Source organism: Pseudopipra pipra, chromosome 3 (assembly GCF_036250125.1).
Source record: "Pseudopipra pipra isolate bDixPip1 chromosome 3, bDixPip1.hap1, whole genome shotgun sequence".
Classification (NCBI taxonomy): domain Eukaryota; kingdom Metazoa; phylum Chordata; class Aves; order Passeriformes; family Pipridae; genus Pseudopipra; species Pseudopipra pipra.
This window is the reverse complement of record NC_087551.1, coordinates 63,143,286-64,296,718: the sequence shown is the minus strand read 5'-3', so window position 1 is coordinate 64,296,718 and position 1,153,433 is coordinate 63,143,286. Positions and strand designations below refer to the sequence as shown.

The window sequence follows — 1,153,433 nt, the reverse complement described above, 5'->3', positions numbered from 1 at the left end:
ACACATAGCAGGGCATCTGAAGGGTAGCACTAGGAACAGTGAGCAGCTATTGCTTAGGTTCAGAGGAACTGGACTGTATATCTCCTCATGGTTAAATTCATCCACAACAGAATTGCACTAGGTGTATGACGTTATTTTCAATATTGTTTCTGTTTTCAAGGTAAAATCATCTGGCCTTCTGCCATATGGAAACATATTTTTACATAAATGTAAAAATATCACTGTTGAAGAACAATTTCCCATATCCTATCTGTGTCTATATATACAATTATACCTATACCTCCTTTTCAAAGCTAAATTCATTCTCTCCACTTCCTCTTGATCTGCATCTATAGTAGGTCATTGTTTCTTCATGATGACACTTAAATTGCTCACCTCTCCTTCTTCAGGCAAATTAAATGTACCACAGTGCTTTGAAGATATTCTGTCTGCCTTGAGACAGGGTTCTTCACATAACCTGTGCTTCCAATGCCATGTTTTGCATTGTTAATCTAAAGGTAACGACTTGCTGTTATGGTGTTTTAATGCAAAGGTACAGCTACTGGATACTTACATGAAGGAGAATGTACATTATAAAAACAGCTGACAAATACCACTTGAGTCAAAATGGGTGGGATTCATTTGACCAACCCTCAGCTACTTGTGACTTAGCTCTATACACCCTCATCAATAAGGAGGAGGAGTCACTTCCAAGGCACTGCTTGTCATATCCTAAAGCAGAAATCTTAGCTAGGGGAAACTGTATGACTGGCAAGGGAAGTACACTGGGAACCTGAAACAGCACATGTGCTGTATGGAGGCAGTACAGGGGAGGAGTGAATTTTTCCTTTACAAATTATTAAACAAGAGGAAGACCTTTTTACACCTTTTATTTGTAATGAAAAGGTAGGTCTCTAAAGGACAATACTTGCTTGATAAAACGTATTAATTCAGGGCCTGCATTATCAAAGACGCACCTTTGCACACACATCTCCACCTCTCCTTCACAGAAGGTGTGTCAGCTCATGCTAGAAGTACTGAAATGTGCTCTAGCTACTCTTTTCAGCGATGAGACAAAAGGAATGTACTGTGATATGGTATGAAACCTTTCCAAGTTGTTCTTTATTATGGTGAATATTCAAGTCCTCAGAAGTGTGAGTAACGGAAGTTCAGGCTTCCAAAACAACTGATCAGCATGTTGATGGATCAATAAAAGACACTGCCGTGGATCTTAGCAAAATGTGCCTTGTTACATTCAGTGCACACTGAGCATTAAACTAGCTTATGAGATGGGTGCACACCACAGTTTGATGTTTTTCTTCTTTCCGTAAAAAATAAAAAAAATCCAAAAATCAGTCCTCTGTCGGATGTAAGAATTCCTTGCCTATGAATCTGGAGAATAGTTCTTGTGTGGTCAACTGAATCTCTTCCTTGAAACACCCAGCCTCTATTCAAAGATCAATGGAGACTCAAAGACTTCCCTCAGAGGCTTCACTCTAAGGTCTCACCATCTTTTTGCTAAGAGGATATCACAGCCCAGAGATCCACAGCCATTTTGAGTGGTGCAGTTGGAACTTGCCACATGTTTAAATTCCAAATTATTCTTTATTTTTCATAGAGTGCAGAAATCTTCAGAATGAGCAGTGCTTACTCATTTGGCATTTACCGAGCCACACTGACTCCAGAGCCCCACCGGCTCTTCCACAGCGTCAGAGCACAGGAGGGCTTTCCCTCCAAACCACACAGCCCTAGGCTGACTCGCTCTGACCTGGGTAACTGGCGAACCACCCGTTCGCCTCCTGAAAAGCGACTTTTCACAACTACTTCGAGGGCCCAAGTCTTTTAAGCAAACTTTTCAGGAACCCGTGTTCCCTATCCCGGAACACAAAACACAAAACTTTCCCGGAGCTGCTAACTAACCAAATAGGTACCGTTTCCTTATTCGCTCTTTTCTTATCTCACCTCTATGCTCCGTGCTTGTTCTCCGTGGGTTCTGTGGAGCTGGGCTTCTCAGACTGGGGTGGGAATTATCTCAGATAAAAGCCAGCTCGCTGAGGAATATTCCTGCTTGGTGAAAATTTCCAGTCTGAAGAAGTCCCAGTCCAGGTCCCCAACGTACGGGCCACCACTGTTGCTGCTGTATTTTGGTGCTGAAAAAATCTCCAGGAGCAGTTAATTAGGGGTGAGATAAGAAAGGGTTTTTTTGCCAAGGCAGTAGATGGTATACGATGCGCGCTGGCTGTGCCTGAGAGGTTACATTTTATAATACCATCCATCCAATCCCAGATGTGCCCACCCTGTGGCCTTTCCTCTGGTCAGTCCCGGGTCCACCTCCTTGAAATGGGTCTGGGGTGTATTTTGGGACCCCTCATTCATCCCATCTTCACCATCATCAGAGCACAAAGGGTACATAGTTACCTAATTCCTGACCTATTCTGTGGTTTAGGCCCAGATATGCTGTTCTGTCAACCATCTAGGCCTTACCTTGACAAAAGACTAAACATTTCTGTTAGATTTGGGGCTATGAGTGATATAGGGAGGATAGAATGGGGTAAGAGGGTTAAGGAATGTATAAACAAGGGTGCTAGAGGAAAGGAACAAGGGACAAAAAGGGGGGGGGGAGGTTGCTGCTTTTAAAATCTACTTCCATTACTTATAAAACTTACAAGTCTTACAAATGTTAGAAAAATAAAAAAAACATTAGGGGCTTAAGGCATCAGAATAAAGAAAGTTATCAGGTTGTGAGGTAGAATGGATATTGGAGGTGAGTCAGAGGGACACTGTCTACTGCTCTGACTGGGGAATGGGACGCTAAGTGAGGGAGCAGGGGCAGAGGGAAAGGGGCTGCAAGCGTGGCAGTGCTTTGCTGCCCAGCGGACACGACACTCTCCTGCTCCTTGAAAAACTCATATGCTTTATCCAATGGATGTTTCACAGGCAAAATAATGAGCAACAGGCAGTGAGCAAGGAGTCTGCTTGTGTGTGAAGATAGTGGCAATTCTCAGAAATTTCTCCACTAGAATTTGTACTGTGTCACATACTGAAGTATACTTTTGTCCCCCACCTCTGTTCCACTATGTATGTACTTACAGTGACTTCATTAGCACCGTTTCACCTCATCATCACTCTGGAAGCTCATGCTTCATTGCTAATTCTGTGCGGTTCTCACCGAGTCCCTATTCCATATGCAGTATTTCATTTCACAGGCACGATCTAGATGCTTTTGTCTAGAGATACGTGGCATTTAAAAAGATCATTTGTTTGAGTGGGCCCAGACTGACAAGTTGAATGTCTTCATCATTATTATCTGCTATTCTGGCAATCTATGTGTCATCCACACATTTTACCAACAGTGATATTTTGTATTATTAGAGAGCATTAATAAAACATTATTGAATTAATCCCTGCAAAAGGATCATCCTTTTAGAATATTCCTCATTCCAATATAACTCTCCATTGACAGCTGCTTTTGGGCATCTGCCAATTAGTACATTCTTAATCCATTTAATGTATTCTCTACTGGTTTATAAGAGACTAATTTTATAATAAAACTCACATGTGGTACTAAATCAAACACCTCATGAAAGGCAGAATTTACCAATTACTTTTGTCAAACAAGTTAGAAATTTTGGAAAAAAATCCCATAGATACAGTCATCTTGGAGACTGAGTTACAGAATCTCAATCAAAACATTTTTGAAAGCGAAAAGTACTTAAATATTTCTTTAGGGCTAATTTCACTGAGGTAATTTAGAACTGTGAGCCTGATCTACAACACAGGTGCAGTCTACTTTCAGGTAAGTTCATGAAAAGTGAATTGACTCCTCTCTTGTTGGCAGTTTCCTCTCTGAATGCCTTACTCATCAAATGGTTTATCATAGGTTGTGAGAAGTACATTGTGCTATTGAACAAAAGGAGTGGGGGAGTTTGGGTGGCAGTGCAAGCCCTCTGTTCCAGACATACTTTTTAAAAAAGCACTGGGTCTCCCTTACCTTCTGAAAGAAAAGTGGCAGATCAGGACAAGACAATTAACTTTCCTAATGGAAAGAGGTGCAATACAGGATAAAGTACATACATTCTTCCCTCTTCTCCTTCCTCCTAACTCTGTTTCTGATTGATTAGTTTAGGTGTCTCCCAACTCAGCCTTTGTGCAATCCATTTTTAGATACTTGAAAGGATATCTGCACAGACTGTTGTCTATTGCTGTGCATGTGCTCTGCGCCAATCTAAGCCTGCTAAATGTAGGTTTCCACTGGTAAAGCTCTCATTTAGTGTGGGACTTTGCTAGAGTCAATACACTTTTCCTCTTTAGAGGGAACAACATTATAAAGCATTTAGCAGATCTTTCCCCTCCCAGCCTGACTGCCAGAAGTGAGAATAATGAACTCTAGAGTCTTCAGCCAAAGGACAGGCTTTCGGTGAACCCATGCTTTTGTGCCTCTAAGCATTAGCATTTAGTAATACAAGGAAAATCTACCTTGAAAGTTTAATATGAAATAATTCAACCTAATATCACATTAAACACGGTTTTTATTTAGCTTATCTTGCTTCAACTTGTGCCTACAAACTGAGAACAGTAGCTACACCAATCTCATAAATATTAATAAGCCAGAAACAACTTTTCGGATATCCCACACTGTTAGTGATATTATGCAAAATAACTGCATACATGGAAAATCATGTAGAGTTTTGGGAACTATAACATAATGTCTTTCCAGATCTATTCAGACATCTATATCACAATTTTAAAATGCCATAATTCCCCTGTATATGGCATCAGTCAGTTTTATGATCTTTAGGGTAATTTACTTGTGCAGGTGTTCAAAGATTTAGTGTTACTGTCATCAACCATTCCTTCAGGCAATCATTGTTACTAGAGAAGATGAGAGGAAATGGGTTTAAATATCATGATCTTGACAAATTGGAGAAATGGTCAGAAAAAACTAGGTTGCGGTTCAATAAGAATGAGAACAAACACTGTACTTAGATGAAAATGAGAACAGCACACAAGACAGGAAAAAGGCAACTAGATAGAAGTTCCCAAGGAAAGGATCAAAAGTTGTATTACAAATATAACCATATGGGGTAAAGTCAAGGGTCCACCTAGACTAATGTCTTTTTCTGTCAGTGAACAACATTTCATGCTTAGGAAAAGACTACAAGAAACAGGAAGGATGGAGTGGCACCTCTCCTGATGCACTCAGTTCTTCTGGTGCTCTAGATTATAAGTTTACTGAAGCAGAGTCACATCTTCAACATCATATTTTCGAATACCTTAGTGCATATTCCATGTTTTATTAAAAAATTTCTGAACCTATTATTATTTGTGCTATCCAAATCATCCTGTGACAAACAGTTCCACAATTTGTGTACCTCATAAAACTTTGCTTCCTTTTGTTAGTGTGAAGCCTGCTGCCTATAATTTCATTTAATGCCTCTTATCTAATATTTTATGACAAATAAGGTATCATTGTTCTCTCTTTATGTTTTTAATTACATGTTAATCTTTAATTTAAAAATAATTTTATAAATGTTGATTATGTCTTTCTAAATTTTAAGAAGGGTCCTACTCTATGCAATTTGTCCTCATAGGCAATCATGTGCTTCTGATAATCCTTGAAAATTCTTGTCACATTTCTGAATGCCTCTTCTAATTCTACTTTACCATTTTATGATATCTGCTATGTGATTTCTGATATGTGGTGTCCAGAACTGCACACAGCATTTGAAACATAAACACACAAGTATTTTATTCAATGACTTTATGCAGCTTTCTTCCCTTTCCCTTTCTTAATAGTTCCAAATATTCTAATTGTTTTTGTAACTGTTATTGAGTACTGGGCTAACATTTCAAAGAATTGTTCACAATTTCTCATTTCTGAGTCAGAAAATCTTACTGAAAGCCTTCTGCTGTACATATAGAATTACAATTACTTATCTGCATTTATTGACTGATTTCTCCTGAAATCTTTTCATGCTTTATCATGAGACCCTGCTTCAGCTATTTTCAGCCAGTTTAGCTGTGACTAACCTGAATGTGAATGCTAGTACTGCACCCCATCTCTGATTTAGAAGTGGGTCTGTATACCTATATCAGTTGTTTGCCTATGTGCAGACTCAGAATGTATGTATGTGTCAGATACGTGATTTGTGATTACCCAGCTGACATTTATGCACATAAATTGGGCATCAACAAATATCTATGTTTGCCCATCACCGAAATTCTGGTCCCCAGTGAATTAAATCCTAGTTAAAAACATAATTTCATGCTAAACAATCACTATGTGCAATCTGTAAGTCTCAAAATTGAGACTTAATCTCAATTTTAGAGATTAAGATAGAGATTAGAGATAGAGACTTATAGATTGCACATAGTCATAATCTCTCATGTTGGTGCTGTTGATGTTGAATTCTCTTCAAAAATTTAGTAGATTGTTGTGGAATGGAGTCTGTAAACTGATTAATGACAACACCAACATTATGGCCTGGTGGGACCTTGTATGGTTTTCAGACAAGGCTGAACTGGAAAAAAAAAAAAAATAGAAAAAAGCTTACAGGAGGTGCTGCTGTGTGTTCTTTGTGGACAGCTGTGATTTCTCTTTGTTCAATTTCATAATTATGAAGAATTATTATAGAACCTTCATCCAAAATTTTAAAGGTAAACAGAAAACTGGGAAAATAATTTTTAAAATGAAGTGTGCCCAATTAGGCGTGAGTTAGCTGAATGCCTGATTGTGCACCCGATTGGCACATTAAATTTGTCATGTTTCTTATTCAGTTAGGGTAATCGTGCATGCAAATGAACAGGTAGTCATATAATCTGTAATTTCCATAAATAATTGACATATTTGCATGTGTAATTATTTTCTTTTAACTGAAACTCAAATTTTAACTATATTAGGGTTCATCAAGAGCATGAGATTAGGTCCTTTCAACAGGAAATGAACTTCAATGATTCACTGACAAACTGAGTTAACTTCACAAAAGTGGGGAATTATCTCACCACTCTAGATTATCCTGAATTGTTCTCTTGGTGACTTAGGAAAGAGGGTTATCAAACTGGATCAGCAGCGATAGGTGACAATTTCCTAGCTATATATAAACAACAAGGTTCTAGATACAGAAAGATTATTCTTAGTAACCACTACATCACTAAAGGGTTTTTTAGAAGGAATAAAAATGGGAATAGTTGATCAGCCCATCAAAGCTTTCTATACTATATGCCATAGATACTGTATAGGTATCTTTATATGAACACAAGAAACTTAATCTCGTTGTTGTGAAGTAACTGGAATAATAGAGATGGGATAACTCATGACTAAAAGATGAATATGAATAATATGCTTAGGAAGGACAAATAAGGAAGAAGGGAGAAAGTGTTATCTTGCATATACAAGGTAACACACTTCGTGGTTGAAAGTATAAAGTGTATGCCAAAAGTCTTTGGTTAATAGCTAAAGAGAATAGGGAAGAAAGATTGCAGGTATACAGGCAGATTTTCAGAATTTGATCTGAAAAACAAAGATGAAGGTATATACGGGTATGAAAAGTCATCAAAACAGAAATAGGATGAAATACCAGATTTTTGAGACAGAATGTGGGATTTATGGTGGACCATAAGACCATATGCTGAATGTAAGTTAGAAGGGCTGTGCAGCTGTGAACATCATGCCTGGGATGAATTTTCAGAAATGCAGACCACAGGATTTCTGTTTCTCTCAGACCTGTCTCGCCAAGCTGAATGGCTCTGGTCATTACACTTCGAGAAAGACATGAAGTGACCAGACAATCTGGTCCAGGAACCAAGATCAGGAGAATTTCTAGAAAAGGTGGCCTTTGGTAAACACTGAAAAAACTGGACCTGGATAAGACACAGAATGGAAAATAGTTGGGACAATGCAATAGAATTTAGGTGTAGAAAGGAGAAGATAAACTGTTTTCCAAGCTTTTGGTAGATAAAGAAACAGTGATAGGCTTTTTTTCCAGCAAGAAATGATTGAGTTAAATATTGGGAAATTTCCTACTTATAAGAGAAAGTGACAGTGGTAGTCATGTATATAGCTTTGCACTGTATGAGCAGGCATCTGCAGAGCTTGTAAAATCTTAATTGCTGGAGATATTAAAAACAGTTTAGCCATATGTCTTTCAGGAACGACATAGGGATAATTGATCCTGCCAGAGCAGGACTAACTAATATTCCCAGGGTTGCTCCCAACAGTTCTTTATGTAACTCTCTTATTTTATGGCTGTATTTAAAATTATATATTCTTGTAATTGCTTAGTCTTTTTTAAAAAATAGAATTGAAAAATTTTAATAACCCAGCAGTGTACAGTTTCACAGATATTTATAGTTCCTGTTTTTCCTCTGGCCTCTTTATTTAATGTCTGTTTCCAGAAAAACAGTGACTTAGTGGCTTCATGTGTTTGACCCTTTGGAGGGTCCGTGAAGAGGGGCTGGAGGCAATTTCAGTGTCCAAGAGATAAACAATCATAAAGGCTTTATTCTTCAGAAAGGTGGCTAATCCAAGCAGTCAGGGCTGTCAGGGTTGGGTGATTTGTAAGATCTCTCAAGAACAAAATGACACTGACTTTTGGTCTGTTTTTCATCATTTCTTATCCTGACTTCATCCTCTGAATATTTCTGGGAGGTAGCTGTGGAAATGGTGCTAAACCCCCAGACTCATATGCTGCACTTCTAATGGGCACTCCTTCTGACTCTTTGATGCAGACACCTGAAAGCTGAGAACAGGTACTGAGGAGGGAACACAAGTCAACACTCATGCAGAGTCTTCCATCTTTTCTGAAATTTATATTCATAAAAGCCATGTGCAGTCTAAGGCAAAAAGCTGGAAGAACATCAAAAGCCACAATTTTAATAAAATACGTATGAGTTATATTTTAATGATTAATTGGTTTAATTATTTTTAATAGGTTAGATTGTTTTAATGAAGATTTAATAAAGACAGTAATGAAGATTCAGGCTCAAATTTTATCAACCTGAAAACATGTAGAAATGCACTTTAGCTGTCATAACTTTACAGTGACAATCCGTGGGAAGTCCACCTTAATCTTTCCCTAACTTTCCCACACCAGAAAACTGGGCAAGGTGGGATTTGCTCTCATGCTGCTTTTGCAACTGGCTAGTGTAGATGGGGATGGCACAGCAGGGAAAATCTAAACCACAATTATAGTACAAAAAGCAAGCCACTGAAAAGACCCTGAATTGAAGCTAGAAGCCAAGCTCGATGTATGTGAAAAAAAGAGACAAATCCTCCAGAACCTGTAGGTTTACTTGACTATGCCACTATTTCAGGAAAGAGGAACATCTCAGATCAACATACGCTACAAGGGCCTTGCATGAAACACCCAAGAAAAGTCGGGAAGCCAATGTTATTTTTAAGAGTAACAGTTTATATCTCCTGTGCTTGCGGTCTTGTAGGTATAATTCTGAATTCATTACCTTCAACCCTGATAAATAAGCCTCTGCTTATAGCAAAGCTTGGCTGGGATTGGGGAGTGCAAAGAATCTGGGAGAAAGCAGCAGAGGGGACTGCCTCCAACAGAGGCAGACAGTGAGCATGGGTTAAGGTGTAATGGTATCCATCTCCATCTACCTGCTGGCAACTTGCTCATGGGGCTGGCATCCCTGAAGCAGGCTGTCAGACATAGCAGGGAGTGGTGATGAGGCTTATGTTAGCAGCCTCTGAGTCTGCAGGAGGAAGTTTCTCTAGAAGTGATGAAGAGGAGCTCTGTCTGCAAGAGTTAGACAACAGTAAATATGTGTCAGCCCGGTATCTCACCTGGGCTCCCAGAGCCACAGTCTGCTGACCACCATGCTGCATGGTCCATGCTGTGAGGAGCAACCTTTGAGAAGGAAATGAGTCAGTAGCAATTAGTGGTGCTCTGCAGAGGTTTGCCTTACTGAACACTGTTGTACAGTCGGATCAAATAGGTGTTAGCGTGAGTCCTGATCTTCCAGTGATGGCTTGTGCAGCAAAACCTGGCATAAGCCAGGTTCCTCCTGTACTGGAAACTCAGCTGCAACCACAGCTTCCTTTGTGAGAGGGGAAGGGAGGATGACACATTTGCCAGTTATATTGATAATGAAAAAATCATTGATCTTTGCAGATTCAAAGTCATAGCTATATTATTCTACCTGGTTTTTAAAACTCTGAGGATCTCTGCATTATTAAATAATCAGGCATATATTCACACAAGCCCTCTCCTCAAAATATGAAACAAAACATACTGATGCTGAAAACTCAGTTGGATAATTTCCATGAGAGAGCGATAGTTTGATTTGGTATGTGAATACTGCTGTAAGACCTGTTTATAATTATCAGGATTTTTCCTTCTAAGTGCCCCTCTTCCCAGGGCTAAGGTAATGACATTTAAATGATGGTGCAGAAGGATGAATATTCACAACGCAATGGTTTCATAGTAGTTACACCTCAGTTCTACTTGCAGCAATCCTGATTGTTTAAGGAAGATCTATGGAAAAATTTTTTTCTATGTCTTTAGAAATCACATACAGATGCTGCTTTCTTTCTAATATTTTAATGAGGAATTATTACTATTAACTAAATTTTTGCTTTTGTGTCAATTTCTCATATGGCCAAATCCTGGATCATATTTCTTGTCATTCAAAGTACAAGTGGCATAGCATGAGACCCCTAAAATTTCTTAATAGTAGGTAGCAAAAAGAAGAAGGCTGGGAAGCTGTGGGAAAGTGGCACCTTGAAGTTGTCTCTGAATGAGCCTTTACATTGTTTTCTACAGAAAGAGTGTCAACTAACATCTGTCCAGAATACATAGAAAATAATATACTGGACTTAAAATTTAAAGCTTTTTTAAAGAGGATTCTTCCAAGATTAAAGTGAAGCAAAGCAGAACTCGTACTTATGGAAGTATTACACTTAGGGGTAGCTGATAAGCATTTTTTTACACTACATTTGTATTACTTGTGTAGATGTAGATGTTATGGTAAGATCTTGAAGCAAGACTGTTTCTCTTCTTCATTAATTTTGCTGAAGTCATGTTTCTATAAAAATGTTTTATTGATAGGATGGTTTTCTAAGGTCCTTTCTTCCCAGTGTAATCAAAAGTTACGGTATATGGAAAAAATCATTATCCTTTGTATTATGGCTAAGGAACATAGGTCCTCTCTCTAAATTGTAAGAATATTTTGGTAGGGACATACAATGATCATTAAGTTCTTTTTGGTAAGAATTTCCCTGCTATTCTGCAGTAGTGCATTAGCAATGACAGTGCCAGGTAATGCTGCAGGAGGTGTCAATAAGGTTTATATAAAGATAGTGAAGCCCTGGTACAGGGCATCCAGGAAAATTTTTGCTTAAAAAACAACAGGTAAAAATCTGTTGGTAATAATTTAGGCACAGTTTATCTTACCTAGTCATGATTAATTCCAGTTTAATTTTCTGCTATTTATTGAATTTTACCACATATCTCAAGCTGTATTGTATTTTCTTTTTGTTTGTTTGGTTTGTTCATTCTTTCTTTTGGTTTGGGGGGCTTTTTTTTTTAAGTTCCACCCCTCAGCTGTTAATGAAAAATGTTAAAGTAAGTTCCTACTTTCAGAGGAAGGTTGGAATACTTGACATTAAGATAGCCTGAGGACACAACACAAGAAGGGTTTAATGGTAAAACTCCATTCTCTATGAATAGTGGAACTGAGAAGCCTACTTTCCTGTGGACTGTTGTACAGCATTTCTTGCTTCTCCACCATCACAATTCCAACTCTCTGCAACTGCTCTGTTCCCTAAGAGGATGCCTTCCATTTTCCTACAAACCCCTTTCAGTTGCTCAGAATAGGAACTTCTTTTTTTCCACACAGCAAAAGACACTGATCTTCCCCAAGAGCCCCATTTGCTAAACCTGTTTCTTTACAGTGGTTTTTGGGCAAGCACCAGTTGATCCAAAGCTGTGGAGATGATGACTGCTGGCTGCTGCTGCTGCGGGGCAAGAAAGTGAATGCTGACCTGCTCCTGCCTTTCCACCACCGCGTGCAGCACTGGCACTCCATCTGACTGGTGGTTTTCATTGCTCTTGTAGGAACTCTGTGAGACCTCGGTAGCTCTTTAAACATTTGATTAATATTAGTTAGTGCCCAGCAGTAAATCTTGGAAACTGATGGACAGATAGTGTGATCACTGAAGTCTCAATTAAAGTAGATAAAATGAATCTTACAATTTTGAAGTTATTAAGGATTTGGAAACATGGCTCATGGAATTGTCAGGTCTGAACAAAATGCACCTTGTAATAAATGACTCTACAATCTAGTATCTTGCAAGCGCTGTCACTGGCAGCTTTAAATAAGTGTCTTTCTTTGCCAGGAATGTAATTCCACTCTTTCATTTTAACCTCAGTGATGTGGAATTGTTCCGGTAAACTAATATATCTTTCTCTGGAATCAAGAAAACTACAACTGGTTCCAAGTAACACAAAATAAGTTATTTTAGAGCTGATAAAAGTTGTCCTGAAGGTCTGATTCAGAATTTAATCACCACAGAGCTGGATGTACTCATATCAGAAGGTGTTTTGAAAATATGCTTGTGTTTACAGCACCTGCTCACAGGAAAGGACAAAAGAAACTGATACTGGTTCTTGAGATTCATTTGTTTTGTCAGTGGATATGGATTTTCTTAAAAAATAATTTAGGTTATTTTCCTTTTGGACATAGTGATTATAAACTTAAATATCATATTTGGAATCTAATAACCTGACAGTAGTTTAATAAGTGTAGAAACTTTTGAAATATTTAGGGCATATAATATTGATTTTGATAAATAAAGAGACAAAATATTGTATTATTCCAAAGCACGTACATGAAATATTCATTTCCAACATGATCTTAATGAAATATTATGAAATGATTATTTAAAGACTCAGAAATAATACTCAGAAAATTACTCTAAGATAATATTGCTGAAGGACACATATTCAGATATCTTTTGTGTTTCCTTGACATGATTTAATATGACAGGAGAGAAACTCCAAAGACTCTACAGCAGCACAAGTTTGTGACTTTGCTGTGTTCATCTAACCTAATCCAGTTAGAAAGACAGGTCTGAAAATCGTAGTTCTAAGACTTAAAATTAGAGGATTTTTATACATCTGCTGGTGATCTGATGTCCTTTTCTGGGCATGAAACAGACCTCACATCAAAGGCCAGCCTGCAAATCATATTTGAAGACTGAATGCAGTGAAAATAGCATTTCTTCAATGCTATGCTTTTTCTGTAGTTAAACCAGCAGTAAGTGATAGTGGCTCTGACTTCTGTACACTTATCCCTAATCTTATGTTGACTTTATATTCTCAGTAGTACTTGGAAAAAAGGTTACATTCTTATTCACAGTGAAGCTGGGACTTACTGTCACCACATTCTCTGTCATCTCGTTTGGAGTGGAGAAATAGAGTGAGTCCTGATGTAGACCACATGTTGTGGTGGAATAGTACTGTTGTACAGGTACCTCAGCAGGTCTTCTAGGAAGTTTGGTAATGTGGAAAGACAGGGTCAGTTGGGTTTTTTTTGCATTGTTTCCTTTCAGTTCTACAGCAGCTGAAAATGTATTTCTCCCCTGGAGCCAGGAGGGCAGAGGCACAGGCTACCCAGGGACACTGTGCTGGCTCTGGTCTGGGGCATTTCCAGCCCAGATGGGACACAGCCCTCAGCAGCCCCATCTGACTTCAGTGCTGAGTACACTCTAGCAGGGCCAGACCAGAGACATCCCAAGCTCCCATCCAGACCAACCTGGCATCACTTTCCTAAGCCATTGAATGGCAGTGTAAGGATAAAGGATACTAAGAAAAAAAAACCCAAACCAACAACACATTTTTACAGAAAAACTTCAATTACTGTATTTACCAGAATCACTTTTGTACCAGCACTATCAATAGTGGAAAATATGTCCTGGGCAGAGATAGAGCAAGGGGTGTGCCTGGTCTAGACAGTATAGACTTGTTCAGCAGACAGTGGAGAAAACTACAATTCATCTCTTTCAGATGTTTACTTTATAAATTATACCTGTTCTCTTTGACAATGCAGGCAAGTTTTCTGTTCATGGAAAAGGTATTCTGTGATGACTTGCAGCAAAGATAGCCATTTGGTCAGGTGAATCTCATCTTTCAGCCTCCTACTCTGGGAGGCTTGTGGGTGTCTTTGCAAATTCAAATTCACCTGCACAGATCACAAGTTGTCTTTAAAGCCTAAACGTTTTTGCAAGTCATGGAGGTGTTCTTTGAAATACGTTTGCATGCCCTGCCAGCAATGATTTTCTCCACTGCAGGAAAAGTCTGAGCAGATTAAGGAATTTTCTCTCACAAAGGGCTTGCAATAAAATTTCTGGCATTTCATCTATCCCTTTTGTAAGGAAAAGGGTCAAATAAAACTCATATATTTGAAAGAGAATAAGGTTTTTAGGGCCAGCTAGCACATATTGATATTTGTGTGTTCATTACTTCACATTTGAACTGACACAGGGAGAAGAGAAATGACAGGCATGGCTAACCTGATCTCAATACAGAATTTTTAAAGGCAAGACTGCTCTCTTCTCCTATCTTATTTTCCTCTGCAGCTATAAAATTATGAACACTTTCTAATAACTTTTGATGTGGGCCTTCTGATTTTTCTTCACCGCATGAAAATACTGTGTAGGAACAAATGTATGAATGTTTTGAAGAACTGGGTTTATTATGGAAGAGGATTCTTGCATCCATGTGTTTATTTTTTTTCATCACGATAGCATAAGTTTGTTTCATCAGGTCAAAACACTGGCTTATATATCCTATAGCCTATCTCTTGTCCCAGCTAATATCTGTTTAAAAAACAAGGAAAAAATCCTTTAATGCACCTGAGCTATTGGGCAACTCCAGATCCGAGTTGGATTTAGACAAGATTTCTGACTGACCTCTTTACAAGATATGATTCTACATCTATGATTTTATTATCTGTTATTTCAGATGCATCATTGTAATACAATTCACCCTTTCCTTAAAATTAGTCCATAATATTTGATGCAATGTAAGATGCTTAAAAAGTAATCTACAAATTAATGTGAATCTGTGAGAGTTTCAATTAAGCACTAATAAGCAGAAATCATTATGTTTTTGCATACAGAGAAAGACAGAAATAGAAAATACTAGCATTTTCTTTCAAAAACATCCCATCATTTTTATCTGGTTCTCAGTTACTTGGTCAGGGTCTTTTGTTTACAGCTAAGATCATAGCAGTTTGCTGAATAAAAATAACATCTCTGCTGAAGGGGGTATGAATGCATTATTTTTATGCTGCTGACCTTTTGCCAAGAACATACATGCTTACTCAAAGACAAAGAAGAACTGGGTGTAGCATCGGGGGTTCTTTTGTAAAGTTTCCAATTTGCTGATGATTTACATTTTTATTTAATATTGGTCGATGTAAAAAAATTTGTTGTGCAGATGGAAGGCATCACTTCAATGGTCTTGTTTCTATAGAACCTGCAGCTACTATACTGCATATGAATAGCTGATTAATCAGTAGAGCTGGATGGAAAGCTGTGTTTAGTTCTGTTTCCAGATCTCCTGTAGACGTGCATGACCTTGGGTAAATCACCCTTGCTAAATCCTTGAACAAACATCTGTCATTTTATGTGTTTCACAACTCCTGTGCAATAAGTAGGAAGCCACATAGACCAGCTTTGTATGACCTTGTTTCTGATTTACTATAGTAGGAACTTAATGCAACACAGAGGAAGACCAGAGCTGGTATTTAGACTGGGGGACTCACAGGAAGTTCTGGGTAGCAGGAAGCTCTGCAGCTAGTCTGGTCCTGCCTCCTGCACAGAGCTGAACTATTGTTGAAGTTATGCTTGGGAATTTTACTTGGGAACTACCTGAGTCAGTGAACTGAGGATGGAGCTGCCACAGTATCTCTGGGTAACTGTTCTGATGCTTACCACTCTGATGGTGGTTTTTTTTCCTTGCTGGAAATTGTGATGATTGCATCTCTGAGAAGGCCCTGGTTTTGCCTTTTCTATAACTACATTTTAGGTTGTGGAAGATTGCAGTTCATCTTTACTCTTAACCTTCTCTTCTCCGGGCTGAAAAGAACTGCCCCTCCTCTGGCCTGCCTGCAGGTCACACCTCTTGCACTGGGCTGGCCAATCGGGAGACAGGGCAGCACATACGTCCACAAAAGTGCCAAGAAGGGTGGAATAACTATCTTCCCCAACCTCCTTACTGTACTCCTTTTAATGCAGCACAGCACGCTCTTAGCCTACTTCATTGCAAGAATGCATTGCTGGCTCATATTTAACTCATTTCCTACTATAATACCCAGGGTTTTTCTGTGGAAGCATTACCCAGCCAGCCAGTCACTAGCCTGTACCCTTGCAGGTTCTCTTCTGCCCTGAGGCACTAAAATTTATCTTTGTTGAAGTCTGAATCTTTGATCACAATTTTGAGATAGTTTTTGGTCCAGGAAGTGAGTCACCCACCTTGTAGTCTAGTCATCCAGTCCATCTCCCCAAATTTTAGGGATATTATTTTTAATTAGTTTTTTGTATTCCTAGTTACATTGCTATAACTTAAGATTTTGCTCATTGAGTGAATGACAGCAAAAACACAGAGGGGAAGCAAATTTTCCCTTTTCATTTAGCAATAAAAGGGATTGATTTTAATGTTTGAATATACTATCAAGCAGAAGCTGTTCTGGAGAATGTCTATAGCACAAATATTGCCATTTTATTACAGGGGGAGAGTGAGGAATAAATAGTGCCCACCTCAGCTGGTACCAGAAATCACTACTAAGGATACTTGAGAATGTAACAGAGGAGTGTTCTGCATCTGCACAGAAGGTCTTGTTCTGGGTACTCTAGCTGTGAATATTCTGGCATGTCCTAAAGGCAACAGAATACTTATTCCACAAGTTACAAGTGGATGCCAAAGATTAATTGGCCCAGTTATCTCATTCACTATACACTTGCTGCCCTTCCTCCCTGTAGGTCACTTATCATTTTTTTGCAGCTTACTGCTTGGGCATTAAACTTCCAGAGGGATGATGCTAACAGTAGTCAGCACATTCAATTTCCCTGAAGCAGGAGTGTTGAAAACATATACATGCAATTCATTAGATTTTGTTCTCATTAAAATTGTATTAAGCATATTTATTTGACTTCTACTGCTATTTATCCTGTTTTCTCTGAAGTAATGTATTTACCTGAGTCAAACATTAATGTTATCAATCAAATCAATTAATGTTATTGATCAAATTTTCAGGTCTATTTCTACTATATATTTAATTCAGTAAAAGTTCTGACTTCAAGAATAAGTCAAAAAAATTTAAGAGCAATGACCTGTACACCCTAAATGAAAATTAAATATTTGATTTAAATGAGAAGTTTCAACACTACATGTACAATTTTTGACCATATTTATATTCCTCCATAATGGAGAAAGATTTTGTTTAGAGAGCACAATGAAGTACTTTTTCCTTTATGAAGGCAAGAACTTAAAAGAATCATGTTACCAGAGGGAAGCAAAACATGTAAAAGCACAGCTGCCTGAAGGAAGAGGCAAAAGGAGACAACCATTAAGTAATTGGATTAACCTCTATTTGGCCTTTTTCATCTGAGTGAGATTTATTTTGATAACATACAGTTTGTTTTCTTCCTGGTTTGCACACAATGTAAAAGCCACTCTCAAAGACCGAAAAAGAAATTGAAGCATGGAATTTCAGTAAAAGTCCCTATCTGGGTAATAAAATAATACATCTTTCAGTAACTTGAATTCTGGAACAAGATTGTCCCAGTAGCCATAACCTGAATAATACATGAACAGAGATATTGTTTTATACACAACTTCTAAAATTGCAGCTGCAAGGAAAACCTGGGGATGAAATGAGAAAGAAAAGCTTCTCTCATTTTACTTGAAAATAGATTTGCTGAAGCAAAAGAGACTATTTTAAATTAGAATAAAGCATAAAAATCTAAGACTTTGCAAATTGGAAGTCCGAAGTGACTTTGATTCAAATAAAATATATTTTACATTAATTTATAAAAAAAAATTTGTCTGAGATCTAGAAATATTGATTGTGCTTAAATAAACTTTATTTAGCCTATTTTAAAACAAAGTTATTTTAAGGCAGAAAAATATAAGAGTTTTGTTAGAAAATATCAAAACAGTTAATTTAGACAATTTTCAAAGTTAAAAACCAGATTTTTTTTCTAATATCTTAGCCTACTCTACAGATATGTAATTGAAAAATTCTCTAATAAGTATATACATTTTGTAGCAGCTGTAGGAAGTGCTTACTTTTCTTAGAGCCTCCATCTTAATTTATCTCACTTCTGTAATTTTTTGCTTGAGAACTTCAGCAGGGAAACAGGGTATTTTTCATTTCTGTTGATGAGGTGTTATTGGTGTTTCCTTTGTCTGCTATGAACACAGATCTGGCGTGAAAGTGGTCCAGCCTGTGACTTTCAGCTGTATCCATGCAACACACCCAACCCAGCCATAGCAACTGCATCTATTATTGAGATGAGGATGGATCTGGGGCCAAGAGGTGACTGGCTGATTGTGGTGGGGACAAAAAGTGTTTTTTTTCTCCTGGAGTTAAAAAAAAAAATGGTAACCCCCGAGGGGGTGGTGTCTCTCTTGGTGTTGACCCAATCAGCGCTCCTGCGAAATTTAAACATATCACACTAGACCGGAAAAGGAGGATGAGGTTGTTGAAGAGGAAATGGCCATGTTCTGAAGCCATGAGGAGAAGGGGCAGGAGCCCCACTGGGGGGCCATGGCCCCCAGCCCCCGGTTGGTGGTTGCAGAAACTTGGAAACAGTGTTAAACTGGACCGAGGTCTGTAACTGAGAAGCTGGAAGTCTTTCTCCACTGTGAGTAGGCAGCAGGAGCAGCAGCGGAGCAGCAGTGAATGAAGAATTGTGGCAGAAAGCCAAGAGACAAGAGGGAAGCAGCAAAAATGGCATACAGCAATGCAGAGGGATATCCTGCAAAGAGAGAGAGAGTCGGCAATAGAGCAGAGAAACCTCAACAAAGACAGTTTTGGGGGTAAGAACTGAACCAAAAACCCCCAAAACCCCTAGAGAGGAGGTGTGATGGACTCCCACTTGAGGGGAGTCTTGGAATGCAGCAGTACCGGAGAGAGGAGCTGAGAAGCTCAAGATGACCTGGAAGCTGGACCGGGACGGCCAGACAGAATGTGGGGGAAGTGGCCCGACCCCCTGCTGCTGCTGCCAAGCTGGTGGCCTGAGACAGAGCACAGGAGCTCTGGTAGAACTCTTGAGGCAAAGGCCTTCAACTGAAAGCTGCCCGGGACGTTCTGACTGAGAGGTAAACCCCCTGAGGAAAGGGACTGTCACGAAGACCCCTGCACTTTGTGATATGACGTGGTGAAGCGAGCCTGTCCCTGCAACTGCAGTCCACAGAAGAGAAACCTTCGCTTGGAGTCAAAGGGCTGAGAGGGGCGAGAGGAGACCCCCCTGTGTGTACTGGAAAGAGATCCAACTACAACTGCTGCATTGAGAAGGAGAGACTGCTGCCCTGAAGGTGGAAAGGATCTTTCCTTCTTCCCTCCTGGACATTTATTGGAGGGAGAAGAGATTTGATCCAATGTAAATGCTGATTTATCATAGGATAGATAGTTAAGATTATGTATATGATGTATTATAATATTTATTTGTGTAGTGATTTTAATATAACTCCCTTCCCCCTATATTGAGTCTTGTGTTGTGTCTGGAAAACCCATCTCACACAGGTGAGATGTGGGAGGGGGACTTGGACTTGGGAATTGGATTTTGGGGGTCTCGAACCACCACACTGGTGTTTGATTTGAAAGGGATCAAAGTCCTGGCTATGGGAAATGGCAGGAACAGATGGCAAAGAGAATATTGACACTTTTGACTCAAAAGAGGCAAGTAGGAATGAAGTGAGTTCACTGTTGATATTAGAAAATTAGAGAGCTACTATAGAGGATGTGATCTAGTTTCTCTCCTTGTCCTTCACACTCATTTTGTTAAGTCATGCATTTAGTAGCTATTACTTTCAGCTCAGGATTTACAATGATTGCTACTAAGGGCTATACTTTGCAACCATCTGGAGGTTGAAAATATACCAGAATTCAAGTCTGTGATCGTTAAGAACATATCTTTCTGGAGTGCAGACACTGATGTTTCTGTATTTGTACTGTCTACATAGTGGGAACTAAACAGGATTTTGTTTAATTTGTTGGCCTGGGACCAGCTTTGCTAAAGCATCTTCTCTTTCCTTGGGCTGATCTGTTACTGGTGTGGTCGGAAGGAGACGTGTTCCACTCCCTGCCTCTGAACCAGTTTCCCACAGAGAACACTGCAGTCAGCAGCCTGCCTGGCAGGCTCCTGATTTCCAGATATGAGTGGGGTGATGGACAGGTTAAATGGAACACATCCTCTCTTTCTGATGCACTATCACATGTTTCTCCAAACTCCTGGAAGATAGTTACAGTCTCAGAAGCTTTGAAATAGTATCAAGACAAAGAGTTTGCCCAAATACTTTGTCCAAGCATTGAGAATGTCAGAATTTATATGAAACAGAAAGTATCATGGGAATTACTGTCCCAATATCATGATCATGACTCCAACATAAAATCCTTTCCATAAACATATCAAACTCCATCTTACAACTAACTAGGTTCCCTCCCCTTCCCCCCCATATAACGTCTGGAAGGACTGGCTCAGAATCCTTATTGTAATGTTGTTTAAGGTTACTGACAGTGCCTTCTTTCAATTTTGGTTATGTATTGACAGTTTGCTAAGCAGTTGTCCTCAAAATTTCTTGAAGATTTTCTTCAGAAATTTGTGTTTAACACTGTAAAAAAATTTGTACATGACTGCTTCTTTATATCTTTTACAGTCCCATTCTCTTCACTGAGAAAACACTAATTTCATCACATAAAATGCTTTGAACCAAACTGGTGTACTTTGCTTAGCTTCCTCCTTGGAGGAAGGATAGGATTTCCATGAGAAGTTGTATTTTTAGATCAAAAAGATTATAAAATATATAGAAGTTCATGCCTCCTTTGTGCTCTCACAGGTTGAGGTATAATGCTGAGCAAAGTCACTGAAATCTGATAATATTTTTCCACTCTGAAGCTTTTTTGGTGATTTATCCCCAGAAAATCTCACGCTCTGATTTTACACTGAAGATCCAATGCTGGACTAACTGCAGAGTCTTCAAAGAACACAGAATGCAAACAACTAGAGAAAAAAACACTGCTACAAACCAAGTTTAAGATTTATAACTCCTTTCCCTCAATTTCAAGGTAGAAGTTCAGCTCGGAAGAAACAAGACAGTAACAATGTAATTAAGATGCCAGAAATGTTACAAATAGCTCCATTCCAGATAATACAGTTTCCCATTGCCAAATCACTGATAAACCTGAAAGAAATTGTATGAACTTGTGTGAGCTCTTCCTTTTAAGGTAGAGCAAGACCTGAGCTTAAATTGTAAAAGGCATTTCTTTATCCTTGTGATTAGTTAAGAAGCAAAATCAGATGTAACTCCAAATGTAAGAGACATATAGGCCTCTATTAAACAACCTTTCCTCTACTGTCCTTATGCTCTGCACAGAAGTGCTTTGATGTAGGGACAGCAGTAGAAAGTTCTGTCTCTCCAGTGGTTTCTTACCCTTGGCCTGATACATCAGACTGTGAAAACATGGATTTTTAGATAAATAAGAGCAAGCAGGATTTTCTCAAGTTTTGGGATTTTACCAGACTCTTTGCCCCAAAGGATCTTAATAATATGCTCTCCATACAATTTTCACCCAACAGAACCAAGAACTGGAGGTTCTTATTAAAAGCATTGTGTAACACCTGTTGCACAAATGCCAATTCTGTCATTTCACTCTCCATCCTCTTTCATGTTTTAATCTGGAACAGGAATCACTGATGCACCAAGACAGTGAACCGATCATTTTGCAGGAATGAAACATCATTCTCTTTTTCACTCTTGCCTATTCTGTATCTTTGTTTTTCTTCCTGAATCCTGCTACTGACATATACCTATGCTTCTCTCAAGCAAAGGATTACACCATTCCTACCTAAATACTAAGTAGCTAGAAGATATGGAGTAATCTGTTATCCTGAACCTTGACACTAGAAGCAGTGGGTCGTTTCACCTGTTTCTGCCATGGCTGTGAATAACTTTACAAGAACTGGGGGTTAAAAGTTGATAGTTTGATGCCAGGAACAGCACTGAATTTTTTGCTGAATGATTTATAGGGAATGTATGAGTTTTCATGAGGCAAGTGGAAAGAGTATTTTTTCTGGTAATGTCATAGGTATAACACATTTTGGGAGAGAATAAAACAGAGCAAGATCCTTACTGAAACCCTGAGAGGGTCTCACTGGACTAAATTTGCTTGGCTTTTTCCCCTTCCCTCATCAGAAAAGCAAAAAGACTGTTCACCTGTTTCTCCACTGTTTGAATGGATGTTTTTGCAATGTTTTAGACAGGACACTACTTGTTGAATTATTTATTTTTCAACAGAGGACATAAAGACAGTGACCTCAGTTTTCTCTTGTGAAAGGCTCTTCACAAATAACTACTTTCAAAGTCAGTGCAGTACATAGGTGGGATGCCATAGATATGTTTAATTATTTAAGTTAACTTTCATCCTCTTTTCTCATCAAGCTTAGCAATTTTAATGTGCATTTTTATGGGACACTGTGACAAACGTAGTGTCTCATTTTGCTCTGAATAAGGTGCTGTTTTCCCTCATTTTGAAAATATTTTCTCTAGTTTCAGGAAGTGGAAAAAGATAGGTTCATATATTGGAGAACTCCCATTGGGCTTAGATTTCACTATAGCTAATAACTGAATAATAGATGTTAGGAAAGATGTGAAAATCCACTAAGGGAAAATTGACATGAAAAATGTGACCAGGGTGAAAAAACCTGCTTCTGCAGTAATCTATTTCAATGATCAGATTGCTCTGCTCCCAGGACCTGAAATGTAAATCACATAAACAAATTTGGATGACTTTTCATTAAACAATAGATATGTTTAAATACATCAGGCAATGGATTCTGGGACATCAGACATGGATTCTGTTATTTACTGTCATAATTTTAAATCTGAAGCAAAGATATACTTCAATTAGGTCAGTTAATATTTCAGATAAACAGCAGATGTTGATGTTAGGAGAAACAATGTTGTCAAAATAAGAAGCTGGAAGTGTAATATTTGCTTTATAACTTGCTTCTTCATCTATGCTGCATCAGTATTTTTGTTTTGATACATTTTATGTTTGCATAGATACATCATATGATTAACCAGTCCCTCAAACATCAATCCTCATTCTCATGTTTTTTAATTTCTGAATTATTAGCTGTCGTGCCATCATCTGTGAACAACCTTCTACTCTGTAGTCCTCAGTTTCATCCCTTCCTGTTATTCCAGTCTCAAAGACCATTTAGTTCTTTTCTATTATCCCTGAGTTGATAATCTTATTCTTTATTAGGTCTTATAAAAGTTTCACTGTTACAGTCCTACTTATTTTGTCCTCAACAATGTTCTTTGGCAATTAAATTAATTTTGCTGAAGAACTTCCTTCTGAAACATCATTTCTCTAAATGTACACCCCAGCCTGGCACACTGATTTCCAATGGGTTACAAAAGGGATCCTTTTCACACATGAAAAGCAATTATAGTTTCATTTTATGTTCCATCAAAGTACTTTGTACTAGAGCAGGAAAATTTGTAGGAAAAAAATTCAAGCCCCCTTAACACTGAAGAGATCAGATATAAAATCAAGTTAGTCTCTTTCCTGTTTGAATAAATTTTCTACTGATTTTAATACACCACATGGTGAAACAATTGAATGATCCTAGGAAGAACATTAGCATTCAGTCACTCATAATTAGGACTTAAAATTGAAATTCACAGAGTGATTTATTCTAATGTTTAACAAGCAGAAATATCAGTTAAGAAACCAGTCTGGTACAGTTGCAAGCAGCATAATATTTGAGAAATTTTAGAAGGCATCATGCTGCACAAACATTTCTTTATTATATATAAAATATTATATATTATACAGGACCTTTCTAAAAAGCAGCCATTATATGGCACAGCTGGGAGTAATTTCACTACATGAAACTTTAAGCAAAATATCCTTTTGAGTGCACAGATTTTGTCCTTTAGCTCTGCATTTTGAGATTTGTCAAAATGAGTTTGGTGGATGCAGATAACTTCATAATGCAAATGGATTTCTTTTGGCTTGCAAAAAAAAAATTCTTTGTTTCCAGAAATTATGGTTAGAGGGGACTTATTTCCCTTCCAAGTGAAACAACTGGAAAATTAATGAAAGAAGAAATTGTCAATATTTACCTGAATTTGACTGGTAAGGACAAACCCGTCAAGATACGAAAAAGGAGAACGATTCTCTTTTAATATGTTAGAAGATTCTATCTAGAGAAATTATTTGTTATTTTAATGTTAGTTACAATAATTGTCCTTCAAATGAGCTATTTTTTTCCTATATTTCATGGCAGGTATTGAATTTGAGGTTTGTTTTTTTTTTTTTAATCCAGGGAGGCTATCTTGCTATTTCCGGAGGATGTAAAAAAAGGGAAAGGAGAAAGAGGGAGAGGAAAAATCTAGAAATAAGAGGAATCAAAGAGAACTATTACTGTACCACGTGCTGGTATTTTCAAGCTGAGAAAAATCATTGGGGATAAATCTGTTTCGTGAACATGTTCAAATATTTTCATTGCAAATGGAAAAAAATTAGTAATTTAAACACCAAATGTCTGATCATCGGCCTTTCTGATTTTCACCAACTACCTACCACAAAGCAAATCATCAAATTAATTCTTCTGATTCCAATTTTTTCATACATTAGAAGACAACAAGCTTCTGTTTTAGTGATAGAAAATTGTACCTTAATAGACATAATACCACTTCTGTTAGCATTGATATTTCACAGATAGAAAAGAAATACTTGTTCAGGCAAATACCATGCCTCTGAAACTGATTACACAGTGCCAGAAGATTTCAGCATCTGTAGATGTTGGCCCTGATTTCACCTTTATATGGGGTTGTAAAAGTAATTAGTAATTGTAATTAGTAAAGTCAGTGGAGTCTTTCTAAAATGACTAAAAATGTTAATAGTTGGAAAACATTCATCCTTAAATTATGAGATATAGAAACCTTGTTTCTCCAGTTATTTCAGTGAGGCTATGCCATTTCAATGCTTGAAAAACTCCATTGGACAAGCCTGCAGGAGTCACATCTAAAATTTTTCTTTATCGAAATAAGTACTTTTTTGTTATTTCAGAATAATTGTCTTAAATTTAACTTGAAAGTTCATTGTGTATTTTCAGTTTAACCATTTTGTTGCAGACTCTATGAACATTCTTCTTGAACTGGACTTGAATTCAACCTTGGAGTATTTTCAAATCAAATTTTTTTGAAGAAAAAGTGAAATAAATGGTATTCTCCAAAGAAGCAGTTCTTGCAAGAACTCATTATTAAAGTAAATTAGGAAAGACCATCACAGTTGTTGCTTAGTAAGCCCAGAACAAGCCAGCCATTAGTGTTCTAACCAAGAAAGAACTGCTGTTTGTCAGTGAAGCACATATAACAGATTTTGGACCATCAGTGTCTCTACAGATACATTATACCTTTCTCCATCACTGGCTTGGTCTGTTTCAGTCTTAGACTGGCAGACTTTTCAAAATCTAATAGTTCATTAAAGAAAAGTCTCTATAAGGTTGCATGCTCTATTCAAGAGGACATACTATATGGAGCATAAAGACTGTCATGTGTCCAAACAAGATGAGAGCTTGTTATTCAGCTCTTTCAGCATGATTCATGAAGTTTCTGAAAATTAAGATGACTTCAACTAAGAATTGTTTTGATCTGCTTTTTCAAGACAGAACAGCAGCTATAGCAATACAGTTAATGGCTACGTGTCTCTACAAACTGCCAGTTTGCCACTCTTTGTTAAATAAGGTGCAGGAGAATTATGAGAGGAAAGAAGGGAAATCAAATATTGTCAAAAAGCACCCATCAACAGGAATTGTCTCAAGAAAATACCCAAGGCAAAAGGCCTCTTTGGCAAATAGCAGTGTTGGCTTTGTTGTCATAAATTAGAGAGTTGTAATTTATTTGTCATTAATTTACTAAGTAAAAAGAAAGTGAAGGTGATATGAATTAATGCAATTGGAAAGTGGGATTACCAAATGACTAAAATAAATGGAAACATCTCACAGAATAAGACATTTCCACTTCAATAATGTACAGAAAAGTAGAGGTCACCCTCCTCAAAGAATTAAAAATTTAAACTCTTCTGATGAGAAACTTGCTATGTCATAGCTCAAGCCAAGTTGTATCTGAGCTTCACCCAGTATTACATTACCTTTTTTGACAAAATATTATCATCCAAAGAGAGCTATACAAAGAAGATAGGCAATGTGAAAGTAATGAAGTAATACAAATATATTATGTCAGCAAAACTTTCCAGTTTGGTACAGTATCATTAGTGAACCCCAAGGCAGCAATTTTTATAGATAGAGCTTAGCTACTAGGAGGCCTTACATGAAACAGCTGTGTGAGCACTTTTTTGAGACCAGTTGCTTAAGGAAATGAGCTGATCAGACCTTATGTCTGTTCATGTCTGTTTTCTTTATGCAGTTGTGAATGGTTAGGCAAATTTCAACTGAGTTTGTTAGAGGAGTTTGTTCTTAAATTGACTTTTTTGCCAGAAAATGTCACATAAAGTGGTGCCTAGGTAGAGGAGAGGTGGCTTCATTGGTGATTCTCTTGGTGGAAAAGCACGTGGAAATTGTAACAGCAGTAAGACATCCAAGTGGTGGTGCACATCAGAACATCTTCAACAGGCAATGTCTTGACCTCCTCTTACCTCGCTGAAAAAATGAAGAGTGTGCCATGCAGTTAGGTGAAAGGGGGAAGCCCATGGCATTGTGGGAGTAGACCATAGGGGTTTGGAAGACATCTGAGATAGGGGAAGTTACAAGAGTGTGGAAAGGAACTACTACCATGGAGGGAAACGAGGGATTCATTAGTTCAGCTGCTGCAGAACAACACTAATTTTTGTCTCATTTATTTATTTGTTCATTCTGACATTAATAATTCTGCTCTGTTATAAACTCAAATATCTTAAGCTTCCGATTCCTTAGTTTCTCTTATATGCAATGCTCCTAACATTCTTTCCATGTCTTGTAGGTGTGCTCACACTAATTTTGTTGTTAATCTTCTGATAAACATGAGTCTAGGTGAGTCTAATTAAAATAATAAGATAGTGTGCAAGGTCAATTTGGCAAGGATGTACCATGAAAATTTTATATAGAGAGAACTAATTCAGCTAATATGTTGCTGGACTAGTGAAAAGAAAGTCTGGTAACAAAACCATTATGGAAGGAATCTTGGCAATGATGGAAAATGATAAGCTTTTCATGCTTGGAACTAAAAATGTGCAGTCTGATAGATTTAAGAATGAAGGAGAGTGTGATCAATACTAGAATGAGTGAATAAATTGCATGGGGTATATCAGATATCAAATGTCAATTGAAACTTAGAAAGTTCCAAAGAGCGTGCAAATAATCATATTGATGAATAATCAGTATTATTTTTTTAAATGACTGGCTTAGGTTTTCCTTGGATTTTTTTACTGTGATTCTTCATTCATCCACTTGTGTCTTGTAAATCAAAACAAGTTATACAGGAATCATGTTTCAACCAGTTGTTTGCAGAGTTTGTGTTGATTATTCTTTCGGGACAAGACAGAAACCTAATATAGGTAGCTAAGTTAGTTGAGTAGTCTGCCTAGATTACCTCTCTAGTCCATGGGGAGTGATAAACACTTTCAGAAGTTGCTTCAGAGCAATCAGAATAATCTTTTATCTTCACTGGCTGCATAATATGTTTATGCATGAATGGAACAGATATACTTCAGTCAGGATATATTTGATGGGAGGCAATCGCTGCAGTGTGATAACTTCCTTGCCAGTGCACTAGAACATATTAAGAGGAAAAGTGATACAGCTGTCATACCGCTTCTTAATATATCTGATTTCTCATCAAGAGAAGGTGAACCTGTTGTATTCTCTAAAAAGGAACCAAAATGTTCCTGTGCCAGAGCCATATCAGGAGAAATGATCACTCACGATCCAATTTCTTCATCAGATTCTGTCAGGGAGACTAACATTATTTTTGTACCACATTCTATGGGAGGGTCAACAAACCACTTGATATGAATAAGCACAGCTGAGCATTGACAGACTGTTAAACATTTGGGTTCTTTGTACTAGGATTTCCCAAAAGAAGGGTCAAATGCAGACAGACTTAGCACTGCTCCACAGCACTAAATCTGAAGACACATCCCTCTCTCTAGGAACATCAAGATGAATCAGAAGGCAAAGTCATTTTACCTTGGAGTCCACTAAAGAGGTGCTTTACCCATACAAATGAACATCTTTTTCCTGGTAGCATGGCAATGTTATCTGTCTTACAGAGGATACTGGATATTGGTTTTAGTTTCTTTCTGACATGTTTTAGTACTAGGAAGAATCTTAGCATTGCGTTGGTATTTGTGTAGTCATTGGATGTGCCACTTTTGTTGCAAGAACCTAATGAAGACAAATGAACTGTGCCAAAGATGTCCACATTTGTTCTATTTCATGATTACTTCTGATATAATGGAGGACAGACAACAAAAGTTCAGCAAAGGTCAGCACACAGAATGAGCAATAGGGAACACATCTATAGTTGTCCAGATGTCCCCTCTAGCTGGAAATATTTTGCAGATAAATAACCCCAGGAGAAATGAAGATACACAATGATGACTCAGAAATTGCCCTGGCCAAGCTCAAAGACGCAATCAACTTTAAAGTTAGGGAAGGGAGAACCTGCCTACAAAGCCAGCAGGCACAGAAGAACCTTTTCTTAATCATATACACTCTCTTAGTAGCATAAATTAATCACCTAATATTAACAGATCACTCCCAGTCCAGATATGTGGCTTTTGATTTAAATCAGCCTCTAATCTCACAGTACACTTTCAGTGCCAAATAGAGAGGTCTGACATAGTGCCTGCCCCATAAACCATGGTAGATATTGAACTGTAAAACTCAAGTGTTCAACAGTGGAGCAGGTATAATTACTTGTAGGTTTCCTGCTAGAAGCTGGGAAATTTGCTATGCCTAAAAGATTTGTTAATGATAGCAGTAAATGTGAAAGTCTTTTATAACTTTTTTTCCCTGGTTTGAGTAGAGAGAAAGACAAAAATGTGATGAATCCTATCCACCTCTTTAAAAGAAAAATGCTTCCCCTCAAGGGAAAGAAACAGAATGGGGGAAAAAAAGACAAAAGAGAAAGTAAAGCATTTCCTGTACCTTTAAAAACACCGAAGGATTGTGGTACTCTAGTGCTGAGCACTAAAGCACAGGGGAAAGCGGAATTTTCCCCCCCCCTTCCGTTTGAGATATCATATTCATCAACAAAAGATAAAAAACGAAGCCACGGAATGAAAGAATATTTCCACTGTTACTGGAAAAATGATGGGACAGGATATATATTTGTGAGGGTGATGAAGAGAAAAGTCTCTGAGTTTTCATTTCATTTAGACTTTGTCTCAAAAATACTATTATTCCTATTTTCATAGAGGAAAATAAAGAATATGCTGATTCATTTCCCCCAACTGGAGAACATGGTGACCTCTGAATTCTCTTGATGTATTAATTGTAAGCCATTACTGTTGCTATTCTGTTTACACAAGTTTTCCAATCAGCAACATCTCCATGTATGGTATAGCTGTATTCTTGGAGGCACATTTCATAGTTTTGTTATGATCAATATGTTTTTTTGCAAACTATGTTAGTAACTCAATAATATTTATCAATTTATTGTTATTTCTTCTAGGAAATTAAATCTTACATGTACATTCAGGTTATGAAGGAACTGGTGGTGGTGGTGGGTGGAAGACAGGGATGCCTGCATATATCACTGAAGTAGTGCAGAACAGGCATTGGTTGATGTGGCAAAGTTCTCCCATTGACTCACTGTAGCAGAGTAGTTGAGGGAAGGTTGTCATCCAGATGTGGGAAGCAGGACACAGTGATGTGTGGATGATTATCATTAGATTTATTGCTAATACATATCTAAATATTGCCAATGCAGTATCTAAATAACAACTTTATCATTGATTACAATGGATTACAGTATCTAAAGGATTATAATATAAGTAGATTTGGCTAGAAACACACAGGTTTACAATCTTTGGCCTTGCAGAATTCACAATTAAAAAGCTGTAGTGCTTTTTGCTTACCTGTCCAAAAGGTGAGTGTTCCCTCTCTTTGGACTGGACGTACTTTGCAGGCATACCTGCCAGGGCAGGAATCCACTCAGAAGCTGCCTGCAACCTCAGTAGCCCAGTTTTCCCCTTTGCCTCAGTCTCCAGCAGCATTTTATACCCTTTTGGAGGCTGAGGTGCACCAAAGCCAATCACAAACATCTCAGCTACCCCATCTCTGGAACGCGTTAATTATGTGAGCATTCAGACAGTTCCTCTTGCAAACCCTACCTGGTGTTCTTATCTTAGAACAGACCACGCTCTCTCTAAGAGATGATGCAAAGGGAGAGGGTTTGTATATGTGTGTGTGTGTATAGGACACATGTGGAGACCTGAATATCTGTCATTGTTACATTCTGCAGGGCAAGGCATTTCTTATTTCATTAACTGAAAGAATAGAGATGGACGAAAAGCACAAGGAGGTTGAAACTGTAAAAAGTGCTGATGAACGAACCAAGAATGGCCAGCAGTGTTACTGGCTTATGTAATGTGGGCTTCTTTTCTTCAAGAAGTGAACTGAGAAAATAATTGCTTTCAGAGCTGGCTGCACTGTCATCTGGAAATAATTCTGATGCAGTAGCAGCTGGGTCTGGGTTGAAATCAGCTTTTAGTGCTGTGGCTTGGTATCCCGTTGCTATTCCCATAACCTCTACAGCTGTTTTACTATAAACCTTAGTCAGGTAACATGTTCTCTGAGCACCATGATGTGGAAAATGAATAGTTAAGTTTTCAACAGATGCCTGATGATGGGTTATTTTTGTCAGGAGATGAATTGTTTTTATTGGGTTCTGCTGTTTTGCCGTGCTCTTAGGCCTCATATCTCATCAATTCATCCTATACTGTTTATTTTCACAGACATAAATTTGGTAAATTGAAATACTGGTGTCAGCTGTAATCTGTCATTTCACACGTGACTACTTTTTGTGACTGATTTTACCTAATCTGCTAGATAGATATAAGTATCTATTTAGAGCTCCTGGGGTTCTCCATTTTGGTAGAGGGTTGTTCCTCTCCACTGTAGTATAATTAATTGGGTGTTGGCAATGTGCATGTTGGCAGTATTCAGGAAGTCCTTCAGGTTTCCAGGCCTGACATATGCAACAAGGCTGCTGCATTTCATCTTAATGGCCATATTAAAATTAACCCGCTTGGCTACAGCCAAATTTTTGCAAAGAAGCAGCTTTATCTATGGCAAGAACTCCCATAAGGGAACTAGATGTTTAATTCTGAATTCTTTCAGCACACAACCTATTCTTAGTGTTTATTGATAAACAATGGTTACAAAGTAGGTGCTTTTTAAGAAGCATTGTACATGTTCATTATACTGGAGTTAACAGTCTGCAGTATATTAACCATGCATGCTAAAACCCTAATGTATAGTGCCCCAGAGGTTTACTGAAAAGCCACTACCAAAGAGAATTTCTTTTTTTTTCCAGAACTGCACATCTTCAGAAGTCAGACACCTGTTCTCAAACAAACACCTAAACAAGGGCACCCTCACAGGAAATCTGTTTTAGACAGCTTGTGTAAGTACTAGTGGAAAGTAACGCGTGGATTCCTTGACAAATTTTGGTAGATAAAAAACAATATATCAGCAAAAGATGTATGTGTTTAGTAGCACTTCCTCTATAAAGCAGTACAAATATCAGCTTTTCAACATTACTTCACTGACGAGTGACAATGTAGAATTGGGGCTCTTCAGGTTGAAAAAACCCGAAATGACTTGGGATACAAAAGAATACCACGAAATCAGGAGTATCATAAAGGACAAAAGTAGGAAATTATTATACACTCCCTTCTAGTACACAAATAGAAGTCAAGCAAATGAACCTAGCAAGTGGCAGGTGAAAACAAACTAAAAGCTATGGTTCCTCACACAGCATGCTATTAAGTAGTGGAGCCCATTCACTCAAAAATATTTTGGATACTAGTATTTTACAGAATTTAAAAACTGGTTAAACTCATGAAAGAAGAATTTGTTTAAGGTTACTAATTAGAAAGACTACCCTATTTCAGGAAACTTATTTCTGCATATTTTTGAATTTCCAAGGAGAATATCTTTATACATTTGCCTGAGAACACAGCTGCGTTGGGCAGGGCACGTCTCCGGGATGAAGGACCACCACCTCCCTAAGATCTTGCTTTATGGTGAACTTGCCACTGGCTGCCGCATGAGAGGAGCCCCGAAGAAAAGATACAAGGACTCCCTGAAACAACATCTCAGCCTTGGCCATATTGATCACCATAACTGGTCTACTCTGGCCTCCAATCGGGAGGCCTGGAGACGCACCATCTATAACGCTGCTGATGCCTTTGAGAACGCACGCAGGATCACTCTTGAGGAAAAAAGGCAACGCAGAAAGAACCGTGTATTGCAGAATACACCATCTAAGGAGTCTTTCTGCTGTGCCTTTTGCAATCGGATATGTCTGTCTCGTATTGGCCTCATAAGCCACCAGCGTGCTTGTAACAAATGTGGATAGAGCCTTCCCAAATCTTCATTCGCGAAGCCCAGCTATGACTATTTACTAGAAATTTTCTGCCAGTGACAGACATTGATGTAAACAGAGCAAAAATATGTCTACTTTTCTGTTCAAGTGTAAAAATTGTCTGTACTGGTTCAGCGGTGTGCTGTTTTATTGCCCGAGAGGAAACTGTGCTTGCTTTACCATATCTTTAATGTATACTGAGTTACTCGTTTTATTTAGGTTGTTAGGTGGTCATGGAGTAGATAGAAGAATTGAAATCCTTCTGACTTCTCATTCCAGATTGTTCCTCACAATCCAGGTAAGTAGGACCCTTCAGGTGTACCTAATGCAATGCAGTGCACTGCAGACTTACCCAAGCAATTTCTAAATATACTTCCAGGATCCTAATTAACTCACCTAGCTTTGTCATATACTTCAATATAGTTATAACCTAACAACTATGCAAAATGAACTCTGTCAAACACCTCCTTTGCTTTCAGTAATTTCATGACATTAGGTCTTTCCCCTTTTTCATGCTTCGTCTTTCCTGTAGGTTGGTCCTAGTTTCATGTCTTGAGAACACTTCAATTGCCAGAGAAACTAGCAGGTTTCACCTTTTACCTCTCTTACTGGGCCATTCTTACAGCAATTGCAATATTTGATTCTAATAATATGCAAATATTGATAATTGTAACACATAAATGCTCTAATCTGGGAGTAATTTACTGTTTATATTTTTTGCATGTATGTAGCTTTCAGTATTATCACAAAGCTGAACAGAAATTCCGCAATAGATGTTAATTAACTCCTGAGAACAACTTCTGTAAAATAATACTCCTTATTTACATATTAGTACAAAAAAAGGCATAACAGGATTATGGATGGAAAATAAATTATTCAGAGTTCGAAAAAAGAGATGGCACCAAAATATGATGTATTTCATGCAGAGAATTCACTAGAGACATATGAAGAGGAATTCGATGTGATCATAGTGGTGGACAAAGCAGATGAAGTTTTCCCCAGTGTATTTAAAACTAAGAGGCTGAAGAAGTTAGATTGTAGGGAGTTAGAATGGGAAAAAATGCTCTAGTCAAAGTTTGATTTGCTGTGGAATGAAGAAGAATCCATACATTTTAACAATATGGAAATAACGACACATTATATCATAGAACCCATGTTGGAAGGAGAAGGTGTGGTAGTTGAAATGATACTGCTTGGCTAGATAGGTCTTTTTATTCCCCCATCACAGAAAAAGGAAAAGAATGACTTTCAATTTAATTCTTTAAATTGCCTCCTCTTTCTCTGTTGTCCCTGGAGAAATTATGTATTTGGACATGTCCTTTGAGTCACTGACTAGCTCTTTATTAAAACACACACAAGGAGAAGAAACAAGAGAAAGCCAAATTTTAGAGGCAGGATGATGAGAAATTTAAGCCCTGAACTTCACCCAATGTCAGAAAAACTTGTGTGTGATGCCACCCCTTTCAGTGGTGCTGCAATTCAAGTGAATTGCAACACAGTTCACCAACAACCCTTCCCATGCGTGCTCCTCTGGATACACTCCATACGTAACTTATGTATGGAGAGCACAAAAATGAATAACCATATTGGTTTCTACAGGTTAAAATTTTACATAATAAGGTCTTTCATTTATCATGTGCTAAATGAAGCACAAGAGCATTCAGAAATTATATGTTGCATGCCTTCTTTTTAATAATAATAGCTGTTTCATTGGAAGTGTTCCTTATCTACAGGAAAAAAAATGCCAAATAAAAATGTCTTTTGATTTATTAAATGTCTTATTAACTTGATTTTAGTTATAATTTTTCATTTAAGTGAACTTTTCATTAATTCCTTCAACAAATTCAAGCACTAAAAATAGTTAGTAATAGTAATCCTTCAACACTATTACATTATACCTTTGTTATACCTTAATCACTTGAAAAAGGTACCTGCAAGGAAAACATTAAAACCACAAATGCATCTATGATTAATAAGTGAAATTACATTGTTTTGACTTCGTATTTTCATTATGATTTTTCTCTAAGACAAAAATTACCAACACATTGAGTCTTAGTAGAAATCCAAGTTTACCTACAAAGTGTGAAGAAAAAGTCTATTGAAAAGTATGAGGAAAAAGCTATAAATTAGGGGAAAGATACAGTTTTCCATTTTATTTTCCTATTTTCTATTTATCAATGCATTTCCAATCTCTTTTTTTTTTTAACAGCTTTTTCTTCTGAAATGCTTTAAATACTGTTATTCATATATAATATTTGTGATATCAAAATATTTTATAATGGAAAGGTCATTTCATCTGATAAAAAAGCATATTTGAATAACTTGTAAATAAGGAATTCAATAACATATTTAGTCACAGGAAAAACTTATGGATATGGTCTCCAAGAATTCATGCTGGCACATTGCAATATTTTGGGGTGGGATAGTTATTCAATTCCCTAGACCAATGTAGAGTTCACATACAAATATTATGTGACCTGGCAACTAAATCAGTGTCAACAGTAGAGAGAAACTGAGGGATATAATGGCTTATTCAGCACAATAATAAAAAATTCAGGGGGGGTTTTGGTGTTATGATACGTTAAGCATGCTCTGAGTATGTGTGCTGGTTTTGGCTGGGGTAGAGTCAGTTTTCTTCACGGTGGCTAGTATGAGGCTGTGTATCAAATTTTTGCTGAACACAGGGTTGATAATACAAGGATGTTTTTCGTATTGCTGAGAAGGGCTTACACAGAGCCAAGGCCTTTCCTGCTTTTAGTACTGCCATGATGGCAAGGGAAGTTAGAGGTGCCTGGGAGGAAACACAACTGGGTCAGGTGACCCTAAATGACTAAAGGGATATTTCAAACCCTATGACATCATGCTCAGTATATAAAGTGGGGAGAAGAAGGAGGAAGTGGGACACATTTAAAGTGATGGTGTTTGTCTTCCCAAGTAACTGTTAACATGTGATGGGGCCCTGCTCTCCTGGGGATGGCTGAACACCTGCCTGCCCATGGGAAGCAATGAATTAACTGCTTGTTTTGCTTTGCTTGTGTGCACGACTTTTGCTTTCCCTATTAAACTGCCTTTATCTCAAACTGTGAGTTTTCTAGCTTTTGCCTTTCCAGTTCTCTCTCTGATCCTACTGTTGAGGGAGTGAGTGAGCAACTACATGGTGCTTGGTTGCTGGCTGGAGTTAAACCACAGCAGTATGTGTGATTACTTGGGTCCTTCAGTGCCCTCTGTCTCCTGAAGCTTGATTTGGCCATGGTGAGCATAAAGCATCTCAACAGGTTTTGACAGTTTTACACTGTAGGAAATGAAACTAGTAGGTATGTGAAGGTATCAGATAAAAAAGAAAGGTAACTAGTAAGTATTTAATCTATGGCCCTAAATTTTTCTTAAATAATTTTTCATGTATCTAGGTCCTTCTTTATGGTTCAACAACTAGAATAATTATCTCCATAGCATGTTGTATAGGCAAATATATTATTTCTTTGTTCTTTACACATTCAGTATCACTTGAACTACTTCTGCTTCATCAGGATGTTGAAGAACAGTCAGACAGTTGTCTCCCTTTATAACAAAAAGAGGTTATAGGGATTCTGAGCTCCGGATTCCAGGCTTCCCTTTCTATTATAACTTGTCCCTCTTGCTCTTTATCCATCTCTGCCTACCTCAGTCTGACATATCTGTGAAAGCAGGTGTTTTTTCAAGGTAAAGAGAATAACTTGGGATCTGTTCAAGAGAGGGCATGGTGCAGGTTTAAAAATCGATTTAGACAAAAAACATTAAACATATAGTGTTGGCACTCTAGGTGTTATGTTATGCTAAGGTAGGGTAAAATATGTTTGCTTTCATTAAAATGTAGGAAATATGACAGAACCATGTACTCAGAGCTCTAAATTTGTCATGTTTGATACAGAGTTGAATCAGAAGAAACATCTTGCATTCTGGACAACTTATGGGTAAGTATAGTCCAGCATGGGCTTGCTGTCCGCAGTGCTGTCACTGAGGAGCTCTCCACTAAGGGAGAAGAGGTTCAGGGACAAATATTCTGTATCTATGTGGTGGAAGGAACACTGCCTTTAGTATTGCACTGATCAGCAGCCGTGCTTTAAGGACATGATCTTCCAGTGATTTGACGATTGGAAATGTTCCAATTAACTTTAGTGGTGCAGGCTTTTGAGTTGAGAGGAAAGCCTTTGACAAAATTTTATTCCCGAACTGAAATATTATTGGCTGCTGTGATTTCATCAGTGTCTCTGCAGAGGAATGAATCACTGATTAGGAAATGAGGGGTTTACACCTCTGTACATTTGAAGCAATTGTTATAAGTCAAAGAGAAAAAAACCCTGCTACACAAGTAGTATGGGTAAAAAACCAAATTTCTCTAGGTTTTTATAATGTCCTAACAAGTCAAACAATATTTATGTTCTGCGTAGGGTTGTGGGAATGGAAGCAGTCAGGGGATACTGATGTTATTCAGAGTTTGAACTGATTTATGTTCATGATGTTTGAATCCCACCTGGCTGCTGCATACATTTTTTGTTTTAGACTGTTTTTTATGTTACTTCCTTTTGATCCTGAAGAGAAAACAGGAGGGAAATGGAAAGCAGCCTATTGTTTATAGGATCAGGGATTTACCAGCCAGCTTTGGTACTTAGGGATGACTTTTCCGTGTTTGGGTCTGCAGTAACTCTGTTATGAAAGTACATAATTTCAACATCAGTGAGCCCTTGTGTTATAACTCCCCCACCTCATTTCCGGTAAAAAGACAAATTCTACAAATCCAAGTTATGCTTATTCCATTTTTATTCACTAGATACAGTTAAGTAAATAGTGATTTTAAATATAACCTCTGCAAAATGTCACCACTTGGTGAGAAAAAAAGTACAATTAGAGAGTCTAGTGGAATCTTAGTCCTGTGGCGTATAGGTGACATGGAATTAAAAGGGGAGGGGGAGTGAGAAGAGCAAAATGACACTAATGTACCAAATTTGGTATTAATACTTTTGCTTTTGGCAACTAACACTTGACAGAAATACAGAAAATGCTTCATTGCACTTTTTCCATATATCAAGATTATTGTCATATACTGAAATAAAGTCCATTTCTAGCTTTAGTACTTGGCACACAGCATCATAGCATCATAGATGAATCTCATATTGCTTCAGTCTTATGAAAGCTACAGAGATCTACTCTTATCTAATTAAGAATACAGCAAATGAAGAAAGACTTGTTCCTCTCAGGGGTGATTCATCCTACCTCTCAGATTTTTATTTCAGACTAGATGAACTCTCATCAGGAGTTACCAGTCTCTCTTCATTGACTACAGACTTAACATTGACTGAGCAACTGCCTTAGACTGGACACCTGAAAAACTAGAGATAAAGTGAGACAAATCACATTCAGTGTCTTTTGAGCAATACAGTTCTGTATTCACTCTGAACTTTAGCTGTTCTATATAGTCACATGTCTTCCCTGTGACCTATTGGGAAATCAGAAATATAGCCTCAGAATCTCTTTACGGTTTGTTTTATAGATTTATTCTATAAAGTCCAACATAACAGAAATATATAACACAGATGCATTTTTTTTCCTTCATCTACAAATTAGGGCAGCTGCAGATGCCAAAGTTAGTCGAGTTGCAGGAATCTTAAATAACAGAATTTAATTTCTTTATGTTAGTGCTACTCAACATTCCTGAAAGAGCATTTGTGCCAGTGGGATTCACAAAGGTTTTACTACTAAAGTGAGGTCTGTCTTACCAGAAAGAATTTTAATGTAACCCACAGTTTTCAATATTTGAAAAATATTTGATATTTGAAAATATGCCATAGTATTGATTGTCAGAATGCAATTGCTACAACGAAACACCTCATATGCTCTTTTAGAAGCTGGTTGACTTTGAAGGTGCATATACTTTCTTGTCACTTCAGAATTCATTGCTACAGCAAGAAAAATGCTAAGGATATATATTAACTCAACCATAGTGTTTAGGGCTAGAACAGGCACTGTGAGGTGATCATCCTTCCCTCTAGGCAGGATCAGCTATAATAGTGTCACTCCTGACATGTGTTTATCAAACCTTTCCTTTAAAAGTTCAGAAAATTCTGTATTGCCTACAAATTTTCCACTTTTTAACTATCTATACAACCAGAAAGTGGTATCTAAGGTTTAACCAAAACCCTGGAGTGTTTTTATTTTTTCTCTGATAGCTGGAGTGTAGGAAGAGAATCTAATCCCATCTTTATTTCTGCAGTGACAGGAGTACGTGCATTTTCTTTTTGTCCTCACACATTAGAATTTAATCTGCAACCAGAATCACATTTGTTGAAGCAATACATAGCATAGATCAGATGAGTTGGAACCTACTGTGCAAGAAAGAAAAATTTCTTATATATGAATATTCTTTTCACATAGAGAATTCCTAGTATTGTATTATCTTTTTTGCAGCAGAAAGGCAGAATTATTAGACCCAGGGCTGTGGTTTGCAAGAAAATGTAGTGTGTAAAAAGACTGAGATGGTTTCTATTCTGTCATGAGTGACTGGAAGAAGCAGGCAGTGCAACAAATGATTCATAGAATCTTGTAGAAGGCTGAGCCAGGAGCTGGTGCGAAATATGCTCTGCACATCTCTTCATAGAGCTTAGATAGAAGATACTTAATTACCTCATAGGATAGTAGTGATTACTTTTTTCTTTAACAAATAATCCAACAGAAGCATTATCTAATATTTGCTCCAATGGAAAAGAAATGAAACATCTGAAGATGCTTTTAGACACATTAAAAAAAAAGAAACAAGTCAAATTAATTAATTAATGAGTGGGTTTTCTGTCAGGCTCAGCGGTGAGATCTGGGTCCTTTTGTTTTCCTGCCTTGTACCTGTGAGGGTATAATAGAAATTACTGCCCATTGAAATTGGGTAAGGGGATAAAACTCATTACATTTTCTGTGTAATCACATATTTGTAAGTTTTAAAAATAGATGAGTTTAGCAGTGACTTGTTTTTGTCAATTTTCAGATTAAGACAAGTATTAACACAATAATATACATTGGACTCCTGATAGTTAAAGACAAGATGAATTTTTAGCTAAGTTATCATTATCATAGTATATAATTATTGATGTATATTATTATTATATGTTATTGAGATGTATGCCAAGCCCTATGCAAATATATAGCAAATGATGGCTACTGATAACAACAATTAACAAAGGATCCAGCCTAGAGGAGTTCAGGAGCACCCTGCCTGGGTGCCTTGTTTGGTATGAACTGTGCTCTGACAAGTTCATGAAGCAAATCATTCCCAGTCTTCACATACACTGTATCTGGTGGGTGAGGTGATTGCTTGCCTGTGAGATAACAGCAGTTCAGTCCCCAGGAAGAGTTAAGCTTTCCAACACATCACAGAAGCAAGACTCCATTTCTAGTAATTATCCGGTGCATGAGAATCAGTTTTCCAAAGAGCACTGGGATCACACTGTACAGAGGTAATTTTTATTTCCCAGAGGAACTAGCAGTCAAAGTTTAGGGTGTGTTTGTCCATCAGCAGAGGATGGTACAGACGACTTATTGCATTTGGGTGCTTGCCAGAAAATAGAGAAGGAAGGGAGAATGTTAATTTTTTTTTTAGAGGATCAGCAGCTTCAGCTGCACAGCTTGCAGATTTATACTTGTTAGGGCAATTGATTTGATCTGGGACTGATATCCATCCAAGCCATTATAAGAAAAATAATTAAACATAAGCAAAGTCTGCTTGTGGTTTGTAAGGGAAATGAATTCAATTCCCTGTTCCTGAAACTGAACTTGAGCACTGTATATCCAAAGAAAGTTCCTCAAAAATACTTGCAAAATCGAATGCTACTGTCCCAGAGAAGAACAGAAAATGTTTGAGTGCATTAAAATCTAACTTTTTAGCAGTGACAACGTGGTTTGTTGAGTTCCATTACCTCCAAATCACTCAGGGCCTCAAGTCTCTTGAACCTTTACTTTCGCTTGCTTTCACTCTCCTCTTGATTCTCATTTCTTCCTGGGGTGAACAACTCCCTGAAGGTCTGGTCCCTCCTCTCAGAGAGAGGGAGAGGGAAGGAATGGAAGACAGTCTTCTTCAGCAAGGAAAAATTCCACTAGTTCAGTTGTACTCATGTTTGTGTCCTTACTCTCACTATCATGGGCGATTTATCCACTCAATAGATTTTCTCCAGGCATTTTTTTCATTAGTCTAACATTGGCTTCATAAAGTTTGGATATTTTGGAAGGCTTTCTATTAAAGGAAAGTCTGTTTTCAAACTTCGAAGTAATTTAAGTCAGTTAATTTTAATGTGCAAACCTTAAATTTTAATGTACAAATATGTGCACATTTAATATAACCTAAGATGTTGCACGAGCTGAACCTCTCAGTGCTCCAAAATTAAATGCTTTATAGCTTTTCCATTATTCATCTCCTGTAGAACGCCAGTGATTGTGTTTGTGTGAATCTGTGCCTCTTGAAGGTTTTTGTGGTAGGAAAAATCTGATCTTTGGGATCAAATACAATAATAATTGGCATAGATTCATCAACGAGCGACAGTGAAGCAATTTGTTCAGATCTCTGCCTCATGTGAACCTTCACAGTTGGCAAAATAAATTTACGTATAACAGTAAATTGACATGGCTTCATCAATGTTGATGGGAGAATAGTAATAGAAACCATTTCTAAAATGACTGTAGCTGTGTTTGTGGAAAGATGAGACAGGGTAGTATTGGAGACTGAGACCTCTTATAATTACAGACAGTATGGGAAAAAGAGAGCACTTAATCTACAAACCTTTTTTTAGTTTGTCCAAAATAGATATTAAAGATTTGTGCTTTATTCCAGCTTGAGTTATTGGACTTGATACAAAAGGTCACAGATTAAAATACAAGGGTTTAAATCCCATGAGTTTACAGATGCATGCTGAAGGAGAGTGCTTAGGTCTCTGCATGTGATGTCCACAGAAGTAAAGGTGCCTTGCTGCATTCACACACACACAAACATTTCTTCTCCTTGGTCTCTGCATGCTGCTTTTGCAATGACTGTGAAAATTCTGTCCTCAGGTTGCTGGCATGGTGTAGCTCCACTAAATGTACTTTTCAAGTGATTGGTATTTGAGCCATCAACACGTAAGAAATCATACACAGTTGTGAGACACTGAAATGGTTAACGGCTTAAACATTGTTAAAAATCACTGAAGGACTTTTGTCCACTGTAGCAAATTGTGCAAAGCAGAGACTGCTCACCAAAACCCACTCCTCCCTGATATGCCTACTAATTTGAACTGTGACAGGAACTTGACCTAAGATAAAGGTGGTACTATTGTCTAGTTGTCCCAGGAGAAGAATGTATCCACAGGTGTGAGAGACTGGAATGCTGATGGCTCAGGCAATCAAGGTGCAAGCTGACAATGTAACTGCCCCAGTGCAGAGGGCATGCACACCCACCACCTCAGGCTGCAGGCTGGGTCAGATAAAAGGAAAATCCTGCAAGGTGGGGTAGTGTTTCTTTGTCCTTACACAAATGACTCCACTGTGATAGCATCCCTCCGGGGAAGCATCCAGACAATTCACACACAGTCTGAAGATATTCATCTCCACTGATGGGCCATAATGTATGCAGATGTAAGGTCTTAGAAAGCGTCAGATTCATGAAATGTCCCATGATCCTTTATTACATCATCCATTGTAAACCTTTCTGCCCCAGGGGAGGGACCAGGGGTGTTCCCACCTATCCTAAGCCTAATAAAAGCCATACTTGGGCTTCTTCCTTGACAGTATGGACTGCCCTCCCCCACATGGTCTCCTTCCATCACCACATGGACTTCTTCCTTCACTACCATGGACTTTTTAGCCCACCACCTTGGGCTTCCCTCAAAGGATTCAGACCACAACCATCACTTTGACAAATCTGGGACTTTCATCACAGAGAAGACCAGAAGAAGAAGATCAGTGGGATGCCATCAGAATCCACAGAGCGGTGATATTTTTTCTACTTAATTTTTCTATCCATCACTTTCTTTCTTTCCACCTTTCTCTCTTTTTCCTATTTCTTTCTATACCTCTCTACCTCACATTTACTGTTAAATAAAAATCTGTACCATTGACTTTGGCATATGGTCTTGTTTGCATCTTAATTCAGGCAGAGGCATCTCTCTAATTTTGAAAGAACTTGGTCATAACAACAGTGCTGACAGCTCAGAAGATACAGTCTATGTCATGTGTTTCTGGATTTAATTATTGCTTGCTATTTTTTACAAACAATATTTAATGTGTATGAAATCATTGGAAAAGGTCTTCCTTACTATTATTCTTTGACCAAATAGCCTTGTTCAGTAATTTTCTTCCTCTTAAAAGTTTTGGTTAAGACATTTATATGACAAAAACAAAAGAACAGTCTGATTTAAAAATGAAAACCAGAATTTTCTTATACAGATAGTTCCATCATAACCCTAAAGTACTCAGCTCTATACTACAACTAAGTTCTTAGCATCTTAGCTAATGATATCGTTTTCACAGCATATTAATATTAGAGAAAAAATGCTAGAGAATGACTTAAACACTCTAACATATACTTATCTATAAATAAAAACAGAGAATTGTACATTTTAGTAAGTGAAAGACTGACAATGATTGCATTTGATAAAAGACTCCTTCACATTAGAGGTCTCAATGTGAAGGGTAAAAGCTATCAAACAGGATTATACCTAAACTTGTTAACTGCTCTATGGCTGTGATTTTTTTTCAGAGAATTTATGGTCTCAACTAAATTGCAGAAACATTGTAGTCTACCAGTCACTACTGTTCATGACATAGCTGCTCACAAATAGATGTATTTGTAAAACATCCATATGAAAATGTGAATTGGTCTCCCATGCCTGGATTAAGTTTTCAGTATTTCTGCCTTTGATTACATGGATTTGTCATTTTCACTAATTGTAACCTGCCAAAACTATAGGACATCAACAGCACTGCTAGCAGCTTAAATCATTAAGTATCAGGCAAATTAGAGGCATGATGTTGTCTTTATTTTCTGGAAGCTGAAGCACACAGATGTTTCATTTTCATGACATTCAGCATTTAATAACCTCACTGTCATTGGTACTAATTTTCTAAATGCCTTTTCTGCTTTTTTTTTTTTTTTTTTGAAAATGAATACACAAGAAATGCTTGGTACTTCAGTTTTCTCTTCTACTTTTTGTGGAAGCTTCTAAAATGATTAGCTAAAAGATCAATTGGTTAAAGAAAAAATAGATTCAGAGTTGGATCCAAATGGCCCTATAGTCTATAGGATTCTATTACCTTCTATTACTTGTGCCCAGACATGATAAATTAGTTGGCAAGGCATTAATGGGAAAAAAACTCTTGACAATAGACTTAAAAGGAGGAAGATTTGCATGATTTAAACAGTAAAGGTCTTAAAATCTTATAAAAGAGAGTATTCCACTTTTTTTCCACATTTTTTGGTAAATTTAAAAGAACAGGTAATATTATTTGGCACAACACTCCAGCTTCCTTGTTCTAGTTTACTAATTTCATCTATCAGAGAACACATCATTCCAACTGAAATGTAAGTATGCTGCTATACCTATGTATACCCACACATATGTATGTATATGACAGCAGAACACTGTATTGACTTTCACACTCAGAAATCATCAAGCAGCAGTGATTTATTAACATTTTCTCAAGCCAGACTTACATCCATTCACACCAAGTTGGAGACAAGAGAGAATCAGTTTTTTTGAGAAAGGCTGGCCATATCACTTTGGCAGGAAGATACAATATTGAGAGAAGTGCATGGAAGGTTCTCACTAAGTTGTCTTCATGTTGCCTTTTCTTTACTGCAACACTACTGCTAAGCCCTAATTTAACAGCATGGTAGTCAAGGCTACTCCTTTGCATTGTTTCTTTTCTGAAGGAAAGAAATAAAGTGCAGAAGGTAGGTCGCACAATAAATGTGCATTTATATCTTTGTCATTCAGCTGGAAAGTGTGCTGGAGTATTAATGTCAACAATTTTATTTTCCCATTTCTTTGACAGGTTCAAAACCAAGAAGACTTTCCTTTTGTAATGCCCCTTTGCAGAATAAAAAAAAAAGCAGGTGAAGAAAGTGTTTCTTTACCATACAAAGTTACCCTTTGCCATAATTACAATTTTTCAGTTTGGTGATTCAGTTTCAAAAAATATTTGCTTTTTCTGCTAGCTGGAGCTTAGCATGGGGTACATAGGAGAACAAATGAATTTCTGAGCAAAATTTAGCCCAAAAAATGAGAAAACTGTAGAATTAAAAAAGCAAATATGACACTTAACAGGAAGAAGCTGCTCATTACCTCTGCTACTATCTAAATTCAGTGACTTGCTGGTTCAGCCACTAGCCAATATTATCTAATACGATTTCCTATTGATGACTGAGAAAAAACCCAAAAGTTTAGGGCATGAGCATGCTTATTACCATTAGATATTGTGAGAGAAAATTAATAGACTATTTCAGGTAAAGAAAATCTGAGAAGAAATTTGCCTGTTGGCAGAGTATCCTTTAGAATCATAGAATGGTTTGGGTTGGAAGAGACCTTAAAGATAATCTAGTTCACACCCTCCTGCCATAGGCAGAGGCATCTTCCACTAGACCAGGTTGCTCAGAGCCCCATCCAACCTGGTCTTGAACACCTCCAGGGATGGGGAGTCCACAACCTCTCTGGGCAACCTGTTCCAGAGCCTCACAACCCTCACAGTGAAAATTTTCTCTCTAATATCTAAACTAAACCTAACCTCCTTCAGCTTAAAGCCATTCCCCCTTGTCCTGTCACTACATGCTCCTGTGAAAAGTCCCTCTTTACCTCTCTGGCAGGCCCCCTTTAGGTACTGAAAGACTGTAATTAGGTATCCTCGAAGCCTTCTCTTCTCCAGGCTGAACAGCCCCATGTCTCTCATCCTGTCTTCATAGGAGATGTGTTCCAGCCCTGTGATCAACTTACTGGCTCCCCTCTGGACCTGCTCCAACATGTCAACATCTTTCTTGTGTTGGGGGCCCCAAAGCTGGATGCAGTATTCCAGCTGGGGTCTCACCAGAGCAGAGTAGAGGGAGGGAATCACCTCCCTCGACCTGCTAGTCATGCTACTTTTGGTGCAGCCCAGGATACAATTGTCTTTCTGGACTACAAGCACGCATTGCCAACTCACGTTGAGTTTTCTGTCCACCAACAACCCCAAGTCCTTCTCCCTAGGGCTGATCTCAGTCCATTCCCTCCCCAGCCTATACTTGTTCTTGGGATTGCCCCAACCCAGGTGCAGAACCTTGCACTTGGCCTCGTCAAACTTCATGAGGATCACCTGTGCCCACCCCTCAAACCTGCCAAGGTCCCTCTGGGTGTCACTCCTTCCCTCCAGCATGTTGACTGTACCACACAGCTTGGTGTCATCAGTGAACTTACTGAGGGTGCACTCAAGCCCACTGTCCATGTGACCAACAAAGATGGTAAACAGTGCCAGTTCCAATACCAATCCCTGAGGAACACCACTAGTCCCTGCTTTCCACTTGGACATTGAGCTGCTGACTGCAATTCTTTGACTGTGACCCTCCAACCAATTCCTTATCTGCCCAGTGGACCATCTGTCAAATCCACGTCTCTCCAGTTTAGAGACAAGGACGTCATGTGGGACAGTGACTTTGCACAAGTCCAGGTAGGTGATGCCTGTTGTTCTTCTCTCATTCACCACTGCTGTAACCCTATTGTAGAAGGCTAATGAATTTGTTAGGCTTGATTTGACTTTAGTGATGCCATGTTGGCTGTTAACAATCACCTCATTATTTTCAATGTGCCTTAGCATAGTTTCCAGGGAGAGCTGCTCCATGATCTTGCCAGACACTGAGGTGAGACTGACTGACCTGTAGTTCCCTGGTTCTTCCTTATTTCCCTTTTTAAAAATGGGTATGTTTCCTGTTTTCCAGTCAGTGGGAACTCCACCAGATTGCCATGACTTCTCAAATATGATAGATAGTGGCTTAGCTACTTCCTTGGCCAGTTCTTTCAGGACCCATGGATGCATCTCGTCAGGTCCCATGGACTTGTGCACCTTCAGGTTCCTTAAAGGGTTTTGAACTCGGTCTTCTCCTACAGTGGGTGGAGAAAAAAAATGGGACCACTTAGGTTTTTCTTAACATAGAACAAGAATCAAGTCAAAGGGAACACAGGGGTCACTGTGGTCATTTGAGCAAGAACATATTTTTCCCTTTGAGAATAAACAACTCATTGAAAGAAAAAGGGTCAAAGTTTTAAACATATTTTGTCTAATGAGTATTGGTAAAACAGATACATAATAAAATTAATATCTGGAAAGTGCATTTTTTTGCAATACCTTTCCAAAGGAAACATTACTGAATAAGTTGAATTGCTGGGCTTTTGGACCAGGTAATAAAATAAAATGTGTTCTAAAAATTTTACTAATTTCTATCATAATAAATATAATAATAAAAAAGACTAGAAACTGAAGAAAACTGCTGATTTACAACATTAACTAACCCAGTCCTTGAGATGTGAGGTCTTCAGAACAGATTGTTGGGTAGAGTATGTATCACAAACAATGTGCATACACAGAAATCCATAAACCAAGAGAAAACCTGAAAAATCTCATGTTATTTCATGGTTAAATTGAATGGCTAAGAATTCTGCATTTAGAGGTACACTCTGTTTTGCCCACAGGTGAATAACATGACTCCCTAAGTACCTGGCTAATTGGAAATTTCTGGACAACTTCACTCAGTATGAATAGTTAGTATGCAAGCTAGAGATCTAGTGACCTTTTCAGGTGTATAAATAATACATGCTTCATATTTTCAGTTACCTTTGGGTTTTTTCCTTCTGAAGAACTAAAAGGTGGCAGAAATATCACCTTCTTAAAAATGAATTTTTAGCAAATTTTTCTTCTTTTATGTATGGTTCCTGCCGAGGAACCCTCATAAGGCATTTGATATTTTCTCTTATTTTGTCAAATAACAGCCCCTCAGACCTTCACTTTCACCAGTACTACTCATGTAATTCTTTTACTCTTGTTCTTGGCTTCCACAGTCTTCAATCTCTGGAAAGAAGTGCTGCCAATGGTATATACCTCAGGGCAGTCAGATGATGACTGTCTTGAGTTCAAAGCAGCTTAAACAACCAGTGTTCTCCCTAAGGCGGTAAGTCACCCATTTCTTACCTTACTGAGTGGTGGAAGAAAAGTATTAAGATAGGAAAGGGAAAAGTCTTTCAGCTGCTCTCCGGAGTGCCTACATCCTAGCAGATAAAGATATTCCTCTGCAACTGTGCTTACTGCACTTCTATTATGTTGTCTTAAAGCCACATCATACAGTTTTGTCATAGAGAGTTTGGCATCTAAACTAGACTACTAAGTAGTAAATGGATGTGTACAAAAAAAAGTAGCAGTGTGGTTCTAGAGCTGGGGGTCAGTGGGATAAATCTTTGCGGCAACGTGCAAGTTATGTATGTTCTGTCTTGTGTTCTAGGTGGAGACCCTAAATGTGCAACAAATAGCAGTTTGTTAACATTTAGTAGGAGTGTATAGGATCTGTGGAACAACTGGTTGTGGTGGGTTAGCCTTGGTTAACAACTGAACTCCCACCCAGCTGCTTGCTCACTTATTCCCTAAGAGAGAGGTAATAGGAAGAATAGGAATGACAAACCTTTTGGGTCAAGCTAAAGACTAGCAGATTGGTTACTGATTATTGTGGTGGACAAAGAAGACTCAGGGAAAATTAAGTCATAAAAAAGTAATTGCTGATTTGGATAGTGGGAAACGGAAAGACAAACATGAAATCAACACCTCTCCTTCCCCTTTCTCAAGATCAGTGTCACTCCTTCACACCAGTCTTCAGCAGTAGTGGTTGCTACATGGCAGTTCCTCTCCACTGCTCTGTCCTTGTCACACTTTTAGCCTGTGCCAGCAGGGGTACTCCACAGGCTACAGGTGAATCTCTGCCCTGGTGTGGAGCAACTCCTCTTCCTCCTCATCTTCTGACCTTGGTGCTTCATCTGCTCCTTCCTCTTTTTGTTCTGTCCTCCTCTCTTTGTGGCGTTTCCAAATCTTCCTTACAAATGGTTTCCTTGAGGCACCACCATCATGGCTACTGGGCTCCAATATGCCCCGAGGTGGGTGCATTGGAGCTGACTGGAACCAGTCAAGTCTAACCCAGGGCAGCCCCAGCTGCTCCTCATAGAGGCTGCCCTGCAGCCCCCACCAGCACCTGAGCATCTGCACTCTGTACATTGGCACAGTTAATCAGTAGAGAAGCTTTTTACACAGACTTTCTGACCACCCCTCAGTCAGTAGCTGGTGCAATAGGAATGAGCCACTGAGGAAAGGTCCCATTTGCAGAAAGGTTTTAAAATGGACAAAATTGGACTCCAGCTATGCCATGGGTAGAAGTGTGAAACGCTGAACAGGGTCTGAGGGCTGCGGATGGGGTCTGAGGGCTGCACCAGTGAAAGCAGACAGCTCTGGGGTAGATGGCAGTGCAAAACTGATCTCACTGGTCTTGCTGGAAATTTACTCATTTCTGTTGCCTCAGTTATTGAAAGGTGGTTAGAAAGTCTGTGTAAGAGGCTTCTTTAGTGATTAACTGTGCCAGTGTATGGCACTGTGCCCAGTTCTTGTTGATTTAAGCAGGATTTTAGCATCTCAGGAAAAGGTGCACAGCCAAAATGCTGAGTGACACACCTCTCACTTGGGATGGCTCACCAGACTCCACAGGGCAAAGGACTCTTGAGTCCCAGTGCAGAGCTGTGCAATTGCAGTTGTATGGTCTTCAGGCTGGAGTCTGGTTCCCACACTATATCATCTGTCTTAGCAATTGCTGATATAGGCAAACCATATCTCCTGTGGGGTGTGAGAGGAGGGAATCTCACCATTTTTTGCTATCTCAGCTTCTTGGTGGTCATTTTCTGAGTTGTCTGAACTACAAACTAGTCACTGGAGATCAAAGCTCTGTCTGTATTGGTTGTACAGTTGTATTTTAAATAATCACTTTGACGAACATATGTGATTTGGTACAGATAAAGTCCTACCTTGAATGACTGCAGCAATGATTTAGCTTTTCCTATGTCAGAGTGTAATCAACAAAGTGTGTATTAGCTAAAAGCTCATTAGGAATAAATACAATGCTGAATGAATTATTTTCCCAGCCTAATTGCATCGTTATAATCAGATTTTTATAAATTTACATATGTAAACCCTTGTCCTCCACTTTGGGATTCACAGAACAACATATTACAGCCACTGAAACAAGGTTTATATTTTTTATTTTCCAAAATGTATAACAATCAGCATATGATTTTGCAATATTTCAGGCTAATTTGAGTAAAACCATGCAAATCAAGTATTTTTTTTTAATTTTACAGGTGAATTTAAAGAGAAAAATGCTTCCCACTTTGAGAGTAGACCTGTTTCTCCATTTTTTTGAGGCAGTGACTAAGATTGTGAAACAACAGTAAATGACTGATTTTATATCCCTTATTCAATTACACTAATTGTTTATATTTCCAAAGCTTTCAGATAGCTAATTGAAACATTATGGAAATGAGATCTGGAACAAATTCTTGTCATCTCCCCTCTCAGATAGGAAGAAAGGATTAAGGCTAACTATAATGAGAAAAAATTATTTTGCCAAAAGAAACTGAAAAAAAATAAAGGCTTATGGTATATTAAAATGTTGTGCTGATTATTTGCATTAGATAAAATCTTCAATTAATTGATTTTTCAGGAAGTTATAATGTCAATTTTGAGATAGCTTTGACAGTAAAAACCTAAGGCAATAACATCCATAATAATACATACAAAATCACAAACTGGGAAGGGAAAAGTAACTGGAAATATAAAAAAGAGACATTGAAAGAAAATTAAAGATTATCATGTGCTCTGTTGGCAGCACTATATCCAGAGAAGATTTCACAGAGGACTTTGAGGGCATTCACCATGAACACTTATCTGCACTGTGGTCCTACATGGGAGGAGCTACTCCTAGCTGTTCCTACCTCTTTCTGCGCACCACTGCCTAAACTGCTTGTTGCAATAACAGTTTTTGCAGCACAGGACCTGTGCAATATCAGAGCGCACTAAGACCAAAAACCTGGTTCATGTAAGGCCATGACCAGTAGTCATGGAGTACTAACCTGACCCAGCAGTGTAACAGCAAAGCTTTCTGAATTGCACTAATCTGTCAAAGAATCAGTTGCCCAAAACTCACGTGAGTCAATTATTTGATGAAGGTAAGAATGGATGGGCAGGGAAAGGGAATGAGGGAAAGAGCTAATGTTATCTTCAACTACACTAAAAATAAAAAATAGTATATAGTTTTTGGTGTGTTCAGACTCCACAAGTAGTCAGGTTGTACAAAGAGAAACATGCTGCTTCACCAAAAAACTATATAACTAAGATCACTGCTTCGTATTTCCCAGATTAAATGCAAAAATATAGTAAAGAAATACAAACAAATAGCAGCTTGCAAAAATGCATGATTATTTACAATGCCAGACACAGACAGGCGAGATGCCAATTTTCAGTCATGTGCCTTTACACGGATCGAATGCTATCTTGTCTCTTAAGGCAATAAGTTCATTATTTCTACATAAAGGCACAAAAGAAGGTTGAGAACTGGCATATCTTTCAGTTCTGTAACTTATCTACAGTACTGTGCTGAGGAAGCCCTTTCATTTAATCTAGTAAAATGAGCTACCTGGATTATTTCATGTGTTCCTGTTTCTGTTTTCTGATTGTTTGTCTGTTTTGGTTTTGGTTTTGCTTTTTTGTTGTCCTTTTTTTTGTTCACTGATCTGAGATATCATCAAATTCGCATGCTTACTTATTGGAAATTTGGGTTGCCTTAGTTTCATGAATGGCATCTCACATCCTAGCTTTTCATCTGACTTATGCTAATAGCCAACAGTTGGCTGGTATATTCTCCATTTACAAGGTTTGCACTGCAAGTCAGTCTGATTTAGCCGCAGAAGAAAACTAGAAGCACTATAACTATTTCATTAGTTTCTGGGGACTTTCATGTTGGTAAAACATGAAAGTTGCCATGTGGTTTCACTTTCTCTTCTCACTTTGGGCTTTAAAAGGAGATGAGTTTGTATTTCACCAACAGGCAGGGCAAACAGTCCATGCCTTTACAGCTTTAAGTTAAATAGAAATATTCATCATTAACATGACTTGGGGAGTCAACTTACTGGTAGTATGTTGAGCTGTTCCAAGTAAATGTGAGCTTTAGGCTACACTGGTCAATGAGACATAAAAATAGAACCAGTCACTGAGCACATTTTCACGACTTAGTGAGGTTTTTTTCCTGTCAGCAGTTTGATTGAACTTTAAGAAGAAATGATTTAGGATTGCAGGAAGCCTTGCAATCTTGCTGATATAAGAGCTACATTCAACATTTCTCTGCTTAGATAAGATTAAATGGAAAACAGACTCACTTCAATGCTGAGCATGTAGGTAAAGAAAAACAAGAAGAGCAAAAGAGGCAGGAAAACACACACACATGCTCACACACACAGTCATGTCAATGCTTTGTTAGCATTGCAGCCTTTCCATGAGAAACGGGGCACTTTTACATTTCTTTTTGTTAAACACAGTTCACTACTGCTTGTTCTGCTTCTGCCCTATGGGAATTTTATACAGGTACATGTGTGCAAGTGGATCACATTCTTGCAATGATAAGTACCATTGTAGCTACTGTGGACCTCAGCAGAAAAGATAAAGTGCAAAATATCAGTGATCACAGGACTCAGTCTCTCTACTGCCCCGGTTTCCTTGTCTTTCTCTTGGAAGTCTTTGAGTGAGTCTTTTCTTCCTTGTTTGAAGGGGGATTAGTGGGAAATTGCAGCCCAAATCCATTAGGTCCATTTAGGAAGACACATTGAAAGTAGCGAACAGGAGCTAGGAAAACAAGGAAGAGATGATTAATGTTTATGGCTTCCAAACTGGGGCCATGAGTCAGTTCCATGTAGTTTCAGAAAACATCTGTATAATTTTATTCCCATTAAATGAGTTATAACAGCAGAAATCTCTAACGTGATCACAAGCCAGGTTTCACGCATCAACAAGATTTTAGCTAAAAGGCTCAATGGGACATCTTTGTAGCACAAGATGAGAAATTACTGGCAATTTCACACTGAAATCTATTATTCCTCTCAGTGTTGTAGCCCTACTTCTCCCAGAATATTTGCATTTTGGGATAGCTGAATGTAAGGTGTTTGCTTCTTTGTTTTTCACTTTGTGAAAGGAACGGGAACTTTTTCTCCTCAAAAAAAAAAGACAGAATTCCTTTAAATTATTTTTTTTTTGCCAGGATGGAAATCAGTTTGGAAAGAGAACAGCCAAGAGTTCTGGAAAGCAAAGAAACAAACAAAACCCCCTGGATTCAAAGTTTGTGTGAAGTTGTTTAGTATTTATCTAGTGGAAATGCTGAGTACATTCTGTAAATATTCAATAAATTATACAAATATTCCATGGAGCTTATTTTGCTCTTGATCTCTAAGTGACATGTATGTCACACAGAGAGCTGGTTTAAAGAAATATGAGGAACATCGCAAGAGCACTGTCCTGGCATTTTCAATTCTTTAGCAGAAAGTAGGAAAGCAGCCTATAATAAAATTCACTAATCCTGAAGAGTATAAAGGTGTTTGTGTTTATGTGTTACAATTATTAAAGTCTTCTTTCTATAAGGCTCAGATAGCTATTTTCAATGCAAGTCACCAAATAAAATATTTGTTAAAAAGAAAACTTTTTTAGCAATACAGTTTGGTTATTAAGGGGAAAATTACAGAGAATGTGTGAAGAAACAATTTTTACTATAGATGTTTTCTAGTTTAAATCAAATTTCTTCACTTAGTGGCTGTACTAACAGAATTAAAAAATTCAAAAACCCACAAAAATTCAGGTAATCATAGCATTACAAACTACTATTTGATAAGCAATTACAAATAAAAGAAAAACATTAACTATTGCACTCATTTATTTCTGATTGCTTCTCAGGAAAGTATATGCTGTGTTTTGGTTCAGCAATCAAAACAAATTCATAAAAGAACAAAGAAATTTGCTGCAATGGCAGAGTAGCCAAAGATTTTTTCACTTACTAAAGGGCAAGGAATTGAAGTGGGTACTTCCCCTCTTACTCTGCTTCTTTTTCTGTCAGACAATTTGTGCCCTTTTACTTAACATTTCAGTAAAATTACATTATGACAAACTGACCAGACAAAGCACTGGCAGATTCAGAATGGAAATGTTGTGGGATCCTCTATAAGTATCACAAATTTATGCCTTCATACATCAAAAAAAAAAGGATATAAGTCTTTGAATAGCAAAGATGCATGCTGAGAGCCTATGCAGGAGAACAAATACTATTTTCTTATATTCTCAACATAGTCCATGTTTAGGTAGTGGCTATTCAAACCAACATTTTTGGGTCAAAAATTAAACTTATTTTTTCTTTTTTTTTAATAAATTCTTTTAAACTCCTTTCTTATTGAGCTTGCTCTACAGTCATGTGACTGCCATTCTCAGAAAATATAATGTTTAATGGGAAGAAAGAGGGGGAAAAGAAGAGGAGAAAGGTTTTATACACACATTAGAAGTAAAAAAGAAATATCGCTACCACTTTAAATTACTTCTATACATCTAAAAAGATCTTCTTAAAATGACATATTTCTAGCTTTGTATAGACAATGCATAGATGGGGGAAAAAGCATGCTTCTTTTTTAATTTTATTTTGTGTTTTGAATAACGAAAGACAATGAAGAATGTTCAGAAATAGCTCTCAAATGTACTTTCAAAGTGTCTGATACAATGCAATCAATTGATTATCTTTGCAAAGACCATCCAAGTTTTCATATCCATGGGGTCTGTCAGATAAGTTATGTAATGAAAAACTTCTAAAGATGTTTGAGTAGCAGAGTTAAATACTAGAAAAATATTGTTATTATAACCATGAGAATTCAGATTGCATGTTCTCCATAAAAGCTCTTTTTCAGGCATTGTGGGACTTCTCCAACAAGGTCTTGAAAGGTAAAAATAGATTCATTTTGCAATAGTAAATACCTTTTCTCAAAAATAATGCTCAACAGTGAGCTAAAAACACCCAGAAGGTTGTTCTATTTCTTACGTGTGTTTGAGGTCGCAACTCACCCAGGAAATTTGCTAAATACACAAAAGAAATCAGCCTTTATCAGTGTTTCAATCAGTAAAATAGTATCAGTACAAAGTCGATAATATATGTCTCTAATAATACTTTCTTAGTATTAAACGTTGTAGATGTATCAAATCAATAGTGATAGAAGGTCACTCGCATTATACTTAATGTTATTAGAGGGGAAAAATATCACCACAGTAAATGTATATATATAAGATTAAAAGAACAGAACTGGTTAAAACCAGCTATGATCTGTTACTTATCAGAATCAGTGCTCTTTTTGAAACATAACAACAAAGCTTGATGAATGAGATCTTTATTCTAAGAAAACCAGTTCTTCAATGGAAGGTAAAATTTATTATTTCTGTCTTTTAACTTGAATGTGATAGATGACATCTAACAGCCATTTAAGGCATAAAAAAATCTATATTTTTCTAACTGGCTCTTGCATTGTCTAGTAAGAAGGCTTAATGGATAAATAAGATGTAAGTTTATAGAATAATGTTATATTCTGTGTTATGGTCACTGCACACAAACAATGTAATTCTCATGCATGAATGTGTGAATAGCCGCAAAGTGACATTCCCCCAAAATTCATTAAAAGAATTCTTTTTGTTAGACAGTAAAACCATGCAAGATGTAACAGTGCGACACACATAAGTGGTAATACAGACACTTCCAAGAAAGCAAAGCAATGATCAGAGCACATATGCTTTGCAACTTTGCTAGCATTGAGTTTTCAAAGGAGTCCAGTACTAGCATTATGTGTTTTATTACTGAAACGTAGGAGCAAATGGATGAATCATTCAAGACATTATATACAAGAAGGACCAAAACTTACTGGATTTTCCCACAGTGCGGTGGTAATTACATGAGACTGCAGTGGTATTTGGTGGGCAGCAAAATCAAATTGGATTTTATTGATATTGCCTAATAAACACTGACAGTGTCGTGGTAGGATACACTGTGTGCTGGTCACAAGGGCACATGGCAAGTTGACACGACATAGATCCTCCGTCAACTCATTTCTACATCCGTAACATTCAACTAATGTAGTTTCAGCATATTGCAAGAAAATAATTGCTTCTAAATAACTGTCAGTCGCTAAAAGACTGGTTTGAACTTTACATACGAACACATTTATGTACACCAAAAGAAAATAAAACCAAAGAAGAAGGTAAAAACAATGAGGGATCTTATTATGTTAATAAGAATGGATATCAAGTAACTGGAAGTTAATACCATATATTTATTCAGCTGTGAAGGCATGGGATGGAGAAAGGAGGGGAGGAGAAGAAAAGGGAGAGGAGGGAAACAGTGAATGACAAGGCAGTTAAGCAGCTAATGAAAATTAAGCTGGTGTTTGAATGATACAAGTGATTTCTTAATTTCTGTTATCATTCTAACTGAAATCTTTATTAAATAAAGGCAAGTGTGTTTGGTTTTGGTTTTTTTTTGGGTGTGTGTTGCATTATGTGCACACACTTATATTCATCAATGAGAATTTTTTCTGCTAGGAACAGCAGCACTTCTTTTATGACAATAAAACCCCAGTAAAGAGACAGTGTTGAACTGTCTGATAAACTTGAACTACTTGACAAACCCTGATAGACCCAGATTCACCCTACTTAACATCAGACACTGGAGACACTACCTTCTGGGTTTAGCTCTAGCCACATGACATAATCCTAGGAGGTAATTCAGATTTTGAAGTGATGAGTAACCCATTGGAGAAGTTCCTCTCTGATTTACCATGGAGCAAATATGCTCTTATTTAAGTGCTAGTGATCAGAAAGATCAGATCTATGCCTGTGTGCTACTTACAATGAAAGATAGAGTTAAATTAAAATATCTTCTTCACCCTGAATTTGCACAATTCTGGGAATAAAGGTAAAAAGAAATAAACTATAGGACCTTAATAGACTGTCTTTTTAAAATATTTCACAACATTTAGTGTCACTAATTAAAAATTAAATCACATAATTATGATTTTTCTACTGGACTTGACTATACTGATGATAGCCTGGAAATATGAACTGACTCCAACATCAGGATGTCTGTTTTTCAGCTAAAATTTTTAAAAACAAAACCCCTGTTGTTAAAAAGTAAGACAGCAATTACTTTCCTAAAAATGAAGAGGGATTTGAAGTAATAGCCATTTATCTGAAACAAAGATAAAGAATCTCTGACTCCGAAAACTGCTGAACAATTACATTTTGTTTACAACTTGACTTTCACAAGGTATGTCATGGAAATATGTAATATGTACTTTTTTCTTTTTTTTTTTGCAGTGTGATTTAAGAAGATATACCAGTCAAACTAAAGGGCAAAATGAACTTAACAGTGCTCATTAAGATAATATACATTGGTATTTTATTTGTGGCTAAATCATTCAGAGAAATATATATATATATGCATTTGTAATTGTAAATGAATCTAGACCATAATAAATTCAAGGTAAGACAATGGAATTACCAAATGTAGCTAAAGGTAAAAAAGATTAGTTTAGAGCTAGGGATAGATATCCTCCTGCACAAGAAACAACAGGAACCCAAAGTGCTTCTTGATTCTTGCTGCGAAGTTCTTTGTTTCAAAACATAAAACTTAACACTTTGATTTAAATAGAATCTCTGTAATTCATAATTTAAATTAAAGTGTCACTATGCTGAGAGGTTATAAACTTATTATTAACATAAAACCTGATTTTTGTTATAATTTTTGGTGTGTATTTACAGATTTTGAGTTTCAAAACTTATTGCAATCTATTAGAAGTTTTCCGGTGACATTTAATCTGCTTCAAGACAGGCCATAAAGCTTTAATTTTACCTAGCTGTCACAATCTGTCTGAAATTTCCCCCTTTGATGGCTTTTCTGTGTAGGAATAATTCAAGTTAACTTTAAAAATGGATTAATTAGGCCATATAAAAGTGTTGTGTGGGTGCTGATTCAAAATTAAATCAGCCTCAGTAAAAAATTCATCAATTCAATTTCACAATAGGTTAAACTAAATTAATTCAAGGTTACCTTAGTTCTTAATAAGTGACCACTTCAGCATTTAGCACTGTTTTTTCCATGCTCTTTTAACATATACAACTTCTAGTTGGATAGTGTTCCTCCATGTCTTCATTTAGACAAGCCTGATGAGATTTAGTCTCCAAGTATTTCTATAAAGTCAGTTTCAGAATAGCAGAATGACTAACACCAACTTGTTGGAGAGCCTGCATATACAGGCTTGGTCCTCACAATTCTAATGAATGTGAAGTGCTGAGACATTCCTGTATATCCCCAGAACAGGCTGTTCTACATGAACTCACTTGCAAAAAGCCTTAGTGTGCAGCTCATCCTGCTCTCATTTAAGTACTTTTACTGGGGTGTGATGAGCACCCTGGAAAATCTTACTCAATGAGAATATGCTGCACAGACGCGGGTCTTGTAAATGAATAAGAACAGACCTTACACAAAAAGATCTGAAACTTTTCAGAGTGTTGGTTCCTTCTAATTATTTTCTAGCCAGTGGCAGACTTTCTTATGTCCAGAAAACACATTAATATTAGTGATTTATTGCTAAATTCTGGTGAGGAAAAAAAAAAGAAAGATGAATCTCTCATATAAATTACGTCAAGGATGCTATTACTGTTTTCATTATTACTTCCAGAGACACAGCTGTTACAGTTAATGGTCCCTTCCTTAATCTCTATCTCTGTTCTGCGAAAGGACATCACATCTTTTCTCCTCAATATTTTCGTTCTGCTTCTTTGGTCTACTTGCATTCAAATGGTCAGCTTCAGGAGTATTAGTCTATGCAGCTGAATTTCTGAGAGAAACTGCTGATAGAATACAGAACTATCATACATCTGAGACACAGACACTTTCTGGGTGGCAAGGAGAGTAGAGAGTATAGTATCTGCAGTTCATCACCTGTCTGCAGATCAGAGCTACCTGTACTGCAGAGATTAAGATCTTGCCTTCTCTTTTGAACATTGTGCATTATTTTTCAAGTAATTCCAAACTTCTATTTTATATAACAGTACCAATGTTTGTGCTTAATGAAACTGACAAAATTTCTGCTACTTCAGAATAACGAAAAGGATCATATTTTATTCTAAAGTCTTCCAGTGCTCAATAACCAAGGAAAAAATTCGATGGTCTCATTCTCTTTCAAAATAATTATCCATGGGAAAAATCTTACACATTGCATTGCTGACAAGTGTATGTTCCCTTAGCATTGAGGAAATATCCTTGATGATCTCTCAAATGGCTGTCATATCAAATCTCACATCAAATAAAACTTTCTGCTTTTGCAGCTTTGGAAATCATCTTTGCTTTAGAAAATTTATTACAAGACAGAAAGTGCAAAGCAATAAACCAACCTCACAGTAACAAATCAATTATCACATGCTTATACAGATGTGATGAGTTTGCCCACTGCAGTTGCTGAGGTTTTCATGTGGTGATTACTATGTGCCATTGAATATATTTTGATAGTATGATGAAATTCTTGTCCTTTATGCTAGAAAATATTTGAGAATCTGTGTTGTATTTGAGGATCTTTATCACTGCAGAAGCAGAAGAAAAATCTAGCTGGATATTTTTCTTTTCACAAAAGTGCTTGCATAATATGTTCATTTAAACAATATTCCAACTCTACTTAGTGATAATTTTAGTTTTTGGAGAGGTACAACTTCTTTGACCAGACAGTAAGTGTAACAGTTCTTATGTCAAATAAACTTTCAAATCTCTAATAATATGAGGGTAGATACCTCATAGAGGTAGATGCATTAAGTAAGTCTATTTATGACACATCTATTTACATGGAAGTTAGCATGACTGGTTTGATTTCACTTGACCTTGAGAATAATCCGCACTTTTCTCTAATGAAAAAAACCCCAAACATACGTATTAGCATAAATTTCATTATTTCTCATTGTCATGCTCTTGCAACACAGCCTTACTTTATTTCTGTCACATTTGCACATTTGTGGGCTTAGATAGCAGCACAGTAAAAACACTGACCTGTTCAGCTAACTGTATTATAAATGCAACATATGATGGGTTCCAGAGTTTTCAGCCAAGAGGACATTTGGAAGGTAATTGCAATAAATATAATCAACTGTTGATCCATTTAGATTTTCATACTCTGATATTAGCTTTGAAACAAAGTAGGACTTATATAAGTGTACAGCTGTTCATATAAAGGGTATGGCAGATAATCCTCACTAGAGAATTGAATTTGTACACTACTTAAATTTCACCCCAAGAGGCAGAAACCTGCTTCCGTGTGCTTGCAAATACATTTGTTATAAGATGGAAATAAAAATGGAGTTGCAACAATTCCCATTTCTTTGCTTTGGGTAAGTTCCCATCCTGGTACACTGCCAATTTTGACATTTAGAAGAGGAAAAAATTCTAAGTAATTGCAGATCTACAGGGGAGAGAAATTTAGTGTCTACTGCATATAGCACCATTGTTTATGAAAGACACAATACTGCTTAAAATTCTGTTTAAAAGTGGAGCATTCTAAAATTGAAGCTATATACAGCTTTTTTAATTGCTTATTCTTTCTTATCTGATTGCTGTTTAATATGAGGGAAAGGTTGAAGGGGTCGGAGCAAAATCTAAGAACATGTGAATCTCTATTCAGCTTTTGAAGGCTGAAAGAAGATTTACTATTTAAAGTTTTAGATTAGCTCAGAATGTGTAAATCCTTTTCTACTTTCATTTATCAGAAAAAAAGTATTAGTATTCAATGAACTGGGGAAAAAGCACTGGCTTCGTCCGCAAACAGAACAGGGAAAAGCTATCAAGTTCCAATTCAGGTATATATGACCCAGGATTTGGTCTCAACTTTTAAATTATCAACTTGAGCAAATACTAAAGACCAACATTCATAAAGAGAAGTAATTTTGATGTTCTTCTGGAAACCTCTCATCCACTGTCTGAAAGGTAACTTAATCTTTTCAGTGGACAAAGAATACTTTGAAAATACTTACAAACTAAGTTCAGTTTGCAAAAAGAATTTTGAAGAACTGATTGCACAGAGCTGCTTATGATCTGGGAAACATTCAATCAAGAATAATTGCACAATGATAACATATGATTAAATTAAACAAGCACAACAATTACTATAAATGAAAGCCACAGAAACAGTTTTTCAATGATGCAAACTTTGTAGGAGTGTGGTGTGCAGGAGAAAATCCACTGACAGACAATTTTTAGTACATTCCTGTTTTACACTGAATTTGGACTTTTGATCCATAAGATAATTCTTTTCTCTCCTGGCAAAATCTTTGGTTTAACTTACTGGTTATATATTATGATTAGCATTACTTGATCTATAAAAATTCTATATTAATAAAAAGCAATAAATTTTTGCTAGCATAGATTCTACCTTCTCTGTCTCTCAGTTAACAACATAATCAAGAGAAATTAAAGTCTGTATCTGATTCCATATCTCTGGATTCCTGATTAAAGGAAAAAAGATGAAAAAAGCCAAGCCATTCTTTTATGTAAATGTAGTTGCCTTTACAAAGCAAAGCCATGTGTGCACACATGGTGAGCCATGTGTGCAATTATTTTCATATGATACACATGGTCACAAATTTATACTTGATCTTAGTATTTCATTTGTATTTTCTCTTACTTGATGTCAGATTGTTCTGTACTCCTTTTATACTTAGCTATCTTTTTATTATTCTATGAATTAAATTTTATACATATGGATAAATGGATATTTCTAAATACATAGATGCGTATAACTACATATACATTACACATCTTATATCATGTATATTAAATCATTCTACTTATAGTAAAAAGCTGAAAAAGTCATGTAATAGTCTGGATGATCAGAAATGAACTTCTTTCCTCAGTGGTTTAAGCTACAAAGTTTCATTAGGAGGAACCACATTTATATTTAGTTCACATTTTCTGTGTAAGCCAGTTAGACCTCAGGCGAGACTAAAGACTTCGATCCTTGTTTGTCATGAAATAATGCAGTTCCACTGAAGTCATAGGGATTAATTTATACTAGTCAAGAACCTGGAACATATTTATATTTTTGCTGTGAACTAGTAAAAACACGATAACACAATGGATGGAGGTTTTCTTCTAAGATGCCCTACCTTTATTCAACATTTTTGCCGGAGGGCGGTTGGGACAGAGTGTGATGGAAGACAATATTTATTAATATGAAAGAAAATAAATTGAATATGTTTCTCCCTGTGTGGCTTTGTTACAGAAAAGGTTTTCTATGAGGAGAATATGCTTGTTTTAAACGCTGCATGCCAAATTAATTAAAGACCACTTGATTAATAAAGTAATCGGCTGAATATATGTTTAAAAGTTTAGGAAGGTGGTAAAGCAATACCATTTTAACAATTAATTCCTCACAGGAACAATATTTATGGATTTGATTTGCCTGGCTTGTCTCACATCTTGTCCCTTAGACTGGAATTCAAAAAGATTGCAAGTGTGATCTCCCTTACAGAAAAAACCAAACAAAACAAAACACCAAAACAACAAACCAAACAAAACTGAATAAGAAACCACAGCCTTCCTGAAAGGAAGTTCCTTTACAATAAAGGAAAATCATGTACCTGATGTCAGGTTTTGATGTCGTGGGGCTTCTTTTACTGGTGGGGCACCTAAAGGACAAAAGGTAGATAGAACATTAATCCCCAGTTTCAGGTCAAAATACTGAAATAAATTTCAGTAATAAACATGTTGATTTCTTGGAATCAAATCTCAGATAAGAATTTCTTTAAACTAGATTTTTTTTAAGCATGACTCTCCTCATAAATTATTTAAACATAGACATTTTATGTCCAGTGAAACCATAAAAGCAAATTGATCTAGGTCCTAGTTTAATGCACTTGCACCAGTACAACTAACTGTTATCCTTTGAGGGTCAGGACTTCAATATACAAAGTTTATATGTAAGTCACTGTATTTAACCAATGTAGAGAAGATTTTTATGTCTTCCATCGCTTCCTTGATAAAATAGTGTAATTTATTACTATTAATTATCTTTAGAGGCATAGCAGAAACAATTTCTCCATTTGTATATTACCGTGGGGAAAAAATCCAAGGTACTGCTGTGTCCAACAGGGTAGCCAGCATATAGGTGATCACGAAGTCTGTCTTATACATAAAAAGTGCTTCTTGTTATCAGTGCAGTTATTATGCAGTATGAAGCTGGTGACCTAAGGGATCACGCAAGCTATGGAGACGAACTTTGTACTACCTCTGTAGGGAGCATAACAGCAGACACAGTGGGGGCTGCCAATCCTGCGGCTGCAGTGCTGGAGAACCCTGCAGAGAGGCTAATGCTGTGCCAGCCAGGGAGGGTCATGGGCAGGGCACCGCTGCAGCCAGATTGGATGTGCTGATGTAATCCTTGATACTCATATGCAAAGGAGCCACCACACATTGAATTACTGGAAATTTATGTACTATATCATCATTTTGGCCTACTTGCAGACATGTAAAAAGACTAACAAACCTCCTTTTTCCAACCCCATCAAAAAACCCAAAACCAAATGCTTGCATTTTTACTGCTGTTTACAAAGATACTCATCCCTTTATTACCTTTGTTTTTTTCATTTTTCAGCTGTTTCTTCTCAGTTGGTTTTTCTAGCAAGGAAAAAGTAGCACAGTTCAAGTTTGGTAAGATGACTGTTGAACAGATTATTACCTAGAATTGTCTGGTAATATTCTTTGAAAATTAACACAGATATATTAGGGGTTGTTTCAAACAACAATACATGCAAATTTGCAATCTCATGTTATTTTTATTGTTATTTTCTACATATATATGCACACACAGAGTAAATCCTACCTTCTTTCTCCTTAGTTGTCTTTGGTTTTGGTTTTTTTGTGGCTAGAAAGATTTGCAAGGAAATAAAATTACGCGACAGGCAGCAGAAATACAGGGCTCTTACAATAAGTACATTGCACAAAGATTCTCTCCCTTGTAATTTCCCTGGAAGAATTATTGTGGTAAATGTGTCTCATGGCACGTATACAATGTCTCTAATACTATAACAGTGGTTGCTACCCTTAGCGGCAGCAGCCGTTCTGGGATTTATGAAGAGTTTTTGGAAATTTTTTGAATATTGCTGGTTACAGAGTAGTTTAGAAAACTCTGATATTGAATTCTGTAATTCCTTAACTACTGCCAGATTTCCCTAATTATTTGTTGCCAAAATGGACCAGGGAAGGATCCCTCTGCCTATTGCTTGTTTCTTACTCTCTTTCCCAGAGTGATCTCAATCTGAAAAAATTAAACAAACAAAACACCCCAGAATATGGAGCTAGATGGACCTTTAAAACTGCCAAGTGTGACCATTCAGAAGTCCTGCACCAACAGATTGTAATTTATTTTATTCAAGGTTTTTTTCCCCCCTAGTTGTCCATTCACTTAGAGCATGTGCTTTTTTCTTTTCAGCATCCTTTTCCCCAGCCTGCAAACACATTTGGTCTGTGATTCCATTCAACAGGGCAGACTGAAATTAAGTAAAGTGTATCGCTTCAGGCATCTGAGTCCATTTCAGTATTCCCTTTTGACTACAGCAGGAAACTAGCAGGCTGCCTTCAAATTGTTCATTTGCACTGTGTATCATCCAACCAGTTGTGATAATGTTTTTTTCAATGTCTTCTGGTGCATGTGTTATCTGATTAACACTAGCTTGCTCTGCGAGGATCACCTGTGTGTAGCTCACCAAGAGATGCTGCAGAAGATGAACAGTGAAAATCATGATTGACCAATCATGACAGTCTGTGATAGAGAACTGCGTAGCAGCAATGCTGTCAGATCACCCATGCTGCTTTACATTAGCATTGCTTGTTGCTGATGAGCAGTATGCACTAACTGGTATGTTCATTAATTCTTTCCACAAGGCATAGTAGAGAAATGTAATATTTACCTGCTGTTGGGATTTCAGCTGTTGGCTCTTCGGGAAAATGATCAATGATGAAGAGGAAGGGTATGGGGAAGGGAAGGAAAAGAATAACAGGTTGAGTACTATGTTTTTTCAGGGCAAGCAACAATTTATGTAGATCTTCTCTTTCATCTGCAAGATGAAAGATATCTGCAACATCCTTTTCTGCAGGATATTAATTTACAAAGAAATACGCCTTAACAATGGGTGTGTACGTAGTTTCACACTGAAAGCTAAAAGTCTTACTCTTTGAAGTACTACAATCCAACATGCAATGGTTCCTGCAAATGCAAACACTGTGCCAATGAAAGCCTTCCAGCAAACAAATATTTAAATACTTATTTTTAAATATGCCTTCAAGGCTATAGATGACTATGCTATTTTCCAAAAAATGTATTAATTTTAAATTTTTCCTCTCATCATCCACACGCTCCAGTGAAAAAAATAACACTGACCTTGAATAGCTACCATTTCCCCCATGTGTGTTCCTCCCACATTGGTAGTTTACCTTGCCTTTTAAGAATAAAACCTCTTGGGAGTTGCAAAGATTTTGACTACATCTTTGCACAGCACCTAGCACAAGAGAAGCATATATTCTTGTGCTATTATAATACCCATAACAATGGAATGGAAATTGGTCAGTTCAATGGAATAGAAATTCTCTGGTGTAAACCATCATTAGTCTTTTTAAATCAAAGGAATGAATTAAATCATGATTTTGAATCCAAGAATTTTTTACCCATTGCTACTTCATTAGTCCCAGTTTTATCTTAAAATACAATTTGAAGGAAGAAGAATAACCTCACTATCCAAGCAAAGCCTCTATTCCCTGAACCTGGAGCTGGACAAAAAGAGAATAACCTCTCAAAACATTTCAGGATATCTTTTGATTGAATTATCTCTGTATTTTCCTCCTGCTGAGGTGAACATGAGGCTCTACAGCTCACACCAAGGTAAAAATGTCTCAATCAATGCTTTTTCAACAGGAAGACTGAGCAATTAAGCATGATTTTCACTAACACATCCCAGGAAACTTTCATTCAAGTCTTGGTTTGTAAAGAAACCCATAAATGTCAATGCTCAATGCTTAGGCACCATGGGCATTCAGCAAAGGCCAGTTTTGCTGCTGTTAAATGCTGACATGCTTAAATCCTTTTAATATTTACATTTTTGCTTTTGATCATGCTCATAGCTGCTGAAAGTTGATACAGTACTGCATTGTCACCCATGGAATAATTAACAATTTTTCTTATTTTCAGAAGAAAAAACAAGATTTTTCTGAGGTACTAAAGCTGGGAAAGAGTTTCATGCTCTCACTCCTTAATTGAGGGATTATCTTTCTGAGGGATCTGAATGGGCCCAGTTATCTGCATGTATCCTAATTTAGGATTAATACTTAGACAGTGAGGTATTGGAACACTGTTGACCTCAAGGGTAGTCAGCTTGACCCCCTGGTCTATGAAATGCAAGAGCCATTTTCTCTTCTCAATGCATCAACAAACTTCCACTTACTCTGAGGACCTTGAGAAACATACCACCCTTATCATAGGACTTTCATTACAGAGCTAAACGGGAATATAGTTTGGCCAATTCTTAGTTTTTCTCTTAAAATATCAGCCTACATGTTCTTCTTCTTGATTTCAACCTGCGGTTTGGTATTCTTGCGTGTGCAAGACCAAACATGGTTTGGTCTTGATGTGCCAGGCACAGTACAAAAAAAGAAAACATAGGTCCTGTGCTAAAGAGGCTATAACTAATCCACCTGTGAAGGTCCATACCTCAATATTTTCACAATTCAAAGCACGCAGTGTAAGCACTGTCCTTCCGATTCTTGTCTGACCATGATTTGCAGTATGTAATGTGTAATGACTTGCCACAGTAAGAATAGATCCCACTCTTTATCTGTTCAGAAGTCTTAGTGACCTTAAGAACAACATTATCCAATGACTTCAGTGGAAGTATTTGTAATGTGAGAAATTCCACTTGAATTCTCCTTAAAATTCATCTAAATTGGAAATATTCTTTTCTCTTCTTTAATTTAATTTAGGGTTTTTATTAAAGTAGGAAAAAAAAATCTTGTATTGAAACAAGTCCAACAACGTGCTTAGTGAATTAATGGTATAAGTAATTTCAAAATAGTAAAAGAAGTAAGGAAAAGGTTGCCTAATTCAGTTATGCTACATGCCATTTTCAATAAAAAATATATTTGCATAAAGATAAATCATGCATCTAAACTCATCTAAAATCACCAGAACATCAATTTTGCTACCAGTGTAATTTAATTTATTTTATAAGAACTAAAAATTGCAAAAGTAGTTTGAATGTTGCAGCTTCCCAATGTTACATTATAAATGTACTTAGTATTGTTGTGTTCAGCTGCTAGTAAGCAGGCAGAGTACAAGAGTATCTGCAGTATAAGCAAGAAAATAACGTTACCTAACATGACAAAATTACAAAAATGCAAATCGAGACAACATGCATCTGAAAAGAAGGTTTATATTTTGTAAGAAATAAGATATGACACATACTTGCAGTGGTTTTTGGTTTGACTGGGAAGTAAAAAGAGGAAAGAAAAATGGTCAGAGTAGTCAGGTTCAGCATAATATTGTCATAGCAGAGAACAGCTTTTTTTGTTCTATATGATTCCTGCATATCAAAACACAATTTTTAATAATATCACAGTAGTTAATAACAATCTAATAATGAATAATAGTAGTAGGGACGTTTTCATCTAGAGATGATAATTGTTTTGCTAGAGTTAAGGACGAATAATAATAAAAATAAGAATTTTAATTCTTCACTTATTTCCTTCCATGGAGAAGCATGGAGCAGACATTTCTTAAACCCATGATGATTGCTACACAGAGAAACTGAACAATGCTCCTTCCTAACCCACCAGCAATTTTGCTCATCTTGTAAAAGTGAGGCTGTGCATGAGCTATGATATGCAGAGACATTTACCATAGATGATAGATAGTGCTAGATCATGCTGAATAAACTATCATATAATACCTGCTATGAATAAAAATTAAACTATTGCTTGTCCTGACAAGTTAACTCATACAGGAAGACCGTGAAGTCCAAATAAAAGGCAGATACCCACAAATAATTACCAAAATGAAGCCATGTAAAGTGAGTAATTCCAGAAAATGGTTCAAATTCCTTGCTGGCATATTCCTTTGACATCAGTGGAATTACAAAAGCAGAAATTTGACCTTTGATATATACATATGTCTATATCTTAAAATGACAACCCACATTGTAAATGAGCACTGTATTATCTTAGTTACGGTATGGCATGTCAAGGCCTTTCTATACAGCAAAATAGATCACAGGGCCATGACTTTGACATTTGTCATATAAAATTTTATTTCGCTATTTCTTTAAATAACATTTTCAAAAGTAATGAATACATAAAATGCAGGAGTCCTTACCTGGTTTTGTTCGTGGAACATCTTTTTGATGTCTGACTGCTTCATGCTCTAGATGAAAGAAACAGCATAATAAAATCACCATTAAGTTTCTAAGTTACATTTTGTATGGATGTTTTGGTGTTTTTTTTTCTTATTGGTTGGAGTTTTTGTGTTGTTTCTGATTTTTTTGGCTTTAACTAAGAGAGACTACATGTATATTTTTCAGGATTAAGCATTCATTTTCTCTTGTTTCATGCTGTTGTTTTGAAAAAAAACCAAACACATGGGTGGTTATTTATAAATTTTCTACTGAGGGATCTGTCACAAAATAACAAAGTTCATTAGTACTATACATAGCACTCCACATATAACTACAGTTAATGCCACTAAGAGTTATGCATGTATCTTAAGGAAGAAGTCAGTTAACAGGGTCTCCTCTCAGTTTTTGAAATGTAATTTTTATCTACTTTCCATTTTTATTATTTGAAAGAAGAGCATAGAGCAAACTCAGCAACTATTTACTCAGCCTTTATGTTGTTGATCCAGATACGCTTGAGTTGAATTCCCAAATTCTTGAACATGTACTGTTCCATATGAATAAATTGTATTTAGCTTTGAAAATTGCATTTCATCTCCCCCTCCCCTCCCTTCTACTTCATAATTATTACTGGAAAAAATTATAATTTATGTTACTTTGAGAAAACTCCATCCCACAGATCTCACACCATAGTAGAAGCTATGCAGTGCAAGCAGGGACCGTAATGCAACTCAAGGCTGAGGAATCAATGGGCAGCTCTGTTGGCCTTGTTTCCAGGTGATGTTCTGCACAGCTAAACGACTGTGCATCAGTTTCCCTTTGAGCAATAAGGACCCAAAAGTGGACTGTAAAGTGGAAAGTGAAGAGTATTGGAAGTGTGAATGGCCCCTGAAAAAGGTCAATATGCCTCAGCCTTTCTGCTACTTAGATGAATAATTGAATTCCTAGTAACTGTGATTTCAGGTGAAGATACTGTCGAGAAATACCAAGAGGAACACATGATAGGGAATATCAAATGGGAAACAGTTTTATGGTGTCAATGAAAACATATGTCAGTGAAGAGTGATATATTTACCATATCTGGGCTTTTTTTGATAATGAAATTATTTAGGGAATCAATTTTTTTTTTGAAGTTTACTTTGGATTCTAAAGGTATGAAAGATATAATAAAACAACAAGTAGGCTGTGTGGTAAGTTAAGGTATAGACTCTTTCTTGAGTTCTTTTTGACTGAGAAGAATTCAGGATGCAATTATATTAAAATAGTTTATATTTTTTCTTTTTTTTTAATTCAGTAGGAGCATTTCTTCAATCCAAATAATTGTTAATAGTGATTTTTTAAAAACTTGTAAATCCTGTATTAATTTTTATTGTTGGGAGTTGTGATATGGGAAGCATAGAACGAGTTGACTCCTGTGCTGAAGGAATATGTTATGTAAAATTGACTTTTAAATAGCAATGACAAGACTATTATAAATCAAAGAAGTGGAAGGCATGGTGATAAAGGAATTATAATTAGCAAAACTAGAAATTGCCAAGGGAGAGTTTTCTTATGTAAAAGTGAAAAAAAAGACACACATATCCAGCTGTTTTACAGGAATTTTTCTGATCGAGGTAGGAATCACATACTCGCTGGCTTTGCCTGGACTACAGAAGACAAAAGAAGTTAAATTGTAGTATTTAGATACAAAGAGTAGATAAAATACTCTTTTCTTTCCCCTTTCTTTTTAACATTCAAATATTTTATGGCACTGAGTTCTCACTTGTTCTTAGCTTCCCCTACTTGTGTAAAGATGCACAGCATTCAAACTGGTAAAGTGCAGGTAGGCTAACATGTTTAGATCTTTGCAGTTCCCACTAGTTATCAGCTCCTGCTGATAATGCATTATTCTGTCATTTAGCACTGTAATGTATTTTTACATTCCAGAATTACTTCTCCATGTGTAATGGTGTAAATCAGAAGTAGCTTCAGATCAGTCAACATATGACCAAAATTTTAGTTAAGATTCATTAGATTTTCAAGATCAAGAGCACATTTAGTCAGGAGAGTACTAGCCATCTCCAGAGGTTAATTCATGTAATTATGAAATGTTTATTAAATAAAGATGGAATAACTTTCCTACTATTTGAAGTTGCCTGTTTCAAGCTCAACAAGTATTGATCTGAAAACTTACAATTATTTCTGTACTAACTTAAGTTGGTCAAACTGAAATGTTGCAATTTCAGTTTGGTTCCAACAAATAGGAAAAAGGCATGATAATCACATGAACAAATCTTCCAAAAAGTAGCCAAGTCATGATATTTCTGTCAGTTTTGTTTCCAAACACTTGAACCTTTTAATTTTGGTCACAAGCTAAAAGCGAAAATTAACTAACCATAAAAGCAAAATTGGGAATTCAGATGTGAAAATTCTGTAAATTCAAAAATGTAATTTCTTCCTTCTCGAGATTTGTTTACCTATCAGTAATTCCTAACTCATTAACTATTTAGGTTAGAAATATATTGAAGTGTTTGTCAGTAATTTCTCCAGTTAGTAGTAGAAGAAACCCCAAAAATTCCCAAATCTTTGTTCGCGAAGCCTAGCCATGATTAGAAGAAACAAAATTTATGTGGGTTTGAGCAAGCTACAGCAGTTTATAATCAGATACAAACTATCAAACCAGTACTTTTACTGGATAATCGGAGAGCTCTAAAACATCATTTCATAGTAAAATGATAGACTATCATAAGAGGTCTTATAGAAAGAAATATAAAACCACAAATTATATGAATGTACATCATTAGAGACAGAACCATAATACTCTGTACAACATCTATTCTGCTACTGCAAAAAAGAAAAGACATATACAAAACAAGAATAGAAATCATAATCATATCAAATGAAAATCCATTTTTGACATCATTGTCCAAGATTTGGCAATCTTTCATTTTATGTTTGGATCACAGCTACCCCCAGTAGAAATAAAGAGGTTATGAAAAATCCTTCTGAATGGCTTTGTGTTGACTGCTAATGATGATGAGAATGCTCTAATTCCTTAGCTGACTCTTCACAGTTGCTATAACAGTCAATATTACTTGATTTTTTTTTCTACCATCATTACATTACAAAACTTACAAGGTTTAAATCATAGAAAAGCTCCAAAGATTTAGAGCTTAGTTGCAAATCTGTTTTCCCCATGAGATAGCCAGTTTAAGACTGATCCAAGTTCCTAATCCAACTGAAGGTTCATCCTCATGTTTGAGATAATTTCAGAAATCTAATTTACAGCTACACCCCATTTCATTAGCCCAGCTCTGACAAAGAGGTTGGAACAAGCAGCTCGGGGGCCGAAAGGCCTTGACCTGTCTTCATCATTGGAAAGACTATCCCTAGAATGGTATCTGCAATTGCCACTCTGCTGGTTTTGCTCTAAGAAAGTGTTATCAGTTACATATTTCAAAATACTGTAAAAAATTATTGCAATGCAAACATACTACACTAGATGAGTGCTGAATAGTGTTTAACACTCCCTACCCCCCTCCATAAATCAGTACTTATTCTTACCTGATTTCACAGTGGGAGTTGTCTTTTGTTGTTTCATTTTCTCCTCTGTATTGTGAAAGTAGCATTAAAATCACAGTGTGTTAGCATAGGTGAATATAATTGGAAAAATATTTCTATAGGTAATAGTATGCATATGGTTCACAACGACAAAATAAATTCATATCTTTAGCATCACTATCCCATTGTAGCACTATAAAACAGCATGCATGCATATGAGTTCTGACTGCATGGTGAGATCATACTCCATGGAAAAATTAAATTATTTGCCCTAATGTCTCAGCTGCCAGAAAACAGCCACATACCTTTTAGTTCTTTCAGGCAGGCACTCTGGTGGAAACTATTCTATTAATGCATCTATTATAGCTTTGAGAACATCACTTTCCTAAGTGTATCAGTTCAACAATTTGGTATTATACAATACTGAGAACTTCTGCTTAGATGCTACCTAATCACAAACATGAATGGAGCTATCCACGTGTGTCTACACTCTGAAGATGAAGGTATGGAGACTCCTAAGGACATACTAACTCACAGAGGGACATGTGAGACAGTCTGAATGTCAGTTCATACCACCTGCTACCAGACAAGCTTACTTAGACCTAGCTGGATATCTGTCTCAAAACCTCAGAGCAGCCCTGAACTTCTGCTAATGTCATGAGAAAAGCTGCCCAAGTTCGCTTGCCCTTCAGTTGCCTGTGGCTTTACTGAGCACGATTCTCAGATGATGTAGACCCATGTCAACACCAGCCACCAGACTTGAGCTGCCTCTTCTCCAAGTAAGATGGTGAATAAAACTTCAAGTGGAGGTATGGGTAGGACTACACTTTCTAATTATGTGGGGTTTGTCTTACCTGCCCAATGCCCACATCAGGTGGAAATTTGGGTGTTTATTTTCCTATTTCTACTGTACTCAGTTTGTTTGATTTAAACTTCACCCTAACAGATCCTTTTTATAACTCTACTCCATTTTATCCCTTTTTCCATAACTGAATTCAAGCCCCTCTCCCAGCTACCACCTTTCAACATTATCATACATCACTAAATTATTCTTAAATATGCTTAAGGCATATTCAGACCGTATTTCCCCTTCCTCTGCTGAAAGCAGTTTGCAACCATATGCCTCTGACCCCTTCCATTTCCCTAAGACTTCTGCAAGGCATCAGATTGAAGCTGACAATGGCTGGGTGGAGGTCAGGTTGGGCAGGTATATTTTCCCCCAAAGCCATTTGACTAATCTGAGTACTATTTGTCTAGAAATCCTAATGTGTAATCTGTCTGCATGCACAAAGCTGCTTGACCCCCAACTGAGACCAACGTTTCCAGCCTGGCAGTCAAACTCGTTCTTAAATGAGGTCATGGAGGGAGGTACTGGAAAAGAGACAGGTGGCTAGAGTCACCTGTGGATGGTCAGAGCCTTGGTTAACCCATCACTGTACCTATGTACCCTCAAATAGTCAACCTCAAGAACTGTTCTTTTGTAGGAGCTATTTCTCTGGAATCCAAAAGTCCAAGTTCGGCTACTATATCGTAATCTACACTCTGATTAAATATGTGGGTAATTAAAAGAGCAGACTGTTGAGTGGTCTCAACATACATGATGTTTCCTTTGAATTTAGTGTGTAACTTCCAGAGAATTTTTCTTTCTGAGGGCAGAGAGAAGGTTTATCTTCTCCTCTGTGCTGATTTCCTTTTAAATTTTTTCTGCTGTTAGGAAAGCTTTACCATATAACACTACATTTCACTAGTTTAGATCAGGATGTTAAGCTTTTGATGGACCAATACAGAAATAAACCCAGCATGCTGACTTTAAACATAGGACCCGTTAAATGCATTGGATTAATTACCCCAACCGTTTTGAACACCAAATAAGGTATTTTTCTAATTCTATTGAGAATTTACAGCAATGTTTTCTCTGTAACTCTAAGTCTGTGAGGAAATAAGTAAGGAAATAAGTCTTTGGCTGGATGGCATATCTGATCCATTTAAAAGTAGGGGAGGTATTTCTTCTCAAAATCAATTTATTGTTGAAAACAAGAGTGTCTTGAACAGGCCTGTGAATTTATATTCATCTGGGAATAAATACAGCAATTTTTTGGTATTCATTCACCTACCTATTCTGCAATCTAACCATACAGCAAGTACTGATCTATTGATTCCATTGGAGAACACCTTGACACATTCCCTGGCAGATTTCCAGGTGATGACTTGTGCTTTTTCTCTGAGTTTCTAGCTGTTGATTGTAGCCAAAAGGAAAACTGAAGGATTAGATCACCCAGACTTAGGCAGAACAGTTTCTATAAGGGAATACACTTCAAGGCATTAGGAAGCTTCACAAAATCACTCTGTTCACCAGATTCAATGTGAAAAAAAGCAGTGAAAAAAATACGATGAGGATAATGCATAATATTTTGCTAAGAACATGTCATAATTCTAATTTCTCATGCATGTTTTGTTTGCCATATCATGAGTCTTGCTAAAAAAAAAGTAAACTATTTTGATGACCTCATAAAGCAACAAAAAGTCCAAAATAAATTTTGTAAATATATAAACAAAAAATCTGATTTTGTTAGGATTTTCAGTAAGCCAAAAGTTTAAAGTTCTGAAATCTTTCATTGGAGTGAATTTATTTCTTTGCAGAGCTCCAGTTTTGGAAGCACTACAAGCATTAATATTATTTTTTCCCTGATGTATCTAATGTAAATTGAAAAACATAAATCTGTAAACATTTCTCTGTGTGTTGAAGGGAGTTTCAGCAGAATTACATCAGAAATGAATTTTCTTGCTTTACTTGCTTTCACTAACACACAAAAAAACACTCTTTAATTTAAATATTTCAATATATTTTCTGAAGTTTTCTAGTACCTCAGCCATGTGATACTTCTAAGTCTGACGACAGGAGGCACAGGAATAATAGTTTTGAAGCTGCTGTGAATCAAGGTGAGAAAGGAGGCCGCTGCTTTGTACAGAATAAAGCTTTTATAATTCAAGTTGCTAACTCAAGAGCACTCATTGGCACACAGCGGGCAGAAACACTATTACCACCGGTGCTTGCAGATTAATGCTTCCAGTCATCAACTGAAACTCAAAGCAGCCACTGTTCTCCAAGCAACCATTAATCACCTGAGAATAGGTCTTTTATGTTAAAGGAAATTTAGCAAGTTTTCTTCCTTCAAGCATTTAAATTCCTAGGATTTGAGTCTGGAATATACTGAATAAGCTCCTAATCAGTCCAACATACTGGTTTGTGACATGATGCTCTCGTGTTTGAGAATGCCTCACCAAATAAATTTATTTTTCTGCTGCTATATGGATGAGATTGGGCTGATTGGGTAGTAGGACTGATTTCATTTAGCTGGAAAGGTGAATGGTCATGCCACCTGTCCAGGCAACACATTTTTTGGCCACCACTGTGGCCACCAATGTGGTTTCCTCACTAGGACATTCCTGCCTTGGCTGAGTCCACCTACATCTGCCTGCTGGCTGAAGCATTCTAGTAGCTTTTAATACACAAAAAGTGAACAACAAGTTAAATTTAAAGCTTGGCCTATGTGTCTTTGAAGGATGAACTGAGAAATATTTTCCCCCTATTGACTCAAAACCAATACATGTTTACTAAATCAGCTACTCAAGGATTGCAGGAAACCTCAAGATGTCTACGGAAATACTTAACTTACAAGGTAGAATATTTTATTATAAAAATGAATGAAAAAAATGCTAAATGCACAGGAGAAATTACTTTCTTTCAAAATAAAATTCAGGAAAAGAAAGTAACTAAAAAAAGCCTGCCTGCTTATCACTGAACACATAAGGGTTTAAATGGTGTATCCAATCACTTGTTCGTGAGCGCTTCATTTCAATGTGAAGTTCAAACAGCAGCACTGCTAACAAAGGTCAACAATATGTTGATACTTGCTTTCCAGTCCCTGAAAAAAGTCTGTGTCTAGCTCAAGGAAGTCTCCAAGTTTTTCAGACCATGCATATCCTTATTAAGTGGAGCTGGGAGTAACTGGAGATTAAATTACCAGACCTACCTGGCTTACTCTGAGAGATAGCTTTTTCATGTTTAACATGTTCATGCTCTGCAAATAATAAATCCTAAATTAGAGGGCTTTTTAATTTTTAGAAGATTTTAAAAATAAAAGATTCTCATTATAATTTTAAAAGATGACTGCATCACACATTCACATGAGACTTGAAAAGAATTTTTTGATAGGTATATTTCTCAAGAAAGAGTATTTAATTATTTTTCCCTAAAAAATTAAAATAATGAGATTTTTTTAAACTTTTTAATGGTGTTTAAGAAATCACAAAATTTTTTTCTGTGTTTTTTTAGAAATACAGAATTTCTGAAAATTTTGAAATGCTTCTACTATTAAATTTAATTGCTATAGCTGATCTTCTATACAGAAAATTTTTCCTTGATGTATAATACAGAAATCATGAAAGTACTTTATTACAACAGAAGTGGGGTTTTCTCATATAGCATGACAAATAAATGTTCAGTATCCTGCATAAATTAAAAAGTAGTTTTCCATGTTTTTCTGTGCCCTGGATTTGATTGGGATAGAGTTAATTTTCTTCACAGTAGCTAATACAGGGATCCCATAGACATATTGTGAAGCAGTAAGAATAATGGATATTATACTGTATTATAATATAATCTGTGTGCAATTTTGTGCTATTTAAAAACAGTGTGACATCCAAACCCCAACATTATGAGACAGAAAAAAAGAAAGCTATGGAATTTCAGAGGAATGTTAAAAATATATGCAATTCTAATTTATAGCACAGATGTTTAAACTGTGCAGCAGGTGAGGTTGCAGCAGAACAAGAAATAAATCTCTCTAAAGCTTGGGCCAGAGGCCTAGCCAGAGAATTGCACAGCCCCTTCCTCATCTGTGGCCCCCTTGATTTTTTTCCAGTACGAAGCTGCCTTAGATGCAGAAGGCAAAGCTAGGTCTTATCTTGACCTGAATTGGAAAATGGTTTCCATGCAAACTGGGACCTGTGAAACACACCTGGTCCCGCATTACAGAGCAAGTAATTGAAAAACAGTTCTATAAGTCAAAATGATTTGTGACTTTGTGTTGATGAATCCCATCTTAAGCTGCTAAAACTTTGACAACATAAAGAAATACTTTCCTCCAAAAATCTGAAATAACAATGTTCTTTATCACCTTGATACTCACTGTGTTCATGAGGTTTCTCTGAGGTAGCTAGAAGTAAACAAAAAAGGCACATTTTAATATTTTTGTAATTGTAATGCAGGATTTAATGCATTTATTAATGACATTTTAGACACATAAAAGTTCGGTGAAATCTACATTAAAATGTACAACAGCTAGCATTGTCTTGCACTGTCCGCCCCAGACACCTAACTGGAAACACAGGCACCCTAAGTTAAGGAACACAGTTAAGGAACACAGGCTCCTAAATTCCTCATTTAAACGAAGTTTGATACAAGTACCCCTGGAAGGCTCTGCACCTCTTCAGTGGGCTGAGTCACCCTCACTAAATGGTGTCCATACATCAAACCTAGGGAAACTACCTTGTTAAGTGAGGTGCTCAGTTCAGTGCCAGAGACAGGGTAAGTTCAGACCATAAGGTCCAATACTAGACAAGGCCAGACAAACAATTTTAGCTCAAGTGAGGTAACTGCACCTAGAGCAGTCTAAACATGAGTCCCTGACAATTACACCTGCTTTAGTGAGGTCAGTGAATTTCAGGTGGTTTAGTGATACTCCAAGAGGAAAAAAGACATATTTGAAAATGTTAATTAACTTAATTAGGGCACTTGTAAACAAAAGGATTTCAGTGCTGCAACTCCTAAACTTTGTGCCATTTCATTTTCCACATTTTTCCAGGAAAAAGACTAGATGAGATAAAACTGAAAACCAAGTTAATACTTTCCATGGATGCTGAGAGGGGAGCTCAGGGAGCTGTACCCAATGTCATTATTTGTTCTAAAGAAGAAAGCTAAATGTCAAGACCTAGCCCCCCAGCTGAATTTTTCTTCTTGACTGTTGCAAGGCAGCTGTTGTTTTTAAGAGAAAAAAGGCTCTACCACCTGCATGCCCAGTATGTGTGAAAGAGCGTAATCCCACAGACAGATGCAGCAGTGCAGGGGATGAGCTGCCTTTGCAGCCCCAGCAACACAAGCAATAAATCTGCTGCTGTGAGCCCCCAGGCTTTGATTCACCGAGCTCCTGAACTCCCTAGCTCCCACTCAGGACAAAAAGTAACTGCTGTGCAAGTGCGTTTGTGTTTTGTTTGTTTTCTCTATAGTATAAAATTGCTCCCATTTTATATCCAGTCTCTATTTAATCCAAGTTGTTGTGCATTTAAGGAGACAGCAACTGAAGACAGTGTGCAGAGCAAAGTTAAAAAAAAAGCAAAAAACACAACAAAGCATTTTTGGGGGTAATAGAGACCAAAGATACAAATTAAGCATATATGCCTGCTCCTAATAGGAGAATCAGAAATAGGAAACAACAGAAAAACAAGTGTCCTATGACAAAGCCACATTTGTTATCTTTTGTAGGTAAACATCATAAGCTGAGGCAAATTCTATTGCAATTGAGTTTCCATAAAATTAATAGAGAAAATTAATTTTTTATTGTGTCAAAGGACATATGCTCACCTAACTATGAATTTCAATTTGCAAAAAGAAATTTACTGCAAATATTTAAATAAAATCTGAACTTCAGGGTATGATATAATGGCTTACATAACTATTACAGAATATTGTGTCACATGACACTTTCAGTGATCACCAAATATGATCAGAGCTAGGTGGCATTTGAACAGTATTGTTTTAAAGACTCTTTATTGACACTGCTTAATGAATTTTACAACCAAGCTTTTGTAATAGCATCCTTATCTCAGATCTGCCTAAAATCAAAACAAAACCATTGATCCTTAAGTTTCCAGTGAAGCCAGTGCAGTTATTTCCCTTTTTATGCTGGTGAATATGAGTCACAGAGAATGTTTAAAAGAATAAAAGCTCAGCTAAGGTCTGGTCCCTCAAGTTTGTGAAGGTATCTCTGTTGTCCTTGTCCATATTTTCTGTGGGGTCATTAATAAGCCAAACTCATATAGTGCCAGTATCAAGACAGAGATTGAACACTGAGATTGCTTCTGTCTGAGCTTTGCCTAAAAGTCCAACCTTCTTATTTCTGGCATAACACTCAGAGATATTTCTAGCAGATATTTTGATGAAGTAATGAAGGTCTTCTAAAGTTAAAAGTTTCTGGAGGATGTGCTTGCACTGAAAGTGCAAGCCAGCATTTGATGGTTTGGCCACTGGTGGAGGGAATGTGTTGGACTAAATGACCTCTTGGTCTCACTTCAGTTGTTCTGATGTCATTAACTAACAGGAGTATCTGTTGGGTAAATAAGTCTTTACTGTTCACAATGTTAGAAAATTCAGTCCTAAGTAAGTACTTTATCTTCATTTATTTAACACTTAAACTATATTAGAAGAGGAACAGGGTCAGATTTGGATCTAAAGAGAACAGTTGGATTATTGATTAGATACTTGAAGCTACATAAGATCTGAACTGGATCAGTGAAATAATCTGGTTCTATCCTCAGCAATATGTTTTTGAAATTTCTTTTCTGCTATTCTAAATTAAACTTGGAAATTGTGCTTCGTAGATATCTTGCTGTTTTTCACATTCATCTAAAATTTTCTTTGACTCTTGCCTGCTATTCTGAAGGCCACAGGGGCATTAACTACATATGACATATTTTTGTAAATTAGCTTCTGATATTGGTTCAGAAAAGAAATCCTGTGCTTTATTGAACCATAAATTGGTAAGGCTAAAAGCAAAATGTGCTTTTTGATTATAACATGTCTATTTTCCATCTGGATAACAGTGATTTGCCATTCAGACAGCAAATACATTTGTGAGTGTACACACTCTGTAAAAAAAGAATATGTCACAAAGGAAATGAAAGCAATGCCAGAACTATTTGTTTTAGTGAAGAATGACAGAATAACAATGCATGTATCTGAGAAACATTATTTCTAATTGCATAGTTACATGTGTATTATAAATAATACTTTATAATAAATAAATAAATAATACTTTATAATAAATAAATACTTTCCATTAGACAAAGCAAGAGCTTGGTTTATTTCTCGTTAAAGAGAAAACAAAGATTCTTTAACAGGTTTTGGACTGGGCATTAGATGAACACACAGCACATCCATAAACTTAATCTTTAACAACACTACAGGCCAAAAGAAAGATCAAAATCAACAGGAATCTTTTAACAGAATTCCAATTATTTGAGAAGTACACCTTGCAATTTATACATCATGATGAAGGGTAAATCTTTGATTTTCCTATTTGAGTTCATTCTCCCTGAAAATGAACTCCAGATAAACTAAAAATTTGGCCTCTATACAAATAAATGGACATGCCTTCTTAAAAATTTAAGTTTCAAGAGCTTAAGAGGCCACATCATTCTGCCTAATCATCAATGCATTTTTAATTTAAGGTTAAACAAAACAGTTTTATTCTAGTCACTGCAAGGTTTTTAAGACTGTGAAGGAACTGCATTTAAAAGAATTCAAATAGAATAAAATATATTACTTACATTAGGCCAGTTCAAAATGACTCAGATGATAATAAGTTCAGAAAAAAAGAAGGGATATTAGGATTTATCAATCAGTTAAGGAGCAGTTTCCTGCCTTTGTGAAGTTATTGTCTGTACTCTTTGTCATTCAAAGGAGAAGTCAGATGATCCCACAATTTTCTAGATCAGGAGACCTGATCTCTCATATCTGCCTGTGTCCTACTCAAGTCCTGCTGGTTAGCTGAGCAGCTGGTAGACCGATTGTGTAGAAAAAACTGTCTAATGAGCATATGTCTAAAAAAATGACTCATAAAGCAGATTAGCTGCAGCAAGATTCCTAAAAAGAGAATGGGTTGTTTTCAGCCTGACCTCTGCTCTACGTTAAAAAATTGCCTTGATTGTGTATGGCTAACAGTTACCCTATGGCTGAGTGAAAGAAAAGAAAGCAGGAAGTGTGTGGTGGTGGTGGCATAAATAGAGGAAGTTGTATACAATTAAATTACAGTGCATGCTGTGTAAGCCTTGCCCTTACAGGATCTCTTAATTCCCTATACCATTAGTTTTAAATTTCTGGTTTACTTTAGACCTTGAATTTTCCAGAATATTTTTCTACACATTAAGAAAGTATTATCCCACATTAGCATGACCGGTATGAAATACTAAGTGATTAAGACTGTCTGGAAGATTTGAAGAGAAGCAGAGAGCTTGAGCTTCCAGCTGTAGTCTAATGCTTATTCATGGTCAGGGAGTGCTCATTTGAGTCTGTGCAGCTCCACAGACTTTCTTGGATCAATGTTTCAGCAGTGGCTGAAGGATGATAATAGGGTAAATGATTAAGACAAACCTTCCTAAAATTCCATGCTTTGCTCTTATCATTAATAGTTAATCACTGGTATTAGAGCCTGTAGGGTATTCACTTCAACAGACTGATCTTCATATTGCCTCTTTCCTCTAAAAAAAGTTGTCAGGCTGCTCTCACAGTTCTTTCTCACAGTTATTTCCAGTACTAGAGCAGCCTGGCCCAAGATATCTATCTACTTTTCATACAGTTAGCATGTTTGTGTCCTTGCTGTTTGGTTTGCTTTATGCCTTGGGGCCGTATAGGGAAAAATGAGCTGACACTTGGTTTTGGGGGATTTTGCTGTCGTTGTCTAGAGCAACTTGTTTTTTAAGACTTATTTTTAACTGGCAGTTCAAGGGTACTTTATATAGTAGGGAAAACCAAAAAGTAGTCCAGACAGAGGAGGGGAGAAACTCGAGCATGATGGAAATATAGTAGAAGTAGCAAAGAAGTACAGACATTTCCAACATTTTTAAATGCTTTTTAATGAGAGGAATTACTTCAATTTCAATCTGAGATGCATGCCTTCAGGGATCATCAGTAATGATCCCAATCTTTCTCTGTTTCCCAGCTTGTCACTTAAACAACAGAAATGCACTGGGAAATGTAAGTCTTGTTGAAACAGCAATCTTGCATGGTAGCACTGAAAGCTTATATATTTAAAGTACTATAAGTCTTAAAATCCCAGCAAGACAAATCTTCTATCGACGGAGCTGGAAAGAATAAAATTTCAGTCAAATGTGGATGAGGTACATCTGCTGCATTAATGCATTTCATCTTTAGGCACGTGTGGTGAAAGACCTGAAGAGCTTCCTCTCAATATCATCCTCAGCTTCTGATGCTTTCATGTGCTCTTCCCTGAAATTGTGGGATGGGAACATACAGATGAGGGAGAGTATGTTTAATAAGCTTTCACTTTTAGAAACATCAGTTTTCCATTTATATATAACTGAGACAAAACATAGCCGAGCTTAGGCCATGCTTTATTGCAACAGAAATTATTGACTCACAAAGAGTAACTGAGTGAAATCAGTGGTGTGTCCAGATTCCATGCAAATACATTGAATATGAACTTCTTTGTTGAGCTCCTTCTTATCTATTACTGGATTTGTAAAAGCATAATAATATCTGGAAATATATTTACATACATTATTAAATAAATGTGAAATAATTGTCAATTACATAAGAATAAGATGACCATGAAAATCTAGAAAAAAAAGAATTTCACAGGAAAGATTAGTTGATAAGAATGGTGAACAATAAAAAGCAATTATCTTTTGTGAAGATGGACTTTTCCTAGTGTGCTACCGAAATTAACATAGTGATTAAAGCAGAGGGCTGACTGACTTCTACAGGTATAACATCCTGAACCATCTTTATTCCTCATGAAATGCTGCTGTTCACTGTTTTTTCTTTAACTACAACTTTGTAAGGGGCACATTCTGAAAATGATCTCTGCATAGATAAAAAAAAGAAATATAGATTAGCACTAGAAGAACCATGCATTCTGGAATTGCATCTGAGTAGAATACCCCTGAGTGTTCATTTGCAGACATCTTTGTGCAGAACAATAAAGTAATACTTGATCACATGGGGAAATTTTTAGCCAATTAGCCATGTGTTATATGGCTATCCAGGTGTTCAAGCCTATTATGCTGATTGACAGGTGTGAGTGTTGCTGATATGATGCCAATATACATGTGTTATACCTAACATAACAACACAGGCCAACAATTACGCAGAGCACTCTTTCTTCAGAAATCACAGTTGTTCCATAATCATTAAATAAGTAGTTTAACTGGCTCCAGTTTTTGGTAGTAGGGGCTGAATAAATTACTGTTGTACTTTAAGGCATGTAAGAATGATTAACACAACTTGTAATCATAACTACAATTGAAATACTATGCCAGATCTATCAATATGAATTGTTTCACAAGTTTGTTGTTACATAAGACATAAAACAGTGTGATCTCAATTTTACCTAGAATGGATAACAAAGTTGTAGTCAACATTAAGGCTTAGGTTAAATCCTATTGAGAATAAAATTGTGGTCATCTTTTAAAAAAATGGATGCAAGTTAGCATCATTAGTTTTACATGCCTTAACTATGAGTACACTGAAAACAAGGTGCTAGATAGCTAAACATGGAGCTTGAAACTTAATGTTAAAATTTCTAGGTTAAATATTTGCATTAATCCCTCCAGGTAAGTCAATGAAAGAGGACATTCAATCAGCTATTAAGATCTACAAATTGTTTGCTCCTTCTCACTTTTCTTTCAATGTCAAATTCTTAAAAGAGAGGAAAAGTTAAAATAATTAACAACAAGCTATCCTGATGTTCACTGACGTTCGTTTTCTTTTCTTGTAACTAAACGTAAACTGTATTCCCTGTTATAGTCAAATGAGAAATGTAAGTATCTCTGGGGGTCAAGTAATTGCATTCTGACAGATATACAAAACAGATGAAACACTCTCTGCAGATGCTAATTTCTATCCATTAATTCTAAACTGAGACTGGGGTGAATGGCTTCAATGTAGATGACTAACTTTTGACATCTATGTTTGTATGAGTTAGTTAGTTATTCTGAGCATCTAAAAAATTCTTAAAATTTATTAATTTGGTGAAAAGCCTTGAGTTTACAACACTCATGCCTCTGCCTGCTTTCTACTTATATTGAGCAGGCAATTTGGAGAGTGTTTTTTGACCAAGTCTTATTATCCTAACTGAAATATCTGCAACATGGAAAGTACATGAGTCTAGTTCCTCAAGGTCTGTTCATCACTTAACAGATGTTATACAGATCATTAAGTCTTGCATAACCCTGTAAAATGGACATAAATTATTTAAACCCTCAAGATAGTTGAGACAAGGTAAACAGAGGTCAAGCGAATTTCAGCTAACTGATGCAGACTTTTCAGATCCTTTCCATATTTCATGTAAATTCTCTGGTCATCAATATTCCTTGAAAATGCTGGGGGTTTATTAATTCAGCATGAGAAGTCAAAGTTCACTGGTGCATGGATAGTCATCTATTAAATTAAAAATATTTTTAGACAAACTACATTGTCTGTAGTTTAAAATTCCAATGAAGTGTTCTTCAGTAAAACCATGTTATTTAGTTCTTGATCTGATGCAGACAGGCAATGTTAACTACCATCTGGAAGATCCTTTGGGCTCCATCTTGTGGCTAATTCAATGATTGTTACCTCATAAGAGAGATGTCTACCCTCAGCTAGTCAAAATAGCACTACTAATTTCAACAACATAATAGCATGTGGGTGTTTTTGTTATTTTCTCATATGTAATACAGAATTTTTGACACTATTTTAAGAAGATGGTTTTAAAAATATTTATATTGTTGTGGGGTTTTTTTGTTTATTTGGTTGGTTTGGTTCATTTTAGTTTTGGTTTTGATTTGTTTTTGGGTTTTTTTACCCCTCTGATTAGGACTACAAATTCTTTTAGGGGGCTGTGTAATACACTTAGAGGTTATGGAGTCAGGTAATCCACTTTCTTGTCCTTTGATGCATGTTAGAAAACTGCATAATGAAACTGTGATTCATGCTGCACCAGTGGCCTCTGCAGCTGAGCCAAAATCCCATGCTACCATTTGCTTTATGAATAAGATTGTTGACTTCCAATTTTTCTGGTCAACTCCAAAGCTAAATAGTTCTGAAATGCACTACAGCCCTTTTTTACTTCAGTTTGGAAAGCGTCTTGATTTTTGTATATATCGAAAAGGGATGCTGCTGTGCTTGGCCAGTTTATACCACACTCTCTATGCAGGGCAGCAGTTTCTAAGCCATGGATATGGTACCATTACCAGGAGTACTTGAAAGAAGTTGTACTTTATTGGATTGACAAAAATATATACTTTGGAGTTTGAATGTACATGTCTTGCCCATTTTCTCCTTTTGTTTGATATCAGCTGCACTCAGACTATATGCATGTTTTTTTACACCAGCTTGTATTTATTGCAAAAAGGTCTCTAAATGTGATCCTGTACAGTCTACTGTCAATTTATTTTGATGAAACTTGTCATGTGAATGTGTGTTGGTTTTTTTGTTTGTTTGTTTCTGAAAACTATTAAACCAATTTCCTGGCAACTCAGGTTCATGATTCACTTTAAACAGTGGGAGTGTTAAACGTACTCATGCGAAAAAACAACTCATAGGGATTATGCAGTCGTTAAATCCTGTTTGGGTTCACTAGAACCACAGACATAAAGAATCTTCAAGACAAGAATTCCTGACACTGACCTGGAGAAAGAAATTACTAAGCTTGTGAAGGTTGCTTGCTTGACATTCCCAACTCAGTCCATGTCCTTTTTAGTCAGAAATAAATAGGGTATGCGACCTATGAACTGAAATGAGAAATTCCATTTCATGCAGAACTAGGAAAACTTGAAATTTTCTCTAATCTGGCTCCATTCCAAATAAAGGATTTTTGGAACTCTCTGTAATTATGAAATATTTTTGAAATATAAAAATACTGGTTTTGTTTATATAAATAAAAATAATTATTAATATTTCTTCCTTTAAGAAAGGCAATTAAACCTGAAAAAATCCTGAAATACTACAGAGTGTTACAGCTCTGTTTATTGTTTTCTGGAGCTGCTCTGAAGATCATGACATTTAATGTTATTTCACCAATACCTGAGTCTATTTTAATTCACTTGAGTCCTTACTCACAGTGCTTTGAATTATGAGCAAGAATTAAAAATTTTTGTGTACTGGCAGCCAGATTTGCTCTTGGGAAATGTAGGAAGTGCCTTCTTCATGCAAAGGGTTATTACCTCTTGCCCTTTCAGATCTGACAACACACATTTCTCTCACAGCTCCTCTATCCCACACGTGTTGAAAGAAGGCATAACATGATGCTGGAAGCTAAAGCTGACTATTTTCTAGGACTTTGGCCACAAAGTCTGAGAGAGTTAACCTTTCAAATAGAAATAGTGAATGCCTAAATTTCATGCATAGATTGTGCCTTCAGGTTCCTCTTAATACCACTCATATTTGGAGAAATCAGTAAAATACATAAGGTTTTTCAATCTGAATTTTGTTCTTTTCTGTCTCTTTCGAACTCCTTCATGTTTGATTTATGTTATGCACAGAATGTACCATCAACTGAAAGAATCATTCCATCTTCTTCTCTTCTCTTTTTATGATGGCTTGTAACTCTGTATTGCTCATTATTCTTGTTTTTCTAGATGAGGGATGTGTATTTGAATAAGACAGAATAATTGGAGAAAGCTTCATGTAGAGTAGAGTGTCTATGTGCTGCATGATTCACATGAGAAATGGTAAAGTGCTATTTGAACTGTGCATGCTACTACCACAATATATTTTGGATAATGACCCAGACAATTTAGAGCACTGCCTAGCTACTTCTATTATTTTTGCAGTTGTGCAAGAAATACTGTATCCTTAAGCAAAACCAGCAAACACTACCCTTTTTTATTGCCAGTCAGAGGAATACACATCAAGCCTGGAGCAATTTCTTGTGATAACAGAACAAGCAGAAATAAACAAAACCTGATCATATTAGGAGTTAGCTAGTAGCATGCAATATTTTCCATGTTGGGCCTGCAGAGAGGAGGAAGCTAGATGAGAAAGCTAAAGCATGACATGATTGGTTTTTGGCAGAAGCCTTATTAATTCTCTCCAGTTATTCAGTTTAGGGAATATCTAAGAGAATATCAGAGGAACATATGAAGAGAGGAACATTGCTGAACCAGTTTTCCTTAGTAACTGGAAAATTTCACTGGACTAGCTTTTTTTTTCCCACTAGAATCACTACCTTCCTTGCTGACAATGTTGGTTATGATCTCAGAAAACCAGAGGAAGGTGGTTTAGTCCAAAAATAAATAGAATGATGATATCATAAAAATGACTAAATCTGACTTTCATTTCACACCTCTATATTTCTGTGAAGTAGGTTGGTGGTATCCACCAGAATGACATACAACCTGTCCTGAGCCAGGGGCTTGAAAGTATCCTATATGTTGGTAGAATCCTTTCAACTAAGAAATCAAAGGAATTGTTTTTTAAGCAGAAAATATATAAACCTGAAAGTGAAATGGAAAAATTGATCTAACTTCAAAGAATGTTCATTAAAAATGCATTTTTCAATCAGTTTTGCTGGGAAAGAATATGGCTAAGGAGAAAAAAAAATCCTAACTGGTAAAAAATGAGCCAAGAGCAAGCAGTAGGTATTTAAAACAAATTCCCTTGATGTTTTTCTGTAAATGAATGGGCCCATAATCTGTGGTGAGGGTGACAGAAGTAGCACCCTTAACAATTACCTCACTCTTTTTTTCCATTAAGGATGTAACAGTCCATGTTTTTGAACACAGCATGCATTTTGATGTCTGAAAACCAATGGTGGTAAGCGTAGCTGCCAATTTTCTGATTCTCCCTGCTTCATGTGCTATCTTTCATGCCTCAGTTATTGCAAATTAATCTTTGGACAAAATGTCCAGCTTGATACCTATTAAGCATGGTCATTTTTGATAACCAAAATGAATTTTATTATTCTGTTAAAGACATGAGGTGAAATTTTGGCTTCAGTGGATGAATGGGACTTTTGCCACTAACATCAACACAGCCAATATTTCACTCATGAGCTGATAAACATTTGAGAATATAATTTTTTTTTCCAGTTTAGTTAACAGCTGTGTATAGGGATAACAGAAGAAATAATAAATTAGCAGGATTAAAGATGTCTTCATGTATAGACAGTAAAAGCTGGCTCCATTCTTCACTTATGTGAATCACAGAATTTCCAAATGTTTTTGAAATGGCAAAAGACATCCATCCCCCACCGTCCCCCCAAAAAAACTCACATCAGTAGATATCAGTAATAAAGAACAATTTTTTTTCTTACTAAATGAAATCTAAATCTCAAATAATCCTATGATATCTATGGAAATGTTCTGGAAATGTTCTCACTGCCCAGTTTAGTGAGCAAGATATGATTTATAAACCACATAATCAAGAAAGTTGAATAGTCTAAAGAAAAATATCACCTTAGTGCTAATATTTAATTATTTTTGCTGTTTGAATAAAATCAGAAAATTAACAAAAAAGAAGTTTAAACTTGGCAAATCTTAAAGAAAACATTATAAATAGATATTTAGGGTCTGATAAATACATTGTATTTATCTTTAAGCATAAAAAAGTAATGTTTTAGGCTCTGATGTAGGGCAAATTTTTCCACTAATCTGTTAAAATATCAAAGAACAGCTTCAGCAAAGGTTACATGCAAGCTCCATACATATCTGAAAAGAGGAAATTAAATGGGCCGAGAAAAGCAACTTCTGCGAAGAACAGCCAGGTCAGCATGCATGGTGAACTGCAAGTTTTGTTCTCTTTGACAAATCCTAATGTGATAACAAAGGCCTCTCATTTTCCTCCCAGTCAGAATGATGAAGTGTTTGATACTGGGCTGTGTTGGCCTGTTTTAACAAGGAGTTGCAATACTGGAAATGACAACTGTGTTATCACAGTAGGAGTGGATAAAGTCGACTGATGGTAGCACATGAGGTGGTGTATGTCATTGCAATTGTATCACTGAACGAAGGAAACATTTCTCACAGCAGTCACAGTCTGAAAGTCAGTCAAGGGAAAACATCGATTTACCTTTCTTCTCCCCCTCCTTTTTCACTGCAACTGAAATAGAAACAAAAATACTGCATTTTCACAATTGAAGCTAATAATGGTTAGTATCAGTAAAACTAATTCAAATGCCTACATATGAACCTTTCGTGTACATAAATCATATATACATTATGCAACACAGGAATAAATTTCTTTTCCAGATGAGGAAACTGAAGTGTTTCCTCACAGACACCCAGCTCTGCTATTGATGAGAGCAAATTTCAGCTTTCTGTATTCTCATATGTAACTTCAATCATGGTCATCCCCCCTCTCAGATATCAGTACTGGAGATAGTCACAGAGTAAATATTTCAAAATCAACAATGAAGGAAGTGAATAGACTGAAATGGGAAGGAATGAAGGGCCAAGGGAAATATAGAGGAAGGTTATGAAGCATCATCAGTTCAATAGAAATATGTGCTTTTTTACTATTAAAACTTGTAGTCATAAAAAAATGCATAAAATAAGTAGTAAATATACACCTGAAAGTTATGTTTACATTTCTAAGACTCTGCCTAACATGGGGAATTACAAGACCTGATCATTCAGCAATTCCACCTCCAGATTCCATAAGTATGAGTTTTGTGGGAAGGAAGATGGGAAAGAGACTGTGAAAAACCTGGTGCTTTAAACTCAGTTTAAACAACTTGGAATTGGTTCCCCAGTAGAAACTGTGCTGTGTGATCAGTGTTCAAATTCTGGGGACAGAATTAAAGTCCCCTAAAACTCAGCCTGATATTCCAGTAAAACATTGCGTGTATCTGCAGTGGACACTGTGAAAATATAACATTTTACTAAAAGGGCTGAGGTGTCAAAAATGGGAGAGTTAGCTGCATTTACAGATTACACAAGCTCATACCTAAGTCCATTTGAAACCTTCAGCCTATATTTATAGGACTGAACCTTCTAAAAATAGTTACAGATGTCACTTTGTTTTGAAATGTCTGTTAGAAGTGGTCATATTAAGTCTCTGCCTTAGTCTAATATTTGCAGGCAAAAGAAGACAGAGGAATTAAAATTCAGAGCTCTTACTTCCCAGAAAAGGGTGTTCAGCATCATACTGCCAGTATGAATGGATCTGATGGCGGTGCTGGGATTGGAAACAAAACAAGCAGAAGCATAACTGTGCTCTTCATTGGAGAATGTGCCCTGGTGCAGGACAGAAATGAAGTGGCATGAGGTCAGAGGAGGGAGTAGGCACTCCCTAGTAGTTTCAATGTATGCATTTAAGGTTTGGGTACTGATCTCTGGCTCTTCAGTGTTCTTGAAATGAAAAAGTGTTTTATTTCAAACTGTTAGTACATTTGGATAAAAGAGATTAAAAAAATATTAAACCTGGACTTACTGAAGTGCCATCTATCGATGGCCTGCAGCAAAAAATATTATGATTTTGAAGATTTTTTGTGTTTTCTGCCACTTACTCCCCTTTGACAATTAAATTTAAACATCTCAAGAATGTGCCCAGCAGTATAAAAAAGGTTTCATGACTAGAATTAGTGAAAAACTGGCACAGGTTTTCCAGGATCTGGTCCTCTGCAATCACTTCACTTTTCTAGGGAATGTGTGTATCAATGTGTGTAGCTGTGAAGTGCGCCTTTCAGAAACTGTTGTTACAGCAGATTTAGTAGCTTTTACCTCCAGAAGCTGCTTTTGAAAGGCATACTTACAAAGCCAGTTGAAGTGTGTTGGAGGGACTCCCAAATCAACAGAAACCCCGAATACCAAGACTCTGGGAAGGGCATATAGATTAAGGTGCAGTGCACCTCTGGGCTCCTCCTGACTTCTGTCCTGCCAGCTTATGGGATGTGGCTCACCATGCTTCTGCTCCCGAGGCAAGCACAGGCAGAGTCAAGTCCATTCATGCCTATTACTGCATTTATGGCTGGCTAGTTTCTATTATTGGGCTATTATATCGTGTTGTGAAATCCTTTGGAATTTTCACTTTGGCCACAGTTTTTCTTATGGAATGTACTGCAAATACTCTACAAATCTTAAGAGACAGAAGAGAACTCATTCTGACCACTGTTGCCAATAGCATTGCTCCTGTTACTCAAACAGAAAATGACAAGGAATAAATGAAAAAGAGCATGGAAACCATCCTTTACATTGTTCTTTCAGAAGTTGAGCAATGTGTTTGAATCTGAAATGCAGCAAAAAGATGGATAGATTACTCAAAGAATTTGGTTTACAACTGTTAAAAAGCCAGAATACCTGCTGAGCAATATATTGTAGCTGGGCAAGGAAGGACATGAAATAAACCAGAATGATGAACTAGAAAATCTGATGCTCTGATATGAGAGATGGCCTTGGCTGTGTACTATTTTACCTTGATTATTTGGAGAAAGAACAAATTCTTAAGTCAGCTTGTTTTGCACTGTACTGATGAGAGTTGTCACCTAGTTCTTGAATTAGGAATTTGTACGCACAAAGCTATTCAAAGAGAATTACATTAGCAGCCTTAAATCATACTCTGTCTTTCCTAGACTTATCCAAATCTGATCTTCCAGTTAATACAGAGATGATAGAAAGCAAAATACTTTTTTTATCAAGAATACACATACCATTTTCAGGGATCATAAATCCAAATTGACAACTATTCTAGAAACCAGAAGTGAACATTATTGTATTTTAGATTTTGGGAATGGGTGAAAAAATCATTACAAACCATGGTAGACCTTGTTCAAATTTTTTACGTAGTGTGGGATAATAAAGGTAAATTTCCAGTGATGGAAAGGTCACAAAACTATGGCACTGTGAGTAAGTATTTTCAGGGAGGAAAAAAAATAAATTTAGGTTTAGTATGGTTCTATTATTTTTGATTTGTATCAGAAACTTAAATATAGATCACCATCAGTCCTTTAATCCCATATAGTGACAGTTTTGAAGGACTTTTTTCACAGCTGTTGAGCAAACACAAACATTTCTGAAATCTTGAAGACATCTTGAAAGCAATTAAAATCTTGAAAACACTGTTTCCTGCTCAACAATAGTCTATTCCATGTTGCTTTATGATCCAGCAGTGGCTAGGAACAGATATTTAGTCTAAATACCATCATAGAAGTGATTTCTTCTATAAATTCTTCCTTTATTTTCTTATAAGAACCAACTGGTTCCATCTTGACACATGAAGTTTAAATATCTTTCCAATTTTACAATAATTAATTGTGAAAATTTGGGCTATGAAAACTGCATTTTCATAAAGATATCCAGTTCCTTTGTGTCATTTCTAAAGCGCCCTTGATTTAGATTTGTGATCTTCAATCTTATCATGACCATACTAATTAATCTCAAAGGGAATCTTGAATCTTTCCTATTTCTCTTTGGCTTTTGCTGCTTTTTCCTAGCCCACACCAGTGCCACATTATCATGTCAGGATTTTGTACACAACATTCTAGGCAAGATGCATTTTTGATTTATGCATAGCTTTACAATGTTGTATGCATTTACCCTAATGCACTTATATATAGAAGAAAGTTCTTCACTTGTCTGCAGTACTACTTAGGTCCTTTCCTGAATTGACACAGTTAGTTTAGAGATAAATTATTCTTTAATATTTTCCCTCCACTATATATTACATTGTATTTATTGACACTAAATTGTCTTTACCATCATGCTGTCTGTTTTCCCCTTGTAAATTCAATGTATCAGAGTCCCTTCTAATCTTGAATTTTTTAACTAATTTTGTCGACTGAAAATTTCATTATATTACTATTTCTATATTTTCCTGTTAATTAAGGAATATAACATGAGTCCAGGCATGGAATCATAAGCAATTATTCTGTAAACAAGCTGCAAGATGAAAATGAACCATGATGAATGTGCTTTTTAATCACATATTTATTTCCATCAATACTGTAGGTCTTGGGCAGCAGCTATTTAATTTCTGCAGTAATTCCTATACTGGAATTTTCCATAGGCCTATTTAAACCATTCCATAAATGCTGTGCTTATTTCTTTATTAATATATTGAAACCAGTTATTACTAAGACAAAGTTTCCTTTTCTAGATACCGTGCAGACAGGATCTCTGTGATTTTCCAGATAGTTGGTTTTGTTCTGAATTTAATTATGATTTCACCAAATTTCTGACTAATTTTTAAATTTCTGGAGTAATTTAAGTGTATTAACCCTGACACAGTAACTCTCTGAAGGTAATGGAAATTTTGCCTAAGTTCTTTCATTTATTTTGGTTATAAACATGTAAGTTATGGTAAAACAACATCAAATGCAGACTCATCCCATGTGTCAGATACTCTGTAATAACTGTTCATATTCATGCTGTTATGCTAAAGTGAAAACCACCTAATGTAGGCAGCTACAGCAAAGAATCTGGCATTCACTGAGTTGATACTGTCTTTGCCCATCTCACCATAAATTGTCCATCTGTTCATAGCTTGAGAAGAATGTACTGTTTTAAAATATTTAAGAAACATATAAAGTGATATTTCTCTCTCAGGTCTTCTCAACAGGTATTTCATCTCTCAGTCTTTTGGAGTTCAGAATTTCTCTTATTCATGTCAAAAGAAACCTTAGTCATGTTAAGAAACCACAGCTGAAAGAACCAGTACAGTGAGCAACAGAGAGGAGAATTTAGCCGTTAAATCAACAGGAGCATCTGTTATTTAGCATGATTCTCATTCAGTAGCAGAAAAAACTTTTCCTGCCCTTTTCCTCCTCTGGTCCAGGTTTTAATAAACAGGTTTGGAGAAATAACCTCTTATTCAATTATATTCATGCATTTTATCATTAATGGGCAAGAATGATCTTACGGTTTAACTCCTCTGCATAACCTGACTATCCCTTCTGCCTCCATTTGTAAGACATAGCTGCCAAACCTACTTAGAAAAAAATATTTCATTAGATAACCCCCAAAAAGTTTACAGTGTTTTTCTCTTTATTACCAGCAATGTCTTAATGAGAATACACAAGCATATTGTCTAGAAGGAAAATGGGCAAACTCTTCTTTGTATTATCGGTATTCACATTATATGGATTATTAGACCCCTCTCTGGTTCCAACCAGGACAGGGTTAATTTTTCAGTAGCCAGAAGGGTGCCTGGCTAGGACCCATAGGTTATTCTATACCACCTCACATCATTTTACAGGGATGGGGGAAGAGGTGGCTTCCTGGTCAGATAGGTGGTGGAGGGAGAGATCAGTTATTGTTGGGAGTTTCCCTGGTGAGAACTTGCATGTGAGTTGTTCAGAGTTTTTTTCTCCTATACTCTATCATTAATATTGTTGCTGTTACTCTTCATTGTCTTATTCCACTGCTGTTTCCAGTAAATTGTTCTTAGTTCAACCCATGATCTTTACTTTTCGTGCCCCAATTCTACACTCCAGCCCACTGCAAGGGGGCGGGGATGGAGAGGGAGGAGTGAGTGGCATGGGATTTGGAGTGTTCCAGTGGGAACTCTAAGGTGGGGGATATCATTCCTAAACCATGGCAGTGCTCTGTAAATTCACTTGGTAGAGGTGGTAACATTCCTGAGCAAGTTCTCCTTGACTGTGTGTGGAGCCTGGTTCAGCCTCTTGACAGCTGAGGAATGGGAAACACTGACTACAAGCAGAAACCTTCTCTCAACGCTGACTGAGTCCTTGAAACTTGAGACCTAAAATGTATGAGGATTAATTCAATCACACTCCCAAAGACAGGCACAAATCTCTTTTTGAAGATACCACAAAGGGCCAAGGAGTGGGGCAGAGCTGCCCAGGGATTTGATCTCTCTGCCACAACAGAATGTGCAGATCTTTCTCTGCCAGTCTCACTTTTCAGAGAAAGTGCTCAAAGTATGAAGTATTTTTGGAGAAAGACAGATTTTCGCTGGATCTGTGCAGAAGACAGTGCAATTCGGGCCATATATCCAGAGGCACCTTGACACACTTGAGAGGTGGGCCTGCGTAACCTGTTTTATGAAATTAAATTTTTAACTCCTTCCTTTTATAAAATGGTATTCATTCACATTATATATGTTATTTCTGATCTTTTTCTCTTACTTTCTAATGTCTATTGTAGATTTTTTTCCAGAGAAATGCTGACTCCCAATGGCAGTTTTATACCACCTGCTACAACTCAGTATTGGTTACATATATGTCATTATCTTAGTGTCTGACTTTTAAAGCTCCTGTATTTTCTTGAAATATTTCTTACTGACAATGTTCAGCAATGATGTTCTGTAATGGTTGGACCATTTGAACAGGTTGATACTGCAATTTTTATACACTAAATACATCTACCTTACATTTTGGTCCTCTATTATTCAGGATTTTCTATTGCAATTCTATATCGAGCTTGTGTGAATTCAAATTTCACATTTCAAAAATGTATTTATCATAACAAAGGGGTTACACTGTAGCCACTTATATTAATTCAATTTACACTGGATTTGACAGATTTCTGTAAAGTAGTAAATGCTAATCAAAACACTGCTATTTCTCAAGGTGTTTTCGGTTGGCTAGTTTAATGTGAGATGTCCTCTAAAGAAGCTCCCTATGTACTCTCAGTTGACTAAAAAATGTACCAGTGCTCATAAAAGTGACCTCATGTTTGCCCTTTGTTACAGGGCAATGGTCACAAAATTTCTGGAATACTTTTCCCCATAGAGGATTTTCTCAAACTGTCTGCCTGATGTATGTGACGTGTCACTTATCATTGTTAAGAAAGAAAGGTTTAGTAATGTGCAGCATCCCACATGAATGCTTGAAGCCACTTTACGAGTTGGGGTTACACTCTTCTGACAAAATGTCAATGTCTTGTCATGCATATTCAGTGTCACTGAGTTAGCTGTATTTGCTTTTGGAAATGTTGCACTTGTATGAAACTTGTCACATAAAACAGAAAAGACAGAAATAACTTTTAAAAATCTGCACTACTGAGCTGAAGTGCCTTCAAAGTAAGATTGTATAAAATTTGCTGTGTCATGAACTTTGCTGACTAGAAAATTAGTGAATCCTATTGTAGACATGAAGGTGGCGTCACTATACATGTGTGTGCAACCTGAGATCTTCCTGCTCAAGCTCAACTTTCTCACTCAACTTTTCTGTTGCAATCTTGCTTCAGGAGCCTTGAAGGATCTGCAGTCCTGCTCCGAATAGCCGCTGTGCTCAAGTTGACCTGATCATGTGTCTGACAGCATTTAATCCAAATATTTTAAGTTCTTATAGAGCCAGCTAGAGTCAAAGAGAAATACTCTCACAGCTGTGAGATATCAGTTGTTCTCAGTGAACTGTGCAAGTGCATCCACAGGTAACGTACAAGGTCGTATACAAGCCACTAGAAATAATTGAAGTAGACAGTACTCATGTCACTTGGGAAGGTGGTAAAGGCTGTGCAAAATCAAAATCAGCACTGCTAGTCTCCATTAGATTATGGTATTTCTCATCCAAATATCCTGCTGTTACTACAAAAAACAATCCTGATTCAGACTGAATCTGAACCATTGTTCTTTGTCAGAATAATCACATGTGTTTCTAACTTAATCTTGTACTGCAGTGGAGTTAAACTCAGCATACGCCACGCTAAACATGATTCTTGTGTTTTGAGAAGCAAGAAACTATAAGTTTGTAAGATAACACAGCAACACAGAATCTTTTACGTTTCTTACAGTGTTTTAATCTGTAGGTTAAAAAAATTAGGCCATGAAGAAAAAAATCTGTGTGATATGAAAATTCACTTGGGAACATAGCTTATACTTTCTACTGCTATAGTATAAGAAAAATTTTGCATATGTTTTATCAGCTACTATGGGAAGAAGTAATTAATTTTACTATAAGAAAAAAATCACCTCTGGGTACTGACTTTCCTTTTCAAGTATCTGAGCATAAACCACTTCATGTGCAGTCAATGAAATGTTACAATGTTTAAATAAATATGTCCTTTCTTGAAATAATTCCATTTTGGAACTTGAAAGGAGCTGTTATTCACCCGTTGTTTCAGTGACTGAGTTAATAAAGTCCTTATTCTTTGTATAGTTGGGTGGATGTTTGACACTTCACTGAAGCTAGTTTATTAGCATTGCAGCTAAAACACTTTTACAGACATACATTACTTCTTTACAAAATTTGATCTTTTGAAATAAGTAGTATTTTAGTTTCAATATCACTTAAATTTAAATAATTTGGTCTTCCAATCAGAAATATTCATGGAGAGCTGAAAACAAAAATTAGAGAAGAAACTCAATGGTAAGCTCAATAGTCAAATACTTAAAGGTCTGATCAATGTTTAACTCTTCATTAACCTAACTACATTTCCTAGATATGTTGCAAGAACCTAGCAGTAAGACCATAGGCCTTGCTTGCCTCAAGATTAAAATAAAAAGCCAAGTTGTATTAAACCAGTAATCAACACACAAAAAGCCACCCACACTTAGGATCACAGAATGATAAGCTTGGAAAAGATTTCTAAGATCATCAAGTCTGACTGTCAGCCTAGCACCACCACCATGTTCATCACTAAACCCGGTCTTCAAATGCCATATCCATACATTCTTTGAATACCTTCAGGAACAGTGACTCTACCACTTCACTAGGTGGCCTGTTCTGATGCTTGACAACCCATTCTGTGATAGGGTTATCGCTCCTTGTTCACCAAAGTAAACTAAATGAAAGGGTACAATAATGTGTCCCCATTTTTCTAATGTCTTTGACCTTGAACTGACAATTCAGGCTCATCTACTTTGAGTACTACAAGGAGTGTCAGAATATTTAAGCTCTACTACATTTTCATAGAATCATAGAACCATAATATCATAGCATAACAAAATCATAGAATGGTTTGGGTTGAAAAGGACCTTAAAGATCCCCTGGTTCCAATCCTGCTGCTCTGGGCAGGCACACCTTCAACTAGACCAGGTTGCTCAGATCCACGTCCAACCTGGCCTTGAACACATTCAGGGATGTGTCATCCACAGCTTCTCTGGACAACCTGTTCCGATGCCTCACCACCCTCACAGTTAAGAATTTCTTCCTAATATCTAGTCTCAACCTAGTCTCTCTCAGTTTGAAGCTCTTCCCCTGTGTCATGTCACTACATGCCCTGGTATATAGTCTCTCTCCATCTGTCTTGTAAGTTCCCTTCAGGTACTGGAATGCTGCAATTAGGTCACTCCAAAGTCTTCTCTTTTCCAGGCTAAACAATTCAAATTCACTTAGCCTTTCCAGGCTAAACAATTCCAATTCACTTAGGCGTTACCCATAGGAGGGATGCTCCATCCCTCTCATTATCTTGGTGCTTATTATCTGGACTTGCTCCAACAGGTCCATGTCTTTTCTGTGCTGGGGACCCCAGAGCTGGATGCAGAACTTCAGGTGGGGTCTCATGAAAGTGGAGTAGATAGAGAGAATCATCCCCCTTGATCTGCTGTCCATGCTCCTTTTAATGGAGCCCGGGATATGACTGGCTTTCTGATCTGTGAGTGCACATTGCAGGCTTATGTTCAGCCTCTAATTCACCAGCCCCCCCAAGTCCTCCTCAACAACGCTGCTCTCGATAACACTTTTTTTTTGCAGCATGTAAGCCTTTATTTTTTCTTCAGAATGATACAGCTGTGTAAAGCAATACTGCTATTCTGTTACACATTGTGTGAAATAGCTGCACTTAAAAACTTGCAGATGTTATCTTTCATAACTTTGTCAGAGAAAATATTCCTTCATTATTTCTAGCAATTCTTAGGGAAAATCTAAAAATAGGAAGTAGTATTATTCAATTATCTGAAATAGTTTTCAAAACTGACTGGAAGATTTTAAAATAAACTACTATATTCCTATGACTCAAATGACTGTTAGTAGCTAATAAGTTATTACAGATTTTTATCCATGTTAAATTATTTACGCGTTTAACCTGAGAGACTGTTTTATAACGAACAAGTGACATTTAATCAACATATAGTTTGACACAAATAGTGTCAAACTAAGTTTTGTTTGAATTTAGTTCATATGAATAAACCTGAACATATTTGGTTAATTATAATTATTGTGTTATCATTGCCTAAAAAAGCCTAGTATTTTAGAGGTACTATAAACTGGAGTTGATCTTTATTTGATGGCTGATACTGATATTTCAATGTAAGAAGAGAGAGCAAAGTACAATCAAATACTGTATTATCGAAGAGAAGTAAAATGAAACCTGAAATGACAAATTTTAATGGAAAGAATGAGAAAAAATCAAGAAAAAAGAAAATAAGTCCTTTTAACTTTGGAGTCTATAAAATACCACTGCTACAGCTTGCTTGTATAGCCCCATATGTATCTATCACTTGTCAGCCAGGTAAAAAGAATGTCCAGCAGCAAAGGATGCCATTCAAGGATATTTAGGGATTGCTTAATGAGGAAACTAGGATTTCATTTGCAAATACTTGCACAACAGATTTATTTTCTCAACTGAATCTTATGCTCAGTTCAACTTGGGACTGTTACCTTTTTCCTTAGTATTACTTGAAGCCTTAATATCTTTTCCTTTTGAAGAGTCTGAAAAAGAAATCGAACACAGAAATGGAAGGACAAAGTTAGTACTATAAGTATACACTGTGCTCACTGGTACTATAACAGATGTTCATAGCACCAGATCAACCACATATGCAAAAGAGATATATTAATAATTAAAATTTCTGTTTACCTCAATAAAAGGCTCAATGTAAGATTTGGAAGCAAAACAAAAACCATTCCTCAAAATTTGCTGGCAAAATTTCTGTAGGTCAAACCATGTACTCATTCCTGTGCAGTCTATTATTTCAGCCTGACATGTGAATTTAGTAACAGCTCTGTTACTAATTTACTCAGAATAGATTAGCATTCCCACTTCAACACTGGCTGTGCAGGCCAGACAGCAGTTAAACAACACTACAATAAAAGGGTCATGAATTTATTATTTCTGAATCGTGTCAGAAACTGCTCTTTTCAATATATCAGATCTATTAAATGAGAAGAAGCTAGGTTTAGTTGCTTTTCACCAACACTCTATACCAGCAGACAACTGGTTATTTGCCAACCACATAATGATAAGACATTACCCTTTTCTTTTAAGGCTGCTGGAGGCTTCACATCTTTTCTTTTACTGGTCTCTAGAAAAAAACATTTAACATTTATCACAAGCCAGGTTAGAAAAAAAATATGACACTTGAAAAGAAAGCAAGTCAAACAATTTGATATGTAGAGAGCAAAAAAGATGTGATAATTAAATGGATTTAACAGCATGGAAATAAAAAAACAGGACAAAACCCCAAGGTCATCCATTCATCTTTTTAGTCTTGTATATGCAAAATAATAAGCCTTCAATATGTCATTAGTTTCTTCACATTTTGAGGAAACTGTTGAGCCCTCTCTCAAGTAGGCAATGAAGAATAATAACTTACACAGAAGTAAGAAATTCTATAGAGCAGTTGACATCAATGGATTTTTCCTTTGCTGAACCCAGATAAAAAATTAATCCACATTGATACAATTGAAATATTAGGAATACCAGTCTTGAAAGTCAAAGGCTGTTGATAAAGGTAAGTAGGAGTTTTCTTTATTCAGAAGTGACAAAAGGACCAGCTACTCACTGAGGACTCCATTATTCTTTTAATATCAAAGAGGCCATATGGGTATTGCCTGGGAACAGGATTTTACTTCCTGCATATATATAGCCTTTTAAAATCACAGGCACACTGGGTATAAAAGAAGAGCAGTGCTCATCTTTCAAAAGTACATTCATATATTTTATGCCACAATGAATAGTCCAAGAACTTAATTGTATCTTCTTTTTTTTTTTTCTGCAATATATGAAGAAGTATTAAAGGACATGAGAAAAAAAATTGATATTCTAGTTTTCTCTTTCTAGTAACTGAAAAGGCAGAACCTAAGGACAAAAAAAAAAATATTCACAAGTTAGCTAAGAACAAATAAAGGAAAACTATGATCTTCCTGTGGTGAGACACATGGACTGAGAGCAGTGACAAAGAGGAGAATTCTGAGCCCCAAGGGGTGACCTGGCTTCATTTCTCAGACTTTTCAGAAGGAATAAGACATTCCTCGCAGAAATATATATCTGTATATCTATTCAGATATACTTTGCTGTATATCTATTCAGCAGTCATAGACAGGACTGCATCAAATATCTCCATCTTCCAAAAAAATGAGACTTTGTAATAATTTGAACCTCAGATGTGCTGTTACAGCTCAAGACCCTGGCACAGTTCTGAAAGCCTTTGCTATTTCCTTTAAATTTTTAATCTGTTTCAGCACTCTCCAGAAAGAGTTTTTAATACGTCACATTGCAACAAATAAGGTTTTCTCCAAATGGATACTATCAAGCAATCCGTGATCTCTTTGTGCACAGCAGCAGGCCAGCCTCCTGCAACTGTAAAGGTTAGAGACATATGTGCCTATGTTGCCAACAAATTAAAGAAAAATCTTAACATATCAGGCACTCTCAAACACCGGGATCTGTCAGTAGCCTCAGCCAGTTTCATTCTCAGTCATCCACGTTCCTGAGCTGTAGCCATGTGGACCAGATTTAGTCTAGCTCTCTGCAGAAATGTTCTTACTATGGGATTTAGACAACCCATTTTTGACAGACTAACATCCAAAGGTGGTATAAAAATAAATTTTAGTATTTCCTCTCAGATCCAAATTCAAATATGTGCATTTAGAAGAAGTCTAGGTAGTTTCTAGGGACCCTACTGGGATCTATACAGCACAAATATAGTTAAAAACAATATAATTATTAAAATAATCTAAACATGAATCAGGAAGGGTTTGGTTTTATACACATATATTTCTAGTCAAGACCTGTTTCTAGCATAGAATAGCTGTTCTGATATTCAGATTTCTGATAATCTTAGCTTCTTCACTTACCTTTTTCCCTTGAACTCTCTGGATTCTTGGGATTTTTTCCTTTCAGAGAATCTGTAGGGAGATAATTATGTTTTTGAGACTTAGAAGATAGGACAGTCCTTCTACATTTAAAAGAAAACCCCAAAAATATTTAAAAATCAAGACTAAAATTGTGAACATAAATGGATACAACCTTGACGTCTCTTTACATCCTCTCTAGCAACCACCTCATATTTTTTAAGGTGCAATAATGTTAGTAGTAAATGCAAGAGTAGAAGTTGCTAAGTTGCTATAGATTGTTGTCTGTAGAGACCTCATAGAAGGAAGAAACTGGAAAGGAGAAAGGGAAAATGCAAGTAATGACACAGGATTAGAAATTCTTAGGGCTTTATCCAAAACATCATGAAGAGAGAAAGGTTTATTCTGCTTTCTCTTTTTGCCTGAAGAATATTTTTTTTGCCTCAATCCTTCAGGAAACATACACTTAGGGCCATCAAACACAGCAAAAGCATGTTATTTTGTATAAACAACTAATGTTTAAATAATTTTTTCAAGCAATAGTCTCTTGACCTCTTAAGTGTATATATCAAGGAAATTAAGAGAAAATAGTTTTTGCCAAAGTAAGGAAGTAGTTTTATAGGCTTATGAATGTATGTGGTTTCAGTGAGAGAATATCAGAGCTTGCAGGGTGCTGAGTAGTCTTAATTGCATTCTATCTGACAGGATATAGCACCTAAGCATCTGGAAAAAAACCATGCCATTTATTCCAAATGAAAGTAAACCAAATCTTCAGTAAAACAGATAGAGCTAAAAGAAGATCCTTTACAAAATAATTATAACTCTGAACATTCTCCTGGCTGCCATGGTACCAGGAAGTGATCCCACTTATCCATCTGGCCTTAAGTGTGAGTTGTAACAGAAAAAGTTCATTTCCAGGATGGCTGAAGTTGCTGGAGAAACCACACTGTGAAGGGATAGGCTCTTCACTTAGAAGCCTGCTCTTCACAGCACCAGTGGACTCTTCTTCGTGGGACTGAGAGAAAACCTGCAGTGTGAAAACTGAAATCCTTTGAAGTAGCCTCTATGTTGATTATATAAGAAGCCTTGAGGCAACAGCTACCCAATTGACCATTTTACTTTGGGCAAATTTGTGATCTCAACGATCAGCAGCCACCGTTGCAGCCACAGCCCAAAAACATTGCCTTTGGCCTTATGGATTTGGTGGCATACGGCCATGAGGGGTTTTTTTCATCATCCATGTAGCAGATCTCCCTGAGATTTCCTACAATGTGTAGCTCCTAAAACAGATTCAGCACTTTTGACTCCTACAACTTTTGGATGCAGCTGGACACTTTCCATGGCACACCAACTTCCCCACCCTCTCAGCCAAGACTGCTGAGATCACCAGTTATGCTTTCCTTCCAGGGAGCAGATTTGCATTTTCAGAGGTTCATACAGGGGTTCACTGAAGACTTTCCAAACTTCTCCTCTCAGCTGACCACTTTCCTGCTAGTCCCAGAAGGGGAAAAACATAACATGCTCTCTTAAAGCCAGCATTTGCCTTGCTACTTTGCTCACGCGTTCTACTCCAGGGGTAAAGCTGGGTCAGGCTAGGAAGATGGTATAGAAAGATGAAAGAGCAGCAGTGTGTGATATCTTCAAGATAAGGACCTGGTTCTCATGCAAATGACAACAAATGGAAATAGGAAGACACTGCCTTTCTGTAGGTGAGTCTCACAATATAACTTCTGCATTTAAAGAAAAAAAATATGCATAAGTTAAGATAAAAAATGTAGTAGGCAAGATGTTATTCCATATTACTTTTGCTTTAAAGGAAACATAAACATTACATAGTGAGTGCAAATCAGCACAATTTTTTTCTTTAATAACAATGTGCTGTTATGTATATGGCAAGAAAGAAATACACATTACTCACTTATTTCCCCTACCAATCTGTGCATAAAAATAAACATGCATATTCATGCATAGCTGATATAAGAAAAGATGCAAAGATATATCAAAAACATTGCACAAGCAAAGAAGAAAAAAAAGAGGAGCATTTGTTTGGAAAACAAATCCTGTACCATAGGGTAATAGTGAATTTACATTATCTGTACAGCACAACTGCTCTCAGTTTAATATCTCAGCATAATGCTCTTAGAAAAACTCAGTGAGGAGCTGTATATACTATATCATGAGCTTTTAGTGCCACTATTAGAGACTCCGAATAAATAAGTTATCTACCCAAAAACCACCTGGCAAATTATACCTTAGAATTTCATTGGCCTCAAATTTTTTGAATATGCTTATGCCAACAGAAAATCAGCTTTTATATTTTTTAGTACAAATGGGCTTCTTTACCGCAGGAAAAAGATGAAAAGCTAGTTATAAATTCAGATAGAGTCTTGAGATGTCCTTTATTACAAGGCAATGGAAAATATATTATTCCAGTGTTCTCCTTAATTACTGCCAATAAAATTAGTCTCCAAGACTGAAGACACTTTATTCACCTCATAAAATAGATAAAGCAATGTTTTGAGGTTGTGATCTATAGAGTATCCCAGCAATAACTCTAGATTCAGGGATTTATTTTTCCTCTTTCTGCTTTAAATAAAACCACTATACTTCAGGTTATGAAAAATAGTCTGCTTTATGATAAGGGTTTTGGTCTGGACATCATCCTTGTTCATTCAACCTTAGCCCATCCGTCAAAGAGAATGAGGTATGATAATGCCTCCCTTAGTGCATAAGGTGCCAGGCAAACATTAATCACCCCAAATATTCAACACTTCATGTAGAAGTGTTCCTTTATTTGGTTTACATGAATAGTAACAAACTACCAAGATACCTGATTAGGAAGTATATGCAGTCTTAAAAATCCTTACTTTCTTGTGTCCTTCGAAATATTTGTATTTGTCAAAAACATCCACTTAAGAAAGAGCTATATAAGATACCAAGTAGCAGAGCGAAAAGAAGTCCCCAGTGATCTGGTTAATAAACTACAGAGGCCCACTGATGAGGCTTGAAGAGGTGATAGAGATGTGAAAGAGTTCGTGCAAATAAACATGCAAATAAGGCTTTGATTAATTTATGAACTGCAGTTTGATCAAATATGGTGTCTGAAATGGGGGATTTACAGTGCTAAATATATGTTTATGTAGCAGAGTAATGCAAAATGCAATAAGAAAACACACAGAAAGGCACCAAGGTTTCTAGGGATTTCTCACAGACAGCTTTATAAGTTCTCCCTATGGAGTCTTTGATGTCAATATGTTTTGAACTGAGCTATACAGCTCACTAATCAGCACCTTCATTTTCAGACACAGGTACAAAACTGTGAAGATTTGATGCCTATTATGGGAAACAGCAATGGCTACACGAGCAAGTGCTCTCAGGATCTGAGGGACAGGCTCAGGTGGGCTGGTCATCAGTGCTACTTCAGGGTATCAGGAGCTTGTGGTGCATTTATGGCTGTATTCAGCATTGAGTAGCAGGTCGAGATCTTGTTCTCAGCAGCAGTAATGCATTTGGCATAGATGACTGTGTGGAGCTCTGGTTGGTAACACTTAGATTAACATGTTGGAATTTTTACAGAGAGTTTTGTCTCGTTTTCCCAAAATGTAAGAAATTTGATATAACTTGGCCTGCCCTTTGGTATTTAAAAGAAATTCCTGCCTGCCCATTTCTGAAGGCTGGTTGGAGAATGTCTAACCTCCTTTGTCATGTTAGAAGGACCTGTAAATAACTTATAATTGACGTTGCTGATACATTAAATATGAGCCCAGGAGATAAAAAGCAGTGTTGTGGGAGCACTCAGCAAAGGACACACTGAGGAAGCTTGTTCAGGGCTGGCAAACCCCTTTTTCATTGAATCTAAAGAAATTCTTGCCAGGGAGAAAAAAATTTTGGGTCTTCTCTCTCTTTCTTTTTCTCTGCTCCCCCTCTCCCCTTAATCCTTTGAAAAGAGCATCAGGCTGAGCATATGTGTTCCATGCAGGGGAAGATGCAGCAGAGCTGCCACTCAAGTCTCTCTTCTAATTTTCCAGCACAATGCTATCATTACAGGCAGCCATAGATTACAGGCAGTCCATGGAGAGGGCCACAGGACCCCAGAGAGGTTGAGTATACAGTTCTGGTCCAGATAACTAAGCTCATGTACGTGGGGTGTCTGTACATTAGGAGTAGAATAGACATAGAAGAACAATATATGCACCACAGGATTTGAAGATTGCTATAATTTAATTTAAGTTTGTGAATAAAGGAGTGAATGAATATAGATTCTAGGATTTTGAAAATACATCTAACAATAAGATTATTCCTCCTTTGCTTTACATATTTTTTTCATCTTTCAATACTGCTTGAACTAACTCTTCATTCAGTTCTTTGTTTGAAATAGCATAGAATGACTGTAACTTAAATAGTTATAGACTATAACTCAGATAAAATAATTATAAACTATATATAGACTATAGTCTGTTGGAGATATCCAAAAGATGAATACATTCCTCCTCACAAAGATAAGCAGATGTGGACTTTTGTAGACAGTTTGAGAATATGTATTTAAGTCTTATGTTATATTATGTTGTATTTCATATTTTATTGTATTATCCTTTCATGATCAGATTATGTGACCAATACATCTGTTCTAGAATAAGCAGCAGTCACAAGTATTGAGGCCATGTTGCTGAGAACACAGCTGCATTGGGCAGGGCACGTCTCAAGGATGAAGGACCACCGCCTCCCTAAGATCTTGCTTTATGGTGAACTTGCCACCGGCTGCCTCAAGAGAGGAGTCCCAAAGAGAAGACACAAGGATTTCCTGAAACAACATCTCAACCTTGGCCATATTGATCAACATAACTGGTCTACTCTGGCCTCAAATTGGGAGGCCTGGAGACACACCATCTATAACGCTGCTGATGCCTTTGAGAACGCACGCAGGATCACCCTTGAGGAGAAAAGACAACGCAGAAAGAATCGTGTCTTGTAGAATATACCACCTAAGGAGTCTTTCTGCTGTGCCTTTTGCAATCAGACATGTCTATCTCGTATTGACCTTTTTAGCCACCAGCGTGCCTGTAACAAACGTGGGTAGAGCCCTTCCCAAATCTTCGTTCGCTAAGCCTATCCATGATGATGATGATTATCTCTTATTTCTCATGTATGTAAGCCCCATTTTCTTATTGGTCAATATTTGGTGCATTGCAACAGTTATCTATGCATGGTTATGTTTTCCCTTTATGGTTATAATTTACATGCTCCACCTTAACTCCACCTTTTGTTCTAGCACCTTCTCTACCCTTCCATATATAAGGCAGAGGCCATTTTGTATTGGGACCTTCTTTTTACTTGCTTTTAACTGGTTCAGTTGTGTTCATTTACATTTTGCCCATAATAAAACCGTCTTGCCAGTCTCACTTGCGAAATTGTGAACCTGCTTATTCATAGCACACACTGCAATGGTCTGTATATATAGTATATATATATAAAAATATATATACTATATACACTATATATTATACTATATATATATACTGTATATATAATATGTATAATATAGACCATATATAGTCTATATATAGACTATATCTATATATCTATAGACTTACAATACTTATAGACCATAACTTAGAATAAATACTAAACTTTCTATATAATGTAGGTCTTTTTACTCTGAAGTACCTGAATAACATGTCAAATAAGTTATCCATAACTCACTTCATTCAAATAAAGCTATTTGTAATAAGGAGGAAAGAAATAAGATGAATAAAAAGCACCCAGCAAAACAAGTGATGAAAGGAAATCTAGCTGTCCAAATAACAAAAACCAATACATGGGAAATGTTTGACAAAAATAAGTAGCACAAAAAGATTTGGACCATCTCTCATGTTGAAGATGGTTGACCAGATGAAGCTCTGGGTTTTTAGCTATAGCTTTCACAGAGCCCAGAAAGCGCATTTCCTACTCATATATTCATGAACTTTACTTTATTCCTACTATATCCAGAGATTTATGCAAGGATTCAGTTGAGACTTTGTTAACTGGTTCCTATTAAAGAACTGGCATTGTTCAGACAAGGAAGGTTTTCTGAAGGTTCTTAACTATTACCCAGAGTAATAGTTTTGTGATATTTATTTAATTACTTTTGAGACTTTCAAATGTTAATTGGCTCACCATATTCCGTCTTTTTCCCCTTCCCGCTTTTTTCATGACATAAATACTGTAGAACATTTTAACCAATTAAATTTTGATTGGTTGTGATTTATAGTGAGAAAGATTGATTATGATTATTTTAAAATTAACACCTTAATTCCTTTTCTTGAGGTTTTCAGCAAGTTTTATATTCTATTCTGTAGTCTTACCTTTTTCTTTTAAAAATGTAGGATTCTTTTCTTCCTTTTCTTTAGCATGTGCTGTAAAAATAATAACTAGAGTGATAAAAGGTTAACATCTCATACATCTGGGGTAATGATTGATTGAATAATTGATGGTTTCTAACTGACACAAGATACCAATTAAATGTGTAGAACAAAACTGATTTTCATAAGTTTTAGCATGCTCACAAAGTGAAACCACAATTTTTATTAAGTTTGATGAAAGACAAAATCACCTAAAACTTATTTCATTTGGCAGCTTGTAATAAATGTTATCAAGTTTCCTAAATTCTAAGTTTGGACTTGTCAGTTTTTATACAGATGTTACCAGGACTCTCTTTGCACTTCTAATCTAGGTAATGCCAATTAAGTTTCACAGTAAATTTAGTGAAATAATATTATGCACATGAATTCCTAACTAAACTATACTCTAAAAACAAAATGTGCAGTGCATTTCACGATCTTAGAGCTATATACAAATTTGTTCTGCCAGGTTACCTTTATCTTTTGTAGCTGCTGGAGATTTCAATTCTTTCTCTTTTCCAGGATCTGTAAAAGAAGCAGCCACACTGATAAAGCGACAGTTAGAAGCCATAACTGAGTGCAACTATAAGATTTAACTATAAGAGAAAATGAAGCATCCAGATCATATGAGAGACTAAAACTGTATATTGGAAGATATGGTAAAAAATTGAGTTCCTGAGAGATTTGTACCAAATTCACCTTTTTCCATCCAGAAAGTTCAGTCCACAAAATGTGTTGGAACTGACATCAAGAAATAAACGTTTCATTATTTTTCTCCTTCTACATTTTGTTTCAAAATAGGCAATACTCAATACTTCCAGACAATATGATTTTTAAAGTAGAAGACTTGGGAAAGAAATTTGTTAAACAAGGTCAAAAGTGTAATTTTATTTTAAAAAAACTGTCTCTTCTATTCCTTACTACATCCCAGACATCTGCTTCAGAAAATACTGCTGTCCTGCTTTGACCTTCATGTTTTGTACTCATCAGTGCAATTCAGTCACTTGTTTTCAAAGTGAGAAAATAAACTATTTACTGCAGATATCTGTGAATCATATAGAGTGGAACTCAGTATCTCTAAAATTCTTAATAAAATATCAATGCCCTTTTTAAAATATTAAGTTAATGATGGAAATCTGTGCAAACAGAAAGAAAACTCAGTGGGAAGACTGAAAAACTTGTTCTTCTGTGCTCATGGGTCATGCAAAATTCCCAAGAAATTCCATGTTCAGTGCAATAGTGTCTACAAAAAGAAAAAGGATAGTGAAAGACAGACCTCCAGCCAAAATAAGCCACTTTATGCATGATATAAAATCTTTACTTTTAGAAGCCTGCCTGTAAGAACTTAAAGTTGCTGTGCACCTCCATTATTAGTAACATAGTCACTCAAACTGTTGTGGAAGATTTTACTTTAATGAGGCATTTTGATAAAGAGAACATTAAACAATTCTGTACTGAAAGCTTAAGTCATTGTTGACAAAGCTTGAAGTCCCACGTGATCCCAAACAAGGAAACATTTGGAAAGGTGCTTCAGAGGTAGTTGTCATCTTCAGGAGAAAAAAAAATGGTTTTTTAGACATTGTGGCACGTGACATATGTGCTGCTGAAGAATTTGAAGAAATGAAACAGCATTGACCTGTAAATGGGAATTCAAACTGTAAGTAAATCCTAGTAAATTCTGTAAGATTGAACTCATCAAGGTCTATTAGAAAGTCTGCTGTAACTTGACAAAATGACAACATGTAGCACAAATCCCATGTCAAAAGCCTTGTGCTGATTTGCAATGTAAGCTCATATTGAAATCAGAATACGTGACTGACACCTATAGTGAGCATAGGAAGTGTGGAGAGAATATTTTTTTGTGTAAAATAATAAATATAAAATTTATAAATATTTTTGTGTACTGGTATTTCATAAGTCTCTTCTTTTTGTCCTGGAAAAATGTGCAGTATTGGGATGAAACTTCTTGGGCATAAACAGATAGGAATTTCTTAACATATGCATTATTACTATTATCAGCTATGTTTTATCAGTTTTAGTCTGTCTAATCAATCATAATCTGCAATTCTGACTAGCACCAGGAGTTATTATTTTTTTTATTATTTATAGATCTGAAATCACTTTTTCAGTTATAGGGAGAAGCAATACATAAAATACGGCTTACTTCCATGTTTCATCTTTGGTTTATCTGAGGAAAGAGAAGAGAAGGGAAACAAAAGCGAAGAGAGAAAAGAAAAAGGAAATGTTAGAATACATGTTCACAAGGGAAATTATTTTTAATATAATCAGCTAATGAAAATGTATTTAAGTGCATGCTGACCCTAAGTGCTTAAATATGTGTTGAGAGTGATTTCTACTCCACTGCTGCTTGACAGTGTATGTGAATAAAGTTCATGTTTCCCATCTCCTGCCTTGTATACACACAACAAGAGTGTGAAAACCTCCAGTGTCATATGATGTGCTTTAACCAATGGCAATAGTCTCCTTTCTCAGTACTACTGAATATCACAAGAAAAGAATTTTTGCCTTTTCATCATGACTTTTAAATATTAATTCTCAGTAACAGGCAGTAACTCCCTGGCAACCGTCTGACATTTGCTCATGTCATTTTTCAAACACATAGGACTAAGAGTTAAAGTTAAGTGCCTTCTTACTCACCTTTTAACAGTTAAAAATGTTACATACAACTTTGCTTTACAACTAATAGAAGATCAATGAACTGAAATGTTGCTACAACCTTTCAGCCCACTTCCAGAGGTAGGGATTTGCAATAGATTGGTAGATCACTAAAACCTTCATGTTTGAAACAGTGAAGCTGTGTTCTGATTGCTAAGCAAATCCAGCTGCCAACACTCCAGATTTTTCTGCAAGTCTTTTTATAGTGTTTTTCTCAGATTACAAATCCCAATTTTGTCTAGGTCTAAATCCCTCTACTTTTTGAAATGTATCCTGATGCACAATAATCCTCTGTGAGGAGCATGATTAGTGCATGCTGATGTTCAAAAAATGTCCTGGATGTTTATTTGACTTGTTTGTCTTTGAGTGATCAATGTATTGGCAGTAGCTTCATACATATAGGGTGCAGAAGTAAGAATCAGAGGCAATTGCTGCCTGAAAGTGTTTATGTTCACTTCTGTGCGTCAGAGGAACTGAGCAGCTGCTGGTACACGAAAGTAGCTGCAGAAATAATTGTGACAGACATTACACATTGCTCTTATTCCTTTGACTTGGAGAGACTAGATGCTGCTGGCATGGGGAGATAGTTCTGCTGCTGCTGACTGCTGTCATGGGAAACAGTTTACCCCCCTTTTGAATTCCTTGGGGAATTTTCCCCCCTTTTGAATTCTAAACCACAACCTGTGGTTTAGAAATCTCTGCTCTGTGCCAACCATGTGAAACTAAAGTTTGTACTGTTCAGTCTGTGCTCTTTATGGCACAGTCAAAGTATTTGGCAGACAAAGTCCCATCTAATGGTGGTACATTGTAGAAAGGACAAATCTTGCAGCAATCACACACCTCATTGTTGCATCAGATAGCCAAACAGAGGGGAGGCAATGTAGATGGCTGGTAAGTAAGTACTTGTGTGGAAAACAGTGTGGAGATACTCAGACTAACAGTGACTGAAATGTAGGCCAAGGCCCACCTAATTATAACATTTTCCATGACAACTATCAAGCTGCTGACAGCTGCTACAGGGTATCTCTGCTGGCTTGAGTAATGCTGAAGAAAACAAGCTGAGAAACTGGAGAAAAGAAAGGGATAATAGCTCATCTGACCAAAGCTACATCAGTAAGTATGTCTCAGACCTTATTCTGAAGGTTACTGGCAAGTTCATCATCAGGGTTTTAACTGCCAATTTGAACATAAGTAAATACAAAAATCACCTTGGTAGCTTGTTAGTAATAAAATACAATAGACAAAGATGTGTATCACATTAAGGAAGTCAGGGTTGATAAGGTTTGGGTATTTACATCAATCTTTTACCATGCTCCTTACCATACTAAACTAAAAAAGTAGGATTGCTTTTAACAAGCATACAAGAAGAAAGTGTGCAGGATATAAGGCTGAAAGTAATAATAATAATAAAAAATCTAAGTGTATATGATGGGAAAAGACACATATTTATCTCGATGGTTTAAGGCTTCAATCCTTCTCTTTTTATGTTCACCATCATCACTCAATGGATCGAGTTTTGTTTTAGCTTGGGTATAGGTGGTCCCTTGGTGTTCCTGCTCTGGTTGTTTTGGGATACTGTATGTAGACTTTGTGTCCCTCTGAACTATGCGCCATCAACACATGAGGTTCTTGTAGGCTTTCTTCCTCTAGTGTTCCCACTCAGACATTCCCACTCAAGCCTCATCCATACCAATCCTAAGCTTTTCGTGAAAAACTTCTAGAAGGTCAGGTCTCACAAGCTTTTGAGTTTCTGTAAAGTGGACCTTTGTGACTTTTCATGGGGCTAATGTTTCATCTGGGACAGGAAGGGCAACTCAGCTGACTTTAGGGGGCCTCTGCACCTTTACCTCATCGTGACTTACGCTTTAAGACTAAATAGCAAAGGCTGATTCCTGCCCAGGCTGCAGAGGCAGGAAGCCCCTTGCCGGATTGGCGGGACACAAAGTTGCAACACAGAACCTTTAAGCTGAAGCGGGCACCTGAAGCCTTTTATTGGGGTTGCAGTTTTGTGGAAGTGGGACAAAGCCAGTTTCATAGTGGAAATTTCCTGTTGTTCTGATAAACACAGCAAAGCCCTGAAAAATACTCTCAAAGCAATGGATTTAAAGGTTACTGTCATCCAGCTCTCTGAATCTGAGGTTATTGTTTCTGTGCTATTGTCTTTTAAGAAAGATAATGCCAACATGCTTTTCTTTTTACCTTGCTCTGTTGCCTTTGTTGCTTTTACTTCCTTCTTTTCAGGTCCTGATGCAAATAAAAGATATGGTTTAAGTAAGATTTTAGTCAGAAATGTTGCTACATCAGAAAAAGCTCTTCTTAAATACAATTACGAGATTTTCCCCCTCCAGTATATGAATACATAATAGCTATCTTTTACCTGCCTGAAAAAGGGTAATTTTTTTTCCTTTCAGAATATAAATAGTAACATTTTCTTCTAGACCTTGTCTAGTGGAATGTGTCCCTGCCCAGTCCGGGGGGATTGGAACTAGATGATCTTTAAGGTCCCTTCCAACCCAAACCATTCTATGATTCTATGATTCTATGATGTCAGGTGAAAGAGATGCTAAACTGCAGCACATATCATGTAATGGAGAAGGGAGAAAAACAAGCAGGTTTTTACTTGGTGAGGGTTCCCCAAGCAAGCATGGTTTTCTGTTTGCTCCAACAGAAACCTCCACTCTGCATCCCTAACACAGCAAAATATTTCCCTGTATTTGCAATTTTAAGCATGTTGTTAGTCTCAGTGAGGATAGCAGGCCACAGATTGGCTGTACATTACGACACCTAACTTGATCCTTATGAATACTGAGACTTCTGCGTACAAGAGAGACACGCGAACCAGACCACTTGTGCAGCAGAGCTGCTAGACCTTTACTGATGCTAGGGGAAGCAGTTGTAACAGGTCAGGATGCCTGGACATATCCAATTGCTTGTTCACAAGCTTCACCTTGCACAGTTCTTAATTCAATTACACAGCTTGAGAGACAAGGGACAGAGATAATTTGTTCATGGCTCCACACTAAGGATTAAATTATCTAAAAAGAGGTGGTGCAATAAGGAACCCCTTCAGATTTTGCTCTCTTAGGAAATATGGGTATATTTTATAGTTTCTGGCAATTTACATTGCAGTTTTGGCAATGTATAAGATTATATATTTAGGACAAACCACATATTTTCTAATTGAATTATTCAGGATTATGTTTTGCATACCTATGAATATACGTGTTTAGCTATAAATGGCACTGCCAACACTTCACTTTTGTGGAACCAAATTTTTGTAGCCATAATTTATGACTATTATGCTAAGGGAAAAGCCTTGCTTTAATTTAAAAATGTATCCTCTTAGAGTGTTTGAGACAAAAAAACATGTGGCATTAAGAAAATAAGCTTCACTGTCATTGCCTTATTTAAAAGTAGTGCAAAGAATAGACAATCAGCATAAGTGGCAGGATGTAAAGTGGACAGAGAAAATTAATTTACATCTGATAAGTATAGAAATGTCTTTGCAACTTCAGCACACAACAACCTCTCAGCTTGTTATGTCAACCTGTCAAGCAAAAAAATATTTTTAGCAAAATGGTTTCTTGCAACAAGTCACAGTTGAAAATTAAGAATTTGCCTTCTAGAGATAAGGTAAATTCTCAGGATCATGTTTTGTTACCATTATTTATGCTGGGAAGTCAGGGAATTCAAAGGACCTGTGAAGAGCTCACTACTTTTGAAGGGATGGCCTGGTGGTGCCTCTGGGGCCAGGCTTGCAGTCCAGGCAGCAGGGAAGCATTCTGAAGTGGCTGGGCATGATGGCTCAAGAAGATCAGCTCAGGTAGTAAATTATGGCCTGTCTGCAATGTCTTCTGGTGGGCTGGAGGCCAAAAGAATGATCTGTTCCCAGATTCCCTGAATCCTGAGACTCAGTGCAATGTCAAGTATGGACAGATGAACTGCTTCACATTGAGTGGGATGGACCAACTCACAGACATCAATCACTCCCTTGCCACTTGCTCTTGTTTATCCCAGGATGCTGTGAGATGTGCCTGTGTTTGTGAGCAAGCTTCATGTAAACAGTGAAATATTGCACTTCTGCACTTCAGTTACCCTGAAAATCAAGTCTAGGTTGAAAAGATGTCTGACTCAATCCTCAAAAAAAAAAAAGAGTATTCCATTTCTATCCAAGTACCTAATTTTGTATTGGTGTTCATGACACATAGAAAGCTGAAGAGGAGCAAAGTCCCTTAATATGTGTTGTATATCTCTCCTATTAACATCCATGTTACTTAGGCCCAGATCAGCATTGCTACTTGTATTAACAATGAACTAGGTGAGTCTGAGCACTGAGCCCTGCCACTGAGCAAACTGATATCACAGTGCTTCTAAAAATCCTACTGAAGTGGTCAACATCTTGAAGAATAAGCTTATTTTAATATGGAGAGAAATATATAAAAAGTGCCACCAGAAACATGTCCCATTTGTATTCCAAAAGACATTTTAGTATCTAAAGCTGTGAAAGCACCTATGATAAGAGTAAAATGAGTTATTGAGAACTTTGTTTCTCCAAAATATGTTTGTGCTTTTTAGCTAAAAGGAAAGCAGTTTTGGTTTGTAAAGTTTCTAAAACCAGAATAATAATGGAGTAAAAGCACTTTCTGACTATTGAACTGCAGGCTAGAAGAGCTATACGGCTCTCTAAGAAGATCAGGTATTTAGAGTCATCAAAGTTGTGTGGTGGGAGTAGACCATGAGTATGGTTATGATGAAGGAACCAGCCATCCTTGAGAAATGTTGAGTCTACTAAAACTAGTACTATTGTACTATAGTATTCTGAGCATCAGTGCACTCACTTCTGTGAGTGTTAGTAAAGAGGAACTTGCTGAGACAGAACAGAGCTTGAGTAACTTTTGGGAACTGCCAAGTAGCATCATCTGGACATGGCAGAGCAATATCTGGAAGGACAAAGAGGACATTCCATTATTCTCTTTGCTTTTAAACAGGGAAGGTGTGAGCTGCTTTGGTAATGCTGAGAGGTCTTTTATCATCAAGGTAATAGTTGTCACTTTGACAGTATACATAAATAGAAAGCCTGCACATATATTCGGTGTTTAAAATAAGACTCCAACTCTGTTTCTATCAGAACAGTGACAAGTTTTCTAAATAGCTTAAGATGTCATCCCTTCCACTGGGCAATTTCAAAGTTCATGCCACTTCTGAATTGCAGCCTGAAAGATGATCTCTTTGTAAAAAATGGTCCTGTTGCAGGTGTTCCCTATTTGAAAAGTTGATCCTTTAGCCATATGACTTAAGTAAAATGAATGTTTTATAAGGTATCATATTCTCCTCAGCAGAATATCAGGCATTAAAAAAAAAAAAAGAAATTCAACCAAACCAAAAACCACAAAAAAACCCTGCCTGAAACAATACAAAATAAAATAAATGCATATGAAGGTAAAACTAGAAATTTGCCAGAGATCCGTTTTCAGTAAGATATGTTTTCAAAAAATAGATTAAGTAAATGGCGTGAAACGCCTGTTTATATTTTTGCTATTTCTCAGCAAAATTCTTGACAACTTGGCATAATGTGGATCAAATGGGTAATTCATTTGGTAATTGTTTCTCTGATTCCATCATAAGCTCTTAGAAATCAAATGAGAGACAACTCAGCAGATACTGTTTTATGCTGAAAGTGTCCAGGAGAGCAATTCATCAGTCAAATATTTCTACACTCTCAATAATTGTAGGCTACAATCAAATTCACCAGAATATTTTTATCCCGAAAGAGTCAAGTTGCATAACTAGCATCCACAGCAGAAATATGCATACCAAAATGTCACTGATTTTAAAGATACTTTGAGATATTTGCTCGGTGTGAAGGAAGGCTGAAAGAAATCACTCTGACTGGAAATAACAAACACTTCACTCACTGAACCCTGAGGTCAGAAGCTCCTTATCATGATGTCACTAATTCAAGAGGTCATTAACTTAAGAAATGTATATTATGGTTTAGGAACTTTTCCTGTTATATGGAGAAATGAAAAAAATTCATGCTGTAGTGGCTTTTGAGAAAATGAAAGAAAACTCCATATGAGTTTGATAGTTCTTCAAAAATACAAGCTAATTGGAATGACCTTCTTCTATGTCAGGAGATTATTTTTTTTTAATTATCAAAGAAGAGAATTTCATTAAAAGCCTTGCTTGTTTTCAGAACAGGACTGTGTGCCCTCCAAAAATGTACTTAAAAATTTAAAATTTGTCACCGTCTACTGAATATTGAAAATCACTTTGTGCCCAGAGAGCTGCTACATCTAAAAGGATTAATAGCAGAAAAATAAGAAAAAAGCAAATAAATATCAAGGAAGAACAAATAAATATGGATTAAAAAGCAATGATCTTGATTAGATTTAGTGAAAGTTATAGCAAATAAGCAATACTAGAATTTGTCTGCATCACAAGAAATATAGAAGAAAATAACAGCATTCCTTTGTGATTATTACTAAGTGGCAAAAGAAACAGCTGTAACATTTTTTATAAATACAATTTTTCCCCTGGAGTATAAGCTATGTTTGAGTTTCAAAATTAGCAACATAAAGTTAAATTTAGATTACTTGTTAACAAATAATTTTTAAGAAATCAACAATTACCCCAGAGCTAAAATCAGTTATTTCTTTTTAATGAAGATTAAAACAAAGTTGTTATTTACTAAGACACTGGAGAATAATTTCAGGTTCAACATTAGGTTCATCCTATGGTAAAATTAAGATAGCTGAGACCAACACTTTCAGCTGTGAGACTGTTCTTTTGGCAACAGAAATAGAAGAATTATTCTTGTTTTATATAAGCGAAACCCAAAATTTCTATTTATCCTTAATTAACTGTGAAGTTCCTAAAAGTTTTTTTTCAGATGCCCCTCAATTCAGGAGCTCATAAGGAAGAGTTCACTTCCATCCTTCAAAATGCTGGTGGCATGATGAAGACCTATTCCATATGCAAATATTTGCTTCTTATCTAAATAAATATGAAAAAAATGAGGCTACTTACAGCAATACTGCATAGAGTTAAATGCTCTGTAGTTTGAAAACCCCTGCTAACTCTATTTGTAAACTATACAAGTGACCTAAATAAAGTAGCATTTAATAAAAGGGCAAATACCATCATTGGGATAACAATTTCAAAAGGTATGTGACAACATATTCCAAAAGTGGCCAAAGAAAACTTCAAGTTCACTGAAAGGGACTTAATTTTGGAAGAAATAATTGCTTCACTTCTTTTCAGACTGTGGTGGTCACAGGCTTGACAGAAATGGGTTCACAGATATTGAAATGTTGATGACTCCTGCATACTGCAGCATTACAGAAGAAATCAAAAAATTTATTCAGAGGCTTCAAGCAATTAAAAAGCTATCCACCTTTTTTCAACTTTTATTCAGTCACACATAGTGGCAAGACTACTTTTATATTCAGCTTTGGTTTTCTAGAATTTGCTAAAAATGCAAAAGCTTAATACCACATTTTTTTCCCTTTAGTTTCTGTGTTTTGCCTGGTGGGAGTATAAAGAGAACAAATGCTTAAATTACTCTGGTTCCTGTTTTGCTCAATACAATTAGCTGCAGAGCAATGACAACATTATGAATTCAGCCATAAAGCAGGAAACTTAAAAAAACATCCAATAAAGGGAATAATGTATTGACTTTGATTTCCTTACATTAATCTCCACAGTTGTGATTTTGCAACCTCATGCTCCAGAAGAGCACTCTCTTGCAATGCAACCTGACTACTTGTGTCAGTATTTACTGCTTAACATGAAAGAGGTTTCAGAGGTGAACTCTAAAGTAAAAGATGATGCTTGAATGATAGCAGGGTATCAAACCAGGACATTTCCCCACTTGTGGTGAACAGCTCAGAGATCACAGCCTACAAGGCTAAGCAGTTGATACATGCAGTTCCATTTGTTTGAAAGAGATAGTTTATAAAGTTCGGTGGTCATTGATATGAATAAACATGGATCGAGAGTGAAGGGTGCTTGTAACTTGGCATTTCATTTTCCATTTGTGTTTAGGTTACAACTTAAATCTTTTATGTTATTGAAGGCAATTTGGAGCTAGTATTTTGCACTGTACATATGCAAAAAGTCAGACACTGATGACAACAACTCAATATTTGCTCAACTTGAACTTATGTCCTTAATGTTTCTCACCAGTCCCAGTTCCCTGTGCATTGTGGAAAGGAGCAACTTTTGAAGCAAGCACTGATGCTCTCACACCTCCCCCCTTCTGTCATCAACAGTTCATGTGTAAAAGGAAGGCAAAATCTGGTTCACTGAACCTCCCTGTAAAACTCCATTCCTTAAAGAAAACAACACTTCTGTCGCTGGGTTTGTGTTGCAGTAGGACTGACAGAAACAGAAATATTACTCTTTGTGTCATGTCTCTATAGAAGACTGGTTATTTCTCCTTTCTGCCTTTCACAAAAGCCTGATGGTTTGAGTTAGGATTAGAAATTGAATTTGATATAGTTGGAGATTGACAGTTAGTCTATGAATAACTCTAGGAAAAGGCACCTGCTTTGAGGTGCTGCAAGGAAGAAGCCATTATAATTTAAAAGGTTGTTTGTTTTAAATGTCACACCTGTTAACAACTTCTTTTCACAAGAAGCTTTTTTCATTAACAGTAAAGTTAACAACAATCTTCTTCCATTTCTACTTTAAAAACAAACACAGTTACCCACCTTTTAACTTCGGATTTTGCACAGATGCTATAAAACAAAAGAAAATTCTCAGACACTAATTTTGTAAATGAATAAAGAAATTAAGACTGATCCTAACATCTCTTCTCTTGGTCAGTATGGTACCTGTGCTATCTATGCAGAAGCAGGAGTTCATTTTTTTATGTAGAAAGAAACTGACACACATACACTGCTTATTTGGATAGTCTTATGGCAGATGACTAATTAACCAGCAGATTAAGAGCAGTGGAAAACAAGGTCAATATATAAGTTATGTATGGAGCTTCAACAGCTCCACTATTTTTAATAATGTGAGCGAGAAAAGGAACAATATGGGTTTCAGAATGAGCACATATTAAACAGAGGTGCAGGGTTTAAGATAGAAATCTTTTGACACCTCTAGTAATTTAGCAGAAGATAAGGATTTTTTCTCCTTTATTTTATTTTATTGAAAACTAGTAGGGATACAGAGGAGGATCCAGTTATGCAAATCTTCCTCGAAAATATGTTTTTTTCAGATAATTTATTATTCTTCATAATTACATTAACTAAATCCAAATTAATTGAACTACCACATTTCTCTTTCTTCATTATTCATACCTTCATTCTGATGCACTGTGGTAAGTTTTTATGCTTTAGAAAAGAACAGATTCATTTTTCTATAAATTGGCTGTCTATTGTAGGTATTTCTTGCTCAGAATTTCTGTCTGAGAAAATGGAGTCATCTGACGAATGAGTCATCAAGCTTAGCTGTAAAAGGAGTTGAAAATCTTTAAGATCTCCCAGATTTGGATAAACTTGAGAAGTGGATTCCAGTCAGAAATAAGACCATCTAGCTGCTCTAAAATAAACCAACAAAATGCATGGGTGTTTGGAATAAAAACATATTAAACAATCTACTTTTTTCCTCCCTTTTACGCTCTGAATCTTATATTTTATTTTTGTTTCTTCATCCATTTACTGTAACTTTTAAGCAAGCCCCCTTCCTTGAAAAGACAAACCCTTTAAAAGCTGAAATTAAGAATTACCAACCTCTTGTGCTCCTCAACAGCATTTGATCAGATCTCAGTTCCAGAAGACCAAATGGCTGCATGTCTGTTCCACAGCAATTCAGTTGCTTAAGTTACTTTTATTAAACCAGTGAATCTTTATCTATGGTATTACTTTTTTTATCCTTCTACCTAATCCTGTCTCAACTGAAAATCAAACCAGATAAATGAGACTCTAAAACTTACAATATTCCACAGGTCTTACCATGTACTTTTACTTCTCTCTTTGCTGTTTTGGCTGTAAAAACAAACAAAAAATTGAATATTGACTTTTGACATTATTTAATTTAAAGCATTAGGATAGTTAAAAGGTAAGATAAAAAGGAGAGAATATTCACCAGATTCCATCGTTTTTTCTTTCTTGTGTGGTTCTGAAAAAGAAAAAAAAAAAAATAAAGATTATATTTCTCTTCCCGTAATGCTTTGTTTAATTGCCTTGGACAGTCATTTTTCATATTACTAGTGGTGGTTGGATGTAAGACGTTCCCTTATCTGACTCTCAACTCAGACAAACCCTTCTCTGCTTTCCTGCATGTCAAAATAAAACCTTTATAGTTGTAATCAGTCTCTTCAGTGGTTTTCCCACTGCATAAACAGGCTGAGATTAGCTCCTGATAATGGACAGCAAAGCATTTAACTTGTATAATAAGGTGCTAAAAGGAAACTATAGAAACAGTGTAGGTTAAAACATCTGCAGTTTTGCTTCAGGGTGGTTTAAATGGAGGTCTGCAACTGTAGATGCTTCAGGACACCTGTGGTCCTTGTCTTTCTTCACTGGAGAGAATAGAGAATAAGCAGAGTATCTAGTTCAGCCACTGTGCCCTAGTTTCATCCACGGGAAAGGGGACAGGATCCTGGCCTCCTTTACAGGAGTGCACAGTGTGGAAGAAATGAGTGCTCACTGGAGCTCACCATCAAAACAGGAGCTGGAAACCTGAAGCTGAAAAGCTTCATCCACCTAAACTCTGTACCCTCTATCAAGCTATGCCTGGGATTTACAACTTCTTAATATAGTTTCTGTAACAGCTCTTTTCATCCTGCCAGGATATGCTTCAAAACCTCCTCACAGAAGGAGCAGGCAGCCTGCCATGGGGAGAGACTGAATGTTTCTCTCAGACACCAAGCATCATCTACCAGTCAGTGCTGATGCTCACAGTAGCAGAAAAAATAGTTTTTTCTGTCTGCAGATGCTTTTAAACAGCATATGGAAAGGCTCTGCTGAGCAGGTTTGGATCTACATAGGAACATTTCCTAAATTCAAGAGTATCTGAACTGACTGATCACAAGATATATCATAGAATCATTAAATCATAGAATATCCTGAGTTGGAAGGGATATTCTTGAGTTCCAACTCAGAAGATTCTATGATTCTATGATTCACAAGGATTATTGAGTCCATCTCCTCTCTCTCCACAGAATAACCCCAAGGATCACACCATGTGCCTGAGAACATTATTCAAGTGCTCCTTGAGCTCTGGCAGGCTTGATGCTGTGATCACTTCCCTGGGGAGCCTGTTCCAGTGGCCAAACACCTTTGGGTGAAGAATCTTTTCCTAATATCCAGCCTAAACCTCCCTGACACAACTTCAGGCCATTCCCTCAGGTCCTGTCACTGGTCACCACAGAGAAGAGATCACTGTCTGACCCTCCTCTTCTTCTCACAAGGAAATCGTAGACTGCAATGACGTCTCCCCTCAGCCTCCTATTCTCCAGGCTGAACAGACCAAGTGACCTCAGCTGCTCCTGGTATGGCTTCCCCTCCAGAGCTTTCCCCATCCTCATAGCTATTCTTTGGATGCTCTCTCTCTTATGCTATGGCACTTAAAACAGCACACAGGACCCGAGGTGAATACTCTTAAATACATGCTCATTGCTTATCAGTATCTGATGCCTATATTTTCTCCATGTTTATTATAGGTTATATCTGTATTAATGCTGTGGTATACAGTCGAGCAACATTAATGTTTCAACAGTTTCCACTCTAGAATCAAGACATAAAGTTCTATGTTCAAAGGGATTCTGAACATTGCACCCTCACAAGCCTATTAATAAATCTGAGCTATCATTCATTTGAATAAGCAAAAAGGAACAGGAACCCGTCAATAAAAATTAAATATGTTTATAAACAACATTAATATGAATAATATTCCTCCTATTAAATATTAATTAATAATCAATAGTGACCACACAGTATTAATACTGACTGCACAGTGGGCAACTAAAAGAGGTAAACTTCATGCAGAGTTGCGAAAGTAATTTATATTAGAAAGGGCATACTTATCTAAAATATAGGCCCCTCAATTGTTAAGTTTGAAACAAATATGTCATTACTGCATACTCTCACCCCCAATAAGCTTATATCAAGCAACCCATGAAGTTCTCTCTGAAATAAAACCTCATTTTTTTCTAGGGTTTTAAATCCATCTGAAGAGCCATATTACACACATTTTAAAGACAAATATAGTTTCTAAAATAAAGTTTTACTCTGAGTTCTTAAAAATCCTGATTAATTTATCTTTTTTTTCTCAAATATATTTATGTAATTTCATCACAATTTCAAAAACAATATCTTTCAGACAAAATGTACACTTTAAAACATCAAGACTAGCTGACTGAAATAATAGAACTAGCTTTAATATAGTTACATAGAGTTATATAAAGCCCATTTATTATAAAACTTATATTTATGAAAATTATTATAGATTCTTGATAGACACATTGTAAACAAGAAGGGGGATTTAGCGGAAATGGTCATGGAGCAGGTTCATGTCATCAAAGCAATGAGTCATAAATATGATTTTCCCAGCAATATGAAAAAGTGATAGAGGTAGAGAGCAAGTTTACATTAAATGGTTTATTGCCTGAATAAGTATTATATTTCCTTGATGGCACTCTACCTTGGGTGGCAACCCTATATAGGTCAAGGACGAGAAATATTGTAAAATCTGAGAAGACAGAAGTTTGGGACTCAGGAGTTTGGCTGACTCGATCCTAATTATAACAACAGCTGCAGGTTTGGTTTTGTGTAGCCCAAGTACTCTTCAAACTACCCACTTTCATGCAGATATTCTAGGATTTATTCTGTGAAATGAGAATTTTTATTGGTTTTGTGCAGTTTTCTGTTTTGCTATTACTCAGAATAGCTTCCTGGAAACTGAAGGAAATGTAATTCTGCCTTCAGTTGTTCTGAGGCAATTATTTTTTCCTCTCATTCTAAGATCTGTCAGCTCTCATGAGATCAGGGAACAGTATGATGCTAACAACACTCAGCAAGTGTTTTGGCAAAGTATAAAATAATCCATTTATTTAGCTTTATTTTTCAAAACTTCAAACATTAAGGAAATCCTATAGAGCTTCCTTTATAATAGTTTGACTTCCAGAAGCATATGAAATGAGATCCTTTCCTATGAGAAATTTTATAAAAATTAATAACATGGAATTTGACATCAAGCATTTCTGGGAAATCTGACATGTCAGGAAATTTCAGGTGATTCCTGCCTTGAAATTTGAATGGAACGGACTTAAACCTTTCATTACATGAGCCATAAATTTCAAGAAACTAGAGACCTAGATCTTTCCTGTTTGTTACAAGTTATTATTGCTTGATCTCAATGTCTTTCTCTTTGCTTTTTTTTACTTCCAAGTAGTTAGTATGACGTAGGAAAGGATATTGCCAACTGTAGAAACATTAGACATTTGCCTTGGCATTTGTCATTCTTTTTATATTTAACCATTTTTGCATATATATGAGACTGTACAGCATGTTTTTATTTCGGGAAGCTTTTTTGGTGATATGTTATTTTTCTACCATGCATGGAATTCAGATTTGGTTTAGTTTGACATTTCACTGTCTTTATATGCTCTGGTGCTTTGAACAAATGACTTTTCCTTTTTTTTATGAAAACTGGTAATGTATTAGATGCCCATAAAACCATATAAATGTGTTTTTTTTCATTACTAGTAACATACTCCTAGGCAATCCAGAGTAGCTGGAAGATAGAAGAGAACCTGAACCTGTCTCTGCACTCTTCCCCAAAGCTCAAATGGTGCTGAAAAGCATCTAAGCTGGTAAATTCATTGTGGTGCACTTTAATCTTTACTACTACGATAGACAGTCACAAACTGGGACTCTCTGCCATCCCTTAGAAGAGAATAAATTGATATCCCACATAATTTATATAGCTATGTGTGCACATGTATGCATGTGTGTGTGCATGTGTCATCTCCTAATTCAGATAGAGCATTCATGTTCAAGAAGTGTTCAGGAAAATAAAAATTGTATGAGGAATGACAGAGATTGGGAAAAGTTTAAATAAATGGCATACCAAGTGGCTTTGCTATTGTGTGTCATACACCACATGTCAATTAACCAATACTGTTTTGTTTGCACTCAGTAGCTGCATAGAAATGGTGTTTAACTGCTGTACTGTTGTTTAACTTTTACCACAAATATTTCAGTCACTCTTGTCATATTCTATGCAGTGTCTTGAATACTTAAATCCTTAGACAGCAGAAAGTTAGCCTAGTCTTATAGTTTTGTAATCTTGGTTTTACAGGATATATGCTTGTCATTTCCCTTCTCAGACCTTCATATCACATTGTTTAATTAAAACCAAATGAGACAGAGTGGTAAAGCTCTCCAAGATATCTTTTCATTAAGAGTATTGTGAACATAAGCAACCAGATACAGGGAAGATACCTTTAGTTTCTTCTGGTGAATGGAAATTTTGCAATATGAGTTCAGTCACGTGAGATAATCCCCATGAGAAAGTCTTGCATCAAACTAGGTTTTTCCATTTCTCCTGCTACCAAGAAGAATGTGTTCTGCTATAATTCTCTCCTATTCTTACTTTCTAGATCAATGTAGAAAACCTCACCACCATTGTACACTTTGATTCATAAAGATAACGAACTGTACAAATACATTTCTTTCTGGAATAAGAACAGAGATAGGAAATCCCTTACTTGGTGAGATCATGCCACACATATAATTGTTCCTCTATAAATCGTCTTTTGAGGGGGGTAACAAACAGTTTTTCTGATGGATTTTTGTGAAGGAAAGCATTTGACAATTCTCTGTATCAGCATCTTTATATGAGAATTCTGCTACCATGTTGGGAAATACCTGAGAAAAATTTTATGCAAAGAAAAGAAAGAAAAGAGGCCTGGAGGAAATTAAGTACTTTCATTTTCATCTATTTGGTCTACAGCTTTTCTTCACAGGCAGAAAACAGTGACATCAAAAGTGAACATCATAAATTCTAGATGTAGTATGACCATATATGGTATAGGAAAGTAAACCACACCACTGCTGCCCTGTAAATCAAGTGATGTTTTCATAACAGTCTCAATGAACAAGGTGAGGCCCATTTATTCCCATTCTAGCAAAGTAAAGGTGGCACCACTTTCAAAACATTATTATCTGGGAAGATAATCATATCCATAGTGTATGCAATAGTCTAATCAACAAAACTTAAGCATGCCCTTGAATTCTTTGTTGATTCAAGATGGAGTTAAAGATATGTTAATTTCTTGCTTAAAATTGACCCCTTTTTGACAAAAGTGCACTTAAATCATGAAAAAGTTCAGGGCTATGAAAATTTACCAGCTTCAGAACAAAGTACCTTAAAATGCATTTTCTGTAAAGAGCAGACACTTAAATAATCCTTTTAACTCGGATTTGTACTTAAATAGCACTTAATTTGACCCTCTTTTATTTGCATTATTGTTACTTTCGTGTATGGAAAAAAAAGTCGTTTTTGTAGTTTACTTGCTCCCCCTGCCTTGCTCTTAAAGTAATGTTGCTTTGTGTTAGGAATGCAGCAGTACTTTGATGCATATCAAACATCTGGTAATAAAAAAAGAAACAAGGCTGCATTTTTAGTACAAGTGTCTTCACAGACACTGTGATCTGAAGGGAAATATTTGAAATTATTTTAAATCTTTATCATCCTTAAACAGAGAATACTGTAAGGAAAGTATAAATACCAAGCTATGAGACTGGGCTTTTCAACATCTTAGTAAAAGTCACAAAAATAACCTGGATTTCAGGACATTTACTCAAAAATAATTTAAAAAATTGGTGAATAAAAACAGGATTTCAGATGAGAAAGCTTAGTGTTAAATAAGCTATTCATGCTCTATTTAAATAAATCCTATAATTAAAGAATTCAAGGTTGTAAAGTAAAATCTTCTAACATCAGAAAATTCTTCTGCTTTCAGGGCATCTGTTGTGACATGTCAATAATTCATTTTTCCTTTCCTATTCAGAGTTAGATGAATTCAGAGTTCAGCTTACATAATCATGTGAACCATTTAAGTCATCTTGTTCTGTAATATTTTCTCAGACTTGAGCTGAGATGAAAATGTCAATGGGTTGGAATGATTTGTGGAATACATCTCCATCCACATAATACATTCCTGCAGATATTAAGAAGTGGCTGAGTGATGGACTACTGCAATAGCAGCAAGGTTTTAGCGGCTGAGGGTACAGTGCATTCCTGGCAGATCAGGAGCAGAGTCAGCTGTAAGGCTTCACTAAAGCCCAGTGGAAGCACCGTAGGACAAACAGGTGAGAACCAAGACCCAGGTTCTCCTATCCTTTGGCAGGTTGCTGGTGACTGAAATCAGATAATTTCCAACTGCTGTGCAAAAAACAGGCAAGACTGGAACTATCCATTTAAAACCAGAAAGAAAATCAGTAAGTCAGAGAAGATGTGATGTTTAACTTCCCAAACAGTTAAGGTGGGAAAGAGGAAGAATTATGCTAATATGGACTGAAAAAAAAAAAAAAAGCCTTGGTGATGCAAAAGACCTACAGAATGATCCTGGACCTAAATCCAAGGACCCCAAGCAGCAGGATTAATGCAGGTAGGGTTTCATTATTTTGTTTACTGCTGCATAAGCACCTACTAAGTGTATTTATTTTATAAAGAAATAAACTGCAAAGCCTGTCCTTATGCCATCAATAAGTTACCTCTAATATTTGGCCCTCAAGAGTTAGATTGTAAACCTGGAATATAAACCCTGAGAGTGGCTGTTCTTATGTTATGAAAAGTCTGAGAGGGTTAACTTCAGGGACCAGAAAACTGAACAGACTGCTGCAGCTTCCAGAATAATTTTCTTTGTAACACCTGCATGACAGAAATATGTGCAGAGATGTTCTAACCAGACACAGTGGCTGCTTATAAAGAGAAATTTCAGGGCACATAGAGGCACCACGTGACATAAAAGCCCAAGGAGATTGTGGGATGGCAAACCTACTAGGGCCATGTCCATATACTGTGAGAGAGACAGAGAAATAAACTATTCCTCTCCTTTTCCTCTTTCCAAAAGTACTTACAGGGGGTGTGTAACATAAAATTATACTGGTTTTTGAAGTCTCTCCTCTTTTACTGACTACACAAGAAGATATGTGTAGTCACATAAGGTGAGAATAGGTAGGTTGATGGATGATGCAGAGGGTGTGGTGCTGTGAGTAAAATAAATCCCAAGATGTGTGACTTGAGAGAGTTACCTGAGTCTGAGAAACCTGAAAAGCAATCCATTATAATTTTGCCTGTTCCACTGTGTTGATAAATTATTCAATAGACATGGTGAATTTTATTAATTTTTTTGTAACATTTTCATGGTTTTAGCATTCTTCCTATGTACTTCTGTCCTATAAGTGATCATTAAAAGACAACCAATTAAAAGACAATCCAGCTCCTTAATAAACCTCTTCAACATTTCAAAGCACATCTACTGTCCCGTAAACTTTTGTTATTTCTTCCTTTTTATGTAGAATAGCACTGGTTATGCACTATGGAAATAGCTTTCCTGCTGCCATTTTAGTTGCATTGTTTACCTTGAACCAAGAAATAAAATAATTTCTCTGCTAAGTAAATACTGCCCGTTACCACTAGAACCAGTGGTTCTTCCTGCATTAGGTAGAGTGATCTGAACCTCTTCAACACATCCTCTGACGAGGTTTTTCATCATAGCCTGCATTCTAATATTCTGTACTTACACCATGAAGGCATTTCCTATATAATTTTCTATATAATGTTCTCTTTCTGCTTCTTACCAACAGTGGAATGATCAAAGGCATGATAAATTAATAATAATTCTAGCACAACTGGTAGTCAGTTTGAGAGATTGGATGCAGCTGACATCTGAGCACTCAAAATTAGCTATTGCATGTCACGTTTATTTTATGCTTTCTAGATCCAAACTAAATTTCATTGATTTTCAAGGGAGAAATTGTGCTCAAAAAGAGATTTTGTTATGAACCCAAAGGGAGAAAAGAATAAGATTTTTTTTTTTTTTTGCATGTGTGAGGAGAGGAAGATGGGGAAAATTAGGCATTAAAAACCAGCAATTAGGCAGTTAAGTAACAGTACAAAATCTGTTAAACATACTGTAAAATTAAATTAAAAATTTCAAGACCATTCCAGGGAAATTCTAAACTGCAATTAGGATTTAATTTTTGCAATGTTGAAAGGAGTTAGAACTGATTTTTAAATCAGGCAAATCATCAGGGGAAAGCTATCACTGGTGCTTATAGAAGGTGCATGAGTCTTGCCTATGAGGTTATCCCATAAGATGGAGTCACAGATGAGCTGTTCCCAACCCTCACCCCAGTTAAGGGAGTGCGTGGGGCTCAGTGGCACCAAGGCTCCTTGCTGCCTACTGGGGAACATACTCACCCTCCTGCTAATTTAGCTGCAAATGCTCTCTGCATGGTTTGAGCCTGTGCTCCTTGCCCTGTCCTGCACCACCATGTGCTTGCTTTCCTTATGATGACAAAACAGACCCAGAAAACTTACCAAGATGAGGTGTGGTGACTCTGTGCCCCACTGCTGACAGCTGGACCACTGACCCAGTAGAATTAGCTATAGCTGTGAGGCATGATAAGTGTTGCGGTGTGGGAATTTTTTCCAGGTGAGCCTCCACAGGGATGAGAGGGAGAGGGTTTTCCCTCCCCTCCCTCGTCCTGACAAAGGATGGCAGGATGAGGCAGTTGCTCACCACCTACACCCCTGGCTCTGAGAAACCCTTCAGAGAACCTGCTGGGCCCAGCACACACAGAGTGCCTGAGGAAAACCCATGAAAGAAACGTGCACCTGTCCTCAGTGAAAAAGGGTAGACAGATATCTTGTAAGGGTAGGTCACGCTCAGACCTGTCCTGCCTGGCAAAGTTCAGGAGACAAGGCACTGTGGAGAAAGAAGAGAAAATGGCAGCAGGGTTTGGGATGGGGACAGCATGTGACAGAGTAACTGAGGAAGACTGGTGCAATGAAATATCTTCAACTCTGATTTCTCCCTTCAGAACATTTTCATGCATCTATGAAACAATTCTGCTTTACAGCCAAATACTGGCCTCTCCGGCCCAGTTTCTGATGGTTACCAAAGAGGTAATTTTTTCCAGTTAGAGAAAACTGGAAATATTTGAACGTATCCACTTTCAAAGTCATGTAATGGAAATTCATTAAGGCTGATTTCCTAGAGCGGTTGTCAGCTTCCAGATATGGAAGTTCTCATAGACTTCCAAACTCTATATTCACTTCTGTTGCTTTCTCTGTATAAATATATGGAGATAAAAATAGTGCACATTGAATTAGGCAGGGATTTCTTCACCAGTGGCATTATGATCAGGAACATATGTGATGTAGGTGCACCGTAAGATGACCAGCTGTGCTGTCAGTCTGTTCAGTCTGTTAAGAGGAGTAAACCTTCAGCTTTAGGCATTCTTGGGTACAGATTGTGATGTAATAAGATATGAGGAAGAAAATGAAATATGAAATTGGATAATATATTTAATTTACTGCGCTAATAGGCAACAGTCTACTTACAATGTTTCCAAACAAGCATATTTAATATTTTGCTATGGTGAGTTATTCTGGTGGTAAATTAGTTTTCAGGGAACTAGAGGGGAAGCAAAAACGTAGAAGTCAGAGCCTACTGCTCTTTATCGCTTTTAAGGTAAACTAAATAGTTAGAAATATGTCAGAACAAAGTTATTTTAATTTTCCATAAGAAGCCAGTTTTCCCCCTTTCTTTGTCTTAAGCAGATTACTGTCATCACCATTCATGCCAACAAGCAGACTCATTGGAATATTTTTCAAAAATGAACACAAATTTTGGAAGCAAGCAGGTGGAATGAATTAATTATAAGCATATGGATCTAACATAATGGTTTCTGTAGTGTACTGTTCAAACATCTAAGGGTCTAGCTATACAACACACTGGGGGAACAAAGCTACTTTAAGAAATTATCAGTTACGTGGATATAAACGTGTGTGGAGCCAGACTTAGGTCCAGACTAAATGCCCTGTCACACACACATTTCTGGGATAGTTTTTAGCTGTAAGGCATGGCAATGGTGTGGTTTACACTGTTTTCCCAGTTGTGTTAGCACAAGTGAACATGGTGGCAAACAAACACAGAAGGCAGGGATGGGGAGCATTGGCAGGGAAATGGTGCTTCTTAGGCCAGCTTCACACAGTGTATCCTACAGCTGAGCAATAGCCCACATCAACTGTGAGTCCAGACTACGTCCTTTGTTGGTAGAGGAAACTGAAGGTGCTCCTGGTTTGCACTGGTCCCTGACCAACTCCCAATCATCCCTACTGGTGTAAGTCATTATTCTCTCTTTCATTAGAACAGATCTCTGAGATAGACTACAGACATGCTCTGAATTATACAAAGAGAGCCAGAAAACAATCTTAAAGAAAGGAAAAAAAAAAGGAAATAAAAAGATCCCAAATCCATACAGTGGGATTAGCTGGAGGCAAGAAGCAGCAGAAGTGTGGGCTGGCCACTCCTGCAATACCAGCACCAGAAACAGCTCAATAGCACAGAGCCTGGTGCAGTATTGGCTGCCCTGCTTTGGGCTAGGATAATATTATAGTTTTATACTGACCACACTTTCACATGGGGATTTCCTGAGCATTTTTTTGATAATCAGTATAAAATGTAGTCAAACTACAAATATAATAAATATTCAGATTGTTATTAATTATATTAGGTTTTATTTAATTAAGCAGAAATGAGATGTGGCTTTTTTGAAGATGGCTGTGAAGCAGATGAGATCAGAAATGAAAAAAAAAGTAGTAGATTTTTACAATCCAATCTAAATTCAGGTAGGAATTTATGACATTATTTTGTTGAAAAAAGTTTGCTTATCTTTTCGGCGCATATTTATTATTATCTAAAAGCTGCATTTTGAAAACCTACTGCGAGAGCAGCACTTTGAAAAATCAGATCTTCTTAAAGGGCTGGAATATAGCTTCACAAGAAAAGTAATTTCTGTAAATATTGCTTTTAAAATCAGTCTTTACATTCAGATTATTTTTTTTTAAAATCAAGACCTGCAGAATGGCCCAATAGTTGGGGCCCAGTAGTTGACCCCCCTTTGGAGGCCCAAATTAATAGATCCTTTAAGACCTGCTTGCAAATAGGCAGTTGTTTCACTAACAGACAATTACCTGTAAAATAAGTCTATTGAAACTTTTATTTAATATTCCTGCAACCTCATAGTTGCCATGGGAAGACGAGAAGTAAATATAATGTTATAAATCAGTGCTAAATATTTTTGTTCTTAGCAAAAATTGAATGTACAAATTATCACAATAATTTAGAGGAAACAGATAAAAAAAACCCCAAACCCAAAGCCAAACAGTAGCTTTTGTGCAATCCAGCAGATGGTGCTATGATGCAATAAACTGGTTCGAGAGTATAAGAAATACATTGTATGTGAACATTTTTCTCCTTTACCTGGTGCTGCTGCTTTTTTGATAGCTGGATTGGCTGCAGGAGCTTTTGCTGGCTCTTAAAAAAAAACAAACCAAAAAAACACAAACAAAGAAACAAACAAACAACAAATTAAACCAATTATTACAAAGTATTATATCTTAAAAAAACCACAGAAATCTGAGGAAAGGCTTCCAATGAGGTACAACCTGTAGCAATTTTTTCACTGAAGAATTAAACAAAGAGATTACCCAAAGGGAGAGGAGCTGTCTTCAATAAACTCAAAGGCAACAATAAAATAACCTTACAAGCTGAAGGGCTAGTAAACTCTGGCTGTTAGGCACTGAATCACTTATTTTAGCTTTTTCTGCCTAGTAATTCAGTATCTATTGGCAAAGCAGAGGAAAGGAGGTATGTAGGGGTGGCCTTGCCCCTCAGGGAGCAAGGCCTTGCCCCTCAGGGAACATGTATGTGCTGGACATCTCTGCATTTGATCTTGCAGCTATGAGAGCAGAAGGTCTCGAACCAGCCTACATCAGATATTGAGGATTCACTCTTGTGAATTCAGCAGTGGTGCTTCAGGGGATCTCACAGCCATTCAGTGCCATCCTTTCCCCTAATCTGAATCTCTCCCTGGTTAGAAAAGGTGAACTTGGGCTACTTCTGCAAAGTACATCCACAGACTTGGCTCTCCATCCTGAGGAATGGAGGAGCATTAGGAGAAGATCTCCGTGTTTGATCCTGCACTTGAAAGAGCAACAACGGTATTCCCCTAGCACAGAAACAGGCCCTCACAGGTCATTAAACTGTAATTCTGTTCCTGGTCTTTTAAGTGCGCTTGCAGTATATTTTAGTGCACTTGCACTATACTCTCTTTGCAGGTAGAACATGTCCTTGCAGAATGAAGATCCAAGTGATGAAGGATATGTTCATCCCCAAGTGGATTTGGGGAATCTCAGCCCTAGATAGAAGAATCTAAGTAGTTTACTAGATTTATTTACTCTTCACTAGTGTTTAGTTAATTGCTTTTACTCTCAGCAACTAACAAAACAAACTGTACTTAAACCACAATAATTTAACGAATATCAATAAGGAAAACTCCACCAACTGTCATAAAGGATTTTGTGTATCAACTAGAAGGTCCTATAAATTAAAATTCACATTTCTATATTTTGAGAGGAAATAACTAATGATTTTAATCACAAGTTGAACTACAGATTGTCAAAAAAATGTTAGTTAATCCTTCACATCTGCCACTGTGTTATTGCAAAGAAAAAAAAACATGGCTAAATCAGGAATGTAATTTTGAGTTCTTCCCTCCAGTCTTTTGAAAAGTTCATAAAAGATGCATAGACTGTCTTGCGAAACAGAATGAAAACAAAATATACTTTGCATGTGTGGTATTGTTTTGTTTACATCCATTTAAAACCCCACAGCAGATAATTATATCCTAACTTAGTTATTATCACAACATTGTAATTACTTGGGGTGCTCACACCTCCTTCAGGGAAATATGTAGAAGACCTTGAAGAAGAATTTACTTAGTATTACTTTCCTAAGTGCCAGTTCTGGCAGAAATAAGAGATCTAACTCTCATGTTCTACAAGTGTCAAGTTGGATTTAATACAAAATTACCGGACTCTTGCAAGTCCCTTCTGAGCTCTGAGCTAGAGCATGGTGGACAGTGTGACTTTTTTTTACTTTTTGTTCTTAACATCCGTGAAAAGAAACTAAGTTAGGATCCTTTTTGTTCTACAAAGATTTTTCTTTTCACTAAAATATTTAATTTCTGAGCAACTGAAATAATTATAGTTGAGAAAAAATAAAATTAAGGGTATGTTTCATCAGAAATTTCTTTATTTAATTTTTAAATAAATTTTCAGTAGCATTGAAACAAAACTAACCAATGTTTTAAACTTTCTTTTGCAAGCATACACTTTTCAGTTTGTAATTCACAAATTATTTAAGTGCTAATGACTCTACATATTTATGAACTAGTTTCAGATACAAATTTCATGATGGAGCTGGGACGTTTTGCTGTGACAGCTGCTGTGGAATTCTGCCATGAAAAGCATCATAAAATGGTTTGGCTTGGAAGGCACATCTAGTGTTCCTTAAAGTCCATCTAGTTCCAACTCCCTTGCCACTGTCAGGGACACCTTCCACTAGACCAAATTGCTCCAAGCCCCATCCAACCTGGCCTTGAACATTTCTAGGGATGGGGCATCTACAACCCCTCTGGGCAACCTGTTCCAGTGCCTCACAGCAAGATACAATAGAGATACACAGAGATACACAGTAGAGAGTTTGTTCCTAATATCTAATCAAAACCTTCCCTCTTTCAGTTTAAAGTCAATACCCCTTGTCCCATCACTGCATACCTTTGTGAAAAGTCCCTCTCCAGCTCTCCTGTAGGTCCTCTTTGGGGGCCCAAATTAATAGATCCTTTAAGACCCGCTTGCAAACAGGAAGTTATTTCACTAACAGGACATTACTTGTAAAATAAGTCTATTGAAATTTTTATTCAATATTCCTGCAAAATTTGAGTAAGAAGCAAATGTATAAGCTTTCCTTGATTGCCAAAAGAAATCTTTTAATAAATTGCTACAAAACCAAGGATGTCAGGAGATTAATCTGCCATTCATGTCACGAAAGATCATACATGGAAAGTCAGTGCATTCTTTAATCACGAATTTGAATGAGATTTTGAAGCCCCATAGTTTTTCTATATTTTTCCTATATACTATACTTTCAGAACAGAGAGCTGAGCAGATGTAGTCTTACCAGAGAAACTGTCTTACTATCCTTACTGTGTTGAGGTATTGATGCTTGCAAATTTGTAGAAAAGGAAGACGTAAGTGTTCCTCTGTTAATGATACCACATTCTCAGAACATTTTGTGGTTATTTTTTTAGAAGAGCTCAACTCCCATCTCTCTTCAGAAGTCTCTGTGTTGGAATCAGAAGTAACTAGATAGGCAGGGCCCTTGTACTTTTGTGAAGATAAATTTGGTGGTCCACAGCATGTTGAACTCTCAGCCTTCTCAGCTCATTTATGAAAATTGCTACCACTGAGAGCACATTTTGCTGACACTTCAATTTGACATTTCCTTTCCTAGGAAACTTTTGTTTTTTAAGACAGTGATAAGGAAGAGGGGAAGGCAAAACTGTCAGTCACAAAAAAGAGTGTGGAATTAAAAGTAAGACAAGAATGTATTTAGAAAGTAAGAGACACATGAAATCTAAACATATCATTTTTCAATTATAAATGGTGCAGCTGCTTTCTTTGCATTTTCAACAATTCAATAACTATTATTTTTGGATTATTGAAATGCACTCTTTGAAACTGCATGGCATATAAAAGAGATAGTAGTTTCTTACTTTTGAGTTCTTTGGACACAGCAGCTTCTTTTTTATCTGTAAGATAAAAAAAAACACAAACCAAAAACACACATGCATGAAACATAGAAAGGATATAAATAGATAGAAACTACAGTGTGTATTTAGAGGTGAAACAGCTTATTTGCTGCAAAGTGCATCTGATGATACAGTGCCTCAATTCAGTTCTGTTTCTTTCATGGTACAGTTACACTAATTTAACCCTAAGTGTAAATACAACAAAATCTGTGTGAGCATGAGCAGTTTTGTTTAATTTCTGTATTGTAATCCCTGAAATTTGACATGTGGTTGAGTTATCGTGGTTTGTATGTACTGGCTGAGCTATAGTTACTCACCATGTGCACATTGTTAAGATGCATAAATGCAAGGGAAGATGAGCTAGGAGCCTAAGTTTAGAGATGTAATGAAAGGCACTCTCTTCTTAAAGATCTTACAATCGTACAACTGAGACCTAGTTTAGAAGACATCCTGTCTAATAATCTATAGTGTGTGGAATAAAGGCAGAATAATGCTTATGTCTACAGCATATATGAAGGACAAATGAACTGTGCTCTTAAATACTAACACAGGAAATACTTCAGGGTAGAAACTGCCAAATTAAGTTGCCTGCAAACCCGAGACTATCCCATTACTGCTAAAAATATGAAGTTGTTTCAGTTTCTGTTGCTTCCTAAATTGCTGTGAAGAAGTTGATATGAGATAAGGTAATGCAAATGACTACCAAGTAGTCTAATAAAAAAATCTTGAAAAATTTGGAGGAAAATACATTTCTACTTGGGTGAGATGCTGCTCTGAACTGAATGTTTCTAGGTTAATCCTCTGCTTCCCCTAACTCTCTGTGAAAGTATGTTTTGCAGGCATAACTTCAAAGTATGATAATTACCACATTTAGATGAAATTAACCATGAGGCAGCTTTTAGCCATGTTATCTGGCTGAGGAGCCTATTGAAGCCTTCAAGAAGCGCCTATTAGTTGCCAGATATGGAAATTTTGAAAGGTATATATTGCAGTGATATGAATCATTTATCAAAATAATCTTCTATTGCTGGAGGTTATAAAAAATAAATAAATTGACAGCATCATTTACAATAACAGACTGGATCTAAATAAACCCCTCAGGTTCTTTATTCCCTTTTTTCATATAAGTTATCATTTATTAGGACAATGTACTTCCATATATTTTAAAACCATAATTTATGTTCAAAGAATCAACATGTTTTCCCATCATCTGAAATACATAACCTATAGTAAATTCTGAGTAAAAAGCTGGACAATTTTTTCCAGTAAGAAAATATTATAATTTGGGGGGTTTGGTGTATTTTTGCTTTGTTTTTAAAGTGAAGAAAAATTAACAAAACCTGATTCCATTCGCACATATTAATATGAAAATGTAAATATTTTTACTCTTATGACATTCTTTTCAAACCAAGGTGCCTAATATTTGATTTCTATAGCTATATTTAACGATCTAGGCTGCAATGATTAACAGAAAAATGTGCACAGGAGGTTTTGTAGGATCTTGAATCATAGAGGTTCCTTTGAAGGTATATAGCATTTACATCTACACACTTCATACTTGAGTGAAATAAATGACCCGGCTGCAAAGAAATGAACAACTGGTAGATCTTACAGAAGGAGGGAAAACTGCTCAGAACTTCTGAAGTTCCTAAATGTAGTTACCTGCTATAATGCAGCAATATCACACAACTAAACAACTCAAAGGAAAACAATACCAAAAATGAAGTGAGCAATGAGTTAATTTGTGCAATTTAGGACAATGAGCATTTTGTCTCATTCACTTTTGCTTTGCACAGGTCTAGGGTTTAACTTTTAAACTATGGGAGTGTGGTTGGAGAACGTAACTTATATTACATCAGGTTTTCATATTTATTACGTCTTTTTCTTAAAAACAACAGTAAGCTCTCTGGCCTCTTGGTGGGTCTGATTTTTCATGTTAGTTAAGAAGAGGTATTTCCAAAACAAATTAACTTATATTCAAACACTAGTATTGGACAACCTGTGAACATTATCCTAAACACATCAACCTAGAAATACCAATCAACCTAGAAAGTATAATCTTCAGACCTCTAGGTTTTTTTCTCTTTAAAACTTTACATCTGAAGCCTGGTACAAGAAAGGCAAATGTGTGACATGAGAATGATTATTATACTTCTCAGAAGCTATGTAATTTCATTAGGACCTGTATAACATGTGAACATCAGTCTGAGTACTCTAGCAGCCTTGACCAGTAGTATAATCAAAAGCACTGTGGTTATCCTTCATATTGCTGACAGAACTATTTGATATCAAACAACAGGGCATGTATTTTATTTTCAAGAAAAGCCACATTTCTACAACAATGTAAAGCAATAAAAAGCCCAAAACTTTAGTAGACTTATAATAGAAGACAAGACTTCAAAATCTGATGCTTTCGATAATTTGGTGCCCAATTTGAAGCAGTCATTTTTTCAGAAGTTTTAGAGGACATGTTTGATATTTAGGTCTTCTTAAAGGTCTTGCGTAAACCACACAAATACTGTGCAGTCCAAAGTTTTGGATACCTCTTAGAACCCTAGCCATTACTTTTTTTGAAAGAACATGCAACAGACTTTAAAAGGCTAAGCACCATAGCTGACAAAATAATTTGTCAGCTGTGGAGTACCGTGAAGCACCCTTTTCATTTTACAGTTATTCTATCGAGGTGTTTGAAGGCAGTTGTATTCTAGTCTATATTATCAAAAAGCAATCATGTTTGTACAAGCTCTCGTCTTCTCAGGTGAATGAACAGGTTTTTCTTTTATTGACTCTTGCAAAAGACTAAAGTACAGCAATACTTAAAAACTATTTTATTAAAAACCACCAAATATTTAAACAAATATGATCTGACTTTGTTCTTATCTGTACAGGCTAAAAGGATCAATTTTGAATTCAAACTAAGAATGAGCACAGATGTATCTCAGCAGAACAGCAAAGGAGTATTTTATTTTTTGCCTCTTTTTAGCACATAGCTCGATCTTTTCCTCAGGCCTTGTTCAAAATTCTTTTGAAGTAAACTAGCAGTACACAGTAACTGCAAATGATATCTAAACTACACATGGGACAAGAAAAAAAATCTCTCCAAGCTTATATAGTGCCTTTCATGACAGTGAGTCCCTAGGAGGTTGGTAATAAGCTATTAGAAAAGAATGCCCCAGTACTCTGGTACAGAGTGTGGTTGTTTGAGTTTAAACAAACTTCCAAAATGGAATATTTCAAGCACTGCTCTGAAGTGAATTCCAGATCTGGGGTTCATGAAACTTTTACACCTTTTTTAGCAGTAGATTTATAATACAGTGTACACTATACATTTCATTACAGGAGATCTTTGGCAGCTCCATACAACCTATATTTTTGATATCTAAAAGAAAGTTATGGGAAATAAGTGGGTCTCAAATTGCACTCATTTGAAAAGCTTCTCTGTGCCTTTCCTCCTAAAAATCTCTCAAACACATATAAGAGTATTAAAAATCTTAAATTAAAAGTATTATCCAGATAAGTGAATATTTCAGAGACAGTATAGTGATAGCTCAGATAATGATACACTATTTAAAATAGCTGGCTAAAACCCCTCTTACTATTGGAAGCATTATCATTTATGTTGTATATAAACCAAACTTTCTATTTGGAAGCTTCCCAAAGAACATGACAGTAATATCAAATTTATAAACAGAAATTCATTTCAACATCAGTGGGAAATCACAGTGTCCCAACTGAACAGTAGCTAATATCCTAATCAAGCATAGTGTAACCCAATAGATTCCTCCACAGATGATCTGGACTAAGTACCAACACCTTGGAGAATTACTAGATGCCTCTGAAAGACATGATTTACTGAATCAAAAACTAAAGAGAAATTTAAGATATTAAGCAGTTACTAAAGGAGAAATTCTCACCCTAAGCCTCAGCTAAAATTTTTTTAGTTTCTCTGTCTTTAATTGATGATCACATACTAGGATGGACTTAATCAAACACCACTGACTGGCTAATGGTCTATATGTACCCACAGAAAATAAGTTGTGCAATGAAGATGCCTCACACAACATGACCATAGCTCTCAAAGAAGAATGTTCCTAATAAGATTCACACAAATCTTGCATCATTGCTTGGCTCTTACTGTTTATTTTGCCTCAGGTATTCAATTCATCTTGTGATTAAAAGTGGGAGAACAAAAAGAGAAGAGGGAAGAAAAATGAACAGAAAGTTCAAGAATAAGAGAGAATTGAATTGAAAACAAAAATAGTATTTTCCAATGTCTTGGAACCAAAATTGTGTTGATTTTCCAGAAAAAAAGAAAAAGGCTCCTGGCTGTCATTATTGACCAAAGCACAATTGAGTGCCAGCTTTGGGAGCTTGGTTCTGGCTTTCCAAGTGCAATACAATAGCAGAGCTTTTATGACACCACACCTTACAAGTATGACAGTTAATGTTCTCCTTACTGCCCTGGGCAAGAGTTCAAAAAAGTGGAAATAAAAACCATAGCAGGTGGTACCTGATGTCTGAGAACTTCCATCATGTGAATGGAAAACATAATTAAAGTAGCCTAGAGACCAGTCTCACTACAGTCTGTTCCCAAGCTAGAAGATGTACCAGAATTTAAAAATAATTTATAAAGTAACAAGATTTGCTGTTAATGTGATTTACAGTGCTAAAAGAGGAAGACACCCCAGATAGCTGAGCATTTTGAAAAATAAGATGCTGTTGAGCACATAGTAATTAAAAAAGCATTCTCAAACTTCCTATTAAAATATGTTGTGGTCTAACATTTCTGGGTTTTATTTACTTGGAGTTCTTAAAACTGCTTTTCACAATACAGCATTGATTTCAACTAATATTACAATTCTGAGAAGTGTTCAATTCTGAACTGTCTTTAAGAATTTCTTACCCAGTTGCTTTTTAATTTGCATTATTTTTGATAATTTTACACTAATTACATGGCATTACTGAAATTATTTTCACCTTACCACATCTAAAAGTTTTTGGGAGTATTTTCTTTATTTTGATTTCAATAATTTCTGAAACAGATGCTCACATATAGGTGTGTTTTCTCAGAGTATCTACCCATTTTGTTGTAATGTCTCCATTATACAATAAAGATTTAAAAAATTCCATATTACATAGAATTAAAGTAGTATTGTTTCTTCTTTTCAGTGGAATTAAAATCTAGGAAGGCTCTATCAAAACTGCTTATACTAATGTAAGATTATATTTTTAACATACTTCCCCAAAACCCTAAAATTTGATGTTGGCATAAAAGAGCTGTTCAGAAATATCAACATTTCTCCCACATGCAAAGTTCTGTGTTTGGACCAACACTTGATTTTGTTCCCTATCTTAATCACTGAACATGGTATTGCCATATGCTCTGTGACAACTAATGACAAGAACTCCTCTTGTCTTTCCAAAATATAATTTCTTGGTAAGCCTGTGAAGGGCACTTCACTGTACCAATGAGACTGAAGATATGCACAAGGGAAAGCAAAGTACTGCTGCTTCAGAGCTGTTCCTGACCCACTTGGCTATAGCAGTAAACTCTCTGACCAAAGTTTAAATAATTTCCTTTGAGAATAACTTGGGAATAACAGTGAAATTTATTGGCAGGGGCCAGCAAGACTTGAATCCTAGACTTCAGGTTATGCATTTAAATCTCTAGTCTGCAGAGATTTCCCCATATGAAATGAGGAGAAACTGCAGATAATGTTATTATAGCTGGGTAAAATGGGAGGATGTGGAGCTTCTGGAAGTTAAAATCAAATTTCCCCAAGCAACATGAGACTGGACTATAAGAAAGAATTCTTAAATGTACTGATAACCTATGTGGCATATAAAGTAGTTTGAATAATGTAGGACTATGAAAAAGAGTTAATTAACTATCATTCCTCTGTTGTTGGTTACCATAGAAAACCGGTGATAGTACTCTAAAATTTTGACAGATCATTTTCCATTGAAGCAGGAAAAATTAAACCCTTCCATCCATTCTCTGTGAAGGGTTCCTTCTCACCTCATCACCACCTCTATTTCCTCCCCATTCACACTAACAGGCTTTTTGAAACTTCTATGTGTCCAAGTACCTTCTGATTAACCCTTGTGTGTGTTGCTTCTCCTGTGTGCTATCTCCTTGCATCATCCTGTCTATCACCATTTACAATTCAGCTCTATATTCTGCCAGTGAGTGCCTGCAAACCCTGAACAGCAGAGCATCAGAGGCAGGTAGCAGCTTAAAGCTCATTGAGATTTCCAGTAAGTGGTGTGGCAATGCACATGGGTGAAATACTAAATGTTACGTCAAGCAGACTTCCCAAGATCCTTAAAAAGTTCACTTGATACAGTAAAAGATAAAGCAAGTAGAGGAGGGATGTGAGCCAACAAGTGATTCAGTTACAGTAAAAAACAGTCTGCACTTTGGGAATGGCCACTTTCAACTGTACCAGTGATTGGTGATTTCTCCTTTGTACTTGCTGGAATGCATTCAGCCTTCCCCTCCACAACCACAGAACAGGTGGAAACATGTTCATGTCCACATTAAATGCTTGCTCAAGTCTGAACAGTATCCTAGCTTGTATCAGAACTCCTGCGGCCAGGGCTAGGGTAGTAATCATCCCCTGTACTCAGCACTAGTGAGGCTGCAAATCAAATCCTCTATTCAGTTTTGGACCTCTCACTGCAAGAAAGTTATTGAGATGCTGGAGCGTGTCCATAGAAGGGCAATAGGGTTAGTGAAGGGTCTGGAGCACAGGTCACATAAAGGGCAACTAAGGGTGCTGAGGTTGCTTAGCTTGGAGAAAAGGAGGCTTGGGAGTGGGGGAAGGGGGGGAGACCTTATTACTCTCTACTACAACCTGAAAGGTTGCAGCAAGATGGATGTCGATCTCTTCTCCCAGAAAACAAGCAATTGGACAAGAAGAAATGGCCTCAAGCTGTGCCAGGGGAGGTTTAGATTTGATATTAGGAAAAAATTCTTCACAAAAAGGGTGATCAAGCACTGGAAGAGGCTTCCCAACAAAATGGTTGAGTCATCATCCCTGGAGGCATTGAAAGAAGTGTACATGTGGCACTTAGAGACATTGTTTAGTGGTGGAGTTGGCAGTGCTGGGTTTAAGGTTGGACTCAATGATCTTAAAGGTCTCTTTTGCAACCTAAAAGAATCTATGTTTCTGTGTTCCATTTCCTTCTGTATTCATCAGACATGGTTTAAAAAAGCAAAACTTCTGGAGCATGAGATCACACTCATCCACACACAGGAAGCTCTAAGTGCAGTTAATTACAGAAACTGCAGTCATTTAGGGAAAAGGTAATGGTTTTTTATGTAGCAAATGTGAGTAATAACATGATTTAGGAATCAGATACTTTCCTGGAATAAACTGTCCTTTGAATTACTGCAAATATTATAAAACCGGGAAATTTTCTTCAGCATTTTTTATCTTTTCTTGAAACAGCATGGGGGATAGACTCTCTAATTTTTTTTTAATAAAGCTCAGCACCAATACTTTTTGAAGGATTCAGAGGAGAAGTTTGGGGGTTTTTTGCAGTCGGAATAGGCTTTTTTAAGTGTCTGTCTGCTATGCATCCTTGTGATACTTTCTGTACTTCTCAACGTATTTCCATTTCTTTCTTTCTCTTGGATAGATAGATGTACAGATGGCATCTATAGACATTATCAATAGGATGAAGATATTTTTCATATTTCTGAACACAGATGCAGTCAACATTCTCACTCTGATGAAAAGGAGATCTTAAATAATGAAATGTCTGTTCGTTCATCTTTATAGATGACACACTACTCTAATTACACTCTCATAAGTGAAGCAGAATCTATGAGAAAGGAACCTCATGCAGAAAACATGGCAATCAAGCTAAAAATCAATGCTTTTATAGCCACAGTTATGTAGGGCTCTTCTGTTAAAGAAGATTTGCCTGTTCTATTTTCCTAATCATTCAATTATACTTCATCCGACTTAGTCTCTCAGAGTTACATATAGCAAGCCACAAAACTGGCTCTACTTCTTGGAAAACATGTCAGGAGAGCAAACATGGACATTGGGAACATTTATTGAAAGGTTAAACAATTGTAACTGAGACTGAAGTGTAAAGGTTGCCCTGTTATAAGTCAGGAATACCTCTGATCTATGAATCTTTCTAGGGGAAAGGTACACAAGAGACTGAAGTATACTTTAAAATCAGTGACATGAATGTCTTTATCCAATAGGTGCTCATCAAAATCTGCTAAAGGCTTTTAAAGCTTCATTTCAAGGTCAAGGGAAAAATTTCTTTTTCTTTTTAAGAGTAAAGCAAAAGAAAGGAAAGAAAATCAGTCTGATTCCAGACTCTGAGTATTCCTATTGACTGACTTTACCTGAGAGCCAAACCTTCAACTTGTCGATGGAGCAACAGCAGAAAATAGATAGCACTGCATAGCTATGCCATTTCAACCTGTCTGATGCATCTGTGCATGGATGTTTAACACAGAATAATTATCCTAAATATCAGGCCTGCTGACTCAGATGCACATCTTATTCTGAGGACACAAAATTTTTCCTTCACTAAAAAGATTAACTTTGTGTTGTTTGAGGCATAGGGATATTCTAATCCTGTTATTTCCGGATGTGACTGGAAAAATAAACATTACATTAATCCCCAGACCAACATAAACAGAGTTGGGGTAATAAATTAGATTCTTTAATTAAAACTATGCCACCCAGCAGCTTGCGCAGCACAGGTAGTTCATTCTACATATTTGAAAGACCAAAGGCAAACTGCTTATTTGGTTACCTGTGTGGACTTTAGATCGAATATGTATCACCTTCTAGCTTGATTATTTCTAGCATCACATCTCCTCGAAAAGTTCTTTGTGAGATTGACAAGACAGTGTCAGAAGAAATTGCCTGTCCAACACTAAAATGACTCCTATGCTTTGCTCAAGGAAGATTTTCTTACCAACTCATCAAAAAGTAAATTAGTAGTATAAGCCCAAACCTCCTCCCTTTTATCTGTATTTATTAAAGGGTTAAAATTTCTAATTCTTTGCCAGCTAGATCTTAACAACATAATTCACCAATTGCCTTTCTCACATCTCTCCCTACTTTGTGTAGTCAAACACAAAACACCAGATCTGGACTGAGCAATACTCAGCATAGCCTTGAAAGTGCTCAACTCCCAGTAGTCAGCAAACGGGCCACTGAAAAGTGCATTGAGCTTATTCATCCGCTACTAACATTTCAAGAACAGGGCAGGCACTGCAGGCAGTGAATATTCACCTTCTTCTACACTAGAGCTTTCTTGGCACAATACATGGAGGTGGATGTGAGAAGACGACTGGGGGTAAAAATTACACGGAAATTACAGGGGGAAATAAGGTTGCTATTCCCTAGATGAAATATGGTCAGCATACTCGACCTCCCCCACACAACACAATCTAAGAGTGACTAAATGGAGGGTGAACTGCAGTGAAGACTCTGCAACCAGGCCCTGTCAAAACCCTTGCAGAGGAAGGAACTTGGTGGTACTTTCTAGATGATATGCTGCACAGCAGCTTGAAACCAAGGGAAATAAAGAAAGATGTCCTGCTGTTGAATCAGCAACTGTGGCAAAATCACTTTCTTTGGACTGATGCATGTCCCCATCCCAAGGTTATTTCAGATACTATACTGAGATATCTGTCCCCAAGGTACGACCACCCCTCACTGACTAAAGTCACTCAAGCTCCACCTAAAAGTAAATAAATAGTATAAAAGTAAGTTAAGAACGGGAGAAGTTAGGGAAGACTCCATTGTAACTTCTGAGATCAACCAATGGACTGAACTTGTCTTCTCCCCCATAGGGGTGCCTATTTGGTAAGAACTGTACTCTATGCACGCTGAATGATTATCTTTTCAGTATATTGCTTTGAATACATTTTTGTTATAGATTATAAATCCAAGGGGGGAATTTTTTCTTCCCATGCTCCACTGTAAGAAAGATGGCGTTCAAATGGGAAGGGGGAAGGGGAGGCCATTAGCTTTACAAAAGATCTAGCCGGCAGAGCCACATTCCTAACTGATGGCCTGTCAAAGACTGGAGTGAAGGGGGAGAAGTTTTGATTTGGTAGCTGGCCCTCCTCACAAAGGAGAAAACAGTTTTTGGATCTCTCTCTGGAATGGAGACGGGGTCTGTGTGTGGGCATTCTGGAGAAAAAGCCTTGAGGCCAGTTTTTCTGGCTCCCAACTTGGTCAGTCCTGACCACTGGCCTTGGCTTGCTTGCAAGCTGCCCTTGTCTCCAGCCCGAACCTGCTGTGTTTTCATCGGAGAGTTTTGTGCTCACTGGGAGAAAGGGAGGAGCATTGAACACCGTCATCCGAGAACAACAGTGAGTTCCGTGGCGGTGGACTGCTTTTCTTTTCCTTTTCTTCTGTTGGGGGAAGGGTCCCCATTTTTTTTCGGCTTTTCCCGTGATCTGAGACAGCCTCCCCCCAGACCCCCGCATGGTGACTGCCAGAGCTCGACAGCGCCCCGTGCAGCCACCACAGAGCACTGCAGGCTCTGCACCTCCAGTGATCCAACAGCGCCTCTGCCAACTGTGATTAGAACCACGCTGAAGGATGGAGAAGTACTCAGACTGTTTCTTGTGTTTGAAGGGGACTTTTTGGGTACAGGACTATTGTCTAGTTGTTTTTTTTGTGTTCTGTTACTGTCCTTGCCAACATACATATATCTTTTAATAAAGGGTTGTTATTTCTTCTTTTTTTCATACTTCCTCGATTAGAGCCCCTTAATTTTGGATTTATAATTGCTGAAAGAGAGGAGTTTGGTCTATCTCATAACTCATCCTCTTTAGCAAACATTCCAGTCTTGTCAAACTGAGACAATTTTGCAGTCAGATACTATCACTGGCAATCCTTGAACCTTAACCTTAACCTTATTAATAAAGATTAAAGATTCTGTAAACTGTTAATGTGAGTCCTTCACAGGTGCTAGTAGTTGCTGGAAGTGGGTAAAGGTGTGGAGACTCAGGAGGGGGTCTCTCTTTTGTGACCCTGTACAAGTCGGTGAAACCTACCTCTGATCCGATGAACTGCTCAATGTGGAGTTCCCATAATGGGACACTGACAGACTGGTCAGGCACAAGGGTCTCAGCCTTCCTGGGGCACTGACAAACTAATCCAACATTAGGGGTTTAAGAAAATCTCCTCTTTTCATGTGACAATGGACAAAGATGGGAAGGGACATGCAGTTTCCTCTAAAGCTGATACATAGTGAACGAAAGAGGAAATCAGCCTTTCACTTAAGAGTCACCACATCAATTGCAATGAAGACAGTCTTAGACTGAGTCAGGTAAAGGAGAGACAAGGGAAAGACAGGAAAAGCTTATTTCTAACTCTTTCTCTCTTTGCATTTCATCTAATTTCTAGCTCTTGAACACTGAATCCTAATGATGTCCTGGAATGACACAACTGTTTGGTTTTGTTTTGGTATAAATAGTGTTACTATTCCTGGCTGAAGAACTCTTTAAACTCTAAAGAACTCTTTCAACACCATAGTGACCTTGCAGCCTCTGTACGTTTTTACAAAAGCAGTTTGGGGGCTCAGTTCTCACAGAAGATCAATGGGAATTATGTGCCTGGCCTTCTGTGATGTGTTTGTAAATCCCACCTGGTGCCATGCTACACTGACACACTTTGAAATCATATTGTTGATCACGATGATAATGGAGCACAGAATTCAAAGTCCACTGAGCGCTTTGAAGTTTCAGTGTATGACATATTCAAACTGCCTTTTGTCTTCTTTCAGGAAGAGACTCTCTTAATAGCCAGTCATATGGAGTCCATAGGAATTGCCTTTCTGCTGTGTTTGCATCTCTGCTGGATTTTTTGCCTTGTTGCTCACTGTAACCCTATTTTTATTCTTCTGTTTTTATCTGTTTGGGGAGATGCAATTTGATTTTTACTAAATAGTCCTATCTGTCTTGATGATTTCTGGAAATTCAACTAGAAAAGCAGACTTTTCGATTTTCCATGGAAGACTAAATACCTAGAGGATGACTACCAGTCATGTGTTCAGCTTACAAAGGCTTACAAAAGTAATGCAGAAAAGAATTTCTGTTTTTCCAATTGTCTCCAGTTGCATTCCTGCACTGGCTCTTCACTGCATTCTCTTTTAGCTTATCGTGTATCTCTTGAGGATACACCTCCATAATGCTCAAGGCTAGAACACACCATCAGGTTATCTAGTCTGACACTTTGTTGTCAGAGACTCCTATATTTCAGCTAGGCAACTTTTCAGGCTGATCTGTATCTTCCATTAGGTAAACAATCATCTTCTGCAGACACAAGGGAAAGCAATATCCACTCTGTGCTGTGGTAGTTTATCACTCTTAGTGTTAAGAACATGTACCTCATTTTCAGTCTGGATTCAGTCAGCTTCAGCTCCCAATCATTCATTCTTGTTTAACTCTCCCTTACTATATTAAAGGGAGCTATTGTAACCAGAATCCTTCTTTTTTTTTTTTCTACAATGGTGCTTAGTATCCACAATAACAAAGTCACCTCTTTCTGAAGAGATGAATAGAGTGGTTTATTCTTCTATGTGAAAAAATCCTTAATTTGTAAATAATTTGAGCGACTTTTTTCAGTTTTTTCTCCAATTTGGACATGCAAGTTCAGTCTCTTCAGTGCACTGTACACAGGTGATGTGTGGCCATGGTCAGTGTTTCCTGTTACAAGATTAGTAATTTCATGGCTGTATGAAAAAATATCAACCTCAATTTGCCATTACCTTGTCAGTTTCAAAGCTACTTTCCAGATATGAATGTAAGTGGCAATATAACTCATGAGGCAGTAGGGAATTGGGCCCTGAGGTTAGAAAGACTATATTTGGGTGTCACGAGAGAGCATAACTCAGAGTAATGGGATAAAATTAAGCAAGGGAAAATTTAGTCAGACTGGAATGAAGTACTTCTTAACTGTGAGATCTATTAGGTTGTAGAATAATCTTCTGTGGGAATTGATGGAGGTCTAGTTACTTCAGACATTTAGAACTAAACTTGTGAAAGCACTTAAAGATATTCTGTCAGGAATTATCCTGCATTGCCAGAAGGAAGGATCAGATGACCTAGTAGGTCATTTTCATCTCCAGTTTCTGTGATTTTTGTTGTACAAAGCCCCACAAACTGGCAATTTTTATCAAAGTCAAGAGATGCCACTAAACCCTGTGTCAGAGAAAAAAGTGAATTACATCATTTGCTGGTAACTGTTCAGGAATCCTAATCCAGTATTTCTGTGGGCCAGTAAAAACAACCAGTTCTGAGGGCTGCATGCATGGTTTGTGTCTGAAAGAAGAAGCATCTACTAATGCAAAGTATCAGGGGAAACAGCAAGTGAGTTATGAATAGGATCTCAGAGAAGAGGAGTAGGAAAGAAAAAATCAGAATGGGCCTGACATGCCTAATAATGTCATGAGCAAGTTATTAGTCAGGAATGGATCAGCCTGTAATAGAGTAGATGAAACCTTAAGCTGCAGTCATCCAGATGGGAAAATTGGATGGTTTGTATAGGCTTTGATGTATGGGCATTGATTCATATCATTCATATTATCAATTGAAGTCATAATTAAGACGAAACCAAAACCGGGGTCTTTGCTAAGGGTTGAACAACAAGCCAAGTCATGATCTCTACAGAAATATACTAGTGGACAATGAGTCTAGCAGAGAAAGCTGTCAAAAGAATATCAGTAAATAACACATTAGAGAAGGATCACACAGTTCTAAGCTCCATAAGTTGTTTTTCCTTGTTTTTTGTGTGTGTGTGCTTTAAAGTGGTTTGTTCCTAAATTTGCTCTCAACTCATAACACACAGCACTCCCTCAATTACTGCCTTTATTCATTCATCTGCATGAGGAATCACTAGACAACTCATTGCTTAATATTTCTGTTGCTTAATTTTTGTGTTTGTCTCTTCTCCTTATCTCTCTAAACCTATCTGCAAATAAAAAACAACAGGTTCCTGTACTGGGTTTGGGTGGGATTTAGGAGTTAGTTTTCCTCATAGCAGACTGTATGGTGCTGTGGTTTGGATTTGTCGTTCAAACGTTGTTAAGACATCAATGTTTGGCTATTGTGCTGAACAATGTTTGCACAGCACCAGAGCCTTCTCTTTTTCCCACTCTGCCTGCCCCTACTGGAGGCTGGGAAAAGGTCAGGAGGGGACACAGCTGAAATAAATTCACCAAAGATGTATTCCCTACCCTATAATGTCAAGCTCAGCAATAGGAACTGAGGGTAGAGGAAGAACAGGGGAAGGGTGGCCTCTGCTCCAACTGGCTGAGCATTGGTCTGCTTGGCAAGGTGGTGATTGCCATTGCATCACTTGTTTTTTTCCTCTTCCTTTCATTTATTAAGCTGTCTTTGTCTCTACCCATGAATCTTTTTCGCTCTTCCTATTCTCTTCCCATCCTGCTGGTGGGTGGGGAGTGAACAAGCAGCTGTGTGGGTGTTTAGCTGCTGGCCAGGATCAACCCAATATAGTGCCTTTTTCTCGTTAAAAAAAAAAAAAAAAGGCAAAGAAACAGTCAGACAGAGTTCTACCTCTCAAACCTCTGTACCTTCTACATGCTGTAGCTGTCATTCTGAAAACAGGTCTGGCCAATCCAAAATACACGATAACACTTATATGTGCACCCAGTTCCTCATCAACACAGTTTTTACCTTTTCCTCATATTTTGTCTAATAAGCTACAAGAAAATTTGTGAATAAACATTTTTTTTTTTTCTATACATGACCAACCACTTTCAAAATAGCTTAGGCTCTTTTGTTCTGTTTTCACAGTTCCATTTTGTCCCTGTAAGTAACCTAAATTGAGACAGCCTCCACATTTAACTGGCTATTGCAGATGTTATATCAGGGCTTCTTCCGAAAACACCCATCACTGATATCTGCTGACATCTATCACATTAGGGAACATGAGGCACATAGTAGTGCCCAAGCTGGGCTGCTTACAGCTGTTAGCCACTCAACTGGAAATACACTCTTGGCAGAGGGCAGGACAGAGTGAGGAATTTCAAACCCTGCTCTTGAGAGACAAAAGAGACGTTTTCCTACGAATATGTGCAACCCCTTTGCTCAGCTGAAAAATCTGAGATCAACATTTGAATCCCAGATTAAACATTCAATCCATTGCAGATGGATGATCCCAAAGCAGTTCAGGTACTGTGATGTGCACCTACTTCCCTAGATCAGTGGATTAGCCAACTATGCTTTTTTTCTGAGTTTTAACTTATGTCATAAGTTAATTTTTACTTTGCTGGCAGTAATACTGAAAGCATTTGCATTCCAAAATATTTCTTCTGAGAAGAACGTCACATTCAGATGACATTTTAACATATTTATAGCCATGAAAGCAGCAGGATAAGAAGTGCAGGGAGATAAGTAATAGGTTCATCATTTCATTGGAAAACTCTTTAAATAGCCTCATTTGAGAACAAACAACAAAAAACCCCCAGGCATATAGGTTGAAAGAAAAAGATAATTTGCCACCAGGTGTCAGTAGTTGTTTTTTTATTATAATGAAAGGTTTAATATCAACATTGAAAAGGTAGCAGTTAAGCCAAGGAAGTCACAAAATTAAATGGATTTTTTTAATTGTTTTTCAGACCAGGAATTTAAAAATGATCAAGGGAATTTGTCTTCCTGCCTGTATAAAGAACACTGTCTGTGTATAAATTTATCTTTTCCCTCCATTTTCTATTAAATCATTGGGGTTTTTTTTCAAATTACACTGTCCTTTAAAGAAAAGAAAGTAGAGTTGATGCAAATGCATCTGTGGTCAACTCATGCAAAATGTCACTAGGACCTGATAGGTCTTGTTTATTTTTGTTTGCTCACCTCCACTCTGCTCTACCTATGTAGTACTAACATCCTTCCTCCAAAGTATGGTTAAAGATAGACCTTCCCCCCAGCTACTTGATCTCATTGTGTGACAGGGTAGCAAGAATAGCCTGGTTAACCCGGTTCTGCGGCAGTCATAAGGTTCTGTTTTCAGCTTTTATGTTTAAGATTTACTTTTAGATTGTTTTCTTCATGGCTGGAGAGGGAGTTCACTTGATTTTTACAGTGACATAATTAAAATGTACCTCAGCATTTGTAACTTTAAACCCCCAGAGACTTTTCCTATTCAGGAGGCAAAGATTTACTCTGTATCTAAAGAGAAACATCACCACTCCCCTCCTCAGCTAACACTGACTGGTGTGAAACATATGACACGATGTCATGCGTCACAGATACATCTATACCATATTCATATCTTTATCAATGATCTGTATGAAGGGATCAAGTGCCCCCTCAGTCAATTTGCAGACAATACCAGGTTGGCCAGGATTGGTGATCTGCTTGAGAATAGGAAGGCTCTGCAGAGGGATCTGGACAGGCTGGATCAGTGGGCCAAGGCTGATGGTGTGAGGTTTAACAAGCCAAAGTGCTGGGTCCTGGGCTTGGGTCACAATAACCCCATGCAGCACTACAGGCCTGGGGAAGAATGTCTGGAAAGCTTCCTGGTGGAAAGGACCCGGCATTGTGGGTTGATAGTGGCTGAACATGAGCCAGGAGTGTGCCCAAGTGGTCAAGAAGACCAATGACACCCTGGTCTGTATCAGAAATAGTGTGGCCAACAGGACTAGAGAAGTGATTGCCCTTCTGTACTTGGTGCTGGTGAGGTGACACCTTGAAACCTCTGTTCAGCTTTGGGTCCCTCAGTGCAAGAAAATCATTGAGGTGCTGGAGTGTGTCCAGAGAAGGCCAATGGAGCTGGTGAAGGGGATGGAACAAAAGTTTTATAAGAAGCAACGGAGGGAGCTGGAGTTGTTTAGCCTGAAGAAAAGCAGGCTCAAGGGGGACCTTATCACCCTCTACAAATAGAAAGGAGTTGATCTCTTTTTCCAGATAACAAGCAACAAGGTGAGAGGAAACAGTCTCAAGTTGCACTAGGCTGAGGGAGATAAAAATTTCTTCACTGAAAGGGTGGTCAAACATTGGAGCAGGCTGCCCAGGGAAGTGGTTGAGTCACCAAACCTGAGTATTTAAAAGGTATTTAAAAGATATTTAGATCATAAAATCATAGAATCAGCTGGGTTGGAAGGGACCTCTGAGGTCATCAAGTCCAACCCTTGATCCAACACCGCTGTGGTTACTAGACCATGGCACTAAATGTCACATCCAGTCTCATCTTAAAAACCTTCAGGGACAGAGAATCCACCACTTCCCTGGGCAGCCCCTTCCAATGCCTGATTATCCTTTCTGTAAAGAATTTCTTCCTAATATCTAACCTAAACCTCCTCTAGAACAGCTTAAGACCATGCTCTCTTCTCTTACTGATAGTTGCCTGGGAGAAGAGACCAACTCTCACCTGGATACAACCTCCTTTTAGGGAGTTGTAGAGAGTGATGAGGTCTCCCCTGAGCCTCCTTTTCTCCAGGCTGAACAACCCCAGCTCCCTCAGCCTCTCTTCATAGGACTTGTGTTCAAGTCCCTTCACCAGCCTCATTGCTCTCCTCTGGACCTGCTCCAACACCTTGATATCCTTTCCGAACTGAGGGGCCCAGAACTGGACCCAGTACTCCAGGTATGGCTTCACCAGAGCTGAGTAGAGGGGAAGAATCACTTCCCTGGTCCTGCTGGCCACACTGTTCCTGATACAGTCCAGGATGCCATTGGCCTTCTTGGCCACCTGGGCACACTGCTGGCTCATGTTCAGCTTCCTGTCAATCCAAACTCCCAGGTCCCTTTCTGCCTGGCTGCTCTCCAGCCACTCTGTGCCCAGCCTGTAGCGCTTCAGGGGACTGCTGTGGCCAAAGTGGAGGACCCGGAACTTGGCCTTGTTGAACCTCATCCCATTGGAATCAGACCATCCCTCCAGCCTGTCCAGGTCCCTCTGCAGAGCCCTCCTGCCTTCCAGCTGATCGGCACTCACCCCCAACTTGGTGCCATCTGCAAATTTGCTGATGGTGGACTCAATCCCCTCACCTCAATCATCAGTAAAGATATTAAACAGAACTGGGCCCAACACTGATCCCTGGGGGACACCACTAGTGACCAGACACCAACTGGATGCAGCACCATTCACCAGCACTCTCTGGGCCCGGCCCTCCAGCCAGTTCCTGACCCAGCACAGAGTGCCCCTGTCCAAGCCGTGGGCTGCCAGCTTTTTCAGGAGTATGCTGTGGGAGACAGTGTCAAAGGCTTTGCTGAAGTCCAGATAGACCACATCCACAGCCTTCCCCTCATCCACCAGGGGGGTCACCTGATCATAAAAGGAGATCAGGTTGGTCAGACAGGACCTGCCCTTCCTAAAGCTGTGCTGGCTGGGTCTGATCCCTTGTCCATCCTGTAGGTGCTGTGTGATTGCACTTAGGATGATCTGCTCCATAACCTTGCCAGGCACTGAGGTCAGGCTGACGGGCCTGTAGTTTCCCAGGTCCTCCTTGGAGCCCTTTTTGTGGATCGGTGTGACGTTTGCCAACTTCCAATCATCTGGGACCTCCCCAGTGAGCCAGGACTGTTGATAGATGATGGAGAGCGGCTTGGCAAGCTCTTCCACCAGCTCCTTCATCACCCTAGGATGGATCCCATCTGTCCCATAGACTTGTGAGGATCCAAGTGGCTCAGCAGGTTGCTAACTGTTTCCTCCTGGATTACAGGGGGTTTATTCAGATTCTTATCTCTTTCTACAAGCTCCAGAAGCCAGCCGTCCTCAGGACAACCTGTCTTGCTGTTGAAAACTGAGATAAAGAAGGTGTTAAATATCGGCCTTTTCCTCATCTTTGATAACTATATTCCCGCCCATGTCCAATAAATGTGGTGCTTAGGGATATCATTTAGTGGGACTTGGCAGAATTGTGCTAAGAGTTGGACTAAATTATTTGGAAGGTCTTTTCCAACCTAAAATAGTCTATGATTCTGTGATAGAGGCATCCTCAACACCAGATGTACAACCACTGCAACCTAGTTCCTTGATTTAGAGAGGAGATGCAATGTTGCTTTGTAAGGGCTTGTATGTTCTGTTGGAGGCATGCACGTATCAGCACAACAAAATACAAATCAAATTCATGCTGCCTGATCTGAGTGGATCTGTACACCAGAACTGCTCAGGAAGGTACCTGCGTTTGACTCCCTTAAAAGGTTTTTCACTGACGTCAGAACCTAGGGATTCTTGAGCACTGTTCCAGCTGATAAGGCCTTATGCTTTGTAGCAAAAACATTTTCTTCCTAAATATCAGTTGCATTTGCTGATGTCTGTGGTTTATCATTAGGGAAATAGCGAAGGTGTATAAAAATTCGGGTTCTTTAATCAGATAGCTTTGGTTTAACTTTCAGAAGATATGTATGAACAGAAGAAAAATATGTGAATAACTGGCCTGGATTATATGTCTGTACCTGATTTTCCCTGCGGGGAAAGTGGAGAGAAAGACACTGACTGTCTTTCTAAAGTGTTGCTAAGATATACTATCAAAAAAATGCAGGAATAAAGGAAGGAAAGATCATCAATGACAGCTGAGCAGACCATTAGTTAGGAAATGGTATGATGATCCAGGCTGACATTTTTGTTGCTTTGTAAACTCATTTATTACCCATGTTATTTGTTCTGAGAATCAAAACAAAATGGGAAAGGAGTTTGCAGCAATCAGATTTAAAGGCTGGTGTGAACATCATTTCTAGGAAAGCTGAAACAGAAGGAGCAGAGAAGTTCCAGATTGTTGAGTTTCTGGGAAAGAGACCATCAGAAACATTTTGCAAGCAAACTATGAGTGGCTGAATACATCAGTCTCTGGATATTCATTTTCATGTAGTATTGGACACCAAAGCTTTAACAGAGAAGGCCCCCTTTCTCAGTCAAATTACAGGCTGGACCCCTCCAAGCTGATGTGTCCCAAGCACTGGGATGAACTCTGGGAGAGCCTGGCAAAGGCTTGTCTCTACCAAGGTGTAACAAGCCCCTTCACAGGGATTTGGAGATGCAGCTCCTTCTGTATCCAGAGTAGCACTGGAAAGATTTTTGTAAAATGTTTTGAAGTCTGACTGTACCAGACCCTTGTGTCTGATGATTATGTTTGTTCAAGTTAGACCTCTGAGTTTGTAACAATGGAATTATCTATTTTTCAGAACAATTAACACAATGCTATTGTACAAGCTGGAGGTTGGAGGATTAATGTGGTTTTATCTACAATGCACTTTTAAAAGCTAATTAAGAATCATTCAGTTCGCTCTGTACTAAAGACTGAGAACATTTCACACTAGATGACTCTTGATCCTCTGAAGGAGGAGAAAGAGAGGGGGAGAGAGAAAGAGAAATGGATGAAGAGAGAATTGTAGAAAGAATGAGCTGGCATGCAAATAAACAAATACATCATAGAGATGCAGTTAGCAGAAAGCAATAAAAAGAGTAATTCTGGTAACACTAGAGATAAAATTGTCTCTTGGACCAAAGGGCTAATCTAAACTATTAATCTGCAAATATAATCAGTACTTGAAATTACAAGTTTTCCTTGTTAAAGGAAGAGATATGGAAAGGAATAAAGAGAAGTGCTTCTCTAAGATCATTGTTTTAGAGATGTTTTTGTCACCTAGTGTTTACAGAGCATCTCCTCCTCCTCCTCCTCTCTCTCTCTTGTGCCTGACATTCTGTATATGGGGAAAGCCTGGTTAACGGGCCTCCTGTCAGAGATGGGTCTTCTGGGAGAAAGTATGCAAGCATGTGGAGCAGAAGTGGCTCTTGAGTGCCAGAAGGACTCCGGAGCAGAAGGAGCTGCCTGCTGGTACAGGGAACGATGTGGGTGTTGGTGAGAAGGCAGCTTGCCCCGCAAACACCTGGGCTTCAGGGATTGTAGGTGTCAGGGGAAGCAAAATGAGGCACAGAATCAGAGATATACAGAGGCAATGCAGAATTGGAGAACCAGGGCGAGGATTTTATTTTCCATGCAGTGGTCTCTGCCTAGCCTTTTAAAGGTAAGAAAATTGAAAGCTGTTTCCTGCTTTTGGATGCTTATCTATGCTACTGCTGATTCAAGCACTTGGAGGTTCATTTTCTGTCTCTGTCCAAAGCATGTAAATACTATCAGACATTGAAGTGCCTCATTTCAAAACAGGGCTATGCACTACTATTCTGTTGATCAAATATGGCAATTATTTCAGGTTTAAAACCTTTTAGGGATAACAATAGGTGCTGCCAACCAAAGCTAGAAAGTACACATGCATTCAGAGCAAGCTGAATTAGGAACAACAGTAACATGTGTACGTAGAATATATTATGGATTACCATCCTCTTGCACAAAGGCTAGTAAACTCTTCAAAATGCAGCAACCTACAGAGCTAATAAAAGGGATAGAAATGTGCAGATGTCTCAGTTTGTCTAATTTGTGTCTTTCTAGCGTTGGTAGGATGACTCACTGGATTTAGCAACTGCTTGTGAAGATGAACATATTAATAACTTTATGCTGTAGCTCTGCCATAAAATGTAATCTTTTACAATTCTGTATTCTCAAGTGAAATACAAGCTTAGAATCAGAACAAAATTAGAAAAGATATGTGAATTGTCAGCTTATTTTCTTTTAAGACCTGTGTTTATACATTTAAACATGCAACTTAACTTGGAAAAGAGTATTCCCTTTCTACCCCATCCCTTCTCTGGTGTGTACAACTCCCTACTATGAAAGACATATTTAAATATGGGGCTACCAGGATAGTTGTCCAAGGTAATTTGTGTAGGTTTATATTGTACCAAACACAAATTATCATTTTTCTTCCCATCCATAAAAACTTGAATAAGAAAGCTTATGCAGACCTTGTATGATTCAATGGCAAAGAAACCAGCTGCTTATTGACATTTGCATATGTAATCCACAATATTAGTAAACAATTAGATATAGATCCTTTTGGCTTTTGATAACATTCAACAGATTTGAATAATTAGAAAACAGATCAGAAGGTTTCCCTTGAGGATGTGGTAAATACAGCCGAATCTTTCAGTCCTATTTTAAACTTTTCTCCATGTTTTTAGGCATTACTCTAATCTACAGAAAGGTTAATCTGAGTACTTGATGGTTTGTAGAGGGTTATATGGAAAAGTGAGTGACAAAACAGCAAGTAGAATCAGTGTTTCTAGGTATTCAGATGATGACCAAACCACTAAACTGATCATTTTGTTTCTCTTTGATTTTAATGAGACAGTTTCACAGATTGTGTAACTTACTGCTGCATTTGTGCATTGAACATACTTGGAAATTTACTGAAATAATGGGAAAAAAAATTACAAAATTTTTAATGTAGACTAGACCCAAATGTTGATTTCTAATCTTATGGAAAAATCTATCTTTTTATGCATGACAGTCAACTATGTTTAGGACATTCACTAACACTAACTTTTAAAAAATTCTTTTCTGGGCATGAATAAAACCTCAGAAAGATAACTATATATTTTCTACCACATTTAGTGGTTTGATATGTTAATGTTTCTATTTACTACTTAAGCTTAAAATGAGCTATATTTGTAAAATAATTCATGTAAAAAGCTATGCTGGCCATTCAATCTGTTCATACCATGCACCCTTTGAAGCTACTTAGGCCTTTGATTGATTTAATGTATAAGGAAAAGCAGTGTTTCTAATGTTTCTGTAAAAATCCTAAACTCATAGAACTGGAAATTACATGTTTTATATATTTATATATATAATATGCATAAAATATGTATATATGTCATATGCTAAGCCACAATATAATATAATAAATATAAACATATATATCTATATAAATATACTGTGATATATCTGTATCTATGTATCCATATCTCCCACCTGGATTCTTAAATGATAATGAATTACATGCACCCTTATCTCAAAAGCTTAAAACTTGAAAGTTCTTATGCTAAATAGTCAGATATTAACTGCAGAAAAAGTCCAAGTTCAATTTCTTACCTGCTTTTTTAATTTCAGGGACAGCTGTCTTCTCATGAGTTTTCTCTTTTTTTCCTGTTTTTTCTAAGATTTAATTAAAGAAAGTAATTTGTTATGCTAGAACTCTGAATCATACACTCAAATATGTAGTCAGCCAAGTCCTGGTGGGCACATGCTGAAAAAAGTGTGACTTATTTGGGAGTTTAGTTCAGATTATTCCCTTATAGCATTTGCAGCCAACTAGCCACAGATCAATCAGGTGAAAATGAAAATTAATCAGTATGCATCAACTATGGATGATTTGGACCCTTAATAATTCATCAAAGGCTAGATGAAAATCATCAGTGCATGACTGTGGCACTTTTTAGCTTAAACTCCAGCAGCAATGAGATCATTAAAAAATAATTAATGACTTAAATATTTTTACATGCAACAAGACCTTAGTGGATTTCAGATGCTTCCTGGGAATGAATGATCAAAATATTATTTAGATGGATATCATGGCTCTGCAGTTTGGTCACTGCAAGTTTCGATTCTGATTCTATAAAATAAATAAATAAATCTAACCCACTTTTGGAAAGTGATGTACCATGAATCGAATTATATCTTCCGTGAGTTTTGTGTATTGCAGTATCACTATGTCCTACTATATACAGACTCTATTAAATTGTTTAAAAAGCCCATAAATGGCCGCAAAACAAGACATTTTATTTGTCAGAAAATAAGTTTGGAAAATATTAGATGCTGAACACATCAGACATTAGATACTGAAGAAGTGGTAACATGCAAACAGTGGCTAAGTAACTAAGAGAAGGACAGTACAGAGCCAGAAGCATAGGATTAACACATCAGAAAAACAAAGAGAAATGAACCAGGAGTGTGAGTAAAAGCTGAATACGGCCAGTGAGAAACATCTCCAACTCATACCTTTCATCTTTGTTTCAGTCCTACTCCTTTTTTCATCAGTCTTCTTCTTTTCCTCTTTTCTCTCTAAAAAAGGAAATAGAAGTTCAGCTTACTATTTTTACATAGATACACACACACAGACATGTATGTTTGTATGTATGTATACATTTGGGATGGGATTCCTTCACTAACTGCAATACGTTCTAGATTTGATAAGCTGGTCACTTACTACCAGCAGCTCAGAAAGACAGCTTAATACTCTGAGAGTGAATGTGGTGCTAAGGATAGAACTGGAACAAGTATGTACACCAGATTATTACTAATTAGTAACTACTAATTCAGGAAGTTATGCCCATTAACATGGTGAAACTAAGAGTTTATTGTGGTGACTCAATAGCCATGCACCTGTTCTGCTTCTTTTGTAAAGTCTAACTGAGTGGAAGCAAAACTTGAAAGTGGTACTTGGGAAAAAGTGTAGAATGCCATGAAAAGCCTGCATATACAATATATCTTTATAACACCTTTTATGAATTGAATCTTTGAAACTGTCATTACAGGACTTCAGCTATTCACAGAGAGTTGTTGTTAAAGTATCATTACAAAAGAACATGACTTATTCTTTTAAAAGCATCTGCCTCTACTTTGTCAATTAATTGAACAACAGTAGCAATAAGGGGAATATTTTTCCTTTTTTTACAACAAGCTACAACGATTTAATTACTAATTTCATTAATGTTTTTAATTAGAAAATTGAGAGTTCAGTAGAGGATATGAGGAAGCTGTAATTCTTACTTTTCCTTTGGGAAATGAATTCCTTTTTTGATGGGGAAGAATACAAGAATACAAGAGTAGCTAATCTAAGTGCTCTTTTTATTGCTCATCCATGAAAAGCCAAATTTGTTACCGTCAGGTTGCGCTGCATGGCTTTGGGTGTTGATGTAGTTATACATAGAGAAACTAAAATTTTGTGATGTTTTATTGTGTGTGGATAAGAAACCAAGTTTTACTATCTTACGAAAGAGAGAACCATAAGCCTTGAAGCAAGAGTCTTTTCTTTAATTGAAAAATATTTAAGGTATGGAAGTCTTTTCAGATCCAAGAAGAAAATATAATCCTATCCTTTGCATAAATTAACATGAAGACAAGGGAAATATAATAAAAAACAACAACTTACTTTTCACTTCTCTAGGTACCACAATAGACTTTTCTTCTGCATGGAAAAATATACACAAATAAGGGAAAAAAATAATCTGTACAGCATTTTCCTAAACCAAAATAAATATATACAAATTTGATTTTTGAAAAATTTAAAAATTGCTGGCTTTATAGAGTACATGAATTCCACAGTCTGTCCATGGTGGTTTCATAAATTTTTTATTTTGCCTATCTTGGAGGCAATGTATTTACCAATATTCAGGGTCTCCCCAAACCACACTTGTTCTGATTTTCTGACAATAGGATTTAATGTTAAGCATAATCTTGATGCATTACAGCCCTTTCTACTTTAAACAGATTTGTTCAAGACATTTCCCTAGTTGTTGTCTTCAGAAAATGAAACAGAAAATCCTTACATGCATTCTACAGAATATTTCTCTTGGTGTTTTATGTGCTTAGTTCTTCAGGAGTGTGCTTTGTGACACTCAGGTTTCTTAGACATGTATAGAGCATCAGAGCTGTGTTCACCCTCCACAAACTTGCTTGGAGCTTCATTTTCTTGTATATTTGAATATTTTTGTTATTGGCTATCTCTAGGGTTCCAAGGAGTCTCTCTCTCTCTCTCTGTCTCTCTCTCTTTCTGACACACCGTTTGAGAAACTTGTGCTAGGAACTGTGGATGGCTCCTCAAAATGGAAGTCTCTCAGCTTCAGATTTCACCTAAGCTGTTCCACAGCTCCACTTACCTGTGCAACCTGACTTTCATTGTTTCATTTCCACATGTAATGTAGAGCTCTTCTAATTTCTAAAATGTGGTTTATTTATTTGCTTACTCTGCCTGAATTAACCCAAACTGTTAAACATACCAATTGTGTCAGTTACTGTTAGAAAAGAGTTTCCTTCTGCCTTTCTTCCATTAGCCTTTACCCTAGGAACTGTAGGCTGAAGTGCTACCGGTACTTCCGTAATTTCCATTTTTTTTTAGTTAGATCGATTTTTTTGCTTTCTTACACTTCTGATGCTAGGTGATGCACAAGAACAATTTGTAAGCCCAGGTCTTTACAACAAACAAGATTCTTTTTAACCCAAGATGATTTCTGCTTTTGAATTTGTATAGTTTTGCATGCTTCTGGGGCCCAGAAAAGCCACATGAAATCTGCCTCGAGTTTCATAGCAAAGTTCAGAGCCATATGTGTCTTGAGAGCCATGAGCTGAGGCATGGAGCTTTGAGAAATGGAGCTTTGTATGGAAGCTGTACAGGAAGTAGCGAGAATTTTTAGTGCAAATAACCTAAAGCAAAGACGACTACGTCCCTTCATTGCTAAGTCATTCTAACAATTAATCCCACTGACAAAATTTTCTTTCATCAAGCTCTCAAGCTGCATTATTCAGAATGTCCAGGCAGCCTAGAGACATCTGTATTCATTATGAAATTTCTGGAGGATGATTACATAGAAGTATTAAAGGAATGTGGCCCCTATTTCCAATTTGCACTGCCTAATTGCAAGATGTATAATCTCGGTCAAGTTTGAGAAAAACAGTCACAGGGCTTCCATTCACATCTCAGCTGCATCTAGCTCCATTGCTGTCCCTCACAGATACTACTGAAAGAAGTTTATGTAAATGAGAGTGATGGACTTGGTAAATGGGTATTATGGAGAGCTATTGCTGATTTAACAAAGTGATCCCATTTCTTGAATAAATTTATTTCCTCTCAATTTGAGTAGCTCACATTTAAAATGTTGTTTATTAAGTGTATATTTAGCACCAGCAAAACTTGTAATTTCTGAAGCAGTAAATGTAGTGGGCTTTCTCTAGATATGTACACAGATAAATTAAGAGGCAGAGCAAATAATTAAATAGGAACTTAACAAGTCTTCTGCACTGTAAAACATGATCCCCACCTGTTAATTGAAAGGACTTATTTTTTTAGCTAAGAGCACTAACAGAGCTACAAATGACCATGGATCAACTGCATAAAGAAGGATCATAATATCCACAAACTGTGGGTTACACAAGGCAAGACAAGGTGCTTTCAATGATTCAACATTGACCACAATATAGAATTCAAGTGCAATTGACTACTGAAAAATCTATTGTTATTGCTCCTGTTTCTTGATAATGTAACTAATGATATTTTTTTTCACCATGTCCTAGTTAGAGCAGCCAGGACCAGTTCATCACTGTGTGGGTGTAACCCAAACTATGTATTCTACACTCCATGTCATTTCCCAGGAGTTGTTAACAATAGACCATTTGCACCAGCTGCTTAGAGCACACCTGACCCCTCAGGCTATAAGATGGGTGTTAAGAAGCCTGTGAGATAGGAGGATATTTCTATCCTCACACCAATGATTCAGGTTTGATAACTCCCCTCTGGGGAGTCATTAGCACCTCCACACCCAGCCTGAGGGGTCATGTCTGCTAATGACCCATCAAGGATCCCAAAAATATCTCACAATTCACAATCACCCATTGTGGAACTCCCTGCCCTGGGGGAGGTACTGGACATTCCCACTCGAACCTGAGTGTATATAATCTTGGGGTCTTGGAACTTCTGGGCCCCACTCGTTGGATCCAGAGGAGGACCAGAACCTTGACCAGACTGTGACCAGCACTCTCATCAACAGGTTTTCCTTTCCTTTTACTTTGGACTCAGGGGGATCAGTATGGGGCTCAGCACAGGGGCCAAAGAACACCATTCTGTTCCTGCCCCAGGATGCTGGGTTATACACCTGGTTTTTGTGGTTTAAAACCAATTGTTTGTCTGTATAATTGTATTTATTGTATTATTTTTATTAAATTGTAACTTTGACTTATAATCTCTTTTGAGTTGGGCTCATTTCTCCTGCCGGTTTACGTTTAAACTAGCACACACCAGGAGCACTAGTCCTGAACCACATTTTACAGATAGGGTTTAAGACATATGGGTACAAAAAGACCTCATCTTCAAAAGCCTGCAATACCTTTACAAGAACGAAATAGGGATATATGCAGCTGTTAGAGTACATGACAGAATCAGTCAGCCAGGCAAGCAATGGACTTTTCACTTAGTCAAGGCTTTTTTTTCTGTAGGCTCTGGCAGAAGTTGAGCTTTACGTAGAATAAGAAGTACAGTGATCACAAGAAATGTGAATTAAAGCAGTGATGTACTACTGAATGGGAAATTCAGGTAAATTTTTTCCTGGGTGAAAAATAAAAAGAAGCAGGATAGAATAGTTTTCCTGAGAAGTGACTGAATTGAACAGCCATTAGAGCAAAGAAGTATCTAAGATGGAATTATTTATTTTTGAATAAGGGGTGAAGGAGTGGGAGAGGAGATAACAGAAGCATGTTAACAATGCAGTACTTGAAAACAGGCCTTGTGAGACTGGTCTGCTACTGTGCCAGCAATGAGTGGAATCTAAATTTAGAGATGCTCATGAGTTACTGGGCATAGTGTCATGGGAATGCTGCACAGGAACTGGAAGAAGAAGGTGCTCTGAAAGTTTCTTCTCTGAATTGCTCCTGATGGTTCATGTGTTTATGGAAAGACTGACTCAAAGGAATTGTCATCTCATCTCATCTCCTCTCAGAAACCAAGGTAAGGAGGGCAGCAAAATACAGCCACGGATTCCTTCTTGTGGAGAGGCTTGCATACAGCAAACACTGACTAGTGGGACTGAATGCCAGAAGTCTGGGGATGTTTTGGTTCACCAAAGCTTTCTTAAGTTCAGATACTTATGTAGGGCTTATCTGCATTTATCTAAAACCCTGTTGCCAGGAAATCTCAAGAGAAAAGCTCTTGTGAGAGACTTTAGATATTGCCTGATTTTGTGAAATACTACAACAGCTTTTCTTGCCTACTGATTCTCATCCTGGCAGAACTGAAGAGCAGCAAAGATATGTGTATACTCACATACAAACCAGAACAAAACAAACATTTACTTAGCTTTTCCTGAGAAACCATAATTCAGACTGAACACACTTAATTCTGTTTTTCTCCAAACAGCTCTGTACATCTGAAGATGTCACTGGGATAATTTTAAAAGACCATTCCTTATTAATTTTGAGGGAATTACAGTTGTTCTTTGTTTTACTGGTGACTGCAATACTTTTCCTGCTGAACTCAATGAAAGTTTTGCTGTTGATTTGAGTGGAATTTGGATACCCTTTTAAATATTAAAATAATTAGTTGTGTTTCAGTTTTCGATGATATTTCTTTCCCCTTTGTGTTTTGCTTTGAGTGGAGACTGACAATGACTGGTTAGTTGCACTTTCGATTCTAAACAATTTAACACATTCACAAAATAAGGCCCCTTTAGGGTTACAAAGCTTCTGGAGGAATGGAAAAACAATGCAAGGAAATATTTCTGCTTAGTTTAGGGTGTCATGGAAACTCATAGTTTTAAGATTAAGTCTAAATTTCAATTAAAAATTTACCCCAGCTGTCTCTTTGAAAAAAATCCCTTTCTGTGTCCTTGTTGGTCCAGTTAATTTCTCTATGAGAAATAGTTCTCTCTAGATTCAGCCAAACTACAGAAAGGTCAAGAAAGATCAAAGAAACCTAAATAATATTAAAGTTCTTAGAATTGCTTCTTTTAACACACAAACACATACACATGCACACACGCATACACACTCATATGTTCTCTCTAACTTACAGGTGAATGCTTAGGCCAAAATGAAGTGCATTTTTTTGCAAAGCTCTGTTTAAGTGGCACCTTTTTTTTTTTTTTTCAGCAGAGGAATGAAATACAATTTGTTCTCATATCGAACAAGTGAGATTATTGAGGCACATGGATAATTGGAGATATAGCAGAAATCCTAGGCAATTTCTCCAGCTTGACTTTGCTTTTTGAAACTGCTTTACTGTTTTCAAATCCCAATCTGAAACACTATTTGGCAGCTGTGAAGATTGCTTATGGAGATATTTTTGAGGTCTGCAGAATCTATGTAATAGCAGTACCATGCTTGAAATTCCTAATGTTTTCATGTGACCTACATAAATGTTTCTCATTTCTTCCTGTAGTGATTATAGGCTCCTTTTTAATGGCTCTGTTGAATTAAGCATCAGAACTGTTTGCTAATAGCATGAAGCCATATGTTGCCCTCACTAAAAAACACAGTGGGGAGCAAAGGGATAAAAATACCAGTGCAATGAAGCCAGAGCATGCATGCCAAGAGAAAAAAGAGAGGGCAGGCCAATTTACAAGACAAGACTAGCAATAGGAAATCCACTGGACAGTGGTCAATGGCAAACATGATGCAAATATGATTTGACAGAGAATTAAATTCCCAGGGGAACACTGACTTGTGGTACAACCTTCACTAGAGAGAGCCAAACCAACACAGCTAAGGCAGCAGAGTTAGCCTTCTCCATCCTTATGACTAACATTCCTACTAGGCAACATGAATCAACAGCAGCACCAATTGTGTTACCAGTGCTGGGAAGGATATTGTTGCCACTTTTTATGGGGCATGCTTTTGAGCAAGAATGTCTGAGTTTTATTAATGGGATGATGAGGTTATGCAGGACCTCTTCTGCGAGAGTTTCCCTTTTCTTTCCAAAGAAAAATGGAATTTCTGCTTTTGAAAGCCCAGAGAATCTCAACCAAGTAAGTATTTTCCATTTGCAGGTACAACATATGCAAAATATTATTGCTTTTCTGTAACATTTAAAAAGCACTTGAAAAAGTTAAAATAATCTTCAGAGCTAATTGTTTTTATTTTATTGGGTAGATTTTGGTGAATATTCAAAATGTATAATCTAATATTGTAAATTTTATTATTATTATTATTATTATTAATATTAATGATGAGAAAACAAAATAATATGTCTAATCAAAATAGACATGTCTTCATAAATATCTTTCTACATTTGAGTAAGTTTTTTTCTAATGTCTGTTTAACTTTTTGTATTTTATGCTAGAATAAAAGTAGTACAGAAGAACCTCATGTCATTAAGGAAAATGTCAAGGGCTTTTTAAAACCATGACAATTTAGGTTTTTTCTTCATCTCAGCTAAATCATTAGAATGTACTGCTTATATGTCTAATCTAAATCATTAAATAAGTCACTTTGAAACCTTGTTCATATTATTTCAAAGGTTTTACTGTCTTCAGTACAGACTCATGGAGATTTAAGGCCCATGTTTCTCAAAAAACCTTGTTATGCTACATATAATGTGTTAAAGCTAACCAAACTGTTCCATCTAATAACCTAGATTAAAACCTAGCCTGTTGTATTGTGCTATTTCTCGTAGCACTATTTTTCTCTCTTTTTTTTTTTTTTATTTTTATTCTCTCTTGGATTAAAATTTATCAGAAAATGGATTTTTATCCTCAACTCATGTCAGTACTATTAAGAATACTTCAAATTGGAATAATTTTTTCAAAATTGTGCTTTTTGGAAAGGTTTTGGTTGTATCTTGAATCCCTGTCTTTCACTGGAAGGATTTTTTTTTAAGGTAATTGATTTTATAGTACAAAAGAAAAAAACGAGTTTTTTTATAGAACAATCTTTGTACAGAAGAGAAGGCAGACATCGACAGACTGTACAGAAGCAGATTGATTTGTACAAGATTTATACACTTCTATACATCAAGGAAGCTTTGTCAAAATTTGTATTGACTTTAGTAATTTAAATATTCTTGGCTATATCCTGTAATATTATATTCATGAACAGAGGTATAGACTAGAAATTCTTAAGATAGTCTGATAGTGTGCATTCTATACAGCACTAAACATAGATGTATTTGCCAATTCAGCCTCCACGAGAGTTTTGGAGGAAGTTAAACATATTTCACAGCAATTCACTTTATTGCCTTCTGCAAAATTTGTCATTAGAGGATTCAAACAGTGACCTAGAAAAAAAATCTTTTCCTCATAGGTTCCCTGAAGATGCTACAGAAACTTTAATTTTTTTCTTTTTTCTTTTTTTATTCATTTAATATCACAAATACCAGCAAGATGGCAAGGAACAGCTGGTATACTTCAGTCAAAGAAGGGGGATGTGTCAGAGCCTGTCAAAATGCATTAACAAATCAGAATGGTTATGTTGATGACTCTTCCATGATCAATGCTATCCTACTCCAAGATACAAACACAGAGTTCTAGGACAATACAACCTGGAAAATCATACTCAGATACAATGCCATTCCGAGGTTTTTCATGATACAGGGCTCTTCAAAGTGGTACAAAGCAAAGTCTATTTGAGACCATATGTAATATTCATTAAGATTCCTTCCACCAGGAGAAACATTTTGATAAAGGCTTCTCACAAAAGTGCTGTGATCTTGTGAGAAGACAAAGACATGCTATTCTGGGGCAATTAACATGAAGCCTTATGGATAACTACCTAAGCCTCTGAGCTTAGTTTTGACATTTCTTGTCTAACTACAGCATCTTCCTGAGAGATTACCCTGCCATGTCAGAGAGCTTAACATGAGAGGACTATCAGAAAGGAGAGACCTTCTTAAATGAATGGGGAATGGAGGAAGCTAAAAGATATGTGAGCTGAGTGAAAAAGTCAAGACCTGAGAAAGAGAATCACAGAGGATCAGTATACACTGCAAAGCAGTTTTAGGATGCCAGTGAATAGCAAAACACAAGAAATCTAGAGTTAAAAGAGGTGGAGAAGAGTACAGTCAAGGAAGAAGAAACATATTAAAGTCAAAGTTCAGGGAGCCATGGAGAACTGATCTGTTCAAATTACAGGTGACACCAGTGTCCTCCCTAGATGGCAGCATCAGAGTGTCAGCTAAACTGAGAGCGCTGTTCCCAAGTCCTTGTGAAAGCTCCAGAAGAAGATAAGATAAAGAATTTAGAAGTTATTTCACTTCACAGTTTACCAAACAAGGTTTCCAAGCTTGAAACCTAGGTAGAAGGTAGGTATCAATGCCTTTCTCTTCACAAATTTCCTTTTCCTGTTTCTCTTGTTTACTGTTACAGGATCTTTTGTTTCATTTTGTTATTCTCTTCTGTTGGTGACCTGGAACTTCAAACTCTTCATTGAACTTTGACGGTAAGATCTTTGAAAAGAGCCAAAGAACCATGAAATAGGAGAGCAATGATCTGTTCTTTTTCTTTCTGACTGGATGAATACAAAGTATTTTGCGTTTTGACCAGGAGATAGCTGAAAATTTCAACTCACATACACACTTTAATGCCATTTATTGAATACTACTAGAATATAGTATACAAACTGGTATTGTCTTACATAATTACCCCTTTTCCCAAAAATTTACTGTGGAGGTGAAGGAAGAGCAAATGGCAATGGCAAGGAGAGAAAGTTTGAGTTTTAATACATAATAACAATATGCTCTTTTTCTAAGACCTCAAGAATTCAGCAGAACATAGTCTCTACAGGGCATAGGATAGTATCCAGGAAAAGCTTTCTATTTGAAGGTATCAAAAAATCTAAAAATTCTGGAGATATCTGGCACATATGCTACCACTATTTTTACCTTATCAGAAAACAAGAGTGGTCCAAGATTACGTAAGAAAGCAGTGGCAAAACAGAGTAAAAGTGAAAATGTTGCTCTAGAAAAAGAGTAAGATCCTTCACCAGTGGCATGATTATGTATATAGTGTCTGACTATCACTGAGTTGGAAAGCCCAGGGTGTAAATAGATTGGTTTCATAAATTTCCTGTGGGTTAACCATTCCGTTACTTCCTACCATTTTATCATTTTTTTTGGAGCTGGTTTCTTCTGTCAGAGGCTGGGCCAGTCTTTCATGTTATAAAAAGTGCATTTCTCAATTAATAAATGCTTCAACTTATTCCCTTTTCTGTGAACTTAATATACTATCTTCAATTATATTTTTGATAAGAAGGATCTATGGTTCAATCTGCCCCTTCTCCTGATCAGGGCTATTTAGTGATGTACCAGTCATAAAGGTGTGTAAGCACTAAGAAGTCACATGCAGATGTCTCTTTAGCTATTTCAGAGATTTATATTTCTCTACCTAGTCCTCTTTTTCCCTTATGATCTTGTGCCAAATATTCCCATAAATTACTTATTTTTTTTTCCTCAGGGCTGAAATAAAGCTTCAGGGTTTAGGGTTTCTAAAGGCAGTGTGACATATTTTCTCATATACGGAAAACACAGAATAGCACAATATAACAGCTTTTCACAGTAGCATTTTACAAGTAATTCTGCCTTCTTCATTTCCTTTAAAACTCTTGCATGAGCAGTATTGTATCGCAGTGACCAGCCTTCAGCTTTAAAGGAAATTCAGTTTTATGGTTCTGAGCAGATCATCTGCCCCCCCAATTTGTTTGCCAAACGGGTATCTAATTTACATTCCCAATTACCTCAATTGCACACATAAACGAGCTAATGAAACACACAAATGTATAACTGGTCATAAATAGTAATTTCTAAGTGCAATTGCAGTAATTGCATGCTCCTCATGATTTTCAAAAGCAAGAACCTAATGTTAATTTAATGCTAGTTCATCTTGTATAACAGTTATATTTAAAGCAGAAGTTTATCACTCAGCAAATGTGGCAGTCTTGTTCTATTATGTCTTTTTTCCATTACGGTTAATTGGTGGATAACAGTGTTTAACATTGCAGGGACTTCTTTCTACTGATAAGCACGGATCAGGCATTTTCCTAAAATAAACAGGACTGCAAATCTATTTATAAACTACATTGTGTCACAATAACTGCAGTTTTACACTCCTTTAAACAACATAGTTAAAAAGAAATATTCATTTGAGGTAACGAGATTTTGGGGAAAGAGATAATAAGCCACATAACTATTTTTGTCCAAATGTTCTGGTCACAATAATCACATCCCAGAAATATCTAATTAACATATCTGTTTTAGTCACAGGTCCTGCCAAAATCTAAGTCTCATTTTCTGTTTCCAAATGCAGTTAAATCTTGTAGCTCTCGTTACTTATTCTGCTGCCATCCCATCTGTTTTTCTCTTAGACTACAATTGATTTCTGGATAATGTAGAACTAAGACCTCTATGAGAGAGATTAACAAGTGCTGTGGTGTGACTGAATTACTCTGAAGTATCATATGAAAACTTCTATATAATTACATGAAAAGAATCATGTGTTATTAAATTTGTATTACTAAAGTGTATGATATAAAGACCAAGAATGTATATTGCAGTAGTAGTTCTAAGTCATTGGATGTAGTCCATTTTAAAATTAAAATGCATATTTCAACCACTTTTCTGTTATGGTTAGACTATAAACAATATAATTCAATGGCAGGGATTATGTTTTAATCTTTTGAAGGTAAGATCTGACTTTGTATTTGTCTTTTACTGGTTTTAACAATAGAAATAGGGTTGATAAATGCAGAGCCAGAAATATTATGTTCATTATTGCAGATAATGCACAGAAACACTACTGAATAACAATAGCTGAAAGAGTAATCCAAAGTATATTAAGAGGATAATGTTGATTATGTTTATAGTTAGATAACAATTCATGGCTGAACACCATTCAAAGCATTTTACATATTAGGCCTCAATTCTGTAATCTGTTTCACTCAGGAAATCCCCGAAGCCATCTGTGGATGGCTACTACCATAAGGAACACTTAGGTATTGTGCATATTTCAGTGTGCCATTCCTGTCCCAACCCTAATTATTAGATCAGCTTTGTAATATAGGTTATACTTACAAAAAATAAAAATAATAATTAAAAAAATCCATTAGGACAGATAGTCAAGTTAATGAGAAGAAGAAAAAGTAGAAAAACTTGCCGTCAACAGCTGCTGGTTTCTTTCTTGGACTGTGTTCTAGAAGAAGACGAGGTGGTACAAATTCCTTATGTCCTGCACACAAGTATATGGGTTAAGAAGCATAGAAAATGTATTCACTAACAGGCTGAGCAGTTTCACTGGGAGACTGAACTCCCTTCAAAATTGTTCATGTTTAAAATATTACACTGTGCATAAAAGCTATTATCTTTCTGACACCTTAGGAAGGAAATGTATTTCTCAACAAACAAAGTAATTTATTTTTAAGAGACATATTTGAAATCAATGAAGTCTAGGTGACTCAAGCATATGCTGAAATACTTACAGTTTTATTTTTCTTCATTAGACTCAAAACTGAACTATAATACTTTGATAATAGGGTTACATATTCATGATGCCTCTTCTACAGTAAAGGCTTATTTTCTTCTGTCAAACAAATGATCTTCAGCAGTTCCCTATAGTCCACTTATTATGAACTCCTTGAAACACTGGTAAAAATGATGATGTTTCTCATCCTTAAGGGCTATTCTTAATTAGGCAATACCAACCACGTCATGCATTGTAAACACTGAGGTCCTGGTTCCAGCTGCTGGTTGAAACACCTCTACTCTCTCAGACTGTTCAACTGGGACTTTCTGTACTGTCTCAGCCTACGTGCAGATATCATGCTTTATAACAAAATATTTTTCACTTTATTTCTCCAAAGATTCTCAAGCCGATTTAGCCTATTCTTATTACTTACACTTATTTTCTAGTCTCTAACATGTTTTCAGTCTCATTTCCTTTTAATTCCTTTCTCTGACATTTATTCTCAGTAGCTATCATGTCATTGTCATTTGGAAAGTACATTTTTTTTGAGACATGAGAAATAAAATTACGTAGTTAAATATAATATTGATTCAGTCTTATGTACCAGCACACATTCACTGCACCAGAGTCCACATGCAATCAGGCTGTTAAATCTCAGCTCCAACTCCACATCAGAAGCTCAAAGTCATGCCTCATGCTTGATTTCTCAGAAGAGAAATTAAGATCTTAATGAGCCTTGGAAACTGCAGCATCTTACTTACCCCTCTCATTTTACAAAGGTATGTGTACTCATGGGGAATGCATGAGAAAAACATCATCTTGGAGACAGCAGTGGGATTTGAGCATCATGGTCTTAATGTTATTGCATCTCATCAGCATATGTACAATTGCAGGCATGTGGTTTAGTTCATCCAGTAATTTGTATAAAATATCACGTACAGAGCTGCTCAGACTTGACTCATGCCTGAGCTACTGAGAAAATGTTAACACATTGGTAAAATCAATGCTTGAAGGTGCTTTGCAACAAATAGTAAAAATCAGGTTTTACACATAATTCCTGTCTTGGCAATAATGAGAAGTGGACATTTACCAATCTCATAATAGAATAACTATAGCCTTAAAATGAACGTTAGGCAAATTCTAGGAATCCAGGTATTTAGCTATGATTTTGCAAACACTTTATGTCTTAAAAAAAAATCTTGAAGTTGTAAACTCAACTAATGAACCACCGAACACTTTTGTTACCAACCAGAATAGAAAAATTATATTCATAACATTTGTCAAAATACAGAAATTTCATCAACTGAATTTCTAGTTCAGAATGAAAACAAAAAAAACAACATAAAAATTAATAAAGAGTGGATAATCATATTCTTTCTGCTAGGTTTGATCAGACTAAAGATTGCTTTTTTCCCCCCTAAACTAGATCACCTACCCCCAGGTAGGAAAACTGATCATTTTTATAAGTTGGACTAATTGTTTTGTGTGAAAGATGATAAAGAGCAGTGGCTCAGAATGTTGAGTGGATGAGTAATGAAGAAGGATAATCAATGATTTGGACTGCTGTGTAGTATCTACAGTGATTTAACACCTCTAGGTCAAACTGTAGGCTGGCTCCATTATCTTCTTGTTCTTTATTGTAGCAGCAGTTTTCTAATGATTGCACCAGTGTGAATATACTGCCAGTATGGTACCACTTATTGCTAATGACTTGTCAAGTTTTATTTTATAGTTTTACAAGTTCTAAGAAAATAATTTATTTCATGCAAATTGACCACATGATCCAATATGAGAGTGTTTTAAGCATGAAAAGCTTAAGCTTCACACATCAAAAACTTTCCCTTAGGCCAAAATGTTTGTTCTGAGCAGGTTCCTATCCACTCTGATAAAAGGCTTCTTTAATGTCTCCATGTCTTATTAAATGTCTCTATATTCACTTTGATGGGATTGCAAAGGACAGTAGCTGAATAAATATTTTATTCATTCTTTTGATGAAATATGTTAAAGGGGATAACCTAAGTCAAATTTCTTTTCTTTCCCTTTTTCTCTCCTCTTTAAGTTATAAAGCACAAGTGGTTTTCTGTAGTAGAGATGGCTCACAAATAGAACTGAAGAATTGGCTTCAGCAGATCAGACCATTAGGATTAATGGTGTCTGCTATCTTGACTCCAGCAGTGGCCAGTTGGACACATATCCATGATGTAAATGAGAGGAAGGCAGGATGTTTTTAATGCTCCCAGTGGACAACCAGATTAGTCCATGAATCATGAGAAGTCATTATCCAGATTACTGTTATTATTATTGGACATACATTTATCTGACTGCTTTAAAAATGCAGCAGAGCACTGCATAGTTATTTACTTCTCATTTCAAATGTAGACTTTACTTTTCTACTATGAGATAAGATGAAAAGGTTCATTTAACTTGCTTTTTTTAATTTTTTTTTAAACTTTTATTAGGGTTTGATTGCTCAAAAAGACGTAATTGCAAACACAAAAATGGGCACACGTTTCTATGCCTAATCTGTCCATACAGTTCCACAACATTTCCATGCATAATCTTTCCATGCATTTTTGCTGCAGATATCTCTTTCATATATGATATTGCAAACAGTTTTCTAACAACAAATTACATCAGATGACAACTGAAATAGTGAAATGTTTTGGTTTTAATCTCATGGGAATGTTCTCATCAGAAGAAAAAGTGTCACATTAACACACGAGTAGCTTCTTCCACTGCCTGAAATGCAAGAAATATGCTGCAAGAATGAGTAGAAGGTTTAAAACACTAGATGGTAACATGACTACTTAACTGAAAATAAGCTACAGACCTCAAGCTCTGCGAAACTTCTGTCATTGGTGTTTACTAAATCACTTGAGATGTCCTGAATAAATTAATTCTGACTTGGTTTATTAAAATTTTAGATTTTTTATTGCATGGTAAGGAATACAAGACAAAATTTAATTACCTTAATTTTCTCAATCTAGGAAGTGTCTTTCTACATGTATCAAAAATGTCATGTCCAGACATTGTGGATAAATTGAATTTTTATGACAACAGCAAATTATATGAGTTTTCTTTCTTCCCTGATCTTTTGAGTTCTATTTGTCAGCAGCAACCTTAATAAATTAAGTGTCAAACTATATCTTTCTAATTCAAAAGATTGAGATAAAATAAAATATTTCTAAAATTATTATTATCAAACAACTAAACACATTGTAGACAGATGAATATTCCAATTGGATATAGAGAGAAATAATACCACCCCAGAATGTAACATGTGGAAATACCACTCCTATGACTGTTCACTTCCTCATACCTATATAGGAGTTATTTGAACAGCAGGAATCCTACAGTCCAACAGCACCAACACTTTGTTACCGTGTTTCTCCGCGGGAGCAAAATGTCTTCAGATAAATCTCATTCTGCTCAGATGTGATGTCATTCTCTAATGATAGTAAAAATAATTGAAATAAAATAAATGTGCTCTTTGCAGAGTCGTTTGTTACAAAAAGTAAATTCAAATCAAATGTTTCATGAATCTTGGAACAAGATATGGATCAACAGAATGAGGTAAGACTGCCAAATATGCTTTTAGAGGACTGAAAACTTCATGAAGGCCAAATATTTTTTCCAGGCTTCCAGTTTTGACATGTAAGATGCTAGAAGTTAAATGTGAGTCTCTCTCTTGCTATCAGTCGTTACTCTCCAGACATTAGACTGTCATTGTGCTGAGGAAGGGTTTCTCTGCTTAGTACATGTGCATGAAAAACTATGAGCAAACCATTTTTCATTAAGAAAGAACAGCTGTGGATCAAGAGGTGAGATTGTGCAACTGCACTGAACAATGCAAATACTCATTTTCAGGAAAGAATGAGTTGAAATACTGACACCCGTACAGGCATTCTTTCCTAAGGAACATATTGTGACATAATGGTTTTATGCACACTAGTAATTAAATGGTGCCTGAGAACATTACTGGGCTCTGGAATTCAGACATACATATCCTGCAACATTTTTTTGAATAGTCCCTGACAACTTTGACTTGTGCTAAGCAGCAATGTCTCAAACAATTAATTGGCTCAATTTAGGAGTTAACAAGGGCCAGGGACCACTCCCAATAGACAGCCAGGAGACAGCCAACCCATTTCAACCTTGAGGAAGTGTACTGGATGCAGATCACTCTATGACAGAAGAAATCGCATTCAGGGAACAGTTGAATTGAGTTTGATTTACTAATCTAGATGTAGCCCACAAGTCTTAAAAGTGATAACGAAATTATATCAAATGGAAAAAATAGTTTAAACAGTGTGTTAACGACCTATTTGGAACTGAATTTTTGGCAGTGGCAGATGGAATTAATGGATAATAAAATGAGGCTTTTAAGAAAGTATATCTTGGAAGCCAAGATACATTTCAGTTTTTCAGTTGCACTCAGGATCTGGGTCTTATTAAATGGATAATTGCTCAACATAAAGTGAAACTCTGATTTTGGATAAGGTTGATGTTACCTAAGAAAAGACTCTGTTACAGTGGTGCAGTGATTACCAGTACCAATGAAATCCTTTAAATTGTCATATTATGGTGCATACTGACTATCAACCAGTTACCTTTATGATGCAAAAGAAAAGAAGAAAAGGGAAAATTACATGGATAATGCCAAATCTATCTATCCATCTATGTTCCACTGTATCTATGCATTTAAGCCCATTAAAAATATCACAGACAATTTTGGAACTCTTCGTAGATCCTAACTTATGAGTAAAGCATATTATTGAGATATATTCCCTGAACACGCAGACAACAAAACAAGACATTTATAAATAACCTTACAGCATTGGGAGGCCATTGATCTATTAAGTTGAAAGCAAGGACCAGTAGGTTAAAAGTGAAGGTGTAGGAAGGATGGATGCAGACTGATAATGTAAATATAAATGCTGTTTTCAATGGAGTAGGTGGAGGGATTAAATTTTGTTTGCACCAAACAAAAAGTAACAGCAACCTGATGGTCTTCTATTCTTAATACAAAGAGATTTGAGTTCATCCTTTGTTTTTGATGACACATTCTTTTATATATTTACATGCAGTTATACCTATATAATATATAGTATGTATATGTGCATGCATGGGCATATGTGTACATATGCATACACATACATATGCAAATACATGTAGGTATTTATTTTGAATGAATTATAGAAAGGTTAGGGTTGGAGGGGACCTTAAAACCATCTATTTCCAAATTCCTGCCGTGGTTTAGTGATGTTTGTGAGCAGAAAATACTTGATTTGGTAATTGAACAGGTGTGAGATTCATTGTTGCAGATTCCTGGAGGTTATGTGAACATCAGTTAGTTGCTGCGTTTTCACTCAGCCACCAAATCCAATTAAAGTCACAGTTGGGAACTTGTTTGATATATCTTTTTCTTTTCCTGTGGGTTTATATCTCACACAATGCAAGTGTGAGCAAGTGTACAGATGAGGCAGGCAAGAGAGGCATGGGTAAAGTTATAGGTGTTTTGGTTTTTTTCTCTTTTAACCTACAGCCAGTACTATGGGTCTAGAAATGTATGCAATATATTTTAGCTGCATGGCAGATCTGCACAGTTAAATCCAGTTAAAATTATATATCTGTTGAGAACTATTTTACTGAGATTTTTACAACAAAATCCCTCTTTACTTCAATCCATACCTTGTGAAAGCTGTTCTAGTTTTTGTGTTCAAAAGACTGAAGTCTTTTAGGAGTTAAAAGTTAAGTATTAGCAATTTTGCCATTAAGTAAGAACTCACACAGCCTTTTCTGACATTAAAATAAAATTGAATTGAAAAAACTGAAAATTCAATTGCCTTCACTTCTTGCCATTATTTATCATGGGCATTTAGCAGATAAAAATAATCCTACATTTATGTTTAGAAATATCGAAAGAGGGATCCCAAAGAACTAAGTAGTAGGACAGTGAAAATGATGGGTTATTGTGTGGAAATGATGGGCTATTATAGTTATTGCTGCATACTTGAGTGTGAAAGGACTGTAAAAGCAGATTATAAAATGGAAAGCCATATTCAGCCTTTCTCTCCCCAAATAACCTTTAATAAATTGGTTTCATATACAGTGACCTTTAGCATAATTAACATGAATATCAGGAGTTAGTATAGATGCATTTTTTTCACAATATGAAGTATCCAAGGGAAAATAATTAAAACAGAGAAAAGAAAACACTGTAACTAAATACTTGCAGCAGAATGGAGGGGACTGATAAGCTGTTATGATGAAAAGTAATAAACACTGACTATGCCATGGGATCACTGCTCAGTAATTTATAAGTTATTTGTATTTGGCTTATCTGTACACAGCATCATTTCAACTGTCCTTATTCCAACTACATCTAAGAAACATTAAGTGCTAAAGTCAGAAAAGCTGAAAGTAACTACTGCAAGAATGCTAAAACTTTGTGTTGTCTTCGAGAAAGAGTGCATATGCCAGGTTTTGCAAAACAAAGACAGCCTAGGATAGATAATATCACTATAATAATTTCTCATAACTATAGATATTTGTAGATAGTGAATATGTTTAATATAGAAATCACTGGAAGTCAAACTGAACCCAAATATCTCTGACCACAACTCACAAAGTTTTTCATATCTTTATGTTTTTGCCAGAATGAGAGAAACAAGAAGTTAATGACAATCACCTAAGACAGTGAATCCATAACCATTTTTCAGTAGTTATGATTTCAATAATAATTTCAATTTAAAGTTAGAGGGAAAAGAATGGAGAGGTTTTATTAGATCAATTATCAGGAGTTGGGCCCAAAGGTACAGAGGTGTTGGCTCCTAACTCCTGTTCCTCACTCCCACTGAAATCAATGAGAACTAAGTATTAGGTTTCTATCTCATACCTCTGAAGGTTAGGCTCTGTGCAATTAAGAAGCTCAGTGAACATTCTCTTTCTTCTATAAGTGCCATGGCTGTAATTATGAGAAATACTGGAACAAAAAACTGCAATACTTGAGATAATGATTACTTTAAACCAATCTTGCTTTAGTGACTTCTGATTCTTCATTCCCTTTCATTTTCACAGGAAAGACCCTCTATTTTTTAAATATATATTTTATATATACAGGCATTATTTTTAGAACAGAGTCCTGGGATTCACTGTCATTGGTTCTAACCCTTGTGTTCAAGGCCTCCTCTATGATTTTTGAGAAAATTACTGAACTTACCATGCCTCTCCATTGCACCTATAAATGGATGTAACAGAAATTTTAAAAAAAAATTAATGTTACATGCATACAGCAACTAAGAATTCCCAATCTTAAATTCTATGAAAGCGAAATCTGTAAAGACCGAGCTTTTGTTCTGATGTTAAAATCATTTAGTTTCTTTGTTTGATTCATTTGGACAGGGAATACCTTCCATATTTATTCAAGAAAATATTTCCCTCTATAGTTCTTCTCCTCCCTTTTTCTCACACCCAAAATGCTATAGCAATTGCTATTCATATTTTTAAGTATCACCAATGTTTTCTTGATTAACAGCTGCTCCTGATAATATCCTTTGAAATCTTACAGAAAACTCATAATTTCAAGTCTTCATTTGAGCAAAATCCTTGTTTGCACATTTTCAGCATGCTTCTTGAATATATGTAGGCTCTTTCACTACTAGACATCTAAAAGTTAACTTTCAGACAGTTAAATCACCCAAGGGATCCATTTATAGTCAACAGAGAGAAATTGCTACCTTCAAAGGGCAATTCATCTTTTTTATCTTAAGGCATCTTTTTTAGGATGAAATTGTCTTCTGGAGGCCTCCATTTCATACTATTGGCTATAAAGACAGTTAAAGGTTAAAGTTTGGCAATTAACTTTTGGGTATCTAAGCGAGGTCCAATGAATTGCAAACATCTTATTTAGCAGTTCTACTTAAAGACGACACTATGTGCCACCAAAATATTACAGGACTCTAAATTTCACACTCTAAATGCTGTCTGGTAACACAGTGCTCCCCAACCCCCTAGCAATTATATGAATGGATCTCACATAGACAAAGGATTTTGTTGTTAAGCTTAACAGAAAGAACAAACAAACAAACAAAAAAACCCCCAAAATTATAAAAGTGTTGTTTAGATTTAACGTGTGTGGGCATTGAACACTTTTTGAACTCTATATGTTCTTTTCTTTGTCAGATAATACTGAGTGTATTGAAGGACAAAGTGAAACAATAGGAAGGAAAGTGAAGTACCAGAGGGAAGAATAGCATTTCCTGATGAAATAAAAATAAATTACTCTTGACTCACTCTAGGTATATGTCATACATTACATGTGTTTCTGTCCACAGAAAGAAAGTGGACATCAAAAGAAAGATTCACCTGAAGAGAGAATGGTGAAAAGAATGGATCTGCCACAGCTTACTGTCACAGTGGCTGCAGATAAGATGCAGAAGGAGAAGGACATCAACAAGGGAGGGAGAGCACGTGTTGCTTAGGCCATGTCTGAACACTCTTCTGTCTACTGCATTGCATGTTCTCAGAGCAGAAGAGGTGAGGAATTATTGCTAAGATGGAAATGCCTTATGATGGAATGTATCTTAACAAAACATCTGTAGATTCTTTGTATGGTCTTCTTATCTACGCGATATGATGACCTGGTACCATCCATCAGTGTTAAAACTCAGTGTCATCATTTTCCAGCAGAGAATCTATATTTGGATCAGAAGAGTAACTTCTCTCAGTCCCACAGTGGAGCTATAGGTTCTTCCTTGTTAATGAAAATTTGAGGTGAAAACTGGATGCATTTTTCCTCCTTCACGATGTTTCAGTGTATTCAGCATCAGGAGGTGTTTAAAGACACATTGTATGCATCTCAGCTATTTTCCTTTTAATTAAAGTTGAGAGAGACCACTTGTTATGGTGGTTAACTTCCCTAAGAATTTTCAGAAGTATATTTTAAAGGTAATGGATTCATTAGGTCATTTATAATTTTTGAAATAAATATATTTTAGAGTTATATAACCTGGGCTTATACAACTAACCGAAGGAGAAGATTGTGCATTATCATGTCTCATCAAAGACAAGTGTTTGCTTCTAACCCATGAAAGATTCCTATTTTACTGAAATGGTTGGCATTTAAGATGTAGTTGGCTGACTGGTTTGGCCTAAGTAACTCTATGATTTCCCATTCATTGTGTAAGAAGATTAAGCAATTGGTTAGGGTCTTCAGGGACTATTAGGTTGATAAGTATTTAAAATATAGATTCTGTAGTGCTCAATGTTACAATGTTAAAATATTTCTACAGGTCAATTTTGGTCTCCAAAATTAGAAAATAACAGAACTTAGAGGTACTTGCAATCAGACCTATGTAGAAAATCCTAAGGTCTTTTTGAATAGACTATCCATTTTGCTGAGTATCTGTTCCAACCTGTGCAACAAGAAAGTTGAACCTTTTAGTGAATCTCCCTTTTAGCTAGTTTAGGAGCACTATTTGACAGGAAAGGATTAAAAGAGACAAATTTTAAATGACCAACACAAATTATCTTTCTGTATGTTGGAAATGGCTGAAGTATTTTGTCCAAAATAAGCATCTTCCTGGAAGAATAATCTGTCATAGTAAATTTTGAACTCAGTCAGCTGAGGTTCAGCAGAGTTATATGTAGCTAATTTCAGTGGTTGTCTTTTCTACCGACATTGCTTATAATGCAATCTCAGATCTATCAACAGTTATATTCCATCCCCTTAAATAACTAATCCTATGGGTGTTCCAAATAGAAATACTGTCAACAAAATCTGAAACATACATAATCATTGTCTGGGTTCTTTTGCATATATAGGTTTTTAAAAGCTAAAAATTCTAGGCTTGAGAAGGAGGGTCTTTCTTTTGCAAATTGTGTTTTTCCTCATACTTGAAGCCATCCAAGATCTAAGGAAGCAACATATGTTCTTATAGGCTGACATTTGAAACTTATGTTTTTCTAGGTTTCTGAGATGTTACCTTGCCAACTATGCCTTACAAATATGTATAAAACTACTTTTGGCTTAAATAATTTTCTGCGAGTATTTTCTATATTAAATTAACTTCTGACAATGATATTGAATACTGAAGAATGGTTGTGTAGCTCTAGAATCACAGAATAACAGAATGGATAAGATTGGAAGGGTCCACAGTGGGTCATCTGATCCACCTTCCCTGCTCAAGGAGGTTCACCCTACAGCATAGGATGAACACAGCACAGGATTTCATCCACATGGTTCTTGAATGTCTCCAGTGAGGGAAACTCCACAGCCTCTCTGGGCAATCTCTTCCAATGCTCGGTCACTCGCACAGTAAAGAAGTTCTTCCCCTTATTCCTATGCATCAGTTTCTGCTCATTGCAATTGTCCTATTGCTTGGCACCGCCACGAAGAGCCTGGATCCATCTTCTTGACTCCATCCCTTCAGATGCTTATATACATTAATGAGGTCCCCTCTCAGCCATCTCTTCCTGAGGCTGAACAGGCCCAGCTCCCTCAGCTTTTCCTTGTAAGAAAGATACTTCAGTCCCTTAATCATCTTCATTACCCTCGGCCGGACCTGCTCCTAGAGTTCCATGTCTCTCTTGTACTGAAGAGCCCAGAACTGGACACAGCACTCCAGATGCCTCATCAGGGCTGAGTAGAGGGTTAGTATCACCTCTCTTGACTTACTGGCAATGCTCTTCCTAATGCACCCCACGATCCCATTGGCCTTCATGGCCACAAGGACACACTGCTGTCTCATGGACAGCTTGTTGTCCACAAGGACCTCCAGGTCCTTCTCCACAGGTCAGTCCCCAGCATGTACTGGTGCATGGGGTTATTATTCCATAGATGCAGGACTCTGCATTTTCCCTTGCTGAATTTCAGAAATTCTTCTCTGCCCATCTCTCCAGCCTTTTGAGGTCCTTCTGAAGGGCTGCACAGCACTCTGGGGTATCAGACACTCCTACCAGCCTTGTGTCATCAGCAAACTTCCTGAGGAGGCCTCTGCCCCTTCATCCAAGTAACTGATGAACAAGTTAAACAATATTGGACCCAGTATTGACTCTGGGGGGACAGCACTAGTGACAGGCGTCCAACTAGACCTGGTGCCACTGATTATGACCCTCTGGGATCTGCCATTCAGCCAGTTCTCAATCCACCTCACTGCCCACGCATCCAGTTCACAGTTTCTGAGTTTGCCTATGAGGATGTTGTGAGAGATAGTGTCAAAAGCCTTGCTAAAGTCGAGGTAGACAATAATCAGTGCTCTTCCCTCATCCCCCCAGGTAGTTGTTTCATTGTAGAAGGCAATCGAGTTGGTCAAGTATGATTTACCTTTAGTGAATATATGCTGACTACTCCCAATTACCTTCTTGTCATTCATGTGGATAGAGATGGCCTGCAAATGAGGAGCGCTATCACCTTTCCAGGGACTGAGGTTAGGCTGAATGGCCTGTAGTTCCCTTGGTCCTCCTTCTTGCCCTTTTCAAAGACTGGGGTGACATTTACTTTCTTCCAGTCCTCAGACACCCTCCTGATCACCACAGCCTTTCCAAGATGATCGCAGGGAGCCTCATGGATCAACACTCATGGATCCATCCTGTCAGGGCTCATGGATTTGTGGATGTCAAGTTTGCCTAGGTGGTGTTCTTTAACCCAATCCTCCTTGATCAATCTTCCTTACAGAGACCTTTACCCAGGTCTCCTGGTCATAGACTATTGGGTGTAGCACTAGTCTGATGAATTGGGGGCTGGTCTTGTCAGTGAAGTCCGATGCAAAGGAGGCGTTCAGTAACTCTGCTTTCTCTGCTACCAGAGTCCCCTCTCCATTTAGTAATGGGCCCACATTTTTTTTAGTTTTCCTTTTGTTATTAATGTATTTGAAGAAGCAATTCTTGTTGTCCTTGACATCATTGGCCAGATTTAATTCCAGGAAGGCCTTGTCTCATTTCTACTTACTCTGGTAACTTCTATATATTCATTCCAAGTAGCTTCACCCTGTTTCTATCTCCTGCTTATTCTTGAGAAATGACAGGATGTCCTTGTTCATCCATGCAAATCTCTGGCCCCCTTTGCCTAATTTCTTCTCATCAAGATGCATCATTCTTGAGCATGGAGGAAGTGATCCTTGAATATCAACCATCTCTCTTGGACCCCTGTGATAACTACTGTGAGTTAAAGATCAAGAAGTGCCAATAGCCATGACAACCCCTCTTCACTGAAGGACCTGTTCCCCTGGGGTTCTTTCCAGAAGAACCCTAAAAAGTCTAAAGTTAGTTTACCTGAAATCCATGGTTACCGTCTTACTCGTTGCCCTGCTTTGTCCTTGCCTGATGCTGAACTCCATAATCTCATGGTTACTACAGCCAAGACAGCCCCCTACCTTCACATCTCCAACAAGACCCTCTCTGTTTGTTAGTGTGAGGTTGAGCAGCACCACCATGCCTTGTGAGATCCTCCACTGATGACAGAAGGCTGTCATCATTGCTTCCCAGGAACTTCCTGGGCTGTTTGTGCTTTGCTGTGTTATTTCTCCAGGAGATGTCTGGGGAGTTAAATTCCCCCGCAAGAAGCAATGCCTGTTACTTTGAGGCTGCTTTGGGCTGCCTGTAGAATGCTTCCATTTTTTAATCTACTTGACACATCATCACTATTTGTTGTAATAACTATAACTGGAAATCAGTTATGACAATGAGTCACTAAATGTAATACGTATTTTACAAGGTCACTTCTTAAATTTATTATGACCTCTTAAATATGAAACTCAGTTTGTTTACTATTAGCAGTTTAGGGGTTTTTTTGGCATTTAACTTTTGCTCTTACTTTCTAAATAGCTTACTTTTCAAAACTATAGTTGTCTTTTGGTGATCTTCCATTGAAATATTTCTTGATTTTTAAACTTGTTTACTGAACTATATGAAATTGTTATAATATTAAATAGTAGTAATAAAATATAAAGCAAGTGTGAGAAAAACTGTTACTCTAGTCTCTCTGCCTTCACAGATTAAATTGGTTTATTTCCATTAAAATCAAAGATTTAGACTCACACTAGCGAAGGTTTAGACTTTCTCTGGTATCCCATAATTTTGCCTCCTCAGAGTGCCTTACAGTGAACTATCAAAGAAAGAGATCCATTCCTCTCTACAGAAGCAAAATACCACACATTCCCTTTGTAGCTGCTTCTGAGATAGTCAGTCATTTGAAATTTTTTTGGCAAAGTTACAATAAAGTGCCACAAGAGTGTTGACAGATGCAGCTTTGTGTGCCAGCATCTGGCTCTGGTTCACAGTAGGATGACATAAGCAGGTAATAATGGATAGCTATTTTGCTTCTGTGGGATGGTGTCAGGATTATATGCTGATAACATTCCAATTGAGAGATCAATGTCATTCCAGAGTTTGACCAAAGAGACAGATTTTGGGGTGAGAGTGGGGTCAAAGAGAAGAACCTTGTTCAAATGAAGATCAGTGGATATCTTCTCATTGTTTCTCATAGCTGAACAGAAATTTAAAGAAGCAATATTTAGACTCCAAATGGCAGATAAAGTTATTGCAAGAATTGAACATTAACAAAATAGTTATACATTTTTCAACAATTAAAACTTAATTTTCAGTTTCTCATACATGTATTTAAAATCACTCTTCATTAATTCTTTCCTTTCAGACTGATTGAACAGTATTCAAAACTCTCCCAGATTACTACAGGAGTAAACTCCTCTGTCATTCAATCATCTCCATTTATGTCATCAGCAGAAAAAAATGTGTCAATAAGAGTTTCATCATATGAGCTGCTTTTTGATAAACTGTTGGACAATTAACTGACAACTCTGAAGATGAATCCAGATGAATCTCTTTAAATTTTGGGGTACAGTACTGCCCTCAGAAGGCAGTAAAAAAGTAAATATTTAGAAAATAAAACTGGAAAAGTATCACAGCTCCCTTACTCTTTCTTTAGTATTTCACTAAAACAAATATCTGGCTTGTTTGTTTTCTACCAAGGGGGAGAGGGCTATTGAGTAGTTAGCAGCAGAAAGCATGTCACCATAGAAAACAAATCCTATTCTTTGGCATTTTTTCTCAAATGTTAAAGCCTATAACTCAGCCCATAATTTTCCCGCTGAATTTCTCCAAACAAGAAACTGATAACATACTACTTTCTTATTTATTACAATTGATTTTTCTGTCTTTTCTATTTGCACTGCATCAAATATATACCCAGAGAAAGTACACTGGTATCAAAGTTGTTTCCATGTAAATGTGATGTAATGAGGTGAAAAGTTACACCTTGTCATTGAGACATCCACAACACATTCTAGTCTTTAATCGAATAGGAGTGACACTTAAAAATAGTTCAAAAGCCTAAAGTGTTTTACTATCTGAACAGCACAGGGCAAGTATTTAACTCCAGTGCTACAGCCCACCCACAGCAAACACAGGCATTTTTACTTTCAAAATTAGGTACTTATTGCTCTAGGGTTTTTTTCAGTATACTTCATGATCTTTCAATATTAATATACCAGTATCTCAATTTATTTTATATTATATGGCAAGTATCATACTGACAGTCTTGAAATTCTCTTACCACATTTTGTAATAACAATAATACCTCTCTTTTGACAGAATACTTCTTGGCAACGGAGAAGAGGTACGCCTTGGAAGAAGATTGTAGACGTGAAGGATATTCAGTCTACCACTCCTTTCTGGGACAAAGTAATGTCTAAGATTCCCTATGGTCACTCATCACAATTTCCCTGAATTTCTTGACTCTCCATGTTTGTCAGGTTTTCTTCCTTTCTGTTTTTTCATAAGCATATGTGCAAAAGGTAAGGCTTCAATGATTTTTTAATGAGAAGGTGGGATGACTCTTTTACCCTATATGATACACTCTTGTGATGTACACATGCCAGAAATCCTGATGATTTTCTCCAAGGTAAATATTTTTTCAACAGTATAAGATTAGCAATATCGTCTACATCAGTTTCCCTGACATGGAAATACACAATAAACATATCAGGATAAATTGATGAAAGGAAAAGATATGGCCACATTCCTTTGTAGTCTAGCTGTTATCAGAAAGAGGTATGTAGTGGTATAAGCTCCATAGAGTTATTGGGTACTTCCGTGCAAAGATTTTAGAAGGTCTAAACTGTGAATAATATCACATCTGTTCTCCCACTGTCTTTGTTGCCAACTAGGCAACTTGAAGATCATCCAGCAGTGAGTCCAGAGTACTGTGAAATGCAAGTGGTTTAACTGAAAGTAGAACACCATAAAACTATGCACACAAAATAACTTCTAAGTGATTAAAATGAAAACAAAATCAGACCATGAGTAGAGAGTGTGCCTGCGGAAAGAAAAGGTGCCATGTTATGAAGAAATACCCAAGAGATACTTATCACTCTTAATTCAGCAGTATGCAGCATGCACAGCCCCATGCTAAGGTGGCATGCAAAAAGAGAAACACACAAGAATCCACTTTATGTAGCTGCAAACCAAAAAAAAGGCATTTCATCAGAACAGCTCCTTGATCTGCCAGAGTAGTTCAGGATGTGCTAACATAAAGCAAGCTGGCAAACATTGCAGGGAAAGCAGGGAGTGAGTGGGAAAACAGGTGTATGGCTCAGGAGGAATAAAATAGAGTAGACCCAGTTAACTTAGAGAATCATGTGCTCCATGCTAAAAGAGTGACCAATTAGTGTCCCTGAAATCCGTCCATGTGGGTGAGAATTTCAAACTCTCTAAGGCCAAAAATAGTTACAAAATTAAATTTTAAATTTTCTACTAAAGTAGAACCTTTTCTCCTACCAATAAAAAATAAAACTATGAATAAAAACATTAGAAATTCTACTCAGAACAAAATACAGGAATATCAAACAAATTATCAATTACACAAAACTGTATAAGTCAGTTGCCTTCTGTATCAGAAAGGCCATCTTGGACATCAGGAGTGCCAGTAGAAGAATAGAGATACCAAAATTCTTAATAAACAAACTTTCCACCTTTGGTTTTTAAGTTTTATAAGTAAAACTTGGGAAATTAACCCTTGAAGAAGTGTATATTAATTCTTCATTTACAGGCAGCCAGGAGTACAAAGCAATTTGGACAGAGAGATTTGTTAATTCTGCGACAGTACTCCCCATACTTGGTTGAGAAACAGTAGTCCAGCGACAAATAAGATCAAAAAATTTATGCTTTTGAGGAAAGGTTGTTCAGCAGTCCCCCTGAGAAACTATCACTTATCACAAGCATGTTAGACAGAAAGTAAAAGAAATTCTCAAGCTCCATTTCTCAACAGATAAATTCAGAAAGCAATTTTTTATAATGTATACAGTAAACCTCAAGTGGGCTACCTATAAATGTCTCAGTAGACTCCAACTGGTCACTGTTGCAGTCATAATATTCATGAGACAGACTTCTGGTTTAGAAAAAAAATTATTTTATGGCTAAAACTCCGCTGTTATCTATTGCAAAGGGCTGAGAACCTCAGATACTTCTCTTTTGTAAAAAGTAAAATAGTAGTCTTAGAAATTAGTTAATATTGATACAATTATTGTGATTTTTAGGAGGATCTGCATGCAATTGGTCAGTATCAGAGACGAATACTAGCTAGAGAAACAAGAAAACCAGCTAACGCTGCATGAAGCAGCTTGGCAAGAATTTTTCCTTACTTGGCTTCCTATGAATTCCCTGCGTATATTTCATTCATTTTTTATAGTTAAGACTTCAGTATCATGACAAAACTTTGCGTAAGTGAAGAACATTTCACCTTCATTTGTTAAAATTAACAGAAGAGCATTAACTGACCTCCAACAGGTTTTCCATGTAACAATGTATTAAGTTATATGTTTTGAAAAGTGCATTTAATTAATGAAATGTAAGAATCTGAGTTTTACTTTTAATTTTAATTATTTGAGGATTATAAAATACCATCTTAAGTGATCTACTTTTCTACAAATTCCTTCTTAAAATTAATATAAAACTAAAATAATCTAACGTAGGAAGTAATTAATATACATTTTATAATAACAATATTGCAAAAATACTATCAAAGAATAAATACTGAATTGCTATCATTGAGATTATACATTCATGTATTTTGCTTAAGGAGTCTAATAAGTGGGTGACTGGTCTTATAAACTCAAGAAGACAGAAATGCATGTTTGACATAAACAATCCTACAGAAAGCCAATATGTGTGAAGGAATTTTCAATGACGAAAATTGTGGGTTTTTTCTCCTTCACAAATGGCGGTATTGAGATTTATATAAATAATTCCTGGTTTAAAAGTATTGCAGTGTCAAAATGACTGTAATTAAATTCCTCAGCTGATTTGCACTCAGATCTCTTTGTTTGGACAAAGTTGTTTATCATAAAATATATAGACTGATAAAAGGATAAAATATACCAGATTTTCAAGCTAGTTGGATATTAGGTTCATTAAAGGGTGTTTTCCCCACATTCAATAAAATGAATTATAGTAATACTTCAGTTCACAAAAAGACAGGGTGAAATGAGCAGGTTGCCTGAGAAAGACAGCAACAAACACTACCTGAGCAATGTTTGGTGGCACTTGCCTCAGTGATTTTTATAAATCGAGACTGAATGTACCTGACCTTTACCTTGCTTCTCAAAACACTGTGTGGATGCTTCAGCATTGCTTTTCACAGCTAGTGGGTCAACTAAAGCTTGTTGGCAATTAATAAACATTTGAAGGCAATGTTTTTTGGGTTTTTTTACCTCCCACAAAATGTGTCTGGCTTCACCACAACAGCCACCCACAGTATTCAACTTCAGGTGTCAAGAACTGATTTAACAGGTCAGATAGCAGTTGCTTTACAGGTGAAGCCGCAGGTGAACTTTAGGAGATGTTTAGGAGATGTTAAGGAGCTGTCCTTTTCCATTTCACCTGCAAATCTACAAAGTAGATTATTTAAGATGCTTTATGACTTTTTTTCACTTTTTGGGGCCTAGAGCTGTCACCCTAGTTGTTCATTCACCTGTAAGGCCATCTGACCACCCAATGGCCATTGAATGTCTTTCAGCTGTTTAATCTGTGGTTTTTTAGCACAGCTTAGTCATCCCACATCGGTATGACACAAGACAAACATTGGAAAGCAAGAGTTTTTTATCTTCTTAAATTCAAGTCACTACAGAATTCCCTCTCTACCTTACTGCTCCCCTTCACGGTTTTCCTGGTTTCCTTGTAGTTGGAACGGACAAAACTGAAAAGAACCTAAACCTTCTCTTCCCACAGCATGTCTACTCTGCCTTCAGAGAGTGTCAAACAGGACAGGGAGCCATCTGGAAAAAAGGGGCTTTGACATGTGTCACGGCTGCTTGTAAATGTCAGAAGAACCGTAAGAAAGATCTTGAAGATCTCCATGCAAGTATTTGTCATGTGAATTGTTGATGGTACAGCTGTGTAAAGGCAGAAACTAGGTCATTCACACTGGTACAGGCAGTTACTTTGTAAATTAAAGAATACTTGAAGGTCTCTAGAAGGTTTTGTTAATCTTTCTCCCCCTATGAGCCTAAAACTGTTCCTCCATTTATAACCAGCTGTCTTTAAAAGTCATAGAGGGGGTACAATATTTTTTTCCTTTGTAATGGAACCCCCTACCTTTCCATGTCACTCTTTGAGAACAGGTTTCACAAACCCTTTCCCTACAGAACTCCAAGATTTTCATTTTCCCTCCACAAAAATCTGTGTCCTTCTCCTCTTTGTGAGAGTCTTTGTGTCTCAGCTACATCCTTAGGACTTCCCAGCTCTTTCTGAACCTGGGCATGTCAAGAAAGGATGTAAGCCACAAGACAGAGATAAGAAAACACATCCAATTCAGAAGTATACTAGTGGAGAGCTTGTTGAGCAAATAACTGACTAAACAAAGTTTGTAAGGCTTAGTATATCCTTAAATATTCTCTCCTTGACTCTTCTCATGAATATCATTGCTTTTCATTCCCAGGATTATGTCCTCTCTATAGTAAGTCCTCTTACGCTAGATTTCAGCAGGAAGAATACGTATTAACTAAGGTCAGGGTAGAGTGACTTAATAATGTGAGATGATGCTCAGTCATCATCAGTAGCTCCATCTTCTTTTTTGGTGAGGAATTGTCTGTGTTAGAATAGATTAGCATGGAGATGTGGGAAGAGAGAATATAAAGCACAGAAGTAATAGATCAGCTAAGGTATTTTATGTACTAAGAACAAAAATTACTATTTCATTTTTGAAACATTTTGGGCTTAAGCCTTGTTATTTGTGGGGGGAAATCCCCAACAAATAATAAGCTATTAACAATAAGCTTCTTCCTTTTGCATCTCATCCAAAAAAAGCATGGAAAATTTTAGCAATTTCTACAGCCTTCCTTTGACTCTATTTTTAACATAATCTTGATTTTAATTCATGCATTGTAGGCAGAAAATTAAAAGCTTTAAGAAAACAGCCATTAGCTCTTATGCTTTATTAAAACTATTTGCACACTCTATTGCTCTTAAGAGACCTCCCAATGACACAAAATGCACTTTTAATACATAAAGGAGCAAAAACTCTCAGGGAAACAGAAGAATATTAGAACAGAGTCCAATGATATAGGAAAGTACCTGGATAAAAATCCCCTTGCGCAAACATGTCAATCACATAGCGACAGAACGCATATTGATCTAACAGAGCAAAAAGGAAGAAAAGAGTAATGAAGAAAGTAAATTTAACATGTCATTTGTATTTAACAGTGAAGATAAAGCTTGGTAGTGCAAAGACATTTCAGTAGTCTTTTTATAAGTAGTCTTACACATATGTTTGTGTTTTTTTCCTGACCTTCAATTAATTCATATGTTCCGAGAGCAACAATTGTTGTCCAGGTCTAATTCAAAACCCCTACCAAGAACTGAAGAACTTCCAGTACGCCAGAGCTAACAGCTCTTCTTCTGCGCTAGCAGTGCACAACTTTGGTTTTGGCATATATCCTAACCCCATGCACAATTAGTGTGCAAATTGCTGTCTGGACAAAGGGCTCAAAGACTTTTCTTTATGCTTAAAGATTAATTTCAGAGACAGGTGATAGAAAACTTTAAAAAAGTTTTGTATTGTGGTATTTTGTTAATATAGTTTTAAAAATATAATAAATGTGTATGCTTAGTGAATGGGAACATAAAGAGAACTCCGTGTACTTACACTCCAATAGCAATGAGACTTTTCACAGAATTTTACTGTTTCACTACAGAATTATCTTCTAAACACTAATCTTTACAAACATATATATGTATATATTAAATCTGTCTATATATAATATATAGTAAAACTAAACCATTCAGAAATTAGGCTTTGGAATCTAAATGAAACTCATTTAGATTCTAAAAATGTTGACAGTCTACTGATTTCTCCTATACATAGGCAAGTTGGTGACTTTAATAAAAATTTCTAACATTAAGAATGTTGAAGAAAAGTTATCAGTTGTAACTGAGTACCCAGTGGACTATAAGGGCCAGTAGCTTTGAAAATTAATGTTGATGACTAAATGCCAGCTGTGGTTAGCTAAGTTAGTTGCCAACTGTCCGTGAGTGAAGCATATCCATCCATCCATCTGTTCTACACTCTTCTAGTAGAGTTCCTATGCTATAGAAGTTACAACTCTTCCTGTCTCCACTGCCTGTTGTATCTCTGTCCTACTCACGTACAAAGTCACTTGCTTTTGCTTTGCCAATTTCAAAATAAAATTATGCAGACTTTGAAATAATTTAAGTTTTAAAAATGGCATTGGAGTTATATCTAAATGTAAAATACCATTCCCAAGTATGTGACACTCATTATAATATTTGCTTTCATAAATAGTTCACTGAAGCATCAGTATAATTTGATGCTGAGGCATTTATGTAGTTGCTGCTGTGCTGACTGTCATAGAAGTCCTTGGATGTGTGTGTTAGTGAGATGACAAGGGTAGTACTAGTCAATAATGTAGAGCCTTGGGCAAAATTTTCAGAATGTACACAGAGCTGTTTGCTGTAAACATTGTTTTTGTTCTAATGACTATTCATAATTTTTATTTTCATATTTAGGAATTCAAATTTATCATTTTTTGCTTGGCTTCAACTTTGGATTACATCCTTAAGGCTGTAATGTCTGAACTAGGTCTATATGATAATTAAAAAAAATAAAGTAGCAGCATATGTGTGAGAAAACAAGTATATACAGATCTGTGTTCTTAAACCCACCTAAAGGCACTGAAGTCAGCAGTTGTGCAGTTGCAACTCAGACCTCAATTGAGTATTAGTAAATAAAATGTAGCAATGCCAACTCTTCAGCCCACAAAGCTGATGACAGGGCACAGTTCTTTTTCAAAAAGCTGTTTTCCTTACCTCTCTTTTGCCAAAACAAGCTGCCTTTATCCATGCTGCCTGTTGAGAAGATCCCCTGGACCATTTTGGGGCAAAATGTCTGTACAAAAGTCTGCTGGATGGCATGGTACAAAACTATGGCGGGGGACAATAAGCTATATGGACAATCACAGGAGAGTGTAAGCCTGTGTTGCTTCCATATAAGTTATGATATAAACGTAGCCTGAGGGCCTAGAATCACACAATTTCATCGATATTAAAATATTCCATTCTTTCAACATAGTAATATAGTCCAGGAATAAAACAGACTGTGTTATTCGTTATGCGTGTGAGGGGTTTCATTGTTTATTTTTAGTTTGTTTTTCTTTTGGGGGGCTTTTTAGTTTCTTTTTTGTTTGTTTGTTTATTTTATTTTGTTTTCATAAATGTAATTTGAATAAACTTAAAAAAAAAAAGCCTTAATCTTGATTGTACCTGAGAACAAAGATTTTATATTCATTTTCTCCACATAGGATTTCTTTAGCAACTCAACCCCTAAAAACTGGGATTTATAAAACAAATTGAAGACATAATGTAAAACTCTGAATAACAAAAATACAATTTCTACTGTATATGAACTAGCAAGGTGCTATATAACATCCCATTTAAGTTCATGAGAATGCTATCAATCAGCAAAAATTAAAATCTAAGAAATTTTAAATTAATATGATTTTTCATATGTCTCTTCATGGCTAAAAATCCCTTTTAATTTAAACACCCTTATTAAAAAGGAGACTTTCACACTATAATTTTCACCTTATAACTTTGTAATGGTGGCCTGAATATTCATCTAAGTGCTAATAAATCATGTCAAAGTTTGGGACTAGATTCTTAATGATAAAAGTACTCAAAGATATTTCTGTTCTTGAACTTCACGTGATTTACTCAGGGAGATAAACTATCTTTTTTTAATTTCAGTTTGAATAAGAAATGATGCAACAGCAGGGAAATCATAACAACTTTCTCTGATCAGTACTATATTTTTTATTTTGTTTCAGATAAGCCAGCAGAACTACTCCCTTGACCAAATAAAAGTAAAGATTGCAGGATCATGAAATCTTGGTAAAACTGCATTGAATTTAAAATTATGTTCACCTTGGATCACAGTGGGACTGAAACATAGAAATAAATTTTCTGAGAGTATTCAGCTGGGCAGCAGTGGTTTATGGTGGAAAAGGGAAGGACTACAGTAGAAAAGGCAGCTTTCACTGCATGTGTGTAGCCCTATCTCCAGTGATAAGGGCAGTTGAAGAGGCTCCTTCCTTCCACCACTCCACCTGCTCATTCTCACTTTCACCTAATAGAATTCTGTGCAGAGTCACTGGGGTCAGACTTACAAAGGGATCTGTTAATGTCTGATGCCAAGATGGATCATTTTGCTAATATTTATCAGCTAAAAATGGTGAAGGTGTGTGGTGCAAAGCCCACAAAAACCAAACCAACAAACAAAAAACCACCACTACTCTTGATCTCTGTAATCTTCGATCCCTACTTAAAATATTTTGCTGGGAGTAAAGTGCCTAATGTGTACACCATTTCTTTTGGAGAGCTTTATCCTGAACAGTATGGACTGGATCCCATGTGCACTGAAACTCTGCCACAGCAAACAAAAATTGAAAGAGATTTGCACCTCCCACGGGAACTGAAGAATTTGCTGAATTTTCTCTTTGATCACAGCAATCAGGGTGATAAATGCTGCTGTGATTTCATGCCTCAGAGGTCTGAATATTTCAAACAAAAGACAAAATTATCTAGAATACTGTGAAAAAATGCTAGTTCAGTACCCTGTGCATGTCAGAAAGTGGGTTATGTCTCTCAGTTTTCCAGAAACATATAATTTAGGCAACTCCCAAGGTGTCCAGAGCTGATGGTTATGAAATTCTGAGATAATCTGCCCAGGCAGATTCAGATATCCAGTAAGGGGTGGCTTCACTGATGCTCAGGCACAGCTTTATCTGTGGTGATCAGCTGAAACGATCAGATAGATGTGTCATGCAACACTGAGCTGCCCCTATCAACGTAAAAAAAATCCCGTGGCTGCAGTGTGGCAGTTTATACAGAAAACCAGGTCCTGCTGCCTGCATTTATACAAAATTGCACCTAATGCCATGAAAGGGCCACAGGGAAATCAGAGAATCAATCAGTGCAACCTGGGAGTAGAAGAACCCAGACTTGCTCTGAAAAAGGGGAGCATATAGTTAACACCTTTGTTAACTATGTAGTGTTGATGCATGTTGATTCCTTGCTTTATCACTTATTTTATTCCTTTTACTAAAGTAATAGCATTTCTTTCTTTTTTAGGAGAAGTTTAAAATCTTTCACATTAAATTACATCAGGCAGGTATGACACTATGTTATACGTTACCTGACAACCTGACAGTGCCTCATGCAATATGAGGTTAGCTAAATTATTATATTCCCTTTTCTCTGTTGCTACTTCCTTTATCATTACAAAGGACATGTGCAGATGTAGAAACAAAACAAAATTCCTAACAGGTCATTGAACAGTTTGTATTTTCCAAAATAACTCTGCTAGCAATCCATTATATAAAATGCTACTGAGCAAATCCATGAAGTCTTAGACCTATCTGAAGAGAAATTGGTCCTTGGTAAAGAAGGATTTAAATTAAAATGAATCTTTAGCCATGACAAACTGTTAGAATCTTTTTGTTATGTCTAAACTTATTTTATTTTCAGTAGTCTCCTCCTAGCAGCGTGGGATTCATTTGGAATTTATTTGTACTGCACTTTTGTTTTTCATGGGCAGACTTTGGTCCTTGACAGCTTTAACTCTGTTCTCTCTCCTTCTTCCCTACTACCTTTTTAAGATCTTCATCTGTTTCCTCCTCATTTTGTTTACCTTTCTTGTCCGATTTAGTTACAGTCTGAAGAGCTTTCTCTTCCTTAACTTTCGTTTTGGCCTTTATTAGCCCAGTTTCTGTTGGTTTAATCTCTGCCTGCTTGACCTTCTCAGCCGCCTTTGTTTCTCCTTTTCCATCCTTCACTTCCTTTTTAAGTTTTGCTTCCACTTTAGTGCTCTTTACTTTCTTCTCCTCTGCAGGTAATAAAGAAAAAACTTTCAGTGTCATTCTTTCCCCCCAAAATAATACTCAGTGTCATTTATTTTATACTGTGCTATTACTAACCAGCATTTCTTCATTATTAACACCTTGATCAGATCTGATGAAAACTATAATCCCCTCGAACTGGACAAACTTAAACAGAAATATGAGATGCAAACAGGTTTTAACTTCAGTCCTTCACAAAGTACTTGACTGATACTAAATGAAGTAGGCTATGGCAAATAATATCAAGTGTTTCTAATGACCGCATGATAGTTATTATGGTATAAACTAGGGAGACAAATGTTGGTCATTAAGCAAACAAATACAGAAGGTACTTCCAGGCAAAATCTGAGTAAATTTGAAATTCAGAGATCAGAGTTAAACTCTGTTGTAAACTGGAAAAGTAGTTAGTGTGTGGCTATTTTTAAGGATTACTTTCATGCACTGATTTCTTTGCATGCACTGACGTCTTTGTCCAAGAAGTTCATATTTCTATTTTCTTCATAGCTCTAAATGTCTTCATCTTTGAGGCAAAACTTGTGTGTGACCAAACCTATGTTTTCTGTAAGGCTCTAGACTTCTATTTCTATTAAGCCACTGGGCTGACTAGACTGATTTTATCAATATGTTAACAGAATAGATCTAAGTATTATAGATCAGAATGTAGATATTTGGGTAAGAGCATTTCTCCTTCCAAACAAAGCCACAGCACAACCAGGTATTGCTGGCCAGTAAAGAATTAATTTCCTTAACTAGTTATAGTGAAAATATATGTCAGATCACTTACAGATAGGCCTAGTTGTTTTTCGGGGAAATGGTGATCCATATTTTTAATTCTCATCTTTGAAATTTTAACAGATTTTAAAGGGGATCAAGTATAGAATTAATCCCTGGATGTTCTAGAGACATTTTAAATCTAATTATATATTAATTTCATTTTAGTTTCATGTAGCTGGTTTTTCATGCATATTGAAAATCTCTGGTTGAATAAAATAAAGTTTATGCATTTTAATGTAAATTCGGTTTAAAAATATAGATAAATAAATACCTTTAGGAGGAGGAGGTTTCTTTTCAGCTTTTTCATGTCTTTCAGGTTTGTCTTTTTGAGTTACTAGAAACAAGAACAATTGTATGTTAGGGAAAAAAACTCACAAAGAATGAGAAAATATTGCAAAATCACAACAATATCCCTGGAAATTTCACATTTCCTTATAATTCCTGCTTTTCAGTTTTCAACATTCTTGCTTTTTTTTCTCAGGTCCACATAGTGGGGTAAAAAGCTTCAAAACATCTCTTGAGAGTCTCTAACCAGAAGACAAATGAGTCACACAGATCTCAAGCTTCACTGGGAACGTTTATACTGCATATTTCAGAAGATACAAATTTGCTCATCCCAAGTTCCGAGAATACATGGACTTGATCTTCTTGTACTCCAGCCAAAAAGAAGCCATGTGGCTACATTTGTCTTACAGAAAGGTGGTTTTCTTAGCTTGGGCTCATTGTTGCACAAACACAGCCACAAGTCTGGCACTCACTTCAGAGCCCAGCTTGAGTGAGTTCATGTCTGCACAGGATACACTGTGTAAACACACACTGCTATGTCGCAGAAAGGATGACAAAATTTTATGCAGAGACTTCTATCTTTCCCCTCTTGGTCACCATCCAGACAGATTGCCTTGAGAGTTAATTATACTTGTTTCAACCGACAACTACATAATAACAACATCCTCTCTAATTGAACTCCATCCTGGAATTGCTGCCTGTATGAGTTACGACTGATGTTTAGACTTGGTTTGGGGTTTTTTTTAAGATAGCTGTTTCTTAGATGATGTGTTTAAATAACATTCATATCACTGAGGCTTTCTGGAGCCTTTAATGGAGGTTGAAGAATTACCTTTGGTCTTTTTGTTAAGAATAGAGAAAATCTACTGAATGTGGGGAAAGCAGCCAATTTTCAGGATACCCATTCCCTGAGGTTGGCCTGACTTGAATATCCTCATTTCCTAGGGACTGCAAGTTGTTGAAATAGCCCCTCAGCACTGCTGGTGGCTGATCTAGTTTAGAGCAGACCCCTGAGTAAAGGAAGGTGAGCCTGGCAATAGATAACTCAGTAGCACATTGCTAGAAGAAATGCACCTTTGAGTACACTGAGAACGACTTCCCTGGTGCCCTGAGTCCACCTGTAGGGACTCACACAGCAGGGAAACTACCCAAGTGAGGGCAGCATGACTGTATGTCAGATTGCAGCAGTAAATCTCCTCAGCTACAAAGTGTCCAAAGTCTTAATAAAATTTTTCAGCCAGTAACTGGAGTTATGGCTGTTATTAAACACATTAAAGCTCTAAGTGATTATTTGGTTAGCTGGCAGAAGATAAGTGGATAAACAGGCTGGCTGCTCATTATCAGCTATCTCAGTGATTCTTGGAAATTATTTGCTTTTCAGATCTACACAGTCGCTTTGGGCATTTATTTTCTCTGGATTACTTCAGTGTGATTTTGTTTTATGGAAAAAAACCCAACTCTACACTTTCAAGCTATACACTGAAAGTAGAAAAAATGAACAAATATCCCTTTAAAAGAGAAACTGGACAATGGCTACCTTTCAAATTTTTTAAGTCTTCATTCTGCTTTCTCTCTTTCTTCACTCCTACCTTCTGTTCTACCTTTCTCCATAGAGTACGGTCAAGTACTGTCTGAACAGATTAAAATTAAACCTAATTAATTTATGTATCTCATCATCATGAAAGTAATCTGAATGTCATAACAGACCAATACTAAGACACATTGCGTAGTGTTTTTTCAAGAGTTAACTCAGTAAAGTAAAAAGAGGCAAAGACTGAAACTAAACTTCATTAAAGTGTCTGCCTCAGACAAATATTTAACCTCAGAGAAAAACATTCAAATGTCAAGCAACAATAAATGTTAATCTTTAAAAAATGGCATAATAGGGCAAGGTGATTGGATTTTTAAATCCCCTGTCCATATCATAGTGAAGATGGAATTATCAGTCAAAAAAATAATGAAATTCACCTCTTGCACACACACAATATTGCTTTAGAATATATATGATAATTAGTTGATATGTAAATCTTAACCAAAGCCACTTCTGCCTTGGAGGACAGTGCAAATCATGTACTGAAATTAAAATGTTACTGAAAAATATAAAGACAAGAAAATGAAAATCTAGTTTTGGATATGATGGAAGAACCAGACTGAGAGACAGTGAACACTCTTGCATTAGGTCTGCATCAGGTTGAAAACTGACACACAAGAGAAAACCTACTTTGCAGGCAAATTACTGAATCCCATTGCTGAGGAAAAGGCATCAAGGAATGCAAAAAAAAATAGTAATAGGCTTAGTTCCCTAGCTGTATAACAATGATTTGTAATTAACTCTGTCCATCAAAACAAGAGAGCTAAGCAAGAGATATACACTGAGCAAGACTTCACTCAGAGGCTGATCAAGACCTGCTCAAGCAGAAGCGAGAACACCCAAAAAATGTACAACATGAACTAAAAGAGATCTATATTTTAAATACTCATCTTCACACTCTCCTACACTATGTAAGCATTGAAAATCTAAAATTGTACAATATCTGAAGACAATCTGCTTTACCTTTAGAAGGTGTTTTCTTTTCAGGTTTTTCTGGCTTTTCAGGTTTGTCTCTGTGAATAGCTAGAAATAAAAACCAACATTCTTAATGGCCATTTAGGAAGAGAAAAGTTGCATTTTAAGAGAGAAAGAGGAGAAAAAAAGATGAAGAAACACAACTAGGCACCAGGGTTATCCATGCAAAGAATGCAAAAGATTGATTTAGCTGCTGCTGTCTGCTGTTGATGCCAACATATAAGATTCAAACTTTCAAAAATTCTTCTACCATTCCTGAGGTCTTTGCCATTGGCTGGGGGAGGAGTGGCCTTTCTAGCTCGACTGTAATCCCATGAAAGAAATCAGTCAAGAAGAGTCATACTTATGGATGTTGTTTAGGGGTTCTTTTTTCTTTAATATATATTCGTATAATGTACTTTATTGGTTAATTTTAGTTTATTGCTATGTTTGAGCTTTCTTGTTTATAACTTTGGTTAATATCTGAAGGATTTGCTGAACTCCACAGAACAACTAACAGTTTTTCCAGCTATGAATGATTAACATTATAATTAATTACAGATCTAATTGCAATGACATTATAACTGATGCTCTTTGGGGCTTTCTGTTTGCTTTTAATTTCCACTTTACAAATTCAAATTATCTACACTGTAGTGACTAGATTTCCGGATCAGGTTTCAAAATACACCTGAGTTGCACAGTAGTCACAGAGTGGTGGGTAGTCTGGAATATTCTCCTATGTGGGCTCTGATTTGCTAATTTTTTGCGATTAATGTTTACACAGTAACTTGTCCACAGGTATGCAGAACTGATATTTGCATGTGCTCATATTCCCTACAGGGACCATGTGTGTGAAAACACTCATCTCCCTGTTTGACTCTGATATATAAGATTATATTAAGAACACAAAAATGTATGCATGAGCATTGTGTTGGTGTTTAAAAAGAAAGTAAGAACTGGGGAAGATAAAACAGTGCTAGATATTTTTTATTGCAAGTAAATACTGAAAGAATTAATCCTGCCCTATTCAATGCCTTTGAAATGTCCCTACACATTATTGCATTTAAAATGCTTTTTTTTTTTCTCATGGCCTGCCTCATTACCTTTGTTTACAGTCTATTAGGTGTTTTTTTTCTTGGATGACCATAGTCTCTTAGCAACCATACTTATTGCGAGTGCTGGAAACACTCAGTGATTACCATGAGATTATACTAATCCAGAGTACAAAATATATTATCTCCATCCTTCAGAAAAAAACCTCAAAAACATGCAGGAGGAATACAAAATGCTACTCAGTCTGTAAGTCCACAAACCTTTATATAATCTCGTTATTTTTATTCATATTATTCTATAACTTTTTTTTCCAATCAAGGGAATATATAAATGGAAATTGAGTAGAGAATTAGTTCTGGGGTATCTCCAAATGTGAAATAAAATCTGACATTAAATAATTACCTGCATGCCTTTCCTTTTTTTCAAGTTTTTCTTGTCTTTCCAGTTTGTCTTTTTGTGTCACTAGGAAAGAAAGTGTTATATATATTAAAAAAAAAAAGTGGAAAAACTTAGGAATCAAAAATAATTCCTAAGCCTTAGGAGACAAAATGGCACACTGTGTTACTCCTGAGCTATCCCATGCATATTTGCATAGCATACATCACACTTCATGGGTGTTAAGAGCCAACTCTGGCTAACAAGTTACTGCCATGGTAACATGCCTCAGCTGTTTACTACAGTAGCATCATCTCTTGCAATTGTCTGTCAGTTCCTGAAGAGAGATTTTCAGAAAACTGTTGAGGACTAAGGCAGAGCTCACAGTAAATGCTGCTGCCTGCAATAGAAAGAGGACTTCACCCTGTCCACTCCATACTCTGTCAGACATAGGTTTTAAAATTCCTGGAATGGATCCTGGAGCATAAGAGCATCACATGCACAAATGAGGCATCTATCACTTGCCAGATGACTTGAAATGGATAACCAGTAATGGATACGGATAGCTAGTAATGAACACTAGCTGAGATCAGTCCCTGGCAATGATGATCTCAGAACCATAATTAGATGCCCAGTATGTACAAAAAAAAGTGAAGACTGACATTATGACAGTGGAAACTGCATTATGCTGTCCACTCAGAGCACTCATTTTTGCTAAGATTTTGCACTATAATTTTCCAGAAAATTAAAAATAAGCATGTAGATTTTAGAACACTTCAGAAAAGTCAGCTGTGAAACTGCAAGCTAGCTTTAACTCCTGTGAAGATTTCATTCAAGCTTAGGAAAACTCCCTTTGACAAACATGAGGAAATAACAAACTTTTGTTATGGTACCATGAATTCCATATCTAAATGGAAGCAAAAGAAGAATGGTAGGGAATATTCCAGCTTTCACATTTTTTCAGCAATATAGTGATGAAATACATGAAAATGGGTTCCTGACACAGCTGACCAAGTCACTCCTAAGTGACTGAGACCCTTCTAATTACTCCCTGTGTCATTAAATAACTTTCCTAAACTTCATCACAGAATTTGATTATAAATTAGAATAGAATGCTATTTACATTCTCCATTATCTATATCTTGAAAAGAGAATGTGTTTAGAGCAGAAAATAAGTAGTTGAAATACAGGGATGCAGTCTCTGGAGTCTCTCTGTCACACTACAGTGAAATGGGACTTGGAAAGACACATATCCATAGTCATTGTTTTGAAATTTAATGTACAGTCTGAAAGCAATGTTTCTTAGTGCTGTGAATACAGAGAGTCTCTACACACAGTAGAGTTTCAGAAGCAATTATGACAATATTTCACTAAACAAAACTAGTATGTTAACTTTAAGATAAAATGCCATTAGGTAAACAGAATATTAATAGGAATTATGGCAAGTTAAGTCAGCAGGACTGGAAGAGATACTAAGCAAGTTGGCAGATGACACAAAACTTGGAGTAGCTGTTGGCTCCCTTGAAGGCAGGGAGGCCCTGCAGGGAGACCTTGACAAATTCGAAGACTGGACAATCACCAACCATAGGAAACAAGGGAAAGTGCTGGATTCTGCATCTGGGATGGGGCAACTCTGGATGTACATACAAACTGGGGAATGAGATGCTAGAAAGCAGTGCCACGGAAAGGGACTTGGGGGTCCTGGTTGATGGCAAGTTGAATATAGTCAGCAGTGCCCTGACAGCCAGGAGGGTCAAGTGTGTCCTGGGGGGCATCAGGCAAAGCATCACCAGCAGGTCAAGGGAGGGGATTGTCCCTCTCTGCTCTGCACTGGTGCAGCCTCACCTTGAATATTGTGTGTAGTTTTGGGCACTGCAATATAAGAAAGGTATTAAGCTATTAGAGAGCATCTACAGGAGGGCAGTGAGGATGGTGAAGGGACTTGAGAGGAAGCCACGTGAGAAGTAGCTGAGATCTCTTGGTCTGTTCAGCCTGGAGAAGAGGAGACTGAGGGGAGACCTCAATGCAGTCTACAACTTCCTTGTCAGGGGAAGAGGAGGGTCAGGCACTGATCTCTGTGGTGACCAGTGACAGGACCCAAGGGAATGGCCTGAAGTTGTGTCAGGGGAGGTCTGGGTTGGATATTAGAAAAGGTTCTTCACCCAGAGGGTTGGGTACTGGAACAAAGAAGTGGTCACAGCACCAAGTCTGACAGTTCAAGAAGCATTTGGATGATACTCTCAGGCACATTGTGTGACTTTTGGGAATGGGTGCAGGGCTAAGGGTTGGACTCAATAATCTTTGTGCATCCATTCCTAGTCAGCATATTCTGTGATTCTGTGTATAATAGTCATTATTCTTTTTCACTGATTGTCTGAGATTGGATGGGATAATTTTTTCCCGTTCCAAGAAACTTAAAAAAAAATTAAATATTGTTCTCTTGTGAAATCAAATTGAAGAGTTTCTTGTTTTCCACATAATAACCGAACTCCTAAAGACACATTCTTGTTTTAATATTGGACATTATTGGTTTTGCAATGTTGTTTCTCAAAATTTCAGAAAAAATTCCTCATGTTACCACCATTCCATTTTCTAGTAATAAATATTTATTCCATCAGAAACCTAAATTTATATACCTGCCCTTAACCTCTAAATTTAATCTTGGTTCACTCAATGCATTTTGAGTTACCTACATAAAATGGGAAAGCTTTAATCAGAGATCATTAGAAAGGACTAGTCAAGTACAGATTTCAGAAAATGTACATTCACTCAAGTTGTGAGACTTGTGCTCTTGGCCTGAATAAGTCTACTGTTGCTGGATATTCAGTCTTCCCTTTTTTTGAGTGATTTATTATGACCACCGGCCTATCTGCTTTTCCAGAATGTGTTTCTTCCTCCAGCCCAAGACTACATTAGCCACATTTGTTGCAAAGGACATGTTCTCAGAAGGTTTAAATTGTTTCGACAATTAGGTATCCTCCAACAAAGTTTCATTTTGCTACAATATCCCTCACAAAAGGCAATGGTGAGATTGTGGCTCTTGGAACCCAGAGCTAACTCATGAGTCATGGGTGAAGAGTAAGCTGTATCCTGATTCTGACTCCTGCAACAGGCAGACCTTAATCAGTTGTTGGCGTGCACCACCAACAGAAAATTAATAAATCTCTCTAAAACCTGTCCCCAATGTCTCTGAAAGGAATCCGAAGGATTTTTTTTTCTAAGGAGGGTCTCCAAAGTAGAATATCTCCGGGGACTGTGTCCAGTATATTGTAATTTACTCATTACATTTTTCTAGGAGTATTCTCAATGACAAATATCATGCTTGGATTTATTCAAGAATTCAAAATATTCTGTGATTCTCTGGTAAGAATAAAAAAGACACCTATTTATGCTCTGGACATCTTTGACATAAGCTAATAATGCAGTAAAAAATTATCCATTAATCTCCAGATAAAATTTCAGACTTTTTGTACAGTGATGAATTCAAAGTGCTTTTAAAGTCCTTGTTCTCCTTCCAGCTGGCTTTCACAACACCTCCTCCGTCCTTAAACATAATTGGGATCTACAAGAACAGTCTAAGAGTCAATAGATTAGACTATTTTGAACCACTGGTAAAAAGATAAAGAATATAAAATGCTGAATACATACCCTTTAGAGGTTCCTTCCTCTCAGTTTTTTCTTGTTTTTCAGGTTTATCTCTGTGAATTGCTACAAACAAACAAACAATAAATAAATACATCCCAGCTCACAATAAATTTGTAATCTAGAGGTATTACGTGCCTTTATTATCTCACAAAAGTTATCAAGGAAAAGCATTTGTAAATTCAAATAATGGATTTTAGCTCTGAGTCATGGGTACTTGATGATATATAGACCTTCTTAATGTCAATTTTTAATTCCAGGTCCAAGAGAAATATTTTTCTTTGAATAAGCTTTCAGATGTTAGACTATATTTTTCTGAAAGAAGTGATTATTCAGCAACCTTAATCCAATCTGTCTGATCTGTTTTGGTCCCATTACACAAGCATCCTGGCTCTAAGATTTCTGACCGAAGAAATTATTTTCAGTCCTTGACAGCATTGCTTTCTATTCTTAACCAAAAAACCTGCCAGCATATTGCTTTCTATGCTATTTTTTCTTTATTTTTAGCTGCTACTTCCGTCACAGGGTAGATTAACAAGAAAACATCTCTTTTAATCAGTGTAACTTCAAGAAGAGCAGCTGTTTAAACACAATCGACTGCATGTCCTGCTAGAAGCGGGCAAACATGAGTCCTTATGGACTCTCTTGCCTATGTAGCTTTTTGGCGTGGGTCTATCCCACATCCTAATGATTTAGGTAGACATTTCATTCTTTGTCATTCCTTGTCAACTTCTACTACTAAAAGACTAGAATTTTGCAATTTCACGGAAAAATTATTTTCTTCTCAATACTCAAATTTCTGTTAACAAGTAAACCCCAGAAAGCAAAACTTTGATTAAAAGACAACAGTGAGCTTTATACACAAACATATTAATGCTTTTTCATCCATTAGTTTTACCAGCTTTGTAGCGAACGTCATTTCACAGAAGTACAAGCATTATTTGTTAAGTATTTCTGCACTAAAAAATAGGTCATTGTCCGTAAGAAAAGTAATTCAGAACATTCAGTAAATTCATTATGTCTCATATGTGTTTTCATTATCCAAATACATTTCCAGTCATAACAGGTAAATTATTGTTGATAACAAATAGCAGTACAGTCGAAAGAGATTGAAGGGAGATTTTTCAAAGCCTTTAGAAATGTGGACAGAAAATTTACACTAAAAAAAAGCAGACTGTGAAAAATGCAGAAGTACCAGCAATGTATTATTGAATGAATTACAGGCTGTAACTCATTCAAGTGCTTTAGGACATCTAGTAGCATACCAAGGAAAAATCATTCTCCTCTCTATATATACCATGTAGAACTTACTGAATATTTTTTGCAGAAATTGTAGCATGCTTTTACATCTTACATTTGTATTAGCAGATACTGTCTCTGTGCAAAACACTTCAAACCAGTGCATTGTCAGTTTTGGCTGGGGCAACAGAACAGTTTTGCTAACAACAGTTCTGTGATGATCCATGTAAGTGAAATATGAGCTTTTGCACATTCAGACAAAAGCCCTTGTAGTGTCTATGCCAAAAAACACAGATGAACTATTCAGAACAGACTTGTAATCAGAAAGCTTGTTTTTAGCCACAAGATATCTTATTTGTGTAAGAGAGACTGTTGTGGGCATGATTTGAGGAGAAAAAAACCCAAAGCAAAACAAAAAACATAACACCAGAAAATGAGCCTTGAATGACACTAACTGAATTGAGTGTCAGCAGATCTGAAAGTGGACAGAAAAATTTAAGATTCCTTCACATCCTCAAAGCAGTATAAAGCACTAAGATGTATTAAGTTATTAATATTGGTGTGGACTAGAACTAAAACCGTGGAGAAGGCATCAGTTGTCCCCTTCCTGAGAAATAAAAACCTTGATGTATCTGGGCAGGGAGCCTGGAATGTTGATAAGCAGAGACCAGGCTGGCATAAGCATAAGCTATTTTTCTCCTCCCAGTTATAGGCCGAAGGTGATCTCTAATTAGTTCAAGAGCCCTATCCTGTGTGTTGATATACCCATAGCCTCAGAGGTTGCTAATCTCAGACTATAATGTTTACCATTACCTCTTACGGACACTGTCAGAGCTATGGTTTCCCTAATTTGGGAAGGGCAGGTGCTGCCAAAAATTAAAGTGTTCATGTTTCAGGGCTGTGATGACTGGCCATTTTTGACTCTTCAATCATAAGTCCACGAAAATGCACTGAAGATTTTGATCTGACAAATTTAAATATGATATTTCTTAGCATATTAACTCTCCCCTGAAATGTTTGCGTGTTCAGCTTCATATATGGTCCTAAAAACTCTGTCATAGAAAATACATTACTGTATATAGATCTTTTCCAGATTTTGTCACTTGGATATCTATTTCTTTGTAAAGGGCTTAATACATGCCCTTTTTCAAGCCTGCAGCACTTGGTACAAGCATTAGGTTTTAGAATAAGCCAGGCTGGCCATACTGTGAAACAAATTAGGCTTGAACAGATTTTCTTTTCCATATATATAAAAAGAAAAAAAAAAGGAAAACAAGAAAGCATAAAAAAATATTTTTAAGGCTGCTCAGTCACACACTTTTCAGCTGAAAAATGCTAAAGCTAAACCTGTTCATTCGACTTTAATTCAACAATTTTATTTGTTTTATGACACACTTTTTAATTTAAAGATCACCTCTTCTCTTTTGTTAATAGGATGCCGGATTCATCCAGAAAAAAAATTAAGAAGAATAAGTAAAACATGTAATAATAATAATAATAATAATAATGGCATAAGCTAAAAATTTTCCACAACTTAAAAGAAATTTTCTCATACTTCTTTGCAAATACCAAAAGTCATAAACTCAGAAGGAACTGTTATTAGCACTGGAAAAAAATATAACACCCCAACCTAATTTTCACTAACCTAGATTTTGGAAATTGCTGAAACATTTTTATATGTCTTTGAATGAAAATTCAGCCAGAGGCAAAAAGATGAGCATGAGAAATTTCATCCTCAGTGACTGGAGTATGATAAATTTATAAATAATCTAAAATAGGAGTTCATTATGGAAAATTTTAAGGTAATTTAACAATGTATTCCAAAGTTAATATTGCTATCTACGTCACATAAAATTAAAAAAAAAAAGAAACATAGTATATATGTGAGAGGATTTTCCAAATTTCAATATAGATTTTATTTGCATCAAGTTGAAGACATAGTAAAGGGGATGTGATTTAGTTTTTTTCCCATAAAGTTCTCCACAAAGGCATTCCATACCCCAAAACAGAAAGTGCAAAAATAAGAGATGTAGTAAGTAGGCACTAGTTCCATACCGAAGGGAAGTAAAAATAGTTTCCATCTGAGTAAGCCTTAAGTCTGCTGCTTAGTATAAAGCTAGGTGATGAGTGCAGTAAGCATGAAGCAGAGATTGCTCGCTCCAGCTAACTGACTAAGTGTTTGTCTACAGAGCAGCACTCTCAGGAAAGTTAAGATAAATGAACTAATACAATGAAGTTACAGTGCATTAGTCAGAGAGCATTAAATCTCTGTGTAGATGCTTTCATTCGGAAGTAAAGTAACTGTAGATGGCTATAACTTAATTCTTCTTGAAGAATTCTGAAAAAAATAAAGGGCTTTTTCTGGAGAGGGGTATAGACTCCCAAGTCCAAATCAGTAACTTAAGGAAACCACAGCTACATCACTATCAGTACCATGTTCCCTAGTTTAAAGTTAATGCAGGCATGTTTGTAGCTGTACCTTGAGAAATCAGACTAGACAGTCCTGTGTCAAAAATACACCATTTAATTTGCTAACTTGGTCAAATTATGTAGGTTTCTAGCATGCTATGGATTTATATGGTCCAGGTCTATTTATCTATTTAGCTGTCTCAAATACTTTGTCCTCCAGCTACAGCAAATTACATTATTGGGACAAACTATATTTGTATTTATAATCTCATACTTTATCCATATGTTAAAATACAGAGAGCTTTATTCTGGCATGTTTAATATTTCCATTATCAGTACATCCTTATTAACAAGCCATTATGCTATGTATAGTAAATGAAATAGTCTTGAAGGGCCTGGACTCTATTTGTCAAATCAGCCTGAATTCAGAGATACTTCCTGTAAAAACCCCAGTGTGGCTAGTGTTAACCCAGAGGCACACGCATATCTGTCCTAAAATCACTGTTTTAACATATGTCTGTCAGAGGTAACCATCATATATTGTTTTCTTCCTTACCTTACTCCAACAGCAATGTATTAGTGAAGTGATTTTGGGGAAAACCACATGGTAAATCAACCTTTTCCCATTTCTTCTCAATGCCTGTTATAATTAGAGCTATTTCCCAGAAATGCAGGACAATTAGTTTTCCATAAAAATCAGAAATTATCATTGGACCTTCCATTAGACAGAACTTACATATACTTTTATCTTGATATTTTTTATTACTGTTCTTACTTGCTGACAACATAAGGCACAGTTACAGCTTATTCATTGCTAGCAACAATAATAATTACGACACCTATTTCTTAAACAGCCTTCAGCAGCAGCTCAGAGTCCTGCAAAATCTACAAACTATCACAAAATGATGGGCTAACAGACAGCTGCCCCAGGCTGAGACAGCACCATCTGTCAGCCTCTCCCCTCAGGACAACTGCTCCAGCCCTGGCCGCTGCAGTGGCCCCACACTGAACTTGCCCCGTTTTATGGATGTCTTTCCTGAATTGGGAGGCCCAGAACTGGAGGCAGTATCTAGATGTGGTCTCAGGAGAGTTTAGTGCAGGGGGATAATTAATCCCATCCCTCCGCTGGGTGGCCAAACTCCTGCTCATACGGTCCGGGGTGCCACTGACCCTTCTGAAAGTACTAATACATCAAATACCAAATTGGAAAGACCCTGTTTTGTAGCGATTTTGTGCTTATGTGTACACATAATCATTGAATAATTTGATATCAGGGTTCTTAAGCGTGACCAAGTGCTTTGTGGAATTATTTCTCACCGTATTTCTTCTTTCCAGGATTAAATTTACTACAGTAATTGAAATGGACATTATTGCTGGTATTTTTTCAAAATATTTAATTAAAAGCAAATTTTAGGGCACAAGCTTGCCTGGTTCTCAATACTGTTAGAATCTCATAATTTCAGCCACTTCCATCTGGGATTTTTATTCATTACAACTATTCTTCCTATTTCGGTTCAATCTTTCCAAAATGAGTCTTATGGATGGAACACCCTTGTAAATTATGGGACTTGGAATGAAAGGGTTTGACTATTAAAAAAAGATATATAATTAAATTACTTTTAAAACTCTATTGTCCCCACATGTTTGGGTGGAGAATTGAAATTCTTTCTGTTGTTTGCTGTTACTAAAAACATTCATTTTACCTCTGGATTCTTCCTATTAATAACAACAAAAGATCATGTTTGTACATATTTCCTGAAGGTATTTTAGAAAGCAACAGTAAAATTCCCCTAAAGATTCATGCCTTTATCCCGCTCTGGACTGAAGCCAGACAGAATGTTTTCTAGTAGTTGACCCTTCTATGTACAAGTTGCATTTTTGGGACTAAACATGAAAACGAAACACAGAAAAAACCCATTTGTCTTGTCCTTCAGTAACTGATTGTATAATTAAAGACTGCATTATCAGGCACATACATAAAGGGACTTAACTAATGACACCTGAACATTTTTTTTTTTTTTTTTTTGGCATTTACAACTTCTTAGTAATCATGTCTGCAAGGTTAATGCAAACCAGTGTAATTCCATATATATGAAATGGTACTGGCTGTTCTGGTCAAGACTGCAACATCATTTGTTTTTTTAGGTTACTGTGCTTGAAAAGACCATAACTACTATAAGAACATGCTAAGAATATATATAGAAATGAATGTAATTGTGTGTGAGTGTATTTGTATAACTACTAAGTTTAATAAGATTCCTCCTTGTTTCCTCCTGCCATTACCAAGCACAGCACTGGTGCATCAGAGGCATGCTCATCAAGTTTTTTGTGGCCTAACCTTTACAGGAGAGCTTTCTTGGGCAAAAAATCTGCACACATCCCAGGGAAACTTCTTTGTTTACATGACCTCTGAAAAACAGTCCAAACCAGTTCCTCTGTGGATTTTTGGAAAGTGCCAGTTATAAGAGATTAAACAGTCTGAAAAAGAGTAGGTTCTTAAAATGGAGGCCTTTCTTATCTCTGATACACACCTGGCTCACTTTTTACTATGACTTTTTAACTTGGATGGCACCCACTGGCCTATAAACTTACTTTCTTCCTTGCCTAACACACTTCATGCCTTTTGCATCAGAGGAATTTTCATCAACACTCTACTTTTTGCACTTTTGCTAGAAAAAAAGATTACTGGAAAAGTTTGGCCTGAGAGAATCTTATTAAGAATTTGCATTTACAATATAGCCACACAAACATAAAATTACATTATTTTTGTTACTGCTAAGATATACAGAAATTTTTGATGTTTTACAGTCAGTGTCAACTGATCTTTGGATGCTTTTACAATACATTAAACTACGTTTTTGTAACGTAGTTAAAAAAGACACTGTATATTACATACTTATATGTAGGCAAACAGACAAAAAACCAAAGTTACCCTTTGTTGGTGTTCGTTTTTCGTGTCTCTCCGTTTTCTCTTCTTGAATTTCTGAAAACAATGCATATTTATTAATTTCAAAATAATTTTCACACGCAAAAATATCAGATGCATTCTCATAATAAAACATTAAAAAGTGCTAATGCTTCAATTATTATAGCAGAACCATGGCTTTATCATCTGCATATTCAGAATTACATACAGTATTGTTCAATTTTATATATATATGCACAGACAATATATATGGATAAAAATCACAGCATTAAGCATCTTTAATAATTAGTCTGTTTTTAATTGAGCCATATAGCTACTTTAAAAGGCAAGAAGAGGTTTTACTGATCTATAAACAGAAACATGTTGGTCATGAATCAGAAAAAATATGCCCATACTAAATATTTTCTGTACGTATCTTCAGTTGTTTACCAAGGTTAGTATTGTATGTTTTCCAAATTACCTTTGGAAGGGAAAAAATGTTCTTTTTGTTATGTTTTATAAAATTTTTAAAGCTCACATACTGAGCTGGTATCTCCAACACACAATAAAAGGTAGATTCAATGCTCTCTACAAATTACAGAGACACAAGTTTCCAGATTAGGGATCATCATCTGGGAGAACGACATTTTAATCATACTGTATACCAAAGCCCTGAGAACTACCTTGTTAGAAGAGGAAGCAGCTACAGCATTAATCTGCATTTTTTTTGCCATCTCTTTTGAACAAAAATTTTCAGCTGTACTATTGATATTAAATTATGCTATATGCCTCCGTAAGTATTTTTCTACTGTCCTTATTGTTCCAAAACCAGGATAATATTGAAAATAAAAAATATTGAATTTTAGAAAGAGCAAACAATTAAATCAAGCTTTCATAGCCCTTTTGGCATGTAGTTGTAAAAAATTAAAGGGTATTTTTAATAGGTGTAAAATAAATTCATTAAGACTATACTGAGGGCCTTTTTTATGGTATTGTGCATATATTTCCTGCAGTAGGAAACTGGTATAAAATATTGGATCATATTTGTTCTTGACAAAAGCAAATGCAGATCTCACTAGACTGTGGGAGATGCCTCCTTGTTTTTCAGTGTTACTTTTTGTCTGCAGGGTCTAAATAAGAAGAACACTGACCCCAAAGTTAATCCAACAGAAAAAAGTTATGCATATTGCATCTCAGATCTAAGGAGCTACTTTAATGCCTATTGAAGACAACTGAAATCTTCCACTTACAACCTTAGTTATTTTCTCAGGTTGTAACAGGATGTACATTGCCAAACAAACCCAGTAGAAAATGGAAATTTCCCTCCCAAATCTTTGCATAGGTCCTTGAAAATAAATACAGAATATTTTTATTAGATAGTATTTGGCATCTGAAATAATGATTGTGTCTGGTTTGCAAAAACATAACTATTCTATGGCATCAGCCTATGTTTTCTTCACATAGAGGACGTTATTTCACCGAGATAAAGAGTAAGAACAGGAAAAATACATACCACTGTTAGTCACTAGTGCATGGCAGCATAACTAAGCTAATTATATGATGTCATTGAGCTAAAGGGACTTTTTATTAATTTTTCATCTTGCTCTTTTCAGCCTGGGTGTGTAGTTCATTTATTGTTCTATAAACCTCAAAGGCTGTGATTAGGAAGAAATATACTTTACTGATTTACTGTATATCAGCTGAACCTGGATCGTTTTTCTTTCTTCATCTATGTGAGAATATTTTATTTCTATTGGTATTTCTTCTGCTTAAATGGATGCATGAACTAGTTTAGGTAACATAAGTGATAGGAATGGTGCAAGACAAGAACAGCTGGAGGATTGCTCCCTAATTCTGGGCACATCTGAGAAATTCTCCATGCCATTGCTCCAGATTGCCTCCAAACATTGACTCAGAGGACTTAATGAAGGCTGAGTCACTTCCTCTACATTGCTACATACAGTTGAGACATATCTCATCCAATTCAAGAGGTCACCCTACATACAGAAATGAATATAACCCACTAAGTGATAAATCATATTCTTCCAGCAGAGGCATTCACACAGACACATATTCCTTGCTTGTCTTAAAATGCCTCAGCTCCGCTGTGTTTTCGTCATCTGTATGGGTCTCACTACAGAAGATAGGTGTATTCTTCTCAAAAAAATTAGTATAAACATTTTTTAATTAAAAAATTAATGAAAAACGGCTGCAAAATTACTGTGGGTTTAGGAAATTTATTGCTAGTTTGACTGCAAAATATGTATGGAGCAACGACTGTACAACTGGTTGTCTAAATCAGGCTGACATTGTATCAGCAGCAAAGCTTGCTTTACACAAATATTTCAGTATGGTGCACAAAAAGATACTTTCTAGACAACTGCACTGAGAATCTCATCGAACTCCCTGCTACATTAGGATACCACACACACAAAAAACCATACACAAATTTCTTAAAGTAAAATATGTCTTCATAATACACTAGTGTGTGCATATATGCTTTTATATATTGCAAAGCATCTCATAATTAAGATGTCTTTACAAACACTCCATTATAGTCTGAACCATTATAAAATATTGCAGCCTGGAACACACCAATTCTGCTACATTGCAACAGAAATTTTCCCAGCACAAATAAATCTCATCTCAATATAAGCTATATGCTTAATTCACAAAATAGAAAATAGTGACTATTTGCTAACTTCAAAATATTTAAAATAAGGAAATGCATTAGATTATTGGATATTTTTTGTTGTTGTTGTTCTGAGAGTTCTGATACTCTCTGCTTCATCTTTCATGACAAATAGCCTTAATTTTCTAGTAATCATATCATATCTTATTGCTGAGTTGAGAAAGTGGCTGTAATATTGTAGAAGACTTACATGGCCAGTTTAAAGCATGTAATTTATCTCTATCAATGACACATTGTTTATAAATCCTAAATATTACGAGTTTTTGTTTAGAAAAATGACAGAATCAAGCAGCAACAAGGATAATCTTTGTCACCACAGCAACCATCCAGATTCTTTATGAGATGACAGCATGGTTTATTAAATTATTGTAAAAAAGTATGTATTTTAAAAGCCATATTTCATTGTTTTCTTAAGTTATTAAGCAGACATGATAAATTATCTTTCTCCTTGTGTTTCTTCGGTTTTGAATGGATAAGTACTTTATTTTCTTAAATATGGATACTGCTTGATGCTGACTTCTCTAGACTCCAGGTCTTGTGCAGGTACACAGAACAGGCAGGGTGAATATTTTAAATAACTTCAAGAAGGGAAGCTAGTAGTCTTCTCACTGGCAATTTCAAGATGCTCAAAGGAGACACAGTTGACTATACTGTTAGCAGGCTGATATATCTATGTATTATTGACCCAAGGCAGACCCTCATAATCAGCTGAGGATCAGTATTGCAGGCAGCTTTACTGAAAATCCCTGCTGACCACATAGTCTGGGCACTAGCTTCCCCCACCCCTCACCCAGCTAATTTTCATTAACAGCATTTGACAGTGTCTAATGACAGCACAGTACTGGCCATGCACTCCAGCTCCAGGAAGATCAGGATGGGAGAAAATAATTACAGTCCCTTGAATCCATGTGAGATAGTGCGTCAGCACTTGCAGGTTTACATCAGTGTGAATGAAGAGCACAGCCCTTCATGGTAGGGAATAAGGAGATTCTCCTGTTCCTGGTTCCCTTCATTGTCTGTGTTTGTGTTTCTGATTTTGATTGTTCATTATCTCTTTTTTACCATGGTAAAATAGATGGTATTATTCTTAGCTATTTTAGTTGTATTGTATTATGATAGCCTTTAGGAGTCTCAGGCCACATTAATTACTTTAGGTACCACATGGGGTTATAACACAATAAAAATATCCTATCTCTGTAACACAGAGGTTCCAACTTTGAGGGCTACATTTCTTCTATTAGTGGGAAAGCACAGCCCTGCATCTTGCTTCGTTAGAGGATAAAGTGGTGACTAGCATTGTTAAAACAGGCTATTGTTCTGCTATTGTTAAAACAGGCCTAAACCTTATCCTCTGCTGAGTTTTCATCTTATAAATGAAATATACCTTTAAAAAATCCCAATAAACCATATTAAAAATGTCAGTGATATGAGAGACAAAGTGAGAAAAAAAAAGGATTATTGTTCTCATTTGAAATACAAGAATGCTTTACTGAATGTAACCCACAAACTCAGCAAAGGAACTGGGAATTTAACCCTGAGCCCTGACATTCCACATTGTCCCTTCATACTTAAAGCCATCCTGTTTCTGTTTAAATACTACAGTGAGCATAGAACATAGTTTTAATATATCTACTATTTTAAAGGTATAATTAAGCACATGGAATTTTATGTGAAATGAAAAAGCATTTTTTCTATGGAAATTTTACCAGGTGGTTGTCTTTTTCATAATCTGTTACAGGTAAGACAGCACTATACCCCTTTAGTGCTTTGACATTCTTTCTCTTATAAATATCTAAGTGTGAAAAGGAAAATGAGTTCAATTCAGAGTCCTGGTGTGCCAGAGGCTAATGATTTGCTTTTGAGCAGTTAAAACTCTTACAGCCATTGCTAGCAATTTAATGGGGCTATATCCTTGTTAGGTTATCAAGACTAATTGGTAGCAGGTAGCTGAAGAGTTGGTGGAAATAGATACTGAGGGCAAGGCAAGAGTGAGTGGTGTTAAGAGCTTTAGAAGATGAGAGAGATGTCATTTCTAATGTGTTTTTAGATGCTGTCTGTATGAAGAATTTTAGGCAACTCTCTTGCTGTTGGTATCCTCAGGAGAAATTTGCAATTGTGCAGCTGATGTCTATTTTTAATCCAGATAGTACCAGCTGGTGAGGGTGACAGTTATTCTTGTGGGGCTAGAAGGAGAAGAAAGGAAGCTAGAGCAACTTCTAGCTAACTACTAATAGATCACGTAGCTGTACTCTAGAGGGATGAAAAGAAAATCCACAACAAAACCAAAACAAATTTTGCAACAGCCAAAAATCACAGGAAAAAAAAAAGAAAGAAAGAAAAAAGGAGCAGGAAATATTTAACTGGGGAATTAAATTAGTGTATTGTGCCTATATCCAGGACCTAAAGACAGCGTAACAGACCTTTAATACTAGCATTCAGTATTGGAAGGTCCGAGTGACACATATGACTTACTCAGGTGACTTCTCTACCAGCTTGCTAGTAGCACAGTTTTCTTAGATCTTTCCCTATTCTGGGGATTCATAGAAACTTCAGGCTGAGGTACATAATAATGCTTCCTGAAGTTATGTGTTGTAAGACCTTTCTTGAAAATGCAACAGGGACAAATTGCTCTTATTGATGAAAATGCTGAACAGTTGGTGTGCTTATTCACTGCATGAGATACCAGGCCACAGTGCCTCTTAAGTATCATTCCAGAATTGTTTATCCTTCTCTTTGGAAATAAAAAATAGAATTTAGAGTGAGAATAAAGGGTTTTTTTTCTTTTTTTTCTTTCTTTTATATTTTGCAGAATTATACAGTGTCTCTTTCATTTGCTGTATGACACTACTGTTGACAGGGCTCACACAGCAACACTTCTCATTCTTCTTGGTCCGAACCCTCTGCTCTAGTGAATATTTACCCAAACCAACATGTTCTTCTAAATTGTGAACATTGCTGTGAAGTGACATTGATGGGTCCTTAAGCTATTCAGTAAAGTTCAGGTTGTTCACCTTAGTTGCCTTTATTTCCTACACTTCGTACTTTGTTTGATATCACTAAACCACTATCAGAGTTACAGAGAACACGGTGATGTTTTATCTTATTTTTGCTTTTACAAGACTACAGCAAGGGAGATGCATTGTTAGGAAGGTATTTGCAGACAGAGTGCTTGTTATTTTCATAACAGTAAAACATCCCAGCCTGACTATATATTTTATTATGAGTCACTCTTTCTTGATCTCCAGTTTTCTAAACTGAACTTTTTGCAGTCCTCTTTTTCTCATTATGTCAAAGATAATTAAACATGTACATATTTTTCTATATTGCTGTGTTTGAAACAGCCTTCCTTCTGCTATGGAATAAAATAGCTTAAGCAATTAATGGTGACTGGAAGTGTATCGCTATATTACTATGTACTTATTGAAAACATTTTGTCACCAAATCACAGATTGGTGTTATTGACCTTTCTATTTGTTATTATATATTTGGGCATTTTCATGTATCTACCAGGGCTTCTTAAAAATGTAATATCACAAATTATTTCAGTACAAAATTGTCTTTTAAGAAAATAGGGAAAAAATATTTTTCCCAAAGAGCTGAGATAAAACAGAAAAGAAAGTAAATGGAATGGCTGTGGCTAATTCCAGCTAGAAATCCTCAGTTTACAAAGGCAAATAGAACTTGACATGGTGCACAACCATTTTTCATTTCTTTCTAAACCCTAAATATTTTTTTTATTTTTCTTTAGTTTTAATTTCCCTCTGGTAAGGTTTCAGTTGAAGTAGAAAAGTAATATCTTATCAGAAAGGTTTTTATGGGAAGAGGGGTACTTGCAATTATCTTTGACTAATTGTCTGGTAAGCAGCATCCTTCAGGAAGACCATACACAGACTTTTATATGGTGGAATTTCAGTGACTGTGCTTTTGAAAGAATTAAAAGGGGAAGGTATTAAAAGACCTTTAATCCGAAACATTTTTCACATAAAATTAATTTTTATTCCTAGTATGAAAATATGTTAAGACTATATTTTTCATTCCCAGACTGCAGTCCGGTACCTAGATTCTGAAATGTAAAATAAATGCTAATTGCACTTTGATTAAAAGCAAAAACCAAACCAAAACACAGCAAAACCCTTAACCCAAATGCATCAGAGATAGAGCCATGTAATCAAAAACAGGTTTTATTTTCCTTCTGTGGAACACAAATTTTTCTTGGCAAGCTTCTCTTTATGGATTCTAGCCTACCAAGTTGTTATTGGACCAATTTTAAATTACATTTAAATAATTTCAGTTTTTAAATTTCATAATCAATTTTATCAGTCTGCCTTTAATAGAGTGTACTTTTATAAAGAAAAATTCCAGGCAAGACTTGTAGACCTCTTAGTAGGGAAAAATTTTATACAAACAGCAATACATAAAATCTTTAATTTTGACTAGTATCAAAGAAATATTTTCCCATATGAATCTATTTAATAGTTTGGGGTTTTTTGTAGGTTTTGTTGTTTGTTTGATTGGTTAGATGGTTTTTTGGTTTGTGGGGTTTTATTTGTTTGTTTGTTTTGTTTTTGTTTGGGTTTTTTCTTGTTGTTGTTGTTGTTGGGGGTTTTTTGTGAAAGGAGGAAAAAATAGAAAAAAAGAAATCACAGGACTAACCACAGTGACTCTACTCAGCTTTTAAAAACATCAGCAGTGCAGATTCTACCTTACCAAATTAGTGTGAAAATATACATTCCTATAAATTCAATCACTTCTAGATCCAACTGATTTTATTTTAGGGGTTTAGCGTGCAGAAGAGAGAAGTTTCTGTGGTCATGAACATGGGATGAACTTGCTATATTGTCTCCTTGGAATAGCAGTAGCTGTGAGTAGATCTGAGTTCACTCAGAAAAATATGCAGGACCTCCAGTTTTGATGCTGTGGGTTTAACTGAGTTTTGGAAAAATTTTTCATTTTCCAGGCCAGGAATTTACTCTCTCAAGCACAGCATGCTCCAGCCAGTGGGGTATCTTCCTAATGCCCCCTCTTCTCAGAGTGAGAACCTCCCTAAGGTTCCATAGACAGGGCACAAATGAAGATTTTCATGAAAGTAGCATGGATAGCTTCACTTCAGGTTTTCTCTGATTTAAGAGGACAACTTAAAGAGCTGCAAGCCTCTCTTCTGCTACACTTCTGTCAGGGGTTTCTATTAGCTTTGTGGCTCAAAGTTCTCCCTCTATCTTTTAAAATATAGTTGGTAAGTTTGTATTAAAATTTTTCAACTCAAGTTGAAACCCAATCACAATTCTGCAATAAGCAAAAGAACTATAATTGAACATCACTATTCCCTGGTAGTACATAGTATTGTTTCATCTGGATAATATGGAAAATATTTTCTTTCCATTATAAAATGTTATTTTGTGGTGGATATGTTATTGCTGCATTGATCAGCCTAAGTAAAACAAGATGAGATTGTTAAAAGAACATTAATAATAGACATGAATGCCGCAAAAAATGAAAAATGCAGAACATACATATCTGGAACAGCAGTTTAACATCTGAGAATTGAACCAATCAATGATTTCCATCTTTTAAGACAGGGTCTACTTTACACAAAGATATGTAAAATGCTTTGTAGCAAAATGTAGCCTAGGGAGACAGTGAAAGCCTTTTAGAGAGATCTGTAACAGCAACTCATACACAGAAAAGTGAACATTATCATGTGGCAACATAAAAGAAACTCATTTCAGAACACATTACCAGTACAAATAGGTATATACTTTAGGGATGATGAAACTGCACAATTATTTTTTAAGATACATATATCTTAACACAGTTTTCAGGTTGCTTCTATGGTATTCTGAATTTATTTTCTCTAGTCTATTTCCAAACTGTCTGTAGCCTTGGGTTCACAGGAAGTGGTAGGTGAATTACAGAGATGCAAAAACTGTCCCCTCACTGGGGAAAATGCTTGGAGTATGGAGAACTTTTTTGGCCTATATTTTTAACAGTTCTTATATGCTTCCTGATGCTTTTGCACTGGTCACTCTTGGGCAGCAATAAGGACTTCTGTCCCATCCGCTGAGTAAACTGAACTTTTGATCTATCTTACATTCTTAGGTATGTAAATAGATAAAAGAAATCTAACACACATTTTAAATTGCAGGACTAATACTTAAGTATTTGTCAGCATGTTTTTCCCTACCCTGCCTGGATACCGAAAACAGTTCTTTTTAGACTTATACAGGCTATTATATCAAAACTGCTTTCAAATCCAAATTAGCAAATTCCCTACCAGTCTTCTCTAAGCAGGTTGTTCCTGCCCCTCCGCCTTCCCTACAACAAACAAAGTTGTAGGTGTTTGCTTGATCATTCTTAAAAGGAAATCTAGGAAATTGTCTGGCCTGAGAACCCTTCCTTTTGGGAGCACTTTGTTTGTCATTGTTAACGCAGATCAATACCCAGGTCTGAACAAGCAGATACATTGTGCTGAATAAATTCTGACTGTTCTAACCTTGGGATGCAGAAGGGGTTAGTAGGGGTGGGTGTCTGAACTCAGGTCTGGGGGAATTGCACCTTGGCCAGAGTTGCTGAGGGTAACTCACAGTAACTGACTATACCTTTAGAAGTTGCCACATTTTAAGAGCCTGACATGTATGTCTTCAGCATATTAATAACCAGCTTATTATTCAGGCAAGGATATTCTCATTTGAACTGAAGACAGAAGGATAAGGTGCTTTTCCAAAAATAATATTTTTATTTTCCAAAATTTCTTACAACCTTTAACAGAAATTTCTATTAAAGCATTTTTCTATCGCATACATAGTCTAACAGAAAATTAGAGATCCATCTCTACCTCAAGGAAATCAAGTTTCTTTTGATTGTCAATAAGAATAATATTATGCTAATTAAAAAACTTTTTGGTAATACAGAGATGGATAACACTCCCATGATGGTGCTTTATTTCTTAGTCTGCTTTTTAAATGAATTGTGTTTATTGAAGTGAAAATTATTTACAGTTTAATAATAACATTTTTAACCATGGTTGTCAATGCTGAAGTGTCTGCACTTGCTTATTATTTACAGATCTTTTTTTCCAATTTTGTGCACTAGATTTCTCAGCTCTTTTTGAAACTCGCAACTGATGCCAGCAGTGTCAAAAAAAAAATTCTCTCTTTTTTTATAACAATAATTTCTAGTAAAAGGGACCAAAATATGACAAAACATGCAGCTGTCAGATAATGAAAAACACAAAAAAATGAAGAACATGATCAGTCATAACTGTTGTAGTTTAAGCCAAAAACATATTAAGCCTGCAAGAAAGAATTAACATTCTCTATGTCTTTTGTGAAAATACCCTACAAATTTAGTATATTGAAAATATGCATTGTTAAAGACTACAGAATAATCTTTCACTATGTCCGTTGAAGAACATTGCTTTTCTAGACAAATGTTCATTCTTTTCCAATTATTAAAGATAAACATTAGTGATAAGACTTGGACTGCAATAAAAAAGGTACTTGAGAGATATTTTCATCCTTTCTAAAGGATTCTGAAGCTGATATTAGTCCCATTGCCTGAAGAAGCCCATTGTCATTACTCGTACTTCTATTATCTTTGCTTTCAATTTACATCTCTAGGAAAGTGAGCTTTGCTTTCTTTCAGATCATAATTATCATTAGGCTTTTCTTCTTTCACGATTAGTCAATGTCCTTGCCACTCCCCTTGAGTTTTTTTCCAATATTTAATTGCATTGTAATACCAGCAATCTTCTTATTTTTTCCAGTTACTCTATTCCATTATAAAGTAAATTTTATGCAAACCTTTTAGCATTCACAATGGCTGCTAGTCAACAAAGCAAAAGTGTGAAGGCTTGTCCACACACTAAAAATAAGTATGGCAATTTTTAAACAAATTCTCATCCTGTTCATGAAAACTGCAATAACTGTGGATTAAATCCAATACAAATAGTTAAAAAGCAGGCATAGCATTCCATAACGCACATTTCCAGAGTGAAATTTGAGAGAGGTTTTCTATAAAAATGTGAAAAATATTAATCTGTTCATCTTCTAGAGACAGCAGTAGTGTATTGCACAATCTCACTGTGTCTTTTTTTCTTTTTTAGGATGTTCAAATGCCATAAGCATAAGAATCACCTAAAGAAAGACCATTCACAAAGCTATAGATAAAATTCCTGCTCAGAAGGGAAGGGACTTTGATGCAGAAATGGTCCTTTACATATACCAGAGAACACACCATAACTAAAATATTTGTTTCTGATTTCATGGATCTAGCTAACATTTTGATACCCAAGAAGTTTCCTGGTTTATTTGTGTAGTGGTCCTCCTTTGGGTCCAGTCCTAACAGCAGCCTTGTTGGAAAAATGACCGATGCAATGCTTTGTTTTAGAAAGCTTTTCTTCTGGAAGTCTTATTTCTGGACCATACAGACAACAGCACACATTAGTTAAGAAAAAATACTCAAAGAGATCTGCACCTTGTGCTGGGGGAACAGATGTTTGTGAGAGTGTTACCTGCAGGAGATCACCTGAGCCCTTGGCTCACCTCCCAGGGCTTTGCCTTCTGCGCTCATGAGCTTTAGCTCTGGGAATAAATTTCACTGCCTAAGCAGAAAAACTGTTGACTAGACTGTATCACAGAGCTCTCAGAAAACTTTTGTTTAGGCTAAAGTGCTGGTAATTCAGCTTTTGATGTTTATACAATTTTAAGAGAAGTCTGCAGAGAGGCAGGAACAGCTCTGAGGGGCTCAGAGCTGCCTGTCACTGAACAGACATGCAGTACTCTGCACTGGCATTTCCAGGGGATTGGTGGCTGCAGGCTACATATATTATATTTCTGTAGCCCAGTAAAAGAGGTGACAAAACTAAGTATAAACAAGGCCAGATCCCAGCTGCCAGAATGAAATGGAGACCTCTGGTTACCTGGAGATGGTAAGCTATTTGAGGATGTTGCTATATGAAAGCTTATGGCTATACTCAGAAAGGAGTACTATCTTCAGCAGTCCCAGTCAAGGAACAGCTTTTAGCAGGGAGACAAAGATGGGAAGCCTTTTCCTCTAAAAGAGAAAGGAATGATCTTGAGGACACATTCAGGAAATGGAAAAGCCCACTCAGAATTTTTTTACTTCTCATGCAGATTAAGCATGTTTGAATTTGGGTCTTTTCACATCTGTGTGGCTGAGTCAACCTGTAAGATGCCAGACCCTTAGGAATCACCAGCTCCTTGCCCATTTCCTTCACACCAAAGATAGAAGTCCCTCTCAGGATTTATCTCCAGAGCCAGGTTATGAGCTTTGAATAGTAAGGAAAACGTTCCAAACCAGCAGTTAGATACTTAGCTCCTTGGATGGAAGACTTTTAGGTCCAAACAATTGTCTCATTTCATCACTTCCAATTAAGCAGCTTCCACCTTATTTGGATGGTCTCTCTGAATTGTGTTTACAGACTTGTATCCCAATGCAAAGGGTTAGGCCTGAGTGTGTCACTGATTTCCAGAGAAGCAGGGATTGCAGTGCTGAACATAGTGTTGTCCGTAATGTTTTTATAGGTAATACCTTCCCAGACATGAAGAATCTTCATGGTACTTCCAGCCTGGCCAGCTACACTGGCCCATGGTGAAAAAACATGGATGTACCTAGCATCCCTGCAAACAGTAGTCCACAGCTTCAAACTCTGTGCACCCCTTTCTAAAATTAAAAATGCATTTCTCTCCCTGGGAGAAGAGACAGAGTGGTGCTGAACATTTTACAATTCTTACTGATGGAGTAAACAGATGGAATGTTTTCCTGCACTGTCTATAAGTTTTCCTAAAAATGAAGGATCATCCATAGAAAGATGATTCATCCTGGTCTTCAGGCCTATTAATTCCTTGGATGCTCTATTGAGAATGACAAAATATGTCACTAAATAGAAGCTTGATCCAGTTCCAATTAACTTCAGAGAAAACTGGTTTGTGATCTCAGCAGCAACTGGGGTGATAGATTCTTCAACACAGGCATTTACCTCTTGAGAAACTGATGAATATCAAATTCAGATCACATGGGGCTGGTTCCATATCCCACTATTCTCAGCCTTTGCTCCATATGGAGAAAAAACACACCCTAGTTTTGAAAAGCTTTACATCGTATCATCGATAACTCAAGCCTTCTAATACATTTTCATTTTGATTTAATAGAAGTTGAACTTTAGTTTTATGTTTCATCATAACAATTTAAATATCTATAAAGATTTATATTATAAATCCTATTTACTTCACTTGTCTGCTTTAAGAATTCAATTATAACTAAGTACTTTTTCTGAAGACTCAGAATCAGGCCTTATTTTAGAGTCCTGTGTTGGCACAAGATAAAATGCTTTTATGGTTCCTCATTATTTCTCACTATATATTCTTTCCATAGTATTCTATAGTATTATTTTTGATTTTTATTTCTATCCAGACATACATGTAAATCATTGATATTAACAAGAGTCTCACATGAAGGGCAAGGATACAGATCTATCTCTAATTCTATTTTTTATGATAATTTTTAAAAATTTCTGGGTAATAATGGAATACTCAAGAAGCCTCATAGAGCAGCAAACAGCACAGCAAGTATTATTACTTGAGTTTCTTTTATATCACAGGTATACTAGTTTATTCTTAAAATAGGTGCAAAGTATTTTCCCTCTATAGTAAAGCAACTGACCAACCTTTTTTCATGGAAGGTTCCACTTCACCTAAACCAAGAGAAGAAAACAAATGTCAGAGAAAAGATATTTAAAAAACCCCAACATTTTTTTCTCATGTTTTCTCATTTTAATTTCAAAAAATAATTTCTCTTCTTTATATGCTAAATGGTAAGTGTCTGTTCTGAGATTTTGAATTTTTCATAAAGATTCTCTTACCATAGAGTTTTGGGTGTATAAATTCAAGGTGCTCTAGTAACTAAGGAAAGATCCAAATCTGCTTTTGTGCTTCTGAATATTAATTTGTAACTACGATTTACAATTTGCTTTGTTTTATGCACGTTTCCGTGTTTTAAGGAAAGGCCCAGTAGTTTGGGTTTAGTTCCAAATGACACAATGTATATGCAGTTTTGGAAGATTGTAAATCTAGCAATGCTTCCAGTGAAATCCAAGGCAAAAAAATAAACCATTTCAGTGGAACTATGAACACTTGATTGCTGCAGCATGTTATTCCACCTCCATGTAGGACATGAGAATTTAAAGGCTTGAGCCTGAATGACTGTGGTTAGTGTGCAGCCTCAGCTGCACTGACTGCAGCACAGAGCTCACATGCACTTAGTTTTTATATATAGTGCTAATATATTTATTACATAAGATGCCTTACTGCCTTTTCATACTGCTGGTTGATATTGATGAAATTCCACCTGGGCTAAAAGCTGCTAGGACTAAGGTCTCCAAACACCTAGTGAGCATTCAGATCTTGCATTTTTCTGTGTCGGGTACTTTATGACCTTTCATACTGCCATTAACACTTACACACTCAAGTATTTGAAAGCTTGCGGGTTCTTTGGGAGCTATTAAACTACAAGAATGAACTCTGATCAAATTTTACCAAGCCCTCCATATTTCATCTTTTCTGTTTCTCAACCATATGAGAGGCTGGCTTTCTACTAGTTGTAAATCTTATCTCAGAATAGGATGCCCAGTTCACAGACTCACACGCAGCACCCTCTTAGTGTTCATATATGATGCTAATGTAAAAAGCTCATGAACATATTTAAAAGGTAGGAATTGGATGACATGTAAAGTTTATGAACAAGCAGATAGAATTCAATTTCAGTACATGTTGCTTTTTAATTATATTCTGGTATAGCCAAATTAATGCTCTTTACTTTAAGATGTAGTAATGGCAATATTTAATTCTGACAGCTTTTCTGTAATGGTACATTAAACATGAGATGAAAGCTAACAAAGAGACCAACTTAATGATCGGAATAGCCAGTTGCTTTATGAGCAACAATGTTACTTTTCATTTTGTTTGATCTTGTCTGTGAGGTTAAAAGCTGAGTAAACCAGCATAATGCGTGTAAAACAGCAGTTAGAGCAGTTACAGAAGTCTTTAATTACAAATACCTTCATCACTGTCATCATCATCATCACTCCATACGATATCAGACAGTAAAGAAAAAAAGCCATAAATCCAATCAGCAGATTCTTCCAGTGTCTCATGAATGATTCTCAGTGGTTCCGTGCTGAGCTTGTTAACAGATCTTCCTGAGTGCAGAGTATAAAACAAAAGCAGTTTCAAAAAAAACCAACAAATAACTCATTCAGTGATAAAAGTTAATCTTCATTTTATACAGGACTAATTAGACCACCTCTTTTAACAGAAATAAGGATTGTGAATGTTAATTTTTATTATTAGAGGATTTGAGGACAGCTCTCCTTCCTATGCAAGACTGGCATAAACTGTATCCTATTGCACTTGCTATTTGCAGAGTGATTAGGGACTCAGTGTACAATTTGGTCTGATGCTGTGCTCCAGGTTCTGGCTCTCCTTCTGAGGCTTGGTTGGACAAAGTATAAAAGTAGATTTGCTTCTACCTAACATTCATTGTTTTAGGTAAGCTCTTGCTTTCAGCTGCTTTTTTTTTTCTTTGAGTCAGGTCCTCTACGTCTTGATACCTGTTTAGGATTCAGTGCCATCAATTTCCTGCTCTTCATATCACATGTCCCCCTGAACCTGTTCCCTTACACAAGTTCTGACTAAGGAAATTGCTGAGTGCTGATTTATTTACTTTGTTTATTTTCATTGTCTTCATGCATTGAGATGTAGAGATTTAATTTTTTCAACTGATTTGCCACAGATACTCTTCTAAAGCATTAACCAGGAGAATGAATAACTAATTTAGGCTATTAAAAAGTAAATCTATGACCCAAAACTCACTTCATTCTAATCTAGAGATGCTGAGGAGAAGTTGACTAATAGAATAGACATGGCCAGAAGTGTCTTAGCATAACAGAGATTTTGATTCACAAGCAGGGATGGTTGAAATTTGGACAGCTGCCTTGATTTCCACTGTGGATACCCACCCCCCTTTTTTCCACTGGTTGCTTACAGAGGGCTCAGTTGTTTTTACAGCCACAGGCTTTTACAGTCGCAGGGAATACAGCTGAAAACTAAACAAGAACCGGTATCAATTTATTTGAATATACTCATCTATCAAGTAGCAGTTCAAGAACTGCTTCACAGGTAGCAGAGCTGTCTCCCCTGGGCAGGCAAGGGAGATGCTCAGAGAAAAGCAAGATCAAGAGTAGAGGAAATTATTCCAACCACCCCAAGGCAAGCCATCTTTGCTCATGAATCAGTCTTCAACATCATATCCTGGTCTTTAATTCATGACATCTTCATACCCCAGTAAGAAAAGGTATTAGAAATTACAAGTCTCTGGAGACAAAATTTTCCGATCATACCCACACTAACAGGCCCAAGTTGCAAATCCTGTTTAACACATGAAGTTTAGAAAAATCAGTTTGGAGCTGTATAGTTGACACTTTATTGGTGTTTGCAAAATGAAATTTTGTATTCAAACAGATACTGTGATTTCACTTGAGGTCTGATGCAAGTGGACAGGCCTGGAAAATTATCTCCTGCACAGATCTTCTGTTTAACTTGTTGTATTTCCAACATTTTTGAATTGTAATGCTAACAGTAATGATGTGTCCTAAAATTCTGAAGAACATGATAGCAGTTAATGCTAAAGTGAAAATTACAACTGATTAAATCCATGCTTTTAGCTCTACCCACAACTTTGACAACAGGTTCTACTAGGTCCCTAGTAGAACAAAACACACTAGAAAAAAAAGAAATTAAACAGTTCTAGTGGTAACAAGTACAGAGAAAGATTCCATTTACCTCAAACACATGCAAAGAAAGTCAACCATTCCCAGAAGATTTGCATATTCTTGCTTCAGGAGTGAAGATGAAAGAATGCAGATTTTCATAACAAAGTTTGAGTTTGATATTTTCATGTAATTTAATTTCATTTTTTTTTATTTACAAATGTCCAACAATGGAATAGTATGATGAGATTTTTTAAGATAGTTTTGCATTCAATATATTCAGACTGGATCAGCTGTCCTCTGTCCATCTTTTCATTTCTTAGTAAACCTTGGAACACTAATTATTTTAAAAGTAAGGTCACAATTTTCTTTTTTTTTTTGCTAGCATATGTTATATAGTGTGTAATATATAATTTGTAACTAATCTATAGCTATAAACTATAATTCTGATGACATATCATCTATAAACTATTGTGCTGGGAGTAGAAGGGGCAGGATCTTGAATTTAAACTGTAAAGAGCTTTTATGAATACAGAGTATTTCTCAGACAGATGCAGGCTGTGACGTTCCACCTTTCGTTGAACTTTTAAGTAGCGACTGAGCCAATTGTTTCCCTTAGATAATGTAGTAAAAAAATTACTAAATGCCTGTTGAAGGAGCAAGGAGGGGAAAGGAAGTAAACGGATACTCATGAGGTTAAGCTTAGGCATGAAACCTACAATTAATATTGAAGAATTTTGTTGACAGTATGTAATTTCCTTTCATCGCAGCTTTAAGTTTAGATTATCCTACCTAGGCAAATGTACCTGAATTGTTATTGAATCCCTGGTGTTTTCTAGACTCCCTTAAAAGCCAGTACAGATAAACATATTGTGAACTTCTGAAGGCAAGTCTCTTGCTTTCCACTGAAATCTTTTTTAGTATTATATGAATTAATTTCTAAAGATGTCAATTTCTTTCCATTGACTAGAAAGGAAAGGAAGCCTGAAAATAAGAATGGACATGATATCTTATTTTCATACGACTGAGGTATGGATCCTATTAGTGATGTCATGGATCCTATTAGTGATGTTATTTCATATTTAAATCCTATTTGTCATTGTTCACTTAGGTTAAGCACTTAGATCTGTAATGTCACACTCATAATTAATTCCAGGTCAGTACAACTATTCACATTGATAAATCACTTACATTCTGTAACACTGGTGCCAACAAAAAGGCTTGGCTAGAACATTTTGTTTTCTCATGTTTTTTTATTACTTGGTACAACATAAGAGACGTTTTGTGGATCAGTTAAAGTTTATCTGTACTTCTGCTAGCATGATCACTGTGATGAGAATAATTAACAGTTTTCCTTTTCGTTTTCAGTGAGAAGTCAAAATTCTAAGTCCATAACTTTCTGGAAAATACTGAAACTTTTAAGAGTTAAAGCTGACTGAGAAAGAATCCCAATCAAATTGAAGGACTTTGTATGCTACTTTTCAACAAAACCTTATTGTAGGAAAACTCAGTTGTAGAAAGTTGGAGAAAGCTTTTTATCTACTATAGATATCTGCATAGCAATTTGGAAGCTTGTTTGGATTTTCTTTACTAAAAATATGCAAATTTCTTTAAAATAATTCTCTAAGAAATAATTCTCTAAGAAATAATTTCGGACATGTTGTAGGTATTTAATACTTCTAAAAACTCTCTATGTAATTTGAAGCTGGCGCATCAAATTCTTTGTAGCTCTCTAGCATTATTGGTACAGAAACAGTAATTTGATTAAAAATGTGAAAACAAGAATTCCGAACAATTAATTTCTTCATTTTTGAAGTCTCCTTGGCTTACAACTTTAACTCCAATTGATTTGAAAATTGAATTCATAACTTTAATGATAATTAATATCTCACACTTAACACAGCTCCTTGAAACCAACCAATGACAGATTTCTAGTCCTGCAATTGGCATTAAGTGTGTTCGTGGGATAGAAGATAATTTTGATAAAGTGACAAAGTAACTTCAGTAAAACTGTGGTATGTTTGAACAGAAAAATGCTTTGTTTCATAATGGGTCCTTTAACAGTGACTATTGGAAACAAGAGTTGAGTAATCACATGGTATGATTTGCTGTAGTGCCTCAAGCAAATTTGGTTATGTTTCATGGTCTGTGTCATCTATTCCTATGAAGTGCACTACAATAAGTGACTAATTGATTTATCTGTGCAAATTACTTTAGTAATTATTCCAGTCTTAATAACTTTATCACAAATATAGTCCCCTATAAATCTTTTTTGTTTGTCAAATTGTTAAATACAAATTCAGAGTTCAATCTATGCTAAAGTGTTTTTTTTTTAATGAATTACAGCAAATTAGTTAATAATTGTTAGATTTTCATCAATTACATATTTTGACTTCAGTGAATTGAATGCAATTAAATTACAAATGATGGTAATTATCTGGTGTAAAGATTGATCTATGAGATATAAACTACTTCATTGATACTGACAAGGTACAGATGATGAAGACAGAATTTGTGTCATGTTTGATAAAATACAAAAGCCTAACACTAGTTTGTGATAAAACATATCCTATTTTTAGTAAAAAATAAAATAATTAAATATGGAGACCTATATTTTAATTTGAAAATTTATATCTCTTAAGTTTAGTAGTAATAGTACTTTATTTCTACACTGTGAATTAAGATACTAAACTCAATACAAACTTAAAACCTTCCATTATTAATATTCCAGTTTATCAACATAGCTGTCCTTAGGTCTTATCTTTCTGTTTCAGAGACTAACATTTTTGTAGCACCAAGCTTAAGCACCAGAAAAAAACTTGGACACGTGTCATTGAAATATAAGTATAAAAATAATGATTTAATTTTTATACTTATAAGTGTATTGAATTATTGCATATAAAAATAATACCAAAAATGCAGACTAAGCATTTCCCAGTAATTTCCATTTTTTAAGTACTTATATTGAAGACTACAGCCTGTAGTTTAAATCTTCCCTGTCTCTTTCTAATATCAGCCTTAGATAATTGTATTGAGGTCAAGTCCATAGAGAAAACCTCACCTGAAAGTGGACAAAGAAGTAGGCATAACTAGAACCTACTCACCAAAATTAGAAAGAAATTCACAAACTGTCATAAAGTATCAGGTAATTTCAGGTACTTTTGATATAGCTGTACACGTGGACAGGAGTGTATGTTTAGGATGGGCTTTACATGTAATTTATATGGCTTGATTTGGTCTCAGCTGGAAGGTTTTGATTTGGTTGGTAAGACCCTCATTAGGTGGCTTTTTCTGAAACAGACAGACATTTTATCTAAAATAGTTTGAAGCTTTATTTTTTCCTCATTCTATGGGTTCAGTTCTCTGACTAAGAACACAGATCTTAGCTTCAGGTTAAAAAGCTGTTAAGTAATTGTACAATGGCATTTTTAAAGGACATTTAAAGTGTAAAATTAGTATCTCAGCTTGACACCATTTTCTGGGAATCGCCTGACTGGAGTCAACTCTTAGCAGTCAGGTCTACTTCAAGCACAATGTGAAAATCAGGAATAGGCTGTTGCAATGAACTTTGCAGCCCCAGCCATCCAGAGTTGGGGTTAGCTGAGAAGCAAGGCTGCCACATCCTGGCACTCTGCTTGTGCCCATGCTTTGTTATCATTGCACACACGTATTCAGAACACTGCAGGCAGAAGGTCTTTACCAGGTGGTAAACAGGGATCATCGCAATGTTGTGAATAGGTGTCTATAGCTGATGGCAACAGGATGAACCCCAGAAAGGCCAATAAAAAAAAAAGGAAGAAACACCATTAGCAATAATGAACATTCTCAGCTGTCTCTTGGTTAAAGGAAACACTTAAGGAGTGAAGTGAGGAGTTTTTTTAATCTCTGTGGGGCTGCTGTTATGAAGCAGAAATTGGAGTTCATTCAAAAAACCCAATATGATCTAGGTGTAAGATAATACAGTATGAATCAGAGCAATGTGAAAATATGATTGAATAAGATACAGGTATTTTCACAAGTTACAAACAAATTCTATTACTGAAAAGAATAAATCACATACAGTTAATTCTAGTTGAGTTACTTCAATTTCTTCAACAGCAAATAACCAAAGAGTTGCATCACTGCAATTGTTACTGAAGTGAATTACTGGTTTGGTTTGCTTGTTTAAAATTAAAAATTTCACAGATACCATTATGCACCTGAAATTTGGTTTGTGTTTTTTATCCCATGAAGCATATTTAAGCATGAATTCTCCACTTAAAACCTTCCCTATTCATGGAGACAGTTTCTAAAATTTCATATTTTCAACTTCATGACCTCATGAAGTTTGATCTATCACAATTTATCATCTTTTATATGCTAGACCTTTTGGGATGAATGCAGCACCTGCAGTACTGCAATACTTCATAGACTGTCATTCTTTCCAGTGTAAACTCATTTTCTAGGGGTTTATAACTCAGCTATGAGATCCACTGCAGAGTGAAACATGGCAAACCAGATGTCATCTGGGCAGCCCTTCTTTAAACTGGAATTTGGCTTAAATTCCTTTAGTTGTTTTTATCATTATGAAAGAGAAAAAAATATTTTGTAGGTTTTGGGTACATTAGTTGAAGTCTTGTATAATTCAATTAAGAATTTCATTAAGAACTTTGAAATAGATAAGCTGTTTAATCATGCTTTGGATTGACACTTGTAAATACAGTAAAAATTGTATTTCAGAAGACTATAGCACTGTTTTGATAAATTCCAGGCTAAGAGTTGGACTTGATGATCCTTGTGGATCCCTTCCAAATCACCCTACTCTGTGATTCTGTGATTTGCCTAGGGTTTTGCATGTTTGAAAAAGAGACAAAATTATCTGTTCCACTAAATTTTCTAGTGCTTTAAACTAAGACAGAAGTTCATTTTTTTCCTAAATAAGTGCAGAGGTATTATCAGTTTTAACATTGGTGAATATTTTGTAAATATAAGAGCATATATAAGTACACTGTTTTTTGCATATCTTAAAATTTCCAGTGAACATGAGCCCAACAGGATGACTACAGTGAGATAATATTGCAGGAGAAAAATGTGTGTATATATTCCTAATAATGATTATCTCACAAAAAAAATAGAAAAAAAAAAGAAGAAAAGAAAAGAAACCCAGTAGAATAGCCATATTTTGCTGAATTCCATGTCTCCTAATGAAAAAATGCTCTGGACCTAACAGGTTTTGCATCTTACAGTTTTACTGTGAAGGAGGCTAGGGAAAATAATGTCCATGTCAGTAATAAAATACAAGTGGTTTAGAGTCATGTTCTTTACTTTTGTGCATCTTTTTGCTCCAAAATATAGATTTTCATGTGACAAATGGTTCTATAATTTTCATTTGTTTTCCTCTGCTGGAGAATAATAATAGACATATTCTATGCATACTACCCAGGGCCAGCCAAAACTTTCTGTGATTACAAGACAGTAATAGAAATGACCATGAGTTCAGGAAGAGAAATGGTGCCTTCAGGCTGTGTTATTCAGAAGCTAGTATGGGAGAACCCACAATAATTTGGCCAGATGTTCTGTCATTATCTTAAAAATAAAAAAAAAATTAAAGAAAAAAATTAAAGACAGCATCTAAGTGGATAGGAGCTTCATGCCTCCATCTCCTGTTAGCTCCCCATTTCTATCATTGACAGGTATTACCTCCACAGAGATCTGCTTTGCTTCAGGTGTCTAAAAAGCCTCTTGATGGCTGAGCAAAACAAATTATCCACAACAAAGAGCCTATTCTTTTTTCATTTATGAAAGCAGTCGTGATAAAATGCTAAGCTCATCCTGCTAGGAGTGTGTGAGTGTGTGTTTTCTATATTTTCACTTAGATTGTTTTGTGGGTACTTTTGGGTTTCATAGATTTGTTGAGGTTTCATTAGGTTTGATTTAATCTGGCCTTTAGGTGACTGGCTAAATCACTATCAATTTTCTCTGAATATTGAACACTCTGAATCTGAAATTAAGATGGTGTTAATTGGTTGTAATTGGTCACAGAGATGGCAGGGAATTTTGAACACTCTATTAGCCCATTACCAAATGTGAATTCCTGGGTAATTAATCTTTAAGACTAAAATAATCTTAAAGTATTTAGTTACATTTACCAATTAAAATATATAATCCAGTTATACATACAAGAAATATATGAAATATATTCATGAATTATGAAGCCAATTAAGAAGGTGTATTTTCTAACACAAAGGATGGTAGTAATAAACTCTTGCAATGCATGCATCAAAACAAATTTTTTTCTGCATATCTGAAGATATTCAAAATGTATGAGACCATTCAATGTAGTATGATACTTATTGCATATTCATGCACACTATGTACTGCATAAGATTTTTGGTTTCTTATCTCAGGCTTTTGTATTGCATGTCACCTTCATACCACACTACAAATATTTCAGTCATGTTTGTAGTTGTACAATACAGCATGATAGGAATGCAAGTTTTCATTTCTTTCCTCAAAGGAATGAGCATAATACACTAAAGCACAACACTGCAAAAATTTAGTTTCCTTCTTCTGGGCAGATAGAACTGGGGTGAAACTTTCAACACTGATCTAATTTTTGTCTCATGCTTTCCTCAAAATCCAATGCCAAAGCTAAAGATGATTTGCAGGTTCGATCTTTGTTCTAACCTCTGAACAAACTAATGCATAACCACCAAGGAGGCACAGCTTTACACATGCAACCTGTAACAGAGTTCTCCTCTTATGATATATTTTATATCATAACCAGCACCTCCTGAATAATACTGAGTACTATAGTATTCACAGTCATCATGTTCTGGACATGTAAAATTACACAAAAATATATTGTAAATCTTTTTATGAGTGAAGCTTGAACTCATGTAATCTAACTTCAGTTACCTGAACCTTCAGTGTTATCCACACTCGGCCTCCGTCAGTTCTAAAAGCTACTTTTCAAATACTGAGTAAAAAGGCATCCCACAAAAGTAATTTACCGCATTTACTTTAGGATGAAACTAAGCACCATTTTTTCATATAGTTACTCGCGGGACAAATTTCATCCTATATAAATTGTCAAATTTCCCCAACTTGATAGTTTACTTCTAAAAGAACGTGAAACCATAGTAATCAAAAGCAAAATCTATGGGTTGGCACTCTAATCACAGAAGGCAGTGTGAAGTTCATACTGATAAATTAAAAAAATACATAAGAGATAAAATGCATATGCTAATACTATATGTCTTTTTGGAACTATTTGTCTTTCAGATAATGAGATAATGAGATAAAAATTGTTAATTATTGAAGGAAAACAATGCTCCAGTTTAAAGTACTTTCTACTCTGCTGATGTGTTGTGCTTCTACTGACCTCTATGACTATGTGTTGTCTAGGTGACTCATAATTTAGGGCATTGCACTTCCTTTATTGCCCAGAGGCTAGCGGCTCTGTAGTGTAATCAGGGGGACCAAATCCATGTATATTCCTCAGCCACACAGTTCCCAGGCAGGTTTACTATGCCAATCTGCTCATTTTCTGCTGCAGTCAGTCCTATGCAGTGGAATCGCTGCTAACAGCTCTGCTATGGAAACAGTCATTTCTGGCACAGAAACATAGTGGAAGTCCCTGGTGGGAGGCCATGGATGAGAGTCTTCTGTTATTGTAGCTCTCCTTCAAAAATCTGCAGACTAGGCCATCCCTCCCTCTCCTTTTCTCTAGACTGAGTTCAACTCTCTCAGCTTGCCTCATTCATATGCTATGCATACTTTCTAAACTTGAACTTCATGGAACTTCAGGTAGAGAAATGGGAAAGAAATTGAATGCACTGACTTATGAAAGGCAAGTGTTCTTTGAGGAAAAACACACGGAATTTTCTGTGTTTTATGGATTAAAAAAGTATGCAGTTGAATATAATTTCTTTGGCATCTTTCATTTGCATTTGAAAACTAGGAAATTAATTTTAATCATGCTTGCAAAACTATATTTACAGTCCTGAAAATAACTATTCATGCTTTTTATGCAGGTCTGATTCTTCAAAGAACAGTGTCAAACTCAAGAGAAAATATCACTGGGTTTTAGATTTAAGGAGTCACTTATATATGCTCCAAATATGCTCCAAATATGCTCCAAATTCTACTTTCTATGTGAAAAGAAGGCAAAGGGCCTTCACTGGAGGCAAAGGGTCAAGCTGTCCAAAAGTGAAAATCATTCTAGTATTAATAATGACAGTCAGGTGATTCTATGTGAAATCTTCAGCTATTTTAATGGAATTTTTATAAATCAGTGGGTTTAACTTGAAGTAGGAACTCCAGAAGTAAAACCCAAGGGTTATGGTAAGAGCTACATAGCTATTGTCAGATTTATGTAAATACAGAAAACAGTCTAATACATCCTGGTCTAAAGAAGTACAGCAGTTTCTTCTCTTAACTCTTGACCATCAAGACCTGATTTAAATGCTGGCTTAATTAATCACTTAATTAATATCATTGGAAAAGAAAAGAACTCATAAACTCAAAGTACTAAAGTATCATCTCTTAGAGACTTCCACAAAATAAAAACTCACCCTTCAGGTTAAATATTATTTTATTTCTACATCCTGGTCTGAAAATGTCAGTTTCCATCAACATTGGTGACATTTAAACTCATTTAGTCAATATAATATGAGCAGAATTACATTTTAGATGCTTCCTTCAGTCTCCAGTACAAATTCTTATTACTTAGCATTACCCTGACTTGCATTACCCTGACTTATATGTGTGACTTGACAGCCAGTTCAGGAATTGCTCAGTATAAGAGTGTAGTCTCAGTTATGTCCTCCTTCTTGATTGTTCATATAAAATATATTAAGAACTTGACTAATTGATTGATTGATTGATTAATGCTTAATACGGAAAACTGAAGCAGAATATGATAGTTTCTCTTTCTTGGTTTCTATATACATTGTAGTATCCAGTGTGTGATGTCCAAATTAAAATCTGATGTCTATATTGGAAAGATCTCTAAAAAATAACTTTATGTTTTGCTGGAACTCAAGTGATGTCCTTCTGAAAACAAAGACAGAGGAGAAAAAAAAGAAAGTTTTGTGGTACATTTTCTCCAAATTTCAAACTCTGTGACATCCATTGATCCAGGAGTAGTTGGTTTCTTTCAAGATCTATCTGTGTCTCAAAAGCTTTTTAAGTAAATCTTGAAGTCAATATTGATAAATAGCAGGACAAAAAAAAAATCTATGAATTTATCAGTAAACTAATAAAGTCCAGGAAATTTACTCCAAAACATCAACTCAATTTGTTTTGAATTAAAAGGTTGAAGTCTGAATTTCAATTCCTAGTTAATTATTGTGACAGATGTGATAACTTTAGAATTGGAGCTCTACTTTAAGAAAGAAAAGGACTGTAATCATTTGTTTTCTGCATCACATACATGTTTCCCAGTTATTACAGGCTGTTTGTTTCACCTAAGTTTTACTGCCTTAATGTCTTGTTGATCATTATACACCCTTTGCAAACATAGGTAGTTAATTTATTTTTCATTATATATAATTGCCAGACAAAAGGCATAAAAATTCTATTCCATTCTATTCCCTGTTCCTTTTTCCAGTTCCTCAATTAGAATCACAATCCTTGTACCACCCACTTTATTTTCATCTTTGCCCTCATTAATCTATACGTACCTTTAAACTCGATCTTGTTCAGTCAGCTTGCCAAGTCTTAAACTAGGCTAGAGTATTGAAGACAAGGATGTGACCTAGCTAATATTAGGAATCTGGTCCTCTGTGTTTATGGTTTTTGAAGATCAGTTTTAGGGTTAGCATGTTTAGAAATTATCTGCATTTTTCTAGTCATTGAACTGTGTAAGCAGATATCAGAATAGTTAAGACAACTATTAAAGGCTTTATATTTCAGAAAATGTGAATTAATTAACTTTATTTTTATTGAAAAAATTATATATAAATTGCAAAATGGAAATCTGACTTTACATGCTCATATACATATTACATTACTGTCAATATGCATGGTTTTGAGGATGAAGATGGGCTGCAAAATAAAGAGACTTAAATTATAATAATACATTTTGACATTTCTTATATCTTCTCTCTTGGTAAACTCAGCAGAGACACTATGCTGTCCCCAAAATGAGACACATGCATAACTATGTAATATACATTCCTTAATAAATTTTAAAATTTTAATATACAAGGTGTCAAACAGAATATGTTGAGTTTTACCTGCCAAGTCTTTGTAATCCACCAAGTCAAACATTACAATAGCTACTGCTGACCAGGTAATAATCAGAGCGACAACGAGAAGCCATGCTGCTGGTGAGCTGAATGTTGTCACGAGGTCTTCTGTAACTGATTTCTTGCCCACTTTCATGGATGATGAAGGAACGGATCCATTCTTACCATCTATTATTGTTGTAGTTGTAGACATATGTCCTATGCAAACAGTCAAAGCAGAGAAAAGTCAAGACAACTTGGAGCCTAAAAATCAAGAATATGAATATTGTTTTGAAATTGCTTTATAATAAGAATGTTTAAAATAAATATAAATATTGCATTCATAAAAAAAGGTTTTGCTCTTTCTGGAAAAAGGTTTTCCTCAACTGGGTCTGCTTTTAGTAAAGGTAATTTGGGAGCAATATGATGAAACAGCCTTTTGGATTTTCATATGACATTTTTTAATCTATCACAAACAGCTACAGACCTAGAAGAGTGATTGATGAAAGTATAAAGTAACATTACCCTATAAAGGACAGTCTTGTTAGGGGCTGCAGGTCAGATTCTCAGGTGATGTGATTAAGTGTACTTCCATTGACTGTGATGGAGCTAATGTGTCTCCCACTTGAGGATTGGCTGGAATTCTGCTGTCAAGGACACGTATCAGTGGCAGTAGAAATATATCTAATCCATTTCACCTCACAGAAACACAAATGATTTACATGTGTAGTATCCTTACAAGTTGTGAAGAAGCTTGTATATGATTTTTTAATATCTTTGTTTGTGGAATTTTTCACTAAATGATATAATCTCCTAAGAAACAAGAATTACAGTGCCAAAGCAGACTTAATTCCAGAAAGTATAGGTTTGGTGCTAGAAACCTGGTATGAAGGTGAGTACTACTTAGCTAAGTGAGCAGTTGACACACATTAACTGTTTAACGGACATTACCAAAAGTGAATTAATCTACTTCTTCCCGGGGTATTAAAAATGTTAATTCTGGACACAAACCAAAATTATGGTAACTGAAGCCTGACCACATTTGAAAGTTCTCAAATTAATCTTCCTCATATAGGATAGTGATAAACTAAACGGTTTTGGTTGGCATTTGTTTTTCATTATATGCAATAACTATAGTAAAAATAGTCATAACACTACAGTCGAAACTAGTAGAAGGCCACAGTATCTCCACTTAGTTTAGTTTACAACCTCTACTTTTAAAATATTCAATTACATGTTACACATATTCTTGGTCTGGTTGATGAAACCAACTTACATAAATTAATTCCAATTATTTCAGGGACCTTTGCTCACACGGACACCTAAAATTTCACTTTTGACATAGAAAATGGCAAATATGCATTTAGAAACTATTTCTGGAGCTAAGGTACAGGCTTTTGAAGACTTTCAGACATTCACCATCACAACATGTATGTAGCTGTTTCTGAGAATCACAACACTGATATTCTTAAAGAAATACATGAATAAAGGATAAGATGTTTAATATTACCCATAGGTACATACACTTTTCCCTAAAAAAACCAAAAAAGTCTTTCAATCCTTGTGCTAATGAATACTGGTTTTGTTCCTTTTTCTGTAGAAAGTGAAAACAATATTTCAGAGTGATATTGAAATGACCTTTATATGTCTCACATAAAACTATAGAACTGGGAAGGAAAATTTTGGTGTCAGAAGTTCCCTAACTCTTAATCTGTCATATCTGTAGAGTTTTCAAATTCTTACCCCAATCTAGTCTAGATTTCTATTCTTTTTATTATTATTATGTAGTGCATTGTGTTAGTGTGTATTTCCCTTAGCTCTACCTTTTAAGCTTGCCTCTGCATGAGCATGCTGGTACTGATCCATGCCTTGCTTTAAGCCCCAAAAAGCTGCTCTGCTACACGGCAGTGTTGTGTAAGCAGAACAAGATTGGCATATTACATACTTTTTGTAACTTATTTGAAATTTAGTCTTATTTATAGAATGTGTATTCTGTTTATAAATAATGTCTATCTCCTAGGATAGAATGTATGCAATTTTTTTTAAATATTGTAAAACCATCACTGCTTCCATTTCTCCAAAACATTAATTTTAGATCAAACATTTCACAGTGGGAGGAAAAATCTGCCAAGTGACAACTAGCAATAAAGATCAGCTTCCTAAGTCAAATTCAAAATCAATAGCATTTTGTTATCCTACTGCATACAAAATGCAAGCAATTTGTACAAGCAACAGGTCATAAATGACACATTATGCATTTTTTCCCCTTGGGAATATCAGTCAGAGTTTATGAAGTGTAAAAGAGAATAGAAATGTACTGTTTCATGTCGACAAATCTGATTAGTACCACAGCCTATCTTCAAGGACATCCTAATGACAGATATTAGCGCAATTATAATATAAGCAATTAAAACTCTGAGCGTGTACACAGATACAGACTCACAACCACCAGTCAAAGGATCATTCCTCTAGGTCTGATTCTATGTAAAAATAGTTCCTTCCTATTAAGTATACCTAACTTTTCAAATTCAAACTGCTATGTGTCTTCTTTGGTGAAGAAAATAGTTACTGACAAATTATCAATCAGAGTAAAGCTGCAGAGGCAAAGCTCAAGTATGCTAGAAGGTTAGCTGTGGCATGCTTTTGGCTGCTGAGGTAGTCAAGTCAGATTTCCCCTTGAAAACTCAGGATGTTATACAATAAAATTACCACTGTTAACATTCATTGAAGTGTGAATGAACAGCTATTGATTCAAATTTGACTGGAAGTCAAGCTAAGAAAACTGCTGTTATACTGCTAGAGGTTTCCAACACAGGTGTTTGCAGTATGATTCAGGTGCCTAAGAAAAATGTCCAGTGCTGTTATAGATGCTTTATGATATCACAGGCATCCTTACAGGACTGGCAAGCAACATCTACAGGGTAAAGATCTACTCCTGAACTGCCTAAAAAAAACCCAAAACAAAAACCAGACAGGATGTCCTAAAGCACTGAAAATAGAAATCAAATTTTTATGTCCCTAGATACCAATATAAACAAAATTGGCTGGAGGACTTTATCTGATGACTCCTGAGAAAGATATTTTTTGCTACTACATAATCTCATGTAGGATGGATTGTATATTGATACCATCATCATTTCATGACTCCGAAAAGAAGAGGCAATAACACCAAGATGACTGCCCTCTCCCTTACAAGCATTTTGTTACTGTAGTACCTTGGTGCTAGCCTCATGCTTTTTTCTGCCTGTTTCTTGCTTTGCAGTGCCTAAGTGCTCTGTTCATTTTTATCCATCTTCTACCACTGCTAACCTCCTCCCAAAACCTGCAGTATTGGTATTTGCACAGATAGACAAGTAGAGAAAAGGGGACATAGATATGGGCAATATTTCCATCAGTTCAGCCAGCAGTGATTCTCCTTTTCCTCAGAAAAGTACCGAAGTTAGGCACAGCTCCTGCTCAAGATGTCATTGGGTCACCACGTGCACAGTGGGGGAATGAGAAAAACAGGCATTTTTGTTGCTTTGAAATCACCTGATGGAGCCTACTGAGTTTGACTTTTACAATTAACAGAGGTCATTCAGCTGCAGGTTAAAATCAGATTCCTGAATTTCTCCAGGCATCTTTGCTGCCCATATAATAAACATTTTCTCTCCCAAGACAAATTTCAATGTCCATATTACAGCCAACCAGAATACAAGCCAGTTTATTTTAGATGAACACAGCAGTGGACCGGGTGATTCATGAGCAGATCAGTTGTCCCTGCTTTGGGGGAGCAACATCCATCATAGGAGTGGAAGATGCAGCTGAAGGCTGTTACAATTTCAGCCATCCAATTTTAATCCACCACCACATGTCTGCCAGAGCCTCCTGGCACTTTGGGTTGTGATTGCTATTGATTTTCAATGAGGATGGGAACTTTTAGAAGTTATATATACATTTCTATAAAAAGATTACTCCAGGGATATATACCTCTGACTGCACATCACAATTTCTCATGCACACAGAACTACCCCATCAGGTCACAAATGTCACCTTTACATCAACAGATTGATTTGCTAAATTCCAAACAGCTAAAAGTCAGAGATTCTTACTATTCCTCTGGTTTCAGAGTTGTCACTTAAAATACAATCTGAAGACCTATAAGGTCTCGTAAGTATAAATAAACCTTGACAATTGGTGACAACTTTGAGTAAAACATTGTGTGACTTTCAGAGTCCAGAGTGAGCTTGTAGTTCTGGCAGCTTCGATAAAATAGCCTTTGTATTTGTGAGTTGAACTCTCGTTGAGGCATAATAAGCATAGGAGTCCACAGTTAAGGATGAGTGCTTGATTTTGCAGTTCAGCACCTTTTTGCATTTCAGGTTTACCTATGCCTTCCACTACTCCAGTAGAAAAACAAAACAGAACAAAACCTCCAAAACAAACAAACCTGCTCCATTCAGACTCATTCAGTTGTAAAAAAGTAATTTTCTCTATTTTTGTTATTTCACAACTCTTTTGTGTATAACAGTCTTAGTTCGCCAATAGTACAAAAAAAATTAAGTAAAATATTTAATGTGCAATGGCTTTTTAAGGCTAGGCAGTTTAAAAGAAGGCTAGTCACAGCACTGAAAAACGAGGTTGTTCCCTTTTAAATAATACTATTGTTGCTAGGGCAATGCAGTTAGGATGTGAGAAACCTCAGTGCAGTCAGCTCTTAATGAGAGAGCGGGTAGATTTTGACTTGTCTGTTCCACTCCCCAGATGACCTCTCCAATAAATAGACTATAGAGTATTCTGGATTCAGGTCATTGCTAGCTCCTTTTTGACCTATTCCACTTCACTTGGAATATTTAAATACTAATTAAATAAGCAGAAAAGAGTAAAACTAACTGTATAAATTGACACTCTATGTTATGCACTAGATCAGGCCTTGGGCTTGAACCTGGTGACTTTATCAATCCGCCACTGTTGTGATAATGCAGGCATCACAATAATCACTCTTTTCCCATGCGGGGAAAATGATTTCTACCAAAAGAAAAGATTACACCTTATGCCTGTTGTTCAGGTGATACTTATGCCTGACCGTGGCATCATCCTGTTTCAACCTCTCTAGTATGGTTTCTTCTCCCTTGACTTACAGAAAGGAAAAGACAGAATATCTGCTGTGGTTAATAGTTAGTAGTTTACAATAAAATATCAGTAATAATATTTTTCTTAAAGCAGTCTTATGACTTTTTTCATGCTTTTTGTCTTCTTTATATGTTTATATGAAAACAAAATTCTGAGCAGAGAGAAGAGGTCAGGATCCACTGTAAGCAATTGAATAGAGAGGCTCTACCATCTTATCTGACCAGCACCAGAGGCCAAAGATGCAGATACTGGATGATGAGCAACAGAATGCAGAACATTTCAGAGGAGGAAGACCATGAGGAGTCCAGCTGGTCAGAACCTCCAAATACTGCTAAAGTATGTAACTACAGTGGATTTAAAACCATTTCCTGTAGATGATCTGTAGCCATGGTGAACTTGAATAGATCAGAAACTTAGCTAGATCCACTAACACGGATCATGATTTCTATTGGACATGCATGGAATACTCTAACACTGACAGAGAAGCAGATGGGAACAGGGAAAGACAACTTAAATAGGCAAATGCAGCTTCTCTTTGAAAGCTCCTCTCTGTCATGATTACCTGTAAGAGACTCTGTGAGAAGGGCAGGAATCTACAGTTCATCTCAGAAATGGGTGATGGGCACCTATTGCAGGTCTTCTGAGTATGGAGAAGCTTCTACAAGCTTTTGAGCAGAAATGTGACAATTTTAAGAAAAGCTAATTTATCTCAAGCATAAATCTCTTGAGATGACTGACATCCAGAAATTTCTTCTCTTTTCAATCATATTATATCCCCGTACATATGAATAAATGCAACTCAAATAACTAAAGGCGATAGTATATAAAAGGAGTTTCACAACTGATACTACAATCTACACACTTTTAAATTTCCTGCACAATGTGTTGAAGGGTTACTCTACTGTTTAGGCAATAAAAGTGCAAAGAGAAAAACCTCTCAACACATATGGTGCATATTGGCAAATGTCAGACTTTAAGGTAGTTTTTCTGCTTAGAAAGCTGGGACTCAGACTGTATGTAAGGGAACATTTGCAGATTTATTGGTGACTGATAGTTATAAAAATGTAATATTCTTTATGAAATGTGGAAAATAGGGCTAAAGATTATGCAGCAGCCAATTCTACATGACAAAAGAAATAGAATAGAGATTATGGAATATGGAGAGGACGGTGCATGAAAATCAGCTGAATGATTGGATTCAGAAAAGGCACTTATAATTACATATAGTGCTGTGTACTTTTTTAATTTCCTTTTCTGTTATTATAACTGTAATGGTTTTATTTTTGATCAATAGAGAGCATCTGATAATTTAAGGAAGTAAATTGCATTAATCTTTCTATTCATTCTCCAAGAAATTATGTACACCAATTTCATCGATTTGAATAAGAAGTTTGTAGAATAAAAGGTACATTGTATCAAGCCATTTCATTATCTAGTTCAAAGAAACTACGTAGTTCATAAAGTATCAGTAAATAATACTAATAGCAGTACTACTGCTACTAAATACTATGAGGTGAAAACTAGAAGTTATTAATGCTGTATTCTGACATGTGATATATATTTTGGAATTGTAATAATTAGGGTTTCTTAGGATACTGTGGTGGGTTGACACTGGCTGAATGCTAGGTGTTCACCAAAGCCACTATATTACTTCCCTCATAGGGGAGAGAAAATATAATGAAAGGCTCGTGGGTCAAGATAAGGACAGGGAGAAATCAGTCGCCCACTCCCATCACGGGCAAAACAGACTCAACTTATGGAAATAAGTTTAATCAATGAGAATAGGTAATGAGAAATAAAATGTAAACCTTAAAAGTGCCTTCTCCCCACTCTGCCCTTAACTTCACTCCCAGTTTTCTCTACTTCCTCCCTGCAGTGGCACAGTGTGACAGGGAATGGGGGTTGTGGTCAGTCAGTTCATTACATATCTCTGCTGTTCCTTTATCCTCAGAGGGATGACTCCTCAAACTCTTCCCCTGCTCCAGCACAGAATCTCTTCCACAAGAGAGAGTCCTCCATGAACTTTTCCAACTTGAGGCCTTTCCATGGGCTGCAGTTCTTCATGAACTGCTCCAGCATGGATCCCTTCTACTAGATGCAGTCCTCCGGGCACAGGCTGCTCCAGCATGAGTTCCCTGTGGTGTCACAAGTTCTGTCAGGAGCCTGCTCCAGCATGGACTTCCCATGGAATCACAGCCTCCTATGGGCACCCACCTGCTCTGGTGTGGGGTCCTCTAGGGGCTGCAGATGGACATCTACTCCCCTGTAGGGCTGCAGGGAGACAGAGAGCTTCACCAGGGGCTGCATCAGGAGCTTCAGGTGCTACCATCATCGTGATGGAATCAGCCTTGGCCAGTGGTGGGTCCATCTTGGAGCTGTCTGGCATTGGCTTTGTTGGACATTGGGAAAGCTTCTGGCAGCTTTTCATGGAAGCCACTACTCTAGTCTCCTCTGCTACCAAAATGTTTCCATGCAAACCCAATACAGATAGAGTACACTATCATGTGCTATGTGGAAAGAAAGTAACAAATCTCTGAAGAAAATAGTTTAACTAATATTAATTAGAAAACCTCCATAGCTGCATGATCAGAAAATTACTTTCCAGTGATGTACAGACAGATTGTGATAGGGAGTGGGCAACTGCACGAAAGTAAAAAGGACTTTTGAATATGAAGATACAGTCTGTGACTCAGGAATTTTCTTTATTTCATATCCCTGAATGCTGAGCAAGTATTCTGGATGAGCAGGGGTTAAGTATTTAACGTCTGAACTCAAAACTTTTTCCTCAACCAGTGGCTGCTGGTGAAGACAGGACAGTACACAAATTGGACCAATCCTCTGACTTGTTGGTTTGTCCTATATTGTTGACATTTTTTTAATCAAATAATACCTAACAAGTATCAAAGAAAAAATCCATCTTAAACAGCATTTTATTTCTCCAGTGCTCTTTATTTTCAATGTTACTTGTATCGAAACTGGATCTTTTCACTTTAAGAACCTGCTGCTTATAGCCTACTTGCAGTCATAATGCTTCCCTTGTGATATCACAATCACTTCCATGTCAATATATTGTGAGGATTACGATGATTATAAATGGGAGGGAGCAGACAAAGAAAATAAAATTTTAAGAAACCAATCTGCTATTTTTGTGTAAGTGTCCTTTATAATAAAAAGGAGAAATATGAAATGTATGGGAGAATTTTTTTTCCACATGGAGCAATTTTACAAAACCTGTTCTGAAGTGCTAGTGACTCTAAACAAAAGAACTATGGAAAACTCAGAAACTAAGTTCCAACATTTTTTAAATAAGTTTCTTACTATATTTTGCTTTTTCTTATGTAATGCATCATATACCTGTTATAAATCACTTTTTAAAATAATAAATCAGTTGAAGCACAGCAGTTCTTGATCATACTCCAAGAATACCAAGTCAAAATAATTTCAAATCCTCAATTTGCATCAATTTAAAATTATTTGTATGCATGTATCTGATTTTTTTTTTCCTGAAGATAGCTTCAAAGATTGATTTGAAAATACTTTTATCTATATAAAAGATTAGTTGTACCTCATGTAATAAGTTGGCATATGTGGTTAACTTCTTGCCATGCAGATTCAAATGATGGATTTGAACCTTTGCTATACAAAAGGAGTTAGAATCCCCTGAGGGCAACCTGGACTTCTCCCCTTTCCTGATCAAGGAGAGAAATTCAAGTAGTAGAAATCAAGGATGTTTTGTCTAGAAAAGCTCAGAAAGGGGAATGGGCTAGTAGGGAAGACAGTCTTCTACAGTTGGAAAATTCAATTTTCTCTAGCAACCAGTGTAACCAAGAAGAAAAGGTCTTCAGAAGATTTGAAAAGGAATAAATATATATAACCATGAAAAGGTCTCTTTGCTTCTATCAGATTTCCCCTGAGAAAAGAAAATGCCTGATTTTTCATGAATGCAATATTGGGTCCTGTTAAAAAAATACTAATACCTGCTATTACCTGTTCTGGAATAGGCCAAGGTATGAACTGTAATATTAGATAAATTACATATGAAGAAGAGGAATTCTACCTCTTTGTACAGATGTCTTGAAACAATCTGAGAACTTCAAGGAGGGGAAGGGGAAACCAGTTTCAGCCAGACCCAAGTTACATTGTGCTTTAAAATACAATCAGCAGTAAAATAAGTTAATTCCCTCTCAGCTGACTTACATTTAACCTTTGACTTCAGAGGTCTCAGTTGGGTCAACAGATGTCTGCAGGATCTCGGAGACCATATCCCATTGAAAATCCATACAAGATGATCCCTAAATCGCTTGGAAAGCTGAACTTCAGAGATTTGAAGCTGAATTTCTCTCCTTTCTATTATGTTTGAATTTCATAGTATAGTAGAGTATTCGTCTATACTTCAAGTTAAGTAGAAGAAAACTTGTCTCATACCTTAGCAAGGAAGTGTAAAAATGTCTTTACTTCATTCCAAAATTCCTTATAAAGAACATTATGCTGATATGACCTTTAACATTCTGATCTATGGAAATGTTTCTAGTGCACATATGTATCTCAATGAGCTTTTATATGATTCTGATTTGAAGTACTTCAGACACGGAAAAGATTAGTAGTCAGGTAGTAGTTAAAAGATCTTCTTTGTTAGTCTTATATGACTGAGTGTAACCTCTCTGCAATAATTCATACCTGAAATTACTTTATACAAAATAATAAGGGAAATCCTAAGGACCAAATTTAAAAGATGACAGGTTTTTTTGGGAAATTTTACAGATCATTTTACTTACAACTATATCATTTTCTGCAGTAGTTTCTTGAGAACTTAGCAGACCACAAGGGTGAACAATAATCAAAATAGAATAAACTATTTTATAAAATCAAAGCTGCACTAAGTACAGTTGATAAGAACAAGAGAAATGTCATTTTCTTCAGTATAAACTAGATACCAAGTATGGCAAAGGGACACTGAGCTGCTTCCTTTCCAAAAGGCAGTAGACTTTGCCTTTTCATGATCTGAAAGTTAGACATTTAAAATCTCCTCTTTGAAATAACTCTTCAGTTTGATATGTTTTTTAAATTGTCTTTTGGAAATGTTGAGATTTGTTAAAAATCAAATGTTTCATTACCAACTTCTCAGTATGCAGATGAGATAAGAATGTAACTGAATTCTGAACACTCAATACTAAACTACTAGCACCCTGAAAAATCCATTGTTTATTTGGATCCATACCTGAATTTTTTATTGATCTGTAGTAATACCTTCCCTTCTTTGAAAATAAAATGGTGCTTTAAAACAGTAAAAAGTTTTACCTTCTCGTTCATCTTAGAAATTTGACATTTCAGAAGGAGATGCCAAATGATATTTAGACACACTCCTGAGTTGATATAAGCTGAGAGGTACATCTTATCTTTTAAAATGTCAAAATGAAGGTTGGAGGAAAACGATTGCCATTTATCTCTAAATAGCAGGAAACCTTCTGAAGCAAAGCACTGTATGCATTCCCCTTGTTATTAGTTTTTGGAAACTCAACTCTACACATCCTTGAAACATTCAGAAGGGATTAGAGAAAAACATTGACTTATTTTTTTATTATGGAAGAAAAAAATATGTTCCCATCTGGGAAATAATGAGAGTCATAATAGGCAGTGAAAGTTACTAGAATAAATAGCAGGTTACAAACACCTATCTCCTCTCTGGACCACTGTATCAGTATAAAGAGACTCTGTAAAGACAATTCCAGATCTGTGCTTCCCAGGGTGGAACTACTGTTTCCCTCAAATACGTGTATCAAGGAATGATTAATAAGATAATTTTATTGATTTCATTTATTCCAAACTAATCTGACTGAGAAGGTAGGACCAACTTTATATGTCTTAATGGACTGATATCTACGGACTCTGAGAACAAAAGTAATTCTGACAATAATTCAAAATACTCTCTGCAAGTTGTGGTGCCAGCAGTGTCTCATATTGCAAGTCTGTCAAGTTTTCCATATGGAGCTACTCAGTCACAGTAGACCTCAAATATGGAGCTCACTACATGCACAGTTTAAATGTAAATATCATGAGTCATATTAAGAAACTTGGTCTGTGTCTTATCTGAGACAGAAGAAAAAAACATTTTTAGCAAGCAGAAAAAATTGCAAAACTGAGTTATGCAGTGTATATATATATATATACACATATATGTTTGCTACAAAACTGTATTACAGGTCATGCTGCCTGTGAGAGAGAAAACTGAAAGAGAGCTACGGAAGAAAACTGTTATATGGCTTATAAAATAGTATAACCAATTTCACAAGAGACAGTTGTTAGCTACGGTAAACAGATGAACCAAGGTCTATCTTGTCAGGGATAATAAATATGAGAGTATGACATTTGCATACTTACAGAATAGCTAAAGGCAAGTCCGCTGCATAGGCATGTAAAATACTAGGGAAACAAGGTTTTCTGAAACATGTTGTTAAAGTTATGGTCCTATCAAAATATAAGCCCAAAATCCTTTCTGATGTACTCTTTATATTCAGTGTGTGTTCGCAGAAGAAAAGAATTCTAGGACGCAGTGCAGTCATTATAGAAGTGGTTCCTCTGAAGCTTTTGGATTTTTTTTCTTTTCTCCTTTTTTTGGTCTGACAGGATCCTTTGGAAATTATCCTTTCAATTTTAGGGCACAAAAGGGCTCTTGAACTACATCAAGGAATAGAATTCAGGGTTTAGGTAAAAGTTAATGATGTGTTTCATCATTTTCTTCTTGTAATAATGATTCCAAAAATTGCAATTTGAAGATGAAGTATGATGTTGATAGACTAAATTAATAATGTCATTCATCTCTGATCTTTATTTGGAAATAAGAATGTTGTCTACGGGCAGCTGAGACACACAGACTATGCTGTCACAGTGAGAACAGTTGATCTTTGTTGAGGGTTCATATTCACAACACACCTGTCAATCTAACATGTATTCTGGAATCCTCAAGAGCTGAGAAATCCTTACACTGTTTTACAAAGGCTTCCTTAACAGAAGGTTATGCCAGATGATTGCATCTTAGAGGATATTATTTCAAGTTAATATTAAGTAATCTGGAGAAAATTGGATGTTTTTGAGACTATTGAGACCCATTTTAAAGCCAAAATCTTAATCCAAGTAAGAAAAAGTCAATGTGCCCTCACTTACACTCATTTCTGAAGCAGCTATGGTGATTTAGCCATATCATAATCCATTTTATTCAGGATTATACTCTGGCCAAGTTTTGGAATGTGTGAAAAACTTGTCAATTTAAGTTTGAGGAGAAAAGATCACTACATGGTATTCATGTACATGTAGAGAGTCCTAGGTGTCTTGTTTTCTTTTCTCTTTTTCTCCTTACGCAGATATTTTTATGTCACCTCATCTACACACAGAAAAGAAGGAAAACTAAGAAGATTTAGGATTCTTTGAATGTTACCTGAGGAAAAAACAAAATTACTTCAGTAATCATATCCATTCTCTGCATCCTTCCTCCCGACAGCCCAAATCAATCAACACTTGTCTGCAGAACAAGGTCATGACCATGTTTTAGAAATTGTTAGTAATAGCTGACTAAGTAAATTAACAACAAATGGGACTACTGGTGAATCTGTCTTGTACCCATACCTAAGTCTGGAGAACTATATTGCCAACTATATAACAAACAAACTCAGAAGAGCAGCTTAGAAACATAATGAATAGCCTAAAGATTGGTTTAGGGATTCCTGCTTCTGTGACCTGGATATCAGGTCACAAAACCTCCTCATCTATTATAAGGGGCTAGAGATTTACCTGCAATTCTAATCTTCCTATTACACCTCTTCAGATCTCTGCAGAGTAGATGAGATATAATAATAAGGAGCTCAACTGATCACACAGGTATGATATTCAGGTCTCTATTTTATCCTAGTAATAAATGCTGAGGAGTGGTTACCTGGCTACACAATTTAGCTCCAGAAATTGACTCATTCTCTAGAAATATTTCTCACTAGAAAGGGAGATATTCATGTAGCATGTAAAATAAAACTTGAAATTATGGGCAAGTCTGGATTAAAATGTATGCACAAGTAAGTACAGTTCCGTACCTCTCCACTAGTGCTTGCCCGAACAAATTATGAAATCCAAATTTAGCCTTTGGGTGTCTGCTACGACCTTGTCTTGCAAAAATGAATGGGTGAAAAGGAACAGAATCACAGAATATGCTGATCTGGAAGGGATCCACAAGGATCCTCAAGTGTAACCCCTAGCCTTGTACAGGACCATGCCCAAGAGTCACACCATGTGCCCATGAGTATCATCTAAATGCCCCTGGAACACTTTGTGTGCATTTAAAAAGGCTATTTGCTTTATTTACAAACTGTGAGTGAAGTTCCAATTTCTACATCAACTCTAACTTGAAACATCACCTAAGTTGTATGATTGCCTTGGGGAATATGCATGGAAGATACCAAGAAGCACAAGGTTATTAAAGTAATTATTTTTTTGCTTATATTATAGTGGTGTTGTTGTATGGGCAGGATATTTTCTTTGCCTAGTCTTTTCTGGTATATGATAATGGCTTTATACAACTTTTGTGATTTATGGAGAAAGAATTGGCAGAATTATTAACTGATTAATATAGCTCAAGGTTCTCCTGTTTCCTACAAAAGATGCTAACTTATTTTACCATCTGACAGAGTAGATCCAAATTCCAAATGAATGTTTTTTTTCAAATATATATGCCATAACATTCTGTATTAATGGATTTCTCATAAACCAATGAAACAATTTTAAAGTAAATTTTTTCACTAAGCACAAAATTTCCAGTGGCGATACAGAAAAAAATCCTAATATTGTGAATATGTATCTATTTTTTTCAGTATAAATTTGCTCAATTATAACATTTAAAAATAGTTTTTTCTGTATCTCCTTGAAAATGTAAATATATATCCATATAAAATATATGATACCTGGGGAGGATGTTTTTAGTGTAGGATTTAAGCCTCTGGAAAGGAGAAAGAATTTTGATCCATTGTTAAGTGACTCAGAGAAGTGATGTCTTAATTTTGAATAAAAGTTTTACTTGCAGGCTAGCAGTCCTTTAAACATATTCAATAACAGAGAAAATAGAAATATTCTCTAAATTAAAAGATTCCAAAAGTAGAAGAATATTTATTTTTTAAACCTATCTATATAGACTATGTCTAAAATATTTCTTTATCCTACTCTCATTAAGCTTCTACACACAGGAAGGAAGGAAGAAGGAAGAATCCATTAATTATAAACTTATGTGTTTGCAATATACATGAAATAAAAATATTGTCTAATGAGAGAGATATTTGTGAAATTGTCTTAATAGAAGATTCCAAATTCTAGAAAACAAATTCAAACTACACATTCCTGGTCAGAGCACAGAATTATAGAATCACTTATGCTGGAAAAGACCTTTAAGGTCATCAAGTCTAATTGTTAACTCAGCACTGCCAAGGCCACCACCAGACCATGTCCCTAAGTGCCACATCTACATGTCTTTTAAAGACCTCCAGGGATGGTGGCTCTACCATTTCCCTGGGTACCCTATTCCAGTGCTTGACAGCCCTTTCTATGAAGAAATTTTTTCCTAATGTCCAACCTAAACCTCCTGTGGCACAGCTGGAGGCCATTTCCTCTTATCCATTGCTTATTACCTGGGAGAAGAGATTGACACCCACCTCACTACAACCTCCTTTCAGGTTGCTGCAGAGAGCAATAAGGACCCCCTTAAGCCCCCTTTTCTCCCATTTTCCCTCAGCTGCTCCTCATAAGACTTCTTGTGCTCTAGACTCTTCACCAGCATAGAATGTTGCAAATTTATCATTCATTTTAATTCCCTCTCATTGCATTTTTCTGATTAGCATAAAAATGGGACAAAAATGTTGAAATGTCTCTGAGTTGCTCTTTCTGGGCAACCTTCTGCCCTAGGTATGGATGAGGAATCCATTTGCTTACATTTTTGGAATGTGATTATTTCTGAAGTTCATAGCCTCTCAGTTCCCATGCCTGCATTATAATACTAGACATAGGGTTCTACCTTATTTGGGTCATGAAAGACTAATTAAAATGTAAGCAGACTTCAGCAGAGTAGTCATCAAACCTTAGTGGTACATCTTAGAACAGAAAAAAAAAATCTTTCCTCTTTTTTTAATTACATGATCAGTCCCAAAAGCTTTCATAATGTTAGTCTTGCCTCAGTACAGTTAAAAAGATTTTATTCCAAGTTAAAACAAACCCATCACCTTGAAATGGCCCCTCCAAGTTGTTATCGGTAACTGGAACAGAAAGTGATGTACATTGGGGAAAAATTTTGACCTGGTTTCCCTATTTCCTTCTACGCATTCTAAATCAACTAATCTTTAGCATGTGTTGTAAACATGCACGAAGTCATCACAAAAACATTCAGCTATCTTTCACAAGCTGTAACACCTCCCCACATTCTCTGTAGAGCAGATCCGTATAGTAGGAGCTCCAGTATTCCTAGCCCATAGTAACAGCAGCTGCTGCAAAGTTTCCACTGAGCTTGAGTGTCTTGCATGAACATCAGACAACTTGCAGGACCTCTATAATGTTCCTGGTATCTTGCCCCAACCTTAGTTATTTTGTGCTTCACTCTCTGACTGAAAAAGAGAAGAACAAAGTTGCATACCTCTGCCTGAAGTTCAACCATGAAAAGAATATTTAGGCATATTTGTCCTGATTTTATCCCACTCTTTCCCATACAACAGAAAAACCTATTGTGAAAGGTTTTTGTGAAAAAGTGAAAGAACACTTTTTTCAGCCTGGCATTGTTTTCCGAACTACCTGTCCTGATTCATAAATCTTCTAATGATTCTCAAACATGCCCATATAAATACAATGTTTTCCTATTTACTAAACCTTCACGTAGTCTCAGGTAATATTCAAAATGTGCAGTTCCAGTCTGCATACTTTTATAGATCTTCAAATCTGGATTTATCTGCCCCTGGTCTTCTAATATTTATCTTCCCCTCAGTTCACACTCTGACAAAAGGCCATATTATTTTCATTCTGAAGAAAGGAAGGAATGGAGCAGTCATGGGAAGAGAGGATATCATACTGGAAGACTGGTAGGAGACAGAGCTGAACCCAGGTCTCCCGTTCTAACTTCTAGTTCACTGCTCCTCTACATCGTGTAATGTTTATGTTAAACATGTCACAGGCTTCCCATGAATGTAGTTGTTTGGCTTCTTAGACATCTTTTTAAGCCATTTATACACATTTGGCATATCTGTACATATGTATAAAGTTTCTCGAACATTTCCTTCTTGGATGTTAAGAATACCAAAGCTATTGCTACTTTCTTGTTTCAGGAAACTTTCAAGCAATTGTCTGATATTTCATTAGTATTGTATTCAGTATTAATAAAGCAGTCTCAACTCATAACTTTGCCAGTATAATAAAAAGACAGAGAGATGTCCTCTGCAGATGTAGAAATTGATGGTCCTTTCTAAATTTTTAATAAAGCTTTTGAGAGTTACTTAGTTATTCTGCCTATATGTTTGCAAGATTTTGCTGCGTGTTATATGAATGGTCAAAGGCCCATTCATCATCTAACCTTTCTTTATTAATTTCCTCTTCTATTATATCAATAGAGTGCAGCTTCAGCTGTAATTAGGTAAGTGCTAATACATAAAAAATGCATACTTTCATGTTTATAGAAAACGAACATTTACTTTATGATAAATATTTCAGCATTACAGCTTACATTTACTATGTTCTTATGGTCATGTAACTGATAATCTTTCACCTCCCCAAACCTACAAGACGTAGCATGCTATAAAACTATTTCAATAGAAGACCAGATGTACACAAAATGTATCTAATATAATTGAATGAGTAGCAATAATATTCAAATAATGAAATAGAAAAAGGGCAAGATACATTGTACTATGCTTTCTATTTTTCCTGGGGTTTTTTTTTGTTGTTTAAGGTAGTACTTTATTTAAACCTTAGGCTGAGTGTCACATAGGAAGTGTGAAATAAACTGTATAGGATGATGTTCTTAAAGAACTCTACCTACATACTGTGCAGCACACAGTCCACTCCTCAGGGCCCGCCCGGGCAGGGTGCTTCTGACAGGTAAGTGGAGAAAAGCTAAAGTGTCTTTAGGGTTCTTCCATCATTCAGAACTGTGACAAAAGGGTTGTCTGAGATAAGACTTAAATAAGACATCAGTCTCACATACAGCTGAGCCTGATCAACAGTGCAAATCAACAGCTCATTTCTACTCATCTTGCTGACGAGGGCGAGAGCAGTATTAGCTTTTAAGGGACATTCACAACATACCTGTTTTGAGAGATGGCAGGAAAATTTTCCTTGTCTTCCCTATATTTCCAGAAATGCTCAGACCTGGTGGATTACAACTTGACAGTGTCCCTTGGGTATTCATTCCTCAGAGGTTGCTATTCCCTAGCAAACCACTACAGAAATGGACATAGAGGACCATTAGATATCGGGGCTTGCTAAAGTCACCATTCCCATGACCAAGTACTGAAAATGTTGATAACAAGCATGAAAGTATGAGAAAGTGTAAGATCTACTTGTCATGGAAAAATGTTGTCAAGATTTTATCATGCACAGTGTGTTTCTGTCCCAGCTGATACTGCAGTTCACATCACCTTTAATCAGGAGCTACTTTGCAGAAAGAAGTAGAGATTACAAAGGGTTAGAGTGCTGAAGAATTTGCAGATTTGTATAATGGAAATTTTGGCAGGTAACTTCTATACAGAATAAATTCTGATGATACCTTCAGAAGCATACAGGCCATGAAAATGGTATTTATACAAGAGATCTGCAGAAAATTAATAGTCCATGTGTTGGGAAGTTCACATTTTTCATATCTATGTCCAAAAAAGTGTTCATGAAATTCTAGTTATGAAATCAATGAAGAATAAAATAATTTATGATTCTCTTATCTTCCCATTTCATTGTCCTGGCATCTAAGCAAGTTGAAAACCCCAAACAAAAGTTAAGTTTCTGCAACCAAAAGTAAATCAGCAAGGTACTGAATGATAATAAGGACTAAAAATATGTGTTCTTTCAAATAGAATATGTACTCTCTCAGCTGATGCGGCACTACTGCAGTTCTAGTTTTATTCAAAATTATTGAAAAAATGCTTTTCAATTACTGCAAGAATAAAAGAAATACTGTGAGAACAAAAGAAAGAGGCAAATTGAAAGTAAACATAGATATCAAGTCCTGACCGTGGTTGAAAACATGTGAATCTTTTCCAAAACCAAATTCAGAGATTTAGCAAATTTCATGCAGGCAACTTTTATTGAAGACCTAAGTAAGTGCTTCTACTTTGGAAGACTTAGAATTATGTAATTAGACAGAGTGAAATTATTGTCAAAAATACCTTAAAGACAATAAGGATTTTGTTAGCAGTAATAGCAACAATAGTTATTTCAAAGGTTTTGACTGGACATATTCAATAAGGCTACAAATGCTGAAGAGTTAGCAATAACAAACACAAAAAGACTGAGATAGAGAAAAACTTTCAATGATATCTTGAAGAATGGAAGTGTGAAGAATGTCTCCCGTAAAAACATGAACACATTATCTAAGTTTTCATTTATGCTAACTTAAACCAGTGTATCTATGGGAAGGTGGTTTTCACTTGTATATACCTTAGAGACAACTGAAAAAAGGTTTTTCTAGTGAGGAAACTATTGAGACAACTATTATATTAAAATGTACTTTCACAAATACACTGAAGTTTCTGAACTCTTAAAGAGAAGGTAGATAGCTTTGGTATTGCTTACATTCAAAGATGAGAACTGAGAGGAGAAAGAGGAACACTGTGAACAACCAGGACTTCACAGGCTTTTGTAAACACTCCATTTTTTTAGCAGACTTCACATATTTTGTTTGTTTTGATACCTATTCTTGTGTAAAAAAAAGAAACATGTTAGTGTTTTTTTGGATGGTTGGTTGTTTTGTTTTTTTCAGGTTGCAGATTGATTTCCACATTACATAGTGAACTACAAGCTCTTCACCAGATATCTGAGAAAATGAGTAGTGCAGGGCAAAAGAAAGATCCAGAGAATTTTTTTTAATTCTCTGGATAATAATTTTTTTAATTTTAAGCTTACTAATATAAGCTTTTTTCCACCATTACTTTCTCATCCCATATTAATCATATATTAATCCTAATATTAATCATGCCTATTTACTGTGTCCTGTGTGCTCAAAAGACCAGAAATTCAGACTACCGCATAATTTTTTACGGACATTGTATGGGACAAGAGGAAAGGTGTCTCTTCCTGCTTATTTACACAAACATAGAAAATCAGGGAGATGTGGAATTGCCCGAAAATGAGATTTTTGGGCTAGAAAACAGACACATAATAAGAAGCTTTTTTTGTTCCTAGCTAAATGGTTTCACCTGGAAAACAGCTGTTCCCTCCATTGGGACAAGACTGACACTGGAATTGTTCCAGTGCAACCAAGGTGCATCTATTTTCAAGAGAAGATGTAATTCATATCTGCCTACCTTGGCACTTGCAGGGAAAGAAGGAACATCTGGAAATTAAAACTGTGTTCACATTTGAGAAATTCCACTAATATATTAACAGCTTGAGGAATGAACAGAGGGGAAAGTGGCAGAGTCTGCAGATGCAATGAATCAATGGTTGCACCTTCATGATATTTACAAATAAATATGATGTTGCATTCACATCTCAGAGTGGCTCAGTACCGTAGAGAGAAGAATGGACAGGTTTAGTTGAAATTTTACATAAATTTTGCAATATTTAGGACAAATTTATGCTATGCTGAAAAATTATTTCAGAACATGAATATTTTTGATCTTTGAGAATAAACTCAAAAGCATTGTAAGTACAAGAACCAAGAAATACTGTTGCTGCCTCTTCTGCTTGAGTAACACTGATTTGAGACAGCAGAACTAAGAATTTAATAGACGGGATGATAAGTGGGAGGACCAAAGGTGGGGAAAGTGATGAACAAAGCTGGGTTGGAATAGTGTGTGCCTATGGGTAGCATGGGCTCAGCTACCCTCTTCCTTGTTCCTGGGGACATGGGACCACAGCCATCCAGCACTGGGAGGAGAGGCATCCCACTGCAACTGCCTCTGGCAGGGAGTAGTAAAGAATCTCATAGGTCCTGAAGCCCACCAGATGTGGCCATCTCCAGCAGAGTGAGGAGTGCAATAATTATTTTTCTTCCTCTTTGGTTTACTCATGTGAAAAATCCAGACAGTAAAAAGAAGGCATAAAGCATGGTTTATATATCAAAATAGCACAGATTAGCACTAAAAATATTCCCAAGAATTTAATCACAGAATCACAGAATCATTTAGGTTGGAAAAGACCTCTGAGATCATAAAGTCCAACTTCTGACTGATCACTACCTTACCAACTAGACGATGGCATTAAGTGCCATGTCCAGTTGCTTCTTGAACGCCTCCAGGGACGATGACTCCATCACCTCCTTGGGCAGTCCATTCTAATGTTTAACAATCCTTTCCATGAAGAAATTCCTCCTGATGTCCAACCTGCACCTCCCCTGGTGCAACTTGAGGCTGTGTCCTCTTGTTCTGTAACTAGTTGCCTGGGAGAGGAGATTGCTTGCTACCTTGCTACAACCTCCTTTCAAGTAGTTCTGGAGAGTGATAAGGTCCCCCTTAAACCTCCTTTCTCCAGGCTAAGCAACCCCAGCTCCCTCAGCTGCTTCTCATAGGACTTAGTCATTAGACCCTTCACCAGCTTTGTTGCCCTTCTCTGGACATGCTCCAGCACCTCAGTGTCTTTCATGGTGTGAGGGGCCCAGAATTGGACACAGCACTTGAGGTGTGGCCTCACCAGGGCCAAGTACAGAAGGACAATTGCTTCCCTAGTCCTGCTGGCCACCCTGTTTTTGATACAAGCCAGGATGCCATTGGCCTTCTTGGCCACCTGGGCACACTGATTGCTCATGTTTCGTTGCTGTTGACCAGCACCCTCAGGTCCTTTTCTTCTGGACCACTTTCCATGCACTCTTCCCCCAGCCTGAAGCATGGGATTATTGTGGCTGAAGTGTAGAACACAGTCCTTGACCTTTTTTAACCTCATTTCATTAACCTTGGCCCATCTATTTAGTCTCTCCAGATTCCTCTGCAGAGCCTTCCTTCCTCCAGCAGATCAAAACTCCCACCCAACTTGATGTCGTCCACGAACTTAGTGAGGGTACTTTTGAACAGTTGTATAGTTTAATATTCACTTCGCTAGAAAATGAAAACTTAAAATTATTATCAAAAACACTTTGATCTCCAAGATATTAAGGAAATATCTTTAAAATTTTAAATTACTTTAGGATTCTAGGACAGAGACTGTTTCTGGCCACACAAAGTAAAGTGATTAGTCCAACACAGTCCTGACCTCTAGGCACTACCGTGGGAAAAAAAAATCAGATCCAGTGCCACTTTATTGTTCTGGCAGCCTCCACAAGAATGGCATCGTCTCTAATTTTCTATGCTTAGCATGACACGCTGAAGACTGGATAGAAATATTGTTGTAAAACTAAGTCATTCGTACCTCTTCTGTGAAACTGCCTTTAACACTTCACAGTGTGAAATGCACTAGCCTATCCTAAATGATGAATGAAACGATGGCTAATATACTCTTAAAAGGAAATTCCCACTAATTGGTTTTTAAGACAAAAACTAACCGTCATCATTGTTTTGCCTGTATAGTTGAAATTATCTTAATTCGTTGACTGGTAAAATTCCACTTTCCCCTTCCCAATGCACTAATATCTGCATATGCGCACATTTTAATTCACATTTAATTTTAATCTTAAGTCTGTGCTGAAGCCTTATCAATATTTGTAGCTAACCTAACAAAGCTTTCCTGAAATTGCATTCTCATATATTTGGAGTGGTTTTCCCCATAATTTCCAAAGTTCCCCTCTTTCCAGAGTAATGGTGACCTAGCAAAGTTTCTCTTGTGACCTTTCTTATATGAGCTCTGTATAAATCACTAAAAGAAAACAACAGCAAATCACTGGACACTTCTGGTTCAATAGAAACCTTGCAGGCAAAATATAATGAAGCTGTATTACAAAACGCACGGGTCTCTCCCTTGTGATAAATGAAAGGAATAGGCATGGAGGTGTGTCTCTGGGGAGAGGGTCCCACAGCACTTATTTCTGGAAAAGGAAGAGAGAGAGTAGGTTGAGAAAAGAGAGTTTGGGCTAGTAACAGCCCTGGAAATTCATCACTTCATCTGGTTAACTAACAGCAGAGTAGAGCATTACATTCTCTAGACCATTTCAGGTGGCTTTTAGGTAATCAATATAAAATGCTAGAACAAGACAAGCATTTTAGGATAGATGTATCTCACATGGATTACTTCTGCTTGACCATCTGACAAAAGGGCTACTCTTTCTGAGAAAAAAACCCACAGGTATTTAGTTCTAAGTTGACATGCCTCTTACTAAAGTGAAAACTTCATCAAAAGATTTTTGAGCCCTTGCATTTTTGAAGCAGTAAAAAATTTTGTGTTTTCAAAACTCACTCCATTACTAAAATAACATCTTCATTGACTTTACAAGTTATGAGACAAATTAAGAGCAGAGTATGTAGTGGTTCTGCTCCAAGTCAACGGATGCAGTCATCCATCTAGTGATGCAGCTGCTCCAGGCAGAGTTCACATTCAACCTCTATCACAGGTCTTTTGCTATAATATACACGTAACATGGAATATATAATATACACTCCTGGTAAAACAAACAAACAAACAAACAAAAAAACCACAAACCCCAAACCAAACCAACCAAACAAAAAAAAAATCCCCAAAACCCCCCAAAACACACACACACACAAAGAAAACAGCAACAACAACAACAACAAACAAACAAAAACCCAAACCGAAACAAAACAAAACAAAATCCCAGAACCCGCCCTCCCTCCACCAAACCAGCCCAAAACAACAAACCAAATCAATAGTAAATATTTTAAAAAATGAGTCTAACTTTGGATATCTCCTTGTAAAATTGTCACATTTTTTAATCCTAACATGAATGATGATTGAACAAAATTTCTGGGAAGAAGAGGGTTTGAATGTTTTCCTTAAAAAAAAAAGCGGCTGAAATTATACTAAATTTATACTGCAATTACAGTTTAATTATTTGGATTCTAAAACTGTGAAAGGTATATAGCCTGAACTGTATCATATACTTGTGATATCACCTTTTTGGGATGTTAAGTTATATCTTGTGTCAGATATGCTCATACATTAATATAGCTAACTTCAGTAAGCGTCACATGGATAGACCTGAAGTCAAAATTAAGGTCCTATATGCTATAGGAGGAAAAGCTCAATGCAAAATAAGGACCTTAACATTTGAATAGATGTATTAAATTATGCCTCTAAAAACAGTAAAATAGTTACCAGAAAACTATATTTATGGTAATTGTGTCAATTGTGAATAGCCTCTCAGCAAAGATTGAAACAAGATTTAGCCTTCCTGACATGCATAGAGAACCACGACTTAAATCTACATAATGGAATATAGGAAAAAAATTGGTTCATTTACATACCAAAGGAGGCTACAAAGGCTTAGATTCATTGTGCCTTTGACAATTTGACTCCAGGCGAAGGTACTGAGATACTTTTGAAGTTGTCAGAACATAAGCACGTACAGGGAGTAGCAGGTCTTTACTCATTACATATTTGTAAAGGATTTTTTAAAACTAACTTTGAAGATAGAAAGAGGGGACTTCTCCAGTGAGAAAGTTTTCCTGTGCTTGGCATTTAATATTTTCCTTTCTTATGGTAAATGCCTTCGCATGGCACCAAGAACTTTTAGGCCAGATACAAGTTCATACTGTGCTGTCAGACTTATTCTAAAAAAAGGACAAATCAGCCACAGCACTCAAGTGAGGCTTATTCAAGACTTAAAGTGACTGCTTTTTCATTCTGATTTCTAAGGGCAAAACCCATCACTGGCCATGATTTTGAGCAACTGAACTAATCTGACTGAAAGTATAACTTAGGTGAGCTTTAGCTTATGGAGTATTTGGGATAGAAGAAACAATAATTAAAAAAAATCAATACCTTCAATACCTACATTTAAAGAAGTGACCAGAGTTTCCTTTCCTGAATATTACCTGCAATATTATCTAACATATTTTGAAAGGGGGAGGAGAGGAGAAAGAGAAGAAGGTGGGGCAGGACAAGGTCTGTCAACAGTGTCATCTGGTATCTCTACCTATTAGTGTCACTAACTCTACCATTAGTAGCTTTGGTAGCCATGTACTTGCTGCGTAATTCCAATAGGCTTTTTTACATAAAGCAACTGTGCTGTTGGCACACATTAGGAAAAGGACCTAGAAGCTAAATCTTGCTGGTCCTTTTTGACCACATACAGCTTAAACACACTCCCACTCAGGGATCTAAAGTCTGAATGGTCTGTTCCAATGCACTAAAGCAAGATTTATATGAAGGCATAGGGCTAACACTAAAATATTAAATAGTCACATTTTTCCAGTAAAAATGTTTAAAGCTGGCAAGAGAACATGACAGTGGGATGATATGGATAAGAAATATAGCTGGTTGTCCATAGCTTAAGTCTTTATATGGGGTGACTTTATAGTTCAGATCTGCTTATCTACTTCATGTACTGTGCTACCTGTCTGATCTGTCAATGTAAAGCACTAAGGATATTAAGCCTGCCCATCTCTGTAAATTCTCTTTGATCACACCTTTGATTTGGTTTTAGTTTAATGTGAAAGCATTTTATGAAAAACGCTGTGTTCCCATTTTACACGTACCTGAATACATTTCAATATTAATCCTAAACAATTTTCTTTTTTAAGACCCACTAAAATGATTTTGCAGGGGGGGAAGGAAGGGAATACAATTGTTGATGGTTTTTGAATCATAAACTACTTTTCTTTACAAGTCTTTAAAAAAATCCCTTTTAAAAATTAAATGTGAAATTAAGAAAACCTGTGCTAAGGACCACGCTTTCACAGTACTACAATTTTACACTACTATCTATAGAAATCACTTTTATTTAAAAAAAAAGCCATGATCAAGCCATTATAGTTGTGAAAACTTTTAAAGAAATCGCTGAACTGTTGGAAATCACTGGCTAAGCAGATGCAGTTAAATTAAGGTAGCCTTTTTTTGAGAGTATGATCTGTTTGCAAATACAAAGGATGTGTTCTTAATTCAATTTTTTTACTATTTGAACTCAATTATTTTATAACAAGAAATAATTAAGCCTTTTAAAAAAAAAGCTAGAAATACATTTTCTTTTTCTAACTTTTGAATAAATATTACATGAAAGAAAATGAGCTCTATCAGTTACATATTCTTGTAGGATGCAATGACCAGAAATTAAATTAGAAATAGTATTATATATACTTTACAGTACACAAATAAGCAATTTTTAAATGCTGGATTTGTATAATTTTAATTGAATTCCAATTTCCATCCTAATGAAGCTTGACAGAAACCACAAGTAAAAGTTAAGTCATTATCTAGCAAAAGAGAAATGCACCATTTACCATTCTCCATTCTTAAAAACCCAACAAAAACAACATGAAAAGACTAAGAATCTGGATAAATGGCTCCTAAATTGTAGATTTTTTTAATAGATGGCTTTTCAGGTTATCTATCTCTCTAAGAGTAAAAGGCACAAATTTAGTGAGAAAGGCTGTGTTCAGTTACCATATTACTAAGCAGCCAACAGGAGTCTGTCTCTTTTCCATTCTTTTGGGAAAAAGAACAATATGTAAAATTGCTATTTTGAAATCCAGATTCCTTGTTTGTTGCTTTAAATCACAACTAAAATTAGGATTAAAATAGGATAACTCTTGTTTCTCTGTCCTCAGGATGCCCTAAACTGAAGCCAGACCCATATTATGAAATATGATTTCAACTAAAAGGTTAAAAAAAAAAAAGTTTCTGCTTTCCACAGCAGAGCAGTAAAAGCAGCATGAATCTACTTTTTATTCAGTATTTACACTGTAGACAATGGGTAAAATTGTGCAAAATATTTATAGACTAGTTTTTTTCAAATTTTCAGTACTTGAAGCTGTAGATTGGGACTTCTGAGGATGTAAGTAGTTGCACAGATTTCATTTTTAAATCAGTGGTGACTGATCTCCCCAATAACTTGAAAATACTACCAGGATTTTAAACATGTTTCTTATTATATAAATAACCTTAAAATATGTTCCAAATACTTATGAGCACCAGGTTCTTTAAAAAAAAAAAGAATAAATGTTCAGATCTAAGGTCCAGCTCTTTGACCACAAGTAAAGGGGAGTTAACTGTACGCAGACACTTTCAGCCCATCACAGACTAACAACACCTTAGCCATCTGGTTTATTGGTTTTAAGTCTTCCTGCTGTCCATAGATAGCTAACTTTCTAAGGGGCTACCTAAAGAGCTTCCCTGTACCAACTGAACATGCATAGATACTGTATCAGCTGTGGGTAGCATTGTCCACAAATTCTTAAACCTAAAACTTAAGATAGTAAATTTGACCTCACGCTTGCTTCAACAGGCCATGAGAAAGTACCAAGGCTGGAGCCAAACTAACAAGCTCAGTCGTCCAGGCCTGCAGTCACAGGGGAATACAAATTTTAAGGAATTTCAGTGAGAATCTGGAGCTTTTGTTCCCCGCAAAGACTTTTTTACAGGCAGGGTTTTATGACTTTTTGTCTCTCTGGGTAATTATGCTGTTAATTTTATCTGGTAGTTCTGAACAGGAACAGACTGACTCCTTCAAAAAATCATTGCTAAAATTGTTGTATTCTCCTTACCCTGATGTAAAAGGTATACTATCTGCTTCCTTAACACTGAAAGCCAGAAAAAGAAGACACCTTTTCATTTTGAAAATTCACTAGATGCTAAATGAATTCTACAGAAACCTTCTAATTCCAAATTTGAACAGCAGTCTAACTGAAAGGTAGGAAACCTCGTATGCCTAAAGGGTTATTTCTCATATATTATTAGTTTTGTGTCTATCAATCTTCAGGCATGCAGATCTTGTTGCCTTTTGAAATGGTTTACATCTTAAAACTTTTCGTAGCTATCAACAAGCCTGAGTAAAGGACTGAAATCCTGAAAAGCTAATTTTGATTTTGTCACTGACAAGTTGTGTGTGGCCTCAGGGCTAGCCTGTCTGCTTGCAGCCTGCTCCCAGATAGAGGAAATATGTAGTTGCACAGCTCTCAGCAGCAAAATAAAGACCAAACTGTAATTCATTGTCTTATTTCTATTTGACTCCTGCTTCTCTCTTGCTCCGCTGGAGAAGTAACCTGTGGCAGACAAACAGCTGGCATAGAAACCTTGTCTTTCTCCTTTTCTCACCTCCCTGGATTAGGTCAGTGCATAGTCTCCAGGGCACTGCAGCAAGCAGAGCTGAGTCTCTGTTCATTCTTCCCTGCATAAAGTGTCAGGGGACAGCCATCAACCTTGCACTGTGACCTGCAGGAGACTAGAAAGGACCAACTATAAGGCTGCCGCTGGAGCTACTGTGCACATACAGATTAAGCTGTATTTTGGTTGAAGCCATTTCTCAGAGGTGCCAGGCTCAAGGTCAAGTGATATGGGAAGAATTCAGAGATGTTACTTGCCTTTGAAGGGAGAAAATTTGTGCTGCCAAAACTCAACTGGAGCGGAATGTGGGCAGAAATGTGGGGGACAATAAAAAGAGTTTTTTCATATATATTAATGGTAATAAGCAGTGTAAAAATATTGGCCCATTGCAGGATGAGGAAAGTCACCTCACAAACCTGTGTCAGGGGAGGTTTAGGCTGGATATTAGAAAAAGGTTCTTCATCAGGTCGTTGGCTGCTGGAACAGGATCCCCCAGGGAAGTAGTCGCAGCACCAAGCCTGACAGAGTTCAAGAAGCATTTGAACAATACTCTCAGGCACATGGTGTGACTCTTGGGGATGGTCCTATAAGGGCTGGACTCGATGATCCTTATGGGTCCCTTCCAACTGAACATATTCTGTGATTCTGTGAACTACATCTGCCATCGAGTCCAGTCCAATCCCTGTGTTCCATAAACACAGCAAAGTAACATAGCTTGCTAGACAATCACTTAGGTGGATCACAGTAAAGATCCTGGCCATTACAAGAATACGCAATAACAGCTTAACAATAACAATATCAATAATTAATATTAATTAATATTAATATTTTAATAATACTAATAATACTAGTATTAGACCTTGAGAGAGTTGAAAAGACAGAGTACTTAGTATCTGTACTGAGATTTTTTTTTTATACAGTTTTAAGGACTTCCACTTTTTAATAGTACATTTCTGTGACTGCAATGACATGTAATACGAGAATGCTGAAGATAATCCCTTGGAATCTTCTCCTAAATACTTGACAGCAGGAGACGTAAGTCCTGCCAACTTTCTAAGGACACTTATAAGTTGCTGTCTTCAGAGATCTCATTTTGTCTTTCACAGTGTACATTTCACCAGTATTTCCACAATTAATTTGTAACTGTGGAAAAGAATAGGTAGCACATGTGACTTGTGATGCAAGTAAACAGGGCAGGGTCATTGCTTAGTGGCAACGTTTTTAAGTAACTTAGTCTCATTGTCACTATCATGATGTTGACCTGAAAGAGTTCCCCATCATCCTTAGTAATCTATCTTTGAATAGATCACAGTCTTGACATGGGCTGTCAGAAAAAGGTATCCTGAGATATGCACCCACACACTCTACCAGGGCTAGACCATCTCTCTAAACCAGCAGCTACACTGGCCATGGCAGAGTTGAAGCCTGCATCACTGTTGTGCCCTGATCTTTTATGTGTCATCATGGTACCTCAAAAGGCAAGGAGCCCAACAGTCTGGCTGATATGAGACTGACACTGTAAGATAGAGTTAGGAACACCTATCCCAAGGAGTAACTGTTTTAATCCTAATCAAGTCATAAACACCTCAGAAAATCAGGGGATGGGATGTAATATGGGTAAAAAAAAGAAGAAATTCTGTGAAGCAACAGGTATTTTAATACATTTTTTTATTTAACCAAACTATATGTTGCTGAAGTTTGTATTTAAACTTTCAGACTGTGAGTGCCAGTACTGGCCCTGGAGGAAAATAAACTGCAGTGAAACATTAGCCTGAGGCAGAATTCTTACTTTTCTTCCATGAGTAAAATTTCCATCTCATGGATACAGAGTTTTAAAATCAGTCTATCAACATAAGTTTGTTCTAAATGTGTGAAAACAAAACTAGGCTAAACTAAACTAAACTAAACTAATTATATGGCTTATTTACCTGTCATACGGAAGGTCAGCTTACTGTGGAGCTGGTTCCCTTTATTACCTAAAGTCTATGCTTTGCACAAGAAAAACACAGAAGAAAGACAGACACCATGATAGCTAAGGAATACCTATAAAAACATTATAAAAGCACAATAAAAACATTTTCAGACTCTTTGTTTTCTTTTATTATAGGGTCTTTTATTTCATTTTAGGATCTTTCATTGTCTTTCTTCAATAAACCAAATGACTGAAAAGTCACTTCCAGACTGATTGAAAAGTCTCCTATTTTTAATATTAATTTTGGACTAAAAATCTTACTAATTTGGTTATTCTGTAGATTTCCCTGAACACAGCTACAAAATAACCAATGTTTAAAACAAATTTGGTTAAGAATATTCAAATAAACTAGAGTTTGTCTTAGCTGTCAGGTTGAGACACCTGTTTTGTCAGTATTTGCAGCCAGAAGTAAATAAGAGAACAGTCCAACTGCTGATTAAAACATTACATTGGCTCCTTGCTATGGCTAACCAGACATCAAGCAACAATTGTACAATTTGACATACTCTTAATATCAACCTTTTAGAAGGAAGGGGGTCACTCATTAGTAGCACTTAATGCAGAATCCTCTTACAAGTATGAACAATAAAAAACGGAAGATGAAAACTACAACTTTCATGCACTGAAAGCCAGCATAATCAGGAGAAGTAGAATAAAAATAACCTTCAGAAGACTTTTTAAAAGCACCTTTTGTAATGTCATTATTAAATTCAGATAAACACTGTAAAAAAAAGGTTGGAATGAAATGTAACAAAAATATTCAATATTAAAGAGGGTTGCATTTTAAATATATCCTCTGACTGACTGCAGTTGATAAAATATTGTTATGTATCTAAAATATTATTAAAATATGAATGGTCAGGAAATATTAAAGTATATGAAACATTCATATTTTAGAATATGTATTTATTGGTTAATACTATTGCCTTTCATTCTTGCAGGCCAAGCTTTGGTGTACTTATTTCAGCACAATTTTCTCTGACCTCTTTAAAAGTTTATCTGAATAAGGATTTCAGAGGTTTTTTTATATTTTACCCTTCAGTGACTACATATACAGTTCACAAATACTCTGTGCTCCCTAAGGAAAAATCAGGGCCAACAAATTAAACTATTCTGACTCAGGCAAATCTCTCATTATAAGGGACTACCTGAGTAAAGACTTGAGAGTAGAATGCCCTGAAAATTTAGACATTCCCCTCTTGTATCACTCTAATGGAGCTGCCTAAATGGTGATGTGACTAAGGCTATTTTTAGAGATGTACAGAGAACTATCTTCAGTAACTGGTAAAAACTCAAGCTACAGGATTGAAAAAGTAAAAAAAAGAAAGAAAAAACAGGAAAGAAAAGTAAAAGGCAATCCAGCACACAAAATGAAATGGTTCTAGAGTAAAAGAATTATTTGATAAGAGTAACAAACCTTTTTGACATGCTAGCTCAATTATACTGTTAAAGTACATATAATTTCTGGTTAATTATATTTGAAAAGAGTTACTGTACCTTCTGCTGTAATCTCGGCCATGATGATGGTAAGAGATACTCTGTTAAAATGGTCAAGATCTACTGTGGCAGCTTAGACTGTACTTCTGGGTTGCTGGCTCTTGCAGGAGCTGCAGAATGAGAAGGAGGGAGGTCCTCTGCTTTGTCTAATTGTGTTCTTTCTTCTTTTGTGCCCCTCTGAAATGTCTTTTTCCTCTGCAGAATCCTGCCCTCTCACAGCAACCCAAGGTCTTCCAGAGGCACCACTCAAAGCTCAGTCTAAAGTATCAGCTTCTAACAAAAATAGCCACGCCTCACAGTGAACCTTCAGCACATTTTTCTAATATCCTCAGAACCACGCACGCTACAAATAAAAAGTAAAAAGACACGGCTCTAAACAGGACAGGAACTCATGGAAAGGCAACAAAAATCAAAAGAACTGGGAAAGAACAGCTCAGTGCTTCTGCAGCCTCTCCAGCATAATTGCAGTTCTTTGGGGGGTATGTCAGGAAACATGAAATATAGAGTTCAAAGTAACCTTATCCATCCCAGTTCAACTTTATTCTTAGCACACTCAGTGCTTAGTACATTCTTCCTGACCTTATTTGGCTTGGGGAGGTCCTATGAAGCTTACCGCTGACTAAGGGGGAGGGTAAATTTGGGTGATTTTCTTCACTTTGATAGTCGTAGTTCAGAACCAATTAAGACACCAATTCAAACCTATGAAAATGGTAACTTCAGTCTGGATTTTTTTCATCTTCTTCTAATTTGTTGCAATTATCACACATACCTGTGAAGTTCATCTAAATATTACAGAACATGGTTGAAACTCAAATAGTAACAGTTTATATGGTCTAAATACATAAAGGTAATATGCAAAAATATTAAGCAGATAGATTTTTTTTTTCTGTGTCTGATTGATGGAAATATTTAAATAGCTCAAAAATTCTGTGATTTTAAAAAAGATTTTATATAACTGAAAACAAGTAAATTTTTAAAACTATTTAGAGGAAGAAAAACATTAACAATTTAAATAGGAATAATGATTTTAAAACCTGAGCAATCTTTTCATTGCACTGCTTGCAATTTCACAACTGTGGAATTATGTATGTGGTCAATAGGTTGAAAATGAAATTAGCAAAAAAGTGCCCTCGAGCCAGCATATCGCTACATAAATGTCATCGTCATATGAAATCAGAAACCATCCTAAACGGTTCTTACTAGGGAACCTATAGTCAGCTCCTCTCTGCTACATGAGTTGGCATTTACGCTTCTCATCTTCCCCTCAGGAGATATAAGCACCTGGCTCTGTTGCAAAGTATGGGGAAAGGAATCTGTTTGTCCAGTGCACAAGATCCAGAAGCAAAGGTTCATAGAGCAGTACAGTCACGAGCAGGATTTTTCTCTTCCCAGTTCTCTTAATGTACTTCAAACCTGTCACTTTACTGAAAATGTAAGCTTACGATCAGTGCTCTATCCCCTTTCTCCTTTAGCCCTACTGGCCAAATCTTTTGCACTGACAAGTTCTGATTACTTGATGCTAAGTACTCATCCCTCTAACCCTTGGTTTGCTCCTTTAGCCTGTCCTTCAGTAGATTCTCCTCACTAAAGCTGATAGAGGGATTTTAGACACAACCATATTCCTTCAAAAATACTCTTTCATGAATACCAAAATTACATTCATATTGACAAAACAGCTGCCCACAATAGCTCAGTGGTTAGTAAAGTATGATAGCAGATATGATACTCAGGGAAAGCCCTTGTTCTTCTTAACTATTTCTCTTCTGGAGCAGTTCCATTTTCCCTGAACAGTTAAATATTTTGGGTCATCTGTGTTTTGACAGCTTTGCTACTTGCTTGAAATGTGAGAGAGACCATCAGCTGATTATTCAAAGCACAGACAATACTGCAAAGTCAAGATTGTTTCACGTGTATTACTATTCAAAATGAAGTGAAATAGTAAAGTCTAAGTTTGGATATATGAGGAGAGAGTAATGGTGAAAAATTATCTGAATTTTTTCTTGTTTTATGAAGCAAGATCCTGAGATTGTGAACTATACCCAGACATATCTGTTTGTATAACCTACTGCATATGCATAAATGTCTGTACCTCATTGCTTTCCATTTCATCTTCTGCCACCTTCTCTCTTGCCTCCATGCCTTACTTCCTTGCTAATATTTATGCTTACTCTCAGTCATGGGCTGTTATTCTGAAACCAAAATACAAGAGCAGAGGAAGTGAGAGAATCCAGATGGAAATCAATTTACCAGTGGCCAGAAAGAGAAGTGGTTGATACCTTCTCCATTCCTTGTATATACAAAGCATTCATTCTGAGAAGTGCGCTAAAGATGTCATATGCACCAATATCTTACAAGTATAATTCTAGGCAACTATATTGGAAGTTACATAGTTGCTCCCTTTAAAGTCAAAGTATTTGTGTGTCATATTTCCTTCACAGCCTTTGCAAAATACAAAGAACTACAGTGAAACCAAGTTCTGTGTATGTGTCTATGTATGTACATTTGTTTTGAAAAACAAGCATTGCCATCTGAAAACTATACAGAATGTCAGATTTATTCTTAAGGAGTCTAAGCAAGGGAAATTCTGAAAATTTTGTTTAGGGTTAGTTAGAAGTTTTGTCAAAATCTTACATTCAGCTCCTGACTCAATTTAGGAGTTTCTTTTACACTAGTCTGTGAAATTCACAGTATGCAGAATGCCAGCACAAAATCTATTCAACTCTTCATCCAACAAAGTACACATTAATTTCCTGGCCCAGTGTACATATTGAAAATTGCATTTTAGTAGGAACTTTTTCTGTCCAACCTATCAGAAATATTCTTTTGTAAGGTGTCCTTTCTCTCTCCTTGTCCCTCAAACAATAACAAAACTGAAAAATTGAAATTAATTTGATTCTTTAAAGTGATATCCAAACCTGGACACATGCAATCTCTCCTTATTTTCTTCCCACCATGTCTTGGGCACAATGCAAAAATGCTCTTGGTTCAAGTTGGCAACAGGTACTCCCTTCCCACTAAGTGAGGTTACCTGGTAAATTAATTGTCCTAGGATCAGTACTTGCTTTGGCTGTTGATGGAGGGAATTGTAGCAGCAGCTAAACCCTCACACCAGATTCCTGAGATACCCAAATTTGTGTTTAAGAAAATAAAATAAAGGTTCTCTTTGCCCTATAGTTGCCTGGATAGGAAAAAAAGTAACAATCTTAGGAAGAGGGGAGGAATAAGTACTATATATTGTACTAATGTGTGCGTGTAACCATGTGCCCTGATCTCAGATAATGTATATTTCACTAAGAATCATAACTGATGATTCCATTTGAACATTTTTTTAGGATATTTAGGAAGTTTACTATTTGACAGAATCTAATACAAACTCCTGCTTTTAGGTGTAAAGTTGGGTTATTCATATAATTAAGGTAGAAATATACAAATACTTTATGAGTTGATTTTTGGGTTGTCTTGGAGATATTATTAAAAAGGGAATTGGGAGAAATGACAGATTACATCAAATTATGAGGTAATGAGAAGACAGACTTTCATACTGACACAAGGAAACATTGAAGGAATTGAGTATAACAATCAACAAGTGAATGAAGAACAATATTTGAGCTTGTCTGCTAACACTTTACTGAAGAATTCTCAGTGTTCAGTCCTAGAAAATCAAACTATGCACAACAAAAGTGTTTTGTATGTCAATGCATGCTCAACAGCACAGCAGGGTCAGAGAAAGAAAACAACTTTAACTCAATACATCTAAAGAGGTACCTCTATCAGATGGGAATACATTGTTATCAGAAACAGACAGTAATCAATGGATAAGAACTAAATACAGAATGAAAGTATAATACCAGGGAGAGGGTGAATGGTACTGAATCTAGTGAATAGTAAAAACATATGCAGAAGCAAATATAGGACTAGAGTGGTGTCTGTCAACTGAGCTTTCATGTGCATATGAAGGTGTTTTCCTCCGAAATAGACTTTTACTTTTTTTCCTTTATTTTTGTTTAGGAATAGTGTTACTTATAGATGAGATTTTCATTCAGCCCTACTAATAATACCCTGTGTTTTTCAATATGAAAAGGAGCACACATTCATATTCTGATGCCTTTGAAGTTCTGATCAGTCAAAAATGTAAAGCAATTGTTTTCTATTTGTGATTGATATTTCATGATTAACAGTTGCAAGTTTTTGGAATCAGCGTGACCAAAGTATAGACTTATTTTGGATATGCTAAAGCACACCCAAAAAACAGAACTAAACAAGACAAGGTTAAATCTTTTTATACGTATGTTTAAGCATTCTCATAAACCAGTCTCCACTACTTTTTCATTTAGAGAATTGCATACATAGTACCTTTAAACAACTTTATATTTAATATGTAGGAGAGAGTTGGTTGAAGTCTGTAGAAGATCTGTCCTATATATAATGTGAAAAACTGTCAGATGGGTCAGAAGCTCTATATCTGTAGGCAGACTGGTCTGGAAGCAAATCAGCCTCTGCCAGGGGACCGCTCACAAGCACACTAGGGTCACATCACCTTGGCACTCTGACCTCCTTAAAAGACATTTGGTAGGTTACTTTTCCCAAAAAGAAATTACTCCAAAGCTATATGATAGAAACGTAGAGGGAAAATATCTATGACACTGACTATTCTGCTTTACTATAGAAAATACTCCCAATTAGTCATTGTACTGCAAAACTGCTGAAATAGCCTCAGTCTGGGTGTATGACTGAATAATGAACACTTTCTAACAACTAAGAAGGCCTGAAGTTATAAAACCACTTCCAGGAAACAAGGACTTCCTGGCTGAGTAGACAGTTTGTGGAAGGAAATTGGGGTAAAGCAGCCCCCTTGTTTACAGAGGGTTTTTTTCCGTATTCTCTGCTTTAACTGTACTAAGTATTACTATGAGTTAGGTTCAGGGAGGGCATCTATTGCAGCATGTCAAGGTCGACTGTATTTGGATGAGCTTTAGCAGTTCCATGTTACATGCTTTTCCTTTGATTACTCTATTCTCACTATTCTCAATGAGCATCATTTTATTAGCACCTATCTGGATTTACTTTCACACCTAGAAAATTTCTGTGGAGCTGTCTCACAGATAAGACAACATCCATGACAGTGAAAAAGGAATATCTGAAACTGACCCTTTTTAAGAAACAATGACAAAAAGTACACTTTAATTATTCTTTACTTCAGAGCAATCTGTATCCAAGCTTTACTGTGTACGGAACATAGAAAGTTGTCAACCAATTGGTAGAGACGGGGAGTGTCTCTGACACAACCTGAATTACCCCTGTTAGAAATACTGGCTGAGAATTGTTCAAATATACTAATGTACTTGGAGTACTGGCTGGTCAAAAATGTTCTTGCAAAGCAAGGAGAATTTAGTTCCAATGACTTTCCCAGACAAGAGGAAATTTCTAAAAATTTACTAATTTTTTTTCAAAAGTTTATTTGAAACCAGGTTTCTATGCTAAAAGAACAAGATTCAGAAATATCACACAAAAATATGTAGCGAAAGAGCAAAATTGTTCCTGAACTTCAAATTTCCAAACTGGCTCCAAGTTTCCACTGATACATTTTAAATTCGTCTTAATCTTATAAAAAGTGTCAATAGAAATCAGCATATAGTGGGTTTTTTTCCAGATATGACCATATTTGAGCACATTTCCAAAACAGCTGAAGAGAAAGACAATTTTGAAAAAAAAAAGTCTGATGTGAAAAGACAAATATCTGTTCTCATATCACAGAATTGGGGAAAAAATATGAAGTAAAACTAAGTCTCTAGTAACTTCAGTAATGTGAACTGCTTTTGGGATGCTTGAAACTATCTGCTCAGCCTGACCTTCACAACCAAGGAGACATCTCACCTTCTTTTCCATTTAATAAATTATTCTTCTGCTTGATTTGTTACATTATGTACATTAGGCACTCATGCTAGACTGGACTTTCCCTAGTCACATTAACAAAGGATTTGCCTGTAAATAAACCCGGTCAAAATCTTAGGAGTCTCATCTGGATTTGGGCACTCTCATAGCCCTTCTGAGAGCTGACACTCAGTATCTAGGCACAGTAAATTAAAAGCCATTTCCAAGTTTAGCACTCTTTGTCCTGGACATCCTTTTGTGTGTGTGATACAGCTGCAGTTCTAAGAGTATTTTGCTGACAGTGTGTGTCTGCTGTGGTTTTTTGTTTGGGTTTATTTTAGCAGCAGGTTTTTCTGTTATTCCCAGGTCCTTGTTTGCCCTGGGACATTAGGACCTGCTTGAGTTATGTATTTCCACAGATGTGATAGATATCAGCTCCTGGCAGTGGATAAATCATTTTTTGACTCCTGAAATACAAAAGCCTGAAGCTTGAATTAACTCTTTATGTGCCCCATTCAGTCACCTGCCCAGCCATACACAAACCTATGACACAAAATGCTCAAGAACAAAATGCATCTGTTGTCATAAGTAAAGAGAGAGACAGATACAGAACGAAAGAGAAAAAATATAAAGCAGGCAAAGTATTTCATCAATTATCAGTTATAAGAAAGAAAATACATGAAAGAAACCAGATTTATATATAGGAAATTTTTTCTACAACGGCTATAATTTTTCTTTGTGTTTTGTCATTCTTTCTCCCTCATTCTAGTCACAGTCTTGGACAGATAAAAGTTAGTATTACAGATGAAGAACTCACTTTATTATTATCACTATTTAAAAAGAAAATCTAATCTGGGAGCGTTTTCATTAGGCAATTTAGCTTCTTTACAGAGTAGAAGTGGAAGACATGAATTAGTAAATTCAACCTTGTCAGTGCTGACAGCTGCAACTGCGCTGAAAAAAGTATGTCTGAAAAATAAAGGATCTTTTAAAAGGAAAATAAGTTTGAGCATTAATGTCTTTAAAACTCATCATAGCAGATATATACAAATTTTCCTAGAATAGTACATCACCGTTTGTCACTGCCAATCACTTTAGATTCCTGTCCAAGCTCCAACATATGTACAAAGTCAATTTCCTGATGCAAACCATAAAGAATTTTTTCTGCATTTACTGAAAAGAATTGCTACGTATTTCTTACTCCTCCCATCTTGCTGGAAGAGCAAAACACAAACAGACCACGTGTAGAAGACTAAAATGATCCTTAAGGGTCAGTTAAACTATTTCTTTTTCCAAATTCAGAGTTTAAATGAAAATAAAAGTATTACCCCAGACACACAAAGTAGAAGATCCTCAGCTGTGTCCTCAGAGCTCAGAAGGCAATGCAAGGACATTGGGGACTTTTGGAAGCTCCTGGATGCATTCCCAGGGCCTGAGAAAAGCATGCAGCACTGGTAAAACTGGCACAAACTGCAGCTGCCAAGGAGATGTTAGCAGTTGTTCCCTGTGGGGTGAAGGGGCCCTGCAGTCAGATTTGGCAGGACAGCACGTTGAGCTGTTGTGCAACCATAAAACAATCCAGACTGGGACATGAATATTTTCTGCATCAGGAGGATCCAGCCTCCAATATAAAGGTTTGTGCTTGAGATCATTGTGTGTGTCTTGGATTCTCACTGTTTATGCTAATAAATCCCTCCTGTGGCAGTAGTATTGTAGCTTGATATGTATAAAACACAGTCTTCACTTGCACACCAGCAATGGACCATCACTGGGAATAAGTAATTATAACTGTACATGTATTTTTTAAATTCATAGACATTCTCTGAAGTGAGCATTTGGCTATAAAATATCATTTTATATCTCTTGCACCCTTAAGATTTTCCTCTCTGGTTACTTCTGATTCTTCCTCTTTCCTGAGCTACCTGGCAAGTTCACAGTTTTGCTAAAATTCATACCTGGTGAAAGGTTTGTGAAGCAAATGTAGCCTGGGTATTTGGATTCTGCTTCACCTAACAATGCTCTCTTATGATGAACAAGGAAAAAACATGTTTCTTGTTACTCAGGTAACAGACAATTGAGAAAGGTGTTTTGATTTTGTTGTGTTGTGGGTTTTGTTTTTGTTTTGGGTTTTTTTTTCATAAGATAGGGAAGGTAGCTAAGGTTTTACTTAATCTTTGTGAAAAGCAGATATAACAATACTCCTATTTCCACATTTCAGAGTAACAACAAAAAATGTTATCTGTTCTACTTATGAGAACCAGAGCATGGCAGTTGGGTGAAGCAAACATTTGGTTCAGCTGCAGAAATAACAAAAGCCACATAGAATAGAAGATACAGAAATGCAGGACTAAAAGTACAATCAGCCAGAATGTGCACTTTTCATATGTCACCAAATTTGAGCTAATGTTCACAATCACATTTATGATCCATATACCACAAAGAGGTGCCTGACAGAAATGCTGGTGCTGCACAGCCCTGGGAGAGGTTATGCAGAGGCAGAATGCTACGAGCAGCGAGTGGTTCATGCCACAAATAGGATTATGGTCCCTGTTCCCCTCCTTTGCTACCTGACTTGACAAACTTGCTCTGCAAATGATACCATTCCATTACTTTACAGCATTTGTCAAATGAGTCCTTCTCACCCCATTCTCCCCACTAGCAAATTTATTTTCTTTGTTAAAAAAAACAACTCTTCAATTGTCATAGTAATGCCCTGACAGTGACTGGCAAACATTACTGGCAGACTAAATCCTATTGGTCTTTTTAAACCATTCAGAGTAACGTGATCAGTTCTTCCACTCCATACTAACACAAGTGAACTGGAATATAAATTTACTCCTGCTCTTTTTCTCCTAAAAGGCTGATATCAACATGTATTAGCAAGAGAATAAAAGTTCTTTTCCCTTGTCTGACCATGCAAGGTCTATCAACCCTTTTATTAGAGTCAAAAGACTGGAGAAGCAGGCACTTAAAGCTAGTGGTCCTGCAGTAAATTCATGTCTTGAATTGTCCAAGTATTTGAGAGGTTAATTTAAACACACCTGTCAATCTTAAGTACAAGGCAGTTGGAGTATATTAATATTCTCCTGAATTATTTAAAAGATATGACTAACGCTTCATGTACCATAAGACTGTTATCTGCAAAAATAACATCTGTGTCAGTCATTGCTGGGCGGTTAGGATTTCATCACTAGCGTTTATCAATATTTCTAAGTCCTGTGTGTGAAGGATTCTGCCATGTTACCAGCTCTCCTTCACCTTCAGGAGTAAAACCCAACCTCCAGACTCCTTCATACTGTTCATTTTAATCAGAGATGAATCAGAAAAAAATATGGAGTCTTCTTCCTGAGCAGAATCTCATAAAAAGATAGAAAATATTTTAGAAATATTTCTGATAAACTAAAGACTGCAGAGTAGATGTGTTAGACAGTCCAGCGTGATATGTATTCTTTCAAAAAAATAGAAATTGATCCTACAAATTTTTTTGCCTGAGTCCTGAGAAAGAGCAATACTATCTAATGCAATAACTCAGGGAATGGAACTGAATACAATCTACTAACTAAAAAAAATTCTCACTGTTTATGCTAATAAATCCCTCCTGTGGCAGTAGTATTGTAGCTTGATATGTATAAAACACAGTCTTCACTTGCACACCAGTAATGGACCATCACTGGCAAGAAAAGTAAATAGGCATAAAAAAGCAAATTTTTGTTTCTTTATTTATGGCAGAGCGTACCTGTCTCCTATGGTATGTGACTGATGCAAGATGCAGAACATTTGACCATGCAAGTTAATTCTGATAATTATCTGACTATTTGAAGGAGTTCATGAAGGAATTTCTGCATTCTGCCGTTTCTAAATGGAACAGCACCAGCACAGCAAATCGTGAACCTCTTTAAAAGCATAACCATCTCAGTGGTTCATCACACAGAAATCCTGAAATACAGGAACATTTCATGGAAAGTTACTTTCCTGCTACAGCATGGATTGAAGAAGTTTTTTATCACCTGTTGATCATGCATTACAGTAGAGGTCTGAAGAACTTCTTCCTCACCCAACTTGATCAATTAAAGCCCAATTTTCAGAGTGTCAAAGATCTCAGTTATAGCAAGTGAGAACTGCAGGAAATTTCAAAACCAGAATGTGGGGTACCCACTTTATTGTTTGTATACTTGCATTACATATGCAATCAATAACTTTAAACATAAGTACTAATTAAAAGCATGTAGATTCTATGATCATGCTGAAAGACAATAATTTACTAATTTATTCAAAGTTTTGTAGTGACTTCAACAATTGTCTTTCATCAAATGCACAATATAGCTGAGATTTTGAGTCAGATTATGGAAGGAATGTGTGAATGAATGAATGAATAAATGAATGAACAAATACTAGCCACTCATTTTAAAGGTCTAGTCCTTTATTATTTGCTATTATCAATTTAAAAGGACATGTAATATCTGCTACATTTCTTTACAAACTTTTATTTATTTCTAAAATAATCCAAAAAAATCTAGTACACTCCACAGAACTGAAGCTTTTTTCCATCTCAGATTTCAGTTTAATTTTGTAAACTTTGTAAGTAGTTTGTTTTGTACTTCCTTGGAGCATTACAGATATACTGTAAAAAATACAGTAGTTCAGTGTGTTAGCCAGTGTCTCACACAGTGGTAGCAGCTTACCTCATCATAGTCACAGATAGGAAGAAAATAAGCTTTAGTGTGGAAAACACATTACACACACACACACACATTTCTAGAGAGTTTCTAGGGATTCAATTTTCATAGTAATATTATACTAAAAATTTTCATTTAGGTCTTGGCTAGATCCCAATGCGTTGCATGTAGCCAATGCATAAGCCTTGTTTTACTGTGAAGATAGGAACTTTTACATTGCTCCAAATCTGCCTAAAGATCTAGTCAGAGCTTTTAATCGGGCCTGCTGTTAAAATCTGGCCTCAGAGGAGGCCACAAATTTTTACTGCCACTTTCTGGGCATGTTCCAGGAGAGGCTGTGATGACTGACTAGCTGATTATGTAAATCCCAAGTCAAAACACTGGAAAATTTTGAGACTCAGAGTTACATCAGGGGTCCAGATGTAAAGGTGTATATAGCCCCAGCTTGAACAGTAGCAGTGTTGAGGTCCCTGTGTCTAGCTGTGCTTGAAAGCACAGGGTCTACTGCTACAGCAGATCTGAGGAAGGCACAGAGAACTGACTATCTCACTTTTTAGACTTCACCAGAGGAGACATTAGAAATAAGTACATCTTTGGGACAGTAAATAGATATAGGTATGTAAAATAATTTATGAACTAAAAGTTCTGATCTAAATTCATTCCCATGCCCTCGTCTTGAGAACTATTTTATACCATGTTTTCAAATTAGGCAGCAATTTATGTCCACAATTCTAAAGAAGAGGTCAAATGCCTTGTTTGAATGTGTCTCAGTTGCCATACTTTTTACATTTTCATTAGCATTATTTCTGCTGTGCCAGAGACATCTAAAATGAAACATCAAGATGTGAAATCTAAATTATTGTTTTACAAACCTATGCAAGACTCTGGAATCCAGTGTAAGAAGCTTACACCTATGGTTGCCTAATGTGTCTGTTGCTCAACATCAAAATAACATAGGGAATATTCATCTGTCACTATTAAAAAGAAATAAAACAGAACTATTAAAATGTACATTCACTATGAAAATGTTAAATACTTTGACACATTTTTGTAAAAAATCCCACACTTAATAGCTATTTTTCAAGTGATTAACATTGATTAATTCACCACTAAAAAGATTATTTGCATAATTTTTAGGATATGTAATTAACACAGTGATTTGTATGAACACTTTAGTCTTGAAAGAGTTTTTAAAGGTTCTCCTTTCAAATCAAGTTGCTATTTTTACAGTCACAACCAGTAGGGCAAAATTAAATATATATGCCTTGCTCTTTTTACTGTTCATACTTATCTTACACAGATAATAAGAGGGTATTTTGAGGCTGTTCAGAAGGAACCACTGGTGAGTGAAATACTGTGCCCAAGCCTTCTGACAGCCACACAGTGTAGTGTCATTAAGGTGGAGGAATTCCAGTGGCAATTGCAATTTTACTTGTTACAGCAGATGATGGCTACTCATACCTTATGACTTCTGAGAATGCCCAGCATTTTTTACCTGTAAAAGTTAGAATGAAAGAACCTAACTTGGCTGTATGAAAAAGTGTTTAGAAAGTGTGAATGCCAAAATTCAAAACCACAAGGACATGGTACACCAGTATATGCTGTGGGAACAAGTTAAGCCAGCAAGTCAGCAGCACCTGCATTCAGTCAATTAGGATCAAAAAGGACTGCTTTGCCCTTGACTGGTGTTTTTGATAAAGAGAGTGCTGTGTTCTCAAAGCGAACACCGCTCAATGGTCTGCATGGTCTGCATGTTTCTCCCGTGGCTGAAAACAGTCAAACATGATATGAGTGTGAATGTGTGGAATCAAAACACCAGTTTAGCAAGATCCTGGGAATTCTGTTTAACTGAACACAACAACAGGTGCTGTTTACAAAGGAACCCTAATAAAAGGGGAATGCCTGAAAAATCAGTGCACGAGTTCCAAAATCGAACTCAGTGCATGTGCAGCCTCATTTCTTTCAGCACCCATATTTGCCATATATGCAGGATAAGGTTGGCACAAGTAGTGTTTGTTCTGACTTGGAAAGAGACAAAGAAAATGCAGAATTTGAAACTTTCTGTGTTATCCACACATCCCTTTTAAAATAATCTAGGGTTAGAGCCCTTGTGATCCCAATGGGCCGAAGAAAGCTTTTAACAGGAAAAAAACCCTACCTTCTTTGGCTGTTGTGAAGTTAATATGCTAATTTTGCAAATAGAGAACATTCTCAAGAATCTCCTAACAAACAGGGGAGCAAATCTACCACATTCACTCATCACAGTATAAAAAAATACTGTCTGACCATACGTACCAATATCAAAATATCAAAAGAACAAGAGAACAAAGGATACTAGATGTGAACAGACTGGTGTTTATCCTCTGCTGCTAGAAAAATCATTCTGCAGCCAAATGCCAGTTCATTGGTCAGACTATATTGATATACCATAGCTGTTTCATAGATCCATATCTACTTTAAATTCCCTTGCAGGCAAATTTTAAAACCTTCACCATGTTTTAGAGGATCAGAAATTCTACTATCACTGCACTTGATGACTTGTCAGCAGAGGGATTTGCCTTTTTCTTGCAAAACCAGGCACACACATACTTGATTGCAAAGATTTCCTTTAGAAGTTATTTATAAAATGACAGCCTCTTTTCTCTCTCATTTCCCTCTGGAAAATCATGCATTCACAAATTTGATCTTTTGTCTTCCAGATTTTCAAACATCTCCTGAATCTTTACAATGTCAGATTGATTGTGTTGTAGAGTTTGAGATGAAGTTAGTCTTATCTTGATAGGCGTATTTCACTATTCCATCTTAAAGTCTTTATTAAAAATCCCTTAAATTCATCATTTATTTCATTAGGTTTGGCAGTCATCTGACACAGAAGGAATACTGAAAGAAAATATTCCCCTGGTATTTCTCACACATCTACTGTCTTTTAACAGTACACTCAAACTCTTCTTTGATAGTTTGCGTACACTGCAAAGACATATAGACCAGAAAAAACTGTCAAGTCATTCCAGCTACTTCCATGTACCTACTTCATCTGGTGCTATCAGGTTTTGCCCTTACTGGTTTGGGAGGACCAGTACTGATGACAATCAATACTTTTGAAGACTATCAAACTGCTACCATTTTGAGCTCTCTTGCTCCAGTGGAAGTCCTCTACCACCCCAACAATTCTATTCCTTGTCTGTATGAAACTGAGGTGAATACATGGGATGATAAATAGCAATAGCTTGCCTTGTCTTGAAAGGACCATCAGAAATAAGCTGTATAATTACCATGTTTTAGTTGATTAGCACAACACAAAATATCTCTAATTATATCAGTAGTTAGACTAAACTGACTTTTTCTTGGTGGCAGAAGAAACAGATTAATCTAATGCAGTTCATTCAGTCTCTATCAGCAAAATTCCTGCTACAGACATTTGTAAAGGTCCAAAAACTAAACGATTCCAGTTTTGGAGGTAGAAATTGGAATCTTTACTGAACACGCTAAATGCTATTTAAGGGTCTCGGGGGCAGAGCATGCTAATGAGGAGGCTGGGTTATGCCAACTAGGGGACTATCCAATTGATTAGCATTTCCAGTAACAAGGGTCATATATGGGGGAAAAGTGGTTAACATTTCCTGTACCCAGGATTACATATGGGGGGAGGATGGTTGATGTTTCCCAAAAAAGGATTACAAGGGAGGGGAGAAAGCAAAGGGGCTTCTGCATGTACTGATAGCATCATCACAAAGTCTTTCCATATCCTGCTGCAGGAGATAGGACAATCCACATGGTTGAATCTCAGTGGGTCTTGTCTGGTCCTTAGATGATGGAATTTCCCTCAGCCCCTGTTGTCCACGGCTTTCTGCTTAAGCCCATCAAGCTCCTTCCTGTTCATAGCTGAGTTTTGGCCCTTACAGACATTCACCAGACAAAGCATCACTAGCTACAGGCCTTTTCTTCTCCTGTGAGTCTCCAGGTACTGTTTCTAACCACATGGAGCCTCCAGCTGTCACTTGAGGCAGGGGTTTTTTTTGTAAAGAGTACACTACATCATGGAACATAGAAGCAATTATTGACAAACAGCTTCTCTCTGGATGACCGCAGCACCAGCTAGGGAGCTGGCAGCTCCACTGCATGGTTATAATGTTCTCACATAGAGACAACAGTTTATTTAGTGACTGCAGAATCTCCAGTGACTTGTTGGAGATGTAAAGTTCAATATAAGCTGAAACCAAAGGTCACAAAATACCTGTTACCTTGATTTCAAGGCTTGTCTTTTTTTTTGAAAGAAAATTATGGAGCTAGTAATCCCATCCATCCATTGAGACCTTCACTGTCTTGCACAACACCTACCTATTTCCAGCTGACTTGACAGCTTGCCTAATTTATAAGACAGTTACATCAGTGTTTCTACTCTTTCCATTCTAGGGATTCAGCACACTCATCTTAGTTCTCCCTGTCAAATCTCCTTAAGGATCAAAACTCAGATGCAAGATATGGACATCTCTATATTTCAAATTTGAGTCTAAAATGGAGACTAAAAACTAAATAAAATACAAAGTCAACAATCAAATCAAAATTTACTTAAGAAGGAAAGATTTGTCATCCTGAACTAAGTATCAGAGCACTGATGGTCAGTGGTGTGTACTAGCAAAAAATTCCACAGAAAACGCTTGTTATAACATCACTAGTTGGCTCTGCAAAGCTATGCTGGTTTTCCATTGGAAAGACTTAAACACAGTTCAGTAACAAACTATATAACAGTGTATATGAGGACAAAACGGACCTATGAACCTACTCCTGCTCTCACTTTAAGGAGTTGAAATGTACCAGGTTTTAACCCTACTGTGAATGAGCAGTGCTATTAAGGTACCCGTGTCACACTTCATTGCAGTCTAACACTGGTTTGGAAAGAGAGAAAAAAGCTTTTATGAGAATTGTGTTACACAGAAATATTCCCTTCAAAAATAGTCCTGTGATTTTGTCCTTCATTTAATCCTTCTCTCAGGACTCCGGATTCCTACATGTAGTTTACCACTGACTCAAATTATCCTTGCAACTCAGAGTATATTGAGGGTGCCTCTGATATTGAAAAAGTTACTTATTTAAGTTGTATTCATTATTTTGGTAGTTGGTCTATTACTGAAATCACTGAAAGTTTCAACCTGACATGCATGTCTTCACACCAAGATATAATGAGTTCATGAATCAATTTCCTTCTATATTTCTTCAAAAAGTAAAATATATATGAGCTCTCTTTCTCTCTTTCTCTCTCTGTCTCTGCTTTAAATATGGATGGACCACTTGGCTGAAAACTGTCTTGGGGTATCTGAGATCTGAATATAAATAATTCTGTTAATTTTCACCGACTAAAAACTAAATCATAGAATTCTCCTCCTGCCTACAATCCACATTAGTCTTTGGTGGTTAGAAGCTGACTGGACTTATAGTATGTACATCATTATAATTTTTTTTTTATTGTAACTATTACTGCAACTAAAAAGGAATTTAAAAATTACATGGAATGAAAAGGAAAGTTTGAAAGCAAAGGATTAAGTTTTTAGCAGTTTCTTGTCAGGTCACTCTTGAACAGCTCAAACTTAGACACCCCAAAGGGATTTAGAGTTTTATTACCCATGTATTGCTCCAAACCTAAATCCAGAAGGACCGTGCTTAGTGTTTCAGTAAAAAGTAGGTTTCAATTCTCTACAACAGGGCCTTCATTTCTAAACCTGACCTCTCGGGGAATATGAGAGGTGTACAGTGGGAACAGAGAGTGGAAGCCTCCAGAAAGGAGCAAATAAATACAATTTCTTAAAAATTACTAAAGTCAGTTTGTCATAAAATTCAGTCTTAGAATGCAGTGGGAAATATCAACAGGAAATGTAATAACAGGGAGCAATAGGAATTAATTTTGGAGGTAAGTTGCTATATGCTCCATTTACACTGCCATTGGAGAAAGCCATTTAAAGTTTTCTACTACAGACAACCCATGCCCAGAGGTTTAGTGAATATTGTCCAGGAAAGATGGGTAAGCACTTGATAGGGTCAGTGAAAGGTGATGGGTTTACAGTGCCTGAAATACAGTAAGAGTGTCCAAATGTTACTTCTGAAGTTGGCCCCTTTGCATCCTGAATTAGAATGTAATTTTTATTCCATTGGTCATTTCTTATGACTTTCTTTTCCTAGTAGCACAAGATAACAGCTTGAGTACTAAGAAAATTATTTCTCATGTGTTTGTGACAACCAGATGTTCAGTTCTAGTCTGGTAGAAGGAAGAAAAGCAATGGCAGACATGAAAAAAGAGATCTTAGAGCTTCAAGCACCCTGATTCTTCTTGTTCTGCATAAACACACCTATTCCATGTAGAGATTTTTATCATGTACCACTTAGGCAGAAAAGAATAAGAAATACGTTATGTTATATTCACTAAAATACATTAGAAGTTTTTACGAGCCAGGCAACTTTGAAAGTGTGATTGCCTTTTGAGTATGCAAGCACAGGAGGTATAAAACAGAGAATTTTTGCTATCTGTTCCCCCAAATATTAAATAACCATGTCAGAACTGCATTTTTTTTGCTATTTTTTTTGCACAGATAATGGTTGATCTATAATTTCTATTAATTATTATAATTTCAAGTCTGTAAGGACCTTGATCTTACAACCCAAAGGAACAGTCTGAAGAAAAGGTAAAATATGAAAAAGAGGATGAATATTTTGCTATGAATGAGCCAAACGTCCATGTTGGATCAAAGTTGTACACATTTTGCGTTTGCTGCTCAGGACTAGAGTACTGAAGATGTACTGGTATCTTAAGTGACTGTATTTATCCACTCACACGGGATAACAGATTGTATCACTTACTATTTCTTCTCCCTGCCAATTCGTTTCACGGTGCACTGGTACAAAGAGTTTGTTTGTGGAGATGGAGCTTTGCCAAAGTGACAATTACTGGCTATCATATCTGCTCACTGTCCTACATGCAGGCTAGAGAAAAAGAGGGAGGGATTTCCAACTCCCTGTTGCAAATATGCAGTTCAGCCTTTGACCAAGTCCTTTATATAAGATCAGCCTTTATTAGACATGCTAGAAGATCTACAGTGAATAGGAAATCTAGGAAAAAAACCCAGGCATTAGTCACTTCATTTCTCATTTTTGAGCCAAGGTAGGACAGAGTGTAATCTGGAGTGGTAATTCTCAAGAAGGAAGGTCAGTACTACAACAATGTAGTAGTTGCAATGAAACAATGGGAAGCAGCTTGATACTGAGGGGTCCTTGTCAACCCCCTAACAGAAGGAAGTTACTTAATTTTTAAAAAAATGGTGTTCCCTGACCTTCCATTTGGAATCAGGATTAGGATCCAGGGAGTGCTACAGAAGCCAGGGAAGGGAACATTTCTCTCCTCAGCAGTCGTATTATGCATTGTAGAAGAACATCACTAGTATATATGTTCTGAAAGTCTTTCCAAGTATGGAATTAATGATTGAATGCCAAATTCTGAATGTGACTGAAAATCTTTATAGAGATGCCTGGCAACTCTATTTCCAGTTGCATACTAATTTGGAGTCTTGTAATAGCTAATAATAACCCCCTGAATACCTTTGACACTCCTGGAAGACAGCCAACAGTGGTGCCTGTCCAACTCCAGTGGCCTCCACCATGGGTAGTGGGATGGCTCAGATTGATCACATGCTTCATCTACCTCTGTCCTCAACATACCTTGAGTGCTGTGAAGTTTATAAAGAGCCTGCCTGCTTCTGTTTTCCTTAGTTTCTGAGTCACAGGAGTTGTCCTCAGCCTGGACCTGGAGTTTTCATAGCCCTTATACATGGCTAACCTCAGTCTTTATATTGAAATCGTGGAACCGAAGTGGGGGGAAGCTCATGTCAAATAGCTAAGATTCACTTTTCTTCTCTCTTGTTTTTATTTTTTTATCTATGTGAAAATTATTTATTTATTATATGAATGAAATCATATTCACAGTGTGGAATATGCCATTTTTGTCAACATTTGTTATGTTTGATTAGCAGTATAATGTTATTTTCTATATATTCATGTATCAAACATTGTCATGATCAATTAACATTATAGAAACCCAAACAAAATACAAGAAAAATAGATATAAATCTTGAAAAGATATGGAAATGTCTAAATAATAATACATGAAAGAAAATGAAAAGTTACTTTTAGAAAACTTCCTTAAATTCAAATATCAAAAAAGGAAAAAATAATAATCAATGACATGCAACAGGGAGTTTGATTATCATATGATGATAATTCCCTCAGGCCTTCCCAGCAGTTTTCAATCCAAGTTATAAATAGCATAACAGTAAATGCTAATGGTTGAGTTTCACGTTAATTTTCCATATTATCACTGTGCAAATTTTAAGGGATACATTCTGGACAATGTCCCTCATGCCCATCTTGAAAAATGAGCAGAATTTCAGACAGAGATCTGAAAAATAGCTTTTAGAGAGGAAAACATTCTTATTTTTTTAAGAAATCTTGAAATAGAAGGAGTTATTATTATGGAAAATCTCATATCTCCTTTCGTATAGAGAGTGTAAAAATGTATTTCCACCTCTGAATTGTGTTTATGAGAATACCAGAACTCTAATAAATATAATAATCATATTTCCATTAGTGTTTATATTTTGTACCAAGATAACAAAAGAACATTGTGTGGCAGATGGAAAGCATATAGATTAAAAATATGTTAAACAGTAACTCAACCAAGCTCTCTATAAGCTTTGTGGATTCCTGAATCAAGAAAAAATCATGAGATTTTAATCAATTCACAAAAACTGATAGGAGTAAATAAAGGTTCTTAATAGCTGGAAGAAATAGAACATTTGCCATCAGATAAACAAGTTTCAGAGAGGGTTTTGTATACACTGTATTTTAGTACTTTTCACCAGTGTATACTTCTACTCTCAATTTCATTGTTCTCAATTAAACAACAAGGTGAGGCGAACATAAATACATGCCGGGAAGGCATCATAACAGACTGAAACTCCTTAGAGGCACAGCCTACCATGTGTGATCAAACTTGGCATACTCTAATTAATATACAGTCTCAGTGGCTTTCAGAGACAATGTTTGACAGGGTCCAGTGGTCCTGTTAATTTTTCACCATGCATCTCATGCATGGAGATGTGAAAGGTAGCCCCACTTACTTGCTTGAAGTTTCTTATTTATTCAAAGATGCCAGAAGAGACCGCTTCTTCCTGTTCTAAAATTATAATTCAGCACCAGAACAAAAGTCCACCCAGAAAAAAATGTTCCTACATAGCTATATGCAACTTATGAAGACACACAGGAATTGGATTTCGGTGATCCTTGTGGGTCCCTTCCAAATCAGGACATTTTGTGATTTTATGATTTTCATGTTCCCTGCTATCATATAACACTGAACATTGATGATTAACAAAAAATAAAGTGTAGAAAATATGCAAACCTTGGCCAAATCTATATACCTCTTATAGGTTGCTCTCTGTTGGTGGTTCTCAAAGTTCTATGTCATGACATAGCATTACTGACCTCCATTTCCAGACATGAGAAACAAAACCACAGAGAGAAATATGTGTTTACCAAGACCATCAACTTTTCACAACTGAATGAGGAATGTATCTTCATTCAGCTATCTTCAGTCTCAAGCCTTCCCACTGTTTCTAGTTATTTCTTTGATCACCTCTATACTCTTTAATAAACTTATTATAGAAGTACTTTGCCATCTATGGTTCAGATTATCCAATAAGCATGAGGTGCATTTGATATTTTGTTGTAGTGTTAAGCTTTCCATAGGATCAAATTCACTTACAAATAATTTCCATTTCTGTTTTTCCTCAAGACACATGCTTACTTTCTGTGGTAAGTTTTAAAGAAGAACAATTCAAAAATGTTCAGAAAATAAATTTAAATTATTACAGGGGAAACATAATTTCCTGTTGCAAAGACATCCACTTACCTTTAGATATGGGTTTTCTATTCTTATGTCAGATGTTAATTTGGCTCACACACCCTTGCATACAGCCCTATTGCAACTTTAACCGAGTGACTAAGAGAGCTGTCATTTCATTAGTGCATCCTTTCACTGATCATTGTGACATATTAGTCATAGATAAAATGGGTACCAGGGGCTTGCTTCAAAAATCGTGTATTGTCATTTCAACTATAATAACACTTTTGTTGCCTTTCAGCCTGCAAGAATGTCATTGTTCTAAATAATATGGTCTAGCAACACTTCCATCTCTGTCTAAAAGGTGTTTTATTACAGAGCAACAAAGATTCCTTTTGTCTTTTTTAAAAATGAAATAAAAAAGGAAGAATGGGAGAAAGAGAGAAAGAGAAAGAAAGAAAGAGGAAGAGAGGAAGGAAGAAAGGAAGGAAGGAAGGAAGGAAGATAAAGACAGGACAAAGTAATGTAAATGGGTTTTTTATTTTTTTAAGGTCTGTTGATATGAGGGAAAGACTTGTTATTAATAATTGGCCAAATACCTCCTCCATCACTTGTGGTAAAATTGATCTAACTACTTAAAAAGGCATTATGCTACAGTCTTCATTTTCCTGCATTTGCTGACTCATTTATGCAAATCACTCAGGGTAAGAGGAACTGAGTATTATTTTGTGATGGATTCCAGTAAGAAATGGACTCTACAGTGCAAGTAATGCTATTAATAGTCAGAATTAAGGTATTTGTATTACCAAACAGCCATTTTTGAGCTATGAGTGAAAAATACCAGAAGTTCTCACACAAAGACAAATTATAAAAAACTTAATCCTTTAGTGAATGACATACATCTCAGATTTTTAAAATTCATGTTTGTAAAATCCATTCTATCTTCCCAGACACCTTCAGTGTCATACTATACCAACATAACTCAGCATACAATGACAGAAACCATTCACGTATTCACATACATTCATGATTTTGTCATTTTGGAGCATACTGACCCAGAGTTTGGGGCTCAGCAGCCCCACAGGTGACCTTCGTGTCCTTCTCAAGGACCATGTCAAAGCTGGTGACTCATTTTCCCAGGGTGGATCTGTGAGTCTTCCACTGCCTTCATCTACAGAAATCAGATTCAGCATGACAATGAATGGGTCACTGGTATTAGTCCTTAAAAGATGTATTCAAGGAAGAAATTTTAATAGCTGAAAGTAATAGCCTTTTTCTTCCTGTACAATCAGCTACACAGTTCAGAGACCAGTGGAAAAAATAACTGAGTTTTTATCCAAAATTTGATATGATCTAATCTAAGGAGTATGTCATTATGTCATCTTCCTTCAACAGAGAAGCAGGCCTTTTAATTTTGAACCTGCATGAGGGCCTAATTGAACAGGCCAATCATTCCCCTCAATTTCAACTCAAATTTGTGAAATAAACAGATTTGTAAATAGTTGCCCATTCCACCAAGAAAAGACAGCTTTCAGAATAGCTTTTAAAGAAGTGTTTGATATCTATTATTACAGTTTAATTGCTGCACACATTCACAATGCCATACAATTGTGAAAGGGTATGCTGTTACTTTTTGCTGGCAAGTGTATTGTGATGTAAAATGTGTGGAAGTATGAAAGAGCTATAGTGAAATTCAATTGCTGTAGTATTACATATAAGTTTTGAGAAAAACATTACAGAAACACGCAACTGTGTTACTGAAAGATGATCGAAGTACTGGCTGCTTTTCATAAATGTTGTAAGAAGAGATTTTCTATTAAAGTTTTTTGTGTTTGTTTTTTTTTTTTAAGTGTAATATGTACTGCTTCTTTAAAGATCACACAAACAACCAAAGAAAAGGAAAAAGAATGAAATGCATTAGGAGAAATCACATCCAGTCTCCTGTAAATCCTCCTGCCTCCAAAACAAATGCAGGGTAGCCCTGCATTTTATATAGGTTTCATCAGTAGATTCAGATCCAGAGCTGTGATTAAAACATGAAAATCTTGGGCTGAAAGATGCATTTCAGTTGCAAATATGTAGCAATTATCATGAAATTAAGTTCATTCCATATTTTAGCTAATCACCATGGAAACCTATATTCATTGGCTCCTAATTGGAAGTGTTCCCGACCTGGAAAACACTGTAGGCTTAAGACTGCATAATTTCTTATTTAAGCAATTGTACTATTCTTCTGTGTTTGTGACAGTACACCATGGCAATTTTGGCAATAACCTTAGAGAAAAAATGTTTTGGTTTTTTTTTTTTTCTGAGAAGCCTGCTTTTGCACATATTTTTCACACTTTGGTAGTATTTCTGCCCTAGAAGGTTGCTTCATCAAGCTGCTTCTACTGTTTGTGACATTAATATCTTAGTACGTAGTCATAAGTTTTACAGAAGGCTGCTGTTCTAGTAAGTTCAAATTAAAAAGTTACAGTAATAATAGTGTAACTATTATTACTGTATTACTATTATTCAAACCACGGTTTGAAAGAAAACCATGGTGCAGTGAAGGCATTAGGAAAACTCATGCAAAAAAATATTCTCCAGGGATCATTCAGCTTGCCATAACACAGTACACAATTGAAGGGAAAAAGTACAGGCTGGAAAAAACACCCTATGTTAGTAACTTCTAACTAAGAGTCATGCTTCTAGACTGAACTCAAGAGTACTGCTGCATTACAGAGGTACTGATGTCTGAACCAGCTGTTTATAAATCAGTTCTGTTCATCTACAACCACACTATTAGATTACAATGTACATGCTTCCCAAACTACTATCAAAAGCACTCTATAAATGCATTTCTTTCCTCCATTAATCTGTACAAACTGATAGCCTAGTTTGTTGACATAACACTAATCGCTGCAGCCTTATTTTTCACAGTGGGATGCTGCTTCTTTCTAAAGCCTGTTTTCTGATAGAAAATTAATTAAATGATGAGTCAAAGGAATATATTCCTCAAAATTACAAAACTGAAATGAAATGTGATTGTGTATGAAAGCCATGATCTTCAGGTGAAGCAGAATATGTTTATCTGTGTTTCAAACACATCTTAAAGTAAATAAACTAAGAAATATACAATTCTTTTTCATTTTCGTGGGGCTAAGCTTTGATCTTGCATATTGACAGAAAATTGCTACAAAGACATTGGTTTGGTTTTGATCTGTGTCAAATCAGCTTCCTGGGTTTAACCTCCCCTGACAGCAGGAACCATGGAGAAGTAACACAACTGTTTCAGCATTTACTGAAAGCTCTTTTGGATCAGCTACAACTAAGGTGTGGAAGGATATGAAAACATACCTTTACTCTTTCTATTCTTCAGGTCTTGGTTTGGACTTAATCTTTAGTTCTCATCACATATATCTTACTCAATGCCTTCTGTATTTCACTCTTGTAAGCTGCTGAATAGGTACTCCTATACAAATTACAAACTGCTTTTCAAAGGGGCTCGGTATCATCAGGTTATTTGCAGTATATATTTATATATTTGCAGTATATATTTAATTCTCTTTTTATTACAATGGAAATTGCCATGTCCAGTCTTTGGTGGTTTTGCCTACAGGTGTTGCTGCTGCCTCAGGTTAGCTATGGCCAAATCCTGGGTATCAAGGTCCCTGCAAAGCAGTACAGCCTCTTCAGTGCTGAAAGCTACTGCCAAAAACTGCTGCCATCCCTTCTTCCTTCCACTAACGACTGCAGCATCCTGCTGTCACTCTTGACCTTCTTTTTCCCCTATCCCTTCCTCTTTCCCAAGGATAATCACCAAGTAATCCTGTGTGCATTTCCTCCAGTGATTCTGTGAGCATAAGACGATAAAAGAATGGGCCACCCATTTTCCTAATAGGATCAGGGCAGAATTGTTGTACGAAAAGATGATGTTCTTCATGTTTCTGAGAAGTGGTCATTGCAGTACTTATTGCACCACACTGTGCATGCTTATTTGCTAGATCTGAATTTTCGTCAGGCTTTTTCTGCCTCAATAGCTAAAAACCTAAATGTTTCTAATTTGTTCTTCCGGAGAACAACTTCCTGTTGGTTGTTAAAATCTTATACAAGTGTTTTACGTATCTGTTACATTGATTTTAAAACCTTTCAAACCTTTGGAAACATTCCTGTTATACACCATGGCCCAGCATCCTAATTTATCTGGAATTGAGAAAAACTTTAAATTTTGTTCTAACTATCCTTTGAGTTTTAAGTCTTGATATGCCTGAGAGCTGAAGTTTGAGAGTATAAGTCTTCTCTTGCTACATTTCCTGAGAACCTTACAAACAACCAGTCTTCAGATAACTAAATATATTCATTAATTTTAATAATGCTTCTTATCTCTGAGTAGAATTCCTTTTTTCATGAAAATGTTTGGCAAACTTTGAAGTTTTCTGTTATTCTAACACTTAAGAGCATTCAGAGTGTTCATAGCTTTTGCCAAGGTATTCTCTTCAAGTCTTATTATCCTCAAATGAGCCACTTTACTCCTATAAATATTTACGTGATGAGTGAATGCACCTTTACTGCCAGTTGCACTAAAAAATGAGCATTTTTGAGTTAATGCCTTGAATTCTTGTTCTCTAAAACCCATTCCCATAAAGAAAGATTGATTGTATTAAATTAGAGCATACATATTTTGATTCTGATCTCTTAAGGAGTACATGTCTGTGTCTTCCTTTCTATATGCTTACTATGTTGCTCTGTTGGCATGGCAAAGGGATGGCAATATGAGAGTTGGGAAATAAGAGGGTTTTTTCCCACTTCATCTCTGCAGAAAACAAATGCAAAAAATTAAAATTAGATTTCATGAAATCAAAAAATAAAATAAATTCACTTCAGGTAAAAATAATAATAAATATTTACTCTAAATTATGTTCATTGTTAACATCAGAATAATAGATTTTGCTTTGTTCATTCATATAGAAAACAAGTAAATAAAGGACTGGTTTGTAAAAAGTGGTTCTGATTGTCAGCAGAAAAAGAAATAAAGAAAGAGCAGAAAAACAATGCTTGAAAGACTCTCCCAGGATGTATGAGGTAAAGATTTACTTTAAATACCAGTCTTCAGTGATTAAAACAGTAAAGACCAAACTGGGATAACCTAGTTCAGGGATAATATAGGAAGTTTTCAGTTTTCATGCCATACATAACATGTCATTTTGGACCAAGTACTTTAATATTCATTTAACTGTGGACAAAATCACCACATCTTGTCTTTCGTATTTCAAAAGCCATCACAAATATCCAGGTTACATCATTCCTCATCTTGGAAGTTTCTTTCCTGTGGAACCAGCTGCGCAAGAACTTGTCTTGGAGACCCTGCTGTCCTGCTGGGAGCAGCTGCTGGAGGTTATCTTCAGATGGGAAAGTTTCTCATTAGAATTTAACTTTTTGAGATCCAATACACCATTAAAAAAACGTCACCACCTGATGGACCAGACTGCAACCATCACTTCAACAAGACTGGGACCCTCACTACCGAGAAGACCAGAAGAAGAGGACCAATGGGACACTGTCAGAATCCACGGAGTGGTGATATTTTTCTAGTCAATCTGTCTCTCTGTCACTCTCTTTCTATTTCTCCCCTCTCTCTTTTTCCTATTTCTTTCTATCTCTCTCTACCTCACATTTACTCTGAAATAAAAATCCATACTATTGACTTTGGCATATGATCTTGTTTGTACCTTAATTCGGGCAGAGGCACCTCTCTAATAATTTTAATAATTGGATATTAACACCCTGGCAATGAGGTGAGGTGGTATAGAATAACCTCCAGGTCTTAGCCATGCCCCCTTCTGGCTACTCCAAAAATTAACCCTGTCCTGACTGGAACCAGGACCATGAGCATAAGTGAGTTTATCTTAGGAACATTAGTTCCAATAATGAAATGTTCCTAAAATGACCATTTTACTTTCTGAAAAGCATTTCTGGAGATAAAAAGTTGATGTGTGAACAAGATACATGTGCATCTAGCTAAGCTAAACCCTTTCTCCTATGGTGAACAAAGAAATGCAGATAGGAAAACTGAAATCACTGTATTTTTTTTAAGAGAGGAATTAATTTTAAATCTTACAAGGAAGAATGAGGGAAGAGATACATTAGCAGAATTCTGAAAGCAGAAAGGGGATTGCAAATTAAAAACCCTAAAATACCCATTTTATAAGGTTAATCTATATCCATCATGTTATTAAAGTCATTTAATAGCATTTTTTTTCTAAAAAAAGACTGTTTAGGAGCTTGAACAGTACAATGACAGATGCTAATAGAAAACCTAGAAAAATATAATAGTGCTGCATTAATTCAGATGGAATAGGTTGGCTAGGCTTTATAAAGTTGTTCTCATAACACCGTTGCTTTATAATACCATGAATCCCTAAGTGAAGTTCAGAATTTGTGTCATGATAATAAATGCTATCCAAAAGGTTTTTAACTTTTATTAAATATACAGAAATAGCAAGAGAAAATAGTTAAACTTTATGACATATAAGAAACTAAACAAGGCTAATTGTAAACAGCATTTTTTTTCTATTACTCTCTTCTTTTGCTCTAAAGATTTTAGAAATAGACTTTTTATATCACAGCTTCTGGATGACAATAGCAGTCCATTTGGGATAGAGAAAAAAAGGAAGAGTAGTTTAAAATGAGGCTGTTGTTGCAGCCTGTGTCCTTCAGAACAAAACAAGACAAACAAAAACAAAGAGAAGATAAAAAAGAGTAGTTAAAAAAAAAAAAGGAAAATGCAGCTTCTGTTTCTGAGCTTCACTTTTGTATTATGGACTAGAGTTTAACAACTTTTTAACTATGATGAAGGACATGCTCTCTTTTTGACTAACCTGAAGAGACAACAGTTCTCCTTTGGATGTGCATATTCCAGGGCAAGACTCAAGGCCTGCACTTGGGCTTCCATTCCCTAACTGGCTTTTGGCAATGTGTCTGAGAATGTGTAAGTTTCTGTTACAGTTTTATACTTTTTTTTCCTATTGAATTCTCCCATACCAACAGTCTGGCCCAAGGGCTACAGCGTGGGCAATTTCCTGCTTGATCTCTTCAAAGGCTTGCTGCTGTTTGAGGCCCCCTTTTTATCCACCAAGTTAAGTGTAGTAATTTTTGGTCCCACACTCCTTGGACTCACCATGTCTGTCAGACATGAGTTTAGCACAGTTCTCTGCGTATAATTTTGTTTGTGTTTCTGTTTGTTTGTTTGTGGTTGGGTTTTTTGTTTATTTTGAGGGAAAGAACAGCTTGGCACAGTCGGTATAATACTGGTTTAACAATCTCTGCATGAGATTAGTTCAGAAAGTCACAGAATTTGCATAGTAAACCAATTGCAATAATTACACCCACAAACCAAAACCATCAATTGAAGAACCTGTGTTTAAAGATAATGCTTTTAATAATAATGAGGTTAAATAATTCTGACAAAAGGGAATCCTTTTGTCATGCGACACGACTTGGAAGAGAATGTCAATCCACATTATGTTCCATGACTGTAACATTATTCTTCATAGACTCAAACATGTGCAAGTGAGCTATATTAGAAGTTACTGATCTTTTTACCCTTGAGTCTATTGCAAATGTCTATCATTAAGGCAGCTACAGCTAGATAGTCAGTTAGTGTCAATCAAAGCCTGTGAGGCATTTTACAAATTAGTCCCTACCGATATGTAATGATATATGGATTAAAAACAGGAGATGGATCCATTTGTCATTGTAGCAGCTAAGTTTCCAATTAGCTTATTTAGCTACTTTTATTGTATATGCCATGTGCATGTCACGCATATATTATTACTCAATGCAATTTAATTAAATAACACAAATGCTGGAATGAGCTGACATTAAATCAGAAATCTTTGGGGTTTTTAAATCTACTGTGTGCATGCAGGTAGGAGGAGAATAACATTTCTTACTTTATTCTTTGATTTTGCCTTAATTCTTTACATCACATTTCTTCACACACACACAGAGACTTTAGTTATAATCAAAGCCTTTCTGGAAATACTTTGGGGCTAAATTTGGTGATTAAAAAAAAAAGTAATAGGGAATTCTTAGACAGAAAGAATCCAGAGCAGAAATATCCATCTCAGTGATGCAGATTAGCTTAAATCTCATGATAGTTACTGAGTTGCTCCCATATTTTACCAGTGATACTTTTTAAACAGTTCCTTGGAGTTACTTCGCACACCTGTGGTAAACCTAGCCAAAAGTATATTCCTTTTAGGTTGGCATACCTAAAATGCATGGTCAATTTATTCCTTAGGGTATTTGGCAGGGAATGAGGGAGCAGAAGAGAAGGTAGAATGACATTCTCACAACTGTACCACAGCATTTCTCTATTACCTGGATAGGCACCACCCAAAGCATAAAAGATCAACTAATTCAGCAGCTGGCTGATAAGCTGTAAGAATGGAAGATTGGTGCTGTGTTAGGAACTACTTTGCTCTAGTTAGATTAGGAAAGTACTATTTAAATTATTCTTTATTGCTCTAGATTTTAATTGAAATTTCTTAATTTATCCCAATTTATAAAATGTACCTCTTTCATGTATAATATTCTCTATGAGAACAGTAATCCTACCAAGTTTATTCCAGTTATTTCCATGTTACATGCTGATTTTTGCATATCAGATCTTAAGTATTTTAGACATTGATTTGTCATTTGTTTGGCCTCAGTACTCAGAGAATATGATAGTTACATTAAATAATACCACAAAGAATAAGGTGCTTTTCAAAGAACCAGAATAAAGAAAACTTAAAAAAAAAAAAGGAGGAAATTTTGCATTTCACGTAATAACATAAAGTATAAAATCTGCTAGAGTATGGAAGAATAATCACAAGTAAATCGCAAGTAAAAAAAAAGAATTGTTAGAACATCTATTTTTTAGAAGATTTCTGTTCCAAAGCTTCTTGCCAGTTATTGTGTTTTGAATTTTCAAAAACAGACAAGAGATTTACACATTAAAGTCCCACTGGAAGCATCTTTGGAAGTCCTCCTTAGGAGAATAGCCTGGAATGAATTTTGTGCAAGGAGTAATTAGGAGCTACTGTGTACCTGCAAGCTGAGCAGATGCAGAATAACACCATCTGTGTAGAAACTCTTATTCTGCATAGAATTTAGTACCATAATGTCACCTTTCTTCACTCATTAATCTGATTGTCCTCATTCTCCACTTTACTTTCCCCTGTGTATTTGTCATCTACAGAAAAAAAACCTTAGAGTTAACAGATTGATTATGTTTTTTTAACCCTTAGAAAAACTCTATTTAATGAGAGTTTAGCTATTTGCTAACTCTTTACAAACTAACATTACTTGTTGCATTGCGATATCCTGCTACCGCTTCTTGACATAAGGCCGAATATTATATGAATATGGTGGAGCACAGGTGCTACAGGGAACAGACTGACCAGAAAAGGTATAAATAAAGGCAGGTAAGAAAGAGTCACAGGGAATTATAAAGCCATGAGAGGCTGCAGAGAAATAAGAAGAACAAAAAGAGACAAAACAATTAACGAGTCAAACTCTTTCGGGGAAGGTGTTTTAAAATGTTTTACAGGCATCTTCTACCTTCATGCTACAGAACTCGGGACTCCTGATTGTTATTAAAATAATGGCAAAATTCCTGAAAGTGTTTACAGGAGATCCTTGTTTTGCAGATATAAATTAAGAATAAATACCATTAAAATCATGAATCTGAGAAGAGAGTTGATTGTTCTATCAGAGGGTAGATATGAGAAAGGAGTAAGGGTGATTTACAGTGAAGGACAGAACTGACATAAAACAAATGCATGTACTTTGGTGAGGAATTAATTCAGGCTGGAAATTAGAAGCTATTTAATCATCTTGAGGGCTGAGTTCCAAAAAGCCTCGCAGGCAACCCAGAAAAGTAATCCATTTTATGCCAGAACATGAGAAATCTATGACGGCAGGTACATGATAGTTTCACATCATGGAAAGTGATTTAAAAGTGAAAGAAACAAAACAAACAAAACCCCTCCTGTCAGCTGTATGGTTTGCCTGCTATTTATCATTATATACTTAAACATTAAGCAGCAGTTATCTTCTCACTATATATTTGGACACAGCAAAGGAGAATCTGAATCAAATACAGCTAATATGGTAGAAATAATAACAGATTAACATTAACGTCTAAATGGAGCTATTTAGGTAAAAGATTAAATTGTGATAATGTCTTCCATAGAAAATTTCAGTAAATATGTCAGAGCCAGGTAAGTTCAGAATCAGTGAGACAAGGTTATGGCCATGCTTACTAGATAGAAATGACCTAAATGTGTAATTTCTGTGAGGGGGGAAGCTAGGGAAAAAATGGGAAATAGCTTTTTGGAAAAATGAGAACTTGGAGTACACCCAAGCCAAATATTTCTTTTTTATTATTATTATTTTTTTCCCTAAGCAAAATGGTAAAGCTTAACTCCTCACTTTGCATCACATTATCCTAGATGTAGCTCAAGCTTCAGATTCACATAAAAACATTGGTGCAGTAAAATTTATTAGAGCCAAGTAAGAAGAACCACATAATGAGAAGCATCTCTTTGAAAATTAATGTTTTAGTGTGCCTTTACTATTTATTGTATGAATCCAATGTCTTAGGTTCACATAGAAGCAAGAGACTATTATCATGTAACTTTGTTCTGTTTGATTCATATTAATTCTTAATTAAATTAATATATGCTGTATCACAGACACTTGCTAAAGCAATTGATTGGTAAAGCAGGGCTATGATAGCTATAAACATTCCAGTCATCTTGATGTAATTCAGAGATCTTTGATGATGACTGACTTGAGTAAAATCTGGATTTTGCTCACCCTTGGTGAAAATAACTTACTAGAAATTGGGCTAAATTATTATGCAACTTATTTAGTGCATATCTAGCTAAAACTCTGAAGAGACGATTAAAAGGAATCGTAAGGGTTAGTGTTTCTGTTTCCAGACTCAAATATCTAGGCAAAGTTTCCATTCATCCAAAGCAAATGTAAGCAAATGAATAAGAACACCACCTCCTTGCCTCAGAACATGATATCATAGATGGTCTGGGACAGTTTCTTCTCTGAAGTCATGAATCTGCAACTTCACAGTGGACACTTGACTCAAATTCATCAATAGCTTTGAAATTTTCAGCACCGCTGTCTCTGAGATAGATGTACTTGATTAAGACCGCCAATAATGTACATTGGACTTTAACTGGAGACTTTCCAAAACAATGACATGGAGAGTAACCTCTTTTTTAATTTTTATTCCTCTCTCCCCAAGGCATATCTGAACTGTCTGAAAATCAGTGAAAATACAGTTTAATTACTCTAAGAATATGAGAGAAAACAAGTGTTTTTCTCCACACGTAGAGGTTTCCCTCAAAAGGTATTAGCTTGGTAATGTAATATTAAATTAGGAATTGTCATTACATGTTCTTTGACTAGTACTATTTAAAATTATTGTCTTGAACATCCACTCAGATTTCTACTATATATGATGCTTAGGAATCAAAATCAGCCTGTGATTGGACACTTTTCATTTTCATTGAAGTGGACATTAATCATATGGATTCCTGAGCCATACTGGTCATTTATAAGCTTTTCTAATGTCTTGTATGCAGTCTTGATAACAATCTTAACCAGACTCCAACTTCAGACTTTTGCAAGACTGAATCTAGAAACACAGCAGAAGACTAACTCTGCTAAATTATACTGTCAAGTAATATCCTTGTAATTAGAATAAAAAACCAGTTTCCTTACAGATAGGTATCATGACTTCAGTCATGTTGAAGATACAGAATTTTCTTTTCACATCAACAGTATTAACACAGACAAATGTATATTCTTGAAGTTTGAGATTTTGCTGAATGGCTCAACTGGCTTTATAATACAGGAAAAAAATCCATGGAACTACTTAAAAAATTGAGGAATTGTCTCTCAACACAGGAAGAGATTGGTTGCTATGGCTGCTGTTTGTGAAAGCAGCTGGCTGCTTCAGCATCTGATTACTGTAATGTATTAAGTGGCAATCTCCAAGCACCAGAATTCAAAAAAAAAAAAAAAACACCACAACAAAACAACAAAAAACCTGCAATCAAAAAAACCATGCATATACAACATTAAGCAAAGCATTACCTGTTTCAACATTCCTTGTCTCTATATTCCTCTTTCTGTAATGTTTCAGCTACCAGGCTCAGCCAGACATACTTTATAGGACATACTTTGATGGACAAATTGTCTCGGTACTTTAAATTCTATGCTCCTACTTCGATGTCATGACATTTACTTTCACTTGTGAGCAGAGGTAGGATGATTCATTCATATCTATTCCTCTCAGCACTTACTTTCTTTTTTTACCACAAAACTGGAAAGTAAAAAGGAAAATGAGGGATTATCTGGATTCAGGGTTACTTTATTCTTAATTTTGAAACAAAATATTCATGAATAGCATCATTGCTGCCCTAAAACACTTATGGTTAATTTTTCTTCAAGTAATTGTATGGATCAAAGAAGCAATTGCAAACAATAAAATGAAGTAAGCATATCAAAATGAACTTTCATTCATAATTCACTCAAACGAAGATGATTGTCCTTTTTTTTTTCCCTGTTCCAGAACTACAAAACCAGAAGGTGTTTTGTTTCTTTGGTGTACAAGTCATTACTTATGCCTGCATGATGTCAACTCACTCTACTGTAACAAGAATTTTCATCTTCAACTATAAAGACTTTCAGAAGGAATCAGTTGTTTTTAAGGCTAAAGCTACAGTTGAAGAAGATCCAACTCATTACCTATATTTACATTCTACTCTGTCTGAAAATGTATTTTTATAACTTGAAGCCATTGTTCTGTTTCTTTTGAAGTCAAAAAGTTTTTCCAATTGACTTCAGTATGAAAAAAGCATCCCTGTAGTTTTTAAGGGATAACTGAAAGTCACAGGATCATAGAATCACAGAACAACCCAGGCTGGAAGGGACCTCAAAGACCATCAGTCTAACCTTCCATGGGAAGGGGAGAGGAAGCCTAGATGAGAACTATTCCTTTCTCCTGTTAGCCTACTTAGATATGAGTAATTGTCTATATTTTATATTTCATTTTATTTTAATACTGAAAGTGGCACAACATCTAGAAGAGGCCTGCAGTCCTGCAGAGGATGTATGGTTATGGACATAAGAGTAACGTTCTCTCAGAGAACTAACTTTTTTGCACATGTTCTGAGACTTATTTCTTATATTTGAAGTTCAATCCAGTAGCCAGTAAATATATGTAGGAGCTCTTTTGTAAGATGGCGGGTGAAATCCTGCTTCTCCTAATCATCAGGTGGAATCCTTTGGAAGTAAAGGACCTGACTACTGATTCTGCTTTGAAATGGAAAACTTGGAGGACGGAACATTTCACCACTTAAAAAAACAAGGCATACTGATATCTGTTATCTTAGAATTTGGATGGCTTCCTTGTTGCAAAGGTTGTGCTAAATATAGAAATGGTTCTGAACTGAGGAAGAAAACCTAAAAAATCTGCAGAAACCCCTGATCTAGAAAAAGCTTTTTGCTTGCAAAACTTCTCACATATTAGAAATGAAACAGATGCTTAATTAAGGCCAAATTCCCCTAATTTGCAGGAATCCTTGTTAGACCAAAATCTCATGATTTAGGAGAATAATAGTTGCTAGATTTGGCTGATTTGTACTGTGAGTCAGAAAGAACAAAAAAAGAAACATTGTTCCTTTTTTCCTGCAGTCAGTCACACTATCTTTTCCTCCCAGCTTAAAAGCATTAGCTGAAGAAACAGCGAGAAAAAAGGAAAGCAAGTGTTCATCTAAAACAAATTTAATAATTTTTTTTTTGACATAAAAACAGATTAATATTTTTGGCAACTTACATTTTTCCCTCTGCAGCTGGAATTCAGCAGCTCATAGCTGTCTGCCAAAGCAGATGCATAGTCCAGGCCATTGCCTCACAACTGCTTTTGTGAGAGTTGTTAAAAGAAGCACTTTCTAGCTAAATACTGTGAAAATCTTAAAACTAGAGAGTTTGGTTATAAAGGACAGAATTCACTTGTCCCAGTTGGAGCAGAGGAAACAGCTGGTTGCAGAATTTAGGTATGGACATATTTTTTTCTCATTTCTAACAAATGCCATTATTATATTCTCCCTAACTACCCATAACATAAAGATCAGTCTGGTAGTTCTGATTCTGAGGATGCTGTATTGATGAAATCAAGCATTTTTCATGATATCCTATTAATATGAATGCAATCATCATGTTGTCTTGAATATGGGAAAAATTAAATCACCAGAAAGTTTTCTTGTTCACAGTTCAAAGTCTTTTTCAGATAGTGTACTGACTTTATAGCTTTCTTTTCAAATACACTTACAGTGTAGAGATGATATTTTCCACTCCCCTTTTCAATTTTCAGTTTGCTTCCCTCTCTTTCTCCACACACACAAATGCACGTATATATGTACCTATTCAAGAAAATAGTGAGAAATGTCCTTCTGTTTTTGAACTGGGTGGAAATGGGGGCTTTGTGTTGAGGATTTGGAGACTGCTATTTACTCAGCTGTCTCCTGTGAAAGCACTTACACTAATATTCCTGGTAAACACAAACCATTAAACTCATCAGTTTCAGTAATGTTCTATCCAAATCCAGTAGTTTTATGGAGCTGATAAAGATCTCCTACAAATCAGGGCAATTTGGTGGAACTGTAATCTGCTACATACAATTAAAACATTTCTACCTTTGGTTCTTCATCTCTGGAGGTCTTTTCTCTAAGTACAAGCAGTTTAGAGCAGGTTGTTCAGGGCAAGATTTCAAAACCTGTCTAGGAAACCCACTTCAGTCTTTGATTGCACTCACTTTGGTTTTGCTCTTTCTAATACATACTAAGAATTTCTCTATTTGTAACTTGTGACTGTTGTCCTTTCGTTGCTGACTTCCAAGAACAGTCTTGCTTTTTTTTTTTCTACACACCCTCATTAGGTGGCTGAAGACAGCAATAAGGTCACTGCTCAGTTGAGAGAACTGGGTTGTCTCAACCTCCTCTTATATGTCAGGTGCTGCAGTCTTTAATCATAACAATGGTCCTCAGCTGAATTTGCTCCAGTTAGTCAGTCTTATTTTGCAGCAATGGTGTGCTGGAAAGCCGAGCGTAAAAGACAGCCCCTGAGAGTGGATGTCACAAGTTTACTGCTTCTTGCTCTTCCACAAATTGTATGCCAGCCATCCTTCTGTCTGTTCCAGCTTATGGAGTGAATTTTTAACTAGAAATATTTTAGGTCCAGAAGTAGTCCTCCATCTGCATAGCTCAGTTCCCAAGCTGATACTTCTTCCCAGCACCAAAACAGCTAAGGACAGTGACACAGATAGGTCCAACCAACCCAATATTGGTCTGTGAGCATCTGCAAAACAATGAAGTTGGTTAAAGCTTCCTAATTAGAGTAGTTTCTCGTGGAGTAGCCCTTTTTTTAATTTGCCATCAATTCCCAGGCTTCTGAGGAAATGGCTACAGAAGCTGTATGAGCTGATCAGTCACACCAAATTTCACTCATTCCCCATTAGGTCAGTTCAGATGCATTTATACCATAGATGGTGAATCTCTGATTTCTGCACTGTCCAAAAAGTAATTTTCTGTAGATATGTGGATTCACATATCTGTGTATCCACCCATGCATCTATCCTATAGTTTATAGAATGCAATTAAATCTAGATGTAAAAAACTCATCACCACAACCACCGACAAAAAAACACCAACCTAAACCACAGAATTACTTAGGGAAGAGGAAAGGTGTTTTGATGGCTAAATAATAATCATCAAGTTTATCAGAGAAGAAGTCAGAAAGTTTTGAGCATGATATTAGGTAAACCTTAACTATGTATAACAGCTTGTTGGCCAATGTTATGGCTGCATTCATCAAGCTCCTTTCTCAAGCAGTATTGCAATAAACATATTGTAGTAAACATTGTCTTAAGACAAAAAAATGAACTCAACTATAATGAACTACAGTGGGCATCATTTAATGTCTTTATATTCCTGCCACGAAGACAGATGTGTTCCTTTTGTACTGCCTGACACATCTATCCCCGAAGCAATAGCCACATGATGTCACTGTTGTTCATACACGAGTCATCAACTCGAATCACAAAATTTTCTGTTGACTGAAGCTAAAAGGTGTGACTGGAAAATAAAGTTGTTTGTATTATACATTAACAAAAATCTGTGTCACACAGTCTGCAAAAATAACTTATTAACATGGGAAATATTAATTGCAAACCTTAATTTCATAAAATCCAGAATATACTAAAGTGTATTCTGTTTCTTTGCATTTGAAAAACAGTTAACAATTATCCCATGGTGGTTGAAAAGAAGCAAGGGCATTGTCTACTATATTTACAGGAACTTTGTCTATAGTAGTTACTATCTTCTTATCTTGGTTATTGAACATTTGATGGGCTGTGGTGGGTCAAAACAGTTTCAAGAAAGACTTAGAACTTTATAATTTTTTAATTGCTTATCTTTCATGAGAGATGTTTATTTTTTTTTCTTTCTGCTTTTACATTTGACGTTTACTGTCTTCAGAAGTATGAAGCTGTAAAAGTGATGTGAGATGCTCTGGCATTAGAGAAGCAAGCTGTTAGAGAAGCATTGTTACAACAAACCTGTGTACTGAACTGCAGTGTAAAGCCATTCTGTGAATTTGCTAATGATTTTTTTGTTGACTCCTAAAATATAATATACCTATTATGCTGGTAGACTTTCTCCGAATGATTCATTCATTCGTGTGATTATATCAGTGTACATTACCATAACAGCTTCTTTTAAAAGACTACGTAGCATATATGATGAATTCAGTGTTATGAGATTTCAGAGAAGGTACATTTCTATTTTGCTGAATTTTTCTCATTAAAGAAGAAGGTGTCATATTCGCTAATGCTATATAGTCATGAAATTAAAAACCTTATCACGACCAAAATCATCAAGAGAATAGAACAGAAATAGCAATCAAAAATGTCAGCTGAATTTGAAGAACCACATAATTAAAATCTTACTCCCCAAACTGAATCAGAGACCCATTCATATGCTGAGATTCTTTCAGGAAGGTGTTTTTTATGCTGGTTATTTATCAGCATGCATTTAGATGCAAAATCATGTTTTGTTCTACTAATAAAATAAAATATATCATTATAAGTTGATTAGTTTTTGCAACATCTTTTATCAAACTACCATTCATATTAACTTCTACATTTGAGCATTAAAACCCTTCTCTACATATTCTAATAAAAGACTGTTTCAATAGGACATTAACATAGTAAAAAAACCCCAGATATGTGCTCAACAGTTCTTGCATTTATTTCTTCAACCTTAAGCAGGTGAGTAAATAAAATTTCTCATATTATGTAATTATTTCATATGTTTGGATTCCCATATGGGATTTCAGAGACCATCGAGAAAACTTACACGCTAAATGTAAGTTTAGGTAAGTTTATATTAGGTAAAAGAGGAGCAAAATAATGAGTCTTAAAAGACAGAGACTGTATAAAAAACGGATGAAAAAATGGGCCAATACATTATCCCAATTTCTATTGACAGCTTATAGCCCTGAAACTGAAAAAAATAAATTTCTCTCATAATTAGCCATTAGCTTAAATTCTACAGCAGATCTAACTACACATAATGTGACCTCCATGGTTATAGAAACAAAACATACTAAAATTACAAAATATAATTAACTTTACTAATTAAGCTATAAAATAACAACAGTAGCAACAGCAGATGATTGTTCAATGGTGGAAGTGGGTGTACTAAAATGTGTTGTACTAAAAATTGCCCTATACATATATAACCTTTTAAAACATACCAGCTGTCAATTGTTGCACAAGATAAACATATGAGAGACGTTTTCAGGAATGAGTCATGTGACAAAAAAATTTCAACTTGATGTTGCTTAGGTGTTTATCAACTAGTGAGTTCCTTCTTTCTTTTGCTACTTTTTCCTAGGAAAGTGTTTCTGCCTAAGCAAGCTAATGAGCTAACATACCTCCTGCTACCTTGCTTTTACTCTCTGCAATGAAAATCCTTACTGGAATAATTTATCACAGTGTAAGGAGCATATTTTATGAGTTGAATCCCTTAAATATATTGGCAACACATCACTGTTCCCCAGGAAGTTAAAAAAAAATCTTCTTTACCAGAAATACATGTTTTAGAGCCAGCTACTATGCCACCTAAAAAATCAGCAACCCAGGGGACTACTTTTGATCGCTAATGTTACTGCCCAATGTATCACTCCAGCAGATGATGATGGAGTAGGCAGAAGGCTCTTATATTAATTTATTTCAAGTGAGTTTTAATTTATTCTCCACCTATTCTTTCACTGAGAACTTCTCTCTCTTACCTTAGTAACTCATGTCATCACAGTGTCTAGCAGGCCAGTGAAGAGTAGAGAGGATAATATTTTTGTGTGAATCATATACTGGTAATAGTCTGAGCTATTTTACTGTCTACAGTGGCATAGCTCTTTCATCTTACAGGTAGTTTTACTACTACTGGTTAAAGGTTTAAAGGAATGTATGGCCAGTACATCTTAGGAGCAGCTTTCAGAAAATACACTGGGGAAATTTTAGATCAGTGAGGTTCAAATATCATTTAGAAGCACCAAACCAAAAAAAGCTTTCACCACAGCTCTGTGAACACAAATGTAGCTTTTTTTAACGTATCTCTATAACCTGTGACTTATAAGGATCAATTTGATAGCATTCTTTATAGAAATTTTTCACATTTCATCATTTCAGTTGTTCTAGATTATAAGAGAAAAATCACACAGTTGGTGTCAGATCACCCATAACTCTTTCAGAAAAATCCACATAATTTAAACATATGAATCATACATTTTGCCTTCTTTCGAAATTCATCATCTGTTCACAGAGATGTAAAGATTGCTGCTGATAAAGGCAAATCAGGATGTGAAGTCATCCAGAAGTCTATCAGGATGTAACAGTAATAATTACAATAATAATACCATAATAATTATAATAATAATTAAACCTGTGTATAACATTAATATGAAGTAAACCAGTTCTTCCCAACTGTTGTTACTCCTTGTACAAGAGTTTCTCTTCCAAACCATGGATATCAAGGTTCAGAGCCACAAAAGGCACCATCTCTCTGATCACTGATCGCCACTCTATACACAACTTGTATATGTAGCTTCTCTTTGAGTTTTTTTAATCTCCACCTTACTAAGACACTGGAGACAGATAAACATGCCATTAGTCATCATCAAGACATTTTTGCAATTCATTTTTTCTTGGGAAACGCGTGTGTAAGCATGCACATTTTTTTTGTGTGTAAACAGGGTCACAGAATAATTCAGATTGGAAGAGGTCTTTGGAAGTCAGCTTCCCCAGCCTCCTTGCTTAAGACAGACATATATTCACTAATTAGGCTAGAAATAGCAAATTATTTATTTATATTAGCATCAGGACAGCTATAAAAAAGAAATACATTCATGATAAAGTAATCTAGTACCTTGCAGTTATATACAATAACAACACAATTTTTCAGTTACCTTTGTAATATATACACATTCTTCTTTACATGCACATATATGTGCATCACATATAAAGATAGAAACAGAGGTTGGAAAGACATATGAAAGGGTATGTAAATGTACATATACATATATGGAAGAAATTGCATTTGTAAAAAGGAATATGCTTATATGAAATGTTCTAAAATAATAGTCTTTTCCTCCTGAAATAAGGGCAAATCCACAGAGCCTACCAAGAGAGATAAAAGAGGTCAGAAGACCACTTGTCTTTTACTTAGACCAACCTTTTCAAACAGAAGTGTCATATAATTGAGCCTGGATATAAGATGTGACATTTCGAGAGCACATCAGTTGCCCTTCAGTGCATTCTGTATGAGCTTAACAAGTCAATGCTAACCTGGGTGACAACTAATTAAGACACTACTAATGAGGCTGTAAAAATCAGGGTCCTTAGAGATTTCTGATTAGGGACACCTATTGCTCTTTGGTCATTATATGGGGAGAAATGTCTCTGGGTGAAAGCTTGAATATTTAAAGTAGATTTTCCAGAGCAGAGCCTTCTGTGGTAAATAGAAAACAAATGTAGTTAATCATGCAGACATCAGCAAAACATGCAACATTATGCCTTTGTGTTCATGCAGAAAGAAAATGTGTCTGCTGTAGATGTTTAGATTTACAATAGCTTAATAGAACGAATATTTGGCATATTCAAATACTGAACTACAAACAAATGTGCTGCCACTCTGAAAGCTTTCATATGGTTGCAATTTTCAAATTAGTAAACTGAAAGTTATCTAAAAGGCAACATATTGTTATACTCTAATGGGCCATTATGGCATAATTTATTTAGTTATCTGTTCCAGCTTAAAATCGATTTCTCCAGATTTTGGACTCAGGATCCCCACAGGGCTTTTACAATTTGGCTACTGTAAAGCCTTTTCCTTTCTCAAGAAGCAGACATTTTCTTCTGGGCTATATTAGAGGGGCCTGTATACTACAGGACTTGGCAATACATCTGAGTAAATGTGACCCATATAGGCATTTTCTTCCTGTACTTTCCACCCCTGTTACAAGAACAGTGTAATGCAAAGACTCCTTTTTCATAGTTTATCCTCGCATACAGTAAAGAAACAAGACTAATCTGAGCTTATTCAGAGAGAAAATATCTGACCTCAGCACATAGGGAGAAGCTGAGTGAGGCCAGATTGCAGTCAATTGACCTGAAAATAAAACATCCAAGTTCCTGTATTAGTTCCATTGATGCTCTACTGACCGAAATGCATTTATATTAGTGATAATTTCCCTGTGCTTTCTTTCCTGACATTTTATTTTCCTAGTTTTAAAGCAGAGAACATGAAAAATGTTGCCTTCTTTATCTCATGTATATAATCCTAACTCAGTAATGTCATTTTCTCAGATTCAGCATCTTTCCCTGACCCAAACTTTAACTGCCCACAATGTAGATGTCTATATGTGAAACAGTCACTTTAAATAAACTGGTTTTATTGTCAAAGGAAACTAGTCTGTGTACTCAACACAGAATCTACTTGAGGAAGAAATGACTCTATAGCTTCTCTTCATTGTAATTACCAGGTCTCTGTTGACTACAGAGATGCTGCATGACGATTTTTCAAAGATCTTTTTTTTTTCAGATGACTCCTAGATTTATTTCCATTTGTTTTAGTAATTAGCCATTGCTCAGTGTAGTTACATCTGGAAAAACATGATCTTGTTCCTTTGACTTTCATCTGAAGGGCTGTTTCTTTTAAGCATCAGATCTTTTACTCTTACATATCAAAGTGACTTTAAGAATTCATTTTGATCTTAATTTACAAAATGAGAGTATACACAAGTGAGAAAGGAAAATTCTCATCCATGAAACTCAGAGATAACCACATTTGGAATATTAGACTCAATTTGAGTTTTACACAGAATCTACAGCAATCTGTTGAAAGATTTGCATCGATGTGCACACTTACTGGATTAGGTTCCAGATATTTAGATACTTTTATGATTTTGGTGAGAAAACAAAGAATTCTGAACTCAATTTGATATTTATACTGGTCACATTTTCAGTGCTGCTGAATGATTTGTGTGTCCTTGTTTTCTACATGCTTACTGCATGCGATCTGGGAGTTTTTCTTGGTGACTTTTCTTTCAAAGCTGTTAAAAATCTTTAAAATACTCTTCTCAGAACTGCCTCCTTTTTTTTTTTTTTTTTTTTTTTTTTTGCAATACATTCCTAAATATAGAGATGTCTAGAACTGGTCATTTCAACTGTTGCCAGAAGAGGTGTAATTATGTCCATGTTAATGCACGTTCTTTGCCTATGTCAAGCAAACACTTATTTCCCTTCATAGATGTAATATTAGAATTGCATATCTGCTTTGCTGACTATTGATGTGCTTCCTCCTTTAAAATATAATGAAAATCGGGGTATTACTTCTATGGATTATATTGTTTTAGGCTGTTCCCCAGATAAAACTATATATGTCCTCAGTGGTATCTGTAAAATGCAGTGCACTGTGTCCTACGTCATGAATATGCTATTTATTCCACTTTTTTTTGAGATTTTACTTTAGAAAGGAAAACAGAATGATTTACCACTGATTCAGTAGGAGTGATTTTACTGACTTTAACTGTTGGCAATATAGATAATCTCTTCAATTCTTATATGATTTTTCTCTTATAAAATCATCATATTATTTTATATCTTTCTTTGTTTAAAGAATAATTATATCATATATATTAATAATAATAAACAACACTAGCACCCGCTGTGATTATATTCAACCTATTTTCAAATTATTTAGGTAGGGTTTGTTGTCCCTAATATAAATTGTATTTGAAATCCAGCACAGCTCTAAGGATAGAGTTGGAGATTTAGACCTCTCTGCTCCCAAGTTTCTATATTTAATAATACTAGGATAAAATACAACAACAGTACTTGGAGCAGGAACCAGAAGCTGGAAGTGTCTTCTCTCCCTGATAAAGACTCTTTTCAGTGGTTTGTTACAAGTGCTTTTCCCATTTCTCCCATATCTTTGGAGAATGCCCTGTTTTTATAGTGAACATGAGAAACATCTTACTATTATAGTATAACTGGTGATTAGGACAGTTTCCTTGACAACAGAGTAGTGTGTAGCTGCTTCTCCAGATTAGTCACATAAGATCTTGTAGCTACAAGCAAAAGTACAAACTATGTGATTAATAGAGGTCAAAAAGTTTATTTAGCCACACTATATACAAGAGATGTTCAATCACATTTTCCTCATTTGCTCACACTATATAAAGACAAAGATGACCTATTATACCTTTCTAAAATAAAATAATAATAATCTAATTGCAAGAAAACATTTTTTGATTTTTTATTTCCATTTTCATATATATGCCAACTGAAGACTGTTGGGAAGTGGCTATTAGCAAGATTTCACATAACCCCCTCTTTGTAGTATTTCCTGTTGATTTTTTTATTCACATGAAAGTTCTAAGAAACTATTGCATATAACTATATTATGTTATCTGTACAGAAACTGCCTCTTTCAGACATTTTACTGAGGCTCTTTTTGAAACTCTACTGAACCACACAAAATCAAACCTCTTGATTAGTAGACCCTTTTGTCTCTTGGTTACCAACACTGACAAAATACAGACCCGCAAGATCTTCAGATAATAAGAGTGAAGCAAGACTTTTCAGTGTGCTATCTCACTTACACTTGTAACTACCTAAAACTCTCACATATATATGCAGGCATGACTTACTTACTTTTCTGGGGTGCATCTCTGCTTCTGTCTGCTGCACAGTGTGTGGAGCCCTGAGGGCTGTAATGTTGGTATTGCTTGGAGTGCATCATCTGGAGAGCGCACTCATTTCTTTTGAAGGGAAATTGGAGCATGTGTGGAAGTGTTGGGAGGAGAAGAAAAGTTTGGAGAAGAGCTGATGCATAGCCTTCTCTTGTCCCATGAGGATAATGTGATGCATCTATGTTTGGGCTTTGCTTTCTATAAATCAGGACTCCAACCCTGAGTCATCATGTAGCACTCACGAATCTTACCTCATCATTCATTGCTTTCTGCAAATGGAAACCTTTAAGCTTTTAAATATATATTTCAAGATTGACCAGAGAATTAAAATCTTCCAGAAAATCCCAGATACATCCTTTGTTACGTTGGTGTTCTGTACTGTGTCATGCTGGGTTTGCTACTATTTTCCTTTCCTACATTAAATCTTTTTATCTCAGGCAATCATAAATAATTTATCACACAAAATGCAATTTTATTCACTATGGCAACAACCAGAATGCAAATATGTAGTGGGTTGGCTTTTGGATTTTTTAGGCCTTCCTTAGCAACAGAGGTCAGAAATCTAGGGAAGTATTCCATATTATCCTTTAGCGTAACACAACAGATAAATAAGGTGCAGATAAGAGACCTTGCTCTCTTCTCTCTTCCAGTGGCTGAAGAAAACAGGTCTCTCCGCAGACGGTCTTTGCTTGTATAGGCCAAGGCCTGCCTGCTTAGACCTGCCATTATCTCCGGTCCCTTCGGAAGGCATGGGGAGTTAGTTGGTGCTTCACACGGTTCTGCTGTCTCGTTCAGGGAAGTATTTAATTTGGATTTTTTTAATTTGTTTGCTCGCTAGCTCTCTATTAGCGGTGTATATTTGGAGGGTATTTGTTTTTATTTTTTTTTAGCCCTGTTTCCCCCTCCCTTTTCCCTTTTTTTTTTCCCCTCGGGAGTTCCCTATTGAGTGTATAATATATTTAAATTGTACATATAATTGTAAGTATATGTAAGTATATATTTTTGATATAATCCCATTTTCGTTCAGACTTTCTTTGGTTTTTCTGTGGTTTGGTTTTTTTTTTCCCTCGCTTGAGGGGGGAGGAGACAGCTTGGACTTGGCCAAACTGACACACACACAAAATATTTCCCAGTTTGGTGCACAGAGCATGTATCACATCTTGTGACCGTATAACAGCAGCACACATAAACAAGAAGATAAAATCCCTTGGCAACCTATCAGTCATCACTTACCACCTCTCTCTCAAGGCAGTGTAATATAAAATTGCTTAATAATCACCTGCTGCCTTTTTTTTCCTAATTAATAAGTCATACTTAAAAGTTTTCAATTAAGATATAATGTAGTCCTCCACAATTTTCTCCTCATGACTCAAGGAAACGTCTGAGAATCTTGTGAAAAGACGTTTTGGCCTATTTGAACAGCAGTATGTTTCACTAATATATCTCTCAGCACTCAACTGAGGGAAGTTTACAGAAGTAATCAAAAGAAGATTTCAGGACCTGTTTGTTCTGTGACTTTGACCCAATCTCTTGGAAGCATAAAAATCCCTGTTCAGGACTTCAGTTTTTGGAAACTGGGTATAGTTTGGGGTAATTTTCTGAGATATTAGAAATCTTCACGTTGCTTGTATTAGAACATGAATAGAAGGAACACTCTTAAAGATAAATATAATGTTTATAGACATTTATATGCAGGTCAAATGGAAAAATTATTCTCTTTTATTGAGAGATAATGATTACTTCTTATGACTAAATTTTATAGTTTTGCATTATTTACCAAGCTTGAGCAGACATTAAAACAGTCATTACTGAGGGGAGGATTCTCCTTTCATTCTGTCTCCGTTCTTTCACACAAAAGAACATATTGCAAATGTAAACACACTTTGAGCTGAATAGATACAGTATTTTTAACACTCTTTCTGGCATCTTACTGGCAGATGACTAGCTGTGATATAAAAAAATGTTTTTGTGACAATTTTCTTCTAATACATGTGCTGTCAAAATGCACATGCACAACATATTTATGCTCTGTTGACCACCCAGATTTAAAAATATGCCAGCTGGATATAGGAAAATGGATGCAGTCAGTCTCAAATGTCTGTGCATCTCAGTTCTGCCAATTGAAGAAAACCATGTAGCTTTCTAATACTTGACACCTTGACCCTTCCATGTTTCTGTTCTCTCACCTGTGTCTATTTACTCCATTTGTATGAACAAGAAGGAAAAAAAGAGACATATATAGGTTATTAAGACAGGCAGGATTAGGATTTTCAATACAGACAAAAGCTGAGGGACTCTCTTTTAAGCCTAGACATCCCATGAATAGCTCCCAAAGACAGTGTGTGTCTCTGAGACCCAGTTTTATACTCATTTCTCTCTGCAGGCTTAAAACCTGTATGTGGAACAGGCTAACAGCAAACGTTAGCCTATATAACCAAAAAGGCACTTTCCCCCTCTGCAGGTTGCTCATCTGAGCTAATAAAAAAGCCCTTGAACCAAGGAAAACCAGATGCCAACTGCTATCACTGCAGCTGCGGGTGGGTTAGCTCAGAAACTGAATTTGTGCCCAATGCCAGTGCAGAGATGCTCTTTGCTTCCTGGCACAGGAAGGTGTAACTCTCAAACAGAAGTTTAAGCTGACTGCAATGTTGTTAAAAAATGTGTAGGCCTGCATGAAAGAAATAATCAAATCAGAAAGGGGGTGGGAGGCTGAGATCCATTTACATCTGTAAAATGTAAAAAGAAGGTCCTACTCCTTTGCAAAAGCCACAGCCCTCAGGGGAGCAGATTATTGCTGTGCAATTGATGTATCCATAAGCCGATTGCATGGTGTGTGGGGTGGATGTGCAGAGATAGGAGGGAGAGAAGGGAAGCCTATGGTCTTTCTGACTGATTATGCCTCTGGTTAGGTCCTTAAAACAGTCCCACTATGCTGGCTGAGATGGCAACTGCCATATTTATGCTGTAAAAAGATCACCTTGAGTGAATCATCCAAAATAAATGCAACAAGAACAGATAAAGCAGACAAATTTGGAGATAAATAAATTTAACTCATACAGGCCAGTGTTAAAAAAAAAATAGAAAGGTAACACTGATCATATTCCCTTATTTGTGATGATTTGCATTATCCCAGTCAGCTCTATTCACTCCTAGAGTCTTGTTTGATGAAATGAAAATCACTTTAGTAATATAGTTTGCAGAGGGTATGGAGAACAAGATTCTTTATTCTTATGTTATAACTTTATTACTCTGCATATTTGCAGGAGAAGTTGCTTACAGAAAGAAGAAAAATGAAGGTTTATAGCTTGGGTATTTGCTTCTGATATTTGGGTTTTTTCACTTACATTTCATTTCCCATCCCATTTTTAGATAATTAAAAAGAAAGCTACAAATAGAAATCTAATTGAAGATTCACTTGCAATAGGGAACTTTGGCAATGTCAAAACCTGCATGACTGAAGTATCTTCATTTCTTGACTGTATTTTCAATATTTTTTTGATCAAATTGATATAATGGGAAAATAGCAGAAGTGGGAAGAATATCTAGTATCTCTAATCTCTAACTATCTATCTGGTTACCCTGTAGCCATATGTTGAAAGTATAGCTGCTGTGATTTTTTCCCCCAGTGCTGTTCAAGGAATAATTGGACTTCTTTGAGTAATGTTTTGAGAATCAAGAAAAACAAATAAATGGGAAAGAAAGCCCCAGGATTAGCAAAAAGATCAATTTGAGATTCATCCTGGAATTATCTGCAAATGAACTATATACTTCTTAAAAAAGTTTAGGGTATGGAAGGTATTTCAGCAAGTGAAGAAAGAGCCCTAGTGAAGCAAAGAAATCTCAGTGAAAGAAACAAAACCTACAGGCAATGAGACCGAAAAGAAAGTGAGTCAATATGTGCAAAGAGAACAGTGTCAGAGAGTAAAACATCCAAAGAAAAAGTGAGAAAGAAAGAAAGAAGAAGAAGTACAGGAATAAAATGTGATCGGAGACTATAGTTTTACTATGGATGATTTGTTTATGTGAATGAAATCTTCCCAACAAGCAGTGAAAGATTACTCCAGGCTGGTTAAACCTTCTTAGGCAAAATAATCCTGAGAAACAGACTGAAGGGGAGATTTATTTTGGAATTTTACTGAATATAATGGTAGAAATAATACTGAACTCTTACCCTCAGAAATTAATGGTCTTTTCTTAACATTATTTACCATTTATTTACCATCTTATTCACTATCATCTACTGCACTGTTTCTCAAGGGTCAGTAAAAAAGAGAAAGTTTTTGCATTACTTCCAGGGAGCTGTAGGAATATATTGGTAAAATTAATATTTGCTGAGAAGTCTTCAAGTCAAAATTAGCCTATGTTTTTTTTGTGGTGCTTCTAGCACAGGTGCATGAGGTAGTAATACTCAGTTGCTGGCTGGAGGGATGGATGTGAAACGCATAGGAGGTACATATGTATTTTTAGGTGAGGGCATGAGGAATTGAAATATACTGCAAGAAACAAGACACATATTTTCCTAAACACAAAAATAGAGATAGGTGCTCTGCACCCACAAAGCAAATGAAATAGGTCTCTCAAGCAGGAAGGCTCTCCCCAGTGAGGAAGGTAAAGAAACACCCTGGACCACCAGTATAAGGCATGAGGAGAAGGGAGCAACAACAAATCTCAAATAAAAAAAATACAAACTGTAGGAACAAGAACTATAAAGCTCCAGATCTAGTGGCTGCAGGAATTGACAAACTTTTCTCACTCAAATCTAACCTCGAGGCAGAACTTGAAAAATTTGTAAAAGCATTAATTGCAAGAAAACTGAGAGAGTTTTCTGGCATCTGCCAGAGCTAAAGAAAAAAAATGAAATTAAATAAATTTAAAATACTTGGTGAATTTAAGAGCAACAGAAAAATTCTGCAATAAATCTTATTAGAATACACAAAATAGGAGCTTAAAGAAAGAGTTCTTTAATAGTCTAGCCTATTCAATGTTCATTTTTTAAAGGCCAAAAATGTATTAAACATTTTATGGTACAGTTAAATGCCCAATCTTTGCCCTGAAGAATTCAATTCATATTTAAAGCACAGCTTAGAAAAAAAGTATTTCATAAAAAGAATTGGAATTGGTAGTATTAGTCTACACTGTTCAGGTGGTTGTTTGTTAAGCTTACACGTGTCTCAGTGGATTGTGAAACCCCTGTTTCATGATTTAAAGGAGAAGCTAATGAAATGAGTGAGAGACAGCAAAATAGACTCTACACTTCCAAAAATAATCAGAGACTACTACTTCTAAATAATCAGATTGATGGGAACTTCAGGAGCCTGTTACTAAATAGAAAAAATAATCATAATTAAAAATCAAAGCTTAAACTAGTTTCACAGTTTAGTGATAGCAGGGAAGAAGTTTACTTCACAGTTTTTATGATGAGATCATAGGTTTGTTGCAGCTTCTTCCACCAAAATATTCTAATTCCTGTCTCAAGGAGTTGTTTGACCTAAACTATCTTTATTTCACTGTTACAGAAAAAGAAAATAAATCTGAAAAAAACCAACACACAATCAAATGAAAACCAAACCAAAACTGTTTGGGGGCTACTTTAACAACTAAACTAATATACATTTAGTGGTCTAAAGGGTTATAATTTTTTAACAAGTATCTTCTTTCAGCACAATAACATCTTACTGCTATCACCTCTACATGTTAAATCTATCTCAAATCTCTGTGTCAGCTATACAGTTGAAGAAAATCACCATTCATGAACGATTAATGGAAAGAATCTTCTTCAAGTAAAAATAAACCAGTTTGCTTTTATCTGAATGCCAAGACACAAAATTTGACACTGCTATTTGAAAAACTTTTTAATCCAGTCAGCAAAGTTTGATCCATTAAAGCCCTTTCTCTACTCTTTGTGAATCACGAATTAATCACAGAGCTGGAAGCTGTTCCTGTCCTGTTTGTACCAGCTTTCCAGGCACAGGAGGGGAGCATCATCACAAAGACCTCTTTGCCAATATCTTCCCTATAAATAGGGCTGAAAAATTCTGCCTAAGAACTGGAAGAACCTGCAAATTCAGATGGCAACCCCGAGCATGACTTTCCCTAAGCACAGAAGGGCCCTGTGTTCACTGTGCAGAAGTGAAGGCATGACTCCTGCCTCTGCATCTCTGATCATGGACCTTTGGCAGCCAACCCTACAACAACAGGGCTGGGACAAGGACTGACTACCAGGGGCCCCACTCCCACCTGGGAGCTTGCTGTCCACCTGTCCTGCATACTTCCCCACCCTCCCAGCCTGTGCGGCTTTTGGAAAGCTGAACCTCTTCACAGCTTTGATTTAGAGCCTGATTCCATGCAGAATTGTACAGCATCTCTGGAAAGGTGGTCCGTCATGGAGACTGCCTTAGCGAGAGGGGAAAGCTGGAACTTCTTCGACTGGGCTTACTACTAGTAGAAACATAATGGGAAATCGTATCCTAAAGGATATGAATGAATGTGAATAATGACCGAAGAAGATGTCTGATTCTGGAGAAATTCGTGCTGCCTATCTTTGGCAGCACTCTGCTCTTGCCATTGGGAATATACTTTCTGCCTCTTGACACACATCACATTGGGAACATCTAAGTTCCACTCTACATTTTACCAGGCAGTAAGGTACCAGAGTCCTTTTGCAAATGTTGTTGTCTAAGGATGATAAGCAAATAACAAAACGGGATGATGGAGGGACAAGGGGAACAGAACAGGCAGGTTTCGAAAAAAGACTTGATTGGGTGATCTGCATGACTGAAATACTGAAATCACTGCTTGTACTCTATTTAAAAAAATGGAGCGGGGAGAAAGAGTGCAAAACCCACTTCATGTCAAAAAAGGCACTATCTCTTTCCAAGTGCTGACAGTGTAGAAGTGATCAATATTGAAGGTTTATGGGTGAATCTTTAACTGGCAAAGAACAAAGTACCAGCTGGGATTGGCTGTAAGTTACCATATTGTAGCAGGAAGCCGGGGGCTCAGGTGAGTACCTCTCTATAATGCAGGAACATTAAGTGGGTGTGTAATCAGAGGGACATTAGCCCTAGTAACATATGCTAACGAAATTCTGAATCCAGTGTTAAATTTTTTCTAGAATTTCAAAAAGTTATAGGTGAAAATTTCTAACATATTACTAGGTAAAAATCATGGTTATTATATTCATACAAATTCCCAGATTTGCCGTTTGCACGGAAAACAAAGCTCAGTCAGCACTGATTCTGTATTGCTTTAAATGGATTGATTTCAGTGAATTGATAGCAACTAAGAACCAAATTAAATGGAAGGGGGAAAATTGTATCACAACATAATGAGCATACATTGAAGTAGGAACTGTAGAAAATAGATAAAGGAAACAAAAGTAAAAGAATACACAATCATTTTATAATGGACCTCACCATCCAAGGAAATCAAGATTAAATCAATTACAAAATTGAAAAGGCAATAAGACCTGCCATGGCTGCTAAGGTCAATAGGAAGAGAGACTATTTGGGCTTTTTAAAAGGATATGAAAACCAAATAAAAGAGAAGAACAATATTGGCTTTGCACTAGCAGATGAGAAATGCAGAATAAAGAATGCAGGCAAGCCAGGTGTGCTCAGTGCATAGCTACATTCTGTGTTTAGGAGGGGAGAAAGTAGAAATTTTATCATAAGGTAATAATGAAGTAATTTCTATTCCAGTGGTCACTCCAGAGAATTAAAAGGCAGTTACTAACAGCACACATTTTCAAATAAAAAAGTCCAGGTAATTTTCATTGAGAAGGTTTAGCAAAATCTGACAAAGAAATTCTCTGGACCATCAATTTTGATTCCCAATAAGAATTGGAGCACCAGAAAAGCCCCAGAGAAAAGGAGGAAAGCTAATGTGTGAGGTAAATGAGATGACCTGAACAATTATATACCTGCCAATCTAACATTGATCTGAAGTAAAATGATGAAACTGCTGATATGACTCAATTAATAAAGAAATAAAGGAGGATAACTGATGCTGATCAACATGACTTGATCATTAGTTTATGGCCCAACACGAGTTATGGAAAACAGATCTTATCAAGCTAACTTGATGCTTTTATTAATGAGATTATAAGTTTGGATGATGCTGGTAATCATGTTGCTTTGTGAGCTCATTTTGATGACCATTCAGTTAGGAAAACTAGAATGACAAAAGTCAACGTATAGCATATTAAGTTAGTCAAAAAGGTAGCTAACTGATACATCTTAAATTTTAACTTAACATGGAAAACAACCTCTGTCAATTGCACCTTTTACTATCTCCCTTTTCAATTATTTCTACATAAAAGAAAAAAAAAAGAAATTGCTATGAATATAATTTGAAGATGAACAAATAGTTTCAGTGGTATGTTGTGAAGTGGAATGGCTTAGTCTGTGTAACACAGGTAACTTGGCAAGCTGAACATAAAGAAACATTTGCCTGAGCAGAGCCAAATGCAAAGTCCCATCGCCAGGAAAAGACAAGGCAGTTCAGAGGGAATCCATGGAGAAGTCTATCTCAGGAAACAGAACCAGAGAAGGAGCTCTAGAGGTCATGGGAGTTGCACAAGATGGTCAGGATATCTCATCAGGATGATGAAAGTAAAACTGCTATGAGGCTCTTTGCATTTGAAAATGTCACAGTCCTTCATAATATGCTGTATTCACTTCCACAGCCCACATTTCTAAAAAACATTGAACAACTGGGGAGGATTTCAAAAAATTCTGTGAAATGATTGAAGGACTGAAAAATCTACCTCGCCGTAGAAGACACAGGGAGACCGAGGTCTTTAGCTTATCAGAAGGAAGATTATATATTGAAATAGCAACAGTCAAGATAAGCTTGTAGAGAGGAGAAAACTTAACCTTTTTGATTTCTGAAAGGAATTTTTCAGTGTTGCAGTCAGAAGCTGAGCAAGCAGCAGTTCTTTAAAAATAAGCTTTAGATTAGAATTAAAATGCCATTTTAAAATATAATTTCTTCTACTAAACTCCTAGGATTTATTTCGGAATTCTTTGTACATTCCTTGTTTTTAGAAAATTCTAAAAAACGTCTAGTACATCATTTCCTGAATTTAGTTCAATCAGAAACCAACCAAAGGAAGACATGTCCTCTTGCAGGAGGCCAATATGAGTAAACAAAGGGACTTCCTTAATTTCAACTAGAAAGCCATCTAAATGTTATAAACACATATAATTAGGGTTATTCTTCTCTCTGATCTGCTGTGTGAGATACAAGACCGCTCCTGCTCTCAGGAAAACAGTAGGATTTTCCAAGATCAGAGTCCAGAAGAGATCCTCAGATCTACTGTACGTCCTTTACTTTTCATTCTTACAGTTCTCTCTTCATGGAGTCCATTAATCCGCTGCGTGAAAAAGTGAGATCGCATTAGGCACAGCCGCCTTCTGTAGCTTGGTATCTCTGCACCGGGTATCTCCGTCCCACGGCTGCCGGGCGGTGTCGGAGGGCGGCGGGCAGGCAGGCAATCGCGCTGCTGCCTTGGAAATCTGTGCATCCAAAGGCATCCGCAGGACTGGCCGATGCCGGGTGCCGTGTCTGCACATGAACACAGTGCCCTCTTTTGACGGGTCTCCGTTTACAAAAAATTTCAAGGTTCAGCTGTGGCTGAGCGCTACTAGAGCTCTTCCAAGTGCTCAGAAGCTAGCCAGATCTTTCCATAATGGCAGTATGAGGGTTCATTATATTTTGATCTATTTGCCCATCAAGTTTCCTTTTTGAATATGAGTCTTTTTTTTACCCTTCTTCCCACGGGACTTCCCCCCCCCCATTTCTAAGACCATAATCACACTTCTGTCACAGCTTCACCACAGAAGAAAGCATCCTTGTGTTTGTCAAATGTCAGGATTTTAGTTTCACTGTCAATCAAAATATTTGCTGAAAACAGAGCCTGTTTATTTCAGAATTAAAATATGTTAAGATATTTTGTTAAATAGATTATATTAAATACAAACTTAATAAATGGAAATTAGATTTGGCAGTAGCTTATGGAAAAGGCAACTTACAAGCGTATTAACACCAGAATGCTTAAAAATATATTGTTGATGGAAATGCATGTGTGATTCCATGACAGGGAAGCAAATAGAAAAAATAATGGTCACGCAGAATAGTTTGACCTCCACATTGGCCAGTTTCAGAAGTGTAAAGAAATTCCAGTGCTATGAAAATGATTTCTCCCTTGTGTTACCTTGCCCTAGGCAAAATGAGAACACATTTGTTTTCCAGATGAGGTATATAAGAAGTAGAATGTTTAATCGACTTGCTAAAGGTTACACAAGTTTATAGGAGACAGATAAGAAAAATCTACTGTGTGAATGTCCAAAGTACCTAACATATGAAGTGTTTCAAATCTCTATACTCAGATCTACTGAAATTTAAGATAAATAATATTAATTTACCTATACAATGCTTTAACATCCACAAGTGAGAAAACATTAACTAAAAATAGTGATGCCATTATTAGACTCACTTTTTTCTCTCAGAAAGGCTAATAAAAGCACAGAAAATTACAGTGTTAGTTAAGAAAAACATTATAAAATAGTGTCCACAGAGAGCAATGGTAAGCCTTCAAGATAACAATTTTGTTAACCATGCTCCTGTGGGAAGCAAGGCAACATGGCAAGGAGTCCCTCTTCCCCTCTGATTCCTCTTTTTTCCCATTCTCCCACAGAAGGCGGAGCTGCCTGAGAATTGCCAGAGTTGTTGCATCTTTGTTCTCTCTCCAGTCTGGGTGAAAAACAAGCTCAGCAGCAAGCATGCAGTGACAGCACTTGGCTGCTGTTTATCTGTGGCCCCAGAGCAGGCTTTTTGCCACTTGTGATGTGCTGCAGTTGGTGGCCCGGGAAGCTCAGACACCCTTGGGTGCTACTCTGCTGAACTCTGCTCATACCTACTGGGAGTTGTGTGCTGCAGCCCACTGCAGGAGGTCAGTTGAGCACCTGGTTGCAGCACCCCTCAAGATAATTCACTATCATTTTCTACTAGCATTCATAATGTCAAGTATGTGATGGCTGCATTGTCTACAAAGTCAATGTATGACAGAGTGGCATGGACACATCATTCTCTTCTTCAGTCTAACAGCTTGTTGAGCTTCCCCATCACATTTTGCAAACTGGCTTGTCCTTTGTCTGCATCCAAGAAGTGGGATTGGTATTACTGTTACTTCATCCACTCATTAGCAGTAATAAAATTCCCAGAAAATTTCCTTACTGGTTAGTATTGCTAAGTAGAAATGATCCATCACATAATTTCCAAAATCTAGTCAGAATCTGTCAAAAACCTTAATACATTAAATGAATGGATTATCCTTATTACTGTTATTACTTACATCTCATCTAAGGTATGGATATTGTTGAATAAAGAAGTAAATCTTATTCTTCGCACCAGTTCCAGTAACCCAATATTTCTGTGCAGAGGGGAAAGGGAGCCTGTTTTTATCTCCATTAGGGTGTGACATGGCCTCAGACCTCCAGCATAGGTTGGTAGGTTGCCAGGTTTTGCAAATAGGAGGCAAACCTTTTTTCATCTCTGCAGCTGCCAGGATGTATCACTAGGCTTCCCATTTCTGTCTTTCATTTCATTCATGAAATGATGGCCCTCCTAACTTGCTTCACCCTCTGTCTAGTTGTTGTCTGGTGACTTTTACCAGTCTTAAATTCATGTCTGAAAGGGATAACATTGCTCTTCTCATTCAGTTAAAACAAAGACTTACTTAGAAAGTGTACACATTTAAACCCATCTTAATGTTTCAAATAACATTATTTTCAGCAGAAACTGCTTCTTAGTTAAATGGTTTTCAGGCATCAGACTATTATATGACAGATGATTTTGTCACTATGCAAAATGTGAAACCTGTAATCAACTTGTTATGGCATTTCACAAAAGTATGTGACAGTAAAATAAGTAAACTGTCATTTGGGCAATCAAGTCTTGAAATCCTGCAGGAGGTAAAAAAGAGTACCTGACACTCAATCTTCATGGGAGGGATGACGTTTAAAAAGATCATTTAATACTGCTACAGTCTTAGAGGTTTGAATAGAATTTTTATTACGGTGTGCTTAAGCCTGCAATAATTTCATATTATGTTTCAATCACTTATTTCCCCACTTAATTGATTTTTTTCCCCAGGTAATGTATATGTATGTCACACAGCAAGGTCTGCTCTGTGTTGGTTAAATTACAACAATATTTTCCCTTTACTATTAATGACAACATTATCAGTTACAAAGCATTTTCAGACTGGTTTGATATGAGAACAGATACAGTAGGCAGGAGCCCATGTTGACTTACTAACATCTGGGACAGCCTGGGTAGACGATGCTGGCAGTGACAAGCTTCTACATGGCTGAAATGCTTGGGATGATGTGCCACTGAACCCACGCTGTGCTGGCTTTAACGGATTTCACATAAAAATTTTATTAAAGGAAAGGGATATACAAGCTACGGTTCATAAGCTGCTTGTGGCCCTTCCTGCCAGCCTGTTTGGCCTGCAGCTTGTTCTCTCAAGTCCTTGTTCTCCCCTGTGGCTGCAGGTTTGATGCAGCAGGCTGGCAGCTGCAGCCCTCCTTGGGCTTCCCTTTTCCCCAGGTGTTCCCACAGGCTCAGAGAAGGAACAGGCTAGGGTCAGGCTTACAGCCAGTAGAGTAAGTCCTGTGAAATCACAGGGAAGGCACTCTGGGGGACACAGACTTTACCATTACGACATTGAAAGATGTGTTCCCCTCTCGCCTTCAAAATGCAGACACCGTGAGTGTACAGGCACTGGCAATGAGCTCTTACAACTGGAACTGTAGCCTCCTGTTTCCAGTCATTAGTGAGAGTCACAGATTTTGGATCTGATCTCTTCACAGAAATGAGTTATAGAAGTAGGAATAAAATTACACTTGATTATAAGAAAAGGGAAGGGAAACAGAGAAACCTATTTTTATCTTTTTTTTTTTTTTCTTTTGGCCTCTTTATGATTACAGTCCAACTGGTGAAATCACTGTAATCTACCAGGTAATGTTTTGCATGGAATAACCTTCAGTGAGGAGCACTGCACAGCCTGCCTTCAAAGAAAATTGGGTTTGTTTTGACAAAATTATGAACATTTGGAGATTACTCACTGAGCACACACAACAGGCCTTTTGTTAAGTCAAACTGGAAACCTAAAAACCAGTGTTACTGTATGTACACAGCTGATTTCACTGCATGTTGAAGCTGTGGGGCCTCAAGAACAGGCTTAGACTGGACTGCAAAAGGCCCTGGGCATTTGACCCAATGAGAGCTGAAACCTGTGGCTCGGTGCTCTGGGAGCACTCTAATAAGGATTCAGAGCTTCACTCATCCTTCCTCACCTACTCTACATAGTCATAACATAACATTTTTTCTCTCCCAATATATAATTTGTAGCTTTCCTAATTGCTCAAAGCAAGCAAAGGCAAGCCCACAGCAAGCCTAACAGTGGTGAATGTTGGCTACAGGGAGGAGGAATCCTCTATGACACCTCAGTGGTGGGTTACAGCTGGAGAATCTCACAGAGAACATAAGTGTGACTATTGTCAAAAAGATTAACAGAGCTAGAGGAATATCTTGCTCTTTAAATCTCAGTTTTTTGGAAGATTCATGCTTGGAAGGGTAGAAAGACTAGAACAGCAGCAGAGGGAAACAGCAACAGAGCTCAGACAAAGGTCAGGGAACAGAGCAATTCACACAACTGATTCTTTGACTTCATCTGCCTCTGCTGAGGCCTCATTCTGCTCTTGAGTGTCTGGCTGTGGCCAGACAGGGCAAAATGCAGTCCATACCTGTACATTTGATACTGTAGAACAGAGCAAAAAAGGTTACCCAACTGCTGCTGAAAAAAAAGGGGACATAGACAACTCAAAGAAGCCCAAAAGAAGAAGAGGTTAAACAGACAAAAGTGACATGAGGAAAGGCAGTTTGTGTGGATAGTTAAGTCACTGGTCAGGGGAAACTGGATAACAGTGACAGAAAGAGACACAATTACTTTGAAGGTACTCAGGAGAAGGCAAAGTAGAGATTCTTACTACAATCCAAAGCTATAGGGGAAAGTGCTGAGAAAAGAAGAGGACTGGGGAGTTTTGGGGAGCTGTAGGAGTCCATGGAGATCATCCTTTCAGACTCTGTCATTATTGCTCACATTTTCCTTAGGAAACCTCCCAGAGTAATAAACAATCAGATCAGTTATGTTCACACACAGGGAACTAGTGTTAGCTTCCTCTCAGCAGAAGTTGCCCCTTCTGTTAGCTTCCCAGCTCCCAGTCTCAGATAATGAAATACACTGTTCTTGCTACTACCAGTTTTACCAGGAGACAATTGCTGTAACTTTTTTTTTGACCACTCTGACTCCTCAGGGTTCACTATACTGGAAGAGATCAGGACACAAAGGCTAACATGCCTGGGATGAGACAGAAGTAACTACACAGCAACTGCAGAGTCTCCTGCTCCATCTTGTATGGTTCAAATCTAAAGTTCAAGCAACCATAATACCAGTTAATACACCAATGGTACCTCTGTAAAATGCACCAGTACAGGCTGGGGGCTGACCTGCTGGAAAGCAGCCCTGTTGAGAAGGACCCGGGGGTCCTGGTGAACAACAAACTGTCCATGAGCCAGCAGTGTGTCCTTGTGGCCAAGAAGGCCAATGGCATCATGGGCTGCATTTAGAAGACCACTGGCAGCAGGTTGAGGGAGATGATCCTGCTCCTCTACTCAGCCCTAGTGAGGCCACATCTGGAGTGTTGTGTCCAGTTCCGGACTCTTCAGTACAAGAGAGACATGGAGCTCCTCGAGTGGGTCCAGTGGAGGGCTACAAAGATGATTAAGGGACTGGAGTATCTCTCTTAGGAGGAAAGCCTGTTCAGTCTTGAGAGGAGCTTACTGAGAGGGGACTTCATCAATGTACACAAGCATCAGAAGGAAGGGTGTCAAGAGGATAGAGCCAGGCTCTTCTCGGTGGTGCCAAGCAATAAGAGGCAATGGGCAGAAACTGATGCATAGAAAGTTCCACCTGAACATGAGGAAGAACTTCTTTACGCTGCAGGTGACTGCACACTGGAACAGAGTGCCTGGAGAGGTTGTGGAGTCTCCCTCACTGGAAATATTCCAGAACCGTCTGATTGCAAATCTGTGCTATGTATTTTAGGATGGCCCTGCTTGAGTGATGACACACTGTAGTCCCTTCCAACTTTACCCATTCTGTGATCCTATAAATGCATGAATGGCCTGCTGAAGAAGTCAAGAAAGACTGTTTGAGTCCAGAGGTACCTGAGCTATTCACTGCCAGTTGCTGAACGTTTCCACTCTCTGAGCCTCAGCAGCTCCACAGCTTTATTTGTTCTCAGATACAGCTCTCCCTAGCAATTGCCTCCTTAGATCCTAAAGTGAATATGTTTACTGTGTTTGGTACTCCTCGTGACCAGTGATCTTCCTGGTCAATGCTGTTTCTGATAACACAGAGGTTGGAAATCAGAAGGATGTCATTATGGAGCTGAGGAAAAATACTGTCACCTTTGTGTGTGTTTTGCTCCCCTGTGGAGTGCTCATTACCTTATGAGAATTTTAGGAGTCATAACTGATCATTTGGCAGCTTGCCAACTATTTTGACAAACTCACTTAGCAAGTGAGAGACAAACTACATGGAGTTCCAAGCTTCCAGCTTCACAGAATATTTGTGCTGCAAACAAACATCCACATGTGTTCAGAAAACCCAGTGACATTCCTCCAGTTCATAACTGTTGATGTCACTGACAAAACTATCTTTGTTAGTGGGCAGCTCAGTAAAAGAGTGACCAGGTCCAAATGCAATGTCAAGGTGGTTGCTGATGACACAGCAAGCAATAACCTTTGGAGGCTGATTGACACACCAGATCTTGACATATAATTTCCCACCAACTTGATGTATTCTGGATGCTTTTAATAGCAGAGTAACGCTGGACCAAGTCACTAAGTCCAAACGTTCCTCATCATGATGGTGGGCAGAACCAGTTCCCTGAAACCAATTGATATTTTTTCTAAATGCGACTAGCCTTGTCCTTCTTTTCCAGTTTTCATCCTGCAGCTCCTGGCCTCTGCCTCGGAGCCCTCCCAGTCAGGCTCCTCTGATCGGTCTCCGCCTGTGACCTCTGCCCAGGGTGAGAGGGACGCGGGTGCAGAGGGCAAGTGGGGGCCGGCGTGCCCCCGGCGGTCCCGGGGAGCTCTCCCCGGTGCCGGCGGCAGCAGCAGCCGCGGAGGAAGAGCCGGCCGGGGCGGCTTCCCCGTGCACCGACAGCCGCAGCCCGCCAGGCGGCAGCAGCGCGTTCCCCCGCGGTGCTGCGGCCGCGCCAGCCCCGCTCCGCGGCCGCGCCGCGCTCCCCTGCCCTGCCCGGCTGTGAGCGCGGGCCGCTCCGCGCCATGCCCCGCTATGCCCCGCGGCTCTGCTGCCTGCCCGGGGGGCTTTTCCTGGGTGGCGGCGGGCGCCGTGCGGTGCGGGGAAGCCCGGGAGGGGTGGGCGCGGAGGGGCGTCCCGCCGACACAAAGGCGCCCTGGAAGGTGCAGCCGCGTTCGCCGCGCCCGCGCAGACAAAGCGGACGCTTCCCCCGCGGCTGCGCCGCCCCTCCGCGCCCTCCCGCGGGGGACCCCCTAGGCGAGGGGCTCCCACTGCTGGGGCTGCCTGAGCCCTACCAGGAGAAGGAGGAGGAGGAAAGCGGGCGGGGAGGCGGCTGTGCCGTGGGCAGGAGGGAAGCCGCTCGGCGAGCGTGAACCGAGCTCGGCGGCGCTGCCGCCTGCCTCGCCTCCCCGTCCCTCCCTCCCTCCTCCCCTCCTCCCCCCGCCTCCCCCCGCCGCAGACGGCTGCGAGCCCGGATGGTTTGCGAGCGGAGTTGAGGGGGCAAACTTTGAAGCCTAGATGCCTCTGGGGTTGCGCGGCAGAGCGCGGCTGCTCCTGCAGGCACCTGCCGCCGCCCTCCCCCCGGCGCTGCCGCCTTCCGCGGGGGCGGCCGGCCCCGCTGCCGCCGACCGCCGAGGCGGCGGGCGCTGCGGCCGCGGGTAGGGCGGGCGGGCGGGCGGCGGGCGCGCCCCCATGCGGGTCCCGGGCTGGGGCTCGCCGGCGGCAGGCGGGAGCCGGGCGGCGGCCGGGCGGTGCTCTCCCGCCGCCTGAGTGGGCGCGGCGCGGGACGGCGGCGCGGGGTGCCGGGAGCCATGGGCTATTGCAGTGGCCGGTGCACACTGGTGGCCGTGTGCGGCGCGCAGCTGGTGAGTAGCGGCGGGGGCGGCCCGCGGAGGAGAGGGGGGGGAAGGAAGGCGGGCGGGAGGGAAGGAGGGGGGGTAGTGGGGCGGGTCCCCCGCTGCCCGGAGCGGGAGCCCCGCGATCGGCGGTGGGGGGGAGGGCAGCGCCCGCGCTTTGGGCGAGGAGGGGACGCGTGGGCTGGCATGGGGATCCGCGTGAGGCGGCAGGGTGGGAAAAAGGGGCTGTGTTACAGGTAGTTTGGCGGAGGCTCTGCCAGGGAGGCTGCGGTGGGCTCACGGCGGAGTTAATAAACTCGGGCAGTTCTCCCAAGCGCTGACTCAAGTTGGTACCTGGTTTCCTTTGGCTGGCCCTATGTAAGGCAGGGACGCGGCCGTGTCAGGGGTGATGCGCAGCTTGTAAACAGTTTGCCATACAGGTGTGTGTCTGTGTGAAGTTATCACGCCTGAGCTTTTCTGCAGATGTGTATCTTTCTTTTTTTCCCTTTCAGACTTACTGTCCAATGTATGTTAACACTGTATCGTTATGGTGCTACAGAACTAAAACAATTATGTATTTATATTTACCTTTGGAGGAGACATGTGGCAAAACTCGTAAGCTCAGCTACCAGCAAAACTAAACTGAGTTTAAATAGTAGGCACTGTGATACAATAACAAAGAAACTGCCTAAAAATAGATCTGCTTAGCAAGATGGTTAGTCTGTGCAATTGTGTTGTGGCACTTTCAAAGAGACAGGGTTTAAAGTTAAAAAGCTAATGTCCCTTCCTGTAATGTATATGTGGATTATTTTATTGTTGTGAAATCAGATACATGATATACAGAGTTCCTATGGATTTGGATGCAGTAATGCACAGATAAAGACCTATCAATTGAATATGTCCCATTTCTTATTTTCATTAGACCAAATGTTGATGTGGTGGCAGAACAGGTGCTGGAAGCACCTTTGTTAAGCAGTTAACTTCATGGTAGAAAGGAAATATTTCTTGCTACTTCATCCCTGTACCTCTTACTGAATAGTTTTGCTGAGAAAGTGTAAGTCAGTATAAATAGCAACCAGCATTGTTGCCAATTCATTTCCTGCAGACAGATACTAAGAGAACTACAGAAGAAAACACCTAGTAGATTTCAGGGACCAAAATCAGTAAAACAGTACATAGGAAAGAAAGATGTGTTAGCAGATCAGAAATTCAAAATGCCTGTGGTCTTTTTATAAGTTGTCATCAACCCATAATCCTTTTGTATTCTGGAAAACATTTTATTTATATATGCTGTTCTTCACCTAACTTATCTAATTCTTTGTAACCGGTTGTATCTTATCAGAAGTGATTTATTCATGCACATAGTCTAAAAAAAGAATCTTGAATAGTAGTACTGAATCTTGAGTGGAATGGTGGGAATGTAACCTTTTCCAGCAATTTGGAAACATAAAATTAGTGACTGAAGTTCTTCAAATCTATTTAAGTTTCAGAGGCATAGTTTGTTTTTGTTTTTTTTTTTTTTTTCTGCAAAGGGAACAAAAAATGGTTTATATTGTACATCTTAAAGATCGAAGATTGACTTTTGCTTTTTTTTAAATGCATTCAACAACCAGGAGCTTATGATGACTATAGAATGTGCTAAGATGTTAAATTATTACTGTTTTGAAAGTCTGTGAAGGAAAATATATTTGCTAATTCATGTTGACAAAAATACATGCAGAACTCATAGTAAAAACATCAACAGAAATGCCCCATAGGAATGTATCAGCAGGTGGATGAGCAGGTAAGCTAATGTACAATTACTAGCATTAGTGTAGCATTAGTGGAAGCTTTCTACAAGTGTCTCTAAAATAAAAGGTCAAATAAATATATTTTTTAAAAATAAATGCTGTTTTCTGGAGTAGCTTAAGCGAAATTTTAGCAGAATCATAAACTGAAAGCAAACTTCAATATTTTTATTGAGCAAGAAAAGAATGTGTTAGCAGCAATGCAAACCTCTGAATCACACTTGGCCTGTGTAATGACATTTAGATAGGTTAAAAGCAGGAATAATCATTTGCATGAGAAAAAGGAGATGGGAATGGAAAAAAATTATGCACTTTATTAAAATCACATGTCATATACCTTTGTGTACCATATACTATCATATGGGAATAGATCATCTTGAGTTTTAACTCAAGATTTAACTCCCCTTAGGAGGCCCATGGGTGATTAATCAGTTGTCACCACTTTTCTAGGTAAAAACTATTTAAAGGAACAAATGCTGTCAAGATTCATCCTGGAATTAGCAACCACATTAATGCAGATGCATATTCAAAAAGAAAGGATCTAGAAGTTATCTGACCTGAGGAGATGGGTGTGGGAAGCATTTCTACAATGATAACCATACTTGAAAAAATGCTTAAAAGTTATAATGTGAAGATTATGTGTGAGATACGGCTTTGAAATGGTCGTATATGAGTAGAGAGTATACTTTTGTTTGAGGAAAAAAGTTGTTAGAAAGGTTTATTTTTTTTTTTTAATGTAAGTATATTCTTCAAATACTGCAAAGCTAGGGTGTGGAGATCTAATTGGTCTTTGTAGGCACTGCACAATAAATAATACTGTGGAATACTGCAGTTCATTAGAGAGGCTGTTGCATATTTTGTATGTATAAATGATGTAGATGTCGCAGATGGACAGAAAAGGTGGTTGTTTCAAGTACTGGTGCAGGAGTAGAGCTCCGTCAGTTTGAGAGACCCTGCACAAGCAGAATTTTTTTCATAAATGCATTTTTGGTGCTTATAGTTAAGGCAACATACTGTACCATCAGTTTATCAGAAACCTCAAGGAATGCTTCTGCTCTCAAGGGCATACTGATCATTGCTTTCTCCTTATTAACATACATATACCTTCCTGTTTGTGCTCTCATTTGCACTATGGAAAACAACCTTTGACAGCTCATTTTCATCTGCTTTTATAGCCAATGAGAAGAATTAACAGTAAGTAAGAGCTAATTTTGCTCATGTGAGGAGCAAGGCATCACCTTCTGTGTGCAAATTAATTATCTCAAAATATATTTTCATTTTTTTAAGGTACTAATATTGGTTTCTTTTGTCCTTTTTCCTTTTGAAGAGAATCCCAGGCATGGGTGCTCTGGTGGTTTTTGTTGTGTGTTAACTATCCTGGTTGCAAGGAAAGAATTCTCTGCTGTTGCATTTTGTCCTTTAAACCTCTTTATTTTTGGGTGTCTCCTTTCTATTAATAGCTTGCATCAGTAACACTAATATCTTGTTGCCTTGTCTTTTTAATACCAAGAGCAGCAAAGGTGAAACTGCCAAGATTATTGTGCCTTCTGGAAGTCTTTAAGAACCCCACAGAAACCAATTTTCTAACTTTTTCCCTGCCCACTGTTGCTGCTTGGGAAAACTTGGAGCATGGCAAAACAGTTTAAAGTACTGCCTGTTTTCAGCTTAGAAGGTCTCCTCCCAAGTGCAGTGATGCAAAAGGACAACATTTCATAAAGAATGTCTCCAATAATCATTGCCTTATTGTTTCTATCCATGAGGCAGAGTTTGCCATACTCTTAAGGCTGATTAGATGACAGATAATTCAGCCTTTACACTCCCTTCTCTCAGTTTCTGTCTGAATTTACTGAATTTATTTATATAATTAATTATTAATTATATAATTAATTTTGTATATTTATATAATTAATTTTACCTGTTCTTTTTCTTTTCTTCTTTTTTTTTTTTTTTAAGTAAATTGTAACTCAGATATTCCAACTGAGTATTAAAAACTATGTAAAATTTATAAACAAGGTGCATATATCCAAAAGGTCAGTTAGTGATTCTGGGGTACTCAATCTGATGCTCTAAACCAAGCATTTATTATAATGGGCATATACCCCCAGTTTCTGAAAACAGGTGTCTTTTGCAGACACCAATGTGTGGCAATTGCATTTTCTCCTTTCCCTTGCTGACAGCTCACAGTTGGGGCCATAAGCACACTGGCACACAAACCTGGTGGTGTTTCTTCATGAACTCATCCTGTTACAATTCTGGCTGAAGTCACTGTCCAGGTCTGTCATATTGGCCAAAAAGAATGGAATAGGCACCCAGATTTGGTTGCTTTTGCTAACACAGGCTCAATCTTTTTTTTTTTTTTTTTTTTTTGTTTTTTTTTTTTTTTGTTTTTATTGAGCTAATGAAAAAAATGATCAAAATGTTTTGTATAGAATATCCTTGTTCTGTGCTCTTACGCGAGTGAACGATACTGATTAAGAGAAAGTTCAAATACTTTGTTTCAAAAACTCTATCAGCTGAAGTAATTTCTGTACTTAACTGTGATACAAATGTCCATAAACACATATTTAACTGCCTATTGGACATGAAGATACCTATTTGATCTGAGTAGGTAAAGTGGTGGAACTGCTCAAACCCAGGAAATTAATTACATAAAAACTGGGAAGCAGTTTCTATCATATGTCTTCTGTGACAACAAATGTCAGGACAGATGCCCATAATCTATATTGCACACTTGATATATGACTGAAGAGTGTCTTGTTCTTTTCCAGTTCTCGCTTGCATTATTAAACATTGGTATATGTAACTGCAGAGAATGGCTACTGAGAAAAAAATTGTCTTAGCGATCAGTCCTGTAAAGTTTTGGGTTGCCTTTTTTAAACATGAATAGTAAACATTCTTATGCTTGTTCACACAGTTCAGGAGTGGTGATCATCACAAGTTCTAGTCTATATCACAGGTCTAGCTACCAGGTTTATCTCAGTTTAATACTATGAATATCCTTTCTTGAGGAAAGCCTCATGTTTTAACAGTTTGCAGGTTGAATTGTCTCTGGACTTTCAGAGAGTGAAGTTTGCTGGATTAGAGCTCAGGTCCCACTAAGTGCAAAGCAAAGGCATTCACAGCAGATACTCCCTGGGATTAGCTACTCTGAAGCATTATGCAGTGAAGAACATATTTTGTTAATGTAGGGTCTTACACCATGCATAGCATCTGGGTACTTTCCTATAGCACACCACACCACGTAACCAGTAGACTTAGCATGTCTGACTTTTTTTTCCATTTTTGTTACAGAGAAGCAGTAGTGAAATTTTTGGGTTTTGCTTTTAATTGCTGGGTTTTAGTGAGAGTTTCTTTTCTTTTTGCATATGGATTTTGTGTTTCATTGTCACTGCTGCCAGTGGTTTGCAATAACAGCTTTAGGAGACAAGTGTCTGCAATAGAAAATTCTGATGACATGTACATGTTCCTACATTTTCTGCTATCAAAAGGGGAATTAAAAGCATGGGCTTTTCATGTGAAATGGAAAGTGATGTTGTTGCTGTGCTTAGCCTGTGGATCTGTAGTTTTTTCAATCTGCAAAAAGTAGAAAGACTTGGTTTCTGTGTTTTGGATAGTACTTAAATATAAGTGCTGCCTTTGAAATTGTGACTATGTCAACAACTTTGTGCCTGCCTTCCTTAATGTTGTGCTTCTTGCTTTGTTTCAAATTTGATAGAAAAGTGAAATTCGTAGTTTCATTGTATCCAAAAGCATGTGATCCTACTAGCAGTGAAAAGGAAACAGTCCTCTGAATAGCAGACTTTCAGCAGATGTGTGTTTGAGAGCTATTGTATAAAAATAACTAGTAGATTTTGAGGTGTTGCTGGAAATATATAAAACAGGAACTTGATAATGAATTCAGAGAGCCAACATCATCTCTTGTTGTGGAAAAAATATGTAGCAACATTTTTAGGTTTGTGACACCTTGGTAGAAAAATAAACACTCTTTTTTTTTTTTTTTAAATTCTGTTTTTGAGGTAAAATATCAGTGATTCATTACAAAACTGTTTGGTTGGTTGGTTGGTTTTTGTTTGTTTTTTTTCCTCCCGTATAACTTGAGGTCAAAAATGGTGATGAATGCAAAAAAGTGGATGTCATAGGAAACGGTCCATTATATCATTTAATTTTAGTGCTTGACATTCACTATGAATGGTACAGTTTTATTTTTCATAGAAATGTGAATGTATAATAATCATGAGTAACCATCATGCTCTTCAAGCAAAGCAGAGTATGTTGTTTTAAGTTACAGGAGTAAAAGATTTCTGACTATTTGAATAACTGGTTTAATTCACTGCTTTTGGAAGCTGAAGTCCTTTAGAGTTCAGTGAGCCAACTCAACATTCAGATACTGTGGTGTTTGGTAGGAATGAAAGGTTGAAATAGATTGAGAGAAGTTGAATAAACTACCTGAATATAAGCATCTAGAATACCTAGCAAAACTACTCTTCTTGTATAGCCATGAATAGAATCTTTGACAGTAGAAATTAATTTCATATTGACAGAGATTTGAACTAACACCTTGAATGATGAATGCAGGGTGTTATGTTTTTGTTTTTTTTCTTTTTCCTGTTGCTTTGCAAGAAGCACTAAGTAAGCATTTTAAAAATACACTAAAAACTCTCTGTAGTCAGTCTGTTGTCAGTGGAGGTAAATCTCTCGTTCTGTAGTCAACAGAAAGGAACAGGTTCTGTGGTTCAAAACAGAAATGTAATATTTTGATGGTGGTGCCTTTTCTGTCCTAGACTGAGCTGGAGAATGTACACAGTGCAAAGTGCAGCAGATAAGATTTGTAAACCAGTACTTGGTGACTTGTTCCAGGAAAGAATCTAAATCCATGTGGGATCTTCTCAATGTTATGGTGCATTTGATGACACAGATGTCAACATCCAGTTTCAGTTAGTATGAAATTTTTAGAAACTTTCCTGGGCTTAGGGACTGGAGAGATTCAGCCAGCGTTTGCTCTAGAGGCTGATGTCAGTGAACTGATTTGTGTACACCAATACACTCCAAACTGCCTTTTTGGTCCCATTGTTCCACGGAGCTCAGGAGATTAATCTGGATGTAAAATGCCAAAAGACACAGCTGTTCCCAATGGTGTTTTACAAAAGGTATGTCAGAAATCTTGAATTGCTGAAGAATTTACTTAATATTCTGAATTTAAGTGACATTTTGTAGACAATAACCATAGTGAGTGTTTTCAGATTTGGATGGGGAAAAGAGTATTGGTGATCTGACTAAGTCTGAATAATCTCTCTAGCCTTCTAAGTGGTCAGAAGAGGGACTCCTTAAGGGGTAGGTCAGAGTGCCTAATGTTGTTTCTTGCCCTTAACTGACCATTAGAGTTGTGTCCTAAGTAAAGTGGTCCTTCAGCTAATGTAGGCTTTCTGGGAGTTGGAGAGAGAAGAAAAATCATGGACCCCTATTATAAGATGTCTTGCCACTCACAGAGTTTATTATTTATATTTTTCTCCCTCTTGCATTTTCACTAGTTATTTTACTGAGGACTTTTTGATTTTAAGGACGAGTGTTATCTACATTTTGAGAAATGCTGTTTTGGAAAAGTATTTGTGTCTTTGTTGCCTGTCAAGGGAAACTAAGGAGCCTGCTTTCACCAGAACAATGTCAGCTTTTGTGCATACTCCCTTAAGATCCCATAAAAATATGATGCTAAAATCACATGGATGAAACCAATTTATTCTCACTTTGGGGTTTGCATGATTTCTGTAGCTTCCAACAGGACTGAGGAAGACAGGAATCACTATAAAGTGTGATCATAAAAATTGTGCTAGAAATACAATAACTTTAAAGAATCATTTAGTTTATTATCATTCAGGTTAATCCTCATTTTTTTTTATCATGATGACTGAAAGTGAGGGACTGTTGAGTGCTACCTGGCTTGTAAAGTAGAACGGACACAATAGTTTAAATTACGTTTTCTTGCCCCAGTGGCAAATAAACATTTTACACCCTCTCTCCAGTTGTACATGTACCAGTTGGATGGCATCTGAGAATTGTTTAAGCATTTTGTCACTCTATAACTCTCGGTTAGAAATGACATTTAGAAGAAAAATTATCGATTTCTCTGTTCACTAAAAAGTAAACATGCATAGCTAATGGTTCTATTCATCACAGATCATACTTATGCATTTTTCATAAAAACTTGATTTTAATTCATACATAACTTATGAGAAATGTTTCAGTTTAGGTATCTGCTGATTCCCACTCAAATGTTTACATGTATCTGAATACCTTGAAAATATTTTTCATCTGAGGCTCAAATTTACTTTTTATAGACAAACTTGCTACTCTGTTGCTACGTAATGATGTGATGTATATAGAAATGCTGATTATTATACTAATTGCTAGAAACAATAAAGATACTAGTTACATGACATAAATGAATTTCAGATTTTCTTGTGCTGTTCACAGTAATAGCTTTCTAATATTGGAGTTTGGGTCAGTGGGGGATGGAGAGGTGTTCTTTTTTTTCACAGTTGGGATGTTAGGCAGCATCTCTAGTGGCAAGTCCCCAGTTACATGTAACTGGCAAGTTACCAGTTATGTGAATGGGAATAGGAAAAGTCTGTCATATTCTATATTCATACCACAACAGATTGAGTTCTGGTTTCCTCCTCACCCTGCTTTTCTTATGAAGGAATTCTCATTAGCGGAGTTTTGTACAGAAAGCAGCATATGAGGTTAATTCTATTATTTCTAAGAGACATGTTGAAATGATGATGCCTGTCATGTTTAGATGTCACATCACCTTTCAGAAGGCAAAAATGCAGGACCAGTTGCAGATGGTGGGAGAGAGATTCATGCTATCTCATTTAAGCATGTAATTAATAGTCTCTGAACCACCTTCTGGAAGTGGCTGCTTCTTTCTGTTAACGATATAGGGATCCTTGAGTTGGGAATGCAACTCCAGCCTCTATTATGCATGCACCTTTATTTACCTCATTATATAGTTAAGCCTGCTTATTTTTGATGATATCTTTGTACTAAAGAGGAGAAGACAGACTGTCAAACTCTTTTTTTAGAATTCAGGCAGAACATAATTGACTGATACATAACATTTCTTCTGAATGAATGGAAGTCATGCTAGAGGCCTAGAACAAGGGTCAAAGGCCTCCCCATGTTCACCTTGAATAGCATTTACTGTCGCTGTGAGTGATGCTACAGTAGTGAATTAAATTGGTGTACAAGAACAAGATAGTATAAAGAGATAAAGAGTCTTCAGTCTAAGGTACTTGCTAATATTTGTGTAAGAAAGCTTAACTGTCTTAGGAAATGATGTCATTCCTTTCCAGATGACTCATAGTATGGGTCAATTTACTAATTAAAAATTCCTTTAAACTTTTTCATAGACAGACTACTAATTGGCCCTCAACAAGTATATTCTTCTTGTTTGAAGATAAAAAGCTTTTGTGAGGAGAGGAAGATAGATGCTATGATGTCTCTAGAACAATGCATGTCTCTTTTAAAAGCTATTCTTCAATAATTAAACAAAATGTAAAGTTTGCAAGTTTTTGCAGTGACCAACAATGGCTTAGCATTTTTCATTATACTCTGGTCACAGTCTTTGTGGTGGCACGGTGTTCTATTACAGAGGACAGAAACAAAAGGAGAAAAAACCCCATTGTATGTGGTTGCTACCTTCACAAAGCCACAAATACATTAAACTCAAGATACTGTTCATTGTGCTCTTGAGCCACCAGTGACAAAGGTGCTGTGAGTACCACATGAATATCAGGCATTATAGGTCATTACATCGTTGTTCAAATTGGCAGAACAAATAGCAGCAAAACAGATGAAAACATTAGCACTAAAGGAATGCAAAATGGTAAGAGGCTTGTCAAAAAAAAAAAGAAAAATAGAATTCAGATGTTATTTTTACCATTAGATATAAAGTTGATTTTCCCCTTTTTTTTTTTTTTAAATTTATTTTTAAGTTTTTGTCCATGCCCATCCCATGCCCTTGAGGCCTGTTAGCTTTTATTTTCTTTGACACTTGCAGCACTCCCAGCCAGTGACAGCAACTTGGTAACAAGCCAGATGATGGCACTGGTAGTGTTAACATAAGATATGGGCTTCGGTGTATCCTGAAAATAGAGTTCATTGTCTTGGATTTTATCAGACTGGCTTTCCTGAATGTGGAGCTGGCAGTAAATCTGTTACTTGCAGGGGAAAAACCACAACAAACTGGAGCTGGATGTAGTATTCAGCAATGTCCCTAATAATGCCTATTTCTGGTCTTGGCAACCTCTCAGACTATTTAGAGGGGCTACTGTCTGGTACAATCTCTTTTTGGTTTTTTCTTTCTTTTATTGTAATTGAAAGCTATCATCCAGAGGTAGGGTCATAATGGCAGGTACAGAAGAGAAGTTATTGGCCTCAATGACTGGAAGAAAGGTCTGTTCTGCATCATGCTAAACTGTGCTTTTTCTGATGCATAATAAAAGTTATTTATGGACACTGATAAAGTGGTATCTGTTGTATAATATCACAGATCGGTATAAGGACAATAACATAAGGCAGCTGGTTTAGTAAGCTCTATTTGCTGGAGAAATGTGCAGTTCTTTGCACATTAAAATTAAAAACAAAAGGAGGGGAGAATGCTGGGAATTTTTTTCTTGGTTCCTGGCATTTGCAATCATTCTTGCTTTGTGGTGTGCTTATAAAGACAATTATGTGGGTCCCATGTCAGTATAATATTTGTCATGACTAGTGCCTTACTAGAGGACAGCTACTCCTTTCTGCCCAGCACATATACATAACTACCACTGATGATAATAGAACTTATGTGTAACCTTCCTCTGCATTACACCGAAGGGGATGCTGGAGCTCTCTTGGTTTCAGTTAATTAACTTAGGTATAAAACTGTGAATGAAACAGTGATGGATCTGGAACTATTCAGATACTTGTTTGGAGTACAGTGCCTGTAAGGAGGTTTTGGACTTCCAACAATTATTAGTTGGCCTTCATAACAGGTGAGTAAGAAAGGCACTGTCCAAATGCACAACATCTGAGTCTTTCAGAGCATACTGAGTGTCTTCATGAGAAGGCCAGGCGTTCAGGTCTCCATCAGCCTAGAGCAGTCACAAGGAAGCTTGATATGCAAGAGGTGCTTCCAACTTGTAAGCATTTTATGTAAATTCCTCAGTCTTTCTCTAAGTCCATCAGGATTGAAAAAAGGGGTGACCAGCAGATTTTTACAAAGCTACTCAGATGCTGTAGCAGTGCTTTGGCTGCTGTCAGTCCTGCTGAGAACTTGACCGAATTGGAATAAAGGAGAATATAGAAGTGGCACAATGCCATCGTAATGCTGTTAAGAGCTAATGTAAACTCAGCTGGAGAAAATCATTTTCAGTGAACAACAAGGTTTATTGGCCATGGCAAGCCCAAGAACATATTCTCAAGGACCACCTCTTGGCATTTTAGCTATTGTAATGAGCTAGATTTGTAAATCTGTAAGCACTTGGTTCTCTCAGCTCAGACCTGCATGGTGGGCAGCCCAAACTGACCTAGGGAATGTTAAACCCATGCCTCTATGTTCACATTAAATTTATCTTTTGTTACTGTTTTTTGTTTGCTTTTGAAAATTTGAGTAAATTTGAAATTCTGCAGTACTTGGGGTGACTAATTAGATTTCTGTGTGAGGACAAGCCCTGACTTTTTTTGGAAGGTGAAAAGTATTAATCTTAAAACTACAGCATCTATTCCAGATAGATTACTTACTAATTTAAGACAAGATACAAAGCTACAGTGATGAATGGATTGACCAGTTAATATTTGTCGTTTCATTTTATGCTTATACCATTTTAAAATAGCTCACTTTTGATGAACTGCTAGTATGTTTATTTATGAATTAGAAAACGTATACTTATAGTAAGTTCCCTGCTACCCTTCAGTTTGAGGTCTCTGACTAAAGGTTCCAGCTGCTCTGATGTTCAGCACAAGTAGGCCAATACTAAATTGGGAGGAGCTGCTGACTCCCTCGAAGGCAGGGAGGCCCTGCAGAGAGACCTTGGCAAATTAGAGGACTGGGCAATCACCAACCATATGAAGTTCAACAAGGGTAAGTGCTGGATTCGGCACCTGGGACAGGGCAACCTTGGATGTTTGTACAAGCTGGGGAAAGAGATGCTGGAGAGCAGCCCCGTGGAAAGCGACCTGAGGGTTCTGGCCAATGCAAGTTGAATATGAGTCAGCAGTGCCCTGGCAGCCAGGAGGGCCAACTGTGTCCTGGGGGACATCAGGCACAGCATCACCAGCTGATTGAGGGAGGTGATTGTCCTGTTGTGCTCTGCACTGGTGTGGCCTCACCTTGAATATTGTGTGCAGTTTTGGTCACCGCAATATAAAAAAGATATTAAGGTATTAGAGAGCATCCAAGAGAGGGCAGTGAAAATGTTGAAGGGCCTAGATGGGAAACCATACAAGGAGATCACTTATCAAGTTCAGCCTGAAGAAGAGGAGACTGAGGGGAAACCTCATAGCAGTCTACAGCTTCCTCACAAGGGGACGTGAAGGGGCAGGCACTGATCTCTTTTCTATAGTGACCAGTGACAGGACCAGAGGGAATGTCCTGAAGTTGTATCATGGGAGGTTTAGGTTAAATATTCATGGCTAGGCTTCGCGAACGAAGATTTGGGAAGGCTCTATCCACATTTGTTACAGGCACGCTCGTGGCTTATGAGGCCAATACGAGACAGACATATCCGGTTGCAAAAGGCACAGCAGAAAGACTCCTTAGGTGGTATATTCTGCAAGACACGGTTCTTTCTGCGTTGCCTTTTCTCCTCGAGAATGATCCTGCGTGTGTTCTCAAAGGAGACAGCTGCGTTATAGATGGTGTGTCTCCAGGCCTCTCGATTGGAGGCCAGAGTAGACCAGTTATGGTGATCAATATGGCCAAGGCTGAGATGTTGTTTCAGGGAGTCCCTGTATCTTCTCTTTGGGGCTCCTCTCATGCGGCAGCCGGTGGCAAGTTCACCATAAAGCAAGATCTTAGGGAGGCGGTGGTCCTTCATCCTGGAGACATGCCCTGCCCAGCGCAGCTGTGTTCTCAGCAACATGGCCTCAATACTTGTGACTGCTGCTTGTTCTAGAACAGACCTATTAGTCACATAATCTGACCAGTGGATGTTTAGGATTGTACAGAGGCAGCGTTGATGGAAGCGTTCTAGGAGACACAGGTGATGGCGGTAGATGACCCATGATTCGGAACCATACAAGAGAGTAGACAGCACTATGGCTCTGTAAACACTGATCTTTGTACTTTTCTTCAAGTGTTTATTATGCCAACTCTTTTGTGGAGTTTTCCAAAGGCACTGTATGCCTTTGCTAACCTGTTGTCTATCTCTCCGTCAATCTTACCATCCGAGGAGATGAGGCTCCATAGGTAATTAAACTGCTGGACTGATTTGAGCTCTGAATGTTAAATATTAGGAAAAGGTTTTTCACCCAGAGGGTGGTTGGGAACTGGAACAGGCTCCCCAGGTAAGTGATTACAGCACCAAACCTGACAGAGTTCAAGAAGTGTTTGGTCAACTCTGACACATGGTGTGACTCTTGGGGATGGTCCTGTGCAGGGCCCAGAGTTGGACTTCGATGATCCTCGTTGGTCCCTTCTAACTCAACATATTCTATAATTATTCAATAAAGATGGCTTGGGTAGGTGGGGCATTCATTTGCCCTCACAGCCTGACCGGTGAGGTGTTTAAGAGAGAAACATGAAATAGCCTTGCAGTAAACTTTAAAAATTTGATGAAAATTTTTTTTAATTGTCTGAGATACTTTAAATCTCTATAAAAGTGAAAACTGGTGTTACCAATAGGTGCTAGAGAAGTACTTTAGAACAGTCCTCTCTAAGGTAGTTTGGAAGATATGTCTGTCCTAACAAGATGCAAACCTCATATTTTAACCTCTGCAGATTTCATGACAACATGATTCTAAAATCTCTGCACCCTAGGGCCACCCGCACAATTTAGGGCAAGATATTTTTCTGCTCTCATAGATGTCTTCCTGTGTTGGCAGTGCCCAGCTGTGGCTGGGCTCTGATGAGGATATACTCAATATCCTCCATGTAAGTTGTGAATGGCGGCATCCAGCAGACCTAGCCCTAATGGCATCCTTTATACCCTGACACAGCTATGGCTGCTGAGTTGACCGTGTTCTTACAGTGTTAAATTATTTCATAGTGAATTTCTTACCCACATAATCCAGCAGGAAGGTGGAGGGGAATGTTTTTGCTCATGCATAGACCTGAGACTGACACTGGATTGTCTCTAGTCTTCTTTATCGGGGTGTTGTAACTTAGAGCTTTTATCCCATTTATCTTGAAGATGTAAATTTGTTGAGAAGTGTGCTGAGGCATGCTTGCTGACAGTAGGAATAGTTAATCTTCCAGGAGTTTCTATGTAAAGTGTCAGCTTGTGTTTGTGAGGAACCTCTACATCATAGCAATCCTAGGACTTGTATAAGGTCAGTATACAAACCAGCCATCCAAATCTCTTTAAAACATCAAATTTGATAGAGATAAAATGTGCTTAGAGAATATCTTTTTAAAAGGTCAAAAAGTAAAGACGATTTATTTACTTTAATTGAAATTCAGCAGGTCTTAGGTTAAGGTGAAGGATAAAGAAAATAAATCTCTAGGATGATATTATACTTGAGAGAATATTGATCAGTAACTGTTCCAGCAGGAGCTGATGGTGAGCTGAAAAGTAGTTTTACAAATTTACATAAATATTTCTGATTAGCACTTCTTGTTGTACATAGCTTTACCTAGATTTTTGTTCCACACTGTCTCTACATGAATGTTTCAGCAACACTAGACCATTCTCATTTTTGATTAAAAATATGCTAGAAAGTTCTGTCTTTTGTTTAATGTTCCTACAGTGTAAGAAAATAAACACTTGCTTGGACATTATTAACTTACTAATTTCATAAAGAAGAATGCTTTACGCTGTAGTGGTTTTACTGGATACCCCACAGAGTGAGCAGTGTTACCATACCGATGTTGGCCTTGGAAAGGGAAGCATTTTCATAGGTATTTGTTAATCACTTAGGGAAGATTATCTATGGAGTCCTTCTAACAACCACTCATATTTGAAAAATGTCATACAGTTCTTTTCTTTTACACCACCTTTCTTCTTGTGTCTACAGTCTCCCTGTGATTGCAGAAGTAATACAAGGTGCTTCCTTGCTCTTAGGGGTAGGTCATTACAGGCTTTCACTAGTCAGCTAGTATAATCTTAAAGTAAATATTTCTAATGCACCTTATTGGAGACCTGTGTCATTTTCTGTGCCACTTTCTTTATTTGCCGCCATGCTTTCCCATGCATGCAAGCACATGAGAGAAATTCCCACCAGGTACCTCAGTGCCTAGGCTGCCTATCAAGATGATGGAGGCAGGCAGAGTCTTTAAGGGGGGAATTCACTGCTCTTTGTTAGCATTTAGAAACTTAGGTGCCTTAAATCATGCTCTGAAAGAACAGTATCTCTGTGAACTTGGTATAGAATATGAAGTCCCAAATTAGGTGTCTTAATACACAGAATACCTGTGCTTTTTCTGCTCCCATGCACATCTGGTATATACTTCTTTGTACTAAGTGTATAGCAAGTTAAAATATGGATAATTTTTTTCTTTTTTTTTTCCCCTTTCTCTTTATCCCCCTCCATATTTCACAGTTTCACAGAATGGTTGGGAATAGAAGGAATCTCTGGAGATGATTTAGTCCAACCCCTCTGCTAAAAGCAGCCTCACCTAGAGCAGTTTGCAAGAGGATGATATTCAGGTGGGGTTTCACAGCCTTTCTGGGCAGCCTGTTCCAGTGCTCTGACACCTTCAAAGTAAAGAAGTTTGTCTTCATGTTCAGACATGTTCTGTATTTCAGTTTGTTCCTGTTGCCCCTTGTCCTGTCACTGGGCACCACTGAAAAAAGTCAGGCCCCATCCTCTTAACATGCACATGCACAAGCTCTGCCATAACCAGATTTCTTAAGTTATATCATCTCCTTATGGATCTACACAATACATCAAGAAAAAAAAAGAGGCTGTTTCTTCAGGCCTAATTATGTAATAAGATGGATATAATTGTAAATGGGAAAGCTGTAGAATAGAGTTAATAAATTTCATCCTCAAAAAGGACTGTTTACCCTGATAATAGTGACTAAGTCTCTGCTTTCCAAGAGCTGACAGGTACTCAGCTGGAGTATGTGAGTGAGGTTTTCTTTTATACCTTCTCTTTGTCACCGTTCATATCTTTTCACTACTTGGGTCCTGGTTGTTTTACTTCCTTGAAATGTCTTGGTAGGAAGAAAAGTTAGATAGAGCCACTGCTTGTGGCAGTTATTGATATTTGTTGTATTAGCTTACCTTCTGCTGCTACCATGAGGAATATTGCCTATGTAGCTATAAGCTAAGCTATATAAGCAGCGAGGATTGCCTACTGAGTAGCTACTAACAAACGTGAAATATTTCTGGATGAAATCACTCCTGGTTCTTTCATATGTTACTGAGTCTTCATGAATCTTGGTTGCAGTTAGTCAAGGAGCAGTTTGGTGACAAACAAACCCACCTGCATTTCACCGAAGTATCTTCTTTATTCCCATAAGTAACTGTGGCTAAAAATGTGAGGGGAATATCAGTTCTGTTGCAGCATAACAGGAGAAAAAGAGGCAGAGATATTCCCCCAAAATAGTGTGCAGCTTGAGGAAATACATCTTTAGTGAAAGAAAATCTGTTGACAATAAGTGAATGAAATGACAGTAAGGCTTATTGAATTCAAGGAGTGAGGGTAGGAAAATAAAATCTGGTCTCTGATGTAGTAACAGAGCCACCATGAGACGTGGGGATGAAGAAATGGGGAGAAGAAATGGAGGGAAGAGAAAAGAAAGAAAATACATCATTGATGGGACTGATTTTTAATTTGGGAAATTATTTTCAGATTTTTTTTTTCCCTAGACCAACCTCTTTTTATACTGGTCTGAAATCCAAAAGGATAACATGAATAACATTTTTTAGAGATTTATGGTACAGATTAGATAAAGGGGTTGAAGGAAACATATCAATTAGAACATTTATTTGATATATGTATACATATACAGAAGATATATGTGTGTTTATCTAACAGAAAAAAATGTGTATGTCTCAGTGATGTGTAAAGATGTCATACTTGACATTGAATTCATATTTAAAGCAATGATGTGTCAGGTAGTGCAGGTGTACTACAGTGTGTGTGCATGATGACACTGAATGTATCACAGAATTGGGAACTTTCAAAGAAAAATTCACATACTTTTATAGCTTGAGCTGGAAAACTGGGCTTCTGGGGAAAAGATTAGTGGTAGATGGAGCTTAGGCACAGGCAGAATCTTAAACAATATGTTGAATAGAGGGTGCGTACAAGCAATGGATTACATATCCTTTTTCAGCTCAGTGTTGCAACAAAGAAGACAGCAGCTTAAGCAAATATGCTTGAATGAAGTCATAGCTCTGAATGTGTGTGCTGTGAGTTTTTAAAATAGATTCCTGTTGAATTGAATAGAATCATGATCTCCTACGCTGCATGGGTGGTACTGAAGACTTTAGGCAAATGGATTATAAGTCTGATACTAATGGAAGTCTATTAGAAAGAGATGTGAATTTATCTTGCATGTGTCACAGATGAATTTGTCTTTAGCAGACCTACGAGCTGAGTAAATGATAAATGTTTCATATTTATATCATTGAATTAAATGGGAAAGGTCCTTCATTCTGCCACTTCCTACTATTATTATCAATGCTAGATTGCTAATTTGGGATAAAAAGGAAGGAGAGCAGAAGAAAAGAAAAATTAACTTGGGTAATGAGTGAAGGTGACAAGACACTAGGCCCCTCTGGGAACACAGAAATATAGAACTGCTCTTCAGAGATGGTATAATCTCCAGAAGCAAATGCAGATGGAGAGCATTTCCTGCTGGATCTTGATGACCAGGGATTGCATTGGTTCCAGCCATTCCTTAGCAGCATTAAGAGTGCACTCCAGGGGAAGGAGAGGTTTGTAGAGGGATGGACAAGCTGTTGTGTGCACACAGAGATGGCTTTACAATGCCACTAACCAGTATTGCTGACCGTCAGAACGGATGTTTATTTTGGTGGAGAAATACTCTACGTTTCTATTCATTCCAATTGCCCATGGCTTGCTCACCTAAGAGAGGCATTTGAACAGTGGGGGTGGAAAAAGTCCATGCTTCCAGCTTACGTGCTATACTTCTAGCTTACGTATCAGCAAGTACGTGCATTTAAAGTTCATTTTGTAAATAAACTTGAAAGTATTCTTAGACCAGTAATGTAAAAGTTGTAATGTAGTCTGTAGTTTATACTGAGTACATTTAGAAAGTCTGCTAAAATTCAAGCTTTGTCTCAGATTTTATGATAAAGCAATCAACATAAAATGAGGACCCTGTGTAATATCAGTAAGACACTTTTATTCATAAATTGTATATGTTGCTTTTTAAAGCCCGCACTAACAAGACACACAATAAAGAGAAGAATGCATTACAGTCGGGCAACTGTGCTAGTTTAAGACTACCCACCATGAGAGAGCATTTGGCTAAGACAAGGTAGTAGTTTGCAAGTTTCTTCTACTTCTGAAACCTGTTCCTTTTTGCTTTTTCACTCACTTAGCTTACAAAAACATAAAATAATTTTCCTTTTCCATTTTTCTTTTCACTTTGTGTCAAGCAGAGTACACACTTTGTAGTTGCTGAATGTATAATAATTTATATACTCATTTAAAAATAGCTGGTTTTGTTTCCTGGAGTTTATCAATCACCCCCAAAAAATCTGATCAAATTTTAACTTTAGTGGTATCATATTGTTATTGTCTAGGCTAGATCATTTCCCCTTAATGAGCTTTTCTCTACTTACGTTAGCTGGTACTCAGACCTGAAGACTAGATATCTTGCTGCTTTAGCTACTTGGTAGGGTAAGAAATAGTCAATATAGTGAAAGCTGTTTAGATGAATTCCATGGACTTGCCTTAGGTCCTAGACGGAGGCTGGTTGTTTGGTTTCTCTGCTGTGAATGGGGTATTCAGAGCAGGCAGAAGTACTCCTGGAGTCATTCTGAGGGTGTGGAAGGCGTTGCACTCTCCCCTCAGCTGGGTTTAAGTGACACATTAGGTGTCTATGCAGGGCTAGGATCCACACTTGCAACCTGTGCTTGAGTCAGTCAGACACTGAGATTGCTCTTTCATCCCCAAGATGAGGCTTGATCCCTTCTGTCACAGTGTGTCTGGAGAAGGAGCAGTGGTAACTGTAGTGCTGCCCAGTTTTCATATGTTAAAGAGACTTGTTATTTTGCACACACAAGAAAAAAGCATCCATTTGTTTGCCCTCTAGAGAAGACTGGCGCTGAAGCCTTCATTTCTCAGCCATTGTGAGAGAGAGTACCATCGCCAGCAACCCAGGAGCAATGGGAACATCCATCGAGCTCTTCTTCAGTCTGGGCCAAGAACAAGACAGAGAATGGAAAAAGAGACCTGAGAGGCCTGAGCTTCCTACATGTAAAATAGGAGTTCCCTAAAGAAATGTACATGGACTCGGCTCTTTGGAGCACTCAGCTCATTTTCTGTGATGGAGTTATAAGAGGCATAAATAGCATTAAAAGCAGATCTATACTGGGAACTTGTTTAGTGTGGTATAGAGTCTAGTAGAAATAGTCTTAGTTACTCACCCAGAGTCATGACATCAACCGGTGGGAACTGGATCTGAGTCCTTAACCCTTGATGTTTTACTTTTCAGGACTGATTTTATTTAATTTCTTCTTGGTAAAGTGGTTCAAAGATTAGTTACATTAATCATCTCTGTTACCAAAAAAATAGATTCAGGTCCTGGGACAAGAGCCTCTTTATGAAGCAAAAGGTCTTATTTAAGTAGTTACTCAAGTCCTCGGAAGATCTCTTATGAGGACTACTTTTATTACAACATCAAGTTGCATTATTGGGAAAAGCAAGATTATGTTAGAAAACATAAGTTTTCTTCATTTTTTTTCTTGCACTGTAAGATATGATCATTTATATCATCATCATCAGTAGTTATCTAAAAAAGCCTTACAGAGGGAAATTTCTTAAGCTTGCTTTCTTCTGCTCAGTTACTGCTTATGGTTAGATTTTATTCAGTGAGACATTAATGTCAGTTCCAACAATAACAGTAAATGAGTATACTTGGAGTTTTCTGTGCCTAGGAGAAATACTGAGTGAGTTTAAATCTGTACAGTGTGATAATTGTCATCACTGTGGCTAGGCTTCACAAACAAAGATTTGGGAAGGGCTCTACCCACGTTTGTTACAAGCGCGCTGGTGGCTAAAAAGGCCAATACGAGACAGGCATGTCCGGTTGCAAAAGGCACAGCAGAAAGACTCCTTAGGTGGTATATTCTGCAAGGTACGATTCTTTCTGTGTTGTCTTTTCTCCTCAAGAGTGATCCTGCGTGCGTTCTCAAAGGAAGCAGCAGCGTTATAGATGGTGTGTCTCCAGGCCTCCCGATTGGAGGCCAGAGCAGACCAGTTATGTTGATCAATATGGCCAAGGCTGAGATGTTGCTTCAGGGAGTCCTTGTATCTTTTCTTCGGGGCTCCTCTCGTGCGGCAGCCGGTGGCAAGTTCACCATAAAGCAAGATCTTATTAGGGAGGCGGTGGTCCTTCATCCTGGAGACGTGTCCTGCCCAGCTCAGCTGTGTTCTCAGCAACATGGCCTCAATACTTGTGATTGCTGCTTGTTCTAGAACAGATGTATTGGTCACATAATCTGACCAGTGGATGTTTAGGATTGTACGGAGGCAGCGCTGATGGAAGTGTTCTAGGAGTCGCAGGTGGTGGCGGTAGATGACCCATGATTCAGATCCGTATAAGAGAGTAGACAGCACTGTGGCTCTGTAAACACTGCTCTTGGTACTTTTCTTCAAGTGTTTATTTTGCCAAACTCTTTTATGAAGCTTTCTGAAGGCACTGTATGCCTTTGTTAACCTGTTGTCTATCTCTCCGTCAATCTTACCATCCAAGGAGATGAGGCTACCTAGGTAATTAAACTGCTGGACTGATTTGAGCTCTGATTGACCAATTGTGATATGGGGATGATGGAAGACTTCCTGAGGTGCAGGTTGATAGAGAACTTCTGTCTTCTTCAAACTGACTTCCAGCCCAAAGAGCTCAGCAGCGTCTGCAAAGCAGGATGTTAAATGCTGCAGAGCTGCTTCTGTGTGGGCAATGAGGGCATCGTCATCAGCATAAAGCAGCTCCCAGACAAGATGGTTTAAGGTCTTAGTATGGGCCTTCAGTTGCCTTAGATTGAAAAGGCTTCCATCAGTATGATGTCGAATGTAGATACCATCCTGATCATTGAGGTCTGCTGTGGCCCTTTGGAGCATCATGCTGAAAAAGACTGTGAATAGGGTTGGTGCGAGAACACAGCCTTATTTCACACCATCGGTAATTAGAAAGGGCTCAGAAAGTGCATTACCATATCTGACTTGGCCGTGTTGATCCTCATGGAGTGAGATGATCATTTTAAGGAACTTGGGGGGACAACCTAAGCGTTCCAAAATCTGCCATAGACCTTTTCTGCTCACAGTATCGAAAGCCTTGGTGAGGTCAACAAAGGTTACATAGAGACCTTTGTTTTGTTCCCTACACTTTCCTTGTAGTTGTCTGAGAACAAATACCATGTCTGTGGTACTCCTGTTGGCTCTGAAACCACATTGGCTTTCAGGTAGAATTCCTTCTGCTATAGTGGGTATTAGTCTGTTCAAGAGTATTCTTGCCAGGATTTTGCCAGCAATGGAGAGCAGAGTAATACCATGGTAATTGGAACAGTCCGATTTAATTCCTTTCTTCTTATATAAGGTGATATGACTGCATCATGAAGGTCTGATGGTAGTTCGCCTAGTTCCCAACAGCGCACCACAAACTTGTGAAATTTAGCATAGAGTGCAAGGCCCGCGTGTTTCCAGACTTCAGGTTCATGCTCTTAGCTTTGCACCTTCTGTTCAGAGCAGTGCTGTGCGTGCGTAGCCTGCCACAGACTGAGTGTGAGAGTCCTCTTCTGACATGGGGTGCCACACATGAGGGGCCGGTGACATTGTCCAGAGCACTGTCACTCTCTGCCAGATTGTAGTCTTTTTTCTTTGAGTATCCCTCTATGGCTGTTTTATTTCTCTGAATAGCTCCTTACAGCAATTTCTAGAACTGCTGAAAATACTCAGATGTTTGAATGAGATTATTTTTTTAGAGTAATCTTTCCTGGGTGCTCTTTTAAATGTCCTTGGACAATGTTTTGAACAGAGTAGAGTTTTTGCTGACCGTACTCCCATGCTTTACATGATTCTTATGGATCCCTTCCGATTTCAGATATTCTGTGATTCTGTCCCTGCTATCCCACAGGCAGAACTGAGCAGTTCTTTTCCTAACTGTCCTTCTCTTTAGCTGTATTTTCCTTTGAATCTGGGGAGAGAAAAAAGGTATTATTGTTTATTTCTTGCCAATACATCTGATTACTGTTTTTATGACCTTTCTGCTGTCTGCCAGACAAAAAAAAACCCAAACCACCACGAACACCACAAAAAACCACAAACCCTTACAGTTAAATGTATTTCTTTAAGACCTACAGTCTTTCTAAGTACAGTTCTCTTACTGTCAGATGGATGGTGGTGTTTCTGGGCTTACTGAAGGTTAGTGATGTTTCTTCATGTTTCCAATGTCTTTTAATTCAAGCAAGTGTGCTTTTAACAGATCAATTTTGTGAGAACAAGACTCAAATTTTTGAAAGCTTCTCCTTTCTTCAGTCATTCAAATCTGCTAAAATTTAAATGTTAAATGGACATTCAACTGCCTTTCTGTCAGCTTTGAAAGTCTTAGCTTATGGGATCTCTGTTGCAATTGCCAGAGTTAGTCCATGAAACCTGCCAAGTGACTCAAGGAAATTATTGGTAGCCACCATTATGGTTTTGTGTTCATTGGCAAAAACATTATTGTAGTAGCTTTGCTGTCTTGCCTCACTTTTTCATCCAGACTACCAGTAATAGAAAGTATGATTACTTAATTGGAAATGTACTGCTTGCTATAATTCCTGTAATCTTCTCTGTTTTATTTTCTTTTCCTTGTCTTAGTTTTATTTCTCTTATTATATGAATAAAAATTAAACAGAAGATGATTTTTGGCATTTGTAAAGCTTAGACTGCACCTTATATTGGGCAAACAGCTTAATGGGGATGTTTTCGAGTTTTGATTTTTATTTCTTTTACCTCCCATTGCTCTCCTGTATTGCAATTGTAAATACTGTATTGCAATATTTGCAATTGTAAATATTGTCAAAAAAGAGGAAATATAGTAGAAAACAGTTTTCCTGACTTCTTTTTAATTTCTCCCTTTTTTCTCCTATACAATTCCCAATAAAATTTTAAAGCATATGTACCTATCTGACTTCCTTTTCTGTATGAAGGGATTAAATGTTATGTTAAATGTAATTTGTAGAAAGAGATGAGTAATTGTATGCATGATATCAGATGCTATCTCACTATATTTAAATTATATACCTGTATGAATGTTTACTCATGTACAAGTTATTCTCTCTTTTAGGAACATTAATAAGTAATAATACTTATAATGGTGAGTTGACCTTCGCTGGATGCCAGGTGTCCACCAAAGTTCCTTTATCACTCTCCCTCCTTCCCCGGACAGGGGTGATAAAATATAAAAAGACTTGTGGGTCAAGATCAGGACAGGATAAGATCACTCACTGGTTATTGTCATGAGCAAAACAGACTTGACTTGGGGAAATTAGTTTAATTTATTACCAATCAAATCAGAGTAGGGTAATGAGAAATAAAAAACAAATCATAAAAGAATCTCTCCCCCATCCCTTCCTTCTTTCAAGACTCGCAAATTCTCTATTTCCTCCCTCCCTGCAGTGACACAGGGGGACAGGAAATGATGGCTGTGGTCAATTTATTGCATTGTCTCTGCTGCTCCTTCCTCTGCAGGGGGATGACTCCTCACACTCTTACCTTGCTCCAGTGTGGGGTCCCTCCCATGAGAGACAGACCTCCATGAACTTCTGCAGTGTGAGTCCTTCCCACGGGGCTGCAGTTTTTCGCGAACTGCTCCAGCATGGATCCCTACCACAGGGTGCAGTCCTTCAGGAAGAGGCTGCTCCAGCTTGGGTCCCTCAAGGGGACACAGGTCCTTCTAGCAAACCTGCCTCAGTGTGGGCTCTTCTCTCCATGGGTCCACAAGTCCTGCCAGAAGCCTGCTCCAGCATGGGCTTCCCAGAAGGTCACAGCCTTCTTTGGGCATCCACCTACTCTGCTGTGGGGTCCTCCAGGTTCTACAGGTGGATCTCTGCTCCACTGTGCACCTCTGTGGGCTGCAGGGGGACAGCCTGACTCACCGTGGTCTGCACCACGGACTGCAGGGAAATCTCTGCTCTGGTGGTTGGAGCCCCTCCTCCTCCTTTTTCACTGACCTTGGGGTCTGCGGAGTTGTTGCTTTCACGTGTTCTCACTCCTCTCTCTGGTCAGAGTTGCTCAGATCTAATTTTTTTTTTTTATTTTGCCTCTTCTAAAATACACTATCCCAGAGGTGCTACCGTGGCTGCCGATGGGGCTCAGCCTTGGCCAGTGATAGGTCTGTCTTGGAGCTGGCTGGCGTGGGCTCTGTCGGACCTGGGTGAACTTTCTAGCAGCTCTTCACAGAAGCCACTCCTGCAGGCCAGTGCTACCAAAACCTTGCGACACAAACCCAGTATATACTAGTAGCTAGAACTTGTGTGTGAGGAGAGGTTAATTTAAGAAAATATCAAAACCTAATTTTTGTTATATTCAAAGCATATTTTTCTTCTGTTTATGGAGCACAGGCACAACAGCAGTTAAGCTGAGTTTCATTTTATGACAAAAAATATAGACAGTGATTATCCCTGGGTCTAAAGAAAACAAAAATGGGTATGGTGAAAGAAGACATGGAATATCTTCAGTATTTGAGTACATCTGTCCTGTTAACTTGTACGGCAGTACCAAAGTTAGACTACAGATGTGTTCTCCTAGTCATCATGTAAAAATATGAGAGAATATAGATCCCTGTCTGACAAAGCTGTCAGAGTGATTATGTCAGTATGCGAGTTTGGGTAAATTATCTAAGGTTACAAACTTTCCAGTGTTCCTAGTCGCCTGGAGGAATATAAATATAGGCTGGAACTGGTTATCACTGGTGCTGTCTATTTAGGTGGCTGCCAAGAATTTTCTCCTTAATTCTGAAAGCTCTTCCAAGAACTGGTTGGAAAGCAAAAGGATCCCGTTATTTTGCCATTCATGTTGCCTCATTTTTTACAGCCTAGTGCATGAAGGATTTATGGCAACCAATAAAGTATTAAAGATCTGCTTTTATATATTTGAAAATTTTCTTAAGTACTATAGTTTGCGGCCAGTGATGGTGCCTGCTGAGATGGAAGTTCAGATGCTACCAGTCTTGAAAACAGAGTTGAGAAGGTGACTTGGCTTTGAAGTGATCCTTTAAGTAAAGGTCGAGTGAAAGAGTATTGTGCCTGTTCCTTTTAGAAGTCTCTTGAAGGGGACCAACTTGTTGTCTCTAAGCTCTATGATACTATTAAATGGCTTTGTTTTACTACCATCTAAATGATATTGTAACTAACTTGTAGTAACTAAATGATATTGTAACTAAATGATATTGTAACTTAACCTCTTGAGGCCAATCCAGAAAAGTACAAATTTTTGTTGTTCACAAATGCTCTCACTCTTGTTATATATGTGTACTCTTACACTGCACTGCATCTTCAGACTCTTTTACAATGCTCATATAACTCATTACAATATTTAAAGGACAACAGTCTCTCTGCATTTCATATGAACTGAAAAGCTGACGTTGCAACATTGTCATTGATTAAGCAGTAAAAAATAATTGTACTGAAGTACGGTGTCAACTGATTTCAAAATGCAGAATATTCTTCTGAACAGTTTTTTCTTCAATGTTTTTTTCCAAGCAGCTTCAGAAATAAATATTGTCGGAATGATCAAAGTGAATCACCCATGTTTTCCAGTTTAAACAAATATTCGGAAATGCTCATCGTTAAGCTATATCTGAATTTGGCTTAGTGCATTTACTTTTGAAAATATACAGGCATGTTTAATCAGGAGCAACAGTGATCAAACCAACAGCTAAAATAGTAGCGAAACAGAGTCTGGGTTAACACTTTATTTTGGGCCATATTCAGTCCATCTATTTCAAGGAATCTCTTAGAGGATAGTGCTTAGATTTTAATTAGGCATAAAAACTGGAATTGGTGGAATGAATTTTAATATGTACTTTATTTTACTTCACCTAATATGTATGCTTCCCCTAAATGTATGTTTAGCTTCAAATATTTTCAGTTTTTCATTTAATCCTTTACTTTGACCTAGAAAATGTAGCACATACTGTAAAAGTTATAATTGATTAATATGGTATTCTTTTCAATTACCACTATTCTTTACATACTACTTAGATATGCTTACCAAATTATTATATAGTATTCTTAAAATATTTACTTTTTTCAATGGTCGAAGTGATATTCAGAAAAAATTTACATATAAATTACATCCCCAACTTATAAAATGGCAGAACATACAGGACAAAAAGATGAAGAAAGTGATTCCTCAAGCTTGCTCTTCTATCAAAGGTGGCCTTCAAATTTATTATTGACGAGTGCTCAACTTTGCAAAAAAGGTTTAGAGGTTTTTTTATTATTTTATTTTTTTTCCCTAACAGGATTCTGACTTGAAAAGGTAGTCAGAGCTTTTGATACACAAGGATACAAGAATAACAGACTTCTGAAGCAACAATCGAGAACTCTGTCTGAATATTTTTGCTCTCATATTTTTTAATGCAATTTTTTTCCACCTACCTTTAGTATGTTTTAAATATCTGCTGAGAACTGGGTTGTCATATGATTAAAGACAATATCATAATACATATCTTAAAGGTGTATCATAAGGTCAAAAGATTAAATCTGCAGAGATTGCCTTGACATTTTTCTAAAATGTGTATGTGCATGTTCTTCAAACTTTCTTGTGAAATTTTTAGCTTTTTTTTTTTTTTAAGTAAGAAGCACATGCTACACATATGCACATACAGAAAAAAAAAGACTTGAAATTCCTCCATTTCAAACCCTGTTAGCTGCTAGTGGAATCTGCAGTCTCTGATAGCTATTGTGTGTTGCTTATGTCAGACATTAGGAGTGTCTGCTGCCTGCAGAATGCTCTGTGGATGGGTTTCATAGCTGTCTGTTGACAGCAGAGAAGCATTGAGATGTGCGAGGTATACAGTACCATTGACTGTAAGTCATGCAGAGGTGTCCATCTCAAACCAAAGGATGCTTCCTGTGAACTTCACTCTGGAGTTGTAAGTCCTCATCATTATCTGTTCTCAGCAGACAGTTAAGATGCCTTTTGTCAAAATGTCCTGCCTCCAGAAATAGTTGCTCAAAATAGCAAGATCTTGCCACTGATTACATTCTGTGTTCATTCTTCTGGCTGTCATATGATCTGCTTTTACTGGCTTTGTAACCTCTCTTACGAACTGAGAGGTTGAGTGAAATGTTGGGGAGGGAAAGAAAGCTTCCATTCCCTAGATAGGCTTTCTTATTAAACGTGATTCCAATTTCCTGAGTCTTCAGCGTCTTCAGGATCTAGAGCAGCACTCAGCGTATTGCAGACATGTTGGAGAACAACATCTCCTGTGACATCATGAGACTTAGTATCTAGACATGTATCCTGCCTCATACTGCACCAAATGTCTTCCTCCTTCATCTCTCTGTTCTGCACAGGGTGTCATTTTTCCCTTCCCACTTCTGTACTAGGTTTGTCCACGTCCCATCTGTTGTATCCTTGCAACCCACCTACTCTTAACTCACTTACTTTCCTAATTTGGCCCCCTTAAAATAAAAAGGCAAAGAACTCTGCTCCACTGTATGGTTCAGTATTAGAAGTGATAAACTATGGTGTCTCTCTCTCCTAGTATCAATTTACTCTACCTTAACCACATCACCTGAGCCCTTTTTCATGCCTCTGTGTATCTGTTCTGCTTTTCCTACTTTTCCCATTCCCTCCCATCATGATTCTTCCCATTCCCCCAGGTCTTCTTTTTTATTTCAGTTCTCCCTCATTTTCATCTTTACAACCCATTTTCTCCCTGTTCCTTGTTCTGCTTTGTGGGTGGCAGGTTGCCTCTTCCTTCATTTGGTATCACTGAAATTAAGTTAAAATAACATTTTATTGCATTGACATGGAAAAAAACCCCATGTGGATTGAAGTCAGGTGGTGCTGTCATCTGTCCACCTCTTCTGGATACTGGTCTTCCACCTCAGAGTCATGTTTCAAGCAGTTCCTCAACTTCATTGTACACATTGGGTGGGCCGTATGTTGTAAAGATCCTGGTACTGTTTCAAGTGAGGGCTGACATCCTTGCTAGATCACTAGCTAATGTATGGAAGAAAGATGTGGCTAGTGGAGCAGAAACCATGTCAGGAGTGAGTCCAATTTTTCATCATAAATCAACACTCTTGGAATGAAAAATGCATAATGTCTAACCTGATAATGACGTTGTAAATGAAGAAGGCTTAGTTGGTGAGAAAAATGTTGATTTGGAAGCAAGAGGAGTAATTTCTGATGTGTATTTGTCATCTCTGGCATGTGATTGTCTTCAGTATATGAGATGTGGTTCTTTAAAATATGAAAGCATGTGAACTTAAGCTGTTAAACTTTTGAATTGCATGATTAACATTCGGACAAAAATATGATTGTTGGAATGTATTGTCATCGGACTTTGCACTCTGTTACCTTCCAGCCGCACCTTTTGAAATTATGATTACTTTACCACTTTCTAAATAAGACAAATGTAAATTTTGAAAAAGTGCGTAATGTGTTCTGGTAGTTCCTGTGTCAGTTTTGCTGACAGTGTGATTAATAAAATCACTATATGATTTTACATCATAGAGTCTTGGATAACATCTTTTGAATGAATGCTTTATTCTTACCCAAATTGAAAATACCTCTGTGTGCCTTACTGTACACCTTATCAATGGAGTTCATATGGTTTCTTCTATCCATTCGTGACTGCAAAAAACACTGGTTACACTAAAGAAATGGGAATAACACTGGATTTTATAAAATACCAGCAGTCAGGCCAACAAGGTCTCATGATGGATGGGAGTGATAGACATAGCAAGTATTTGTTATTCTCCTGACAGTTTATGAGTTGGAGGGGAGAAGTGCTTAAACGCTGCTGAGGCCAAGAGAAGTCACAAGGGATGTGTCCATAGTGGGGTCCCCATCTGACTGGCTCGTCACTGATGTGGGTAGAATTAAGGTTGAGTCATGGAGCAGTTACTCAGTTCCTGGGGGTGCAGTTTTTGGAAGAGTCCTGACACTGCATACCCAACAGCATAGCAGACACACAAATGTAACTGAATCTCACTGTTGAAGTGATTGGTCTGAATTCTGGGTGAAGAAGATCCTGAGTCCAAAATTTCATCAACAGGCACAAGGTCTGTAGTCATAGTCCGCTCCATGAGTCACTCAGAGGTTTAAACAGCGATGGAATTATAAAGCAATGGCCACAGGCAATACTGCAGCTGTCATACAATCTGAATATCATGAATTCATTAATCACAAAGTTTGTCATAATGTGATTGTCACTGATCTGGGGATGTGTGGCAAGATTGTCAGAATTGCACTTTGACTCCCCATGGAAATAGTCTTTATTTACTGTATAATTAATTGGTAAGTTAAATGGCTAAATAATACAAGATCCGACATTAAGTTTGATGCTAGTTTTCTGGCAGCCCTTCAGGGCAGTGGTCTTCCTCTCAGTGTTCCCAGAATAATTAAATATCATTCATCCTTTGAAGGATTTCGCAAGTAGGAAGGAAAAAAAGAGAACGATAGGAGAAGGGAGGATGTAAGAGAATTATAGCAGAGTGAGGGTCTGTAGCATTGCGAGAAAGAAGGAAGGGGAAAGTGGGGACAAGATAGGGACTGTATTTGGGGCAGGTGGAGGTGGTTAACACACGTCTTTCACAAGTAGCTGTGAACAGCTAAGGATTTCAAGTAATTCAGAAGCACAAGCAAGTTATGGTATCAGCTGATGCATTGTAATATGCTCTGCATATTTAAAAACAGATTGCTTCATCTTTCCGGTATCCTTTTTTGGTAGATATACTTGTAAGCATTAGGAAAATGTTTTATAAGGATGGGGACCATGTTTTCAGAAGTGGCCACTGCTTTCAGGTATCTTCATTTTAAATGTATAACCTGAAATACAGCAGGACATAATTTGGGGGTTGTGTCCACGTCTCCTGTTTACTGTACTTTGAATTTTGGATACAACAGTTGATTTTAAATCGCAGATTTACTTTGGTGGGAGCCATGAAATTGTTGTTCCCCTGCAAAAATGCTGGCCCAAAGTGATTTTCCACTCCCAATATGATAGCATTAGGAAAAAACTATTAGATTCTGAGTGCAGTATGTGCATTTTATTCAATTCTGAAAGAAAGTAAAAGAAATATCCTGCAAGAAGAGCATATGATGCTAATTTGCAACATTGACATTTTGCTCTAGTGGAGTTTACAAGTTCTGGTTATGGGACTGTTGTTTATAGAAGTTAAAAAACATTCTGTAGCTTATGAAGTGAATTAAGAACTACAGCTTTGCAGTTTGCATTGAGAATCATTGATGATAAAGAGAGTAGAAATTTAATCTTCACTGAATGTCTATGACTAATTCGGGCTTTTTTCTCTCTCAGCAGGGATAAAAAGGAAAGCGATGGGTGGCACAGGATGTATTGAATTAAAAAGTTAAAAATACAGAAGTGAGTGGTGAGTGTAGAATGGGCCTTGGGTAGCAATCAGAAAGCATTCAAAGTAAAAATTTGTTGGTGAGTTTCTATTTAAAAGGTAGGTATTTGTAGACAGGTAGATTGGATAAGGAATCAAATCCTGGAGCTCATGGATTTAAACTAGTTGAGTTTCTAGCATGGGAGGATTGCCGTTCCTCTGGGGGCTCTATTTTGCTGCTGTTCTCCAATACTACCTCTGATCAAGTAAAGCATTGGCAGCATGTGGCAATCCTGACCAGGATTTTATGAAAATTTTATGTTACTGTCCATTTTCTGCAGCTCTGCTGTTGTCATCCTTCATACTTCTCTTTAAAGTACCTGATTTTTGCTGCAAGCATAAGGGCTCAGAGCTAATTTGGAGCTGACTGCTGCCACTGCTGAGGGCAGGAGGGCCACAGAGCAGAATGTTGCTGCTTTTGACCTGAAAACTTGCTGAGCACAATCTCCTCAGGGAGCCACAGTAAAGGTCTGTGGGGCCCGGAGCCCAGCAGTGCCACAGCTCTGGCATATCTGTCTTCATGCCTTGCTGAGAGTGATCCAGAGCAGGGGGCAGAACGTCCCTTTACTGCATCTTGCTTTTCTCTCTTAGTTACCTTTTTAGTACTCTGACGGAACATCAGCAAAATGCTGTGCCATTTATTTACGATGCTGTATGTATTCATTAGATGTACAGAATAAAGTAGATATACAGTGAGTCTATGGGGAAAAAAATAATCAGGGAATCAGTAGCTGGAGAAACACTGCTATTAGGCTGTCAGCTGTTCTCAGCAGAGACTTTCAGATACATGGCAAAGCAAACTTCAGCCAAGTGACCTAGAAAGACGTATGCTTTATTAAGAAGTCAGCATGCTTCTCAGGCGATAAAGTATCACAAGTTAATGGTTGGTGGCTGTGTGCTGACCTCCAATGGGCCTGCCCTGCTGCAAACAGATTCTGCTCTTGCCTTGCCTCTGCTAATAAACCACACAAGCTCTTAAAGCTCACGTGCACAGGAAAGGAGTTATTTCACTGGAACAATTTTTATTTGTTGGCCTTTTCCATGTCTTTCCATAAAACTATCAAGGCTGTTGCTAGTGTGCCAGCAGGTAGGCTAAGGCTGCAATCTGCTGTGCTGACCAGGCTTATAGCTCTCTGATTCACGGAGGTATCTTGACTGTCTATACCCTTCTGCTGTCTTCCTGACATGCCATATGCTCTTTGCCTCATTTACTGTCTATATTATGTTTGCATTATGCCGAGTCTTGAGATCTGGCATGGATTTTACACACTATAAAAACACCACTATTACTGTGCTCTTCCTTATGTAGAAACTGTTGTAATCATCTCTCTGTTTAAAAGTAAATTTTCAAAGCAATACTGTAATATTTAATGCTTTGAAATTAGGCTACTTTCAAAGCTCCTACATCATGCAATCACTAATCCTGAAGCACTGCTAGCAATAAGAATGGGAAGTAAAATATTCCAGATATCTTTGCTGGGATTTAGATTCTCCTAGCTCATCACTTCTGCTGGTTTCCAAACACAAGAGCAATTCTTAGACCCTTCAGAAACTGAGACATGGGGGCAAATTCCAGCAGGAGCCCACACTTTTCACAGAAGTAAGATATTACCAGTCAAAATACTTTGATGATGTAGGAATTGGGACTGCTTTGCCCCCAGAATACTGCCCGATGCTGTCAGGATCTCACTGGGACCTGCAGTCTTCTGAACGCCTGCATTTTTTTCCAAAAAATATGATTATGTTCAAAGACATAATAAGAGTGCTCTGCCACAGTGTTTTCTACTGACCTGCTTTGAGTAGTAGGCATGGTTTCTCTTGAGCACTCCAGAGTCCCCCTGGAAGGATTATAATGTAATTAATTGACTAAAACACATATGATGAGTAAAAAACAAGATGTTGAATTTTCTTTGCACGTACCTCTCCTAGCTTCATAATGTGTGCAATATGGGTATTCATTTAATGTATATTTTTTCTGGATATTTAATTTTTCATATTTGTTCACCTGCCTCCAGAAAGCTCATAATTAAGAAACATAATGAGACCCACATGTTCACCAGTACTATTGAAAGTGCTCATAATTAATAGCAAGAGAAAGGTGTTCCTTTAACTGCAGATCAACCACTAGTGGTCAGCTGGGTTGTGGAGATACGATGTCAATGGTATAGAGCAAATCAGAATTCACTCTGATGTTTTTGAGGTGCATACATAGTAGCACTTATACACTAAGAGCACCAGTGGTGAAACATCCTTTGCTCTGTAAAAAGAAGTGTCTAATCAGTAGTGTAATGCATACATACAGATGTATAGATGCATGAAACACATGGATGCATGAATCTGTGGACACACGAAGCTGGGAAGTTCCAATACCAAAGACAAACCAAAAGGGATGGAGTAAATTTTGACATAAAAGCATTGTGTACTTTTTTGTTGTTTTTGCAGAACCTGGCTTATTGTTTCTACTCTGACTGGTTAGTGATACCTACTTGCCAGATTACATGTGTCAGACCTTCAACCCAGGCTCTTCGATCAGCTTATGATGATATTTTCCTCCTCCCCACCCACTCTTACCCTTCTGGAAATCAGCGAGTCTATAATACTTTTCTTTTAAATTTGACATTTGAGCATTTTCACATTGACAGTTTGTTTTTATGCTACAAGAATGGATGTTTTTGCCCCCTTTTTGCCTTTTTGGTTTTTTAATTACTGCCCCTGACTAGCCTAGCCAGCTTGTTCCTAGCAGATTGGTTCCTTATCTGCCAAGAAGGAGGCAATCAAAATTATGCAGAACTTCTCTGTACAAACTGGATTAACATTACACCAAGCTCAAGCTTTCTGTTTTATGAAAGATTTCCTTCCATAGCCGATTTGCTACTGCAGCCTTTTGCTTCCTTCCCTCCCTCCCCCTGCCTTGCCAGTCTCATTTTTGGGACAGACAGGCTTGATGGCGAAAAAAAATAATCCTGTCCTTCATTGCCCTTTTAAATTAATTCGCTGTTGTCTGTGAGTGACTGAGGCAAATAGTACTTATATTAAAATCTGTAGCCCTGTGGGTTCTGATGATTTTAGAAATCTGTTCAATGCACAGTCATGGGAAATCATGGTATCATGCCCCTGATCATCAACCTTTTACAGATTTGTTTATTGTTTTTCATAGAATAGGAACTTAAACAAGGATCATATGATTTCTTCAGAAAGTTGGTGATCTGTTTATTAATACACTTACAGCCTTTGGGCTGGTCTACACAGTTCCATAAAAATACCTATTCTACTCAGGTGTTTGTAATTTCAGGGGCATTTTGTGAAATTTCTAAACCAAGAAGCTGATATTGCTGATCTGTTGGGGGTTTTTGTTCAACTGTGTTTGTTTGTTTGTTTATTTTCTGGAAGCTTTTAGCTCTGTAGACATATTAGCTTCTGGTAATTTAACTGCAAGGTCTCTGATTTCTAGTCTCTCTTATTGTTTAATATATTCTTCCTTTGGTTCCTAAAGCTTGGTGATTTTCATGCATTTTTTGTATCTTCTATGCTTGTCCTTTTAAATGGTTTTAAAACTGTACTTCCACATTGCTTTTTCTGGCTATTCTATTGAACACTCATTCCACATTTTCTTACCTGAAACCAGATAGTGTGGTTTCTTTTTTTTTTTTTTGTTTGTTTTTTGTTTTGTTTGTTTGTGGTTTGTTTTATTTGTTTGTTTTTGTTTGATTGTTTGTTTTCTGGGGTAGATCTGATTGTTGGCTCTTATGCTCTTACCACTGTTTGTGATGATATTCCTATCAGTGGACTAAAATGAAATAAAGGCTAAAATAAAATCTTTGAGCAGGCTTACAATGGAAGCAGTTTTGTTTTCCTCTGTCCTCACATACTACAGAAAAGAACAGATACTATGTTTTGCTCTTTTTAGTAGTAATATGCAAAGAGAACAGTGGAACAAAGGATTACATTCAGGTTAATATAAATTTCCTGGTTGTTTTGTAACAAGATTAAGGGAAGGGGTGGGTGTAGGCCAGTCTACTTACTGCAGCTAATGACTATCTCATACCCACCATTGCTGGGAAAGAACATAAAATAGAGAGGAGCGGTTGAGCAGGACAGCAAACTCTGGTGACTAGTATTGTTGGGAAGTTGTTAGATTTTTGGAGAGCTTCCCTGTGAAGAAGACCAAAGACAAAGGATTTTTCTTAAAATATGAACCTTATGGTGTAGGAACTTGCTCTGCAACTCAGTGTTTCCATGATGGAATATTTCACTTTAATCTTGATTTTACACCCCTTCAGTGCCATGGCACAGGATTGCATGACTCCCATGACTTGTGATTTTTCAGGGGCTTGGAGCTGCGCAGATACTGTCCTCTGATCCAGGCCCGTATGTGTGACTTGGTCACCTGAAAGCACAGCTGCACAAAGAAGCTGGCTCACCCCAAGGTGCCGTTTGTAACTCACAAAGAAGCAGAGATGTGGCAGGGATGATAAAAGTTATCCACATCTTATAAAGTATTTCCTTTGGTTCCCTGAGGTGTAAGGTCTGACTTATCTCCTGCTTAGATAACTGTTTTGGTATAAGTCTTGATGGCAGGTGGCTTGGTGGCCACTTCTCAAGTGTGTATCGTAGCTAGTACTATGTGATCTTGTCATTTTCCCATAGTTGCAACTTTTCAAAAGTCATGACTTTTTGATCAGGCCAAGCAATTTCCAGAAATAGGCCAGATTAGTGCCTTAGTTATCTGTCCTTAATTAAAATAAAATCTTCAAACCCTGAGTGATTTGAAACATTAAGAATGAAGGAGTCAGAAAAGTTAATTACCAAGAAGGGGATGCTTAGAGTAAGATGTGTATGTCTTGGGTTTGGTTTTGATTTTTTTTCTGTCTAATGGAGGTGTTAAAGAGGTTACGATGAAGTTTAGTAGCAGATAGGATGAACGAGGAAAAGGGGTAAGTATGGATTTTGTCACTGACATTTTAAGGTCAAGACCTAGGAAAAAGGTAACTGACAAGTTACAAAATGGTAGCGTCTCAATACAATGTGGTTAATATATAAAGTTAAACAAGTTTTGACTCATAATAAAGTTGGAATGGGAAAATGTGAAGTTTTGGGCTTTCTTGGTGTTATATTTTCCACTTGAGGCACTGTGTTTTAGAAAGTAACTATAAAGTGCAATTATAACATCAAATATATTCTTATGCTAGTTTCCATACTCGTTTGTACATTCCAAAGTAAGAGGCTATCATGGAGCATTCTGTATTCCACTCTTCTGTTTTAAGTTTAGTGAAGCTTTTGTTATGTTTTGCTTTCAACTTTTGATTGTGGCCATTTATAATTTATCCTCTTTATGATAATGCATGAAGATAATCCACTAAGAAGAATATTATTCTTAATTAAACTCGGATGGATGGATGGTGTTTTCTTGCTTCTCTGTAGAGTCACCTATAGGATATTTCTGAAATGCAAATGAGTTTATCTAAAATACAGCTAAACCTAATTTAACTGATGTAGTTACTAGCTCCTCCTAACATCTGTGAAAATAATTTCCCTCTGGGCTATTTTAATGTCAGCTTGCTATTTCTGACTAATTCTGAACATGTGATGATCATCACATATTATGTAGAATAAGAAAGCAAGGACAAGGTATACAAGGTAGGTTGACTTGATAGCCTGCAATTACTTACTCTTCAGTTTTGCTTTGTCACTTTCTCTATTCATATGTTTACAGTTTATATAAATAACCTGGGTCTGTGTTTCCTTTGGCTTGGTGTTCCAGAGGAAAAAAGGGAAGATAAATTCTTAACGTGAGAGGAATAATTTTCTTTTCAAGAGCAAAGCAACATGGCTAAGGTGGATAACAGTGAAAAGCCAATTTTCTGAAAAGACCATAGTCTCTTGCAGACAGCCCACAGAAATTCTAATTCCATTTAATGTGAACAGCATAAACACTTGAAGCCAAACTAGCACAGAGGTCTATTTGTGGGTGTGTGCGCATTTGTCAAATAGTATGTTTGAGTCTTCACTGAGCTTTGCATCTAGCACATAGTAATGGAAATATGCTGTGTTGGCCATCTACAAGCATGATTCTTCATCTAGTAAGTGTGCAGATGAGTCCACTGTTTTTATTTCATGTAGATCATGTAGACATATGTTATAACTGGTGGTGGAAGTGTCCATAGAACTCATTGTTTAATGACATGAATTGCACCTGGGATGGTGCAACCATGGATATATAAACAGGCTGGGGAATGAGATGCTGGAAAGCACTGCCACGGAAAGGAACTCAGAGGTCCTGGTTGATGGCAAGTTGAGTATGAGTCAGCAGTGCCCTGGCAGCCAAGAGGGCCAACTGTGTCCTGGGGGGCATCAGGCAAAGCATCGTCAGCCAGCTGAGGGAGGTGATTGTCCCTCTCTGCTCTGCACTGGTGCGGCTTCACCTTGAATATTGTGTGAAGTTTTGGTCACCACCATGTAGGAAAGATAGTAAGCTATTAGAGAGTGTCCAAAAGAGGGCAATGAAGATGGTGAAGGGCCTTGAGGGGACGCCATATGAGGAGTGTCTGAAGTCTCTTGGTCTGTTCAGCCTGGAGGAGACTGAGGGGAGACCTCATTGCAATCTACAACTTCCTCATGAGGGGAAGGGGAGGGTCAGGCACTGATCTCTTCTCTGTGGTGACCAGTGACAGAACTCGAGGGAATGTCCTGAAGTTGTGTCAGGGGAGGTTTAGGTTAGATATTAGAAAAAGGTTCTGCACCCAGAGAGTGGTTGGTCACTGGAACAGGCTCCTCAGGGCTAGAGTTCAAGAATTGTTTGGACAACCCTCTCAGGCACATGGTGTAATTCTTGGGGCTGTCCTATGCAGGGTAAAGGGTTGGACTTGATGATCTTTGGGGATCTCTTCCAACTCAGGATATTCTATGATTCTTTGATTCTGTTATTATTCTCTGGTCAAAAGCACCACCTTTTTGACAGTCAAACTACTTTCTGAAGTAACTATAATAACTCAAAATACGAAACCTCTCCTATGTGTTACTTCTAGCCTTCCTGTGCTGTAAGTGTTGAATTTTGTGCAGTTCTGACTTGAAAAGCAATTCCCTGAAAATTGCCTAAAAAGGTTCCATTTTGTATCATCTTTTTGTCTCTCATAAGTGAACAATTTGCAAGTAAAGCAGTATTACTATTTTTTTAAATGCATACTTTTAACCGTCTACCAGCATACCTGGGACTGAGGACTGAGATTCTGACCATGGATTGTTAATATTACTAAAAGGTCTTCCATCTGAAACATGTGTTTCATAAAATCAGATCAGAAGTAGCAAGCTGTTCTGTTGACTCAAAAATGACAAGCTCCAGTTTGTGCTGCCTGTGTTAGATCGGGAGGTTTCATAGGGACTAAAGTGCAGTTTTCATTTTCATCTAGGTTCATTACATATTGCGCTAGCATGAGAGAAACGTAATACAATGCTGCACTCTTGTTCTGCATTTCACCCTTGTTCTGGTATTTCTTTAACGTTTCCCTGTGGAAAGCTGTGGCCTGCCTTCTGGCCAGTTTGCTTCCAGGAACTGGGATGGTGTGGTTGCAGCTGCTTCCTACTTGAATAAGGCACCAAGTGGCATGAAGCTATTGGTAGAATGACTGTGCTGGAGGGCCGTAGTAAAGAGACTGCCAAAAATGGTAGGATGATGAAAAAGACAGAGTAAAGAAAGATATCTTTCCAGAATTTACAGAGTTGAACTGTGGTGTAGATGGCAGTTTGTTGCTAGAGGAAGCAGTCATGATGCTAACTACTTAAGCAGAAGGGACTTATTGAGTAGGAAGAACTTTCCCACAGACAATCAGTTTTTAAAGATATTTGGATGTCAACCCAATACTGATTTCACCAAGAGTTAAATGTTTAAATAATACATCTTTGTTATTTAACACACATTGATATCTTTGCTGTCTTGTGTGCTACTATTATCTGCATAGGCATCTAAATGGTAGGAAGAGCTGGGTAAATAAAGATACACTGAAAGAGAATATCCTTATTCATTGTAAAAATGACCTTTGGAAAATATATGATGTATTAAAAAAATTGCTGTCAAGGTATTATGACCTACTACACCCATACTAGACACCAATTTAAACAGAAATTCTGGTTAAATTGCATTTTAATGCCAACCTCAATTTTATTCCTCCTTCTCCTGTGTATTTATCAAACAGTAGCGTACAACTGACAGTGCTACTCAGTGGCAGAGAGTTTTGTTGTTAAGCATCAGTGTGCTGAATAGAATTCTACGTTCTCCATCAATCTTTGTTGTCAGATTATTATATATCATCCGTGGTTGTTACAGGGTTTCTGTTATTTAATGGTATGTGGTAGATATGACACAATATCTGATATGACGGTGTACACATTCATTCATGTTGTGTGTTAAACTTCACTACTGCCTGACATTTTAGGTCTCTCAGCATCTGGAATGTAAATGTTACTATTCAATATCTTAAATTAGTGTGAAGCTATCTTAAGTAGGTGTTCATTTGAATGTCATTACTTTAGTTGGTCTGCATAGTCTTCTGTCAAAATTTTTAAGGCTATTGTAATGTTGCAGACAAGCAGTAGGTTGAACACACTGCTTGTAACCTGTGACTGTAAATGTATTCCTAAGCAATTACAAAAGATAAATAGTTTTGGAAGTTTAGGTAAAAGTATACTATGATCGCCAAAGTACCTGAATTATTATAATGCCAAATGACCCATAATTTGACCATTAATTGTTGGGAGGAAAAAAGTGGGGAAATCGTTGTTTTTATTTATATGAAGGTTAAGCTGAATTCTTCAATAAAACACATGCTCTCCAGTCTGTGTGGTAGCATTTGCAAGTTAAAAGGATGTCTTTGATCCCAAACCACAGTTGTTCTAGTGGCATTTCACTCATGTTTTTGTAAGGATTTTTCTGTGTTCCTATAAAACATGAGATGTTCACGTCAACTAGTAAATGGGCTTTCATTGTTGTTTTAAGAATATGAAAAATTATATGGTTTAATTAGAATACAAAACACAAAGAAAGGAACTGAAATACTACTTGAAATTATTCTTAACTGAACATTCTGTCACTTTTACAATGTGGAGGGTACAAGCATGTACAAGAAGTCTGATTCAGATTCTTTGCAAATGATTCTTTGAAGGCACGTGACTGATGGGAATCAGCTTTAAATTGGTGTTCTGCCCTATATGGCTTTCTCATATGAAAAGTCATGGTTGGTCCCATTCTTAATGGATGCTCTTCTTTTTTTACTGCATGTTTTACCTGTGGACCACTATGTCAAGCTAATATAAATTCAATTTCAGGGCATGTTCCGTCTATATGGTACAGTCTCTTAAATCCTCAAATTTATACTTCTACATAAGGCAGGGATTAAACAGGCTGGTTTTGCAGCCAAAGTTTGAGATTCACCAGAGTAGAGTAGCTGTAGCTCTGGACATGGAAATGTGCTTCACAGATAGGGGAGGGAGTCCAATACACAGGTCTCTAAGGATACGACCATTGGCATTCCCTGATAACTAAGATAAAAGCATCAAGCTATTTAATTCTTTACCAAAAATTCTTTACTATTTAATTCTTTACCATAAGCTATTTAATTCTTTACCAGTTCTTTACTATTTGACACACATCTGAAATCTGGAATGGTATATTAAGGTATTCATATTACCTTTCTTGATTGTTTATGGCAGAGAATTTCAGAATGACCCTTTTCTTTTTTTTTTTTTTTAATTTGAATGTATTTAAAGTATTAGCCTTAAAAATCTAAAATATTCAGCTGACATCTCATTATGTCGTTACTGCATATAAAAACAGACTGTAAATGTGAGCTTTTCTGCCTATATATTCTGTAGCTGGTAGTCCTTAGTGGCTATGAAGGAGTTGTAATCATGTAAAAAATGTGATTAAGTATTTCTTTTAGAAAACTACATGTACTTTTTTTTTTTTTAGATTGCCCATAATGGCTCCAGTGTGTAAACATGTAATTATAGAGTTTTCTTAAATGCTTACTATTTACTCAATAGGCCGTGAGGGCTACAGAAGGAGCTCTTTATTGCTTTGCAGATCATTGAACTTATAGGCTGCATAATCGCTCCTTTGAAGCCAACATGCACTACTTTAATGTGGGTGCTGTGTGTAGTCCACATGCCCACATCCCATTTTAAAGGAAGAATAGTAAAATGATCTTCTCTTAATAGAAAAAGCAGTTGTTCCACACTATGGGAGACTTCAAATGTTGTTTTGGAGAACAGAAACCCTTACTGATTTAGCAGATAGGGGTTAGGTTTTTGTTGGCTATTTTGTGACTTTTATTTTTAGGCTGTATGACCCAGATTGACATTTTTGCAGCTAAATATGACTAACTGAATATAGAGCTTCATGAAAGAAAATGTCGACATGATTTAACATTTGGGACATGAACAAAGCCCTGCAGAGAGACCTTGACAAATTAAAGAGATGGGCAATCAGCAGCAGTATGATGTTCAACAAGGGCAAGTGCCGGATTCTGCACCTGGGATGGGGCAACCCTGGATTTGCATACAAACTGGGGAATGAGATACTGGGAAGCAGTGCCACGGAAAGGAACTCGGGGGTCCTGGTCGATGGCAAGTTGAGTATGAGTCAGCAGTGCCCTGGCAGCCAAGAGGGCCAACCGTGTCCTGGGGGACATCAGGCAAAGCATCGCCAGCTGGTCGAGGGAGGGATTGTCCCTCTCTGCTCTGCACTGGTGCAGCTTCACCTTGAATATTGTGTGCAGTTTTGGGCACTACAGTATAAGAAAGAAATTAAGCTCTTAGAAAGTGTCCAAAGGAGGGCCATGAGGATGGTGAAGGGTCTGGATGGGAAGCCATATGAGGAATGAGTGAGGTCACTTGATCTGAGGTTCAACCTGGAGAAGAGGAGACTGAGGGGAGACCTCGTTGCAGTCTGCAACTTCCTCATGAGGGGAACAAAGGGGCAAGTACTGATCTCTTCACTCCTGTGACCAATGACAGAACTCCAGGAAACAGCATGAAACTGAGTGAGGGTAGGTTAGGTTAGATATCGGGAACAGGTTTGTCACCCAAGTGGTGGTTAAGCACTGGAACAGGCTCCCGAGGGAAGTGGTCACAGCACCAAGCTTGTTAGAGTTCAAGAATCATTTGGACAACACTCTCAGACACATGGTGTGATTCTTGGGGCTGTCCCGTGTAGGGCCAGAAGCTGGACTTCAATGAACCTGATGGGTCCCTTCCAACTGAGGATATTCTATGATTTTATGATAAACTTCACAAATCTGATGCTATTAGGCTTTCAGTTGCAGGGAGGGGAAGGTTGCCAAGCTGCGGATCAGGAAGGACAGGAATGGTATTGGGAGTTATCTGTTTTGCCTACTGTTACTGGTAGTGTCGACAGTGTTTTCCTTCTGTTAAACTTCCTGATTTCTTTCCTGAAGCTGATCTCTGGGTTGCCTAACATTCAGAACTGCTGAGCCTTTGAGTCCATGCCCTTAACAAGCCTTTTTCACCTTGTTTCAGGCCAGAGGTGAACAGGGAGAGGGCAGGACCAATTTTCTGCATTAATGGGAAAGAGAAATGCTGTGAAGATATGCAGAAAAAGCAGGGCATCAGGGACAAGGATCATGTTTCAAGCACTTGGCAAACGGGGGGGTGAATCTAGCTGGCAGTCCGTGGCAGGGAGCAGAAGCATCTGGCAGGTGGTATGGAGGCAAGAATGGGAGGAATAAAATGCCTTGATAGTTCTTCATAAATTGTAGTATGGTTGTTTCTGTGTTGTAAGAGCTGGTAGCAAATAGAAGTTCATGTGAAGAAGTTATTTCTGCAGTAAAAAAGGGGAGAAAATGCATAGTATTTTGAAGACCTCAGTAGTGTTCCTGAGCAGTGTGGGAGCAGAAGATCAAAGCTTCCATTTTCATAATTTCATTTAACTTCTCTTATATTTAATTAGCTACATCCAGATGCCTGAGAAATTATGTCTGAAGAGTAAAAGTGATACAAATTCTGAGTCTGACAAGACTAATGAGCTAAAAAGCGGCACATATTCTGATGACTGAGAAGAGGATATTGTTCTGTTCTTCTTTCATAAGAGCTTGTGTCTACCAAGTCCCTGAAAGCAAAATCAAACTCCATCACAAAAGAAATCTTTTAGCAAGGAAAAGAGGTGGGTCATTTCACTAAGTGTATTGTAAATACCTTAATTTTGTGTGCAAGTTTAAAGAAAAATGCTGCTCACAAGTGAAGAATGGATGAGTTTGGAGAATAATTGTTCCTAAATATGAATGTTAGAATTCAAGTTAGAGAATTTAATTAAGAGAAGAGTTCTTAAACTACAACAACCTGTTCAGATTTTTGAGATGAGTGTATTGTGAAGGAAGAGTTTGCTGTAATGTCAATATGCATATCAAAGTTAGATACAGCACCATTTAGGAATAACAACACTGTCAGACTTTATGTATGTCTTTCATTTTGTTTTTATGGTGTAGTGTAATGATGTTTCATTAGCTGACTAATTTGTTGATCTTCCACTGTATACAGAAGGGCCATTAGATGCACCAACATAAAAACATTTTCTATCAGTCATTCACAGAAGAGTTTATTAAAAGGCAACATTGTAAATATCTGATTGGTTCCTAATCCAGTTTGTAGTTTGTTACTAGTGGCACTAATTGGCATCAACTTGGTAGAGATGAATAATGTTCTGTCTTTTCTCAGCCCTTGAATGGGCTTTTCCAGGACCATCAAATCAGCCACAGGCTGAACTGATTTTACCTTTTAGTGAAAGTGTTGCAGTATGGCAGGCCCTTGCAGTCTAGAGCTTTACAGAATTACCCTCTGTAAAAATATGCAACACAATCATATATGCAAATAATGAAGAAAAGATATAACAGAAGACAGCTCCTCCTATACTCAGCTTGGGTTCCCCCCCCCCCCCCAATGAACTGAAATTGCTAAAAGTGAAAGAGGTAAAAATAATGATGTTTCGGTCATCAGAATTCTAAGTCTATATTTCATATGGACAAATGGATAGACAAATTCATATCCTTCAAGATGATATCCACATTCTGAAGAGCCCTGTTTCAGAGATTTTGTGAAGAGACAATGGGGAAAAAACAAAATATCCCTTTCCCTAGGAGGTGGCGTGTGAAATAGGGCTACCTATTTAAAGATGATCCATCAAAATAAAACTACTTAGAGCTGCAATGTAGGAGGAAAAAGCAAATTTTTCTTTGAAAGTGTCTGTCCAGTTCAAACTTCTGTCTTATGTTGCGATGAATTGTCCACAGGATAAACCTATTTGTTTCCACTCACCACAGGCAGCATTGAGTTGCTAGTTCAGATGTAACCAAATTATTGATAGAGTTTTGATGTCAGATGACACAGATTTCACCATGACTGTGTTACCTATGAAAGCCGTTGTGCATCACTTTCATGCATTGTATATTCAATGTATTGCTCAGAGATCTCTGTAGTCTTGCATACAGCAACTTTTAGAAATTAATTCTATTGCTGTTTGTAAGGCAAACAAAGAACATCATTGTGTGTTCAGTATGAAGCCTACTGTGTCAGTGTAAGCAACATTTCAAAATGCCTCTGAGTAAAACATATATCAGTAGAAAGTGCATGGAAAGCCTTTCATCCTAGCAATGTATATTTTGCTAATCTGTTGTTTATTCCAACACTGATTCTTCCATCAATTGCATGGATAAAACCATACTCTGTGCCCCCCTTATCCCAACTCTGTTAATCTCCTATTGTTTTTTAAGCAGCTCCAATAAAAGAGATAGAGTTGTATTTCCAGTATCACTTAAATCAATCAGTGTTTAGAACTGCTGTTTAGGGATTCTCTGTTAAAAAATACAACAAAAAATAACATGTACAGAAAACTCACATTGGAAGTCCTCAGGCTGTGCCTGATTTCAAAATACTTTTGTTTGTATATTCTTGTAGCATGTATAAACAGCAAAATCATCTCTGAATTCTTCAGCTATGAAGTTTTGAGTCATTTTTCTGAGGACTTATTTTTTTGCAGAGGGATAAACTTCTCTTAGACATAAAGTCTTCGATATCTGCACTTTTAGAAGCAGACAGGTGAAACACCCTTTGCAGTGCACTTCTTCATGTCATGGTGAAATTTCAGCCATCAGGGCATGCAGATGGCCTGGAAAGTGCCATGTCATTGGACAGCAGCTGAAGGAGGGACGGGGCTGGAGCTCTCCTTTGGATGAGTGGTCATCCCAGGCCACAGGAGATCACAGGAAAATGCTGAAGGTGTGTAGGTTGAGCTGCACACGTTGAGAACAAAAGTAATTCAGTCAGACAGACATGATGGGGAGAAGCACTGTCATTGAGCATGCCAAATGGTTCGAGTTGTCTAAGCTGTAAACATTATTGAGACTTCTGCTTCCTGTTCACACTTTTTCCTGTCTCCACCCTGTTTCTCTTTGTTCATTCCTACTACAGAGAAGTGGAGAATGGATCGGAAGAAGTAGTTGAGAGGGTCAGTCAGTTCACAATGAGTTGAGTTTCAGCATCACAATGCAGTCACTACATTTTATACAACTGAACTCTGGAGAACTTTTCTTCTTTGGGCTGTGCACAAAGATTTGCTGAGGTGATTCTGTTTCCATTTCTGCCGTTATGTTTTACAGAGAGAGTAATCAGACATTGGAATAGGTTACCCAGGGAGGTGGTGTATTCACCGTCCCTGGAGGTTTTTAAGATGAACTGGATGTGGCATTTAGTCCCATGGTCTAGTGACCATGGCAGTGTTGGATCAAGGGTTGGACTTGATGATCTTGGAGGTCTTTTCCAACCTGTTTGATTCTATGATTCTATGTGCCCAGACTTGTGGACTTCCTTATACAGAGTTGTTTGTGTTCATTCTTATTTTACTTTAAATGCTGCTGAATATTACTTTATTCTTTCTCTGATTCGTCCTTGCCTCTCCAAGCCTATTGATTTTGAAAATGGCAGCACACTACTGAGCACCAGCCATACATCAGATTTGTATCTCCCTGTTCATGAATTACAAACCTTGGACTCAGAGTTGCCAAGAAGATAATTGAATCAAGTTACCATTTACTTCTGGAAGATAATTCTCATCAGCACATATTGGCAGTTTTCTGAACTTACTAAAAATGCAAGGCAAAGAAATATGAACCTGTTCATGAAATAGTGGGATTAAACCCAGTCCCCAGTAAATAACAAAAAATTGTAATTAGTCTCCTCAGGTACTTTAAGAGTCTTGAGGGAAAGGACATAGGGTATGGATTGGTTAAAAAAGAGAAAGAACTGTGCTTCTAGTCACATTTGGAAGGCATTTTGGAATTGCCATTAATGGTATCAATGGATCTCATGATCACCTGCAAAACTAACAATGCAATTTGAGGAAAGAATAGTGATTAATATATGGTAGAAAGAGTTAGTCCCTTGTCTGAGTACTAGGCTAGGAATGAAAAACTGGCCTACCCTCATGAATAGTTGTGGATTTCCTGCAATGTGTCCAGCATCACTGACTAGGTAATAAGTTGTGATTTGGGAGTATTAGCAATAAATCTACATAGACTGTCAGCATGGTTTTTCAAAACAACCTAAACCTTTGTCAGAATTCCAGTGGAACAGCTACAAGCACCCACACTGTCTTACCCAGATATGTCTTCCTGGGATAGCTGGTATTGAATCACCTCCATAGGAGATGAAACTCAAGTTAGTGTGTCTGCTATGCTTAATTTAAAGCTTGGTCTCACAGGTGTCAAGAAAGTGTGCAGATCTCAAGGCTATTTGCTGTTCAGTATTGTTACCTTAGTTTGTTTTAAGATTTTGGTTTAGTTCCAGTGCTGAACGTAGAAAGATTTTGAAACCCTGATATTTTTGAGGAGTAAAGCTCTGCTTTTCTCCCGTTTTGTATTTGCCAGCTGGTGTATGGCAGAGTGATCCCATAGCTGTACATTCAATTTACCAGTTGAAGAGCCAGATTTCAGCAGTCCTTCCCTTCTCCTGTGCCACCTGGATCCTAGGGCAGCACAGTATCTCTGCCAACACTGTTGTTAATGCTCTCGAAGAGGCATACAGTTTGTTAATTGTGTTTTGAGATTGCATGAGACTGAAAGGAGTTTTAAATACTACTGAGGGAAAGAAAATGTTTAATAGAAAGAGGAGCAAGTGATCGTTCAATTTGACAAGGGAACAGCAATTTTACTTTTGAGCAATGTACCTTGAATTGTTGTAACATCTTGGCTCACAGAGGTGACAGTTCAGTTCTATACATGGTGTATTGGGGCGTAGGAAAATTTGAAAAGGTTGCTTAATTTATTGGTGTGTTTTAACAAGCATGTCAGAAAATTTCAAAGCTTGGAGTGGGGAGGAGTTGCTGAATAGTGAACTTTTTCATCACAACTTGTGCAATGTTGCTGAGCAGCACACAGAACCCTGTCTTCAGGTTTTCCACCTGAGAAACTGGTAAACATTCTGGTGAAGCAACAGTGTTTTTGTTGGGGTTTGTTTTTTAGTTCTTTTTTAAATGTTATCTGTGAAAACAGGATAGAGAAGTTAAATGTTAAGGGCTTGATCTTCCACTAGCAATATGTAGAAATGGAACTATTACAATTAACAAACCACATTAGTTTATCACGAATGGGCATTCTGGTCTGCATTTTCTTACCAGAATTCCTGTCATTAAACTGGAATGAGTTTTGTCCTTACATTGTTTCAAGTAAGACTTAGGTGACTCATAAGCTTTGTAGTGATTCTATGCATGACTTGACTTTGCCTCCAGCAGAGAATAGAACGCAAGTTAGATGATAGATAGATAGATGATGTAAACCAGAGCATATGGAAATGCTGTTCTGTAAGTTTTAAGTTGGGTTTGTAGTCTCCAGGTTGGCAGATGTGCAGGTTATCAAATGTACAAGACATCTGGGGAAGGAGCTGGTTGGCTTCTGATCGATTATGCCAGAATATATTTCTTTAAGACCCGTTACTTGGTTCCATCTCTTCTATTTTCTCTCTATGTTCCAAAATATCTACAATAGAATCTATGAAGAAATCAACAGCTTTCTTATTTTTTTTTCACTTTGTATGTCTGACACATCAGTCAGGAATCTCAGAATTCTAATTAAAATAAAAACAAAGTATATTATTCCAGTGAGAGATGAAAATTTCCATTCTCATCCTCAGTTTTAAAATTCATGTTCCTTTCACTTTGTAGATCTCTGATCCTTTCACATCTTTCAGAATTTGACAATAAAAACATTTACTTACGGAAAAAAACCAAGCTCCCAAGACTTCAGTAAAACTTAACAGAGAGGTTCAATTAACATGACCCAAGCTCTTCTTTAATAGATGCAGTTAATCCACCCTATCCAAAAGACATTAGTGTGCTCAGTGTCTGGAAACACCATCTTCTGTTTATGGGAAGGTATTTTCTGTTGAAAGAAAAGCATTATGTTTTAAAATCTTATAGTCTAAACATTCTACCACTAGTCATAGTAGGAGTTCACCCTCTTCCTCAACTATCCATCTCTGTAATTAGGACTGAGTTTGAAAACTAAATGATTTATTATGGCATTTGTGTCAAATCACAGGAGCAATAAGGTCAAATAATTTTATCCTGCCAAGAAACATTGTTTGAAAACCAGTAGACAACCAGCAAAGGGCTAGTTAGACTGCTCAAACAAGTGTTCTAGTGAAATTCTTGAGCCACATAAAATCACATTTGATGACTGCTGAACTTAACACTGCTGTGGGAATTATGGCACAAACCTCATCAAGAAAGTCAGATGGGCACTACTATGACAGACTCCAGGTCAGAGGCAAAGAGATGTGTAAGAGAAGGATCTCTCTGGAGCAAATACAGGCTTCTGAAGAAACATAGGATTAGGTGTCCAAATAGATGATGACTGTTCTAGAAGACACAACTGGGACAAAACCTGTACCTTATTACTGATATTGAATATCCTATAAGAAAATGCTGCCCTGTTAAAAGATAATTAGGAGCAAATGCTTTAAACTGCTGTACTACGCAGAGCTAAAATGATCTAATGAGATATCATATATATTATGCAAGGAGTTTAATAAAAATCTCATAACAATTTGTGTAACTTAGCAAGAGGATTTTTCCCAAATGGAAGGAAAGATTATCCTCTAATCATTCTTAAGAAAAAATAATATTGAAATAAATGCAGGTTATGTTCAGGAATTGTGCAGCATATCTTAATAAACTATTGCAAGGAAGAAGTTATATGGCAAATACTTAGAACAGTTATATACCTAAGAAATAACTTCCTGCTATCTTCTTGTCAGGAAAAAAATGGTGCAGAAATGCTCATTATTTTTTCCACTTCTGGAGTAATTTGTTTGGTTCAATTATTCTCTCAATGATACTCACACAGGGTCTCGATTATGTTTGTTGGTTAATTACTGCTTCAAAATGGGCAAGTGGTTAGCTTAAAATATCTTTGTGCTTAATCTAGAGAGGTGATTTTGCATTAAATGTAATTTTTCAGTGACAGAGCAATAGGTATTTTTAAAAGCTACTATGATAAATACTTTATGGCCTTTCCATAAATGCTCCTTCTTTTAATTTTTGACAATCTTTTCCAGCACTGATTTAAACACAACTTTAAGTACCAAGCAGAATTGGTTAAATTGAAACCTCCCAGAGCTATCTGTGAGTTCATATTTTCTCTGCAAAATACTATGCTTGAAATCCCTACAGATTCTTTAACTTTTATCCTACTGAAGTGAATCAAACAGGAATGATATATTCTGGTTTCCAAGACAAATCAGCAGAATATCTGTTGCTCAATACAGTCACCTGAGATCTTCTCATGGTTTTCTAAGACTTACAGCAGGATATACCTATATAACTTATTTCTGATCAGCATCATACTGAAAGTAGATAAATGCAGATGTAGAAACAGAAGCTGCTGCACAGCAGTACATCACTATAAATATGTAAAAAAGCTGCATTTTTGCCATGCCATTTTTGACTGTTCTCATAGCTGTCAGTGTCTCTTCCTTTTCTTCCCCCCAGTTACTTCCCTTAGATTCATGCACCGAAATCAATCTCTGCTGTTACTGTTCTTTTCATATCTACATTCACCTGTTTGTGGATATGTCAATGTGAGAGCTTGACTTTTTGTAAAATTTTGATAGTAATACCCATTAGCAACCATTAGCCTTAATCATTTGATTAGCCCAATATGGGTTTCCATTAGCACTCTTGTGGAAACTAAAATGGAAAAATGTTTTGTTCATGAAAGACAGAAAAGGAGAGATTCAGAGAAATGAGTTCTTTCATGACCTGTATATCTTCCTGAACAGCCAGCTGGAAAATATGACTAAAAAAAGCATGGTCATTGAAAAAGTTAGGATCACAGACTACTCACACTGTTTTCACACAGGACTCTGTAGATGTTTCATTCTTTGATTCCAAAATGATTTCTCATATAATTGTAGATACTCATGATGTGAGATGTTATTTGGTAACAAGTCAGCCACTAGTTTAATTCTCTAGCAACAAATTGTTCTTTCACAGTCAATCACCAAGTAAATTATGATGGTTGAAGGTCAGTCAAAAATTTCCTTTAAGACAAGAATTTACCAGTCTTTCAAAGGACTTGGATTTTTTTATCTTTTCATTCTCAGACATTTGTTTGTTTGTTTTGTTTGTTTTGGGGGGTTTTTGTTTGTTTGGGTTTGTTTGTTTGTTTGTTTTTTGTCTTGTCATGTTATGTAAAATGCTCCACTATCAAGGAGTTTACAGACAAGGAATATAAAATACCTACCCACAGGTATACTGTAGCCTAATGATTTTCCCTTTTAAGGTCTATTATATACTGGTATCTAACTTTCTCCTTTGCCTGTTTTTATGTTCTTATTTCAATTAAGTGTCCTTTGTCAGAACTACTCAGTGTTCTTAGCCTGTGTACTCATTTTTTTTTACATGGTATATTGAGTGCATTTGTGATAGTGTTTAAGTTTGCATCAGGAATGTGCATTTGAAGTGAATTTCCTGTTCATTCCCAGTTTTAGGGCTTTGGTTCAAGATGAGGATTTCAGCTGGATCCCATTTGAATCAAACTAAGCCAAGATTGCCAGGAACAAACCTTGTGTGCTCTTTTCACAAAAGCAAACTGAGACCTTGAGACAGCCTTTGGGCTAGTTGAAAGTTAAAACCACTCAAACGTTTGGGCATTAAGTTCTCAACACTAATTGTTTTGCTCAGCAAGTCTGATCCTATTAGTCTTCACTATATGCTAGTGTAGATGGGGGATCATTTAGTCCTGATTCCTTCCACACTACACCTAATAATGCCTTATGCGAAAGGTTTTGTTCTTAAGAGATTACACCTCTGATAGTTGTGTCTGGATTTCTGAATATCCCAGGTTAACATATATAAAGCGTTCTTGTAGTTTTCTTGTCTGTTTCATAGGTATTTTCAGTTTCTTCTCTGTATTCTTACTACACAGCTCTCTATGGTACTGTGGACACTGTAAGGAGAAAGATTCCAGGGCTGTATTAGAATATTGTCATGAATCTGCAGACACTAGTGCGTTGCCCTCCTTTAAGTCATTGTATAAAGTGCAGACAAAACCTTGATGTCTTAACTACTAGTGATTTTCAGCCACCTTGTTGAATATATTAGTCTCTTAAAATGTGAGAAGATGACATTTTATAGTATCCAGAGCAAATACGTAATATTTTAAAAAAAGTCAGGAAATGTAGGCAAGTTACTACATCGTTGTATTTATGTAATTTCTCTAAGTTTTAGTTTTTCCTCTTCAGTGAGGATGGATTAGAGAAATTATTTAGTTGGAGAGAAGTTCTGATGCAGCTTCAAAGAATAATATCAAACATTAGCATCACACAATAAAAATGTCTGCAAGAGGATTGCTACTTTGCTGATAGAAATAGAAGTAAATGCTTCTTAGTCATTAGGCTTTAGCTTCAAGGGAGAGGGAACTGTGTAGGTAGAAATGATAGAAACATGGTAGAAACATTGCCATCTATCTGAGTATTTACTGTGGGTCGGTTTGGGTGGGGATTTTTGTGTTGTGAGTTGGGGTTTTTTCCCTCTTCTTTGGTTTTTTTTAATGCATACTTTGTGAAATTAGCAGCATAATTTATTATAAATCCTTGCCTTTATCTTTATTGTGAAGGTGGAACTCACTGGAAATGTTACATAACTTAGGCAATGCTGAAATAAAGCAGCTGAGACTGGCAGAAACAAAAGCAGTCTTTTTTTTTTTTTTTCCAGGGGAAATTACTGGTACTGAAATGACATTTCAACAATAAAACATAAAAGTGGTACACAGTGGGAGATCATTAAAAAGTATCCTGTCACTTGAATCAGACCATGTATTGTAATGCAGATTATATTGATTTGCTGAAAGTTCCACATTAAAACTAGAGTTTCCCTCAAGTGAGCACAGGTACTAAAACTCTTTGCATTACAGTGGCAAGCAGCAGGGTAGTTGGTACAATGTCTCTCTTACCAAAACCTGAGATCATAAGAGTATTAGCAGGAGGTTTTCAGACTTCTTACTGAAAGCTCAATAAATTATTAACTAACTGTATTCCTACTATTTGCAGTACTGCTGATGAATAGTTTTCTTAAAAAGAACAATGAGGTGTTGTGCCTTTATTTTTTTTGTAAAGTAGAATATTATTCATGTTATTCTTTTCAAAGATTAGGAGATATTATCTCAAGTAGAGGCAAGATACCCTTTCCCAAGATCTAAATTCAGATCTTCCATGTTATGGTTACCTGCAATTACTAAGGCTGTGGGAACATTCCGTGTTGCTTTTTGAAAATATCCTAACTTTATCAGCTTTACCTTTGGTAGATACTGAATCCCACAGTCTTGAAGGATATGAGCAGGAATAGGAAAAGCCATAACAGAAAGGCATGTCGAGACTGTAGATGAGGATGCTGGAATTATGCTCTCAAATGATCTGCTGTGACATTTGAAAGTACCAAATGCAACAACAAACCTTTCAAAGGTAATCTGATTGGTCTGAGTCATGCAAAATAGAGGTTTCCACCTCTTCAGAAGCTGTGATGCCTCATTCATGTCTTGAAGCCCATGGCAGTACACCCGGTCCCTTTTTCCATGATGAGTCACAGAAGGTTTTGGGAACATGTACGGTGGCTAATGTCCTGCTTTGGGGAACTGAGGGACAAATAACTAAGTAAATCTACTTCTGCAAAAGGCCAGTAGCAAGAAGCCTGATTCAGTTACATTAAGGTTTCTTTAGGTTGCCCTACTAGTATGAAGGAACCTGAGGATCACAGAAACAATCTCTGTGTGCAAGAAGTAGCCTTCAGCCAGAGCAGAGAGTATAGTACTGTGTGAGTCTGCTTATAGCCCCTAAAGTGTGAGATACATCAAAGACTGAGTTTAGGGAAGGGAAGGCAATTAAAGAGAGAATGAATCTAGGGTGGTACTGAGAACCACTTCTGCAGCCTCTGGCAAGGAGAGCTATGTTGCTGAGGACCACAGGAAGCAGAGCTTCAGAAGGAGCAGCCCAAACCCCCATCAACTTCTGCTGCTGAGGACGTGATCTCAACCTGTGTAGGAGTGCTGGAGTACAAAGCATTGGTGATTGTCTCACCTTGTCTTGTCAGCTCTTTCCTCTGTCACAAAAATCACATTTTTGAGAGCTGGGACCAGGGAACAAATAAGATCAGAATTGCTCAGTAGCTGGTGGTGATACCTTTGAGGATCACACCACCGCTACTAAAAACTACAGTAGATATTCATCAATTTTCAAAGAAACTGCATTTAGTTTCTGCTTTGCCTTGATGTATCATATCAGATCTGTCAGATTCTGTTTTACATTAGATCTGTCTTTCATAATACTATTTCACCATTACCTTCCCTGAAAGATTTTCCAACTAAATAAAAGGAATATGTTGTGATTTCATTTTTTAGCTTGATTTAGTACTCTAGAGCAGGCTCACTCTATATTCGTGTATTCTTGCTGTTAATGAATTTGATCCTCATAGAAGAATAGCCTCTTAGGCTGTGTGTCCCTATGGCAGAAGAGATACAGCATGAACATCTGTTTTCCTTCCATAGCATTACTTTGTCAGCATACTCACCTTCCGTCTCAGGGAGCTCTCCTTAACCATGATGAATAGTTCTTTCTCAGAGGTTTGTTTCATCTACACATTTTTGCTGTGCCTGTTGTGATGGTACAAAGTTGTAAAGGTGGGATTTTTCTAGTACTATTTTCTTAAGTTAGTGTGCTGTCTTTTGTCAAATAAACTCATGTATAGGGAACGTGGTGCAAGCAGTTCAAATCATTCTACAAGTTTAAGTACCAATTTCTGTCAGTTCCTGCCAAAATTATACCTTTTATAATTTTGGAAGAATTTCTTATACTAAAAATGTAGGTGAACTCTACCCCCATATTGTGCCAGACCTTTAGCTGAATGTGTGTCACTTTGTACTAATACAGTGATTTTGCATAATTTGTGGATTTCTAAAGAGGAGGAGGGGAGATGTCTGACCAGGTGCAAGTCTGAAAGCCTTTCAGCATTGTTAAATTACTGATATTTCAGTACAGGTTACTGAACATTGACTGAAAGTTCAAAGATTATTACAGGAAGTACAAAATCTAAATTTTGGACCTTAAGGTAATAGGTTTGTTCTTAACTGGTGTAGATTTTTATGACTATAATGACATCCATGATGTTATAACTTTTATAAATCTTTTCATTGGAAAAGCCTTTCCTGTTAGATTATGCAGTTTCCTGCAAACAAGAAGACAGAATTAATACTACTTGAAAATGAAATTTGTGATTTTGATCTGTGTTCTCATATGGGATATACTGTGTCCCTGTTTGTTTAACACTGGTTTTATTTTCTCTGATGTTCAAAATCTGCTAAATAAATACTCCAGCTCTTGACTGTTTTTCAGTAGATTGGTGTTTTTGCCAAATGTTAAATGTTCAGCACACTATGGGATCATGCCAAAAGTAATCATTGCCTTTTTCAATGTTAAAATCCCAGATTTCAGTTAATTGCTGTTACGTTATTTATTACTGTCTTTTAGAAGACTTAGTAATATATTTATACCATGTCATAGCACTTCTGGAGTAGAGCTAAATTAATGGCAAATTTATGGAAGACAGCTAACTGGCAAGCAATCTGACTGGCAAGAGAAACCACTGAATTTATCAGTCTGAATTACAGTTTAGGATGGACTGTTCAATGTGGAGTTCATACATAGCAGACTTAGACATGCCAGTAGAACAAATGGCATTAGGGATTTTTGTTCAGCAATTCTTTGATATTTAAAAGGGCAACTTGATCTACACAGTTACAAATTATAAATTAATTTTTGTAATCAATGTAGTTTTTGTTTCAAGCTCTTGCCCCTCATAGTGCTGAACTGCATTGAGAAAGAAGCTCATATTTTAGATTCAGGTTTTCCTGGAACACATTCCTATCAACTGGGGTCACATTTTCCCCCTTTTCAGACATTTAAGTGGAGATTCTTTTCACCCACTAAATGCTAAAAGCTAATCATCTCACCCCATGTGACTCACTCACTTCTCTTACCCAATGAAGAGAAGCAGCTACATCAAGCAATGGCAAACATCCCACATCCTTATGAGGAAATGAAGCACACTTCAGAGGTGCCTATTTCTCTCGATTACAGAAAATACTAGAATAGAGGACAGCGAGTCTTAGCTAACCTGTCAATGCTTAATTTTAGCAGAATGATTGTACTCTTGGTCCTTACTTCCAAGTTCATAATTTGTCACTGAAGCTTTTCTGAAGAGTTGAACCAAATTGCAAGAATACTTGTTAAAAAAATAATAAATACCATTCAACCAGGAATTCAAAAGCTTTTCCTTAGCTGGAGATTAGGCATGCCCACCATTTGAACTCTTTCATAAAAATTGAATGATTGTATGATTAAGCTCTGGAAGCAGTCTCTGACAAGTGATGTTCTTAAATCGCAAGAACTTCACCATATTGCTGTAAGAACATGTTACTAAAGTGAGAGAACTGAAAGGAAGGGTTAAAGGAAAACCTGTAAACTTAATATAAATTGGCTGTTGGGCCAGTTTAGATTCAAAAGAGATGTAGGGAGCCTGTGTAGACTGGAAACACCCAATAAAAAGGAAAGACAAGAACAGTCATGCAGTCCCAATGGCATATCTCACCTATTAATGACCTTTAATAAAAGATTCCGTAAAAGAATATGTAGTTCTTTTATTCTATCAGTTTAGGGTGTTAACTATCAAAGCATGTGGGAAGATAGGGAGCTTTGTCAAAAGAGTCAGCACTCAACATTAGTTATGCTCATGTGATGGCCTCCAAAATATTTCTAATTAATAAAGTGAAGTATAGGATTTATCAGCTGAGGGTGGAGGCACTAAAGCTGCCTTCTAAACATGAAGCCTATATTGAGGAACAAATTAAACAGCTTATTGTAGACTTGTACTTATTTTTGAACAGGTAGAGGTATAAGTATGAAAGTCACAGTACTTCTCCTAAATTATTCTGATAGTTAAACATTATAGACCCTAAGAAATCCAGGCTTGTTTATTTGTTCACTAACTAAGCTTAGGATGTTCTTCTACTTGGGAGTCATAAAACAATCTGTATATTGATAAATGAGTAGTGTATTTTTACAGTTGCTTTCTATAAATAAATAAGCAAAGCAGCATTAAAATATGGCAATAGCAGCACCACAGTTTTACAATTACTTACTTTTCTTCATTCCATAACCCTTTTCTTGTAGTAATTGAATACCACATTGCTTAGTTATGTGGAGAGGGAAATCTTTGTTTCTTTGTTTTGAGAATCATAGAATCAAACATTGGAAAAGACCTCTGAGATCATCAAGTCCAACCCTTGATCCAACACTGCTGTGGTTAGTTACTAGACCACAGCACTAAGTGCCACATTCAGTCTCATCTTGAAATTCTCCAGGGACGGAGAATCCACCACCTCCCTGGACAGCCCATTCCAATGTCGGATTGCTCTCTCTAAAAAATTTCTTCCTAATATCCAGCCTAAACTTCCCCTGGCACAGTTTAAGACCATGCCCTCTTGTCCTACTGCTGGTTGCCTGGAAGAAGAGACCAACCCGCACCTGTCTACAGCCTCCTTTCAGGGAGTTGTAGAGAGTGATGAGGTCTCCCCTGAGCCTCTTCTCCAGGCTAAACAACCCCAACTCCCTCAGCCTCTCTCATGGGACTTGTACTTGAGTACTTTCACCTTGTTTCTCTTCTCTGGACCTGCTCCAGCACTTCAATATCCTTCCTGAACTGAGGCACCCAGAACTGGACCCAGTACTCCAGGTGTGGCCTCACCAGCTCTGAGTAGAGGGGAAGAATCACTTCCCTGGTCCTGCTGGCCACACTGTTTCTGATCCAGGCCAGGATGCCACTGGCCTTCTTGACCACCTGGGCACACTGCTGGCTTCATGTTCAGCTTCCTGTCAATGCAGCCTCCCAGGTCCCTTTCTGCCTGGCTGCTCTCCAGCCACTCTGTGCCCAGCCTGTAGCACTGCAGGGGGTTGTTGTGGCCAAAGTGCAGGACCCGGCACTTGGCCTTGTTGAACCATTCAACATCCTCCCCCCTCAACTTGGTGTCATCTGCAGATTTGCTAATGGTGGACTCAATCCCCTCATCCAGATCATCAGTAAAGATATTAAACAGAACTGGGCCCAACACTGATCCCTGGGGGACACCACTAGTGACTGGCTGCCAACTGGATGCAGCACCGTTCCCCACCACTCTCTGGGCCCGGCCCTCCAGCCAGTTCCTAACCCAGCACAGAGTGCCCCTGTCTAAGCCATGGGCTGCCAGCTTTTTCAGGAGTATGCTGTGGGAGACAGTGTCAAAGGGTTTGCTGCAGTCCAGGTAGACCACATCCACAGCCTTCCCCTCATGCACCAGAGAAAACATTATTGTATTTGGTATTCCACCTGTACTGGAAGGTTGCCCTTCCAGCATTAACCCAGGGAAATTTTTTCACTTCTTTCATATTGGACTTAGCTCTTCAGCTTTTTCCATGCAGAATATGCTTTTAATACTGCCAGAAACCCTGGAAGAATGCCCTCACCTTCAATTAAAAAAAAAAAGGGTTTTTTTCCAAAAGAAAATAAAAAAACCGCAAATCTGACAACAAATTATAGCCGAAGAAGAAATCCAAAACATTACTGAGGAAAACCATAGAAAGCTGTTATGTTTTTTTATTGTGGTTTTCATATTGTAACTTCTGGATTGTTTGTCAAGAGACTGGTATGTTCTACTGGGGATTTCAGTAGGCAGCCACAACTGAAAATGTAATTGACAGCCAAAGAATCAATCTTGTCAACTTCCATTTGTGTTTAAAAGGAGTTCATATAGAAGATCTTTCTACAAGCTTGGGGAATTCTACAACTTCCCTTGTTTATTATCTACTGCGCAAATACTTTGTAGTTCATCTTCCCTGTCTTGCCAATGTTGTAATGTTGGTGTCAGTAGCAAGGTCAACCAGAATTAAAAGTTCAACAGAAAAATGTGGGAACAAAAGCCAAAGAATTCCTCCATAGAAAAGAAATCCAGCGTAGGCATATTGGCAAGCTCTGCATGACATGGGTTGGGATGAAGCTTCATGCAAGGCTGAAGCATGTTGTCTTTGGTGAGTGGCAGTGGTGCCAGTGCTGCTGTGCTTTATCATCTCAGTTACCAGAAGAGTTTTGAATTACAACCCTAATCGTAAAAACCATGTTAATGTTTTGTGACAAATTTGAAGTTTATTTACTTAATGTACTTTACAGAACACCCAAAGAAACTATGTAAGTGGCTATTATTTATCCCAAAGGGCTCCAAAGGTACAACAATCGCAGGAAAGCAAAAGAAGGAGAATGCTACATTAAAAGGCAGAAAGCAGTGTCAGCCTTGCTAAAGTATTTCCTACTCTTTCTTACAGTTCTCTGTTGCTTTCTTCTTTTAACCACTTTTCAGCTTTCCAATGATATCTTCATGCTCATACCTACGTAATTTCTAGCAGTATTTCCTCATTCCTTTGCTTTTAACATGCCCTGTTGCAGTACAGACAGTACAGATTGCTCCGTTTTGGGAGAGGACTTCAAGCATGACAACTGGCAGAATTTGATGAAGTGCATCACCTATAAAAGAGCTAAAGAATATATCAGAGGGGAATGGTTATTATTATTATTTATTCACTAGTTCATAGGCATTCTTCTGTTCCATCCAGAAAGCAGCTGTCAGACTAGCTAAAAATGCATTATAAAAAAACCCTCATATTTTTAATTGATTTTAATCTAATTGCATCCAGCAATAAAATGCTCACCATTGATGACATGGCAAATAGTGTCACTGCAATTAGTTAGAAATTCAGGTTGCCACCCAGAAAACTGTCTCCAAACCTTCCTGGAAGTAACTTTCTTCTGCCAAAATGAAAAACATTTTTTTTTTGTGACATGTGAAACCATCTTCAGATCTGTATTCTGAAAATTTGTATGCCCTTTCTGAAATTAATGCTAAAACTTTCCTAGGTGAGGCAATGGATGCTGGTTTTAAAGAGAAATAAATAATTGTGGCATGTCCTAGCATATAAGAACTCTTCTGAAAACATTACTGAAGAGAATGTTTATACACTGTGTTTTATCTTTTGCCAGTTTAGCAAATGGATGATCCCGGAAAGTGCTCTGCAGAACTGATTAACTCATTTCACATTATCTTCAAGGTAGTGTTACCATGATTTAGAGATACCATTCTGTTTGTATATCTAATTTTGTAGTATTTTGATAGAAAGGAACATTATATTATAATAATTCACTTTATTTTGAACCATCAGTGTTAATCAGTCCATTAGTGTTCTGCATGACATACCTAAGTGATTCTGGAGCACCCTTTGGTAAAGGGAAAGTTTTCGCTGAACTCTTCTGCTTCTGATACTGATATAGCTAATGATGTCGGATTGATTACAAAGGTTATTTTTCCGACACTAAAGCAATTACAGTCTGGTTTTAAATATCCTCAGCCACTGTGCAACCCTGCAGTAGTTGTTTGCTCTGGATGACCACAGATTATTCATTGCTTGTGTTGCTACATTCAGGAGGGAAAAAAAGCACTTGCTAGTGTATAGCAACAAAATTATGATCAAAAGACCAAAAGTACAGCTGAGAAGAGCACTGAGGTATGTCGAACGTGACTACTTCCAGTTAGCTTCCTTCTGTTTACCAACCAACCCACCATCTTCCCTTCTGTGGTGCAAATAGCCTTGTCTTTGCTCATGACGTGGTAAGCAACATTTTATAATTTCCAAGCTGGTGCATCTGGATTTAGATTATTGTAGGACTGTCATTGCCCTTGTTCCTTTATTTTCATCTGAGTCACTTTGACTGGTGGGAGTCATAATGAAACATGAAGGCAAAACTGTCATTCGCCTGTTGTGGTAGCATACGGGCCCCTCCCAAGCTTTTATGGAAGGGTTGAAGGAAATTTTTTTTGTTTGGAATTTTTATTTTATTGTGATTGAGGTACTAGTAGCAAATGAGATCATTCCACAAAATAACCTCCCCTGTTTTGCCTGGTCCTTAGTGCCCATTCAATGACCAATTTTGTGTTACCTATGTGGACTAAGAATGTGAGGAAAGAAGATACAATATAAGATGAGATTTACGTGAGAACGGTTCTTATTCTGCTAATTTTCTAAGTTTACACATATAAAAAAAATCACTTTTTGAGGACAAGTGAAAGGACTAGAATGTTGATTTTATGGGAGTAACTGCTCTATTTGAAGACAAATGTATTTGATTTTTTGTAGATTCCAGCAGTGTATATTTACTTTAGATTTATTTGACACATTAAAATGCACCCATCCAGGGTTGAAAATGCCTTTGACATTTATGAAAAATACAACTATATTGTAAGCTATTGTTGATTTTTTTCCATAATTATACAGGCTAAGACTCAGCAAAGCATGTACACAACTTTGTATGTTCTGATGGATAGGACAGCTCGGCTACAACATGGCAATGAGGAAGAATGAAATGGAATGGTCATGGTCTCTTCTCAATTTGAGTCAAATTGCCTGGGCAAAGACATCAGGAGTTAGATATATTTTACTATGTGGATGTGGGGCCAGCAGAGCCAGATTTTACTCTACCGTCTCTCAGAACACCACCAGAGAAATGTGAAGAGACACATGGCAGAAACTCCTCAGCCTGCAACACATCCTGTGACACTATGGTATCTGGTGAAAATGAGAGAACAGAAAGAAGTAAAGACCTAATCTGATCAGAGAGTTGCAAAGAATATCCTTACCCTTGTCTCCAGCATGGCTCAAACAAATGCAGCATTACAATATTCAAAGTTAAGAAAATGTGGATCACTAAGGTTTTTTTTTACTGTTTGATTCATTAGTAAAAGACTCGGCACTTCAGTTAAATTGATGTATTCCTGAGACCAGTTTACTGCTTTGACAGCCTCTGTTCTAGTAGTCTTTCTTAGATGAATGACCCACTAAAAAAAGGGGAGGAAAAAAATTCAAATATTATTCTCTGTAGATCTTGCATTTTCTTAATGACCTACATATTTTTTTCTCCTACTTCATACCTTTATTATATATATAAACACTGGAATTCAGGCCTCTTTCTGACTAAGAAACAAAAGAGTAAATATACTGTTACAAGTGTTGTGTTGCAGTCATGTGAGGGGTTAGAATGAACTATAGGATCTTAATTATAATTTTTAAGGAGAAAACCATAGGTAGCACTCTTTTAAGTCACAGCTTAAAACAGTGACCTGAAGTGCACAAAACTAGCAGCTCTATATTCACTTCTTGCTTTAGATTATGTCTGAATTCTCAGTAGTTTCCTAGTGGTCACTAAATAAAGCTTGTCTTCTGAAAAGTGAGGAATCCACAGGTTAATTTCACTCATAAGGTAATGGAGCCTTCCAGAGTGTGCTGTCCAAACAGGTGTTGGATCCGGGCTGTGACCACTTTTAGTCTAGAGGAGGCCAAGGCTGAAGCAGATGGCTTCTGCTGAATAACTGAGCTAAGCACAGGATGTGTCACAGAGACCCCAAGACTACAGATAAATATGCATCCATGTGGGAGGCTGACATCTGGTTTGGTGTCTCTAACCAGCCTCTATAGAAAAAATAAATAACTTTACAATTAAAGAAGGGAAAAGGAAAAGAGGCTATAGGATTATGCTCTCATTTTATTGAGAAATCTTTAGGTCACAGGATCCTACAGTAAAGCCATAGTCCTCCTTGACAGAAAGGAAACCTTTTCATTTTTGTACCTTTTTTGAAAGTGTGTTTTAATACAAAGTTGTATGGGCTTTCGGTAATATATTCAACTTTAGCCCTTTCAAGGAGGAAGAAGAAGAGCAGGCTATCCTCAGTTTATAACCTCTTTATAAAACTGTGACCAAAAGAAAGAAGTGCCTGTCAGGGATCCCTAATGTGTTTTTTTTTTCCTGTGGGAATTTCCTGACTGAAGACTGCATCAGAGTTGATCAGTTCCTATTGTATAACTCTACCTACCCTAAATGCATCCAGAAACACAAAAGGATATTGAAATTCCAGCATGATACCTAAAAGTTCACTGAAATGGAAGTAACTTATACCTATAAAATGATAGTGTGAGTAGTTCATGTTGATATGTTATGTCGACAGGGATGTTTTCTTAGGAATGAACATAGTGTATGCCACTATGGACTGAAGTAGACGGTAAGGATATGTAGTCATGTTGGGAAAGAAAGCTATATTACTAAGCATTGGAAACAATGAAACAAGAAGCTAAAGTAGACTATATTGCCTTTACTGTCCTCTTAGAATAGAGAATTTGGTAAGGGGCAGTCACAGGTAATTTTGAGGGTTGATTATGATCTACTCATCCAAAAATGTAATATGCAAAAAGTTTCAAGAAGTAAGGCTGGAAGCCCTTCAAAGATTCTATGGTTAAAGAAAGATCTGAGTGAGAAACAATTATTTGACTTTCTATAAAACAGAAGTAAGTTAAAAATAATAATGTCCCAAACTGAGATAAAAAGTCAAAATTTTTTACTCTTTTTCGCAAAATTAAACTGTTCTTGGTTTGAGATAGAACGAAGTAATTCTGTAATATTGTTTCAATTCTATGTATTTTTGAATTACTATAGATAAATACCCCCACACCCCAAATGTTATTTTAAATTAAAGATGGAGGTTTTCAGTCTGAGAAATTAGAAGTAAAATTTTAGGTTGCCTTCTGGATTTTTGAATGTCACAAGTGTCTTTAAAAAACTGCCCTTTTCTTTAAAAGAAAAGTTTTATAAAGATACGATGTAGCACCTTAGCTAGATTTGCAAACTTCAGTGTTTTGGAATGAAGCTTTCCTACTTTCATCTTAAAGGACACATTAGACTGACTTTATCAGAAAACTCTGCCTCGGGTATTGGTACAATACTTTCATTTGTCAGAAAGATTAAGGTAAACAACTCAAGTGGAGAATCTGAGATGCAGAGAAGTAAAGACTGGATACTAAGAAACAAATTCCAAAAACAAATTAGAGAGATAAGAATTCTTGTACGAGAAATTTTATAACTCTGGGCTTCTTCAGTTTAGTAAATATATACAGATATACGTTCAATAGTATTGATATTTATAAATGGAGACAGTTGCATTCCAGTACAAAAGCAGTACATTGAAAGCCTGAAAGTCATTCCCCTCTCTGAATAAGATACTGACGAGAAAGGAGAAAAGCATGTAGTTTTTGAAATACCTTGAAATGTTGAGGAGACTCCAGGCACTGAACTTCCATTGTTCATTTAATGAAATAAGCTATTGCCTAGTGCCATCCATTAAAACATAAAATAGAAATAACAGCTTAATAGTTATGCAGGGTAAGGACTAAATAGCATAGTAGAAGCTGAAACGAAATGAGAGGTTGACTTAGAAGTCTCATGCAGTGTGAGTGCTTATTGCCATATGGGGTATATTAACAAAAACCTCTTTCTTAGCAGTGTTTCTGCTTGCTTTATTTTTACTCTTTTTCTTCACCTGTTTGTTTTTTGGTTTTTTATAAGACTGTATCACTTTCCTGCTGACATTATCTGCTGTTGTTGGAAGTTCATATGAGTGGGAATTACACATTTTCAAGGAGTCTTATGTATGCTAATAATGTGTGCTAATCTCTCCCTGCAAACTCAGGTCTTTCGGTCCTTAAAATAGTCTGTATGAGACAGGCAGCTACTCCAGAGAGGTACCTATGTGGAAAAAGGAGAGTAGAATTATGCCACCCCATTACATAGAATTGACAGTGGCTATAGACATGCTACCATTTTTTTTACAAGAAGTGTGTTTGTGATAGTTGCAAAATGGGAAAGTAACTGAACCCAAGTAAAGGAAGAAGTTTATAATGAACAGCCAGAAGTGATACAGCCATTTCCTGTATTGTCTGACAGCTTAGTCTCAGTTGATTCTTTCAAGGAGATCTGGCCACATCTATTCTTCCAAATGAACAACCCAAAACGCTAAAGGTGAATAGCTCTTGAAACAGAGAAAACTCAAAATTTATTGGTCAAGATGGGTTAAAATAAAGGGTTTGACAGCATATATCTTTTATACCTCCCAGCCCACTGTGACTGTTGAGTGAATCCTGTCCTGCTGTGATTCCAGCAACTTTCATCAGCTCCCTGAGCTAGAACAAATTCTGTATTGCCTCTTCTAAACCTCTATGAAAGTTCTGAAGTTTGACTTTGAGCCTGTTCCCTGCTTGTCTTAGGAGTCTCTTAGTCACTGTTTTTGCTGGAGGCCCCTAGCTTGCTGTGTTTCTCAGTCATTCTGTCTGCTCCATCCTACAGTCAAACACATCCGCTCCAGGACAAGCATCCACTTCCATCCAGGAGGCTCCACAGCCATTCTCAGCAGAGCATATGCAGTATGCGTGCTGCAATTGGCAAATGTATAAATCAGGATGGATGCCTTTAACTGGCTTCCCATTGGCCACCTCAGCGATGGGCTAACATGACAACACTGCACATAGCTACACTGTAAATTTGAGGAGCTGGGTGGTACCTGAAGACAGAATGGTTATGAGGAGAACTGAGAGTTATAGCTTCCTTTTCTGCCCAGTATTTAAGAAGAAGTGGAGAGACAGAGATAATAATAAGAAAAAATTAAGGAGACAAATCTGAAGGTCTGTTTCCCTTTATAATATACGGATATAGTATAATTTTTTTGTTTTAAAGGATTTTGGTAGTCCTTCCTGTAGATTTATTGACTGTGGGAGGGCAAGCAGGCCAAGCCTCCTGTTCCAAGAAATGGTGGATGATGAATGACCAGGTAAAATCTTCCTGCCTCAGACAACAATAGAAAGGACCAGAATTATGTGCGGAGTCTTTCACTTGGTTTTATTAAATAAACAGAATAGTTCACCTGTATTTTGAAACGTAGCATACAATAAAATAACCAAAAAGCTCAAAATGTTTCTGAGCTTGATTGCTTCTTAACTAGTTCATTCACATTGATAAAAGCTTGGGAGGAAAAAAACCCTGAAACACTGAAAAGGGTAGCGCCAGCCATTATAGAAGAAAGCATAGTGTGATGAAAAAGAAATTTAGAGGGAACAAATTTACAATTGACCAAAGCATAGCTTCCACCTGTCCTTCAAATAACAGAGAATGCAGCTGCTCAATGATGTTACATTAGACTAATGTGCCAAGGACTTCAAGACTAAATGATGACATCTGAGTCATTTGGCATATATGAAATAGACATCGAAATAAATCACTGTCTCGGAGCAAATATATCTTTGAAAACAAATGATTCTGGCTCAGCCTTTATTCTTGATTAGTTTCTTATCCCCGCCTCTGTTCTGTAGTTCTCCTTCTCTGTTCAGTAGCTCTTGTGCTGTATGTCGTAAAAAGGCACGAGTGTATGTGCCCCACACACGCTGTGCACATAAAGCAGAGGCACATGATTCACTAAACAGCAAAGGAACTTAGTGACTTAGTCAAAATCAATAGGAAAGTGAATGGGTCACTTTTAGCCATTTGACAGTTTTGACTTTGTAAGTAGGTCACAGCATTGGATATTAATGTAGTACAATGAACTTAATTACATGCAAGAGCAAGATTGAAAGGGAAGGATTTTAACTGTAGCTTCTGGATCTGCATTGAGTTCTATAAGCAGAGAAAAGCAGATGATTGATTCCCTTTCTTGTTTTCTTTTGTGAAGGAGCCAAAATCGTTTTATCCAAAGCCATTTTATTTGGATGTATGGACTGCAGATAGCATTTTATAATGCTTAATCTTAATGGTTAAGGGGAGGGTGTCTTGTTGAGTTTATGCCTGTATAGTTGGTTTTGCTTTTTGAAAAGCAAATGGAAGTAATTTGAGAGAGAGGAAGAAGAGAGAGGTTTTCTCGCAGACAGAACCTGGCCTGGACTTCATTCAAAACCACAAACCTTGTGGAGAAGATAAAATCTGTGCTTTGAAAGACCTTGCTTTAAAATGCAAAGCTTTCTCCCATGTCGATGTCACCAATGAAGACCTTATTTCACAAAGGGTTTTGTTTTTAATTGTAGAGCACTACATCAAATTCCAGAAGATAAATGAACATGGAACAAATTTGTACTGGCTCTGTCAATAACTAATCTGACATCAGCATTTTAGCTCTTGGACAAAGGCAGCTTTGAGATCTAGAAGAGATTACAAGAGGGGCTTTTCTTCGTGTTTAATTTAAATGTTAAATTTCTATCAACCCAAGCACTATATTATTAATTAAAAAAAAAAAAAAGACGAAAGAAAAGAAGCTGATGTTTGCTTCTTTTTCCAGAATGTGCACACATGCTGTTTTACTGAGACCTTTACAAGCTGCTGTTGGCTAGCCATACACTCCTGAGGCTGTTTTATGATTGTGCACCCTTTCTACAGAAAACAAAATACAGCAACTTATGCCATGACATTTTGTGACATTTCCAGTTATGAACATCTGGGAAGTTTAGTGTGACAGTGACAGCAAAGCTGACAATGATTTTTCAGTGCCACATACAGCCTGGACATCTGTAGTCATTGCCTTTTCATTTTATTTTCCTCTCCCTCCCTCCCTCCCTCCCTCTCCCACCTAAATGCTTAATACAGCCTTTCTCTATTTTGGCCTTGAAGATAGAATAATATCCCACATTTATTTCAAAGCTGTACATGGAACATTGTACATCAAGTGCATCACAAATCAGTTCAGAGCAAAAGGGAAGTGCATTCCAGCTAGCAAGAGAAGCGCAGCTGCACAAGTTGGTCTAATTGCAGACATTGGATGGATTTGATCATCAGATGTCTGCTCTGCATAAAATGGAAGTTAAACAGCTAAACATTAATTACTTCTATTATTGCATTTAAATATTGAGATGAAAGAGGGAAAAAAAACCCCCAAGAACCCATACATCTTCAGGAGTAAGACAAAGAAAGAGAAGGGGGAAAAAAAAGAAAAAAAAAAAAAGCCGAATAGTTGTTGCATTTAAAATGTAACTTGTCTCATTTGTGTGAGGAAAAATGCACTGAAGGAAGGTAATGTTTTATAAATTACTCAAACTGAAGCACTAAAATGGTTAGTTAATAAAATAATGTAAAACAAATAAAAGTATATTGAAACTTTTGAGAAATGTTACCATTTGGATCATCTTGAATTAAAACTGATATTAATAAACACTAGTGAATTTACAGAGTTACAGATAGCAAAAGACAGGGTTCTGCCAGCTATGTATATTCATATTGGATTTAGTGCTGCCTCTAACAGACTGTCTAAAGGACTTTCTGTGACCTAATGGTGTAAGGCACAAACACTTAATCAACATGTTCTTATGTCAACTTCATTTTCAGCTTAAACTATTTATTTGCCCTTTCTGGTCTCTTACATATCTACAAAAATTGTTTTCTAAGGGGCAGTCTCTGTTGCTTTTAGAACCAATAGTGGCATAAATAAGAACAAAAATTGCATAACCTATGTAGCATGTTGCATCATTTTCAACCACAAGATTGTTAAACTGTCAAAAAATTGTAGTGACCAGACTTTAACATTACATACTGTCTTTTAAAGATAATTTCAAAGATGAATGACTCAAATAAATAACTCCCTGTCTTAAAAAATATTCAAATGGCAGATTCCGTATTCACCTAAAATTTTATGCTTTAAGAAATTCTACTTCAGTACAGGGTAACTGCAAAATAATTTATATGTAATTATTTTTGTTTGGATTTACTGCAGTCAAACATTGTCCTATGTTTGGCTGTGTTTAGACACAACCACCTTACATTTTTTCTGTAATTAGTGGCCTTGAAATATGCATAGTGTTGTTTTAAAAAAAAGTGCTAAGAGGAAGGAAAAGGTAAGGTACTAAAGGCAACAGGTGATTTTGTTAGGTGAGCATTTTGTTTGTATCCTCTAGGAAAACTTGTGTGGTTTGTTTTTTTCAGAATTGCTTTACTGGGAGAATAGAAACAGCTGTTTCAAGTCCAGTCCACTTCTCTGTCCCGGACTGGACAGTATTCCTAGAAACAATGTCAGCTTTCCTGGATGGAAAATTATCTTCCTAGTCTTTATTATCAGAGATCCCCTGAAACACAAGGTTTTCTCTTCCTTGAAAAATACTTAATTTCCTCTGCTCTTCTTGTGAAAATCTTCCTAATAAACTCATTTATTAGAGTATTTCCTGAAGGCAAATGCTGTAGGAGTGTGGTAGCAGAGTGCAAAGGCCATAACTTGTCAACTGAAAACCAGAGAATTGACAGATTGGGCCCACAGAGAGATTCCTTGCTCAGACCAGAGAAGCTGGTGCTCCTGGAGGATGTTTCTGTGTTGCTGGTGTGTGTTTGCCTGGCCTGGAGGCAGCAATGATTTCCGGTAGATAGATGATTTTCTGCCTTCCCCTAGAATTATATAATGAGTCGGAGAAAATGTCTGAGTTTTATAGACTGCCATTAACAGTTGTCATTTCATCCTGAGACAGTTCTGATTGAAATAAAGTAATTTCCTGACCCAACTGAATATATTAAAATAAAGGAGATTGTTATAATCTTAACTGGAAAGTAGAGTGATGAATCAGATTCCACAAAGGGGTTCTTTTTACCTGTTTCCCCTTTCCATCCTCCTCCTCACCCAGGTTTCTCTTCATTTTAAACTCTCACACATCATGCATTTACTTTTCAGGAACTTTGTTTTATTTTGCTTTGCCCCTTTTTATCCTTCTGAAAACCTGAGCAAATTGATAGAGCAATGCACAGATACAATGTCAACAGCTTACAGAGAGCTTTCCTTAGAAGACAGCAGGCAGCAGACTTGTATTTTCTGCTTCACAGTATAGGGATGCAGCACATACGAGCAGCTGTTCCATGGAGAGTTTTGGCTCCGTGAAACCATTTAGTGCAATGATGCTCTGGCCTGGCCCCAAACTTTCTTTCTCCTAAGTCTCATGCAGTGTACTGGAGAGCTCAGCTGGCCAGGAGAACACAGTGTCCCACTTCCCTCCACTGCAGCCCCTAAGCATCTTCTCTGCAGTTTCAACCACCTGTGGAGAAGAAGTATTCTTTCTACTGCTTTCTGTTGCTTTTGGCCCTTGCATATCAGTATCAGAAAACACAAGGTTCTTCGTGTCCCTTTTCTTGCCTAGTGCTTGGTTCACAGTGTTGCATCATCCAAAACACCTACTCCACATTTTCAGCTTTTGCTAAATGACACTCTGTTCACCCTGGTCTTTGCTTCCTCCTCTTGTGTCAGGAATAGCAAATTTAGTCCTGTTCACAGCAGCTCTTTTTCCTCCGTTCCTAAGCATTTCTGAAATTTTCACCTTTGTGAACTAGCAACTGCTTTACAACTTAATCTAGAGATGTTACTGATCTTATAGCATATCTTTTCTCATCTGTGTTTGTGGCAAAAATCTGTTCATAGAGGCTTTTTTTAATTATTTAAACTCTGAATTAGTTCTCAAGTTGTTTCTCAGGTTTTTATGTGAATGTTGCTGCGCAAACTCAGCTGTCTTCCATATGACTCCTGTGCTGTACTCTAACCGCGGACTAGTTTGTAAATGTACATTGCTGAAAGTTTAAAAAACCCCAATAAATTATTCTTGCACTAAATGCGACCATAGCATTGTGTGGGTATTATGGGTACCCATGGGTGACCAGGCTGTAAGGTCACTGGCACAGGCACGATTTGAAATCACTTTTTTGCCATGTAAGAAGCTGGGCTGATGATATACCGGAACTGAATCTCAAAGTAGGAAACCTAGTGAAGTAGGAAATACCTCAAGCACTCTGGTGATGGGATCCCAGCTATTCTATCTCAAATGGACCTTGGAAATTTTCAGGGTTAACCAAAATATAAAGTGGTTAGAGGTATTTTGGCATCTGGTGGAGTCTGCAACTGACATGGTTCACTTGTGACCCTTTTGCCACACCTTCAGGGTGCTGGGCACAGTATTTTACATTACTTCAACTCTTTAGCTAGTTTCTTGTGCCTCACTTGTATGACTCCCATAGACTTTTTGATTGACACTGGTTCTTCCCCCCTCTCCCAAATAATAAAACCCACACGGAATGGTACCAGAAGCAGGAATTGAATTATGTTGCTTATTAATATACATAGATTGTGAAGCATATATTAAGATAGTTTTGTTAAGTAGCTTGAATGTGAGTTTTGCAAACAATTAGCAAAATACACAATAAGAACACAGGAATATTACAAAAATCAAGGAAAGTTACAAAAAGTCATCTGTGCTTTTTCAGGCTGACAGCACAAGTGACAACTGAGTTTTGGTTTGTGTCCTTGTTCTGTCAATACATCTATAAGGGGTTTGAGCTGTCTTACTAAGCCCCTGCCTGGGAGTGCACACACACTGTTACACTCTGATTTTCCCTGTGACACGATGCTAGCTTTCACCCTGAAGCTGAGTATTATTTTATGCCATGTGTTAATTTCCTGCATGAATGCCTTATTTACCTTCATTTAGAGTATGCTGCAGGTGGAAACAGAACAGTACTTACTGGCAATATTTTTGGTGGCAAAATGCTGAAGGACAGCTCAGGGTCTTGCATAGCTGCAGGGTATCACCACTGTGAAAGCAATTTGGAGGTGTGATTTGTCATTAAGGAGGACTGGTTTCTTAAATACTGGTACTTCATAGGACTAACCACAAGGATGAAGTTTTGCGATCTCTTCAAAGCGAGCAGATCTAATAATTTCTGGGCTCCAAAGCCACTCAATGGGAGTCTTTACTGGAATTTCAGCCAGTGTTTGATCTGGCTCTCAGAAACATTTCTTGTTGTTTGAAAGTATCTGGTAAAAACAGCTGAACTCTTGGGGATAAAATTACAAATTTAGGTAGTAATTGAGTATGGTTCTTTTACTAAATTAAGTATCAGTAGCTGTTCCAGCTACTTTTTCTTCATGTAAGAGACAGTATTTATTGCACATTGTTCTGTTTTATGAGCATGATAGAAGTTGTATGTATACAATTTATATTAGTTTTCCTATAACTCAGATACACTGACTTTGGGACTTGTAGTTATAGTGTGTATTCAACATGGGTGGCTGGATATGCATATTCATTAAGACAACTTCACCCAGTACAACATTTGTAGAAGATACATTCAGTAATATGTCATATAGAGGGATCATTCCTTTGCAGCGTTTCTAGTTGTTTTCCTTTATTACTTGGATAGGTTTTGATTTTCAAAGTTATCTTCTAGGCACTTGCACTGTCTATACAATTTTTCAGTTGTCTTGGAGGTTTTGTATTTGTTTTGCTCTGCAGTCATTGGATCCTCTACTGAATCTTCCGAACAATGGAGCTGATATTTTTGAAGTAGTAGGGTACACATTTCTTTAGTTACAATTAATATCTAAATACATGGGCAAATTTGCTAGTCTGTTTGGGCAATGTACATTTAAATTTTTATTTTTCCTTTTTCTCCTTCACTGTTCTCTTCAAGGGTTAATAAAACTGCTTTTCCATGTTTAAAAATACAGTCAGCAATAGAGAGGTTTAAATGTTTATGTCTGTGTTTATGTGTTTGTCGTATTGGCTGGTTATTAGAAGTAGATATTCACATGTATATGAATGTATGTATACATGCATATAAACTTAAACCATAATTGTGATAGAGTAGAAAAGGAATGTAGCTAGAGGCAAAGTGTTTGTTTTTAGCTTTTATGTTATGTGCTTCACTTCTAGGAGTGCAGAAATATGGTTCGGGTTTGCCTTGAGGATGAATGCAGGGGCTGCTTAAATTGCAGCTACTAAAACATCTTATTACCTTTGCATTTCAGGACCAAAAGTAAAAGCACAAGGAAATACCTTTCAGATTCAGCTTATACAATAATAGTACAGTAATACATTTAAGCAGTCTAGAACTTGCTGCCATAAGATACCATATGAGTCAGAAGTTTAGCACAATTTCTATGAACACTTAAGCCTCAGGGCACATCACTTCTAAATTCAAATTTTAGAAGCATCTTTACCTATTGAAAGATTGTTCCAAAATTGCCAATTTCATGGTTGCTTGCCCTTTCTTCTGATGCTGGTCACTGCCAGAAAGAGTGTATTGGACTAGATGAATTGGTCTGAATAACTGTGACAGTGGCTATATTTGTTATTGTCAGGAAATTATTTCCGCTGGTATCTTACCAATAAGAGGACTTCTGACATGTATGTAAAAAAATCTGTTATAGCACACATATTGTGATGATTTTAGAATGCACAATTATACCATACAAACTGATCAGCCTATTTTTTATTGGACAGAAATTAATCATAGAATCATAGAATCGATGGGGTTGGAAAAGACCTCTGAGATCATCGAGTCCAACTCTTGATCAAATACCACCATAGTTACTAGACCATAGCACTAAGTGCCACATCCAGTCTCATCTTAAAAACCTCCAGGGACGGTGAATCCACCACCTCCCTGGACAGCCCATTCCAATGTCTGATTACTCTCTCTGTAAGAAATTTCTTCCTAATACTCAACCTAAACTTCCCCTGGCAGAGCTTAAGACCATGCCCTCTTGTCCTACTGCTGGTTGCCTGGAAAAAGAGACCAACCCCCACCTGGCTACAACCTCCTTTCAGGGAGTTGTAGAGAGTGATGAGGTCTCCCCTGAGCCTCCTCTTCTCCAGGCTAAACAGCTCCAGTTCCCTCAGCCTCTCCTCACAGGACTTGTGCTCAGATCCCTTCAGCAGCCTTGTTGCTCTTCTCTGGACCTGCTCCAGCACCTCAGTGTCCTTTCTAAACTGAGGGGCCCAGAGCTGGACCCAGTACTCCAGGTGTGGCCTCATCAGCTCTGAGTAGAGGGGAAGAATCACTTCCATGGTCCTGCTGGCCACACTGTTCCTGATCCAGGCCAGGATGCCATTGGCCCTCTTGGCCACCTGGGCACACTGCTGGCTCATGTTCAGTTTCCTGTCAGTGCAACCTCCCAGGTCCCTTTCTGCCTGGCTGCTCTCCAGCCACTCTGTGCCCAGCCTGTAGCGCAGCAGGGGGTTGTTGTGGCCAAAGTGCAGGACCCGGCACTTGGCCTGGTTGAACCTCATCCCGTTGGAATCAGCCCAATTCTCCAGCTTGTCCAGGTCCCTCTGCAGAGCCCTCCTGCCTTCCAGCTGATCAACACTCGCCCCCAAGATGGTGTCATCTGCAAATTTTTTTAATGGTGGACTCAATCCCCTCATCCAGATCATCAGTAAAGATATTAAACAGAACTGGGCCCAACACTGATCCCTGGAGGACACCGCTGGCGACTGGCCGCCAACTGGATGCAGCACCGTTCACCACCACTGTCTGGGCCCGGCCCTCCAGCCAGTTCCTAACCCAGCACAGAGTGCCCCTCTCCAAGCCATAGGCTGCCAGCTTTTTCAGGAGTATACTGTGGGAGACAGTGTCGAAGGCTTTGCTGAAGTCCAGGTAGACCACATCCACAGCCTTCCCCTCATCCACCATGAGGGTCACCTGATCATAAAAGAGATCAGGTTGGTCAGACAGGACCTGCCCTTCCTAAACCTGTGCTGTCTGGGTCTGATCCCTTTTCCATCCTGTAGGTGCTGTGTGATTGCACTTAGGATGATCTGCTTCATAACCTTGCCAGGCACTGAGGTCAGGCTGACGGGCCTGTAGTTTCCCGGGTCCTCCTTGCAGCCTTGTAACTTTTTAAAGAAACATGATTCAGAGTTCTGCTCCATCTAATGAAAGTTCAGCATTAGTAAGTAATGTACAATATGGGATGGGCAAAGTATTTCAGATGAGCAGCTTATGACCTTTTCAGGAAAACAAACCTGAAGCTTCTCCCAAATTTAAATTTTTTTCACAATGATTTTTGGTCTATAACTTAGACTTCTAATTGTATGGTAATACAAATAATAAACTGTAAACCAACACTGGTAAATATTTTATTTTTTCCCGTTGTTTCCTCTTTTCCTGGATTCAGTAGTAGCAGCAGAACTAGCAGTCCTTTTAAAGTAGTGAGGATACATCAGAGATGAGCAGGTATGCTTCATGGAAACTTTCCTGCAGTTACACACAGGGGTTGGCATTTTTTTTTTGTATTTTCTTCTCTGTAAAAACACTCTCTAGTAGGTGTCCCAAGTACAAGGAATGTAAGATTCATGTCTTCTAGTTTTAAATATTGACTATTTTCCCGAAGTCAAGCATTCCTGTTAGGATAAATTCAGTGTTAAATTTGTTTAGTTTAAGGATTTGTTGTATTACAGCCTAAGTACTTCTAGAAAAAGGATATCAAAAACTAAAAAAGACTCAGTATACTTTAAGTAATCTTTTTCTTGATTCCTGCCTCATAAAATTTAAAATTGACCTCCAGAACATCAGCGAGGCCTCTACAAACACTTAGCTGCAGGATTCCACAGAGTTGAAACAAATAGCTTTGAAGAATTTGTTAGGCTGTCCTCAAGGAAAAGGGAAGATTCAAACATTGTTTTAGAATACAAGCTGATCTCTCTGCTACATTTGCATCCAAGATAATTCTTGAAGTTTCCAGAAATTTATGAAAAAGAGAACCAAATTGCTCAAAATTCTGTTTGAGAATATGCACCAAACCTGTAGGTTGTTGGACATGCTGCATACTTCTGTGCTGTAGAGAAAACAGTTTTCATTAATGAAGCTTCATTGGAACCTGTAAAAATATTTGAAGATTCAAAGGCAGCAAACAAAATATACATATACTATGTGCTATTTGTGGGGACAGAACAGACTGATGCAAACTCCTGCTGAGAGGGAGCCAAGATGGTCAGATCTGCTTTGGTCATAAAAGTTATTCATTGGCAAGCTTGCAGTTTAGAATGCCAAATTATTAGATCCTTCTGGCATGTTATGATTTTCTTAATTTTAGTATGTTTACAGATTTTGTTGATGAGGTCACCACAGGAGCATAGAAAAGAATTTAAATCCCTAATTGCTGAGGGACAGTTAGCAGCAAGAGCACCTTTACAAACAGCTGTAGATGCTGCAGCTACCATGTTACAGTCCATGGGAATGTGTGTTAATGAGCCACTATCTTCTTGACTCTGGAGTTCTGAGATCCCAGGAGCAGTGTAGTCATCAAAGGAGGATCTTCTGTTTGGATGATGTGAGTTAATTCTGCATGAAAAAGCACAGTGCCCTTCACACTTTGGAGTATTTATTGGCTGATTTTTTTCTTTCAATATATATATGACTACAGCAAAACAAAACAGGATTTTCTGAGAGCTAGTCCATGTACCGGGTAGGAAAAAAATAAAGAAATTTCTTCTTTGAGATGGCAGAAGACCCTGCTTCCTGCTCAAGGTATTACAAAATACTGTGTTTCTTATTGATTTTATCTAGTACCAATTCTGACAAGAGTTTTTGAATTACCATTTTGGCATGCTTATGGATTTTAGTCACTTTTCTTTGCATTGCAAACTATGTTTTCTCATTCTTGGTGTTGAAGTACTCAACACCATAGACTTCAAGGACAGAGAACATTTTAGGTTGCCTCATACCTGTCCCTAGCTGTTTCAGCTTCTGCTTAGAATCCACTTTTACCAGAGTCTGTTTCTACAGGAAGTGAATCTTCTCTATGATCTGCAACAGGGGAAGAAGTTCCTCATGAATAAGGAAGAATTTCTATTCACACTAGTTCATGATTTTTCCTATACAAAGGAGGGCTTGAGAGCTCTCCCTACCTTCATTACACTGTTGTAATTGAGAAAGACCTCCAACATTTTGTTATATTCTCAGATGATATTAAGTACTTGACAACACCTACAGATCAATTTGCATATTTTTTTTGTATGGCAGTACTCTTAACTGTGTCTACACTAGATAACATTATCTGAAAACATAGTACAATTTAGACATATAGCTAGCAGTTCTCTCCTTACTTACTTCTGATAGAAAGATCCTGGCAAAGTGAAGAAAAAAGGCATTTTTTTGCAAAGACCAGGATGACCCGTGTAGTGTAGGAGATACAAGCTTTCATTATATCTTCTCTTTATGTAATTTATATAAGAACATAATGTCCATAGAAGGACAGACCTAAACTCCAAGTAGCCTATCATGCTGTTTCCAACACCTTCCCAGCACATACCTTGAAAATAATGCAGGATCATGTACTGATACTTCTCCAGAATATTCTCAGCCTCCAAGAGTTAGAAGTCAGATGGCTTCTTTATAGTCAATATGCCTACATGGATTTCCTGAACTGGTACAGGCTTTCCTGGAACTCCTGGAACTTTTGTCATTCATCATGGTTTTCTTATCCAGGCCTTGAGTTCTTGGTAAAAAATGCATTCCTTTGGATCTCATTTATCTGCATAATTTCACTAGTCATCATCTGACTAGGGAGATCCTAATCTCAGTGTTTAGATGTTTCAGTCTTTTTATGTAATAAGAATTAAACCTTCTAGATTTTTCACCAGAGTTCTAATTTCTTTGTTATGAAATTTATCTAAAGATTATCTAAAAGGTTTTCAGAGTTTATAAAGCAGTGTTATTAAGGTAGCTGGGCTAGAATCTCAGGGTGGTACAGTTGCATCAAGTTGGATGGAGACACCTTTTTATACCTCTTTGAGAGGCATCCCACTCATGGCAGATTCATTTAAAGTTGTATAGACTATTAATTAGAGGAGTCTTCTGCAATATGTACTTGTTTTGTAAGAGTAGTCTATTTTTAGGGTAGCTCCAAATTCCCACAGTTTCTGCAATGGAGAAAGACCTGAATGTAACTTTACCTTTCCTGTTCTGGGCACAGAGATCACACTGCAACCTTCGCCAGGTACTGCAGCATATTCACTTACTGACACTTTGAAACCTGAAAGTACTTCATGGAGGCACATCATCTATGGGATGAAGAGCAGACATGTCAAGAAGTTGTATTCAGCTTTTCTATTAGTCACTGAAGTCTATTTTGCTCTCAGCTCTGGGTATTTCTGTGGTGCTTACCAGCTTAGTTACTTTTGTTATTCTTTTGAATGTGTTTACACTTTGATTGACTTTGAGAAAAATGTGATTGTTTTCTCAGCCCTAGGCATCATTTATAGTTTCACATACAGAGGAGTAAGCAAAACCAACGATATCTAAATTAACTGCTTGTTTTACCCCAAAGAAACCATATTTAGATGAAATATAATTCTAAATATCCTAATTCTGCTTAATGCTCTGCTGCACTAGTTGGGAGAGTTAATTGGTATAATCTTCAGTACTCATCAGAAGCTCTGGGCAAGGAATGAGAATTTTATGGCTTATCAATCAGTGGCTGCTGAAGACCTTGCAAAGAAAAAGGAGTTTTGATTGGTTAATGTATGCATTTCTGGAGAATTCAAACCCTCTGAACGTAATATATTGTACTGCCTGAACAGGTGAGCAAAATACCAGCTATCACATAAAGATGAATCTGACACTGCACCATCTACATTTTTTGTAGAAAATCATTACAACTTTGCTTTTTAAATAGGCTGTATAGAACATCTCTATGAAGAATACTTTTAAAGTACTCCTGTGCAAATATACGGCTATGTCTAGATAGATTCCGATTTCATAATGACTGGGGTATGTAATACTAGCTTTCCCATCATTAATAACAAATTTAAATGTCTCTTTAAAGCCTGTTGATCTGTGGAGGTAACTTGCCAAGCTATCTTCAGTGGCCAGTGCCATTCATATAGAGATATTGATGCTTTGGGGCTGGGTTCAGTGATGCTACCTTCAGGCTCCTAGCAAAGCAGGATCTGGTTTCTCTGGATCTAAACAGATCTGTGTTAACAACTTTGCCACTTATCATTTATAACAGTGGAACTATCAAAATGGCAATGTGTGGACCAGCTGCACCAAGTGTCTGCACAATGTTGCAGGGAAGGTAATGGTGCTCATCCTTACAAGCACCACCATCAGCTGAAGTTAGAGCAGTCAAATGAATTGTGTCTACCAATTGTAGGGTATTGTACCTTTACTAGGAAGAGTGTTCTGGTTTAGGAATGGTAATTCCCAATTCAGGGTCCCCTCCAAACCACACACTTCTCTCTCTTGCTCCTCCATTTTTGCCTCCCCCTCCTGGCTGTGGCAGGATGTAGAGGAGAATTGGAGGCACAAAAGGCAAAGATCACAGGTTGAGATAAGAACAATTTACTAGAAACAGTAATGAGATAAGAAAATAAACAGCAACAATAATAGCAACAAAATAATAGCAACAATACTAATGACAGAAGGCATAAGAAAAGAAAGGATTCACATGGAAAAAAACCCAACCCTGATAATAGACAAGACCAGGCAGCTCTGTCTGCCACATTTTCTCAATCAGAAGGAACCCCTTGTCCCTGGAAGAGTGTCTCTTTCTCCTGCCCCTGACAATGAGGTGAGGTGGTATAGAATAACTTTCATGTCCTAGCCATGCCCCCTCCCAACTAATGCAAAAAATTAACCACATCCTGTCTGGAACCAGGACAAGGAGCTACTGGCTATTTCTACTCTGCTTGATGGACAAGGCAAATATTACGTGTATGACATAACTTTCTGCTTGCAGTTCATTGCTATGAGAGAGGTACTCAACTGGTCAGATTTAGATAGTCTCCAATATCTTCACCCCACCAAAATGATAAAAAGCAGTAAGGTTGGAAGATTTGATCCCATAGATAAAATCCAATACATCTGATATCTGAACTCCTTAAAAAAACCATTTCTTAATAAACCATCTTTCTAAAGAAATGGCTATTTTGTGAGTGTTCTTTAACACAAAATGTTTTAGAAGTTCAGCCTGGTGATTATAGCAGCCATTGTCAAAGTGTAAGGAACTCTAACTTACGTGTCAGTACCCTAGGTAGAATTTTTAAGAAATTAAACCGTTGTATTGAATTTCAGCATAAAAGATCATGTAATAAATAGAGTAAAACATATTACTAATTTTAAACTCAGGTAATTTACTCGATGCAGACAAAGTGTCACACTGGAAAAACATTCAGACAATTAAAAAAAATAATGAAAAGTTATGCTTCCATAAATCATCACATTCCTGGTTCATGTCATCATTTTCCTATCTTATTCTGATACATTTCAGAACTTAGAGGCATACCAGCTAAGGCAAGTCAGAGAGGTCACTGGAGACAGAAAACTCTTCTAAGTGTTAACACAGCTAATCAAGAACTCCAGTTTGTTCCAAGATTTTCCTTAGGAGGGAAAGACGACGCAGCTCTGTATCATTTTCAGCAGCTGTTATTTTGGAACTGACCATCCAAGACAAGTGGGATAAAATACCTAGTAGGATAAGTACAGGGATTTAAAGACAAGATCATTTGGAACAGAGACAGACATATATCAACTGTCAAGAGCAGGAAATATTTCAAAAACAAGGGGGGAAAAAGCTGCGTAGCTGTGTGGAGGTAACTTGGTTGAAAATCTTTGAAGCAATGCAGTTCTGTTAAAGTCATGGATCTGATGTCCTAAGAAATGTAAAGCCAGATGTATGCACATCTCCAGTTTCAGTTCTGTTGTCTTTGATTGCAGCTATCACTTTCAGTAACAGAAAATGCATGTTATTAATTGTAAATCCGTATGTGATATTCTAGCAAAGAATGACATAGTGCCATAAATGCACTGACTTGCCTTCAGTGTCCTATTTTCAGCAACAAAAGGAAATAAATCTTAAAACTTTACATAAAGCTCTCGTGCTGTATATTTCTATTATTCCTGATTCATTGAACACTTGCTTGCAATAATCAAACTTGTGGAGAAAATGGCCATAGAATAAATGTGGAAAAATAAAAGCACAATGCCTTGTGCATTATTATTGCTATTAATCAGCACTGTGGGACTTGTATGATATTTCCATAGTATATCTTACATGTTCATAAGCAGTACTTCATCTATGGAAAATATTGCAGATGAGAGAAACCAGAAAACCCCAGTAATTTTATGTAGGCAGGTATTTCAGCTGGGCTTCAGTTTAGTGCAAAAACATGTTCAGTTTTTGCTGTAACAAACCCCACATTGTGCAAACAAATGTGAATATGTACTTGGACGGTCACCCAAAAGATGGGACAAACTGCCAGAATTTTTGGTATTCTAGCAATAACACTATTCTGAATCAGAACTAACAGGGCCTTGCTGGGCCTCACAGAGGAATAGGGAGTCTCCTAGACCAGCTTAGCTCAAATTTTCATAATAAGCAAAGGGGTGAATATTTTGAGCACTTTGACCCCACCTAGCTTGGAATGTTGCACTTTGCAAATGGAAGACTGTAAGTTTGCTAAAATTATGGAAACAACTCAAGTAAATGGTACAGTTGAGTTAACACCTGTTCTGCATGTGCTGGGACTTTCCATACACTTCAGAAGGAAATGTAGCTGAATGACAGTGATCAGAACCAGAAGGAGTGTAGGATTGGTCAGGAGCACAAATCCTTTTTTGAGAGACATTGTTCTTTGAGTCAGTAAGCCCATAAATATAAACTGTAAACTTTTGGCTCTCTGTCCACATGGCAGGAAAAGCATCTGATTACAATAGGTGAAGTGAGTAAGTGATTGGAAGCTTTTCTCCTGCTTTGATTTAGGATTAATTTTCCTTGATTAGTTTTGTTGTGTCTTCACCCCATATTAGCCTAAGTAATTTGTAGTCAGTTGTGAAAGTTTTAACTGACCTTTGTTCAGTGCCAGCAGAGGTTATAAGGGAGTTACTGTGTTTTTGCTGTGTGGTAGGTAACCTATTTGTGTGTAGGGTTGTTGCTTGGGTTATTTTGTACAGCTATTAGCTCTGGTGTTTTGAGTAAAACCACTTGACAGATTATAGAAGAGCTAGTGCATTCTCCTGAGATTGGAGGGAAAAAAAAGTATCATGAAGAGGTATTCAAGCGCTTTCAGTCCTTCAGTGATTTAGTTTCATCATCGCAGATACTAAACTGGTTACCAGGCTGAATAAAAACAGAATCTAAGGGCTAGTGATGCTTCCAGATGGACATGGCTAAAAGCTTCAGCAAACTCGGGTTAGTGACTTTCTAGGGGGGAACAAGAAAGTGAGATTCTGCATGTATGTAAGGCTAGCTTTGCAATGGTTATAATGTCATAACTTTATAAAGATGTCTCAGTGGCCAAAGTGCAGGTACTTATTCACCTCTGGTAAGGGTGAGTGGTTAGTGTGGGTGGATGGATTAAATTAAATTCCATTGTGAGTTATTCTTCTATCTCCCTTCTGCAGATCTCTCTTATCATTTCAGGTCTGTTACTCAGAGTGTGTGGGAAGATGGCTGGAGTAAGATTACTTTTTTTGTCTGAGCGTAGGAGGTTTACCACTGGATGTGGTTATTTTATGTGTCTTTTTTTGTGGTAGAAGGTTGATGCACGGGAACAAAGAGAAATCTGTTGAATCTTAAGGTAAATAGAGGATTAAGGACTTCAGTAGGTGTTATTCTTCAGTGCCATCTCCCCTATAATCTTGTAGGGCAGATTTGCCACAGGGAAATTGGTTAAAATAAATGTCCTGGGGTAAAAAAACCAGGATGTTAGTGAAGATATTAAATAGTAATGGCTACTTAGGTTTTAGCTTGTCATGGAAGTTGCTGTTTTGTTTGTATTACTTCTGAAGTTGAACTAGTACTCTGATCTCTTGAGTCATGGAGACATAGATATGTAATGATTCTCAGAGTTTCAATTGCAAGAACTTTAATCCTCAGTATAGTGGTAGGAAACATAAATATATGGCAAGAAGTATAAATTAAGTAATATTTCCTAAAGCAAATTACAAATAATTTATGCAAGTGTACAAAATTGATGATTTTTTTCTCTTGAAACACAGTCTTTTTATGTGTCTCTCTTTCTGTATGTATATGTAGCATAAGGTTGGCTTGTTTGCTTACACAGGCTTAAAAACTGTCTCCCCTGAAGCCAAGGGAAGAAGTTTCCCTGATTAATAGAATTAAACCTGTGTTTTTGCAGGTTTATATTGCATGGTCTATGTGTGTTCAAATTCTTAAGCACTTTTGCATAAAGGTTTCTGTGTGATTTTTCATATAGAGCTGACAAATTTCGAGTGGAAGGTTTGCTTGCAAATAGTCTGTTGTGTATTTTAAATTATACTACATCAATGAATTAAGTTGTCAACTTGTTTTTGCAAGCAGCTTGATTATTTATGGTCAGAATTTACGTTTGTGAGAAGTCAGACTGGTCTTTGGGTAAGCATACACCAGATTTGTTTGGTGACACAAACAATTTTTGCATGTGGAAAAATACTTAAGAAGTGGAGAATCAGGGTATATCCTGAGGTGGAAGGTATGCACAAGGATCATCAAAGTCCAACTCTTGGCTCATCTAAGGACAACCCCAAGAGTCACACCACATGCCTGAGAGCGTTGTCCAAATGCTTCTTGTACTCTGTCAGGCTTGGTGCTGTGACCATTTCCCTGGGGAGCCTGTTCCAGTGCACAATCACCCTCTGGGTGAAGGATCTTTTCCTAATAAGCAACTTCAACCTGCCCTGACACAACATCATGCTGTTCCCTTGGGTCCTGTCACTGGACAGCAGAGAGAAGACATCAGTGCCTGTCCCTCTGCTTCCCCTCATGAGGAAGTTGTAGACGACTATGAGATCTCCTGTCACTCTCCTCTTCTCCAGACTGAACAGATCAAGTGATCTCAGCTGCTCCTTGTGTGGTTTCCCCTCTAGACCCTTCACTATGTTTGTAGCCCTCTTTTGGGTGATCTCCAATAGCTTTACATCTCCAATAGCTTTGCACTCAAACCTGCCCATAGCACTCTAGGTGCGGCCACACTAGCACAGAGTAGAGCAGGACAATCACAACCCTTGACCCGCTGGCGATGCTTTGCCTGATGCCCCCCTGGACACAGTTGGCCCTCCTGGCTGCCAGGACACTGCTGACTCATACTCAACTTGCCATCGACCAGGACGCCAAGGTCCCTTTCCATGGTTCTACTCTCAGGCCTTTTGTTTCCCAGTTTGTATGTACATCCAGGGTTGCCCCATCCTAGGTGCAGAATCCAGCTCTTGTTTTAATATCTGCTAGTTTGACTGTGCCTTAACAATAAGGTATGTTTTGTATATGATTCTACTGTAACAAGTTTCTTGCTTTCAGTGTGAATATCCTTTTCATGATGTTTGTTTCCTGCAAGTGAACTGAAGAAGGGCACAGGACTTTAGTTGCATGAGAAGAAATTTTGTTCTAGGTTATTGGTTGGTTATATCTTCAGGTTTGAGTGAACCATGAATTACGTTTAAGTGGCAGAGAATAGGGGAAACATATATAGTTGGACCTAAGATTTCATGTGGGAACAAGAAGAGATCAATATAGAATTACAGTTAGGGAATTCTAATCTTGGAAGGATGTGACCATGATGTCAGTTATTTGATGTAAGATGATAAGACTTTTAATTTTTAAGAAATTGCCCAAAGGCTAGTGTAATAAAAGTTCTTTTAGTGAGGAATCACTGGGTGAAATTCCTTGGCCAGTGTTCTGGAGCAGGTAACTCTAGTTAATCACACTTAGAGCCTGCAAAGCCAGAGAAAATCTTTTTTCCTTGGGTCCAAGCTAGTAAAAGTATCCTTCCTGAGGATATAGCAAGTGAACACTTGTGTAGAGATTTATTGAAGCTATGATAGTTTTTACATAGAGCAGAGAAATGGAAGCACTTCACTTTGCATTATTGAATTCTATTGACCTAATAGCTGCATTGCTGGTGGTCTAGAAGATGATCTAAAGAAATATTCAGATGGAAAGCTAGATAAAGTAAAAAGTTCCAGCTTTATGACAAAACTAGACATGTTTGGGAGAATAAAGAAATGCTTCTGATCAGAGTTTTAAAAACAATGGAATTTCTTTCTTTGACAGCAGAAAAAATCAATCGAAATTTTTCATCCTGTACACATAGTCCCAGAGTTAATGCTCTCAATCAAAAAAAGTGGATAATTTTTTTTCCTTAATTAGCTCATTGATAAAGAAAACATGATGAGCTCTCTAAAGTGCAAGCTAGTGTTAGAAAAAATAGCAGTTAGCCACTGAAGGATAGCTGTAGAACAAAGAAAATGGGATCAAGTGTGGTTGCAGAGATGGTCTTGCTTAAGAACGTTGTTCATTCTGTCTTGCTTAGCTTTGCAAAATACAGACAGGCTGCAAAATAGACATTTATGGTATGATCTATGGTAAAATGGAGAGTGCTGCATTTTGAGAACTTATTTTTGGATGCTGGAAGACAAAATTAAAATGCTAAAAGTCTTCAATGTAAGGTGGCTTATGTGGTGATCAGTCACTCTAATATAGCTCAGCTGAAATCAACTAATGAAAATCAGTCTCCTGTTAACTTGTTGAATTGGGACATGACTGCTTCTTGCTTTGCTTTATGTATGTTGTGATATTTTTGAAAATGTTCTGGTTACAGCTGTAGGACATTTTGCAGGACTCTGGAGTCAGTGTTCAGTTTAAAAGATGTATTACACATAAGAAGCATTTAAGATTAAAAGGCTTTATTTTGGGCAAGTAAATTACTATAGTGCCATTTAAATCTGCAACAGTGTTTACGATATAAAAGAAGAATCTTTGGGGCTTTTTGTGCTTCTGTAGACCAAAGCTTCAGGAAGCTTTATTGCAATACATATTCCAAGATAAAACTGTATTTTTATAGCTAAATTCCCAGAGTGGGAGCTGCCTAACTCTCTGAATTAATACTGTAGCTAGAGAACTATAAGAGACAGGAAGAATAAAGTTCTTGGAAAATGAGGATGATTAACAGAGCTACACTTCTTTGAGTGTTCGTAGTCTTTAATTAGCCTTAGGATACAGGCACTTTTGAGTATTATTCAGCCTGTAATCATATACATTAGTATTTATAATCTCACAATAATGAAAGATTAGCTGTAACTGAGAACCATTCATTTTAGTTGTGACTCCATTCAAATGAAGGTACAATCATCTACTCTTGTATACTGGACTATGCTTGATAGCAGTGTGGGCGGTTTCCCTAATGCTGTGAGTGTTATGGCTTTCTGTTCTCCATCTGATTGCTTCATCATGCTCTTTGCTCCAATTGTTGTACTTTCTCATACTGACAAAGTGATTGTGCACACAAAGAGGAAAAGAGGTAACATATTCTTATGGAGTTTTTTAGTACTCTCTTTACCCTTTGTTTCCCAAATAGCATCAGTTGAATGACTGTTGTAAGCACTTTAGTGCAGGCTGGGCTGATGCACTTTCTGTTCTCTGAAAAGAGACAACCCTTGTACTTTTCAGGACTGATAGGAGGTGCCAGAAATACCAGAGAACTGATGCTCAAACGTATTTAGAAAGCCAACATCTAGTAGATATAATTACAAATACTTAGGCCCTTTGTGAAAAATCTCAGCTTTGTGATTTCAGACATGTTCTTTCTCCTCTCACAAACACTGTGTGTATGATGGAAGAGGAGGGTAAAGCATACTCCTTGAGAAGAACAGGGGAATTGGCAGAATGGGGTCTCTCTGATAGCAACATGGTGAATTGAAGAGGCCATCTGTCAACAGATGGATGTAGCATTAGGGAGGTGGCAGGTGACAGGAGACAAAACTGCAGGCTCTAATGCTTGATGTTTGATGCTTGAATTCCAGCATCAGCTGGAATACAATGCATCATGTTGCTCCAACTCCCTCTTCTAGTTAATTGCTGAGGGTGAGAGACACCCTAAAGCAAATAAGCGCTCAGGATGAAAAATTTAGACCAGTGTAGATTGTTTCGTTCAAATCAATGAAAATGCAAAACAAAACAGAAAATTCTGAAGGTTTCAGTGCTGCTCTGTTTCCCAAGTTATCTAAAGCTCCATACTGTTTCAAGAATTCCTACCTTACCTACCTCTTCAGAGACAGTTGTGAGAAGAACAGGCAATCAAGATGATAAATGGGAACATGATAAATGGGAGCATTTGTATGATTAAGGTTTTGGGAACTAGACTTACTTTCAGCCGTAGTGTTTGCATTTAATTGGACCATTTATGTTTACCAAGCAGTTAAATCTGTGTTTCTACTTGGAGAGATTCTTGCAAAAGAGTGCCTGAATGAGGTCTCTTGTAATCCAATTCTGATTCTCTTTATAGCCAGGACAGATTGCCACTGGAAGAACCTAGATTAGGCATTGAAAGATCCAGAGTTCTGACATGTTATATTATTAGGCTTAGATTAGCTGAACGCTGTCTGTGCCAATGTGTCCGGTGGTCATGAGGGTAGTCAGGAGGTTGAGGGAAGTCTGAAGTGCCACAGGAAGGTGCCAGTGTACCACAAAACCAGACAGAATCTTGACCCTGATTTGAGGCATCTAGTCTTGAAAGTGTTTTTTGGGGAATGTGGTTCAAAAGCTTGCAGCTGCTGGAAACGTGATCTTCACCCTGAAATAACAAAATCACATCATGTATTTGAATGCTGATAGTTAAATTATCTACTGTATATAGGTTTTTTAGTGAGTTATTTGAATAAAACCCAGCATAACCGACCATCTTCCAGTTCTGTCAGCCTTGACCTGGATGAGAGTGCTACCACTGAGACAAAAGCAAATCAGTGGCAGAGAAGCCAACAAAAAATTGGTTGTGCTTTGCCTTGATCCAGCCAAGCTTATTGTACGACTTTCAGTCTATGAAGGTTGTCCATGTCATATATTGATCTTTTATGTATTTAAATGCTTTGCAGAACCTTTAGAAAATTTTTGCCCTGGCTCCTACTTAGTAGTTAAAAACACAAATTGTCCTTCGTCTTTTTCTGCTATTACACTATGGTCAGCCTGTTGCCTGCCTGTATAGCAATTTTTAGTCAGAGTTTGGGGGAAGTTATTGCTAGTCGTGGGCACCAACAATATCAGATAAATTGGTTTCAAAAAACTGTGGAAAAAACTTCGAAGTTTCCTCAGCATCCCTGACATTCACTTTAATTTCTCATATTTGTTGCCTGTAAGCCTCTTGGTGGCTGAGAAAAAGAGGGTATTGTCTCTCATCAACAGCAGGACTGTTTGCCAGCCCTTCGACTCAACAGGAGAATTTTGAGCTTTTGCAAAATTTGCAGTTGAGCAGATGGACAGCACACAGGAGGCCAAAATGACACAAAGGGAGCCCTTAGTTTGTAGAGCACAGTCTGGATTTGTGTCTAGGTTATCTGCTTTGTGCCCTCTGCAAATAAGGCTGGTAAAGAGAAAAGAGGACTGAGACTGAACAGAAATACTGTGATGAGTGAGAGCACAAAATGTGGGTCAACGCTTTTAAACGTCCTCCCTAGTTCTTCAAGCTGGGTAGGAAATGTAAAAATTGCAAGATTTGTAGACAAGAAGCTTTGCTGTCCTTTCTTACTCAGTTAGCAAACACACGGGTAGTTTTTTAATTCTTTCCACCAAAAAATGTTGAGGCACATCATTGTGACCTTGCAAGACATAGGGTTCCTTTCTAGTACAGCTTTCCCTAAAATTTTTTTTTAAGCAAAAAGCACTAGCAATGTGGAATCTGGATCAGCTTTTACACAGTGACCCTGAAAAAGTGATTAATGCAAGAGGATAGCCTTTTATCTCCAAAACTAGGAATAGAAAAGAAATTAATTCATGGGAAGGAAAAGGGAGAAAAAAGGGAGAAAAAATTAAGAAACACATTAAGGCTTTAGAACTCGTCTAGTCCTCTTCCTCATCAAAGATTTTTTCCTTTGTTGGAGGCTGAGGTATTGGCACTTGACCCACAGGACTTTAAAGAAGAAACTCATGACTGATTGTTCCTGAAGGATTTCTTTGATACTGTAGTCAAATAGTCATAAAAATTTCAGAGTTGCAGCTGGCAAAGGAAGAGGGGTGGACAGAGGGGCATGAAGCATGGGCAGCAGAGAAGGAAGGAAGCTAAAAAAGGAGAAAAACTAATAGTAAAAGGAGTCTAATTCTTTCCCCTTAAGACAAGACGTAGATATATTTAGAGATCCTTGAAGGAAAACTCTGAAATGTCAATAATGTGGCACTGAAAAAAAACCAAACCAAAAAAAACCCACACACAGCCAAATCCACTGATTTTTACTAAAAGCATTGCTCTTCTGGTGTAATGTATTAAAAATAAATTTAAAAGGTAAGAATTCAATTGACAGTATATTAGATCTCTCCCTAGCAGTAACTACCCACTTGATATTTTTCTGGAGGTTGGACATAGCAGTGGCCTTGGCAGCGAAGTATTAACCCTGCCCTCAGTGGTCTGGTTTCTGTAACTCTAGAAAGTCAAAGTCCGTGGGAAAATAGATATGTCAAAGGGAAAACAAAATGTTTAACAATACAAGAATATCTAAAACACAAGATTTTCTTTCTTTCAGCCCAATCATGTAATGCATGATTACTGAAATACCAGGCAGATATTAGCCCCAAGGGGTCAGAGTCTGGGAAATTCAATCATCTTTTCTCCCCCTTTCTGTTACATGGAGAGGCTCCCCAGGAGGAGAAGCTGTCCTGCTTTAAGTCAACATGGAGCATCATTTGCACTCAGCAAAAGGAAAGCATGCCCAAGACTGGAATGAGATTGCCTACACAGAAATTAATGAGCTTTCTTATAACTTGGAAGACATGCAAAGGAGACTTTATCAGTGAATTGACTTGTCATTATGACATCATCAATTGAATCAGATCTGGCAGTGAAATTTCTAGATCACTTATGGGGGCACCCAAGTCAGTGCTCAGAGGATTAATATCAACTAATTCTAGCCATCTACGATGTGAACATTTGTCTGCAACAGGTGATTTATTGAAAATTTAGGCAATGAAAATAAATTAATTCATTGGAATGCAATTTGATGTACTTTAGATGCCTACTCTAGGATGAAATTAATTGCTCCCAAGTAGTCCCTGTTTCTGTCCCTGACCTCAAAAAACCCCCTAAAACTCCAAACAAACCCAAAACCTAGGGTAAGCATCTTAAATATTGTCAGCTACAATAACCAATAAAATAGGTTTGTTAAATTGATGTGTTTCTGAGATTGAAGTCAGCTACATTCCTGACTGATGCAGAGCAAAAGACAGATGCTCCAAAGTTTGTGTTGAGGAACATAACTTTCAATTTGGGCGCTATAAGGACAGGCATTCAAGGTCCAGCATGGTTGGAATTCAAAAACTGTTCCTGGTGAAGTACTTGCAGTGTAAGACAGCAGTCCTGTGAATGCACACCCAGCTTGGTATTTTATGTTGTTGGGATTTAATAGATGTTTTACTCTATTTGGTCAGCAAAACTTTTCTTAAGAGCTGACTTCCCAACTTACTTGAGCTGAATTTCCATAAATGTTTCCATTTACAGAATGTACTGTTATATTTCTTGAGCCCATTTCATTCTGAGAAGCATGCTGTAACATTTTTGCTGGCCTCTCAATATCATGGCCACATGTTTATCAAGCAGGTGTTTGTATGCTGGAAATACTAATTTAAATGGATTATCAAGTCACTTCTCCTTCACAGAATATTGGGTACAAGTGTGCTACTGTAGCAGGAAATGAATCAACATTTACAAAGAAACTGAAGTACTGTTTCAACATGTAGTGTTGAATCCTCAGAAGCAATAATACTGCATTACTTGACTCTTGCAAGCTTTGGGTTGGGGCCAAGGCCTGATGTTGATCTGTACAATACATTAATGTCCTAGAAATTATAAGAAACAAAGTGAATGCATGATTTATAATTCTTCCTAAAAGTATTTGAGAAAGCTTAGTAAACTGCCATGGCAATTTAAATAGCCTTCCCATTTACTAGTTGAAATTAAGTTTGTGTGAACTCGGATTCCATTCTAGACTTCTGGTTTGTTGCTCATAAATGTCTGTAACATTTTCCTCTTTGTGCTGGCTTTTGCCAGTCATCTTTCCTGCCTGAATGTGGTTCTGATGGTGTATTACTGTGGACTTTTAGCAACAATAACAGTTCTACCATTTTTAAGTGTATGAAAGCTGAGGGAAAAAGCCTTTCCTCTTCAGTGACTTTTTGGATCTGTGCTTAGAGTGTTCCTCTAGCCAATGAGGTGGGAGATAGAAAGCTGTAATAGCCTCTACTGTAGAAAAGCAGATTTCAGTGTTCTGGTGAAAACTGGTTTTAGTTTGAGCAAGTGAGGAGGAAACTGCAAAAATATACACATGCAGTTTTTGTGTATTTTAAATAACCATTTTAATATGATGTTTATCACTAAATATGCTCAAATAACTGTGGATATTAACCAAAGACTTTGCAATGGAAAAGCTGTCAGTTTTATATCCCAAGTAACACACACAAATACTGAGCAATAGCTGTTTGCTTACAGCATTTCTGTAGTTATTTTATCAGTGTTAAATAGATGACTGTGTTTTCAGTATGTAGCTGTTCCATATTAATTTTGTATGTAATCAGACAACTAAACTTTGTACAAGAGGGGAAGCTAATGACAACATATCTAATTTTCACATGTTTGCATGTATGTAGCTCTCTATGTGCTAGAAAACAAATTTCATTTAATTTTTTTAGGCTTCAAATGCAAATTTTTGTTAGATTTTTCCCTGGAAAAATACTACGGCCTTTCACAGCATCTCTGAATCATAGAATGTCTTGGGTTGAGGGACCTTAGAGATCAACCAGTTCCAACACCCCTACCATGGGTAAGGACATCGTTCACTAGACCAAGTTGATTGGAACTCCAACCAATCTGGCCTTGAACACTTCCAGGGATGGGACATCCACAACTTCTCTGGGCAAACTGTTCCAGTGCCTCACCACCCTCACAGTAAAGAATTTCTTACCTAATCTAAACCTACTCTCAGTTTGAATTCTTTCCCCCTTGTGCTGTCACTACATGCTCTTGTAAATAGTCTCTCTCCATCTTTCTAGTAGGTTCCCTTCAGGTACTGTATTTAGGTCACCCCGAAGCCTTCTCTTTTCCAGGCTGAACAGCCCCAACTCTCAGCCTTTTCTCATGGGAGCTTGTTCTATCTCTCTAATCATCTTGGTGGCCCTCCTATGGACTCACTCCAACAGGTGGCCCTCCTATGGACTCACTCCAACAGGTGGCCCTCCTATGGACTCACTCCATGTCCTTCTTGTGCTGGGGACCCCAGACCTGGATGCTGTACCCCAGGTGGGTCTCACCAGAGCAGAGTAGGGGGGCAGAATCAGCTCTCTTGACTTGCTTGCCAGGCGTCTCTTGATACAGCCCAGGATACAGTTGACTTTTTCAGCTGATGGCAACAAGGTTGTAGAAATTCCCTTCACGCAACTGATGTGAATTCAATCCCTGTGGTAATGTTCTTAAACTTTTAGCTCCTTTGGTATCAAGGGAATTGTAGTGGAAAGGTTGTTGGAATGAATATAGTGTTATTAGAAGATACACACTGATATTCTGGAAGCTGTTGTGGTTTTTTTAATGCAGTGCATTGGTAAAAAATGTATTATTTATGTACTTAAAAATCCATGTTATGAAAGAAGTTAGAGTTTCAAAATGAGTCTTGTACAAGCGTGGTTAATGGACTGTGTCTGGGATTCCTGATCTGTGATCAATGGTGTGTTTTTTCAACTGAGATGTGAAAGCTGAATTTGTGAAAGAAGAACTGTTTATCATCTCTTTCCCGGGTTTCTGATTTTGTCCTGGAGTTTCTGATAGCACCTATGATAGTAACATGATTGTTTCTTTTTAAAATGCAATACATTTCTATATATCATGTTAATAGTTGTGTTCAATGTAAAAAAAAAAATGGTGAAAGACCTTTTTATGTATTACTCAGATCTTTTGATAAGTTTGTTTTTCAAGAGTGGAAGGAGGCAGAGGAATGAGAGTGGAACAGGCCCAAAATGTTCTGTAGAAAGAAATGAGTGTGTTACTTACATGGCAACATCCATCATTGCTGACCTAAAATTGAATATCCATTGTCTCTCATTAACTTCAAGAGGAAATTGAAACATTTCCAAATGCCACCAGAGATTAAGAATATGAATTGGTTGATACAGTATTTTGAAGAATAGAGTGCAAAGCTGTTAATGAGTTGTAGTGGCTGCCTTCTCTAAGAAAGACAAGTTGCTTTAATCAGAAAGGTCATGCATGTCAGATAGCATTATTGTTTCCTGTGTTAGCTTGACTCTACTTCAGTCTGGGAGAATTAAGATTTCAATGAACATTACTAATAGTTAAGACACATGTCTGGAGATGCGGATGCCTCTGCATTCAGCTCTGCTGAAATTTCACTTTTGATTTATTGACATTGCTATTAAATTCTGCTTAAATACAACCAGCTTATATGTGTCACTGGAAACCCTTGAGTCATGCAAGTGTTAAATTTATAGCACAGAAAATAGCTTAGGGATCAGTGAAGCACAGCTAGATCCACCTTGGATTTGAATGCTATGAGCACCTTCATCATCCCTAAGGTTCAAGTGATATACTCATATTTCTTAGATATACTGAAAAGAAAATGAAAGGGTTATGATTCAATAAGATTGAGACTCAATCAGTTTGGGAACTTTCTGGAGACAACAGTTCTCTGCTGGTGTTCAGGCTCTCCTAGATGTTTTGTATTTTTTTAGTGATCCAGGGTGTTAGACAGGCACCTGTTCGGAGGGAGTATTCCAAAGACAGTGTAAATATAGACTTTGCTCCTCTTTTTCCCCCTGATACATTCATCATTTTTGTGGATGTGTAAGCTGTATTAGAGCTAGCAAGTATTACTCACTGCAAAAAAAAATACTGTAAGTATGGGCAAATACTTCCAGATCTGTCATTATTTGGTACAAAACACCAGTTTCTCCAAATACATTAAACCTTCTTGACACACTTTTGTACTATATGATCCAACCCTGCATCAAACAAGTTTACAGGTTTCAGTGGAGTGTTGATTGAGGACTTGTCGAGCAAGTTTTCCTTTTCACAAAATAGCAGTTATCTGGAGAAATTCCATCCTCCTGAGCATCAGAAAATGGATCAGATTTCTTACTCTTATTGCTCTATGGTCTGTTTGATTTGTGTGATCTAAGTCATGCACTGGGTTTGAATTTCCCTGATTTGGGTGGTTGTTGCTTCAACCTGTGATTTCTTAGGCAATCTGAAGGACTTTTCTAGAACAAGATATTGTAGTTTCTCTCAGACCTGGTATTTATCACATGGTTTCCTGACTCCTGAGCATCCTGACCAGCCACAGTATTGCTGAAAGTAGTGTCAAGTTATTTTTGTTCTTAACTAGTGACTGTGAGACATTAGTCCTATCAAGGAAATGGTGAAAATTTACACAAAAACCCCCAAACCCACCAACATGTTTTAAATGGTATTTCATAATGGGGTCTCCCAAATAATGGAAAGCTGCATGTGGGTTAATCCAAGATAGTATCTTTATTTTTGTCATATTTGGGAATTTTCTATGATTGCAATTTTACTATATATGTGCATGCAAAAAAAAAAAAAAAGGATATGTTCATCCATTAGGAGATCAGAAACTGGTTTTATCCCCAAAATGGAAATAACTGAAGTGGCGGAAACCCCCCCCCCCCACCACTCATTGATCCTGAAAATGTTTGGTGAAATGTATCCTGGTAGGCATTTCACCAGTACTGGCATTCTGTCTTCCTGCAGGCTTCTCTAACCAGAACAGCAGGACATATGTCAGGTTTGATAAGAATCCCTCTCCTAGCAGAAACAGTAGTGTTGCTGTCTCAGTGCTGTTGACCTGCAGTGATGCTAGACTGTGTAGAAAGTCCTTTATCACAGCTTGAGTGGAAAGGGAGGATAGTTATATCATGTCTATTATATCTATATAGATACTGGGAAGAAAAAAAGGACAGAAAAATGAAGTGGAAATATATTTAGCTCATTGTTACTACTATAAACCTTTTTATTGGACTGAGGTCAAGATTCTGCTCTGTGACTCCAGGAAAGGTTGATAAAGTCTAACATGGTAAATGATTGCTTTCAGAAATTTCGTGGCAACCTTGCTATGTTGATTGTTGTCATTGTCTGTGAAAGGTTATACTTTCTTTTTTTTTTTTCCTTTACATTTATCTTGGTGATGTTTTGTCCACTTTGATTCACTTTAATGAAAACTAAAGGATTTCTTCTCCTTTTCTTTTATAATCTTAAGGTTATTCTGCTCCCCTACCTAAGCCCTTTCTTCAACGGCCGTGAAAGTTGTCTATTTTTAACTCAGCTCTTGAAACCCAGCTTATAGATTGCAGTTTGGTGGTACAGAAAATGAGATGAATGTCCAGATACCTGAAAAAAACCAAGTTTAGAACAGGGTCAGTGCAACTGCGTAGGAGGAATGTATGTATGAACAGTAAGAGCTTATTAGGATACATAAAAATTATATGGTCTTTACCTGTGGGAGCTATTGTGCTGAAGTGAGGTGTGCATCTAAAAATCACTGAAGTTGCATTCAGCATCTCTTTTAAAATAAACAATAAAAAGAAAAGCATCAGTCAGCACATCTGCCTGTGCAAAGGCAGTGGAGAGTAAGAAAACTTTTCAGAGATAGGGCTGTTTCAGCAAGGTAAGTTGAGCAGGCCAGCAGTACAGCATCTTTTCCCTAAATGACTATGATATCATACAGAAAGGCCAGTACTCTTTTCCTGGTGTGAACTGTCATCCACTGCCATTTGAAGGTATTCTCAATTATGTTTGGATACACAGCCAAGATGATTCTCCTTCATTTTGAAATTCTCTTCTTATCTGAGCAGTTTGCAGCTCTAATGAAGATGTATATTCTCTATACAAATTATTTTTCATATCTTTTCATCCTCCTCAAGAAGGATGGGGAAGTAGATGTGCAGCCACTAATTACAGAGAGATTAAAATAGACTTCTTCATAAGAAAGGAACCTCAGTACTACTTTTTCAAGACAAAATTGATAAAGAAGCTGACAAGAAACTCCTTTTTGGATGGCCAAGAGGTACACAGTCCTTAAATGCACTACTATCTCAACACAAGGGCAGCTATAGCATGTGGCAACTCTGATTATGTTAAAAAGCCAACATGTTTTAGCATCTGTCAGCTCATTCCTGTTTGTGATGTGACAAATATCTTCACCAAAGGAGAGAGAGAACTACCTACACTAACACTACCCAAATCTCTCTCTCCCTAATTGATTTTTGATATTGAATAAGAGAACAAGAAAAGCCGTACCAGCAAGGATAACTATAGGTTAACTTTTGGAAAGTGAAACTCTATCTCACACTGGCGGAGCGAAAATTTGGAGCTTTCCAGTACAAATGCTTTTGATCCTGAAATAAAAAAGAAATAATTGTAAACCTCTTCTTCATGATATCTTATGCAAGAGTGGCCTGGTTTAAACACTTAATGAAGGACAAGACTGAAGATTAGAAATAGTAAAACTTTTTCTTTTACCTTTACTTGCACTGTATTTAATACCAGTATGGTGATTAAATCAGGGCATGCTATTTAACAGCATTTCAAACTTAGTCTGATTCTCACCTTTGCAAGAGAGGTGCCAAAATGTCATTGTTAAATTTCTGTAGCCTTGTATGGTGGCAAGACAGATAGGAGCAAAAGCATCATTTTACAAGATGCCTAAGAACATCCCTCAGGGCACCTGAGGTGCTACAAGTCAGATTAGACTTGTCCCAGAAATCAAAACTCTGAACTTGAGTGAGTATTAGCATAAGTGTCAGTCTTGTACCTGTATAACATAAGTGATTAGGAATGTGATAATTTAAAATGTAATTGTATCCTCATATCCTATGTTTTCAGTGCAGCTATTATCAATAATACAGAGGCGCTTATTCTAGTGGACTATGATCCACTGGATTCAAGGCTTAGTTACCTGTTTGGATTTCCTCTTATGTCTGTAATTCTCTGTGCTATATAAGTTGTACTTTATTACAGTAAGAAAGTAATAATAATAATTCTGTAAACAAAAGCCATAATAATATTTCCTACACAAGCAGCGTCAAAATATACTAAACTACATTTGCATCCATCTTGTTATTCTTATCCCTCCAACAGGTCCAGAACAGCCTTGGTGCAAATGTGGTACCAGGGCTGCTGCTGGAGACATCAGCATGGGAAGATCTTGGTGCTTCGCTTGCCCTCTAGTGGCATTGTAATGGCTGGGGATGCCTGAGGGGTTACACTGTTGACATCCTTAATCGTGGGTGTGTTTAACCAATGAATAGGCAAACCCAAGCGATTTTGTTAGCAGAGCATCTTCGTTCTACTTTGTGTTTGACATTAGAATCTGTAAGATAACAGATATAGTACGAATGCAAAGAGCTTTCCGATCTTGCAGGCATCCAGGACAGTTCTTTGACTGCAGGGGGTAAAGCTGTTCTTCCAAATAAGGTTACTCTATCTCAGGGATGCTCAACACGTTAGAGACAGAAAATTGAAATTGAAAGAGATACAAGCATTGTCTCATTCTTGTGTTGCTAGAAGACTTCTTTAATTTTTTAACTGACACTTTACATTTTCGCTTCCGTGATTTCTGTAGAATAATGTCAGTTACTATTCAGTAGCTGTTTTTTAATTTAAAGACATGATGAAAGTGCAATTCTATATCAGCAAATTTCCTTAGCTTAGTCACAGAAGAGATAAAAATTTGTTGATTTCCCTTTACATAGTATCCTTTTTCTCTGTATTGTGTTTTGGTATGTTTGATAGCATAAGTATCTTCTGCCACGCACAATTAAATCTTTTTGTCTCCAGTGAGATGGTTACACCCTGATTTCTAGAAAAATTATGAGAATGCCAATTCAGGTTGTGATTATGCAGGAAAGTCAGCTGCAGACTAATGCCTTCCATTCAATGCTCTTTGGCACTAGATGTAATTTGTCACTGCTGTATATACTGTTAACTATTGTTATCCTTTACTTACTCTTTTATCAGCTGTGACATTCTCTGTGCAAGTCTGAAGTCTTTTTTTATTTCAGTCCTTATAAAATCAACTGTGTGGAGTTTGTCCTTTCTCTGACCAGCACAGATGGTGGTCTGTGCATGTGTGAGACATGCTCTTAAGGAGCTTTTTTCGAATAAGTATTTCTCAATTTCAGGATGTTTTTAGCCCATTTTCTCTCTGCAAGTTCTTGTACTTTTACAATTACACATGTGATCAGATCCTTTCTTCTAATAAAAATTTGGTTATTTTCTTCTGATATAGTGGTTTTAGATTTTGTAATGGGTGTGGCAGCATTTCCAGTCTTGAACTTTTAAGCTGATGGAGTATTATTAAGAAGCATTTTGTTCATGTTGACACTTTAAAATGGTCTGCATTTTCCAAGCATTAGCATAAAGTAAAAAGAATTGGATGCTTTTGTAGTAGTTAATTACATAAAAATTATTGAATCTGCAAAAACAGCCCTCAAACTCATGCAGTTTGAAGTAAATTCATTTGTTTAGCTTTATCAAATGTTTGCTGACAAAGGATTGAGTGTGTATATATAGCAGGAAACCCATAACTCATGGATAAGAGTGGAATTGCTGGTGACTTTCCCTGTCCTGTACTCAGGAGTTCTTACTTCTCACAGAAGATCCATATGTTATTCTCTGGCATATGTTCTTCTGTGCCTGCTGGAACCATCTTGCTAAAACACAGTAGTGGACTGAAGTGCTGGTGAATTTGAGGCTTAGTATGACTCATTGATGCTCCAGGGACAGAAAACACTAACTTGGTATGAACCTCTAAGCTGTACCAAACTTGTTTGTAGATTCAGGTTCTGGTTTTTTTAGGATGGATGATATGATTGTGTCTCTATTCAAAATAATTTCCCAGTCTTTGGAATGAGAATACGTATCTCATTAGACACATATTTATCTCATATATATCTCATATATACATATTATCTCATATGTATCTCATTAATACCTCTAAGTGCTGCTTTTGCCTGTAACAGTTAGCATGCTCAAGTATTTGTGTGTGTGTGTGTGTGTGCAGAGTTCAGATGAGATGCTTGGGTGAATATTCGCAATGTGCAGTTTGCGTACAGTCACCCTATTCACATAAGCCAGGAGTTTTTTGGATACATTCCTCTGTGCCAATAGGCGTCTGTTTCCAGAAATGAATGGCATGTTGCATTTACTAATATGGATATAGCCAATAAGAATATACTCATTAATTAGTAGCTCATTCACTTGCGATTGGTAATGATGAAACCAAAACTTGGTGGTCTTGTAGAAGACCAAGGAAAAAAGTGCAGCTGAAGTTTGTTTGTTTCCTCTGTTTGTGCTAAAGAAGGAAGCATTTCCACATCATTTCGGAAAAAAGACATTTTCTTTCGGAAATAATGGGGGAAGCATAGTAGAACCTACATAGAGGAAATACCTCTTTTGTAGCTTATGTATTTTCATTTATGCCCTTTTTTACCACTCCTGTCATCATCTGAGGAATATTTTTCCTCAGGAATAAAAGAGCCTTTTTTCAGCTTAGTTAAAGGAAAGCTTTATTGCTCCTCCCTTTAAGCTGATAGATGAATCCCATCTGTTAAAAGCAGAAGCTTTAAACTTATGAAGAGACAGGAGACTGATATTTCTCAGTTCTTCAGAATCAATGAGAACTTTTATTTGATTACTTAGTAATTTGTCAGTCAAGACTAGATCTGTAAGTGGTTTTAAGTATGTGCACAGGAAGGACATACAGCTGAATGGAATTTTCAAGGCATTGGTTTAAAATATGTGGCTCAATGTAGCATTGATAATGTTCTCCTTCCTACATGCTGTGTGCCTTCTGCTAAAGTACATTTGTGTTTCAGTCTTCTTCATAGGCATAGCAGGGATAGTGGTAATGATGCAGCAGGATTAGGTAGGTATTACAGTTCTTACGGAAGACTTTGGTTAAACCTCATGGCCAGCCCAAGGCACCCAATTGCTGTCTTTGCATCATCGTCAGCATCTGCTTGGCTGCATAAGAGTTGGCATGTCTGCGTGACCTGTAACTGCATTTTAATTACTGTGTTGAAGTATTCTTAAGCAATCAGATCATTGGAAAAATACTTCCACTTGTTTTTGAAACTCCCAGTACAGGGACTTCTCTGTAATAGGCAAGTTTATGGAAAAGCATGCATTTGCAAATAACATAAAATGTATAGCAGAGCCCCTAACCTGATTTACCAGCTTCAAGTAGTAGTTTCCATGAAATGTTGTATATTGCATTCTGACCTGTATCAAAAATAGTGTGGCCAGCAGGACTAGGGAAGTGATTGTCCCCCTTTACTCGGCATTGGTGAGGCTGCCCCTCAAGTACTGTGTCCAATTCTGGGATCCTCAATTAAGGAAGGACATTGAGATGCTGGAGCTTGTCCAGAGAAGGGCAACGAAGCTGGTGAATGGTCTAGAGAGTAAGTCTCTTGAGGAGCAGCTGAGGGAGCTGGAGTTGTTTAGCCTGGAGGAAAGAAGGGTCAGGGGTGACCTTATCACTCTCTACAACTGCCTGAAAGGAGGTTGTAGCCAGGTGGGGATCAACCTCTTCTCCCAGGCCACCAGTGACAGGACAAGAAGAAGTGACCTCGAGCTGTGCCATAGGAGATTTAGGTTGGAGAGCAGGAAGAATTTCTTCACTGAAAAGATTATAAAGCATTGGAATGGGCTGCCTAGGGAACTGATGGAGTCACCATCCCTGAAAGTGTTAAAAGAAACTACTGGATGTGGCACTTAGTGCACCATTGACATGGTGGTGTTCAGTCTTTTCCAACCCTAATGATTCTATGTTCCTATATGAAACAGCTTTACTGGAAGCTTTAAATTGGTATGTGATTCACAGATATCTATGTATAACTTGTGTGTGTTTTTTATACGGAACAAATGTCATTCTGCTAGATTCTTTCTTCTGCTCATGAGTTGACCTCTTTAATTTCAGTGGTAGACATGAACAGAATCATGGTGATCCTAGGGTATGTATGTCTGTTCAATTCCACTTGGCAACAGAACCTCAAATCATGACAAGAGAAAGGTGAAGATAAACAAAGACTGAGAGCCTGCCTGGAATAGATTCTAGAAACTAATAATGCTCTGTCAAAAGACAGCCTTGGAAGAAGGGCATAAATGAGTGTGGAGAGACTGCTTAGAATCAAGTAATGGTTTATGGAGAATGTCAAACTGCACTTAGTTGTCAAGGCTCATAATTTCATCCTGCCATGCACAGTGCTAGTAGAGTTTGCACTTGTGGAGATTAAAGTTGTGCTATTTCTTTTGAAGAAACATAGGAAAGCATCACGTCCAGTGAAAGTGAGCCTTACAGGATGCATATGACTGTTATCCTGATTATAAATAAAATATAACCTAGAAGAAGATAATCTGTTGTTATTCAAATATCAGGAAAGATTGTGCTGGAGGTGCTCAGGGGGATGATCACAAAGAGTAAGTTTATCTTGTTGAGTTGAATCTGTCTAGATTGCCTATCTGACTGTTGTGATTTATATTAGTAGGCAAAAGGTGACCTTTTGTGATTAATATCTTCCATCTCCTCTGGAAAGTCTTTAACAGGTAACACACCGAAACCAAACAAGGAGGTAACTGGTAACTGCATTAACATGGACAGCTTCTGATGCTGCTGCTCGGGCATCAAAACTCTTAGAGGATTTTCAGACAGGGCATCTGGCAGGCAATGGGTAAGAAAGACCTTTCCTTTAGAAACAAGTTATTTCTTCATGATGCCCTGGAGCTACCTTTCTTACCTTACTAGCATTAGTGCCATTCATTGTCACTGCAAAGCAGCAGCTTTGAACATAAATGGGCAAGAAGCCCAGTAGAGTAAAAAAAAAGTAAGACTGTGTCACTATAATACCTACTGAGTAGCCTGATTTGGAGGGTTGTAGGTCCTACTCGTATTGTATCCAGTAGTCAGTGTACAGCATGCAGATGCATAAAGAACACTTTGCTATAATGAATATGAATTAATGTGTATATTGTTAGATGAAGATTTTCCTGAGAAGGAAAATAGTTATTTAAAACATTTCAAGCAACCATGAAATGCAATATAGCACATGGCCAACCCTGTGGGATGTTCTTTTGACCCTTTAGGTAAAACCAAGACCATCTGTTATTTCTGTGCCAATTTATATAGCATGGCACCTGACTGCATTGCAAGTTTAAAATAATTTTAAATATTTCTCTGAACAGGTTTCTGTTGATTTTTATAGCTTTGCTCACAGTGTGTATTCTGAGTACAATGCAGTAAAGACAGAGAAGTAGAGAGAACTCTGTTTTCATGAGTGGTCTCCACAAACTGTTATTAAAAAATGCTTAACAGTATGGTTATAAACCTTTTTCTTTGCAGGGAAAAATAGATTTAATTTATAGTTATATACTTACATCATATCTTAAAATAAAATCTGCATAGTAAGATGGGTTTCTTTTTTGTGTTTTACTGCTGGGGATTGAGAGTTTAGTCACTTTTAAGACTTGAAAGCATTTCAGTTTGTGAGATGTAAATAATGTTAGTGTTTTCACACCCTCTATATTTAAATAGGTTTAACAACCACATCATCAAAAATGCAGATACTTAATAATGAGGCTTCACATGAGATTTTTATTTTCAATTCTCTCATAAATTAATTTTTATCTATCATCTGATTCTACATCTCCAGGGCAGTCTGTACAGAGTTTGGTTACCTCAAGAAATAAAACATGGAGTTTGAGCATTTATTTTAATACGTTAAAAAAATTTTCTAGCCATTGGAGTTAGTGCAGGACTTGTCACCTCACAGGAGTTATTAACATAAACCAAAGGAGAGAGTTGAAGATGCTATGTCTCATTTCAATCTTTTTTTTTTAAACATAGCAAATGAAGCAAGACTTCAAAGAAGTGGAAAGCCAATGCTGAAGTAACTTGAGGATGAAATGTTCATAGAAATTGCTAACTGTTAGTCTGAGTCCTTAATGGTTAACCAGATCGAAAACCTGCATCACGCAGAAATCCTGTTTAAAGAGTGTGAAAAAACTTGTAGGCCTAAAGTCTGAAAACATGCAAACCAAAACAGCAACCTCTTCCTGATGCTAGTGGAATTCATTAGGAAAATACTACTACATCTGCATTTTCTTTACATTTATTTAGAAGGTAGCAGCTTACTAGTTTGTTTTTTATCCTTTCATCCATTGGTGGGTAAGATATGAAGTGTAGCTCAATATGCTTAAAAACCCAAAAAAAACAACAAAGACTTCCTAGAAAATAATAATAAAATTGATGCTGGCATTTGTTGTCCTCTCCAAATATCATGCAATTCAATAATACATACCCTGAGAAATCAAGAAGTGTAAATGGGGAGAAAATAGCAGAATAGACAGTTTCTACAAGGCATTAAGGACAGACCCACAAAAAAAGGCTGAATTGAGGTGAGAACATAAGTGTCCTCTGAACACAGTAGCTGCAACAGCTTTTGAGGGCCAGCCTCAAAAGTATGTCTAAACTCCAGCAAGCCATTAGCTGAAAGGACAAATGCATGCATTTTTAGTGTGCCTCATCTGGATTCTTCACATCCTGACCAGTATTTGTGATTCCTTGAAAATACTTTGTAAAACTATTATGGTATTTTGTTTAAGAACATAATTTCTGTTTGGAGAGAAGCCACTGAATAGAATGAGAAGGTTATTCAGACCTTTTTAACATGTTGCAGGTAATGGAAGGAGACCAAACTGGGAACTTCAAAAAGTATGCAGATAACTCTGTATGAGTCTTGAGTTGAAAATAAAGTCTTTCATGACAAGTTTGCAGATGTTTATGTGCATGGGGTTGTTGTGGCCAAAGTGCAGGACCTGTCACTTGACCTTGTTGAACCTCATCCCACTGGAATCAGACCATATCTCCAGCTTGTCCAGGTCCCTTTGAAGAGGGAAGAGATCTTTGTTGCCAAAGATTTCAGTTATGCTGTTAGGTCAGATTTTTAAAAGCGATCAAAACCTAGTGTAATAGTCATGCTAATATTTGGTGTTGAAATGGAGCTGAACATGTCTGAGAATCTTGGCCTGTGAATTCTACAGGTGAGAAGACTACCAAGTGAGATGAATGATCTTTGGAAACTGATGAAAGAGAACATTCAATAAGAAGCAAAAATATCTCTACTGCCTAAGTAAAAGTTTTTGCTTACAAGTAATCTTTTTCCAAATTAAAATTAATCTTAAGAACATTGAAAAATTCTTTGCAAATGAGAATATTCTCTATGTGTAGCATTTGGTTTAATAATATTCTTATTTTCATAAAGACAAGAGACATGAAATCCCATTCTGATAAAGTGAAAGGGAATCTCTTAAAGGTTTTGTATGATACTGGGATTTTTTTTGCTTTTGGTCTTCTGCTTGGTCTTTTTGAAAAACAGTGGAATGAGAGTGCTTGCCTTGTTTTTTAAGCTTTTATTTACTAGAATGTGTAAGATAAGGAAAAATCAAACCTGCCTGAAAGACAAAGTATAAAATTGCTTTTAATCTATTACAATAACAGCTTTGTTTTCTAGGAAATGGCGTACTTATTTTAAAAATGTGGAATCAGTGACACATAAATATGTGTGGATACTGTATTTTCACCCAAATGACTGGAGTGGTTAATCAGGTACTAAAGGAAAAGGAGAACATAAAATATTTCAGGCTGGAAGGTTAAAATATTAATGAATCATGATTTTCAACATCATGAGAGGTTTAAAAATATCTTTTATTTATATTTTATTCAGGTTCTGTTAAGAGGATTTTAGGTAGAAAGTCTATTTCTCTCTTACCTTTGGTGCTCTCAAAGTAACTATAGACATACATGTAATCACATACTATCATCACAAAGCAGCATCATACTCCAATCAATAAAGAATCTCTGCTAAAAGTTCCTGTTCCAAATTGGAAGAGGTGAATAACTGTGGACAATTCCACAATATAAAGTGTATTTGGATGTGATGACTTGGACACGCAGTGTTGAAACTTTTATTATTGCTTTGGGTTTTGTTTTTTCAGGAAGCACAGCAGTTGTGAGGGAATGGAGGAATAACAGTAAGGATCTCTTGGAAAGGGTTGACAGCCCCTGCAGTTTTATACTGAATATGATTTCACAAGCCCACTGCAGATGAGAAGGTGCACTTGGTTGGGTTATAAATAGAATGTAGTTAGCTTTGAAATGCATCCATTTTATTTTGAGCTTCCAGAAAAGTCCCAAAGATATTCAGCTCCAGTGAGAACTCTAATGTTGGTGATAAAGAGAAAATGACAGGAGTTTTATTTGGAGTCTTGACACCTGTGGAAGAAAAGAAATACATGTAGTGTTGTGGTTTTTTTTTTCTTTACCCTTACAAATGGTAAAGAAGTAGATTAAAAAACTTTTTATTCTCAGGAAACACATTCTTTTTCCCAGAGAAATGTGTTTGGTACCACTGAAAATGTATGCAGTTCCTGAGCCCTTTTCTTCACTCTGTCCTTTCTTACGCTCAGATGCTGCAATCTGAATGTGATCCAGAAGTCAGGTGCTGTTTTTTCTATCAGTCTAAGGGAGGTGGGACTGCAAGACCTACAATTTTGCTTTTGTCAGCAGAGCACTCATCTGAACACACTAGTCAATACGATATTTGTTGTGATGCTGGCAGTATAGGCAGTGCTATGTGCTGACCAGCCTGAATTAAAAAGCTTTGTCTTTTAGAGGGTGACTAGGATGACTTGGATCCAAGGGTTAGCAGGGTCCCTGTTTTAGTGTCTATGGAGTAGACTATTGCACAGTGTAGCCCTGTCCTGGGAAGAGCAGAAGTGTGTCAAACTAAAGGGTGTATAACAACAAGCATGTTACTCTTTGTGTATTAAAGGATAATTCTTTTTAGATCTCCCCTGATTACCACCTGAGGCAGAAAAAAATTTCTTCAACCTCTTTTTAAGTATATATTTTAGTGACTGAATGAACAGTCTGTTCTTCTAATACACGTTTCAAACATGGGAAGTTTTGAATTCTGGTGGTCATTTTTAGCTTTTTAGAATATGATTGACACAGTCTGATCACCAAATATGAGAAATCGTAGTGTGTGTGTTTAGCTACTAAACAAAATCAGAGCACAGACCTGTTGATTCTCCAAGTAATTTGATGTTGCATCAGGAGACAGATGGCAGTAATAAACCAGTGGAGAGCTGAGTCTTCAGCTTGCATCAGTAGCATGTTGGTCTCTAAGCTGTCACCAGTTTTGGACTCTATCTAACCATAAACTATTCTTAGAGGGGACATTAGGATTAAAGACAATGCAATTATTGCCTTTACATGGAGTGCCGAGGTCTTCAGCATACCCTTTTGCACAATTTATTTTCTACACAGTATGATGGGTTTCTCCGACAGCAGCGTGAGTGCTTACACACTGGTATTTGTCTTTGCACAGTTAAGGAACTAGTGCTGTTCCTCCTAAGACCCTACATACTGTGTAACTGAGGCCATGAGAGCTATTTGCCCCTTGACATGATCCCTTTTATAGCTTCTGTGCTGCTCTGAGTTTCCATCATAGAGTAACTAGATAAACTATTTAATTTGCTACAAAAATCTTAAGTTTTGCAACTATATCAGTACTTTTTGATGGAATTCTCAATCACAGTGCTGCATTTCTGTTGGCTTTTGACTTTGTTGGCTTTTTTTATTATTCCCAGTTTCTAACAGCTCCATTAAGTTTGTCTTGGCAGCTTTCACTTGCAACCCTACTTGCTAAAATATTCTAGGACTGAGCCTGCCAGCCTTTGGATGGCCTGTATTTTTTATGGCAAGTGACTGCCATTTATCATCTTCTCTTGAGTTGGGTATATATCATTGCTAGAAAGTGAATCAGGCCCTTCAAAAGCCAGTGCTGCATGTGGTGGGGCTTATAAGTTATGAGGTTGCTTGGCACTCTTCAGACTGGATAGAATATTTAGGCACAGCCAGGATTTAGCAGGGCAGAAAGAGTTCTTACAGTCCCTGTTTTGTGTCCCTAATCAAGGAACTATGATCATGTTCATGGCTGCCACTTCAGCAGAAATCTTCGAGTTGATCACACAGCTTGACCCACATCCAACAGATTTTTTTTGTTGTTCTTTTGATTCATAGTAACTTCTGCAGCAAGTGCCTGAAAGATGTTATAGCAATAAAACCAGCATTGCAATTGGAAAGGAATTTTGTTGTATTGGGTTGCTATTGGCACTATTATAAATTCTTTGGTGTTCGTAGGTTCCTTTTTGTTTGTCCAAATCAAACTGCAAAATTTGCAGTTCTCTGGGTCATAAAATCTCACATCACTATATGATTCCAATTATTAGACTTGTTAGAAACAAACTAATGTGAAACATTACAAAACATTGCAAAACTAAGACCAAACAAAAACTAGCAATAATCAGCTCTGTTCTTTCACTTTTTCCTGCATTCTGAGCAATTTTCTTACTGTTTCTCAAGCTTCCAGGCATTGGGTTTTTTTCCCAGATGTCAGATCTCCATTCTTTCTGGGTGTTTATTAGTCTCTGTTCTGGTACTTGTCTCTCTGCCTGTCTCGTTCATAACAGATGCCAGTGCTGTGAATTTTTTAAGGCAACTGCAGTTATTGTAGTTGATGAAATGTTCTGGGGCACTGTCAACCTTCTCATGATAAAGCAAGAATATGGTCTTTAGTTTTCTTATCACAAAACACTGAAAACGAAAACATACTGTTGTGCCAAAATATTCTACCAGTCTGTACAGAAGGTTGTGTTAACTTGAGAGCACATTTCTTGTGATTAGTGTCATAGTTTGAGAGCCCCAAAATCCAATTCTTGAGTCCAAATTAATTTCTCAACTTAATAAACATTTTCTTTTACATACTCATTTTTCAGTGTGACTGTTCTAGTACCATTGTGCCACTGCTGAGTGTAGTGCACATTTACATAACAGCCTCCCTTGTTGAGTTTACTTTGGAAATTAGACAAAAAAACTTTTATATGTTGATCAGACACATTTGTTCATTGAGATACAGCAAGCATAGACCATAATGATACCACTTTTATGGCCACATTTCACAGTACAAGTACGCTTCATCTCTTTGATCCCTTTGTTCTAATGCTCGAAATAGATGTTAGCTGCCAAATGAAATTCCATGTCACATGCAAAGTTTTTTAATCAAGGACCTAAGAATCTTATTCCATTGAACAAAAATAGTAACAATTCTTTGGGAGGACTGATGCTTTAAGTTTGGGGGTTTTTTTCAGTTGTTGCAATTATTCGTTACATGGGGCATCAAAGAATTTCTGTTTTGTGGTTTGCAAAGAAATCTTAGTGTTCACTAAAAACAAATACTTAATCCATATAGCTACATTGCAATAGCTAGCTAATCATGATGACACATATTTTCTCTGTAAAAATGTTTACTTAGCTTTAGAAAGCCTTCTCTCCTCCTATGAAAAAATCTTCCTAATTTGGAGACCTTTCTTTGGTAGCACAAGAAGATATTTGAAAGGAAGTGGATGTCCAAGGTGAGATCAAGAGTTAACAGTTCTAGTAGTAAGGCTTCTTACTGGGATCCTGGGGCTCACAGTCATGAACCTTAAATACCTTCTATATTATTCAAATACTGGATGGTGCAAAATTCAATTGCTGTGACTACTTGTAGTATTTCTTTTCTCAGTGGGTGACTTCTGAAGAATATTTTGCATTTGCTGTAATTTTCTTGTCTCTGAGTGCATTTCCTTTTTGCATGTACAAATGAAGTAACAGTTGATTGAGTCTAGCACTGTTGTTGGCCTTTTCAAACAAAGAATATCTGAGATACAGAGAAAGGTTAAGCTGTTGGTCAACAGAGAAAAATACATAGTAACACTGTGCTGTTTCCAGCGGTAATGTTGCATGATTTGACAGTTTTGTTACTTGTTGGGTAGTCAAGGCATCATCAACAGCCTTTGATAAAAGGGCTTTAATCTGGTTTTTGGTTTTTTGGGTTTTTTTTCCCATTCTGTCCAGTCGTTTACACAAACATGCTTGCTGGGATGTTGTTTACCCTATTTTCTTTAGCTTAGGAATAGTGTAAAAACTTCAGCATGAAGCTGAAGCCCTCCTGAAGTACCTGTTGATATCAACTTTTAAGTTTTCCTGTGCTTATCTACTCCTGAGCATGCTTATCTTTAAACATGTAAGTTGCCTGAAGTGATGTTTCCTTTTAAGAAAGCAATTTCTGTAATTTGTCAATTTTATACTGTATGTTGTTAATTTTCATCATCTCTCCTCTGCCTTTGCCTCATAACCTGTTGGGATTCTTGTTATTACTATGACTAGCTCAGGAAGGTATGTCTTCCCTGAGTCTTTTACACAGTTTGAGTTTGTAAAGACTGAGGGATTTAACTTCCTTTGACTGCTTTGTATTTTATCTGATAAAATTCCTGTATGAGGAAGAAGCTAGGTGATCCAATCTGTTTACTAGCTCTTCCTTGTGATCTAGTATCAGAGGGTAATTTTATTGTACACTTAACCTGACCGTAGTTATTAAAAAAAAACAATTGGGGTATTTTTAACCTATAATACGTGTATATTATAATCATTGCATTATCTGAGACTATGACAGAAATGCCTGATCAAAGTATTAAGGATGTGTTCAGGATTGTTCGTTGCATTTTTAAGTAATAGGAATGTTCTTTGTATTTTTAAGAAATATGGATGCTTCTGCTAGAAAGCCCAGCTAGATGTTCCTTATATGTCTCAGCCAGAAATCGCTGGTAGTTAGAAGGAGGATCTGATTTATGTTGGGAACCAAATTTTGTGTGGAGTCAATGAAGAGGAGTAATGAAAACCCCTTCCCTCTCTCAAACCCTTTTTGTGCTTTCTGTGAAGTTAAGAGCAATAAAATATCTTAAAGCTGTCCTCAGACACTCTCATTTGCCTTGCAAAGCTTTTATTGGTAAGTATCTGCAGGCAGATACTGTAGTTTTGCAGACTGAGTTCACTGTACCATAGTAGACTGAACAGCACCCTGTGTGTATGATATATCACCTTGATACTAGTCAGCCTATCTCATAAGCTGAAGTGTTTTACTGGTTGATTTCATAGTTCATTAAAAGACTTGTGTTTTCCTCCAGCAGCTGAGTTGCAAATGAAAATACCACTGGGTTGCAGAGACTATGCCACTAAGTAATTCTAGCCTAACTGGCCATGCCTCAAGTAAGCAGTAAAATTGTTAACTGTGACAGCACCATTATTTTTAAGCCTCATTCATCTTGCATCCCTGTTCCTTGACTTGAACTGCTTTTTTTAATTCATATTATTTAACGCTATTTTAAATTATTCCCTAAAAAAAAAAGGAATGGATTTAATTAATCTCTTAACGAAAAGTTCTGATGCTCTGTCTTCAAAAAATTGTCCTCAAAATTTAGACAGAAAATAAAACTGAATTATTATTTCCAAAAGGAATTCCTATGCAAGGCTTGATGTAGCTTAATTAACATAGCAATTTACCACACATTTAAAAAAATGTTGCTAGTATTTTGTAGCTCAAAATAGAGATACCTTTGAGTTTCCTGCTGTATTCCATCAACACTTCAAATCCATCAGACTTCAAATCCTCTTTAATTTTTGCAAATACAATAAGATTTCATTTTAAATAGATTTTGATAATAAATAACCTCATCAATGAAGTGATTTAATGTTAAAGCTATGTTTAGTATTTTCTTTTTTATCATCCCTTCCTTGGCTAACCCCTTTAAAATTAATTTTTATCTTAATGTGATTCTTATGAGGTAAATATCCTTTCCTCCTTTTTTCTGGAAGTGTTTAGGGTTAAACTCAAATGGTGTAGGCAAAATGTTTGCTTTATGATGTTAACTAAAAACAGTCAATGCAAAAACCTGAAAACAGAGTAACAGTCTGAAGTAGGCCTTTTAGCTTTGTTTTTGAGTAAGAATAAAGAGGTTTTGTTTTATTTTTTGATGTCTTCCTGTGGTGGGGGGAAACAGTTTTTCCCCCTGCAGTTATAAAATGGTAAAACCCCAGGGGGTGGTGACCCTTGAAGTATTGAGGTTTTACCCAGTGAGCACTTCTGCAAAATATAAACATATCACAAGCAGAATGGAAGAGAAGGTAGTTGTTGAAGTTGTTGTAGAAGAAGTGGCCATGTTGTAAAGCCATGAGGAGAAGCAGCAGCAGCCCCTGGGGGGCTCTGGCCCCGCAGCCCCCGGCTAAGGGAGGCTGCAGGGACTTGGAACAGCGTAATGCTGGGCTAAGTACCTGGGGCTGAAAACTAGAGAAGTTTTCCTCCACTGTGAGTGAGCAGAGACAGAGCAGAAGCAGCATCCAGAGATTGTGGCTAAGAGCCAAGAGATAACTGAAGAAGAAGCAGAGGCATTGCAGCCGAACAAGAGAGACACAGAGTTGTCTGAGAGACGAGAACCAACAGCAAAGAGAGCAGACTAAACTCTACAAAGAGAGACAGAGTTGGGGTAAGCAACTGAAACCAAAAGACCCCAAACTCCTTGGAGACCCCTCACCTCCTAGAAGGGAGGGGTGAAGTGCAACATGCACTGCAGAGGAGCTGAAAAGCTCAAAGCGTCCTAGAAAACTGGACCAGGACGGCCAAAGGAATGCGGAGAGGGTGACCTTGGCCCCCCCGCTGCTTGAGACAGAGCACAGGAGCTCTGGTAGAACTCTTGAGGCAAAGACTTTCAACTAAAAGCTGCCCGAGATGTTCTGACTCAGAGGTAAATCCCCTGAGGAAGGGACTTTCATGACGATGCCCTTGCACTTCGTGATTTGCCCATGGTGAAGCGAGTTTTGTCCCTGCTGGCAGTCCATGGGTGAGACCTTCGCTTGGAGTCGAAGGACGAGAGGGGTGAAAGGAGACCCCCTTGTGTGTATTGGAAAGAGATCCAGCTACAACAATCCAGTTACAGCTGCTGCATAGAAGAAGAGAACCTGCTGCCTATGAGACATTGCTGCTCTGAGAGTGGAAAGGGATCTTTTCCTTCTTCCCTCCTGGACTTTTATTTACAGGGAGAAGAGATTTGATCCATTGTAAATACTTATGTCGTGGTAGAGATAGCTAAGATTGTATATAATGTATTGTAGTATTTATTTGTACAGTCATTGTAATATATATTCCCTTTTCCCCATTTTGAGTCTCATGTGGTGTCTGGAAAAAACCATCTCACATTGGGTTGAGATGTGGGAAGGGGCTTAGACTAGGGAATTGGATTTTGGGACTCTAAAACCATTACACTTCCTTACAAAAAAGCCTTCTAAAATGGCTTTCAGATATCATAAAAACAAGTGTTTCTGGTATAAAATTATAGCACTAAATACTAGAGGGTTCATTTTGTTTTGTTTTGTTTTTAACAATTGTGCTTCTCCATTTAGCACTGAATAAGATGGACCAGGAGCATGGTTACAGTGTTTGCCACGGACCATGACTGTAGTAAATGCTGTTTCACTTAAATTACAGAAATTTCAAAAAATATTCTGATTTGGAAGGGACCCACAAGGATCATCAAGTCCAACTCTAAGGTGAATGGCCCATTCAGGGATTGAACCAACAACCTTGATGTTACTAGCACCATGCTCTAACCAACTGAGCTAATCTCAGGGACTTAACTGTTTTAGAAATTTCTTCTGTAAATATGAAGGATCTCTGTGCCTGTTTTCAAGAACAAGCTCTTAATCATCCCCGGAGGTTGTGTAAGGCACACAAGTGATAATATGACTGAGTCCAGCAGGGTTTTGGGCTTTTTTATACGTTCTTAGAGAAGTAATTCATTGTATCCTAGGGTTACCATCCTTTTTGAACTTCTCCCTTTTACACTAAACAAAGTTTGATGGAAGCAGGTATGCATGAACTAAAGAAAACAGTGCCACCAGGTTAGGACATAATGACAGAAAATGTAGCAGCAATTTCTCTGCCTTCCTACCCCCACACCCACCATGCCCCCCACAAAAACTCCCCCCAAAAAAAGCAAAGAAAAAGACACCACCAGAAAAAAAAACAACCTACTAACCAAAACAAAAATCTACTCAACAGATAGAAGTTAAGACATTCATTATGAGGTTTAAAAGGAACAGAAGAAAGAAGCAGACACACATGAAGTCTTATTTTCTAATATTTTCCTTTTTTTTTTTTTTTGATGCTATTTTGCTTTTGAGAGAGTATGGAAACATCTGTATTAGAAATACAAACTCTCATGACACTACATACATTTTAGTTGGTCACTCATTTTCAGAGACACCACCGGTATGTGACTGACATAGAAATGAGTTACCCTGCTAAGATGGCAGGTACCAGAGAGATATGATGCAATAGGGGCTGGGTGTGTTTTAAGAGCAAGTACAGTAGTGCTTCACTTGTCTTTGAGTCATATCTGTACAAGCAATAATGATTAGGGTCCAAAAAACCCCATTCAATTTCTTTGCTTTTGCTCTCTTAGCATTGGTTGGCTTAATAATTTCTACTCTGCAAACATTCCTAGGGGCATAAAAGTGAGATTGGCACAACTGTCCTGCTATTTATGGATAGTAGATTTTGAAATCCAGTCCATTAGGAAGCTGGAAATAAGGAAGGAAACAGCAGATATAATTTATCACAGTAAATTATCTTCTTTTTTAGGGAAATATTGGGCAATATGCTATAAAACAGGGTAATCTCTGAATAGTGTATCAGATATTCTGGGGAAAATAGAGTGACAATGAATGAACAGTTTCTTCAGGGATTAAAAATTGACTTAAGGTAGGAGTTGAGACATCTTGTAAATGGTTGGATGTAAAAATACGCGTGAGACTGAAGCATATAGGTAGCTATAGGAGAGTTGTATAAGCAGTAGGGTAATTCAGCCTTATTTTTTTGTCAATTTTTACAGTGTTATGGGAAGGTTGTGTGAAGCAAAGCTTCACTGAGTGTGTTAAGACTGGATACAGAAGTGTCCATTCAGATTCTGTAATGTTTTTAAGACTAAACAACTCTTTATAAGGTATAAGACCCAGTCTAGCAGGGACAGCAGCTGGGAGCTTGTGGTAGTGGCAAGACCATGGTGCTCTTGTGAGATCTGAAAGATAAGTCAGAAGGAAGCCAGCATCCAACCAGAACATCATAGCAGAAAAAATAAAATAGAGAACTGCCATAACTTTTATTGCTTAGAGGAGAAGACATGACAAATAGAGATTCTGTAAGTAATTGGCAGATGTGAATAGTTACAATGGTAATAACCATCAAATAGTTAAAAATTATGAGTAATATGCTGTTTCTTTAACATTCTTGGATCATTTTTTGTTTCTTCTGACAGTTGCAGATAATGAACTTGATTTTTTAAAATTGGATATGAAAATATGTTTTTAAAGAATCCAGAAACAGCACTGCCATTGATTCAGAAGTCTAGGTAGAGTCAGAGATTTTGTGTTTATTTATCTTTGAATGCTGCATTGAAATATGTAGATTTTGTTACTAAGGATGAAACATCTTGTCACGACAACTCTTCATAGACTGCAAGTGTCTTATGCAATTCCCTGTGGCTTCAGTGTATGCTGGATCAGGCTCACAGTGAATAAAATTGGAAAAAGATCTATAAAAGCAGTCAAACACATCTTTTTCTTTTTAAAAAAGAAAAATATTTTTAAAAAGCTGAATTTTCTTGTTTAAGCCTTTCTGAGGTTGCTTGGTTGGTTGTTTTGTGGGTTGTTTTTTTTTTTACTTCAGCATTAAACAGGTATTAGCATACATTCCTTGGAGTAAACAACTTAGCAATTCTTGGAGGGATATTTTCTACCTCGCCCTATTTTTATTATATGGTGTGCTACTTCCACTTTAATTCATCTAATTTTATTACTACATTGAATGTTAAAAGAAAAGTAGGTTTTTATGGTGCCATCCTGATTCATTAAACTGCATCTCATAGTTCACTGTCAATACAAAAAACTTAAAGCTGTTCCTGGGGTTATTCTGCCTTTTCATATGCTCTTAAAATAGCCTATCTGCACTTAAGAGTTTTTCTTCTAGAGCTCACACCGAGCCACCTGCCTAGGAGATAAAGTGCATTTCCTTAGGCTCAAAGTCAGTTTCTGATGGAGTATAGCCAGACCTCATTTCTTATAATTTTTTCAACTTTAATTTTTCCTGATGTTTCTCCATATCACGATTTTTCTCATTAACTCCTCTCCTAATGGTACCACACCACCTGAGGTGCTTCAACACTTCATTTCTACTTGGACTGTGTATTCTGGTTCAGTGACGCAGGTTGATTCCCATTCATCACTTGCACAGTATAATGCCTTCCTGAACAAATCCCCTACTTTCCTAATGTGCCAAATTACTGAAACCAATTTGGGCCACCTCTTCACATTTCTTAGGCTGATCAGTGACTCTTGAAACCTCTTTTTAGTTTTATGGAGCAGCAAACCTTGCTGCCTGTCTTATTTTGTACAGGCAAACCAAACTGAAAAGGAGCAACCCAGGTGCCTAAACAGGAGCTTCAGAGGAATACACAACATATCATCTAAGACATCAACAGAGGCTGGGCAGGTAGGCTTTGTGATCAATGGGAACCACTTCAGAACTAGCAACTGGGGAACACGCAAGACGCTTTAAAGCACTAGATGCATATTTTTATGCTCCTAATTGCTCCCCAGAATTACTACTCTTAAAGAAAGTGTTATTGCAGTTAAAAACAAAAAAACCCCAAACATAAAAACTCAGTCCAAAATGCACACTTGTTTGATTTTTTTTATTATTCAGTTATTTATATATTTATATATATTATGGTCATAGTTGCAATGCCTTTTCTCATTGCAATGTATAAAGTTGCCAGAATGTATTTGCATATGGTTAGGTCTTTTGAAAAATCACAAGAAATATTTTGAGATGTGGCAAAAGAAATTAAGGCACAGAATGTCAGAAAAGACCCCATTGGTTCTAGTAAACATGTAAGAAAAACTTTAAATGGCAGCAATTCTTTCTGAATATGCTGTAGTCCTGCACTGGAGGGAGGTAAAGAATTTTTCCTAAAATATACACACGCATAGACTTTAAGCCTTACTCCTCTTTAAACTCCCTTCAGCCTGAGGAGTTAGATAGCACTGAACCATTCTTAGAGAATTTAATTTTCTGGTCTTTGTACTGCTGTACTATTTTAATTTCCTGATAGTACCAGAATATAGCCACTCTGAAATTTCAGGTTTCATTTTCTTGAAATTGTGAATGTATTTTTTGTAGAAACCAGGCTTTTAGAGGATGTCTTTTTTTTCCTACTAGAAGATCCTAATCTTGAAGGGAGGGGGGGGGGGATGAATATTGACTTGTAATAGTGTTGGAAATAAAATAAGGTTGAAGCATAATTTTCTTTCAGTGAAGCAATGAAAACGAGAGAGATGCTTGAAAAATGCTAATGAAGGACTCAATTATGAAGAAGCTGCAGAACTCAGAGCACCCAGGAAATTGCCACTTATTCATATTGCGGCAAAACACAGTTGGTTCTATTGGGTAATTTTTTTTTCATGAGCCAAAGATATCATTATTTCAACTATTTCATAGCCTTGACTCCCACATACAGCTGCACTGGTATTTGGGTTTGGATGTGCAGGAATAAGCATCACTGTGGCAAATACCTCATCTTTACCAAGCGTGGTTAAAAAGGAAAAGAAAAGAAACCAGTGTATCTTAGGAGTACAAGGATAATAAGTAGGAAAAAGATTCCTTGAAGAGTTGGATGCACAGTGCCTTCCCTGCTCAAGGTTTTGTTTAAGACTGCTGTCTAGCCTTGTATGTTATTTCATCTGCTCTGCTCAATGGAGAGATTACACAAAAAAAGTGAAGCCTTACGCTGCATGTAATAAAGTTTTTGTCAGTGAAGTGACATTTCTATGTTGGATAAAGGCTGATAACAGTGGCGATGAGCTGATACCTCTATACTAAGTATTTTCACATCCTAGTTTGAAATAAAACAGCAGTTAAAAAGGATGAAGGTAATGATGATAACTCCAGGTATGTTCAAGGCATAGTCTTGATGAGAGCAGAGCTCTTGTCCTTTGTTTTTACTATGGAGTAAACAGGCCTGATTCCAGGCAAAGACGTCTGAAGGGACTTGGCTAATTTAACAATTGGTGTTGTCCCATTTATGAACTAGATGAAGAGCTGTTTGCTGCTCTATCATTAATGACAAACACAAGCCCACAAAAGAAAGAAACATCTAAATTATTAACTGCCTGATCAACAACTCAGTTGGGAATTTCACTGGGTCATGAATGCTGACAGGTTGTCAGGGAAACAGGAATAACTTGATCAACTGCCTAGTTTGGAAGATGAAACCTTTTTACATATTTTTGGTGGCTTATAGCTGAGCTGGATTTATAAATGGTTGCTGAAATGGAAAACACAGTCATGTTTTTGATTCAATACAGACAACTTGAAGAATCACAAAATGGTTGGAGTTGGAAGGAACCTCAGGAGACCATCTAGTCCAACCTCCTGCTAAAGCAGGTTCACATAGAGCAGGTTGCACGTGTTCACAGCCGGGCGAGTTTTGAATATCTCCACAGAAGGAGACTCCACAACCACTCTGGGTAGCCTTAAACGATTTAGGTTTTAATTTAGCATCTTGATCTATGTGTTTCTGTTTTGATTCATGAGCAACTCCAGAGGTTTTGATCATTCTTCCCTTCCCTCACCTTTTTTCCTATTCTAACCATTCATTAAAACCATGTATGAAGATTTCTTGATATCTTGACAATTTGCAAGGAATTAATAGTGTTATGAAGTTAATTGTAGTTTCCCAAGTATGTTGAGCCAAAATTTCAAATGGTTCAGGTGTCACCATTTCTGCTTAGCATTCTATTTTTCTGGCTCCTTTGCCAGCCATATGCCCTTCAGGACCAGTAATGGATACTTGCAATGGCTGAGGCAGTTTCCCTTTGTTCTGGATCATAAAACAACCACCTGGAAAGGCAAGTTGAAAATCATAGGCAGGAGAAAAAGCTGTGTTTGACTGGGAGTTAAGGTAAGATTCAGTCTATGATTTTGGAGAGCTAGGGTTGTGGTCGGCAGGAGGACTTTCCAGTCTTAGTTAGCACTTAGGCTGTAGTAAGCTGTGGAGTCTGTGGCTCTGAAACTCTCAAAATTCTCTGTGACAAGCTTATTAGAATGATTGCTAGTCCATAAGGCTTGTCTGTTCTCCTGAGCATTTGCTCATCTGGAAAGCATCCTGTTGGAAGAGGGGTAAAGCAACTGTTACAACAAGAATATTTTTATTTCAAGATTTTTCTGCTAGAATAATTGGTCACTGTTCATTTGTTTGTTTCCTGGTTCTTCGTATGTATGCTAGTACTGGCCAGCAAAAATAGGCAAAGGTTTTTCCGTCACTGAATTGTAGAACTAAGGGTACCTGGTTTACTGTAAGATCATTCATTTGACCTGTGCTTAGACATGTAGAGAGTAAGACAGTATGTGACCATCAATGATTAGAAATCAGTATTCACCAAATATTAAAGGATCTGTTATTTAGCAAGTGATCTCTTGAAGTTTTATGCTAAATAAGAGCAGTCATGCTACTGAACATTTACTGAGAAGAGAGGTATAATCTCAAGTCTTGCAATAGTCTAAATTTCCTGGGACAATTTTCAAGAATAACAACTGATGGGAAACCTGGAATCAAAAGGCATGCAATAATCTTTGACCAGGGAAATATCAAAGATAAGGCTTTGAAGTATTAGGTGTCTTCAGAATTTCAGATTAAACCATGTCACAGTTACACGGTATGTCCTTTTGGTATCTGAAGTCAGGTTTCCCTGAATTGTGATTATTGCAGGCAGAAAAATTATCAAAGTATTTTTTCTCTTCCTTATTCTTTTATAAAATGTTGTACCAGTCTGATATTCTCAGGGTGGATAGATAAAAATACATGGGGAAAGTATGTTCTTAGTGCTGATTTTTACCATTCAAATGTACAATAGAGAAAATAATACATTACTGTTTTGACTATCCCAAGTCCCTGCTTCTCTTTTCTCACCCCTTTACATGCTCCCTTTTTTTACAGTGCTTGAAGTGGTAGCGCTTGCCATCAGCATAATTCTGCTGTATTCCTAGGTCGTAATGCTGCCTTAACAGTTCAGAACAGCTTGCCTTATTTCACTTGCCTAGTTGTCTAGACCAACTTTTTACTTACTGGAGAGAAACAAGCAGGAGGAAGCAGTTTGCTCCATCCAACAATGGAAATACCTGCTTCTGGTGCCACTCTGCTGACTTCATGGAAATGCACATTTCCTTCTATCAGCTCAGATACCTGAAGTGTTTATATCTGGGAAATGAAATGCACTGAATTGAAAAAGTGTAGGTAAAGTAATAGCTTGTGTTTGGATAGGAAAATAAAACATTCCTCTGTCCAAATTTCTCTGATCCTAAAGGATTTCCTTGGGGGGGGTCAGGAGTCTTGAGTAAAATTCATATTCCAGGTAGCAATCTAGTATTTTGCAAAACAGAAATTTCCTTTGGTATGTATTGTGTTATGTACATTGTTGCACACAGCTTCATCTGGGTTTTTTGTTTGTTTGTTTGTGTTATAAGCAAACTTGTTTTACCCACATTCACAAGAGAAAAATTTCACTTTCTTGTGTAGACTGCTAGAATTGTCTTCTTCTAGAGAAAAGTGTACTTCATCACTTTTCTTTCTGAAATGTAGGAACAAGTTTCCTTTTAAATTGGTTGGAAGACAAAAAAAAATCCTACAGCTCCTTTTGTTTATATTTTTCTTTGACTCTTCTACAAATAAACCTTTTACAAGTCTAACACCACTAAAACAAACTCTTAGTTTGCCTCTTAGTAAAATGGGGAAGCAAAACTATACCCCATAGTATTCAGGATCATAAAATCCATTTTTTCTCTGTTTCAAAGTATTGGTTTTTAACTGCTAGTGAAAGCATTATAAAGATTGGCTTCTGAAGGAAGCCATTTTTTTCTTCACATATTCTTTGTGCCATCCGGTTATGGTTCAGAAACACAACCATTTTGCTCTTCAGGACTAAATTAATTTGATGCACTATCAAAGTGCATTCAAATTATCAGTCTCATTCTTGCCCTAGAATATGGTATTGAAGTGAGAACACTGATCTGCTGACATTTCATGGATAGTTTGAAAATATCAAGCTACAAAACTGCAGATGAAATTACTCAGTTTCTTCTTGTAGGTGATTATCTGTTTTCTCTTCTTACCAAGTATTAAAGTATTATTTCCCTGTAGGTTGATTGTTTTCCCTCTTGCTATTTAGTCAAAAGCTTCAATTTGTTATTCTCTAGCGATCACTTAAACTGGGGGCACTAGAGCTTTCACAGCTGAAGAACTGCTTTAATATCATATATAGTTAGAGGAAGCTACAAAATCCTTGCACACAATAGGGATTCAAAGAAAAATGCAAATAGATTTATTAGTGGATTTTAATGAGACCTGTTGTGGTAAATGAAGATCAGATTATCAAATGAAATTTGAATATTCTTTTTCTAAGTAGTACTGTCACTGAAATATAGCACGTACCATTCATACTAGTCCATAACTCTGATGACCTCTGCAACAAAATGTGTGGATTAAAAAGGAGTGAGACTATATATGTATGTGAGAACAATGGAGTCACCAACTTCTGATGTTTTTCTGAAATCATCATGATTGTCTACTCCCTCAAGTTTTCCATGCTCTGCAGAGGTATTCCTTAGCACCTATTGTTACTCAGGGGGTAACCTAGTGTAACTGTATAACAATAACAATGAGTTATTTTAATACCCTCACAATATGATTTAATACTTCAGCTTGCCTGAATGGACTAAATGGTAAAATGCTTTTGTTCTGTTTCAACTAATGACTTGTATGACTTCAGTGTCCTTCGTATTTTGTTTCTAATACATAATCTCTGTTACTAAAGACTGCAGCTCATTAGAGAGAGCAGAAGTCAGTATCTCATAAGAATTAGTATTTTTTTTTTAAAAAGCGGATAAACACCTACTAAAGATCAGGAACTTCAGAGGTCTTTAGGTAACTTAATACCATTAATATACTTCACTTGTATGCCATCAAGTATTAGTGCTCTTGTGTCGATTGCTAATGTTTCTGAGCATGTCTCTCTGAACCTCTTGGTGGTTTTGACTGGTTGAGATATACATCCAAAACTAGTGATATTTTCTGTCAAAAAAAGGTAAAGTGGCTTACTGTCCATCAGTGGTGGTTTTTATCCCTTTGCAAAAAGGTTTTTGTTGTGTCAACTGAAAGCAACTACTCAAGAATAATTGGTAATAGAAAAAATCCCAATCCTTAAATAAAGAAAATCTTTAAATAGTAATTAAAAAAATTATTTTATATGCATTATTAGACCTTGCTGGATGATGCGTCTGGAAGAATTTTCACATTTGTTTCAGTCTAGACATTTGCTACAAAACAAAGAGAAGAGACTGTAAAGTACAAATTGATGATTGTAGGTCTTGCAAGGTCTGCCTGAAAATCATGTAATTAGCACAAGAATGCTTTGCATGAAGCACAGAGATGAAATACTACATTTGAATTTGTGGTGGCAAAGACCAAAAAGTTGCACAGATGAAGAGAGATAACAACAGAAATAAATGCTCTCTGTACCAGCATTTAATAGAGTTAAAAATGCTTACAATCCAACAAACTTTTTAAGAATGGACAGTATCACTTTTCTAATACTGAAAAAGGGAATGGTGCTATTAGTTCATAGCTCAAAAGCTGTCATCAACAGCTGGAAGATTTCAAGGTAAAGCAATGGTGCCTGGCAAATATTTGGATTAGAAGAAGCATTGGTGCCTTGATCTGTGTGTGCTTACTGCAAAAAAGGCTCCCAAGAGATTTTTTGGTGCTTGTAAAATTGCTGGAAATACTTTTATTTCTGTTTCATACTGCTTAGGCAAAATAGAGAAATAGGAGTTTTACCGGTTTTATGAGTTATAATTTCCATATTTATAGATTAAACTCAATAATTACATATTTATATCATCTTCAGTAATTAATTTTTGTCTGCCTAGCATAGTAAAATATTCTAGCTTGGCACGTTTAATATCTTTTTCTTATGACTAATTAGCAAAGCGACAATATTCACTTATTTCAGTTTTATGCAAGGAAGTGGCATTATGGCAAAATGGCCATTTATCATTAATATGGGTAGTTGAGGAGGCTGTTTCTTCATTTTATAATCCTTTCCAGTTACATATTACATCATATTGATAACACATTATACTGCTATTCTTGCAGCTATTTTTGTGCCATCAGTAGACACCCCGGTTTGCAGTCTATGTACTGTTTGCAATCCGTGTACTGTTTGATCCTTGGCACTCACTGAATGACTGCTGCTCTTCCTGGAACTAATTTGGAGGGTTGAAGGGATCAGCATCTTTGCCATCATTTGTTTTACTTTGTTAGAGGATATGTAAGTGGATAAAATTGTGCTCTGGTAATTTTCAATTCAGACACCTGTGACAGTGACATGTTTCTTCTGTCTGTCAAACTTTGGAAGTTTTACTTTATCTACTAGAATTCCTTAGCTGCAATATGCGTCTAAACCAATAGCAGGAAATTTTTGAACTGTGACCTGTATCTTAATTTGTTGGCTCTTTTCCAGTTTTGGGGTTTTCTCACTTTCTTGTATAGAAAACGCTATAGTGTATTTGTTAAAGCCTTTAAGAAAACTTTTTGACCTCCAGTAAGAAAAAGGATTTTTACTTTTGACTTAAGTGACTTAATTTCTGGTGGTTTATGTATTTCCTTTTGTTTTGGTTTGGGTTTTTTAATTTTCAGTGGAAGTTCTGAGAGAGGTCAGCAACCTTTAGAAACTGAGGATATATCCTACTGAGCAGTTTTATTTGCTTTTAAATGCAAATAGTTAAAGGGTGTTTTTGTTGTTGTTGCTTTTGATTTTTTGTTTATTTTCTTTTTCCCCTAGGGCATGCCATGCATATTTACATTCTTCTGTCTTTAGAAAAGCTTCAGTTGGCTTTCAGTTTGGCTCTAGTACATACAGACAACCTCTTTAGCATCTTAGAGGGACAGCCTCAGGATATCTGAGAACACCTCTGTAGGATGTGTTTTGCCTCTTTATCTGCCTTTTCCTATATATATATGCCCCTTCAGGAAGCTTCTTATATCCATAATTAACTAAATAATGACAGAGTGGAGTAAAAAAGTAACACACTTGTTCTACCATGCCATACAAAATGAAAATACTCTTTTAGAGCTTAGGGCCAGATTCCATGGACACACACATTAAATGGCATGGCTCTGGCCTGTGGGTTTGCTTTGTTCAACAGAAAGATGGACTGGGTTCTTGTTTGTGGTTCGTAGCAATGAGGTATGGACTCATGGGAAATATACTACAGTGCTAATGGCTTATTGCAATCTTGTCAGAAAGTTTAAATAATATTGGCAACAAAATTCATATTTTGGATTGTGTTAATTTGGACACTTAGGAAATTAATCAGTTTCTGCTTTTTCTTATCATACATGTTCTTGTCTGAACAACTGCTGGAAACCTCAGGCACTAGAGCTTAATTCTTTACTGATAGAAAACAGGGATGGTAACCTAGTAACTTTTGTCTCATTCAGAGGCTTAAAAATGAGGCTAAATGGTTCTTTCATGGTGGTAGTGATTATAGTGTTTTAGCTGATTCTTTTTAAATTACATTTAACTTACTTTTAAAAAATAAGAATTGATAGAATGCAGTTTTTAAAATAACTAGACCAAGATCAGGGTTACTATGCTAAATCCTTCTCTTTTTGCCTTCTTCCGCCCACCCAATATGTAAATACTACATAAAACATTTTATCATTGCCATGAAAGTCCAGTTTGTGCCTATGTATTCGCCTATGGAATGGAAGACAATATTTAGCCAGTGAGTGCTCTCCTTTCTATAGGTATCTAGATACAGAGAACATGGAATAATATTGTTACTTCCTCAGATATTTAATTCTTTTATTTTAATAATGAATGAATGTGTTTTCTGAATTTTGGGGGTTTTTTTGGGGTTTTTTTGGGAGTTTGTTTTGTTTTGTTTTTTTTTTGGGGGGTTTTTTTGTGTGTTTTCTTTGTGGTTTGTTTTGTTTTGTTTTGTTTTTTTTGTTTTTGTTTTTGTTTTCATTTTTTTGTGGAGGTTTGAGTCTTAGCCAAATCTCATTCAAGACAACAAGATGACTTTAATGGATTTCAATAGCTGTGCAATCTTTCATCAATATGATATTTTGGAAGCAGCATCTAGCCTTTATTGGTAACAAAATTTTCAGTACACAAGCTTAAACTACAATTTCTGGCTGTTCCTTGTCTATTAAAAATTTTCTTCTAAAGATGGAGTCCTACAGTAAGGCAAAACTTTTATGTTTAGAAAAATGCATCCTAACATACTTTACTGAGAAAACATCAATTTCTAGGAAAAGAGATTAAAGCCAACAGTTAGCTACACCTAACTATTTTGTTGTGTTATGTCAGAAGAACTGTTGGAAATACGTGAAGGCAGCATGAGAATAGAAAAGCTCATTTGAAACTGAATTGAGTTTGGGTATTTTTTCCACTTTACCCACTGCTTGTTAGACATCAATTCTTTTTTTAAAGATTAAATTTTTTTTCTTATTTACATTAATAAATGAGCATCATCTAATGATGAATTAATACTAATAAATAGAAGGACTAATCTGTTAAAATATAGCAGCTCATTTGTGCTTTGGACTTCATGCCTGTTTTCTTTATGGATGGTGACCTACAAGTAGAGGTACTTCCTAACATTGTTGTGGTTTAGGAATGGCACTTCCACTGAGACTCTCCAAACAACACACTGCTGGCTCACTCCCCTGCTTCCCCCTCTCTCTCCCCCTGCAGTGGGATGAAGAAGACAATTGAAGGCACAAAAGGTAAAGATCATGGGTTGAGACAAGAACTATTTACTGGAAACAGCAATGGGATTAATAGGTGAACAGTAGCGGCAATAATACGAATGACAGACGGTACAAGAAAAGTTCACATGGAATCCCCAGGACACAATATCCAAAGGCTCCCTCTGCCATGCTCACTGGGCTCCCTCTGCCATGCTTACTCATCTGGAAGGAACCCCTTCTCCCCTCCCCCATGATGTGAGCAAGTATAGAATAACCTCCTGGCCATGCTCCCTCCTGGCTACTGCAAAAATTAACCCTGTCCTGGCTGAAACCAGGACACAGATAAATTGAAGAATCATTTCATAAATTTAAAAAAAAATAACTTAAAAATTTTTAAGACACATTTTGGCCACTCATGCATTATCTATCTTATTTAGAAATGCTGAAAGGTTATTTTTCCTCTCCCTCCTGCCATGATATCTTAGTTGCATTAGAAAGGCTGCTTTTGTTGTATGTAAACCACTATAAGACTAATTGATTTTCATTACAGTGTAATTCTAAAAGTGATTAGTGAATTCTAAGGAAACTTTATTGCATGGTCAAAAAATAATTCTAATTTATATGTGTGCTCATAGACGTGCTGGGAAAACTCTCTGCTTATAGGTAAATTACTTGCTTTTTTAGGTTTGAATGAATAATAGAAGCTGCTGGGACTGTGAATAAAATTAAACAAAGATGTTTGATAACACATAAAAGATAGGGAGCAAAAGTAATTCATCTAGGTCATAAAGGAGATAACCGTATGAGGAGAACAGTAAGAATGCTAAGACTAGTAACCTGATTTTACTTGTGAGATGACTAGTGTCATAAAACCTAGCAGAGCATAAGTGCATGGACACGAAAAATATGCAGTTCAAAGCACTGTGATGTTTCATTTATGGAGAGTGCAAACTCTTAAGAATCTCCTTGTTTTTTTCTCTTACTAGAGCAAGACGGTGAAATCTTGATGAAACAATATTTTGATAAAATAATCTAACACTGAAGCATGGTAATGTGAATTAATACAAGATGGATGTAGTGATGTAACAGTAGAAACTCAAAATTTATCTTCTAGTTATTATACATTAAACAACAAACAAACAAATCTAAAGTCCTCTAAAAATTATAGGTTTATTTTTTTTACTAGAAATTAGTATCTTATGATTCTTCAATACAAATTAGACATGTAACTTCATTGCGTATTGAATGTCACTCTGGGCATTAAAAATACTTTTGAATGAAGATCAACTATAAGGTTTTAATGAGTGAACCAGCATCCTTACTTTCCAGGTCCTGCAGAGCTCCAAACAAGTTCTGGTAAATAGCTGGGAAACACACATACTTTTAGGGTTTTGGTGGGGGTTGAGATTTTTGTTAATACATGTTTAATGACTCCGTAGTGCTGGGTATGTATTTGTGAAGTTAGTAATTCTTAGGAAAGTTAAGTTTGTGTGCATATAAAAAACAGCTGCTGAGGTAGGCTTCTCAGGTAGTAACATAGATAAACAAATTTAAATATGACTAATCTAGTGAAGGTGTATGACCCCCGAGTGAGTGTTCTGTATGATACAACAGGGCTTCTGTGATCAGAAACAGGACCAGATAATTTCATGGATTTTTTTAAAATATGTGATACAGAATATTTAATTCCACTTCAAAATTTTTATAAACTGCACAGGTGAAAGAATCTTTGTAAGGTGTAGGTATCACCAGTAGTAGCAAACACCAGCAACACAGGTGTAACTCTGTGCCTGTAGGAGTATTCTGTATGAAAAAGCAAGCTAATATTTGACTGTATTTGAGTATATGGCAGTATTTCCACTGGCTTTAGTGGTTTCTGAGTGTAGCCCTCTACATCTGCCTTAAGCTCTGCATTTCCAGTTTTTCTAATTATCTTAACTTTCTTCATTTCAGAAGGGCAGTTCTTGGATCTCATGAAGTAATAGTTTTGTTATGCATCAAATTAACATTTTCTGTCACATAGCTCACTTGCTGAAAAAGGAAAAGATCCTTCAGGATGAATAAGATCAAGTGTCCATCTAAACTACTTTATGGGCAGAAATCACCTATTGTCAGGCACATTCCAGCTCTTACAATATTTCTGGAACTGAATTGTTTCCCTTTGTGTGACTGTGGTATATTTAAGCACTGTACCTTTAGTATTTCTCCATTTACAGATGTATTTGCCACATAGAAATTGACATTTAAATATTGAAAACCTTAAATAGCCTCTCTCATATGAAGTTCAACTGTGTAGTCAGCAGATCCATATGGATTCTTATAAAGAACCTGATCATACTACTTCATATAGAAGAAGTTCATTTTGCTGTGCATTCAAAAAGTGTATTTGGGTGAAAAGGCAGAGGACTGTAAATGTAAAATAAGCCATTTGTGCATGTCAGGAATTCATACAGAAGACATTTGTGGTCACTTTCTGAGACAGCTTTGGCGCCAGTGGTCTCTTGGCTTCTTGCATTACGTGAGGCTTGTTCCACCTCATGGTCAAGGCTGGCTGACAGCACTGCTGACACACCAGCAAAGCACATTTGTAGTCCCCTTGCCTTCACCTGGTGAAACCTGTCTTCTCCAGGTTATGTACTGTTACAGTTAGGATCTGTCCCTGTGTGCGCACTGGGGTGAAAGAAAGATCAGAAGCATCCTGCTGCTTGCCAAATTTTTATCTATTTAAGACATAACACAGAGTTTTCTTTTTCTTTCAGCTCAGAATGTGCTATGTCTAAAATAGGCAAATAATAACTGTGTATCCTTAATCATTAATAGGCTAGTCGCAAAACACAGGATCAGCTTAATCCTTTTGGACATTGATGAGTGCACACTGCCACTTTAAATAATGGCATAAAAGGCATCATTGCTAGCCAGTATAGATTTACCATAGTAAATGAGTTTGAGTTACTGTATATATTTTGCACTCCATACCCTGTTATCAATAACAGTCCTCAGGTCTCACAAAGGGCAACGTGAGCAGGAAAAGAATAATTGCCATTCTGCATAGAGGCAGTTTATTGATGAGATGGACAGAAGTAATATTTTTAGCCTGCTGGGTGTCCATCTGTAAGCAGTTTCCTGGAGCTGCCACTTCTCCTTTCTCTGGAAACTGTTATGGCTTTGTCTGTCCAATGAAAATAATGAGATCCATCTATCAAACAGAGAACAAACAATAAACTCTATACCTTCCAATTAATTTGTTTTTCACCTCTGTTTACCAATGTGCATGCAGTTAACTATCCATCATATTATATGCATGTAAAGAAGTACATTTTTCAAAAGGTTGAATCTATTAACCCTTTTGCTAGCAAAATATTTCTGCATGCCCTCCAGCTAAACAGGAGACTTGAAAAAAAAATCGATCCTTTTGAAGTGCCAGAACGTAGCAACATAGTGTGCTGTAAAATCATACCATCCAATCTAAAGTCTGCATCCTCTGCTATACTCATAATTTATAGTCCATAAAAAATCCTTTCATGGCAAAGAAATAATGCATTTTAGTCTGACCCAAAATCTGTAGTAATGAGTCGTTTCAGGATGCGTTATATTTCCATTAAAGGTAGAGATCCCTCAGAGAACGCATGGAGCTGGTACTTGAAGCTTCAGTGGCTTCTTACTACATTATGATAATTTACCTTCTCCTAGCTGTATTTCTCACTTTTAGGTGGTTTTCCACTGTTCTTGCACAGGGATTTTCAAAGAATGTGGGAATGGGTGTACCACATGATGACCGAACTGGATAGTCATTTTGGCTGTTGATATGATAATGTGAGAGGTTGTGGGGGTTTGTTTGTTTGTTTGTTGGGGGGAGGGGGTGTTAGTTGTGTGGGGTTTTTCTTTTGTTTGGTTTGGGGGTTTGGGAGGTGAGTTGGGTTTTTGTTTGTCTGTTTGTTTGTTGTTTAGTTTTGTTTTGTTTAGTTTAGTTTTGTTTTGTTTTGTTTTTTCAGAATATTGCCCTGTTGTGGGGCCTTGCTTTTTTGTCTACAGCATTTCCATTTGCATCATTAAGAGGCAGTTGAATCTGGGTATTATTCATCTCCTTAAACTGGTTTATGTGCTATTTCCGTGTGTAAAATGTGAGTTCAGTTTATCAGGACACACATGACATATCAAAAAACCTAAGAAACCAACTAGACAGAAACATTGATTTGTCTACTACCACACAGGCACACACACAAGACACACACAGAACAACTGAGGAAATCAGCTCCAAGGTGCCAGTTTGTCAGCCTCTAAAAGTCTTAAACAATGAAGATGATTTAAAACAGTACAGTCATCTTTGTCAAACTATTTCTGAGAAAATGCCTAGTGTTAGAAAAGCTAGAAAAGGAGTCATACTGTAGATCTTGGAAACCTGGCTGGCTGACTAGAATAATGTTGTATGAATGGCTTAAGCATTGTATCATTGCCATTAGCCATTCTGAAGTACAGTAAAATTCCACAGGGGAAGAACTTGCTTGCTTTTTAACAAGGAGAGGAATCTGTTGTGAAAGAAAAGGTTAAAAGGCTTCAGAACTCATATGACAAAGGGAAAACAAGGTAAGAGAGAAATAAAGCCAAGAAGAAAATGTCTTCCTATGTATTTCTCTCTAAATCAAATCAATTTCTAGCTGCCCAAAGTTAAACAATTGGTCAATGACATTTTATGCAGATGAATCAATGTGTTTCCAATTATGGTTGTATATACAGTATCTAAAATGCAGTCAGCATCTTAACTAGTATTTTTTTACAAGCTTCTCTGAGGTCACCCACAAATATGTCATAGAGAGAAGCCTTTACTTTCTGAGTAAGTGTGAATTAGAGAGGCAGATGTATAACCTGTGAAGACTTCTAGATTATTCTTTCTTTAAAATTAATGTGTTCAGCATTGGCTACACCGGTCAGGATTATTCTTTGCGCCAGAAGCCATCATCAGCACAATGATAATTCAGAAATGGGCCCAGGCTCACTAACAGATCATGTGTCTGACAGGTCCTGGCCTCAGCTGTTGGAATAGGTACATCTTAAGGGAAGAATTGTCTGATTTGGTGCTGTCCTGTTTTTGCTGTCTTGATATTGGGTGGCTACACACTCAGCTAGTATAAATTGGCACAACTCCATTCAATTTAATGCTTAGCTAATGATCTACATTAAAAAAACAAAAAATAAAAAACAAACAAACAAACAAAAATCCCCAAAACAACAAAACCACAACAGCACAGCACATTTATTAGTCATGAATATGTCATTAAACATCTGATTTATGAAAAGTTCTCCTGCACTTCCCTGCATTTTTGGCTTTCTTCCTCCCATCTGGTTGTATGATTGTGGTTTTAACTTCTGTCGTTTGCTACTTATGCACTGGTCTCTCTGCCTTTTTCTCTGAGCAGCAACTATGGATATAAAACTGCTACACAGTCTTGGACCCCAGTGTAGTTCATTCAGTCTGAATTTCAGCACAGTTCCTTTAAAAGTCATCTGTACAAAATTCTTTCCAGTAGGATCACACTTATTTCGGTAGGGCTGGAATTGTTTGATAATGTTCATGTACACATACCACTTCACTACGCTATCTCACGTGTGTTGTAATGTATCAATACCCACAGAGGATTTTAACATTCATTGCTATTGTTTTAGTAATATTTCCCTGGATAGAGGTTGCTAATAACACACAGTACATGATTACCGTAGATGGACAAAAGGCTATTAAGCTCAATAATACTGCTGTGGAAGGGTGTGTTTTCAAGGAATAGGTTTGGAGGTTCACTTATTCGTGTCCTATAGTGTTTCAGTGTCAAATGGGGGGATGTAATTTACTGAATTTGCTTGTATAAATTTTATATAATGTGTGATTTCTCATAAAATGAAAGCTACAAAGTAAATGTTAATGGGACTCTTGCCTATATAAAAGACTACAACTGAATTAGGTAAATTTTATTGAAAATTTTGTTCAAAGGAAAAGGATTTTAAGACACAATTGTCAGCTGAAATAACTCTGAAGCCACACAGAAGATACAGAATATACTTTCCTGGAGTGTGGACTACCTTTTATAAAGGCTTAGGATATGACTTGGTGAAATGAGAAGAATTTGGCTAAAAGCTATTTCTATAGGATCAAGCTATTTCATATGAGCAAACTCTTTAAAGTGAAGTGTTTAACAATTCGATTCTCTCACTATTTATAGTTCGCTTCAGACCATAGGCCATCAAGTAATGACAAGAATTTTTTCCTGAGTTACTCTGAGCTGGCTTTAGTTGCCAAGATATTAAAGGGTTTATGGCACTTGATGAAATTTTACTGGTGATGTTTTATATCCACTGCTCAAGAGTCTGACTAAACTTGCATTCATCTGCTGCTGAGATGTAAAATTGATAGCACTAGATATGTGCTGCCACAAAGAAAAGAATATTTAGTGGGGTTTTTTTGGTTGTTTTTTTTTTTTTTTAGTTCAAGATAATTTAAAAAATAGTGCTAAATAGGGCAGAAGTGCTTCATTGCTGCCTAGAGATGGTATGTAAAAACACAGTGTTTGTGTAGGGGTTCTCTGAAGGGAGAAATGCACTAGTTTGAGTAATCAAGGCTTGTTTCTGCACGATTATTATGGTAAAGGCTTTGCAAAGATTTTTAATATGCATCACATGATTTCTAAAGGAAGACTTACTAGGATAGACTGGAATAACTTGGTGTCTCCAGGTACTGTAGTATTATGCTGTGCGATTTTTTTGTTTTGTTTTTTTTTTTTTTCCCCAAATGCTTTAAGTATTTCATAATTGAGTAATATGGCTGATAATCTTCTCCAAGTAAATATGTGAAAAGCAGGTCTCCAAGCAGAACATAGATCCTTCAAATTGTGCAGAAGATAAGCTGCCTGGCCACAGTCCACTAAGGCACTTATGTATGCAGCTTTAAATGCCTAGCTGCCCCCTCACCTCATATTTTAGGTATGAAATCACTTGGAGATCGGTGCTTAAGTTTATTAAAATTCTTAAGTTGTTTGCTAGATTGGGATAAGTTTAAAGAACTAAGCTCAAAAAAGTTCTTTCTTTAGGGAGAGAGTTCTGCACTTTGGGACGCAGATGTGACCAAATCTTGATCATTTGTCTTCAGAATGAAGTAAAAAATTTCAGTAGATGCTATAGCAAGAAGTTCTAGGAAAAACAGATCACGTATTAAAAAATGGATGCACTTGGTGTTTTTATTTTAGTTTGATCCTTGTATAGTTTTAATTAGTTGCTCTAGAGGATACCTTACAAATACGTTGTGAATGATCCTAAGCATATCTATCTACTGCAGCATGGTTAATATATTTCTAAACTAGAAGATTAGATGTGGTATTCAGTGGAAATCCAGTGTGATATCCAGACTGTAAATTGTCAAGAGAGAGTCTTTTAATATTAAAAAGGCAAAAAAGAGCATAATTTTGTTATCAATAATATTCAAATCTGTTTCAGATAATATCATGGTATATTAAGAAAATATAGAAGCACAACCATCTTCAGTGTTTGTTTCTTTCTTTTCGAGTTTGTTTCTTGGAAATGGAAAATTTAATCTGTTGGAGAAATACTTTCATTGAAAAAATAGATTGTTCTATGGACTTAGAATCTGATTCTGATCTCCTCTGAGATGACGGTAATTGCAATACTTTACTCAAAGTGGGGAATGTCAGCAGACACTGGACAGCCATGGCCCACAGCATATTGGCACCAAACTCAGGAAATCCAGTGAAGAACACAACAATTAGATAAAAAATTTTGCTCAGTGAAGAAATGTTTTCAGCGTTTTGTAAAAATATGTAGATATGGAGAAAATATGACTTATAGGAGATGGCAACCAGTTCAGGCATCAACTAAGATGGCAACAAGACAGGCATTGCAAGATGCAAGATGGAAGAAAATCCATGAAGTGCCATGTCTTTGTAGTCATTTTTAGTGTTTTGAGTTTCCATGTAGGTTGATAAAATATTTCTTGGAAACAAAATCCAAAGTAGAGAGTATTTGTGAAGAAAAACAGAAAATATTTTAAGCTTATTACCCTGGTACTATGTATATGACTTAATAAGTCAGGTCAGTAATAGATTTGAGTGTTGTTACGCACCTGCATAGGCGTACCTCCAGTTTTACATGGTAAATGTCTTTTCAGACCATATAGAAAATCACAAAATGCAAATGTTCACAAAAAAACCTTGCATAGATGTGCTACAGAACCTCAGATTCACACTTTGCTAATACAACTTGTCATGTGGACAAGTTAGCCATGGCTAACTTTGTAGTAGATGTTAAAATGACATGGTTGGACAAGTTTTGTAGATGTAATTTCATCACCATTTAAGCAGTAGAGATTATTTTCAAATCAGCCCAAACTGTTACAGAATGGTTAGCTCATTCTAAGAAAAAGTCACAGGACAAATGATGATGCTTAGCAGGCAAATGGAACGGAAGAGGTCATAAATGTGTTTCATTAAGTACATTAGAAGCAGGAGGGCAAGGGGAAGTACCAGTTAACAGCTCTGCAGTGTCCTTGGGTATTTTGGAGTAGCCAAGACTGTAGCTTACTGGTGATGATTCACCAGTTTGTCAAAAGAAATTGATCACAAGGAATGATGAAAGTAAGGTGCTATAAAAATCAGCCTCTAATGACAGTTTTCTGGCTTACTTAATTGGTCAGAAGGTGCTACATGTTGCACATATGCTTCTAAAATTTTTAAAACACATTAACGGTTAATCTAGGAATTAGGGTATTCTAAACTTCAGTATTTCTGAAAGTGTTAGGGAAAAAAACAAGCCAAAACATCATTTTAATAAGATGAGAGTTAAGTTCTTGACTAATGGAACTATGATGTATAAAACTGGCCCTGTTCAGATGAACTTAAGGCAAATATATTTATCCAAGGTACACTAAAAAAAAATTTATGAAGCGAGTATGATAAATACTCACTGCAATAATTTCTGGCAAGGAGAGTAGAAGTACAATTCTGTACTTAAAGTTGCAAACACAAATGCATAACTTCCTCTGAGGGAGATCAGGTCTAGTTTCTGCAGCTGTTGTCCACAGATGTTAAAATAAATAGTGTTTGATTTACATGCATAATATTTGTATTCTTGAAAGAACTTAGAAATCAAATTTTTCCTTTGGAGGTGTTAAGCTTGCCTACTTGGTTAACAAAAGAGAATGCCCCAGCTATTCCCACCAGGACTCAGACTTCTCCTATTCACCTCTTAAGGTAAATATTTTTTCACATTTACATCTGAGACCTCAGACACATATCCTTTCAACATCCCTGTTGAGATTTGGTGATCCAGACCTGAGTTTACCCCCAAATCGTTGTAGATGTTAATCAGCAGGAGCCCCGGGAGACTAATCCTCCCTTCCTGCATAGAGGAATCACACAACTTCTCTTGCCTGTTAGGTTTTATGCATGAGAAAGAGGGCGAATTTTACCCATAGGGTTTGCCTTTTTAATTTTTAGAAAAGATGAAAACTTGTTACTGAGCATATTTTCAAATCATCCCTGTATCCTTTTCTAACGTATATTTTTCCTGTACAAAGCAAGGAGTAATAACAATTTCACTTTGAAAGAATGAATTCTATGGATGCGAACAGTGTCAGTAATGTCAGTTTTGTGTTACAGGGTTTTGAAAAATGAAATAAGATACTCAAAGCAATTAACAAACATCACATTTTCATTCTAGATGCTGAATGTGATTAGAAACTGTAAATGAATAATGCTTAATTCAACCTGTTCTGGGAGCAGGTTTACATGCACCATAGCCATACTAAGCGTAGCTGTACTGCTATTTATTTGCACAGCCCATCAAAACAGCATTTTGATTAATAGCCTTTACTCTGTTAGAGAATTACAGAGTTATAGACTATGGGTCTCTGTATTACAACAGAGAAGACTAAATCTGTAATGTATGGTAAAAGTTGTAGAGATTCTATTTGAACCAAAAAAAGCCTTTCAACAAAGTTCGTACTAAGGTTCTATTTAGCAATAATGTTCCAAGGTGCATCTTGGTACTTTTTTCATGGAATAGGCAGTTTTTATGTGTATAGTTTGCAGTGGAAATTGCAATAGGAGCTAAAATTTATTGCCTTCCAATTCTCCAGCGTAGTGTGTTTTTACTCATTTAAAAGTGATTTGTTTATTGGGTTTTTTTATATCAGTTTCAAACCCTACTAAAGAAAAAAAGAAAATCCTCTGGCATTTTTCTGTTTTGGTTGTGAAGAGACTCTGGCTCTGCTGACAGTATACTGAAGAAACTGTTTTTATTTGTCAAGTGAAGAATGTAGTCTTACCTAAAAAAATCATGGACAAGTTCTTTGTATGGCCTGAGATGTGTCAGACTTTAGTGCTAGTCTACTGGGAACCCTTTTCAGTTAATCATTAGTCACACCTAAGTGATAAAGTCATGGTAATTTTTTGTGATGCTTTCTTTTCTGTTGATTATGTGATACTTAAATTATCAAAAACTATATTTTCATTTAAAATAGTACTATGAGTTTGGAGATGGGAATTAAAGGTCTGACAAAGAATTTTTCTCCATGTACTTTTTCTTCATGTTGACTGTATGAAAGAGCTTGTGTCTGAATGTGCTTCTAGGGTTTTAATCATTCATGCACTTGCTCGGAAGCAGCAGCCTCTCACTTGATCATGTATTATCCAAGTGACATTAAGTAATTTCCATATTAACTTTTCCATTTGCTTATGATAGTTTTACGAATGGCTGTTGAATTCACGCCCACTTCTTCTTTCCCTTCCCCCAACCTTTCCTTTATGCACAGAGGTTAGTTGAGAGCCTGCCTCCTCACACATGTGCTGCTCCAGAAATAAAGCTAGGGCTTCCCTTGCCATCTAAGCTAAAGTTTTATGTCAGTTTTAACTGTTTCTCCTGATTGATAGATGCAGTGAGTAGAGAACTGCAAACTGCTTGGGATGTCTGCTTCCTTTTATGCTTGGTATTAGGTCTTGATTCTGCATTGTTTCCTTTGTCGTCTGTTGCATCACTGCAATAAGGAAAGGTGTACCATACAAATGGAAAAAGGTTTTTAGATGTGTAAAGTAACACTCTTGATCAGTGATTCTGTCCCTGGAAAGCATCAAATCTTCATCATCTTACTTGCAAGATCTTAAAAGCCTCTGATGATGGAGACTCTATAACATGTGCAGGCAACCTCTTATGGTACTTCAGTGTGTCAGTAGGACATGCACACATATATCTATATATATGGGTTTGATCATACATCCAAGCAACTTAAAACTCCTTCACAGCATTTAAAGGCCCTCTTGCTACTACTGCTTCTCCTGATTGAAGCAGCCTTTTACGTTTTAATCTGTTAATATATCTCCAACTGACATCTTATGAACTGACCAGGTCCTTTTTGTATAATTTAATCACAGATAGAAACAGTGGGGCATATTAAGTTTCAAATTGTGGGATTTGTTTTGGTTTTAATTATTTTGTACTTTTACCCAAAAAAGTCCCACGTCTGTCTCCAAAAACGTGCATTTTTTTCCCCCTTAACTTTTTTTTCCTGCATTTTGTTTGCTATCAGCGTTGCTCTCTGCAGCTTTGGGGACTATTTTTAGTTAACTACTGCTTCATCAAGGGTGAGGACCCACGTGCATTATGCTTTTGTGGACAGATAACCAAGTGGAGGCTCGTATTTTAATTTCTCTGCAATAACACAGCTTGGATAGGAATCAAGGCGATTAGGTGTTGATTATATAATCTCAGATATAACCTACATTCCCAAAGCTGGGAAGAGTGACCAATCCCCCAGAGGGGTGTGCAGCCCTTCAGAAGGACCCTGGCAGTTTGGAGAGATGGGCAGAGAAGAACTGTTTGAAATTCAATAAAAGCAAATAAATTCAATAAAAATAAAAAAGCAAATAAAAATTAAAGAAAAGGCAAATAAATTCAATAAAAGCAAATAAAACCCTGCCCCTCAGGAGGAGTAACCCCATGCACCAGTACAAACTGGGGGCTGACATGCTGGAAAATAGCTCTGTATAAAGACCTGGGGGTCCTAGTGAACAGCAAGCTGTCCGTGAGCCAGCACTGTGTCCTTGTGGCCAAGAAAGCCAATGGAATCCTTCAGTGCATTAGGAAGAACAACACCAGCTGGTCGAGGGAGGTGATCCTGCCCCTCTACTCTGCCGTGGCAAAGCTGCATCTAGAGTACTGTGTCCATTTCTGGATTCTCTAGTACTAGAGAGACATGGAGCTCCTGGAGTGGATCCAGCGGAGGGCAAAAAAGATGATTAAGGGACTGGAGCATCTCTCTTATGAGGAAAGACTGAGAGAGCTGGGCCTGTTCAGTCCTTGAGAAAAGATGACTGAGAGGAGACCTAGTCAATGTCTACAAGTATCTGAAGGGAGGATGCCAAGAAGATGGACCCAGGTTCTTCTTGGTGGTGCCAAGCAATAGGACAAGAGCCAAGGGGCAGAGACTGATGCACAGGAAGTTTCACCTGAACATGAGAAAGAACTTTACTGTGTGAGTGACTGTGCACTGGAACGGATTTCCCAGAGAGATTGCAGAGTCTCCTTCACTCGAGATACTCAAGAACCATCTGGATACAATCCTGTGCCATGTGCTCCAGGATGACCCTGCTTGAGCAGGGAAGTTGGACCAGATGACTGTGTTCCTTTCCAACCTTACTCATTCTGCAATTATTTTAGTACTGTTTCTCTAAAAGTGCTGTTATGTTACAATAATTTGGTATAACACATTGGTAAGCTAATTGTAAAATTTTACTTCAGAAGTAACAATATATAGGTCAATCTCATTGATAAAAGCTCTTGGTGTTTCATAGAGATTCTCTGTGACTTGGTTATTGTAATTATATTTGCAAAACTTAGAATTTTAGCACAGAAAATATGTTTCTTGGTATTTATTTACGCATACACAAATACCTACAATAGGGTGTATATTTCTTCATTTTCGTACTGGGTTGGACATTTAGTGGGTCAGAAGTGAGAGAAGCATAACCTATATGCTCCTTTCTCCAAAAGTTATTTGTATTAATAAATGCTGGCACCTTGTTCCAGCAGTGTCATGAGCAAGTGTGGCAGATGAGGCACTAGGCACTTTCTGGACATGGGGTTTCTGAGCCCATTTGCAGCACTTGCTTTCCTTATTGGGCCCCTGCTCCTCCTGGATGGCCCTGGCTCCGCCATCCCTGGGAACTGACAGCGCCAGTCAGAGGGAGGGGGTATCAGTGGTGCTGGGGAGCCATGTCTGTGGGGTGGAGGAACAGAGCACAGGCACATCACTGCTGTGTTTGTATACCTCAGCACCCACCTCCCCCCAGATGACATCCTTTCACTGCATGAAGAATTATTCTTCAGAGGCTTGCCTTTCTTATGCTAATCCACAGAGCTGATGTTATATTCTCCCCTTTTCACTTTTATCATCATTCACTTAGCTTATTTTCCTCTAGCATCAAACTTTCTCTACCTTTAATTCATCTCTCACACAGATAAATCGAAAGCTGCAATTATTTACAGCGTGAGAGGAGGAGGGAGGAAGCACATTGATTTATAAATCATTTTAAATTTACTATTCATTAAAGGTGGAGTATGGAGAGCTCCACTCATCTTAGCCAGAAAACAAAAGACCTGTTTAGTCAGAAGTAATGCCAACTATTCCAATCTCCTACAGCAGCCTTGTTCTGCAGGGACCACCTGAGAGGTGAGGTCTGCCTTTCCCTGACCCTGCAGAGTTTGTGGCATTGCTGCTGAAAAAGTCAATAGGCCTTCTAGTTCTCATGTTGAAGGATTTTTCTTACTAGGGGACCGGGTTTTGACTGTTGGTGTGTTTTGTGTAGATCAGAGAACCACCTCACTGTTGCTTTTGGAGTGGTAGTCTGGGAACGAGTGGCCAGGGGACAGACATTGGAATATTTTGTATGATAAGACTGCCAGAGAGGTTGCTCAGTGGAACTGGGGGGTGGAGGAAACTTATCTCAGTCTATGTTCTTAGACTATATGCCGTCAAATTATAGAAGACTGGATGAGTAATTCTCTGAGATAAGCAATGTGTAAACAACATGTGAAGGGAGAACATGTGAGTACTACCAAGGCTCTTGTCAAGATGTGATTCAAGGAGCACAGGAGTAGGAATTGCTACCAGAAATATTTAATGGCAAGTGAACAAAATACTTCAAAATTACAAGTGGGCAAATTTCCTTGTATTGGGTTTGTGTAGCATGGTTTTAGTAGTGGGAGGGCTACAGGGTTGGATTCTGTGAGAGGCTGCCTCTGTTTGACAGAACCAATGCCAACTGGCTCCAAGATATGGAGCCTTCCCACTGCTGCTGGGAAGGAGATATTGAATCAGCAGTGAGCTTGAGCCTGGAAAGAAGGAAGAGGTGGGGAGAAGGTGTTTTATTGATTTCATTTTTATTTCTCATTTTCCTGCTCAGGTTTTATTGGTAATAAATTGATTTTCCCAAGTCAAGTTTGTTTTGTTCATGACCGTAACTGCTGAGGATCTCTCCCTGTTCTTACCTTGTCCCACAAACCTTTCTTTATATTTTTCTCTCCCCTGTCCAGCTGAGTAGGGCAGTGATAGAGCAGCCTTGGTGTGCACCTGGCAAACAGCCAGGGTCAACCCTGTGTAAGAAGCATGGGTGGATTGAAGTGGACAGCTGTTTTCCACCTATACTTTACACAAAGCCCAAAGAACTATAGGGAAAATATAGCATAAATGTTCATCAGCCTTGCAATATGCAGTATGCTTATATCTAGATAGTTATGTGGGCTTGTGCAAAAGATTCAAGACTTGTATGACACTTTCAAGAACATACCAGGAACCTGTACCCTTTTGGAAGCTTTCTTAGACTGGGTCCCGATTCTGGCAGCAGCTGGTGGAATAGAGATATCTGCCAGCCCCACATCCCTGCATGAGCCAATGCTGTGTTGTCAGATTGCAACCTTAAAACATGAAAATGCATAACAGCTCTGGCATTACTCATGCTGGCAATCGCTGTGACACTCTTCTTCCTTCTTCCCACCTCTAGGTCTATACCAAAACAAGTTTTAACTATTTTATTTTCTTTGGGGGAGTCTATTCAACAGCAAAATGCCTGAAGCCAGGCTGTCAACAGCTATTCAGTTTTTCAAACCTTATCTTAAATGAATCTTTTCTGTCCCAGCCTTTCCTGTGGGTGATGGTGAGGGATGGCCAGGGCCATGCTCTGTAGCAGTTAAAGCTAACTTTTAAATTACTCAGATTTGCAACATTTCATGTCTAAAGAGCCTTAGAAATTAATACAGGGACAGGTGCAGCCTTCCAAATTCAGCTGTGTTCACTGCAGACAATACCACCCAACTGCTGGTTGATAGCGAGTGGTTAACTTTTAACCCCCTAAGAGCTCTACAGTTTAAAATTAGCTGAGCTGGTTCATTTGTGTCTGCTGATGAAGTAAATGAGGTATGCTGTTAGATTTCTCCCTGCAGAGTTCGGAGCTGCATGAAGGACCTCTAGATAGAAGACAAATATGCATGAACACCTCCCTTTTCAGTCCACATGCACTCAGATGTGGCTCTTGACAAGCAGGGAATTCTCCTTTTTGCATAACTGAGGGATACTATACGTTTGTGCCATGTGGTTCTGAAACTGGTCCTTTTTGTACTGCCTAGAACGTGTGGAAGTCTCTGGGGAAAGCAGTGTAAAATGAGGATCGTCTCGACGCTTAGACTTACTGGTATCGCTCTCGCTGAATCACTACTATCAAAATTAATTTATGTGGTATATCCATTACAAGAATCTCCTTTGCAGCTGCACTTTAATAACAGAAAAAGCATCAGAAAAAGCAAAATATGTAAATAATGCTCTGGAACATGGAGCAGTGGATTCTGTGGGAGTTTTAAGCCTAGATATCTAATGCAAGAAGGGAGCTTAGCAACTAAAACAGTGCACCACACTTTTCTAGATGGGTCCCTGTCGTGTTATAGTAGTAAATGAATGACCTGCAGTGGACAACAGGGGTTTTGCATGAGGTTTAAATACTGCAGCCTGAAACTAGTGGTATTTTTAGAAGGCTGTTGACCTCAGTGAAAGCACTTTCATACTGTAAGTGCAGAATACTCTTAAATATTTTGCAAGAGTAAAAGTGTAGTATACTCAGTAGTAATTTCAAATATTGGATCAGTATTAAGATTATACAAATCCTTTGGTTTGGTTTGACTATTTCGAGTTCCAGACTATTTTTTTGTGAGGATATGAACAAGAAGTAGTTTTCAACCTGTATTTTGGGAATTGTGTGTTTGTTTTAATAACGTGGTTGCTGAGGTGCAAAAGGACTCATTTGGAAATGAATGAGTAAAATGATGGGGGGAGTCAGTGAGAGTTTATGGAGCAAATGTGTGTTTAGAAAACAGCTAATTCTCAGCTGACAAGATTAGAATTTCTGTAGAGAAATGTGCATTAGAGGGTGTATTAGACTGACTAAATTTCTGTTGCTGGTCATCTTATAAATGCTGTTAGATAACAGTACTCTAATTATTACTATTTTCTTTCATTTAAATGGTAATCTGAATGGAAAAAAAAATATCAGCCACAGTCCCCATTACAGACAGTGGAAGTGCAGGACATTAGTAATGCACTGAACGGGCTTTAAAAGTTACTATACTAGTTCTCATTTTAGCTAGTTCATCTCGATCTGGAATTTATTCATATCAATGCACAATTGGTCTTATAAGTATGTAGTGATGCTCCTGGCAGGAAGTTCAGGACCAAAGCTGGAACGGCCTTTTATGTTGTAAAGAAAAGGACTCCCTGTGGTTTTAATTAATTTGTCAAAATCTGATATGATGACAAATGTGCACATATTGTGTTATATAACTAATTTTTCTGGAAACATCAGTTGTACAGAAGTGCAATGACAGAAATCCTTCATTTTCTGAGCTAATAGAAAGCAAATTATAAATTTTTTAAAAGTCATAAAATTCAAAGCAGAAAGCTAATTGACAACGAACAGCAGAAGTTTCAGTTTTAAAACACTGAACTGTAAATTCTGAAAAAAAGAAGAATATATAGGGAAATAAAATTGTTTACAATTCTGTTGCAATACAGTGTCTTACAAGTGTTGCTCATTAATTCTAGTTTCTTATCAATTCTACATTCAGTTTCCACAAACTGACCATAGGTAAATACAAATAGTAAATTTTCACCATTCAAAACTATCCAAATTTTAAAAGAAATTATTAGAAAGAAACTGCACTTAAAGGTGTTATTTGAATCATACTCTTTAAAGATTTTGTTATATCAGGACTTTTAACTATTTTGCTTACGTGAGCAGTTAAACCCAACAAATCTGTTCCAGAATTAATGATACCCATTAAAACTGATTTGATCTAACAATTCAAAACTATTTAAGGGGCATGTGAAGCTTCTCTGTTCCACTGCCTCAGTCCTACATCTTGTGGACTTTCACCCTTGTTTCCTCTGGAACTTATAATTGCCTTTACTGGGTCCAATTCAGCTCACTAACTTTTTTCAGTTTTCCTGATCGCTGTTATTACCAGATGGTCTTTAAAGTTTTCTTCCAACCCAAACCATTCTGTGATTCCATGAAATTCTGTAATTTTAGAATTTCTTGTGATTTGGGTTTCCTTGTTACCTCTAGCATTTTTCATTCATCTACCCTTTCTTTGCTATTACTGTGTAAGAGCCTGACTGTAAGTGCTGCTCTCTGCAGCACAACTCCCTGGTCTTCTGAAGTATCTCTGAATTTGAGGTACCAACCTATATTCTTTCTGTAGACTTCCTTAACCTACTGTTGCTGTTCTATCCCTTGAGCTGCTGTGGTTTAGTCTGTTGAGCATAAACAGCATTTGGTAGAGCATCTCTGAGTTTTAGAGTTGTTCCTGAGGAACAGAAGCTCAGTGTAATACCCTTTCTCATGGAATGGTTTCATGAGTCACTGATCTGGCACTAGCTCCCACATTGCTCAGCTGACTGAATGACTGGCTGCCAACAGAAGGAAGAAATCTCTCTTCCCACTCTTGTCTGAGCTGTCCTATTCAGTGGGCTGTGCAGGTCCCAGAGGAAAAGCAGCAGAAATTTACCTGAGAAAACATGGTAAATTTTGAGAGGAGATGGATACATAGAGTTCAAGCACTTTATTAAAAAATAATTAGAAAAAAGGTCTCAGTAAACAACAAAATTTGTTGACGTATAAGGATATAAGGAAGAATGGGGACAAAAAAGGCAGATGAAAACAAGGCACAGTGGTATACAGCCATTAGCTCAACTTCAGGAGACACTACAGCTGAAGAGATGGTCCAGTGCTCTTGCATCTCCAAAGCAACATTTTGCAAGGTGGAGTTCTCATTGTAGTAGGAGGCAGAGATCCAAGAAATAGAAAAAAAAAAGTCTACAAATTAAATCTTTCCTGTATGTTGTCCGCTCTGAGGCATTCATAATATTTTTGTCAGTTTGCAGATACTCACTCTCCAGTCTTCTTATTCATACCTCACATGTCCTGTCTTTACAATGGTCTCTGTGTAGAACTTGTACTTCAAGCAGTAAAAAGACATTCCTTTGTACTATTATGTTATCTGAATATCTCAGTCGCTATGAATACTTACTAAATAAGACTTATTTTAGTAAAAGTGTGAGGAAACAGCTGGGAGTATTTGTGTACTGATTTTCCATTCCTATTAACTCTCTCTTTTTTCCTCTTTTTTAAAAAAATTATGATGAGCAACTATTGTTTTAAACTCATTCACTAAGCCAAGTTTTATGTGGATTGTGCTATGTCACTGTTAATATTTTTCTTTCTTGAAAGTGTGACCATTCTGGTGAATCATGTCCATTGTTCCATCTTGGAGACAATGTAGCAGAAGATGTTTTGAAATTTGGGGAATGAAATATTGGCAGAGACCCTTGAAATTGAGATGATGTTCAGAAATTGAGTTTGTAATTTTATTTTTTTATGTTTATATATATATATGCATATCAGTGTACAAGTACATGTATGTGTATACATATACACAATTTTTTAAAAATTGTAGGCATGAACACCCTAAATGTAGACACAGGGTTGCTAAATTGTAACAGGCCTTAATGACCTGACATGGTCAGCAACTCTAACTATAACCTCCAAATGACAGTTGCTTACTTTTTCATCTTGCTCTTCAAGTTAAAGAAAGAAAAGCACGTTTAGAATAAAAGGCTAGTGTTTTCACAGGAGCTTTGTATGAGCAGTACCTCTGAAATTTAGAGACTGTAATAACATGCTTTTCTAATGATAGATTTGAATTAGTTTAGTTTAGGTATTTGAATTGGAATATTTGTCTTGGTCTTTCTTTATCTCTCCAAGATACATGCTAGTAGATTTTTCAATTAAAAAGAAAGACTCTTGGGCTGAGTTGCTGAATTTCAGCATAAATTTTTATTCTGAAGTTATAAGCCCCTGAAAATAGCAAGGGGGAAGATTATAACTGTCTGACATTACCTTATCTGTACAGCTGAGAACAGCATCACTACAATAAAAGAAGATAGCAGTGTCTCCCATTGATTGTTGTTTGATGAATGTAAAGCAATTTACTGGAATGCAATTAGCATTTGCAATCGCATTACCGTGGGGAATTTTTTTATGTTGGCTCTGAATTGAAAAATCTATACATTTTCTGTCCATGAGTCACTTGTAAGGAAGCTTTATTTCTTGTTTCCTTTTTTTTTTTTTTTCAGGTTTCAGAGCTATAATTTGTGCAATGCTGAAAGGAAATAAACCTAGAAATTTTATGTTTAAAATATGCCAAAGGACAAATTGTACAGTATATCTACTGCAGTAGATGTCTTGGATTAAAATTTGTAAGGCTGTGCATTGCTGGGGAATTAGTTTTTCAGGGTTTTATAGAAAGAAATACATCTCTTTGAAAACTTCCTTCTAGATAGGAATATCTAAGCAACCTTGAAATAATTTTATAAATGTCTGAATTAAGAAGCTTGAAGTACATAGATTAAATAAGCAAAGCAATATGCTGAAACAATAAGATCTGTGTATGATGGCAGAGTAATAATAGTGCAAAAAGTAGCCATGCTACATTTTCACAAGCATTCAGATTGCCAACAAGAAATATACATTCATGCAAGTGCTTAGTTGGACACACCATTCTGTCTGCACTTTAAATTGGTATAAATTTAGTTATTTTTGCATCATAAAAAGTATATAGAGATTTTAGAAAAAATAAATACAAATGTGTTGATTCGCAATTTGGATTTTCCGTGGACATGTAAGTGAAAGATTGTCAGTGCTGCAGGAGAAATCTCAGCTGATATGGAGAGGCTATCAATGAAAAATGTGTGTATGTTGTAAGGAGGAGTCAACATGCTCCTGATGGTGACATATGCATACAGTAGCAAATACGATCTGTATAGTGCTTTTTAATGGCTTCTATCCTGATTCAAAGACGACCACAGAGAATTATTTCTATAGAGAACTAGCTGTGACTGTTGTTGTATTAAAAACACAATTATTTTTGACACTATCAGTTAAAGTAGTCTTCCTATAATGTTATATAGTGTACCTTAACCAATTTAGGAGAAGCTTCTCTCTTATGTGTTTGACCTTATAAGAGATCTTATAAGGTCCCTGTTGCACCTTGTATACCTTAATCTCTGTGAGGTCTAGAAAGAATTGCTACTGAATTCCTAGCTACTGTATTTGTTTTCCCTCTGGCACATTATCTTCTGAGCTTTCAAATGATTTGTATTTATTTTCAAATGAAAACCTTTAAAGAAAACAGAAAATCCTTTGTTCCTATTCCTGTTACGTCCCTATAAGTATAATAAAGTGTGAGACTCTGTCAGTTCTTGTTTTCCACTGAAAACTTCCTTCCCTTTTAATGGGAACAATGGCATTTTTAACTGGGGTTGGCATTAATGTTTTAGTGGAGTTGGAATTGTCTGTGTGCCCCATCACTGCCTTGGTTAGGAAAAAAAAATGTTATCTCCATTTATCCCCATTCACTACTGAGATCAGGCTGTGCACTGACATGTCTGCCATCTTAAGGAGAAGCTGGAGGATTTGGGACACACCTTTACTGATAATAAGCAAGTGTAATTTAGGAATTACCACTAGGGTAATTAGGAATTGCCACTAGGGTGGCAATGCTGTGCTCACTTCCTTCAGATTTAACTCTGCTGCATTTTCATCTTGCATCAATAATCAGTTAATTGCTTCATATTTTCACATTTTGTGTTTTGCCACATTTACACAGCTCCAAATTTTCTGTCACTTTTATGAAAACCTAAATCCACCAATATGAAATGCAAGGTGCAAGGAATGAGGTAAAATTTTGACTGTAGGAACAGAAGTCTTAATCTTTTTCTAAAAATAATAATTAAAGAAAATAGATTTTCTGTTTCCCTGGCTGATGAAATACCAGAGACTTTGTATTGCTGAGTTTCAAGGCTGGATGTGTTCTTAGGATAATTATTGCAGTTTTCCTGAGGAGGGAGATTTGTATTCCATATCTATTATCTTCTAAAGTTAACTTCTTTACGCATTTCCTCCTCTGTATTGCGGTCTTCTTCAGACGACAGATTGCATTGCTGTGCCCTTAGTTTCCTCACCAAAGAGCAATAAGGCTAAAAGCAGATAGTGGCTTTGTCCAGTATAAGGCAAAATATTGTTCTTAAGTGTCATTTTGTGTTTGTAAGACTGGTTTGGCACTTTCAAATATATTCATCCAAATTCTGTCATAGCTGCCATTCGTCTGGAAGTCCACTTTAGTGGAGTTCAGCATTTGATCCAGAAGCTGCTGAGACTGCAGTGCCTGTAATACTTTTACTTTAGTGCTGGATGGTATCTAATCAGTTTCCAGCCTGGGGAAGATGCTATGCCACTGCTTTTTCTATTCTATAAGCAGTGACATATTGTGGCTGAGGGACTGACTGGCTCAGATGCCATCACCTGGCACAAAGGCAAGAGTGTTCCAGGCAGGTGTTGAAGTTATTCTACTCCTGTGTGATCAATGCCTCCTGGCTCCTGATAACTTTAACTTAACAGGAACCAGTGCACAGCGGGAGATAGGAGCCACTGTTTGTTTTGTTATTGATTATCTTATTAGTGTTGTCTCTGTGAAGGCAACAGCTCCTGTTTCATTAAAGGATGGGACTTGCAGCTTCACACAGAGCCTTCTCAGTGGGGCAAAGGGTGGACTCTAGCTCCATGCACAAGCTCTCTGCCATTTTGGGAGCCTCTGCCTGTCTTGAAGCAAGTCAGCAAGTGGAAGCCCAGAGCCATTGTTTCCCACGGGGGCAAGAATATAGATGTTGCATACGAGGACATTTGACAGGCAATTTCTCCTGTACATGTGGGAAGCAGGAGATCCTTTATGGTAGAATTTAAATGACTCTAGGAGCCCATAAAATATCTTCCCACTTCCATGTGAGGCAAGCATCCTAACTTATGAGGCTTAGTGCCGCTTTCTCTCCACTCATCCCATGCCCTTGAAGCATTATGTGCAAGGTTCCTTTTGAATTTTTTTTCTTAATCTTTTTAAGGACCTTTGCCAGAGGTTAAAGGGTGATAGCTTGTGGTGCTCTTGTAAGAAGGTTAGTCTGTGTAGACAATGCAAGCTCTGTGCAGTGTTGTAATTTCATTTTGACTCTGATTTTAAAATCAGTGGAAATTATTCAGGGGAAAGAATGGATTTTGGAGATCTTAGCCATCTCTACCAGCTCCTGTATTGTGTCCAAGCCAGGCTATAATAGTTACCAGACCAGACATATTTCATGTGTAAGCTGGAGGACTTTCATTCAGGCTAAGCCATGAGCGCTCAGGAGAGGCCAGTGAGTTTGGGTGTTTTAAGAACAGACTGCAGCAAACAGTGTTGGATTTGATTAAATACGCAAGCAAGACACTTGAATATAGTTGGGACACTATGAGTTGCTCACCTTTCTGGGGTTAAAAGACCAAGTTGTGTGTGGTTTTACCTATGCAAATAGTATTAGACAGGAGAAGCAGTCATCATAATAGGTTAGAGCTACCTAGAAATTATAAACTGAAAACATTTAAACATGCTTTTGATGCAGCTTCTGAAACAAAGGAGGGAACTTAGCCCCTCTAAAAGCATGTCTTTATCACTGTGGAAACTGGGACTAATTTATAAAAATAAATAAACTGCTACACAGATTGGCATTACCCATCAGGAGTACAGAGCAAACATTATCAGTTCAGCTCATCAAATCAGATGTGGGATTTGAAAAAGGTACACTGAAGAAGAGCTCATGAAAGCTTGGGAGTAACTTGAAAGAGAAACCTAAGCTCCATCTGTGAAAAGGGATGCATATCTTGAGGTCTCATCTGTGGCTCCTTTCCTGATAATGAACTTTACAGGAAGCAATCAAGAACAGAACAAGAGCCAAAAGAACCACCTCAGGATTTATTAGTTAAGAGTCCTGAATGGGAACAGTAAACGCAGTTTTTTTCACAAGTACATTCACACCTTGTGTGTGGTTCCTCTCTTTCTGTCAACTATGTTTTGTTTAATGCCGTTGTAATTACAAAAATATAGTATTAATTCACAGATGAAAAACAGTTTCAGAAACTTGGTGTTAACACACTGAAAGGTAGAAAGGAGAATAATAACAGAAGATAGAGAACAAAGTGGAAGCAGGAAAGTGGTGTCCTTTTAAACCACTGTGTGCTAAAGTCATATCAGAAACTGAAGCAGCAGGAGTTTTTCTCAAGGGGAAAAGTGTCTCAAGCTGTAATTTCTTTTATGAATGAGGTAAATAAACTAATGGCCACAGTTGATGAAATTAGGCCATAAAGGCAGAAATTAACATATTAAAGTTAGTTGTCCAAACACATATGAGGAGAAATCTGGAAATAGGAAACTGGATTTTTTACAGAGATGCTGATGAAGCCCTTTCAGAGTCAGACAAAAAAGACAAGGCTGTCCGCTGATGTGGAAAGAGGACCCTGAAAGAACTGTTCTGAAGGGGAATGCCAATACCTCAGCATCTAAAAGTCATGTTGAGTGCCTTGCAAAGAAAATTGCTAGGTGGAGGGACAAATCTGACATTTAACTTATAAGGAGTAGTATGTACTTGACTCTTGAATAAGAAATAAATTACAGATAGGCAAGATCTCAAATGATTGATAAAATGGTAGTTTCCTGAGGATTTTTTGACCATTCTTATTAGAGCACATATTCTTCATAAAGGATGGACTGAAGTCATCTTACATTTAGAAACAATGACAGCGTGGCCATTTCTGTGTTACACACTACACATGAAAGGAAGGTAGATGGTTAGATATTTAAAGCTGCCTTAAGGACAAGGAAGTTAGCTAAAAAGTATTAACAACTTGATTTAGGAAGGCTGAAGTTTCTGCCTTTAAGTCACACTGTAACTGACAAACATCACCCCTACACACCCTCCACAGTTCTTCACCCTTTACAGCCATGATAACCTGCTAACCCACGTTTTCACTTATGCAAGGTTGAATGTTATAGCATGCTGGTGAATAGAAGAATTACTTGTCTGCAACTTTGATATTATATTTGTGTTGCATAGCCAGACTTTGGTAGCAAGGGGGCTGTGAGAATCTGCTAGGAGCTTCTCCTCTTATAGAGCCAGTGCCAGCTGGCTCCAAGATGGACCCTCCCAAGCCAACCCCAGCGGCAGTGGTGGTTGTGCCTATAGGATAACAGGTTAAAGATACTGTGTGACAGCACTAGCAGTTGGAGAGGGGAGCTGAGAGGAACAACCCTTCAGACCCCTCGATCGGTGAAAAAGGGAGAGGAGTAAGCATTCCAGGTGCAGACCTGTACTGAAGAAGTCAGGCTGTCCCTCTGCATCCCATAGAGGTCCACAGGGGACCAGAGATCTACATGGAGGACCCCACACCAGAGCAGGAGGGTGTCCAAAGGAGGCTGGAACCCTCTGGGAAGCCCACACTGGAGGAGATTCCTGGCAGGATGTGTGGAACTGTGGAGACAGAAGCCCACACTGGAGCAGTTTTGCTGGTAGGACTTGTGACCCTGTGGAGGACCCAGACTGGAGCAGGCTGTTTCTGAAGGGCTGCACCCTGTGGAAGGGACCCACGCTGGAGCAGTTTGTGAATAGCTGCAGCCCATGCGAAGCGCTCACATTGGAGAAGCTGCTGAAGGACTGTCTCCTGTGGGAGAGATCCCATGCTGGAGCAGGAAAAGTGTGAAGAGTCCTCCCTCTGTGGAGGAAGGAACAGCAAAGACGATGCATGATGAACTGACCACAACCCCCATTGCCCATCCTCCTGCACCACTGCAGGGGAGGTGTTTACTTAATTTCCCCAACTCAAGTCTCTTTTGCCCAGTCCTTGTCTCAACCCATGTCTGGTTGAGAAAGGGGAGTGACGGAGTTGCTTTGGTGGGCACCTGGAATCCAGCCTGGTTCAACCCATAGCAGGGAGCAAAGGAAAGTCCAATACTATACGTTATTCATTATTCTCCTCTTGATATGGGAGAAATTATAGATGTCAGAGAAATGAGTAATGGATCTTTTAATACTGTGTAACCTCCTTAGGCATACCAAAAAGTGCCAAAATATCTTGGCTAACAGCTATTTCTATCAACCATTAGCAGTAAAAGGTTTCTTCATGGATATTAAGGCTGCCATTGAACCTATTACACAAAAGGATATCTGAATGCTTTCAAAAAGAAAATCAACCTTTTCTAAAAATGTCTCACTGTAAATCACAGATTATAATAGATAATTGTAGAAAATCAAGACTGCTAAAAACTCCTCATGAGACAGGAATAGGAAGGACTGTGTTTCAGAGAAGATGGTTGACTTTCCCATGACATTAAGATATTCAGTCAGCTGTTACTGAGTAAAAGGTATAAATTGAGTCAAGTCTTTCCAAAGAAGTTACATGCAGGGCCAGGAGCTCGATTTCGGTGATCCTTGTGGGTCCCTTTCAACTCAGGATATTCTAATATCTTAATATTGTGGAACTGGTTGTGATGTCCCATCTGTCAATGAGAGACCAGAGGCTTGGACACACAAAAAGTGAAATAGATTTACACAGAAAACAGAAGCCCTATGCCTGCAATGTAATTGCTAGACACCTTATGAATGTCTTACGCATTCATAAAGAGCTCTTAGAAAGCTGGAGGGATGTTCAAATTACTACACTTTCCAGTGATAAATAAGACTCATACAGTATTCAAGTGGGAAAAAAAATTGTTTTGTTTCGCTTAAGAAAAGTGGGATATTGAAATGGAAGTATCAAGCATGTGTTACTTCTGTCTGATTTCTTTTTATCTGTCTGGAAATAGAACCATCCTCCACAGAGAAAGATAAAAAAATAATAATAATAATAATTAAAAAAAGAATTTAAAAAGCACCACAAAAACAGGGGGAATCAGTAGAGAGAATGATCCAGAACAGAGTAGGGAGCTGTGGCATCTAAAATATGTGGTAACATGAAAAAATCACATAGCACGGGAACAGAGAACTGAGACATAAAAGTATTTCATCTGCTTCTGGGAAATGAAATTGCAGCAGGTAGCTCACAGAAGAAATTTGCAAAATCAAAATTATGGCAGGGTAAGTGGGGGTCTTCTGACTCTTGAAAAAAGAACCACCAAACTTCCAATGTTTAAATCTTGGGACACCTCTCTATCAGCATTTTAGTGCTTTTCAGGACAGCATACCATGGAATTGTATTTGTGTTTTGACACATTTAATATTTTGTAGTTCCTTCTTTGTATCACCATGCATCTTACTCAAGAATGATTTGATACTGATAAATGGCATGACACTGATTTGTTATAAATGTTTTTCTAGAAACAATTTATCAGAATGATTTGGTCAATTTTTATTTTTATTTTTTAAAACAATTTTCCTCTATACCCATCCACTATTAGAAAAATATACCTGAAATTTAGGATGATTATATTGTTAATATATGAGGAGATTAAACTGTTCTGGGCAGATTATTATTTTAAAGTTGGAATTAATACTGTCATTATGCTTAATATGGAAGAAAATTAAGAAAGATGCATGTGTGTTCATGTTTTCATTAGCAGAATTTATAGAGACCAAAAGAAAAGGATGCACACCTGAACTGTCATCTCCTAAAGGAATGGGAAACTGGTGGAAATCTCTTAATGAATGTTAGAGTAAACAGAAATGTGAGAACAATATTGCACCAGACATGAAGGGGAGGCACTGGCACAGCAGAATGCTGAGACTGTGTTTAGTTTTCACACAGTAGGTGTCTGCAGAGGACATGGAGGGAGACTCAAGGTGTGCTGCTAGAAATTGAGGAATTTTTTAGGAAATGAGTTACACTGAGGCTTCCTTGGATTCTTGTATTTGGATATAAAACCAAAACACCCAGTAGTAGCTACTCCTCTGAAAAAAACCTGCACGTTTGCTAAATTTTTCTAATGAATTATCTGTAAACATGGAAGCTCTTGAAAGATGGATGTAGCTTCAGAAATTTTAGTATTGAGGATCATTAAGAATTAAGGATGACCAAGATCATCTTTGATGTAGTACTGGTTTTCTTATGGTTCCCAGGGTAAAAGTTCCCATTAGAAATAACACAATGAACTTTTTCCTTGTACCAGTATAATCAGTCTGTCATAGTTGAACTTCAAAATATGCTTAATTCTTTATTTGTGTTGGATTTGGTTTTTTGTCTGATTTTTTTTGCTGGGTTTTTATGTATCAAAAGCTCTTCACCACTTCAAAGGTTTTAGGGCTTAGTTTTGTTTATTGTAAGGGTTACTGCTCTTTAAATACACTTACAGCTGTATTTCATATCTTAATGACTGAAAAGACACATGCCTTAGTTGTTCTTGATCTGAGTAGTATGAAACATGAAAATATACATGTTATTCTCCAATATTTAATAAGATCAATCACTGTGTAACAAAGAAAAACAAAACTTGCTTTAAATTCTCAGACCTTGAGCTTCTGCAAAGCTTAAAAAACATATTTCTACCTTGATTAAAAACTAGAAAATTCTGATCCCTTTTGGGTTTTATGTTTCATTCAGTGTAATCTGGTTCTACAAGGGTATAAGATCACACCACTTGAATTGTGTTTCGGGAATTTTTTTCCCTTCTGTTAATGTTAAAGTGTGGTTTTGTTTTTGTTTTGGAGGGGTTGTTTGTTTGTTTTGTTGTGGGCTTTTTGTTTGTTTTTTTGTTGTTAATATTAAAAAATCTAGCTGTGTTCCCAGGAGAAAAAGTATGTGGGTTTTATTTTGTGTACTCTTGAAGAAAACGTTTAACATGTGGAAACTTTTCTGCATGCAAAAGATGCTATAAAGCTGTTTAGTGATTTGAAATGTTAAAACATCTCTCCTGGGAATGAATAAATGAATGAGCAGTTGATTTTTTCAGGTAGGTAGGAGACAAAACCTGTACAGATGTGGTTAATTTGTTCTAAATGCACCCATATCCTCAAGCATCTACTATCTAGTTATTGCCTCTTGTGAATTTGCACTCTGTTATGTAAGAATGTCTACATACTTTAGTGAGCATTCCTTCTTTTGTAAGAGTAGTATGAGAAGCGTTCAGTCTGTTCATATACAGGAAACAGCTGTTAAAGACTCCAATTTTATTCTCTTCCTTTTAGAAAAAAAATGTAGGAAGAGATCAGATTTTTCAGCAAGCTGCTTTGTATTAAACATCAAATTCAGTAGTTCCCATGGGTGCTATTAGAGGTACTATCATAATGGCTGCTGTACTATTTGAAATAGCAGTTGGTGAAGCTACGCTGTGTGTGTAGTAATGCGAACATTCCTGTCTGTGTGAGCTTGTGCACATTCATACCCATGCATGAGCATTTTTCGAATCTCTGTTCGTCCTTTGGTCATATTACCTTCATGAGTAGTTTATGAACAACACAAGGTCATTTTTGGGAGCTGGAAAGGCTTAGTTTGGAAAACACAAAAGAAAAAGGAACACCATCACTTCCGCCACTCTCCTACCCCCCCAAAAAAACAAAACCAAAAAAGAAACCCAAAACAAAAACACCATGAAACAAGTCAGTGTTTAGATAATGAAGTAAACAAAGAGGTTTCCGTGAATAAGTCATTTTTCTGTCTATTTGTAAACTGATTGACAGAGGAAATGAAAGTGATGGAGTTGCAGCATTCCTCCTACCTCTGATTTCTTACAGTACTCTGCCTTATATCATGATGACTTTTAGTGGTTGTCTTTGCAAACTCTGCAATTATTTGCATAGTTGCTCAGGTTTTTGTCAGTGACTTAAATAAACAAATTAGGATACAGAAAGTAATAAACAACTGTGTAACCCCACCTGCTTGTTTATTCAATTTAAAAAGAAATTCTGATGACTAGGCAAACAGCTCATGATAGCCTACATTCACATCTAATTTTTTAATGGAAATTTGCTTTGTGCTAATTGTTCTGGTATGAGACAGGCCAAGCCACTCTTTGTTTTACTGTAGAGCATGCTGTAACTCGTTCTATGAAGTTACTTGTATGTTTTGTTTGGCATTCAGGATTGTGCCATTGAATAAAGAAGAATGTACCACCAGTGATACTTTTGCTCAACATTTTTGTCCGAATTTTTAAACTGTAGCAAAACCAGCAAGTATTTAAGATCCAGAAAAACACTTTTCCTAAGCAGTATATGTGGATACTTTGTGACGTGACCAGGGAATAAATGTTCACCTTCAGATACTTCCTTGAAGGTGGGAGATAATTGAGAAGTACAGGTGTAAAGCATAGCTCCATTGGCCTAATAAGAGACAGTTTTCCTGCCAAATTTTTACTGCATATGGTTTTTTTTGTGGTTATGTCAACTCTTTCAGTGAAGGAAAAACGTGTGAACTCTTAATAAGTGGATACTGACTAGTATCATATGCTTTTATGACAAGCAAACATTAATTCCCATATTTGTTAAGTATAAAATGAAAGGGAATCAATAATTTTAAATCTGTCAGATGGTTGTCTAAGTATTCTGAATGTTTAGAAAGGCAAAGTTGTTTCTAGACATCTTTATCACGTCTCATTTCAAGACAACTTTGCCTAGGTATAAAGAATTCTTTTGGATTTTGCAAAGAATTCCCTGAGTTGGCCACAGCCTGGAAATGGAAGGGCCTGGCTTAACTTCATGTAGAACAAACCAAAAGATACCAAAAAGCTCTCAAGTTTTCAAAACTCTTCCATAAAAGAAAAATAAACTTGTAGCTAGATCATAAGTAATTCAATGTACTCACTTGCTATCTGCCAATTAAGACCTATTGAAAACAAAGCCTTCCAGATCCTTTCTGCTTCCACCTCATTTCTGAGTTGATCCAGGCCCCTTTGCTTTCCACCTGTTCTCAGGGCTGGCTCACTGCTGCAGGAAAGCTTTTACTCCTTTGAGCAGTGTCCCAACTGCCCCAACACAGCAGGTTACCTGCCCGCTCTTCCTTTCTTCTCAAGAGCCTCCAGAAGTTTCTTCCAGCCGGACATGCTCAGTTTGCCCCAGAAAAGAGGTATTTTCTCTCTCCCATCAGGACTGTCTGTCTAGCAAAGAGAAATGGGAACAAGGTAAAAAGATGTCTGCACTTTCTCATTACATTGTTTTAAACAATATGTAGATAATCAAACACTTGTAAATTGTGTACTGGAAATGAAACAAATTTATAGTGCAACAAATTTTAGCTAGCTTCAGTGAACATGTTATTGTTTCTCATCTGGAGCTGTAGACTTTAAACCTGGCCATCTTTATCATACATTTACTCTTCTTGGTGGTGGTATTTGAAAACTAGTGATGCCTTCTGTGGTGGTTTCACTCTAGGCCTTCCTGGAGACCAGCTTGTAACCAGGAAGGAACTAGGAAAGTGATCACGGAAGTATTCCATGCTATTCCTTTACGTAACTTCAGGTATAAATCAAGCCAGCAGGAGGGATCTCGCTCTCTTCGTTTCCGGCGAGGTTCGAGAACGGTGGGTCCCTGTCTCGGTCTGGCTTATCTGGAGCTGAGGCCTACAGTGACTGCTGTTATCTGCCACGTGTGAGGGGGGAGCCCTGGGCCATGTCCAGCCATCCCGCCTGTTCGAAGGGAAGTGGTGAGATTTTTGCTAGTTTGCCTTCGGTTGGCTGGTTGACTTGCTTGGTCCTTGCCCCTTTTTGTCCTTCTCCCTTCTCCCTCCCCCTTTTCCCTTTTTGGGGAGCTGTTTGGGATTTCTGGAGTTGTGCTGAGTGGTATTCTCGTTTTGTGTATCTGTCTCATATGTAAAATATATATATATATATATATATATATATATTTTTGCTATAGCTTTGGCTGCTTGGTTTTTTTTTTTCTTTTCTCTTCCCTCTCTGGGAGGCGGGTCCTTGTTGTCAGGTTTCAGGGGCTTGACGGGAAGCCAGCTCGAAACTCGCACACCTTCCTTGGCCTCCTGCTTTCTGAAAACAGCATGTTTTACAGTGGTAACATGATCTTGTTCCTTTCTTCTATGTCATACATATATTCTTCAAATATATTGCCCAGTAGGTTCATAGAGACCATCACAATCATTACAGTGTACTGTGTGGTACAGGGTTTCTGGAAATGATCGTTTTGGCCTTATTTCCTATTTAATGACCATTTCATATGCCACATGATTTGTCATTTTAGTTTTCCCATCTGCAGTTGAACTTGTTTACCTTTGGATACTTTACAAGCATGTAAAGTCTTATTGTAATCATTTGAAAAGTTAACCTATAATTGATTCGTTCTTCAAAGTATGTGAAGTTTTCATGATTGTTTCTTCTAGACCTTAAGCATCATCTAGTTCGAAATCCCCTGCACTAGGCCAGATCGCACAAAGTCCTGTCCAATCTGGCCTTGAACACTTCCAAGGATGGGACATCCACAGCTGAAAAAGAAAATTTATGTATTTCCAAACAAAGAAAATAAACATGGTGCTGCTTCTCTTAATGTGAACAAACTGCAGATGAGGTATGGTATTATTTCATAATCCATCCTCTCAGTTGTGCTGATTTGGCATTCTCTTGCATCATATTGGGTTTACACTAGCAGTGGTTCTATTACACAGTATACAAGCTGCAGGCAAACCAAGTCTCTGTGCTGATAACTCTAATTCTGGCATGCATATTCTGTGCTGCACATCTGAGTCTCACTCATGTTTTATTGGTATGGCAACTGTTTGATTAATATAATTAGTAAGTTGAATTTGAAATTATAAACATTGTATCATTGAGGGGACTTTTTATTTCTGGTAACAGGGTTACCTTTGAGGTGTCTCTGGCAGTTGAAACAGCTGTAACAGCCCCTGACAGCCTGCCTTGCTCAATTCTTTCCCTGGAGCAGCAACTATGGTGGTGCTGTCATTCTCAATGAGGGGGCAAGTTCTTCAGCTGATTGAAAGCCTCTTTTTGCAATGAAAATGCACTAAAAATCTGAAAGCTGTTGGTCTCTCTGCTGCACCTGGTGTTTTAGACTTCCACCGAGTAAATTGCAACCCTCTTTTTCTATGTCTTTTTTTTTTCTCCAAAGGCTTAGCCTTTTGAATTTAGAAAAAAATCATAGAACCAATTTGCCAGTTTCAGAAAAAAATTGTAAAGTCTACAAAATATCTCCATTCACTATAAATCACCCGTAATTGCATAAATTAAAATGTGCATTACTGCTGGTAGTTGTACTAGTAAAACAGTAATTTTGCTGCAGTTATATTACTATTTTAAATATTTGAGAGTTGTGTTGTCTTTCAGGTTAATTCTTTGGAAGATATTAATGCTTTAATATTGATCTGTGCTTAAAGAGTAATAACTGTAATAATATCTATAGATTCATATTCGGCTTCTCTGGGGCTTCAGAGATTAGTACATCACTGTACTTTGACAAGCTTCAATGAAAAATCCATGCTCCTTCTGTTTCAACAAGGAAAAAAAGACAATCTATGGATTTCCAGACTTATACTTAATTTTTACATTATCCTTGAAGATTACAGTAAAAGGCTAATTTTCAGCTGGCCTACACAATTTTTTCTCAGATGTCCTGCCTCCTTCATAAGTGATCCATGAACACTCCCTGATTTTCATGTAGAGTTGCTCCCTGTCTGTGATAGTTGTACTTTGGTTTTGGGGTTTTTTTGTAGCGCAAACCTATGATCCTAGTGAAGTAGCAGAGATGCAGTGAAATCTGTGAGCAACTGGAAATTCTGAGTGAGATCATTTGTACTTTTCAGCAATGAATTTTACAGCTAGACTACTGCTGTTGTCACTTATTTAAGTTATGGTTCATAGTTTATTTGGGGAACGTTTTGGTGAGGAGAAAGGTTTTGTACCTGATCCAGAGGTAGCACTGCATCTAATATGATTTCATGGAGCCTCCAACTGGATAAAGAAAATGCAATCATGTAATTACACCAACAGAATTTCGTCTCTGATGAAGTTTTGAGAAAAGAGAGAAAAAGCCTCTCTCACTCAAAACATCAAAGTGGCCAAAAATGGTAGCACACATAACTGCCAGAGTATGAAAAGCATGATATACTAGAGCCATCAAAGAATGGACATCTGAACAGATGAGGAGAAAAAGTAAATGTCACTGAAATAGAACAGATAATGGCTTTTTGCTGCCACATAAATGCTGAGGCCACAAGGTGAATCAGAAGACATTTCAAAACAGGCAGCATTGATCCTATGATAACAGTCCCATTACCATGATTTCATTTCTATGACACTGCGTGATTGATACAGATGAAATCATTTTACTTCTGAGTTGCTGTTGCAGTAGAAGGGTATTTCCTTAGTGTTTGCACAGTACCCCTTTCCTTGCACAGTCAAAGCTCCCACTCCTATCTCTGTACCAATGCTAACATATCAGGACATAGCCTGATGACAGAATTTATCTGTATTTTGCTTTGAGCAGCCATGTGTAATTATGTGTGGTGGTTTTATTCCATGTTTTTGTGGACAATCTAGATATTTCCTGAAGCTTCATAACACTTAAATAGCACTGTTAATAAATTATGGATGTACATCTAGCAGTATGATAAATCATAAATACTGAAACTGCTAAGAAATATAAAGCAGTCATTTTGTCAAAGCCAAAACCAAAAAGAATTGAAGAAACAGTTTTCAAGTGTAGGAAGCTAGTTAGAATCAGAGAATTCACACCAAGCTGTATGAATTATACTTCCTCCAGAACTTTCCTTAAAAAAAATTTGTTATTGGGGGATATTTTCTGTTTTAACTTAAGAAGTCAAAAAGTATTTTCTTTCTAAGAAATGTTATTGTTAACCAGGAAAACAATAATTAAACATCTGACAAACATTTAAAAGGAAAATGTTTATTATGTGTCTGTTAATGGTTTTTTATGGAGTGAGTAACGACTGTATAACTGTGATTGTTTAATGATGTAAGTAGAAAAATGCCTGTAAAGAATCTATATTTTATTAAAGCAACTGATACAGATGGAGGAGGGAGTCAGACAAGATTTCTGGCACACAAACCCTTTTTGCCTCTATATGTTTCTTCTGTCATTCAGGAGTGTGGTTCAGAGACTAAAAAATATGCCATATATCTTCTCCTAGATGTTTATAGTTTTTATTTAAATTTAATTTCTCTAACTTCTAGTTACATATTTCAAGTTCTGAGAAAGTTCAACGTATAAAAGACTTTTTCAGTCTTAAAAGTGTTTATTTCATAGTTTACCTTATCAAAATGACTACTAACTATTAGAAAAAAAACTACTGCACTTGTGCAATTATTCTTGAGCTCCTGTTCCTGTAGCAGTATTTCTGGAATGTGTTTCTACATATAGTCTTGCTGGTACCTTCTCCTTGTCTGTTTGAACAGTAATAAAAATCAACATGCAGTGAAACAGGACTAGAAGAAAGATCTCTTTTTTTTTTTGCCTCAGTGTAACTTAAATATTCTGACCTCTCTAGATAGCATCTTAGCCATCGGTACCTGAGAGAATCCCAGGTAGCTTAATAGGTACAAAATCAGAATAAATAACAAAGGAATATGAATCACTAACTTATAGGTGATGTTAATTATACCTACTTTGTCCACACTTCCATTATTATAAATAAATAAAGGGTCTTTATTTTTTCTCTTTTTTTTCCTGTGCCATGCGGAAATGCTAACTATTCCATCAAGGGTGTTGTCTGGATTAATTAGTTAGTGTTGTTCAGTGCTATAAAGAGTATTCTTGATGGTAATCAAGCATGAGATTGTAGTTATTTAGCATTCTGTTCACTAGAACATTTACAGAGAGAATTTATTTTGAACATATATGTTCATTTAGGGTTAGTTCTTAATCATTCTGGACAAATCAATCAATGAATGGGAGACTTAGGTGTTTGGCGTGTCAGAGATTTTGTTGACACTTTCAACCAGGAAAGTTGAAGCTCAATCACAGTCTGGATTTTGATGTCCATATGCTTTGGATGCTTGGCATCTCAAGGATTATCTACATCTCAATATATTACTGTAACTTTTTGCTGTTCAGGAAATGCTTAAACCATGGTTTTAATTTCATGAGGTCTCACTTGCTGTTGTCTATTTGCACATCCTTCCTGATATCTAAACTTGACTTTTTTTTATACAAATGCCAACCTGCCAATCAATGCCAATCAAAAATGATTATGACATCTTGAAGATATTCTACATTATTATACATTAGGATGCCCAACCCAAGAGCAACAATGAGAGAGTTTTCTCCACAGGTTTTCTGACTGCCCTCAATTCTTCCAACTTTTATCTTTTCCCTGCCACTATGTTTAGTGCCGTAATCCCATTCAAGATGCGGTATGGTCAGAGAAATGTTGCCTTGTAATTATCACCTGCCACAGTGTTATTAGTAACAGTGTAAATGAAGTGGGGACAAATCTTGCAGCCATGCCTATTGCTTATGGTCACTTGCATGGAAGTGCATTTGAGGTTTGACCCTTTCTGAGGTAGCTGAATTACCTATACCTGCTTAAATTATCAGTTGTACAGTTTGTTTTTCTCCCTATTAAGTAACAGAAGTTTTACTCAAAAGCTGATCAAGATTCACCATATAATTACTGCATATTAAAAAAAGACACTAACAAGAAAATGAAATTAAAAACAGCATCTTTTTTTGCCTCCTATCATAATAAAAAGAAATATTCTTTTAATTGAACTAAAGATTATTATGGTCTTCTACAGTAAACATACTATCTACAAAAAACCTGCTTGACATTCACTTTTCGTTGAAATGGAATTCTTAGTGTTTTGCTGTAGTTACACTTTTGGAATTCAATTTAGTAACAACCTTGAAACTCATTCAGTGTAAATTGTGAGAGGGAAAAATCTGAAATACTTTACCTGAATCTACCACAACAAATAAATTAAAAAGACATGTGGCATCAATTTTTCTCAAATTTACATCTTTTAAAAGGGGTTTACAATGTTTGACATAGTCAAATATTAATTTAAATTCAGGTTCTTAATTTTTCTTCTGATGGAATCCTCAATTCATCCTTCAGCTAACTGAAATTTTGAATAGGTTGTGCAGCATGTTTCCCAAGACCACCATGTCCTAAAATGCTATTTGCTTCATTGTTGCTTTGGCATTTTAGGGCCTGACATTGAGTCCTTCTGCAGAAGTAACTACACCACATTTTATAAAAGGCACTTTATACAGTTATGAACTGTGTACAGTGTTGAACCGTGTATACATTTTCAAAACCATTGTTCCTGTTTCCTAGAAATAAAAATTAATATTAGTTATTTGCAGCATATTCTTAGGAAAATCTCTGAATTCCCAGTCAGTCTTCTAGAAAATTCCTGTTACTATTTTCATAGAAGCAGAAAAGTGGACTAACTGTTACTTTGAGGTTTATATAAAGTATATTATTATTTTCACTAATATAAATGGAAATTACAAAGAGCGAACACCTAAATTACATGGGTATACTTTAAATATAATTCAGGACCTGCGGGCTTAGAGTTAATGAACATCAGTATGTTGCACTACAGACCCTGAATGTGATGAACAACTTGCTGAGGTTTCATCTAATCAATTGAAAAATTTTTGGAAGATGGAGCTTTGAACTAATATCAGAATCTGTTCTACATGGCTTTACTAAAGGTGGTTAAAAAAAAAAACAAGAAGAATGTTAAAATATTTCTGAGGCATATTTCTGAGGTTTTAATACCTTTCAGTATATTTTCTGAATGATTTTTTAGACTGATGTGCTTTAGCAGATAACAAGCAAAACAGATATTTTTGCAGAGTGCAGTTGCTTATTACAGTAAAGAATGAAAAATATATTGCCAGGAAATGTGTTGCTGCTATTATTTGAGATTTAAATTTTCCCCTGACCCTGGCCTAGTATGTTCCTCAAATTCATATTAAATAGAATGAAGGAAAAATCATCAAGTCATGTAATCTCACTGGCAGAGGTGTTTCCAATTCTAGGCCATTGTTTTACATAAAAAATACAGTGGGGAACTAAACAATAATTTTCTTATAACTGGATTATTTCAGAGAACTGGCAGTGCTGAATTTGTTTTGCTTGTTTATGACAAAGTCTGAGGACAAAGAAGTCACAGGCAAACCAGTAAAGCAAATCAGTCTTAAGACTGCCATAGTGACAAGACTGCGCATGGATGCTAAGGGTGAAAGTCATTGGAATAAAACATGTATCTCCTCAAGCCCCCTGTGTTCTGTTTTATTTGTAGTAGTCTCTGAGAAAGATGTGTAATGTGGTTTTGTAGTTTTATTAATGTTAATAAAATCATAAGAATTAACTCATTTAAATAAAGGATTAAATTTTTCAACAGTGCAAGAAATTTTTCCCTCTAGTGATCATAGTACTATATTTAACAAGGTTATATAAAATTACATTTATGCTGAATATGTCGTACTAGACCATGATTAGGATGTGATATTGGAACCCAGTTTTGCAGATATTCTTCTTTTTATATTGTGGCCTGTTGCACTGGTTAAGAACTCAGGTTGACAGGTTCCTTTTTTTTGATTATACTAGGTTTTTAAGTTAGTATTTATATGGGTTGTGTTTAATGGATGTAGATGTCAACCTAAATAACTAATGATGCATGCATATACTCTTCTTAATAATCTATATTTAAGATCTCACTTCCTTCATGAAGGCAGGTAACTGGCTTGCTATTTATAGTGGGGTTGAAAACTTTTGAATATTCATGACATTTAATATGTCTTATATCTGATTATTGTGATAGAAATACAGTTCCTGTAAATAACTATTTAAATAAGCAGAAGAACTGCAATAGAAATATATTGCGTATCAGTGTTCTCCAAATAGCAGTGAAGCAGGCACTTCTAGGGAAAGATAAACCTCTGAATAAAACAACTTTTGATTTTACACATCTCTTGTTTTCTGAGTGGGAAAGAAATACATCATATGGAAGTGAATATGACTAGGTATTCCCTGAAAAGTCCTAAACTTCTTTTTTAAAAAACCATATTCACCATGATCTCTATTATGCTTCAAGTTGTATCATAAAGAAGAGTTACATGGATTTTACTTACCTTAATAAGCCCTAAATGCAAATATTCAAGACTGAGCGGGAGGTGGTCTCTGGGACCATAAATTGAAAGCAGATGAATGTTTCAAATTGTAGTCACAATTCTCCCGTTCTAAAGTAGTATAGAAAGCTATTTGCCATTTAGGAACAATTTAAACTGTCAATTTGTAAAAAAAAAACCCAACAAAACAAAACACAAAAACAAATAAACAAACAAACCCAAAAACCAACTAGCCAACCAAACAACAACAAAACTCCAAACATTTTTAGAAAAAAGGATCTGGAAAAGCTTAATAAAGCAATTCTGTTCTTGTGGGTGTTCTGACTACTTAGCTATAATTATGTACGCCTCACTTAAAATGTAAAAAGTTTTCTCCTTCTCAGTACTTAAAAGGAGTGTTTGTAAAAATTCATGATTTTATTTTTTACTTCCAGTGAATTAAGCAGAGTTATGTTCCTTTTTGCTGGAAAGTGAAGCAATTACAGGACCTTTGGGTGTTTGGGTTTTTTTTCCTTTGGGGAAGGAGGCCAGTTTTTTTGCTTTATTTCATGCCCATTTTATCTTGCAAATGAAATTAGCACCAGAGATGCCCATGTCTGAATTCTCACCATCCAAAATGGTTTGCTGAGGAGGAGCAAATTTATTATTTGTATTGAGTTCGTGCTGTGGCACTTAACAACCTCTTGCACCTTTCTGCTGAAGGTGGTACCAACTACTAAGAGGAAACAAGATAGGCTGGGGGTAGGTACCCACCAAACAGCTGGCTTGGCATCTCCTATCTGGGTTGTTCTTGAGGAGCTGCTGTACATGGGAAATCCCAGATGTGGCAACAGCACTCTTCCAATATCCCTTTACTCTGGGAATCAAAGTGCTCCTTTTTCGCCTTGGAAGTAAGGACACTTGTAGGATGTTTGCTAGGACTCCTGTCTCTGTCTCAGCACCCAGCACTTTGTGAGGATCAAGCAAACACCATCTCTGCAACTACCAGTTCAGAGTGCTCAGTGCACAAGCTCAGCAGAAGCCATTGACATATACAAAATGAATTTAATGAGTTAGTTTTTGGAAAAATGCGAATCTTCTTTTAGTGTCAGCTTAACACAATTTACCTAGTATCAACTTAAATACTTCTGCGAATATAATAAACAGGAAAAAAGACCATCAGAAAAACTAGTATAGTGGGATCCTATTTTAAGAAAGCAATAATTTGGTCTTATTCAGCTTAGCTAAAGGACTTGTTTGTTAATTTGAGAGACAATAATTTTCCATACAATTTTCAGGAAGGTTTTATGTGTAAATTATTTGGCAGTGGAAGAAGTGATCACTGAACTTCTGATGCCAACAAAACATTTCATTTCTTTATTTATATCTCTTGCTGTATTGCTGCTCTCTGCATTATATCCTTTTTTTTGATTTATTTATTTTACTAATATGGTAAGCAACACTTTTTAACTTTTGTACCTGACTTCATTTCGTTGATGTTTGAGTCAAGTTCTTTCAAGGTAATTCAGCAAATAGGCCTATATGGAACAACAGACACTGCCTTGGGTCTTCTCTGAGAACCTTCCAGATAGGATTCATTCATCTGACCTTAACCAGGTCCTCTAGGCAGCAACTTATTGTCACGAACACTGGAGATTCCGGAGGAAAATTCAGTTCCATGTTTCAGACATCAGTTTTTTGGATTGAATTTATTTCCCCATAGAGTTTGCTGTTGCTTTCTTTTGGCTATAGAGGAAGTCTAGAGGTCCAGATGTCTCTCTAGAAGAGCTGAATTTAAGATCAGTTTGGTATTTGTCTTCAATATTCTCTCTTTCCTGACAAATCTGACTTGTAGTGTAAAATACTGACATATAGGGTCCAAGGGCAGTTTATTTTTATTAATGGAGCTGCTTTTAGGATTCAAGCTTTTCTCCTATATTTGAGCTCTCAGTAAGGCAACTGTTTGAAAAATCCCATCCTTCCCTGTATACCGTGTCTTTCACATTTACCTGTATTTTTATTGTTAACACAGAAATTTAATTGCTCTTTTAGTTGTGGTCCCCAAGTATTACTACTGCTGTCACATCACTCCAGTTACTTTTTAACTTTTAGTTAACTTTTTTTTAACTTTAAGTTAATGACTTACCTCTCTTATTTGTGAAAAGAATCTCTCTTTTCTCTCCCCAACTCATCTTTTCTATTTCCTGTTTGCTTCCATCTCTTTTAAAACATGCTTACAGTGTTTTTTCTTTTAATGCCCTTGCATACAATTCCCAGTAATATTAAAAGATCTTAAGAGTAAATGTAACAACAACAACAAAAAAAAACAGTTGGAATATCTTTCTTCTTTTGTTTAGGTTTTTCTTTTCTTACCACTTGATTCTGTGGTTCTTTTAAGGTATTATTTTTTTCTCGCTTTTCAAAGATAAATGCAGCTGTCTAATAGACAGCTTTCTGTTAGTACTTTGGTATTATACCTCCTTGACCTAGAAGAACAAGGGCACTTTTTCTAAAGCAAGCAAATTATATACTTCAGGTTGTGTAGCAACATGGTGCTGATGAGCAACTTCTTTAAAGCAGTTCTGTAGAAAGCACTTTCAAATTACAACATATTGTCCTAATAAAATCTATATTTTTTAACATGCTATGCTGCTTTTAACAAATCTAATCCCATTTTTAAAGTCAGTGTACTACAATTTTCTTTACCTAAATTTAGATCTAAGCCATTTCAAATAATTTCAAAAATAATTATTAGTAATTATTATTAAACTATTATTTCCATTAGCAAAAAATCTTTGAGGATATTAAGAAAGTGAGAGATAAAACAAAATAATAAAAAAAGACTTAAATATAGGGACAAAGATAAGTCAAGCTGCAGAGTACAGTTTATAGAAATTATCAAGCAAAAGATCTCAACTTGTGGAATTGGGAGTGGAAATTAAACTAAACCTATGCTTCTTATTTGTGGAACAAAAGCAATGTTGGTTAATCCCAAAATTCTGAGATGACTGAATGCCAGAATTATGCAGCAGTGTTAGAGTTCAAAACATTTCTTAAACTCCACGGGCACCGGAGGTGGTATTTAAAGTCCCCTTCCATCCATCCAGGGTCCAACCATTAATTCTTCTTTCCTCCCAGTGAAGGCAAGATTCTCCTTCGTGTTGCTCATTGCCATAGATCAGCAGAGCTTATGGTCTCTGTAACCAGGGACTGGATGTAGGAAAACAAGGGCTTTGACAACTGGAATAAATTGCCTGCTAGCATGGGACTGTAACTGAAGCACAAAGCTAGACAAAGCTCACGTTCCCTCTGCCCAGCAGAGAGTCATTTGCAATGCTCCGTGTAACCAGCACAGGAGTGGAAGAAGATGTCAGCCTCACCTTTTTTAATTAGGTACTGAAGGCTAAAAATATTCTCCTTGTATGCGATAGAAAGACAAGATAAGGTACACATGCTGACTCCCACATGCTGCAAAGCTAGTAAGGTTGCATTTGCTGAATGGCAATTGAGTTAAAACTGGGAAAATGTAGCTGTAATGCAAGCTTCAGAAAGGAAAGCCGGAAAGAACCATACGTTTTTCTTACATACAGAAAAATCCACCTCCCACGCAGTGAGCTCTAATAGCAGCAGCGTGTCCTGGTCCAAATCTGCAGACATGCACAGGGTCATACAGTTCTCTTTAGCTCTCTCCAACTGTAAACCATTCAGAACTGAATAATACCACAAAGGAAAGAGGACTATAGTTCTGTTAGCAAAGACTTTCTGTTACCTTTTGAAACTATGTCCTCTTGTAGCAATTCAGAGACACTTGAAGCTGGGAAATGGTATATGTACTTTGGAAAGAATTAAACTTTCTAAAGCTGTATAGCATTAGACAGCTAGCAAAAAAAACCCAACATATTTCAGACTTAAAAATAAAGACCAAAATAATCATGATATGGGAAGTTCCTTGGCCGAAGAGCATTGCACTTTCTATTCTTGCTGATCTTTGTCTACTTTAAAAACATCTCAGCTACTCTGTATTGAAAAGCACTACTGTGCTTAAACTTGAATATTGCTTTATTTGCATTCTACTCAAAGTAGACTAAGATAAAAAGCAGTGGAAAAAATAATTAAAATGGCAAATTGTTCTAAAAAAACAACTCTCCCCCTCCTCCCAAGATATTGATTCCTGTGGGAGACTTAAGGAAAGTTATGAAAAATTGTGTTGATGGTAATCTTTTCCCTTTTCTAGCACTAGCTGTGTCATTACATCAGTGTAGCTACTCTGTCAGAAGAATGCTGAAGTGTGTGATCTTTCAGATCAGCTTTCTTTCAGATAAGTGATGACATTACTTTCACAGGGTCCTTTTCTTTAATATTATAAAATACTAATATTTTATTTACACACAAACATCAGTATTTGACCAGTTTCATCTAGTAGACTCTCATTATGTTAAATATTCATGGACACTAAAGCTAATAATAAATTATGGTTTTGGTATATCTCTTCCATGCAGGACAGCATATACCCTAGCTAAAAACCACCACATGCTTTCTATTCAAGGAGAAAATTACTAATCCAGGAAATCAGACTATAGTTATCTTCAGGTAGTGTCACATCACAGATCAAATGTTATGTTACAGTCCAGTGTCTACAGGCTGCCTTTCTCATGGGCATGGCTGGTGTATTCAGTCCCTGATATATTTTCCACCTTTAACACTTAGTAAAGAAAAATATCCTGAGAGAAATATGCTTTTCAAGTATAGGAGGAAAAGAGTTTATGCTGAGAATTTATGCTGATGTTGATCCTGTTGCTTGTTTTGTTTTGAAAGGCTTTTCTTTTTGGAAGGGATGGTAGTGTCCAGAGTTGGATGGATTAGCATGGGAAGTTCTAATCAAAGTTTACAGCTGAATAGGAAAAAAAAGCAAGTGTAATGAGATGTCAAATGTAGTAGAGAATATCTTTCTAAGGGTTAAGCATTGGTTTATTTGTGTGAATTGCTGTTTCTGTCTGTTTCATAAACACCTTTAATGACCTCCAAAAAATCTCTATCTTATCCATATACTTAACTGAACAGTTGGGTTTTTTCCTGTATCAATGCAAGTTCAAACTATAAGGTACCTGAATCTACCTATGTTAATAATTAATAAATATGTTTTAAAACCTTCTTTTCCAATAATAACAGTTACACCTGCTCTCCAGAAAGGGTTGCTTTTTTTTTTTAATTATAATTATCTCTAACAAAGATGAATAAATTTACTATTGTCCACACATATTCAGTCTGCAGAGTGAGAGATCTCCTGAAGAAAAGATGCATTTGAAAGCTCTGCATCTTCAGCTGATTTTGGAAAGGCAGTGATGATCAGCCATATATATGATGGTAGGATTAAGCCCTTCAATTTGCCTACACAAGGTTTCCTGGTTGTTTATAACTCTCAGCATCCTACAGAGTTATAACCAGTTGCACAGTCAACATTTTCTGCTACATCACCTGTATGTCTTTGTGTCATGGAGTCCTTCATTCATAATAATTAAATAATTTTCTTTCTGGTAATCTAAATACTTGTTCTCCTTCCACTCAACCTTTTGTTGGCTATGTGAATTTTTAACAACAAAAATAACAATGTGTTTAAAATTCTAAGGTAAATCCATAGTTATGAGGAAAAAAATAGCACTTTTTTAAAAAGAACCAACCACATTTCGTTCAAAAAGATTTCTTTCTTTACAGATTAATAAAAGCACTTAGGGCTTAAAATGAGTCCCTCAAGAGCCAGAGAAAGCTTAGTTTAAGATATCTACGTGAAAGCAATATTAATAAAGGAGTTGCCATTAGTAAAAGAGTAAAGTGAGGATGCACAATACCACCTCATTTATTCAACACAAAGAGAAATGAAAAAGGTGGTGGAAAGATTTAGAGAATCTTTCAAGATGAAGAGTAGATTTTCCAGTAGTTTGAGGTACATCAGTTATAAAAAATTCATTACTTCATAAGATGATGAATGAAAGATTGTAGTTAATGAAAGGGATGTATATAATAGGAAAATAGTATAGATTTGCAGTTAACAACCAAAACAATACAGATAAAAAAAGAGTAGCAGGAATCTGATGGAGAGTGAGAATGTTTTATTTAGATCGCAAATTTGGTATTTGTGCTAGTTTATTACCCAAGAGAGTAAAGAAAGCCCTGGCAAGTTTATCAACGAGTGTTCAACTTTAATATGAAAATCTATCTTTTGGAGGCAGACTACAACACTTTTTTTTTTTTTTAATTCAATTTATATTTTTAAAAGACAGTTGAAACTAGGTCTTACAGAGAATTGTTTAGAGTTGTATGGCCATTGAAAAAGTCTACTGACTGGGTCAGTTTCATAAAGAGAATTGCGTAACAGAAAATTGTATCAACTAGAAATCAAGTCAGTAAATTGGGATTTGTGATGAGATGAGAAAGACAATCACTCACGGATGCCTGGATAAAGAAGAGTATAAGTGCAAATGAAGAGGAGTTAATGAAATTGATCACCTGTCACTCAGAAAGATTAGTGATAATTAAACCATTGTCGCGAGATCTGATTCATCACAACACCAAATCTCAGAGCAGTTATGGTTAGTGATCAAAATACTAGTTAACAAAAGTAATGCTTACCTTTAGGAAATGATTGCCATAAATTATGTACAGTTGATGTAGGCCTTCATCTCCTATATCCCATCATGCCAATGTTTGTACGCTATGTCTCTAATAATGATTAGTGCAGAATGAAGAAAGAAGGACATGTTGATTTGTCATGTTCTGATGCTGTTCTAGGTGGATATATCTGCTTTTTCTGTTTTCCAGCAATGAATATGATGCTAGTTGATAGTTTTAGGTACATAAAATGAATCTGCATCCAGCAGATGACACAAAGTAGATTTTTGTACAGCCATCCCAGATGACTGTCCCCACTGCACATGCTGTTACTAATAGAAATTCATGCATATGTATTGAGTACCCTACTGGAAGACCTTCGAGAGGAATGTGTTTTTCTCCTGAGGAAGGCAATTTGTGCCTACATAGCATGTGGGAGGCACTCTGCGCTGCCATATTACCTCAGCCTTGGTTCCACCTCAGGAGAAAGCATTTCAAGTGCATTTCAAGATGCAGGGAAGTTCATACCACATGACTCTAATACAGATATAACACAATGCATTTCTGTCACTGACCAGGTGAACAGGATGGTTCTAGTGCACTAAGTGCATTATGTACCTGTACCCTATGCAGCCTGCATTCCTCCTGCACCACCACTTTCTTTGTCTTTTTGACAGTCCTCCCAGATATATTAAGCTCTGATTAAATTTTGACTTTAGAAAATATTATATATAATTATATAAATATATTTAGAAAATATTATTATTGCCTACAGAATGGAAGTTGTCTTATTTTTCTGACAGACCAATTCCCAGTTTTACATGGTTTATCTGTAATATGCTGTATTCCACTTTTTTTACATTTTATCATAAAAGTCCTTTCAGTGAAGTGTCAACACAAGGTGAAAGACAAATTTGTTCTTAGTACACTAAATCAGATTGTGTCTGCAGAGATATGTAGCTAAGGGGTTGGTTCTCTTTGGCATATACAGTATTTAGACCAGGATATCTATAAATGGCAATTTGAACGTATGAACATTTTATCTATGATCACTTCCATTTTTAATTCAAACTAATTAATTAAAATAGTGGATACTTACAGGTAATGAAGGAAAAAATTCAGCTTTTCAGCTCAGGACATTTACTTTCAAAATGCACTTTTAAAATTTATCAACATTATCTACAAAATCTACTCCTAAAGACAGTGTTCAATTTCTAAGTAGTCAAGTTTTTTTTGATACAAACTTAACACGCACAATTATTTCAAATTGATGTAAAAAAATTTCCTCCACCTTTTAAATATACTAATGAAACTAATACCACTAGAACAGAATAGTATTTCATAGGCTATGATGTTCTTGGAAGAAATGTTAACATTTAAGAATACATTTGAACAACGGTAATAAAATTAATATGAAAATTGGTAGGAACAGAAGGTCATAGGAGACTGCTAAGTAGGTCTTTAAGTTCAGTACTCTTCATGAGCAGATAGGTATCCAGCAGCTACACAGATCATGATGGTCCACGAAACATCTGCCCCATACAAAACTGGGCACAAGTTATTTTCCAATATCTGATATCAATTCCAACACTTAAAGGATTGAAGACCAAAATTAAAAAAGAAAAACAAACAACAAAGAACCAAGAGTAACTAGTGGGCCCTAGAGGGAAAGCAGACATCAAAGTTGTTGTCAATGTCATAGCTACGTTCATGTGTGCCTGCAAGAGTGCTGTCTTCAACATGCTGTTGGAAGTTGGACGTTGGAGGGAGCCCATGACATGACTGAGGCTGAAATTCTATCCAGTCCTCAAATCCTGAGATCCAAGGCCTTAGTCAAATGATGCGTACATTGACTAGATAACTTTAAGAGCTGAAATCATGTGCTCTTTATTTTTTGTATTTGGTTGACTGACAATTTCTGGAGTGCTTGATTGAACTATGCAATCAAACAGTCTGTGGATTGAAACAAAAAAAATTTCTAGATTATGAGCATCCTTCCAGGTTATGCTGGTACTCTAAAGTATTTGGGAGAAGCAAAAGGATACAGTGAAGTTTTGTGTACTTTGAGATTCAGATAAATATTTGTGAAAATATTTTTTGTTCTTGACTCAGCCCTGGCCAAAGGAAAATTTTTTTCGTTAACATTCAAAACAGTTCAGGGCCAGATTTTTAAACTTTCAGTATCCATTTGTGGGTCACAGAGCTTGAAAAGGTTTTCAGTTTATCAAAAGCATGGCCCGTGGTGACACTGATGACCAAATTTTTCAGGGGTCAGCAACTGATATGCTGATTTTCCCTTGAAAATCCTCTCTTGACTGTGGGAGTCTGAAAATGCTGGTGGTGGTGCACTCTGCAGGATGCACCTGCTGGAGCTTCCAAGCAGAATTCAGTTTGAGGATTTTTTACTTGTAACTAGGCTGCGTCAGAAGATTTCTGGAGTGTGTTGTGATCACAGATGGTTTCATCAACAGCTACGTTAGTGATGAGTAGACGTGATATCCTGTTTGTGTGTGCTTTCGCATTAGGACAACGTATTTCTGGAGGCGAGTACGGCTGGACCTCACTGTTTTCAAGTAGCTAAAAAATTTTCAAACTGAGCATATTTCGTGTGAATGTCAAATAGCCAGCTGCCAAGTAATGACACTTCTGAAATTCCGCAAGCTTGTAAAACATAAATAAGTTTGCAAATAAAACCAGAATTTTCTTGATAATATTAGGTAGCTGCTATCTTGCCTGAGCCTCTGAAAACCACATTAATATCTTTTACTTGTAAAATATCTGACTGGATTCATTCTTAATATCTCAAATACGACCTCGTAATTTAAATGGATTTTTTAATGTGTATTAATTTTAATGAATGACTGGGAGGTTTATTGGAGGGTGGTAAAATAGTGTCTCTGAAGCCTCCCTGGCTAATCAAATTACTATAAATAACCTTTGATAGTCTGAGGCTTTACCCCTAGATGATGTCTTTCATCATTATCCAAGATGTTAAAGAACTGCCAAAGGTTTGCTTTCAGCTGTTGGGAAAGATTGTGAACGTAACTCCTCCCCCCACAACAAATACCTTTCAGTAGAGGTTATAACTAGGATGTAGTATGCCAAATCTTTGGTCTGCATACATTTGGCAAAGAAAAATCATACTGCTTAGATTGGCACTCATGGATGCACTTAAATATGTATCGATCATGGAAGGAAGACTGAGGGAAAAAAGTGTGTGCCCTTGCTCAGAGGCCTGATTTGTGCTTCCTTCATGCAGTCCATACAGCAAAAATAGAGAAACTTTCATAAAACTGTCACAGAGATTTCAATGGGAATGAAACAAAAGATGGGATATTGCAAAAGTGAATCAGACGTGTGTGGACTAGGAGACTTCTTTCTGCAAGTGAATGTTGCTTATGAGCCCCTCTACATCAACTCCAAACTCTTCTTCTCTAAAATTTATCAATGCTATAGTTCAGTTTTCCAGCAAAAATCTAGATAAATGTTAATGCAAACAACTACCGTTATAATTTCCATTTTGAGAGCATCAGTTTAACACCAAGAAGTTCATTCAGTTGTCCAAAATAATGATGAAAAAGCCAACATGGAAGCTGGCCAGGAGCAGGAATAATTCAGTCCTAGGTCCTACACATTTTAAAGAACCATCTAACTAATTTCACTCCTAGTTTCTGTATTTTTTATCTTGGTAGACTGCGGCCTGGTCCTATTTTGATTATGCATTTGTTCTTGTTGTATTTTGGGAAGTCCATGATTTACATCTGCTTTGTGTTGTCTACATGTTCATGCTTTCTTGAAAATGTAAGTAAGCATGTTAAATATGTGTGCATGTGTGTATTTATATGTGCATGTGTGTATTTTCACATTTTTGTGCAAATACAAACAATTGGGAACTTTGGAGGGATCACAGCAGGTTCAAAGTAAGTCAAGTTAATCTTTTGTATTAGTATGACATTAGGATATTTGATCTTCGAATTTTGCTAGTTCAGGCCCAGAGTCACAAAACTCGCTCTTGTTTCCTACCTTTTTTTGTTTGTAGTCTCAGCTGAGAAATTGCATATTGAGTGGGCTACAGAACAGGAATGACCTGTGCCTACTGGAAATATCGATCTAGAATTAGAGGTATTTTGTCCTAGTGAACATATGAGACGTGATTGGCAGCAACAAGGCATGTAAAGGCAGTTCTGCAGTTTACACACTGTCCTAGTATAAACTGTGGGCTTAACTCTCTAGACCTAGAGTTAGAAAACCAAATGAGAGAGGGAAAATGCAAACCTATTTTGTAGTTATCTTTGTGACAGCCTTGAGATTGAAACTTTGAAAGGCACAGTTCCCTCTGGTCAACATGGACACTACATTTCCAAATAAAGGTTTCAAGAGTTAAGTTTTCCCTGGCGTACGTAGTTAAGTACCTTCCTTCTCATCTTGCTTTGTTACACACTGGGCTGCACACCAAATTGGCTGTATTTCAGTGCCTCCAAATGTGTACAGTTTGATAAGCATGTTGTAGCAAATCTTCAGGACGAAAGGCACTGTATAAGCATCAAGTTATTTACCCATTTTAAAGCATTTTATCCTCCAGAGCTGTAAATCCAGCACAATTTGCTAACACAAAATTAGCTTTTTAATGCTGTAGGACCCTGCAACACTACCACATATAACAACATCCACATCCTTGCTGGGGAATAGAGTAAGGGAAACTGGAGGTTGATGTGTTTAGGTGAAGCTTCAGCAATTCAAGTGCTTTATTCACACTGGATGTAGAATCAGATTAATAGGCCATACTAGGTCTCAGTTCAGCAATTCTATCATCCTGTCTTCTCTTATGAGCACAACAGACCAAATATTCTCGCATACATATGTTCACCACTCAGAGAATACAGCAAGCATGCAAGCAAGGGCAGAATAGGACTCCAAGCTTCTTACTGATAAAGTCAGCATAGGATAGCACATAATTTCTGCATATTACTATATCTGCTTCATACAAGATTTATTACTTTTTTGATAATTAATTGGGGTTGCCTGAAAACTTGAAAAAATAGCAGAAAGTCTCCTTGTTTATTTCCAGACTGGTGATGTATTATGCACCTTATGTTTTCACTTTGTTGGTGTTCCATAGTGATTCACTTTTTTTTGTTGTTAGACTGTTTCCTTCAGCTTTCTATTGCCTAAATTTGTCTTGCTACTTTCACATCCTTTTCTTAGCAGAAACAATCAATAGAAAGTACTTTTAGCACCATGGTTTACTGCAGTGTAGGTGCTGGGTGGTGCCAACACTGCTGACCTATATATTGGGATTTCGGTTAAGCAGCAAATATCATGTGGTGTTCCTTTGATATGTGTCTTTATGGTGCCCAAACATGTCTGGAGCTGTTAATACATGTTTGCTTTAGATTCTGAAAGAAGTCTTAAGACAGAATCTTGTTAACCATTTTTCAAAAATGCTTCTCAAAGACTACTTGTTCACATATAAAAACATTTCTGTCAACAATATAATACTGAAAAAAGGGAATACAGAAATATCAAGTATGAAAATACATTCTATCTTCACTGGATTTTTGCTGTTATTGACAGTGAGGCAGGACATTACTGCATGTTCCTCATTTTAGACCTGTAAATATATTTCATGTGTTGGGACAAGGTCCATTTCCCGTTCAAACCAATATGCTTGAGATTTAAAGTTATGAGACTGAAGTTCCAGAGAGAATTTAGTATTAACTCAGAACTATCTAAAAGTCATAGTCAAAACTTACTTCCTTACTTATCAATACTCCTCGTATTGTTTGACAGAGAAGAATGGGAATCACAGTTGCATTGGGTGAGATAATGGAGATTTCTGTCTCAGTTGGAAGACCTTGGGTCTGGGCTTTCTTCAGCTCTCATGGGCTTGAATCCTTAGTATTCCCAATTGCCTCAGCTATCCCAGTGGCTGGCCATGTTGTTGTGGGCAGGAGGGGGATGTGGTCCACCCTTATCTGGAATTGGGAATCATATATCTGGGACTGTAAGAGGCAAAGGGCGAGGAAGGGAGGAGCAACAGGGAGCTTGGCTTCAGCAGTCTACAAAGGATCTAGCATGAATTGGATCCTGGACCAGTTCCTGAGAATAGCTGTATGCTTTGCACAGCACCCACTGTGAATTAAGCAGCTAACTACTGTCTCCTCTGCATCTTACTAGTTGCTTCTCCACAGCACCGTTAGACAGATTCTTGGCTTTGTTAGAGACACCCAAGAGGACTTCAGAGTGAGGAAAAAAGTCTGAACTAAGGTAACAATATATGATTTTAATCTGAGTCGACTGATTAACTCTGATCATGACTTTCATTACCGGCCACATTTAGGCTTGTGGACAGCAGATGAAAGGTGAGGGCAGCCTGTCACAGCGCCTGAACTGCTTACACAGAGTCTTTTCCAGGAACTGTTCAGTATTGAAACTCAAATGAGTCAGGCTGGGTTTTCCTGTTGTGGTGAAAATCTCATCTTTACTCAGTTCATCCTCTTCTATCACACTACTTTTTTCTTTCTTTTGTCTTTGTTTAGAATTGTGATGTCTGACTGAAATTAGGAAATGCCAGTCTCTGGATGGTTTGAGATTTTTGCAGGCCTACATTAAGTTGCAAGAGAGAAAAATTGTAAAAAATATTGTCTTAGAAACACAAAACAGAATGCAGTGTTACTACACCAGATAGAATTTTTGCTTCGTAGGGAAGATGTAGCTTGTCACAAAGCTGTGAGGAAAAGCCTCACAAATTCTAGAGCCTTCATACTCCATCTTTTTCATCGCTGAAGTTCCCTAGGATTGATGTCTGCAGAAGCAAGCAATAGAAACTAAGATCCTGAACAGTAACTGGGGGATTTCAGAGAGGTTCCCTGATGAAAGCTATACGCTATTTCTGGAACAAAATAACTGACAGTAATGCAGGTAAAAATGGCAATCTGAAACCATCTTTTAAATACCTTTGAGAATGAGTGTGAAGTCATCTGAGAGGGGGTTTTTTTCAATTTATTTATTATTATCATTTTGCCTTTTTATTTTCCACTTAATGAAGATAGTTTGACTTTGGAAACTTTAGTAAGTGCATTTGAAGGCATAATAGAAAGCTACACTAATTAATTGCCTAATACAGATAAATACAGAAAGTGCTGGTTTGCATTTTGCCTGCTTATTTATTGTTCACAGAGACAAGTAAAGGTCATCTTTTGCTACGGCATTATAACCTTGGCCTCCTTGGTATCAAAATGTTAAATATTGTAAAGAAATGTTGCTGTGTGAGGAGGATTTTAATTATAATAAATCTTTATGTTTTCATTTTAGCACCAGTCCAATCTCTTTCCATGCAGAAGTTCTCAGTAATTTATTCATGACATTTACCTACTTTTAAGAACTGTAGATTGGGAATTATTGCTCTCCTTGCCATTGGAAGTGCCAAGGAAGGACTGCCTGGAGAAGCTTTGCAGGATTTTATTAATGAGATCCACATCTCACATTAGAATAAAACATTTGAAGCTACTGGTTTTGCTCATCCTGATGTTATGTTCAATGTTTAAAGTCAATTGGAGACTTTTGATCTAAAATAAACAAGTGATCAGTCCATGTAAGGGTCTGATCAATTTATAATGAATAATCTGGTTTGTTTAGGATTCGTTTTCAACCTTGTGATTCTGACTTCCCTCCCACTAAATAGTGAGTTACTACAAAAGAACAGCTGAGTTCAAAGCCTGAGTAAGATAAGAAAAATAATTCTTCACATGTATGAATGTATGAGTAGGACCATAAAGCGTATCTACCCTTGTATGTGTAATGTGTTCAGAAATACAGATTTAAAATGTGTTTCTTTCCAAAATATCTTCATCATAGTGAACTAGTGCTGTGGACACAAACTTCAAAGAAAGATTTAGAAAGTACACAGCTGGGAACTGTTAAGACTTCCACTTTATTAACTTTATCACTATGTAAAGTCTGACAAACTGGCAGCCTGACCCAGATGGAAAGATCAGGAACTCTGTCTCCTTTATGTTTTTTACTACTTCCCATGCTATGATCTATGCTGGGTAACTCATGAGTCCTGTGATGGGAGTAAGCTTGGAGTTAAGGGAAAAAAAGGGGCAGGGAGAAAGATATTGGTGCCAACGGACTATATGAAGATAGAGGCCGTGAAAGGAGGAAGGAAGAATGAGAAGCAGGTATTCAGTTTATGGGCCAAGACTAGAAGAACAAGCAATCAAGTCTTTAGAAATTTGAATTTGCGTATATTAGATTCTTTGGCATTTTTATAGATGTTGAGAGCATCTCCACCAAACTCTGTACACTCCCTACAACTGCAGCTCTCTCCACACCCAGGAGTGCTAGGGACACAGGAACTGAAACACTGGGATTCATGTCCCTTAGTCTTCTCTGCAAACTTCCAGACAGCATGCAGCAGGAAAAAATTTTAGTAGGATATTACAGGATATATCAGATTGTGGTTATCAGCCTTTGAAATAATGAATTCAAGGGAGACTGTGCCTGCAGCACAGGGAATGGCAGTGGGAGCCTGGCTGAGATTTCAAAGTTAAGGTCCCAGGGAAGGATGATGGAACCCAAAAGCAAGAAAGAGATTAGGAAGAGCTAAGCAAAGCACATGCAATCTCAGACCCTTTATGTTAGCAAATGACTGTGAAATATTGACAAAATGTACATATTTCTCAGAGAGAATGACAGAATATGTCAACCTCTTGGTTTACTTTGTTCCATCAGGACATTCCCTTGTGGATGTGTACTAGCTAACCACTTTGATGACCTGTACCTCATATGTATTATTCGAGTTTGTGAACTTAATATTTTGTCTTTGGTGATCATAGAATCATTTAGGTTGGAAAAGACCTTTAAGATCATGAAGTCCAACTATTAACCCAGGACTGACAACTCCACCACTAAACCACGTCCCAAAGTGCCACATCTAAACATCTTTTAAATACCTGCAGGCATGATGACTCGACTAATTCCCTGGGCACATGAAAGGAATTATTTTAATTATTACCAAATACAAGTTCGGATCTCTAGTGTTTAACACATTCCAGAACTGGCAATCCTATTTAGTATTCTTTATTGAATAATTAATGCTTTTTAACGTAATTTTTTATGTGCATTAAATTTTGTATAGACAAATGCAGTTAACCTGCCTTTTAAACTTAATTTACTTTTATTCTATACCTACTTATTAGTCTGCAGTAAAGTCAATGTTTCAGAAACCTCCTTAACTCACTTCAAACTTTGTAAAAAACTTTACTTGGATCCCAGATATAATTTACCACTGAAAGAATAATGCACTTTTAAGCAGGATTAATTTAGACTTATGATAAACTCAGTTTTAATCTCTTTTAGGGGAATTGCAGTTATTGGCATGTTTTTTTAGAGGTCATGAGAAATTCATGTTTAGTTTCTTTTCCAATGACTAAGTGATATGCTCCATGCAAACAGCACAAATATGTTTTCCAGTATAGTGTCTTGTGGCTAAAGTAGAGTTTTACTATTTTTTCAATTTAATGTGTGATATAGTGGAATTGAAGCGTAGGATTTTGATCTTACAAGTATAAATTAATAAATGTACTGTAGAGAGACATTTATTATGATGTGCTTTTTTCCCTAAATATTTGTGTGGCTTCTCTCCATTCATGGATTCTTTTCACAACAGGATTACTTCTGCATCTTTGTTATTTATAAGAAATAATTCAAGTCACTCTAGAAAATCCTTAATAATGTAACAAATTCTTGAACAGCATAAAGGCCATATGATGCATGATATCTCTAAATTTTAGATGTAGTTGCAAAATTTGATTTGAACTTCCGGGTTGTAATACTTGCCAGGTGTGCTCAAATCCAAATGTACAACTCTGAATTGTTCTTACACAATCAGTTTTTACTGTATTGTATTCATGACCAGTAAGTATTTATCATTAAGTGCCTTTCATTTAGCATTAGAAGAGCTGGTGACAAGTTATTCTGCATACATGTCCTATTTACATTTAAATTTTACATATTAGACCCTGCCTCAAAGAAAATCTCGTCAGAAATTAATTGAATAAAAATCAGTATCTACCAAGTGAATGGAGAGAGAGAGCATGGCAGGGTGGGTAGATGGGATGGAGGAGGCTGGGATAAAGGGTGAAAATGGAAATGAGGAAAGGGACTAAGACATTTCTATGAGCAAGACCCAGGAGCAAGTGAGGAAAGGAGGAGCATAGAGCAGTCAGAATAGGGTCGTTCTGGCATGGGATAGCTTTGAATGTTTTGGATGATGAATTAATAAGGGTAGTGACTGAAAGGTATCTGTAATCAGGGAAGAAAAATAGAGAAAATAGGAATGGGTAAAGGGGTAAGTATTCAACATGTGTCAGAGAAAATTAAGCAAGCTTAAATGAGTTAGTTTAGATACAAAAAGACCACCTCTGTGGTAAAAGACCTCAGCAGGGAAACATAGAGTCTGCAGAGCATTCAGTATGCTTCCTCTTATAAGCTGCTTCAAATCACTGTTGTATATAATATACTTCTCAGTACATTATAGGGTATAGCCATCCTAAAATTCAAAGTCTGAAGGATCATGCTAAGGTAGGTGGAGTAAAGAAAGTTGAAGCTGAGTTGGTAGGCTCATATAGGTCCAGTTTAGGCAAAAAGTAGGTTAGAAAGAAATAGAATCATAGAATCAATTATGTTAGAAAAAGCCTCTGAGATCATCAAGTCCAGTCTGTGACCTAACACCACCATATCAACTAGACCATGGCATTAAGTGCCACATCCAGTCTTACCTTAAATATCTCCAGGGGTGGTGATTCCGCCACCTCTCTGGACAGCCCATTCCAATGTCTAATCACCCTTTCTGTGAAGAAATTCCTCCTAATGTCCAACCTAAACCTCCCCTTGTGCAGCTTGAGACTATGTCCTCTTATCCTACTGCTGGTTGCCTGGGAGAAGAGACCGACCCCAACCTTGCTACAGCCTCCTAGTTGTAGAAGCAATAAGGTCTCCCCTGATCTACCTTTTCTTGGGGATAAACACCCCCAGCTCCCTCAGCTATTCCTCATAGGACTCATGCTCCAGACCCTTCACCAGCTTCATTGCCCTTCTTCGAACACACTTCAGCTCCTCAGTGTCTTTCTTGTAGTGAGGGCCCAGAACTGGACACAGCACTCGAGGTGTAGCCTAACCAGTGCCGAGTACAGAGGAAGAATCACTTCCCTAGTCCTGCCGATGACACTATTTCTTATACAAGTCAGGATGTCATTGGCCTTCTTTGTCCACCTGGGCATACTGCCGGCTCATGTCCAGCCAGTGTCGGCCAGCACCCTCAGGTTCTTTTTCACTGGTCTACTTTCCAACCACTGTGCCCCAAGCCCTTAGTGCTTCATGGGGTTTGTGGCCAAAGTGCAGGACCTGGCACTTTACCTTGTTGAACCTCATACCATTAGCCTCTGCCCACCGATCGATCCAGCCTGTCCAGATCCCTCTGCAGAGCCTCCCTACCCTCCAGCAAATCAACACTCCCATCCAACTTGGTGTTGTTCACAAATTTACTAAGGGTACTCTCGATCCCCTCATCCAGATCATCTGTAAAGATCCTGAACAGGACAGGGCCCAGTACTGATCTGTGGGGCACACCACTAGTGTGCAGATGCCAACTGGATGCAGCACCACTCATGACTACCACTCTCTGGGCCTGGCCATCCAGAGAGTTCATAACCCAGTGCAAGTGTCCAAGTCATGCGCTGTCAGCTTCTCCAGGAGTGGGAGAAGAACAGATTGTAAGAAGACGTGAGGAAAGGTTCAGGCCAGTGAAGACCAGGCAGAAGAATCTGTTCCCCAGATGGTCAGTGCCTTGAGATGTCCTCCAGTTACTGAACAGAGTCATTTTTCTGCCAACTGTAAAAGTTTCCAAAAACCTCCAGCAGATTCTGGACTGATGTTTCAGTTGGTGGTGATCCTGCCTGCTACTGCTACTTACTCTGCTGCCTTAAATAGAAAGGGAGATCTAAAAGCTTCCTAAATAGCTGGTACTGGAACACAAATTTGAGTAAAATATCAGAAATTGGGCTTTTTTCTTGCATTCTGTTTTTAAAATCAAACTAGACAACTGAGAAACAAGTTGCAGAAATAAGTTAAGGAGAAAACTAAAGTAATGAAAGCATAGCTCAATATATTTAGAAATGACAGTGCTCCGAATGCTTCTGCAACTTCAGAACCTTCCCCTTCTAACGCACTTGTAAGGTTTTTTTCTTGTTCACACTTCAGACAAAGAGTAGGATGGCCCTACTCTGGGAATTCATCAATACTGAGTAATGAAAGCAAAGTATTTTTTTTAAAACTGACTTTTACATCACTTTTTGTAGAAGTTGGAAAGCATACTCTGAGTAGGCAAAGGAATGCAGAGGAATAAGGATCATTTCAGGATAGAAGGAGTTGCCACTTGCTCTGAGAAATTATATTCTAAGCCTGCCACTGACATCAAGTTCCTACCTTATGCCTGACAGGTGATTAAAAGCAGACTTTTCCTAGGTGTGATTGTGTGTTCCTCATTTTAAGATTCCTAACCTAAAATACAGATTCACAGGTGTGGAAAATGGGCTTCAGTGTATGAATGCTCAGAAAATCAGGTCTTAAGTGTCTCATTCTGACACTCAGAAAATAATGGATGCCTTGATCTTGATCTCTCTGTGCTGCAATTGTAGTAGCCAAAATGTAAAGGCTGTTGTGAAAATAAGTTAGTGAACTTTGGAAAATCGTATGAAGTGTGGAAAGAAGCACCAGAGAAGTAGCTCTGAGAACATTAATAACTCTTAGAAGACATTAATAACTATGTCTTTAGAGTAGGATGTGAATAGTATGCTGTAAGTAATGCGTGGAGCCACATGTTGAACAACAAAGAGAAATCAGAACATTGAATTATCACCTATTCAAGTGTGTACTATCCATTGGGAGCCCCAAATAAGTTGGAGATTATGCAGAAAAAAACCAGCATGCAGTCAAGGACATAATCATACTTTATATGCAAAAGGGTCTATGGAAAAGTTGCACAGTCAGCTTCTGGAATGGCCTTACATTTGAGTACTCAACCTTGCAACTATTTTAATGTCCTTTGATTAGAATTTTGTTTCATAAAAACTCATGTGCACATAAATCTGTGTATATTTCTGCACAAATGTTTATTACACAGATTCTAATTGGGTGATTACATTCTGTTTCTGTAACAAACTAGATTTTTTCCTATTCAAGCTTTAGTTTTAATAGACCCTTGAGGCCTAATCCAGGCTTGAATTTTACTAGTCAAGCATGATTATAACAGTCTTTTCACCACAAGTGTTAATACTGTTATAAATTATTTGGGATTAGCATTCAATATAGTTTGTACTAAGTTTCTTAATTAAATAAGTTGCCTTTTTTAGTGTTTTGACTGTTAAGATTTTGTCCTGTAGCTAGTGGTACATTGTGTCTGCCAGATTACATTTCCTGGACAATTTGAAGTCTCTACTTGCAGGTTATTACTATAATTCTCCCCTTCAGCATGTACAGGTTAAAAAAAATGAGCTGTGAGATGTCAAGGTAAATGTACATTCCACACTATTGCCATGTTTATTTGTGGATTCTGCAAAAAAAGTGATTCACATGACATACTGAATGATTTTAAAAGCCACACTAAAAGTTCACGCAGGATTTCAATATAGATTGGCTTGCAGCAGAACAGCAACTTGTCTGCAGCTTGAAATAGTGTCAAATAAAGGAAACAAAAGTTGTTCTGTGTTTGTGTGCATCTTGGGGGTGCTAGTCTGCCTTCTGCTTTTCTAAGTGCAGTACAGATGGAAAGAGCTTAATTCGTGCAGGTGATGCAGAAGAAAGTGTGGGCACCCCATTACAAAAAGTAATTCAGAGCTAAAAAAAAGAAATTTTTAAATGGCTGCTGCTGGAGGGGGGCTTAACCAGAGAAAGGCTCATCCTGTCCTTGTGTTGAAAACATTGCAATACCATCTTTTGCCAAGTTGTCATAACTGCCAGTTATTGCACAGCTTGCCGGGAATGCAGGAAGGCTTTCCATCTAGGTCAAAGAAAGGTTAGCAATGGGTATTTCCATACAGTTTTATTCCCAGTGTTAGAGAACTCCCAACCAGTATGTCTTAAAAAAATGTATAGTACATGTGCAATGTTTTCATGTTTAGAAATTGACAAGATTCCTTGCAGTGACTGCAATCTCCACTTGAAACTGAAGAACATGGAAATCTACTCCGACTAGAATTGTAACAAACTGAAATTTCTATTTTGCAGAGTATTCTGCGAAGTCTAAATTTGCAAGCTTCAAAGGCGGAAAATTCAAATTAAAATTGTAATACAAAATTAAAAACCATAATCAAGCTTTAAAAGACATTTTGGTGTAACCTATAAATATGCTTTTGAAACCTGAAGCTTAATCTGAAATTAAAAATAAGTGTTCCATTCACGAAATGAAATTTGTTCTGAAAGTGTTCACTGCTGTAAGAAGTTTCATTATTGATACCATACCTTTCTGTGTAGTTTTTTCAAAATTGTATTTATGTTCCAAGGGAAAATTGTTCAGTCAAAAACTTTTTAATCTGTTCACGTTGTACCATCCTTTTATCTAATAAATGTATTTCTTTGATATAGATGTTAATTTCTAACAAGGAAGTCTCTTTCTGAGTATATAAGCATTCATCAAGTTATGCAGGACTAACAGTTCTGCACTGTGATGTACTTGAGCACAGTTTTCTCAGTCCTACCAAATTCTATGACAAGATTATAAGATAAAAATATATACAAAGTCCGGTTTTCATCACAAATATTTTATTTTCCCGTAAAAAGAATGGACCAAAAGAAAAAAAAAGTATATTAATTATGGGTGCCTGAGAACAGAATTCCCCATTTCAGATTCACAAGACAGGGAAAATACGAAAGTGGTGGCCTCCACCCAGGCTTGAAGTCCTGGGTTTGTTCAAAAGCACGCACTCCAGGGCTTCTGCATTTCCCAAAACTCCTCTTTGGATTTTTAGCTATACTATAAGATAAGTTAGAGCTTTTGCGACAACTCTTAGCATCTTGGCTCTTGTCTTCTTTTCTGCCTAGTAAGGCCTATAAGGCCTGGAAGCTCATATCTGAAGCTGGAAGGTAGAGTTGGAAAACATGGGTCTTCCTGTAAATTGGCAGAAATTGAATAATCTTCATGAAACAATTTCACTGAATCAGTATTCTCCTACAGAAGGACACAGACCATAGAACATCCAGTGCCATCTTTCTTCTGTGGCATAGATGTTTTGACAAAGCTGTCTGCTTTACAACAGGTGAGCTACAATTAGCCAAATGTTTCAGTGCTCCAAATATACCTCCCTGGCTCTGTCAGATGTGGCTGACTAGAAAAAGATAGGACCATTTTTAGAACTCAATATTGCAAACCAATGGTGGATGGAAAAGACTATGGAGAGGCATGTCAGTGTCAGATGAGTGATTAGCTCAGTGAATGACATACTTCAGAGTTGGCAAGTGAAAGTTAGGGCTCATTCAGGGCATAATTTGAGTTTACCTTATACAGTGCTGGGTTCTAACTGAGCAGTTAAGACCTAATGATGTCAAGAGATTGTTCAATGACTGCAGCAGGAACTGGAAAAGCAAACAGGGTGTTGGAATGTTTAAACAGACAGAAAGTAGTGCTATGTTACACATAAGTCAGTTATAACCACCCAGCTGGAATAAGACATTCCGTTCTGGTCGAAAAAGATAATTCAGAAAATAGAGTAGGTATATAATAGACTCATAGAATCTTAGAATGACTTGGGTTGGAAGGGACTCTGAAGATTATCTACTTCCAATCCCCCTGCTGCAGGCATGGACACCTTTCACTTAGACCAAGTTGCTCAGAGCCCCATCCAACATGCCCTTGAACACTTCCAGGGATGATGCATCCACAACTTCTTTAGGCAACCTGTTCCAGTGCCTTACCACCCTTACAGTAAAGAATTTTTCCCTAATACCTAATCTAAACCTACTATCAGTTTGAAACTCTTGTCCTGTCACTACATGTTCTTGTAAAGAGTCTCTCTTCATCTTTCTTATAGGCTCCCTTCAGGTACTGGAAGGCTGCAATTAGGTCACACAGAAGCCTTCTCTTTTCCAGGCTGAACAATTCTAATTCTGTCAGTCGTTTCTCGTAGGAGAGGTGCTCCATCCCTCTAATCATCTTGGTGGCCCTCCTCTGGACTCGCTCCAACACATCAATGTCCTTCTTTTGCTGGGGACCCTAGAGCAGGATGCGGAATTCCAGGTGGGTCTCACCAGAGCAGAGTAGAGGGGGAGAATCACCTCCCTCAACCTGCTGGCCATGCTGCTTTGGATGCAGCCTGGGATATGATTGGCTTTCTGAGCTGCAAACACGCATTGCCAGCTCATGTCCAGCCTCTCATCCACCAGCATTCCAAAGTCCTTCTAAGTAGGGCTGCTCCTGATCTATTCATCTGTCAGCCTGTATTGATATCAGGAGTTGTCCTGACACTTTGCACCTGGTCTTGTTAAACTGCATGAAGTTCCCATGAGCCCATTTCTCGAGCTTGTCCAGGCCACTCTGGATGGAATCCCGTCCTTCACATGTGTCAACTGCACCATTCCACCTGGTGTCATCTACAAATTTGCTGAGGGTGCACTCAATCCCTTTGTTTATGTCATTAATGGAGATATTAAATAGCACTGGTCCCAGGTGCACTCCTGAGGGACACCACTTGTTACTGATGTCCATCGGGACTCTGAGCCATTGACCACTACCTTCTGGATGCAAACATCCAACCAATTTCTTATCCATTTAACAGTCCACCAACTGAATCCATTTCTCTCCAATTTAGAGAGAATTTTGCAGGGGATCATGTAAAAGGCTTTACAGAAGTCCAGATAAATGACATTTGTAGCTTTCGCTTGTCCACTGAGGTAGTCACTCTGTCATAAAAGGTCACTAAGTTTGTTTATATGAAGAAGGCTACTAGGTTGGTATATAAAGAGAGGCTGAGTAAAAAAAAAATTCTGTATAAAGACTCAACGTATTATTTTAATTTATAAAGGATTAGAGAAACAAATAATAAAATGTAGGTACACATAGGGAAGATAAAACACTCTCTCACGCCTAAATTTGTTATTGTATAAGAAAGAATGGATAACTGAAAGAAAATAAAGAACAAAAATGTACTTTTCTAAAATACAAATTTTGTAAGCACAGACTATGTGTGAATCTCATTTTCACAGGCAGAATAGAATTGAGGCCACTATCTTAATATAGTTTTTAAATGAATTAGACATTTCCATGCTTCTTTTGCCTTTGTATTATATCAAATAAAGATTTTGCAAGCCATATGCCTTTCAGGCTTAACAGTTAAGAAGAAACATCCCCAATAGGCAGATTATTCCTAGCTGTTCATTACTTTCCCCAAGGCATCTTGTCATGCTCTCTGTTTGAGACAGGCTACTGGAATTAACCAGTGTTACAACTTGTTAATAAAAGTACACCGTGCAGTATTTTCAATGTAGCCTTTTTAGATGGCATTAGAGTGGCTATGTTTAAGCTCTTTACAGACACTGTAACTTAAGCTTAAAGACACATATAGGCATTCCCATAAATTCTTGCCATGCCTCCTATCAAACATGGCATTCTGCTCTAGTTCACTCACTACGTATCAGAAGCAATACAGAAAATAAGAAAAAGGTTTAACAGACAAAGGAAATGTAACTCAACATAAAGTAAAAAGACTGGCTTCACAGAATCGCAGAATATGCCAAGTTGGAAGGGACCCACAAGGACTATTGACTCCAGCTCTTAACCCTGCACAGGACCATCCCCAAGAGTCACACTGTGTGTCTGAGAGTATCATCCAAAAGCTTCTTGTACTCTATCAGGCTTAGTGCTGTGACCACTTCCCTGGGGAGCCTGTTCCAGTACCCAACCACCCTCTGGGTGAAGAATCTCTTTCTAATATCCAACCTAAACCTGCCCTGACACAACTTCAGGCAGGGTCCTGTCACCAGTCACCACAGAGAAGAGATCAAGGCCTGCCCCTTCTCTTCCCCTCACGAGGAAGTTGTAGACTGTGATGAGGTCTCCCCTCAGTCTCCTCTTCTCCAGGCTGAAGAGACCAAGTGACCTCAGCCGCTCCTCATACGGCTTTCTCTCAAGGCCCTTCACCATCTTCACTGTGTTGCCTAAAAGACCGAGGAAAAAAACTCCAGGCCCAATTAGGTAGGAGATAAGATAAGAAAGCAGAAAGCTTTAATGAGCCACCAGGCTCCAGGAATACAGCCACCTGCATGCCCATTCAGCCCAGGTGCTAAGATTTTATAGTGATGTCCATCCAATCCCCACTTGTCCACTCCCCAGTTCTGCCCCATTCCGCCCCTCGGCACACCCCTTCGGGAATTGAGTCTGGGGGAGTTTGGGACCCCTCTTTCATCATCTTCCTCTTCATCAAAGGACATGCAGCCTTTGGAGGCCCTCCAGAGTCTCGGCCTGAAGGTAGTTGTGCCCATGTTTACATTCCTTGGGGCAGGTATTAAGGTGCTTTCTGCAAATCGACATTGAAAAGACTAAACAACTAATGGACTTAACAGAATTTTGATATGGGAAAGGGGTAACAGTGCTGGGAAAATGTGTAAACTACTGTGCTAAAGGGTGAGGAATATAATGCAGCTACTTTAAAATCTACATTCACTAAAGTCTATAAAAACTAAAAAATCAAAAACTCTAAGGCAACAACTGCCCTCCATTGGATGCTGTCTGTAGTTTAATATCTTTCTTATATTGTGGTGCCCAAAACTGCACACAATATTCAAGGTGGGGCCACACCAGTGCAGAGCAGAGCAGGACAATCACCTCCCTCGACTGACTGGTGATGCTTTGCCTGATGCCCCCCTATATCATTCTTCCCATTTATGAATCTTCAACTCAAAACTAATTTTGAACTCTAAAATAGGCTCTCGAATTTTTTATAAATGAAAAGGTCATTTTTAAAAGGTGATTGTTTTAGCACTTCTTTTTCTTTAAACTTAAGCTGAGAAAAATAAAAATATTATTCATCTGAAACATCAAGACAACCAAAACATTCAAAAACATCATGAAGCATTTAAGATACTTATGATTAATTAGCCAATCTATTGATGAGACACTGAAGAGCAGTCAGAAATATTTGAAGTGTGCTTAATTAATAGTTTTTATGATCCCTCGTTTCTTCAATGTTTGCCATTTTAGACTGTGAAATCAAAGATTTACAAGTTTGTTACAATTTACACATTTAATTTTCCACTGCTCATGTGGGCTTCTACACAAGAGCATAAGCTGCTGTGGTCTGTGGCCCTTTACAGCAGTAATCTCTTGTATTACTTCTGTACTCAGGAACATAAAGTCTCAACCTTGTTCATGCTCCAGTATTAGATATAATATATAACATTTGGAATGATATCCTACCTTCCTGAAGTTTAAGGTGTTATCTTTTTATTTACTAGGTCTGATAGTTCTTTCTTCTTTAACTTGTCCAATCTGCCCTTGTATTCATCTAAATATTTATCATCCATATACTTCTGAAGAAGTAGTTCCACAACTTAACTGCATATTTTATCAGAATCTCCTCTGGCTTGCTATCTCCTATGTTTCATTTGATACACCCTAGTTCTTGTATTTGGAAAGAGGGTGAAAGACATAACTGTTTCTGCTATGGTATGACATAAAGCAAATTAAACACCTCACTCCTTCTTTTCTCTGACAGAATGTGCAGTTCTGAAAGGAAAGATGGAAGTTATTTCACAACTTTTAATCTGAAATTATCACTGCTAAGAGAATTTTGCCATATTATTGGTGATGCAATAGGACCCTGTAACTTCCTTTTACCTAAAAGAAAATGGTTTTAAAGTTTCCAAAGTACTTGTTTTAATTATAATGCAGAGCTTTTCTTTAGAGACAATTGATAATATGGAAACTAGATTTATTGAAATGCACTGAGCACAGGCAGGAGTTCTGCTGCACCCAGACCCTTAGCTCTTGTTACTGGTTTCCTGAGCTCTTCTGTCAACATACTGGTTCTTCCTGATTACTTAGCTGGAGGCCTCAGATTTTCCTGAAGAGGCAGATAACGCTCTCTTTAGCATTTCTTGTAGGTGGACAAGGGAATAAATTTAAGTTTTGAAACAATTTAGATCAACACCTTTAGTATCAAGGTGTTTGTAGTCAGTTGACACCTTTCACTAGCATAATCAGATCACCAGCTGTGGGACCATGGCAGAAGGTGGTGTGACAGTGGAGAAGGGAAAGAACAGTCTAGGGACAAAATCAAACTGCCATGCAAGCTCTCCAGTGTGTGACAAATAACTAAAGTGGGATGCCATAATATTATGTCAGACCAATAAGAACTGGATACAGATATCCACCCATGCAGAATTCACAATGTGGTGTGATGTTTAGAACTAGAATACTGTCTCTCAAAATTGAGTGTGAGTCCTTCCACCACCTCTAATGAAAATTAAATGAGACTACTCTTCAGCAAGTGTTTAAGACCAAGCCTAGTTTTCAGGCACATGAGTAGTTGATTTCAGAGAGACCTGGTACATGTGTAAATACCTTAGAGAATTGAGGTTATATTGAATGATACACTTTCAGGACTAACTAGCATGCAAAAAAACATTAAATCTAATCAAAACAACAATATGAAAGTAGCAGACTTTAGTTTCATTACATTTTTTTGCTAATATGCTGCACTTAATTTCTCCATTTCCTTTCAGGCAAATCTTCCTTAAAACTCTTTTCTAGTACTCAAATGTATCATGAAAAGGTTAATATTATTTTGACAGAATTAAATATCCTCTTAGAGGTTTAAAAGGAAGTATGTTTCAAAACCAAAATACAAATGATAGAGAACCCAGTCTTTATTTCCCCAAAAGATATATGCTGGATTTTCTGTCAGCTTGATTTTGAACTCCTAAGAAATATCAGAGAAGATATACGTTGTAAAAACTTAGCAGAGGGGGAGGGGGGATGTTTAGTGCCTGTTTTTATGCTGCCTGCATTTATTTATGTTGTAACTAAACAATGGAGTACAGTATCTGTAATTATTCAAATAGGCACATTTGCAGTTATAATGCATTTTTTCACATGCAAAACTATTATTTAAAAATGAAAGGGAAGAAATAAAGTCTTTATGGCCTTAAATTAAAAATACCAGATAATACGATAGAGCACTTTAGAATTGTCAGAAAGAAATAAAGGCTTTTCTTTGATTTTGCTGGTCTTAAGTTGATCTAAAAGTATCAGCCAACTAGTAGCAACTAAATTTAAAACAGTAAGGGTGATTCTGTTAGTCTGTCTTTTTTTTTTTTTTAATAAGAAGTCTTAAAATTAAAATTACATCTTCTAGTTGATTTAAAATGGTGGAACAAGATGTCTATCTCTCACTCCCTCTGGGAAGCTTTCATCTAGCAGAAGTCAACAATTTCTATTCCATCTTTTTTTCTGTCTGTCAGGGTATGCTGGTGTATTAGTTTCAATGCTCTGATTGAGCTTGTACCTGATCCTGTACTACAATGCTGTATTACAGCAGCTCTAAAGCTGCACTAAAATGCATAACATAGTAGTGTTTGTTAGAGAAATTCAAATGCTAGAAGTTTAATAGTTTCTAGTTTTCCAACAGTGTAATTTTATGCAGTGATAGCAACATAAAACTTGAAGAACACAGCAGTGGTTCAAGCCCTCCTCATAATTAAATTTGTAAGACATAGATGCTGAGTAAATGGGGATTCACACATTGCTCATTCAGTTTAGAGTAAAAATTTCCACTGAATTTAACTTTCCATAGGTAGTTATTAATTGTAGGTGGTCTCAATTTCTAGAGTTATTTTACAAAAAACCTGGAATTAACATGTTCATTGTTAGGTCCCATTTAATTACAGTTTTATATTGTTTACTAACCATCTGGGCATCTGATTAGATGCTATAACCATCATTTGGTTTGAGCTTCTTTGCTTACGCTAACTGTTTGTTATAAAAGATAATGACTTGGAAGTGAAAATATGCAGCTCACATGGGTAGCACAAGCCATTATTTTAGCTAGCCTTGCTGTTCTTTGTATTCTGATCCTTTGTTTTCAGAAGAGGAATAAACCCTCAAAATCTCACACTCTACAAAGAACCTGATGTACAGTGTGTGAGAGTTTCCTGGTCTTTGTACTCTCTTTATGACCGAATGTGCAAGAGGAAAACAAAGATAAAACCTTTATTTTCTCCTGAGCATTTCATGTTCATAGAGTCTAATAGCCAATTAAGATAAAAGGAAATATTTGATGGCTAAAATCCAGTAATGTTATCTGTCTCAGGTCAATTTGATATTTATTATGTTGCTTCCTCTTCAGCAATTTTACTACAAGGGACAATTTAAGCATTTAAAGAGAAGAAGGACTGATCTGTTTCTATCTTCAATAGGTTTTGATTTTTTTTTACTTAGGTGATGCTTTATCGTTACAGCAGTAAGATTTATTTATGTTCATAGATGCTCCATAGAAAAGATTTATCTATATAGTAAGGACTTTATTAAGACTGATAATGACCTCCTGAAGAATTATTATTATTTTAAATAATTTAACACTATTGAATTGGATTCTTCTTTCTAGAACTATGAGTGAAAAAAGAGGGCAAAGCAGTTATACTTTCTTGTATGTGCATATATTTTGGTATATTAATGCAGGATTATTTAATAACTTTGTAAATTCAATAAGAATACCTAAGTTGTCAGAAACATATCTAAGTCGTCAGCAATGATAATGATGTAGACTCATGAAGAATCAATAACTACTGAAAGCTTTGATTTTTACTGAAATAATTTCTCTCAGTCATTGCAAATACTTGGATGGCCAGTAGTCAAAAGTATTTTTTTGATAGACCAGTGTACTAAAAAGGAAAAATAACTGTTAGTAATTGATTTTTTCAATGATTAAAAAATTATTTTATACTGTTCCTGAGAGTAATTTTTCTTAAAAGTCTTATGTAAAAATACAACTCACTTTTCTAAGTAAAAGCAGCAAATTGGATTAGAATTAATAGCTGTACTTGGTGACAACCACAAACTGCTCCTTTTGAAGTCCAAGCAGGTATCTTCACTGTGTCTGATATTACTGCTCCATACCATCTTTTATGGATAACGACTGGCAAGGAGAAGCCATCTTTTTGCATTCCCCTTCCTTTCAACCAGTAAATAGATGGTAAATGCAAAACTGACCTGAGCTATTTATCGTGAACTTTTACCAGTTGAAACAGTGAATGTATCTATTTAAGTACCTTCATATCACTGTCATTTAAGGCATTCATTAGATTGTGATAAATAACTGGTTTTATCTGTTAGGTATGGAAAATTACTGTTTTTAAAATCTTTTTATAGCTCACCAAAAACTTGTTTGTCTCATGTATTTTAGCTGTGTAAAATCCAGAGAAGACTATGACATGCCTTTTTTTTTTTGCTAGCAGACTTTTCTTGGTTTCAAAAAGCACTTGCAAGTTATCGTGGTGAAAGAATTAGAATCACTAACAGAAAAAAAATACCAGCATACACAAAATCCATAGACCCTGACCTGTTGTCTCTGGAAGCAGGGAGTGTACATGAGAGGAAGGGTCCCTGCCCACTGCTGCTGTTCTTAGACTGTTCTCTCAGCGTCAGCTAAAGACCACTGTCCAATCAGGGATAATAAGATAGGCAGAGCTTGGTCTAGATACTTTGTAATTGTGTCTAATTATGCCTTATTCAATATAGGCCTGAAGAAAATCTCAGGGAAATTATCAGAAAGGTCGTTGGGGAAAAAAAAAATGAAACCTTCTCCTTTTAATGCTCTACAGAGGTCATCATAATCTTTGGTAGAAATTTTACAGGTAAATGCTTTTAAACTGGAGACTGTCTTAAAATCCCTCCTTGAAATATCTATTGTCTCCATTAGCTTTTGTGGATTCTGCAAATATTCTTCAGCTCCTGTCCCTTTAAAACTATAGAGTTTACAAAAATTAAAATGTATCTTTGCCCTGTACATAGCTGGAAATGTTTCTATTACTGTTTCATTATGGACCTAGAATTCCCTGCCCACCTTATTCCATACAAACGAGAATGTGTTCTAGTATTCAGCATTCTCAGTCATCCTTGAAAATATTCCCTACTTAAACCAGATTCCTAGTCCTGATTTTTCTCAGGTTGTCTTGCACACTCAAAATAGTTTTTAACTGGTTAAAATCCTCTTACTCCTGCAGTTTGCATTACATGTGAAGTTTAATAGTTCAGGTGTGATTTACAAAGGCACCTCTGCTGTTTCCCATTACAGACTGAAAAAGAAAATGTGTTCAGATAAATTTTTGTAAATATAATAATTAAATAATTCATATATGTAATCCATGAGTTGGAAACTCTGGCTTCTGTCCTATAAACACAGATGTCATTTCACATGCATGCCTTTCATGTGTTATGCTTCAATGATTGCTTTCTTATTTAAAAATATTTCTTGATTCTTGGACAAAGAAAGACTCAGTGCTTCTGTCTAATTTTCTATCCAGTATAAATGAATTATTTTGGGTGTATTCTTTTGATTCTGTCACTTGTGCTTATTAATACTGACTTATGAGAGCAGAGCCTGTGAACAAGACATTTGCAACATCTCTGTCTTGCCCACCTGTTACACAGGGTTTTTACACATTCCTTTCTAAATCACATCTCTTGATACAGCAGGACTGACAAATATTTTGTTTCTCTTTTGATTTTGAAGGACAGGTCCTCATGCACACTTAGTGTTAGTCTATGTCTTTGTGAGATACAGAATGGCCATGGTACTGTTTCTCCTCATGTACTAAGGATTGACACAGGAGCAGTGGAGTGAACACATTCAGTTCTGTGCTAGAGGGCTCTTGCAGGTTCTGGTTAGCAAGGCAAGGGAGGAGTTTTCATGCACTAATATTTAAGTCCTCTGTGTTTTTGTGAGTCTGCTGATAGTGAGTTCTGTAAACCCTACCTGAAAAAAATTCCTCTCTTCTACTCAGGTTTATACACAGGTTAATCACAGCTTTATGCAAAGCCTACAGCCCCCAGAGAAAAGTGACATTTTACAGGCAGACTTGCTTTCATTCCCTCTGCGGTGTTGAACATTTTGCTTTAATTAGAGAGCAGAAGCTTAACTCAAGGCAGCATCACTTTTTATTTATGTATGGGGTTTTTTTATAAATGTTCTGTCAGTATTTCATCAAACTTACATTTGCACTCATGCAACGTGGTGTGGCCCGGCCCCGGTAGCACGCGCACGGCACAGCCCAGCCCCAGTCCCAGCAGCGCGTGCGACGCGGCCTGAGCCCAGGCGCTCGGGCCTGGTCCCGGGCGCCCCAGGCACCCAGCCCCAGGCAGGGAAAGGAGAGTGAGAGAGGGAGCTTCGCCGGCATGGACTGTGCCCTCATGGGAGATGAGAGGAGGAGCCTTGGAGCACACGGAGGAGAAGGACAACTCTAAACCAGGGCAGATGGAGCTTGCATAGCCCTGTAAGGCCATCCATCTAGGAGAAGGTCACTCTAAACCTACGTCCTGAGGACCTCGCTGCCACCGTCGAAGCTCGCTCGGCCCTGGCAGATTAACCTTAGGATTAAAGAGTGGGTTCAGTTCCATGCATACTGCATCTCACCTAAAAAATCCATTGCGCAGGCTTGAAGGTCTTACCCACATTTGCAAAGCCAACGGACATCTTCTACAAATGCAGTCGCACAAAGATCAAAAGACAAAGGCATATACACCTGCTTCCAAAGGTACACCCAAATTAACTCTAGCATGCTGGAACATCAGAACCATGCTCGATTCAGCGGATAGTGGACGTCCTGAGTGTTGCTCTGCCCTTAATAGCCCATGAGCTGTCATGTTTCAACATCGACATAGCTGCTCTCAGTGAAGTTTGCCTTCACAAGAAAGGCAGCCTCAGAGAACATGGTGCCAGTTACACACACTTTTGGTCAGGCAAACCTAGAACCGAAAAGCATCTCTCAGGATTTGGCTTCATGATCAAAACTCTATTGTTCCTAAACTCGAAAATCTGCCGACAGGTCGTTCTGACTGCATCATCTCCCTACGCCTTCCACTACACAACAAGCAACATGTTGTCCTCTTTAGTTTATATGCCCCAACTCTCCAAGCTGACCCTGCTGAAAAAGATAAATTTTACTCTGACCTGCACCGCCTTACCCAGAAGGTTCCTGCAGATGATAAGATCATTATCCTTGGTAATTTCAACGCCAGAGTAGGAAAGAATTTTGAAGCCTGGAAAGGAATATTAGGCAAGCGTGGTGTTGGAAACTGCAATGATAATGGTCGACTTCTGCTAGAATTCTGTGCAGAGCAACAGCTCACCATCACTAACACTATCTTTCAGCAAAAAAATAGTCTGAAGACAACCTGGATGCGCCCTAGATCTAAGCATTGGCACCTGATCGATTATGTCTTAGTGCAACGGAGAGATGTTCACGATTATCCACCATACCCGCGTGATGCCCAGTGCAGAATGCCAAACAGACCATCGGCTTGTGCGCTGCAAACTTAACCTCAGTCTTAAATTCAAACCTAAAAGGGGCAGTATCCCAAGGAGGAGACTTCAAGTTAACAATCTCCAATCAGCCACAGTGAGAAACAAATTCCAAGCTAATCTTCAAACTAGGCTCCACATAACCATTCCACAGATTCTACAGATATCTCTCCTGTAACACTTTGGCACCATATTAAAAACAGCATCCTGCAGTCCTCTGAAGAACCTTAGGGTTCTCCCTCAAGAAGAACAAGGTCTGGTTTGATAAAAACAATCAAGAGATCCAGGAATTGTTGAGGAAGAAGAGAACCACCCACCAAGCACACCTTGCACTGCCATCCTGTCATGTAAGAAAAACAGCCTTTCGCCTTACATGCAGCAAGCTCCAACAGAAACTCCGTGACATCCAGAACAAGTGGTGGATCAGTGTAGCTGAAAAAACACAATTATGCGCAGACATGGGCGGTCACAGAGGGTTCTATGAAGCCCTGAAAACAGCATACGGGCCTTCATACCAAACCCAAAGTCCTCTACTCAACGCAGATGGTCAAACACTTCTGACAGATAAAACCTCCATTCTCGATCGTTGGTCTGAATACTTTCAGACCCTTTTCAGTACTAGCCGTATAGTCCAAGACAGAGCCATTCAGTCCCTCACACAACAACTAGTGAAGTGTGAATTGGATACTGCCCCCACTTTAGGAGAAACCCTTAAGGCCATTCAGCAGGTGAAAATCGGCAACCCAAGCTGGGGTTGATGGAATTCCACCTGAAGTCTGGAAACACGCGGGCCTTGAACTCCATGCTAAATTTCACGAGTTCATACTACGCTGTTGGGAACTAGGCGAACTACCATCAGACCTTCGAGATGCAGTCATCATCACCTTATATAAGAAGAAAGGAATTAAATCAGACTGTTCCAATTACCATGGTATTACTCTGCTCTCCATTGCTGGCAAAATCCTGGCAAGAATACTCTTGAACAGACTAATACCCACTATAGCAGAAGGAATTCTACCTGAAAGCCAATGTGGTTTCAGAGCCAACAGGAGTACCACAGACATGGTGTTTGTTCTCAGACAACTGCAAGAGAAGTGTAGGGAACAAAACAAAGGTCTCTGTGTAATCTTTGTTGACCTCACCAAGGCTTTCGATACTGTGAGCAGAAAAGGTCTATGGCAGATTTTGGAACGCTTAGGTTGTCCCCCCAAGTTCCTTAAAATGATCATCTCACTCCATGAGGATCAACATGGCCAAGTTAGATATGGCAATGCACTTTCTGAGCCCTTTCTAATAACTAATGGTGTGAAAAAAGGCTGCGTTCTTGCACCAACCCTATTCACAGTCTTTTTCAGCATGATGGTCCAAAGGGCCACAGCAGACCTCGAGGATCAGGACGGTATCTACATTCGATACTGTACTGATGGAAGCCTTTTCAACTTAAGGCGACTGAAGGCCCATACTAAGACCTTAAACCATCTTGTCCGGGAGCTGCTTTATGCTGATGACGCTGCCCTTGTCACCCACACAGAAGCAGCTCTGGAGCGTTTAACATCCTGCTTTGCATATGCTGCTGAGCTCTTTGGGCTGGAAGTCAGCTTAAAGAAGACAGAAGTTCTCTATCAACCTGCACCTCAGGAAGTCTTCTATCATCCCCATATCACCATTGGTGAATCAGTGCTCAAATCAGTCCAGCAGTTTAATTACCTAGGGAGCCTCATCTCCTCGGATGGTAAGATTGACGGGGAGATAGACAACAGGTTAGCAAAGGTTTATAGTGCCTTTGGAAAGCTTCATAAAAGAGTTTGGTGAAATAAACACCTGAAGAAAAGTACCAAGATCAGTGTTTACAGAGCCATAGTGCTGTCTACTCTCTTATATGGATCTGAATCATGGGTCATCTACCGCCACGACCTGTGACTCCTACAACACTTCCATCAACACTGCCTCTGTACAATCCTAAACATCCACTGGTCAGATTATGTGACTAATACGTCTGTTCTAGAACAAGCAGCAATCACAAGTATTGAAGCCCATGTTGCTGAGAACACAGCTGTGCTGGGCAGGGCATGTCTCAAGGATGAAGGACCACCGCCTCCCTAAGATCTTGCTTTATGGTGAACTTGCCACTGGCTGCTGCATGAGAGGAGCCCCGAAGAGAAGATACAAGGACTCCCTGAAACAACGTCTTCTCAGCCTTGACCATATTGATCACCATAACTGGTCTACTCTGGCCTCCAACCGGGAGCTCTGGAGACACACCATCTATAATGCTGCTGCTTCCTTTGAGAAAGCACGCAGGATCACTCTCGAGGAGAAAAGACAACGCAGAAAGAATCATGTCTTGCAGAATATACCACCTAAGGAGTCTTTCTCCTGTGCCTTTTGCAGCCAGACGTGCCTATCTCGTATTGGCCTTTTTAGCCACCAGCGCGCTTGTAACAAACATGGGTAGAGCCCTTCCCAAATCTTCGTTCGTAAAGCCTAGCCATGATGAGTATATATAATGCTTTGAAAATTGAATGAAGACAAATCAAATAAAGTTTATGCTTGAATGGACTGCATAGTGGTTAACACAGCACTGATTAATGCAGTACACTGGGAAAATGATCATTGCAAAACTAGTAGATATTTGAAGGATGCAATTGGCTTTGTTTGATCAAGACTTTAGTTCCTCTCTGGAAAGCTCTTCATTGTTGTGAAAAGGGTCTCTGCTAAATCATGCATGAAATGTAGGAAAAAACTGCATACCATTTTTTAATCACAAGTCAAATAACTTTTTATCACTGTTCAAATAACTGTTCTTATTTCTGTTTTCTTTCAAATCAAACGTCAGTTATTTTCCTGTGTTACTTAAAAACATCCAATTATTGTATTTAGACTTTCCCCTCATATTTGTGCTGCATTATGATTAAGGCTATAACAACAACTTCCTTTTCATTCAGCTGTTCCTCCAAGATCATACCTTCATAAAGCTTTTTTTGACATACTTTAGAGGAGAAGTAATTTTCTGGGTATACTACTTTTCATTGAGGCATTGTGCTCTCTTTCATTGAGGTAAACAATTTGTATTGAATTTAGCAAGTTGTTTTGACTAACAGGATTTGAAAAAGTGAAAACAAAAACTGCTCTAGATCTTTAGAACAAGCTATTCCCATTTCTTGTCTCAAAATATTTTTTTTCTGAAGTTAAGCATTATTTCTCTAGTATTTAACAAAAAAAGTGAGATTCAGATTAAATCAAATGAAATATTTTCTTGACATTTTCTTTTAATTCTAAAATTTGTTTTTGCCTCATTTGTTTGTTAGGTGGTTTTTGTTTTCAAAATTTATTATAAAATAGAGTTTTGAGTTGTCAGTGTGACCATGGCTCAAAATTAACATTGTGTGCAGAATTGCTTTATATATTGTCTAGATTCCTATTGTATGAAATATCTTTGGATACTACACATTAGGGAAGATAAATATAATACTTCTCTAATGTTCATATACTCCTTTAATTTAAGCTTTATGTACATTCTGGATTTTGGTTGACCTAGAAGTTGTATAAAGCAATGCAAAGCGCTGGTTTATCAACTATTTATTTTTATCTTCCTATCTTTCTGTCATGAGAATTCCTTTGCTACCCCCAACAATAAGAGTGCCGCAAATTTTTAAACTTCATTCACCACCATATGGGATATATATTAGCCAAAACTGTCAAAGGAAAAAGTGTAAATTTATTACAGGACTGCTTTTGTAAGCATGAAATGTATTTAAGAATTTTATAGGACTAAGGGATTTTTTAAATAGTATGAAAAAATTTAATCAGTGTAGACCTGAGTACTGTTTCTCATGGTGTAACCCACACACTACTAATAACTATGTAAAAAATTATTCAGTCATGATACAAGTCCACCTCACAGCTCTGCAACAAGAAAGCAAGCACTGTTCTCTTTGTTTTTAAAGCATACACATTAACTCCAAGTTATTCTCTTGTGCCAAATACAGTATTGCTGCAAAAGCTCTTTGAAGTAGCAGTGTCGCCCTCTTTGCTATTTTTTACTGTCTGCGAAGATAGTTCTGCTGCTTCTAAGCAGTGCACATTTCTAGAGTTGATGTAGTGGGAATACGGAATGCCATGTCTGATTCATTAGTTGCAATTACTTATCATTATTCATTATTTATTTTGATTTATAATGGATAAAAAGAACCTACCCAGGGCCATTTTAACATGAATGATAAATGGAGTCTCATAAAACGATTAAACTGGCAACTGCTGCTTGTCTCTTAAGTGGACAGTAATTGATGTAAGATTGAGAAATTCCAAGCAATGCTTGCCTCAGTCTTTTTTTATGCAATTCTAATTACAAAAGCTGGCCAATCTTCCCCAAAGCTAGGGAACTTTTGGGAAATTTGTAAAAAATGATGAAAAAACAAATTAAGACCTCATGGAAAATTTTCTCATCACAGACAGCAAAACTTATTCTTGAACACCAGCAGTGAATTCAGTTGAGAGTCTGCAGGGAACTAAAAACATGTCAGGGAAAGGTTTGAGGGAAAAATGCTTTGATTCTTGTTCAGGGTATCTGTCAGAAGATCTAGAACCTCTTCTACAAGCTGGAAATGGTCTTTCACGATACTAATATAGAGCAGCTACTTTGAATAATTAAAACACCCCATCAAGAACAGGAAAGGACATTAGCTGTTACAATGCCAGGACATAGTTAAATACTATACTGGAAAAAATAATAATACACACACACACATTTTTCATCAGTTCATATCAGATTTATACTGTAAAGTATGTCTATAGTAAATTGACTTTGATTCTATTACTGTTGATCATTTAGATGTTACAGCATTTGAATGTCTGTCTACCTAATAATGCTATTAACTTTGCTGTCCTCTGTAAAACAAAATCTTAGTGCCTAGGAAAGTCTTTCAAATACAAACATAAGCGAACATAATGGGTCTTAAGGTCACCAAGAAAGCAATTATAAATATCTTCGATTCCAAGATAAAAAATGTAGTTTACCTATCATTATGCAAGTATTCTTTCTCTCTTAGGAACAAGAAGAATTTATTGAAAGGGGCTGCCTGCCTACCCTATGGCAAGCATATCCTTATTACATGCTTAAAGGAAATCAGCTCTTTTTTGTTGGTTGCAGTGATTTGCGAGTGCAGCAGTTCTTTGTATTGTGACTCTCAATATGTCAGGAGTTATCCATGACAGATAGTCTCCAATGAAGCCAGCCCTCAGTATTTTCTGCCATTTTAAGTGCTGGAGGTCTTCATGTTTGTGACTTGAAGAGAAAGGAAATTTAGATCTGCACTAGGGAGTCAGTATAGTTGTAGGTAACAGAAGTTTGGGTATTGTTATTTAGTATGTCTTGCAAGGGACAGCATAGCTCCTTGTGCTTCCCTGAGTCCTTCTGTTGCTACATGTGGTCTTCAAATGACAACTGTAGGAGCCACAAAACAAAAAAAATGGTGTCTTGTTAATGAAGATTATCTGTCTATGTACCCACATTACCTATATACAAGCCATTAAAAGATTTCTACTCAGCCACCTAGGAAGGCAGTATAACTTTAGCATGCTAGTGAATATATGTAAGTATAGTACTAATTGTTCTATCAACTGTAGAGCTAATGAGTGTGTCTGGTTTCCTACTGTCTTTTGTCCTCTAATCTCTCAGATCTGTCTTCCATGGCAATAACATCTGTTCCTTCCTGGGTCTGTCTGTGACACCCCGGCAGATAAAGCATTTAGTCATTAGTCTGCAACTAGATATGTCCAGATTGCCTGGCCCAGATGCCTTCAGATGGGGTGTGTAGCTGTTGCATTCTGCCTACCTTCCTCTTAGGAAATTGTATCTCAGGATGTAATTGTGTCCACAGTTATCTGTCTACCTCTCATTTTTTTAGTTTCCAAATTTATAACATCTTTTAGAAAGTCAAATTCTCTTTGAGCCTTTGCCTATTTGTTAACTCTACCTAAAATTGATCCACTGTGTCAAAACTTATCTGAGGGATGACGGGGAAAGACAAGAAGTTGGCATAAACCTTCTGTACTGAGACATTTTAAAATGAAAACTATTTCTTAAAAGTCTAACTTTATATATATATATGAAATATCTTATTAAACTTATTTGATAAACTGTGTTAATATTTTTCTAATGGATAAAAGGAAATTAATCAGTATTCACTAAGTTCACAAATATGTATAGAATCCATTATATACTATTTACTCTGCAATCTTCACCATATTAATCTTATAAATAAATTTATGAAGCTCACTTTCTCAGCAGGAGTAGCACAATATTTGAACATTTTTAAAGTAGTTTTTTGGATGTTTTTGCTATTGTTTAGTGACCAAAACCCAATATTTTGATTAACATATGCAATGACAGGATTTGCACAGATTTTATGTAAAAGTGAGAGCAAGTGACTTGTGTCCTAGAATCATTTTAGAATAGACACTCAGACCTCTGCATTTTTTATAGCTTTGCAGTGTTTTCACACTTTCTGTATTGTAGGGCTACTCTGTGCAAAGGCTGGTGTTGCAGACTTGTCAGTCACCAATTTTGCTGTATCAATTGAAAAGCTGCTAGGTTTCTATAACACATACCTAACAGCACAGATCATAGAGGAAGTAAAGAAAGCACTAATACACATGAGAATAATTATCTTTGTTTAATACAAGATACTATTTCCCCCTTTCTGAATTAAGAGTTAAATTATTCATAGACAACATAAAAGATTGGTCCCCTCTGTGCCCTGACACTTCATCACTTAATGGATAGATAGGTGGAACTTCAGAAATAAACTATTGCCATTAAAAAAAAAAAAATCAAGCGTAAGAACTTGATTACTACTGCAAGACTTGTCCTAATATTAAGTCTGCAGCGTATGCTGCATACTAATTATAGGTTTGTGTGATAAAGGGAGAGATGGACAGCTCTGGAACCATGTGCTTACTAATTAACTAGCATTGAAAATAGCCTTGTCATGAAAGAGCAGTCATCTCCAGTACAAATAGGAACGAAATGATTTTGCTGCTCAGACCAAAAGATGAATTCAAAAGCAGGCTGGATGCCACTGGAACAAAAGGAAAGCAGCTCATAGAAGATTATTAGGTACCAAAGACACTTTTTCATTCCCCATTGAGAGTTTGGGCACTATAAAATTACTATATTTTTTAGACTTTTTACTAATACCCCTAAACTGAATGGACAATGAAAAAGTGAAGCCGAAAGAAAGGGATCAACTAGACAGTGCTGCCAAGATTCATTAGTTTTATTCTATATAATCAATTTTCTGCTATTCTTCCAACACCTTATTCAATGCTTCAACACTTGCTATGACTTTCGCTTCTGCTTTCTCTTAAAATGCATATATTTATATGCAACAGTGAAAATAAGTTAGGGAATTGCTAGAAAATTAGTAACTTATGATCAGTTGTGATAGTTGTTTTGTTTTATTTTATTAGAACAGCCTTAGTTGAAAATCTGACAAATCTAATACAATTCTCCCAGACAGTCTCATTTTTCTTTCTGGGTCTAACAACACATTTGTGTTGCATAACCTTCTACTGTGAATGTGCACCTAATGGGATGTGGGCTGTACCCACACTTACTACCTTACTACTGCTACCTCTGACCTCCTTCACTATCTGGCAGAGAGAAGCCTCACATGTGAGGAATGGCAACCTGGGTTCTTGGCACTATTCATTTCAAGAAAGATTGAACTCATCATCTTATGTCGTAATCCCTATTCTGAAAGAACTTGTGCTTCTCTCTCCACAGTATACCACAGGGAGTTAGAAGCACAGAAGCCATGTCTGACAGCTCAGTGGAGAGTGGCGAGTCTCTCCTTATAAACAGGGAACTTAGTGCAGACACTACTGGGTTCCTCGTCAGTCCCATGAATGGGAAAATTCTCCACTTAGGACTGCTTGAGACAAAGAAATAGTGCTGCAGCAGCATCCAGGAGACAGTTCGGTGCCAAACACCTTACTAGAATTATGTTTCTTCATGCTATTTCTGGTTTTCGGGCTCTCGACTTCTACATGCCTGGCTACCCACAGTCTAGCTCAAAGGAGGAGGGTGGAAAACAGATTCACCCTGAGTTAGAGAGTGGGCTATATTAGTGTTGACCTAGATGAATTTAAAGTACTTAAACAACAATTTGGATAGGCTGTCTCAGTTTAAGGAGACTGAAGTGTTTTGCTAAGGAGGATGAGTTATGAGGTAGACAAAAACTCCTCTCTCTTAGCAATTGTAAAGCCAAAATTAAGAGGCTTTGATCCAGGAAGTATGGAAAAAGGAAAAAATAACAACCCTTTATTAAAGGATATAAGTGTATTGGGAAAAACAGCAAAACACAAAACCAACAATAATCCTGTACCCTAAAGTCCCCTTCAAAAAGGAAACAGTCTGATACTTCTCTGTCCTCTAGCGCAATTCTAATCACAGTTGGCAGGGGCACTACTGTTGGATCACAGGAGGTGCAGAGCCTGCAGTGCTCTGTGTTGCTTAGCAAGGGGTGCTGTTGGGCTCTGGTGGTCACCATGTGAGGCCCTGGTGCGCAAGAGAAGCCGACAATGGAGATTCCCACACACATACTGAGGAGAGGAAGGGGGAAGGAGGGAAAGAAGGGCGACTTCTTTCCCACAAAGCTCACCCTGTCTGTGGCTGACTGTGGTTGGGACTCCCCCCCCTCCTCCATGAGCACAAACTGCTGCCAAGACATGGGATCAGAGAAGGGAAAAAGAAAAAAACTACCCCCTCCCCAAAAGGTTCCTCTGCAGGATGGGCCAAACCTCTCCGATGAAATCTGAGCAGGTCCAGCTGGCAACAGAGCAGATCACAGGCAAGCCGAGACCAGAGAACAGCCAGATGACCAGGTCGAGAGCAAAACAGTCTCAGAACTTTTCCAACACACACCTTGCCCCTGTTAAGGCAAAAAGTGAAGTGCCTCTTTCCAAAGAGAGGAGGGGAGAAAAACTCCTTCCCCTCCCCTCACCCCCCACACACCCCAGCCTTAGAGAAGGCTATCAGCCTAGCATGCAGGTCTGCCAGCTAGCTCTTTTGTATAGTCAATTACCCCTTCCCCCTCCCTCGTTCAACACCTTCTTTTACAGTGGGATAAGGGAAAGAAAAATTTCTGCTTGGATTTTTAGAACAAATAAACCTATGACATAGGCGGATTTGGTTTGTTAAATGAGAATGGAAGGATGACTTCTCCCCCTGAAAATACATCTACCTGAATGGGCTTGCAGCTAGTAGGTGATGTCCACGCTCTCTCCCATCTTTGTCAATGATAAGGAATTCTTTAGTCCTGAGCAAATGGTCTAATACTTTAATGAATTGCTGAATTAATATTTACCTGAATATTTTACTGTTTTTCTAACTTCACCGATGTTTCATATTATGTTCTGTACTAGAAACAAAATGAATATATTAGCAGGTTAAGATTAGTTTAGTGTAATCTATTAGTAGTGAAAGGATTTGTTGAATGAAATATGTCAGGAATTTGTAGTAGCTGTAAGACATTATAAACATAAAAATATATAAGTTTTAGTCATAGGACTCTGAGGGGAAAAAGAAAAACTCTTGATATGAAGGAAACCGGAAAACACAATAGTTAGGGGATAATTTTATGCATGGAAACATTTTGCTTCTCTTTTTTTTTAGTTATTGGTATATATGAAACAACTTCTGTGTAATGGAAGACACATAGTAAATCCTGTAAATCTCACATAGATTTTTGTGTATGTTCCTCCATATTAATGCATTCTAGATAAATATTGCCCAAGTGTTTGATTTTTATTTCCTTAAACAGTTGCCAGGATAACATACTAGGGAATCAAATATGTTACTCTATATGTGGCAGACAAAGCCATTAAACCCGTTCAGTTTCTTTGACATTGTTAAAGTTGCAGCCAATAATTTTAGGAGTGCACTTCCATAATTTTTCTGAAAAAGACCAGCAAATATCAGTTTTGGCCAAGGCATTAATACTTATTATTGCAGTCATTCCAAACCATTGTTTCTAGAAATCTGAAGATTGTGTCCCCTCAGTGTATGACTGTTGTGGTTTGAAAAAGGTTTTTCCCCGGGAGGTTTTTTTTTCCATACTGGACCAATTAACAGCTTGTACACTCGTGCAGAAGTTACATACAGAAATGGAAGAGGTTAATTTTTGACTGCGTGGCTAGAGGCAGAAGTAGCCATGCTCTGATGTGGGGCAGGGCTGAGGGGCCTCTGTCCCCCACTAGCTCCTGCCGGCTGGGCCAGGAGCAGCCAGCCATGCAGTGGAGCCCACCCTGAAGGATCAAGAAAGGCCTCCAGGTCGAATTTACTCCACTTTGCAGAGATGGGGGAGAAAAACGGCAGCAAAATGCTCAATCAGCCAGGCAGAAGCCTGCAACCAACTGACAGACACAGCGCTGGAACTGAGCCAGCGAGGGGTGGCCGGAGCAAGCCGAGCTCTTCAGCTATGAATTCTGAGGCAGAGGCAGCCACGGAACAAACTTCTGCAGAGGAGTAGTCTGAGCTATCACAACAGCTCGGAACAGAGAGGCCCCCTGCAAAAGGTCGGCAGCACCAATGAATCGGTTGGAATCAATTCTAGGGTAAGAACTAAACTAAGAACCCTTAAAATTCTTTTACCCCGAGGAGGAGGAGTGAAATCTTCGAAGAAGCTCCCCAAAGGCTCTGGCTTGAGGGAGCCGGGATTTTCACAAAGTAAAAACAGGGGATAAAGACAAGATAAGAGACACTTAACAGCGCCACAAGAAATTAATTTAGAAGAACTATAGTTTAAAAGTGAAAAAAGGACTTCTTCTCCTTTCTTCTTGGACTCTTTTTGAAAGAAAGGAGAGACTTAATCTTATGTAATATGTTATTTTACTGTAGAAGAAATAGTTAAGTTGTTACATGTATATATATATGTAAATAAAACTTGTAATATTTTCCCTTCCCCCCTTATACCAAGGTGTGTATGCATGTGTCTGAAAACTTCTTCTCTTTCACATTAGAACAAATTGTAACAACCCTTGGCCTTTTTAAAATTCCTGTGTTTTTCAAACCACCACAATGACTGATGGTTACAACTGAAAGAAAAATTTGGGGGAACTGACAACTCAGTGAGTGTACTTGCATATTGTAAGTGAAGCTTCTCACCTTTTGAAAGAGATGGTTTGTAAATCTATTTGTCGCATTATTCCATGTGATTATCTTGAAAAGATATACATTTGAACAACCTTCCCTTTAAATTAATTGTGATTTTTTTGTTTGCAAATTGTACTAAATTCCTTTCCTTTGAGCCTGTATGAGAGCTCCAGAAGATAAGCAAAATGTACAGAATAATCCCATGTAACACAAAGGTTAAATTGCTTAGTACGTAGCTGTGAGTAAAGGTGCTTACTAATTGTAGTGAAAGTTATCAAAGAAGTATAGATTAGTGCAAAACAGAACAGAGGCATCTGACAGAAATGAACACTACCAAGTGAGAAAAAGTCATTGTATAGGATTTTTATTCATAGGTTAGTGAGATCATTAGAGGAAATATTTTTCATATTTGTCAAGCTAAAATGCTGTGGAGTTTATTTTTAGAGTGTTCATGGTTTATTTAGAGTTAAGAGCTATCATTTCCAGTAGCTTTTATTCTCAGTATAAGGATGCCCATCCTTGTACCCAAGTGACAATCTCATTAACAAAAACTCCGTTAATGTGCACATCAGCATAAGTATACTATAAATCGACTTTTGCTGTAGTCTAGATAACATTTTTAAAGGACTGTTTCTATCTTGGGTGGAGGAGAAAATTCTTAAAGAATGGTCTGTTGGGACCTGTAACCATGGTAACTAGAAAGTCGACTTGCTGTAATTTGTTGTAATTTAGAAAATCTAACGCTGATTTACTTTTTACTTCACAAAATATAATGGAATCTCCAATAAAGAATCCATACACAAAAGTGTTGTGCTTTCTATGCAGTGTTGAAATTCACTTAAAACATATTTGGGGAAAATAATATGAAATTTAAATAAAGTTTTGTTTTCAACTTATTGTTGAAAGGATTGTGTCATGATGATACTACCTATGAAGTTACAGTATATTTATCCTTCCTTGTGAGTATCTATGAAATATTTGTGTAGGACACTTTTAATAATGCTCTAATGACAGTTCTGACTACATCTGCTTGTATACTCTCCTTCCACCGTGGACAGTGCCATATCCTTCCATGATGTTGCTGTATTTCCACTTTAGGCGATTGTTTTGCACCGGTACCTGACACCTACATCCAAGACAGCTAGAAAGGATAAAAACTAAAAGCTAACACTCAGTTAGCCCTATGTCCCTAAGCACTGTTTGAGGAACTAAATGGGAGGGAGAGATTCCTGCAAACCAAGGCTCTTTTGGAAGCAGGGGAAAAAAAAAGGGAAACAGAAATTTTAAGTCAACTCTTCCCAAGTTGGAAGAATGAGTTGCTTTCGTTAATTACATTTTAGAATTGGGGGTCTTTGAAGACAAGGATTAGCAACCTTCCTACTCTGGGATTAAAATAAAATAGCTAATTAGCCCCTAAGAGAGAAAAGGAGTCCCATGAAGTTGAGCTTTTGGCTTTGTTTTATGTTTCCATGACCTCTGAGAATTATGGATATTTTGTTTTGAAAGTAAAGAACCATTTTGTGGGAAATTGTAACTCAAGGGGGTTCCTGTATGATCTGATTAGAACCTGTGGTGTCTTTGTGCAGAGATTGTCCAAGTGCAGATTTCTAAGAATTAAGACCAAGATACTGAAAGAAAATTACTTCTTTCAAATGCTTTGGTTCTCAGTGCTTGCTGAACAAAACATATATTCTCCATATACCTTTCAGTTATAGTAATTGCCTTGTTCAAGTAAAGACATTTTTATATTTTGCTCATAATTCCAAGGCAAGGATGGCATTTACTGTTAATTCTTGAGGAAAAAACAATTTACAGTCTCTTCTTACATTATTCTTTTCTTTGACATTCTTTGCAAGATCTCTTTTCTGCTTCAGTTGTGAAATAATAGCCTGTTTTGGTATCTAAAGTTCACAGGCCGGTTTAGACAGCACGTACACACCCCTCAATCTGAATATTTGCAAATTTAATGGAAAAAGGTTTTGAATACACTGAGTTAAAAAAAAAAAAATGGGTGAACTTCATATTACTATTTGTCATGTCCACACCAGTAATTGATGGCAGTTTCAGAAACCACCATTAACTTAGAATATCACAAGTGAAATGAAGTTTGCAATATCAATCAAAATTTGAATATAGGAACAGATTAAATAGGGTTTTTTGTTGAAGCCTATCCATTTGAAGAATCACCCAAAAGACAAGCTGTCTTTTTATAGAATTTATGTGCTTTGAAGCATCTTTCTTTCTATCAAGAGTGAATATATGATATAAATTCATGAAGATCAATTTCTATAAAATATCTCTAAATTTTATGAAAGAGTCATAATGGAAGAAAACAAAGTGATGCAATTAGTGCAAATCAATCAGTATGAAGCAAGAAGAGCTAAGAATATCTTCTACCCATATTTCTACTCATCAAAATTTAGCACTTTCTCCAACACAGTTTCATTTGGGTTCTTCTTACAAATGATCTTTGAAATGTAGCTCAATCTCATATATGACATTTTGTCAATAAATATCTTTGAAAATCAGTATGTTTGTGAGAAAAAATGTCAGCAGGCTTTCTCCTGCAGGTGTACATCTGCCACTCTACTAAGTATTAACTCTTCTTGGAGTTCCTCTTAGAGTTTTTGTTTTATTATGTTATTATTTCTAGGGAAAAGACTTTCTTGTATGGGAATTCTAATGTTGAGGCAGCTCAAAATATTGAATTGGTTTAAAAATAAAATTCCCTTAATAAAGAGAGACCTAAGTCAAAGGGTAGTATATCATTATATAATTAAAAGGTATATTAAATATTCATATGCACAAGAGATAAGGCTTCAGATGTTCAAATTGAACTTTGAATCTCTGATTTTTGATGAGGAAAAATTAATTTTGCATTAATGTAGTCTCTTACTTGAAACTTAAAAAAGAAGAAAAATAATCTCCATTGTCCTTTTTACAGTAATAGATGGAGTTCCAGGTTTGGAGTGTTTCGGGTTTTGTTGGGGGGTTTTTTGTTTGTGTTCTTTTTTTTTTTAACCAACTTAGACTACTTTTATGCTATTCTTATTTTGTCTCTGATTGCATAGTTAATTTAAAGTGAAATTGTTCTAATTTAAAGTCAAATCACCCTTCTTTTCCCTTTCATGATAAAGCCTCTTTGTCATGTAACCTTTCTCTAGAAGAAAGCTTTTACATTAACATTTCAATAGTGGGTCTGGCTTCATACAAACATATAATTTGAAACAGCAACAACCAGAACCTTCATAAACTACTGAAAATAGATATCTTTCTATAACTAGAGGGGGAAATCATATTTTCTATAAATAGTGCTCCGAGTATTTGGGTTTTTTTCTTCTGCTCTTAGCTGGAATATGACTTAGTCCTGACAGTATTACACCTGACATAAAATACAATTGGAAAATCTTGTATACAAGGTTTTACCATAACTAATTTCATGAATGATAATCAATTTAATGTTCTGTCAACCAATTATCACTTTTTCTCAAAGTCTGTGAGAGTATATTCTGTTTGAAAGCTACTCATATCTACACAGTGTGCTGTCTGTGCTCCTGTATGTTTGAACCAAACCACTATCCTCCCTCCCTCCCTTCCTCCCAGTTTTCAGGGATATACTCATTTAAAATCTATGATATGTTACCATAAGGTAAGGATCAGAAAAAATTGAGGTGAGACGTGGATAGTACAAAAGGAAGGTTTTATGGCAACACTGGTTTTTGTGGTTGTGGACAAGGTGTATGGGAAAGGAAAGGTCAGATAGGATGGAGGAAGATGAACTTGACAAGAAGAGGACTTGTGTCAAGAGCTATAAATGTAGGTCTTGGAGGACAGAGGAAGAAGGCATGAAACCTAATCAGCAACAACAGGAGTGATTGAGAATAGTTGAACTGATGGAGGAAACGTCTGCCACGCAGGGGGACCTCAACAAATTAGAAGAATGTATTGAGAAATCTCACTGAAGTTCAACAAAAATAAATGTAAATACTTGCTTCTGAGATAGAATAACCCATTAAGCAACATTGTCTGGAGACTGATTGGATAGGAGCAGCATTGAAGAAAAGGAGCTAGGGGTCCTGGTGGATCAAATTGAGCATGATTTAGCAGTGTGACTTTGTGGTAATGAAAACTAACACCATATTAGTAGTCCCTTCTAATATTGGTCTATATTAGCAAGAGTGGAGCCTGCAGGTCAAGATGCGATTATTCTTTTCAAAAAAGGACTGATGAAACTACATCTTGAGTACTGATTCCCATTTTGGGACTCTCAGTACTGTAGAAACATTGACTAACTTGAGACAGTCCAAAAGAGGATCATTAAGACTGTTAGGCAACTACAGCACAGGACACACAAAAAAGGCTGAAGCTAGGCTAGTTTAGCCTGAAGAGGAGAAGAGATGGGAATAGCAAAGATAACTCCACTCTTCTATTCCCAAATGCAGATTACAGACAGGAATAGACTCTTTTTTACTGTGGAAGAAGAATAGTTGCAGGCTGCACCAATGGAAATTATAATGAGTTATGAGAAAAATGGGTCTTACTGAGAGTGGTTTGACAGCGGAGAAAGTGTTCAGAGCTGTGGAATCTCCACCCTTGGCGATTTCCAAAATTCACTTGAAGAGCTCTCTGTGCAACCCATCTAACTTTGAAGCTAGCCCAGTCATGAGCAAGAATTTGGACTGAACGACTTTCAGAGATCCCTTGCAAATTAATTTATCCTATCTTTCTGTCTTTCTATTTAAAAAAAAAAAAGAGAGAAAAAGTTTTTTTGTTTCTTTTTATCTATTGTGATTGCAAGCTGTAGCTCCATGCCTATAAGAATTCCATATCTCTGCCAAATGTCTAAGTGTTAAGACTTTAGTCTTTGTGGCTTTGCAGTTTTGACATGATAAAAAGCAATAATTGGAAAACCAGCTCTGTTCTAGAAAGCTGCTTTAGAAAACTTGAAACACCTCTACATTTCTATGATGGTGTGTTTTAGTCCACCTTCCCTGAATTGTTTAGCTATTGTAAGCAAATTATACTTTGCTGAGGGCATAATGACTGCACATAATAAATGTTTTGCTGGTCTGCTATTTGGCTGTTGTTGGCAATCTGCTTGTGTGATGCTGCACACCTGGCACTGTGTTTCAGGGAGGTATATCATGGACATCTCAATTTTTTGACCTACCAGAAATTTTCTTTAAAAGGTATTAACTTGCATCTCTGTTTTATAACCTACCACACAAAACTATTTATAGAAATGAACTTCTACCAACTAAGCTGAACTCTTTTATTTATAATCCAAAGAAAGCAATATATAGGTCCTTAATTTAAATGCTAGAATTTGCAAATTTCAATCAATAAAAGTAAGGGCTACTGTTAGTTTCATACTAATGGTGTATCTAGCTAAGTAAGAAGTGTTAACAAATATTTTCTGATAGAACCCCCTTACACTTTGCATATTTGCTGTATGAGGCCTAGCATGAGACCAGTGGATGTTTGAGGTCACATTCAGCAGAGTTGAGAAAAATCTCAAAATTCTCAGTTCAGATCGGGTATTAGTTTTCTCATGCAACACAACCAGTTAGTACTAATATGAGACAATAGTGATCATCTTTTTAACTCCATCTTATCCTCAACAAACTTCTTCGTTGAAGTATAAACAGCTGCCAGGATAGGTAGGACAGGAACACATTCTTCTGGCTTATGGATCAGTGCTTCCCCTAGGCTACAAGGAGTTTATTTCTTGGAAACGTGTAACTGAAGGATACTAATTTTGTCCTAACTAGCCAGACAATAGACAGCAGGATTTGACTGAAGAAGTGATACTTGGAATTGCAAAAGCCTTGATGTACCTTTCCTCCTAATCACTAAGCACTCATGCGGAATTAAGCTCTTAAGATTGTTGTCTTCATCTGTGTTTGATGTAGTATTCTGCTAAACATCCTCATTTTGGATAGAAATTAAGGACCAGAAGCTTATTTTTTTCCTTTTATTTTATTCAAATTATTGTCTCTTTAAGGTTCTTTCCCTAACACATCTCAAAGGTTACAAGCATAACACATTTTACAGGGTGAATTTTTATCTACTTAATTTTAACTTGTCTTTTTGAGTTTGTGACATATCTGTACAAATTTTGTTAAAAGTCATGACAGAAGGGATTCATTATATCACCAAATCTGTGGAAGGTCAAAACTTCCCTGGAATTCTTTATCACCCTGTCACAAGTCATAGCATCATTGTCACTGAAAGGCATTAAGTCAAAAAGTCAGTCTTGTTTTCTGTGATTTTATCAGATATATCTGGATGCAGGGTAATTCTTGACCCTATTCCTTGCCACTTCCCAGAGGCTTGCATGCTTTTTTATCTGACAGCATAACAACACAGGTTGTTGCTCTCTAACCCATCTCTATCAAGATGAGACAGCATTAACACTAAGGCCGAATTAAACCAGACCATGCTGCCAATTTAAGAACAACGACTTTTGGACTTAGATCCATGCTGCACTGTGTTTGTGATGAAGGGCATTGAGGCTGGTATCCGTCTAACCCATTTCAGCTCTAGGTAGCACGTAACATCCTAGCACAACTCATCACAGCTTTTTGTTTGCATGTGTGCTGGTTTTGGCTGGGGTAGAATTAATTTTCTTCACAGTAGTTAATATGGGGCTATGTTTTGGATTTGTGCTGAACACGGGGTTGATACAATGTTTTTGGTATTGCTGATCAGCGCTTACATGGAGCCAAGGCCTTTTCTGCTTTTTGTACTGCCACGCTGGCAAGGAAGTTGAGGGTACATGGGAGGCTGGGAGGAGACGCAGCCAGAACAGGTGACCCAAACTGATCAAAGGGATATTTCGTACTTTATGTCATCCATATGATCAGTATATAAAGTGGGGGGAAGAAGGAGGGAGGAGGGGACATTAGAAGTTATGGCATTTGTCTTCCCAAATAACCGTGATGGGGCCCTGCTCTTCTGGAGATGGCTAAAAACCTGCCCACCCATGGGAAGTAGTAAATTAATTTTCCAGCTTTACCCTTCTGATTCTCTCCCCGATCTTACTGGTGGGAGAGTAAGCGAGCAACTGTGTGGGGCTTGCTTGCTGGCTGGCATGGGTTCCTTAAAAGGTGACCCCGTACTTCTGGTATGGCTTACAGTAGGTCAAGCAATGCTTCATTTATGACTTTTCTATCAGTTCTTCATTCACTGGATAGATCTGATGGTTCTTTACCAAAAACACCTAAAGGTCTCTGTATCTGAGAACAGGAGCTCTAGGACATCATCCAAAAGCCTTTAGGTCCTGGAAGATCCTGTTTACTTCAAGATTGAATAAGTCTCTAATAGAACATGTCATTGTACTGCCATGGTGTTGATGAGACAGGGGAAGAAGCTGAGCTGTTGCAGATTAGTCAGGGCAGCTTATGGCCTTTATGCTTCAAAGCATGTATGCAGTTGCCAAACCAAATTTTTTTTTTTTTGCTAATGGCCAAGCTGCTAGAAACAAATAGTGATGTAAGTTGAGAATGAGGAAGTTGTTACCACAAAGAGTTTGAGGAATGAGCTAATATCCATCTTTCAAAAAAAAAACTTCTTAAAAGAACTGTTTTCTGATACTAAATGTCAAGAACAAAACTTGGTTAGTGTTTGCAGTAAATCTTTCCTTTTTAATACTAAGTATCTGAGTGACTATTTATTCTAATAAACATTGGACAAATAGCAGCATGAGTAACCTCAAGCAGATACCATTTAATCGTCAATCTCATTAGTCAGAAAGTGGCAATACTTTCTTCCTGACCCGAGACCTTTCCATACTGCTTATAGCTGCGTGGACAAGTTATTTAAATTATTTCATAAAAAAAAAATTCCTAGATGATAAAGAAATGCTGAAAAATGTATTTTCTTGAACACAATTACTTTGTTTTAAAGTGTTGTTATGCATTCCGTGCAACACAATTAGCACTTGCATTCATCCAGCATGTTTCCCATGCTTTGCTCATGTGGCAAGAACGGATCAACCCATGTGCTCCTTCCCCTCTGCTGAACTCAGCAAATGCTCTGTGCAGAACTCCAGCAGAGGGACCTATTCTCTTCTAACGACACATGTTCTTTTATGCAGCATTTTATAGCTTGTGCTTGTTGGGTTTGCATTTTAATAGATGCACTAATAAAGAGATTATCCATGCAGTTCAGCTCATCACTTCAAAAAGGTGAAAGGTGTCATGAAAAATAAATAACTAAAAAGAAGATGAGGCCAAATGCCTTGACTTCAGTGAGATCATGAGAGATTTATGCCTGCTGATGTATACTTTTTGTGTATAATAACCCCAAATAAAGAATGGCTTATATTCTTTTAAAAATAAGGAACATTATTTTATATTCTATTCAAATATTTTTTCTTGGTATGACTTACACACCTGAACTGTAATCAAATCACTTTTCTGGATGTACTGAATTCCATTCTGCCAGTCCTTTTTTGGGGAGTCTCTGAGATGTGGATTAAATTCACTCTGACACAAAGGTCTTAAGTAACAAAAGCAATAAAGTGCTACTTAAAAACCCCTATATTTAAGACCTATGCAGGATAGAATTTAAACTGTAGTCAGCATACTTGCTTCTGTGGCCAAATCTAAGTGCACTTAGCAAGGAAAGGATAGCAATGCTAAGGAAATTTGTACAGTAGATGTAAAACAAAGAGACTTGAAAGATAGTAGCTAATAAAGAATAGAACAGGATTATAAGAGAAAAACATGCAGGCATCAGCTTTAGAGAATCTTACCTCAGATATGCTAAACAAAAAAGGAGATTATTCAAATTTATGTGCATCTCTGTCACTTGGAATATTTTGAAGTATTTAAAGTGATCTTCCCCTGTTTGAAAACAGAAAAAACCCCAATGTGAATAAGTTCCTGAGCATTCCAAACAGTATTGTTTTAAATAATGTCTTCGAGAATACAGCAAAAATGGATTAGGCATCTCTTAATTAAAGAAGACTCTGAGTGAAATTATGTTTTGACTCTGGGTTTTGTGATAGCAGGGCTGTGGGCCAGGATAGAGATTTGGGAGCTTAATAGTTCTGACAGCTCTCTAGTAGCTACTGTAAGCTCTGATTCATTCTACTTTGCTAGTAGGGATGTACTTTCATCACTTGATGTTAAAAAAGTAGTCCTATAATTGGCAGCATCAATTGTCTGGGGACTGAGAGGGAGGAATTTTAAATACATCTCTTCAGGCTGAAAGGATACTCAATGTTTTTTCAGTTTTAACAGAGATACACTTACAGGAGGCTTTATTCTAATATTGTCAAAGATTCATCTTTTTTTATATTCTTGTTTTTGGAGGTTCAGAATGTTCAAGATATAAGCTAAAAGCTTACAGTCTCAATTGCCATCAGGTAGTCTGCTTTTGTGGGGTGTGGGAATTTACTTGGAAGCTGAGACTTACAGGTATGTCTCTTGATTTCAAAGAGGGCAATAATTTTGTTCACATTTAACCGCTAGAGTCATCCAGTCTGGTTTCTTAAGGTCAGGGAGTGCAAGGACACACTGTGGGAAAAGTCTTTGGGTTTTTCAGAAAACCCCCATGAATACTGAATAGTTGAGAAATAACATTTATTGTAAAATGACTTCTTGGGTGCTCCTCACCATGGTGTGTGGCTGCAGCAGGAGTAGAAGAGAGGATCTGGCATCCTTTCTCTCAGCTGTCAAAATCCTCCTACATCCTGATGTTTACACCAGAACTCTCTACCATATGTTCAGCCATCACTTGGACTCTGCAACATATTTCCTTCTGTGTATTATGGAGTTTTCTCGTCTTACAAAGTCTTTCCATGTTTGAAGCAGAAATACGAGCTTTTCTACCTTTCTAGAATGATTTTGACAGCTGTAAAATTCTACTGACTGAAAGAATACAAAATATAATCTGACCTGAATCAGTGATAATCCCCGTGTGTACAGAGAAAGAAAAAAATAGGCCTGTTTAAATATCAAAATCTTTGCTAAAATGATGTGAAGGGACAATTTGAAGCAAAAAAAAAAAGTTAAACAATAAGTTTAATATAAGTTAAACAATAGAGTAAAAGTGTATTGCTATGTAGTGGTGTAACGCAAGAACCAGGTGATTTAATCAGAAAAATAACTGATCTGATCTGTGATTTGTTTAAATTTCTTCTCTTTATGCTCTAAAGAAAAATAAAGAAATGAGGAAATGTGAAGAAAAAAGTTGTAAAATCAAGAAGGTTGCACATTTTGTTGTTAGATTATTTTTACTCTCTAATGATGGATATAGTTCTGTATTTATTCTAAACTCAGAGTTATATGTAGAAAAAGTTGGATGAAGTGCATCTACATATATCAGCTATGAAAAACATTAGAATTGATTAGAAGACTGTTCATATATAGAAGGTTCTTAAGTCCTTCTTTTTGACAGGTTAAAAACCTAGGGACCCTGTTTTCTTCTTTTCCCAGAATTTGCAACTGATTTTACATTGAAACTCAGTATTGGCTGAATAGGAATGTAAATATTACAAGAGAATAAGATATTTCAGAAATTTTGATTGTTAGATTGCTAGATTCCCTTGTACATTTGTGTGCATAGGGATGATTACATCATGCTCTTCATGATGTAATCATCATGAAGAATATTAGACCCAACAACAAGCAAGGAGCAGATCTTCTAAGAGTAGCTCATTCACTAAGCTGCAGCATCCCCATAATGGAAGGGGGCAGAAAAGACCCAAAGGCAGATAAGTTGAAAGAATGACTCAGAAAATCTTACCTTGGTTTTATTACTCCTAGAAAATTATTATTGTCTCTGAAAATGGTCAGTTTTAGTTTAAGATCATTATTTTCTCTGAATTTGAACCAAACATAATTTGAACAGGTTACTTGGGGGTGAGTGGGAATCTTCTGGACCCAGTCCTGCCAGTTATTCTTCCAGGAGTTGCACAAGTATGTTTGTTTTCATGATACCCAAATTTGAATCACTGGCTGCATTAAAATTTATCTTGCTTATCTATTACTGAGTTAGCTAAACACACTGTGCAAAACTTCTCTTTTTAAATACCATGTATTTAACGTGATAGCTGTATAATCAGTTTGTCCAACAATTTCCTAGTGAAATTTGGCCTATAAACCTTGGGTCATAGCAGTCAATTCCGTGAAACTTAAAATTTGTCAGTTTTCAGCAGGGTACAGAATTTGTCCGTTGTTTCACCTCAAACTTGCACAGTCTAAAGTAAAAAATACTGTTCACAGAAATACCGTGCAAAACATTCTCAGTGAGAAGGTTCACATGGGGAGGGCATAGTTTCTCTTTCTGGCAACTTATCTGCAGAAGACTTCACTGCTTATCAGTTTGTGAGGGATTCCAATTCAACTCATCTGTTCTGGAGTTGCATTTTGCTGCCAGTTATTCTGAGACTTGTCATATACTGCAGAATGTCAGCCTGCAGATCACTTATAAGGTCTTCTCCTGTGCACAGTGCCTCCAGTATTTGTTATTTGCAGTTTATGATTACCATACTAAGCAATATGATAATTTTCTGTGATTTAGATTTATATAAAAGAAAAAGATTGAACACAGTGTCTGTTCCCTGGAAAAGTATATAGCAATGCTTCTTATTGGCTTGAATAGGAATACAATTGGGTCAATTAACTACTAGCTATATCACTGAAAAAATATAATGGCAATAAACTGGTTTGCCAAAGACACTTCTGTGTGCTCTGCTGAAGTACCTTGGAGAAATAATGTGCAGATGCCTAGTATAAAATCAAGATGCAAGGAACTCTTAGGGTTTCTAATTTTTTATTTTTGGTCTAGTTTTTCTAGTTTATTCATTTATTATTTTTAGTATTTTTTAGAAAACTCAATCATGGCTTAGGTCTCTATGTGTGAATACCAAACCAAATTGTATTTGATGCCTTTAAAGTCTGACCGCATGTCAGGAAATTTCCCCGTCAGAGATGAAAGAAAAAAACAAAGATGATGAGTGTGATAGGCAGCATGTTAACATTTCAACTTTGTGATAGTTTCAGAACAAAGAAAAAAAGATTATAAAAGTACATGAAGGAGAACAATGAGGTAGTTCTGCATGTGCTTACAAGGAAATCTTCCAAAATCTGAAAAGCAAAACAGGGAGAAAAGAAACAGATTTTTTTAATCATAGAAAGTGGATCTAATCAGTGGCAGAATTCAGTCTTTGTAGCTGATGAGAGAGAAATGGCCTTGATATTTGAGTCAATGCTGACAGAAAAGGCAACAAGTGGAATGGAGTAAAATGGATGCCCCTGAGCAACTCGCTAGAAGAAAAGATCCTTGCAACAGTGTCATGCACAGAGATAGTAGGGCAAGATCACCGGCATCTAGGCCAGGAAAAAGGGATGGTATTGTGATTGAAATTTCAGGTGATGCAGACTTTTATAATTTTTACATGTGTGCATGTGAAAAGGCAAGAAATATGTGGGATAATATACGGTGAGAATCTGCAAGGTTAAAGTTAAATAAGTACTTAGGTTTTTTCAGAGTACTCTCTGATTTAACATCCTAATTAATGATTTCAAAGAACTAAATGACTAAATCACAGATTACTAAACCTGACAGGAAATGAAAACATATTTAGGAGAGAGAAGGCATCCAAAACCTGGAAGAACTGGTTAGTGACAAAATATGTAAATGTACTAAAGCAGGATTGTTTACAAAGTGCTAGGGTATTAGAAAAAAGGCCTGTGATCATTAAAAATTGAATATCTGTAAGTCAAGATATGTGACGCAAGAGTGAAAAAGATTCAGAGGTCTAGTTTGAGAGTTGTTACAGATTGCCAATGTTAGGTTATAATAATATTGGTGCAATATTGTTAGTATTAAAGGGATAAATTTCCTTTGAGATATTTAAAGTTGTCTAATTAAAAAACAACTACTGTAATTTACAGTAGGTTTCATGTATTTTTACACCACATAATGAATCTACCAACAAAAGAGTACTTTATATCATGCAGTGGTCGGTCATTTTATAAGACCTAGTGCTTAAAAACAACCCTGCATGTGCATGTTCCTAAAATGGATCAGTTTGGCGGATTATGTAAAGAATGCATACAAGGTAGTTAATTTTAGAAGAGGAAATGGGGATAATTATATATTAGTTTCACTGTCTAGTGAAACTAAGTGGACTAAACAGTTCCAGAATTTAAAAATTAAGAGGATTTAGAATTTCCTTAATCATAAACGCAAAAGGCACTGGAGTTAAGAGAAAATATTTCATAAGGAATAGTTAAGTTCACAATAGATAAATAAAAAACTCTTTTTTTTCTTTTTAAGAAAATGAATGTAAGCAGACAGCTTTTTTTTTCTAGTTAATATTAGAATTCAGCACACACTGGGAGTGTGACAATGGCCAAATATCAAGCCAAGCTACATCATACAAAAAGTAATCAAAACAAAAGATCTTTAGCCATGCAAAATTGAGAACAAAAAATGAAGAAAAAGGGTCTTTATTCTAGGAATAGACAGATGTTAAAAATGCCTCTTTTTGCCTCACATTCTAAATGAAAATTTTGTCAAAGCTTTCAGTAAAGACAATGGTGTTTAATATGGAGAAAATGATGAAAACGAGGACATGGAAATGTGACTTACTGCTTCACAGAAGGAAAAAAGCTAAAAAATTCTATGTGATCCATATGAGGGTGATTAGATAGCTTTCATTCCAGAATTTTGAAAGAACCATATTTGAAACCGCAAATCTATTCAATTAACCTAGCCTCAGTCAATCTTTCCCAGCAGATACCATATACTCAGAGAATGATGCTAAAGCCTACACTTAAATTTGGCAGGAGATAAGTGATTTGGGATAGTGGGTTCATCTGACCTTTATAGCATGCAAAATTTTAGAACAAATTTCAGTGGAAATTATAATGAAATGTATGAAGGCAATTAGAAATGGGACAAAATACACCATGTTTTTAACTGCAATTTTTCTTTGATAAATAATTTTCTAGGCAAATGGCATGCAGTAAAGCTCATCTATTTGGACTTTGATTAAATATTTGATTCAGTGCCAAAGAGTAAATTAAAAATAGGATTGTTACAAAAATTTTAATATCTTACAAGGAAATTACTAAATAGGAGAAAATCATGTGTGATATTAAAACAGATTAGATACACTGAAAGAGAAGGGAGTTATTGTTGGAGACTTTTAGCACTGGTTTGTAAGTTTCTCATTTAGTATTTTCCTTAATGATCGTGGTCTAAAAGGTAGGAGAATGTCATTGGTAATGTCTGTGGTACATGCTTTAAAAGTTTTTGACAATTCAAAGAAAAACTGCCATGGGAAAAAGAAAAAAAATAATAAAAAAAAGAGGGTTTAAATAATAAAAATAGGAACATAGAATTAAATTAATTAGTGCTGTGGGTAGTAATATATTTAGGGACTGTTAAAAATTTGTACAATAAACTAGGAAATACTCAGTAGGCGAAGGGGAAAATCAGTTGAGTGTATTAGATGACTGAATCACCAAAATAATTCAGACGTGAAGAAAGTAAACTCACTTGAGGGGTTGGCTCTGAAAATGAAAAAATGCTAATGTCATTGTGTAAGGAAGTATTAAGGCCTGCTCTGAAAAATTTTATAAAATTTGGGTTATTAAGTCTAAGAAAAAATGAATTCGCAGTGTAACCAATGCATGAAAGCATCCCAAAAGAATTAAGCAGGGGAAAGACATAACATAGTAGAAGATACCAAGGAGATGAAAAAAACTAAAGCTGAGAGAATACATGGTTGTTTCTTATAAATCCACAGAAAGTATAAATACAGGAAGGGAGAAAATTACCAAGTTAGATATTAGTTTTACCAAGGGAATTAATGGAATATAAACTGTCAGTTAATTATTTAAAACTGGACATTAATAGATTTCTAACCATGACAGGTTTGTGTTTAAAGCTTTCTCTCAGAAACAGAAAAATAAGAAGCTAACTGCTTTTAAAATAATGCATATTTACTTCACAAAATATATTACATGGACTAGCACTATATTAAAATCAGTGAGCCATAAATTCTTTCTCCATCCAATGTTCTTCTCATAACCAAAGGGAAACATGATACAAGTATATGAAAGATATTTCATTTTTCCTTTACATTGTTGTTTTTAATGTGGTGCATAGTGGTAACATTTCTGTAAGAGTGCTGGAATGCTGTATCAAAAAGGATAAAATTCCTCTCTTCCTTTCAGCTCTGAGATAGCTCTTTAGGAAAAGTGATGGTAACGTCATCTCTTGGGACATAACCTGATTCAACATGCTACTGAACTAAAATACTGTAGGGAACAAACTGACAGTGCAAGTATGAGACTTAATAAGCATTTTTTCCCCTCCCTGCTTCTTGAGTGCCAGCCCTTCTGCCATTCTTCGCTCTGGTGTGGCATCTCTAGGTCTGCGCACAGCACAGCCGCCCTTCTGAGTGCACAGATTAGCAAAGTAGTTAGTGCAAATGTTCAGTTGCTATTTTCAGATTTAAGTCACTTTCTATTTCACTTTTTTCTTTTAATTAGAACAACCGCTCGCCCGTAAACTGTGCATACCCTTTGATTGTTAATGGGAGATTTAATTTTCTGGTTGAATATTCTGTTGAATATTCATTCTGATTGAATATTTAACTCAAAGAAACTAGCAGTTTCTGGAAACTAGTAGCATATATCCAAGAACTACTGATAAAAATATAGAACTACAGGACTATTTTCTTTCTTTTTTTTTTTAGTATGAAACCAAAAAATGGACAAACTTGTCTGTGAAAAATAAGTACATTCAATTTTCTGTGGGAAACTTTACTTTCAAATAAAATCAAGGCATCTTCTAAGACTTCTCTGAGTGTAATCAGTGTTGCTTTGGGAATAGAGCAGAAGAATCTCAACTGTCACATCAGAAGTATGTGCATTTAGTCTCACAAAGAAAACAGTATTTAAACAACAAAATATACCATGACTGTAGACTTATGGAATTTTTGTCTTTTAGGTAAAGATAGAGTTTTGCAAGTTACAACTTGCAAGCAGACCATTCAACTTCCACTGGACCTTTTAGACTTAACAGTGTTTCATCAGAAGCCAAACAGTCCACAGCTTTCAGAAACATTTATACTGTTGGGAGCACATGTGCACTGAGATTGAAAAGCAAGTAAATTGTAATCTAGCAATATTACTTATCATCAGACCATTTTCCTGAATTCACACAAAACCTTTAACTCATTGGCTCAGGGTTTTACTATTAATTTTTATATATATATGTATACTTGAATAGATTAACTAAGTTAACAATTATCAATAGGATGATTAAATTCTCACTCTGAAGACCCGATTTTGAAAGAGAAAATTGTTAAGACCAGTGGGGGGAAGAAAAAAATTTTGCTTCCCAGGTCCAGCATGAAACCACTGAAATTGCATACTTTAATTCTCCAGGTGTCTTTCTGAATTACTAATCTGACACAAAATTAAAGTAAAACCTAATGCTTTTACTGCACCTGTTACAAAGGCAATATGCATTTCCAGCTTGAAGAGAGTGTTGCAGTTTTAAGACAATGCTTACTCTAGACTTGTGTTTTAAGGCTACACTTTTCTTTAGAGAGGTGCAATATCATAATGCTAATTTTTATGTCCTTTACAGAACACTGAGGAGTTCATTGAGATCAACAGAAAACCATAGAGCTGCTATTATTTAGTAGCACTATTTTCAGGCAAAGTATTGTTAGGTGTACTATAAATTTAACAACAACATGTTATTACATGTGTAAATTGCCCAGAAATTCTCCATCTAATGAGTACATCTTGTTAGTTGACACACAATTATGTTAATGCAATAGAATTGGAGACTAATTTAAATGTAATTATCGTTTTAGGGCTTAAAAGATAAATCGTACAGAACATAGAACTTGTTCTCATAGAGTATGTCTGAAATACCATCTTACTGTTTTACCTTTGAAATTCATTTTTTCAAATGGAATAGAAAAAGAGCAATTTGTAAATCAAAATGCAATCATGCTGCTCAGTGGTTTGGTTCCAAGTTTAGACTTGCAAAATTAAGACAATCACAAAACATATCCATAACTGAGGTTCAGAATAGTCATGTGTGTATCATGGCTTCAGTTTTCTGTTTTATTAATGCAGAGTCTAACAATAAATTATAAATAATTTATCTGCAATTGTAAACCTACATTAAATTTCTTATTGAGCTTACTTCAGTATCTATCTGTCTGTCTGTCTGTGTAAACTGTTTATCTGTCTGTCTATATATGTATATTCATGTCTTTCAATTTTTTAATTAAGATTCATTCACTGAATCTTAATATTGTGATAATATAAGTTATGGGGAAAAACAATAATATTTGTGTGCTATTTATTGATTTCACTAGATCCTTCTTGTTTAATGTTATTATTCAGAAATTTTGTTATAAATTTAATTATTATGATATGTATTTATTTTTTACATTTCATGTCTTGTTCGATATTTAAAACTCCTCTCTTGCCTATTAAAATATCTTAATAATATTTTTATTTTTTCCACATGCATTTTTATCAGATACAGTGTGGCTGTGCTTAAGGTGCTGTAATTCCTATTTATTTATTTATTTATTAAATGAATGGTCGCATAAATTCTCAACCCTAGCACTGTATGATTCCTAGTTCTTTTAGACAGAAATAGATAATTAATTATGGTCAGTCCTCAAAGACCACTTTTATTCCATTTAATAACTTTGCTAGTAGTTCACTAGTGAATAGTTTCACTAATTGCTGTTGAACATGTACAAGTTTTTTTTCACACTTGTTTTCTTTGAGGAATCCATTTGCTTTTCCGCAGTATTCTCATTATTGGGAATACATTATTTTATGTTCTGTTTAATTTTTTTCTTTCATACCCAAAGGCTATTACACCTCCTTCCTGTGTTCATATATCCGTATTCTTATATTGTTAGCTTGAATGTATTTATAGACTGAAATAATTTTTCTTTTTGTGGATTATAAATTCAGGTTTTTCACCCTTAGCTTCATTTTTCTCCTCACTCAATAACTTTTTTTCCTGTTTCTCTTCATATTTTCTCATGTTTTTCTATGTCTTCCTTACACTGAAGAGCCAAGAATACAAGATTTATGAAGCAAGAGTGAACAAGGAAAAATACACACAAAGTTATAGTTTGAAGGCTCACCCTCTGTCAGTGAGGGGTGTATTCTTTTTATGGCAGTCATAGGATTAGCTACCTGCTCTGTATTAGTAATAAAAGCACCTGCATGGCTGGGATAGAGGCATGTTCTCTCTAACTTTTCTGTCTCTTTTCATCAGGTGTCCCATTTCCTACATTAGTGTCTAATAGTGTTTGGACTGTTATATTTTGAGGTGAGGGCTGCCACCAAATCCATTTATTTTATCCTTCCTGCCATGTTTTTTACTAGAAGTGGTTGAACTGCTGTAGTTTGTGTTGAACTCTTGGTATTTACGCCCTGAACCCTCACATATGACCAGGCACTTCATGGGATTTGGACACCTGGTTTGTAAATCTGAAAAGGACTGGTCAAAGAGAGGAGCATCGATTTGCTCAACTTTGCAAAAGTTATTAGAGTGCTCAGTATACATCACATTAGAAATTCAGCTGTCTGGGCAATTTTATTCAGGAAAGTGTAGGCACCTTCAGCCTTGCTTTTTTTTTTTTTCTTTTGTGTTTGTGTGTTTGTGTGTGTGTTATGCTTTCGGACTTAGAGCAAAACCTAAGCTAGTCGTTTAGAAGCCTGATATTAACTTCCGCCATACATCAAAACTTTAGGTGTCTCTCTCAGGTGTCAGTATACTCAAAAGCTAACTACCATCTTTAGCTGTCAGAATGACTACCTAAATTCCTTAAAAAGCAGGTGGCAACAGGGCAATGCCTCTGAAGACCTGCAGTGTTGGTATGGATAGTTTAGCTTGTCTAATGCAAGTGTTTTGGTTGGGGACTTGACTGAGAGTTCTTACATTCAGGATATCCCCAAATAGCCCTGCTCTATGTAATGCACTTTTGGAGAACACCAAAGGCTGTATGCATCTTAGAAAGAATGATGACTGTTTTCTGGATAGGTGCTTAACCACTAACTAGGCTGTTTAACAGCTGATAAGCTCCATTTTAATGGAATTTAAACAGAACTAATGTCTAGTTGCTTGATTCTGGATCATAATGGAGCCTTTGGTAAGAAATGTCATCTCCCCTTTTGAGGCAATTTTGAGCATGCACTGATGAGTAAACAGGGTAAGCACTAAGAGAATTTGTTGGAACTTGGTTTGTGGGCCACATTTGAATTTAGGCAAAAAAAATCTAACTTTTGCTGCCAAGGCAGTAAAGTGGCATCGTAAACATTTTTCCTGGGAACTCCTCGAACATCTCTAAATCCACATATTTTACTTTCTCCCACTACACAGTGACAAAGTAAAAGAGCAGTGCAAGGGCCATCCCACAGTTGAGAAAGCTTCATTGACTACTACAATCTTCAAACAACCACATATAAACACAGTGAAAGAATTTTATTGTTCTATAATCCTTAGAATACTGAGCAAGGTCTTCTTAATTTGGGAAAAAATAGTATTTATAATTGTGTGAAGCTGTACTATGAAAAGAGTTTCAAAAATCTAGAAGCTTTGGTCAATATCCTCAGCTTGATGTTAAGGCTGCTCTGCTCTACTTTGTTTTAAAAAGTCATTTGCAGCACATGCTGTTTGGCAAATAGAGACATTGTTTTGTGTGTTACATTCTTGTACACTTTTTTAAGCAGCAGGGATCTCTGGATGTCAGAATGGTCTATAAGCATAAGTGTTCTTCACTAAGGGCACTGGCATTATTCCAGCCATCTGTTCTATAATAAATTCCATCCAGTATGACTTTTTAAAATCAGTATGCTTTTTACTGTCGTGGTTATGTTTGACTGAATATTTTATTTGAAAAGTGCCCATCATGAAGTATTGGCCAAATAGCACAAGGTACCATTTTCCTCAAGAAAGTTTGGTCTGATTCAGGTTTCATGTTGGCATAGATGTAAAAATGAAGTTTAATAATAAACTTTTACAGAATTAGGAATGTATTCTGAATTTGTTATGAAGGGGGTAAGAGGAGAGAAAGTGCAAGACAAGCAATCCAAAAGCAATTTAATAATCCCAATGTCTTAGTACAAGCTCATTCAAAAGACAGAACATCTTTTAAGGGATATAGATTAACACTGTACATGCAGAATTCTGTCTGAGGTGCAAACCTTGTCTTGATCTGCTGAGTATGGCTTCCAGAAGCATGAAGCTGTCTACCTAGGCAGCCCTTGAAAAGTCACTTAGAGAAATTTACCATCTTAACAAGAAAACATACAGGAAAAAGAAATTTAAAGAGAAGACAACTTCTCAGTGGAAATTAAGGCTGATGGAGGGAAAAGAGATGGCAATGAGGATGGTTTATACAGAGTGGGAAGGGCAGGAGAAATGAAATTGGGGTGCTATAGTTTTGCACGTTTGTCCCTCCTGGGCTCGTAACAAGAGGTATTTGCCCCTAGAAGACAGGTTTAAAAAGCTCGCTGTCATACTTTAATACTTCTTAAAGCATTTTCATCCTTCCTTGCACAACAGTTACAATTTCAAAAACAGAAGAAAACATAAGATAATTTCAGTTCTCTGATGGAATTTCTATTAGTTTAGATTATATGTATAAAATACAGTGTGGTCAATGGTACCTAAAACTCGCATTTACTTCATACATGCATTTCCCATATTTCTTAATTTCTTACATTCTTTTTCCTGATACATTATTTTCCCTAAAATAATACTCTAAGTATGCAAAGGTACGATGGATAGCTGAAGAGGAAAGACAATGAATTACTGGCATCATTGAGGGCAAGTCTGCAAGACTGCAAGGGAGTTTAATAGCTATCATTTTTTTTCTGATCTCCTTGATGTCCACAGTATACCTTCATATGCACTTCAGTGCATACGTAACTCAGAACCACCAGAGCGTAATCTTGTGTTTTCCTCAGGTCTTTGCTGGGAGCCCTGGGAGAGGGGACATACAGAGTATATATGAAGACTGTGGGTTGTCATTACTACCTGGACTTTTTGCTGGACAATCAGGTTATAAAGAATGGGACAAGGATCAAGGCTATTGTGACAGTGGTGGTATAAGGACAGTGATTTAGCTGACCTCCCCATCACTACAGTTGGTCAGATTTAATGTCTACATATCAATCCTTTTGCTTCAGGTCAGAGAAGTCATATTGAAACGCCTGGGTTTCATGGAGGTAGCAGTGTGTCACAAAGAAATCTAGGCTGTAAGTGTCAATGCAGCAACAGGCTCAAGGATGTTTCAATTAATCTTCTTGCTTGCTAAAGCAGTGAGTTAGACCTGCTTTAGAAAACTCTGAAATGGGAATTAGGGATGTTTTGGTTACCCTTTTTTAAATCTATGCAGTAAATAAAATAAAAAGATTTTATAGATTGAGATTGAGAGGCTATTTCTGAAATGCTCGGCTGAAGGTTTACCAAAGGCTCATTGACACCAAAGTACAATTACACAATGACCTTATTTCAACAGAGATTATAAAAAAAGTGGTCATTTTTATTTTATACAAAGTGTATACCAGGGAAAAACACAATCCTGTGATCTCAGGAAGAATTCAGAATTGAAAACTGTTTTCATGGTGTGTCATTCCAAACTATTAAGGCTTTTTTTTTCACTGCGAGGTATTTTCTTCATCAGTGAAGAGAAAAAAAAGTTACAAAATCTGTTGTCTTCAAAAGACGAGCAAGACAACAGGCTTTTTTCTGTTCCCTTTTCAGATGTAAAGCTAATTTTGTTGCTCCGTTTGCTGGAAGAGCAGAGACAATAATATCCACGGTATGAGAATTACAATTATCCTCATTCTTGCAGTTCTGCAAGTAGTTAGAGTGATCTGTATCCAGAGAAATAACCTATAAAACCCATTCAGAAAATCTTTTTCTAAAAGACCGATCTCAAATCCAGAAACTACAGTCTGTCAAGAAAAGCACCGCAAAATTATCTAATTGTTATGCCACAGATTTCTTTTTATCTCAGCTCTTTCATCAGTTTGTGAGTTTGCTTTTTTCTTTTGTTTTTTGACAGTAATGTTTTCAATCTCTTCTTGTCTTTTCTCCTTGAAGAATAATACTCATCTACAGTTTGACCTTTTGCCAAAGAGCTTTGTAGTCTATAACCCTTTTCTCTCCCTGCTACTTTCTCCAGAGTGATAGTTCTCTGGGAAATCTATTGCTTCCTTCCCAGGCTATCAGGACTAATCCAGTCAGGGACCCCCTCTCCTTACTAAGACATATGGAAGGTGCTGCAGGCATTTAAAGTGGAATGTGCTTCACCCTATTGACACTCTTGGTTTGGCATGTGGGAATGATCTTTGATTTATCTCATTCAAAGTTCTGCCTCTGGCAGTGGCTTATAACACATGATGGCAAAAAAGAGATCAGACACATGGCAGCTGAACAATTGGGTTATTCTGAGTGAAGCAGGATGAATTGATTCTTTCAACTCGATTGTGTATATTTTTAAAATTATTTTTGTAGTGGGTGCACCTATGACTGCAGCATGCCTGAGAGTCCATTGTTTGGATTTCCTTTTATCAGATACAAGATGCAGGATGAGATTCAAACAGAGCCTGTCCTCCATGCAAGACACAAGGAGGGCAAGATCCTTGACAGAGTATTTTGTGATGACAACATTGGTACGAAAAGCACTTTTGGCCAATTACATTGGATAGATCTAGTTTGGTGAAATTCATTACAGTAGGGAAGTTTAAATAAAGGGTGCATCCAGATTCCTCTTTCTTTATATTTAAAGTTACAAAACTTTATCTGACCAGAACAAAAATGCTTTTAGCTGTCTGTATTTGAAAACATTTTATGGTTTCATACAGCTGCATTTAAAAATATATTCAAAATCAAACTAATAATTTGTGAGCATTGCACAGAGTAATCACAAACGGATTTTTCTGATTGCAAATTGAAGGTCGTTTTATGTTTACATGTGAGTCTGATTTTGATTTTGGCTTTTCTTCTGTTATTTAATCTTGTCATCTGGGGCCTTTAGGAGATAACATGGCATCATGTTTTTAAATGTCAGAGCCAGAGGTATTTTATTTCAGTTGGACGTTTTTTGTTTTGTTTTTTTTCAGGGATGGGGAGAGATGGGCTTAGGACTTGACTAATTAAAAGCAATTTGTTTTCATGATCTGGATGGAGTGCTTTTGCCAAATGCCTAAGATACCTCTGAGATTCAGGCAGAAATTTGTCACATCATCCAGGAAATCCTTATCAAAACACAGCTTGGATCTCTGGCGGCACTGAATGTATCGTTTGATAAGTGAGTCCTATTTTCTTGTCCACACATCAGTCCTTTGTAGCAAAGGGCATTTATTAAGAAACCAGATGGGGAAATATCAGTTATCTTTTGTGCCTTCTGTTTTCTATAAAGGCCAGCAAGACAAGGCAAGCTCAACCAAAATAATTGAAGGCTTCGTAGAAAAAGTCAGGTAAGTCAGGGTGCAATAGATTCACTACAGCTCCAGCAGCACCACAGTTCCTGCTTAAAAAAAAAGTGGTTTTCATGTAGGTTAGTAAAACAGCTTAAATTTTGAAAAGCCATAGAACTTATTTTTCAACGAAATTTTAATCAGTGAAATTACTTGTACTAATACAAGCTGTTGTGCTATGTATACATGTAACTGGTATAATCCATTTCTGAAGAAAGATTTTTTAAAAATTAAGAGTCTCAGAGGTGCTGAACCACCAGCTGCAGTTTTTATGAACTTCTGCAGAAATTGTCAATAATTATAAATTCCAAAGAAAGTTATCTTTAATCAGAATCATAATCATTAAAAGCAATATTTTTTGTCCAATAAATAGCTTCTGTAGCAGTAACTCAGGTCTAATGTGTTAGGATTTGTCCTAGGCTTGTGGCGGGCTGCCTTGGTCAGCTGCCATGTGCTCACTCCCCTGCTGTTCTCACTCTCCTTCCTCAACAGAAGAGGGACAAAAAATGAGATGAAAGAGCTCATGGGCCAAGATAAAGACAGGAAGATCACTCACCAGTTATTGTCAAGGAGAAAACAGACACAATCTGGGGAAAAAAAGCTTAATTTATTGCCAATTAAACTGGATTTGGATGGCGGGAAACAAAAATTAAACACTTCGCCCCCCACACACACTTTTTTTCCTGACTCAACATTACTTCTTCAATCCCAGCTTCTCTACCTCCACCCTGACTAGTACAGGGGGATGAGGAATGTGGGCTTAGGGTCAGTCCTTGACAGACCCCACTCCTGCCTTATGTTGTTTCCCTGCTCCAGCCTGGCCTCTTGAGGGACTGCATGGAACTCTGGCCAAGTACATGGAACACCTCCTCTTCCTCCCCTCCATCCTGGAACTCATGGGGCATGTTTCTTACACTTTATTCCTGTCATTCATTGTTTATGAGCAGTGTTCTGCCCATCTTTACACATGCTTTCCCCGAGACACCACTATCGTGTCTGGGGTGCTCAGCTGTGCCCTGAGATGGGTATGTTGGAGCCAGCTGGAACTGGCCATCTGGCATAGGGAATTCCCTCAGTGCCTGGGCACACATACCCAGCATAGGTTTACAAGTAAAATGTGAGTTAATTAACAGTACTAAAATGAAAACAGTATGAGTTAAAGACAGTTTCTTTCATCTGAGCTTTGTTTATGCCTGGGCTTCATACTTCTGATAACTATGAGGCTTTTAATTTTTCACTAATGATACGTTTCTTAATGTATAGGGTTGAGTTAAAGAAATAAAAAGGTAATCACAAAAACCTGAGGAGGTTTCTTATAAAAATCCTTCTGAGAAAAGTATGAGGAAAGTGAACAGTACTAGTTTAATATGACTTCTATTTTTTTGAGATAGTTTCTGCGATATACATGCATGGAATTACAATAGTTTAATCAGATTTAGTAATGAAATGCTGTCCTAGCAGGTATTGCACAGTCATACAAACCTATGTTAGGCAATATCCCATCAAACAAGCTCTGGAAGGACGATTTTACACAGTGCCACCAGTGAAGGGCAGAGTGAGAACCACAGTGACATGAAGGAACAGCACAAGTTAAGAAACACATTGAAAATGAAAAATATCACATTAACACACACCACCACATCATACATCTTTCTATGTCTTAACACTATCTCAAATATTTGAGAAATAAAGAGGTAATAATATTTTTCTACAGCATGTGTGCATTGTTTCACATTATTTTGACTATGTTTAGATATCTGATGATGTTATCCCTAAGACAGTATTATTAGGTTTCCTGCTATGGTAATCATAATATCTAGGTACAAGTAGAATTGTTTTCCACATTGCCTACATTAATGAACCACAGAGATAAGAAGTGCAGATTTTTAAGCCCATATTATAAATGTACATAAGTAACCTTTTTTGCAAATACCATTAGCCTAGTTTAGCTCACATCAATGCTTGCTGTCTTTAAATAGTAGGAAAACAAGGTTGATTTCCTACTTTGCTACTTTCTGTGTCCAGATCTGTGTTGTTTTCAATCAGTACCTGTGGTATCACTGCTGCTTTCCAAGGCAATGAAACTGTCATATCATTGCTATAGTAATGCAGTTTATCTATAGAATTCTGATACCAATCGACTGCATACTGCTTGTATTTTCTATTATCTCTAGTCACTTCCCTTTGTGGATTCACAAGAAGCAAGTGCTGTAATTGTGGTTTGGAGGTCTCTTAAGAGTAATCTTTTTTATTTTAATTTTTTTGTTCTTCTAAGAAGATATGTATTGTGTAGCATAATGTATTTTTACAAAGTAAAGGAGACTAGAACTCATAGCTACCTGCATCTCAAGGAAACTGTGCAAAGTCCTAGGAAACTCTCTTATCCAACCTATTTACCATTATCATTAGCACAAAAATAAATTAACGTTCATTCATGTTCTGTGGCCCAAAGTAAACAGATTGCTAATTTAGGTATGGAAAGCTTCAAGTTTTAGATTACTTATCCAGGAAGACTTACAAGGATGGTTATCTGCAAAGTCTTGTGTGCCTTGTCCACCACTCATTATTTCAGTTATGTCTGCTCTTTTCAAAGCAGAACTTGAATTTCTTATGTCTAGAGACAGCTATTTATCAGTACCCAGAATTGCTGCATTTTTCCACTTGTGCCAAATTCACCTTCTCTTTTATAACTTAATAAGGTGTAGCTTTTTTACTGGCCAACATTCAGTTGTTGGCAGGTGGCTGATGAAGCCTGCAGTGGAGTTTTCCATCTGCCATTCTATTCTTCCTGTCTAGGCTTCATAGGGTATATATTTTCTCCTCAAACATTGCCCTTTAAGCCTGCAAACAACTTTTTCTGTCTTGTGCTCAAGCTTGCATGATGTGGCACTAATCTGCCATATCTGAGTGTATTTTTTCATTTGAAAATAGACTTATGGATTTGTTCTTATTACAGTGATGGTATTGAGTGTGGGTGTATCCTGTAAGAGTTACCAGATATGTCACCTCTTGGGGCTGTACTAGCTAATGTTCATCCCATTAAGGGGCTAATTAAAACAAGGAAGTGTTCATATTCTGGATGGTTTTAAAGCATCAGGAACACCATCAACTTATTATTAATGTACCTTACAGTCTTACATTTTTTCATGGCACACATTATTAGGTAATAATGCAAGTAACAGATGTTTATTAGAAATGGGTAGATGGCTCTAGTCAGGTTCTTGATAACAAAAGGAAAGTGGTACCTAAGAGGTCTCTTCAGTGCAAGCACAGGCGGTGTACTTCACTGGTTAGGGACTGAGCAGGTCAGCTATTCTCCAAGATGGAGTATTCAGCTGGGTGAATTTTGGTAGATCTCTATCTGACTTGTACTTCAAGTCCTTATTTTTAAAATTGAGATAGTGATGTTTCATTCCCTTTCACAACAGTCTTTGGACAAAAGGCACAGTAACAGAATTCCAAATTTATTTCATTTTTTTTTAGGCTTGCTAATGACTACAGAGGATCTGAACACTTGAAGAGGAGTAACTGAGTAGGATCAGCACAGCAATACCTATCCCAGGATAGACAAAAGTTACCCATCCCAAGGGAAGAATAAATCCAAACACAGCTCAGATTTCTTGTTTGTCTCTTTCTCATTTTATCCACAAATGCTTGACTTGTGCCTCAGCTTTCCCCACCCTCTTTGCCCCACTGTATCTTGACATGTAAGTGGAGCCTTTTAAAGTATTTTTCAAAAGTTTTGAATTCATGCTTTTCAACATCAAGGTTATGGACATGTGTAATAAGATGAAAATGAAAACAAATAGATAAGGAATTTTAAATAAAGGAAGTGATTTTATGCTCTCCTAATTCTTGGTCTTTCACACTAGGCATTAGGGAGCAACTTTCTACAGGACCTGAAAGAGATTACTGTCCTACAGAGTTACTGAAAAGTAAATGGGGGATGTCTCCAAAATGATCATGTTTAAAAGTCATTTTATAAATAAGTTTAGGCAATATGATTTTAGATCATATTTGTTCCAGAGATCAGATTTGTTCCAGACCCAGTTTAAATCTTAACACTTCAAACTTCAAAAGTCTGAAGGCATAATATTCTGTGACTTAAGCATAAGCATGCGTATTCTTTTATGCTGTCAATGGGCATAATTTTAATAAGATTTGAGATTTTGCAGTCATGTCATTGCAATCTAAATTGAAAAAAAACTCAACCCCAAAAACAAACCCGAAACCTGTTTCAAATGGCAGATAAAAAGCCATATTAGATGAGAACAAAAGATCACCTTAGCACAGGAACTGGCCTCAAGCAGCAGTCAGGTGCAGTTGTCTAGTGAACAGTGCAGGACCCTGTAGAGGATGGCCATTCCTTCAATTTACCCTCTCAGCTTTCAGCAAGTAGTAATTATGAGACTTCTTAAACTAAAGGCTGTGGCAAGACCATAATTTTTATCTGCTATCAATGGACTAATTTTCCATGAAATTATCTGAATTTTTTCTGTCTAAAACACAAAAGCCTGTGGAAATATATTTTCCAGTTTCATTATTCACTCTGTGGAAATATATTTCCTTTTTTTTTTTTTTTTCTTTTCTGTTTTTCTCACTTCATTGCAGCCAGCTGTCTCTATGGCCAGAGCTAGAAAAAGTAATAAAACTTGTTCCGTACTTATTTACTTTATGTAATCCTTGATTTTAAAGAGTGTTTCATATCCCTGTGCAGCTCTCTATTTAGTGACTTTAAGAGTCCTAATTGGTTTAGTCTGTACTCAGTAGAAATGTTCCACTGTTTTCATAATCCCTGTTATATTTCTTTGTACTGGTGTACTCTGTACACCAACTTTACTCTGTGTGTTGCTGCAGGTGTGGTACTCTCTTCAATAGTGCAGTTTTCTGTTTAATTACCCACTTTTTCCTAATGTTTTCTGAATTTGGATTTTGTTTAGCATCAAGTTGACATTTTATGCTAATTATCTGGAATAATTTTATAATTTCCTGAGTAGTAATAGTTACTTTAGAACCATTCACTGTGTATGTTAAATAATTTTTCCCAAGGAGGTACGTAATTTTGTATTTATCAGAACTTTATTTCATCTACGCTTTTGATGCCTAGTCACTCAGTGCTCTAATATCCTTTGAAACAATATGCTGGTGATTTTAATATTGTCTACCTTGCAAAATTGGATAATCATCAAATTTCAGAACTTCCTCACACAACCTTCTCTTACAACATGCTTTCTTCAAGCTGAAGCTTTATGAAAATTTATATTGAGAAAGTTCAGCCTTTGATTCTTAACATCTTTTAGCAAAAGCAGTATCAATTCTCCCACAGCTAATTATGTCCATCAGAATTTTTTCCCAGTCTAACCTAATTGTAATCTTCAATACAGGACAAGAAGAAACTGTTGACTAGCATTCAACATGAAAGAAAACATTCAGAAATATTTAAATAAGATAGGAAATTAATAATTGAAAAAATTCTATGAAATCCACAGTTCCAAGTGGCTTCATTTTGAGACCAGGATTTAAGTACTGCCTGTTACTCCCTGAAATTAAAAGATTTTGTCTTGATCTCAAGAGGAATCTGTGGCAGTCCCTGGAACAGGATACAGTGTTGCAGTCTATTCCTGGAAAATCACATGTATCAATTACTTTAGTAATAATTATGGCTCCTCTAGATGAAATGGATGGATGGATCAGATTCAGTTTGTCTCACCTGGGTACCTGCTCTTAGATCAGAACTGCCTCTGGAGGCCTTCAGAGGCATACATTTTCATTTGGTATAGCAGGAATTTGGTGGGTTCAATACCAAAAAAGGAAATGGAAGTTAGAGTCTTAAATTAGGTAGATTGGACCTCACCTCTGTTTTCTAAATGGAAGTTATGACTGGGATGGGCCAGTGCCTTCTTTCCTAGGATAGTGTCATTACAAGAGGAAGGTCTGTTGTCTGTTTGCTTAGTTCAAAGGGGTTTTTATCCATGTGTGAGGTGAAACCTGCTAGGCAGAGGATGAAGGAAGAGACTTGCAGTTTAGCAGTGTTCATTATAGCAGGGAAGACAGTTCCTCCTGGAGAAAGGCAGCTATGCAGGAATCAGTGGTTCCTACCTGATCTTCTCACAAAGCGAGAACATGAACATCACTTTAAAAATATTATCAAAGCTGACAACCTTTGTCAGCTCTCGGCAGAAATCTGAGAAATCTACTGGCACTTTGGTTAGTTTCCCAGACTACAAGGCTGTCTTTATCCTGAAGTGTTATTTTTTGGCATGATTTTCTTTGTAGTGAGAGATGTAGGAAAATTAGATGACTCTTGGTTTTCTTCATATTTTCCGAGATGTGCACAAGCTTTATCTATTCCTTCTTCTCCCCAGTGTAGAATTACCTGTCAATAGCAGGTATGGTCATTGATACTTTCTTTCCTTGGTTGAGGTAACAGAACAGCAGGGGTGAAAGAGTCTGATTCTGCTTAGAAAAAGGCAGTTCTCACTAAGCTACATTCCTTTTTCACCTAACTGCATTGTTTGCCAGGGAGGTCAGTTTCCCATATCTTCATTGTAAGTGGACTTCTAATCAGTATGTCATCAGCCTAGAAATAAACCACAGGGTAAGGCATTACCACAGTCAAAACAGTGCCATGCAGCACAAAGCAGGAATCAGCAGGTGTGACATTCATTGCATGAAGGTATGCTGTGGCTTTAGCAGAGCAGCAGTGTGCAGAATATTATCAGATAATCATTTTCTTGAGATAAAAGTACTCTCTGGAGAGGTCACCTATACTACTAAGAAATGTTCAGGCATTTGGTGTTATATGAATATTATTTTTTCCAATTGCTTCATTAATGACAGGAGTCCACTTTGAAAAAGACATTGTAGTTACCCTCAAATAATTGTATTCAAATCTGCTGTCTAGCAAGGGTTAGAAAGTCAGTAGACATGCATCATTTAAATCATTGACTAATATGTTTATAGGAAGAAGTCTCCACAGTTAGATTTTCTTTGCAATTTTCTGTAAGATATCATGATATGAAATTAAATTGAACACTGTTAGCCTTCCTCTCCTAGTGTAATCCACACAAAATTGGTCAAAACCAATTATAAACAGCTCCTTTTTTGACAGGTTATGATTGGATAGAGGATTGGGTTTTTGTAAATTCAAGGAGGACATTTACTGACAAGACAGAGCATTTAAAAGGCTAGGTTTAAACAGGTAACCTAAAATTGTCAGGTGATTTTTTGTTTGTTTTTTTTGGTTCTGGTGGTTTTTTGGTGGTTTGTTTGTTTGGTGGTTTTTTTGGTGGGTTTGTTTGGTTTTTTTTCTAGGCATTGTAGAACTGTAGAAGACTCTGGCTCAGGCAATAAAATTTGCCTTTCATAGTCTATCACAAGGCTCATGATTATTTCTTATAACAAAATATTCAGTGCAACAGATTAGTAGATTCTGCTATGTTGGTTGGGCTGCATTCCAGTTCCTGCCTGAGTGACGCTGGCTGCCTGCAGCACTGCCAGCACAATAATTATTGCTGCGTTTTCTGGACCTCGTGAAACCAGCAAGGTGATCACCCCTTTGGAACAGCTGGGGATATGAAGTATGGAAAAGTGGAAAGACATTGCTGCAACTCTGTGTTATCTTGCCAGCAAGTGCCACTTGAATGATGATGGCTATTGGCAGGGGAAGGCCTCTGCTGGAGGAGAGCTTGCAGCAGTTCTAGATTATAGCTTTTGCTCATTCCAAGGGGAATTGCTGTGGGCACTGAATTAACAAAAGCAAATTTGAAGGTGGGGAAAACAAAGATTTGAAGGCAACTGTAGAAGGGGGGGAATGATAATTTTTGACAATGAAGCAAATTTTGGTTTACTATATGTGACTGGCTCCCTTATGAAACAAAAAACTTCCACAAACATCATAGTGTCAGCCATGCAGGTTTGTTAGGCAGCCTTCTCCAGCCTTCCTCACAAAATTAAGGTACCAACTGGTGGCAGCCAATGGATGTCATTCTTGGTCCAATACAGAGAATTATACTACTATTTATCAGTACTTTCCCACATGAAGTACAGAAGCACAGTTAAAAAAGTCTTATTTTAGGTATTTAGCAATATTGTCATCTTCAAAATATCTACCAAGAAACTGCTGCTGTGCTTGAGTGCCTAGTATGGATAAACAAATGTGTTTAATCCAGCACACAACACTAACCTTCACACAAAATAAACATCCAGTAAAAATTAGAGTTTAGCCTCAAATTAGTTGATGTAAATTATCTCCATGTAAATCAGAGAAACATTATTGACTGCAGTAAATATTTATGCAAATAAGCAGGCCAGTTATATCCAGCTTTAGTATCTCTGCTTCTTTTCCGGTGCCTCTCTTTTGTTTGGAAGTTTTGTTTTTGATCCAATTATATTTTTTCTGGACAATCTAGTTACATGGAAGTGGACATTTTGACACCATTCTCATCACTAGTGGCACCTATTAGCAATATATAATATAGCAAGCATTCATCTTGTGTGTTTAGTCTTTTGTCACAGCTTTGCATCTATCCTTTTCATTGTCCCTCACATTTTAACTTTTCAGTATAATAGACTAGGAGTAGAGCTTTGTGATTCACTGACTGTTAAATTGGAACTTTCTTATAGTTGTCTTTTTTTCTGTATTTGTTACCTTGCAGGTTGATAAAGCTTGAATGCAAACAGCTAATATTTCAGAAACAATATACTTAAGAGAAGGAAATATTTGTATCCGTAGATGAATTGGCATAATAAAAAGAATTCAATACATGTCATGCGTACATTAGTCATTGCAGACTAGCTTTTTTTATTCATTACATTTGTCATCAGGGCTAGGGAAAAGGAATGGTCAATCTGCTTCTTAATTTTATTATAGCTTTAGTGTTGGAAAAGGCAAGAGAATGAGACTGTACTGCTTACTTGTATTACGGAGGCTGTGCTTTCCAGAAGCAGGTGTTAGGTTTTGGTATTTTTCCAAAACAGAAAGCTTAAGGTCCCACTCATTTAAACATATTGTTTCATAAAATCAGAAAAAAACCTATGTGTTTTCCTTAAAATGTTTGATGGGGGCAGTGTCTGACTGACTCACTCTAGCTGTCCTTAGGGCTTGGAGTGGGGAACCCTACCCTGACTGCCCAATGACCTGGAGTTTTCCTGTAATGACTGTGACAACATAGAGTGCTTCATATGTTACCTTTTTTTCTTATAATCACGTTCCAATGCAAATTGAATACAAATGGTGAAATATTGAAATTGCTGTGATTTGGCTAGCTCTAATCAACAATTCTTGAGTTGAATCAACGGTCTTGAACTAGCCTATGAAAATACCACATTTTACTTTATCAAAAAAAAAAGAAAGAAAAAAACCCCACTTGACACTTTGGATAGAAATTTATGTTTGTGGAACTGTGTTGTAGGCAATGATCGGTGTTCCCCAGCTGCCATTGAATTTAAAGGCACTGGAGCTGGGAACTGGGAACACCAGATATCTGGAAGATGAGATCTGAGACCCTGTGCTTGTCCCTGGGCATCTGATGTAGAGACCAGATGACAAGTCTGTCTCTAAGGTAGCCATGTTGCAGAGAAGATGCATTGCTTCCTTCAGCACTACTTGGAGTTCCCTAAGGACGGATGGCTTTATACATGGGTAATAGGCAAACTTTAACAGGTAGAAACTTTTCTGTCTATAACCAATGTCAATTATCTTTCTTCCATGAAGTGATCTGCATAGTTTAAATATCAGTTTTTAAGTTGTGCCAAGGCATGAAAATGTAGCAGGTGTTTCACATATTCTGTATAGGAATAATGACTATTCAAGCAGAAGCATTTTAAGAGCGATCTTTCTGTAAGGTCAGATAAAAACATCATCCTGTTTATCCAGGTTTAGTTGTGGAATGAGAGACTACAAAGCCCTCTGTGCCTTGCAGTTCTCACATGGATTAGTTGTCATTCTTTCTCTTGCTTTGTATTCAGCATATTCTTATATGCCTGAATACAAGTAAAACCACCATAGTGACTCTGAATTGGCTAATTTTCACTTGATGTAGTTCTCTGATTCCAAATGCCCAGTTCTTATTATTACAAGGCTCAGTCCTGATGAGATAATGAGTGATCCCTGCCAACACCAACTCAAAATTATTTGGCTAATGAGGTTTCTTCCAGGTGTGCCTTTCCTGCTGAGGAGTAGGGACTAATTTTTTTCTGTTGTTATAAGGTAATTTTTTTCAGGTATTAAGCCAGATTCTATTTTGGGCTGAGGAAACATACACAGAAGATAGTTTCACTACCTGAAGATACCCTAGATGCATTCTTGTGTCAGTTCCGTAACTGCATTATCACATCTTTGTTGATTTTACAAATGTAATTAATGTAATGTGAATCACTGTGTAGAAACTAGTTGTATCTTTGTGAATGAAATCAAGACCTATTTTATTGTTAAATATTTCCATAAAGACAGAAACAATTTGAAACTATTTGACGAGGCTAATCTTTCTAAATGCTCTCTGAATCTTAGATTTTGCCTTCAGGCTTTACTGCAGGCAAATTCATATTATTCAATTATAAGTTATTATTAAATCTTAATTCAAAAGTATTTTTACATTCAGAATTGGTTCAAACTTTCTCATTAGTGTCAGTAAATTTGAATTTTGCCACCTTAAAGGCGTGGGTGCCAGTGCTTCAATGTTCTTGCTAGAAGAAGGATGTAAAGGATTGAGAGAGGCAGGGAGGGAAGGAGAGAGGAATAAGGGTAGGGCAGAGGGGTGGGAGGGAGCTGCTAAGAGTTCAGTCTACATCTTCCCATTGTCAATGGCAGAAGGGATGAATATTAGGTTGAGTATGTTGACTGGTGGTCACTAACCCTCCTTTGGCCATGATCCCTCCTTTGGCCACAGTCAGAGGCCAAAGCAGGCCACAGCCTGCTTGCTACACCCCCTAGCTGGAACTTGGCAGCTGAGTATTTTGTGTCATAAAATTATCTTGGGTTTAAGGTAAAAATGAACCTCATAACTTGAGGTTTATAAATGTATCTGTTTGAGAGTGAACCACTTTTATGAACATCTTACGGTTTTTAGTGGAGTGAAAATATGTCTTATTAAAATAGTGCACAAATTGTTATTGCATGCGTTCATGAACAGGAAATAAAACACTTTGCAGAGATTAAAGCTTTTAGCACCTCTTGCTTAAGTTCATCCTGTAGGTGAGCTACTAACTTATTGGTAGTCTTAAGAAGTAAATAGAATAGTTTACATGAGACTGATTTTTCAAATTTTCTTTCAGACATGTAAAATGATGTGGTTCTGACATATCTCTAAGTCTTGCCACTGATAAGCAGCCAGAAACAAGAAACTGTGTTGTCTCAAAGCATACACACATGTGCGCACACACACACACACACACATATAAAATTTACTGTAAGATGATGATAAGATTTGTGATCTAAATTGTAGCATGAACTTAAGACTCTAACCCATTTAAGCAAGTCTTTGGAGTCAACTGTGCAATTGTATACAAAGCTTTGTTCTGAAGACGAATGAACTGTAATGCTCTGCTGTTTTCACGAGTATCGAAATCTACTTATACTTCAAAAAATCTGAATTTAGTTGCCGTTTTAAGTTATTAGCAAAAGTGAGTTTGGTCTTGTACAGTAAAAACTATAGCCATCTGAGGCACAATTATCTCTACAGTGTTTTATAGCTATGTAAAAATATCACCATGACTTCTACTATTTGCTACAGATTTCAAAAGTTTATGTGTCTTAAATGCAACTCTTATTTAATTATGTTTTTTCATTATTCTAGCAATATGGTTCCTGTAAAGTTATTCTAAAAATTTTAGGAAGCATTTTTAAAAATACCAAATAATTTATTTTTAGATTAGAGACTTCCCCCATTTTTTTCAATCAGTTATCTTTTTCATGAATATTGGTGTACAGAAGTTGTGTGGGAAAGTATTCTGCAAGATTAGAACTTGTTGATCTAGCATTTTGCCATCATTTTCCTCTTTTTTGCTGCCTGCTCACTCATCATGTGATTCTTTCAGGGACGTAGTTGGATTTTGCTACTGAGTCATTGGATCTGCATGTATTCATGATGAAGTCTAAATGTATATAAATCATGAATACAATACCCTAAATATATGTTTAATGCACAGTAAATATTTTTTATTTAACCCAACTGTCAGCTTCACCAGCTTTGGTTTGGCTAGACTCTTTCTAATTTTCATATAATGAGTAATAATAATTGAAGTGTTATTTAGATAACAACTCTGCTTCTCACTACTACATAAAAAAACCCTACTGTAGAAAACTTCTATTTACCATTTTTTTGTTATTGCTATGTTTAGTTAGGGAAGGCAGCAGCTGAGACTTAGAATGTACTCTGTACCTTTTGAGAGCCCTGTTGTCCTTAGTAGGTCACAGCAGAAATCCACTTAAACACAATACGATGCAGTAATGTGGTCCTACACAGGATTTTTAAAAACTATGATTACCTTGTTATCAAGTGTGGTGAAGGCCTATTCCTTCTCTCAGCAGCATCAAACGGATTAAGGACAGGGGTTCCGTATTTTATATGTGATTCCTTGAAGGAACCAATGGACAGGTGAAAACTAATTCCTTCTGGATTTTAATTTGAATTACCTGTGCTTGGGATAGTTTTTATTAGATGTGCTGAGAACACGATTGTGTCCACAGCTCTTCACAGAACTTCATTTTAGTTTTGCCTTTCTTCTTACAAAAAAAAAAAAATCAATTTTCTTTTTTCCTCCTCCTGTCTAGCAGTAAACAGCTGGACTCACATGCACACCTGCAGATGTGTATGTGTATTTTGTATAGATTTGACTTTCAAAATGTTAATCTGTTTTTCTGCTGGGTGACTGTGGAGAATTTGTTGAGTAACTGGGCCCTCTATCTTAGGATACTATCTGAAATTTTGATGAAAAATTAAATTGACCTCTCTAAGGAATGGGCCAAATATATGCATTCTGCCTCAAAATGATGGAAGTGCTGGTGGAGGGTTAGCTGGAGACATTGTATGTGGTGCAGGCAGACTTTAGCATTAGAAATCTTTCATAAGCCAAAGGCCAAAAATACTTGTGTTTATTTGGTACTTTTTAACTTTCTATGCCATAGAACCAAGAGCTGAAAGTCATTAAAAAACTTAAAAACTAACTTAAAAACACAAGCAAATTATTAGATGCTGTGGTCATCTGATACAACACAGTTTTTCTGAGGGGACCTAATGAGTTAATGTTAGAGCTTAATTTCTTTATCTCATTCTTAACCTGCACCAGTCAATGATATAAACCACAGTTGTTTAATTCTCCTACAATGCAATTTAAGATAATACTCTTTTCTTCCTTTAGAGTGAACTGAGAGCCTGTTACCATCACTCAGCTGTGAGTCCATCAGTTCAGTGGGACCCTGCCCCAAGCCCCAGCATGCTGAGTGCCTCTGTGCAATGTTTGCTGCCCAAGGGCCATGGCTGGCTGGAGCTGTACAGACTCACTTGTGTGTGTACGCCCGTGTGCACTGTAATTTATATCGGTGCAGAGTTTAGATTCTGTATCATGGTTGAGTTTTTCTCAAGGAGCTTTCTGAGCAAAGACACTTAATCATTTTCCATTTTGGAGTTTGTATTATAAATCATCTTTTGACTGGTTTCTCCTTTGTAGTTCCTGTCTGGAATTCCAGTCCAATCATATACTTAAAGAATCATCTCCAAATGGTTTTCATTTTCCACTGGAAATTCAATTCTTAGATCCCTCAAAGTCAGTAACACTGTTAAGCTATTAACAACCAGCCTCTGACAAGAATTTGGAAATAGTTTCAGCTATTCCAACTTGACAGTATATGAGTTGCTTTTATTTTGTATTTGTTTTTAAAACAGTTAGCGGAAGTTTGGGAAAAAATAATGCATTAGTAAAATGGTTCCCTTTAAATAGGCTATTCTATAATTTTATCAGTGAATACATAAAATAATCTATGATATTTTATTTATTTGGGAGCCTAAGAAGACAATGTTTTGTGTGTTTATTTTCTAACATTAGGAACTGACTGTCCATAACCTTACATTTTGGGTTTACCTCATTATTAAAATGGAGTTGAATTAAAACATATTTTTCTTTTCTAACCATACTATACTTTTTCATCCAAAGGACCCATTTTTCCTCTTTCCCATTCTTATTTTAAACTCTTGTTTCCAAAAAATCATGGAATCATAGAGTAGTTTGGGTTGGAAGGGACCTTAAAGATTATCTAGTTCCAACACCGCTATCAGGGTGGGACACCTTACACTAGGCCAGGTTGCTCAGAGCCTCGTCCAACCCAGCCTAGAAGACCTGTGGGGATGGATGGTCCACAACCTCTTTGGGCAATCTGTTCCAGTGCCTCACCACCCTCGCAGTAAAGAATTTCTTCCTAATGTATAATCTAAACCTACCTGCCTTCAGCTTAAGACCATTTCCCCTTGTCCTGTCATTACATGCCCTTTCAAAAAGTCCCTCACTAGGCTTCTTGTAAGCCCTCTTTAGGTACTGGAAGGCTGCTGTAAGGTATCCCTGAAGCCTTCTTTTCTCCAGGCAGAACAGCCTCAACTCTTGCAACCTGTCTTCACTAAGTCTGATCAACTTAGTGGCCTTCAATATCTTTCTTGTGCTGAGGACCACAGAGCCAGATGCAGTATTCCAGTTGGGATCTCACAAGAGCAGAGTAGAGGGGAGGAATCACCTCCCTTGACCTACCAGCTGATCATGCTTCTTTTGATACAGCCCAGGATACAGTTGGCTTTCTGGGCTGCAAGTGCACATTGCCAGGTCATGTTGAGCTTCTTGTCCACAAACACTCCCAAGTCCATTTACCCAGGGCTGCTCTCAATCCATTCTCTGCCCAGCCTGTATTTCTGCTTGGGATTGCCCCAGTCCAGGTGCAGCACCTTGCACTTGGCCTTGTTGAACTTTCTGAGGTTTGCAGAGACTCACCTCGCAAGCCTGTCAAGGTCCCTCTGGATGACATCCCTTCCCTCCATTGTGTCAACCGCACCACACAGCTTGGTGTCATCAGCAGACTTGGTGACGGTGTAGGACATCCCATTGTCCACGTCAGTGATAGAGATACCAATATGGACAACCTGAGGAAGAAGAAAGAAAACAGACAATTCTATATCTATTCCTTGACTTTAAAGATTAGTATTACTTTGTTGCTTCTTTCCTTTCTCTCTGTGGTATCATTGAAACATCATTAAACATTTGAAGCTGGTGGGTATGATTTGAAAAAAGAATTGAAGTTTTTTTTAACCAAAAATTTTAAGTTTTTGAAGTAAAGGAATGCAGAGCTTTCAAAATCAGGTCTATATTTTCCCTTGCTATGTAAGGCAATCCCTTATGATTCTGACATCTGTGGAAGAGGACAAAGCTACATAATACTGTTTTTAATAACTTTTGTCACTACTTTTTCCTACTTTTCACTTTTCCCCTTTTAGAAACACAGACCAAATGAATTTTTTTTAAGTAACTCATGTAGAAAGTTTGTACAATTTTTATGTTTGTTTGTGCATTGGTTTTATTGGTTTTATTTTATTCACACCTTTTTCTCTTCAAGAAGTGGGAATAAAGATCTGTCCTATATTTTCCATTTGATAAATCCACAATGTATCTTGCTGCAGTAGTCTAATCTTCTACAGAAGAGCAGCTGCATTTCCACAGCATTTCATCTGTGGACAGCCTACCAGAATGCTGCCATTTCACATATCCAGCAGTCCCACACACAACTGATTCTTTGGAGTGAAATGGGAAAATCTAATCAGTACTAAAAAAAATTACTAGTCACCAAAAAAAACAAAAAAAGGCACATTGATTTGTAGAAATAAAAGATTCTTACAGAATATCCATTTATCCAACAGTCCCATAAGCAAGTTTTGGTGGAACTGCATCTTTCACCTTTCACCAAGCAAAACAAACCAAAACCAAACGTCGATACATGATACTGCAGTTTCCTTTTAACCTTTTAACAGTTGTAGCAGGGATATGAGTTTTTCTACTTTTCATATAATTAACTAGCATGCTGCAATTTTCCTCTATAATTGGGATACTTAACTGTATGATCTCCTGCTGTTTTAATGATTTGTGTCTTCCCATGTATTGTTTTTTTCTTGCTGAATCTCTACTGTTATTACACTAGAAGCTTGTACAGTCTAGACTCTTTTTGCTACTGCTTTACTATTCTCATTTCCTCTTTGTTTAGCTGATGAAAATAAGAGCTCTGTGCTTAGAGTGAGCATTTTCCCTTTGTTACCTGTTAAACAGCTCTTATGGTATAACACGTCTTAATATGCTTAACAGACTTCACACTGACCTACATAATACTGCTTTATGCCACATGTTGACCTTTTTTATATATATATATCTGTAGTCAAGGAAATATTTCTTAATGATAAACTTAGAAGCACTGGCAGTTTGAGTTTTCATGAAGTTTCTAATACAGCTTGATCTTCCTTTTATTTCTTCATCACATTGTCACCGTTAGACATGTCTTGGGATTCTGGGAAATCTTCTATGATGTTCCTCTGCTGCGGAGAGTGGTAGGATAGCAAAAATCAGTTCATAAAGATTTTCGATGAGGTAGGAACAGAATCTCTTTCTGTCAGTAAATATGTAAAATAAAATGGTAGGTAAAATACCAAGACTGGTTATAAGTGGAATGCATTGTGTGAAAGGGGTCTTTGTTGTAGAAAGAAATTCAGTGTTTAACATGAAACCTGAACACTCAAATTTGAAATTACATGGCTGACAAACTTCCCCAGGATTATTTTGACAGTCTTTCTTTTAAAGTTCAGCATATGCCAGTACATACTATATAATTAACAGTCTTTACATTTGCAATGCTAGTGTAAATGTAGGCTGTCTTTTTAATAGAAAGTTTTCTTAATTTTGAGATGAAAATGTTGCTGTGGTAGTGGACTGTGGCATGAAAATTGAAAAATTCTCCCATAACTATATTGTTGCAAGAACAGTGGTGAACAGTTCTCATTTACTACTCATTTACTACTCATTTACTACTTGATCTCAAAAGATGATATTTTTTAAATGAATGAAGTTGTGACACATAAACTAATCAGTTAATCCACAGTGTACCATAAACTCAGTAAACAATCAGCTGTCATTTAATGAAACTTAATCAAGAAACAACCTGCTCACTCTTTCTTTTTTTTTTGGTGCGGTGTTCGCATTGTTGTTATTTTAATTATTATTGTTAATAATTATCAGTATTATTCTCTTTCTTTTATTTCTATTATTCTTCACATTTTCATGAAGCTCATCTATTCACCATTCCAGTTAGTGAAATTTTTGGAATGGTATCAGAGAAACTCCTTAGTCTTTCTATCTAAATTTACCACTAAATTACCTTCTAATATTAGCATAAATATTATTTTTGTCAAAACGTGCCATTCTGCCTATGGGTTGGGCTAGAGTACTGTATTTTGACATAATGTCCAAACATCAGTTAAGGGAAATCTACTAGTGGAATTCTGAAATTACTACTGATACTCTTAGAAAGACAGTTTGTCTAGTGTCTGATCTATCTGTTTGTAATGGTATTGCTTGAAAACAGTAATCATCAGCCCGAGATTTTCCCTTAAGTAATTTTTTAAATTATTTATCTAGAATCTTGGGGAACAGCTTGTACTTCAGCAGATGTTTGTGACAGTGGAAGGAGGTAAACTAGAGTCATTATCAGGAGAACCAGGTCAAAAAGTTGTGTTCATTTGGTTACTGACAGAATAGCTGGGATAGAGGGAAGAGGAAAAAATCAAAATGCAAGGAAAGGTGGAAGTAAAGAGATAGGACTAGGCTAAAGGATGGTGTTGTAAGTGGAAACAATGTAGCTGAGATGTCATAAGCCTGTCACTTATTTTCAGCACCGATACCCTAGAACATAACAGCATTTGCTGTTGCATATAACAAAGTGATTTGTGTTTCTCCTCCTGCAAACATATCATCCTAGTGAACAGTATAGTACCTTGGTAGAATTGCCCATGAGAATATTTTAACTAACTGAATATAACTTCGTAAACAGTGAGAAATGCAGCTTTCATTAAAACAAGAAGGTGAAACATTGCAAACTCATTTCATTTTATGGCTAACAACTATTTTTTAACTCAGGGTAATTATCTTGAGTATGGGAAGGGGAAATACACTCATATTCGTAGTTTTCTGGTTTGTTCTAATCTATTTATGCTTTTATTTTTAATCATAGGTTTCTGTGCTCGAGAGGCAGATATTTGACTTCCTTGGTTATCAGTGGGCACCTATCCTGGCAAATTTTATACATATTATTGTAGTCATACTTGGCTTATTTGGAACCATCCAGTATAGACCTCGTTACATAACAGGAGTAAGTACTGAATTTCATTTGCTTATTCTGATGTGCATGTATAAAACAAACAAACAAACAAAACAGCGCTCCAAATTGTATTGCTCATAAAGCAAATAGAAATCTCATCTTGGATTAATTTTCTTCTGTAACATTTTATATTAACTTATTATGCTTTTGGGACACGTGCAACACAACTGGTAACTACCTACAAAAGCTGAAAGTCAATATGATCCTTAACTGCATGACAATACAAACTTTCAAGAAGTAGAGTCAGTTTAAGAAATTACAACATCCTCACTATTAGAGGAATTTAGAGCTAGAGTAAATGCTAGCCATAACTTTCCTATATACATTGGACCTCCTCAACAGAGCCATGATTTATTATAGTTACTCATTATTGTTATTAACCACTGTTGCTAGAGTGCCTGTTATCTATATGCCTCCTAGAAGTTATAGTCCAACCTGAAAATGAAATGCGATGGTACGGTAAGAAATAATGAACTGAGGTCTCCAATATGAAAGTAAGAATTTGGACCTTAATTAATATTTTTTATCCATTTCTTTCCTTATTCAGCTACCTCTCATACAAAGACTTAGTATGGCTGTACTCGGGCACAATGCAATATTAATTTAATCCTCATTTCATTCTCTGACTTTGTGGGGGTTTTGCCATTTGTAGTTCTATAAAGAAAGAATAACAGCAACTCTTAAAGCCATCATTCAGAACACCTTCTGTTAGAAATAGATTTACATAACAATATTACTGTCAAAATCAACTATTAATTCACTTAAAGGTTGTATACATTTCAGAGACAGACAAGAGTTGAAAAGATTTTCCCATACACAACCATATTTTCATGTCAGATGAAAGTTAGGAAATCTTAGAACAGTAGAATGATTTGGGTTGAAAGGGAGCTTAAAGATTGTCTGGTTCCAGCCCAGCAGGGATGCCTGCCACTAGACCAAGTTGCTCTAAGCCCCATCCAACCTGGTCTTAAACACTTCCAGGAATGAAGCATCCACCACTTCTTTGGGCAACATGTTTCAGGTTCTCACCAGACTACAGTAAAGAATTTTTCCTGGTATCTAATCTAAACCTATTCTCTTTCAGTTTAAAGCCATTACCCCTTGTCTCCAGTAACTCCACTGAATCTGCACCTACTTCTGCAAAGTCTGTTTCTTCTTATCTGTTCCCTCATATACCAGCAGTTACTGAGAATATAGAAAGATTTCACTTGTATTCTCTGCTACCATCCATATTGCATTACTTTGATGCTAAGAGAAGTACATTAATATTTTTGTCTGTGTTTCTATCTCTGTGATCTATATGCAGAAAATGTGTCCACATGTGCAATGTCTTTATGCATGCACAAAATTTAATGTATTCCAAAAAATTTACCATCAATATTGAAAAATATATTGCAAGCCTTAAATATTTCATGTTTCCTTCAAGTTACAACACTGGAGTCATGTGAATGTGAACTAGAGTTTTCTTCCATTTCTGGTACTTTGACGAGTACAAAAAGCTTGAAAATAAATATCCAAAATTCAAATATCAGTTAAAGAAAAAGGGTTAAATGTTCCATTCCAAGAGTATTCTGTGGCATAAAACTGATCATGAATATAAAATGCATAGCTGAACTAAACAAGTTAGATTTAAATGGCCTACTACTATGATAAGTGCATTGTGAATGAGGAGGAATACCAGCCTTATAAATTGAGATCATTTGCGTAAGTTTCTGGATGATGTGGTTTGTGCAACACTGTTCTATTAATTTTCATATAAATCTTTCCCAGAACTCACCTTCACTGTGTAACCCATCTGGCTTTGTGCGTTTGCCTCTCTGCATCCTTTTGGTGAATTGGATAGAACCAATCTAAGATCAAATTGTTTTTCTTGCTCGGAGTTTATAATAGACAATTGAATCTGCCATTTATCACAGACTGCTTAGATAAAAAAACACTGATGAAATTTTTATCCTTTATTTAGTTGGATAAACAGAGGAGTGCTTTAATTTTTTTTCATTTTTATTGCGGTACTCTTTGGTCATTGAAGGGAGAGAGAAGGGAACTGCACCCTTTTATTTAGTTGTGTTGGGCCCAGAATAAATCAGTGGTGCCATCTGATATCAGGAATAAAGTTATGAGTTCAAAGGCAACAAGAAAGACAACAACCTATAAGCCTGCAAGGGTGTAGCTATGAGGTTTTCAGGAGAGTGTGTGTAAATACTCAGAGTTCAATAGATTCTGCAAGGGTCAATCTATCTTGAGTGACTCTACAGAACCCTTAATCCAGTCACATTAGTACCTCAAGTCTAGCTTGCTTCAACAAGACTACAGAAAATTTCCTTTTTACTGTACATGCTTCATAAAGGATATCACAAAAATATTTTCCAGTGGAAGTGAATTATAGGTTAAAGAGAACAGGGAGATTTTAAGGTGAGGTTTAAAGAAATGATTCAGTGGCTTAGGGAGAAGAGGAAATAAGTTTCAGACAGATGGAACACCACAACTGAAAGTGTCTCCTTGAACTTTCAAGAATGTCAGGGAAGTTTAGAAGTGGATGAGGGAAAAAGGTGACTGTGTCTTCTCAGGCACTGGAATATAGTTCAAACTACATGGGGTTCAGTAGTTGTGGTGGACAAAGAGGACAGGAAATTAAAGTCTAATATCATGAAAGTGGTTAAGCTTAATATAGATTCAGAAAGAACACATTGATTTTTGATTGTAAACTTAAGGCATAAGCCAATAAATGAGCAATTGATGCAGGAGGTGAAACATCTGTTCTGAGAGTGGGAATAAGTCTTTTCAAAGATAGCTTTTCAAAAGATAATAATTAAGCCATTTTTTGGTGAAAACAATTATGACAAAAGGACTGCTTAACAGCACTAATCTGAAACAGAGAATGAGGATTCCAGTAGGAACAAGGATTATCCAGGGTAACAACTATGATGTAAATGTGGTGGGTTTTACCATTAAAGTGCCTGAGAGGTAATACCAATACAAGTTTTTAAGGGTTCTGGAAAGAAGCAAAGCACTTCACCTGGATAGGGCTCCACCTGGAGGCTCAGTTTCTCCCCATTTCTTCTATAGAGGGATTACAGCTATGTTGATATGGTGAGTGCATATTCCATATTCTACTATGGATTATTAGTCACCTGACTACACTACAATGGAGTGACTGCATCAGTAGAGAGGGGAAGAACTATGGATCTAATCTATCTAGACTTCTGTAAGGCTTGTGATGTGGTCCCCCACAACATTCTGCCAACTAAATTGGAGGAGTGGGTTAGATGGATAAGGAAGTGGCTGGATAGCTTTACCCAGAGAATGAAGTGGGTGGCTCAGTGTCATATTGGAAATCAGTAACAGGTGGTACTGGGATCAATAGTATTTAATATCTGATTTCCAATATAACATTGAGCCACTCACTTTACTAGACAGTAAGACTGAATACACTCTCAACAAGTTTGCAGATGACACCAAGCTGACTGATGCACTTGATTAACTGGAAGAAACAGATGTCGTCCAGAGGGACCTGGACACCACTGAACCCATGTGAACCTCATGAAGTTCAATAAGGTCAAGTGCAGGGTCCTGCCCCTTGGTCAGAGCAATCCTCAATATCAGTACAGACGAATGGATGAATGGATTGAGAGCAGCCCTACAGAGGACCTGTGGGTACCAGTGAACAAAAATTAAACGTAAGCCAGCAATGTGCGCTTACAGCCCCAAAAGCCAATTATATCCTGGGCTGCATAAAAAGAAGCGTGAGCAGCAGAAAGAGAAGAGTGATTCTCCCCCTGTACTAAACTCTTCTGAGACATCACCTGGATCACTATCTCCAGCTCTGTTGCCCACAGTACAAGAAAGACATGGACCTGTTAGAGCAGGTTCGGAGGAGGGCCATGAAAACAGTCAATGGGATGGAACATCTCTCCTATGAAGACAGTCTGAGAGAGTTGGAGTTGATCAGCCTGTAGAAGAGAAGGCTCTGGGAACACCTTATGGCAGCCTTTCAATATATAAGGGGGACTAATAAGAAAGATAGAGGTCCTTTTACCAGGGCCTGTACTGACAGGACAAGGAACAATAGGTTTAAGCTGAAAAGGGTGGGTTTACACTGAACATAAAGAAGAAAATGTTTACAGTGAGAATGGCAAGACACTGGAATAGATCTACCAGAGTAGCTGGGGATGCCCCATCCTTGGAAGTATTCAAGGCCAGGCTGGATGGGGCTTTGAGGAACCTAATCTAATGAAAAAGGTTTTTGCCCATGGCAGGGGACTAAATGACCTTTAAAGGTCCCTTCCAGCCTTGTACCTGGTAACATTAAGTCTGGGAGAAAAGGATAGATTATTACTGGTACATGGTATGCATTAAAAAAAAAAAAAGAAAGAGGCAATTACCTTATGTCTGAGCATCATCAATCTGCCAAACCATTAGGCACTTGAGAGTTTAGCTGAGTTAATCCACGTCTTTTTAAAGACTAGACATTGTCAATCTCTCAACACACCCAGGGGGATCTACTTAATACCCTATATAAAAAGTAGCCCTGACTCTACCAAATCTGTTTTGGAGTATTTCAGTTGTGTATTGTAGTTACAGAATCACAGAATCAACTGGGTTGGAAAAGACCTTCTAGATCATCAAGTGCAACCCCTTGATCCAACACTGCCATGGTTACTAGACTATGGCACTAGGTGCCACATCCAGTCTAATCTTAAAAACCTCCAGGGGCAGTGAATCCACCACCTCCCTGGGCAGCCCATTCCAATGTCTCATTACTCTCTCTGTAAAAAATTTCTTCCTAATATTTAACCTAAACCTCCTCTGGCATAGCTTAAGACCATTTTAATTGATAATTTATTATCTTCCATTTTTTTAAATGTTTAAAATAGGATGTGAAAATGTGCAGCAGTTCATCTGTCCTATGTACATACCAGGGGACTTTCAAACAACTGTAATCATGCCATAGAAAATTGTGAAGCCAAACTATGCTCTCTGAGCTACCTTTCTGAATTTTAAAGATAGTAAGACAGTCTGCAAATAGTGAATGATTTGGTCAGCATTTTTGGTGAGAAAACATTTCAGAAGGCTGTTTTGCTAAATCTTGTTAAGAGAACTAATTTTCAGGTAAACAGATACTTGTAATGAAAGAAAAGGATGCTTATGCTTAACACATAAGTGAGTTCTTGGATTATTTCACCTTATTGACCTAATTCAATTTATTTTCTAGATAATTGCTTTATTTAAAATAAGAAAGTGTGTGTACTCAAGCTCAGTAAAGAAATTGTTAAAAAATATATTTTCACAGAACCACAGAATGGGTCAGGTTGAAAGGGACCACAGTGGGATATGGTCCAACTTTTCTGCTCAAGCAGGGTCATCCTTGAGCATATTACACAGGATTGCATCCAGACAGTTCTTGAATATCTCCAGTGAGGGAGACTCCATGACCTCTCAGGGCAATTTGTTCCTGTGTCCGATCACTCACACAGTAAAGAAGTCCTTCCTCATATTTTACTTCTGCTTTCTCTATAGCTGTTGGGAGAAAAACTTATATATAAACCCATTTAATAAAAAGAATGATGAAATTTAATTGAATGGTCATTGTACATTCTCATCAGATTGCAAGACACAAAGTTTTTGAAGAAGTTAGACTCCTACCTGAGCCTGCTCTCTCTTTTCTTAGGAAGCACTTTTGTATCCATTTTGAGACAAACCATTCAATGTTTCAGCTTAATTGTACTTATGTGATCATATACTGTATTACAAATAAAATGTAGACATTTATTTATAGAAGGAGGCACACAGTCACACACACTACTTTTGTGCTTTACACAACTTTTCAGATCAAATGATAATTTGGGAATATAAGCAATAATTTTCTGCATAATCATTTTGAGCTAAGGTCCAATAATGTTATAAGTACAATTAAGTAAATGACCTTGAACATTTTAGTAGCAGTACTGTCTGTTAGTTGTCACAGGAGACTCTGAATCAGGATACTGATTCTGTTTCAAAATGTGCCATTGGCAAAATATTTTGTTTGTTCAAGCTTGCTCAAGCACACATAATGATAGTCTTCAGTTTGTTCCTTCTTTCAGTGGTTTTTCATGGATAATAATGAATGTGAATGTTATTTCTGTAGTTCAGAGAATTATAAAACCATAGAATATGCTGAGTTGGAAGGGACCCCCAAGGATCATTGAGTCCAATTTCTGGCCCTGCAAAGGACATCCCAAGAATCACACCATGTGTCTGAGAGTGTGTCCAAATGCTTCTTGAACTCAGACAGGCTTGGTGCTGTGACCGCTTCCCTGGGGAGCCTGTTCCAGTGGTCAGCCACCCTCTGTGTGAAAAACTTTTCCTGATATCCAGGCTAAACCTCCCCTGACTCAGCTTCAAGCCGTTTCCCTGAATCCTGTCATTGGTCATGAAGTGAAGAGATCGATACCTGCCCCTCTGCTTCTCTTTGTGAGGATGTTGAAGACTGCAATGAGATCTCTGCCAGGTCTCCTCTTCTCCAGACTGAACAGACCAAGTGACCTCAGCCACTCCTCATACAGTTTCCTCTCCAGACCCTTCGCCATCCTCCTGACCCTCCTTTGGATGCTCTCTAATAGTTTAATGCCTTTTTTATATTGTGGTGTCCAAAACTGCACACAATACTCAAGGTGAGGCCGCATCAGTGCAGAGCAGAGTGGGACAATCACCTCCCTCGACTGGCAGGCAATGCTTTGCCTGATGCCCCCGAGGACATGATTGGCCCTCCTGGTTGTCAGGGCACACTGATGGCTCATATTCAACTTGCCACCAACCAAGACCTGTCATGGGTTGACCTTGGCCGGATTCTAGGCAGCCACTAGAGTCACTCTGAGCTGGGAGAGGTCACACAGGCAAGACAAACTCAACATGGGGTTAATACTAAAATTTATTACTAACAGGATAAGATCTAAAGAGTGAGAAATAAGCACACTACCATTACATTTTCAACCAGAAAAACCAAAAATATTCAGAAAATACAAACGGTGTAAGTTCAAGCAACACCCAAAATGGCCATTATGGAAAGTTCTGCCTACATCTAAATAGAATCATAGAATCAACTGGGTTGGAAAAGACCTCTGAGATCATCAAGTGCAACCCTTGATCCAACACTGCCGTAGTTACTAGACCATGGCACTAAGTGCCACATCCAGTCTCATCTTAAAAACCTCCAGGGATGGAGAATCCACAGCCTCCTTTGGCAGCCCATTCCAATGCCTGATTACTCTCTCTGTAATGAATTTCTTCCTAATATCCAACTTAAACCTCCCCTGGCAGAGCTTAAGACCATTCCCTCTTGTCTTACTGGTAGCTGCCTGGGAGAAGAGACCAACCCCCACCTGCCTACAACCTCCTTTCAGGGAGTTGTAGAGAGTGATGAGGTGTTCCCTGAGCCTCCTCTTCTCCAGGCTAAACAACCCCAGCTCCCTCAGCCTCTCTTCATAGGACTTGTGTTCGAGTCTCTTCACCAGTCTTGTTGCTCTTCTCTGGACCTGAGAGGTTGTGTCTGATGAAGTAAACTAAGAAATAAAATTGCTAAAAATATAATGCAGCATAGGATTGTATAGAAGTAAGAAAAAGCTTTGAAGTTCAAAGTGCATGACCAAGTGTATGAGGACAAACAAAAAAAGTACAGACTAAAAATAGAAAACTTAAATCACCAGTAGTAAACTTTGCAGAGCCATGTTTGGAACACTCTTAAAACTCCAAATCATAATATGAATTAAGAATATTACAGTGCTAGAGAATCCACCTCCACCCTGAACCTCAAATTTCATTCATGGTTTAATTTTTGTTATGCCAGATAAATTGATGCTAGACGAAACACTAGTATTTTATGGTATAATATTTACTGCACAGAGGCATTTTCTTGAAATCCTTTTCATGCCATGAGTAGCAACATGAATTCTCTGTAGCACTTTCCATGGTAAGTATTCAATATTTTTAACATTCTTTTCATTACAGAATTTATACTAAATATTTTGTTTGAGGAATGCTTGCTGTTTGTCATAGCTCATCTTCTTAAAAAGTATCCTTTATTCTGGTCACCTTTACAGTAGTTCTCTTTCAGATCTCGTCGGGGTTTTCTGAAATATCTCTATGTTCGGAAATACCTGGAGCAAGAGCATCTTATTACAACTTTTTCTCTTAAAAATTGTTATAAAACATTACTGATACAATTTGGATGTCACAGAAGAGTAGAGTTTGTGATTCTTTTTATAGTCTGTCCTTTCACTACTGATGCTACCTCCATAGAATGACCTTTGTAAACTTTGCTAACTGCTATATTATTGGAGGGTTTTTCTCACTTCTGGCAGATGCTGTGAAAAATCAGTAGGGATGTAAGCAGAAGACTGCCCTTTGGACTTTAAACAACATATGTTGAAAGGGATTTTGTTTCATAGGGAGATATGCTGTTTAATAGAGTGCTTTTGTTGCTGTTGTGATGAAAGATTAGATTTTAGTATGTTGTGGATTTAAATGTGGTTTCATTTTTGTTTAAAAGGACAGACTCAGTAGTTACTTTAGTAACTGAATCTAGCCTGCTTTAGGGTAGGGCTGGGAATTTGAAGGGAGTAGAAGTTACTCAGTAGCCTGATGGTCAGTGTCATAGCTCTACGAGTTCGAGTAGTCCAAATTTTGAGTCTAATGCCTTACACACATACAGAACTTAATCAAGGAAAGGTTTAAGTATTCCACTGGTCAAAGCCCAATTCTTTCTTTATGTTTATCATCAGTTAGTTTATAAATTAAATAAAAGTTTAAAACAGAGGGTCTTCTTTTTTACCTGATAATCAGTCCAGAAAGATAGTCAAGGCTTTGATGACACTGGGCTTTTGACTTCTCCTTTTAGAAATATTTTGACAACTTGTAAAAGATCTCAGTGGATTTCACGTTCTTAAGCCCTGGAGATTCAGCTGAGTCTTGGGCAAATATGTCTGAGAATCACTTCCAGTATAGTATTACTCAGGGTGCATCTGTCGTGACTGTATGGAAGTAGATGAAAGAAGACATTCTACAGTAAATTTCTCTGCATTTTCTGCCCCTTTTTGGCTCTTGATTTTAATATTCTAATTTACTATTTAGAATAAAGTAATTTTTTTCTGATTGTCTGGGTAAAGTTTGACTACTTTCATCTCCTCTCTTCACTGGGACATATTTAGGTGTGAGGCATTGAGGTACAAAGAATAATCTAAAGGAAATTATGAAAAGGAAATTTCTTCTTTAAAAAGTGTAAAATATTCTTTCAAGATTAAAGAGTACCCAGACAGTTAGTCTGCCAGCTCTAAGAAAGCACAATAGAAAAAAAAAAAAAACCAAAACCCTGTTGATCAGAGAACTAATCAAGACATAAAAAGGAATTCCAGATAAGAGATCCTTAGTCTCTGACTCTCCTAAGTTTTGTGTAGGACATTATTTTCTCAGAAGTCCCCTACTGTCAGAAAACAGAGTTCTAAAGAGAAAAAGTGTACTAGCCCTCTGGATGTTTAATTTAGATAATTAAGGAGAAACTGCCAGACTCCAAGAGGCTTCTTAAATAGTAAACATTTTGAAAACACAATAGACTCTTCTCACTTATTTGAGCAAGAGATCTATTATGTTCTTAGAACCACCGATTCCTGAAAATTAATTTGATATGTTTTCAGAAAAATATGGCAAAAGACACTCTGGACAAGACTCCAGGATAGAATTTACTTCAGTAAGTGTTCTGCTTGGAGTTTTGTTTTCTTTCAGACTGAAATGGATTTTCATTAATTTTCAGAGATTTTTTTAAAAGTTTTCTATTATAAGAAGTCCATTTAAAGATACTAAGCAATACTGTTTTTAAAGTGATTTATTTGTTGAGTATTAGAAGATGAAAGATTATAATTTCATGATATAATTAAGTACAGCATTGATTTCCAGGAAATATTATGCAGAACCTGTTCAGTGCATGAAACTGTCTGATATTTTTAATTTAAATCCTCAATTATTAGTCTCATAGCAGGTTTGACTGGTGTAGAATTCAGCTATATTCATCCTTTCCCAGTGCTTTTATCCTCTTTGAATGAATTGTATTCATGTTTAAAAAGTAGCCATTCAAAATGTCTCTCCCTCATCCATTCCACAGAAAAGGAAGATGGTTTTCTGGGGACTGTACACTGAGGAGTACAGTTCCATGTACAATTGCTATTAATATATAACAAATATTTTATTTTCATTCAAACCAGAAAACTCAGCCTGGAAAGAAGCCAAAACATGAAGTTTCTCTACATTTCATTTTCTCTTTCTTTGGAATAAGTCCTCTGGTTTGTTACCATAATGACGAGTGGGTTTTATTCCACAGTGGGTTTTGTGGTTTGTTTTTTTGGGGGTTGGCGTTTTTTTATTTTTATAAGAACTAGTAGCTCTTTCTGTTAAAATAATGTCTAATTGGCACTTTTTTAGTTGAAATACTATAAAGATCATGGAGAATGAATGACTTAGCTGATGAAGTCTTTAGACAGATACTTAATGGAAGAGATTAGAGACAAAATCCATGGTGTTTGCTACTGCTACCTAAACTGCGGTGGAAAGCATTAAAATTCTCTCAAGCACCCAGGAGCTCTGGCCAGCTAGAGATGATTAAAAATCAAGCAAGGTAATGTTTCCACTGCTCTGAGATGACCTCTGCAGTTCAGTGCTAAATGTTTTTCTGTATCTAGAGTAATCAGATTTCTTTATATTTCCCATACTTGCTCCTATACTTGTTACTGTGGATTTTCCCAGTGTTTATTTAGTATTTTTTTCTAGCTGGCATATATCAATTACTGCTGATATATGGTTGTCTAAGAGGTTATAGATCTATCTTTTTATCTTGTATACCATTACAGCATGCTTTCACAAAGTTATCTGTTCGCTTCAGAGTTTTAATGTCTCTGTCCTTGTGCCACACTACTGAGGTAGGAAAGTATTCCCCCTGCACTGCTCTACACCATGGGAACTGAAAAACTAAGTCTGAGACGTTTTCTCAGTATCAGAGGAAAGGCTGAGACAGATCAGCATGCGGACCCATTTTTCTTATTACAAGCCACCGTTTTGTCCAATGCATCCTGCAAACAAAAAAATGCCTCAAATTCTCTATAAAGTCTAGGAATAAAGATTTGAATCACAGCTGCCTAAGAGTGTGGAATACTTCAATAAGAAAAAAAAATGATAAAACAGTCTTTGGAAAGTATTTCTCTGTCCCAGCTGTCAGCTAATTCCTATAAAGCCAAATGCTCGCTCCCCCCTGCTGGGATGGGGGGGAGAACTAGAAGGGTAGAGGTGAGAAAATTCATGGGTTGAGATAAAGACAGTTAATAGATAAAATCTGCATGTGCAAGCTAAGAAAAATGAGGAATTCATTCACTGCTTCCTAAAGGCAGGCAGGAGCTCGGCCATCCTCAGGAAAGTAGAGCTCCATCACGCCTAACAGTTATTTGGGAAGACAAATGCCATCACTCGGAACATCCCCATCTTCCTCCCTCTTTCTACCACTTTATATACTGAGCATGATGTCATATGGTATGAAATATTCCTGTGATCAGTTGGGATCAGCTGTACTGGTTGTGTCCTCTCCCAACTTCTTGTGAGCACCCAGCCTCCTCACTGGTGGGTTGTTGTGAGAAGCAGAAAAGGCCTTGACAGGGTGCAAGCACTGTTCAGCAACAAAAACATCTTTAGATTATGAACACTCTTTTCAGCTACAACCCAAAACATAGCTCCATACCAGCCGCTGTGAAGAAAACAGCCAAAACCAGCACATTCTTTCAGCAAGGGAAAAGTTTGCTGGTGCCTGAAGCTTTCTTAGTGATAACTCAGTGGCTACTGTGACCCATAGTTGTGCTCCTTCCAATAAGAGATTAATTTATTTTAATTAACAGCTTATAGCACAATGAAATATACATTAGAAAAGAACAGGAAACATTACCTCTAGTCCAGACTACCTGTCCAAATCTCACATTCCACTGTTGCTTCTCCTTTGCAACAGGCTACACGTTCAGGGCTTGATCTGGAGTACTGTCATGTAGCAACAGCTCTGCTCCTCCTCCTCTTTCTTTTCCAGCTCCTTCTGTACTTCTGTCTATGTCTCCCTCTCTTTTCTTCACCTTAATTCAGCCACCAATCTCTACATATATATTTAAAATGGCATTGTATGGCATGTAGCTAAAATGAAGTTGTACACTTTAAATTAAATAAAGTCTGCACAACATTACTTACCAGTACTGTACTGAAACCAAGTTCTTGTTTTGGCCAACTGATTAAGTTCACACAGTCTCATAATTCAAGTGAAGTAAACTTTAGTCATAGTCGTTTTATATCTTCGCAAAGGATGACCTGACAGTACCTGGAGTCCATCCTTATATTTTTTTCCCAGAGGTTTTTTTTTTTCTAGGAAATATGGCTTTCTTTTTTGTGAGCTTCATTGTCACCCTGAGGTTATGCTTTAAGAAAGGAGCATTGAGAATCACACAAAGCTATAGTACTCTATTCATTTACGAATCTCCATTTCCAATTTTGAGAGAAGATGGAGATGATTTTCTTTAGTTATATTCCAAATGTGGGGGTTTTTTTCCTTCTGAACAACGATCTACATAAAAATTATTTGTAAATCTTGTCACAAATCTCCATTTCAGAACTTCAAAGATGTTTTTCTCTTCCCATCTGTACTTACCTTTTAAAATTTTTAATGTTTTCATTATGTTTTTCAACTCCTGAAGCTCCACAAGAAACAGAGCACTGTACTTTTTTCAAGCTTCGCCTGTTGCTGTGAGTACCATTACCAGTAAAGATACAGTTTCTGAATTACACTGAATGGCAAGATAAACAATGAGTACAGTTGTAAAATGCACTACTAAACATGTTCCAAAATTTCCATTGCTCCCTATTTCTATAATTTAGCTGTCAAGGGCACTATTTATTTGCTGTTTGTTCTATGGGTTATTATGTATATTAGGCATAAATGTTAATGCTACATACATTCATAGTTGGTTAGATCATAGTGAAGCAGCATTTTATGTGCTGTGAACTCAGCAGGTATGATTTGAATTATAAATGCCTCTAAGGACAGAATTTTGCATATCAATATAAATTTTACTTCTAAACAAGTCTAGTAAAGTAACATTGTAGTTTTACAAGTGAATGCTATGATTCCCTCCATACCAATTTGAGGTACCAATGGTGCTGCTGCTCAGTTTGGTTTCTAGATGTAAATTCTTAGCTATTTACATTCATAGTGTTTGTTAGATTCCTACTTATTTATTATATTAAGCTGTGCAGCTGTTTTAATTGATTTCAGTATCAATTTTGGGTGAATGAAACATAACCAGTTTTGGTTTTCATGCTGCTTTTGTCAGCCATTAAGCCACTTAAAGATTCTGTGCTGCTTTTGCTCTGAGACCAATGAGTGGTTTTGCTTTTCTTTACTTTATGGCTTACAAAAAAAAGTTAATATTTAGCTGATGGGTTTACTGTCCAACCAGAAAAATGAAGAATTCATCAAAAATAGTTACAAAAGTTTTCAAGTTTATTAAATCACCATCTTTTGGAAGATCATAGATGTTGGTCCTTGGACAAAAACTTTTTTTAAGGGATAGCATTCTGTAATTAATGCATAAACAAACAAAATTATTGCAGCCATGTGTTCTTTGTTAAATAGTTTGAATTGATTATGCATATGAAAAGGAAATAATTAATTTTAAGTTGATATCATTTAGTTTAGCAGTTTGCTGTTAATCAGTTTGGCTTTTCTAGTCAAGATCTAAAGTAATCTTAAAAATTCTTCTATCATGACTAAATACCAAAAAGTTATTCATAGACTGTGGCACTATCACTCTGCTTATTTAATTTTGTATCTGCCTGAAGAGCAAATTTCTGTTTGAAATTTAGTGTTGAAACAAGTGTGTCACTGATTTTATTTATAAATTTGGTTTTACCTACCCACTACTTCTACTTTCTGTGAAACAAGAACTGTTCTGTCTTTAGTCTTGCTGAAATACATATTCATAGATTTGAAATGGGTTTAGTGATATAAATGATACAAAGGTTATGGGTTCTACACCTCTAATCGGGCTAGTTAAGCAAATTTTGGATTTCATCTTCATGTGCTTGATTCTGTAAAAAATTAAGATCCAATTTCAGTCTTGAAAGACTTACCCTTGTAATAACTTTAATTACTACCAATATTAGTGGTTTTGCCTGCATGTCTTAGGTTGATTGACAGTGCTTTTTTCTAATAAAGATGTCATTGTTAAATTCACAGAAGTATAGACATGATGTGAATAAGCACACTTTTGTGATACGTGTCTGTTTCTAAGATATTTTGCTGTTTCTGTGTGACAAGGCTCTTTGACATAACTTTATGACACTGACTTTTTACCATTTGCTATTTGAATTCTAACATAACTGATTCTAAAAATGGTCAGTTTTACTTATGGCCACAAAAAATTCTGAAAATGGGCACTGATCAACAGTTTGGATTTCAACTCAGATGCAGATAAGACCACAAATAAACAAAGCATCATATGTTTTTCCAGATACCTAAACGTGATATTTAGGTCTATTCAGTATACTGCACAGGAATTAGATTTACCACAGAAATTCAGGAATCAATATTTTAATTTAGTAGGTGCAATCTCTAATCAAAGTGCAAAAATGTATAATGTAAAAAAGTGTTGGGTATGTTCATACATGACAATGACTTGAAATTTTAAATACAATGTTGCCTTCCCCAAAAGACTAGCGTTCATTTCACTGGTAGGAGAAGCAATGGGACTCTCAGATTTATCCCTTCCTGTCATCTGGGAAACATAGGTGCCAAGTAAGTGCTGGTATCGAAAATCATGAGGATTGAAACACATTGAAATCTGTGAGGATTTTTTTTGTTGTCTTTAGAAGAGTTTGTGTCACCAAAGTGATCCCAAAACTAAAATTTTCTTGTCTTGAATGCGAACAAAATAGAATATGGACTTAATCACACTGTATTATTCTTGGCCTTGTTTCTCTATAGAAAACCTTCATGTAGTAGTTACAAAAATTAATGAATGATCTCACCATTCACATAACTTAGGAGCCTGTATTAGATCTCGTGCTCCTTAATGTATGCTGTGTCTGGGCAGTAATTAGATGCACTGCCATCTGTGGTCTCCTGGACTTCACTGTGGTGCAAATTATCTACCCAGTTCCCATTCTCAAAAATGGAGTCTGCACAGTTCTGCTGCCCATGCTCTGTTTAACCTATCTGTAAAAATTATCCTTCCGAGGTTCAGCTCTCTGAGCTTTTTGTGTCTTCAGTTCTTCTACATTTCTTTTAATCCTCATATGAGCCTTCATGTCTCTGTTGGACTCTCTTACTAGATATACCACACAAAACAAGTTCCTAGAATAAAGGATAGCATCTTTCAGCACCTTCTGTTGTTGCATTCGGGAAATTTAAGTTTTCAGTCCTATCTCTACAAGCAAAATGAGATAGCCACTTTTTTTATTCCTTTTTTTTTTAGGTTTGTTTTTTTTTTAATTTTTGGTTTGATTTGTCTGCCTCCATGGCATAATTACTACTTCCTAAGGCTCACATATTCCCTGCTAATTCGAGTCCTGTTTAGATAGGGTGGTGTACATGTTGAACTTGACTGACTCCAGTATCTGAATATTGTCTTATACATATATATTCCAGACAAACCATTAGACTCTGTAAGTTTCACATTTATATATTCCTCAGGTCATTAAAACTGTGCTGATGAGATGAGCTGCAAAATATTGTCCTAGTGATGAGAGATCTGAAGTGCTCCTGTCACAGACTCCAAGGGAGTTAAGGATACATTAGAGAACAGTATGTTGTACTGACAGTATTTTTGAATTAAAAAGCACTATGTTTGACTGATACTATTTTTTAATTAGTTGCTTAATAGTACATAAGTATTTTCCCATTATTTGAATGGCAAAATGTTTCAGTATGTTTCTTTGCTTTCAAAACACTTAATTCAGATGTCCCCTAGCAGCCTTGATATCTAGCAACTATCCAGGTTTAGCACAATCAATTTGACCACTTGCTTTTGCTACCAGTAAGGTAGATTTTCACAGAAACTGGCATTTATTTACATTAATGATTAGGATTTGCTTAGATTAGTCTGTCTCTCTGTGAAATCCAACTAGAGACAGGAATGCTTCAAGATGCAGATGACTGCTAATTGAACCATGAGTTTAACTTATGACAAAAACAAAGTAGCTCACACTCACTAGAATTTTTCATTTGGCTTGTTGCTATTGCTAGAAGTCTGATTTTATTACTGTTTAAATTGGACACAGTAATATATTTGTTTTGGGAATGAATTACTTTCTACCAAGATAATTCAAATCTAGCTATGTGGGGAGGCTAGTAGGTGAAAGTAGAAAGTAGACCATTCAGCTGAGATATGAGGGAATAAGATTTAAGGCTCTATAGGCTCTGAATTGCTCCTATACTTCCTAGGCTGGTGCTGTATTAAAAGGCTATTTTCTTGATGACCTCTATTTAGTTATCTTTTTAAGTAATTTGAGTTTAGTTTGTTGGGGATTTTTTTTACTCCAAAACAACTAAAAAAAAAATCCTAAAATGTCAAATCTCATTTTGTCTAATGGGAAGGGGTGGTTTTGGCATAGCTATGGTGTTAAGTATCCTGTGGGGGATTTTTTTCTGTTTTGAGGTCTTAGACTAGGTAACTATAACATTTGATGCTTCCCATTTCATTTAAATCTATCGAAGTGGTCACAGTCAGATCCTGCCATTACTTGAATGGGAGGACAGTTTCCATTTCTTTACAATGTAACCTTTATCATGAGGGAGTACAAAAATCAGAGAAATGTAAGCCCTCTCCCTGTAGGGATTGACTCTCAATGAATAATCTATCATCTGTCTCTCCATCTTTTTTATGTAATCTATTTGAAGCTCCATGGTTAGCAGTGAGTGCTGAATGTCAATGACAGCTGCGTTAAGACAGCCAGGAATATTCATTAATATGTTTGTGAGTAGTTTGCTGTTTCATTTCCCTGATACTTTGAACCATTTCTACTCACTTATTAAGAAACATTTACACTTAGAAATGTTTCTTGAGAACTTAAATATGGAAATTAGTAGTTTAGTAGGATACTATTTGTTTTCATCAATCTTCAAAGGCCTAGTGCCCATTAGAACTAGTTAACTGATCAGCCTATCATAGAAAAGGATTGCTATTTTCTTAGCAGACAACACATAAAGTAGTAATGCAATACTATCATTGTATCACTGTTTTAATATCTTGGGGCCAAATGAACAAATGTTTCCTTAAAACTGGGTGAATTTCTTCTGAGGGAGGAATCTTCTTTTATACTCCAGTGGGGTTCCTGCCCTCCGTAGCAAACACTTTGTCTCATTAAGCTAAGACACATGGTCTCGTTATGTGGTGGGGGGAAAACAGTTTTCCCCCTGCAGCTGTAAAATGGTAAAACCCCAGGGGGTGGTGACCCCTGGAAGTTTTGAAGTTTTGTCCAGTGGGCGCTTCTGCGAAATGTAAACATACCACAAGCAAACGGAAGAGAAGGTTGTTGTAGTTTGGTAGTAGAAGAAGTGGCCATGTTGTGAAAGCCATGAGGAGAAACAGCAGCAGGCCCACTGGGGGCTGGGCCCCCCAGCCCCCAGCGGGGGCTGCGGGGATCTGGAACAGCATAAAGCTGGGCTAGGTGCCTGCAGCTGAGAGCTAAGAAAGTTTTCTCTACTGTGAGTGAGCAGAGACAGAGCAGCAGCAGAGACGCAGCATCCAGAGACTGTGGCTAAAAGCCAACAGATAAGAACTGAACCGGAGAAGCAGCAGAAACAGCATGCAACTGAGTAAGGAAGACACCGAGTTGTCTCAGAAAGCCGAGAGAGCAGCAGGGAGAGAGGAAGATGGGGTAAGAACTGGAATAAAACCCCATACTCCTCTGAGACCTCCAAGAAAGGAGGGAGATGGACTCCTATTAAGGAGAGGAGCCTTGGAGTGCTGCAGCACCAAAGAGAGAAGAGCTGAGAAGCTCAAAGACTTCCTGAAGCTGGACCGGGACGGAGAAGGAATGCGGGGGGGTTGACCTTGGCCCCCCTCACTGCTGCTGCCAAGCCTAGCAGCTTGAGACAGAGCACAGGAGCTCTGGTAGAACTCTTGAGGCAAAGGCTTTCAACTGAATGCTGCCCAAGATGTTCTGACTCAGGGGTGAACCCCCCCTGAGGAAGGGACTTTCAGGAAGATGCCCCTGCACTTTGTGATATGCCTGTGGTGAAGCGAGTTTAGTCCCTGCTGGCAGTCCACAGGTGAGGCCTTCGCTTGGAGTCGAAGGGGAGCCAAGAGGAGTAAAAGGAGACCCCCTTGTGTCTTGAAGACCCTCGTTTGGAGACGACGGGCCAAGGGGCTTGGAGATCCCCTTGTGTGTATTGAAAAGAGATCCAGCTACAATAATCCAGTTACGGCTGCTGCATAGAGACAGAGAGACCTGCTGCCTTGGAGACATTGCTGCTCTGAAGAAGGGATCTGTCCTTCTTCCCTCCTGGACTTTTATTTGGAGGGGAGAATAGATCTGATCCAGTGTAAATACTTATGTCATGGTAGAAATAGTTGAGATTGTGAGTATAATGTATTATAATATTTATGTGTAATGTATTATAATATTTATTTGTACAGTCATTGTAATATATTCCCTTTCCCCCATTCTGAGTGTCGTGTTTTGTCTGGAAAAAACACATCTTATACTAGGTTGAGATGGGGGAGGGGGCTTTGACTAGAGAATTAGATTTTTTTGAGTGTCTCAAACCATGACATTTTGTCAAGATGGTGATCAGTTAAAGGTTGGACTCAATGATTTTGGAGGTCTTTTCCAACCTAAATCAGTCTGTACTTCTATGATAATAGAGCCATGCTGAGTTCTGTCTTAATAAATCTCCCTTTGAAGCTCGAATGCACTGGTTTCAGTTCTGCTTCTAATTGCATGCGCCAAAACTAAGAAAACTGTATAACAAGGGGACATTCAGAAGGTTAAGGCATACAGTGAATATGCTCTACTACAGTGAAAACTGATCCTCACCCTTATAAGGCTTTCCTGCTGTAAAATCTCTGTGAGAAGGAGCATGGTAAGTGAATGGAGAATGATATTGTTAAGATTTTAACTATTTGAAGTTTTCCTGAGCTAGACATGAAATATTTATACCTTCCAGAAGGAGAAATGCTATAATCCATTCCTCATGAAAGGTTTTAAGTCAATAGTTGTGTGCATGCTGTGGTTGTCACCAGTGAAAATGGAAAGCTTTTAATATACATAGCATATAACACTTGTAATTGCAATTCTATTTCTTTCCTTTAACTAATCCAGAGAATAAACAACATCTTAAACAATAAATAGTTGCATTTTGATGAGCTACTTATTTTAAAATGCTTCTCCAATAGCAAGTTTTCTTTTGCTATTTGTATAATTCTGTATATCCTTCTAGAATAAGCACATGTCCAAAAATTTGCCTCTGCTTTTACCAAATGAGGAGAGTTTTGTTGTAATTAAATTATATATGACCTCAATTTTATTCTAATAAAAATTGCATCCCATAAAATGCCATACATAACTGAATATTAATTTCTAACTTTTTCTCAAAAAGTTTAAGGACCCTTTTGGAAGAAAAAAATGTGTACTGAATATCACTATTTTGTTACTTTGCACGATCCTTAGCAAGTATCACAAGTATTGTGACAAGGTACTAAGAATCTTAAAAGTAAAAAAAGGTTAATGTTGATGCTAACACTACATCTAATTAGAAGATTTTCATTTCACTCATTCATTAAAGTCATTGAGCTACATGTTCTTTGGTTTTCTATGAATAGGCAGTTGTGTGGAGTCATGAAATGCTTGCTGAAGTGAACAAAGATATTTGAACAACTCAGAAATCAATCCTACATACACCTAGGTGCATTTTTTAACTTTTCATATATATCAGTAAAACACTGAACTTAACAGGACTACTTAGGTATAACAATAAGTATGACTGCATTTGGGGAACTGCAGTTATAAACTCTGATTGACAATATGACTGACTGAAAAGAGAATTTCCACTGGAATTTAATATAGACCTAGCACAAGATAGAAAAAAAAACAACTTCTCTTTTTAATTTAAATCAAATTTAAATGCAAATCTACAATGTGAAAGAGTTTTCTTGCCTACTGAGCTTTTTAATCCTCATAAACAGAATGATGACTTTTCAATTCATATCTATGGAGAATGTGCATTTGCAGCAGGAATTCTGAGGATATCTTACCAAACAAATATATCTGGTCAATCTTGCAAAAACACTTTTGTAAATATACGACATATCAAATGCATTTACATTGCTCCCCATGTCTTCCCTTCCTGGGAGTATTCTCATAAATGATCTTCAGAAGCATGAAACTTGAAGACTGAGAGACAAAAAATCCCCATGATTATAATCATGTGCATTTGAATATTAGTTGAAGTTGAAAGCAAATCCTGCATTCATGTATAATATTCTTAGCTTACTGTATTGATTGTTCATGTAAGTAAAGCAGCTGTGCTTTTATGTGATTTCTGAAACAGCCTGAAGGACAGAAATACATACTTTCTTTGCCACAACTAGACAAAGTATCAAAGTATTGCTGTTAAGTTTGGTATCTAGTAGATAACGCATCAAGAAGTTTTCTTGTGTGATGTCGGGAGTCAAACTTTGAGTAATAATGTATTTACATAAATACTTTTCATTAATTGTGAAGTAAAAAGGTCAAGTTTCCAAAATTTTATTTCTATGCATTTACATTTTGAAAAGGCTTTTATGGGCATTATCACCTACTTAGGCAAGTAATAAATTATACATTCTATGGAAAATTGCAGACTAATTTCACACCTTTTAGTTTAACCAAGCTTTCTTGTCAGAATGCTGGGATTTGAATTATCACCCAGTAAAATGCATGGCCTGTAAGGTTGTTGCTGTTAATATCATTATTAGTCAATTTTTTTACAGTGAATTCTAAGAGCTAACCAAGAAGGTGTTCTGTTGTGCTAAACAGTGTACAAATACAGCAATGGTGGGATAAGATGGTAACTTGGAGAGAAAAGTTAAAAAGTGAGAGAACATAGCAATCACAGAGACAAAGACAAGAGTAAAGATGAAAGGGAAGACATTTGTGTTTTATGTCAGACATACACCAGGCTGCCATTTTGAAAGGAATCCCCCATTAAGATCTAAAGACCATGCACTAGGTGAGACTGGACTTTTGCTATGGTGTCCTATGTGTCAAACTCTCTGGAGAGGCTGGGAATGGGAGCATCACCCCATGCACACCCTCAGCATGCTTGAAAGGAAATGCTGGAACAGAAGAGAAAAGCACTGACATTCAGAGGCTCAGCACAGGGAAGTCTAGTTGTAACTACAGAAAGGTCTCAGAGGCCGATGCTCCCTCTCTGGCTTCTTTCTGTGACTGTTAAGGCAGGGGAGTCCCTATGAAGTTTTGTCTCATTTCCCTGGGGAACAGAGAGGAATCACTGTGACTCTGTCCAGTGTCTGCTGTTTGAATGCTGCCAGGGTACAATTATTATGGAAGAGTTTATTATCTTAAAAATAAGAGCTTGAAGATAAGCATCTTTTCAGCTTTGTCTCCTTTTCTAATAAGATGACACATTAGATGCCATACAAGTTATTAAATGTCTAGCCTGTATCAGATACAGGATGTCACAAAGAGATCACACAGTTATCACAGGCCAGCAGACATAAGGATTTAAAATCCTTCTCTGGATTATAACCCTGGTGTAAACACATGGGAAGCTATTGCTTTCAATGGAACTTAACTGAATGTGCTAGCAAAGAATTTCTTTTTAAGGGCTAAAAGAAGCACTTATAGGATACTTTTTTTTCTCCATGGTAAATGAAAAGGAATAACAACACCACCACAAAATTAGCAGCATAACCGTGAGAGTACTTGTATTAGAGCCTGAAAATAATCAGTATCTATTTTGTCAACACCTTCCTCCCTTTCAAAGATCTAGTGATATTGCAGATGCAGAATTTAGTTCAGGACTTGTTTTTTGTTACATGAATTTAATTATCATGGAAATAGGCAACTTGATAGCACTAAAAATTCTCATGTTTTTATCCACTGAACAGACAGGAACATACTGTAATTGACATCTGTGGTAGCATCTGGCTTATAACCTGACAGGTACCTCATCCTAGGCCAACAGGTGATAAAGTAGATTAGTTCCAATAGTAATGTATGTAAATTTTTCATGACAAAATATTTCAACCTTTGGCATGTCTGCCGCATATAATCTAGTCAAAATAGGTATTTTACAGCACTCAATACTGTAGTTTCCAAGTGCTTTACAAATATTTTACATTAGTAGTATTTTAAAACTGGGAAAATTAGGTCATATTTCTATAAAGAAATGTATAGATATAAGCATAACATCTTTCTTCCAGCATAACCTGGTGCTTTAGAAAGTTTTTTTATTTCTTTTTTTGTCTTTCTTCTTTTTACTCTATTGTTTTTATAGAGGAGATTTCATAACATCATTGAAAACACTTATTAGGGAATAAAGTTTTGATATATACTCTCTGTTAGACAGCCACCAAATTCAGTAAAACCAAAACTTCATTCTTTAATAGGATAACATTTAACATTTTGTTCAGACAGCTATCTCATGCTTAGCAAGTGTTTAAGTTCCATTGACTCCAACGGACTTTGCTTGAAGTTAATAATTCATATTTACATGTATTTTCAAATGAGGATTAAATTAATCATGCTAGATTAAAGCATTGAATAACAAAGTGTAGATCTCTGCCCATGCAATAGATATCACCTGATGATGACACCAGAATGTCTTCATTTATTGCTGCTAACTGAAGTTAAGTTTATTGATCCTGTCACAGAAATGTTTAAGAAATCTTTGGTTTGTCCTCCTGAAATCTTCAAAAGTTTGGACCTAGATTTAGAATCCAGTGTGAAATTCCCGAGTGTGCTAGGTAAATGTTTTCAGCCCCAGTTTAATATTTTTGTTTGTATTTTACTTATCACATAGCAAATGTACTGTCAAATTTTGCATTGTGTGGAGCTTGCTAAAATGGAAACACAAATGGACATGAAGGAGGTAACATATGGCATGCACACAGAGAGAATGTAAACATACAAGTTCCACAGCAACTCTAGTACAGGTCATTAAGAAATGAGAACTTTGCAGAGAAGTCATGATAAATTGTAGCATTGTGTCTCTAATTATTAGCTCTTGAAACCATTGAACTGTGAGTCAGGTTTAATTATTAAGATGTTTGAGTTGCAAAAGGGAAAATACTGAGTGGTAAGAAATTAACGAAACAAGTGAATGCTTGTGTGGCTGGTAAGAAAAAGTCATGGTTCTGTTATGAAGGTAGAAACAGTTGTCATAGATACAGAGAGAGATGGTTCTGGAGCTGGTTAAAATGCCCATGGAAAGTCAGCCAATATGTGACAATATTGCTAAAGTGAAAGGAAAATGGATTAAAGTGTGGGGGAAAAAAACCAATATAGTGGAGTTCACAAGCTGCAGCTATCCAGCTTTGCTTTCAAGGGTAAATAGAGCAGTTATTGCATCTCTGATTCCCATTAATTTCTGAAGTAATGATTTTCCTTACAGCTGTATACTCCAGGAACAAAATATACAGCTCAGGACCCGAGCTGCCTCTAGAACAGGTGTTGCAGTTGAAATAATTGCAAACATTTCACTGCTCTTCAAAAATTCTTTTAGATCAATAGTCTGTGGTGGCTTTAGAAAAGACTTGAAAAACTTCTGCCAGGAATTATGATAAGATGATGCTGAAGTTTTTGCTTGGTTGATTGTTTTTTATTTTGTTTTTAATTTAGGGAGTCTGTTGGAAAATACAGCAACATTTTTTTCTAATTCATGTGCTTGAAAATGAGTCAATAAAGGCATCAAATCTCAGACAGCTGGCCACAAAGCAACAGGAGTTTAAAGATAGAACTTTTTTTTTTTAAATTTATTTTTTTAAGGAAATTATCAGAAGAAAATAAGCAGATATCACTTATAGGAATGAAAAAAATAAGAAAATAAGTAGTTACTAAGCTGGGGAAATATCGAAGACTGCTTACTTGATCTTTCTTAGGACAGCAACACAAGGCAGGAAATCTCATACTACCGGGAAATCTCTAAATAAGCCAGAAGCAACTGACAAGTGTAAAACTACTCTTGGAGTACAAACAAAGCTACAAACAAGCTAAGAAATATTTCAACAGTAAGTCTGACAACAGAATCAAAAAATTAAAGGCAGGAGTTTGATTGTTGTATTGGGTCTAGCTGAGCTGGAGTTCATTTCCCCATTGCTGTGCTTTGCATTTGGAGCTAGAAGGGTGTTGATAACACACCAGTGTTTTGGCTACTGCTGAGCACAGCATCAGCACTGTAACATTCCTTCCCGAATCGAGGGCAAGATCCTGGGAGGGGACACAAGTAGGCCAGCTGACCCAAACTGACCAAAAGGGATATTGCATACCATAGGACATCAGCTCAGATATAAAAGCTAAGGAAAGGAGCAGGAAAGGGGATATTCATTGTTTCCAGCGACTGCCCACTGAGAAACCATTAAGCATTGCTGAAGCCCTGCTTCCGGGAAGGTGGCCAGACATTGCTTGCTAATGGGAAGTAGAGGATAAACCTTGTTATTTTCCCCTTTGCTTGTGCATGTGCAAACTTTCACTTTTTTTGCTGGTTTATATCAACCTATGAGCAGTTTTCCATCTTATTCTCTCTCTCCTGTCCAGCTGGGAAGAGAAGTGATAGAGCAGCTTGGTAGGTACCTGGCATTCAGACGGGGTCAAACCACTACAGTTGTAAAGTCAACCTTGGAAAGAAAATGTGTTAGGCTGATATTTTGGTTTTACTGCCTGCTCCAGTGATGTTCAGAATACTTGCTCTTTATATTTGCACAGTTTTCATCACATCATTCAAAATGAGTCTGATCTAAATCAAAAATGTCTTTCTAAATAACACTCAAATAGAAGCTGCTTTGTATCTATAATTCTTTTTTCTTTTTTTTTTACATTACATTAATTGAAAAGAAGGATAGCATCATAATGAAACAGCATTTATATTGATGATTTAACAGCAGTCATCTAAATGTAGTTACATGTATTTTCCCCTTCCAGGTCTCAGACATTTCCATTAAGAGCAAAAATGAACCCTTATTTGACGAGTGAATTTAAAGTCCTTCTGTGTTATTATTAGAAAGACAGAACTCTGTTTTTCTCCTTTTATTCTTACAGGTCTGTATGCACATTTAGAATTTCTTAACATTTTGAAGTTTGTTCTTCTGGCTAGAAAATGCTGATCGCAGCTTAAAATGTCATCATAGTGGGGGCTCTTTGAGTAAAACAGCATTCCTTTTTGTCTGGAGGCTTCTGAGTTTGTTGTGCAGCTCTCCCACTTGAGGATAATATGCAAAAAGCAAGAATAGAAACATGCTTTTTTTACACTGGAATAAAATCTCCAACGTGTTCTTTTGTGTTATTCATTATTTTTCTATTTGCAACACATTTTTTTTTTTTGTTTTACCTTAGACTTTTAAGCACTGGTTTGAAATCCTCAAAATTAAAAAGGCATAAGACTCCCGTACATCCATAAATTGCCTTCCTTAGAATTTATCCTGTAATAGGAATGATCTTTTCCAGATACAGGGTGGTTAACCTTAAATAAGAGCATTTTAAGCACTTGGACAACTGATCTGCTACGGACATCTTCTGTTCAAGAATCAGAAAATGTTATTTATATCACATAGTAGGTTCCTGTCAGGTGTCTGTTACTAAAAGAGTTAGAGCAGGTCTACTCCACATTGTTTGGGGAAGTTTTACCTCTCCCTGAGCAGTCCTCTTCTGGATTAACTACCATTTTTAAGTACAATGGATATCATAACTATTTCCAAACGAAGACTGGTTTTCATAGAACTGTTCTTTGATAAACGTCTATCTGTGGAAGTGCCACAACCCTTGTGATATATCTTTCAAAATATAACTATGTGGTTAATCGTCTTGGTGTCTTCCAGTTGTGAAACTAAATGAACCCAAGCCTTTTTTTCTGCTTTCTAATTCCTAAGAATTAATATAAAATTTGAATATTATCTGTAATTCTAAATCTTACAGCATTCTATAAATTATATTTCTGTGTCCCAGATACACTATATTTTACCTACTCAGTTTAGGGTCCATTTCTTAATTGCTTTCTAACATGTAGAAAGCAAAGGGAGGAAAGTAATCATATAAAATTTGCAGGACAGCACTTTGTCTCCTTCCATTGAATTCCTGGGATTTCTTTATTGCTATGTTAAATCCACAAAGTTTCGAATAGGTTGGGTATCAAAAGGCATATGGAAAGGAGCTACAGACTTGCCACACTAAACAGATATTCTCACTCAATCTGTCATATCAGTGATTTATACATGCTGGCTACATATCATTTTGAGGAAGTATTCTTAACACTGCAATTCATGCCAGAGTCAAGAATTCAGAGGACTAACATATTTCTTAAGATAAAGATTCAGGATTTTCCTGTAGTTAGGCAGATGTTCCCTTATGTTTGTTTCATCGATAAAAATGTTGCATTGGAGGCTTTTTAAGGCCTAATTTCTGCAGGTTTATATATTCAGTGACCTTTCAGTTTCCACGACAAAATAAGGTATTAAGATGGAAATTCCTGCTGAATCAAAACAATTGTACAGACCAGTACTCTCTCCAGTGAGAGTTAGAGGATTGCATCTGCGATCTTCACTTGAGACCTTTTCTAAGACTTACCATTTATTAGTTATAATGTTCTGCAAGTACATCCCATGAGATAACTAGAAAAAGATCCACTTCATTGCTTCCCAATACATGTTCAACAGGCAAAAGTTTCAACACACTTGAAATAACAACTCTGAGTTAAATAGGGAATGCGACGCCACACATCAGCCTCTTATGATGCTTCATCTGCTTTCTGCAGCATTTTGTTCAAAAATGAGTACCATGGGAATGTCATCAAGACAGTAGGTTCTCACTTAAACTGGGAGTACACAAGGTTGCCACAGAATTAATTCGGCCAAAGAAATTGCAAGTGTTGGAGCTGGGCAGAGTACCAGGTGCACTATCCTTTTCTCCCCATCCATTCACCTCCAGGTGAATGTTGTCTCAGGTTGGGTGGGACAAGCTAGTGTTTAGTAATGGGAAAGGACAGAGATTTCTAAGGATTTCCCTCTTTCTAGGTCTAAATCTACTCTAAAACCTAATTAACGCAATGAGCATTTACGTAAGTTTCGAGATAAATCCATATTTATACTGCTCAGCCAAGATTTACTGATTCTTTTGGACTAATTCTGTCTGGTAGGGGAGAGTTTTCTAATTTTATAGCTAGATGTATGTGACAAGTCTATGTGTGTTCTAGATTTCCATCTTTTCAGTATAATGCCAAACTGCTTGCATTGCTTTTCTATGGAAGCGTGGTCCTGTAGCTGAGATTGCAAACATAAGCTAATTGTTCTTTTATCTTTCTTGCCATTTCATTAGTGTTCTGGGACAGAATCCAACTGCTATGGAAGTTTTCTTAATTCTCCAGCTCCAATTTCTTACTGATCACTACTGACTTGCTAATGGCACTCTGACATTTTTTTCTCCTTTTTTTTTTTTTTTTCTTTTTTCCCCTTGGAGTTTTGGAGTTTTATATTTGTCTTTCTGGCTTTTGTTCCCAAGTTCTTATGTGAGTCACAGATCCTGTCTACATTTTAGAATTCTCTTTTTCTTCTGGCAGTGAAATTACATTTTTTATGCCTTAAAGATGTGACCATACTCTGTGTGGCTTATGTATTTGAACATTATCTTATTTACTTAACCTTTCACTTGCTTCTTTCTGTTTTGAGACTTTTATATCTCTTTGCAATATTAATACTCCTATCTTTCTTATCCACTTCACTTTGGAAATTCTCCTGTTTGTTCTCTGTATTACTAATGCTATGGGATACATGTAATGTAGAAATGAGAGCAAAGGAATAGCTAACATGAGGAGAGACGAGGAGAGATGAGCAGAAAAAGAGCAGAAAGATTTGGGTAACCTATTGAAATTTTTTGTAGACAAAAGGACAGCAGAGTTTTTCTATAGGACTCTATTTCTTTTGAAGTATCATTAAAGAATGGGGACATGTCTGCTGAATATTACTGAAGTCCCAGCAGTGCAGTTATTCAACATCTGAAGTTCTAAAGCAGGATGGGGAGAAAGAAATTACTGGGTCTATTCAATGACTTACCTAGGCATTGTAAGGTTTGGTGATAACTGTTTATACATAAAGTTGCCTAGCATTTTCTGTTACTTTTATGAGTGGGCTACAGTTAAGCCTTTCTAAGTAAAGTTTTGCTTAAGTCTATTTATTATTTTACAGTTAAAGCAATTCAGTACAATTAAAGCCTTTGTGATCATCTAGATCAATGGAATTAAAAACTAACAAAAATATCAAGAGAGTATTTTTGTCTGTTTTTGACAGCCATTATACTAATGCATTCTAATAATTCTTTTTTGCAAAGTCAGTGTGACATTTGACATAGAAAGAAAGAGGGAAGAGATGCCACAGGGCATCATTTCAGGCTGTCATTTGTCCCCATTGCAAAGTCATCTACTTTTGTTTGAATGGGCAATGATTTCAAATTAGGGGATGGCAACAAACTCTAGGCAAGAGAGCCAGCATGCAGCCATCCGCCCCACAGCTGAGCCACAGTGCTGAAGGAGCAGGATCTGCTCCTGCTGAACAGAGGGATGAACCCTGAGGGTTGCGCAGGCCCTTACTCTGCTTGTCTGTCCTGTTTTAGGCAACTGGCACCAGTGTGGGATGGAGAACAAAAGACACTATTCTTTCTTTGCACCATGGTGTGGACGAGAGGAAGGAAGCCAACATTCTTTATGGGAAAAGAGAGGAAGGAAGAGCACAGAAGCCTCTAGCCCATATAGTTATGGGTGGTGGGCTGTTGCCTTCTGTCATTTTGTTGTCTTGATTGGCACAGCTCTGTTTTGAGAGGTTGAGAGGCTCTCATGGCTCACGTGTAGATCAACAGCTCTGTGTAACAACGTTTTCGAATTTCTTTTTGTTTTCAATGTTTCCTTTAAGCAATATAAATATGTATTAATAGAAGACTTATCTAGAAGCTAAAAGAGCATTGTTCTTCTGCTATTATAAGCTCATGTGGAGGACACTGCTCATCACACCTTATTAACTGTGGCTACCTGACTATGTAGTTCCTACTATTCACAGAATAAGTTGTGAAAATGCCTACACACACTTTTACATGCACTGGAACAAGAGTTTATTAAAGCTGCAAATGGAGCATCTGAGACTAAGAAAGTTCCAGAATTGAGGCTGCCTCTGTGACCTTTATTTAGCCAACTGTGTTTTTGAATTATGCTTCAGTCTTTAATTGCGTGATCAAAATGAGCATCTCCTTATTAGTGCACAACATGATTTTCTCATACTGGTAGTGAATAATGTGGTTACCTTCAGCAACTCAGACTCATTTGCAGCAGAAAATTTTCATCTTTAACATGAGACTAATAACTATTACTTTGCCCACCCAGGGGTTTAGAAAGGTAATCCATGCTTAAGATGTACTCAGAAGCTGCAGTAAGTCAGCTAGCCTAAGAAAATCCAGCAAACAAGTCAATTTGGATGATATTCAGTAAATAAAGCACAAGTCTGGACTGGGTGATGAAGGTAAAAAGAAATATTGAACAGCAGAAACCTCTGCTGTGATGCATGAAAAAAATTGGATGTTGGTATAACTTAACATGGATAACTTTTCATTCACACTTTTTTAAATTTTCCAGTACTTTATTTAAATTGCCTTTGGATGCTTGGAAACATGTTCTTTTTATTTGATTTTTATTTCTTTTGTCTTTGCATGGAATACATTATTGTGCTTGGACGGGAATGTATTTTTGAAGCATCCAAGCAATCAGGCCAGCAGCACATTCTAATTTAATTCAAGCATGAAATATAAGCATGACTTTAGCTTGCATAGATACAAAATTTTTTAGTGGTCACAAAGTTATCCTGTTGATTTTAAGGCAGCAGCAATTAAAAAATGACAGTATTTTCCTACCGGGTGTTTCAGTACTTATTTCCACATACCAGGAGGAATATGCGCTTGATCTGGCACTTTGAAATGAAATTGGAGAGCAGAAGAAACCTGTTCAATTTTCATTATACCTTTCAGAATTTGGAATAATTCAGTATGGTCTCTTAAAAAAACCAGTGATTTTCCAAGCAAATTTATCAGTCTGTCATGCTGTTGTCTCCTGTCATAAAGCTGTCATCACAGTCTCTCTGATATGGCAGTGGTGGGGGCACTGGTGAAGTTTCTTGGCTCAGTGGTGCTCAGATTTTGCATGGCAAGTGAGGTTGTTCCAATGAAAGTCACATGGCTCTCCTGCCACAATGTGGAAGCTACTGTGCCTTTCAGTATTAATGTCATCAAATGCCATCTTGACATCTGGATATATTCCCACCTCATTTCTAGTATCAGCTGTTTATTCCCTCACTGTTGACCTTTCTTACCTCCTTATAGTTTGTTGAGCTATCATCCTTTCAACAACCTGCTATTTTTTATGAAAAGTGCCAGGAAAGGGTCTGTGTAACACTGAGTGTTTATCAAAATAATGTGTATGCTTTTCCATCTGAGCTGTGCATAGGGTCATAATGCCAAGAAAGGTCTGTAAGAATCAAGAAATCAGAGGAAAAGCTGGGTTGGGAGAAAACCCTGAAAATCATATCACCAAATATCCCTCTCAAAGGAGAGCAAAGTTGTGTAATCTGAGGTTTCAAGACAGCTTTTGGACCCATCGTTGATTTTCTTGACTTTATTTGCTCTATCTCCTACTGTTCTTACATCAGAAATGATGCTGTAATTGATTGTATTAATGATACATGACAAGTTTGTATGCATCTTGTGCACTGAAAGTCAGTTTAATTCCCTCATCCTGTATTTCTCAAAAATTTTTTTTAAAGATGTTTAATTTAAGCTTAAATAATCTCTTTAGATTTCAGTTTGCTGAGTTAGAATTGCTCTAAAAAGGATATGAAGTCTAGCCTTAGCTTGAAATAATATGAACACTGAACAATGATCCTAAAAGAAAACCACCAAATATTTAAATTTGTGTCGGAATGGCGTGCCATCTCTTTAGGACAAACTAGGGTTATCTAGACTATCTCAGCTTTATGTTGTCATATAATAAATAATTTGCTTTTCTCTCAATGTGATCCAATTCCTGCATTTGTAAAGCATTCCTTGTTTCAAAATGTGTAAACTGGGGTGGGGTTGGGTTTTTTTGCCTTTTTCTTTTCTTTGAATTAGCGGTGTATAGTGCACAATAGTTAAACTATGCTCAACCTGCCATACTCTCATTTTATCTCATGATGGTTTTGTTTATGAGAGTCTTATCGTTAGATATTGCCTTCTTTCCATTTAGTACCATATCTTTCTTTGTAAAAGACATGTTAAAATGGTTATGGCAAGACGCTTCTTCAGTGAGTGAAAAAACTAAAAATGCACAAAGATATAGTCTATTAGTATCTCAGCTCTAGCATTTTTTCCTACAAAAGAAATGGCACTTTTGTGGTTATACAGGCTACCCATGTAAAACCTTTTTTTGGCACCTCTGCATACTGAAACTGTCCAACTAGCTGATAAGCAGGCACCATGCCACTGAAGCAGATGGGCATAGCTGTAGAGAGCCAAAAGACAATGTACGTGCATCAAGTGTGGATGTTGGTGGCAGGCTTCCCAGTCAGTGATGTCTTAACGATTAAATGTCCCGAGTTTTTTGCATCTGTAGTTACAGAGATGCCAGTCTTAGTCCTGGGTGGTGTTTGAAAATTTCTCCTGGTTTGTTTAAAAATTATAAGGAATTTTTTGAGAATGCTTGACCTAGAAGATACTTGGGATGAGAAGGTTAATAGTAAAGGAAATAGTAACAATAACCTTTCCCAGTCCAAAACAGGCACATGTTCTCACCCAAAACTGAGATGCAAACAGGAGTTCCAGAGAAAGGACAATCAAAGCATTTCTTAGGGTATTTGAGATATGCAGAAGAGAGAAGCAACAGGTACTTTCAGAGAAAGAAAATAAAATACATTCATTACCATAATTTTGCCAAAAAAGAAGGATTTGAAGGTTACGTCATGAAAGAAAAAACCTCGAAGGCATGAATAAGGAACATTAAGATATTCTTTGATTGTATCACATTTAGGGAAATAGAATTTGGCCAATCTATATGTGTTAAGAGGCCTGGGCCACAACATTGTCTGATTACATCTCTGGTTTCTTTTCAGAACTGGAAAAATGTAAGGCATGGAATATTTTTAGCTAATGTTTTTTGATGCCTTTTGAAAACAAAGGAAAAGGTAGTTTCCCTAAGATACGCTAAGAGAAGGGTTTTTCTTTGTTTCCTGAACAATACGGAGTAAAACTTGCACACAAATTCAGGTATAAACCTTCCTGAAGAAGTCTGTAATTCATCCAATGAGTAAAATGTGTTATGGTGTTATGGTGTTATGGTTAATGTGTTATGGTGATTTGAGAAAAATCAGATATTGATTGAATGATACATGAAGAAAATATTTTTGAAATATTACTTTCTTTAAATATATGCACTCTGGTTTCAGCATGAAATGAATGTTTTTTAGGCAAACACAGTCTTAAATCTCCCTGAAGACATTAGAAAATTAAGTCCATTTTGCATTTTATGCTCTTTTAGAAAGTCATGTTTAAGTATCTACATTTATTTTTTTGTTATAGCTTCAGATTTTTTTTTCATCTAATTCAATACTTTCAGGATTGAAAAAGACTGAAAAAAAACCATATTGTACTAAAACATACTGATCTTGTCAGATCAGGCAGTCTTGCCTATCAGATTTACTAGAAGGAAATAAGGGAAGTGGAAGGGCGTTCTTTGTCTTCCTCTCTCCCCTCCCTGTGGCTCATTGGCCTCACTCAGTGAGTCAGTCCTGTGCATGTGGGCACAATGAAAATCTCACAGGTATGCACCCCCTACACAAGGAAGTTGCATCTAACCCTGTACTCACCACACAGTTCCATGAGGCTAGATTTTATGCCTCTAGAATTTGGCTCCATCCATTCCAGCTACCTTAGCCTCCTAAACAAAATTTAATCTGTCTCCATAGTATGTTTACTCTAAATGTTAGTTGAGGTTCCTTTAAAGGAGAACACTCTGCAGATCCAATTTCTGTTTGCTTCTTATTTCCAAAGAATGGGAAGTGACCTTTGCAGTTACCTGGTACTTTCAAAACAGCTACTGACCTCCCAAAACAGAGCTTCCAGCCAGTGGCTGAAGGTCTGTGTGCTCTGTTCTGCAACTATGAAAGACAAACACTGCTAGTATCTTAGTCACCTCCCAATTTTTTCCTAAACTTTTGGAGTGATCTTAGGGACTTCTTAAAATTTGAGCTTTAAAAAACAGTTCAGAGAGAGGCAAGAAAGCATTTTTCTCATTACAAATACATGTTTAGTTAAAATTAAATCACTTTTGGAATATGAACACCAGGGACCACACTCAAAGCCCTGTGAACTCAACAGCCAGGCTCCTCATGACTTTCACTGCTAAAGCATTAAGTCAAAGAAAATGGAGGGAAGAAAACAATACCTGGAAAGCTGAATACAAACCTCTAAATTTATCAAAAAGATCTGATTATAAATGGCTTAGTTTTAGCAAGAATTTTGGTATATTCACTGAGGGAGATAGATTCCCTTTATAAATAGTTGTAGTTGGCACTCAAATACTGAGGCATCAATAAAAGAATCTAGATAAATGTCAGTAGACTTCTGTTCCTAGCAACAGTAGCTATTGATTTTATTTTTTGCATTCTGTTAAAAATGAACACTGAAAGAATTCTGATTGTCCTTATTTATATTTTTAATAGGGAATTTAAATGGGAACAGCTGCTAAAAACTCCATTAAAATAAACTGTTCAATGACTGAATTATAATAAAAGATTTTTCTTTTTGTATGTTTCTAAAAAAGTCAGAGACACCAAGGAAACAGTCAATACATGTCTAGCTCCACCAGTTGCTGATGTCTGAAGCAGATTACAGCTTCCCACAGCTTTTCCAGTGAGAACCTCTTCTCATTAGATTACAGCAAGGATGTATGTCTTATGTTTATTTTAGCTGACAAAAAACACCTTGCCTTCCTGGCTCCACATTGTCCAGTTCAAGCGGGAGGGAGTGCCAGTGTTCCCACTGAGGTCTGATCACTTGGCAGAAGGCGTAGGTTCCTCCTAGGACTGCCTGAGGTTGAAAAGAACCTAGAGAAGTGGTCCCCAGCTGGTGAGCCTGGTTTACCCTGGGAAAAATGCAAGCATATGGCAGAGTCAACACAGCACGGAGCCCACATGGAAAAGCCCTGCTGCACTGGGGAGGGGTCGGACAGTCAGTGTGGCTTGTTGAACTGGTACCATCAGCAGACCCTCTTGGTAGAGTGGTCCCTGGACTGGGCAATGGCAGGGAACAAGCAACACCATTTCTTGGTAAGGGGCTATTAACATATTCTGCAGAAAAGCAATTACATGATCTTCTCGAGCATGTTTTCAAATATTTCTTAACAATTGAGGCAGACTATCTTCAAAACCATTCTTCCACCTATCACTTTTGTCTTAAATATGTGGGATTTTTTTTTTTTTTTGCAATGTGATCATTCCATAGTAATATTCACTCTCAGTGAATCCTTGGAGAAAGCAGCTTATAGTATTGAGTGATCTTTGTCATGTTTCTTTTTCATTGCTAATTAATTGGTAAAATGTTCTCAGTGAAATTTTTCATCAATAATTCCTACAGTTTTCCGCTAAGATTTCTTAGAAAAAAATATCCATAGAAAACAGCTTGAATTCCTGTGAATGTAATTTCTTCACTGAGCACTATGTATTAACTCTGAGAAAAACCAGGGCTTGAAATGCTTAGTATCTTAAGAGTGTTCTAGAAGGCAGGGTTTGAAAAAGTTCTTTCAAAATATTTCTAGCTCTTGAATTGAAGAACCAAATGACCTCCAAAATCACACAATTTTGATTTCTATCTCTTTTTTTTTTTTTCCTATGCCAGCTTTAATATGAATTTAACAGCTGATTAGAACTGGTAAAAAATACTGTAATTTCCAAACCATTAGTTCAAGTTTTTAGATCTTGAATAGCATTGATTTCTAGTGCTAGTACCTCTTGAGGTAGATCCTGGTAGCTTAATGTTGGAATTGAAGCAGAAAGGTTAGAGAAGGATCAAAACAGCACTATTTTAAGGTTCACTATTGCCTGACCAGCTCAAGTTATGTCTTGAAATATAGAGCTATTACAAGAATTCTAATATAAAGACTTTTGACCTCGACTTATGCGAGAATTATCTGCATATCATTTTCCTGTTACTTCCATTTAATTAGCAATTTCTATTTTGAAAGACTTTATAGTCTCTTCCCCAAACAAAAGAAAGAATACTAAAAAAGTATGAAAGTAACATAAGAGGAAAAATATCAGTCCATCTGTTAATATATGCATGTATATGCATGTGTCTGCAGCTGTTTCCATAAGTACAGTGTTGCAGCACATTGAGTATTCAGGTATTTCAAGTTGCTTCCTGCTGATAAATGTTTCACAACAAAGATGTGATCAAAAGAAATACAGGAATTGAATGACGACTGTAGCCAAACCAATTAAATCTCTACTGCTATGTCAAAAAGATAAAATAAATATATCCTGTATAAATTTCTGCCTTTCCTTACTTTATTTAGTACATAAAATACACTTTTTTTACAAAGGCCAAGAACTGTAACATATGGATGCAGAAGAAACCTAAAAAAAAATAAAATTAAAAACAAACAAACAACCAAAACCAAACAAAAACCAACAACAACAACAAAAACCCCAAATGAACCAATCAACCAAGCAAAAACCCCCAAAAAACAGAAACCAAAAAAACATCGAACTAAAAAACCCTAACCAAAACAAACCATGAAGAAAAGAATTTGAGACAAAATAAGCCAAGAAGAAAAGAATTTGAGATAACAAGAAGAAAATTTCTCTGCTCCCCATTTGTAAGAAGAATGGCAGAAATATTGTCTGTTTAAAGAAAACTTTTTTTTAAAGTAAATCCTCGGTTACAGGATATTTTTGTTTGGGGATCTAGAATGTTTGTAGCTCCCTAGTGTAACAATAGATTGACTGAATAATGCTACAATGCTACAATGTAAGTTACGTATTTCTGTGTGCTTAATTTTATATTTTGGTCATTCACCCTTATAGCTTCATATGGAAGGAAATTATTATTTGTAGGAATAGTGTGACTGCACTGAGAAAATTTAGTGTATCTTTCTTATGAAAGCTGTATGAATGGATGGATATGTCTCCTGAATTGTTCATGGAAGGTTTGTCATTTAGTGTTTAGGGTAATATTTTCACTGGTACAGTTGGACACTGATACAGAAGCTGAAAAAACAAATGAAAGTGATGCAATACCACAAAGCACTTCTCTCAGTCTTTTCCACTGAAACCTAAAGAGCTGTGAATCCAAGAAACAGGAAATGAAAAAATTAATGATTCAACCTCAAGCATTAATAGACCATCAGTAAGTATAGGATACAAGAGACAATAATTGTCTCTTCAGCAGTCCATTGGCGATATTTTACCCTTGTGATGTTGACGTTGCTTAGTTCTTTTTTTTCTTTTTCTTTTTCTTTTTTTTTTTTTTTAATGTGGAGAAAAAGGAGTGCATATCCACACAGTGCAGTGTTACTATCTTATTTTTTATGTCACCAGTAAAATACTTTTAATAGGCTCTCTAACACTGGGAATTTTGCCTTTGAGAAGTTTGGCTTTCCAAACAGCGAGGTTAGAGTGATCAGACACTGAGAGATGAACTGAGCCCTGAAAGTGCCTTTCCTCTCAATTGACTGCAATGGGAATCTAGATGCTACTCAGAGGAGGACATCTGCATTGCAGACATCTAATTGTGGGCAGATGGATATTTCTCTGACAGTAATGTTCTCTGTAGAAATTCAGCTTCTTTTATGCAAAAGGGGCTGATGCCGTGTCTTCAGAAGGAAATCTGTGCTTGTGCTTTCTGTACCCGGCATAATTCTGGCACACAAGAAAATGGAAACAAAACAGAAGAAGCCAAAAGAAAGAAGAAGCCCAGTGAGTCCCACCCAAGCAATAACTCCATGGCTATGAGTACAATGATGGGTGATTGTACATAATAGCAGTATACTGGGCTCTGGGCTGTCACTTCATCCAGTTTCGACCTGAGCTGAATGTGCCTCAGCTTTCTTCTTGTCTTTTATGCTTATGAATCCTTCTCACACAAATTAAGGGGAAAATAGAGTTAATAAACTCCTATATAAAATCAGGACTTATAACTGAGCTCAAGGACTTTGAAAGTTTATACATAGCCATTAGGTGTCTGGAAGCCTCTGGAAAGAAATTTTAAGCAACATTTGCTCTGTATCTGAAAGCGGGGATTGCTCAAGAGTAAAAAACTATCACAACAATAATCTTCTGTTTGGTAGTGACCAGTTCTGATGCACTTGACAGTTCAGCAGCTTTCAGTCAGTCTTGGCAGAGGACTAATTATTAAAGTGTAACAAGTAATTATTAGTGTAAAAAGTTACACTAATTATTAAATTGTAACAAGGAAGTAAAATATCAGACAGAATTTTTTTATCTGAGGGAACAAAGGGAAGGAGAAAAAATATATATAAATTTGTGACTAATGAAAGACTGAAGAGCCATGGATTCACAATGCCAATGGGTTAAAAAATTCCCTGGTAAAGACAAGCAGAAAACTAGAATGTCATTGCAATCTGAGACAGAAAACTCCAACAACTCAAAATGGATGCTACAAAATCAGTTCATATTTGCTTAGAAACAGAAGCTCACGAAGATGGACAGTGCTCTGATACTATAGACATGATTAATTAAAAATAAATAAAAAGAAATAAAAGACTGCAAGAAATATCTAAGTCCTAATGATATGAAGAATCCAGACAAGCAAAACTAGTGCAACCTCTACGCTGTGACAACCAAATGAAAAAAATCCAGATAATTATGTCATTCTGCAAAAACTTCCCAGTACACTGAGGAAAGTGAATGAACATTTATTGAAGTTGAACTGGTTGCACAAAACTCTCTGCTTCGAGGAATATTATTTGTTGTCAAGACTACTGGTTTTGGCCCTGAGCTCTCTTCCATTGAGGCCTGTAGGTAACTGCTGGGCAGGGAAGACTTTCATCTGGATCATTAAAAGCAGAGCATGGTTGCTCTTTGTGTTAGGTTGCTGAGAGCAACAGTTCTGTTTAAAACATCTGGTCCTCACACATTCAGTAACTGTATCTCTACTGGATGAGAATTTTTCTTCTGATTCCTCTTTGGAGACCTTGTATCCCTTGGTCAAATGTGTTTGTAACTGACTCACATATCAGAAAAGAATTTGGGAGCAAAAGAAATGCCATGTAAAGTTCTGTGGAAAAAAAATGCTTGAATTTAAAATGATCAAAGCTTTCAGATTTGCTGACTATTTATACTTGAAAGGTATGTGACATATTTCTCCTTCAAGCAAAGAGTTACAAGAGTATTAGATGTGAGCTCTGGTGACCAGGTTTATACAACAGGCAATAGTGGGCTACCTGAAACTTTCATTCTTGTGCCCTTGTAATCATTTTTCTATTCAGCTGAGGAATTAAATCTAGTGATTTAATTTCTTTGACCTTCAGTTTCCCTGTTAGTAAAATGTAGATAATGTTACCTAGCCAGCTTTGACAGAAGTGTTAAGAAGAATGTATGGATTCTTATTTCTGGAACCAGTATTTCAATATTTCAGTTTTCCATTTGCTTATGATGATTCATAGCAAATTTTCAAACATGTATCAATAGATCATAAGATAGCTAATTATTTTCAATTTTTTTGCAGAGGGTTATAAATTCATGTTTATTTCAAGAATTGTAAGCATATTATAACATGTAAGAGCTGTATCGATATAATTTATTTTACAAATAAAAGGAACTTTTAGTGATTGGCTAAAAATTTTCCAGATAGTAAGTATTCAAACATTCAGTCTTAACCTTCCAATTATACCTCTTTCCAGTGTGGAGCTCCATAAAAATAATAAACTGCATTGTCATTGTTGTGCTTCCTGTCAGTATCTCCTGCTTGGTCAATGTGTATTTATCAAAATCCTTGTCTTGTTGATATGTGACTGCTGTAGCATTGTGGTGGTTTCTGTCAGATAATGCAGCTGTCTTGAACTCCCACATATAAGAAAAAATATAGCTATAGCCCTTTGAAGAACTCTTATAAAATGTTTCTAATTAGACACATATGAGAGAGTGCCAGAGGGATTTGTTCATTGTCACAGATCTTCAGAGCTGAATTTCTGCAACAGTTTGCTGAAGCACATAGACAACAAGAGGCATTTATGACTGCATGTGAGATAAGAGATGTGCTAGATCTGAAACATCAGAAATAAGAAGCAGTGGGAAACAGAAACATCCTTGTATTTCAAGACAACTAAACAGTGTTTATCCACGGCATTCAGGCAACAAATACTTAATATAACGTTCAAAAGGAAACAGTTTAAAGCATACTTTTACAAGAAATTTTTAACCTTATCTGTAGTCCAGTATGAACAGATGTTCCTTTAAAATAGTGTATCTAAATGGCAGATAAACTTGTCATTTTTTGGTGATAGACTAGACAGTGAAAAAGTTTTACTTCTTCATGTAATAAGGTTCTCTGCTGGGACAAGCAGGTCCCATGTACCTTGGAGTGTTCTGTTGAATGCGCTGTGCATGATGAGCTTTTTAACCAGGTATCACTTACATGCAGTGTGACAAGTTGTGCCATGAACAGCCAATCTAATGAAACCTAGTTTCCAGTGTCTCTCTCCCTAATTTTTTCCCTTCATGTTGACTGGTAGATGATGGTCTTGTAAGTCTTTCTGTGTAGAAGGATTTAATAGAGTGTCTATTCCCATTTGTAGTCCTCTTTTCCTGAAATTTGGTAAAAAAAATCCTCAGATCTTCTATGGTTTTGTCCAGTTTGCTTAAAATTGTTCTGAAGCACAAAAGATCTTTCAAGGGAACAGACATTGCACATAAATACTACTTTGTCAGTCTCTTTTTTTTGAGAAACCAGTCTAAATGCAGTATTTAGAATTTTCACTAAAAGAAATCCACATGTCAGAAGGACTACTTGTATTAACTCCATCAGAATATGTAACATTGCAGTATTAAAATAAATGGCAAAACCCAGCAAGTTAAAATGCTGCAGAAAATGCAGCAAAAATGCCAAATTAAGGTTGCTGAATCTAAATTAATGTTTTCTTCTCTTGTATTTGTAAAACTCCATGTTACATGTGAAGCCAGGTGTACTGTGAGCAAGCTACAGGAAAATGACATGCTCAATATACTTAATGTCTCAGAGTTGGGTTAAAAAATATTGGATGCGTTTCACAGATTTCACAGAGTATTCTGTGCTGGAAGGGATCCACAAAGATAATGAAGTCCAGCTCTTAAGTGAATGGCCCATAAGAGGATCAAACCCACAACCTTGGTGTTATTAGCACCATGCATCTGAACTAAGTTCCTATTTTCTAAAGTTTTATTAGGAGCCCTCAGTCAAAGAGTAGACATGGATTATCGAGGCCATTCCTGGATAAATCCCTGCAAAATCTGATCCATGCCGGTTGTGTTGTAAACAGAGATTGGACCAGGTGACCTCCAGAGGGACCCTCCTGACCTAAATCTATCATCTGTGACCAAAAAGAGCTGACCTATAAAGTATATGTAATCTGTATGCTTTAAATTACTTGAAATTACTTCTGTATAAATCAATTCTAGCCTTTAAAGCTGTGTTAGCCTTCATTAAACCAAAATAATATTTCTCATAATACTTTATAAATCTGTACATGGTCTATTTAATAGCTAGGCTAGCTAGCAATTATTTTGTTATCTATAAAAGTAAGAAATTAGAACAGATCTAAATTTTAGTCATATTGGGTATAATCTCACTTTAGATCCTGAGAAAGGATAGAATTGTATTATTTTCACAGTATCTAGAAGATTAATGAGAAAATGGCATATTCAGGGATAGACAATGTGATACAAAACAGCACTTGCAAGAGAAATGCAAGAAGAATTCTACATCTGTTGTTACTGAATTTAGAGAATGAGGTTGTCATTCATGACAAACAATAGTTCATCGTGTATTTCTTTTGTGGGGGATGGATAGTATAAAGTCCGAAATATTGTCTGCTTATTCAGAATGTAAACACGGAGGTGTGCAGAAAATAGTGTTTCCTGATTTGGAAATGTAGTTTATCAAGGTTTAATCAGTATAGTTTGAAGAAAAAAATATAAGACATGAAGAATAAGTCTGTAAATACTTTAGAGAAATGGGGTGGTGTTACAAAAGGAGACAATAGCTCTCATCTATAACAGAGAGGGAATAGTGTCCTATCACTTGTATTTCACACAAACACAGTGCCATGTGGAATGAAATTAGCAAACGTGCAGAATTGAATTGTGAACAACTAGAGGATAGCTACAACAGCCATTAGAAAAACATTTGTAGATCCTAAAGTTTATTAGATGACAGACTAATTTGTCAAGGGAAGTTCTCAAGTACAAACATTAGATAAGAGTAGCAATTGCAGGTCAAACTTTATTATATGAGATTCTCTAGCATTATAGCAGGGGAATGTAGATTCCAGTTCTAGCACATAAGGTCTTACAAATACAAAACAGAAGCAAAATAGTGGACAGAAGGATAGAAAACATACTCCATTATTCATCAGATACATGAATAAGAAGTTTTGCAACTACCAATGAATATATATTGCTTAAGCATGCATCATTCTCCTGTATGCTCTAAAACAAAACAAACAAACCAGCCAAACCCCACCCCCACTCCCCAAGAAATTAACAGTTTAAAATGCAGCCTGCTCCTTGAGGGTGTTGAATAATTATGAACTATGCTTTGGAAAGTCACAAAATATATTGATAGAGGCAGCTGTCAGGACCGAATCCCTCCATATTCTGTAGAAATGCTGCAAAATAACCTATATATATATAGGTTTATTTTCTTCAGGTTATATATATGTTTGGTTTGTTGAGACTAAACCTGAAGTGTTGCAGAATCCAGTGCCTAATTCAATTAGACTGTTATTTGGTAAGTTATGTTTGAATAACCATTTGAATAAACAGCTTTGCACTTCTAATGTATAATTAAGGTTACATGTCTCTATATTGTAGTATTCCCCATTGGAACAAAAATAAGAGATACAGAGTAGTCTCAAATCAAATGTAAGATCTATCAGCTGTTTTCTGATATAGATTTTATGATCCGATTAAGTACTCACTAGGTCACTCTAAACTGTGTCTGGGAAAGGGAAGAATTTATTCCTGGTTCTATTTTGCGTATAACATTTTTATCCATATGCACCATATTTATAGTCTGGTTTTGTCTTGGGCTGAACTAGTGGTCTAATGAACTAAGTTTAACTCAGTTGATAGTGGAATTGTTAATGCAGTGTTTCTCTCTTCCTCCCTACAGTATGCTGTCTGGCTGGTTCTTTGGGTTACGTGGAACGTGTTTGTTATCTGCTTCTATTTGGAGGCTGGGGACCTTTCGAAGGTAATTTACCATTGGATAATTCAAGCCATCAGCACTTTGTTAACATGCCCCAGTCAACAACAGATTGTGCTCTGTTTTACTCATCCTTTTTGTGTTATCAAGAGTGTAGTAGTATGATGGAAATCTGGAATATTCTGGAGCGTTAGAAATTTTTAAACTAGAAAGTAATGAGCATATGCATTCTGATGCCCACAAAAATAATAGTATATATGTTTTAAAAGAAAATTTCTTCTTTTTGCCCCTCTCAGTAGTCTTGCAGTGCAAATTTCACCCCTATGAGAGACATTAATTAATACTCTCATGAATACAAAACATTGCCATCTCAGGGGTAAACAAATATTTATTGTACCATTTAGCTTGCTGTTACTTAGCTGGATTCGATTCAGGGTTCTTTACATCATGGCATAACAATTACAAAAGAAGGGGTCTTTCATTAAATTAAGTTGTAAATGGAGATGCCAGAACAGATTTCCTTTTGGCTGCAGCAGTGATTTTTAAGTTTGTGCTTACGGTAGTAATGTTATGCTTGAACACTTATACACAGTAAAGATCCATAGGAAAAATATATTTTCCCAAGAATTACATATTTATAGGGTTTTATTGACACTGCAAGTGATAACACATAAAGTGGCAGTTGGTAATGGCTCAATCCAACATTTCAAACCAAAACTTCTACTTTCTAAGGTGTTCCCAGAAAGCTGGCAATTTGTGGGATAAAAGATTAGCAGTGGCAACAAATTATTTTTTAGAGTAATACACTTCTAAATATTGTTGCCCGTGCTGAATTATGCTCACAGTGCTATGAACTGACCATCAAGGAGAATCTCGTGTCAAACAGATCACATTCCATTCTTGACTTAGATTTTTAATAGGGAGTTTAGCCCAACTGTAAATTAAAGATGTAATTCTCTGATCCTTTGTGAGTTACTGATATCTTATGATACAGAAAGTTAAACACAATTATAGGAAAAATAAATGGGGCAAAGATACTTCCTTACCTGTATTTTGTTTCAAATCACCCTCAATGTACAAAAGCTACTGGAGACAAGAGTATTTCATTCCCATGTATTCTGTTTCTTCAAAAGATACTGACTTCAAAAAGGATCAGAATTTCATTTCCCGAGAGTGTAAAGTACTTTTCTGCAGGTAAAACATTACACTTTCTGGGTTTTATATCTTCAATCTCATTAAAAGCTTGGCAAAAAACATAGTAAATAAAAGAACTTGCCTATCTTTTTTTTTGGTTAAAATACTTTCTTTATTGCTAAGTGAACTAATGTACATAACAAACTCAGCACCTGTTGTACAATTATACTCAATCCAATCCGCCCTCTTTCCACCCACTTGTTTCAACCACCTGCATTCCTACAGTTGTAAATGTTGGGATGCTTATCTTGTCTGGGGAAGTGAAAGGGGATGGAAAAAGAATGGAGAAAATAGAGGCAGCTGTTTGAGTACTGTGTCTTAATGGGTATAAAAACAGCTTAAAAACACTAGTAAGTGCTATTTGGAATAAAAATGGGCTACAAACGGTACCTAAACCTTGAACTGATATTTTTTCTGTAGTCTAGGGGTGTGTCATCTAGAGTTTTCCCAACAAACCATAGAGTTCAGGCCTACGCTTGAATGCAGTTAAATTTTTTATTTGGTCTTTAGAGGTATTATTTGTTCCAGTGATATGATTTTCCTTGAAATACCCAGTAGAGTATATTCCTTGCACTTCAACTGGCTTTCAGAGCAACAGAATTGCTAAAAAGAGAAAGCAAAGGAAAAGTTCCTACAAAATGGATTCAAGAAATAGATAGAGATCTATTCTAAAAAAGGTCTAATTCACATTTGAGGCATCACTCTCCACTCCTTTTCAACTGTGAATAATATGTCAAATATGTCAAAGCTCCCCTACATGATCGAATATTCTGCAAGATCTAGGGACTAGAAATATATGTCTAATGGAAACATATCCTCCTGTTCTAGGAGGATAAACCTTTTCAGAATCTCTGACTGTTTTACTGATGTAGGTTTCTTACAAAATGGATCACTGTAAGTGTTACGTCTCTCAGTCATACTCATAAATCTTGCACTGAATCTTCTTTATTATTTATATTTTCATCTGGGAATAACTGCAACTTTAAATCTGTAGTGATAATCCTACATATTTTGTTTATTTGGAATGGCATGTAGAACCTTGAGAAAAGCTCTGGGTCTGAATTGGTTCTAAACAGAGAATAAAAAATAACCTGTAGGCAAGTACTAGGGGGATGCCTCTGAGGTTGTAAACTGTAAGAGAGGATCTTGTGCAGCATGGCTTTAAGAATTGATGGATTAAAATTACAGCCTAATAATAGTTCAGATGGGTATAGTTTATTTTTATATATATAATTCATAGCTTACTACCGAATAAAATAAAAGCAAGACTGGTGTTTTTCAAGTTTTGTGAACAGCTTTCATTCTATGTACGTGTACAACAATTTTTCCATCATCACCTGCTAATACAATGGAGAGGACATATTTCACTGTTATTATTAACCATTGCTTTTGATAATTATAACAAAAGGCTTGCTAACTTCATCCTTTTTTTTTTATTTAAGTTGTGGGGGCATAGATCATGACATTTTTACAGTTTCTCATTATTACACTGAAACAGGTCTGCAAAGACAGAAATTTTTAGAACAATAAGACAGGGAAATCCGTTTGCATTATACACCATTGCAATCATAGATACCTTGTGAGAAATGGCATCGCACTAAGTATTTTCTATCTTCAAGGCACAGTTATCTTTGCTGAAATTCTTTCACATCAAGCTGGAATATTTATGGCTTTATAAGAAAGGTTTGTAACAAAGAGGAAGTGCAATGACTTGTTCTTAACCTTGATTTTTATGTGGATCTGTGAATGAATACCTAGAAAGCCCACTTCTCAAACTTACTTTTCAGTATTACTCTTCGAAAACATTTAATTAGTCTGCGTGTTGTTTTGCTTGCTGGTGAGTGCCATACTCAGTATAAGTAGGACTTTTTGGTTTCAGGATTGGTAATGTTTATTTTGGCCTGTGGCTAAGCAAATGTAGCATATGAAAAGCATAACCTCTTGTCTTGAATAAGCCACATCTAAAGTACACTAGTGAAACAAAAGAGTAAAACATAATAGAAAGCATTTCTGAGAAAAATGTAATATTTCTGTGATTTTTTTAAACCGAGGAAAGGACATAATGAGATAGATTCAGCTATCTCAGAACAACAACAACAACAAAATACTCATGTGATTAAGAAACAGTATTCTTGCTTCAAGGCATTTGAACGCTTCCCCTAATGATGCCTAATGATGCCTAATGATCCCAAAAGGAGAATAGAAGCAGAATAAGACCGATCATACTCCTATTTTTGGTTTAGAAATGAGTAAAAATTTTTTTGCTGAAAAGAATGTGTGGCTGAGCTTATGCTGCTGCTATCATAAGCATAATGGGTGGAGATACTGCTACTGTCGGTTTCTGGAAGTCAAGGCAGAGGCTGGGCTTGGGATGTTGAACAAGGGGAACCAGCTGGGATTCAGGATCCAAAGCAGCCCTTGATGCACATGATTCCAGCCTTGATTCAGTACTTTGGTTCTCTTTGCATGCAACCCTATTTGTGTGACCAGATACAAGAGCTCTCCTCTCACTACTGCCTGGCTGAGCTCTGGAATTACTTTGGTGTAGTCCCTAGAGTATTATGTGTTTGTGACCAAGAAAGCACTTTTTATAAACTCATTTTAACTGTCAAAATTGGTTTATTTTCTAGTTTTGTGGCATTCTTTGCATCTTCCTTATTTGTACTTAATAATATACAAATGTTACATTTAATCTATTAAATCATAAGGTTGTACTTTTATATCTTTTGACACAAAAATTTCAATTTTAAAAATCAAACACTCCTGTATCAAGATATGCCAGAATTAAGATTGTTTGACTTCACATGATTTAGCTCGCTCATTAGATTAATTTTTATATAGCTTTTAATTACGCAGTCACAACTGTATTTTTTTCTTTTTCACTATCCTTTCCTTAATCCCTATACCACATGGCCTATTTTAGAGATGAAGGTCTGGGAGTTGAGTGACACTGCCATACTGGATCTTACTCCATGTACTGCAGCAGTGAGAAAAAAATATAGAAGTAAAACCTGTACTTCAGTTTGGATCTGAAAACATGTAGAATAAGAATATGAAAGGTTAGGTACAGAACCATGGTACCTAAGAGCTCTAAGCACACTGGTGATATTGTGTACATGGCTCACCCTATGTAGTTGGAGTGTGGTTCCTGAAGATTTTAGTACTCATTCTACAGATATGAGTTGCAAGCTATTGTTCTAAAAAAAAGAACTTTCTATTTGCATTCAAATTACTTCCTTTCCTATATTGCCCTGAACTGCAACAGGGGAACATGAAATAATAAGGAAGACTAAAAAATGAACTTATTTAAAATTGAAATGGTTAAATATGATACAAAGAACTGAATGTACCATAGTCATTAAAATGTAAGCTTAAGGAAAATTTGTTATCAAGTTGCTTCCTGCCAGAAGTTTTAATGGAAATCAAATATTTTTGACCACTTTGTCTCCTACCCACCCCAAATAACTGGAAATATAAGATAACAGACTTACAAAATCACAGACTTATTCATGTGAAGAGACCTCTCAAGGTCAGTTAATCCAGTCTCCTGCTCAGAGCAGCACCAACTTAAAAGTTCTATCAGGTTGCTCAGAGTTTTAGCCAGGCAAGTTTTAAAAGTCTCCTAGAATAGACATTTCACAACTTCTCTATTTCTTAACCACTGTCATTGTGAAAAAATTTCTACTGATAAGCAGCTGAAATTTCCATTGCTGAAATCTGTGACATTGCTTCTTGTCCTTTCACTGTATACCTCTGAGAAGAGTCATGCTTCATCTTTTCTAACACTCCTTTTAGGCTTTTAAATGAAGTTTAGTACTTCAGCTTTCTATTTGTCCTTTCTGCAGTTGAATTCCTATTTCCAACCACAGACAGCTTGTTGCACCTCACAAGAAAAAAGCTATATATTGTGTCATAAATAATCAGTTCACTTTTCACAATTTTACATGCTTTACTATGGAAGAGAAATGAAGGATCTTTACATATATGTAAAGCTATATAGTATCTTAGGTAAAATGGGGAAAGATGAAGGTTATCCATGTTTGGAAAAAGTAAAAACACATTCAAAAAGAATTAGAACCTTTTAGTTTACAGACAATTCCATTTATACCAGTGTTTAAGTTTCCTGATATTGTATTTAACAAAACATTGAAAATATTTAATCTAAACCTTGCAGTCAAGTAAAATGCTGCAAATGTATAACTCTTCCTCTTTCCTGCTGAAGTGAGTATGAAACCAAAATCTGATGAAGTCTTCTCAGTAACTGATAGGTAGTGGTAGGAAGACTCTCTAATGGCATTGCTGAGAAATACCCTTGGGGAGAGAGACAGCTCTTCAAGGCAGAGGAACTACTGAAGAAATGAAGATTTAGGGAGAGAGTTTGCAAGTATTGTCCACTCTGTATCTGAACTGCAAGTTAGTCTTTTTCCATATAATGAAATCAGAGGAATAAAGATGTAAGAATGTAAGAAATGTAAGAAAACATGTTAGTGGGATTCTCCAACTGCCAAAGTGCACTGTGATTAAAGTCAGTGTTTTCATACTCATAGTCATGGCTCATAGTAAAGTAAGGCCAGAAGGGACTTCAGGATATGGCTAGTCCGTTCTCCTGCCTCCAGCCAGGCTAACCAACCTTAGCTATGGGAGAGCATCTTATGCAAAAGATCTTAAGGAGGAAATGAGCAGTTTAGAAATCCACTCACATATGACACTCATGCATTAACAACTTTTCATCACTGAGCCCTCCTTTCCTTTGTTGATCCGAGATGCTGTTCCAGGATTAGCCAGATATGGCTGACTTTTAGTGGCTGTAGGGCAGCCCAGTCTTTTTTCCTTTTCCATTAGTTGACTCTAATGGGAAGAGGAAGAGGCAGCAATGGTTGTAGCACTTCCTGTAAACAAATTAACACCAGTACTGCATTGCTGGAGGAAATAAATGCAAGGTGTAAGAGGAAATATGTTTCTTCCTACCATTCCCACTTGTCCACGCTATCTTATTCAGCAAAGTTGTCAGGACCAACCAGAAATAGGCACCTTGTAATATTTAGTATTTTTCCACTTGAATATCCCAATATTTGCAAGCTAACATCCACCTATGTGTCTGCCTTTCACATACCACTGCTTGGATTGATACCTAGTTGCTCTGAAATCCAGTTTATATCCAAATGCAAATTAACTACAATAATGCAAATTAATTCAGGGTATGATTTGCATAGCTTGTCACTCATGTTGCTTAAAAACATGCTGGCTATGAGTGCTGAACACTTTATGCAGCTAATATACTCTGATTTTAAAGGGAGGGTTTGATACACAGATGAAGCTGATGAAAGAAGGAAAGAAAAGAAATGGGTAATTCATCTTCAGCATAACTCAGTTGTAACAAAGTAATGAACTTGGTAACAAGATTGAATTTATCCCAGTCACAAATTCATTCTACATTGCTTTGTGTCCATTAGTAGAATTGTTATACTGCTTTGATTCCACATTTACTAGTTATTTTTGTAAGGTGGTGGTCATTAACAGTTAAATGTCAATGTCACACATTCTTTAACAAAACAACCTGCGGGATGGTTAATTTTGAACATATTACCTTCCTTGGATGTTGTTTTACCAGATGTCCTGTTAAGATAACAGAGAAATTAAATTAGTTTTCAACTCAAAGCATCTGGTTAACTTTGTAGGTAAATGCCTTTGAGCAGTAAATCTGACCAAGGTTTTCAGATAAATAGCTATCAGAATGTTTTAAGTAAATGACTTTATTTTTTCACTTCCATTACTTAGGGCAGATTTGACATGCTTGATCATATATCTAACAGATGAAAATTGAAAATAGTCCTGGCAACCAGCAGTGTTAGGTTATTCAGAGGGTAGTTTCATGGGTAGATACTATTAAGCTTGCTAATGGTTTCATAAAATTTAGTTTTGTGGCCTTTTTTAAACCTCAATATCTTTTCCAGCTAGAAGATAACTGATTATAAAATTTAATCTGTTTCTTACTGTAGACATGGCATATGGTAGAATACATTTAGATAAAAGCAGAATTTTTCATCTCTTTAATGGTGAAGAAAATTGTATTAGAAAATCATTCAAAGTATAGAAAAATATGAAATATGATTGCATAGATGTTGCTAATTGTAACAACTTTATCTTTTAAAATCCTGGGGTTATTTTTTTTGAGTTTATGAATAAACATACATCTGCATGTTGATTTATGTATGCAAACTTTTCCCATAATCTAATATTTTTGCACTGAATATAGGAACACATGAAAATGAGTAAGTGTAGTGACTGATCAGATGATAATTTCATATGACAATTTACATATCTGTACATATATATTGAGTACCTTAGTTATGCCGTTAAGATTGCTAAGCACACATTTTAGCATTTTCCTTAAAACTTTTAGTGACAGGGAAGCTATATATCTAAAGGCAGTGCCGTGGATATTTCTGCCAATCTTTTGAATGTTACAGCCAAGCCATTGCAGAAAAATATCTAAATATATACTTATGAGATTACTTTCTAATATTTTTTAATTATATTGCACTACCATCTAGTGGCCCCACTTTGATATCAGGGTGCCATTATACTGTGAGCCCTAGACACACATAGTATAAGTAGACCTTGTCGTATATGGTACATAGTCTTAGTACATAATTTTGTGAGAATAAGAGAATAAGCAGAAACCAAAATATAGTAGAATGTTGCAAGAATCCTAACAAGTGCTATATCTTTCAAACTCTTCATGAAGTCTGGATTTTCACAACTTTCTCATCATATTTTCCCCATGTTTCTCATCTCTGCGAGTATTGATAATCAAGTGACACAAAACCCTACTTTTACAGCTTTTCATGGTCTACCTCTGCAAGGAAACCACTTCTGTATGCTGTGGTGCACCATTGCTAGTGTTTCACCAGTTGTTTAAGACACTGGGGGAAAAATCTGTTGAATTTGCTTAAAATGAAAGATCATAAGGTAAATTTATTTCTAGTCAAGCAGATGCTCAGAAGATCACAGCTACGGAATGCATGTTTGCTATGACAGCTCTTCTAGGGAGTTATCTATGCCTCTCATATGCAGTACCGTTCCTATGGGTATATGAATCAGCTATGGAACAGGAGCTGAAGGATTATTTACCATAGTTGAAAGCAGGGGAGTCTGACAGAGCAACCACTCATCTTTCGTAAAAGTATAAAAATATAGGAATATATGCTCTGCTTTTTAAATTTCACTGTATCATGGTGTCAGCTTTGTGTTTTATTATTTATTCTTTTGGGGTACAGATGCAATACTTTAACATAGTCCCTAACATTTTTTTGTTCTAAACGTAGATGAAATGGCTAGAATATACTTTCCCCACATCTGCTTTTACTCTAAATATAAATGAATAATTGACCTTCAATAATAATCTATCAGATAAAATCCATCTTGTGAACCTGGGGTCTACCAGAAATTTTAAGGCAGCACTAAACCCATACAGTTTCTGAGGAGCTTTGTATTACTTGGAATTTCTGAAAGAAACCATTCTGATCCTTATGGCACTAAAAATTATGCCAGTGTTATTCCTGTAGGAAATAAAAATTCTGTATTGCTATCAGCGTATTTTCACATGTGAGTAAGCATTTATTGAACCTGGGAAAGCAATGTGAGCTGTGAAGTGCTCTCCTTTTTTGATCCTGTTTAATATTGACCGCCCCATATTCCTTTCTTATCACTGCAATGGTAGAAGCAAGCTCACAGGCCATGTATTGAAAAAGACTGTGGTGACTGATTATCTCTTACAGTGGTTCATCCTCTTATAGCATTCCGTATTAGCAGTTGCCCTTCTGCTGGAGACTCCCACTCCCATGTTTCTGCTAGAGTACTAAAGCACTTGAACATTCATGATCTATGTCTAGGCTAAAATATACAGGTGTGTCTTACGCCACTTTGAGCAGCCACATAAAGTATGTTCTTACACACACACACAAATTTACACTGAAGCAGGTGAATAGCTCCTACAGAAGGCACTAATAAAAAGCTAAGGAGACAGTAATGTGTTTAAACTGTCAGAAATATTTCAAAGCAAATGTCTTCCCTAGTCACAGAGCTATGCTATGCTTTCTGCACCACAAGAGAATTTACAGAAATCTCCTTAACCATTTAAACAGGTTACATATTGCAATGTAACTATTCAACGTACAACAGAAATTATTTTTTTCTTCTTGTAAAACTGTTACTTCAAAACTGTAGAATTATTTTAAATATTAGTATTTTTTTCACATAATTTTTCTTCCTTTCTCATTACACTAAAAGGAATGTTTCCAAAACTGGTACTGAAATGCAATGATCTGTGGTATATGAATTAGTGAATTAACTAATCCATATACCATCCACTGATAACAGTGTAGGATTTGATGATGGATTTTTATTAATTGTCCATAATAAACAGAAAAAATATTCTTTGGCAAAACCTCATTGGCTTCAGTGATGTCACACTGCAGCTGACAGCACATTCTCAGCTGGTTTTGTTTTGTTGATACCATATGCTCAGAATGAAGGACTAGCTATGAAAAATATTTGCTCTCCTTTTCTAATAACCCACTAAATTCAATGATGAGTTTATCCCCAGAGGGTAAGTTCACTCTAGTGTTGTTTTCAAAACTTTCTGCTGCTATTTCAATGATAATAGTTTTAAGGAGCATCCAGTGCTATAGTAGCGGTGTTACATTCCACTTATCAAACTCCCACAAATACCTGTTTGGGTAGAAAATGGATTCTGTGTTTTGAGGGTAGGATTTGATTGATTAAATAACCTTCTGAATTGAACTTAAGTGGGTTTCATGCTAAAAGCCTGTTCTTTGGCAGGCCATAGTGTAACTCTGGCTATTTTTCTTCCACGCTACAATAGTTGAGTAATTCAGCAATAATGAGGTGATCAGTAAGGTGCTGGGTCTAAGTATCTCACTGGTATCTTTAAAGTGCCAATGAATTTTTTTACTAGAAAAACTGCTGTTTGCAATTTAGAGAGGGAGTAAGACCAGAGTGCTCAAAACTATGTGAAGAAGCCAGTTCCTCCTCTATGGATAATTGAGATATACCTCACTACTTAGATGAAAAAAAAAGGTGTTGGATTTGTCAGGCTTTTGACCATATATTAGAAGTGAAGGGCTCTGCCTGTATAGGGGCTCTTCTATGACTTCCAGTCAGATGCACAAAGCAATCTCCCTCTTCCTCTCTTTTTTTGGCAATTTTATATTTGTCACACCTCTCTTTTCCTCCCTCCTCTTATTCAAGCTGAACACTTTTTTTAATCTTGGCTTTGCTCACCTCTGGCACATTCCTCTGACAGTTAACCAAATGTATCCTAGCTGGATTTGGCTAAACTGGCAAGTTTTATTTTGATTTGGCAGTATGGGAAAACACTGTATTTGAGTGCATTTTCATTTATGCATTTCTCTTTAGCCGTCATTTACAGTTTACACTAATTGTTGTTATTCTTCACTGCCCATTGTGACCAAATCCATTTGATTCATTGACTTCCCACAGGTGTTCTTAAAACACGAGTATGAGACATTTGTCCTGCAGCATTAATGATGGGAATTGATTTGCATTAGGTGGACAAGTTAACCAGATGTAACATATTTGTTTATCTTAAAGACATTTTTTTTATATTTTTTTCCTCATTGGAATATCGATACAGAGTTTATGTAGGTGTATTTGTTCTTTCATACATTGCATATCACATCCTAATATAAATTGTAATGAAACATTGTTAAACGTATTAATGATATAATCTGGATAATATACAGTATAATAACTTCTTGCATAAGTATTCACATAAGAATTATATAAAAATTGTTACCGAGGGTTGTGCAAAGGTTATCTGTGAATATTATAATTTACCCAACTGCACTTAATCCTGGGTGTTCAAATGGCAATGTAAGAAATACTGCCATGGGCAATGCTGAAAGAGATTCCTCCATTGGAAAAGCTTCTCTGTAGGCCTAGGGAACAAACCACTCACTTCTATTGAAAAACAAAGAGAGATATGTGTACATATATATATATATTAGGTCAGTATTTTCCACCTCATTTGACAGCACATATATGCTGTCAAATTTCTTTATCCTCGTAGGCTAAATTCTAATTTAATTCTAATTTAATTCTGATTAAATAATATATTGTTCTTAACTCTTGTGCATAAATGTCTTATATTTTTTTATTTATTCTGTCTTGAATAGTTCTTATTCTACTTACTAAATACTGTCGGTGCCTTTGCAAATGCTTTAAAGTAGTTCAATGACAAAACTAGTTTCAACTCAGCACAAGGATATAGATTATAGTGTAATTTGTGTAGAATAAGAAATCTTTGGAGCCTCTAATTGTGCATTTCTCATGGTTGGCAAACAACGATGGGGTTCAAAGCGTGAGATGTTTCCTAAAGCTACAACTTCTGGCTGTTGTGTTTGCCTTCATGAATTCTGTGGTTTTAATTTTTAATAAAGGAAAAAGTCATAAGCTCAGACAGCTGTTTGGAAGAAGACTGCAGGACAGCTTAGAAACAACAGGCTATGATACTATGTAATTAGATATTTTTTCTCTTCATTAGCATATACAACCTGCTACAGGAATGAGAATATAATGATAATTGCCAGGCTCTTGGGTTTTCACACTTAGAAATAGTGTAAAGTACAAATCTGAAGTAATAGGGATTCCTTCAAAAAATGTCTCTGTCTGCATAGTGAAAGCAGCAGCTTATAAAAGACTATGGAGACTTAATTTTGATGTTAAATTTCTGGCAAAGCATCTCCAGGAGATAATAGTACTGATTCTCATTCAGGTCTCAAAGTGAAAATGAGTGTAGCATTCATTCTTTAACTTGTCATTAAAGGACATTTGCCTGTGTCACAGCGTGTAGCATTAATGATAGATTCTGCAGAAAAGAGTTGCCTCTATATGAAAAGCCACAGAAGACTAAAGTTTGTTGGAAAAGCTGGTACGGAAAATTTATTTCATTTGTATACACATTCTGTTTAGCTTTAGGCAATATTTCCATTTTTCACAAGCACAATAATGTGTCCATTAAAAAAAATTTATAAAAAATATATTTTTTACACTGATATCATTCTGTGCTGTATAAGACAGTGCTCTTTTGTTTCCTATCATAAAGAATTATGCTGTCAAAGAGGATAAGTGTCAAGTACCATCTCTTCCATATCTCATACAGATCCAGTGCAAAATATTAGAAGCATATGTAGCAAATTGCTAATAAGTAGAGTATTGTTTCACATATAACTTAGGTATTTGATAACCCTAAGAACTGTTTTCAAATAATAGTCAGATAATCTACTATTTATTTTAAATGGTGAGTTATTGGCAGGATAACACAGACTGAAGAAAACCAGCAAGCCACTGTGAGTCCAGAGGACAAAGATGTGCCTTCTGCTCCTTCTCAGCAGTACATGCCCTGGTTTGCTGCCATCTTCTCATGCCCATATGACATACCCCTTTCCCATGTGTAATTCTTCAGTCTCTCTCACTCCTTTTTACACTTCCCATGTTTTCCTGGACACTTGCCTGATGCAGGTGGTGCTGGGCTGAAACACTCTTTGGAGATCCCTGCTTCTCTGCCTAGACTGCCAACATAGCTTAGATACTTGACTTCTAAGCTGTAGTAAAATGAGCACAATCCAACCCTCAGTGCTTATCACCCACTGAATTCATGATAGTTAAGCACTAATGGGATGCCTTCCTTTAACGCTGGGCTCCTAATATATTTTAAAATGTGGTGCTATGAAACCTAAATTGCCTTTAAATAAGAATTTGAGTGTTTAGTCTGCTAGTAATTTCTGAAAATGGGGTTTGAGTTCTAACAAAAAAATCCTTATCCTTTCTTGAAAATCCTGTGTTTATTGATTTGCCTTCAAGAAAAGAAAAAAGAATAGCAATGGTGGAGGTTTGATTTATAAACATACTAACAAACTGCTTCTTGTTTTCAGTTGGAGTTGCACAGTTTATTTGATTCTCCTCCTTCATTGATTATAATTTTGTTTCAGAGAAAGGCGGTGATGGTTCACACAAAAATTAAAAACCTGCCTACCATGTCTATGAAACAATTGGAGTCAGTTCTGAAAACCTAATAAAAAAATTCATACCAACAACCAGTTTTCGGTTCAGAATATGGAATAGTTGCATTCCTTAAAAAGGCAAATGGAGTAAAATGCATGCTTCAAAGCAAAGAGCAATGTCAAGAATTTGTGGCTCTGTATTGATTGGTACTATAGAAGACACTCATAACAAGAAAGATAGAAAGACTGCATGAAAAATTCAAAGCAAAAGATCTGATATGAAGATTTCCAATACTGAGGAAGGGATATATATTCAGCCTACTAAAAAATTTAATGCTAAATTTTTATTAATGGCTGTTTCTTTTCTGTAGTATTTCCTTTGTGATGGGCTATGTGGTACATGTTAGATTAGGTACAAAGGAGAAAGAGGCACACTGTTGAATATGTAAGTCCTTGAGCAAATAAATATTTTATTTTACTTTTTTAGAATTAAATATCAAACTGTAGAGATGTGGAACTCCTGTATTTTACATGAAGAAAGTCACATGGAACTATGTTAAGTATAAAGTCCATTGGGATGATTTATTTTATCACTAGAATGAAAAAGAAAAAAACAGATAAACAAATTACGTATTCATATGTTGTTGATATATTTAGAAAAAAACACCCATGAGTCCAGAGTGTCCTGTCTCTTTTTCTTCTCTACTTAGGTGATGCTAAATTCCCTAGAGTAGAATTATAGAAATATAAAGATGGAAGATATCTGCTTAAAATAGTTATAATATTTCTTGGATATAGAAATTAATAATGATATTTCACCTGTTTTTTTGCATTTAGGAAGTTTTTCCTAGTAGGCAACCAAAATGATTTTACTGACTAACTTTGACTTTTCCTGAACAACCAGGACAAAAATTCTCCTTACTATTCTGTCTACATGTTAAAAGACATCATGCTGATTCTTCATTTTTCTTCTCTTTTGTTGCCAAAATAGATACATTTCTTTCATATTTCCTTATTGCTCATATTTTCTAGGTCTCTTATTGCACTTCTCTAGATTCTTCTCATATACTCTACAGCCTTTTAAGTATGAAGTAAAAAAAAAAAAAAAAAAAAAAAGACTATTCCTTTTGAGACTTTACCATAACCAAGTACAGCTGACCTATAGGCCCTTTAGTATTTTACCTATAAAACTGCCATTCAGTGCTAGTGAACAGGATTTTCTGTGTTATTAATTTCTGAGTCACTATTACAGTCTCCTGCAGTTTTCTTTGCCATATTTTACTACCTTGCCAAATGTTACTTACTCTCAATTTGTCTGATTTCTTCTGCCTACAGGAAGCACTTTGCTATTCCTTTATTTAATTCACTTTGTTGTTCTTGGGTCATCTCTTCAATTTGCTGAGACTATTTGGACTGCAGACCTGTCCTCTGCAGTATTTGCTGTCCTTTTTCTGCACAACGTAAACAGTGTTAAATTCCATCACCCAAATCCTTCATAAAAATGTTAATTGAGTTGAATCTGGAGTGGACACCCACCTTCCACTTCCAATCCTTTCTCAGTTTAACAGCCAATCACGAATGAATACTTTTTTGTGAATAGGTTTTAAACCAGCTGTGCAGCTCATTCTGGTCTTCTACATCCATTATGCACTTTGTTTATTTGTATATAAGGGACATCACATAGCCCAGTGCCAGAAGCCAGAATAAAGTATGTCCTCTCTACTATTCTGCCTACCCAAAGCCACCACACCTAACTCACTTATCACAGAAGAAGGAAAGTTATTTTAGAATTAATTGCTCTTGAAAACTCATATTTTTCTTGAAAACTCATCTTTTTATCTTACTTACTTACACAGGTACACAGGGATTGATGGATTAGCAATTTTGTTACAGAACCTCAGGATCAAAAACCAAGTCACTAAACTGAAACTGTAAAAAAATAAGTCTGTCTTTCTGTAGTTCCTCCATCAACTTTTTTTTTTCTTAACTAGTTCTGCTTTTTTCTTTTTTTTTCTTAAGTCAGAAACTTCAGGTGAAATCGTGTCCCTATTTAAGTCAATCCAGGGTTTGGTTTTTTATTCCATTGATTACAATGAGTCTAGGAGCTGACACAGACTCTTCAAGGGCATCTCAAAGTGTCAAGTCTTATCCCTAAAAGCATGATGATGTCTTGAGAATTCTGAACATCAAAAACAATTTCATAATAGAAGAGAATATTTTAGTTTCATTGATATGGAAATCATATTATGGAGCATGTATTGTGAAAGTATTTGGTGTCTAAACTGTCACCATATAAAACATGGTGATAATTTCCATCCTCACCAAAATGTTGTTAATTTATTTAGTAAAAAAGGTGTACTGCTACTTATTATCACAAAACACAAATAAACAAAGTAATAATTTGAGTTCTGTTTTGGTTTTTTGCTTTCATATTTCAATGAACTTGGAATATAAAGGATGTGCAAGCAGGGCATCTGAATACATACATGAAGAAGTAAACATTTATTAATCTATTAAATATCATCTGCTCACCAAGTAAGCCAGTGTATTGAGTCTGGCTGAGATGGAGTCCGTTTACCAACAGTAGCCCTCAGAGTGCTGTGATTTGCATTGGTAGCTAGAAGGGTGTTGATAACACACCAGTGTTTTGGCTACTGCTGAGCACAGCATCAGCCCTGTAACATTCCTTCCTCAGTTGAGGGCAAGATCCTGGGAGGGGACACAAGTAGGCCAGCTGACCCAAACTGACCAAAGGGATATTCCAGACCATATGACATAATCTCAGATCAGCTAAGGAAAGGAACAGGAAGGGGGGCATTCGTTGTTTCCAGTGGCTGCCTGCTAAGAAACCACTGCATGTGCTGAAGCCTTGCTTCCCGGGAAGTGGCTAGAAATCACTGGTGATGGGAAGCAGAGAATAAACCTTGTTATTTTTTCACTTTGCTTTTGCACATGCAAGCTTTTACTTTGCTTTTGCCTTAATAAACTGCCTTATCCCAACCCACAAGTTGTTTTCCATCTTACTCTCTCTCACCTTTGTGGCTGGGAAGGGGACTGATACAGTGGCTGGGTGAGCACCTGGCATCCCTCCAAGGTCAACCCACCACAGGCGGTTATTTAACTGTGGAACAGGAACATGACTTTGTAGTTCAAATCACTTTACTGAACCTTGGGAGATTTAAGTCCACTTTTCATCTCTGACTCAGATTTCCTGCAAATCAGAACTTCCACCTCAAATTTTGCTCTCAGTTCTTGCTACTGTAAAACAAAGATGGTTTCAGCTGCCTGCATGAAAAGGACAGCACCACAGTGAGGTTAAATTCAGTATTCCTCAAGTGTCTCACAGTATTAGTGAAGACACCGTACTCTGTTGGTTCACCAAGTCTAGTCCTGTTCGTATTGTGGGATTACTTGAAGCCTTGCTCATAGAAACAGGTCCCATTAAGTTTTCTCATGTATGAATCATTCCCTTTCTCAGTAAAATTTCAGGCTACTGCTAAAAGAAAACTAATCAACAATACAGTTAACCTTTCTTCTGCTAACTTTTATGATTACTATGGTTATCATACTTGTATGTTTAAATTATTTATAGAACTTTATAGGAAACTGTTCACCTAATGACTGACAGTCAGTTTGGTCCAAAGATATTTTTGTTTTTACTGATTTGATTATTATAATTAGACTAGATGAGTCTATTTGGCATATTGAGTTTACAGGCTATGGGACATTTGCTTTCTTTAAGAAGCTGGTGAGACTAGTGTAGAAGATAAGGAAAATCAAAAACAAGATTAGACACTTCTGCTTTTGCTATAATGTTCTCCCAGTAAAATGCTGCTAATTTCTCTTTTTCTTTATTTTTTTAATTAAAATAATATTTGACAATCAATAAGCAGATAGGAAACAAAAGGTAGTTGACAAAGAGATAATTTTCAAAAGGGAAGAACTGGCCAATGTATCCTAGCAGGATTTGTGCTAACCTTTTCTCCAGCAGAATATTCAGCATTGGTCAAGCAAAAGTGGTGAATAAAGTGAGGTGACAAAAATAGTTGAGTATACCAAGAACTTCAGGTTAGCCAAAGTTAAGAGGCTGGGTAGAATTGCAGAACAATTTCACAATTTTTGTATTTTACAAAGTAAGTGATAAGACAAGTTGGCCTTCGTGATAAATATACAGTCATGCCCTCTAGATTATCTGCTGCAAATTAGGAAAAAGATCTATCATGTGACTAGTTCTCTGAAAGCATCAACTCAACACTGAATAAACAATGTTAAGGCTTGCTAGGAAAGGAAAAGATTACCAGGCAAGGAATATCATACTACAGACAAAAACCATGAGGACCTCCAGTATTAGCTACTGTTCATTTGTAACAGAAATAATGTATAAAAATGTTTTAGAAAGAATGAGTATGCTAGAATGGTTTTATGATGAATGAATTTCACAACTTCTTGGAGTAAAGAATATTTTCCTGCAGTATGTGTTTTCCACTTACAACATCAGGGCTATAGTTTTAGCTTAGGCTGTGGTTCCTATGATTTTTGGTTTTCGGGAAATAGGATGTGTTTTTATTTGTTGCTTGTAAATATTGCTTTCTTGAAAACAACAATAAAAAAAATCCGTCATAAAAAACTGATGAATAAAGACAAGTGGATCAAATTATTTTGGAATTTTCTTGTAATTCTTTGCTTTTGTAGCTGATGAAACACTCTGCCTACCTTTCCTCCCCCTCCTATTCTGCTCCAGTAAAGAGGAAGACAGGAGTGATAATCCTCCTGGACTGAAATATTTTACACTTGTTTGGTAGGTGATAAATGCTGCATTCCAAGGAGATTGGCACAGGGAAACTTCACTAAAGGAGTAATCATTTCCGCATGCACACCAAACAATTCAGAGCCTTGTCTAATTGACAGTAATAATACTTTTTCTTTAGGAAAAGCTACTACAGGAACAACCACATGAAGTTAAAATTTTTATTTTTTCGAATAAATTATATTATTATTCTATTGCATCTACTGTGCTGTGAACTCATTTAATTGTTGTGAGGATTTTTCTTTCAGTAGTTCACATTAATTTGCATCTTCTCAGGAAAGGAAGGCAATTTTAAGCAACTTTATGTTTTAACCCAGATAAAACATTTGTAATGATCAGCATTACAGCCACCATAAAATGTTAATAAAAGCATATAATATTGCAAGTGAAACATATCTACTCTTAGTGGATTCCTATAATTTCTTTAAACATTATGATTTCTCTAAAACCTGTCATTGAAAGGATGTGCCTAATTTTCATTCTGCATTTCTTACCCAAATTTATGCCCATTCAAAAGTACTGTTGAGATCGTTCACATTTGTTTCTTAGGTTAGTGAAAATAATGTATTTAGTACTGCATGCTTAAAACACAAAACTGATTTGATGATTACAAGCTGTTTTAACTCCTTTCTTCCAGATATCTCAAATTTGTGCTTAAAAATGCTGTTGCTTGGAATTTCTTCAGTCTACATAGAATTACAAAGCAAATAACCTATACTAAAATTGAATCCAAATTATATCAGATTTAAAGGACCCTATTAAAAGATCAAAGTCAAATTGTTTTTTGGTTTCTTGATGTTTAAGCTCAGAATGTAATTAAAAGTCCTATGGAAAATTTTAGCTTATGGACATTTTATATTTTACTTCATTTTGCCTATAATGTCGTGTGCTATCCATAGTTATGTCCTAATGCCAAATGAGAAGATTCCATGGAACACTAGGAGAAAAAGAACCCACTAACCCATAATGACAGATATTTCTACTATGACCAGGTATCACATGGATGATTTTAAATTTTGAGCTTTATTCTAGAGCTGAGTGCTCCATCTGTGACAGCTTATCTCCCCAAGTTGGAAATTCAGTCCATTTTCCTAATAGAGACTGGATGCATCACTTTTAAAAAAGGCCATGCTTTGAGCACAATTATGTTTACTTTGAAGGACCATTGTAAGATAATGTCCAGTGAATTGATGCCAACAGCTTGAGCCATGCTTGCTCCCACTTGAAGATTGCTTGTCTTTGTAGTCCTTATCCAGGCTCTTGCCACACACGATCTCAATATTGAAAGCATTGAGGTAAGAGGGGATTTGCATGATTGTATTTTATTTCCTTCCTTTTAAAATGTAGTTTATGCAGTTCTGCCTTCAACAACATAGGATTGACGACTAGGGAAATGGAGATACATTGCTGATATGTGATGTAGTCAAGAAGATGAAGGAATGATAGGCCCAAGTGCTAGAGAATATGTGGATGTGACATGATTGCTGGGAATCTTGAGGTACCTTCTCTTGAATATTGAGATACCTTCCCTTCACCACTTCTTCTTGCAGGTTTTGTCTCTAATGACTTATAGACATTAGTGCTCAGACTGTATATGTTGTAGGATGTTTTAGGAGAAATCTCAATTTAATTTTATAATTTCATGGAAATGTTAAAAAAAAAAAGAACTAATGAAGGCAGAATTCAGAAAACATTGAAGTAAGAATATTTTTTGTCTTCACTACCTTAACATTAATTGCACAGCTAAAATTATAGGCAATGCATTTAAAATAAATATTAAGCTAAGAGAGGAAAATCCCAATAAGTCACACTACTGTATCTTTCTGAAGAATATGTCATTTTTTGCTATTTGTAAAAAAGGTATCAGTGATGACTAATTAGACCTCGAATTTAATGCTAAAATATTGTAATTTATTTTAAGTTGTCATATATTAAAATCCATCCAAAACTGCATGTACAGTGCTTGGCTTAGAATAGGTTATTTCGTGGCTTTGTTTTGTCTTTCCGATAGGCAATGCACTTATGATGGCAGAAGATAAAACAGTGCCTTCTCTACTGATTTAGGCTATAACATTTAAATGCTGCAGTATCTGGAATAACTGTGTGCATCCTAATGGTAATTGTTAGTAATTTGTTGGACTACTAGAAATCTTCTTGACACATGCAAAATAGAAGAATAAAATTTTTCTACACTAACGATGCAACACTAAAAATATCTAAATATTGTCAGAGAACCGATTTGAGGGTTAACACCAAAATTGTTAAAAATTGGTTAACACCAACTCTTCATGGAATGTAAGGTTTTAGCACTTAAGACATAAATAATACTTGTGGTAATAAAAATGTGCAGTATTGGAAATTCCATTGAATATATTTCCATGTAGATGAAATATTATGTGAATTTTTATTTTCAGATTTCTGCTTTTAATATTGCAATAAAATTTTTAACATATGATGATATAGCCAAAGTTATAACTTAATCACAAGCATCAAGAGCTGGGGAATGTTAGGTGGAATTAGTCAAATTTTTCTTAATTAAGTCCTCTGAAAAGATGTTTACTTGTTTATTCTCTTTGCTTAAGATGCATTTCTAAGTAGTTAAATACTGGATATTGGATTCTGGATGTGAGTTAGTTGTTTGTGTGGGAATAATGAGGGGTTCTGCATGGGGTGCCCTTTATGAAGTTCACAAACCAGCAGAAGAAATATGTAGGTGGCAGGCCAAAATAATAAAAAGTGGCGTAAAAGTGATTCTGTGGAGAAAAGCAAAAATATGAATAATATTTTTCTTCAACATTTTTCTGATATTTTAGAGTATTCCTGATTTATCACCAAAATTGGTGTATTTTCCATTTTTATTGCCTCATTGCCATGTTGGTACAAATATATGAACAGGTAAATGGGATTTTAAGTCTTTTCCATGTCTAATCACTGGCATTATTTGGTGAATTATGCTTTTAAATCTCTTTGAACATTCTTAGTCACCAGTCTGGTGACACATTTACTGACAGTTGGGAGCCGTAAAGGACATAAATTACCTCAACAAATCTTTCCCTATGTAGTGGCGGGATAAAAGAAGGCACTGTTTGCCTACAGACTGTACACTGAATTTTGTGTTCCTTTATCCTTTCATCTAGAAACCATTTAGAAAAATTAAAATTGCAGCCATGTATTTAGTCTTTTGTAATTCTAGGATCACATCTGAAGATGTAATTGTACTAGACACATATCTGTTGTGAACCTTTTTTGTTGAAATATTCTACCATTGTCTTTTTACTTTGAGGATCATAGAAAGCAATGAAGTTTTTGCCAGAATATGAGGTAAAGTTTTTGCTTATGAGGACAAAAGTTATGATTATTAGTATGGTCATTGAATAACACCTTTTTTCTTATACTTTTCAAAGGTTACAGGCATAAATTTAAATTGAGAATATTCTCAGTAATTATAATTTAATAGGCGTAACAATACTGTAAGCAGCCACCGCCTTGTGAAAATTTTAGAATGTGTAAGGGAAGGAAGCTAAGGAAAAAAGTTGGAAGTATTACAAGAGAGCTTGGATGCTGCACAATAAGAGCTATAAAATTATTTTAAATGATAAAGAAGTAGATTTTTATTTTTACTGGAAAGATAACATATTTAAGTAATTCCAAAAATAAGTAAAAACCTAAAAATAATGTGACTTGTCTTAGTAAAAAACATATTCATGGATTTCTGGTGCTTTTTCATGGGAAAATTTTTTCACTCAGTCCAACTTTGCATCATCAAAAACACTATCTGTCAGAAAAAGTCATTAAAGTGATAACTCCTACTGAGGAAGAGAATAGACCCATATTTTGTGGAGGAATACTGAAAAGGTCAAAGGTATTTCTTGAAATGTTTGGGCAATTTTGACTTTATACTTGCTATGTACTCTTCTGTTTAAAATTACATACTTGTGAGGGGAGATGTAAGTAATCCATTTTAAGACTGAGAAAACCCATTGTGATCGTCTAGTTTGATCTTTTAATAACACAGTCCTTTGCATTTCACTAAGTAATTTTTCAAATTCTGGTGGAGTTTCCCTTATTATACAGAAAGAAACTCAATCTAGTCTGTAAAGGTTTAAAGTGATGGAAAATCCGTTGTTCTAGATAAGCTGATCTACTGCATAGGTATCTCTAGAGTTAAAACAATGCTCCTATCTCATATGAGTTTATTTAGCTTCTACTTTCATCCTGTGCATCCTGTTATACCTTTGCCTGCTAAAGTCAGCATCTTACATCATCAGAGATTTTCTGTTCATATTTATATTGTCTTCCTTCTTACACCACTTGTACTGTATCATCTTTACCAAGTTTAAACTATAAAATTACTGCTATTGAAATACTAAGATGAGTTATATAGATTGAAATTCTTAAATCTCTCACTGTAATTCAGACTTCCCAGATCCAAAATACCTTTAGAGGTCTTCATGGAGCTCTATTAGGTTTTTCAATTTCCCTTCAAAAGTGAGATGTGACATCTGTTTTCCAGTAATGGTCTCAGCAATGTAAAGAATAGGGTAAATAAATAATCCAGTTCAAACATACACATCCTACATACATGTTCAGGGATTACATCTATTTTCTTTTTCATAATTTGTCTCTGGTAATTCTAGTTCATTAATCACTATAGGTCTCGAAATCCTGCCTGAGAATGATTTTCCTTCTCTCTAAACTGGAGAAAGATGGATTCAGTGGGTGGACTGTTAGATGGATAAGAAAGTGGTCAGATGTTTGCATCCAGAGGGTAGTGGCCAATAGCTCAGAGTCCCAAGGGACATGAGTAACAAGTGGTGAGTGTCCCTCAGGGGTCCATATTGGGGCCAGTGCTATTCAGTATCTTCATTAATGACATAGATGAAGGGATTGAGTGCACCCTCAGGAAATTTGCCAAGTGGAGCGGTATGACTGACAAACCTGAAGGACAGGATGCCATCCAGAGGGATTTGGACGAGTTCAAGAAGAGGGTTCATGGGAGTCTCAAGCAGTTTAACAAGACCAAGTGCGAGGTGCTATGCCTGGGTTGGGCAACGCCCAGTATCAATATGGACTGGGCAATGAACAGATTGAGAGCAGCCCTGCTGAGAAGGACTTGGGGGTGCTGGTGGATGAGAGACTGTCAATGTGCACTTGCAGCCCAGAAAGCTGGGCTTATATTCTGGGCTGTATCAAAAGCAGCGTGGCCAGCAGGGCAAGGGAGGTGATTCTGCCCCTCTACTCCACTCTGGTGAGACTCTACCTGCAGTACACCACCTGCATCCAGTTCTGGGGTCCCTGGCTCAGAAAGTGTGTTGCCATATCTGACTTGGCCGTGCTGATCCTCAGGGAGTGAGATGATCATTTTAAGGAACTTGGGGGAACAACCTAAACGTTCCAAAATCTGCCACAGACCTTATCTGCTCACAGTGTCAAAAGCCTTGGTGAGGTCGACAAAGGTTACATAGAGACCTTTGTTCTGTTCCCTACACTTCTCTTGCAGTTGTCTGAGGACAAATACCATGTCTGTGGTGCTCCTGTTGGCTCTGAAACCACACTGACTTTCAGGAAGGATACCTTCTGCTATAGTGGGTATAAGTCTGTTCAAGAGTATTCTTGCCAGGATTTTGCCAGCAATGGAGAGCAGAGTAATACCACGATAGTTTGAGCAGTCAGATTTAATTCCTTTCTTCTTATACAAGGTGATGATGACTGCATCACGAAGGTCAGATGGTAGTTCGCCGAGTTCCCAACAGCGCACCACGATGGTCAAACACTTCTGACAGATAAAACCTCCATTCTGAATCGATGGTCTGAACACTTTCAGACTCTATTCAGTACCAACCGCGTAGTCCAAGACTCAGCAATTCAGTCCATCACACAACAACCAGTAAAGTATGAATTGGATACTGCTCCCATTTTAGGAGAAACCCTCAAGGCCATACAGCAGGTGAAAATCGGCAAGGCAGCAGGGATTGATGGAATTCCACCTGAAATCTGGAAACATGGGGGCCTTGCACTCCGCACCAAATTTCATGAGGTCCCTGGCACAGAAGGGATATTGGTCTGTTGGAACAAGTCCAAGTCCAGAAGAGGGCCACCAAGCTGATTAGAGGGATAAAGCATCTGTCCTATGAGGACTCTTTCTGCTACCACAAGCATCATGGCTCTTATCTCTTTCCCCCGATGGTTCGCAACCATCCTCTGCTACCATTTATGTCATGGTTTGAGATAGCCCCAAAATCCACTTCCCTGGCTCCATCCCCCCTCCCACATCTCAACCTAATGTGAGATGGGTTTTTCCAGACAAAACGCACCAGACTCAGAGTGGGGGAAAGGGAAATATATTACAATGACTGTACAAATAAATACCATATCACATTATACACACGATCACAAACTATCTCTACCATGACATATGTATTTACAATGGATCAGATCTCTTTTCCCCTCCAAATAAAAGTCCAGGAGGGAAAGAAGGACAGATCCCTTCCAGTCCTTAAGCAGCAGCATCTTCTGAGGCAGCAGGTTCTATCTGTCTTCTCCACATGCAGCAGCTGATAGCTGGCTTTCTGCCAGCACTCACGAGGGAGATATCCAACCTCCCTCGGCCCCATCGCCTCAACCGAGGGGTCTTCCATGGGCTTCGTAACCCCAGACAAGGTCGTATCACCACGTCATATCACGAAGACACAGGGGGGTCTTCGTGACGGTCTGGTATCCCAGTAGACTCAGCTCCTTGCTTGCAGGGCCTTTGTGCCCTGTCTCTCAGGCTGCCACCGTGGCAGCAGTGAAAGGGGGGGGAAGAAGGTCAACTCCCCCCGCATTCCATCTGGCCGTCCCGGTCCAGCTCCCGGGACGCTTTGAGCTTCTCAGCTCCTCTCTCTCCGGTGCTGCATGTCTAAAACTCTTCTCCTAAATAGGAGTCCATGTCCCTCTTCTCCAAGAGGGGTCTCAAGGGAGTTTTGAGGAATCTGGTATCAGTCTTACCCCAAACTCTGTCTCTCAGCTGCTGGCTCTCCTTCTCTCGGCTCTGTCTTCCAGGAGTCTTCTCTCCGGTGCTGCATGTTGCTTCTGCTGCTACTTCAGTTCAGGTCCTTATCAGTCCTGGCTCTCTGCCACCGTTTCTCTGGTTAGTCCCGGCTGCTGTCTGTGCCCATGGAGAAAAACATTCTCCCGGCATAACTACAGGCACCTAGCCCAGCTTTATGCTGTTCCAGGTCCCTGCAGCCCCCCAGCCAGGGGCTGGGAGGGCCCAAGAGGGCCCAAGGGGCTTAGAGCCCCTTCCTCGTGGCTCACAACATGGCCACCACTTCTACAACCAAAACTACAACTCATCTCTTCCGGTCTGGTTGTGGTATGTTTACATTTCTGCAGGAGCGCCCATTGGGCAGAACTTCAAAACTTCTAGGGGTTTCCACTCCTTGGGGTCTACCACTTCTCTTAGCTTCTGGGGGAAAACAAGGTCCAAACCACGACACTGAGACAACTGGGTTTGTTCTGCCTGGAAAGAGAAGGCTTCAGGGTGACCTAATTGCAGCCTTTCAGTACCTGAAGAGAGCCTATATTAAAGATGGAGAGACACAATTCACAAGAGCATGTAGTGACAGGACAAGGGGGAGTGGTCTCCAACTGAGAGTAGATTTAGATTCAATATTAGGAAGAAATTCTTTTTTGTGAGGGTGATGAGGCACTGGAACAGGTTGCCCAAAGAAGTTGTGGATGCCTCATCCTTGAAAGTGTTCAAGGCCAGGTTGGATGGAGCTCTGAGCAACCTGGTCTAGTGAAAGATGTCCCTGCCCATGAGGTGTAGTTTGGAACTAGATGACCTTTAAAGATCAACCAACCCAAGCCATTCTGATTTATGATTCTGTAGTTACAAAATTCAGGCATTCATCAGAAAATCGGTGATCTGCGTTCCTTGATTTTTGTTGTAAGATATTAAAATGTATTATTTTGAAAAGTCCACTTTACTCTGTAATGCAATCATATGTGTAGCAATGTCTGCTCTTGATTAGTATTCATCATTCCACCATTTTTTATCAACTGCAAATATTTGCTGACATGAATGTGCAATTTCTTCTGCATAAATGAACATTGTATAGATCTAGAACTTTGCACTAGACCACTAGAAATTTCTCTTTGCACAATGGTTTCCAATTAACGGCTGTTTTCTGAGATTAGCCAGTGAACAAGTTTTTCAAATGATTATTATGTGCTACAGGAAATTTTTCATGGTGCTAATTTTTAATCTTGATGTTGTGCAGACAACTGCCCTTACAGGAGTCATATTGTGTCAACACACTTTCCTTTGTGAACTGAACTTGTCACCTCATCAGAAGTTCTGATGAGATGTTTTCCATAAAACTGTGCTGATTGGCATTAATTATGCTACTATTCTTCATTCTTTAGTGCTTTTATGTTGCATCAGCTTTTCTCTGACTTTACTGAGAATGGAAGTTCAGCTAACCAGACTATAATTATTTGGGTCATCTCACCTACCCTTTACAAAATATACTACAATAGACAATTACAGATCATTTTCCTTTACATTACCTTTTATAAATATAGCCTTAGATCTCCATGCAGAATGGAAAGTATAGTTTTGTGTAGTATGTCCTTCAAAAGGACTCAGATTTGCAGGCCATGGAAAAGACTGTCCCACACAGGGCAGACTACCTACAATATATATGCAGAGGCTGAATATCACTAACTTTTCACATGACAGAGCGCATAACGATGATGCTACTTGAAAGGTTACAGCTTGCTTAAACTCTTCTCTGCTCCATTAAGTTGTTCTGGGTATCAGATAATCTCTTTCAGTGGTATGCTTTTAAAGCCTTTGTCATAGTTCAGTATTGTTATCCCTGTCCTGCCATAACAGAATGTCCTGCCATTCTGTTATGGCAGGACATCACAGAATACATGACCCAGAGAGACCAAGAAGACAGATCAAGGTCACTGCGCAGCATGTGTTGCTTTCGATGATGATGGATCACAAAGACTTTAATGTATTTAGAAAGTAGAATATTTATCAATTATGGATCTCAATAAGTATGGATCATAAGGTTCTCAATCTTCTGATTTTCATGTAGTAATAACTCTGGGCCAGATCCTCAACCAGGGTAAAGCAGTGTCAACAGGCAATGTTCTGTTGAATGACATGATACCACTATGATTTCTACAGCAGCTGAGCAACCATATTAATTCTGAAGTGACATTAACACTGTATTTGGCTTTTACTTGGGCAGATTAGTTACAAGAGTTGCATGGCATTACCAAAAACCTTTTTGATGTCTTTAAGTATTTAGAATGTATTTGGACTGTTTCCAACCTTTTTTTTCAAATTAGTACATCAAGAGGTTCCCTGTGAAGTCATGCCAAAGAATGAAAGAACAGAAAAGTGGCACAATCAGGAAAAAAAAAAAACTTAGAAAAAAAAAATCTACTCGTGCCCTTTCAGTGGTGCAATTTTAAGAAACAAGGCTTAATTTCTCTCCCTTACAAACTCAGTCTTTTCTTGTGCAATAAATGAGGTTGGCATATATAAAGGAAGTAGCTATGATTTGTAGTGTTATTTTACCAGCTAATCAGATACACATTTTGTTGCCATCTTGATCTTAGAAAATAATTGGAGGACAGAGTGTTTTCAAAATCTAACAGCAAAAAATATTATATTGGAAGTTCTTTTATTTTGGGGTTGCACTGTAATCCATTGAACATCACCAAAACTTTACAGGGATTTAAAATACAGTATAATATCCATGGTTTCTGTGTGGAAGAAAAAAGTGTAAACAAAATCTATTTGATTATCCATGTTTATGAAAACTGTATTAAAATGTATAATAAGCATAAATGAATTTGGGAGAAAGTAAAATATGATCTGCATACTATGCTACAATTGAGGATTCATAACAGAAGTCACCTTGAGCAACTGCTAACACGTTCATGCACATGTACATGTACAAAGTCTAATCAAGTTATTTTTGCAGACAAAAATACTGCCAATTAAAACTCTTTATTGGAATTATATGAAATAAAATGGAATAGCTTATGTTTTATGTAGTTCACAATGCACTGCAGGGAATCTGAAATGTCTCTAATCCAGAATTCTCCTAAGAAGATTTTGTCTTAGGAAATTTCTAATGCCTATTGCTATTAGGATTTGAACAGCTTACTTTCATTGGATGTTTCTGTAAGTTTGCTAAAATCAAGAAGTGAAAAAAAAATATAAAAAACTCACACCTATTCTTTGGTTTTATTTCCATGAACTGGGAAAAGTTAAGATGTTGTGCTTTCAAAAATGTTGTTGGAATTGGTTTGCAAATTCCTCAAAATAGGTTTAAGGTGGTTTTTTTGTAAGTGATTTCCTTAAAAATTAATTTAGTAATTTTTCTTCTTACCTGTCACATTTTTTGATATAAATATAATTGTCTGGTCTTGAACAGCATTGATTTATCTGTGATCTGTAAACAGCATATGTATTATCTGTGTATCGTATTAGTATCTGTAAATGGCATATATATTGTCTCTGATCTGGGCCAAAGTAACTTCAAAATGAATTAATATTGATAAATTTTAAGCATGATGGCTCTTCCTCAAAGCTATTAAAATTTGTGATTGAAGAATCCAGTTCAGTTTCCTGAATCTGATAAACAATTTTTCTTTAGCCTATTCATTATAAAACACATGTGGTGGAGAAATTCAATCTCTAAATTATAAAAGTCTTTGAATGCCAACTTTTTGTACTGGTCAGTCTTCAGGGAAGTTCTAATTAACTGACACCATTAGTTGAGATCTACTTGCAATTACTCTATTTATGTTTGCCTACTTCCATCTAGAATTAGTCTGTACTTGGTAGTGCTCACCTGTGGCCAGAGGCTGTTATGAATCCTTAGTAGTAGACATCAATGTGATGTCTGACTTTGTGTAAGTGTGCTTTGCATTTCAGTGGACAGCTTTGTGTTTTGAAGACAACTATTTAACCTGGAAAACCAAACACAGTCTCATTCTGGGTAACATCACAGCACTTGGTATAGTGCTGACACTGTACCTCTTTTTTCTCCATGGAAACTCTCTGACTAAATATTATTACTGCATGCCATAACAATCTGCTTTTATATCAATACTATTAACATGTTATCTTTCAATTATGATCTAATGAAGATGATAAAGATTTGTCTGCAAACAGCATCAAAGAACCATTTGTTCATATTGTGATGAAATAATGTATGAATTTTGGGAAGCTTTTATTTTTTACATTAGCCTTTCTAGGCTTTCTTTTACTATTTTGTCATTTGATTATGCTGTAGACTTCAGGGATTATTTTCCTGGTTTTGGCTGAGATAGAGTTAATTTTCTCCTCAGTAGCTGGTAAAATGCTGTGATTTGGATTTAGTATGAGAATAATGTTGATAATATACTGTTGTTTTGGTTGTTGCTGTGTAGTGGTTACTCTAAATTGAGGACTATTCAGTTTTCCTTGCTCTGCCAGTGAACAGGTGGACAAGAGGCTGTGTGGGAGCACAGCCAGGGCAGCTGACCCAAACTAGCCAAAGGGATATTCCATACCACAGAGTGGCATGTCAAATATATGAAATGATGGGAGGTTAGGTAGTACTATCATGGTTTAACCCCAGCAGGCAGCTAAGTGCCATGCAACCACTTTCTCTCTGCAACAGAATGAGGAGGAGAATCAGAAAAAAGCTAAAACTCATTGGTTGAAATAAGAACAGTTTAATAATTCAAACAAAAATGTACTGCTACCATTATTACTATTATTACTACTAATGATAATGATAATGAAAGAGGGAAAGAGGAATAAACACCAAAAAAGACAAGTGAAGCACAATGCATTTTCACCCACTGACCAATGCCCCACCTGGCCGCAACAAGTGATCAGCCCCTCCCAGCCAACTTCCCCCAGTGCAACAGAAAATTCACCATGAATTAAGTACTGTGTGTCAATGCAGAAAAGACAAAGAAGACTCTTGGGTGTTTTACATTCCTGTATGTAAGACTAGTTTCTCATAAGCAGACTAGATTTTCTAAAGTCTCTTTTATTAGCGGTGGTTGGAAAAACTGATAAAAAGCTGCATTAACAAAATTAATGCTATAAAAATTGCCCACAAAAGATTAAAAAGAATTAGCATATAAGTGGACTAATTTCCATAAGGTACTGTACACATACATTTTAAAATAATTAATCTAGTTTTCATAGTTAGACCTTTTGAAGAGCAAAAAGACTTGTACCATGTTTGCTTTTATATTGATAAAAATTAGGAGTGCTTTTCCTCCCTATTTCCTTTTTTTAGAAATTCAGTGTTTAGAAGGCATTTCAGAGACTTGACAGCATTATGACAAAACAGGTGTGAAGGAATTGAAACACTTAATTAAGATAACATGGCTTTTTCTTATTCTAATTTCAGTAATATCTGCTTAACCACTTCAGAGGAAAGGTGGAGGCTGATTGGGTCTCTTGGCTCCACATTTAAGGACAGGAAAACATATCAGACAGTTTTGAGGGTAGAAGAGAGTAAAAACACTGATGAAATAAACAAAATAAAAAGACAGATTGCAAATAGTTGGAAAACATAGTAGATGAACAGGCAGATTTTTCCCTGATACAAATTTAAGGATTTTTTTTCCTTCTATTCCTTTCCACATTTTATTGTGTTTCTAGCTGTTATAATGGGCTTCATCATATTTTGCTATTTTTGATATTTTTGTGTCATAGACTGAATTATTTTCACTTTTGGGAGGTAAAAGGGGGAAGTACAAGGAAAACAGGAGAAACACCATGAATGCTCATTTTGAGTGAGTGATCTTAATTCCTGAACTCATCTGCTATCCAGTTTCTGAAGACAATTCACAGGGGTGGAGGCTTGTTGCTTTTATTGAGTTTTGTGTAGAATAGAGGTAAGGACTTCATCTGCTTTTAAGTTTTTATGTTCAGTGGAAATCAAGGGCAAAGGGAAAGAACAGTCATTTCAGAGCAGGACTCGTCTTCTACAGAGTGATTTCCCATTTCTCAGCTTTTGAGATGCAATTTCTCAAATATGAAATTCCATGATATATGTGCAACTTAGTGACTTGACAATGTTACAGTTCTGAATAGTTTTGGTACCAAGTCAAGGGATTTTTCTCTCGTTTTGTTTGGTTGGTTTTTTTATATTAGTAAGATGACAAACCCATTTAATTGAGATTTCTTTTTCTGAGAGAGACAAGAATATTGCTATTTTTAACAAACAAGAGAAAATTGAAGGATTGAAATGAGCTTCCTGAGGAACAATCACAAACCTCAGCAACTCTTTCTACAATGATGATATATCTTTCACTTTGTTCTTTCTTAATTTAAATACAGAGCTACATGTATTTTGAGGAAGTACAACAATATTTTTCAAACATAACAGCAGTAATACTGCCAAAAAATGATACTTCACTGCACATTTTCTTCTCATTTTCCTCTTCCTTAGGTCAAGGTGATTAGAGAAATTCATGGGGTAGCTGGTAGTTACATTGCTTAGAGTATACTCCACATAAGAATCCAAAAGTATGGAAAGGCTAAAACAATGTTTAATTTTCTTCCCCCCGAAGAATTATTTCTATAATACATGCCTTTAATTTTCCCTTAAGAAAATGAAATCTAGAGAAGTGATGGACTCATGAGGCTAATTATAATTCATGTCTTAAATACTTGCCTTTATCTAACTTTGTGTCACTTTTTCATACAGATATCTTCTTCTACTACAAATACACAGAAAACACTCATACTCTTCCATTTCAAGCTGTCCTTAAGAGTTATGCTTACTGTGGTGCTAGCAAATAAATGGTCTACTGAATGTGAAACGCAGGATACACTATAATCAACAGTTATATTCAAATTTTTCGGTTCCATATAGATTTCTGTATATCTTCAGAAAAAAACCCGCAGCCAACCCTACCATATTTGAATTCGTGTTATTCAATTTTAAAGACTCGTATTCAGGCTTTTGGAAAGGGAATTCCTAATTTATTGTCCTTTTGTGAAGGTGATATTAAATGTGATTAGATGATCATACACAGCTTTTACATCACAACCAATGTCACATTAAGTGCACAGAATGCTGGTCTAAAACAGTAGCATGTTATTTCTGTTTGCAACATAACTTCTTTGTTACACATTTTGCACTGAATATGCATATAATATGCATTTACATGTTACACACTTGACGTTGGAATGGGCTGACCAAGGGAGGTGGTGGAGTCATCAACCCCAGAAGTGTTCAAGAAATGATTGGACATGGCACTTTGCACTTAAGTTTAGCTGGCATGGTGGTGTTCAGTCAAAGGTTGGACTCAATGGTCCTGGAGGTCTTTTCCAACCTAATTGATTCTGTGATTCTACGATTTTATTATTTGCAAGTCTCTGCATAGAGTAATAGCAGTGTTCTCTTGAAGGTGCCTTTATAAATATAAAATTTTCTTACAGAAGTCAGCCCTTTGATTAAAAAAAATGCTTAGCCGTAATAAGGATACTTTTTTTCCCCTTCCCTGATGAACTTTTATTTGAAAGTAATACAATAATTATTAATTTAAAAGCTCATTATAGGTGAAAAACTAATGCATGCTAAGGTACCCACTGAAACATCACATGAATAGATTAGAAATAGTTGTGCAAACTGCATCCTGATAAGGCAGTCCAGTTTTCTTTTCAAATGGTTTGCCACAGGCACAAAATTAACAGAACAGGAAGACAAATCAGGCATTTCAGCTCCCTGGCTATTCCTTGATCTGATGGGAACAGTTCCTTTTATCTAAATTACTTATTTTAAGGGTGCCTAATAATCCAATTACACTGCATCTAAAAACTCTTGTCTATCTTTCTAGGAAGAATACCAAAAGTAGTAACCAGGAATTAATGCCAACAATAGTCTAGAATAGCTGTCATGAATTGTCCCCAAACACTTCACGTAAGTTTGTGTGTTCATGTTGTTCATTCAGTGCTCTAAAATAGACTTTGCAATAGCACGTACCAAATCCTCCCAGCCAGTTTAGCAGTTTACTGCACAAGCAACATCTTTGGTTTATATGCAAAAATGCTGTATTGTCTTCTCAAATTTCTAGAAGTACCCCAGAAATTTCTGCAAGTCTTGTCTCCACTGATTGTGTCTCCCCTGGAAGATGGCACACTGAGTTACCAAATGGTTCCTCAATGTTATGCTGAGACAGTGGTCTGCTACTGAACAGAGAGAAGACTGCCAAATATTACATCATCAGTGCTACTTTCCTTGGCACCTGGGATTTTCTTTGGAAAGTTCCCAACAAATTATTATGCAGGCCAGAATCTGCTTACCTTATGAGATCTGACAAGATCACAACTGAAGAAACGCAGACGATAAGGCAATCCCATCATTACCAGCATTCACAGGCAAATGAACTATTTTTTGTTTGGTTCTACTTCCAAGAAAACTTAATATTTGATGGATATAATTAGGTTAAGTGAGCCTGAATCCAGAACTAGATATTGAACTATATTTGCAGTGCACAGACAATATATCTCACTTATGGATACATGACAGTTCTAATATCAAAAAATACATATACACAGCAAAAATGTGTCAAAAGAGGATGTATGAGAACTCTGTAATTCATTATTTTGTTGGCCATTGATTATAGGAAAAAAAAGGCCAAACTAACCAAGCAAAAACAAACTGCACAATCTTACAAAATTAAAAACAAACAAACAAACAAACAACACATCAAGAAGAAACAAAACTAACTTTTCTTGCAGGGGAGTTTCCAGACCTTTCAGAGTATCTGGAAAAAAGAATATATATATATATAGTGAAATCAAATGCTACAGACCTCAAAGAGTCATGGCAGAGATACAGGTCTCACTGTCAGAAAGAAAACTCAACTCAAATCTCCCCTCTGAGTAAACTTAAATAACACTGGAGCCCACAGGAGTGGTTCCACTGAAAAGGCAGAGGAGAGAGAATAGAGACACCTTATGATAATATAGGAAACCTAATCACAGGGTCATAGCAGTTATTCCCACTTTCTGACTCCGTGAATACCTTATAATTTTACAAACTGGAATAGTTTCCAACTGGAATAGTTTCCAACTTGGAACTTCCAAGGAAATACTGCTACTAGTTCTACCTGAAATTTCAGCAGGCAAGGCTGAGACACTTGTGTTTCAAAACACATTATACCAGATAAGAGATTGTATTCATCTGAGTGATGGGAGAGTCTAAAACAGGCCAAGGGGATTTTACATTAATTTTAAAAATTCTAATCACTATACTATTAAATACAGAAATAGAGGCAAAAAAAATGTCTACCATTTTGCAAGTAGTGTATCATAAGAGAACAATTTTTTAGGGAATGGTGGAAACAGTTGTTTAAACATGCTTCTCATTTGGTGTCCTGCAAAGACGAATTCTGTAACAAAGATAAAATGCAACAAAAAAAAGGAATCAACAAAACTGAAGAAATAAAATATGGAACAAGTGAAATCATAGAATCGTAGAATCAACCAGGTTGGAAAGGACCTCTGAGATCATCAAGTCCAACCCTCGATCCACTACTACTGTGGTTACTAGACCATGGCACTAAGTGCCACATCCAGTCTCATCTTGAAAACTTCCAGGGACGAAGAATGCACCACTTCCCTGGGCAGCCCCTTCCAATGACTGATTATCCTTTCTGTAAAGAATTTCTTCCTAATATCCAACCTAAACTTCCCCTGGCAGAGCTTAAGACCATGCCCTCTTGTCTTACTGATAGCTGCCTGGGAGAAGAGACCAACCCCCACCTGGCTACAACCTCCTTTCAGGGAGTTGTAGAAAGTGATGAGGTCTCTCCTGAGCCTTCTCTTCTCCAGGCTAAACAACCCCAGCTCCCTCAGCCTCTCCTCACAGGACTTGTGTTTGAGTCCCTTCACCAGCCTCATTGCTCTTCTCTGGACCTGCTCCAGCACCTCAATATCCTTCCTGAACTGAGGGGCCCAGAACTGGACCCAGTACTCCAGGTGTGGCCTCACCAGCTCTGAGTAGAGGGGAAGAATCACTTCCCTGGTCCTGCTGGCCACACTGTTTCTGATCCAGGCCAGGATGCCACTGGCCTTCTTGGCCACCTGGGCACACTGCTGGCTCATGTTCAGCTTCCTGTCAATGTAGCCTCTCAGGTCCCTTTCTGCCTGGCTGCTCTCCAGCCACTCTGTCCCCAACCTGTAGCGCTTCAGGGGATTGTTGTGGCCGAAGTGCAGGACCTGGCACTTGACCTTGTTGAACCTGTCCAGCCTGTCCAGGTCCCTCTGCAGAGCCCTCCTGCTTTCCAGCTGATCAATATTCCCCCCCAACTTGGTGTCATCTACAAATTTGCTGATGGTGGACTCAATCCCATCATCTAAATCATCAGTAAAAATATTAAACAGAACTGGACCCAACACTGATCCCTGGAGGACACCACTAGTGACTGGCTGCCAACTGGATGCAGCACCGTTCACCACCACTCTCTGGGCCCGGCCCTCCAGCCAGTTCCTAACCCAGCACAGTGCCCCTGTCCAAGCCGTGGGCTGCCAGCTTTTTCAGGAGTATGCTGTGGGAGACAGTGTCAAAGGCTTTGCTGCAGTCCAGGTAGACCACATCCACAGCCTTTCCCTCATCCACCAGGTGGATCACCTGGTCATAAAAGGAGATCATGTTGGTCAGACAGGACCTGCCCTTCCTAAATCTGTGCTGTCTGGGTCTGATCCCTTTTCCATCCTGTAGGTGCTGTGTGATTGTACTTAGGATGATCTGCTCCATAACCTTGCCAGGCACTGAGGTCAGGCTGACAGGCCTGTGGTTTCCTGGGTCCTCCTTGAAGCCCTTTTTGTGGATTGGCGTGACATTTGCCAACTTCCAATCATCTGGGACCTCCCCAGTGAGCCAGTACTGTTGGTAGATGATGGAGAGAGGCTTGGTAAGCTCTTCCGCCAGCTCCCTCATCACCCTTGGGTCGATCCCATCTGGTCCCATAGTTATTATCTATGTTACTATCCAAATTATATACATAAAGTCAAGGATTTGTACCATCTGCCTACTCTATTTTTTTGAACTCCAGATATTTTTAAATGCCTTCTTTTCGGAGAGTTGTTGCTTTTCAGTCTGTTAATCTTTCCAAAATCTCTCTTGATTTTCCATTTTTTAAAAGATTTATTATTTCTTTTTTTTTTTTTTCTAAGAAAGACTTCTGTGATTCTTGTCTCCCTCCATATAAGGATGCCTTTCTCATATAGTTGAATTGCAGTGCTTTGCCTTGGAAATTTTACAAACCTTTTCACTGATCACAACCCATGACCCCCATGGAACACCTGCAATTCGTCTACGGCAACAAGGATGCGTCTGCCTTGATACCATTTATCTGCCTCCTTTTTCCAGTAGTTTTGTTGTGCTTCAGCACCATCATTTCAGCAGCAATGAAACTTTGCTTATAATATACGTGTTTCTATCTGGAATGTAGAGGAAAGAAAAATCAGTCTGATTAATATGCTAAGAAATGTTGTCCTTCTGACTCACTTTAGGGTGGGAGCAGTAAAATGTCTGAAGAAAGACACATTTTTTTTTCTCTTGTGTGTTCTCTAATCTATAAATAAATACAGAAAGGAATATAGGTTACCCAAAGGAAGAAAACACTCCCATAAAATGCTAAGACAGACTTGCTTGCATACCATTGTGTGATAGTCATCATCTCAATCCTCTCTGCAATTATAGTAACATTTTGCTTTACAAAACTGCTGCAATTAGCATATTTAAACGTGGTTGTTTCCAAGTATGATGTTTAGCTCAAATTTATCAGCATATTCATTGCATAAAATTTCATCTTAATATACCATGAAGGTCAAGCTATTAGCAAGACACATAAGCTCCCAGAAGCATGCCTGAAGCATAGTGGAAAATTCATGACACTTAAGTGACTTGGCTATAATTCCTTTTCATCTCAACAGCCTTTAAAACTCTCCACATGAAAACAGCAATAACCTTATGACAGTTGCAGGGCAATGTGTTCTCTGAACATTTGCTCACTTGACATTTTTTAACCTAAGGGTAATGTACAGTGTCAGCATATTTGAAGAAGTTAAAGGCAAAAACAGACTTCAAAACTATAATAATTTTTCATAAGAGCCTTACAATATTTTCAAAAATAGACAACTATATAGATGCACTAAATTTGCATATGCACAATATTTGCTGTAGACAACCTGCATTTTTGAACAGAAAAGAAAATTCATTTCAGTTTGTATGTTCTTTTTTATGCCCTACAATATTATTTCTTACACATATTTGTTCAGCTGCCTTTCTGAAATTGTTTCTCTGCAGTCTGCATGAGGCTAGGAACTTAATACATTGATTTATCTAAGAGGAAAGATTCCAGCAGGTTTATTTCCACAAACTGGATTTCAATAGCAAGATAGGAAAATAAAGCATTTCACCACAAGTGATCCCTGTGTTTTAATTTTTACAATGTAAACAAACAAAACAAAAAAAACCCTAAACACTTTTATATACCTTTGTGTATACACTCTTCTTCTTCTCCTACAAATACCACCATTAAGGATTTGGTTGCATTCAGATTTAAGCCGCTCTTGGTTTAGGTTCTTGTCATGGATGTAAATTGCCTTCTCAATGCCTTTAGCATTGGATTCAATAAGAAACTTTTGACACATTTTATTATGTTCTATTTATGGCCCTAATCTTGATCTCCCAGGGATCTCCATATTTTATTTTTAGTTTACATTTAATTCAAATTCATCTCCCATGTTTTTCTGAATACTTTGTGCACATTTTTCTAGCTTACTGATCCATCAGCTATGCAAAATTCCACATCATCAGTAGAAGTAATGGAGCAAGAAAGTGTCTGTTGTCTAATGATAGATGCAACCTCATACAAAAGCAGATGAAATAACATTTAGCAGAGTTTAATAAAGAAAGGTGGGGGAGGTTACAGCTGCACAAGTCAGTGTTAAGAATGACAGTAGTCAGTGCTAAGGGAGTAGAAAACAGGCAGTTGATGTCAATATTCAACCATCTAAAATAATTAAGACACATGCTCATGATCTGCTCTGTTACAAGTATGATAGAATCAGAGTCATTCAGGTCAGAAAATCATCGAGTCCAACCATTAAACTGACACTGACAAGTCCATCAAATTCAAACACCTTTTCCCTTGCAACTTAGAGAGTATTAACATGCCTTCTAAGGGGAACGGGCTGACGTTGCATGAAGTTTTTGCTCTCGTTGAACCACTTTTAAGCTAATTTTAGGCATTTAGGCATGCGTTACACCGTGGCCTAAACATTAATGAGTGAATGGTTTCAGTTTTGAACCATGTCCTCTACTGTGGTGGCTTTAGTTTATTCTTTGATATAATGTGTTTTCTACTGTGAATTTTGCCACAGTCAGTGTGGCTGGTAAGAAGGGAGATCTGTGCGATCCACCTCCATAGAGCTGCACTTTGACAAAATAAATGTAGTGAACGGGGAACATGCTAGATCACACAGTTTCATTGTATCATCCACCTGCAGAAATTATTACCTCCTGTTCTGTCACTTATATAGAAGGGTTTACATTCTTGACTACCTACCCACAGGGATCAAGAAAATAAAATTTGATGTAATAACTTCCAAAGCTAGAAATAATCACTTGGAGGATTTCATTCATCCTAAAGCACAAAAGAAACCAAAATTCAACCATTTCAGGTTAGGTCTTTGTCTGTGCTCTACTTCCAGGGATGCAAGGAAACATTCTTTAGTTCAGTGTAATCAAACAAAAAAAGTCTGACTACAATTATGATTTGTATTCCTAGACAGTGGTCGTCAAATCCCTAAATGTCCTTGATTTTATAATGACCTAAATCAGACTGTAAGTCATTTTATTTTACACGTTTATATATATTTCTAAGTTTCTCTGTTCTTTGTTGCTTCATGTAGAGAGTTTGTGGACCTGGCTTGATATTTTTTGCCTTTTTAATAGAGATGGTTATTTGCTTAAGGACAGCAAGTTCTTCAGTGCTGGAATTAATGAATAATATTTACATAGTGCATATCAACTCATGGGGGATTTTGAAAGAAGATAAATCATTAACTTAGCTGGCTTTCTTGTACTGACTAATATCTTTGACATTATATAATTCTGATAGATGGTGATTGTCTTTAATTTTTCTAAATAACAAATTCATAAAATAGTTTCTAGATTAGAGCAGCAGTCTACATTTACCTTTGGTATACACATCCTATTTTTCTATTTTGCACCTTATTAAGAATGTAAGCAAAGGACAGTAGAAGGTTTCTTCTCCAGTGAAGTAGTGTTTTGTATAAAAGGATTTTATTATTATTATGGTTGGGGAATATATTAGGAGACTTACAAGTCAAAATGAGAAATTGCCTTACCAAGAACTGAAAGTGATTGTAAATTCTAACTTCATGTGAATCATGAGCTTACATGATTTGCCCAGTAAAAGTGAGCCTGATTAGCTTTCCCTCTCTGCCACATGTCAAGTGTGTGTGTCCATGTGTGTCTGCTCAGTGGAAGTCAAATTGCAATTTTTTGTGGGAATGTTAAACCTTTCAAGATGCAGTGCTCTCCAACAACAAGATCGATTGGAAGTCTTATTTCTACCACCAGCCTCTATGACTTCATATAAAACTCCAGAATTCTGATAAACTGTCATGGGGAAAAATGATAAAGTGATTTATACTCAATTTCGCTGGAAGGGAGAAACGCAGAGGCTGTCAGTCTGGGTCTTCAGAACAAATGAGTTACAGTTCATGAGGCAGTTCAATAAGGCTATCATTTCCCATCAACTCCTATCAGTGACAGCCACAGATTTACTGGATGGGGAAAGGGAAAATGGCTGTTTTGGTGCCATGTGAGTCCACACTATTACTCTGTCAACCAGACTTGTGTAGACAAGAGGCTACCATGAATATTTGATAGAAACTTCTTCCCATAAGTGCTTGTAGAAAGTATTAAAGCTGTTCTTTCATTTGTATAAAAAAAGCTCTCTGCCTCTCCATTTGGATCCATCCAAAAATGTCCATTTGTAAACTGCTGAGGTTTCTCTGATTTATTTTGTGAGTGTGCATTTGTTTCATTCAGCCGTCTGTTCTGTGCCACATGGCTTATTTATAGCCCTTGCTGAATGAAACAAAAGAATCCTCAATCTGCTGGGATTTCATATACAATGCATTTGTCACTATGTGTCTCATAAAATTGCAATACAAACACAGCCTCAGAGCCACCTGTGCATACCCAGAGGAAAGAGGACCTTCATCTGCCACAATTACAAATTGTTAGAAACATCTATGTTCCAGGCAGAAAAAGATTCAGGTCAAAGCTGAAGAACTTACTCTGTATGTGTTCATATTAAAATAGATCAGCATAAATTACTTCTATGTTATCCCGTGTTTCTGTTGCACAGAATTTTCCTAACAGTTGTTGGTGTCTGTTCAAAAAGCTACTATGCATGCTACCTGCATTTTTTTTGAGGATGGTTGCACAGCTGGATTTCCTAACAGAAATCCAGATTTGTTTCACTGATACTCAGATGCTAAAACATTTAGCTTTTTCTAATCTTTATTATCAGTAATGAATTTGATCCCTAGGTGTCAGCATTAAACATTGTCTTAGGTTGGACTGTTGTGCTACATGAGTGGGATTATAGAATCACAGAATTGTAGAATATCCTGAGTTGGAAAGGACCCACAAGGATCATCAAATCCAACTCTTTGCTCTTCACAGGACCATCCCCAAGAATCACACCATGTGCCTGACACTATTGTCCAAATGCTTCTTGAACTCTGGCAGGCTTGGTGCTGTCACCCTGGAGAGCCTGTTCCAGTGCTAAACCATCCTCTGGTTGAAAAAATTTTTCCCAATATCCAGCCTAAATCTCCTCTGACTCAGTTTCATGCCATTTCCTCAAGTCCTGCCACTGGTCACAAGAGTGAAGAGACTGCTACTTATCTCTCCTCTTCCCCTCACAAGGAAGTTTCAGACTGCAATGAGGTCTCCCCTCAGTCTCCTCCAGGCTGAATAGACCAAGTGACCTCAGCCACTTCTCATACGGTTTCCTCTCCAGACCCTTCATCATTCTTTGGCCCTCCTTTGGACACTCTCTAATAGCTTAATGTCTTTTTTTGTGTTGTGGTGCCTAAAACTTGCAAGTGTTATTACCAGACTGCTTTTTAAGACAGAGAGATAGACTCCCAAAGGAGAACCTGATATAGCAGTTAGAAACAAGACTGTGATGTTCTCACTCACACTGATATGTCTCGTGTACCTAATTCTATGTGCAAGTCTATGTTGTGAATCAAACACCACTATACCTGTATCAGACATCAGAACTATATCTCTAACACACAATAATCTCAGGAATGAGATAGTTTCCAAGCCCTTGCCTGTGTCCATAGCTTAGGAAAAATATTTTTAAAATACCTGTTCAGTTACAGAAAGCCATTCTATCATAAACCCACTGAAAATAAAGAGTTGAAGAGTTCACATAAAAAAAAAAAAAAATGATTACCAAATATGTCCTTTATCTAAAAAAAAAAAAGGAAAACCAAAACAAAATGCCAATCAAACAAAAATCCATGCCACGAAATTTCATTTATATAGTTCCTTAGAATCTTCTAGGTCTTCTATTCAAAAGAATCTTTTCTCCTAGATCTGCAGTTCTTTTCCTAGATAATAAATAAATATATAAATAAAACCCCCAGGACAACCATGGTCTATCTCTATTAGTGACTGTGTTCCCGAGTTTCCACAGAAAACTTAATTTATTATTTTCATTTGAGAATCTAAGAAGGCCAAGGCTATCCAGGCATTAAAGTTAAGATTAATCTAATGCCAGAACTGTTAATGATGTCAGATTTGATTTAGTGGGTTTTTTCTTGCTATGAAGATTTAGAATAACATTAAACCTTTCTACATTTATGTAAAAGTACAGCTAACACATATATTGGTAATGTTAAAAGTTGGTTTATTACCTGAGTTTTTAAACCAGTGCTGTTTTGTTTTGCATGGTGTATTTTCCCATGTGCTCGAGCCTTTCCCATCATTGCTAATAGGTACCATTTCTTTTTTCAAATACTGCTCTGCTTTCATTTGCTTTAATGATTGAAAGCTGCATACCAACTCTTATCTTTAATCTTTTTCCCTTAAGCTTTGAGAATCTCAGTAAATACACTTTCTAAAATAGAAAAAGAAATTCAAAGTCAGATCAGCTTAACAGGTTTGTCATTTCATGGACCATATTTCATCTAGGAATAATAAATACAAAGAAATATTTTCTCATTTGCATTTCTCTCTCCTGGAGCTGGAGATGCAGAGGACTGAAAACTGAAGAGTGTCATAAATGGATCAGACTCTGTGTAGACAGAATAAAGAAAGTGCAGGACAATTACAGTCATAGAGTCCTCAGGTTTCATATCAATCATCTGTCGTGTTAAACTCCGAGAGAACATAGTGAAATGCACATTAACCTAGTCTTGAGAAATTCTAACATAAATATCACCACATATTTTCCCACTCCTTTTGTTTCTTCATTTAGCTGAACACGGGAGATTGTGATCTTATGGCAGAGCATCAAAATTCTCTATACAGGGAACAGGAACTCACAGGAATGCATCACTTCTGTCTCTGTCTTCTTTGTGTTCACATAACTGACCATAAAAAGGGATAGTAAGCTAGGATACCAGAGCTCCATGATCATTATCTCAATGCAACAGTTCCCTGCTCTCCCTGGTGACTGAAAAACTGAGCGTGAACTGGAAGAACTGCATTTTTTCAGAATATCAGATGATTTTTCACAGTGTAGAACATCTTATGTCTCTTTGTTTGAATATTATGTCAGAAAGGTAAGGCAAGAAAATGGAGAAGGGGATGAGGAAAGAAGCGTTTTCAGCATTGGAAAAAGCAGGAGGAAAGAAGAGGAAGCGTAATAGGTGAAATGGAAGGGGAAGTGGAAAGGGAGAAATGGAAGGGGAATGGAAAGAGCAAACCATACACGTCAGGTTTCTCAACTAGCAGACGGTCCTGGAAGAACCTTTAACTCTAACTTGAGTTGCAGTTATTGTTCAGGAGTGATTTTTCTTTGAATTTCACTCAAATTTGAAATTGATTTTTCTTTCTCGTAGCCTCAGCTATGAAGCATGAACTACAAATCATAGATTTATGAAGTCTTACAGAATTTGATGTGGCACAAAATTTCTCATTTGAGTCAAGATCTTGTCTAATTTTATCCTGTTTTCCACTTCCCTAAAGAGGTATCCATCTTGACTGAAAGTGCTAGAAAAGTATTTTCCCACCTTGCCTAATATTGATTATCAGACAAATCTCTCTGATAGTTCTTGTATGTTCTGAATGAATAATTGAATTTGAAAAATGTTCTGAAACATTCTTCAGAAAGCTCTGATGGCAACTGGTACACCTTTAGTTTGTCATATTTCCTAAATGAACTGTATCCTATTTTAGATTCTGGTTTCAAACAAAGTTCTGCAATGCAAGATCAAATGAATTTTCAGTTTCAGTCCATAGTTCACATTTGAAAGATATTTGTATCATAGAACCAATATGAAAGCTGGCAAGACTAACAAAAGAAAACCAGAACAGCTAGAATAAACGTATAGCTGAAGAGTATCACATGGGCAGTGTCCACACTACCTGCCTGAGTGCCTTCCCATGATTTCTGGCACTGGTTCTTGTATTTTTTTTAACATCCTGTTTTATGAGAGTCTTATTTGCCTCTGATTTGCACTCCCAAGGACAAAAAAAACCTCAAATATGTGGAGTTTTAACCAAAGACTATGGAGAACCAAAGGATTTGAAGTTAGTGCAACAATACCCTTCTGTACTTGTAGCAGTCCTTTTGTACAAATATTACACATTCTTCCACAGGAAGAAGAAAGTATCTTGTGAATCCCTCATTTACAGTATTACTGGTGAATATGTTCATGATTATATGACTATCTCCATTTTATTTATAGTAAAACTTTAGGAGCTATTATGACTAGAGAGTCTGTTAAAAAAAATAAGAACTTACTAGAAGTTAATAATGGATTAATAATTTAAATTCTGCCATAAAACTGGTCTTGTAAGAATGCAGCTGCTGAGCCATTTTTGAACTATATGCAGTTGTACAGATAATGACAGGTGAAACTGTCTGTTCACCAAATTGCATCACTCCACTTTACTCACAGAGATTAACATGAAAGCTAGTTCTTTACAGGGTGAGAAAGTGTATATCTTGCTCAGGGATCAAATAATTTACATTCTAGTAGTTGAACTGCTGTTCAGATTTCTTTATTATATTCTCTGTTTTCCAGTAATAGAGTGCTGTTTCTCTACAGAAATTCAAGTGTAACATGTCAACTTCTCCATTTCTTGAAATAAAATCATAATGGGTAGTATATAAAAAAGAAAAAGGGAGCCAATACATGGTCCAGCTAGATGAGAACCACAGTAGGCATGATGTTGCTTTATTTATTTGAGCCTTAATATTCTGGATTTTCTGGTTCTGTTCAAGAATTAGAATAGAATCAACAGTGAGGAAAGACTGAACTGTGAATAAAGTTAATTGAGGAAGTCCTAAAAGCATACTATCACTGGTACCAGCAGAAGCCTTGAATGTTAACTATCTAACATAGCCTATTCTGTTAACTGAGAATGAGCCTGAGAAAATTTCTTTTTTTAATCCATAATAAAAAAATAAATTATGTCAAAATTAGCAACTGATAAACATTAAAGGCAAAGACACATCTTGATGTAGATGATTTTTGTAAGGGTTCTGTCATGCTTATGGCAGAAAAAATTCCAGAGAAAGGATAGCTTTTGTTCTGTGTTTTTACTATCACCAGATAAAGAAAACATAAAGAAATTACACAGGACTACATTTATTGAATTTATATTATAAGAAATCTATTTATACATGTGCACCACTCCTTAGACACACTTCTGCCAAAAACTAGAAGGGTGCAAAGCATTATGAAATATCTGTCTGTGAGGAGTAATCAGCTGAACATTGCAAAGCCATACACACTGCAAAGCCTAATGAATAAGAGTCTGGGCCCAAAGTGGAGTCCATATCCCTCAGCTACATTTGCTGCTCAGGCTAACATATTTCTGGAGATAAAATAAAAGATGCTGATGATCACCAGGAGGCAAGGGGCAATTCGAACTGTGTGTTTCTTTTAGCTAGTTTCAGAGATGCAGATACAACAGATGCAGATGTAACAGTATTGCCGCCATCCCCACCTGCCTCCAGACTTGTAGCCCACAACACCCTGCTTCCACTGCTCCACACTGGTTGCAAGGGCAGCCAACCACTCCTATATTTAAAAATCTTGGTCCTTAGCCTCTCTGTTTTCTGAAGCCCAAAATACGCCCCAGCACTTCTCTCCCCATGCTCATCTACCAGTCCCTGACTTTTATAGCCCTTGTCCTCCTATCTATTCAGTATACCCAAATTACCCAGGCATTCTCCTCTTCAGCCTCAGTTCCCTGCTGTATAAATCCAAGCACTTCAACATAGGTCATAGAATCACAGGATCATAGAATCAACTGGGTTGGAAAAGACCTCTGAGATCATAAGTCCAACCCTTAATTCAACACTGCCTTGGTTACTAGACCATGGCACTAAGGTCCCAGCAAGTGTTGCTCTTTAGTCATACCCTATGTCTGCCTCAGGACTAACTCCTGGCTTCATTTCTGCTGTCCATCAGCTCTGTTGATGCGTTCCAGGTTGCTGTTGGAATTGGCTCATCCTCCCCATTGCATGGCTCCACCATGTCTTCTGCTTTCTTGTCCACAAGAACTTTAGCTCAGTCAAACATTTGGGCTGACTCAATGCACATCGATAGACTGCTTGGGGAAAAGAGATGAAATATCTGGCAGTCCTACGCAATTCCTGTCAGAAGGCTTCTCAGAGCATGACTCAGACACCACTAAGGGGAGAAGCGAGGAGGGTAACTACTGTAATATCAATGATGAAGTGGATGGAAGGCAAATAATTACAAATGTCATCTGCTGATGTAAAGCATAGGCCACCCTGGGCAGTTCTCACTGCATCAGGGACAGAGCCAGTCCACAAGAACATTGACTCTTCGTTTTGCAGAGTAGTGCTGGGGCTACAGGGCAACATGACAGTCACCTGCCAATGGGGAATAATTCAAATTTTCCTTCTGTCCTGGGAAAGTCAGCCCTAAACCTCCAGCCATACTAGAAAGTGATTTGGCAACAATATTCTCTTTAGAGATAGTAATACTCTTTATCCTTCAAGGACAACTTGTTATATGCCATAGAATTCAAGATCATTTTAACTTGAGAGTGAAAGTATGGCCCTATAATTCAGGACATGGGGACCAAAAGTGTCAGATGCCCACAGGAATCTGAGGAGCTTTGTCTCCCTCCTTATCGTCAAAAGTCTCAGTAGAAACTGGCTGTCTTGTTTGAAATATCTTGATTTCTTCAAATTGATGTTTACCAATGGCAAGCATTTCATTTGGCGAATTTGCATCCAGTTCCCCTTCTCTGCAAGATGTTGAGAAAAATCTGACAAGAGACCAAATTCATGTCAGATTTCTTCTGTTAATGGAAATCTGTCACTTCTGTTGGCAACAAGAACTAATGATTTGATTGTCATATAGAATTTGCAACAATCCAGTTCCAACAAGCTGGAAAAATCACTGACATGCAAGACTTCTTCATCTGCCTAAACATACAGATGTGTACAGAAATCATTGAGGCACATTAATTCCACTATTTTGCTTTCTCTAAAATATGCATTTAAAAATAAAGAGAGTCTCCCTTTTTCCACAAAATGACAGCCACCAAATCTTTTAATTCTTTGCTGACTTTTTGATATTTATTATGTCTTTAACCCTAATCAAACTACTCTTTTTGAGAATCATGTTTAGGCTGCCTTAACCAATTTGATTTCAACAGTACTGTGGTGCCTTTGCACATGCTTGGCCATAATAATATATACTATGAAGTCTGTTGAAGATCTTACCTGAAACACTCATAACTGTTCTTGCTTGTAGCTCTTAACTGTTTAAAAAAAAGCTCTTTTGGTCTTTTTTCAATGGGATCATGGGTTCTTTAGTAGTTTTACCTATTTTTTCTTAGAAATCTTGCTCTCTGTAGTATATATTACCAGAGCTGTGAAGGACACGGATTTTCAGTGCTTTCAAAAATACTACATTATTAATAAGGTTTTTTACTGGAAATAGAATAAGAACACTAAAAAGCTTTCTTTTTTTTTTCAGTTGAACATTTTTCTTCCTGTTTCAATTTTTAAATTTTGTATTAATGATTTACAGTACAAAACATCAGCTATATTTCAAAACAACTAAAAATAAAAATATTTTTATTTGTGTCTAAAGCAAGTTTCCCTAAGTCTGCCAATGTTCTCATGGAACATTTTTTATCATAGTTTCAAAAATCTTAGTATTTTTTTAATTGCCTTTGCATATTTCTGGTTGTGTAATGGCATTTTGTGAAATCCTCTGCCTAACTCTGAGCTTTTAATGATCCCCTTATATTCTGGTTAGACTTTATTATCCTACACTGTAAAGAAATGAGTAAGGTACTCCTACTTCCACTGAGTTAATTCTGCACACTTTCCACTGATTTTTAACAGCTGACTTTGCAGCAGATGATTTGGGTTTTTATACTAAACCTATGCAGTTTCTTTGTGATATGTCTTTTGCTTTTGTGTTTGTATTTTCATAGTGGGTTTACGATGCTTTACTACCTTTACTAGTTTTTCTTTCTTTAGCTTTGCTTTTCTGTCTTGAATGGTCATACTTCAAAAAAATTGTACATGTCCCTTTTTGTAATTCGTTCATTTTCTTTATGATTATTATTCTAGACATTTCACTTATTAAATTCATGACACTTTCCTCATTAAAGGATAAAACTTGACTACTAATACTTGACAAGGCAATTAATGCAGTGCTTTTTGGGAAGATAAACTGTGCTTGTTTAACATGCTTGGTGTGTAGTAGTTGGAATTTTATTTCTCTGATTACATTGGCAGTGGAAAAAAATCACTATTAAATCTTCAGTGTAATGTCAAATTTTACTTATTTTTTTAATGATCTGTATCTTGCTCTTTCCCTTATATAAGAAAAGAAAAAAACCACAATGAAGTGCATGTTATTGAACTGTGTTAAATCTTGAGGGTTTAGGTTTTTTCCTATTAGTGCGAGTTAACCTATCAACGTAGGTGGCCTAGTTGCTCAGCATACTATTCTCTGACTCACATAGCAGGTGATTGAGTGAAACATTATGAATTTTCATCCCAATATTATCAGACTATTTCAACAGTGCTATAAAATGGGCTTGTTGCTCAGAGGAGCCCCAAAGTTATTTTTTTCCCACATAAGAATCAAAAAGAAGCTCAAATAAAGCTTGTCCTTTTTTATTTTCTTTCTTCACATGACTTTCTTCTCAATGCGATGGAATAATTAATTTTGCTCCATTCTTTAAGAGAGAAATTAATTTTGTTTTCCTAATTGGAAATGAAGACCTCCATGAATTCCCAAGCTTATATGAGGCTGTGAATCTTGCTCTGAGAAACCTATTGCTCTCTTTTGATTTGACTTCAGGGAAAGACATCGGATTTCCAATATTTACTTCAGTGCCCTCAAAATCAGAATCCGGATCATCTTATTTTTGAAAATTGGGTGACTTCAACTCATAGAATCACAGAATCACAGAATAGGTCAGGTTGGAAAGGGACTCTGGAAATCATGTAGTCCAGACATCCCACACACTACACTTGCCCTCCCCATTCAGGCACAATCAGCTGTAGCAGGATGCCCAGGACTACATCTGACTTTTGAGTATCCAGTAGTGGAGATTCTTAAGCCTCTCTGGGGAACGCATCAGTGTTTGACCACCCTCCTCAGGATAAAATGTTTCTTGTGTTCAGATGGTATTTCACGCACTTTGATTCATGTCTATTGCCTCTTCTTCTTTCACTTGAAAAGAGAAAGAGTCTGGCTCTCATCTTCATTGCTTTCCATTGCTTGTTTGGTTGATGAGAAGCCTCTTCCTCCTCCGTCACTTCTTAGGACTGCTGTGGAGAAGATGGGTCTCCACAAAGGCATAAGCTTATCTGGCACTCTGAATCAAACTTTAGACAATGGTTAATGCATTGTGGGTAACTAAGAAGCACCACTTTCATAACGAAGGCAATGCCTTTTAGAAAGAAATTGGAAAGAAAAAAAATAACCTATGAATCATTTTATCTGAAATTTAGGCAGGTTATAAATATTCTTAGTGTGTCATTGTTCTGTAGCTCAGATATTATAAACATTAGTAGAAAGCAGATTTAAAGAAACTGTGATAGCATCTGCTTGTACTTAACTCATTTAAAACCACCAGTACTGAGTTCCTGTTCTTTAAATTTAGTTTCAAATCACAAACTCAAAAACATGCCCTGAGCTTAAGAGACTGGAATTTCTCTTAAAAGTAGGTCACAGAAAAAGGGATCTGAATCGTTAAATGATGCTATCCATAACAGAAGAGGAAAACCAGAGTCTTATTATGTACTGCTGCAGACTTTTAAGAGCTGAAACCTGAAGCTGAATTTAACTGAAAGTACCTTTTGAATTTGGAGTAAACAAAAAAAAAAAAACAACTGTCAGCACAAATATATGGATCTGTGATAAACTCATCTCTCAATCCCAATCATATTCTGCACACATAGACTTCTGGGACTTTTACACAGATATTAAGGGTGTATTCATTTCAAAGGCTAAACAGAAATAACAATGCATTTTGTGTCACTGAGTCCAACACTTCAAATGCTGAATGTTCTGATGCATGTTTAGGATAAAGCATTCTATCAGAAAATATTCATCTGGGTGGTGAAATCAACTGCAAGAAACATTAGTACAGATAGAACATGGGGTTTGTGATGCAAAATGCTTTGGAGAAAACATTAGAGGTTTATTAACAGAAATAAGAAGGGAATGGGGAATGCATAGTTGCATGAAGACATAATTGTTCAAAGACATTAAAAGTTATTTTTGTAGGCCAGATTGTTAGAGAAAATAAAATATTTATCCTATTTATTTGGTAATTTGCTAATTTTGAGCCTTTTGAAAAAAGTGAAGTTAGTTAAAGAAAAGTGTTTTTTTAATTTAATCTCATTCATTCATGGCTAGGCTTCGCAAACGAAGATTTGGGAAGGCTCTATCCACATTTGTTGCAGTTTAATTTAATCTACTTTTAGGAAAATCACTGCGCTACTTAAATGGTCTTGTGTTGTTTGAGATCTTCAGGTGTCTGTGTTTCAAGTTGCTTAAGGGTTGGAAATCTACTGCTTAGGAGCACAGTGTAGGAGTTCATAGTGATGCATGAAAAATAGATGTAGCCCAGCTGTGATGCAATACAGAAGGCCTCTAAAATACATGTCAGCAAAACTGGAAGTGAAAAAGCCGGTTAAAATCATGATACCCCTCAATGTGACCTCAGTTTTCCTGTGTAGTAGTTTTATTTGGATTTTCCATATTCCCTGTACATATGTACATTGAAATAAGATCCTGTCAAAGTAAAACACTTATGTTTAGAGTTTTCCATACAAATTATAGGATGTATCATCCTTTATGCAAATTCTTTTCATTAATACATATGCAATCTAAAGATGTTGGGAGACATAGCTCTATTCTTTTTACCATTTTGCTGTTTGGAAAAATCATATAATATTTTGGACAAAAATTTTGAAGAACAGGTCTCTGAAGTTTGGCGTCTACATATTGCAGTGCTGGTGATATGTTTTTAGAGCTACTGAGTACACCTTGTTAATGTAGTATCATTTTTATCTCAATGGAAAATTTCAACATAATCTATTTTCTAAAATTCGTAGAGGAGTGTTTCATCTTCACAGTGAAGAACTGCAAATATGACTTTTAGAAACACTGTGTTTGGTTGAAAATTTGGAAATATTTTCAAGGAATACATTTATGGATACAGTTCATGTATATATTGGCCTATCAGAAATTATTTTTCTAATTCAAAGTGTTTGAAGCACTTTTTTTATCAAGTTTGTGCTTTCATCAGTCCAGGAATGATTGGTCTCTCTTGGCTAATTTTTTTCTCTCATGTGGATGTTTTCAAAATTTTTGTGTATTTTAGAATGCTACAGAGGCTGATTTAAGGCAAGAAAAGGAGGATATAATGCATTCCCTGCCTCTCCATTTTTCTTAGCACAGATTCAGGTAGAGTTATAACCACATGAAAACTAACAGTGCAGTAGAAAGTCTAGTTATCCATACATGTGGCAAATAATGTTTAACACTGTGCCAAAATTAATTGTGAATGTAAATGAGAATACTGTAATAATGGTCTAGAAGACATTACTTCATTTATGACTAAGATTATATTGGCGAATGTTGCTGAATACTGTAATGGCAAATCTTTGTATCTTTAGAGAAAATAAATAAAAGCTAACGCTACCTTGAATTTTGCAAGCTCACCTGTCCCCGACTTGGACTGTATCTTTTGAAAAGCTGTAACCCCATTCAAGCATTTTCCTCTCTTCTGGAATGTTTGAAATCCTATTCTACAACTGCTATAAGTGTCACAAAACTGCAGCTTATGCATAAACATCTTAAATCTCTTAAGTATATTTGATTGTTTCAGGTGACATCCTTCCATATCAGCTTTTTTTTTTTTTTTTGCAACAATCTCTATATTGAGTACTGCCAAATGCAAAATGTTCACAGGCAAAGAGAAATCTCCAGCACACATCTGTCTGTCATTTGAGACGTTGCTTCGTGGGAAAATGAACAGATCTAGGATTTATTCTTTTTGTGCATTAACTTCTGTGTTTCAAAATCCTGCCAAATGTTGTTCTATTCAGAATTTAAAAAAAAGTAAACTCCCGATCTAGCCGATGATTTGCTCAGGTTGGACTAATCTAAACGTCAACCATATTCCTGAGAATATGACACTAGAGGTAGAAAATTACGTTTGTATTACTTGAAATATGGTAATTACTCTCTTCTGGAAAAATTGACATGAAGTGACTTCATGGTATACAAGACTTGCTTACTGAATTTGGGTGTTTAAGATACCTATGAATAGTAATAATATGGCATGAGGAGCAATAAAATCTGCCACCTTTCCCTCATAGTGAATGCATAAACAAGAGCAGTATTGAATCTCAGCATAAGTTTTTTTTGTTCAAATTGTATGATGGGATTTTTTTTATTTCAAAAGCAATCAATGACCAGGAAAGAGCTGAAGTGTTTGTGGGACTTTTTGTTCTTAAAGGATGTATTGAGAAGCTTTCATTTCGTTTTGGGGTGAAATGCAGTATTCACTTACAGATGCTGTTCTCACCAACAATCCATTTCCATTACACCAGCATCACCTCTTTCAGCCTCTGTAAGGACATTTGTTCAGTAGCAAAAACTTATACTCAGTCCTTAAGAACTGTAAAAATAGATGCCGATGTGGTGACTGTAGCCACACATTTTGATAAGGATAAAATATTGTATGCCAGAATGTATCGTTTGTAAACTTATGGAATGGAGAGGAATAATCTGCCTCAAAGAACAGGAATGCAAAATAACGCAGTATCTGAAAAAATTTATATAATGAAGAATCAATATTTTACTCTTTCACTTGAAATGTAAGATCGGTGTCTTGAAATGTGTTGGTTTTAACCTCTGAGCAATGGAGAATTTAAACAGTCTCTTCAGTGCAGTAACAATACAATACATTTATACAGCATCTTCCCTAAAAGAGTCACAAGGGGCCTATCTGTGATCTTTCAACGTGTCAAGCATACTGGCTCTGACTAATTTCTTGTGTGCTGAAGGGAAAAATGAATGTTGTTTAGGTCTCCTAGACAACAGTCTGTGCTTCAAAAGCAAACTATGCAATAGGTATCTATCTAATTCAAATCTAGTGTTCAATTTCAGAGTGAAACAACATGAGTGTCTGTTTGCCTGGGCTATTTCAGATGGATAAATAAGCTCATCCAGCCTTCAGTACTATTCAGTTCAGATAATATTTTTTAATACATATCTAGACAGAAATATTTCTCCTTCATTTTCCTTATAGAAAAATTAATTCTATTAATTTTAGTGTTTTGATATTTCTTGTAACTTAACAGTGATTTTTACTTTGTGTAAATTATATTTTCCAAGTGGGCAAAAGCTTACTCTAAGCCAACAACTAGTAATGTCTGTATTTGTTGCTCTTGAAATATTATATTTAACAAAATGTATTTTTCTCTTTTTAGGCCTATATTTCCCCTTTTGTATAGTTTAACTTTGCCAATAAATGTCTGCTATCCTCAGTTGCCAACTAATCTACCATAGCAATATGAATTAGCCTGAAATTATTGTAACAGGCTAGAGAGTGAAATATTCTTCACAGAAATTAACAAAGAAGTAATTAACTCAGCAGTGCTTTCCTATATAATTATGATGACATCTTTAAAACCACAATTATGAAACACCTCAATGTGATTTCTGGCATACAAGTTATTGTATATAAACATTGATTTGCAGTCTTGATTTGAGTAAAACCATCAAGATTAACTAACTAAACAAAATGATTTTCAACCGCATCAGATTTCAGGTGAAATTCCAATTAGCTGAACCAAATTTAGCTTAACCTTTTTTCCAGGACAACTTCTTGAGGAAAGAGGGAAGAAATGAACAAAAATAGTCTAAATGATAAACAATGTAGACAGTTCTTCAATGGCATTTTATCCTGAAGAAATAAACTTTCTATATTAATTGTTGAGTTTTGGCAGTGGAAACCCATTCAGAGGATCCACTCTACCTATTAAATAATGCTAAAGTAATATTAAAAAAATGGTTTCTGTGAAAATTAATGTCCTCCAAATTAAGAAAAGCGTTTTATAATCTGCCTCCAAACTAATATTGCTTTTTCTCTATCAGGCAAAAAAATGTTTGCTTCTTTATTCATTCACTTTTTTAAAAAATTTTTCGTGGCCACAATCTCTTAAGTTTAAAAATATTAATTCTGTAAATTTAGTCACCAAAATTCTGTTCAAGGCTTTTTTTAATTTAAAAGGCTTTGTAGTAGCACAGTCTTCATCTCATTCATATTGGCACAACTTAACTTGTGTCTGTTTGTACCTAATGACAGACTGTTAGAAGAACTTCAGAGTACACAAGGTTTATGTACTGACATTGGGCCACAGATGCCACTGTGAGATCCCAAATTGCCATTGCAAATAGCTAGCGTATTAATGGGGAATTAAATTTCTTCCCAGTAAAAGATGGAGAGAGCATCTTATTTTATGCTTCCCTGCCCTGTCTGAACTACTTCCTTTTTATAACAACTGCATTTCTGCCAAATGCCTCTTCTTTCCAGCCAGGAACTCTAAAAGCAAAGTGTCCTTGCCATTTAGGAAAGATGTTGACAGGAGGCAGATGCAATGATCCCCTGCCTGCTTAGACATCAATTCTTTCCCATCAGCATCACGTATGAATAAGTGACTAACTGCCAAATGCCATTCTCTGGAATGGAGAAATTTAGACAGTACTGAAGAGTCTAGTCAAGATCCTTAAAACAACAAAACTCAAGGTCTCATCTCTGCATAAGAATGAGCTTAAATAGTATTAAACCTGAGTTTATTATTAAACAAAGTGCACTGAAATTAATGATCACATTTTACAGGTGAACTTCTATCACAAATATCCCTGCCCTTAAGTAAAACAGATGTGTAGACCTGATAAGTGCCATCTACAAAGTGAAAGCTGTGTTTTCTCAGTGCTAAATTTGGGGTTGCCTTGTGTATGTAACTGTAACGCTTGGCACACAAGCAGGTGGTAAAACAGAACTCTGCAGGTGTCAGTATATGGAATACACAAGGATAGTTGATCTAAACAGCTGAGAGCTCCTGCAATATACAGGCGGTGAAGGAACACGAGTTCTGCAGGCCATGGTACTTTAAATGCTGTAGTATGTTTTAATGTTAATATTAATAATAATCTCTTTTGCATGAATGACAGCAATTTGAAAAGTTATATTGTAATGTAGGTACAGTTTCCATAAAAGTCCTTGAAGCTAGCATGTTGTTTACTAGGAATTACTGGATAGCACGTGCTATCTAGTCATTAGGCACTTCAAATTTCCCTGCAGACATAGCTATTTGAGAAAAACAAAATGATGGTATTTAGGCCCCTCAAACTGAACTGATAGTTGTCGACTGGAAGCAAATTCATTCTCCTTACAGGAATTTGTGTAGCTTCTCTTTCTACATATAGTGTTGCAAGGTGTCAGAGCTAAAACTCTTCCCTGTTCTCACTTTCTATGTAGCCTGTGTTGTCTCTTAAACAACTGTAACTTTTCAGTGAAGAAAGGAACACATCCTTAGAAGACAGGTTTCAGAAATGAAAGTGGCAAACATTTCACACTGTGTAGAAGTGTGATATGTTACAAGTAATCCTGGAAGAAACGGAGTAGTGGGCAGAGTGGAGTGCTCAGAGCTGCATGTATAATTCACACTTAGTATGATGGGTGCTATAAAAGAAATCAATACATAAGCTCGAAGGCAGATGGAATTTATCACATATCTCTGCTGTTTGTCACCTGAATATCACTAGTAGGTATAGGATACATCTGTATAACTGAATCTTATTTTGCTTCTAAAAACACATGCTAAATGCATATTAATTTCTGTACACATAACTGGAAGTGTTTAGTGTAAAATATATATGGAAGGTTTTAACTGGAGATAACTTGCATAGTGCCAGAACAAAATGCATCTTTTCCAATATCGTGTTTACTCCTCAACGAAAGATCTGTCACTTCAGTGCTTCATTTTGGGTAGCTCATTTGGTTGAAATGTACAATAATTACTTAACCAGTAATAAAAAAAATGACAGGACAACAAAACTTGTTAATAGTAGCAATCATTATAGCATCCTAATGAAATAGGATTCATTCCCATAGCTAGGCCAAATGCTGATTTCTGACAAGTAGATATTCTGGTTTTGCCATTTGATTGAGATCTGCAGTGTAATCCTAAAAGAATGAGGAATGATTGAGATATGTATGTATGTTGTTGCTATGGTAAATAAAAAGTGGCCTTCAGGCCTTTGATATGATAATGAAAAATTACCTATTAAAGGGAAACAGTAGGAATTTGAATTGCAGTATAGAATTTTCAGTTTTCTGAGAGGCACCTTTCTTCTAGTTTAAATTGTAAACACCTGAAAATCCATTGTAAATTGATGTTGTATTTACTGTGTAGCAGTCACTTTAATATCCTTGCCTTGAAGCCCCAAAAGCAAAATCGTATTAATCCTATGGCTTCAGAAAAGCGGGGAGAAAAATAACCATCGATGCTTATAAATATGAAGCCTGCAGACTATAAGTAAAAGAAATTTATAGAGAAAACCTTGAACAATTCCTACAGCAACATCAGCCCAGTTTCATTCTGAACTGTTGAGCCAGAAATGTGAGAAAACGAAGTGACTGAAACCTGCCAGAGAAGAAAAACTGCTAGTGGAGTGATCATATGAATCCACAGACAGCAGCATTGATTCCACTATCTTCCCTGCATTGATTAAAGACTGTTACTATTCAGGTGAATTGAAACCTTCACTGAAGCCATGGTGGAGATGAGCACAATAAACAGTTGTTTGTCATTTGTAACTCAGTAGGACTATGAAGTAATGAACTGATTTCTTCTTTTTTTGCTTCAACTAGGTTATATTAGGGGGCTCATGGGAAGAAATATATATTTTGTGTGTTTCTTCCATTACATACTTTGTCTTAAAGAACATGTTAGCTATCAGATTAGGTAAAATCTACAAAAAGACCAAACTTTCCAAGTATAACTCTACCTTATTGGTATAGCTTATAACTTGAGTTCATCCAATTTGCATAAACCAGGGCATAGCTTTAAGCCTCATTTGAAGATGAAGCTGTACTATGCAGGCACCACAGATTGCAACACACTGCGGTCTCTCCTGATCCAAATTGATATTGGTATGTCATTCCAATTGTGAGAGAGAAGAGTCCTTTTCCATGACAAAAAAAGATTTCTAAATTTGTTCAGGATTTTAAACTTGAGGGGGGAGGGAAGTGTTTGGTTGGTTTATTTAGTTTTTTTATTTGGTTGATTTTTTATTTGTTTGGGGTTTTTTTGTGAGAAAACAGCAATTTTTATTAAATCTTCATCTTTTTAGCATTTCACAGCTTGTGAAAAGATTAACTGATCAAAGTCAGAGACATCACCCCTGGGATACTCCTGATGACTGCCGGGGAGGAGGCATTTACATGAAGCTTTTTTCCTGATTCAGAACTGAGTATTAAGCTGGGTCTCCCACATTTCTGTCACACCTCCTACATATTTAGTCACTTGGTGCTTGTTAGTAGCAGCAACCTGAGTAGGAACTTTTCTATTTTGAGTAGATAGTTCAGGGAAGTTATTTCAAAAGTTAAGTTTTACCTGGTCTGCCTTCATTGCAATGAAGACAGTTTTCTTGACATAAAAAATCTTATGGTAATAACATACGTTAAATACATTATTCATGACAGGCCAGGACCTGTAAACATGAGGTATGTAGAAAAATGCTCAAACAGACTAAAAGAATTATCCTATATTGGAGGCATGTCAGGAGCCTGACACAGGTTTAAGTGAGATTTAACAAAACACTATAATAAATCTTTCTACTCCCTTAACATGAAATAAGGCCTGCAGTTTACAGCATTCCACAAAGAATAACTTGGCTATACTCTCAGGAACACACCAGAGCAAACCTCTTCTCCGTCACTCATTTATGCATAGTAGCAGAAATCAGATAAAGAGCATTCACTGAACTTGAAGTGTAAAATAATGATTTTTTCCAACAGTTCTTAAATTAAGTTGATACTATTTCAAATTCATGAAGTTGAATTAATTCAGAATCCTTTCTGTCTCTTTGTCAGTTATAAAACAAAATATAGATTTTCTTCCTTATCCCTCAAAAAACATGAATATGAACAAAAAAAACCCTCTAATTTCAGTGAAACTACTTTGAAATATGACTTGTAGTAGTAGCATTCAACAAAGTATCCTCAGCCTGAAAAAATCAATGAAACCAAAATAATCTGCTGTGATGCTGTTTTGCTTCTATTGAAAAGTTTTCAAAAATTGGGCAGAAATTCCTAGTGATTTTACAAGATAACCTCCTTTTAGCTGTAGAAAACTCAGCTTTTTCTATATGCTTTATCCTCTCCCAGTACTCTTCTGGCAGAGGAAACCTGAAAATTTCAGGATATATTTGTTAAATTATTAGAATATGAACTGTGTTTTGGGTTTGCAATGTGAAGTTATAAAAGGCAATAATTGTTCAGGGCTTTGGATGGAAGGAATTCTTATTAAAAAAGGCATCAGTTAACAGTACCATGTGATTTCAGTAAGCACTCTTCATGGAATAAAATTGTGAGTAACTCAGCATTCCTTGATATAAGTTTATTTAATTAAATATAATTATTTTGAATTTAATAAATTATGATTAAGAAAGGTCTCTAGCATTTTGTAGGTTGTTGATAATTTTTTTCTTTTACTGCTTAAAATTGTTTGCATCATTACAGTTAACTGTAACCATCCTTACACAAAGCTTTTCAAGTATAGCAGAAAAATGTCAATCCTACTAATGCAAATTGATAAATCAGGCTTAAAGCCAAACCAAACTGGCTGTTGCATATTTGTAGTTTATATGTGCTGCACCTGAATGTAATTAAATGCAAATTGTTAGTTAAAAACAAAATACCGATGAAAGAATATCCCTTCAAAGTACTTTCCTTAGTCACAAAATTTTGCAGGTTTTTGCAAGATCTTAAAGATGGAAAATAGCCAAAAAAAAAAAGCAAGCCTGTTCAGGAACTTGAATCCTGTTCATTCCTTCCACATGAGCTGACCTCGCTTCACCAGTTTGAGAAATTCATTACCACAATGAGTTATTCACATGGTAGCAACAGATAACATAAACTAAATTGCTCACCTTCACAAACTCTAGAATGTCAGGCATATATTGCTGTGGTGCTGTGTATTTTCCGTCAAATACCAGTTAACCTTAGGTAAAATTCAAAGTGTTTGTACTTAGCCCTGATTATTTAACTTCTACTTTCCTGTAATACAGCTTTTCAGGCTCTGCATATCCATGTTTCCTATGTTTAGTTACCTGTCCCATGGGCAGTGAGCTTAGAAGTCACATGCTAGTCGTAGTGCTCAGATCCTGTTTCTGGAATTGATCCTTCATGGATAAGTGTGACTTCTTTTAGCCTGTGACATAAGATGTGAGCCATGTCAAGTTAGCTACTTTATGCCTGTGGTGATGCCTCCCCTCTATTCCAGCCCACACTATGATCTCATTTCATGGCAATGTCCCTTGCCATTTAGATCCCCAACAATTTCTTTTTCGATTCTTTGATCCATCCAGGATACAGGACTTGCTGCAAGGAATCACACAATAAAGTGTTCCCTATCATAGAGAAAAATGCCTGTTGTAATTCGCTTAATGTTTAAATCCTTTAAGGATCCCGGATCATGGAATGGGAGTTTTATAAATGTGCATTTTAATAATTAAAGTTAAAATTAATTAGAGTCTGTGTTGCTGTATAAGTATAGAAAGAAGATTCTTGGTGCATGCTAAGCAAGAAGAAGGAACAGTGAGTCAGTCACAACACAAATTGTAGGGAAAAATGGAAGTTTCTTTCACAGAAACATCAATATTTAATATGATCTGAAGCAGTTGCTAACAGCTTTAGAGAGAAATGCTACTTATTAGTAAGCCTACCCTAACCACTTATACCAGTGTGTGCGACACCTTGCATTAGATCAAGTGGAATAGAATTGAGAGCATAATGTGTCTCCCAGATTTGAGCTTCTTATCACCTATAATATATTTGGAGATGATATTAATCTTCTTTGCTTTTATTTACCTCATATAAGATATAAAAATGAACAAAAATCTCAGCAAATGTACATTTTGTATGTGTCTGTGGTTAGGCAATGATTAATTCAGCAGAACAAGCAGACTTGTGTATCCTCACAGATTCAGTTAATCACACTTTTAAGAACAGTCTGAACAAAAATTTACTACCAGTTTGTTTTGTTCAGTAGCCTGTAACAAACCTTTTTTCCATAAATTTCTGTGGTAACTTTGCTAGTCTATTTAAAATTCTGGCATTCAAAGAACCTGATAATAATGAATTCCACAACTGAAATGTGTGGAATATAAAGAAAGTAGTTCCATTTTTATTTTTTTTTTTAGTTCTCAACTTCATTTAGCATCCCTAGTAGAAGAAATAAGGAAAAAAATTAATTTCCTACTTACTCTTTCATCATATCTGTCATTGCATACAACTTTATAGCCCCATCTTCTCCAGGCTGTGGAGTCACAGGCTATCAACTTGTCCCCGCCACAGTTATAGCTTCTTTTCTTATGGAAGCCATTCCACTTGTTTGGTCAACCTTATCCCATTTTCTGCATTTTTTCAAGTTCTTCTTTCAGCTTCACATATTTGAAGATCATGTAAGTAAGACTGTGTGTATTATGCATAGTAAGGCTGCACCTAGTCCTCTTTCTAGACCAGACGAATGAGAAATACACAAATTAATAACTACTGTCAGGTTTTATCAACACTGAATTTAATCTGTCATTTCATTGCTCATTTTTTTCAGCATTGCAGTGTCTTGCAACTCTGTTGCATGTCTCTGTTCCAGTTCTCACTGTCCTGAATTATTTTTTTTATTATAAAAATTAGGAAAAGTTTTAAAGTGTCAGACATTTGCACATACTGACTGTATTCATTCTTCAGTGAATGTAAAAAAGTTCAGGTGATTTGTTTCTAGTTTATCATGTATTGATTTACTTTATCACTTTATTCTGAAACCTATTCTACTGGCTTTCCACTCTATGACATTTTAGAGACATAACCAAAACTAAAAAAAAAAAAAAGAAAAGAAAGAAAAAATCGCTATAGTAATCATCATTAGAAAGAAAGAATTAGTCTTTGTTTTCTGCTGTGATCTTTTCTTCTCTGAGTGCTTATACAACACATTGACATCTATAGGCACTGAAGACTGTTTGTCAGATTGAACACTTCTAAAGAGTCTAGAAAAAAAAAAAAGGTTCTTTTTTGAGTCTATTGCATTTACAAAATACTTCTCATACTCTCTTTTTGACCTGTTGTGTCATGCTTTTGCATTTAGATTCTGGGATATTATACTCTTTCTATTCTTCTATTCTGGACACAAATAGCAATTTTTGAATGATATTTTTTACTGCAGATAGCTGCTTTAACTTATGGTTTTTTGTGCTTTAAATTTTAAAGATGAGTGTTGTTCTGACCATCACACTCTTTGGGGGGAACACAAAGTCACTATAATTTATGAACAACAAACAGTAAGCCAACAAGTCACACCACAGGCCCTGGGCTGATGCACCACTAGCTAATGGCTAATGCAGACACAGCCATTGTTTACTCTGAATCATCTTGCTGTGCTTTGTACACTACTCATGATAACAGCAAGCATTTTGTATCTTAAGCTTTTCCTTTTCATTTGTTTTTCTCAAATATCCCTGCTTTCTTTCTTAGAAATTATTACCCTGTAGATTTCAAGTTTTTAATGTGTTCCTTCAAGGATGCAGATAATAAATATTTTACTATTACTATTGTAAAATGGCTCTTATTAGACATTTGGCCTTAAATCAGATTCTGATAGGTGTATCATCTAACACAAAATGCTACATAGAGTATTTTATATATATATATATATATGAATATATATAAAAAATAAGAATATAATTAATTGAAAAAAATAATTTACCTAGCAATAGAATATATCAGAGACTGAGGATTTTGCATTAAAAATTAGGTATACAGTCTGCTAAGATGATAGAGCACCTTCAAAGAGAGCATTTTTAATAAAGGCAGATACACATTCATCCACTACAGGCAAAATCCTAAATCCATCATAAATATGCCTGCTATTACTGTATGACAGAACAGTGAAAAGCAGATGGACCTTATTTGCAATAATGTAGCTGGGCTGAAGGTATTTTTCTGCCTCTTCCTGCATTAATAATGACAGGTGGTGTTGAAGATAATTTTAACCAGATTATGATGAGCTGTAGTTCAGATTCAAAGACTTTTTTTCCGACTTTTCATGCTTGATATATGACTGAACATACTTTTAAATGCAACTCTTCAAAAACAGCATTTGAAGATTTGTGGGTGTGAGAGTTGATGAGGTGCTTGCCTTTTCTGAAAAGAATTCTTTGAAAAACTTAAAAAGAATGTATTTCAAAAAAAAGGTTCCTCTGACTTTCATGTGAAGATATCTATTTTGATATGAAAATGCTTGTAAATGGTATTTCAAAATAGCAGATTCCCCCCTTCTGAAAAAAGGATCACAAACTAGATGAAGAACAAAAAAGAACGTTGTGCTTGCTTTAGACCTTGCAAGCTGACAAGGTAGTGTATTAATTGCAATCTGCTTGCAAGGCAGTGTTTCTTCTTTTTAAGAAGAAAACAAGTATATACATTAATGTAGTACTTGGTTTCCCTCACAGCTCATTGAGTTACCTTCAAAGCTAGAACAGCCCTTGAAGATAATTTCAGTTTCATAAATTGCATTCTTAGAGTTTCACCTTCTGTGTTATGTGTATTTATGCATATGAATGTATGCAGATATATGCAAATGACTGCATATGTTCAAACTTTCTATAGTTGTTTAACTGTATATAATGGGAAAAAAAGTAAAATAATGCTTAGACTGTAGTTTATAACTTAAGTGGGCAAAGAAATTATTTATGAAAGTCTTAATATTCATAATGACCCTATTCATTAGGGGTTATGTATAAGTGAAATATTAAGTAGAGAACTTGTGGTTTCTGTCATTTCTTTGGGATGAAAAGTTTCATTTTATTAAAAACAACGTCTGTTTTCAAACTGAAGATATAAATAAAACAAAAAAATGCATTGAGTTCAATCACAAATTTGTTTTGAATGACATCTGAATGACCAGGCTGCAATAGTTGAAAAGGTGGTAGCTACGGGTATATATTTCAAAAGACTGATATACAGGTATGTCATTTCAAAAGACTGCTTGGGAAAAAAAGTCTAAAGAACAGTGGCAATTGACCATGTACCCACTCATAGGGTCTGAATAATTATAACTTCTGTGAATGTTTATTTATTCTGCCTGTTAAGGCTAAAATTTGATGCACTTTGATTCTGGCGTCTGTGTGTGAATTCATTTTTGTCATCAAGGAACTATTGCTGTCATGAGAGAAAGCTGCTGGCAGATTCCGGTGAGCCCAAAGCTGAGGCTAATGTCATGGGCTCCTCCTTTCTTCTGTTTGTAATCAGCTGCCTTGCTTTGCTGTTTTTCTCAGCTGAATCCTCACCCATACTTGCAGCAAGTTTGCAACCTGTTTAAGCAACTTGCAATGCAGTTTAAGCAAGAATAGGTCACATCAGTAGTGAGTTCTTTTTACCTAGGCTAGAGTTATACATAACCATGACTTAAGAAAATCCTTGGAAGAGTCATATAATGTTTCCCATTTCAATGTGAGCTGAATGAGACCAATGAAAAATTATTCAGAAAACAAAGATGTTTCTTCCAAATCAATTCCTTGTCATGAAGAGGATCTGCATAAGGCTCAGTTTTTATTTAAAATGCCTTGTTGTATTTGAGGATTGTTCCAATCCAGCATTTTAACTTGTCGTGAATTGTTTGGTACATCTTTGTGATATGCTGTTAAGTCTGACATGCATAGCTCGATTGCTTTGCACAGTAACCATTTTCAGACTTGGGCTTTATTAGTTGCTGCCCAAAGTTGCAAGATAATTACCAATACTGGCTATCTGCTGCTAAAATTGATAAATTTTCCAGGTGACAGGCTACATGATAGTTTAAAATTTCAGCCTTGAATCTGTGATACTGTTATCTTAGTTCAACCAAATGTAATAAATCTAACTAATTTAACTAAACCAGTAAATGAAGTTGTGCAGATACTTTTATTGCAGTTTAAATGAGGCATTTTTCAATTTAGCATAAATTGAAATCTGTATAAGCTAAACTGAAACAAACTGCTTTTAAACTGAGTTATACATACACAATGGAGTTTAACTAATTCACTTTATGAAAAAGCTTAAGTTAATAAACCACAAATCTCTTGTGTGAACAAAACTTTATTCTTACTGTACAAAACTGATAAAGGATTGTTAAATATGGTTTCCATGTCTTCGTAGAAAAGCGTAAAAGAGGTCATATTTGACACATAGTAATCAGGGTGCATATGTACTTTGCTGAAATATATCAGATAAAAAGCAAAGGTATGAAATAAAAATTTGATTTGGTTACAATACAATAGTAAGTGTAAACACTAAAAAAAAATTATGTAAGAAATATAAATAAAGCAGCTATCTGAAAAGCAAGTTCTCTTACAGAGAGAGGTAAGAATAAAATGAAAAATATCTTGGTTCGGTTGATAGATTCTTCATGGTAATGAAAATTGTGGAACTGCAAATGATTTATTATATTATCTAATTATATACCTTCTCTGGTTTGTGTATAACCAGAATACAGGCCAATAAAATTTTTAAGAAAAACACTTAAGATAAACTGTTAATAATCTTCAAACGTGTGCCTTGCTACTATCAAACTTCTGAGTAAAGAGAGACTTTAACACATACTTATGGACCTCTTCCAAATGGGGCTCTGCACCATTATTATCTTTAACTATATAAGCACAGGTTCTCCTGTGTTATAGTGGAGTATGACTGAGAAAAAAAATTGCTTTTGACTTCAGAATAACACAGTACCTTGGAAATATTTCTATTACAGCAGCCTGAGGCCTCTTTGTGGATGAGAGGGGTTGGTAGTAGTATAGCTCTGCTGCAAAAAAAGAACATGTTCTACTGATGTAAATACCATGGATACATCATATTTATAGGGAAATTGTATTGAAGATCACTTTCATCAGGCTTTGATATTTTTTTTACATCTGACTTCACTGAACTCTTCCCCAGCAAAAAGCAGATACATTTATTCTAGGCTGCTCAACAGCACTCTCACATGTGCCAAATGCAGTGAGGTAGATGTCCTCACTGTGACGCCAGAAAAGGTTAAAGGAAGAAGAGGCGCTTCACAAAAAAATCACAAACATTTCATGTCTGGAGCCATGGAGTGGCTCAGGGTACAATTCTTCTCAACTTAGATTTATCTTGAAGCCTTCACTTGAGCAGCTCTGTCCTTGATATTGTCTTGGTGAACAATCCAGATCTTCTGGAGCTAAAGCATACTGTTTACACGATAAAAGTATGGAAGAGAAAGTGAAGGGCAACTTCGCAGCAAGATGAGTCTCTCCTTCTGAAACAGAAGCCTACCCTTGAAGAAGCATGGAGCTGGGTATAGGACCAGGGCAGTTAAAGGGAGGACTGTGACTATATGTTAAGATTGCCCTGTAAGACTGTATCAAACAATAGGGAGAAAGAGGTCTAGAAGCCATAGGTAAGATCATAAAGAAATTTTGGCTGATTAGTGATAAGAAAATAGAAAAAGAGGTCAAGATCCATCCTAAGTAGGTACTGTGTTTTTGTAGCAGAAGGCTGACATGGAATGTCTAACTCTTTTTTAACTGTGTGTTTTATTCAGGACAAAATGTTGCCAGAATTCAGTTATTTAAAAATAAATAAGCAGCAGCTTGAATGCAGATAAAGGTACCCAACTCAATTAGGAAGGATTTTTTTTTCTCCAAATCTGAAAGCAGGCATTATCCTCCTTTGATAGAAAAACACAGCTGTGCAGTGCTGAGATACTAATGCATTCTGCATTCAGCAGATTGTAGGGAAAACAGACATTCTTATTTTGGATACAATTCAAACTTTTGGCAGTGTTTTCCAGCTTCGGAGGTCATTTCCATGACTTCATTACAATGCACACACAATGTTCATACCTTGTTATATGCCAAGTGAGTATAAGTAAGTATTTGCATATTATTGCTCTGCAGCTTATTGACAGGCATTTCGTTTCAGAATTTTAAATATTTAGTGACCAGGTGCTTAACTGCCGAATAAAAATAATCATGTCTGTTTCTTATGAGGAAAAAATCCAACCAATCCAGTAAGACATTCTCAGTACCCAGCCAGTGAAGTGTGTAAAAAATGTAGTGAGCTAAATTCTGTTCTCATTTAAAACAGCATAAATGTGCAATTATTCCTCTGAAGCAAAACGTACACCACTAGACATAATTGATTTTAATTAAAATTAGAATGTAGGCCCTAGGAATCAGAATGTTAGTGATATTTTGTGTGAAAACACAAATACAGTGGATGGAATCATTAGTCATGGAAAGAATAAAGGAAAGAGAAGAGAAAGCATACTCTAAGCCTCTTCTCCATGCTTGTCCTAATCTTTTCCCAATTATTCACATTTCATATTTGTTTAGGAAAACTTTTTTTTCAGTGGGTTTTGTTTGTTTGCTTGTTTTTAATTAGTGGGTGACTGTTAGACTCTTTAGCACGTACCTGAATGAAAATTGATTGATTTTCGAAGTCATAAAGTATCTTCTACTTCCTTGATTCAGTAACTTTCATTATTTGACCATGGAATAACTATGAAGAAGAATGTAATGGCATCATAAAAAAGACAGATGCTGCCCTGGATTATGTCAGCTAAGGTATTTCCACTAGAAACAGGGAGATATTGAAGCTTTTTTAGAAGGCATGGCTGAATTTTCATACAAAATACAGGCTATAGTCCTAGAATTTACATTGAAGAACCAAGTATTCAAAAATAAAACATGTAAACAGAAGCTTTTGGACAGCTTGCAAGAACTGAATACAAGAGTTCAAATTGTTCAGTTGAATAAAGAAAAATATGTAGGAAAGAGGGCAAGAGGATGGTGTTATTTTCCTAATATCTCTTCCTGCCTTTGTGAATTAGTGTATTAGAAACCTAAACTGTAGAAAGCTATTCCATGCTACCAGCCATCCTTGTCACTTTGTGTGTAATGTGAAATAAATGGCTGAAATAAGTAGCCTGAAAGTAATTGAGTTTTCCATTGATTATGTATTTGTACAGTGACATAATTATGTTTTGTATTTTGTCCTCTTTTGTTTGGTTTCCTACTTAACTTATTAGAAAATAATTCAAATTTTCTGTTTGCTGTTCTATTGTTGTTGATGATTTTAGGTCTGCAATCATTCCAAAATCTCTTTTCTGACTGGTAATATCTAATTCAGGATCCATCAGTGAATTGATATAATTAGAGACCCTTTTTTTCTGTATGTGCTTTACTTTGCAGCAGTTAGTACTGAATTTCATTTACATATTATTTATTCAAATATCTCACTGGTTCTCATCTTGGTATGTAGCCTACATCTATGTTATTAGACCTAAAAGAATTCACACAGGGACAGAATCTCTGGCTCAAGTCTGTATTCTTGCATTCGTTAGCCAGGTCCCTGAAATATTTTTGTCCTCTGCTATCAAATCATTGCCGAGACAATTGACAAGCACCATTTTGGCCTTCAAAACAGGCTGTCAATAGGCTTTTAAAATGCAGCTGTGGGGTAGGAAATATGTAGTAAGCAAGTTTAGTTTCCATATGGTGACTGTGTACTTAGCTTTACAATTAAAAGAGCTTTTATTATATCAAAAAAAATTTTCTACTTAAGTCTGCTAGTTTTGTCCTCTCTTCGTATTGACGTAATAGACCAGTTGCTTAGCAGCAATTGTTATTGTGCCTTCACTCACATTTGCTTTTATGTTGCTGAAAATTTTGAGCCATTTCCTCATATTTTCATTACTGCAGCTCCTCATCTCTGCTCTTTTATGAACATCTCTGCCAGCCCAGAACTTTTTGGGGAACTTGTGCTGAGAACAACTGTTTGAAATGCTCCAGTTGAGTCATTGCCAGGGCTGGGATAAGAAAAGCCTTGCTTTGCATATCTTACAGAAGATAATACTCTTTTTGCTTTTTATATGGTATTTGTTATTTCTACAGCTGTGTGAGGAACATCTTTTCTATTGGCCTCATGGTTCTGAGACCTCCCGCAAAACTAACATATGTTTTGTTTGCTTCCTTTAAATTTAAAAGATTTTAAAGAGATTTTCTGGGTGCCAAGACTATCATTTATTTTAAGCAATCTGGACTATCTTATCAGATCTTACAATGTATAGGTATTCCTTCTTTATTCATGGACTTTGAAAGAGAATGATGAATGGAGTTACTCCCTCAGAAGTAACGATTAAAGGTTCAGCTTTTAATACTTGCTCTAGATTATGGAGTCATTTCTTTTACTATTTTAACTTAAAGCACTGAAGTCATAAATGTTACATTAGACAAGTGTAATGTCTTCAAACTAGAAGAATATTCTGTTAGGTCAGACAACAGCTAAAAGTTTGAAAAAATTCTGGTGCTGTGGGCTGGTTTATGATTTTTTTGCATCATGATGCCTTATTTGGGCTTATTTTTCAGCAAAATAAAAAGCACATTTTGGTCTGAAAGACTTCTAGACATTTTCTTTCCTTTTGTCTAAATCATTGATGTAGAGAGGAGAATGTGTGCATATAGGAGAAACTGAGTTCTTTGTAAAATAAGCAACCTCTCTATGAATTGGTAGCCTAATTCTATGACCCCTAATGTTCTCCTATATCTTCCAAATATAAGTGAGTAGATATTTTGTTATTATAAAAATATTTTTTTCTACAGTGTTTTAATCTTTCTTTTCTTCATGTGATGTCCTCCTGCTTGAAAAAATTACATGTATTTAATCTTCCTCTGTTGAGAAGCAGTGATCTGGTTTGGTATACAGGCTCTAGCTAATATAGATAGGAATGCCAGTTGTTTCTTGTTGGTCTATTTACATCTGTTTTGGTTTTCTTTTATTATCAGTATCACAGTTAGAACTCTAAGTGTTCTATGTTTTTACATACCTGCAGTGCCAAAACAGAGCATTTTAACACACTTAATAATTTTTTTAATCTAAAATTAATCTCAATGTGACAGCCAACTAACAGGTTATGCTTTGTTTAACAGCAAAACAAACCTAAAACAGTCCAACTATAAGCAATTAAAATAGATTTTAAGATAAGCTTGATAAAGGATCCATAAGAAAGGCTATAAAGCTATTGAGCAGTAAGATTCCATAACTGAATACACAATGAGAATTATTATTTTCAAAATTTTTTTCTGAGTTTCCTGTAGATAGTAGTTGCTTTTATAAATTTTACTTGTGCAATTTTCTTTATTTTTCAAATACACAGTAATACATTCTAAAAATAGATGCTACTGACTTTATCTTCATACATCCTCTTTTCCATATATTAAGAAATTTATCATGTGTGTACTTTTACACATATCATACAGAGAGCAGATCACTGGCCAAAGGCAGTTTATTTGAACTTCCATGAAGTTTTCTGGCTCTTCTAATCATTCAGAAATTCAAATTAAAAATCTACCTAAAGCTTGCTTCTCACCTTTTAAACCTAAAAATCCAGGATCCCAGCATTCATTAGCCTCACTGGGGAAAAGTAGGTGCCCTTTTAAACTAAAACTGTTAGTATGCAGTGTTGTAAATATCAGATGGTCAAAAGCATCTTTCCCTGCTAAGCTTTTATCTGGTCTTAATTAAAATAACTGTTTCTGCATATTCTATTACAGTATCTTAAATACCGTAAGCTATCCCATGATATCATCTTCCAGCAGTTATGTTAAAGGGGCTCAGAATATTGTCCTGTGGCAACAGATGCTGTTCTTACATGTCAGGCTTAACATGAGTCCTGCTTTGAGATGTTTGAAGTTTGATTGCCAGAAACCACTCATGAGCACAGAATATTAGATTATTGATTTGAAAAAAAAACAGAAATAGATTTTCACACAAGCTGTTTTTCTACTTCCCTCTCTACAAGGGAAAAATATGAAGGAAAATAGGTATACCTGGACCTCACTTTAGCTTCTGGTAATTTATTTGCCTTGTTGTGCTATTATTTATGTCTATTCGATTACCAAAATAAAGAGGATGCCCAAGTTAAGTTATGCTTTATTTTTATTTTATTAACTCCAGCTTTGGTCTCTTGTTCCCTTTTTCTTGCTTAGCGCCGTTACAGGCATTTCATTTATGAGTACTATCAGCAGTTTGAAAGAGTAATAGAAATGATTGAGGGTCTGGAAGGGACTGATTGATGAGGAAAGGAGAAGAACTAAATATGGAGTGCCTGTCTAAATAATGATTCATGAATGGCATGCTAAATATCTGTGTTTTAAGGAGGTAAATGAGAGAGGAATCAGGTAGGGTGGTTCAAAGAGAATTAAGCAGGAGTAACTGAATGGAAGCAAAGGAAGGATTTAGGCACATTTTCCTGTACAGCCATATTTTTCTTGCAGTAAAACTGCGTGCAATAAGAAACAATCTCCCAGAGGTGCTTAAAGCAGTGTTGCCACTTGACTGGATCAAGTGCACCATCAGGATGCGTTAAAAAAACAATCTTTGAATCAGTAATAGCAATAAGAGTTGGTCTTGTATGTGTATCACAAAGTGTTCTGCAGCCAGTATTTAACATTTCATGACACGTTTTGTGTCAGGTGATGAATGTTAGTGAGCAAAATTAGTGTAGACACAGATGTTTACAAATTATGACAAAAGTAATAATCTTAAATCCTTTAGTTTTTAATCACAAAATTGAGAAGAAAGAAATGCTTTACCTAGCAGACTAGTTACAGTGCTCAGTCCCTGGTTCTGTCCTCTCCTTTATTTATAGATATTTGACACTATGTCTGTTATCTCCTAGAGGAAGATCCAGTAACACATGTATAAAGCTAATGACTATGTAGTTTTTGAGGTGCATTATTCCTATTTTTAACTAGTTAAGCTATAGTTCTTTGTGGAAAATTCTTTTGCATAAACTGCAGAAAGGCACCGAGAGTGATTCTGTGGCATAACAACCCTGGCAGTCCTTTTGAAGTTGGACAATATGTTTCCCTGAGCAGAGCAGGGAGGGAAACTTCTAAAACCTTGAGACTAATCTGATAGTGGTCATTCTGGTCATATGACATGGATGTCCTGAGAATGTGTAAAAGGAACCAAGAGAACTAAAAAGTTTCATTCATTCCCAGCAACACCTTATTTTCTGGCTTGCACATAAAATTGTACTCAGTTTGATCTGTAATTTTTTTTTAAGTTTGTCAGTTCAGCTCCTAAAAAAAAATAATCTGTCTGACAGCTGCCAATCATACGGAAAAATGCTGCCATTCATTGTAAGCCCCAAGTATCCATCCACCTGCAAAGCTGGAAGACTTAGAAACATTCACAGCACTAAGATTAGGGAGAGAAAACCAACCACCAACTGTCTCACAAGAATAAGAGTGAGACAAGCAGGAGAGGAGAACTTTGAATCCTGAGAAGTTTCTTTCCTCTTTTTAGAAGATCCAGTGTGTTATTACAAGGATTGATGACTGTGTTTCCCCTACTCTGACATTTTATAACTTTATTTCCCTATTAGAACAGCCTGCTGGATTAGTAATGTACAAAAAATGTAGTTCTGTTTCAGCTCCACCTTTGTGGCCCTTCTCTGGAATCTGTCCAATATGTCCACATTTGCCTTGTACAGAGAAACTGAAAACTGGACTCCACACTCCAGGAGTGACCTCAACAGTGCTAAGCAGAGGGGATGGATCATTTCCCTCAACCTGGCAATGCTCTTCCTAATGCAGCCTAATACTGTTACTTCCTAATACTGTTAGCTGTCTTTGCCATAAGGATGTACTGCTGGCTCATATACAGCTTAAAGTCCACCATCTTTTCTTAAAAGATCCGTTCCAGATAGCCATCCTCCAGTATATATACTGATGCCTGGAGTTATTCTTCCCAGATGCAGGACTTTACATTTAGTTTGTTTAACTGTGAAGAGGTCAGAGTAATGAGGCTAATTTTTAAAGGACGTATATTTTTTTCTATAATTCCTTTTTACAGACATCTCCTTAAAGTTTGCACTTTAAGTTCGGCCCTGCACTATTAAAAAAGAAGTTCTCTTTTCACAATTGGCCTGCTAACATATACCCATTCAAATTTTGGCATTGATCCTGTCAATCTGATCTGGTAAAGACCCAGTCAAGACCTGTGAGTCAGTCAAGAATCACTACATTTGGTGTAGCTTTAATTTCTAGATCTTTAATTTCTTCAGGGAGAGCTGATATCAGAAGGTCTTTTGATTCTTAGCATGTAAAGACTATTAACTTTCTTTATGACTGCTAATTTTGTGTCTTGCAGAAAAGACTCTCCATTAGCTTTCATATTTTTCTTCTTTACATCATGCTTCTTGCAAGAACTAGAGGAATTGTTATTACCATAATAAATTATCCTTACACTATCCATGAAACAAGCTTGAGGAGCAGAGTTTTTTTATCATCCAATCCTGAATCCTAAAAGCTATTTTGGACTTACATGGGTTTATGTACTAGTGTTAATTACAGAACAAAGTAATGTATTAATACTTTCTAGAATACAGCAGTAGGTGTAGAGGTTGCACCGTATAATATCTATGTTCGTAGGTAAGTATGACTAATGGATTGCACATCAAAAAGAAGGCACTATGCAGGAGTCACAGAAACCATAGTATTATATTTAGATTAAAAATTAGACAAGAAATAGCAGACCCCTAAAATTTAATGAGCCCATTTGGTTAAAAAAATGTATTCTCAGTTTGTGTCAAGCTACGGATCAGTGCTATGTGTACTTGGTTCTTTTTTCTTCCTTTTAAATTCTTTTAAACAACCACATGCAATGGAGCTATAGATTACCATAACATTAGTCCGTACCCTTCATGAGGTAATATGAGGTGTCTGCAGTTTTTGTTTTGTCATCATGTTGCTTGCGTATTATAGAAATCATTGTAGTGAAAATAAACATCTCTAGAACAGACAGCCTTATTGGTGAATAATCCTCACTGTATCATTGTAGGTGATAGAGGCAACCTAAAAACCAAAACAACAATGCTTCAAAGGTGGCCAAGTCCAGATACTCAAATACAAACTGGTATTCTTTTAGATTTACCTTTCAAAAAGGTCAAGAGTCAGCAAATGTGCATAGCTGCTTCTTTCTGCATGGAAACTAATGAATAATATAGGAACTGCTGTCATAGCTTCCTCTCAAATGACAGTCTTGTCCAGTTTCTGAGCTACTCCTGGAAAAGGAAATACAGCTTCCAGTAACCTAAGGTTACAAATATCAGAACAGGTTACAAATATAATTACTGTTCTTTGGGGATATGAGGGATTTTTTTTCTTTTCCTTCTGGAGTGATATAGCTTCTGAAGAAAGAATGTTTCAAATTAGTTGCATCTTTTTCGTGCTGTCCCTTATACATAGCTGGAAGAAATATCTCTCTTTTGTTTCCTTTTTCTTTTCGTTCTTTTTTTTTTCCCAAAAGTGTTGGACTGCCAATAAATGAATATAAGTTTTTTCCTATAAACTGCAGTGACATCTTCTTTCAGCTTGGTTCGTCCCAGTCTCTAATGTGCAGTAAAAGCAACTACTGCAAAATCCTGACATTTTGAACTATTAGTGGAATTTTGTATGGAGAGGAGATCTAGGTTTATTCAAGAACATGCCTGCTGAACCACAAATAATCCAATATAAAAGAAAAGTATCTCTAAATGTTAATGTCATCATTCTTTTTTACATTCCATGGACTTGAAAACTGTCATATAAGAATCCCTTGCCATACAAAGATAAAGATATTTCAACCCAGGTTTTGAAATAATAATGGGGAATCTTTTTCCACTTGTCCATTTTTTCTTGCTTTTTGTTTTTCTGAGATCTCTTTCATCTGTTAATAGCCTAACCATACACACAGGACAACATAACTTAATTATCCTAATATTTCAGTTGCAAATTATATTCTTTACTGCTCCAGTCGTGGAGATAGCAGCTAGTCCTGAGTAAGTTGACATTGTTGGCTATTACCTAACACTACAGAATTGGACAAACTGCTTTAAAAGCCAACAAGCAAGCTAAGCAAAACAGAAAAAAAGAGAAAGAGTTTTCTTTTTCTAAAAAGGTTTTCTATTTAGGTCATTAATTACCTCCCAAAATAAATCTTAAGAAGTCATCTTCATGATGTTTGCTATCCTTGACATTGGACATGCAAAACCACCAGGTTAATTTGAAGATTTTTGTTTAGGATGCTCAGTATTTTGCTCAGTATACTAGATACACAGAGTCTGATTTTATCATGTAGCAGAATATAAAATGGATTAACATTAAACAAAGTATTTTGCTGATACTTATTGAAGAAGAGGACTTTGGAACTAATGCCAGCATGTTTGTAATTAATTGTGGTGGTCAAAAAACACAGTGATATCAAAGACTCAACTTCTTTATAATTCTGGTGTCTTTTTATCCCCCACAGAGATAATGACTGGGTTGCTAGGAAACTTACTTAAGTTTAACAAAGGGTAATGAAGGCATCTCTTCTATGGAAATGATGCATGAGCGAAAAGCTGAGTTACTTTAGAAGCTACTTACCCTAAAATGCCTTTATTTTTGTTTACAATGAGTGGACAGGTGCACCTGTCTCTTCACAGAAACATTTTAATGTATTCTGATGTATTAGAATGTATTAATGTACCTTAATCAAACTCCAAAGTGGATACTTCCCTGAGACTTGATGGGATTATTTCATTACCCATTACCAGAAACGTACGAGCGTTCAAACTGTATCAGTGAAAGAACCAGGGGACCTTAACTGTGTTGCCTGAGTCTGTCTCTATCAGAGTAATTCTGCAAATCTAACATCATGTAAGCAGAAAGCTGGAGAGGGAGAGAGTTATTCTTTGGTTTTGTCCTTTAAGGAGAGACTTAGTTCTGAATCCCTTTGCCTGAAGACTAGACTGCCTTTGTGTGGTTTTTGGTGCTGTCGCTTCACCTCTCCAGCCTTTCCCCTACAGCTGAAAAACAGACAGCTTCAAAAAGGTTCTTGTGCTTTCCCCCTCTGAAACACTGTAATGCCAAGGATCATTCAGACAACTCCAGGGGCAGGAGCCTTACCGAGGTGATGGAGTCTCTTAGATTCTACCCCCATTCTACCCCTAACACGGGGTTTGGAAAGAGTTTCTATTTAAGGATGAACCTATATGAAGGCAGCGAAGACACTGATATGCCTCTTTTTGTACTCTAGGGACATTTCCCACCAGGCCACAACTTTACTCTGATTCATACCTGTTACCTGGAAATTTAGGCAGACACAGGCGAGGTGAAAATCTGACTTGGTACTATTTTTCTAAAAAGATTCCATGGAAATATTCTGTGTCTTCGCTGAATGCTGTTGTTTTTATCCTTTTTCAATTGTATTAAAATTCACTGTAAGCTTTCTCTTCTCAAAGTAACCATGGTAGCATAATTACCTTACCTGCTATTTCCTTCTTCCCCTCTTTTCAATATTTTTTTCTAGGAGATCATAAGTATACATGAAAATAACCCCCCACTTTAAAATAATATTAGGAGGCTTTGCTGACATTTTTACCCTCACAGTTTTATGATCACTGAGAGCAGATTTGCTTTTGGTAAAGAAAGTGTGACAACTATCACTTACACTCTGTAGGACACTTTAGCATTGTTGAGATCATAGAAAAAACATCAAAAACTGATGTCTGATGCTCTTCAGTAGAACAATTTATATCTATTTCTTGCTGTCAAAATAATAATAAGTTTAAAATAACAAGTCAAAGAGAAAATGAAAACAGATCTTATGGACTTCAACCAATTTGCAGATTTCTCACAGTCAGCATCTGAAATCATAGATATTCAGAATACTGAATATGGGTTCTAAGTTAGCTTGTGAGTATAATTTTTTAGTTTTAAATATCATCTCAGAGGGAAAATTATTTCTTTAAACATCAGCTGGAAGTACTCATTTTACTTATCAAACAGAGATATCCTAGAGACTCTGGAAATTCCTCTGTAGAACTCAAATCACTTGCTTCTTTCTGGTTTGGTTGGGGGGTGTATGTGTGTGTGTGTGTGTGTGTGTGTGTGTGTATGTATGTGCTGTCATTAAACATATGGTTTAGTCAAGAATAATTCCTTATAGAAAAAAATATTTATATTGGGAACAAGATTAATCTAAAATAGTGGTAGGGAAGAAGTATCCCAGTCATTAGACATTCCAAATATAAGATTTAAACAGTTTTTAACCTGTAGTGTTAACAGCATTTTCATTATTATGACAGCAATTGCAGAACTGAGATTTGATTAAGAAAATGAATGTAGCTGTCCTGACTATAAGAGAAGAAAATGAAAAAGTGAGAGGGGAAGACTTGTGAAATATTGGGAGATTAAACTGGGTAAAATCTGAAAGGTCCTCTGAAAAATAAACAGTTTATATCACTCCACCTGTCTGCATATAATGCATTCTATAGTATTATTTAGATTTTATGGTGTAGGAATGTAACAGTTCTAAATGTAAAACCAATAATCAATATTGTAAATGTGATTATTGTTCACTGATTATAATAAAAATAACTTGTGAATTTATTCAATTCTGCATCAGTGAGTGTGAAAGAAGGAAAAAAATCAAAGGTTTGTTTGAGAGATCTGAACTAAGAAACAGTGATCCTTCATGAGACTGAATGAATTTGTTTTGAACTCAAAAAGCCCAGAAAATTGGTTTCTTTGGATTCCACAAGATCAAATGTGCCACTGACTGAAATTTTTTATGGTGATGAGCAAAAATTGAACAGTCTGATTATCCTGCAAAAGAGACACACATCTCATTGTCTTTATTGAAATATGATCACAATGTTAATTAATGTTTCTTCTCTAGAGCTTTCAGCAACATTTTAACATCTCCTATAATTTAATACTCCTGTATTCAATAGTAATTTTTATTCACTTCCTGCATCCAGAAATTTGCAGAGATCAATCTGTGCTGTATGACATAAAAAACAACTAAAAGGCAAAAGTTTCAACTTGATCAAAAAGTTAAAATTTCCTTTTATGTTAATAAAATTGCCTTCAATTGAACAAAATCAACATTAAAAATAGTGTCTGGAAGGCTTGCATTTGCAGATTTGCTAACAAATCTGGTAGGCAGAAAAAAAAACTAGGCGGCAATAAAGAACCGAGGCTTAGGTCTCTGAAGGTTGTGATGATCTAAAACATGTATTGAGCAACAGAACTACTGATTATGGCTATAAACAAAATAATTATTATTCAGCTTTATCTGACCACAAAAGTATCATCAGACACATTACTAAATGACTCTGCATGTGTTCAGAACTGCTGTTGTTTGAGGATCCTGTTTCCCACCTAAAATCCACTATTTGTATGCCTGTGTTCTCTAAAGAGACTAATCTCTAACCTTTACTTTACTTTTGGCAGTCTAGAGTCTAGATTACTTGTATAGAAAGTAGGTCATCTGGATTCACTTCTTTCCTTCCTGTAACAGCATGCAAAAACAAAAAGAGTCTCCCAACTCCTAGAGAGATGGCTTAGTCAACAAGCTAAGAGTAAAAATCTCTCCACCATTTTGAAGGAGAGATTCTGCAGTGAATAACTCAAAAGAGGGACTGTACTGAGAAAGGAGCACAAATCTGCAGTCTTGCAATTGGTGCATTCATTTTATAAGAAAAATATACTAATTCTGTTCTGCTTGTGCATTTTGTGTTTCAAAACCACTGGCTAAAATGTTCAATAGCATCTTTTAGAGAACATATCCAAACCTTGATCTCTTTTCTTCTGATGTTCATCTTATTACTGTATTTCCTAAAGTCCTGAGGATCCATATTATTTCCTGTAGCGATACAACTTCAGAAACATAGAAGGAATGTATCTCTAGCGTGAATAGCAAATAGTATAACACTTGATGCTTTTCATAGAAATGCAAATTTAAGGTTGGACTACACCTCATTTTTACATTCAAGACCTGACAGAAGGAGTTGGATATCAAAGAGGAAGAAATACTTAAAGTAGGAGTGAATATAAGATTGGCATAAGGTGTTTTCTTTATATACAGCCTTTTTTTTTACGTATAGCTTATCTATCTTGTTCACTGTGTGAGATTTTTAGGTTGCAGTTCTAGGAGTTAGTCCAATAAGTCCAAATATCATTTAGGACCAACATGCTTAAAATTCAAATTTTCCAACACCCAACTTGTAGTCAGTCAAGTTCTTCATTAGAGCAGATATTTAATCAGGCATGACATCTGATCTAAAAATCCACACTGTGATCCATACAGTTATCTGTTCTCACTACTATAATACCCCATTGCAGAACCCTCTGTCCAGGTTTCCTAGGACAGAATCTGTAAATCCAGGGGTAGTAAAATGAGATCCATGCTAATTTGGTACTAGCATTCCACTACTCACAAGTGCAGCCCAGTAGGAGATTTTCAGAGCAAAGCTGTTGGTGCTGAGGACCTGACTTGTACACTATGCAGGGTTCAGAGTCAGACCTTGTGGATTTAATGCCTGCAGCAGTGGGAAATCATTGGAAGGTTCCTAGAGTGTATCTGGTTTATTTTTCCCAAAAGGATTGTCGGACCTCTCTGCAGCATGAACGGAGGTCAGAAGTGAGGTGACCTGCAGTCCCATCCCAAAATAAACCAGTAAATTAGTCTCACCCTTGTGATATGAAAAACCTGGGAAATTAAGGGATTTCAAATTGAAGTCTAAAAGGATTCTTGGATCTTGAGTAAACGACATGAAATCATGTAGCTTTAGAAATGCCCTGATGTGTCTGGTTACCCCTTGTGGGCCAGGCAGCTCTGACACCTCTGCAGCAGCAGTTTCACATTAGGCAGCACAAGCCAGGCTGGATCAGAGAAACCCTAAGATCCCATCTACAAGACCTTTAGTTTAATATTATGGCATCAGAATTTAGGCACCTTTTATACAGAGGGGTCTTGTGTGCCCTGTTATGCAACTGTGCTGTGGAGCACATTATGGTTGGAGCAAGTCTTTTCATCCAAAAGTCTTTTTCATCACTTGGTCATTTGAATCATTCCTTAGGCCCCATTGACTGCGGCAGAGCCTTCTAGGCTCATATAATGGGAACGTAGATACTTATCACACAAGGAGACACCTGACACGAGATGCCTAACTCCAAGGCATCTTAATCTTGCACTGTATTTGTTTCTTTGAATCAGAATTCGGTCATGCTGAATCCCAAAGAGCTTTATAAGCATCAGCAGAGTATTCTTGTTCAAATCATTCACATTATGATTATTCAGAACAGTGTGAACCTTTATAAATTGAGCCTTTATGAGGGAGTAGATTTTGAAAGGGCATATAACTCAGCAAGAGAATGTCAGTGTCTCAGAATAGACTCAAAAAGCTGCCCTCCCTTTGCAGTAAACTGGATTACTTAACAATGCATGTTATATGTAAAATGGCAAGTTTTTCATTTACAACATGAATTTATTTTTGGTTTTTGAATAAATATGCTTATTGTGTAAATTTAGGATTTTCATTTCTAGAGGATTTCAGTAAGATAGTAAATTTTATAAATTATCAATTTGCAAGGAAATATTGCAGCCCATGAATAATTCTCCCTCTGTTTGGCTGCTGTTATTCATTACTCTCTTTCAGAAGAGCAATAACTCATTTCTCCATGTGCTTGAGGGACGGATTTTTCCACTTCTTATGCACAGACACAGACACTGCCTCACAGCTGAGGGACTGAGGTCATCTTGCTATACTTAAATCACTTCTGTTAGCTTTACAGCTCTTGTATTACTCCATCCCCTTCCTTTAACTTCCTTCTACATCACTCATCATGGAAACAGAAGGGCAAGATCTCCCTCTTTACAGAAACATGAGTCCCTCTGCAAGAGGCAAAGTAAAAATTTAAAGCTATACACGGGAAAGGGGGGAAAGGCTGAAAGATGGTGTGCAAGGACGTCTATATTTTAAGAATGAACTTCACTGTAGGAGAGTTGAATGTCAGCATAAGTGTACCCAGCCCTCTGAGCAGGAAGACAGGGATGGGGAGCAGAATGAAGCTCCCATAATCCAAGGGAAGTGGTCAGTGACCTGCTACACCACTTAGACATAAGTCTATGGGGATGGATAGGATTCATCCAAGGGTACTGAGGGATCTAGCAGAAGTGCTCACCGAACCACGTGCAATCATTTACCAGCAGTCCTGGCTAACCCAGGAGGTTCCAGTTGATTGGAACTTAGCAATTGTGATGCCCATCTACAGGGTCTACATCTACAGAAGGATTGGAAGAAGGATCTAAGGAAATACAGGTCTGTCATCCTGACCTCAGTGCCAGGAAAGTTCATGGAACAGATCATCCAAAGTGCATTTTATGGACAAACAAGGGATCAGGCACAGCCAGCATGGGTTTGTGAAAGACAGGTCCTGTTTGACTGACCTGATCTCACTCTATGACAAGGTTACCTTTCCAGTGGATGAGGGAAAGGCTGTGGATATTGTCTAGCTGGACTTTAGCAAAGACTTTGACACCGTTTCCCACAACATTCTCATGGAGAAACTGGCTACTCATGACTTGATTGAGTGCACTGTTTGCTCAGTAAAGAAATGGCTGGACAGCTGGGCCAAGAGAGTGTTGGTGAATGAAGTTACATCCAACTGGCAGTTGGTAACCATTGGTGTTCCCCAGAGCTCACTATTGGAGTCAATTCTACTTAATATATTTACTGATGATCTGGACCAGGGGATCAAGTGCTGCCTGAGTCAGTTTGTGGAAGACACCAAGTTGGACAGGTGTTGATCTGCTGGAGAGCAGGAAGGTTCTACTGAGGGATCTGGGCCTGTTTAATCAATAGGCCAAGGCCAGTTGTATGAGGTTCAACAAGGTCAAGGGACAGGTGCTGCATTTGGGTTACAACAAGCCCATGAAGCACTACAGGCTTGGGGAAGAGTGGCTGGAAAGCTGCCTGATCATAAAGGACTTGGTGATGTTGGTTGACAACAGCAACAGTTGGTTGAACATGAGCCAGGAGTATGCCCAGGTGACCAAGAAGGCTAATGGCATCCTGGCTTGTGTCAGTAATAGTTGGACAACAGGATAGGGACAGCGATTATCCCTCTGTACTTGGCACTGGTGAGATCACACCGTGAGTCTTGTGGTTTTGGGTTCCTCGCTACAAGAAAGACGTTGAAGTGCTGGAGTGTGTCAGAGAAGGGCAACAGAGCTGGTGAAGGTCTGGACCACAGGCATTAGGAGGAGCAGCTGAGGGAGCTGGGATTGTTTGTCCTGGAGAAAGGGAGGCTTTGGGGAGACTTTATCACTCCCTACAACTACCTAAAGGAGGTTGTAGTGAGATGGGGGTTGGTCTTTTCTCACAAGTAACAAGTGATGGGACAAGAGGAAATGGCCTTATGTTGTGCTGGGGAGGTTTAAATAAGATATTAGGAAAAATTTCTTTATGGAAAGAGTGGTTAAGCATTGGAACAGGGAAGTGGTTGAGTCACCATCCCTGCAGGTATTTAAAATGTAGAGGTTGCAGTTAGGGACAAGGTTTAGTAGTGGACTTGGCAGTGCTGTGTTAATTTTTAGACTTGATCTTAGAGGTCTTTTCCAACCTAAATGATTCTCTGATTCTCCGATTATTTAAAGGCTGACCGCCAAATGAAGGTGTTTCTTATAATGTCACTGATATGGAAGTGTAGCATTTGAAAGACAAAATGTTTCAGAAACAGAAAAAGGAAATGTTTTGGAGAAGATGAAAGTGATAAATTGGGTGAAATGCTGAAAGTGTTTTGGAAAGAAGGTAGACGAGTCAAAATACAGATGGTGGTATCTGAATAGGAGAAAATAAACCCCAAAACACTCATACAGCTTTTTTGAGAAACATGCATCAATATGTCCCTAACAGTAACATTCATAAAGAGTGAACTGTATACTTATAGGATGGGAGAGAAAGAAAAGGATGTGTCTTTGTATGTGTGACTGTGACTGTGTTTTAGATTAATTTTCTTATATGGCTAAATTACCCTTTCTTTCTTCTTGGAGAACTTTCTTCCCGGAGAACCAAGTTTGGCTCTCATAGTGGAAAAAAAAAAAACAAAACCAAAAACCCAAATCCTTAGGAATTTAAAATATTTAAACCAGGAAATAAAAAATTTTGAAGAATAAATTTTACCTGAACTACTTAAACAAAGGCTGAATGTCTTTCAAAGCCATTAGCTGCCCTCAAGCCTTGAAATAGTGCTGTGATCTAATACTCAGAAATCACTTCTAATTTGTATGAAAAAAATGTATTAGTAGAATGAGAAGAACTCATTGCAGTCCTGCTGGGATATTTGCATTTTTAACACAAAGAGTAATGTTGCAACTGAAAAGTGGACTTGTCATTTTTTTCTCTACTGTTTTTTTATATATTATGCAAACCATAACCTACGGCAGGTCACTGAATGGGATTTAAAGAGAAAGGGTCTTCCCTACTTTCCATTCCTGATGATCCAGACTTTGATTTCTAGCAAATTTAAAACAAAAAGTTTCTTCTTGAGATAAGTTTATGTTAAAATTGTTTTCATAACTGAAATCCATAAATGAAATTTAGTATAGCCAACTAATTTGGTATTTTTCATTAATTCATATAAATTTCTTGAAAACTGCATTTCATAGTCCAGACATATTAAAAGCTGTGTCAAAATTAGCAAATGGTTTTCATCAAGAAAGGGAAAACCATCATTTTGTAGAAATATTTTTAGATAATTTTTTTTCACTTTTTGATTTGAAAAATAGATTCTAAAGTATCTATTCGGGAGTTTTAATCAACCTTTCAATATGAAAAAAATATCTTTTGATTTGAATCATATTAGTAAATATAATAATAACTAAGGTTTGATTGTTAATTCCATTTTTGGTGATGAAAATCAAAGAAATTACTTCTGTACTATTTCAACCATACTTACATGAATGTTATTGTTTGGCCACTGATTGGAGAAGTATTTTTCAATTTATTTTTCCATAAAAATGGATATCCATGTATAAAATGCACATTTTTCTTATTATTTCTCTGACCAAATGATAGATAGAGTGGTTTCACTGAAAAAAAAAAAAAAGAAAAAAGTTTCTTTTCAAGAGTACAGTTACTTCAAGGTATCAATTTCACACTTTACATATATAATAGGAATGCCTAATACCATTCCTTGCTTTCAAACACTTCATCTATGCTTGACATGGAGAAAATGTCATTCATTACATGGCTGCTAACAGAGTTTCTGTTCATTGACCCTAATTATATGAGCTATCACTGCTCACGCTTAAGAAAGCACTTAGCCACACACTTGAGTTCCATTAATGGGACTTGTTGAATGAGGAAAGGCAGACACAGGCTTGAGTGGTTTGTTGAACAGGGCTCATCTTAGGTGCTGGCCCTGCCAGCATCACTGTCCTACAGTACAAGAGTAATCTCATTGATTTGGGGGCCCCCTGGTGGTCTAGTGGTTAGGATACAGCACTCTCACCACTGCGGCCCGGGTTTGATTCCCAGTCAGGGAAACTCCCCCAGGCAGATGGAGCTCGTCAGCCCTGTGAGGCCATCCATCTAAGAGAAGGTCACTCTAAACAAACCTACGTCCTGAGGACCTCACTGCCACTGTCCAAGCTCGCTCGGCCCCAGCAGATGAACCTCAGGATTAAAGGGTGGGCTCAGTTCAGCGCACACTGTGTTTCACCTAAAAAATCCACTGCGCAGGCTCGAAGGGTAAAGACCTTTCCCAAGTCTTCGCTCGTGAAGACTGGCCATACAATCTCATTGATTTCAGCAGGGCAGCTCACACAAATAACAGCTCAAAATTAAGTACATGTCTGAATATTGGAAGGACCAGAAGCTTAATATCTGTGTAGTTAACTACAGGTAACTGCAAGCAAGCCTCATCCACAGTGCAAACTGGCCTCATACATGGTAGCTCAAATCCTGAGTGTTGTGTCAAATCTGGAAGGACACTATTAGACTATTTCTTGAGCAGCCAATGCATCTGCTGCTCTGGTCCATTGTACACTATTGCACAACTGTGATGAACATCACAGGTTTGGTTGTGGGATAAAAGGATGGAGAGAAGCCCTGGCAATACAGATGTCCATGCCTCAGCATTAAGCATCTCAGTCACGGTCTATGAAGAAAATAAAGTGGTTAAAAACGTCATTTACAACTGCACAGTTCACACAGAACTGTCAGAGCTAAAACAGTGGAAACATCTCCCCAGCTCTCACACTGGGCAGCATTTCCCCAGTTAGGGATTCTTCATGAACCACTCACTGACTTGAGGGGCCAGGGACAGATTGGTGCTTTATTATGAAATGGAGAAATATGGACAGGGATGAACAAGAAAATTAAACTAATTTTATTGACTTTTTTTTTTCTGAAGTATACAGACATCCCAGAGAAGAAGGTAAGCTAAAAGTGAACATCTATGGTTCAAGAAAAACAGCTTGTGTCTGCACAGAGAACACAGTTTTCAGATGAGAGAGAAATTTGTAGGGAGTTGGTATCTGAAATTCTAAATCAAACCATAAGCCAAATTTGCAGTTTGTCATTCACTTCACTTTGATTATTCTATGTTCTTATTACTGACGTGTTTCTTTCACATGACAGTCCATTAAATTTAACAGAAATATCTAACTCCTGTCATTCTTGACAGACTTACCCATCCTTGTAGATAGAATTATGCAAAACAACTTTTCTCTTTATTATGTCACTGTGAAAGCAAGGCACTGATGCTTCAGGTGCATAACTTGTTGTTAAAAATATAGCCTGAAAACAAGGAAATGAATGTATAAATTGCCTTTGGACTAGGCATCATATGTAATTGTTTTCCTAAACTGTATTATCTCCTAGGCACATGCTGCGACTCTCCTGTATCAGAACAGATAATACAGTATCATGATTTTTCAAGAGAAAGAAAGGAATTTTAATGAAAATGCCACTTTTAATAAGAAAGCTCAATAATATTCGGTCTTGGTTGTTTCAGCTGAGATATTAATGTCTTGCACTTCTTTCTGGAATTCAATAACTGAGAGGGAAAAAGGTAGAGATGGGGGTTAAAAAATACTTGGCTGTGCTAAGCATATAAGGTCACTGGAAATACTGGTAGAACTGATCTAACAGCACTTGCTCTTTAAAGATTTTTTTTGTGTGATTTCTCAAGTTAGCTAGAAGGGAACTCCTTACCTGCCTAAAGGCTAAAAATGATAATTCAGTTTCTCAGCAAGATAGAAGCTGTATCACATGGAGACTAAGAAAATTCTGAAACATTTGGTAGCAGTGAACCCTTGCTGCAAAGTAACAATTGATATTTATTTTTCTTATTCAAATCTCAATTGTCTCAAAATAGAAACAATAAAGCCACTGAAAGGTTTTGAGCTTTTCGAGTATGGTATAGCATTATAGATGTCTCCTGTTGGCTGATTTAGAAATTATATGAGCAGAGAATATCTGCTGCTTTTTTTTTTTTAAAATTTAACTGTCTGTTTTATCAAATGCAATAACAAATTGATTTGCCTGTAGCAATGAAAATCGAGGATCAGACCAGAGTTCTTTTAATGATGACAAGTAGAGTAGTCACTGAAGCAGAAAGACTCCTTTGCCCTTATAGAATTGTTTGTACCTAAGAAGCACTGTCACTCTTCTTGGGATTTCATATTCTAGTGCAAGTAGCAATCCAGCTACAGTGGCTTAATCAGTCCCATCTTGACATCAGTCTAGTTTTATGAGCTTCAATAAATGTATTTCAAAAACAGATGCAAGATTCCTCAATTATTCCCAACATCTATGCCAGTGTCAGAAGTGTAAGCATCTTTTAATGTTGGACATGAGCAGTATGCTTGAAATTTGGATGAAGAAACACCAATTGCAAGAAGGAAGTTTGTAAGAAGAGGCAGGACACCAGCCTGTGTGCATAGGGCTAGAGTTCTTCCTCTAATTCTATCACTTTTGTGAATAGCTCGTATAAATAAAGAAAAAATTCAGACATACAGCAAAGGTCCTCTAATGTAATTACACAGTGCACATTGCATGAAGAAAAGTAGCTCTCACAGCAAGGAAGAGAGCAATTAATAAGTAAAGAAAGCAACATATTGGAACAAAGCAGCAGGCACCAAGGAAAGACTCAGACTACCTGTAATCCTTATTTCAAGGAAAAAAAAACCAACCTTGAACAAACAGGGAAGTGATGGTAACAAAAATTAAATCTGTATTTGTAACCAGTAGGAGGGATAAGGGTAAAACAATGAGAGTATGAAAATAAAATTCATTACTACTCCTTTTAAAGAACAGATTAGGAAGTCAGTGAGACAGTGTGGCTAGACATAACTTTCTAAATATCAAATGGCTTGCAACCATTTGAGTGCTGTCACACAGGAGAGAATAGATTGGAAACGACCTGTCTTTTAGGGGAAATTGATCTGCAGCTGGTATCAGGTGCCCAGTCTAAACGTAAATCACTGCAGACTCCCTCTGTAGAGACTAGAGAAAAACAAAATTTCTTTCCAGAAGCAATTCACCTCATAGTAAAAAAAACAAAGTCAAAGATTATTTCTCTCTTTTTATAGAAAACTTCTGTTAGTTCAGTGTTAGCAAAACTAAAAGGTTGAGTGAAAGAGATTTCATCAATAAAGGCTAGAAAACATTTAAAAAATGTTTGGGTTTACTTTGGAACCGATGTGTCTCAGCAAGTTATTTATCCCTACTGCTGCCACAAGGCTGTACGTGGAAAATTTCTAATGCGTTTATCAAAGCTGTTTCTTAGCTTTTCGAGAACCTTAGTAGCCCTAGATATTTTCTCCCCATTTTGATTACATTTAATGAAAAGAAATTGTTATCATGGAGAATAAATTCTGTAAGGATTATTAAAACATATAATCCATGCTGCTGTAAGAGTAATTTAGGAGTTAAAGGCAATATGTTCGCACCTTCTTATCTACCTCCAAGGCACCTGCTTCTGGTCATTGACAGAGACAGGATACAAGGCAGGATGCATTTTTTGGTGTGACTCATTACAGCCATTCTATCTTTCCAACGTTACTCCATGGTATTCTCTGCTTATGATACACTGCACCAGTCACTTTGAAAGAATACAAAGTTTTTGAAAAGTACCAGAGTGAAGATCAGTTGTGAGATTTGTAACACCTATTTCTAGGAGGCATTATTTCAAAGAAACTAATATAGCTACACTAAAGTGATTCCCAAGAGTGACCAAGCTACCCACGGTAAAATTTAAAAGGTGACAATCCCTGTTGGAGAACAGGAGCTAAGTTTCAAGAGCTCAATCAGCAGGACAGAAACACTAAGTGTTTAGTCATGCAATGTCCAGTACAGATATCGTTAAGATCAGCATGACTGGAAGGAAAATATTAACTTGCTATCAGTGGGGGGAAGAGGGTAAGAAATAATACTAGCCATCTCTTCAAGGCTTCTTGTATTCTGATTGTCCCACCAGGGCTACGTGAGACCAGCATCAACATCTGTGCTCCTTCTCAGGCAATGCCAAAGTTGCCCAGGGATGGCCAGGGTTTTAGACCATAGTACAGTTTGTTCAGAGTAAAAGAACAGAAGAAATAGATCACAGAGCAATAAGCAGCTTACGATCACACATTCCTTTCCTAACGCTGCCTATTGCACCTGTAGGAACTAATTCTCTTTAGTTTGTGATTTTTTGTTCTAATTTAATGTCTCCATCCTACCAAAGCAATATGTATTATGTTAATCTCTACTGAAGTTATAGATATAGGTAACATCCCTGTGCTGTAATGCATATATATGCACAGAAACACATATAAGCCTTCTAGCACACTGAGTCAGTAGTTTTTTACTATTCCATCACATACCCTAGGATATGTTATATGTCAATAGAATATTTATTATTACATTCTTCCAAAACATCTCATTTGTTACAAGAGGTGACATCCATTTGACCGCTGCATTTTGCAACTATGCCATTAGATCAGTAAAAATTTTATTCCAGCTGATTTATGGAGGCAGATGCATTGTAACCCCTATCACACTGAAAAGATGAAGTATCATACTGAAGGAGCATGACCAAGTGCTAATGTTTTAGAAAAAGAAAACATTAGGAGGCCAGTGGCAACATGCAGTAATTTGTTAAGAAATTCCTGAGAAAGACAAGGTTTGTAGATATTTGCAAACATCAGTGGCACCAAGTGCTAGGGAGCTGGGCAAAGAAATCAATTTATTTAATTTCAGTGCAGCACCAAAATATTGTCAAACTGAGAGAGAAGAGTTACAAGGGGCATGCACAGCTTGCAAATGGAAAACAAAGGCATAGTGCTAGGGAACAGTAAGAAAAATGTGAAATGGGTCCTGCAGCATAGCACAAGAGACTACAATATTCAGTACTTTATTGGTTTTGATGCAACTCAGGAGGAAATGGCAAATCAGTGAAGAAAAGGCAACACTGGCCATGCTGAAACTTGCACAACCTTCTAGGAAACAGTGAGAAATTTACATAAAGTGAGGTTCTGCACTGCACATAAAAAGTTTTTCAAAACGTGTAGACGGTATCATTGTGAGTCCAGTGATCCTGTTCACACCTGTCAGTCCATCCAGGATGAAGTGTTTTCTGTATGTGAACAAACAAGGTTAGCTGAGTAGGTAGGGTGCTCCAACAGGGAGGAGAGCACCTCATAAACACAGAAGAAGGAATATGGGAAAAGCTCAACAAAGGGGCAAAACATTTTCTCATGCCAAACAGTATTATGCCATGTCCATCAGAGGAACCACAAGCACTACAAAAAAGCTGTTGAGATAATGTCAAGCTAAGTCCAAATCCTTTAATAACAAAGAAGCTGAGGTTCTGAGACTGAGGAATACTCTTTGGTTCAGCCACACTTGAGATAAAACAAGTGAAAGGCAACAGGGTAAGCTTCAACATCTTCTGGTTATGTTACACCACCACACACTAAAGCATTAAAACAGGGAAAGCTGTCCTAGACTGGGAGCAGTCTTTCCTCAGTGGCAATAACAAAAGAAAAAGGATATTATTTTGACCAGCATAGCTAAGAACAATCTTGGTTTTTAAAGGAGAAAACTCTAAGAATGCAGGTAATTTTACTAATTATTCTATATAGTTTTATATCTGGTACCAGCAAGTTAGTTCAGAAATTTCAGAGCAGAATTCATATCCAGGAGTGAAGAGAAGCACAGGGGGGGAAAAGGATAGAAGAAGGTAACTGGAAAACAGACTATGTGTTGTAAACAGCTGTAATGGTAGGAAACTGCAATATCCTTGTAAACAGATTTTATTTTATGACACTTTAGTCTTGCACATTCATGTACAATGCAAGCAAAAGACATCAAGACAAAGTTGCATACTTTCACAAAATGAGAATAGAAAACATTCAGGACTTCTGTCAATGCCTTGCTTTCCCATAGGCAGGCAGTGCCTGTCCAAACTATCATCTGGTACAGGCTGGATGAGGGGGTAGCAAAAGCAGGGCTGATCTGGTATGGGAGGATGAGCTGAGGCAAACCAGCTGACCACAAAACCAGCAGTGCCCTCAGGGCCCTGGGCACAGTCCCACAGCTCAAAACAAGGCCCACATGGCAGCAGTGAAAGTTCTTGTTGACAGTCTTAGACAAGAAGAGGTAATGGGTCATGTCCAGGGTCCATCCAGGTGAACAGCAGAACATGTCCAGCGTCAGAGTTGGAGGCAAGGCTATCCAGTTCATTATCCAGTAAGTTGAAGGTTTAGATGTGGTCTGCCCTGCTCCTGTGTGTGAATTCAATTTCTTGAAACTCATCTTATTTTGCCATAGGACTATATTCATTACTCCAGAAATATTTAGTTCAATGCTAGCAGTGCTCTCTTTTCTAGATGTTCAGGACCACACATTTCAAATTCAAGCTAGTAGCAGATGGCCCTATCATGCTTTACTGATTTTTTTGAACTGATGAAGATACATTATTTAGAAAAATGTAGTCAATAATTTATCACAAGTCATATGGTATTAAAGGACCTGTATTGCAATAGGGCACCAGAAAGCTTTGCTTTCCCTGGGCTAAACTAGGAGAAAAGGGTGTTTTATTAATATTTAAGAACTGTTCTGTAACTGGCCAGACCAAGTTCTTATTCATAAAGTGTAATAATATCAAACACATGGGGTAAGTGTTCTCAATGTACTCTATAGTTTATATGTTAAAACAATGGCTTTTCAATTGTATTAGACATTAATACAATGGAATAATTTGAAAACTGTGAAAAAGTACAGATTTTATAGTTTTTATAGATTTTATAGTTTTGATAGTTTTATAGTTTTGCGAGGTTGGTAAGACTAGTGAAGTGAAAATCGGAGACGTTTCACTTCATAAACCCATTCATTTGTGTAGGCAGCAAACACAGCCAAAGAGACCTCTCGTGGGGGTGTGGAGTTTCTGTTCAATCAGTGGAAACCTCTGACTTTTCCAGAAGAGGGAAAGATTGTGGCATGGGGTGGTTACAGTTGCCATTCATGGAACAAGTTAATAGGAAACTGAGTAGATGGATGCAAGGATTTGCGTCTATAAAGCTTCACATTCATCACACAAAAAGTTATTTCTGTGTAGTTGTATAGCAGCCCTGTAAGTTATATAGCAAGCCCTTTACATTTGACTAAAAAAATATTTAGTCTCAAAATAAGCATTTTTCTTATGCTGCAAGCTGGAGCAGCATGCCTCCTTACCACAGTTTACACAGAAGTTGATAATATCTTCCTGAATTTTCTCTTTTTTCTTTCTAAAGCACATTCTGAATTGTACTTGAAGGCTGAATTTAACACCTTGTTGAAAATCAAGAGTATCTAGCAGCAGTTTCTTACTTTGAAAGTAGGATTCTCTGTCTGGACTAAATATTTTTCAATGGGAATTACCATTGATTGTATAAATGATTCTGGATGAAGCATACTTGCAATTACTAAAAATAAGATTATGTTCCACTAATGGACCTTAGCATTGAATCCCAAAAAGCACCCCAGGGAGACTTAAAAATGGAATACAAAATTAGCTGAAGCACCGAACTGGTCACTTGTTAAATAATCCTTTGCTTTCTTATCTGAGTCTCACCTGCCTTCCCTTCACCACTAGACATGTTTGTTCTCTTTCACTTACCTCACCTCCCAGCTGAAACAAGAATTATACTAATGTGCTTAGATGTTGAAACCACCATGTGCTCCAGCACTAGGGAAAATATCTATGATGTTAAAATATTTATGCAGCTGGATTCAGTGAGACGCAGCATCTCCTTTTAACTTAACAAGCTTGTCAACTGCTAGTTAGAAAAAAAATATAAGACACCTTTAGAGCCAAAACCCCCTCAGACAATTTTTGACATAATCTTATGAACCATGTAATTCACATCATCATTTAAAACACTGTGCAGTGCCACATCCCAAATACAGACCAGAATATGCACGTAAGTGCACGTAGAATACACATATACTATTCTTAAGTCTTTATGCTTGGAAAGGTTGTGCTTTAATTCTAACTCTGGGAAGAGAAAACATTTCCAAGAGAAGAGGAAAATTGGTCCTTGTCAAGGTGAAAGCAAAGTCACCCATTTGTTTCTCTTTACATACATTCTATCTGGTAAGATTGGAGGAAGTAGCAGTCAGAGCTGGATTGCTTTGATATGTCTTAGATAAATAAAACAGATAAAACTGTTATCCCAGGAATAAATTAAAGGTTAATACACAATATTTATTACAGTCATATAATTATTTTTGAACTGACAATAACATCTGAAATTACTGATTTGAAATCATTAATTTAGAAAACAGAAAAAAAAAATCTATATGCATGAACACAAGATCTTGTTACTGCATAAGATTGCTGGCATATTTCAGTACACAGAGTCTGTCAGCTCGTTCAGAAAACCTAGAAAACATGAGCAGTGGAAGCTAGCAAACCGCCTCATGATGTGTGCCTGTCTGTCAGACAGGTGCATTTACATATATCTCATGGTTTGGGAAACTCACTTCTCTGTGCGAGTAGTTGGCAGGAGACTGCCTTTCTGGCCAGACCATGGGCAAGCCACTGTCCTGCTCTGGTTCAACAGCAGCCAGCATTCATTTCACCTTGCCTCTCTTTCCTCCATGAGGCAGAGTCTAAACAAAACGGTCTGTCCTGATCACTTCTGCAAGCCCCTGGAAACACTCCATCCCCCAAGGTAGGTTCCTGACAAGAATTAGCTCAAGATGCTTAAGATTAACTTTTCATTTTTAACTCCATTGTGTTTTTCTGGCAATGGGGTCTGGACAGTGTTAGTGGCCAGTGCTGCCAATGGATTTGTTTATAGGAAAGTTTATGTATTCCAGAGGCAGCGAAAGGCAAATATTTATTCAAGCTTTCTTCACTGTGGTTTTGGACAATGCTTCCTATTTTAGATGCTGAAAGGTTGTATAAATTTTGACTTTGGGATTTAGACATGATTTCACAAAAATGTAATTGTGTTAGCTTGTCCCTGAGATTAATAAAGCAACTATTTCTATTTTTTTACAATTGTAAGGAGAACAAATAGAAAATGAAAATGATACTCCTGACAATTTTTCTGCAAATGGTGGTATGACAAACATGTCTATTTTATTTAAAAGCCATAAAGGGTCATTTGTGTGATTAGAGCCCTGTGAGTTCCACGTCTGATTTGGACATGGTTGGATCTGATTAGGACTGAAACTTAATTATAAGCAACCAAATAAAATTCCCAGTGTCAAGTCAGCTTTATGGATTAATCTGTATTTCTTGGTGAACTAGGCTCATCTGAAAAATGCAAACAATACAAAATCTAAAGTCATGCATCCAAGAAAAAAAGATTATTATCCAAGAAAAGAGTGAGATGAGAGAATATCTTGGATTGTATTAATGCTAGAAAAAATTTGGAGGCAAAAGAGTTTAAGTAGTTAAGTCTCAGTTAGATACTGTAGCTCTAAGGATAAAGACAACCTATTGATATAAAATACTGCAGTTGTAAATGGCTGTTAGTTTCCTAAATGTAGTTTTGCTGTCAACAATTTTAAAAGGGTAGTGAACAAGAAGAAAGCAGTGGGAAAAAAATGATTAATAAAACATAGCACGAAGCATAAGAAACTCAACTTATTCCGTGTGTTCACTCCAGTATAATGACCAGAAAAATCCTAGAAGATAATTTTTTAATCTGAGAGAAACCAAAGTCGCAGTGAAAACTATGACTGAAAATTTTAGGTAGATAAATTCAAAGGGCTTATTTATAAAATAGAAGTAATTAACCTTCCCTAAAGAACTGAAGGAGCCCTCATCACTTGCAGGAGTTAAACTATGATTGTATGCTATTTTGAATTCTGTACAGAACATCATTGGACAGTATCTTTGTACTTGGTGGAAGAGACTGAAGTTCTCTTTCCTGTTAAGCAGAAAGTGAAATATCCCGTTAACACTCCCCTCAAAATTTAAAATCTAAATTTCTGGTAAAATTAAGCTTTTTCTCTAAGGAGCTGAAAATTCTGCAACTTCTGAAATCCTAGTGGCATTTAGCATGCCCTATTTCCCTTTATATTCTGTTGGCTAGTTAATGGAATAGTAACCAATTCCACAGGAGAAATCTTGATTGTATGTACATTTATATGGAGACTGTTCTATGGATGTATGTGACAAATTAGCATATACAGCTGTTTTGATATCTTGCCTAAAGCCCCGAATCATTGTTCTGTCTACATATTGAGGTCTGGTCTGCAGCTATACCCATTCAGACAGGAAATAATTACATTTACATATGCAAACAAAATCATCTCCAGTAACCTAGGTCTTGGAAGCAAGGTCATTGTATTAAACTGATTACTTTTATCAAGCTATCCTTAGGGGAAAAAAAAAGATATAGAGAAAGCAAACAGACTTATACAGACTTATCTTGGCCTCCATAGCCCTTCAATCAGCGCTATATTTAGAAGCAGGGATCACAAAGTTTGAATGTGTTTTACCGTGGTTGGTTGTGGAGTCTGATTCTAATTGCTTCTACTGTCTTTGAGGATTATTTTCATGAAGTGAGGAATCACTCATCACAAATAATAGTGCCACAATTAAGCCTTTCAACACTGGAGTCAGCAAGGAGAATTACCCATAGCCCACAGTGAATAAAACTATCTTTTTCAGATAAGTATATTGACAAAAAAACCTTGAATTTCTGACAAGAATTTGGATAATTAAAAGAAGCTTTTGCCAAATTTTACAATGACTTCAGAAGCAGGAAGAAAAAGAACAAAAGGTACTAAATTTTAAAATACTTCACAGATTAGCAAGATTTATTTATTTTATTAGCAAAAAAAGTAACAGGCTTGCTTTGATATTCTCGAGCACAGAGACCCTTGACTTTACATCCTTAACTAAGACATTGAGCACAGCAGTGGTTTCAGGAATGTGACATTTTAGCCTGTGTTCACCTGGAAAAAGGTATCAGACTTCAAAAATGTAATTCTTCAAATATGTTAGTAAATGATTTAATGTTAATGAAATGTTACAGTTTTCATGTCCTCTTTATAAAGTTATAACATCCTGTCATGCTGTCCTCTTTGCATTAGAATTTCAGAACTGAAAGCCTCCCATACATTAAGCAGTCTGGCTCTCAGCAAGGTGTTCAACTTGACATTTTGAAGAGCATGGATATTTCTATCCCATTTTTTTCAGCTTAATGCATCATAATTATGCATTTTAAAGCATTTTAATTCTAATTTATTGCTCTGTTTCCAAGCAGCATTGCTCTTTAGTCTCATATAGCATATATTCCATGACAAGTATAACTAATATTTTTTTCAAAGTGACTCCTTTGTGTATACTCTGTTGTACGCAGTGTTATTTCTTGGAATTTAATATAGGTAAAACTGGGGGAAAAAATATCCCTCAAGTTCTTGTTTATCTCTTGCTTTATGCATACAATAGGCAGAGAAATCTGTTCTTCTATGAAAATTAGTATCATACGTACTATACATTTTTCAAGTGCAACGTGTACTACAAGATATTCACTGTCTAATGAACAATGCAGACCTGGCTTCCTGTGTAACTTAAGCTGTGAAAAATTCTGATTCTTTCTGTCTTCAAGGACTATATAGCAGTTCTGTCTTCCTAATTTTAGGAACTTGAGTTTGTCTAAAATAGCCAGCAGACTTCTCTCACTATTTGAATTGGAGGTGCACAAAGTAACAAGATATTTGCCTGTGTTCTGTGATTATATCTGCTGATTTATTTCAGTCACACTCACAGTGCTTTTATTCACACACATTTGTACAAGGAAGACCTTATTCATGCAAATAGTCCAAGAAAGGGAATGAATCATGAATACTAGAAAGAATAGATTTATAGAGTATTAATAGCTAGTGGAAGGTATCATAGCCCTTTATTAAAGCCTCTTTTTTGGCTTTATCACAAGAGTGATCAAAAACAATGGATATTCATGTATAATTGATTAAACAACAAGGCTTTTTTCCTGTTTATAATGCATAGGTCATCCATTCTTGGAGCAGAAGTAATACCATTGATTTTGATGATTAATCAAAGTGCATAGAGTACATACGAAATAATCATAGTGACCAGTTATGAATAAATTCTACAGGAGGTTAAAATCTGTGCATATAAACTACTACAAATAAACAAATACAGAGATTTAATAAACAGCCTGCTCAGGGATAGTTTGCAGAATGACTGTATTCATCAAGAAAAGTTGTTCTCCATAGTCAGTAAATGCATTAAATATTAACTTTTTAATGTTCTATTGCAGTGCTTGGACAAGTAAAATATGTTTATGCATTCAGCCTTCCATGAAGCTGAGGAACTTTTGTTTTATACTGATAGCTAAAAGGGGGATGGGTTAGTTTGACTGTTTAGAACATAATCTTAGACATAGAATAACAATGTGTGAAGTGCAGAAGCCGAAAAGGATGGAATACAAATGAGCAAATGCAAAACAAGTTGTTACATAGGCAGAGTAACTCATAAGATTTGTCTTTCTGTGGTTTTGCATCCTTTACAGTCATTGCTGTGTCTACCATTTGCCCAAAAGACTTATTTTTCACAGTACTCTCATTTTTTTTTTCCTTTTGTGACCTCCAGGAATAAACCTTCAGGTCTTCACCAAATCATTCCTACCCTCACTTTTCAGCTGTAATAATACCTCATCTACCAGCAACAACCAACCAACCAAACAAACAAAAAGCCAACAACAACAAAAATCCAACCCAAAAGCAGTTACACAATGCTTAACACCCAGTCACATTTGCTACCTACCAATTTGGGCAAGAAAAGCTGGTTATGCTAAGTTTCAAGCTGTGTTTGTGCTGCTTGCCTGGTCCAGGTGCCTGTGTTGCCCAGTGGACCACCAAGCCAGCCTGCAGAAAAAGCTGTAGGCACATTTTAACCTTTCCCTTTGTGGATGTTGTAATAGGCTGTTTCTCTTCTTCCCTGTTTTCTTTCTTTATGAAATTTGTATGATTTTGATATCTAAATGTGTCTGCTATATTTGATTAAAATCTGCCAGTGGGCTCAAAAGTTACATGGGAGAAGGAAAGAAGGAGTTATACAGAAAGAGAGAAAAGAACATGGCAGGTAGTAGGATGCTGGAAGTATTTTTTTTTTTTTCTTAGGAAACTACTCTAAAGAAATTTCTGTAATACATAGTTAAGTACAGAGCTTTAAATCTTTATTTATTGTCTAATTAATATACATAATATGGGATTTAGAACACACAGTTTATGTGAAACACTAGCTGCAATTGAAAATAATAGTTTTTCAAGGACAGATAATGTAGTGTAGGATCTGTGGCAGGTCGCAGCCAGCAGGTGATTATTATAAAGTATTAAAGCCTGCAGAAAAGTTCGTAGTATTCAACTAAGAAACTCATGTAATCTTCAGATTACTGGAAACTCAAAGTGGATGGCACATTTAACTTTGGTGGTTTTCCATTGCTTGGCAGCCAGGAAGCTCAGGAAAGACACGATCAGCCCTGGTTATTGAAAGCAAATGTGAACACAATAAATCTATCAGGTTCTCTATCTCTGTGCTAAGGCATCCTTTGAACTAGCCAGTGAGGTGCCTGCCTGTCTCTCCATTATAAATTTCTGTGCATTTCCTGAAGGAAAAAAATGCCCAAACCAAGACAACAAAAAACCCCACCCCAATATATTCTATTACTGGAAGTGCAAGTAAACTGTTATGACTCTTATAAGAAATCATCTTCTGATTAATGGAAATGCCTCCCTGGGTTCACACATAGCATGCAGAGAACTGAGAGATTTTTTTTGCACCTGTGATAACACTTTTCAGGTTTATTACTGTTAGAAGAACAAAAATATCGAACAGAATAAGTTCGATATTTTTGTTCGAGAACTTCTGTTCTCTCCAAAATACCCAAGAACTCTACCTGTTACAAATAATATGCAAGCCAGATGCTTTCTTATTAATTAACCCTCTTTGTGTAAGCATTTTGCCTAAGAGCATCAGTCATCGACCAAGTCTTTCTTTGCCAAGTGCTCTATGAACATATGACAAAAAGTCCTATGCAAAAGTCCTCACAATTTAAGCATAAGACAACACTTCAAAGGCTAGGAAGCATAACATAATTTAAATGTGAGAGGTCGATAAAGTTAACTCTGTTTAGGATACTTTAATTCTGCAACTCTGTGCTTCCTGTTTTTCCCACCTTTCACTTTGGCTTTGGTTAGCTGATTGCTTTGGTCTAGTTTCACTTATGTTTGTGGGTTTAAGACTTAAGTATGGTATTTGTTTTTGTATGTATTCTACATGTATTTACAATCACACTCAATTTTAAAAACGAGTGAGGTGGTCTAAAAAGAGTATATCCTTGTGGTTTGTAGCTTGTAATTCTTACCCACTCCCAGCCCAGGACCATTTTCTCCTCAGGCAACAATACTTAATATTTTCCATGCAAAAATACTGCACACTTGCAAGATAACAACATATCTAGGAATTGATTTCCTGCACCCAGGATTTACTATGAACCCTCTTTACCTTCTTATGCTGTGTCTTGAAAGTACAGAAGCCCATTAACTTCAGACTGTGATTCTGTTGCCTTCTTTGCTCCTGCAAGGACTACAGTAAATACTGCACTAATAAAACTTGTAGATTTACCCACCTCAACTTTAGATTTCTATAATTGTGTCTTTTAAACTAGTTTGTCTCCAACTTACAAGGTGTTCAAAATTCTTTGTGTGTTGTGGTTTTTTCAGAGCTGCATGAAAGGATGAATGCAGTTTCGTTGTCATACAGGATATTGCGGTGTTGATTCCCAGTGCAAGCAGTTACATTTGCTGATAACAAAATGCATTTATCTTCAGTGGAATTTTAGATGGTTCCACAACCTGCTGCATATTCTAATGAAACTTGTATCACTACCAATTAGACACCTGTAGAAGAAGTAGGCTATGCAAATGACTTACCCCCCAAATGCTATTTTCCCTCTCTCATTAAGCGTTTAAACTTAATTATATCATAGTTAATGGCTAAAGACTTTCCCCTCAAATTTCAATGTTGCATGGAATTTAGCCAAACATCTCACACAGACTTTAAGGATTTGTGTGATTGCAAGTCTTTCAAAACGGATTTTCATTGCTTCCCACATGCCTAACCTAACCCCACACCTGAGCACTTTCCTTTCACAGACATACAAAATGAAATGCACTCCCCCCCTGCCCCCTCCATCTCTGTGACAAAGTATTCTGGTGGGCTTGGAAAGCTATAGATTATTGTTTTGCTTTTCATCTCTGGAGGTCCTTGAGTTCAAATGTGACTAGATTTAAGTCATGCTTGCTGTAAACAACTGTCTGTTGGTTATATACCCAAGATAGAGATTAAGTAGTGGGTATCTTGCTTATGAGGTTATATTTCCATGAAGGGTTTCCAGTGATATCATAAACCACGAGAGAAAAGCAAACATGGCTTAGGAATGTTTTTTTAGAAATTGCCACAAGTCCCCAGGTAGAACTGTATCTTGGTAATTCACACTTACCAGTTTGTTTCATGCAAATCTCAGGACCTGTTCTAAGCCCTGCCTGAGATACAGTCCCCGTCTTGCTCCCACCAGTGGGAGCATTAACCTTTTATCTTCTCTGGTCTCCTGTGGTTGCTGCCCCATATTCCAATTTGTTTGGCTCCTGCTCTGGTTGCTTTCATCTCCTTCTCCGGGGTGCTCTGTGATGAATGCTTTGGCAGGAGCTGTAAGCATTACCCCATATCTTTTAATTACACATGCAAGCACATTTCTGAAAGCATGCTGTGCGTTCATAAGTCAAAATTGGATTACGAGATGCCTAAACTATTCTCACAAGTAAGTAAAAGTATGTGATCATCTCTGAAAATGTGGACAGCACAGATTTGGTAGTAGGCTTTAGAATTCCCCTTTGATATTTTGACCTTAACATTTTTTATGAATTTGTAGAAGAAAAATGTGTCAAGAACAGTTAACAGAAACTTTAAAATCTTAAAATATAGAAGGAGGATAGTGATTAAGTATTTTACTGAATCATGACATACTATCACTTAAACAAGATCCTCTTCACATGTCAGCTACTGTAACATGCCACAGAAAAACCATGAGTGCTCTGCGGAAAGAAAATGTGTGTCTTCCCAAGTCAGACTACCCCAGCCACAACAGCGGGGGTTACTTCATTTTTACCTATCTGCAGTTATCATAAAGATTGAACATGCCTACAGCTTACACTTGTTTACTGGACAATTTCAGTGAGATCAGTAATAAGAATACCCTTGGTTTGTGTAAATGACAATGCAAATTATTGTAATTCTATCTTCACGCACATTCTTGTATTCTAAAGCCAGAAAGTAGAGAACAGGCTTCACTTCATGTGTATAACTTTGCATTTTAAGTCATAACCAAAGCTAGAATGAATTTGAGGCATTATACCTCTATTTTGCTGACCATAAAACAAGTATGTTGTGGGTTAACCCTGGTGGACAGCTCAGCTCCACACAGAACTTGCTCACCCCCCCTCCCCAGGGGAACAGGGAAGATGACCAAAAGGTTAAAAGTGAGAAAATTCCTGGGATAAAGACAATTTAATGGGTAAAGCAAAAGCTGTGTCTGTAAGCAAAGCAAAATCAGCAATATGTGAAGAAAATTGATAAAAAAATTTCCAATTCTATTAGCTTTAAAAACTTGGGCAGAAGTTTGGACAGAAGTATTACTCTGATAAAACATTAGAAACATAGTCTTTCTAGCTATCTCAAAAAGAGTAAGAAATTTGCACAGTAATGTTAACTACAAATATTGCCTTTAGCACAGTTCAATGTACCTGGCTATAAAGTAGCACTTACAATGTGAGCTTATCTTTATCACAGAGACTTTTGCTCAAGGGGCAAGCTCTGTGAAAAGGGATGTCAAAAGACTATTTAGTGAGCTAGGCTTGTGTTTATTTTGTGGATTTTATTTGGTATTTCTTTTGTTAGCTTGCAGTAACACCAGTCGAGGTGATAGAAAACATTTGAGTTTGCTTTATTTGCTATTGCTCACAAAACCTCAGAGTATAAAAGTATGCAATTATTCTGAGTCTTAAGAAAATGAAAATTTTAGGTACTGCTCAATGTGGCACTTGGGGATATGGTTTAGAGGTGAGTATGTTGGTACCGGGTTGATGATTGGACTAGATAATCTTCAGAAGGTCTCTTCCAACCTTGATAATTCTCTGATTCTGTGATCTTCAGAAGGCTATTCATTGCATCTTACCCTCTGTAGGCCATCTGGATGAGAATGATAGACTGGATTAGATGATAGACTGAAATCTGTCCTTTGGATGACTAGAATTAGTTGGACTACAACCCAGTCTTTGTTGGTAACATTACATAATGAACGCATAATTAAGAAGCGTTTGGTGCTGTTTCCATGCAGCCAATACTTCTTTATAATTTTTTGTTTTGACACTCTGTTATTGATCGGGAAGAATCACAATCAATAAGTATTACAGCTACTCAGTGACTAGATTATTAGAAAAATAAATTAGGAACTATCCTGCTTGCAAGTAACCATTATTTCACATGATGGGTAGAAAAAAAATATATACATGTCGTGGCATATTGTTAATTTGCAAACACAAAGACACCTTTTCTAATCCTATGAATTTCATTTATTGATTAGAGATCATGATAAATTAGTTTCTTTTGGAGTGCTCTTTGTCTAAGCCTTCTCTTTTAAATTAAGAATCTATCTTACATTACCAAAACCCAACGTAAAAGCTATGCGCCCCTATGTGTACAAGCAAGTCACTTCTTTCTCCTCTGTTTCAACATAACTATTAGTTTTCTTATTAAGAAAAAAAAATCTGTTTTCTTCTTTCTCCAACTGATCTTTGTGTTCAGGTATAGCAAACATACTACTTCCTATTGTAGTTTATGCTACAGGCTATTCTGATATCTGCATTCGTACATCATGTGCATTTTGAAATAAAGAAGTGACAGCTGAACTCCATGTTGAAAGCCAGCTTCTGTGTTGCAATTGCTCTATGGTTTGTTGATTTACTTTGTATTACTTTGCTTTGTTTCCTCTGGAAGACTAACAATCTTTTGTGAAGAATTTGTGTGTTAAAAAGGGAAAAAGAAGTATAAATCTCACAGAGGAAAAGTAATTGCTGCAGAGAAAAATTGTCACAAAGCATGTGACTGCAGAGATACAAGTCTTTGGGTCCAGAACAATAAAAATACTCGGAGGTAGCCATAGAATCCCTATAGGGAAACTTGCCACTCCCAAGCACACCTTGCACTTTGTGTTGATCAAGGAATGAAAAGGTCTGAAAATATAACTGCTCGTCATTAAACAAAATAGAAAGGAATTGTGGTGGAGAAATACACAAAATTCAGTATACAGAAATAGATTTCCAAACTGTGATATACACAGCTCCTGTCTCCCTTGTAAATAGCAATAATCAAAAGCATCTGACTGCCTGTGTATGTGGGTTTGTCTTATTTGGTACTTGGTAAATGCCAGCTCACTAACAATTATATGCAAACAGCTGGAAGAACTGAAAGTAAGTGGATAGAGGCAGAGGGATGAGGACGGGTTTATAGAAAGTGGAGGAATTATGGGGACTGCCACTGTGGTACAAAGGAGAGAGATGTTAGGAAAAAAGCTTTAAGGACAAAGTAATCCATATGCTGTTATTTTCATGAGGCTATTCTTAATGCAAAACTGTCTAAAAATTCAATATCTACACTGTAAAAGTTTGGAAGTCAGATCAATACAAATCATTGCTGCCCAGGTCTGTGTCAGATTCTCACTGTATGACAAGATGAGTTGAAACATATCAGCTGCCTTAGCATAGTTACAGGGGAATACCAGGGCAGAGAAAACTAATCAATAAATGACCACAAGGCTTAGGAGAAAAAGGGTTAAAAATAATAGGTTAACTGATTCCAAAGCTTATGATAATTCAGCTTTGAAAGTAAAATGGTGCATCAGTGGTACAGAAAGGAGTTGAGGTCAAAACTGAGGTACAGGGAAGCACAGTGTCTGTCCTGTTGTCAGCCTGCATGGCTCAAGCCTTTCATCCTGTGTTAAGCACAGGAGTACAGCGCTGACAGCGTGTCCAGCATAGACCAGTCCTTTCAGTAAGTAGAGCAGATGGACCACAAATGCTGCAATGTGCTGAGAGGAGACCCTTTTATTTATATTCCCTCACGGTGGGTGCAGCTGACCCCTGATATTACAGGTCCCACCAGTTGCAAAGCATGATCTCTCAAAATCTGATCTGGATATGTTTTCTACCTCCTGTCCTCCCACTCCTTCCACATCTGGGAGTAGAAGAGCTTAGTAAGAGCCAGCATGTTCTTGATCTTCTTGAGTGAATAAGACAAACCTTTTGCTTTGAAAGGTACACTAGACTTTTAGTTCCCATTTTCACCTTGCTCATGTCTAGTCAGATGTGTGTATACCTCCAGTTCTTGAATCCCTAGTAGGAAAACTGTGGAAAAAAGAGGAATTATTCTACATCCAACAACAAATATTACTCAATATGCCTTTAATATATGCTCTCCCACTTTATGGGTTGTTGCTGATGTTATGTTAATTACTTTTGGTAACATGGGAAAAATTTTCTTCTTATTTCCTAGTAAGTATGCATTTATTTTCTCTGAGAACCCCGTGACCAGATAGGCAGGTTCAGTGGCACACCTGTTTTAGTTTTTTTTTCCTCCAGTTAAAGAATTGTCATGAACCAGTGCCTGGAGAAAGTTTATGAAGTACTAAATTCACTAATGTCTTCAATAGACATTTGCAGATAACCTCTGAAGTAACAAAGATGAGCTTGAGGCATAAGAAAACCACACCATTGCACTGTCCCAGTGATCATCTAAGGCTCATTCAGGGCAGCTACACTATCAGGAGGCCTGATGACAGCATTCATACAGAGCAAGAGCAAACTGCTGCAGTGGATAAGTGACAAAGACTGCTCATGACACCATGTTCAAAAAAACACCACAGTATATATACACCACAAAAGATTTTCTCTTTCTTTAGACTGTTTTCATTGCATAAATGCAGGATTTGCTATTTTTCTCCCCTTATTACCTTAAATCTTAATGTATTCATCTGTGGCACTGATGTGTGTTGCAAAATGTGCAATATGGCTGATGTAATAATCACCTTAGGGATTGATTGACTGATTTTTAAATCTTTGGCTTTAGAAATTTAACACTAAATTAGTCCACATTTTTGCATTTAAAAGGTAAGACCTTGTTACACAATATTTTGCTTGAAAATAATTGAACATTTGGCCCTTTCAGTAAAATCAATGCCACATTGTAATTTCTTTTAGGTTTGCTTACTATATGATTTTTTTTTTATTAAAGTGAGTGTAGGACTCAGAAAAAATGTTCCATGTTTCTAATCTACAGAATAATGTGGGTAGCATCTACTCTCCAATCTACAAATTTCCTCTTCTGTTTTTTATGAAAATACAAATTCCAGAGACCAGGGAAATAATTAATTCCCTGTACTGATCCAGTCCCTGGCCTTGCATCAGATGTTTAAAGCAACTTTTGCTAAATATTTTCTCCTTCCTCTTATTTCTGGTAGATTCCATAAAACAAGTCTGTGTGTGGTGGCAAAAAAACCCATAAGGGACTAAAGAAAGAAATCATCTTCTTTTCTGTGTTGTAACAAATGTAAGCAACGACCAAAGTCATAGACCATAATAGAAAACGTAGGAATACTTTGAGAAATGTTGTTCTGTACTGCAGAAAAGTGTATGATGTCCCACTGCAGATAAGTATATGACATTCTGTTCTTAAATAGGACTTTGAGGTGTTCAACTTAGGTATCTAAACATCATGTTTGTGCACAGATCAAAAAGTGAGAAACAGGTGAATCTGATGCCATTTTCATGAAAATCTGAATTTTAGGGTTTGACGATATAAATGGCACATGCTAATGACTAGATGTCTCAAATTGCCACATTCCCATCTCACCCTGACTAATACTCTTATCTTTAAAAAAACCCCAAAACCCCACAAACCACACCTTCCAGAAAATATCATCTGCCTTCTGGAAAATTTTGCTTCTTTTAGAAATAAGATTTTCAGGTACTCTACATCAGCATTAAATTAATGTATCTTCTCTTCCTGTGCTTATTCATACATTTCCTGCTACTCCCTGCAGAGAAGGAGAGTTCAGGAACTGATTCCTCCTATCTACCTGCAGCCTTCTCTCTGGAACACTGCATCCTAAGAAACACACTTTATCTTTGTTGTGTTGCTGTGAGATATGAAAGTTCTATCTTCTGTTTAGGAACTGACAAGTATAAAAAAGAGACCTGGTTTTGGTTTTTTTCCCCAATTATTAATATACTTTTACCAAGTCTTGGGAATCTGCACAGATCTTTTGGATCTTGGTGCCAGTGCCCCTGTTAAGCATGTCTGGAACCAAAATCCAGGTAATATGATGTTTTCTTTCCTAGTTCTTCTTGCCTCCTTGTACTGCAACAAAGGAGAAAATACTCTGAGAAAATTTAAAACAATGTGAATACTCTTTTCTAATGACTTAGTACTACATTCACCATCAGCAGTGAGATTCTGTATGCCAAGAGTGAACGTGTCGAATGCTGTACAAGACACTAAATAAAGAAGCATCCAAAAGTGTATTGGATAAATCTAGTTTTATAAATGAAATACAGTACCAGAAGAGTTAAACCAAGTCACCTTTGTCTGATGAGATGACTGCCTTGGAGATACTGTGCAAATATCTTTAAATTTCACTGAAAAGTAGATCTTGCCAATCGAAATCATGGGTTACAGTTCTGCAATATTTATTTGTAGTAGCAGAACTCAGTCTATAAATAAGCACTACATCCCACATCATTTGTTATGTTTTCTGTATTTTACTGTGATTAGAACTAGCATCCAGATCAGTCCTACTACTTGTATTTACAAAGTAGCCTGATAGACAGTTGATATGGCACTTTTCTGTAAGGGATAAGGACAAACTGTGCAAAGCAGGCTTCTCCCAACCCCTTTTCTCTTTTTGATCATTACTCCTTTCTTTAATGTTGTCTTCAGCTAAAAAAACACCATATGACCTTAAAGAAATGTCAGGAAAATATTATTTTCTCTGTGCCACTCCAGTCTGTGGACGTCAGGTACATCCTTACTCCAAGCCCTGCTCAGAGTAGCGGCTCTGAGATCGGTCGTGCTAAAATGCCTCTTACTGTGCTCTCAGGGATGCCACGTACCTCTCCTAACCTCCTCTGACTGCTAAATGTGGCTGTGGGAGTTTCACTAATGAACAGCATTGCACCATCTGTTTGGCTCCCACTGTTGGACCTCTGTAGAGTGAAGGAGGAGAAGCAAGCAAATGCCAGTCCAATGCCTCAGTCTGACTCACAGAGCAATACAGCTGCCACTTCTGTGTTTTCTTCCCCCTCTTTTTTTTTTTAATTTCCAGAATGACTCAGATGCATTCTTTTTCAAAAATAATCCAAAAGGGTAGAAATTTTAAATGCATAGAATAGAAATAAATTCATCACAGTGTATATGATAGAAACAAAGAAAGGAAAATTCAAAAAATTAAAAATCCTTTCTGCATGCTTGACTGTGTGTGCAGTGTCTGTGACTTTACAATGGGAATTTCAGCCTGGATAAAAAGTTGTACATGAACAGTTACAGAAGTACAGGTTTTGGTTTTTTATGATTCCACAAGTTTTGACAGCTTAATCTGAAAAAACAAATAAAAATCTTGGGCAGAAATTGTGTATCAGGGATTTTTACATTCTGTAAAAAACAAACAAAAAAAGGTGAAATATTCCTTTATTTTGATTGCACTTCCTTTTAAATTTCTCTTAAATTTCTCTTCTTTTTTCTCTATATAGTTTCTTGTACCTTTTTACAACTATAATATAGATTTTACACTCTAGGATAGAAGGAAAGGTAACGATTTACTATGATATGTAGACTAGTATACTCAAGCTTTATGTGTACTAAATAAGATATTGTCATTCTGTAACTATTTTAATTGATCCTTAAGCAAGTGAAGGAAAATGCTTCTTTTCCAACTCTTTCAAAGGGAATAAGTCTAGCAGAGGAGTGGGCTGGGTGCCCTGTCCTTTCTGATGAACAGCAGAATGTTGCTGCATTCCTGGTGGAGCAGTGTGGAGGGGGCTGGGCTGGTGGCATAAAGCATGCACTCCTTTACTTGTTCTGGTCAGGCCATCCTCACTCATAATAGATCATAGAATCACAGAATTATACAATGGTTTGGTTTGGAAGGAACCCTAAAGATCATTTTGTTCCAACTCCCCTGCCATGGACAGGGAAACTTTTCACTAGACCAAGTTGCTCAAAGCCCCATCCAGCCTGGCCTTGAACACTTCAAGGGATGGGGCATCCACAGCTTCTCTGGGCAACCTATTCCAGTGTCTCAGTGTGGTCACATCACTTGGATGTGATTGTCTGATACAGGACACAAATTACCTTAGCCACATCTTGTGGCTACAGCAAATTTTCAGACTTGGGTTAGGGCAGTCTTGTTTTGAAACTTCAGCCTCTCCTATGCTGTTTCCTTGTTTGTTGTCACCAACATCTGTGTTGTCTTCATGTTGTACTTACACAAAATGGCACTGGGCCCAGGTCGCCAAAGACCCACGTTGATGTCAGTCCCTAAGTCACAACAGGTGGAGCTCCCTCTCTTCTCCACTGAGCAGGGCATGTCCTGGGCCAGTCCTCTGCTGACATCCAGGTCCTTCATCCAGCTGCCCCTCTCTTGGCATTGCCCCAGGAGCCCTACAGGCCATCTTATTGCAGGGTGTAGTACTGCCCTGTTTGGATACTCTTCCTGTATTACCACAGCCTCTGAGAAAGGAAGAGCTGAGCTTTGGCCCTTCTCAAAGCAGCATGACTCCTCCTGCAGAGCAGCATGGTGCAAAAAGACATGAGGAAGAGAGGGCAGAAATAAAAGTTTTTCTCATCCCAGCCGCTTCATGTCCCTTCTGGTTACAGGTGTGTGGACAAAAGCAAAATAGCAGCTATGTGGAGGGGTTTTCCCTGGTCTCTAGGGAAAAGTAGGAGGTCAACAGTAATGAGGAAGAAGTAATGAGTAACTAGAATTGCTTTTCTAGTAGGACCGGAGTCTGAACAAGATTAGGTTGTATAGAACATGTTTTTCTTTGCTTTCTGCAAGTATGTGTAGATAGTTTTAAATCACCAGAGCCATGGCTCCAGTAAAAGAAAATAAAAAATGGAAAACCCCCACAATACTTAAACCAAATAAAAATCACATCGTTGTTGTGCCAGGTACTCTCAGAGACATAAAAGAGATGTTAATTAATTATGTGTTCCTTACTTTCTGATGCTGTGTTTGCTCCCAGCTCTGCATTTTACAGCTCTTTGTAGGTTTGAGTGTTGTGCAATGGAGTGGGAGCAGATGCTATGCTTTCCTTTGTGAGCACCTATGCCAATGACAGGATTTGACCATATCGGGCAGATGTTTTGTTCACTAAGGCTGAGAAGCCATTTTCTGTGAAGTTGAGTATTGAATGATGGGAGTGGTATCTTGTGTCAATTTTATACTTTTCAGGGGGATGCCAAAAGAAGATCAAATATGGGAACAGCTGTGTTTTGATAATAGTGCAGAGAAAGAGATGACTTTATTAAATCTCCCCAAATCTCCCAAAGCAAGAAGCACAATTACATTAGTACACTCTGGAAACTGAGTAGGTTTTCTTGGAGTTTTATTCAGTTCTTGGAGTTTTATTATGTCCTGTCCAGCTCTTAAAACCCTGTCCAGTGGACATGACATTGCATGATATATGTCATGGGAAAACAGTCAAGGTAAAACACCATTTGCAGACTGTCCACATGAAAATTCCTACACTTGTGTCTCTGGGCTTGATTCAAGATCCATGAAAAACCTTTTATATTGCTCAGACCTTGTGTGAAGAGACCTGACTATAGGAAAGAACAAAGCAAGAGGAATAGATAAAATAAAAATAAAAGAAGGGAATGACTTGCTGCTGTTAGACCACTGGCAGATTTTTGTATTTTAAGTTTTCGAGTTAATAAAAACTGCGGTATTTTCTGGATTTATAGATTTCCCAGGGTAAAAAAAAGGTATATGGTTTTTACACCTACTGTCCACAAGACAGGTAATTTATTTAATCCTCCTGTCACCTGTATTTGTCTACCTACAGGGAAAAACACAGTGATACAATCAGCAATTTGAAATAGCTGTCATTTAAGTAGGAGTGTGGTTTGCCAAGGGCAAATCATGCTTGACAAACCTGATCACCTTCTACAACAAAGTAATGTGCTGGGTTGACGGAGGGCAAGCAGTGGACATCGTCTGCCTGTATTTCCCCCAGGCTTCCAATACAGTTTTCAGCAGATACCTCTTGGAGAAATGGGTGTGTTGTGGTCTAGGCAAGTGGTCTGTGTGGTGGATGGGGAACAGGCTGACCAGCTCACCAGAGGTTGTTGATAAATAACTCAGTTTCAAACTGGCAACCTGTCACTAGTGGGGATCCCCATGGCTTGAAATTGGGCTCAACATTGTTTGCTAACTTCAAAAATCGAGTGTACTGACAAAGTTTGCCAATGACACCAAGCTGAGTGGGAAATTGAAGACTTTTGAAGGGAGAGCCACCCTGCAAGAAAACCTAGACAGGTTGGAAGAGTGGGCTAAGAAGAACCTTAAGAAGTTCAACAATGTCTTGCACCCAGGAAAACATAATCCATGAGTGTAGCACAGCCCAGGACCTACCTAGCTGGGGAATATCTCTGTGGAAAGGCAGGTGGGCATCCTTGTGGACTAAAAGCTCAGTATGAGAGAAGAGTGTGCTTCTGTAACAAAGAGAGCTAACAAGATGCTGGCTGTTGATGCAAGGGCATCACCAGCAGAAATAAAATCACTATGCCATTTTACTCATCACTTGTCAGGCTACAGTTGGAATACTGTATTCAGTTTTGGTCTCCACTATGCAAAAAAGATATGGACAGCCTGGAGAGGGTGCAGAGAAGGACCAAAAAGATGATCAAAGGACTGAGAAAGTTTGGAAAGGCTGAGAGCTGGGTTTGTTCAGTCTTGAGAACAGAAGGCTCAGGATGAACCTTATCACCACGTTCCTGTACTTAAAGGTGGCTAAAATGAAGATGGAGACTCCTCTTTTACAAGGTGTTTGATGGTAAAGATGACAGGTAATTAGTGCAAGTTACCCTGAGGAGATTCTGATTGGATACAAGAGGAAAATTTTTCACAACAAGAACCATCAGCCATTGGAATAATTTCCCAGGGAAGTGGTAGATTCTCCAGCATTGGACATTCTTAAAATTCAGCTCTACAGGATGTGGGGCCATCTTGCCTAGACCTTGCTTCTGCCAAGAAAGGTTGGACCAGATGATCCTTGAGGTCCCCTCCCGACTTGGTATTCTATGATTCTGGGATGAAAATCCATTCTGCTGATGATAGATGCCTAGTGTCTTACTGTTGCATTGACAGCAGCCTTAATTGTTGTTGTAGTTGTTGCTTGGATTAAAAGAAGTAGCAGGCGCAGGTCTAAAAAAACCAGATTACAGGACTCAGGATGCCCTCCTCTCCTCTGCCTACCTCCTACTTGCCTGCCTTTTGCTTTCCCAGGATATGAGTCAATGGCCTCAGACAGAAGAAAGCAGTGCATCTCTCTTTCAATGACACCAAAAGGACCTGATCTATGTAATACCTTTTTAAGCTGCTGTGGTAAAATCCTTTTATGGTTTCCAGCTATGATAAAAAATCAGACCTCCAAGAACTTTGGCCGTGCAGTGGGGGATGAGCAGTACCCAAGATGAAACGTGGGCTTTCTCACTGGAGTGGGATTCACTGTATTAGCAGTCACTCAACAGCAAGCTTGTTAATACCATTTTTTGCTCAAATATGGTTCCCGTGATGGTATAACGTTAATAGGAGAGGAGGCTACAAAAGTTATGTAAATAGATAGATCAGATTTATGTGGCAAACAAAATGTACTAAATTCTCCTAGATGAGTAAAGACTTTTTTTAAAAAGGTCTTTATATGGCAAATAAGATACACAGCCAAAAATTATATTAAATCTTTATAAATTGTGGAGTCCTGTCTAAATAAAGGGATTTATGCAGGTAATTCTATTAATTGTATTGATAGTTATCTCCATAAATCCCAGCCTTTTTAACAGGAAAATATGTTTTTACGTTCAAAACACATCTGGATATCATATAATGTAGTACTGTAATCCTCGCTTTCAGTAGGAAAATGAGGATGGTGTTCTGTATGTAATTGTCATATACATTAACAAATAATGCAATGAGATATTTTAAGGGATTTTTTAATAGAGTGAAAAATGTTTGGTTATTTTTCAGAAAGACAAAGAAAATCTGGCCTATGAGGTCTCATTTGTTTTCTGTCAAAATCATCTGTAACACTTAGAAATTTAAAAATCTTTTTGAGAAGAGTTAATTCAGTTTTATCAAACAGGAACAAGTTTGTGTATTAAAGAGGTATTAAAAATAAATTACAAGATAAATTTCTTAAAACACTCAACAACTTAAATAGCCCTGTGGGTTTTGATAATTGCTGATGAGCAGTCACAGTACTAGAGCTCTGGCCAAACTGTTAGAAGAGAGTAGGATCAAATGCTAATATTTGATTAAGTTTCTCTGAAAATTTTCCTTTAGATTAGGTCAGAATCCTACCCAATTAAACCTGGAGGAGGGATGTGTTTTCAAAAACTTGGGTGGGAGAGGTGGAATGGGGAAAGGAACATTCATTATTTTGTCCAAATATCCTACCAAAAAAAAAAAGTTGTTTGTAATTTGGAAGTTGTGAATCTGAACTCAAAATTGGAAGGAGCCCTTGGGTCTTCATCAATCTTATCACTACTCTTGTAATTTAGACACTTTTTGTACTTCCAGAAAAAAAAGAATAATGTGTCATAGTAACATAGCTGTACTGGAAGGATGTACTCCTCTCCCACAGCCTCATTTGGCTGAATGACCCACATTGATGCTGCAGTTCAATGGTATCCCATGAGTCACAGTATTGCATCATCCACTGTAAAACTACCCATCCCAGGGAAGGTCCTGGAGGCATTCCCACCTGAACCTGAGTGTATGTAACTCTGAGTTTGGGGTTTCTCTCACCACCTGGGACTTCCACCACCATGTCGATGGATCTGGACTGTGACCACCACTTTGACCAATGAACGTTGAAATTGCAACAACCAAATCTTGCCACTGGATCCAATGGGTGTCTTGCAGGTCCTTCCAGTCACCTAGGGAGTCCACAGCCCTGCTCCGACTGCCTGTACTGGCACCTCAGCCTCATTCCATCACTACACAAACATCTGCCAGTATCAAATCCCAGCTAACCGCCGTTTCCTGCCAGCACTGACTCTCCAACAATTCTTGCCAGGTTTTCCAGGCATGGGGGAGGTGAATCACATGGAAGGGCAACCATCTTGTCTCTGTCCTGTGGCCATGTGTGTTTTTTCCAGGTGGGGGAGACCAGCTGCCGTCTTGATTTGGTCTGGTGGGCAGGGCTTGGGAAATTTCTCCTTGTCAGTTGGTTTAACCCAGTTTTACCAGAATTGTTATTAGCATTTCTTCTTGGTGAAGAGTTATTTTTTCACTTATATCCAGGCATGTTTGGTCTCTTCCTCTCTGTATTGGAGAAACCAGGGATATAGAATCCAATGGAGAAGACTTCTGTCCAAGGTCTCTTCCCTTCCAGATTGTCTCAAACTGAGACAGAGTAGAAACATACTGACATCCAGAAACTCTGGCTGATTGCTGGTAAAGGTAGGCAAAAGAAGCCTAGGGGCACAATATTCAGGACAAAATATTCTGGAAAGTCTTATAGGTACACTGAACATCTACAAGATTGAAAGAATTGAGCTGAAAAGACACAAGCAGAAGGAGAAAAAAGATGATATTCTTTATGTTTGTCTCTTACAACTGACAGGAAAGACATTTAAAAAGTAGTCTTTGAAGAGCATTGTCTATTTCTGTTTATTTTATTGCAAGTCCATGCCACTGCTGTGTGTTTTGATATACGTCTCTTCTCTTAAATAGTTCAGCTTGTTCCAAAATAATCAATGCATCTGTTTCTGTATTCCTCATACTTATATACAGTGTACAATCATTAGTGAAGTCTGTGACTGATATTTTACGCTCCTCTGCACCCAAAACTAATGAGAAACTATTTTATAACTGGACAAATGTTCTGGTCACTTACTTTACAAAAATAAAAGTTTCAGAGAAGCTGACAAGATCAGAAATACTGAAACTACTGTTAAGATTCACATTTTTTCCATTAGGATTATTTTTGGATAGTCATTTATTTCTAAGGAATTTTTTAAAATAATATGAAGTATCTAAATGGAAGAGAAATGCCAAAACCACAAATATTCATATCTGAAGCAGCAAAGGGCCTTCAAGACTACCTGTAAGATGTCTGTTTTGTTTCACACTGTGGAGATTGTTCACTACTTCTGAAGAAATTGTGTGTCGTCCCCAGTAAGACCAATCTGTAGAACCATAGCAGGAAGAAAAGAGGATTCTGAATTCCAGATGTTAGATTTCCAAGGGTTCAATCATGACAGGGCTGATTTATTGGTTTCAGAATGTATGAAATTCACTTCCTCAGGCAGTCTGTAAACAAAAGTCACTCACTGAATTCAAACCTACCTTAAGGTCCCAAGTATAGATTGTTACTGATATCCTAAGTAACATTCGGGGGAAATTTCGTTTCCCTTAATGTAATTGCTTATCTCCCCAAATCTCCAAGGGAGACTTTTGGAAAGGTTAAATATCAGACACAAGCTTCAAAGGAAGAAAACAAACCTAGTAACCAACTTCCTATGAAGACCACTTTTTGAATAACAACAGTTCAGCATAAACTGTACCCCATGCTAAGCAAACACATGCCAAAGCCTCACTTTGTGCACTCAGAATTACTTTGGGATTGACTGTTTTTTTCAATTGTTTTGCACTCAAAATTTACAGCAAGATACATGAAAACCAACACTGTTCAAGTCTTTGTATCAAATTTCACATCAGGATTTTATCTTTTGTTGGAACAAAGGGAATAATTTCTGTTGTACTTTCTTATATGCTGCTGTATCTGCTCAGAAAATGAGGTACTTCTTATGAAATTTCATACAAAGATTATATGTAATTATCTCCTCTCCACTGGGGAATGTACTGGGCTGAATAGCTGTCAATGCTATTTTAAAAGATAAAAATTGAGGGGGACAGATTTACATTTAAATCATATTTCAGTCAACCATAAGGATGCAGTTTACACAGTAAGAGTATAAAATGTTATCTCATTAAATATGCACAATGTTTTGGATCACATAAAGGACGTGGATTGTACTTTCAATTTCCAAACAAATTAAACCTGCTGTCAGAAAGTACACTGTAGCAGGATGCGGTGGGCTCTGTGGAAACCAATTTAAACAATTTATGCTGCTGCATATGAGTTGAGTGAACTAGATTTCAGATAAATTCTTGGTGACAGGCTTAGGTTCCTCTTACAAGAGTAGAAAGAATCCACATCTTTTTTTCTGATCACAGATTTAGGGCAATACTTTTACCCTCCATGCAAAAGAGTTGAAAGAGTTGTAGTGGGAGATCCTACACAAAAGGCAAAACCAAATTGTGATGCAATGAGAGACAGTCTCTAGGAGTTAGCAGCGACTGTCTACGTCTTGTCACATACACTTTGGGGGTTGATGGTTAACATGCGTGCAGCTTGCAGACTAGCTTTCTTCTGTACAAATATAGTCAGTGACCCCATGGTATCCTCCTTTCTCATTTCAGTTTACAGCCACATATAAATGTTTTTTTCAGGCCTTTGAAGGCTGCATAAGGAGTCAGATTTTGCATTAACTCATTCCAGTGAATCTACCTCATCATAACGTTTTTCTTAATCCCTGTGCTATAAAAAAGAGGAAGAAAAACCCCTGCCTATCCAATGCCTTGTGAGTTGGGTTTTTTTCATAAGGTGTAATTAGTAAACTACAGTGCAAACGGAGTTTTCAAACATCGACTTCCCATGCCTTTCCAGTGCTCTAATGAACAGTCAGGGACACATCTTCACATATAATTTCTTACAGTATTCACTGTGTTTAAAAAAAGTATACTAAGAACTTCCTCTCTTATACGGATCTGAATCATGGGTCATCTACAGCCACCACCTGTGACTCCTAGAACGCTTCCATCAGCACTGCCTCCGTACAATCCTAAACATCCACTGGTCAGATTATGTGACCAATACATCTGTTCTAGAACAAGCAGCAGTCACAAGTATTGAGGCCATGTTGCTGAGAACACAGCTTCATTGGGCAGGACACGTCTCCAGGATGAAGGACCACTGCCTTCCTAAGATCTTGCTTTATGGTGAACTTGCCACCGGCTGCCACAAGAGAGGAGCCCCAAAGAGAAGATACAAGGACTCCCTGAAACAACATCTCAGCCTTGGCCATATTGATCAACATAACTGGTCTACTTTGGCCTCCAGTTGGGAGGCCTGGAGACACATCATCTATAACGCTGCTGTTTCCTTGGAGAACGCACGCAGGATCACTCTTGAGGAGAAAAGACAACACAGAAAGAATTGTGCCTTGCAGAATATACCACCTAAGGAGTCTTTCTGCTGTGCCTTTTGCAATCGGATATGTCTATCTCTTATTGGCCTCATAAGCCACCAGCACGCTTGTAACAAATGTGGATAGAGCCTTTCCCAAATCTTTGTTCGTGACGCCTAGCTGTGATGACTAAGAACTTCCAAACACGGATTCATCATCCAGCCAAGAATTCTGAGAATTCAAATGTTGGGAAAAATGTTTATGACAAAGATGAGGCCATGGAGTAACTGACTGTATTTAATTGAAAAGCATTTCAAATAATTGCATGTGTAATGTAAACAAAACCCAAACAATTTTGAAGATAACCAAATGTGTAAGGCAAGATAATTTTATAGAACAAGTATAATTCCTTGGTAATAATGCATTTATGCCTTTAAGTTATAGGGTTCTAAAGCCCTTTACAGACTGCATGCACTGTCTTTGTTGTATTCATAAAAATAGGCAAAAAGCTGTAGATGGTACTCTTAAAAATTAAATGACTCAGCAAATTCCTTTTATGATTCTTTCTCAAAAAGACTCTGGGAGGCTTTTTATTGCCATCATATCCTCACAGTCAACATATTATTAAATTGCTGCCGCTACTGAATAAATTGGATTCTGTTCGTTCAACACCCAACCACATTTTCAGCCCTCTTATCTCTGGACAACAATCACAGCAAGTCCAATTTCCAGCCCTGAAGTCTGTTTTTCCAAAAGTGGCATCCATCTCCCTAAAGACTTTCATTAGGCACTTCTGTAAGCATCTTTCAGGTTTCCTCTGGATGACTCTGTCATGCAATTAGGTTACTGATGGGCTGCCGTGACAAATAGCTTGCCGTTTGCCTTTTGATGTACTTTTGATTTTGATGCTTTAAGTATTTCCTTCTTCCAAATGCTGTCTTCTGGGAGCTGTACCCACTCTATTTCATTTTTTGAATAAAATGCTTGCAGCAGCATCTTTTCTTTGTGAATGCAAAGAGCACTTTATAATCTGTCATATTTTCCCCAAGAATGAGTTTTACTTTGAACAATACTTACTGTGTTGTGGAATAGTAAACTAAAGAGTGTATTTAGTTACTGGTTTTCTCTGGCCTGAGAAATCTTTCAATTGGCAAAATAAGTCATAATCATAGAATCATAGAATGGCTTAGTTTGGAAGGGACCTTAAAGGTTATCCAGTTCCAGCCCTCCTCCCATATACAGGGACACTTTTCAGTAGACCAGGTTGCTAAGAGCCCCATCCAGCTGACCCTGAATACTGCCAGGGATGGTGAATACACGGCTTCTCTGAGCAACCTGTGTTAGTGCCTCAGCACCCTTACTCTAAAGAATTTCTACTTATTCTTCAAAAATATCTGAATAGTAATGTTTTCTGTGCAGCCTTCATTTGGCTCTTTTGCCTGTGGCTTACAACACCATCTTTAATTATATTATGATTTACTATTTTTCCTCAAGATCTCTGCACTGCTTGTTGCACAGTGGAATGGATCTGCAGATAAATCACATCTAAGCAATGAAAGAGACTATTATCTGAAGGACTTCCTTTGCTGAAGTTGGAATGGTAAGGCAGGAACCTGAAAGAAAGAGGAAAAACTAAGACAGCTATTGCTACTCTGGAGGAATAGATTCCATTCCTGTCTGTCCTGCCTGAGTTTCTGAGTGATGTAACTGTCCACTTTCTAACATAACTTTTGTCTAGTAACTATTTTTTCTTGTTCCTTTTTTTGTTGTTTTGGGGTTTTTTTTGGCATTAATTAATTTTTCCCTGAGGTATTTTTCTAAGAGCCAAACAAATAGCTCAAATTGTTCTTTTTATTATTTAAGTAATTCTAGAGTTAAATCCAGCAGCTATTCCTGACTGCTTTAAACTGTATCGGAAGAGTACTAACTGAGCAAAGCATGATGGCCTTTAAATCGAGTTATAGAACTGCTTTAAGGTATAAGGTCAATGCCAAACAATTTTAGAATACATTCCCAATTTCTCACTGATAAAATTTTCCAATTTATTCATGCCTTATTTTTGCCTGCCTTTCCCTACACCAGTATGGAATATTTCAGGTCAAAGAGACTTAATTCATTGTTAAAATTACTTATTTAAATTCCAATGAGCATAAGCTTTTATAAAAATAACTTCAAAAACTTTTACATTGCTGCTTTTCATTACTATGTTTAATGAAGAAATTATGAATGCAGATTTTAATGACACAAATGTAAGGATATCGCTTCTGAATTTTGTGACACATCTAGAGGCAAAGAAACAGCCCCTTAAAAGAAATGTTTTGTACTGCATGTGGTTAAGCAATTCCTTAGCTCTTCTGCATGTGAGCAGTGACTACTTCTGTTTTATTTATGCAAATGCATAACACAGTTCAGGATCTGCCTCTAAACCAGTCAACTGATGTGAAAATAAATTTGAGCTAGGCAGAGAAGAACATTGTTGTCTGAGTGTTCCAATTGTAGTTTTATTGTATTCTTTTCTCTTAGTTTTATAATGTCCTTGTAACTTAAAAACAAAATTGCCTTGGTACTAATGAGCTGTAATTACTTCCACTTTCTAAACATTTTCTTTTTTTTTTTTGAAGTGTCTAGGTCAAAATGTTAACACTTAAGAATAGTCTACATTCACACTCCTCATTTAGGCAGTTAAAGGATAGGTTTTCTCAAAGTAGTTAAGAAATTTAGGAAGGCAAGTCCTCCTGGTTCTATGCCCTGGTCAGCATAAGGGACCATAAATTATTTAAGTTCTTGGTACGCTAAATGTCAAATGTATCAGAAGACATCTATGGCCTAAAAACACTTTCTCAAAACCCAGGTTATAAAATAAGAAGAGATAAAGAACTAAAAAAATTCCCATAAAATAATACCAGCTAAAATAAAAACTCTACCCAGGTTGCCCTGTGTTCCAGATTTCTCCCACTAGTCTTTCTTAAGTATGCATGTATCCTACTTTATTTTTATGCTGTCATCTTTCTATTGCAAGTAAGTAATTAACTCTCCAAAAGTTAAAGGAGTAAATACTGTAACTTAGGAGAGAAGATCACTAAGTTTTTTCATACAAAAAGTCAACTTCCCCATGAACTTGTCTCTAACACTGAAGCTGCTGCCTGTTTCATCATAATGTTTACCAATGTGTTCAATGCCTTCTGCTCAATTTATGTTGTCAAAATACTATTACTTTTATGAGATAAGGAGGCATAGGTAATTATGCTGCATAGTATAGAAAAGATTTTTTTTCATCTGCCAGTAGTTGCAGGCTTTATGTATTAAGAATGTTGCCTTTGTACTGCATACCAAGAAAAAGTACTAGAAATGATACTAACTAGCAAATATAACTGGTTGTTCAAATATTAATATACTCCCCATATAGTCATTATAACTAAAAGGGGAAAAGTGCTTTTAAGCATTTCATATTCATCAATAGTTCATGAAAATATGTAACAAGTTATGACACATCTAATAAAGATGAAAGGGATGAAAATCTTGTGAATTTTTAATATGGATAATAAAGATCATTAATACAGCTTAATTATATTGATAAATAATTAAAATTACTTTTTAAACTATGTTTTACTTTTATTTGAAACAACTTTATGTGGTACTCTTGGAGGAATTACATACATAATACTGCCAACCATACTACAAGGGGAAGTAAAAGTTGTTCTATTGATTATCTGAGTAAATACAGCCATTGAAAACATTCTTAGGATATTTCAGACAAGATGATGTATCTTTTTAAAATATTAAAGTATTAAATAATAATGAAAAAACTCAAAGGTCTGTCCTGAGGTTAGATGGCTGATCAGTCTGCCACTCTTAAGGCAAATCAAATTCTGTACACATTATCATACAAAGAAATAATGTTACTGGCTTTGCAGGGGATACATTTGATTTTCAGTGACCTCAGGTACACCATAGTCAAAGGAAAGTTAGGTATTTGATTTAAAACCAGGGGCTTAAACCAAAGTTCAATATTAAGTCTCTAGCTTTATTGCGGTGAAATTTTGTAACTTTATTCCCTCAGCAAAGTAAGCTAATATTGCATAGGAGCTTTAATTACCTCACATTCAGGTTTGACACACTTTCAGCAAGATCCATGCCAAATGCCCAGGTTGAAATTTGTCTTTTCACCTTTGCTGCAGTTTCACAGGGGGATGCACCAGTGTACCTCCCTTTCTCTCTTTCCTCCTTTCTCTGAGTTCCCTGACTGGAGCCTGCTGACACTCACCTAGAATCATAGAATTATAGAATATCATAAGTTGTAAGGGATGAATAAGAATCATTGAGTCCAACTCTCTTCCTCTCATAGGGCTTCCTAAAACTAAACCATATGTCTACAAGCGTTGTCCAGACACTCCTCAAACTCTGTCAGTTTGGTATCATGACCACTTCCCGGCAGAGCCTGTTCCAGTGACCAACCACCGTCTCAGTGAAGAACCTTTTTCCTAATGTCCAATCTGAACTCCTGATGCAGCTTCATTCCATTCATTTCCTTCATTTCAGTGTCCTAATCAGAGAGGGAGATCAGCACCTCCTCCTCCACTATCCTGCTTGAAAAAGTAAAGAGGGCACTGCTCAGTCTTCTCCAAGCTGAACAAACCAAATGATCTCAACCTTTCCTTGTAAATCTTGCCCTCAAGTCCTTTCACCATCTTCTAACTCTCCCCTGGACACAGTGTAATAGCTTTGTGGTGCCCAAAACTGCACACAGCACTTGAGGTGAGACCGCATCAGTGCAGAGCAGAGCAGGACAATCATCTCCCAGCTGGTGATGCTGTGCCTGACACACCGCAGGGAATGGCTGGCCCTTTTGGTTGCCAAGGCACACTACTGTTTCATATTACACTTGCCATCCACCCAAACCCCCAGATCTCTTTCCACAGGGCCTCTCTCCAGCCTCTTGTCCCCTAATAGGTACAACTTGCTACAGTAATTGGTTTGGTCTTAACAATTTCCTGAGTTTCTCCTCTTCTGCTGCTGAGAGCTCCAGAAACAGTTATCACAGCCACCTGAATCAGCCAGTGCAGCAAACTTTTACAGCGAAATATATATTTAATTTTTTAGAAAGACATAGGTGTATCACTTGCAGTACTGCCACCTGAGTACAGGTGCCTCCAAAGGTCCAAAGGAATTTTGTGTCCAAAACTCAAGCGACTGATTTCTACCTTCTTCACCTAAAAAACTCCTAGAAAATTTGTCAGTGGTGTGTCTTAACAACTCTAGAGACTTCTTTTCAAAGTACTCTTCTGGTCTCAACAGTGATCCAACCAAAGACTCAGTTACTAGTTGTGTCCTGTCTTGTGCATGAATTGCGAGTGTTCACTGTCAGGTGACTTTATTGAACTATCCCCATCCTCCTGCTTGAAAGATCCCTACAGAGAAATACTTAAATTCCAACACAAGGTGCATGTCCATGGTGTAGTTCATCAGCATCTGGCTTGTCCCATGTTGGGGATGAGACTCCAGGACCACCTAAAAAGTCTTGAGTCAAAACATTTTGATTTTTCTGTGCTAACATTCCATCTTAATATGACATTTATCTAGGATTGAAAAGACTTTATAATTTTCCCACTGTCTTCAGTATTTAAATAAAAAATAAATTCTCTTTTTTGATGAATTTGCTCAAAACATAACTACAATAGTCATCACAGTAGAGAATCTCCATCTAAGGTATGTTTGGGGTTTGCTTATGAACTTGCACACTTGTTAAAGAATTCAGCTAGATGACAGTAACGCTACTGCTTATGGGTGAAGCTCAAAATGACATTATATGAAAGGATACTGCCAAAGCAATAAAGGAAACCAATGTCAATAAAAGTTATATAAAGTCAGGACTGAAATTCAATTTTGCTTCTTCAATAATAATACTCAGCATTACCACACCTTAAAGAAAAATATATTTCTCAGTGCACTAAAATTGAATCCTGTTCTTTAACAAAAAATACTTGATCTTATAAGAGCTACTTAGAGTAGTATTAAAATACATCTGTTGACATAGTAACCTCTGTAATCTCTTATTTTGCTTTTTTGAGCCTGTCTGTAAGAACCGCATATCAGACCGTAGATAAAGCATTGCTTGGGTTGTCATCAATCATTTAGTGCATTACAAGGTCCAGATTTGAAAGAGCTTGAATTTCTTTAATTCCTTTTGCTGTCTTTTGGGGTGAAGCATGAGTACCTACAACTCTGGGAAAGTCTTTACAAAATAACATCTCATAGGGTACAGTTAGGAGACTTCTTCAGAGTATTCAGATATGCCAATGATTAGATATTTGTCAACTAAAATCTATGCTTCTGAAAACAATGAGCAGCTATGTGTTTTATGTGGATTAGAAACATCTAGTAATAAACATCCCTTGCAAAATATAAAAACCTTGCCTTTCTCTTCTCAAGATTACTAAAGCTATGTTAACATTGCATACGCAACACAGGGTGGGAACTCCAGGCTCTCACCTGCCAAGTCAGCTGTCATGGTCAATTTATGTCCGTAGCTTCATTCCCAGCTTGGTCTCCCCGTTCAAGCAGCACAATTTAGGGCCAACTCCACTCAACAACTGGTTGCTATCAAAGGATTTTGTGGAGTGCAAGCATGAATGCTGTAAGACGGGAGCTTGTTTTTCAAAAAGGAAAAGAGGAGTTCAAGGTGAAGGCTCAGTTGTTTAACCTCCACCTGGGTGCTGCTTAGTCAGATGTGAATTTTGGGGGAGGGCCAAAATTACTAACTGTATAGAATATTGCTATAATTTCATGGTAGAAGGCTAAAATTTTACTTCATTGCAGTCTTAATACAGTCTACTGGTTTGGTTTACTTCTTTAAATAATATTTGTGGAATAACATCCTGTTTGGTTTTGAACTCTGGTTTACTTTTTGTGTAACAAATTCTTTGTATGTACAGTTTGACATCTTGGGATCTGAGGGGTTTGCCAGCCTTTCTTTAAATTGAATACTTTAAAGAAAAGTGAGAATATTCTAATGAAGTACCCCTTAAAATCAGGGGCTAATATATTCAAATTCAGTAAACTGGTAAACTCCAAATGACCCATTTCTGTTACCTCTAAGGGTAACATATGCCCAAGAAAACAAACATGGACTTTAATATCCAGCCTAAGCAGTCTAAAATATATATCTGCAAAGAGGGCCAATTTTGAAACATTTGCATCATGAGAAAAAAATTGAGCATATTTAGTGTGCAGTTGCTGGAAGGTGCTTGTTGAATGTGAAGTTGTTAATGGGATGGACAAACTGCTTTGAGTAGTGCCTTATGCAATGCAGTGAATAATATCCCAATTACATTCCCTAAGAGAAATTTTGAGGAATTCTGCTGCAGATTCTGGTAAAAATGAAGCATTGCATCAGTGGTGGACATACTTTGGCATAGCTCTGACTAGAGCATATGGTTACAACTCAAAGCCTTTGTAATATTATTTTACGTGTCTAGGATTATATGACTTCCTCTTTCATCTCTTCTCTGTTTGTTCAGTAAATGCAGGCAAGAAGAAATTCAAAACTACCTTTAGGACAATTTGTGGGAAAAGATTTCAACTTAAACTAAGAGAGGAGACATGAAATAGGGTTGATGAGCAGTTAGATTCACTAGCAGAGTGTCTTTTTTTTAATATAAGAGATAAAAAGCACATGAGATCTGAAAGTGAAAAGAGTGGTAGGATTCAGGAACCCCGAAAAAAATGGAGGGAAATTCTTGGAGAAAAAAAAAAAAAACCTGGGATGAGCTACAACTAGAAATTAGCGTACATGAAAATCATAAATTTTAGATAATTCTGACCTTTACAAGGCAAATTGTCTTTTCTCAGACATATTAAATGTCTGCTCAAGGCTTTCAAACACATTCCATGACCAAAGCAAAAATCTGAATTTTAAACCTCTGTGAGATCTGTGAGGTTTTGAATTGTGATTTTAGTTCTAAACACTGTCAGCTATTTTCCAAATGTGAATTAGATTCATGGGCTTGACTTATACTATCCTTGAAGTTTTTAGAGGCAGTCTAAATGTACTAGCTTTGTGTCTGTGTGTTTGGGTATGTGTGTTTTAAATAAGTAATCAAAACCTACAAGGGAGGGAGTCCATCTTACAGTAAGATATCTCAACCTGTAATCCTTGTCTCTGTTTAGTGCTGTTACTTGCTACTTCAATCTTGAATACTTCTTTTTGTGAAAATTAAGATTTGAGTTTAAAGTTTATTATTTCTTGGGCATATTTGTTTCCATTTACCATCATTTTTCTCCTTTATGAGAAAAGCTTAACCCAAGAGAAATGTGTTCAAATATTCTACGTTTGTACTTTTACTGAAGATAGAAGAGTAAAGTTTGGATGAAATGGGAAAGCTGCTGTCAGGATTAAAGCAGCAAAATAATCAGAATTCCTGGCTTCTCCTTCCTCTAGCTTTATCTCTTTAGGAGTTTTTCTAAGTCGCAGAGTCCTTTTTCAAAAGTAATGTCAGGGTCCTTTTTATTATTTATTTTTTCTTTTGAGAAGCCTGTAATTACTTTTCAAACACTGCACTACCAAATCCTTTTTTGAGACAAGCACACCTTTTCCTGTGTAGTTCTTGAGAGACTGAAGCCTTCGTCCTCTCCTCACATGTATTATTTATGTGAGTAGACAGGAAAACTGAGAAGAATAAATTGGCAGATCCACCATTGCATACCACTCAGCAAAAAGGTTAGGGAGCACAGCACCACAGAAAGTGCACCATAACTTTTCAGATTTCATTACACACTTTGAAACACTTCAGCTCTTGGACAAGATGGCTGGCTTCTGCCAACATAACTGGAAGTTGACCATGACAAGAAGGACTTGTACACTGGAATAAATGAACCGAAACTATAGCAATTATTCAGAGCTCATAAGATTTATTTTCCTCTACTACTTTAAGATAAGAAAAGTCTAGCCAAGAAAATCCGAAGGTAGACTGTGTATCAAGTAAGATATTTTGTGCAGGTTATTAATTTCTTATGTCTTCCCTAAGTAGAATTTTCTCTTTGTCTAGCCAGTAGGTAGGAAGAGAAAGGGAATAGTTATTTGGGGAGTTTTGCCTACACCTGTTGACTTGGTGACAGGAACAGTGAGAACAGTAAAATTTTGTGAATGTAGGTCGGTAGAGAGTTGCTAGCTTTCTGCAGAGAAAAATAGTATTAGCATAATCTCTTCTCTGTTCCTGGAGTGGAAAAGCACCATAACATCTGCTGGAATAGGCATTCCCACACATCTAAAGAATTGTTTAAGAAACACATTTAATCACAGCAGTCCTAAAAAAACCTCCTTGACTTAGCCTAACGCTAGCAATTGCAATTCAAGCCTACAACCCAGTCTGATATACACCAAGGCAGACAGAAATGCATGTCTGAGCTGAACTACCTGAAAGTACAGTAGGTCTATATGTGCAACTGTGAAGTCCCTGAGTCAAGGCATGAATTGGCTATTATCTGAAAAAAGTATCCTAAAGCACAGAAGTCATTGAAAATATAGAATTTAAATGAAGTTATAATTGCATAAATCTAAACCTCTGAATGATGTTTCTAAAAGGAGTCATGCATGCACAGGTATGCTGTGGGAGCCATAGTTCTTCACAAGTGTTTATGGTCTCTTTCACTGTGTTTTTATACTTAACTATTACCAATAAGGCAACAATGCAACAGTGACATTTTATGAAGGAGAAAGAAAGCTTTATTTACCACAGATAAACATTTAAAAGCAGAAAGTTAGAAGATATATGAGGAAACTTCTCCTATGAGCCTCTACACTAAAGAGTTTCACATCTTTAATGATTGCCTTCTATATTCATAGTCTCCTTCAGAGATTTGCATGCCATTTAATTCAAAACTACTTCTGCTAGACTGCTGTTTGCTGATAATACTTTACTACTATTCAAGTCCCGAGTGTTCTAGTAACATCCTATCAATCTCTATCAACATGAAGGCTGCATTTTTCTTATGTGCTTTACAAGCACATATAAAATGCAAATACACATATAAAATGCAAATGCACACAAATATAACATGACTTTATCTCTCTGCTTAAAACAGAACAAATACTTACAAAATTGTTTTATTTTCAATTATAGTTTTTGTCACTCTGAGCTTCTCATGTTTTTCCTTAGAGTCTATTCAAATGTTTTCAACTAATAAATTAGACAGGACAAAACCCTAGAATATAATTTCTTCTCTAGCAGGTAAACAGAACTGCACACTGTATTTTAGCTAAGGTTTTTTTTCTATAGTCTGTATATCGTCATGAAGTTGAGCACACAATGAAACCCGGGAATGGAAATTCAGATTTTTATGCTGTGCTACTTACTCTAGAAAAGCAATTTTCTGGATTGCTGGATACAGAGAACTGAGATGGAGAAAAGATTAAACTAGTATGTTTTACTGCTGTGTCTAAAACTATTTGTGATGGAGAAAACTAAAAATTGAAGTTGCAATTCAAATTCCCTCTTCATAACACAAGGTTCTTGTTTACTGATATAATGAGTCTATAAAGCTTAAATTTAAAGAGTTGTCATTAATTTAAAAGCAAATGCTTTTTAAATGCAAAAGTCTTTGCAAACTACTTGTGCAAAAGATGCAGGACTGTGCATTGTTTTTTTCTACTGATTTTGGACTTTTGCTGCTCGCAACGTCTTTTTTCCTTTGCGAAGTCAGTTATTTGGTTGACCTTGTCTGTTACCAGTTTGCTGTTACTTAGAATCATAGAATGAACTGGGTTGGAAAAGACCTCCAAGGTCATCAGGTCCAACCCTTGATCCAACACAGCTGTGGTTACTAGACCATGGCACTAAGTGCCACATCCAGTCTCATCTTAAAAACCTCCAGGGACGGTGAATCCACCACCTCCTTGGGCAGTCTATTCCAATGTCTGATTACTCTCTCTGTAAAAAATTTCTTCCTAATATCCAACTTCCCCTATAAGTTCTAGATGGATGTAGAAGGAAGATTTGTTAAGCAGGGCAAGTGGCTCACCGGATTTAGCAGGGCATTCCAGGTCGATGTTATGGGCCTATAGCAGAATAGTCAAGAGAAGGTTCCCAGGCAGGCACCAGTAGGTCTCAGTGATTATGTGGATGATTATGATTAGGTTTATTGTTACTACAGTATCTAAATATTGCCAATGCAGTATCTAAATAACAACTCTATTATCTATGACAGTGGATTACAGTATAATCCAGTTTTGGTCCCTCCTGTTGATTTGAGCTTTAGTGGGCCCAGTCTCCAGAGTGTTTTATACCTTCTTGAAGGTGTGCACCAAAGTCAATCACAAACATGTAAGCTCCCCCATCTCTGAAATGTATTCACTATGTGAGCATACAAACAGTTCCTCTTGAAATATCCACCTGGTGTTCTTATCTTAGAACAAACCACATCACCCATCAAAGAGTTGTAAAGGGAGAAGGGGTTGTGGGGGAGCAGGGGGAGGATGCACACAAAGATCCCACTATCTTTCATTGCCATCCCAATGCCATGTTGGATCACTACAACTACAATTTTCCTGACCTGAAAAACTTTTCTAACTGCATGTACTTTCTCATTTTTACATTAAATGAGATAAAGTTATGGTCTTCCATTCTGCCTGTGGAGAGAGAAAAATCTGCATGAGAGAAGAAGAGGCAAAGACAGAACAGGACCAATAAAGCGAAAGTGGAGCAGCAGAGTTCACTTGGTCTGTTCAGCCTGGAGAAGAGGAGACTGAGGGGAGACCTCGTTGCAGTCTACAACTTCCTCATGAGGGGAAGAGGAGAAACAAGCACTGATTTCTTCCCTGTGGTGACAGGACTCAAGGGAATGTCCTGAAGTTGTGTCAGGGGAGGTTTAGGTTAGATATTGGAAAAAGGTTCTGCACCCTGGAGGTGGTTGGGTACTGGAACAGGCTCCTCAGGGAAGTGGTCACAACACCAAGCCTGACAGAGTTCAAGAATTGTTGGGATGATACTCTCAGGCAGATGGTGTGACTCTTGAGAATGGTCCTGTGCAGGGCTAAGAGTTGGACTCAATGATCTTTGTGGTCCTTTCCAACTTGGCAGATTCTGTGATTCTGTGTTGCTTCTCAGTTACTGCATGCTGGGACATTCATCTTCCCTAGTGTTGCCATCTGACCCAATTATCCAGATTACCATTTTAAGTCAATATGGAACAATATTTATTTACTTTTAGAAGGGGCTGTTTCCTTTGTTTGTAAAGGGATTCCAGACATCTTACTCAGCTTGTCTTTGCTAGTCCGTTATTACGTTTCAGATGTATAAAACTAAGTCTGACAATCCCACCCTAAGCGTCCAGAAAAGAGATCAAGGTAAACCTACTTCTTACTTCAATCTTACTTTATTTACACTGACTAAATAAAACCTGCTTATATGACACTAAGGTGGGATTCAACAGGTGACAATGCATATCTCTTTGTTTAAATCAGTCAGCTTTCTCTCCTTTGACAGTTACCAGAATTCTATTTAACAGAGTTAATGTGTTCTAGGATACAATTCATCTCATCTGAAAGAAATCATCTAATAATACAGGTCATATAAATCACAGTTTAAAAGTTAATCCTTTCCTTCACTGGCTGTAAAATGGGAGTCTATAATGTGGCAATGGAGCAGCGTGGCATCAGGGTGAGAGCAAAAGATTCTGTAAATGTCTGTCTCCCAGAGTGCAATTCACTGTTTTTGGTTACAGACCAAAGCTACAGCTTATGGTCAAGCACTAAATAGACTAGAAAAGTTATTTATTCTGATGTCTTCTGTTGTCTTCACCTTCGTTCATTCATTTAAGCTAAGTTATACTCTCTCATAATTAATTGGACTAAAAACATGCTCCTGGACCCTTGTAGCTGCTCAGCTGAGAGGAGGCAGCTTGTTAAGTCACTGCAATTCAATTGTGTTTGATTGTATTGCTGTAACCTGAAGCTTTGGCTTTCCTCTACTGTGGGTTTAAATCACAAGTAACTTCTCTGAAGACATTAGATTTATTTCAGAGAATAAAATAACATGAGAAGCAGAGCCTTAGGCCACACAGCTTACACAACAATAAAAGGGAGAAGGGGAATTTATGGATGACATCAACAGAAAGGGTCATAAACCCAAAATTACAGCTTGAAAGAGCTATACTAATTAAAAAAGTGTATTGCAGAAGTTGGAGATTGTGATGTAGATAACAACACTGTACAAAAACATAAAGAGTGATTTTTTTTCTTTTACTAGAAGTATAGCTAAACCCCACATGAGTCTTGAATCATGAGTGGTTTAACTTGATCAGAGGCACAGGAGTATATATCCTGCGTAACGGAAACATACAGCTTAGACAAATCACTAAAGTGAATATGAAATTTTAAAGTGAGTATTTCTTATCACGTTGTAGGTATCTGAGGCATGAACATTATTTGATTATTCAGTTAAGTACATTAAAAAGAAAAAGGAAAACCAACACACCATACAGTTCAACATTACAAAACAATTATTCTATTCAGTCAGTGCTTTAAAAACAAGCTCATTCCAGAACAGCTGGAAGCCTGCAAATGACATTTATAACAATTGTAAGTTGTAGTTAATGTAATGTATCAAAAGAAAAGATTGACTCTTTTGGTCTTTTTTTTCCACATATTTTATTTTTAAATTTACATTTGGTTTATGATTTTTATGTAATATCTTGCCTATTCTTTTGTCTCCTTTGAAAAGTTCTAATTAGCAATTCTCACTGGCTTTGGTGCATCTGTCATTGAATTCCTCCTAATGTGTTTTAACGTGTCCAAAGCCTGCTCTAGAGTGCTCTTACACCAGTATGATCATTTTGCTTATTTATTTGTTTGTTTCACATTCAGATACATTCCTGTAAGCACAGGTTTCTCTGCCAAAATTAGTTGTGCCAGGTATGTTGGTATAATGGTGCTCATAGCTGATGAATTACTTCTAAAAGCCATAGAAATAAAGGAGCATTTTTATGTGTGGGGTTTTTTTTAATCTTGACCATGGATTTGTGCCATTGAGGGCACAATTAGAAAGAAAGCAAGTAGAAAGTAGAAAGCAAGGCAAGCCACACCAAAGTTACTGTGCAATGACTCATTCCTGACGGAAAAGAAAATAATCTGGGAGCAGAATGTAAGTGCTCGATTTGAAAGACTCTGACCTGTTCTTGTTATCTCATTGGAAATGAAGCATTTGACTGAGTAATACCAACGCAGATCAATTCAGACTCAGATTCCCAAACCCAGAAATGACCCACTGAACTGGATTTATTGTGCTAATGCAGCAAGACATGGTGCTGACTATGAATGCTTCTGTTAGCAGTGTGATAGTATGAATAGATATTTCACTTAAATGACAAGTCTGGAACTACAAAGTCAGACCAATAAATGAAAATCATTCCTTGATGAAAGGCCAAAGCACATCATAGCAGTTGTCAGTTACCTCATGTATCTTTTGGCAAAAAAAAAGTAGAATTAGAAGCCTCATTTACTTTGGCATGCAATGGACTTGAGAAATGGAGAACTGAACTACTCTGCTGCTAAACAGCTCCAAAGCCGTTTGTGGCCAGATTCAGCAACTGCAGAACCAATCCTGTAAATGCTTTGCCACACCTGGGGAAAACTGATGTAATGCAGCGTGCCTTACAAGACAACTCTGGTTGTATTTACCTGCTGTGCGGGTAAACTCCGGCCTTCATCCATCTCATCTGCTCTTACAGAGCTTTTATGCATCTGACATCAAGTGGTCCAAAGATTCAGAAGTTTGTCCTAGGAAATCCTTCTGCTGTTTGTTGCTTCTCCAAGGCTGTCTGTGCAAAAAATGTGGGCAAAAGCTATGAGATTTGGGAGTGCCCAGGATTTCAAGCACTCAAACATCTGTCTTGGCTGCCCTGTACATACCTCCATAAGCCTTCCATAGTGTAGTTTTATGACCTAAGCTCCATAAGCTTTCCTGTAGTGTAGTTGTATCACCTAAGTTAATCTCCTGCTCTGAGTGTCCCTTTAGAGGTTTCAGCCATGCTTCAATAATTGCAGAAGTAGTGTATGGAGAGAAGATCTATGAGTTAAATTCTTCAGCCTGATTTCCTAGTGCTGAGCAACGGAAATCTCCACCACCATGCTCATGCTGTCTGAATCTCAGCACCACAGTGCTGCACCAGGCACTGGAATGAACTCCTACAATAGTAAGCAACATGAATCTTAGCTGTTGCACATACATAGAGAGTATTTGTTTATTTTTTTAAAAGCCTCATATTTAAAAGGGAGAGCATGTTGGGAAGCTTTGGTTTTTTTTCCACTGACTCCTTCCAGACTATCAAAAGGACATAGCAGACTTCTGATTTCAAGAAAGCAGGAGAGCAGTTTGAACAGCCCTGAAGTACCATGTAGTAGTACTTTTATTCCTCTCAGACCCACTTAGATTTCTGCATGCAATTCAGTTCATCTGAGGAAGAATTGATTAGAGTTTATGGTGCTCTACCCACATTCAATATGCAGGAATTTTCTGAGGGAAAAGCAGCCAATGACAGCATATTGAAGAGATCAGTAAGAAGATGTCTTTTAGAAATGTTTTTCCTTAAATAGATTAATACAAGCCTAATGTACTATTAAAAGATATTCTGATATCTTAGCAGTTTCTTGTTGTCAAACCAAGAGTTTTTAATTGCTGTGGCTTCTCTGTTGTAGAATTTTCTTTTGCTAATAGATCTGATCCAATTCCCCTAGCAGTCAGGAGAAATTCAACCACTAGCAGTAGTTGAACAGTTCTCATGCTGAAAAAAGAAGAGTCATTATTATAGCAGTTAATATGACATAGCCTATATTTTAAGGTATGATTTTCTGTCATGTAATGCCAACTAATACCATCCAAAGCTCTCCAACATAGAGGAAGTTACAAATTAATCTTCTAAATTTTTTTCAATGCAAAATATGTTACTTAATTGGTGAGATAATTCCAGTTATGTAATAATAAGGTTACACGTCTACATTTTCATATTTGCTCTTGTGGGATCAAAAGGTCCAAGGATCTTTTTTAACAGAGTTTAAACAAAAGAGAGAATGAATCCAATATTTGATTTTCTGATTCTGTTTTCTTCTTCTTGTGGTCTATGCTAGGAAGACTGAGGCACGGTGCAGCTTTTGATAAGCCTTTGGGAGTCAGTTTTAGCCATACAAATAAGTCAGAATACCTTTCATAGCCTTTTTATTTTCAAAGAGATTAGTAATAAAATGAAAAGAAAAAACTTTCCACATCCATTTTTCGACACAGATTTCAGGATGGTATTCTTTAAAGTTCTTTTATTTTCTCAGCTTAATAGTTGTGGTTGGGAGCTCGTTTTTCCCCTCCTTTCATATACCTGACAGAGCAAAATATAGAAACTGCTACCAGTTCAGATTTTACTGTAGCCTAAGCCTTGTCTGAAATTGTTCATCCAGAGCACAACTTTGTCTTATGATATTGAATTAGAATTTTTTAGTTCAGATATTTTGGGCTGTAAATCTCTCACATCTCGCTGAACCTTATCAAAATTAGTGTTAATGTCTGTAGTACTCAGAAAATGAAGGAAAGGTCAATACTATCAATTCAGCTTCAACTGAGGTCATGCTAACCTCCAAGACAAATCTTCATGTAAAATATGATGACTCATCTCCTTGAAGAAACCTGCGGCATGGTTCATTTCTTGGTTATTATAGAAAGATGTATTTAGTCATCAAGGTCTGCTGCTGCCAAAGAAAGGGAAAGAAAGAGTTGTCTAGCTCTCAGCTTTGGGGAAAAGAGCTGGTTTTTTTCTCTGTCATCTGGCATCTGTATACCTATCTGCACACAAAACAGGTGTTGTTTATTCAGGGATGTGGTAGGTGTTACTGAACACAAAAACATTATGCATTTTATAAGGATAGTCTTACTCAGAGACAGATAAATAAATATCGGGGAGGAGTACACAATCCCTCACCAACACAGTCTATAATCTGATAGATAATAAACATTCAGAGAATGCAAATGTGAAAAAAAGAAAGAAAAAAAGTCAATACAATTTTTCATTTGCTATAGTACCTTCTTTTCTGTTGTATCTTTTGCTCTTTTAGTAAAAGCTTCTGGGCATACCTTCTGACTACAGAAGCTATGACCCAGAGCATACAAAGCCGGTTTTCACAGAGAATAACCTGTACAGCAGTCCATTCCACAGAATTACAAGCCTGAAAGCTGTGGGAAGGAAGGAAATATCTGAAGGAAGCTTCAAATTCTAGGAATCAAAAGACTTGCTCTCAGAAAATGCCACTGTTCTCTTTCAATGTTGCTTGTGCACCTATAGTTAGGTAACCTGGTTCAGTACGTCCCTTTATTCCAGGTGTCTATAAGATTTAAAGAAAAATCTTTTCTCTTTGTCTGAATTTGCAGGGCAGACTCAGAAACTTAAAAGGAAAGACATATGATTTAATGTAACTGTGAAATGTGTAAGAATAATAAATACTGTGTGAGTTTTAGTCCATAGTGAATTAATTATATTTAAAAGTATAAAGTGAAAACATCTATTTCCTACCAATAAAATGAAACTTTATTAGGGACAAGTAAGGTCTAATAATTTAATATATTTGAATTGTGTTTAAACAACACAATAAGGCATTATCAGCCTGAAAAGTAAGGCAAGGCATATAGATATTGAAATTGGTGAATAAGCAGCATGTACCAGGAAACTCTCTTGATTTTTTGATAGCTGGTATTGCAACATTTCCCAACCATCTTTTATTCACAGTCTGGAAAAGCTGCTCCTAAAAGAACTTTTCACTGTTTCTGGTTTCTGATCATTCCGGAAGGATGAAGATGTGGCAACAGAGAGAGAAGAGCCAGCCACAACATTGGCAGTAGGATCCCAAACTGAGCCTGATCACTTGTGGCACGGGAATGTCAAAATGTGCCTGCTTCTACAGGTGGCAAGGAGAGAAACCTCCTGTTTCCTTGTAACATCTGTCTTTGGGCTTTCCAAAATGGGTAAATATTTCCTAAAATTCATGTAATCTCATCTATTGCAATCTAATGCTATGAAAGCCTGGCATTACTTGGAGTAGGAGTCTCCAGCTGCAGCTGTCTGGTGGTGAATTGTCTAAGGGAAAGCTAATCAGCTTCAGGTACTCATCTTGGTAGGACTCATTTAGATAGGTAGGATGATTCATCCACTGGAGGTGGCAGTCACTTCTTAGTCCTTACAAAGGAGCCTAAATAGCTATCTTGGTCTAGAAACTAGACTAAGTTTAGTTAGCCACAGATAGGCAAGATGAATGTTAACCTCCGCAAGTAGAATTATCCTTATCTAGTATGAAGTTATCTTTAGTCACAGAGTGCCTTAAGATGACAGATGCCTAACCTTTCACTGAAGTAGGTGCAAGAGTATTTCAAAAGTGGTTCAAAGCTTTGCAAGGGGAGATTTAAACTTGGACATTACTGAAGCATTTCTTTACCAAGGGGTTGGTTAACCACTGAAATAGGCTTCCTAGAGAGGTGGTTGATGCTCCAAGCCTGTCAGTGTTTAAGACATTTGGACAATGCCTGTAACATTATGCTGTAAGTTTTGGTCAACCCTAAACTGGTTAGGCAGTAGGACTAGATCATCACAGTATGTCCCTTCTATCTGAAGTGGTCTATCCTATCCTATCCTATCCTATCCTATCCTATCCTAATCCTATCCTATCCTATCCTATCCTATCCTATCCTATCCTATCCTATCCTATCCTATCCTAATCCTATCCTATCCTAATCCTATCCTATCCTAATCCTATCCTATCCTATCCTCTCCTATCCATCTTATTCACAGTCATGATCTTTCTAGGGGGTTGGTATTTTGCTGCTGAAGATGAGCAAGAAAAGTTCAGGGTTTTGTTAGCTGGATGTTTTTACAGTCTTTAAATTGGATTATCAGTGATCATCCTTAAAAGATATGTAAATTAGGCCCTTAACAGTCAAAACTTTTCCTACCAGTTGCTCCTATTCTCCCAGTTTGGGGGAAAATCCTTGGGCAGACTGTGTTAGGGAGCCCAGACAAAGATTTTAAATCCATAAATTTTATTTCTTTTGAACATGGTCTTAAAATGGAGATATAAAGTAGTGATTTCTTTGCTCAATTTTGTAGATTATCTCCCCATATCAATGCAAATATATACATATATACATGCTAGGTAGTGTTTTTATCTATCATCAGCCTTTGACACCAGCTCTGCCTTACTTCATTGCTCTAGAATTTTTCCTCACATGTGTCTCAAAACCTGTTGGACAATTATCAGCAAAATTAAGTAAACCTTTATCTTGCTCTCTGTCCTGCTGTATGGACTGCATCATCTGGGAAGATCTGTAGCAAAAGTCGAGCTCTGCCATTAATTACAGTGTGTTAATAAGACTAAATTACATATGTATTATTTGTGTTGGAAGTGCAAGTAAAAAAATGAACTGATGTAAATTTCCAAGGTTCATGGGTAATTTTAAATTTCAAACAGAGTTTTCTCAAATTATCCCTAGGAAAATTATTGGGTTTGGATATGGATCTGAAATCAAATCCCCAAAGATTTTCAATCTATTTTTATTACACTCCTTTTCCTCACTTGCTTTCCAGAGGCAAAAGCAAATTGTACAATCAATTCTGTAATTTGTTTTGAAAACTTAAATTTGTTTTTAAGCAGGTGTAGAAAAATGTCATTTTCCAATTAAATGGAAAATAGCTGATTATAAAAGTGGACATTTTTCATTGTGAAATTTTTTGGGTTTTTTTTTATTATTTCTGATTTTTTGCAACTTTTATAAATCACTCAAATGGTGAGAAATGTCAAGGGTGAAAATTGCAGATGAAGGACTACACAGTCTAGTAGCAATACAGCCTGATGTTCTTGCTATTGGTAGTTAAATTTTTCTGTCTGTTCTTCTCCAAGAATCTGTTCATGTGATTTCTTTTCCACATACTTAGAAGTTTGCCTTGCATTCGGGCAGGTCAGAACAAGTGTCTTTTATTTTTTACGTTATCATATAGATTGCACAATTCATCTGTGTTTCAATATTTGCAGTGCTATCACTCCAAGGTTAAGGTTAAAAAGAGTTGATTTTAGAAAGAGAAGCATGGTTAATTTCCAGAAAGTATTAATTTCTGTTGGGATTTTGGGCAGCAGCTAGAAGAAAATAAGGTAAGGTTTCCCTTTATAGAGGAATTTGTCTTTTATGGTCGTGAGCATCTACATGTACTGCAAAATTTCTGTGAATACTGAAGTGTCTATGTGGGAAAGGATGTGAACAAGCAGTGGAGTGGAGCTGAACTCTGCTTAAAGAAACCTATTTTATCTTTATATATTCATTTGTGGAGCTACAGAGCATTGCTGAGGTATCCAGAAAGAGTTTTTTTATTATAGCTCAAGGCAATTTAATGCAATTCAGGGTGTTTTCTTTAAGAGTGTAAACTGTACTGCACTTCAAGTTGTGGGAAAATATTACAGCAAGAATAATGAAATCTGCTTATATGTTAATCTGCTTATATATAATATAGCTTTGTCGTTTCCCTCAGTTTCCTTAAGTAAAATACCACCTATGTTAGCTACCAGCTACAGGTAAAACCTATTTTAAAAGGTCAGATTGCTGGTCTTTTGAAAGTTACCAAGGCCATTAAATCTAGACCTGATATTAGAAAAAGTAAGCTTGGAGATAAACAGAGATCCTCCCAGTCTGGAATTGTATTGAAGCTTTCTGATTCGATTATATGCATCACAGACTCAGTGGTGTAGCCCTGCAGAAATCTGTTAAAAAATGAGCCTCAAGGGCCATGAAGAGATTGATCATTTATATAAAATAATGTTCTTTTTCTGCTTTATTCTGTTTGTGTAACCACAGGAAAAATATTTCCTTTCTTGACAAAAGAGTTGTTCACCATTCAAACAGGTCTTATGAAGCTAAGAGAAATATTTTTTTTGCACCAGTAGATAGAATTCTTATTAAATACTTTGCCATTATGTAAGTAATGTTCTGAATGGCTTTTGGCCTTCTTTTTTTTTTTTTTCTTACCAAGGCACAGTAATTGTAGCTTCTTTTTCTGTATTTTGGATACAACCTAATATGAGGATTTTTAAAAACTCTGATTCTTTTCAAGGGTATTGAACAGGGTTTGACCACTTAAGTTTACCAGAAAAAAAGAAAAAAATTTAAAAAGTCCAGAATCTCAGCTGGATTGTCTTCTGATATGTGTAAGCCCTTTGAGAATACCCCAACAACAAATTCTCTAAGTACAAGGAAATATGTTGAGTCCCTTTGCAGCCTGTATCTCCTCATCCTCCTAGTCATTGCTTTTGGTTTTGTCTGCAATTTCAGAAACATTGATATCACACTGGAAAAAAAAATATCGAAGTGTTTGGGGGAAAAAAAAGTCAAAAAAAATGGAGAATATCATTCTTCTGACAGTAGTTCTGTGGGAGATTTAGGCTTATGCCTAACTTCTGTCATTTTGCACAGGTCAGGCTGAGATTAGGTGGAGTCCAAAGTACTTTACTTATCTGAGCCTCTGAACACATTTTTATAACATGATAGTTTTTATAACAAAATTCAGGTTTAAGAAAGGCCAGGTCCTCATTTATGGTTTTGATCTTCTCTGTTTCTGTGGGAGTCACCACTGACCATCTGCAGCAGTTAAAGATGCTGGAGAAAGTTGCCAGAGAGTTCCTTAAAAAGTTTGATATGTTGGCAAAACCACTCACAAATTAGTATTGTTTTTCTGATGCAGCTAATCCTCTTTTCTCCAGTGATACAGTTCCTTTTGATCTTTAGGTGAAACGCTTATGCATTCACAAACAAAACCTAGCTGGGTGAACGTCTGCCTAGGATAGCAGATGTGATATGCACTGTGCTTTCTCTCATGGGTGATAACATTCGCATAAAAATGCTCTCTAACTCTAGTAATTTGACTTTAAAAATAATCTTATCATGTTAAGAGGCAAAGCTGTAATTGACTGCAAGTCCAATAAACAAAGCAATATAATTTTTTACTGTCATAACTCTGATGCTATCATGAGAAAGGATACCTTGACTCTAAAAAGGTCATTTCTCTTAAGCTGTAGGAGGACTAACAAGCTAATTATAAATCCAGTTGAGGGGAAGACTTATTGATGCAGTCCATATTTATATCTGGAATTCAATGGGTTTATTCTGAAACTATGGTGAACTCAGTTGAATCTGCTGGAGTTTCAGGCACTGTAAATGGACCATTGAAATAAATCCTTAACACTGTTTTTTGGGTTTTTTTTCTGTATAGACGAAGTTATTCCTTAAGTAGAGATTTTGCTTTAATTATTTTATTGTATCAAACAGTCATGCAGTTATGTAATAAAATGTATTCTAAAGGTTATATATATTTCAATATATAAATGCATACAAAATTTGACCTACATTCAAGATAGGACATGGGGATATTTTGAGCCCAATAGGAGAAAAGGATGTGTTCAGCTATTTCCTGGACTGGGGCTTTAGTTGCAGCATAAATGAAGAATAATGGGAGTTCCTAAGGGGAATATTTCTCCCCTCATGCCAAATGACTGGGAAAATTAAAGGAGAAAAAAAAAGAAATCTCAGAGATTTTTATAACAAACCTTAGAAGCAACATAGGAAATGGATTTGAAAGACTGTGTTGTTTAAATTATTTTACAAGTTCAAAAAACCTTTTTTCTCTGTTAATTTTAAAGATAACTTTATCACCAAATAAATGACCTTTTTATTTACAATAAAAAATATGTAAATGATGCTTTGCAATCAATATATAGGAATAAGCACTAAGACAGAAATATTATCGCTGGCAAAAACATGCCTATATAGCTGAGAAAAAGTGGAGGCGAAAATTTATTTTTCTAAATATAACCTCATAGTAAATTTTTCCCCTCAGTGTGAATTAGTGATTGGTAACGAAGAACAAACAAAGAAATAGATTTGAGATATATAGTTATAATAATCATACTAAAATTAATATCAATATGAAAGACACTAAAATATACTGAAAAAGACCCTCTTCTTTTGAACTCTACAGCTGCAATTTAAAAGACCTACCATGTTTATTGATTGATATGGAAGATCTACAGCAAGAGCTTTAAAGAATGAAAACTTTCCTGAGAAATAGCACGCAATTGTCAATAAACAGAGTTTATTGTTCACACTTCGTCCTGAACAACACAACCTTTTTGAAAGAAATTTGTGCACTGTGATCCATTTGTTGGGCTGATTAAGACTGAGCCCTCCATTAACATATGATAAAAAATCCCAAACTTGCATAAAGAATCAGACATTGACAAAACAGGGTGGAAAACTGCTTTATGATTTTATTGAATATGTAGAAATATCAAACAAAAAAGCAGAATTCGAGATCACTTTATATTGTCCCCAAATGTTTTAATGAACAGAAATGTGAGAGAAAGCTTTGAGATATTACTGAAATTCAGAGCTCCATTATGTTACAAAGTCTGAAATTCCCATTCAAAAGCATGGCTTTTGTGCAAAGGCAATTTCCCTACATAATCAAGGAAAAGCTTTGCCTTTGCTAACACAGATATGTAATGCACTTGCAGTATGTAGACTGACAAATGCATTGAAAAGAACACTAAATTTGTTCTATTTTCGCCAATGCAGCAGAAAAGTTCAGAGTGTTTGTGATTAAAATGTGTGTTTGACCTTGGATTATTAAGTAGGAAAAAAAGAAGAGCATATATTAAAATAGTTTTATTTTGATAGTCTTTCTGTTCTTCAGCCTGTCATCCAATAAAGCAGAACATTTAAGTATTACTATCAAACAGCTTTAACTATGCTGTCAAGCTTGACTTTTTAAACCTATCAAGCAGTCATTCCTTTTCCATTGCAAAACATCTAACAGCAAGCTTCCTAGCCTTCCTCCTAAACAAAAGTTTCAGAAAAAAAGCCCAATAGAAGCCTTTTTACAAACTTACTTACAGACAAATTCTGAAAGATGCTCCAATTAATATTTCCTATCAGAAGCTAAGTTAACTGATGTTTCTGTGCCGAGGTCAAAGCAACTTCTGTTAAATAGTTAAATAGTTAAATAGGGAACTGTGTGAAACAAATAATATTTTTGCCCATTGGTTACCACCTGTCAAGAACAATGGTGCTGTGGTATTTTGTTACAAAACTGTCAACATTTGATTAAAAATTGTATTTTGTAGTTGTAGCACAGGTTGTGTAATTAAAGTGTTGTCTTTAGTTACAACACCTCAGCAGGAAATTCTAACAAAAAATCTGTATCATTAATGAGCTACTGAAAGTAAATGAAAGTGACTTTCTCTGGTACTGGATATTGTTAGAAATTTATATTTGAAGCTGCCTAGTACATTCCACTAAGAAATTCTAGTTTTCAGTAGCTTATGAATTTGCCTTGTCAACTTTTCATGCTGAAATTTTCCATACTTTCTTTCAGCTTCAGGCTTTTCTTTTTCTTTTTCTTTTAGGGAGTTGGATGTTAAATTTCAGCAGAGGTTCAAATACTTCAAAGAATGAGAGTAGGTGGTAGATTTTTAAAATCAAATTCCCAGGTTTTTGATGCATTCTGCACCATTCATACTTTAAAACAACACCTTGGCAAGAATAGTGAAGACTGGTGTTGGAGATACACATCTCTTCTCCATTTGACAGTCAGATTTGGCCAAATTAGCAGTGTCTTAAAATTTCGTGGTGCACCTGTTCAGTTGGTGCTGTGAGGATTTGTCATGGATCCCCTGTGTATGATCCAGGCACCTTACTCCTGCTCTGGTCTCACGGTGTGCAGCTGTACTGAGCCCTCCCAGGAACAGAGCACATGTCCCAGAAGCAGAGAGGCTTAAGATCAGCAGATCCTTCCCATCTGGCCTGGGGCAAGAATAGGTTGTGAGACAGAATTCCCATTTGCATAATAATCTAGTTTTTCCAGGAATAATAAATTATAGATCTATACCTTCAAAACTCTCTTCACAATTTTATAGGAGCTTCTGTCAACTACTATGTTGTAGGTGGACAGCAAACATTGCTTTTATATCTCACCAAGAACCCCTGAAAATGACACAAACTCTCTTCTAGATGATCCAAGGCTGTCACTTCAGCATCCCAAGAAAAATTTTCTCTCTACTTAGACAGTGAATTGTAAGAAAAAGTGAACCCTTTCAAGATCCTTTCAAGAAATAAAGCTGTTAAATCTTAACTGAGAATGCTGTGCTTTTTGGAGATCAAATGGCTAGGAAGCAGTGTGCCCAGGTGGCCAAGAAGGCCAATGGCATCCTAGCCTGTATCAGGAACAGTGTGGCCAACAGGACCAGGGAAGTGATTCTTCCCCTCTACTCAGCGCTGGTGAGGCCACACCTGGAGTACTGTGTCCAGTTGTGGGCCCCTCAGTTCAGGAAGGATATGGAGGTGCTGGAGCAGGTCCAGAGAAGAGTCAGGTGGGGGTTGGTCTCTTCTCCCAGGCAACCAGCAGTAGGACAAGAGGGCACAATCTTAAGCTGTGCCAGGGGAAGTTTAGGTTGGATATTAGGAAGAAATTTTTTGCAGATAGAGTAATTAGACATTGGAATGGGCTGCCCAAGGAGATGGTGGATTCACTGTCCCTGGAGGTTTTTACAATGAGACTGGATGTGGCACTTAGTGCCATGGTCTAGTAACCACGGCGGTGTTGGATCAAGGGTTGGACTTGATGATCTCGGAGGTCTTTTCCAAGCCAGTTGATTCTATGATACTAGTAGTACTTAATTCTAATCATAGAAGTGAGCCATATAATTTATCCTAAGTAAATATTAGCAAAGAGTCTTATTATACATTTGACTGTCATAAGAAGTTGGTACCATCCAAATATGATCACAGGTGGGGTTGATTCCAGGTTGGGTTGTTGGATAGATCACCCACTGTACTCCTTTAGGAGCAGGGATTACCAAGCTGTTGAAGCTTCTTTCCACAGATAGATAAGGACAATAGGCGTTATTCACTTCTGGTGGTTCTTTGTTGCCCTGCGGCCTTCTCCAATGCCCCTGACCCTATGTTTTCTTTCCTCTGACCAAAAAAAAAAAAAACAAAAACCAACAACAACAAAAAAAACCCAACCAACCAACCAAAATCAACAACACCAAAAATTAGGTGTAGAATTTTTGGGTTTTTTTCCTCCCACAGACTATGTAGTTATACTAACAACCTTGGCAACATAAAAAAATTGGTATAGTTTTGTGAAAGCTTACAAAGTCATAGGACAAAAGAGACCAAAATGTTCTTCATTGCTAGATCCTGTGCTTTGTTTTAGTTGTCGTCTCAGGAGAAGATTCTAGGAAAACCAAACAAGAAACAAAAAGCCTAAGCCAAAGATCATTTGCATCTTGATTCAGCCTCTCTGAGCAACATGACTGATGCCTAACTCACCTTCAAAAGCCCCAAACTCTCTAGCCTAGAACTGCATTGCTGTACACTTTGTCTCAGGACACCATGATAACTAAAATGAGAGAGCACAGTGAATGTGCAAACTGAGCTAAAATTATACAACCATTTTGTTCACAGCTTAAGAACAACAGTTATGGCCCTGGGAAAGAAGGGCAAAGAGCTCACCTTTTTTACATCCCTCAAGATCTTGATTTTGAAGACTTGACAAAGTATAGCAGCACATGGAAAGACATAATTGATTTTAGTTATTTCTAATTTGTAGCCAACTTCACATCCAAGATAGAATGAGGCACTCTATTCCTCATATCAGTTGAATACTTGAAAAAAGCTCTCTCAATAGTTTTTCTACCTTACCAATATGGCAAGTGATTATTCCCATTATCTAAAAAAAGGAGACATGAAATCAACCTACACTGTGTTTTCTGAATAGCATCTGAATTTGTGGCCACCTTTGCACAGATATTTGAAGAGGATGGGTAGTGACTTGTGACTGAGATGTGGAATCTGATGGACATCTCCTGTTTCTGAAGTTTCCCTCTCTACTAAATTGCAATAAACATATTCTGAGAGGCAAAAGGGCCCTCGGTCCTTGCTTATTGAAACAAGTTCACATAATCTCCCTGTAATTTCCCACAATGTTTCTAATCTTCTTTGAAAAGCTGTATGTGGGCAGAGGCAATATTAATACCATTTTTCTAAAGTATAATAAACTCTTCTCAAAAACTCAGTAACATACTGAATGTGTTCTGTACTGGCCTAAATTCTTGAAAAACTCCCCAAGTTTTAGCAAAACCACTGTTCTCAAGGAAACAAGAAGAATATCACCAATAACCATGTATAAATTCAAGTGTGCTTTAAAAAATATCTGCCTGTAATTTCAGAACTGCTGACAGTGAGTCAGAGCAGGGAGGCAGATTTCTGCATCTACTGTAAAACTAGGCAAAGCCTTCTGTTTTGTCCTGCTTGTCCAAAACATTCTTAAGGGCTAGTTTTAGCAGAGCTACTGTGATTAATTAATGGAGCAGGGTTGTCATCATTTCTCAGAGTGGAATCTAGGAAAAAGATTGCAGATTATTTCAAAATGTGTCAAAGCAGAAATATTCTCCCTCGGAAAAAGCAATATAGTGTATTGTAAATGCCAAGGTCAAAGCAGTTTTACAGCTTCAGTCAGGCATCCTAAGACCAGTAAATACACAACATGTCATATAGTATGCAATTAAAGTGATTTATATACACAAATAGAGATCAAAAACTTACTTTGCTCCCACCCTTTCCCCCTCCAAACAATAGGAAACAAACCACATTGTCACAGATATGCGTCATGCTGTTTCAGTCACTACTGGAGAACAGCCAGAGATTACAATGATGAGATCAGTATAAGGCTGCTATATTGAATGAAATAGAATTGCTTAGTTACAGCAGGGAGACTGAGTTTGTGACAGCAGTTATGGAGCACAGAGCAAGGTAAAACGAAGTGGTCATAAAAGCACCCACAGTTATGTTTCAGCTCCATGGCTGGTATCAGCGGCAAGTGGCTTTGCTTTCTTTTGGTTTAAACACATCATGATTCTTAAAAACTTCATGAAGCTGGATGAAAGCATCAACCTACAAATGGAGGACTTTGCAGAAACATATAAAAGGAAAGCTCCTGATTTTAGAAAATGAAAACATCTTTTTGTGCTGAAATGCAAGACACAGACAGATTTCCTAATGTTATAGAACATGGTACAGAGAGAAGAAAAAGCTGTCAAAACACCAGGACAGTCTCACCAAGTCTCTGGGCCTAGTGATTTGCTGGTTTTACAGTCTTTTTGGATTTGCATTTACAGTGAATGTCTGAATTTGCATATAATGGTTAATTCTTTGAATTCCCTTTGCAGCTTGTTATTATTCTCTAATCCTTTACTTTTCTAAGAAATTAGAGTGGTTTTCAGTAAAACCTTTCCATCGGAGAATTGCCTTTGTAGATATCTAGGCTTTGCAGATCTCTGCATATTATAGACTCATACAGTATCAAGCATTTCCAAAACGATAAAAGAACAATACCAAACCACATGTCTAGAATATATTCCTACTGCGTTTCAAACCAATTCTGTGTAGGAGATTATTAAGACCTTTCTGAAAATTCCGTATTATTCACTAAACTGAGCACACGGTGTCATTGAAATTTATGTGGTTCATTCTTTTAATTTCTGCACAGAGCAAAATCAGCTGGGGCAAAGAATATCACTGTATTATACTCAGAGAACAGATACAAATGAAATATGAAGCAAGTGTTATAATTAATTGCCAAGAAGGCAGTGTCCAGTCCATTAATTTTAGAGTCATTAAAAACATCCTAATAGAGTCACTTCTAGATTACTCTGAGATCAAGTGATAAAATGGTACATTTTGTTTTTGGTTTTGGATAGAAAAAGGAGCCCCATGAATGGAAAAATACCTCACTGTGGCAGACTTTGTAAAAATATAGAACAAATTTTAATACTGGAAATTTTTAAGTATAAGATAATAATTTAATTATTTCAAGGGGCTTTATCTTATAATGAAAGAATGTTAACATTGCATTCAGATTAATTTCATGGCAGATTGTATACTAAAGGATTGACCTAATTAATTTTGAATTTACACTAACAAGCTGAAATTGTTAGTAAAACAGGGCTTATAATTTTGTGGGACAACATGTCTTTAGGCAGTTCTGAGGCCATGAATAACTGCCACATATTTTGGTGAAGACTCTGTATTACTGTGTCTTATTCATACACTGATGTACTTCATATAGATTCCTGGCATCTGAGATCTGGAAAACACTATTCCTTTGTGAGATTTTAAAAAAAAAATCACAGACCTTTTGGATTCCTTTTTAGGTTTTGGCAAACTCAGAAAAACCTGTGAAGTACATTTGAAAATAATTATTTTCCAAATACATTAACTGAAAAGTAAGATAAGATTAAACTCTAGGCATTTCCTTGGAAGTAATCAATATTGTGTGACAAATTTTCAAGTTGCAAATCTTGGGGGACAGTTTTTTCCCCTTCAACTCAATTGTGCATGCTTTCTCCCTAGTATAAAGCAACAATAGATAGGCTTCTGAAAATTTTCTGAAGTACTCACAGCCTTAACTTCATCCTTATTCTATATCTACTATTAAATCTCTGAAAATCTCTCATAAGTAAGGAGAGATGCTTCTTAAGCTATGCAGTAGTGCAACTTCCTTTTTCACAAAAGGATGATATGTGGGGTTTTTATTATTTCATTACTGCAGTCATTTTTGCTTTTATTCCCATGGTAGGCATATAATTAAGCTTGATATAATAGCAGAGTTTTGTTCCTTATTAAAGTATTGGCGTCGAATGAGTTATACAGTTAGAAGAAAATTACAAATTAACAAATTCAGTTAAAAATGTTAATAATGTAAACCAGTAACTGCTGTGATTTTTTTAAAGGAGTGGTATGACAGAAGAGCAATAAATTTTGGTTCTCTAAAGAATAATCCAAAAAATATGCTAATGAGCATAATAATTTTCCTTTGTACTCAGTGAGCTTATGCCGAAATACTGTTCAGCCTCATAGGGATGAGGATAAGGTTGGTTTTACCTGGTGGAAATTGTGTAGAGACAACCCCCAGTTCAGAAGGAGAGTTTGGGATCTTGTACCTCTTGCAAAATAGACTGGAAAGACACACTTTATTATCTGAATGTGTACAACTGTATTGAGAAAAAAAATGAGCATGAAAAAAATAAAACTAAAAAATTTTAACTAAGGGAACGCTGGATCTCCTATACATAATTGCTACATCTGACCAGCTGCAAATATGCCATGAAGCATTTTATTGCACCTAACATGCTAGTTCTGCTGTGAAGTTTGTGCAGAAAGTCCCATTCCAGCAGGTTTGTCAAGCAAGTGCACTTTTGTGTCAGTAATTTGCTAATGCTGTCACCTTGCAGAAAAAGCAACACTAATCTTAGGAGCAGCACGTCAACATTCCCCAAATTATCACAGTATTTGGAGCACCTGCATCTGATCTCTGCCTGATGCTAGCGCTAAACCCATGTCTCACAAAGATGATCTGCCTTTTTATTATCTTAGATTTGGTCTGAGAAAGGGAGAATTTCTCATTAGCAGGGTGACTCCAGTACAAGGCTTCTGGTTCCAACAGATCAAAATCTCCTACTTGACCAAAACGCAATTATAAGTCTTTAAAATGTCGGTCTTTTTTGAACCTTCCAAATGCATATATGCACCTTGTTTTGTAATGTATGTTGACACATGGGAGTGCCTACAGAGTGGTATTTTTACATTAGCTCCACCTGATCTCATGCATTTTTCCATCAACTGCAAAGCCTTTGTTCTCATCCACATCCTGTCTGCATACAGCCCTTGTAAACAGCTTTTAAAATCTAGCTCTTAAAGAACTTTAGTCAGTCCTCAAAACATTTGGAGACCTATAGATAATGGATTTTATAGTCCCTTTGATATAGAGGTAAAGAGCATAAGTCCATATCTAATATTTCTATTCTTTAGGGGGGTGTCGTGGTTTAAGAATGGTATTCCCCAATTTAGTGTTCCCACTGAACTACTCCAAACCATGCGCTGCTTCATCATTCCCTCCTCCCCCTTCTCCTCCCCCTCCCCCTTCAGTGGGATGGAGAGGATAATTGGAGGCACAAAAGGTAAAGGTCACGGGCTGAGATAAGAACAATGTACTGGAAACAGAAATGAAATAATACAATGAACTGTAACAGCAACAGTACCAATGACAGAGTGTACAAGAAAAAGGTGAACAATTCACAGGTGATGGCTCACCATGGAAACTCCAAAAAATACCAGACTGAAAATACCCAACCACTCCCTCCACCACCCTATAAAGTAGCCAAATTGTAGAATAACCTCTGGATCCTTGCCATGCCCCCTCCTACCTACTGCAAAAATTAGCCCTATCCTGGCCAGAACCAGGACAGCCAGGGATGCCAGATGTTCTTCTTTGGTAAGCAGTAAGGAAAATTAGAATGGAAAGAAACATTAAAAAACCCCCTAAACTATCACCTTTTTCTAAAGTTTGCAACAGTGAGATATATGCTTTACTTGTGATATACAACTGATGACACACCTCGCTGACATGCAGCAGAAGTTTGGACTCCACTGTGATGTTATGGACTGAGTTGGGACCAGCACGCTAGCACACATGCTAGCAGCATGGAAGTAAGAAAACTCTGACTAGGTGGGAAACAGCTTCCTGGATCAGGGAACACAAGTACTCATCACTTTCTGTAAATCTTAGAAAAGGTAACATTCAACCATGAATCTGGGATTTTATAACAAAAGAAAAACCAGATAGATATATCAGACTAAGACCAGATTTCTGGCCCATTGTAGAATGCATGCTGTAAAATATCAAGACTAAAACACGCAGCTTTATGAACTTGGGGCTTTTGTCTTAGATTTCATGAATACGCTTCTGTAACTTGGAAAAACTAGGAAAGTTGTCAGAAGCTATGTTTCATTTAATTTTTTTTGTCTTTTATATTTTTTACCAAAATTCATAAAATCCTGAAAAAAATAAGACTTTTTAGCAGATGAAGACTTAGAAGCAGATGTCTTGTGATATCTATGCATGCCTAAATAAGAACTGTGAGGTGCATTTCTATCAAAAAAAAATCCATGTCTTTGTAAGAAATGATCTAATAATAGAAGGCAATTTTAAAAAAAAAAAAAAGTAAAAAAAAAAGGAGAAGAAAACCAGAAGTCCTTTTTAACCCTTCGTGTGAAGTTTCCACTGGTGTTATCTAAATAATTTTTTGGCTGGTGTGGTGGTGTGCATTTGAGTAAACTCTGTGCTACATGGAGGTTACTTCAATAGTTCACACCTTGAAAGGGTTGTTAAAATTAGCCTTGTAAATATAGCTATTTGATCTGGAATGGTAAAACATTGATTATTATTCTCATTTCCTACATAGAGAGGGTTTTCATACACTCAGTTAGAACCAGGAAGAAACACAATTCATTTGGTATTCAGTGCTATCAGTGGAGCAAAACTGCTCACCAGGAACGAGGAGTAGGAATTGCTCATGGTGGTGATGCTATCACCAGAGGAGGAAGTTTTTATAAGTGCTGAGTAAATATCCCTTTGCAGTATTCAGTGTTGTGGTTTACTTGGAGGAAGATGAATTTGGGGGCTAGAAGCCTGTGGACTGAAAACTGACATTTGCAGCCACAGATTGATAATACAATAAATTGAGGTATATGTTATTTTATAAGCAACACAGAGTATAGAATCATAGAATCAGCTGAGTTGGAAGGGACCTCTGAGATCATCAAGTCCAACCCTTGATCCTCTACCACTGTGGTTACTAGACCATGGCACTAAGTGCCACATCCAGTCTCATTGTAAAAACCTCCAGGGACAGTGAATCCACCATCTCCTTGGGCAGCCCATTCCAATGTCTAATTACTCTATCTGCAAAAAATTTCTTCCTAATATCCAACCTAAACTTCCCCTGGCACAGCTTAAGATTGTGCCCTCTTGTCCTACTGCTGGTTGCCTGGGAGAAGAGACCAACCCCCACCTGACTCTTCTCTGGACCTGCTCCAGCACCTCCATATCCTTCCTGAACTGAGGGACCCACAACTGGACACAGTACTCCAGGTGTGGCTTCACCAGCACTGAGTAGAGGGGAAGAATCACTTCCCTGGTCCTGTTGGCCACACTGTTCCTGATACAGGTTAGGATGCCATTGGCCTTCTTGGCCACCTCCCAGGTCCCTTTCTGCCTGTCTGCTCTCCAGCCACTCTGTCCCCAGCCTGTAGTGCTTCAGGGGGTTGTTGTGGCCAAAGTGCAGGACCTGTCACTTGGCCTTGTTCAACCTCATCCCATTGGAATCAGCCCAACTCTCCAGCCTGTCCAGGTCCTTCTGCAGAACCCTCCTGCTTTCCAGCTGATCAACATTCCCCCCCAACTAGTGTCATCTGCAAATTTGCTGATGGTGGACTCAATCCCATCATCTAAATCATCAGTAAAGATATTAAACAGAACTGGGCCCAACACTGATCCCTGGGGGACACCACTAGTGACCGGCCGCCAAGTAAATGCACTGTTCACCACCACTCTCTGGGCCCGGCTCTCCAGCTAGTTCTTAACCCCCTGTCCAAGCTATGGGTTGCCAGCTTTCTCAGGAGTATGCTGTGGGAGATGGTGTCAAAGGCTTTGCTGAAGTCCAGATAGACACATCCACAGCCTTTCCCTCATCTACCAGGTGGGTCACCTGATCATCAAAGGAGATCATGTTGGTCAGACAGGACCAACCCTGTCAGACAGGACCTGCCCTTCCTAAACCTGTGCTGGCTGGGTCTGATCCCTTGTCCATCCTGTAGCTGTTGTGTAATTGCATTTAGGATGATCTGCTCCATAACCTTGCCAGGCACTGAGGTCAGGCTGATGGGCCTATAGTTTCCCAGGTCCTCCTTCTGGCCCTTTTTGTGGATGAGCGTGACATTTGCCAACTTCCAATCACAGTCTTGATCTAACAAACTTTTCCTTTTCTGAACTACATGTGAAGTTCTACTGAAGAAACATCCTTCTGCAAATTTTACGGATGAGTTTACAGAAATTATGTTTACTTGCAATGATAACATATTTTTCAAATAATTTGACAGCTTAAAATGTAATGATATTATCTAACATGGTTCTGAATGAGATAACTCAAAAACATAAAAAATACTACATTAGGCTCTGTGTGAGGTTTTGTGGGATTTTCTCCAGAAGTGTTCTTCTCTAGAAAAATATTTTGTTAAAAAATAGTGGAATAAATTCAAACAGTATATTCCCCTTTGGAACAAAGCTAATTCCTCTATCATTATCAGAAAGAACAATTTAGTTACTTTTATGGCTATCTACTCATTAGTGACAATAATCTCAAAATGTTCAATATTAAATAGTTATGTATTCATTGACATCCCCAGAGGAAAGGATTTAAAAATAAGTCAGAACATCCTGTGCAGAATGTATTTTTCTAAAAGCATTTCACTTACAGCACCATAAAAGGTGATCGAAATTGCATTAAGGCTTTAACTCCCAACCCAATCAGACTCGTGAAAAAAAGGCTTCTAATTGCTTAAAATACATTTTGGGTCTGCTCCTTTTTCATTTGTAGATATTGTTAATATATGAAATAGATAAATTTTCTTATCTTTGTCTTCTGAAAAGAATTTCTAGATTACTGTTAACTAAAGCAAATTCCAGTCTTGCATCTTCATCAAGCAAAATAAGGGAACAAGACAATTTGGTGTAGTGGCACGTATTGGGTCTGGCTGAGATGGAGTTCATTTACCCATAGCAGCTCTCGCAGTGCTGTGCTTTGCATTTGGAGCTAGAAGGGTGTTGATAACACACCAGTGTTTCGGCTACTGCTGAGCACAGCATCAGCACTGTAACATTCCTTCCCTAGTCAAGGTCAAGATCCTGGGAGGGGACACAAGTAGGCCAGCTGACCCAAACTGACCAAAGGGATATTCCATACCATATGACATCAGCTCAGATATAAAAGCTAAGGAAAGGAGCAGGAAGAGGGTATTCTTGGTTTCCAATGTCTGCCTGCTGAGAAACCATTACGCGTCACTGAAGCCCTGATTCCTGGGACGTGATGAACATCACTGCTGATGGGAAGCAGACAATAAACCTTGTTATTTTTTGCTTCGATTTGTGCACGCAAGCTTTCCTTTTTGTTGCTTTAGTGAAATTCCTTATCTCAACCCGCGAGTCATTTTTCATCTTGTTCTCTCTCCCCTTTTCTGGCTGGGAAGGGGAGAGATAGAGCGTCTTTGTGGACACTTGGTGTCCAGCCAAGATCAACCCATTGAATGGCTCAAAAACAAAGTTTGAAAAAACAACACTCCAGTCCTAATTCAGCAAAATCAAGTCACTTTCCTGTCTCAGTTTCCCACATTTCATGATTTTACTACTACCACTATATACCTCATGCTATTCATTAATTCCAAAGTGCTTTGAAAATATAAGGAGTAAAATATTATTAAATCAATTAAAGGAGTAAAATATTATTAAATCAATTAACAAAATAATTAAACTGTCTAAATAGAATTACAAACAATAATTAGGAATTAAACAGGATCTGTCAACTGTGATGATGAGAGCAAAACTAGGACAATGCAGAACCCATGTGAATATAGAAGAAATAAGCAACAGTGAAGACTTATGTAAGCTTCTATTCATTAAAATGCACCTGAATGACTTCTAAATACATTTGTGTCTATTAAATGATCAGATCTAAGACTTTGAAAATTATTTTTCCTTATATTTATAAATGAGTTTTTTTATTTAACTTCAGCTCTACACTATCTAGCAGAAACTCCTTCCTGAAAGTATCAATGAAATACAAGCCTCCAGCAATTTCATCAGTGTCAATCATAGCTAGGTTACAATATACAGGTAGTACCACCTCTGTAACATATCCTTAATCTGTGTTTCTTAAAATCAAATATTCACATCTTTTTGTTTAAAAGAGGCAGATAAGTTTAAATAATGTAATTAGCTGGTCTTTGTTAAACTGTCTGATAGTGGCAGAACAGGTTTTGACTAGATGACACATCCAAGAAGTTGGTAACTTATAATACACTGTGGAAGTGAGGATGTCTTCAGCTAGTGGGAAAAAGGTGTTTCTGATGCCTACCTTCGTTGCTGTTATTTTCTTATTAAACTTGATATAACTGACTGAATTAAATTGATTGAATTCTAAGATATTTTTTAAGGTTTTTCAGGTGCATGAAGACAAACATTTTTAATTTTAATTTGTCAGGGAAAAAAAACAAAAACCAAAACCCAACAAACCAAAATTCCAAAACCAACACCCCCTTCCTGCTTCCCTGAAAAAAAAAATCCCCAAAGTTTTAAGGCAAGTAAAAACAAAATTCTTTATTAAGCTTCCCTCTTGAAAGGCAACCCTGAAAAGCATAAGGACAAAATGCATTAGAACTTCAAGAAGCACAATGACATCAAGAAACAAAAAATGATCAAATGTACTGACTGAAAGCATAAAGAAGTCATAGTAACTCATGCCAGCTCTTGCACTGTATCACCCTGTCTAGAATGTGCACACTCTGTGAAATACAAAAGGATGGGCAGAAATAAAAGAATTCATTTTGTCTCATTTACTAGTTACCTCCTGGTTTTCTGGATACTGCTCAATAATAAGGGAATATTCTTCTCTCCTGCTGTTATGAGTTACATTATCTCAGATTGATTTTGCATGTTTCATAGAATTGTGCCTGAAGAAAGAACTATTAAATGAAATTCTGAACTGAATATTGATGTGGCATTAGCGGCCTTTACAAATAAAGCTTAGGGGTTTAGCTGACAAAGTATGCTAGGTCAAGGCACTGCAAACTAAGCCTTTTAGCATGTGTATGTTCAAGTCAAATTTAGTAGTGGCTAATGAAAAAACTGCCTCAAAATCTTGTAGGGTTTTCTAGAGGGTAAAAATAAGTGTACAGAGCTTCTCAAAGCCAGAAAACTCTAGTTTAAATCCCACAAAGGGACACTAGAAAAAACCTCCCAGAGGGATCAAAAAATGTTTAAAAATAATACCAACAATAGCAATGCATTTTATGATCTTGAAGTACCAGAGGAGGCAAGTTTGGAATACATACCTTTAAACAAATGGGAAAAAAAAAAAAGGTTGGCCTGGCAAGGACTTTTTTGCAATAATATCTGTACACTTTTATCCCTGTAGTTGTTGTAAACAACAAAGAAAGTCTAGCAAATGTTTGCAGAGGTTGACATGGTAAACACCTAAGATTATTCACAACCTGTATCCATTGCAAAAATACTTGGGAAGTTGAAGTGTTGCATACTTGGAAACTCTAAAGTTAGGTTTCTTACACAACTGCAATTCATATCTTGTTTTACATAAGCATTAAAATCTAGTTCTCACATAATGTTGACATCCCACTATTTTCTGCAAAGACATTTCTCACACCTATGTATATCTATGACCCAGCATGTTAACTTAATGTTCACCTGTTTCTTTTTTTTCCCTCTTTGTTCTCTGAGTGTCTTGCAATGTAGCTATTTTATGCTATTCAAAATCTGCTACTTCTGCATCAATGAATGGCTATGAAAAAAGAACAATGAAAGAGAAAGGGCAAAACATGAGGCTTTTTTTTTTTCTCCATGCCAAGCATATTGGATTAAATACGTAAAGTTGTTTCAGCCAACCTTTCTACCAGGAAAAGGGTAGTATTATACTACACACCAAAGCAAAGGAAATATAAAATGAAATATGGACTTAAAATATCGTTTTAATTGCAAGGAACATGTGAGACATTTTATATCATTTTATATAGTCAGAAACGTGACAGCTTTATTTTTTTTTTTAGGTTCAATCCTATATAGTCAATGCAATGTGGATCTTACTGCCCAAAGCCCATCCAGATCCTCTAAGAAAGTGACTGAATCATTTTGTGCATCTTCTTAATTAATACTGTTAATCATTAGCTAAATTAAAGTTAACCAAAGCATATACATCTAAGCTGCAAATTCACACTGAATTTCAATGTCACAAGGAAAAATTTTCCTCTTCGGGTGGTTCAGTTATTGTGAGCTCTTACACAAAGTCCATGCTGGAATAACTCACATGTCAGTTTGTAACACAATTATCATAATGACTAGAAGATAGATGGGATTTCAGTAGAGATTATTAAACTAAGTATTCATTAGACAAATTGCAGTATGGCTAACTAAGAAAGTTTGGGGTCTGGATCAGTTAAAATAGAATTAGAATTTGCTTATTTTTTAATATACAGTTTCCTGATTACAGAGGAATTTGCAATATCTGAAATATTGCTTATGCAGTATGGTGCTAACGGTGTCGAAAGGAGGGTTGAATGGTAAAGATTCTGCTCTGAATTTATCAGACGTGTCAAAGCAAACTTTATATACTTTATACACTAATGTTATTTTGGTTTTGTCTTTAGTATTTTTATAAGGTGATTGGTCCTTCTACTCTTTGTTTTCAATGTATACATTGCATATACAAAATACACATCAGTATAATCTGTAACCTTTCCATTCTTTGAGTTGTGACAGCTCAGTTGGTTAGATCATGGTTCTAATAATACCAAGATTGTGGGTTTGATCCCCTTACAGGCCATTAACTTAAGAGCTGGACTCAGTGATCCTTGTGAGTCCCTCCCAACTTAGAATATTCTGTGATTTTGTGATGTGTCAGATTGCAAAGTTGTTTTACTGGACCTGTAGTTTGCAGGCCAATGTGTATTCATATACTCAAATGTTACTAAAATGAATAAACAAAATCAGAAATCCTATTTTAAAGAGATTTCCCATAAAATTATAGTTTTTAGTGATCCACTTGTGATGATTTCAGCAACACATTAACATCAGGGAGTTTACTAATAAGTATTTTCAATAAGCTTTGTGCTCTTCATGCACACTAAACCAAGGAAACCAGTTCATTATCTTGATAGATTAATTCAAAATAGATTTCTAACTCCAACATCAGACAATTAAAAGGTAGCTTTGACTATCGTTTGCCAACAATAATTTTGCCAACAACTTTTTACAGATTCCTGACTGTTCATCTTTTTCTGTACATTTTTTATAAAACCTTCATACAATGAATGAAAATTTTCAGATATGCTCTTGATAAAAGAAAATATTGTTCAGTTTTTATTTAAGACAAATGAATATGCATTGCTCTGTATTAATCAGAGGAGTAATATACCTCTAAGAAAGTAAGAACTGAATTTTACTAGAAAATATAAAGTATGATTGTTCAATTCATCATTCAGTGGTAATACTAGACACTCCATTTCACAGAATTGTATTCAGAGATCCAGTGAAGTGTTCACAACTACTGGGCAAACACTGCCACTAATAACTGATTTAAAGAGTTGCAGTATTGAACAGAACAGGACCCTTGCACACAGAACAAGAATCATGAACTTTAATCTGCTTGTTATCAGAGGAACATATTGTATGTTAGTCCAATGATTAATATCTACTTGAAGCTAGAAATAGCCAATATTTTAAAAGCATATGAACTCTGGGCAGCAATCAAGAACCACTGGGTCTATTACAACCATAGGTATGTTACATGAATATTGGCTTCTAGTTACAACTAGTAGCAAAGGACTTTAAGCAGAGACTGGAATTATTCAGAATAAAGGTGACAACAGGTGTGATGGCAACTAAGAAGTGGAATAATAGTAAGTAGGATATCAGAACTTAACATATATGAAAACCATAATCTGAAATTTGAAACAAGGAAAATAGGTTCATAGAAAGAAAGATGAACTTATACACATGGTTACCTGTCTCACTAACCACAGACTAAATTAATTACAGGTGGGCTCACCTTCACAAAATCCAGAAAATATCAAGGACCATTTTGTTTGTGAGCAGATTTAAATATAAAGATTCAAAATCAAATTATATTTTAATCTTCTGAATAGTACATGAACCCAAATATGCTCCATGCTACTTCAGGCTATTTCTGATTTCAAAATTTTTCATTTGTGTTGCTGTATTCTAGTAAATCAGTTTAAGATTAGAGTGAACATTAAGAGAAACTGTTTCAGGAAGTTCCACTGGCTTCAGGTATAGGTTGGGAAAAGAAAATCTGGAACCTTTTTTATACCTATTCTGTCCATTTAATAAAAACATCTTAACAACCTTAATGTACTTTATTTTTCAAAGTCTCACTGTTTCCCAAATGCAATTTGTCTTTTTCATCTCTCTGAATGCTTAAATACTTGTTTATAGCATTATTTTTCTGCCTACTATTAATATCGTACACATATTTTTTTCTGCATCTGAAACTTTTAATAACTGAACATGAGTTCTCTTTCTTTGTGGCAATTTACCATTTCTGTTCAAGCTAATGCTGTCAAAAAAACCCCAACAAAACAAAAACCAAACAAAACCCACAAACAAAACAAACAAACAAACCAACCACCCCCCCCAAACAACAACAAAAGAACAGGTGTACTAAATTTCCATGTTATCTCTTTCTACTGAGTCTGTAGTTTCAGTTTGAAAACCAATTCCTCTTTACAGAATTAGGTAAAAATGCCTGCAATTTTAAATTTTTTTTTGCTATTTAAATCAACTCTATGGTGCCAAACATGAATTCTGCAGAAAGTTTTGATATTACTATGTGTACATTATCCCTCTTGTCTTTCCAGTTTTGGAGAGGCTTATCAGAGAACCCGATGTTCCAATGGGGAAGTTTTGAAGTTTGGAGTTTTAATCCAGAGCAGAATGATGGCAGAAGGCTGGAAACCGACTACAGCATTGCCACAGTTCCTGGAGGTCACAGGCACCCACAAATCAACTATTTAGTTGATTAACTCGGAAATCAGTTTTCCAGCATCGCAGACCCCCAGGAACATTGTCTCTTAGTCCTCAAATTTCTCATGCTGCATGAGTTCACAGCTGGTTAATGCCAAGTTTCCACAATGTTCCAGAAGTTTTGGAATTATGCATGTGTGTCAAAGTGAATAATCAATTTTCAAGTAGAACTTCAGTATTTTTCCAGAGGAAATGCCACATTATATATTTAACTAAAACAATTTTTTTTATGCATGAGGGAATTTCCACCTTATCAAATATTTGCTCTAATACCAGGTATTTCTATCTGAAGTACCTTCCTAGCACATCTATCTACAGAAAATATGCAGTTGGCTGACAGGTTTTATATATATATATAATTATTTTTTTCAATCTGATTTCTATGTATTACAGGCTATCTATGCTTCTGATTTTATTTCTTAAGTATATGGAGTTGAATTGAATGCAGATATGTACCTTTGGGTTAGCGTCTAGAGCTGCTCTAAAGCCAAAGGACTCCAAGGTGTGATTCCTCTCATGCTGAAGAAGACTTCCACACCCGACGAGATGACTCATACCCTCAAAAGGCCTTTCAGCTCCAATGACTATATAGGCAACTAGCTCAGAAGTAGACAGCCAAAGCTTGGGAAGTGCATTCCAGCCTTTACATGCCATACACTGTTTCTAGAGTTCCACAGAATGGACTGTGCAATACTGTAGGAATTATCTTATCAAAATTTGTGAACCTAAGAAAGAAGAAAACTTTTATAGAGAGCCATTCACTTAAAAATCCGTCTATAAACAAAGTTCCCTTTTCTTGCATTGAAACTGCTCATGTCTTAGAAGACTCCAGGGAAAAGCCTTATATTTAAATTTAGTTATGTTATGTTTTACGTGTTAGGTACTTCCAATTATTATATAAAATGTATCAAATCTCAACGGAATGACTGGTGATAAGTGTTGCATATTTATAAATATTATGTATTCCCAGAACCATGTTTTCAGTTATTAGAATCATAAATTCTCATTGCTGAAGAACTCAGTAGGTCAATTAGTCCACATCCCCAGTCTAAATACATGAAAAAAAAAAAAAAAGGTAACAGAACTTTGTCTATTTTATTCTTAAATGCCAGCAACAATAGATCATGCAGAGTCTCCAGTCAGCTCTTCCCAGTGTTTTCTTCTCCCTTGGCTTCAAAAGCTTTTCCCCCAAGATCTAATTTGCAATGTCTTTGTAATGTAGTCTAGTTCCTGGGCTAATGATGGATGTATCTCCATTATAAGCAGGGAAACGGGTTCCTCAGTTCCTTTCAGCAGCCAGTCATGCTCTCAGTCTTCTGAGCTAGGAAACCTCAATTCCTTCCATCTTTCTTCACAGGTCTTGTTTTCAGACATCTGCTCATTCTAATTGCTCCCCTCTGGGTCCTCTCCAGTCAGTCCACAAGTTTTCTTGTAGTCTTTTGAGTTGAAGCCTTGCCAATAACAGAGAGAGTTTGTGAACTGTGATAAGTTTCCAGTTCCTTGTGAGAGAGCAGTGTCCAGGCTTGTACAGTGTTTGTATGCCCTTACTGTGTTTGTATTTTAGTTATTTCAACACAAATGTTGTGCTTTCCAACTCGTCCTTGCTTAATAGCACTTTCATGGACAAATGTCAGGTTTATCAAGATGATTTTGAATGCTACTCCTTTCCTCAAATGTACTTAAATCTTGAATATTATATATTAACTAGCCTTTTCACTTTTCAGTCATCCATGTAATTAATTAAAATATGTTAGTATTGGACCCAGAACAAACTACAGCATAACATCACTCCATATTTGTTTCCAATATGACCATGAACTACTGAAATTTCTCTCTGAATATGGTTTTCCTTTTTGCAGAATATCTTATGGGTAGGTCAGAACAAAAGTGGTTTCAACAACATTAAACTTATGACATTCTCTGCAGTTGCTAAGGAATCACAATATATTTGCAAAAATCAGCAGGAAAACTATACCCAGAATGAAAAAAAAAACCAATATCACCATCAAGAAAGAAAGATATATTAATGGGTTCATATATATATAAGATATATTAATGTCTTGTAAAGTGTTTATCTGAATGTCTTGTCTCGGTGTAACAAATTTCATCTCACATGCTGTGAGAGTCCCATTAATTTAATGGAACTAGTGTCAGTAGTCAATTTTTTGTCAAAAAAAAAAAGAGATTCTTAAATTATCTTGGATTAAGCTGTAAGTCTCTACAGGTTAAAAGACTGAAAAATACATGGGGGCAGCTTAATGAGGAAGTTTTTCAGGATGCTGTGCACTCAGCCCAGGTGATAAAAAAGTGTGTAATTAATACTGTATTGTAGTGCTGAAGTACACTAGGGGCAGAACCAAGGAGTTTGTCATTTCCTAACCTTTGAGGACTTAACCATGCAGTATTTATTTTCAGCCTTAACTCTGCCATACATTTTTGATAATAGATCCTTTTTTTTTAAGAGATGTATGCCTTAAATGTAATAATGCTTTACGGATCCATCTCTCAGATTAAATTAAAGCATTTGTTTTAGGTTGGAAGCATATAGGCCTTTACTGCTGCCTTCTCTGGGCAAATTCAACTCCCAGTGAAATCAAAATTGCACTAATGCACATTGTAGAAAACTGCTATGGGATTGGGAATTCGGGGAAGCGTTAATTCTTCCAATACTTTTGTTCAGGAAAGAAAAAAAAAGCAGTGATGTTGATCTAAAAGTTATGTATCTTTGTGTAAACAAAAGATTCCTCTTATAAGTATTTTATGAGAGTTTTACTCCAAAGAAAAAGACACAGCACATGTGATATATTGCTGGCATTTCAGAGTGAAGTGATTCTATAGATACTGAAAAAATTGATTATTTATTGAAGTTTATATATTTTTCCACTGGGCAGATATTCATTTCCTTGAAAATATTTTTACCCATTCTAAATTTAATCAATCAGATATACTATGTGTATTCCCTAACCAAAAAAATGAACTCCACTTCTTTGAATTCACAGTGTTTTGCAATATTCTTAAGCACCAGGAAATCAAAGAGGTTTTTGTATCATTCTTCCCCCTGTTGTGTATACCAGTTTTCCAATTCAAAGTAATAAAAGCATCGATCTTCTAACATCTTGACGGTGGAGTTTGTCTAATTCTGCATTAGCACTAAACACAAACAAAAAATTTAGTATAAGCAGCCCCAAGAGACACTTTAACCAGATTTCTCCATTTCCCCAAGCTAAATCAGCTCCTGAAGACTCAATTTAAGAAACTGACACAGACACTGCAGTTCGAATGGTAAATCTACTCCCCGTCAGTTTCTTAAATAAAGTTTTCAATCATTGATTTGGTCTACAGAGATAGAGCTCTGTTCTAGGTACTCCTTTCAAGCTATGCTCGTTAAAGATCATTGCTCCTAGTGTTTCTTCTTAATCCTGGCTGGAAACTGGAGGGTCTTTGAGGGATACCCCATAGATATTCATGCTTCAAGAAGAAAACCCATTCTGTAATTGGGAGTTGGGGGGTTTTCTTCACTTGGTTGGTTAGCTGGTTGGTTGGCTGGGGTTCTATTTGTTTCTTGAAGAACTGCAACAACCCTTCTAAGCCTTCAAGGAAAGACACTTTGACTCACAAAATTATTTAGGTTGAAAGGTCGACTTGTACAACTCTTTTCTCAAAGGAGGGCCAATTAAATGACATTGTTCAGGTGCTTTTTTGATCAAGCTTTTGATATCTTCGAGGATAAAATTTTTACCTCATCTCTGAGCAACTCTTCTAGTCTTTGGCTGTTCTCATGGTCTAAAAAATATTAAAAAATAATCATAGTTTTCTGTGTCCCAACTCATGTTTGTTGTCTCCTGTCCTTCTGCTGTGCACCTCTGAAGGGTACCTGGCTCTACCTTCCCTAGGCCCTCCCTCTAGGTGGTTATGGGCAGTAGTAGCATCCTCTAAAGCCTTTTGCTATTAATGCTGAACTGGCCCCACTTCCTCCACTTCAAACCTCCTGTTCTCTAGTCTGTAATTAGCTTAAAAGCCTTTGCTGGACTGGCTACACTCTGTGTGCGTTTCTTTCCTACTGGGAATCCCAGAACTGGACACAGCCCTCCAGGTGTGCTCTCACCAGCACTGAGCAGAAACAAAGGATCACGTTCCTCAGCCTGCTGGTGACACTCCCTCTAACACAGCCCAGAAGGTTGTTACCCACCAGGACCCCCAGGTCCCTTCCTGCAGAGCTGCTTCTCTGCCAGTCAGTGCTCAGCCACAGGGAGAGCTCCATTCTCATTGAAAAGACTACCGAGGTCCTGTCTGAGCACAGAGCCAGAGATCACTCACATTCAAACCGTCTTGGGACCACTCAATGTAAATTTGAAATGAAAGCCAATCTTCCCTTTGCTACAGCCCTGTGAGATGAAGCAAAGCATCCAAACATGTCTTCAGCAACAGTGGAGCTGATAGCTGACATGAGCTGTCAATGGACTGTCATTAAAATACAGGTGATCTAGGAATTAATTTTTAAGAATGCCTTCCAGGTAGCAGATCCTACTCTTCAATTAACAGGATTTTCTGTGTTGTCTTTTATAAAATATCTTTTATAAATTTATTTAATACCCTAAGTAAAAAACAGTTTGATTAGATTCTAATAAAGTCTGTATTATTTCTCTTTATATAAATTTTAATTTATCTCTTAAAAATAGAATAAAGTTTCTACAAGACTACCCTGGAAAATACAATAACAAGCAGCATTTTTTTCATCATTAAATAACACAGTTTATCTGTTAGCCACTATATCTTCCACAAAGTACCAGATGAAAATATTTGTATGTAAGAGAAAAGAGTATTACATCATGGGGAACAAAAACTGGAAGGAAGAAATAGTGTGATACCTGGAAAATTACTTGTTACCACCTAAGAGAACCGTCAGATCAAAATTTTGACTCCACACACTGAATCTGCATATTTTTTCTATAACTTATGTATATTATACAGGCTGGTATCTATGTTGTACAAACTGGTGCTAAATATAAGATTAGCAAATAATAGATATTTTTATTTAGTTGATTTCAGCATCTTAAATTAATTGTTCTTGCATTACATGTAAGAATACACAGAGTCTTATATATGCAGATAGTCCTATTATGCTTTAGCAGCATTACATGCCACAGAGAAAACATGCAAAAACAGGGACAGGCTATTCATTTGTGGATTAGTACCTTAACTGGTTTCAATGGCTACAGTTTCTTTTGTAATACATTTAATACATGTAATACATTTGCATTTACCCAAAGTTATGCACTGAATCTTTTTAAATGGCTTTGAATTGTTCTTAGGAGGTTGCAGTTTACTACAGTGGTGGACATTGTCACATCGTAGCAACAGCTCAAAAGAGGAAAGGACACCCACTTGAAAAGTTTGCAACAAATCTCAGCTTGTTTGAGATTATAGTTTGTTTATTAATGTAGATGATGAAGTTTCTTTTTAGTCAGTTTCCATGAGACTTGTCAGAATAGAAGTTCGTGAATAACTTATTTTTCATTTCTGGTTCATGGATTTAACCCATATCACCTACACTGCATAGTAGGACTGCTAACATTTTCCCAGATTTCAAATTCAGCCTAAGCACCCTATTAAATCAAGTTTGGAAAAACTGTAACATTTTCCCTTGAAAAATACTTTTTTTACAGTGTGGTTCATATTCTTGGTTTTTTTTCATTTTAAATACTAAAACTAGCTAAAAATGGATTTCCTGGGTAGTAGTCTCATTATTCAAAATTCTTTCTGAGGCACAATATAAAACAAAAAAAAAAGAATTATGGCTCTGGAACAGGATAAACTGTGTACTTTGTTTCTTAAAAGTAATTAAAATAATTCTCAAATACAGGAAGCTGCCAACATACAAAGTATCCCATAATTTACTCAAAATTCAAGATAAGCCAGATCTTATTATTTCCATACTTAGATGACAGTAGTGGTTAATCAAATTAGTTTTAATAAAACTAATCTGTGGCCCATGCTGAGTGATGTGGTATCACACCAGAAAAAGAGAGAGCAATTTCACCTACTGCTAAATTAATTACTTCATGTAAAGGGAAAAGAGGTTGATTTATCAAATCTGATACAGCATTTGGTATTCTAATAAAAACCATCATCACCTACAAGGACATGAATGAACACTTTATGAACTAAAGTTTATCAGAGTCATATAACATGTTCCTGTGACAGATGTCTTTTTCATTTAAAAAATTAAATAGAATCTTTCAGGCAGGAACTGAAGGTGGTTTTTAACGTCTGTAGGGTAAGTATAGGTCAGGCAGAAGTAGGTCTTGTCACACATGAGCATCGAAAACTGTGACACAACTGTGCAACCTGATGGGTTGCAGATGTGCAATTCCTTAAATTTGGTAAAAGTCAGATCTAGATGTGAAATGTGCTACATGCAGGCTTTGTGCACATCGTGCTGAGCATGTATCTGTGTGTCTTCACTGATCTGACTTTTCTTTTATTGGCCCAAATTTTCAAGGTACATAAATGTTGTACAGCTTCAGATCTGAAGCTGCAGATAATGATGTATATCAGCCTGGTCAATAGCAGAATAAGTTATAGTGAAAGAGTCTGAAGTAATTGATGCAGTACCGTTATTCCCCACAATTTCTTAAACAGGGCTCAAGGTCAACATGGAGAGGGCCCGCAGTTCTCCTTCTCTGCTTCCTGATAATCAGTCTGTGTCTGGTGTGCTGCTCAACATCTTATCTAGGTCCCAAAACAAGCTTTTTGTTATCCCTCAGGAATTTTTATCAGTCTGTTTCAACTGGGTCCTTTCTATTGACTTCAGAGGAATTAAAAACATTTAAATCTGGATATTTTATTTCGTACTGAGAATGCAAGTGGATTGTGAGAATTAGCATTATAAACCGATGCATTATCTTATTGCAACCCACCCACAGAAGTAAATCCTGTTGAAAATATTCACCTTGGGGTAGATTTGAATCAAACTGAGTAAGATGACTCCACATTTTTTTTTTTTAGTAATTTTAAAACTTATCCAGGCTTCATTTTAATTATTCTGAGATATTAATGCATATAAAATCACTACTGATTAAAAAGCTTTAGACTATAGAGCACAGTGTACACAACATGTATTTCTCCTCAGCCTGGTATTTCAGGAAGCCCTTTTGCGTTACAATGATCTCATGTTTCCTAACACTGTTTCTGGGATAACATCACCATTTTTGTGGTCTGAGAACTCTTTTCAAATCTTCTTAATGTTTTCTTCATATGCTGAAGGTGGCAGGTAATTATTTTGATCTTAAAAAAAAACCCAACAAAACACAAAAACCCATAGAAAACAGAAAACATAAGTTTATCACTGTACGCATGAATTTCATTTTACAGCACCTAGCACTAAGAAATAACCAGCATCAAGGGACACTGAACAAACTGCATCAACTGGAATTTCTTTCTGCACATATTCTATAAACTTTCTGATGTTTAAGTTCTACACCATACAATTCTGCATCCTTCCTTACTAAATGTTGGACCACGCTAAAATTTTTCCTTGGACAGAGTTGGTCAAGCAAAGTATTCTTGAGGTGATTTGGTAACTTGATAAACCATTTATTCTAGAAAGGGAAGAATTTTAAGGATAATAATTTCAAGCTGTGATTTTAATCAAGGTCTAGACCTTTCTGTTGCAGCCTACACAATGATGTTCCCAGATGATTGAAAGCTCTCCATAGTCTTTTGGATACTATCCAAATATAAGATGTCCTTGTGCTTAGAAGAGTTTTATTTAGAATTAAGAGGTTATGTATATTTGTGTCTGAAAATTCTAAGCACTATTGATCTGTGTATTTGCCTGGGTAAGCCAAGATGAGAGACACATCTCTTTTACTGTTTAAGAAAGGGAAAAAACAGTCCCAAGAGAATAATGAACTAAAACATCTTTAAAAGCATTATGCCTTAGTCATAAAAATCTGGTACTGGTATATTGTGAAACCACTTTAATCAAGCATTTTCAGTTCAAAATGAATAATCAGGGTTTGGAAACCAATCAGAATATTCCCTTCTCTTCAGAAACAGATTCAGAACCACACTGAGTTTAATTTGATCATAAAATACTTTGCTAGGGTTTTTTTCATGGAACACAGTTTTGGTGTGGTAATAGAGACCATGTGCCACCACCCTGTTTCCAGCTCTTGTGGCACCACCCTGTTTCCAGCTCTGGATCCATGCCCTAAATCAAGCCATTCAGTTCCACCTCGAAGCAGAAACTTTACTCTCTAAGATATCTGTAGGATTACCATCTTCTAGTTACAACAGTAAATATTTAAATTGCATTTTTGTACTTTCAGGTTTAATCCAAAATTTAGAATAGATTTGTCTCTTGCAGTGAAAAAAGCTAGGGGTTGTTGGTTTGTAAGATCTGGTAACCCTAAGAATAGTAGAACAATGTAGAACACCTGAGACTGGAAAACTCTCTGCTGTACACCCACATTAACACGGCTTGGAGACAAGCTGTCTTTGTCAGAGAATGGCAATTTTTCAAAGCAAGGTATTACATTTAACTCAATTTCCTTAAACAAATTTTCTCAATTTCAGAATGATATCCTTGATTACTGCACAGTGAGAAATAAATAGGATTCCACAGTTAGCTACTACTCTTCAATGTGAATGCCTCTGCTCAGCTGCCTATTTCAGTGTATTTTTTCACTGCACAAGCTTACATCCTCCAGAAAGTAATTTTCCAAGAAACTGCAAAAATTCTAGTTCTCAGGATCTTCACTAAATATGTACCTTAGCTAAATTAAAATTTCTATGTGACTTGAACTTCTCAGTCCCCATGTTACTTGACATTAGGCTACCAGGAAGGGCTTAATTCTCTTGTTCAGCACAAGGAAAAAAATCAGTAGATCTTAGCCCAGAACATTCTTAGTCGAAAAATATTCAGTTTAAATATGACAAACATTCACGGGAGAGTAATATTCATGGGACAGTGACAGTCATGTTAACCTTGCAATACAGACTGAAAGTTTCTACTTTCTTTTTATATTTTAGTTTAAGAAATTAATAGATAAAAAAAATTTAAGAAAGATGTTAATAAAAAATGTTGCTGCTACTGAACTGATTAAAATAATATTCTGGAGCTTAGCAGGTATCTTTTTTTAATGAGTAGAAACAGAGAAGATTAAAATTGTTAGGTTTGTCAGTGTACATATTTAATTACTAGAAAAATATGGAGATATAAATTAAGATAACATTAATTGCAGCTCTAATAATTTCATTCTAATTATTTTATAGTATTTTATTAACATAACACTCTAGTTTCTTTTTAGAGTAGAAAATCAGCACTACTGAGTCATCTCCTTCATGCTGGTATCTATAATTCACTGAATTGTTTGGAAGTGCATTAGTAAATTGGAAATCACCTAAGATACATTTGGAGCTTTTTTAACAGAATACTGAAAAAGGCTATCAGTGAGACAAATTTTGCTCATTTTCATTGACAAACTTCAGAAGTAAATCTGTTGGGTAGACTCAGACTGGTTAAATCTTATCTGATTAATGGCATATGTAAATTAAATTCTGTATCCAATTTTAAATTATACTGATACAAAATTGTTTTACAAGAGGAAATTAAAGAATGTGATTCTAGGTTACTGAAAAAAAATTCAAATGAAAGAGGAAGCATTACACACATACAAAAATTGGGGAGGCTCAAAAATCAGTTCAGTTGCAACAGAAAAGAAAAAAGGAAAAAAAACCCCACAGCTGACAAGCTCTGTTTTGGCTCTTCAACGAGGACAGATTTTTTCTTTAGACAAGAACAGGTGCGCTTGCATGAGAAAATGGTACTGCCTGGTGGGAGTTAGTTTTAGTGGAATAAGTGAGATAACAGAAGAAAAAAATGCCTGTAGAGGCCTCTGTGCATCCAAGGCATCCAGAACTACAAATGCTTTCAGACTCAGATCTTTTATCACTGAAACCTTATGTGATCATTCAGTCTCCAAGCAGCCTGTTCTTGCTAGTTTGAGTTTGATAAATGAAACAAGTGGTTACATGGTTGTATTTGACAAAAGTTGTATAAAAGCTTGGCAGGTTTGCAGAGATTTCAGCAATTCCAATTAGAAAAATGGAAGAAATATTTCCCATGACACAGCAAGCCACAACCATTGAAGTCAGTACAATCTAACTTCCCTGAATCTGTGAGATCTCCTGGACTTTTAAGGAGAATCACTCTGAACCACTGCTAACTCTTTTTTCTCACAGTACTGTCTGGAATCAGCTTCTCTAAGGTGCAACCAACAAAACTCATTGAAACAGTAATATAGTGTAATTACTGCATAGACATAGTATACTTACTAATATGTACTAATGCTAATACAATGCACACAGAGCTATTTTCCTTTTAAGCACTGCTGTACTCCTGATGCTTCTTGTTACAGAGAAGCTTGTATTCTTTTTCTGGAATCTCTTACAAAGCTTTTTGCTGCCATGCTCTGTCCTCAGCTGTCCTCAGCCAGAAAATTTTATGTAGTGTACAGTTAACCCCAGCAAAAGTTGTTATCTACTGTGTTAAACACAGACACAAAATCATCAGAGTTCAACATTTTTTTACAAACTAAACTGAAATAAAATTACAGACTTAATTTGAAGATGTCTCAGATCCTAATCTCTGAGATCTGTGTCTCCGAGACCTCCAAAGTCCAGGCTTTGCCTTATCTGGCAGTACTGACCACTACAAATACCAGCACATCTTCAGAATGTCAGCGAAGATGTCCTATTAAATATTTTCCTCTGTCTTTTTCCTCTTTGATAAATAGCAAAATCTACTTTAATGCACCAATTCTCATTAACAAACTTTACAAATAACAGCAGAACTTACAAAAGAAGAACAGTGATTGGCAATAAAGCCCATACAGATGTATTTCTGTGCCCATGAAGGAAGCAGCTGTTTGTTGAATTTAGGATAATGAAATCTTCCTTGACATACAGACTGTGAACAACAACATATTGGCTTATGCAATGTGTATCAACAATTCTTGTTAGTTTTCATAGCTTCAAGGCTTATCAGACCATTTTTCTGCATTTCTCTGAACAAAGTTTGAGCCACAGATGTTCAAAAGAAAACAGACGACAAATACACTGGAGAGTATAGTAAATCTGCAGACTCTGGTGTAGACTTTGTCTATGTCCACTAAAACTGTATTCAAACAGGGAACAAAGTAAATAGCAAGCAGAGTTTGTCCAAAAATAGCTCTAAATGCTGTCAGTATAAGAGATGTTAATGATAGATACATCATCCCTTTGTTGGCTTCCACAGTTCTACAAGGGGATTCAAGTCTTTAACAGCTTTCTCACTAAGAGAAACATTTTCGTAAGCTAGGTGACCTTCAATACTGAGTAACAGGAACTGCTCTGCTAATATGGTTACATGTAGGGAAACATGGCTTGAAGGTTATAGACAAGTTCAAAGTGCATAACAATTTATACCTGAGAAGATTTAACTGTGCAGCAGCTGATTTTGTAATTAATAGGCTCCTTCTATATTTATTCTCGTCCCACATATTTGGGGGATAGGAATTTACAGGGTCTAACTTACACGTTGACTTGTCAAAATCTTATTTCATTATCATTCTTAATCCATCCAAGTTGGACCTGAGCCATGGATGATGTCTAATCTTACTGGAACTAGATTTCATATCTTCTTATTGTTTTGCTTTCTGATGTTGACTTTTTTTTGTTAACTGGTTCAATGTGTGATAACTGCTCCTTGAAAGCCTTCTCAACTGCATTATTCAAAGTTCTTTAAGATTTGAAGTTGGGGCTCTCAGTAGGATTTATTTTATTATTATTATAGAGAGTTAAGGAATATAGTATTTCTGTGCCAGATATTAAGTCTATTTTTTGACCAAGGGAAACTACACAGCATTTTACTGATTATTCAGAGTAAGAAATAGAATATAGATCTGATAAATATCTGTAATTTTTTCACTAATAAGCATTCAAAGACTATTTCTGAACAAAACAACATTATTTAGTCCTAATCACAACATTCAACTTAACTGCCAAAAGATGATTTGAGAGAAAAGGAATTTTGTAAATATTACAAATTATTTCAGAAAATCACATGGGGATAAATTCAGGGATGGAAGAAAGCTAGATTTTGTGAAGTTTTATTTACATATGTAATTATTTGAATATGTGATTATATTTCCCAGTGTAATTTGGAAATTTACGTGTGCTTTTGACTTGTAAAGTTTTGGATTACTGTACCCTTTGCAAGCAAAAATAATTGCCTCTAGAGCAATGATCTTCTACCCACAGAGCCCAGTTTTGAATTTTTATGTTTAGCTCCTCCTGATCCATTTTCTCTGCATCTGGCAGATGCATAACAAACACTCAGTTCCTGCAAGACAGTTTATCCCATTCTTTTTCAAGGAATACATTTTTCATCCCTTCTCTGCACTTCCTAAAATATTTTTAGTCCATCATGATTCTTCTTCTGAAGGTATTGCAGGTGATAAAATAGAGACAGATAATGAGTTCTATTCATTTGTACTACATCTCTGATAAGAGACTAGAGGTTAAGAATTTTCCATGGTAACTAGAACGGCTGAAAGTTCTTTTGACAATAACATGATGGATTCCAATTTTAGTTACTTAGAAATAAATATGGTACTTTAAGAAAAGTTACTCCAAAGATACCCATTGTTTAACTTCTTACTCCAGGTAAGAAGACTAGTGTTCTACTTGAGGGGCCCTGACTCTAGAAAAAAAAATAATTTTCGGGCTTGGGTGTAAGGTAAAAGTATCGATTTCCAAGAAACACATGGCAGACATTTCCAGTGTCTACAGCTTTGGTAGGTGGGGTTCCAGAGAAAGGAGAGGTTTGTTGGAGATGAAGACTTACAGCCATACGTAAATATATACATTTGGGAAAAATTTGTGTAGTTTAATAATTCACTGTTGCTTTGATTACCTTCCAATGCTTGAAGTTAATTGCCTGACTAAATTCATACGAGCGTTTTACATTTTCTCATACAGTTTATTATTTGCTGGATTGGCCTGTTGTGAGAATGGAGGGTAATTATTCATCATGAGCATATTTAAGGTCCTTTCTGCCATCTGCTAGCTGTACATGCTTATGCAGCACAGTAATCGATTTTTTTTTAATGTACAAAATTTCTGCACTTTTGGTGAAGAACTGCAACTTAGAGAAAAAACATTCAGCTCCATTTCAGTGTCTAGGGTAATCACAGATCAAGTGACGTGCGACATTTTCCAAAACCTCTCTGAGTGGAGTTGCCTTTTTATGAGTTAGTGCAAAAATGGAAAATAAGTGGGACTGAAAAAATTACTATTTTGAAGAGAGAGAAAGTGGCTATAGTGTATCTGCTACAGAAAGGCATTCTATTCCTTTTGGCACAGTAAACTTAATTAAATAGTTACATTTTAAAATCTTTATGAGAATCTTAATTATTAATGACATCAACAGGCTGAAAAAAATGTAGGTTAGGTGTGGGGAGAGTTTGGCTCTGCAAAAACATTACTTAAAAGCAATTTTTTTTTTGCATGTCTGAGCACATGTGCACACAGACTAGATAGTCACACTTTACAATGAGGTTACAGTTATAAATTATTCATAAAGTGTTGGTAAACACTGTAGGCTATTACAGAATCCACAGAGTCCATAGTTTTGTTATAACTATGTGTAACACCCTCAAGTAATGTGCCACCACGTATAATTTATGAAAGTAATATTAGTAGTGTTGTTTATGATGTATATTAATAATTTATTAATCCTTTATGAACTATTTATAAATGCAATCTTAATGGAAAGCATGGCTGACTAGTTACTCCATCATGCTAGCTGTATGGGAGTTAAAGGTTGCATGCCTCCACCCCTGCTTTTTAACAAGCCAAGCAATCTTTAGACAAGGCAACTCTCACTATTTCCTTACATGCTCCTAGGAAATTAGAAATCTGAGAGAAGCATTACAAAAAGGTTTAGCCTGTAAGAAAATGCACAGAATCCTTTTTTACATCTTCTCCAATATTTCAGTAGAGCTACCACAGGTCCATTAGACAAAACTCCTTGCAGTTGTTCCATGCATATCAAAGTCTATGAAATGTTGATACCTTAGGATTCTTGTATAGTTTGGTACATCAGACCAACAAAACATAGGTCATATTTCTAGGAACTGAGCAGAGGACGGTTGCTATGTAGGTGTGCATATCCATCAATCCTTATGGTATCTACCAGAAAATGGGTGATGTAACAGAAATTACTGCTATAGTCTAGGCTACCATAATGTCTAGGAAGAGATCCTGGCTTGCAGGATTATTTTTCTGCTCCAGAGAATTTCTGCCTGCCAAGGTACAGCTACTTCTGCTTGCAGCAGGCAAGCTCCACTAACTTTCATGTGACAGTGCAGTTTTATTGCTGCTCTTTGCTTCTTTATGCATGCTGAGAAATCTCTTGCTGAGGCATTTGAGATCAGAGTACCCTCCCCATGCATTAATTCTTCACTTATTCTTTTGCAGGAAACAGACCTCATTCTGACCTTTAATATCTCAATGCATCGTTCTTGGTGGATGGAGAATGGGCCAGGCTGCACCGTGACCTCAGTAACCCCAGCACCAGACTGGGCACCAGAGGATCATCGTTATATCACTGTCTCGGGGTGTTTTCTTGAATATCAGTACATAGAGGTGGCTCACAGTTCTCTTCAGATCTTCCTTGCAGTAAGTGTTTATATATAACTTCACTTCCACCATCTTTTCTGGATTTCTTCTTGTCATTACCGGAATAGCAGAGGATTGTGATGTTCATTCACAAACCCTGGCTCTAAGTCTTAGTTTAGTTATTTCAACCTATGAATTGGATACTTGTTTTCTATTTGTATTTCTGTATATTCATGACAATGATCATGCTAATGCTGACCCTGGCTTTTTCATGGACTGGTGGTACTGCAGCATGTTTTTAAGGATGCTTTCTACTGCCTACAGACAAAAAGTTACAAAGTTATCCTGATTCATTGAGGACCACTTATATCAGCCTTTGGGAACATTATACTGAGTTTATTTTGTACTGCTTGGCTGTAAGCTCACAAGTAATGCAACTACAGAAGGTTAGGCTTCATGTAGATGTGATAATTGCAGTGGACAGTGAAAAGAATATGACAGCTAAGATAAAAACTATAAAGCCTTCATGGTTTGTACTTTCTAAAAAGCAAGTCTTAAGGTGGGCTGTGAAATATTTCAAGGATTCCAGACAGATATTCTCCTGATGAGGTGCAAAAAATCTCATAGTCTCCAAGAGAACTTCTCACCTCAGAGAAATGTGTCCCAGAAGCAAACAGTAAGAGACTGTGCATCATAAAAATGCTGCTGCCAATTTTGTGTAAGTAAACATAGATTCTAGATTTTTAAGGGTGAAATTTTGGAGACTTTTCATTTCTCCTACTTCTTAAACAAAATAGCAATTAAGACAACCAGAAAGTTACATGATCCAAAAAGTCAGGGGAGTCCCCAGTGTGCATAGTGGTGGCGTTCATTTTGTAGTACCAGCCTTAGAATAGTAGAGAGATAGATGTGATGATGCATAGATATTTTGCCAGCTTCACCTGAGGAGTGTATTTTGTTCAGGTTAAAAAAATAACTGGAAAAAATTGCTAGTTTAGCTCACACTGAAGTAATAGAAAATTCAGTTTGGTGGTCTCTATACATCAACCAGCAGAATGCTCACAGTTTAGAAAAACTTCAAAATAGGAAAAAATTATTTCCAAACTAATGTGTGGAATAAAATGCTCTGATAAATAAAGAATTATCCCAGTTTGGGTATTTAGCATTTATGTGTAGGCAAAGCAGGGCTAGAATAACCCACAGTGGCAAAGCAGTCACAATCACTCCTTTGTCCCATGACACAGAGCACTTATTGCATTGGGTGATGCTTGTGGAAGACTATAGCCTCTGGAGAGCCTAACAATATATTAATTCTTGTATCACATATGTAAAAAAATGACCACATAATGCACATTTATATCTGTCTTGTAGCCATTCCCATGTCAGCACATTACATCTTGCTCAGTTGATGTCAGATTTTTTTTTTCATGTTTATGGAAATCTATTTTGAAAAGCTTCTACTGCTTCTTTACTCAGTTATTGTGGTAGTTGCCTCTCTGAAGTGAATCAGCACCAAAATCTCACTGCAACACACCGTGTTAAGTCAATTTTTAATCTGTTCTTCATATCCATGCCTCTCGCTTGATTCTTTTCAGACTAGGCCACATTGCTATCACTTTATCTCTGCATATTACCATCTTCCAGCAAGTTAAAGAGAGAAAGGGATTCTGAGTGAATGCAAGGAAGGGGAATCTCTTTCATTCTTAAGTACAGCTTTGCAGGCTTGCAGTACTATAAAATAAACAAACATATTTTGCGGGTGTGTCCTGCAGCACACAGATATATGGAACTGAGTAGAACCGTCAAAGGCCAGATTTTCTCTGCTTTCTCTGAAACCCTGGGCTCTGGGAAAACATCTGGAGAGATCCAGAAGGGCCAGTGGTATCCTGGGGTGCATTGGGAAGAGTGTGGTCAGCAGGTCGGGGAGGTGATCCTCCCCCTCTCCTTGGGCCTAATGAGACTACATCTGGAGTACTGTATTCAGTTCTGGTCTCCACAGTTCAAGAAAGAAAGGTGGTACAGAAGAGGGTCCAGTGGAGTGCCACAAAGATGATTAGGGCTCTGGAACTTCTCTCTTATGAGGAGAGACTGAAGGAGCTGGGCCTGTTTAGTTTAGAGAAGACTGAGAGGGGATCTCAGTAACACACATAAATATCTCAAGAGGGTAGTGCCAGACTCTTTTCAGTGGTACCCAGTGACCAAAGGAGGGGTAATGGCCATAAACTAAAACAGAATAAGTTCCATCACAACATGAAGAAGAACATCTTTATATTGAGGCTGGCAGAGCACTGGCCCTGACCAGGGAGATTATGGATTCTTCCTCTCTGGAGAAATTCAAAACCCACTTGGACACAACTCTGGATAACCTGCTCTAGATGACCCTGCCTTGGCAGGAGGGTTGGACTAGGTGATCTCCAGAGGTTACTTCCAACCCTAAAAATTCTGGGATTCTGTATTTCTATGGAACAATTCCCTCATTTCCTGCCCTCTCCAATTCTTGGTGAATCATAGCTGAATCTGCAAAGATGAGATCTTAGCTTCATCACACTTTGACAGCAACAGTTATTTAATGCTTTGCTGATACATGCAGAAAAAAGGCATAATTTTGGCCACAGCTAATTCAATTGTTTTATTGAACAAAACTAACCCTTAATGTAGCCTATGCTCACATACCGAGCAAAACTCTCCACTCAACTGTTCTCTCCCAGGGAAGTCTCATTTACAGAGCTATGACATCTTGAGCAACTGGCCTATTCCGTATGCTCTGCAAGGACCACAGCTCTGCCTGTCCATGGTGCCTACAAATTACCAAAATGAACTGGTCTAGTGATGGCTTGACTTGTATACCCATATGCTTCAGACAATAAAACATACTTATGTGCTTAATGGTTATTGATTCTTGTTGCTTACATTAGAGAAGCTATTTCATTTTCAGGCCTACTGGATTATCAAGGATAGATATACTTAAATTACTGATCTCTGGAGAGAATTCTTCCAGGTAAAGAATGAGGTCAGTCATACTAATGGGGATTTGATTTGCAACTGTTTGAGTTTCATTCTGTATAGTATTTACAGAGTGGAAGGCTGAATGGTAGTTCCCACCCATTCCTAAACAATAGGAGGTACAGCTGTCACTTCACCATGAAGAGGGCAGCACTTGGGAGGGACACAGTGCAGGTTATACACACCTGCTAACCTTGGCATGTAATGTCAGGGCTTAAGATGGTCATTGACTCTGTGTATAAATAATATTTGCATCCCAGCCTTTCAGTCATACAGCTGAAAAAGAGTCATAAACTCACAGTCCACAAGCCCCCCCCCCCATCAATGTCTAGTTATATTTACAGAGCCCATGTACAATTTTTTTTCAATTGCACTTTTTATTGAACTCCTTTTTTATAACAGAAGGGGGAAATCTTTTCAGTTCAGACCCAGAGCTGTGGTTAAGATCAGTGGGTTCTGCTTCCAGGTCTACCACAATGTCCTTTGGAAAATCATTTCATCTCTCTGTGCCTCTTCCCAAGTGCTGCAGAGAGGAAAGCATGCCTAAATTTTTCATGTTCATTTCATAAGACTCTATACCATTTGCATAGATAGAGATCTCTTGAATATCTTGAAAAAACCCTAAATGTCGATGACACCAAGTACAGTAAGGCCTTTGTGTGGTACAAGGAAATTATAGCAATTGCAATTGCATTTCATACAGAAATGGAGCTCAGATTCTCTATATTTTCCTTCTGCCTGAGTTTTATTCTTTGATTATGCATGACCTGCCCTCACTCCCACAAGTCTGTTCTTGCAAAAGTCAACAAATTAAAATCCATTTGTAGATCAAAACTCTGAAAATATGCAAATAAAAGATCAGCCTTGGAGATAAGTGTGACAGAATTATATCTATTTGCCAACAAAGGATTAAGGGTATTTAGTATGCTTGTCTTTTACTTCTCACTTACACATTCACAAATCTATTGATTTTAGTAGAGCTAAGTGCCCGAGTTATGGGAATAAGACTAATGTGAAGGCCTCACCTTAGCCAGTTTGGGCTTTAGTTATACAGACCTCAAAAAGATGAACTGTGTAATATTATTGCAGTAAAATAAGTGGAGGAAAAGCATTTCTTATGTACTTATCTGCATTATTGATGGTAATTTACATACCAAATAAATTAAACTATAAGTAAACTGTTGCACAAAAATATTGACCATTTTCATAGTGATCCTGTCCACTGACTTTTATGTGCTGTATATTAGTCTTAATTCCTTTTTGTTCCTTCCCGTATTTAAACTTGAGTATATGCTTCATGCAGTCATTAAATTATTATTTCATGCTTTAAAATTTGTAATATGTAATTATCCATCCATAGTATTTACAGTAAATGCATAATGTTTGGGACTCTGCAAAGTCTGCATCATGCATAATACTTTTCAAGCTCTGATGCTGTCAAATTGATTTAAACATCATGGAGCATAACTGTGTTACTAAGATGCAATAATACATCTATGAAGTTAGGATGTCAGCATCAAAATCTGCTCTGCTGCAGACTTACCACATGACCTTTGGCAGGGTGCTTAATTCATGCCAATTATTGTCTGTACAATACAAACAATGTATCTTAAATATTTCAGAAAGATGCTGCCAGGATAATTCCATTAAACATTGTAGGTAATCAAATATTATGGAAAGGTGGTCTGTGTATGTATTTAAGCACTTAGAACAGTAGAATAGCATTAATGTTCCCTGCTTCTCTCAAGGATTAATAATAATTAGAATAGGATACTCTTAAAATCCTTAATGTTAGCATAGCACAGGTGACATTAAATAGTCTCGTGCCCTTGTGGAGAGATAGGAATTGTGAGTAAGAGTGTACTCTCATAGGAATTTATTTACTGGACTGTCTATATGTGCTTTAGACCTCCATGCTCAAATATGTTTCTGACAGTCTACCACTTAAAGGTTCTCAACGCTGCTGAAGAAGTATGATTCAAAAAAAAAAAAAAACAAAAACAAAACCAGCAGTATCTGTCAAAAAGAACCAACCTTCGAAGTACAAAACAAGCCAGCCAGCCCATATGGACAAAAAAGGAGGAAAAGATAGGAAGATGAAGAGGGAATACTAGTTTGCAATTTCATTGCACCTCCTGTTACTGTGTGCAATTTTGTTCTCTGCAATACGAGACACTCAGCTATTAGACAGCATTCAAAGGAGGGGAGCAAAGATGGTGAAGGGCCTTGAGGGGAAGCCGTATGATGAGTGGTTGAGGTCACTTGGTCTGTTCAGCCTGGAGAAGAGGAGACTGAGGGAGACTTCATTGCATGCAGTTTACAACTTGTGAAGGGAAGAGTGATGGCAGACACTGATCTCTTCTCTGTGGTGCAGTGACAGGACCCAAGGGAATGGCCTGAAGTTGTGTCAGGGATGTTTAGGCTGGATATTAGAAACAGGTTCTTCACCCAGAGGATGATTGGGCACTGAAACAGGCTCCCCAGGGAAATGGTCACAGCACCAAGCCTGACATGGTTCAAGAAGCATTTGGACAATAATACCAGGTACATGGTATGACTCTTGGAGATGATACTTGTGGGTCCCTTCCAACTCGGCATATTCTGTGATTCTGTTTGACCATTTTCAGCTTTTTTGTAGGCATGATAGAAAAGTAAAAAAAAAGGGCTATGATTCGGAATGAGTAAACTTTGTATTATATGGTGGAAAATTCTCCTTAAAGGCAGCAAAAGATGAAAGTGTGTAAAAGTTTGAAATTTATGAAGTAACTGAAAAGAAGCTGGTAGCTCATCAACAGTGCACTCTCATACTGACAGGAGGGGACAAGCCAGGTGGGACAAGCCATAGAGAGCCTTGCAAGAGAATGAAGTAGTTGAATTTCACTGGAAGAAACTAAGTAGAAATGGAAGGATAAAGCAAGATGTGGAAAATCATCTCAGTAGTACCTTTCCAGATGGGTTCAGTCTAGACTGAGACACTGTCAGGAACAAGGAGAGGATATGGCATGGGAGGAGAGGCAGGATGATCCTCTGAAGCTGAGACTCAAAGAGTGAGAAATCAGGTCATCAGCAGGACAGCAAAGGTTAAAGAAACAGAAGGCTTGTAAAGCTTCTGCATTTAGGGCAGAAAAGGGAAACAAGCCTTCTGAAAGGGGAAAGTACTTTTTTTTTTTTTTTTGTGGTTTTAATTTTTTTTATTTTTATTTGGGAAGATATTGATAAGACCTGAGCAGAGAGAAAGGCTAGAAGTTCCTCTACAGACACCAGCAAATGATAGAGCAAGACTAAAAGAATCGTGCAGCAGGTATATCAGCAGGACAGACTGCATGATAGGAGAAAAGGCAAAAGAGCAAAGGCAGGGGAGATGGGGGAGTCACAGGAATGCATGAAAAATAAAGCTGCCTAACTAATGATGTCATTAGGAATGAGGCAAGCAGCAAAATAGTGTTTCTGTGAGTCCCAAAGCATCCGTGAGTGGAAGCAAACAAAACACAAGTTGGCCCTGGCTTGTGCAAGTTGAAATGCTAAAACTAAATTGTCAAGTCCTTTTGTCACAGCTGCAAAGAAACAATCTAAGAACTGGTACTGTAATAAAGGTCTTCACTGAGTTCAGATGGTTAATACTGATCTTTTAGGAAGAGTCACCTATTGATTACCCTTCAGGTTCTGCTAATAAACCAGCATATTCCATTCCTGTGCTCAAAATACATACAATGTACTATGCTGGGGAAAAAAAATAAGATAAAGATCAGATATATTTGCTGCTAGTTCAGCAAAGCTCTTGCAAAACATCTGACCCTCAAACATAGCAGTAAACTTATTCTGAGTTCTTAATTTTCTGGTCTCCTCTAGCCATCATAAAGGTCTTCAGTTGTGCAGGAAGCACATCTTGCCCTCACTTAGATCTACCCATGCTAATTTTGTTTCCCCATCTCCCTTCTGACAGTAGCCTCTACCTCTTCTACACACATGCATGTCATACACATACCTTGCACATCAGCTACCTCCTCCTGTGCTTGTAGAGTGGTGAGGACATTTATATGCGAGAAAGGAGACGAGCTTTAATCAAGTTTTGACTCTTTGAACCTAGTGGAGAAAAATAACATTATTTAATTAAGGCAAAGTTGTTTTCTAGGGCAACATACAGACTGAAAGAAACTTGGTTCTTAATGATATAGATTGGTACTTTAAAAAGACTGTTTTTTCACTGTGGGATTGGGCAAAATCAGCACAATGGGAAGAGGGTATGAATCATTGTAAAGTGTTAATTTAATAGCACTGTCGTGCCGTGTTAGCAGAGGCAACATCAGGTTCAGACATCTTTGACATTGGCTCAGAGCACAGTATATTGCTGTTTCTCTGTTTGACAATAATGCTAGAGCGTATGTCGTTAGTGTTTTGAAGGATTGCTATAAGAGATTTTTTTATGCTTATACATCTCATCTGTTATTGCTTCTATCAAATTTTACCTGCATTTCTTCACTACTTCTTGTAAAAAATTGAATTCCACACATCAAAGCATAAACATTTTTTATAAAGCAGGGAGCTTTGTCAGTAGAATTGTACTCACTTATTTCCCTAAAATCTTCCCTCCTTAATGAGCTGTGTTTCTATAAAGCTAAGGTATATGATAATTGTCTGAAAAATAGTTTGCTTCAATTCAGAAGAGAGAATTTGGGTTTAAACAGTCTTATCCGACAATGCACATGGAATTGTCTCTGAAAGGATTATTTCCCTGATACAATGAAAGAAAACAGCATCAGCATGAGCTGAGACGGGAAAAAGCCTCTCTCACAGACCTTCTTGCACTAGCAAAGACAAACAGTGAACGTGACTTTTTGGAGGGAGGTTGGAATTTTGATAACAGAGATGAACATTAGATTCATTACTTTGAGGCCTGAGGGAAGTTTCCTAAGAATTCTTTTTCACCATCTCATAAGTATTCCTTCACACAGGGGACTCTGTTTCTGGTTGACCCTGTAGGGTAGATAGTATTATGATAAAGTAATATGATTACAGTTTCCCAGGTTCAGTGCCTCATGGCGTCCTGGGGCTATGTATGCCAGTGGTGCTGTGCTGACTGGTGGTGCTGGCTTGCTGACTTGCTTCTTCCACAGCTGGCATTTAAATTATTCCTCTCTTCTGGTACTGGTATAGTCCTGTATTTATGATATTATCATGGCATGCATGTGAAGAGCTGCATGTGAACACATTCTAGCTACACACAGGTTAGATGGCTTGGACTGGGGTCTATTTACGTAGTCTTGGTGAACCTCTACAGGTTTCTTTTTTGAAGAGATTCTGGATAAAGAGCCTAGTCCACTTGGTTTTCTTTCTATATAAATGAATTTGCATGGTAGGGAAAGCAAATTACGCTTGCTTTAGATGTAAGAATGATACTAAGAATAGCAATAACAATAAATATCACAAGCTTCTGTAATCATAAGTATTCTGCTACAACATGTAGTTAGACAAAAAGCAATACATCTTCATACTGAAAATTCATTGGTCAAGTGCCAGGTTCACCAACCCCATTCCTGACCCAGTTCTAAAGGTACAATTAACATGAGTGTTGGTCCTTAGAAATTTAAAAAAGCCCATCCAGATACAGATATACTTCAGTGTCACCATGCACAGTATTCTTGCTGCTATTACGGTACTACCTTGTTCTGCCATATACAAAAGTGACAGCTATTATTTTGCCATTTTGTATTATATCCCAAAAAGAACCTCCAGTTCTGGAATGAGGGGACTCAGTTCATGAGTTAGGGTAATTTTCTCCTGAATATAAGATAGAGAATGATAAAACATACAGCCAACTTCCTCGATTCGATATTGAGATAAACATATTTTCAAAAAAAAAGTGCAGAAAAAGCCAGGATATCACTGTTTTTCAAATTTGTGTTGAAACTTGCATTGTATATTTTATGTAGTATATTTCATGTTTCATTTTTGTGTGCTGTTAGCACAGCTTTCTGTGCAAAAGATAAATCGAGCACATAAAAGTATAGGTTTATCTATGAAAACATAGAATGACCTGGTTTGCCACTTTAGTCATAACTATTCTGGTCACAATACCATGGTTCTGAAAATCGTCACAATACCGTGGTCTGTTAAATTCGCCAAAGACAAACAATGTCATGAACTGTAACTGAACCTGCATTGAGGGTACTGGTCAATGATAGATTCCTGAAATTCTGTAATACAAGTTGAGTGTTTTTGGTAGAGCTAACTACCCCACTAAAAAAAATAATTATGCCTAAGGAAAATAAAAATCTAGGAAGCATTTAGATTTGTGTGTAAAATAAACACACTTCAGAGTATGTAAAATGAAAACAATAATATCGCGTTATGAATTCTACATTTTTCCCCCATTTTCTAGCATAGACAGTATAACAAACCTTTTGCTTTCCAGAAAAAAAAAAAAGGTACCTCACTTTCTGTAGCAACTGTGTACCCTAGGACCCTTGGAATAAGTGTCTGAGGCATGTCAAGATAATGGGGTCAGAAAACTGCTTGTAATATTTTTGATAGCTGAAGTTTCTCATGCAATCTCAGAAGTAGAGCTGACTGGGAATTTTGCGAAGGAACACGATTTTTTGAAAAATGCATGAGCCCTGAAATGTTTTATCTTAACATAATGGTGTCATAAACTTCATTTAAAGTGTAGGCAAGTGATGTTTAATATAGTACCTGGTTTCCTGACAGATTTCTCAGCCAACTGTTTGTGCTCTAGACTTTTATGGTACATTTATACTTGGATGGGACACCTCCTAAAAACTGCGACATGATTATTGATAATGTTTAACTTTTGCTACAGTCTCTGTCATACATTAAGCCCAGATCAGCTAGCACTGTCCCAGACACTGTTGGGGCAGCACAAACCAGGGAGCATCTGTGGTAGCCAGTATGGATCTGCTCATTTTGTTCTGACAGATAAAAAGAGTTTATTTGTGTGAACACAAGCTGTGCCTTACCATTTGGCCTCTAGGACAGAAGACAGTCTATGGGTTATTTTAGTTGCTACTATGTCTATATACACTACTGTGCATCCCCAATGTCATGGCTATTGCGCAGTTAGAATCTGGGTTCCCTAGAGATTTAAGAACATGAACACTAACTAGATCTCCAGCTAGTTTTTGAGTCCAGCTGTGGACCTACACCTTGGAGTTCAGGAAAGAAACATGAACTGTAACCTCGTACAGTGTGGGAGGAAAATTCATCTTTTCTAGGAAAAATCTTAATTTTTTAGTGCTTACGTAGCATGCAAAACAATGTGTGCAATAAAGATGCTCTGTAGACATGTTCTAAGGATTCCTGGCTCTCTGACTTCTGCAGTGCTGCAATTTTAAGGAGTGTGGAGTCTGAGATAACTTTTTATCATAAATTTCTGAATTTTCCACCTGAAGCCGAGAGTTTAAGCGACAGGTAATATTCATTAGTGAGAAAGTCATTGTTCCATCCAACTGAAGAAAATTACTTTCCCTTGAAATCAGAGGTAATCTGTTCTTTGCACGTATTCTCAGTAGACATCAGCCAATTCTCACCACTTCTCTAACAGGTGTTATCTTCAGCACTGGCTGGAGAGAGCACATACATGCACCTCTGATGTGTTTGGGGGGCTTTCAAGATGGGACCCTGAGCAGCCCCATTTACCTAAACTGCAGCACTATTAAGACATCAGTTTTTCAGTACTCAACTGCTTGGAACTGACTGGCGTAAAGTGATTCGTGCTTTCAAAACCATTAGAGCAGATATTTTTTCCCAGAAGGCAGCAGCCTCTTAAGCTCTGTCAACTTAACCTCCATTCTGGTCTGAACACAATAAAGGAAATAGCTATTTCTTAAAGTATACAATTCCATAATGAAATGTTGTGACTTTTCCTCTACTTTATTTTATTTCCGTCTGTCCATGTTTTCTGCAACATATTGGTCATGTGTGCATACTCACAACCTGAGGAAAAAAGGCATCTACAAAGCTACAGGAGCATTTGTCTGCTGGTAATGATTGTTGCCATAGATGGGAATTCAACATTGCCACAACAGAATTTATTTTTCCTTATATGTTCACAATGATCAAGTAGTGACATCTGGAATCTGCCTCAGAGGTTCAAGTCAATAAAATATTAATAGCTGCCATTTCCAGCAAGGAGGTTGTAGCAAGAACACAGCAGAGGAATCTCTGACATTTTTGTTCCTATTGTTTTGCACCTAATTAGTTAACCACGTCTACTTCCACATACTCTTCTTCTAAAGATTAGAAAAAATAAATCTAGGAATAGGATGCAGTTCCCTGACTTCCATTTAGATAAACTGCAGTTTATTTTCTGTGAGTGCTCTGTTGGGAAGTGGCTACTGAAAAGGGACTGGATTCTCAGGTCCTCCTCCTCACTTCCACTGTAGCTGGGAGGAGCCAGACTGACTGCACACATCTGATTCACAATGAAAACCAGACACAGAAATCAAGGCAATGCTAGGCAGTCTCATCTGAAGCACTCACCATTTTAAAAGGAGATTATCAAGGCTTTCCTTAGTAATTCAATTCTAGTGAATTCAGTCACGAAAGCAGGGAGAGTTGGTGGAAGAGAAGGACTGTCGAGCCTTGCTTCAGACAACCCTATTCTTCCCATTCCTCTCATTCAGTGAGTAAGTATTCAGTCACATATACATAAGAAAAAATAATGAGGTTTAATGAATCTCCAAAGATCAGCTACTTCATAAAAGCAAATGCCACACTTCCATCAGTAAAAGGCTTCCAAGTCCAACATCGGCAGCAGAGGGAATTTCTATTTTAAAGCAAATTGCACCCAATTTCAGTAAATTATCATAGAATGATTATTCAACTTTTATCCAGTCAATGTTATGCCTCCCTAGTGAACTGGTTTATTGTCAGTATGTCTGCTTCAAAACATGTCTTCCCTGGAAAGCACTCATTCGTTCAACTTCTGCCACTGGAAGCAGGCAACAGCTTGAAGCTAGCAGCTGCCCTTGAACAAAACAGGTAGAGATGCAGAAAGGCTGCTGAATCCATAGCAATAAGCACATCATGGCATAATTACATTAAATCTCCAGAATGGTCTGTACACACAAAATGCCATATGTTTTGGACAGAGGAAGCATGTATTAGCAAAACCATCGTATAACATAAGCATTTCCATTGTAGTCCTGTTAGCATGAAATTGATTTTTTATCTTGAAAATTATCATTGACAGAACAGAAGATAATATTTGACTGGTCAGCTAGTTAGCCTGAGGGGGATATAATTAATATCCTGAAGGGCAAGAGTGGATGATAGAAAGGTTTGGAGGGATTTTCCAGTTGTTACTGTGCATAATCTAATAGCTGATGCATCCATTTAACCTTTCTTTGATATGCTCTTCTTTCACCACTGCATGTAATAGCAGTTCTGTTTTATAAATGTCTTCATTTGACTTTGAACAGGTTAATAGGATTTATTGCTTCTGCAGCCTGCCTACACAAAACAGAATGTCAATATGGACAATACCTTCTGGTCTGCCAGAGAATAATAGACTGCTTTCTCCATCCCTGCTTTTAGGAAGTGATTTAGTTTCCTGAAGATTTAGGTACAAAAGGGAGAAGCGGAGGGAGGTGGTTTTCCTGTGAGAGTCTACCAAGAGCTGGCACTGCTAAATAGCCACTTGGCATTTGTATCAGTTGGTGGTGCTTGCCTCATTTTCAGATGGCAGCCTCCTGATTCTCCATTAGAGATGCCTGCAGAAATTTTGCTGTGGCTAGATAGCAATGGTACAAAATACATGACCCAGATACATTTCAAAGATTGCAGTGGACTCCTGCAAACATTTTCTTTTACAAACTGCATGAATTGATCTCATCTTCAAAAGAATTAACTTGATAAATCATTATTTTGCGCTCTGTCTGAACCTACATTTTAGGTTTCAGCGGCTTTGCATTTTGTAAAGATGGTTCTGGAATCACTGTGTACTATAAGAAAAGGATTTTTCCCCAGGCTGTTATCTCTTTCTTGCCACAATTATTGCTTCTTGCTGCAATGATCAGAATATAACGATGCGGCAGATTTTACAGAAATGTGAATTACATGAACTAAACAAATTGTCATTTTCTAAAATCCTTTCCAAATGTCATCTGCATGTTTATACCTTTATGGGTTGTGAAGCTCTGACTGAAAGAAGTGGCATTAAACTATATGTAAAACATAGGTAAGCAATATGTGCTGCATTTCCAATTTCTTTTTGATCTTGGAAATAGTACTGCCATGAGAGGCTCGCTATAATGAGCCTAAAAATTACCATAAGTAGTAGTTATTTAGTCCTATGATTTTTAAATATGGGGATGGACAAAGTACCACCACAGTACATTGTATTCTCTATCCTGAAATGCTCCTTTTGTGTAGCTGTTGGGCTTCCTTAAAATTTCTGATTCATTTTAATTAAAACAGTCTAGCAGAAGGTGAGCAAGAAAAAGGAATGAGTTTTGTTTCATTGTTGTGTAAACAAAAAAAAGAAACAAAACAAAAGAAAAAAGAAACCAAACCAAAACAAAACAAAACAAAACCGTTAAAAACCCCAACAGATTTTTTTCCAAAGTCAGATGAAGATATCATCCTTTTCTGCACTTACTGGGAATTGCTTTGCATGGTGTGATCCATCTCAACTCAGATACTAACAAGAATTCATGAACTTGCAGAATAACAAAATTAATCCCACCTATTTCCAGACAAGGGACAGCCACAAATGACAGCTGCCATCAGCAGACTGAGCAAGCACCCTGTACTTGAGCAGTGTTTGATCTGGGCAGTTTGATCTGAGAACAGCTCTGAACTTTGGACTGAACTTTGCAAAGGCGCCTTCCTCAGCTCTAACACTCTTAAGAGCAACAGGCTCCATTTGATCCATAGCTCCTTAGAGAACTCGACTCAGCGCACGAAGCTTTGAACAAGTCTCAGGGGGAATTTTGAAGAGGGTATGAAAAGCATTTAGGCCATTAAGTGCCTCATAGAGGAATTCAGTGGCATTTTGGAGTCAGCATATGCAGCTGCATAGATCATTCAGGAAGTTTATAACTCTTCCTCTAAATTCAGGTGTTTAAATAAAGCTTCACTGAAATTAAAAAGTATCATTCTTCTGAAAGACTGTTAATTTTTTTTCTGTCCCTAACAGACTGCCAGCTGGAAAAGTACAAGCAGTGCTAAACTGCTGTGAGATTAGAGATTAACTCCTGATTTGTGCACATGAACACAGAGGTGAATGTAGCATCATTTCTGGAAAGCTAGTTCTTTTTTTATTTTATTTTCTTTAATATCTTAGGGAGGTGTACAAATACCTACAATTGTTTTCCACTGTGTACAATTACCTCCAAAAATCCACTCTTCTGATAACTTTTAAAATGGGTTCTAAGAAAATCTGTGATTACATATGAAGAATTTTTTAATATGAATCCTAGAATCCAGTATTTTTCTATGCACAACAGTTAACAAAGCAAAGACTCGAATAGTGAAATTCTTATTCAACTTTTATTCAAAGAATGTCTGAGAGACTTAAGTTTCACATGAAAAAGACCTATCAGCTGGAAAGGGTGAATGTTGAATTGTTAAACTATTTAACATTCCTCCTTTTGGATTTCCTGCTAAAATTTGAAAGCATACCATTAGTTCATTTAGCATTTTCTTGTTCTAAATTAAAGTTACTACTGGTGTTGTTTGTCGCAGTTGTTATTGCTTGATTGTTGATGCTGTTGTTGTTGTAATTCGATTATATCACGTATAATTCTTGTCACTCAAGTCAATCACTTAGGCTATCAAATATCATTCAGGGTGAAATCAAAAACTAAGCATATCATACTGCCAGATTGCTTTGCAGAACTGCCATTGCATACTATAAATTTATATTTGTTTCTTAAAGCTACCTTATAGATCAACATACATGACATATTGAAAAGTACCGAGCTTTACATGAATTATCAGAATACAGTACATTTGTTTGATTTTTTTTTACCCTCATTTAACATAAATGGCACTTGTCAAAATTGCAACCTGTCAACGTAAATTTGGGCATCGTTCAGCCAGACTCCACACAAAAAATGCACTTTGGCTTTACTTTGTGCAATATGGGGCCTTTGTTTGCTCTCCTTCTTGACAAATGACTGCACTAAAGCTACAGAGACAGAAAGACTGCCATGGGATATCATACAGCAATTTGGAACATGCATAGGTTGGATTTTTTAATGACATCTCGATAATAATACACCTGTGACTAAAGCAGGTGATTGGAAGTGGAGCGGATGCATACAGACAGATGGATTAAGACAGCAGTAATTGTGCTTTCACTTGATTATAATATTAACAGGCTCCAGGTGATTTCTATTTTTCACAGCGTCACTCATCTCGACAAATCCCAGCAGGCTTGGAAGCAGAGTAGAGATGCATCCTGCTTTTCACATGAACCTGTTTCCAGTGTGAGCACTTAAGAGAGTTCTTCTGTCGAAAAGCAATTAGCTTCTGCAGTCTAGGGTGCCACTTAGAATATCCAGGCTCATGAGTTTCATCATAAAATTGACCTTTTTAATTTTTTATGCCTGAGATTCCCCACTAAAAGAGTAAGCGTTAAAAAATACAACCCTAGAGAAAATACTGAAGGCACATGTAGAATTTATTAAAGGAGGTCTAGCCCTGAAGTGCTGCAGATAGAAATTCTGTCTGAACATAATAAATATGAAGTATGCATTATTGTGTCCTTAATTTTTAAATAATTGGTGTCATTAGGTAGCATAATGATACCAATTACATAAAAAGCATAGGAAAGCAATATGTGCTGCATTTACAGACTCACATTTTTCCTGTAATAATTGCTTTTCCATACAAATAGTGTCTGCTTGCTGATACCTTTGAATAACTAAGTACAAATTATCCCAATGTTTCAGAGTTTGTTTTGCTTTTTTAGTAGCATTGCCTATCTTGGGAATACACTTTCTGACAAAATTTTACATCATTTTATATAACAGAGACTTTCAATAGGCATTGACATTCGTAATAGGCAAAGAAATACCTCTTTTGCCCAGACAACTCGAGTAACACTATTGTCAGCAATAGTATCATCCCTCCATCTCTGAGACCTATCAAGTTTCCATGGAGACACTGGAGATTTTCAATAGGGCAAGAGTGCTCAAGATTTAAAGTACGGATAGATGTTAAACTTTAGGAATATCTGGCAGAAGCTGAGGTAGTTTTAGAACAGTACTTCAGTACTTTTGCTCTAAAATTTAATAGCAAGTTTCACTTGCATCTCTACTGCTTAGACTGAAAGAGGACATGGCAGCACTTTTAGCCCTATTTGGAAGTGTTTTGAGGTCAGCTAAGACTCCTGAAGCTGACATCTATTCCTATTTATGACCTACAATATCTCTACAAAAATGATCCCCTGTTGTAGAGAGAGTGCAGAGAAGACCCAATGTAGAAGGAAAGAAGGAAGCAAGAATATGCACCTATACAATATATGTACACATATATGTGTGTGTGTGCTTAGGAAATGAATGAAGCAGAACTCACTGCAATCTATATAGAAGAGTTCTTTAGCTGATGTGTTGTGGAATATTAATATAACGTAAAGAAATTGTCAAGATTTATGACTTGTGTGACTCATTTGTCCGTATTCAGCTTCAGACCCAGCCCCTGCTGTCTGAATAATAAGTTCTAGAAAATCAGCAAAGACATTGTTATATAGACATTACATAGGCATCAGAATAACTCAGTGAACAATGTTTCAGCATAAGCCGTAAATTAACTCAGTTCCCCTATGAATTTATTGGGTTAATATTGTACTCTGCTCTAAATGATGAGACATGAGAAATAATTTTTGCTTTAGGATGGGCTATCCTTTAAGAAAGAATTGAATTGTTTTGTTTTCCAGGGGGAAAGAACAACAAAACAAAAATAAGCAAAACAACCAAAAGCCACAAGAAAATCCACCTATCCTGTGCCCTTTAATCACTTGCAAGTCCCCTTCTTCTCACCTCTGAAACTTTTCCAAGCAGCACACTAGGCCACTTCTCTTTTTTCCTCTGCTCACTGGGAAAGGTCAAGATAATTATATTGTATATCCTCTTTCTGTCATTTCACAAGAGTCCACTTTTGCAGTTCTAAAACTCCATTTCTATAGCCTTTCTTTTGTCTTCCTTGTTCTTCCTACCAGATGGTGCTGGTTTTCTTGCACCTTTTTCCATGTTTGCTTAATCACCCTAAAGCTGAATGTTTTGGCTTAAAGCTCTGGAAAAATTTGAATTTAGGTAAAGGATTCTGACTACACCTATCTTAACCCTTTTCCTAGTCATACAATTTCTACTTGTTTTCTAACAATTCCTCTCCAATTAGCAACTACTCTCTGTTCCAAAATCCTCTTTGAAACTTCCTGTTGTCTTGTTCTCATGGTAAATACTTGTTCTCAGCTTTTGCTCCATGCTGTCTTTACTGTGCATGTTTGTCTTTTATTATTTAGACACTAAGTCCATTGGGGTACAAGATGTCAGTTTATTTATGTTTATAATACTCAATGTAGTATTATTGCCCTCTGTAAAGCAATAGTGGAGGCACATAAAGACTGATAAATCAATTTGAAGGAAAGCTTCCAATGATTAATGAACTTGTCATATCAACTAGGACACTTTTAAATAATTTTTGAGGTACTGACAAATGTAAGAGCTGTTAATTATACCAGCCACAGCCTGCTTAGTGCTCATGCAAGGTTTTACTATCATTACAGTGGCAAGAATTTCCTGAAGTTACTTTGCCATTGTTTCCTTCCTTTCACAATACCTTCTGCAATAAATTATTGTGTATTGGATTTTGCTTGTTAATGAGTTGTTTCAGTTTAAGGTCCCACAAGCTACACTGTGAGGAGAAGGAGCACAGGCAGACATGGAGGACACAAGCAGTCAACAAAAGAAAGCACTGTACTTAGAAAAATAATTTTCCTATAAGTATTAGATTGTAACTCCCTGAAACAGAGTCTCTGCTTTCAAAAAACCAATTTCTGGCAGATTGCAGAGGCTATTCCCCTTTGGTTTTCCAGCATCAGACAGGAGATGGGAATGGCAGACCCTCTCTCAAGGGGCTGGCAGCTGCTTAAAAAAACAGATGGGACCTGACAGGCTATTTCCAAGAGATGGAGTCACTGAAGCAGGAAGCAGGGATGCCTGAATGACTATGGGGAAAGATCCTGCTTTTAAACTGGGTGAATCGAGGACTCTTTTGACAGGAGGCAGCCTCCTTTCATAGGCTACCAACTGTCCTGTTTGTTAGGTGACGTTCTTATCAGTCAAAGGTTTTACTATGAATTGTGAATTATTTGGTTAGGGTAATGTTTGACCTGTGCAACAGAAGCTATCTCTACTTGTTTTTGACAAGAACCATTTGTGTTGCTTTGTCAGTTTGTGCCCCTCCCTCAATCTCCATGTAAAAGACCCACCATGCAGATCACATCATACCTCCTTGTCCTGAGCCAACAAGGAACTTGAAGCATTCCACTTTTTCTTATATCTTACTAAAAACTAAAAAGAAATTTTTTTTCTGAAAATATTTGAAATTTAAACAGTTAGAGGTCTACTTGTGACAACCTTTGAAATTCTAATCTCTCATCTTGAAAATATAATTGAGTGTTTGCAGAAGATGCACATCGCATCTGCCAGAAAAGGGCTGTCCCTGAGGAGTTAGCTCTGTGCTTTGCAGCCGTGCAAGCAGGTACTCCTCATCACCAGGTGCAGGAAAGTGTGCCAGCTTTTTAGCAAATGATGAGAATAAGCTTCTGCAGAAAAAAAATAACAAAGGTTGGATGAAAAGGGCTGACATGCAGGTCTTGATCTAGTGTGCTGCACAAAGGGGTTAAGCTTGTAGTTTTTGGAAAAAGATAGAAAGATGGATACTCCAGAAGGCTTCTCAGCTTTTAGATACTCATTCTACTTAAAACAGAAATCTACCGAAAATGCAGATATAGATTTGGACCATGGTTTGTGTGCAAGACAATGTGTTTGGTCTCTTTCTCAGTGCAGGAAAGGATCCGTGAAAAAAGACTGAAGTCCTATATACAAGGGGTGTGTGAAAGTCCACATTGGAACCGGTGGTCATTTCAAACAATTGTCTTGGAGCAGGTTCTTTCCATCCTTGACAAAAGAGAAATATAATTAAAATTCACCAACAAAGGAAGCAAGAATCTAAACGTGGCCTGAACTCAAGAAGTGAAAGTTGTTGCAGAGCCTATTAGTGACTCTGCACTTTAAGAATCCTCATGTCTTCCTGCTCCTGGGCTGTGGCAGGGTCTGCTGTGCCCCCATTGAGTCACTACTGATGTCATGGATGCCCCTGAGAGGTGATCTGTGGGTACAGTGCTTGCAACTCCGTGCCCCACTCTCTCATTTACAGCTAGGGGATTCTTAGAAAGCAACTTTATCATTGCACCTTGCAGAGCTATTCCTGACACAACCAAGAGGAGTCATTATTAGGGTCAGACAACATTATATCTTGTCAGACATTATATCTTGTATGGATGTTCAACATGTTTCTAAGCCGCTTTCTCTCTTCCAGGAAAAGACACTACACCCTAGCGTGGTTATTGCTTGTTGCAATATTTGGAACAAGCAATAACTCGCTTGTTGCAATATTTGGAACATATTTCTAATACCTCCTGTCATCATTAACCTCTATTTCAATGGATTTCAGACCTGTAGGAAATTAACCCTAGTGTAATGTAAACATTATGTCAAGTTGGATTTTTGATGCACATTGTATTTGTAGCTGCACACCCATTCACACAAAAAAAGATATGCGTTTGTTCATTGAGTTTTAATTAATAAAAGCCTTGCCAATTCCTTTTTAGACCTGTATCATCCCTTTCTTTTAATGCACTTCATTCATCACTTTTAAAAATTAGGCCAATTTAGTAGCATAAATTGAATCCATAATTGAATCTCTTAGCTACTCTCAGACTTTACAAGTTAATCAAATGGCATAGTTTTAAATGCATTTTCAGTGCATGCAAAAAACTATGTCAGTAACCAACCAGCCCATTTCAAATGAGAAACTCTCATTCTCAACCAGGTTCTGCGCTGATTAAACTTTTTCTCCTCACAAATACCAGACTAGATTTTTCCAATCCCTGATAAAAATTTATAACATAAGACTATGTGGAAGGATGAATAAAGTATAATTCTAGTTAAGGATGAGAAAAGACAAATAAATGAAAAATGTTATCTGAGGTGGAAAAGAGATGTTTAATTGAACAGCACTAGAACCAGACGTCAAATGCCTTCACAGAAAGAGGCAGGAAAGGAAAATCCCAACAGTAGCTCTGTGAAAACATCAGTGCAAATGCTTCTTCTTCCTCGTGTGCTGTGGACTCACCAGGGACATCATACCTGGTCTAGCATTTGACAAGTAAGTGTCTCTGTTTATGTGTGCTGTCACCCAGACAATCTTCCCCCCCCCACCCCCCATTCTCCTTCTCTCTCTCTTGGGCTAACAAAGCTATTCTTATGCTACCAAGAAGTAACTCAAGTAAATTAGGTGGGACTGACATCTATCACAATGAGTCACTATATCAGAAAGTTGCTTTGTTTTAAGCCCTGATATGTTTGAATTGTAGCTTCTATCAGATTTTCCTGGATTTGTGTCAGAAGTTATTTGAAAACTGTGGCAAGCAAATGATGTGTATAGATAAAACCTTTCTGAGGATGTGTGTGTGTCTGGAATAGGAGAAAAGAATATGTGGATTTTCTTGGAAAATAAGGACTTGAAAATTCATGGAATGCCATTAGAATGTCCTTAGTATCATTTTATTTTCCTGCCCCCAGGGCTATAACTTTGCCCACAAAAACTTAGATGTTCATGACATTATACTAAAAAAAAAAATCTGAAACCTGGTTGTGAAAATGACAAGCTATAGCAGCAGAAAACTGATTTTGACAATATATCCTACATCTCTCTTATAAACCTTTGCTTGTGTGGCTGTATTGATTCTCAGTGCAGACATATACCTACATTTTAATATTATACCTCTGTTTTTTCCTTACTTTGTTGGCTTGTGGGGAAAAAATGTTGAGCAAATGATGCAGTGCTAGCAACATAATTGTTTGCCCTTCCACTCAACAAAAGAAACATTATTTTTAGAGCATAAAATGTATAAATTTTAATAGCACCAGAATGTATTACAAATGACAGGTTATGGCTCCATTGGTATAATTACTATTAACTCTCTGAACTGCTTTCTTAGCGGCTTTTTTGGGCAGCCATTAAAGCCATCCAGCTAATGATCTGTAGGTAGCATGGTTTCACTGGAGACAACAGGCAGTGAGCCTTAGATATCCGGAAAGAGAAATGAAAATGAAAGGCCAAAGGCTGGCAGTGAAATGAGCAACACTTCTTTCCACTGTTCTTGCTTCTCTTTCTTTCTTTTATTCCTTTGCTGTTAGCATCACCCACGTTTTTTCATGCCACTTCCTCTTCACTTTTCTCCTATTGCCAATTTAACAGAACAAAGCAACAGCTGCCTAACACATGTGCAGTCAAATATTCACCCCATTTATGTGAGAAAATGTTCAACTTTTCATCAGCTTCAGAGCTGTAAGATTTCCTCTCAGAGCACAAACTTCTTTCACATCTCTGATATACATTTGATACTGGGGTGCATCAACTGGAATTGTATTGATAAACAATTGCTGGTTGAGGCTCGCTGCTCCATCCATGCGTTTATGTTCATTGTCTACCTCAGCATTGTTGTGAACTCAGGAATTCTGTTCCTACTTCTTCAGCAGAAAAGGAAATTATTATAGCATCATTGCACAGTGATGCTATATACCACATTTCAACATTTCTTTGAATTGGTAAAAGCCTAGAATAGTTCCAAATCACTGTACTGTTAATTAAAATGTTTATGCATATTTTTATCCTAAATAGAATATACAACGAGTATATTAGATATAGTGAAGAGTCTGAGAGCATTAGTTGTTCTAAAAAAGACCATTTCTTTCCATGTGAATATCAAAGTAAGTGAAATAGTATTTAGAGCTTCAACTAATATTTGGCTAAAAGCCAAAGAAAAATTAACAAAGATCTAAAATATACTTCTCAGATTGATTTTTTTCATGATACACTTATAATTTTAAAAGTAAGTCCTACTAGATTCTAACTCCCCCAAACCTGGGCTCATTTCTAAAATTAAGTTTGAAGATTTTTTGCATTTCCACCCTATATTCTGCTTCCCAGGCACTATCTGCTTTTGGCAATTAATACAAACGTTACGGCGCTTGATTTGCTTCACTGCAGCATCTGACCTCAATTTCTTTTCATTTGCAGCTTTGAAATAGCATAAGCCTCTTTGTGGCAGACTTTCACATTGTGCTGATACTGCTTACTGAGCCATGGGCTCACACCATCAGAGTCGGCTATACAGACTGCATCTCTTTTGTTTTAGTTTAGATACACTCACTTTGTGCCATGTCAAGGCAGGAATTTAGACAGACAAGTGTTACAGCTGGGTTGGAAATGGGTTTTCAGCCATCTGACTAATGACACACATAGCTTTACATGGGTTACGATGGAAGTGGAGGAAGACCCATAGCTAAGAAGATTACACGACTACATCAAGGATTAAAGCTGCATTTATTTTTATGAGGCAGAATGACATGTGGCATATCTCAGGTTGTTCCTATATTCATTTGCTCACACCATCACTGAGAGATTAGCAAATGGGTCCAAACAAACCAGACTTTATAACAACCGGCTCTAACCAAACTTTCATCAGTGTCACTGCCAGCCATTCATTACTTCTGCAATTCCTCTTGGAATTAGCTCTTGGAGTTTGACTGTGGTTGGAGCAGATATCAACATCAAATTTGAGCTGATATCAGTAAATCCTGTAAAGGCATATTTCAAACTTGTTCTGGTGTCAGAATTTCTTCTTAGGAAAAAAAGTGTTCATTGGACACAGAGAAGAAAAGTTACTGATCAAATGCAGTTGAGAGTACAGTCATCCCAGGTAGACAAGTTACTCCCAGGTGGTCTAGACACGGCCTGTTCCCAGCTGCACCTGAGAGTATGCTGAAGACCCTGGCCACTAATGTAACTATCAACAACTCCCAGGGCTGCAGCAGCAACTGAGCACAGGGACAGCTGGCCATCCCACAATCAAAAGATGAATCCTTCTGGCATGGGTTGATAGGATTTGACAGCCACTCTTCCCTGCTCCAACAGTCCCAATACATGCATCAGATATGAAAAAATGAATATTGCACCCAATGTCCTTAAAATCTGTCTGTCATTCCTCTCTGTGGCACTTTTGAGGTGGTTGCAGGAGTTGACTCCTGTTGTCTTGCAGCATCCACTGAATATCTGAAAGATGACAAAGATTGTTCCTTCATCATCAAAATGTTTCTTATTTGTGTTGAACCTCACAAGACTTTTCAGTGGGATGAACAAAAAACAACTGATGAGTTTTAAGTTAGATTAATGTAGCTGAATCTCTTTTTATTCTCCTTTATAATAATAAAATTATTATCAGTCCAGTGTTAAGGGAGCTGTAAGAAGAAAATTAGGAACTTTAGAGAAAAAGTACATCTACCTCACACAACAGAAACCATCTAGAAATACACAGGAAATACTCTGAGAAGCCTAGTTGATAAGCTAGAAATACTGCTCTGTCTGAATTTATGTGCCGGTGAGACAACCAATTTTTTTAGCCCAGTTATGTTCATGGCCAGTCTTCACGAACGAAGATTTGGGAAAGGTCATTACCCTTCGAGCCTGCACAGTGGATTTTTTTAGGTGAGACACAGTGTGCGCTGAACTGAGCCCACCCTTTAATCCTGAGGTTCATCTGTCAGGGCCGAGCAAGCTTGGACAGTGGCAGTGAGGTCCTCAGGACGTAGGTTTGTTTAGAGTGACCTTCTCTTAGATGGATGGCCTTACAGGGCTGACGAGCTCCATCTGCCCGGGGAAGTCCCCTGACCGGGAATTGAACCCGGGCCGCGGCGGTGAGAGTGACGCATCCTAACCACTAGACCACCAGGGGGCCCCGCAGCCCAGTTATAGTGTATTTTAAATTGCGCAGTTATCAAATTCCATGCTTGATATATGCAGCTAAGAATTTATTGAGACCAATTAAAGATTTAACAGTCTTATCAAAATACAACCATTATTAGTAGTATAATTACAATGACAATAATAGTCTAGTTTATCCCATTATTGGAGGAAAGTCTGATTAACACTGGAGTTAAAATTGTTATGCAAAAACATGCCAGTACCTACCCCTTTCCCTGGTGTTACACTTATCCTTTCAGTGTTCTTCTGGGGCTAAGGCTGTGATGTCAGTTTGACTTGTACTGTATAACAGTCTGAAAGAATGGTAACTGAAATGCTGCCTCTCTTTTGCTAGACTATCCTGCTGTTGAAAAGACAGCCTTTATAATTAAATAAATTGGAAATACTGAAAGATGTTATGCTTATTCCCAATATACTTTTTTTTTCAGAGGTAAACACTTTTTACAGCCTTTTTCACAGCCTGCTAGGGGAAAAAAAAAAAATCTCTTTTTATCCTTTTTTCTTCCAAAGAATGAAAAGGCAGAAAAGGCAAAAAGGAAGGGAAAAAAAAACAAGATTAAAATATGGTATTTATGTGATAATATACATGAAGAAAATTAGACATTCTTTAAAATTAAGCAAAGATGTTTAACCTTCCATTCATCTCTCCCAATAACAAATATAGACCTGGTACTGGGAAAGACATCTGAAAATGTAAACTTTATCAAGTTTTTAACAATCTCAGCTTGTGTCTAAAACTGGTAGGGTAAGACCTACTGAGAAAAAAACTCAGACTCTTTCAGCACTGTATATATTTCAGAATAGTCAGGCTGCTAGAAAAATGAGTCTCAATGTCCATAGAAGTGTGAGTAGGAGCCCTGCTGTGAAAATATTTTTATCGTAAGTTGGAACTTACATTTATAACAGCAGTAAAGCAATTGTTGGAGCTTAATAGCATGATGCATTCTCAATTACTGCTGTGTACACATGTCATCCAAGATAGCCTCTGCTATCAGCTGGTATCATCCAGTCTAGGTTAGCAGTCAAGAGACAATGATGTGTCATCTTGTCACAGTTAAAAATAATTCTGTGAAACTTATAGTATCACACAGTTTGTCAAGTATACTTAATTGACTTAAAGCAGCTCATGCACTGATCAAATCCTTATGGTATAATAGCAACATAATAGGCTACAACACATGACAGTACAAATTATGGAGAGTCTTAAATGATAGGTAAATAATTTGAATTACAAGAATGGAAGTGCATGAGGGGATACTGGGAGTGCTATAATAAACCCTGAATGCAATTTTCCAATTGTATATACTTGCATTCTCAATGTTCACAGTTCTTTTATGCACTGATGAGATACACATAAAATTACAAGTTCCAAATAAGCCAATTTGCTTTGTTCTTTTAAAATCCGAATTCACACTGGTGTGATGCCAATTTTCACTTTACCACAGGTATTTTAATATGTCTTATTTCTGTGTTTCCAATTTAATGAGACATAGTAGTAAACTGTGTATTGGCATTATTTTTCAGGTTTTATTCAGCTTTTGAAAAAAATTTCTGGTCTGATTTTCTCTGCCTTTCTTTTGTATTGCAACTGTTTGCTAATTCTCCATAGGGCTGACTGGAAAATTACAACTTGTACATCCAGCAGTACAGGAGGTTTTTCCTGGATTGCATCTAGTCTGAAAGACACTTGCAAGACCATAAAACAAGTGCCATCCTTGTGAGTTGATGCTTTTCTATAAACTAGGAAGAAAAAGAGTCTGAAAAATTATAATGAAATCCATATGAGTCCAAAGGATGCCAGGCACATATCTGGTGGGAGGAAACAGTTCCTAAACAAATTTTATTGTCAGCTTATGCAATCTGTGGTAATCTACTATTCATTTGTTTCAAGTCAAAGTCATTCATTTTTTGGCAACTTAGTCCAGCCCAAGTATGGAGACATATTATCTAGTGTCTGGTGGAGGTTGTTAGCATCTGCATATCCAATCACAGGACCCGGACATTTAAATCCTTGAAGAAGCAACAGAGACTTTTCCTGATGTGCTGATAAACTATGGCCATTGTCAGAAGCAGCCTTGAGAAATTGCTATTTGTGGGTTTTATCTTCCTGAATTAAAAATGCTTTTCTAACCATGGGAAATTGTGTCTTGAAAAATTATACTACTTTAGAAGGACTGTCTTTTGGACCACAGATAAATAATATTTCCCTGTTGCAAATGCCTGCCCTTATTTCAGGAAAACAAATGGTGGCTAATGAGTTCTGTAAATGTGCTACCTTTCAGTGACATTAAAGACAAATACAGTTATATCTACTTTCCAGTTAATAATAAAGCACAGATTGTTGCTCTTATTTCACCCACTATGTGCAAAAAGAAATAAAATTCTATCTATGTCAAAGAATTTCTCATCCTCAAACTCAGTGAGCTAATAAATCATCTGGGCACTCTTTAAAATCCTTCAGTTGGAGGTCTTGTAATTCCTCCTCATCTTCAAAAAACATTTTTTTTCATTCATTTGCTCTTAGTTTATTAACTGCAAAACTGAAATCTCATTTTCCAGTGTAAGAAAATATTTTTTAAAGCACATATACACCATAGCTTGGGTTTCTCTTTACTTCTGTAGCTGGACTCAGGTTGAGGAAGTAGTTCTTTTGATCTTTGAACAAGCTATCCTATCCTCCTGGAACAGCTGTATTTTTCTGTTTCTAGACTATCAAGTAGAATCAGGATGTGCATCAATTGCACTTATTCCCAAGTTAGCTGTCCTCTATCATAAGTCAAAAAAAAAAACAGAAGAAAGGAAGCAGAGTAAGTAGCATAAAGGTAGGAGGATTTTTCTACTCGAGTTTTATCTTGAGTATGCATATAGTCATCTCTTGTGATGACTCAAAAGCACGAAGAATATTTATCTGGTCAAACATCTGGCCTCATGACATCATAGTTTAGATTTTTCATTTGTTTTCCTCCAAGAAAGTATTTTCCAGCATGAATAAATTGCTTAGCATAGAAATCGGACAGCTTTGTGAGATACTCTTTATTGTTCCTCTATTATTTGCAATTTGCATTTGATTTTCATTAACTTATAAGGCAATTTACCTGAAACTGAAAAATAATTGCATGCAAGTTTGACTGCTATCACTGGTTTTATCCTAGTTCTTGTGCTTTTAAGTATGGTATGATTATCATAGCTAAAAATATTCCTTCTGTCACTTTTTCTAATAGGTTTTCAGTTGTGATGTCTACCACAATTTTTCACTTACAGCCTGCAAACACAACACTCAGAAAAATCACTGTCACATTTCACTCCTCTTTTTTCAGTGTGTTAGAATAGTGCAGTCTCAGAGATAAATGAATATGAATCATGTTGACAAATTATTATTTTTATCATTCTAAGCAAAAAGGTCTAAGGCACTCTAGACCCACTCTTAATAGAAGTTCAGAGAGGAAATAATCTGCATTAACAAATTGTGAACAGCTGTTGATCAACAAAAAAAATCATGTAATCATATCAGCACTTAAACCATAGCTGGTTTATAGTGGAGAAAAACAGAAGACGTGCCAAATATCAAGGACAGAAAGACACAGATTGCCTTCATAAAATTTTGTTTTCAGAATGGTACTTAAGCACTCTTTAAATGTAATTCATCATCTTAGACAATACTGTAGGATGATATCAATATCTGCTACATTTTTCTATTCACTTTCAGTTTCTTTCCTCTGAACTTACTTTGTATGTTCATCCTCAGCTGTTTAACATTTTCATTTTTATGTGTTTATCAGGTATAGCTGAAAAGAGTAAAAATGCATAGCCACTATGTAATTATAGATGTAATGAAAAAAATAGAAGATTATTTGCAAAAAAAAAAAAAAAAGAAAAAATATACAAGTGGAAATCAGATAAAATTTTTTTTCTTTTGCAAAAGCAGTAAGATTTAAATACCCCTCTGACATGAAAATAAATTAAGGAAGAACAATGTTGCTGTAACAACATTCATTCAGAATTGCATAAACATTTGATTTTTCAGATTCCCTTCAAAGCCAAGAGGAAAGAAAGGAAAATATTTTGCTTCATTCATAATTTTCCTTATTGTTGAAATCAAAATACTGTCTTTAAAAAATAACATTAAACTTCCTTAGAAAATAATAAGCTGAAACAAATTCAATAGATCTCACATGAATTGTCCAATAGTTTCAGTCAGTTAGAATCTGTATTCTTCAGCAAATAAAGCATGAGAATGAAAATGCTGTTGGAGCATTACCACTTATCCTAACAAAGCAAACATTTTTTCTAGTGCTACTGGAACAACTACACCATCTGTTGATGGGAGGTCATAAGATTATTTTAGCACTAAAGTGCCTGAAATCAGTTCACAGAATAATAAACCCAGTGTAAAGCTGAAGCATCACTGAACTCTCCTATATTTGCACAAGTGACACAGGAACAGAGCCATGGGGATGGAAAAGCATTCAGACAACAGTCAGTCTTGTACTGTGCCTTTAATGCTAGAACAGTCTCTGTTTAAATGTGATCTGTTTAAAAGCACAAAGTTGAAATATTTTCTATTAAGTATCCAAAAGATAGAAAAGTTCAGTTGGGTCCAGTACCATTTCGGGCTGAATGAAGTCTTTTATGTTTACTTCCCAGTAAAGAAAATCATCTCTCACAATCAAACTAGATTTTCAAAGCATTCAAGAAATGTTGAGAACCAGAACATTTGAGCCTTAACCAAATTACAACTGCTGAAGTGCATCAGGATGACTGCAGACTCACTCCTCTACAATTTAATTGACACCAGTTCTTGAGCACTGGTGGTAAGCAAAATAAAAGGAAGAACTGCATTTTCTCAAGCCACATATTACAGAATATTGTTTATCAGTAAACAAATTTAAATACTGATATTCTGTCTGTGCCATGCTCAAATCCTGAACAGTGCACTGCTGTAAAGGTAATGCTGTACATACTTTGCTGTCTTGGGGGACAGTATACATTAGAGATGAAGCATTTCAATAAGTCTATAAAAAACCTCTAAAACAATCACTTTTCTTTTTACCTAATAGAGTAGATGTGTAGTTGCCATTAGTGAGTCTAATAAACTACAACAATCAGTGACTCAATGACTTATTATGCAATTCATTCTGTGGAATGATTTTGAAGTACAAATACGACTTCTGCAGTGAACAACAAGCAAATGACAACAAAAAGAAACATGAATTTCTGTTATTGCTTCTTTCACTGTTACTGCTGTGTCCATAGGACCAGCTTTGGCACTTAGGTTTATAAAGAGATTAATCATCTAAAAGAGGGCTATGGCAGAGTAGGGCTATTCACTTTTTATTAGTGAGGTTCAGACTATGTCAAACAAAATGTAAAATCCCTTTATGGACAGTGTAGAGAAGGCTCAGAGGTATTCAGAGCATCAGTCAGATGTCCATTGTTGGACAGCATGATTAACTATTTGATGCCTTTGCTCTGCTGATGTGCAAAGACATCTCACCCTATGAGTCCCTGAAGCCTACATTTGCCCAAACTTTCACCAATAGACTTCCTTTAACATCTAATATTTTGGGTTGGCTCAGAAATATCAGTCTTGCTTGTCATTGATCATTAGATAATTGTATTTAGTCTGTGACCCCTGGACTCTGATTTTGCAGTTGCTCTGATTTTGAAGCAGGTGATGCCTGGCTGTGAAATGTGGCTCTGATGATCTACTGACCCCACAGTACCCATCCAAAGAATTTAAGAGCCACACAGCTGAGGATCGAATATAAGGACTGAAGACTGACCCTGCAAAGAGAAAATGGTGATTTGTTTGTTTCTGACTTCACTATTCTTACTAAAGCTAGAGGCAAGAAGGCTGCAATGGGTTTGATGGCAGTCATGCTGGAACCATGAATTGTTAGCCCAGATCCAGACCCAGAACCAAACCGTGCACTAGACACAGCAGCTGCTTTCAGATCAAGGGCCAGAGCCTAGGACTCTTCCCTCTCCCACCTGCTTAAAAAATTCTTGTTTCAGAATTCAACACTAGGAAGGAAAATGGGAATAAACTTCTCATTGTCTAGTTTTACTAAGGCAGCAAATCTTGAGTTTAAATTACAGTGAGGAAAGTCCAGAAGCAGCTCAGTTCTGTGCTGAACATAGAAGTAGGGAGTTACTGGTGTGGATCAACTAGGCTAATCAAAGAATTGCTGCCAGGGGAGGTTTCTAAGACATTTTTCACTCCAGCAAAACAACTGTCAGGAACAATATAGGTAGAGCTGACTCTTCCTCGAGGTTGGAAGAGTCAGCAGATGTGCTTCCCTCCCTTCTTTCATATGATCCCCAGTGTTCTTTAAAAATGGATTATAAACCTGAGATTGTAACAAATGTGGATAGAGCCTTCCCAAATCTTCGTTCGCGAAGCCTAGCCATGAGGATGAATAAACCTGAGAGGTGCAATCCTGGAAGTAATTCTGCACATATACACCCATGTGAAAGAGAAGGAAATTTATGTGATTATCAGAGGAAAAATCTTACACCACCCCATGAGAGAGGACAGAACAGGATTTAATACAGTGGTTTCCATCCTTCTTCTTAGACTGCTCCTGAGTTCCTATTATTGCTTGACTGTGGGCTTTCTCCAGGCTCATGATGTCGGCTTTTCCTTCCACAGCATTTTTGGACATAACATGTTAACTTCAGGACAGTTAGTACTGGGATTTGGGTGGTGAATAGGTGAAGATACATAGAGCATAATCAATCTAAGACTTTCTCTGCTTGGCTTCTGTCTCCCATTAATTCACCATTAATCAGGGACTGAGGTGTGGGATAGCAGACCAAGGGAGATCAAGACAACTGAGGGGATTCATGGGAAGGATTTGGAGAGAGGCCACCTGCAAGATAGATTGTACACCATTGCTGTATTCATTTTTTGAACGGAATCTTGAGTTGAAGAGAGAGAAGTAGCACTGAAGGACTACTGAATGGAGTATAATCTACTTTGCAACACTCCCCTTCGACCCACAGTGTTAAATTGCATTATAGAAATCATAAAGAAAAGCATTGGCATTCATAAATGGGACAGATTTGCTACTAACACCTCTCTATATTTTCATGTTGTCAAACCACACTAGTTGACACACCTGGTCCAGAGAGATATATTGCCTTTCTGCTGAAGACAATGTGGAGTAAGGAGCAGAAACGTTTAGAACTGTTGGGAAAATGAGACAAGTATCTAGACTGGAACTAAAGACAGGAAAAGAAGTTCTCACCTTTCAAAGGAATATGTTGTCACTCAACAGGATCTACAAAGAGCAGTCTGCCCATTATCACAGGGAGTGAGTAGCCCTCCCATATATTAAGAATGGGGCTGAAGCTCCCTACATTTGCAAATCTACTGAGTGAATCTAGAGCAAATCCTACATGAATTAGTGCCTGTCATGAAAAGCCCAGGATCCCAGTCTCTTAGTGCATGCCACAACCACCAACTCCAGTTATGATAACCCCCAAAAACACTACCAGGAAACAGGGAGTAAGGCTCCATGACATCTTTCTATCCTTTCCCTCCTCATGGCTAGTCTACTCCCACCTGAGAGCTAGAAGATTTATGACAATAACTGTATGGTTATATTCTGACATAAATTAGTTATTACTGTGTTGGGGTTATTTTATGAAGGGAAAAATTTCATCTTCCCCAGTATTTAAAATTAGGGGCTTGAAAGGAAAGTTGTGCTTGCTTTGACACCTTTGAGGGAGGTTCTAGGAGAAGGCTTTCAAGAGTACAGACGTGGGAATCGTGTCCCATCCTAAAGAGAAGAGATGATGGTGCTGTAGTACGGCTAGAAAAGGAAATGGATTTTGGCAATTGGATTCAGGATGTACTGTATGCACTTAAAGACCTCATGACCTTCTTCCTTGGTATTCACACATACACGCAAAAACTGCAGCATGGTCCATTTATTTTAAAGCACTGCTGCAGTTTGACAATGATTCCAACTACAGTGAAGCAATGCTGAGAAATAGAGTGTTGGTTTTGAATGTACTACACAGAAAATATGTCCAAGGGAGTTATGTATATAACTCCTCTGTACTCTTTTAAGTACTTCTTCCCTAAGGGCTCTCATGCACTAAACTGCTTGTTTGGAGTTTGTGCATCACAGCATTCAAAAAGTCCCTACACTGCTAGCATATTTTCAAGTAGGGTAGCCAGATGTTCAGAAGCAGCAGCAAAGACTAAGGTTAAATACCTCCCTCAGCAGCTCCTCTTCTGAAAATATTTTATGACTGTGAGTTATTCTGAAGAGTATTGAATTGCCTTTTTCTGTTACCTTCCCACAGAGGTAACAGCACACAAGAGCACAGAGAAACAGAGGCAGAATGACAAACATGGAAACTGAAAGATCAAGAAACTGCCAGTTCTTTACATTTCAAAACACCCTATCATTTCTATTAATATAAAAGACTAGAATCCGAAACAGAAGATAAAGATTAGTTTAACACACAATATCAAAATATAATGTAAACTATATCTTAAGCTGAATGCCTGATTTGAGAGGCTCAGCTTAATGAGTTTAAAAAGTTAAGTTAAAAAAAGATCGACAGCTAATGTGAATAAGCACAAATTATTTCAGATGTCTTGTTACAAAATCAGAAAAAAATCCAGTAGATTTTTCAAGAATTTTTGTTTCATTTTGGAGGTTTTTGGTGGTTTGGTGGCTAGTTATGCATTTTCTGTCTTCACGTATGTCCTTTATGTACATCTGTATTCTCTCTTTCTCTGTGATTATTTACATGATTATTTACATTTTCACAGTCAGGCATAGGGTGATCATTTTGGTGTGGTGTAAATTTTCTGGCTGAAAGCACTTTTAGCCATGGTGAGATAGCCATCAATTAGGAAACTCCCTTCCTGTTGTTTTACCCCTAAAATGTTTTCAAAATTATTTTGCTACAGAAAAGGTTGGTGTCTTTTTTATTATTATTCTTTATTTTAACTCCTGTGCTTTGGGGTTTCTTCTGAGAACATATTTGCAGTCATAATTAAGAAATGTGTTAAACCTTCTGTCAATTAGCCTAATTGATGTAAAACCCTGATTGGGTCCTGAGAGAAATTAATTTCCCCAGCTGAACCTTATCAAAGAACAGCTTTACACAAAATAGGGAAGAAGCCAAAATATGCACTACTGCCAAGAAAAAAACTTGTGATGCTTTGAAACAAGGTGAAAGAAAAATTTACGTGTTACAGCAGACTGCTGTGTAGGTGTTATAAAAATAAGTCAAGTGTTTTTAAAATGCTTTCCTTTTAGTGCATAGACCTAATATAAAGCTGTTAAAAGTAAAAGCAGAAATGAGGAAGAGATGCCTGTGGGTTAAAAGATTTATCAGGAAATAATATCAGAATGTGGAAAGGATAGGGACTGTAAAAGGCGGTGGTTAACAGGCCAGAGAAGTGGCTTGCTTTTTTGTTTCTCATTCCTTCTGAAATATTACAGTATACAGTGAGTACAGAGAGCATATTTGGTGTAATGACAGAGGCCTCAGCCATATGATGCTATCAGCAGAACTGGATGTTAACTGCTATAAGCACATGATGGGGAGCACATGAAGCTCAAATGTGAACGAGAAAGAGCTGCTGCAAACTCCTGTATGCATGTGTGGTGGAAAACTTGGTCAAATAATGGGATCAACTACCAAATTTCTAAACTATTCCAAGTTTTCCATAAGAAAACTTTCCTTTCCTTCAAGTCTCGTTAATTAAATATAGACCAGGAGCCAGGTACTAAAGACTTCAAATTTTGCTTGTAGAGAAATTTTATCTATACCTGAAATTGCACAGAAATTCAGCCTGTGAGTCAGGATTGGAGCCTGTGTTCTTAAAGTCTGCTCAGAGTATAAGTACACAGTGACCTCTCAATAAACCATCTCACCATTATCTCCCATTCTCCACTTGAAAACAGAGTTAATAAGCTACCTGCTACTTTGCTATAGTCTTGTATATTCCTTGGTTTATGTGGAGGGGAAAAAGAGAAATTCGTTGGAATTACTTACTTTGTTGGCTTTAAGGTGTATGTGGGAAAGACAGTTCAGATTCATCAATTCTGGTGAAGAGCTGGACAAGTGGTGCTATATGCGGAAAAGCTTCTGCTGTGCAGGTTTTACTGTATTTAATCTTAATCTCAAAAAATGGCTCAAGAACATGCAGTATTATTTTGTGTGTTTTGATTTCTGATAGTATACACTTTCACTGCCATAAAATGCTTATGTCACATCTCTTTACATTTTTCTCATAGAAAACAATTCTCACAGAATGGTTTTGTCATAGTAAAGACAGAAACATACAACAGACACAGAAGGAAAAGTTGGTTTTTATGCTAGTGTCTACACTAAGCTTTCCTTGACCCTGTGCTTTAATATTTACTTAAGTAGTTACTAAACTAAAGCTGGATGTAAAGCCTAGAAGACATTAATGCTCCTTGTTGGGCTGTGACACAGCCCTCATTGTTTCAGACACTTTGAATGGGAAAAAAAAACCAAAACAAACCAAAAAACAGAGAAGATGACATTGCCTCAGAGCTATAAGTCTATACCACACCAGACTTACAAGCATCTCTGTTAAGTGCTGTGCAGCCTGTGCATGGCCCCTGTGCTTTAGCTGGAGCTGCACCAAAGCAGTGTAGTAAAAGCCAGTCTACACAGTTTGGCCTTGAAGCCAGAGACTGGCCCTTGGCCTTTTCCTATTTCACGACAGAGACATATCCAGAGTATCTTCCCCTGTGTTATTAATTGTCCAGGTCCCAAGAATGTACTCTGCTTTATGAAGACAAAATATTTCCACTTTTGCCGTGTCTCTGCATCATTAGTGTGGCCTTATTCCATAGGGCACTTGATTTATGCCACTGTGCGGCTTCCTGTCATTGCTGGCTCTACAGTTCGCTTCTTTTTATATGTTTCATGAAGGCTACTTGCTGATGAGGGAGGGCTCCACCAGCAGTAAGCTACCCCAGTGTACTTGTAGCCTTGAAGTCTCTGCACCTGATCATTTCATAAGAGGAAATATCTGGCACTCTGGTCACACAGCAGAGAGGAGCTGTGTTTGCCTCAGGCAACCTCCTGCCAGCAGTACTATGTCTATTTTGAAATTTCATCCCTCTGCACATTTCATATTAATCCACAGCTCTCTGTAGAATAGGCAAGTCAAAAATAATGTGCTCCATAAAAAATGAAAAATTAAAAAAAAAAAGGAAGAAGTGAAAGAGAGAGTCAAGGTGACATGTTCCCTCATTGTTTTCTCTTTGCCCTATTCCCAAGTGCTCTTTGCCTTCTCTAAGTCTCTGCCTTTTGTTTTGGAGGTATGTTTTAAGATAGTACTTTCTTCGTTTCTGAAAAATCACAAGCAATTCCTGACATAAGGGTTGAAGCTTTTGAGGTGTGCCTTTTTTCCCCATCTTTCCATATTACATACTAAGCTGAGCTCTGGAATAAGCTGGTTACTCCTTTCCTGGGATTCTTTAGATTTATTTATATAAATAACAATGTAAATTATGTCTAATGAATTAGGTGTAGTAATAATGGTGTAATATACACTGTGCTACTTATTACTGAATCTGCAAATTGAAGTTAATTTACTCAAGAAGAAAATAGTAAAAGAAATCATAATACAGTTGAGGGTAATTGTACTCTGCTGTACCTGAGCAAGCTAGATACTAATTGCAAATATTTTATTATCAGTACAAGTTTTTCTGTTATTCTTCCATTAAAGCAAACTGCTCATTTTTCCCCATTTTCAGAATTAATTTCTTTCATAAATACTCCTATACACTAAAATTATTACATAGCACTATTGCATATACCATATTATAGTAGAAAACCACAAGGACAGAAAAAAATGTTTCAATTACCTAATTTGACCTCCTGCATAACACAGGGCATAGAGATTCCCTGAATTAATTCCTGTCTGAAGTAAAAATACATTTAATAATGATCTTAAAATGTCTCACAATAGAAAGCTTACTACCATTCTTATTAAAATTTGCCTTTAACTTGTCTAAATTTCTAGCTTTCAGTCCAGACACTTACAATACAATGATTTGAAAAAGTACGTCATCCTGTCCTTAGCAATATTTTACTGGCTGGTTTTGTGATTTATAATGAAATTTAAACTCCTTTGCTTAGCTCATCTACTTAAATCTCCTCCCCCTTGTCCTCTAATCACTCTCACAGCTCTTCTCTGAACCTTCTCTATTTTTTCAAAATCTGTCCTGGAGGGATACAAAAGAATATTTTGGAAACAACCGTGAATAGTACCAGTGTTAAGTATAGAAAAAATATAGCATTCTTATTTAGACAGAGTTTCCATTTAAATAACCACAGAGCACACAATCTGTTTAGCCTCTGTGTTAAGGAAACTCCCCTGTCTGACCAACCAGGAGCCACTCTGTGGTCTCTTGCCTTGGGCTCCTGGTCCCAGAGCTCAACCTGCATCTTACACTGCAACTCTGCACTAATTATGCACTATGAACCACAGGTCCGGAGTCAGTACTCCACAGACACCCCACCCGTGAGGCAGGCTTTCCTGCTTCTCTGCCTTCAAACACTTTGTTTGCTTGTACTTGCACTACCAAGATTTCTCTGAAGGAGAGTCGGTCCTTGTATTAGGGAGGGTTCGGAGCATACTGAAGCTGAAACCATGACACCATTAAAAGCTCAACCAAACTAATATTTGTTACCAGGAAGTGGCCAACAAAACGAACAAACCCAAAAGAGAGGAGGGAGGAGAGAAATAAGCCCTCAGTACGACTTCCCCAGTCACCCAGCTGTTGCATATAAAGTTATCTTACCAACCTAGCGTGCCTATAATTACCCACAGCAGGAGCTGCATTCCCAGAGTAGACTCACAAATTGGCAGGTGTCCCTGCCAAAAGGCAACTTTGTCATTGAGGCAAAGCTTGCTTCTCTCCAAGAAAGAGCTATCTGCTTTTATACAATTAACTGAGGCAGGTGGTCAGCACCACCCAGCCAGAGGCCCTTAGTCCTATCCTGTTATGCAAGTAGCATTTCTTCTGTGCATGCATGGCTTTCGCCGTGCTTGTGCACTGCACTCGAGGGGGTCTTTTCCAAAAGAGTCCAGGGGTTTACTTCATACCCATAGTCTTCAATTTCTCCTTCAAGCAACCCTGGAGGATGATCAGCCAATCATAAAACAGCAATTAAATATAGTTTATACAAGAACTCTCTTCAAGGACGAAGTTCCAGTTTTATCAGTGCTTGTTTTCTCATAACTTGGCAGGGAAAGAACAAAACTTTTACAGGTGGCTGGGCCAAACACAGACCAAAAGTATCAGCATAATTAACCCCTGATAGAGTCCTCCAGTCCGCATATTCTAAATTCAGTCAGTTTTTAAGATTGTTTTAGGCATATAAAAGCTCTGAACCTCCTAGTTTGTTCTTTTAGAGTAGGATTAACTCAAATCACCAGGCTTCAGTCATCTCAAAGCTGAAGCTAGACGGCATTGGGGTTTCTTTCCCAGACATGAAACAAAGCAGACATTTCTAGAGAGTTCATCCATACCTATTTTAGATAATTTAGGTGCCTGAAATAGGTGGAAAGTTTTGTTCATTCTGTAGGTGCCTGTCTCTTGCCAGTGAATACACAGGAAAGCTAGTTAGCATTTTTTCTCACATTTATGGGGGGAAAAAGGAAGATAATTATAATTGCACCAAGTGTGCTGATGATTCGTGAGGTGAAAGCTTCAGAAGCTGCTGACCAAGTAAAACTCGAGGGCAAAACAATAGGCCTGACATTTCTATCATGGTCATTCCCCTCTGTCACAAAAAGTGAAGCAACTAGCAAGAATATTTGGCTATTAGAAGAAACATCACTATATTCATATTCCATTAATGTCTCACTAAGTACAGGGGTTGCCTTGATATTACTTTGTTCATTTTGAAAAAGTGAATAATTCATGGCAAAGATGGTCTAGTGGGAAAGTATTTCAAAATTAGTATGCATACCACAGTCGTTACATTCAAACAACATGTTATGCTAAGGTTAACTATAAATGCTGCTGCTAATTCAACATTACAGTATACTTGTGACATCTTTCCATCTTTACTTGTATATTTGTATGCAAGTATACTCGTTTATATTTCTCCGTGTGTGCTATAGGGGTTGACAAGGGGAAAAACAGGCTTGATGGAAATAGTACAAGAAGTCAACACACATTTAATAGAAACTATATGGCCACAATTTCTGCTGCTTGACAGCAGGAAACACAATAGTTGACATACAGAAGAAAAAAGATATTATATTAGAATATAGAATCTCCCCATGATACACACAGTATCGATGTGAAGAAGCCATAAATAATGAAAAAACGCAAAAAGGTGCATGTGAAACATGCAAAAGATGACTCTAAATTGATTGAAAAAATATTCTTATCAGTAGTGAAAGTCTGTGCTTGACTGAGGCAGCAGTAAGGACAGTGAAGACAACTGCATTACTTAGTGTGCTCAGTGAGAGCTCAAGATCAAGTAAATCAATATAAGAAAGAAGAAAAAAATATGCCATTATCAGGATCTTTATATTTGGTACAGAAATATAATGACCTAAAAAGAAAGCTAAAAAGAATTTGGAAGGATGTCTCCAAAAGAACAGAGAATGTCAGATTCAGATCAGACGGATGAAGAATCATTATCCAGATTTTGTGTTGAAGTTTAGTGAGATGGCTTGACCAAACAATATGAATGAGGAACAAAAGAATCCCAAGGCAGGCTTTTGTGCTATGTGCCATCCTCCAGATTAAATAGATATCTTCATGAATTATGCAATTAACATCTCTCTGAATACCAGTATGGCTTCACATCTGTTTGTTGCCCACTTCTATAAAGTCTTCCTTCATGTCTAGATTGCTGCATGTTGAAGATCACAGTGAAATTCAGAGGCAAGCACCTACTAATTAGGCACATATTAAACATGAAGTCTAACAACTTATTGTGGAATTGAGCCTTCTCTGACAATTTTGCAGAGTTTTCATGAGAAACTTGTGAGCACAGAGACTTTCTGGGCACATAAGCAGCCAGTTGTCTCTGCAAACCTCGTTTACTTTGCAGAGGAACAGCAGGCCTCTAAAAATGTGAACAAAAGACTGCAAAGGTTGTAAAAGAAAGATATCCACTGTCATAGGCCCAGACTGAGCTCAGATCTAAGCACACACTTATCTCCTCCTTCCTGATGCCTTGGTTTCTACAGAAAAAATATCTGGGAATACACGCTAACCAGAAGCTCTGCTTGTCCCAGCCAGGTCCCTAGTCATTCAAGCAAAGGGACCAAGACCACCAGATTAGACCTGCTTAACCAAATTTAGATACTACTTGCAACACTTTCAGAAATGGGAAGTTTCTGCCCAAATGATTTTTTTTATGAAATCTGTTGGCATTTTCAACCTCAGTTTTAACCTATTTCTTTAATATTATTAATGTATCTGATATGCTTCCGTTCTTTGGGAAACAGAGACCTTCTTATTGAACCTGTGTACACTCTGGTTTGTAGACATCCAAGCAAAGGATCTATTTTATTTGAGTGGCACATTCGTATGTCAAACCTTGCAAATCTTTTATCTCTAATAAGGCCTGCTGCCATTCCAGTTCCTGTTCACTGAATTTTTGGCTGTCCCTTCTTTTTGTTTTGGAATAACACACTGGGAGGGGTGGGGGGAGTGTCAGAGTCTGTTTTTCCTTCATTTTTTATAACTCTAAATTTATTCTCAATGTCTCTAGCCTTCCACTGGACTTGCATACCTAATGTGTTATACCTGTATATTTCTGTGTTCATGCTACAAACTTATGTTCCCACAGATTCATGATTTCTTACCCACTAATACTGTTACTCAGTTTCTAAGAACTTCCCAAATATCTTCTTGAATATTCAAAAGATAGTATTAGTGTTTTACTGCACTAAATGTGACAAACCAAATAATTCTGAGTTTATGAAATGTAGCTCATCTGTAACAAGAAGAACCTTCACAGATATAATGTGGTTTGTTTTCAATCTTAGAACAAACAATATATTAATGTGTATCTTCAGAATTTCAGTAACCCTCTTAGTGATGTGCACAGCATTTAGCAAATTAATAAATAATAGGGATGGAGTTATTGAAAAGCAATTGTTTTCCTCCATAGTGAAAGGTTCCAGAGTTTATTCACCTGATTAGCTAGGTTTATCAATAAATGTTATGATTTCATTGAAATTCTCTTGAGTTTGTCTGTGTGGACAAAATACAACTATCACTTTTAATTTACTGCTATCAAATAGGATAAAAAAACATGATGTTTATAAAGAATAAAACTTTGTCAAAAGCTCTCAAATCCCACTTTAAAAATCATTCATACACTTCACCTAAAGGTCATCAGTAAGCTCCTAAATCTCTCAGTCAATTTAAAAATGGAGTTTCTGTGGCAGATTTACTTTATACAAGTTATTTGTTCACTCTGCCCATTTTTTTCTCTCTTGTGCAAGTATATGTGTGGAATAACTTGCTAAAATTTCTGGGTGAGTTACAAAGCAGAATCTGGTCAAATGGATTGCTAGTTTTCTGCAAATATGTGGCTCATGGAGTAATCACTTTTCACAGTGATTTGTAACATAGCAGCACATACATATTTTTGCTTCAATTATCATTTCTGGCACCTTGTCACTGTAGAAGGCAAAAGTCCAAAGTAGCTGGTAAGGACCATTCACTAACTCAAAGTAAGGGTTTTCCACATAACATCATAAACTGTCATTTCTCCTAACAGAGAGCAATTTCCATATTTACCTGGTAATGCCAAGGTGTTTAATAATTTTATTTGTTGAATATGTTGTATTTTAGATGATTAAGGTAGGGTTTGGGTTGAAGTTTTTTACTTTCTATTAGTTAGCTTCACAAGTCATGCAAAAAGGCATGATCTGTGATGCTCTAGGTGTGACATAATGTCACATGGAAAGATGAGAATGCTGAGAGCAAACAGTGAAGACACCTAGTTTTGTCTACTCTGTAAAGCAGGGCAGTTTCACAATAAATATCGTATCTAAATAATGTAGTAATTCCCTAGCTATTAACCTCATAATAACATAATCATTTTAAATAACTAACTTTCTAACTCATGAGTTTTGATGAAGTCGCATGTCTTCATGCACTAGCAAACTACATAGCTAAAGATGGGGGCAAGCCTGAGTGTCTCTTGTGTGTCAGTAGGTGTCCATGATTCTATGACTTGAAATGGGCAGCTGCTAGATAGTACAGACACATCTCCTAATTCCCAGTATTCTCTTATTTGCATTAGATAACACACTCTACCATTAGGGCACAGTGAAAAATGAAGGGCAAGTCAGCATGCCTGTGTGCACTTGAGCACGTGGTCTCTTTTTCTATCTGTATGTTAACTCTGGCAACACACTTCGTGCCTTCAAGTGCTGTTTCATTTTTCTCAAAGCAGTTCTTCAGTGCCTTATACTGCAATTAATGTTTTTCGTCTTCCTTTGGAACATTCTCCTGATGCTTCCTAGTAGGTAAAACTTTGTTTGCTGCTGACTAGCATCATGTATCTGGATATTTGAAAAGAGGCTAAATTATAGAAAATATTTCAGATTAAAGCTCTTGAATTGGAAACATGATTAGAACTGACCTGTGACAACAGAAGTTTTTTATTCCTTCTCCTGAGAAGTCTAACTCAACTCTATGCACACTTTCCTTAAAACTCTTTCATTAACTTTTAAAGATATCAATAGACCTTTTTCCATTTACTCTGTATAAGAAACTTATACTCTGTATAAGAAACCAGAGAAAAAAAGACCCTCACTAAATATAGCTTTATACTATGTTTATTGCTGCTATGCAGCTGCACAGCTCAGACATCTTCAGAGATGTCTGTACAAGTTGGACCTCATTGCACAGTGTTGTGTTCTTTCATGTCTCTCCAGTTAAATTATCCTTCTACCCTTTATTCTGCCAAGGCAACACAACCAGATGAAATATTTCTCAGTTCTGACAATGAACCGGTGATGTAGAGGGAACCAAACATCTAAGAATCATTTCTTCTCTGACCCTCAGTAGGATATGATATTGTCTCATTTTTCAAAGAGTTGGTGTATCTACTAAATTTCTATCTACCAAATATGTATTTTTGACAGAGAATTGCAAAGGAAATGACACTATAAGCAGTTGGAATACATAAATTAAATATAAACAATATTAAAAATACAGCATTAACATATTGCTGGTATTCTGCACGGAGTAGTCTCATATAATGGATTAATAAGAATTTAGAATAGACTATGCAGTTGTAACACTTTTCATGCTTTTGATGCAAAAACTCAAACCAAAAGTCATAATAATTACAGTAACCTTACATTGCCCCGGTGAAACAGGCACCATTATCTGAATGTTACAGACTTTGTAAGAAAAAAGAAAAAAAATAAAACCTGACTGGATTTCACTGTTTTGATACTCATGTTAGAGATCACTGTATCACAGAAGTGCGAGTTTTTGGACGCAAGAAGAAAGGCAGACCATTTTCAGGGACAAAGAAGGAACACAGCTGCTGTACCAGCATGGTGGCTACTGCATGTGTTGTTGTCAGAGCAGAAGGAAAAGGGCTATGGCTTTTGCTCTCACTTCATACAGTTCATTGCCAGTGTTGAAGCTGGCTGGAGACTGCTAGTGCAGAAGTTTTCCCTCACCTTTCCTGCTGGGGCCAAGGCATCCCAATCTGCCACTAGCTGGGTTGCCCTGAGTGACCTGAGCCTGGAACAGGTGACAAAGCTGCAGCCTTCACCACATGTGGGTTAAAGAAAACACAAACCTCACGTTTTTCATGGCGATTAGCATGTCAAAGTCGCTTGTGTTCTTCCTACCAAAGCAGCTTTTTCATCAACATATTAAATAGGTTGTTACTGAGACAGAGGGAAGAGATGTGTCCTGTGTTCCTGAGAGCTACACAGAGCTTCAAGCTGGTAATCACTGCTTTAGGGAGAGACATGCCCAGTTCAGACAAAACATTTATTTTTAAATGGACGTCTGATGTCTGTTGATGGCAGAGGTCTAATTCAGACTTCCTTGATCACTGTGGCTGGCACACTCCCAGGTACTGCATTATATTAACAAGGTTCATAAACTGTCAGATATATAACTCAACCACTTAACTCCCTGCAATGAGGCACAGACTCTGAGGACATGGCCTTTCCGAGAATGTTCTCTCTTTGTAATTTGTCATTCTCCCAAAATGCCTCATGTGATATGATGTTACTGGAATCTTCAGCTAAAAGGTTCAATTATTTTTTTTTTGGTCACACATATTGCAGAATTTATTCATATGTATTCTGCCACCCCAGGCAGTGACTGGGATCTCTGCCATCAAGGTATTTCCATTCAAAGCAAGGAGATCACTATTTTTCATGCTGAATAAACAAGGGAATGATCCCCTGCCCTTCAGGAGAAGAGCTTTAAGGGGAAAGGTGCCTTTGGCCATGGAATTCAAGCTGTCCTTCCGCTTGGAGCCTCTGGAGCATAATCTCTCTTCGTACCAGCCTAGGCTGCATGGTGTGATATTCATTTAAACTCTCCAGTGGTTCTCCTTTTGCAGGAAAGGTTTCCACAGAGCACTTTGGCATTTGCTTTTTGAAGCCTGCTTAGTTGATTTTGCCAAACAGAAAAGGTAGTCTGAAACATATCTTTTATTATAGATTACAAAGGTGGAAAAAGCCTGCAGTAGGCTAATGCTGAGAGGAAAAATAGCATTGCAACATTAGCTGAGTTCAGTTACTTTAAACATCAGATACCACAGGAAGAGGTTTTATTGACCTTGAAACCCCCCTGACACTTGATGCTATTATATTGTGCACCTAGAGCAAAATGTTTGTGCTAAGCAATGCATTTGCTAGACGTATGGATCCTAGGGAGGTGCAATGATGTGGAGCACCCTATGCACGCTGCTTTGCTTTTTCACTGAGATACCTCTATTTCCTTACTCCAGAGCGTGAGGGTTGAGGGAATTATTGCATTAAAATAAGTTCATTCTTCCTCATCTTCCTCACATGCATTGCCAGAGACAGAGGCTTTCCTGTCAGGTATCCCACCTTCCCATATTCTACAGGCAAACTCTCCACCTGACTTAGACACCTTCCTGGTAGCTCTGCTGCTAAGGGCACTACCAAAGAGATCTGTCAGTTCTTCTGCTGTTAAGAATCTACAATTCCCACTGGGCTTCTGAATTATTGTATTATTGTATTTTGATAATCAATCAAAATTCAGGTTTTATAAGTTCAAGCCCTATTCATCTAGATCCTACTATCTAGAGCTGTTCCTACTAATATCTTATTTGTTTTTCTTTTTATATGTTAAAGTAATGAACTTGACTCTTCAGGGTGCTGAAGGGCTGCGTCAGCTGTGCTGTGCACTTTGCATACCATACATCCATCTACCTTGTCAGCACCGCCATCACCAACTGTTGTAGGAACATTTTGATCAGAACATTATTAGGCTGTTACAACATGACCATGAAGTCAGTGCACTGCCAAAGCTGTCATGTTCCATGAAGTTTTCTGACCCTGTGACCATCATCAGAGCCTTCAAATAAACAGCAATTCATGACAGGGAAAACAAATAGCATCACAGGGAAAGAGTCAGTTGTTACTGGAAAGTCTCTTACGTCTGATGAAATTTGCTGGCTCTTGTTTATGTGACAGCAATGATCTAATTTAATCAAACATATAATGATGGAGAAGAGCAAATTGCCTGTGCTTCCTTTCTGAATTTTTACTTTGTACAGTTTTCGTGATTTGCCACAGTCCTGAGAAACTAGCAGACACAACAACGTCTCATCTTCTACTTACTCTCCTCTAAGTGGTTCTGTTTCCCAGATCAGAGGGCCCAGTGTTCACACTCAAAACATCGAGGTTTATTTGCCATATGGGTGCTTCAACATGGAGGGATGAATTTTCACTGAACAGAAGTACTCATGTGTGTTTGTTTATCAGGAATTCAGAGCCCTCTTGTACCATCAAAATATTTCCCCCTATACAATCTGCACAAATTTCAAATACACTTTTTTTTTCCTGCTGCCCTCAAAAGAGTGCATAGCATTGATAATCAACTGTTTCTTCTAACACAGTTCAGTTTAAAATGCGAGGCATTCATTTGGTGGGCTGTAAGGATTCTGTGGCTTTGTTAGATCTGCAGCATAAAGAACCAATTTTTCTTATCCTAATCCTGTGGCTGTCTGGAAAAGGTGACACACAGTTACACATGATGATAAGAAAAGCTACTGCTGCCAAAGGCAGTAAGATACCAAAGCCAGACGATTAAACCATTCCAAAGCTTTCCCAGAAGACAAGAAGAGTAAAAGTTCCAAAGTTTCTTTTCATAGAAGTTTCTGTGCTATAAACCCTTAAGAGCAAAGCCCACATACAGACACGTATACTTACACTTTAATAATCCATTCCTACTATTAACAGAAAAAACGGGGTGATGAGTATTTTAAGCCCTTTCACTGTAGTTTTTTTGTTTGTTTTATCTTCATTCTTTGTTTTGGTTTTTTGGTGTTACCAAATAGAAAGAGGCAGTTTGCCTTGTTTTAAAAATAAATGGAATTATTTTTCCTAATCTACACAGCTCTAATGGCTAAATCCTTTTGATGTGAACAGCAGCCACCATACACTGCTGATGCCCATGCATCAGAACTCTGTTCTACAAGTGACAAGTTAGGTTACAGAGATACACCATGAAAGGAAACAGAGCAACAGACTTTTCCATCTTCAGGACTTCCCATACACTTGGATCGGATGGAATTAACAAAAAATATGTAACCAAATATCTTCCTTAACCCTAATCAAGTAAGAAAATACTAAAATAGTGACAATTCCACAAAAGAAGAAAGAGAAAATTAAAAGTTCTCCAGTTTTTGACATTTTTTTTGGCAGCAGTAATGCATTCAGCCTGCACTGAGCAATGTGCATTTAAGCTGCACCCAGTACCTGCTGAATGCAGCTGGTGGAGAATTTGCTCCTTCTTCCCAGTCCTATCCTTGCTCTGAACTGTGACCTGGGGATCTGCAGAAGTCAGCCTGCTGTGGCCTCCCCTCTGCCCAATGAGACATGCTTACCTCAGTTTCCTGAGGGAATCCAGTAGGCATTTTGCCTGTGGAAGCAGGAATGTGAAGTTCAGTGCCAAGCCTGAATCTACAAGGTACTCTGCAGTGCAGTTAACACAGAGGTCAGCAATAAGCGATCCCTAGTTCCATCTCGTGTAAGTTGGTAGCCCCTTTTAGAGGCTTTTTAGGTTGTCATGTCTGAGGCAGGAAAAGGGACACCCTACTCTTTAGCTCTTGAGACAAAATCATGGAAAAGTGCCAAATATCATGTGGTTATCAAAAGCACAAATCACATTGAAATACCTAGGAAGAGGGAAGATTCGTAGAAAGTTTTAGGTCAAAATTGCAGAAAATTCTCACTAAAGTTTAAACTTTCTGGAAATTTGGGTCAAGCTGAGTGTCTGTAATACAGCTACAAAACAGGTAAGTATCTCTCTTGCTTTCTACTGTTGTTAAAGGTTTGCACAACTCTTTTCTGACAAGTCAGTCCTGTGATTTTCAGCGCCTCTGTAGTCTCTTCATCAGTTGAAAAAGCTTGCCAGGGAAGATGCTAAGGGAACAGCTGTCCTGAACAAGATAGAACTGCACTCAAGAGCCTAGAAGGATTTCAAACAAAAGCATTCTAGCAGGTCTTCATGGTGATCTTCAAATGCTTATACAAAAAGGAAATCTCCAGGAAATTGAACAGTCCGCTGAGAAATAAACATTTTATGCTAAGCACCTTCTAGACAGACGATATAAAAAAGATTATGAGGCACTAGGTGAAATAAATGCAATTTTTATCACAGTCCTCTGTTCCAGTTTGTCCAGACTCATCTGTATTGATGATTCATGTTTTTATTGTGTCTGATAAAAAGAAACACCAAACCTTTCGAGCACTTTTCAACTTAAGAAAGGAAAGAAAAATGATTTGACAACTACACATTTCCATTTTTGTTGACTTTGCTTTTAAATTTCACAATTACTCCCTAAATACTATTGTGGACATGTCAATTTAACATTGTCTTTTTTTATTAATTATTTTATTGCACAAAATAAAGCTACTTGGCCATACTAATGAAAAATTCTTTCCAGCCAGCATATAGATATTTAATTTTGTAGAATAAGAACAGCAAGGCCACATAGTCTATTCCCCATCAGAAACCTGGCCTTATACCAATAGTTTTCCAACGCTCCTTTTACGATGAAAGATAGTTAAACTTGGAGAAATGACAGGGTTCTCATAATGTTAAATGTAAGCACAAATAAAAGCATACCTCAACAGAGTAGTTTCCATGGAATGTAGCTTAAGTTTTATATTAAACTCCAGCAATGACATTCACTCACTTATGCAGCACTGCTGCAGGCAGTGAAATCATGCTTGAAAGGGTTTTTGTAGGGGGCAGCTTTAGAACACCCATGACACCAACTTAAATTTACAGATATTGATAGAAAGGTCTCAGCCTCACCTTTCCTGCTAAATAATGAGTATTATTCTTCTGAGAATCAATACACTGGAAGCTTTCTAGATAGTAATTCTCCATTTCTTGAGTTGCTCATAATGTGGAGATATCTATATATATATCTCCAGACTTCAAAAATCCATTTTAAAGAAACACTGTTCCTTAAATGCAGAGCATTACAAAGGCTTTATGTGTGCAGCCCACTACAAGAAAAATGATTAATTTGCACATGGGTGGACATGTAGCACCAACCTTTGCAATATAACATTCCCAGGGCCAGAATTAATCTCCATGTCTTTCTGCATTATTATTGCTTGAACTAGCCCATATTTTGCTTAGGTCTTAAAACAGAAAATTTAATAATGAAAGGTAAATACACAAGCCTCAGCTGTTTCAGAAGATACTGTAACATTTTCCCATAGGAAAACACAAGGGTTTGGTGTTTTTTAAGTCTATGGTCCATTTCTCCTGACCACGTAAGGTTATAGAATAAAACATATTCATTCAATGAAGCCAAGACTACGTACCATTTCCATAAACCTTAACTCATTAATCTTCATCTCAGGTGTTCTCCTCATCACCTTATCCCACTCAGATCTTACCCACTTTTAGTTTGTGTTCCCTCCTTCCTGTCACACTTTTGTTTCAGGTTTCCAGCTCAATAAAGTTAACTTGTAATAGTTATCTACACAGACATTGCTTTAGAGGAGAGAAATGTGAGGGCCTTGACCAGGAATGATGCTGTTTTATATAATTGCTTTTTTCCCAAATCTGGTGCTATTTGCAGTGTATAAAAACATTCATCGCCATAAAAGAAGTGAGAAAAAAGACATGATTTTGATCAATACTAATTCTGACTAAGTTCCATTACAGCACTTGATATTTTCAGCAAGTCTGGAAATACACTCGCAGAAACTCAGGATTGCTAAGAGTCTTTAACAGCATAACAGGACACTGCTGACTTGGGTGGGGACTATTCTATCTACTTTTTTATTGGCCTTATACGGCTATAATAAGGTAATGAAATGCATTAACTTTATTCTGTAATTAATCTTATTACCAAAGCTTCAGTAGTGTGGTTTTATTGCTTATTTATTTTAGGCTTTTGCTTCTCTTCTTTTTAACTTGGCAGAAGGAAAGTTGGTTTTATCAAAATGTTTATAGATTGGGAAAAAAAAAAACAACCAATAAAAAACTCCCGAATGTTTAAGATCATTGTATGTAAAATTAGGGTCATCAGGATGCCCTCAAAGTACACCCAGGGAGCTGGTGCAGGCAAAGAGCAGTGCTCATTTATACTCTCATATGGACATATCAGGGACAGTTGTAGAGAGCAAATTTTTTCAAGCTGCAGAAAATGAGGTTCATGAAAACATGCATTCACTAATCACTACATGTATAAATGAGCAGGGTTGTTATTAATGGTTCCTTCTCCTCTAGAGGCCCATAATATAGCATTAAAATATGAATGGGACAGATGTAGACGCCTAATCTTGATGAGTCTGGGATCCAGAACTGATCTTCTGTTCATTGCACCTATTTCTTTTTATCACTGCATGGTTTATAAAAAACAAAGCTTGGTTAATTAAAAAAAAATAAATAGGGAGGGATGAAAAGCAGCAAGAGTTTTCAAGCTAAATTTCCTAGTTCTAAAGTGATTTTGTGAGACAGTTCGGCTCCTTCTCTTCTTTATCTCTGAAGACTCATTTCCTTCTTTCTCACATAAGATAAAAATCTTTTGGAAATACTGAATTGGGAAGACTCTGTGTAATTCTTATATTGCACTGAGCGCTGCTGTTTGAGGGCTTTCCAGGAATATATTAAGTGATGTGACTGACCTCTATCATTTGCATTTGATTTGGGTTTTTCCCTCATCTTCTTCTCCAGGGTGAGGAGTGTGTTCAGTGAAGAGTTTTGTTTGGATTTTTTTTTTCTGCTATACATAGGTACATTGCAGTGTGCTTTTCTTAGAGACAAAAGGTCAAAGATGTGCATCTTGCACTACAGCAAAGGTGGTAAATTTTGTGAGAGCCCTTCATCCTTGCAGGAATTCATTAACAATTTAGGTGTCTGATCTCCAAGAAATGTCTGCTATGTGTGTAGATGAGCGGTACCCTTCCTATGGGAAGTCCTAGACCACAGGGGAGAAAGCATGTTCCTGATCTCTATCCCAGAGGTCTCTGTAGTCACCATGGGCTCAGGTCATTGAGCATCATCAAAGTAAAAGCTACCACTTTTGCTTCTTATCCTCAGCTCGGAATTTGTGCCCACTGCTGCTGATGCAATTAGAAGATAAATCCTGAATGGCTGTCACAGGATCAGAACTGAGAAGTTGCTTGATTACAAAAAAAGAGAAAAAAGAAAAAACTAATGTGAGATATAAATTAAAACAAATTATTATGTGTACCAAGCAAAGGGTTAGATAAATGCGGAAGAAGGGGAGGTTTTTTTATGAACTCTGATTATCTCATGGGAAAAAAGCTCCCATTTGTACTTAGATCAGAACAACTTGAGTTGTAAGGCACACGTTTAATCAAAAAGCTCATCTGATGAAATGCTGTAGGATTTGCTTGTATATCCAAGGAGTTCCCTAGAGATTTAAGGGATGTAACTGAATACAATTAGAAGATCAGCTGTAAACATCATTTGTCATACAGTTTGTTTGCTGTGCTTTGTAAGAGAAGTTCAGTTAACAATAAGTGAATTTGTGGTGGTTTAGAAGATAGTAAAGTATTGAACTGTATTGCAAGAAAAGGATTACCATAGCAGCCTACTAGAGATGCAACTATTCAACTATCTGGGATCTGATAGTCTGTAGAAAGAGAACAGAGAAACTATTAAGCCGAGGTTCCCATCCAAGAATGGAATCATTTGTGAACAACCTTTCTGGGCCTACTTCATTGCTGAATTACACCTCATGTAATGTCATTGAAGTCAATGGGGTTATACAGGGCATAAGTCAGTGGAGAAAATTAGCCCTCTGTCTTGAAGCCAAGAAATGAAAGGGAATAGTGATCCAATAAAGCAGACGTGAAATGCTGATATTAGCTGAATGCCACTGTTCTTGGTACAGTGAGTTCTTTGTGTCCAGTAGTGAATATTTCATCCTTCCCAGGTGTAAAATCTTCCCAGCAGCACTATAAGGCAGATTTATAATAAATGACAAAATTAATGGTTTAGTTCTGTTGTAATGCAGCTTCTGGGCTCCCAAATGGAACTTAAGCAGTTAGCAGACAATATCTGTGCTGGCTTCAATGTGATCTCCAAATCAAGTCTTGATCTCTTCAGAAAAGCCTTGAGGCTGACCTTTTTTTTCCCTTTAGCCATCTCTCACCCATACGTGTGTTAGAAGCTAGCATTTGTGGGTATGGGGAGCTTTCTACATAGAAAACTGACAGAATTTCCAGGAATATCTGTGTAAGATCTGGAGTACACTAGGCACAGTCACTGCCTCAGGTATGAATGTACTAGGAAATATAATGGATTTGTTTGTATTTAATTTGTATATTGATAATATTAAGGGCTCTAAGAACCCATAGTATAGCAGTGATTGTACATGTGCCTTGGATTAATGAAAAAAAAATCCATTTTCACTAACCAGCATTCATAATGGTTTCTCAGATTTCACTGTTTCTACTTTCCAACCCACTGATTACTCAAATTGAAATTAAGAGCATCATCTCCCTCAGCCAGAGATTATGGGTTTTGTACCATGCACAAAGAGGGTTCTGTCCTGGCTGGAGCATCTAGGCATTTTTATTATCTGTATAAAGAACTAATTCCCAAAGTGTACAGATGAGCTTGCAGCTCATGAAAATATCTCTGTGAGATGACCTGTGCAGAATAATAGATTTCGACAGCATGGCTCACTTTTCACTACAAAGAGACCAAACAACTTGAATTCTTTTGACATCTTACTGTGCAAATTTCAGCAATGAGCTAAAGGGTGAAAAATGATTTATTATTATTTAGTTGAGAAAACTCTCCAGACCTAGATGTTAAGGAAGTTGTGTAAAGCATGGAACACATGGCTCGGGTTGCTGCTCCAGTATTTGTTCTGTTACTTCTGGTGTGACTCCTTGTCAATGACAGAACTTGTTTGAGGGACTAGCAGAGGACTCATATGATACCTGGCCTGTTGGATGTGTGATTTTGGCCATTTATTCCTTTTTGTATTATTTTTTTCAGGTGACACTTCAATAACTGCTTGAGATTTTCATTTTCTTTAAATCCAATTGCTTCTGCTTACAATTCAATTCTGGGCATGCTGTTCAGAGAGGATTGAAAGGAACAAGATACAAATTTTGCAGCTGCCGTGTGAGATGCTGATGTAAACACATCCAGACCTATCCAAAGTGGAAGATATGTCTTGAGGCTTGGAGACTATTGCAGATATAGGAACAAGTCCCATTAATCCACGGGCATAATTTCAAGTGATAAAATATCACTATAAAGCGGGTTTACAAGTGCACTGAATTTGTCCTTTGTTTAGTTGGCAAGGTTCTGACTTTAAAAAAAGTTCTGCTAGAGAGCCAGGTTTTGTCGGATAACAAATCTGATTTTGACAGAAATCTTTACATTATCAGCGGCTAAAAGCCCATTGATCCAACCACACATTTGCTTTTCTAGTTTTCAATAATTAAAAAGAAGTTTATTAGTTATTGGAAAAATTTTGGTCAATTTTTGGAAGTTTTATTGAAGGATGTGATATTCAAGAAAGATGAAAAATTCTCCTGACTATTTCCAATTAAAATTACTAAACTGTTGTAGAGAATTATGTTTATACCTCATCAAAGACAGTCTGTTGAATTTTGTTTCTGTTTCTGTTGTTGCTTTTCTAAAGCCGTCTCTTGTTTTTCTGTTGTATTTGTCTGACATCTAATGCTATTACATTCTGTTTCAGCTGGCAGGCTTCATCTATGCCTGTTATGTTGTGAAGTGTATTACTGAAGAAGAGGACAGCTGTAAGTACTAAAGCTTTATTGCATACAAAATGAATACTTTTTTTTTATATTTAAATCACCCCTCCACTATGCTGGATCCTGCTGACTTCAACCTAAATGTCTTATTACACCGTAGCCAGAACATGTTTTCTGTCCATCTTTCTTAGTCTAAAATTTGGAAATGTGTGAAGGACAAAGGAGTCATGAAGCGCTGCTTAAAAATTTAATAAACATACTCCTTCCTTCTGAAAAGATCATTGCAATTCTTTATCTCCCAGTTTAGCTTAAGACACAAAAAAAAAAAAAAAAAAAAAAAAAAAAAAAAAAAAAAAGAACAAAAAAATACCAGTTGGTGAATATAAGTTTGGGGGGTTTTCCTTACTTCAGATTGTTATTAACTATCTTCAGAGTAATTGCTTACCACTGAGGTTATAGGTCTCCTGTGCTGACATGTGTGTTGGCCCGTAAAAACACTTCTGGCAAAAAAATAGCTTTAGATCACTGCAGAACCATCACTTATGAGAGGTGAAACAGTGGAGTTCCTCTTCGTTCTTACTGCTCTCAGGGTACAATTAAGAGGAGTGAAATGATTTCATAGAGATATATGTTCGTGTTTCTTCTGCTTATTTATATCAGTAGAAGCCTGTTGAGCAGAATTTGCTCTTATTGCATGCTATAGAGTCAAGGCATTTCATTTTTTCTCTCTACTCTAACCTTGATTTTTTTTTTAAATGGGCCACTGCAGCATTTCAGTACATCTTGGGATTCATACTAAAGCACTTTAGAAACAAGTATCAGAACTGCGTGTAACTTTGATAAAATATACATGAATCCTGGAGAGAGCTCTGCAATAGGAAGCTAAAGGGGTTTTATTTGATTGAGAGCACTGCAAGGGCTGGCGGGGGTTCCTTTGTGTGTTCTCCTGCGTGGAAAATAGCTGCAACCCTGTAATCTATTGGCAATACAGTGTCACTGTGAATCATCAAGGGGAGATTTAGTGCTGAAGTCAAACCACCACACTTTGGAGGTCGTTCTGACTATGCTCATTTCAGTTGTTTTTGTGTTTCTGTGGAGGTGAGGAATGTATAAAGAGTAAAAAGGGTTTGGGACAGATACGTGGATCAGGTGTATGTCACAAATAGACTCGTCTGTTTAGGGAAGGACTCTGTCATATATGCTTTCTCTTGCTTTCCCATTAAGTGCATTCACTATCCACAGGGCTGGAGGAGAGTTATTCCTTGCCGCCTGAATTGAAATCCCATTTAATACTATCCTGTCCTCTCTTCTAAGGGCTTAAATCTTTTTTCCACTCTTCTGTGATGCTTTAGGGCATGATATAAGTAAAAACCAAGGAAGGGGCTTGAGTCTTGGCTCACCAAACAAGTGCAGAAGTCAGAGCACATTTGAGAGGTTTCTCCCACGGTCTGTAAAGCAGCATTCCTGGCAGCAAAGTGCCGCAGCCAATATGGTATTGTTTTCTTCTCACTGTGGCAGGAGCTCCCTGTTGTTCCAGAGCCACAGATTGTCATGCTTCTTTGAACCTTTTCTTGCCATCACCTTGACTATTTTGAGGCTTTTATTACTCTGTTAGTAAACTTCAGCTAGGTCTCCTTGTCCAGTCAAAGAGCCATCTTACCCACCTGTGAGCATCTCTCTGAGGTACCAGGGTGAACCCTCAGCCAGCACAATAAAGCCAGAAAGCTCAGGTTTCCCCCTGCAGCTTTCCCCCTGGTGAGGCTTGGAAGCTTGACTGGCAAAAAAGAGAAAAAGGGAACTTCCGTGACTGAGTTGTGCCAACACTATAATAATGCTCAGATTGGATTTGGCCCCTCGAGGTATCATCAAATTAAAGCCTTAGTTTCTACTGAGAGGTATCATGTTGCAGAGACTAAGAACTATTCTAGTTCTCTCTCTGCTCAGACAAGTGTTCACTGTGACAGCCAGGGCCTGCAGTCCATACAAACACTCTCCACTCAGGTTTAATTTAAAATTCTTTTATTTCCTTAGATACATTTTCTCTCCTTTTCTATCCCTTCCTTTCCATCCCTTCTGGCAACACATCCATCTATCATGCTCTTCTTAGAAGATTTTATCCCTTATGGATGTCATGTCATTCAGTATTTTTACTCCAGAGGAAGATGCCTAAGTGTGACTTTCTCCATACATTCGCAGATGGGGTCATCTCGTTCAGACCAAGGGAGTGCTAAGGAGAAAAGCTTTCAGGATAAGTGGAATATGTCCCAGAGCCATTTATTGAGCTTCCTGCATAGGCAAGTCTTTGATCTGATTACTTCAGATTCCCTATCTGTGTTTCTCTTTCCATAGTCTCTTCTTCCACTTTTCCGGTTCCTCATCCCTGCCTGTTGCTGGGGAGCAAGAGGGATGAAGGAGCCCCCTTGCCCACAGTGTACTCCCTCCTCCAAACTTGCTGAGTATGCAGCATAGGAGAAAAAAGCACTGTTACCCACCAGCCCCTGCCTAGCAGCCATACCTCGTAAGGGGTTAGGCTGGGCTTGTGCTTCCATTCAGTTTGGCAGCTGGTGTTCCCTCTTTGTCCTGTGTCAGCTGTGAAAGATCCTCTGGTAACAGCCAGTCACCAGAAAGCAACTCTGCCACACCGTTCCATGCTTTCCCAGCACTGAAGTGGTTTGTGAAGGACAACAGAGGGACACTGCCATCTTCTTACCCACCTCTATATTCACAGACATCACAGGAGAAATCTACATCTCTGTTTTTCAGAACCACTCATGTTGCCTCATTGGCAACCACAGAGAACCTCAAGGATAACCATACTGGATCATACTAAAGTGTCACTAAGCCACAAGTGCTTTCTGATGAGACAGAGACAATAGGAAAATCCTTTTGCTTCTCACGATGGACACAGTAAATGCCCATACACTCAATTCCATGTCTTCTGCTTTGGTAATGGGCCATGGGAACAACAGTCCAAAAGAGGAGCAAAAGACACAGAAACACTGAACTTGGCAGGTGTAAGCAGCAAGGCATAAGACTAGAGAAAAAGCCATGCAAAAGTCAAACGTGGGCACGTTCCAGATTTAACCAGAGGAAGATATCGACACCGCTCTGGAGTATAGAAGGTGTCTCATCTTCTGTTGGCACAGAGCCTCAACTGTGGAAACGGAGTCAAGTTGCTCTTAAGCTGCTTCAGCTGAATTAGCTTTGCTCTCAAAATAATTGGAACAAGCTGAAAGAATTATTATTTCTCCATTCTTTATGCAGATTTTATTGAGAGAACAAATGAGCGAGGGTAGAATTAAGCAAACATTTCACTAAGATTAACCTGCTCTAACCTCACCAAAGGATTAGGGATGGAACAATACAGTGATCAAACTAGGGTCAGAACTAGGGCTGAAACAGCAAGTCTAGAGGTTTTAAGTACTCACACACCAAATAAATCCAGCCTCAGGTCCCCTAAATCAAAGCTCAAGTCTGTGCTATCTTTCAGGAGAACTATCTGCTTTGGGTTAATTCTGCACCAAGGACTAAAGATGAAACTGCTTTCCCTCCTGGTACAGCCCCGGAAGTGCTATAACATTGGGTCCACCAGAGTCGAACAGCAGCACTCACCTCCAAGGGGAAGACAAGCCATGGATTTTCCATGGCTACTTCTCTCAGAGAAGGTTTGTCACTCCCAAAGGTCCCTTCTGCATCATTTTCCCTGTGGCTGTGTAGGGAGGAGGAACTCCGAGGCTTGGAGTGCCTCAGGTCTTTATCTGGGAAAGATGAGGGAAGACAGGTGCCCAGCAGGACTGCTGCCAATTCCATATTTTCCCCTTCACCATTGTTACTGGTATGCCTAAGCCGTGGCCAGTCTTACCTCATTAGCATTATTAGTTGCAGCAATTAAAAATGAAACATAAAAATGTCAGGAACAATGATTACTTGGAGGCACTCAATGGCTGTAAACTTATTGGAGCTCCTCATTTGTCTTCCAAAATCATATTAGGCCTGCATTTTTCAAAGGCTGCACATTATTTTTAATAACATCGAAATTTTCCTTTAATGTGCATTTCCTCACTAGCAATTTAGCTCCCTGCTATAAGCTGCTACTGCCTTACTAAAAGAAAATCCAATGTATTTTTGAAAACTTTATTAACTATACAGACATTTGGTGGAAAACACTGCAATGTAAGCAATAAAACAGCATTCTCCCAGGGCTTTTTGTCTGTAAGAAATTAAGAAAGAAACCTAGGTTACTGAAGTGGGAATTCTGCACTTGCCTTGCAGGTTCTGTTGAGGAAAAGGGGACTGGATTGTCTACTAGAGGGACAGCTTTGAATGGAAAGGAACCCCAGCCAAGAGAATATCACCAATTCAGTCTGTTTCCCACAGTGAAATCCTAATTCAGAAGGCTCCCTTGCCAACCCAGAGAGGCAGCAGAAATAGCATTTACCGACTATAACAAAATGGCAAGGCAATCAGAGAACAAATATGGCCCTTCTGACTGTTCCCCAAGTACCAGGAGGTACAACCTTTGCACTATCTCATGCTAGCAGGGATCCAACTTGCACATACATTATCTTCTTTTCTCCTGGCATTGTTTCCTGTTAAATTGCAAAGCCAAAGAAATCACAACTGGATTAAGCAGATTTTTGCTACATAGTCCCTTGAGCCCAGCCTCTTGGGATGTCTGGCACAGAAGTAAAGGTCTAGATAACCTGTGAAATTATTTCACTCCTCCCCCCCTCCCTCGTAAAAACTTGAATTCAAGATCCCACCTGAATTCCTGAAAATGTTGAGGATGACTGTAATACCCTAATAGGAAATATCTAATGGTGAGCAATACAGTATTATGGGCAGTTATGTGCCAACAAACTCGGTGCCAAACAATAATTCACTCTGGGATCCTAGGCCTGACCTGGGAAGTATGAAGGTGATGACAGAGACTTTTTCAAAAAGACAATATTAAATACATTAGGTGTGAGAGATGTGAAATTTTGTCAAACATTTTCTTTTTATCTCTGTTACAGTCAGTCTTTCCCCTTCAAGCAGGCTATTTTACCTCTCTATACTTCCGTTTCCCATATTTAAAATGAGAAATAATGACAGGGACAAACTCATAGGCATGTTGCTTCATAACTTTGAGCTTCTGGGATGAAAGGCACCATTGAAGTGCAGAATATGCTCAGGTATCACTTTATCTCTGTGCCAAATGCTTTTCACAATCTGCTTAGTGAGACATTACAGAGAACTAATACATCAGCTTCCATCCCAGCTTAAAAATCTCTAAAACAAAGACAAAGAGAAACTGGTAGCAAACAGTCGATTATTAATTCTGCTTCTTTGTTTCCCATCACATTTTCTGGTAAATATAACAGTAAATCCTGACAATACAACTACAGGAGAAAGACAGGAAAGAAGCTGAAACTAAGGCTGGGAGAGATGGCTGAAGATGACTGCAAGCATCTTTCTGCAGTCAGGGCTGAACTTGAATGTATCTCTGGAAGTTGTCCTGGACAGCCTGACAGGTCTCTTCCCCATCCATTTGAGAGCTGACACCACAGTGGCAGTGTGAGTTGCAGCCCTACAAGTGCAGCATTATGTTACACTTGTGTAACACAACACAAGATAGGAGGTACCTGGTCTATCCAGCCACATATTTGATATCCAGTAATGAAGAACATCTGATGCTTATTTCCCTTTATATTTGCTATATAGGCATAGAGGAACACAGAAAGTTTGTGGTTCCCAGAAAATCCTGACAAAAATTTGCAGTTCATGAACTTCCTTAGTCAGAAGAGGTCTTGCTGTGTTTAGTTTCCCACAGCAGTCTTTTCTTCCTGAAAGTGTCCACCTATGTTTGAATCAAAAAAAGGTTTTAAAGAAAACAACCTCACAAGGCGATCCAACACCTCAGCTATATATTTAGTTAGCTTTGCACCTACGATTTGTGCAATGTGTCCTGAATCTTTCTCTGTAAAACACCAGTCATTCTGTCTTCACCTTTTCCATACTGCTACAGGTGACATCCATCTCATATTCCTATAGCCACATGTAATTAGGTGTGCAGCTTAAAATAAGAATCAGAATTTCCACCACAGTCAACGGAGGCATGGATGAAACTCCAAAGAATAATTTGCCCTATCTGGGGCAGACACCTCTCTCACAAAAAGGTGAATCACTGGTCTGACTTGTTTGGTTAGTGCTAGAGACAACCTAAGCAGCCTGCAGAGGCAGAACAGTAGCAAATAATAGTAGGAACAAATACAAGCCACTCTTTAAAACAAAGTTGTTCTCCAAATTATTAAATAGGCCATTAATGAATGCAATGAACACACTACAAAAGTTGAAGCTAAATCTTGTTTTCATTCAGCTGAACTCTCCAATTTACAGCCTGTGGCTAAATTAGAAGCCTTTTCTGATGACTTGTTTCATTTAGTGTGGTGACTGCTACCTGAACTAAGTAAACCAAAGGGATTAAAATGGGATGCCTTTGGCTGTCAGGATGCTGATAGGAGCATGGAGAGAGAGAAGTATTTGAAATCCCATGGTACTACCTCATGCTTGTCATCCTAAAGAGGGCTGCCTTGGAGAGCAGGAACATTTAGAATATTCCCTGAGGTGCCTGTACAACATCAATCTTTTGCAGATATCAATAGATTGTTCCTGTGTTATTATTTCCAGTCATTTCCAATCTTGGAGGGGGCCTCTCACAGAGCAGAAGGCTGGTGTTGAGTATCTCATTCTCCTCAGCACAGAGCACAGACACTCCCCATCCCAACCAAGGCGTGCTCACCAGGGCACAGGCTGAAAATGTCTGAGCTGCAGAGTGCAAGGCTGAAGCTCAGGGGAGAAAGCCTATGGCGGGAAGATATGACAAGTGAAACCATCTGCTTTTGAGATGCAAATGGACCTAAGCAGTCCAAGGTGTCACGGGGCTTGGCAGACATTACAGAGCCTGGTCTGTGATCATTTGTCACTGCACTGCAGAGTGAAACAAACTTAAAAGCTCCAAGGAGGTGCAGTTTGTTTAAATAATAGCAAGTAATTAGTCTGAAGACAAAATCAGTGATGGCATTTTATAATTACAATTAATTTAAAGGTTAATTTCCTTTGGTGCTAAAATCTTATTTAAAACATTTACCAGGAAAGGAAATGAGGATATTACTATCTAGATGCATAGAATGCTTCTGGGAATCCATGCTTATTATCACTAGAAAATTAGGTTAGACTCAAAGTGGGAATTTCAATTCATTTTAGTGTGTAATAGATGGTGGTCAGGGCCTTGAGTCAGAAGGGTTGCTTAGGGTAGACTGTATGATTTGCATTTTCTTTGTTTGTGGGATTAATTGCAAATGTTTCTGACAAAAGGGTTGGGTTTATACATGAACAAGTTTGACATGAAAAGAAAATTGGTTATGGATTGCTGCCTTTGTAACTAATGAAGTTGATGTTCAAAGAATCCCTAGGAGACAGGATTGTGGTATGAGACAAATATATAAATAAAATCATATAAGGGAAAATGGTGGTGTTGCTGGCTTCATCTATGGTAATTTCCCTTCTCCCTCACTTGTCTTCCCTGCCACTCCCCTTGTATCCATCGCTGCCTCCTGTGGGGACTGTCAACTTCAAGTTTAAAAATTATCTAAATAATATAATGTAGACTTGAAGGAAGTAACATTTCCATTCCATCAACCGATCACAATGGGATACTGCTTAATAAGATCAATGCATTGAAACAGCCAGGGAGATATACCCACCTTACACAATTTTTTTTAAATTCTTCGCCACAAAATTTTGATCTTTTCAAGAATGACATTTCAGAAATGTTGGAAAAGATCTGTACATGTCAAAAGGGAATGAACAGTTAACATCTCTTTTTTTTTTTTTTTTTAAGAAAGATACATGTAATACCAAACCAGTTTGAAAATATTACTCATCATGAATTATTTGTTTCAGGAGAGGAACACAAAGGCATTCAGACCATGAAACAATGTCACACACAGCTGTGTCAAGCTGGTAGCAGAAATGAGGTAGTATCTAGTGATGGTTCTGACAATAGAAGCTACAGATCATTTGAAGAGATGTTCAGGTTGTTGTTGTAGCAGAACAGGGAATCTTTCTGGCCATGGAAATATTTTGACATTGAAAAATAAATAAAGCTCATATTCAAAATCAGGAAAAAATAGCAAAATCTGAAACTCTTCACAAGTTGAAAATTGCATGGAAAATGGTTTCAGGCGTGTTTTGTTTTGATGCTGGTGGCAGACTCCATTTCGACATCAGTCATTGCCTGTTACTTTGCAGTGAACGTGGAGGGCAGGCTTTGAAGGCAGGTCCCTCAACAGGGAGCGTCTCCTTCTGCGCTCCATCAGAGCTCCGGAGGGCCGGGTAGCTTGGATCTCGCAGAAATCAGGCAGAGGAGCAACCTGCAGGTGGCCATGTGGAGCTGCAAGCCCCCTTTCCCACCCTGGTGTCCCACCCTCCGAGGGTAGCTGGCTGCGTTCTTAGGGTTTCAGCCCAAATTAGCGGATGGAGCATGGCAGGTCCTGGCCATCCGGGCTCACTCCAGACTGACAGATAACGGAGTCTGAGAGGGGAGTGGTGATGAGCTGCTGTGGGTGGATCAGACTCATTAGCATTTCCAGTGGCCCTGAGAATGATACCTGCCCACAGCCTTAGTGTTCTTCCCTCTGAGGCAGTCAACACGAGCTCCTCGCAGTTTCCTACATGCCATGAACATAGCTTCGTACTGAATTATTTTTATCAGCATGGCTCCTGTTAAAGTTTTCCTTATTACTTTTCCTTTCAAATGTCTAGATAAGTCTTCATTAGCATTGGATTGCTAACTTTCATAGATTTGGGCCTTAATTCTCCACTTTGTTGCACCTACTAATGACTCTTTTTCTAATTTATGTGTGGCAGTCACACTTGGAGGCCACTGCCCTAGGCATTTTCTTTTTCCTCCTTTTTTCCTTTTTCTTCTCTTTATTGCTTGCCCTTAGCAGTGATCTGGCTAAGAACAATTTTTCCTAATGACTCATCTGATAACTTCTATAATAATTCAGTCTACCCCGCATTTTCTTTAATTTTCAGAATGATTGTCACTCAAAAGCTATATTGCAGGGCTATATTTTTTTGCTCAGCACTCAAGCATGAAAATTTGAAAGCAAATGGCTATTATCAGCAATGTCCAGGTCTGTCCAGTTTAGAAAAATAATATATTGCTCAGACTAATATTGTTCTTTTAGCTGAGTGGAGGTCTTTTAAAACCTCTTTACTAAGCATCAGACAAGCCCTGCTGCAAGTTTGGACAAGCCTTGCAAAGCCTTGCAGGGGTCAAGCAGCAACCCTGTTTCCAGGTGTACAGGCTTGACAGGTGGCTTGCTGTATTTCTCAGCTATAAAATGCAGTGCTGACCATTTCAGTCCTGTATTTCTCATTGCTGCAGCTATGCTCCAGCCATTTCCTCCTGACCTCTGGTTGCCTTGTCCCTGGTCCTGTTTCTGCCTTCTGCTACTGCAGACTCAGTGATGCCTCCCAGCCCTTGCTTGGGTACTCCTGGCTACTTTCATCTCATCTTATTTCTGCTAAGCCATGAGCAGCCTTGGTTCCAACCTCCTCAACATGGTTCCTGCTGTTGGGCAGCCCTGCCTTGCCAAGTCATTGCTCCAGAGCATATCATGCCCCCGACCAGACCCCTTCTCCACCTGGGAACTTGACTTGTTCTAATTTTTGACTCGTCTAATTTCTGGAACCTCAGCACCATTCATCTTACTATTTTCTGCTGAGTACAACCATGAGCTGGGCTCACCTTGAATGCAAGATCTGCATCCCTGCTTGGTCCTAATTATAGGGAGTAACAAGCAGAGATCCCTGTCAGTACCTCTATAAGGGCAGTAACACCAGGTCATGCTCATCAGGTTTCACAAACCTGCATACTTCCCCAGTCTCATGTCTTGTCTCAGAAGGACCGATCAAAGAATTAACCAGGGGGATCAGCAGAAACAGAGACAGAAGAAGATGATGCAGGGTCTTATCCAACAAGAAACATGATACGAGGAGAAGAAGCTGGAGGAAAAGCCCTTGTGAAACGAAAAATTACAGAATAATTTTGATTATTACTTAAGTAAACATCATGAAAATAGGGGCAGTGGGGCAGAATCTGACCTGAGAAACTGCATCAAAATTTGTGTAGGGGTTTCCCTTTGCTGCTTCTACGGCCATTGTAGAGCTCAGAAATGCCATGATGTGACAGTTTAAAAATCTGAGGTTTTATTATTCACCTTGCAAATTGATTAGCTAAGAGCACTTACAGGCCCTACATTATTGGCTGTTTGGCAAAAATGCTGTTCATTGCACTGCTAGAACTGGACCTTGTGTCCAAGTCCTTACACTGTTTCTGAATCCTCCTGTGGCAGCAGGAAGGGCACAACCCCATGTTCTGGCATATACTTCCTTCCCCATGCTGCCCCAATGTTTGGCTTTATGCTCTTTTGAGAGCCTAAATCACTGTGTACTCAGCACAAAGACCAATAATGTTTGATTATCATTGTAAACAAACTTTATGGAGATTGCATTCAAGCAAACCTCCTCCTGTGTGCTATATTGTGGAACAGCCACCAGGCCATGCTCACAGCATAAAAAGGAAGCAGCACTAAATCGTTTGGAAATGTCTTCACCAAATAGAGAGGTAGGTAGCAGGATACTGGCAAAACTGCAAGAACAAGGGTGTCCCCATATGTTCTTTTATATTTTGTCCCCATATGTCATTTCCAAACTTATTAAAACCAAACCTAATTTACTTCCCTCCATTTTTATTTTTTTTCACTCGATGTGGCCAGTTTTTAGCTACTAGTTTTTAGTATTTGTGCACAGCTCTGTCTTGCCTCACATACTGACTTCTACACCAACAGTGCCTCCAGTGGTGTTATAAGCTGTAATTTGTTTGACATCTCTCCTTCCTCCCAGCTACACCTGCAGTGGAGTGCCTCGCTGTGGTGTTGAAGCTTAATCATAGCACTTCCAAAGCCAGAGTGCAGGGAGCCAAATCTTTGACCTCTGGAGCCAGTGTATATAAATTTAAGACCTTGCATGTCAGATGTAGTGCATGTACACTACATATTCTCTCTCTGCTATACCACGTGGGAAATACATCCAATCATGACATGCATGTGCAATAAGCATCCATGTGAACATGCACATACACTTCCCTGGTCATTAGTTCTTTTTAAATGGTATCATCTCTAGCATGGGTAATTGTAATTTTTTTTTATATTACTTTAGTGCTTTAGGTTCATGAGTATATTTAAGGACTACCATAATGTCAAGCATTTTATATGTGTGAATGCCAGTCCTGTTTCTTGGAGCTTGCAATCTGTGTATTAGACAAGAGGCAACTGAAGGTTGCAGGCAGAAATTGGGCACAAAGAAAATAGGAGCAAATATTACTCACTGAAGTAAACAGGAGTATAAGGGTATTGGCAACCTAATTATTCCCAGCAGAGCAAAGAACAGTTTTAGGAAAAATAATGAGAGAATTGTTTATGAAGACACTCTAACAAGGAAAGACACTGTTTGAAAATTCTACAAGTATGGAGGTCAAGCTGGTGGCATGGGGGCAGAATTTAGCTTTTAGACCTGGAAGGAGGAGAGATTGATGTTGAGTATCTACAAAACACTTTAAATGTAAAAAGATTTAGTTTATACTTGATGTAATATAGAAAGTTAAATCAGTAGAAGGATGCAGAGAAGAGTAACATAGGCAAAGAGGTGATCCCTGAAGCTTAACTCTATATTTGGTGAGTTGAAAAATAAAATGGGAACAATTGTGGTGTTTGACACTGGGAGCCCTGGTTAAATGTTATAGCTGTGTCAACAGTTAGAGTCTTCTTCTTCAATATGCAAAAATAATCTCCAAAAATTAAATCATGCACAGCCCACACCAAAGTTGACATCAAACTTATATCCTTAAGTGACAGGCAGACTTGAGGACACAAGTTCACTATGAGGGGCAGCAGAGAAGGTTAGGGAGGAGCAGCTGAGAGTTCTGATGTTAGCCATGCAGAACTGGAACTGAAGGTTAATTATCCATGGGTAAATATCACAGAGACAAGCTGAGATTTAAGTTTGTATAGGAGGAGCAGAATGAGCACAAGCCAGGTAATCCGTGACACCTCAGAGAGCCAACGACAGCAGAATTTGTGTTTGTGAGTGCAATTACCCAGTTTACAGGAGGTGGAGAAAAATAAAAGGCAGAGATTACTGTTCATTGGACTGCAGCAGCATGCTGGAGGGAGAAGCATCAAGAAAGGAGAAGAATGATGAGAGGAGGAAGGTGAGCACCTGCAGAGGAGGCAGAGGAGGCCAGCAGGGCAAACAGTTCAGGAAAAAGAAAGCAGTAAATGCATGAAAGTTGTCTGGATGGCCAGAGAGAGGACTGTGTTTGCCTAAATTTGAACAGAAAGAGGTGATCTGACTGAAGTTCCAGCTGTGTGCAAAGGACAGAATACAAGATGGGAGTAAAACTTTAAAAGAAGTGGAGAAAAGTAGCTCCAAAAATGGCTTGAAATCATCTGGGGTGGAGTGTGGGAGAAAAACTAGGACAAGCATGGATAAAGGTGGAGTTGATTTTTTTTTTTGAGGAATTTACATGTATTTGTATTAGGGAAGAAATGTAAAAAAAAAAAAGGGATCATGAGAAAAAGTCTGTTTTACAGAACAAAATTCTTGTAACTGTAGTAAGAGAGAAGGGGAAATTAATAGTAAAACAAGTGAAAAAGGCTGGCAACCTGAAGAAAAGAGTACTACTTTATCAGTTTGTTAGTACAAAAAATGGAAGAGTTGATGTGCAGAGAAATGACTGGAGATGGGACGAGGGATGTGGATGAGGAAATGGTGGAGATCTCTGGGCTAGAACTTATAGAGCTGGAGGAGACAAACTGCTTCATCAAGGAGATGGACAAAGTGAAGCAAAAAGAGAGGAATCAGTGAGAGAAGTCACCCTTAATACAGAATTGCTACCAAAGACATTTTCACTTTTAAAGGAGGAGCCACAGGCAGGAAACTGATGTGACAGTGAAGGCAGGCTTGAGTGCTGACAGTAGATTCACCATGGTGAGAGGCAGGCCCTTGTGCATAAAGGGTAGGTATGAGATAATCAGCAGAACAACCACAGCAAAGGAACAAAGCTAGAAGAGGATTTTAAAGCAGTCAAGAAATCATCCATACTGCAGGTCACAAGCTGGCCAAGTTGGCTGTTTCCCAACCTTTCCTTTTCCTTTTGTTTGCAGATAAAGCCATTCATCCCCGTCCCCATTCCTAAACTCTACATTTTTTCATATCTAGTCTGCGCTGCTTTTTGCATGCCTACTAAAATGCAAGGAAAGTCATAGTCAGTCACATTTCTATACATGTATGCCCTAAAGGATCCTTTGGGTGAGATCCTAGGCTAATGTAAATTACCATTGCTTCATAGAAGTCACTGAAGTTATCAACATATATATTAGCTGAGGACCTGAATCTTTGTGCTTCTGTATTTATATCTTACAGAGAAAAATTTCTGTAAGTAGAATAGTGTCTAGTCATCTGGTTTCTTTTAAGTATCTTTCCTTTTGCTTTCTACAGAAAGATATTACTTTTATTCCATACTCAGTTCTTTCTCCTTGTCCATCTGTTGATTTCAACCGCTCTAATTTTTCTCACTGCAAACTTTCTAAAAAAAACCTTAATCTATATCACATTCATGCTAATGGGGTCTTTTCTGTGCATCCCATTTTAATGGTCCCTCTATATACCGTAGACTTCCAGAAATGAAAAATGAGAAACCCATTTATGCCTCTCATCCTGTCCTGATATATACACCAGAAACAGTGAGGACTGTGACCACGAGCAGAGGCTGAAACTTCACATCCCTGTGGGTGCTTATTAATAGAAAATATGTCCCTATTTTGAGCCATATGTTCTGTCTGTGTTACACTTTTAACAGCAGTCATATGTCTGACAAGCTACTTAGCATCAGCAAAGAACAAAATACTCTGAATTTTTTATAATACATTTTACAGATAAATAGTGCTGCTATTATCCTATAAGGTCCAGATAGGAAAATAAACATCTCAGCACCCAATATTTCAAAGGTGTATTGGTTTTGCATGGCCAGGTTTTGGATGGGCTGCAGGGGTGGCTTCTTTGAAGTGCTGCTAAAACTTCTCCTGCGTCTGACAAAGCTGATGCCAGATGGCTCCTAGCTGACCCGCTGCTGGCCAAGGCTGAGCCCATCAGCAACAGTGGTAGCACCTCTGGGGGTAACAGATTTAAGAAAGGGGAAAGTTACTGTGCAACTGCAGCTATGAGAGAGGAGTGAGGATAAGAGAACAGTGACTCTGCAGACCCCACAGTCAGTGAAGAAGGAGGGTTGCTCCAGGCACCAGAGCAGTGATTCCCCTGCAGCCTATGGTGAAGAACATGGTGAGACAGGCTGTCCCCCTGCAACCCATAGAGAACCCCACACCAGAGCAGGTGGGTGTGCCCTGAATGAGACTGTGACCTCTTGGGAAGCCCACACTGGAACAGGTTCCCAGCAGGACCTGTGGACCTGTGGAGAGAGGAGCCCATGCTAGAGCAGGTTTGCTGGCAGGACTTGTGACACCACAGGGGACCCACGCTGGAGCAGCCTGTTCCTGAAGGGTTACACTGCATGGAAGGGACCCATTGGGGCAGTTCATGAAGAACTGCAGCCCATGGAAAGGGCTCATGGAGAGGTTGGTGAAGGACTGTCTCCCATGGGAAGAATCCCATCCTGGAGTAGTGAAAGAGTGTGAGGAGGAAAGAGCAGCAGAGATGACATGTGATGAACTGACCCTAACCCCTGTTCCTCATTCCCTTGTATTGCTTAGTTGGAGGAGGCAGAGAATCAGGAGTGAAGTTAAGCCTGGGAATCAGGGAGAGGTGAGGGAAGGTATTTTGTTATTTGGTGCTATTTCTTGTTGTCCTGCTTTTCTTTGTTAATAATTTGAGTCTGTTTTTCCTGTGATGATAACTGCTGGAGTGATCTTTCCCTGTCCTTATTTTGACCCATGAGCCTTTTGTTGTATTTTCTCTTCCCTTGTCCACTAGAGGGGGAGAGCGATAGAGAAGCTTTGGTGGGCAACTGATGTTCATCTAGGGTCAACCCGCCACAAAAGGAATAGGGTTCTGTTTGCTTGCATATTCACATGTGCTTTTACTAAAGAAAAACATGACCTAAAAGCCACTTGTGATAACAGTGACATTTAAGATGAATATAAAATAGAGTAGTCAAAAATGTGTTTGATGCATGAGGTTAAGGATGGAAGCCTCTGTACTGATTCAGCTAATGAGCCTTGTTTTATTCTTCTGATGTTACTGCTGCCGGGGATGTATCAGTTCTATGACACTTTTAGTGACCTTTCAGGCACAGCCAGGATAAAATGCCTGCAGAAAGGGCAGCCTTCTGCATGCTTTAAGAAACTAGTTTAGAGTCCACAGGGAGCTTTTAGCACAGTCTGGACACCACAGGATTTGCCACCATGAAGAAAGCTTGCTACAAAGAAATTAATGAAATCCTTTTGTGTTGGAGTTCACTTTCTATTACTTCCCTTTACCTTGCAAAGTTTGTTGTTGCATGTAAGAAGCCATTGTATGCCTACAATGAGGTCACAGTAGTACTCTCTGCCCCACTATCATTTGGTTACACACATGGGAACTTTCATAGTGAGTTGAATATAGAAATGTCTCTACGAGCTTGCCTTCTTTGTCGCTTGACAATCTGGCTTGTTAACACTCCGTGCAACAATTACTCTGTGCAACAGGGCAAAGCAACAGGTGTCACAAGTCCTGTAATGCATGAAGAGATATTTGGCATGCATCTTTCTCTTGTGCCCACACAAACTCATTTTGCTCAAAGAAATCTTTTTCTTAACACATTGGTTTAGCTTTCTGGAAACAATCCTGAAGTCACCCTCAAGACCTTTTTTACTCCACAACTGCAAAACAGAGTGTCTATACCTGCAGCCTACTAATAATGGTTTACCAGTTGCTTGAAGGGTCTAGGAAAGTACAGAAGAAATAGAAGGCTGGACTAATGTATATAAGCAACCTCTGTAAAGTGACATGGGTTGACAACAGTGAGACACTCAATCCAACACAGGTATTTTCTGACTTGTGATCACATGGATCAAGGGCGACCAACAAAAAAGAAAATGAGGTGAGCAAGCAACAAACCATATGCAGCAAAGATATGTTCATTTTTTTTTCTACAATCTTTGTATTTGAACAGAGGGGTTTTTTCCTCCCAGCCTAGCATTTCACTTAACAATTTTCTTCATTCTGTGCCTATAAACTTAGTATGCTTCCAAAGACATGATCACATTTTGATAAAGATATCCTGATAGTTATAGATAGTGAATAAGCTGAAAGCAACAAATGACATTTATCTTGATTTTAGCAAGATTTTGATGCTATAGAAGATTTTTAAGAAGGACAAGGAAGTACTGCTCAGATGCAACCATCATAGGTTGTATGCAGAATTGTTTAAAACTCTATTTGAAATGTAGTTATAAACCAGATGGGATGACATTTCAGATGGGATCCCACTGGGACTTCAGCTAAGGAAATAATTCTCTTCATTATTTTTGTTAACAACAAGGAGGATAGAGGCAAGAACATTTGTAAAATTTCAGATTAAAACAGACTGGAGTTCTAGTGAAGATAGGATTAGAAGTCAAAATGATCTCGAAAAATGACTTGAAATCAAGAAGATGAAATTCAGTACAGATAAGTGCAAAAGAACTCCTGTGGGGAAGAATCAATCATCTTCAAATAAAACATGTACTACTTGGCTAGACCTACAGTTCGTATCAAAACATAAAAATAAAGATCTGATTGTTAAGTGTTTGTACGTTGCTGTTGAAAAAAGAAATTAGGAAAAAACCCAAACCAAACAACACCACAACAAAAAAAAGCACAAGGTAAAAAAGAAACAAACTAAACAAACCAAACAAACCAAAACTGAGTTATTCCAGGTAATGTGTAGAAACTACGAGCAGTTGCCCAGTTAGTCCTGATTTGTGCACTCTACTGTAAGAAAAGCGTAAGTAGACTGAGGAAGGATCTTCGGGCTTTGAAATTTAAAGGCTTGGAAAACATGAGTTGTGAGAAATGTTTGAAAGAACTAGGTTTGCTTAAACCTGGAAACAATAGATTGCATGAAATACCTTTTGAAAATGCTTAAAAGCAGTTGTAAGAGAAAAAAAGAAAAAGAAAAGCTCATTTTCCTTCATATCTAGAGGGAGAAAAGGCCAAAATGCAGAAAAGTAGTTAATTTTCAGGAAATTACATTTAAATTAGATATTAGAAGTTAGGCACAGGAAAAAGCAACACAGAGAGACTATAGAACCTCCTTCATTAGTGATACCAGGAATTAATTTAGTAACACGTCATTCTGGGATACGAGTATGCATAATGCTGCCACAGTGAACAGAGTCAGACAAATTATTTCTGCAGGGGCCGTTCTTGCCACTGAAGAACGACTTGATGACAGGCTGAACAAGTGTGTGGTTGCAATGTACTGTACCCATCCAGTCTAGTGTTTTGATAGCTCTTTGCTTGCAAAATAAATGGAGGACAGAGGTGTACAAGAATTTGATATTTTTGTACCGTGTCTAGGATGCATATGACTGCTTTGATAAGTGTGGCTAAGTGGGAGACACATTGAGGGGTACCTTAGTATAAAATAACCTTATAAATGCAAGTTTTAAGTATTCAAGCCACTGTGGAGGTTCTCAAACCAAGGGTAGTAATTTTATTTTTTTTTTTTTGTGATTTTTACTGCATCTTAGATCCACAAGAAGCTGTCCTCCATCAAAGAACCTTTTCTTTTTTTTCTGCTTTTAATGTACACACATCCAGTCTGTCAGTAGCAGTGTCCAAGACATGTGAAAAATGCATTTCCATAGCTTTGGCCCTTTTCTATCAAAGTCAAGTCAAATTCGCATCACTGACATAAGAGATAATTTTTCAGGATTGAGAACTGCCCACGAAGAACCCCTAAAAGCCAATAGCTGAGTCTCCTGGGACAGAAAGGAAGAAAAGGGTACCATTTTACCTGTGCAAAGAAAGTATTGTAGCAGAGAAACAGGGGTCTCAAGCTTAGGTGAGCTTGAATTTCTCTGGAAATTGTTTAAAACAAGCATGCAAAGACCATCAGGAACTTGCAATGGTTTGAATTAATAAATAACTCCCACTCTGCAACCTTCTTGCAGACCTTCAGTGCCTTGAGAGAAATAGGTTTCCTTGCATCTGAGAAGTTTCATCTCTGAAGCTCAGATAAATTTTTCCAACTCTCTGTTCATGCATTTCAATCCAAATGTCAAAGCAAGGAATCAGAGAAACTTCTCTCTCTCAGACTGAGTTTGATCAATGTGTTCCCTCCTCTACATCAATGGTATGACAGGAAGCCAGACACAGTAATCACAGTCAGAATCAATGTATTCATGCCAATAAATAATGGTTTTCAGTATTTGTGGTGTCTGAATAGCATGTTCTTTTGTATTACAGTGAGGTGGTCTGCTTGAAAAAGAGGGATGTGTGGCTATTTCTGATGGCTGTTATAAATCTTATATTGTCTTTTTGTGGGTTTGAAAAGGAAAAACAGGGGACTTTGCCTTTCTCTCCTCTTTTAGGCTTTTTCTGCATCTTCACAATTAGCTTGTCTAATTTTAACAGATTATTAGAGGACTCATCAAAAATAATGTATGTGCTGGGTGGTTCTTGAATGATAGGGCCTATCACTTCTGAAAAGATGTTGCTAATGCAAGCAATTTTCCCCCTTTCAGTTGACTTCATAGGTGGATTTGACTCTTACGGCTATCAAGGTCCACAGAAGACATCTCATTTACAACTACAGCCCATGTATATGTAAGTACTTAACTTCTAAGATATTCGGCAGAGTGGCAGGCTGATGTTAAAGGATCATTAAGCTGAAAGATGGCATGACTTAAAAATTCAGAACGCGCAGAAGCCTTTTTTTATGGACTGAATTCAAGCTACACTTAAGCACCAACATTGCTCTTCTGTTGAATTATAGTGATTTCTTGGGGCAGGATATCATATGTCACAGTTATTCAAATAACACCCAGCTCTCACCTGATTTTTCCCTTTTTTCATTCAAGCAGGTTCCACTCAGAAGCAATGAGAATTCAGTGTAAAAAAAAACAACTAGTCAGATATGACAAACCTTGGTTGGAAAAAAAGTGGGTTTTTAATAAGATTTATCAAAAGTTCAGCAACTTGCTAATTTAGTGGATGCATTTAACATTTGTCTTACCAGAGCATCTGTTCACTGAGGCACTTCTGTACCTCCTTTCCAGTTTCCACATTTAAAAAAACCCAAAACAAATGTAATAACATATGAGTTTTAAAATCAGTTTGAATAGAAGACAGTATTTTACCTAACCAGTGAGTGACAACTCCATTCCAGAGTGCAGCCTGATATATTTGGGAAATCTCCTGATATATTTGGATAATCAAATCTCCGCTCATACACACAACTGGGGTATATTCACACTAGAGCTAACACCCAACTACAGACTACTCCAGGAATAATCATCTCTAAATATTTCTTGTACTGATGCCAACTGCAACTCAGAACAGTCCTGACTGCCCAGATAAATCTTACCTCACTGCTGCAGCCTTTTGGAATATTTTTTATTTGCCATCAATAACCACACACTAAAAGCATAGCACTGAAGACTTCACAAAAGGGCAACATTTACTTTTCTTCCTTTGTTTCTCTTCTGAACATCTCTTTTGAGGAAAATAACTGAATTCAAGCAAACAGTAGGCGTTGCAACATACACTTCCATTCACCCTTGAATGCAATTTCGTTTCTTATGAGTAGTGGAAGCAAGTCTGTTAATTGATTAGTATATTTTTGCATGGAACTGGCATTTACTCCTTTATCATGGTACAATCAGTCTGCAGTAGTGTTCAGGATTGGGCCCTTTGGGATCTTTATGAGCAACTTTTTAATAATCTCAAATTACAATAGTGCATATCTCCAATGCCGTCTTAACTTCAGCTTCCCATCTGTCTGTGCTCAAGTAAAGATTTTTCACCTGCACTTTTGGCACAGTGCTGTGCATTTAGAAAATGTTATTTCCTTCCTAGTATTATATGAAGCACATAGGTACTTAGAACAATTCTAATCCTATTTCTTTCTCAGTACACCATACCTTGTCATCAACATATGGAGCACTCTAGCTGAGATATTATCCCATTCTCTTTATGCTCTCAGTGTTTCTTCCAGAAGAACAGATTGCATTTACTGTGTATTTTCATACTGACTGGAAAGAAAGCTAGACCTGTGGAAAAAAAGAAGGCAATATTTTTAAGCTTGTAGCTGAAATGAAGAGATACATGATTAATCCATGCAAACTATGTTCCATCTTATTTCAATGCTGCATTCTCACTGGAGTATAGGTGATTTTACCATCTTCACAGAGAGACAGAAATCAGAATGTGAGCTGACATTTTGCGCAATCAACCCACAAAAGTATTGCCATGTCCCAGCCGCCCTCAATGACATTTGACATTTCCCTCTGACTGTATAGGATTTGATAGGGTTCTCTAGAATTGCTACAATCTGTCCTAAAGAGGCTTTTACAGCATTTAGTAATACCTCTCTGTTTTCTACAGCTGAGGCACACCAGGAACGCATGCATATGTATTCACACTGCAGTTGCTCTGTAAATATAGGCAGACCATATCCATATAGCAATATTCGTATAACTATTTCCACAACTTTATCAATTGCTAAAAAATGTCTTTTAATCTATAAGCAGCAGAAGATATATTAAGCATCATCCCATCTAATTCCTGCAAAAGATCAAGAAAATACAAAGATGGCTTGTTGCCACCTCTTCATCCTTTACTATTCAGGCTCACACTGGGTGTAACTCATGGGGAGCTTTGGATTTATCAGACAAATAGGAGACACTTGCCTTTAAATCATCTGATTACTAACTATATCCAAAGGCACAATATCAATTCTTTTGTTTTCTGTGCTGTGGTAGTACCTATATGTGTGCTAGGCATGCTGCAAAAGGGAAGAAGATATGGCCTCAGCTTTGAAGAGCTCACCAAAACAATATCAACTTCTAACGATGTACAGATTCTGTCAACATATAAATTTCAAAATGTAGTTCAGTAATATAGCACAGAGAAGCCCTTATATATTTACCCGATTAATTCATATAAAGAACTAGTACAAATCTTAAAGACATACAGAATTGTGTAGTAGGTCTCAGTCATCATCCATGTACTGCTTGCTGATGTGAATTGATTTAGAGGATTGCACTGACAGAATTCCATCAACACAAACTTTTATTTCTATTCAAGTTAGACAGTTTTGCATCCAAATCAATTTTAACTGTCTTATACATGAACGATTTAATTATTATCCTGAAGGAATGCTGGGTTTAGTAATTGCTAACTATTAAGACACACAGTTTTGTAACCAGTTTCATCCCGTGTGCTGAAGTTAGCACTTCATTTTGTTAATTTGGAGGTTTTATTGAACCTACACAAACTCACACGTGCAAATAATTATATTGATTTATTCAGGCTTCTTATGTTTACATTTCTATTGTGTCAAGACTTTTTTGTCCAAAGATTTATTATTTTTTATTCATGATATCAATCAAGCTCCACTTATAGGAACATTCCAATTCAGTTTAAATGCACACAGTATATTTGTGTGGAATTTCATCAGTTATGCAAAACTACTCTGAATGAAAGGATACTTACAGGAAAAAAAATCTTGATTTATGAAAAAGAAACATTATCTGTAGATAGTGAATTGAGGTGACTATCTCTGGCTACTATTTCCTTGAGTGCTCTAGAAATATTAGATTTGGGCTCACTTTGGGGTGTTTTCTCTATATTTTAAGCTTTTAGTTGCAATCACAATTCTCCTTATCATCTCTTCCAATTTCATATTTATTTTAAATAAGTTTACTTTTTAAAGAGAAAAATATATTCAATTTAAAATTATGTTTTAAATAAAACACTGGCGTTTTTGGGGAGAATTCTTGTTGTGACATTTATCTACCTGTTATAAATCGGGTTTTTTTATTATTTAAGTGCCAACAGCGTGCTCTATGCTGTACAAGCCAAGAAGCCTAGACAGTCCCTTCAAAACGAATATGCTTTTTGAACAGAACGGGACAGAACCGATGCTCATGTACCTCCTTGCAGTGTGGCCACAGATGATGTACTCAAAAGCAGCTTCCTGGCATTCTGTGCCGGAGATGCCAGTGCTCATTTCCAGACCATGGGAGAAGAACACAATAAGATGGCGGAAATCAGTTGACAAGAGAAAATTCTGCTCTTGGGAGGTGATCGAGGAAGGTGACTAAACACTCCCTGACACTGATTCTGCTGCACATGAAAAAACACAGTTGTAGTTGTGGAACAAGACTGCACTGCATGATCACTGTTCTTCTAAAAACAATAGGAAGGAGGGAGGGGAGAGAGATCTTTCTTTATGTTCTTCACAGTAAACTTGTTTGCTCAAGAAAAGAAGAAGTGAAGCAAAAAAAAAAGCATGCATGTCTGATGCTGATGCCTAATGCACTGACAAAATTGCTCAAAAATTAGTGTAGCCCAAAAGTAAAGCTTGCTTTCCTCCCCTTGTGAAGTCTAAGAATATTTGAATATATATACTCACACACACACACACACACACACACACACACACAGGTATTTGTCTAGATAATTGCACATACTGAAGGTGCTGCCTGCTTTACCATTCACTTAAAGTAGAAATGAAACACAAAAAAGACAGTGAGGCCAGCAGCTCACGTATAACCACCATGACACTCAGCAAGTTCATGCAGTAGAAATCTGCTGGGTAATGAAGTCGTCATGTTTGTGGGATTCAGACTTCATGGACAACATTTCATTTAAATAAACTACCAGCTAAGCTTTGATTATGAATAAGCAACAGCTTGTCCATTTTAGACTGAAAGCTTTAGTCACAAAACATGGGTTTGGGACAACACTGTTAAGGTGTACAGGGCTGTGGCACTTGCACATGCACCCTGCTTTGCGAGCGAGCCGAGGGTGGCTTTCCCCCACTCCTGCAATTCAGCCCTTCTGTCCTCATACTGTGTCACTTCTTGTTTTTACAGAGACAGCTACGTATCTGATGGATTATATGTCAGGTCATCAGTTGACCCGTGGATATATAGTTAAGATTATAATTAAATATAACTCCTATCTAGGATTGTTTAGAAAACCTGTGCTGCCTTCTCTGACGGTGTTCTAGAGAGAGCCAAGCAGCTCCCTGAACAAATACTTTGTCTTTCTGTCCACTTCATCCTATGTGTAGCTGAACTGTTACTGGTTTGTTGCTTACACTTGCTTGCAAAGGGGCACCAGAGCAGCAGGGCAGGGATCAGATAGGTATATGGTGGATTATAAGTATTGTTCTTTTTCTGTCTTTCTTCTAGGTCAAAGTAAACATGGGGACTACCCAAGGTGGGCTGGAAGACCGTTGTCAAAGAAACTGTTTCAGAATGGCCTCCTGATTCTTCAAAGAGAAAAAAATCCAATTTTTCTGCTAAAAGAAAAATATAAAAGCTGGTTGAACAGTGAGACAGAAAACAAGAGACTTTCAGCCCCTCTTTCTAACAGGTACTAAAGGAGATGCCCCAGACCCCCACCTTGGACCTCCTGCCTCCCAGCACCAGAGGACAGAGCAGAGGCATTGGTGCCATCTTTTATCTCTTCCCTACCCCAGCCACCGCCAGCGTGACCCATCTGGATTAAGACATGAACTCGGTGCTTTTGGAGCCTCCTTCTTACTTCTGGCCGCATCAAGTCTCCTTAGTCAACACGACACTGAAATACCAGGATGACCTTGCAGCAGAAGTCAATAGACAGCGCATTGTTTACCCTGAAGGCTGTACAGTTCATACTTGCCTTAACCCAACTGCATTGCACATTAGAGAAACTACGTGCAAGCTTTCTGAAGTTAACATGCTGCTGTTAATTCTGAACAATTTCTAAGTCAGTGGTTTTCTTCTGTTTGGTTTTGCTTTGTTTTCGTGTCAGGGAATAAGGCTCTGTTGCTCCATGGCTCCAGAGCGACCAAGTAGAAAACTGCCAGCTGCCTGATAAGTGCTTTACTTTTGAGACTCCACAGTGGTCAAGTAACAGTTTATAATGATTAAAAAGAAAAGAAAGAAAGAAATAAGACCTTTGGGGGGTCAGGGTGAGGAAAGGGGTAACATAAACTAATAATTGAACCTACTGGAAATACGCAGCAGAAATAGTTCTTTAATCCCACTGGTTTTATTTATCGCACTGTAGGTGCTTTTATAGCTATCTCTAAACGTCTTTTACTAACTACAGAGACATCTGCAGATTTCTATCAACAAAGGCCAACTGAATATGTACTAGCTACGTTTAGTCTTTTATATCTAATTTCAACTAAAAATTCTCTGTAAGTGAGCTTTTTTTTTCCTAATTGCACCATAAGGGGTCCACATATTTTATTTTTTGATTTCAGTTGGAGAGGGCGGGGAGGCACTAGTTGAGTTGAAGAAATATTGAAGACCTTTTTGGGGTATATTTGGGGGATCTGTTCTGTGTTAGAATGTGTATTTTATCTTCCTGTATTATTGTGGCTGAAAAAAAAAACCTGTGCTGTTACGTAGTTGGCAACAAGATGCCTTTGGGAATTTTGCTAGTAGGTCAATGTGTATATGAAATACTCTGAACTCCTAGGAACATATGTTTTATTCTGCATCTGATCTGTATTTTCAAGAACATAGGTGGCTTTCACTAGGAAAACCCAAAACTTTGCTCAGGTTTTTCAGAAACTTGGATTGTCATTGTTTCTTTGCTCAGACCTTGCATAGACAAACGCACGCACCTACCACACATGAGGTGACCACATAGGTTTTGAGGGCAAGAGGAAAGGTCAACACTTGGAAAAGCTTGAGGTACACCTGAGCAACTCCCTTTTCCTTGCTGGCCAAGGCCTTGCTCCAAAGGCCTGTGCGCTCACACCACTCACTCATCCCTGTACAAACCAGTGCCCTTTGCTGTGTCTGCATGGATGTACAGTGTCACAAGCAGCAACTCTGGACAATGACAGAGGGACAGTGAAAGCAAGATATGGGACATGTTCAGGAGCTATGCTTACATTGATTCAGTGAGATTTATATAGATAGATATATATATATATGTAAGTGTGTGAATGTGTGTGTATGTCTATGTATATAAAATACACAGGAATAATTATTGTTGGGGGCTGCATCACCCAGGAAGATTCTGATGCAGTGGACCAAGGGCTCCTGTCTCAGATACTACTGGGAATTTCCTGCATGAAACAGGCACGTACCCTAGGCCTGATCCCATAAATCATTCACTGCTGATTTGGATCTCAAATTTAAATTTTCATACTTGGGGACCTGAAATTCTGAGTTCATTCTGGATAGAGCTGCTTTTCATCCCCTGGAAATCCCATGCAACTTCCAAGTGCCAGGATGAAATTTCCCATAACTTGAAAAATTTCAAAAGTTTCTACTTTTATGTAGTATTAAATATAGCAGATGTATAGAATTAAACATAACACAGAGGTTTAAATGGAATGAAAATGTCATAACAGGTTCTTTTATCTTTCCCTGTATACCAGTTAATCAAGATGATATTTCTATAAAAATCACTTTTTAACATGAAAAGAAACCAGTTTAGGTACCTAAGCAGCAATCCAATTTTCAGAAGATAATTTTTCATACCTCTCAGTGATTTCCCATGGAACAGCAGCTACTGCTAGTTAGCAATTTTAGAAGTCAGACAATTTAATGAAGTGTCTACATGTAGTTTATAGGCCTGATTTTAATTTAGAAAATTTTGGCCTTAGTTTCTCTGTGTCTTAGTCTTCCCATCTATAATACGGGAATAATATGTGCCTCACAGGCTTTTTGTGAGGTCTGAATTGTTAATGTTTGTAAAATGCTTAGGAAATAGGAAGCACATCTAAACTACTACAGACTGCAATATAAATGTGTATTCATATATTACATATAGAGTAGATACACACACTCGCTTACACACAGTATACATATATATATAGGCATACTTACCTATATGAAGTTGGTATTCATAACCCTGCTTAAGTTGCAGTTGGAGCACCACCATTTAAAAAATTAGGACTGTTGACTACTCAACTAAATGATTAGTGGACAGATCTCTTCTGGAAGCAGTTTAGAGCACAGTAATGTGAGAATATCTGGATGGCACTTTTGATTTGTACAGCTGTATCCTCCTCAAAATCCAGTAAAGAATGTTATTTTTCTAGGCTGGGCTTTTGTTATAAACTAAAATATTCAGAAGGCAAGAGATACAATCCAAATGTGTTTTTTTTTCTTTTCTTTTCTTTTTGGCATTTGTTAATTCCGAATGTATTTTTAACAAAAGTGATTTTTTTGACTTACTAGTGTAATTTGCATTTAAAAAAAATAAATGGAAAAAATATAGGTTTCCAAGCTATTCATGGCCCCCTGCTGCTATTCACAACTTACGGGAAACTTAGAATTACTGTTACCAGCTGAGCAACAATGCAGGATAAATAATCCTATTACATTTCCATGATGACAATCCGGATCTGTGCAGTGTATGGATGTGACAGCACTGAATAGAAATTGCCAGGTCATGACACCATTTTAACACTGTCATATGTAGCAGGTATTTTCATTATCACTGACACTAAAAGGTTTCCTTTACAAGGTTGACTGCAACAGACTCTTCACTTAGGAAGCAGGGCTGGTTTTGTGCACTCATCAGGAATTTTAAGCCTGTGATAGGTATACAGTGGCCAACAGTGTTAAGTATTACAAAAGTAATCCTTTTTAAGAAGGAGCTATGTAACATGGATATTTCCACTGCATTAATATTCTTTTATATGCCATTTATTGTCCCTACACTGAAAGGAAGAAATATTGTGAAATGTTTATAGAGTTCACACATATATGCCTGAGGTCATTTAATAAAGGTGGAGCAGAACAGTATACATTTTGAGATAGTCGGTCATACTGTCTTAAGTCCTTAGAAAGAGTGTGTATTAATTAATGTCATTAGGATTTTTTAGGCCTTCATCATAGTGCAAGTGATACTTTTCAGTCAGGTAAGGAGAAAAGATTTGTGCTCCATTTGCTTAATTTAAGTTTGCAATACTGTACTGCTGCACAGAATTTTGGCAAAGTCTAGCACAGTATGTATTGATTCCTGGATGTCTCCAAATAAGAATGGCTATTAACTCAGTGTCTGAAGGTTTTGATCACTTGCACGCTTACCTTCTGTTTAAGCACATTGATAGTAGCCAGAGCAAAACTCCATACACCATGGACCCTTCCAGCCCGTAATATTTTCCTTGCCAGTCCTCTGTTCTATTTTTAAATGCAAATGCTCAAAGGATGAGGATTTTTCCACAAAGATGGAAAGGCCCATGAATAGTCTATGGGTATGTATTGCTTGCTGACTGTCTACTGATGAGTAGCTGAGGTGAAATTGATGGACTTTTTTTCTAGCTAATCTGAATCTGGCTTCTTCCCAACACTTGTGGATTGGTGACAGACACTAAAGGTAAACCAGGTTTTATTGAAGAACCAATGCATAGCAATACTGCAGACAGCACTCTGTCCACTTCTCCTCGGAGAAAGATGTAGGCAGTTGTTATGCTAATTGGTCTGCTTCAAACTATGTGCAATATTAAATGTAATTACCATGCATAAAAGAAAGTGCCCTTTAGACTCCAGTTACTCATTCATGTATAGAAGTGGTGCAGCACAGAATGAATCAGTAAAAGAGCTTTTCTTCCTGTAGTCACTAATATGCTTCATTCCCAGACATGGATTGGAAAAATCAGCTCTGTTTGATCTCGTGTTGTGACAAGTTGCTCTGTTCAGATCTTCACCAAGAGAGGCAATTGCAGCTAGTTAGAGTTGTGACCTTTGCATAGCTGAGAAGAAAGATATTGTACCAAATGTGAAATTCTAAGTAGCATCATATATACATTTGTTGCACATCTCTCTCCATATGTACAAAAGTAAGGTCTTTTAAAATGAACTTTTCCTTTATCTCTCAGAAATCAACTGAGACAGATAATGTCTTTCATAAGGGTCTTCCAAATTCTGCCAAGATCACTTCAGAGATTTTTTTTCTTGTGTCCAATAAAAGCACCATCTTTCCTGCTCTCTGTTGAGTAGAAGACTTAGCTCTTGGGACTTCCAAATGCCTTGGGATTATTATTTTGGATAGATAGGATCACTGTGAAACATAAGAATTAAAAAAACTAATGTTTGTGGTCATCTCTGATTCAAAGTTAATTCTTCTGTACAAAAGCCATACTTTTGCATCCACCAGTGGAAAAGGGTCTTTGCTGCCACCTGTTACCTAATCACTTTCCTAGCTTTGCCATTGTCCTGCTGGGAAATAGGCTATGGGGAGCTAAATATGAAGCAGCACGTTCATATTCAGCATGTGCTCTTCAAGAGTCTGCAGTTCTGCCACACAGAATGCTATTTCATATGTATTTAATTTATTTCTCCCTGTCACCATCTTCTTGTCCTATTATCACTCTCCCCATCTTCCTGAACACAATCCCAAATACTCTCCCAAAATTACATACTTGTTTGGAACATCCATTGTTTCCAACTGTTTTCGTAATGATGGTGATGACTGTCATGGAGGACAGTATCACTGTGGATATCTGCAAAATGACAAGATGAGGAAGCACAAAGGTCCCAGATGCAGGGAGACACAACAGAAGGGTAAAGGGTGGCAGCATTACAGAAGCTATGAGGTACAGTGAGTCCTGGTAGGAATCATTTTTACATGTGCAATTACTTTTGCCGAAGCTATAGTTCATTGAGCACGTAGACAGTCATAAATATCCAGAGCTACAAAAGGTACAGGTGAACCAGAAGAAAATTCTTAGGAAATGTGTTTGTGAACATGTTGACTGGATTAGATTCACATTTCAATCTCTTGAAATTTGTCTCAGGGTTGTTTTTTCCCTCTTGTGAACATTTGGATGGTTGGTTTCTGTGCACGCAGGTGAATGTTTGTTCCTAGGAGAGCATGTACGTATGTGCAAATGAATTCATTTACATGGGATTCTCAGTATCCATGCATCTATGTGCTTTTGTGTAAACGTTGGCTCAGTTCACTCTGTCACACATATCTACACACAAACATATCTGTTATGTGAGTATATTTTATGGTGGGAATACAAAACCACCTACAGTTTCCCCCTCTTCTTACATAGCTTTTCCTATCCCTCCTCTCAAGAGATGCAAAGTCTCAAGTATTTATTTTTTAGATGGGCATTCAGTATACAAAAATTATAATTTCTGATACTTACTGGATGTACAAACATGGTGCAATCTATGAACACAGTAAATAAGACAGTCCGTTCTGCAAAGAGTTTATGTTTTAAATAAAGTAAGCAAATGAGAACATTTTAATTTAAAAAAAAAAAAAAAAGATAAAAATGTGATCTCAGTGTCTCACTCTGCTGTTAAATTTGTTAAATTTTAATTAATAAAAAAAGTGGGTGCCAAAAAATTTCAGAAAAAGAAGAGCAGGGAAATGAGAACTTGGAGTAGGGTTATGAGGTGATATGATTAGTTTAAGCATGTACGTATGAGATTTGGGTAAAAGAATAAGCCAATTGTATCTTGCTAGATTATCCAATTAATTTATGATAGCTCCACATAATTATGTTTTATATTATAGCCTACATCTTAAAAGCATTTAGAACAGTAGCTTTGGAAGAAGAACAACATCAAAGGGACTGCATATTGATGCAATCACCAAAGGTTGATGGATTGATTCAATTAATCAGTGAGTCATTTCTAAGAGTTCTGCAGGGATTTATTTACCAAATGCTTACATTGTTTATTTTGCTCTCTGGAGGGTTTGTGTACTATCATTTTTCTTCATTATTCTTCTTGTTTCATTCATCAATTTCTGACAAATATTTTCATGCCGATATGGCATGTTAGGCATGTAAATTGTCCATATTTACTCATTTAAAGCAGTACACTCCAAACTTCAAGTAGCTGAGAACTTCTGTTTATTTCCCTCAGGTCCTGAGAAATACTAGCCATCTATAATTAGTATAAAGACACGTTTCCCATTTCATCTTTGCTTTCAATGTCTGCTCAACATGACAAGGATGTAAGGTCTTGTCTAGCATAACATGCAAGTACCTGCTTGAACTTTAGACACAAACTTACTATGAAAAATGTAGTGATAGGACAAGAGGGAATGGCTTTAAACTGAAAGAGGGCAGGTTTAGATTAGATATTAAGAATAAATTATTTCCTTTGAGGATGCTGAGACGTTGGAACAGGTTGCCTAGAGAAGTGATGGATGCCCCATTCCTGGAAGTGTTAAAGCCCAGATTGGATGGGGCTTTGAGCACCCTGGTCTAGTGGAAGTGTCCCTGCCCATGGCAGGGAGGTTGGAACTAGAAGATCTTTAAGGTCTCTTCCAACCCAAAACATTCTATGATTCTATGATTTTCTATTTTAATATTGTCATAGTATGTGCTTCAAAGACAATACACAGAAATGGTCCAATTAGATCAAATTGGATTACAAAATAGTAGATATTGAGCACAACAAAGGTCTGTGAAGGATGAAGAACTGAAACCAAGAGGAAACCATTATTTGATAGAGCTGAGTCTCATTTGAACAAATATTTTTATTTTAAACTATCAGGAATACTGAACCTCTAAATAAAAATTAAAAAAATTATCACGTGTTATTGCATACATATATGCAATGTGGGTGTCATTTTCGGGCATCTTTGGCCCTGGTCAAAATCTTACTTCACTTTTAGGTGAGTGGGAACAACTTGTCACGAAATGTAAAAGATAAAAGATCACAGTCCTAGTGACAAGAGTCATGGCAGCCTGCATCATGTGACAGCCTTCCCCAGTGGATTTAGAAAACACCACCCTACCTATTAAACTGAAGGGCGTCAAAGGGATGGATGCAAAAATATGAAAGTACAACATTTAAAGACTAATGAAGATGTTAGCAGAATGAAATCATGGTACAACTCTGATTACATACAACAATGTTGTGATGCAAAGGTAGTGGTGGGAGACTGACAGAGCACAGGGTAAAATGTGAGAGAAAATTGTGTCAGCATGAATGAGGGGTTGAGCTGTATACCCCATACCCTGGGCTGACTGAAAGGAGTAACAGGCCCTGGACTGCATGAATGACGATGCTGTGCTGCTTCTTGTGTCTGCAAAGATGATCTGGCATCAAGAAAGGCAGCACATGTTCACATTTTGGGTGGTGGTAACACAAAGGCAATGATTTCAGAGAGCCATATAAGATACAGCCAGCATTATTTTCCTCTATTCATTTTTCTCTGTTTATTGGGTTTGTTTTCTTCAGATATTTTTCCAATCTTGAAAATAGTTGCTAGAATTCTTGTTATTAGCTTTATTTTTCTATCAACAATCACTATGCCCTTCTTTCTGTGAAATACAAAAATTACACACCCTAAAATAATATGGGCTGTTGTCTTAGGTACAACATTTTTAGTTCAGTCCCTTGGTCTGGATTATAACAGACAGATGGAGGCAGATACTTCTTAGTGATACCCAGTGACAGGACCAGAGACAATGGGCACACATTGAAACACAAGAGGTTCCCTCTGAATATCAGGAAAGACGTTCTTACTGTCAAAGTCACCAAGCACTGACACAGGTTTCCCAGAGAGGTCGTGGGTTCTCCATCCTTGGAGACAGTCAGACCTCAGCTGGACATGGTCCTGGGCAACCTGCAATAAGTAGTTGTTGAACTAAATTATCACCACATGCACTTTCCAGCCTCCAACCATTCTCTGATTCTGTTATTTGCTTCTTGTTCAAGCTACAGTTTCTTGCCACTGGAAATATTTCGAGCATCTCAAGAGGATGCAAAAATCTTGCTTGTTGGGCTGAGGGAGTCTCAGAGTTAATCTTTGGAGTGAAAATAAGACTTTTATGTATTAAGATAGAAAAAAAAAAACCTTTCGGAAAAAACATCTGTTTCTAAAATGTATTGGTTATTATTTTTCCCTTCTTTGAGTCCCATGTAGTTGGCTACCTGGATGAAGTCCCAGCACCAGTTAAAGTCAGTGGGAATTTTGCTGTTTGTTTCAATAAGATTTCAAGATCTCATACTTTGCAATTAAAATGCTTGAATATTTTCTTTACTTGAAAAACAAAAAATCACAACCATTATCCTCAATAATTTTTAAATAATCGACAAAAAATTTAGAATTTTTTTTTTTTATCCTATCATGCTCAACATTTGTGAAATGCATGGTCTGGTGATATAAAATTTTATCTGTACTCATTTATGTTGACCCACATCACTTGTTCATTGCCAAACGTGTGCCACTAAAATCTTTCTATCATTCCCACTCTTCTGTGTATTTCATTTCATGTGAATGAATATCACTCCAGGGGATTAGCACCCTAGGAGTTTCTCTGCAAAACATGAATATTAAGGAGAAATCAAAAGACATTTGCATACCTATTTGGCCAATATGACAGTAGGAATCTGCTACATGACCTCTTTTCCCTTTATGTATAAGTGTTAAATATCAGTTGTAACCCAGAGTTCTCAGTGTAAGCAATTCACATCCTTCTAGCTTCTTGCACAATTTCACAGAGCTCTTCAGACTTGATAAGATTTCCATTGAGCAAACTAATTCAGCACCAGGGAAATTTTTGCACATAAACAGAAAGATAAAGCACAACCTCAAAAGACGGGTTAATAGTATCCAGAGCGTCTGGAAATCCAATACTTTTGCCAAAGGCATTACTCAGTCTGGAGTTTCTCCTGTGCAAAAATACTTCTTATTCATTAATTCACAGCCTCAAATATAGTTCCAATAAAACTCTGTCCAAGTGAGATTCCCACTCTGACAGCATACACAACCTCATATTCTTCCCTGTGAAAGGAAATACATGACAAACTAGCATTGCTCCTTCAGTCCTGTCTCCTTGAGCTTGTACTTCTCACACCTGAACACTTGAGACTGCTGCCCCATGACAGCCTCAGTTCTCATGGGTGTGTGGAGTTATTAAACTGAATCACTGGTGAGTGCCAGTTAAAATTAAACAGGGTCTCTTCATCCCTAGTGACAAAGCATCCAGTGTGTCAGTGGTGCTGTGCCACCTGAGCAGGGACAGGTCTAGGCACAAATGGAGCAGAGAAGTCTTTAAAGCAGGGGGAGCCAGGAAGGGCAGCAACATCTACATCCCTGCTCCCTGTGCCTGCCAGAGCCACTGACAACCCCACACCTTGCTCTGGATCCATCACCAGCAGTACCCATAGGTGACCAGTGAGGTCACATCCTTCTGGCACCAGAAGGAAAAGAAAGTCTGGATCTGTAGAAATCACTTCCCAAGTCTCTATTTTAACTCAGATCATGCCCTTCTTGTAGGAGAAGCAGTCAGACTCCTGTCTGGCTACAGTTTTTTACATTTGAGGTGGCAAAGCCCTGCCTTGCTTCACTTTGCACTTACTAAAGAGTAAGTTCAATTAGAGGAGACAGTCTTGGCAAGCAGGGACAACACTCCAAAACATTCACATTAGGAAAGCTATAGCTCAGGTGCACTTCCAAAAAATAAACTTTAGGTGAAAAAAGATAAGTCATTGTTTGAAAATTTTCAAGCCTCCTTTCTCGATGTGAAGACACCTTGAGTCATATGCATAATTATTTAGTGTCATTACTTTTATTAGTACTTATTGATGTAATTACTTGCTTTATTTATTATTTTGTAATTCCTCATATCAGTGGGGAACATTTTGCCTTTAGAAGTACATATTACATTTAGAAAAACCAAAGGAAATAGCAGGAAAAATTGACATAAAAGTGTTCTACAACACCAGAGTACTGTTGTGTTAATCATCAGGATTAATCTTAAAAGCTCATACTTATAGACCACTTACACTGAAAAAAAAAAGCTTCTCAGTCCTGGAAGTCATACAAATTATGGCCAGAAGCTCTGTTTATCTCAGGTTGATAAATTATGTTTAACTGGGTTGACAGGTCACTGCCCCCAATCATCTCCCTGTCCTACCATCTTTTCTGTTTCTTTCACTCTTAGGGGTCCCAAGCTTGTAAAACGGAAGTTCATCATTCAGTTTTGCCCCTGAATGATTCCTTTTCTGCACTTTACTTTTCATCTGTATTGCCCATAACAGAATCTTGAGAGAAAAAACAGGCAGATTCCTAAAAGGACCTGTAGACATGTATAACAACAGATTTCTAGACGGGCCTGCTGACATGTATAATGAAGACTTTCTGGGGAAGTATGGATGGTGAAGGGCCCCGAACTGGACTCAGCAGCCCGAGCCATTCCTTTGGGCACCTTATTTCTGTGGTGTCTGTGAGGAGTGTTAACCTCAAATCAGACCCCCAGTTTCACTGAAGTCAGCAGATCTTAACGTCTTCTTGGGTATTTAGCTTCTTAGGCCTTTTTAAAAGCTCCCCTAATGTTTATTTTCATTTTCAAATTCCTCTGAAATGGAACAAAATGACTTTTGAAAATCAGTCATCAGACCCTGTGAAAAGATACACTTCGCTCATCAGGCTAAATAAATTCAGTCATTTGATTCACCCCTTGAGATTCAGCTCTCCACATGTATTACACTCTGCTAATTTCCCTGCAATTTTTCACAGTTTGTATGAAGAGAGAAATAGAAACTTCATCCAGATCTACTCTGATACTGTTTGAGTTCCTGATATGGATGCATGTCAGTAATAACAAAAATAGCTGATCTGCAACAGCCCACGCTATGTGACAGTTTGCACAATAATTTTTTACCCTCAAACTCCATCACTTCAGAATCCCTTCCTCTCCCATCTGTCCTAAACAAGTAGGAGAGTTTTTTTGCTAGAAAATGTATTTTTTTTAAGTACCTCTCTGGAGGAGAGCATAACAACTCTGCCTTAAGAAAAATGTTGTTAGCCCTTCCAGTGTGTCAGAATGGAAGCTGCTACTAATTATAACTAAGATCCTGTCAGTTATCTGAATTCACTGGCAATTCTCATAAGATCCTGAAGAAAGTGAGTAAACACATTAACATCAATGTGCCAGCAGCAAACCACCCTAATTCCCTTCCCGGCTCTCTAAAAACCTGCTGCAGGTTGCAACAGCCGCAGTTTTGTGCTGCAGCCCACGGAACACCTGGGGCCACTGCAGGTGGCCTGATCCAGGACAGCAGCTGTCTCCAAACAGGCACATCCATAACAGGTGAGCAGTGCAATAGCTGATGATCTTCTTGACATATCTGGAGCATACTGCAAATTTGGACAAGAGTGGGGAAAATCTGTCATTCAGGCTCCTTTATCTGAGGAGCTAAAGAGGGAAAACCCCCCTAAGTAAAACAGGGTGTGCATTAAAATGTGGCACCAGCCTCCCTGTGGTTTTGGGTATAGTGGGATATGCCATGCTCTTTTTTGAAATCAAAAAGACAGAATTTTTTCTGTTGAGACCCAAGGTACAGTTAATGTTTCCACAGAGCCAAGTCTTCCCCAGGGACCATTTCTTCAAGCTTGTGCACACAGGATGTGTGTGTAAACCAGAAAGGACTGCTTCTCGTGAAATAATAGCTGTCTTCATTACCCAGGACCTCCTCATACCTCTCTGGAAGTGTGAATAGGCCTTCATGGGACTGAAGTAATAACAGGAGTGAGTGTAAAACACACTCATCTGAAGGCTCCTGCACTGGCTAAAGGAACACAAAGGGTACTTAGGGAAAACAAGAACCTGGTCCAATGCTCATCAGGAAGGGAGGTTAAGTACCCTTCTTCAAAGCTTTTTATTATTATTCATAAATAAAAACAGGTGCAGTAGCTGATTTCTTTTTTCCAAAATACACATATAGCAATGCCTATTTGGAGAGAGTTTGAGACATGGGATTTTTCAAGCCAAACATGACTGTGAAACCACACTCCTGGGTGACAGAGCACAGCAGGTCCCTTACCCTTACTTGAATTTGATACAATTCACATTCCCACACAGACAGCAAAAGAATTAAAGGAGAGTGGGAAGAGTAGCAAAGATTAACAGACGTTGAAGAATGCAGTATATTCAGTAAAAGCTTAATGAGATAATCCCATGGTAACCGTCAGGCTTTGGCTTTTGTGTGCAGCTTCTGCAGAAATGCTACCGGCACGTGTGTGGTTTGCTGCTGACACTTTTTGTTAAAGAGGGAAAAATCTGTTTGAGGGTCTGGATTATGTACAGGTTTGGCTAGGGGCATGGCATGTGCATGGTATGTGTATTCTGGTGTCAGAAGAAGGGTTTCAAGGTATGTGGTAGTATGTACAGCAGCCATAGTATGGTATGGGCAGTTAAAATGGAAGATAATGAATTTAAACTGCTTTTACGACAAAAGGATTATTTTTTTTCTTACACAAAAAAGGTTTGACAACTTTTGTAGAATCGAAATTTAAATAAGTTACTTCAGAATCCTTCAACATTTTTTTACTGCATATACAGTATTTTATTTTTTCAAGTAGCAGGTGTCATCTACTATCAGGTACCAGGTCATTTAATAGCTGTCTGGGCTAAGAACCCAGAGTCTTTTCTCTATTTTTCTCACATTGAACATCCAAACTTCACCTTAACTTCCATCCAGACTAGTATCAAGCTTTGGTCTTAACTGCTCCAAATAGAATGGAAATCAACAGTGCTGCATAGGAACAAATTACCAAACCATGCAACGACAGGTTCAGAAAAAAGGTCTTCCAGTTTCCCTTGGCTGTGACAGCTGACAGTGTAACCATTCTTCCTACTGCAGCGGCTTCTGGGACAAGTGATCCAGGATCAGATTACCCTGAAATAAGTGTAACGGTTTCAAACTAATAAAGACTTAAAAAATCTTCTGTTATTGGCAACTCAGGCTTGGCACACATTGACAATGACCAAGAAACACTATTTAGAGGTATCTTGCTTCTCTTGAAACAGTAGTGTTACAGAAACATAATGTCTTATATTACTGTAATACAACTATATTCTGTCACACTGCCACCAACATGAAATCTGCAGATGCCAGCCCTCACCTTGCTGTGGATGAATTCCAGCAGCACATATTAGGTGGGGAGTTAGAGTCTTATTGCAGAACCTGGGAGTTTGGGGCACTCAGTCACTGAGGAATTTGCTGTCTTTACACATCCATGATGGAGTTACAGGTCTGAGTCACACCAGTGAGCCATGCTATCAGTCAGTAGTTAGGCGTCAGAGTCAGTACAATGCTCAGCTTCCAGGCCATCTCTGCCTTGCCCTGCTGCTTGCTCCCTGTGTGTGGCTGATATTTCTAGCCACCAACTTGGTAGCCCTTGTTACCAGTTCTTATTGTTTAGTAACAAAGTGCCCTAGATACAACCGGCATCTTCCAGGGACCTTTCACAACCTGAAAGGAAAATGTTTAATATTTATCAGGCCAGCCTAAAATAGCTTCTGAAATGGAAGAAAACTTCAAAGTTAAAGAAGAGATATTTACTCTAGAAAAGATAGCAAAAAAAAGTCAGGGAATTATTTATTGGCTTTGAGAGTGAGTAAAAAGAAATTAAATGGCAGCACGCCTAAAAATTGCTTCATGTGCTGACTCGGTCTTGTGCAGTGTTGTCTGATTTGCTCAGGTGGCAAAGCTAACATGACAGTTTCACACTCATCAGAATAAGGGCCTAATTCCTTAGACAGATCACCTCTCTTGGGTGTTGTCTTTCCAAATAAGATCATAAGCTGATGTTAAAAATCTGCTGCTGTATCTTACTCTCAAAGAATCCCTTGGACTGGAAATGCATCACTCCTTCATCCCATCACTTGCAATTTTGGTACCTAATTTAAAATCATGATACTGGCTCTGAAGTTTCTTGTCAATGACATGCTGTTTGTCACAATGTCAACCTCTGATATGTAAAGGGATTCCAGACACCAAATGAGAAACAGCCCTGGGCAACCTGCTCAATATCCCTGCTCAGTCGTGGGTTGGAGTAGGCTGTTTCCAGAGGTGCCTTCCTACCTCAGCCATTCTGTGATTCAGGCAAATATGTCTTCTTGCTGGGAAGCAGCAGGCATCCTTGTCAACCAGTAAACAGAACTTTTCATATAAGACAAGCATGGCCCTTCTTACAAACTCAACATCTATATACTTCTCTGTTACATAAGTTTTAGTATAAAAAATTGAAAAACATGCTGTGCTAGAATCGCTTCTTCTAGAAGACTGAAATCAGAATGCAGCTCAATGCATGCCTTGAATGTTCAAATGGTGATGGGAAACAATTCAAGATCTAAGACAGTCTGGGATAGACAGTACCTAAATGCTGCCTGTGAGATTTGGAAGACCTTATGACAGTGTGTTGCTAGATCTTGAACTCCTGTGTAGGTTGAATTCTCCTAGATGTCCTGAGGAGGTGGTTGGTGCTGTTCTATTTCTTTCTTACGAAGGGCATCAGAAGTTCTTAAAAAGCTAAACAAGGAAGGAAAGTACTAGAAAGGAGATGTGTGCATGATAGAGGAAGATCCCTAAAGAGTGAAGGAGTTTTAGATCAGGTGGAGACACAGGAGAGTATATTTCCTACCAAGAGAAACTCTGGTCAGTTTTTACAAGATCAAACCATGAGTTAATTCCCTCATTGCTTACCCAGACACAACTTTCATTTGACTTCATGTGACAGTAAAGTTCACTCCTTCCATGGGGAACACAAGCCCAGGCATGGGACATTGCATTTAGGAAGCTTGTTGTGTAGAGTAAATGTCTCATAAGTAAATACACTTTTGGAGTCTCTAAGCAAAAGCTCTGCATATATGTTTTCATAGGGAAGATGAAGCTCAGGGAAACCACAAAGTCTGAATCAGGGTTAGGATGCTGTAAAAGTCCCCTGACTTTTAAGTTTGGATTTTCTCCCACATCCGTATCAAGGTCTGTTCTGTGCATTCTTATACACTGCCATTAGGTCAGCCAAGGAGTGTGTTGGCTGTGAGCTGTGTTGCTTGTTTTCTTCCAGAGGTAGATGGCTTGATGGGAAGCCCCTGACAAATATCACAGGGCTTGTGTGGTCATCACATGCCATACTCATACTGATACAATCAGCTCCTAAGTATCTGTGATTTCACCCAGAGAGGTACCCCTCTTTTGACTCGCAAACACCCAGGCCATGGTGTTCAGTTTTCTCACTGGATGGCACTGGCCCTTATAATCCTCTTTAGGAGGCAATTTCGTATACTAGCACTTTTATCATGAATGGTATTTCTACTTTTTTTCCCTCTGTTCATTCATCTGTTTTATTTCACCATGGAGACAGGTTTTGGAAAGAAAAACATAGTCTTGTCACAGGGGTTACAGCTCTGCACTTTCTTCTTGCCTCTAGAGATGAAATGTTTGACTCCAGAGGTGTGTTTTAGTAGCTTAATAAACAAATAGGTAGCACTCTTGACCACCTTGAACAGAATCAGAATTTGCTTGTTCAGCTGTGTGTGCTTCAGCCAGCTCCAGGGACAGTGAGCAGTGTTGGTGGTTGGCTCTACCCTTGGTGGTTGGTTCGTCTGTGTGTGCCCACACGTAAATGAAAAGTTACTGCTTTGAAGTTTTTAAAATATACCCTGTGGTTCACTGTGTGAAGTAAGGTCATTATTGCTTCTTTAGCTTGTGAAAATCACTTTTGTGTCACCCAGTCCAGAGATCATCAGTGCACTGTCTGTTGGAGCTACCTCAAACATATTTTTGTAATAGTAATCTAGCATCAGGTTAAGGATATCCTCTAAATCAGTTATCCATTGCTCCTGGGCTCTCTAAAGTACATCATCTGTTAGTATAAGAGCCTCTGCTTCTGTCTCTAGAAGTTTCCATGATGGGAGTATCTATTAATTGACTAATGCAGATAAATGTATTTGAATGTTTCAGATGTATACACATTTTATTGCCATACGAAAAAAAGATACAAACCATCAGCATGTCCTAACCATGTCCTGTCTTTCACATGCATTTGGCACTGGTGAAGTATGTTTGATCTTCAGACTTCCATAATATCATTGTCAGATCCATAAATCTTTGCAAATGCCTCAAAGGACTTTTCTTCAGTGTCACTGCTTTCTTTCCATTAATTTTCCAGGTTAACTTTGTATTTTCAGACTCTTGAGGTCCTGATACGATAGGAGAACTTGGTTTTGGGCAAGTCATCCTGACCAATTCTTTAAAAAAATTCATCATATTAATGCTCTTTACTTCAGAATTTCTGTGCCTTTTTTTGCAGACACCAGCTCATGTTGCTACAGGAATTTCTCTTCTGGGCTTGTATTTCACTTTGAAGTCATGCCTTTGTAGGTTTATGATCATGTGTGAATTTGAGATGGTGCAGAAGCTTAAGATTTGTCAAGAATATCCCCTAAGGTTTGTTTTCTATTTCAGCTATACTGCACAGTATGTACTGACATCCAGTGACAGTGGTAAATTCTTTCCTGTCTGAGTATAATTTTCCTGTGATAGCTCTACACTTTCAATTCTTATGCCCCCAAAGTGTCTCCTGCAAAATACTTCTTTGTCCACTATTTACAGCTTATCTACCTTTTCAGCGTTGTGACCTGAATGTCTAGGAACATACCCTGGAACACATACAGTGACTTTGTTGTTGCCATTTTTTGTGGTTTAAAAATTTTACACTCCCTGTGTTCTCAAAGTTTCCATCAGATTTTCCCAATAAGATGCGCTTTTTATTTGGGCTTGATAACAATGATCTGTATTAATCTATTAATAGGTCAACCATCTAGTTTATTATGGATTCTCATTTTTCCACCAAGAAGTTGGAGATTTGAAAATGCTTTATTGTTTTCACTTTGTTTGAACAGATCCAAGGGTATTTTTTTTCTAATGTCTGACCGAAGTAACTCACACAGCACCTACTTTTATTTTGCTGTGATTCAGTTTTAGATGGCACTCCATCTTATGAGTAGTGCCATTAGGTGTTTCTTGAGTGTCCCTATATACTAGATTGTCAACAGCAAGAATTCCTATTCCATCTAATATTTCACCGTACTCTTTCTGGACTTGTGCAGATACTATGTGAACATAGGAGAAGTTATTCTCTGGAAGAGTTGTCTTCTAGACAGACAAGTGAGGGTACTTCAACTCCTCCTTCTGCCAGATTGTCCAATCTGACAAGGTGCCCTAAAGCAGACTGTAATTGCTGAAGAGGGCCTGAAAGCGACGTCCTCTAGGCCAGGTAGCTGTGCTGTAGAGAGGAAGAAAAGACAAATGAGACATTTGCCCCAAGGATAAAATCCTGTGTGGTCACGTAATCCAGCAGAAAAAGGGAGAAGACTGGTTGCTGCAAGGTAGCTCAGGCTCAGCAGAGACAGTCTCCTTAGTTTTGATACTTGATTTTGGTTGCAGCTACAGAAGGCCCATACTCACTTATCTTACACTAGTGTTGGTAATCTCAACTGCTGAGGTTTCCCCCTTTTTCAGTTATGCTCAATCATATGCTGCTACTGTCCCCTGTCATACTGCATTTAGAAGTACCTGAATCCTTGGATTCTGGGGTGCATCATGTATTCTTTAAACACACCAAGAAAAGCTTCCTCGATCTTTTTTGCTGGAAGACAAGTTCACAAGCATTCTCATAGATTATAAAATTGTTATCGTGCTTCCTGAAGCTAAGACAAATATTCTTAGGACTTGCTCTGTTGTCGTAGCTATCACACAGGCATCAAGATTTGTCCAAATGGTTACATCTAAACCTGCATTTCCCCAGTATGTCATGACATTATCAGCCTTGCTGATGTAAAATGTATAAATGTTATGGCTTCAGTTTGACATTCTGAGCTGTTCTACCTATTCTGGCAGCGCAGTTCAGGTAACAAAACCATGTGGCATAAGTACATTTTCTCATACTGCACTGTAGCAAAAGTGAAAGTGGCTGCACTGTTGCTAAACTTTCCACCCCTGCTCTGCAAGGACCTGGACAGTATTTTTCTCTGCCTATGCTGTGCAGAAGCCTTTGCTCTTAGACACTTCATCAATATCCTTATCCAACAACACAGGCACAGCTTTCCTCCTCTATTTCCACCTTCCAGAAAAGGATGAGTCTGGGCTAGCAGATGTCCTGAAATCATAGATAAATGGTCACTGTCCACACACAGCATAGCTTAGTCTCTTCCTTAGAGCAAATTCAACATAACCAAAGTGCACTAAAACTGCTGGGCACATGATGTCTGACTAATCTGCACATGCACTGCAAGTATGGGCAACCAGTGCACACACAGCCGTGGCACAACACATACACAATGTGTCAGAAGTTTACATACATACGCATTTATGTGTCTCTTATCTGGGACTTTTGATCAAAAAAATGTGAGGCCTGTAGCCACCAGCAAATTTATTTGGTCTTAAAACATCAACTGTTTGGCAAGTAGCCCTGCTGGGGGCACTTTCCTTTGAATAACGTGGTCTAGCAGACGCTACATGCTTCCTGTTATTGTGCTGGCCACATGCTTTCCTTCAACTGCTTTGCATATCTTGATGTTGCCTCAATATTTATTTTTTTTTCCATTTATACATCTGTTTCTGGCTACACGGCTCTCCATCACGTATATATCATGAATGATTCTTTTGACCCAGGAGCTCCTGGCTCTTTTCTTGTCTTTGTTCACACTCAGTGTGTACTGCCCTGTTTGAAATTGCTCTCATTTTTCTCTTAGAGGTGTATCATCTGACTACTGCAGATGTCACTTTGTTCCTTCTATGCATATTTTTCCATTTAAATTCATCCAGTGCCCAAGAACCACTTGTATCTCTCTTTGTCTCTGTCTCTAAAATTGCTCCACGAGGTCCCTTTGCATCACCTTCAGATTATTTCCTTTCTATTTCCTATAGAAAACATCACCTTGCCTGTATCTGAGAAACAATTGGTCTCTTTTCCCATGATTCAATTCTGCTTTTGTCTTGAACTCTGATTAGACTTTTCTCTCAGCAGCTCCTTTTTGCTTTCTTCCATGCTAACCTTTAAGCTTTGTATGGACATGTTCAAACTTAGAATCAAGGCATTTGTTTTCTTCTGCCAAATCCTAAAATACTTTTGTCTAAATCCTGAAGGTCTAGTTGTGAATCACTAATTAGATTCTTCTTCGATTTTTAAGGAAAAGAATTCTCCTTGACTGTATTGCCTTTCATTTGTGCCAATTTGAGTGTCTGCACTCTTTCAAAATATTCCCGTAGTGAGGCAGTGTGCTTTAAATTGATGGAATTATGAAAAAATAAAAAAGACCTGCCTGTGTGCACATGGGATTTCCAAAAGACCACAATTAAGTGAAATGAAGATGTAGTTTAACCAGCATTAGGTGAAGTCAGTTCTCTTTGAACAAGTCAAACTCTTGGTCTCTTATGAATTTCAGTTCTTAAATTCAGTGGAAGAGCAGCTCAAACTTAATCTCAGAACCAGTTGTCCTCAGCAAACTTATCACAGCTACACTGGCACTCTACCACTAGTTCAAACAGTGATTAAGGAGCAGCTTTTTTATTCCAGAGAGACATATGAAACAAATTCCAAATTCTCTCAAAGCAACTTATTTAGGAAACATAAAAGTGTGAGCTGAGCAGCTTGACTCTGGAGTATGCTGCTTGCTGTTAAGATGATTTAATGGCAGGAAAATAGCTCAGATTTCCCTGTAGCGGCATTAATACAGTCTGTACAGCTGATTTCCAGGTTGTCAACCTGAATGAAGTTGAAAACATCCTGACAATTCAGTAATGTTTTCTTTTCAGCTGTGCAAATGCTGTGGCAACAGATTACAGCTGGATTGTAAGTACTTAACAAGACCATTATGAAAAGAAAATAATAATTGGAATGAGAGATGAAAGGAGAGAAAAAACATGGAAATAAATTAAATTAATGAAAAAGAAATAATTTTCATTACTCTAAGATTTATAAGTACAATAGCAGAAAAACTAGTCCATGATGTATTCCCCTTAGTGGTTTATGTACCAGTTATAAAGCTGTCTTTATGCTTTTATTTCACTAGGAAGAAAAAAAGCAGAAAAATTAATTTCTGCTAATTGTAACTGTTAAATAGAATGACATACCAAACGTTTCTCTGAATGCATCTGGATAAATGTTGTCATTGTTCTGAGTTCCAGTATAGCCCATGTACTCTAATTTTGTTACAATGGTGTGTGCTTTGGAGGTCTAAAAGTCTGTCTTGAGGTCAAAAATTATCCTTGTACAAGCACAAACCTCATCTCTGATTTGTAGTAGAAATTTAAAAGCAAAATTTAGTTAAATCTATTTCTGATTTCCTGGAGGTATTTTCATCTCAGAAGGCTGAATAAAGAAGTTCAATGCAGGATGCAAAATAAGAACAACATGTACACAACAATATTTTGGAAATATCTGCAAAAATTGAATGAATGTGTGTTTGTCTGTTTGTGCATGTGTATGCATGTTGCAGGAGAAAGAGAGTTACTTAATAAAAGCATTTTAGGTGACCCATCTATCAAGAGTACAATTCCTCTCTCATCACCTTGGTGATGTCTAAAATCCATTCAAGTATGCAAATCTTTTGAAAGGTTGGCAAGATGAAGAAACAGGAACAGGACATAGGTGCAGTGTCTCTCTTCTAGCTCCTGGTATAATAAGTAATAAGTAAAGAAGATTTTGTCTGTAGGAAGGCTTAGGATACCTATATCAGCTTCTCCACCCTTGCTTTCCTGGTCCCTTGATGATGTGACTGATCAGGAAGCAGGGACAAATAAATTCTCCCAGACCTTCCTAGACCACCTCTACCATCACTGATCTGGTATGAGAATAGACTGCATTCTTGGAAGCAACTAAGTAGTTCTACAGAGAGTATATGTCATGTTTGCCCCATGCAGAAGACATCCCTCATTCCAATAGGTAAGATAAAATGGCCTACAAAAAATTAGTTTTACCTTTCCTGTTTAAGCTGCTCAAAATAGCTGCCATTCTGTGGATAAGCAGTTTCTCTAAGGACACAAAAAAAGTTCAGTGCAGCTGTCCAGATATATATGCATCACATTAACAGGTTTAATCAAGTTCTACTTCAACTGTACAATGGCAAGTACAGCAGAATCCTCCATTCATTTCTAGGCAGTTACAGTGCAATAAATAATGAAGTAACTGGTTGTACATATTTCAAAATGTCCCAGATATCTATCAAGGCCATCAAAGTGGAATTCAAAACATAACCATTAAAAAAAAAATGTAAATGTTGTAACAGAAAGTGTTTTCTACGATGAAAAGAATGGTCAACTTGGAACATAAAAGCAAGGAGAATACAATACAGAAGGCACTTGATTAATGGAGTTTATATAAATGTTAACAGAAGTTGCTATGCTGTATTTCCCATTTTCTGTTTTAAGAGTGCTAATCATAAAGTATATTTACAGCAGAAAGCTAAATATTCTCCTTCTATCCAACCAAGCTAGCAGGCAAGCCACCATGCGAGTAGAGTTTAAAATCTGGCATGTTGCCATTTGCTATAAATCATACACAGTCTTACTATCTGACACCCTGTAAACAACTATTTTAAAAACATCAGCAGTAAATACATTTAATTCCCAGAAGGCCCACTACAATTACTTTGCTTAGTGTCAAGGAGTTTGATTTGCAAAGGAAACAGTTGGTGCTTATTTGTAAATCTATTTAGGAGGCAGGCCAACATTTCAAGACTTGTTCATCAGTTTGATATCAGATTTATTTAACCACTTGGGATATTGTGGAAGGAGAAGAGGGCTTTCTTGGGCTCTTCTGAATTTACATTGCAAGTACAGGTGAACGTGGGACATGCTGACTTGGTGCCACCATACCACCAGCCTTTGGAGAGGCAGTTCCATAACCTCTGAACTGGTGGCAGCAGCCTGGAGCTCAGCACCGGTGAGGAACAGCTACAGTCACCCTCAGGGTGCAGTGTTACCTCACATCATCTTTAATCACCCAGTCTCCCCTTTTCTCTTGGCTAAAGGGAAGATATTTTGGGCATGAGTTCAGTGGCACATTCAAACTGAGGCTGCTGGGTTTACTGTGCAATGCCACATTTGCTCTGGCATTTGCATTTGTAAGTTGCAAAATAACTGGAAGAAGAGTTTGTTCTTTCAGGAGTAGTCCAAGAACCTGCTTACAAATGCATCATTCAGATACTTTGAAATTATTATTTCCTAATACTCTGTCCTGTCAAACATTTCCAAGCAATGGCTATTTTATACAATATTATTCTACAGTTTATAGAGCCTTTGGAGAACTCCATGTTTAAAGGGTTTAGGCATACATCAGCCGGAAACAGTCGCTATGTTGTGTTGCAGCTCAGGTTAAGTAACACCAATCAGTCAGATCTCTGACCAAAGAGACCTCTGTCATACTTCTTGACTCTGCATGAGTTCTGAATTTTCAGCACATTTTGCAGTCATTCATAAGCAGACTCTGTCCATGCTACTAACCGAACAAAGGCTATGTAGTTGTGATCTGCTGGTACTTCTGCTAAATTGTCTCCCTCAGCTCCTGTCTGCCTGTAGAATCACCTGACACATGTATACAGTTCATTTTTGCAGTTTATGACCATCTGTAGCCTGCTTACCTCAGGAAAAAAAAAAGGTTTACACAATTCTGCAGTCTGTGTTTAAGTGAAAATTTCTGAATTTGTTTGAAATAAACTGACCAGGGAGGAAGAGATCACAGTTCTATGCAAGGTGGGAGGCATTTCTAGATAGATGCCTGGGTAGGCTTAAAAAGAAATGGAGGGTGTGGCTAATATCACCCTTCAATTTGGCATCTGCAGTGAAGACAGATGCTAAAACCAGGTTTCATCAGTGTTCAGAGAGCAACTTCTTGGGCCTCTGCGACACTAGACATTATGTGGTGCCTGACAGATACAGCTGGAGACATTATGATACAAGGCTGGTAAACAAATTATATTACAAAAGGGTTTTTATATTTCCAAAGGTTTAGTTTGCTTATTTATTTCAGCAAAATGTTGTTAAGGACATTGTTTCCCAGTAATGATTTGACTCTTCACAGCGTGACAAGATGCCCATAGAAGTACGACAAACAACATGACTGTAACACTAAAATCAGTCACGTCATAAAATGCCCATTTCAAACATTTCTTAACAATTAGTGAATTGAAAAATCAGCTATTTTGTGAAATTATTTGTTTTACAACTGCACTTCCATATACAGAGCCTGAGCTTGTGAGATCCTCAGTATGTATACTATGTAATCCATTGCTGCATGGAAGATAAAAACTCCCCTGGTACTCTCACTTGCAGAGCATATAAGTTCTTTTCCAGCCCCCATCTACAGTTCAGACTCTGTAGTAATCTCATATTTTAACCCTAGAGATCCTGTCCCAGTCCCGAGTTTCAGCCAAGAGATGATTATAACTTTTGCTCCCCTTTAGATTATTCATTCAGTTATTAAATCATATCAGTCCCTAGAATCACCACAAGCCTTTGAGTTTGAATGGAGTACATCTATATTTACTATCACCCTTTGATTATGGAATTGCAGTCAGTTCTCAATCTGCATGACAAGTTTCCCTTTCCAACTCCATTTGAATTAATTGTGAGATTACAATTTTTTGCGACACCGTAATTAAAAGCAGGAGTGCAATCCAAACATAGAGCATCTACAGCTTTTCCTTCACTCATGAATGTCACGATTCTATTTTTAAAAGAAGTTAATGACTGTGGCAAAGTGTATTTCTTCCAAACTAAGGATGCTTGTTGCTCATAGGTCTTTTATACAAGAATAAGAGAGGAACCAGACCCACCAAACACTCCCAGATGCCTTTCTGATGTCCATCATTCATGATGGCACCAGAGCATCATCAGTGTCAAAACATAAGACAGGAATGGTCCCTATTACATACCCTAGGTACCAGCAGTTGGGACAAGGAAGAGTTATCTCTTAGCCCAGCACTGCATGCATTTAGGCAGACCAAAATGCCTTGCCTTACTGAAATAGTAGCCAAAATAAAGAAATGTGAAATTTATATCTTCCATTGACCTCTTCCTTATTTGATTCTACATTCTTTTGCGTATTGTGCCTGTGATCTGGCATGCAGTCAGACTCCAGCACTCAAATCAGACTGCTCTAGAGAGCAAAACATATGGGACAGTCTCATCAAAAAAACATAACACCAGCAGCCACTCCTAGTATTATCTGTTAATCTACTTTGGGGGAAAAAGTGAAATCAAATTTTCCCTAATATTTTTTTTATATCTAAAACAGGCTTGTGTGGATAAAATAGCTTTGAATTGTTAACAGAGTACTGTATATGCACTCTGCTGAGACAACAGCTGGGTCTGTTAACAGGCCCAGGCAAAGCAGTCTAAACTGCACTCTGTACCTTGTGTATTGGACACAAATAGAAGGATCTGCTCCAATTGGTCTTATTCTAGCTTCTTTGGGGTTTTTTATGTACTTTATCTTGATCCCATCAAAAAATCTTAATCCTGGTCCATAAGTGTTTTTTACAAGAGCTAAAAGTACCTTATCAGTTCTCTCCTTGCTTTTCTCTAACAATCACACTGTTGTAAAGGGAACGAGACATGCTGTAGATGGATTAACTTCTTTGACCTGAGGAAAAAAGCTGTAGAGTTACAGGTGGTATTGTAATACCTGTCTCTTCTCAAAAACCATGTCTGCTCACCCTCCTGATCACATGAGATGGATTCACATTATTCATGGAATCAGTAATTCATGGGATTCCCCCATTATCACCTTTTCCTTTTCACATCTCGTTCTTCATAAGGTATTTTCCAGTATACACCGTTAGAGTCCAAAGTGTAGCCTGTCAATAGCCTAATGTGTTCTTTTCAGCTCAGAATAGTTCTAAGGAGCTTGATCTGAAATTATGGTTATAAACAAAATTCAGGCAAATCAAGATTGTGTCAGAGTTTTGACAGAGAAAACTGACATTGCAGACCATATTTAAAATCTTAATTAAAGAATCTTAATGCCTACCATTACAGAGGCTCTTTGACAGATCTACCAGCTTCTTGTTACATCATTCATCCTTTATGGCTAAGAAAATTTTGAAGGAGTGGTAGAATCTGTGAAAATGTGATTTTAAGACGCATAAAATACATAGTACCAAATACAGAAACAATCTACTTACTGATCAAAAATGCCATAAACAGACGTGGTTCTTGCTAACTGCCTACTGCCATCTACTGATGAGAGAGTAGAAGCTGAAGGCATTTGTTGCAAAATGTACGCGTGCAACGACCTTCAGCCAGACAGCACAGGAGGGGGGAACCAGCTGCAGAGCCTCCATGGTACTTCTGCTGAGATTGGGCTTTATGCCTGTTCCTCTTTCCAAGCTCTGAAGATCTCCCGGGAGCTGCAAGAGGCGGGAGTTGTCCTTGTGTTCCCCGTATGCCTTTGTATAGCTCATTATCCACTCGATTCCTAACAGCAGCTCTCCCTTATGCTCAATATGAGTCAATAGGGAATGGAGGGATCAGTACTTCTGCAAGACTCCTTTAAGATGGTAGGAGGCTTTTCCCACTCCACGTTGGAAAAACCTGCAGTCATCTAGCTGTGCTTCAATTCTCACTAAGTGTTCCTATAGCCAGGAAAGCAATATTACAGGTATGAATCAGTTCCAGAAAATAAGAAATCTATTTAAACCTCTGCATGTGAGCTAGCTATCAGTGGAATTCAAGGGTTCAGTACTTTTGCTGAAATATTCGTGCACAGAGTCAAGTAATACGTCCAAAAGTGTCCCACTAGCCTCCAGTTGTTCTTCCAGAAGGGCATTGGCTTCTGCAGCTGGTGTATCATATTTGCCAAACCATTGAGGACATCTCAAGTGACATTAGATTCCTGTGCTCAGACAATTGAATCAAGGCACTAGACAACACCATCCATGGAGCTTTTTGGTTGACTTTTTTCCCCAAATGAGACACCTGTGTTTGTTCTGTTCAATGACACCATAAATGCCTCTGATAATAGTGGAAGTCTAGACACCAAGCTCATGTGTAGACATGGAATTTAGATGCGTTCATCGGGAGCTGAACCTGAGCTCATGTGTCCAAATACCATCCAGCCACTCAGTACAATACCATGTGTTCAACACCTCTCTCTAATTTTTTTCCTTGACACCTCAATGTGATTGCTGCCCTGGCTTTGATCAGAAACAATGAATACCTTCACGAAATTGCTAAAGTTTCCCATCTGAAAGGTTTTACTTACCTATTAACAAGAAAGAAAAAAAAAGTTTTGGAAAGATTAACATAAAGGCTGTGGGACTTCTGGTGTACATTTGTTAAAACAATGTTAGGAACTATTGAATTCACAGCTTTTCCATTCTGTCTCCATCATGTTGCAGCACCAGTTTACTGTTGCTGGAGGTAATTATTGACATCAGATGGCTATAGACAGCTAGTAAATGGTGGTTTTGTCTAAGTGAAGAGATCAAAGAACTGGTCTGGATTTTAAATTATAAATTCCAGACCAAAGAGGTGGTTTTGCCATTATATAAGGTAGCATTCAGGGACTCAAGACTTTCGTGAGTCAAAGTTGTAAATTAGGAGTGAATGTGCATGGCTCTGTTGCTTTAAGGTCTGTGATTTTGTGCAGTAAATTTTCTTTCTGAAGCAAAACTATTGCTCCTAGAGTGTTGTAGGCATGACAAATAAGTTAGACCTCTCAGGTAACCACAGGGGGACAAGAGGCAGCAGTGCAGGGCATGATCTGAGAGAGCAGTGTAAGTCTCCTGTGAGAGAAAAAGAGTGATAGACAATGAACTGGAAATGCAGCCTGAGAGACCAAGAAAGATCACAAGAACAGCTTAACCTCCCCACTGCAGTACCTAGACCCATGTAGAGAACCAGCATGGAGGCAGAGGAAACAAGGCAAGGGCACAGAGTCAGCTAAAACTCTGCAATACCAATACCAAGCATCCTCAGAGCAGGAACAGAGCAGTAGATGAGCTCTCCTTGCCCTTCAATAACCCAAGTGATAAAAAAAAACCTGGTCAGATTATGTTGGTGCCAAAACATTCTTTATCTGAACCTTTTCTCTCACATAGCTAGACCCTTCCTATTAGTTGAAAACCGTAATCTATTCATGGCTAACTTATTCCCACACAATCTGATTGTGTGCAGTGATAAAATACAACTGATACTTCTTTTCTGAGCTTTTTACTCTGCTTCTGTCTTTGAATTACACCAGAGACTCTCAGCAGGTATGAGAGTCCCATTGAGCTAGACATTCCACTGGGACCATGCATAACAGAACTCTGTCTCTGAGATATAGTGATGTGCTGCACACTACATTATATATTTCCAGACCAGGGTCAAAATGAGCATTTGCCAAAGCAGAATTAGTCTGGTAAATGAGGCTTTCGTTCCAGGAAAATAAGAGAAAGTGATTCCTCATATCTCTGTTTCCATATAATAGCTACTTTTGTATGATGATCAGAGTAGGGTAAAATATTGTAAGTGATTCAGAAGAACAAAGTAATAAAAGGGTTTGAGTAGCTTGGAGGGAAGAGAATGCACTGAACTTAAAAAGGTACTTAATGCATTCATAAATAAGATAAAATAATATGTAGAGTCACGTAGACTATCATAAGGAGCACTAAGAAGAAGAGAGTAATGATTTAGAAGAAAATAAAAACTTAGAAAGATAAAAATACATATTTGATCTACCCCCTCCCCCTCAAATCTCATAAATATTAGGAGGATGTCCCAAAATTTTACCCTCCACAAAAACCCTGTAGTACTTATTTGGCAAATAAAATAGTCTTTAAGATGTTCCTTATGCTACATTTCACTGCTATGCACTTTTTTGTATATGATGATTTCTAATGAATGCCATTATATCCATTATATAATGTACAGAAATATCGATTTCTTTATATACATGAATTACTAGTTAAATTGTTCAGAAACATTTAAATCATACTACAGCTTTTGGGTTTACAACGGCTTTTCTCCCAACCAGTGATATTTAAAAGCAATAATTGAACAACTCCAGCTGCCCAGAATCCCATGCCTTTGGTAAAACTGAAATTTGTCTTCTACCTATTTTGTCTTCAGTTACAGCACAGGAAAGGAGAAGAAAACATTGGGGAAGGAGGGAGGGAAAATCAGAAGAAATATAATAGGGATCGATGTTTACAGAGGAATCCCTGAGTTCCTGTCTCTCCTCTGAGCCCTCTCTATTCATGTTATTCATGCCTGTATGTTACACAGTATGAAGTCAGTGAGCAGCCCCTGGAGCCAAGAAGGGAAACCATAGGGTTATCCCAACTATTCAGCTACAGCAGTGCTCTCTTTGTCTTCTGATTCTTGTGAAGACCTTTTTATTTTATGGGAACCAAAGTAACTTCAATGGGAAGTATTTAGGTTGTTATCGCTGGTATGCCTCCGCTCCACAACTTGGGCCAGATGTTGATGGATGAGATGGAAAATAAAAAACTCCATTCCAGAAAACTGAGGAGTTCATGTCTAGTTTTTGCTTTAAAACTGCTGATTTAAATCACGTTCTCCAAAACATCTTTGATTTCAAATACTAACCAGAACATTTTCAAGCTGCAGTTGGAATTCTCAGGGTGCATGGTATAGAAGATGGCTGAGGTTTGGGAGGAAGTAGCAGGACAATCACCTGTCTGTGAGCCTTGGCTGACAGTCTGGACAGCTACCCAGCAAAACTGAGTTTGGGGACACCTTTGCTGCAGCTGTGGGCAGCAGAAATATCAGATAGCCCATTGCAGCAAGAGCTTCCAGCCACAGCAGCTTACTCCTGGCTGTCAGCACTGGCTATAAGGATCAAATGAGCTTTCTCATTTGATTTGTCTTCATCAGCGTTTGGGGCAATTCGTGGGTCAGCAGCAGCAGTGAAAAACCAGTTACCAAAAACAGGCAGTAAATCACAACTTTTTTATGACCTCTACCTCAGTCCTTCCTTAAACTGACATGTCTCTTTGCAGCTTTCATATAGATCCACACATGCTAACACTGGAGTAACTGCTAGGGTGTCCTACACCCAGGCTTGACATAGGTCAAGACCGCTTTCATTCAAACCATAACATTCTCTTCTTTGCAGCTACATGTGATGCTGCAGCCTCAGCAGAATGGCACTTCTCTAATCCAGCTACAGAAAACAAGAAGGGAAACCATGACATCACGGGCAGACTTAGGGTAGTTGTGCTGGTTCTGGCTGGAGTTAATTTTCCTCATAGTAGCTACTATGGGACTATGGTTTAGATTTGTGTTGGAAAAGTGTTGATAACACAGGATGTTCTAGTTATTGCTGAGCCATACTTACACATAGTCAAGGCCTCTTCTGCTTCTCACCCCATTTTACCAGTGAGAAGGCTGAGAGAGCATGGGAGACTGGGAGGAGATACAACCAGGACAGCCGGCCCCAACCAACTACATGGATACACCAGACCATATGGCATCATGTTCATGGAGAACGTTGGCTGGGGAGGTCACTTCTTGGGGACTGGCTGGACACTGGATGGTTGGTGGTAAGAAATTGTTTTTGTTTGCAATACTTGTCTTTCTTGGGTTTTATTTTTCTCTGTTATTTTCTTTTTCATTGTTATTATTATTATTATGCCATTACTAGACTCCTTTTAACTCATGAATTTTCTCCCTTTTACCTTTTTCTCTTCCCCTTAATCTACTAGAGTCTGGGGAGGGGAGTGAGTGAGAGGCTTTGTGGTGTTTAGTTGCCAGCTGTCCTTTTTGGTGCCCAACATAGTTTGAGTGCCCAAAGAGTTTGAGATAATAGCAGATTGATCAGAGTGTAGTAGGAAGGTTTTATACCTATTAACAGTTGCAGGTCATGATATTGATTCATATGTTCTCAATATTAGTTTATCAGATCTGTGCCATGCTTTTTTTTGCTGCACATGTTAAAGATTGGTCTTGGCTTTTTCAGTTTGCTGTGCTCTGTAGTGGTTAGTATGTTTTCCCTGGGAGATTTTTTATTAAAACACTGACCTTGAGTTTAATCTGGTATATGAGGCCTGTACTGAAGCCATTACTGTACATTGGATACCATCTCATGGAGACAATTAACAATTATAGTTCTTCCTCCGAGAAGCCTTTGGGGAAGAAATATAAAGTGGCACCTTCTTTACCTTCTTCTGTGATGTTTTCTCCCTCATTACAATAAATTGTCAGTGTCTTGAACATCCTTGGGTAGTTAAAATACTTCTATTGGTATTTCTTGGGAATATTGCTTTGGTTTTGTCTGAGGTTAATGAGCAATTTAGTATGACTCAAGCTCCATGAGCGTATGATCATGGGTTGCATAGCATGTGGGAGAATATAGGCAGGTATATAGAGAACTTTTCCCCTCCAATGGTCTGGAATTTCACTCTCAAACCACTATAGGATGCTGATGAAGTGATAGAATTTTGAAAAACAAACGCTGGCAAATTCCATAAACACACGACTTACCACACAGTGCTGGGCCCTGGCCAGGATCTGCCAAACACTGCTTGATATTATGCAACACTCTTAGGGAGAAGAAAGGGAAAACAAACAAACAAACAAGCATTTTGACTAAACCAGGCACTATATCAGTCACCCCTATAACTGAAAAGAAACAATGGAAGTAGAAATCATCTCATTTATTAAGGGATGAAGAAGCTTTTCCAAGAGGGAGTAGGAGAAAGAAGCAGAAGAGGTAGCCTGTTCTGCAGCAGTGCACACAGAAGAAGAGGAGGAGGAATAGATTGAAATTATAAATCACAGAATCACAGAACATGCCAAGTTGGAAGGGACCCACAAGGATCATTGAGTCCAGCTCCTGGCCCTGCACAGGACCATCCCCAAGAGTCACATCATTTGCCTGAGAGTATCATCCAAATGCCTCTTGAACTCTGTCAGGCTTGGTGCTGTGACCACTTCCCTGGGGAGCCTGTTCCAGTGTTCAACCACCCTCAGAGTGAAGAACCTTTTTCTAACATCCAACCTAAACCTCCCATGACACAACTTCAATCCATCCCCTCAGGTCCTGAGAAAAAAAACACCCAGTCTCTATCCCTAAGTGAGCAGCGAGATACACAAAAAGATTTTATCCATCAACGAAGTGAGTTAATTCTCAGCTGGTTAATCTGATGCTATTACTCTGAGGCTGTTACTCTTAGGCCATGAGTCAGGAATTTGAGAGTAAGAAAGTCCAGCAGCTGGGATCTCTTGCTAAGGATAAGGCATTGACAAAGGGATTTAAAAAAAAAAGGCAAGAATCTTTGGTGGCAACTCCTGTAAACTGTGAAGGACAGTGAAGGACAGGTATCCATTCAAGGAAGATCTTGTAGATTCCCAAAGTCAATGGACCAACATAAAGGGAGGTATCCAGTGTCTGAGGGAATTAGTTATATTGGAGGCAAACTATAGCAAAGTAGATAACAACTAGGCATTGAAAGAGACAGATGGAACCCAGTGTATGCGGTCCATATAGCAAAAATTTGTACGAAATGCACCCGCATCATATACCCATACCCTGGAGATAATGAGGTGGGCAGACGTGGAGGCACTAACAACTTCAAGAATACAAATAGAACCTTGCTTCCTCCAAGTGGGCCCTTGTCTTGGCCATGGACACACTGACACAAAAAATGTCTGACCAAGCCAAGTGGGGTAGGTCTTCCTCACACACTCCAACCAAAGCCTCAGCTGTTAAGAGTCAATGTAGTGTTTAGTTGCCAGCCGGGGTTTAAACCATGACAGTTTAAACTGTATATTGCAAGGAAAAGCCATATTTAGGTGTGCAGCAGTGCCCTTCTATTTTAATCTGTGGTACAGTCAGAACCCCAATTCCTTAAGGACAAATGTTGAAACTCTTAATCTGCAATAGTGCTTCCACCACTAATGGTGAAGATAAATGCTTCAGTTGCCTTTTTTTCCCATCACAGTGACTACTCTCCAAAATTGGCTTCTTTTTCAACAACAGTGTTCTATAGACAGTGTTTTGCACAAGGGTAATTTAGAAAGGCAAGATTATTTGAATTGCAAAATGTATAACATGATGTCTAAGATATAATCTTGGTTTAGACTAGAATAGATATACATAACAAAGTATGATATTCTGCAGAAAATGGGCACTTAAGACACGCCAGTCTCCTTGACAAGTAGATACAAAATGCACTCTCCTTACCAACAGGGGATATATGGGTGAAGCTCTGTTGATACAGTTTGTTGGCTTATGAAGCCAGGTAAGCAGAGTTGGTAGTATTGTTGTAGCTAGATGTACCCAAATCGTCTGATCAGAGAGAGCTTATTTCAGTTGATTGAAGTATTAAGAAAATTTCTCTTTTTTTTTTTTTTCACCCAGTGAAAATATTTTTTATACATAAAAAACCCTCTCAGGTGAAAATATATTTGTTGATATTAAAAATATCTTTATAACTATTGAGACAGTATAATGACGCTAAGGGTTCAAGTGAAGACAGGTCTCAATGTGCTATCTTTCATAATTTGTGTGAAAAATTCCTCCAAAGTTGGTCAAATTATAAGACCATCATAAACCCACAAGCACAGTAAAGACTGTTTTTAACCAAATAATTTGAATATTCCACCTGCAGCAGTTATATCTTCTTGTGGCTTTTCCTTACTTACCAGATTTAATATGCCATGTCCTCAGAATGGAAAACCTTTTTTACATTTTTGGCTATGACAACTGTATTATACTTTCTCTGTAGTTTCCCTGCAGCCCTTATGCCAGGGTTTTGTGATAAGTAAGAAAAAATAAGACATTATTTCACCTCCATTTTCCATATTTGTTCTTCTCTTTTGTTTCCTCAGAGTTCAGTATAAGGGACAGTGTTGTGAAGGGTAATGGTATCTTCTGCAGAACTGTGTGCAGTGAATGAAGTTGTGGATATAGGAAGGGACAGGGTGGTCTCATGGTAAAGGGACCTGAGCATTACCCCAGTTGCATCAGCTTTAAAGTTGGGAAATGGATTCTGTATCACTCTATATCACAGAATTTATGTGGCCATGACCAGATCATTTCAGTCCAGCTGCACTGTTGGGCACTCACTGTGCCCAGTAGTTTTCTTTTCTTATTAGCTGTCACTAAACAATCAGGGCCAGGCTTGCAGAAACAGTAAATGCTACCCTCTGACGCCTTCTTCTCCCAACCATACATCTTCTCATCCAATGGTACTTCATCTCTCACTCTCTTTTTTTGATCCTTCTATTAACAAGATTTTCTGTGGGAATCTTGGGTTTAACTTTGTTATAAGGAGTGCATACAACAATAGGTTAGAAGTCTATCAGTCTGTCTGCAGTCTTATTTTGGGCTGAGTTGTACTGAACAGTGCTAAGCAATGCTGATGCTACCAAGCTAAGAGTTAAGGTAGTGCTAAAGCAGCAGCATATAGTGTTACATCTAACAGTTGTTTGCAAGCTGAGACAGTTCCAGATCTGAGAAGGCACATGCAACCAGCTCTCTTGTATGTATCTGTATATCACACACACACACCTCTCATAAAAACAATGGGATAAGGGCCACAGCAGACCTCGATGATCAGGATGGTATCTACATTCGATACCGTACTGATGGAAGCCTTTTCAACCTAAGGCGACTGAAGGCCCACACTAAGACCTTAAATCATCTTGTCCAGGAGCTGCTTTATGCTGATGACTCCACCCTTATTGCCCACACAGAAGCAGCTCTGCAGCGTTTAACATCCTGCTTTGCAGACGCTGCTGAGCTCTTTGGACTCGAAGTCAGTTTAAAGAAGACAGAAGTTCTCTATCAACCAGCACCTTAGGAATTCTTCCATCATCCCCATATCACTATTGGCCAATCAGAGCTCAAATCAGTCCAGCAGTTTAATTACCTGGGGAGCCTCATCTCCTTGGATGGTAAGATTGACGGAGAGATAGACAACAGGTTAGCAAAGGCATATAGTGCTTTTGGAAAACTCCATAAAAGAGTTTGGTGAAATAAACACTTGAAGAAAAGTACAAAGATCAGTATTTACAAAGCCATAGTGCTGTCTACTCTTTTATGTGGTTCCGAATCATGGCTCATCTACCGCCACCACTTGCAACTCTTAGAACACTTCCATCAACGCTGCCTCCGTACAATTCTAAACATCCACTGGTCAGATTATGTGACCAATACATCTGTTCTAGAGCAAGCAGCAGTCACAAGTATTGAGGCCATGTCGCTGAGAACACAGCTGTGTTGGGCAGGACACGTCTCAAGGATGAAGGACCATCACCTCCCTAAGATCTTGCTTTATGGTGAACTTGCCACTGGCTGCTGCAAGAGAGGAGCCCCAAAGAGAAGATAAAAGGACTCCCTGAAACAACATCTCAGCCTTGGCCATATTGATCAACATAACTGGTCTACTCTGGCCTCCAATCGGGAGGCCTGGAGACACACCATCTATAACGCTGCTGATGCCTTTGAGAACACACGCAGGATCACTCTTGAGGAGAAAAGACAATGCAGAAAGAATCGTGTCTTGCAGAATATACCACCTAAGGAGTCTTTCTGCTGTGCCTTTTGCAACCTGACATGTCTATCTCGTATTTGCCTTATTAGCCACCAGCATGCTTGTAACAAATGTGGATAGAGCCTTTCCCAAATCTTCGTTCACGAAGCCTAGCCATGATGATTAAATTGGGATTAATTTTGCACATAAGAGAAGCTTCAGCCAGGGAACAAAAGGCTCCACTGGTTATTGGCTGGCCAGGAGTTTGCCATGGTTGTGCTGCCTATTGCGCTGCCTGGGTGAAGGAAGCCACAGTGACCACATGTGACAGAGAGGGCAGACTGCCTGGCAGAGGTGGCTTTAGAGGGAGAGCCATCAGTACAGTAAATGCAATTATAAAATTAGCTTCAGCTTTTACCTAAGAAATTATAGTTTTGTGATTAAATCTCTGGTTTAATCTCTAGTTCTACTAGGCAAGTTCTGATTGACCTTGGAGTGATACTGAAAAATGAAATCCTGTTCTCAAGTAGTTTAATGCTGCCACCCAAGCCTAGACATTCTGCAGACTTTCAAAGGTGTTTAAAAGCCTCAGGGTGAAGGCTGGTGTTTGGTAAACAGACAAATAAGCTTAAACAGGTTCTAATAAACTCCTTTGAAAATTAAATACTTAGCCTGCTCAGGTGTTTCTGAATGACCCAGCAGGTGCTGATCTGTATCTTCATAATTTTTTTTATAAATGTAGCTGCTTCTGCCTCCTTTTTAGCTCCTCTCTTTAATAGTACTCCCCTAACACACTGAAGTGCAACGACTATAAATTCACTACTAGCTACGAACTGTTCAAACCCAGTAGGAAACTTTTAAGTCCCTACATAAGTATGCAAGGAACAGATGTTATAGAGCTGACCAAATTACTGAATTTCTTGTACTGATGATAAATGCACAGGAGAGGGGGCTGTAGGACCAGGTTGGTTTTCACTAAAGTAGCCTTGCGAAGCTGAACACAGGATGATGGCTAAAGGATGATAGGAATAAAGAGAAAATAGCTTGAACTTTAATGTCAGCCATTTTGTAAAACATTTCTAAATAGTTTTGTGTTATAGGTAATCTTACCTGCATGTTCCAACTGCAGAAATATGTCTTACAAAGATTCTTGACTTCTTTGTGTGACATAAACACCTTCTAGGATTATGAGATCAGCATCACATAAGTGTTAGTGCATGCAGAAGGCAATGTCAAGTGGAAAACAGGCTCCTGGAACTGCTGAGATAGGTCAGCTTGAAAGATGGGAATTGGAGACAATCAGGATAATTTTACATTTGTCCAGTAGAGGCATGGAGTTTAGAGATAAAAAAGAAAAATAAATTTTCTGCCCTATTATGTCTGTTCTTGGCACTTTATGGTGTGCACAAGGTCTAATACAGGTTAATTCTCTTCACATTTTTTAAAAATTTATTTGCAAATAGAGTAACAGTAATAACTGCATCCCCGAGAAGTTATCATTTTTGTAAAATCATCTCCTATCTGGTTACAGTGGCTCAAACATTACACCATGAGATAACTTTCTGAAAGATATTCTAAATACTGAACCAAAAAGATGGTTTCAGCAGATTTAAAAATGGGAATCCACTATAAAGGCTTCCTCGAGTATAAAACAAATCTCCCAACAACATTTACCAGGAGTACTTATCATGTCTTTACAAATAATCTGAGCTGTTGTCCAAAACTGATGTGCTCATGTTTTGTTTCCCACATGTAGGGCACTTCATCTAGTTCAGACATGGTTTGTTTTCTTAAGATGAGCTTTGGAAGCCTATGTCTTCTGCATTGCCCAACTTAGAGATTCTAATGCAGCTATGGCATCGCATTTCAGGTGTCTCTGATGCCATTATCAGAGTTAAACCACATATATATATATCTTTTGCTATTATTTCTGGTGTGCTTGGAAAAACAGACACTCTATCCTTTAAATCAGAAAGGACAGAAATGTATATGTCTTTTTCCATAGAAAATTGACCCCATGGAATTGTATTTTTTGAATGTTTTATTCCTTTATCTTATATGGTAATGAGAAACTGGTGCTTTAGATTGAAGCATTTGGCCAACAACTAATTCATGGAAGTGTTTTAGATTTTTTTTTTCTACCTCAGAGTGAATTTTTTGCCTTATTTCTTAGAAAACAGTCATGACTCCTGGTTGCTTTTTAGCTGGCCATTATAGTTTTCAGTCTCTGCACACTTATAACTCACAATGCATAACTGTGAGACTGTATGAATAATGGATATTTAGTATCAGTGAAATTCTGTGCATAGAAAGGTAATCCTGGACCTGCTGTAGAGACCCACAGAAGTGAAGAAAACTGGGTTCCTCCTACCCCTTCCTTAAACATTAACTTAGATGAGAGGGGATGACTTGCCTTCTCCGTGCAAGGTACTTTCTCTATTACTTGAAAGAAGGTCTGGACCAGACCAGATACCTCCCTTTTAGGTGACCAATGTTAGATTAAATGAAACTCCTGGTCAGGGCTAAATCAAACCTTGCCTGAGTTGAAAAAAATCCCCTACATATTTTTTAGGTAAATTTTGGCTCTTATTTTCTTCCCAAGCCCTATTATGAGAAAAGACAAGCTATGTCCCTGAAGGCTTGACTAAAGCAGATGCCATGGTTATTTTCATTAAAAAATACAGTGGGAGGAGGAACTATACCCAGTTTTTACACAGTAGGTGACTTATTAAATAGCTCACTCAAGATGTGACTGATCCACATCAAAGCATTCAGTAGGAAACAGAAAAGCAGCAGCCAAAGCTGCCACCTCTGACAGCATAATGAATATGAGTACAGCTCTGTTTTGCTGCAGTTTCAATGAGGCAAAGTGATCACAGAGCATGATTGAGACAATCAAGCACATCACAATACAGTCAAGGATTTATCAGTATTTGGTCTTGGACATAACTGATTACTTTGGTCCTATCATAAACTGTGACTTGTCTTTCTACATAAGGGTACATAAGTCTCTTAATTCCTCCCTATCTGCATTCCTTAGTTTGCAAAGTGTTTTTGCAAATGTGGCACCATGCTGGCTACACTTATACCACTTGAAAGAGCAAACTTCAAATGACAGAAGACAGGAAAGGTTTGGCTCTTGACCACCTTTCATACCATCTCCCCACCTCCCAAGACAGCCAGCAATGCAGACTGCTCATCCCAGGGGGCTCCTAAAGGTACATGCTAGCTGCCCTGAGCCCAAGCTGGCCAGGTCTCTGTCTGAAAGGAAGCCTTCGTAATCTATGACTGAATATACCAACACTTTTTGTTGGCAGTTTCTCATTTTGGGTTCTCTACTCTTTATCTTAATTAAGTCCTTGTCATAAAGCCCCAATGTAAACTGTGCACAGAAGATATTTGCAGAAAAATTTAAATAGTCTAGCAGTAACAAAAAATGGTGCTGAAATCCCTTGCACACAATCTACTGGCATCTCATCTGTGAGATCCCTAACAGACACCAGCAAATTAAGTGAGGCATGAGCTCCTTTATTAGACCAGCTGGTAGTGCTATAGAAAACAAGCAAGCACAGAAGCCCATCTTCCCATCTCAAAGAAAAGCTCCTGATTCAGTGTAAAGAAAGGCCTGTGTGTCCCAGACAGAGGCACCTGTCCAAGCCCAGGGGAAGGGTTGTGTGCCCACGGCCACAGCGCCTGTGCACCAGCACTGCCCAATGGCTTTTGCTGATGTGTCAGTAAGCCTAACAAAAGCTATTATTTCTTCTTCAAAAATTGCTGCATCTATATCCTTAGACTATCGTAATTACATCAGTGTTTCCATTTGTACAAAATAAAACCTTAAATCATCCCACCAACAGGGAGCAATTTGTTCTCTGTCTTGGTCATCTTTTTTCTTTCAGTGATGGTAACCCTGTCCCTTGCCTGTGTCTGCACCCAGTGGTTGCTAAGAGAGCATCATGGGAAATTAAAAGTTTCTTTTTGGAATCACCTGAGTTTGCTTTCCTCCTTCCTCCAAATAGCAGCTGCTGAAAATTTTCAAGACTTGTTTAACCCTCAGCATTTTTACACAATTCTTGCATTAAGGAGAGGAGGATAGTCAGAAGGCAGGAAGTCAGGAAGGAACAGTAAGCACTGTGCTACTCATGCTCATAGTTTATTTTGTATAACACATGCTCTGTAAGAGTCCATCTAGCCCATTGTGCTCCTGCCAAAAGTATCCATAAAAGATTGCTCAGGGAAGAGTAAGAACCAGACAAGTATATGCAATGCATACCTCTAATATTCTTCCAGACATCAATTATTTCCAGTTTGGAGACTTTCAGGACTAGATATAGCTTCTATGCATTTAGTACATCCTCTATCAACTTGTTCCAGCTCCTCTTTTAGTATCTACCTCCTTTGGCTGAGAAGTTACACACACATACGCTGAATTTCATCTGCCTTTTTGCTGCCAGCCCATTCAGCCTTGTGAATTCTTCTGGCAACCCACAATTAGTCTTACTACCTAAAACAAATTAGAGTCACTGTCAATCTTTCTTTGACATTGTCTGAAATAGGTTTGTCTATGAATATGTTGAACAGAACAGATGTCTGGATGGATCTGAATTACAGTAGTAAAGTCTCCTTGACTTCAAGGACTGACTGTTTCTTCCAATTCTGTTTCCTATTCCTAAAAAAGGTTTTTATCTTTTCCCTTCTATGGTAGCTACATAGTTACTGTATTTTAGATATTTGGTCTGCTGCTAAACCAGAATATATGTGGTGGTCAAAGGAAAAGATAGCAAAGAGTCTACAAGCAGGTATGGAATCATGGGAGTAAGGAGAGATGACAAAGTCAATATGATTTCCTAGGCTAACTCTCCTAGCGCTTTCAAGAATAACTTCTGCAACTTCTGGCTACATCTAACCAGAGTCAGAGAAAGAGCATTCCACCTTGATTATTGGGGGAAAAAAACAACATGGGGCACCTAGACCTCCACCTTCTGAGGTGGTCTCTACACCCTCTAGGCTGAAGGAGTCACAGAAGCCCAAGTCTGCTGAAGGATCCACAAAGCAGCACAGCCTGGCCAGCCTGGGTCTACACCTCAGCACTGAAACTGCTCACACACATGCTGAGCTGCTGACCCTCTTCATACGCTCTGGGTGACAGCAGAGTTCTGGTTCCGTGCCACATGCAGCTGCAGAACAGCTGTGCAGAGATGTCCTGCTTACCAGGCTGAGCCAACACACTCTCCTCACTCTGGCCTAAGGCCAGAGTCAAAAGGTGCCTTTCCCACATCACCCCAGCAGAGACCTGCCTAGGTTGCAATGGCTGGACTTTCCTCTGCCTTCATGCCTCACATGTACGGCATCTTCCTTTTATTCTCCATCCTGAGCTCTTCTCTCTTACTGGTGACAATCAGTAAAAAACTGATTGTCAGCTGACAAAAACTCCCTGGCAGCCAGTTTCAGCAGAGCTGGAAAAGTTCCAGACAATAACATCGTACCTCACTGGCTGGCATCCCACAAGTGTGTGTCTGACTCTAATTTTGTTCCCAGGCTACTGTTTTCCTTTCCTTCCCACCCCCACTCCAAAAGAAAATGAAAGTCATTGGAGCTTATTCTAGGCCAGTTGGTCACTGTAAACAGACACCAGCCCTGCTCATAGCCTAGATACATGAATACTTACATAGGGACAAGCCTAACATCCTCGTTTTTTATCTGGATGGAAAATACCACACTGCCCAACACTACTGCAAGCAGTGGTAAGTGCCACCTACTATGAAATTCTCTGTCCTCATCCTTACTACCCTCCTCTTCCTCCACTGGCCTTTGGCTTGAATCCTAGTCATAGTAAAGTCCTCTTCTTCTGAGCACAACCATTACACTGGCATTCCTGGGAGAAGGGAGTCCTCTTCTGGAGAGCAAGGGTATATAGAAGATATAGAGAGAATATACAGGTTGCAGAGGAGCAGGTTGTGGCCCAGTAGAATCATAGAATCATAGAACATGCTGACTAGGAAGGCAGCCATGGGTATCATCAAATCCAATCCTGGCCCTGCACAGGACACCCCAAGAATCACATCATTTGCCTGAAAGCATTGTCCAAATGCTTTTTGAACTCAGACAGGTTTGGTGCTGTGACCACTTCCCTGGGGAGCCTGTTCCAGTGCTCAGCCACCCTTTAGGTGAAAAACTTTTTCCTGATATCCAATCTAAACCTCTGCTGACTCAGCTGCAAGCCATTGCCTCAGGTCTCGTCACTGGTCACGAGAGTGAAGAAGTCAGTGCCCGTACCTTTGCTTCCCCTCATGGGGTTGTTGAAGCCTGTAACAGGGTCTCTGCTAGGTCTCCTCTTCTCCAGGCTGAACAAACCAAGTGATCTCAGCCCCTCATGAAAGGTTTCCCCTCCAGACCCTTCATCACCCTTGTGGCCTTCCTTTGAATGCTAATAGCTTAATGTCTTTTTTGTATTGCAAACTGCACACAATATTCAAGGTGAGGCCACACCAGTGCAGAGTAGAGCTGGACAATCCCCTCCCTCGATTGGCTGGCAATGCTTTGCCTGGTGCACCCCAGGACACTGTTGTCCCTTCTGGCTAACAGGGCACTGCTGACTCATATTCAACTTGCCATCTATCAGGACTCCCAAGACCCTTTCCACAATGCTGCTCTCCAGCTTCTTATTCCCCAGTCTATAAACACAACCAGGATTTTCCTGTCCCAGGTGAAGAATCCATCGCTTGCCCTTGTTGAAGTTCATATGGTTGGTGATTGTCCAGTCCTCTAATTTGTCCAGGTCTCTCTGCAGGGCCTCCCTGCCCTCGAGGGAGTTGACAGGTCCTCCCAATTTAGTGTCATCAGCAAACTTACTTAGTTTTTCTATTTTGATTCTATACACACTGCTGAAACAGAGAGCAGAACCCTTGCCTTGGCATCCCTCTAAACATTTTGTGTAGCTGAGGGTTTAAAGCTCCTCTTGCACCAGAATAGAAGACAAGCTGGGTTGAGAAGGTCCTTAAGGAGGGGTAACAGTTGCTGGTTTTCCTAGGGGACCCTGTGATGCTGCTGGAGGCAGCTGAAGGGGATTGGATGCCAGGGCAGATCTCACCCACACTTCCTGGGGTCTGGTTGTGTGGGCTGGAGCAGAGGATCACACTGTCTCTGCAGCTGAAGAAGGTTTCTTCAGGGGGCCAAACCTGGGAACAGTGCTAAGCCTAAGGTCTGCTCTATTTCCCTGTGAAATTACTTGTTTCAGGCTATTGTAGAGCTGCTCAGCAACTCTTTTGTCAAAAGCAGCTGGTGTGACTTCTGCACTGCCTTGGGGCACAGAGCCTGCAGGGAAGTTCCTCTCTGCAGTATCAGGGACATCTTCTTCACCTCAGCCTCTGTGGGAGAAAAGAACAAATTTATTTTGGGAACTGAATAACAACAACAGTGAGTGAGTGAGTGGCTATATAGTGCTTAGTTGCCAGCTAAGGTTAAACCACAACAGTCTCTTGCCAGAAATAGTGCACAGCATTTGTCTCCTGACTGGCTTCTTGAGGAGAGAACTCATGCTCAGAGTCCCAGACATCCCACGCTTGCCCTGCCCATAAACCCAAGGGAGGTGTTAACAGCCATGTTCAGCTCTGGTCAGCTCTGGCTGGTCCAGGGCTTGGTATAGTTTTAAGAGTGATACCAGGTGTGGTCCCCTGGGAAATCAAAAAGGGACACCATAGTTCTCTGGTGTTTGGGCTTTGATGGGAATGGCTAATGCAAAGTGAGCACTTGTCATGTGGAAGCACAGACAAGTCCTGAGAAAAACTTCTGAGGGACAATGATTCATGTTAGATATCTACAGTTCCCTCTCTTCCTGTCAGTCAAATCCAGATCTAAATCTTTGCCTCGCATATAAAATCCTTAAGGGTTTTTCTTATTGCTAAACTACTTGAAAATTAAACTTTATGATGAACAAGGGGTAATGATTAATTTTAAAAATCTACAGTTTTCTCTCCTCCTGTCAGTCAAATTCAAACCCAAATCTTCACCTTACATACACAAAATCCTTAAGGGTTTTTATTACTGCTCATTTTTATTACTTTATTTGTAGTTTTCTTCTTAAAACTAGATAGAAATTATCTAATAACTCTGTTTGCCCAGATCAACACTTCATAAAACCCTCTTAAGAATTGATGGCCTCATAAGGTAGCAGTCAAACATACTGAAATTGTATTTTTTTAGCTTAATTGAGCAAATCTATACAAGAAAACCTATGCCACTTTACATACGTGTTGAAAGTAAACTGCAAGAGGGAAAACCCTGATCTTATAATCTTTGACAACTTGATATTCCATAATTGTACTGGATTTTTTCCCCTTAAAAATTCTAGCTGTTTCTCTTGTCTTTTTTAATTGTCTCTGCATTTCTAAGGTTCCCACACTTTCAGAGATATAGAGATGTGTTAAAAAAATTTGTAACAGGAATTTTAATTTTTTGAGTGTTTTGAGTGTTTTTGAGTGTTTTTGAGTGTTTTTTCTGATAACATGGGGAAAACCTAAAGAATGTTTACAAATTTAATATTTCTTGCCTTTGTCCTTGTACTCCACTTCTACCTTTTTTTTACATTATACTTTGAAGAAGAGAGGGGGAAAGAGCTGCACTTCAGAGTGAAAAATCTTTATACTTTCGCTCTTCCTAATCTGAAAAGCGTAATGGTTTTATTATTTTTAAGGGAAAAAAATGCTTTTTCTCATGAAACACTTATATTCTACAGCCTTCTATTACAAGGGTTGTGTGCTTCTATACTGTGGAAGTTTGACTTGGTTGTTGCTCAACAGTATTATCCTAGTATAGAATCATAGAACCATAGAATCATAGAATCATAGAATCATAGAATCAGCTGGGTTGGAAGGGACCTCCAAGATCATCAAGTCCAACTCTTGATCCACTGCCACGGTGGTTACCAGACCATGGCACTAAGTGCCACATCCAGTCTCATCTTAAAAACCTTCAGGGACGGTGAATCCACTACTTCCCTGGGCAGCCCATCTCAATGCCTGATTACCCTCTCTGTAAAGAATTTCTTCCTAATATCCAACCTAAACCTCCCCTGGCAGAGCTTAAGACCATGCTCTCTTGTCTTACCTGATAGCTGCCTGGGAGAAGAGACCAACCCCCACCTGGCTACAAACTCCTTTCAGGGAGTTGTAGAGAGTGATGAGGTCTCCCCTGAGCCTCCTCTTCTCCAGGCTGAACAACCCCAGCTCCCTCAGCCTCTCCTCATAGGACTTGTGCTCCAATCCCTTCACCAGCTTCGTTTCTCTTCTCTGGACCTGCTCCAGGACCTCAGTATCCTTCCTGAACTGAGGGGCCCAGAACTGGACCCAGTGCTCCAGGTGTGGCCTCACCAGTGCTGAATACAGGAGAAGAATCACTTCCCTGGACCTGTTGGCCACACTGTTCCTGATCCAGGCCAGGATGCCATTGGCCTTCTTGGCCACCTGGGCACACTACTGGCTCATGTTCAGCTTCCTGTCAATCCAACCTCCCAGGTCCCTTTCCGCCTGGCTGCTCTCCAGCCACTCTGTGCCCAGCCTGTAGCACTGCAGGGGGTTGTTGTGGTCAAAGTGGAGGACCCGGCACTTGGCCTTGTTGAAGGTTCCAACCTCATCCCATTGGAACTAGTCCAACTCTCCAGCCTGTCCAGGTCCCTCTGCAGAGCCCTCCTGCTTTCCAGCTGATCAACATTCCCCCCCAACTTAGTGTCATCTGCAAATTTCTTGATGGTGGACTCAATCCTCTCATCAGTAAAGATATTAAACAGAACCGGGCCCAACACTGATCCCTGGGAGACACTACTAGTGACCGGCTGCCAACTGGATGCAGCCCCATTCACCACCACTCTCTAGGCCCGGCCCTCCAGCCAGTTCCTAACCCAGCAGAGAGTGCCCCTGTCCAAGCTGTGGGCTGCCGGCTTTTTCAGGAGTATACTGTGGGAGACAGTGTCAAAGGCTTTGCTGAAGTCCAGATAGACCACATCCACAGCCTTCCCCTCATCCACCAGGGGGGTCACCTGATCTTAAAAGGAGATCAGGTTGGTCAGACAGGACCTGCCCTTCCTAAAGCTGTGCTGGCTGGGTCTGATCCCTTGTCCATCCTGTAGGTGTTGTGTGATTGCACTTAGGATGATCTGCTCCATAACCTTGCCAGGCACTGAGGTCAGGCTGACAGGCCTGTAGTTTCCCAGGTCCTCCTTGCAGCCCTTTTTGTGGATTGGAGTGACATTCGCCAACTTCCAATCATCTGGGACCTCCCCAGTGAGCCAGGACTGTTGGTAGATGATGGAGAGCGGCTTGGCGAGCTCTTCTGCCAGCTCCCTCATCACCCTTGGGTGGATCCCATCTGGTCCAACAGACTTGTGGGGATCCAAGTGACTCACCAGGTCGCTGTTTCCTCCTGGATTACAGGGCTATTCAGATTCTCTTTCTACAAGCTCCAGAAGCCAGCTATCCTCAGGACAACCTGTTTTACTGTTGAAAACTGAGGTAAAGAAGGTGTTAAATACCTCAGCCTTTTCCTCATCTTTGAAAACTATATTCCTGCCCATGTCCAATGAAGAATGGAGGTTTTCCTTGCCCCTCCTTTTGCTATTGATGTATCTGTAAAAGGACATTTTGTTATCCTTCACAGAAGTGGTGAGATTAAGTTCAAGTTGTGCCTTCATCTCTCTAATTTTCTTTCTACATGACTTAACTATATTCCTAAACTCTTCCTGAGTAGCCAGCCCTTTTTCCATAATTAGGTGGGCTTACCTTATAGTTCTTACCTTAAACACAAGATGTCAGGTTTTCAGCTCAAATATCTCTAAGCATGTTAAACATGTTTTTGGCATTGGATAAATTCCAGTATTACTGAAAAGAAGAAAATCACTAAAGAATTAAGCAATGATTGCACAATCTCTTCGACTGATATGAAAAGGCTTTGATCATTAGTTCTTTGTGTTCCTAAATTACTGCCATGATGGAGACACCAGACTAGGAACTTGGACCTGACTCTCCATATCCTGAGACTGGCAAAAGGCAGAACATAGCACCATCATTTGCTCTTGGTAAATTTTATTTAATCACTGAAGGCCTGCTAAGTCCCCTCTATGTCCTTCTGAAAGACTGTTAAAATGCGAGATACAGATTGAAAGATGTATGCAGAATTATGGAATAAAACAAAAAATCTTTCTTTCTAGATAAACTCTTCTCTGAAATCAGGTATTTTTAAAAATAGTCTATGGTCTGTTGTACAAAAGTAGCAATGGTTCTGAGGCATGAAGCAGAATCTAGACCCAAATGTTCCTGAAGCTTAAAGCTTTTAATGTACAGCGCTGTGGATCAAAACTAATGCTACAATGGAAAAGTGCTTTTAATCTTAATCCTGTGGTCTCTGATTATATCCAGCTCTACACACACGCGACTTGACTGCCAGCTGAAGGCACAGTTAGCCCTTGAAGGAGCATGTTCCTGGTTTGAAATGGCAGAATGACACTCAAATCTGCTGTGCTCTCTTAACAACTGCTTTACCTTTTAGTGTCACATGCACACGCATTTAATAAAATTGCTTCTTTGCATAAGCTCCATGTTGATGTTACACTAGGTTCTACATTCATTAAATTTTTTTTTCTAGTCAACTGATGCATTTCACTGATTATTTTGATTACAGATCTCAGAGGGAAGGGAATTCAGTCTTGGTAAATTCAGCCTAGAAGAAGGAAAGCTCTCATACTGAGTTTTCATATATTGTTTATAGTATAATCCAGAAAATGTTAGGTATTGAACTTCATATGTACCAAATGCATATTAAAACAAAACCCCTTAATATTTGGTTTCCTCTAGGACAGAGCTAAAGCTATTTGAATGCTTTAGGATTTAGAATTGCAGTGCCCTCCTGTCTGTAGTTAAGGCTTTTTCCCCCTAGCCCAGCAGAGACCAGAATTAAAGCACTTACAGTGGTTCCTTACTTTGGTGCAGAGCTTAAAGACAATCAGTGGAGGAACAATAAAAATACAAGTACAACAAGCAAAACCTGAAAGCAAAAATCCATAGCAGGTAACAGCACAATCATTTGATATATAGCAAGATATCAAGAAGCAGCATTATGTCCTGGAAACATGCATGTTCAAAAACAGAGAAAGAAAACTGAGAAACAAAGAGATCTGTACTGACAAAGTCACAGAAGTGGCTATTTAGGAACCAAACCCGTAGAGGTGTGGAGGCAGAACTTCCAAAAAAACAAAAAAAGAGGCAGAACAGGCAAACCACTTGTTTCTCTCCTGAATTCTCTGTAACAGGATTTCCTTGTCACATCATGTGGAGCTATGTAAATATGCCCCCTTTGGCTACGTGACAGGAATCATTTCCTCCACCATGCCTGCAGGGAAGGAAAGCAAAAAAGAGAGGTCAGGATCTTGGGGATTTGTATTAGCAGATAGCACTTAGTCAGGAAAAGGATAAAGATTACAGGGGAAGTGGTGCTATTCATCTGTAATCCTTTTCTGTCACACATACTTTATATATTAATAATAAAAATATGTGGAAAAAAATTAAGCTTTACCATTCTTCACTTTCAATTTCTCATTGGTACTTAATGCAGGAATAAAGATTTTTTAATGTTTCTAGAACAAACTCACAAGCTGACATTTTGTTAACATCCACAAATGTGAAAGCAAAACTTTTTCTAGCCAAGCTTTCAAATGTTTCTTTGCATATCTTCACCCCAAAGAAAGAGACATAGTAAAACAGACATTTTAAATCATGACAAGTTTATTTGTGTATTCTTAGCTGTGTTTTCTCTACTTCACATATTAAATTATGAATAATAACTCAGATTAGACTAGTTACTCTAGCTTTAGTATCATTTCACATTATACCACACAACCAAGCAGAGTTAAAATGGTATGACTGTGTGCCTAGGGAATCTTTTCAGTTTTTGAACTGAAAGTTCAAGACATCCATTTTCAGCAGCCTGAGAAGGGCAGACCTTGCCTAAATGAAAGCAAGGCAACAGGTGTGCTGGAATCCTTTAAGTGCTGTAACCCCATTCACATGGATGCAGTTTTGCCAGTTCAAAAGCTTAAGCTTTCTAAACAGAAAAAAGACTGTTCATGTGAAAAAAGCATCCAACATATCTATATCCACACTAGGAAATACACCAGTATTACTCCCAGGGAAAAAAAAAATTCCACTGCAAGCAAAGCTGTTAACCCAGAAAAAGCTTCCTTAATGGTCTTTTTGCAGGAATTGTTGTGATTCTTCCCATTAAGAATTCTGTTGAGTTCCAGTGCTTCAGCAGAGCTGGGACCCTAATTCATGCTTAACATAGTGACACAGAAAAAGCCCAGATTTTCATAGCAGCACTATGCCTAAGCATTGAGATGACAGTGAACAACTGTTTTTATCAGCTCTGGTCAATACACAGAAGTTTTGTTGTTTACAAATGGATTCATAAAAACCAACACCAGAAGGGACTTTTCTAATAGATTTTAGTCTCATTTTCTACTTATTCAATGTATACAGAGTGCACTTAATGCATCTTTGATAGAAAGATTATTTCTAGAAAAGCATCTATTCTTGAAGACTTTAGGCACTACAAAATCTGTTACATACCAGACGTGTTGAAGCATACTAGTTTATTTTTTATTATATTAAGACATACTATTGAAACAAGACTCACATACTCAAGTTAAACTCCTTTGTAAAACTGCCCTGTCCTTATTGCTATTCATTAGCTTTTAGTCACTATACATTTACACCCTGCTCCTGAAATTTTGAGCAATGCCAAGACTCACATGAATCCCCATTGAACTCTACCAGAAACAGCCCCACCTGATGATCCTTCCTTACTGATGGTTACTTCTTGAATTCAATTACCAGTTTTTCAACTACTTCTGTTGCAATGTAATGTGTTTTAAGCAATAATATCATGCAGCACTAAGATAAACATTTTACTGATTTTTAAATATAAGCATGCTTAGACAATTTTAGATATTTTATATGAATTTCTTGTCCTGTTGACATGACTAAGGAAGCTGAGAAGATACTATCTAGAGGCACATTGTGTTAACATACACTGCTAACTGATTAATTTAAATAAACACATCTTGTTTTGGATATTTTTTCATTGGCATTGGCCCAGGTTATACCAGTTTACCTTCACTAAATTGAATTGCATCAATTTAATTTCACTGATTAAAATCATGCTGTTAGTGCTGTGTTCAGATCAACTATTAGCTTAAAAAAAATTTCCATTTACCTTATAGTTGTGTCTCAAAGGTTCCACAGATACATGTTTTCACTGGAAAATAAGAAGTACTCAATAAATGCAATTCCTTAGTATCCTCAGCACAAAGCAAGCCTACAGCTGTTTTACATATGAATTGCTTAACCAGTACTCTTCTAGCATTAGACTTTTTCGCAAACAAAAAAATTTATAGGTGGCAAAAACTTAAAGACAAAACTGATTGCAATTACACAATTGCTCTCTTCTCTTCATTTTTTTAATCTCTCTTAAAAGTAGATCAAATCACTCCAAGTAGCAGATGAGGTCACAGTAAGTCAAGCAATCACAAGTAGCCAGATACCTCTTGACCTAATTAATATAAAGAACATTATTGCCTTTATATTTACTATTTCTTTAAAAAATCTGCCACTGTTTATGTTAAAAGTTATGAAGTTATGAAACTTTGACTGGCACTAAAGAACATGATGGTAAGAATTTTCTCCATTAATTTAATTCAAATTTATCTGAGGTTAAAAGTTAAACCAATGCTTTTTATCTTGGTGCTTTGCAGCTGCATCAAATGAGTTACTCTCAGTTCTTATCCTCATGAACAGAGATTCATGTAGCAAGAACCCATCACAACAGTTGGTTTCTCAGCAGACAGCCATGTGAGTCGCTTCTTGGGAAGGCTCCTGTAACAGCTTGGCATTTCAGAGATTTTTTTTTTTTTTATGTTGCTGATAAGCATACCACAACCACAAAGCAAACTGCAGGGCTTTCGCTGCAGCTTTGGCTTGCCAGCAGTCTCAGATTGCACTGACAGCACAAGAATTTTGTTTTCTGTCCAGACAATATCTTCAAATGTTACGTTTTTTCCCCCAGTTATGTTTCCCTAGGATAAGAAGTTTACTGATGCCCTCTCATTACTCTAGGGATTATTTTAACATTTCCATCCAGGACTTAATCTGCAAACCAAGCAGCTAAACTCATTGTTACGGCAAGATGCACTAATGTTGCTTCTAAAACAGTTACTAAAAAACAACTTTTGGAGGGAGAGTGCAAACAATTTTTCACCCATATTTATCAAGTTCCTAGCTGAACTTCTCTTTCAAAACAGCTTTATTTTGCAGTCTGTAGATTGCTCTAGCTGGCCTACACTTTTTAATAGTATTATTGGGCCTGTTTTAAAACACGACATGTTAGATAAGATAGAAGACTTTTAGGAACAGTTTGTCAAGGTTGCTGAGTACTACAAGCAAAAAGGCACTTGATGTCATGTGTAGACTTATTACTGGTATATGTACAAGAGGATGGCTGTTTTCAGCTGTATACAGGAATTCCTAAGGCAAAATACATACCATTTCCCAAAAACATTATTTCAACATATGCAATCAAGCCTTTAAGAATCAGCCTTTAGCTTAAGTATGGGGGAGCAAAGAATGCTCCACGCAAACAGTCCATAGCAAAAACATTGAAATTACCTTTCAAGGAAATCATTCAGGAAATCATAACTGAATGTCTGTTAATTGCTGTGTCTTAGCAGCCCTTCAGAAAAGTCGTGGCACCAGACACCGTGTTGTGTCACATATTGGATGTGTATAGCAGCAAGTAAAGCATTAAGTTTTTTTAAGGCAATTTGCTGTCTTGCCTGTTTCCATTTTTGATGCTTCTCAATCCCCACTGCAGTCAAGCTATCTATAGAATAATCAATTCAATGCATAGAATAATCAATATATCACTACTTTAATTTTGCAGAATCATAATTCAGCCTCTGTTTTTTTCCATCCAACTGAGAAGATTTTTCTGAGCATGGCACCTCTATAGTGAAGCTAGATTTCCAGGCTGGTAAACACAGGGGCTTGCAAATTAGGGTCAAAGCCATGAAATGAACCTGTATTTTGACCTGCGATGGTAAGAAACCAGCATCATCTTACTCTGTGGAAGGACTTACTGGGTGTAAGCAAACAGTATTTCTTGTGGCACTAATAAAAAATATTGTGGAAGGGAATTACAGCATTTCACTCTTGCTAGTTAATTAGGTTTTATTCTGGCTTTTCTTTCCTTGGTATAATTGTCATGCATGTCCTACTAAATATTTGTTTTGGTAGACTAGGTAAAATCCCACTGGAAATCCAGACACATGATCCGAGCAAGGGAAAATGTTTAGATTCCTGCCTTCTTACACAAAGAGAGCATGAGGTTGAAGGTGGGTTAACAGTGGGTTAAGTTCCTGGTGTTAGCTCATGAAAGTAAAACCCTCATATCACACACAGGGCTATTCAGTAATGACTACAGCCCAGCAGAAAAATTCTTGTGAATGTGGTGTTCCCCAGTCAAATGAAGTAAAAATAGGGAGAAGTATCTGAACATATGTAATCTTACTTTTAACTACAAAATGTGCTATTAATGAGTTAATTTCACATGGCACTGTGTATGTGGAAATGATTGTGTTTTGTCTGTGATATGGCAGTACCTCAAGTATCAGTCAAGACCAAGAGATTCACTGGGCCACACAGTGCCACAGCTGCAAGCACTTCTTGTCACACACGACTTACAGTCTAAATAATCGAGACAGGCAAATAGTAAAAGAGGAAACAGAGATATAGGAGTATCTCATCCAAGGTCACACAACTGGTCAGTCACAGAGCTGAGAGCAGCAAGGGGATTCCCAGGTCTCCACTCCAGTGCCCTCACCTCAAGACCATACTGCACATCCTTGCTCAGCTGGTGAAAGCAGCTCCGCTTGTTATAGCAGCTCCCTGCAGAAGTGATAAGTCTCCACAGAGTCACAACACATGCAATGGGAGTCTCTGCTGATAACAGCGGGTTTTGTTGAATTATGGAGACAAACTTAAGGAAGTCTTCAAAAACATTCTCAAATTTGGCTGTAAGAAGTAAAGCATCATAATTAAAAAAATAGCTAATTTGAATATCTCTATGTATTCCCACTGTCTGATCAAGTTAATTACTTAATTTGGTTATTTTCTGAAATCTTTTTAAATTATTAACATTGTAAAAAAACCCTCTAGTACAAAATTATAAAAGCATAATTTGATAATCCAGTGATAAGGGTAGACAATTGTTTTAACAAATGTTCAACTGCTTTTCAGGTCTGAAGCTAAGAAGAAAAAGATAGCAATTTGCACATCAGAGAATGACTCACAATATTTTTGAAAACATAGCTGCTAAGTCTTTATTTTACAAAACATTCTGTTTGTGTGTCATTGTGCATAGTTAATTAAAGCAATAATAGCTATAAAATATATTTGCCCTTCAGCAGAATTTATTCTCACTGTGTTGTTGTCAGGTAATCCTGTGACCAACTAATATCATAAAAATAAATTCAAAGGAATATTAATAAAAATAATGCAGTAATGAAGGATTCTTCCTTTGTGAGAGTCTAAAAATGCTGATGTAGTTTGGAACAGTCTCTTGCCTGTACTACTGCTGTTGTAGTAAATAACTTCAGCTTCCCCAAAATGACTGCATCACACCTAGGCTGTGCATTGAGGGATTTAATACCAGATTAATGTTGATAAATTTTTTGGGAGCTGTCTGTTGTTAAGGAGAAAATCAGTGATTGTGGGATACATGGAGTGTAGCTTGATTCAGGTGGAGTTCTGGAACTTAGAGTGACTAAGCTCACCTGGGGAAGCAATCCATAGTCATGAGATTCTCAGCTCAGTCTCTCAGTTTTAACTTCAAGAACTTAAAAATATATACTGCTGCTCTATGAAAAGTTTTATGTTTAAATTTCCTTCTTCACTCAAGTGGTTCTTTGCATTTGCTGAAGACGAAAGTGATTCCTGGGTTATGAACCCACGTGACACAAGGGACAATAATGTGGTAAGAAAGCCTAGGAAAAATAAAAGATTTGGATGAGGAGGAGGAAGTAATTTCCACTAGCTTAAGTTGCTGGTTGGTCTAGTGCTCAGTGAGAAACTGGATTCAGCAAGATTGGGAATACAAAAATGGTCATGAGCATCTACAAACCTGTAGGCTAAACACAGAGTTTTATGGCACTTTTAGTAAGAAAAGATGTAATAGGAAAAAAAGAAAAAGATACTAAAAAATTAGCAACGTAGGCAGAGAAACAAGAAAAAAGTCAGTATTGCAGGTGTAAAGGAGGATTTTGAAGAAGTATGTAGAATATATCATTCCAAAACAAGAGAAGCAATTAAGAAGGATGCATCAAGGTTCTCGGTGTCCTTCAAACTATAACTTGAGACATTGATAAGATCTGTTTGGAAAGATCCATAAATTCTAGAAAAGCATTTTCTTTCCTTAGCCCAGATGTCGACAGTAAGCGCATAAATGGTGCAAAAGGTTTGATCTGTTTAGGCAGTGTGTAAGATACACAATTATGTTTTGAAGGTTGTTTCCATAGTGCTAGATAAAAATAATGGCACAGGCTTCTTTTCAAAATAAATACTGCAACAATTAAACTAGGCACACAGTCATTCTTCCTGATTTAATTTGGATGTTCATAAGAAATTATTCTAGCGCATGCCTTCTCTAACCTACACTCTCTGCAGAACATACATGATTCTTTCACCTCACAGGATGGACAGAAGCCCAAGGAGATAACTGTATTTTCCTTCTAGCTGCAGAATCATACTGCATAACTGTTAAAACCAAGTACCACGAAGGTCACCTTTTTCGGTGGACCACAATTCAGATGCTAGAAGGATTTTTCTAGGTGAGTTATACAACCACCAAATAAGTTGTGTCCATGCATCCCACCTAAATTCAGAACTGCAGATGAAGCAGAAGATCTAAGACTTCTGTTCCTGCTGAGCAGCCAAAGAAAACTGTTGCCATGACTTCTGTACCATTGCCACAAGCTTTTGTCACAGAAGGTTACAGGCACTTTTTGGTGAAAACTGTCAAGCTGGCAAAACCAATTTACAACTTTTGAAAGCAGGATCATGTCCAGAGAGTAAGTAGTATACATAAGACATATTCTGGAGAATGTAAGACAATATATTAAATGTGGAATGTACAGAGTATGACAGGTGTTGAGGGGCAAACATTAGAATATCAGTTTTTATTTCATTTTCAAAATAAATATAAACATTTGTTTAAAGACGTTCTATAAAATACTTAGAATATATTTGGAATGGTTGGCCAGACATAAAATGAAAATTTTAAATATGTTGAAAAAACACTTAATAGCAAGGTAAAAAAGAATCCCCCACCCAAGAATAAGTTCTACACCCAATGACCCAGTACCATGCTTCCAACTACTTAATACATAGGAAAATAGGTCTTCAAATTTCCTCAGAGGCCATCAGCATAAACCCAGAAGAATGAATGTTAATTACTCATCCTAATAATATTAATTATTTTTAGTAAAAGTAATTTTCATGAAATCTCAAGTACTGCAGCCTTGGGAAATTGAGTCCTCCTTTTATATACGTGTATATACACAACACAGATGGATATATATATATGTATATATGGTACAGACAGCACAGTCTGCTTTAGCTCTGGGTATTGCTGAAAGTGTCTAATCAGGTTTTAAATTCATTATAGAACTGCTTCAGTAATTGTGTGCAATAATGAATTCCATAGTTTGGCTGTATGTTGCATAGCCTAGTACTTTCTTTTCCTGAAGTTTTATGTAAGCTTGTGCTCTTTGATTAAAGGAAAGAAAGGAAGGGAGGAAAGAAGGAACTGAGGGTAAACAAGGAAGGATGAAAATTCTCAGAAAATACTTTGGAAAATTTTACAAATTTGGATAAATTTAATTCATTAATGCAATAGCCACCACGACTTCTTTGTTCAGTGTGAATAATTAAAAAGAAAAAAAAAATCAACCCTAAATTCAGGTATTACCAGAACTGTGGCAGTCAATTATATTAATTGCTTGAAAATACAAGTGCCTGCCCTGGATTTCAGCTGTGAAAAAATCAGACATGAGTAAAAGGACCACCCATAAACATACCTATTCAAACAAACCCTCCAATAGTTTTAACAAAGAAGAAAAAAATATGGACTTTGCTGCATTCCTGGAGGTAAGCAAATTCAGGTTTTGGTGGACGACAGTGGATAGAGCTTTCCAAAACTGGGGATCTCTCACAGATAGTTAGTGCCCTGCCAGCTGCTTCTTCATACTTCATTTGCAGAATTCAAATGTGTGAATCTTTGTGGAGTTTGACTTGGTGGTACATCACAGGCAGAAAAGCAATTTTTCAAGCAACTAGACTCAGTTCTACACAACAGTGCTCAAACACAATGAAGTTCTTGTAAACCAAATAGTTTGGTGATAATGAGGTTTAGCTCTGTAGGATAATTTATTTTAATCTGTTATTTTACGCAAATCCAGGAATGCTGCTATCTTTTTAATATCTTCCATAAGGTTTTATTGAAGGTCTAAGGCATGCTCTACGGAGAGTGTAAAATGTGTGGATGTAAAATCACATTTTAAAACAGGAAAGTTTTAGCAACAGAGTCAATCTGGATGCAAATCTGACTCATGGTTTCTCAAAACCTGGGCAACAGCCAGACTAAGACACATCATGCAGGCTGTCAGTCAGCAACTGAGCAACCTCCTTGGGAACCACATGTTCATCCCTGTATGGACTCCTGCTTCATGCACCCAGGCACCTACCAGCAGTGCACTGAGCAACAGAACCAGCATCCCTCACTTACCGCTCTCTTGGGGAATAAGCAAGTGCCATGCAACACAGAATCCTATTTTCTCAGATTGTTGGGGGCTTCTGGGGGGCTAGGGTAGTCTTTTTTAGAAAATTCTCCCTTAAGGTCATTCAAATATGAATCTGTGTAAAGGCACAGTGGGAAAGGCCATCAGTACAGACTAGCGGGTTGACCTCAGCCCTATATTTTTTTCTGTCTACTGCTACATAATTTCATACTTTTTCAATATGCCTGAGAGAATACATATAGCATATGGCAAAGACTTGTTGCAGAGCATACATTTGTCAAAAAGTGGCAGGGTCCCCTTGGGGGCGGCAAGACCTCACCAGCCAGGGCTGGTCCCACCATCCCAGCCAGAAGCAAGGCAGAATGGGGGGCACTGGGCTGGCATGTCTGCTCACTCTTCACAGCTGGGACCAGCAGGACACAAGGCTGCGCTCAGGCCCCTGAACTATCTATCCTTAGTCCATAGGCTGGTAGGGCACAGGCAATTCTATAACTCCTGTTAGCTTAATGCTTCCCCTCAGTCAAGTACAATTACCATTGCCTTCATGAATTCCCCAGGACCATTTCTCCCCTGCTGTGCTTTAGCAACATTCTTGCTTTTGCAAGGATGCTGTTTTTCTAGTGTTTTCTTTAAGCTCCACATTCTTGAGTGGTAGGGTTGTAGGAAATTCTGATGTTTATTCATTCATCAGAAGTTTTACACTTCATATTTTCAAAGTAAGCTTTGGGAGTTTTATAAACTCTAGAGGCTCATATAAGAAAAGTTAAACATATTGTTTAAAAGAAATAATTCCTCTGTGTTATTTTTCTGGAGGGTAACTACAGCCTGGCATTGCACAAATTCATTTCCACTAACTTTCAGGTCTGATTGGGTCTGGAAGAAATACAGCATTTTCAAGACGAAGAGCTCCCAAGCCAGCAGATGTTGGCAGTTGCCACACAGAGTCTGGGATGCCTCCACTGACAGCCTTCAGCAAGACAGGTCAGGTTCTCTCTGTGGCTTTCCGGGAGGCTCAGCTCCTTCCCAGACTGCACACACACTTCAGTGCCACACAGGGCCACCAAAGCTGGGCTGGCTCCATACAGTGTCTTCAACACCCCCACATTCTGAGTCACTGCAGCTGAGAAGCTGGGCTGCTGAGCTCAAACATGGAGCCAGGAAAATGCATGGAGCTGCTCCCTGAATGAGTCTGAGCTCATGGGCTCACTGGGGCTGAGGGAACGACACACAGAACGACACACAGATGTCCCCTGCTGTCATCTCCCCACTTGCAGACCTCCTCGTCCTCCTCTCACCCTGGTTAGCCCAACCCAAGCAGAGCAACTGATTAACTTCTGATTAACACTCTAGACAAAGTTCGGGATGGAAACTGCGCAATCCCTGTTAAGTTACTCAGTTGCTGCAGAGACAGTTCCATGACATCTGCTCTACAGGATAATGTAACTGATGATGTCAAGGCCAGTAATATACTATCATCAAGCAGAGGTATTGACATACCGGCCAACTCCCAGACCAATACATGCATACATTCCTCTAATCTCCTTAATTGTGAGTACTTGAACAACCAGACACCAGTCGGGACCTGTGTGGATACACAGTTTTAATTATTTTTGTGAATGTCACCTTGGTTTTAGTGAGCACCCCTGATGCTCACTACGATTTTTCTTCGGGGATGATTTTTAATCGGACCCTCACAATTTGCTCTGCGGACACTACCCTAAGAGCATAAAGGCGTTTTGGAATTCCTCCCCCTTTCCCCCTCGCGCCTTCGAGTAGAGGACGATTTCGGGGGAGCGGTGGTAAATGCTGCTCCTGCAAAAGACAAGGGGGTGTGGCCCGGCCCCAGCTACCGGCACACGGCGGAGAGAGCGGCGTGGGGCGCGGGTCAGCACCTCGCGGTGCCGGTGCGGGTGCCGGTGCGGGTGCCGGTGCGGGTGCCGGTGCGGGTGCCGGTGCGGGTGCCGGGCGGTGTCGTGCGCGCACACACGCGCTGCTCGCGGCTCCATGAGGGGCGCAGCCGAGCAGCTGCGTCAGAGCGGGCGGGACCGGGCCGGGGCGGAGCGGGGCGGGCGCGCCCGGCGGGGCGGCCGCCGCGGGCAGGGGGCGGTGACGCGCGGGGCGGGGCGGCTGCGGGGCGCTGCCGGGCGCGCTGCCCCGCGGCACCAGGGGCGGCTGCCCGCGTCCTCCCCGGCATGGGGGTCGGGCTCCGGCTGGGACCCCGCGGGCGGCGCTGACCGGAGCTGCACCCGCCGCTGCCGCCGCTCCCTCCCCCGCAGCCCCTCCAGGGGGAGGCCGGGCGGCGGCGGCCGGCGCCCGCGGGCGGGCGGCGCGGGGCTCGGCGCGGCGGGGCTCGGGACCCGGAAGCAGAAGCGGGGCCAGGAGGTGGCTGGATGGGAAGGAGCGGCGGCGGGCGGCGATGGGGGAGCAGCAGAGCTCGCTGAACGCGCCGCGGGCGGCCGCTGCCGCCGCGCCGCCGAGCCCGGCCGGGGGCCCGCGGGAGCCCGGCCCGGACGAGCCGCCTTCGCTGCGAGAGACGGTCCCGGGCGGCGGAGTAGCCGGGCTGGGGCGAGGCGGGGAGCTGGGGCCGCCCGCCGCCGACCCCGAGCGGCGAGGGGCTGAAGAGGAGGCGGAGGCAGCGGCCGGGCCGGAGCAGCCGCCGGGCGCGGGGGAGCCGGCGGCCCCGGCGGAGGAGGGGCCGGAGGGAGGCAGCGGCCGCCGCCGCCCCCCCCGGCGGCACGTGTACTGCACCGTCTACTGCGTGGAGAACGACCGGCCGGCGGCCGCCACCGGCTCCCCCCGCGGCGGCCCGGGCGCGGGGCAGCCCCCGGTCCGGCGCGGGGTGGTGCCGGGCGACGACCCGCTGTCGTCGGGCGGCAGCATCGAGGTGGTGGACTTGTACCTGCTGCCCGAGCCCTTCTCCGGGCTGATCGCCGGCGAGTTCGGGCCACTGCTGGTGCTGAGCTGCCGCGTGTGCCTGGAGGAGAAGCCCATCAAGCCCCTGTCCTGCTGCAAGAAGGCGGTGTGCGAGGAGTGCCTGCGGCGGTACCTCAGCTCCCAGGTACGGGCACTGCCAGGGTGTGCTGGGGGGGGCTCTGTGCGGCCGCAGCTATCCTGGGGCGCGGGCTGAGCGCTGCTCTGGGCCCGGTTCCGCGCCCGCCGAGCTGCAGAGCTGGGACGGGGAGGTGCGGGCAGGAGCTTTTCCCGTCCCGCACGGAGAGCGTTCGGCAGCGACCTGCGTGCGAGCTGTTGATTCAATGACCGCTCGTTCCCGGAGCGCTTGTCTGCGCGTTGTTCCGCAGCTGTCGGGCTGGTCACGTCTGTCTTCAGGCTCTTTCTATTTTTACAAGGATTTTCTTTTTGAATTCTGAAACTTTTGCTGTTACCTGGCTGGCACCAGTTTCCTTTAAAGAGAGGTCAGGGAGTGATACAGAGCGAAGTTTGTAAGCTCTGAGGCAGCTCCTGGAGGGCTCCTGGGTTTTTTTCCCGCATCCCCGTTGCTGCCGCTCGGACGTGTGGGTGTTCGGGCCCTTGGTGCAGTCGCTCGCCCTGGTCTTCTCAGAATACATCGCGTTTGGTCTTATACCATATATGACAGATTACAATATTGTGTGCGTCAGGGGTGTGTGTGTGACTCTTTGTGAAAAATCGTATTTACAACAGTAAACAAGAACTTATTTGGAGGAAAAAAATCGAAAACAACTTTTCCGCCTTGGGTAGATGGGCTCACACATAGGCTGTTTACATCTTCATCGCTGTTTTGTTAGTCAGAACTGCTGTTTCAAACCGAAATCAGCAGCTTGAAAGCAAATCTATGTCTTCAGTAATGTTTTCAGTAGCTAGTTTAGCATCACAGAACACTTGAGTGTTGTTTCTGCTGCTAGTGGAGTCATACCCTAAACCCGAAGAGCAGTGGGGGAAGTTATGTGTATGGGAAGTTGTGGGAGAAACAAAACCAACTAAACCCTTTGCTTAGTATCTTTATGCTTTTATTCAACAGCAACTTTTGGGATGTGCCCGGTGGAGACATGCTAGTGTGGTGGTAGAATGAGTTTTTACACTGTTGGGGTTTAGAGGTGTGGTGGGGCAGTCTGTGCTCCTGCTGGACTGTTTGTGTAGGGATGGGATGGATGGCTACAGCTACCTCTGCACTCTGTAAATAGTTGACAGGCCTGTTCTGACCAGAGTACATTTCACTGCTTGGAAATTGCACATGGTAGTCGAAGTCAAGTACATGCTCTGCTCTGGAGTTACAAATGCCTGTGTAGCATTTGCTAGTGCTGGTAGCATTTGTTCAGGCTAACAGTAAACCCACTAGCGTTTTTATGAACCACTTTTGATATGTTTATTAAACAGGGAAGAGCTTAACGTGGGAACTGATGGATGGGAGATGCAGAGTTATGTTTTGTGTGTCTCCTGTAACACTGAAACTCAGGAGCACTTAATAAGCCTTCTTGAGACTTTGTGCAGAGCCCAGAACTATTTGATTTGTAATTGGTAGACTGGAAACTCTCAATAAGTTTTTGTAGTTTATTGTCAGTGTATGTTTGTGCCACTTTCGTATCTGCTGCTGAGGTGTGGGTCAGAATATTGACTTGCATTGAAGCTGGAAATTGCCAAGTGGTGTGATGTTAGGGTGGTCTTCTATAACTTCTGCAGGTGCCTGCAGCTTACAGTGATCTAATGAGTTATGTGATCTATCATATCTATCTATATCTTAAGCCATACTGAAAAAAAAAAATCTTCTGCCTGGTTTAGGCTGGACTCCTGGAGGATGATCTAGCAGCTTGGTAGCTGAAACAGCTGGCTGGCCTGGGAAGCAGATTTATGCCCTACGAAGTGGGTTTAGTGTTGGCCAGCTGTTGGATGCAGATGTAGGCATTGCCTCTTCAAGGAAGCACTACTATTGCTGAGCACTCATGAAGCTTATCTCAGCAGCTATTGAAAGATAACCATATGGGTACTTACTCCTGTAGGTAAAAGATGGGACAGGGATACAGAAGCAGAGGAGAGGATACTGATGTTGAGGAGTGAGAATCACAGAGCATTTCTGTGGGCATGTTGTTACAGATGCTGTTATGACCAGGCAGAATTTTACTTGCTTGATAAATTTGTTCAAGGAAAAAGGAAACAAAATATAACAAATAACACTCCAATATTTTCTTGCCCTACCTTGTTTCAAAAGAATAAGAAAGTGACATTTCTTAAGAACAAGAAGTGATGTATCTTTCCTTTGTGCTGTGGAAGGACTCTGTGAGTCATCCTGAGGAGAGAGAAAGGCTTTGCCATTTCAGTTATACTAGAGGAATTTCTGGGAAGGATGAGTGAAAAGCCAGTATAGATTAGAAATCAAGTCACCTTTCATCTTTGAGACTTTGCACTTTGTGTAGCAAATTAAAAAGAAAATTTACCAGAAGTTCAAAATGAATAAGTGTTGAAAAGCTGGTTTTGTTTGAAAATTTTAGCATATTTTCATTTTGGATCCAATCAGCTTGATATAACAATGTACCTGAAATTGAAAGCAAACAAAAACCAACTGAAAAACCAAACCTCAAGCAGCAATATACATTGTTTAGATCTGATTTCCTTGTCAGAGAAATAACAATCTGTGCCCTTTGTATGAGAAGACACTGGCTGACTACCTCTCTGTGGGAGTGATGTCTTATGATGAAAATGTGGAGTATGTTGGCAGAAGTATAGCACTTAAAATAATTCATATTGCCTTTAACGTCTGTGTGTGTTCTCTCTCTGAAGAAAGCTGTATTCTTCATGATGGTTTCATTATGTTTTCTGAAATGATGCTTAATGGAGTAGCAAAGTAAAAACGCTGTGATGCACTCTGTTTTCTTCTATGCAAACATATAAGAGCATCAAAATTTCTGCCTGGGGGGCCCTTTATAGATCAGAAAATTAACTGAAGTTTTAAGCATTCTTTTTAAGAATGCCAGATGAAAATACTTCAACTGCAGAGTTTGCTCATAGTGTTACCAGCATGCTGGAAAATGAGGGTAATTGTTTTTAGGAATGTCGCATCTGAAGGTCCTTAGAGGTCAAATCCAGTCCTTATCACTGGCACCTTGCTGCATAATCCCTTTCAAAGATTTAATGGCTGAAGCAGAAGCTTAGCCTGCAAGCCTGGAGTGCCCAGGCTGATCTGGAGCCTGACTTGGGGAAATTGCATAACTTTACCTCTGCCTCAGTTTACCTATTCTCTCTCTGCAGCCTGATAATCACAAACCCCTGAGGGTTCATCTGACATTCACAAAAAAATTCTATGATTTTATTCACTTGGACTCAGAAACTGATGATGTGGTAACTGATAGGTGATTGATGGTGGTGGATTATCACAGAAGAGGTGATCTGATCACAGCTCAGGATCTAGTGGGGGTCCCACAAAGCCTGAGTCAGGTCCCAGCAAGCCCTGTCTCTAGGAATGGATGCAGCCCAGAGCTGTTCTTTGTTATGCTTAATCATGAACATAAAGTGGATGAGGCTGAAGAGTGTGCTTGTTTGAAAGGCCAGTGTTGTTTCAGGATGGGGCAGTCTCCATGGGTTCTTAGGTATGTTGAGTGAGTTTAGGGCCAGAAGTGTGGAAGAACTGTTTCCTGTTCAGCTGTGGGTTTCTGCACTTTTAGATCCAACATACAAACTGGGGACAGGGTAGAAAAGAACCAGGACACCTAATCTCACAGGTGTAATATTACATTCACATCTCCTTCACATCCCATCTTTCTCTCCATTTAACGTGGCACCAAACCCAGGTTGTTTCAGAAACTGTGCATTTATCGGTTTACTAAATGAGTGATTGACTTCCTAACCTCTCTGAGCTGCTTGTACATCTAAGTCAGAGGGCGAATTTGCTCCTGGTTTTGCTTTTTAGCTGTTTGTGTGTCTGGGGTGGGGTTTGGATTTGTTTGGAAATTTCCTTTGAAAATTAACAAATAGGTAAGGAAAGACTTTTGACTTAAGAACAGGAGAAGACCTAAAGTTTAAGTAGGTTTTTCTATTTAACTTGTTGCAGACTGGTAAAGAACCTAAGATTTATATGTGTTTTCTTATCTCCCTGATCTGTAAACCTGACAAATGCTATTCAGAACAACAATCTCACTCCTCACTTTTTAGCAAGTATTGACTAGACCAAACTAACATTTGCTGTTTCCTAACATCTATAAAGAACAGTTTGTTCTTCAATAAATATTTGAAGATATATATATGCTTCATTTTTCCTATAAAACAGCTGTAAAAGTTTTATAGAAACCTTGCTGCCTGCTTTTTCTACATGCAAATCAGGAAACTTGATAATCCAGTTTTGATCCTGTGCTCATTAGTGATGCTTTATTTTGTAAATCTTGTAATTCTCTTGGAGCAGTCATTCTTGTATTAAAAGACTTCGTGTGAGTTAATTTAAACAGCATACTATATTCTTGATCAGATATTATGGTGCTTTAATTATAGGAACTATAATGAGATTAGTGGCCATGAGTAAATCGGAAGGGATTGTTGGGGGCAGGGAGGGACCACATCTGACAGCATTTTTTCCATGGTGGCTTTGGTGGGACTAAAGTCCTGCTCTCTTCTTTTGAGCCTGAAATGTGGAGGTCGTCTTTCTTCTGCTCAGGACCTATTACAAGTATTTCTCTGTGAACTGAGACCTTGTCTGTGCATGATTTCTTTCTGCAAGAGTAGGAGAAAAAAAGTTGCAGACTGTTACAGTCAGAATTTTTGTGGGGAACGTGATTATAAAGGCTGCATAGTGAAGAGGAGAATTTAAGAGCAGTCTGTATCACATAAAACTAGTTGGCTTGGAGCTGGAGGGACTTGACACCTGTGTGCCTCTTCAGGTGTCTGATGGTATCATATAAATGATTCACCTTCAAAGCTGTAGTCTGCTGATGAAAACCAGCCAGCAGAAATGTAGGCACCAAGTGCTGAATCATCTGATGGTTAATGAGCTGCTTGTGCCCTGAGTCAAACTAGAGCTCAGAAAGGCTACCCTCATTCAGTGCAGAAGCAGCTCTCTGTTTGCAGGGGTTATTAATCTAAAATGATGCTCTAACGCTAGCTAGTGAGTTGCTGGGATGGCTGCAGACTGCCTACCAGGAGGTGATGGCAGAGTGAGGGACCACCCTCCAGCTGACACTGCAAGAATACAGGTTTCCAAAGGAGGAAGAGAGGTGTAGGAGGAGAAAAGAACCTGCTAGTTTACGGGCTCTCTAAACCAAACCAGCAGCTTCAGCCACTGTAAGGTGGCTGTGTTCCTGAGGATGAGGCAGATAGACTCACAGGTCCATGAGCTGTGAGCAAGCAGCCTTTAAGCTGCACAAGCACCTAAACTTCTTCACTGTAATTTTCAGCAAACAGCTTCTAAAAGTCTGTCCTGTTTTCCCAATGTTTTGCCAGTGCCAAAACACTGCTGTGTAGCTAGATGTCACAGTTCAAGATGATACTCAAGTACCTTTAAGATTGCAAGAGTTAGCCTTTAAAGTTGATGAGGTATATGGCAGACTTTTAGTCCATCTTGAATACTTCTTGATGGATCCATTTTGGGCCAAAACTTCAGTTTGGAACAAAGCTTACAAAATCCAGCATTGATGAAAATGCTTTGAAATTAATTTTAACGAAAACTAGTTTTGAGCAATGTTCTTGAATGACAATACTACCTAGTTGTCCTAGTGTGTGCAGGTCTAGATGCTCTGCCAACATATGAGCACTTTGTGTGGTATGTTTTTTCACTGTGTAGAAGTAGTTGTAAGCTTACTCTGCATGGATAGCTATGACTTCCTGTTGTTTGCATAAGTCTTTGTCAGATGTAGAGCTGGAATTAAAGCTGTTGTTTCTTAGCCTTGCTGTTATGAGGTAAAGGGGTAAACGAGCAGGTCCTCTTCTTACAGCTAAGAAGACTTTTGTTAAAACTCTGGGATCTGAGATGTTGGGAATAGAAAAGATGGTGACACTTTTGAACAGTTGTAGGAAGGGTTTTGCTAATGGAGAAAAGCCTGAGTTCCTGAGGTGAGGATAAATAGTGTCACGAAATTGTTGATGTTGGTAGCAAGGAGTGAGAGTAAGCGATAAGTCTACAGTGATACCATGAGTTTGCTGATGTTGATAGTAAAGCTGATTTTGAAGGTTAAAGACTTCCTATGAATTGGAAATTGTAGTGGGAGATGAAGGAAAACCAGTTTTGTTTAGCTGGGATTGAAACCTAATTTTTAAAATGTGTCATTTCTGGGAAGCAGAAGCCCTTGTTGTCAGCTGTCTCTCATAAGCCAGTGTGTTGCACCTCACTGGTCTGTGGGTGGTGTTGGCACTGGGGACCACAGGCTGAGCCATCAGGAGATATCTGCTGCGTGCCTCCCTTCCCGCTGCTCCCGCCAGCTGTTCGCAGGAGCTACCAGGCACAGGTATGGACTCAGTCCAGGGATTTTTAAAGTGAAATGAGTTGAAAACTGAACTACTGGGTTTAAATTACCCAAACAAAGAGAAATGAGGGAGTTAAATGGGGGTTGGGAAGGCCTTCAGCTCACCTCTGCCCCATTCCTTCTTCTCCACCCAGAATAACCGTTCTTCCTACTGCTCTGGGGCCTCTTGGCCCTTCATTCCTCTTTTCTTCTTGTACAAATATCTTGCTTCTTGCTGTCTAAACTAGCCAGGCTTGAGGAAAGCTATGTATTTTACATGGCCAGGATGTCAGTACATTGTCAAAACGACTAAGAGTTGTAAGGGATATAATTTCTTTAAAAGAATTCAAACTGGAGACTTCCCCCTGAAGAAAGGCATTGCTTACCCACCTGCATCTTTCAGTATACTCTGCTTGTGCTTAGGTTTCTCTTGCGCATTTTTTCAATACTTTCTTTATGAATTATATTTTAAAAATAAAAAAGTCCTTGTCTATAGGATTTTATTAGCCAAGAACTTATTGCTTTTTCTAAGTAATCTAAGTGACAAATTTGTCCAGTGATGAAGACGCTATCTAAATTTTGAGTTCGTTTTCAAGTACTTGGAAAACTTCTGGTAAGGTAAAAAAATGAATTTTACTTGAAAGTTAAAAATTCAGATGAAAAACAAATTCAAGACTTTACTCATAGAGAAGAATTTTATGGATTTCAGTGCAGAAGGTCAGAAGTTTAACAGTAATTTTAGTCAGATTTGGAACTAAACCTGAAATGACTTAAGAGTCTGCATTTACCTTAAAGTCTACCTCACTGCTTCAGCTTCAGATTGGTGTATATTTTCATTGACAGGCTTGTTGAGATGTGCAGTTGGTCTTGTTTACTTAATTGTGAGAAAAGCTGGGCACTTCCTAGATTACAATTCCATGAAAAGGTAAAGAAACTCCTAAGGCTATCCTACTTCCATTTCCTTATGAGCTATAGTGCACTCATTTTCCTCAGTGGGGTTTTAAGTACAATACAAACTATATTGGGTATTCTACTGGAAAAATAGAAGGGGCAAAGCTTTATTTTGTCTAGCTTAGTCATCCTGGTGCCGTTGTGTATTGTTTTCTACCACAAACATAATAAGAATGGCAGCAAAGGCAGGTACCTCTCTAGTTTACTTGGTTTGGCTTCCTGATCTCATAGGAATGGTGGTGTATCAGCTTAGGGGGGTGTAGGATGGGGATCTGAATGACTCTGTTCCTTTAGCTTGTAGGAAAGGGAAGTTCTATGCAAACTGTTTCAGCTGTGACGTGGCTCTGTGGGATTGCTCACACAATACGAGGAAGGAAGAAAAGGGAGAAGAAGATTGCCAGGATGGGAAGGGCATGGTGATCATGTAAGAATCAGTTTGCCCCAGAAGGTGGACTTGCTCAGGGTAAGCTTTTATAAAACAAAAGGGAATTGTGAAGACTGATGGCCTCCATGTGAGGTTGATCTTTGGCCTCTGTTTAAAGCTGCAGCTGAATACTGGCCAGTTATTCTGCCAAATGGTGGCTAGACAGTGAAATGGGACTAGCTTTATTTCTGGTTTCCTACTGGATGGAGGCAGGCAGGAAATAAATCTAGCCTGAAAAAAGTAATAGTAAGGATTTTAAACACTGTTTAGGAAAATAATGGGTTAGTGTTTTACTAAGCTGCTGGAAGACTTTTATACCCCATAGGCAGCAGAGTGGGTGGAGCAGGTAGATGCAGCATGACATCTGTGACACAATTACAGAGTGGCTGTGAGGGATGCCGCTTCCCTGAACAAGCAAAAAAGTCCTTTGCTGTTGTCAGTACTATTGCTGCTGTATGGGGGCAAAGCAATGGTGGGGAAGGGCTTCCTAACCTTTCAGCTGTTTTAATGTTGCTCACTATGTTAGTGTGCTTTGGAGAGAGGACACATTATGCCTTTCCATTCCAGTGCACCTGTGCAATGCCAGGTATAAATTTGTCTGCTTAGAAGTACTCTTTCAGAGGTCTTACAGAAACAAGCACGTAAATTGTTCAGTGCTTTTTCAAGTGCATGTGCAGTTCAGTTCTGCAATAGATTGGAAACTCTAGTTAACTTCATGCTATTAGCATGCAGTTTAAAAATGGGAAAGAATGTGCAGCTTCAGAGTTTTTTGGAATAGATGGGTTTGCAAAAGAGCAAACATGGTCCATAGTATTTAGATGCCTAGTGCTGCATTCCAGCTGCAAAATATAAATGTTAGGATTCTGGACAGAATTATAGTGATAGTTCTATGTTTTATTGTGATGAACTAATCCTGCTGGAGATTAAGGCAGAAAATCAGTAGTGTAACACTGGAGTTTGAACTAAATGTTCTTGCTGTTAGGCACTTATGGATATTGACATATACAGGGCCACCTAGACCTCAAAGTGGCCAAAGTGAAATACAGCATTAAAGTCTGGATATTTCAAAGTATGCACATGTCTGTGGTTCCCATTTGCCTTACATAAAGGCAATGAAAATCAAGCAAACTCAGAAATTTTCACTTATTTGTGTAATGGAAGTAAATTCAACTGTGCTTTTGCTCTATTTCCCGGTAACACCGAGTAATTTTCAAACTTCTGAAGATGCCCATTCTTTCAAGTTCTAACTTTATTTTAAATTACTATTATCTTCCCAGTCTCTAAGATATAAACCTTCCTTGCAGTGAGTTATGACAGTTACTGATGGATGTTACTGAGTGCTTTTGCCTCAATGAAGTAAATATTTCATGTGGAGGCTTGATTTGTTGTTCTTTCAGTGAGAGTAACTCAGCAAATCCTACCTGAATTATCCCAGAGTGTAATGTTTCATGAGGACCCCACCCAAGCCATAACAGGTACTCAGACAAGGCCAAGCTGTTGCTTTTGGTAAATTGAGGATCTAAAATGAGTTCTGAATCTCATTCTATTTTCTTTCTATATGAAGAAAAGCAGACTTGTTTAGAGCTGATGGTGTACATCACTTTGGCTAGCAGTGCTGCTCACCCCAATCTGCAACTTCGTCCCTGCTGTTAATACATCATTTGATCCACCAGCAAAAAAAAATTATCTGGTTTAAAAAGTTACCTTTCACAATAGTTTTTTACTTTTTTTTTCTTGTCCAGTTTTTAATTGTCTCATGCACAATGTGCAAATGTTTATTTCCCCACAAGGTGGTAGTGAATAAAGTGCTAAGCAGGCTGTTTATTTTGGCAACTGTGACAGCCTGTCAGACCTAAACATTTGAAAATGACGTGTTCATGAAGGTAACAAGTGGAGGTTTTCATTGGAGCTTGATGAAATCAAACCTTCATTTTGGTCCTTTTACTGCATCATTTCTTCTTTCACAATCCAGACAAAAGTCATGGTTTATCCAGTGCCTGAAGGTGCACCCACAGCTCTTGGACAGTCATGGTCCAGGACATTTCTCTGAGCTGCTCACAGCACTGAAGTTCCCAGGCCAGGCTGGTAGCCACTGGTCCTGTCTCTGCTGCCTGTGGCATCATTATGTAAGAAGTTTTCAACTAGCTGAATTCTAAAGCATTCTGAAGTGTTTTGTAACATAGAACAGATTATTCCTGACAGTCTTACAAGTGAAGTTTTTCATGTGAATATTGTTGCAGATGAGAAACCTCTTTTTTGATCTTGCTTGTTTCAACAGCTTTGGTTTGCTGCAGCTGAGTAATGCCAAGCATGACCATTATTTTCTTGAGAAATTTTTTTCTGCACCACAGAGCTCTCAAAAGAAGATTCTTGTTGTTCCTTATCTATAACAAGTGAAAAGATGCAGGACTTAAAACAATAGAAGGATTTTTGTGTTTTATTCTGTGGGTTGTGTAGTGATTTTGGGGGTTTTTTTGGGTGGAGGGGACAGAGGTGTTAGGATTTTTGATGGTTTTTTGTTTGTTTTTTTCTGCAAAGATGCAAAATGCAGGCTGTTATCAAATACATTTTAAAAAAGTGCAACAGAACAGGGTACAGCACTGTCATGGAAGAACTGCTATGTATCATCAGATCTTTGGTGGTGAAGGTTTGTTTTGAGCTTGGTCATACAGACTGTTGGTACAAGTTAGAAAACAAACTTGTATTGAAGAAGACAACCAAAATAAATTAATGACTATTCCAGTATATTCTTTTCCACTTTAATTGACTTTTTGTGTTTCTGGAGGTGTACTACATACAAATTTTAAGTCTGTTTTTAAAATTAATCTAGATTTTTTTTTTTTTTAAGCTTTATGCAATCCACAATTCTAGTGTGTGCATTGGGCTGTAACTACAGCTTTCATAAGCTGGAAGCACTGAGTTGTTTGGGGAAAGGAGAGGAGACTAGGAGAGGGTCCCCTTTCCTTGCCTCAATAATGAACTGGCACCAGATGGTAAGTTGTCTGGTATGAGCTTATCATTTAGCTTCTGTATTGAGTTTTGATGTAGGAGAGTTTTGGTTTATCTGTTCTTATGGTGCAAAGAACGCACACGCAAGGAAGAGGTTTTTGATTATTTGCATTTTTCAAATATGAGCTCAATCTTACCGTTGGAATGTTAGGAGGACGCAGCAGATCTGGATTAATGACGATAGATGATGCAGGCAGCTAATAATGGTGGAACCACTAAAAAGCTGAATGCAATTTGAGGTGCTAGTACTGAGAGGAGAGCAATAAGGCAGTTGTATCAGGTGCGGCTTTGTTTGGAATCTCAGGTTTAAGAAAAATGGCAGGAACCAGGAAGTGCTGCAAGGACAAAAGCGCTATTGCGCAGATGCAGAACTGCTTACTTTAGCAAAAGGAGAACTGGAAGAAGAAATGACTGTTCTGTCTAAATGCAAGAGGGAGTAATTTGGGCAGGTGCTTGTAAAAAAAAGTTCTGGCACAACACAAACTCTAAAAATTGCAATGAATTAGGTTAGAAATCAGTATGAGCTTACATATTTGGGATAGAAGGGAGAGCCTTTCTGGTCTCTGAATCTGGAAAGAAGTGTGCAGTATCAGAGTGGTTCTCAAAGCCAGCACCCTCAATGCTCCCCAGAGAAGGCTTGCTGTGTGGCACCACTATGTGCTGACTTTGGCCCAGCTGGATGGGAAGGCTGCCTGTGCTTCTCAGTACACTCTGTTGAGGAGCTGGAGTCCAATGAGGAAACAGTAGAAGAGTTTTATTGTCTGGTGTTACTTTTTATTAACCATTGAAAACAGCAAAATATATATTTTAATGCCCAATGTGTACCTGCAAGCAGCGCACTTCAAACCATGCTTTGCATCTGGTATTTTTTGGTCCGTATGGAAGCTGAAGTCAAATGTCTCCCATTGTTTTTAGGAGAAATAGCTTTCAAATGAATTTCAAAATTGAGTTTTTGAGGCAGTTTCTGGTTAGACTGATCTGGCTGAATCAGAGCCATTTCCAAGTGATTCCTTCCCTCTGCTGGCAGAGGAGAGACTACATTGCTGTTACCTGAGTTGACTTAGGCTATAGAGGATGCCTTTGTGAAATAGCTCTCCAAGGGGATTCGTTCAGGCTGTTTTTATAAAGAAACTTACAAGAGAAAGAACATTTAGCAAAGACCAGTGATTGCTTTAGTTTCCATTGACTGCTTTTACATGAAAACAATGGACAGAACAGATAGTTAAGGTACCAGAGAAGAGCTATGTAACACTGAAAAACAGTATCTGAACTTATGTGGTTTGGATGTGGGTTTGTGTTGAAAAAATATTATTTTTGTGAAAATACTGTTACCACCTGGACGAATGTGCTGTAAATCACTGGAAGGCAGTAGCTGGTTGTTGAATGTCCTTGTCTCTTGTTAAGTCTTTAGTTTAACTGTGTGCTTCATTTGACAGGCTGCATCATCATCATTCTGGATTTATCTCCTGATATCTTGTTCTAAGTTGTTTTTTTCCTTCTGGTGTTTGCAACCAATATCTGACAAGTTTTGTGGAAAGATTTCAGCATTCTTAAAGGACTTATGTTGACTGCCACATAGTCCTTTGGAAACTCAGGGTGGTTACAAGGTGATTTAGTGGGGATTCTGGTGAAATCCATCCTGGCTCTGTGCCTGCCTTGGTGTACATAGGGAGAGCTTTGCTGCTGAGATGCAATAAACATTGAGTTTCTGTATTCATCACGAAATATACTTGCAAGCTGTTTGAATGAACTTGTTGAAGCTGTTGTGCTCTTTATAGCTGCTCTATGTAGAAGCTAGATCCACAGGGAAAATCAGCAAATCTTGCATAGAGGTAGAAGCTTGGCAGCCGTGCACACATCTTATGTTTTGAATGCCCTATATGTGTTTGTACCTTTGAAGAGTGCGTAGCAGGAAAGAATTTTTTTAATTCAATTCTTGATAAGTTTGGTTTATACCAAACCAAACTGGTCTTCTGCAGTGCTATACTTTCACTTACTGTCTCTGAGTTCACCAGTGAAGTCTGTCTTCAGACTTCAGATAAATTTAATGGAAGCACTAATTGATGTAATTTTTTGGCTCTGAAATCTGTATCAGGCATCAGTTTGATTTTAACAAACCTACTTCTGGATTTGAGCAAACCTTACACAAACATGAAGACTGATATATGCTGATGCCAGGTATTGAAAATATTTCTGAAAGGTGTATGATTTTAATAGATTCTTCATATATGTAAGCCATGGTGGAAGAAACGATGAGAACTATTCTGGAAAATATCAAATAATGGCATATCTTGTGTAGTGGTCTACTGAAAAACTTGAAAAATGGAAAGCTACTGCCCAAGGAATAAGGCAGATGAAATTAAGTAAATGGCTGGCTGATAAGTATTTCGAGTGGGTTATAAAACGTTTGTTTATGGCAGGAAGTTGAGCTTCTTCAAAAGGTATATGCTTATCTAGTGAGTGCTTATCTAGTGTAAAGATCCTGGAGAATGACCTGTTCTCACCAGCTTCCAACTTTTGCTGAATTTCTTCTTCCCTTTCTTGGATAGGCTTCCTTTCCACTGTCAGGAGCTTTCTGAAATGCTGTTTCCGTTCCATAGTGATCCTTTTGCATACAGTTTTCATAGTAGTGCTCTGAAAGGGTTTGTAGAATTGAAGACTAACTTGGTCACTTTATAGATTGTTCATCAATGCTATTAAAGTGAAAATTACTCAGTGGACTTTTCTTATTTCTGTTGTGTTGTTAGAATGTTTGTCTTATTTTTCTGCCTAACAATGTATAATTGACAAGGAGAGAAAGACTTCCTTGCATGAGGATCTTTGTAATTAGATGTCATGTCCTTTTGTCTGTCAGACTGCTTTTGGGCAAGTAGTAGATTTCTCTGAGAGCTGTACATGCTTTGCACTGCTCATACCACTCTGAACCTACATGACACATCAGTTACAGCTGGTTTAAGCAGTTTCTTGCTATCCTGTATGCACCTCTAAAGATTCACAGCAATGAATTTGCCGCACTATGTTTTTTCTTGACCCTTACTGCAGGGTCATGGGAAGTGTTGTTATATGTGGCTTGGAGAAGTTCTGGGCTAGCCTGTGTTCCTGTGCTACTCAGCTGGGATTTCAGCTTCCTGGTTTTGAAGGTACAGCTCTATACCTCTGTGCTTCTGTTATACAGATATTTTTGGTTGTGAAGTGGAACAGCTGTGAAATTTGGAAGTATAACAGGTAACAGTTATCTTCCTGTTGCACTGATTGTTACAAAAAGTTTTTTGAAAACTACTCCCTCTTTGAAGTAGCAGAAGGAATTGATTTTTTTTTTCTCTATTTTCTTACCTTTCAAGCTCTATAAGTAAGGAGAAGAGGATGGATTAACCATGAGATTAAGACTGCATTTATCTGATTTTCCTTCCATCTTTCTCTTTGAACAGAATTTGGTTGGGGGTGGGAGAGCATTGGGAAAAAAGAGCTAGTCTTTCTGAAGCAGTAGAGTTGCTATGCAGAGCATTTTGCAGGTGACAGCTTTGTGTGGTGGCTCAGGGGACAGGTTTGCTCAATTGCAGCTTTAACGTTTCAGTTCAATGTGTATAGTGTGCTGGATGTAATAAGAGGTGTTTTGATACCATGTGGGTGTTCAAATGCTCGTGCAGGAAGTGACTAATACGGCTGGGCAGGTAGGGCTGCACTAATGAGACCAGAAGGAAAATGGGCTTTATTTATAACAGAGCAGCTGTCGCTACCCAACGTAGAGAACACATCACACACAATCCATATCTTGGATTGTACAACACATATATTAGTTGTGCTAATACTTCAGGATGCAAACTCAAGCAAACAAGAAATTGCTCATAGATTTTTTTTTTATTTTTTTTAAATAAACTGGAAAAATACAGAACTATAGGAGAGCTTGACTGTCCTATAGTGACCACGTGGAAAAACCTTGGAATCACATCTACTTGTAACTCCAGTTCAAACTACCTTAAAAACCAAATTTGTCTCAACTTTTTGGGGAGAGTGTGGTGCACTTTGGTATGGTTTCATCTGAAACTAGTTGCAAACTTGTGAAATTCTAAAAATTTTTTTTTCACAGAAACTTCAAATTTGGGGAAGTGGTACATAATTGTTGAAATTTCCTTGAGCCTGTAAATATTGTATCATATTACACTAATTACTGCAACAATACAAATACTTGTGATGATAATTAAACCCTCATACTGAAGTTAAATTACAGGTCATATAATGAAAGGGGAAAATTTTGCATAGCTTCCTTTCTCCTTTTATGTTCCCTTTTGGATTTCTATGTTTGGACTCTTGCTGTTACTTCCTCTCTGAGTTTGCATACCTCAGACATTATAAAGCTCTGGGAATGTAGGCAGAATTGCAATCTTCCCATCTTAGTGGTGGTTAAGTGAAAGTCCTAGTCTATTCATGTGGACCTTTCCCTCCACTTTTTTTTGTTGTTTTTTGTTCCACTTTTCTGCTTATGTCTCTTGAACGGTTTCTGCGGTTGGTTTTCTTTTCTCAACTGCACTTGAATTTATGGCTTAATGGGTTTTACTTTCCAAGGGTCTCTTAAAAGTACTTCTTTTGTGTGGTAGTCAGTACAGCATGTATGCAGTTTGTCTGTCTCACATAGGATGAGAAATGTTGGGTTCACATCCTAAGATATTTGTCTGCTGTCACAGCTAAGCAGGAAAATCATGCGAAGTCCCGTGTGAATTCAGCAAGTGTATTTTTTCTTTACTAGAAGTGTCTTCCATGTATCACAGTTACAATTTGTTGTCTGCTGTTAAAATAAAGTAGTCCTAACCCAGATTTCTAGATTTGCTTGGTTTCTTCCAAATAGAAATGTTCCATCCCAATTGAATCTGTGGGCAAAATCCTAGCAAACAGTTTGGAGAACTCTAAGGGTAAACTTTGGAGAAACCCACTTACTTGGTTGCTTCTGTCAGTGTATTAAAAACCAACCAAACAGGAAAAAAAACCTCCAACAAATCACATTTAGATTATTTCACTAAAAATCTTTAGTGTTTCAATGATTGAGTGGGAAACTCAACATTACAGGATGTCTATCTTTGTATTTACAAGTGCTGTACACAGGTAATGCAAATGTTTAACTGCAGTTTTTCATCAGTATCATCTGCCAATTTTTTCATTGGGTAGCTTAACTCTCTAATCATTCTGACAGTATCAAGGTATCCCAGTCTTGTGGGGCTTAAGCAAGATTCACTTTTTGTCCATCCAGGCAATTTTAGACCCCTGTAATATGCTATAGTTGATCCTGGAGTAGGGTGGCACTGTTTTGGTGTGTGTACCTGTTCCTTTCTTGCTGTCCATTAGGGAGTGGGTGAACCAAAATGCAGCAAGAACAGCATGATGGAGGTGGCAAAGGAATTAAATTGAATGGGTCAGGGCGCCTTGTTTCTAGGTGCTGTGCCATGGCATGGGCACTGAAGGGAGTCTGCCGATGGCCATCCCTTAAGGCTTCTGATGTGGGGGATGAAGGCTAACCAGCTGGCTTAGTGAAGAATAAGAACAACACGGTGTGAGAAGGCCTGTCAGAGAGGTACAAGAAGAGATGGGGGGAACAGAGGCTGCAGGGGAAGGGAGGGGAGAGGCAGGGTGCCTGCAGGCTGAAGCTGAGGCTGCAGGGCTCTGCTTGCTCTCTCCGTTTGCTCTGCCTAGGATGAGATCTCTTCTGGCACATATCTCTCCAGCAGCTGATCAGCATAAAGTAACTGCCTAGTGTGCTAGTAATTATTCCCTTAGTTCAGGGGTTAGGTTTTTCCTCTATATGTGACGCTCAACTTACAGCGTAGCTGACAAGGTACATAGAAGCTAATACTCTCCTGTAGAACTCGTTTTGAAGAGTAGGATTATTACAACTTTGATGAGTCTAGGAGCAATGGGATGAGAGAGAATAGTGTAATAGTTGAGTAGGAGAACTGCATTGTTGAGAGTTTTTTCCTGGTAGTATTAGAGCCTTTCAAGGTCATCCTAGCCATATCCCTGGGGACTTCTCACAGATGACCACTTATTGCAATGACTCGGTTTGTGAGCTCACCCTTGGCACTCAAAGTTGCTAGGAGCTATGCTTTGAGATAAATCAAGCTGATGTTGGGCAAAATACGTTCTTGTTTGCAAGATGTTCATATTCTATAATGAGAAATTAATAACTTTCTTTAGAGGTTTGGTGTGCAGAAATAGCTGAGGAGGCATATTAAAAATAGCTTTTATGATCTCTGTTTTATCATTCTTCCTGTGGTGAAAGACTTACTAGCCTGTTCTTCCTTACTGATTACAGTTTTGCAAGTGAGAAATCAAGTGAAACTCTAATTTGCAGTTAGTTTTAAGCATAATCGTTTGTACTTTAGAAACTTAGCACTCAAAATGTGTAACTATATGGAAATTACCACTGGTGTGGAGTTTCATATTTTTTTCCTAATTTTAATAATGTATACTGCTTTTATGATTTATATAATTTTGTCAGACTTCCTCATATGTAATAAGTTGTTCATTGTGCAAAACTAGCACAATTCTGCATATGAAAGCATGAGATGTAAGTGGTCATTTGGGGAAATCATTAATCTGTGTAAAGACTCGGGCACTTTTCTATTTTACTTGAACTATATGTAAGTCTTCAGTCATATAATTCTTAGAATACTTACCTGTTTAGTAAAATACTTTAATGTATTTCAGTAGAGGCTGAAAGTAGACTCCAAAGACCTCTTTATTAAACATGGCTGTATAATTACGATACCTTATGCACAGGAATACAGCAAATAATTTTGCCTTTAATAAAAGCTATTTCATTAAATGTAAGTTATTTAATAAAATGTTCTTAAACTTGCCCTTGATAATTGCAGATTTAAGTATAAACATCCTTTAGCTTTTTCACATTTGTCATTTTTACCTGAGGGACCCAGTTTTAAAGGATTATATTTTCATGGAATCATAGAATGGTTTGGGTTGGAAGGGACCTTAAAGATCATCTAGTTCCAACCCTCCTGCCATAGTCAGAGATTCCACCCACTACATCAGGTTGCCTGGGGCACCATCCGACCTTACTGTAAATACTTCCAGGGATGGGGCATCCACAATTTCTCTGAGCAGCCTGTTCCAGAACCTCGCCACACCATTGATATGTGAATAGAAATTTTAACAGATTTATTTAGTTACTTTTTTCTTGCTGTTTGGGTGAATTACCCTGCTCTCAATTGAATATTAATCTTTCATATGTTTTTTCAGTATTTCAACTATGTCATCTTCAATTTACGTAGGGAATATATACAGTTTGTGAGGGAGGAAAGTCGTTTTTGTCATGAAAGCTGTTGATCCTCTCTTTTTGGTCTTGCAAAATCTGGATTTGGAGACATGTTCAAAAACTCTGATACCTAGTGGTAGGGCAAAACTGCTTCTTTAAATATTCAGTGTGGTAACCCAGTTTCTGGAGCCCTAGAAAAGTTTTAATGCTGGCAGAAGGGAAGTATCAGGGTATCTAACAACCTGTTCATCACTTTTCAAACCCTTATAGTCAGTAATCCTTAATTATTTTGGTTTTGGTTTTTTTACAGGGAGTGGCATTGAGACAAATTTGAATTAATTTTGTTTGTATATAGGTAGGCAGTATCTACAGAAATGAAAAGTAGTGGTTTTCTTCTGATTGTAAGCAGTTTTTCCTTCCATAACCATTTTTTAGTTGGAGTCTCTGGAAATGATACCTTTACTCTTGGAACAGAACAATGAAACGTATTTAGTAAAAATTTTTTGCAGTGTATGTCAAGTCAAGGAGGTGTCCTGTTCATAGTATGTCTTTTTAATAATCATTGTTCTTATAGTCAGCTGCTTCAGTGTTCCGTAGCATATGTGACAGTTGTTGGTAGAGTTCCTCTCTGCTTCTTGGTCTGAAGTTGCTGAGGATACCTACTAGCTGTTTCATTAGAAGTAATGCATTTCTTCATCTTAAAAAGCCTACTTCTTAACAATTTCTTTTGTTTTAGCTTCACAGATAAGACTCCTGTATCCTTCAGGGAGACAGCTGAGAGGAGAGCAGCAATTATACCAACAGAAGTGGGAAGTGTGAAGGCCGTCTGAAGGGCTATGGGGTGGGTGTGAGGGCAGATGCCTGGTTCAGACGTGAAGCTCAGTGAAGGATTTATATGCATGCTGCTGAGCATTTTAAGTACTTGAACAAAATGAGGAAATATAGATGAGTATTCATAAACCTAATAATCACCTAGCTGTGCCAAAATACAGGCTGTTTTCTGAAGAACATAAATTTTCGCACTTGTGCAGAAAACGCTGCTGCTTAGACTCACATGGAGGGAGTGATCAAATGCAGCCCTCCAATCCTATAGTTGCCATTAACTGTTTTTACTGAGGAGCCGCTTAACATATTTCAAGCCTGTAGCTTCCTAAAGCTTCCTAAAGTTAACACAAGATGTGCTTGGTATGTGATCTGAAGGTGTAGATTGACATGACAGGTAAGATGACTGGTGGCCAGCTACCTCTACAAGAGTCTCTCCTTGGTCGTGTGTTTCCCACTTTTCTCTTGTGTTGCAAACTAGTGATCATGTGTCACAGGGAGAATTAATTCAGCTGCTTCCCCTATTGGAAAACTAATTTAAAAACACTTCAGTCTCCTGTGTTAACCAGCTGAAACTTCTCTCGTTACATCCCTGTGATTTGCTCTCTAAAGCAGAGGGGAAGAATGGAAAGCTATATTGACTTCTTTCATACATTTTTAGCCATTAGTCAGGGTGCAGTCTCAGGTAATGTCAGTCTTGGCTGACTGTGACCTGATGGAGTGGCTAAAGCATCTGAGACCAGGGCAGGGATACCTAGACCAGCTGGTATGTGAGAGATGTGGCTGTACCTGCACCCCAAACCTTTCAGGTCCATGTAGGCGTTTGATGACATAACTGGAAATCTTGAGTTAAACTCTGACGCAGGGGAAGCCTGGCATACCATCCAGAAAGAGAAGTCTGTGTGGATAGAACTCTTCTTTTTCATTTCTGTTTCAGGCCAGTCTTTCTAACCAGCTGAAAAGTATGGCTTCAGAGATCTGAATTCAGTAATGACAAATTACATTCACCTTTCTCTCCATGTCTGTACAGTGTTTGGGACTGTTGTTATTCTCCAAGTAATTAAAAACATGAGGCAGGGAAAGGAAGCCTTATTTTACCTTGTGTTTTGTTGTTTTTTTTTTCTCCTACATGCAAGTATTTCCACAGCCTTATCTGATCACAACAGTATTTCTGCAATAATGAAATCTTTTCCTCACTGTTAACACTGAAATTTTAGCCAGGAGTCTAACCTGGGGCATTTTGAATTATTCTACCTCAGTTCATTTTTGCCTCACCACAAAAGCTGTCAGAGTACAACACTACAGCTTTGTCAATTCCATATCAACATTTGAAATAGTAAAAGGCTTGTTGTAAAGATCATATTATGTTGTTATACTTTTTTTTTAAACACAGATTTATGCCTATAGAGAGCATTGCTTTGTTTTGTCTTTTGTAAAGAGAATTCGTAACAAATGGGAATTCATAATTTCTTCTCTTGTGGAAGACCTGAGGTGAAAATGAGTATTTTAACAGCCTAGTCAGCTGATAATACTGCCTTTAGGAATTTACTTACTGCCTTTAGGAATGAACTTACTTTATATTTTCTCTGCTTCAGGTGAAAGTGGGAAGTGGAATATATTGGTCTGAACATGGTTTGTTTTTCCTGGTATATAATGCGTATTGTGTGCTTCCCCCCTTGTTTTGCTGTTTCTGGTGATTTTGTAATGTTGTAAAGATTCTAGCTGCTTTTGACAGACAAAGCCTGCAGAAACCAATACACAAATTCTCCGTTAATCAAGGTGAAGTTCCAGCTTCAGGTGTGACCCAATTCTGGCAGACTCTTGGGTGGACTGACCTGGCACAGTAATAACCCCCAAATTACAGCCAGAATTTGATCAGCAGGAGAATTAACTCTGATAGTTTGGCTGTTAAATGTGCTGTTTAGAAATTATCATGTGCTAGATGAATGCAGATCCCTACTGGATTAGATCACTTGTGAGGCATAGTTGTCCTTTCAACTTTCGTAAGGGGATTTTTTTCTTCTTTGCCATAGTTTTCTGGTGAGGTATCTTGGGTAACAGTGTAATTGTTTGGTGATGGGTAATTTGATCCCAGCTGGGGTGTCACTTTTGCTTTCACTTCTGCTTTTCCAAGTATGGATCAGAACCACTGTTTAAGCTTTTGCCTCAGCTCTCTGGAGAAGGCTGTGCTGTTTGCACTTCTTTATCATGTATACTTGCTCCCTGTTATGGCTGTATACATCATTTTATTAAATGTGTATTGAAATGTGGTTTTAACTTAACAATGCGCTATAAGAAATAACTTCATAAAGTCATGTGAAATTGGAGCTATAGCACAGTATCTGCGGTTTGTCTGAATGATGATGTGTGGGAACCAGCTTGAAAGTCTGTTCTGCATTAGCCTTTCCCAGGTCTATCCCAGAAAATGGGTCAGCATGCACATCTGTCGCTTAAGCTGTGTAAAAGTTACCAGTTTCTTTCACTTTGTGGTAGCTTTAATAGCACAGCTGCTTTATTTGTTCGTGGATAGGTACTGGTCTGATGAGACGGTAAGAAGGCAGAACAAAATAACTATTTATAGCTATTTTGTAACAACGTGATTGCATGAACAAATTTCTTTAAGTTACCTTGTTTGTAAGGGGAGACAAGTGATGGTATTTTAACCTCATGTATTCCACCTTGAATCTTAGAAATAAGATACTCCTGACAATCACCTGCCAGTTAAAAAGTACTTTTCAGCCATTATTCTGCTTCTGCTTGTACATATGCAACTCTGCTGTCCCTATATTAAATTTATCAAGTAAAGAGGGCACAAATTGGTTTCATGTCTGATAGTCAAGAATGAAAATATTGATTATTGAATACATGTGCAAGAAAACTCACGACCTCAGACCTGGCAGAGATGTGGAAACTAAACAGTTGTAGGTATCTTTCTGAAGGAAAAGCAGGACAGTTTAGGAATGGCTGTAAGATGCCTGTCCTTTTTTTTGTGGGCCAGGGTATGTAGATGATCAGGTTGGGCAAGAGAATAGTTGAAACATTTATGTTAAAAGTTCTTGCTATTTTTAAGTAATCACCCACATACATGCCAACTCTGTTAGGTTTTGAAGCTCCCTTGTGGGATGGTGTAGTGAGATAGGTGGGAGCATATTTCTCCTCTCCTACCTTCTTTGCTTGATTAAGAGAGCTTTATTTTATGCTAAGCACCACTTTCTGTTGGAAGAATATTAAGCATCATGAAGTGTTTCTATAAGTACAACAATAAAACGTAGCAGCAGCCATTGCAGGAGAAGCCAAAGGTCAATTAAATACTGCTGATGATACCAACTGGTCTTATCTGTATTAGAGGCTCAGTAATACAGATTAGTGAACAGATTGTGCAAATATGCAGTGGTTTGGGCCCTATTTTAATTGAAAGGGGAACACTGCTTGGCAAATGGGAGTTCAGGAGCCTATTCCAGCTCTCTTGCCTGGTGGGGAACCTTCCTACTAAATACTAGAAGAATGAGCTATTGATCTCCTTTTTTAACATAAATAGTTATTGGATAAATTGTCACTGTTGATAGATTTTGCTTGTCTGCACCTGAAGACCAAAGTGATGTTTCTCAGTGAAGATTGAGACCACAATTTTTCACTCTTCTGTAACAGTTTAACATGAAATGGTTTGAGTTGGAGGGAACGTTAAAGATCATTTAGCTCAAACTACCCTACTGTCTGTAGGATGCCACCTACTAAACCAGGTTGCCCAGGGCTCCATCCAAGCTGGTCTTGAGGACTTCCACAGCTTTTCTGGACAACCTGTGCTAGTGTCTCACCACCCTCACAATAAAATATTTCCTCCTAACATCTAATCTAAACCTACCCTCTTTCAGTTTGGAGCCATTACCCCTTGTCCTGTCATTCCATGCCCTTTGTAAAAAGTCCCTCTCCAGCTCTCTTGTAGGCCCTCTTTAGGTACTGGAAAGCTGCTGTAAGGTGTCCCTGGAGCCTTCTCTTCTCCAGGCAAAACAACCTCAACTTCCTCAGCCTGTCTTCTTGGTGCTCCAGCCCTTTGATCATCATCTTATGGGTGATAACTTTTTGTCTGTCTTTAAGAAACGCATGGGAAAGGTTTTGATTGTGATACTAATTATTGTTAATATTTAACAGTATTATTCCTTTGAAATTGATCTGAATTTGGGTTAGTCTAGTCTAAACTCGATGGAAGATGGAGTTTGTTGGATTTCCTGTTGTAAGCAAAACAAGGAAAAAGCTATGTGCCTTTTTAAGCATTGGTCCTGTAAGAGAGCATCATATAAATAAAAATTACCTGCTCAGGTAACTGAGCATACTTTGGTTTAATCTCTTTAATGGGAAAGGGAGAATAGTATGTTGTTTTGGGGAGTAGTTTGGTTTTTTGTTTGTTTTTTCTAATTTAGTTTTTCTGAGGTAGTGTATTTAAATGTATTACAGTAAACATGTTGTGACTTTTCTGCTTTTGTGAGGTCAGGCATGCTGAAAGCAAGGGTTGCTGCCCAGTGGAAGGCTCCCATGCTGCCTAGTCAGTGACTGCTGCTTCACCCATGTCCCATCCTGTTCGACCTGTTCCCTCCTTGCCTTCCTAGGGTGTCAGCATGTGCTCTTGCAGTTTGTCTTTGCCATGACAGAGCACTCAGACTATCAGGATGGACCCAGATTAGGTAACAAATTGAGAAATAGGTGGCACTTTCTACGTGTCTTGTGCTGGCTGTAGGAGAACAGACTGTCCTCTGAATTTAAGGGTGAAAATTAAAGAATTAATGGATTGCTTTTTCTTATTTTACAAGAGTCAACTGTGCAAGTTGGCTTGTTCTGGTTGTTTTTTGGCTGTGATGTTTTCATTCTGATGCTGAAAGTCCAACAAACTATTACAAAGAAGGTCTTGCTTTTTTGCTACTTGTATTTCCTAGTGCTACTGTGACACTTCGAGCAGGGTTTGCTCCTGAGATGCTCCAAGTTATTGAAGCATATCATGATATGTGGATGGTTTTCTGGCCCTTGCTTCCTTTCTGTAATCCTTTCCTGCACCTGCTCAATTTTAGTGGGGTCTTTTGGTCTCATTCCTAGGCAGGAGCAGTTGCCTCTGTTTTCCTACCCAAAAAGGGTGGGTATCTGGTTTAGTCTGCTCTCCTCAAAGCTCTTCTGTCTTGAGCATCTTTGTATCTTTTAGTGAAAGTGAATGTGTCTTCTAAGGCATAGAAAAAATACCATACCCATACTTAGCTAGCGTTGCTAATATGCACACCTGGTCAAAATCAGAAAGCTTTTGTGGTTTTCCTTCTTCCCCTTAATGAAGGGATTGGGTCAGATTCCTCCAAGGCTTGCAGCTTCTGCCATGCTTCCTCACAGGTTACCTTCCTCTGCTGGGATTTCCCCCTCCCTTTGCCCCCACACACCACAAGAAAAGAGATAAAAGATTGCTTTATCTTACACTCTTCAGGGCTCCCAGAGGTTGTGAAAGCTTTCTGCCAGTCGATCTCTGTCTGACTCTGGCATGCCTCTTTGCCAGAGAGTGACCCAGCTCAATAGACAGCCATCTAGGTGTACCAGCCCTGGTGATTTACAGCCATGGGACTAAGCATTACCTCTGCTGTGGGTTATTGAAGATGCCAAAACACTAGGGCAGAAAGCACATAACCTCCATACATGCTGATGACATGCACTAGGTTTGATGAGTAGTGGCAGGCAGATACATGATTTAATGCAGTGCAGTTTTTCTACATGCGTTACTGAGGTAAAATTGTTTGCTTTTTTAATTTATTCAGTGAAGTAACAGGAGATGAAAAGGCAAAAAGGCAGAGCTCTGCAGGTTGATAATTGTTTATATCTTGCAAAGGAGAATTACAGTAATAATTAGTTTTTCTACGAGTAATTTTCTATAAACCTCATCCCTATATGAACATAAGTAAAATCTGTGAACAGATTGATTGATATCAAAACCATATGAGCAGGTAATACCTAATCCTATGGAAGAAAAAGAAAAGGAGTAGAGCTTCATGTCACCATGTCTTCAAATGAAAAAGCAAACTAAGAGATTTTTAAGAAAAAAGTTTGCCTGAGTTAAGTGTGTTCTGAAAAATATCTTGCTAGTTTATCATCACTGTTTTTAGAGAGTCCTAGATGTGACGGTGGAGGGAAAAAGAGGTTTGCATGGGAAATGGACACCATGATTTGGAGTTTTGCTCCAGGCGGCTGAGGCCAGTTTTGCCTCTTAAGGTTTTGGGTTGTTTCTGGGGCTAAAGCTGCTCAAACCTTTGATGTGCTAGTGGTGGTTGAATTGCAGTTATATATGTGGGGATTCCCTACCTGCTTCTTGCTTTAGAGTGCCTTTCTCCTGGAGGATGAGATCTTAAGAGTTCTTCAAAGGCCCTGAGACTTCTTTTTGTGTCTTTTTTAGTGTTGACAGTGTGATAATGAATGCAGAGCTCATTAAAAACAAATTATTGTCAAAACTAGAAGAGATGGTGTCTGCTCAAGTCTGCTCAGTGTTAGAGCCTAATTGACTCTCTCTGAATGTCACATGGATCAGAAACCATCATGTCATTGTCATGGCTTCATCCAGATGTGTAGTACTTGTGAAAAGAGAACAAAGACTACTTACAGGACATGTGAAGGGGAACAACCTTGATGGATCCTTTCAAGGTAGTTTGATGTGAGCTTGTGACACAACAGGAATTTTTTTTAGCGAAAGTCTCTGGTTCAACTTTTATTAATATTAAATGACCATTTTAAATACAACTCAAATACACTATTTTGAACTCCTCCTGGATCCTTTTGAGGTCAGTGATACATGCCCAATAAAGCTAGCAAAGCCCTTCCCCCTTCCCTTCTGAGGAGAGGAGTGATGATTCTTAGCTGGAGTGAGGTTACAGGTGATGATTGTCAGAGAAGATGGTGGAGCAAGTTAATGAGAAAGGGATTCAGAAAGTAATTTATTGTAAATCTGCTGAGAAATTAATTAAATTTAATTAAAGGGGGAAAAATCAAGGATCCAGACTGATGAAGTTAATACTCAAACCACAAACATGGCCACAGAACCATAACCTTAAAGGCAGGTGTAAAATGTGTAGTAAAAGTTTGTATATTCTTTGGTTGGCACTTCTTGAATCACGTCTACTTGGATTTCATTTGGTTAGCACCTACCACTGTGGAGTCCTGAACCGTGGTAAGTCCTTCAAGTACTTTCCATGAATTTATTTTTTTTTTTTTTTAAGAAAATAAATTCAAAATTACACACTTCCCAAACCTACAAGAAAAATAATTCTTCACTGATTTGGAACTTATCAACAAAAGTGAAAGATATTTCCAGTGAACTAGAAAGGAATAGGACTTTGCTTATAAATAAAGGGAATTTTAATTCAGTTGGTTTTTTTACCAGTAGAACATGAAAGTCTTGTAGACTGTGTTGTCCCTTTACTTGCATTTGTGCATTTCCAAAAAATATTTTTGTATGCATAATTTCCTTGGTAATTTACAGGGTATAATAATAATGTATATATTATTTGTATAATTATATATATATTATATTTGTATAATTTGGGTATAATTTGGTGTACTGGTAGACATTAAATTTCTCTACAGAAGTGCATATGACATAGAGCAATATTCACTTTCAGCATTAGTAGGTAAGAAGAGCAATTTAGCATATACATATACTCTGAACTAAGAGTAGAGTTTCAGTTAGAAAATATTTGTTTGTATGTGTCTATTTTAAAGTAGAATGGCCCCTTCTTTAAGGAATATAGCTGTAATACAGCTAACCAAGTACACCCTGCAAAAGTTACTTTACGTCCAGCTCGAGCCAGGCTAAATGACAGGTATAAATCAGTGCTTCTCCAGTCTGGTTTGAACTTTGCTTACTGTGTAGCTAACAAAGATTTCCTTTAAAAGAAAGCTCAGGAGGTGGAAATAATTTTCTGACTTCAACTATCATGCCACCTGGTACTGTTTTCTGTTGCTGGTGTTGCTGCTTTTTGGGGCACTAAGTGTATCGGTGTAGAGTCTGTGTATGTATCCTGTCCCTGTTCCTCCCTGTCAGGGCTCCCCCCCTTCACCCCTAACTGCCCAAAAAACAGCTTTAAAAGAAAAGAAAAGAATTGGCAGAGAGAGGTACATACTGCTCTCTTGATAGTTTAAACATTACCTTTCTGTAGGATGAGATGTGCTAGAGCCTGCTTTCTCCTTATGAATTGTAACCAGAGCTAGCCCCTGCTGAAATGCTTTACAGAAGCTCAGCTGAGCATAAGAGCTGGATGCAGCCTGGCGTTTAGCACCGAACTGCAGCTTAACTGCTTTTAGACATGTGAGTCCTTCCTCATGCTGTGAAAATACACTATGCTATTGTGTACATTGAGAGTTCTGAGGTCCTTAATACACAGTGGTATTCTTAAAACTTGAGGATTTGACATTGTGAGAAGCAGATATTGAGGGGATAAGGCTCTTCAAAACAAAAAGAAAATGAAGGAAAATAAAAAAAAAAAAGATATTTTTACTCATAAGAGATCTTTTGTTTTGTTTTTTCTTTCTCATTCTGTAGCACCTCCTGAGTCTGTGGCAGCAGGTAGCCTAATAGGCTATCTCTAAAGCTGTACTGCCATCAATTGCTGATGCTAGTGCACAAAGATGGACTCTTACGGTAGGACAAAGCTCCATTGAAGTTACTGCTAATAAGCTCTGTTCACTTCAGTCCCATTCAAAGCACGGGAAAAGGATCAATCTCTGCCAAACTTGAAAAGCTGAAACTATTAGAAGTTAAAAATTATTTGTTTCAAATGGGTGTAAAACAGATTTTCAAGATAAACACTGAAACCACACATGACTTTTACCACATATATTAATCGTATTCTGTGTGGGCATCAAATACACAAAGTGTTGAGCTTTGTATTCCTTCACTTTTATAAATGCAGGTTTTCTCCAACTAGCATTTAATATAAGCAATGTTTAAGTACCAGCTTCGATGTCAGATACAATGCACATTCTCATTATGAAGTAGCTTAGTTTACTCTTAGAAAAAGGATGTACCTCTTTTAATATCTCCCTAATGCTTAAAAAAACCCGAAAAACAAAAACAAAACAAAAAACCACAACAACAACAAAAAAACCCACAACAACAACAAAAAAAACCAACCAACCAAAAAAAAACCACCAAAGCCATGAAGCAGTTGTAGGTGGAATTATTTTGATTATTTGGTTTTAAAGTGTTGTACCTATATTTCTCTAAAAAAAACGTATACTAATCCTAGTGCAATGGCTTTTTATATTTCTGTAGCAAATTGTTTTCTTAGTTTATTGTGTTTGAGTGCTATAGTGCTGCATTGATTGTCATCTGCTTTTTAAGTACAGCTTCATGATGTACAGGGTCATTCTTCCAAGAAGAGTCTCTCTTGTGGTGCCATATGCTTGATTTCAATTTTTAAATGCTGCTACAGTTGAATTAGTATCCTACAGGTACAAAATGTGGACATTCCCCAGTATGCAATTAGTGTAGTTTTGGGGATTTCTTATGTTTGTTTTTTTTTTTTTTTCATACCTTTGAGTACATCCTCCTTCTCTACTTAAACTTGTCCATGTAAAAGCCAAACTGACTCTAGCCTTCTTTGGATGTGGCTGAGCTCTGCTCACTTTTTAGAGCTGAAAATGAAATTTAAGGAAGTTCCTTCCTAAGAGTGGGTGTATTGCTGGGAGAGCTGTCTCTCCATACTGCAGACAGATCTGCCTCCATTCTGACCTGCCTGCACCCTGAGTGGAGGGTGCTCAGGGCATCATGGCAGCAATGGCTGGCTGAGGTGTTCTCCACCATTCTCTGGTCTGAGACTGTTGCCACCATGCACACTCTGCTTTTCTTTATCTAACATATACCTAATCTCTTTTTTCTCTGTAGTTTTAGCTACATTGCTGAGAGAATAGAGGCAGTGCAACAGGGATTTTTTTGAAATCAGTATGAAACTTGGGTTTGATACCATGGTGTTATGACTCTTCTAATCCTCTGGCTCCTGACTAAATTATCATTCAGCTGCTGAGGCAGCAATGACAGTGTTGTGTTGCTTTTCAGGGTTTTTCTGTCCTTTAGCTTAAATACTTCATTAATAGCGTCTTTGTGTCTTCTGGTACCACTGTGCAGCAGCAAGATCTGTGTCCAAATTTGAGGTGTTCCCATTTTATTTAGAGTGTTGTTTGGCAGGTTCCTCTAATGGAGCATTAGACTGCTAAAGAATAAGCAGTCTAGGGAAATCAAACTTGCCAACCTTGAAACACTAATTCCTGGAAAGATGTGCTGGTTGCACTCATTTTTCTCTGCATGGAGATATTCAGTGATGAAGGAGTTGGCTAGTGGTCAGCTCCACTTGTACAGTCAAAACTCACTCACTCAAGATTACTTGGGACAGACACAAACATGTTCTAGCTGGGTCCTTGCAGACTCTCAAGATCCAGCAGGGTTCATTAACTTTGGCTCACTGCCAAGCAAATGCAACTCTTGTGTGCCCAGACCAAGTAGGATCTGCTGTTTTGGCATGGAGTCCAAGCTGTTAAAGCCTGCCAAGCATGAAGGGTGCAGATCTGGGTCCAGTGTGCTTCTTGGATCCAGGAGCTCTGGAAACACATTGCGGATATCTGACCATATGGATCAGCTTGGGACCATCAGGGCTTATTAGATCAACAAAAGTTTCTGCCCTGTTAACCTCAAGCTTATTTCTGTGCCTGGTTTTAGTTCAGTTTTTATTGTTTTCTTTTATGTTGTTTTTTTTGTTGTTCTTGGTTGGGGTGGGGTGGAGGTGCGTGTTTTAAAACTGACTCTGAGGTCTGGGGAAATTTATTAGCTTGGTCAGCCTCAGGCTCAGCTAAAAGTTTCTGTACTTGCAGTATGGCATGTAAGGAGCTTCTTGGAAACAGACTGCACAGGCACTGAGCGTGCTCAGCAGGAACCAGCTCAGGGCTAGCACTGAGTTAGAGCTGCTAGACTCTGATCTTAAATTGACTTTTAATTCCTCTATGCTTTAATTCCCAGCTCATTTTGCAGTGAAACAGTATCCACTGCCTGCTTTCTCACAGCCTATATGAGCCATGATATTGGAGCTCTGACCATTACACCCAAAGTACGGAGGCCTGGATGGACTCTGCCAATTAGGACTTGTGTTTTGGTTTTGTGGCGTGTGTAGCCATGGTATGTACTAGTTAGACTGTATGTTTAATACCTGCCAATGTCATAAGGGTAATTAGCTTTCCTGTTTAGATTCGAAAATACTCTCTAGAAAAATTGCAGTGTGCTTGATGTAAGTCAAAATAATTTTAAGAAAATATGCTTGATAGTCTGTGGACTGTTACAGTACTTGAAATTATTTTTGCTCACAGAATTCACGAATACTTGCTTAACTTTTCCAGGCAAAAGGTCATACAGCTCTTACGGGTTTTCTTTCATATGCAGGTGCAGCTGGGACAAGTGGATATAAAATGCCCTATCACAGAGTGCAGCGAACACCTGGATGAAACAACTGTCCTCTATAACCTGCCCCATGATGACATCATCAAGTATAAATATTTCCTGGAACTCAGCCGCATTGACTCCAGCACCAAGCCATGTCCTCAGTGCAAGCACTTTACAACCTTCCGGAGGAGAGGCCACATTCCTACCCCTGCCAAATTGGAGAACAAATACAAAGTGAGCATGCTTGCTAGGGCTGTGGGTTAGATGGCACTGCAAAAGTAGAACAGCATTTGGTGGGCATTAAATGAGCTTTTTTTGCTTCAGTGGAGCTGTGTGCAAGCTGTGATTAGAAATATGAATCTGTAGTATGTTGTTGATTAACTACTTACTTGGCTTCAAATAGTTCAAGTACTTAAACTTCAGCCCTTTTTTTTTTTTTTTTTTGGCAGAGAGTGTAATTTTGTCCTGACATACGTTGTAATTTAAAGAGTGTTTTCTCTCGACATGCGAACAATATGGTCACAGTCAGAAGAGACTAGGGAAAGGGAACTTAGCACTACAACCAGTAATTCTAGACCCACTACCCTTAAGTTTTCCCTGAAACTCTGGGTAAATGAATTCTGGTCATTTATGCTATTAGGCAGTTGGCTTTGCTCCTTCCTTAGTAATAGAGCTGTTGTCCATCCTGCTTCTTGGTTTTGATTTCTTCACTCTCTTACCAGACATAATACATTACTGTAGCCTCATCACTCACAATGCAAAAACTTGAGAAATAGGAGGGGAAAAACCCACTTCTACAGCATTTCTTTTCATAGAAGATTTGCTTATACTGTGATTTAAATCAAAGATAAAAAGCAAGAGTTTAGAAGAAGCTTTGTGCTGCTGAAGGTCCATCTAAGTTCCAGAAGATGACGTTTCTGTCTGCAGCATCATGTTCTGTGTTAGTTTTCCATCCGGTTATTAGATTTGATGTGGTTAATTTCATGATTGTGCTGGCCTTTCCTGGACAAACCAGTTTCCTCAGTAGGAGTTTAGATGACTGTTTAGATAGCTCTAATTACACAACATAAGATTCAGCCCAGTATGAAGATTAAAAGGTAGAAGGTTGTGTATTCATTGGAGTTGAAAAGTTGGTAAAGCTAATTCTGAGTTATGAGCTATTTATGTATATCTGTGCAAGGCATGAATTACATGCCACAATCACAATGTCTGTTGGGCTCAATGTTTTCAGATTTTTGGTGTCTTACATTGAGATGGAAAAATTTGAAACTGCAGGTAAAATTCCTTCCGCTCACAAGCCATTCTCCTTCATCCATCTGCTTCATCATCACCACACATGAGATGTAGTCCAGGGTAGATCAGAGCAGGTAAGGCTTCTGCAGCCACCTCCCTTAAGGTGTCAGGAGCTGTTACTGTCTCACAAGTGTGGGTCATAGGTGATGCAGCTGTTGTATCATGAGCATGCCAGATCTGAGAATATTCCTCAAGGCATAACCAGTGCTCTTTTATGAGTCAAAATGCTACAGTTAAAATGTTCCTACGACTTCCCTACAAACTACAATCAGAAGGAATGGGTGACTGTGCATAGTACAAGCCAGCAGCAGTTCACTGGTCCTGCAGTGATTCATTATGTGTAGCTCTGATCTGCAGAGCTTAAGTCTCCTGGGAACAGACTCGGGCAAAATGTGTCCTTTGAGCTGAGCTCAGGTGTTGTGTGCAAGAATGTCTAATTGATGCTAGTCAGAAATATAATTAGGAAAGTGCTAGCAACAGTATGGATGATCATGGGCCACAAGGCATCAGCCTACTCCCTGAACATCTACTGTTTTCTGGTATACACACAGTTTTAGTGATTTATTTTAAGCTTAGCACAAAGTGAAGTTTTGCTGCAGGGAGAAGGCTTAGAAAGAAGACAATATCAGAAATTGAGTATATGTGAGTAATTCCATACACACATAGCTGTGGACTGATATTATCTTGGTTTTCTTAGGTTCTCACGTGATTGCTTGTGTGCATCCTCTCTGTGTCCTGAATGACAGGCTTTTTGGAGTTAAAAGCTCATTTTCTTTTGCTTATAGTGTTAGGAGATGTCTGACTGGAGGCTCGTGAGCCTCACATATTCACGTACGAGCAATATAAACAACAATTTCACCAGATGAATTCTGCACCAGCGCTGGAAGTGCTGGCTTCAAGAGAAGCCATGTGGGGAACATCTATGCACAAGCCTACTAGTAATATCACAGCACATGAGTGCTCAGTGCCAGTATACTCACTCTTATACACTGCAACAGGAAAGCACTCTAAAATCCAAGAGTTGTTTGAACAGATACTTTAAAAATGTTATTAATGCCATTTCTAAAAGCTGATACAGTATTTAAAATTACAAATAACATCAAAATTTAAAGAGGCAGCGAAGTAGCAAAGTTATAAATTAATTTTCCTTACTATAGGTGGTTTATGTCAGCTAAATTGATCTAGGCCCTGCAGTTCAATTGGCTGAGATTTAAGTCTTTGTATGCTAAACCTAGAAAGTCAGTATGTTGAGGGAGAAGGAGGGGAAGAAAAGGGGAACTTGCTATCCAAACCTTTCTTCTACCATTAATGCCACTTAGGACAGTAGTCCCACAGCGGTGGGAATACTTAATTTTCTGTATCAAGTATTTGTATCAAAAATGGATCCAGCTTTGAGTAAGGAAATACCCCTGTCCCCACCCATATGACCTAAATTGGGAATGCAAGACTTGATAGTAGACAAGACCCTAATAAAGCTCTGATCAAAGCTGTTATGACAAAGTGCAAAGGAAATAGGCAAAAATTGAAAAATTGCTGGTTAAGTTCCTGTGTGTGGAACAGATAAGAGTTTCACAAGAGTAAGATGACTTGTTCTGTGTGGGGTTTGGGGATTCCCCCCCCCCCCCCAGTCCTGGCTTTCAGCTGTTGTTTTAATGTTAGTTCTTTAACCTGGCACCTTCCATGGAGAAGCAATACTTGATTCTTGGACTCTTATTTCTGCTTTATCAATCTCTAGGTTCATAATGAAGTTTTCTAGTTTACTTCAGTCAAGAGATACACGTCACATAAAAGGAGGACTTGAGTGTTTGGCTTTGCAAGTGCAAATGTGTTTTCAATGCAGTTGTTAGATAAACTATCTTTTGTTTTAACTGCTGAAGAATTTCTGAAACTCTTTGCTCTTGAACTAGCAGGAATCCATACCAGCAGAGATGCTGTGATAGAGCTGATCTGCATTATTTATACCAAGTAGTTCCTCACTTTTTGGATAAGATTTTAACCTTTAAGTCACAGATACCTTCGTGGCTGTTTATCACTTCAACCTGCCTTGAGCCTCAACTGCTGTGGATATGGTGATTTTGCCATGCTTTCCATCTTTCCTCTTAGCTGTTCATTCCTGCCAGCCTGCTTTTGCTCATGTTGATGTTTTGGTGTCACACTGGGAACTGGATCAAAGATCAGCCCTAATGGGACACAACCTTTGTTTGTTTTGTTGTTGCTTCATTTTCAGCTGCTACAAGAAAGAGGTTGGGTTAGTGATGAGGAGAAGGAAGCTGTTTGGGCCGGAGCCCATATTTATTTTCAAATAAAGTGACAGTAGCTGTAGCTAGAGACTGTAATTCGTGTGATCAGTTAGTTGCATAATTAATTTGACCATCCTATTATATAGCTAGTGTTCCATCACCAGCAGAAAATCCCACTAAGCTTTTTGCACCTTGAGGTTCTCAGAATATTTTTCCTGTGCAGTCAGTTTTGCTATCATCATGTCACATTAATCAGTGTTTTGTGTTGAAATTATTTATCAATTTTGAAAGGTCTTTTCCTGATAAGTGAGGAAACTGATAAATAAAATAGTTTGCAGTAAAAAGGCTAGCTAAGAAAATGAAAAATGTTAGCTTCAAAGGTCAGTGTTTCAGAAAGCTGAGAACTAAGAGTTGTGTAAGGTTTTCTATTTCAAGGAGACTGACCTCTAGTATAGACTGACCTCCAGGCATAGAGGTTTGTGTATATATCCATCCTCTCAATTCTAATCTATGGAAATGGAAACCATAAAATAAATGGAAAAATGTTTGTGTGAGGAAAAACATATTTGAAAAAACGCTGGGTTAATGTTTTGGGCTTTTGTAGGTATAGTTTCTCTGCTTTGCTGGACTATATTTTACTGGTTTAAATCATATGTAGGTAGCACTTCTGTGCCCTTGTTACGATGGTTTCGTGCACTAATACTGAAGCATAAAGCAAATCATATTTGACTTTCAGAACAGCAGAGAAAGAGTGGAATAAGAATATGAAAGACTGCAGTATTTCTGCAGTCTTTGTGTTTCTGTTTCTTAAGCATGTTGGTGTCACACTGCATCCAAGTTTGAATGGGTTTAGGAGTTTGTTTTGTGATCACTAGTTCCAAGAAAAATAAGGTTCGTAAGTACTTACATCGTTTTCTTTGCCTGCTTAGTGTATGCTCAGCATTGAACCATGGAGAAGGGAAGTGGCCCATTCAAAATATAAAAACAATTTACTAGTTCAGTTTTGAGGAAGGTGCTGTCAGGGTGGCAGGTGGAAGAGGAAACTGGTAATGAAACACAGTTCTCACTAGTTCAGTTAGTTAGGGCCATTTGTGGTAAAAAATGTTATTTCAAGTTCATACAGTTATAGCCTCATCTTGTATTTCAGTATTTTCTAATTAATGTATTTGGAAACAGGTGATGTCAGTATGTGTGTAAGTTTAAATATATATCCTAGTGGCTGCTCTATTACTTTCACTTATGTAGCTGCTATAATAGAAAGATAGAACCTGCAATTAATTTGTGTCAGATTTTCACCAAAAACCAAACCAAAACTGAACTCATGAAACTTGCTTTAAATTAAGTTGTCAATTTTTTTTAAGAAAGAAGATTTAACTTGCAGCTTTTCTACCTGTTGGTTTGTGTTTGTATTTTTTTAACATCTGTGTTCTCTCTCAAATGTCTGAATACTACAACTATTAAAAGTAAGTGATACTTGTAAGGGGTACAGGATATCAGAATTTAATATCACACTCTTATTGTATCTGCTTGATATGAAGGAGATGTATATATTGTAATACTTAAATGCACATACAATATTTTTTTCTTTACAAAGATAATGACCAGTAGATGGTCACAGACTAAAATGTTATGTATTGTAATGAGAAGAAAGTCTCTCGATTTCTTGGTGCTGTTTCACTTCTGTGCACTTCAGCTGTATGCCCAGCAAAGGATCATGAATGGGAACATGCTATCTTAAGGGTAGTGAGAAAATTTTCTTGACCCTTAATTCCTATTCTTGCACTCGATGATCCACAGATTTGAATTGGCGTAAAGAGTTAAGCTGAAGTGATGCACTGAGCAGCACATTGCATAGACCCTTATTAAAAGTATTATACGTGGTTAAACAGGTCAAGATGTGCTGGTTTAAAAGTGAACCAGTGGGAGAAATGAACCCAACTGTAGAGAGATTATAAATTAGAGTTACAATTTACTAAAAATCAATTACAATAGATGCAACGATACAGAGAAAAACTTGTTTTAACCTGCAAAAAACAGATGTATAGCCCAGCCCCCTGGGACAAGAACAGAACAGTATTCTTTGGCCCCTGTGCTGAGCACCACGTGGCCCCCCTGGGTGCAGAGTAAAAGGAGAGGAAAACCTGTTGGTCCAGGTGATGATGATAGTTCTGTTGAGGTAATTTTCACAGTCTTGTTGAGAGTGGCAGTCACAGTCCTGTTGAAGTTCTGGTCCTCCTCTGGATCCAATGAGTGATACCAGAAGTCTCAAAACCGCAAGATTATATATGCTCAGGTTCAGGTGGGAATGTCCTGTACCTCCCCCAGGGCAGGGAGTTTCACAATGGGTGATTTAAGTGAGTCTTGTGATATTTTTGGAGTCTTTGATGGTCTAGGTGTTGCAGCTGCCTATTATGCCAGTCCAGTATGGCCCATTAGCAAAGATGACCCCTCAGGCTGGGTGTGAAGGTGCTAATGCCTCCCTGGGATGGGGGGAGTTAGGACAGCTGAGTCCTTAGATGTGCCCTGGGCAGCTGCTGCAAATGATCCATTATCAGCTGTCCATCAGAAATGACATAGAGGGTGTAGAATACACAGTTTTGGTTATACCCACATAGTAATAACCTGGTCCTGGCCACTGTAACTAAGACAACATCGCACAATACAAACCAAGCTATGACTGTTAGACACTGCTGCAGTGGAAAAAACAATATTGCTCTTTACTGGTGAAGTTAGCCACTGAAAAATAGGTTAGCTCGGGTCATAGAAATGCTCAGGTTGAGCAATTGTGTCAATTAGGTTGCAATGTGAAACATTAAAGGCAAAAAACTAAATGCTCTCTCTGTGTATAGAACTTGGGGAATAGCGTTAAAGGTAACAGACAGCTTCATTTCTAGGTCATGCATCAGAGATCAGATCAGCTTTGTATTATCATGTCAGTAGTGATAGATGTAGTGATTGCACATATAAATAATTTAGGCTACCCCCGAGCAAAGCATATAAGGGAGATCAGAGCACCTACTTTGGACTCTTAACTATAGTCAAGGAGGCACACCACCAGTTAGCATGTCTGAACAGAGGGCACAGCAACTGCTGGGAGTGACAACTTCAGAAGTGCATTTTGGGGATTTCACATGTGACTACCCTCTAGGATGCAGTTGCCTGAACAGCACCCCCACACCATGCATGGCCAGCACAGACATGTCCATGGTTTGGTGGTGAACCAAATGTGGACACAGATATAACCTTTGTTTGGCTGGTGGAATCCCTCAATCCCATCCATCAGCTGGTACAAAGCCAGGGTAATGCCAGACATAGACTGCAGCTGGAGATGGTGGACAGGGCTTAGCAGTCGCTTGAGAGGTGTGATTTCCCATCTTTCAGGCTGAAACATTTTTCAACCAAACACAGCAGAATTGAACATGTTGCAAAAGCCTGGATGTGCCTGTGTCTAATATGGCTTCTAGTTCTTGCTTTCCTTAGTCACAATCCAGGTAGGAGGCCTGTCTTTCATCAGATAAGAATGTGCCTCTATTTATTACTTGGCAAAAAAAGCAACTGCCATAGCTTTTCAAACAGAAAATGGGCAGGCTCTGGAAGATGCAGTGACATGATGACGATGGTACCTGTTTGACACAATGATTTAAAACTGAGGGAGTGGAAAGAATAGATCCTTTCTCAATTTGAGTATAGCTTGTGGTTTTTGCCATTAGGTGTGGTCTGTAGCAAGCAGGCTGTTTGTCATGGCCTCAGCTTGCCTTTACGCAATCAAGAGCAAAAGGAGGTGCCTGACTTCCAGTTGGTCATTCTGGCTCTTGGATGAGAACCTTGTTCATGGCCCCTGTTTCCAGGACCATTTCTAATATAGTTTCATAACCCATTCTGGGTTCTGTAGAGCCCCCTCAGAAGACCAGGTGCTCTCTGGTAATAGCCTTGGCAGTGAAGTTTATTACTAGAAGACGACAGATCTACTGCAATGAAAACTGTCTGCTAGTTTTTAGGTGATCTCACAAATGTAGGAAGCAAGTGAATAAGCTTCCTGGATTTTGCCTTTTGTCAGTTGAGCCACACAATGTATTTGGGGAGCAGTTCCTATGGTTGAACCAAGCTACTTGTGTTTTGTTTGATTGAGGCCTTTCCTGACTTTAGCAATTGCTTCTGTATTTTCTCTCTTTTTAAAAAAAATAGAACAAGCTAGCTTCCACAACTTCTTGTGTTTTTAAAACAGACCCTTCAAAAGATGCTGGACCTTTGCTGAGCAGCTACTCTCTTAATTGAAGAGCAGTGGTTTTAAAACAGGCTTTCTCATTGGATCAGCGTCCAGCTTGTAAACATGTGGTGTTTTCTCATTTGTACAGATCCAGTGTCCATCTTGCCAATTTGTTTGGTGTTTCAAGTGCCACTCTCCCTGGCATGAAGGCGTTAACTGCAAAGAATACAAGAAGGGAGACAAGCTGTTACGTCACTGGGCCAACGAAATTGAACATGGGCAGAGGAATGCCCAGAAGTGTCCAAAATGCAAGGTGAGCTGCTCTCCCTTGGCTTGCAGGTATTGTTTATTAAATATTAAAAATAAATATTTTTAGCTTCTGCTCAGCATTGAAAATGAAATTCACACTTGCTGTGCAGGGTCTTTTCAATGACCCCTTAAGAAAAACAGGTCAGATGTTTTACTTGCTGGTTTATGCACTGATTCTGCAGAATATCTGCCTGTAAAAGCAACGTTATGGAAATAGTAAGAGGAGGCATTGATATATGCTTAGAATCACAGAATCATAGAATGGTTTGTGGTAATGAATGTGCTGCAGATTAAATCATTCCTAAAATAAAGCTTTAAAGAAATGGGAAACTGTAGAGAAATATGATGCCTTTTGTCATGTTTTCTAGAGAGTTTGAGTGAATTCAGTTTCACAAGGCAGGAAGTACTCTGTTGAAGAGTTAAGGGAGAGTTTAAGATTTGGCAAAATTCTGAGTTTTTTAGGATTAAATGTCAGTTCTGCACAAGTCACATCTCAAGGTGTGACTTCACAGGCCGCACCTCGAGTACTGTATCTGATTCTGGGCCCTTCACTTCAAGAAAGACATTGAGATGCTGGAGTGAGTGCAGAGAAAGGCAGTGAAGTGGTGAAGGGTCCAGCAGGTAAATCCTGCGAGGAGTGGCTGAGGGAGCTGGGGTTGTTTAGTCCGGAGAAGGCTCAGGGAAGACCTTATCACTTTCTACAACTACCTGAAAGGAGGTTGTAGCGAGGTGGAGGTTGGTGACTTCTCTAGTGCAACCAGCAAAAGGACAAGAAGACATAGCCTCAAGCTGCTTGAGGGGAGGTTCAGGCTGGACATCAGGAGGAATTTCTTCACTGAAAGAGTTGTCAAACATTGCAGTAAGCTGCCCAGGGAGATGGTGGAGTCACCATTCCTGGAGTTGTTCAAGAAATAACTGGACATGGCACTTCATGCCATGGTTTAGTTGACAAGGTGATGGTCAAAGGTTAGACTTGATGATCTCTGAGGTCTTTTCCAACCTAGATGATTCTGTGAAGTGTTTCTTATTAATTAGTTTAATTTTCAACACTGAAGTGCAGTAGTCGTACACCCTAAAAATATCGTTAATCTATTCCAGGATAGGAAATACTTCCTAATACTCAAATGAGATTCAACAGCCCTGCATACCCCTGACCTGGTTGCCCTTAATGAAGGAGCTGTTACCTTGGTTCACTATTTTTTTTCATAACACCTATCTCCAGCTACCGAGGGAGTAGTAAGTCAAAACCTTAAGAGCAACATGGTAGTGGCAGACTGTCCTTTTTTTTTTTTTTTTTTTTTGAAAGAGAATACCTAGTCTGAAATTTTCTATTGCTCTAAATCTACATAGACAGGACAAAGTAAGGAAACTGGAATGTTTGGTAGAAAAGAAATATTGAAAGGGAGATTTCCTTGTAAATATACCAAGTATATGTCACACTTTGAGCCTTACACTGTGCAAATAAGAAAATGTTCATCAGCTTAGTAAGTGTCTCATTTTGGTCTTTGGGAAAGAAATGCCTGTGATGCCATAGCTTGAAAGATTTTGAAACACTAAGCAAAACTGGAAAGCTCTAAAATCAGCAGCTAGTTGTTTACCCTCCCTCATGCACATGTGACATTTTAACAGAGTTTTTACAGCTTGCTCTTTGGTAAGAGTTGATAGGTTTGAGCCAGTTCTAAAAATGTTCAGTTTCTGGGAAGTCATAAAATAAAATCCTTTGTTCCTTTTGGAGTGGGACCTGTATTTTGGTTTTAATTCTTTGACTTGTGTCCGGATTCAGATTTTGTGACAATGCAAATAATGTAACTATTGTAATGAGTTGTCCAAAAAAAGAAGAAAGTGGACCAAGCAAAAAAGTATGAATGTGGAAAAACAAGGGGAAGAAGGCTTCTAGCTGGAAAGAGAAAGGAACTAAAACCGCTAACTGTAGCATATTCAGCCTGAATAAGTAATAAATTTAAAATGCCATATTTAAATGTACAACTCTTTTCACCATCTTCAAAAAAAAAAGGCTAGACACTTGAAACTTTTGTGGCTTGTCACTAATTGCGAAACATAAAATTGCATGAGTTAGGCTGCTAATTTCAAAAATACTTTAGGTTTCTTTCCATAATCAAAGGAAAATAAAACCTCCTACATAGTGGGAGGCAGTATGGAAAGTTATGAAACTAGCACAGAAAAAAGAAACTCTGTCAAGTCCTTTCTGTTGATGTGTATTGTAAGTGAATATTGAAGAGGGAATTCAACTTTGTTATAAACTGATACTCCTGATACTTTTTTCTTCAGAGATGAAAAATATTCTTCCTGTCTGCAATCTCCAAAATGTTTCTATCAACACACTGTTTATTTTTAAGTCAAATCTATAACTAGCAAGTAATCAAAGGACCAGTTAGCCAATGGTTAGTGGTACTGTTGTTCTTTTTTTTTCAACGGTTATTGAGTAATTAAAAAAATACATCTTCGGCAGCACTCTTCATCAAGTAGATATCTGGGCATGTGGGGATAAGCATTCCAACAGTTAACAGTTTGGAGTCAAGGGGATTAGACCTAACACTTCTCTGCCTTTCTTTCTCCAGCCATCCCCCTAAAACCTCTCTATAAAATAACATTGAATCAAATGACAATCATATTTCCAAATAAAATAAAGAGAAAGACAGAGAAAATAGAGTTGATAACATACCATTTAATTTATTCTTGTTCTAGGTCCACATAGTCAATGTTTCAGGTGACAGCATATTTTATTTTTAACCTCTTTCATGTGTTGGTTAAAAATTTGCAGCAGCCAAAGTTTACAGATTGAGACAAAGTCAAGATGAAATTTTGTCTGAAGATATTAGTATTCAGTCTTTACGCTAAAACTGAAACTAAGAAAAATTAGAGATAGAAATTTCAGTAGAGGTAGAATTTCTTTGCTTGGCTAATTTGTAAAATTACTGGTAACTTCCTAAGTTACTGATTACAGTGTAAACTGTGACCATATTTTACAGTTACCTTCTGGAGATAATTATTTATACACACCACATAGATGCACACACACACACAGACTCTCTCTTTAAGTACCTGTACCACAGAGAAGTCAAATGCACTATTATTATCTTGTCTGGGCATGCAGGTGAGAAAATGGAAACACATTTATGGGGGTGTGTATGTATTGGCAGATCCTCAGGCACGTATTCACAAGTTTTTCAGTGGTTTTGGTAAGTGCTTTGAAAGAACATAATCCTTTGTAATCTGAATATAGTGGGGACTGTTGAATAAGCTTAAACTTGATTGCTTTTTGCTGTAGCTGGATACAGTTTCAGTGAATCTAATAGGAATAGCTTATATTTACCTAGTCTCTCTAAAGTGTGTTTACATAAGATAATAATGTTACACACTGTCCAACTATGTAATTGTAGATCCATGTTTTGATTGTATATTAGTATGGAAATACACTACTTTTTTTTAACTGTATCTTAAATTAGTTTTTATATATTTTTTTTGTTTTTAATAGAGCCTTTTCCAAATTTACTATAAGCTATTTTAAGGAAGTCAGCATAGACAATTTTTTTCAACAAGACTTGTCCAAAAAGTGCTGGTCCTGTTCTAGAGAGAGCTGTCTAATGCATGCAAACTTGCTACATGTTTTTAGATGCCATTTGACTAAATCTATAACATTACTTGTCTTTCCCTACTACTGTTTTAGGGGGTTATTTTTTACAATTTCTAGCTAGGCGTTTGCAGGAAAATGCCTTCGTTTCCGCAAGTGTCTTTACAGTACAGCAAACCAAGGAAGTACTTCATGTTGGTGTTATCTTACCACAGATTTCAAAAACAGCACTGTTTGAGGAAAGACCACACAGCAGCTCTAGTTTAGAAAGCTTTGAGCAGCAACAGAAGTTTAAGTAAACAAGGATGTCAATGCAAATAAAGGAGTGTGTACTTCTTATCTGTGGCTTATCCGTTCTGATTACTATAAGTGTTATAACTCAGGGCATAGATTTTGAAGGTGCCCTGCAAATTAATTCTCATCCTCTGGAGGGAGGAGTGTCCTTATTTGTATACAAAGGGATAAAGCTGTGCAGATTCTCTTCAGGAGTGGAGGAGAAACGACCATTCTCACCCTCAGAACTTTTGGCAGTGATTTCCCTAAAAGATTTCTATGAGAGGACTTCTAACATTCAGAGGAGGTAAAGTGAAGGTCTGAAATAGCCACTGTGCTACTTTAGTTGTTTCCTTAAGACTCTGAGCTAGGTGTGTTTGCCTTTGATGTGTAATTTTTACCCCTCTTGTTCTGGAAACCATTTTTGGGTTTCTGAATGACTAAACCTTCCCCTGTAAGGTGTGGGTATGTCTTTGGTTTTGAATGGGTATTGGGTGTAGGATGAAGCCTGTTGGATTTACTGAATGTTTGGAGGCAGAAACTATGCTTGCAGTCATCATGCTCTCACCTTGCCTCTTCTACCCTCATGGTGCTGCTGGGAACACAGCTGCAGCTAACTATAGCAAGCTGCATTCCTGGCCCCATACATTCCCCCGGCTGCCTGTTGCATACCGTGGTATTGCCAGTGGAGCAGGAACAGTCATTTGATATCTGATCCATCAGCTATCGCTTTCTCAATTTATAGATTTGTAATCCATCTCTGTCAGTGGATTATCTGGAGGGCAGGGAGGCATGTCCATGTGAACCAGAGCTGAAGTTGATCTGGTGAGATGTCATGTCTTAGGCTTGAAAGCAGCAGAGTTCATCTGGCATTGTCAGTCTGCATGCATGTGACCGAGAGTCCAAGCCCTGCATCTGAGGTTTGGGGGGTTTTTTTACTTCATTTTTTTGATAAAGTCTCTCCTCACTGTAAAAAGGAAAGTTCTTTCAACAAAAAAAATATGGGCAAGTACAATCAGTTGTTCCAGATTTGCAGCTTTTGAAGATAGTTACATATGTGCAGATAAGTATTCACTAAAATTTTTTTTATGGTTTACTTTTTGAGGAAGCAACATAAAGTATATGTAATTGCAGTATGTGTCTGTAATAAAATAAATCCCATAAAAGAAGTATCAACTTCTTTTATGTTTAAAGAGGACAGTATGACTGGGGGACTTAGAGTAGAAACAAGTAGATTGTCAAATGGTTCAGCAGCGGTGCCTAGCTAAGTGGAGCTGGTTTGCGTCTAGGAAAGCACGGGTAGGCAGTTGGCAGGCAGTTTCTAAGAGGTGTGAATATTTATGAAAGGTATGAATGGTAGAACATATAAAGCTATTTCCAGAATCTTCTTGAAGTTCTTACTACCAAAAAAATTAATTTATTTTTGAAACATGAAGTAGTTTTGGTTTGCATCTAGGGTTTTTATAGGTTCCAGGCTCATACCATCCATCCTAACTGAAAGTCTGTAACTTAATTGGGTTGGTAAATTAGAGAAGAGAAAGGAGAATTAAATGGTTTTGATTCAAAAAGAAGATAAAACAACCAGTTAATTCTCATTAGTGGGATAAGATCTAGTTCTCTCATGTACATTTTTAAGATGGAATCAGCAGATAAGGAAAGTTACCTCTAAAATTGCAGAAGTCCATATAGTTGCTTTCTGAATTTCAGACCCCTGAAAAACTAATTGGAATTAAAATTTAAAGTTAATTTGTTAAAATACATTAAGTCACTAATAAAATTCCTTCATTTCAGTTCAAGTTAATCTTAGGAATTAGATTAAACTGTGGCTCCATGAGCAAGGTCAACATTTTTTCACATGTAACCTGAAAAGTAAAAACAAAAGTCAAACTGACAATATAATGTCCCTTCTAGAAGAAAACAGCATATAACTTGGTAAGTTATTCTTAAGTTGGTACAATATTGAGTAGACTTCTGTTTCTACTTTGTTTATTCAGTGCTTAAATGTGAAAGTTTTAAAATCAAGTGGCTTATAAAGCTCATCAGCAATGGTGTTTTTTCAGGTGCTTCTGGAAAACAGGGCAGCTGTGATACAGCAGGCTTTCTCAGGGTGGAGAGGGTTGCTTGGTCATAAGGGATGCTTTTTGCATCCCTTCTCTGGGGCAAATGTAAGTCCACTAGAATCCTTTCTCACTAGAAAGTATTTTTATAACCCAATTCTCTCTTTTGTGAATGTCTTTCTCCTCTTATGTTTGAAAGCAGCATTTGAAAGTGTAGAAATGCAAATTCTGAGATCACTGCTGTTGACAAAGAGATGTTGGCAGGTGTATCTGGAGCTGCTGTTAACTACATCTACCACTGGATCTTTTATCGTGAATATTGCTGATGGAAAACATCACTTTGCTACATGTATAAAGTGCCAATTTCAGTAGATGTGTGGGTGAGTCAGGTGTGATCCCAGATGACCCCTGATCAGCACCAAAGAACAAACACATATGACCCTCTCAATAATGTTGGATACCTCAGGAGCCATGAGCCTCTCTTGAGGTACCTGAGCTGTCAGTGTCTCTGATGCTTGGAGGGTCACAGAGTGGTGATGCCTTGTCTTTGCCTGTATCTCCCTGAAAAATAAATATATGTAGATATCTGTAGGAGTTTCAGGAGGCATTCATTTATCCATTGCAAGTTAAAACAGATAAAATTCCAGTTGGATGTAACAGGAAAAAATATTCCCAGGGAGAATGGTGAAGCATGGGACAGGTTGCTGAAAGAGGCTGTGACATACCCATACTTGGAAATTTTTAAAATTTAGTGGGATGAGACTTGGAGCAATCTGATCTGACTTTGAAGTTAGTCCAGCTTGGAGCTAGGGGTTAAAATAGATGACCTCCAAGAGTCACTTTCAGCCTCAATTATTAGGTAATTTTATCTGCCTTTCTGTGGACCACTGTTGGAATGTGGTCTCAGGACATGGGACAAGGGTTGTATGTGGGATGTGTGTAGCAATTCTGTGGACTAGAAAGAGCGTGTGTTTACCACTCCATTAGCTGTGGTTTTCGTTGACAAGATTTAAAGTAGCATGTAATCGTATTTGATTTCGTGGAATACTCAGGACCAGGATTACCCTCTCTCCAAAGACTCTTGGAACTGTTAACAAAAACCAGAGCTTTATTAGATCTGTGCAAAGTAGGTAAATTTTATCAGTTTGTGGAAGAGTACATGGAGATACAGGAATGGAACTACTTCTGCTGGCAATCAGCAGAAAGATGGATGTAGAACTTACGCAGCCCTGCTCCATGCTCTACTGTGGGCATCATGATGCTTGGTGTAATTTTTAATAGGGTTTGTGGAATCTTTCTGGGAAAAAAAAAGCACAACAAGAAACAATGCCACAACAACAAAAATACTTGTGAAACGATTCACTGTAACAGCAGTGTCTTTCTGGTGTATATTACAAAATGCCAAATCAATTTGTGATGGGAAAGGGATGGGGCCACAGGTGGTGTGAGAGGAAAACCCATCTGTGGAGAGATCAAACAGAGTTCGTAGCTACATTTACTGTGCTGCTTTTATTTTTAATAAAGTTCAGTGCTAATGTGTCTTCTTCAGAAATAAAAACAAATTTTCAGTAAGGGCAAGGATCACTCATATTCTCATCTGATATGAAGAGTGTTTAAGCAAGGAAGGAGAATTATACAGAAAATGGAAATCTGGAAACAACTTATAACTCATATTTAATGCTCTGAAGCTTGCCTTAGAAAACCATTATTGTCTTAAGCCAGCTGCAGTATTAATTAATGCAAATGCAGGCTTAAGTAAGGTGTTGCTTGCAGTGTCTTTTCATCTGGCAAATGGATTGTACTGGGTAGTGCCTGCTTTCCTGTGCTTAAGGAGGGGGGAAAATAACTTTTTTTCCTTCTTCTCATACAGATCCACATCCAGAGAACCGAAGGGTGTGACCACATGACCTGTTCACAGTGTAACACTAATTTCTGTTACCGTTGTGGGGAGAGATACCGCCAGCTCCGCTTCTTCGGAGATCACACGTCAAACCTCAGTATCTTTGGATGCAAATACCGCTACCTCCCCGAGAGACCACATTTAAGGAGATTAGTGCGAGGCTCTGTTTGTGGTAAGTGGATAAAGGTTCCTCGTGGAGAGCTGCACAATGAAGTGATTGGGGGGATAAGGCAATATTTAAATTAAAACATGGTTTAAAGTATTGCATGGGCAACTTGCTTTTCAGTTATGTAAAGGGGGGTTATCAAATATATTTAAATATATCACATCTGTATTCCTTTTTTAGATAGACTTATATGAGTAAGTATTTTGTCCTCTTCTGATAGCTTCTGTTTCCTAACCTTTTTTAGTAATACATAAGCAAACTGGAAAAATGCTATCAATATGCATGTGGCTGGCTGTGTTTAGTATTCTAAAAGCGTATAGGAGAAATGGATAAGAGCAGGAATCTTTTTTTAACCTCTCCGTTAAGGATCTGTTTGAATAAAGCGCTGTTAGGATTTGAACCTGATCTGGGTTATTTTTTAACTTTTAGCTTCAGTTCAGATAATATCCAGCTTAAAAGAAAATAATATACATTTACTTTCTCTCAGAAATATGATCCCAAAATACAACCATACAAAATGGTTGTATTAATGTCAAAAACTGGGGACCCGATAAGGAAAATAGAACTTCTTGTACTTTGAATTAAGTCATAGAAATTGGAAATTACTTGGAATTCACCTAGGATTAGGAAATGCTTTGAGTTTATCAATTGGTGATGTTGATTGCAGAGGTAAAGGTAAGAGTCTGTACATGTGGAAATAGAAGTCAACAGACCTGAGGTGAAAACATTACTCCTGAGCTCAACATATTCCAGTAAGAAAACTGGGTGATTTTTAGAGTAACACAAGAGTTGGCACACAAACATAGGCCTGGTAATAAAAATGCCGATCTTGCTGATCTGCAAAGTTGTGGAAGATTCACAAACATGGAATGCTTGTTTAACAAGCAACAATAAGTCATTCAAGCCCATTAATTTGACCTCAGGAACTTGCAAGGCTTTATAACAAACTTTATCAGAGAGGTGAATTAAAGATACATGAATAACAAGAAAGTGGATGAAAACTGAAAAATGATTGGAGGTGCCTGCTCTTGACACATTTTGTAGATATTAATACCAGTGGATGAGAAGATCTAGTCTAGATTAAAAACAATTCTGGCACTAAGGCACATGGGTAGAAACATTTCATGAATAAATGTAGACTTAAAACTCAAGAACTGTTTCAAAGCACTTAGTAAGATTTCAGAAGAGCATTTATTAATAGCCACAATGGCAAAAAATGTAAGCTGTTTTAAAATGGATCTTGTTACATTTGGTGTAATTAGTATCTGCTGTAGCAACGGACAGTTCTCAGAGACATAACCAAGTCAATGCTGCTCACGTACAGAATCATGGGGAGCCTTATTAGAATTATAGAACAGTTTGGTTTGGAACAGACTTTTAAAGGCCATCTAGTCCAGCCCACTTACAATGCACAGGGACATCTGCAACTAGATCAGGTTGCTCAGAGCCTTGTCCAACCTGGCTTTGAATGTTTACAGGGATGGGTCATCCACTACATCTCTGGACAACCTGAGCCACTGGTTCACCACCCTCATTATAAAAAACTTACATGCAATCTAAGTTGCCCACCTTCAGTCTGAAGCCATTACCCCTTGTCCTACTGCTACATGCACTTGTAAAAAATTCCTCTCAATCTTGCTTATAGGCCCAAGATTAAACCTTCTCTGTGCAATGGAGATGCAAAGATAAAACAAGTGACTTTTATCACAGCACAGATCTCCAAAAAATAACATTATCATTCTGATAATATTTGCATTGGTTTACATTTAAGGTATCTAAATATGTAGTTGGAATGTTTTAATGTCACATAAGAAGGCCCAAATACAGATGCATGTACTGCATGTGCATAACTACTAGTAAAATTAGTTTATATTTACCTTACTTGTTGTTTTAGGAAACAACAATACACAGCCTTTTCCTTTTAAAATAAAACAGCTGTTACTAGTAAGAAACAAAATTATTTTATTTGTCAACATCAACTTGAGGGCAATAGAGAAATGTGGAAGAGAATATATGAATTAAAGTTCAGTGGTGAAGGTGTGTATGTTCATATTTAAGAGATCACACTTAGAGAAGGTATAAAATATTTTTATTTTAATTTCCTGTTTGCAAGTGTACTTGTGGTTTGCATTAATTAGTAAATAAGAAAGATTAGCAAAGCTCAAAGCCTCAGATGACATTTCTCATAGGGACTTTCTGTTAAAAATGTCTCTCTAGGACTACGGCTGTCATCTGGTGCAATTTCTCAAAAGAATGGTCATCATTTGAATAGAGACAGAGCTAGCTGGACATGCCAGCACATGTAGTTAATGACCCTCTTTTTTACAATAGCTTGTTAACACCCAAGTTGACAATAATTCAAAAAAATCTGCATTGATACTCATGACTTAAATCTCTGTCATCTCTAGAACTCTAAATTTTAATATTGGTTCTATTACACTTTATGAATAACTACCAAAACACTCCAGAGCCCTAACAGAACTCACACATGAAAACAAAAAATTACCAGCTTTAAAAATTTGCATCAGATTTGAAATCTGCAATTGAGGTCACAGCTCTTCCTCCATTGGATTAGATTTTGGCTATGATTTGCATATATGAGCTAGTCTAGATTTTTGTATTTTTTTCCACAAAAGTGCACATGTGGGTTTTCACATGTGGTTTTTTTTAAGACAACATTATATTGCTGTAAGATTGTACCTCCTGACATTTTTCTTCGCAGAAGGTATAATCCCGAACTGTGATACAGTGTCAGTTCAGTTTGTAGATTCTGCCATTTTCAATGCTGCAAATCTGCTAGGATCATCTGTCTTTGTAAAACTTCAACAGAATTGATCTGTGCCTGTTAATTGGGCTTGTGTAAAGGTCTGCCTGCTAAGTCTGTCCCCAGCAGTGGTCAGTTAGAAATAAGATCTCACTCCCTGTTTGTTTCCAGTAATCATTGTTTTAAACAAGACAGTTAAGGTTTGTATCTGAACCTTTGATTAATAACTATCAGTAGATTTATCCTTCAGTAGTTTATGCAGTTCTTAAGTTTTGACTTCCAAAACATTTCTGGTAGAGGTCCTAGGATTTTACTGTGTGTTGTGTGGCAAAAGTCCTGTTGTTTTTTATTGATTCCTAATGATTTCATTGGTTACTTCTGTTATCGTGAAATTGAGTAAATAATAATAGCTTGCTTACCTGCTCATCTTTCTTTTATGGACCCTCCATCAGATTCTACTTTGTCATGATATTTGATACTGTTTTTTGTTTGTTTGTGTTTTATGTTTTGTGCTGAACCGAAGCTTACTAGTCTTAATGACTTATGATCAAGCTGAAAATTCCAAAACGTTGAATTCCAATTAGGGATCATGTCTAGGCTCAGGGATGTCCTGGTTGCTAGAACTGTAAATGTAAATACATAAATACATTGTTACGCAAGAGAGAAGCATTATCATCAGGAGATGCTGGAGTACAAGCCTGGGTTTTGGTTCTGTTCTGAACGTCAGCAGAAGAAAGAAGAGACGGTAGCAGAGAGACAGTCCATTAAAGCAAAGTCTCAAATTCTAGTAACATGTAGTAAGAAATAAAGGTTCAATTTCCTGTAGTAAAATGCCTCTACTAGCTAGCTAAGTAGTGGGAATTAAGGGAATCTTATCTTGGCTGTCAGTGGGAGACTGGTGAGGTGTTGCTAGATATGTGGGTGTTTTCTATGACTTCTTTATTACTATGGAGAAGAAATACTTAAGTTAATGTGATTTTGTAGCTGTGTACAATAAAGGTTTTTTTGGCTTGTTTCTAAAATCTAGCTGGGTAGGGTGTGTAGAAAGAAAAGTGCCTCATGGCAGGCTGGCATGCTGTCATGGTTTCTGTTGAGAAGCAAGGGTTTGTGCATACAATCACAAACTGTTCTGCAATAAAAATAAGGGAAAAGCATTTATGGCAGCATAAATTTAAACATACTTTTCTTCACAAACTAGTTGTTATGTAAATGTGATAGTAATCACAGGGAGTAGAAAACTTGAGAGCGGAAGTGATCTCTAAATTTGATGACATTTCTTCCCCTTCTTTAGCCAACATGTTTTTTAGAGAAACTTTGTCCTTTGACCAGTACAGTAAAGTGAAATTGCTTTTATTATTCAGTCCCAGCAGACTTAGAGATTTCATTCTCATAGTAATTATTTGGCTAAAGTGTTGAAGGCAGAATGTTTCATTATAACTGGAGTCAGTGATGAATTGTACAGAAAGGAAAAACATGTTCAGCTGTCTTAAATGTACTTAAGATGTCACTGGAGTACCACTTGAATTCAGCTGGATGAACTATATTCAAATTTAACTGCTAGGTACTTCGTGGATCTGTTACAGGACACAACATGCAATGAAGCTATTAAAGCAAATTAATTTTTTTGCATGGTAAGCAGCATTTCAAATAGGAAAAGCAGCATGTTTTCAGATCTGACTGACTCCTGTCCCAAGCAGAGCACAAGGTTCACTTTATGTATGCACAGCTTTGAGCCCTGCAGAAGGAAGCATGCATTTCTGTAATCTAACCTTCATTAGCAACTTCATCATTTAAGTCAGTCTGATTTGTAAGAAGTCATCTCTATACACTTGATAGGACTCTTTTAAAAACAAATGCAAAGTTTTATTAGAACTTAAATCTACATAGATATGGCTACTTTGATTTGTAAGTAGACTTTTCTAGTGTCTCTGCTGCTTAAACAATAATGATATGTAGACTTAAAAGATAAAACATATTATTTCCCATATGCTAATGATTAAATTTGTTTTCTAAAACTAGTTTATTAATATTTTACATGGCAAAGAATTCTTGAAGTATTTATGGATGTTTGTATATATTACCCTAAACCCCTCAACCAAACCCAAAGTTATGGAAGGGAAAAATATTCCCTCATGTTTCCTGAAATACTTCATCATTTTGCAGAAAAACATGATCCTCTGTATCACAAGTAAGGCAACCCCTCTGAGACACCTGTAAATACAGTTACTACATTACCACAAATATCTAAGTCTTCATGCAGAGTGACCCAGTAGAGAAATTATTTACCATTAATTTGAGTGTGATTGTGAAAAAAGGTTCCCTTTTGAGGCTTGTTCTGTCTACAACCATTTCTTCTTAAGTTATCCCTAAAAACTAGCTTTGGACAATACCAAACTGGGTCATAACCTGCCGCTGAGTTCATCACATGGGCTAATGACCCAAGATTTCATTCAGCTCCGAGACAGGTTTCACATTTGCTCTCTCCACTAGCAGTCTTGGAGCTAACAGACATAGGGCAGTGGATCTTTGGGTAGTTCAGTGCCTGCAATAAACATCCTTAGTCTCAGCGTCATTTCTTGGTGTGTCGTGATTCCATCACATTACATTCATCCTTCTGTCTACACTTGAATAATTTAGGTAACAACTTCTATGTGTATAGAACGCACCGCAGTAGAGTCCCAAGAAGGTCTACCATTAGGATGCCTAGCAATTAGAGTAATACAAATAATATTTGCCAATTTTTTTCTTCTAGGAATTAATGTTTCCCACCCACAACGCTACTATGAAATTTAAAAGCTATCAAAACAGCATGAAAAGGACCAGTTCATTTAACTGCTGTAAATATTTCCAAAATATCTAATTTTTCCTTCAGACTGCTCAAATTAGTATCTCAGGTTATGGAGAGGTTTACATCATTATTGAATGAAGTAATCCATTTACTGAAATCTGATACGAGTGACTTGAGAGACGGAATGGCAGGGAAGAGAGAAGTCACAAACTCACTTTTTCTCCCATTCTAGGGGTGATCTTTCAAACACATGCCTAACTTAAAGACTTGCCAAATTTCAAGTCTCTGATCAGACTGCTGGTGTATCAGTAAAAATGCCTTCCCTTCTGTGTTTTCAAACAGCTCAGACAAATGATATCTTAGATCCAGCTGCTCAACCAACTGAGACAGGGAGATTCTTCCACTTGAAGTGTGCAACTCAAGAAAGATAACTTGGTTTCAAGTTCAGTTTCAGATTCACTGTTTCAGAAGGACCCCTGCTTTCACTCCATGATCATGAACTCATTAGAAGTAAATAATATGAGCATGCTTTATTTGTTCTTGGTCATATGCTCTAGCCAGTATGCTGCACAACATTGCTGCCTTATTTATGTAAGTGCCACAACATATCCTTACAAATGTTGATCCAAAATAGACTTGGCTGTAGTTTGATTTAGACCTAAATCACAGCTGTACACAAGCACTTCACTGTAGCCTTTTAAAGCAAGAAGAAGCATATTTAGAGGGGGTGCTCTCATCACCTTGAGCTAACCTAAACTTTCCAAGATGCTGGTTTGCTTGGCATCTTTCCAGGGTAGTTGCTGTGCAGTTGGATTCCGGAGGAGCCAAATGATAGTAGCTTTATAGCTATCACATTCCTGTCAATGCTTGAGGGACTTCAGAATGGAAACAGAAGTAAATGCAAGCTGTTAATGGACAAAATGAGCTGTGCTTGAAGAGTTGTGGTGGGTGAAGAGTACAGAAAGAAATGTGTGCAGGGAGCTGGTTGAGTGGTGATAGATCCTACCTGGATTTGTAGGATGAAATTGCAAATAGGAATCCTATTTGTAAAGGTAAAGTATTTAAAAAATGAACCAGCTTTTGGGAGTCTGATATTGAAATGTTTATGCATGGTTGGAAAGGGAAAAATAAAAATACCTTCTTTGAATTGCTTAATGAATTTTACATTTCAGCTGGAAAACTACTCATTACACCCCTAATACTGGTTCTGGGACTGGCACTGGGAGCCGTAGCTGTTGTAATAGGTAAGAGTTACATATGTGAATGAAGCTAATCCTGATTATGCAGTGACTTTTGCTGTATGACCTCTCTATATTTTCATCTCAAAGAGATGGACACAAAGTACACATTTCACAGATACTGTTTTGGTATCAAGCACATGACTTTTTTTTTTCTAAAAAGCTTGTCTCTAGGTTTTGTTTGTTTTTTTTTTCCTTACTTGCATTTTATGCTTATTAGCTTTATTTTTGCTCCTATATTTGGTTTTCTGACCCAAAGTCTTTAACTAGTGTAGTTAAACTACTACAAAGGCTTGAGTAATTTGAACATAATCCTAGGGGCTGACTGACTTGGACCTGCCCTTTAATGACCCCATTGAATCACAGTTTTATGGTGTCATGTGCATGACAATATTTTTGAGGCACTAGGCATAGTCCCAAGAGCTCACCACCTTGAAGATGCAGCAGCAACAAAGCAGCAAATTGGGATGAGTCAGTCTCAAAATATGATTCAGTGCATGGGCTGCCAAATTGGGTTCCATCACAAAAACTGGTACTGTGAACTCATTTGATATGGTATCAAAGCTCTGTTAATGTGGTTATATTAATGTGCAGGTAGTTATTTTAGCAAATCTGCTCTTTGCCTGGCTTCACTGAGTTCTCCTGCGGAAAGGAAATTAGCCGTGACAATCAGGGTATAATTTTGCTCATGCAAGTGCATATCTACTCTTTATATTGGCAGTAATATGTCATTTGGGTATCATGTTGCTTCACAGCTCTACACCAAACTACTTACTCCATTGAAAATTTGCAGTGCATGCCCTGAGGCATGTTGGGATGTGGCATCTTTATTTTAATATAATAAAGCCAAAATATACCAGGAGAGTTACATTAATAAGGTTGTAAATAACCAGTCAACCTATAACCAAAATACCATTACATGTTTTCTAGACTACGTCTGGCCAAATAAGGAATATTGCTATTAATTTCTATATTTAGACTGCCTTCACTGGATATATATGTAGGGGGGGGTCTATCTTAAATATTTATTCGATTCAATAGCATATTTATTCCAAAAATATAGACAATAAAAACTTCTTAATACCAGTAAAACTTACTTTGCTCTGCAATCTGATATAGTGTACGATCTATAATCCACTGTTTTGCTTATACTAAAAATTAATAGGGTTTTGCAGTAATATAATAACACTAATTGCAATTACAGGCATGCCATTGAAGTCTCATCCTAGGTATAGCTGGATAAGATAAAATCAAGAGCAGCAGTATGAGCAGTTCCAAAAACGTGGATTATTTATGGGAAAGTTTTGGGGTTTGAGATAATTACAGCAGTATTTTTTGCCAACTCTACTGTTAAAGTAATCTCAGTATCATAGCTGAAAACCATTATGCACCATTTACAAGGCTATTGAGCAAAGCAAGAACCTTGGTGATTGTGGGAGTGTTTTGTTCTATGTTGTTACTCTAGTGGTGTCTGAAAAGGAAATCTTTGACCGTTTCAGTCAGCTGGTGCCAAGAGAAAGGGGGAGATCTCATTTGAGAGAGTACCTCCTATGACAAACTATTTTTCACTTGATTTAATGTGATTTATTTATTTTACTTTTTACAGCTTGCTCTCTCTCAAAAGACTTTTAAGAATAAATAGCATTCTGCCCAGGCAAGGATAAACGTTTGGTATTACTTCACAATAGATAAGGATGTTTGTAAAAATAAATAATATTTATAAAAAAGTAAAGCTATAGCATGCTGTCTCTATTGCATGTGAAACTAATTGAAAACTAGTTTAGTTACATCAGACTTGGATTTAGATCTAAGGATTTCTAGAGTGGTTTTAAAAGTTTTGTTTGTATCTTTTACCAAACAGCATGGTTCAGAAATTTATGTCAGAGATGGGTGTAGGATTAGCAGGAATTTGTTATAAAGGAAAGAATGAGTGTAGCTCAACTCATTGTTGAAGAGACTCTTACAGGCTAATATTTTTTCTGCTTTTCCAAATGCCTTGTCGAAATTCTCTTCGGATGTAGAAAGCTCCACCTGAATACATATATTGAAAAAACACAACACACGCACAAGGGACTGCATTTAGTTATGATTTTCTTTGTATTTTCTTCTTTTGGCAGGTTTATTTGTGTTTCCTATCTATTGCCTTTGTAAAAAGCAGAGGAAAAGGTCACGGACAGGTATGCCCTGGTGAGGATGGACCTTACTCGCCTGAACTGAGCTGGTCCTGCAAGGGCTATACGTGCTTTGTGCAACAGAGCAATACAGTGCTGGTAACAGCATCAAAGCCACCGCCCTGGAAGAAGAATGGGGGTTCTCCTGCCATCTTCCCTCAGCCGAAAACACTACTGCAGACCAGAAAGCCTCTTTGCTCTGGTGCACTCTCAGCAAGATGGGCCCCCTGAGTGCTGCTTTTTAAATGGTTTTGGTTGGTTTTTTTTTTAATTATTACTTTGGAGGGGGTTTTTTGAGTCTAAGTTTCTGAACTAGACAATCAAAGTCTGTATTGTAGCCACAACTCTACTACCGATTTGGCCTGTGAAGAAAGCATTTAACTGCTAACATGTGCTCCATTTAACTTCAGTGTCGGCCTTTAAGGGGGAAATGCTTAGAAGTGTTTGGACTCTTACTGTATACTGAGCATACTACTTTTGGTATTAAAAACTACTTCTGTAAATAACTTCCATCACACAGCATTCTGTTCAGCATACCAAAACCCCGTCACATGCCAGAACACAACAGCTGGTTATCTTCTGAGTGCTCCTGCTCATAGGCAAGTGTGTAGTTTGCCACTGCCAAACTGCAGTGCCTCAGAGGGAAATATCCTTAGTATTGAAGCTCTGTGATACTTAAGAATATGATGATTGGTTTCACTTCAGTAATTTATTTATGACAGTCTATTAATATTAATGGTAGGAGTGTGACAAGACTTGTTACAAGAGTACTTCATTTTTAAATTGTCACAGTACAGAAAAAATTTGAAGGGTTTAGATAACAAGAAGTGTCAGTGGCCTATTCTGTCCCAAGATATCCCTAAAGTGTGTTTGCAGGGAAGATGGGAACCTGCTCTTCTATTCTGATTTGGAATATGATACATATGCTCCACACTAGTTATGTGAAGATAGACTTGATGAAATTTTATAACCTAAATAGCACATTTTGTTTGTTCATTTAAGTAGGCTGCTGCGCAAGTCTTAGAGTATCCCTGATGTCTCATGAGGAAAATCTGTGAATCTGGGCTAAGGGGAGGGGTCATGAATTCTTAGGAGACCACTTCATTCTTAATTTCTGTTTCTAGTGTTTGTCTTCCTGGTGCATTACAGTTCTGAAGAGAATAGCTATCTTTGCTCTTTTTTCCTAGCTTCAGAGTTCCACTGTTTGCTACCAAACCTCTTTCTCAGTCCGTCACCCCAAAAGCAATCTAATTCAGCATTAGGAATCAGCTACTGAGAATTTTTACACTTTTTATCCCAAATTTATCATACAAATATAATTTCCAAGAAAAAATAGAATAAAATAAATTTGTGTAGGCAGAACACTGAAACAAAGAAAGGAACTGATCAAGAAAAATACCTACTTTATACTGTAAAAATACAAGCTGATCTTAAAGAAGATTGAATTTGTACTGTGAAGGTACTTTTTTCCAGTGTATGTGTTTGAAGATACACATGTGTGTGTGTGTGTGTATGTATATATATATATATATGTTTGTGTATATATGGGAAAGGGGGAAGCAGGAAGATGGGAAATGTCCTGAAGAGTCTACAGACTTCAAAATTTAGGCTTCCAAATAGCATATCATGTAGGAGGATGTACTTTGCACCCCTTTCTTTGTTACATCTGAATCCAGTTTTAATTTTTAAGTAAATGGTATTCTGCCCCACCAAGATAATACTGTTGTTAAGATACTCACTTTGACTTCAAAGCCTCAGTGGAAGAAGCTGATGACTTTTGTTTACCTGGAAACACAAATATCAGCTTTCTGTAGTTGGCTAGTATGCTTGTTTTCTGTCAGCTTCTTGTTCTGTGTTCTTGATTTGTTTTTTTTTTCCTTGTTGAAACAGTGTGTGCAAACACATCATAGTAGTCAACAAGTATTTAATAATTTCCATTTGAATTTAAGTGCATGTTGACCCTGTTGTCCTAGCAGTAGAAGCAGTATCTTTCTAAGATTTGCAAATTCAGCAGGGAAGCAATGACATTTAGAAATAAAATTCAAAACCTATTGTTATTGCAAATCCACCTATTAATTAGATTTCTTCTTCTGAGATGCATCAGTTTTCTATTTGTGTTCTGCCTGAGGTTGGAAGCTGCCTTAAAATTGGTCTTGGTTTTGCGTGTGTTTTCTGAGGCTATACATATCAGTTGTCTTTGGCTTACTCAGGGATTTTTATTCCTCTCTTTAAATGTCAAATAATGAAGATATTTTTGTATTATTTAGAAAAACCTTCAGACCTCAGAGAGCAAGATATATATAGATAGATTTGGGTTTGCAATGCAGTCTGTAACGTGGTGTCAAACTATTCCACTTGAGAATATTTTAGTACTTGAGATTATCTGTAATTAACTATACAGTGGATTAATTTCCTTGCTTTTCCTGGTTCTGTATAAATATGTGAGATATTATTACGCTTTTTGTAGCTATTTTCACTCTGGCGTGTTTGCCATTTTCAGTTTCTGATAGGAGTTCAGTAAGATTTGAAATTAAGATACTAGAATAAAGAGCTTAAAAGGGAACATAATAGATCTGCACTTATTTATATTCAGAAAGCATGTCCTTGTGGATGGAGAAAAGGAACACACAACTCAGCTCCTACATTATCATTTCATCTGGGCCATTTTGATTTTATCAGAACAGATTAAATCAAAGGGAAATAGTTTTTCATTTTCTATACAGAGCAAAAAGAGACATCTTTGACCTTGTAAAGATGAACAAGTCTGATCTTTTTCTGTGGGGAAAAAAAGGGAATGACAATAATTTTTACTTTTCTTTAGAATGGGACAAACTTTCAAGAGTCAGACAGAGTAGAGATATGAAAGTCTTTTTCCATCTGTATATTCTCACTTGAAAAGTGCATAAACACAATTTTTATCAATGTTGTAACATAACCAACCAAAATATGAGAAGTAGCTGAGTACAAAGGTTCATGCAATAAAACATTAGCTTTTAAACAAGTCACTACAGAAAATCTTACATACATCAAAGCCATGACATTTGTTTTAAAAGCATTAATTTATGAGTTTGAAAGAAATTGAATGAACTTCGTAAGGAAATTCGAGGATGTTTTTATCATGTAAACATCTTTTTCATTTTGGTAACTACTCTAAAGAAACTACCAGGCTGTTCTACTCCATCTTTAGTAGCAGAAACCTTGTCACGCAGCTGAATTAACCTACTGATGCAGATTTCACACTACTGTATGCTGATCATTGCTGGTCATTGTGTTTGCTTTCACCACATTTATTATTTAAGATTATTTATTGTTGTGCGAAGTTGTTGCTCACCAATACCTGTATTCAGACTAGGAAATGCTTAAATCCATTCTACATTAGCCTTCTCTTTCAAGTTTGCCTGAGAATGGATTTGCCTATGCGCCAAGTCCTGCTTACAGACATGCAGTCGGAGCTAGGACCTTCCCCATGGTGCCATGCAGTGTGCTCCTGCTGGGAGGGCTGGCTGGACATGCCATCTGTCAGGGGCTCCTCTCCCTTTCTCCACTTTCTCCATTATGCCTAATTTAGTTATATTTCAGTAATGGAGTTGAGCTTCAGGGCTACTCAGCCATGTCATTGGCTGGATGATTGACTGCTGTGGCATAGGTATATTTGCAGAGCTAATCCAACACCTTGCAACTGGAAAATAATTGTGCTTTTCCCTATGCCACAGTCTGTTAGCCAGTGAGAATAAGGAGCTGAGTAGGAATACAAAGGAGAGGCAGAAGAGCAATTCTGAGTAGCCTCGTGCTGAGGTGATCCATCAGTTTTAGTTCCATACAAAAAAGTTGGTTAGTCTTCAGTTCTCACCACCTCTGTAATAAACAACGTATTCCTATCTTTCCAGTGTCATTAAAAATACAGTGCACTTTGAGTGATCTGTTATCTTCCTTTGGGGAAGTGCAAATGTGTAAGTAAGGGAAGATTTTGTTTGGTTTTGATGGTACTAATGCTGACTTCGTAACTCTTTCTGGTATGTGAGGGGTTTTTTACTTTACACCAATTTATTCATTGTAAAAGTTTTATCAACATGAAGTTTATTAAAAAATATTAATTTGCTGGGACTATTGCCAATTTAACCAGAAAGCATTTTGGATCACCATCAGGTATTCTTTTTAGCCAAGGGGCTTTCTGCACTTCCAAAGACTGTCACAGCTTGTGTGATGTTAAATGGTGTGTAGGTGGGGCAGTAATTCTCTCAGAGGATACAGATTCTCCAGTGATAAATGGTTTCTTTTGCCAGTTAGATTTGAGAAACTGTTTGATATTCAGTGGCCAAATAGTTCATCATGCAGACTCTTGAGGGTTTGGGTTTTTTTAATTTAGTTGGAGTGTTTTGTTTCTTGAGCAAATTCTGGGTATGCTGATCATGTAGTTTCAAGCTGTGGATAAGAACCATGGATTACTGTTACTTTTATAATCTATATTAAATCTATGATTCTGCTGATGGAAAGAATCCTACCTGAGTAAACTCTTAAAGAGATAATTTCTTAGTTTCTTTTAATTTTGCAGCTTTGTAGTTGTAGTGAATCAGCCTCATTCCTGTTATCAGTCATAGCCCCATTAAACCAGAGAAACCCATTTTTATGCCAATATGGGATTTGGTCACAAATACTTTGTTGGCATGTTGATAGCCATTGTGCAGGAACTTGAAAATCTGTTTTGCCTCTTAAGTGCAAACTATTATGGAGCCACTCCTCTCATTTGCCGAATGATGCCATTGTGTTTAGTAAGTGCAGGAGAGGGAAGGAGTAGGGAAGAATTTCCAAACAACAATCTTATTAGAGCAAATTGTCAGGAGAATGGATACTAGCTTTTAATATAAAAAAAAGAGACCTTCTTAAAGCTTTGAGTCATTAATAAAATTAGAAACAACATCCACAGACAGCGTTAAATAACATCTTCAAATTCTGCATTCTTCAATGTAACAAATAATAGCACAATGTAAGAATTGGTATTGTGAACTGTTCAGTATTTTGAGGACTTAACACATAAGCTTGAGAGCACACAACATTTTTAAAAAGTTATGATGCTGATCTGTTTGGTGGTTTGTCTTGCTACTGTTACATGAAAAACAGGCTGAGCCTTGATTCAGTTGAAAGACAAGCAGTGTTTTCACTTATGTTACAATTTGAGCAGTACTTAATGCCCCCAAACTTTTTTCTTAATGAAACTAACAAATGCAGCTGCTTGTAGACTTTAAGTTCCTGGCTGATTTCTTCATTATCTTTCTCTGCGTAAGATTTCAGAATCTATGTTCTCTCTGCAGTAAGGAACGGAGTGCTCATATAAGGCAGTTAATCACTGATGTTTCTCTTAGCCTGATAATGAAATACCATAAGGTAGGGAAGAGAAAACTGATCTTAGAATGCATGCTCTGATTTCAAACATAAAAATGTGGAATAAGCTTTAATTACTCTGTAGCAAAAAATTAATACAGACATTTCTAAGCATAATTCTAGCTGTTTATTTCTAAATATATCTGGTTTAAAAAATAGAGTAGTTATAATAGCAATTAGTTTATTAAAGTATGAATATTGTACCAAAGGAAAACTTTTTTTGGAGCTTGTTTGGCTTACCAAAACTTGAAAAATTAATCTGAAGTGTTTTGGATGCATCAAAGTCAGAAGAGAAACATTGTGTAAAAATATTTGTTTAGCATAAACATGAATTTTGCACATAGCTTCTTAAACAAAATTTCATGCCAACCCCAGTCCAGTGTTCACCTTGTTGAAATTTTGTCAGGCTGAAAACAGTATTTTTGAAATTTTAACCTACTCTCACTGAGCATGTTACTAATATAATGCCACATTTTCTTCATTTCTAGAAGGAAATCTATTTACAGAATCCAGAGAAGCTGTTCAGATATTTTAAACCTGTCCTGTAAAACTGCTGATGCAGTCAAGAAACATTTCCATGCCTTATGCAAGCTCTGGATGAGCAGATGGATTCAGTCTTTAGTCATAGACTATCTTTTTGCATAAAAAATGCTCTCTTAAGAGTTCATATCAATTTACATTCTGCTACTTTGTGTCCCAGAATTGCAAGGACAGGAGTAGATTTACATTTCACTTTGTTTACCATCCCATAATAAAGTGTTTGCCATGTTTCCATTTGTTATACACTTTATTTGTAATCCTGTCCTTTACCTTCCAGACTTCATAAGTTGAAACTGACTTGTGAAAATGGCTTCAGATCAAATTGGACATGGAAAATGTGATCTCATAAGAAGTCATTTCATTAATGCTTTGCTGAGCTATACCAGCAAAAGATTAGTTTTGTTTATTTAAATTACTTAAATGCAAAATGCTGAAATCTTTTTCTTCAGGGCTTTTAATTTTGCGATTTTTTTAAAATGTAATTAAACAGCACAGTCATCTTCGCTACATAACTAACCATCTGAGTATAAAATAACATTTTAAGGTATTCTTTAATTCTTTTCACTATGGTAGAGATGAGAATAATAATATGTGCTGAGAAGAAGAAAAAAGTATCCTGAGGAGCTTGTCCAACCTGAACTTTCTCTTAATTCCATGACTATTCAGTGAGAAATCTTCCCTTGTTCTCATCTCTTTTATGTATTTTAGGATGAAGAATTCCCTTTAAAATAAGTTTAATTTGAATGGCAGGCGGTGAGGGTAGTGAGATAATGAATCACATCCTTTTTAGTGTACAGGCTCCTGGCTTAACTAGGGTGCTGGCCGAAACACTGTGGATTCATTAAGAAAGCAATTTCTAATTCTGCATTTGGGCTTCATACAAGCTATATACATCAGTGAGTGGAACTTTTTGTAGTATATTTATTGGATGGCTAAGAAGTTATAAAAACTGGAGGTAGGTAATGTCCATGAAATCAACACTTGAATTCTAGTATTTAGTGTGTTTTGTATAATGAGGAATTTTAAATGTGTAAGTGCCTTATTGCTTGAAACAAATGAAAGGTGTTTGTTCCCCTAATAGAGCAATATGGAAATTCCTGTTCTGTGGACTCCTACAGTTACGTTAAGCCAAAGTAACCAATACTGGTTTGCTCGGAAAGTTGGAAAATGTTATGTTAGTGAAGAAGTTATTAAAAAAGTAATCTGGCATGCTTATTTCAATTCTTATGACCTCGTTTCTGAGGTTTTTTTAACTCGCTGTTTGCTCCCCTCCCCCCACTGACTCCCACCTTCCTTCAGACTTCTGCACAAATGCATGTCATGTTGTTGTTAGGGTGAGTTTGGCTCTTCCAACATAACAAGCCATGAGTTTTCAACTACTGAGAGAAATGCAACTTTTTGGAGAATAGAATTCAGCTGAAGTCTGGTTAGAGCCATACTGCAGTAAACCACAGCCTGTCATAGGTGTACCTTCCAACTCCAGGGCTCAGACAGTCCCTGTTCGCACCAATTAGTGAAGGTGGAAGCCCTGAGGAGTGTGGTATAATTAGATTGGGACTTCGAGCAGGTTAGCAGCATTTCAGTTCAGTATCCAACTTGAACTGTTAATATAAGTTGGTAACTCCTCTGGTGTGGATATCTTGATGGACTAATGCATCAATCAAGCTTGATGGCACAGCTCTGGGATCTCTGCCCAGCCCCTTCATCGCAGGGTGGGAGGTATGATCTGAAAAAGTATTATTCGTTTTGCCATCTTCTGATAGCTTCAAAATGAATAGTGTAGGGTTTATTTCTTCTTACTTCAATTCTCAAAAGACAGTGGAATTTTGCCTTTTATGAAACAGATTTTCTAGAGGACCTGTTTTTTCTTACTAACATTGACTCCACTTTTGTCCATCTATTACTGGAAATCAGACGCCAAGATTAAGCTACTTTTCTAAAATTATCCTGAATTACATGAACTTCTGGTAGAAATTATGTTTTAAAAAATAGTGAAGTGTAAAAGGTAATTATCAGAAGGAAATTGAGTTAATGGGGGTTAAGAAGAAAAATGATACTTAGAAGGTCTATTTATTATAGATTCATGATCATAAAACAGTTTTACTATGTTCAATTTCCTCCACTGAGAATTTGTGGAGGCAAGAAGGAAAAGAAGGAGAAATGAAGATAAGAAGAGCATCCCCTTGAACCTTTTCTTCTCCTGAAATTCCTGTTTTTCAGAACTGTAGAAGAGGTGTGTTTTCCACCCTGGAAAAACTGGTAATACAGCTGCCACAGTGTTACTGTTAAACACTACTATGAGTGCTTAATCAGGATTCAGCTTACATATATGAAGGTTTTAGTGATAGGGAATTTAATTTAGAGCCATACTGCAGTAAAATTTTAAGTGAATTAACTCTCTTAGATGACTCTTAATGACGTCTATTTCAGCGTTCTCTCAAATTTTTAGACACTAACTAGGTCCTTCTATAACCCATTGAACAGAAGACACCATATGTCAAAATACTTCTTCAATCTTATGAGTTACTGTTTATTTGTACAAGTTATTTCCTTAAATGAAATTTTTTTCTCTTGGAACCAGCAGGCACAGAACCAAAATGCTGATAAGGCTTTTCCATTATCTTTGTCTTACATTTAGCTGATAACTCTATTTTCTGCTGCATAGTATTGCAACAATGGTCTTCATGCTGTAATAACTTGTATTGGGTAGTCTTGGGCAATATTTTACAAATAATTCATCTTCAAGTTGGTATTTTAAATGTATACCAATAATCACTGTTGTGTGTGCTATCTGTGTGGCCGCTTTAGTTCATGTCAATGTTTTGTAAGGATTATTTCTTGCTACCCTCTTCAGAGTGCCTTTTCATTTAGCAGGTCTAGAAGGCGGTTCACTGAAGTCTTCTGTTGAATCTACCATAGTAATGTCTGATCTTTAAACTTGTCCTGATGAATGTATAACTAAAATCTTGTTCTTTTAAAAAGCTATAGTAGACAAGGTGTATATGCACATGTACATGCATCGATACAAGGGAAGGTGTTCTGCCAATGTTTGTCCTGCTGGACAGGACCTTTTGAAAGTAAGTGAATTTTTAAACAGTTTTATTTTCAAAATGTTACCTCACTAGTATTCAGTAGTAGGTATGTCTCTGTACTGCTTCACTTTGCTAAATACAATCATGATCAATATAGGCAGTTTCATTTAAAAGACTGCAATGAATCTGGTGTACTGAGACTGAATTTCGTAAGACAAAACTTACGGTACTTTGTTTTCTTTAAGGCATTCCTTTGACTCACACTGACTCCCAAGCCCCTGTTACCAACAGACTGAAAAAGTGCTTCCTCATGATGAAATGGAAGAATGTAAAGTAGCATTTGAATGCACTCCACCTGTCTTAAAATCAGTATTCAGAAATGGGGTGGGGGAGTGGATTTGATGAACTGTGGGAAGACATACATTGTAGAGTTCATTCACTTGCACACAAGGGGTTTTACAATGTCATCTAGTAACATCTACCTAATAAAGTTTTGAAAAAGAAAAATTAATTTGCCTGAATGTTTAACTCTTTCTTTAAGCAATTCCATGCGTGAAGGATAGCTGGACAGCTCCAAGGAATCTTGCTTAAACCTGTAATACTTTTTATAATTCTTATATAATATTTTTTAAAAAATTACACTAAATTATTTAAACTCCAGAATCTTTGTCTTTACAAACACTGTATTTCAGTCAGTTCAGTCTTTAACTGCTTTAACACTGAAAATAAAAGCAGAGGTAAAAAGCCAGTCTACTGTGATGAATATTTTAATGTAAAATATTCTCTGCCATATGGTGTCATCTCTGGCTACTGCTTTCAATTTTAAAAACATCTTAATTGAACACAGAATTTTACCTTCTCACAAGATCTTAAAATGTTAACTTAAAATAACCCAATACAAAATGAGGAGAAAATACGCTGGAATCCAGTTTTCCCATTCCCTTGTTATGACTACTTCCTAAAACTTCTTCAGTTTCAAAGACAGTTTTTATAGAAAGCAATCTGTAGCTGTAGACTTTAAATATGTAACCCATTAATTGAACTAAGTGCCTTTTTCTCTGGAAAGGAACTGTATTCAGTTTCTGCACTTTGTGAGCTGACAATATTGATGGAATGTTTTGTTTGATAGGTTGGGGATTTTTAAGCACTATACCTAATTATGAAATTGCTGTTGCACGTTCGTGCACAGGCAGACAAGGTATCACAGTTGCCTACACCTCTGGGAAATAAAGCTGAAAAACAACTCACTGCAATGAAATACACAGCAGAAATACTGAGGCCTGTGCCAGGTGCCTCTGGCAGAGGACAAGCCTTTCAGCCCTCTCCCCAACCCCCTCCAAAACAGTCAAGATTTGCAATCAAATGTCAAGGACATCATACCAGAGGTTCCTTATCTGCAGGAATTCTAGCATGCAGTGGAAGGATAGTCAGCAGGCCAAAGAAATTGATAGCCCTAGAACTGAAATTGAAGTTAAAAGCTAACTTCTCACTTGCAATCTCAAACTGTTTGACAAAAGACAGACAGGAGGCTTTGTTTATAAACATCTCCACAGAGATTACAGATATGCAACTGTAATTTTTAGATGCTTCCCCTCAGGTGATGGACGTGCTTTTGCAGGTTCTTGAAACAGTGATTATAGGAAATATAGATAGATATTTTCCCTAAATCACTAATGCATTTGTGTCTGCTCATAAGAAATTGCATTTGATCATTAATAACTAAATAATATATCAAAAATTTTGAATTAATATTTGAATTTCTTATGTGTTGCTTAGTCGTTTGGCTTCAGCAGCAAAATGAGACACTGTGGAATACATGAAATACTGGCTAATGAGAACCTAATTAGAATTAGCAGCCACATAAAGCTGTCATGTTTTGAAAAAGTTGATAGGGTTTTTATGAAGGAGTCTTTTCTTACCAGCCACAAAGTTTATTGGCAGGTCAGCAAATTGTAGAAGTCTTTGTTGTAATTCCTTGCAATAGCCTCAAATGAAACTAAGTAGATGTAGGCTAAGAAGGAGGATCTCACAGGGACAATGTGGACATCGTATGGTCAGAAGATGCAAAACAATTGGAGTGAATAGCTTTTGCCATGAAGGGAGGATGCCAGTTAAACTCTGCAGTCTGTGCTGGGACTTAGCTCTTGGATGTATTTGCAAATGATGTGAAGAAAAGGTAAGTAATGGGGTAACAAACATTGCTGATGATGAAGAGTTACCCAGAACAGCAAACATGAGAGCTAGTTAGTGTGATCAAATAAATGGGTTTTGGACAACAGAAAATAGAGGAAGGCTCTTCATCATGGAATGATATGACTGATGCATATGGGTTATGTTTGTAACAAAGGCCTCTATTTCAGTGATACAGGAAAGACAGAAGAGCGACAATATGGGAGCTGTAACAAAAAAGGTGAATCGTGATGAAATAATGAAAGGCTAGTGGAATCTCCTGCTGAAGGATATTGTAGTTGCTGGGGGCTGACATGGAAACTGCAGCAGTTACAGGAGAGAAATTGGTGGCGAGTCACCAAAAATATAGAATACCCTGTTTTCTCAGAAAGTCCTTGAGTCAAAAGTGTTGGAAGCCTGAACAGTAATAGACAATAATATTTGTTCGCAGTATCATGCATCCTTCCGCAAAACCTGGTTTTGCTTACTGTCAGACAGGATATTGGGCTCCCTGATGTGTTGTTCTGTCCAAGTATTTCTAGGTCATTCTCTTTCAGTTCTTCTGTTGAAGGTCTCTAGGTGGGGACAATGTCATAGTAGATTCTAGCAGTGATCTGTTGGGGACAGTGGGGATATGGCTGCTTCCATTCTAGTTGGCCATAGAAAAACACTCTGCCCTGGATGGAGATGTTGATAGAGAAGATATAGATTTGTGAAGTTATGCAAGTCTGTCCCCTCTGTAGTGCACTGTTCTCACTATCAATGAATTTTGTTCCACCTGATCTGAGCAATGTTCTTGCCTCCACCTCATTTCCACCAAGCTTATCCTCACTCTCTCTTAGATGTTCTCAAGGTCACCTCAGCCTTTTCCAGGCTGTTTTCTTCCTCTTTAACACTTCCCCTACTGGAATACTCAATATGAAGATAAGCTTTGTTTTCATGACCCTTGTATGAGTGCTGGACACGTCCAAATCCATGTTCTATGCTGGCCCAGACCTCACCTCCTTGACAACTTGGACATAAATAAAAAATACTACTTCTCTAGAAACATTTATTTCTAATGAGTTGCCTTTTTAGATGCCCATTGCCTACTTTTGTCTGCCTTCTACTTCATCAATTCCATTTTAATTTGTAAATGATAGTTTCTATTTTGTTCCTTTTTATGCTAAAGAAATGTTGGACAGTCTCTCAAAACTCCTAGTATATAGGAGAAAAAGTGCAATAAATCAAAATAAAATTACAAAGCTGGTTAAGCCTGAAAGGTAGCACTGTGTGCTCTCTGCTAGAGATTCCCCTGCTGCTGATTGTACACTTGTACACTCCTCATTTTGATTTTTATTTGCTTTTTTTTCTTTAGCATGTGTATGATGCATCTAAAGAATTAGTGTGACTGTTTTGGGCATTTGAGTTTGGCTTTTTTGCTTTGGGTTTGGGCTTTTGGGGTTTGGTTGGTTGGTTGAGGGTTTTTTGGATTTTTTTCTGGGGTGTGGCAGTTGTTTTTTGTTAAGGAATCCACATGCACCTGCATATTTGGTGAGGGACGGCCCCGAGGCTGAAGGCTGGTGAGGGTAGGTTTGAGTGATCATACGGTCTGATGGATGGCACCCAGGGCATCACGGCCTTCGCGCACAGGGCCATGAAGATGGCCAGATCTTGTCCCAAGCCATCAAGCCCCTTCCTGCCTAAGAGCTACCATGTAGATTCTTTTCTTTTAACCCATATTTTGTCAACAGTAATAGCAGGCTCCAGTCATTGGTGCGCCACACCAGAACACACTGTGGAGCAGAAAATGGTGGCTGGGAGAGGGAGCGGCGAGGAGGATGCATGTTCACGTGAGCAGCAGTGTGGCAGCAGTCTCCCTCTGCCCTGGCCCACTCTGGGCTTCTCACCACAGCTTTCCCTAGGCCTTCTTGATTTTAACTTTTTTATTTTCAAACAATATCTGTTTTAGCTTTTAGTTTGACCATTTTTCTTATTTATTATTTTCTGATATTTATTAAAAAATACTTTCCAAAACATGGCTTCATTTTAATTTCAGCTGACTTTTATGAGGTGATGGACCGGTCAGAGCTAATAATAAACAGCTTAGTGACAAACCTTTGCCAAATCAAACAAACATTAATTCAGCAGAGCTTTCCAATAACACCTTCAATGTTTCAGTGTCTGCTGTTGCGTTTCTCAAATTCCTTTACAGCAAGCACTCTGTCACCACTCCCCTTATGATGCTATTTGTAACAAACAGGTTACTTAGATTACAGGCAACATGTAGCCTCCATTTAACTATCATTTATTTATTCATTACAGTTTTGAGTTAGCTGTTTTGTGGCTTTGGACCTGAGAAATGAGTGTAGCGATGTTATCTCTCCTGTAGCAGTAAAAGGAGAGAATGTAGAGAAAGGCTAACTTTTCCTTTCCCACAAAGGAGTATTCAAGGACTAAACATGACTGTCAGAATTGTACTTCATAAAATCAACCTTCATGGGAACCCCTCGTCAGCCTGATCGGGGATAATGGAGCAGCTGTCTCTGCTGAACCTATTCATTTATCTGACAGCCTGCCAGATGAGGAGTTCTCCAAAAAAGGTGGCTGAACGTGAGCTGCAGTCATTGCTTTGGTTGTGGCACTCTGTCCTGAGTTGCCATTTTCTCCAGCTATTTGAGGGGTAAGTGTGGGGTGTGTGCATGGAAGATCCATCAGGTCCCCAGCACCCTGGGCTCAGTGTGCTCAGGGTTATGGTTCCCTCTGAGGTGTAGGTCCAGCCCAGTCATAGCACAGCTCTGCACATCACAGTCTTGCTACTGGAAGAAGGTATGGGACCCACTCCTCTCAATATGCATAAAGGTAACATATTACTAATTATTTTTTGAACTATCATCTTTTCATAGCACTGTCGAGATAGGAAAAAAGTGCATACTTCAGCATACAATGTCTCTGTCTAAGAAGAGACAGAGAACTTAGAAACATAAGTTTATGTGATTTAGTTTATTGTGTATATGCATGATCATATTACTATGGTATTAAAGGTTTTGCTCGCTTCTTTTTAATATATATGTAATCTGTAACAATTTATGTTATAATGTAATAGTATATCAAATTATAGATAGCTAGTTAGATATTTAATCATCTGAAATTCAATAAAGGCAAATGTGGGGTCCTGCACCTCGGGAAGAATAACCCTGGGCACAAATATAGGCTGGGGGCCAACCTGCTGGAAAGCAGCTCTGCAGAGAAGGACCTGAGGATCCTGATGTACAACAACCTGTCCACGAGTCAGTAATGTGCCCTTGGAGCCAAGAAAGCCAATGCTATCCTGGACTACATTAGGAGGAACATTGCCAGCAGGTTGAGGGAGGTGATCCTGCTCCTCTACTCAGCCCTGATGAGGCCACATCTGGAGTGCTGTGTCCTGTTCTGGGCTCCTCAGGACAAAAGAGACATGGAACTCTTGGGATGGGTCCAGCAGAGGGCAACAAAGATGATTAAGGAAACAGGAGCATCTGTCTTATGAGGGGGCTGGGCCTGTTCAGCCTGGAGAAGAGACACCTGAGAGGGGACCTCATCAATGTATGTAAGTATCTGAAGGGAGAATGTCAAGAGGATGGAACCAGGCTCTTCTCGGTGGTGCCAAGCAACAGGACAAGAGGCAACAGGTACAAATAGAGGCACAGGAAGTTCTACCTGAACATGAGGAAGAACTTTACTGTGCAGTGACTGAGCACTGGAACAGAGAGGTTGTGGAGTCTCCCTCACTGGAGATATTCAAGAACCACCTGGACACAATCCGGTGCCTTGTGCCCTAGCATGACCCTGCTTAAATAGGGAGGTTGGAACAGATGATCCATTGTGGTTCGTTCCCCATTCTGTGAAATAGTCATATTTATGCAGATAAGAGCAAACCAATAGCATTATTCATTCCTTGCTGGTTTGTCACATTGCAGAACAAAAGAATTGCAGTGAAATAATTTAACTGCTGCTTGGTTTATTGTCTGTATACACTCAGGGCTTTTTAATTATTACTCTTTTGCTGGGCTTTTTAATTATTACTCTTTTGCTGATTTGCTTATCTCAATGGCATTCTTTGGTACTGAATTATCTACATTCCAATGTGGAAATGTACTTCTTAGCTTCAGTAATTGCCTTTTTATATAATGATTACCCACCAACTTTAAGATAAGAACAAGAACCTGGAAGATGGTTGTGGGTGTGAATTTGTATATATTGAAAAGTAAAATGAGAACCAAGAAAAGGCTTTGAAAGTGTAAAGATAATGGCAACATAGGATTACCAGGAAAGGAAAATGACTGTTGTGAATGTACATCTGATGAGAGTTGCACGTTGTTTATGTTAGAGACTTCTGACCACATTAGACTGATGTACTGGAAAACTTTAACACAACTCAGTCATGAGGAGAGTCCTCTCTTTGTTTCTGCTGGTTCCTGTGCTTGTTAGGCATACAATATTTAAAATTAGCTCTTTCATGAACAGAAAAATTAACAAAGTCTGTTTTATTGTGGATTTATTGTCTGTGCTCCTCCCTCATAGCCTGTCATCACCTAGTGTGAACTCCTCCCTGTTAAGTATCTCTAGTTCTGCCCTGTGTTCCCTAAATTCTCACCCCTCTCTCCCTCTCTAGCTGAGCAAGAATTACCACATGCCTTACCTTTTCCAAAGCATGTAGGTTCCAGCTGATCATGTACTAGAGCTGTGATGGTTGCCAGACCAATTTTCAAGAGCTGTCAGGCTGGCTGGATGCCCACTCTTTCTGGATGCTTCACTCTTTCTCCCAACTGAAGCACTCCTACTTCAGCCACTTTTGTCCAGGTACTGATTTTCAAAAATCATATAGGCGTGTGCTATCTTGGTTACTCTAGGCCACCACACAATGTGGCGTTCCAAGCCTCATTTCTTTAGAATCCCAGGATAAATTGGAGGTTTTTGCATGTGCATATATAAGGTTTTCCTTTTAACTTCAATGTGAAATTTCATTTTTTGAACATGAGTATTAAAGCATGGCAATGATGGCTCTCTGGCTTTAGACACACATTCAGAGGCCAACCAAAGCAAAGTAGGCAAAAATTTCTGTTTGTGATGGACGAGCTCAAATCTGCAGAGACCCGAAGCCGAGCGGGCTGCAAAGCTCAGCAAACATTACTTGAATCAGTATGATTTTTTGGAATTTGGAATTAACACTAGAATCCAATATGCATTGTATAGGAACAGCCAGTGAGCTGTCAGCTCCTCCTCACTGCCTCCATGTTGAGAGACTTGTGTGTCCCTGCTGTAGATTTTACGTACAATTCTCCCCGTTCTCCCTCACCCAGCATGTCTTTTCCAAGTTAAGGAGCCTTAGCCTGTGAGTTGCTCACACACCAGAAATTCTTCCAATACTTTGACTGTTCTAACTGCTGTTCTCTGTTCCTTTTCCAGTTCTGTCAGATCTTTTTTTGAGATGGGTAGTATAGTACGGAAGGTAGATGAGATGCACACATGGTCCTGAATATCTGGGTAAATATGGAATTTTATAATGGCTTAATCATTCTTCATGTATGTTTGGCTTTTTTTGACTGCTAATGAGTAAGGAAGTGAAAGTTCTTTGAAAGTTTGACTGAAACACCAAGGTCTCATTCTTGAATCCTAGTTGGTCTGTACTAAATTGAGATCTGAGTAGTGCTTAGCAGGATGAAGAGATTCTAGAGTTAGGAGACTGTTCCAATTTCTTCTTGATCAACTTTTTTCTTCCTTTTGAAAAATGTAATTATTTATGACAGAATTTTTTAGATTATTTATTATTATATTTTCTCAAATGTAGATTTTTTTTCACTTTATTAGCCTATATATGTGTCCTATCTCCTCAATATTATGATCTGAAGAATATCTCAAGTACGTTATAGCAGTTATTCTTTCTGCTTTAGAATACCATCTCCAGCAGTGAAGAGCCCTCTTGATTATTGCTTCCAAAAGAGTTGCAAGAAACTATGCCTTGGGCAGAAGCTAAATATTCTGGCAAGAGAAAAAAATCTTCCTTCTAAATACCAATAAGTAAAATGCTGATATATGCCTAAATGGGAAAGGACTTGGGTCCTTCCCAGTCCTTTTTCACACTTCCAGTATTCTTGTATATTCGACCACTTTTCAGACCCCACTTGTCTCTTACGTATCATTGGTAAAATGACTAAAAATGTTCCACTTTCACCTGTCCACTGACTTTTTATGCAGTCTGAGAACTAAAGTGCAGATTTTTTTTCCAGAAGGAAAATTCCTTGCTTGTAATTTTCTCCACCCACACTAGGAAGTTAACTCATCAGAAAAACTTTCAGCCTGTTTATTGACACTGTGGATATATATGTATAGCCAAACTCTCAGACTGAGTGATTTGTTTTACTTTGATGGTTATGTAAAATACTTAAATAATAAAATAGTGTATTTTTTATATGCGAATTATTTTTCCCTCTAGCTGTTATTGTTTACTTTGGCTGAATGCCAGGTGTCCACCAAGCCTGCACAGATTCCTCCCCCTCCCACCAAAAAAGGGGAGACAAAAGGAAAAAAACGGTGAAAAACCTGGGCTTACCAAGGAAGAAAGTTTATATTTACACGGAGGAAAAAAAAAAAAAGAAGAGACTAATAATGCTACAAACACACAGGCAAAAGAAACTAACAGTAAAAAATTCTACCTCCCTCACGGAACGGCGTCTTGGACAGACATAGCTGCCTACAGGGCCATACCAGAAGAAAGAAGAGGGGCCGAGCTAATTCTCCCTTCCTTCTTATAGTCGGACTGACGTAACATGGTATGGAATATCCTGTTCCTCCCGGAAAGAGGAAGTGTTATTTTACTACACAAACCCATTACACTAGCTTATACATATATATACACATGTGCATCATAACATGCTGCAGTATTAGTTATTATATTTAAGTATATGTTGCTATGTACATTTTATTTATATATGTATATAATTTGACTCCTGTTAAGTATTGAATTTCTTTTTAGTCATGTTCGTCTGATTGCAATAGGCTCATACATTAATTCTCACACACGTTTATGCAGCAGCACTTGCAATGATGCTGTATTGAACTGTATGTGCAACTATGGTGAGACAATGTATGTTAGCCAGTTCTTCCCACCACAGGTGACCTAAGATTAGGACAGCTCTATTTATTAGCTGAGAATGGAAGTTTACATGTCAGAGCCTGTTGGAACTGCTAGCCTGAAACAAGGATCCTGTCCCTGCTAAACAGGTGGGTGCTAAAGTGGAGAAGAGCAGTAATAGTTGAGGTCTTCCACAGAACAGGCAGTAAAGTTCTTTCAACAGAATAGCATGAACAGAGCTTTTCATTACTGTGTGCTGTTTTCAGCACAACACATGAAAAAACTGGAACTTAGCAGTTGGAAGCAAGAACTTTTTTCTAGGAAAAAACTGCCTTGAAAAGTCCTTTGTGTGCATGTTGGAGTTAGGAAAGCAACTATATGATTTCATAATTTGATTCTAATTGGGCTCTAACAGGCTTGTGTCTTCAAGCTCTTGGGTTGGAGCAGTGGCTGAGGCTAGGTGCTGTTTAGATTCAATTAGACTTTGGTGAAGCAGTTTAAAAATACAAAAGTAGCAGATAGGTGCCATGCATAATAGTAGTGAGACTATTATGCCAACACATTTTGCAAATACTCCAAAAATTGTATATTGGCATTTTTGAACATGGTTTCTGACAGCAACATCCCACACTGATCAGAAGTTAATCAGGAGATCAGAAATTAATCAAAAGTAAAGATGATTGCAGACACATGGCTGAGACACTTCTACCATAACATAGATGTCAGGAAATGTAGTTAAATCCCTTTCCCCAACTACAGTAAGTCACAAGGCACTTTTCACAGGGCTGGTAGTTAATTTCCCAAGTGCACAGAATGATGCACACTCAACACTTTCACCTCAGTGTAACTCTTGCAGCTAGATGTCTTCCTAACATCTTCAAGGCGTCCTCAAAACAGGTGCCTTCTGCAGTTTCCCTCCTTACATTTTTTCCTTCTGCACTTAGCATAACTTTCAGTTTCCCTCTGCAAATCTACCTTGATGCACAATTTTCTCCCTTTTTCATGTTCTCAGAAGGTACCTACAGATTTTGTTAAGCATATAGCCTACAAACTCTCTGTGGGCTGTAAAGACCTGCACAGAATACTTAGTGCAGCTTTCAGAGCCCTTTTAGAGCCCTTAGGGAAATGAGTATTCAAGAGGAGTTTATAAAGGTGCAGCATGTTTTTCACGTCTGTCCTGGAGCAGAGCAAGCCAGTGGAGACCTTTTCCCTGAGCCCTTAAATACACTGTGCAAAAGGTTAGGAGTAGCAGCACCTGGGCAGTCTCCTTCCTGTAACTTCCCCAAAAGGCAACCAAACTACAGCAAAATGTCAGCTTGCCTGTAAATTCTGCCTCCAACCTCATTAATGCAAGTACACACAGGTGCCTTCTCTCACCCCATCCTTTCTGTCTTTCACTGCACCCAAGTCCTAAGGACCTAAGGACCGATCCCTAATCACATTCTTTCTAATTACTATAACTGTTCCTCTTCTGATGTTTAATTGTCCCTAAACCCTAACATTGCTCACTGTCCCATATCAAATCAATCCTACCCAAATTCTCTGTGCTAACCAAAGCTAAGAGCCCCCTGAAAAATCTTGTGCTTGCTCTTGCCAAATTCTGCTCATAGTGATGCTAAACCAAGGACTAAGTCAGTCATATTTCACTGCCGAGTCAACCTGCTCAGATCAGCTAATTTTATCCTGGACTCAAATATAAATGAGAATGTTGCAAATGGTGAGGACATGATGCTGATTTTGGAAAGGAGATGAATGTGGAGTAGACACACTGTCAGGAATGTGTATGGGCAAAAGGAGCACATTGGAGGCCTGTACATGCCCAGTTGTCTCACCTAAAGGGGTGTAAACACCAAGTGGCTGGGCATCTGAGAGGAGGAGGCTGGATGAATCACTGGCAGATATACACACTTAAAACAGTTTTCAGTGCCGAAGTTACAGTAAGGGAATGGCAACACCTAATCTTCAAATATCCACGATATCAAATGATAAATGTAGGTTTCCTATGAAAATTAAATATGATTCAAGCTTCAACTTAAACTGTATTTCAAAAGGTGACCTGGTTTCAAAGTGGTTTTAGCTTTGGTTGTGTAATACAATTAGCACCATCAAGTGGTAAAACAGTGTACTGCTCATTCATAGCAATCTCGGTAGTAAAAAAGGGAACATTTTAACATTAAAAAAGGGAACGAATTGTATGGTTGTGTATTAGAAAGGAGCCTAAAGAAACCTTTGAATACATTTTACCAAGGTTATTTGAAAAAGTTTCCGATGTTTTCTCAGGAAAAGTACTAGATTTAAATGTTTTATGTCTCCAGAAAATCTGACTTGGATCAATTATTGTTTCAACTTGAGTATATATCATAGTACTTAGTATTTTTCAGTCTACAGTACTGAAGATGAGTCTATTTACATGTGATCAACATGGAAATAATGTTCATTTTAGGATAAGAGCTGGTATGAGTTTTCTCCTTGGTAATATCTTAAAATATTAATTCTGTAAAATGGGAGCAGAACTAGTAACCTGCATTGTTACTAGGCTTACTTAACTTTTCCTTGCTGGCCATTGAATAGGCTTGAATGAGACCAGCCAGTGGTAAAGACAGTCTGCAAAAGAGACAACTATAGACAGATAAAATGAGTAGAAATTAAATACAGAATTTAAAAGAGCACAATTAATTTGGTTCTAAAGTAATAACAACAACAAAGTCCTTTGCTAGGCCAAACCCAGCTCTGCAATCTGAAGAGATTTTCAATTATGTAGTAACTGTGCATCATTTCAATTAGTACCAGCCTTGGTATAGATAACACTTAATATATGCATAACTTGATTAAAGAAATAATAGACTTACCTGCAGGGTAAAATGATCTATAATTATCCTGGGTGATTGTTACATAAATGTTTGTAATTTTTTCAGTGTGTGCTTATCAAATAAGAATAAAAAAAAGGACCTTTTTCCTAAAAAAAAAAAAAAAAAAAAGCACCCAAACAAAAATGAAACTAAAGAAAAGAAACCTAAAGACTGCTCCCATTAAAATAACCTTTTTCATCACTTAAAAATTTATTTTAATGAGAAGCAGAGTCTAGTGGATGAGATCACACAACTGAAGAGAAAGAAAAGACAAGCAGATGAGCTGATCTCTGAGAAAGAAATGCAGATAATTTAGGCCAGGCAGGAATTAGAAGGGCAGCAAACCAACCTGAATAACAGTGAACATAAAATCCTTATGTTACAGTAAAAGTAAATTTTTCCTGGTATCAATGAATAACACAAAGCATTTATTTGGATTGACTCCTCATGTTTATCTGAGGAGAAATATCTGATGCCAAAAATATTTCTCCATTTTGCCATTAATGTTACAGTTTAAATTTCTTTCTATTAATCTACTCTTCAGTCACATAAGTGCAATATTTTAGTAACAGGTGAAAACTTCATTCACTAGTGTTCATTTGAAATCAGTGTTAACTGATTCTTATAATGGGAAGTGAAGAGCATTTGCACACTGTAATAGGCTCCTGGAAAGTCAGGTTGCTCAGCATCTTCATGCATCCACTACACTTTTCATACATTCTTGGACTTCCAAAAAAGGGCAGGAAAATTTGAAGGGCCTTTTGTGAGATCTTGGTCAAATTTTAGGAACTTACATGCAGAATAAAATCCCTTGAATTGTCCTTTTTTTTTTTTTTTTTTTTTTAAGTACTGGATGCAGTTGACTGCAGTAGCTTGTCCTGCTTTAGGAAAGAATGCACTGAGAGAGAAATGGGACAGTGATTCGAGCATAAGTGCACAAAATCCTCTCTCAGTTTGTCCCAGTGTTAGATGCTAGAATCCCAAGTATAAATGCAGAGAAATATGTGGTACTTAAATAAATGCCACTCCTTAATGATTAATCAAGACCAAAATACATAAGAGTGCCCGTGTTAAAGTATCAAAGAAAGAAAAAAAGACAGATGTTTATCAGGGAATACTGGCGAGAGAGACAAGGGAGATACACAAAAGAATTGTTGTAGGCTTCATAAAACTCAGTGTGATTCCTTTATACAGGCCTCAGCTACTCATCATAAGAAAGTGATTGATAGCAGCAGTCTGCTGTCATCCTCCAAATCCCAGCGCTTAGCAGGGAAGAGGAGGAGTTGCTGCAGGCTTTGTTGTCAGCAGGGAGGATGATCTGGGGAATGGCAGCACAGCTCCGAAACAGGAGCCATGTATCCCCGCGTTGATACAGCACTGAATCCAAGATAACGTACTTTGCCTCCAGCTCAGCTTTTTGGCTGGGGCTCAGTGCAGTGCTGGCTCGTGTCCCTCTGAAGCACTGCCTCAGAAAGCTTTTGCAGGCATACTACGAGTAACGGAGTGTTTCATTTCACACCTTTGAGAGGAGTCTCCTCTATAAATGCCAAATCCTTCAGCTTCGTCCTCATCTTGACTCTCCCTGAATTTAGAATTTGCCAAACCAAAAGAGCATGCAGGGATGTCACTTTTTCACATGGCTAAAACCATGGCTTAACAAGTGGAACCTGCTTTAAAAAAAATCTGCAAAAGTATACAGACATGTCAAAAAAGAATATGCAGTCTGTAATTTAATTGTATTTATAGTTGGGTAAAAAATGAGGAACTATTAGATACTTGCTCTCTTTCTAACCACTCATTACTAAACAAAAGATGAAATCAGAATGTGTGGCAGATTTTCCATAAGCAAGCTATCTCTTATCCCAGAGTACTGCCATCCCAAAGTAGTTCTATGGTTTACAGGTAAGCTTTCAGTAAATCAAAATATGAATCCTCATGTTGACGTTGTTTTGCCTCCTTGTATATATATCATTACCAAGCTAAAACAAAGTGCAGAACAACAAGCAGCCACTTTCAAAAAACAGGAGAGAGATTCTGAAATTGCAAATGGTTGTGCCTGAGATGGAAAATGAAGTATTTTTTAAAATAGTGATGGCACAATAGTAGATGACATGCGATATCAAGTTATTTGGCTTATGGTAGTTGGGATTTTGAAATCACAGAACTCAGTTTTAGTTGCATCCTATTTTTGGGCATCAGTTGTGTTCTTGGGGAGGTTGGAATCACTCAGCCTGGGCACCCAGTCCTCTGAACAAACTCTGCTCAATCTGATGATGTGCTGACAGTTCTTCCTTATTCACTTATTTTTAAGAAAAAAATAAGCCTTTAGTCTGGTATTTGCTGATTCTAAGATTGATTCTGCAGAGGCAACCTTTCTACAATGAACTCTTTTAAAGAAATCTTATGGACTTTTTCCTTTTTTTTAAGAAGAATCCATCTCACGTGTTTTACATAAATTGGAAAATTTTTAAAGATCTAATCTTTAAGTGATGTGTGATTCATATCTTGGCATTGTAATGCTAAACAAATACCTATGTAAGGACACAAAACAGAGTACATATATAATCTGATTCTTCCTGCTGGTGAAAGCTATTTGTTAAAGAGTTACATTTTTCTTTTGGTGATATAGATAATAAATAGGCAGGACTGTTGTCAGGTTGGTTCAGTCACTCCCAGTCACATGGCAGGATGCACTTTCACTTCAATCTGGAGAGGTAGGATTTAAGCCCCAGAAATGGACATTACATCCAGCAATGCAGCAATAATTCCATGTGCTAGGCCTTCCATCAGTATCAAGAGCACTTCAAAAAAGGAACTCCTTTAAGAGGTTGAATTAAACACTCCTCAGCAATAGGTTGTGTACCAGCTTCCCAATGCACATATACATAGGCGAATATTTTCTAAACCAATAAAAAAATCCATTTCTGAAATACCTGTGAAAAACAAATTCTATCCTTGCTTTTAGGATGACTTCTTACCTTTTAGGCATAAAAAAAATATTCTATGAAGACAGAAGAAACCGCATCAGTTGTGTTGAGTTAAAACTAAATCACATTGGATCTATCATGATTATTTTATCTGTATCAGAGATTGATTTTGACCTATTAAAAATTTAGTTGTCATAATATAGATTCACCAAGTTAACTTTCTTAATATAGCATTTTATAGCATTATATTTGCCAAAACTGAAAGTTTATTGTACAGCAGGATTGGCACATAGCAAGATAAACGGACAGAGAGATGGACTGAAAACGGACAGAATGACTGGGTTCAAAGAGCTGTGATCGGCAGCACAAAGCTCAGCTGGAGGCCAGTTACCAGAGGTGCTCTGGGCTGCACGAGGCAGAGTGGTGCCAGCAGGCCAAGGGGGTTGATCATTCCCTCTCTCCAGCACTGGTGAGATCATGTTGGAGTTCTGGGTCCAGTTCTGGGCAAACGGGGACATAAGGGATCAAGTCCAGCAATGGACTATGAAAATTATTGGGAGTGTTTCCTTTCCGTCAGGTTAATGTCGTTGTACAAAGTTTTCATCTGCATGAGTTAAATTGATTAATTGTGTGTTTTAATCCAGTGTTCAATTTCTGATGTGTGTAGTAGCAATGTGTTAGTAGACATGTCCATGCACTGCTTCTGAAGGAAAGCTATTTACTATGCTACTGGGAGGTGGAAGGCTTTGGGGGTATAAAATCACTGCTAAAAGGTGAGTTGCTGATCTGACCAAAAGCCTAGTGGCAACCTGGCTTACAAACCAGGATACTTATAGCTTACAGAAAGTGACAAGACTGTTATTTCAAAGACATTAGGTGATTGTAGCAGGGGTGGCTGCACAATGTCAGGCAGACTTGGTGAACGTGCAAGAGTTCTGCAAACACAATATGGCATTAAGTACATCTAAGAGGGACTCCATCTACAGACATTTAGCACACACATGGCTCCACAAGGCAGGATGCAGTTTTCTGAAAAATGAGAGCTACCTTGTCACTTCAGATATAGCAAGAAGTCTCACCTGGCCTGGACCTGCTGCTCCAGAGCAGTGCAGCCCTCACATCTGGGCTGTGCTGCACCTCTCTGCTCTGTCGAAGCATCTCAGATTCCCCAGGAAGTGACATTGGATGTTTCTCTGTAGGTAACTGAGTGCTTTCTGTACTGAATAATTCAAGCGCTTAAAGTTAAATGTTTTGTAGTATTTTAGAATTCCTAGGGTATCGTATCTGTCCCAATATGACACTTCACAGATCTCCCACAGATCTTGTGTGATATATGCCAGGTCATGTGGGTATGTCAGGTATTTCTGACACCTAAAATGGTTCTATATACATGTGTTTAGATATTTAGTTGCCTTCCAACATTCAGGCAGCTAAGTTTAGTCATATGCCATCTGGTGTTGAAACATACCATGAGGGAATCAACTCTTGAGCTCTCATGGTTCCAGTTCATCTGAATGACTCTAGAGCTCTGTGTCAAGATGGCATGAACCTATGCGTAGAAATGCCGGGTTTCTTTTTTATTTTCCTTTTTATTTTAACATGAGGGATGAGCCTTTATTTCTGACAAATAGAGTATTGCATTTCACAAATTATATGAATGAATGTTGAATTGCTTTTCACAGTATATATATATTTATCTTTTAAAAAGTCCTAAAAGCATGATGACAACACACATTCACACTGTGATATCCACAGATCCCAGGATGTTTGTAAGCAGTTTGTCAAGCATTCAGGCACTAAGACACTGAGTCCAGGCAGCCTGTCCAGGATCACTTGCAATGATGTGGGGGATGAGGGGCATCAGGTTTGGAGCTGCTGGTATTTTGCTCCCATGCATTCATATTCACTCTCCATTCATGTCAATATAAACGTTTTTAATACAATTTTCCACAGCCCTGGAAGACTCCTAAGCTTCTATTTTCTAATGGATTGTGGGCACTTTGGTGCCTACTGACAAAAATGACAGTTAGCTTTTGTGAGTCCTATGTTTTCTTCCCAAAAATATTCCAAGTTTCTGGTGTTGCCCCTCAGTATTTCAGCAATATATTAGGATAAATTTCCCAGTTTGCTGACCCAAAGTTACAAATGAAGGCTAAAATTCACTTACTTCTATACAATCACTTCATATATAATTTCTGGTCTGATTCAACCTTCATATTCTCTAACTCTCTATTTTATTGGATTGTGGTGAACCGTCTGATGTGCCTTCCCACTTGCTTATCCTCTGTTGTTCACCTCACATTATCCCTTTTCATTCCAGACAAACTGGGAAAAAGAGAGAGAAGAAAAGAGACACTTTCTATTAATAGGACAGTCAGAAATCCATGGAGTAATGGGAAAAAAGTATTTATTTCACTTCTCAGTAATATTCTAAATGCCCTCTGTGAGTTGTTATAAGAGTGTCATAATACTGTTCTGTTATATACTTCTCAAAGACTATTCACAGTGGCTAAGCAGAACTTTATCACTATAAATGAGATGTCAGCATCCATAAAAATCTTGATTCAGATTCTTTGAGATTAGGTGCATAGTAATCAATGTTGGATAACTGAAGTTTAGTTCCAGTGATCCCAATTATAAGAAAGTTGGGATGTTTTAAGGAAAACAGAGCTGTAGAAAAAACAGGCAGACATTTTAAATTCATATTAATAAAATAACTTTTTGCACATGATTCCATCACAGTCCATGTCTCATACAAAGTTAAGCATTAAAACCTTACTCAAAAAAAACTGCACAATGTTTGTATCTTCATTCTTACATTCTGTTAGCTACAGCTGGAGAAAAAAATTTCATGGTAAAAAAAAAAGAAACTACTTTATCTTCAGACCATTAAGATAATTTGGAGAGTAGTTTCAGAACCATTAGAACAATCATGAAAATCTGCTGATAAAAATGTAAATGTAAGATTTCAAACGCAGATTAAATCATGACAGAGTAACCTCTTCAGGCCTTTTTATTGTTTAGAATTGTCTTCTGCTGCAGGCCTGGCATGACATCCAGTTACAGGTACTATGACTCACATGAAGATAAAATAAATACAAGCTTACAGTGTATTTCATATAATTTTGCATGTTCCTAGTATATCTCTTACATCCTTGCAGCCTGTAAGAAAACCTAGGGATGTCTCCTAGACTAATATCAAAATTCTATTTTGCTGAACTGTCATTTCTCGACATAATCTTATGGATCAGATACACAGGTTAAGTAAAAATTGTCCAATAGTAGACATATCTATGCATTAAAATTAATGCAATGCTTCTTATTTCCACTATGTCTTCAGCCACAGCCCTGCTGGCTTCTGCTACACATGATTTTTTAACTGAGGTTTACCATGGGACAGAAAGGAGAGAGGTTTCAGAAGAGGTTTCAAGAGAGGTTTCATCTTGATATAAGAAAGACATTTTTTACAATGAGAGTAATTAACCACTGGAACAATCTCCCGAGGAATATGGTAGAGTCCTCATCAGAGTTCACCTTCATGACTTTTTGGGATGCTTTAGGCAGACACATTTCCTCTCACTCTAGCACCAGTGGAAAATGGAGTTAAACGTATTATTTATTGTTAAGAAGTAAGGTCTAGTGCATGTAATATTGTTCTCTAATAGTATATTTGTATAATTTAGCTCAGTGTTATTTTTTTTATACTGTTTCCAGTATCTTTCTCGTATTGTTCTAGTACCTTTTGACCCATGGAACCAGAACCCCACTGTATGAAACTGCAGACTAAACTGTCTGTAAAACTTGCAATACATCTTCTCAATGTTGTATGTTGTAGTAACACTGACATTTCACACTTCGTATTTTTAAATTGCAACATTGTCCTGAACATTAAGTATACATAGAATAAGAGATGAAAATCAAAAGAACTTACTAAAAGTTAAAGAAAAAACTCTGAAAGAAGGTTGAGTGTATTCTATTTTAATTTTAATATTTCTTTAAAGTATTGGAACCCACAATATGCTGAGAATTGAACATTTAGCAAAGCACTCTAATGACATCTGAATGGATGGAAATAAAATACAACATCTGGTCTGAACACATGACAGTATGGTTTTCCAACCTTGTAATAAAACAGTAGATGCACAGCACATCCTTGGCCTTTCCATCCATGGCATATTACTAGAAAGCTTTAATCTGCCCATTGCTGGGGATCTAACTTTATATCACCACTAGAATGTCGTGCTCATTTCAGCCTGCCATTTTTCTTACAAAGTGCATGTATGCATATGCCAGAGTGCATCCTGCTAAACAATCACTCAGCTTGAAGGACCAACAACTTCCACTGTATTTCACAGTTCTTAGACTGTTTGCTCTTATGTGAATTATTCAGCACAGTTTTTCCTCAGTATTTTCCACGGAAATTTAGTAAGAGTTTGGGATACTTGCAACATGCAGAATCCTGCAAAATACACATGGTTACTCCCTACAAGCAGAGAGACATCCACTGAAGTCTGACACAAGATTGAATGTTGTTGTTTTTTTGTTGGAGGACAAAAACCAGTCAGCGCAATGCCATAAACGTAAATACATTTATTGATGCCTTTTACTGTTGTATTGTGAAAATGGTGTAATCTGAAGTATGCAGTAATACATAAATATTTCAAAAATAAAATAATTTGGCTTTTGTTTTATTCTGTCTGTCTTCTTAAATACCAAACAAAACCCAACTGTTCCTAATTTCAGCATGATGGGAGAGACAATGACCTTTCTCAGGCAACAACTAAGCTCCTACAACTTGATTGAGCCCTTCCAAGACAGAAAACAAAGTCTGAATTATGTCAGTCTCTTCAGACAAAAAATTGAAAACAAATCTCTTAGAAGGCAAATTCTATGAGGAATCTCACCAAATCAGTGATATATGTGGAACAATATGAAAATGCATCCTACTGAACTATAGGTAGAAAACTAATCAGCTATTTAACAATTAAATGACTTAATTTCAATGGGATATTAATTTTCTAATCAGATTCACCTTTAAAGTGCTGATTTCCCAGCTGCATGTTATAGAATATTGTAAATGCCTCTTTTCTTTTTCCTGTCTAACATACCATGATATGAACATGCTAGGTGGAACTCCAAAGGCTTATAGGTTTGTTTCTCTATTTATCGTTCTCTTAAAGGGAGAATTAATATTGTTGTTTGCCAATACTTGTTAGGTAAAACTCTGCTTGGCTTTTCTTTACAGTAGAGTGCATTTCTGATGTGGAAAAAGAAGTAATAAATCTAAATGTAAATAATGAATCAAATTCAGCATCTAATCACCTGGTGAAATTTTCTGTTGTTCAGTAATTTGAACAGCACATGCTGCTGTAAGATCTGCTTCTACATAAACAGTGTTGTTAATATTGTTATAGGCCTGTAAGTAAATTGAGTGCTCAGTTTTCATTATGCTTCATCAGAACTGCTTAAGCTGCTTTAAAAAACCTTACACATATTTGCAGAAAAGTTTGTTTTCTAATTATATTGTTAGTTTTAAATGTTGAGAGAAATGTCTCAGCTATCTATTTCATGCATTTGTGTCTGGACTTGGGTTTGTTTTTTTCATGTACAAGTTGATAACATTTCTGAGCTCAAATCTTTTAAGAGTAGGATGTCTCTGCATTTGAAATGACAGGAGTACAGGAATTCATTCTTCTGACAACCTCTGTTCTGCTTTTGTAAGAGGTAAATTCCAACTGAAGGGGATGTCAAATCACAATGAAGGCTTGCTTAGGAAAAAATGATAATTCATGCCTTACAGTAATTCAAATTCAAACCCACTGCTGTGCGCATACTAAAGCAAAACCTCATTAGATGTATACAAATTAAAGTTGCCTTGGCCTTGATTTTTGATTTTTTATAAAAGCAAAGTTGAGAAATAAGTAGATTTGATGCTATGCTCTACAATATTTTAAGGGGAAAAAAATTATTTTCTAGCTATGAATGTTCTTTTTTTCTTTAACCAAACTGCATAATCATTTTCTTTTGGATTTGTTTTCTTCAATTACAGTATTATCTGTTTGCACAATTTCTCAAACAATGTCCAGTACTTCCTTCATCTGCATTTACTCTCTTGCTTTGTTATTTTTAGTATTACAGGCCTTGAGAAGCTATGTGTCCTTAGTATGTCCTGGAGGCTTTCAGTAGTATCATATACTCAAATTACATATGGTGTTTGACTGATAAATGCATGGACTGTCAGCCATGGCGAATGCAGCATTGCTAAAACAAGTATTCTGAATCCTTCCACAAGTGAAGGTAGTGTGGACTGTTAACAGACTGTGGAAGTTATGTTGACATGAGCAAAACATAGAGTAAATCTGCACTGCAGTGTGAACTATGTGTCGGCACTCCAGCTTCCAGTGAATAGTAGGATAGAGACCTGTGTGCTGGGAAAAAAAATAAAATCATTTTTACTTAAACTGCTAAGTATATGTGACAGTATAGGCTCTGTCAGTATTCCTTTGGATGTATTCCCATGCTTCTACGATAGGAGGTAGTAGTACTTGACATCCACAGGTGCTCAGATAAGCCAAATACTCATTCACGAAAGGCACCTAACTAGTTCACTGTGCCGCTGTGACACCAGGTACTCCCGATTGCTCAGGTGGGGAGCGTAACCTGCCGGTGCCCCGGGGCTCCTTGCTCCCCCTCTGGAGAAGTCCCAAGTGCCTTCCCTCAGCGGGGGCAGCCGTGACCTGAGGCATTACGCGGGGGAGATGGCGAACAACTGTGCAGCTGAGGAAGCCGGGCGCTGGCCCTCTGGAGCTGAGGGGCTGGCCCAGGACGAGGGGCTGGGCTGCGGCAGAGGGACGCCGGGACGAGGGTTGTCCCCGGGATGGCCCGGGACGAGCGGGGACGCCGCAGGTGAGCGGCGGTGGCAGCGCCCGCGCGTGCCCGGGAGGTGGCGCCGCCCGTCCCCGGTTGTGTGTCGGGGGCGGGGGCGGCAGCGCGGCCGGGCCCGGCTGTCAGCGCCGCCGGAGCCGGGGGTGCGCGGGGCCACAGCGCTCCTCGCTCTGCCATGGAGCCGCAGGCGCGAGGTGAGTCTCGTCCGGACAGAGCCCCTCGGGGCGGCGCGGGGCTCACGGACCTTCCGCTACCGGGGGCTGCCGCTCCCCCCTCGGGAAGGGCCAAGCCCGCGCGGGGGCAGCGGGAGTTCGGGGCGGGGATGCCCGGCGGCAGGGAGAGCCCGAGGGAAGGCGCGGCCCGGGCACCGGGCGGCGAGAGGAGCGCGGTGCCCATGAGCGGTACCGTGGGAGGCTCCCGTCACCACACCGGTGGTGGCGGCCCCGGGCTCGGCCGGGGAGCGCGGCACGGCCCGGCCCGGCTCGGCCAGGATGCGTCCTCCGTCCCGTCCTCCATGCCGCCCCGGGCTTCCCCTGGCTTTCCTTATGGTTGGGGTGGTGGTGGCCGCTTTCTCCTCCTGCTGGCTTTAGGCATTTCACGGTCAGTTAGCTGGCAGACAACTCCGGGTTAAGTTAGTCCCTTAAGGGTTTGGGGCTTCCTGGGTTTGAAGTAATTTTGTGTGTCCTGCCGTGTCCTGCCTGGCTGTCCGTCCCTCCTCGGGAAGCTGTCCCCCGGCCAGGCTCCAGCTGCTGCCTCTCGGGGCTGGTCGGGACGGTGCGAGCCCGAGCAGCATCGCCGTCCTCGTCCTGGGAGCTCTCGGCGTGCGGGAGGCGCCTCCAGCAGCAGGGACCCTGGGACCGAGACCTGCTTAAAATTGGATCCGCTGAAGTATTTCTTCAGCTTTGCAAACGCGGCATTCCGTTCGTTTAAGGTGAACATTTTCTATTGCAACAGTTAGGACTAACATACATACATACATACATGACTTTACACTCTCGGTGAAGTTAATTGACCTCCAAAGAACAAACTTTTCATGCGAGCTATAAATGATGTTTGGGTCAACCTAAGGTGTTTAGCATACACAGGTCTTGCTCACCTTTATAATCTTGCTTCTGTTTTCTAAAGAACCTCATGGTTTCACCACACATGTCTGGAAGTCACCAGTACTAAGCAGGTGGTACAAATGTTTCTTCAAAAGCAGAGTGTTCAGAAAACATTTTGTGTCATCTATAAAACAGGGAAATGAAGTAAGAGGGAGACATATGCTCATTGAAACTAACTGAAAAAATAGGCTTCCAGAATAGTTAAAAACTGCCTTAAACAAATACACTTGAGAGACAACTCTTGCCTGCAAATACGGTTGTACACAAAGGAATACACCGAGAAATTTGAGTTCATGATGCTTGTGAAAGAGAAGGTGTTTCCAGCAAGTGTGGTGTATGTGCTGTCCTAATGGATACATGGCTGAAGCTGCTTGGCAAAATAAATAGATCTGTGGCTCAGTTCACAGGGTTTTTAAAAGTCACTATTAAGATTATAGAATAAGACTGTTATTTAAACTAAATTCTGAATACATTTGTACAGCTACTATGATGGGAGCTCCTGTTCTTTAAACATAAACTTCATAGGATAAGGAATTTGATCATTTCTTGTTTTGTGGAACTGATGGAAAACAGTATCAGATTCTAATTAGCTAGATAGTGGCATATGTAGATGTGATTTTTTTACCTTCTCTGATTAGCAAGATCAGTAAATAGGTTCTTAGTGCATGTTAAAAATTCAGGTCAGTAAATGTGCTTTGCTAGTGTATATTTGGGTCAGCAACTCTGTTACTTCCACAGGTCTTGAATAAGTTCTTCTAGATGAATATAAAAGCATTTTGAATTGCTTCATCTTACCTATACTCAATTTTAAGTCACTTTTTTCTTCTGTTTCTCACTTGTGTGTTTTATTTCTACAGTTTCTAAGAAGTTTCCCATTACTAAAACAAAAAATAAAATATTGCTTTGATAAACAAGTAGTACAAGCTAAGATTTTTGTGCTAGATACTTGCATGCCAGCAAACCTTTGTTCCAAAATACCCCCTTCCTTCTAGACTTGAGTAAGTGCATGCTACTGCAGTTATGGAGCCTTGCTGGCAAAAAGAATTTAACCTGCATGTGTCTAATGCTGTCGAATTCAATTAAGTACATCTAAGCACTGGCCAGAAATCTGAATTTTTCAAATCCACTGTGCAATTTCCAGAGCACAGTTATAGGAGTTTACTAACAAAACAATAGCAATTTGCTTGGAAAAAGGTTCCACTTCAAATATCTGCTTAAGCAGCAGGAGAAGCTTGTATATGTTTGAAAGAGTTTATGAATTGCCTCTAAAAAACTTTCAGATGCCTACAGAGAAATGAATCCTGAATGGTTTGTTCCAGTGTGCTCTGCTGGGAGATTGCATTCCAACTGAAAAGACAAAGTAAAAGCTATGCATTTAAAAGTAGTGTTGAATTCATGTTTAACAATTTAAAGATTTTATTCAGAAGGACTTTTCTACATAAATATGTTGTTTGTTCCATTTTGTATTGTCTTTAAGGGAGGCTATGCCTGAGTAGAGCAATTTCATGTTCAAGAAACACACACGTGCAAGTATAAAATGTACATTTCTTCAGAGCAGGAAAGTCATTTCTGTCAGAATTTTTACATAGCAGCATGAATCAACCTTATAAATCTTAATGCAACTCTGGAGAAAAGTATTACGAGTAACTGTATCAAGGTACTGGGTAGAGGTCACAGCTAAACATCAGGAGTTTCTGTGTGGTTCAAGGTATAACGTAATACCTGTCCATGCCCCAAAGAGTGTGAAAGTTAAGGCTTTGATATTTACTTTAAAGTAGTAGAGAGATTTCATGGACTGAAATGGAATTACTGTTATCCTTAAGCATATTGAATATGTCTTGCAACATTCATGCAAATGAACTAGATGAGGCAGTCAATCAGACAGAGTAATAGTAGTTAAAGTTAAAATTATTTTCTAAAAAATAACCAGATGTTCCATGTAAGAAAATTCATATGTATAATAAAAATAATAAATTTCCCTTTACAGACAATGTATCTTTAAGTCTCTGGGTGCTCTTCTCTTTGATTACTTGTTCTTCTTAATGGTCCTAGAGCTAGCTGGTCCAGGAACACACCAGCTATATTTATGCTAGGTGCTAAAAATTCCATAAGAGCATATTTATTTTCCTTCAAATGGCTGTCAGTAATTTTTCATGTGAAAAGTTTGGAAGTCTGAAGAACAGTGTTTCTCTCAAAGAGAGGAAAATCAGAACTGTGTATTTGCCTCTCATCATACTCGTTCAAGTCCAGATTAACTGACTATCCTGCGTAGTCCTGCCTTCTAGTTTAAAACTGTGAATGTCCTGTAATAATGGCAGTACAGTGGATGTCTTAATCTATGTGACTTTTTAACACTGGAGCTTTGCTCATAAAACATCTCTCTCCTTTTGCAATTCTTCTCCCTTTCTTTATGTATCCAGATATAATCATACTTTCTTTCTCTGTTGTATCCTTTCTTGATTCTTACTCTGACAAAGCTTTGGTGTGCAGCTTTCTGCTCCCTTTTTCCTACCCAGGTAGCTCAACCAACTTCTCACACTTCAGGCCTCCAAAAGGGTTTTTGAGGCATCTCCCTGTCCTAGCAATTCTTACAGCTGTTCTGCATCCTCAGCTAGTTGTGCATTGTAGCCGTAGTAGCTTGCTGTGTATGCACTCATCTGTTGGGTGTTGTGGTGAGAGCTGTGGTTAGTTCAGATAACAGATGACTCCTCGTGGAGGCCTTTAGCACCTCGCTTCTTCCCTCTGCTGTGTGCAGCTGACATGCTCCTTCTGTGATCCTCAAGCTAGCTGCATCTGGCATGAGAGGTTACAGAGAGGCAGCATCGTGGCATGTGCAATTTGACTGGAATTTATGATCAGAGGAATATCATTAGAAGTCACAGCATTAGCCCAGTAGTCCTCTCCCTGCCACAGTGGCGCCTGCCACTTCCCAGTCAGGTGGTCTGAGGTCTCTGTGGTGGGAGGTACTGCTGAGGAATGTGTGAGGAATGCTGTGAAATGGTGTACAAATGGCAAAATGGCATTGGCATCTTGGTCAGCCTTCTCTCTCCCTCTCTCTTTGCTAGCTACTCATGTGGTTACTAATACATATAGGAATCTGGATAGAGGGTCAGCCTCACAGTGGGAAGGTGGGGATAAGGAACACATGATGATGTTGCTGCAGCAGCAGCAGTGCTGTGGCTATCACACCAAAGCAGTCCTGTGTTATGCTGGAGAGGGCAGCATCTTCCCTAACCTTGTGTTTGAGGTTGGTGACTTTACCAAGGAGCACTGACTGTTTTGTTCTTAGTTCAGGTTTCCCCTAAGGACAGAGTAAAACTGGTGGTTTGGAGCTGATTTAGTATAATTATTTTATGGGGAAAAAAGTGCCCGGCTGCACATGATTCTTGAGGCATCAGGATTCACTCTAGTTATCAAGGGATTTGTGTTGTCTCCATACTGCCTTCTTGAGCTCACCATGACCCTGCTATGGAAAGCAGGAGGTAAGACTTCACAGAAGGTCAGGAGGATATTGGTGTAATTGAACCACCTAGTGATAACCTGCTTATTTCACTGCATGATGGAAGTTTCAGCTGCTGTGTTAATAAGACCACATGAAGAGGAGGTCAAGTGAAAAAGGTAGGGTTGTAATATTTGATAGGATTCTTAAATATTTAACAAGAGTGCACAAAGCTCAAAATAATTGCTCTTTCATGCTTTTTGTACTACAAGGAGAGAAAATACATGAGTGGAATGAGTTATTTGGTGTATATCAGATTTCAAGCAAGCAAATGCTTCTCTTTTACCCTTTGAACCTGTGCTGCTTTCAGCTTTATGACACTTGTCACAGGATAAAATTCAGTTTGCTGAGGCTGAGAAAATTTCAGTGGTTTCATGTTACACCTGAGAACTGAGAATAGAATGCTGGTGGGATTTGAAAAAGATATATAAAAGAAATACCTTCTCTAAAATCTAGGACCACTGTTATGAGGCTTTGTAACTTTGCCAGTTTCCTAACCATGAAGATATAAAATGTAGAACATATTAAAACAAACACATCAAACCCTAAAACATGTTTTTAAATTCTTGCTCTATTTTTTCTCCTGTATCTTCTTATTTTCACAGGACTGCTGGTATGAGTCCTACTGTGAGGCAGCACAAGTATAATCTGATTCTGTTGTCAGTGGTGTAAAGTGCAGTAGTGGAAAGATGAGTTTCCTTATGCTGTCCTGACATGCCTTGATGACTAGTACAGTACAGAAATGCATGGAACTTTTGAGATGCTTTGCTTAGGCTGCGTGCTGCTTGAAGGATGTGGCACAAGCAGGAGATTGCAGAGGTGTTGAAGGATGTTCTGTGTGGCCATATTTAGAAATTTATGTATCATTTAGTGTTTTATATTAGTGTAATCCTAGAATTTGGGTTTAGAAAGACTGTAGTCTGCCTTTGATTCAGAATGTGTTTTTTAAGGGTTAAATTAAATCTTTCTTTCTCATTAGAAAATACCTCTTGGGGTAGTAGATAAATATGAGATCTGAGCAGGGTAGTTTTATCTGATTGTATTTATATCTCATAGAAATGCATAGTTGCAATGCCAAACTTTATATATATAGTATGCTCTAGTCCTATCACTGCTCTCTAAACTGTGCCTTTTGGCTGCTGCATTCTCTAAACTCATCATGTATGAGAAATCGTGAAAGGGGACTGACAAATGTGGATTCTATCCACATCTATCAGATGTCACACTGACCTTCTCCAAAACCCTAGGTGTAGTAGTTGATTCATTTGATTTTCTAGGACAGAGGTAATGTTGCTTAGCCATATTTGAGATCCATGGATCAAAATCATAATATCTAACTAGTCTATCATCATTACACTTCTGCATCCATGGTGTGGTTAAGAGTTGCAGGTGAATAATTGGAAAAGACACATTTAAGAAGTGTTTGCATTGTACTTTAGCAGTAATTCTCCCTTTTCTTTCTCTTGTACTGCCTCTTATTCCCTCTTTCACTTTGTACGAAGAAATAGGTGGGTAGCAGAGAGGATCCTGTTGCAAATGTTCTTTTCTTTTGTGTATAACAAGTGCAAGAATGCTTAGGAACTATGTAGTCAGGGATCCATTTCTTGGGTAATTTTTACATCTTTTGCATTTCTAATCACTGAAGGAGAATCCAGGATGCTCAGAGAAGTAGGTAGGGGGTATAAAAACAGAACAAGGTCTAATGCCTTATGTCATTTCCAGAAATGGAAGGCAAAGCTATGCCTTGAGCCATGAGTTCCTTCTAAAGCAAGGAGGCCTGTTGGGAAAAATGCTTACTTTGGGGGGTTTTTTGTTGGTCTTCTGGGGTTTGTTTTTTGTAAAGTTGTCCTGTTACCATTTACTTTAGCCTGCACTTATCCTTGCTGCCCACCAAGAACCTAGTCAGTAAAGTGTTTTAACTTAATGAAACTACTTAAAATGTGTAATGGAAAGCAGTCACTTTTCATCTTTGCTGTTCTAAAGACAAAATTAGACTTTTAATGTTTTTGTTGTTAAAAGTACTTTAGATTCTATTATCTTACAACTTATTTCTCAAATGCAAAAGTTTAGCATTTCGTATAACACTGGAACTAGGGCTCTAGTGGTACTTTAGGCAGAGAGAGATATAAAGTTACACTCTGAAAACACTTTTGATATTCATGCAAGCATGAAGTGCCTATAGATACAGTGTTGGTTTTCCCAGTAAAAAATGTTTATGTAGCAGGCAGCACAGTTTACTTCCACGTGCTTTCCTGCTGAAAGGGCTACTTTTGTTTGTTGATCAATGAAGTTGTTAGGACCAGATCCTGCCCAAGCTATTTCTCCCTCTGTTTTGAACCTTTCTTTGTGTTTTATTTTCTTTCCATTTATACAGTTGATTTCTGTCTGAGTTTTACTTTAGTTTGTGAAACATCTTCCTCTTTAGCCATCTAAATGCATAAGTTGTCTCTCTTCAGTACCTGTGCCACACTTTAAAGTTGTATTTAATAATTACCTAATAAATAAAGTTACTAACTTATAAATTGTAAGTAAAGTATGGAAAGCATAATTTAAAACTATGTATGGTATGAATTTAAAAGACTGTATTATATATATTCTGTAAATATTTATAAATGGGAGCTGAAGGGAGCTGATGCTTTCCATGTTTGTTTCTTCAGTAAAGAGTCAGGTTTTTCTGTGTTCACCTGTTTGTTCAGGTGTTCTCTTTTTACCAGTTTCCTCACTAGGAAATTGCCTTGTCACCTCGGTGGGACTAAGGTGGTGCAGGTTTGTGGTTACGACCAGGTTTCTCATAACCTTCTTAAAGTTTTAAAATACTTTTGCATAGCTTCCTTGGAATAACTGTTTTCATTGTGCTTCAGGTGGATTTAGTAGTAACTTGTCAAGCTGATGTTGGCTCAGGCATTTTAGGTGCTTAACTAATTCCTCTTTCTATGTTTCTCACTTTAATTAAAATGTTCTTAACTGCACTGAGTAGATCACAGGTAGGTCACGCTAAGAAATGCTGGCAGATTTTTAGAGGAGGATGTGGTGTGAATGTGTCTAGTTAGAATATCTTCTGAAGGCCTCGGATACTTTTTCTGCTGGGCTGGTGCGTGCTAAATTTTCATTAAAAAGTGATCTGAGATAGTTGTATTTAAACACATCCAGATTTTTCTTAGAGACAAGTAAAATGTATGTACCTTACAGAGTCAGAGGGGCAATTATGCCAAGAACAGAAGATTATCTTCTGCTCAAAGTATTTTAGGTAGATGGCAGCTATTAACTTGTTGTTGTGGGAGGAAGGAATCAAAGTCATAATCAGAGAGAATGGTGTTTGTCATGTAATTAAACTATCTAGCCAGCCGTACACTATTATGTGCAGATGAAGAACCAGTGAAGCCCTGTGGTCTTGCAATAGTAAATCCTTCAGTCATGTAGTGCACCAGGTGGTGCCGCAGCTTTGATAGCAAAGATGACAGTGAAGAAGGAACAATTACTGGAATAACCTTACTGATTAAAAAAAAAAAAAAAAGGCTGCTGAATAATGTCATTCATATAAACTGAATCACAATGCAGGCTTGAAGACTTACATGGGGTCTTTGCAGAGATAAATAACAGATATTGGCAGGAAACTGGAAGTCAGATATTACAGGCAGAGGAAAAATATGTGTTCTCTTGGTTTTAAATTGCTTCAAAAAACAGAGAAGCATAGATAGTGAGCAATATTGATGAAGCCTGCAGTAAACACAAGGAATTAGAGTATGTAATGATAATAGCTTATACTCATTTGGGAGAGGTTCAAAGATGGGAACCAGGTTTACAGCTAGATCCAGAATTAGAAGGCTTCTCAGTTGTGTCCAGTTCTGCACAGAAATATGGAGCGTGAACATGACCTGAAAAGGGAGCAGCAGTATTCTGGTCATAGTTATGTGCTGTGCATGGAAATCAAGGACAGGGAAGGGTCAGAAGAGAGCAAGTTTTAACAATTAAGTTGAATAAGGATGAAGATGTGAATGGAAGTTATTAGCAGACATGCAAGCACTGGAATACTGGTTTATTTCAGAAAAGTACATTTTTTTATGTCCATCCTGCAACAAGTTCCTCATAAAAATCTTCTTACTTAAGGTAGTAGAAGAGTGAAGAGAAGTCAAAAACTGTCTTGTGCTCTCCATCTAGACCATTCTAAGGTACTGAAGTTAAAATAGGCATGATTCCAGACTCGGTGATCTGTAAAGATAGGTTAGAGGTTTGAATGATGTTCTTGCCACTGAGTGTGGTCTAATGCAACCTCAGGGGTGTAGCAACTCATGCCTTGTGCTTAACTAAACCCCTTGCCTCTCTTACCCATTGGCCTGTGCCCAAAGCAGCTGTTGGAGAAGCTGACCCTCTTTGGTTCAGGGCTCATCTTCCCAGGGATCTTCAAGGAAAAAAACATAAAATCTGCCTGTGGCAGCTGCCATTTTCTGCTGGTATTTGAGGATGATTGAGGAACCTCAAATATTGAGACTGTATGGTGTGTCTGGAAGTGCCAGTCTCTGTCTCCTGCTCTGATAAATAGCCTCCCTTCCTGCAGTATGGTCATCTGTGTCACTTGGGCTGGCTGCATGGGGCATGCCTCTGTCTTCAGACCCTGACCGACAGAAGGAAAGCCTGTTTCTATAGGAAATTCACAGATAACCGAAGCCTAAACCTCAGATGCCCCCACTCACAACCTCACTAAGCAGACACATTTCCTTGTAATGGCATTCTGCAAAACACTGAGTTGGCAAAGCCAAAAAGTTAATGATGCCAAAAACTCTGAAGGCCTTAACATGAAGCTTAACATTAGGAGTGGAATAATAAGTGCTTCATTTCACAGCTCAGTATGCTGGCAAAAAAACTTGTGAGAAAAACAGATGAAACTTGGAGTTGGGCAGGCCCAGATAGATGGTGCTATTCTGATTGAGGAGTGTTTTGTGTGGCCTGTGTGCAGAGAATTAGTGTCACACTAACTCCAAGTTCCAGGTTTGTCAGAGCAAGACTGCCTGGATGTAAGACAGTGCATTTCCAGGAATCGAGGTGGCACACAAGTAAGCTGGTTTTCAATGTATTTGTAGTATTTGCTTTAAAAAATAAAAATTTGTTTTATCTTGAATATAGGGCCTGTGCAACAGAGTACATGGCCATTGTGTCTGTTAAAATGGATTGTTTTCAAATAATTTTCATATAAATAAGCTTTATTTTTATTGGTTTTAAATAGGAATACAATTGTGTTGGAGATAGATGCATCCAAGAGTAGGTCAAGTTTATTTAGGGAAGCCTAGAGGAAGTCCACACTGTCAGATGACCCCCATTAGGCAGGCAAAAGTGCATTGGTGCAAAGTAGCTGGTCTTTAATTATGAAGGGATTAAGGGGTGAAGCAGGTGGTGCTTAAAAAATGGGACAGCGGGAGGGAGGAAGGGAGGTGGATGTGACACACAAGACGTGTCTGATCTGAGGAGCGTGTTGATTCACTGCCTTTTCTTGGTGGCCATGAGCTATTATGTAATCTAACATTAAAAATTAAGAAAAACTGAGAAAAGTAATTGTGTCTTTCTCCTAACTTAGTGAGTGATTTCAGCTCTGGGGCCCCCAACTTAAGAAGGACTTGGAGGCCTACGGAGATAATGAGAGAGCTGGACCACTTTTTCTATGAAGACAGATTGACAAATTTGGGTTTGTTCGGCCTGGAGAAGAGAAGGCTCCAGGGAGACCTGAGAGCACCTTCCAGTGCCTAAAGGGGACCTAAAAGAGAGCTGGAGAATTTTTCACCAGGGCATGTAGTAGTAATGGCCTTAAGGTAAGGCCAAGGGGTAATGGCCTTAAACTCAAAGAGGGTAAGTTTAAATAAGATATTTAGAAGAAATTCTTTACAGTGAGGGTGGTGAGACACTGGAAAAAGGCCAGAGAAGCTGTGGATGCCCCATCCCTGGAAGTGTTCAAGGCCAGGTTGGATGGGGCTTCAGGCAACTTGGTCTAATGAAAGGTATCTGGAAAGCAGTGCCACAGAAAGGGACCTGGTGGTCCTGATCAATGACAAGTTTAATATGAGTCAGCAGTGCCCCGGCAGCCGGAAGGGCCAACCTTGTCTGGGGGGGGCATCAGGCAAAGCATCACCAACTGGTCGAGGGAGGGGATTGTCCCACTCTGCTCTGCACTGGTGAGGCCTCACCTTGAATATTGTGACAGTTTTAGGCAACTCAATAAAAGAAAGATATTAAGCTCTTATAGAGCATCCGAAGGAGGGCAATGAAGATGGTGAAGGGCCTTGAGGGGAAGCCGTGTGAGGAGCAGCTGAAGCCACTTGGTCTGTTCAGCCTGGAGAAGAGGAGACTGAGGGGAGATCTCATTGCAGTCTACAACTTCCTCGTGAGGGGAAGTGGAGGGGCAGACACTGATCTCTTCTCTGTGGTGACCAGTGACAGGACCCAAGGGAATGGCCTGAAGTTGGGTCAGGAGAGGTTTAGGTTGGATATTAGTATAAGGTTCTTCACCCAGAGGCTGGTTGGGCACTGGAACAGGCTCCCCAGGGAAGTCATCACGGCACCAAGCCTGACAGAGTTCAGGAAGCATTGGATGATATTCTTGGGCACATGGTGTGACTCTTCGAGATGGTCCTGTGCAGGGCTAAGAATTGGACTTGATGATCATTGTGGGTCCCTTCCAACTCAGCATATTCCGTGACTGTGTCCCTGCCTATGGCAGGGGGGGTGGAACTAGATGATCTTTAAGGTCCTTTCCAACCCAGATCATTCTATGATTTATTGTTGTTAATTTATAATTATGCTGCCTACAAAGCTTAGTCACAGATCATGGACGTTTTGTGCCAAACAGTATGCAAAAAAGCAGTCCTGGTCCTTTAAAACTGTGATCTTTACTCTCCCACTGTGAGAGATTGAGCAGATATAGGGGAAAGATAATTTTTCCCTTCTCTCTCAGCATTCCTGAATGTGTACTTTAGTAAATGTAACTATGCCGAGATAATCTGTATTAAAGCAATAATGAATTTGAGCCTGAAGGGAATAAAGAATCTGTCATGTACCCAGTTATAATTGTTTCCTGTGTATTTTCCCTAGTATGTTTACAGGACCAAAAGTGATACATCTGCCTTAGATGTTGAGATTCCTGAATTGGGGTGTGGGGAAAGCAAGCAACCTGCTGGCTGCATTAAGACTTTGCTCATTTTTGAATTAGACTTTTAAAGGTATTGTTAGTTATGTGTTTTGAGATCTAAAGGATACAAATTATAACTACTTGAAGAATTTATTTTTTAATTAAAAATATCATTTTATCACTTCTTGCAGTACAGATACATTGTTGGAAGTTAATTGAGGAGGCTTGTGACCTTAACTATACTGCAGCTAGATTGCTATCTAATTATATTCTTTTACACTGGGCTTTAGAAAAGTACAGTAAACTGATCTGTTCTTAGAAGAGAAAGGTTATTAAATCCTGCCTTTAAGTTGCAGTGATTTTGATTCAGTGAAGCAGATGAGGGTGAATTGATGAGCATGACATGAAGCGTGAGCTTAATTATACAATTGATGGGATTACAGTCACTTCTACCAGCAGAGGATGGGACCCCAGGTGTCTGTCTATTCTGAGATTAAAAAAATGTACCTTCATGTATTTTTAGTATTAAAGGGTGGATTTAAGAAATGTGACTGATGACTTCCACCTCTGACTGCCAGCATTTCCATATCATAGCTATCTTCCCCTACTTTTTCTTTTTCTCTGGTCTGATTATATATACTTTATTCCTTCATTTGATTTATACAGTCTGTGACAGTTTCTAGAGTACCTTATTTGCGGAGAACAAGTCCCTTTTGTGACTCAGTGTCCTGCACTTTCTCATTCTCTATTATTCCATCGTGACTTTATCTTGTTTCTTTTTTTTTCTCCTTCCCTCTTCTACCTAAAGAAAGGAAAGAGAGGGTAATCCTTCCACTTGTAGCATCTTTTTCTTCCCATTGATATCATGGAAAGTTGTGCAGAATGATCAGTAGGAAGCACAGAAGGTGGTACAATGCTGTCATTACTTTCAGTTTAACATAAGACAAAGAGTCTTCTGCTGTCTTTAAACTGTTACATTTCACAACAAGTGCTTTGTTTTTCCATAGCTACAGCCTGAAAATGTCACCCTTGTCTTGCCCAGGCAGGCAAGATTATTATTTTAAACAAAGAGAGCTTGCTATTGGATAAAATGCACAAGATCATCCCTTGCATTTCGGGACATTTCAGACAATTATTTTTTTAGGTAGATCAGTTCTCAGGTTGAAGTAAATGATATGTATTTTTTTAGCATTACTGCTATTCTCATTTTTCCATTGCACTTCTCCTTACTAGTGTGTGTGGCTTCCTGGTGCAGCGGTCAAGCTGTCAATTCTGTTTTCTGCCAGTTATTTGTGTGTAGATTGTGTCTCTTTGCTGGCATAGACTGGCAACTGTGTTAATGGTTTCTGGGGGAAAAATAAGATAGAGACATCCTCAAGGTATGATTAATTTCTTCTTATTATACTAAAATGGAGAAAAGAATCAGCACAATACAAGTGGCTGTTTATCCAGGAGCTTCAAATAAAAGCATTCCTTTGTTTGGAAACCTGCCAGTCTATCTCATAGGTATGGATGGATTTATTATTGCTTGGTTTTGCAGGCGTTAAGAGATGGAAGGGAAAACCTTAGTAAAGTCTGTAATAAGCTGCTCCAGGATGACTGGGAACACATTCTGAGATTTTGTACTACATCCTAGAGCTCTTGAACACCCAAAAGCTGTACTCCTTTCCTCCCCTTAATACCACCCCAAACCCAGAGCCTGTTGGAGAGAGGAAATGAAGACACTTGCCCATCCGTCTCTCCCTTCCAAGGAGCATACTCAGAGAAAAAAGATTGAGCCCTCATGGTTTCAAAAAGTAGAATCTATAGTTTTCTTTAACGTTTACATTTTTAATCTACATGACCTGTGTGTCTTGAATTCCTGCCTCTCTGAACCAAGATGAATTCAGCCTCTTAAGTTTGTTTTCCAATCATAGCTTCGAAAACAACCTTCCTTATATTCTAAGTCCTTTAGGGAGAAGGCAGATTGTATGGTGATTGCTGGGCTCAAGCAGTTCAGACTTGTCCACAGATAGAACCAGACACAGAAGGGAAGATCTTCCTCCAGTAGTTTGTTTTCTAGATGAATTAAATGAAAACATATTTTCCTATTTAGATCTTCCCATAGCTTTGTAGTGGAAAAAATGGTACTGGAAATCCTTGCAACTTCTGATAGTTTTTTCTGATCAATTTAGTTATTTAGTACTTGCTTCTGGTCCCCCTTCTCCCCCCTTAATCTCTATATCTGTCATTAAGACTACATTATAAAGAAGATCAAAGACACTAATGCAGTGTCTGGACAGTTCCTTTGTTCTACTTATCATTTCATCCCTTTGAAGACTTAATTGCAATTTAAATTTGTAAACAAGAGTTTTCCAATTTTAAAGAAGAAACTCTAATGACATGGCAAAAGAGGCTGTAACAAGTCGTTTTGCTTACTGGAAAGGTTATATAATTAGGAGTTGTTTTCTCACTATTTGATATGAATACCAGATAACAAGGTAGGCATTCTATTTTTAATTAGTTGGGAAACAAAAAAATAGAGCAGTAAAAGGGCTTCAATTCTTAAGTATTTCATTAGAATAAAGGATCACATATATATATATATTTCAAATGAATGTCAGAAAATGTATAGAAATGGAAATTGATGTTCTTGACTTTATATTTGCTGCCGTTATGGTTAATTCAATAGACATCACTGCATATAGTGTGAGCTTTTTTTTTTTTTTTGGTCGGGTTTTCTGGTTTTTTTGGTGGGTTTTTTTTTTAAACAGTCAACATACAAGAATTAGTCTGATACATAACAATCTAGAACAAGGGCCTGAGATTAATACAGAGAAAATACATAAAAAGCACTAATTAAAACATCTTTACCTTTAGATACCTGCCTTGGATTTTATCATTGTATTATATGGTTATTTTAAACTTTATTAAATATTTTATGTAAATAAAATATTGTAAATAAAATATTTTATTAAACATTTTATTAAATAAAATATGTAAATTTCTTAAATTTTATTAAATAAGTTTTATTTTTAAATTTTATGAAATAGTAACAGATCCTCTTATTGGAGGATCCACTTATCCTCTATCATCATGGCTAGGCTTTGCGAACGAAGATTTGGGAAGGGCTCTACCCATGTTTGTTGCAAGCGCACTGGTGGCTAAAAAGGCCAATACGAGACAGGCACGTCCAATTGCAAAAGGCACAGCAGAAAGACTCCTTAGGTGGTATATTCTGCAAGACACAATTCTTTCTGCGTTGTCTTTTCTCCTCAAGGGTGATCCTGCGTGTGTTCTCAAAGGAGACAGCTGCGTTATAGATGGTGTGTCTCCAGACCTCCCGATTTGAGGCCAGAGTAGACCAGTTATGTTGATCAATATGGCCAAGGCTGAGATGTTGTTTCAGGGAGTCCTTTTATCTTCTCTTTGGGGCTTCTCTCTTGTGGCAGCCGGTGGCAAGTTCACCATAAAGGAAGATCTTATGGAGGCTAGAAACAAGGCATGATTGTTAGTATTTCTGGGTAAGTGGGTAAGAGGAGTGGGGAGTGCAATTTCAGTGCAAATCCTTCATGAGGAAGCACACATATACTAGTCAGGAAAAGAGGGTGCATTGGGAGCCCTACACTGACCTTTCAGGTTTTTTATTCTCTTTTTTTTTTCTTCTGCTATCAAAGTTTTTATGTTAATCTTGGAAATGACTCTGCTATTTGTGCAACTCCCCTCTGAGAGTGACCAAATCTTCCTGGCTCCTAACTAGTACCTATGCATCTTTCGGCAAAAAAACTATATTTCCCAGATTAAGTACCTGTGTGTGGTCAAGTTACATAGCTGGGCAGGAGAGGAAAATGTCTCAGTCTCCTTTGAGACTGAGAGGAGATCTCAGTGTGGTCTACAATCTCCTCATGAGGAAGTGGAGGGGCAGGCACTGATCTCTTCTCTGTGGTGACCAGTGACAGGACCCGAGGAAATGGCCTGAAGCTGTGTCGGGGGAGGTTTAGGTTGGATATTAGAAAAAGGTTCTTCACCCGGAGGGTGGTTGGGGACTGAAACAGGCTCCCCAGGGAAGTAGTTCCAGCACCAAGGCTGCCAGAGTTCACAAAGTGCTTGGACAATCCTCTCAGACACATGGTGACTCTTGGGGTTGTCCTGTGCAGGGCCAGGAGTTGGACTTCAATAACCTGTATGGGTCCCTTCCAGCTCAGGATATTCTGTGGTTCTCTTCTATGCCCACTCAGGATTTTGAGACTGTACAAGAGCAGTACTTGTAGGTGGACTTATATGACATCTCTTCAAGTGTGCTGTAGGATGCTAGGCTGCTTAGTGGTCACCTGCCCTTAAAGGCTGGCTCTGTCATCATTAGGGAGTCACAGAACTTCCCTCAGTCCGAGACTAAAGTGTGGAAGAAGACAGTAGAGAGAGAAACCAGTGACTGCTAGGAATGCTCTACTGGCTGTGCAATGTAGCACAGTGCAGAGATACCCACAAATTCTGAGCAATAGGTGATCTAAAGCAGCAGTCCTGACTCAAGGCTCCAGAGCAGTATGTTATGTTATCAGCATGCCTGAGCTGATGAGATGTGTAGCTTGCAGTGGCTAACTAGCAGAGAGCAAGTTCATACTGTTGTAGTCCAAGTTTGAGGTTGTAGATGCTGATTTCTGTGATGCTCCATTTTAAATATAATGTCCTAATTGTAACAGCTCTGCTTATTGTTGCTGCTTTAGTGATGCCTTTAACAATGCAGAACTTTAATTTAGCAGGATTAAAGCTTCTTTACGTAGTGGTCTGGGGAGTATCAGATATCTTGCAGTTCTAAAAATACTGTGAGTCTCAGTGCAATGAAGTCATTAAACTTAATATCAAGTGGGAATCCTAGCAGAGTAGGTTCTTTTGGTGTTTACAAATTTAGACTTAGAAAACCTAGATTATGTGCAGGTAAAACTGTTTTAGCTCCTTGCACATAAAAACAGTTGGTAATTTGGCAGTAATGTTTCTGACCAGGCGTGTATGTGTCGCTTCTTGCAGAAAACTAATTTAACCATTGGGAAATGTTTTACTCTGAAATTTTAGTCTCCCTGTATTTTATCATCAGGATTGTTAACTGAAAGTTAATAAGTAATAAATATTTTCCCTGATCCTGTAAATTAGCAGAAAGAATGATTTAAATTAATTTTATAGCTTCCCCATACTTTCAGTAAGCCATTGGGAAAACAGAGCCTTGAAATGTTACCTGACCAGATTTACAACTTAACAATATTATTTTAATAAGCAGCTAATGATCATTTGAATAATATGATTTAAGATAGCAAATTTAAAGGAAAATGTGGAGATCAGTGAATGGAAATTGAGGTGCACTGTAAAATGTATCATATTCCAGTGCTGCAGGAAAGATTTGCCTTGAGCATCTGATCAAAATGCCATTCTGTATTTTAGTTCCTGTGAGAAGTTACAGATTATTTATATATGTATATACATTATGTAAATAAATTATGACTATGAGTAGATACATGTTTATCTATAGAGTTATATACTATGTAGATATATTTAATTCCAGGTTTACTGGAAATCAATTAAGTTCCTTCTACCCCAAAGGAAGAAGCATGAAACTGAAAAGCTCTGTTACCTTCTCAGCTCCAGGAACTGTTTGTATAAGCGGAATGTCTGTTCATGCACATGAATTAATGTCTGCCTTGCTAAAGTGCAGATTTCTTTTTTCCTCTATAAAGTAAATAATTTTTGAAATTGAATGTACATGCAGTATTATCTTAAAATTCTGGCTTTTAGATATCTAAATCTGGCCTGCTTGTGTTGTGTAGAAAAATTTTTTGATTTTAGGACTTAACTCTAACCATTTAGCTGAATCAACTCATCCGTTTTTGTGTTTTCATAAATAGTTAGATTAAGTATGTTTAACAAAATGTGTAGATAGATTAAACACACTCAATAGGATCCTAACTTGTTACTTGGTTCTTAAAGAACTGCTCATGTGGTTAATTCAAGATACATCAGCAATCACACTAAGCTCTTTTATTCTGTTATGTTTCTGTGCTTGCTGCATTTATAACCAATATCTGTGAGGTGTATTTCCCAGACTGCCTGGTTGAAGGAACACTACAGGGAAGGTTGAGAGGACACGGAGTAGAAGGTGAGAGAATATTTTGGGGTCAGCAGTACTTAGCAATAGGAGCTGTTTGGCTACCACAATCATTACCAATTCTTATATATATTGTTGTGAATTTTACTGCAAGTTTCTGTTATCCTTAGAGACTGAAAAAATAACAAGTTTTTTATGAGTAGGAAAATGTTGATAGCTTAATTTCCTATGGTTTTGTGTTATGTGGTTGGCTGACTCCTTGAATCAAGTTAATGCTATAGCTCTTCCTGAGGCTGTGCTGAACTCCTCCTGGGTAAGGTGCTATATGAACCTCACAGAACGTGGGCTTTCATGGAATGAATGCTGTGGTACCCAGAAGTAAATTGTTCCCTGTTATTGTAAAACAGATTTTGTGAACTATCCTTTTTCCTTTGGCTTCTCTGATAATTCATATAAGGATGAGCTTATTTAGCATCCACTCTGTCTGTGACATTACTTTAAATCTTCTTTACCAGCTGACTGTTTTCATTAAACTTGTTTTAAAAGACCTTCAACTCTTTGAAATCTAATACAGAACTCAGTGGTTATTAAAGGGGAACTAGAGACAGGCACATAAATTAAAAAAAAAAATAGACTAAGAAGAATAAGATCTCAGGAACCTTGCCTACATACTTTGCTGTGCAGTTGGTAGCAATTGTGGATGCTAAATTCTTTAGGATAGAAATCACAGGGACAGGTTTTATGTTTACATTCTCAGTAGATGGAAAGGGTTGGAGTCTCCTCTGCCTCAGGAAGCCTGCTGTCTTCCTCATGTTCTTTATTTCCCCTCTTTTCTAAGATGAAGACTAAGAAAGGTAAATTAGAGAAGTGGTCTGTGAGGGTAGCCCAAGGCAATGGTGAAGAAACCTTTTCAGAAATTACTGTCAGTTGCTCAAGTGGGGAAAAGAGACTGAAGAGTTCGTATGACCTAGCACTAGAACTGAAGCACCCTACTTACGCTGCTAGTCCTGGCCCAGGACAGAAGTGGTCAGTCATAAGTGGTGCAACAATATCAGAGACTGAGAACAGCTGGGAAGAACTGAGAGAATTGGTTGCTTGTGATAGGGTTCATGTGAGGAAGTTTCGGAACTGAGGCTGACTTAAAGAAGTTTGTGACCCATAGTACGGTGGAGAGATGTTCAGACTGGAACTGTGAGGTAACTGAAGTGAAACCTTTCCACAGGGACAATGACCATTAGGGAAGACTCTGGTAGTGGCTTGAGCAAGAAAGTAGAGACTAAAGGATCAGATTAGATTTTGGAAGACTTAAACAAGAAGCAAAAGGTAAGAATTGGGACTGGCATTGCACTGCAGAGGATCATACAGAAGATTGACGTCCATGTGCTATTTTGGAATGGATTGTAATTTCAGTCCAGTCTTGAAGTTTAAACTTGACAGTTGGATCTAGTTAAATGTTATTCACAAACTAATGCTGTCCCTTGAGCATAGGTCTGCCTTCTTTTTAGCTCAAGGATCTGTTGCTCCAAGGTCACCTCATCTCACATCTACCCCAAGGCTTCCCTTAAGGGTTTTCAACCTTAGCCCCTGAGATTTTTCCCAGAGCTGCCCTGCACTGATGCTCCTCCATCCATGGAAAAAGAGACTGCTTTCAAGATTATGGGTACTAAGTTTAGCTTGATTTCCATAGCAACACTATTAATCCTCAAATACCAAACAACAATTGTGTTTGGAGATGGAGGAGTGTTAATAAAGGTGATTTGGGAGTATTCATACTGAATAAATGTGCTTTTCTTTTGTTGGGACTTCAGCAATCTAGGTTTTCCTGGCAAGCAGCTTTTTGGGTAATAGCTAAGATATCAACTACTTCTATATGCTTTCATGTTTTTAAAAAGGTTTTGTGCTTAAGGGTGGTGATCTTTTTCTGCATATGGTGCCAGGCAGGGGTTCAGCACCTGTTTTGCTGCTCTTTTTCTTCCCACTCAGGGAAGGTTGTAATTAACAAGGCTGAGTTCACCCCATTGTGCTCTGCAGTGAGGTTGATGGTATGAATCAAATCAGTTCTGTTCTGTTAAACAGGAGGAAATCCAGGTACACTGGGAAATGACAGAAAGATGGAGGGAGCTTATTTTTTTGCATGAAAATGTAAAGTACTCAATTTCAACAGACTTACTGCTTGCAACCTCTGTTCCCTAATGCGAAAACTTAACTAAGTTGTATTCTGATTTCTGTGTAATAGAGTGTACAGGCCCCCGTGGACCTGGGAAAGAAATTATTCTCTTCCACAGTAAGCAGTATACAGGTGTTAGGAGTCAGCAGAGATTGCTGATTACCCCACTAAAGAACTGAAATAAAGGGGAAAATGCTGTCCCAGCAGGAGATTTTTCTTCCACAACAGAAAAAGATCTAGAACTCTAAAACAAGTTCCAAAGGAACAAGTATATCTTCTGCTATCTCACGGTTCATGTTGTTTTCTTTACAGACCATAAAGAATGAGAGGCTCTTAGTGGCTCCTAGTGATTGGAACCCCAGCGATCTTCTCTTTACTGAATGACTGGGAGATAGGATATATTTTATTTCATCTGTACATATTATACTAGGCAGGCCCAGGTCTTGGAAACATCTTTGTATGCACTTATCTTGCTTATTATACTTAGTGGTCTTGGACATGCAAAAGAAGAAAGCGACTGAAGGTTGAGTATATTTATCCACCCTTCACAAGTTTAGATTGAGCAATCAAAGTATGCTTCTCACTAACATTTACAAAATTCAAACAGTAGGTATGACATTTGCTTCTGCAAACTGTGTACATCTGTAAGGTCTCAAATTGCTGCAATCAGAGGTGCTTTTAAAGCAGACTTTGCTCAGTGATATACTTTATTGTTCAGTGCACTATTGCTACTATTTACATCTATGATCCACATTAACCAGCTTTCTTATTTTGATGAAAAAGCTTTCTTTTTTTCTTCCATATTGTTAGAAGCAAGGAAATGCCTTATCATGGATTAGTGGAGTCCAAGGTGTTTGCTTTCTTGGAATGAGAGGTGCTTATACATATTAAATTGCTTTTGTGCAGACATTGTATCTGATAGTTCCAATATCTTTTCAGAAGCAAAGAGAAACAGAATCCAGATGATCTGTAGCAGGAAAAGGTTGGGTTTTGGTTTGGTTTTTTTTTTCCTAATGGGTGAATATTATAATGTTCTTAGATTTTAGGGGAGGCCAGTACCGTAACTGGTATAGTCAATAACTGAAATAATTAATAATTATTGTCTTAACATTTTAACTCTTTAAGGCCTGTTGGAAACCCAGTCGTTGCATGAAGCAGATGAAGATGTGGTCGCTGACGTTGATTTCACCAATATGATTTCTGAAGAAGAAAAAGAAGAGTTAAAGATAGAGCTAGCCAAGGTAATGAATTTGAATTTGTGTGAGTGCTACTGTTTCTAGTTCTTTAAACTGGAAGATATTAATTATAGGATAAAATCATAAATGTATGCCCTTTCTGTTGGTAAAATTATTCTAGGCTACAATACTGTGAAGTAATTAATTTCCTTTTAGATTTTTTTTAGGGTTAAATATGTTCTACTTGATGGTTGTACAGAGAAAGTTAAATATACCTTACCATCTTAATAAAGACTTGTCTTTATTTAGAAACCTTCCTTGATAAAGAATGGAAGGTGTTTTTATTAGATCTGTGGTATTGTTGTTACAGTGGTTGTGCCACCTGATGGAAAAGATTCTTTTTTTTGTTTTCTTTGACACTGATGTGTTTGGAGAGGGTTATATTTTCTTTCGGGAGTCTGGAACTCAGGACACTATGAAGAGGCTTAAAAATAATAACAAGGAGATAGAAGGAAAAAGGTGGGAACCATGTGGGTTTTTTATTATAAAGATTAAAGAAATTGTCTAGATTTGGTCTCAAGGGGAGGATGTGTTCAGTTTTAATTACTGCTGCTGAATACCACAGAAACAGAAGTGAAATTCAAAAATGGAAAATGAGAGAATGGGAAAAAGTGTGAGTTTACTTATTTTAAATACGAGTCAAACAACAGAAATTACAACTGTATGAAGGGGGAAGAGTTGTTTTCGTCTTAACTGGAATATTAAATTAATATTAAGTTGCAATACTAAGTACTCTAAGAAGTTACATTCTTAACAATTTTCAAGTCATTCACCTTTAGTGCTGATAGGATTTTCTAGTGAAACAAAAGGCTGTTTTTTCACTTTAGTATTTTATCAAGCCTTATAGTTTCTGAGTCACTAGTTATTTTTAACTTCTTTGCTGATCCGGTCACATCTGTAAATAATCAGAAGGAAGCTGAAACTTTACATGTTCAGTTCATCACATAAGTTAGAAGTTGGCCTATTCATTACTGGCTTTTCATCAGGATCAGAGGCAATGGTCACACACTGAAATACAGGAGGTTCCCCTTGAACATCAGGAAACACATTTTTAACATGAGTGTGATTGAGCAGTGATACAGATTGCCCTGAAATGTTTTATAGTCTCCATCCTTGAAGATACTCAAAAGCTGTCTGGGTGCAGTCCTCAGAAACATGCTCTAGGTAGTCCTGCTTGTGCAGGGGGCTTGAACCAGATATCCTTCAGTGGTCCCTTCCAACTTCAGTTCTTCTGTGATTCTCTTCTCTTTTTTGGTGAAAGGGACTTAATAGGCAGATGAAAAACAAGGAAGGAAAAAATTCAATACTTCTTGCAGTCGTCTGAGAATGATATGCCTCTCAACACAATTAATCTGAAGAGTTTTTGGGTGTCCTTTCTGCCTACTGATTCCCATGGAAGCAGAGAGTTCTCAGTGGCTAATGCTAGAAATGCTTTAATTCATGTACTAAGAGAATGCCTTTTAAATGTTATGATCTTGACTGACCTAGGAATTATTTTTTTAATTGCTCTCAGCAGTTTACTGGCATACAACTTACGCCTACAAAGAAAATAAAACTAAAAAATTATGATAAGGAAGGTTTGGAAAACTTGAATTTAGAGTGAACAAAGTCTAAACTTAAATAAGGCTTATGACTCTTAGAAAAGACTGTAAAAATATATGTATGACCTTGCCTCCTTCAGAAAAACCTCTATGGGAATCGGCTAATGTTTCCTTTTGAAAAGCTGTTAGTGTTTACTTTCAAGCCCTTTCTGCTCCACCAGTGATAGTTTTGGTTTTTTCCATGTCTTTATGTGTTATGTAATACAAGTTTGAACCTATAGGAACAAACATCTTTCTTCTTATTGTTGTAAAATGTAAAAATCATCCTTAATTCTATCAGTAGTTGATATACTGGGGAGCTGTTGTGAGCAGCTGTTGTGCATGTAGTTAAATAGAAAAAATATATTCCATCTGCTGTATCTGCTGTATGTATTCTTTGTCTTCTTCCTCTTCCTCCTTCCCTCTCCAACATTGAGAGGAACAAGCACCACTGGGGTTTTTTGACAGGTTTTTTGTATCCTCTATTCCTATTCCCCTGCTAGTAGTTTCTTTGTGCTGGAAGTTTCTCAGAGCATGGACTCATTCTGTTCTTGTATTTGTAGTCTGGCTAACACAGCAGGGCTCTGACTCTAAACAAGCCTTGGAATTCCTACAGTTGATCTAAAATGAGTAACTCTTACAGAAAATTTGAGCAGTCATTTGAATTTACAGAGGTCAGTTTGACTTTTCAGAATAATAGCAGAAAATTGTAGCCCAAAAACTTTACATAAGGCCAGAAGATTGTTAGCAGAACAGGTTTCTTTTCTCCCTTCCTCCCTTGCTGTGAGAAGCATGGTACAATGACTCTTGAGTCATGATGGGGGCTGAGATTGTGAGCTGAGAGTTGCTCACTGCTGTCAGTTGTCCTTCCATTACACTTGTCAAAGTAGTCATTTACTCTTTTCTGTCTTCCCCCTCCCATACCTTCAGGAAAGGAGCTATCTGCTTTGATCTAGCTGATGCACAGGTTCTAAGTTCAGCAGTGTGTGTTACTGCATGTTTGCTCCCAGTTTGAGGAAAGATGCTAATACGTTTTTTCTGCAAACTTATGCCTAAATTTATTTATGAGTGTCCCTGATGTGTCTGGGTGTTTTTCACCCAAGGGAAAGCTTATGTATTAACAGATTCTAAACCCAGAGGTGTAAAATTTGAGCTATATGATTTGTACATGTGCTGCTTTATTTCATCACTGCCTTCCTCTCTTCTCCATCTCAACTTGTTTCTGTCCCCTATGCTGTACCCGTACAGGTACTTGTGCATCACTCTGTAGTGGATCTGGTTAAAAGATCTTCTGTGATGGCTTTTACCTGATTCAGTCCACCAAGGAGGGCTGTGCGAACAGTCAGACAGGGCCACTACATATTTGGGTGATGTAGTAATAGTGAAAAAAAGATACTTAATCTAACTTACATTTAACCATGCTGGCTTCTGTTTTCTGTTGGGGCCCCTTAATATTTTAATTGCTTACTGCCTTGGAAGCTTGTATTTCTGTTGACTTAAGCCCTAGTTTCATAACAGATTCTGCATTTATATGAGAGGACTTTTAAAAAATGCCTAAGCAGGTGATGCCTGACTATCATGGGAGCTAGGTATGTAGCATACTTAAATGTTTTTCGGTATCCTATTGTAAGTCCCTAAACTTTTCTACCTACTTCAAAGTCTTCAGTCACCGATATCTGAGCACTTGAGGGCGGTTTTGTATCTGTCATTATTTCAAAATGATGGAACTTGAGGAGGATTTTGTCAATTCAAAACTGATCACTGTATTAAAAAAAATATTAAATTATTTTTCTTTAGTCAAAAATGTTATTCATACTTATGCCATTGAGCACATGGCTAATGCTTGCTTAGGGGTTTACAGCTTTAGATGTCTATTCAGTGGAACAGATGGAAAGTAATTTTATAGAAGCCCTCAAATCTTTATGTATCCAGGTACCTAATGATCAGGCTAGCTAGCCCACATGGAAAGCATTAATGTTTAAGTACAAGTAAACATACTGGTATTGGTTTAAGTTAAATGCTTCAGCAATGTTACTCAGGCAGATGTGCACTAAGGGGTTTGCTGGGGGAAACAACTAAAGGGAGCTCTGAACTGCTGCCTGAGGAATGCTGACATTTGTGATTTCTTTCTGTAACCATTTAACCAGTTATCCTGTCAGAAGAGAGACTCTTGACAGCTGCCTCTTGACAGTGTTTCATTTGCAGGTTAGGAATATAATGGAGCATAAAGGACATGGGCAGGAATAAAGCAATTTAGATTGTTGTGTATTTTACAGGTGAAGTGTTGGCATCACAGGCATTGGTGAATACTGATATCTGCTTCACTCAGATCATGATTTTGCTTTGTGTTCGTAGTCTTGCTGCTTAATTCCTGAGCTGCTTGAATAATTCAGGTAGCAGGTAGTGACAAAAGAGAAACTGACAGCTGAGGGATTCAAGGATGAGACTTTTCCAAGAACAATGAGTTTACAGCCGGTTTTACAGGGAAGCAGAGTGTGTAAAATAAAAATAATGCTGGTATTGGTGTCCTAAATATAGCCCTGGAGGTCAGCACTGTTTCAGCTGGTGCTTGCATCATTCCCTGCAGCCTATGGAGTTATATCACAGGGAGACTGTGGTTCCAGGGAACTTAGCATATGGTAATCAGATACACTGCCATATGTTATCCTATTAACATATGGAAGAAGGAACACATTTGGTAAGGGAATTTCTAAACCTGAAGTGAAAGGCAGCTGCTCTGGTGTCATTTGCCCTTGTTAGCTTCAGTGCCTCTGAGTGCTGCTTGTATAGATTGGATTGGGAAGCTTCCAGATGAGGAATGCAAACCTGTGCTTGCTTGCAGGAGTGTTGCCCAAGGGGCAGGATCCTGAGCCAGTGGCAGGATGTTTCTGCTGTCCCTCTTCTGGCCCTGTGTTCTGGTCCTTGCCTTGTTGAAACACTGGCTTTGCTTAAATGTTTCAAAAAAATGTCCACTGCAGGAAGAATTATATCCCCCTATTTGGGCTGGATGGTATCTTTACAACTTGAAAATGCACAGTTTGGTTAATGACTTAAGACCTCTGAAAAGGTTAATCTGCTGTGTCTTCTGAGTGCTTCTATGCTTTGGGTAGGACCTGCTCACTCATGTTAACAGTCCATCTATAAACTTTTATGTTGCTATTTTGAAATATGTAGGGCCTAAAATACATAAGTAAAATTTACGTGACAAGGATTATAACATTTTATGATACTCTCAAGTCATGTTATCAGGCGATTTTTCTGGGTTTTTTAACCTGCTCCTGTGAGTTTGCATCTGGTTTTTTCAGGACTGGAAGACTAAAAATCTGCAAATATGAAGTTAAAAGCCTATGCATTCGAAGACAGATTTTTGCCTGAATTGTCTGGTCCTGCCCATTCCCATTTTACCAATGAATGAGAAGCTGATGTTTGAGACTCCTAATGCCCTAAGGCAGATCTTGGTCAAGTCACTTCTTTACTGGACAGTTCTCTGTCTTATCAGATGCATGTGTATGATGGTGCACATAGATGACACAGTTTTAGACATTAATTTAATGTAGTGTCAGCTCTATTCTGGGCATGCCTTTGTGATCTCCACAAGCACTTGACTCTGTCTCTGTAGTTACCTACAAAAACCACAAGTTTATGTGAGATTCATTTAACCTCCTAACATCACGTGTGTTTATCATTCTGTGGGAACAGGCTAACACCTTTCTCCTCCCCATTTTTTTCTCTCAGCTAGAGGATGAAATTTCAACTTTGCGGCAAGTGCTAGCAGCCAAAGAGAAGCACCTGGTGGAAATTAAACAAAAGCTTGGCATAAGTCTGATGAATGAACTGAAGCAGAACTTTAGCAAAAGCTGGCATGATGTGCAGACAACTTCCGCGTGAGTACTGATCTTGACACTTACACATATGAACATACCATGTTCCTCTCAAACTTTTTGGGCTGAATTAATAGCAAGATTGGTAGAAAGAACCACCCACCTTTCATCAAGTGCTGTCTGAAAAGTCATTTGATATTTTTTTTCCTTTTCATTTGACAACTGAATTTGACACTTAAGGAGAAGCAAGAGTGAGCTGCTCCACAACTGAGCTGATCTGAGAGTTGACAGCAAGGCAGGCAGGGCAGTGGCATCACCCATGAAGGAGCAATCCCACAGTATCTGAACAAAGAGAGCAGAACAGGTCCAGTGACAGTAAAGAGGGTCAAGCCAAGAGTTCAGATCTACCATCTGTATTGATGAGCCAGGTCCAAGGTCAAGCCAGGGAGTCAAATCTATGAGTTCAAGATCGATGAGGTACCCATAGAGGCATACCGGTAATATGACTTGGGCTTAAATGCAATCTAAGCTTTTGTGTAGCTCCAAAGTGAAGGGAAGATGTGCTTAACAAAACTTCTCCCAACTCTTTCTTTCATGGCACTTTGATCACAGTCTCACCCAAGGTTGCACAGTTGTGCAGTGTCAGAGGTAGCCTGCAGCCAGACTCAGGGGAGTGGTGGGGGGAAGCATTTGCAGTGTCTCTTGGTGCATTCAAGGCACTAGCAGAGACTTGAAAAAATATATTAAAATGTATGGTTTTGCATTAAAATAATTTTTCTTTGTATTTTCATGGGAAGTCAAAAGAGGCATAAACTCCTTAATAGAAAATGTAGTTTGTATGTCTCCTATCTCTAACTTTTGGACAAGTTTCTCATCTAAGTCCTGTTTCTCATGACATGTCATTAGCAGGAGCATCAATGCTGGCTTGGTGAGCATGTATGACCTGTGCTAGGAGAGGGTAGTTTAGAAACACTAAACTTTAGAAGAGAAGAGGGGAACAAAAACACCTGAGCTAGAGTTACTGGGAGACACTAGCAACATTTTGAAACAAAAACTTTCATTTTTTACTTGAAATTTGGTAGCAAATTCCAAGATAGCTTTTCATTTTTCCTTCATGACATTGACATTTTCCACAAGGATAGACTTAGGAGACTTTGTCAGTATGGTAGCTGCTACTTTTTATTTGAGATGATTTTCAGAAACAGCAAGCCATTAGGTGATAAGTGTCCAGAAATAGTTATGTGGAACTGAGCAGCAGGAGCCCATCTGTGCCCCTGAAAATTCTTATGTTCATGGTCCCACTGCTATGTAATTCTGGCTGACACTCATGCCAGTACACTGATGCCAGTACAAATCATGGTAATCCAGCATTCATAAGAATGAATGTGTTAAGTAACAGAGGTGATTCATTGTTGCTGTACCAAAATAGCAATGGAATAGTATTACTCACCAAGATTCTCTGATTTAGGAAGGAAGAAAGGCTGTTTTAAAAAATAAAAGTTCAAAATATTTACATGCCTGCAAATTTTGTTTTCATTTAGCTGCTGTGTTTCTCTGTAAATTAAACCCACTTTAAGCTCTCCATTTAGGGATGGATTCTTAGGGTTAGAGTGGACTTAGAGGCAGAGGGGTGGACTTCTCTCAGCAACAGTTCTGTAAAGTGTTTTTGATCCCTAGTTAGGACTCAGGACCTAACTCACAGGATGGATGCCACCTGTAATGACTAAATTTTAACTTGAGATTCTGACTATTGTAAAGCATTTACATTTTAAATGGATGGCCACAGGTAGCTTAGGAGTTAGGCTGAGCATGCTCGACATGTAGATGTCAGAAATTATCATTAAAGGATTGCTACGATAAAAAAGAGAGAAAAAAAACCCAAAGGTAGTAGTTTTCAAACTGAGGATGGATAGACATCAGTGGGCTGATGTTCTCCATAGACTGGAGGTTGTGTTAGGCTTGACATACAGTTTAGTACAGTCTGTTTCTTTTCTATTCCTTTATGGCTTAGGGTATGCAAAAGCAATTCTAACTACCTCTGGTAAGACGTTACATTTGCAACAATAATGTGCAGCTTTTTCTGTGCCAGAACAGCTTTTTTTTTTTTTAAAATCAGCTTTATTTTTCTATAAGGAAAAGCTGTAATGTTACTTGCATTTTCCAACCTTTTATAAAAGGCACCTGGAAGCCATTCATTTTTTATGACCAGCATCATTATGCATTTTTCAAATTCCTTGTTGATTTCCTATATTATTCTTCACTGCATTGATTTTTAGTATAATCTATGTGTTTGGGGGAGGCAGGGAGTTCTACTATAGAGGAGATCAGTATCTAGAGAGCAAATGATTGCCTTGAGTTTAATTTGCTTTCACAGTGGTAAGGCATTCAACTGGAATGACTTCCCACACACACCTTTTTAATGATTGGGTTTTCAGTGAATAGGGGTGGGTGGATATTCAGATAGCTTTTAGCAATGCAGGTTTTTTATATTTTAAAAATAGGTAATTAATTTTTATTTAGATGCTAGAAGCAGGGTAAGAAGAGGGACTAAGGAAAGAGGTCCGCAAGATACCTTGGCCTTTGCTTAGTATATATGGTGTAGCCATGCTCAGCTCTGTCCCTCAGCTTTTAATTTGGTGGTCTTCTGTACTTCTTTGGAAAAAGACATAAGATATTATAGTCCTGTCCTCTTGGGAGATACTTCAGTACTATTGAGTTTCTAAAGAGCAGTTGTATCTGTAAAATTACCCACAAATAACCTCACTCCAGCCTAATAGTTCCCAGAAGCTCCTTGGTCATTCTTTCTTGAAATGTTATCAGCTGTTAAAAGACATAAGCCTCCTCTATTTTAAATGGTTAATCTCTTTGGAGTCTTTTTAGGAAAGTTTCAGTGTTGCTCTGCTGTGACCTGTAGTACTTAATTGAGATTTGGGACAAGAGCATTCAACATGGACTTGGCCTTTTCCCCCAGAGGCAGAATAAAGATCTATTCATTGACTACTGGTTGAACTATGTGAGCAAAGTTAGTTCTGCTAATAGGTAACTGGAGGACAATTGCATGGGTTTCCACAAACAGTTGGAACCTAATATTTTATAGTTCAAATTTCTGCCAGGTGATAAGAAAATAGAAAGTATTAGTTACGCTGCATGTGTTTTAGGCTTACAATCTACAGTACATGCAGTCTTTATTATATAACTTTAAATATATAGTAATGTGTTCCATAGGTTCAGAATTCTCTTAGGAAGCCAGATATAACTTGTGGACAACCACAGTCCTACTGTGACTTCTAGGAATTAAGTATACTATGTTCCCACACACATACTTCTTATGAGTGGTAGTAAAAGAAATGTGGGTGTTTCCGTTCTCTGCAATGTGTAATCACCTTTTGATGTTTTCTTTACTAAATTTTTAAGTAAATGTATCAGTTGTGTAAGTGAAGAAATTGCATGTTGACTTTAGCAAGTACGTTACCTGTGTGCGAGCCCGTGCTATATGGAAGTAAAGGGAGCTTTGGGTCCAATCAGGCAATGTTCGTGCCATCTTCAAAGATAATTGTTTTGCTGCTTTTCCACATGTATCTCTGTCCTTGAATTTGGAAGGGTGGAGTCACAAGGTTGGAGAAAGGACTTGGAGCAGTTAACTTAGTCTGTTCTCATTGTTCCTTTTCCAGCAGATGTATGTCCATTTGTTTGCACCAGGACCTTCAGCTAATTGGAAGCTCTGTAGCAAGGTCAGGTGGTCTATTCCAAATGTTTGTTTGTCAGGGAAAAGCCCCCTGTAATTATAATTGTGGAACAGAAAATATATACGTGTATTATAGTTATCTGTATATGTGTATATGTAACAGTAAGGATGGGAAGGGAGGCCTGAATGTAAATTGGAACCTTTGAAATGACAAGGATTAATAATATCCAGGAAAGTGTCAGTGGAAAGGGGATGAAGGAAAGGGAAGTGAGAAATGGAGGGAAAAAGAAAAAACTGAAATGAAGGAGAAGGAAAGAGAAAGAAGGAAAAGGAAATTAAAGGGGAAAAGGAAAGGAGGAGGAAAAGGAAGGGAAAAGAAAAGAAAGGGAGAGGGAGGAAAAGGAGAAAGAAAGGGGAAGAAAGGAAAAGGAAGGCTGACATAGGTTTAGTCTGCATAATTTTGTTAATCTAATGTACAATACAGAGCCCATAGACAGTGTTATTGGCATAGTTTAAGGTGTGAAGAGCTGTGAAGTTTTGGCCTTGAATGTCTTAAGATCATCTGTGCTTAAGCCAATAACCTGGAGAGTAACTGTACCACAACTGCTACTTTTTCCCCCACTCTATGCTGCATTGCACAAATAATGCTTTTCACACAACTGTATCCCCATTTTTTCCCAAGTGTTTGAAGATTACAGTGCAGAACAGCCCAGAATGTTTGTCACCTTTGTCTGGCACCTTTTCTGACCTGTGACTCTCTCCAGCCAGCTGAACAGTCATCTCTTGTGTGCTGCACACAGATTTCTGGCTGCAGCCTGCAGAGGTTCAGTTTCTGCAGTTCTGCCCTTCCATCTGTGGGAGAGGGACTACCTGGGGCATACCTCCTTTGATTTAGTCATATGTACCCATCCAAGTGCCATTACAGTTTCAGTTAATTCTTAACATACCTATCAGTGGGAAGGATGTCAAAAAAAGTACATTTGGTTTTGAAGTTGGAATGAATTTCAAGAGGGTACTAAAAAAAAAAAGAAACCAACCAAAAAAAACCAAACAAAACAGCTCACAGCAGTTTAGAGTTCATTTGTGGGTAAAATAGCAATATGAATAGAGAATGTTTTATGTACACGTTATCTGTCATTCATATATGCATTTATCTCATTTGAGCATTAGCACAGTTTAGTTAATGCTGAGCCCCACTTCTCCTAGAAAATCAACAGAAAAATAGTTTTCTAGCTGAGAGTTTCTCAGATATCCAGATGCTTTACATTGATTCCAGAAAAGCCATTCTTAAGCTGACTAATGGTTTGAAAACTGAAAAGAAACAAGCTCTATAGGGCATGGCTTGTGCTACCAGGCTCTGCTCTACTGTATGGTTTTGTTGTTAATTGTTTGCATTCTGTGACATCTTATGTAAGCTTTATCACAGACAAGCGTTTCTCAAGTGAATTAATTTTACCAGCAAGCATTGATGGAGAGGCACAATGACAAATGTGCAGATCTACTAATTTTACAGAAGCTGAATTTTAATTCTTTATAATTTACTGTAGTGGGTCAAATGTGCAGCTTGCCATGCAAAATATAAATATTACATGTATAGCCTACTTCTGTTAGCAGTTCATGTGTTGCACCTATGAAGGAAGGTTAGATTTAACTCGGCCACATGAAGGGCAATTCTGTAATGAGTTGAGATGAGTGTGACTGTCCTGTCTTATCCTGCAGATGATAGTCATTTAAATGTCTAGTTCTCTGACCTCTCTATATGGCTGCCACCTGGCTACACTCTTTATGAAGCATTATTTCCTTCACATGTTGTGTTTTATGACACAGTCTCTCCTTACATTTGCTTCCACTGGCTGTAAAAATCAGCTAGTGAGACATGGTTGTCACGGGATAGTATAAACTAAATGTAGTATATGAAACTGTCAGGTGAAAACGCAGTCAAAATATGCTGCAAATCTACTTTGTCTAATTAGTATGTTACAGCACTGGAGATGTGAGTTATGTCTAAAACTTCTTTTAAATGTGTTGGGTATATTATCAGAGTATAACTTCAATATCAGCATATTTTGTGATAACCTGTAATAATCCATTTTATAAACAATTGCTTCTTTTAAAGAAATACCCTATTTTAAAAACAAAATTATAATCAGAAGTTGATAGATTAAATTCATAGTTCAGTGTCATATATAAAGGAAGCATTCAAATGTTCACAGGTGAGTGTATTTACAAGTTTGTAATTGTGACAGCAGTTGACATATTTGTTTAATCCTTTGTGTCTACCAAATACATTATAAATATTTACTGATAAGCGCTAAGTGAAAGCATGGAATATGATCCTTGTTAACCACTGCCAGCAATTCTTCTGTGCTATAGAGTATGTTCAGGTGCCGCAAAATCAGAGAAAGCCTTCCTCCTCTAACTGAATAAATCAAGTAGCCTATTTCTACTTTTACTAATGCTACTGGGTACCTGGAATAATGCTGATAAACTCAGGGAGGTTAAGGTGCCTTTGTATTAGTGTAAGAAAAGCGTAGACCCTAATGATGTTTTTGTGTAAAAATGCCTGCCGTGGGTTGGATTGAAGGTGCTATTTCTTGAATATCCTAAATTATCTGAGTTTGTTTGTGCTGGAGCATTTCTGCCTATAAGGTTTAGGGGTCACTGGTCTAATTTCAGCTGCTGGTTGACTGACTGCTGAGTTGCTTGCTGTCACCTGTTCTGATGCACTGGGTGGTCAGTACTCACCTGCTGATTGCCAGCAGTGGCTGCTCACAGGATGAGAGTGTGTAGACAACTTAGCATGCATAGCATTTGGTGGTGTAAGGAGGACTTAAGCCATACATACAGCACTTTTTCCAATTAGTAAGTGTTTGTAGGTCTTACCTAGAATATCCAACTTTATTTCTGCTCATAAAGATTTCTGAAAATTATGTAAGCTGTTCAGTGCATTGAAACAAAACTGTTTTGTCTTACATGACATAATGAAAACTGCTGGGTCAGATAATTTATGCTACATATAACTGCGAATATTCCCAGATGTGAAAGAGAATATGTTGAAGAGATCATTGTTACCAGAGTGTTTGGAGAGCCATCAAATGGATGCTGTAAATATGACGTAACTACAAGGATAAAAATATCTGAGCCAGAATACTGTGCATCATATATCAAAATGTCAATGCAAAGTATAACTAACTACAGTGAGGCAATGTGCTCTGTGGAAAGATAATTTATTTATGAAGAAGGCATAGTGATATGCATAATGGTGGAGAGGAGGGAATGGAGGGGGCTTGATTTTTAAGCTATCTATCAGCGAGCTCTACTGAGATGCAAATTGCTCCTTCTTGTCTCTGCTGACAGGTACTGTATGTTGTACTCCATTTTCACCTTTGTTATTTTATTGTTTTTTAAAGCTCATCTTCAGCATTGCTGAAGGGAGGAGTAGTTCATATCAAAGGTCATTTTTGATGAAGTTGGTGCTGAAAAAAGACTAGTTGTGTAATAGTTTTAGCTGGATTTATGCTCTTATGTAATGTCAGAAGTATTAGGAACACAAATGCAGTCTCCATGTCTTCCTTGCTAGTGGAAATACTGGAGGATGTTGGGTTTACAGGATTTGCAGAGAACACAATATTGTTGGAATACCAAAATCGGTGTCATTTCAGCCAATTCCCAGGCGGTGTATTCTGACCAACGTAATGTTCAGAAATACGTAGGGGACTCTAATGTTTCTCAGTGAAATTTGAGTCTGTCTGCTGTATGTGGCATTTGGAACTGTTTCTCTTAACGGTTTTACACAGTGTGAAGAACTTGTGGAAGAAAGGTAAGACATGGAGATATTTTATCATAAAGTTAAATATGCCTATCAATAAATTTAACTCCAAGGTGTCATTTCAAAAAATCATTTCAGAAGGATATCTACAAAGTATTTTACTATGTGCATTCAACCTATACATAAATAGGTTGTTTTACAAATGATCTTTTAGACCTGGAAGTCAAGTCTTTGCCTTCATTTTGTCATCGGCAAAATTCCACTTGTGCTGAATGGTTTAGGAAACTTCGCTGTCAGCAAACTGTCTAAGACTTGTATGCCACAGGCATTAGAGTATTTGATTTTTATTTTTTTTGTAGGCAACTCTTATCAAAAAGCTACATGCATATAGTTTGACATAAGTATCATTAATATCTTTTTTAGGGTCTCATCCCATTCTAGTTTATATGAGAGTATATCTACTGTCAGCAAGAGAATGACAGAGCTGTTAAACTAGTTACGCTAGAGAAAGAGGCCTCAGTGAAATAAGAGCATTGCAATTCTTGCTATGTCCAGGGACAGACTGGCAAAGAAGAAGTGAGATCTGGTGAAAACAACCTTTCCCATCTTCTCTGTATTTTATCAGGATAAACAAAACAGGCATAACCACTGCTCCTTCCTTCCTAGTTGTAATATGTGCTCCTGTCAGTGTTGCCATGTTTTAGCCCTTGTTGGCATTCAATGTTGTACCTTTGTTTGATTCTGCTTATCTAACTGGAGATTCCTAGGGAATTGGTACCCTAGTCTTCAGCTGCTCCCTGTAGATTGCCTTGTTAGTGAAGACAGAGACAAGTACATTCATAGAAGGAGCCCTTTCACTTGGCAGTTTTAGAACTTGTTAGGCCAGTAGGATGTAAGAAATACTGTGGCTTAGGACCATAAAATCAAAGTATATTGTCTGAAAGACCAGAGCATTACTTGACATCTGCCATCCAACCTGTGGTTTGTAAAACACAGTCCTGAACAGAGGACTTTCAGCAACAGCTACTGCTGGAGCTAAAAGGACATGACATAAAATGTGATGTGCCATGCTGCAAACGTTAATCTTGTTTTCCCTCCTGCCTCCACAAATTCATATTGCTTTCATATACATAAAAGTAAGAAGAAAATACTCTGTTGCAGGAATTATGCAGTGGGATTTTTTTTTAATCAATCTCCAGTGTATTTTGGTACATGTTTGCAGTTCTATGGTTTTTGTTCAAAGGAGAATTAGAACCAGTAGAGTTGTATTTCTGAATTTTTCACTATCATTTCTTCAGTTCTTGTCTGCCAACACACACCACAGGATACAAGACTGATTATAATGTGCTCTCCTTTTGTTACTAGGTCAGTACTTCTAATTCTGAGCTTGTCTGCGTCACTGGGAGTATCAGATAATTTACTCAGAAGAAAGGCTCTGACATGCTGAGAGTTGGTTTAGTCAGCAGAATAGCATCTGTGCAGAAAAGCTTATTGATTCCTCTAAGAGAGAACTTTACCGAAGGGTCTGTGTGGGTCAGAGCATGTATTCTGAAACAGTAATTAAGGTGATTCTGTGTTTGAATCTGTATGCTATAACTGAAATTAGTAACTTCTAAGAGAATTCAATCCCAACAATATACATTCATTGTCTAGGTCTTTTCATCTTTCTTTCTATGTCCTTCCCCAAACCTTCTTCCTTTAAAGAAATTTTAAAAAATAAAAAAAGGAAACTTGTAGCATATAAAAACAGATTTGATCATTTTTTTTCCAATGTGAAATATCACAGAATCATTTTGAAGTGCATTTGTTAAATGTACCTAATATGTATACACTTGGAAGAGCAGAGTTGTATTTGTCCTGATTCTTTTCTGTGCTCCAGATAACAGATTTTGCCACGAGGTCAGTGTGTGCTGTAAGAATGCTTATTTGATGTAAGTGTGATTTTACGTAAACCGAAGTTGTATCAAACAGGTATTCAACAAATCGCCATATTCTGCTTTTAAACAGCATGTGCTGGCCCATCTGGGGGATGTTACTTGCCAGTGGGAAAGACACAGCAAAGGATTGCTCTGGGAGAGCGTTTTGCTCATATGAGGATCAAACTGCACTTGGGAAGCAGTGCAGAAGTGGGCTTCCTCACCATTTGTTTTGTGCTACAGTTACCTTGTTTCTTAACCCTTCAGTGTTTGGGACTTTAAGATGTGGAAATAAGGGAAAAGGGAATTAATTGCATGGGATTCTAGTTGCTCTCTTTTAATACTTACCACTGTTTCTGTTTTGTTGTTTTGTTTTCAGTTACAAGAAAACACATGAGACCCTGAGCCATGCAGGACAAAAAGCAACAGCAGCTATCAGTAATGTAGGAACAGCTATCAGCAAGAAGTTTGGAGATATGAGGTATAGGCATCTGCTGCTTCTCTGGCCTTATTTTGAGAACAAAATGTATAAATGATTTGTCAGCTCTTCTTTTACTTCTACGTTAGTGTTTTACGGGTTCAAGTAGTTTGTAGTCTTGAGTATTTTGCAGCATTCATGTTTTTAACTGAAAAGAAGGTATAATGATGAATGAAGATGTAATTTTTATTAGAGTCCTGGTTGGTTTGTTTGTTTGTTTTTTAAAGTACGGTTGGAAATCCCTTTGAAATAACTTTGCAAGCTCAAGGAAATATACAAGTAAAATGGAACAAAAAATTGCTGTTATATCTTTATTAACCCAGTTTTATTCATACATGGACTCTGGAGAAAAATATCATCTGAAGAAAAGAAGCCTGCCTAGGAGCTGCTTGTGAAAAGATAAAAAAATATTTTAGGCTATTTTTTGTCATTTTTTTCGAAGTGTACTGCAAAATTTTGTTCTGAAGTTGTATAAAAATAGATACGATGGAAGTAACAGGAGTTGAGGTCAGTACAAGAACTGTCACTTAAATGCAACTTCAGTGTCAAGCTTTATATGTTGATGTGGCTTTTAAAATGTTGATCTTAAAAGTCCCTCAGCATGAGAGCAGAAATTGTACACTGTAAACCAGCACTCCAGTTTTCATTAGGTAGCAAGATTACAGAACTTCTTGAGTGTTTGAAGAAGTTGGTTTTCTTTTTTGTGATGAAATAAATGGACATGGGTAACTCTGCAATGTATTGTTTGAGCTGCAGAATTAGAGTCTCATTTATTAGAGATATTGGTATATATTCACTTTTTTGTCATTTTGTATTCTGTGAGGTAACCATATCCTAAGACCTGTGTGTGCTGCAAATGGCTGAAGCATGGTTCTTGGCAGCTAAAACTTCTTTTTCCGCTTTTTTAATTTTAATCTGAATCTTAAGCTATCTTTAGAGTCTCCCCTTTATACCTACCTTTTACATGCAGTTTAATAAACCCTTTACAGAAGTGCTGCTGTTTTTATAGGTGAAAATAAAAAGGAAAATCTTCATCATGATATGATCAGCTTTACAGTGTCTTTTTCCACACTGCAGTTCAAAATGGAAATTTAGTGCATGACTTGCAACCAGGGTATCAACATAACTAAGAATTTTTGACTTGATGCAGTTAAACATTCATGGGTAGTATATGCCTATCAAAGGCTATAAGAATAGCCTCTTGTAAAAAGAGGCATGCAATTGTGTTTTCCTGTTACATTTTTTTTAGCATTCAGCAATCTGAGAGCTGAAAACTTTCTAAAACATAGATTTGAGCTTTCATTTAAAAGTTTTTAAGATTTTTCTTAATTAGTTTATCTTTATTTAGAATTTATTTTAATTTGTATGAGCTTTTGACATTCATAACATCTCATGTCTCCCCAGATGAATAGGCAGTTATGTGGTAAAGTGTGTGGTGTGTTTGTTCGCTCATTCATTCCCTATTTGGAGTCTCCCTGATGTCTTTCTTTTGATGCCTTCTGGCTCTTCCATTATGAGAAACAGTGAGTGAGTCCTTCTTCTGTCCTTCATGTCAGTCATTATTTCCTGTGGTTTTATTTTATTTCACTTCAGTTCCCTCTTTCCAGGCTCCAGTTGTATGAGTCACTTTCACAAGCCTTTTTGCTACCTTTGTATATTCTTTCTGCCTTCCATGCATTTATAGTTGTATTCTATGTTTTTGAGAAGTGCATGAGATGTGTGTGATGCATGTGTTCCCTGTTTCATTTTCTGTTCATTCCGAGCACTTTCTCTTGTAAAAAAGACAAGCCTACAGCTTAGCAAACAGGTGCTGTTGCTGTTTCCATACTTTAGACCCTACAGCAGTGACCAGAGTTGGTGTGCAAATACCTTAAGTGCTGGCTCTTGATCACGAAGGGAAGGATGACTTTAACAGTTCAAGATTTCTTAGTTCCTGTTACTTATGCTTCGCACAGGGTGTGAGATTAACTGCAAAGGCAGAAATGTCTTCACTGAAATAGAGCATGTTTATCCTTTATTATTTCCTCTAATTAATCACTGTTACCAAATGCCTTTGTCATTATAAATGACACTCATCCCCTTGGAAATCATCCTTCTGACTAGCACTCGGAGGGCAGATGGAAGGTATTTATCCCATTAGCCCTTTAGCCAAGGGCTCAAGGCAGAGGCTGAGTCCATAGGCACTTTGATTAATCAAGAAGCTGGTTTATTATAGCTTTCTTTGATTGAAATTTTTTTCTTGAACCTGGTTGAGAATTCTTCAAGAAAATATGAACTAGCAACACTGCCTTTTTTGTGGACACTTACTGTTTTCAGTTGAGTTTTCAGTTAGGAGAGTTTTCTTGGCACTTGATGAAGAAGCAAGTGGTCTAGCCAGATTCCCAATAGTTATAGAAAGAGTGGCATGACTTGGGCCTTCTGCATCTGCTGAACATCCTAAATCTGGAGTGATGGTCAGTATGCTTCCCTCAGCAACAAAGGTGGCCTAAGATTTTGGCTCAGCTTGGGCAGATGCAGTTCTGTGTGGGGTCACACTGTAAACCTTATCACTTACATAACCTGGTTTTAAAAATCTTCCCCCTCCCTTTCCAATCCCAGTTGTGTTTGTGGGAGTTAACTGTAAAGAGGCAGGAATTTTCTGTGTCATTGTTTACTTGCTTTTTTTGCTAATCCAAATAATTTTATTTCAGTGATCTAGTATATGGATTATCACCACCCCCTCCCATAATGCCGATTTAAACAAACATCAGACTCTAGCTTAATTCTCTTGGTTAGGCATTAAGGCTGATAGTCACCAATGGCACCCAGATGCAAATCCCTGTTCTGCTTTCATTCAGAGCAGACACTTGAAACTGATTTCTAAAATCCAGATGTCATCATAATTCCCAGTATGTTCAGCAGTCTTACCCCCTGCCTGTGGCGATGGTGATTTTGAAAGGGTTTGTAGTCAGCCTGACTAAATACTGAAGCCTGCCTTCTTTATGAAACAAAACTCTACTTTCTATGTTGCCTGCTATGTCAACTGTACAGAGCACTACATGAAGCATATTTCTGTTCTGAAGACGCTGTATGTTAATTTTCACCTTGTATTATCTCTAAAAATATTACTAAGACATCATATAACAGCAACAGGCCAGATAGATTCCTCCAAATGTGCTATTCTGCTGTGTTAGCATTCAAGAAGATAAAATCTACAAGAAAGAAAAATGAGAAAATTCTGTGTCTGAAAGAACAGAGATGCCGCCTTTGGGGACCAAGTGCTTTTCATGCAGTTGCTGGGCTTCTCTTTCATCCCCACCCTGGCTTTCAGGTGTCACAACTCTCTAATTCATTTTGTGCATGAATAATCAGTAGCATTTTACATTTTCTGAATTTTTTATTAGTGCTTGTAAGGTCTATTTGCAGTCATAATGCATCCTATCCTAAATATTATCATGTTACTAGAAATACCAGAAATGCATATAAAGACAGTGTACTGATACTTTTGCTTTAGGATACAAACCAGACACTAGCAATGTAGCTGAGGTAATAGATCCTTTATGAATAGCTCTTGTGATTAGTTATATGCCATCAAGATTTTTTGTTGCTTCTCCACCTCCAGCTCATATTGTCTCCTTTAATATTTTTCTGACATGGAAGGCAAAGGGGAAGAGTGGGGTCTCGGGTCACTTACAAGGCAGTAGTATGGGCTCAGATGTCTCAATATTAAAGTTATTATGCTGACATTTTAACATGGCTTTTGCTACGTAGAGCACAGATGTGATAAGAGTTGAGGGTCTTTATCCCTTTCCCCTTTACGTACTGCTAAAGTTTGGATCTTTTCATGCAGTACTGTTGGACCGCTCTCCAGCCATCTGTGTGGATCTAAGTTTCATCCCTGCTGATGACCTTTTTAGAAACAAGTTGTGATACCAAGTGGGAGACTTTCTGGTTTTTGGTTTGCTTTAAAAGAAATAAAAAAAAGGGGGAAAAAAAGGAAACTACTTACACTACTATGTGCACACTACCACATACATTGCTACTACTCAAGTAAATGTATTTAAAGATTAAGGTAACAAAGGCATGCATGCAATTTAGGATGTCAGCAGTTGTACTGCCTATAGAGGCTTCATTCAGCTGTCTCATACATTTTCTTTAATTACATGATCACACAGACCCCTTTCAAATTCAGTGCCTGGGATGAGCCAGCTCTCAAGATGAATGAAGATAATATAATGCCTCATTCCTGCCAGGAGTTGGAAGGCACATGTGGAAAGAGACAAAAGACTGCAGGGAGGGAGAGCCTGGGGGCATGACTGTGCCCCTCAGAGATGACAGGAATCAGCACAGAAGGCACGAGGCTCCAGAGGGATGGAGTAAGGCAAAGTTCATCCCTCTGGCAAGGGGCAAGGAAAGTTCTGGGAAATACAAAGCAGATACTGGGAGAATGCATTAACCTGTTATTTTCTAAGGATCTAGAAGATAGCATGAAGACAAAAACATAAAAGGGTTTGTCAAGAACAATTATCTTGAACTGACAGCACCTGTCATAGCTGATAGATGGGAGGCAGGAGATGTCATAGAGCTTGACTTTGATAAGGCTGTCTGTACTGTTTTTGCAGAACTGGAGAAATACAGCTTAGGTGATATTGCTTTAGCAGGAAGAGAGCATAGGGAGTTGAAAATTATATCCAAAGAATAGGTCTCAGTAGCTCACCATAATGCAGGATTTTGCAGGCATCTGTCCTGAGCCTATTAATTATCAGCATTTTCATCACTGGGTTAGATGAGAGCATCACAATGGCATCACTTTGAATTCCCATATGAGTGCAGTGGCAGAGTATGCAAGCACTTTAGACACCAGGATTAGAATTCCACATTTATTCAATGTAGGAAAGTATAAGGTGCTTTATTGACAGATAGGAAAAAAAATCAACAAAATCAGAGATGGGGAGCGCTGACCAGCCAGCTTTGCAGAGAAGGGCCTAGCAAATGCTAGGCTGGAGGCTCACATGTGCAGCTGAACAGGGGTTATTTCTGAAGGCTATGAAATCTCTCTCATGTAACATTTTTAGAAGCAGGTTGGGCCAATATCAATTGGTGATGGCTCAGGTATAATTTGTTTTAGCGCTTTGGGAATTGAGTTTTGCTGTGCCTTTATTGTTGTGCCTTTTGGAGCTCTTGGTTGTGGTTTGTGGTGATGGTGGAGGTTTTGCACAACCTTTTACGATTTCTGTGATCTAAGGATGTTCTGGGCACTTAAAACTGTTGCTGGAACTGAATTCCTTCAGGTACTGTAGCTGTCATGCTCAAAACTACCATTCTTAAACCTTTCTGTCTTTGATAACCTTATACAGGAAATAGTAATACTGTCTTGCTTCAGAACATAATTTCATAAGCATTTCTTTTGCTGATCGGTGAGGCATTGTTTTCTCTCATTTCTACTGACACCCGTTCATTTGTGCCGGTTTTTAGTGGTTTGCAGTAACAGATTTCCTTATCATATGGCTGTGTAAGTATCTGTATTAGCATGGAGAAGAGGGTGGCTGTTGCTGAGAGGCAGCAGGTAGTCAAAGGAGGCTGTATATGGCAACAGTATTACTTAAGCTGGTCTAAGCAGAACTGTTACAAAGATAAACCCATGACTGTTGAAGAAGCACCAGTATACATCATGATATGTATAACCCTGTAAATAAGCCTGAATAAATCAATACTTTTCTTTGGAGGAAGGAATGAATGTTGTGCAGTAAATAATGCATCACACCACACATTCAGAAAGGATGTGAGAAATAAGTATTGAAGAGATGTTCATTAAGTGTGCACCATCTATCTGGCTCACTGTATGAGACAAGTGTTCCCTTGAAGTGGTCTGTAATTAAAGACTACATCAGTAACATGGATGAAGAGAGGCTGTCTGCCTCATCATGTCTCAACTTTGGAACATTAACGACATCCTTTGAATATTGCATATCAGTGTGCCTTTCCCAGTTCTGCTGCCTTAATTAAGTTTCTTGTGAGCTGGAACACAGTGTCAAAGTGTTTCAAATATTGTTTTCAACACAAGTCTTTTAGAAAATGTCATTTTAGGAATTAAAAGCCCTTATTTTTTCCCAGCCTTCTTAACTGAGAGATGATTAAGAAATCCAGTGGGGAAAAAAAGACATTTGCTATTGACATACATGTACAGTTCCAGTACACCTATATTGTAATAATATTAAGGTAGGATATGGGTAGGGAAACCAGTTAACATTGTTTAAATCTGATCTAATAAGAGAACACAAAACTTAGCAGACAATACTTCTGTTATCCAATCCATACAGAATAGGTGACTGCATAGTGAAGGACTGTGTGAAAATTTTTGCTTTGAAGGGATCTTAACTGATTCACATTCTAGTGTGAATTCCAGCATCAAGATTTGAATGCAAATTATTTTATTTTTCTCCTTGGGCAGTTTGACATGTCACAGATATATATGTATATATTTGTTCCTTTTTCCTATTACTTTTAACTCTTGCTTTTCTTTCCTTGTGCATCCACCACAGATCACATTCAATTAGGTAAGAAACATTACTCTCCTTGAATACTGCCTCTGTATTTGCCAGGATTTGTTTTATGGACTGTAAGGCAGTAACCTCTTTCCTTTTAGCATCATTATATAGGATAAAAGCATATGCTACTTAAAGTGTAATGCTTTATTTTTACAGCACAGTGAATATAACAAGAAATGGACTGGACGAAGTGTTTGCCTTGAGTATATTAGTCTGAAATTCAAATAATGAATGTGTTCAAAAGATGTTGGTCTTGGGAAAACCTATTTATACATAATCGCATTCTCTCAACCATCATTTTCTGTCAGAGGTTGGAACAAAAGCAACAAACAGTAAAAATTCTATTCAGCTGAATTTTAGAAAGATTTTATAAAGTATTTAATTACCTCCTCTTCAATGAAGCAAAAGTATCTTTGCCATGACTCTTGAGTCCTGGCAAAATTTCCAGTAGTAGGCCAAGTTCTGAACATGATAACAGAGTTCTTTATATTTAGAGTTTGAACTTATTGATTCTGTAATGCACTTCAATATATGATGAATAAGAAAACAATTTTATGTGTACTCAAAGATTCTATAAGTAGTCTGGCTTTACGTCAGGTCACCCTGCAGAAAGGCTGAACAGCCCTGAATCCCCTCCCCGTCCCTCTGGCCTTCTAGTGACTTCAGTGTACGGGAGAGCCCAAGAATATTTTTTCCATTCAGCTAAATTATCCTAACATGGACTCTTACTTCCCTGAGAAAACTTCAAAACGTGGCACAGATTGACCTTCCTATCTCACTCTGACATGAAACCAAAATGTAATGTTAAGCGACCTTTGTCATGAAGGATCTCTGTTCTCTGCCCTAATCACCATCACAGACATGTATGTCTTTAAAAAAATCCTTATTGTTTTAGGCTTCTCCTAAAAGAAGATATTGCCACTGTTTCTATAACCTGCATCCACTTTAGAGAAATTAAAAGATGAACTCAATAAATAAATATTGTGCAATTTGCACTTAATATTTGGATTGTCTGTCATGTCCATCTCTCATCTGTGTGAATTTAATTTGGCAGAATGTAGTCTTCTTACTTAAATCTTCATATTTGGAATGTTTGCTATTAGAAGAGGAGCAGCCTATGCTGAAATACTTCCAAACTCTATTTTTGCCTATTTGTCATATGTTGCAAGACTAAAAAGGCAAGCATGCTTGTTTAATTTAACTAGGATTGTTAAAGATTTGCTGCACTTGTGAAATGTTTGGGCTAATCTTTCATAACTCTTAAAAATTATATGCAAAATTGAACATGAAACATTTGCGTTGACTGCTGTCTGTTCTCGTCAATCTGAGCTTAGCAGAAGCCTTAAAATATACACAACAGCAAACATTTCATATTAGATCTCTTTCACTTGCTTGCCAAATAGTTCTTCCTTCCCTTCCCCACCCCCGTTTCTGAATCTTTAATCTGGAGAAAAAATCTGTATGTGGACTCAATGCTGCTCTGAATTTGTACAGTTTAGAAAATACACATATACTGTTTGTATGAGAGCTTTCATTTTTTAATGCTATAATCATGCTTTATGTGCAGCCAAATGTTAGTGGCTCTTTAAGTAAAGCTCTCACTGTTCTCAATCAGACCAGGCTGCAGCTGTCAGTCAACACTGAAAGTGTCAATGCATGGATTTTTGAAAAAAGACATACTCCTGCAGCACACACTTTACCTAAAATGCTCAGATCTAAATGTGCTTATGGAAAGTTCTTAAATCTTAAATAAAGATTCTTATTTGGAATAGGCTTGATGCTTCCCAGCAGTGGGGAACAGGTGATGATGTGACAGCAGAGTTGGTTTTGATGGCTCAGGTGGGAGAATTTGGTTAATGTAAGTCAAGCAGTTAGTGTGGGTGGTCATCTGCAAGTTTAAAGGTGTGCAAGATGATTTGACGCAGAGGCTCCATCCTCTGCTTGCAACCTTCCAATGCTCTTGCTGCTGGGAAGTCTGAGGAGGGAAGTGTCATAAGGAAAGCTGGATGAGAGCTGTGGAAAACAGCTTCCTACCTTTGGTAAAATTGAGGGGTGAAGGAGGAGGTGAAACATCTGAGAGAGATGTGGACAACTGAGAGTGCTGCCTCTCTTGTTGAAGGTAGCTGTTTAGGTATCCAGTTGTGCAGGAGCCTGTTCAAATTGGGAGTCAGCACTGGCTGTTTAGACTGTATATGTTGCATGTGCAGCAAAGGCAATTGCCTGCTCACCTACTGCCTTTAGCCAGCTCTGTGGATGTTCACAAACCAGAGGTGTGCTCCACTTGCCCAACACAGAGCTCATCCCCTGTCACTTTGAGTCACAGGGATGGCTCTCTGTTCCACTCTCACATGTTGTGTTGTCTCTCTAGATAGCAGGGGCCCGTGCCATTTAAATGGATATCTCCAGGAACTGTTTTGCATAATTGTTTTGAGCCCCATTGCTAGTCAGTTGACATGAGAATGAGGTAGCAAGATCTTTAGTGCTGAGAGTGAGCTGGAGTTCACAAGTGAGTTTGACAAGCTGTTGCCATCAGGAGAGGAAGAAAACCAGCACTCTTGAAAATATGTATATGTACATTTAAAGTTGATTAAAAAAAATATATTATAATCATGTTAGAAATTGGATTTTACAGCTTTTTTTCTTTATTTTTTACCTTTGTCCTACAGCTACTCTATTCGCCATTCCATAAGCATGCCTGCAATGAGGTAATATGCTACCCATATTCTGTTGCTATGATAATGTTCAGCAGTGTAATTAAGGGGGATTTGCATACTTTGATCCTGATCCTGCAGTTTTTAGTTAGATGAATAGTCTCACTTCAGTCAATTGAGGTTATTCATGTAGATGAGGGCTGCAGGACAGGCCATCTGTTTTGTTTTTTTTTTATTTTAATTGTATTAAATGTGTAATCTCTTGTACAAGCCTTTGAGTAAATGAAGTAGTTCTGAGATATATTTGAGTAGCTGATTGTTATCAGGTTTGTATTACTGAATCTGAAATTCAGTTGTTTTGCTGTCTGTAGAACATTGTTCAAAGCCCATTAATGTCAGAGATGCTTTCCACTCGAACAGGCTTTGGATCATGCTCCTATGGAGGGATTTTACGAGTGCTTTCATATTTTAATGGCTATAATCGTGCTTTACTTGATTGCAGCCCAATATTGACGTCTGTTCAAGTAAAGCTCTGACTATTTTGCAATAAAATTAGAATCCAGCTTTCTTTTTACTCCTTTGGCCTGTAAATATATGAATATCCCCCCTCCTTGCCAAGCATGTGGGAAAAACAAATCTCCTAACTATATGATGGATGCTAATTCATTCAGCTTCAACAGGTGAATAGTTTAAGACAAGCATTCACCCACTGATGTAACCTATGGGTCAAATGCAAGTCATAAAACTCAGTTTCTCTCTCCTTTTGACCCTTCTTGCCCTATGAAAAATTTGTCATCTAACTAACAGAAACAAAATCTACATCATTTTTCCAACTGGCTTTTGTTTTCCCTTTCCTTAAATTAAGGTCATTTTAACTTAGCCTGATGAGGGATATGATGCAAATGTATTTGCAGAAATAGGAACTGTGCTGGACATCAGCATCTGAGCTGCAGAGCCTTCACTAATTATGAAGCACAATGTATGGAGCACTATAATTGAGCTCTCAGGTGTCAAGCGAGGAGCAGAGAACCAGAAGGTCCCCTTTACCCACTACAGATTTGCCCAAGTCCTTTGTGCTGGCTGAACACAGAGAAAAGCTTAGCTTTGTCAGAGAGGCACCTTAGGCACAGAGTCTCCCTGAAGTCGTTGTCTTTGAAAGCAGCAGGATACATCTGCAGTCACAAAGTTACAGTGGGGGGGGTAAGGATTCCTCAAAGACATTTGGGACCCACTTCGTATGTAGTTCTAATCTCCTTTTTCTCATCCTCAGGACATTAAACTTGTCATCTTTTTAATAATGTAGGTTACAAACTTGCTCATCAGCTGAAAAAAAAATGTTCATTTGTTTACAGCAACAACACAAATGGATAAAGCTACAACAAAAATGATAAAACCATAGAAATGCAGCTCTACAGCCAGCATTCTAAGGCTGTTCATCTGAGAGCATGACAAATGTATCACAGAGTAGGCAGGCCAGTGACCATTTGTTTTCCATTACTAGGCAGGTTCTGCTTTTGCAAATTTGTAGCTAAAAAATACTCATCCAATTATCGTGATTGGATTTAACTGACAGAGCACAAGTTGAGTGTTCATAGCTTTTAAGCCTATAGCCCTGTGCTGCCAGGCAGCCTTCATTCTGTCCTGGCATTGTTGCCTGGTAAGAACTGATCATATTGTGGCGTTATCCCATGATGTTTGCAACTGACTCTTTTTCCTTCCTTCAACTTTTTTTTTTCTGTAGGAATTCTCCAACTTTCAAATCATTTGAGGAGAAGGTTGAAACCACTGTCACAAGCCTTAAGGTAAAGGTTAGGGGCAGAGTTACATGGCTGTGTGTGTTAAAGTGTGACACCTTAGTTGTCCCTATCATTTATACAGGAGACCAGTTGAATTTGCTGTTCCATCAAGAATTTCATGGAACTGCAAGAGCACTAATGGAGAATGAAAGCAATACGGAGAATGAAAGCAATATGCAAAGAAACTGCCTTTCTCTGCTTTGTTAGTAAGAAATTATTTCTTTTGCCTGCCAAAGTGAGCAAGTGGTCTCAGAAATGCCAAAAACAGTGGTGAGAGCTGTCGTGTAACTCAGGTGTGATTGATACTACCCTCTTAGCAGCTCTTAACCACTAAGCCACTAAGTCTTTCTTTGTCTGCAGGTGTATTTCCTTTAAAATTTAAATGTTTTATCAGGATTTAAAATTTCAAAACTATATTGACATATTTGCTGCAGGAGAGGAACATCTAATGGCAAAGTTACCAGGCAGCACTAGTTAAGGCTCTTACTCAGCAGGGCAGAGCGTGGCAAATTTGCAGTTAGCTAATCTTTGCTGAATGGTGAGGCACAAAGGGGCAACATGAGGGTTTGTCTCCTAATGGTTCTTGTTGATCAGATAAAGTCAAGTGTGTTCATAACATGGCATTTTACTTGGCTGTGATAGAATGCTTTATCATTTTCAGATTTTGAGTGTTCATGTTTATTTAGTGATAGATTGTTCTGACAACTTTAGGTCATGATGGTGTAGGGCAATTTCATCTTCGTTGCACTGTGTCAGAGAAGGAACAGTCATCTCAGTTTCACAGGTGGGAGGCAGCATCCCAGGAAAGACTGTGTCTAGGAGGAGGAGCTAGAACAGAACTCAGACCCCCAGAGCCTGTATACGCTTTCCTATTCTTTTTACTTTAGCTGCAAATGCATTTTATAGTCACCCTTACTGTAGGAGGAATCATTCATGCAGTGGGGTGCATCAACTCAGAAGATGTGAATTCCTGTCTCCTGCAGTCAAGCCTATTGCTTGCATATATCACTTTATGTTCCTTCTACTTCTACCCATTGATATAAGGGATGCAGCTCACTGGAACACCTGAAGTCTGAAATATTTTGGGTTGGTTGGTTGTTTTTTTTTTGGGGGGGGGGGGGGGTCCCCCATTTTTCACCAGCAGGAGAAGTGCAGCACTTTTTGTATCCATTTAGTCACTAAACCTACTCTTGGGGCTTCCAGTAGTACTTCTAGCTTTCAAGTTTGCATCTAGACTACTCTAGACTCCAGAAATCCATACTTCCTACACATAGGCCAACCTTTGAGAGAGAGAGCTTAACACCTTGCTTTCAGGGATAAAGGACAAATGTGAGTGATGTTCTTTCTGCATCAGAGGAGGGGTTGTCTGTTTCCATTCACCTCAGTGTGATTCAGAAAAGGTCAGTTCAAACTACACAGCTCTGAAGACCATTTCCTCTCAGTGTTTGTCTTGAGGAGGCAGAACTTACTCTGTTGATTAAGCAAAGGTGTTCTAGAGGAGACTATTTGTCAGGTCAGCTCAGCCTGATGTGTTCAGAGTGCTCTTAGATCATCCTTTAAGGAATCTCTAATTAAGAAGGACAGTACAGTAAGTTTTGAGTCTGAAATAATTCACTGTCCATTGGCAAACCCACTAGCATTTTCTGAAATATTTTCTGTCTGTTTTCTCATTCTTTCTTTCATTTCCTTGTGCAAATGGGGAAGCTGGAGTTATGGACCTAGGGTGCCACCAGTATAGACTGTGGACAAATGGGAATGTCTCAGCACTGTTCTTCCTTTTGCCTGCCTCTTTTCCAAGCCTTGTAAGATTAGGAGGACTGAGGGATGGGGGGAGAAATCATGTGGTTCCTCTTCAATTCTAGGATCCTGTTGTGGTCTGAAAAAGTGGAGAACTTCCCAGAGAGGCTTCTAAAGAAAAAGGACAGCAGCAGTCTTATCATGTCCCTCGCACCTCCTGTATTAGCCAAAACTGACGTTCAGATTTCATACATTTAGAAGTCAAATTTAAAAATAAATTTGATTTGCTCTTGGAGTTTGGTTGTGGGTTGCAGCTTTCTTGGGAGAATATATTAGTTCAGTTTCCCCTGGTAATCAAACAGCATCTGGGTGCCTCATTCTTTTCAGCTTTTCTGAAAATCTGAACACAGGTGAATTAAATGTTTGCATAAACACTGGGGTACTGGCCAGTGAAGTGACTTTCCTCATTCTTGGTTCTGGATGGAAGTGTAGGCAGAAAAGCAAATGAAAGAAAAAGAAAATGAAATTGCATTAATGTTTCTTATTTTGAGGTGTCCAAATCTAAATGCACGTTATCTGAGTCATTTGAAGCAGTGCAGGAATAGTTTACTTTCACAATCACCCTGATTAGTCTGAATCAACGTTCTTTTGAGAATTTTAATTGGCAAATAAAAGTCATGAGCCTTGCCATAAAAACTTAATACTAGCTTTACTAGGCAGTAGCTGCCTTTTTGCTGGAAATTCTGGGCCCACCAGCATTTTACAATACATGTATTTCATATTGCTGTTTGCAAAAATCAGTGATGGACCGACACCTTCTGAAACTAGACTGGATACAGATTTTTACCTCTTGAGATGGGAACTTTTAATCAGTGACTCAAACTGTCAGAGCAAATATCAAGCCCACTACTACCTTATTTTATTTCAAGCTAGGCAAACTGCTGAGCTAGCTAAAGAAACAAAGGATTACATAGGATTAACCCTTTGGAAACTTAGGACACAAAGTTCATTTAATTAAAATAACCTTCTTGAGCATTCAGTGGCTGACAGGCTCGAAAAATGACAGCTTGCCTTTAAGTCCTGCTACAATTCTAGGACGGAGTACAGAGTTTTGCCCTATTTTCAGACTCGAGTCAACTTTGAGTGGGCATATCAGCAAGCCAAGCCACAAAAGAACATTTTCTTACCAAGACAACCTAGTCAAAACAGCTTTGTCTCTTCGTCACATTGGCTTGGCCATTTCCAAATCTTTAGATAAAGCTTTGTCTTTGTTAGGAAAACTCTTTTTCAGAGATTAGGTTTTACTGGTTTTTATTTTTACTACATTTACAAATTCAGTGACCTGAAGCATTCTGGAAGTAGATGTGCGAGCACGTTGTCATATATTTCATTAATGTAATTTGATATCTCTTCAACACCTTCCTCAATGAAAATGCTGCAGGCAGTTTGATATATCAATATCTATGTAGCTGCAAGTGCCTGAAGGGAGACAAGCTGATGGGTTTGTTCTTTGGTTACTACATTCCTTCTGCTGTCCAAAATCCCAGTACGGTTTATGTATTTTGCGAGAAGGTGTGTTACCATTGCAGGCGGATGGGCCACTTAGCAAATGAACCAGTTCATTTTAATACCCATCTCTTATCCAGGCTTCATAGAACTGGAAAAAAACAGTGAAACCAGTGTGAGCTACTCACACTGGGTTTAGTGGTAGGGTCTAGGATTCTGCTTGGTATCTGCTTAGGGACTGGTTCCCTTAAGTGTTATGAGACATGCCACTGGCAGATTTTACAATGGTAGCCTAGTTTAGAAATTGGGGGAGGAAAGAATTTGCTTTATTTGACTGTTTTTGTAGCTGTTGTTCTAAGAAAAAACATCCTACGTGTTCTCTGCCTGAACAGTTCCCAGCCCTCCATGACCATGGGGTGGAATGCAAATGGGACTTGCTTCAATGTGAACAGAAGAACTTTCTGTTTTCTGTTTGCCTTGTTTCAGACCAAGGTTGGTGGGACAAGCCACACAGGAGGCAGTTTTGAAGAAGTTCTCAGCTCTACAGCCCATGCCAGCGCTCAGAGCTCTCTTGCTGGTACCCGACTTCCTGAGAGTGAAGAAGAGCTTCAGTGTTAAGCTTCAGGCCCTCCTGAGCCCCACATACTTCTCTTCAGAGACTTGCCCAGACGGTGATTTGCAACCTTCTCTCACCACACAACTTGTGCAACAAGGTTTTGTCAGCTTTGGAAAACTGCCTCCCTGGCCTTGTGTTGGAGAAATGTTTCCTCTCCCTTTTTCTGTTTTAGATGGGCCGTTTTAGCGCCAGGTACTTTGTACATCATCGAAACCACACACCAGTCATTGGCTATAATGCACTAAATTCTGTGTTAAGTGACTAACATAGTTTTCATTTTCACATGACTTCCCTCCAACAGTCTCCCAGTTCCTGTTTCTTTTCTCTTTTAGTTTACTCTTTTGTATGTGTTGGTTTCTGGATCCCCTCTCAGTGCCACATCAGACAGATGGACCTAGAGCTGTGCTAAGCTTTCAGCTGCCAGCAGCAGCCCATACACCAGCTGTCTACCAGCCATACCAGGTGCCCTTTGTTCAGGAGTTTCAGGACATGATCTGTTTCCTAACAGAATTAAAATCACTTATTGTCACAAAAAATTTTTTCTCCTTCAGTGGTACAGTCTGGCATTGTCTTCCACCTGTTAATCAGCAGATCTAAGGACAGGAAGAGACCCCCAGTTATTCATGCAGAAACTGAACTGATCACAGCTCTGGATTCAAGATGGTCACTGTGGCTGGAAAAGTTTCAGTTTAGAAATATGTACCATTGCTCGCTCTCTGTGGTTTGGTAAGGCTTGACACTATAAGTTAATTACAAAATCAAGTGGAGCAGAGGAAACCTCTAATATTTTTGCCTCCATATCTTACCCTCAAAAATAAGGAAAGTATTTATGAGCTTCAGTCAAGCTACAGCCTTAAGTGAAAGAATACAAACCCAACAACTGGCTTCAGATGTGCCATAGGTTAGAGAGCCCATGCCTTCAGGCCACGTTTCAGAGCTGCTAGGATAGACCCTGTCATCTCACAATATACCGGATGAGTAAAAACTTTACTTCACTCTTGGTGTCAAATTTTGTCATGCTTCGCTCTGGGACAAAATTCCACCAACTCCGTTATCTCTGCTCAGTCACCAAGAGCCAGGCATCTCTCAGCTTTGATTCAGCATGCTTTCTTGCATTCTTCTAACATTTTTTCTAAGGAAAGAGCAGCACGTTTGTGACACTATCTGGCTGTCTAGTGAGCACGTGTCAGTATGCATGTTGCATTATTAAGTTCACCAGATTGAGGAGAGCACAATGTTATCAATAAACAAGATGGAAAAGAGCCTGGCTACTTTGAAAATGGATGCATTTTTTGAGCATACGCCAAAGCTTCAAATGAGTGTTAGTGAGTTTGACATTACAGACTGCTTAAAATTTTGTGAGAAAACTTGGCTTTAAGTGATTTTCTTTTCCTGTGTGGCTTTTGGTAGTTTTTACAAAGTTGAAAGTCTTTTTGTAATGTTCTACTGGACATAAGTTTAACTTTGGACATTTATATCACATGCCTCTTTAGTGTGATTTTTAGCATGGAAGCAAATCTAATTATGCTTTTCTAGTATTCTTGTGACAATTTTCTAGCTTATTTTATGTGGGTTTTTGCATAAATGTGAATTTATTTAAAATGTAAGCTATTAATTGTCTAGTTTGTGTAAATGAAGTTCTTGATATTCTTATTAAAAATAAATTTCTCTCTTACTCTTTTACCCTTTGTGATGTTTTAGTTCTGTGTTTACTAGTAGTACTGAGCAACCTGGTCTGGTGGGAGGTGTCCCTGCCCATGGCAGGGGGGAGTTGGAACTAGATGGTCTTAAAAGTCCCTTCCAACCCAAACCATTCTATGATTCTGTGATTACTGTGCATCTATAAGCCTTGCTATTTCATGGAAGAATATCAAGGTAAGTTGCATGAACATAATCTGCTATTTTTACTTACAGTTTTTAAAATCTGTTCAGTTTCTTCTGGGCCTGAAATTCCCCATGAAAAATCTGGGGCCCAAGTTTTGAAAATTCTGAGGTTCAATGGAGAAACATACTTGAACTAAGTTCAATAAAAGTGAAATGCATGGCAGAAAACATCTAGGTCTAAAACCACTGACCTTTTGAACAGGGCCAGCAGCCAAACCAAGCTCAAAACATGGAGTCCAAACACTGTTGGGACACTATTTAGACCTCATTTTATTTATTTATGTATGTATGTATACACATTAAAAATACTTCTGGGGAGCAGTAAATTGCATTTAATTGGATTCATTAAGAGCATAATTTCAGTAGTGCTAGTGGAGGTAGGCTGGCCAGGCAAGCTTCACTTCAATAAAAATTCTTAAATGTTACTGTCATGACAGCAGCTGCCACTAGGTGTAGGGTCAATGCTGATATGAACAGATCAGAAGAAAGACATGAGGAGGCAAGTTCCTCTTGCAGGTCATGGGTCCAGCACCTTTTCCTACAGGTGAGTAGTGCACTTTAGAACTGCGTTAGGAAGCCTGAAACCCCACAGGCTGTTTGCTAACCTATCTGTCAACCTCTCATCACAGCTCGTGCTTTCTGATCACACCTTCTTCTCCCATTTCCTTCCAACTAACTCCTGTTTCTGTCACAATGTGGTGTCCAAAACTGACATAGGATTGCAGTGGCAGCAAGTAGAAGGGAATGTAATTTTACACATTTTTTTAAAACCAAATCCAACACAATGCATACCCAAACCATGTCTCCATTTCTCAGGCTAGCACCACTGCACTGGGGTTTCATACTGTCCCCTACATCCCCTGCAGAACAGGGAAGCTTCCTTACTCCATTGCAGGAATGGACTGTTCCCATTTAGGGTAGCGCTTGTGCTGTGTCTGTTTCTACCAAGCATCTCTTCAAGGCCACTTTTCTGGTTTGTTAAGAATGTTCTCAGTTCTGTCTTTCAATGCATCGGTAGCTCTTTCACGCTCACCATTCAGTGGAAACTAATAGAGACTATAATCTGTGTGCATCTTGGAGGAATAAATATGCTGAAGAGAGCTCAGTGGGCCCCACTCCATCCCACTTGCAGTATGACTGTCTGTTGCCAATAACCACTTTCCTATTGCTCAGCAAAGCACAACCTGTTCTTCCAGGGTTTCCACAGGGCACAACTGCTCCCTTGTGGGGTTCCCAGCAGAGCAGGCATCTCACATCTCCTCTGGACCGGACCAATATGCTCTGCAGATTTTGTGCACTGTGCCAACCCCTAAAGCAAGAGCTCCCAGCAGCTGTGCCCAGCACTCTGTGCCTCTGCCAAAGGCACCAGCTGCAGAATGCTGCACAAGCTTCGGTCAGGCCCCTGAGGTTTGCATAAAGGAAACATTTCCTGAGTCATGGTGCCTGAAAATGTGTGTTCAGTTACATTACCTATCTTTAAACTGGATGACAATTGAATTTAGTTTTATGCTGCTTCATTTGACATGAGGTGGAAGACAGAGAAGCGAGCTCCAGGTCTCGACCATGTAAATTTTCCAGGTGCAAACTTTGCTTACTTGGTAATCATGACATTGCCCTAATCTCCAGCTGCACACAACTCAGCAGTTGGCTGTGAAGACACTGGCCTCATTATGGCATCACTACAGCTTTGCTTCCCAATCATTCTGTACTTCTACATTGGCAATATTACTTCTGCCAGAAACTCATTTACAGCAGAATCAGTACCAGTGTGTAACAGCCAGAAGAAGGGAACCAGCTTTACACAGGTGTAGAGGCTTCTGTGTTAGACTGCACAAATTCCAAAGGTCCCTCCCAACCTCAGCTATTCTGTGATTATCAATTACCTGTCAAAGAGTCTGTAAAACTGCCAGTCTGGGGTGAGGGGGAGTAAGGAATATTGGAATTATGGAAATGTTGGCACTAGTCCTTGACACAGCACATGAACAGTGGGAAAGTCCTATGAAACAATGAAGATATTGAGAAAATATAATTAATGAGATTACCAATTTTATCCACCATCACTTCTTAAGGCTTATGTACTCGAAGGAAATCTCATCTCTAGGCTCAGTCAAGAGCTCATAGAGGAACGTGCTCATTGGTCTCATTTCTGTGTAGCACTGTGAGTGGATATTAACCCACTGAAAGGTAATTAAATCCATACATGGAAGTCACAGAACAAGACATACACAGTGCATTACATGAACTGATTAGATTGCAATCAGCTAATTTGTAAACGTACTTGAATTTCCCCAGCGGAGAATCTATTTGTAACTGAGACTGCATTAATCAAAAGCTGATTAAAAAAAAAAGGAAAAACCCAAACAAGATAATTCTAAATATTTGGTCCTTGACACAAACTCTGATCTGGGAGGTAACTATGCTCTCTGCTCGTATCTAAGTGGTCCTGGGATTCTCAGCAATGAATGCACAGGAAAAAAATTTGCTGGCAGAATCAGTGATCTTACAGAAGGAAACATAATGTACAGAATATAAAACAAAGTATTTATTATAGCTACAGCATTTAGGAACACCTCAGGAATGTGGACGAGATGTAGCAGCTATTTTTTTATTCCTTTCTGTGTTAATCAGAGATACAAGCTGAAGTATTTCTGGGTGAAAAAACTTTCCTGCAAAAGAAAAGAAAGGGAAATTTAATGAATAATGCTGTCATTTTCCCACCTGTGAAAGGCTGGCATTGGAATGATAGCAGTGATGTCACTTCAGGCTCAGAATAAATGTCAAATTATTTAAGAAAGTGAATACTCGCAGTTTGATCCAACTATGGAGTAAGAGTAGTTACAGCCCTTCTTACCAAAAAGCTTATATTTTGTGCCATATTAAGACCCTAAGAGCTGAAAAAGGGATGCACCCTGACCAAGATAATCCAATGCTATGTATCCTGCTACAGGAAACCACTCCAATTACAGGTGCACTTGGGGTGTATGCTGTAGGCTCTACTCAGACACCAGCTCAGTTTAGTTTACTGAATTGTGGTAGGAGGGCAAAGATGTCAGTTAGAAAATTAAGTAATAATAAGCTTTGTTCATGTTGTCCTTTTTTTTTGTCTTCCCTAATCAAATTATTACATTTTTCAGAGAGCTTATTATTTCCCTGAGGAATCGCTAAAGTATAAATGGGACTTGTCAAGAAGTGTCTGGTGACTGCTAGTCTTCTTCCCGAGTTTGTCTACCGCTAGTTTTTTTCCAGGACTGGCTGACATTTAGTCACAAGTTCTCTTCTGGTGTTCAGCTCCCTTGCTAAAATTATAAAGATTATTATTTTATCTATTTCTCCTTTCAACTATCAGTTTATTTTGCAAAGGATGAAAAGTAAAGGATAGAATAAAAGGTAATACAATTGCAGCTAAACCATTTCACTGAGGTGGTTCTCACATACATGAACCTTGGGCAGGTCACACACAACCACAGCTCATGTAGAGATAACAAATGCTACTTCACTGGCTCATGAAACACTAACAAAGTAGAAACAAGCTGCTGTCAGAGCATCTGTGAAGGCTGAAGACTCCTTTAGGCCCCCTCTGATGTTTCAGGGAGTTCCTTAAACACATGCAAGTGTAATGAAAGCTGGGCCTCTGCCTAGATAAAAAGTGATCTAAAAGGAATTTGGCATAAGTGAAATTCAGGTTCAATAAGTGAAATTCAATAAATATAAGGTATTTTCCCACTGCATTAAGTTTCCCTCAAAATATTTAGGGTACTTGAGCAATGAGTAAAATAACTAGTTCTCACTTGCTCTGAATGTCTGTCAGAAAAAAAGGCAATTTATCTATTTCATTTATGAAAGAGGAAAAATAAAAAGCCCAAATGTCATACCAGCAGTTGAATCATAAAAATCTTGCAATCTCCCAGGTGTGTTTTCCAACTCTTCGTACTCAAATGCTTGTAGTATCATCTCACACTGATCCAACTGTTTTACAAACTTGGCTTCTGCAGTAGACTGGTTTTCATATTCCTGAAAAGATTTGAAGTTATAGGAAAATAATTTTGTTTCTCTGAAACAAAGTATTAAAAGCTCTTTATGTATCAAGAATTTTCTTCATTAGTACAAGCCACTCCATAAATATCCACCGCAGTTACGTCTTTCACTTTGTTTTTAAGACGCTATTCAGCAAAACACTTGAAATAAGTATGTGCCAAATTTATATTAAATGTAATGGGACTCAGAACACAATTCCTTTGCATAATCTAAGTCTAAATATATCACTTGTTTTGGCTGAATCAGGGATGATACGGAAGCAACCCTGCACCATATACAAGTTAAACAATAGGTTCCATTTAATAACATTTTACATATAAAGATCATTTGAGGCCTGGCCTAATATGAATTACCACAGAGTGTGCCTATGCATTGTCACCACCTATTTTTAAGACCTATTTTGCACTTTTCTCCACCACTTGCTGTTTCCATACGGAGCTGTTCTTTACATTTCTCCTGTCATTCCTTCCTAATCTTTTTGGTCTAATCTGTCTGAGCTGCTTATGTCCTTATGTCTCTCCCAAGAGATTGGTAGAGGAGTGGTTGAGGGGTTTCCCCCCCATCAGACTTTAAGTCCTTTAATCTCTGTGCTATCTTTTCCCTCTCTACAGTAATCATCAGCATATATTTGTGAGTTATTCCCATTTCTGGTCAACTTGAACAATGTTGCTGTCATTTGCTTCCAGTGATGGCTGCAGACAGGTTTGCCATTTCATTTTCTCTGTCACATTGCATGTGATGTCTCATTAGCTGGTCTTCTCCTGACTTCCAAAATCAACCCCAGGAAAAAGGTTTTTTTCTGTGCAGGTTACCAATCACCTTGATACCCTCAGCAGGCCGACTCCATTCATCATCACCATTAATCAGTCTTAAGTACACACCATCCCATCTGTGCTCCCAGATGCACAGAACCTGTGACTCACAGCAGTTCTGCAGATAAGAGCAGCACAAGTACAGGAAGAGGTTTTCCTACTGACCAAAGAACATGGCATCCCTTTCTGCATCTTAAGACAACAGCTGTGGTATGAGTGTCATCACAGTGGCAAGATCCTGGCTTTGTAATTCCAGCACAGGTAAGCGTGACAGTCATTTCCTTGTCTGACATACTACTAGGAGCCTGTACTTCGGCTTATTACTTTATCTTTGAAGTCAAAAATCCAGATTTTGATAGCCATGACTGACTCATTTACTATTCTACTTGGATTTCAATGATACTTTGAATTTTCAGTTACACTTTGATTGTTAGTTTAGTAATCAATTTCACTTCAATGTTTTATCTTCTTTTTCTCCTTTCAACCTGAGTTTGTTTGCCTTAAATACTACTTCTTATTTTCTTAAATCTATTTCTACTATTTTTCTTATTTTTTTTGGGGGGGGGAGTGGGGCGTTCCACCAAAGACAACAAACTCTTGGCAGCATTACAAAGGAGAACTTCAGGAGAAGGACAACTAGGGCTGTTTTCCTGTAAAGGTCGGTCCCACCACCAGCAATTAAACTGGGCTTATCAATCTGTTACCAACCTCTTTGGGCCATACAACCCACCAGATCTTATTCATACCTCAGCTCACATTACCCTCAAGAAACATCAGTTATTATACGTGCAACTGTGCACAGTGCTGAAATAAACACTGTTTCTTCCCCAAAGGTGTTTAAGACTGTGAAACAATAGCACACTTTGGAAAAACAGTAACTAGTCTTTCCAACGCCACAGGCCAACTTTTAAAAATTACTCCCATGCTTTTGCACTTGAGAATAAAAAAGCAGGACAGTGCCTGCCAAAATGTGCTGACTCGTTTACTTTATTATTTTTTCTAACATATTCTGGATTGTTATAAAGTGAAAATATATCTGAGGCATCTTTCTGCTGCCTCTCCCCCCTACACTACACTTGCAGAGTGCCCACCAACACAGCCCAAAGCAATAGTCCTGGTAAAGCGGAAAGGCAAAGAGAGGCAGAGACAAGGGTAGAGCAGTGCAGGAATGACTTGCTAAGAGTATCAACAGATCTTGCCCCACCACCGTTCAGCTTTGGTCCATAACTTTCTTCACTCACAAAAGAAATCATAGGGAAATGCCTCTGGCTAGGTGAGAGCTGAGTATCATACCAAATGATTGGAGGCTTCTTATTTTCTGCCTCTTTCTTTTCTTTTTAAGAAGCACCTAGTTGTTTCACTAAAGACTAGAGGGACTACATATGAATGTTAGATTTTTAGGTTATCCTCGCTGTTATGTGGGTTGCACTCATGCTATGCATTGCAGACTCAATGCCAATAAATTATCCTGAAGGTAGAAACAAAGACCAAATGATCAAAAGTGCACATATATTAAATTATGGTTAATGAGAATGATGAAAAGCTAACACGCTGAAGAACTGACTCCATAGTGAACCAGCTCTTATACAATCATAAGAGAAGACTGAGACCAGCAAAGAAAAATGCCAGTTCTACAGGACTAACCTTATCTATCAAAACCTCATTTTCCTCAACTATAACAGCTTCCCAAGGGAGAAGGAACCAGTGCTCAGTAAAAAAATGCATACACTTTATTTCCCAGATCTGATGATGGTGATTTACCCTCTTTACCCTGAAATATAGCTCTGAGAACACATTCTCACTGCCTGTTCACTACACAACTATAACAGGGAAAAAAAAACAAAGCAAAACAAAAGCCCCAGAAACAAACAGGGTGTTGTAACAAAAGGCAGAAATTGGATGCAAATATCTGGAATTTAAATACATTCCAAGCAGAAAAGCAAGAATATCAATATAAGATACAGAATCAGGTCCAAGAAACATAGAATGCTTTGTTTGCAGCAACATGTGAACGAGAAGTTGTGGATACACTTGTCCTCATGTGACCATATGTTAGGAGAAGATGAAGCACAGTAATTATAAAATTGAATTTTTTGGAAATAATCTAATCATCCCTCATTTACAAGTAAAAAAGATCTTATCAATTAACTGCATGAATTCACATAAAAAAGTTAAATCACCTTCAAATACAGAAGATACTTTCCAATCCAAACTTTTAAGGTATACAAGGCAAGAAATCCATAGTGTTTGTAGAAAAGCGCTGTTTTGTGTCATATTTAAGTTCAAATTTAAGTTTTAATTTACTTTAACATTTTAAGTTACTACTGAATATTTTAGCCTAATGGGCTTTATTTATAATCAAGGAACAGAAACCACAGAAATTACTTGCATAAAAAGCAGAAAATAATCTGTGGCGTCATCAGCTCCCATTATTTTCTTCCTGTATTAAAAGCTGCAAAGGGCCAGATGTGAACAAGAGATAACGTAATAAAAAAAACAGATTTATAGCCAAGTGAGCTAGATGTAGAGGACAAACCCTTCTTTCAGCTGTACAAATCAAGCCCTGGACAGGTTCATCTGGAACTTTGAGAGGCCAGAGGCCAAAACTGGTTATTTTGGCAAAGTCCAGGGTTTCTGTTAGACAAGGATTCTAAAATGACCCTGACTCATACCATCACACTTTATCTCCTAAGCAAATGAATCTAGCTTTCTGAGGTCAAAATAAGAGATGGCACAGTTTCACAGGTATACAGGAAAAAGAGACTGGGTCACCCTGAATTTTACCATAGGATTAAGAGAATGCAAGCTTACTTCCCAGAGTTCATAGATTTCTTTTCTGAGGTCCTCTGATAGAAGCTGGGTCAGTTCTTGCATAGCTGCCTGAAAAAAAGAGGTAATTTCAATTTACCTATCTTTTGAGCGAGCACATTTCTATCACTGTCTTTTCTGAATAATTATCTACTTGTTACCAAGTTTGTAGAAACATACACTAGACAGAATATTATTGTATTGTGTTGGCATGGCAAGGTTTTGGCAGGGGGAAAGGAAGAGGGCTACAGCACTGGCCAAGGCCAAGGTGGTAGCACCTCTGGAATAACATATTTAAGAAGGGAGGAAAAAAGTCCTGCGCAACTGCACTCCATTGCCCCCCACCACTGAAGCATCAAGGTCTTGTTCCTTCCCACCTCCTTCCAGCTCTGGAGCTCATCAGATTTCAAGGTTAGCAGGCCAAAATGACTTACCTGGAAAAAAACCCAGCCCAACCCGAAAAACTCCCCCCTCAAAAAACTCAATTTTTTTTTTTTAAATCAAGTTCATTTTCTGCTGCCTTAGCCTTGGGCAAGACTCGCTGGTTAGACTTACTGCACAAGCAGCAAACTTCAAAACCAGGTCAACATCGGCTGTAGAGCAAAGGGAAAAAAAGAACTCTGCAGTGGAAGCAGAATATTGATAATTCCCCTCAAGCCACCTCCTGAAGTTGCCACCCTTCCTGTATTTTTTCAACAAAGTATTTCAGAATCATCCTAAATATTTAATGCTTTACCCTCCTTCCCACAAAGTCAACAGCAAAGTTCTCACTGAGTGAAATGAGAGCAGGAGCTGAAAATACTCACGAAAACTCTTTAAACATACTTAGGCATCCAAATACCTTTTTCCTTGCCTAAATTCAAATCAGAATTCTCTCTAGACAAAAGCTGAAGCCTGATTCTCAGTGACACAACAACCTTTAAAGGCTTCTAGGAAAGATTTTTTTTTCTGTTCAGTGTTTTGAAGCTCTTCAAAGAGTGTAACATAATGCTTCAGTGATTATTCCCCTCCCTCTTTAATGCTTATCTGTTTAAAACTTGGGATTAGGGGGGCTGTGACTAACTCTAGGAGTAAGCTTTTTGCTAAGAAAGTGCAAACTACAGATCTATTCATATTCAGTGTTGTTGAAGTAATATCTTTACTGACTGTAATTGTGGTATTTCATTTTTTCAGTGTACTTCCTAGCATGTTCCTACACTGAACAAAAAGGCTATCACGAGTTTCTGAGGCGACACATTGCCCTCTAGCTGTGGCTACAGAAGTGGTTTACATTTTCTTCAATTTTCTTCAAATAATGCCACAAACCAGAAATGACAAACCAACAGTCTGGATATGTACAAGACCAAAAATAAAGTAGCTCTAAGCATGCTGCACCCACAACAACAACAATAACAACAAAACAAAAAAAAAAACACCCAACAAACAAACAAAAACAGACCCAAAACAAAACAAAAAAGACACCTGTGTCTGGAGTCCCGTGCAAAAGGTTTCAATAAAGTCTTTGTCACAACTGCACGATCTGGCACCACACATATGATCTGACATGAACTGTCATCCATCCCAGTCAGTGCACCCACACCCTGCTCTCCACCTTTTGGTAAGGCTGCTGAAATGACTTATTCAGCCTATCAAAACTACAGTTAGTTTGGAAATAAATGGCCAAGATGAAGATTACTTCAAAGGTTCCCCTGTCATAACTTTGTACTTGGTGATGCCAAAGATACAAAAATCACAATGAGTTGAAAATTGTAGTTGGTTGTGGCAGACTTGTGCAATGCCAATGACAGTATTATATTGCTTAGTGTTTCCTCACCAAACCATTAAAAACATACAGAATGCTTTGCAGATGTGTTTTCATGCCTTATGTCCATACCTCTTCTCTCCTGTGTTTCTCCTCTTTTGAGATATTATCTGCAGGAGCAATATCTCCAACAATGCATTCAGCCATATCATGAACCAAAGCTAATCGTATGCATCTGACAAGAAGCAAAGACAGAATAATTAGCTTTTCAGCATTTTAAGTTAAATCTTGTTATCCACAAAGCTAAGAGATGACAGAATTTATACCCTTCCTATATTCTACAGGTTGGCTGGAGTTTTTTTTTAAACTTTACATTTTTCACTTCTTTGCCACAGGAAGTAGTTTCCCCCCAGACATGTTTTTAGTTTCTGATTTCTAGCTCCTGCTGCTTGCAAATACAGATTTAAGTATAAATACACCATGTACCAGAGCATAGCATTCAAAAGTCATGTACTTAGCTTCTGTACACTTGGCTTTCAGAGATGTTGTGATAATTAACTATATGATATACTTCACGTTATTCCTCCAACAGGTAGAAGGTAATCAATCTGATTAGAGCCATCTCAAATTCATTATATAATCTGACACTCACAGCTCTATGGCTATGCCAGTCTGCAGCAAAATGCTCAAAAAAGCCTTCACATCAGCTTCTGAAGGGACTAAGCAAGCATGATCCTGTAGAGGACTCAACAACTCATTCAATAATGAAGCTTTCTCTACTGTGCTAGGGGTTTACTGAGGCTCCTTAACTGCTGCTAAGTGCTAGTTCAGTCAAAATCCACATATTGTATGGTTTTGCCCTTGCTGTCTGTTGCTTCAGACTGTGTTCAACAAGTATCTTCAGCTTGCTTACTTACGGCTTGAGAGAAGGCCAGCTCAGAGCCTCTGCACTAATGACTTGCCTCTGCACTCGCAGTCTAGCAATAGAAGTTTTTAGCCCCTTTCAGTTCTCCAGGTAAACAGCATCCTGTCCAAAGGATGGAGGGAAAAGAAGAAGGGAAAGGTTTTCAAACTCCTTCAGTGTGCTTTAAAAGTTCTTAGGAAGACAGCTCTTTTTAGCATTTTGTCTGCAACTCTCCCACAACATCAACACACGGTCTTGATAAGTAGAGGCAGTCTCACCTGTCCTTGTTAAGGCTTTTGTCTTCAGTCACCAAAGCCATCATTGCCATCCTGTACATATGATCGGATACGCTCTCTGGCTTCGCCACGTTCCTGTACACCCATCCTGTCCGTGGTACTCTCTGCACGAGTGTCACAGAATCACTGAATCAGTCAGGTTTGAAAAGACCTCTGAGATCACGGAATCCAACCTTTGGCAGGACACCACCACGTCTCCTAGACCATGGCACTGTAAACGTTAAAATTCTTGGAACTGAACGACCTCTCTTCAGAGAGACCAGAAGAAATTTTGCCCCACCGTGACCTCCACGCGCTGGTGAGCCTCGATGCTTTCAGGAAACACCTGCCCCAATGACCTGACCGGGCTCCCCAAGACTGTGCCAGGAGCACGGCCCAGCCGCAGCCGAAGGAAGGGTCGGGGCACCCTGCCCTGCCCTGCCCAGAGCCCCCCTCTCCTCGCCGCAGCGCCAGCCCAGCCCAGCCCGGCCCGGCCGCCTCCGCTCCGCAGGCGCCGCGGCGGGGCCGCCACGCACACCTCGGGCGGAGGCACCGGCTCTCCGCCGGCCTCCACCGGGGAGAGCACTGCCGGGGAAACCGGCCCCGCGGGAGGCCGGCGGGCACACGCACCCCCCGGCGGGGACACGCACACCCCGGCGGGGACACGCACACCCCGGCGGGCACACGCACCCCCCGGCGGGCACACGCACCCCCCGGCAGCCTCCGCTGCCGCCCCGCTGCCCCGGGCCCCTCCTGCGCAGCGCCCGCGCCCACCTTGAGCTGCCCCAGCAGGCGCAGGAAGGGCAGCAGCCCGGCGCCGCCGCTCGCCGCCATCCACCGCCCGGCAGCCACTGCCTCCGCCCGCTCCACCTCCTCCTGCCGAGAGCGGAAGGAAGCGGGAGGCCGGGCCGGTGCTGCGCTGCCCGCCCCGTTTCCAGCTGAGCGCTGGGAGGAGGGCGCGGGTTGTAGGGAAGCGGTGTTTGCGGGGTGCGGGGTGTGTGGCGGAACAGCGCTCCCAAAGCTCTGCCTCCTCGGGGATGCATAAAAAAAGAATGCTTCGGACTGCGATTGCAACGGGAAAACAGCAAGAGAAGCTGGGCTGCTCACGGGTCGTGAAAGGGGAGGGGAGGTGGGCGGCCTGTCCTTTCTTGTCCCAGGGTGCAGCGGGGAGGACTGAAAGACAGTCTCGAAGGCAGGAATAACTCATACCGCAGCCAAAACTGAGCATCTCGGTGACCTTTATCATACTTTAAAAAAAAAAGCGAAAGGTAGATATTGCAAACTCATGTATATTATTAACAGAAGATAGGTTAGTTATCAGGGTTGCTAATGAGTTTTAAATTATTCTGGGGACTCACAGAGTCTGGCTACAGGCACTTCCACCACTTTTACAAGTTGAATAAATAACACACTGAATCACTTGACAGTTGGTGGATTTTCAAAATACCTTACATTTCTTTGCTATTTTTATATTGCTGACTGCAATAGCAAGTAACAGTTTAAATGTGGTGATGAAATAGTCTTTTTTTCAGAAAACAACCTCTGCAGTTTGCCAGATATCAACAGATGGCAGAGTATTTTTATTTTTGCTCATGCATATGCCTAAAATCATAAATTAATAATAAAGTCCAGACACTATTTTGGTGACCGTTTTAAGGCTGTCTTCCAACAATGAACAAGAATCCTAGACCAGGAAAGTCATCACCTTTACACCTGTGCGCAATCATAAAGGTTGTAAGGGGCTTCTGGTATTGCGGTCCAGCTTCCCTGCTTGAAGTGAATCACATCTGTTGCAGTTTTGTCTTGACAGCTCTTGAAACCATGCAAAATAAAAATTACATAGCTTGTCCAGGTTAACTACCTTCCATGTAAATAATTTGTTTCATGATGTCTTCTTTGGACCTTCTGCGCCACTTGTGCCCGTGGTTTCCTGTTGTAATGCATACCACTACCAAGGGGAGTTTAGCTCTGCCATATTTGCAATCCCCCTTCAAGTAATTGAATGTTGTTGTTATATGACCCCCAACACTCTTCAATAGGCAAGACAGTCCCAGGATACCTCAACATCTCCTTCAAGATGATGTGATTTAGGTCCTGATTGTCTTGATAGTGTTCACTGGAGCTGCCCTGTCTTGATCTGAGGAAGCACCAAACTGGGCCCTGTGTCCAGCCAGCACCTCACCAACACCAAGCAAAGGGGGACAGTAACTTTCCTCAGCCTATTGGCCACACTCCTAATGTAGGCTACTGTGTGATTTCCCATCTTTGGGATGAGAGCACACTATGTGCTTGTGTTGGACTCAGCTTTCACATAACCCCTGGTCATTTTCGATGAAGCTGATAGCCAGCCTGTTTTCTTCCCAGCTCGTACCAATGGAAGGGCTTATTCGGCCATAGGTCCAGGATTGAGCATTTATCCTTGTGTTTCTCCATGTTGAACGTGTTAAGGCTTCTGTCAGCCCAGTCCTGAAGATTCTCAAAGTCTCTCAGAACTTAGGCTTTACTGTTTAGTGTGTCAACCATCCCTCCTAACTTATTGTTACCTTGAAATAGCCAGAGAGTGCATCTTGTCCCATGGTCCACATTTTTGATGAAGACAATGCACTATATATACCCTAGTATCAACCCCTAAAGTACTGAACGTGCTATGGGCCTTCAGGCACATTGCCAAGCCACCAGTTGCCACCCACTGAGCCCGTCAGCCTAGGTAGTTTTCAATGCATCTAGCAAACAGCTTGTTCATGCCATATTTCCTCACTTTGTGAGTGAAAGTACTGCAGGAAATCATTTCAATCCCTGTACTGAAGTCAGGATCTATTGTGCCCACTCCTCCATCCTTGTCCATGTAACCAGCCGTTCCATTATAGGGTGCAATCAAGTTGACCAAGTGTGTTTTTTTCTTCATAAATCAATGCCAGCTGTTCTTGATTGCCTTCGTGATCTGTACAGGTCTCTCTGTATTAGCTTCATCAACTTTATTTTTGTGGCTGCAAACAGAATCTTTATTGTTTCTTTAACAGCTGAAAAAAATGCCTTCTGAACTCAGTCATGAAAATCATACAGAGTAAGTTATTAATTTGCATTTTAAATAAGATGCTGTATCCAGTTTAGGAGCGTATTAAGGCTGCTTTGTCTTTTAACCCTTCTTGAATGTATCTATTCAATGTACATATTTAGTATTTGTAGCCTTTTAAATCCATTTGCTTTTGCAAATCCATTAATAATTCTTTAATATGGATGAGTCTTCTACAGCACACACGAGGAGGCATGATTTTCAGTTTTATTGTCTGACAAATTCTTTGCCACTGGTGTCCTTAAGATAGGTTTCTAGAACAAACTCTTGTGGGACATTACTGAGGCACTGATCTCAGCCCTCCATTTAGTTCAGAAAACACTATCAAAAGCAGCATACTCTCATTCACAGATTGATTTTCTAATGCACTTAATATCTCTGCTCGATTTGAACCCTTTGGAGCTGTGAATGCTCTGAAGACCCAAGGTTTCCCATGGTGTTGGAAAGTATGGAAAACTGATGGGCGACAGGATGGCAACAACATCATTTGACATTGTGGTGGAGAAGCATTTCCGGGCATCAGCTATAAATAACGTCTTGACTTATTTTTGCAACACTTATTTCTTTAAAGGTATACCCTGACATATGTACCATTTACATGGGATAAAATGTACACAAAATAATACACTTTATACAACCATTGTAATTCTTTTGTATAGGTATTTATGTAACTTTTGTGATTTTGTAAAAATGTAATATTTTTAGTATTTTGTAATATTTGTCTTTATATAAAATGTATTCATGTAATATTTATGTAGTGTATCTTTTAATATTTGTTAGTTTTGTAACATTTGCATGTATATAATTCTTCTGCATGCACTCTGTGTGTTGTTTTTGCATATTGCTTACTGACACTGGTTTGCTACCTGGTTTTTCTGACGTAGTACTGGAGGTATCATTTATGAGCTTTTTCAAGTACTTATCAAATGCATCATGTGGAATATTAGAAACATAGACTTTCTGTAGGCTGGAGGACACTAATATAGTACAAATTTTAGCTCTATCATGATTTTATTCTTTACTAAGCAGCCTGAAAAAAAAGAAACAAATTTGGGATGCTTATCTCCATGCAATTTTAAGTGGCTTTTTCATTTAACTCAGAAACTTTAGCAAGGATTAGCAAAGTCTCCCTACAGGATATTAAGATAGTGTTAAGGCTTAAATCTCAATCTTTCATCAGTCTCAGCTGGCTTTTTCTCCATCTTTTCCAGAACAGATGGCAATTCCAAAGGAGAAATTCCAAATTAATTGATTTGTCACCACCGAGTAATTCTGATTTAGTAGCTGGAGATGGCGCTCTCTGTCCACAGAATTCTGCTTCGACTGCATTTGCTGCTGCCCAATGCCAGCCTGAAATTGTGCTTCCATTTTTTTAAGAAATAGCTCTGGGGAAAAGGGAATGCTTCACACGCTTGGCTCAGTAATATGAAAATCATCTCTCCAGATGTCAGACAACTGAGAGCAGACCCATTAACTACTCATAGCATGAATCTTGATCCGTTTGTGGTTTAAGTAACGTAGCACCAACAATAACAAATTGGGTTTTGAAAACTCTTATGTGTTCTGCCAATATGGACACAATAAACCTTATGTTGGCAAAATATCTTCAGGAAAAGTAATTAATTGATGGGATTCATCTGGTGGGAGAAAAAAAAAAAAGAAAAGAAAAAGTTGTATAGTTCAGTGGACTTCACAGAGTCACAGAATGGTTTGGGTTGGAAGAAACCTTAAAGATCATCTAGTTCCAACCCCCTTGCCATGAGCAGGGACACCTTTACTAGACCAGGTTGCTCAAAGCCCCATCCAACCTGTCCTAGAATGCTTCCAGGGATGGTGCATCCACAACTTCTCGGGGCAACCTGTTCCAATGTCTCACCACTCTCACAGGGCAGAATTTCTTCCTAATATCTAATCTATACTTACTCTCTTTCAGACAGTGTCACTATATGCCCTTGTAAAGAGTTCCTCTCCAGATCTCTTGCAGGCCCCTTTAGATACTGGAAGACTGCTGTGAGGTCTCTCAGGAACCTTCTCTTCTGCAGGCTGAAAAGCCCATTCATGTTCTACACCTCATGGGAAGTAGGTTAACACTAATAATGTTACCTGTGGTCTGGTTATTATCTGTAAATATTGGCCATATGCAGCTTAGGGGTAAGTGAATGACACTTCATTTATGCTGGCCATTAACGCTCGTCTGACCGCAAAGCCAAACATTTCAGGAGAGTCTGGTCTTTGGGCTCCAAAGGAGAAAGCTGCAGAGGAGCACTGGGACAGCTGCCCTTTCCCAGCAGTGTTGTGGAAGTCCCCTCACATGTGGCACTGCAACAGAACCACCGCATCGGAAAAAACAAGGGAACAAAAATGAAATGAGAAGATTGTTTCAGTTTTTGGTGAAATGTGTGCGAACTCCAATGGAAGGCATATCAGAAGGCTGAAGAGAATGTACACTTATGGTAGCCTTCCCATAGTTGGCAATAGCTGTCCAGAGTATCTACATTCAGTGTAGCTAACCTGTGGGATCACTACCAAAAAAGAAAAATGTTCTTCTTGCTGCTGTTGCATAACATCTTGGGCTTTCTGTAATTAGCAAGAGATTTTCTATCAGATTATCCTATTTAACCCTTCAAAAGGGAGAAAAAGTGGTCTTATTTTATTTGCGTAACATATCTGCAGAGCCAGGAGTAGAACTTTAGAATAGCACCTTTAAAAATGAACAACAAAAAAAGTCAATTTAAGAGCAAATCAATCTTACATGAGCAGAACATTTCTAATGTAAAAAGACAGTTGAATTAGAGGATTAGGTCACACTGCCCGATTAACATCATTTGATCTTCTGCTATTGAAAAGCCACTGGCCTTCTCAGAGAATGGAAGCATTCAAACTTTAAATGAAACCACAAGCCTGGCTTAGAAAAAAACCTGCTAAACTGAAAACAACTTGCCTTGCTTCAGTAATTGTTGGTTTGTCTCTGCTGCTGGGGGATGCATCCAAATTAGGATTTAGAAATCCCTTACATTTTGCTGTAACAAAGAAGGGCTGCAAAACTGAATGAGGGCATCTTGGGCACTACATGGGAGAGGCTTACAGCCTGTGAATCTTGCCTTGCTTTGCCATATCATATTTATTTCTTGTTTAAGGATGGATGACAGATACTCAAAGATCTGTTTGATGTTTGTTTACTTTATAACAAATTCACTATTGGTTTTGCCTTTTTAACTTTTGCATGGGGAAGAGGTGACAAAAAAAAAAGGAGCTCACCCTGGACTGCAAGGCCTGCTCAGGATCTGAGAGGTACCCACTGATGACATTTGATAAGAGAGCAAAAGAGGAAGGGAGTTCTAGCTACAGTTGTTATTTTTTAAAAATTGTATTTGTTTTAACTAATGAGCATTTTTAAAGAAGGAAACTTTTCTTAAAATTTTAACTCTTGCTTGGGAGCCTCAAAGAAAAACAGTAACAGATCAGCCTTGATCTTTGGAAATTTTCTAAGGTAAAGTGAGAATGAAGGAGCTTTGTTATAATTAAGCCCTTTGTCACTGGAAACACCAAGAAAAGAGTAAATCCTGTGTGTAAAAAATCCTCTGGCTACCTCTCATATCTTTTCTGTTAAAAAGTTTATACTGTTTATACTGTTTATTGCACATGCACATGTTTCACTTAAATGATTTTTTTGAAGGGATTTTAACAGTCCCCTACATGTCAGCACTTAGTAAAGTAAATAGCAAGCAGACAATATCTCTGATGATCTGATGATCAGTTTGCTCAAAGGGTTTTTCTGTGCTTTTTGGAAAGTATTAACCAATATTCAGAAGCTTTTTATTATTTGAAAAATTGCTCATTTAATATTCATGATGTTATTTTCAGTCATAGTGTTTTTTCAGTTGCTAAATGGGGAGAAAAGCAGTATTTTAAGATATAGAAAAGCTATGAATATTCTAGTCATTCCCCCCATCATACTTTTAGGCATTGCACATTCATATAATGAGCACACAGATCCGGCTCAGTCTCCTGAATTTTCAGCAGTCTCCCAAATGTCAGCCAAGTCAGACCCTGCTTAGTTTCCAAAATCAGATGTGATCGGGCATGTAACAATGTAAAGAAAAATAAACCTTGAAAGGCACTCTGAATTATAATGTACATTTTTTTCTGACATGCAAGAAAGAACAAAATGGAAGTTTTATCACAGCTCTACTTCCTTTTGAGTGCCCCCACCCACCCTTATTACTGTGAGCAACGTTTTCTCAAAATAAAGGCACACTGATTTGTTTGTTATTTTAGGCTCTGAGAAGAAGGTCAGACTGGAACGCTGTCCAGATATATGCCGCTAGTCCCATTAAGGACCTACAAGCGCCCTTATCTCCATCCATTGCAAAAGAGTTCATTGTCTTCCAGAGAGAACTCCTAGTACTACCTAACTCTATCTATTTCTTTTTAGCTGTATGTGCTCTTGCATCCTTGTGGGATCTGAAGCCGCTTCATTCCTGTCGGTTCTCACACAGGGAGAGACGCACATAATTAGCTGTTTTGGCCTCATGCTTCCCCACTGCTCGGCTATTATTTTGATGGCTGGTGACACGGCTCTGGAGCCTCCCTTCCCCTCTATCACCCTGCCAGGCAGCCACAGCTGGGCGGCCTGATTTGTTCCCTGCCAGCCCCGGCGTGGGGGGAGAGAGCGGGGTACACCCTCAGGCCACAGCTCTTTGCTGCAGGGGCTTCAAGGGGTCTTCTAAGGGCAGGGCCACTGGCCACAGCTGGGAGCTGCACTCCCTCCTCTGTCCTGTGAACAGTACAGCTCCTACACTAATAAAAAAATCTGCTTTGCTAATTTTGTCCAAATATTTGAGCTTTTCAGACATCTCTGGACAAAACACACCAGCTATTGGCATGTTCTTGCTAATCCAAGGAAATCTTTTGCATGGGCCCCTGCTTTCTAACCTGAGATTGACTTTAATTATCCATTATTTTGCCTTCCTCCCTGTGAGCCTCCTGCTGAATGCATTGTGCCACCCAGCATATTAGTCAATCATCACATCTCACAGAGCACTATACTTTACATCTTGGCTTTGGTGTCATTCATGTGCAATGAGTGGAGACAGCAATCAGTTTTAAGACGCTGGGTAAGTGTAAGCATGCTAGGGCCTGTCTGTCCCTATAGTAAATAGCTTTGCTGACATTTAAGCTGCACATGGCTTGATGTTAGGTCAAACAAAAATGTCACACTATAATCACTTTTTAAATAGCTGTTTCCGGCTCAGTTAGTACTGTATAGTTCCAGAAGAGAAAGCACTTACAAGCTGACAAACAGAAAGAGGAACCGTCTGTATAGGATGTTTGCCTAATCCCATCCCTGTCCTTGCCTGTCAGGCTTGGAGACTTTGTTTGGGGAAAAAAAAAAAAAAAGCGTATGAGATTTAATGTTACTGTACTTTTCAGCTGGGAAGACTCTAAAGAAAACTCATGAATAAGTTCTGGGGAGGACTCACATCTTTGAAGTAGCTGTGAGGGGGTTGATTGGCCCAGGGGGCACCCAGCCGTCAGCAGTTTTTGGGGCTGATACTGTGTCTTGGGGCACTATGCTGCTAAGTTGCTATTGCTGGGAGAAGGCATGTAGGTAAAATCCTAATGAGCTTTGACAGCTGAAAATGCGAGGATTTTCACATTCCCTGATACCACTCCTTAAATCTGTCCCTGCCTCTGAACCAGCCTGTGAGGGACATGGACCATGGGGAAGCCACGCAAGACTTGCATCTTCTCTCAGACACCTCGGTTTGGTGTATGACTGTCTCCATATAGAATCATAGAATCATTTAGTTTGCAAACAACCTTTACGTGGTTTCACTGAGGCTCTGGCATCCTGCCATACCCTAAGAAGGAACTAGCATTCCCATAGGGCACAGCAATGGTTTGCCAGAGAGCACAGCAGCATTCCCCAGGTCCTGATCTCCCACTAACACAGACAGGCAGTGGGCCAGAGCACACTGTGATGAGGCTGAAGTGTGTATGTCTTTCCTCTCCACAACCCAAATACGGCTGGAGGGAATACTTTCAACCCACCACTTGGGCACTTTTTCTCTCTCCCACCTTCCCAAAATCAGATATGTGTGCAATGCTGCCCACCCGCAGCTTTACCTTCACCCACAAGCCCTCTCAGGTGTTATGAGAAGTGTCTTTTATGGCAATGGATGGCTGTAATCAGAAGGTGGATCAGTGGATCGTGAAACAGTTGTAGAAGGCAAAGCATGACAAATGAGAGTATATGATCTTTTGTCCAGGAAGAAAGGTGTTGGAGGAGCCGTGGAAACCCATGAGGGAATAAAGCAGTCTTGTCATCAGTGGTTTAGCAGGAAGGAAGAAACCAGCCTTACTTGGCTTCCACTGTAACACTTTGCTTCTTAATTTCATCTCTGGCTCTATTATTTCTAACAAACTGGGAGTCTGAGGAGATGCTATAGAAGTGACTGAATGCCACCATGAAGGTCAAGTCCAAGCCTTGAAAACCCCTGGCTGCTGCTTCACGGAGGCTGCTGACCCCAGCTTGTAGGTCTGTTGTAAGTCATTTCCTTCTCTGATTAGGTCAGAACAGTGGCACCAATCTGAGTGTGTCAACATGGGGATTTCCTGCTACGTTTATTTTCCTCTATTCTGAAGCAAGCTGTATGTTACACTTTTTAAGTTGAAAAGCAAGTTTATTCCTGTAGAGATATATTTCCAAGCTGCGTTTAGACAGTGAGCAGTAAATCTTTACACATTCCTCATTTCACATCATAGTTACAACAGGTGGTGGCTACTGTCTAATCACATAATAATGAACATGATAGATAAACAAAACTCTTGCACATTCAGACTGTGGAAGATAAGCTTTTGCCAAATGCAGTTGCAAACTGTGGGGAACTATGAAGGGGGAGCTGGAAAAATATTACAGTCTCCAAGAGGTAGGGTGAGATAATATTTTGTTTAAAACTGCCCAACACTTCTTAATGCAGAAGCAACTTTTCTTACACCTCAAATTTTTATCAGCAAATCTTCTTCTTTTAGGCACAGTTTACTGGGAATGATTGTACTTTTGCTCGACCACTGATGTGAAGGCGAATGATTGCTGTTGCATGCAAGATGTGAGGATCCACTTTGGGGCTGTTGGAGAGTTCATCCTGGCCAGGACATGGATAAGGAAGAAACAGAGGGATGTAGTATATGCAGTGCACGGAAAATTTATTAAGGATGACCATGTATTCAAAGTCCAGCCATTTCTTCCTGGTTTAGGCTCTTCACCAGTACAAAGATTGAAATGGGACTAGAGGAGCCAACTGTGGGTGAGCATTCCTGACAAAGCATAAAGAATGGCATGCACTGAAAAACAGATGTTGTGATTTTTGGTTTTATATGGAGTCACTGCTCAAGAAGACTCAGTCTAGGGAAAAGGAAAGGCCCCACTGATGATTCAGATAGAAAATTTCTAAGTTTACATCCTTGTGTTGTGGAGTTCTTCTTTCTTGTAAAACACATAGAGCAGAGTAGGGGTGCTCAGTGACAGTTTTGTTACATGTTACATGTGAAATCATGTATGCCATGATGAACCATTAGTGAAATGCAATGTTTAGAGCTGTAAGCTATCACCCTTGTTTTGTCTGCTCATCATCAAATAAAGACTTACAGAACTCAGGCAAGAGAAAATTTTCTTCAGTCTTATAGGATTTAAAATGCATTAAGGCATTCACCTGAAAGATCAGAATTTAATAATCAAATATTATTTAATATCATAGTTATTTCTGTTTGGCTTTTTTCTTGTTAAAAATACTTGAATTCCTTTCACTGTACATCACATACACAGTATTGAGTTGTGATTAGTAGATATGATCTTGCAACATCACATGTCATTCTTGTTAGTGAAGACCACAGAAGCTCAGAATGTTTGAGGTTGGAAGGGACCTCTGGAGACCATTTGGTCTGACCCCCTGCCCAAGAAGGGTCAGTGAGGGCAGGTGATCCAGGACCATGTCCATACAGCTTTTGACTCTCTCCAGGGATGGAGACTCTGCAATATCTCTTTGTCATCTTCAGTGACAAAATATCATCCCTTTGTGACACCATTACTAGGAGAGGAACTTCCCATCTGCATCTGTTTAAGTAGAAAAAAAAAAAAGGATACACTAAAATGAGAACTAAAAAGATGCTAACATTTTCACTTTTTGCTTCGCTGAGTCCACATTCTTTAGTTATATGTAAAAATTTAAGCAAGGATTTTATTAAGTAATTCTTTATGCCCACAATTTTACTGTTTCTTTGGAACTGGATCATAAATCCTCAAAAAATTTTAAAGCTAAGACCTGCAGCCATGTACCATTGAAATTCCCAAGTGTTTTTCAGTATTACTAGTTGTCTTCTCAGGTTCTGCAGCTTTTCATATCTTGTATTTTTCATATGAGAAATCTAGTACTGTAATATCAACCAGAATTTCTGCTGTGTAGATAAATGCTAATTTTAACTTACCTGCATTTTAAACTAAGGTTCTTTAGATGAGGCAAATATTTAGACAGTTACTTTTGTTTTGTTCTGAAAAAGACTTAATTTGGACACTTGGTCTTAATATATTTTATGTTTTAATGCAAATTTATAATCAATTTGCAGGTAGTGCGGATATATCTAAATAGAAGATATGCTTTTTTGTGAAATTTGTATCTCAGCTAGGCTTTTCGACTAAGTGTATTGGCAGATGTCATTTATATATGCCTTCCTATGTGCAGTTGTGTATCTGCTCTGTGAGAATATGTATTTAGTTTCTAATTGTTTTGCTAAGGGTAACATTAATGAATGTTTTCATAAGCAGAAGAGTGAGATCCCTGTCAGAGAGCTCTCTGAGTGTCAGAGTGGCACAGCGTGCATGCAAAGACTCAAGGAAGCATTTCAGGACCGCTGGAAGTTGCAATAACCCCATGCAAGACACCCTGATAAAGTGCCGTGCAAAAGTGTTCCATTGCAGGGCACTGACAGGTCGGTGTGGTGACATTAGGAAGATGACAGGAATGTTTGAATGGTGATTCCACATGAACAATATTCCCTGTTTTTTGGTTATTTGGAGGGTCATTCCAACGAATGCTACAAAAGAGGCACATTATAAAATTGTTGGGGTGAAGTTTGTAATTGTCTTGTTTAATGTAGTTGGTCAGCCTTTGTAAACTGGTTACTGTGCCATTCACAATTCACAATAAAACCTACCCCAATAAAATGTCTGTCTATTACCTTCTTTGTTTAGCTGCCTTTTTTTTTTTTTTTTGGTTAATAGATTTGATTTTTACAAAGCTTGTCAGTAGGGTTCTTGCTCTCTCAAAGTTCTGGGGTTTTTTCTATGTGAACGTTTCAGTCAAACCAAATATGACAACTTAAAGAGGTGCAGATGGCTGTCGAGCTGGAAGGGACTGGCTATCTAAATTAACTGATTGAAAGGAGAGTCTTCTACTTGGTTGACTGAAGTTTGGCTCTGCTAATTTCATAAAGACTTTTTCCTCAGCCTTGGTTCATGTCTTAAAGTTTTGTACCTTCCCTGATGTGGATTGTGACTCTACTCTCTACTTATGGTAAGCACTTCATTTTCTTTTCAAGATACTCCCAGGAGTGAGTGTAAATCCCCTTCAAATCCCCAATTTCATGAGTATTTTGCATTTTTTTAAATTTTTTTTTTCACACTGGATGTCAGTTATTCATCACTGTTACTTGACTTTCTCTTGTGAACTTTTGGATGTAAAAATTAAAAAAAAAAAAGCATATGCAGAAGGGTGAAAGATAAATCCTTTCTTTTTCACAAAACGTATTTTGTATGATCAAAGATTTATTTGCGGTTTTTTTTCTATTTGAGTTTGCTTTTTTTCAATTTCAGGGTTTTTTTTTCTTCAACTTATTATTAATTTATCCCCCTCCCCACTTTTTTTTTCCAGTTTCCTGTTCCCTCAGATCTTAGCAGCTATGTTATAAGGTAAGTTGTTTAAGTAGATACAAATGTGAAATAAAAAAGCATTTTGCTCAACAAAAGCTGCAAAACTGAGTTTGATGGCAGAGGAAAAAATGTTGGTCTTGCACTTCCCTTTTTTTGCATCAAGAATGTCCAAATTAGAAGACTAAAGTACTATGAAGCAATAGCATTTCAGGTAATTGAATTTGGGTTTTTGTGAGTTTGTCTGTGGTCATTACCCAGGTAAATAAGGGCTGGTCTTGGATTTCAATTTTTCATTTTGGAAATATGAACTCTTTTTTTTAGAAATATTAATTTATTGTGGCTGATGGCCAAGGTGCTCAGTTTATAACTGAATTGCAGATTTAGGTATAGAGTTACAGCTCTATTTTATGCAACTTTTTGCTTTGAATTTGTGACTTGTGAAGTGAAAAGGGAAGACTTTCTACAGCAAACGGCTGCCATATGATCCTGTGCTTCACTGCTGTGAAGTGCTTGCATGGCACTGCACATTCTCCCTGCGGGAAGCCCATTCCTGTGCAGGGAGTCCTTAGACCCAGCAAAATGTTTTCTTCTTCTCTGAATGCAGCTGTGAGCAACATGCTGTACTGTACCAAATACAATTTGTTGGCATCAGTTGGAACTTTATTCTCTTCCTTTTTTTTTCTGTTTTCTCCGTGTAAACATTTCAGCAAACCTTTCTGTTGGCTTCTTGGCTGCAATATTCTGGGGGAAAAAGAAAAAGCAGATCTTTCGTGACCTGCAGAACATGGAAATGGGAGTTTCAATAAATGTTGGGAAGCAGTGCCTCCAAACTCTTGTTTACAGGTGTTTTTCAGCCTCCTAGCAGAGCACAGAAAATGCCACAGTCACTGTCTGTAAGGAACACAGCTTAGACACAGGCTACACAACACTCACGAGCTGTGTTAAACAATCTTCTGGCAAAAAAAAATATTCTGGTAAAGAGGTCACGAGTAATTTTTAATACCAAATATTTTTGTGAGTGGAACTTTTCGCAACAAGAAAATACAAATGTGTTGCTTTTAAAATACACTCATTGGAAATCATTTTCAATTAAGCAGACTTGTCAAAAATAGTCTTTCAAAATAATTACAAAAAGCACTTTCATTTAGGTAATGGTGTTCACTGCTCCAGTATCAGATTCGCTAAAAAGCACATTGTAAAGAAGGATCCCAGGCCAAAATCTTCAGGATGCTTCCAATCCCACTGGAGCTGTGCGAGTCTAATTGAGTACCATTCTATTATTATACTCGATGTATTTTTGACAGGTGAAATAGAACATTTAAATGCTTTATCCAAAGCATTTAATGTAATTTAATGTAAATGCTTTATCCAAAGCATTTACATGTTTTTTCTTTGTTCATAGAATGCCTCTGTTTAAATGTCTCCCTCATTCAGTTCTTAAAACCTTTTTATGTCCCGGGAAAGAGGGACGATGGGAGCATGTTCTCTCAATTGCCGCTATACTGAGTGTGAGAACAGGAAAAAATTATTTCTCTTCAAATCAACAGAGTACTCTGGACAAATCAGGCCTTTTTTTTTTAATTAAAATAGGAACACAGTTCACAAACTATCATTCAAAATTCAAATAAATCTTTCTTAAAATATTTTTTCTCAATTTTACTTCTATTTTTCATCCAAAACTATTTGCCAAATTTGACATAAATTTTTGCATAGTTTCAACATGTGTCTCCTTCTAAACTGCATAGGTAAGAAAAATTACTTGCTTTAAAGCTACTACTTACATATTGGATATGTATCTGTTGCTTAAACAGCAACGGTTAAAATTACAATCAGTTTATCACCCAGTCCTATGACACAAAATTACATTATCTTTTTAAAGAAGGATAGATATGTATATATTCTCCTTTTTGTTTTTGAATCACCTACTGCTGCCACTTGATCAGAAATTTGAATTACGAAGACAGTCTCCCAGACCCTGCTAGTAATTAGTCGCTGTAACTTGTGTGTGCCTTTGTGAAGCCCTCAGTGTGCCTGCAGATAAACAACTAATTAGCACTTTTATACAAGTGAAATGGATTTCCAATTATTGCTGCCTCCCCCCTCCTTCCTATTCTTCACATGCATTTTGCTTAGGCCTTCAGGATGCCTCATGGCTTACCAAACCAGATAGCCTTGTCTTTCTTCCTTTCTCCCTCCACAATTCAGCAACTGTTTAATCCAAGCCAGGCTGCTGAGCTGCTGTGCCTGCCCTCATGCTGCTGTGCTGGCGGGAGAAGCCTTTTCAAGGAAAGAATGAGCTTTTTAGATAAAACAAGGAAACATAAAATGCATGTGGGCAAGAACAGTGGTAGTAGTTTGTAATCAGATATAGCACTGCCAAAGAGTCTGTACTGGCAAGTAAGAGTCTGTGGAAGTATCCCAGGTCCCTAGATTAGCTCAGAGGACTAAAGAGAAAAAATGTGACCAGCAGTATCCAGTGCATATGGGCACAAACTAGGAAATCCAGAGGAATCTGTAACACAGTGTATTACAAGCAGCACAGAGGTGCAAACTAGTCCTGTGACCCGCTTATCTGCAGAAAGCTGGGATTGGATCCAGCTACTTTGATCCTCCGAGAAAGGAGGGAATGCAGCATCATGTACAGCTAATTTGGTAGAGTTCATCTAGAGTACAGCTCCAGCCCTAACATGGGCCAGATGGCATGACCCCGCTGCTGTGCTGCCCGCCTGCCTGAAGCACAGTACTTCCCTTTTGCAGATGAGTGCCTTTCCACAGGATGGGATTTTTTGTCTTCAGAGTTGCTCTAAGAAAAAATAAATGCTTTGCCCTTCTTTTTCTCTAAAAAGGGACCCACCTTTTGTGCACAGTACTCCTCTGTTTCCATCAGTGTATTTGGAAATCTTTACAGCATTCCACCAGAGCCAACGCAACTTCGATGCCTTATTTCTCAGAGGCACAGCAAGTATGGAACATATTACCTTGCTGAGAAAATCCTGAGTTGGATTATTGTTTTGGCACTTTTCAAGTGGCCTTCTCACTCTATATCCCAAAGTACCTCACAGGGTAATAAATTATATTACCAACAACCAGTATGACCTCAGTAAGATCCACCTGTGGCCAAGAATAGCTCCAATACTGTCAGTTAATTAGTGGTAGCATTCATTAACTGAGGAAGTGAGAGCCAGGAAGTCAGTGACGTGGCATGGCACAAAAGCTATATAACCAGTCACCATCAGCTGGACAAAAGGAGGTTAGATATCACCAGGGAGTTCATTCCTGTGGCCCATGAGAGGGATGTGCTGCGCACACAGTCACCTTTGCATGCACACCTCATGCATGGTCACAGTTGGGGTTGTCATGACACCCTCCTTCGGTCAAGGCCTGAGCTGCTATCACCTTAAGCAGTGCACTGCCCTGACCTTAAACCTTAACCCTGTGTAATCTGATGGGGGTGGCTTCCCAATCCTGCAGACTGGTGCCCTCTAAATTCAGGCTAAATATTCCTCCTCTGTTTTGTACAGAGGTTGATATGTCTAATTACATTCAGCATGTTGATCTAGCATTAGGGGAACCCAGTTAGGCTGTTTGCTGTCTCTCTGTGGCCATTTAGGGAGCCTTTCTGGGAGCAAGGATCAAAGAGTCCGTATTATGATGTGGAATAAAAAAGGCATCTGTGCTTCTACACCCTGACATGGTTAGTGCCCCACCTTAATTCTTGCAAGCTGAAGTGATGAACTGAGACCCAAGACGATGGAGAGCTGAGGGAGCAGAATGCAGCTTCTTGTGCTCCAGAGGGAAAATTCCACCTGTTCCACTAGCTGGAAATGATGGCAGCATGCAGAGGAACTGATACTGCTCCCTATCCCCCACACTGGCACTGGCAGCACCCAGTGCTGCCCATCTCGGTGAAGGCATTCTTGCCCTGCAAACAGAACTGGACCTGAGGCATTAGGAGGGTATTGATCCATATGAAAAGGAGGCAGAGAGCACTGCAGAGAGTGTGTGATCCTGAATGCCTCTATAGTCTCAAGATCTCATAGACATACAGGTGTGCTGTGATGGACTTTTCCCTGAATGCATTCTTGGTCTTTCCACTCCTTCACAGCATCTCTCTGACAGCCTACAGGGCTCTTTGGTACCACTCATAGTTCCATTCAGAGTTCATTCATCTCTCTTAACCCCCTTTACTCTGTCAGCAACCTTTCTCGCCCTCCCACCACAGACAGCAGACACCCAGCTCCCCTTAAAGTGCTTTTTTTTTTTTTTTTTACATATGAAAAATGCCTTCTTGCTTTTCCCTCTCCTCCTCCACTCTGCTCCACACCACATATTCTGGAAGTCACCTTCAGACCACACTGGAATGTTACCTCTATTGCCCAGGGCTAGGATCATATTACAGCCTTCCTCTTCTCACTAAAGATGTGTGCTCTGATTTGAACTTCTCCAGAGTTCAGGGATGTTTGGAATCTGGGCTTTTGGCTTGGACCCCTCTCAGTGCCTCGTGTCAGCATCTAGGAGTTGACAGAAGTTGTTTGCAGCTGGGGTACCCAGGTCTGCGTGATGTAAATGACCAGGAATAAAAGAAAGAATTAATTAATTTAATTCATTCATTAAAGCTGGCCCCATGAGGAGTTGCCTGGCCTCTGGAGACACACCAACATATCTTTCTTTCCACCCAAGCCACAGGTCAGACAGTGCTCACCTGGCTGCTGGAAATATCAACAAGTGAGAGGATTTCAGGAGGCTAGAGTCACACACCCTGGTCTGATGGCACACAACTTCATATTCTTGTTTTCCTTTCGGAGGACTGGGCTAGGACAAGGTGATGGAGAAGATCCTTACAGAGAAATAACTCCATTTGGCATGTGGCTGCTTTCCCTTTGCAATGGCTTTGGGGAGGCTAGACTGTGGGAGAGGAGAAGTGATGGGCAGAACAAGTTTTTTGTGATTTTTCTTTATTTTACCAGAATAGGGTTGGACAGCTTGACTTTGCCTCCATATCAGGACTCAACATGCACAGGGTGGGGGGAGGAAGATGAGACTTGTTTCAAAGCTCTTTTCAATGTGCAGGCTGCATTCCTCTCCTGGCAGCATGGCACCTCAACTCAGGGCAGTGTGGCACCACATCCCTCAGGGTTATGCCTGCTGCTGCTGGGGCGTGTGAGTGATGCATTTCAAGCTTGTGCTCTCTGCATGCCCTCAGCCTGCTCCTCGGGGAGGGGGTTCTGCAGAACTAGCCAGGTGTCAGTGCAAGCCCCAGGGAGCCTGCCCAGTATCAAAACAAACAGGGCTGTCATTTTCTCTTCTGCCTACAGGAACCAAAAATTTTCTTCCTGCCTTTCCTCCCGGCAGAAAATAGGCAGTTGAGAGAGGGGCCAAAGAGGCCAGGAAGGACCAGCAGCTCTGCCTTCCCCCAGTAGGAGAGAGCTGTTGCAGTTCAGGCTATTTTTAACCTGGTTTTGTTGCGCGCTGGCAGTCACATCCCTCATTACTTCCTTCTTTCTCTGTCTCTCTGTGTCTTTGCAGCTCCTTCCTGCTACCATGAGATGTGTGAACTATATATGGCCTGGGAAATCTGCAGCAGGCAGTATTTTTAAACCATCCAGGCCTCCGGTCTGCAGGCTGCTGTGACGCAGTTTATCCAGTTTTGCGAGTTTCTCATGGGAATGCAGGGTGCCCGGCAGCTGCCTGCAGTGCTTGGCTGTTTATTTTTTGGCCTCCACGATGCAACCCTTGGGGCCCAGGTTGACATCTCAAGACTTGGGAAGCAGCAGGCCTTGTGTGTGTGTAGGGGAGATTTTGAGCCTGGCTGTCATCACAGTTAAGCTTTCTGGATGTCAGCTGAAGGTCTGCAAAGTCAGGTGACTTTTCCAGGTGGCCAAGTGTTGCCATTGAACCTAGAGGGCTGGACACAGGGAGGACTTGCTTAAGCGCCTACCCTCCTGGCAGAGCACGTGTCCCAGTTCAAAGTACTTGTTCATATCCTCTGTGGAAATGGTATCACTTTTGTAATATTTGGAACTTAGCACTGCCAAATTTGTTTTGGTTTGGTACATCACTCAGTCCTCCAGGACCTGCCTTTTTCCTTCTGTGCCCTTCTCTGAACACAGTGAGTAGGCTTATGGAAGGTGGTGTGGTGTGCCATGAGAGGCAGTGCCCATGGAGGCTGAGCATCAGGCTGGGTCCTGTGTACGGCAATGGACAGTCTGTGTCTGGTGCAGAGCTCTAGCCAGGCAAAAGTGCTTGGTGGGGAAAACAAGCAAAACAGAAGGTAGAGTCCAGGCCACTGGGAAGGATTATTTAAAGAAAAGGCATGTAAGGAACATGGGTCCTAAGATAAACCAAAGACATCAGAATCAGACGGAAGGTGCAGGGGAACAGGTTTACAATGATGAAACCCTGGATAACAGACATCCAGTGTAGAAAAGACTGAATAAAAATACATGAAGAAATATTTGGGAGCAAACCCTTTGACCTGGGCTTGACTACTCTTGGGAGACAACCAGGTAAGCAAGGGACGATGCCAGGTCCATTTGCAGGTGATTTAAAGGATCTCTAGGGAGCATTGCAAACAGGAGCGGGCAAACAGGGACATGGCACCGCGGTGAGGGCGTGGCACAGCAGTTTGCACAAGGCAGAGTGAGCAGGAAGGGCACAGCCACTCTTCTGGCTTTTGCTGGTGGGTTGTGTGGTAGCTGTGTGTGGTTTTGTTTAGTGGTTGGTTTTTTTGTTTGTTTTCTTGGTTTTTTTCTCTCTCCAACTCAAGATGGTTTCCAAAGGATCAAAAGCCATTGCTGCTGCTGCCAGCAGGAGTGTTCTAACCCAGACAGAACCCCCCAAGAAGGACGCAGCTGTCCAGGCCACTGGCTATAGGGAGTGTCTGAGCCTTGCATTAGTACCAGAGGACAATGCGAAAGACACCTGTATACAGTGAGATCAGGTGAACAATTTGCTTTGTTTAGTGGCAGAGCTTAAGGAAGAAGTAGAGAGGCTAAGGACTATTAGGGAAAGTGAAGGGGAAATAGACTGGTGAAGTTGCATCCTTTCAACCCCAAAAGAAGTTCAGCGGGAGTCAGAGAAGCCCTGCCTCTCTTGCCATCAGGCAGATTGAACAGACCAAGTAGATGGGGGAGAATGGAAACGGGTCCCTGGACAGAGAGGTAGAAGAATGCCCTCCTGACCCCCATCACCTGCCACGGTGCCCTTAAAGAACAGGTATGAAGCTCTGGGCCTAGAGAGTCAGGCAGATGACACTCAAGATAAACATCTGCCTGGATGTCTCTCGTTTGCACCCTGTCTATTAGATGGATCACAACTGCAGCTACTAAGAAAGAAAAAAAGAGGGTAGTTGTAGTGGGGGATTCCCTTCTGAGGGGAACTGAGGGCCCTGTATGCTGACTGGACCCATCCACAGGGAAGTCTGCTGCCTTCCCAGGGCTGAGGTGAGGGATATTAGCAGGAGACTCCCCGAGCTTATTCAGCCCTCTGATTATTACCCACTGTTGGTGGTACAGGTTGGGAGCGATGAGATCGATAAAAGAGGTACCAGAGCAACTAAAAAGGACTTTAAGGCTTTGGATCAATGAATTGGTGGGACAGGAGTACAGGTGGTGTTCGCCAGTTCCTGCAGGAGCAGGGATGAATGAGGAGTAGGAAAACACATTTTATCAATAGATGGCTAAAGGATTGGTGCCACCAGCAGAATTTTGTTTTTATTGATCATGGGGCAAAATTTATGGTACTAAGCCTGCTAGGGTTGGATGGGCTTCATCTATCAAGCAAGCGCAAAAGAACCCTAACATATAAGTTGGCAGGGCTGATCAAGAGGGCTTTAAACTAGGTTTGAAGGGGGAAGGGGTTGAAATGAGGCTCTCCAGAGAAGAGCTCAAGGGTGGAAAGCCAGGGTTAGGAGTGATATCAGCAGCCCAGCTGAAGTGTATGTACACTAATGCACGCAGTTTGGGAAACAAGCAAGAGGAACTGGAAGCCATCATGCAGCAGGAAAGCTACGACATAGTTACAATCATGGAAACATGGTGGGATGACTCGCATGACTGGATTGCTGCAACGCTCTTCAGAAGATATAGGAGAGGTAGGAGAGGTGGAGGGGTGGCTCTATATGTTAGAGAGTCTCACGACTCTCCAGAACTTGAGGTCAGTGTCTATAAGGCTGAGTCCTTATGGGTCAGTATCAGGGGGAAGGCCAACAAGGCCAACCTTCTGGTGGGAGTCTGTTATAGACCACCTAACTAGGATGAAAAGGGTGATGAATTATTCTACAAGCAGCTGGTGGAGGTTTCAAAATCACCAGCCCTTGTTCTTGTGGGCAACTTTAACCTGCTGGATGTCTGCTGGGAACTCAACACAGCAGAGGAGAGGCAGTCTACGAGATTCCTCGAGTGTATGGAGGATAATTTCCTGTTGCAGCTGATAAATGAACCTACTAGGGCTGGGGGCCCATTAGACCTGCTGTTTAAAAACAGAGAAGGGCTGGTGGGAGATGTGGTGGTTGGGGGCTGTCTGGAGCATAGTGACCACGAAATTATAAAGTTTTCAATACTCAGTGAAGCAAGGAAGGGCATCAACAAAACCTCTACCCTGGACTTCCAGAGGGCAGACTTTGGCCTATTCAGGAGGCTGGTTCGGAGAGCACCTTGGGAAACAGCCCTTAGAAACAAAGAGGTCCAAGGAGGATGGACATACTTTGATAAAGAAATCTTAAAGACACAGGAGCAGGCTGTCCCTATGTGCCGAAAGAGGAGCTGGTGGGGAAGACAACTGGCCTGGAGATTTTGCAGGAAATTAGGGAAAAAAAGAGAGTGTATCACCTTTGGAAAAAAGGGCAGGCAACTCATGAAATGTTTAGGAATATGGTTAGGTCATGCAGAAAGAAAATTAGAGAGGCAAAAATACAATTTGAACTTAATCTGGCCACTTCTGTAAGGACAACAAAAAGTGTTTTTAAAAATATGTCAATAGCAAAAGGAGGGGCAAGGAAAACCTTCATTCTTTGTTGGACATGGAGTGGAACATAGTTACCAAAGACGAGGATAAGGCTGAGGTACTGTGCTGGTTTAAAGGTAAATGAACTCAACTCAAAAGAGAGATTATAAATCAGAATAACAATTTAATAAAATAATACAATAAGTATGATTATACAGACAAACAATTGGTTTTAACCCACAAAACCCAAATATATAACCCAGCACCCTGAGGCATGAACAGAGTGGTGTTCTTTGGACCCCCTGAGTCCAAAGGAAAAGGAGAGGGGAAAACCTGTTGGTGAGAGTGCTGTTGCAGTCTGGTCAAGAGTGGTGATTGCAGTCTGGTTGAAAAGTGGTGGTTGCAGCCCAGTCAAGAGTGGTGGTCTGCAGTCTGGTTGAGAGTGGTGATCTGCAGTCTTCCTCTGGATCCCACAAGTGGTTAAAAAGGTCCCAAGACTCCAAGATTATATATCTTCCAGTTCAGGCAGGAATGTTCAGTACCTCCCTCAGGGCGGGGCGTTCCTTAATGGGTGTGAGGACAAGAGAAACTCCTATCTCACAGGCCTCTTAGCACCTAGTTTATAGCCTGAGGAGTCAGGCTCTATGTGCAGATAGTGTAAATGGTTCATTGATAACAGTTTCTGGGAAATGGCATGGAAGGCTATAGAATACACAGTTTTGGGTTACACCTATCCAGTGATGAACTGGTCTCAGCTGTCCTAACTAGGACAGGTACTTAGGAGGGGCAAGTCCTCCCTGACCAATCTGATCTCCTTTTATGATCAGGTGACCCTCATGGTGGATGAGGGGAAGGCTGTGGATGTGGTCTACTCGGACTTCGCAAAGCCTTTGACACCTTCTCCCACAGCATACTCCTGAAAAAGCTGGCAGCCCACATCTTGGACAGGGGCACTGTGCTGGGTTAGGAACTGGCTGGAGGGCCGAGCCCAGAGAGTGGTGGTGAATGGTGCTGCATCCAGTTGGCAGCCAGTCACCAGTGGTGTCCCCCAGGGATCAGTGTTGGGCCCAGTTCTGTTTAATATCTTTACTGATGATCTGGACGAGGGGGTTGAGTCCACCATTAGCAAATTTGCAGATGACACCAAGTTGGGGGGAATGTCAATCTGCTGGAGGGTAGGAGGGCTCTACAGAGGGACCTAGACAGACTGGAGAGTTGGGCTGATTCCAACAGGATGAGGTTCAACAAGGCCAAGTGCTGGGTCCTGCACTTTGGCCACAACAACCCCCTTCAGTGCTACAGGCTGGGGAGTGGCTGAAGAGCGACCAGGCAGAGAGGGACCTGGGGATTCTAATCAACAGGAAGCTGAACATGAGCCAGTTGAATATGCCCAGGTGGCCAAGAAGGCCAATGGCATCCTGGCCTGTACCAGGAACAGTGTGGCCAGCAGGACCAGGGCAGAGATTCTGCCCCTGTACTCAGCACTGGTGAGGCTCTAGGCCCTTCAGGAAGGATATTGAGGTGCTGAAGAGTGTCCAGTGAAGGGCAATGAGGCTGGTGAAGGGTCAGGCCATATGAGGAGCAGCTGAGGGAGATGGAGCTGTTTAGCCTGGAGAAGAGGAGGCCCAGGGGAGACCTCATCGCTCTCTACAACTACCTGAAAGGACGTCAGAGTGAGATGGGGGTTGGTCTCTTCTCCCAGGCAACCAGCAATAGCACAAGAGGGCACAGTCTTAAGCTGTACCAGGGGAGGTTTAAGTTAGACATTAGAAAGAAATTCTTTACAGAGAGAGTGATCAGACATTGGAATGGGCTGCCCAGGGAGGTGCTGGAGTCACCGTCCCTGGAGGTATTTAGGAGACTGGACGTGGCACTTAGTGCCATGGTCTAGTTGACAGGGTGGTGTTGGGTCATGGGTTGGACTCGATGATCTCAGAGGTCTTTTCCAACCTGGTTGATTCTGTGATTCTATGATTCTGCTACTAGCTTCATATGACCAATGAACCTTTGTTCTTGCCTCTTCTTCCACAGATAAAATTCTCTCTGAGTAGAAAGGTGCTGCTGAGGACAAAAAATTTCCTTATGAGTTTTTTTCTCATTGCCACCTTTTATTTCTGTTTTATATTCAACAGAGAGAAAGTAAAAAGTTGTTTTGAGACTCTTTGCTGGAAACATCCTGTCCAAAAATGTTCTTTGAGCATTTTCACTGTAAGAAAAGGCAGGAGCCATTTGTATTGTCTACAGGATGAACATCCATTTTTCTCATGGTACTATTTTTTTGCCAAAATTCTTGGAGAAGATAAACAGTATGTTTTAGTTACTCACAATCTTGCAGATTAAAGACTCTTAAACAGATTTTCTTCTGTGAGAAAACGGTGTGTTTCTTCTCCTTTTAATATTTATAATGCATATAGACTGAAATTAAATAACCAGTATCTGAAGATTCTTGTATATGACTTTACTGCTGTTGAAAAATGCATCATAGAATCACAGAACTGTTTAGGCTGGAAAAGACCTCTCCGACTGAGTACAACTGTGAACCCAGTACTGCCTGGTCCACCACTAAACCATGTCCCTAAGTGCCACATCTACGTGTCTTTTAAATACCTCCTGGTGAAATGACTCTACCACTTCCCTGATGGACTCCAGGAAAGTGTCTCAATCTTGACAATTCCTTTGTACAAGAAATTTCTTATAATATCCAATTTAAACATCCCCTGATGCAATTTGAGGCCATTTCCTCTTGTCCTGTTGCTTGTTACCTCAGATCAGGCTAAACACCTCCAGCTCCCTCAGCTGCTCACCATAAGACTTGTGCTCCAGACCCTTTGCCAGCTTCATTGTCTTTCTCTAGACTCACTCCAGTACTTGAATGTCTTTCTTGTAATGAAGGGTGGAAAACTGAACACAGGATTCGAGGTGGGGCCTCTCCAGAATTGAGGACAAGTCACTGCCCTGGTCCTTCTGGCCACATGATTTCTGACACAAGCCAGGATGCCATTGGCCTTCTTGGCTTCTTGACCTGATCACCCTGCTGGCTCACGTTCAGCCGCTGTCAACCAAAATCTCCAGGTCCTTTTCCACCCAACAGCTTTCCAGCCATTCTTCCCAAGGCTGTAGCACTGCATGGGGTTGTTGTGACCCAAGTACAGGACCTGGCATCTGGCCTTGTTGAACCTCATGGTCTCGGCCCATCAATCCAGCTGGTCCAGATTCCTCTGCAGAGCCTTCCTACCCTCCAGCAGATCAATGGTCCCACCCAAATTGGTATCATCTGAGAACTGACTAAGGGTGCACTCAATCCTCTTGTCCAGATCATTGATAAAGGTATTAAACCCAACTGGCCCCAAGACTGAGCACTGGGGAACACCATCAGTTACCTGCCACCAACAGGATGTAGCACCATTCACCACCACTCTGGGCTCAGCCATACAGATACTTTTTTACTCAACAAACCGTGCTCCTGACCATAAGCAGACAGTTTCCCCAGGAGAATGTTCTGGGGAATAGTGTCAAAGGCTGTACTAAAGTCCATGTAAACACATCCTCAGCCTATGCCTCACCAATTAAGTGGGCCACTTAGTCACAGAAGGAAATCAGGTTGGTCAAGCAGGACCTGACTTTCACAAACTCACACTGGCTGGGCCTAATGCCCTGGTTGTCTTGCACATGCCACATGATGGCACTCAAGATTATCTGTTCCATGACCATCCCTGGCACTGAGTTCAGGCTGACAGACCTGTAGTTCCCCAGATCCTCCTTCTGACCCTTCTTACAGATGGACATCATTGATGAACTTGCCCGCAAGCATATAATATATTTGTGTTCCTATATAAATACATGCTTTTATCTACTGTTGTCATTTGTGTTCTTTTTCCTCAGTAAGAATCCTAACTCTGGCAGTGAGGAATTTTATTCAAAGTCTCTGGGATACAAAGATTTCACTGTGCTTTGGACCACATCCATCTAATTTTTTTTGAGATACTTGATTCTAGGCTCATGAAAATACCTGTAATTTGTGAAGATTATGCTTTCAGAGTTTAAGAATTTACATAGTTTAAGAAATGATGATCAGTGTTTATATGGTGATAATTTGACCTGTGCACCGTTTCATTCAATTTATTTTAACTGTTAATAAGGCACAGTATTTCAGTTTGTGAAAAAGCGAATGATCACAGCTATTATCAGATAACCACTGGGTTTGGTACCATGAAATTTGGCAGTATTATGGAGAAGGCTAATTTCTCAGGGCAAATTGAACCGGTGTAGGAAAGCCTCTGTGCCCAAGAAACTGTTTTTCATGCATTATTAACTTCTTGGATTTATAAACATTTAGGTAAAACAACAGCAAGGGTATGAGTTTAGCAGGACTAAAAGAAAGCATGAGGTATGTTTATCACTAATGGGTAAGGCAAAGGAAGCAGATAAATCCTCATTACTCTACTGATGATAACTGACCCCAGGAATGACTTAGGAGCCTGGTGATGTTAGTAAAGATGTACTTCCATTTAGTAAAGAACATCTGGGATAAAATTCTGTTAATGCGGAATATTAGATTAGGTATAGCATGGATTTTATCTTGCTTAATGTTACTTTCCAAGTAGATGTTTGCTCATGAAAACAGGGTTTTTCCTAACATGGCATCATATGAAAACTTGGCTTTAATTGTCTTCTTTCTATCAGAAAAGGCCTTAGGTTAAGCACATACATTATTTTGGGATCAAAATGGTTTTATCATTCCAGAGATGCTTTCCAAAATGTTCCCATGACATGCAGTGGTCAGTGGACTTTTAATTCTGCAGATGCCAATTAGAATACAAGGTCTAAGAGGAAGTTCATTTCTGGGCAGTAATAGCACATCGTGGGTGGCCATAGACGCCACAAAGCCTATGACTTCAGCCACCTGAGAAATTAAGTAATGAACCCTGACTGAGGAAGCTTGTGGGCATTACATCATTTACACATAAAAACAAAAAATAGATTTATAGGGTACACGTGTGGCCGTGAGCCAGCAGCCAGTCCAGAAGTCTCAGCTGTATCCAACAGACTAATGCCCTTTGATACTATTCTTTATACAAAGGGATCCCACAAACCTACTCCTCTACTTTGGGTTCCTGTTTTTCAGTTGTTGCTACGGATTGACTGTGACTATGAGATGTGTCGCCTAAGCTGCAGCTGTACAGTGTGTGCTTTGCATTGAAGTCATATGATGTGTGCCAGGTGTTTTTCCAAACCAGTGTAGCCTTGGAGAAATGTACTGCTGCTGCAATTTTAATGGGGATTGGGAACAGACTTAAGGGATTTCTAGAGATCCGATGTGTTTGAAATATGTTATTATGGTGGTACTGACCACTCAGACATGGGGATAGGATTGTTCTATTTCAGAAATTATCCTAAAGGCTTACTAACAGTTTGAAAAACAATTATTTAAAAATAAAAGTATTGCCTAGTACAAAAGCTAGAGAAGTAACAGCTTACAGTAGTAGCTAAGCAGCAACAGAGCTGTAGCCAGCAGTATCAGAGGGCATAGCTCCAGTGGTCCTTGTTGGGAATGGGGAGAGGAGATCCCTAAGAGTGGCTTTAAATGAAGGAGAAGCACAGGAAAGATCAGATGATTTTGCAAGGAGAAGGGCAGTGAGGCTGATCAGCCGTGAGAATAGCTGCTGGCAAGAAGAGAAGGCATGCAGGAGGCAGGGGGATCCTTGGGGACAGTGGTTATTCTTTGGGGTCTGGGCCTCCACATAAGCAAAGGCAGCTGTAGGATCTTTCCGAGTGTCATCTATTCCTGTTGCTTTAGGCTCCGAAACAACTCCCTCCCCCCAAAACACACCCGTCACCTCAGGGAGCATGTTGGACCACAACCAGCTTATATCCCTGAAAAAGCACCATCTGCACACTGACCCTGGGCAGTCTCGCTGAAAGCATCTCTGAGCTTTCTTTAATTAAAACTTTGATTCGTGCTCAAGCAAGAGAAAACAAACATTGTCCGGTTCCAGCGTTCAGATCCCTCAATGTAAGCCAGATGTCCCAGCTGGTTCCTACAACTGCTCTCAGTGTGGCAATGTGACCTCCTGCCGCACGCCACACAAGGGCAGCAGTCAGGGACAAGCCCAGTAGCTGCCTCAGTGCATCTTGCTTTCATATTTAGTCTCAAAATATGTTTCCTGGTCTTGATATTCTCATTCCTCTCTTTCCCTTCTTTTTTTCCTCCTCACTCTTCCCTCCCACCTTGACACTTGGCACACGGTGCATTATCTGAGTAGCAAAATGAAGGAAAAAGAAGAAAGAAAAAGAAAGGATGAAAGAAAGCAGGCCTATGTCTCTTTGTTTGTTTCTAAGGCAACAGGTAGGAGATGCAGAGCATTGGCATCCTCTCAGCTGCACGCCTGTGGTGCTGGGGCTGCTCCATGCCCCCACAGGGACTGGTGGGAGGCTGTCTGTCTGTCAGCACGGGCGCTGGGGAAATGGCGTTAAAACAAATAAGCCTCGCTTGTGCTCCCTTGTCAGCCCTTTGTGTGGGCCATCGCTGTGGCTGCCCAGTGCCCGGCTCCTCTTGACAGGGGCCTGGAGACTGATGAGCAGGCAGGCAGGTGAAAAACGTGATCTCAGATGGCCTCAGATGACAGCCTAAAAGCTGAGACACATTTCGAACAACAGAACTAGAAATAAATTACTTCCTCCTCCCAGGGTTACAGCTGGGTCATGCAGGAAGAGGGACACAATTATCACTTCAGGAAAGAGAAAATGCATTTGGCAGTTACAAATTTTACTGAAAAGATAAAAGAGAAGGCTTTTCCGTCTGGGTTTTTTTTTTTTTCTTTGGTGTCTGGACTTACTCCACCTGCATCCATCCATCGTAAGCAATCATTGTGGGAGAACCCATAAGCTGGGGTCACGGTCTAGAAGCAGGGCAGGAGGACACACAGATCAAAATGAGTCAAAGATGGGCAATGCTGAACCCAGCTGAGTTGTGTAGGCACTGCTGAAAGCCATCCTGGAGACCCTCCAGAGCGTTGTGGGTGCAGTTAGGGACATGGGCTAAAGCAGAAAGAGGTTTGTGGAGAGGTTGGACAACAGCAGCCTGCAGGCTGAGTCGTGCCCCTGCCTCAGCAGGAGAGCAACCTGGACATAAAATCACTGTCACAGTGACTGGCCAATAATGCTTTTCCAGCCTTTCCAATAGGTTAGGGCTAGGAAACATTTTCATACAGACATGTTGTTTTGAGCTAGGCTACTGGAAGATACAAGAACATGGCAGAGGAAGATAGAAGTTTTGATCAAAATGTGGTGGATGTGTCTGAGACAAGAGCAGATTTACTAGAGCAGGCTACGAGGGCTTAGCCCCTGTCTTTCCTTTTCTTACTGATGGAGCAGCATGCCTCTGCACTATGTGTTGTGGGCCCCAACCCACTGAGGATGTCATCGTGGTCTATCTCACTGTCTCACTGATTATGACCCGGATGCTTGAGATCAGCTCAATGGAACCTTTCCAAGTAACCTAACTTCATAAACTCCAAAAACATTGAGGCAAAGTCAGGGTTGGAGCATCAAAGTTCCCATTGCATTCAAAACTAAGAAGATTTGCAGAAAGCTCTGCAGAATTTATTTCTGAAGTTTTCTAAAATATCAGGCAGCTGACCTGTCTTTCTAGCTGTTACACTAAATTTCAGAAAAAGTCCAAGCGGTATCCTGAATACTTTTTAACAATAAACTTAACTCCATCTGACTTCAGTTGATGTCAGTAGAACCACTGATGCCTAAAAGAAACCTATGTTCTTTGTAGGATCCATAGAGAGTGCAATAAATAAATGCAATTGCTGGGTAATCTATGACAAAAGAAGTGATGCCAGAGTTCAAAATGCCAGTCTCCATACTTTCAGAAGCAATATTTCTCTGCAAGCAGGTATGTTGCAAAGCTAAAATTATTGTCAGAGAAATCAAAAGTAACTCCATTGCAAAGAATGACAATATTTCTTTCTCAGATTATGATGATTTAATTTAAATATGGGGCTAATAAATCACCTCTTGCTCAGTCTAGTTGGGCATTTTATATGTAATAATGACTTTTCCAGGCAGAGTGGGTTAGGTATTGGTAATGAATAGCGGGCTGTAAATTCTCTGAGACTACATCTATATGTATATGTGTGGCTGTGGCTGTGTGTCTGGAAGGTGTGAAGCACGTATGTGAATACTGCAGGGGATGTGTAATGAAAGAAGTGGCAAGAAACAGAAATAGCCTCTATGTGATGGTTGCAGAGATCCACCAGCATAGCTGCACGTTAACTGCTGTTCTAAGAATTGTCTGTCATGTCCATCATACCAAGGGTAGAGTATGCATCTATAAAAAGAAGAGTTTGCATCTATATACCCAAATACCCTTATGTGAATAGACAAAACCAGTAGGATTTCTTACTACACATACTTGCCATTTTTGATTCCTGTAGGATGGTTAACAAGTAATTCTTGGAGCTGTAAAATTTTGCTGGTTTTAGGAAAGTTTACTAGTCTTAGAAAAGTAATGCCTTCTATTTCTAAATTAACACTACAAAAACATACTTAAAAAGGCACTTTGAAGCCCTCTTTGGCCAAGTTACCTGGATTTACAAATTCCAAGCAAGTATATAACATGACTTCATTTGAGTACCAGATAGGTTTTAGGAAGCATCTTGAGAAAGATCTTACACTAGAACTTTCACTAATTGGTGTGATAATATGAAGTGTTTTGAGGTGGGTTTTTTGTGATTGTCTCTTTTTTACATGTGGAAGATAATATGTCCCAGATCTGTTGTACCTCGTCTTTACTTAATCCAAGCCTTTTGTTTCTATGCATCTTTTATTCTGTAGTGTGGCTCCTTTTGAAAGAAGAATGATAAAAGAGAAAGTTGAATCTAGCAAAAAAAAAAAAAAAGAAATGTCCTTCAGCTTCTCAGAGGTAAAGAACTGTAGCTTTTATTTTACTACAAGGAGCACAATTACCTCAAAAAACAGTTTACAGTACCACACTTTCTTATTTATTTCTATGTTTTTCACTTTCTGTCATAGGATTGTTTTGAGATCTCCCATCTATAAAAAATCTGCATATTGCAGACATGAAACTCTGCTTAGACAAAAAAAATTCAAGATTACACTTTTTTTAAATTCTGGGGCAAATGCGATGAGTGGTTATAGCATCATAACAATGGGGAAATGTGGTGTTTTACAAGGTAAGAGATAAACAGAAATATGCCCTTTGCCCTAAACAATACACATCAACTAGGTGTGGAGAACTCCTGTGCTTACAGTTCTCTCACAGATCAGGCAAAGAGGAATTCAGATCTGTGCTATCCCACACTTGAGAGACTTCAACCTGATCTGAGCAACACAGAGTTTATGTTTTCCATGGCAGAAGGGGACATGGTAACTGACTATATGATGCCAAACTCAGGAAAATGTTGAAGCGTGTCCCAGCTTAAGCACTTGAATAATCACATTACATGTCAAATGTTCCTACAGAACTCCTTTAAACTGTCTGTCTCGTAAGAGTCGGTGTTTGGCCAAATGCATAAATTAAAAATAACTTCTTCTGGCTCTCCTAAAGGCACCAGCACTTTTCTATCAAAGGAAATATCATTTGTATATCACATATCCTTTGATTACCCAAAAGGCCTATACCAAGACATGCTGTTTCAAAATGTGGCTTCTTTCTCAGACTATTCCCCAAGGTTTGGGGAGAACAATTGCTTTCTAAGACAATTTCCTTGCAAAGGCAGTTGGAGTGCAAAATATTTCTGAAGCAGGAGTGCAAAATCCGGTCTTTTTATGCCAACCAGGGGTGCTCAAAAGTCTGCAAGGGCAGCCCAGGAGGGGGAGTGTAGGATCTCTGATAGCTTGGGGGATGGCATCAGGATTAGTGCTGAGGACCTTTCAGCAATGCACAGCTTAAGTACCATTACTAATAGTGCTATTTGTGAATCTGTGGAGAGCCCTTGGCCAGCGTGGAGATTAGCTCCCTAGGGATACTTCGGCTAAGTCTAGGAGCCCTGAGCAAACATGCTCAGAGGACCGACCTTTTTTTTTTTCCTGGAGAACACAAGGCCTCAGAGGCACAGTACAGCCTATCACATGTGAGGATCCAACCCGAGAACATAATTCCCCTGAGAAGTGAATGGCCTTTTGAGCAAGACAAGTGCCTTTGATATGAAATTCACTGGTAAGTACATGAAAAAGCAGTCTGCTCCCACACTGGTTTCTAGCAGAATGACAGCCCCTGACATGTCCTGCTTTAGGTAAAATGACAGTAACCCTTAAACTCTTGTAAGAGTTAAAAAAAATTCCAGATCCTAAAAGATGTGACGTTGTCTGATGCTGACACCAGAGAACTGTAACTATGGCTGATGCAGAAGCAGCATTTCCCTTTTTACCTTTCCTTACCCTGGTGGTTCCACCTCAACTGAAGGGAATACATCTAAAAATTAAAGTCCTCTTCTGTTTCCATCACTGTTTATAACCAGCTGAACTATCTCCAAAGAGACAGGAAGAAGGCAAAACTTCAGCTAAAATTGTACTTGTTATAGGGATTTTCAGAAACTTGAATGGCTGTTACTTGACTCTCTAAACTACATCCCATTGCCAGCTTATAAATTATCAGCATTATTATACTTCTCCTTTCAACAGTGACCATACTCTCTGTCTGCTGAAGAAGAAGATCTAAAAATAGGGGGAGGCACAAACACGATTTTCCAAGGTCAGTTCTCATGTTCTCAGGATTTTGTGCCCAATAGCTTTCTAGTCAGTATAATACTGACTTTCTAGTCAGCCCAATACCTTTCTAGAGGTATTAAAATGCTGAGCTTTCAAGTCAGTAAATTGCAAAAATAATCTGCTGGTCCCCTCAGCACAGAAAGAAGTCTGTCCAGCTGGGCTGTTTCTACATATGCTGTCAGGCAGAGAAAGATGTCCAGCAATTGTCACCTCCTCCTTTGGCTTCTGGGGCAACTGCACGTAATTCACTGAGTGTGCATAGATGTTGCTGGCATGCAGGGCAGCACAAGCAGCAGGGAAGAAAGCAGGCACTACCAGAGAAAACAGAGCATAATGAGAGCACTGTTGAGCACCCTCCCACATGTGTATGCACACACACATATACACTCACATCGTGAAATATGAGAAAGAAGGGAGAAATGGGAGGCCAATGAAGTGTAGTGGGTGTCCAGGGAGAAGGGGCTCGACTGTTGTGGCTTCTTTTCAACTGCAAGGATTTAATGCAACATTAATCTCTGGTGGTCTTGACATGCCTGATCACAGTCTTCTGATTTCATCTGAGTCGGCATTTCCAATTCAAATGCCTATTTTTTGTGGGAGACTTGATTCCACAGGGAAAAAAAAAGATCCTACATCTCAGCTGGATACTGATTTTTATTCTCCAGTTAATTAAAATAGAAAACTCTCCATCCCTGAATGATGGGAATGCAAAGAAACTCAAGGATGGCTGAGGTTGTTTTTAATTCACTTGATTTCTGGCATTTAAGGGGAAACACGAAAGTGACCAACTTAGGTGTATTTGAGAAGAGACATTATTTGAAAACAAAAGACTTCAAGTGAATTGTCAGACAGGTGCCTGAGAATCAAATCCTTTGATATTGATACCAGCGACAAAGCTAATTTGATTCAACAGCAGCAGGCAGCAATATCTGTGTATGGCCACAACCTAATAATATACCCTGGGTTGAATAGAGCCAACACTTAACAAAATCCACCAGTGACCCTTGAGGCTCACTTCTTGCCTTGCTGAGCAGCCTGTCTCCACTAGCAGTCAGCTTGTGCTGGCAGGGCTCTGTGTCCATAAAATTTGTGCTAAGTGTAAATGCTTCTACTTCACAAGAGAATCTGTGATGCTTCTATGTTTAAAAACATGGGACAACTGTAGCAGCATATTTGCAATTGCCAGGACCAAAATAATATCTCAGGATTTTGAATTACTTTCCAAAGCAACACTGTAGTTCTGTAAGATTGCCATTGAAATAAACAGATCACTGGGGTCTAATTTAAGAGTAAGCAATGTGTGGATGTGCTGAGCTGTCAGAGGAAATGAAGGAGAATTGACCACTATGATTTTGTCTACCCAAAATTCTTTTATCTGACTACTTTTCAGAAAGCTGTGAGGCTGATCTTGTGAAAGTGATATTGGAGCTAAGGAAATTAAGGCTTTACCAAGGGATCCTACCTGGGATTGTTCCAGGATTCTACCCCATTTTGGGTTTTTTTGTTTGTTTGGTTTGGGATTGGGTGTTTTTTTGGTTGGGTTTGTGGTTTGGTTCATGGGGTTTGTTTGTTTGTTTGTTTGTTTCTTGGTTTGGGGTTTTTTTATGTGACACGGCTGCATGCTCTTGGACAACAAAATATTTTTGCAGCATGTGAGAACCAATGACCAAAGTGATGCTTCTTGTCATCTCTGTGACATGGCTGGGACCTATTTACAAAATACCAATAAAGGGGCAAATTAATGGGGATATTATGTACTAATAACAGAATACTTATGCTCATCTAAGCTGTAACCTCCTTCTTTGGTCCAAAACCTGTCAAATAAATATGGTCCATCTGTCAATATGGTTGTCATGCATGGTTGACAGTGAGAGTCCAACTGGTAGAGTCCGTGCTCTGTGCATGCTAAGTGGCACCCGTTTATGGAAAAACTATAGTTAAAAAGAGTCAGGAGAAAAAATGCCCAAATACAAATTTATTATCCAAGAAACTGGGTTTACTGTACAGTTTAAAGCCATTTTGGCCTGGCTATGTGAATAGGAGTTAAATCCACATGGAAAAAAGTTCAAATAAAAGGAAAAACAGTGACTTTAGAGAATACACTGGGAGTGTAAAGTCATTATTTCTCCCTTCAATCTGTGGTTTCTCATGGTCTGGTGGAGCAAACTTGTAACCTGAAAGCTGAAAAAAATAATATGCGTACTTGAAACATGTATCTGAACACTTGGGGTAAGCCGTCCTTTGTGCCAAGTTTTCTTTCGCATATGCTGTATGAGAATTGATTGCCTTTGTGATTTTTATCCTAGCTGAAACAAATGCACATGTTGTTCTTATTTGTATGAATGGCTAATCCATTTTAATATGCTGTTTTGACACATGTACATGACTTTTACAAGTTAATAGAGGTGATTCACATCTGTCATGCTTTCCCTTCCATCTTTTTTCCTCCGTACTGGATTTTATTAACTATAATAGGGAAATATATCCTTGTGCCAAAGTTAATGACATGAACATTTTTAAGGCCTAATAGGCATCAACTTGGTACAGTACCAGTAACCCCTACAGGCTTTCCTTTTGAATGACCCTCTACAAAATCACCAGTGTACAAAATTCCTTTAGGCATTTTGTCTCTCTTCCTCAGCTTGCCCCAAAATGCCTTCTTCTGGAACTCCCTGTGTGTGTGTGTGGGGGGGGTGTTAGAATGAGGACAAGCTTTTGGTACAAGGAATAGTCAGAGAGATTTGTGGTGGCTCTTTGGTATTTTTTCTTTCCACAATGCAGGTGTCAACCAGGCATAAATTGGCAACTAGGAACAGTATTTTCCTGCTTTATTTGTACTTGTCTAAACCATTTATCTGGATATTAACTGTTATCTCTGAAAATAAACAGATACCTCAGCCAATCTACCCCAAGTTAGCCCATTAGTCATCAGAAAGAAGCAAAGAATTCACTTGGCCTCACCTTACACATCTAATTTTGTTGTCATTGCCAGATTCAGAGCAGGAGCCTGAAGTGGGAACTGTGAATCATTGGTTGGAGGAGTATCTTTCATTCCACTGATTATAGTGGAAGTCTATGGAGAGTCACCTTGGGCAAGACATGGTTTTCCTCTCCAAAAAAATCAATAGTTCTATTGAATTTAAACCCAAACTCCAAAACTTGTAATCAAGATGTTCTTAGGAGAAGAGGATGATCTTTTGCTGTTACAGATTGGAGAATATCAAAATAAGAGTAATCAAACTCTAAGCTTTGAGGAAAAAAAAAAGTAAATCTCCTAGTGGAAACTGAATATTTTCCTGATTGTTTCCATCTGCACTACACCCTGGCTATCCCATTCAATTTTAACTGATTAGTGAGGAGGAGGAAAATAATTTTCCAGAAATATTTTTCTGCACTCATGCAGTAAGTATATTCTGATTCACAATTTCTTTGTATGTAAAAGCCAGGTCCTTCTAGAGTATCTGTATGAAAAGAATTATCTAAACAGGGGCTGTATACATTGTAGCTGCCAAGGTGCTGAGCACATGAATATCCTGTGACATAGATTTGGCAAGAATGAGACTAGCCTTGTTATCTCGACCAAATTCCAGAATAAGTAACAAAAGCTGGACAACCTAATTTTCTCTCAGTTTCAGTAGGAGATACTGAGCATGGTGCTGCTTCTTTATATTTAGGTGGTTGTTCTCCTTATACAAAGGGGATATAGAATACTGCCTTCTTGACATCACATTTATTCACGCTCTCCAGAAACAGAAATGACAATTAGTCATACCGGGCAGTCACACATTACTTGGCTCTTCTTACTCTTTTCTAGTGCTGCTTAATAGCTGATTCCTCCCAGTCAGGCAAGGGGACTGTGCCTGTACCCTGAGCAGGTTTCAACCTGTAATACATTCTATTGACTGCAGCAAATTGTCTGCTTGCTTTGCTGAAAGGGTCTCAGGAAAAGTTTGTCCCAGGATCATAAAGTCAGAGAGGTAATATGGAGTGTACCAAAACTCACAACTTTATAGTACACACTACTAGATCAGGGGTCTCCATTTAAATTTTTCCTGCTGCTGTTAGGAAGCACGTGGCATCCTATCTTCTACTTTGCAGGGTGAGTCCTGAAGCAAAGAACTAATGTCAAAAAAAGCTAAGTAGCTGTGACTGACAATTAGGTACTGCTGCTGTTGTGGTAGGAAGTACTAGATGCCCACAAGTCTGGGATCCTTTAGGCAAAAGGTCTGTTCCAAATGTAGACCCTACACATGGCCTGTGTGCAGGAAAATATTTCATGTTAACAGTACATGCTATTGACACTGTTAGCTGTTTTGAGAGAGCTGCTGGATAAATGGAGCTGAGCATGTACAAGGGAGACTCTGCATTGGTCTCTGATTAGAATCAATGCTTGAGACAATGCTGGTCTTGCAGAGAAGACATTGGCATGGAATTTGGATTCCTAGGAGATGGAAATGACTTTTTCTCCTAGGGCTACCACTCCCATTAACTAGAGACATGAGACCCCCCCCTTGCTACAAATTCAACTTGATATCAGACTCATTACTCAAATTTTCTTCATTCAGGCAGTATGACAGGCAGCAGAATACTGGCCAAACATCAAGCAACAAGTATAGCACCCTGCAGCTGAGATCCAGAACTACTAGTCATTGTCTCTATGTAAATACTTTTAAGATATAGTATCATGTGTTTGTTAAAAAGCTATGTAAATTGCTGTATGCATTTTAGACGTGTGCACAGTAACCACTATGTTGCAAAAATAGCTGACTAAAATATATCCTCATCATTGCTGTTGAAACGCTTCCTGCTTACAGACATTTCCAGTTAAAGCTGCAGGTCTCTTTGGGCTAGCTGGGTTGTAGACCACTTGTTTTTATTGACCTGTCAACATCCACAGTACTTACACTGTTCAGCATCTTTGCTTAATGCAGAGTTGGTAGCGGCTGATGGGTTCCCTACTGGAGGTCGTGCACAATTTTCCTAGGCACGAAAGCCCTAGTTTATGCCCCAACTGGTCTTGTAATGAGTTGGGGGAATTGTGTGTAAATAAACCCTAGATTAAAACCCAAAGCTGTGCTATCTGAAACCCAAGTTGCCATTTCATGCAGAGTTACAGCACAGCACAGGACAGCCTCATTGTGCCTGACATCGGCAGCTACTTTCTGTAGATGGCTGTGCCTGGGGAAACTCATTTCAGGGCAGGTCAGCAATGGTTCTACTGCCTCCTACTGCTAAGCACTTCTGAAGGGAAGTGCACTGCTTCTGCCAAGGCCCCCACACAAACCTCCTTGCACCTGAGCCTCAGCAAGCTGCTGGAAATCAGCCCAAACCTGAGGTGAGCTCTACAAGATGACTGCTGTATGCTGATGAATACTCTGGCCTCAGCAGCTTGGAAAGCTGGGGGAAAACTCAGTAAACTGGAATTGTGCAAGAGTCACTGTTCTGACTGTTTCGGTTAAGCGTCATGTTGACAGGGAATTTTTTTGAATACGATATCGAAGAAGAACAGAGGCACAAGTTTACATAACCAAAACGAAAGAAAAAAGGGTGCTCAGTTTTAACATTAATGATGGTGTGTCACAATTTAACATGCAACTTTCCTAAACACTCTCTAATATGAAACTAGGTATTAAAAAAATAATATGTATTTTAAATGAAGGTTTAAAAACTTGGGAATGGTTCTAAAATAGAGCATATTATAGGCTTGCAGTAAAAAGCTTCTGATTTCACTGTAGGCATTTCTTAGTATTAATTCAGTCTACACTAAGTCAAGGCTTTCATTGATATCAGCGCGAATTTTCCTGATAAATTGTTTACAAAAGCTGTAAAGACCTTTTTATATGATTCATTCTTAATTACACTCTCCCTCCTAAAAAATCTGTTAATTTTATCTTTGCTTCTGTAAACCCTTAGTATTTCTCAATGCTGCTTAAACAGGGATCTAGATGAGAGTGCTTTATGGAATGTGACTTTTGTTAGAGTTAGTAGAGCTGCTAAAATTCCACTTTTTCAGTTTTAAATCTGACATTTCTTTGCAGACTAATAAAAAGGATCGATACACACTTGCAAGTACATGAAAAAAAAATGAAAACAGATATCTTTAAACACAAACCAAAAAATAATGCAGGCAAAAGAACGAGACTGTAGATTTGAAAAATGTCATAGAACAGCCCCATCAGTTAATGTTCATTTAGTTTCCCATACATTTTCATTCATGTATTTTATTTGCCATTCAGGCTCTATCCAGTTTTTCTATTTAATTAAATAGAATATTTCCTTCCAAAATGTTCTAAGTGTCAAAAACTAATGAAAGACAAAGTTTTCTCAGCTATGAACAAACAGACCTCATTTTCAAGGGGACAAATTCACCTTCTGATGGAAACCCATTATAGCAGCCTTCCAGTACTTAAAAGGGGCCCATACAAAAGATGGGGAGAGACTCTTTATCAGGGAGTGTAGCGATAAGATGAGGGGTAATGTCTTTAAGCTAAAAGAGAATAGATTGAGATTAGATATTAGAAAGAAATTTTTCCTATGAGGGTGGTGAGGCACTGGCACAGATTGCCCAGAGAAGCTCTGGATACCCTATCCCTGAAGTGTTCAAGGCTAGGTTGGATGAGGCTTTGAACAATCTGGTCTGGTGGAAGGTGTCCCTGCCCATGGCAGGGGAGGTGGAACTAGGCAATCCTTCAACTCAAACTGTTCTATGATTCTATTAAATTACACTGCACATAAATGTTATGCAATATGCACAACAATGTTGTCTTGGTGTCATCAATTCTAAGTTATTGACCACCCTCCCCCCCCAAAAAACTAACCCTGATGTTGAAAAGGCAATTCTCCAAAAATTCTAAAAGTTTATTATGTCAATTTATTACATAAAAACTAATAGAGAGCATTTCCTCAGCCATATTATTTTAACTTCTGGAAGCATGTGTTGCATACTCAAATCCTTAGTTTCTCTCTCAAGCCAGAAATGTGGCATGATTTAGATAAATTATCTTCAAAATATGATGGGCCATTATGGTGTGCTATATTTACTGGTAAACAAATAATCACTCTTTTCCAAGATTTAGAAACCTCTGTACTGCAGGTGTTATCACCTTCCTTGTTACTCTTTAATTCATGTGACATTTTCTTGAAGCTGCTGAAAACCTCAACAGACTGTTGAAACACACCTGCTACCTTATTTTCCTTTTAATTATGACATTACATTAATTTTTAATTCATAATTTCTTTATTTGAAAAGGCAATTCCAAGTGTTGAGGATTCCACTGAGGTTTCTCCTCTTAACGCTGGGGTGGCCCACCTCCCTCAGCCTCTGCTTGGAAGTTCAGTGCTACAGCCCACAACCAGGAGGTTGGCACAAGGTGGTGGCCTTTGCTGGATTGGCTCTAGGATGTTCATGTCTCTCATGTACTCAGTAGCCTGGAACTGGACCCAGCCCTCATCAGGGCTGAGCAGAGATGAAGGATCACCTCTGACCTGCTGGTGATGCTGCCTAATGCAACTCTGTATGAGGTCAATACATACATGGGCAACTATAGAAGGCAAAGAATTTATTGCCACACAGGTAAAATAACTAAGGACAGGCAGGAAAGGTAAGGGTGAAAGATGACTTCAACAGCAAGACTGGGCAGGATTTCTGGAAATAGAAGCAAGAGTGCTTTTTCATAAAAAATGCATTTGGAATACAACCACTTCAGAAAAAGAGTGGTGATGTGTAAGAGGGATGCTGTGACAAGATGGAGACACACACTAATTTTATTCTGATTCGACATGATATTATCAGGAGATGGAGGAGTGATATGGTAATGAAACTGGGATCAGAACTGCTACAGCTGCAAAATTTGCCAATGTTTACATGGAAAATAAAGGCCAGAATCTGAAGGAGAAAATTCAAAGCAAAAATGTATAAGGCAAACCTGAGAAATCAGGAAACAAGCAAAACATGTTTTCCACTTGCAAGCAAGAAGCATACACATTTTGCCTTGTGAATTTTACATGGAAGTATCAGAATTTCTTCTGTTTCTTTCCTGCTTTCTAGGAATCTTCTAGGTCTTCCCATTCAACTCTTTTGGAGTGTTTGTACTAAAGAGAAGTTCACAACAAATAAATATACATAATGAATTAAAATCTTCTTTTTCAAACTGCCAAGACTAATGTAAAAAATGGGCATGTGCACACAAACATATTTAACAAGCATTTTAATGTTGATTTAATTCTTATTTTCTCTCTTTTTTTTTCTATTTTCTATACTATTTTCTCTCTTCGCCTCAGCCTACGCAGAGTAAAAGAAGATGACAAACCTTTTCTCACTACACAGTGATCACTTCCACCACCACCTCCCTGATGTCCTCCAAAAGAAGGCCAAATCCTATTTAGGCTTACACACCTGCAAATCAAGTAGAAATGTATGGGAGTTGTTGAAATTGCTGGTAGTAGAATCATCACACAAACAAATTACAGAAATAGGGAGGCCTCCTAGGACAGCTTGCCTACTTTCCATGAGACTTTACGTTTTCAGCACCTGTCAATGTCAATTATTTACCATTGCAGCAATATAAAAAACTGCAGGAACACTGAACATGTTTGTAAAGCCAATGAAAGAAGCAAGAGCAGAAATTATATAGCAAATGTCCCTTATGCAGACAAAGTTTCTGTAAAGGGAAGTGACTTGCCTGGGGTTATTTATAAATTCAAGGCCAGCCCAACTTCACTGCTAGCTGTGCCTGGGTACATGCCTCAGCTGCATATTTCTTGCTGAAGGAGCTCCTCAGCTGTGGTCTAAAGACTCTCGCAGACTTTCTGATTCAACCAGTATGGTTACCCATAACAATTTCTTTAAACTGTTTCTGTGCAGTGTTTTGCTTGTTAGTCTTTCCCCTGGTAGAAGACTCTATGTTCTATGCTCCACTCCTAAAACAAACAACATGCAGATAAATATGGTGCAAAGCACTTACCACAACTGAAAAATAAACTTCTAACCACAGTGAGGGAGAGGAAAAGAGCTGGGTATTTTGTGGTCCCTGAAGGAAATTGAAATCTGCTTTTTGGTGGAGACATGCTTCAAAAGATGAAACCAACCAAAGGGGGAAAATGTTTCTTTTTTCTTGGGTATGCGTGCAGCACATACTGATGGTTGCCAAAAGTTAAATGGGAAGTACTATTGATATTATTGTCTGGTTGTTATTAAATAAAAATCATTTAAGCTTTGTTCTCTTCTCCATTGAATTAAAGAAAGACATGACCCTGAATCAAATCTGATCAAGTTTCCTTTTTGCATATCATGCCTTGTTGCAATGCGCTTCAGACAGTGGCTGCTCCATGACATTTTGTTTAGTGCCTTGTTTATTATTGTTTTGCAAGTGGAAAAATGGTCCCAAACATAATTTATTTTTCTCCAGAATTCCAATGGTCTGCTATACTTTAAAAGAAAACAGATGATAAAGGCTTCTTATAAAGATTTATGTCTTCTTTAAGTGACTTCATAAGTAAATTGAAATTATTTTTTAAAAAGAGAGAGAAGACGAGGAAAGAGAAAAGGAGTAAAGAATGAGCTAATGAAAGAATGACATGAGAAGAAGGAAGGAAGGAAGGAAGGGAGGAAGAAAGAGACAGAGAAAGAAAGAAAGAGAAAAAGAAAAAAGAAAAAGAAAAGAAAGAAGAAAAGAAAGAAAGAAAGAAGGAAAGAAAGAAAGAGAAAGAAAGAAAGAAAGGAAGATTTTCAGATAGTTGGTGTAGTTAGTGAGTTTATTTCTTAAATAAAAATGACTAGTATTTTCTAGACTAGCACTTGTATAAACATTCAGAAAATGTTTGTGCTTGTATGTACTTCAGAAGTCCCCAAAAGGATTCTAAGAAAATAATTTATATATGTTATTGAACCAGACATTTTCATGTCTCCACAGACTATTGAGTGATTCATGTCCTTTCCTAATGACAATAATGCAGTAGGCTTTTGACCACTAGTGAGCGGAGTTGGCTTGAGCTGGTGACCTGGAGATGAAATGTTTACTGCCAATCTCCCGGGCAACCATCTCCCCCTACAGGCACCTTTCAATAAATCTTCCCTTCCTTATTTTCAAAAGACACTTTGGAAAAGTGTTTGAAGCTGATGAGAATACTTCCAAAAATCCTTTCGTTTAAGGCTTGTTTTCATAAGTATTTTGTGTAAGACAGGCAAAGTTTTCTTTGCTTAAGTTTTAAGTAACTTGTGGATTTTAACATGGTTTTATTCCTTTCATTTCTAAATGTCTTATGCCATAGCCTGTGGCATGGCAGTTAGCCAGTGAGCCTTCCCACATTAGACACTGCTTAGGCACAGCAGCTGTCATCTCTGCTCCAGGGAGGAACCAAAAACGTGCTACATGCTCGCTTTCAGCTTCCTCTTCCACATTGCCTTACACCTCCCAGGTGCCTATACTTCTGCAAACTCCTTACTAAAACCAAACTCTAATAGAAAAAGGAACGATGCTGAAATAAAACTGTTTGTGATCTAAGCTACTAAATACCATTTTAAATAAGGGAGTATGAGGGTACATTACTCCACCACAGCCTAGCATAGTTATGCAGTATTATGTGTAGAAGGAGAAAAAATAATACCTGACACATAGCTGTGTTCTTGGAGATCAGCTAATAATCTCCATGCTAAATATCCCAGAAAGCAATGCTTAATATTTTCACTGGTTTCATTCAAAGACATGCCCATCTGATTGTGAAACTATCATGTAAAATGGTTCCAGTTCTCTATGCCCTGCTCAGGCCTTTGTGAAACAAGTTACAGCAATTTTTATCTGGGTCAGGAATTCAAAACAGGGCACAATAAATTCAAATTACTATGATGAAACGCTCAGAATGGAAGTTCAATCTAGGGTTTTTTTATTATTTTTGCTACTTTAAGCGCTAAGAGGATATGCCTACCATACTGCTAAATGCTGTACTATAACAGTCACAATGGATAGTTTCTCTCTTTACATCTCCACACATGCAGAGTAAATTATGTCACTCTACCTTCAGATTTTTACCAGTTCGTATCTCTTAAAGACATAGATGAAATACTTAACTAAGTGCAGACTCAGATACTTTGTGTTTTGAATTTCAGCTACAATCTTAGTAAGCTTGTATTCTGTAACAAATGTAACAAACTCACTTTATATGGGCCATCCACTCACAGCTCTGCCTCTTTAATCTTCTATTCCACAGATGTCTAAAACAGACCACTGTAATTTAGAGTGTCTATAATGAGGTGAGCAGCAGTGCTCCTTCTGCCATGTGCAGTGAGCTCATTCCTTGGTGAAGATGAGACACTTCTCTTTTATGCTGCAAACTTGGAACTGACTCCCACTGCACTTCCCTGGCCAGTCCAGGACCTGTGGTCTGGTCTTGTCATATCATTGCATCAGACTTATCCATGGTCACATCTCTGCATACTAGTCAAGCTTGTCTGGGCCAATGCAGTTCATCAGCCAGTCATGTACATGCCAGCTCCATACTTTGAGGATTTGGGCTTGGCTGATGCCTGAAAATCCAAGGAATTTACATGATTTTCATTGCTGATAACCACCAGAGCAGACTGTACACCCACCTCTCTGAGGAAGCCAGTGCCTCACTGTGAGGATGTTTAAACTACAGGGGAAGGAGAGAAAAGCTCTCGCTTTTCCCTCACATTCCTCATGAGGTGGATGTAACCTCCCATGGGGGAGGGCAGAGAGCTCTGTTCTGCTAAGCATCTGAGTAACTTTCCTTGCAGCTGGAGGCAGAAATTTCTTCCCAAAGACAACTGATTTACCAACCAAGGTTATGAGTATTGTTACTGTAACAGGCAAGGGTTTGTATCCTATGTTGAGTAGGAACTTAAAGGGACCAGGGAGCAAGGGAACCAGGAGGACTGAGGAGAATGGGCTAGAGCAAATAGTACTTGTTTTGTTGCCTGCAAGCAGTGACTAGGGAGAGTGGCCGGTAAATGGGAAGTAATTCTGATAGTCTGATCTTCCTGGGAAACCCCATTTGCATCTTTGGAAAGTGAGCCATGATCTCCACCAGCATTATTATATTCCAGAAACATATGGGCAAAATAGCTATCTTTGTGGCTTTTTTCTGCCTGTAAGGGGAGCCATCAGCACAGTAGGGGATCTACTACAGTTTGGGTGCTCCACTCAAGAGGCTACAAGAGCCACCAGTGCTCTGGAGCAGGTTGGTTTTAGAATCTGAATTGAATTTCTTGTTTTCATCCAGATCTCAGTACTAAAAAGTGTGAGATACAGCATGTGGGGTCCTCTGTGAGCAAATATCACAGAAAATAAACAGCATCTGAGGTATGAGTCTTGTCTTGAATTATAGAAGAGATGCCACAAATAACTCTTGTGCAGACTGAGGCTTATGGTCATTTCAGCAGAAATGTTCTTTTAGGATGATGTTTCACAAATGCACAGATTCCACTCCACACGGACGTGGCCTCAAATTCCATCTGCTTTTTGTTGCTGTGACTCTTTTGCTGAAATTATTGGGAGTTTCTCTGGTACAAATGGAAACTCAAAGAATTCAATGCCTACTGTAACGCTATTTTCTCCGGATCCAAGTTACAGGATGATTAAACAACCATATCTTTAATTCACACACCTTCGGTTGTGACAAATTTTACAACACTTGGGTGCAGAATTGAGCTTTTCAATGATGACACAACACAGAGTCATTCCATGAATCCCTAGAGGATTTCTATAAGTGCTCCAGACAATACAAACCTGTTTAACCTATGGTTCTCCTGAGCATTTTCTCTGCTGGATATTCTGGAATAAGCAAATTCAGATATTGAATACCTAATGCCTTTGATAACAAAGAATAATGAAATGGAGATGTTTAGAATGCATCCAAACAGAAGTAGATAATAATTTTAATTATTAACTGCATAAGGATCATTTCCATAGTTCAGGGTGACCAATGTCTGAGCCAACTGCAACCCTTTATCAAGGTCCCATTTTGAATGAGATCTGTCAAACTTGGAGGAAAGGACTTTTGCTTATAATAATAATAAACCATGAATGCTGCTGAAGGAAAGAGTAGGAAAGAGAAGGAAAGAGAGCAAGGAGGCAATGGAGAGCCCTGAACAGTGCTAAAGTAGAGAAGATTTACAAGTTGTTGACCAAGAAAACAAAGAATAATGTGGGAAGAAACTTCCGCAGGGAAAGTGTACAGAAATCTGAAACACTAAAAATGAATGGATGAATTACAGGCAATTTTTCAACTTGACATGCCCATTTTCATATACAGCAGCATGTCCCAAGGAGAAAAGAAAGAAGGAAGAATCAAGGAAAACATGACTTGCAGTTACTGGGAGTACTTCTTAGCTACAGTGAGATCGCAGTAAAACAGCAATACAATAAGGATTTTAAACAATGAAGTGTCTTAAATATAGCATGCCATGACAAAGAGCACCAAAATGTGTTGGGATACCATCTTTGAAGAAAAGCAATGAATTTTGCATTTGAGAGGAGAAGCAGGTATTTCATGGAACTCGCTGTATATATGATGACCAGATGAGGAGTTGTGCAAGCTAAACAGCTTGCTCTGAGCCAAATTTGAAGAGACTGGGGCAATGGCTGTTATTTGGGGTTGTTAGAAATCACGTACTTGATTGCTCAACAATACAGTTGTAATTAGAAGAGTAAAGACAACTCTATGGAATGAGAAACAATTTAAGAGTTTTATTCTCCCCAGTGGGATGGTGAGAACTGATGAAGCAGAGCTTGGTGGCCTCCCTGCATTCCTTCTCACAGGGCACTCATGTATGCTCTGTTACAGGCCTGGTGCAGAGACTTTTGAGGCATCTTCACACACCCATCTGTGTTGGGTCTCAAAGATGGTGGTGGAAAGGGTAGAAAGAATTTAATTTTTAGTAAAAGGGTTGGAATCAGTCACATTCACAAAGAATATTTGGAACTCCTCTGATCAGGCAACTCAGCAGGGATCTCTAAGCATGGAAGACAGCTGAAGGATTTTAAGTGAGCTGCAACAAACCATTTCTTTTCCACTGTTGCCTTTCTCCTTTTGAGCAGCATTAAAAGTGTGTCAGATTTTGGTAAGTACAGAACAGGGAGAAGAAAGGAACACCTAGCAAGAAAAGGAATACTAGAAGAAAGGAACACCTAGCAAGAAAAAAAGCACTCTGAAGAACCATCTTGATTATCAACACTCAGAATTTAATAGACAATTTTCTTGGCTCCCAATTTAGTTTTTTCTAGCTGTGCAGTGAGTAGAGATATGTGAGATTCCTCCTTTGTACAGGGCACTTTTGATATACTTTGACAAGAAGACAACAGATTGATAGGACTGTAGAAAATAGAAGCTGCAGGCCTAGACAGAAGGCTGGGGGGAAATAGCAGGGAAATCTTTCTGTCCTAGCTGGACAAACCTAGTCAAGGCCTCAATAGTAGCAGATACCAAAAGTAATTGCTAAGAAGATTTTCAAGACGGAGAACTGGAAGACTAGACTTTGTTCTCACCATGTGTACAGCCATGACATTTCTATATTAAAACTGTAAGGTTCTGGCTGACTGGCTTGATCTTCTGTTCTCATGCATTTTATTACGTCTGTTGATTTTTTGCATGTAGCCTTTTGAAGGTGGTTGAAGAGAAGACCAGACCCTTCCAGGGTGAAATAGAGTATCTTAGTTACCTGTTAGCACTTTCTCTCTGCATCCAGTAGACATAGCAATACTCTGGGGAGTGGCCAAGGAGAAAAGGGTCTTTGATCCAGCACCTTAGGTGCCACAGGTTTTCCAGAGTGTTGGAAGGCTACTGAGCCTTCTCTGGAAAGAGCAGGCTGCTGCTAGAGACTTTACATGTCTCCAGAAATGAATCCTTTAATCACAGAAAAGCTGCAAAGTACCATTAGCTATTCCCTCTTTTTACTCAGAGGTAGGATGACATTTGCCAAGACAATCTGAATGGGAGGTTTATCTTACCTCCTTTTAAAAACTCTACTCTCCCTAGGCTGCCTGTATCACTGTTTCAATGTTTCTTTATTAGGAATTGGCCTTCCTAATACATAAGTTAAACACACTTCACTTAATCTGATTATTTCTTGTCCTAGGATTACTGAACATATTGAACAAAAAATTAATCTTTTTATATAACTGTTTACATATTAGAAAACTGCTATCATACCTCATTTTCGTACATTCTAGACTAAACAAACTCACATCCTCTGACCCTTGTCATAGGTCAAACTTCCCTATCCTCAGCTCCTTCTTCCTTCTATTCTTTTTACTTCATACTTCACATGGGGTAGTGTCTCAGGTCCCAAGGTCACTTCATTTCCCTAGGTGAAGTTTGGACTACTTCTCTTCAGAGGAAGAGGAGACAATAACCCCCTATATTTTACAAATAAAAGTTCTGAGGTTGCACTCCAGAAGCCTTCCTTCTTTTCTGTTACGCTGTTCATTTACAATAATTAAAAATACAAGGCAGGTGGGAATTCTGAGGTCTTCCCTCCCCTTGCTGGTAGATGTAAGGAACCTGGTGAACTTTCCTCAAATTGGGCTATACTTTCCTAATATATACTGGTCACATTAATATTTTATGACTAATGTTCAGTTGTAGTTCAAGAACTGAATTGTACTGTGAAAATATTTTTGCCTTGAAATGGGACAAGGTAGTAGGGTGACAGACCTGTAGTAATTTTACAAAGTCAGTCAATATTGTGTTACTTAGAATCATGGAATCATTAAAGTTGGAAAATATCTCCAAGATCATCAAACCCAACCTTTGAATTAATACTACCGTGCCCACTAAACCATATAGCAAAGTACCACATTTACTTGTTTTTGTAGCACTTCCAGGGAAGTTGACTCCACCAATTCCCAAGCCTATTAAAATATTTACTTTTATACTGTCCTGTATACCACCACCATATACATGCTGCCTGAATTTGCGGTGATTTTGCCTTTTTTCATTCTTTCCAGCAGTCCTACACCTGGCCCATGGCAATTCCATGTATAGTGTCCTTCTTTACCCCTAATCATCCATTTATGGACTTCTATGGAGAAGAAAGACCAGGTAAAAGGGACATTTGCTCTCAGCTAGTACAGACATTCCTGTGGCCACTCCTTGGTCCCATGCTGATTCAGTCAGATGAAAGTACCATGCCAGAGAGACAATGGATTTTTATACTGCTAAACTAGGTAAAACGAAGCCCTTGTCTTGGATATGTAACATGAAGAGGTCTGCTCTGTGATTGTTTCTTAAAAAAATTATTTAGATCTTCTTCATTTTCCACCTCACAGGGTCACACAGTCTTGGACAAATACTAGTCCCCAGTTCTTCTCAAGTCCTTTCCTCATGTTTCCTTGTAAGGCTTTTGGAGAGATTGGGGCGGGGAGGTGGGATTGTTGCATTGTTTTTGTATTTCTCAGGAGGGTAATTTTCTGTTTCCAAATTTTCCACTTCCAATTGACAAATTATGTTTCATCCAGTATAATTTTTAACACATAAGCCAGTCTAGTGCTGTTGGTTTCCTAGCAGTTAAGCCCTAAAGATTCTAGCAACATAGTTGTACTTACTTGTTTAAATGTGTTCTTCCTCTGCATGAGGTAGAGGGTTTGTGTGTACACACACCCATATAGAAGAAAATATAGAGTTCAGTTCTTGCAGCAGCAGCAGGTTAATGCCGAAGCGTGTGTACAAAATGTCAGAGTTCTAGACTGTGATGTGGGTCACTGCCGTGATATATTTAAAAAATAATTTATACTCAAAAATCTGTATATTTAAGACATTTTTTCACAGGTTGTCTGAACAGATGGTATCAGCTACTCAAGAACAGTGTCAGAGTCAGGACCTGTTTTTTAAGGGTAGATTTACCAATAACTCATAAAATGAAAAGCACCAATTGGTTAACCCCACACACCTGTGTAGCAGATGACTGTCGATGTACTTTAAGGAACACTGCAGGTATGTCATGAAGAATATGACATGGCTACAGAGGCGAACAAATGAAAAGGGCTTTTTAAACTATTAAAAACAATTCCAGCTTTACGTAGTGGTTGAGGTGTTTTTCTTTCATTTGCTTTTATGCATGTGCATGTGTGCATGTTTCATCAGTGCTGAAGGAATTATTTGGGGGAAAAAAAGGTCTGTAACTCCTCAGTAAAAGAGCATATATTCTCTAGAACAAAAAAAAATGAAAATGTATAGAGCATTAAGTGAAGATGCTCTGTCTTTCCTTCTCTAGCCCTAAAGTCTTGGTAGGAATGTCAGAGTTTTGCCATGAAGGCAATGATCGTATAAATTATGTCAAGTCAGTAAAACCCTATGCATACAGTTAGTTGAGGTATCATCAGCATACATATACATCAGCAAGAGGTATCATGCTCAAAATATGTGCAAATAATGTGCATAAGATTGCCCAGGCAGGTAGAGAGAAAAGTTTTATTTATTTGCAGTACTGAGACAGACACTAAGATTACTGTCTTCCGAGCTGTGAAAAAGAACTCATATGGTTATGCTGAACATGTAGTTGCTCAAGGAAGATGTTTCTCAAAGACTGTCAGGAAAGGGAAAACACAACCAGGACTGCTTTCGTATTTCCATGTTTAGTGGTTTACAACAGTGGAATTCAGGGCCTGTGATCTATTATAATGGGAGTGAGTATGCAAGTCATGGCATCATCTGGTTTAAAGGCCCATGGCTGTTGTTCTTTTCCATCTAGGATCAGACAAAGAGGCATGAGGCTCCACATAATTAAGAGCAACTATCCCACAGCGGCAAGGAAAGCAGAAAAGATTTCATTGGGAAGAAGGACTGACTACAGTACTTTAAAGACATGATTGTAAACAGAAGAAGCAAACCAGAGAATGCTTAAGAGGAAAATAGCACCCTGACCCTCTCTGGATTAAACACTATCAATCAAGTTTAAATTTAGCACCTCCATGGTCCCACATGAAAAGAAGGCAGTAGGGGCAAGGAAAGCTTAACGCCTGAGAATATTTGTATTGCATGGCAAGGAAAACAAGCCTAAAGTCAACAAAGGGCAGCCTGTAAAAACAAACAGTCCTGATGAGAACAGTGCTGCCACCAAAAAGCTCATTAGCAGCCAGAAACAGAAGAACTGCCTCTCTGCTCTTTCTTTGCTGACTGCCCCCGGCACAGCGCTACCACAGTGCTTCTGACTCAGCTGCTGCCTCCCTTCTAGTGTAACCCCTGAGCACTTGCCAGTACCATCACAATGCATGCCCTCAGCATGAAGAGCATTTTGCCGGGGTGGGCTGGGCTGGGCCATGGCAGGAGGCAGGAGTAGAAAAAGAGCAGGAAATATCTGAGGTTTTTTGAAATAATAGTAATGTATACATACACGTATAGTAATTGTCTTTATATGTTCTAAGATAAGCCAGAAGAGGGAAACTTTGGGTGTAAAATGACAAGAATAAACACTGCCATGCCCACCAGCAAGTACATGGGATTTCAGAAATCACGTGAATTCCAAAACCAGTGTCCCATCTGTCATCACCTATTCACTGCAGGGGGAGTCACAGCCGTAGGGCAATGAGATGCTCCATTTCCTCCTGATGCATGGGAAAACACAACCATGCATTTGGACAGAGCTGAGATATTCAGTGAACGGTAAGGAACACAAATACATTTTTTAGCCTTGAGAGCCAAGACATAATTTTCACAATTTTGCATTCGGTACCTGAAAATGAGCAGTTGGATGATGTCAGAGCCCATTTATACAGCGGTTTGAGATTTGTACGTTTAGGTTTTACACTGGTCACAAGATTATGCTCTGTAGATCCAGTTAATTTTAACTGGTGGTGGAGTGTTAGGTCTTCAAGGCAACAGTCATATCCACAAAAGTATTAAAGTATTGGGGTTTTATTTGCAAATGCCATTTTTTCCTTTTATCTTCTCTGTTCAGAACGCAAAACTGCAGATAAATGAATAAAAAGGTAAAAGTTTCTGGGAAGTTCCTCAAATGTAGCAAGTTGCAAGGGAAGACCGGTTCTCCACAACAGCCTGAATACTCTTCTGCATTATTGTACCACCTTTCAATTTCCCCACCCTACTGTGCTATTTGACTCCTTTCCTCCTCCAAACCTGCTCATATGCACATCAAGCAGCAAACACCTGGGCAGTGCCCTAATGCCTTGGTTACTGGTATATATTTGTGTACCTAAATATACAATCACACACAGTCCATTTATGACCTTTGTGGGTTTCTCTGTATTGGTGGAAACTGAGGTTAGTAGATTCGTTGCCATGGTCAAATGCATTGATCTAGTCACTATCTACTCACTCATGAAGGAGCCCACTGGATTGTGTATAATCTGGAATATATGGCAGAGCTAGACCATACACTTTAGAGGTAAATGCTGTTTCAGACATGTCCCTTGTAAAATCACTGGCAAAATTCCAGTCAATTCAGCAGAAAAAACCTTGCTCCAAGGCTGACTCTTCATTTTCTTACCTGTTACCTGTTATAAGGTGCAATGGAAAGATGAAGCTCAAGATAAAACCCCTGCATTTAAAATACCTGTATTTGTATAACACAGTAGTACACAGCTTTGAGTTGGCTTCATTTTATGATGTCATATTTTTCCAATTAGATGCATACTAAGCAGAAAGAATATCCATCGAATTAGAGAACCCATCTGCCACACAAATTTAGAAATAAATTTAAACACTCAGAATAAGAAAAAGCAACTAAGAGTAGAAACTAACCCATTGGAAAACACATTTAAAATTAAATAGTAAGAACATACATCAGTCTTCTATATGCAATTTTCATTTTACAAAAAAAACCATGAGCTACTGCGGTATAATTACAATTATGCAGGTAAATTATCCAGCACTTCTAACAATAAATAAGAATGTCTGAGTTTCAAGAATTTTCAATTATATGTATAAATCTATTGCTTCAGGTCTTTGATTTCATAAATCTGTAATCTAAAACTGGGTTTTTCTTAAGAGAAAATTTTACCCTATAGATTCTGCAGTTAAAGAAGATTCATCCTGACTCCTTTAATGTTCTTTTGGGTTTTTGCTATTACCCTCAGTTGCAACAGGAGCTGTAGTAGAATTGCATTTTCTTTTGCAAAAAGAATAGGGAAATTAAAAAACAGGGACTGATACCTATTGTGCTGCATACATTGAGATGACTTGTAATACATAAGAAAGAAAAAATGTGAATCTACAGTATTAATTAATTTGCTTATAAAAAAGCCTGATTCTTCAGTGCCTCGGAATATTTGTATGCTCTTGCTTCAGGTTTAGAACAACATTTCTGTGAAAATGAATTTGAGGCTTTTCCCTTAGAAATTGTTCAGATTATAAACATAAAATATGAAATGATTATGGTAAAAAGGTTGAAAATTACCTCTGTTGCTATGAAGAATGTGGGAAAATCACAGACACTATTAGACTGACATAGTATTTTCCAGAGGTATTTAAAATAAAGTTCCCTTTAAATCACATGAGAAATACCCTTATCCTGGTATGTCTAATGGAAAGAATACTGGCAAAAATCTTCAGAAAGTCACACAAGTGGTAAAATGTCCATAGGTAAAAAAAAAATTGGTGAGTCCATACTCTCCTTTCCAGCTCTATAGCATGACACCAGACTGGTATTTACCTTCAAAAAAGTGCTCTTCTGACTTGTCAGATATGATCATAAGGAGGAAAGAAAAGGATTCCCATTAGAGGTTGGGTTTACTTGAGCTTCTGCGTGTGTTCATCTCTGATTGCTCAACAGAGGCTGTGAGCAAGCATGCCGGCTCATTCCAGTGCTGGTGGCAAACAAAGCAACAAATATAGAAAAGCATCTCTGTTTTCTCAGGGCTGTAACCAAGCTCATACTGCCCCAGTTTGGTAGCAGGCACTGTAAGATATGACATGGAGCTGCAGGAAGCACCTCCTGTGTCTGTGGTTGTATGGCATTGCAGGGTGCCCCAACAAGGCAACTTTACTTGCCTCTCTGCTTGTGACCTGAATGGGAATAGAGAAAAAAAAAAAAAAAAAAAAAAGAACAGAAATGGCAGAAAACTCGTGGCAGGCATTCAGGATCTCACACTGTTTTACTGATGTTAACTAGCTTTCAGACAGGCCTGCCAATAGAACCCCACTCCATGGGGTGTCCGAAACCAGCTGCAGGAGCAGAGCTCATGGGTCTTGACCTCCCTCTCCATCCTTCTCCCGAGAGCCTAACTGAGGCTGCTCAACTGCCCCCAGGAGCTGGGTGGCTTCAGGAGCATTTCTGGTATTAAACCCTTGTCACAGGTCAGTTGCTTCCCCCAGTTCCTCTAAAAATACCCATGTCTTGTGGCTTCTGTAATCACATAACTTCATGTCTCCCTTACTCCTTCCCCAGAGGAATGAAGAATGTTGAGCTGCTGGCAGCTAAACTGTATTTAAAGACATTTTTATTTTCTGAATCATATTCAGTGTGATGCTTGTTTTAATTATATTTTATGCCGAGTGCTGTAAGATGCATGCATGAAAGCTCGTCCATAAATAAACATGTCTTTAAAAGTCCTTATTTATTTTCCTTTAGTCAATTCCCACTCCTTTCCTGAGGTGTACGAAAGCTGGGATATATGGTCTCCAAAGCCCAACCACAAACCCCAGACATCACACGATGACAAACAGCCTCTTTGCACCACTGCTGTGAGGGCTTGGCTGTACCCTGGCACTGTGGGCACGCCTGCCTCGCTGATGGCTGCTCCAGGGCCCCCAAAATGGTCAGGACTACCCCTTCTGGAGAGGTAGGCGCTCTCCAAAAGCCTCTCTTAGGGCAGTTGTTGGGTGAAAGAAAAAAGTCTCAGCAGGGAAACACATTGTGAACACTGTGCAAGCAACCACCACCTGGTCCTGTGAGGTGGCAGGGCTCAGCCCTAACCACAGGTCCTGGTGGAGGTGCTGTGACCTGGCTGTGCCCCATGCCGGAGCTCAGACCCCCTCAGGGCATCCGTGGGATGGGAGAATGTCACCTGCCACTGAGCTGGGGTGAGGGCAGGGGGCAAGAGGTCAGCTCAGCAGCAGATCAAACAGCGATGGCAGGCGTGGGCCTGCCTGTCAAAGGACCCCTTTGAGGCCAATAAAAAAGGGATTCATGTTCCGTTGCCGGTTGGATCCTGTGGACGAGGCGAGGCTGAGAACAGGCCTGTGAACAGCGCTTGTTGGAGGGCAGCCAGGGGAGGCTGCCCCGCCAGCTTTCACAGGACCTCTCGCTGCTGCCGGTCACAAGGCCTCAAGCACAGCTTCTGCCATGGCGGCCCTCCTTCCCTGCCCCACACCCTGCACCCCAGCACTGCCGGCAGAGCTGCCTCTTGCTTGGCTCTGCCAAACCAGCTGTCTCCTGACAGGAGAAAATAATCTGGGATCAAGGATAGGAAACTGGATCCGCACACGCAGGCAAGATGAGAAACTCATGTTTTGCGGCAAGCCCCCTCCATTGATATGCTCCACCTCCCTCCCCCACCTCCCTCCCCCACCTCCAAGCAATGAGAAATGAAAATAAAAGAAATGGAATAAAAGCAGGTATACATTGCTTTTTTTTTTTTTTTTTTTTTTTTTTTAATGCTTGTGTGAAAAAAAAAGAAGAGAAAAGAAAGCATCCAACTGCATTTTTTTTCTGGCATCGGCACGCTCTCCTGCTCCCATTCCCATGACAGCTCCTGTGCCCTCACCACAAACACATGGGACTGTCCAAGTACCTAGGGTTTTACAAAGAGGTGTGCCATGAGGAAAGCCACTTGCAAAGGCCAAGCAAAGGGCAGCAGTCCTTTATGGATATAAGTCCCAGCGACTGTCTGCCTCTTGCTTCTGTCCCTCTCTCATCTGTGTTTCAACACCCCCAGTGATTGCTCACACTGCTGCTGCAGCCTGTGCTGCCTGGAAATGTTTCAAGTCACTGAATGTATCGCTTAGAAGAAGAAAATGGCCTTTGATATGTTTCTCGAAGAGACAATTAAAGAAAAGTAACCCACAAGCCTTCTGAACTGGCTATCTGGCTGGAAAGCAGCTACCAGTCAGCTCTACAGAGAGCAGTGGTCAACTGCCAGGAATGAGTGGAGCCATCTGGTCCTGCTGCCCTCCGGCCCTGTTGCCCCCAGGGGTTGTTTAACAGGGATGTGTTTGCTACACCAGCACCATTGCCCTAGCAACACAACCAAAGTGTTTGTCAACATGTGAGCAACATGAATGATGATGCCTTGTCCAAAGAGGTCTGGATTGCATGTGTGATTCTTCTTCACAAAAGGCAGTTTCACCACTTGCCTCACAAAGACCCTGAGCGGGAAACTGGGAGCTGGGACGGAAACTTTCCTGGGAGTCAAAAGCAATTTTTCTTCTAATTGCACAGGAACTGCTATGGCCGTTTGGAATCAGTGACGTCTAAACTAATAAATAGTACCATTCTAAAGCCGGTGAGAAATATCTACAATTTTAAGAAGTGTCTGCTATTTTTAAGTAATAACAGATCTTCCCTGAAGTGCTGGAAGCCTGTTATGCCCTGTCACCAGACTGTATCAGCCTTCTGAGGGGCTTTCTATTTCCTTAAACCTTTACTGAATTAGGTCTGAGGAAGCAGCTTATATCTACCTATTGTCTTGCCGTCACTAGCTTTAAATGGAAATCTATTCACTGAAATCCCTTTTTTCATCAGCCATTTTTTCCCACATCGGATCAGATGTCAATACTGTCTTTAATGGGAAGGAGCAGGGTCATGCCTGAACAATGTTTTGTTCTTCTAATGAACAACACAGGTTTTCGCAGCTTACTTTTCATCTCCTCAGGTTCCCACCAAAAAAAAACCCAACCAAATTCGTTAGTGCTATCCCTTATGAGGCTTTCTTCTTCGTCTCTCCTTCCTGCTCTAGCTCATGTCAAACTGCATGTTTTCCCATGACCAATTCCTCTTATTTGATTGATGCACATCTCTGTCAATTAACAGTGCAGTGCAGTTTTTCTCCATAAAAGATATTTCTTCCAAGGCAGAGAGCATGCCCTCCCCGCTCCAGTTGTAGTTGTAAGTAAGGTTAGCATGTTAACTTTAGGTTATTCCTTTGGGTGACATAGGGTGGGGAAGCCAAGGTGCTACTCATAAGTGTCTTTCATGAAGGCTGATGTATGTACAGTGCAGAGTGTCTAAAGTGCCACACAGGGATTCTGAAATTCCCCTGTGGGGTTGAAAATATAGTAATTGTGATGCTCAGATTTTTATGTACGTAAGGACAGGACCCAGTTATTGTGACCTAACCCCAGAGGCAGTTTAATATCTTCTGTGAGGATGCATGAGCCATCAGCGTTGCCTATGTAGTATGTAGCTGGATCACTCGTCTGCAGAGCCTTCTCCCCATCACCTTTCAAATTCATACAGTCCTGTGGCTCTCACTGAAGTCAGTGAGAGCCAGGATTTATGTGTATAAACACCTCCTTTTGTGCAAAGAACCCAAAGTCTCTGTGGGTCCTCTAAACACTCCTCCAGAAGTTTCTAGTGTCCCTGTAATTTATACTGTAACATCCCTACAGTGGAGCAGAGGGCTGAACTGAATGCAAAGGGAGAGAGACTAGGAGAAAAGACTGTCAGTAGTATTTCTTGGTAGTCATCAGAGTGCAACATGAGAAGTTCCCCATACTGTCTGCACTAACATCTGTATACAAGAAACAGAAAGAGTTGTAGCCACAGAGGGAGGCGTGTTTTATGTGGTATACTTCTGTTTGGAGTATGCTGTTCTGGATGACTTCAGTGCATTTTCACAAGTAAACCATGTTCTTGTGTTTGTATTAAAATGTTAATACATCTTTTTAAGTTTTAGGCCACAGTTTTAAAGCTACATGAGAAAGACCTTGCCCTCTGCAGATGTGTATCGATCTACAAAAATGTAATATGACTTGCTGCACCAGTAGGGCTGCTATAGGTTCTTTGATGCTGAAACAAGAAGAGTAACATAAAGTCTCTTGACGGGTCCAGTTTATTTAGGCTGAAAAAATAAAGTGTTGTCAAGGGATGGATAGACAGTACAGTTTCAAAAATGTTTTACCCTTCATATAAGTGGTCAATCTAGAAGACATAAAACAACCGAAAATTTTCCATCATTATCTTTTAATTGAAAAATAGAATTAAGGGTACATAATTACACCTAGAAAGGATATTACCCTAAAAATGTAACATTTTGTAAAACAAAAACTACAAACCTTGTTATGGTTGAGACAAAACTATTTGCAAGTCAGTAATTAAATACCTTTAGGATGAAAGTTACTATTTCAGAGAAAGAATATTTTATTTAATTTTTTAAGCTTTAAAAATTGGGGAATTTACTGCAAAGCTGCCACTAGATTTTATTAGATCTTGTATAAAATTCTAGACTATAGAAGGAGGTGAAAATAATGAAAATGCCATAATGTTCTATTGTCTACCTTCCTTTTAGTGATATTTGTCAGTGGTGTCTACAAATGATGTACATCTGCATTTCATGCTTTGTACAAATGTTTTTCCATAGACGAAGTGCAGCTATAAATCATACTTTTGGACTAGTTGGAGTATGCTTTAGGAGCTTTGCTTCTGTGAGTTAAGTATTGTAAGAAGAAAACCAGATGATTAAAGGTTAATATAAAATTTTCTTCTGTGTGCAGAGGATGACTAGAGCTGACACTAGCCATGATTCACCCACAGGAAAGATAAAGAAGCACCTTGCACACTTCCTCAAGGGAAAGACAAGAAGAAGTAAAGCTTCACTAGGAATGAAAATGCTGCTAGGGAGATATGAGTCAAACCAAGAATGAGATATTCTCACTATGTGCTCAAGAAATCAATTTATTACAAGTGCTCATGAACAACAGCTGCATATCCTTCTTTGATCAGAGAAGTACCTCTCTGGTATCTCCATACCCTACTTTTCTACCAGGATTTTCAGCTTCTCTGTGTACAATTTTTTTCTGAATGAAACTATTTAGTCAGTAAAAGGTTCCATTACTGTGACATCAATTCCACTCTCTGTACCTCAAATTTGAATTTCTGAAACTACAAATCTGTGATTATTCTTTGACAAAAAACCAAACAAAAATATTCTTTATCTGAATTTCTGCCATTTTTTTCTGAAATGTTACCAGGATCCATCTGTGTAACAATCCTTGGCTATGTCATAACTATTTCCTGCATCAGCTACTGTAATTCTCATTTTAATGGCCTCCAGAAGTCATACTCACTAGACTTTAAAATGCCCAGAAAACTGCAGTCAGACCACACATTATGTGCTAAGGTGCTTTATCTCTTTTCTCTTAACTCTACTGGCTTGCTATCCTTCTGCCCACAGAATTCAAATCAAATGCTAATACCTTTAAATCACTTTTGACTCACTTTGTATTCAGCCCTTGGCCTAAATATAATTCAGTTTCCCTATCCCAAATTTTGTCTTTGTTATAATTCACACAGATCAATTGCCATGAAATACCTACAAGCTAAAGTTAGGAAGGTGGAACTTTTCTAGAGCTTTCAGTGAACTTTCCCAGCTGAAGAAGGACAAAGTGGTGCTTGGCCTTTGAAAAAAGATTGCCATTTTCAAAAGGAGGCTACCAAAATAATCTACTTTTTTCAATTTTTCCTGCATTTTCTGTAAGTCCCAGGAGTAGAAAAAAATCAGATAAACATATCAGTGTGAACTTAAGCACTCCTAAGCCTATTTCTTTCTCTTCCTGTTACTGGGTCCTTACCTTGTAGAGGCATAGGAATTAGCTCTTTATTTCCATCTTCCTTTTTTTTTAACACTCCCAAGCTTCTTAGACATCAGTATGCCTAGTTCAGGGTTGTCCTCAAAAATGCTGTTCACCTTTCTTGCTTCCAGGAGAAAGTCCTGTCTTAGCAACATCCTATTTCTGTTTTTTCCAAGTGGTAGGAAAAATACATTGCATACAATAAAATTTGTATTTCATTTTTCTATATACTCTCTTAACTCTCTTATTTATACCCTACCTTCTACTTTCTCATACAACAATTACCATCTCAACTTCTAATCCACGGCATAATGAAGGCTGCTGTAATCAATTAAATCATATTCTTTTTAATTAGTAAGTGTCTATATTCAAGAGATTGATTTCTGGGTCAACTACTTAACAGAGGGTTCTTACGTCTCCTAATGTTCCTGAAATCATAGCACTAAATTTTATTCTTGGTTTCACTGCTCCAGCAGTCCTAAGCACATCAACCATATGTGCCTGGAAAACTTTAAAATTAAACATCAGAAGAGTAGGGGAAAGAAAATTTCCTTTTGCCTCTCAAGAAAATGCATTGTTTAATTCAGTCAAATATAAATGGAACGCTCATACTAAGCCGCTAGGATGTGCCTAATTTCTTAAAGATGTTTCTCCGTGTGATGAAGTATCATTTGACCCAATAAACCAACTCTAGCCCGAGTTTGTAGATTCGCGTAAAATAAACATTGCCCAATGAGCTTCCCACTTCCTTTCCTTTTGGTTTTCTGTATGAATAAATCCTTTTCAGGGGAAATGTTAAAATGATGTTTTCAGATCTCCAGACAATATAGGACCAGACCACAGAATTAAAGTATTTTCTTTGTCTTAAGATAGCTTTCTTCTCTAAGTATGAAAAAACACGTGGATCAGATCAATTGTTCCCTTCAAATTCAAGTAGAAAGAGAAATAAGTATTTAAGCATACAGTTTACTGGTTTCATATTGAGACAAACATTTTCATCTGATCACTTTTTAAGTTTTATGTTGATGAAGACACATTCTAAAAATTACTGTTTAGCTTACAAGGAAGGTCACAATGTGCTTGGAGTTTATGTAAAAATGTCAGGTGAACTAATAAAATATCATTTTATGAGTTCTTGTAAAATGTCAGGTCAACTACTAAGCCATCATTTTATGAAGGCAGTGAAAGCACTGTAATTTTTAGAAAAACCTAGAAATGCATACAGCTTAGATTTTACACAGAAAGGAGAAAATCCTCCAAGTGATAAGAAAAAGTTAAAATGCACTTCTTACTCCATTTTCCTGGATGGTTCCAGTCAGGGATAGCTACGATTTTAAACAATAGCATGTACATTTTAATGTACTGGGACTAGACAAACAGCTCTTTCCTAATGATATGAGTGAGTTAAACTGCTTTACTTCTTCTTTTGCCATGCAGCTCTTGTGTTATTGACCATGGAAATAATGAATGCTCAAATGCACCTGACAGCATTTTTTTTTTATTAGACAAAGGTCCATCGCTGAGGAAAACTCCCAGGAGGTACTGCTTTGGAAAACCAAAGGGGTCTCAAAATTTTAACATTTTTCATTTATAAAAAACCTTGTTTGATATAACTAGCTCTCAAAATATGGGCCTAATTTCTAATATCATCATGCTTATGTTTCAATAATTTTACGCCTAATTTAAGTAGCTAATAAGAAGGCATCTGGGCCCCCAGAATCAAGGTATCTGGACTAAATAGATATTTTGGATATCTAAACACTGAGGCCAACTTTCTAACTAATTTGTGTTACTCGATCAAACTAATGTACCCTCATGTCTACATCAAACATTCGTTTATGTTGCCATCAATTTAAAAATCATATAATGTGAAAATTATCGATAGGACTAGAAATTAGATCTTATTACTTATTAATCATGACTAATAGTGTTCACTTTTTTATTAAAAAATAAACAATTGGTGTCTGACTTTGGATATGAGGACCCTGGCCACTGCCTTAAAGCCTATCTTTGACTATGGCACTATGAAAACCGCACAGAAAAGATAAGAACCCCGTAGTGACAGGAACTGGGATCACTTTTTTTCTTCTCTCAGTGTTCTATACCTAAGAAAATATGGGGGTCTTCAAAAAGCAGGAACTCCAGAACAACAACAAATCTCTGACTTCTGTGCCTTAGCAGACATCCAAAGGATCAAAATTCACCATGCAGCCAGAATTTGGGGGAATCCAGCCTTTATGCACCTCCTTGCTTCCTTTCCAGGCCTGAGAAGGAGATACCTGTGGCTAGGTGGCACGACCAAACGTCTCTCCTCCTCCCATCCTTACTCATGCAAGAAGATAAGACAACTTGAATGGACAGAAGCATGATGGCCAGAATTACCTTCCCTTAGGAAAGCTTTCTGTCATCTGCCTCTCTGCCCATGCCTATTTTGTTCTTCCTCTGGAGACAGAAAGAAAGGAAATAAACCAAAATAAAGGGCTCCCCTTGGCCATCTTAGAGCTGTCTGAGATCTGAATTGAGAGTAAGTCACCTCAGTTCCTCAGGAAAACATGGTGAAAGCTGGCAACACTCTTCATGGGGTTCCAGCAAAAGCTTCCATATGAGTAAGAGATGCCTACTCCAGACTTTTGCCAGGGCTGACTAGGTCACATGCTATCAGGTTTCTGTGTTCATGAGGACCAAATGTTGCTTTAAAAGTGTCAGAGGAATGAAGAGCATGTAAAATAAGCCAGTTTAAAGCCTGGGCTTTTGCTGCGCTTTTATAATCTGCCATTTACTGAAAATATCTCCATGTGTGAGATCTTTCCCCCTAAGAACATATGTCCTTTCTGCTTGTTCAGACTCTGATCCTAATCTCAATTGTTTGATGTCATAATCTGCAGTATGGGAATGCAGAGAAATGCCTTCAAAAAAATCCCACTGCTAATTGAGAGAAGGTGCCTTCTGGGGGTTTTCTGTGTGCAGTAGTTTCAGGAATGATTGAAAGAAAGCATATTAATCAATTTTGCAGATGATTTGCAGTGGGAAAAGAACATAAACCACTTAAAGGCTGGGAATAATATAGAACACAGTTTTCATAAAACAAAGGAGGAATCTAACATCACTTAGAGCACACAGGTCATTCAGATCACTTCCCATAGCTATTCAGCAAACATTTTTGAAAACATTTTGAAAACCAGTATAGATGCAATAATGAATCAATGACAAAGAGAGAAATATACTCTTTGGAAGAAAGAGAGGTGTTTTCAGTATCCAATGTTATTCTAAAATCCGGAAAAGACAATACAAAATTTGTGTTGTTATACTGTGTTGTTATTCTGGCAAACAGGATGAGACAACAGGAATCTTGTATCCTATTCAAACATATTGTATTGTAAGTGCCATTTTCTTTATACTAATAGTAACAACGAACATCTGTAGTGTGCCTTTGAATTTCAACCCCCATAGCAAGATTTACAGTCTTCACTCTCTGAGAAGATGACTTTTTCTAATGAACTGAAAACAATTTTTCCTTATATTCACTAGCAATTCCACCTACATATACAAGTCTCTTTCATGGAGTTGTGCTAATTCTGTGTGGCTGCATAAATGCATTTGCCATATATATGTTGCAGAGGTCAGTAATTTGAAGCTTTCAGCAAATTACATCAAATATCATACATTTGCATCAACATGCAAATGTTAAATACACTTGCTAATTTTGTCTGTAATCCATGAGTTACTTTAGATTCTATTAGCAACATCTTGTCAAGATGCATAGAGCTGGAAGAGTCTAGGCTTAAGTAAGCACAGCACGATTGGTAAAATATGCTTTAAGAAACCATTTCAGGCCTCCAGAAAAATCTACCTGAATGTTTTCCCATTACCTTTTATTTACAAAATGTGTGATCCTTAATATAATTTTTTTCTAAGTTTTTAATATACCATTATCTTATTTTTTTTTTCTGATGGCTCACATTTCAGAAATTCATAAATAATGGCCTCTGTGATTCGACTGTGGAAAACAGAAAATGTGCGTTATATTGTATGGTCTTTTGATTAGTGATCTACTGTCATCTGAGGGGATAAACATAAGAATGAGACTCAAGTGGCCTCATCTAATTACAGGATCTCTAGACATTTTATATTTTTGATTTGTAAAAAGAGAATCTGTTTGCCTCAAACAGATATTATATGGGAGTTAATTGGTAATATCTGTACACTGCTTTGAACATCTAAAGAACAGTATGTGAATGATATGTGCTGTTTTCTCTTTCATTTGTTAGTCTATGTCTCACATTGTTTGTTTGTCTCTTCTCTAAACTTTCCTACAGTAATTTTATATTTCTGATATTGATAAATCCAAAGTTTGTTTTTTGCTCCAGTCTTATTGAACCTAGGAAAATTCTTCTCTGAGACCATGTTGCTTTTTCTTTTATATTCCTTGCGTTATACTGACTGCTCTTTGTTAATTTTGTATTTCTTTACTGTATTAAAAGTCAGGTGAAATCTTTGCATTATCATACTTAATCCCTTTTCTCCAGATTTCTTCTATTGTTTCTGAATCATTTTTTCTTATTTCTTTTCTGATTGTTCATATAGAAGAGTTTTCTGAATATACTGTACATGGACCCATTTAAAAAAATCAGGTCAATTCTAGCTTACTCATTTACAAGACTGAGATACTTTTGTATTCCTATTGTGTAAGATGATTTTCTTATAACTTAATTATGATAAACAAGAAGGATCAGGCCAAATGAAGAAAGATGGAATGTTTTGTTTTCTAATGAATTTCACACAGACATAGCAGTTTCTCTGCTGCTGGTTTAAAACAAGGAGCACACAAGTGGTATGAACAACACTGTCAGCAGCAAGCTCATTTGCTTAACCTCAGTGCATCAAAAAAAGAGAGACTAAGTTTTTTGGAATGCAAATATTATTGTGAAATGGGGAAAAAAGAGTAAAGGAAAAAATACAGGTTACGCATGGCTGCTTTTAATGGAAATAGTATGATGTCGTTTCTCCCTTTCTTCATGGTTTGAAGTCAGAGATCCCCAGAGAGAAAAAATTCTGAAGTTGTAATGAAAAGGGATCATTTCAGAACACATAACAGGCAGTTCCCTCTTCTTTTATGTTCTAGGGAGAGAGAATGTTTCCATTGTATGTGGCTTTTTGATATATGACTTTGAAAAGAATACTCAATCCTTCCATGAAAAGGTTGAATATTCTTCTTTGCTTAGTTCTCATTCCTGAATTACATTGAAATCCCATTCCCTGGTTATTCATAACTTGCTAAAATTTCCCTGTGAAGCTTAAAATTGTAGCACTCTAGTCTTGTGAAGACATTTGAAAAAGAACTACCAAGCTAAAACAAATAATGCACTACAGAATAAACAAAATATGAGACATAGCTGAGGGAGAATCAACCCCATACTTCCCTTTTTCTTTCCCTCATGGTGACTACAGAAAAATTTATGCTAGTAAAAGGTTTTGCTTACATTAAATTGTGAGGCCATTTGTTGGTGCAATGAATTTCAAGCTCAAAAAGCACTGGGGGGCTGAATTTGAGACATTCACACTATGCAATAATTGCTCCATTTAACAATCAAATCTTAAGCAGTTCTGTTACTGGATCACTCTTTTGAAGCCTGGCTTGAAAACCAGTCGAATAGTTTTATAACAGTGTATAAAAGAAAACTGGAGCTTCAACAAATCCATTCACTGTCAGTCTTCCTGAGCTGCCAGTGCAGTGTAATGTTCCACAGTGTGAAGAATTTCTAAGAACAATTGGACTAAAAATAGATCTCAAACGACAAAAGGTGAGGCAAGCAGGAGCGTATGTTTATGGAAGTAGGGCAATATCACAGAATCAACCAGGTTGGAAAAGACCTCTGAGATCATTGAGTCCAACCCATGACCCAACACCACCCTGTCAACTAGACTGTAGCACTAAGTGCCACGTCCAGTCTCCTAAATACCTCCAGGGACAGTGACTCCAGCACCTTCCTGGGCAGCCCATTCCAAAGTCTAATCACTCTCTCTGTAAAGAATTTCTTTCTAATGTCTAACTTAAACCTCCCCTGGCACAGCTTAAGACAGTACCTTCTTGTCCTACTGCTGGTTGCCTGGGAGAAGAGACTGACTCCCACCTCGCTCCAATCTTCTTTCAGGTAGTTGTAGAAAGCGATGAGGTCTCCCCTGGGCCTCCTCTTCTCCAGGCTAAACAGCCCCATCTCCCTCAGCCACTCCTCATAGGGCCTGTGCTCAAGTCCCTTCACCAGCCTTGTTGCCCTTCATTGGACACTCTCCAGCACCTCAGTGTCCTTCCTAAACTGAAGGGCCCAGAACTGGACACAGTACTCAAGGTGTGGCCTAACTGGTGCCAAGTGCAGAGGCAGAATCACTGCCCTGGTCCTGCTGGCCACACTGTTCCTAATACAGGCCAGGATGCCATTGGCCTTCTTGGCCATCTTGGGCATGTTCACCTGGCTCATGTTCAGCTTCCTGTTGATTAGAACCCCCAGATCCCTTTCTGCCTTGTCACTCTCCAGACTCTGTGCCCAGCCTGTAGTGCTGCATGGGGTTGTTGTGGCCAAAGTGCAGGACCCAGCACTTGGCCTTGTTGAACATCATACCATTGGAGTCAGCCCATTTATCCAGCCTATCCAGGTATGGTAAGATCTACAAATATCAGCCAAAATTTTGAATCCTCTTTTAATTAGAAACCTTAGAAATAATTTCACGTGTTAAAACTTGAAGTAAAGAGTCAGACATGGTACTCCTGCACAACTTCCAGCTGCCTGATTAGATGTTTGCTTTGCAAGTGTTATGTTCTACTAACCTGAGGAGTGTTTTATTCACCTTGCTTGACATTAGACTAATCAAAATTTTATTCACCTAAATAGGTACCCTCATATCCTTTGTAGAAAGGGTTTGCCAGTTGTTTATGTGCCTTTTTCCAGATACGATGACTCTCCCTGGGAATTTTTCTTTCTGTTGACCTGCAAAGGAAGTTAGGTGATCAGTCCAGACTTAGCTATTATTTCTGTGTTAATTCATGGAAAAATTGTATCCCATTAGATCTCAGACTGGGACTTTGAATACTGCTTAAAAGTGTTCTCAAGAAATATCTGAAAAGTACGGACCTCACAAAAAAATCTGAGTATAGCGTGAACTTAATATTTCACGGTAGGGATATTTCATTCACATGCGTATACACATTCACGTGTATTTCATTCACAAACATCAGGGAGCACAGGGAGTCGCTGCTGAGAAAAGTTCTAGTCCACAGGCTAGATGACTTTTTGTGAATACACATCTCCTTTAATGGACCTTAGTAGTTTTATGAGATTTAACTTGTCTTTTAAATCAAGTATGTACAATTTAAAGTTTTAACTGGCATGCCCAGGCAACTTACATCTGCATTAATTATTTTGGGATTTTCCAGCAGCATTTTGTGGTATCCATTTTCCATTTCTGTAGTAAAGAAGACAGTGACTTTTACTAAGTGAAGCACCATAGGTTTAACTCACTCAGTAGGACTTCATTCTTGGTGACCTCCTAACTTTTTAATGTGTGTGTATCAAAAAATAATAATCTCATAGTAAATAGTTTTGTAAATTCCTGCTTAGAAACACAACCCTCTCCTCTCCCACACACCCGGCAAGAGCTACTGTAATTACTCTTTTGATGCAGGATTCAGCTGACCTAACACGAGACATAAAATGTTAGCACCTTGCCTAAGTTAATTGTCTATACAACTTCTAGAGGCACAGGTAACCCCATGTTAAAGCAGATGTTTCAGATAAGTACACTGAATTACTTTCCTCAGGGGCAGATATCCCTCCCTCCAAAGGAGCATAGCTGGCCAATGTGGACAAGACACCTTATCTGAAGAGAGATCAAATGAGTCTCAACACAATGAAGTCCATACTCTGTAGGTTCTTGGCACGGAATCTATTTCACAGAGGTTTCATGGTAGATGGTAACTAACTTTAGACTTTTTTGAGAAGACACTTTTCTACTAGAAAGACAGTGTTCCACAGAAGATAGATGATCTTTTCCTCTTTCTCTTAATTTCATTTCCATCACATAAACCCCTTTTAATGTGTTCTACTGGTTTCCAAATTGTCCAGAAAAATTGAGGAAGGATGGTATAGGCAAGGGTAGTCTGAACAGGAAGAATATCTCAGGGAGAAGAGTCTGGGATTCAGATGGGGCTCGCATGCTGTTGTGTGGTGAGGGCAACAGTGAGATGAGGGCATTTCACAGCAGAGGCTGAGAATCTCTGGGCCAGCAGAACGGCCCTGAGTGATGGGGAGTGACAAGACCATACTGGGAACAACTTGGCTTATCAGCTTAGAGGGAAAAAGTAGGGCTTGTGTAGGACTACTGTTTCCCTATATCACTTTGTACTCCAGCCACAAATACTTAAAACTCATCAATATTATATGTTTAGCTCATCCCCAGACAGTAAAATGGGTGGGGGCAAGGCTCCATTTAGGCTCATATACTTCAGATCTAGATTTATACTTTACATGATATATTTCCTTGAATGGTTTCTGCAACCAGTTCATTTTGGTCACTGTGGTTTGGGGATAGACTTGACCAAATTCAAATCTGTGTCACAGCCATTTTAATCACAGTGTAGTCAGAGATTATAGCATTTTCAAATGGCCCACACTCATGACTAAAATCCAAAGGGCATGTACATGAAAATCTGCAGAGATCAAGTGTTTACGCAGCATTCAACAAATCAGCTTGCAATTGGGTAACGAAAATTTGAATCAGCATGCTCTGGTAACCAATAACTATACACTGAATACCAGCTGAATTTTAAACTGAAAATGCAAAGCAGAGAAGCATAACAACTCGATTACCAACTTCCTTTCTATAAAGAAAATATTGTTTTAAGTGAGCTGTTCTAATGATCAAGTATACCACAGGAATGTGTCAGCAATTACAGCACTCAACACAGCATGCTTCTTTCAACTTCTCTTTATCTAGCATCTCCTAAACACTAAGATGAGATACGTCTTTTGGCCCCAGACTATATGCACAAAATAATGGTGGAAGCCCACTTTAAATAATTATTCAAAGGAATGCATATACTCAGTGTGTGATCTCCCATCTCAAGCAATATTAGGCTCATGTAAGGATGATGAAATAAGGGACAGTGTGACCAGCTGAGGAAGATGCAGAAAGAACTGAGATGCATCATACTTTTTGAGCTAAGACTTGAAGCTCGTGACTAGGTAACAGGAATCTGTTCTGAACATACCTGCCCCATAGGCAAAATTGATATCTGCTTCCCTAAGCATGAGGGTTTGAGCCAGGGGTCTGATTATTCCACATGTGGTCAGAGATACAACAGAGCTGCAGGAAGAGATGAGGAGGAGCAAGATAAGTACAGCTTCCAGGGGATGCTAGAAGTGAAGGCAGAAATAGTCCGTGTTGTCTCAGCAGAAACTGACTTGCTGTTCAGCACCATCTTACATCCTGTTTTTCCACGGCTCTGACAGTGGCAAAGTCTTGTTGCCCTGTTGCAAGGATGATTTGTAGCAACTGTTTTGAAGTGTATAGTGAAGCTGGGCTAAGTAGGATGATTTGAAGAGAGCAGAAAGGAAAGAGGAAGAAATAATTTCTCAGGAACAAAATACTCTGGGGCACCCTGTTAGCACGTTGCCTGATAGATGGTACAACTTAGTGCCAGGCTGAATCTCGAGCACCTGCACATGCAGGTACTTCACCTTTGTAAGCCCAGTTGGAGTGCTAGAGAACATCATTGTTCTAAGTTCAGTGACTGCAGCTTCAGCAGTTGCAGAGCAGAAATTGCCATCTATAGCAATTATTTGGTGGGTTTATGACACGTTGAATTGGAAATTTGGAATGAATCACTTGCAACCTAATTAGGATTGGAAGCCAGTTTCAGTTAGGGGTTGTGTGTCATCTACTGTATCTATTATGTAATTGCTTAGGAATTTCCATAGTACATCTGTCTTCATAATTTACTGAATAGCCTAGCAGTCCACTGACCATACTCATGGATTTTTTTAATATAACACAACTTTGTTGAAAGGTTGCCCAGCTATCAAAAGACTGAGACACTTTAAAATGATAGTTGGGATACTTGAACAGCACTAACTTCAGGTTCTGAGTCAACCAAATAATTTTTTTCCTAAAGGTGGGGATATAAAAGAAAATACTTGAACTCCACCTAAGGCAACAAGAAAATCCTGTGCAAATGCTGTTATATAAAGGACATTGCTATTACTTGCATCTCGTATTTCACGCCTTTATGAATCCTAACGGTGTGCATGATTCTTGACATGAGAGGATTTTAACATGTGAACAGGCTTGCAGGCGAGAGAACAACAAATGGCAGGAGTAGATATGCCATTGTAGCAACTGTGAACTGTGGGTATTTCAGATTTTTACCACAACATTGCTGGAGTGCTGGGAATTGTTCCAAATTACATTGCTAGCTCAGGAAGGAAAGAAGAAAAGAAGGAAGGAAAGAAGAAAAGAAGGAAGGAAAGAAAGAAGGAAAGAAGGAAGGAAAGAAGGAAGGAAAGGAGGAAAGAAAGAAAGAGAGAAAGAAAAAGAGAGAGAGAGAAAGAAAAAAAGAGAGAAAGGAGGGAAGAGAGAGAAAGAAAGAAAGAGAGAGAGAAAGAAAGAAAAAAAGAAAGAAAGAAAAAAAGAAAGAAAGAAGGACAGAAAAAGAAAGAAGCCTCAGAACTGTTCTTTCTCTTTTCAAATGATCTTTCAAAAGATATCAAGATGTATTGAACCCTAAGGCAACAGCCTAAAAGCTCATCTAAGTTGTATGTGGAGAAAAGGAATAATATGACAGGTTTCAACCGTGATTTACAATAATATGAATGGAAACTGATTCTGGCAGACTTCCATCTACTTAATGAAAAACTTGTTAAGAGGAAAAAAAAAGTCTTAAAAGAGACTGATAGAAGATTAGCAAGAACTAGCATGAACATGATTACAGCACTTGTATATCTGTCATTGAACACCATCTCATTAGTAATAAATATTTTGTTTCCAGTTTTTTTAATTGCATTACTCCCATTTTTAGCTTACAAAGCTATGATTATCTGCCAGTTTCTTGTAGATGTCACAACACATAAAAATCTTGGACATGGATCTGCAACCTTCCAGTAGTATTCAAGGAAAGCATCTATGCGTGGTGGTGTAACAGAAAATATTAAGATAGCAATGGGAAAAGCAGACCTAAAGGGACACCGATAAGCACTTCTCAGCTCCTTGTAACTCTATCAGTGTTTGCCTCTAGCCCAGCATCTCACTTTTGAACATTCCTTGATTACAGAGAAAGAATGCAAGGAAATCAGCTATTTGATTATCTCCTCTTTTGTATCATTCCTTGTCCATCTCAGGCCTCTGCTTAAAAAGGCAAATAGCAACACTATATCCTCAAAGGCATAGAAATAAGAGCTGAAAAGCCATCTCTTACATCACTTAACATAGACCCTGCCAAGAAGAATTGCTCCCTACAGTACATTCATAAGTGTTTCCTACTATCCAGCTCTAAATGACTGAAGTGATCGGGCTTCCGTTGTGTCCCTGAGGAGGTTTCACCACAGCCTATTCAAGCATGCTGTTTGGAGAGCAAGAGACAGTGATTTCATTGTGTATCACATCTCAGGGTTTCTACAGAGAGGTTGGCTCTGTGCTGCACCTGGAGCAACCTGAAACATTCTGATGGTGCAGTGGTGAAATTTCCTGTTCACTTGTCATCATGAACCTGATGGGCAACACCATCATGAGCCAAAGTGCAAGTGAGCCAAATTCCTAGTCAGCTCAGCTTGAAATAGATTCCATGCTAGGATATGACCCTCAAGTGAAAATGTCTTGCAACTCTGCTTGGCTTCAATTCATGTCCCTTGGAAGTCCATGGACAAGGGAGAAAGCTCTTTTAGTAAGCTCTTTGGGACAGTGACGTGTGTGTGTGCTGATTATCATAAGTAAATAACAGTAATAATAATAACAAAAGTTGTCAGAAACCAATCTGTGCAGTTCTTCCAATAAATTAACATGATATATGTCTGAGGCCAGGGCCAGGAAATCGCCCTGATTACTCCCTGATTATGAAAGACATGGAATTAGTGGGGTATTAGTTGTTTTCAAGGGATTAATGAGCTATACATTGTGAAACAAGGCCTAATTTTGATCTAACTCTTCTCATCTGCTGGTGTAACTCAACTGACTCCTGTGGGGTTCTTCTTGACTAACATCAGTGTAGTGGAGCAACAGTACCTTGATTTGTAAGCCATGAGTGTTTGGTAGCATATACAGTGCCTGTAGCATTCCTTTCTGAGAAACACTACACATGTAAGTGGTATACTGGCACCAGAAATTACCACAGCGGTATAAAATATTCGAAACCACTAACTGGCTCAGCTTTCTTCCATAAGATTAAATACCATCTGAAAAAGTTCTATGTGTAATTTACGTAAGCTGCTACTCTTCCCAAACAGATAAAAAGAATCTTATCTTAATAACATATTTTGTTAATATATTGGGGGTTTTTTGAGAAGTATCTTTAAGGATCTGGCTCAGTGAGAACACGTTACTGAGAGGTTATTTACTTGTCCTTCTTCTGGGTAAAAAACCAACCTCCTTGAACTCCTGATAATGGTTTCTAAAACATTTCTATAGTTCCAAGGGCAAAATGTTTAACATTTTAAACTCTGATTCCTAGTGCTGATGAAACACCAGCTGCAGTCTTCTGCATTTTTCAGAAGTATATATTTTCAGAAGACCGTAGCATTGGCAGAATTCTGTTTCCTGTGATGTAAATGAAGATTTCCTGCAAACTTCAACAGCAGCAGATAGAGTAAATGCGGAGCACAAAGTCTCACCCTCAGTGACTTGTTCCTACTGCAGCTAACTTTCAGGAAAACCAACATAATACAGCAAGTGTATAGGCTGTTTTCAAACTACTTTGCTCCTTTCATTTGTACATAGGATCTATAAATAAATTCAGGCGTTTTGGTTTCAATAAGCTCTATTCATAATGACACTATCCTTAAATAGCAGGAATTCACTATAGTAATATAATGAATTCTTTTCTGTGTGTTGTTTGCAAGTTGATTAAGTGCAATCACAGTGGCTTAGTTAAGAATTCTTTCTTTATGGAATACATTTAAAAATAAAACAAAACACGGTCACCCGTGAAGGACTTCATAAAATGTCCAGGCTGTGAAAGGCAGTCAGCAATCTGTGCAAGTCACGTTCAAAACCTTTGTTTGACAAACTTTCCCAGAAGATTGGCAAAATGTTAAATAGCAACTGTACATGGAATTAGAAAATGAACAAAATCAGTTGACCTGAGAAAGATCTGAACTTGCAGTTCTTCCCACAGCCAGCTGTATCATACAATTTTTTTCAGAAACATTATGTTTGATAAAATCTCCCAGGCTCTGAATATTTACTGCTCAGTCATTTGTTGTCCTTTTTAATAAACAGGTCAGGGGAGGTATTTGTGAGCATGGCATATTTTTTTCCAAAATCATCAGGCAGCCAATATTTTTCAGTACAATAGCCTACTTGTCTTGGGCAACTTTTTCATTCTGAACAAGGGCATGAATGTTTCAAGATTAGAAAGACAAATGACTTATTTATGTTTATACCTGTTTTTGCTGTACCATTTCTTTAAATACTCTTTCATTCCATTCAGCTATCCTTACCTTCGCTAGCTGTTGTAGATAGTCTGGCTTCTGCATGAATTATTATAGTTTTATCACATAATATCAGACTCTGTGGGACCCACTACAATAAGACAACCTTTATGAACAGTTGTATGCTCGCATCTCTTTGCAGGGTAATACAGTCTGTCACCTATACAACACCTATATGACCCAGTGATCCACTGGAATGCAGCAGTGCCTGTGACATGCTGGTGGAGACGATAACGCAAGAACAGGAAACACGGATGTAGCAGGAGACTGCAAACACTACTGGGTGTATTGGCTAATGTTGTGCAGGGATGTGATGTCAAAGCTAAGCGTTTAGTTATTCTTAATTACTTCCTCCTGGAAGTGGCTGCTGCTGCTCAGGGACTGGCTGGGTGTCAGTCAGCTGGCAGTGAATTTTAGACAGAATGGTCAACTCTTTACTTTGCCCTGAGCAACACTGGACTTGATTCACAAATACTGTTATGGAACAGGCACTCTATAACAGGGACCAAAACTGGCTGATATCCAACACTCCAGTAGAACCAATAAAACCACCCAATATCTATACCATTGTGCCTAAATTCAAAAGACAATTATATAAAAATGTGTAAAAACACATAGGGTTACATAAAAAAGGAAACTTCAAGTTTTTAAAGAGTAAAGTCTTTGCAGATGACATGCAAATAATTTAGAGATAATTGTCGTGGTTTTGGGTGGTATAGAGTTATTTTTCTTCCTGATAACTAGTACAGTGCTGTGTTTTGGATTTAGGATGAAAATAATGTTGATAACACACTGATGTTTTAGTTGTTGCTGAGCAGTGCTTACACAGAGTCAAGGACTTTTCAGGTTCTCATACTGCCCTGCCAGCAAGGAGGCTGGGTTTGCACAAGAAGTTGAGAGGGGACACAGCCAGGACAGCTGACCCCAATTAACCAAAGGGATATTCCCTACCATCTGGCATCATGCTCAGTATATAGAGTTGGGGAGTGCCTGCTGCTGCTCAGGAACTGGCTGGGTGTCAGTCAGCTGGCAGTGAGCAATTGTGCTGTGTATAACTTGTTTTGTACATTTTTTATCATTATTATTATTTTCCATTTCCCCTCTGTCTTATTAAACTGTTTTTATCTCAACCTAGGAGTTTTACTTTTTTTTCCAATTCTGTCCCACATCCCACTGTGGGGAGTGAACGAATAGCTATGTGGTGCTTTGTTGCCTGCTGGGTTAAACCACAGTAATAGTGTATCAGAGGCACAGAGCAAATACTTATCATGTCTTTAAAAAGATCATTAAAAGACCAGGAGAAAGCAATGAAAGGCAACAAATTGAAGAAGATCTCAGTGTGCTAAGGTTGTGTCCAATTCAGGAAAATAGCAAAGATCATAAGCTCTGGAAGGTTAAAAGGAGAATCTGTAGTGCAAGAGATTAATTATTTAGTCATAAAGGGCCAAATAATATCTTCTTTAAGAAGAAAAGTGCAAAATTACATTTCCACTACAGCAGCTTGGGAATGTTTCTACACTAGGATCCTTTGCACAGGATGTAGCAGATGGTTTGCTTCAAATTGGTGTTACAAATGATGTGAAATTGCAGGAATACCTTGTCATAGTAACTAGTAGGTGGAATTCAACACAGATAAATGCAAACTCTACCCCTTAGACATATTAGGATAGGTTCTGAGTTACTGTTACCATCAAGGAATAAAGTATTTGTCTTGTAATAAATAGATATATGAAACCATCATCTCAGTGCTCAATATTGTTCTACTGAGACCTTTTTTCTGTGTTTTGATCTTTTTATCTCAGAAAAGACACACAGGCAAGAACAAAGATGATTAGCAGTGCAGGGTGGCTTCAACACAAGACCCAAATAGTCTAGAAGCATTCTTATACTTGGAAAAGGAATGAGTGATGGCCTTCCAACAGACACCATGAAGGACACAGAGCCAGGGAAAATGGTTGGAAGGCTGTTCTAGTGCAGAAACTACAAGGTATCAAGTAAAGACAGAGCTTCCAAAACAAATAAAAGGAAATAGTGTTTCACATTACACATAGTTGAGCCATGAATTTCCTCAACACAGGAGATTGTAGGCAGTCAAAGTTTATATAGGTTTGAAAACAACTGGACAAAGTTACTGAAGAAAATTCTCTCAAGGATTAGCTCAGTTTTTTTAGAGCATGGTGCTAATAACACCAAGGTCATGGGTTTGATCTCCGTATGGGTCATTCACTTAACAATTGGACTCGACAATCCTTATGGGTCCCTTTCAACTCAGAGTATTCTGTGATATATCTGTGATTCCATGATTATTAAATGTAATCACTGGAAGCTTGGAGAATATTGTGGGGATGTACCACTACACACTCTTATTCTTTCCCTACACACCTTCTATTGATGATTGTCGAAGGCTAAATCCTGGGCAAGGCAGACTTTTGATTTGCTTTTATCCTTACTTTCTTATTGCTTTTTGAGACAATCCGTATGCATAGATCTTCCCCTGTGCCACTGCTAGGACAGCAGTTTAGTTACAGCAATTGCTTTTCAAGGCTCTCTCCCCTCAGTGCTCAAACTGAAGAATTTCCTTTGCCTGTTAACTACAGGCTGGAGTCTAAACACAGCCGAGGAGGGTGCTCACCCCTTCTTCCCCCTCTGCACTGCTGCTGTTTGACACAGCACACCTGTGTCAGTGGAGGAGATTTGGACAATGAATAGTGTAGGGAAGGAGCATCCATTTTTCAGTAGCTTAATACCGAGAGAGACCAAGATTAATGCAATCGGATACAAATGTTGCCTTGGGGATGTAGAAAGTTTATAGAGATGGTGATATAATGTTGATCTAGTGATCTCTACAGCGTGAGTAGTATTTTACACCACTATTGTTTTATGACTAAAAACAGTTAGATTTTCATTAATTCATTTTTTTATGTTTAAAAAGCTCCTTGGGGAACACTGTGAAGCAGAATAAATGTGCTTTTTCAACCTATCTGAGTTTATAAAGCTGTTGTCACTGGATTTTTCTAAATGTGCTTCTTTTTCACTCAGATGGGAAAGAGGTTCAGTTACTGAGCCTGTCAGCTTTTCACTAAGTCATGCCAAAGTGAAAGGCTGAGTGTTAAGCCAAAACATCAGCCCCATATTAAAATACCTGAACTAAATGTTGGAAGCATTGAGACTCCACTCGCAAGCCTTGGGAATCAGAAGGTGGAGAGCAGAGTCCGTGCACAAGCATCAACCCTTGCTCTCCTGTGCGGGAGGAGGTCAGCTCCTGCCATGTAGACAGACACACACTTGTTCCCCGGGCTAGGGAAAGCACGTGGCAGGAAAGTGATACAAGCTATGCAATCCATATGGTCAGAGAGGTAAAACACAGAGAAGGGATGGCCTTAAGTAGAGTGACCGGATGTAAGTTTATAGTTCCTTTCTAGTCCAAGGGAATTGAGAATTTTTTTGCATGTGTTGCTTTTCTCACAAAGATTATGGATTATAGTGTAAAATTTGCTGTCTTCCCTTCTATTTCTT

At 37.8% G+C, this 1,153,433-nt stretch overlaps 4 protein-coding genes and 2 long non-coding RNA genes across 28 annotated transcripts; 2 read left to right on the top strand and 4 right to left on the bottom strand.

The window, feature by feature from the left end:
- Positions 1-44,482: 44,482 nt before the first annotated feature.
- On the bottom strand, positions 44,483-269,594 carry TRDN (triadin). 13 transcript variants are annotated; one of them, XM_064649619.1, is made up of 39 exons: positions 269,099-269,592; positions 238,165-238,374; positions 231,645-231,692; positions 226,235-226,375; positions 224,846-224,872; positions 211,497-211,547; positions 204,923-204,982; positions 201,302-201,361; positions 199,856-199,915; positions 197,288-197,350; positions 196,035-196,229; positions 191,405-191,464; positions 171,512-171,583; positions 160,819-160,854; positions 159,666-159,728; positions 158,760-158,822; positions 135,780-135,815; positions 132,425-132,478; positions 121,006-121,038; positions 120,873-120,905; positions 119,622-119,648; positions 113,107-113,151; positions 110,396-110,419; positions 108,706-108,756; positions 108,196-108,261; positions 101,855-101,905; positions 100,030-100,080; positions 99,437-99,487; positions 89,008-89,037; positions 77,132-77,158; positions 75,974-76,021; positions 71,943-71,987; positions 68,384-68,431; positions 67,478-67,498; positions 64,935-64,961; positions 63,848-63,889; positions 63,598-63,642; positions 62,607-62,654; positions 44,483-46,942 (listed from the first exon to the last, which is right to left on the bottom strand). In XM_064649619.1, exons 1-39 carry the CDS (start codon positions 269,118-269,120, stop codon positions 45,453-45,455), a joined length of 3,624 nt encoding a protein of 1,207 aa, XP_064505689.1. In that variant the 5' UTR covers positions 269,121-269,592; the 3' UTR covers positions 44,483-45,452. The 13 variants fall into 13 exon arrangements, with proteins under 13 accessions (XP_064505689.1, XP_064505690.1, XP_064505693.1 ...); XM_064649620.1 differs by having other exon boundaries at positions 108,196-108,246; XM_064649631.1 differs by lacking the exon at positions 44,483-46,942 and adding an exon at positions 50,109-52,760 and having other exon boundaries at positions 269,099-269,589.
- Positions 269,595-329,804: 60,210 nt separating this feature from the next.
- Positions 329,805-871,077, top strand: NKAIN2 (sodium/potassium transporting ATPase interacting 2). Of its 3 annotated transcripts, XM_064649618.1 has the most exons (8): positions 329,805-330,154; positions 578,585-578,722; positions 621,383-621,463; positions 791,835-792,035; positions 844,500-844,560; positions 863,352-863,433; positions 866,659-866,925; positions 868,029-871,077. In XM_064649618.1, exons 1-7 carry the CDS (start codon positions 330,101-330,103, stop codon positions 866,729-866,731), a joined length of 690 nt encoding a protein of 229 aa, XP_064505688.1. In that variant the 5' UTR covers positions 329,805-330,100; the 3' UTR covers positions 866,732-866,925; positions 868,029-871,077. The 3 variants fall into 3 exon arrangements, with proteins under 3 accessions (XP_064505688.1, XP_064505687.1, XP_064505686.1); XM_064649617.1 differs by lacking the exon at positions 621,383-621,463 and having other exon boundaries at positions 329,997-330,154; XM_064649616.1 differs by lacking the exon at positions 866,659-866,925 and having other exon boundaries at positions 330,001-330,154.
- On the bottom strand, positions 655,056-655,989 carry LOC135410589 (uncharacterized). Its single transcript, XR_010428758.1, has 2 exons — positions 655,786-655,989; positions 655,056-655,258 (listed from the first exon to the last, which is right to left on the bottom strand). It is a non-coding gene; the product is annotated as an uncharacterized LOC135410589 (long non-coding RNA).
- Positions 871,078-926,048: 54,971 nt separating the features above from the next.
- TPD52L1 (TPD52 like 1) lies at positions 926,049-1,066,066 on the top strand. Of its 7 annotated transcripts, XM_064649608.1 has the most exons (14): positions 926,049-926,994; positions 957,239-957,472; positions 965,127-965,291; positions 971,213-971,317; positions 973,080-973,281; positions 980,000-980,071; positions 982,183-982,242; positions 1,034,192-1,034,307; positions 1,039,617-1,039,765; positions 1,049,452-1,049,553; positions 1,056,072-1,056,086; positions 1,058,744-1,058,782; positions 1,060,470-1,060,530; positions 1,064,254-1,066,066. In XM_064649608.1, exons 1-14 carry the CDS (start codon positions 926,353-926,355, stop codon positions 1,064,383-1,064,385), a joined length of 2,094 nt encoding a protein of 697 aa, XP_064505678.1. In that variant the 5' UTR covers positions 926,049-926,352; the 3' UTR covers positions 1,064,386-1,066,066. The 7 variants fall into 7 exon arrangements, with proteins under 7 accessions (XP_064505678.1, XP_064505676.1, XP_064505675.1 ...); XM_064649606.1 differs by lacking the exon at positions 971,213-971,317 and having other exon boundaries at positions 926,338-926,994; XM_064649605.1 differs by lacking the exon at positions 1,056,072-1,056,086 and having other exon boundaries at positions 926,338-926,994.
- Positions 1,066,067-1,068,787: 2,721 nt separating this feature from the next.
- HDDC2 (HD domain containing 2) lies at positions 1,068,788-1,077,783 on the bottom strand. 2 transcript variants are annotated; one of them, XM_064649613.1, is made up of 6 exons: positions 1,077,617-1,077,769; positions 1,076,846-1,076,967; positions 1,075,796-1,075,898; positions 1,073,926-1,073,994; positions 1,070,140-1,070,278; positions 1,068,788-1,068,933 (listed from the first exon to the last, which is right to left on the bottom strand). In XM_064649613.1, exons 1-6 carry the CDS (start codon positions 1,077,674-1,077,676, stop codon positions 1,068,839-1,068,841), a joined length of 588 nt encoding a protein of 195 aa, XP_064505683.1. In that variant the 5' UTR covers positions 1,077,677-1,077,769; the 3' UTR covers positions 1,068,788-1,068,838. The 2 variants fall into 2 exon arrangements, with proteins under 2 accessions (XP_064505683.1, XP_064505684.1); XM_064649614.1 differs by lacking the exon at positions 1,073,926-1,073,994 and having other exon boundaries at positions 1,077,617-1,077,783.
- A 61,664-nt stretch (positions 1,077,784-1,139,447) lies between these two features.
- Positions 1,139,448-1,150,149, bottom strand: LOC135410588 (uncharacterized). Of its 2 annotated transcripts, none has more exons than XR_010428756.1 (4): positions 1,149,927-1,150,149; positions 1,143,626-1,143,684; positions 1,143,106-1,143,209; positions 1,139,448-1,139,492 (listed from the first exon to the last, which is right to left on the bottom strand). It is a non-coding gene; the product is annotated as an uncharacterized LOC135410588 (long non-coding RNA). The 2 variants fall into 2 exon arrangements; XR_010428757.1 differs by lacking the exon at positions 1,139,448-1,139,492 and adding an exon at positions 1,141,163-1,141,344.
- Positions 1,150,150-1,153,433: the final 3,284 nt, after the last annotated feature.

Excerpts from the sequence above, each read along its gene's own strand:
- TRDN (XM_064649619.1), bottom strand. The coding sequence starts at position 269,120 with ATGGCCGAGATTACAGCAGAAG. Across the intron at positions 231,693-238,164 it reads GGATTACAAAGACTTGGCAG|CTATAGACACCTATTCACAA; the intron begins GTAAAACTCAAC and ends TGTTGCCATCAG. Across the intron at positions 100,081-101,854 it reads AGAGAGTTCAAGGGAAAAAG|AGACCAGTAAAAGAAAAGAT; the intron begins GTAAGTGAAGAA and ends GTTTTTTTCTAG.
- HDDC2 (XM_064649613.1), bottom strand. The coding sequence starts at position 1,077,676 with ATGGCGGCGAGCGGCGGCGCCGGGCTGCTGCCCTTCCTGCGCCTGCTG. Across the intron at positions 1,070,279-1,073,925 it reads AAATCTATGAACTCTGGGAA|GAATATGAAAACCAGTCTAC; the intron begins GTAAGCTTGCAT and ends AAATCTTTTCAG. Across the intron at positions 1,068,934-1,070,139 it reads TTTTTATGATTCAACTGCTG|GAAAGTTTTTTCACCCAGAA; the intron begins GTATGACATTTG and ends TTTCTTTTGCAG.
- NKAIN2 (XM_064649618.1), top strand. The coding sequence starts at position 330,101 with ATGGGCTATTGCAGTGGCCGGTGCACACTGGTGGCCGTGTGCGGCGCG. Across the intron at positions 578,723-621,382 it reads GACCTCGTTACATAACAGGA|TATGCTGTCTGGCTGGTTCT; the intron begins GTAAGTACTGAA and ends TCCTCCCTACAG. Across the intron at positions 844,561-863,351 it reads TACTGAAGAAGAGGACAGCT|TTGACTTCATAGGTGGATTT; the intron begins GTAAGTACTAAA and ends TCCCCCTTTCAG.
- TPD52L1 (XM_064649608.1), top strand. The coding sequence starts at position 926,353 with ATGGGGGAGCAGCAGAGCTCGCTGAACGCGCCGCGGGCGGCCGCTGCC. Across the intron at positions 926,995-957,238 it reads GGCGGTACCTCAGCTCCCAG|GTGCAGCTGGGACAAGTGGA; the intron begins GTACGGGCACTG and ends TTTCATATGCAG. Across the intron at positions 957,473-965,126 it reads AATTGGAGAACAAATACAAA|ATCCAGTGTCCATCTTGCCA; the intron begins GTGAGCATGCTT and ends TCATTTGTACAG.